Genomic DNA, 1,153,433 nt, shown 5'->3' with positions numbered 1-1,153,433 from the left:
ACATAATGTGTGCTTAACCAATATCTTGTTAATCCATCGGAAGATGAAAGTTGTAAAAGATGTCTGCTGAGGGATAAAACGCAAATCCCATTTTTGTCTTAAGAAAACAAGGGCAGGACAAAAGTATCAGGAGGAAGAAAAGAAAGCTGATCTGTTTTGTCAGTAACAGGCATCATATGAGGCTTTTTATTTTCTTTGCAATTAATTCACACAAATGCAATATGAAGTTAGTATGACCCCATTTATGAGCATTGTTATGACTCTCGTTCTTGCTCTACCTGATGAGTAAATAGATATTCAGGGAAGTTAAGTTAATTATTTGAGGTCACATTACCACTAAATTCAAACCATGATTTTCAGCCTCCAAATCTCATGCTTTTGTTTTATTTTTCCCACTAGAATATTGCCTATTTTTTTCCATGTATTTCAAATAGTGTGCATCAGACAACTAATCAAACTCTATTTTTCTCTAGTTTTACCTAGATTGGTTAAGAGCAGGAGACGGTATGGAATTGTGTTGTTGTTGTTGTTCAGTAGCTAAGTCATGTCTGACTTTGCAACCCCATGGACTGTAGCCTGCCCAGTTCCTCTGTCCATGGGATTTCCCAGGTAAGACTACTGGAGTGGGTTGCTATTTCCTTCTGCAGATCTTCCTGACTCAGGGATCGAATCTGTGTCTCCTGCAATGCAGGCGGATTCTTTACTATTGAGCCACCAAGGAAGCCAGTATGGAATTTGATATTTGACAAATAAATAATCAAATTCTAAAAGCTTATAATTATCCTAAAAAATAGAAATGAGACTGAATTTCTTAAAAAGATGAGTGTGATTGATGGATGCCTAGTGATCCCCACAATCCTTCAGGAGGTCTGTGAGGTCAAAATTATTTTTATGGAAGTTCTATAATATATTCACCTTTTTCACTGTGCCAACATTTGCAGTGATGGTAGGCAAAACTGCCGGTACCTTAGGATAAATCACGGTGGTGTCTCCACACCATCCCAGCGGTCAGTCTCCTTCCCTCCCAAGCATACACAGAAAAAGAAAGGTCGGGGTCCCTTAGGAATATCTATAAAAAAGCAGTAAAACCATGCTAATTTTGTTGACTCATGAAAACATGTTTCTGTAATATTTCTTGTGAAGAAATGGGAACTACACATACTGTACTTCCGATGGAATTTCACAGTTATTCTGCAGAAAAGCACAGGTGTTATTGTTTCACTGTGAGCCAATCTACCCACTTTTCTCACTGAATACTATTTTTACCTGAAAGAACAACTGACAGAAAATAGGCAAACCATATTGTTCAGACTTGGATATTTAAGGACTACTTATTTAAAAGCAACAAAGTACACCAGGGCCTTCAAGGAAAACAACTGACAGTATTTGTTGCCAGTGATAGAATTCAAGTTCTGAAATTAAACCTGTAATTGTTCATTCTTTAGTTTGCCACTGAAACAGATCTGTGTGTTAAAGAGCTAAAAGATAGTATTAAGGTAATAGCTTAAAGTTAGGGACTTTCCAGGTGGCACTAGTCATAAAAGAACCTGCCTGCCAATGTAGGAGATTTAAGAGACTCGGATTCCATCCCTGCGTCAGGTAGATCCTCTGGAGGAGGGCATGGCAATCCACTTCAGTATTCTTGTCTGGAGAATCCCATGGACAGAGGAGCTGGCAGGTTATAATTCACAGGGTCGCAAAGAGTCAACATGACTGAAGCGACATAGCACAGCTTAACCTCTGAGAAGGTAAAATCAGATATATGAAGTTTTTTACTAGATATTGAAGACTGGGGAAAAGTCACTTGAAAGGATTTGATACCAAGTGTCTTAAAGATATTGATGGACAGTTCTAGGGCCTGTACCATGCCCTTGAGAAGTTTTTAATCCTCAAAGAAAGTTCAAGGTCAGTTATTTTCTCTCGAGTCTGGCAATAAAAGCATCAGCAAATGAAGAATGTTGGTATTTTGGTTGGCTTCCCACATAGCTTCTATTCTTTTTTACCATCCTTTTTTTTGGCTGAGGCAGTAATTTTGGGCAAGCCAACCATGGAAGTTTGCTGATAATGAAAATTACCAAATGGCAGCTCTAGTATATTTTCTGACAAAGGCGTTTCCTAGGACTTGGCTTCATGAGTAAGAGAGAATTGCAGAGACTGCTGTTCCTGGATATCTTCCAATTTTACAAAGCACCAGCAAGCATCATAGACTTCCAACTGTGTGGGGGATATGTACAAGGTGTTTATTTCTCAGATCATTTATTAGTTCAACTTCAGTGGGAATTTGGCAGGACAGAATTGACTGGGATTGAAGAATTTCAGTTTGTCAATAAAAGTAATTACAGTTAAATTAAATGTTATGCAACTTTTAGCCCAATTTTCTCCCATATGTGGAGAAGAATGTATACGTGTACACACTTGGGGAAAAAAGAGAAATAAGCAATTTAAAACATTTCTGCCTCACCTTCCAAATACAGATCTTTACAGTCTTTGCTCTGTCTTAGAACGAGAAAATTTTCATTTTTATTTCTAACATTTGTAGTTTTTCATATGTGGAAACTTCATTTTCGGAAACCTTCCACCAATTTGCCTAATTTCTAATCCTTATACAGCATAAATTCTGTGTCTCCTTCCAAGGGGTTTACCAAGTGGCTCAGTTGTGAAGAACCTGCCCACCAGTGCAGGAGACATGGGTTCAATCCCTGGGTCAGGAAGATCCCCTGGGGAAGGGAATGGCAACCCACTCCAGTATTCTTGCCTGGGAAATCCCATAGACTGTAGCCTGGGCTACAGTCCACGGGGTCGCAAAAGTTGGACACGATTAAACGGCTAAACAACAACAACAATTCCTTCTAAGAAAGCCTTTCTTGACTTTTCACTTTAAGTCATGTTTGGCCTCTGCACTTTACCTTCGTGGCACTGAGGATATTTGTCATGGAGCAATAAATTCTGTAAGTGTGTTGCTTAATGTCTGGCTCTCTGACAGAATGTAATCCCTGAACGGCAGAGACATCTCTCTCTTATTTACCACTGAGTCCAAATACTTTACACATAATAGACACCATCAATATTTAGGGCAATCTTGAGTATGAGTCCAAACTTTCCATGAAATTAACTACTGTACATAGAGCATTCAGCCCACAAACTGGAGAACAGTGAATCCTCAAAAAATGTTAACTTACTGCCTTACATAATCCCTGGGAAATACATAGGGAAGGTATCATATAAATTCTCAATTTTCAAGTAAGGAAATGCAGTCAGAGGGCATGTTACTTGCCCAAGACACATCACTTGTAACAAGTGGAGGCCAGAAGGGAACGAAAACCTTCTCAGTCCCTATTCCACATTCTTTCTAATGAACCAGACTTTAGAGAGAGTGCGCCTGGGATGCTGAAGGAGCCTGTGCTTCGACAACATCTACTAAACTGAGAGGATCCATCCCAAGTGCTTTCTGCTCTGGTCCGGAAGTAGGTATTGATGCAACTTTCTTTCTTCAGCATTGCATCAGGGGCTGCTTATTTCCCATTCAACATCTATTCTCCATCTTCTACAATTTTTATTCACATAGCAATGCACTCCTGTAGGAAAATATATTAATCACAGCTTTCCTTGTATCAAGGGGAAGATATTTCATTAAGTCCTGATCATGAAATAAGTGTGATGAATGTGTCCCAGGGAAGCTACTTAAAGAGCACCCTGTTGTATCATACCAAGATGCAGGCATGGTGACTGGTGCCCCAGCAGCCATTCTGAATGATGCAGTCACCTTGAGGTTGGAAATGATGTGCTGAGGATGATAAAACAGCATGGTGCCTATCGACTGGTCATCCCTGACTGTGGAGCCACCATGGCAGACTAAATGACCTACATCAGGATTTGTTTTGTGTGTAAGAGAAATGCACTTTTAATACATTTAAGCTTCTGTTAATATTTTTATGCAGCTAAATATAATCTTACTGATATAATCATTTACAGAGCTGTAGGGGGAAAGTAGTAGTTCGGCTCGTTGTTATTTTTGATCCTCCAAGTGAGAATCTGAGACAATGTATGGTTCATTATGAAATGTATTTTTTCAGCTTATTGAGTTATAACTGACAAAATAAAGTTGTAAGACATTTAAGGTACACACTGTGATAATATGATATACATGTGCATTGTGAGAGGACTCCTCCCGCCCTCCATCTACTTAATTGTCATCACGTCTATCTCATATATTCGTCTTTTTTGGTGGTAACATCTACATTCTAGTATTTTAGCAAAATTTTTTTTTCTATTTTGCATAACAAGTTTATTTTTAAAAGGTATATAGACAATAAACAAAGTAAACACACCACCAGATCTTAACTTCTGCCAAGTATTATCTCCTAGATAATACTGGAACTTCGTTAAGTTCCAGTCTCTAGACAAATTCGATAATCGTCATCTTCATCAGAGTCCATTACTTTTCTTCTGTTGAATTTAACTGTTGTTTTCTTTTCTGTTTGTTGGCTTACTTTTTCGAGGGTTTCTATTAAACCTTGTTCTGATACCTTCCCACTTAGTTGTCCATACCGTGCCATCTGTATAAGGTAATTCTCTAGTTTTCTCAGGCTTTAGTTTTCTCAGGCTTTACAAGTGCTAAGTTACTTAACCGGGCCCGGGCTGACTGATTCAGAACTTGGGCTAAGATACTGTTTCTCATTTCTGCTTCCCTGTGCTTTGCTTCCTGTTGTGCTGCATCGCCAGGATCCCCGTGCTTCGCCTGCAGCTCAGCCAGCCTCTACTTCCTCAGCGCCTCGAGCTCCTGCTCTGCCATGCTGCGGCCGGCCCGGGCAAGCAGCAGCGAACAGGCCCCGACTCACTCCGAGGGAACGCCGGCAGTCCCTCTCTTTAGCAAATTTTAGTTATCAACTCTACAATGTTATCAACTATAATCACCATGTTTTACATTAGACTCGCAGGTTTTATCTGATAGCTGAAAGTTTGTGCCCTTGATCAATGCAACCACTTTTCTATTCTCTGTTTCTATGAGTTGATTTAAAAGAATTTTTTTCAGATTCCACATACAAGTGATACCTTGAAGCATTTGTCTTTCTCTGTCTAGCTTATTTCACTTTGCATAATGTCCTCAAGCTGCAGATATTGTTGCACGCGCGCGCACACACACACACACACATACACACACACATATTTGTGCACCTATATAGTGCTTCCCAGATGGCTCTAGTGGTAAAGAACCTGCCTGCCAATGCAGGAGGCATAAGAGACATGGGTTTGATCTCTGGGTCGGGAAGATCCCCTGGAGGAGGGCATGGCAACCCACTCCAGTATTCTTGTCTGGAGAATCTCATGAACAGAGGAGCCTGGTGGGCCACAGTCCATAGGGGCACAAACAGTTGGACACAAATGAAGCAACTTAGCATGCACACATACATATATATACATATATGCCAGTGTGTATACATGTATGCAACACACATATACACGTATGTATATATAACAACTTCTTTAACCATTGATTTGTTGATTGATACTTACGTTGCTTCCATATCTTAGTTATTGTGAATAGTCTTGTAATAAATATGCAAGTTCAGATTATCTCTCAAATATCTGTTTTCATTTCCTTTTTTAATGCACTTAGAAGGGAGGTTGCTAAGTTGTATGGTAGCTCTGTTTTTAATTTTTTAATACTGTTTTACAACTGCTGCAGCCACAGTGGAAAACAGTGGTTTTCCTTTCCTCTGTGGTTGTCTAGGGTACCTTGCTTATTCTAAGTGGCTCCCAGTAATTGAAGGTATGCCACGATCTGTCAGTGTCAGGGGCTTCCCTTGTGGCTCAGATGGTGAAGAATTGCCTGCAATAGGGGAGACCTGGGTTTTATCCCTGGGTTGGGAAGATCCCCTGGAGGAGTGTCCGGGGAGGACTGCAGTTAGCACCTAGATGCAGGATGACTGGAAGCAGACCCTCAGGTGACAGCTGAGAGAGTCTGTGGCTAGGGCCCTTCGCGAGGGTGGGGAACTAGGAGGTGGGTGTTTTGGCCCGTTCCCTCCGCATTGGACTAGGATGTAAAGCCACAGGGCATGGGGATGCTCCTGTGCCCATTAAGAACTGATTTGTTTTTTTATGTGCTAAAGTCTTGAGGGACTTCTGAACCCAAGCCCCATTTGCTCTCAGAGTCAGGTGATCCAGGGACCCATCCTTTGGGTGGCAGCTGCAAAAGTTAAAGTACTTGATATGTATAAAAGCTCCTTCTAGAGAGAGATTGGCAATTTGCAGTGGGCTAGTGGGAGATGCCTGAGGGGTTGTCTGCTGTCTTCCCAGCCTCTGAAGATCACTGTCAAACCTCTAGTTGTATGCTAAATTAGAAGCTTGACTCAGGCACCAGCTTTTAAAATATGCAAACAGACATCTCTCCAGGAAAGACTGGGAGACTGGCATTTTGTAACTGCTCCCTGTCTGCTAAGTCCTGGGTCATAGCCACGGTGAGTCCTTGTGAGCCAACTAAGAACTATTTCTTAGATTGAAATAGCTTTATGCATCTTATAGAGGCAAGTCCTACTGGCTTTCAGAGCTCACCATTTGAAAGCTCCTCAGGTGAGAGTCTTAAAGGTTGGAGTGCTAGATGTGAGGTTTAAACCCTCTGTTCCTTGGGGAAAAACTGGGAGTGGGAGTTCCCTACTGATTATATGGCATCTGACCTGGGGTGTGGTTTATAGACAGAGTGCATCTCAGTCCTTCTTGCCCATTTCTATGGGGGTATTTTCTCATTTGCCCCATACATAGGAAGCCATGTCTGGTTTCTGGATTACTTTCAGAGGAAATGCTCTGTGTGCGGTATAGACTGTGTGTCCATGGGAGGAGGGGAGTTAAGGAGACTCCAATATTCCCTTCTTGGACTGGAACCATGAAGTGTATTTTAAATCAATAGCTTGAAATTTTGAATTGCAAATATTTCAACATGTAGGCATCACTAAGTCTGTGTGAAGTATGCTATTTCTGAACTCATTAGAGTAAGATTTATGAGATAATTTGGGGTCACATTTGTCTGTTTCAAGCTTTTGATCAGCAGCATTTCTGGAAAAGATTATCAGAACAGTAAGAGAGAGAATTTGAGACAGTTTCTTCACTTGTAGAAGTTATGAATATAGAATTTTAAAGTGGGAAGATGCCTTAGAAATCACTTAGTCCATCTTTATTTTACACACCAAAAAAAAAGGTGGGGGGGGGAATAATCATTATAAAGAACATTCTACAGCTTTCTCACAGCTTTACTTTGCCATTCTCCAAGTCACTGATGTGGCCTCTTCATTAGTGTATAATGTTATTAACAGGTCATTAATAGCCACTGTGAACTCTGAACCAATAAATTAGGTCAAGAGACTATCTCTTCTGTCTCTTCTTTGAACTTCTTTTTCTGATGAAGCTATGTGTTCATGAACTTGAAACATGCTCTTGATTTATGAGCTGGTATGGCCTGTGTGCCTACCTGACTGCAGGCAGTGTAAAGGCTTCCTTTACTATGGGAACCTGAGGATGGTAAGATCTCAGTTTCTGTTCAGCCTTAAGGCAAAGAAGGTCACAATTTAGACTTCATTCTGTAACCCAGCTCTTACCAGTCATTACCAGAAGCATTGGGTGCTGACTGGGCACCCTGTACCTTAGCACCTTGCTTCTTACTTGGTTGCTGTTTCTAAAGTATAACTCCTAAGTCCAGGGAGCTGCAGCGAGTATGGATGAGAAGGGGCAGGGAGGGGCAGGGGGGTAGAGTAGCAATTACTAGCTAGCCAAGGTTTGAGCTATTTACAGTCCTTAATCACAGTATCATGAAACCTTTTTGGTACTCTATTATTATCCCCCAAATTGTGGTCAGCATATCTGACTACATGATATTTCATCATTTGAACAGGTCAGGCTAAACAGAAATTGACTGAAATGAATGTATATAAACTGAAATTGACTGAAACAGAAGAATATTTTTAAACACTGCATATTTTCTTCTTGCTGCTTCTAACCTCCCCTTTCATTAATAATGCAAAGATGAGTAAGGAAACTTAGCCAGATTCAGTGATTCCCTTCAGTGTTCACTTCTTTTCTTCCTCATCCCATACTTCCTTTTTACAGTCCTCCTTTCTTTCTTTTGTTCTTTGTTCTCCCGAAGAGAGAGCTTTGGATTGCTAATTGAGCTAATAGCATTGCTAAACCTCAATACACACTCTGAAGCTTCAGCACAGACTCTTTGTGACCCCGTGGACTGCAGCACACCAGGCTTTCCTGTCCTCCACCATTTCCCAGAGTTTGCTCAAACTCATGTCCATTGCATACTGTACATAAACAGGGCCAGATCTGGCCTATGAGACATTGTTTGCTGACCTTGGATATGCATGATACCCTTTGGTAGTCTTTTTGAATACAGTTTCCTTTTTCTTATAAAACAGACTTTTAGAAAGTCACACACATTATTCCTACCTTTTTACTCATATGATATCATCAATTCAATAGTCTTATAAGGCAACTCAAATTAGTTCTTGAGCAAAGCAGAATATAAATAAAATAATATATCTATTCATTTTGTGAAGAAGAGTCACTAAATGTAAAGTTCCCATCATATAAATTTTGTGCACAGATATTCATCTCGGGGATTTCCACAAACAGAATTGAGGCACACAGTGGTCATAGCATGCCTCTGTCTTGCTCCCTGCTAGTGTCAACTCAGGTGCTATTCTTTTAGTTTCTTTTTAAAATGATGCTTAATTTCGACATGTCAAAATCTTTATGGGCTTCAGTATTTATCTCCCTTCCCACCTCCTTCCTGGTAATAAAGAAATGCTAAAGTAGTGCTCAGATCTCCTTGGAGAAATGCCCTGTGGAAACAGATTATATGGTAGCCATTGACATTCACTAGGAATACTTGCCAAGGCCTTCAAAAATCCTAAATACATAAATACCACTAAATCATATATTTTCCTATAAAATTTAATAATAAATTGTTGAAAATTTTAAATGATCTTTTCAATCCTTTATACTTAATAAAAATAGGGCAAAAGTCATGTGTAAGGCTATTTACTCTTTTTATAAGACTTACTCTGAGCATAAACAGGAGAAAAAAAATCAAGTGCATGCTGACTTTCTGGATATGTCCACTTGCTATCTAAGAGAATCAATTCTACAGACCAGCCTAGCAGAAAATATCACTCAAGTTGATGGTCTAATAAAATTATGAGTTAAGTCATTTCATGAACATTTGAGGACTGTGGCAATAGAAATGGAAATTGCTGATGTTAAATTTATGAATGCTAAGGTTCTGCTTTATTTGAGCAGTCAAAAACAAAGTAATGCTTGTAATTGGTTAAGTTATAGAGTGTGTATAAAAAGTCATACAAAAATGGAATCCACTGCCTAGAGAGGATATGAGCTGCCTTCCAAAACACTGCCCATTTGATTGAACAATGAAGGGAAGATCCAGGAACCTTCTCAAATATTCTTAGGATGGAAAAAACCGTTCACATAAAATCTTCTCCATGAAATCCTAAGGATAGACTAGGATTTAGAAAATGATAGACTAGGTGGCTTATAAGAGTCCTTCCAACTTTAAGATTTTGTGATTGGTAATATTTTATGATATGCGATAAACTAGAGGAATTGTATCAAAAGAATTCAACCCATTCTGGAGTGGCTTGAAATGCTCCTAATTTGCTTACTCATTTCCTGGGATATAGGTGCTTACTCATTGATCTGGGATATAGGTGCTAAAAATGGACAAAGAATGGCTGGTCTTCAGCAAAACTGTGGAGGAGGCAAAGTCTGTGAAGCTCAGAAGTCAGCTCTTGGGAAGGTTGTCCTTTATTTCTAAGGAAAACATGGCTTAAAGTCAGCATCCGTTCCAATATCCACAAGATTTGGGAAAGATGGAAGACTGAGTGAGAGATGTTGCTCCCAGATATTTACTTTTATGCACCATAGGATATCAAAAAGAAGAGAAACATCACAAAGGACTTGGAATTCTCTTCTGGGAAAATGGTTAGTGCATTTTCCATTGAATGTAAAATAGTTGTATCAAGTTAGGAGAAAGCATGGTCTTCTTATTGTCTTTATTTGGAGATTAAGTGTAGTTTAAGGAGATATGTATGGCTGCCAAAGTGACAAGGGGTGGACTCGTGATGGCTGATTTTATTTGGCTAGGCCATGGGGCCCACAAGTTGGTCAATACTAGTCTATATGTCTCTGTGGAGGTATTTTTAGATGAGATTAACATTTAAATCAGTAGACTTTGAATAAAGCAGTTTATCCACTACCGTATGAAAGGGTATCATTAAGCCAACTGAAGGCCTTAAAACTGCCAGGTCCCTTGAAGAAGGGGAAATTCTGCCTCGAGATGGCCCTCAAATTCAAAGTGCAACATGAACATAATAGTCTTCACCCTGCTGGCTGACTGCAGACTTCAGATTCACCAGTCCCAGTCATGTGAGTCTATTACTTAAAATAAATCTCTCTACGTGTGTCAATATCATATTGGTTCTTTTCTAGAGAACACTGACTAATAATATACCACCCCACCCAGCTCTCTAAAAACTTCACCTCAGCCCCACTCTATGCCTCCAGCATGTGCAGTTTCTTTTCTGTGCCACGTTGATTGCATTCCTGCTCAGTCACTAAGTCATATCTGACTCTTTGTGACCCCATGGACTGTAGCCTGCCAGCCTGCTCTGTCCATGGGATTTTCCAAGTAAGAATACTGGAGTGGGTCACCATTTCCTTTTCCAGAGGATCTTCCTAACCCAGGGATCAAACCTGTGTCTCCTGCTTGGCAAGTAGATTCTTTACCACTGAGCCACCAAGGAAGCCCACATTGATACACCAGCCACAACCACAGGCTATTGCCCCAGTCACTTCATGGCCCAAACTGCCATCAGCTCAGATCTGTGTGTGCACAGCGTACATTTCAAAAGACTTGAGTTAATGGGCTTGAGTAAAAGTGAGCAAAATGACACACCCTGGTAAAACAAACACATAATGAAAACAAATAACAAACAGTATTATATATGCATTTTCTTTGTAAGTCTTTTAGCCATAATCATAACTGAGGGATTATGTTTTGGCTACCTCTTCCTGTATTATTTGGTTCCTCTTTTACCCCAATATACACCAATAAATTTTAAAAAGTAGACAAAGATAGGCCAGATTCACTGACTGCTGAGCAATGACATTAAAATTCAGTAATAGAAAAGCTTAAGGGTAGAAAGCCATAGACTTTGAAATTTTTAAACACTACCAAAACAAGAAATAAAAGTATAAATTATACAGCATTTTTTCTTAATATATATATTTATTGAAATATAGTTGACTTACAATGTTTCAGGTGCACAGCAAGGTGATTCAGTTACTCATATACACACACATTATTTTTCAGATTTTCCATTATAGGTCGTTACAAGATACTGACTGTACAGTAAATCTTTGTTGCTTGTTTCATATCTATTTTTTTGAATTAGAAATCTAGCATTGTATTCATACTAAGGCAAGCAAGTGGAATCAAAATGTCATAAAATATTTAGGTTATTTAGAAAACCCTATGAAAAACAGCCAAAGAAGTATTCATAGGACTAAATATAATCATAAAATGTTTTTTAAGGAAATGTAATAAAATGAATGAATTGATATTCAACTCAAGAAGCTGGAAAGTGAACAACAAAATAACCCTTTAAGAAAGTAGAAGGAAAGGATCAATGAAGATAACAGGGGAGATAAATGAACTCATTTAATTAAAACCACATCATTAAAAGCAAAAGCAGTTTCTCTATAAAGGCCAATAAATAAAAAACCTTATGACAGATCTGTCTATGAAGAAAGAAACAAAAACAAAAAAGCAGGGTTTAAAATGGAGAAAATACATGAACTACAAGTAGGAAGGAATTTTCAAGTATGGGAAAATACTAAATAAAAATGTATAAAACTATATTTTGACAATCTTCAGGAAATGTATAATTTTTCATAAAAGTATAATTAGTCAAAACTTGCTGAATATGTGAAGAAACCTAAAAAATCATTATTCATGGAGTAAATTATAAATTAACCAAAAATAGAATTTTTGGAATTAGAAAATTCCAAAAGGAATTTTTCTCATTTTAATTGCATCTGCCAGAAAACATCATAACATGAGGCAAACATAAAAGAAACTTCATAAAAGTCAGAATAAGGCAAAGCTTCTATCAATCTTATTATTCAAAATTGTTCTAGGAACCCTGGCTAGTGCAAAATTATTTGTAATTATTATAAGGACATTTTCAATAGAAGAATGTTTAGAAAATCATTTGGTACATGATCTTTATCCTAATTGATAAGGGGCAGGAAGGGATATAAATTATATTTTTATCTTGAAAAAAGAATGTAGTGATATTTAACTTCTAACATGCAAACAGGATTAGTGTTCTTTTGGACAGAAAAAATACAATGTTTTCCTATGATTATAAAGCTATGACAATCCAAAAAAAAAAAAACAACCAGACAAACAGTAATGGAAAGCAAATGTCAAAGAAATCTTTGTCTGAGGAAAGGGATTCAAGAGATCAAAGTCAGCAAACATTGTCCCAGCATTCCCCTCTGGACAAGGAAAGGGAGAGATGTATAAAGCTGTTGAGGATAAAACTGGTTCTCTTGTCTCTAGCTCCCCATTTGGTACTCTGAGAGGAGTTCCTTTCTTAGGTTGTCCCCATATCATGATAGGATTCAAACACACCAAAGCAAATTGAAGATATGTGCAGAGTGAGGAACTGACATTTACCTTTCACAGGCCACCATCAATCCCCATTTCACTGAGAGCCTAGAGCCCTGTGAACTGAGAGCAGAGGCTAGGAGAGACCATCAAGCCAGATTCAGGACCAACCAGGGGGACAGTGTACATTCTCTCGGTGTGTCACTGTGGTGTGTCAGTCAGTTAAGTCTCTCAGGTCCAACTCTTTGCAACCCGTGGACTGCAGCACAGGGCAGCACACTGCTGCAGCACACCAGGCTTCCCTGCCCACCACCAACTCCTGGAGCTTGCTGAAATGCATGTCCATTGAGTCGGTGGTGCCATCCAACCATCTCATCCTCTGTCCCCTTCTCCTCCTGCCTTCAATCTTTCCCAGCATCAGGGTCTTTTCTAATGAGTCAGCTCTTCGCATCAGGTTTGGTCCCTTAGAATTTGGGAGTTCAAAAAAAAAAAAAAAAAAGAATTTGGGAGTTCAATGATACTGATATTCAGTGCATCCTAACATATTTAGTGGTCCTAATGGTAACTTTTTGAGGGTAAGAAATAGAAAGCCAGCCCCCAATTTCTGTTTTTCCTGACTTTTGGTCCTAGAGTATCCAAATCACTTAAGCAGCCATGATTGTTTGTCATGTAGAACATCAGAGAGCTCACCTCCAAACACTCAGAGTGAAAATGTTACTTTCTATCCAACTGCCAGCAGATGAGGGGCATTCAAGATTTTAACAGAATAGGAAGAGAAACTTGTCACAGCCAATTTGTATTTACCAATTGTGTTAACTGCTTTTTCCCCACAGTTGAGAGAAATGTATCTAGCCTCTTCTGACTGTAGCTTGTTGAATAATCTATTATCCACCAAGGTAGAAAATCTATTTCATTCAAAGGTTATCTGAGGATGCCTATATTTCTATATGTATGGTAGATAGAGGAGAACAGTGTTACTTGGAGAATCCCATGGACAGAGGAGCCTGGTGAGCTACAGTCCATAGGGTCACAAAGAGTTGGACACAACTGAAGTGACTTACTACACACACACACACACACACACACAATAAAATTTGCTGTTTATCTGAAATTCAAATTCAACTCAATATCCTGTATTTTTACTTACAAAACATGACAATCCTAAATATGATATCACAGCTAGGAAACTCACACTGGTACAATGCTGAAAACTACAGATTCTATTCCGTTTTCACCATTTATAATATATATTCATTTGTATGTGAACACATAGCTTGCTTTTTTTTTTTTTTTCAAATTTCAAAAACAAGAACCAAAAGAATCTGAGGACTTTGCAAAGCGGAACCCAGCACAGCTGTAACGAGTCACTGCCTGGTTTGCCATGGAACTGGTGACTCACCCAACAGCCTGGCTGAATTAACAGGCTATGAGCAGCAGAAGAGGAAGAAATCAATGGGTTTGGTTTTGCTCTGTTATAGAGGTCTCAGTTAGCTCCCCACCTACCTGGGAAAGGTCTTCCGCTTGAATTTCCTTTGTTTTTTATTGTCCCTAGACCATGATTTCCTGTGTGAATAGCCAGTTTCATGCTTTATAACAAGAGAGCCAAATTCCTTCTTTGGGGCTATAATTTGTATTCTGCAACTAGCGATTTGATATTCAATCTTTCGGGTGATTATCTTTATTTTCTTTGTGAACAGCAGTGCTAAAAATAAAGAAAAGTGATGTGGGGAAAACAAATCAAACCCCATACTGCCTGAGCCATGCTAATCAGGTGGCTTTCAGGACTCCTGGCTGGATCCACACCGGGCATCAACAGCCAAAACTACCAAATGAAGCCAGGAAATAACTTGTTCCATTTAGAGACTCACATGCCCACTTGTAGGACCTCTATCAGGCTATTTCAGCCTCTTGAAACACTTTCAATGGAAGTAGTATTGCTTGCCTTTCAAAGAGTTAAAGAAAGGAGATTTTTATGAAAGATGTGTGTGTGTGTGTGTGTATGTGTTAGTAGCTCAATTGGTCCAACTCTTCATGACCTCATGGCCTATAGCCGTCCAGGCTCTTGTCTCCATGGAATTCTCCAGGCAAGAATACTGGAGTTGGTAGCCATTCCCTTCTCCAGGGGATCTTCCCAACCCCGGGTCACCTGCATTGCAAGCAGATTCTTTACCATCTGAGCCACCAGGTAAACCATACATAGCTGAGGAGATGAGCTAAGTCTTCTCAGGAATCCATGCTTAGACTCTTTTCTTAAGTGAAGACTCTTTCTAGTTATTCCTCAGACTGTCAAAGTCAATGATGACATTTTCACAGGTACCATTAACAAATGAGGAAAATAAGAAGTCTGTAATTTGTTTTTCATAGATTTAAACATTTCAGCTTAAAGGAATGTCCTTTATTATAAAATGTATTTTTTCTGTTTTTAGTAATAAAATGTTCTATCTAGTATAAGATGATGATAATAATAACAAGAACTTTGCTGTTCTTGTTTCATAAATAAAAGAAAATGTCGACTAGATCTTTTAGTTGTAAGAACAATAATTCTATGTAACAGGCTATCCCAAAACTCAGTAACAGGTAGAAATAAGCATTTGTTTCTTGGGCATCTGTCTAAAGGGCTTCCCTTATGGCTCAGATGTTAAAGAATCTTCCTGCAGCGTGGGAGACTGGGATTTGATCTGGGTCAGGAAGATCCCCTCAAGAAGGAAATGGCAACCCACTCCAATATTCTTGCCTAGAGAATTCCATGGAGAGGAGCCGGGCAGGCTACAGTCCATGAGGTCACACAGAGTTGTACACGACTGAGCCACTAACATTTTCACTTTCACCTTAGATTGGCTGGGGCGGCTCTGCTGTAGGTGTCCTTCATTCTCCTGGGGCTACTGTGTTGCAGCTGCCAGAGCAGAGACCAGAACCTTCCCCATGACTCGAGGGTGCGGCAACTGCGCCTTTGTGATTGTCCTAGTAAGCATGCCAAGCAGACATACCTGTGGCCGGGCGTGCTCTCTGCACCGCTTCACTGCCCACCCCTGCATCCGTCCCTGCGGAAACAAAACAAGATGTTCCTGATCAACAACACAGCCTTAACTTTACTCCCTCTTTGTGGTATGCTGATCAAACTCCCCAGGATAGCTATTTCCTGTGATCTCATGTGACTTCTGGTGATAAAAGTGCGGGCTGAAAGGAGCCATTTTGTCTTCCTGCCATGGAGAGCAGGAGGGCCCCCTGACTCTCCGCTTGCCAAATTATATATGCATCTGTCTTTTCATTACGTGTTCACACCCGCTCCCCCGCCACCCGGTTTCAGGCCTTTGTTACCCGCTGTGCTGGACGTGGCACTACTGGGCTATTGAGATGTGATCTTCCCATGACAATGGCATAGAAGCAAGAAAGCAAACCCAACCATACCTTTCACTAAAGGCAATCATGTGGTTGAGGCCAAAAACAAGGAAACACTCTGCCCTCCATGGGGCCAGTGTTGTGAAAATAGAACCACACTACAGGGGAGGGGAAAGTTGTGAATTATGGTTTAGTCTGCCAGGTGGTGGTTGTTATATCAGCCTTCATTTTTTCCTGATATTTGCTGACCTGGACATGGAACAAGGGACTGGTTCAAAATTGGGAAAGGAGTAAGAAAAGGCTATATATTCTCACACTGCTTATTTAACTTAGTGCAAGAGTATATGATGCAAAATGCTGGGCAGGATGAAACACAAGCTGAAGTCAAGATTGCCAGGAGAAATATCAATAACCTAAGATATGCAGATTACACCACTCTTATAGCAGAAAGCAAAGAGGAATTTAAAAGCCTCTTGATAAAAGTGAAAGAGGAGAGTGGAAAAGCTGGCTTCAAACTAAACATTCAAAAAACTAAGATCATGGGATTCAGTCCCATCACTTCATGGCAGATAGATGGGGAAGCAATGGAAATAGTGACAGACTTTATTTTCTTAGGCTTCAAAATCACTGCAAATCGTGATTGCAGCCATGAAATTAAAAGATGCTTGCTCCTTGGAAGAAAAGTTATGACCAAACTAGAGAGCATATTAAAAAGCAGAGATATTACTTTGCCAACAAAGGTCCATCTAGTCAAAGCTATGGTTTTTCCAGTGGTCATGTATGGATGCAAGAGTTGGTCTGTAAGGAAAGCTGAGCATGGAAGAATTGATGCTTTTAAACTGTGGTGTTGGAGAAGACTTTTGAGAGTCCCTTGGACTGCAAGGAGATCAAACCATTCAATCCTAAAGGAAATCAACCCTGAATATTCATTGGAAGGACTGAGGCTGAAGCTGAAACTCCAATACTTTGGCCACCTGATGCGAAGAACTGACTCACTGGGAAAGACCCTGAGGCTGGGAAAGACTGAAGCCAGGAGGAGAAGAGGACAACAGAGGATGAAATGGTTGGATGTATCACCTACTCAAGGGACATGCATTTGAGCAAGCTCCAGGAGTTGGTGATGGACAGGGAAGCCTGGTATGCTGCAGTCCAAGGGGGTTGCAGAGAGTCAGACACAACTGAGCGACTGGACTGACTGACTGGTTGAGAAATAGAACAGTGAGAACTCAGCTTCAAAGAGCATCTTTAATTGGGGGGAAAAATCATTAAACAGCAGTTTAGAAAAACCAGAGGTTGGAAGTACATGATTAGAACTTAGCATGATCAAAGCTATCGGTCCTCTTTAGGCCCTGATTATCCCAGCTCTCATTTTGTAAAACATACTAATCCAAGACAATTTGCAATGATTTTACTGTGCCTGCCACATTTTTAAGGCATCTTTGATTGAGTAGTTAGGTGTTTTGCTATGACTATTGGAAAGAAATGTACTAATCAGAATTCTGTGTGAGATCACAGATAATTGATTAATTCACCTTCTACAGCTTTCCCTGTGCACATGCAATGGATCCAATTTCCATCCTAGAGAGTTAATATCCTTTGTTCATTATTAATTCATCATCCAAACTGTCCCTTCATGACAGATTATACTCTAACAATAAAGCCTATGCAGAGTCAGCTTTGCCAATGAAATATTCAGTGCTTTTTTAACTTTAAAAAAACTCATGAACTTTTTAAATAATGTTATTTTTCTCTTTAAAAATTTATAATTTTTTTAATAAAAAAGAAATCCTAGAAGTCTATCACCATGGCCTCCAGTCAGAAAGTTTAATAAAAAAAAAAAAATCGAAAATGCCAAGAAATGGTTAGGTCATTTTGAAAATTATCTACTCAGTTGCACAATTTTCCTAGCAAAGTCAGGGTCTCTAGGAGAGTCAGCTGAGACAAAGGGCCTGAACATTGTTCCAGAACCCGACCCTGACTTGTGACTTTAGAGCTGCTTAAGTCTCTGCTCCTCTGGTTCTGTATTTACAAAGTAGGTTATGAGGTGGGATTTATATAGGTGGAAATTAGTCCTGAATATTCATTGGAAGGACTGATGCTGAAGCTGAAACTCCAATACTTTGGCCACCTGATGCAAAGAATTGACTCATTGGAAAAGACCCTAATGCTGGGAAAGATTGAAGGCAGGAGAAGGGGACAACAGAGGATAAGATGGTTGGATGGCATCACCGACTTGATGGACATGAGTTTGAGCAGGCTCCAGGAGTTGGTGATGAACAGGGAAGACTAGCGTGCTGCAGTCCATGGGGTTGTAAAGAGTCGGGCATGACTGAGCCACTGAACTGAACTGAACTGTGGGTGTGTTTCAGAGCTCTTTGGCAGGAAAATGTTACAAACCTAGAAATCATCTCATAGTCCAAAGGCAGGACGCTGCTAGAGCCTGAGCACAAAGTCAGGGAGAATAGTCTTCCTCTTAGCAGGGATGCAAATATCCCAGTTTTGCCTTCTCAAAAAAAAGCATGAAACACATGACCAGGCATCTATTTCCCATCTAGCACACTTCCCAGGTGGCTTATTGGTAAAGAATCTGCCTGCCAATGCAGGAGGCTCAGGTTATATCCCTGGGTTGGAAAGATCCTCTGGTGGAGGAAATGGCAACCCATTCCAGTATTCTGGTCTGGAAAATCCATGAACAGAGGAGCCTGGTAGGCTATAGTCCGTGGGGTGGAGGAAGAGACAGACACGACTGAGAGACTGAACAGCAACGCTCTTGTGCAGTCACATAGCAGGAAACACCGGCCTTTTGTTTTCCAAGCAGCTGCCTTGGCCCACGGGTCTGCACACCAGTGTGTGCACACACACTGGGCTAAGGTGTGTGTGTGCTGCACAGCCATGCTTCCTGGGTTCGTTATTTTATAGGATCTAGGGATCGTGTCCCTTAAGAACAGGTCATTTGGACACGATAACATTCTCCACTTTCACCATGGCTCAATTCTGAAAGAGTTTGCTCAGTTTGCATCAGGCAAAAGCACGTTTGCAGGCCGAGAGGGATACTAAGAGCGGAAGGGGCAGAGTGAGAGGGAATGGGGTCTCCTGCCGCTCTGGGGCTATGAGTTCTGTTCTGTTGATCACCACAGCCAGGTGAATTGAGTTCCTCTGTCAGTAGACCTGGCATTTCACATAGGGCTTCCCTGGTAGCTCAGCTGGTGAAGAATCTGCCTCCAGTGCAGGAGACCTGGGTTCCATTCCTGGGTTAGAAAGATTCCCTGGAGGAGGGCACGGCAACCCACTCCAGTATTCTTGCCTGGAGAATCCCATGGAGCCTGGCGGACTACAGTCCATGGGGTAGCAAAGAGTCGGACATGACTGAGCAACTAAGCACATTACACGTTGTGTAGCTCAGGCACTCAGCTGAGCAGCCTAGTGAAGCCTTAGCCCAGACGCCTCATCTCTGAGCAAAGCAAAAACGGCTCTTTCCCAAGAAAGACTGACAGCAGGAAACTGAACTTCTCTGGCCCCATGAAAGGACGTAGAAAAGGAGAAGAAACCGTACCAAAATCTGAAAGCTGGGAAACAGATGGATGAATGGTGATGATGTAGAAGCCTTGAGAAAGCTGAAGAGAAGAAAGCAAAGAAGCCACAGGATTTACTGCATGAGCTCTGCAGAGCTCAGGAATTGGCAGCTCTGAGTATATCTAGAGTGTGGTGATTATGAGGCTGAAGCAAGAGGGCCAAGGTCTCTGCACAAATCCAGAACCTCATGTATTATTCCCCCAACTCTGGTTAGCCAGGCTAACCTGGGCCCCTCCTAAATTCAGAAAAACCACCAGACATTTCTTCTCTGATAGTGTAAAACTAAGAGTCTCTGGACTTAGGGACACACAGGCAGTGGTGTAGGTTGGGGTCCCCTAATGAAAACTTACGGGGGCTTATGTGAAAAATTTGCATATTCTATTTGGAAAACTTCCCCTCAGCATTTCCCCTGCACTTTTCCTCCCCTTTTCTGAAAGCAAGCAGCTGACTGATATCCTCCAGGCAAGATACTTGAAATGACTTCTTGGGAGAATCTGATTTCCTAAGTGAAGAAATTTTCAGATGCTAACATGGAGCACTGCTCAGTGACACAGATCACCAGTCATCATACAAAAGTGAGGTCACTTGGACACGTCTGACTCTTTGCAACCCCATATACTATAGCCTACCATGCTCTCCATCCATGGGATTTTCCATGCAAGAGTACTGGAATGGGTTGCCATTTCCTTCTCCAGAGGATCTTCCTGACCCAGGGATCGAACCTGGGTTTCCCACATTGTAGGCAGGCACTTTACCATCTGAGCCACCAGGGAAGAGTTATCTGTGACCCACAGGCTCCTCCTGTCCATGGGATTTCCTAGGCAAGATTACTGGAGTGGGTTGCCATTTCCTTCTTCAGGGGATCTTCCTGACTCTGGGATCCAACCCATATCTCTCACATTGGCAGGCGGGTTCTTTACCACTGAGCCACTTGGGAAGCCCACAAAGTACATACAAGTAGGCAATGCTCCTCCACACACAGAGCTTCCAGTCTTTAAATGTATGAGTATACAGCAGAAACTCACCTTATGTTAGAGTAAAAACTTCTAATAGGAAAGGCAGAAGCCAAACACAGTAAAAGTGTAAAGGCAATTTGAGAAAATGACATGCAGGGGGAACACTTGCAAACAGTTGTTTTTCCACCAACTGAAGGGGGAAAGGGTGGCTTGTTTAGTAGATTATGTTGGAAAAAATCTACTCATGGTTTTGAGAATTTGAACTTGGATCACTACTTAATGCTACAAATAAAGGAGAATGCTAGAAGGATTAAAACCCTAAAATTGAAAGGGGAAGTTATAATTTTAATATAATAGGAGACTATCTCCATGACCTAGAGGCATGAAAGGACCTTTGTAAACAAAATTCAGAAACAATGCCATATGCAGAACTTTCAAAAAATAGGAATTTTTGTCCAGTGAAGAATGTTAAGGACTGGTAATAGAACGAGAGAAGGTGTCTCCAACATGTAAAACCAATGCATTTATGTTTAGAATACAAACAGTGGTGGTGGCATGCCCGTGCTCAGTCACGTCTGACTCTTGGACACCATGAACTGTGGACTGTAGCCCGCGGGGCCCCTCTGTCGATGGGATTTCCCAGGCACAGATACTGGAGAGGGTTGCCATTTTCTTCTCCAAGAGCTCTTCTCAGCCCAGGGATCAAACCCACATTTCTTGTGTCTCCTGCACTGGCAGGTGGATTCTTTACCATTGCACTACCTGGAAATAAGAAAGCAACTCCATCAAATCAGCAAGCAGCGGGCAGCAACCGTACACACTCTCTCACCTAGTCAAGAGCATCTCTGCGGCATGGATACCTTTTCCCTCCGGTATTATCAATGTTTCCCTCTCAATGGTATCATTCCCATCAGCGTACGCACATCCTTTTGTTCACTATTCAGTTTTAAAAACACCCTTTCTTAACCCCACTTCAACTCCCCAAATTGTTGCCTGGACTACTTGTTTCCAATTCATCTTATTCTCAATTTTTTATCATGTAATATTTCATTAATGAAAATACATGTAAGTTACAAAACATTAAAACGTGAACACCAATGAAACCTCTACTCCACTTGAAAACTGGAACATCTCCAGCTTCACTGCATCAGCCTACATGTTCTTCCTCTGTGCTGTCACTCTGCCCTTTCGCCCCCAAATGGAGAAGCCACGTCCTTAAATTTTGTGTGCATTATTTTATTTTACTTTATAAACTTTTATCATATATATCTGTATTCTTAAGCAAAACATACTAAAATCTGGGGGAGATCATGTTTCCCTTAGTTTTCCCTCCATATTTCGACACATTCCAAATTTAACAGGTGCAGATGGAAACTCCTGACCTCGCACCTCCCACAGTCTTCGCAGTCTCACAGTATCATCCTTCTAGTGGCTTGGACAAAATTATTTTAGTCACTTCTGACTCCTCTCTTTCTCTTGTAGCACCTATCCAATCTATCAGTAAAGTCTGTTGGTTCTACCTTCAAAATGCATACAGACTCCGACTGCTTCCCGTCGCTACTCCTTTCACCCAGGTGCAAGCCACTGTCGTCTTTCATCCTGACGACTGCAAGGTCCACGTATCTGTGTCCTTGCTTTTGCCCTTGCCCCCATCTCCACCCACAGTCTATTCACAGCATAGCAACCAGAGCGATTATTTGGAAATCCACGTCAGATCACATTACTCTTCAGCTGAACAGTCTGCAGCAGCTTCTGTGTCAGGTGGAGTGAGCATCTACAAGGCACACCACGCTCCGGGCAGCCCCCCAGACTTCACACTGGGCTGTCCATTTCCTTTCCCACAGTCTTCCTCGGGTCCACTCCCACCTACTTCCATCAACAAGTCAGAATCCTCCTGTCCCAGGGCCTTGGTCCTCTATCTGGGATGAAACTCTTTTCTGAGAATATCCCCTTTCCAAATTCCCTCCTTTACTTCTTAAATATCATCTAGTCAGTGAGACTTTCCCTAACACTCTACTTAAAATAGCGTTTGAACACCATTAGCACTTTTTATCCTGCTTTCCTGCTTTTTTTCCACTACAACTCATCACATTCTGATAGGTATGTTCTGTTTGTTTGTTTACTCTCTATTTTCACTAAAATACAAGCTCCATGAAGGCAAGAGTTTCTGTCTGTATTGTTCAGTGCTCTGTCCCCAGCAATGCCTAGAACATACTACATCTCAATAAATATTTACTGAATGACTAAATGGAAGGATAAATAAGTGAATGAATAAATGAATGCAAATGATTTTTCATTTACCTCACTTTCACCAGCTACAATGATCCTACTCCCAACTCCACATCTTACCACCCCCCACCTAAACCTAATCAAACTCCAGGCCAAAGCAAACTGGTGGTTAGCCCCTACCCAGTGACTTCTAGATGGTAATTACAGATTCTCTCTTTTCCTCCTTTCAGACCCACCAGAGGCATCCCACACAGCTTTGCCTATTTCTCCTTTAGCAATCCCAAAGTCTGTCAGAGCACTGAAAGCTTTAAAATGCATTCTTCCACAACTGAAGGCAGAATGCTATTTCTCTGGAAGTCATTACCTATTTGTCTTCCACCACTGACATAAGCCCATTGTCCATTTTAAGGATATTAAAGCCTAAAGCCTAACAGCCTGTGAGCAAAACATACAATTTTTCAGTTTTAAGAGGTGGCATATTTGGGTTTAAATTACACTTAGAAAAATAAAACGCAATAGACCAGATTCCACTTACTCTATATCCTTCCTCTTTCTTGGAAAATCTTAGATCAGATCAGAAAAACCTAAATTACATGAAATTTACAAAATTAGCTGCCTCATGAATAAATGGATTTATTATTCAAGATGTTGGGGAGTACATTTTATTACTCAGTATCCTTGGAACAAAATATTTGAAATGTGAGATGAAATATTTTCAAGCTGCTTCACTAAATTAAGGCAGACCAAAAAGAACATCTGCACATTAACATAAAACATTCATCAGGAGGTCTGTCACAAGGTAGAAGAAAACGGCCCCCAATTTTTTTTTCTAATAATTTCCATTAAATGTGTGGCTCGTGACCATTTCTACTCTACTGCATTCTGGAACTTACTTCAGGTAATGGAAGCTATATCCAAAGAGCTCATAAACTATTCACTACAAAGAAATAGAAACTTCCAGAAGTTTTCTTAATGATCAAGAAGATATGAATGACCAAATAACCTAAAAATCAATTCGGTTCCTTTCATGCATAGCTCAAGAACTGAAGTTCAATATTTGTAGAACTCACGAACTTTTAACAAATGTAGCAAATGAGGAACAATGTTTTCAATTTTCAATTAAACTGTTCAATTCAAATTTTCAGGCTTATCTCTGAGTTCCCCTCATCTTCTCCCTCTGAGTCTGTTTCTGATGTACTGTTTCATCAAGGTCAAATCCCAAATGCTAGTCACCTGCCTCTTAATATTTTTAATAAATGTTGGACCCTTAGGTTCTTAAAGGAAATGCAACATACATTTTTCTAAGTTTACTTTAGAGAAAACTTGCAGGAGTTTCATGTATCACTAGTTTTAGAACTAAGTAGTATGAAGGGGAATAGCTTAGAATAATAGAATACTCAAGCTGGAAGAAACTTGAAAATTTCTAGTTAATCTTCTCCTTTCATAAGGAAACTCAGAATAAATTATTTTCCTGGAGTCCAGAAGCCAGTTCATTGCAGCACTGGAATTGGAATGGAAGTCCCTGCGAGTCAGCCAGCCCTGGTTTTCATCACTATTTTTTGAAGTCACTGTCTGCATAGTTTACCTATATCTTCTTTATCGCTGCATCCAGTCATACACCAAATCCCAGGCTTTGACCAGAAATTTATTTTCTGGTCTCTCCTCTGCATTCACTTGTCCCTGTCTTGATCCAGCCTCTCGCTGTCTCTTGCTTGAACTGCTACATGGTCCTTCTGTCCAGCTGTTCTGCTATCTTCTCACCAGCTTGCATTGGCTTCCTGATGTTTCTGAACTCAAACCCAAGCTCTTCACCCTCGGATACAAAGTTTTTTTTGTAATTGTTTGAAGCCCTATCTCCCCACATCCTAATCCCATCAACTCTACTTTAGTCCCAGGGACTATTAGACATCACTTTCTTCTGCGCAAAATGACTTTTAATGGCAAGGGACTTCGCAGGTGGCACTAGGGGTAAAGAACCCACCTGCTAATGCAGGAGACACAGGAGATGGAATTTCAATCCTGATTCAGGAAGATTCCCCTGGAAGAGGGCATGGCAACCCACTCAAGTATTCTTACTTGGGAAATCCCATGGACAAAAGAGCCTGGTGGGCTACAGTCCATGGGGTCGCAAAAGAGTGAAACACAACGGAGCGACTAAGCACATGCACACACACATTCAGTTCAGTTCAGTTGCTCAGTTGTGTCTGACTCTTTGCGACCCCATGGATCGCAGCACGCCATGCCTCCCTGTCCATCACCAACTCCCGGAGTTCACCGGAGTTGAACGTGTATGAAGTTCTCACACCCATACATGACTACTGGAAAAACCATAGCCTTGACTAGACAGACCTTTGTTGGCAAAGTAATGTCTCTGCTTTTGAATATGCTATCTAGGTTGGTCATAACTTTCCTTCCAAGGAGTAAGCATCTTTTAATTTCATGGCTGCAATCACCATCTGCAGTGATTTTGGAGCTCCCAAAAATAAAGTCTGACACTGTTTCCACTGTTTCCCCATCTATTTCCCATGAAGTGATGGGACCAGATGCCATGATCTTCGTTTCCTGAATGTTGAGCCTTAAGCCAACTTTTTCACTCTCCTCTTTCACTTTCATCAAGAGGCTTTTTAGTTCCTCTTCACTTTCTGCCAGAAGGGTGGTGTCATCTGCATATCTGAGGTTATTGATATTTCTCCCTGCAATCTTGATTCCAGCTTGTGCTTCTTCCAGCCCAGCGTTTCTCATGATGTACTCTGCATATAATTTAAATAAGCAGGGTGACAATATACAGCCTTGACGTACTCCTTTTCCTATTTGGAACCAGTCTGTTGTTCCATGTCCAGTTCTAACTGTTGCTTCCTGACCTGCATACAGATTTCTCAAGAGGCAGGTCAGGTGGTCTGGTATTCTCATCTCTTTCAGAATTTTCCACAGTTTATTGTGATCCACACAGTACTTCCAATAAGTCCTGTCTGTTTGATTATTGGGAAACTCCTAGTCATCCTGCAAAAGCAATTCAAACATCACTTCCTCGCAGCTTTTGTAACACTTTGTGAAAGTGTGGGCCCACCCTGGTCCTTTAATCACCTCGGTCAGTCTGCAGTCCACCTCCCCACATATAACCTCATCAGCCTCTTTCACAGTTTAGGCCTTGTCCTTGATTCCAAATTTGGCCTTCCACTTCTCTCATCCTGATCTTGCCCCTCTCCAACACTCACACTTTTGATTTCCAGATTTTCACACCTGTCTTTTCTTTCTTTACATGTGTGTGTGCTCAGTCGTGTCCAACTTTTTGCGGCCCCAGGAATTGCAGACCTCCAGGGTCCTCTGTCCATGGAATTTTCCAGGCAAGAATACTGTAGTGGGTTGCCATTTCCTTCTGCAGAGGATCCTTTTGACCCAGGGGTCGAACCCTCATCTCTTGCATCTCCTGCATTATCAAGCAGGTTCTTTATCAACTGAGCCACCAGGCTCTGCAAAGATAAGTCTCTCCACAGACTAATGAATTAGATCTTATGACCCCTCCTCATTTTCCACCTCAGTCCAGGGTCTTAGGTGACCTACACCAGGATTCTGCCCCTAAAGGCAGCTCACAGCAGGCATGACCCAGTCCCCCAGGAGGACCAAACACTAGAAAGATTTAGGTAGAACTTCTCACAGTGAAATGGTATAAATAGATTACATGTTTGTCTACCTCTGTAAATTGTGTATTACTTCAGGTGAGGAACTGTCTTTTTTTCTTTAATTGCTGATGCCTAAGTAGGGCTGATATAGAATTGGCATTTAATAAATATATACTGCTGCTGCTGCTAAGTCGCTTCAGTCATGTCCAACTCTGTGCAACCCCATAGATGGCAGCCCACCAGGCTCCGCCGTCCCTGGGATTCTCCAGGCAAGAACACTGGAGTGGGTTGCCATTTCCTTCTCCAATGCATGAAAGTGGAAAGTGAAAAGTGAAAGTGAAGTCGCTCAGTCGTGTCCAGCTCTGTGCAACCCCGTGGACTGCAGCCCACCAGGCTCCTCCGTCCATGGGGTTTTCCAGGCAAGAGTACTGGAGTGGGGTGCCATTGCCTTCTAAGAATAAATATATGAATGAGCAATAAATATGTGAATGATTCTTTTTAAATTAATTTTTGTTGATGTGTCAGGATCAGCTAGATTATGCTGTAATGACAAATCCCAGACCTCAGTGGCTTAAAGTAGCAAGGATTTACTTGCATTTCCAACGTGGAGATAAGGGAGCTCTGATCATCAGAGTCAGTCTAGAATGCAGATTAGTGAAGGTTTATCTCAAAAAGTATTTCCATGACACATGGGAAGTCTTGAAGTAATAATTAAAAGCACATCATTTCTACCCAAATCCATTTGCTAGACCTAGTCACATGACTATCTGACGTCAAAGAGCCCAGGAAGGGCAATCCTAACAAGCACCCAGAAGGACAAGTGCACTAGGCATCGATGGAGGTGGCACTCACTATTCACCACTCCTCTGGCCATGTGTACAGTTCCTCTTCACCCCATACGCAGGGCACAGCCGCCCGCCATGGTCCTGTCCTTGCATTGTACAGTGGGTATATATGTGTCGGGGGAAAGGGTAAGCAATAACATATCTTTTTAGTTCACAGGTTTTGAATTCCAGAGGCAATACACCTGCCCTAATGTAGAAACAAGCGTTTATGACCCATGTGTATCAGCTTCCTGTGCTGCACTGCTGTGTTCTGTCATTTGGTTGTGTCTGACTCTGTGATCCCCCGGACTGCAGCCCGCCAGGCTCCGCCATCCCTGGGATTCTCCAGGCAAGAACACTGGAGTGGGTTGCCAGTTCCTTCTCCAATGCATGAAAGTGAAAAGTGAAAAGTGAAAGTGAAGTTGCTCAGTTGTGTCCCGACTCTTAGTAACCCCATGGACTGCAGCCTGCCAGGCTCCTCTGTCCATGGAATCCTCCAGGCAAGAATACTGGAGTGGGTTGCATTTCCTACTCCAGGGGGCCTTCCCAACCCAGGGATGAAACCTGCAAGTCTTGTGTCTCCTGCATTGGCAGGCAGATCCTCTACCACTGCGCCACCTGGGAAGCCCGTGTTAGTTTCCAGGGCTGACATAACAAATTGTCACAAACCGCGTGGCTCAAAGCAACAGTTTATTGTCTCATAGTTTTGGACAATAGACTGCTAAGTGAGTGTCAACAGAGTCCTGTTCTCTCTGAAACCTATAGGGGAGAAACTTTTTATGCCTCTTCATAGCTTCTGGTGGTTTGCCAGTGATCTAGAATGTTCCTTGGCTTGCAGCAGAGAGCACTTCTGTTGCTGCCTCTGTTTCATGTCATCACATGACACTCTCCTTTCACATCTGTTTATTCTCCTTTTCTTAAAGAGACACCAGTCATATTGGTTTCAGGTCCACCTTAATCCAGTGTGGTCTTATCTTAGTTTGATTCTATCTGTAAAGATCCTATTTCCAAGTAAGGTTATGTTCACAGGCACCAGAGGTTAGGGCTCCAACATATATTTTGGGGGGAACACAATTCAACCAATAACACCATTTACCTCTCCAAAACCCTCCTATAGACAGAGTTACCCATTTCCCAGAAGTCATGAGTTTTTACCTCACTGCTATGACTGGTTGGTAATTTTATGCTGACTTCCTTGGGAAGGGTATTTATGTATTGTGCAAGGGGAAAGACAGTGAACCAAATATTTTGATGTCTAGAATGGTGGAATATGGTAGACATTAGAGCTCCTAGTATTTAAGAGAAGATACTTCCAGTTATCTTCCAACCAAACAGTTGGATTATACTTCTCTGCTTCCATGAAACTAGCTGTGAAATTATATAACTTGCTTTAAGCCAGTGAAATGTGAGCAGACTTGATGTGTTATTTCCAGATACTAAAATTTAATGAGCCAAAGCACAATTTTTCACCTTTCTTTTTATCTTCTAGGTTGAAAGTAACTTTCCAGGTAGTGAAAATTTTGGAATGAAGGCCCTGCTATAAAGGACAGCATGAAGTAAAAACCCGTCACACAGACCTGTAGTTAGTATGTATCATATCCTATGATTGGAGAAGGAAATGGCAACCCAGTCCAGTGTTCTTGCCTGGAGAATCCCAGGGACAGGGGAGCCTGGTGGCTGCCATCTATGGGGTCACACAGAGTCGGACACGACTGAAGTGACTTAGCATAGCATAGCATAGCATATCCTATGATACAGCAATTTACATTATATATACATATGTATTTGTGTATACATATATGAAAAATTCCTGTACCTATTCATCAGAGAAATAAATACAAGTATTTTTAATAGAATTGCAGCAAAAAATGGGACTCAATCTAAATACTCATCAATTGTAGATTGAAATAAATAAATAGCTACATCCATAATCTGAATAATATATAAAAATGAAAATTAGTGAATTACAGCTATAAAAATCAATATAACTTTTCAAAATATAATTTTAAGCAGTCATAATAGAAGACATAGGTATGACTGCAATTCTATAATACAGTGAGAATTAATCAGTACTTATATAGGGGTATAAAAATGTCTAAGAACAGTGAAGAAAAACCAGGGAACAAAATTCAGCTAAAGAACTACTTCTAACAGATACTGAGTATAATGTGATTGGAGAAGGCACACAGAGCTCCTAGGGTATGAAAATTCTTTTTCTGGCATGACCATTGGGCACATGCTGTTGTTTTATTATTGGTCTTTAAGCTTTACTTTGTACTCTTTTTACAATCTGTATTTCACAACTATTGAAAAAGTAAATCTTGGACATATATATGAAGGACACAAGTTATAGAAATAATACCATTTTCCCCCTGTGATTCTTTTTTCTTTTTAAATTAATTTTTATTGGAGTATAGTTGCTTTACAATATTCTATTAATTTCTACTGTACAGCAAAATGAATCAGCTATGTGTGTGAGCTAAGTTGCTTCAGCTGGTCCAACTCTTTACGGCCCTATAAACTGCGGCTGGCCAGGCTCCTCTGTCCCTGGGATTCTCCAGGCAAGAACACTGGAGTGGTTGCCATGCCCTCCTCCAGGGGATCTTCCCATCCCAGGGATCGAACACAGGTCTCTTATGTCTCCTGCACTGTCAGCGGGTTCTTTGCCACTAGTGCCAGCTGGTAATCAACTATCCGTGTACTATGTGCCCGTATATCCCCCATTTTTTGGTTTTGCTTCCCATTTAGGTCACCGCACAGCACTGAGTACCATTTCCTGAGCTATACAGAAGGTTCTCATTAGTTGGCTTCTCAGGAGGCCCTAGTGGTAAAAACCCACCTGCCAAAGCAGGTAGCCATTTAAGAGATGTGGGTTCGATCCCTGGGTCAGGAAGATCCTCTGGGGAAGGGCATGGCAACCGACTCCAGTATTCTTGCCTAGAGAATCCCATGGACAGAGAAGTTATCTGTCCATTAGCTATCTATTTTATGCATAGTGCCAATAGTGTATATATGTCAATCCCAATTTCCGAATTTATTCCATCCCTTTTTCCCCCTTTGGTATCCATATCTTTGTTCTCTCTGTCTGTGTCTTTATTTCTATTTTGCAATATACCATTTTTCTAAATCTCTTATATATGCATTAATATATGATAACTGTTTTTCTCTTTCTGACTTACTTCATTCTGTATGACAGCCTCTAGGTGCATCCATGGCTCTGCAGATGATCCAATTTCATTCCTTTTTATGTCTGACTAATATTCTATTGTGTATATGAACCATATCTTCTTTATCCATTCCTCTGTTGATGAACATTTAGATTACTTCCATGTCCTAGCTATTGTAAATATTGTTGCAGTGAAAATTTGGGCACAAATGTCTTTTTGAATCATTGCTTTCTCTGGGTATATGCCCAGTAATGGAATTGTTGGGTCATATGGTAGTTCTGGGAGAAGGCAATGGCACCCTACTCCAGTACTCTTGCCTGGAAAATCCCATGGATGGAGGAGCCTGGTAGGCTGCAGTCCATGGGGTCACTAGGAGTCAGACACGACTGAGCGACTTCACTTTCACTTTTCACTTTCATGCATTAGAGAAGGAAATGGCAACCCACTCCAGTGTTCTTGCCTGGAGAATCCCAGGGACGGGGGAGCCTGGTGGACTGCCGTCTATGGGGTTGCACAGAGTCGTACACGACTGAAGTGACTTAGCAGTATGGTAGTTCTATTTTTAGTTTTTTAAGGAACTTTCAAACTGTTCTCCATAGTGGCTGTATCAATTTACATTCCTGCCAATAGAGCAAGAGGGTTCCCTTTTCTCCACACTTTCTTCAGCATTTATTGTTTGTAGATTTTTTGATGATGGCTGTTCTGACCTGTGTGAGATAATACCTCATAGTAGTTTTGATTTGCATAAGGGTCTAGCCTTACATTCCTTAATCCATTCTGAGTTTATTTTTGTGTATGATATCAGGGAGCATTCTAATTTCATTCTTTTACTGTAGCTGTCCAGTTTTCCCAGCACCCTTATTGAGGAGACTGTCTCTTTTCCACTATATATTCGTGACTCCTTTGTCATAGATTAGGTGACCCTAGGTGCATGCGTTTGTCTCTGGGCTTTCTATTCTGTCCCATTGATCTATACTTCTGGTTTTCTGCCAGTACCATACTGCCTTGATTCCTGTAGTTTTCCAATGTAGTCTGAACTCAGGGAGCCTGATTCCTCCAGCTACTTTTTCCTGTCTTAAGATTGCTTTCACTATTCATGGTTTTTTGTGTTTCCATAAAAATTGTAAGATGTTCTATTCTAGTTCTGTGAAAAATGCCATTGGTAATTTGATAGGAATTCCATTGAATCTGTAGATTGCTTTGGATAGTATAGTCTTTTTCGTAATATTGATTCTTTCAATCCAAAAACATGGTATGTCTCTCCATCTGTTTGTGTCATCTTTGATTTCTTTCATCGGTATCTTATAGTCTTCTGTATACAAATATTTTGTCTTCTTAGGTAGGTTTACTCCTAGGTATTTTATTATTTTTTTCACAATAGTAAATGAAATTGTTCCTTATTTCTTGTTCTGATCTTTCATTGTGAGGGTATAGGAATGCAAGAGATTTCTGTGTATTAATTTTGTAATATGCAACTTTACCATATTTGTCAATTAGCTCTAGTACTTTTCTAGTGGCATTTCTATGGTTTTCTATGTATAGTATGTCATCTGCAAACAGTGATAGTTTTAACTCTTCTTTTCCAAAGTGGATTCCTTTTATTTCTTTTTCTTCTCTGATTGCTGTGGCTAGGACTTCCAAGACTATGTTGACTAATAGTGGTGAAAGCAGACACCCTTGTCTTGTTCCTGATATTAGAGGAAATGCTTTTAGTTTTTCACCATTGAGAATAATGTCTGCTGTGCATTTGTCATCTATGGCCTTTATTATGTTCAGGTGATTTCCCTCTAAGCCCATTTTCTGGAGAGTTTTTATCATGAATTGTGTTCAATTTCATCAAAAGTTTCTCTGCATCTATCGAGATGATTATGTGGTTTTTATTATTCAATTTGTTAGTACAGCATATCACATTGATCAATTTGTGTACTTGCTGTCAGACATTCACAAAGCAGGATTTGACCTCATAGACTTGGTACCAGTTCTTAGAGCTGGTCTTAAAGACCATCCTTTAGCCAGTCTGCTGTAAGCATTGTGAGATAGAATCTTTTTAATTCTCAGGGTGGAAAGCATAAACAAGGCAGATGTCTGGGAATCAAAAAGGTGTCATGAAATTTATCATCTGTGGCCCTCTTACATATCAGTAAGAAGGATGAGTGATTAAAGGAAAAATTTACTCAGACAACCAAGGCATTTGAAAACATCATGATTTGTAATCTACATGCATATACTTCTGATTTTTCTATCTTAGAATGTCTCTAGGAGCAGAAAGAGCCCCAATGAATAGTTCTTTGCTTAAAAGGAATTAGTTTCTTTACTTCCATGTCCAAGTTTAATAACAAGCATTATAGGTTTCATTCTTTCATAAAACAACTGTTTAATTGAAATGAAAGAAAACCTGTAAAACTCAAGTTTTGTTATTTTTAATGAAAACCTTAAAAGAAAAATGGTGTTGACCCAAAGATTTTTGATAATTCAGTAATGAGACAGTCATGACTTTTTACATATAGTTTAAGGGAAAAGTTTAGTTCTTCCCAAAGTAAATTTAATGTGCAGAAATTCATCATCAAGTCAAACAAAGACAAATATATCGTATGGTATGCTTATATGTGGAAGCTAAAAAAAATGGTCTGAATGAACCTATTTATGAAACAGAAACAGAATCACAGGTGTAGAAAACAAACTTATGGTTACTGGGGGAAACAGGGCAACAAAGGATGAATTGGGAGATTGGGATTGACATATACACAGTACTACACATAAAAGAACTAATAAGGACCTACTCTATAGCATAGGGAACTTTAATCAAAACTCTGTAATGGCTTGTATGAGAAAAGAATCTAAAAATACGTATAACTGACTCACTTTCCTGTACATCTGAAAGTAACACAACATACATGCCAATACAAACTAATTAAAAAAAGAAAGCAACTCAGCATCAATAGAACGAAGCCTAGACTTGGTCACAGCTTTAGGATATGGAGTGCCAGACATTTTGGGGGCATAGAGCTCTGTTATATCTACCTAGCATCAGCACATCAATTAATTCAAACAAAAAGATTGAAAATAAAAGTCAAGTTGACTATTTCATTCCATGCAGATAATAACTAACTCAGTATTCTTCATATTAACTAGTGGCAGGTATGATGCTCTGTTCTTAGATCCTCAATGGATTTGCTGATGATCATGATGTACCAATGTACCTTCTTTTAGCCCCATTAGTATCTTTCCCAGTGATAAAGGCTTTTCTGACATTCAGCACCTGACAGATTGTTTTCTAGTTACCAATTCAGGACACAACACATCCTGCTTTAAATCCCACTGTGTATCCAAATGGCCCGTTCAGTTTATGTGCGTCTCTCTTCTACTAAAAATTTAATTAATCCAGATGCTCAGGGTCTTTTAGCTAATTTAGTGTTCTGATTAACTCAGGATTAAACAAAGAATTCCTTTTTTTCCAAGCTATGTTGTTAAAAACGTCACTAAACTGTGTTATCTTGCATTCTTGCTTAAATACTAAGACTTATAAAAACCCTGCCCTGAAAATAATCTTTCTTTTTGGCATTCCAAAAAGAGAAAGTTCCAATTCAGGCTTCAGCAGGGTGACTCCTTTTCTGAAGACCTATTTTTGAGTAAGGGTGCTGTTCAGTGCTGAAAATTTGAATGCTGTTGATCAGTCCTGAGTGTTCATTGGAAGGACTGATGCTGAAGCTGAAACGCCAATACTTTGGCCACCTGATGCAACGAGCTGACTCATTTGAAAAGACCCTGATGCTGGGAAAGATTGAGGGTGGGAAAAGAAGGGGACAATAGAAGATGAGATTGGATGGCATCACCAACTAAATGGACATGGGTTTAGGTGAACTCCGGGAGTCGGTAATGGACAGGGAGGCCTGGGGTGCTGCAGTTCATGGAGTTGCAAAGAGTCAGACATGACTGAGCAACTGAACTGAACTGAACTGTCCAAGACTTTATTCAGTTTTAAACATATAACTCTAAAGTTTATTAATTCATTCTCCCCACTCTTTTCCCAGCATTACAGCCTTGCCACCTTTTAGTTCTTATCTCTTCTGGATCTATTTATGCAACAACCTTGCCTAAAATACTGTTGATAAGGAAATGTCAAGTCAAACAAATTTGGCCTTTTGAGTTTTTTCCCCTTTGCATCCTGTCCATAAACATAGGCTTAGATATGTCAAACAATGTATAAATGGGAGAGTAGAGTTTACTGAAGTTCATATAGAGACAGATCAGCCTAATTATTTTAAGTGAATACAAAACTATGGGAAGACAATTAGTCTGAAGGTAGGAGACTTAATTTCTTGTCCCAGCTACTTATTAGGTTTAGGATTTGCACAAGTTATTTAACATCAACCTTTAAGTTTCCTGATATAAAAAGGAAGGGGTTTATGATTGCCTTGATGTTCCTTTTTGTCCCCCTCTTCCTTTTTGTGAACCCATGAACTTCTTCAGTGTTCAATCAAATGGGAAAATAGATTTCTTTTTTTTAAAATTTTTTTTTTTGTCTATTTCTGTTTTTTTTTTTTTTTAATTTTGGAAAATAGATTTCTGATTAAGATAAATTTCCAGGAATGATTTTAGTCTTTTCCAAACTAGTGTCTTATCTTAAACACATAACACATTAAAACTTTTATTCCTCTCTTACATCAACCAGTGGCATCTTGTCAACTAACCACTAGAGTCAGCAACTTCAAAAATCCTAGTGATCAGAGAGACAATTTTTCTAAAAAGTAGAAGTTAGATCATTTCATCCTTCATGTATAAAACATTCAATAAATTTGACAGAAATGTAATTGGATTTGAACAGAGCCTAATTGGCAGATTTCACTGAATGCTGATCTGAGTGGTGAGAATCTGAAATCATGTATACTCCATCTGTCTGGGAAAATCAATAGACAAATGGAAGATCCATTTTTAAGTTACTGAAAAGCAAAGATCATTAAAAATTATTTTGGAGCATAAACATGAAGTTATTATTTTTCATTCCAACCCACAGATTTAGAAAATTCATAAATCAGAAGATAAGAATAGCATTACTGTTCACTGGGTGGATAATAATGATTCAATGCCATAACCATTACATTCCTTAGAAAAATAATTTTCACCATCATTTTCATCTTCTATATTCTTGGATCAGAATGTGGTGATTTGTTATTAGTTAACTGGAATGATAAATGCTCCAAAAGAATATCTAGACTATACAGACTATAATGAGTAAATGATAGGAAGCCCAAATGTTTGTTTTCTAGTTAATATTTTGGATCCTTTTGGCTTAAATCCTCACATTTAATGACATTTTGTGGGATAGTTATATTCACAGTGTCACACAATGATTTGGTGGCCAGAATTCAACATTATACTCCTCCAAAGGGTATTAACATGTTTAAAAAGAAGATTCCTGGTAATAAAATTTAACTCCAATCCTCAGTCACACACATGAACACACACAGACACACACAATGGGTGGTGGTGGGTTAGCCTCTAAGTCATGTCCAACTCTTGTGACCCCACGGACTGTAGCCCACCAGTGTCCTCTGTCCATGGGATTTCCCAGCCAAGAATACTGGAGTGGATGGCTATTTCCTACTCCAGGAGATCTTCCTGTTCCATAGATCAAACCTGGGTCTTCTGCATTGTAGGTGGATTCTTTACCAACAGAACCACCAAGGGAGTCGCCCCACCTCCTCCCCACAATTAATCACTTTTATATCCACCTTTCACATCTGCATAAAGATATCACTTAGTTCAACAAAAATGTTACTGGATCATGATTTCAAGTCACTCCACCAAACTGGAGCAAGGACAGAAAATGCATAAAATATCTCTCAGGTTAACTTTCATTTATATTCAGCTTTCTTCTTCAGAATACTTCACATTGTTTCATTTTGTTTTGCAATTTTCTTAAGGTATTTTAAAATGAAGAAGTTCAAATCTCCTTTTTCCATTAATAGATATTTCTTCCATTATATGTCTGCTTCTTTCTTCATTTTCAAACATGATCTTTTATATAAAAGTGGGTCACAGAAAATTGTTAATGTCAAGTCATTCCAGATCCATTTATCCACCTTTCAGGGCTGAAGAAGCAATATGTGACGTTACCAGGAAACAATTTCAGGTAGACGACACTGCTATTTTTTGTGTTCTTCCCTAAGGAAATATCTTTGTTAGAAGAAAATGGGTAATTTTAAATATTGGATTTGTTTTCAATGACTTAAAACTCTTCAAACTTTAAGCTCAAAGGATTAAGTAAAAATAAAACCTCATTATATTACATGTTATCTGATGAACAATTTTACAAACTACTTTTTAAAAACTTTTCACACCCAGAGCAGTGTGAGGAAGCACAAAGAGTACTGAGCTCAGAGTCAGAATATCTAGGTTTGATACTTGATATACCATCAACAAGCTATGATGGGTACATAGTTATTGGCTGTACTCTCCTATTTGCAAGAAAGATCTTTTAGCTTCCATATGCTTCCCTGGTAGCTCAGCTGGTAAAGAATCCACCTGCAAGGCAGGAGACCCTGATTCGATTCCTGGGTCGGGAAGATGCACTAGACAAGGGATAGGCTACCCACTCCAGTATTCTTGGGCTTTTCTGGTGGCTCAGTTGGTAAAGAATCCACCTGCAATGCAGGAGACCTAAGTTCAATCCCTGGGTTGGGAAGATCCCTTGAAGAAGGGAACAGCTACCCACTTCCATATGAGTCTATGACATTTCTATAATTCTCACCACTTCATTCAATCCATACACAGGTACTAAATTCTGAGTTTGTTCCAGGGCCTGTCCCAGGGGCTGGAGAGATTGAAAGGTTGTTGTTGAATCACGCGAATACACCGGGATTCTTGGCCCCTGGAGGAGAAGAATTCAATCTGGGGCCAGAGACGAGGCTTGATCGCTCAGAGCTTTTGTGTAATAAAGTTTTACTGAAGTATAAAGGAGATAGAGAAAGCTTCTGACATAGGCATCAGAAGGGGGCAAAAAGAGTACCTGCTTGGTAGTGTTAACAATGAAGTTATATAATCCAAAGCATATCTGGAGGTTGTAAAGACCTCATCAGACCTACTCCCATAATTTACATTTTAAGATAATACTGTCCTCAGGCAAGATACATCCTTGTAAAGACCAGGTTTACTCCCATAATTAACATTTTAAGATAACAGAAGGTTGAATCCAAAGACTGTCCTTAGGCAGGATACATTATTGTTATATAATCCTAAGGAATGTGGAGAAAGAAAAAAACGTTGTCCTTTCTTCCTCCTTGAGAATTCCAGACTCCTCTCTCCTTGGGGACCCCTAGACTCCTTATCAACCTGCCTAGGAAATGACTCTCTCAAGATCATAGATGACAAGGCACAGCCTTGACCACTCAAGAGCCTGATGGAGTATAACAGGAGGTGTGTCAATATGAGTATACTCTGAGGTACGGCTACATCGGTTAGTATTTTCACCACATCCAGCTCCTATCATTCTCCTCACCTTGCTACATACATATGTACCTTCACACACACATATACCCACTCAAGCAATTTCCCCATCACAAAAATTTAGCTTTTAATCCAATTCAATGAGTCAACATCTATAGTACTCTAATTTGCATGGTTAAAATGTATCTTTTTGAATGACTGAATTCTTCAGTATGTCTTGGTTGTTAGAAATGTGAACCGGTGACTGGAAATTCTCTAGCATGCCTATAGAAAAGAAAGTAATTTCAAAATTATGTCCAAGTCTATGTTAAAAAGGAGAGATATTCCAGTTGAGACCACTTCTGGAAGAACATAACCATCTTGCACTAAATATTCCTTCTGTTAATTTCTCATATTATCCGAAATTCAAGTGTCAAGTATTTACTGCTTTGATTTAAGGTACTTCTTGCTATTGTTCAGTTGCTATGTTGTGTCCAGCTCTTTGCGACCCCATGGACTGCAGCACGTCATGCTTTCCTGTCCTTCACCATCTCCTGGAGTTTGCTCAAACTCTTGTCCATTGAGTCAGTGATGCCATCCAACCATCTCATCCTCTGTCATTTCCTTCTCCTCCTGCCTTCAAGCCTTCCCAGTATCAGGGTCTTTCCCAATGAGTCAGCTCTTCGCATCAGGTGGTCAAAGTATTGGAGCTTCAGCTTCAGCATCAGTCCTTCCTTAGCTTCTGTTAAAAGGTGATCTCCCTGATATAGACGATATGCTGTGTCTTTTCCAATCATGTTGCTTAGTGAGAGTTAGCTTATCTGTTTCTATTTTATAGTGAATTGAGAGTAAAATACAGGTTAAAATTTCTAAACAGTTCTGGTATCAGTGGGAACTGTGAGTACTGACCTTGGCAGAGGTTTTGGCGTGGGGCTGGACTTAGGACTCCACTAGGCAGAGGGCTGTGGAGAATGCACCCAAGAGAGAATCAGAGTTGGTATCTAGAAGCAAAGTTATAGCAAGACTCAAGAATAAGAATAAGAAGCATTAATTCAAAACGACTGGAAAGGAAAACAGAAACCATGAAACTAGACAAAGGGATAGTAAAAAGAAACCATAACACAAATTAAGCTTAGAAAAGAGGTTGAGTGTGGCATTTAAGAAATTTTCTAAGATACCAGAACATAAAGCCACAGGAAACTTTTATATTTCCCAACCCAGGGATTGAACCCAGGTCTCCTGAATTGCAGGTAGATTCTTTACCAGCTGAACTACCAGGGAAGCCCAAGAATACTGGAGTGAATAACCTATCCTTTCTCCAATGGATCTTCCTGGCCCAGGAATCAAACTGGGGTCTCCTGCATTGCAGGCGGATTCATTCCCAGCTGAGCTACCAGGGAATCCTGTAGAAAGCCATAAAGAGGTCCAAATCCAGAAAGGAATGTGGCATGGGAGAAACAAATTAAAATCAAAGAAGGGAAGAGAAATTGACCAAAGTTTAAGGTAGTGTCTTGAAAATGAGTTAGAAATGTTTGAATGACTTTGAACTCCCTGAAGATGGAAAGGAAGAAATATATCAGCAAAGTCTTGCTTTTCAGCTGGTTTAGTCCAAAATTATATTACTTCATGTTATGTATGGCTACAACTCCAATGTCTGCCAGAGGAGATAGTTAACCAAAATATCCCCTTTTCAGGGATTTAACTGTCAAATTCAATGAAGTGAATGCAGAGTATGTACTGACAAATCTTTTGCTCAACTGATTAAAAAACAGAGAGGAGACATGGGCACCCCTTTATGTCAGGAAAAAATGGTGGTGCCTCTGTTCCACAGGCAACTCTGGCAAAGGCTGTGTGTTTTGAAACTTGGTGCCAAGAGCCAGTGTGTTATCTGTAAACACTGATCTTGTTCTCTGGAAGGCCTAGCAGTTATCTTCAATTTGGTCACTTCTCTTTCATTAAAACATTTCAGTTTCCTTATCTCCAAAATGATCCATTATGGCTATTTTCTATTTTGGAGGAAGGAAGAGGAAGGATGACTTATCTTTATAAATGCACTTCCAAAAGGACCTGAGCCAGCTCACACATCTGACACGTAGCACAAAGGCACAATAGGACAATTAGAGCAAAAAGGAATCCATGAAAGGGCAAGAGTTGGTGTTAGTCAGTGAACAGCTGAATAAATTTCTACACTTGGGAAATTATTATGGATCTAAGATGCTTTAGAACTGTGGTGTTGGAGAAGGCTCTTGAGAGTCCCTTGGACTGCAAGGAGATTCAACCAGTCCATTCTCAAGGAGATCAGCCCTGGGATTTCTTTAGAAGGACTGATGCTAAAACTGAAACCCCAGTACTTTGGCCACCTCATGCGAAGAGTTGACTCATTGGAAAAGACTCTGATGCTGGGAGGGATTGGGGGCAAGAGGAGAAGGGGACGACAGAGGATGAGATGGCTGGATGGCATCACCAACTTGACGGACGTGAGTTTGAGTGAACTCCGGGAGATGGTGATGGACAGGGAGGCCTGGTGTGCTGATATTCATGTGGTCGCAAAGAGTCAGACACGACTGAGTGACTGAACTGAACTGAACTGAACATTTCTAGCTACTAAGGCAAGAGAGAGGAAGAGAACAAGATGGTGGAGGTGTAGGTGGACACGGAGTACATCTCTCTCCATGGATACATCAGTTATACACCTTCAGACACAGAAGTGCCTGCAGAACACCAGCTGAGAGCAGACAGGAGTACTGACCAGTGGAAAAGAACATATAGAACCACACAAAACTCAGTAGGACAAAGGAACTAGGGTGAAAAACAGGAGTGTTAGTAGGACTGGACCTGCCCTCGGCTGGCGGGGGAACTGAAGTAAGGCAAGAGGGAAATATATTGTGTTTATCTGCTTTGGTTTTATAACATCACACAGTTCATAAATTTCAGAAATGCAATTGTTCAGAGCTTCCCTGGTGGCTCAGTGATAAAGAATTGGCCTGCCAATGCAGGAGATACAGGTTCAATCCCTGGATCAGGAAGATCCAACTAAGCCCGTGTGCCACAACTACTGAAACCTGTGCACCCAGAGCCTGTGCTCCATGAGAAACCACCACAATGAGGAGCCTGAGTACACAGCTGGAGAGTAGCCATGTAGCAACAAAGACCCAACACAGCCAAAAATAAATAAAAAAATAAAATTAATTTTTTAAATGCAAGTATTCTTGAGGCAACAGAGATCTCTTCAGAAAACAGTGCTTCCCTCCATCTAAGTTACTTGATACAGAAGATCGCAGATTCTTCGAATCACTTCTGCAGAGAGAACTAAGGCAGGGATGCCCGCAGCTGTAGCTCTCTTTCACTCACTGGCTCAGCAGAGCCAGATCTCCCAGGGAAAGGGGAAGAAAAGCCAGTTCTCCATAATGAATGGCCACCAAGTCACTGAGGAAGTCACCGTCTCTAGGCTTCCAAAGAGCCAGAGGACTTGTGGCCCAGGTCACCAAAACCAAAAAGAGAAGAGAAAGATGAGCAGAGCCTCAATAGAGGAGAAACATCAAAAAACACAAGCTAGGCTTCCTAGATTTTTTTCTAACTCTGCTAACAAAGCACTGGCAACCAAGTGAGTCACTGAAATGCACCTTCTCTACCTGTTGACTTGCTGTTGTTGTTCAGTCTCTGAGTCGTGTCCGACTCTTTACAACTGCATCGACTGCAGCACGCTAGCCCTCCCTGTTCCTCAGTATCTCCCAGAACTTGCTCAAACTCGTGTCCATTGAGTCGATGATGCTATCCAACCATCTCATCCTTTGTCTCTCCTTTCTTCTTCTGCCTTCAATCTTTCCCAGCATCAGGATCTTTTCCATTTAGTGGGCTTTTCCCATCAAGTGGCTAAAATGTAGGAGCTTCAGCATTAGCCCTTCCAATGAATATTCAGGGTTGATTTCCTTTAGGATTGACTAGTTTGATCTCCTTGTTGTCCAAAGGACTCTCAAGAGTCTTCTCCAACACAACAGTTTGAAAGCATCAATTCTTTGGTGCTCAGCCTTCTTTATCGTCCAACTCTCACACATGTACATGACTACTGGAGAAAACCATAGCTTTGACTATATGGGCCTTTTTCTTAATACTAAAAGCAATAAATGCCTCTTGGGATGGCCACCCCAGATTTCCTCTTCTATGGGGCAGCCCCGTATCTATCGACCTCCAATACCTTCTTCTGTCTCCCCTAGTCTGAAGGAGACACAGCTGATTACTCATATTCCCTTTCTTGTGAATCTGAAACTTAGAATGAAGAATCATCACGCTGGAAATTGTGCTTTGGGGGACAAAGAGGTCTGTGAACTTTTACTCCTGAACACGCTGAAGCTCTCATAGGATCACCTCTTCCCTGGATCCAGCTTGTTTATCTTTTTCTTGGATTCTGTGGGCTGCACAAGTCTTCTAAATTTTCCTTTTCTTTTTCCCTCCTTTTCCTTTACTTGGCCAGAATTGATTTCTATTTCTTAACTTATAATACACATATGAGTCCCTGTATAGGATTCTTACAAATAACACTAAGAGATACAAGAGGGGAAAAAACTAGCCTTGATTATGAGTAAGAAATATAATCATATAGAATGAAATTAGAAAGGGAGAACAAGAATGGACAGTGGGTGGTATATGGAATTATTAATATGTATTTGGAGCATTCAGAGAAGGCAATGGCACCCACCATTGCACCAATGGCACCCCACTCCAGTACTCTTGCCTGGAAAATCCCATGGATGGAGGAGCCTGGTAGGCTGCAGCCCATGGGGTCTCGAAGAGTCAGACACGACTGAGTGACTTCACTTTCACTTTTCACTTTCATTCACTGGAGAAGGAAATGGCAACCCACTCCAGTGTTCTTGCCTGGAGAGTACCAGGGATGGGGGAGCCTGGTGGGCTGCCATCTATGGGGTCACACAGAGTTGGACACGACTGAAGCAACTTAACAGCAGCAGCAGCATTTGGAGCATTATCATGGCTCCAAATGAAAACAGGAGTTGTCACAGGTCTAGTTATCTAGAAGCAAATGCTGAGAAAGAGTTTGGGTGCAAGATCTTCACAAGGAATCAACACCTGCAAATGGAACAGAGAAGAAATTTGAACTGTGGTGCCCATCCAGTCAGGAGCCCTGGAACCAGATGCTGAGGCAGCCCCTGGGATGAGCAGACACCTGGAGGCCACCTTCTGGTCACCCCCCCACAGCAAGTCGTACCATAAAGGGAGGCGTGAGCAGCATGTCTCTGTGTCTACCAGAGTCCACCCTTGGTGCCATTTGGATCCACTTCTCCATATACAATCAGGGAGCATCTCCTCCCAGTTTCCAGTGGGAAACTTAGAAGAGGAAGGTTAGTTGGTGGGAAGAATACCTCTCCTCCCCTGCAGTCAGTCTCAGGCTGCAACTGATACTCATCGTCTCCCGCCTTCACCAGCTATTTGAGGTTACCATCACCATTAGCTCCATCTCTGCTGGCCTTCCATAACAGTTGTTGAAGGCAGAAGCCCATCATGCAGAGCTCTGAGTCCAGGGCTGGGAGCCACTGTCCCCACACACACAGCTGCTGCTGCTGCTGTTGCTGGGCTTCCTGCCACAGCTTCCCTGGGTGGCGACCATGCCCCACCGAGATAAAGATGCAAGGCAGAAACAGTGGCTGTGTTTGGAAGCTTCAGCCCCTCCACTTGAATTGGTTGTTCTCCAAGACTTGGCTTAGTTCTTTCTGAGTACAGGACTTGCCAGGAAAGGAGCAGATGCTTTATATTTATATTTACCGATAAAACAGAAACTGTGGGAGATAGTCCTCTTAGCAGGGAAATTTTACTCCCAGAAGCTTGACAACATGGATTGTTAACCTCTGTGACTTACATCCTACTTTCTCTCTCTAAAATAATAATTAAAAAAAAAAAAAAAGAATCTTATTATTGAAAAAAGAAAAAAGAATTCTCAGGCTGAGATTGTGGGCATTGTTGTGTCTGCCCATTTATAGTCATAATTATAGAAGAGAGTACCAAGAAGCACCCAAGTGGATCATCTGGGTTCCATACATAGTCCTCCTTCTCCCCACTATACAACAGCAGGTTTAACTTCTCTGGACTCAGGGTCAAGGCAATGACACCTCTTCTTTCCTGCCCATGACACAAGTTGCCTAGACCACTCAGGTGGTGGCCATACTTTATAATTCAATAGGAATCTCACTGTGACCCTCAACAAAGGTATGCCCAAAGGGGACCTCTCACCCTGTAGACTGCAGAGTTACAGGGATAGAAAGGACAAGTCATTCAGAGAATTTCTGGGAGTGATATAACTCTCATTCCAAACAGCTACTGAAACTGTTGTAACCAGCCCAAAAGCAGTGGGGGCCATTCACTGGGCACGTGTTAGGAACTAGGCTCTGTGCATGAGTGATTTCACTGGATTCTCACACAGTCCAGTGAAGTGATTACCCTCATAATCTCTATGCTGCACTTGAGGAGAAGGAGGCTTACAAAAGGGAAATTGCTGGCTCAGGGTCATGCAGCTAATAAAGGCAGAGCTAGAACACCTTCGCTTTAATTATTTTGTAGCATCACCTGAAATAATTAAAATCTAGCTACAAAGCCAAAGATAAATGAGCAAACTCATGTTAATGTAAGAAATAACTTTATCGTGCTTTGTATTTGCTTGCCGATTGATAAGTGAAGAACTAGTGTAGCTCTATCATTTTTCTTATCAGTTAATTATTCTTCATATGTTCATGTTTCAGAATGGCCCTGAATCTTTTCTTATTATCAATATTCAGTTAGAAACTATGCCCCAGTTTCTATCCTTCAATAAATCCTGGAGTGGTGTCTGTTAAATATATGTATGTGTAAGAGAATGATAAGACAACCCCTTATTCTAAAAATATATTGAAGCAGGAGAAAGAGGCTGCACATTAATTTTTTTTTTCTAAAGAAGCTCAAAATGACATCTCTCTCAGCTCATTAACTCTAGAAACATTCCTATGAGGATGGCTACCAAGGAGCTTTCTTGTTTCAGAATGAAGGAGCCCTAAGTAGATGGAAAAAACAGAACTCAAAACTTTAGGAAGAGCCGTTTTATTAGAAACTAAGTGTGTCTGCTATGAAGGAGCTAAAATCAGATCTTAATTCAGATCTGTAGTCAGGAGATGATGTCTCCCTTTGGGGAGCATGAACGAAAGGGCACCAGGAAGTATTTTTAGAGATGACTTGTTTTGAATCCAGAAAGAATAATTTTTAGATACATGGGTATTTATTATATTATTATTCCTACTTTCCTGTATTTTTTTTCAAACTTTTAAAACAAAAGAATTTTTTAAAGAAATCCAGAAAGAAAGAAAAAGGATGGAAAAAAAAAAAGAAAAAGAAAAAGGGATGGAGGGAAGGAGAAAGAAAAGTAAAGAAAAAAAATTCATTTTCCTACACACAGATTCTCTTGTTCAGAAGCAATTTATAAAAATAGTCATCCCCAGCTTTTCTTTCTGTTCTACCTACCAAATTTTAAAACAACTATGAAGAGCAACATCCCCACCAACCACAGAGTAATAAACTTTAAGAACAGTGAAATGACTGACAACAATTAGTGGGAAATACTGCATACTGGGGCAGTATGTGAACCTCCACTGGCACCAAAATTATCCCTATTGAATCTGCCACTCTATCGTTTACTAGTGGTGTGGGTTGGGCAGGTCACTGAACCTCTCAGCACCCTACCTTTCTTATCTGCATTAGCAGATAAGAACATTTAGCTCCTAGTGTTTTCTTAGGACTAAATGAGATGATTTAGATGCCTGTTATAAGGCAGCAGCCATTAGTAAACCTTTCTGCCCACCCATCTTTCACAACCAAACCAGTTTAAGAAGGAAGCTTTTTCTGTCGGAGCTGAGCAGGTGCAGCACTTTCCACATGAGCCCTTCTCTGCAAATGAGCCAAGATGAGTTTATTCCACCAGTGTGATGACCAGTTTTATGGTCATAACCAAGGAGTCTCTCTTCCTTAAGGGTGGGATGTATACACTGTCTCCTGACTCCCTCACAAGCCTCTAACTTGCTTGGCTCTGGGCCTGTTTGTTTTCTCTGATCTGATGGTCCCTGAAGCAACTCTGAAGACAGGGACACAAAGGGTGGGCTAAGGAGGGGTGAGCAGGCACAGGGACTGGGAGAGGAGAGGTTGGATTCAGAGAAAACAAAAAAGGCAAGCAAGCAATCTGCCAAGGTGATTAGAGGCCGCCTTCCCTAGGGTGTAACTCAACACAAAGTCGATTTTCCTTCTGACAGCAGTTTTCATATCCTGCAAGGTTTGCCATGAGCAGAATTGGAGAGAGCAAGCCCCGCTATCTGAAAGGAGGGAAGAAAGACAAATTTTATATATGCTCAAAAGTCTCAGATATACTCCTGGAGAAAAGGATAAAAGCTTTTAAACATGACTGTTTGACCCACTCGGTTTTGCATGGCTCTACTCTCCATGAAAAGGAGAAAAGCTACTCTGTCTAAAGCAGACTCCTTTCTTGGGGCTTCCTTGGTGGTCCAGTAGTTAAGACTCCATGCTGCTTCCACTGCAGGGGGTGAGGGGGGTAGGCACTGGTTTGATCCTGATGGGGAACTCAGATTCTGCATGCCTGGAGGCAAGGCTAAAAAAAAAAAAAAAAAAAAATCAGATTCCTCTCAAAGAACTCTAGGGCTCCAGTCTCTCCTACCTGCCCAGCAAGTTGAGCACAAGTGGGTCCAAGTGGCAGCCAAACCCTTGTCCAATCTGACTCCAATTCCATATTTTCAATTTGGCCTCCCATCAAGATCCTCTTCCCGAGACCAAACTGGGACATTTTATTTACCTCTAAAATACCTGTAAATAAAATTTACCTCTAAAGTCCCTTGGACTGCGAGGAGATCCAACCAGTCCATCCTATAGGAAATCGGTCCTGAATATTCATGGTAAGGACTGATGCTGAAGCTGAAACTCCAGTACTTTGGCCACCTGATTCGAAGAACTGACCTATTGGAAAAGACCCTACTGGGAAAGATTGAAGGCGGGAAGAGAAGGGGACGACAGAGGATGAGATGGTTGAATGGCATCACTGACTCTATGGACATGAGTTTGAGTGAGCTCCAGGAGTTGGTGATGGACAGGGAAGCACTGCGTGCTGCAGTCCATGGGGTCGCAAAGAGTGAGACATGACTGAGTGACTGAACTGAACTGAAAATACCTGTGATTTTCTTTCATAGACATTACACATTCCTTGTGCAATGATTTGTTTGTTTAAAAAGTATTTAACCAAACGCTGATCAGGCAAATTTATTTTCTTTTCTACCCACTTACATTTATTCAGGGCTTCCCAGTTACAGTGGTAAAGAATCCACCTGCCAATGAAGAAGATGTGGGTCAGAAAGATCCCCTGGAGTAAGGTATGGCTGCTGCTGCTAAGTCGCTTCAGTCGTGTCCGACTCTGTGTGACCCCATAGGCGGCAGCCCACCAGGCTCCCCCATCCCTGGGATTCTCCAGGCAAGACCACTGGAGTGGGTTGCCATTTCCTTCTCCAGTGAATGAAAGTGAAAAGTGAGAGTGAAGTCACTCAGTCGTGTCCGACTCTTAGCAACCCCATGGACTGCAGCCTTCCAGGCTCCTCCGTCCATGGGATTTTCCAGGCAAGAATACTGGAGTGGGTTGCCATTGCCTTCTCCGAAGGCAATGGCAACCCACTCCAGTATTCTTGCCTAGAGAATCACATAAACAGAGGAGCCTGTAGGCTACAGTCCATGGGGTCACAAAGAGTCGAACACGACTGAGAGATTAACTCTTTCACTTTTCACTGCATTTATTCTATGGAGGTCCTTTTCTTCACCCCAAATGAAAATTCAGGCAGTCACATTTTCTTATCTAATCATTGGGGCAGCAAAAGATCCTCTGAAAAATGCTAGATTAAAAGGATCAGTCTTAAACCCAGGCTGTCCTTCCCCACCTCAGGACTACTGCAAGCAGGAAGGCTGCCATGGGGGAGAGATCTGGTTGGTTGATTCTCTTTCTCCTTTTCCTATCCTTCCTCCACATCGATTACCTGTATTTGCCATGCTTCCAGTGTTCGAGATGGAGGACAGAGAAGAGATAAGGGGAACAAAAAAGTTGCTACCTAAATGGTATTTTCTGGACTTCATCCTTGTATCTTCAGAGACCACCAGTATCACCCGGAGCCTCTCCATGGAGACAAGAACAGTGCTTCTCTGGCTGGTTGCTTGCTCCTTTCTTGAGCACAGCACTTCTCAAGGCCAGTCCAGGGATCCTGGAGAATTCTTGAGACCCTTTCAGGGAGGCTGCAAGGTCAAAACCACATTCATCATGATACTAAGATGTGCTGTACCTTGTTCACTTTCTTTCTCCCATGAGTGTACAGTATGTTTTAAAGAGACTGTAGTATGTATACATAATTATGTGAGGAGGCTATTCGGATATTCTTCCCTTTTCCAACTAGTGCACATCTGCATGAGGTTGAACTTTCTTCTTACTTCAACCAAAACACTAAATGCAGAACAACAGACCGAATGCCAAAGCAGAATCCTGTGGTCTTCCATTAAACCAGACATTAAAGGGATTTGCAAAATTGTAAAACAGCACCACTCTTCTCTCTAAATTGTTTTTCTATCTTAGAAAATATCTTATATCCATATAAAAATATTATTCATTGTTGTTGTTCAGTCGCTAGGTCGTGTCCAACTCTTTTGCAACCCCATGGACTATAACCCAGCAGGCCCCTCTGTCCATGGGATTTGCCAGGCAAAAATACTGGAGTGAGTTGCCATTTCCTTCTCCAGGGGATCATCCAGAACAAGGCATCGAATCTGTGTTTCCTATATTGGCAGGCAGGTTCTTTACCACTGAGCCACCAGGGGGAGGGATTTAAGAACACCATAATTCTCAACCTTAAAATCTGTCTCTTCTGAGCCCCTATATTATATATTGATGTTGATTATGATATACTGATGTCCTATATTATATATATATATATATAATATATTGATGTTGATTATATTCCTATTATGATTTTGTGATATTATTTGCTTACAGTTGTTCATAGCCATATGGTCATACACAAACCCTGACCAACAAGAATGTGAGCTACTTCAAGGTCTGATTTATTCATCTTTTAATCCCCAGTACTTAGAAGAGTAGGAGGAAGTAAATGGCAACCCACTCCAGTATTTTTGCTGGAGAATTCTGTGGATAGAGGAGCCTGGCAGGTTATAGTCCATGGGGTCACAAAGAGTCAGACATGACTGAGTGACTAGTACCCACTCACTCACTTAGAAGAGAAGTGCTGATTACATATCAGTCGAATTTATAGAGGCTAATTCTAACCTCCTGAAAGGAGATCATCAGAAGGGAGGATCACTCTAAGACTGAAAATTCTTGCTTTTTTTTTTTTTTGGCATCCGTTCCTTTAGATCTCTTCTATATTGTTGGTAAGGAAATTGAAGCGATATTACAGGAAAGATAAATCAGAGCCTGCCTGGGATGAAAGCCCAATTCTTAAAGCGTACGTGAGGCTCTCAAATGAGGCTCTGGTGATTTAGGAACATCACGAGCCTTTCCAGGGGAGGCAGCTGTTCAAGATAAATTATTGACTCTGGCCATTCCTGTCACCCTTCAAAGCACCCCAGAAACAGTGACACCATTATCTCCAATTTTGCACACAGAAGTGGGCAGTTCATAGAATTGTTGAACGTTTGTGCAAGTACGCACCTTCAGACATTTTCTCATTTGCAAATGAATTATGTAAATTGCTCAAGTCCACCGGGGCCAACTAATGGTGGAGTCCTTTATGACATCTTTATGACCCTTTCAACTCCACTGATTATAAATGCACGTGGCTATAATACAGGAACACATTATGACAGAAGGAGAGATCAAGTCTTACTAGGGAGAGAAACTTCAAAGGAAGATTTATAGAGGGAGGAAGAGGTGGTAGAAGAAAGGGAGAGAAAGGAAGGGAGAGAATAGGGGAAAGAGGAACAGAATACAGACAAGGATGCAAAAAACTAACACTATGTTTACTGTTTTAAAAGGAACAAAACAAAGCAAACAAAGCCCCTGCCATTTCCCATGATTCTTCCACCAGAAGGCTGTGGATTTCGTTTTCTACTATTGCATAGCAAATTAACACAAACAGGAGCTTAAAACAGCTCTCACTGATTATCTCACTGTTCCATAGTTCAGAAATCCTGGTGCTATCCCCACCAACTTCTCAGCTCAGACGTCACAAGGCTGCAATCTTGTGTCTCAATGTCAGCCAGGCTGTGTTCTTATCTGGACCTCGGGGTGCTTTCCAAGTTCATTCAGATTATTGATAGAGTTCAATTCATTGTGGTTGTGGGACTCATAGCAACTTGTCTCTTCAAATCCAGCAAGAGAATGTGTCTACTACTATGACTCTCTCTGACTTCAGGAGATGCCTAGCACCATGCCTTTTAAGGATTTCCCTGGTTAGGTCAGGCCCAGCAAAGATAATCTCCTTATTTTAGTAACTCAGTCAACTGAATAGTAACCTAATCATGGGAGTAATGTCCCATCATATTCTCTAGCTCCAGCTTCACTCAAGACAAGAAGACTAGATACTGTGGCACAAAAAGAGGTGGGAGTTTGAGGGACCAGAGTAAAATCCTGCCTCTTATGGCCTATCCTCTGGTCCAGTGATTTATCTTTTACAAAATACAGTCACTTCCTGCCAACTTTCTGGAGTCTTATCCCATTAGCATCAGTTCAAAGCCCCAAATCTAGGTTTACTTTTCATTCAATGATTTTCTGAAGATGAAAGCAACAATTCTAGCCACCGGTAAGTTAAACAAAAGTAGATCTAACACTTTAAGATAAGAAAACATGTATTACCCAGGAATACGCTATCCACCCTCAAATGATTATTTCTGGTTTGCAGATCAGATATGATTTACTAATTTTGCACAGTTATTGGAGGTTTGGAATTGTCACGCGAGTGTATGTTCCTCGGTTCTTTGTCTCGTCACAACAAAGATTTGGAGCAACGGACATTAAAGGTCTCGGTGCATCATAGCTCTTGGGTCTTGGACAAACTGTGTTACAGCTCTTAGGCAAATCAATGTTGCAGCTCCATTTTATTTAGAAGATAGCAGGAGAGTGGGAGAGAGAGAGAGAGAGAAGAGAGCATGCACGCAGGAGACAGTCCTAGAGAAAGCACTTTGGCTCCTCCTTTTGTATGTTTTTTCCTCCACCTGGGCCTGCCCTATGCAAATTGGGCTTAGCCAGGAGTGCTGTTTGTTCTGTTTGTTCCGCCTGAAGTCTTCACTCTGGTCCTCAGACCTTTCTTGTCTTTTAGCCACCGCCATTTTGGACTCCTTTTCCCTATTCTACCTACCTAACAGAATTACCCAAAGTACAAAAAAAAAAAAAGAACATAAGAGGCTGTTCTCTGGGCTACATACACATTAAGTCGATAGCACTGTAATTCTACCAGGCTACTTTGGTTTGGCTTCATAATCTGTGGAACTAAAAAGATTTCACTGGCTAATCTAAGTTTGAGACATAGTAGTTTCTCCAGTTCCTCCTATCAGGAGAAGGTGGCAGGGAAGTGAGCTGGTCAAGAGACCACACCAAAGGCAGCACATTTGTTTGTTTTTTAAACTCTAACTACCTTTAACTTTTATGGTTGCTCCATTTTGCTCTTAGGATTACTTCTAAAATCTTTGGACTTGTCTGTTTTTTAATTCATTAATTTCTGCATTTTTCTATTTTACTTACATTTGTTAGTCTTAAAACAGCAAGACTCCTGACTCCAGTTTCCATGACTGTCCCTGAATGCCAAAGGACAGATTTGAACAGTTGCTAATCAGGGAAGGGAGGGGACATGAGGAAAAGAAGGAAGGAGCAGTCAGGAAACAATAGTGCAGCCTTGGGCAGGATCCTGGTTCTGCCTCAAGGGATATCTTTGAACACTTTACAAAATTAAAAAAAAAAAACCAACAAATGAAAAGTGTTAGTATTCTTCATTCCAGATTAGAGGAACCGGTGGTGGTGGTGGTTTAGTCGCTAAGTCAATGTCTGACTCTTGTGACCCCGTGGGTTGTAGCCTGCCAGCGTCCTCTGTCCATGGGGATTCTCTAGGCAAGAATATTGGAGTGGGTTGCCAGTTCTTCCTCCAGGGGATCTTCCCAACCCAGGAATTGGACCCAGGTCTCATGAATTGCAGGCAGATTCTTTACCAACTGAGCTATGAGAGGAACCAGAGGAGCTCATAAAGATTAGACCACCTGAAGCCCAATTCAAGGAGTGCAGGTCCTGCACACACTCTATCTTGTCAGCAACCCCATCCTTCAATCATTGCTCTAAAAACTCCTCAGCAAATCTTCCCATGTTGGGACACACAATTTTCAAGGGAAGGAGGCCACTGTGTCCCCCTTCACCTGGTAAAGCAATAAAGCTATTCTTTCTTCACCCAAAACTCTGTCTCCAAGACTCAATTTGGCATCCTCTGAAAAGGGCTTCCCTGGTGGCTCAGATGGTAAAGAATCCATCTGCAATGCAGGAAACCTGGGTTTAATCCCTGGTTTGGGAAGATCCCCTGGAGGAGGGCATGGCAACCCGCTTCAATATGCTTGCCTGGAGAACCCCACGGACAGAGGAGCCTGGCCGGCTACAATCCACAGGGTCGCAAGGCATCAGACACAACTGAGTGACTAAGCACAGCACAGAGCTATTTAAAATCCTAAAAGATGATGCTGATAAAGTACTGCACTCAATTTGTCAGTAAATTTGGAAAACTCAGTAATGGCCACAGGACTGGAGATGGTCAGTTTTCATTCCAATTCCAAATAAAGGCAATGCCAAAGAATGTTAAAAACTACCGCACAATTGCACTCATTTTGTATGCTAGCATTGACTAAAAAAAGATGTACAATTTGAGAGTTGTGAGTTAAGTTTTATTTGGGAAAAATGAGGACTGCAGCCCGGGAGGCAGCATCTCAGATAGCTCTGAGAGACTGCTCCAAAGAGGCAGTGGAGGAAAGTCAATATATAATGTTTTGGTGAAGGGGGAGTTCAATACCATGAAGCACTCATTTTACAAAAGGTTTTTTTGTTAGTCATGAGGATCTGATGTTACCATGAAGGGATTTAGTGCTTCTTTAGATATGAGGAGATGCAAGGACTGAGATCATAAAATCTGTTCCTGAAGCATCCAACTATCTAAAGACCTGTCCCACCAGATTCCCTAGAGCACAGTCATGTCTGACTCTCTGTGACCCCATGGACTGTAGCCTACCAGGCTTCTCCATCCATGGGATTCTCCAGGCAAGAACACTGGAGTGGGTTGCCGTTTCCTTCTCCAGGGGATCTTCCCGATCCAGGGTTGGAACCCAGGTCTCCCGCATTGGAGGCAGACGCTTTAACCTCTGAGCCACCAGGGAAGCCATAAAGGCAGATGGCAAATGTCTTTGTTGTTCAGTCATTGGCAATGCTCTGGGTAAGTGCCAATTTGTAGTTGACAATAGTAAGATTATGCTCAAAATCCTTCAAACTAGGCTTCAGCAGTACATGAACCAAGAACTTCCAGAGGTACAAGCTGAATTTAGGAAGCACGGAGAAACCAAAGATCAATTTGCCAACATTCTTGGGATCATAGAGAAAGAGAGGGAATTCCAGAAAAACAACTACTTCTGCTTCAATGAGTACACTAAAGCCTAAAGCCTTTGACTGTGTGGATCACAACAAACTGTGGAAAATTCTTAAAGAGATGGGAGTACCAGATCACTTTACCTGTCTCCTGAGAAATCTGTATGCAGGTCAAGAAGCAACAGTTAGAACCTAACATGGAACAATTGACTAGTTCAAAATTGGGAAAGGATTATAACAAAGCTATATATTGTCACCCTGCTTATTTAACTTGGGTTTTACTGGTGGCTCAGATGGTAAAAAACCTGCCTGCAATGCAGGAGATCCAGGTTTGATCCCTGGGTCAGGAAGATTCCCTAGAGAAGGGAATTAGCTGTGTCTCTTTTAGACAACATATTGCTAAATGTGTGTTTTTAAATCCATTCTAAGAGCTTTTTTCTTTCAACAGTTAAGTTCACTCCCTTCTGCTGTTCAAACAAATATGCTTAGTTTTGGTTTTATTTTATAGTTTACATTTATTTTTTCTAATGCCTTTTTGTTAGTATTTTATTTTTGTTTATAGTATTTTATATAGTCTTTGATTTTTTATTTAGATTTTGAAGTTATATTCTGCCTTGGATTCTACATGGGTTTAGCTTTACAATTTTAAGTTATATGCCTGAAGCTGTGTGACTCAGTACCTCCACTTCTGATAGAGGGAAAGAAACAAGAAATATTTAACACAAAATTCAGGACAGCAATTGTCTTTGTGAGGTAGGCAGTAGGATGGAATCAGAATGGAGAATATAGATTCAAAATATGAATATGTAATCAAGATCTAACTTCGGTGGTATTACCATTGTATTTTTATGCTTTATGGCTTACATATATATTTTTATATTATCATGTATACACCAAATATTATTTTAAAACTAAAAATTCATAAGTATCAACTTTCTCTATCTTTCTTGTTTTTTCTTCTACCAGTACCCTCACCAGTTCTCAGCATTCCGTGTTTTGTTGCTATCTTCTTGACTTCCTACTCTTTTTGTTTTAGGTAGACCATTATTCTGACAATATGTGGTTTTTAGTTAAAAATTATGAGAAGCAAAATGGCATATGTACAATGCTTTCAACAGTACCAAGAAAAATACTTACAGATCATATGAACAAGGACTAAAGGATAAGACACAAAAATGAAAATATTTTACCTTAGTGTTGTGGGATTATGTACAACAATTCCTCCCTAGAATTGTTCTTTGCCACCTCATCATTTGAATCGAAACACTAAAAGAAACAACAAACACAGCAATATAGTCTTATATATGCAGTTATAAAAATATATTACAAAAGTTTTTACATTTTGTATATTGTATTGTTTCCTGAAGTGTTTTAAAATTTCAGAACAAAATAGGAAACAATCTCTTTAGATGAGCGGCCTTAGTAGATTATAAAAAGCCTAATATGGAGAAGGAAATAGCAACAGTCTCCAGTATTCTTGCCTGGGAAATCCTGTGGACAGAGGAGCCTGGTGGGTTACAGTCCATGGGCCCTCAAAGAGTAGGACATGATTAAGGGAAGGATACAGTCCCAGAAAGTCGAGGTGCTCACCAAAGACCCCAGAGATTTTGACGTCAGACCTAGAGCTGTGGCTGAGGACTCCCAGCTCCCAGGCCTCTTGATCCTGGCCTCTCCCACCAGACACATGTGTGGAAAACTAGAATCTAAAATAGGCCTGAGAGCTTCCCTGGTGGCTCAGTGGTAAAGCATCTGCTTACAATGCAGGAAATGTGAGTTTCATTTCTGGTCAGGGATGATCCCACATGCCTCGGAGCAGCTAAGCCCAAGAGCCGAAACTACTGAGCCTGTGCTCTAGAGCTGCAACCACTGAAGCCCACGTGCTGCAACCACTGAAGCCCGCTGCCCCCAGAGCCCGTGCCCAGCAACAAGCGAAGCCACTGAAACCAGAAGCCTGGGCACCACAACTAGAGAGTAGCCCCTGCCCGCCTTGGCTAGAGAAAAGCCCACGCAGCAATGAAGGCCCTACACAGCCGAAAATAAATAAAATCATTTAAAAAATAAAAAGCCTAACATTGCTGGTAAATTTGCACCTCAAAAAGGAATTTGATGCTTATGTGAAAGTTGCTCAGTCGTGTCCGACTCTGCAACCCTATGGACTGTAGCCCACCAGGCACCTCTGTCCACCGGATTCTCCAGGCAAGAATACTGGAGTGGGTTGCCATTCCCTTCAGGAGATCTTCCCAACCCAGGAATCGAACCTGGGTCTCCTGCATTGCAAGCAGATTCTTTCATCTGAGCCACCAAGAATAACTCCCAATTTGATGCTAATTAGCTATTTAAACATGCAGAAGGTGGGTGAAATGGGGGAATAGCAGGGAAATTGGACCTGCCTCAACAGCAGCAACACACAGGAATACAAAATACCTCAGAGAGTTGGGGAACTAAAGTATTCCTCCGTCTCGTCACAGAGCAAAAGGGTGAAAATATTCAGACGTCTAAGTACCAATAGTGTGGAAAACCTATGTTTGAAAGAGCTTATCTACGAAGAAACTGTATTTTTAAAATTAGCTCACATTTTACCAGTCAAGTTCAAATTAGCATAAGTGTTCCTACCTTAGGTGGATCTGATTTCAATTTAAAGGAAAAAAACACCTGACATTTTAGTTAGCCTGCACAGTCTGACAAGGGTAAACATGTAAGTTCCTTCAGGACTATTGAGATATGAAAAACAGCCTGGACCCCAGAGTCCAGGGTTGGAACCAGAGCTTTGCAAATCAAACTTCCATCAGCAATAGCAAATGTTACATAGACCCCAAGCCCCTTGAGAGAGCTGAGTGCATATGGCTGACATTATTTTTACCTGAACCCCTTCTCCAAATACCAGTGGCCCGCTGGGGAGGTGCCAAAATAACTCCTTATAAAAAAGCTTAGGTCATTTTTGTCACTGTGTTCAGTGTCAGAAATGTAAAAGTCCTCTTCCTTCTGAGCGTCTTCATCCTCCTTGAGACTCAGGGTCACCTTCTCTTTCTTCCCAGAATAACTCTGCTCAAGAGTTAACAGGGCAGAACGGAGAAGGACATAGGGTTCTGGCTTTGGCTTTCTTTCTCACATCTTTCCCTCCCTCCCAAAGGGCAGGAATATGTCAAAGTTGTGACATTTCTAATGCACCTTTGACTCAGCACCTTTTCTTCCATGTGTTCGTTGTGGAAACACGGCCTCAGTTTTGAGATCACCCATGCTTATGTCCACACCCTTGGTCCCTGCTGTCCGTCTCCCGCAACCAAGGAGTGCCTCCCTTGATGCTGCCACAGCTCTGGAACCACGCACATTTGTAGCATTCTTGCCATATTCTCTTATTGAACACCTACTAGACACAAGGCACTGTGCTAGGAATTTTCAGATGCAAAATAAGCAAAAAAGAAATAATCTCCACATAAAGTGGATAACGAAGAGATGGTTAAAGAAACTACTTTGGGCTCATAGAAAAAGAAAGAGATCGGTGCATGGGAAAACAGTGAACTTCCATGTAGGAAGCTCTATTTTCGAATAGGAAGGACTCAGAGAAATAGAACACTGATGGATGTTTTCCAAGGAAGTATAAAAGTGAGAATTCTCAGGATGTGACTGAGAGAGAATGAGCAGCCTGACTTAGCTAAAGTATAGGGAGATCATCGGGAAAAAGCAAAAAAAATGAAAGGAGTATAGCAAAAATCTTGCAGCGGTCTGTTTTCTACATCTTCCAAGGAATACAGTTAAGCAGTTAGTCCCATGGGAATTCTAAGCTACTTTTGCCCTTTATCTAAACAGTGCCACTTTTCCAGGGTCTAATTTCTATACTCTTCAAAAGAAATGACAACTGTGGAAATGGTCGGTCAGTTTGTAAGGATGCTGTGTGACTCACTCCCACTCAATGGACTTGACTTAATTTAATTTAGCACTCTTCTTTGGTCACTCTCCAACTCTGATGGATTAAATTGACCCCTTTAGAGGAGATAATGCAATATGCAGAGCTGAACTCCAGAATGATTATATTATTAACTGCCCTCACAACAAAAATTAAAAAACAGACCAGTCATAAGGAAGAGCGATGGTGCAGGCTGACCTGTGGAAATATTCATAAAATGTTATTCAGTGTGATAGCAACGTATGTGCTAAGTCGCTTCAGTCATGGGGTCGACTCTGTGCTACCCCATAGACGGCAGCCCACCAGGCCCCTCTGTCCCTGGGATTCTCCAGGCAAGAACACTGGAGTGGGTTGCCATTTCCTTCTCTGTGAAGAACAGTAGTCCCGCACAAACAGTAAGGCTTCCCTTAATAGAGGGGGAAATTACTGCTTTAGTAATAGAACTAGGGAGGTAATATGAAAATGGAAAACAATTAAAAAAAAAAAAAGCTGCTTAAGAAATGATACTGACTGGGACATGTGAATGGGCTGCATCATGAAAAAAAATCTAAAAAGATTCTACTTGTAGTACATTAATTCTCTTTCTCTTGAAAGACATAAAAATTGGCTGAATTATTTCCATTCATTATTGGGTATTTGTAAAGTATTAATAATAATGAAATTTTAAAATTTTTATCTAGAGAAAGAGGAATACCGACAGCTTTTTAAAAATACTTTCCTATGATAAGGATGGTGGTGACCAATTCATTTATTCATACCACATGGATTTATAGAACCTACATTTGCTAGGCATTAAAACATAAATCTAAGTAAAAAAATGCCCCTTCCCTTCTGTACAGCAGGAAAATACCCAATCAAAAGATTGTACAATACAAGTGGCATGATAAAAATATATAATATATAAGATATTCTAAGAGCATGAAAAATATTTAATCTGTGGTGGTGGGAAAACAATGAGATAAGACTTGCAGATAAAGTGTGTTCTAGGCCAAGTGTTAAGGGGTAGGTAGAAGTTATTTGAGCAAAGATGAAAAAAGAGTACTTTTCAGGCATTTAGTTACAAAAGATACCCACAGTGCTCATGAAATCACCAGTAGTTGAGTAAGCCTGAGAAAACTGGGCAAAGAAGGATTGCAGCAGGAGGTCTTAAATGTCATGGCCAGAAGTTTGGACTTAGCCAATGGCCATGAGGAACCAACCAACAACTATAAAAAGAAACATCATGGTCATAAGTGTTTCAGGTCAAATTTGTAGAACACAGAGAATGTACCAGAGAAATTCAAAAACATACTTAGAAAAACACAGTAGGAGGCAAATTGTAATTCTAACAAGAGATGAACTATGTTCGTGGCAGTGACGATAGAGAGAAAAAGAATACATTTGAGAAATGTAAAAGTGGAAAATCTAGAGGACTTGGTTTGAATATGGAGATTAGCAGAAAGGAACTCGTGATTGGGGAATAATTGATGGAGGTGTGACTCATCACCTATGAGTGATCCTCAATACAACCATCACTGGATTTCTCAGCAGAAACCTTTCAGCAAAATTGATATATTTAAAACATTGAAAGAAGAAAACTGTCAAACAAGAACGTCGTATCTGCAAAACTGCCCTTCAAAAATGAGGGAGAGATTAAGACATTCTCTATTGCCGCTGCTGCTGCGTCGCTTTAGTCATGTCCGACTCTGTGCGACCCCATAGACGGCAGCCCACCAGGCTCCCCCATCCCTGGGATTCTCCAGGCAAGAACACTGGAGTGGCTTGCCATTTCCTTCTCCAATGCATGAAAGTGAACAGTGAAAGTGAAGTCGCTCAGTCATGTCCGACTCTAGCAACCCCATGGATTGCAGCTTACCAGGCTCCTCCGTCCATGGGATTCTCTAGGCAAGAGTACTAGAGTGGGGTACTTCTCCCCACTTGCCTTCCCCGAAGACATTCTCAGTCAAACAAAAACTGAGAGAGCTTGTTAGTGTTTTATTAGACCTCCCCTACAAGAAAAGTTATGAGAGTCCTTGAGGTTGAATGAATGGGGAGTTGTTGTTTATTGTGTACAGTGTTTCTGTTTCAAATGAAAAGGATAGTGGTGATGGTTGCAGAACATTTTAAATATACTTAATGTCACTGAAATTGTACAGTTGGCAGTTAAAATGGTGAATTTTATGTATTTTACTAATTTTACTACAAGAAAAAAGAACCCGTGGGGTGTTTATTACTTGTACCTAAACCTTGAGTGCTATACATATGTCAACTAATTGATTATCTTAATTCAGTCAAATAAACCACCATTCATTTCATCTTTTTAACTCTATTAATGGCCTGAATAAACCCATTATTGCTCTTCTATTTCTGTGTACACAAAGTCTGCATGTACCAGTAAGATGCCATCAATATTCAGAAAATTCTTTAAGATTACTCTAAATGACCTTATACCACTGTAAGACTTAAATCTCCAAATAGGCCACATTCTATTTTTTTTTTTTTTTAGCAGTTTTCACAGTACCATTGACAAATTACAGCCCAACTCACCCAACTGTAAGAGTTACAAATGCCAGTTCTTTATGGGACATGATTTTAAGGAGTCTCTCTTAAAACTATTGCCTCCTGTCTGCCTCATGGTCAATACTTTGTACCTTTAGAAGTATTCTGGGGTCACGGGCATTCTTAGTTATGTTAGGACCTCGTGTTCTCTCACTGTATTTAAATTGTTTTATTTAGGCATTAATATCAACTATTGCATGGCACCAAGTAGGTACCTAAGGATTCAGGCAAGTAAAATATGTTTCCTAGAGGTAAGAACATGGAAGAACCAATAAGTCCCCGGGGAGGGCCCTTATGGGAAAGGCATAAGCTAGAAGGGAAATGAGAAAGTATTAAGACAAAATTTTGCCTGAGATACCAAATAAACAACCAGGACTTAGTGCTGTGAACATGACCAACATCTTCAACTTTGGGAACAAAAAACTTTAGAGGTCTCATGCTTCAACCCAGGTTCACTGTGGTTATCTCCTCTCCTGCCTTCCCGAAAGGAATATATACATTCTCAAAAAACACTGGGAGCCTGCTGGATCCACACACTCTTCCAGGGGCTGAGGATGCCACAATGAACAAAAGAAAATCCCTGCTCTCGTGGAGCTTACACTCTAGTTGTTACTGATAGTTGCTCAGTCGAATCTTTTGGGACCCCAGGCTAACCCTCCGGGCTCCTCTGTCCATGGGATTTCCCAGGCAAGAGTACTGAGTGGGCTGCCATTTCCTTCTCCAAGAGATCTTGCCCTCCCAGGGATCGAATCTGCCTCTCCTGTATTGGCAGGAGGAGTCTTTATCACTGAGCCCTTTACAGTCTAATAGGGGAGATAATGGGAGTAAGAAAATACATGCATGTCAGAAGATGATGAGTGCAGGGAGGAAAAATATGTTGAGTTGACAGAATGATAGGAATCAGTAAGCTGAGCAAGACAGGAAAAGGAATTGAGTCACAAAGACTTGCTGAAATAGTTACCAAGAGGGTCTAGCTGAATCAGGTACCGTCCTAAATCCTCATGAATATCACATGCTGTAGGAGCTGTGATGATCTTCATTTTGCAGATAAGGAAACAAGTGCTAAACTACAACTACCCTTTAACTAAAAGCTAAATAACTTGTCACTATCTAGCCAGTGGTAGCAGTGCGGCTAGAAGCCAGGCAAGCTCCTCAAGGCCATGTGCTAACACTCCAGACCACACCACTCTGAGGTCAGAGGATTTCAAGAAGAGGGACCTGAGTGGAGGTAAAGACTGTGGTGAGGAGAAGGCTGGCCATATTCTAGGAAGAGCCGCAGAGTAAGAGAGGGAAGCTTTCCAGAGCTAAAATCAGGGCAGTGGCAGGGCCAGAATCTGTAGGGTCCTGAGGACACTGTCAGTCTCTGGAGTACTCAAAGTGAGACTGAGGCCATTGAGGGTTTTGAGCAGAAATGCATCATGGCCTATCCAAGGTTTTCAAAAGTTCCCTCTGGCTGTCGGGTGGAAAATACACATGGTGAGTGTGCGTGCGTGCTCAGGTGTGTCCAACTCTTTGCGAGTCCATGGACTGTAGCCAGCCAGGCTCCTCCATCCAAGGGATTGCTCAGGCAAGAATACTGGAGAGGGTTGTCATTTCCTTCTCCAGGAAATCTTCCCGACCCAGGAATTCAACCTGTATTGGCAGGTGGATTCTGTACCATTGTACCACTGGGGGGGCCCTAAGGTGAGTGTTTTAGTTTATTCTGCTCTAACAAATCACCCAAAACTTAGTGGCTTAAGACAACAAGAATTCTTCATCTTACAGTTCTGTCAGTAAAAATTTCAACACAGTTCTCACTGGTTTAAAATCAAGGTGCAGGCAGTGCTGCATTCCTTTATGAAGAGCTCTAGGGAGCAATCCATTTTCTTCCTTTTCTGGCTTCTAGAGGCTACCGAATTTCTTAGCTCCCTGTGCTCCTCTTCCACCTTCAGAGACAGCAATACTAGGTCGAATCCTGACATCTCATTGTTCCAACACTTCCTCTGTTCTCCCTCTTCCAATTTTAAGGACCCATGTGATTACATGAGACCCACCCAAATAATCCAGAAAAATCTCCCCATCTCAAGATCCTCAACTTGTCACACCTGCTGGATCCCTTTTGCCATAGGTAAAAGGTAACATATTCATAAACTCTAAGGATTATAAGCTATTACATATAATAATGTAGGTGACAGTGCCTGAATAATTATCTTGGGCATTTATTCTTCAATAATGCACATTCTGTACTTCCTTATATCATTCAAATCTTATAACAATTCCAAGTCAGAATAACCATCATCTCTACTTTACAGTGGGAAAAACCAAGAGCTTCAGCTTGCCCTAAATCATGTGGCTTCTATGCCACATAGCTGGTCTTTGCGTGCAGGCCAGCTTGCCTCCTTATCCCTGTGCCTTTTCAACTGCACTCTATGACTGCAATAATAGAAGCAAGGGCAAAAAGTAATAATTATTTAAATTTTTTAACTTTTTATTTTGTATTGGGGTAGAGTTGATTGACAATATTGTGATAGTGTCGGGTGGAGAGCGAAGGGACACAGCCATACACATACATGTATGCATTGTCTCCCAAACCCCCTCCCATCCGGGCTGCCACATAACATTAAGCAGAGTTCCCTGTGCTGTACAGTAGGTCCTTGTTGGTTATCCATTTTTTAAGTGTGTGTGTGTGTGTTTTTTAACCTGTTAGGATACAGGTGGTATGTATGTTGGAAGGTGGGACAGCCTGGAAGTCTTCACGAGGAGCTGACTTTTCAGCAAGATTTGAAGTCAGATGTAAGAATTCCCACATAGATATTAGCCTAATTCCCAGCACACAACACTTCCAAACATTTCTGTCAAGTTGAAAGCCATTATCTACAAACATCAGTGTTATCTGTGTTAATGCTCTAATGGTAATAAATCACAGAGTTAAAGTTTTCTGGATGACAAGCTGGACATGAAGAAAGGATGGAGAGTGAATATATAAATATATTTTTTCCTTGACCTATTTCTCACAAGCCATTTATAGATAATTTCAATAGAAAACACATTAAGGATTTTCTTTCCCAATAGACCTTTTCCATTTCCTTCTTTCTGCCTAGGCTCCCCTGTTACTCTAATTCACCACTGCTGAACATATTCAGGCTTCAGACTGAAGCAATACACAAATCAGATCAAGCAATGCCTCAATCATTCATTTTCGAAACTTTCCCAATTAGGACACTTATCTCCTCTGCACAGAAATGCACCATTAGCAGACTTGTTTCTTTTCCCATTGAGTAAGCAACACAGGTGAGTCTGTGTGCTAGGGCTCCTGCAGGGCTGGCTCCCTACGCGCTTGGTGCAGCAGTGATGTGTGTGTGTGTGTGAGTGTGTGTAAGTGTGTGTGTGTGTGTGTGTGTGTGTTGTTGTTGTTGTTTTGGGGGGACTCGGGAGCAAGGGCATTTTATCTTCTTCTGTTTTGCTTTGTTGTGTGTTACTGCTTATGCTGTGGGCAGAGAGCACACAGTCCATTTGCAGCCCAGCCTGATGCTGCTCTTCATTTACATCTTTCCACCCCAAAAGAAGGGCTTCCTAAATGGCTCAGGGGTAAAGAATCCACCTGCCAATGCAGGAGACATGGGTTCAATCCCTGGGTCACGAAGATCCCCTGGAGGAGGAAATGGCAACCCCCTCCAGTATTCTTGCCTTAAGAATCCCATGGACAGAGGAGCCTGGAGGGTTCATGGGTTCGTGGGGTCACAAAGACTGGGATACGACTGAGCATGCAGACACCCCAAAAGGAGTTTGGGTGAGAGGGGATGAGGTGCTATCTGCATATCAGGGGTAGGGCTTCTATGATTTGAGAACCCCCTGTGAATATGCTAAGCAACCTCCATTTCTACTATAGAGTCCTTATCATTCCTGAAAATTAGCTGCCAGCCTGAGGGCATTCATGAGGTTGGGCTCTTTTGTGTGTGTGTGTGTGTAATAAAGTTTTATTAAAGCACAAAAGAGATAGAGAAAGCTTCTGACATAGACATCAGAAGAGGGCAGAAGAGTGCTCCCCTGCTAGTCTTTAGCCAAGGTTGGACTATTTAAGGATTTCTTTGACAGGTGTTGGGTCAATATTGGCCTTTCCTTTCTGTTCTCTTTTGAGGGCCATTTGCAAAGTCTCCCAGTCACAGCCAGAGAGGAGAACAAAGCTTCCAGAACTAGTGCCCACAAAGTGGCCACACAGATTCCGCCACTCCTTACCCTGTGCTGCCTCCTTCTTCCGCCACAGAAGATGCCTCTGAAGCTCAAGGTGGGGAGATGTTGAAATTCACTATCTTTCCCCCACAGTAAACCCAATGCTGGGAGAGAGTTTCCAAGTTTAACTCAGACCAAACTATAAACAAAAGATGTCTGCTTTCAGGTCTAAGAAAATCGAGAACTGCAACCTAACAGAAAGCTAGGAGACAGAGGAGCTCTATTCTGTGTGTCTGAGGAGAAACCCTAAGCTCACACTCATTGGAATACAATGGATTGCTTTGGATTCTCCCTTCTCTTGTTCACTGGACTGAAAGAGTGAAAAGAAAGGTAATTGCTTCACAGAGGCCTGTGCTGAAAGGACAGAACTCTGTCACCTGAGGTCTGGCAGAGGCCAGCAGGAGCCTGCATCTATTAACATATTGTAGTCACAGGAGATTCCTTCCTAGAGGGAGAGCTCGTGGAAAGGTGTTTTAACTTTTCATTTTTTAATATATTACCGGTTTCCATGGAGACCAAGGTAAAGCTGTTGCACAGGCTTTTCTTGTTGAAGCCAGAGTGACATTGTTATGCCTGAGGAGGAACTCATGCCTCTGTCTTCCCGCCCCCTTTGCAGCCCACTGCCCTTTGTTACCCCTCCCAGGGAGCAAGTGCTATGTTAGAAGCTCAAGATTCAGACACCAGGCTAGCCTCACTGTGGATCGCAAAGAAAATACAAAACAATGCTGCTGCTCACATTAGTCTCTGGCATCAGCAGCCTTAGAGCCTGAAAAGTGTGTTGGTGGTGGTGGTTTCACCACTAAGTCGTATCTGAATCTTATGACCCCATGGACTAGCCTGCCAGGTTTCTCTGTCCCCAGGATTTCCCAGGCAAGAATACTGGGGTGGGTTGCCATTTCCTTTTCCAGGAGATCGTCTCCATCCCAGGATCGAACCCGTGCCTCCTGCATTGCAGGCAGATTCTTTACCACTGAGTCACCAGGGAAGCCCAAAAAGTATATACTTTCAATCAAAACAATATTCAAGTGAAGATTCTTCCAAGTAAACATGCTACACAACCTAATCACTAAATGTCTTTTCTCCTTTGATTTGCAATGTGAGCAAAAGTTGCTCTGTCTTAAACCATTAGTTAATTCATGCAAAACTTAAGTTCTTCAGTGGAGCTAAGTCAGTAAGGTGGGTTGTTTGGGTCCCTCCTTTAATGATAAAGGCTGATCAACTGCATGTTTCACATTTATAGTAATTGTAGAGACCTCATGTAGACACAGCTGAAGATTATCCTTTGCTAATGTCCCTCTTGGCTGGCAATGCCTCCAGAATACTAAAACCTGTTTCTAAGAAATCAATATTGAAAAATGAAAAGAACAGAATGCATTCCCCTCACACAGCTCCTGATCAAGGGGAAGGTAGACTTGAAATTTGATCATCCTCTTAAACAGTATCTGTGGCCGCTCAGCTTCCCTAGATAATGATTCTTTCTGAAGTCATGTGGGAGAAACCACTGTAAGAATACTTCCTACCAATTTGGCAATAAAGATTTGGCAATTTATTCTTTAAATGCAAGAGAGCTATGCTGTCTCCCAAGTGTGTGCTATGTGAGTTAAAGGTGGGGTGAGCGGGGCATAGGAAAATTTGTGTTTGGTGTGTTTAGAGACTAAGTGGTGTTTGACTCTTCATGACCCTATGGGCTGTAGACCTCCAGGCTCCTCTGTCCATGGAATTTCCCAGACAAGAATATTGGAGTGAGTTGCCATTTCCTTTTCCAAGGGATCTTCCCCACCTAGGTCAGACCCCCCCGCCCTTGCACTGGCAGGCAGATTCTTTTCCTCTGAGCCACCAGGGAAGCCCAAGGAAGTTTGGAGCTCGGGGGGTGGGGAATCTCAGGTAAGCTTTTTTTCTTTGCTTTGATGATAAAATCGTGTAGTGGGCCAGAGAAATGGTTTTTATGTTACTATCAGCACAGGTTTACTTTTTTAGGTGGAATAGTGACTTCTTTTGCACCTCTGTGCTTGTTCTTGGAGAAGAGGAAATCAGTAGTTGGCTGTCAAAATTCTAGCCATAATTTTGCTCATTATGCTATAAGATTTGACCTTCTTTCACCTATCTACTGACTTAGAACTGAAATTAATGGGAAGCAGAAACTCACAATAAAAAGAGAAGCTTATTTTTTACAGCATGATTTTCCTACACTCCCCCAAAGAATGAAAGTTATTATCTCAGTAAATTTCTGCAGTTTGGTTTTAGTATTAAATATTAAATAAATATTGTGAATTTGCAAATACTGATTTTGGCAGAATCTTCCACAGCCTCATTCTTAGCTTGTATTAATCAAATCAGCTGGTTTTGCTATGAATTTGTTCTTTTGGAGTATAATGTTACATAACTACATTAATTCTATTTCTGGGCTTGTAGTAGCAGCTCAAATTAATTAAGGATTTATTTTATTATCCTGCCAACAGCTGTTAGATTATTTCACCTACTCAGTGCTTGAATGTTACCCCAAATCCTATTCCAGTTTCCTAAACTTGCTATTGCTTTCTGGGCAATAAAGAGGGCTCATTCTTTTAACAAATATGTATTGAACACCTACCATGTGGCAGGTACTATTTTAGACATTGTAGGATATACAAGGATGAACAGAATATGTTAAAGTCTGCTATATTCTAGTGAAGGGAGATGAGATAAACCAGTAAACAAATGTGTTAAGTTCAAATAGTCATAAATGCTTTGGAAAAAATAATACACGGTGATACCAGCAGTGATTCTCAAGTGTGTTCACACGATGATATGTATAAAACTTGATGGCATCTGCAGAATACTGGAAGAGTGAGACGCGCATGGCAGTCCAGGGGTCGGGACTTGGCCTCCAGTGTAGGGAGTGCGGGTTAAAATCATGCTGTCTTCAGCTTGTTCCCATGGCACCTCCTTCTTTTGTGTGATGGTGCGCCAATTTGGTAGTTTCAGTCCGTTCCCTGTTGACCATGAGCTTCTGGTGGGCAGAGATGATTCATCTTCATGGTCATGGGAACATGCTGAAGGAGAAATCAGTGTGGGTAAGTCAAGAAAATCCCCTCAGAGAAGGTGGTAAGAGAGGGTGGTTTTAAGTGTGGGGCTGAGGAAAGCATAGATGTTTACCAGATGGAAATACAGAGACGGGAAAGGGGACAAGCCCTGACTGCTAACTGTCAATACCAGGCACTTGCATTCTCACCCCGTCAATCCCAGCGTTAGACCAAGCTCCAGTGCTCCCCATCAATAAGCCAACAATAAGCCAAGTCTACACTTGGCTTATTCTCTGTTCATTAAGAATCACAGATCTGGCTTTTCAGGAAATCCCTTAGTTAAGCAAAAAAGTCTTGCCTCACCCACAAGGCCACCAGCCTATTTGGTTTTAGTTCTTCCCTCTTCTAGCTTAAAATAAAACAAAGCCTTTCTGAAAGTATCATGTTCTTCACTATACAGTTTCCCTTGCTGAAAGAAAATCACCCAAACACCAAAGATTTGTAGGAAACAATAGAAACATCATTTCAGTCAGTGATACATGTGAGCCATTACTCTCACAGCAGTAATCACACTAGCTCAGGCGACAGTAAGTAACATTTAAATGTAATTAATATGATCCTCTCTTTTTGTTCAGAGTCACTAGTTCAGGTTCAGTAGCCAACTAATATCATATAGGAGACCACCCATGACCAGAGAGTCAAGTTCTAAGACAACAGTTCTCAACACTGACTCCACAATAAACCACCTAGGGAGCCCTTTATTGAAAGAACTGACATTTGCAGAGCAATGGAAACCAGGGTCTTGAGGTGAGAGAGCTGGTCCTCAGGCAAGTGGGGAACTATTGGCCCCAAAGAATGCTGGCCCTGTGGTGAAAAGACCAGCAACCCATTGCTCATGGACTGAGAATGACTAAATTCTTCCTCTCTGCTACTGCACACTGGTTTCCTGATCTGTAAAATGGGAAAAACCTGATGGTTCACGATATTTCTGTCTGACTCGTGGGAGATAGTTTGGGTATAAATCCTTTAACACTGTCAAGAATCCTTTAGAGAAAAGGGAAGGCTGTTCATCAGTACCAACTGTTTTAATTTGTGTATTGGGTTTGGGGGACATTAATTATCATGTTCCTATTCTAGTAGCTGTTTACTTCAAACATCTCGGAAGGAAATGGTCCACTAATAAAAATGATCAATACAGAGGAACGTGTTTGTGGAGGCAGTTAGGCTTCAATTTTCTTTTATATATATATATAAAATGTTATTTATGTGTTTATTTATCTATGGCCATGCTGGGTCTTTGTTGCTGTACAGGCTTTTCTCTAGTTGTGATGCGCAGGTTTCTCATTGTGGTGGCTTCTTTTGTTGCAGGGCATCGCTCTAGGGTGGGCAGGCTTCATTAGTTGTGGTGTGTGGCCTCAGTAGTTTTGGCTCCTGGGTTCTAAAGAATGGGCTCAGTAGTTGTGGTACACAGGCTTAGTTGCTCAGTGGCATGTGGGACCTTTCAGGATCGGGAATCAAACCCTCATCTCCTGCATTGGCAGGCAGATTCTTTACCACTGAACCACCAGGGAAGCCCAGACTTCAAGTTTCAACTGTTAATTTTGAAGTACAGGAAGAGAAGCTAACCAGGCATTCAGACAGGCAGACTGCAGCTTGAGAGAGATTAAGGATAAAAATATAGGTTTAGGGGTCAGTATCTGTGTAGAATTTGGATTAAGACTGTTATTGTACCCACAAGTCTGCTGCCTAGATGTCTTCTAAATCTGCCTGTGATAGTTAAGGAAAATAACTCAAGTTTCCATCTCATATACTGTGGACTCAGGAAGCTCACTCAGATTTCTGTAGGTTCCGAGAAATGAGGGTTGGTAGGGTGCAGACTACATTCTTATTTCACCTTTACTTTCCGTTGAATTTTCTATGACCCACATAATTAGCTCCTTCTGATTTCCCAAAGCACCAGGAACACAATGTTCCATACTTTTACTACACGTGGCAGTAATGGAGGAAAATAAAGTCAAGACCAGAAGCAACTTCACCTTGTAAATTGTACATTCCACCCCACCTCCATCACAGGGAATTTTCCCGTGGGTGGGTTGTTCTTCAACCTTGTCTGGTTCCCTGTTGCTAGCTTGCTCTTCCACCTCCACCTACAGACTCCAGTCAGAGCTCTGCAATTCTTTGCATATCCTGCTGTTTTTTCACTCCTCTTTTCTGGATTACCCACCAAATCTCAAACGTTTTATTCCTTCACTGTGCAAATAAATTCAGTCTTAACTTGTATTTAATGTTGCCCAAACAGTCTATGTTAAAGATGGCTTCACTTTTCCACCCGTAAAAGTTTCCTCAAGCTCCATCACGGTATATTCTTACACATGGAAAAATCTAACCATAAGACAAAGTATGCTCTTCTTGTACATGGCAAAAGCAACAACAGCTGTCTTTGAAAAGATATTTTCTCTTCCTACTACATAAGAAGAGAAGGCTGGCATTATTAATAATTACATTAGCCATATTTTTTAAATGTATTCCATGTGATGAGCTAAGAATTATGATAAGTGGTTTATATGCATACCACTATTTGATTCTTACAGCAAGCCTATTCTTGGAGAAGGCAATGGCACCCCACTCCAGTACTCTTGCCTGGAAAATCCCATGGATGGAGGAGCCTGGTAGGCTGCAGTCCATGGGGTCGCTAAGAGTCGGACACGACTAAGCGACTTCACTTTCACTTTTCAGTTTCATGCATTGGAGGAGGACATGGCAACCCACTCCAGTATTCTTGCCTGGAGAATCCCAGGGATGGGGGATCCTGGTGGGCTGCCGTCTATGGGGTCCCACAGAGTCAGACACGACTGAAGCGACTTAGCAGCAGCAGCAGCAGCAGCAAGCCTATTCTAAAGACAAGGAAACTAAAGCGCAGGGAGATTGGGCATCTCACCCAAGGTGAGATAGTTATTAATCTGAGGCTCAGAGCCTGCCATGTCATCTTCCTGTGGCTAAACCTATGCTGCTGCTGCTAAGTCACTTCAGTCGTGTCCGACTCTGTGCGATCCCATAGACGGCAGCCAACCGGACTCTGCCCTCCCTGGGATTCTCCAGGCAAGAACACTGGAGTGGGTTGCCATTTCCTTCTCCAATGCACGAATGTGAAAAGTGAAAGTGAAGTCATTCAGTCATGTCCAACCCTCAGCGAGCCCATGGACTGCAGCCTTCCAGGCTCCTCCATCCATGGGATTTTCCAGGCAAGAGTACTGGAGTGTGGTGCCACTGCCTTCTCCTAAACCTACGATAGTAAATACTTAAAGAGTGGATCTACAGAAAAAAAAAAAAATCTCTGCTTTGTACAGCTTACCAATTTCCACGGTGAAAATACTCCCACCAAGGCTGACTTCAAGCTTATATAACATCACTGGATACAGAGTTGGGACGAGGACACCACTCTATAGTAATTCCACCAATGGACCAATAATTTCAAGAGCATAGATAAGAGTAGTAAAATGTAATAATTATGGAGTGATGTTTTACATATTTATTACCTGTTTTTAATATACCATTTAATTGTAATTTAAATAATTTAAGTTTTGAAATTAATTTATATATTTTAATTGAAGAATAATTACGATATTGTAGTGGTTTTTGCCATACATCAACATGAATCAACCATAGATATACATGTGTCCCCTCCATCCAGACACTCTCTAACATAAATCACAGCAAGATCCTCTATGACCCACCTTCCAGAGTAATGGAAATAAAAACAAAAATAAACAAATGGGACCTAATTAAACTTAACAGCTTTTGCACAACAAAAGAAACTATAAGCAAGGTGAAAAGACAGCCCTCAGAATGGGAGAAAATAATAGCAAATAAAACAATTGACAAGAATTAATCTCCAAAATATACAAGCAGCTCATGCAGCTCAATAGCAGAAAAACCAACAACCCAATCAAAACACAGGCAAAAGACCTAAACAGATATTTCTCCAAAGAAGACATGCAGATGGCTAATAAACACATGAAAAAATGCTCAGCATCGCTTATCATTAGAGAAATGCAAATCAAAACTATAATGAAGTATCATCTCACACCAATAATTAAAGTTTTAATAATGGTTGACTTAACAACCAGCTTGCAAAATTCTTCAAAATTTAACAGGTAACTCCAGTGAGCCAGTATGAACTACCTCTGAGACACACACAATTGCTTCTTGAGTATACCTTAAATATAACCCAGACTTAAAGAAATTAGGGAAAGAAATAGATCAAGATGAAAAGAAAATCAGAAATGTGTTCCATGGTGAAAGTTAAAAAATTCAAGAAGCTGAGGCTTCTTATAGTTTTGGAGATTGGGGAAGGCATTTGCTGTTAAATAATATGATAACCTAGACAGCATATTAAAAAGCAGAGACATTACTTTGCCAACAAAGGTCCGTCTAGTCAAGGCTATGGTTTTTCTAGTGGTCATGTATGGATGTGAGAGTTGGACCATAAAGAAAGCTGAGCACCAAAGAATTGATGCTTCTGAAGTGTGATGTTGGAGAAGACACTTGAGAATCCCTTGGACTGCAAGGAGATCCAACCAGTCCACCCTAAAGGAAAGCAGTCCTGAATATTCACTGGAAGGACTGATGTTGAAGCTGAAACTCCAATACTTTGGCCACCTGATGCGAAGGACTGATTCACTGGAAAAGACCCTGATGCTGGGAAAGATTGAAGGCAGGAGGAGAAGGGGACAACAGGGTGAGATAGTTAGATGGCAACACCAACTCAATGCACATGAGTTTGAGTAAACTCTGGGAGCTGGTGATGGACAGGGAGGCCTGGTGTGCTGCAGCCCATGGGGTCTCAAAGAGTCAAACACGACTGAGCAACTGAACTGAACTGAATTAATATGATAATGTTTGGAGTTTGGGCACATTTGTCATGAGTCTCAGACTTTGGTTCAATAGATAAAATGATATGGGGGAACCATGTGGCAGCTTGCTTATTGATCACTGTGAAGTTTTTAGCAAAGTGTGAGCCTGATGACTTCTTAAAAAAGAAAGAAGAAAATAATGAATGTTATTACTCTGGATTTAGGAAATGTTTGGCTTGGTTTTGGGGAATAGAAAGATATCAAGTCAACTCCAGGTGTCTTTTAATTCATTATCAATTTAAAAATATTTTCATATTGACACATTCATACAATGATTTAGCAGCAGCTAAAGACAATAATTTTCTGAAACTATTCACATCAGTCCCCATCGGTGTGGGAGTAGGAACAAGGTGTCACAACCGCAGCTCCTGTCCTGTCTTGTAGAATAATTCAGGTTCAGAGACATGAGCTCTGGGTTCCAGCCTCTGCTTTTCACTTACTGGCTTTTTAACTTTAAGACAGGTTAGTTGACTTTTTCCTGCCTCAGTTTGTTGTTGTTGCTCAGTTGCTAAGTTGTGTTGACTCTTTGAACCCCATGGACTGCCGCACACCAGGTTTCCCTGTCCTTCACTGTCTTGCAGAGTTTGCTCAAACTCATGTCCATTGAGTCGGTGATGCCATCCAGCCATCTCATCCTTTGTCACCCCTTCTCCTCCTACCCTCAATCCCATTGATAATTGTACCTGCCCTATCTGGCTATTTATTTGTAAATAGTGATTACAGTGGGAATACAAGCCAAAGTTCTTGGAATCCAATTCACCTTGAGAAATACCGGTTGAGCAGAAAACCTTTTTGCAAGGCACTGGGGCTACAATAATGAGCAAACAGCCAAGGTCTTTGCCCATAAGGAACATTCAGCCTACTGGTAGAAACAAAGAGTGCTTAGAGAATTAAAATCTATAAAATGTATGCATTTCTGTTGTCCTTTTTTATTCAAGAACATTCATTGGCAAAGCTGAGAATTTTTTTTTAATCTATGAACACGCAGAACTTGCAGAGTTTTCTACACAGCCTCTTCACATCTATTCAATGCTATACCCTCAGACTGGATGAGCTGTGTTTATTTAATTAAAAGAAAGAGACAAAGTTACACTGAGCTAATGATCTTCATAATAAGAAAACTTACAATCAGTAACAGTTCCAAATGCAAGGCAACTTCTACTTCCTGACAATTTTTTTAAGATACTAAATAGATAGTTTCATTACAGATAGAAAGCATCTAGAAGGTAATTATATGGTGAAAAGAGTCAAGATAAATGCCTAATAGACTTTCCATCCCCTCTTGCAAGGCTGATGTTGGGGGTAAGGTTAGTTTTAAGTGCGATGCTTGGTGTTTAACCTTGAATGTCTGGTTTTCATTTGCATAGCAATAAGTTCTGGCTATTGTACACTCCGTCCAAAAATCTAAAAATATATTATGTCTTGACTTAATAGCCTGTGTAACCTAATTTAAAACGAGAAAGTGAACTTCAGGTTTTCTCTCTTCGGTTTACTGTGAAGTAAGCATTAGCATATTACTGCCCTTTGCTATCATTTATCACTTATGTTTTCTTCCAGTAAGAAGAACCTGCCACATCATGGTGATTGGTTTAAAGGTAGCTGTTTATACATGCTCAGGGGAACACAAGGGAACACAACAGACTGTAGATGGAGAGACTGTAGGCTTGAAAAGGAACAGAAATTTCTGTTTTAATCTAAGTTCTGCATCTCACTGATGACTCAATGTGACCTTGAACACGTAATCTAATGTATCTGATGTTTACTTAGTTGCCTCATCTGTAAAACGGGAATACTGACTACAGTAGGCAGCTCCTATGGGGTCTGTCTTCTCTGTCAAGACAGTGATATGAGTTCCATTGTCTGTACCAAATAATCTTCTCACCTCTGCCCCAACCAACTTATCCCAAAGTGACACCCAGCTCAATATAGGCAGCTCAATTCTCTCCCTTGGAAATTGATCTTTGCACAAAGACATAGAAACCTGGAAGTCTCTGCTAATAATGATGATAAAGCAAACACAGATGGGGTTTACTGTGTACATGACACTGTTCTAAGCTCTCTCTACATATGTTCACATCCTCAGAACCAATCTGTGCACATGTACTCTGCTATTATCACCTCCATTTAACGGAGGAGGAAACTAAGACTCAGAGAGGTAACCCTATGAGAGAAGATGGATAAAATTCTGCTTCTCAGGACTTTATAGTTGTATCTCAACTATCCAGGTCATCTAGCCCCTAGAATATAGATACAATGCTATCACTGCTAATAGTTATTGAAAGATTGCCCTGTGCCTGGCACTGTGTTATGGGCTTTGCTTACATTATTTCCATCTGATCTTGGGGAATTACCTGTGAGACAAATACTTTCATTGTCTTTATGGTACCTGTGGAAGGATGCAGTTCTAGCTCATTTCATATCCGTCCCCTATCTTCCTCTTCCTCACCCCTGAGAAGAAGGAAGATCTGACAGTACAAATAGCCAGAGCTTCTGAACATGTTACTGTCTGAGGAGCTGACCAACATCAGTAAGAGAAAAGTTGTCTTGTCTTGCAGATGCTACAATTTACAGAAAATGTGACAACCCTAGAGCCACTCACACCTAAGGTATCTAAAGCTAGAAATACTGCTCATGGAGACTGGAGGCAACCACCTGAGGAAGATGAGGCACTGAAATGGATGGAGTGGATGGAGGATAAGAGAAGGGGGTGGGGAGGTTTCAGGGAAAGAAGGGGCTCCCCAACACCGCCCAGGCCCAACCTGGGGACTCGATGAGGAAAACAGGGGCATTGTCTGGATGCTGGAGTACCTACCATCAGCTAAAGCCAAGATGGTCATGAATGGGCAAGACCTAGGAGATGATGTGAGCAGTGCTGAGGGTTTCCATACAAATGGGGACACTTCAGCTGAGAGAAGTGAAGTAATCTGCTCAAAATCACCGAGCAGGAGGGGCAGAGGCAGAAGTGGAACCCTGGCTGTCAGATTCTGGGGATACATGCTCTTAGCCCCTTACTTCATATTGCGTCTTCTCTGGCTATATAGAATTACTGATTCTTCTAGGTTTTATAGGGTTTGGAGCTTTTATTGGACTTCACTTGTTCATATCCATTCCCAAAGCCTCTTTCAGAAACCAGGCTCAGCCTTCAAAGCCAGGCATATACGCCATCTCTTTCCATGCTAAGCTTCTCCTAGCCTCAACAGCCTCGGTATTCTCTCTCTTCCTGATCACCCAGAGCACTTTACCTATATATACATACAAAATGGATTCTGTCTGGCATGAAAGCTGGGAAGGCATGTCCAATCTCTTCTACTAATTGAGGACCTCAAGGCCAGAAGTATTTTATATGTCATCTGCTTTCCCCTATTCCATCCAACACACTCACCACCACCACCACCAAGATATTACCTTGCAGGAGCACTCAATAATATACATTATGAATAAGGTCTGAGGATCCAATGTACAGCGTGATGACTATAGGGTCTACTTTGTTGCTGTTTAGTTGCTAAGTCATGTCTGACTCTTTGCCACCCCATGGACTATAGCCCCTTAGTCTCCTCTGTCCATGGGATTTCCCAGGCAAGATTATTGGAGTGGGTTGCTATTTCCTTCTTCAAGGGAAATTCTCGACTCAGGGATCGAACCCATGTCTCCTGCATTGGCAGGCAGAGCCTTTACCATTGAGCCACTGGGGAAGCCCACAGATACTAATAGCATATTATATACTTGAAATTTGCTGAAAAGAGTAAGCAGATGTTAAGTGTGCTCACCACAAACAAATAAAAGCTTATTGGCTGTGGTAATCATTTCACAATGTAGGCATACATCAAATCATCATGTATATCTGAAATGCAATTTTGATTTACTTTATTTGTTGAAGTCAATTATACCTCAATAAAGCTGGGGGAAAGAAAGAAATATGTATTGCAGGAGGCAGACATTCAGAGGATTCAAACAACCACAAACACAACACAGCCTCAGAGAAAATGTCAGCAGTGAGTATCTGCTCTAAGCCCATCCTTTAGGCTGAAAGGCCAGCTTGAGTCTTTGAGTCAATCAGTTTGGGAAAGCTTCTTCCAAAAATGGGGATATGGTGTCATATAAATAAGTCATCTGCTAAATCCATACAGGAAGAGATAATTTGTTATCTAATTTAAATGCAAAAAAGAAAGAAAGTAATTCAAAGGAAAACAGGATCTGTGATCCCCAAGTAGAATCAATAGAATTTACCACATTTACTCTAATGCCAATTTGGTGCAGGAAATACATTCAGAACAGGCTTCCCAGGTGGCTTAATGGTAAAGAATCCTGCCAAAGCAGGAGACGCTGCTTTGATCCCCGGGTCAGGAAGATCCCCTGGAGAAGGAAATGGCAACCCACTCCAGTATTCTTGCCTGAAGAATCCTATGGACAGAGGAGCCTGGCAGGCCACAGTCCATGGAACTGCAAAGAGTCCAACACAGCTTAGCAACTAAATGACAAAAACTAAGCAATAACAATAATTTCAGAATTTCACATGCCTCCCAGCTCAGGGCCTGCGGTCATCAGTGCCCAGCCCCCCTTCCTGGCCACCCCGAGGGGCCGCCCCATAGCTGCGGCAGGATGTTACTGCAGCTTCTCAACGTGCCACACTCTTGAGCATCAGACGTGAGCAATCTTCCTAGTTTGGAAGTAAAATATCTCACAAAAGCCGTGCAGAGGAAGACTACACCATAAACCTTAACTCAAACCACCAGAAATTCTCGTTAATGAGCTGCCAATGCAGTGTCTCAGAGAAATCTGTCCCACTAGCCTGAATGACCAGCTTGGGGGTGACCTCAGCCTCAGTTCGCACCTTTACCTGTGCTGCTGTTCAGTTCACATATCCCTTTGTGGTGGGTGATTGCAAAACTGCAAAGCAAGAGGAAAAAAGGAAGTGGTGTGAGCCTTCTCCCTGGTGGCCAGGTCTGGGTTTTTACAAGGGTAACAGTATCCAGGGGAAAGTCAAAATGGTTGGGTGAGCTTATCCTTACTGCTCTGCAAATCTCCCTAGCCCACAGACTAAATTGAAATATCTGTTGTTGTTGGGGTTGTTATTTTCTGAGAGCTTTAATGAAACATTTCTGGGCTCAAGGGTCTTCAGACGGGTTGTATTATTTCACTTTCCTCCCACTTATTTTATATCTGGTGGATTAAACTCCTGTGCTTGTACGTGCTTAGAGATTTCAGAAGGTAAGCTGCCCTCTTCGACCCATGTGACTGCTTGTTGTTGTTTATTCGCTAAGTTGTGTCTGACTCTGTGCGACCCCATGGACCGTGGCCCACCAGGCTCCTCTGTCTATGGGAATATCCAGGCAAGAATACTGGAGTGGGTTGCCATTTCCTTCTCCAGGGGATCTACCTGGACCAGGGATCAAACCCACGTCTTTTGCATTATAGGCACCTTCTTTACCTCTGAGCTACCAGGGAAACCCGCATGGTTGTTAATCTATGGCTAATCCACAGATTCCAAATTAAACAACTCTGTATTTCATATCTCTTTTGAGCTCTACAAAAAAAAAAAAAAAAAATCACCCAAAGGCCTTCACTTCTTTGAAAGAGCATTTTTCATAGCCCACTCTCAGCATTACCAAGAAACCATCTCTCAAAATTAGGTTTAGCTACAGGCAGACCTCATTTTATTATGCTTCACTTTATTGTACTTTGCAGATACTGTGTTTTATGCAAATTGAAGCTTTGTGGCAACACTGCCTCCAACGTCTATTGCCACCATTTTTAGAACTGTATTTTCTCACTTCAGATTTTTGTGTCACATTTGGTAATTCTAGCAATATTTTGGGCTTTTTCATTATAATATATTTGTTACAGTGATCTGTGATCCATGATCTTCGATGTTACTACTGTAATTGTTCTCAAGACTATGAACCTCATCCATTAAAATGATTGACTTGAGATACTGTATGTGTTCCACAATGACTGGCTGTTCCTGTGTCTCTCTCCCGCTCCTCTGGCCTTCTTATCCCTTGAGATACAATGATGTAAGAATTAAGCCACTTCACAAACATGATGGCCTCCAAGTAAAAGGAAGAGTCACACGTCTCTCACTTTAAATCAAACACTAGAAATGATTATGCTTAGTGAAGAAGGCATACAGAAAGCCAAGAGAGTCTGAAAGCTACAGCTTGTGTGCCAAACAGTTAAGTCAAGTTGTGAATGTAAAGGAAAAGTTCTTGAAGGAAATTAAAAGTGCTACTTCAGTGAACACGCAAGCGATACAAAAGCAAAACAGCCTTATTTCTGATACAGGGTAAGTTTTAGTGGTCTGCATAGAAGATTAGCCAACAACAACATTACCTTAAGAAAAGCCTAATCCAGATCAAGGCTCTAACACTTTTTAATTCTACAAAGGCTGAGAGAGGTGAAGAAGAAAAGTTTGTAGCTAAGAGTTGATTCATGATGTTTAAGGAAATAAGCTGTTTCCATAACAGCAGTTGCTGATGTAGAAGCTGCAGCAAGTTAGCCAGAAGATCTAGCTAAGACAATTATAATGAATGTGACCATGCTAAACAACAGATTTTCAATGTAAAATGAAAGAGCCTTCTATTGGAAGAAGATGCCCTCCAGGACTTTCATAGCTAGAGAGGAGAAGTCAATGCCTTGGCTTCAAAGCTTCAAAGGGCAGGCTGACTCTCCTGTTAGGGCCTAAAGCAGATAACTTTCAGTAGAAGCCAGTGCTTACTTAGTTAAAACCATAAGAATTATACAAATTCTACTCTGCCTGTGCTCTGTCGGTGGAACAATAAAGCCTGGGTGATAGCACATCTGTTTACAGTATGGTTTACTAAATATTTTAAGCTCACTTTTTGAGACCTACTGCTCAGAAAAAAAAAAAAATCTTTTCAAAGTATTTCTCCTCACTGACAGCACATCTGGCCACCCAAGAGCTCTAATAGAGATGTACAAGATTAAAGATTTTTTCATGCTTACTAGCAACAACATCCATTCTGTAGCCCATAGATCAAGGAATCATTTCAACTTTCAAGTCTTATTACTGAATAAATACATTTCATAAGGCTACAACTGCCTCAGTGATTCCTCTGCTGGATCTGGGCAAAGTTATTTGAACCTCTTCTGAAAAAGACCCTCCATTCTAGATGCTATTAAAATGTTTGTGATTCATGGGAAGAGGTGAAAATATTAACACTAACAAGAGTTTGAAAGAAACTGATTCCAAACTTCATGGATGACTTTGAGAGGTTCAAGACTTCAGCAAGGGAAGTAATTGTAGATGTGGTGGAAGTTGCAAGAGAACTAGAATTAAAAGCGGAAGCTGAGGCTGTGGTTAAATTGCTGCAATCTCATGGTAAAACTTGAATGAATTAAGAAGTTGCTTTTTATGAATAGGCAAAGAAAGTGGCTTCTTGAGATAGAATCTACTCTTGGTAAAGATGCTATGAAGACTATTGACACAAAAATCTAGAATATCACATAAACTTAGTTGATAAAGCAGCAGCAGGGTTTGAGAGAATTGACTCCAATTTTGAAAGAAGTTCTGCTTTGGTAAAATGCAATCAAAGAGCACTGTCTGCTACAGAGAAATCACTCATTTAAGGAAGAGTCAATCAATGTGGCAAACTTCACTGTTGTCTTATTCTAAGAAATTGCCACAGCCACCCCAGCTTCCAGCAACCACCTCTGTGATCAGTCAGCAGCCATCAACATTGAGACAAGACCCTGCACTCTTAATAAGATTATGACTCATAGAATGCTCAGATGATAGTTAGCAGTTTTTAGTGATAAAGCATTTTTAAATTAGGGTATATACATTTTTTAGACAATGCTATACTTAAGAGGGAGAAGGCAATGGCACCCCACTCCAGTACTCTTGCCTGGAAAATCCCATGGGTGGAGGAGCCTGGTGGGCTGCAGTCCATGGGGTTGCTAAGAGTCAGACACGACTGAGCGTCTTCACTTTCACTTTTCACTTTCATGCATTGGAGAAGGAAATGGCAAGCCACTCCAGTGTTCTTGCCTGGAGAATCCCAGGGATGGGGGAGCCTGGTGGGCTGCCGTCTCTGGGGTCGCACAGAGTCGGACACGACTGAAGCGACTTAGCAGCAGCAGCAGCATACTTAAGAGACTATAGTATAGTGTAAACATAGCTTCCACATGCACCAGGAAACAAACAAAAAAAAAAGATGGGACTTGCTTTATTGTGATATCAGCTTTATTGCAGTGGTCTGGAACCAAACCCACAATATCTCCAAGGCATGCCTGTACTGAGGGGATTTTCCTGCATTTGCAGCACTCTCGAGTAATCAGTCTAAGATACCGGTATCTGCCTTGTGTCTAGTCTTCTACTAAGGAGAAAGAAAGCAAAGCCAGGTGTAATTATGGTATATGGTTCCAATCAGCCACAAGAAGCACTAAGGTGCAGGCTCTAGGGGCTGCAGACTTTAGTCAAGAAAGGGAAATAAATGAAGTCAAGTAGTCAGGCACACGGGTGGAAGAGTGGACTCAAGCTGGAACTGGAAGGATGGATAAGCGATAAACAACAGAACAGCATGTGTGCATGCGAGCTAAGTGGCTTCAGTCATGTCTGACTCTTTGCAACCCCATGGACTGTAGCCCACCAGGTTCTTCTGTCCATGGGATTCTCCAGGTAAAACTACTGGAGTGGGTTGCCATTCCCTCCTCCCAGGGATCTTCCCGACCCAGGGATGGAATCCATGTCTCTTATGTCTCTTGAATTGGCCACAGGGCTCTTTACCGATAGCACCACCTGGGAAACAGAACAGCAAGAGAAAAGACCCTGCTAGGAGACAGGGAGACATGAAGATGGAAATGAACCCAAGGAGTTCATGAGGCTATGAGAACTACTCAGTGAAAGTCGAAGAGAATATTGCTCCATTGTAGAGGACAAATTTTAGAAAAGGAGAAAGATAGCAGAAAGGATTTTTGAAAAATTTGAAAGTGTTCTTGGTGATTTAAAGCTGATGTGTAGAGTTTTCAAAGATTCCTCACCTCTCTGCCCAAGTGAACTAGCTAGCTACTTCTTGCATTTTTAGATACATCTTTGACTTAAATACCAGATGTCTAACTAAAGCTTTACCAAGCATTTACTGAGTGTCAGCTGTGCCAGGTGCCCTGATGAGGGCTGGAGATTCATAGATGAAATTTTTCATCACATGCTTAAGGTCTCACGTGTATGCAGGAGATGGCACCACTCAGGTACAATCAGTGGCTCTCTTTTTGTGGTGGAATTATGGAGGCTTTCATTTTCTTACTTGTAATTTTCTAATTTTTTTCCAACTGTCTCCAAGGGGAAAAGATTATACTGAGATTAAAATAGCATTAATGTCTATATAAAACATGATATATAAGGTATATGATAGAGGTAAGAAACAGTGTTTGGGGAAAGAAATTAGATTTCCTTGCGCCAAGAAAAAAATAAAAGCTGAAAAATCTAAACCAAACTACTTTGGGGATGACATTACTTTCAAATATATTCACAGAGAATGACTACACAGGTGGGTTCTAAAGTCACCCAAGAGAAAATGACTAGGGTGGAAGTTCTAAATAAACAGGCCATTCCTGTTTGACACAGTGCCCTGGGATCAGCCATATGAAACATACAATTCTTCAGGCCTCTTTTTTCACTCTGAGAACAGCATCTGAAGCCAGAGACTCAGTCTTAGTTCCCTGTCTTCTCTTAGCAGCTCTGTAGTGGCCCCCTGCATTCATCTGCCCTTTTACAGCAATCTGAGAGCAGAGTTGTATGAATCACATCAGCCACAATAACCCCCTAGGCCACACCTAGAGGGTCAGAAGGTAGGAGCAACCTTCAGAGAGCATCTCATGGGCTCCCTCTTGTCTGTGGCCCACTCCCTTCACTCTTTCCTCTCACTTGCTCTTTTAGAGGCAGCAAAGAGGAGTGATCAGGGGCTCTGGGGTTAGAGTCAGACTGCTTTCTGGCTCCTCTCTCTGCTGGCTGTGTGACCTCGATGGCTTATTAACCTCTGTAAGTCTTCTAAGCCTCATTGTCACCTTCTGTAAAATGGACATACGAGTAGATGGATAGACTGACAGATAGATAAAAATATATTCACAACTTACTCCTAGTTAGTCTCCATGCCTCCACTGACACCTTTAAACTCATTTTAAATTTTATCAAAACTATATTTGCACATTTTCTTGGGCTCCAAAATTACTGTGGGCATTGAGTGCAGCCATGAAATTAAAAAACACTTGTTCCTTAGAAGGAAAGCTATGACAAACCTAGACAATGCATTCAAAAGCAGAAACATAACTTTGCTGGCAAAGATCCATATGGTCAAAGACATGGTTTTTCCAGTAGTCATATATAGATGTGAGTTTTGGACCATAAGGAAGGCTGAGTGCCATAGAATTGATGCTTTGATTTGTGGTGCTGGAGAAAACTCTTGAGAGTCCCTTGGACAGCAAGGAGATCAAACCAGTCAATCCTAAAGGAAATCAACCCTGAATATTGAAGGACTGATGCTGAAGCTGAAGCTCCAATACTTTGGCCACCTGATGCAAAGAGCTGACTCATTGGAAAAGATCCTGATGCTAGGAAAGATTGAGAGCAGGAGAAGGGGGCGAAAGAAGATAAGATGATTGGATGGCATCACCGACTCAATGGACATGAGTTTGAGCAAACTCAGAGAGATAGTGAAGGACAGAGAAGCCTGGCTTGCTGTAGTCCTTGGGGTCACAAAGAGCTGGACAGGCCTTAGAGACTGAACAACAACAACAACTATTTTGATCTGTTGTATTTACCTTCAAATCTCTAAATAGATCATGATTGGTCAGTTTTAGGCATTAACTACTGACTTTCCAAGGTGGAGAATGAAGATGTGGTTCTCATATGCTCCCCTCCTTTGTCTATACATTCTGTAGTCACGCAGTCTTTGCAATTAAATTTTCAATTGAATATGGTTTCAATTTTGGTCTAATTTATAATTAACATTTACATTATTAGACATTTACATAATTACAACTCTGTAAACTAGTGATTTTCAACCCTGCTCAGTAATACCCCTTAAAAGGAAATTTGAAATGTGGGACAGCATTTGGTTTGTCAGTGTTAGGGGGTGGGTGGGAGGGCATGGGCCAGTGGCATTTAGTGGATGAGGGTCAGGGATGCTAGAAGTCCTGCAACGGGCAGGACATTTCTTCACGACAATGCCTAAGGTGCTAAGAAGCCCTCCTGAGAAGCAGTAAACACTGCTAACTATTAAGCCATGCAGTGTACCATACTTACTTTCTTTCTTGGGCAAATTTTTATTTTCCCTTGTTGTTGTTCAGTAGCTAAGTCTAATTCTTTGCAACCCCTTTGCAATGGATTAGAGCCTGCCAAGCTCCTCTGTCCATGGAACTTCCCATAAATTGGAGTGGTCTCCCTTTTGTTTCTCCAGGGGATCTTCCTCACTCAGGGATTGAAGTCACGCCTCCTGCATTGGCAGGTAAGTTCCTTACCACTGAGCCACCAGGGAAGCCCACATTCTAGCATTATATTCCCTGATATGGAAATATTCTTTCCTGATGACCCAGGAATGACCATGTCCGTTTTCTACAGGAGGTTCAAGTTCAAGTCTACCAGGGGAAAAAGGCACAGGGAAGTGCCTCCTGTGCCTTCTCCCTTGACCAGCACTCTATCCACAGGATTTACCCCAGCACTTTGTGCTTAGTTGTCTATTCCTTTGTCTCCCGCACTAGACGATGAGCCCCTGAGGACACAGGCTGTGCCTTATTCATTGTCATGTCCCAAGTGAATGTTTCAGAATTCATTAATAATCAATTGCCAAAATGAACCCAGGCACTAATCATCATAAAACTATGTAAAATAAAATTCTGGGCTATCTAGAAATAAAAACGCAGTAAATAGAGTCAACTATTTTATTCATTCTTAGCAATAATAGGTAGCTTTTAAGCAATGTTAGCAGTCTTGCGCTAGGCACAGAATGGGAAATTGAAATAACATAGGGTGCATTTTATTAAAAATTGCTTTAGAACTATCAGAACTACTGGTGAACATGAGACTGGAGAAAGTACTGGGACCGCCATGAATTCACTGAGGTTCTGCTCTGCTGTATCAGCCTCGCCGGTGGCAGTCCCACACACATTTGAACCACAGTAACAGCCACATGGGCTTCCCTGGTGGTTCAGAGGTAAAGAATCCACCTGCTAATGCAAGAGACATGGGTTCCACCCCTGGATTGTGAAGATTCCCTGGAGAATGAAATGACAACCCACTCCAGTATTCTTACCTGGGAAATCCCGTGGACAGAGGAGCCTGGCGGACTGCAGTCCATGGGTCGCGAAAGAGTCTGGCACGACTTAGCGACCAAAAAACAACAACAGTCACACGTTTGGAAGGCCTGCAATTATTTTGTGATCTCTTCCTACCTCCCCCTTCCCCAGACAACACACAAACTGATTAGAAGAGATAATCCTCACTTTGGCTGCATCAAGTACTGGGCGATAGTTGTGCTGTTCTTCATGGTTCCGGCGCTGCTCGTGTCCCCCTTAATCGCAAATGAGTTAATGTGCACCCTTCTCCCTGCTAACTCCTAATTCAGGGCATCCTTTCTTCAGCTGTCAGAAGTAAAAATGTTTTTCATTTAAAAAATTTAAGAAGTTTCTCATTTTAGAATCTGCACATTTCACAAAGAAATTGCTGATAGTTATTCAAAAAGAATGCCCTATTTTCCCAAATACTTACTTTCTAAGGCACTTTATCAGACTTGAAGGCTCAATGCCATCCATCATTAGGTGACATGCAATCGAACTGGAAATCCATGGGAATGTTAGAAAAGTACAATTTGGGCCATATCAGCTCCTACCTTGAGCCTGGAGTTTACAAATCTTATCTGGTTCAGGCAGCTGAGAAGTTTCAAAGGAATGATTTAACTTGATATCCAGTCTCCGGGTACAGACTCTGTGTGTAAAGACAGTCTCTTCTGTGTTGCCCATAAGGCTCTGCCTTCTATTTTGACAGGAAAACAAGATCACTAGACTTGAACCGGAAGAGTGATGGTGTAGACTTCAGAGCACACCTTCCATCTTATGTGTTTCCTGAAGTCTGTCCAGGTCAAGCCTGGCACATTTCAGATTACACAGAGTAGAAGTAGAGCCTCTCCGTGTGTAAGTTTCCCTAGGAGAAGTAAATAAGGCAGCGTGCATACAGCAGCTCACACCCATGTGAGGAGCCAGACTTCTCTAGTCCTGCTGCTCGTTACTGTTCTTCATCATCCACACACATGAAGCATGGAAGTCAGCAATACTTCTTTCAGAACTCTGGCATGTGTTTCAAGTTCTATTCCCCAGAACATTTCACCTAGCATGACTAAGCAAGATTTGCCATTCTTTTCCTCTCCCTCAACTTTTACTCACTGGTGCAAACAAATTCAAAAAGAGTCCAAAGGTGGGCTGGTAGAAGGAAATAGAAGGGGGAAAAGTTCAAATGAAAGTAGCTGGTTTTGGTTCCTCTAAAAATTTACTCTCAATGAATGCAAATACTAAATGACTAGTATTTAGTAAACTAGTATTTAGTTGACTAGTATTTAGTAAATTAGTATTTAGGAGAAGCAAACGAGGCAGAATTCACACAGCAACCTCCCTGGTGGCTCAATCGGTAAAGAATCTGCCTGCAATGCAGGAGATCCGGGTTTGAACCCAGGGGTGGGAAGATCCCCTGGCCACTGCATATTCTGGCCTGGAGAATCCCATGGACAGAGGAGCATCGCAGGCTACAGTCCATGTGGTCGCAAAGAGTCACACACGACTGATCAACTAACACTTTCACTTTCACTACATGACTTTACACTCATGAACTGACTGCTCCTTACTTGTCATCTTCACTAGGAAGCCTCAACTGACATTTCAATCTGTGATCTGCACAGATCTATGCAGGATTTCTACTGCTGCTCTTTCTCAGGGAAAGATCCCAAGTCAGAGAAATTTGACCATAAGAGAGAGATGGCAGGTCAGAAAATCATCTTCAATCAAGTGAGCTTTCTAAAATTGGCCTGCTACTGCTGCTAAGTCGCTTCAGTTGTGTCCAACTCTGTGCAACCCCATAGACGGCAGCCCACCAGGCTCCGCTGTCCCTGGGATTCTCCAGGCAAAAACGCTGGAGTGGGTTGCCATTTCCTTCTCCAATGCATGAAAGTAAAAAGTGAAAGTGAAGTCGCTCAGTCGTGTCCGACTCTTAGCGACCCAATGGGTTGCATCCTACCAGGCTCCTCGGTCCATGGGATTTGCCAGGCGAGAGTACTGGAGTGGGCTGCCATTGCCTTCTCCTAAAATTGGCCTAGGCTCTCCTAATGTGGATTTCAACTTTGATTGACGTTTTCTTACTAACTTTGAGGAGAATAAGCAGGGGAACTAGGGAGAGCAGACTGCCTCCTCTGTTTATGTGAAATTAAAGCCCCAACCTCTAACTGCTGTGCAGAGGCATCCAGAATGCCACGGAATGCCCAGAAGGAGTTTCTTTGTAGAGAAAGATAAACTTACTTTGGCCAAGGGGGAAAAAGAGTTCTCTTTACAGAACTTGCAATTTGAAGGCTAATTTGGTGCTTGAGACACAGAAGACAATCACTCAATAAATACCATTGACTGGCTGATGAGAAGATAACTTGAAAAACAGTCTGAGTACTCATGAATTGACAATTTCTTAACCCTTTTTATCCTATCTTCAGCTTAGCACTTGAAGCATCATTGTCAGTGTTTCTGTTTTAAAGAATTGAGTCATTATGGATTCTTTTAGACCCTTAATATGCTTTATAATTTTATTGACCTCAAATGCTTGGGGTTAGTCCACTTAAGATGACTAATGTAAATGAAGGAGTCATGCCTTCTAAGACTTACCAATTCTTCTTCAAATTGGAGTGAAAGTCATCACAAAGTATACAGATAACTAAACTCCCCTTCCCCTACTTCCAACTGATATTCTGGCTGCACTGGTAAGTAGAAAATTCCAGAAAGCACAGAGTGGTGTTCACTTTCTCTTCCCACAAGCCTTAACCTGTCACCTCTAATTTTTAAATATATTCTGAAGGCCTTCCCTGGTGATTCAGGGGTAAAGAATCCACCTGCCAATGCAGGAGACACGGGTTCAATCCCTGAGTCAGGAAGATCCCACATGCCATGGAGTAGCTAAGCCCATACAACTACCATGCCTGCGCTCTAGAGCCCAGGAGCTGCAGCAACTGAAGCCTGCATTCCCTAGAGCTGTGCTCCACAACAAGAAAAGCCTCTGCCATGAAAAGCCTGCCTACCGCAACTAGAGAGGAGCCCCCACTTGCCTCAACTAGAGGAAAGCCCACACAGCGATGAAGATCCCAGCACAGCCAAAAATAAATAAACATATACATAAAATTATCTTTTAAATGTTTAAATATGTTGAGCAATATGACCAGAAAAAGATTATAACCTCACACCCTCTTTTGTCTGTTAAAGTGAATTATGTTTTTGTGATCTTTCTTGCATAGAAGCAGGGTGATGTGTGAAAGGCAGGATTAAAAGTAATTAAAATGAGCTGAGCTGAATTAAAAGTTATTAAAATGAGTACAGACCACGCACAGAAGATGAGATGAGAGGGAAAAGACAAGAGCCACCAGAGGGGATTGGAAAGAGAATTTTAGGAGGTAAGGAGGGATGAGTTCAGATAAGAGAAGAGGGAGTTATTTGGGTAGTTGTCATGTTCATGAGTTACGGAGAAAGAGAGGCAAGAGGGAAAGAGATTTTAGTAAGCTTGGTTGGTATTAAGAATGCTTTGAGAAATTATTCATAATATTTAAATTGCTTTTCAACTATTGTTGTTGGACGTCAGCCTAATGTTCCCTTGAACACCACACTGCACTGAACCTGGGCCACCAGGGAGCTCGGCTTTATATGAATTAAATAGGTTGTTACAGTTTTATCCAAATCTATGCTACCAGTTGGAAATGTATTTAAATGCACCATGAAGTTTTACTTGTCTCAACACTGGCTAAAAAGAGGCTCCTCCTTAAATAGTGGTTCCATAGAATCCAAGTGTTTGGCAACATTTTTGAGTAAATCTAGTCCTATAGATTTGACTTATTTTTTTTATTTAAGGAGAAAACGTCTGTGATTTCTAAAGGTTTCATTGGTTAATTTAAAATTTGTATATATACTTTATCTATTTATTTATTTATGTAATAGGCTTTATTCTAATCCTCAAGCTCTCAAGTTATTAATTCATTCTCCCTTTTTGGGTAACAGCTTTATTGAGATAAAATCCACATACCATTAATTTAGAGTGTACAACTGAATCATTTTTAGTTTATTTTCGGAGTTGGGCAACTCTCACCCCAGTTTTAGGACATTTTTGTTACTCCAGAAAGAAAACCAGACCCTTAAGTTATCACTCCAAAACTTCTCCATTGCTCTTACCCACAGGCAACCACAAATCTACTTTTTGTCTCTACAAATTTATTAATAGCTATTCTGGACATTTCATACAAGAGCAATCATAATGTGTAGTCCTTCATGACTTATATGTTACACTTAGCATGATGTTTCCATTGCTCATTCATGCTATAACATGTGCTAGTAATTTGTATGTAACTTTTTTTTGCCAAATAACTAATAGAACTGGAATTACAGAGTTATGCGGTTGCTCTTTGCTTAACTTTTTGAGGAATTTTCAAAATGCTTCTAAAGTGACCGTACCACTTCACTTTCCCACCAGCAGTGTATGAGGGTTTCAATTTCTCCACATCCTCACCAACACTTGTCTGTATCTGAGTTTTTTTCTCATCTCCATCTTTGTTCATATGAAGTGGTACCTCACAGTCTCATGGTGATTTTGATTTGTTTTTCCATGTTGAACAATGGTGCCAAACATCTTTTTTGTTTGTTATTGGCGATTTGCAATCCTCTTTGGAGATATGTTTACATAGATTATTTGCCTATTATTTATTTGGAAAATTTGTTTTCTTAGTCTTATAGTATTTATATATTCTGACATAACTCCCTTATCAGATGTATGATTTTCAGAAAAAGACTTTTCCCATTCTGTGGGCTCTCTTTCAGTTTCTTGATAGTGTTCTTCGGAACACAAAAGCTTTTAATTTTGATGAAGTTTATTTATCTATTCTTTTTTCTTTGGTTGCTTGTGTTTTTGGTCTACTATGAAACTTGCTAATTACAAAGTCAGGAAGATTTACCTCTTTTTTTTTTTTTCTAAGAGTATTATAAAATTAGCTCTTACATTTGGTCCTTTCATCCATTTTGAACTAATGTTACGTATTGATCTTAAATTATGAACCATTGATGAACTCATTTATTAATTATAATTATTTTTTAGTGGATACCTTAGAGTTTTCCATATAAAAGATCAGATTGTCTGTATGTAGAGGTAACTTTGTTTTATCCTTTTCTAACCTATTCGGAGAAGGCAATGGCACCCCACTCCAGTACTCTTGCCTGGAAAATCCCATAAACGGAGGAGCCTGGTAGGCTGCAGTCCATGGGGTCATGAAGAGTCTGACATGACTGCACGACTTCACTTTCACTTTTCACTTTCATGCATTGGAGGAGGAAATGGCAACCCACTCCAGTGCTCTTGCCTGGAGAATCCCAGGGACGGCGGAGCCTGGTGGGCTGCCGTTTATGGGGTCACACAGAGTCAGATATGACTGAAGCGACTTAGCAGCAGCAGCAGAGATAACTTTACTACTTCCTTTCCAATTTGGACGCCTTTTACTTTCTTTTCTTGCCAAATTGCCCTGGCTAGAATTTCTAGGTAATGTTGTATAGAAATGATGAGAGCAAACGTCCTTAATTTTTTTCTTTCATCTTAGGGGAAAGCATTCAGTCTTTCACAATTAAGTAAACCCCATTTCATTATGGTATTTGTATCATCATTTGTATAAGTTGCTGGATTCAGTTTACTAGTATTTTGTTGAAATTATTCATCTATAGTCATAACAGATATTGATTGGTCTGTAGTTTTTTGTGTGATGATTTTAGTATCAAGATAACAATGGCTTCATAAAATAAGACAGGAAATATTCTCTTACTTTATTTTTTGGAGAAGTTTGTAAAGACTTGGTATTAATTTTTTTGTAAATGTTTGGTAGAGGTTAATTAATTTTTTTAATTCATATATATTTATCCAGGTGCTAAGTACCTTGCTAGGCACTGGGAATACAGCAGTAAGTAAACTTCTGCCCTCAAAAGCCTAATATGTTGCCGATTTTTGTTTAGCTAGTTGAAATGGAAATATTTGGTTAATTTGTGCCCTTTCTCACCATTCAGTTCAGTTCAGTCACTCAGTCGTGTCCGACTCTTTGCGCCCCCATGAATCACAGCATGCCAGGCCTCCCTATCCATCACCAACTCCCGGAGTTCACTCAAACTCATGTCCCTCAAGTCAGTGATGCCATCCAGCCATCTCATCCTCTGTTGTCCCCTTCTCCTCCTGCCCCCAATCCCTCCCAGCATCAGGGTCTTTTCCAATGAGTAAACTCTTCACATGAGGTGGCCAAAGTATTGGAGTTTCAGCTTTAGCATCAGTCCTTCCAATGAACACCCAGGACTGATCTCCTTTAGGATGGACTGCCTGGATCTCCTTGCAGTCCAAGGGACTCTCAAGAGTTTTCTCCAACACCACAGTTCAAAAGCTTCAATTGTCACCATTAACTTAAGATTTAAGAAAAACCAATACAAGAGACCTGGGTTCAGTCCCTGGGTACCCACTCCAGTATTCTTGCCTGGAGAATCCCATGGACAGAGGAGCCTGGTGGACTATGGTTGATGGGGTCATAAAGAGTCAGAGCCAGCTGAGCGACTAACAGTTTTCACTTACAGGAACATATGCAAATTTTGTACTCTGATTCCTGTGGGCTTGATTTACAATGTAGTAAAAAATGACCTCTCTGTCTCTCACACACACTCATACTTTCTTATTTCCTCCCTTTCTCTCCCTCTTCTCTTTAAATTCTGCCCATGATCCCTACCCTACCATCCTATTGATACCTACTCTGAATCTAATGCAGAATTCTAAAAAATATGGGTACATTTTCTAAAAAAATCCCTACTACTCTGTAAACTAGCAAATATGTCTTCTTCTTTAAACATCTCAGCTTTGAGAAGTGTTGAGAATTGCAGTCTCTGTGGCACAGGGGAAGTATTCTTGGGTCTGTGGAGAGTGTCAAGGGCTTTCCCTATCACTTTAATTACTGCATTTTGACCATCAAATTACCTAAATTAAATCCTTTATGATTATACAGTGGACGTGACAAATAGAGTCAAGGGATTAGATCTGAAAAAGTGCCTGAAGAACTATGGACAGAGGTTTATGACATTGCACAGGAGGCAGTGATCAAGACCATCCCCAAGAAAAAGAAAGGCAAAATGTTTGTCTGAGGAGGCCTTACAAATAGCTAAGAAAAGAAGAGAAGTGAAAGGCAAAGGAGAAAAGGAAAGATATATCCATTTGAATGAAGAGTTCCAAAGAATAGCAAGGAGAGAAAAGAAAGCCTTCCTCAGTGATCAATGCAAAGAAATAGAGGAAAACAATAGAATGGGAAAGACTAGAGATCTCTTCAAGAAAATTAGAGATACCAAGGGAACATTTCATGCAAAAAGGGCACAATAAAGGACAGAAATGGTATGGGCTTAACAGAAGCAGAAGATATTAAGAAGAGGTGGCAAGAATACACAAAAGAACTATACAAAAAAAGATCTTCATGACCCAGATAATCATGATGGTGTGATCACTCACCTAGAGCCAGACATCCTGGAATGCAAAGTCAAGTGGGTGGGCCTTAGGAAGCATTGCTACAAACAAAGCTAGTGGAGGTGATGGGATTCCAGTTGAGCTCTTTCAAATCCTGAAAGATGATGCTGTGAAAGTGCTACACTCAATATGCCAGCAAATTTGGAAAACTCAGCAATGCCTACAGGACTGGAAAAGGTCCATTTTCTTTCCAGTCCCAAAGAAAGGCAATGCCAAAGAATGCTCAAATTACCACCCAGTTGCACTCATCTCACACACTAGCAAAGTAATGCTCAAAATTCTCCAAGCCAGGCTTCAATAGTATGTGAACTGAGAACTTCCTGATGTTCAAGCTGGTTTTAGAAAAGGCAGAGGAACCAGAGATCAAATTGCCAACATCCATTGGATCATGGAAAAAGCAAGAGAGTTCCAGAAAAACATCTATTTCTGCTTTATTGACTATGCCAAAACCTTTGACTGTGTGGATCACAAAAAACTGTGCAAAACTCTGAAAGAGATCATAATACCAGACCACCTGACCTGTCTCTTGAGGAATCTGTATGCAGGTCAGGAAGCAACAGTTAGAACTGGCCATGGAACAACAAACTGGTTCCAAATAGGGAAAGGAATACATCAAGGCTGTATATTGTCACCCAGCTTATTTAACTTACATGCAGGGTACATCATGAGAAACTCTGGGCTGGATGAAGCACAAGCTGGAATCAAGATTGACGGGAGAAATATCAATAACCTCAGATATGCAGATGACCCCACCCTTATGGAAGAAAGTGAAGAAAAACTAAAGAGCCTCTTGATGAAAGTGAAAGAGAAGAGTGAAAAAGTTGGCTTAGAACTTAACATTCAGAAAACGAAGATCATGGCATCTGGTTGCATCACTTCATGGGAAATAGATGGGGAAACAATGAAAACAGTGAGAGAGTTTATTTTGGGGGGCTCTAAAATCACTGCAGATGGTGACTGCAGCCATGAAATTAAAAGACGCTTATTCCTTGGAAGGAAAGTTATGACCAACCTAGACAGCATATTGAAAAGCAGAGACATTACTTTGCCAACAAAGGTCCATCTTGTCAAAGCTATTGTTTTTCCAGTAGTCAGGTATGGATGTGAGAGTTGGACTATAAAGAAAGATGAGTGCTGAAGAATTGATGCTTTTGAACTGTGGTGTTGGAGAAGACTCTTGAGAGTCCCTTGGACAGCAAGGAGATCCAACCAGTCCATCCTAAAGGAAATCAGTCCTGAATATTCATTGAAAGGACTGATGCTGAAGTTGAAACTCCAATACTTTGGCCACCTGATGCAAAGAACTGACTCATTTGAAAACACCCTGATGCTAGGAAAGATTGATGGTGGGAGGAGAAGCCGATGATAGAGAATGAGATGGTTGGATGGTATCACTGACTAATGGATATGAGTTTGAGTAATTCTGGGAGTTGGTGATGGACAGGGAAGCCTGGCCTGCTACAGTCCATGGGGTCACAAAGAGTTGGCCACAAATGAGTGACTGAACTGAACTGAACTGAAAACAGAATAGCTTCCCTGGTGGCTCAGTGGTAAAGAACTTGCCTGTCACTGGAGCAGATGCAGAAACAATCTGGGTCAGGAAGATCCCCTGGATAAGGACGTGGCAACCCACTCCAGTGTTCTTGCCTGGGAAATCCCCTGGGGAGAGAAGCCTGGTGGGCTACAGACCATGGGGTCACAAAGAGTTGGACATGACTAAGCAGTTGAAAACAACAGCAAGAAATAGAAGTGAGTTCAGTCCCAGGACGCCACATGATCCTCTTCGACAGACAGTTAATGCTGTAAGTCAAGTCTATCAGTTCAGTTCAGTCGCTCAGTCGTGTCGACTCTTTGCGACCCCATGAACTTCAGCACACCAGGCCTCCCTGTCCATCACCAACTCCCGCAGTTCACTCAGATTCACGTCCATCGAGTCGGTGATGCCATCCAGCCATCTCATCCTCTTTCGTCCCCTTCTCCTCCTGCCCCCAATCCCAATCCCAGCATCAGAGTCTTTGCCAATGAATCAACTCTTTGCATGAGGTGGCCAAAGCACTGGAGTTTCAGCTTTAGCATCAGTCCTTCCAAAGAAATTCCAGGGCTGATCTCCTTCAGAATGGACTGGTTGGATCTCCTTGCAGTCCAAGGGACTCTCAAGAGTCTTCTCCAACACCACAGTTCAAAAGCATCAATTCTTCGGCACTCAGCCTTCTTCACAGTCCAACTCTCACATCCATACATGACCACTGGAAAAACCATAGCCTTGACTATATGGACCTTTGCTGGCAAAGTAATGTCTCTGCTTTTCAATATGCTATCTAGGTTGGTCATAACTTTCCTTCCAAGGAATAAGCGTCTTTTAATTTCATGGCTGCAGTCACCATCTGTTGTGATTTTGGAGCCCCAAAAAATAAACTCTGACACTGTTTCCACTGTTTTCCCATCTATTTCCCATGAAGTGATGTGACCAGATGCCATGATCTTTGTTTTCTGAATGTTGAGTTTTAAGCCAACTTTTTCACTCTCCTCTTTCACCCTCATCAAGAGGCTTTTCAGTTCCTCTTCGCTATCTGCCATAAGAGTGGTGTCATCTGCATATCTGAGGTTATTGATATTTCTCCCGGCAATCTTGATTTCAGCTTGTGCTTCTTCCAGCCCAGAATTTCTCATGATGTACTCTGCATATAAGTTAAATAAGCAGGGTGACAATATACAGCCTTGACGTACTCCTTTTCCTATTTGGAACCAGTCAGTTCCATGTCCGGTTCTAACTGTTGCTTCCTGACCTGCATACAAATTTCTCAAGAGGCAGGTCAGGTGGTCTGGTATTCCCATCTCTTTCAGAATTTTCCACAGCTGATTGTGATCCACACAGTCAAAGGCCTGGCATAGTCAATAAAGCAGAAATAGATGTTTTTCTGGAACTCTCTTGCTTTTTCCATGATCCAGCGGATGTTGGCAATTTGATCTCTGGTTCTTCTGCCTTTTCTAAAACCAGTTTGAACATCAGGAAGTTCACAGTTCACATATTGCTGAAGCCTGGCTTGGAGAATTTTGAGCATTACTTTACTAGCGTGTGAGATGAGTGCAATTGTGTGGTAGTTTGAGCATTCTTTGGCATTGCCTTTCTTTGGGATTGGAATGAAAACTGACCTTTTCCAGTCCTGTGGCCACTGCTGAGGTTTCCAAATTTGCTGGCATATTGAGTGTAGCACTTTCATAGCATCATCTTCCAGGATTTGAAATAGCTCAACTGGAATTCCATCACCTCCACTAGTTTTGTTCATAGTGATGCTCTCTAAGGCCCACTTGACTTCACATTCCAGGATGTCTGGCTCTAGGTGAGTGATCACACCATCATGATTATCTGGGTCATGAAGATCTTTTGTATAGTTCTTCTGCGTATTCTTGCCACCTCTTCTTAATATCTTCTGCTTCTGTTAGGTCCGTACCATTTCTGTCCTTTATCAAGCCCAACTTTGCATGAAATGTTCCCTTGGTATCTCTAATTTTCTTGAAGAGATCTCTAGTCTTTCCCATTCTGTTGTTTTCCTCTATTTCTTTGCATTGATATCTGAAGAAGGCTTTCTTATCTCTTCTTGCTATTCTTTGGAACTCTGCATTCAGATGCTTATATCTTTCCTTTGCTCCTTTGCTTTTCACTTCTCTTCTTTTCACAGCTATTTGTAAGGCCTCCCCAGACAGCCATTTTGCTTTTTTGCATTTCTTTTCCATGGGGATGGTCTTGAGCCCTGTCTCCTGTACAGTGTCATGAACCTCATTCCATAGTTCATCAGGCACTCTTATCTGTCATATCTAGGCCCTTAAATCTATTTCTCACTTCCACTGTATAATCATAGGGATTTGATTTAGGTCATACCTGAATGGTCTAGTGGTTTTCCCTACTTTCTTCAATTTAAGTCTGAATTTGGCAATAAGGAGTTCATGATCTTAGCCACAGTCAGCTCCTGGTCTTGTTTTTGTTGACTGTATAGAGCCTCTCCATCTTTGGCTGCAAAGAATATAATCAATCTGATTTCGGTGTTGACCATCTGGTGATGTCCATGTGTAGAGTCTTCTCTTGTGTTGTTGGAAGCGGGTGTTTGCTATGACCAGTGCATTTTCTTGGCAAAACTCTATTAGTCTTTGCCCTGCTTCATTCCGTATTCCAAGGCCAAATTTGCCTGTTACTCCAGGTGCTTCTTGACTTCCTACTTTTGCATTCCAGTCCCCTATAATGAAAAGGACATCTTTTTTGGGTGTTAGTTCTAAAAGGTCTTGTTGGTCTTCATAGAACCGTTCAACTTCAGCTTCTTCAGCATTACTGGTTGGGGCATAGACTTGGATTACTGCGATATTGAATGGTTTGCCTTGGAAACAAACAGAGATCATTCTGTCATTTTTGAGATTGCATCCAAGTACTGGATTTTGAACTCTTTTGTTGACCATGATGGCCAGTCCATTTCTTCTGAGGGATTCCTGCCCGCAGTAGTAGATATAATGGTCATCTGAGTTAAATTCACCCATTCCAGTCCATTTTAGTTCTCTGATTCCTAGAATGTTGATGTTCACTCTTGCCATCTCCTGTTTGACCACTTCCAATTTGCCTTGATTCATGGACCTGACATTCCAGGTTCCTATGCAATATTGCTCTTTACAGCATTGGACCTTGCTTCTATCACCAGTCACATCCACAACGGGGTTTTGTTTTTTGGCTCCATCCCTTCTTTCATTCTGAAGTTATTTCTCCACTGATCTCCAGTAGCATATTGGGCACCTACTGACCTGGGAGTTCCTCTTTCAGTATCCTATCATTTTGCCTTTTCATACTGTTCATGGGGTTCTCAAGGCAAGAATACTGAAGTGGTTTGCCATTCCCTTCTCCAGTGGACCACATTCTGTCAGTCAAGTCTATACCAGCTGGTATTATCATCAGTATCTAACAATAGTACTAATAGCTGAATCTTTAGAAGTTGACTCTGAACAAGGAGCAAATGTTTAAAGCTTTGACTACTCAGGGCTCTAGTGTTCACAGTCATAGAACTGGCATAATTCCTTTTCTCATAATACATTTACTCCTTGCCACCCACAAACATATTTTGACCACTTAATTGTATATACTGTGCCAAATAATTATTTAAAAAATAAGCGTAGAAGAGATTCCTGTTCTCTGAGAGTCAAGACTTGGTCAGGAACTCCTAGTCCCATGGAGTGTGTAAGACAGGGTGCTTGCTCCCAGATTAAACCCCTTGTGCAACTTGAGAATCTTAGAGAAGCCCTTAAAATGACCCAAAGTTATGAGACACTTTTCAAGCCTCAATACAATGTGACCAACATAAGACTATAAGCAGAAACATTTCCAGGAAATATCTATACACTCTGGAATTCCATAATGAACTGAATAAATATCCATGAGCACCTCTATGTCCCAGGCACTGTGCCAAGTGTTGGAATACAGCATTAAACAAGACATGATCCCTTTCCTTGTGTGTGTGTGTTAGTCACTCAGTCATGTCTGACCCTTTGTAAGCCCTTGGACTCTAGCCCACCAGGTGCCTCTATCCATAGGACTTTCCAGGCAAGAGTTCTAGAGTAGATAGCCATTCCCTTCTCCAGGGAATCTTCCCAACCCAGGGATCGAACCTGGATCTCCTGCACTGCAGGCAGATTCTTTACCATCTGAACCACCAGGGAAGCCCAGTCCCTTTCTTTAGAATGGAATGAATGCAATTCAGTAGCCAAATAAGTAGCCTGTTAAAAGCGATCAACTTCTAAAAGAGCTAAAGAAAACTGTAAACAAAGACCATGACTGTTATAAAACAATCAAAACCTCATGCAAGGTACAACTTACTAATTAACAATGTTCTATAAAGACTCTAGGTCTCTGGCATTCCCCAATCCAAGTGTCAGATGACTCTCTTGATCGATCTGTTTCTTTTTTAACCTAAAGCATGATTAGAAAGACATCTTCTCCAGATCCCTGTAGCACAAGCCATTCAATATTTTATAATAAGGCAGAAAATAATGAAAATAAATCCCCCTTTGGGCCAAAACATACACTTATTTTTATTGTTGTTTTTTTCCCCTGACTTAGACCATTAGTCCTAACATTTACCATGTACTAGGGAGAAGGCAATGGCAACCCACTCCAGTATTCTTGCCTGGAGAATCCCATGGACAGAGGAGCCTAGTGGGCTGCAGTCCATGGGATCGCTGAGTGACTTCACTTTCACTTTTCACTTTCATGCATTGGAGAAGGAAATGGCAACCCACTCCAGTGTTTTTGTCTGGAGAATCCCAGGGATGGGGGAGCCTGGTAGGCTGCCATCTCTGGGGTCGCACAGAGTCAGACACGACTGAAGCAACTTAGCAGCAGCACCCTGTGGTGATATGCGGCAATGCTGAGGGTTTGGAAAGACCAAGAAAAACAGCTAAATGAAGAGGTCTCAGTCTTGGATGATGTGTAGGATGATTCAATCCTGAATAGTGGCCCTAGGAGCTTACAATCTAGGATGGGAGTGAGGATATAGCCATAATCAAATAGCATTTTAGGTTGAAAGTCAAGTTATGAGTAAGCTTTATTAGGGCTGGAAACTAACAAAGGAAGATATAAGGTATGTTGTCATTGTTCAGTTGCTAAGTCATGTCCGACTCTTTGTGACCCCGTGAACCGCAGCAAGTCAGGCGTCTCTGTCTTTCACTATCTCCCTGAGTTTGCTCAAACTCATGTCCTTTGGATCAGCCAACTATCTCATCCTTGTCACCCTCTTCTCCTCTTGATGGATTTTCCTTCTCCTAAAAGATGGATTTTCATATAGTTGTAAATATGCTCTTATTATTTGAGAATCCCATCTCATATGTGAAAAGGCTATAAGAAAAAAAAGATGTTAGGATATACAATATTAGCCACTCAGGAATATACACACATATTCTGAGGGATGTTGGAAGAATTGCACCATCTGAAATTCAAGCCAGGCACAATCTTGGCAGAAAAGAGGCTCATGAAGGACACCTGGACCAGAAAACATATCCTCTCAAGAGGAATAGATAGAATTATAGTTTATCAAACAGGAAAAGCATCCTACAAAGTTAATGATAATTTCTTTTTTTTTTAAGATTTTCTTTTTCTGTATTTTATTTATTTTCTGACCGTGCTGGATCTTCACTGATGCACACAGACTTTCTCTAGCTGTGGTCTCTTCAGCCCTCTGTACCAGTACCTATAATATGCAGTAGGGTGTCAAAAGATATCTGATGATTAAATAATAGGTTTGAAGTCTAAGAGAAATTAAATTATTTTCATATATCAGAGCTAAATCCAATTGAAATAATATTATTCCAAAGCTATAAATAAGAAATGATTATTTCCTTTTTATAATTTTAATCTAAATTATATTCATAATATGCTAATTATAATGTGCATTTCCTAAATATGTATGCTAAGAAATTGTCATGTCTATAAGTAATGAGCTCTCAGTCATCTGAAGTGTCTAAAAGGAAGCAAAACAATCACTTTGATTCTAGAAACAAGATTTGTTGAGCATCTTCGACATGCCTTGTACTTCACTAAATGTTGAATAAATGAGATAATGTTCCTCATCTCAAGAGTACCTTGTTGAAGTACATTCCTAGAGGAAGCATTTAGACTAGAAGATCCATGATAATCCAGATAGGAATTTGTTGATAAGTTTATTGTATTTACCTTGGTTTTTTCTGTGGTCATGTATGGATGTGAGAGTTGGACTGTGAAGAAAGCTGAGTGCCGAAGAATTGATGCTTTTGAACTGTGGTGTTAGAGAAGACTCTTGAGAGTCCCTTGGACTGCAAAGAGATCCAACCAGTCCATTCTGAAGGAGATCAGCCCTGGAATTTCTTTGGAGGGAATGATGCTGAAGCTGAAACTCCAGTACTTTGGCCACCTCATGCAAAGAGCTGACTCATTGGAAAAGACTCTGATGCTGGGAGGGATTGGGGGCAGGAGGAGAAGGGGACGACAGAGCATGAGATGGCTGGATGGCATCACTGACTTGATGGACATGAGTCTGAGTGAACTCTGGGAGTTGGTGATGGACAGGGAGGCCTGGCGTGCTATGATTCATGGGGCCGCAAAGAGTTGGACACGACTGAACGACTGAACTGAACTGAGTAAACTCCAACGAGACTGACCTAGAGAGAGGTCAACTGAGATGGTGCTGTGAGAACCATGAAGAAGCATCTTCTCTGCTCCTTGGTGCTGTGACAGGACCTCTTACATGAGCAGGAGTGGCAGTTGATCTCTGAATTGAATCAAAGGACTCTAGAACTTGGAGTCCTGTGTAGTAGAGACAGCCTCAGATGAAGCAGTTCTGCTGAGAAGACCTGGGAGGTCAGAGAGAGTAAGCTACTCCTGGTTGGGGCAGGGGAGGAGTAAGTAGAGGTTGCAGAAAGGAGAGTCTGTTAGTTTGCTGGTGCTGCCCAGAGCAAAGTATCCCAGACTGGGTGTCTTCAACAATTTGTTGTTCAGTCACTCAGTTGTATCTAACTCTTCGCAACCCTGTGGACTGTAGCCCACCATGGTCCTCCACCCATAAGATTTCCCAGGCAAGAATACTGAAGTGGGGTGCTGTTTCCTTCTCCAGGGGATCTTTCCGACCCAGGGATTGAACCCTCATCCCCTGCATTGGCAGGCAGATTCTTTACCACTGAGCCACCAGGGAAGCACTTCCCACATTACTCCTCTTATTTTTTTTTTTTTTTTCTTTACCCTTGAAGAAATTCTGCAGATAAATACAAGTAAAATGATTATTTGGATTAAACTTTACCATTAAGTTTACAAATGAGCTTGAATCTAATGCTTAAAGAATTTATAGTCATTCATCCAATCATTTCTTATACTCATTTATTTATCAGTTGTTATGGAGTATTTACTAAATGCCAGGCTTGGGCATGGAGCAGAGGACACGTGGTCCTGGCCCTTGGGCCTGTCCATGTATGTTTCTGTGCACAAAGTCTCATAGTTTGAGAGGAGACACTGGGAATTTTTTCCCCCCTTCTAGCTGCTATCTTAGGTTGAAACTGGTTTTAGAATCCTCAATGCAAAGAATGTATTCATTGCCAGGGTGAAGTATGGGCTTCTCCTGAAAGTTACAGCTCATTTGGAAAGCTAGCCACAAATCATGTTGACAGTACTCTTAAGAAATAAATTGTATCATTGTCGTTTGTGGATGGATACTGTTGCCATTGATGGTTGAATGGCATCACCAACTCAATGGACATGAGTTTGAGTAAACTCTGGGAGTTGGTGAGGGACAGGGAGGCCTGGTGTGCTGCAGTCCATGGGGTCACTAAAAGTCGGAAACGACTGAGCGGCTGAACTAAACTGAACTGAACTGTTGTCAAAAGGACATTAATCTTCCCTCCCTTAATCACACACCGGAACTGCATACAAGCCAGCTGGGGCAATGAAAAGTAGCTATGCCCCCTGGATGTACTAAATTGCTTAAGTGACAGCTTTGGCTCAAAAGCTTTTCCAGGAAATTTTGTGATGCTCACCAGGATCTAGGGATCCATTCCCAACTCAGATCTAAGGATAACCAAAAGCCCTGATCTGCTGGCCTGAGAGAAATAACAGGGACACAAAACTGAGCCAAGCTCCATTTCCCTGGTGACTTTTGCTTCCAGAATCCAGACTGCTCCCCTCTTTGCTCCTTTCCTAATGATTGACAGGTTAAGTACACTAAGATGCTTTTGGTTCTTAGAGACACCCAGCAGATACTGAAGGGACAATGACACCCAAATCAGCCTTATCTGGGATTTTGCTCATTAGACTAGACTTCCTATTAATGAGTTAGGTGGATGCAAGTTGCCTCCTGGTTGGAGACATTTTATTCTGGTCCAACTGATTCTCACAAAGAGGAGATTCTTTAAAGGCTAATCAAATAGGACATTCATTCTTATCTTGGCCTCATGTTTATTGTTCAGCTCTCCCCTAGTCTTGTGAAGTAAGTCCTATTTTTCTAGGACTCTATCCCAAATTGCCTCTGCTTTGCAACTTGCCTAGTCTCTTGTCTTCCCCTCCACTCCTTACAATATTGTTTTTCTTGCCTCTTTAACGCTGTTGTTGTTCAGTCACTAAGTTGTGTCCACCTGTTTTCAATCCCATGGACTGCAGAATGCCAGGCTTCCCTGTACTTCTCTGTCTCCTGGGGCTTGCTCAAACTCATGTTCACTGATTCAATTCATGTCCATTGAATCAACGATGCCATCCAACAATCTCATATTCGGTCACCCCCTTCTCCTGCTCTCAATCTTTCCCAGCATGAGTGTCCTTTCCAATGAATTGGGTCTTCACATCAAGTGGCCAAAGTATTGGAGCTTCAGCTTCAGCACAAACCCTTGCAATGAATATTCAGGGTTGATTTCCTTTAGGATTGACTGGTTTGATCTCCTTTCTGTCCAAGGGACTCTCAAGAGTCTTCTCCAGCACCACAATTTGAAAACATCAATTCTTTGGCGCTCAGCTTTCTTAATGGTCCAAATCTCACATCCATATATTACTACAGGAAAAACCATAGCTTTGACTATATGGACCCCTCTTACTCATATGACTGAATCCCTTCCCCTCTCAAATCTATGTAACCTTAAACCAGTGACTCAGATGATCAGAAGTAAACAATAGAAATGCTAAGATCTGTCTGTGCCTTATCAAGAGTTCTTTGTTTTTGGACCCTCAGTGGGCAAGAGAACAGTGGGTTATTAGAGCTTGGAGGAATATGCGTGTGATTGTCATTTACTGAAGATCATATCCCACTGTGTTGTCAATGAGAGAGAGGTTCAGTCTCTTTCCAACCCTAATTTAATTCAAATACTTTCATGCTCTAGTTCAGTTGAATGCATGCTACTTTCTCACATCTGGGGAGAGAATTGGGTCCTTCAGATAAGCGAGGACATTTGCTTTCAATTTACTCCAGCAATCTCTGACAAAAACCTATCATCAGGTACCAACCACTTTAAACTCCTACTTACTCTCTGCAGACCATGACTCTCAACAATGAATTGCAAGAATAAAGAGCTGTCCTCATAAGGTATGAAATGGAGGATTAATAATGTGCAGAACACAATTACTAGTTATAATTATTTACTTTGAATCTAAGTGTTCCTTTCATTATCTGAGTGTTCAGTTCATTCTCTCAGTTGTGTCCGACTCTTTGCAACTTCATGAGTGCAGCACACCAGGCTTCCCTTTCCATCACCAATTCCCAGAGCTTGCTCAAACTGATGTCCATCGAGTTGGTGATGCTATCCAACCATCTCATCCTCTGTCATCCCCTTCTCCTCCTGCCTTCAATCTTTCCCAGCATCAGGGTCTTTTCCAGTGAATCAGTCCTTCGCATCAGGTGGCCAAAGTATTGGAGCTTTCAGCTTCAGCATCAGTCCTTCCAATGAATAGTCAGGACTGATTTTCTTTAGGACTGAGAGTCCAAGTGACTCAAGAGTCTTCTCCAACACCACAGCTCAAAAACATCAATTCTTCAGCACTCAGCTTTCTTTACGGCCCAACTCTCACATCCATACATGACTCCTGGAAAAACCATAGCTTTGACTATATGGACCTTTATCGGCAAAGTAATGTCTCCGCTTTTTAATATGCTGTCTAGGTTTGTCATAGCCTTTCTTCCAAGGAGCATGTGTCTTTTAATTTCATGGCTGCGGTCCCCATCTGCCATGATTTTGGAGCCCAATAAAATAAACTGTAGGCTTTATTTATCTGAGTGTGGACTCAGGAAAACAATGGAATTCAAGAGATAGAGAGAATATATGTGGCTAAGATTATACCATACTATCCTAATAAGGAAATGAAACAGTGAAACTCCTTCATATTTAAAATCTAGAAGGACTACTAGCAATCTCAACTAGCTTGAGAAATTCCCTTTGGAGTCAGTGAACATGTCTATGAACTTGGGCACTCATGTACATTGTATTATGACTAGAATGGTTTACTTATACATTGAGAAAATAGACTATCCGTACATGCTGGATGCAGGGTAAAACTGGGAAAATAAATCTACTTGTATTTGCCCTTCTGAGTGAAATGGAAGCTCTCAGTAGAGTCGCTGATTAGTTTTCAGGATTTTGTTTTGATTTTGCTTCTTTGTTTTAATCACAAAGAAAAGAGAAAGGAAGTAAAGCAAAGTCCAAGACCCTTTGAGAGATCATAGGACCCAGGAACCATTTTTTCCCTTGGATAATATATTTTTATACAAGGAAGTACTCCTGGGTTTGGACTTTATTAGGAAATGTGTCCAACAACTTGTTCACTAACCAGAAAGCATAGAATAAATGGTTAAAAACCTGACCCATATATTTTCAAGGTGCATGCATGTTCAGTTGCTCTGTCGTGTCTGACTCTTTGTAACCCACGGACTGTAGCCCACCAGGCTCCTCTGTCCATGGGATTTCCCAGGCAAGAATAGTAGAGTGGTTTGCCATTTCCTCTTCTAGGGGATCTTTCTGACCCAGGGACTGAATTTGCATCTTCTGCCTTGGTAGGCAGATTCTTAACCACTGAGCCACCTAGGAAGCCCCTATTTTCAAGGTACCTTTAAAAAAAAAATCTCTCGAAAGATACTCAGTTCTCATGGTGATTCATTAAGTAGGTAATGGTCCAATTTAGCTGTTTAATATCTTTTTCCATGAACCATCTTTCAGCGGTGGTCAGAGCAGTAGCATTCAGTGACGTTAAGGGAGCCCTTCAGGGACTTCCCCTCTGACTTAGTAAGTGCAAAGTCACAAGAGAATGTCACTCCCACTCCAACAACCACAACAAGTCATAGAGTCTACACAAGAATAACATTTTTCAGCCTCTCAGAGAGTAGAGATTGTAAATGAAAATCTTGCTTCTCTAAAGAGAGAAGGGCATACAATGCTTTCACTTCGGGTTGGCAGGCCAGAAGTAGAGACAATCAACAGAGAAGAAGTGAAGAGGATAATCTGGTAGACGTTGTCAAGATTTTTAAAATTCTGATCAAGATTTTTAAAAATGTCTATAGTCATTTGACAAGTGTTCACTGAAAATAGTTAACGTTTAGCAGCTTATGTGCCACAGTTTGCATGCTTTTTACCTTTCAATTCTTGAATCAATCAGTAAGCAAAGCTGTTTTACAGATAGGAAATCAAAGCTTAGCAAAAGTGAAATCACTCTTGGGACTTCCCTGGTGGCTCAGTGGTAAAGAATCCACCTGCCAATGCAGAGGACACAGGTTCGATCCCTGGTCCAGGAAGATTCCACATGCTGTGGGATAACTATACCTATGCACCTTATCTACGGAGCCTGCGTGTGAGAGCCCAGGAGCTGCAAGAAGAGAAATGACTGCAAAGAGAAGCCAATGCACTGAAACTAGAGAGTAGCCCCTGAAGCAATGAAGACCCAGAACAGCTAAGTTAATAAACACAGTAAAAACATTTTTAAGTGAAATAATTCTCACAGTGGAATCCAGGTCTGCTGTTCTACAATGCCTGAGTCTTTGGATCATCACACTCTCCCCCTGGTGCTTATGTACAGAATGAAAACCAGAGGTGCTTTATATTGCTAAAATTTTCTGAATATCTGTAGCATATATTCTTTTAAGTTCTAAGAAATCATCATGACAATCTGAGAAGAATGAAAAAAATATGAAGGTTTTTAAAATATGTATTTGTTAACTGTCTAAAATCATCTGAACCAATTATTTGAGCTCTTAAAGGAATCATGCAGGGAAATTAAAGATACATGAAGACTAAACGTTCCTTGAAATGAACATTTGAACGCCTAAGCCCCTTATTGCATCATCACCTTCATCTTTTTTTCCTGAGGTGATATATTTCTAATTATTATTAAAGTGTGTGTGTGTGTGTTCACTCAGTCATGTCTGATTCTTTGCAGCCACATGGACTGTAGCCCACCAGGCTCCTCTGTCCATGGGATTTTCCAGGCAAGAATACTGGAGTGGTTTGCCATTTCCTATTTCAGGGACTCTTCCCAACCCAGGGATCAAACCCAAGTCTCTTTTGTCTCCTACATTGGCAGGCAGATTCTTTACCACTAGCACCACCTAGGAAGCCCATTATTAAAGTAGGTAGAAGTCAAAATGTAAGTATTCACTCCACGCATGCCTTTTTCAGGAATATTACAAATATTTATCACAAGAATAACCTATAATAGCAATGGTACCAGCAACACATCACTGATAAAATTTGAATATTTAGGATTTAACCAAATTTCTGTTTTAATAAAGATCAGAGTGGTATTTCCTGCCTTTCTCACTTAAACTATTGTAAAACTATTCAAAAAGAGAAAAAATATTTCCTAATGTAGATACATAATGCTCATTTTGTGCCTCTTTAGAATTACTGTGATTGCTTAGCAGCTACCTATTTCCATTAGTTTAATAACTATTTCCCATTGTTTGCTGGAAATCAAGGACTCATACAACTTGGACTGGGAGTTACTCATAATACAAGCATTACTCACCACTGACAAGAAAGATTATGTTGATGGTAATGAACATGATCATTGATAATTATTAAATAGAACTGATTTAATAGTCACAATGGCTTTATGAGAGGTATTATTATTATGGCTTCCCTGGTGGTTCAGGGGAGCTTCCCTGATAGCTCAGTTGGTAAAGAATCTGGCTGCAATGCAGGAAACCCTGATTCAATGCCTGGGTCAGGAAGATTCACTGGAGAAGGGGTAGGCTACCCATTCCAGTGTTCTTGGACTTCCCTGGTGATGGTAAAAAAAGAAAAAAAAATCCACCTGCCAATGCAGGAGACGAGGGTTTGATCTTTGGGTTGGGAAGATCCTCTGGAGAAGGAAATGGCATCCCACTCCAGTGTTATTGCCTGGGAAATCCCATGGACAGATGAGCCTGGCTACAGTCCACGAGGTCTTGAAAGAGTAGGACATGACTTAGTGACTAAACAACCACGACATTATTATTGTTACTATTCAAATTTTACAGGTGAAGAAACAGAGCCAAAAGAACCTAAATGATTTGCTTAAGATCTCACAGTTAGAAAGTGATAATCCATAGAGGCAAACCCAATTCAGGTTCTAAAGCCATGTCTTTCTTCTACTATGCTCTGAGCCACGAGAGCTCACCATGATGGATACAATCTCTGGAACTCCTTGTCTTAAGCTGTCAAATGAGATCTTTGGACTGGCTAAAGGTTCTGGAATCCTAGCAAAGTCCCATCATAAAAATAAGGTATATGAATAGGTAAGATGCATTAGAATTGGAATACTCCTGGGTCCTCCACCCAGTCAATCCATTGATTAACAAGTGCGTATTGCATGGTGACGGCCTTGAGCTGGGTCTTGGGGAATGCTCCTAATCCAAGTATTTAGCATCTGCTTAGAAATAACCACCTTACTTTTGTTGTTGTTCTTGTTTAGTCACTAAGTTGTGTCTGACTCTTTTGCAACTTCATGGACTGTAGCCCTGCCAGGCTCCTCTGTCCATGGGATTTCCCAGGCAAGAACACTGGAGTGGGTTGCCATTTCCTTCTCCAGAGGATCTTCCTGGCCCAGGGATCAGACCTGTGTCTCCTGCATTGACAGGTAGATTCTTTACCACTGAGCCACTTGGGAAGCCAAACCATCTTACTGCTGCTGCTGCTGTTGCTAAGTTGCTTCAGTCATGTCCGACTCTGTGCGATCCCATAGACAGCAGCCCACCAGGCTCCCCCGTCCCTGGGACTCTCCAGGCAAGAACACTGGAGTGGGTTGCCATTTCCTTCTCCAATGCATGAAAGTGAAAAGTGAAAGGGAAGTTGCTCAGTCTTGTCCGACTTTTCGCGACCAGATGGACTGCAGCCCACCAGGCTCCTCCGTCCATGGGGTTTTCCAGGCAAGAACACTGGAGTGGGTTGCCATTTCCTTCTCCAATGCATGAAAATGAAAAATGAAAGTGAAGTCGTTCAGTTGTGTCTGACTCTTAGCGACCCCATGGACTGCAGCGCACCAGGCTCTTCCGTCCAAGGGATTTTCCAGGCAAGAGTACTGGAGTAGGTAACCATCTTACTACTATCCTGCAAATTGGAAGTTACTTGGAGATACTTGCTGAAGAATCTTCATGCCATCAAACAGTAATCAAGTACTCAGATCAACAATGTCAGAAAAGAATTTAAGAAAACATGAAAATGTTCTTTCAAATAAAAAACTTAAATAGTTACCAACAGATGTCTGATGTCAGTTCATATCATCACTTACTTTAAGCTGCCCTGGCCTTGATCATTTTGAAGCAAATTTAAGATACTAAATCATTTTACTTGTAAGTCTTTCAGCATGTGATAATGAGTCAAGAAAAAAACCCGCAGACTGAATCTCATTATCACACTTAATAATAGCTTATTAATGTCATCAAATATTCAATCAATATTCAATTTTCTCTGATTGACTCCTAATTTTTAATAGTTGGTTTGAATAACATTTTTCTTTATAGTAATTATAAATCCTAATTTTCCAAATTACCTTCCCTGAAACACTGATGTTATATAGCTTTTAAAAGACATTTTGTGGGCCAATAAATTTAGCTAACACTGAATTAAACAAAGTTAAACAGATTTCTTTACTGCAGGGCCTTTCTAAGTGTTCAGTATGCTACTGTGCATTGAGGCCTTCAAAAAGAAGGATCTGAGGTGCAGTTTTCTCAAATCTATTGGAATACTGATCTCTTTTCTTGATACACATCTCAGGAAACACTACCAGAAGTAAGTTACTTAATTTTTCGTGTCAATTTTCTTTCCCCTGTGTCAAATTTAATGGACTTGGTATTGGACTCCCAGAAATCTTAATGAGGATCAACATGGTCCCTTCAAAGCCTAAATTCTGTTAACAAAATGAATTTCAGGACTATGGTTATTAACTATGGTTATAAAGAGAGGTCTCATGTGGGTGCAGCAATGGCCACCACATGTTTGGAAACAAAAATTTAATATATGCTGGACTGATAAAGGGTCAAAATACAAGGGCTAGCAAAGGTGTATAAAATGTAAACCAACACTGTTCTGGGAACTCAGAGCACGAAGTCAGACTCTGAAAAATCAAAGCTGTTTTATATCAGGAAAGTCATCTATTCCTGCTTTGCAACAGTGTTCATAGTGACAAGACTTTTCAGAAACTAATAGAACCTAGTGTATAAGGAGTTTTGTATCACAAGGAGTTATAGTCATCTGAGAGTTGGACCATAAGGTCTGAACAAGGCTGAATACCAAAGAACTAATGCCTTTGAATTGTGATGCTGGAGAAAACTCTTGAGAGTCCCTTGGACAGCGAGGAAATCAAATCAGTCAATCCTAAAGGATTTAACCCTGAATATTCATTGGAAGGACTTAGGCTGAAGCTGAAGCTCCAACACTTTGGCCACCTGATGCAAAGAGCCCACTCATTACAAAAGACCCTGATGCTGGAAAGATTGAGGGTAAGAGAAAGGGGCAACAGAGGATGAAATGGTTGGATGGCATCAGTGACTCAATGGACATGAGTTTGAGCAAACTCTGGAAGACAGTGAAGGACAGGCGTGTTGCAGTCCATGGCGTTGCAGAGTCAGACACGACTTAGTGACTGAACAATGACAACATCTGAGAAAAACAGATTCAAATTGGAGACAAAAGAAAAACCAGGACATTTAATCAGTTTACAGAAATAATAACACAGTACCTTTGAAATTTGGAGTTTCTCAGAGATTTGAGACATGCCGTCTATGAATGAAGGAAGACTACATAGATTTGTCTAATCCAAGCACTCACTTTTCTGTTTCTCTTAAGGTACACATTATGTTTCTAGCATTCACTCCATAATCCTAAAAACAATATTGTAGAGAAAAAAAATGACTCTTGTTTCCAGGTGAAGAAAGCTACACTGACAGAGGGACAATTCTTTTCCTTCTCCTGGCAACAGTATCAGGAAAAGAATGGAAAATTTAGAAGAATATTAGATTAGGATTGCTCTTAGTTGGCCCAAGTGGCCCTGATGTTTTTGTAGAATCCCCAGGAACTCACCCTCTACCTAGGCTAGTGTAAGACATGCCCCTTACGTATTGAATGGTGCATATATGCCAAGAAACTTTCCCCCAAATCTCTGTCTTTTAGAACGACAAAAATTCAGTACCCTATGGGTTATGTTTTGTTTCAGGATGTTACTTAGCTGACTTGCTTCAGCTTAGGCAGAAGCAGTAATCAACATACTGAGTAATGCTTACTGGGATGCTGGTTGATTCCTGTTTTCTTTTGCACTGAGGACTCTGGGAGCAAAGTTAAAAAAGTTTGTTTTTGCTGTTAGTCATCAGGAACATGGCTGCAATTACCACCCACTCATTTTCCAAGCTAGAGCTATAAAGAGTGAAGGATGTCATATTTCCTTCCACTTTAGCAACATTTCAGAACTGCTAGTCAGTGTGAATTCCTTTATTGCCTCCTGGTTAATGATTAGACATCTGTATTGAGGCATCATGGCCAGAAACCTTCAAGGTTCTGGGCACTGGGTTTGGTACAGGAGCCTGACAGGCACAAATTGGGCCCTAGACCTTCAGCGTTTGCAGTCTAATTGCAGAGACAAAGCTAGAATTATAAATCACAGAGCTTTTAATCCCTTTTCTTTCCAAGTTTTTTATAATGAAAAATGTCAACAGTCACAGAAACTGAAGTAGTAATATAGACTGAGCATCCGTACACATATTTATCACCTGTATTTAAAAACTAGCATCTTCCATTACTTGTGTTGTCTTTGTGTCTATATATGTGCAAGAAAGAGATTGTTGAACAACTTGAAAGAATTTGCAAATACTGCAAATTCTTAATAAATAATTTAGCTGCATCTCTTAAAAATGAGAGCATTCTCCTCCTATTTAACTACAATATGAATATTATATCTAAGAAATTTTGTAATAATTTCCTAATACTAACATCCAGTGTATATTCAAATATCCCAACTTATTCCAAAAGTGTCTTTTAGAGCTGTTTTCTTTCATTCTAAGTCCAATCTAATTAAGATTTACCAATTAGATTTGATTGTTGTTGTTTTTTTAAGTGTTTTTTAATCTAAAATATCCTCCATTAACCTTTTCTCAGGACATTGACTCATTGAAGTTTTGACAAGATCAATTAGAGAATGTCTCACTTTCTGGATTTTTCTGATTGTTTCCTCATGGTATCCATTAACTTTTTTATCTGTCAATGATTGCTATAAATTGAAAGTTAAGCCTAAGGTTTGACGGAACATGTTAGACAAAACTTCCTATTTTCATACATTGCTTGTGGGAATGTAAGATAGTGCAACCACTTAGGAAAACAGTCTGCTACTGCTACTGCTAAGTCACTTCAGTCGTGTCCGACTCTGTGTGACCCCATAGACAGCAGCCAACAAGGCTCCCCCGTCCCCGGGATTCTCCAGGCAAGAACACCGGAGTGGGTTGCCATTTCCTTCTCCAATGCATGAAAGTGAAAAGGGAAAGTGAAGTCGCTCAGTCGTGTCCGACACTGTGCGACCCCACAGGACTGCCGCCTACCAGGCTCCTCCGTCCATGGGATTTTCCAGGCAAGAGTACTGGAGCGGGGTGCCATTGCCTTCTCCGAGGAAAACAGTCTAGCAGTTCCTTAAAATATTAAATGTTTTGGGAACAAGACAAGAATGTTCCCTCTCAACATTCTCTTTTTACTGTTGTACTAGAAACCATAGGTAATGAAATAAGGAAAGGGAATAAAAAGTATACAGACTGGGAAGGAAGAAATAAAACTGTTTTTGTCTTCTAACGATGTAGTAATCTATATAGAAAATCCAAGAGAATTAGCAACAACGACAACAGCAAAAAACCCTCCTGGAACTAATAAGCAATTATAGCAAAGTTGCAGGACATAGAGTTTTAACCCACAAAAGTCTGTTATTTTCCTATATACCAGCAATGGGACAAGTGGAATTTGAAATTAAAAAAACATTACATTATTACTCCCCCAAAAAGAAATACTTAAGTATAAATCTAACAAAACATATATGATCTATATGAGGAAAACTATTAAACTCTGATGAATGAAATCAAAGACCTAAATAAATGGAGACATATTTCATGTTCACAGATAGAAAAACTCAATATTACCAGTTCTTTCTAACTTGATTTATAGATTCAATGAAATCCCAGTTAAAATCATAGCAAGTTATTTTGTGGATATTAGCAAACCAACTCTAAAGTTTATGTGCATGCTAAGCCGCTTCAGTCATGTCTGACTCTCTGTGACCCCATGAACAGTAGCCCACCAGGCTCCTCTGTCCATGGGATTCTCCAGGCAAGAATACTGGAGTGGGTTGCCATGCCCTGCTCCAGAGGATCTTCCTGACCAGGGATTGAACACACAAAGCAAAAGACCAAGAATAATGAACACACTATTGAAGAAGAAGAACAAAATTGGAGGGTTAATTCTACTCAACTTAAATACTTACTATAAAGCTATAGTAATCAAGACAGTGTGGTATTTGTGATAAACCAGACATGTATCAGTGGAATAGAATAGAGAGCCCCAAAGTAGACCCATATAAATATATAGTCAACTGACCTTTGACAAAGGAGCAAAAGCAATACAATGGAGCAAAGACAGTCATCTTAACAAATGGTGCTGAAACAACTGGAGCTACGCACTGTGCCCTTAATCACTCAGTCGTGTCCGACTCTTGTGACCCCATAGACTCTAGCCTGCCAGGCTCCTCTGTCCATGGGAGTCTCCAGGCAAGAATACTGGAGTGGGTTGCCATTTCCTTCTCCAGGGGATCTTCCCAACCCAGGAATTGAACCCAGGTCTCCTGCATTGCAGTCAGACTCTTTGCTGACTGAGCTATAAGGCTAGATATTTGCATGCAAAAAAATGAATCTAGACACAGACTTTACACTCTTCAAAAAAATTAACTCAAAATCAATTTTAAGCCTAAATGTAAAACACAAAACTATAAAACTCCTGGAAGCTAACAGGAGCAAACCAGATGAACTTTGGCATAGTGGTACCTTTTTAGATACAATACCTAAGGTATGATTTGTGAAAAAAATAACTGATAAACTGTACTTCATCAAAATTTAAAATTTCTGCTTCACAAAAAAACAATGTCAAGAGAATGAGAAGACAAATCAGAGACTGGGAGAAAATATTTGTAAAAGATACCTCTATCAGAAGACTGTTATCCAAAACCTGCAAAGAATTCTTAAAACTTAACAAGCAAAAAACTAAAAACACTCAATTAAAAAGTGGGCCAAAGACCTTTACAGTCACTGCACCAAAGAAGATATACAAATGACAAATAAGCATATGAAAAGATGTCCCACTTCATATATCAGGGAAATGCCAATTAAAACAATAAGGTCTCACTATATACCTATTAGAATGGCCACCTATTAGAATGACACCACCATATATTACTGAGGTTGTGGAGCAAATGAAACTTTCACTTATTATGGGTGAGAATGCAAAATTGTATAGCCACTTCTAATGAAAAGAATCAATCAAACATAATAGTGTTTGATTTCAGATCATAAAAGAGCCATGCTTCCTCCTCACTCATTTCCCCTTGAATCACTCACTCTGGGTGAAATGAGCTGACATGTCATGAGCAGCCCTATGGCAAGAGCCACATAATGAGGAACTGAGGCCTCCAGACAGCAGTCATGTGACTGTGTGATCTTGAAATCAGATCCTCCAGCCACAGTCAAACCTTCACATGACTGTAGGCCCCAGCCAATATCTTGTCTGCAACCTCACGAGAGACCCTGAGCCAGAATCATTCCGCTAAGCCACTCCCAGATTCCTGACCTTCAGAGACAGTGAGATAATGAGTGACTGGTATTGTAAGCCACCAAGTTTTAGAATAATGTGTTACTTAGTGTTAGGTAACTAATACAGATGCTTAAATTGAATGAACAGCAAGTGTGTTGTATATATATGAACCAGAGACATGTCAATATTCAGACATCTTTCTTTTTCTCTTTTGAATTCTCCAATTTATTCCTTATTTGATTTTGTTTTTCTTTGATTTGACTGAAATCTGTGGGTTATATTGTGTCAGAAATGTCAAAAGTGACAATAAAATTATAATGAAACATGATGTGATCTGATGAAGATCAAGTTAGGGATGTGGAAAGCTGAGCTAACTGGAGAAAAAGCCCTGAAAAATCACACTGAACACAGACAAAACACTTTTCCTTCTTTGTCTTTTCCATACTCACACAGAAGCTTCTAGTCCTCTTTCCCTTCTCTGTGTTAGGAGTAAAGTTGCTTCCTGATCCTCTTTTTGCTTACAAAAAAAAAAAAGAAAAAGCAAGCTGTAGATTTTTAACAGCAGCAACCAGCTGTAGAGTAAGCCATGTTATCTAAGAGAAACAGGAACATTTCAATCAAGGCTAAAATGATTTCTTCAAGGATAAGGAGCCAAATATATTTCAAATGGAATTTTCCAAGAGAGGAACATATTGTGAGTCTAGCTCCCAAGTGATTGTCTAGCAGACTAAGAAGCCAGGATTACTGGTTGTACTTTTATCAGTCTGGTTTGGCTAGTTTGGTTGGCATCAATGTACTGTAAATAAATCCCAGCTTCTGAGTTCATTGCGGCAGTAGTAACTCCAACTGATTCAACAACAAAAAATTAACCTCAAAATGTGTAATGGCTTAAACATAATAGAAACTTATCTCTCACATTCATGAAGTCTGAAATACATGTTCCTGAACAGCCAGAGGCTTTCTTCTGACCAGGGACCCAGCCCTTTCCATCCTGTGGCTACATCTGCCAACACATGGCTTCCAGTTCACTGCCTGTGTCTGTATCTAGCCCACAGATGGAGGAAGCACACAAAGAGTTACATGTCAGAGAATTAGTGGTCTGGGCCTGAAAGTAACACTCATGACACCAGTTCACATTTTATTGGCTAAAATTCAGTCATATGGCCTCCTGACCACAAGTAGGGCTGGTGTGCCCAGGAAGAAGGAGAGACAAGTTCTTAAACAACCAGCCACTGTCTGTCACAGTGACTAATGGTACCACTTACCTTTGCATAGCTGCAGATCACCTCCTAGCTGACTCTCCTCCTAGGTCTACGCACAACTTTACCTGGACCTCCAATGCAAGGTAGCCTGAACCTCCCTCTGTGCTTGTAGAGAACTGAGCACCTGTCTCTACTGTATTAATCATCGCCCAGTTTCCACTGTTCATGGATCCCTCCTTTCACTTCTTCATTAGCATCTGGGGAGCAGAGAACATGTCTTTTTGTTTTTGTGTTCACAGTATCTGGCAAAGAATAGGGATTCGTTTTGAGCAATAAGTGGGTAGATTGAAGAATGAGTAGAATGTTATTCATAATTAGACGGGGTAAAAGCATAAGGATGGCTATATGTGGTGATCACTCTTTAACCAAATGTGAAAAGGGAGTAGAAATACCCCCATGTCGTGTTTACAAAGGGCAGAATTTCTGGTTCGTTAACCTATCTGTGGAGTACTTAGAAGTGCCAAGAAAAAGACAGGAATTCTATTATTTATTAAAGTCTGATAATGGACAATGTGAACTCTCATTTCAACACTCATGTTTTTAAAGGATCCAGTATTTGTTGCTGGGGCCACGACAGGGAGAAAGTTAGACTCACAGGGAAAAATTACAAGGAGGTGACCTTTGACATGATTAAGAAAGGAAAAAGACCCTGGAATTAATGCCATGTGATCAGAAGTTCTACTGTGGGTTCTACCCTTGACTACTGGTATATCCTTGGGTAGATCATTTAATCTTTCTGTGCCTTAGATTCCTTGCTTGTGTGCTAATGAGACTGAACTAACTGTTCTCCTATATTTCAAATTTTTGGATTCCTTGAACTAGAGCTTTCCCTCAAGATGATTTATGAGGTAGTTAGCACCTCATGACTGCAAGTATTTGAACAAAGATGACAAATAATAACAACAACGTGTGTGTTAGTCGCTCAGTTGTGTCTGACTCTTTGTGACCCCATGGACTGTGGCCCGCCAGGCTTCTCTGTCCATGGGATTCTCCAGGCAAGAATGCTGGAGTGGGTTGCCATTCCCTTCTCCAGAGGAACTTCCCAACCCAGGGATCGAACCCTGGTCTCCTGCATCACAGGCAGTCTCTTTACCATTTGAGCTACAGGGAAGTCCAATAACAATAATAGGTGCCTTTATTGAATGCTTATTATGTTCCTGGCAGTGTGCTAAGTACCTCTTTACATATTTCCTCTTAAGAATATGAAAAGCTGGTTATCAGAATTATCCCCAATTTTACAGATAAGGAAATCAGTGCTTACAGTAGTTAAACAACTTCCTGAAAGTCATCCTGCTGCTGAGTGGTAGTGCCAGGATGTGGGCCCAGGCAAGCACTCTAGCTCTGCAGGCAGGATTTCCATGCTTGGATTAGAAGTATGACTGAATGATCTTGTGGGGATTCCTCCTTCTTAAAGATGTTATACAGTTAGAACTTGAGTAACCAGCCTGGAGATGAGAAAGGGGAAACCCCTTACCAAACTCTGCCCTCACATTTCTCATATTTTGTTTAGGATCTCAGAGCTTACAACTGTGTTTCAGATATCAGGTAGGGAGGGCCCTCAGGGGTCCAGGAAAGCTGTCTGAGCTTGGAGAAGTTGTTCTGTCTCTTCACCAAAATAAACCACTAGCGCTTTCTAAAGTCCTCTGCTCAGCAACAGTGTGTGAAGCAGCCAAGGTTTAATTTAACTGATGTAAAACAAGTAGAGAACTCGAGAGGCTCTCTCGATGGGCTACTTTTCGGTTCTTTTGCTTGTTTGTTCTTGTAATGAATGAAATTGCTGTTTGAAGGAGTTCCAGAAAGGTGATGGAACAGCATAACCCATGAAGCATCCTTGACCCAATGCTTCCCCAAGCTTCCAAATCCCCAGCACATATAAGCAACTGTACAAAGGGAGGCAGGGTCTTGTGAGGAGCATAGTTCTGGTAGACACCCGAACTGCTGTCTTGACCACGCGCTTTGGGGCATGTGACCTATCCTCTTGGTGTCTTACCTCCCCCACATGCAATATAGGAACAGTGACAGGACCTGCCTCATTGGGGTTGCTATGGGGATGACAAGAGTTAAAACATGTAAGGTGCTGGCAACAGTGGTTCCCACATAATAAATATTAAATATTTATTAATAAGCCATTTATTAATATATCATTTATTTAAGGTTCAAGGTCGTCTTGGTTAGTTTATTCTTTTTTCGCAATCAGGGATCAAGGATTCAGGAAATAAATTTATCTCCAAGTCATAAAGAAAAAGAATGACAGAAGTGGGCAGGCAAGAACTAAATCAGCACCAGAGATGTGACCCTGAAATCCAGGATTATTCCATAGTCATCCAAACTTGGTTTCATAGGAATCACCAGACTGGACAGCCCTGTACTTGGCTGAGCCTGGATTCTAGGATGGCCCTCCCAAATAACCTCTACCTTATGAAGCAGCTTACAATTCAGCAGAGAGTGTTTTCTTTTTTAAAGCTACCTCCAACTGGATATATAGCATCACTGTTTTCCTTACCTTATGGAAGTACAAGAAAGCCTTGGGACATACTAATAAATACAGAGTTGACAGGCACATAGCTATAAACAAATGTCAGATATTATCGATATAAAATAATGGAAGCAGAATTCTAGGGACAGACAGAGAATGTTCCCAAAGGGAGCTGACCCACTATAATATTTTTGTATAGGTTCAAAAGTTATTTATTTCTCAGATATGGTGTAAAATAATATTTTATTCTTTCAACTATAACCAGACATAGAGTCATCCTATTTCCAAAGCAACACAAACAAATAACCCTGTAAACAACAAATGGGAATACATTCTCTTCTCTCCTGGCCTTCCTTTGTGGATCAGAATTAGAGGATTCTTCCAAGAATAGGCTTTGCTGTCTTGGACCACATCCCAAATCCCTAAGGGAAACATGATGAGGCCAACTCTCCCAGATATTTCAAAATTGGGGGTCTTCTAATTCACAAGATTTAATAAAAGGACTCAGTAAAGACTGTGCTAACATGACGTTCAACTGCTCGGATCTTTGAAGACTCAATAGAAATGATTATTTTACATGATGCAAACCAAACATTTTGATGACTGACTTAGTTACTCAAATGTTGATCTATATGCTTTTGATGTCATAAAAAGCTTAAGACAGTTACATTTAAGCCAAGTGCTGCTTCATGTCTAAGCTATACTTTTCATACAGGCAAGAGTTTCTGAGGGTATCTGAACTTTTTGTACCCACAATTGAGGAGAAAGTGCAGCAATGACCTGACATTTGTGGAAATATCCCTGTGGCCTGGCCTTACTGGAATTTTTTCAGTTCATTTTATAAAATCCATTCTATTGATTGAACACAAAAGAAGGCAGATGATGTGTTCAAGAAAACAAATTATTTCCCAAATGGGCAAGGTAGGTCAGTGGAGGCAAACATGGAGCTTTAATCCCTTGTTCATCTCATCACCAACCAAAGAAACACACACAAGCAATAATATTGATGTCACATGTCACATACTATGTTACATAGAGATGCAAAGAACTGTAACACATGCTCCCTATGGGCGCTCTTTTCACTGGATTAGACACTGAGATGTCTAAGTCTGATAGGCATCCTCTGTAATGCACTTTAAGTACTGAATCCATAATTCGATACATTGCTTTTGATAAGATTCCACTATTCCTTGAAATATTGAGAAATTCATACTTTTGGACCCCTGATGTAACCCTACTGTTCACAACCAATACTGGTTCTCTGATAAGAAGACCAATGGCAGCTCTATAAGCCATTCCTCACTGATATTCTTACATTTTTCAGCAGCCAGAAAGATTTGAATAAAAAGCAGGTCTGTGACCCTTCACCCAGAACTAGGTGCTATCACAGGCACTGCCAGCAGGTTCCTGAGACCCAGGAAAGACTAGGAAAATCCCCAGATCTCAGTGTTGAAGGCTTCTTTCTTCCAGCGTTCCTATTGCTCCCATTCCATGTGTCCCTGGGTAAAATTTCCTGGATCTTAAGAGATTCCAGTCCAGGCTCAATCACCTCCCCAGTGCCTCCATCCTAGAGAGTAAAAACACTGTCAGCTGGTGATGACAAGTTCCTTTAGGTCCTACTGACAAGGGCTTAATTTCCAAAATATACAAACTGCCCATACAACTCAGTATCAAAAACAAACAATTCAGTCCAAAAATGGGCAGGAGACCTAAATAAACATTTCTCCAAAGAAGACATACAGGTGGCCAACAAGCACATGAAAAGATGTTCAACATTGCTAATTATTAGAGAGATGCAAATCAAAACCACAATGAGATATCCTCTCACACTGGTCAGGTGGCCATCATCAAAAAGTCTACAAATAATAAATGCCAGAGAGGATGTGGAGAAAAGGGAAATGTTCTACACTCTTGGTGGGAATGCAAATTGATCCAGCCAGTATAGAAAACAGTGTGGAGGTTTCTTAAATAACTAAAAATAGAGTTACCACATGAGCCAGCAATCTCGCTCCTCGGCATCTGGAAAGGGGATGAAAAATTTTAATTTGAAGGGACACAAGCATCTGTACGCTCATAGCAGCCAAGACATGGGAGCAACCCAAATGTCCATCAATAGATGAATAGATAAAGAAGGTGTGATTTTATATGGAGAGAAAGAAGGGAAGATTACTCAGTCACAAAAAAAGAATGAAATAATGCCATTTGCAGCAACATGCATGGACGTAGAGATTGTCATACTAAGTGCAGTAAGTCAAAGACAAATATCGTATGATATCACTTATATGTGCAATCTAAAAATATTATATAAATGAACTTATTTACAAAAGAGAAATAGACTTACAGACATAGGAAACAAATGTATAGTTACCAAAGGGAAAAAGTGGGATTAAAATTAAAATTAAAAGTTTGGGATTAACAGATATACACTGCTATACGTAAAACAGAATAACAACAAGGACCTACTGTAGAGCACAGGTAACCATATTCAATGTCTTGTAATATCATATAATGGAAAGAATCTGAAAAGAAGATATAGATAGATCTGAATCACTTTGCTTTACACTTGAAACTAGCACAATATTGTAAATCAACTATACTTACATAAAAAATGAAAAAAGCAAAATAAAGGACATTACGTAAACTTACTCTCCCCTCCCCAAAATTCCCTTTAGGTCCTAAAGTTTAGGGGGAAGCATCCATATTTTGCCTTCTTCACTGTCATTCCACACAATGGTTATTTGAAACAATCCAGTTTCAAGCACTGACAGACCTTCCTCAGTGGATACACCAAACACAATTTCCAAAGTGCAGGCTTCACAGCTGCTAAATGGAAGGACCTTTAAAGCCACGCACAGAATCAGTGGTGTAGCTTTCACTCCCAGCATTAGCTCTGTCCCGGGCTGTCAAGGACTGCCTTAACCCCCCATTTCCTGGCTGTTTAGATGTATATAAAGTCTGATCACCACTTAGGGGGTTGCCCCTAATTAGGGTTTCAGAGCTTTGTTTTTGTCTCATCTAATTACGTTTACCCAGTAGGAATAGCCTCTGTCCTGTAGGTTTACTCTCTCTGGAAATTTGTTTTAGCTCAAATAAAGGTGAGAGAAGGCGAGAGACTAATCTCTCTCCAGGCAATGAGATGCAGACGGTTAGACCTCCCTGTTGGAATCCCCTCCTGAACCAAAAGAGCGCACAGCACTGTGGGCTTCAGGCTACAGTGGTCTATTCCGGCTCCAGCATGTGGCCCAGAGAACAAAGCCTCTTCCTGGTCAAGGTTACTTCTTTGCTTAATCCTTTTCATAAAGTCTAACCTCGGTGTCAGCCCCCGGGCAGCCAGCTGCATCATCACCCCTGCAGGACTGGAATGGACTCAACATGCATCTCTCTCTCCTGGGAAACAAAGCACAGCCTCTCATTTACCATCAACCCCTGTGCTTCAGGCTCACTGGCTATTCCTTTGTGCAGGCTGGTGGGGGGTGGATTATCTTGAGCTTTTAAGAGTTTGAGTGAAATGACCTCTGACAGAGGGAAAGGGCTTTAATAAAAGAAGTTCCCTTACCCTCAGTTGGGCCTGAATGCAACTGCTCACTTCTACTTTGGATTTCAAAAGAAATTTCTATTTTGCTCTGGGTTTGGATATAGGTAGTAATTGGGGGTGGTTAGAGGAAACTGGGCCTGTTGCAACAGCTGGGCACTCAGAGTTGCGTGGCTGACACGGCTACAGTGAGACAGGACATGGTGTGAGGAAGCCACAGGGACTGTGCAAACAAGGCACCTTATCACAGCTGCAGGTGCTGACCCACAAGGTCAGAACATCAGACAGAGTACTGCTGGCCTGAGTCACAACAGTTTCAGGGAGAGTCCAAATTTCACAAGAAAAATAAATGGACATTTGCTGCCTGGGGTCTCTGAGCATCCATTTACCTTACTTCTGAGAAAAGCCTACAATTTTCATTTGGAAACGCACGCCCCCCCCACCACCATTCCCACTTTAGTCTATGTTTTTGAAAGCTAACCACCACTACACCATTGTCAATCAGAAGGACCCATTCCCCTGAAACTTGTGACTGCCTCAAGGATGTGTCAGGCGAGTGTATGCTCCTCGGTTCTGTCTCATCACAACAAAGATTTGGAATGATGGACATTAAAGCCCTCTGCACGTCACAGCTCTCCAGTCTTGGACAGACCGTGTTATAGCTCTTAGACAAATCAGTGTTACAGCTCCGTGTTACAGCTCTATCTTATTTAGCAAATAGCAAGAGAATCCATCCTCGAGGCTTGAGGGCATGCCGACCCAAAGACACGAAGAGAAGAGAGTGGGGGAGCGTGCCAGCACATGGGAGAGAAAGAGAGACAGCGCGCATTTTGACTCCTCTTTTTATGTTTTTTTTCCTCCCCCTGGGCCTGCCCTATGTAAATTGGGCTAGCCAGCAGTGCTGTTTGTTCTACCTGAGGTACCTGAGGTCCTCACTCAGGTCCTCGGACCTTCCTTTAACCTTCCTTTGTTCTATTTTCACAGGCTTTCCCCTTCCTTGTCATTTAGCCACTGCCATTTTGGACTCCTGCTTCCTATTGTAACTGCCTAACAGATGCACAGGTGACCCCATCAGAGCCAGAGACAGTCTGCAAGACTTTGATGATAATTTCAGCCTTGAAGTTTCTACTGGGTTTATATCTGATAGGGGATAAGACCCAGAGCTCTGCAGCCATTCTGTGAACACAGGATCAATTCTTCCTGAGAATGAAACCAACATAGAGTAGACAAGTGAGGAGATAGAGAAAAACAGAACATGTGCCCTGGATCAAGCCATACCTGAAAGCAATAGATTCTTGAACTTTCTACAAGTTTGTTTTTCTTTAAATTATTTTGGATTGAGTTTTTGTTCCTTTGTAAGTAAAAGTGTACTCATTAATTATACAAGAAAGTACAAGATAAGTTTCAGAGCCTTAGAAATTGGGAGTTCCCAATACCAGAGTCCAGGCCAGCCAGGGAAGGAAAGAGGCAGCACCGGAGAGGTCTACGTTCAGTATACAAGCCCTGGATCAGTGGTGTTCAAACATGAATGTGCAGAAGAATTACATGGAGAACTTAAAACAGCATAGACTCCCAAGCATTCCAACAACCAATTCTCATCCATAAGTTTGTAGTTTGACCCAGAGATCTGATTTCTAACCAGGATCCAGGCACACTGGAAACCAATGATGCAGGGAACATGCTTTGAAAAACATTACTTTACACTTTGGGCTGAGACTGTTGGTAAGAATGTAAATTGATACAACCACCATGGAGAACAGTATGGAGATTCCTTTAAAAACTAGGAATAAAACTACCATATGACCCAGAAATCCCACTCCTGGGCATAAACCCTGAGAAAACCATAATTCAAAAAGACACATGTACCCCAATATTCATTGTAGCACTATTTACAATAACCAGGACATAGAAGCAATCTAAATGTTCATCAACAGATGAATGGATAAAGAAGGTACGGTACATATATACAAAAGAATATTTCTCAGCCATTAAAAGGAATGCATTTGAGTCAATTCTAGTGAGGTGGATAGAGCTAGAGCCTGTTATACAGAGTGAAGTAAGTCAGAAAAAGAAAAATGAATATCATATATTAACACACATATATGGGCACATGCTCTGTCTTTTCTCTATCTTCTCACTAGGCTATTCTCCTCACTTGCAATCTAGAAAAAATGGTACCGATGAACCTATTTTCAGGGCAAGAACAGAGATGCAGACGTAGAGAACAGACTTGTGGGCACAGTGGAGGAAGAAGAGGGTGGGATGAATGAAGAGAGTAGCAATGAAACATATACATTACCATACATAAAATAGATAGCTAATGGAAAGCTACTGATAACACAGGGAGTTCAACCCAGTACTCTGTGACAACGTAGAGGGGTGGGATGGAGTGGTGGGTGTGAGAGAGGTTCAAAAGAGAATGGACATTTATATACTTATAGCTGATTCACAGATGGTATGGCAGAAACCAACACAATATTGTAAAGTAATTATCTTCCATTTAAAAATAAATTTTTTAAAAAAGGGTTCTGATCCTGGTGTGAGGCAGTGACTGGAGCCACATGGAGGAGAAGAATAGTAGCCGCAGCTCAGAACAGGCCTGTGGACACAAGTACAGCAGCAGCATCTCAGTGGGTGACTTGTGGCACGCAGTGAGCCACAATTTTGGAGCTGGAACATCAGCACTAGTTAGAGAAGCAGGAACAATGGTTTGATCAGAAGTGTCACATGAACACGTCCAAGTTTGCAAATGCTCCTGTGGGTTCATCTAAGCTCTCTGTCAACCAGAGATTAGGAAACCAGAGCTCAGAGCGTGGAAACTGCATGCACAAAGCGGCACAGCTAATTAGCCTGGTAGCCTAGACCCGGGTTCCACGCCAACCCCCCACTACTTCAGCTGTTCTCAAGAAAGGTCAGCCTCCCAGCTGTGAGAACGAAGGGGTGCAAAGGGTGGCGATCAGTGAGAAGATCAGATTGAGAGAACCCAGCTTAAGGAGGGACAGTTTTCATGTTGGAGGTTTCATCGACTCATTGTGCTCAAAAATATCCTGGCCCAGCTTGGGGATGAAAAGTGGGGGAAAGCAGGATGACCAGCCTTTTAGAGAAAAGCAGGTAATTATTTTATCATTCTGAGTCAGCCCCTCGCATTGGGTTGAGCCCCCTTGTTCTCCTGACTATTCCCTTGAGATAAGAAAAATGGATTCTGCCCTTGGTAGGGCTGGAGGCCTTCCCAGTCCTTAACAACACTGAGTACTTATAATAGCTTTCTTTTTTTTAATGGAAAATACAAAAAAAAATGCAGATTCAACATAAGAAAAAAATAATAATATTATCAAAAATTTCATCCCCTGAACTACTGTCAATATTTTGGTATAAATCCTTCCAGAATCCTTAAAAATGAAAATATATCATATGAACCATATCTATAAATTGCCTTTCAGATTATTTACTATAAGGATGCTGGGCTTCCCAGGTGTCACTAGTGGTGAAGAACCTGCCTGCCCATGCAGGACACATAAGAGATGTAGGTTCATATCCCTGGGTTGAGAAGATCCCCCGGAGGAGGACATAGCAACCCACTCCAGTGTTCCTACCTGGAGAATCCCATGACAGAGGAGCCTGGCAGGCTGCAAGTCCATAGGGTTGCAAAGAGTTGGACATGACTGAAGCAACTTAGTATCCACTATAAGCATATTTCCATGTTAAATATTAAGTGCAAAAGAACATCAATGCTTAAATAATATCTCATTTATCATTAAACAATCCCTTATTGTTAAATATTTAGATTATTTCCAATTTTAGACTATCCATTATCTTTGTACATTAATTAAATCCTTAAAAGAAAAAGAAATTAATCCTTAAAAGAATTCCCTAGAAATGTTATCCTGGGGTCAACTGGCTTGGACATTTTTTACACTCCTGATATATATTGGGAAATTGCTTTCAGAAAGATTGGGAAATTGCTTTCAGAAAGATTGGGAAATTGTTTTTAAGAAAGGTTATGGCAATTTACCTGTTCTCAACAGCAGAAAACTCTGGAAACTAGAGAGTATTTAATATTGAACTTTAATAGATGTGAACTTTTATTTTCTTTTTCCCTCGAAATATTGTCTCCTCCTCACTGTCTCTTCACACAGATAAGACAGTTGGTAAATGCTAACACTTCACACTTTGCAAAACAACTTTTTAATTTTTTTGTAAAACACTTTTACATATTTTTAATTCTCCTAACACCTGTGAGAAACAGGACTTAGTATCATAATCCTCTTTGCAAATGAGGCCCAGAGAAGTTGAGTGATTTCTCTAAGGTGTCATGGTCAAGAGACACTGGTAATGAGATAAAAACCAAGTTCACTTATCTTTCAAGCCCAGTGTTCTTTGTGAATGGTGGTTCTCCACTTAGGCTACCATTTGGGTTTAATATCTGCAGTGACTCCGATTTAATTCACTTGGGGGTGTCCGTGATAAGTGAACACTTCCAGGATGTTTGAGAATCTAATGAAAATGATAGATCGTCTTCCCAGCAAAAAGGACACATACATGCACATGCGCAAAAAGAGAGAGTATTAGCCCCTCAGTCATGTCCGACTCTTCAACACCATGGACTGTACGCAGAGGAACCCGAGATCAAATTTCCAACATCTGCTGGACCATCAAAAAAGCAAAAGTGTTATAGAAAAACATCTACTTTTGCTTCATTGACTATGCCAAAGCCTTTGACTGTGTAGATCTCAACAAACTGTGGAAAATTCTTCAAGAGATGGGAACACCAGACCACCTGACCTGCCTCCTGAGAAATCTGTATGCAGGTCAAGAAAAAACAATTAGAACTGGACATGGAACAACAGACTGGTTCCAAATTGGGAAAGGCTGTATATTGTTACCCTGCTTCTTTAACTTATATGCAAAGTACATCGTGCGAAATGCCAGACTACATGAAGTACAAGATGAAGTACTAGCTAGTACAGGCTAGATGAAGATCAAGATTGCTGGGAGAAATATTAATAACCTCAGACATGCAGATGACACCAGCCTTTGGCAGAAAGAGAAGAAGAACTAAAGAGCCTCTTGGTGAAAGTGAAAGAAGAGAGTGAAAAAGTTGGCTTAAAACTCAACATTCAGAAAACAAAGATCATGGCATCTGGTTCCATCACTTCATGGCAAATAGATGGGAAAACAATGGACTGTAGCCATGGTTGGATGGCATCACCAACTCGATGGACACGAGTTTGAGTAAGCTCTGGGAGTTGGTGATGAACAGGGAAGCCCGGCGTGCTGCAGTCCATGGGGTCACAAAGAGGCAGACACAAGTGAGTGACTGAACTGAAATAGCCTATTAACAATTGTGATAGTTTCAGGTGAACAGCAAAATGACTTAGCGATACATATACATGTACTCATTCTCCCCCAAACCCCCCTCCCATCCAGGCTGGCACATAACGTTGAGCGGAATTCCATCTGCTATACAATATAACCTCCTCTTTTTTGAGTGTGGCAAGAGCCTATGTAGGCTTCCCGGGTGGCTCAGTGGGAATCCGCCTGTCAATGCAGGAGACGTGGGTTTGATCCCTGGGTTGGGAAGATCCCCTGGAGAAGGAAATATTGACCCACTCCAGTGTTCTTGCCTCGACAATTCCATGGACAGAGGAGCCTGGAGGGCTAGAGTCCATGGGGTCACAAAATATTCAGACACAACTTAGTAACTAAACACCACCAAGAACCTATGGAACAATCACAGGCCTTACTATGGCAAAAGAGAGATTTTCCTAGATGGGTCTGACCTAATCACATGAGTCCTTTAAATCTAAGCCTAGATGTGAGAGACCAGAGACATTTGTGCAAACCTGAGAGCAATTCAATTCAAGAGACATTCTCCTGCTGCCTTTGAAGATGGATGGGCCCTTGTGGTAAGAATCTGAGAGCGGCCCTTAGGAGCCACTTAAGTACATTGCCAGTTATTTCTCCAGCTGAAAAGGGTTTATTTGGGGAAAGCAGAGAGTTGCAATTAGGAGTCTGTAACCACAGTGAGACACACGTAAGTGCCTGCATAACAAGGAGAGAACTCTTTTACAGAGGAAAAAGGAAGTTGGGAGAGACACAGTAAACAAAGAGTTTATGGTTTTTCATTGGTTGGGTTCTTAGCAGGAAAAAAGAGGCGTCTACTAATGTTAAAAGGAATGAAAACTTCCGTTTATCGTCTCCCAACTCTATGCAATTGAGGTTTCTGTTTATTAAAATTTTTACATTTCCCCCCTTTTGATTAAGATCTCTCTCTGAAACTGTACCTGATCAGAGTCAGGTTTTCTGCTTTCAGGGGCATTTTGTCTCTAAATGTCAGATGGATCTGGATGTAGTGCCTCTTGTCAAAAGAAAAGTGAACAGATTGGAAACCTACTGAGGTCATATTCAAGTAACAAGGAGGGATAAGAGGAACTCTCGGGTGCTTTTAACCTAAAGAAGCCACTAGAAAACTACTGCTGCTGCTGCTGCTAAGTTGCTTCAGTCGTGTCTGACTCTTAGCGACCCCATGGACATCAGCCCACCAGGCCCCTCCGTCCATGGGATTTTCCAGGCAAGAGTACTGGAGTGGGTTGCCATTGCCTTCTCCATATATATGCTACTATATATAAAATAGATAACTAATGAGAACCTACCATATAGCAAGGGAACTCTACTCAGTGGTCTATGGTGACCTAAAGGAGCAAACTCCAGGTGAAGGACAGGAAGCCTGGCATGCTGCAATCCATGGGGTCACAAAGACTCGGACACGACTGAGCAACTGAGCAACAAAATGGGAAGGAACTCTAAAAAGGAGGGGATATATGTATATTTATTACATTTAATTTGCTATTTAGCAGAAACTAGTGCAATATTGTAAAGCAACTATATTCCAATAAAAATTTTAAAAATAAAAGTTGAAAAAAATTTTTAAAAATTTCATATATTATCAAGATCATAGACATTAGAGATCATCTGAAGTGTTATGTCATCATCAAAGGTTTGGAAACAAACTTCCAATAGGTCTGGTCCAGATATCCTGGGAAAGCTATCTCATCAGATGCTGTCTCTTTAATTCAAAAATCGTTCTTTCAGGTTCTCAGATGATTTGTAGAGCCAGTCAGGTTTCTATGCTTTCTTTAGGTGTGTCATGTGAGTCTAAGAGTCTATTCCTTACAGTCTAGTGGTGCAAGGGTTGGTTAGCAGTATTTGATAGGGGCCTTTCCACCGAGGTTGAAGAGATTCCTTCTGGATGTGTCCTTCCCCACATGCAAAATCTTCAGGCTGCAAGGTGTGATGCTTGAGGTCTTCATCTCCTGAGCATGCAATGCAAAAAGATGGCTCTCCCAAAACATAGTTATTTCAATAGAAGCAATTAAGCCTTTTAAATATTGGAATATCTCTCCTTTTATTAATAATGGGTCAAAAGAATCAGGAGTCAAGTGTATTGGGCATCCTGTGACTGTCTCAATGGGTGAGAGTTCCTGAGTTCCAAAAGGGCTACCCATGTGGTTTAGAAGCCCCAATGACAATGATTTTAGGCAAAAGAGTTTGGAGACCCTCTACAAATTTTGCCAACTGAGTATTAATAATGCCAGTACTGTGTCTGACTAAATCAAAGGATTGGATAGTGAGTACAGTGAAAGTGCCATAAAACTGGCAAACACCGACTCGTGAAAAGTGCTGGGTTCAGTCCCTGGGTTGGGAAGATCCCTGGAGGAGGGCATGGCACCCCACTCCAGTATTCTCGCCTGGAGAATCCCCATAGACAGAGGAGCCTGGCGGGCTACAGTCCTTGGGGCTGCAAAGAGCCAGCCACAACAGAGCAACTAAGCACAGAACAGTTCAGTAATGCTTTCCCACCAATATTGATTCATGGAAGCTATCATTTTGTCAATAGATTGATGGTTTAATACATGTATAGTGGTAAGGAATGGGAATTTTAGGGTCTCTGTTAAGATTGGGTTGTTACTTAGTCCATACCAGATGATTGAGGGTGGTAAGCTTGTTGTTTTTATCAAACCAAAACTTATTGGATTTCCCATCTTGTTTTGCCTTTCCTGAGGCCAATTACTGGGCCTATCTAGCCAGTTTTTCTAAATTATCATTTGGAGAAATATCCCTTTGGGCTATGACAGAAGTTTGGCTGCTGTTCATCCTTTAAGGGCAGCATTCCTTGTAGAACTGTCAGCAAGGTGATTTCCCTTAATTTTTAGAGAGTCAAGATTATAATGTCCTAGAATCTTAATAATACTTAATTGGCAGGTTAAAGTATTACATTCAATAATTCCTAAACATTGGAGTCATTTTTATTTCCAATGGAAGTAAGAAAGCCACATTACTTCAACAACATTCCAAAATCATGAGCTACTCTAAAGCATATATGCTTATCTAAATATTGGCAGTTTTGTCCTTGGCTAAAGTACAAGCCTGTGTATTATTTAGCATTACTGGGCTAAAGTAACCATAGGTAAAGATGTTGCCTCAATAACATCAAAAGAAGTTGTAATAGCACACCCAGGATAATATCTGCCACTGTCATCTTTTAGATAAGGACCGTGAAAAGTCAATATTACTTAGTGGAATTTCCTGTAGATTGTTATGGGGAATTGGGAGGTGGTCCATCAGCATTCAGCAGTTGTGAGGTACTTCATCAGTGATGGAGAGGAGAAGAGTAGTTAGGCTAAGAAAGTGAAAGTTGCTCAGTCATGTCTGACTCTTTGTGACCCCATGGACTATACAGTCCATGGAATTTTCCAGGCCAGTATACTGGAGTGTGTAGCCTTTCCCTTCTCCAGAGGATCTTCCCAATTACTACATGGTAAGAGTTATGTGCAGGGCAGTTAACAAAAGGACTTCACAGGAGGTGAGGCCACTGGGTGAGAAATGTTGAGTGTGATGAGAATATAGGAAAGCTCCTACTGCATGAGGTGCAAAAATGGCTAAAGAGAATCCCACAATTTTCTCAGAGGCCTTAACCAAAAGGGCAGTGGCTGTAATGACTCTTAGGCAAGGAGGGTGACCCTGTGCCACAGGGTCCAGTTGCTGGCTGTAATACCCTACGGGTCAGGGGCAATCCCCATATTTGGGAGTGAGCACCCTAAGACCATTCCATCTATAAATATCCATCTTCCCATATATAAAAAAGAAAAAGGGGATCTGATCATTGGGATCCCAAGAACAAATGGATTCATCAGACTCTCCTTTAAGGCCATGAACCCTATGTTGTCTGGTTCTTCCTATAAAACTGGGTCAAGGTCAGAGGGATGGATAAAAAAGATGTGCCATACATACACAATGGAATATTACTCAGTCATTAAACAGAACAAAATAATGCCATTTGCAGCAACATGGATGAACCTAGAGAGTGTCATACTGAGTAAAGTAAGTCAGACAGAGAAGGAGAAATATTGTATGACATCCTTACATGTGGAATCTAAAAAGAAAGAATATAAATCAATTTATGTAAAAAACAGAAAGAGACTCACAGACTTATAAAACAAACTTATGGTTGCCAGGGGGAAGGGATGGTTAGGGAGTTTGGGATGGTCATGCACACACTGCTATATTTTAAATGGATAACCAACAAAGACCTACTGTATAGCACATGGAACTCTACTCAATATTATGTGGCAACCTGGATGAGGGGGGGTTAGGAAGAGAATGGATACATGTATATGTGTGACTGAGTCCCTTCACTATTCACCTGAAACTATCACATTGTTAACCGGCTATACTCCAATACAAAATAAAAAAAAATTTAAAACTGGGTCAAGGTGGTTAATATTGAGTAAAGAATACAGAGGTTTGGCCATAAAAGAAAAATTTGGAATCCAGTTTCAGCAGTAACCAACTGGCCTTAGTAAAGCTCATAGTCAGCACTTAGCTTTAAGTTTTGAAAAACTCAGGACTCTGTGAAGTCTGTCTAGGCCTAGGTATAGCCCTTTTTCTGTATCAGATACCCTAAATATGAAACCTGGGTTTGAGCAAACTGCAATTTTTCTTTGGCAACACTGTGTCCCTTTAATAGAAAAAGCTTTAGTAAGTGGCTTCTGTCTTCTGTGAGGAAGCTTGAGAAGAGGAGCAAGAAGCAAATGGAATCATCCTCATATTGCAACAAAGTGGAACTCCCAGGGAATCTTACATCATCCAGATCAGCCTTCAGGATTTGTGAGAAATAGGACAACATCTCAGTAAAACCCTGGGGCATTAATTGCTCAGTTGTCCTGGATGAAACTCAATGTTCTCTCCCTGGTAAAATAGGAGTAATTCAGGAGCTAGTACAAAGGATAATGAGGTATTGAGTCTTGTAACATTCTATTGTGGAGACTTCCCTGGTGGTACATCGTAAGAACAGATAAGAATCTGCTTGCCAAGGCAGGGACACGGGTTCGATCCCTGGGGCAGGAAGAATCCACATGCTGCCAAGTAACTAAGCCCCGGTGCCATACACTGAGCCCGCACTCTAAAGCCTGGGAGCCGCGACTACTGAGCCCACATGCTGCAAGTACTGAAGCCTGTGTGCCTAGAGCCCATGCTCAGCAACAAGAGAAGACACTACACTGAGAAGCCCGAGCACCACAATGAAGAGTAGCCCCCACTCACCCAACCAGAAAAAGCCCTCACGGCATCAAGACCCAGTCCAACCAAAGATTAGTTAATTAATAAGAAAAATTCTGTTATGGACTTTATGCCTTGAAGAGTTTCTTTACCTACAGGATATTGATCGACTCTGGGAAGAGGTTTGGGGATTTCTATTTGAGTCTTAATGGGAAGCATGCTTGACCTTTGCTGACATCAGTGGGAGATTTATTTAGCCCATAAGGAAAGTAGTAGCCGTTTCAATAGGGACAAATGATTGATGCCAATAACTAACAAAAGATGTTAGAGAGTCATTTAATTCACCTGATGGGTTACTTGATGACTACTGTCAAATTCTAGAATTATTTCCCACCTTTGGGAGAAAGAAAGTCTGACATGACACTTTTCTAAGAAGTCTCAGCCTAGCAAATGGGTAGAGACAAAGGAACTAAAGAGAAAAGAGTATCTCTCAAAGAGCCTAAAGAAAAGGGAAGAGGTTCAGAGGCAGAGATCTCTTTATGTTCATCAGAGATCTCCACTACTTGAACTATTTTAGTACTCCAAGGCAGAGGATGTTTTATAGTAGTGGGATTGAACACTGAGAGTGTGGCTCTGGTGACAGTTAGGACTGGAAGAAAGTCATTTCCAATCTGGAGAAATGTTTTTCCAAGCCAACTAAGAGGGAGGATTGGAAAGAGCCCATCACTGAGAATTGTGGGGGTGTTGGAAAGGCTGGTTAGAGGGCTAGAGGCACCTAAAGTGCTTCAATTTGTAACAGTCTCTTTCCCAATATCCTGGCCATTTGCAATAGTAGCAGAAACAAGGAAGGCTTTGGTTTTGTTTAGGCGCTTTCAATTTAGGAGCTTTGCTGTAGTTGAAAATTAAGAATTTGGGAGGTCTTCCTTTGAGTCACTCATCTAGAGTACAAGAGAGCTGGTTTGCCAGATTAAGTAAATCTAGAGTAGATACAGTTTCTCCTTCACCTTCCTCTTTGAAAGTGAAAGTCTCTCAGTTGTGTCCGACTCTTTGCAACCCCATAGACTATATAGTCCATGAAATTCTCCTGGCCAGAATACTGGAGTGGGCAGCCATTCCCTTCTCCAGGGCATATTCCCAACCTAGGGATTGAACCCAGGTCTCCCACATTGCAGGCAGATTCTTTACCGGGTAAGCCATGAGGAAAGCCCAAAAATACTGGAGTGGGTAGCCTATCCCTTCTCCAGGGGATCTTCCTGACCCAGAAAATGAACTGGGGTCTCCCGCATTGCAGGCAGATTCTTTACTAACTGAGCTACCAGGGAAGCCCCAAGGAAAGTGAAAGTGAAAGTCACCCAGTCATGTCCAGTTCTTTGCAACCCCATGGACAATACAGTCCTTGGAATTCTCCAGGCCAGAATACTGGAATGGGTAGCTGTTCCCTTCTCCAGGCGATCTGCAAAACCCAGGGATCAAACCCAGGTCTCCCGCATTGCAGGTGAATTCTTTACCAGCTGAGCCAATTACTAGAATGTAAAGGTCCCAGTTCAGTCCATTAATAAGCATAGAGTTAAAAGCTACCCGGACAGAATCAACTTCTGAAGGAAGACCAGAATTTTCTTTAAAAAAAAAATCAGGTTGATTGTAATAGCCTTGAGTAGGTTCATCAGATTTTTGTGTGCAAGTCTGAATTTTGTTCCCATCAACAAGCTTTAAAGAATGCCCTAGGAATTGCTTGATGAATTCTCCAAGCAATTGCCTGAGACTGACCACCTAATAAATTAGCGGACTGGTCTTCCAGTTTTAAGTCTAGAGACATTTCAAGATTCCAGTTAGTGGTTTTCATCCAACAACATCCCGGCCTTCACCAACAAGAATATGAACTAACTGATACAAGTCAGAGAAACTAGGCTGATAAGTTTGAATAACTATACTTAATGCCTCAGCAAATCTGTGAGGATCTTTGATTACTGTGGGAACATCTTTGACAATGGCTTACAGTTCAGTTATGTCTAGAGACTATAAGAAATTGTTTCACCTCTTGGGTTCTCAGAAGGCTTAATTTTACAGGGACAGGTTCTGATAAGTTTGGAGGAAATGAACTAGAGAGAGGTTCAGAGAAAAAGGAAAGTTTGGTGAAAGCTTTAGTGTGGGGGAACTGAGGGTCGGTATATGGGAGCTATAGGCCGCATAGAAAGCAAGGAGGTGGAGTCTGAGACAAAGAAGCCAAGGAAGGAGAGCCATTTCATCTTTCCTTAATCATGTATTTGCTTCAGTCAATCTTAAAATCTTATTCTGCAAGAAAAAAGTCACTTTAGGCTCTGGATAATGTTTGGAAGCCCCAAATATAAACCAAAATAAGCAGTCCATTTTTTTCTGGAAAACTTGAAGCTATTGTAGTCCAATTCAGCTTTCAGAAAATTGAGTGTGGGTGTTTCAAAATTTCCCCATAATGGCAACTGATTATCTAAAATGCCTTTGGTCGGGTCAGCTCATTTAATTAGAAATATATATGAGGAAGGACAACAGTTTTTAAACATAAAAATCTGCTGGAGCCTCTTTTTCAGGAGACAGCAGTCCTCAAGCTATTTAGATAACTGAGATCTTGTTTCCCAGAAGATTTTCTCTATAGTAAAAGAACAGTTTTCAAACAGCTCAAGCAGCTAGCAATTCAAACAGCCTAAACAGTTCAAATATCTCATACAGCTTGCAACTCAATAGCCAGCAGGCCTAATACCAGCCAGTTCTAAGGGAACAGCTTGGTCCTAGAGGAGACAGGCCACAGGATCCCAGCCAGTTCCCACAGAACAGTTGCTATGACAAATGAATGGGCTGAACTGGCACAGTTTTAGTGAAGCAGCTTCTGTTCCCAAAGGAAAGGGCTAGAGGCTTCTCAGCCAATTTCAGTGAAACACTCTAATCCCCAACATCAAACCAAGTACCAAATGGATACCTGTATACAGAACAAGACCCTAACGAGAAAGACAAAACCTTTAACTAGATCCTGAATAAAGCCTGGAAAGGGTTCAGATGCAAAGAGGACATGACCTAGGGGTACCTTCAAACTCCACGGTCAGTCAAAAAATCAGTGAGCACACAGGTTCAGCTTGTGGATATAAGCGCCTGTTTGCTCACCAGAGTTGTTGAGTCTTCTCTGGTCCCCATACAGGCCACCAAAACATTGACCTAAGTCAAATAGACTTCCAGTTATTTCTCCAGCCAAAAAAAAAAAAAGAGAGACAGGTTTATTCAGAATCAGCAGAGAATTGCAATTCAATTTTCTGCAACCATGGTGAACTAACATGCAAGTCCCCACATGGTAGGTGAAGGAGAATGCTTTTATTGGGAGGAAAAAGCACTTGGGAGGGCAAATTAAGTGAAGAGTCCATGACTTTTCATTGGCTGAGTCCTTGCCAGGAAAGAAGAGGAATCTTTCTTCTTCTTGTTCAGCTCCACTGCTGTCATAGATGTGAAAGCTCCTCCCCTGGCCCACTGACTCTATTTAATCGAAGTTTCTGTTTATTAGTTTTTTTGATAGAGCTGAGAGCAATCCTTGGTTGACAGCCAGAAATAAATTTTCTCAGTCCTATAACTACAGGAAATGAACTCTACCAACAAACATAGGAAATGAGCTTGGACAAGGACCACTGGGTCACCAGGGAAGCCCTCCTTGTCATTTCTGACACTGCTTTGCAACTAGAAGCCCTGACAGCAGGTGAAACAGCAACTGCAGGAGTTCAGAATGAGCTTTCCCAAAATGTGCCACTTTGGCATGAGAATTATTTTGAACTGAATCTAATCAAGACTCTGCAGTTTCAAGAGAAACTACTGCCCCTGCCTTAACTACCTAGAATAATTTAAATTGGAGGGTTTTTCCAGAAAAGAGTTATTAATGGAAATAAATTTTATCTAAGTGGCCCCATCTATATGGCAAGGCAAGCACCTAATTACCAAATATCTGCTTTTCTCCATATTGTCCAGTGAATGACCCTCCTGTCCTTGGAAACCCCAGGCCCCTGCCCCATTCCTTAGCTCAGAAAGGCATCTACACCTCATTTTACATTTCTGTCTCTGAACTTCTCATGTATACGGGATTCCCATTGTATGAAGCTAAATTTTATTTTCTACTGTTAACCTCTCTTATGTCAATTTAAATCTTAGACCAGCCAGAAGAACCTAGAAGGGTAGAGGCAAGCTTTTACTTCTCCAACACAACCTTAGCGTGGTCTAATCACTCAGGTGTGACACTTATTTTAATTACCGTCATGCCCTCTCCACTGAGATCCTCACTTATAAATGCTGATTTCTTAGCATGGATTTTATCTGAACAACAATTATTACTGATTCCTGTCAGAGTGAGTGAACCCTTTCGAGTCTCTGCAGTCGCACCTCTGAAGCCGAGTGGGTGCCTCTGTGAGAGGCGAGGGGCCGCGATGACTTCCCGGGAGTTGCCTTCGGATTCCCTCGCAGGACCAGAGATGTGATGTCATATTCACTGCCTCTGGGATGCATGATTAAGCTATTGGCTGCCTCCAGCACCACTTCTTCCAGCAGCTTTGTCTGTCACTGTGTCCGCTCCTCTTTGCCGAAGACCCTGAGACAAAGAGCGTGCAGGTGTTTCTGTGAAGTCGTCCTGATTCTCCAGGACAAAGTTAAGCACTGCATGTGGATGAGCGATGTAGTGTGAAAGATTGCACAGCTGATAGACATCAAACAAAATATGAAAGCTGGTCTTCACAGCCCCTACTGCCACAGGAGATGTATTTTTTAAATTATTACTTTCTATGTCCCTCCCACTGGAATGTAAACTCCCTGAAAACAAGGACTTTGTTTCTTTCTGTGTTCAAAGAGTCTGGCACAGTGTAGGTACTCAATAAATGTTTGAGATAGACAGGGAGAGAGGAGATAGGGAGGAAGGAAAGGGTGAGCATGTAGACTGTGGGATTAGATAAACCTAGGTTTAAGTCCTTTCTGTAGCAATTCTAACTGCAAAAAACATGGGTGGGTTACTTACTTTCTTCATGTCCCTCTCTTCATCACATTACCAATTAGCAGGATGGGGTTAAAGATCAACAATACCATGTATGAGCCTGCTGGCACTATTAGGAAACCAAAACATTGGAATTAATTACATATTTAGATTGTTTGTAATATTATTACTAATTTTAAGTAAATTTCTGAACATGAATAAAGATATGACTATAGGCCCCTAGTCAGAGCTTATTGGATAAGGGATATTCCCATTTTTGCCTCTGCTTGTTGTGTTAAGGTCCCCTCTTATCCAGCTATAATCTCTTCTGTTTTCCAAATCTAGTGAAAATTTTCATTTTTTTAGTCACTCTCATCATTCCTACTTTGTCTCCTCTACTCTGGATCCCAGCCTTCCTTACAATATGGGTATCTCAGCAATGAAACCCTCCCCACCCCCACATCAGGCCCTGGTCAAGGACACTTACATCTGGGAATGAACCTTAAGTCAGCCATGATAAAGAAAAGCCTGATTCTAGCCTGTGTGCTTCTGACCAGGTGACTGATCTGACAATCCTCATAGAACTGCAGCCTGTTTGGTTGAGTTGTCAAAGTATAATTTTCTTAAAATTAAAGCACAATTATCATATAAACACAGAGTGAATATGTGTCAAAGATTTATGCTCTTCACAAAAGACAGAATCAAAGAACAGTAAGCTCTTTCAAAGGAGAATTTGAAGAACAAAGATTTATACAGACCATCAGGAATGGCATGCTGAAATAAATTTGCTAATTTAGAGACCAAATTGGTTTAAGTCTTAGAGGGCAATAAAATCATTTTTTAAAAAAGAAATCACTTGCATGTCTACCAGAATAAAATTACATGTAAGACTTCCCTGGTGGTCCAGTGGTAGAGAATCCACCTGCCAATGCAGGGGACAGGGGTTTGGTCCCTGGTCCAGGAAGATTCCACACGCTGGAGGGCATCTAAGCCCATGCACCAAAACTACTGAGCCCATGCACTTAGATCCTGTGCTCTGCAACAAGAGAAGCCACTGCAGTGAGAAGCCCACACTCCACAACAAAGAGTAGCCACTCACCGCATCTAGAGAAAGCCTGCCTGGGCCAGGGAGACACATCTGAACTGGAGAGGCAGATACCCTCTTCTGGCTGTTGGGAGTTGGGAGACTGTGGGGAGTTGAGCTGGAAGATTCTGCTGACTCAAGTGATTGGACTGCCATTTTAGAAGAACTTTGAGGGCCCTAAAAAGAAATCAGTCTGCAGAAAGAAAAAAAAAAAAAACGAAAAAAGGAAGCACAGAGAGAAAAGAGATTAAAGACAGATAGTGAGATGGAGGGAGAAGCTACATGGTGAGATCTTGGGTTCCTGCTCTGCTGGTGATAAAGCAGCTTCTCCAAGAAGATGAACAGACTGGAATAGAGATAGTGCAAAGACAGAGGGAAGAAAACAAGCTATACAAGAAAGAGAACTGCCTAGTCTTGCGAGAGCCCCATTTTAATGACTCCTCTTTCTCAAATTTGCTCAGGAGAGGATATGTTTGAGCTGAGTGGACAGAGAGCCTTGGACAGCCTTTATGCTTCTTGGTGCTCACAGGGGCAGGTTGGCCTCCCTCTGCCCAGTGTGGCAGAATAAGCGAGCTCACTTAAGTGAGAATCCTTATGTGCCTAATCCTGTAGGTTCATCACCACGATGTCTTATAGACCTGATGTGGAAACCACCGTTGAGAGGATTAGAAGAAAAAGGATATTTGGGGAAAGAACAGTCAATAGGATTACATCCATTTGGTTCTGTCCCCTGTGGGCCTCAGTGTCCAGCACTTTACCAGTAGCCTTTTTATTTCAGTATAGCTAATGGATCTATTTTGAGTAAGGACAGGTATGAAGCCTTTTGAGAGTCCAAGGAGATGAGAGGTACAAAGCATAATTAAAGAATTATCGTTGTCACCATTATCTTCAATCAGCACATCATTCACAGAGACAGTTTATAAGAGCTTTCTGGGGGGAAAGTGTCACCTCTAGTGCAAATGAAGAGCCACCAGTACTGTTCCTAGGCCTCCTTCTGGATTACCGATACAAGCCATCATCTAGACCCTGGAGTCCCCTGATGAGGAGGGTGCTAAATATAAGAAACGAAGCACTATGAGATGAGACGAGGACAACGACAACCAGTCTCAAGTTCAGTATCAAAGAAAAGCTGAGTGAACTTGAATGCCTTGGGGCCAACACGCAAAATTGAACCACAAAAAGAACTCAGAGCAAAAGGAGAAGATGGTTTAATTCCCATGAGAGTTCTTTCCTATTTAGTGAGATATCACTTAATCCATGCAACTCATTTTCAAAGTATCTGCCATTTCTGATAACAATGCATATAAAACAGATGACCACCTAACCCATTCCTCACCTCTATGCTTCTTCTGAGATACAAGCTCTTTGCAGGTCAGAAATGGCATGGGAGAGGTAGTGGTCAAGTGGAGAAGACCTGTTTAGTCAGAGTCCGCCAAAGAAATGGAACCAATATATAGAGAGATATGTATAAGAGGGGATTTATTACAGAAATTGGCTCATGAGTTTATAAGGGTTGAGAGGTCTCACGGTCTTCCATATGTAAACTAGAGAATCTGAAAATCTAGTGATATAATTCAGTCTGAATCCAAAGGCCTGAGAACCAAGGGAGCCATTGGTATAAACCTTAGTCTGAGGTCAAAGACCTGAGAACTTCAAGGCCACTGGCATAAGTCCTGGAACCCTAAGGCCCAAGAACAGGAGCTCCCATGTCTGAGGGCATGAAAAGATGGATGTCCCAGCTCAAGAAGAGAGAGAGAGAGAATTTTCCTCCTTTGCCTTTTTGTTTTATTAGGGCAGTCAGTGGATTGGACAGTGCCCACCCACACTGAGGAGAAAGGATGGCTTTACTCAGCCTACTGAATCAAACGTTAATCTCCTTCAGAAACACACTCAAAGACCCATATGGAAATGTGTTAGGTAGACATCCCTTAATCCAGTCAATCCATCCCAAGACCTAAGGATTTAGGGCCAGTCAAACCTGAGCTCACATACAGATTCTACCATTTACTAGCTGTGGGAAAAAATTGCTCAATTACCTTAAGTCTCCCTATTCCTTATATTAAAAACATCTGTTTTGAGATGTTATCATAAAGATTCAGTGAAATTAAATGACAATACACATAAAGGACTTATCAAGAACCAAGTGGATAATAAACAGTTAATAAATGGTGGCTATCTCTAGAGTCAGCCTCTAAGGGGACAGCAAGTGTTCATCCCCAAGAAGAATTTTGCAGAAAGGGTTACTCTTAGTCTACCATCCTTCCAAATTGCTTAATTGTGACTTGAGGGAAGGATGATACAGGAGACAAGGAAAAAAATGAGAGGGAGCATGAAATAATGCAGGTCTTCTAATACTCTCTGTGTCTGTTTTTTTCCATCTCAATAAATTAAACTTGGACTGGCTGTCCACCTTATACTCCAATCATTCTGTACATACCACTTGCAGTATTTATGAGATACACTATGTTTATAAGGTGTTTACTAAGATATACGTGGGGGCTTCCCTGGTGGCTCAGTGGTAAAGAATCCACCTGCCAACATAGACAAGGTTTGATCCCTGGGTTGGGAAGATCCCCTGGAGAAGGAAATGGAAACCCACTCCAGTATTCTTGCCTGGGACAGAAGAGCCTGGAGGGCTACAGCCCATGAGTAGGACATGACTGAGTGACTAAACAACAGCAACAGGGATAGAGATGTGTCCTCCTATTAGATTAAGGGCTCTTGGATGACAGGATAGTGTTTTACTCATCTTCTCTCCTCAGTTTCCAGCTTAGTATCTGGATAATGTTTATTACTAGATAGTAAATATTTGTTGAATGAATGAACAAAGAAAGATAGGGAATGTATGAAGAAGGAGATGCTGGTCCCAATCAGTAGAATGCTCTGCCCACCTGAATGTAAAGTCAAACTCCCAGAGAATGCTACCTCTCCCCTTGGCTCTGCAGACTGGACACAACAAAAGGGTGGACAACTTCTTCAGGCCCTCCTTGAGCTGGCCTGGCTGCAGGCAGAGTAGGGCTGAGCTTGAAGAGAGCAGACCCAGGGGCTGCTGACTCAGCTGGCAATAAACACATCCTTCTTCCAAGACTGATCAGCTCCTGCCCTAAGTCGCCATTTGATTTTCAAACAAGTTGCTACAGCTGTTTTCAAATACTGTTCCAAAGAGGCCTAAGTACCTCTGAGGAGCAGCACAGCTTGTGACAAAGCCCCTCTCCACAGCCCAGTCCACTTTTTCAGGCACGGCAACTCTTAACTTGCATGCGAGCCCGCTAAGTCGATTCAGTCATGTCTGACTCTTTGTAACCCTGTGGGCTATAGTCCATTAGGCTCCACTGTCCATGGCATTTTCCACAAGAATACAGGAGTGGGTTTACATGCCCTCCTCCAGGGGGATCTTCCCATCCCAGGAATCAAACCAAGTCTCTTACATCTCTTGCATTGGCAGGCAGGTTCTTTTACCATAGCACCACTTGGGAAGCCCCAGCTCCTATATTATAAGCTCCAATGCTTTGGCCACCTGATGTGAAGAGCTGACTCCTTGGAAAGACCCTGGTGCTGGGAAAGTTTGAAGGCAGAAGGAGAAGATGGCAACTGAGGATGGCATGGTTGGATGGCTTCACTGATTCAATGGACATGAACTTGGGCAAGCTCCAGGAGATGGTGAGAGACAGGGAAACCTGGTATGCTGCAATCCATGGGGTCATGAAGAATCAGACATGGCTTAGTGACTGAACAACAACACCTATGACTTCATTAGGGAAAGGAGTGCTGATATTTTCATTGTCTTTTTTAACCACTGCACTAAGAAAGTGGCTCAGACGGGAAAGAATCTGCCCTGCAATGTGGGAGACCTGGGTTCAATTCCTGGGTTGGAAAGATCCCCTGGAAGAGGGCAACCCAATCCAGTATACTTGCCTGGAGAATCCCCTTGAACAGAGGAACCTGGCAGGCTACAGTCCATGGGGTTGCAAAGAGTCGGACACCACTGAGCAACTAAGCACAGCACAGCAAGAAAGGGTCATCTCACGTTCTTCGGTAAGCTGAAACCCAAAGCTGCAAGGACGCTCAAAATAACAGATGCTATTCGTTGGCCACCAATTGCACTTATTGTCCCTCCATCCTCATAACAGTTTCTTGAGACAGGCATAAATATCCCTGTGTTCAGGTGAGAAAACCAAGGCATAGAGGTTAAGGTTACTTCAAGCTCAAATGTGCTTCAGTCAGTATAAGGTCCATAGAGCTGGTAATTGCAGGCAGGCCTGAAACAAATAGGAATGAGGGTATACGAGAGAAGAGGAACAGACATTCTTGTCTACAAAATACGCAGCAGGACTTTTAAGAAATCCAGTTCGTGCCTATGGACAAAATCTTTGAATTCGCTTTACTTCTTAATGAATGACTTGGAAGTCATTCTAATAAAAGAAGAACTTAAATAAAAACCAAGGCATAATTTTTGACTAATAGGGAAAGACTGAAGGCAAAAGAATAGGGCTGCAGAGGATAAAATGGTTAGATAGTATTACCGACTCAACAGACATGAATTTGAGCAAACTCTGGGAGATAGTGAAAGACAAGGAAGCCTGGCATGCTGCAGTTCATGCAGTTGCAGAGAGTCAGACATGACTTAGCGACTGAACAACAACTGTCCAAGCAAAAAACAAATTTTGCAAATAAGAACATTACAGAGACTCAGTTCAAGTGATAGGCATTCAAATCTCACCTGCTGTCTAGTAACCTCTACATGATTTTAAGATGGTTTGCAATATTATATTTAAAATCAGTGTGGCCTAGGTATGAAATTGCTTCTACCTAAAGCTTCTCTGCAGCCTAAAGAGTAGTCGTTACCATAGCTGTGACATGGGACGCTTGAATTTAAAGCATACTGCCCATTCACAAGATACTTTACAAATCCTCCTCAGGATGTCTTAGCGATAGAAGTGCACTTAATCGTATTGAAGCCAAATATGGCCTCTGTACTCTGACACCAAATTAAATTTCAGAGACAGAGTTTTGGGTAAAGTAAAAAAGAAGAGGTTTATTGTTTGGCCAGGCAAAGGGGGCCACAGCAGGCTAATGCCCTCAAAACTGTGTCCTGACCTGGAGGGAGTGGTGAGGAGCTTGATGGTAATGGTTCAAAAAGGGCATGATCAGCTCATGGCATCCTTCTGATGGTCTGGTGATGAGGAAACTGGGAGTCAGCATCATCAACCTTCTGGTTCCAACCTTCCAGCCTGGGGTCTACATGCCTGTGGGCAGTGTACCATCATTAGCCAGTTAACTGTTGACTTCTCCCACATGTTGAGGGTTTCAGTATCTGCAAAACAGCTCAGAGATGTTGCTGTCTGTATCCCTAGACAGGGAACCAGGACCTTGCCCCAAGGTAACATTATTGTTTCTCTTAACAATTTGTTCCTCCCTTGGCCCTCATCCCCTCACTTTCCTAATTAACAACTGCTCGAACCGACCTATTGGACCTCAGGGAAGGTGGTGGAAGCTGAGTGAGGACTATTTCCTGTAACCAAAGAAATGCAGGACACAGAAAGGCTTTTGTGCCCAGGAAGCCCTCAGGGCCCTGCTGGATATCTATTCTCTTCACTCTTGATCGCCAAGCAGGACCTAGGGTGCCTGCTGCCCTAAGTATGGAACATTCAAAATGGTGTTTTTCCCTTTAACTGTCTTACCTAAACCAAAATGTACAAAAGTTAAGATTTTTTTCTAGAATGAGACTTGATTTTTTAATACAATAAGGTGACAGATATTTCTGAAATAAAACTGAGTCCTTTTTCTTTGAAAGTATTTTCTCTCAAACTCCTTTGCATGGAATGTAAGTTCTACTAAGCACTCCATAAAAAGAAAATTCTGTGATCTAATGACTTTGTAAAATTAGAAAATACTTCTCTTAGGTATTTGCAATAGCCACTTAGCTTATTACAGACTGTATAAACACTGCAATATTGGCCTGTTTTTGTGATATGTACTAACATGTTGGTAATGGGTAGTTTATAGAATGCACTTTGGGAAAACCTGTTGTTTAAGAAAATTTTGAAACATGAAAGCTATTTGCAATAAACCCATTCACAAAATCCCACTAAATACCTGAAATCACACCAAAAGCTCATAAGAATATGTTGAAGTGCCCACTTCAGAAATAAGGTGATTCTTTTCTAATAGACTACTGTTTAGTCAGCACTTCTGAGTCCTGAGAACTATCTCACAAAATAGGCATAGTTCTTTTCATTAAACAGGTGAGAAGAGACTCAGGTTAAGGAACTCATTCAAGGTCACACTACTCATTCAAGGAAAGGAACAGAATCAAAATTTTTAATGTAAGCTCAAAGCTTAAGCTCTTAAAGACTATACTGTTGTCCAACTCTCCCTGTTGGAGCAGACCCTCCCTTGTCCTAGAGAATAGCTCTTCCTTGGAGAGCCCCGCAGTGCCTTCATCCCAGGACAGCTGATGGAATACAGACGAGCTCTCATGGATGTCCAGGCAAAGCGGAGCCTAGGAGCCACCAAGTCTTCCCACAATTCCCCCTTTCCTGGTCAGTCCACAGTCAGGAACCATGGTCAGCTCCTTCCCATTGAGAAACAAACAAAAGACTTAAACTGTCCTCTGTGCCGTGATGGGGATCAAATCAACACACTCAAGCTGCAAGTGAGGCCCGGAGATTTCAGTACACAGCCTGGCTCAGGGCCTTGCTTAGAACTGCTGAATTCGTAAATGCTCATTGTATTTATCCCAAAGTCTCTGTTTCCCTGTCCTTCTGACCAGGGGAAGCTGAACTCGCCAGTCTTCATCATGCACTGCTGAGAAGACATTTCCCCCTACACGTCCTGAGTTCTTGTGCTGCTCTTATAATTAAACTAATGAAAGACAGATTAACGGGAGAAAAAAGCTAATTTAATTGGTGCATACAAAGGTCTCATAGAAATAGCCAAGCTCATAGCTTTTATACTTTTTAGTATTTTTACATTTGTGAGGAACTGACAGGCAAAGGAACTTAGGCTTGGGTGTTTGATTAGTGAAGACTCTAAACAAAGGTTGGGCTTAGTGTAGTAAATTCCTAAAGAAGTAACAAGGTTGGTTGTCAGACTTGTTGGCCCTGAATTCCCTACCTGGGGTGTTAGGAATGCTTTTCTCTCTGTCTCTCGGTGCAGGGAAGTACCTTTCAGACGGGAAACTTAGTTCCTACTTTCGGGGTGGGCGGTAGGGCAGTGCACAGAGAGAAGGGTCAGACTGCTCTTCTTGCACTGGCTATTTCTCAAGTGAGTTTAATTGAAAATAATCAATATGCCATTTTGGCATGTTTGGGGGCAGTCTGCCCTGAGCTCCAGAAGCACTCAATATTTAATGAGCCCCTACTATGTGCCAGGCATTATGGTAGTTGTGGGAACTATAACAGATGTGACAGGAAAAGTCCCTGTCCTCACAGGATTCTTTTCAAGGAGGGGGACACAATTAAAATGAGAATGTAATGAATGTCAGGTAGTAAACCCGGGTCTCCCGCATTCTAGGCAGACGCTTTAACCTCTGAGCCACCAGGGAAGCCCAGTACTAAAGACTTAAAAAATGAAGCCGGGGTTGCTGTAGGGTGCTCAGGGCAAGGTTTTACAGGCAGGCTACTTGTTTGTACTGAGCAACCTGAATGGAGTGAAGGAGAAGCAAACAGGAGAGTCTGAAGGAAGAAAGGGTGCGCTGCCTGCCTGGTAGATAGCGCGGCACTGCCCTCTGGGGGCGGGCTCGAGCAGGCACCACGTCTGGGGAAGGAGGCTGGTCTGGGGGCACAGTTTTCAAGTGGGGGGATACGATTAAAATGAGAATATAACGCATAATTGCTTCTGGATCTGGCTTTCTGCTTTGGGAGTGAGGCTAAGGTTAGAGGGAAGCTCAGTGTGAACTCAGTTTATCCTTTTTAACTTCCTGCCGTGTTGTCAGCACCTAAGTTCTTGGATTGGGTTGATCCCGGAGCCAGACACTCTCCTTTGAGGTTCAGCCACATCACTTACTAGGTTAGTAATGCTGAGCAAGTTACTTAACCTCTCTTTACCTTGCTCCCTCATCTGGTGAAGAAAAAGAAATAGTAATAGTATCTACTTAACTGGGGTTTAAGGATTAAACAAGCTAATATATGTGAACTCTTTAGAGCAGTGCCTGATACATAAAAACTTCTCAAAAAATGCTTGTATTAATATTCTTTGTGCCTGAATCTGAGTGTGTGGGGTGGTGTGTGCGTGTGTGAGAGTGAGAGAGTGAAAGTGAGAGGGGGGATAGGCGAACAACCTCTAAAGTCTCTTCTGGCACTAAAAAAATGTATTACTTATACTGTCTGACTCCTCACACTGGTAGCTGTGTCAGAGGCTATCAGTAAGGCCTATTAGTAGGTCCTATGCCCATTTTCCTAACCAATCTTGTAGGAAAGAAACTGAGACAAAGTAAGGACTTAGGACTCAATGAAAGTCACTCAGTCGTATCCGATTCTTTGTGACCCCAGGGACTATATAGTCCATGGAACTCTCCAGGCAAGAATACTGGAGTGGGTAGCCTTTCCCTTCTCCAAGGGATCTTCCCAACCCAGGGATCGAACCCAGGTCTCCCTCATTGCAGGCAGATTCTTTACCAGCTGAGCTATGAAGGAAGCCCCTTAATAATTATCTGAGTAACCACCAGGATTATCTGGATAGCAGCATCAGGACAAGTTTGAAGTCACTGGAAATACAGAAGAGTGATTTCCCACAGTTAAAACGAAGCTCTCTTTATTTGCTTCTTCTAATTAAAAACATCAGAGCTAAAGATCCTTAAACATTACAGTTAAAATGGCATGGCTCTATACTGGCTTAATGAATTCCCTCATGAAATCAACTCTAAAATATCATCCTTCATGAATCATGAAACAGAATCTTTCTTGTTCTCTTATGAGCTTTCCAGTTAATCCTCAAAATTCATGTTTACCTTCTGTTGTATAAGTTGTGTTCTGTTCTATAGGTTGGCCAGAAAAAAATAAACTTATGGCTCTCTGACTTATATGTGTGCTACCTTCAACCAGAATGGAAAATACTGTTTATTTAAAACTCATAATTATTGGTGGTTTCAATTTTCAGTCCACTCCTGACATCTTTAGATGCAATCCTCTATGCAAAACTGCCCATCAGAATTCTCCATATGAATGCTTCCTGCATGAACATTCAAAAAACCAAACTCATCATCTTTCGTTCCAAATTTAATTTCCTCTGCCCCCAGAATTCTTCATCACTAGGACTGACACCACTCTCCACCCAGTTTCCTCATGCAATCAGGTCCTTCCAATTTTGCGTCTTTAATATCTCTAAAATCTTTGAAACTATTTTCTTCTGCCACTTGCCACATTTCTAAGCTTACCTTCAACTTTAAACAATCACTATAATAGCCTTCCAAATGGTTTTCCTGCCTCCAGAATTGACATTTTTAAATCCATTCTCCACATGGATGCAAATTGTTGTTGTTGAGGAGCTAAGTTGTGTCTCATTCTTTGCAACCCCATGGACTGTATCCCGCCAGGCTGCTCAGTCCATGGGATTTCCAGGCATGAATACTGGAGTGTGTTGCCATTTCCTCCTCCAGGGGATCTTCCTGGCCCATGTTCTTTACCACTGAGCCACCAGGGAGACCCATATGGATGCTATTATCACTTTATGAAATGAAAATTTGACCAGGTTATGTTCTTGCCTAAATCCTTCTATAGCTGTTCTTAGGATTAAGTCTAAACTCTTGACCATGGACCATAAAGGCTTGTGTTCTGGTCACTGCCTATTTAAGCTTTACTTGCAACCAACACCAGTTCAACATCTATACTGTACTAACCAAGTGCTAACATGAATAGGATTTAGGTGTTTCTGTCTCTAAAAGGCATTAAGCTTTTCAACTATCTATTGCTGTACAGTTGATACCCCCAAACTCACATTATTTTTTGTCTGGTTTCCCTCATTGTTTTGACTGTGTACAGTGGAAGCATTTACTGGGCCATCAGGTCCAAGATGGTCTCATTCACATGACTGGCAGATGGCTGAGAATCTTGATTCTCTTCCAATGACCTCTCATCTTCCAGTAGGTTGGTGGTATCAGAGAAGCAGTCAAAGACAGTAAAAGCAGAAGTTCCAAGGCCTCTTATAATCCAGCCTTGAAAGTCCCACAATATTGCTTTCTCCATATTTTACTGGCAAAACAAGTTGCAGGGTCTGTCCAGGTTCCATTAAATAGTCTCCTCTATTAAGTCTCCTCTATTAGGATGGAGTGGTGAAGTCACAATATGTGCCCCTGCAATGGGACATGCAGACCAGATAAGAGGATTAAGTGACTGTACTTTGCAGTCAGTGACATGTACCTAAGTGTACATAAATTCTTTCTTCTGGAGGTATGAGGAGAAACAAAGGGAAACTTGACCTCTTCACTGGCCCTGATGAAATCCCAGGAGGCCTAGGAGTGAAGCTAGCCTGATCAGAGAGAGGGTCAGTTGCTGGAGAAGAGGGAGCTGAATGTTCCACTTATGAGAGGTACACAGTTTCCTTTATACCCACCATTCTCAAAACTCTATGAGCCAAGGCAGCTGCTAGGAGGGGTAGAAAGGCAGTAACCAGGACACCCATCCATTCTCTGAACTTGTTTATTTGATCACATGGAATACTTTTGTGTTTAAAATTCCCAAGGGTTAAGAAGTGAGAACACATGTCAAAATTAACTCCATTTTATTTGCCTGAGGTGGTGGGCTTCCCTGGTAGCTCAGACAGTAAAGAATCTGCAATATAGGAGACCTGGGCTCAATCCCTGGGTCAGGAAGATACCCTGGAGAAGGGAGTGGCTATCCACTCCAGTATTCTTGCCTGGAGAATTACATGGAGAGAGAAGCCTGGCTGGCTATAGTCCATGGAGTCCCAAGGAGTTGGACACAACTGAGTGGCTAACACTTCACTACTTTTCACTTTTCCTGGTTGGCTCAGTGGTAAAGAATCACCTGCCAACCCAGGAGACTGTCCAAGGGTCTGATATGACTTAGTGACTGAGCAAACACTTTTTGCTTGGAGTGTCCAGCCTAGATTTTTACTCATCAGATACAGAAGCACCCCTAATAACACCAGCAACATGACAAGGGGGGGCAACTTCTGAACAGCATCACATATTTTATTGATACATGCCCATTGCAGAAAGTGCAGCTGAATCTAAAAAAGAAAATAAATGTCCCTCTTAATCCCATAGTCCAGGGCTAACCACTCTAAAGAGTCTGGCATGATTTTAACTTGTAGTCCAGGTTCATTAGAGGTTCTCAGTCTTCCTGTGTCCCAGTAGGAAATATCCAGCATCTCCAGTTTTGCCAAGGCTGTGTGTGGGTTTCTTGGCCTATGGTATCTGCCCTAAGTCAACACCAGAGTCAACTTGGAGCCAGTCCCAAGGATGGAGTGTCCAAAACCCAGGGGACAAGGGGAGGGCAACTCTTCCAAGGTCATTCAAGGACAAATCAAGCAAGCAAATTCAGAGGAGGCATGAACACCAGTCACGGTTCTGTTAGTTGCTCGGTTAATTAATGGGGAGGCATGGTGGGAGAGCATCCCAAATGCCAGAGGGGGCTTGTCTGCAGAGCCTCAGAGCTTCCTACTGCTCAAAAGCTAGCAGGGAGAACAGTGGGAATTAGTCACTTCTCCTGGCTAGACTGTGGCTCCCCTCAGTTTTGAGCACAATGACAGACAGCTTCACAAATAAGCTGACATCTAACCAGAAAGTGTAATAAATGCCAGGAGATTTATAAGCCCCAGGAAAATGCAAACTGCCAGTGAGGAGAAATAAACAACTCACAGTGATCTTTTATGTGCATCCTTTGCTGACTGGAAATTGAGATTTCCATGGGGACGATATGGTCATCAGATTCATGAAGGTAAAAGGGAGATAGCCCCTGAAGACAGCGCTCCACTCGCTGGAGACAAGAGGAGGATGAGGTATGTGAACCAGGAGATGGGTGCTGGGCTTCAGAACGTGTCCACTTTGCCCCCATTAGGTAGTAATGAAGAGGTGACATGACATCCTTAGTCACTGCTAGTATGAGAAATCAATACTTTATATACGACAGTTGGAGAAACAAGCAAGGTATAACCACAGTGAGTTATAAAAAATGGCTTTTCAGACTGAGTAATAAATTAGTTCAGGCGGCCATTCTGAAGGGCAAAAAGGGACTTCACACTTCAGGGTGCAGGTCAGCACTCCTGTTCACAATGGGTTGAGCATGACCCACCAAAGTTACCACACTGGGCTCAGAGCATATATTTCAAAAGACTGACATGAACCTACAGACGTAGGGAATAAATGAGTTTGTTTGAGTTATCACTTCTTTAATTTTTTAAACATCACAGCAGTTAAAGATTCCAAAGGCTAAGAGGGTAGAAATGAGTTTGCTTTTATTTCATCTCTGTAAAGAGAAAGTAGGTTGGCAGACCAAGCCCCGAAGAAAGCAAAGTTGCTAACGTGAATGACACTTCATGAGCTGGGAGTAGGGCTGGGGAGCGGAGGGTGGTGTGCGTGTGTGTGTCAGGACAAGCTGATAAGGGAAATAAAAAAATAAGAACACTCAGTCCAAGGCCATCTGCTGAACAGATGGTAAGCTATAAGGAAGACTAGTGGAAGCCACGAATTCCTGGTGATCCAGTGGTTAGGACTCAGCGCCTTCGTTGCCCTGGCCTAGAGTTCAATCCCTGATTGGGGAACTAAGATCCTACAGGACACAGAGCATGGCCAAAATGTGGGGGAAAAGTTGTATTTTTCTAATGACCCCTTTGCTTTGTGTCACCTTTTAGGTTCTTCCTTTACAGGCTAAAAACCCACAAGTGCTAACTACATGCCGTAATTTTCAGGAATAATGCTACCTGCAAGCTGTTTTCTGAAGGAACATGGCTATATTTAGATGATACTTAAACAGCTGCCTTATTTTGTCAATTTAGCAAAACATTAGACCATATGTTTGTTTAGTGACATATTGATTTCACTATCAACTTGTTTCCAATTTTCCTACAAATTATTTAACACATAATTAAATAGAATTGTGTTGACGCCGCAAATGTCTTTGTCTCAGTTATCTAAAAGGTAATTGAAATTTTTCCTTTAATCTGTCTGTTATTCAAAATTTAACCTTACTTCTCAGTGTTTCATTTTATTTATTGAGGAAATTGAGTTCATCAGTAAGAACTTTACATTCCCATCATGTTAGGATTACAAAATAAACCTTTTAAAGAAAATTTCCTAAGTGCACTTAAAGCACTGGGCATATCAGAAAATCGCACAAAGAGAACGCAGTATCTTTATAAGATAAGTGATGAATATAAATGTGTGGTACATGTGATTGTGGAACTCACAGGGCTAGTTCTTCTTCCGGAAACATGTTGGGATTACACTTCTATACCATCCTTGAAGTTAGTCAGGATCATGTGAGTATTCTAGATAGGTTTAATAGAAAGGGATTTGTTTTAATGTATGAGTGGGGAGACCCAAAGAAGTGACAAAAAATTGGAGAACAAGTCAAAAGGATTTCCCCTCAGGGCTGAGAAGCAGAAAATATAGGCTGCCTCAGGAACATTCTAATCTACTTGCACCTGTGGAGCAAGACTGTCCATCTCCCATTCACTGTTCAAAGTCCCATAAAAACTCTCAAAGAAGACAAAACTAAGTCACAGGCTCTCACCCATACCAGCAAAACTGTCTACAGTGAAGAATTCCTAATGAAGGGACATTGCGGTGCTAGTAGGAAATGTGTGGATGCTTCACAGCCAAAAGGCAACAAATATACTCTACAGTGGCAGAACAGAAGCCCTTGGAGTGCTTTGCATCATTTGCCCTAGCATTTAGGCAAGAAATCAGGCAACTAAATCCCCAAGACTCCTGATCTCCTACTATCCCACCCTTCTATGACAGAAGAAACTCCTGAGTTGTTCCTTGAACCAGGGGTTTCCCTCAGAACCCTTATCCTACCACATGGCTTCTTGAATTGGCCACACTCATTTTTTTTCCTTCTGCTATTGCTGCTAACTCATTCCAGCTTTCAAAAATTACTCACTATCCAAGAATCTCCTCTCCAGAAAGGTCATATGAGTGCTTTTGGAGGGCTACATGACCATCTGTATTCCTCCAGCCACAATCAGGCTGACTGCAGCAAAAGAGAGGAATTTCAGTTATTAAGAAGTGGCAGGTTAGGATGCTGAGGTGATTGTCTTTGTAAAATGTGGTTTTCTGTTGGTATTTACTTCTGCTCTAGTGGCATTTAGTGAATATCATTGACTGAAATTGACTAAATGTAGCTGTGCTCATGGACTGTAGCCTACCAGGCTCCTCTATCCATGGAATTCTCCAGGCAAGAGTACTGGAGTGGGTTGTCATACCCTCCTCCAGAGGTTCTTGCCAACCCCGGGATTGAACCTGGGTCTCCTGCACTGCAGACAGATTCTTTATGATCTGAGCCACCAGGGAAGCCCTCATAAACAAAGGATCTCCAAAACTGAGAGATGTTCTATTTCTGGCATCTCTGGCATAAGAAAATACCTTAAGGCAGAGCTGCCTTAATCATTCTTGATAAAGTGAAAAAGGAGAATGGAAAAGCTGTCTTAAAACTCAACATTCAAAAAACTAAGATCATGGCATCCAGTCCCATCACTTCATGGCAAATAGATGGGGAAACAATGGAGACATTGACAGACTTTATTTTCTTGGGCTCCAAAATCACTGCAGATGGTGACTGCAGCCATGAAATTCAAAGATGCTTGCTCCTTGGAAGAAAAGCTATGACCGACCTAGACATATTAAAAAGCAGAGACATTACTTTGCCAACAAAGCTCCATCTAGTCAAAGCTATGGTTCTTCCAGTAGTCATGTATGGATGTGAGGGTTGGACCATAAAGAGAGTTAAGCACCAAAGAATTGATGCTTTTGAACTGTGGTACTGGAGAAGACTCTTGAAAGTCCCTTGGACTGCAAGGAGATCAAACCAGCCAATCCTAAAGGAAATCAGTCCTGAATATTCATTGGAAGGACTGATGCTGAAGCTGAAGCTCCAATACTTTGGCCACCTGATGCGAAACACTGATTCACTGGAAAAGCCCCTGATGCTGGGAAAGATTGAAGGCAGGAGGAGAAGTGGATGACAGAGGATGAGATGGTTGGGTAGCATCACCAACTCAATGGACATGAGTCTGAGCAAGCTCTGGGAGTTGGTGATGGATAGGGAAACCTGGTGTGCTGCAGTCCATGGGGTTGCAAAGAGTCAGACACGACTGAGTGATTGAACTGAATCACTATCAGCATAAGAAAAACACCCTGATGTGCCTTCTTATTAGTAGTAATTGATAGTAATAGACTTTCCAAAATTCAAATATAAATGAACTTCTGTGTATCTATGTCTTAAGACATATTTATTTTATTTTATTTTACTTATGAGAAAAATGGCCCCAAGGTCCAAACAGAAAAGCTAAGTGCCACTGTGACAGCCTCAGTAGCCCCAGGATTGCTTTCATAGCCATTCCTCAGGCTCTGTGTAGGCATTATGTCATTTAGTCTTTGAAATTATTTTCTGTGCAAAATCTGAAAACAATGGCATATATTCAACACCAGTGTTCTCAGCTGAGATGAGCAATTAGCAAATTCATAAATTAAGTGCTTGCTTGCTTTTCTTTAGTCAAATATAAACAGTTGTTTAAATATACTTTTCTTTAAAATTTTTCTCCCAGGAAATAAACAGATGCTTGAATATCTGCATTGCTGCTTGAATATCACATCATTTCATCATGTCAGCACCCAGATTCAGTTACAGATTTTCATGTGATAGTGAGCATTGGTTAATAAGCCAATATGAACTTGGAGTGGGAAATTTGGTGGAGTGCCACAGGGCTCTCCCCTTGCTCACACATGGTCCATGCTTTTACTGGAATGTGCACAGTAATGAAAAGGTGCAAGTTGGCAGATTACCATCATAAGAGTTGTCTTAGTGAATTCATAGTTTTACATTCTCTCAACCATATATATGTGTATATACAAAAGCCAGTTTACTCACAATTGAGATAGGATGAGTGTTTCTGAAAGTGAATTCATTATGCTAACTAAGCACATGGAAAATAATGTATAGAACCAAGGTGCCAAGTTACCAAATTATGTTGAAATGTTTGTAGTGACATGGGTTGAAATGTTTAGCATTGTCATGCCTAATATATTTTCTCCCTGCAGATGGAATTTTATGGGATGTTGAATCATAATCAGAATAATGTTTGGTGAGCAAGAAACCACAACAAAGGAAGTTAATTGGATGCATTTTTAGAAGCATGCCTCAGCCAAAATAGCTTGAGGCAGACTCCCTCACGAGGGAAATAATCTAGCCCAATGAGGTGGTAAGATTGAATACACTAGGAATGACATCCCTACTTCGAATGGTTTCTGAATTTGCACAGTCCATTAGCCTTCTCTTAGGTTTCATGGAAGACTAGAAATCAACTTATCATTTTAGGGTGACTCTCCGTATCTCTTCTCTAACTCTGTGACTCACAAAGGTTTAAGACCCTGAAGTGAGGAGGATGGTTCCTAGAGGGATAGCTGTCCATGGTTCTGAACCACTATAGCAACCCTGAGATCCTTGTGATTCCTAATCAATTTTATCTCTAAAATATTAAACCTGTGGGCTTCCCAGGTGGATCAGTGATTAAGAATCCACCTGCCAATTTAGGAGACGCGGTTTCAATCCCTGGGTCGGGAAGATCCCCTAGAGAAGGAAATGGCAACCCAGTCCAGTATACTTGCCTGGGAAATCCCATGGACAGAGGAGCTTGGACAGAGGAGTCTGGTGGGCTACAGTTCATGGGGTCACAAAAGAGTCATACATGACCTTGCGACTAAACAACAACAAAAATGTTAAACCTGTGCCATAACACCAGGCCAAGCAAAATCAAGGGGGAGAAAAGATTTTTATAAAAGGTAAAATCCAAATGTTATACACAAAAACTGTATGTGCACTGTTTTGTGCATAAAAACTTCATGAAGATAAAACTTCAGGAAATGCAAAGAGATATGAAAAGAAAAATGGTGGTGAGACTTTAGCTTACCCTCTCATCTCATGATAAAGAAAGAAGGCAACAAAGAAAATATATAAAGGCCCTAATACAAGCACATTAAATTGTATTAGCAAATTGTATAGCCTGGATAAGGCAATGGCACCCCACTCCAGTACTTTTGCCTGGAAAATCCCATGGACGGAGGAGCCTGGTAGGCTGCAGTCCATGGGGTTGCTAGAGTCAGACACGACTGAGCGACTTCACTTTCACTTTTCACTTTCATGCATTGGAGAAGGAAATGGCAACCCACTCCAGTGTTCTCGCCTGGAGAATCCCAGGGATGGGGAAGCCTGGTGGGCTGCCGTCTATGGGGTCGCACAGAGTCATTCACGACTGAAGCGACTTAGCAGCAGCAGATAACCAAAAAACGTACACTGAACTGTTGAATTGTTATGTGTCAATGATAGATTTACAAAAGAGAACATGTTAGGCCATCTGAAAAAAATCTGAGTGAAGTAAAAAGGTATAAATGTGGTACAAATGCTATTACAAATACAGATAATATTCTCTGATTATAATGCAATAAAACTAGAAATCACAACATGGGAACATAAGACTTTTCTCAATTCTTTTATCAAAAAACATCTAAATAAAATTTGTAGACTATCTAGAAAATAGTCATAAATAAAAATATTAAATATGAAAAATAGAGCAGAATGAAAATAAAAACACTAAGTATTAGCAAAAAACAGTAAAAGAGGAATAATTAGTCCTAGGAAAGCAGAAATAATTCATTAGTAAACAAGAAAGCAGAAAACAGCATATTAGAAAACAGAAACATAGAACTAATTGATAAAGTACATTTCTTGGTAAGAAGGAGGAAAGTTTTTGAATTAGGGGATGGAGGAGATGGTTGGGGCAGAGACTAGAGAAGGCAGAGGGAGCCCAATAAATAAAGACAACCATAGAAGCAGAGCAGAAACCCCAAAAGAGATGTTCAAATAACCATCTTTTCAGATGACTGATGTTCTCAATGAAATTATTTTCCTCTCTACAGGAAGTTTGAGGGTCAGTTCATTTGTCTACTGCCCTCCTCTCCCCCTCCCCCACACACATAGACATACACACACAATCCATATTCCTCTCATTCTATACTTATATCTTGAATGGTATTCTTAGTTGGCTTATTTCTTTGGGGGATAGCTTACCTTTCTCTCCTGCATACAAAGTTATCATTTATTGAAGGCTTATCATGAACCAAGTGAGACATAAGGGCTTTAAAGACTTTTTTTTGTTAAACTCACACCAAATTTTTCAGGTATTATGCTTATCTTATAGATTAAGAAATGAAGTTCACATGGTTAGTAATTCAAACCTAACTCAACCCCAAAGTTGATTTTTCCTCATGATGCTCTACTGCCTCTCCATGGATGGCAAGAGAGATCACATAGTAATAAAATTTGTACACAATTAGCAAACTGTTGAGGGGAAAGGCTAAGATCACTAACAAAATCAAGATCCAAATGATCTCAGCCATCTGAAATGACTGGCCAACGCCAACATAAAGAACTCCCTGAGAGCTAAGTTCAAAATACTGTATTTGGGAGCTAAAAAAAAGTTCTACACAAAACAGAATCAGGAAGATCTCTTCTGGTGCAGTTCATTTGAAAAATTTCCCAGTATTCTAGTGCCTATATGCTCCTTGTGGGAGAAGGAAATGGCAAGCCACTCCAGTATTCTTGCCTGGAGAATCCCAGGGACAGAGGAGCCTGGTGGGCTGCTGTCCATGGGGTCTCACAGAGTTGGACACAACTGGAACGACTTAGCAGCAGCAGCATGCTCCTTATGCCCTCTGTACCACGCCAGCATGCTTAGTCATGTCCAACTCTTTGCGACCTTTGGACTATAGCCCGTCAGGCTCCTCTGTCCATGTGGTTTTCCAGGCAAGAATACTGGAGTGGGTTGCCATTTCCTCCAGGGGATCTTTCCAACCCAGGGAACGAACCCACATCTCCTGTGTCTTCTGCATTCCAGGCAGATTCTTTACCCACTGAGCCGTCAGGGAATGTCTGACTCTTTGTGACCCCCATGGACTATACAGCCCATGGTATTCTCTAGGCCAGAATACTGAAGTGGATAGTCATTCTCTTCTCCAGGGGATCTTCCCAACCCAAGGATCAAACCCAGGTCTCCTGCATTGCAGGTGTATTCTTTACCAGCTAAGCCACCAGGGAAACCCAAGAATACTGGAGTGGGTAGCCTATCCCTTCTCCAGGGGATCTTCCTGACCCAGGCATTGAATTGGGGTCTCATGCATTGCAGGCAGATTCTTTACCAGCTGCCAGGGTCCAGCCCCGTTGGAGTCAGGGGTTTCAAAGGGGAGACGGCTTCGGCGATCAGGATACGATAGAATTAAAGATATAAAGAGTGGTTAAATAAGGATAGCTCAGTGAGAAAATTCAGTGGAGAAAAGAGGCTGAATAACTTGGTTTACGTGGAAAGCTAATAAAATTCCAAAATAAGGAATTTACGTCACCTACGTAGGCCGCAGGCGTCCTCCCGTTCTCCCGCAGGAGAGGAGACACTAAGGCCTCCCTGGTCAGATCTTAGAAGCCCAGGCAAAATTAGTAGGCTTAATAAGCCTCCATGCCCCAGTTCAGCCAGAAGGTGAGAGAAAGAACGACATGGGGAGACCAAGTTTCGGTGAACAAGGCCTGCACTTTATTTTCCAAAGTAGTTTTTATACCTTAAGTTATGCATAGAGGATAATGGGGGAAGGGGTAGAGTCATGCAGCAAGCCAGGCTTTCTTCCTGAAAACTTATCATATGCAAAAGTTTAGGTGATTTGCATCATCTTCTGGCCTGGAGGCCTGTTAACATTTTAAGACCCTTTCTTCAGAAAACTTATTTTTCTCTAAAGGTGATTAGTCAGGCGCCACCCTCCAAAAGCATTAGATAAAGTTGCATTCCTATAGGGCAAAGGTATGGTGGGCTATAACAAGAAAAAGAATTAACTCAAGGGTCCAAGGTTACAAACATTAAAGCTACTACTTACATTCCTATACACCAATTATATTAATCAATACACTGCCAGGGACACAGTATGTAAGGGATATGAAAACTTAGCAGCAAACATTGGCCCAACAAGTGAAAAACCCTTCACCAATACGATTTCTAATCAATCTTTTAACTGCTCAAAAGAATCTGTATTTAGACAGTTTAGAACATCTCATGCCTCTCACAGTTGGGAGGCTCTGAACAATCACATGTGGCTGGAAAAACCTATTCAGGCAGGCTAGAGGACTTCCAAAGGAGTTTGTAGGTTGAAACACTATCACATTCAGGAACTTTATTAACTGGAGCTGTAAGTTAACTCTTTTTTTCAGAGAGAGATAGTGGGGGACAGCCCCCCATAAAGTCAGAGGTGTAGGTGAGAGCACAAAGCAGAAAGTAGGCAGACTCTGGTTTTGGGGGTAGATGCTCGAGAATTTCCAGGGGGACTCCTGAGGCTTGATCCCCTTTGCCTATGCCGAGCCTCCTTCCTCATGACCTTTGCCATGGGCGGAGTTCCTCATGCTGGCTCCTGGCAACCAGCTGAGCTACTAGGGAAGCCCATACCATGTGTATCCCAGCAGAAAATGGTGGCACTGTCAAAGAGTTTAACTGAGAAGAGTTTAATAAAGGAACTGTTTACAGGATTAAGGCAACTAACTCGTAACAGTGGGTCACCCAAGGACTGGCACCATAATGCCCAGCAGGAGGTGAGGCCACAGGTAAGACACATTCATTGTTCTTTTAAAAAATGGTTTAATACCTTCTTACTCTTATCCTCCAAGTTCCTGCTGAGGCCAAGTCCAATCAGAATCTAGAGAGCCGGGCCAGCTGAGAGGTACATTCAGTAGAGGTCAGACTCTTAGGGGATCTTTCAGGGAGGACCAAGTGGAGAAACTATCTGTTGGGGAAGCAAACAGAGAATAAGCAGCATATTCACATTCATTCTCGTCCAACAGAGTGACACTGATGCCAAAACAACAGAAAAGGGGACTTTAGTCTCAGTCTATATATTCTAGATCTTGATCATAAGAGATCCTGGTGCTACTGAGACCTCTGCTACACAGACCAGAACTTGGAAATCACTTTCAATCTGAATGACTCAGAGAGTAGAAATGTACCAGGAGTGCATCCTAAGAAGGCCAGCTGGTATGTCAACCGTTACATCAAGTAGGATGTTCAGGCTAGGGTGAAAAAGACTCAAGGGAGACAAGTGTGAAGACTAATGCAGAATAGACTAATCTGTGGTCAAGAGAGTAGATGTTAGATACAGGCAGAAGAGTTACTAAGAAGCAGAAATTTGTTTAACATAAGCAATAAATTCCTCTTCTCTAGAACTATTCATTAATGACTTGGATTGCAACTGGCAGAGTAATCCTTTATGAAATTCAATCATAGGCTAGGCTGCCATCTGCTGTTGGGGCTGCTGTAGAAGGGATTCTGCACTTGGTAAAATTCTGACTTAAACTTGATGCCAGCACTAAACACTCTAGTCAGTCCTACTGAAATAAATGATTGTCCTTCACACTAAGGATAATGTAGATAAATCTGAATTTGTTCTGATGTCTTTCCTGCTACTGAAATGTAGGCATTAAACTATCAGTCCTTCCATAAACAATCTTTTGAGTTTTGTCACTTCTTGGAGAGGCTAAGGGATGATAACCAAATAGTGTATATCTTGAAATATCATGCTTCTAAATCATCTCAAAAGAATAAAATGCCAAAACAGAGCAGTTCTGCACTTAACATAAGTGAAAGTGAAGTCGCTCAGTCATGTTCGACTCTTTGCAACCCCATGGACTGTAGCCTACCAGGCTCCTCTGTCCATGGGATTTTCCAGGCAATAGTACTGGAGTGGATTGCCATTTCCTTTTCCAGGGGATCTTTCCAACCCAGGGCTCAAACCTGGGTCTCCCACATTGTAGACAGACGCTTACCATCTGAGCCACCAGGGAAGTCTAATGCACTTAACATTTGGCATCATCTTATATCCTCTTTCTTCGTCATAACTACATTCAAACAGATCTTTCCAACAGAATAAAGGCCTGTTGAAAGTATAGGGCCTCCAGATAGAGGAAAAAAAGCCTGATTCTAAGTCTTCAGGAAAAATCTGCAGTAATAACATAGGTAACTATTCAGTGAGAAAAGGTTCATAATCTATGAACCTTTCATAATCTATTCAGTGAGAAAAGGTTATATAACAGTTTATGTAAGTATTAATATATATCTAAATATGTATATATATAAATGTACTCTGCATGTATATGGTCTTCCCTGGTAGCTCAATGGTTAAGAATTTGTCTGCCAATGCAGGAAACTCTGGTTCAATCCCTGGGTTGGAAAGATCCCCTGAGAAAGGAAATGGCAACCCACTCCAGTATCCTTGCCTGGGAAAATCCCATGGACAGAGGAGCCTGGCGGGCTACAGGCCTTGAGGTTGCAAAGAGTCAGATACGACTTAGTGACTAAGCAGCAGTAACAATTGTGTGTCTATGAGTGTATAGGTATATGCAGTCTATATAGAGCTGAAAGTATACATGTACCCGAAGAAACAATAGCTATCTCTAAGTGGTGGAATTAAGAGTTGCCTTCTGTTTTCTTCTTTGGGGCTTACTGTATTTTTCCATAATAAACGGATACGTCTAGGGAAAAAATACTTTCTGTTGTGTTTTTTTATTTTCTTTGTTTAATAGAGGGGAGAACTATGTAATTACTTAGCTAGGTGGACTTTTAGAAGACTTGACTAACTTGTAAAATTGATATATCCCTATTTGTCCCATAGTTTGGATTCTAACCTAGAAGGGACATGAAAATTTGCTTTGAACACTGGATTGGGTGTGTTGTTTCACTGCTAACGTATTTTCATGGATCATGAACTGCAGAAGTGACTTCAGCAATAAAAAGCCTGAAAAGTAGACTGTACAAGTGATCCAAGACAGATGACACAGATCAAAGAGCAAGTATGGAAAAGCAGTGGGCTTTAAAAAACACAGTTAATTGCCTTTGGAAATTAAGCTGCAATCCGCTCTGCTCCCCAAAATCCCTTATGTAAGAATAAGTTTAAATGAGTTATTTTTATAAAACTCCAAGGTCTTCAGTGACATACTGAGGACAGACTGGAGGGAATGGTCAGTCTCCTGGAAGCAAGAAGGCATTGTCTGTAGAGAATGTAAAAAATAAAACTAAGTGAAAAAGTGTCTGCCTTTTAAAATCACTGTGCATCAGCATAAAGAATGCACCTGCAATGCAGGAGACCCTGATTCAATTCCTGGGGCAGGAAGATCCCCTGGAGAAGGGATAAATTACCCACTCTAGTATTCTTGGGCTTCCCTGATAGCTCAGTTGGTAAAGAATCTGCCTGCAATATGGAAGACCTGGGTTCAATCCCTGGGTTGGGAAGATCCCCTGGAGAAGGGAAAGGCTACCCACTCCAGTACTCTGGCCTGGAGAATTCCATGGAATGTATAGTTCATGGGGTCGCAAAGAGTCGGACACAACTGAGCAACTTTCACTTTCACTGAGATTTATGGTTTTTTTCATGTATCAGCAATGCCACCCCACCTTTTGCACATTGTGGCTCAGTGATTAAGAATCTGTCTATCAATGCAGGAGACACAAGAGACATGGATTCTATCCTTGGATCAGGAAGATCCCCTGGAGTAGGAAATGGCAAATCGCTGCAGTATTCTTGCCTTGAAAATTTCATGGACAGCCTAGTGGGCTATAGTCCGTGGGGCTGCAAATTGTCAGACACGACTGAGCATGCCTGCATACATGATGTATATTGTCTTCCAGGTGTCTTATATTTTTATGGCATAAAAATTGTCACCTTGATAATGCAATGCTAAACACTTGCTCTATAACACCCCCAATTGTGTGCGGTTAATGTGCCTGCAAATTTCACGAGAATTGAAATACCTTCAAAAGTGTGTGCTTTCAGTTTCTATTCATATAATAGTTTTAGTTCTGAAACTCTTTGCAGGTAAGGTTGAATCCCAGGTATAGAGGAAGTGCCCCAAAGAGAAATTATATTACTATAATCTTTTGTTTTAATTCAACCAGATATATTTTATTTTAGTCACAATGAAATTGAGACAGAGAGAGTATTTTTGAGTTACAGACTTGTATCAACTCCAGAATTCCAACATTACACAAATAACAGTGGGAAAGACCAAGGCATTAAAAATGCTAGAACCTGAGTTTCACTGGACCTGGTTTTAACTCATTTTAAAAATAAATTTTGGACTTCCCTGGTAGTCCAGTGGTTAAGAATCCACCTCCCAAATCAGGAGACATGGATTCCATTCCTGGTCCAGGAAGATCCCACATGTCGCAAAGCAACTAAGCCCGTGCTCCACAACTTCTGAGCCCATGCACCCTAGAGCCTGTGCTCTGCAACAAGCGAAGCTCCACAGTAAGAAGCCCACAGCTAGAGAGTGGCCCTTGCTCACTGCAACTGGAGAAAACCCGAGCACAGGAACAAAGACACAGCACAGTCAAAAATAGATAAATTTTTAAAAAATCTTTTTAAAAGTAAACTTTCATAGTATCTTTTCTTCTAGTATTTTCTGTAGACGATGAGCTGAAATGCCTCAGGATCCAATGTATCATCAGAAAGTGGGGAAAGTGCTGCCAGGAGGTGTGCTAGCAGAGATCTCTAGGGCTCTGTCATGCCTTTCTCAGCTCAGCTTATTTATGAAAACTACGAGTGGAGTGGGAACTCTAAAATTTTCATCAAACTATTATATTTAGTACAGTTTCATTTTTGTGAATTTTTATCCAAGTAGTAAATCACTTAACATTAGTGACCAAAGCCTCATCTCTGTTTTGACACTGCTAAGTTGCTTCAGTCGTGTCCGACTCTGTGTGACCCCATAGACGGCAGCCCACCAGGCTGCCCCGTCCCTGGGATTCTCCAGGCAAGAACACTGGAGTGGGTTGCCATTTCCTTCTCCCCCTCAAAAATGATGATGTGTTTATTTGGTTTTTCTATCTTTTTGTTTATTTGTTTATCTTTAGTCCTAGAGAGAAATTGTCTTATTCACTTTCTAGACTTAAAAACCCCTCTTAACTTTTCAATTACCAATAAAGATACAGTCATTTCAAATGACTTTCCCAAATGTTACAAAGCAGATCAATAGCCAAAATTGGAACACAATGCACATTTCTTTACATTTTACCCTGTTTTGCAAGCATTCAAAGGAGTACTACTTATTTGAAAAGTATGCAACTATTAAAAAAGACTTTTGGATATAGTGCCTTAAAATTGTGATTAATATACATATCTTGTCTAATTTCATAAATGTTGATAAGAAATAATATTCCAGAATACATCAAGAAATCCTCATGTGAATTTTTGCTTTTTAAACCACAGTGGCAAAAGCTGCTAGTTGCCTCCCAATATCCATTCTGTCCATTTTTCCTGCTAACAGAACACTCACCTTAGCTGCGCACACTGACACCTGGAATAAAAGACTTTCCCTAGGATCCTTTAGTGGTAGGTGAGGTCATTTGAATAAGTTCTGACTAATGACATGTAAGTAGAAGTGTTGTGAGGGACATCCAGGTAGTCTCCTTTAAGGATCGCTCTCATCCGGAGGGTCAGTGTTTATTCTTTATTGAAGTATAGTTGATTTGCAATATTGTGTTAATTACTATTATACAGCAAAGTGATTCAGTTATACTTATATATGTATTCTTTTTTAATATTCTTTTCCATTATGGTTTATCATAGGATACTGAATATAGCTCGCTGTGCTACACAGTAGGATCTTGTTTAGGGGGGTCATTGTTAATGACAATAACAGATTATGACACCTTGAACAAAGCAGGGATTCATGACACCATGATAATATAAATAATAAATGAATACACTGAAATTTTGAGGGGGAATGATATATTTACACAGTCTTTAGGTGGTCGTTGTTGTTGTGTCTAAATCTTTTATGACCCTGTGGACTGTAGCCCATCAGACTCTACCGTCCATGAGATTTTCCAAGCAAGAATATTAGAGTGGGTTGCCATTTCCTTTTCCACAGGATTTTCCTGAGTGAGGGACTGAACCCGTGCCTCTGACACTGGCAGGCGGTTTCTTTACCTCTGTGCTACCCGGGAAGTCTTTTGGTGCCCACTCACAAATTATATGCTAACTACTAAGGAGAAAGTGCAGCTTTATAGGTGGGAGGACTGGGAGGATTACCTTAACCAAGAGGTCAAGTTGAGCATCATCCCTAAGAGAATAAGCCAAAATCATGAGTCCTCTGACAGAATACAATGAGAAAATGAAGGACTGCTTCTGTGACACCCCTACCAAAGATGCATACGCTGAATCTAATGATGAGAAAACATTAGACAAATGCAAACTGAGGGACAGTCCACAAAGCAATGCTTGTAATCTTCTGGAGTCAAACTTACGAAAACCAAGGAAAAATTCAATGGACAGAAAGTTGTCCTAGACTAAAGGAGACTCCTGAAAGTCCCCTGGACAGCAAGAAGATAAAACCAGTCAACCTTAAGGGAGATTAACCCTGAATATTCACTGAAAGGACTGATGCTGAAGCTGAATTTCCAGTATTTTGGTCATTTGATGTGAACAGACAACTCACTGGGAAAGTCCCTGGTGCTGGGAAAGATTGAGAACAGAAGGATAAGAGGGCTTCAGAGGATGAGACGGCTGGATGGCATCACCGATGCAATGAACATGAACTTGGGCAAGCTCTGGGAGATGGTGAGGGATGGGGGTCCTGGCATGCTGCAGTCCATGGGGTCTCAAAGAATTGGACACGACTGGGCAACTGAACAACAACAACAGCAAAGGACACTAAAGACACATGAAATTTAAGTGCAAGGCTCTGGACTTGATCTTTTTGATATAGAAGACATGATTGGGACTACCGATGAACTTTGAATGGAATCTGAGGTTTAAATGGTAGTAGTAAGCTATAGTTAATTTCCTGATTGTGATGATTGCACTGTGGTTTCGTAGAATATTCTTGTTTGCACGTAATACATATTAAACTATCCAAGAGTTATGGAGCATCATGTTGGCAGCTCAATCCTAACAATTCAGAGAAAAAAAATCTTTTTATGATTATTGAAAATTTCTGTAAGTTTGTTTCCCAAAAAGTGAGAATTTTTCAAAACAAATGAAAGATATAATCAAGCCACAGACTTTTTAAAAAGCTATGAAAAACATGATGAGTACATAGAAAGCACACTTGGATATATCATAAGGAAATCTGACCTCACAGTTCCTTCTGAGTTCCCAGAAGCAATTTCCCCCAACCCACCACTAATAGGAATCACCAAATGTTTCTGCACCTTACAGTGCAGATCCAATGAAACATTTCACTCTGTCAATAGAAAAATATATTTCCCTACCCCTTACCAAAGCCTTCTTCCTTAGTTGCTTCAGAATTTTAATGGACAGCACACCCATTTTATTCAGGGTACCTCCTAGCCTACAGTCCTGAGATCCAGACAACTCAGTCACAGAAGTATGCCGTAGAGGTCCGAAGGCTGGGGTGGGGGGGGCAGGTAAGGTCTCCAACATTTCTTCCTTATGACTCCCAGTATACAGAGCTGCACCAAATTCAATTCCATTCTTTATCACAGGGCTTTCCCCGCCTCTCTTGAGTTAAAGAGAAGATCAGACCTTCTTGCTATATTTAAACCTGTTGTGCACCATGAACAAATTTGTGGGTTAGACAAAGACATGACCCTTAAAGACAAGTAATACCTACTCAGATACAGGTAAGACAATCGTTTATCTCAGTTTTCCCAGGACAGTTCTAATTTACACCTGTGTTATCCCAGCACCACCTTTCACTCTCAAAGTGACCCTGATTAGGACTGTAAATTAGGGACAGTGTAGAATAAAAGAAAACTTTGAGGGAAAGTTCTGTATGTAGTAGATACTTGATATTTTAAGTCTCAAAGTGACCCTGATTTGGACTGTAAATTAGGGACAGTGTAGATTAAAACAAAACTTTGAGGGAAAATTCTGTATGTAGTAGATACTTGATATTTTAAGTTCATTGGTTGCTTGGTAAGTTGTCATATCTGGGAAAGCCACCATCCTGTGGGTCTTAGAGGAAAACAGGACATAGGCAGTCAACTGTGCTCTTGACTTAAACTTGGACATTCTAGAGTCCTGGCCAGAGCTTCGAATCAGAAGCTAATGACAAGGAAGCTTTATTAGACCTAATTCTGGGGGTGAGTGGTGACTTCCAGTGACTACCATCCAGAGTAGTGGGGGCAGAAGTGCTTGGGTTCACTGGGAGCAATGGTTTCCCAGGCAGGGTGCTCTGTGTCATGACCTGCATCTGTTGTCAACTGCAAAACTTTCCTTAGTTCTTGGGTATTTATAGCCTGAGCCTAGCTCTCCAATATTTTCATCAATTCCATGAGCCATTTGATGTTCTAATTTCTTTTCTTCTGATGCTCACAAGACTTGGTTTCTAGTATTTGTACCAAGAAAATAAACAGAACCCATTCTTTTTTTAAAAAAAGGGGGTGCTTTCCCAAAGATGAAGCAAATTCTCTTGTTTTGGTTCTGAACATTGATATAAACTCCTAAATGGCAGTCACTTGAATTTTTTAAAAATCTCATTCTCAACTAAGTACCTTATTTCACAAATATAACATCCTGAGAATTGCTAGTGGTTGCAATCTACTAAGCACATATGAAATTGCATCAGGATAGAATTGATTTGCTTTGCCTTGTCATTTGATGTCATACATTTGATGTTGCTTGCTGAGTCTTTACTAAAACATCCATTAGAAAAAGGGAATGACTCTTTCACATTAAGGAAATAAATACACAGAATGACCTTCCTCCCCCATCTGTTATATATACCCAGACACATATATGTACACATATGCACGTGCACAACATTTTTAAAAGATATTTTGACTTAGGTATAGTTAGTCAATTTGGCTTCGGCAGGTTCTTATATTTCTTTGAGCTAAAACCATCGTCCTAGGCAACAGTTACACCCTCTCTATGAAACACTGAAATGTCAGAAGTGCAGAGAACTTTGAATTCAAAGCCTGACACCACTCCACCAGGAAATTCTCTCCAAAGCCAATAAAAACAGGGTGGGTGGGCATTCTTTATGGGCTAGCATTACTTCCATGTCAAAGACTTAACCTGATAATTCTTTCTAAATTAATGTTCTGAGATGCATTAGCCATTAGAGCTGGAATGCAGTGCTCAGTCTCTCTATGACCAGTGGAGTCAGGCAGTACAGTGAAGTCACATTCTTTCCTCCTTATCATACTGACAGCAGGTATGAGATGTAGATTCTTCTGGGATCCTGATTCCAGAGCACAAACAGGAGGTCTTCTTCCTTTCTTCCACTCTTCTATTGCCTCATAGTAGAAAACAAATAGGGCTTCCCTGGTGGCTCAGTGGTAAAGAATCATCCTGCCGATGGAGACATGAGTTTGATCCCTGATCCAGGAAGATTCCATATGCCGTGGAGCAACTAAGCCTGTGCACCACAACTATTGAGCCTGCGCTCTGGAGCCCAGGAACTGCAAATACTGAAGCCCACATGCCCTAGAGCCACTGCTCAGCCACAAGAGAAGCCACCGCAATGAGAAGCCTGCATACTGCAACTAGAAAGTAGCCCCTGCTCGCTGCTTCTAAAGAAAAACCTGCACAGCTACAGAGACCTAGCACAGCCATTAATAAATAAATACAATTATTTTTTTAAATAATGCCATTTTTTAAAAAGGAAGCATAACATTGAGAAGGAAGGAAGGCAAAAAAAAATGCAATTCATATACCTTCAGCATTCACTAGGTGTCATATATCTTATGGCTATATGATCATACAATAGCATTACATTTATTTAGCAACTATTCTGTGCCAAGCACCCTACAAAGTTCTTTATATGTGTTATGTCAGTCAGTTCAGTTTAGTCGCTCAGTCATGTCCGACTCTTTGCGACCCAATGAACTGCAGCACGCCAGGCTTCCCTGTCCATCACCAACTCCTGGAGCTTACTCAAACTCATGTCTATCGAGTCGGTGATACCATCCAACCATCTCACCCTCTGTCATCCCCTTTTCCTCCTGCCTTCAATCTTTCCCAGCATCAGGGGCTTTTCCAATGAGTCAGTTCTTGGCATCAGGTGGCCAAAGTATTGGAGTTTCAGCTTCAGCATCAGTCCTCCCAATGAATATTCAGGACTGATTTCTTTAGGATTGACTGATTGTATCTCCTTGTAGTCCAAGGGACTCTCAAGAGTCTTCTCCAACAATACAATTCAAAAGCATCAATTCTTCTGTCCTCAGTTTTCTTTGGAGTCCAACTCTCACATCCATACATGACTACTGGAAAAACAATGGCTTTGACTAGATGGACCTTTGTTGACAAAGTAACGTCTCTGCTTTTTAATATGCTGTCTAGGTTAGTCATAACTTTTCTTCCAAGGAGCAAGCGTCTTTTAATTTCATGGTTGCAGTCACCTTCTGCAGTGATTTTGGAGCCCAAGAAAATAAAGTATCTCACTGCTTCCATTGTTTCCCCATCTATTTGCCATGAAGTGATAGAACCAAATGCCATGATCTTCGTTTTCTGAATGCTGAGTTTTAAGTCAAGTTTTTAACTCTCCTCTTTCATTTTCATCAAGAGGTTCTTTAGTTCTTCTTTGATTTCTGCCATAAGGGTGGTGTCATCTGCATATCTGAGGTTATTGATATTTCTCCCAGCAATCTTGATTCCAGCTTGTGCTTTATCCAACTTGGCATTTCTCATGATGTACTCTGCATATAAGTTAAAGAAGCAGGGTGACAATATACAGCCTTGATGTACTCCTTTCCCGATTTGGAACCAGTCTGCTGTTTCATATCCAGTTCAACTGTTTCTTCTTGACCTGCATACAGATTTCTCAGTAGGCAGGTCAGGTGGTCTGGTATTCCCATCTCTTGAAGAATTTTCAGCAGTTTGTTGTGATCCATGCAGTCAAAGGCTTTGGCATGGTCAATGAAGCAGAAGTAGATGTTTTTCTGGAACTCTCTTGCTTTTTCTATGATCCAACAGATGTTGGAAATTTGATCTCTGGTTCCTCTGCCTTTTCTAAGTCCAGCTTGAACATCTGGAAGTTCACAAATCAAGTACTGTTGAAGGCTGGCTTGGAGAATTTTGAGCATTACTTTGCTAGTGCGTGAGATGAGTACAATTGTGCAGTAGTATGAACATTCTTTGACATTGCCTTTCTTTGGGATTGGAATGAAAATGGAACTTTTCCAGTCCTGTAGCCACTGCTGAATTTTCCAAATTTGCTGGCATATTGAGTGCAGCACTTTCACAGCATCATCTTTTAGGATTTGAAATAGCTCAACAGGAATTCCATCGCCTCCACTAGCTTTGTTTGTAGTGATGCTTCCTAAGGCCCACTTGACTTCGAATTTCAGGATGTTTGGCTCTAGGTGAGTGATCACATCATTGTAGTTATCTGGGTCATGAGATGTTTTTTGTATAGTTCTTCTGTGTATTCTTGCCACCTCTTCTTATTATCTTCTGCTTCTGTTAGGTCCATACCATTTCTGTCCTTTATTGTGCCCATCTTGGCATAAAATATTCCCTAATTTTGGTATCAGGGAACATTTGGCATCTCTAATTTTCTTGAAGAGATCTCTAGTCTTTCCCATTCTGTTTTTTTCCTCTATTTCTTTGCACTGATCACTGAGGAAGGCTTTTTTATCTCTCCTTGCTCTTCTTTGGAACTCTGCATTCAAATGGGTATATCTTTTCTCATTTGCCTTTCACTTCTCTTCTTTTCTCAGCTATTTGTAAGGCCTCTTCAGACAACCATTTTGCCTTTTTGCATTTCTTTTTCTTGGAGATGTCTTTGATTACTGCCTCCTGTACAATGTCACAAACCTCCATCCATAATTCTTCAGGCACTTCTGTCTATCAGATCTAATCCCTTGAATGTTTGTCACTTCCACTGTATAATCATATTAGGTCATACCTGATTCATCTAGTGGTTTCCCCTACTTTCTTCAATTTAAGTCTGAATTTGACAATAAGGGGTTCATGATCTGAGCCACAGTCAGCTCCTGGTCTTGTTTTTGCTGACTGTATAGAGCTTCTCCATCTTTGGCTGCAAAGAATATAATCAATCTGATTTCTATGTTGACCATCTGTTGATGTCCAGAAATTAACTGTAGAAACCGAATAGTAAGCAAATAATTTCTGTCCCAAGGAAGTTCAATTGGCTTCCCTTCCCTTATTTTGGAAGAAGCCAGTTCATTTTTCTTTTCATTTACCTAATTTAAATACATTTCAACACTTTTAATGGTTTATAATTGTGTCTGCTCTTTTGATTCTCTTTTGAACCATTTATAAAAACTTTCTGGTTCCTTCATGCATTAATAACTTAAAGAAAATCTTTGATGTGTGCACATTTTATACTTGGGAGAAGGAAATGGCAACCCACTCCAGTATTCTTGCCTGGAAAATCCCATGGATGGAGGAGCCTGGTAGGCTGCAGTCCATGGGGTCGCTAAGAGTCTGACATGACTGAGCGAATTCACTTTCACTTTTCACTTTCATGCATCGGAAAAGGAAAGGGCAACCCACTCCAGTGTTCTTGCCTGGAGAATCCCAGGGACGGGGGAGCCTGGTGGGCTGCCGTCTATGGGGTCGCACAGAGTTGGACACGACTGAAGCGACTTAGCAGCATTTTATATTTGAATGAGAAGAATTATGACATTATTCTTGCTTGAAACCAAGTATTTGCATCCTTGACTCTAGTTTCAAATTGCCCCATAATAAGATTTATACCTGATCCACCCACATCATCATTTCTTCCTAGTATCATGGAGAGTAGGCACTCTGCTGTAAAACTTCTGTCTCTGGGAAGAAGGAGAAGATGAAGCAGAGAAAGTGCTGTGCTTAGTCGTTCAGTCTTGTCTGACTCCTTGTGACCTCATGGACTGCAGCCAGGCTCCCCTGTCCATGGGGATTCCCCAGGCAAGTATACTGGAGTGGGTTGCCATACCCTCCTCCAGGGGATCTTCCCAACCCAGGTATCGAACCCAGATCTCCTGCCTTGCAGGCGGATTCTTTAACAACTGAGCCACTAGGGAAGCCCAAGAATACTGGAGTGGGTAGCCTATCCCTTCTCCAGGGGACCTTCCTGACCCAGGAATCAAACTGGGGTCTCTCACATTGCAGGCAGAGTCTTTACCAGCTGCGCTACCAAGAAAAGAGAAAATGAGCCTTGACCTTTTTCCTTGGTGAAAAAGGGAAAGGAAAAAGGAGACGGATTAAACCTAATGAGGGGATGGAGCTAAGAAATAAGTAAGGCAGGTATGAAAGCACTCAAGCAAACCTGCTCATTGGGTGGAGAGACCCAAGACTCTCTTGGAAATCCCAAGTTCAGTTTCAAAAAGATGTTAGGGAGTGCTACTGGGAGGGGGAGAATGGTGTTCCATCTGTGCATGGTGAGCAAGAGAGCCAGAATTCCCTGTACCCCTACGAGGGCATGCACAGTGCTGTGGGATTGCCAGTTGAAATACAGGAGGCCTGGTTAAGCTTGAATTTCACATAAATAACAAATAATTTTTACAAAAAATTTTAGTCCCATACTTACAATAAGTCTGGAAGTGAGAGTGAAAGTGTTAGTTGCTCAGCCATGTCTGACTCTTTGCAACCCCGTGGACTATAGCCCACCAGGCTCCTCTGTCCATGGGATTCTCCAGGCAAGAATACTGGAGTGGGTAGCCATTCCCTTCTCCAGGGGATCTTACTGACCCAGGGATGGAACCCGGACTCCCGAGTTGCAGGCAGATTCTTACCATCTGAGCCACTAGGGAAGCCCTAGAATAAGTCTAATTTGTTGTTTATGTGAAATTCAGATTTAACTGGGTGTCCTGTATTTTTGTTTGCTGATTCTGACCACCTCAACTGAGAGGATACCCTCAGTCTTTGGAAGGCCAGAGGGTAAAACAGAGAAGCCCCTCAAGGAAGAGATCAATGAGGATCCAAGGCTTCCTTATGCATGGATCCTGATCCTTGTGCTCTTCGTTGTGGACGTCCCAGAAACACACACCATACTCCCTCCTGGAGGCAGATGGAGCAGAAACCAAAACGCCAGCATGACCCAAACAGGATCACCCAAACTGAGAGAGATTTTGTTATCTTCACTTGCCAGATTTAAGGTTGTTGTTCCCATCCCTCCTACAGGGAGAGACCTTTGTAAAAGATTAATTAGTTATTAATATTTTAAAATAAGCTATGATTTTCTTTGCACTTCTAAACAGTGTGAGTGTTAAAGTTTTGACCCTGCTACTCTGTCTGGAGCAGATGTTTGGAATATAGCCATATGGACAATTTCTAGCACCAAGGGCCAAATTTAGCACCCTGAGAGAAGAGCTTGAAGTGTTGCAGGAAGGGGGACCCCTCCCAGAGCCCAAGAGTGGGCTCTTGTCTAACACTGAGAAATGTCCGAGGAGACATATGTGCTGACCAAGCAAGGAACTATCGGGAAGGGGTGCCTGGATGGAGAGCAGCAGGCTAAGGGAACCGGGGAGAACTGCTCTGCCAACCCAGGAGAACTCACAGTCGCAGCTTTTATGGTAATGGGATTAGTTTCGCAGTAGTTTTGGCCAATCGTTGTCCAAGGGACCCTAACTCAGGGTTCTTCCTTGGGGCACACACATTGCTCAGCCAAGATGGATTCCAGCAAGAAGGATTCTGGGAGGTTGGTAGGACAACCTCCTCTCTCCTTTTGAATTTTCCTAAATTCCTCCAGTAGATGGTAACTTGTTAGTTGCACATTCCTTACCAGGACCTCCTATTGTAACATGACTCATGAAGTGGTTACTATGGGGCCTGGCCAGGGTGGGCAGTTTTGGTCAGTGTTTCCTCTAACAAAAATTCAAGATACACCTCTAGACTGGGGAAAGTGCCACACACTCATTCCTACTTGTACCTGTTAGGGTACTCAGTAACATGCGACTTCCCCACTTTCTATCATAAAATGGTGAGGATTTGGCCTCTGGTTTTGTACACACAGTGCTTTTGCTGATGGCACATTTAGAGGACCCCAGGGAATTTCACAAATGACTAATTGAGCAATTAAGTTAAATGCAGCAAGTAAAATTTCCCTTACATGAAAACACCGGAGGTCTTCTCCCCAGGAAAGAATCATACTTAATACTTGACAAAGCTTTTCTGAAAGCTAATAAATTGTTGTTTTCAAAGGTGTTAGAGAACTCTGGATAATAGTGTCTACACTGCATGTTTTAGAAATTTATGAAGATTTGCATTAATATTTACTTTTAACAAATAGAGCACCCACTCCCCCCAAAAAAACCAAAACAAAAGAACATAAAGGTAATTTCCTGCCACCTGTGGATATTGAGCACTTAAAATGTAACTGGCATGACTTGGGAATTGAATTTTGAACTGTGCTTAATTTTAACTAATTTAAATTTAAATAGCCACATATAGCTGGTGGCCACATATTTCACAGAGCAGCATTACAACAATAATAAAATAGAAACAGTCAACATTTAAAGTAAGACCCTAATTATAGTAACAATCATGGTGCTTATTATATAAACATTTTTACATCAGAGTTTCCAGAATTGATTTTGCAAATAACACTTTTCTCTCAGGAAATATTGTTTAGTAAAATGCTTAATTAAACAAAATTAAATAATATTTGTCCGATCTTTTCATGTTAATACACACTGTACATGGCCAGGAATAGGACCTTGTACACAGGCTTTGCCCTTCCCTGGTGGCTCAGATAGTAAAGAATATGCCTGCAACGCAGGAGACCTGGGTTTGATCCCTGGGTCAGGAGGATCCCCTAGAAGAGGGAATGGCAGCCCACTCTAGTATTCTTGCCTGGAGAATTCCACAGACAGAGGAGCTTGGAGGACTACAGTCCATGGGGTCACAGAGAGCCAGACATGTCTGAGCAACTAACACTGACTGACTGACTGACTGAGGCAGGCTTTATCAAAGTTTCTTCCAAACTTATTTGTTCCCCAAATCAATTTTGCCCTATTAACATCTGAAACACTGTTTAGAAATCCCACTGTGGAGAAAAGGGACCCGGTAGAATTAAGATCTTGGACCTACAGAGTGCTGCTTTTGAAATGTGCCTGTCCAGACACAGTGTTACGACTTGGTACAACTATTCATTATTTTGAGTCGATGTCCTTGAGCCATCACTGTGCTTACCTCACTCCTTGTTCCTCAGCTGCCCCACTCTGTATTCTTTAATGACTGTTGCTATGAAACAGTTTCCATGACAGAAACTAAGACAGTTGTTTTTTAACCTCTTTTAAGCATAGGAGCATGGAGCATGCTTTAAAAATGAATTCTTATAGAAAAACACTATAATCTCTCTATATAACAGATAAAAGTAGTATCTCATTAGTGTAAAGTGTGTTTTAGACATATACATCTACATTGATTTGTCACAATAATTAGTATAAATAATAATAAAATCAAATTTCAAATTGGGGGCTAAATGGATATTAATGTCCATCTCACATTATTATAATGCCATTGTTCCCGGCATTTAGCTGACTGTTGTGTTTTTTCTGGTTGTAAAAGTATGAATAAGTCATGACCTATCCACATAACTAATTATATTGGTAATAGGGTTTTTTGTGTATTATTTTTTTTAGTAGCTGACTTGCTTGACAAGATACTCTTAGGCTAAAAAGACTTAACAGAAAAAAAAAATTTCAAAATTGGCCTACAAATTTGAGGTTTCCACTTCCAGCCAAGATGCACTAACAGACTAAATTTATCCTTCCTAAACAACTTGAAACTAGGCGAAAATTTAGAAATTAGACATGAGGCAGTATAGGAAAAGGATGAGTCCTACAGTTGCCCCAACCTACTACCTGCAGCCATGAAATTAAAAGACACTTCCTTCTTGAAAGGAAAGCTATGACAAACCTAGTTGTTGTTGTTGCTTATTCACTAAGTCTCCTCCAACTCTTTGTGACCCCATGGACTGTAGCCTGCACTAGCCCGTCAGAGTCCTCTGTTCATGGGATTTCCCAGGCAAGAATACTGGAGTGGGTTACTATTTCCTTCTCCAGGGGATCTTCCCAACCCAGGGATCAAAGCTGCGTTGCCTGCATTTGCAGGCAGATTCTTTACAACTGAGCCACAAACCTAGACAGTGAACATATTAGAAAGCAGATATATCACTTTGCCAACAAAGATTCAAATAGTCAAAGCTGTGTTTTTTTCCCAGTAGTCATGTATGGATGTGAAAGTTGATCCATAAAGAAAGCTGAGTGCTGAAGAACTGATGCTGTCTAATTGTAGTGCTGGAGAAGACTTTTGAGAATTCTTTGGACTGCAAGGAGATCAAATGAGTTAGTCCTAAAGGAAATCAACCCTGACTATTCATTGGATGGACTGTTGCTGAAGCTGAAGCTCCAATACTTTGGCCACTTGATGTGAAGAACTCATTGGAAAAGACCCTGATGTTGAGAAAGATTGAAGGCAAAAGGAGAAAGGGGGCGACAGAGGATGAGATGGTTAGATAGCATTACCAACTCAATGGACATGAATCTGAGCAAACTCTGGCAAATAGTGAAGGACAGGGAAGACTGGCACGCTGCAGTCCATGGGGTCATAAAGAGTCAGACACGACTTACTAACTGAACACATAGTCTCAAATTTCATTCGTGTTGTTGCAAATGGCAAAATGTCATTCTTTTTTGGCTGAGTATTATTCCATTGTGTATATATATACATATCTTACACCTTCTTTATCCATTCATTTGTTGATGTACACTGAGCTTGCTTTCATATCTCCATGATTGTAAATAATGCTGCTATGAACATCGGGATACATATATCTTTAAAATTTTTCTTCAGATACATATGCAGGAGTGAAATTGCTGGATCATAAGGTAGTTCTGAGCTTCCCGGTGATGAAGTGATAAAGAATCCACCTGTCAATGTAGGAAACCCAAGAGATGCAGCTTCAATCCCTGGGTTAGGAAGATCCCTGGAATATGAAATGGCAACCCACTCCAGTATTCTTACCTGGGAAATCCCATGAAGAGAGGAGTCTGGTGGGCTACAGTTCATGGGGTCACAAAGAGTCAGACACACAACAACTTGGTAGTCCTAATTTACCAATTTACCACCAACAGTGTAGGAAAGTTCTCTTTTCTCCATATCCTCACCAACATTTGTTATCTGTGGTCTTTTTCGATGATAACTCTTTCAGCAGGTGGAGGTGATATCTCACGGTGGTTTTGATTTGCATTTCTCTGATAATCAGTGAAGCTGAACATCTTTTCATATGCCTGTTGCCCATCTGTACACCTTTGGAAAAAGGTTTGTTCAACTGTTTGACTCATTTTTTAACCAAGTTATTTGTTTTTTTGATGTTAAGTTGTATAAGCTATTCCTATAGTTTGGACATTAACCCTTTACTGAGCATAGCATTTGCAAGTGTTCCTCACATTCAGTAGACAGTCTTTGCAATTTGTTGACGGCATAAGTCCTTGCCCTCAAGAAAGGTCCAGTCTCACCTGAGGGCCCTGTTACTTCACAATGAGATACTTCTGACTGGGAGGAGATTGCCGAGTCCCCAGCTCTCAGACTCCAGCATCAGTTCCTGACTCATTTCAAGCATCCAGTAGTAATAAATGTAAACAGTGACTGCCACAGTGAAAATAGAGAAATCTAGTGAAAGATTTATAGTAATTCTTACAAAAGTATGAGCTTTAGTTCTAAGTTTAGCAATAATGTTTATATATATATATATACTTTTAATTTTTAAAACTTACAACAAAAGTTCACCCAAAATATCCCTTTAAATTGGCAGTTCTCAAAAGGTTGCATAAGATTCACAATTAGAAATGAGTGATTTTATTTTCTTCTAAAATTCATAATCCTCAAAGATTCTGATTCACTGTATCTGTGACAGGGCACCTGAATCTATATTTTTCATATCCCCCATTCCTTTGCCCCATGAAACTGTGTGTGTGTTTAGAGGCTCAGTCATGTCCGACTCCTTGTGACCCCATGGACTGTAGCCCACCAGGCTTCTCTGTCCATGAGATTTCCGGGATAAGAATACTAGAGTAGGTTGCCATTTCCTTCTCCAGGGGATTTTTCTGATCCAGTGACTGAACCCACGTCTTCTACTTGGCAGGCGGATTCTTTACCACTGAGCCACCAGGGAAGCCCAATTTAGGATGCTGTGAATCTACAAGCCACTAGTTGAAAAACCCTGCTCAAACTGCATGCTTCTTGCAGACATTGAAAGGGTAATTTGAGGTTGTGTTGGACTAATGTATTGACACTGAGATCCTGCCCTATACCGCTGTGAATATATTTTCACATCCGAAACCAATCTTCCTCAAGGGGAGGACTGGCCAGAGGTGATTAGGTTTGAGGGAAACAGTGGAGTGGGATAGAGCCTTGGGTAGGAGAGAAGGTAAGACCATAAATCATGGTCACAAGCTAAGGCACAAACACTTTGAAGCCTGTGGGCCTTAAATTAGTTGTAATCTCCCTAGAGTTCCCCATTTACCTCATGCTCTCCTTGGAAGAAACCAAGACAGCCAGTTAACTTTTATTAATTTTATTCAGTAAATACATAGAACTTTTATATACTGGAGATGGAGGAAACCACAGGGAGACATGTTTCTCTTCTTGCCCTCACTGCCCTGGAATCAGGGCATCTGAGGGGAAGCATGACATAGGTGTGGGATGTGGCTTGTCACGTGTCCATCCCAGGACCCACGCTGCTGGCCAGTGAGCCCACCCTGCTCTCATGTAGGTAGGGAACTCCAGCACAGTGTCACCGTGACAGCCCAGTATGGATGTGAAGGCCCTGGAAGCCAGCTTGGAGCAGGTCTTCCGAAAGTAGATGCTCATATCTTGGTGGTCTGGAAGCCCGGTGCTGTAGGCAGGCTCAGTCCTGTCCATTTTGCTGAGGGCCATGATCATCTGCTTCATGCCCAGGATGGAGGCCAGCAGGACCGCTCACAGGTCTGCCAGTTCTTGGAGATGCCCGGCTTGAACTTGCCCACACCAGTGGCCACGATGAGCACTGTGTAGTCAGCCTGCCCTGCAGGGCAGGGGCATTGGGGACATAGGCGCTACTTAGGGGAGGGGACGCCAGATGGGCTGGGAAGCCATCTAGAGCTCTGGGCAGTCCCAGACCCCTTTATAAAGCTCCAGGATGCACCCTAGAAGTTTACAAATTCATGGACTCCCTGGCTGCTACGCACAGAGGTCTTATCTCCCCAGTTAAACTTTCACTTAGTCCCATAAATGAGTTTATAGTTCCTTCCTTGTGGACCCCAAGTGATCTACTTGTCTGAGTGCCAGAAATCTAGGTTGCTGTGCCAGTCTGAAAGGGTGACAGCATCTGAGCCTCAGTAGAGTTTGTCCTCCAATTCTTTCAGAATTGATGATTGGTCTTGGTCTGGGCTTGCCCCATGGTTCAGTGGGCAAAGAATCCACCTGCAATGCAGGAGACACAGGAGTCTCAGGTTTGATCCCTGGGTGGGAGAGATCTCATGGAGAAAGAATTGGCTACCCACTCCAGTATTCTTCCCTGGACAATCCCATGGATAGAGGAGCTTTGTGGGCTACAGCTCAAAGGGTCACAAAAAGTCAGACACCACTGAGCAATTAAACAAACAAGCTGGGTAAGGAAAACTTTCTAAGGCTGATAATACCATCCTTCACCAAGTCCCGAAAATAAAGCCTGTTTTTCCTTCCTTCTCCACCTCCCCCAATAAGTCAGCCACTAGCAACATGGGCTGCTTTATCTGGGAGGTGCCCATAATCATGTTTTTAAAAAAAGAAAAAATGAATAAGGGGTAATTGGACATGAATCTACATGGACCTCATCTTAGGTGTCTTATGGGTAGATCTTCAGCCAGTTCCTAAACTTCTAGGAGCTAACTTGCTCCATGCTTTCCGTCATCCCATTGTGTTTCCTGATCCCTTCCTCATGATCTAACCAACCTGGTCTCTGGACACTGTTTTGCACTTAGATCCTCCATCAATATTTTTTTTAATGAACCATGGGCTTGCCGTCTGCCTGGATCCGGACCCCTGACTGCAGCTCCTTGCTCGGCTGACTCCTGTGGATGGATCTGAGCCCTGGCCTGATGATGTGAGCAACCTACCCTTATCTATCCATATCTAGGCTCTGAATCCTCTTTACTCCCTCATGCTCCTCCTCTTCCATCATGTGCTCTTCTTTGGTCCACGAACACTCAGGGATGGCACTCTGAACTTTTTGTTAAATAGGATCTAAAGCCAGAGAATGATCAGACCCCAGACCAGACCCTTTCTGTTATGAGACTGGTTTGAACTCTCACAGATTCAACACATCCTCAGTAGGAAGAGCTGTGAAGGAAGTTGAAAACTGATTTATGTCTGTAAATGACTGGCCACCTGTGAATAGGCCAAGAAAAAGCAGAATCAAATGTCATTTGAGAAATGTCACCAGTTTCGGTGCTGCAGACATGTTTACAATGTAGATCTAAGTCATTTAGAATTATTGAAGAGCAATCCAGGATATGGAGCTGCTGGCTGTTTAATAGAGATCAATAAATAATTCCAGCATCTAGCCAAATTAAAACTGCATTGCCATCTGGAACTTGGTATTCACAGGCTGATTAGAAACCAGCTACCTGAGGTAATTATATTTCTCCCTTGCCTGTTTTAAAATCATTTCACAATATCCCAGAGCATGAAAAAATTAAAAAAAAAAAAAAACTTAAGGGAGAAAGAGATTCAAGTTTGGCTTGCCTATTTCTCTCAGACATAGGAGAGGAATTTGTTTTGTTTTTATAACTGAAATTCTTTAGTGACCCCCCAGCCCTGGGATTCTGACTTTTTAATGCTACTTAACATTAATTATTAAACTCAGTGCAATTTGAGGACAAATTAAAAAAAGTTATAAGGTGATATATTTTACCCAATAAATACATGGCCAAAGAGTTGCTTGTAAATTCAGTTGTAAGAGATCAAATGGAAGTTTTAATTCAATGAAGCACAGTACCACGCAGAGGAATCCTATGGCAAATTCTTTCGTAAAACAAAAAATCCTTTAATGATATATAAATGATAGTTATTCTTTATATTTTTTGGCGGAATTTCATATTGCTTTACAGGATTTTGTTGTTTTCTGTCAAACCTCAGCATGAATCAGCATTAGGTATACACATACCCCCTCCCTTTTGAACCTCTCTCCCATTCCCTTCCCCATCCCACCCCTCTAGATTGATACAGAGACCCTGTTTGAGTTTCCTGAGCCATACAGCAAATTGCCGTTGGCTATTTATTTTACATATGATAATATAAGTTTCCCTGTTACTCTTTCCATACATTTCACCCTCTCCTTCCCTCTTCCCATGTCCATAAGTCTATTCTCTATGTCTTTTTCATCATTGTTTCTCCATAAATAAATTCTTCAGTACCGTTTTTCTAGATTCCATATATGTGCATTAGAATATGATATTTATCTTTCTCTTTCTGACTCACTTCACTCTGTATAATAGGTTCTAGGTTCATCCATCTCATCAGAACTGACTCAAATGTGCTCCTTTTTATGGCTGAGTAATATTCCATTGTGTATATGTACCACAACTTCTTTATCCATTCATCTGTCAATGGACATCTAGGTTGCGTCCATGTTCTAGCTATTGTAAACAGTGCTGCAACGAACAATGAAATACATGTGTCTTTTTCAATTTTGGTTTCCTCAGGGTATATGCCTAGGAGTGGGATTGCTGGGTTATAGGGTGGTTTTATTCCTAGTTTTTTAAGAAATCTCCATACTGTCTTCCAAGGTGGCTGTATCAATTTACATTCCCACCAACAGTGCAAGAGCGTTCCCTTTTCTCCACACCCTCTCCAGCATTTATTGTTTGTAGACCTTTTATGATGGCCATTCTGACCAGTGTGAGGTGATATCTCATTGTAGTTTTGATTTGTATTTCTCCAATAATTAGTGATGTTGAGCATCTTTTCATGTTTCTGTTAGCCATCTGTATGTCTTCTTTGGAGAAATGTCTGTTTACATCTTTTTCCCACTTTTTGATTGGGTTGTTTGTTTTTCTGGCATTGAGTTATATGAACTGCTTGTATATTTTGGAAATCAATCCTTTGTCAGTTGCTTCATTTTCTACTATTTTCTCCCATTCTGAGGATTGTCTTTTCACTTTGCTTATAGTTTCCTTTGCTGTGCAAATCTTTTAAGTTTAATAAGGTCCCACTTGTTTACTTTGGTTTTTATTTTCTTCATTCTAGGAAGTGGGTCATAGAGGATCTTGCTTTGATTTATGTCATCGAGTGTTCTGCCTATGTTTTCTTCAAAGAGTTCTATAGTTTCTGGTCTTACGATTAGGTCTTTAATCCATTTTGAGTTTATCTTTGTGTATGGTGTTAAGAAGAGTTCTAATTCCATTCTTTTACATGTATCTGTCCAGTTTTCTCAGCACTATTTATTGAAGAGACTCTTTGCCCCATTGTATATTCTTGCCTCCTTTGTAAAAAATAAAGTACGCATAGGGGCATGGGTTTATTTTTTGGCTTCCTATCTTGTTCCATTCGTCTATATTTCTGTTTTTGTGCCAGTAGCATATTGTCTTGATGACTGTAGCTTTGTAGTATAATCTGATCTGGATTCCTTTTATTTCTTTTTCTTCTCTGATTGCTATAACTAGGACTTCCAGAACTATGTTGAATAATAGTGGTGAAAGTGGACACCGTTGTCTTGTTCCTGATCTTAGGGGGAATGTTTTCAGTTTTTCACCATTGAGAATAATCTTTGCTGTAGGCTTATCATATATGGCCTTTACGATGTTAAGGTCAGTCAGTTCAGTCGCTCAGTTGTGTCTGACTCTTTGTGACCCCATGAATTGCAGCATGCCAGGCCTCCTTGTCCATCACCAACTCCTGGAGTTCACTCAAACTCACGTCCATTGAGTCGGTGATGCCATCTAGCCAACTCATCCTCTGTTGTCCCCTTCTCCTCCTGCCCCCAATCCCTCCCAGCATCAGAGTCTTTTCCAATGAGTCAGCTCTTCACATGAGGTGGCCAAAGTACTGGAGTTGCAGCTTTAGCATCATTCCTTCCAAAGAACACCTAGGACCGATCCTTTAAAATGGACTGGTTGGATCTCCTTGCAGTCCAAGTGACTCTGAAGAGTCTTCTCCAACACCACAGTTCAAAAGCATCAATTCTTCAGCATTCAGGTTTTTTCACGGTCCAACTCTCACATCCATATATGACCACTGGAAAAACCATAGCCTTGACTAGACAGACCTTAGGTAGGTTCTTTCTATTCCCATTTTTTGAAGAGTTTCAATCATAAGTGGGTGCTGAATTTTGTCAAAGGATTTTTCTGCATCTATTGAGATGATCATATGGTTTTTATCTTTCAACTTGCTAATATGGTGTATCACATCGATTGATTTGTGTATATTGAAGAATCCTTTGCATTTCTGGAATACACCCAACTTGATCATGGTGTATGAGCCTTTTGATGTTTTGCTGAATTCTGTTTGCTAAAATTTTGTTGAGGATTTTGCATCTATGTTCATCAGTGATACTGGCCTATAGTTTTCTTTTTTTGTGTTGTCTTTCAGGGTGACGTTGGCCTTGTAGAATGAGTTTGGAAGTGTTCCTTCCTCTGCAATTTTTTTGAAAGAGTTTTTAGAAGGATAGGCATTAGCTAGTCTCTAAATGTTTGATAGAATTCTCCTGTGAAGCCATCTGGTCCTGGGCTTTTGTTTTTGGGGAGATGTTTGATCACAGCTTCAATTTCAGGGCTTGTAATTGGGTTGTTCATACTTCCTATTTCTTCCTGGTTCAGTCTTGGAAGATTGAACTTTTCTAAGAATCTGTCCATTTCTTCCAGGTTATTCATTTTATTGCCATATTGTTGTTCATAAGTCTCTTATAATTCTTTGTATTTCTGCATTGTCTGTTGTAACCTCTCTTTTATTTCTAATTTTGTTGATTTGATTCTTCTCTTTTTCTTGATGAGTTTGGCTAAAGGTTTGTTAATTTTATCTTCTCAAAGAACCAGTTTTTAGTCTTATTAATCTTTACTATTGTTTCTTTAATTTTTCATTTATTTCTGATTGGATCTTTATGATTTATTTCCTTCTATTAATTTTGGGAGTTTTTTGTTCTTCTTTTTCCAATTGTTTTAGGTGTAAAGTTAGGTTGTCTATTTGATGTTTTTCTTGTTTCTTGAGAAAGGATTGAATTGCTATATACTTCCCTCTTAGAACTGCTTTTGCTGCATCCCACAGGTTTTGAGTTGTCGTGTTTTCATTGTCATTTGTTTCCAGAAATTTTTTTATTTCCCTTTTGATTTCTTCAGTAACCTGTTGGTTATTTAGAAATGTGTTGTTTAATCTCCATGTGTTTGTGTTTCTTACAGTATTTTTCTTGTAACTGATATCCCGTCTCATAGTGCTGTGGTCAGGGAAGATGCTTGATATGATTTCAATTTTCTCAAATTTACTGAGTTTTGATTTGTGATCCAAGATGTGGTCTATCCTGGAGAATGTTCCATGTGCACTTGAGAAGAAAGTGTATTCTTCTGCATTTGGATGGAATGTCCTGAAGATATCAATGAGATCCATCTCATCTAATGTATCATTTAAGACTTGTTCTTTCTTATTAATTTTGTTTTGATGATCTGTCCATTGGTGTGAGTGGGGTGTTAATGTCTCCTGCTTTTATTGTGTTACTGTCAATTTCTTCTTTTATATCTGTCAGTGTTTGTCTTATGAATTGAGGTGCTCCTATGTTGGGTGCATAGATATTTACAATTGTTATGTCTTCCTCTTGGATTGATCCCTTGATCATTATGTAGTGTCCTTCCTTATCTCTTGTCATCTTTATTTTAAGGTCTATTTTGGTTTAAAGTTTGTGCTCAAACCATGGCTCTACCACTTCAAATTGAGTGACATTGGTGAAGTCACTCCTGTCTCTGAGTCTCATTTTCTCGTTTATAACAAGGGCTAGTAATCACCATAACTATCCTATGTGGGAGTTGTTTAATAAGCAGTAACACTTTTTACCTTTCTATGCCAGCCTAGAAGTGCAGACAAATACAGTGCAATTTTTAGGGCAATAAAATATTTATATTATTTGGCATTTTCACAAACATTAAAAACTATGACAGGGATCCATCAGGCATATTTCTGGGGGTCTCAAGTGTGCCCTCTGTGGTTTTTACTTTTCCATAGTAGAAAATGCAGAAGAGGAGGAGAGACAGTGGTCTGACACAGTTAATGGTCTGATCAGGTGGGAGTTGATCATCAGTTTAGTAACCATCTCTGAAGCCAGACTGGAAGTCTCATGGCACCTAATGTTGTTAAACTCCTGGGACCAAGGTGAGAATTAACAGACATGAGTAAAAGTGATTCTGATTGGACCTGTGTTTCTTACATGAACTTATTACTTCTTGAAAATAAAAACATTTCAAACCTTTTCAAGAATACAGAAACAAAAGAATTAGGATGGATGTGTCTTGAATTTTGTAATTTAAATAAAGTCATTAACTTATAAGGGCTTTCCCATGAATTTGAGGACCAATTATAGGCCAGCCCTTATGTTAAGCTGGTGTATAAATTATTCACAATCTCTGCCCTTGCAAAACTCACATCCCAGTCAGGAAGAGAATCAAAAAAACATATAAGTACAATACAAGGAATAAATCTGTAACATACACATGACCGTGCAAGGGTCTGTTGGGAAAATTTAGTACATTTATTAGGAAAAAAATCACAGGTTTCCTCCTTCTGTTTTGAGCATTGTAGCAGTGAATCCACACTCATGTAAATAACCTGTGAGTCAAAGTTGTCATTATCCTATGTTGCTGTTTTAGGATACTTAACATATTTACTACATTCATACATGTGACTAAAAACACACTTTTTTTTTTCTTGTCCTGTCAGGTAAAATTTTACAAAAAGTCAAAAATTTTCCCACAGGTTAAAGAAAAACTACCTTAATTTTAAACCTCATGCTATTCCTTGAGAAATGTATCCCCTTTACAGGAAAAGTGAGGAGAAGCATTGATTAAATGGGATTTAAAAGGAAGAAGGCTATGAGTAGACTTTCTCATAAATATCAAGCAAAACTTTCTAATACAGAAAGAATCCACTATTATATAAAATATGTATTTTCCGTGCTGACATAAATTTTCACAAGCGTTCTTTATAGAATGCTCATCAATATGTGAAATAAGGCTGCACACAACAGACGAAAATAGGCCATCCGTGGCAGGAGCCCAAACTTCCACTAAAACCGAGTCAATTGTAGAGAGGCAAGAGAGGGATAGTTTGATGGAGAGTAGAAGTTCTGTCAACACTTTCAAAAATGGATCAGCACAGAAACTGTCAAGGTCATGAAAAAGAAGCAAAGACCAAGGCACTGCTGAAGACCTGAGCCAGCTAAGAGGCTGTGACTAAATGCAATGTCAGTCAGGATTGCTTTCTGGAACAATCCAGAAAGAAGTCATGAATGGAAAAGCTGGTGAAATCCAAGTAAAGTCTGAAACTTCGTTATGTTAACAACAGAGAAAACTAAGTGAGGAGGGTAAGAATTCTCTGTACTATCTTTGTACCTTTTAAAATAATTCTAAAACTCTTCCAAAATAATACAAAGTTTGTTTTTTTTAATGGATCAGTAACGAGAAGGCAATGGCACCCCACTCCAGTACTCTTGCGTGGAAAATCCCATGGACGGAGGAGCCTGGTAGACTGCAGTCCATGGGGTTGCTAAGAGTCGGACATGACTGAGCGACTTCACTTTGACTTTTCACTTTCATGCATTGGAGGAGGAAATGGTAACCCACTCCAGTGTTCTTGCCTGGAGAATCCCATGGACAGAGGAGCCTGGTGGGCTGCCGTCTATGGGGTCGCACAGAGTCGGACACGACTGAAGTGACTTAGCAGCAGCAGCAGCAGCAACGATCATGAGAGGAAAATAACACTTTCTCCTTCAGCTACTCAGAAAGACAAACACTCAGTTCATTCATTCATCTCTCTGTGTGCTCACTTATTAACTGCCAATGCACTAATTACTGTTACAGGCACTAGACGCACAACAGTGAATTAAACAAAAATTGTGTTCTCTTGGAGAGTGCATTTTAGTTGAGGGAGCGGTTATAGACAATATACTGTGTTATGCTTAGTCTCTCAGTCGTATCTGACTCTTTGTGACCCCATGGACTGTAGCCCCCCAGGCTCCTCTGTCCATGGGATTCTCCAGGCAAGAATACTGGAGTGGGTTGCCTTGTCCTCCTCCAGGGCATCTTTCCAACCCAGGGATCAAATCCTGGTCTCCCACATTGCAGGTGGATTATTTACCAAGACACCAGGGAAGCCCAGACAATATATTAGTAAGTAAATAAATAAGTGCATGTCAGGGGATGATAAATACTATGAAGAATGTTAATGTCAATCCCTAAAAAGTAATAGGGCATGAGTGGCTATCTCAGAGGGTGTTCAGAGAAGGTCTATCTGACGAACTGAAATCTGAGCTGAATGCAATGAAGTAATGCACCAAAGCATGATAACTGGGGAAGAATGGTCTCAGATGAAGAAACAGTGATGCAAAGGCCTGATACCCAGGGTGTGTCTGAAGTCTTAAAAATTTGTTAAAAAATGTTATAATCCACATGATCATAACATGTGTTTTTGTTTTAGTTAAGACAAACATTATCTGAGCCTTTGAGGTATTCTTACTACTGTGTTAGTTGTTTGGAATTTTAAAAAGTGAAGAGCCATATTTCCTCTCCAAGTAAAATATTCCAACTCTTTCCATTTTTTAAACTTTCTGCCTCCATTTCTTCACCACCACGCAATACAGTTGAACCTGAAGCAATGTGGCCTGACTTACACAATGTATCTGAAATAGTTCCAGTTTAAAAAAGGAACTATTATAACTTTACTATTTTCACTTTATTGTTCTATCAAAGATTACTAATGATCACCTAGGCATTGTTGACTGTAAGTTGTCATAAAATTCTTAGTCCTACTCACTACTCAGTCCTTCTCTTGCTTGTATCTGCTTTGGAGATGTTTCTACCTGCATAATACAGAGAGCATAACATGTACTAGTAAGTGTGTTAAGGTTTTATGTACATTACAATTTACTTTATTCATTAGCCCTATGAACTGGGTGTTACTAGCTGCACCTTACAGAAATGAAAAACTGAATCTCAGAGACTACCCAACTTGCTTAAGATTCCATATGTAGTAACTGGCGGCTGCCACCGGCCCACTAAGCGCGGCTGAGAGGAGCTACCCCGCACCCAAGGTTGGGGCGGCGGCCGGGAGGAGCTACCCCATGCCCCCATGCCCGAGGCCAGGGGCGGCGGCAGAGAGGACCAACCCCACGTCCAAGGAGCCGTGGCTGCATGGGGGCAGGAGGGCCTAGAGGAGCTATCCCATGTTGAAGGCCAGGAAGGGTGGTGGTGAGGAGATACCCCTCGTCCAAGGTAAGGAGCAGCGGCTGCGATTTGCTGGAGCAGCCATGAAGAAATACCCCAAGTCCAAGGTAAGAGAAACCCAAGTAAGACGGTAGGTGTTGCAAGAGGGCATCAGAGGGCAGACACACTGAAATCATAATCACAGAAAACTAGTCAATCTAATCACACTAGGACCACAGCCTTGTCTAACTCAATGAAACTAAGCCATGCCCGTGGGGTAACCCAAGATGGGCGGGTCATGGTGGAGAGATCTGACAGAATGTGGTCCACTGGAGAAGGGAATGGCAAATCATTTCAGTATTCTTGCCTTGAGAACCCCATGAACAGTATGAAAAGGCAAAATGATAGGATACTGAAAGAGGAACTCCCCAAGTCAGTAGGTGCCCAATATGCTACTGGAGATCAGTGGAGAAATAACTCCAGAAAGAATGAAGGGATGGAGCCAAAGCAAAAACAATACCCAGCTGTGGATGTGACTGGTGATAGAAGCAAGGTCCGATGCTGTAAAGAGCAATATTGCATAGGAACCTGGAATGTCAGGTCCATGCATCAAGGCAAATTGGAAGTGGTCAAACAAGAGATGGCAAGAGTGAATGTTAACATTCTAGGAATCAGCAAACTAAAATGGACTGGAATGGGTGAATTTAACTCAGATGACCATTTTATCTACTACTGTGGGCAGGAGTCCCTCAGAAGAAATGGAGTAGCCATCATGGTCAACAAAAGAGTCCGAAATGTAGTACTTGGATGCAATCTCAAAAACGACAGAATGATCTGTTCGTTTCCAAGGCAAACCATTCAATATCACAGTAATCCAAGTCTATGCCCCAACCAGTAACGCTGAAGAAGCTGAAGTTGAACGATTCTATGAAGACTTATAAGACCTTTTAGAACTAACACACAAAAAGATGTCCTTTTCCTTATAGGGGACTGGAATGCAAAAGTAGGAAGTCAAGAAGCACCTGGAGTAACAGGCAAATTTGGCCTTGGAATACGGAATGAAGCAGGGCAAAGACTAATAGAGTTTTGCCAAGAAAATGCACTGGTCATAACAAACACCCTCTTCCAACAACACAAGAGAAGACTCTATACATGGACATCACCAGATGGTCAACACCAAAATCAGATTGATTATGTTCTTTGCAGCCAAAGATGGAGAAGCTCTATACAGTTAGCAAAAACAAGACCAGGAGCTGACTGTGGCTCAGATCATGAACTCGTTATTGCCAAATTCAGACTTAAATTGAAGAAAGTAGGGAAAACCACTAGACCATTCAGGTATGAACTAAATCAAATCCCTTATGATTATACAGTGGAAGTGAGAGATAGATTTAAGGGACTAGATCTGATAGATGGAGTGCCTAATGAACTATGGAATGAGGTTCGTGACATTGTACAGGAGACAGGGATCAAGACCATCCCCGTGGAAAAGAAATGCAAAAAAGCAAAATGGCTGTCTGGGGAGGCCTTACAAATAGCTGTGAAAAGAAGAGAAGCGAAAAGCAAAGGAGACTTGTTTTTGTATCCATTCAGCCAGTCTTTGTCTTTTGGTTGGGGCATTCAACCCATTTACGTTTAAGGTAATTACTGATAAGTATGATCCCGTTGCCATTTACTTTATTGTTTTGGGTTTGAACTTATACACCATTTTTGTGTTTCCTGTCTAGAGAATATCCTTTAGTATTTGTTGGAGAGCTGGTTTGGTGGTGCAGAATTCTCTCAGCTTTTGCTTGTCTGAAAAGCTTTTGATTTCTCCTTCATACTTGAATGAAATCCTTGCTGGGTACAATAATCTGGGCTGTAGGTTATTTTCTTTCATCATTTTAAGTATGTCTGGCCATTCCCTCCTGACTTGAAGAGCTTCTATTGAAAGATCAGCTGTTATCCTTATGGGAATTCCCTTGTGTGTTATTTGTTGTTTTTCCCTTGCTGCTTTTAATATTTGTTCTTTGTGTTTGATCTTTGTTAATTTGATTAATATGTGTCTTGGGGTGTTTCACCTTGGGTTTATCCTGTTTGGGACTCTCTTGGTTTCTTGGACTTGGGTGATTATTTCCTTCCCCATTTTAGTGAAGTTTTCAACTATTATCTCCTCAAGTATTTTCTCATGGTCTTTCTTTTTGTCTTCTTCTTCTGGAACCCCTATGATTCGAATGTTGTAGTGTTTAATATTGTCCTGGAGGTCTCTGAGATTGTCCTCATTTCTTTTAATTCGTTTTTCTTTTATCCTCTCTGATTCATTTATTTCTACCATTCTCTCTTCTAATTCACTAATCCTATCTTCTGCCTCTGTTATTCTACTATTTGTTGCCTCCAGAGTGTTTTTAATTTCATTTATTGCATTATTCATTATATATTGACTTTTTTTATTTCTTCTAGATCCTTGTTAAACCTTTCTTGCATCTTCTCAATCCTTGTCTCCAGGCTATTTATCTGTGATTCCATTTTAATTTCAAGATTTTGGATCAATTTCACTATCATTATTCAGAATTCTTTATCAGGTAGATTCCCTATCTCTTCCTCTTTTGTTTGGTTTGGTGGGCATTTATCCTGTTCCTTTATCTGCTGGGTATTCCTCTGTCTCTTCATCTTGTTTAAATTGCTGATTTTGGGGTGTCCTTTCTATATTCTGGCAGTTTGTGGAGTTCTCTTTATTGTGGCTTTTCCTCGCTGTGTGTGGGTTTGTACAGGTGGCTTGTCAAGGTTTCCTGGTTAGGGAAGCTTGTGTCGGTGTTCTGGTGGGTGGAGCTGTATTTCTTCTCTCTGGAGTGCAATGAAATGTCCAGTAATGAGTTATGAGATGTCTGTGGTTTTGGGGTGACTTTGGGCAGCTTGTATCTTGAAGCTCAGGGCTGTGCTCCTTTGTTGCTGGAGAATTTGCTTGGTATGTCTTGCCCTGGAACTTGTTGGCCCTTGTGTGGTGCTTGGTTTCAGTGTCGGTATGGAGGCGTTTGATGAGCTCCTGTCAATTAATGTTTCTTGGAGTCAGGAGTTCCCTGGAGTCAGGGTTTGGACTTAAGCCTCCTGCTTCCAGTTATCAGTCTTATTTTTACAGTAGTTTCAAAACTTCTCCTTCTATACAGCAATTGATAATACATCTACGTTAAAGATGAAAAGTTTCTGTACTGTGAGGGTCACTCAGAGAGGTTCACAGCGTTACATGGAGAAGAGAAGAGGGAGGAGGGAGTTAGAGGTGACCCAAATGAGATGAGGTGGAATCAATAGTGGAGAGAGTGGGGTAGCCAGTAGTCACTTCCTTATGTGCACTCCACAACTGGACCACTCAGAGATGTTCACGGAGTTATACAGAGAAGAGAAGGAGGAGGAAGGAGACAGAGGTGGCCAGAGGGATAAAAGGGGGGAATGACAAGGAGGGAGACAGATCCAGCCAGTAATCAGTTCCCTAAGTGTTCTCCACCATCTGGAACACACATAAACTCACAGAGTTGGGTAGAGTAGAGAGGGGTTAGGGAGGAGACACGGGCGACCTGGTGGAGAAAAAGGAGAGTCCAAAGGGAGAGAGAGCAGTCAAGCCAGTAATCTCGCTCCCTAGTGAAAAATGGGTCCTGAAGATTGGGTTCTTAAAGGTACAAAATTGGTAACAAATACATAAAAGCAAAAATTAAAAATCTAGAGTAGAGGAGAAAAGGAAAGATATAAACATCTGAATGCAGAGTTCCAAAGAATAGCAAGAAGAGATAAGAAAGCCTTCTTCAGCGATCTATGCAAAGAAATAGAGGAAAACAACAGAATGGGAAAGACTAGAGATCTCTTCAAGAAAATTAGAGATACCAAGGGAACATTTCATGCAAAGATGGGCTCCATAAAGGACAGAAATGGTATAGACCTAACAGAAGCAGAAGATATTAAGAAGAGATGGCAAGAATACACAGAACTGTACAAAAAAGATCTTCACGACCAATATAATCACGATGGTGTGATCACTCACCTAGAGCCAGACATCCTGGAATGTGAAGTCAAGTGGGCCTTAGAAAGCATCACGATGAACAAAGCTAGTGGAGGTGATGGAATTCCAGTTGAACTATTTCAAATCCTGAAAGATGATGCTGTGAAAGTGCTGCACTCAATATGCCAGCAAATTTGGAAAATTCAGCAGTGGCCACAAGACTGGAGAAGGTCAGTTTTCATTCCAATCCCAAAGAAAGGCAATGCCAAAGAATGCTCAAACTACCCCACAATTGCACTCATCTCACACGCTAGTAATGCTCAAAATTCTCCAAGCCAGGCTTCAGCAATATGTGAACTGTGAACTTCTTGATGTTCAAGCTGGTTTTAGAAAAGGCAGAGGAACCAGAGATCAAATTGCCAACATCCGTTGGATCATGGAAAAAGCAAGAGAGTTCCAAAAAAACATCTATTTCTGCTTTACTGACTATGCCAAAGCCTTTGACTGTGTGGATCACAATAAACTGTGGAAAATTCTGAAAGAGATGGGAATACCAGACCACCTGACCTGCCTCTTGAGAAACCTGTATGCAGGTCAGGAAGCAACAGTTAAAACTGGACATGGAACAACAGACTGGTTCCAAATAGGAAAAGGAGTATGTCAAGGCTGTATATTGTCACCCTGCTTAATAACTTCTATGCAGAGTACATCATGAGAAACGCTGGACTAGAAGAAGCACAAGCTGGAATCAAGATTGCCGGGAGAAATATCAATAACCTCAGATATGCAGATCACACCACCCTTATGGCAGGAAGTAAAGAAGAAGTAAAAAGCCTCTTGATGAAAGTGAAAAGTGGAGAGTGAAAAGTTGGCTTAAAGCTCAACATTCAGAAAACGAAGATCATGGCATCCGGTCCCATCACTTCATGGGAAAAACAGTGGAAACAGTGTCAGACTTTATTTTTGGGGGCTCCAAAATCACTGCAGATGGTGACTGCAGCCATGAAATTAAAAGATGCTTACTCCTTGGAAGGTAAGTTATGACCAACCTAGATAGCATATGCAAAAGCAGAGACATTACTTTGCCAACAAAGGTTCGTCTAGTCAAGGCTATGGTTTTTCCTGTAGTCACGTACGGATATGAGAGTTGGACTGTGAAGAAGGCTGAGCGCCGAAGAATTGATGCTTTTGAACTGTGGTGTTGGAGAAGACTCTTGAGAGTCCCTTGGACTGCAAGGAGATCCAACCAGTCCATTCTGAAGATCAGCCCTGGGATTTCTTTGGAAGGAATGATGCTAAAGCTGAAACTCCAGTACTTTGGCCACCTCATGCAAAGAGTTGACTCATTGGAAAAGACTCTGGTGCTGGGAGGGATTGGGGGCAGGAGAAGAGGATGACAGAGGATGAGATGGCTGGATGGCATCACTGACTCGATGGACGTGAGTCTGGGTGAACTCCGGGAGTTGGTGATGGACAGGGAGGCCTGGTGTGCTGCGATTCATGGGGTCGCAAAGAGTCGGACACGACTTGAGCGACTGAACTGAACTGGTGTTTTTTTTTTTTTTGGCTTCTCTGAATCTTAGTTGTTGCATACGGGTTCTTTAGTTATGGCATACAAACTCCTAGTTGCAGCATGTGGGATATAGTTCCCTAACCAGGGATCAAACTTGGGCCTCCTGCATTGGGGGCGTGGAGTCTTCAACACTGAAACACCAGGGAAGTCCCGAGAACAGAAACTGAAACACATGCCCACCAAGTTCTAAAAACCCTTTTTACCATTTCTTCCTACTAGCTCTGACCTGTGCTCACACCTTCCTCCCAGAAATCTTTGTGAATAGACTCCTATCTATGCCTGAACTCTTTCAAGAATTTCCATCTCTTTAGCCAGCACTCACTCACTGTTTAACATTCAAAACTCTAAAAAATATTATATCATCTTCCCACATTTACATCTCTTCAACTAGTTTTAATTCTGTCAACTTTATTATTGGGTTGGCCAAAAAGTCCTTTCAGTTTTAAGTAAAAATGAGACACTTTTCATTTTCTCTGAGAACTTTATTGAACAATGTAATGACTGTTTTTTCCCACTGTCTTGACATTTCCCAGGCAACTTCATAATTCCATCTTCCCAAAACTTTTTATCTTTTGAGCAAAGAACTGTTCCAGGTGCCTTTTACAGTCTTCCAGGAAATTGAAATTTTTTCCATTAAGAATTTTTGAAGATTGAAATAAATGGATAACCAAAGGTGCAATGTCTGGTGACCCCCCCCACCCCCCCCCCACACACAGTGCAATGTCTGGTACACCACACACACACAGATATGTATAGATAATATATAAGATCTAAAATTTTTATATATGTATTGTGTATATATATTTGTGCATATATATACAATTAAAACATTTACTCATTTCTTCATTTCAAATTTGGCAGAAATTCTTTTATTCAGAGAAAATCCAACAGCCCCTACCCTCATAGTTGGCATAGGAGGCCCTCTTATAATTGATTATAAGGTTAAGACTGTGTTACCTTTTTCTGGTAGGAAAGAGCAGTTCTTGCCGCACTCCATCCATGTTTTGTCTCTAATAAAGCTCCAGGGTAATTCCCTGTTGGTTCTAAGGGTATTTCTTTCTCTCCAGTTTGCCTTGCTTAGAAGTATTGTAATGAATAGCTTGAGGCAACTCTTTAGTCACAGGTCTGATATGGACTCACTAGAGACAGCAATTCCATATTCACAGCCCTGGGTTTTGTATCTTTATAACCAAGAGTAGAGCAAGAGTCGTCTCATAACTTGACATGGTTCCTGATAGCATTCTCCCTGAAGAAATCAATATCCCGATTTCTAGGAGACAGTTCATGATTCTTTCAAGGGATTTGTGTTCCAGGTAAGGAAGACATTCATAACATTTGGTCATTGCTTGTTACCATTGGAGAAGTTTATTAGGTTCCCCAGCTCAATGAATTCTACCCCAAAGTACAGGAGGGACCCAATGACCTCCTCAAACTTGTGGTCACTGTCCTGAGACAAAGCATTGAAGAAAAGGAACAGGGCACTAGCTTATCCAGGCTGTCCAAGCTGTCTGCTGGGTAAAGAGCCAGCGGAGGGTGGTCACAAAGAATTTGGATTTTCAAGTTAAAGTTGTTGCTGTTGTTCAGTCACTCAGTTGTGTCTGACTCTTTGTGACCACATGGACTGCAGCACACCAGGCTTCCCTGTCCATCACCATCTCCTTGAGCTTGCTCAGATTCATGTTCATTGAGTTGGTGATGCCATCCAACCATCTCGTCCTCTGTTGTCAAGTTAAAGAAATCTTGATTAAATCCCAAGTGGGCTGCTGAATACACTTCTTAACCTCAGGAAGCCTCAGTTCCTTTAACATATGAATAATAAGTTTTCTTATTACAGTTTTTTTTTTTTTTGAGGATTAAAAGAGATAATACATGTAAGTATTTAATATACCGGCTGGAAAGATAATAATCCCTCACTAAGCACAAGTTATTTGTTTCAGCCTCAAACTTCAAATATGGATGAGGTAGTTGAGCTACATAATGTCTAACATTTTGAGATCTAATTATACCATGCCTCAAAATTCAAAGAATTTTCATACTTCAGTTAAAGGTTAGACTTCATAGTAGTAGTAAGAGGAATAAAGTTGTATAGTAATAACTCTAAAAAGACCACAATCAATTAACAAACACTTGTTGAACATTTTAGTGTGTATACGGATACCAAAAAAAAATGCCAAATGTTTAACAGAAATCAGTTCCAGGTAGTGAAATGTGCTAGACATATTGAGTGGGGCCAGCGTGGAGCTTTTCCTTATGGTGAAGATGCAAGAAAAGGGAGGTATGAAGTTAACGCACCACACCTGGAAGAAGGGAGGGAGTAGGGAACAGAAAGGCCAGAAAGATGTTAACCAAGTCTGAACTGAGGGCAAGAGAGTTCCAATATTCCTTCACTGGACTGCCAATGTTCTGGTCAGCCCACATCCAAATAAAGCAAACGTGGATTTCTCTAAAGTGAGGAAGTGCCTTGAAATAATTTCTTCAAGAACCTGCATGCAACTTCAGCTAGAATTCATCAGCCTAATGGGGTCCCTCTGGGATCCAGCAGCAAAAGCACAGCACTGAAGAAGCTGCCTCACACCTGTCCAAAATCCAGTGTTAAATTGTGTGATATAATGAAAGTGACTTCCACGTAAATCAAGACATTCTGGGCCTCTGGGAGCGAGCATTTTTAGGATTTTCTATGTATGACGATGCCACCAGAAAACTACTAGAGCTCGTCAACGAATCTGGTAAAGCTGCAGAATACAAAATTACTGGACAGAAATCTCCTGCATTCCTATATACCAACAATGAAAGGTCAGAAAGAGAAATTATGGAAACAACTTCATTTACCATTGCAACAAACAGAATGAAATACTAAGGAGTAAACCTACCTAAGGAGACAAAAGACCTGTACTCAGAAAACTGTAAGATACTGATGAAAGAAATAAAAGATGACACAAACAGATGGAGAAATATACCATGTTACTGGACTGGAAGAACATTGTGAAAATGACTAAACTACCCAAAGCAAACTACAGTTTCAATGCAAACCCTATCAAATTACCAGTGGCATTTTTTCATAGAATTAGAACAAAATTTTACAATTTTATGGAAACACAAAAGACCATGAACAGCCCAAGCAATCTTCAGAAATAAAAAAAGAGCTGGGGGAAATATGCTCCTTGACTTCAGACTATACTACAGAGCTACAGTCATTAAAACAGTATGATACTGGCACAAAATCAGAAATATATATAATCAGTGGAACTGTATAGAAAGCCCAGAGATAAACCCATTCACCTATGGTCAATTAATCTGTGACAAAGGGGGTATAAATATACAATGGAGAAAAGATAGTTTCTTCTATGAAAAACTGGACAGCTACATGTAAAAGAATGAAATTAGAACACTCCTCAACACCATGAGGAAAAATAAACTCAAAATGGACTAAAGACCTAAATGTAAGATCAGATACATTTTCATAGATCCTCTATAAAACTCTCAGAGGAAAACATGGTTAGAACACTCTAACATAAACTGCAGCAATATCTTTTTTTTTGGATCCACTCCTAGAATAAAAATAAAAAACAAAATAAACAAATGGGTTTCTAATTAAACATAAAAGATTTTGCACAGCAAAGGAAACCATAACAAAAAAAACCACCCTCAAAATGGGAGAAAATATTTGCAAATGAAGCAACTGACAAAGGATTAATCTCCAAAATATGCAAACAGCTCATGCAGCTCAATATAAACAAAAAACAACCCAATCAAACAATGGGTGGAACATCTAGACAGATATTTCTCCAAAGATGACATACTGATGCCTAAAATCACATGAAAAGATACTCCACATTACTATTAGAAAATTATAAATCAAATGAGCTATCACCTCACATTGGTCAGAATGCCATCATCAAAAAGTATCCAAACATTTCACGGCTGTTCCTCTCACTGTGTGGAGTCTTAGGTGGTGGAATTACAGTCCATCATGTATCTAAGCTGACATGCCTTCCCGCAGGGTACCATGAGGATGGCTTGGCTGTTTTCTAGTGCCTTCTGGTTTTTGTGGAGTCACACAGTTCAAGAAAAAAATCTACAAACAATAAATGCTGGAGGGGATATGGAGAAAAGAGAACCCCCCTTTCACTGTTGGTGAGAACGTAAATTGGTACAGCCTCTATGAAGAACAGTACAGAGGTTCCTTAAAAAACTAAAAACAGAACTACCATATGATATGACTCAGCAATCCCACTAGTAGGCATATGCCTGGAAAAAAACATAATTCAGAAAGATACACGCATCCCAATGTTCACTGCCGCATTATTTACAACAGTCAGAACACGGAAGCAAACTAAACGTCCATCGACAGAGGAATGGATAAAGATATACATACAGACAACGAAATACTACTCAGCCATAAAAAAAGAACAAAATAATGCCATTTGCAGCAACACTGATGGACCCAGAGATGGTCATATTGAGCGAAATCAGACACAGAAAGAAAATATCATACGGTATCACTTGTATGTAGAATCCAAAAAAAGGGTACAAAAGAACTTAATTCACAAAACAGAAGCAGAGTCACAGATGTAGAGAACAAAGTTACGGTTACTAGCGGATAAGGAGGGGGACATAAATTGGGAGGTTGGGGATGACAGACACATTTCTGTATATAAAATAGGTACCTGAGAAGAACCTACTATATACCACAGGGAACTCTATTCCATACTCTGTCATGGCCTATATGGGAAAAGAATCTTAAAAAAAGAGTGGGCATATGTATGTGTATAACTGATTCACTTTGCTGTACACCTGAAAAGTAACACAACATTGAAAATCAAATATACTTCAGTAAAAGAGAGAGAGAATATGGGTCTTACTACAGCAAAGAGGGAAACTGAGGAAAAACATGGAGGTTGAAAGTCAGATCACAAAATGTTCCTTCCCCAAAACCCAAATTAACAGTATTTATCTGAATCATTTGTTGAGCAGTATGCACATTTAAGAAACTAGGGAGAGAGCAATACAAATAATCCACTGGGAGGATAAAGGAAAATGTGATTACTCCATCTGATATCATCAACTTAACTAATTTTTAGTTTCTATTATCTGTTTCCCTAATCCAGAATAGGTCTGTGAAGGCAATCATTTATTTCTGTTTACCTACAATAACCTCAGTGCCTACTACACACTTGTTGAATAAATATGACCTGGGGTATTTCTCTGAAGAAAAACAGGATGGATAACTATTTTGAAGTCACAGACCACTTGGATTGGAAGAGATTTCTTGGATATTAAAATGCTTTCCTCCTGCAGATCAGAAGACAGAGAAACACATTTTTAGCTAGTGAGGAAAGGGTCTGGATCCTAAGCTTCTCTTTTCCTTTCCAAAGTTAGGATCCTGTCAGGCAGAGACATAGATGACAAGCAAAATCAGAGACAGACAAAGGAAGCAAAACACACAGACATTTTAAAGTGCAGTTTATCCAGGAAATAAAGATTATTAATTTAGAAGGAAGAAAATTATGTGTATATAGTGGGAGAAGGGAAGGGGAAAATGTAACTACGACACAACCCTTTACTATGGCCCAGTCAAGTGAGGGAAGCTTTATGAAGAGTTCAGTGGAACTCTGAAGAATGGAAGGAATGTGAGTAAGCAGGAAGGAAGGGGAGGGAGCAGCAAGTACACAGAGTGATGAGAAGCCCCAGACTGTCTCAGGGTGGAGAGTCTGTATCAGCTGTACACAGACACATAAGGAAAGAGCCAGATTATGGAAAGCCTAAAAAAGTTGAGAAAACAGAGTAACAGGAACAGGGAGATATTTAAGACTCTTGTGTACAAATGAGTCCAAATGGATAGTTCTTAAATTTAAGATGTATTTTAAATTTCTTCTTTGTTCCCCAAATATATCAGTTATAAAGCTTCCTGATGATTCCATGCCAGCAACAAAGAAAGGCTGTGTGTGTATAAATATCTATGTGTGCATGTGTGCTAAGTTGCTTCAGTCATGTCGGACTCTTTGTGACCCTATGGACTGTAGCCCATCAGACTCCTCTGTCCATGGGACTGTCATGCCCTCCTCCAGGGGATCTTTCTGACCCAGATATCAAACTCCTGCCTCATGTCTCCTGTGTTGGCAGACACATTCTTTACCGCTAGTGTCACTCATGGGGCACCCTGGGCTACAGTCCATGGGGTCTCAAAGAGTCGACCGGGCTTCTCTGTCAATGGAATTCTCCAGGCAAGAATACTGGAGTTGCCATTCCCTTTCCCAGGGGATCTTCCTGACCCAGGAATCGAATACATATATAAATATCTATCTCTATATACGAGATTATTAAGCTAAAGAGAACTGTATTTACTATAATTTGCTAAGAAAATATTTTCTTCTTTTGCTCAAAAGAGTATGAATTTTACAGTTATCACATATTCAGTAAACTGAAGAACTTTTTTTTGCTTAACCTTGGAAAATGATACAGAGTTATTTGATAAACTGATGAAGTATTACCAATTCAGATGATAGAATAAAATGTACAATCAATTGCATAAAGTTCCAGAAACACTTTATTTAAAAATGGAGTTGTAAATGCATAACAAAATAACATAAGTAATAAAGGTAACAAAAATAAATAAGGAGAATAATGTATTCATACAAAATAAAAATAACATAGTAAAAGGCCAAATGTTTGTAATTGAACAAAACTGTGTAAACACTTAAATGATAATGTAAGTAGAATAGATGCTAGTATTTTCCTGAACAACTCCTTACCTTCGACTTCCATATTGATATCATCAGTACCCAAACATTAAACAAAGATGAAACAGTGGTGATTAATTTTTTCTACTCTTTCTTCAAATGGATCAACCCTGTTTTAACATTTCATTTATTCCTTCAAAGCAACTGTATCTTTTCATTCATGCTCTTTAAAACCATTTTTTTCAGTCTTCCTTTATTAGACAGAATGGGGAATTTAGCTTTACAAGGAGAACAGTTCATTTGCTCTTTTTTTTTTAATTTAAAGAAAAATAATGAGATCCATTATACAACAGACTTTTGTTTCTATGTCTCTAAAAACAGGTGGTTTGTTTTTTTTGCATCTTTATTAACTGGCCCAACAGTACAGGATTTTTAAAAATCCTGTAAACATTTGAATTGAACAGAGTTACTTTCTTAAAACAAATGTAGCACAGGATTATTGCTGAAATATTAAAGACTATTTCATGAAAGTTGCAAAAGTTGTAGCTTTAACCTTTATAAACTGATGGGATCACGGGTTTCAAAAATCCAGGTCTACTAATAATATTTAACTGAATTAAGAATTACCCAAAATTATAGTGTTCTGGAAACATAAAGATAATTACTTTCTTTTGAAACTTATCCAAATGTGAACTTACTGAAAAGAGAAAAAAACAAGTTAATAGAAGATACTTTTCATAAGCTTCCTGTTTAGCATAGGCACAAAGCCTTGGTCGTCATCTTGTAGGGTCCTTATAAATGTATACGACTGAGACAGGATTTACTATTGGGTCCTACAGGGAAACACACAGAAGCAATTCATTGCTTGGGAGTGAAACTATCTACTAATCTTATGACTACTAGTTCTCCAAGTTTCCTAATGCCCCAAATTTTAATCTCATGATCATTTCAAGGGAAAAATTTTTTCAACTGTCACATATAAACTTGGTAACACAGGACCTGTATACATGTTCTTAGTTTTAAAAATAGACTCCACCTATAACCTATCTGTCTAGTTTAATCCTTCTACTTATCATTTGCCCTAAAATGAGACAAAATCTTACTTTCACTAAAAAAAAAAAAAGGGAAAAAAGTGCCAAATTGATCTTTTTGAAAGTGGAGTAAAACACTGTGGGGTTAAAACAAATACAATTATCAATCTCCTATATACAAAAAACGATGGTTAGTCCTTATTGATATATAGATATGTCCACCTACCACTCCCAGCAAATCTTAGTGCAAACATAATAGTTCATTTCCATAAACCCTAAGACAATTTACGCAGCAACAAAGTTATATAAATCACATATATGTTGGAAAATTTTAGAACACAAGAAGGACTGTTCTGAAAGGTCAGTTTGACTGTGGAGAGCAATATGTCATTGTATCCAATGGTAATGAATACTAATATAAATCCTATTATTAAGAAGCAAATATAAGTGTTTAACAAATCTGTACAGACGAAGAGCAAGTCCATTTCAGGGAGCAGCTTGGCACAGGAGACATGGGGGGTCAGAAAGGTTGGGTATTTAGTTTGCTTGTAGGTCACAGCATGGCTTAAAGAAAAAAAAAAAAAAAAAACAAAGATCTATGAAGGGAAAGGATGCAATTATCTAATTCAATTTGAAAATCATAAAAACCACAAAATGTGAAAGTTTCACAATCTAATTTTTCCTCTTTGTGCATCAAATGGTCATCTCAATAGTTCAAAAGGATTACTATGGCTCCACGTTATAGATAAAAAATAAATAAATAAAATTAAGAAGACAGAGATAACAAGATTGCAGTTGACCAAGCTGTCTTATTTTCTCTAAAAGTCAACACTACGCTGTTTCCAATAATTCTAGTCATTCCACAGGTAATTATTTTAACAAGCAAGAGAAAGTCATTCCTGTACTGTAACGTCCTCCTCTTCCCCATCGGGGTTGAACCTATTGAAATGTATACTGAAATCAGCCTCAGACTCGGCATTCTCAAATTCAGCTGAGACCGCACCAGCAGCAGGATGAAGAACCCTAGCTTCTGGTTGGCAAAGTGTCGGTGTCTGACCCGGGCTGCTGTGGTCATTCACAGGACTGGACTTCTGTTTTGGTGGAGACGGCAAGATAGCACTGGGAAATCCCATGTTGTTCAGAGCCTCCAAAGTTCCATCCGGGTCAATCATAGCATTGATAGCTGAAAGAAAGGAAAGGAATAGAGGGAAAAAGACATGACTATAGATGCAGCTAAATTTGGATATGAATATTGCTTATGATTTGGATATTTCAATTACTAATGCTTATATGAGTTTTAATTTGGTTAATCCTTCCAATTCTGGATTTAAAACCCCACCTTCAGTAATTCTGGGGCTCATCTATATCATAGATTATACAAACCTGAAAGCTTTCTATGGTCCCTTGAGTAGGCTACTTATAGGCATCTGAACCTGCTGGAAGACTATGATTTGGAGATGTGGAATTCAGGAAAGGTCTCTTTGAAATATGCTTTAATCATTATAAGAGGATGATGAAAATACTGGTTAGGACTGAAAGAAACTACTCCTGGCTTTATCTATTACTCAGATAATTGGGATTAGTTGCTAAGATGGGGTTCAGAGTAAAATGAAAGTTGAGGCAAATAGCACACTCTGAAGCTACCATAGCATGTTCTCATTCATCCTGGTGAGGATGCTAGGGTATCTGCCATGCACAAATATGTATTTATGGACCACTGAGCCATAAATATCCTTCACAGCCTAGATATTCATATTCCATGGCAACCCCAGCAGGCCAAACAGACCTTGCATTCTCCATGGCAAGGACCAGATAAAGACCAGCTTTCAATCCTAAAGATCCTTGAGTGGACAAGGGAAAGTCTTCAGCAGTGATTTTCAACATGGTATAGGGTAGAGTGGGAGTTGAGGAAAAGAAGCATCACAGATAGAAGAATTATTTAAGAAGTCCTTTTAAAAGCATACTCCCTCCTGCCAGCTAACAATCATGTAAACAAGCCACTTTGCCTTGTAAGGGTATACGCTTAGGTGTGCTGAGGCTGAGAAAAGACTCAGAACCACTTAGCCAGGACCAACACACCATGCCTACGATAATTCAAACAAATACTGAGTAAAATTAGCAACTGACCTTGGAATCTGCCTGTTTTACCACTGGGAACTTCTAGGTCAAAATACACATAGGCATAAGTGCATAATTAAAGATCTGAGACACACCAAAAACAAGGTCCCTGTTAAAGTCTAGGAGGCCAACAGTCTCTTTTTCTTCTCTACTCCCTCTTCTGGTCCCTGTGTCCAATGTGCACTCATTTCTTGTGGTACATCCAAATGATTATTATGACTTATAAAACCATTATTAGTTCATATGTGTTGTACCACAAATATAATTTAAGAATTATCAAATCAAGTAAACAGTGCTAATTGTCAACAAGCATTTTCAGCTGCATATACGCAGCTGAAAATATATTTTAATATATTATTTTACATATTTTTCATATACTATAATTTATAAATATATATATAAATAATAGATACTATATAGTATAGATATACAATCTATATTGTATCTACTATATAGATACAAATAATAGATACTATATAATACTATGAATTATATTTTTAATTATTTATGCTTTCTTTTTATGAGTAATTTGAATACGCAGAACTTTATATCTTTATTCACACATCCTTACACTTAATCAAATAGTGTTCAAATAATTAACAGTATTTTAGAAATACCACTTAGGATGTACTTGTTCTAAAATTGTTAGCTCTTTATACTTAATCAGTAGTAAGTTTACCTTGTAGCTGCTTTTCAACTCTTTTTAGCTCCTGTAAGATAGAAGAAATCTCCTGTAGGGAAAGCAATGACAAGAATTAGCTTACTTTAATTAAAATATTTTTATTTGATATGCAACAAACCTTATACTAATTTTATTTGATATCCTTAATATTACTGACATGGCCCCAATCTGTAGCAACATGATATAAAATAATTATGATATTCAGTAAAAAGACTTGAATTTTAAAATCTTTAATACTGAATTCTTTTCAGTGAGATAGTAATAGAAGATGAAAAGTTAGATAATAATACTGTATATGCAAAGATATATTAATCAATCTTACAACAACTGTAAAAAGTGCTTAAGGATTTTCTATGGAAAATGTACAAACTGAAACCTCAATTTTAGGATGATTTCCTGAATAATAAAAATCTGTACAAATTCTGGAGGAGACAAGCAATCTGTTAAGTAAACAGAAATAACTCATGTCAACTTATATTTGAGTTTGCTCTTATTTCAAAATTGCTTATTTATAACATATAATTATTATAAGAACAAGAGTATATTAATAGTGAGAAACATAAAAGGTTCCCCCACACTCTCTAAAACTTTGAAGCAGTCAACACTTTAAAACCCTGTGACAGACAAGTGAAAGCATAAAGTTTCCCAAATTTGTGCTCTTATTATCTTCTTTTATAAATGAAATCAATGAACAGTTTAAAAATCAGAGTATCATTCCTTGAACATAAAGCCTTTTAAAAAATGGTTTAATATTCAAGAAAAATTACCATACCATGCTTGAGGTTTTCACAATAGGGACTTCACTTTCAGCTCTTAACTTGCTTTCTATTTCATCCCAATTCCGATCTTTGTCTTTAAATAATATTCTATAAATAAAAAATAAGCTCTTTACTTTTCATATTTTAAAAACATCACATTTTTAATGATAATACAAAAACAATATATCTTTTCAAAGCTAAACAAGAATTAAAAATACCACTAAGTGTTACATGAACTGTGAATTAAACACTGAGCCAATATTAATAAACTCATTTATGTGAGAGATCTGTACTAAAACAGTAACTGACTAGCTACAAATAGACACATAAAAACCCTTTAGTATTTACCTCATTCTTTATTGAGAACCAAATATAAAACACATGTATATGACAATATAACCCCCAAATTTTATCTAATATTTTTATATAACCACCTTTTATAACAAAAATACAACTTGTTTCATATAGAACATATGCAGTATAAATATAAGATGAATTTAAGATGAAAACAGGTTGAATTAAGTATAAGCAATTGAGTCTGTTAGGACCTCTTTAAACAGGAAAAGACTTCTTATAATTGATCAAAGTGTATATGTAATTTCAAAGGTTGAAAATTATAATAGAGTACTTATGCTGCCCTTCTTTAAAAATACTAATTCATGTTAGTATGTTTTACATAATAACCTGTTAAGAATTAAGAAACTATCCTTTGACAAAAACAATTGTCAATAAAGATTCTATGCTTGAAATTAATTTCAGGCATTTTATAAAATAAAAGTGTCACAAAATTCTGACTTGTCTTTTAAATGTGGTATCTCTCTCTTCAATCTAGAAGACGTGATCCAGCAGCTTTAGAGAGCTGTAAATACTAGGTACCTTTTTAGTTTCTATTTGAATTTCTTCATTGGGCTGGAAATCTAGTTTAACTGACTTATACAATAACCAATACTGTACAAGAAAGTAAAGTATTACTATTAGAAGTTGATCAGTATTTAAGTAGTAAACTAAATTACATTTTTATTTGTATTTCTTCAAAATTCAATATGCCAAGTTCAACTAATTTAAAAACATGAAATTCATCAACATCAAGTCAACATCAAATTCATCAATGTCAAATCCCAAGTCTGGAACATCTATAATTACAAATAATCATGCTTAAAAAGGCTACAATGGATCCAGAATCCTAGAAGAGAATATTCTTCTGATTTACTGTTAAAATTTCTACACCCCAAAGACTAAATATCCTTGCTAGCTATCTAGGAGCTGTTATCCTAATGACTGTGAAATTAAGGCCTGAGAAATTATTGTGTGCTCTCTAAAAGAGTCCTTAGAGCATTAGGATTGGTGAAAGTAAGAAAACAATGACTATTTCATGAGTCTGCGCTTAGCCATCCTGAAAACTCAGTGAATTTTGGCAGAAGATGGTTACTGAGTACAATGTTAGTGCTTTTTCAAATTGTTAAACCATACATGTTTCATCTTTGGTAAAAATGGCTTAGAAATGCTACCTGAGATTCCTAAATCACACACACACACACACACACACACACACGTCTCTAAAGTTCTAAGCCACTAAAGGGATAAATAACTTGAAGACAATTTGTAAATACTGTGCTGCAGGTTTATAAAGCCAATTGTAATTTTGGCTTCATGGAGTGAAGTGTAATACTTAAACACTAAGGAAGCAGAAAACTACATCAAGAAATCAGGCCAGATCATAATGGTTAGAATTTAAATGGTTTTGTACAAAGGTCATTACAAATCCTTCAGAAACAATCAGGGCTTTCAACTGATCTTCATATTACATAATTAATTCAAAAGTGTAGTCAGACTAAGCATGAAAATATACTGAATTCCAAAGCTAATTTCATTCAATAATTTAACTATGAAGCTAAAACTCCTTTTTGATACAGTAGTTGGTTTAGGTAAAAAAGAGTCTTAGGCACATATTCTAAGACCCCCACAATCTATTCTCTAGGACTGGCCCTCAATCCATACAAATCAGTGGTTGGAAACTGGGAGTTGACCAATGCAGGGCCAAACAGCACACCCTGAGGGGCACTTTCACATGTAACCCAATGAGAATACTGTAAAACAGTTGTATCAATATTTTTAATTGAGTCTATAGCAAGTATTAGAATAACTTACAGGATACTTTTAGACAGGTTTGGGCAGGCATTTCAGTTTATAACTTCTGGTACAGACCTAAAGACCAGTCATTTCTCAAACTATTCTAGTACTATCTGTGTAAAAGGCTCAGGCCTCTATCCCTTAGATTTTGCTTACCAAAAATTCTATCTAGCTTTGAGTATTACTTCCTCCACAAAGCCTTCCCTGACAGTCCAGGGTGAAGGTGATCCTTTCTCTGTTCTTACCTCTAACTGGGCACTAATCTATCACGTACTGTCTTGTACCACAGTTACCTGTATATATACTGTCCTTCGCCAACCAGATTATAAGACCTTAACAGTAGACAGCATGTTTTATCTTTCTTATTGTCTTCCACAGAGCCTGCCACAGTGCTTTACACACAGCAAAACTCAACACTCAAACTGAAAGCAACAAATTAACATTAAGAAAATATTTATTCTTTTATACTTTCTAAATTCTGTCGAATTTCTGAGACAACAAAATCAACCAATCAACTAACCATCAATGTGTTCAATGGTCACAGTTTTAATTAAATGTCTAAGCTACAAAATTTTTTTTTCTAGAGGAAACTAGGGATGAGTTAATTCAGTGCAGACTGAGAAAGATACTCTGTGGTAAGAAATTATCAATAGAAGAGAATGGTATAAGGCAGGAACTCTATGAAGATCTACTGAATGAATAAATGAGACTGGATGAGGGCTTAGTTACTGGGGAAAAAAGGCATGTATTTCAGCAGGTAGGATGAAATAATATGGAATTCCCATTTATAGGTAAGGAGGCCTCAAGCTTTTCCTGTTGCTAGGTCACATGACCAGTGAGGAGACTTACATGGTGTCTTTATGGATAATACTGTGTATTAAACAAACCAATCCCCCAAACCAATGAAATTGATATAATTTGATAATTAAATCCCAGGCCAAGTGCTATTATCAGCCACATTGGGTTTTTCCCTCCTTAATTTTATGTTTTCCTAAGTGGTATGTGTATATCCTGAGAGAGAGGCAAGATAATCAGGGAAATGGTAATAAAATATTAAAACTCTTTATATATATACACACATATGTATATTTTTTAAAGATACGCATTTAATGTATTAACTTCCTATGGCTTTTTTATGATAAAGTCCAAACTCCTTAAACAAGTTCTGCCCAAACTGGTCCTTCCTTCTCTCTCCAATGTCATTTCTCATTATCCTCTAGCCTGCTCACTTCACCAACTTTTTGACTAATGCTATGTAAAATTTAGGTATATAGGTCATCCTTCAAAATTCACTAGAAAGGAAAGTAACCTGCTTTTATAGAAGCAAGGATGTCTGAGTAATGACACAGTACCTGATCTTTCCAGCTGTTTTATCTATAGACTGTCTTATCTTCTTAGAGAACTGAAAGACGGACGAGAGCAACAGATTATCTCCCATGACCTGAAACATGGAAAGGGAAGAACAGACATTAAAATACTACCACTGTATCCGATAACCACCAAGAATGGTCACAACTCATTACGTTTCAGGGCATTTCATACTTATGCTGATTTTAATAAAACTCGATAAAGGATATAATTAAGAGTACTGTGTAACTACACTGAGAACGAGAAATAAAAATTAAGAAAGGAATTCTTTTTTGTTAAATAACTTGTCACATTTCCATATTATTTTCATCATATAACTTTCAAAAGACAACCCATGTTATCTAATTTTTAATTACTATCATGATCCTGTCTCTCATGCTTCCAATTCAAATTATCATCTGGGAGAATGTAAGTAACTTAGAACAATAAATTTGTTATCTATTCTTTCAACAAATAAGATGAACAAAGAGATCAAGAAGATTACAATCCTTGTTCTCCACAGTGGGACAGATAAAGTTTTTAAAATGTATTCAAAATAGTAATTTTTTTTTTTTTAATGTGGACCATTTTTTAAAATAGTCTTTATTGAATTTGTTAAGACTACTGCTTCTGTTTTATGCTTTGGTTTTCTGGCCATGAGGCATGTGGGATCCTAGCTCCCCAACCACACTCCCCCTTGCATTGGAAGGCGAAGTCTTAACCACTAGAGCACTAGAGAAGTTCCCCAGAATAAGTTTTTATGTTTGGGGTTGTTATCATTCCAGCTGAACTTTATGGGCAAAAGCAAGGGTTGGCAAACTTCTGTAAAGGGCAAGAGAGTGAAGACTGGGGCCAATGTGGTCTGTTACAACTACTCACCTCTCACTATAGCAAGAGAGGCTATATTATAGCAAAAGGAGCTGCAGCTAATAAAACTCTATTTACAAAATCAGGTGGGAGGCTGAATTTAGCCTGCATCCTAAGACTAGATATGGGTTCCAAAATCAGTTCCATGCATTGTCAGTATCGGTGGTGAAAGTAAAGTCCAATGAGATAAAGAACAAAACCCCATAGGAATTTGGAATGTTAGGTCCATGAATCAAGGTAAATTGGACATGGTTAAGCAGGAGATGGGAAGAGTGAATATCTAAATCTTAGCAATCAGTGAACTAAAATGGATGAGAATGGGCATATTTAGTTCAGATGATCATTAAATCTACTACTGTGGGCAAGAATCCCTTAGAAGAAATGGAGTAGCCCTCAAAGTCACCAAGAGTCTGAAATGCAGTATTTGGGTGCAATCTCAAGAATGACAGAATAATCTCAGTTCATTTCCAAGGCAAACCATTCAGCATCACAGTAATACAAGTCTACGCCCCAACCACTAATGCTGAAGAAGCTGAAGTTGAACAGTTCTAAGAAGACCTATAAGATCTTCTAGAACTAATGTCCTTTTCATCATAGCTGACTGGTATGCAAAAGTAGGAAGTTAAGAGATCTGGAATATAGGCGAGTTTGGCCTTGGAGTACAAAATGAAGCAGGGCAAAAGTCAACAGAGTTTTGTCAAAAGAACACATTGGTCACAGCAAACACCCTCTTCCAACAACACAAGAGATGTCTCTACACAAGGACATCATCAAATGGTCAGTACTGAAAATGGACACATTATATTCTTTGCAGCAAATGATGGAGAAGCTCTATACAGTCAGCAAAAACAAGACTTGGAACTGACTGTGGCTCAGATCATAAACTCCTTACTGCAAAATTCAGGCTTAAATTAAAGAAACTAGGGAAAACCATTAGGCCATTCAGGTATTACCTAAACCAAATCTCTTATGATTACACAGTGGAGATGACAAATAGATTCAAGGGATTAGATTTGGTAAATAGAGTACCTGAAGAACTATCTACCAGATGGAGGTTAGTAACACTGTACAGGAGGTGGTAACCAAAACCATCACAAAGAAAAAGAAATACAAGGCAAAGTGGTTGTCTGAGGAGGTTTTACAAATAGCAGAGCAAAGAGAAGGCTGCACACCAATGAATAGATGCTTTCAAACTGTGGTGCTCAAGAAGACTCTTGAGAATCTCTTGGATTGCAATGAGATCAACCCAACCAATCCTAAAGAAGATCAACCCTGAATACCCATTGGAAGGACTGATGCTGAAGCTGAAGCTCCAATACTTTGGCCACCTGATGCAAAGAGCTGACTCACTGGAAAAGACCCTAATGATAGGAAAGACTGAGGGCAGGAGAAGAAGGGGGCAACAGAGGATGAGATGGTTAGATGGCTTTATCAACTCAATAGACGTGAGGTGAGCAAACTCCAGGAGAGAGTGAAGGACAGGGAGGCCAGGCGTGCTGCAGTCCATGGGGTTGCAAAGAGTCTGACACAACTGAGCAACAACAGAAAGAAACAGATGACTAATATAATCTGCCTCTAGTCACGTGTTTTTTCCCATCTCCCTGTCTCCCTCTACTCAAGGTAAACAATATTCTGAATCCCATTCATCATTCCCTCGGTTTTCTTTTTATATAATTTGCTAGATCTATTTCTGTCCTAAGTATATAACGTTATTTGTGACAAAACACATTTTATCCGATCTTCTGAGAATAATTTTCATTTAATGTTCTATTGCTAAAATTCATCCACATTGTGGCATACTGTAGTTCATTTGTTTTGATCCCTCCACTGATTTTTCAATTTGTGCACATACCTGTTTATACATTCATTTTCCCTCAGATACAAACACTTAAAGACTGTTCCCAAGTTTTGTTACTGCCCACAGTGCTACTATGAATATCCTCTTCCATGACTTGCTGTCAATGAGAAAGGGTATACACGAGCAGCAAAACTGCTACATAATGGGCTACATTTATGTTCAATTTTAGGAAATAATATCAAACTGTTTGCCAAAGTGACTCCACCAATTTAACCTTACTAGCAACAATAAGAAAGCCTATGTATTCACATCTTCTCCTATATTTAATGTTTTAAAACTTTTTAATTTGTTGCCAACTGAATGAATATAAAATAATCTCACTGTAGCCTTGAAAACTATTTCTCTGAATACTCATGAAGCTGAACATCTCTTCATAGGCCTTGGGTATTTTCAGTGAAATGCTGCACATGTTTTTTGCAGATTTTTCTTTTGGGCTGTTTTGCTTTTTTAAACTGATTGTAGGAGCTCTGATATATTCTGTATTCTAATCTCTTGTTGCCTGTATGTTTCACATAGTCCTTTAATACACTCAAACTTATCAATCTTTTATTTATAAGTCAAGACTTTTTGTGTCTTTTAAGAAATCATTCCCTGCTGCAGTGCTGAAAGACATGTACCTGTATTATACTACAAACTTTGAAGTTTTGCTTTTGCCCTTTAGGAACTAAATTCATTTAGAGTTAATGATTTGTAATTGATGTGATGCCAGGATGAAATTCTATTCTACTTGTAAGGACAAGCACTTTTTTCCCAGCCCTATATACTGAACAAAACCATATAAAATTGTCCTTGTTTTACAAATGTAGTCTTTACAGGACCTGAAGTGAGGCTCCAAAAATAATCCAAAGCCCACCAATCCTCTACCATTCCCAAACCTTCCCTGTTTATCTTAAGAGGCTTGTAAGTATTAAACAAGGGAATTCTCAGGTGGTGTGAACGGTAAAGACTCTCCAATGTAGGAGACACAGGTTCAATCCTTGGGTTGGAAGATCCCCCAGAGAAGGAAATGCAAAGTCACTCCAGAATTCTCGACAGGAAAACCCTATGGACAGAGGAGCCCGGCAGGCTACATACAGTCCATCACACTGCAATGAGACACGACTGGGCACACACACATACATGGAACAGTTCTCCTCCTCTTTTTCTGACCAATGGAGCATGCATCCTCTGCCATATGTTGAAGTTTATAGTTTACTCACTTCATCCCTGCTCCAGGTTCTCCGCCTTGTAATTGTTAAGTGATCAGGAGGCTCTGCTGGTTGAGGTCTTGGGTCACTAGACCGACAGTTGTTTCCTTCTGGTGTTTTAGAATGAACTAATGGAGGGATCTTTCGGAAGTTGAGGCTTTCATCAAAAACACGATCAACTAACTAACAGGACAAAAGCAAATCCTCATGAGCATAGAGTAATTTGGAAAAACACAGATACTGGCATTACAGTTTTTATAGTTAGAAGTTATTCCATTCTCAGGTAGTAACAGAAGCATGAGATCTTCAATAAACCAATTACTCTTTCTTTTTATAAGCACTTCAAAGGTGTCCGTTTTATAAAACAGATGTTCATCTACATAGATTTTATTTTCAAAATCCAAAATATATATAATAACTATGTTAAATTTGATTCTTCCGTGGATAAAGTTTCCCCCAACGGAAAACATAGATGGTAACTAGAAAAAGCTGAGCCATGTAGATGGACAAGGCGTTCATTTTACTCACATTGCCTTACCAGTGTAAAATAATGTTTCTTTTTCTTTTAGTTTCCTATCTTGTTTTTTCCTTTTTTTCTCCCCAAATCCAGGTGCCAAATTTCTTCACAGATACATAAATTACAAATTATAATTAAGTTTACAAAAGAAAAAAAAATTTTTAATTCACCAAGTATTTTTACCTTAGATAAACTTTTAGCGGTAATGCTACAGAAATGACATATTCCGGTACAAGTGACATACTGCCATCTGCAGTGCAAATTACGTACGTATAGTACAAAGTAACTCAGGTTTACTGAAGAAGGAATAAACTCTAATACAGTAATAAGAAATGAAGCCAAAAAGAAAAAATGGAATTCTACTTAATGAAATGTTTGAAAAATTTTACTGAGTCTGAGTGAATGTACAATCACGTTAGGTATAATTTAGTTAGACAGCTGAGAAAATAATATCTTCATCATTCAAAATGTACCAGGAAGAATTGTGTATGTCTTGCCACCAAGAAGATCCTTTTGTTTTTCACCAATAAGGATGAATTTTATACACATTTACAATTGATCAGTGTGGTAACAAAACTACACAGACTGATGAAACATTATTTACCAAATTAGAGAACACATAAAGGGGAAAAAAAACAATGAAATTATGACCATTAAAGAATAAAATTATAAATGTGACAAAAAGCAACTGAAGAAAATTTTCGTAGAAGAGTTTACCAGAATTAAATGTGTCAAAAAGGCTAGCCATTTTTGGCTACTATTGAGAACATTATTTTATAAAATTAAGGAAATGAAATAAATCATCATTAGGGGTTGGCACATTTTTGCTGTAACGGGCCAAATGATAAATATTTTAGGCTGTGCAGTCTTACAATGTCTGTTCAACTACTCAATTCTGACATTATAGCATAAAACAGAGGATAATTAAACAAATCAGTGTGGCTTTGTCCTAATAAAACTGTAACTCATTCTTTCAAAATGTCTGTCTTTTTTTGGTATCTCTGCACCAAATCAAGAAACCAAACATGGCCAGAATACCATTATTTTTATATTATATTTTAAAGTTAACTTCTGGAGCCATCTGTGTTTGTGGTGTCCCCTGGAGGGGGAGAGCAGGAGACGCTGGTTTGGGGCAATAGTCTGTATATGCTAACTTACATTGCACAGTTCACAAGAATGTTTTAAAACTGAATACATATATTTGAGTGAGTGTGTATATGTATGTATATTTCAATTTTTGAAGAATCTTTGTGCATATATATATATATGTATGTATATATTCATCAACAGAATTATTTTAAGTAGTAAAAACTATAGACTTTGTCTTGCTACTAGAGATAATTTCTAGTGAAGAACCTATGTAAGATTTACAGAAACTTTATATAATGATTTATTATTTATACAATTATTTACCAAATTTGGATATGCTTTCTAGGTACCATTTATTTTTGTATTTTACAAAGTGTTTATTTTAAATAATTTTACAGCTTCATGCTAATAGTAGACCAAATGTTAGCCTTTACTAGTTTTGTTATAAGAAAAGAAATTTGTTAAAGCAAAGTTGGCAAATGCAGAGCTTCATGCAAATAGGGAGGATGGATGTAACCAAAAAAAAAACTAAGCAAAAAGCTAAAAGCAAAAGAAATAAAGAAAAGAAAGAACCTTATGCATCTCTCCATGAAGATCTCCTACCTCTTCTCTAGTGTCTATGGCAGAGCCGGGGGTGGTGGCAGCAGTGCTTACTGTGGTACTAGGGGCAGTGCCCGAGGAGGTCACTGAATCTATCTCTCCTGCTACATCGTTGATTTCCCGAGCAATGAGAGCGAGATCTTGGCTGATCCTGGCGATAATTTTAGAAAAGAAGTTTAATTCTTTCACACAACAGGTCTACAAACAATCACTGCAATACAATCAGTTTTATAAGTTGTATATTTAAAGATTTGTCCTCAAAACTCCAGAGTTTCTACACGTGCCATTAACTATTTTGATATTGGAAGAATTAAAATGTTAATTCCGATATGAATCAAACTAAACCACACATAATTTATAAGCTGTCACTTTCAAATAGATGTGTTAAATGCCTGAAGTAGTGATATGTATCTTTTAAAAACACACTGTTAATGGTAATTACTAGCATTAATATATTATAGTAGTTCTTAAATTTGGGCTCAGTAAACAATTCAAAGGCCTGTGAACTTGAATGAGAAAAGCAATTACAGCTTTATTTTCACTAACCTAAATGAAACTAGCATTTCTTTCAATTACAAAGATAAGCAACAAACAACAGTGGCATTAGCAGTACCGGTGATTTTTGTCCGCAGAACTAATCACGTTATAGTTCCTATGAGTATATCAAAACATTTAGTCACCACTACTTCAAAACCAGTCCATCCTAAAGGAGATCAGTGCTGGGTGTTCATTGGAAGGACTGATGCTAACGCTCAAACTCCAGTACTTTGGCCACCTCATGCGAAGAGCTGACTCACTGGAAAAGACTCTGATGTTGGGAGGGACTGGGGGCAGGAGAAGGGGACGACAGAGGATGAGATGGCTGGATGGCATCACTGACTCGATGGACGTGAGTCTGAGTGAACTCCAGGAGTTGGTGATGGACAGGGAGGCCTGGCGTGCTGCGATACATGGGGTCACAAAGAGTTGGACATGACTGAGCAACTGAACTGACTGACTTCAAAACTACTTCATTATACCCACAGCAATAACATTATACTTACTATGTTAATGAAGAATCATATACTAACTACTATATCATTTTAAAAATATTTTAAAAACTGTATTTCAATATAATTGTTTCTAATGTTTATACATTTCTGAGAGGAGCTCCCTAAGCTTCTCCAGATGGCCCCAGTGGTGTATGGTACCAAAGAAGTGAGGAGCTCTGACACAGCATAGCATTTTACGCTATCTACCATACTTTATAGTACATCACATGTCATTTGAGGGTCACAAGGTAGAAGTAGAACTTATCTAACTGATTACGAAGAAAGATGCATTTTAAGACAAAATTATTGGCTTGCTCATGACCACCAACTTAAAAGTAGCTGAGACAGGGCCAGATTCCATGTTTTGAGTTCATGTCCCTAAAGTCATTTATTTGTATTTTCAGCCACATGGACTGAAGAACTAAGTAACTGTTATCAGAGATAACTGAACATTTGCTAAGTTATGCAGCCACTACACAGGATCTCAATTTGGTTACTTCCACAGTAACCAAAAGCTTTGGAATGACAGAATATTTGTAAAGTACCTGTATAGGCTTTCCAACTCTAAAATCCAAAGCGCAAAGTAACTTTTTAACTTATGCAAAATGTGAGCTTGAAAGGCTTTCAAGGAATGGAGTAACTGCATAGAAACTTAACCACAGATTTAAAAAGAGAAGCTAACTTGAAGCTGGTGGCCCAACAGAAGCAATCTACAGTCAATTTCTTTTTATTTACCAGTAAATACTTAATGATCTGGTCACTGTGCTAGGTCCTAAGGGCTGCAATGGTGAAGAAGCAGAAACTATGACAACATTGTTAATAGGCTATTTCAGTTCAGTCACTCAGTCACGTCCGACTCTCTGGAACCCAGTGCACTGCAACACGCCAGGGTTCCCCGTCCATCATCAACTCCCACAGTTTACTCAAACTCACGTCCATCAGGTTGGTGATGCCATCCAACCATCTCATCCTCTGTCATCCCCTTCTCTTCCCACCTTCAATCTTTCCCAGCATCAGTGTCTTTTCCAATGAGTCAGTTCTTTGTATCAGGTGGCCAAAGTATTTGAGTTTCAGTTTCAGCATCAGTCCTTGCAATGAATATTCAGAACTAATTTCCTTTAGGATTGACTGCTTGGAACTCCTTTCAGTCCAAGGGACTCTCAAGAGTCTTCTCCAACACCACAGCTCAAAAGCATCAATTCTTTGGTGCTCAGCTTTCTTTATAGTTCAACTCTCACATTCATACATGACTACTGGAAAAACCACAACTTTGACTAGACAGACCTTTGTTGGCAAAGTCATGTCTCTGCTTTTTAACATGCTGTCTAGGTTGGTAATAGCTTTCCTTCCAAGGAGCAAACCTTTTAATTTCATGGCTGGGGGTCACTATCTGCAGTGATTTTGGAGCCTAAGAAAATGAAGTCTCTCAATGCTTCCATTTTTTCCCCATCTATTTGCCATGAAGTGATGGGACTGGATGACCCCGATCATCATTTTCTGAATGTTGAGTTTTAAGCCAACTTTTTTACTCTCCTCTTTCACTTTCATCAAGAGTCTCTTTAGTTCCTCTTCACTTTCTGCCATAAGGGTTGGGTCATCTACATATCTGAGGTTACTGATATTTCTCCTGGCAATCCTGATTCCAACTTGGGCTTCATCCAGCCTGGCATTTTGCATGATGTACTCTGCATATAAGTTAAAGAAGCAGGGTGACAATATACAGCCTTGATGTACTCCTTTCACGATTTGGAACCAGTCTGTTGTTCCATGCCCAGTCCTAACTGTTGTTTCTTGACCTGCATACAGATTTCTCAGCAGGCAGGTCAGTGGTTTGCATTCCCATCTCTTAAAGAATTTTCCAGTTTGTTGTGATCCATACAGTCAAAGACTTTGGCATAATCAAACAAGCAGAAGTAGAGGTTTTTCTGGAACTCTCTTGCTTTTTCTATGATTCAATGATGTTGGAAATTTGATCTCTGGTTCCTCTGCCTTTTCTAAATCCAGTTTAAACATCTGGAAGTTCATGATTCACATACTGTTGAAGCCTGGCTTGGAGAATTTTGAGCATTACTTTGCTAGTGTGTGAGATGAGTGCAACTGGGCAGTAGTTTGAACATTCTTTGGCATGGCCTTTCTTTGGGATTGGAATGAAAACGGACCTTTTCCAGTCCTGTGGCCACTGTTGAGTCTTCCAAATTTGCTGGCATATTGAGTGCAGCACTTTCACAGCATCATCTTTCAGGATTTGAAGTAGCTCAACTGGAATCCCATCGCCTCCACTAGCTTTGTTTCCTAAGGTCCACTTGACTTTGCATTAAGGTCTCCTCTGACAACCATTTTGCTTTTTTGCATTTCTTTTCCATGGGGATGGTCTTGATCACTGCCTCCTGCACAATGTCACAAACCTCTGTCCATAGTTCTTCAGCCATTCTGTCTGTCAGATCTAATCCCTTGAATTTATTTGTCAGTTCCACTGTATAATCATAAGGGATTTGATTTAGGTCATACCTGAATGGTCTAATGGTTTCCCCTACTTTCTTCAATTTAAGTCTGAACTTGGCAATAAGGAGTTCATGATCTGAGCCACAGTCAGCTCCTGGTCTTGTTTTTGCTGACTGTATAGAGCTTCTCCATCTTTGGCTGCAAATAATATAATCAATCTGATTTTGGTGTTGACCATCCGGTGATGTCCATGTGTAGAGTCTTCTCTTGTGTTGCTGGAAGAAGGTGTTTGCTATGACCAGTGCGTTCTCTTGGCAAAACTCTGGTAGCCTTTGACCTGCTTTGTTTTGTACTCCAAGGCCAAATTTGCCTGTTACTCCAGGTATCTCTTGACTTCCTACTTTTGTAATGTTTCATTACATTGCTTTACATATTATAAGGACTTACTTGGTTGCTCAGGGGTAAAGAATCCACCTTCAATGATGGAGACATGCATTAAATCCCTGGGTAGGGAAGATTAGGGCATGGCAACCCACTCCAGTATTCTTGCTTGGAAAATCCCATGGACAGAGAAGCCTGGCAGGCTACAGACCATAGTGTGTATGGACAGCCTTCAGTTGTGTCTGCAAAGAGTCAGACATGACTGAAAAAACTAAGTGTGCATATATTACAAGGAAATCCTTATCACTTAATTCTGGCCACTAAATTAAATTGGCTCTTACCAAAAATATAAAAAAACTTGTAATAAAATGTATTAAACTTACAATTTGGTTTTTTGCCATTAAGATTACCATGTATTTGTAATTTTAATCACAAATATTGAGCCTTGAAAAATATAAACCATCACTGTATTTTAAAATATTAAAAAATATACTTATGTGAAGAAGGCTGAGCACCGAAGAATTGATGCTTTTGAACTATAGTGTTGGAGAAGACTCTTGAGAGTCCCTTGGACTGCAAGGAGATCCAACCAGTCCATTCTGAAGGAGATCAGCCCTGGGATTTCTTTGGAAGGAATGATGCTAAAGCTGAAACTCCAGTACTTTGGCCATGTCATGCAAAGAGTTGACTCATTGCAAAAGACTCTGATGCTGGGAGGGACTGGGGGCAGGAGGAGAAGGGGACGACAGAGGATGAGATGGCTGGATGGCATCACTGACTCGATGGACTTGAGTCTGAGTGAACTCCGGGAGTTGGTGATGGACAGGGAGGCCTGGCGTGCTATGATTCACGGGGTCGCAAAGAGTTGGATGCGACTGATCTGATCTCTGAATAAAAATAATATATGTAAAAGATTCAGTAATAAAGCCTCTTTCCTCTTGACCTGGAAGTGTCAGATGACAACTTTGGGGTCAATCAAATCAGGGAATAAGACTCATTAGGTAGGTGTTTTATGACACATTTATTTAATAATCATTTCAATATTAAAAATAGACTACTTATATATCAGAATTATTATTCTTAGGAAAAAAGAACATTGTAAAACAATGTTTGAAATGAAAATCTGAATGAAACTTTGGTTGAGATTCTTAGGTTTCCCATATTTTAGCATTACTTGGCCAACAAAGGTCCGTCTAGCCAAGGCTATACTTTTTCCAGTGGTCATGTATGGATGTGAGAGTTGGACTATAAAGAAAGCTGACTGTCGAAGAATTGATGCTTTTGAACTGTGGTGTTGGAGAAGACTCTTCAGAGTCCCTTGGACTGCAAGGAGATCCAATCAGTCCATCCTAAAGGAGATCAGTCCTGGGTGTTCATTGGAAGGACTGATGTTGAAGCTGAAACTCCAATACTTTGGCCACCTGATGCAAAGAGCTGACTCATTGGAAAAGACCCTGATGCTAGGAAAGATTGAGGGCAGGAGGAGAAGGGGACGACAGAGGATGAGATGGTTGGATGGCATCACCGACTCAATGGACATGAGTCTGGGTAAAATCTGGGAGTTGGTGATGGACAGGGAGGCCTGGTGTGCTGTGCTTCATTGGGTTGCAAAGAGTCGGACACAACTGAGTGACTGAACTGAACTGAAGAATACAACATTGATTCTGAAACTCCAATTATATCTGGAGTCTCATAAATTTAATATTATCAAATATACAGAAAACTGAATGCTCACAATTATGTTATAAATACAATCATGTTTGAGTATATACACACACCACTGTTTTCTCTGCACTCCATTTAAATATAACTAACATTTGATAGCTTACTATATGTCAAACCCTAGGTTATGCACATGCCTTGGTTTGCCAACTCTTTCAAGCTGACACTATGGTCATGTCCATTTTACACATGAAACTAGTGCACAGTTACTTACTTGTCTAGGGTCTTACAGACCACATGGCAGAGCTGGGTCTGAATTGAGAAGGTCTGATCCCAGAGTCCATGATTTTGATCATATTAGGTTATCCCTCAGAGTTCAATAATATTCTCAGTTCACTCACCACTTCCTGGCAATGTCTATGATCACAGCTTCAACTATTTTCTTTTTGTCTGACTTCCAAAATGATGATTCTAGCTCTCATGAGCTTCCTATGCTGCAGAGCTATACTCTTTCACACGTCTGTTCCAAAAGTACCTGCCGATACCTGAGTCAGCATGCCTAAAACAGAGCTTATCTTTCTTTTTGTCTTTTGTTTCTGAAGACATCCATTTCTGAGTCACCTTTACGGGTCACTCGTGCTAAAAACTACATTCTGCTCATAGGAGTTCTTAACAATATTCATTTGAACAAGCATGGAGTTATTCTGGCAATCATCAAACACTGTCAAATATTACACGTCCATATCTCCACTTATACCGTCACTAACACTATCTTAACTTAGGCCTTCAATGCCTTGCACATTAACTTCTAGAACAGATTACTAGTTAATCTCTAGGTTCTCTGCTCTCTCACACAATTCTACAAATTGCTCTTAAGAGTAACCTTCTTTTAATATAGATCTTACCATCCTTTTCAAAAATCTTAAACATAAGTCGTATATATAAAATAATATGTACTCTTCTTGGCTGGCATTCAACGTCTCCTATTATTTAGCTGGCTTAGGATTATCTTCAATTTGGTCATCTATTAACTATACACCTTTACATCTTAGACTCGGACAAACTTCACCCATCCCTTTTTTTCCACGCTATTTCTATTCTCTTTTCAACCTCCAGTAAATTCCTGTTGTAGACACCCTTTTACAAATAATTAATTAATTAATTAGGCTGTGTCAGGCCTTAGTTACAGCAAGCAGGTTCTTCCAGTTGCAGTGTTGGGATCTAGTTCCCTGCCGAAGGATCAAACCCAGGCCCCCTGCATTGGAAGCATGGAGTCCTAGCCACTGGACTACTAGGGAAGTTCAAACTTCACCCTTTCTATAACCTCTTCACCACTCTGCCCGATATCAGCTCATATCAGAACACCTTTACTTCTTTCCTCTGACTCCGAACTCTCTGAGGACACTCATGTCTAAGTCATCTTTACACTTCACTCATGCTAAATACTACGTTCTACTCATACAAGTTGCTTAAGAATTCTTTGTCGAGTGGATGGGAATTACATGTGGATGGGGATTATACAATACATGAAAAAAACTTATGCAAACATTAATTTGATCCAAAACAAAACTGCAGAGGCGTAAAGGTGCTGGCTTAGTAATATAGCTCTAAAATCTAAGCAAAAAGAGTACGACAAAGCATAAAACATTTTGTAATCAATTAAAATCACTATTATGCTTTTCAAATTTCTTAAGTGAAAGTGGTAGCCAACTTACAGAAATAAAACATGTACTTCTCACATTCTATTTAGTTTAGTTATTTGAAAATAAATTTATGCACATTAAGAAAACGTCAGTATTCTATAGAACATTAAACATCAACATTAACTTTCTTTCCTCCTATACTTCCTATCCTCCCCTCTTACTTTTTTTAATATCTTAATAAACAAAAATAAAAATACTCTCTCTTCCTGTGAGATGTATGAGTGGAAAATATACCTTGAAAAATTAAATCCCAACAGCAAATTTTATTAACATAATGCTACTAACAAACTGGAGGAAAAAGGCATAGAATCATTAGGTATTAAATAGGCTAGCCTTAGAGTACTACTACAGATAATAAAATATATACAGACAAGGGTAATAAAATACACATACTAACAAAATAAAACCAAGTGAAAATATAACAGACAGTTCTTAGTCACTTTCCCCTTTGTATCATAATTTTTTTCTGTTTAGGGACAGGGAAGTGGGTTTGGCCCAGAAGAAGGTGTTCAGTCTCCTAGTTTAGGATAGAGAGCTTAAGAGGCAAAGCCTCCTAAGAAAAAGCAGAACACTCTAGTTCCCTCGTGTACCCCTTGTGTTCATGTGGTGAGACTTCTCCATGGGGAGGAAAAAAAAATGAGACAAGAGCAAGGCCTGTTGTTGCCAGCTGTGCCCACAAGAAAAAAAATGTAGTATCAAGACTGTCTCATTGCAGGAGTTTTGTGGGCCCATAATAATGCATGGAGTGGCTTCCCAGGCGACGCTAGTGGTAAAGAATCTGTCCGCCAATGCAGGACACGTAAGAGATGCAGGTTTGATCCCTAGGTCGGGAAGGTCCCCTGGAGGAAGGGATGGCAATGCCCTCCAGTAATTTTGCCTGGAGAATCCCATGGACAGAGGAGCCTGGTGGGCTACAGTCCATGGGGTTGCACAGAGTCAGACATGACTGAAGTGACTTAGCACAATGCACAGTAATGCATGGATCCCAAAGCACATGCATGCCCATACTCTAATCAGAACTGGCTTACAATGCTTCAACAATTATTGTCATTTACATGGCCAAAAAGTAATGTTTAAGCAACACAATGAGATTAGAAGGGCATGTTCTGCAAGAACTAAAAGCAACCACAAGTGAATAGTCATTGAACAACAACAACAAAAAAAACAATAAACTAATGATCTAAGAAAAAAAAGAAACAATTCACAGAAGTCCACAGAGTAAAGAAAAAAAGATAAACATCATAAAATCATCATAAAAAATTTTAAAGGAATTTATGAATTATTATATATAATTTCTTTAATAAATGTTGTCAAGTATAAGAAAATTAGGACCTCAAGCTAAAAGCAGAAATAATTTTAGCATGTACACAGTGAAAATGTTTAGGAAACATGTGGCATACTGCAGTAAAATTTAATAACTTACAAATTTACCAAAAAACCCTAACTACTGTAACATATATTTGAATAGAGCCTCTATTAAATGGTCAAGTGCAATGTTAGGGGTTAAAAATCACATCTGCAGCAAGAATTTTACTTTTAATTATGTAATCTTAAGTTTATTATAAACATATTTAATATTCAAAATAATATTCTCATTTAATTATTAAAGGATTGTACTAACTCAATCTAATGAACTCATAAAAGTGCAAGTAATAATCTGCCTACTCTAACTCTCCCCAGAGAACGTTAGCAACATCTCTAACAAGTACACCTCTTTGGAAGGTAAAAAAATAAAAATTCTCAATTATGTAGAACTGATACTGACCACCTTTCAAAATTATATTAATTCATCAGCGTTTCTACTGGAAATAAGAAAGGGGAGTTTACCAAAATAAATTCTTTATTATGTAAGTAGCACTTGCATTAAAAAAAAAAAAAAGGGTAATGAGTAACACTATCAACAAAACTAAAGTTCTTACTTCTCTGTGGATTTCATTTCTTGGTACAAACAAAGTAAAAGCTAATCTTATTATCAAGTTGAAACAGTAACAAATAATTTCAACTCTTAGAGATCACGGATTAAAACCAACCTGGCTATTTCTTCTCGATGGGCAGTCCAATCTCGGATGTAGTCTTCCTGCTCTTTTATCCGGTGTTTGAATGAAGAACTAGTAGGCATTGCTGACCCAGAGCTCTGCAATCGAGTCGTTTTCAGGGCTGGAGAAGTACGTAGACGGGTATGTTTAGGGGAATTACGGTTTGATCCAAATTCATCTTCTGAGGTGGAAGCATAATCAGTAGGAAAGCGCCTCCATCTTGAATTTACTAAATTAGTTTAATTATTAAAAAAAGAATTATTATGTTATCTTTTAAAAGAGAGAAAATAAAAATCATGATTTCAAAAACACCATGAGACCACACACAGCACAATTTTCAAAAACTGACATACACATAGTTTACAAAACCATTAAGTCTACTGCTCCTTAAAGATAGAAACATCATACTTTGGTGAATTAAAAACAATGAAGAATTAAGAACAATAGAGAGATCACATTTTCTGTAGCATGGTGAGTAAACAAACATTCAGATGAAAAACTGACTAATGACAAACAACTAAGCAAGCTCTATTCATAAATGTTTAACTCAGGTACTATTTAATTGCAAATATTTCTCATTTATGGATTTTTTTTTTTTTAATGACAGCAACAACAACAACAAAAATAAAATAAGGGAAAAGATTTCCTCATGCCACATGGACTTTTCAACATGGAGATGGTAAAAACCCTCTTTTCCCAACAAACAAATATGCATAATTCCTGCTGTGGAAATTATGCCTTTATGGCAGAAAAAAAAAACATTACCTCTGTCATTCAACATCCTGTTATGCTATGATTGGAAAAAATCTTTTTACACGGTAAAAACACAACAAAGCATCTTCAATACAACTCTGCTGCTTTGACATTGAAAGCATACAGGTGAAAATAGACAATGGCAATAAAACCTACAAGGAGTGAAAACCTACAAAGGTATTCTCACAACCATTAACATTTACGGCACAGGAGATACTGACAATAGTCACATTAAAGAAAGTGGTAATCACTTTCTTATTTAAGGTTAGTAAAGATTTAAAAAATGGTTTTGCAGACACATTTGAAAATCAGAAGACAAATTAATGCAGACAGATCACTACTACTGCTAATATAATAATTAAACATGCAAATAAAGTATGAAGCATAAAGAGGTTAAAAAATAGGGAAAAAATGGCTAATCTATGGAAAATTTCACAAGGGCAGGAATTATGCCTGCTTAACCACTAACAGGTTCCTAGCATTTAGCAGTGTCTGGCTAACAAATGTTTAATAAATATGTTTGAATAAATGAATTAATTCCTAGATACTGACCATTTCCTTTCCTCAAAATAGGAAAATCTAGTAAAAAAGCATGAGACGTTTTTGGTGGCTAAACCTTAGCTTCTGTTATAAGTTCCAACTGCTGTTAATATTAAGAGCTTTCTTTATCTTTCTCTTTTATAAAACAGAAGTTGACTCTAGGCTGTGTACATTGGTGAAGTCTAGAATTCCCTTATCCTACTCCACTTGAATTTTATGCCTTTCTTGTCTTTCTTTTCTTTCATAAACTTCACTTCTGCGTAAAGTTCTGTAACGCTGAGTTGGCATTCAAAAAAGATTGATAAACATTGTTCCCAGAACTGCTTTAAGAACAGAGAAATCTGTCATCAGGACTATATCATAAATCAGTGCCTACCCATTGGTCTGGATTTAAACTCTTCTTTGAGAGAATGAAAATAGGCCAAAATTTCATGGCTTTCTGTAAAAGTGTACATAAACACATATCTGGAACTCCAGGTAATTAATCAGTTTTTTTTGAAGGGATTATTAAAAATAATTTCTGATTTTAACATTAGAAGATAATTTATTAACACAAATAATACTTTTACCATGGTGGAAATTTACTAGTTTCTAGACATTTGAACTGACCCTAAGACTTGAAAACAGCTTTAGGAAAAATTAAGGAACAAGAGTAAATAAGTTTTGTTTTTTTTTTTAAAGAAACACAGCAAGGCAATTAGATATATAGCAAACAAATCTGTACCTTTTAATAAAGGTATTTCATTAAATGCTAAATGTTTTTTTTTTATTTTGTTACCCTAGAATATTATTCATAAAAGGAAATCTGTAAATAAAAAAGATCTTTTGTAAATTTCCTGATTTTTGACTTGAAAACTATGTAACCATACCTATAACTGAAAATTGGAGAGGAGACAAAATCAGTAACAAAGAGTTTTAATAAACTGCAGAAGGTATGAAAACAGGTATTACAGAACTCAGGTTGTTAATATGGAGGTAATTTAGAGAGAATGGCATCAATAACTGGTAGACTCCTTGAGTGGCAGAGCACATGAAAGCAGAATGAGAAAGTGAGAAACAAGGGCTAAATGTCAGGTGACATAAGTTACCAGGTGACTGTATATTAGCTGAGCCCCGTTAGAATTTAAATTGTGCAATCTAACTCTCCAGGTCAGAAAATCATTACCTTTTGGAGAAAAGAATAAAAGAAAAACTTCTTTTTCAAATGAAATTCATAAACTTTCCACCTGCTTTTTTATGTCTATCCAGAATCCAGCAAAAATACTGAAGTTTCTAAGAATAACTTTTAAAAGAGGAGAAGCAATATGGGAGCCAGGTGGGAGGTACAAATTATCGGGTGTAAGATGAGCTCAAGGATGGGGGAGACAGCCAGTATTTTGGAATAACTATAAAAAGTAAGCTTTAAAACTGCATAAAAAATGAAAAAAATAATATAAGGAAGGAGAGAAGGAAAATATAAAATAGATAGGTCATAGCATAAAATAAAAATATGATTAGTAAGTCTTCAAATAACTAAAGGTTATCTCTACCAATGGAAAGTATATCATACATGGTGTGCTATGAAGCAAAGCTTAAGTTAATCTCCGAATGAAAAATGAGACATGATGACTACTGGTGAAAGGGACTGTGAATGGGAGTTAAAGCCAGGACCTCTAACCTATTATTTGTCGAAGAAGTTCTCTCAATACCTTTGCTTTCTTAATCTTTGCTTCCAAACTATAGCAGCAATATATTTTATCTGAAGAAAAATCCCTATAATCTAACTAGCTTTTGTAGAGGAAACTTCAAGTAAAAATGTTTTTAACTTTCCCCAGTGCCTACTTATTTCATAGAATTTTAGAATAAAATGACTTTGGACATGAGCTAGTTTAAATTCTTCAATCTATACATAAAAATTGGGCCCAGAAAGGTCCTGTGACTTGCTTAAATCAAAGTTTAAGCCAGATCTACTGACACTCAGAATGCAAAACTCATTCCAAGTGCTTTAAAATTAGATAAATATTTTATTTTAAAAAATTTCAAGTTAGACTAATTAAAAAAAAAAGACATCCTAGAATTCTCATAGAATGATTGTTTTATGATTTTTACAGGGCTGAAAAAATTTTTACTTTCTTCTTGAATTTTACCCTGCTTAGATAAAATTATTTAGAGAATCAAATGTAACTATTAACTAGTAGTAACAAATGTAACTATCTCAAATATTTAGAGAATATAAATGTAACTTTATATTATTAGGCTCATTTGATATACTGGTACTAATAAGGCATTTCAGATAAATGCTTAAATTGAAAATCTGTGTTGAAGGTATCTAAAATGCCAATCTCTAAGAAGCTTCTTGGGTTGATGAAGTGCTGGACAGCACATATAGTAATATGAGAAAAAGTAAGATGGGCTTATTTTGTAGCTAACCTGAAAATTATTCTAGTTATGTTAGTTAGAAGTCTGCTCATTTTAGCTATAAAATTATACAACACTCCCTCTTGTGGAAGTAATAAACTACTACATTCATCAAGAAAATATACTATTCATGATGTCTAAATACTTTAAAAGGGGAAAAAGAGTTATTAGGATCATTTATCTGTGAGTGCTTTGATTTCTTTTACTCTTAATCAAAACTTTGCTGACATCAAAACACATCATTATCTACAGATGTAACAAATAAATTTCAGAAGACAAACACTACATTTTTATACCTAGATAAAAAATGGCAACCCACTCCAGTATTCTTGCCTGGAGAATCCCAGGGACAGGGAAGCCTGGTGGGCTGCCATCTATGGGGTCACAGAGAGTCGGACACGACTGAAGTGACTTAGCAAAAATACTTTTGTGGGAAATTAAGCCACAAACATGTTTAATATGTCTGAGCATGTAACAATAAGATCATGGTGTTCTGTATTGGTCTTTGACTTGGGAAGAAATAACTCAACCCATGCATGTCCAAGAGTTAACATCATCATCTATAAATTTTGAGGATTAGAATCAAAATGGGAAAGCAAAAAGTCTAAAAAAATTTTAAGGACATTAACATGATTTTTGAAAATTTTAGAATGTATACTTAAAACATAATGAAAACCAACTGCCTTACTTTGATAATTCAGGGTGAAAGTGAAAATCAGTCACACAGTTGTGTTCGACTATTTGCAATCCCATGGACTGTAGCCTGCCCAACTCCTCTGTCCATGAAATTCTCCAGTCAAGAATACTGGAGTGGGTTGCCATTTCCTTCTCCAGTGGATCTTCCTGATTGAGGGATCAATACAGGTCTCCTGTACTGCAGGCAGATTCTTTACCTACTGAGCCATTGGGGAAGCCTTACTTTGGTAATTCAGGGTACTTAGTTTTAAATATATCTTATTAAATATATTAAATAAATCTGGATATTCAATATAACTTCATATTGAAGGATCATTGAAAAAAATTTTGAAGGGTTGGTGAGGGCGGGGGGTGGACTAAACTCCTAAAAGCATATTACATCAGAATTAAAGAAGCATAGAAGAAATCTTACTCTTAATTTTGCCAAATACAAGATTTCCATTCTATTTTTATCATAGTCATTTCTTGGAAAAGCTTTTTCGTAACATAGGCTAAAATATATAATTTGAAGCTTTACAGAATTATTTTTATGTATTATAGTTTGGATAATTTCACAGGTTCCAGGGTCAGGCATTTTTAAGATTTTTAAAAGTTTATAGTGTGCTTAGCAACGCTGACAAGGATGGTTTCACATTCTTTTAACTATTTCAAAAGCTAAGAATTTTTATTTCCTTTCTCCATTTAAGATTTATAATTATATTAAGTAGAAATGTTGTAATTACTATTTACCACATGTAACTATTTTAGTATGTTACCACTGACTGAAAGATCCAGGTCATTGTCCTAGATAGGATATAAAACTGGAAAATAGGCATCTTAAAAGAATCTGAATATATAATCCTGGACCACAATGTGGCTTTAGGCTCAAAAGGTGGGCAAGAGAACATGAACTTGGTAGAACATCATAATTAAAAGATTATAGTGAATAATACCAAAATATTTATATTGTATATTGGTTGTATATATACTCCTGATAATAATGCAATAGCCTAGCTGTCCTCTGGAAGTCTGCATGTAAGTGGAGTCTGTTTCTCAGAGCTGGACTGATTGTGGGAGGAAAAGCAATAGGCTGGGAATTAAATGCCTTGGATTCACAACCTGTTCTTGATATATCTATGTGACCAGGCAGGTTATTCCAAATCTTGGCTTTAGTTCTCTAAACTGAATAACCCTTCGAACTATTAAATTCAATGATGTTAATTATTTAATATACTGCTAGTAAGTTTGAAGAAGGCCAAAGTCACATACCTCAATCTGCCCTAGGAAATTTCATTAAGTAATTCAAGGTAGTTTTTGGACACAGAAAGATGCATGTTTATCAAGTTCTGTACTCAAAGAAGAAGAAAACAAAATACAGGCTAAAATATAGAATTTGAAGACATATTTAAAGACATCATACACATATATATAAGGACATATATATATTTTATATATATATATATATAGCATCTTATAGCTGTTTCTTAGACTTGCTAGAAATAGTCATATTTGGTTTGCATCTCAATAAGTCCCTCTGTTAAACATTGAGAATAAAATCAGATTACTCATGTGTTAAGAGCTAGACAACTAATACAGAAGGAAGAGTTATCACGAGTTTCATGCTACATGGTAATGTACAACGTATGTTAAGACAGAAGAGCACTTAAACGTTTTCATGTACTTAAATAGACTTGCGGTGAGGAAACAAGCACTGTGGCAGAAGAAACCGAATCAGAGTGCACACGGCAGAATGCAGCACAAAGGCAATGTGAACCGAAGCAGCAGAGCCACGAGAACACCAGGTAACAACAGGGGGTAAGCTAAGTCAAGTGACAGTAGTTTTAAATACTTGGCAACACACCTATTAGCCACCAACCAAAGTCTGAAGTGTAGAAACAAGGAGAACAGGGGTAATAATCGAAATGTCACCTATTCTTTCGGAATCTAGACTCTATGTTATCTATCCTCAGCTACACCCATGATGATTACCATCGCCTCACCCACAGCCCAGGAGACGGGAATGTGAATGGAGTGGAGGAGAGCAGCAGTGAAGAGAAGAGAGGAGGAACAGAAAATGAAAAAAATAACACATGCAAAGTACCACTGGTTTGGGGTTTTGTAGGCTGAATTGTGACAGGAGTAAAAATTTAAAAGAAAAGACTGCATACCAACTTTCCCTTTACTCTTCACTCAAGATTTAGGGCTCACTTAGGTAACCAACAAAAATAAATCTTTAAGTCCTTTAACAGCTGGTTTCCCCTCAACTGTCCTTTTTCAGCCACACCCACATGAGGCTGATTATGAAGTAATAAGACCATGTTTACAGGATACACAGAAATATCTGTCTTGCTACTCTTTGGTCACACATGTATTCTCACTGGCTACAGCTCTGAAAATAAAGTATATACACAGACAAATATGCCAGAGGCAGTTAATTCTGGTGGGAACAAAGTAGCTCTTGTCATTATCACAATCAGTGACAGCTAATTACTACAGTTAAATGATATGATGGCACATTATGAGGTAATGCCCATAACCAGTTAAATTTCTATAGCCCAATTTTGCCCATGTGCTTAGTGACTGTCTCACGAATCCATCTTCTTCCACTGAAATAAATTAAAGGATTAGTTTCTGCCCACCCCAATCATAAATCGATTTAACTTAATAAAAATTAGACATTTCAAAATAAACAGGAAAAGAGTAAAACTCATTTTTCATTTAGTTCTGAAAGGAGTAACAAAGAGTATACTACTGTTCTTCAGATTCACAAGAACTTAGAATTATGTTAGGATATTTAAAAGTTGAACATGTTTTCAGAAACACAATATTCATTTTTATTATATAGACCAGATAATAATTCCTAATCTAATTCTGACAAACAAACCCAGATATCGCACCAACTAGACAATTAAAATTCCCAAATTGGTTCAATATACTTCAAATTTTGAATTCACTATTTTGTACCGGGACTTTAACTGGAAGTGTATATAACTTCTGACTTTTCCTCCTAGTGGCTCAGATGGTAAAGAATCTGCCTGTAATGCAGGAGACCTGGGTTTGATCCCTGGGTCAGAAAATCCCCTGGAGAAGGGAATGGCAACCCACTCCAGTATTCTTGCCTGGAGAATTCTATGGACAGAGGAGCCTGGCAGGCTACAGTCCGTGGGATCACAGAGAGTTAGACACAACTGAGCAACTGACACTTCACTTTCAAGCTAACTAAAGTCACTTTTTAAGGAACAAAACTCTCTATAGTATAATCTTTCTGCTGAAAAATTTGGGAATCAACACTAACAGTTTTTCAAAGAAGAAGTCCCAAAACATAAAAGAAATACACTAATACTATAAAAAGTCTGGATCCAATTTACCTGAAGGAGAGCCATGTGCTGAGGTCATACTTTTGACCTTGGAGTCGGATAGTCGAGAGATACTGTTAGCTCTAATTCTAGGAGAAAATTTATCTGAAGGTACTAATCTGGCTCCACTTCTAATGATGGCTTCTGCGGTCCGTGAAGAGGCACTACTTCTAGAGATCGTCGCTTCAGAGTCACTGCGAGCCGATAATGAGCCAAGCCTTGTTCTACGAGGCTGAGCCAACAAGTCAATCCTAGAAATGTTACGCCTTCCTGTGGGAGGTTTGGATGTTGAACTTGTTGTGGACACTTCAGAAGCAACAGATGCTTTGTCAGCATCAGCAAGTTCACTGTCTGAAGCTTCACCAAGTCGGGCTCTACGCAAGAGGGAAGTCCTGGTAGGTCGTGGCCTTGGCAGAGTGGTGGATTTACTGGATGAACCAGGTGCTCCAGGAGAAGTCTTGGATTTAGTTACTTTACTTCCTTCCAGTTTGGAATGTGCATGCTCATCAGTTGAGGTAAATGGAGTCCTTCCATGAGATTTACAAGAGTAAGTTTCCTGGTCAGATGACATAACATCAGAGATGGCCGAGTGAGGTACACTAGAGGTCTGGTCATCATCTGTTAAATCTACTGAAGGCTGCCTTATTCTTCCACTGGACTGCACAAATTTACGACCCTCTGCCCGAGAACCTATATCTGCGGAACGACTTTTTGTTTTTTTTTCAATTTTCTCCCTAGCACCCGAAGATGATGATTTTGCAACATCTTTGGAAGGAGAACCTGTGGAACACCTATCTTTATAGAGACTAGTGAAACTCTTTCGCTTTTGGGTTGACTTTCTTTCAGTCTCTCCAGTAACCAGACTGATGGTACTAGCTGTGTCCACATCAGATTCGGGTGAAATGGAGTTGTCTCTGTTATAACTGGGAGTATCTGGGCCTTCGTCAGTTTTAGTATCTTCACGCAGTTTAGCTTCTAGAAAAGCCATTACTGCTTCTGTGTCTTTTAGAATAAGGGTTGTGTCCATACTAGAATCAGTATCCATGGAATCACTTCTTTCTCTTATTCTGCTGGCTGTTGTTAATGCTAAGGAAGGGGGTGTTGATGAAGGCTGTTTATTTATATGGGGGATAAGTTCTATGGGTATGTTGGGGCTAGGTTTTTCTATAGTGAAGCTTCCTTGTCGCACTAATGACTTGGAAGATTCCTTCTTGTCTCCTCCCTTTGAAGTCTGACTTTTCAGAATTTCCTCAGCTTTTCTTCTCTTACCCTCGTTTTGTACTGCTCTTTCTCCTTTGCCTGCAGAAAGTCCTGGAATTTTTTCTTGAGGCTGTGACTCCTGCTTAAAAGACTCCTCCCTACATCTATCTATCTGACCTGCAATGTTTTTTGAAGAAGATAATTTAGTAGGTGTCCACTGTGCCTGTTCCTTTTGTTCTTGTTGCTGGATTTTAGCTAATGTTTGCTTTACCAAAGAAGTTTCCTTATCAGTTTCACTTTTCTCCTTTCCAGAGTAAGAGCTGCCTAAGTGAAGCAGGGTTTTGCTATCTCCACCATTTTTAAGAGTCTCACCATTTACCGCCCTGTTTATTTTACTCAAGGCTCTGTCAGTGTCTTGCTTATCTTTCTGGTATACCTGGGCAGGTGCTTCTTTCTCCTGAAGCTCCGTGTCTTGCTTTTCTCCTATCTCTGACCTCTGTGCTAAAACCTTTGCTCTGGAGCTCTCAAGAGACTTTTCTTCACTTGGAAGCTGGGGAAGGGTTCGTCTCCTTCTCTCTCCCTGACTAGCCAAGGAAGCTGCTGAGCCAGTACTTCTCAGTGAAATGCCAGATTCACTGATATCTGTATCTATAAAAGAAAACAACAAATAAGGAACTTACTAGGGCAAGAAAGTGAAAATAAAACAAATGTCATATTACCTTAGATTTTGAAGTTAAGAAATGGCTTAAGTATAAAGTAAAATTTTGAAGAAATAAGCCAACATTGTGGCAGTATAATTTAAAAAGAAAATGCAACACTGAGATGCACAAATAGGTACATTACTAACAGGAGTCAAGAGAGCAAATTTTATGAGATGAAAATTAGGGTCATCTTATCTTAAACCTATGGGGTCGCAAAGAGTCGGACACAACTGAGCGACTGATCTTATCTGATCTGATCTGATGGGAGAGAAGTTCACATTCTTGCTTTTGTGACTTGTCCCATCTGTGAAATTTCACTCACAAAAAATGGACTCTGCATAATATATATAGAATTGTAAAAATAATCTCTAATAAACAGTTTATTTGCTATACTTTGAATTACATAGTAAAGAATAATAATGTACCTAATTTTTAATAGCATCATTATCTACTGAAAGAATGACAAGTCTGGATTTTCTAAGTAAAACAGAAAAAGTAGAACTTTAACAATGTTTTCTAAAAGAAAAAATTCAAAGCTAATTAAAAGATTTTTAACAATTATAAGAACGGAAAAAGGTGACAGGACTTGTCATAATTTCACAAACTGAGTTATTTTTAAATTATGATCTTCTGGTATATTAAAGCCTCAAACTGAGAAGTTGATGGGAAAATATATAACTTCAACATTTCCATGTGAGAGACTTTGAGAATATTACTTAAGGAGGACTTTCCTGACTGCTAATAAATGAAATGTATTTCTGAGAAAAGGGATCTTTTTAGGGAAATATAAATTAACATATAAAGCATTTAAATCTTTTGGGTATAAGTGGAAAAAAGATACTAGATATAGCTTCTGTGGTCATCCCTTTATAATTTTAAAATTTTAGCATCTAAATTTCAAAGCAATACTATGGCTATAATGTAGGAAAATACTGAATAACTTACTAATGTAACTTTAATTTAGCAAATGATCATGTTATTTGGTTATGTCTTATCTCTGCAGTATTACTTGAAGCACTAAACTTATTTAGTTACAGCTATTTTATCTTTTTGTACTTTCCTAGCATTCTCACACTGTCCTGGCTCCTAACACACACTCAATGAATATATGACAAGAACATTTTAGGATATAAGTAGATTTACCAGTTTATCTAAGTAAGCTCATTTAGAATATGATGAAACAGGAACAAAATAATGAAGGCCAAGTATTATTAATTTTTATAACAAGGGTAGAATTTTGCATTCCACAGCTAATAATACTTTGATAATGATTCTTTATAAATTTCTCTAGCCTGACTTGCTTTTTTGTTCCTCAAACAGTAATCAGTTTATGTGAACCAATCTGAAAATTATGCTGTCTTTCCAAAGATTTTTGGTAATATTAAAAATTACTTCTAATTTTTATGATAAATTATACAGCTTTTCTAGTACACTGCTGTGTACCTTGCTCAAATATTTGCTGACTAATTAATGTTTACAAAATTCCTAAAAAGATTTTTGGTTGCCACAATAAACACAAAATAAATTTCTATTTCAACTTCTAGCGATAACACAGCTAAGAAAATAGATAAAAAGCTACATACAAATTCTCCTGAGGGTTTTATTTTTAATGAAGAATGTAATGAACTGAATCTAATAATAAAATCATAAGAGGCATAATTTGTTTTTTTAAAGAAACTTTATATTTCAGTTCACAGAAATATAGTAAAAAGGTAGTAATAAAAATCATATTACACATTTGCAAAAGATGTATGTAATAAATTAAGTTGTACTAAGTAAATTTTCTTCATAGAACATATGGAAAAAAGTGGTATTTAAATATTTGATGTGTTAGTAAATGCAACAGTTTGGAACTGTATTAGGCTTATTTTTAAATTTTCACATGTATATATGTTATATACATATAGTCATATGTAAGTTTTTGTGAGTACACACACACACACACACACACACATATGCTTCATCTACAAATTACCTCTATTTTCAGTTAGGGTTATTAATGATATCTGCAGTTTTAGTGAAAATAAAATCTATATATAGTAGCTTGAGAGTATGTGAATATATTTATTTAGGTTTAATTCACTTCTCACTACACAGACTTAGCTTATAATATTTTAAAAACTGATGTATGGCTCACAAAAAAAAAAAAGGAAAGAAAATACCATGCTCTAAAGGAACAGGTACAGACAACTCCATTATTCTTTCTTCTTGATCATGCCTCGTATGATTGGCAGCCAAACTAGCCCATTGTGAAACCCAACGCTTGTTTCCAGACGAAGATGTACCTTCCTAAAGGAGAGAAATAAAAGAACGAAATGATCTAGTCTGTCAAGCCTGTTCTCATGTTCAGAGAATTTCATTTATTCATTAAATTCCCTTTAACATATCATATAAAGCAATATTTAAACCTCACATTGATATATTACCATTTGTTATATTTCCTTATATATAAAGATTTTCTAGGGCATGCATCTCTTTTAACTACAAGATTATTACTGTGAATGTAGTAAAATTTTCTGTACTTATTAAGCACTAACAATGGTACTAAAATAAACTCTTAGAGCTTAAAATTTACTGCTGCTAAATAAAAGGTGTACTACAATAGCTTCATGGCTACCACAGCAAAGTTAGTTCTACTCCAGTCTATAGAACAGAGAGTCTAAGACCTATTTCTAAGTTGTTCTTCAGTCCTTTAAATGTTTCCATGAATCAGACTGGTTCCACACTCTCAGGGCATATTCAAATCTGCCAGGTCATGTCTTCAGGGATTTCAAATACAAGCCCAAAGCTTTAGGTTTCTTTCTACAATACGTATTTCCAGAAGAAGCTAAAAATCACTCAAATCTTTAAGAATTTTTGTATAACCAGTCTGAACATAGACCTCTCCCATCTAGATGTGTCTTTAAGGCAAATGATTAGTGTGAAACAGAATTTAATTCATGATATGGTTCCATATATATGGATTATATATTGATAATTCTTAGGCCCAGGTCAGTCTATGTATTTAAGATGGAAGATCTAGGTGTATAGAAAAAAATGTTTCCTCACTAGAAATTTAAGTCAATGCTCAGTACTGAATCTGTAATGATAACTAAGAATTGAAAGGTCTGATCAAATTTTATTCTGAATTATCTCAGAAAGCATTTTATTAAAAGTGTCAAATGACAGTTGAAAAACTGATAAATTCATAAGACTATATACTGTATGATTTCAAAAATAATGGATTGAAATAGTAAGTTGCATACAAGTGACATACATACAATAAAGCCTAAAGTTACCAAAGCCTGCTGAACCTTTGAATTCCCGCCAAGATTTTGTGGGAGTTGTTCACAATTCTTAGACTGAATGAGGTACCAGAGACATTCACATCATTCTAGGAATACCCACAACAGAATGGGTTTCAAAGACACACATTTATGTAGATCCATTCTGTGAAGACTGTTCTAATGGCTAGTTTAGGTGGTTCCTTCAAAGGCAGGTACATACTTGGGCTATATATAAATTTACTTGGCATGGGCTGAGGGGATAACGAGGAGAAGAAGGAGTCCAACAAGTTCACAGTCACCAGCACCCTTTTGAAATTAATCAGAATACCAAAACACTGCTTTGAATAAGTATCACTTGCTTTCAATAAGTAAATTAAGCATCTTGAAAAACATCAAAATAAAATTGTTTTGACAGTTTTCAGGAAATAGCAGACCATAAAGGGAAAAATTCTATATTAATAAGCAAATATATATCTGAATTTAGTTGACTACAAAGAATACATTTCACACAAATACTTCATTTATATTTTATTTATACCTTAGGATTTAATTTATATTTAATATATATTTACTATTTGTATATTTTAAATTAACTCATTTTTAGAAAGGTAACATGATGAATAAGAGAAAGGGTTAACACATCAAAGCTCTTTAAGGTTCAAATTCTGGCCTCACAAGGTATGAGTTTTAAGACCCTGACCAAGTTAATTTCTACAAACTTCAGTTTCATTATTTGTAAAATGGTATGCAGAAAGCTTCCAATGAATGTTAGATCTTGTCAGTTGAATAAATTATAATACTTCTCAGTCATATTTTTTTACATTTCTTCCAATATATTAGTGTACAATGAAATTCTAATAACATTTGTAGTAAAGGGATAAACATTTGTTGACTGCAGAAATCTAAGACAATTACTCTGCTGGGTACTTTCTATCCTTCATATCCTTCCCTATAAATGGGTTTTAGAAAAATACCACTTGCATAGATAAGAAAACTGAAGATGAGAAGAGAGGAAATGACTGATTTAAAGGTTCCCTGTTAGACACGGCAGTTCTAGGATCTGTACTCAGGTGTTAGAGGCTCTACTATGCTGCACTGACTCCGTGACTATCAACCAAGCCACCCTTTCTAGTTGCATCCTGGGATGCACTACAAGGGCACTTATTTAGGTTTGTAAGTTGTATGTATCAGGCACAACCTTGCATGATAGATCTTTCCATTCCAAATACATGACCTTCTAGTAAGTATATGTAGTGTGTGTATACATATATATACACACACTTTATCTCAATGTCAGAGATAGTGAGCATATAGCTCATTAACTGCTAACTGAAATTTAACATTCTCACTGACTGACAAAAAAAATATTATGGTGTTTTACAAGAGGATATATTAACTGCTTAAAATAATATACAGCTGACCCTTGGAAAAAAGTGAGGGCCGAGGGGGAATAAGAGCTCCAACTCACTGTGAAGTCAAAACTCCATGTATAATTTTTCAGGTGGCCCTCTGTATCCATGGTTCCCAATCCTTGGAGTCAACCATGGATCATGTACTACTGTAGTATGTATTTAGTGAAAAAACAAATCTGTGTGACAGTGGAACTGCGCAGTTCAAACCCGTGTGGTTCAGGGGTCAACTGTAATTAACAAATGATAAAAATTTATATTTTGTGCATGTAAAAAATGTGAGGAAGATGTGTATACCTCTGAGTTGTGAAATCCAGGTGTACTCAGTGGTTTTCTTTCTTCCATTACTACTGCAGCAGAACTGAGAGCCCAATCTTTTACCAGATCTTTATGTTTTTCATTGATAATAGGCCTATTATAATCTTGATTGTCATCTACTCCAAATACCTAGGAGGAGAAAATTATTTTATAAATGAGATTCTGAGTAGCAGATTAATATGTGAGCATTATCAGTAACTTCAGAGGCAAAAAATAGTATTTTAAGTTAATTTTATAGGTAAGTTCAATAATGACAGAAACTTGTTTAATGATAGGGTAACATCCAATAGGAGTAACAGCTGGAGATGAAAACAGGGCAGTGGTAGCTCATGTAAATGTAACTAACCTTTTTAAACATTTAGCAAATGTACCATTTAATAATAAATAAGAGATATTCAGGATATTACATTTGCTTTGTTAAAAGATGTTAGTAATGTTAAGCATTTTAAGATGCCAAGTGTTAGGACTGAGTACCACACCACTTTAGCTTGTCTCTGCTTTTGAGAAGCATGCTGGAAGCTTAAAGCTTATGGTCGATTTTATCTGTTCCTTCCCTAACAAGTGCTTAATATTTACATACATGAATTAAATTTATACATATAATTTTCTCAGGTACTAAATAACAGATTTTACTGTATGATCTTTGTATAAAATATACTATAATTCTTAAACTTTGTGTACAGTAGAACATAATTTTTAAACTTAAAGGCCTTTGTTTGAAATGCAGATTCCTGAGTCTGTTCACACAGGTTAGCATTTTCAATAAGAAGGCTGTCTGTAGTCAACACTTCTGAAATATTCTAAACACAGAGACCAACAATCAATCATGTACCTTTAAGGGCAGTTACCTGAGTCTTACTCATTTATTGGCATAACTAAGGCTTTGAATTGACTGGGAAAAGTTTATAATTATATGAACTTTAACACCATTTTACTCTTAAGTCTACTTGGTTGCCAATGGTTATTATTTATAGGTATTAGTTGTGGTTCTAATTATTAAAATGAAGAATGGTAACATGTGCTTGAATTAGCACTTTGTAGAAGAGAGCTTTAGAATAAAATCAAAGAGCCTTCATTTTCTACAAAAATGGAAAAAAATCTTTAAGTTAAACTATTTTCTAGAAAACTTTTTAATGATATGCTACTTTTTAATTGTAGCTGATAAATTCTGAAGTCTACATTTAGTAAAGCAAATACCAAATTTGCAAAATTCACTGAACTTGGAAATGTTACCACTAGATGTCATTACTTAATATTTAATTCAAATGTAACTGTACAGTTCTCAAGAATTATAATATTCTGTTGAACCACTCAATATTCAAATATTCTTTGCTTTAAGAGAAAACTGGGTATTATTCTTTGACTATTAAATCAAATATGAATTTTTTTTAGTATACAGAAGGGAAAAAACAAACCCATTTCATTTTGCCAAACAGCAGAATTAGCAAGTTTAACAAGAATAGCAGTAAAACATACTAAAAGATCTTTCCATGTGCTCTGCCTTCAACTCCACTTGTAAAGAAGAAACCAGACCTACTAAGTTATGCATGACTACCTTAAAATTTTAAAATTATCTCTAACTCAAGTCACTGAATTCCACATTTACTGAAGCTTATTTCCTTATTTGCATAATCACACAAAAAAATTACAACCCAAGTTTTTGAGAAAAAGATAAAAATAATCACATGTGATTACTTGTATGTTGTATCTCTCTGGCACATTAATATAAAATTTACCTTCAGTTAATTTCTGATTTGATGATATTTAATTCTAATCCATACTTGAAATGGACTTCCAAAACTTTGATTTCCTTAAATATCTAAGCATCAGCAGTTCCGAATCTATTAAATCTCTTCAAATTGCTTCTGACGCTATTTTGAAATAATAATGAAAGACACAGACAGAGAAAACTAATGTTTTTAGGGAGGGGGACTGAAGCTGTATAGAAAGTGTAGTCACATGACTTCCTACAGATTCCTCTTAAAACATCAGAGATATTAACAGCTAAACATATATCTGTCAGACAAGTAGCAATTGATTGATATTTTCCAAACAAGTAATACGGCCTGAAGTAGTGCTTGCTGTATGAGCAAGGAAGCCTTCAAAGTTCATACCTATATTTTTGATAGTTTTGAAAAATTAATGATACTAGTAACTAGTTCAGCTTGAAATCTAAATTGTCATTTTCATGTCTCAGTATAAAAAATCTACAACTTTCATGTGAAAACACAGAAGACAGAAAGGGCTATACTGTGTACGTTAAAGCTATAGTACTTTTCACATCTAAAAAAGTACATACAATCTGACACGCATACAATAACTTAAACACAACTTGAAGGCTCCTCAAAGCAGAGACCAAGCTTGCTAGATTTTCTCATCTTTTCATTCTAGATTTTGTCCCCAGGTGATCGTCACTGAAATCACTAACTGCAAACAGTTACTCAACCTATCTGTACTTTCTCCTCCTAGATGGTTCAGTGATATGACAAACACACTATGCTAACCTAGGCACATGAATCTTTTCTCTTCCCCACTACGCAGGGCTCAATTAAACCCCCAGACCTGATAAAGTACAAAATCAGGGTGCCTCTCATTCAGCTAGAAACTTTTTTAGATTAGAAGTCTAAAGGGAGAAAAAAACAAAGAGCAGATATCTGTCCAACTTTTGTATTTCCTAAGTAGAATCCTCCTCCTAAGTTTGTCAGTTTTTAATTTTTCCAAAGGGCATGGAGAAGGAGCAGGAGTGGTATGGGAACAGAAAACTTCTTTTTCAACTTGTACTCTCTGTGCTCTGTGGTACTGGCAGTTTAAAAATTATTTATTTACCTTAGGGGCTGGGAGTGTTTTCATGTATTCTTCCCTATAATTCCCTTGATCCAGACAGATGCATCTCTATATGAGGGAGTGACTTGTGACTCCTCTAGGAGCCTCTAGGTTTAGGGTAAGAAGACAGAATTAGGGAACATGTTCTCAATCTTTTCCTTTGAATATGTACACGTGATATGTAGCATCTCACTTTGGTATTTCACAGCTATTTTGCATTGGCTACTTTAAATAGTCTTAACAACCTGCTACTGAGGTATGGTAACATTATTTGTAGGTTGTTGGGTTCACCACCATAGGGCATTTAAAAAATAAACAAACAAACTATATATAAGCTCAGTTGCTCAGTTGTGTGCAACTCTTTGCGACCCCTTGGACTGTAGCCCACCAGGTTCCTCTTCCATGGGATTAACCTGGAAAGAATATTGGACTGGGTTGTCACCTCCTACTCATGGAGGTGATGGAATTCCAGTTGAGCTATTTCAAATCCTGAAAGATGATGCTGTGAAAGTGCTGCACTCAATATGCCAGCAAATTTGGAAAACTCAGCAGTGGCCACAGGACTGGAAAAGGTCAGTTTTCATTCCAATCCCAAAGAAAGGCAATGCCAAAGAATGCTCAAACTACCGCACAATTGCACTCATCTCACACGCTAGTAAAGTAATGCTCAAAATTCTCCAAGCCAGGCTTCAGCAATATGTGAACCGTGAACTTCCAGATGTTCAAGCTGGTTTTAGAAAAGGCAGAGGAACCAGAGATCAAATTGCCAACATCCGCTGGATCATGGCAAAAGCAAGAGAGTTCCAGAAAAACATTTGTTTATTGACTATGCCAAAGCCTTTGACTGTGTGGATCACAATAAACTGTGGAAAATTCTGAAAGAAATGGGAATACCAAACCACCTGACCTGCCTCTTGAGAAACCTATATGCAGGTCAAGAAACAACAGTTAGAACTGGACATGGAACAGACTGGTTCCAAATAGGAAAAGGAGTACGTCAAAGCTGTATATTGTCATCCTGCTTATTTAACTTATATGCAGAGTACATCATGAGAAACGCTGGACTGGAAGAAACACAAGCTGGAATCAAGATTGCCGGGAGAAATATCAATAACCTCAGATATGCAGATGACACCACCTTTAGGGCAGAAAGTGAAGAGGAACTCAAAAGCCTCTTGATGAAAGTGAAAGAGGAGAGTGAAAAGGTTGGCTTAAAGCTCAACATTCAGAAAACGAAGATCATGGCATCTGGTCCCATCACTTCATGGGAAATAGATGGGGAAACAGTGTCAGACTTTATTTTTTGGGGCTCCAAAATCACTGCAGATGGTGACTGCAGCCATGAAATTAAAAGACGCTTACTCCTTGGAAGAAAAGTTATGACCAACCTAGACAGCATATTGAAAAGCAGAGACACTACTTGCCAGCAAAGGTCCGTCTAGTCAAGGCTATGGTTTTTCCCGTGGTCATGTATGGATGTGAGAGTTGGACTGTGAAACAGTGGCTTACTTTATTTTTCTGGGCTCCTAAATCACTGCAGATGGTGATTGCAGCCATGAAATTAAAAGACGCTTACTCCTTGGAAGGAAAGTTATGACCAACCTAGACAGCATATTAAAAAGCACAGACATTACTTTGTCAACAAAGGTCCGTCTAGTCAAGGCTATGGTTTTTCCAGTGGTCATGTATGGATGTGAGAGTTGGGACTATAAAGAAAGCCGAGCACTGAAGAATTGATGCTTTTGAACTGTGGTGTTGGAGAAGACTCTTGAGAGTCCCTTGGACTGCAAGGAGATCTAACCAGTCCATCCTAAAGGAGATCAGTCCTGGGTGTTCATTGGAAGGACTGATGTTGAAGCTGAAACTCCAATACTTTGGCCACCTGATGCAAAGAACTGACTCCTTTGAAAGGACCCTGATGCTGGGAAAGATTGAGGGCAGGAGGAGAAGAGGACGACAGAGGATGAGATGGTTGGATGGCATCACTGACTCAATGGACATGGGTTTGGGTGGACTCTGGCAGTTGGTGATGGACAGGGAAGCCTGGCATGCTGTGGTTCATGGAGTCGCAAAGAGTCAAACACGACTGAGTGACTGAACTGAACTCAAAGGCACAATCTGACCTTACAACTTCTTCCTTTTCATCTGTCTGGGTAAATCTCTGTCCTTTCCCAGAACCTATCCTACATCCTTGATTCTTCCTATTCTTTTGGACTCTTACAGCCACCTTCTTTTCCTTTTTCATCACTGTTTAGCATTCTCTATTAGTTCCTCCTTTTGTATACTGAAATCACACTCAGTTCTTATCTAATGCTTCTACAGTTAAAATGTCAGTTTCTCTCCTTTTTATGGCTTAATTTATTGTCCTGCATTCTTTTCTTTCATGCCTAAATCTTGCTGCTCATCAATTACCATCTTATGCTTTCTTTGCCAAACAGATTTTTAAGCATTAAGTGCTTAAGTGGGTATTAATAGAAACTGAAAAGTATTTCTAGATTTCTATTAATCAAAGCAATCCCCCTGAAACTTACACATTTCTTCTGATGCAACCAAGTCTTTTGCAGCTTTCATATTTCTTATTACAAAGAAAAACTTACAAAACACAGGTTTTAAATTACACATTTTAACAAGTTATTTTGGAATCAAGATATAAACAAATTTCAGTACATAAAATATAGGAAAATCTGTTTGTAGAGACCTCATTGCATTTAATCAATCTATAAATTCACTGAAATAAATTAGCTAATACATAGCTAACCACATATAAATAGATAAACATAAAAATCAAGTCAATATTTTTTCTTTCTCATTTATCCATTCAAAAGATAATTACTGAGTGTCTACTACATACCAGGAACTGTTCTAGGCACAAGAAATACAAACGTGATGAATACAAATGAGATCATTCTAGAAAGGATAGAGAGAATAAACTAGCTAGAGGTAAGTTCTATAAAGAAATCACAGTAGTAGTATAAGAGGGTAATGCTGGGGCTATTTTATAGATAGAGTGGTTAAAGAAAGCCTCTGAAAGTAAATTATAAGGAGGTAGGCATGCAAAACTAAACCAAAAAACCACACAGGGAAGAGCTTATTAGACTAGGGCACAGTAAGTGAAAAGCCCCTAAAAACCAGGAAAATAAGTAAGATCTCTTACAATAGTAGAAAAAGGAAAATCGGGGCAAACCTAATAAATTTTAAGCTTTTAACTGAAAAAAATGTGAGGGTTTCCTTATGAAGCTTTGGGGATTAATACAGCAGTAAAGAGTTTCCTGTACCTAAGAAGGACATGGAGTGTTAAAAAGGGGAGAGGAGCATCAACAGAGTGACCAAAACTGAATTCTCCTGATACAAAATTTTTTTTTAAATTGTTCAGTGAAGAGACAGCAGGAAAGAAGATTAACATAAAAGAAAAAAAATCAAGCTGTCAGAATTTACCTGTTAAGAACCACTTAACCACTTTGCTTCAGCCCTTATATTAACTCAGATTATTTCTGGATTGATAGGAATTAGAAAAAAAAATATTAAGTCAAATTCCAAATGCAGCCTCTATTATCAAGGTCCTCTTCTACTACTCAAGGCTCTTATCTGATCTCTTTTCCTTTAGTTCCCAGATACCTGACTGGGTATATGAGTGGACTCTGCACATACCTCCCTCCTCTGTGTTTTAACAGGCTCTCTTTACCTAGATTTTGACTCTGCTTTATCAAGTTCCCTGACTCTGACTCGAACCTAGTCTAGAATCCTGCTGTGAATGTCAGAGAGTTTGGAATATCTTCATTCCAAATTGCTTATACCTGGATCCAAGTTCTCAGCACTGACTTCCTCTGGGATGTCTCACTGCTGTCGATGTTCCTCATTTTGTGTTTCCAGTCCTGTATAGTTCTCCTGGTTCTGGATTCTTCCCTACCACTTGTTGCCTACAGAATAAGCACTGATAGATACGAGACCCCAGGAAGGGAGAGAATATGCTAATAAGAGGCACTGGGGGAATCAAAACTCAGGAAAGAAGTATCTGGTAGAACTGGTCTATGGTATGAAATTTGTGGAGAAGAAAAATACTTTTTTCAAAAGAATCTCAAGACCTCTACAAAGACCAGTATTTTTTTTTCATTTAATATTTGGCTTTCTGTTTTCACTACGTCTTTCTCATTTAGCTTAAAGTCTATGAAGTAGCCCTGACAGTATCCTTCTCTTCCCTTAGCAGTGTTTTGGACGAAGGAGTGGGGAAAAGAAACTGGTACTATGATGGGTTCTCTAGGTTATTATAGGGAAGTCAAAGGAGGGAGGTCTAGGGGAGGCTATCATTGCAGCGGAAGATAATTACCTTTAATCCAGGCAGTTAACAGCACTTTCTTATTATAGCACATCTCCATGTAAGCTTAGATGTAAAACTTAAGAGTTCTTTATGAATAACAGACATGCATTAATATTATAAAAAGTAAATTTGGGGACAGAGCATACAATAAGTTTTATGTACTGACAAACACACAACACAGAAGTATAAACCAAAATGCTGTAATCCCGTAACTTGGAGGTTGGGGCCGAGATATCTCAGTGCCCTTGAATTACATAACAGTACAATGACACAGAAAAAGATAATGGCATAATAGCTTGATCATCTCTTTAAAGAGATCCTACTTTAACAGTATGCAACTTCTCCTGAGTTGCAAGGCAAGTATATGTTCTGCTTATCGTCTCTAGACGCAGAAATACAATGTACTTTGGGGAAAAACTGAAAAGGCATTCTAGTGCTTAGCATATTTAATGTCAGTGTATCATGTGCAACTGCTGCTTACTCACTTTTATTATTCTGTCTTTGATTCCAAGGTGCTACTGTTCTTTTTATTTTCTCTTAGTCCTATGTTTGATCCTCCTTTATTCACTCTTATTCCTTTGTCCACCTATACTGGTGTTGCTAAGAATTTCATACTTTGCCTCTTTTCACTTTTATACACTCTTTCCAGGTGATCTCATCTTTATTTTGCATTCACAGCTACCCTCTTGTAATTCCAGAAATGTTATTTTAGCCCAGATCTCTTACCTAAGATCCAGACATTTATATTTAACTGACTACTGGACATGTCAGTAGCTTTTTAATCACCTTCTCTGCTTCCAGCCTTTCCAAGTTTCAATCCATTCTTTACGCTTATGACAATGATTTGCATGTCATTGCCAGATTTAAAAGTGTTCAATGATTCACAACTACATTCAGCATTAAAACAAAAACAAAAACATTAAAGTCCTTAATACAATATGGAGAGGCCATCAATGTCTAGTCCAATCTCATCTCTCTGAAAGTAACTGCAGTCCTCTGAACAAGGCCTCTACCCTCCTGGGCTTTTGAAAAGATTGCTCCATATTTTTGAAAAACTCTCCTTGACCATGCCTGCTGCTAGGTCGTGTCCGACTCTGTGCAACCCCATAGATGGTAGCCCACCAGGCTCCCCCGTCCCTGGGATTCTCCAGGCAAGAACACTGGAGTGGGTTGCCATTTCCTTCTCCAATGCGTGAAAGTGAAAAGTGAAAGTGAAGTCGCTCAGTTGTGTCCGACTCTTAGAAACCCCATGGACTGCAGCCTACCAGGCTCCTCCGTCCATGGGATTTTCCAGACAAGAGTACTGGAGTGGGTTGCCATTTCCTTCTCCAATGCATGAAAGTGAAAAGTGAAAGTGAAGTCGCTCAGTCGTGTTCGACTCTTAGCGACCCCATGCCTATTATGGGATTAATCCTGTACGTTTCAAAACGAGCTTGGTTGGCAATTAAATTCGGTATTTACTGAGGACATTTTATATGCCAGGCACTAGGTTCCTATAGTCATGGGGTTTATATTCTTGCACATGTGTGTGTTTGTGTGTGTATTATAGGGGAGCAGAGAGGCAAATAAATAAACAGGAAACTATCAAATACTGATAGAGCTTATGATTAAAACAAAACAAGCTGATTTGATAGTACAGGGGAGGAGAGGGGTGTTTCCTTAGATTGGACAGTTAAAGACTTCTCTGAGGAAAAGATATTTAACCTGAGATCTCCTCATGGAAGCTATTGGTACCCTTACTTGAACAGTTTGCTCATCAAAGCATCCACCATACTATTTTTAATGCATATGTTTTCACTTGTATATTTCCATGCCTCCATATAACTTAGTTCTTGAGGGGAAGAACTCTGTCTTTTCCATTTCAATCTCTCTCTCTCCTAACACAAAGCTGGGCACATGGCAGATGCTGAATAAAGGTTGAGAAAAAAATTAATGAAAGAAACCAGCTCTCAAATGAGGGAGTAAAAAAGGAAAGAAACCACACTGAAGTTTTCAGGCCCAAATAACAATTAAATTCCGAGGGACAACAGCTGATAGTCCCCACTTCCATCCCACACACCCCAACTTTAAAAGGGAGAAAACGGATGACAAAGCTTTCCCGAGCAACTTGATATGATGTCTGAATCTCCTCCCATCCTCCCAAAGTCCTTCTTACGCCCTGATTCTGACTATTTTGGGTCTTTGTTTTCTTCATGCTCACAGGTTACTTCATTTTCTTCAGACATTTGTTTCCCCAGAGCCTGACTTTAGTTAGCCTGAATCTGACCTCTAGCTTTAACCACAGCCAGTAGAATCTCAGCACTTTTTCTTTGGCATTCACAACATAATGTAGTGACTCCTGTTTTCCCCTACAATTATGGCCTTAGCTTTGTTTTCTGGTTTATACAAACTAAGAATGACTGAATTATCTACTCAGTCACATTCTGACATTATTCCCTTAAATGAATCCTGCTTTAGATTCTTGGCTTTCTTTATCCATAGTGTAACCATATACTTTGTCACTGAAATTGGGACTCTTTTTGAAAATGAAAAAAAGGATGCTTATTATGGACAGCAGGTATACACCAGGTTTTGTGGTCCTCTTCATCCAGCAGTTTACTTTTCAAGAGTCTCAACTGCCAACAGGGACTTCCTTCTTGACTTTCTGTTGTTGTGGCCAGGCTATTTCCTTGCACTTTAACTTCCATTTGAGTTTCAGATTTGACCTTTTCAATGCTGAGGAACTTTTCAGGATTTATCAAAACCTAGTGTAGAGATTCATACATGGAAACTCCTCATAGACCTTTTATCATAAGATAGCATTATAATAATAAGCCTCATATATTTTATTGAATTCTTTCTGCAATCTAGTGTTCACTCAGTGTACTTATATCTGGTACAGCTAGTATAGATCTGTCTGCCTACAAGTGTTCATGTTTTTAAACTACTACAATATAATCTCTCACTGAAAGATCTTTTAATAGAGAAACATCAATAAACTATAAGTGAAATATACATAAATCAAACAAAACTATACTAGAATAAAATTAATCTGAATTTTAAAACTTATTAGCTTTTTTTCAAAACCTATCCTTTTATTTTCTACTTGACAGTATCTTAAATAGAAATATACTAACTTTAATCTGAAAGTAATGTCATTATTGATTCCCAGTGATGAAAATAATTAGAAATGACTGAGTCATTTTCTATTGCTACTGTGTTCTTAGCTTTCCTTTACTATTATTAGAAATATTACTTTATGTTTGTTAATTTTTTAAAACTTTATTTCTCTTTTTTTAAAACTTTATTTCTCTTATTAACAACAATCATAATATCTATTTCCTAAACTAATGGGTTTCCAGAAGTCTGGAGTTCTATACCCCAACACTGAACAATTCTGAGCATTTGCCCCTCAATAAATGGATGTTAGAAATTACATATATATATATATATATATACACATACCAATGTAGTAATAGACTGTATACACCATAGAACACACTCTTAAACAGAAATAAAAACTATGAAATTAAAAGTAAATATAAGTCCCAATAATTTCCTGCTTCCCAAAGGGTTACCTTGTCTATTCTCTAAAAGACCACTGTTTAAGCTCATCATCTGAACTAGTGTATCTCAAATGTTAATCTGCATATGAGCCCTACTTTTAAAGCAGATTCCTTTTCACTATGTTTAAGATGGGCTGGAGATTTTGTATTTCTAACAGGCTCTCTAGTGATGCTAATGCTGCTCACACGCTAAGTAACAAGAACTGAAACAAGAGATTAATGCTTAGCCAAATTTATGTTTCTGTCTTCCAGGGGATCAAATATACAGCAGATTCTAAAGTCAATCTTTCATTACTGGGGGCAAAACTACTTTTTAAACCATACAACAATCATTATACACCTTAATCAAATACATCAAAAATAAAATCTGTAATGTAAATTATTATCATAACTAGGTATACCCTTGGTTAAACTCAGAGTATCATAAACATGCTGATTTTGTTTTTATACATTTCTTTTCTATCACCACAGACAGCAGTGAATAGAAATTAAGAGGAGAAACTAAGGAGAAAGAATAAAATGGATTAAACATGTATTTTCATCTGCTTCCAAAATAAAATTAGTAGGCAGGAAAACTTTAACTATTTTCAATTGAAGCTCATGTTTATATTAATGGAGTCAACAGTAATCTGGTTTTCTTTGATTTTTAGTTTTTAAATGCAAAGTGAGCATGGTCAAGATGTAGCATTTAAAAAGTCAATCTTAAATTATTAAAACTTTAACAGGTCCAAACAGCTTATATGTACAGAACTTTACATATGAAACTCAAGCAAATTCAGAATACAGCAGAACAAAACCAGAAAGTATTTTGGTCTTATTGTTAGGTTTTCAGTTCCCTAATAAAATCCTAAAGTTTTAATATACTAACTACATGAAAACATTTTATATCCTCTAATAATTTCCAACAGTTAAATATAGCACGAGAAAACTAATACCAATTATTTACCTTGTCAATCATTTTTCTTGCTTCCACTTCCTCACTGTTGGGATTCTCTAACTCAATGGTATAAGTACCCTTGTCACTTTGGTCATCATCATTATCCTTTTCAGAAGCAGCGGAAGTAGCTTGATTTTTTAACATTTTATCCATCTCCTGGCTTGGTCTGTGCCCAAGACTCCCTGAACTTCTTAATAATGCAGTTTGTAGGAAGGGAATTGACACCGATGGCTCCTCTGATTTCTGTTTTAACAATTTCCCATGTGGAACACCATGCCCCCCTCTGTGGTGCGCAGAGCTAGTCTGTAAAGACAAAGAAACCACTTTGGCATCTGCTGCTGGAGATTTTGTTTTTTCAAGTTTTGTATGTGGTGCTGAATGAGTAGTTTCCTGACACAAGATTCCCGTACTCTGAGAGAAAGAATATGACCTTCTTTTTCTGGGATTGTCTTCATCAAAGAATGCAATCATAAAAGCAGTTTGACTTACAACAGCTTGGTCTTGATGCTTTTCAGTAGCCTGGGCCTTCTGTAGTTTTTTCTGTTCTGAATGGTGGCGCCTTAAGTGTTCCTCAAGAGTTGCACGCTTGCTACAGCGCCTGTGAGCCCCAGCATTTTCTGAGTCGCTTTGTGTACCATCATCATGTTTGTTTCCTGGACACAGAAAAGAAACCGCATAATAGAGAAGGGAAAAAATCCTATGTAGAAAATCAAAGCATATACAAAAGTGCTGCTTGTTCTGCCCCTCCCCCCTTTCAATCCAAAGTCATATGTTCTTTTCAGTAACAGGCTCTGCAAACTTCCCTCAATTGCAATGCTTACATTCAAATTTCATCAACCAACAATGAGTCCTTTATAAACACTTGAATAGGATTACTTTTCTTTCTCCAAATTTTAACTTTATAATGGTTCATCAATGCCTTAAAAGATAAGCAGTGCTACAACATCTGTGATAGTCTATATTTGTAACATTAAATATTAATCCTGCCTTTAAATCTTATACCTTATTTAAACAATCAAAAATTTATCTTTAGCATTAGAAAGGAAAAGACAGAAAAAAGTGTGATCCCACCGAAATGCTTATCGTTACACCAGGAAAAGAGAATGCAAATGCAATAAAAAAGTGTGATGAATCGTTAATTTCAGTGATGTTCAAAACTTTCAAAAGTACAGCATTCCTTTCCTTTTTTAATATTTAAAAATGCAAATTTGCAGTTTCCACCAATTACTGTACAATTCTTTACAAACATCTTTCTAGCTATGGTAATTTTTGCGATTTTGTATGTGTGCTCATTTCAACTCTGGTGGCTTCAACGAGTTAAATAAAGCATGCTAAAAGGTCTAGCATGGAAAAAGCATAGACTATGAAATCCTATATAAACCTACCAGACAAATGGCATGTTGCTAAATATAACGAGACAAAAATATGTTTTCTCCATTAAGCATATAGAGTCAAGATAGAATAATGCAGTTGAATTTTGAAAATATCAGCTTCCTAACAGAGGCTTTTTGTTACTCTTCATAGCTCTGTTAAGGATTAAGTGTGAAACTTTATGAAAACTACTTGATTTTTCACTGATTTAGAATTCTTATCATGTAAACAATAAGCACACTAGAGGAAATAATCAAATGACAATTATTATATTCTTATAGCATGAATTTAACGGAAAGTTGAGTTAATCTATGGGTGTTTTAGACTGAGTCACAAATGAGGGCTTAAAAGATAGTTCTTTAGAAGAAAGCTTAAATGAATCTAGTCAACCAGGTGTATTTCAATACTTCCAGAACTAAATCTGAAAATCTTCCTTCAAATTAGCAACTAGTGAAAATGCAATACGAAAAGAAAAAAAACAAAAATTAGTGTTTAGTTTAATTAATGGAATTCCTGCCTTGATAATTAATCTAGGGATAAAGGATAGGCAGATGGAATGCAGAAGCAAACAAACCACTAGTTCAAATACAAAACTCAGGAAAATTGCACATTGTACAACCTATTTCATATTGCACTGGATATACTGAAAAGGAATCCAGTTTGTAAGAGCTGTAAATAACTAAACTCCCATATTTCATGTGTAATGGGACCAGATAACCCATATTACACACATACACAATATGAAAACACCATCTTTACAGACTTTAGTTCTTGTTCAGTTCAGTCGCTCAGTCGTGCCTGACTCTGTGTGACCCCATGGATGGCAACATGCCAGGCTTCCCTGTCCATCACCAACTCCTGGAACTTACTCAAACTCATGTCCATAGAGTCCATGTTAGTTATGTATTATTTCTTGTAACAAGTTATATGTTATAACATAATTATATATGTTATAACACATATATAACATACAGTCATATGTTATGACATACTTATATGATAATTCTTGTAACAACATATAAAAATTTGGTGCTTATCTGGTGTCAGGTCTTTTCAGTATCTTTTAAGTTACAGGTTAAAAGGTTACAGATTAGCCATTTTCTTTGTAGAAAATTATTCTTTTTCATTTCCCAGTGTTATACAAGATAACACATCTGATCAGATGAAAAAACTGCAATTTTTGTTTTTATTTAACAGAAACATCATTAGGAACTGTTCAGATTTTTCTGTTCTATCATTAATCATGCATTAATATGTTGAAGTTCTTCTAGTATTTTTTAGGATAGATTGACTGTAACTAATCAGTAGCTGTGGCCAAAAGAAGCTTCAACTCTCCTAATGGGTAAAAGTGTATGGACTTTGTGTACATTATTGTCTTCACTGTCCCAAAGCACGTGCATTTCACTCTTGCAGGAGCAAAGTTGTTTTGTTTTGCCTACTTTCAAGTTTTTGACTGATCTAAGCAGTTGCTGAATATCTAATTATTGTAAAATAGTTTCTATTTGCTATACTTATATTTATCTAGAGACTAGGTATATACTTTTGATCTCTTAAATTGTGGAAAATCTTTATCTGATGATGGCAGCTCTAACTTTGGGGGAAAGTAAAATGTCATTTGTAAATACATCTGAAAAAATAAAATGGATAAATCTTGGATCAAAAATGAGGCATATTCACAAAGACATTTTCTTAGATGGTTTGTAAAATGTCCTGAAGGCAAATTTAAAAGCAGGGTTCTATGCAATGACAACATACTAGAATGTATATCTACCTATAAATCAACTCTGAGGGATAATAATAATTTGTATAATTTCTGGTAAGGATTTTAAAAATCTAACATAATATATGAATACAGTCTGAATGTGAATATCAATGCCTCTAACAGGAATCAAAATAACAGCTAAAACAGAAAATAGTCATTATAAGTAAAATTACAGTTACAATAATAGGGTGTAGTAAAGGTTTTTTTTTTTTGGCCATACCACATGGCATGGAGGATCTTAGTTCTCTAACTAGGGGTGAAACCTGTGCCTCCTGCAGTGGAAGCAGAGTCTTAACCACTGGAATGTCAGGAAAGTTCCATAAAGGTATTTTTTAGTGGTGGTTTATCTCTTAGCTCATTTGTGTACATTTATTAAGGATGGTCTAAAGAACATGTTATTTCTAAATTTTCAAAGTTTATACTACTTTTTACATTATACTAGGATATCAGTCTTATTTTATCCAATCCATAAAAAATGATCAATTTACAAATGGGTAGCTTTTATATGTAAGCTTTAACCTATATACATATCAATACACATATAGGTCTCAATTATGTATGTTATTATCTAGTAGGAGTAAAGACAACAATTACATGTCAAAAGTTTGTATGCCAGGTTAACTGCTTATGATTATAATTAAATATGGTAATAGGCCCTGACAAAGAATTAGGTAATCACACCATCTCACAATCTTGAAATGGCTTAGAAGCAAATAGGAAATAGGTATTTCTTCCATTAGGTGAAGAGAGTCCCAAACCATAAAGTACAGGTTAAACCAGGGTCAGTTTTGTCAATGATAATGAAGTCATTCATTGATTATTCAAATTACTGAGTAACTATCACATACTCAAATCCCAGGAAAGGGCTAGAGATATAAGGTAAGTAATATACAATCTCAGCTCAACAAGTATTCTTTTAAAGCTCTTTTACTTTTTGTATGGTAACAGAATGATCAGATTAACATGTAATCATTTCCCTTATAGTAAGCTTGTTAAATAAAATCAAGATATAGTAACATAAATCTGTATTTAGCAAATTCTAAATTAAAATTTAACTAGCAAAACTAATGGGGGAAAAATGATTAGTTGATACTCTGATGTATTTTAATAAAATATTTTTTGTCAAGTATTTTTAATAAAACATTTAATAATTATTTCAAAAATAAACCTTTAACTGCAATTTTCACTAGTGAATTCTTAATTCAATTAAGTCCTAGTATATCTATTTGTTTCATGATTAGAGTATCTTGAGAACAGTCTGAAACACTCCACCAACAATGTGACTATATTGCCAGAGTAGAACTCTAAGCCCATAATTCAGTAACTTAAAACGTTTAAAATCTACATGTTGACATTTTACAGGAAGCACACAGTAGAGAATAGAATTAAACATATATTTTCCTTAAATCAGGAAAATTATGAGAACTGTCTTCTAAGGAATTCCACTGGTGAAATGAATGAATATTTCCACAGGAAAAGGATATTTAATGGCATATATTTTCCAGGCAAGAGTACTGGAGTGGGTTGTCATTTCCTTCTCCAGGGGTTCTTCCTGACCCAGGGATCGAACCTGGCTCTCCTGCATTATAGGCAGACGCTTTACCGTCTGAGCCACGAGGGAAGTCTCTATGGCATACATATAAATTTACAAAACCAATTTGGTTTTGGCAAGAAAATGAAGGCAGACTGCTTTGAATGAGTAAGTTGGATATGGGCAGAATGGCTGGCTTTTGAACTTTAAGATCAAATATAAACCTTCAAAAAAGCAGAAGCAGGAGCTTTATATCTGCTTCTTATATGCTTATATGATATGCTTCTTATATGCTTCTTATCTGCTTACATGATATAAAAATAATTATATATCATATAATTATTTTTCTAATCATAGTTTGGTAACTGTGAAGACTGAAGTTAACCATAAGAAAGGAAGTTCTGAAAAGTTACCTTTCAACCTTTTCAAGTAAACTGGAACATCACTTTTAATACTTTTGGAATCCTCTTCTGTTCTTTCCCATACCATCTGAGGAGGGTTGTTCTGTGCTAGCCAGTCAGCTACTTTGTTTTCGGGTGCCATCATTCCAGTTTGAATCCCCGGCAGGTCTTGAGTTCCAGGAGAAGACTTCTTTGACTTGTGGCGCTGATCAGAAGTAAATTTTGTCACATGATCTCTAATAGTTACTTTCCCTGGGGTACTGTCATCAAATTCAATGGTAAATGAAGCATGCCCTGCACCTGTTGTATGAGAACTTGGTGTGTCTTTTGTTGGGATTTCATGAATAGTGCTCTCTGTTATTTGTGATGGTTGCTGAAATTCTTTTGTAGGGATTTCAAAATAACTTGGTTCCCTACAGAAAGGAAAAAGTACTTCTTCACTTGCAGCTGCAGATTGTTCTTCAACTTGCTTGGCATCTATGCTGCACCCTAATAAGAAAAATAAGAGAAAATTCAAAATATTTGGGAGCTTCTAGAACTTGAAGGAGTATAGTAATGGCCACTTCCATTACTCCATGGGAATCAGAAGGCAGATCGCTGCTTAGATGAAAAAGAATGACAAAAGTCATAAGAGAGAAATAATTTTTATTATAAACATGGCATTCCTGTTACCAATAGGAGATGCAAGATAAGCAGCAGTGCAAAGGATAGCAAAGCAGTTAAGAGATGGGATTTTGCATGGCTAGGTCTATATTGTTTCCAATGTGGATCCAGAAATCATCAAAAGTACAAAAGAAATGAAATCAAATGGAGATGGAGATGCATGTTCAATGTACATATCTAGAGAGAGAAAAAAATATGAGTTTCCTTATCAAGTAAGGAGGATGAAATATTGCAAAAACAAGTAAATTTCTAAAGGAGAACGAGTGTTCAAATGAAGAAGGAGACATGAGGTTAATACATAAGCAACATTCTGGACAGGATGATTTTACTTACCATTCTTCACCATCACAATTCAGAGATATTACTTTCAGAATCACAAAAATAATATTATAATGTGTGATCCTTACAAGAAGACAGATAACATTTTATAAAGAAAAGAATGAGTAAAGACATGTGGTTTGCTTGTAAAATGCAATCCAAGCAGCATTGTGAAACAAGAAAGTTAAAAATAGAAAATTCAGTTGCCAGCCAACTAATTCCAAAAGAAAATTCATGTACATTTCTATACAGCAGAATGTGCTCAACTGTCAAAAATCCTTAGAGGAAAGCTGAATTATAAATCTCAGATCACCAACAAGAGTTGGCATAAGCAAGTAATTCTGGAACACTATTCTTCTGTTGCCTCAGAGACAAATAAGAAGGTATGAAAATAAATGCATCTCTATATAAAATATGTGAAGGCATAAAAATGAAAATGATAACCGAAATGTCTTAAATCTGTTATCAGATATTATAAATGCAAAAAAAATTAAGATTAAACTGCTTTGATTTTCAGGAAGCAAAAGAACTATTATAAAGATGGTAAAGAGTGAATTCAAATAAAAACTTTCCCTAAAGCTCAAAAGAGCATTCCTTTTAAAAACACATTGATAGAAAAATCATTTACAGATAATTTATTAGGAAAGAATATATGAGGGACAAGGTTGTTTATAATACTTTTCTAATTAAGTGAAGTATTTGGTCTCTTGAAACATTTTTCCAAGTATTAAATACCGATGGAATTCTTCAGGTGCTATAATCAGTTTCTTAGCAACACTCTGAATATGAAAGTCATAAAACTGTTTGCTTTTAGGTTACACAAGAATGGGACAGCAACATCTCTACAGTCCAGTGTGCGGCACAAGGTACTGCGCGTGTGCCAAGTCGCTTCAGTCATGTCCGACTTTTTGCGATCCAAGAACTGCAGCCCACCAGGCTCCTCCCCACGGGACTCTCCAGGCAAGAATACTGGAGAGGGTTGCCATTCCCTTCTCTAGGGGATCTTCCCGACACAGGAATCACTCACGTCTCTTATGTCTCCTGCATTGGCAGGCGGGTTCTTTACCACGAGCACCACCTGGGAAGTTCCAAATTAAGAATTATCTCCAGTGTAAAATACAACCAACGAGGACGGCAAAGAATTCGCCTGCATTGCAGGCGAACCTGGTTTGATTCCTGGGTCGGGAAGATCCCCTGGAGAAGGGATAGGCTACCCACTCCAGTATTTGGGGCTTTCCTGGTGGCTCAGATGGTAAAGAGTCCACCTGCAATGTGGGAGACCTGGGTTCGATCCCTGGGTTGTGAAGATCCCCTGGAGGAGGGCACAGATCATTAAAGACTTCAAGTTCCACTTTCGAAAAAAAAAAAAAGAGAAGAGAAAAATATTACACAGACAGTAAACAGAATATATAACAAAACAATTTTTAACAGAAAAATTATCCTTGTCAAATCTACTTAGTGTTTCCTCACCACTGAAAATAAAAAAGTGTATCAGAAAAACTCTATACTATCAAAGCAGTAATTCTACACACTACTTAGAAGAAAAGGATATACAAGATTCTTAATAACCTAAGTAATGTTCCAAAAACGTCTTTATTAAAGAGCTCATTTATTTTTTCCTTAATATTAAAATGTCCCCTTGAATGTTTACGTTGGAGGCCTGTCACTTAAAATTACCATGAGAGTAAAATGCATTGACTGCTCTCTATATATTGATAAAATCACTGATGTTTTTATTTTTTCATACACTGGTTTATTTACTAATTTAATAATGTACTGTTCCTGACCAATTTCATGTAGAACTATCCTTCCTATCTACCTGACCGCATTCGCTCATTTTGTTTTCCGCATCCTTACAGGAACAGAGTAACACTGAGGACAGAATGCAGCAGTCTCCTGCCCCCACTACCTGAATGCTCAAATAAACGATGTGACTAAACTATAAAGCAGTGACTGCAACAAGCTGGCCCAGGGGGATAGCATTTACCATCTACTTGTCACTAATGATTCAAATGAGTATGTTCTCAATTTTCCTCCCTTGAGAAGAAAAACTCCACAGTTATTTCTGACATACTTTTAACATGCTTTCACTTTGTAACACATTAAAAAGCAGAGGTCACCAACTGCATGTAACTATTTTTAAGGTTATTATTTTCTAAGTTATTCCTACTTCAAAACTGACTTTCCTCTAAAGGTTAGAATCTGAGACCTCTATAGGCTAACACCCAATTTATCCAGTAATCAGTTATCTAACAATGTCAACAGCACAACAGAGTAGAAAGAAAGCATTTATGATCTGATGATTATAGTCAAACAGCCTGGTTTAGCAGAAAGCAGGAAGAAGATTTGAAATCAGGTAAGTCCCACCTCTATCAGTTCTTAATTCTCATTTTTCTCATTGTAAAATGAGAAAATAATACCCACCCATAAGATTGTTGTGACGAGTCAGTGAGGTATGTATTAACTGAGATAGCATAAGTCACCCAGAAAAAGTCTGGCACAAAGTAGGCACACAAATAAATGTTTCTCTCACTTGTTCTCCCCCAACTCTCCAACACAGCTAACTAGGGAAACAAGAAACTAAAACCAAACATCTAACTAAAAACCCAAGACAGATACGGCAATACCCATGTCCTCATCCCTCACTGAGAACCTTTTTTTTTTGACTATTTACTCAGCTTACATGTGACAAATCTGGAGGGTATGTAAAAGCAAGGATTAAGGTCAGATATACTGCACTAAGAAAACGAGATAAGTCAAAAAACAATAAAGAGCAGACATGTGGCTCAAAAACACAGCAGTTCAGAACCATTCAGTATATGGGCAAACAATCTTACATCAAGTCTCCCAAGGACATTACTGTAACATATAGTTCAATTATTGATATTCATAATGAGGCTTCTGAGTCATAAAGTAAACATTTTAATAATATTTAGCCTTCTTTGCTTAAGGAAATGACATGGCTAAATAGAAATTAAGGGAACGGTTAAACTTAAAAAACAAAATTGCAGTTGTAAAAGTGAAGTTTGGTCATTTGGAAAACTCATTAGTAGAGGAAATCATTTTGCTAAAGATGATAAAACCAGATTAAGTGTTGGCCTACTATACTTGGGATTGTAGGACCACTAGAGAAATTATTAAGGGTCTTCTAAATTAATATAGAAAAATAAAAGAGCTTTCCTTTCTTAGTACTGGTAAAAATCATTCTGAAATTTACGAATTTAACATGAATTTCTCTTCAAAAACTGTTTTATTTATACTAAAGTAAACTCAGTCATGTGCGACTCTTTGTGACCCCCAAGGACTGTAGCCCTCCAGGCTCCTCTGACCATGGAATTCTCCAGACAAGAAGTGTCTGGAGTGGGTAGCCATTCCCTTCTCCAAGGGACCCTCCCGACCCAGGGATTGAACCTGGGGCTCCTGCATTGCTGGCAGGTTCTTTACCATTTTAGCTACAAGTTCAGTTCAGTCGCTCAGTCGTGTCCAACTCTTTGTGACCCCATGAATCGCAGCACGCCAGGCCTCCCTGTCCAGGGAAGCCCTCAATACTCTTAATGAGATTAATAATAAAACATTGGTATGAATAAAATATTATTAGAATAATTTTCATTCATACTAATACTTAATTATTAATCTCAACCAAGAGTATTTAATAAATCATCATGCTAGAATCAATTATGGTTATCTAAACCAGAAGAGCAATATCCTTAAGTTCTTAAGGCATTTTATGATTGTGTCACTTTCCAGGGAATCTCATGATATACATAATCTAGAAAAAAATGTTCCCTTCCTTCTTCTGTACTGCTGCTAAGCTGCTAAGTCACTTCAGTCGTGTCCAACTCTGTGCGACCCCATGATGGAAGACCATCAGGCTCCGCAGTCCCTGGGGTTCTCCAGGCAAGAACACTGGAGTGGCTTGCCATTTCCTTCTCCAATGCATGAAAGTGAAAAGTGAAAGTGAAGTCGCTCAGTCGTGTCCGACTCTTAGCGACCCATGGACTGGAGCCCACCAGGCTCCTCCGTCCATGGGATTTTCCAGGCAAGAGCACTGGAGTGGGGTGCCATTGCCTTCTAAATTACATGAAATATTAAGCTATTTCAAGATGCTTACAAAGACTGTAATTATGAAGGCAAATTCTACTTAAGATATCCACCCAACCTAGTACGTTCAAGTACTTCAAATTACAAAGATTGGGAAACTCCTTTTATCAAAAAGGAATTACAACTCAAAAGTCTTAAAATTTAGTTCAATTAGATTAAAAAATCAGTGTAAAAGAGCCAAAAATCTACTCTTCACAGTTATATGCAACCTTTTCAAAATGCAACACTTTAAGGCCATTAATTATAACTTAAAAAATGTTTAAACCATGTTAGCAGGTCAGAGAACACATCTGAACTAAATTGAGGACAAGTTCTCCTTTAATAGGACTCAAAATATTCACACTACTTCAGGAGAACTTGACTGCTCTAATATTTGCTTCCAGGATTTTGGGGAATTTAAGGTAAATAGGTAGGAGATTCTGGATACACATGGACCCACAGAAAGGGACATAAGTTACTAGGGAGTAATTACTCTAGTATCCTTTCTGGAATGCTCACCTTTTAAAATAAGTACTAAGATTTTTGGGTGCTAGAGAAGACTCTTGAGAGTCCCCTGGACAGTAAGGAGATCAAACCATGCAATTTTAAAGAAAATCAACCTTGATATTCAATGGAAGGACTGATGTTGAAGCTGAAACTCCAATACTTTGGCCACCTGATGCAAAGAGTGAACTCACTGGAAAAGAAAGACCCTAATGCTGGGAAAGATTGAGGGCAGGAGGAGAAGGGGGTGACAGAGGATGAGATGGTTGGATGGCATCATTGACTCAGTGGACATGAGTTTGAGCAAACTCTGGGAGACAATGAAGGACAGGGGAGTCTGCAGTCCATGGGGTCACAAAGAGTTGGAAGCGACTTAGCAACTAAAGGACAACTAAGATTCTACATTCTAAAAACTGGTAATGAAGAAGCAAATCACTTTCTGTTTTTACCAGAAAAGCATGCTTAGAGCACAAATAAACTAATCATTTATATTTCACAATTTTAAACACTAAAAAAAAAAAATTTTAATTTCACAATGACCGAATAAAATAGCATTTAATTTTCAAACTTTACAACACGTGCTGGCATCATAAATTTTATCAGACTTGTAAACTGTTTCCCTCCTCCTATAGTAGTGAAAGTGAAGTCTCTCAGTCGTGTCTGACTCTTTGCGACCCCATGGGCTGTAGCCTACCAGGCTCCTCTGTCCATGGGATTTTCCAGGCAATAGTCGGAGAAGGTGATGGCACCCCACTCCAGTGCTCTTGCCTGGAAAATCCCATGGGCGGAGGAGCCTGGTAGGCTGCAGTCCATGGGGTCGCGAAGAATTGGACATGACTGAGGGACTTCACTTTCACTTTTCACTTTCATGCATTGGAGAAGGAAATGGCAACCCACTCCAGTATTCTTGCCTGGAGAATCCCAGGGATGGGGGAGCCTAGTGGGCTGCCGTCTATGGGGTCGCACAGAGTTGGACACGACTGACGTGACTTAGCAGCAGCAATCCTGGAGTGGATTGCCATTTCCTTCTCCAGGGGATCTTCCCAACCCAGGGATCGAACCTGGGTCTCCCGCATTGTAGACAGACGCTTTACCATAACAATCACATCCTGATGCTAATATATGAAAGTAAATGAGACTCTCATTAAAGCTTTTAATCAGCTGAATCTGACAGAGTGCTTTAAGCTTCTTAACAAAAGATGTAAATCACTAAATTCCTTCTAACTCAAAAAATAATCCCATGATTATGAAGCAGCTTTTGTCATCTGGCAGAAAAGATACTCAATGAGATAGGCCACACAAGCTGATAATCATTTAAGAATTTAGTTTCATTCACATAGATGAAATTACTACTGGACACTTCACAGCTTGAAATTCATTTTATTATGCTGAGGCATGAGGGATTGATTTTTATGTCAGTTTGTTTTTGGGGTGTTTGTTTTAGTCTTTATACTCTACAAAGTATATTCTTTTGGAATGATTTTGAATGTGTGTGGGTGGGTGTGTAATGACTGCTGAAAAGTTAACTGTTGGTAATAGCATGGACTCTATAAGTCAGGTCACCTGGCTTAGAATCCCAGCTACACTTTTTGCTAGCTGAGTGACCTTGTGAATAAACTCACATCACTGTGCTGCCACTTACTTATCTATAAAATGGGCATGATAATAGTAACTACTTTCAGGTACAGCTATGAGGATTAAATGATTAAATATACACAGGGCACTCAGAGTGTCTGGATAAAGTAAGCACCACTGAAGTATTATCTATTGTTAATAAATCATAGTTCTGTCTCCAGTACAAAAATTACAATTATACTTCACTGTGTTCCACAAGATATTTATTTCAGATTTCAGAAGTTGTTTTGGGTAGAAGGATCTTTAACGGCTAGATAAACTCACTATCACAATTATTTTCAGAATCTGGGAACATTAAATTATGCTGTGTTTCATTTAACTCCCTAATAATTAGTACATTCTTTTCCCTCACTCTTCTCTCTCTCCCTTCCTCCTTTTCTCCCTCCCTCTCTCTCTCCTAGGTTGCTCTAGTACACATGATAATATAACATGTGATCCCTGGAGTAAGAAATGTGCAGTTAAGATAAGGAATACACACAAAATACTAAATAAAAGTGTTACGAAACACATACACAGACATATCCTTTAGAATTTTATACTACTGGATTTATGTGTATATACTCCTGTGGGAGAAGAGAAGGCAGAAATTAGTCTAATTTTGTGGGAATGCACTGGGAGAGCACTAAATAACTGTAGTGGGATACAAGGCTAAGGAAAGTGGGATACAGTTGGAAATTTTGACATAAAATCTATGTGAAAATATAAAATCTTCACATAAAGTCTTTGTTAAGCCAAGAAAATAAAGGACAGCTTAGATTTACTGCACAAACTGAACTGCAGAAAGGTTGAAACTGGAAATAGTTCAGTTATGATTCAAAGGGGAAAAAAGCACAAGAGAAGTAGGCAATATAACAGATGAAGTGAAAGGAAGGGAAGACACAAAAATTTCAAATAAAGTAGACATTCTTGACTGTCTTCCAAAATCCGTTTCCTATTTCTTCCTCCAAAAAGAACTCCAACATTCCCAGGTATCTGCTCGTCCCTGATACAACACATGTGCCTTGAGGGAAAATTAACCCCACATTCAGCTTCAAGATGGGTAAGACTGGCTTAAGGATAATCTCATAACCCTTGCCAGGGATTGGTTCAGAAATAAGCACGTGATCTACTCCTGAACCCATGAAAGATCAATGAAATGACAGATGTGTTAAAAACTTTGGGGAAAGTTCCCAGGGGGTCTTTTAGAAGCAACCTTTGCTATTTTCGACTGGATGTGATCAAAGTAGCATGCACCCCAACTGCTACTGGCAAACAGCCTAAGAGTATTAGGGAAACTTCCTTAGTATGCAGCCACTGAACAGAAGGGCTGAGAGTCCGAGAGAAAACACTAGCAGATGATGCCACTGAGATGCTGCATTAACCAATTCTAAAGAGGTTCATTATTTAAGCCGGTACATTTCCGTCCTGTTTTGTTATCAGGTGGCATTTCTGTCATTTGCATCTGAGGGTATGCTAAATAATATTAAGCTTCTGAGCTTGAACATGAAGAAAGAGTTGTGTAGGCCACAGAAATAAGAAAACTGAGATGGGACTTTATTTGCAAAGTTGACAACTTTAGTTTGGGGCACTTTAAGAGCAAGTTGATAAGGCCAGCTTTCTTAGACCTGTATCCTGGTAAAATTAGAGTATATTTATGAATAAGAACCAGTGTTCTTATTCTCCAGCTAAGAAAAATGTCTTATTTATCTTGTAGAATTATGGTGAAAGGCAGAAAGTTGACAAGAGTGCTGATGAAATCTATCCTTGACTCAGAGTCACAGTTGGCTTTACATACTGCTCCCTGGTGCCTGTATTTAATTCCTCCAGTTCTGATCCTTATCTGCCATTATCAAGGAAACCGGCTGCTCCATCCACCAGTGTTGATGTCCATGCCAAGTCCTTATGTAACAGGCAACTGATACCTCCATTTATTTCCTGGAAATCTTGATTTTCTGGCTTTTGACTTAGTTCATTCCTAAATTTCTCCAGCAACAAAAGAATATGTTCCTTGACTATTAACCTGAGAATGTGATTCAGAATTATTTCTTCATTCTGGCTGCTTAACAGCTAATCTTGTTGCTATCATACCCCTCGAAATCAGGCACACCGAGATTTTAAAGAAGCTTTAACCTCATACATTTTGAACATAATAAAAATTTTTCATTTAAAAATACGATTATATGCTTGTCAATCTAGTGAAAACACACAAAGTTAGTCTGCATTTACTATTTTGGTCTAGTTGGAACATTTTAATAATTATTTCAAAATGCCCAACCATATTATTAAACTATATCATTTAAATAATAGGAGATACACTTTTAAGAATAGATTTTTGCTTTGATAGTAAGTTTGTCCTTAAAACCATTTAATGTCATAGTCTGAGATTTTTTTACCTGATGTTCCAGTTTCGTGATTTTTCTCTTCAGGTTTGCCATTTGACTTGAAAGGTCTTTGTTCATCTGCCTCATCATCCCCCCACCATGAAGGCTGCCCATATAATGGAGTACCACGGGGCATGGCAGAAGTATCTGTAAAGAAGTGGGGGAAAAGCATATGAAAACAGGAAAACAAACAAACAAACATGCTTTTGGAGAATGCTAGAATCGCCCAGTTGATTTAATGAAAAACAAAGTACAGGTGACCCCTGAACAATGCAGAGTTTAGGAGCCTCCACATTCTCCGCAGTTGAAAATTCAAGCATAGTATAACTTATAGTTAGCCTGCTCCCTTGGTGGCTCAAATGGTAGAGAATCTGCCTGCAATGCGGAAGACCTGGGTTCGATCCCCTGGAAAAGGAACTGGAAACCGACTCCAGTATTCCTGCCTGAAGAATCCCATGGACAGAGGAACCTGGTGGGCTAGAGTCCATGGGTTGCAAAGAGCAGAACACTTATTCAACAACTTTCACTTCCAAATCCACAGTTCCTGTGTTAGTCACTCAGTCATGTCCAACTCTTTGTGACTCCATGGACTCTAGCCCACAAAGCTCATCTGTTCATGGGGTTCTTCAGGCAAGAATACTGGAGTGGGTTGCCAGTTCCTTCTCCAAGGGATCTTCCTGACCCAGGGATCAAACCTGGGTCTCCCACATTGCAGGCAGACTCTTTACCATCTGAATCACGAGGGAAGCAGTTCTATATTCATGGATTCAACTAATGTGGACTGTGTAGTATTGTAGTATTAACTATTGAAAAAAATCTGCATTTTTTAAAAAAATAGTGCTGCTCAACACGGAGAAGGCAATGGCAACCCACTCCAGTACTCTTGCCTGGAAAATACCATGGACAGAGGACCCTGGTAGGCTATAGTCCATGGGGTTGCTAAGAGTCAGACACGACTGAGCAACTTCACTTTTACTTGTCACTTTCATGCATGGGAGAAGGAAATGGCAACCCACTCTAGTGTTCTTGCCTGGAGAATCCTGGGGATACGAGAGCCTGGTGGGCTGCCATCTATGGGGTCGCACAGAGTCGAACACGACTGAAGCGACTTAGCAGCAGCTGCTCAACAGTTCAAACCAGTGCTGTTCAAGGGTTAACTGTATAGTCTAGATAGCAGAAAATACTCTAAGTTGAATAGTATTTGTGGATCTCATTCAATATTGAACATGAGAAACAAATTTTGCACTGGCTAATATCTATGTAATATAAACTGCTAGAGTCCAACAGCTTTTAGTCAAAGTGCAACTTGTTCGCTGGCACACAGAAATGGCTCATAAGTCTAAACATAAAAGACAAAACTAAATTTTGGTATAAGTGACTTTTAAAAAAATTTTAAAGCCTAAGGACACTGCACAGTAACTAAATTTAAACCAGTTGTTAACTGGACTAATAAGCTTATATTTGAGCAATTTGATAATTTCTAACAGTTTTAAAAATTGTTTTTATATGACTGGGATTATGTATATAAACTATTCTTAAAGCTCCTACTGTAATATGATACATATCATAATAATTATGATAATGTAGCCATTATTGGACATTTCCTTTTCATTCATTTCAGTTATAATCTAGGGGGAAAAAAGCAGACAAACATGAAATAATAAAAATACTATTAAGGTAAATTATATTTACTTTCTTCAAATAAATATACTAAATACACTTACATACAACTGCCATATAATTATGTTCTACACTGCTTTCTAAGAAGCACTGGCTGCATTAAAACCCATTCTGAAATTGTCATTATCATTAATTATTTTTATAAGGACATGGAAGCATGCAACTTCTTCATAATCAAGAATAAACATGATATTTTCAAAGAGGTTAACTTACCAACAACTTTCTCCTCAGATTTTAGTGCTTCTGTAGGTTTGTGCTGCACTTCTGTTGCAGAATCTGCTACCTTTGAATCTATGCTTTTGGCACATGCAGATTTTGATAATTCTGATTCTGAAGATTTTTGGGACAACTGAAGCTGAATGGTAAATTTCTCATGCTACAAAACATTTTAAAATGGAAGTGAAATATCCATGAGTGAAATTAACCCTAGTAAATGGCAGGTTTACAAAATAAATAAGTAAAAATGTTTACCTTAAGAGCTTCTTCAGGGACCCTCATTTCTCCTCGTACTACAGTGAAAAGATTTGTATGTAAACAGGGCTAAGGAAGAATATAATTTCAAAACTCTGATAAGCTTAAAACAATCAAAGATAATAAAGAAATCGTCCTATTTTCAAGAAGCAGTTATAATAAGAGAATGACCATATTTCCCTAAGAGTCAAGTGTTAAAAAAAAGTTAAATGTTAAATTATGTTCACAAATATAAAAAATTTTTAATACTAAATAAAATCTTAAAAAGTTTAGCAAGTAATTCCAAACTTAGGTAATAATCACGGCCTTCAAGAAGCAAACAACTGGGTGATTAACCTAAGCACAAAAGACGTTTTCAGTTCTCACTAACAGTAATATGACCACAAAGAAGAAAAGCACCTGGGTCAAATGATATTGATAGCTAACCACAAAAATCTAAAAAGAAGTGTCATCAGGGATTACCCAACAGTAAATCCTGAAGAATTCAATTATTCCTATTTCACAAGCACTGATAAAAATGAAATTCATCTTGAAAGTGCAAAAGAAATGCTATAATTAGGGTCTTTACAGCAACTACAACCACTCCTTCCCCCCATGAATTGCAATCAGGGTCAAATTACATTATCAAACAACTGATTCTATACAGATTAGAACCAAGTGCTAGATATAATGAATGCTTTCATTATTATGCCAAAAAGAACAATGCCTCTGTATGTTAAAAAGATCTTTCACTAAACAACAGAGGTCACATTTCTCACCATCACTTAACCCCTTAATGAAAGGACTTTTGTAACCACATAGTAAATGTTAAGTCTTCTTTATCAGTTCAGAGCACCCATGACTTCAAGGGTAGAAAGCTATAATTATCATGACCACTTGGGAGAAAAATAGACTTCCCATGCATAACAAGCGGTAAACTTGTTTACAAGTATTTGATCCATAGTTCTACTCATTAAAATAATAAAAACTCAGAATTTTCTAGAATTGTAAAGCACTTTGGGAATATCCTATTCAATTCCATTAACCCACCTTCCCATTCTCAAGTCCCCGTGGAACTTGAGGACTAGAGAGGCAGAACCCAAGATAATAATCTAGTCAACTGAATACTAGTCCAGGGCTTTCTTATCACTTTACACTGCTTCCAGTAACTGTGAAATAATAAAAAATTTCCTTTTTTATTATGTATATATGCTGATACACATTTGCTGGTATATATGACTATATACAGTCCATAGTTAAGTACTTAATAAAAGTAAAAATTCTAGTAAGCTTTTGTTTTACTCCCAAAAAACTCATTAACAGCCGCAGAAGATTCACTGCATTCCTACATTTACAGTGGAAAACACCATCTTAAAACTACTGGAAGTCATTTCTATTTTTCAATGGGAAACAAATGATTTTAGCCTGCTGTGAGTGCTTTCTGCTGCTTCAAGTTTCTCCTGGGAGTGCTTTAATTAAGGCTATTCCTCAAAGTTAGTCTAGGGCATCCTCTTAAATTTACACTTCTTTAGGATCAAGGAAAACTTATAAAGAGGGTATAACTCAGATTCACATACTTTGCCTTACCAAAAAACTCCTGTGTGGGAGACCAAAGAATTCAAGATTCCTCTTGTTTAGGTTATGAATTTAACTGAGAATCCTAGTATGACAATGAGGTTTTTGAGACTACTCTTGACTCCAGCTTTCACCTTCAAAGCTACTATCTTGCTAGTGGTACAGACCCAGGTAACTGTTTTCAGTTTGCTTAATTTAGAAAAATGACAATCTAATGTATAATTACTTATGATGTCAAGTTACAAAATACACAATACAGTCATATTAACTACAGCTGTATGTCAATTATATCTCAAGAAATTTCATAAAAAGTGTCATGCTTACTTAAATCTTATTTATTAAAAATCATTAATATTTATAAATTATTTCCACACTTCTTTGAATAACAACTGAAAAAGAGAAAAAATACATGAAACAATGGTTTGCAAAGACAATCAATACCAGGTAACAAAAGACAGTGATTTCTGAGTGAGGAGGAACAAATCAAGGGGACTGCAATCACTGCCCTAACTCAGTATCTTTAGAGAACTTCCAAGTCACACTGGAGGGAGGGGTAAGCAAGGCCAAACCTGGCAGACTCTCAGCTGGGAAGAAAAGAGGGCTGAGAGTCTGGGCAGACCAAGATGACTACAGCTCAGAAAGCTGCACAGAAGTAGTATTCCAGAGACTGTTAAGGGGCTGGCTCAAGTATTCAGTTGGGAACTGATCAGCACATTAATTTGAGAAAACACATCTATGGCTGGGACAAGAACCACCTGAAAGTATTCGAAGTAATAGTGCCCCTTACTCAGAGAGGGCCAGGAATAGTGTCTAATCACAACAGCCAAGCTGAAAAACCTCATGTTTCCCAGGTCACTCGATAAAGCAGGGGTTCGCAAATTGTTTATCTATTGAGGGCCAGACAGTAAACTTTTTAGGTTTTGGAAGCCATATGATTTCTGTTTAAACTACTCAACTCTACTTATGACAGTGCAAAAGCAGCTAAAGAAAGATGTAAATGAGTGGATATGCCTATGTACGAATAAAACTTTATTTACAAACACAGGCTGAGAGCCAGGTTTACCAATGGTCTTGCTGACCCCTAAGCAGAGTATACAGAAAGGTCTTGCTTCTGCAATGGGGAATTAATTAGCCCCAGAATAATCTCAGAAGTTCAAAAATTTTTAGGAAAGCAAGACTCAACATGATAAAACTATTTCAAAGTAACCTGTGTCCCAGAACAAAGCTCAAAAATATTTATAGGAATCCAAAAGTATGCATACAATACTCAACAAGGTAAAAAAATCCACAATGTCTGTCTTTCAGTCAAAACAATGAATGTAAAAATCAATCAAAACTGACCCAGAACTGACACAAATGTCAACAAACATTCTAACACAGTTAACATCACTGTATTCCATATGTTTAAAAAATATGTAAAGACTTGAAAGATATAAAAGACAAAATCCAAATTTTAGAGCTGAAAACTATACTGGATAGGGAAATTGCATGTTAGACACAGCCCAAGAAAAGTTTAGTAAACCTGAAGACAATGCAACAATAACAACCTAAAGTGAAACACACAGATAACAGATACTCATTAAAAAAATAATAAATAGAGCCTCAGTAAGCTAGGAGATGACTTCTAGTAGCCTAATATACATTTAAATGAAGTCCTTGGGAAAAAAAGTGGGGAGAACAGAAAAAAGAATTAAAAAAAATAATGGCTGAATTTTTTTCTAAATCTAATTAAAAGTATAAACCCACAGATCCAACATGCTCAAAAATCCCCAAGCATAAGAGACATGAAGAAAACTGCACAAAGGCACATTAAAATCAAACTGCTCAAAACCAGGGGAAAGGGAACCAATGCAAGAGAGAACAACAAATTTAAAGTACTTAAAAGAAATGTCCAGCAACAATAACTTCTAATAACTAAGGTGAAATGCTTTTCCAGACACATGAAAGCTGAAAGAATTCATCATCAGCAGAGTTGTACTATAAAAAAATATTAAAAGAAGTTCTTTACACAATAAGAAAATGAAACTAGATGAAAATGTGGATCAATATAAAAAAGCATGAAAAGCACAAGAAATGGTAATTACAGTGATTTAAGATATGACTACAATGGCCATAAAAATCTATTTTTCTTATTATTTAAACCTCTTTAAAAGATAACTGATGCTTTACTGATATCAATGTAGAATGCAATTTGTAACATATATAGAAATAAAATGTATGACAATCACAACACAAAGATAAGGACAGAAAAAAACGAAAGTATACCACTGTAACGTTCTTATACTGTATGTGAAGGAGTATAATGTCATTTGAAGATACAGCTTAAAATTAAAGATAAAATTATAAAATCTTAACCACAATTTTTTTTAAAAGGGTTACAGTAGTAAAGTAACAAGACAAAATGAAATCATAAAAAAACTCAATAATCCAAAATAAATTGGGAGAAAAAGAGAAAAAACTGATGGGGCAAATAGAGCACAAATATCAATACGATAGATTTAATAACCACATCATTAAATAAATGCTCTAAATCCCCGGATGAAGGCAGAAATGATCAAACTGAATAAAAACTAAGACCAACTATGTGCTGCCTAGTTCAAATGTAAAGACAATAATAAGTTAAAAGTAAAAGAATGCAAGCGATATACCATGCTAACACCAATCCAAAACTAATGTCCAGACAAACCAGATTTCAGCACAAAAAAATGTTATCACAGATAAAGCAAAGCATTTTATAATTACAAAGGGGATCAATTCATCAAGAAGACACAACAATCCTAAATGTTTACGCTTCTAATAACAGTGTTTTAAATTATATGAAGCCAATACTTCTGCAAGGAGAAACAAACCCAATGAGAGTCTGAAATTTTGATACTGCTTTCTCTATAATTGACACAACAACTGGACAACAAATCAGTAAAATACAGAAAATGTGAACAACAGTACAACTAATTTGACCGAATAGAATACTCCACCCAACAACAGCAGAATGCACATTCTTCTCAAGTACACAGAGCATATTTACCAAGATAGAGTAGATATACCATGCGTGACAGGACAGGACTTGAAATACATGAAGTATGTTTCTGATCACTACGGGTAAATTGGAAATTAATAACAGAAAGTCCCTCGGAAAAATTCCAAATATTTAGAAACTAAGTAACAAAGATTAATGCAAACAAAGATCAAAAGAGAAACTAGAAAGTATCTTGCGTGTTAAAGCAGTACAGGCATACTTTATTGTACTTCCCTTTACTGTGCTCTGCAGACACTGCGTTTCATACAAATTGAAGGTCCGTGGCAACCCTGCACCCAGCAAGTCTATTGGAGCCAGTTTTTCAATGGCATTTGCTCACTTCATGTCTCTATGGTAATTCGCACATTTCAAACGTTTTCCTTATTTTTATATTTGTTATGGGGATCTGTGATCAGTTATTTTTGGCTGTGTCAGGTCTTAGCTGCAGCACGCAGGGTCTTTGCCGCAATATGTGGGATTTTTTGCCTGTGGTCCATGGGTTTGTGGCACATGGGCTCTCTATCGAGGTGCCCAGACTCAGTAGCTGTGGTGCACGGTCCCCAGCCAGGGATCAAATCTGAGTCCCCTGCATTGGAAGGTGAACTCTTAACCACTGGGCCACCAGAAGTCCCCTGATCGGTGATCTTTGATGTTACTATTGTAATTGTTCCGGGTCACCATGAACGTCACCCATATATGTCGGTGAACTTAATTGATAGATGTTGTGCACGTTCTGACTGGCCTACCAACTGGCCGTTCTTTCTCTCTCTCCCCTCTGGCCACCTATTCCCTAAGACATGACAACGTTAATGTTAGGCCAATTAATAACCCCACAACAGCCTCTAAACATTTAAGTGAAATGAGGAGTCACACATCTTGTACTTTAAGTTAAAAGCTAGAAATGACTAAACTTAGTGAGGAAGGCATGTCAAAAGCCAAGACAGAAAAATATTTTTGGTGTTAAAAAAAAGAGAGAGAGAGAAAGATGGAAGGACATTTGAGGGGGAAAAAAAAAAAAGCCAAGATGGGATCAAAGATAGGCCTCATGTGACAGCCAAATGGTGAATGGAAAGAAAAAGTTCTTGAGGGAAATTAAAAGTGCTATTTTAGTGACACATGCATGGTAAGAAAGCTAAACAGATTTAATGTAAATATGGAATAAGTTTAGTGATCTGAATAGAAGACCAAACCAGCCACAACATTCCCTTAAGCCAAAGCCTAATGCAGAGCAAGGCCCTCTCTTCAATGAAGGCTGAGAGAGGTGAGGAGGCTACAGAAGAAAAGCTTGAAGCTTACAGAGAATGATTTATGAAGCTCAGGAAAAGAAGCCATTTCCATAACATAAAAGTGCAAAGTGAAGCAGCAATTGCTGATGTAGAAGCTATAGCAAATTATCCAGAAGATCTAGCTAAGATAATTATAATGAAGGTGACTACACTTAACAACAGATTTTCAGTGTAGACAAAACAGTCTTCTTTGGAAGAAGACACCCTTTCGTAGCTAGAGAGGAGAAGTCAATGACTTCGCTTCAAAGGGCAAGCTGATTCTCTTGTTAGGGGGGATAATACAGGTAGTGACTTTTAAGTTGAAGCCAATGCTTACTTACCATTCTGAATATCTTAGGGCCCTTAGGAATTACGCTAAACCTACTCTGCCTGTACTCTCCCAACGAAATAATAAAGCCTGGGTGACTGGACATCTGTTTACAACATTGTTTACTAAATATTTTAAGCCCACTGTTTGAGACCTACTTCCTGGCACGTTACAGTCCATGGGATCGCAAAGAGTGGGGCACGACTGAAGAGACTTAGCATGCACGTATGCTCAGATTTCAAAGTATTTCTGCTCACTGACCATGCACCTTGTCACCCAAGAGCTCTGATGGAGATGGACAAAATTAATGCCTGCTAACAACAATAACATTCATTCTGCAACCCATGAATCGAGGAGACATTCTGACTTTAAAGCCTTATTATTAAAAAAAAAAAACTATTTATTTTTATTTATTTGGCTGTGCCAGGTCTTAGTTGCAGCATGTGGGATCTATTTCCCTGACCAAGGATTGAACCTGCACCCCGATATTGGGAGTATGAAGGCCTAGCCACTGGACCACCAGGGAAATACCTCAAGTCTTATTATTGAACAAATACATTTCATAAGGTTACAGCTGCCACAGTGATTCTTCAGCTGGATCTGGGAAGTTATTTGAAAACCTTCTGGAAAAGATTCACCACTCTAGTTGCCATTAGAACATTTGTAATTTATGGAAGGGTCAATTATCAATACTAACAGGAGTTTGGAAGAAGTTGATTCCAAACCTCATGAATGACTTTGAGGGGTTCAAGACTTCAGTGGGGGAAGTAACTGCTGAGATAGTGGAAATAGCAAAAGAACTAGAATTAAAAGTGGAGCCTGAAGATGTGGTTAAACTGCTGCAATCTCATGATAAAACTAGAATGAATAAGAAGTTTCTTATGTGCAAAGAAAGCAGTTTCTTGAAATGGAATCTACTCCTGGTAAAGATGCTGTGAAGACTGTTAGCATAACAACAAACGACTAGAGTATTACATAAACTTAGTTGATAAAGCAGCAGTAAGGTTTGAGAGACTGACTCCAATTATGAAAGAAGTTCTGCTTTGGGTAAGATGCAATCAAAGAGCACTGTGTGCTACAGAGAAATCACTCATGAAAAGAAGAGTCAATTGATGTGGCAAACTTCACTGTGGTGTTATTCTAAGAAATAGCCACAGCCACCCCAACTTCCAGCAACCACCTCCCTAGTCAGTCAGCAGCCATCAACACCGAGGCAAGACCCTGCATCCTTAATAAGATTATGACTCACAGAATGCTCAGATGATAGTCAGCAGTTTTTAGTAATAAAGCATTTTTTGATCAAGGTATATACAAATTTTTTAGACATAATGCTATCACATACTTAATAGACTACAATGTCATTTAAACATTAACTTTCATATGCACTGGGAAACAAAAAATTTTTGTGGCTAGCTTCTTACAATGCTACAGTGGTCTGGAACTGAAACCACAGTATCTCTAAGGTATGTTTGTACTGGGCGGGGGGCGGGGGTGGATTTTATAGCACTAAATGCCTATATTAGAAAAGAAAGGTCTCGAATGATCTCAGCTTTCACTTGGAAGAAGTTAATAATGACAGTAGAAGTCAAATAGAAAACATTAACAACTGAAAAATTCAATTAAACCAAATTCAGTTATATCAAATTTAAATGGACTGCGGGGGGGAAGATTCTTCCCATTTTCTCCACAATATCTGCTCTACCTACAGAATATGCTGTTGGTTAATGGTGACTCCATTTTTCTAATTGTTTACATCAACTGTACAATTTTGGATTCATCCTTGACTCTCTTCTCTTAGTCCATATCCAGTCTAACCAGGAATATTACTGTCTCCATCTACAAGACATGTACAGATCCTATCATTTCTCACTACCTCTGCTTCTATCACCTCCATTATTTCTCACCCGGAGCTACTGCAACTACCATAACAACCTTCTAACTGGTCTCCCTCTTACCACTCCTGCCCACTCCCACCCTTAAGTCTTTGAACAAGAGTAACCAGAGGATTCTCTTAAACATGTAAGTCATTATCACCTCACTCCTCTGACCAAACCCTCTAAATCGCTCCGTTTCACTTAAAAGCCAAAATTCTTACAGTGACCTATTAAAGGTGATACATTATACGGTCAGCATCTTCACCCTATCTTTGCTCCGATGTTGGCTTCTCAGTGAAGTCTTCATGAACAGCCTTTTTAAAGTATAATTTCTCACGAACCACCACTAGCTCTCTGTATTCCATTCACACTTTTCCTCGATAGAATTTATCACCCTCTATCATTCTTTTTGTGTGTGCTGTCAGCTACCTCCAACCCCATTAAAGTGTAAGCTCCAGGAGGACAGAGACTGTGATCTGTTTTAATTAGTACTGTATCCCCAGACTGGGGCTCTCTGGTGGCTCAGTGATAAAGAACTCACCTATAATGCAGGAGACATGGGTTCCATCCTTGGGTCAGGAAAAACCCTTGGGGAGGGAATGGCTACTCATTCCAGTATTCTTACCCAGGAAATCCTATGGACAGAAGGAGCCTGGCAGGCTACAGTCTGTGGGGTTACAAAAGAGTTGAATACAACTTCATGACTAAATAACAACAAAACATCCCCAGACTGTAGGGACTATGTCTGGCACACGGGAGACATTCAATAAATAATTGTAAAATAAACAAACTTAGGCTTGCTTATCCGCTACACATCTAGCCACCTGGAGATACAGTACCTATTTCTGAAGTGTAGCATTTCACTATACTTCCTGAGTTTACATTCATTTCTTAAACTTGGATATTTCACTACTTGCTTTTCCAAGTCACTTAATTACTCTAATTAGAAAAAAATACTTTTGGCAGATAAACTGTACTCCAGTTTCAACTCACAGTAAATGTTCTTTCCAGTCTTAATTCATAGTAAATGTTCTTTCTGTTGCTGTGGCATTTTAATTAAACAATTTTCAACTACAACGTGTAACAATAAATCCCTAGACTTGGCTACTATTACACACTCTGTCTTCTACCCAGTTCTTTGATACCCAAAGTGCATATGTAATGGCATCACAGGAATATTTCTGCTGAAACTATAATACAGAGTGAGGAGGAATAAAAGAGTCCATCAATTTTTCCAGCATTGTTTTTAGGAACAGGCATAATAAGCAGAAAGAAAATATATTATTTTTAAACATGAATTTTAATTTGGAAGGGCAAAGAGACTTTCAGCATGCTTATATTATGAATTCTTATGTCTGAAGAAATGTTTAATTTATACCAGAATAAAGATTTTTAAATAAATTTAATAAATGCACAAAATCATATAAGGATATCATATCCAAATCTCAACTTATCTTCAAGTTTCAAGGTGATATAAGTCTGTTCTGGAATTCTAACATCATTCACAAAAGTCTACAAGAGATAAAAAAGATAGATGTTAAGTTAATATTTGAAGAATTATTATATTTTAGACAAGCAAATATTCAAACCTTATACTGTAAAGTATAGATCGAATGGTGGCTAACACAGCTTGAGTATCATCATAAAATGCATTCTGTAATAAGTGATTTCATAATCAAAGATTTCATACTAAGCCCTTTATTACTATTACAAATAACACACAAAGAACCAACTTGCAGTTCCTCTAAGTCTACTATGCTGCCAAGACAAATTTAGGCACCTAAAAATGGTTCCAAGAAAAGATCCTACTTGAAGTTAGAAATTGTAAAAGGTGAAATATTTAGCTCTAGATATAATATCAGGGTCCACTAGACTCAATTTTAATTTTTCTGGACAGTTTTAATTATTGGTGAGGATTGAGCTTTCACTATTTTTATTCCTAGAAGTGTTTTAAAGAAGAAAATGAAAATTTACTTAAAAAAACTGAATAAAACTCATTCTGTTTTACAATTGCCATATGAGTCCTTTGGATGCTTTTAAGAACTTAAGATACATTACAAGACCCTTACATGAATCTATGATACATTATAGAAACATTATTTTTCCTGTATCTCAAAATATTCTGTTTCATCAACATCATCATCCCATCATTATTTCATTTTACCAATTATTTCTTACTGTGGAAATGACCAAAATAATAACAGAAGAATAGAATTATCTAGAACACACTAGTATACTGTACTAGGTATACTATACTAGTAGGTATACTATTAAATTTTCTAGCAGGTGAAAAAAGGTGAAATTAATTTTCATAAAATATTTTGATTAACATACACATCCAAAAGAGTACCATTTTAACAAATAATGAATATAAAAATTAAGAAAGCACTTTACATTCTTTCTTTTGTACCTTCTTTTTTAGACTAGACACATTTCAAGTGCTCAGTAGCCACACATGGATAGTGTGGTGAATATCAAACAGAGCTAGATGGATGATGCAATCATGAAATACTGTACAACCTTTCGGTTTCTTACTACATTATCCAAATTATTGCATCATTTTCCCAAGAAGCTGAAGACAGCATCTTTGCCCTTTTTCAAAAAGCTATTAAAGAGCAAAATTGAGAATTCAGCATTTTTTATTTAACATCCATAAAGGCAAAGAAGAAAAGGGAAACTTTTCAGTTATAAGGGTAAATACAAAAGGTAGAGCAGCATTCTAGACTAACAACAATGATAAAACATTAACAAAATAAGCAAACTATCAAACCATGGGTCTTCGGATGAAGATAATCCTAGATGAATTTTGCCTAACACAAGAATTGATGAGAGAAGAATGTTTCCAAAGTTAAAAAAAAAAAAAAACCCTAAAAAATATTTTTCATCCAGTTAGCCTAAGTCAGTAAGAGGAATTACACAGTATTTTTAAACACAAAACTGATGATTCTGCACTTTAAAATAAATTGTGACAGTTTTCTCTCATTTTTTAATGTTTGTGCTTTAATGTTTATTTGATTTAGCATGTAAGAGAACAAATGTATCTATATAAAAGTAACTGGTAGTAAAGAGATGATGTATTAAGAGAAATAAAATCATTGAACTGATCTGGCAACTGTTGTAATGTTTTACAATTATGGAAGAAAAAGAAGATGACCTTCTTCTTGATAAAATTTTAAACTGTCAAAAATCTTAAAAATAATGCATTTTGATAATGCAAGAGCAAGAAAAACTAGAAATAATAGTAAACTAGAACCAGCGAGAGATGTACTTGAAATCTGAATCAGCATCTATAAAATGGATATATATCCCATAGAATGCATGACAACTGACACATTCGTGGCTCTCAAAGAACAATACTCATTCTCTTTGTTACGTATCTTTCAAAACCAGGAAAATATGGAACAAAAATTGGAGTTTGTCAGGTGGCATTAGGGGTAAAGAATCCACCTGCCAATGCAGGAGACAAAAGACATGTGGGTTTGATCCCTGGGTCAGGAAGATCCCCTGGAGAAGGAAATGGCAATCCACTCCAGTATTCTTGCCTGGAGAATCCCATGGACAGAGGAGCCTGACGGGTTACAGTCCATGGGGCCACAAGAGTTGGACATGACTGAAGCGACTTACAATGCACACACACATCTCATTTTTTAATAAAAGTTCTAGTTGTTCTCTCATCTTTTAATTCTTACTTGTGTAAACTATTTGTAAAAAGACTCAAAGGGTCCACTGGACACAAGACGGTAAATGGTGATGATAATTTTTCCTGACATACTAGAAGGTAAAGACCTAGAATCCACTTGATTTATAAAACACAGAACAACGTTATACTTAACTGCCTGGAATGCAGACATCATATAAGTGTCCAATGCTTTCCTTTGATAAGTTGAAATTAAAAATTACTCTTTCTGTTTGAATCTCATTTTCCTTGTTCTTTATTTTACTGGATTCGAGATGGCCATCAAAGCTTGCTTGAGAAGGTTCCCTCCACAATGAATAAGTTTAGAATGTTAGAAAGTAAAATACATAAAGGCGTTGTGTTATTATGATCATATTCTCAAATTCCTTTGCATAGCTGGCACTTTGTAATATGTCACACAATACCAGTTTCTAAGTCTACCAAAAACAAACAAACAAAAATAGAAGCTGCAATCTTATTCCTGATATAAGGAGAGAGCAGAATACTGCTAAACTCAAGATCACATATTAGTATGATTTATGAATAATCCTAAATAATAACCTTCTGACATGCTTCACAGAAAGAAGGAAAAGTTAATTCAAAGAAAATTCGAAAGCTCAGGCATTTATAAACTCTAATTTCAGGCTCATTTTCAATATGCATATTTTAGAGTGTTTTAAGAATTATATTTTGAGTTTACCAACATATTCTATATTAATTACAAAAGAGAAAAGTTTTTTGAGAAAAGGAGCATGATGAAAGAGAAAAGAATAAAATAAAATATTAATTAACAGATGTCTGATATGCAGAAGATAGATATACAGTATAAGAGAAATGCCACAGTTCTAAACCAATTTTATTTAAAACCATCTCATCCTAAAATACCATATTTACTTAAAAGACCTAAGATGACCTATAAGATCTGCTCAAAGCTCAATGCTTGACTCTCTTAAATATTAAACACTTATTATTTTTAACAAATGTACTAGGAACTTTCAGAGATTAAAAAACATAATTTTAACATGCTAGCATTTATGACAAATATACCCTACAGTCTAAAAAAGGCTGAGGAAATATGAGCCAGACACAAAATTTCATCTCTCAAAATATAATTGAGAACACCTGGGAGCAAAAAGTCTTCTGATGGTTTAAAATTATAAAAGGGGAGAAAATTTAAAAGAGCAAAAGGAAAAAAAATCATTTATATAAATCAGCTATGAAGCATTTTAACAAATTAGATATAGAAAGAAAAACAGGTTTTACTTCTTATGCTCATAACATCATTTGCTCATACCTCTAGCTGGTAGGCAGGACAGGTGAGGACAACGAGGCACATAGCATGAAGTAACAATCAAGATTCGAGCTCAGAAGTAGAACTACTGGGATTCAAAATCAGGTCTCTGAACTACAAATCCCACATTCACTGCACATCAAGAACACTTGGGTGATCAAGCCAAGCCAGCTCCCCAAACTCCCCCATCCACACCACTACCCTTAGAGAAGCCAACTGAACCAGATAAACCAGATAAAATTTAAATTTAATTTAAATGCAAATGTATTACATAATTGACAGTACAGAATCATATAAGGACCAGGTACTGCAGTAATGCTCTGGGAATTCTGAAGGAAGTGGCCAGCAGCACAACACCTCAATCATGTTGCCAGCGAGTAAGGTGTCCTCTTCCTCCCCTAACTACTTTCCTACTTGTTCATTCTATGCTACACTGTTCTGATGCTGCGGGATATGCAGTGTGAAAGAGGACACAGCAGGGGCTGGAACACAGGGAGCTGAGGTAGAATGGGATGGGAGTGGTATGGCAAAAGCCAGTGGTGGCTATCAGAGGTGCAGGTGCTCCAGAGCACGGAGGAAGAAGCAGGAAGAACTGGAGGCAAACAAGGGCTCTCATAGAAAAGAGAAGCCTCAAGGAGCTCGCAGGGAAACAGCCCACTAACATAAGCTACAGAAGCAGTTCCAGCTTCCTCAAGCAGAACAGCCTCATTTCTGGTCGTAATAACGTTAAGTGTGGACCTAGGTAACTTGAAAGTGTATTTTAGGGTAGGGTGAAAGGAAGTAGAAGTGAAAGTAGTCACAGGTAGCTATTTATGAATTAAGTTGATATAGTGCTTTAAAAAAAAAAATTAACTGCATATGTATTCACTAAAAAGTAGGTAGCCTACAGGATGCCAAAGTTGTTTTAACTGCTTTTCTTATCATAACAGCAGTAACTAACACTTGTCTATGTGTGTGTGTGCGCGTGCGTGCTCAGTCGTGTCCAACTCCTTGTGACCCCACGGACTGGAGCAAGAATACTGGAGTGGGTTGATATTTTCTCCTCCAGGGGATCTTCCTAACTCAGGGATAGAATTAGCCATCTCCTGCATTGGCAGGCAGATTCTTTACCACTGAATCACCAGGGAACTCCAGTAACCAACACTTACTAAATGCTTATTACATACTATTCTAGATGTTTAAAACTATTAACTTATTCACAACAACCTGAGAGGAGTACTACCTTACTACTTCTATTTTTTAAAAATTGAGGAACAGAAAAATTAAGTGACGTGTCCAGCATCACACCACTAGTAAGAATTCAAGCTGGGCTCATACCACTACACTGCGCCTTCTCTGAAGTTACTACTTTTAACCTGATGCTCAAATTTCTAAGATTCTATGAATGTTAAGTTACGTAGGTCCATACTTAACGTCATTACGACCAGAAATGAGGCTGTTCTGCTTGAGGAAGCTGGAACTGCTTCTGTAGCTTATGTTAGTGGGCTGTTTCCCTGCGAGCTCCTTGAGGCTTCTCTTTTCTATGAGAGCCCTTGTTTGCCTCCAGTTCTTCCTGCTTCCTCCGTGCTCTGGAGCACCTGCACCTCTGACAGCCAAGTTTTCTACGAATAAAATGCATGACAGCTGGTAGTTCACAGACTTTGGCTACCAGAGTCCATTCTGGCATATTTCCTAGGCTATTCATTTGGGTAACAGTGCATTTATTATTTGTATAACGTTTTAAAGTTCTGTAACAGACAGATACTCACATATATTTAATCCTTACAACACTACTATAAAGCAAGAATTATGGTTTCACTATTCTAAAAACGAAGTCAGGTAACTAAATTTTGTGTTGAGTCTTCACATTCATAAACTTCAACTCATTCAGTTCAGTTGCTCAGTTGTGTCCAACTCTTTGTGACCCCATGAACCACAACTCATTGCATTTGCACAACTATGAATATATATGAGGAAATGGAATTTCAGAGGGTTTAAGTAATTTGTTCAGTGTTATCATGCTCATAAGTTACAGACTGAGATTCAAATCTAGGTCCTGATTTCAAGTTCAAAATGAAGATGTTACTCTCCATGAGTTACTGTATTCCAGAAAATTGAGTACAATCAAATTACAAGAACGGTCAGCTTTGATAAACTTAGAAGTTAATATTTCACCTGATTTTTTATAACCTACATCCATAATTTTTATATTTGGTCACAATGTTTTAAAAGACTAAAACACGAATGTTAATTCTCACTTATTATTTTCCAAGATATAATGTAAAGACACCTAAGATGAGTGCTGTGGTCAAGATTAAATTTTCTAGTTTTAAAAGCAGAATATAACATTTTTAAAACATTCCACATATGGAAGTGGATTAAAAATTTCTCTATAAAGTCTTTCATACAGAAAATTCATTCAATTCCATTCAAAAAGATTCACTGGGTTCAGGCACTGTGGTGTGTTTACCGAAGCAAAAGGCCCAGGAACTGTTTGTTCAGAAGAACACAAAGTCTAACACGGTGGCAGATATTCACAAGCAGATTCACAAGCAGATTATTAAACCTTGCATTAGCAAGGCTGATAAAGCATCTGAGACAGAGATTAAAACAGAAGTCTGTAGGTGTGGACAAGGAAACAGCACCTCAGAATCCAAATTGCGTACTTACATGCCCCACGTTAGAACAATTTCTATTTCATCTGCCTATTTCCTCTATCTTAATCATTCAACATGTTAACTACATCAACGAGTTAATATTCTTCAATACCTTTTTTTGCTGCCTTCAGGAGGATGTGGAATGTACAGCAAAAACCACAATAATGTAATTAGCCTCCAATTAAAAGAAAAAAAAATTACCATATTTGCCGAATTTCTACATGTTTTTTCACATAATGTTTAATGGTATATTTTGAAAAGCAGTACCAGTTAGAAGTATGCTGCTGCTGCTGCTGCTAAGTTGCTTCAGTCGTGTCCAACTCTGTGCAACCTCAGAGACGGCAGCCCACCAGGCTCCCCCGTCCCTGGGATTCTCCAGGCAGGAACACTGGAGTGGGTTGCCATTTCCTTCTCCAATGCATGAAAGTGAAAAGTGAAAGTGAAGTCGCTCAGTCGTGTCCAACTCTTAGTGACCCCATGGACTGCAGCCTACCAGGCTCCTCCGCCCATGGGATTTTCCAGGCAAGAGTACTGGAGTGGGGTCCCATTGCCTTCTCCAAAGAGAAGACTAGTACCAGATAATTTCAACAGTGAATTCTACCAAATTAACACCAATCCTTCTCAAACTCCTCCAAAATTACGGAAAAAAAAGGGAACGCTTGCCAATTCATCCTGAGGCCAGTCTATCCTGATACCAAAAAAAGACAAAGATGCCATCAAAACAGAACATATTTTTAATATAATTTATGAATATCCTTTATGAATATGTATGCAAAAATTCTTACCCTTTTGCAGCTTATAGACCAATGAGAAAGACAAACAATAACAACAAAGTAGTTGCTGCTGCTGCTAAGTCACTTCAGTCACGTCCGACTCTGTGCGACCCCATAGACGGCAGCCCACCAGGCTCCCCTGTCCCTGGGATTCTCCAGGCAAGAACACTGGAGTGGGTTGCCATTTCCTTCTCCAATGCATGAAAGTGAAAAGTGAAAGTGAAGTCCCTCAGTCGTGTCTGACTCCTAGAGACCCCATGGACTGCAGCCTACCAGGCTCCTCCGTCCATGGGATTTTCCAGGTAAGAGTACTGGAGTGGGTTGCCATTGCCTAGACACATTTAATTCTGTGAAATTCTTTTAAAGAATTTCAAAGCACAGATCGCAAGAAAATTTTATTTGTTTTTGTTAGCAAAGCCATGAGAAAACTGAGAAGAAATAAGATAAATTATTCAACATGTCAGCATTCTCTTATTCTGCAGCTACTTACATTCTGCCAATGTAGAAAAATCAATTGAAGAATTAGGGAAAAAAATTCACTGTAATAACACAAAAATTTTCAATGTAGGACTCCAAAGAAGCAACAACAGACACTAGAGTTTAGACAACTCACCACATTTGTTAAGGTAAATGAATGTGTTTCACTCCTTTGTACTCTAATCTAGAAGATTCTTCAATGATCTAACACCAAACCATATTTGCATCTTTTTTTTTTTTGCCCAAAGTTAACCCACACGCATGACAATTATGTCTCTCAAAGACTGCTTTTCTGAATTCTTACTGTCATGACTTACCACTCTTTTCTCACATATAAATTCAAGTCATCCAGTAAAGACAAGCCCTCCTCTTACTTCCTTAAAGAAGCCTTTTTTTTTCTTTAACCATTAGATAATAACAACCAACAACCATCTGAATTCCTTTAAGTATTAACCACCAAGAGGGTTTCTTGGGAACGTAAGCCACATTCATATTCTAGCATAAGGTCCTCAAAGTGCTATGTACCCAGTAAGCACTTAAAAGTAGGTGCACACTAAAGAAAAGGAAATAAAACACAAACGGGATTTTGTGTTTTTATCTGTTTTCTTACAATATTAAACAAAAAGTCAAATAAGATAAAAAGAAAACTCTTAACTTACCCCATTTAGACTGCCTAAATCTTTCACCAAATGTTCATCAGTAGAGGCATCATAATTGATTACAGCATGTTGCTTATCCACACTACGAGACTGAAAGAAAAAATTTTAAGTTAAAAAAAACAAACATGCAAGAAAATGCCAGAATAAATACCAAAACACTGATTTTTGGCTAAATACTTTAATAAGATTGTAAATATAGGAAAATACCAAAGTAAAACTAGATTAAATGAGATTTAAACTGTTACTATCCAATAGAAATTTGGCATCACTTTTTAAAGAGGAAAGCTGCCACAATTTTAAAACATTCTTTTCTACCAAAGTCACACGTTCTACTTTTGAGAATTTAAATCAGCTGACTTTGTTGAATGTATCAAATGACAATACTTTTTTAAAAATAATATGAAACTCTTATATGGAAATCATGTGAATGATAACTTCATGTGTTATGTACCTCATTGCAAGAAAAATTACCATACAGGCTTTTCATCTTTCATGTGATATGTTCCTGAATATAAAATTATCCTCGCTTAGAATATGGGCTCTAAAACTCATGGGAGAGCTCTAAGAGAGAAAGAGAAAGTAAAAAAAAAAAAAAAAAAAGGAATTAGAATGGCAAACAGATTTCTGAAAATTGCTCTTGAGTCTCTTTTAAAGTACACACACACACTCTTTCTCTTAGAGCTTAGTGAGTTATCTATAGATGAAAGTGGCTCAGAGATGAACTATAAGCCTTTGGAAATTTGCACCCAAAGGAAATAACAGTATAGCCACATGAAGAAATAATCTGAGAACCACTGAATATGAACTCAACAACCATTTACTATTGGGTTATTATGTTATCCTTGGTATACTAAAAGCAAAGGAACCATCCAAAATGGGGAGGAGGTATCATTTTCAGTTTTCAGTCCAGCATGTACATGTCACCGACGCAATGGACGTAAGTTTGAGTGGGGTCCGGGAGTTGGTGATGGAGAGGGAAGCCTGGCATGCTGCAGTCCACGGGGTTGCAAACAGTCAGACAAAACTGAGCAACTGAACTGAACTGATGTACAGAGTTTGGAAGTCATTAAGTCTAACTGCTTATATCAATTCTGATCTCCAATCCTAGTGGTTTAAAGCAGCAGTCCCCAACTTTTCTGGAACCAGGAACTGGTTTTATGAAAGATAGTTTTTCCATGACCAGAGGCAGAGTGTGGTTTCAGGACAATCCAAGGGCACTCATTTCTTGTGTTAATGTTAATCTGTATTTGCAGCCACTCCCCACTGGAGCTAGAGCTAGCATCACTGCCTGGGTTCCACCAGATCATCAGGCATTAGATTCTCAAAAGGAGAACACAATCTATTATAGATCCCTCACATGCACAGTTCACAGGAGGGTTCCAGCTCCTATAAGAATCTAATGCTGCCACTGATCTGACAGTAGGCGGAGCTCAGTTGGTAACACAAGCGATAGGAAGCACCTCTAAATACGGATAAAGGTGCACTGGCCTGCCACTCACCTCCTGCTGTGTGGCCAGGTTCCTAGAAGGCCATGGACTGGTAGTGGTCTGTGGTCTGGGAGTTGAGGACCCCTGGTTTAAAGTACAGATTCTGGAGTCAAAAAGAACTGGTCCAGCCAGTTGCCAATTACGGAACCTTGGTAAAACTACTCATCTTCATATTAATCACTCTATCAAAAGGTTCACCTAGCTTATAGTTTTTTTTCGTGATGACTAAACACATGGGAGACATTTGTAAAGGCAAAACTGCCCTGCTTGAAAACTCCTCAAGCCTCTTACTGGCTAAGTTAAAATACACCAAATCTTTAATACAGTACACAGGGCTTGCCAAGATCTGGTGGCTTCTAATGCCTAAGTCGTACTCTCTCTAAATGCTTGTGTTCACATCCTACATACAAACTACAAGGAACTATTAAAAACAGATAATGAATGCCATTCTATCTTCAATACCACACACTCAACCACATTCTAACTTTCCAGAAACCACTTATTCATCTTTTAAGATAATTCAGCTCAAGCCACCTCCTCTAGAAGTCTTTCCAGATTCCTCATTCCCACATTTTCTCACAGGCAAAAGTGACCAATCTCTTTTTTGTGTACCCCACACCAACTCCCATCATTGTCTTGTGTTATACTTACTTATTATATAAACATCTCCTTCTACTAGAGCTACACCCTAAGGACAGAGATCCCATCTGTATACACAGTGGTACCTCAGCACTCAACATGTGTGCTAAGTCGGCTTCAGTCATATCCGACTATGTGCGACCACAAGGATTGTAGCCTTCCAGGCTCCTGTCTACGGGATTCTTCAGGCAAGAATACTAGAGTAGGTTGCCATTCTCTTCTCCAGGGGATCTTTCCGACTCAGGGATTGAACCCAGGTCGCCTGATTCTTTACTGTCTGAACCACCAGGGAAGCAGCGGCATGCAGCACAGGGCTTACCTAGCATATGTTTAAAAAGGTTTGATAGAAAATTCACGCTATTTGGCCAATCTCATTTCATAAATGATGGAGGTAGAAAAGTTTTCTCATATATAAAATTAAAAAAGTACAGAAGTTACAAAGTTCAGGCCAAATTTTAAGAAGCTGACAAACAAGATGGCTTGAAACAACAGAACCAAACCAAACCAAACCAATTCTGTCTCTCAGATAATTATAAAACTAGAAAAATTTGGAAAATAAGAGTATCAAAATGAAGCAATAATACTTTTCTTAAAAAGAAATACTTCCTTTCCTGCAATAAACAAACAAGAAAAAGCCTGCCACTGAATAAAGTCAAAACATAAAAAACAATTTCAGGCCAGGCACAACAAAAAAGCATCAAAGACTCACACTGACTAATCTGTAACTAAAAACTAGCATATGAAATGGTACAAATGACTACTTGATATATGTCATACATGCTTTGGGTACGAAACAGCTATTGACCAACATTATTATTTTTCTCTAAAATCTAAGACAGCAAAAAAGACAGAAATACATGGAAAACAAGCTAAGAAAAAACTAAAAAGAGAAAAGACTGCCACTGTATGTCACCATCACTTAAAAAATTTAAAAGATATTGTAGTTGACAGATTCTTTAAACATCCAGTTGCATTTTTACAATCACAGTAATAGTGATTTATCCTTTGCTCCAAAGAATAGGTGAAAATTAGTAACCTATGAGCTTCAAAATATATTCCATCATTAATACATCATACAAAATTATTAAATAATGAATCAAATATAATTTTATTATATTTACTATTATGTATGGAAAAAATGTCTAATTAATATGATGATGATTCTCCAAAAGAGAAAAATTCATTCATTTGGGGCAATTAAAAAATTTTATGAATATAAAAATCAGAATTTTGAAAACTCTTTTCAAAAGGCAATCATTTGCAGACAGAAGAATCCAATATATTATAATAAAAACCAGTCACTAAATCTTTCTAAATCTTAATTTTATCATTTGCAAAGTGGAGGTAGTTATATTTTTCAAAAATTGCTGAGGAACAATTGAGACAACATAAATGAATAATGATAACAAGAGACAGTGCTATTCAACAGCACGGTGCTTTTAACAGTAGTGCTGTCTGTCACTCAAAGCAAAGCAAACATAACCTTTATCCTTAATTATACTTTATACCTTGCATTCATGGCTCTTTAAGATTTGTTTTACATAACATGTCTTAGGGAACATAGTATAATCATCCTTCAAGACAAACAAGCACAGCAAATTAATTTGTGAAAGTCTTCCAAGATTAAGTGGTAGAAACAGAATTCTTAATTTCAAAATCACCTACTCATTAATATCCAAGCACATTTTCTTCTCAAGGACCACATTCTTTATACTACCTTTTTCGGAGTGAGATGAAACCTACCCTCACCCACCCCCCCCCAAAAAAAACCAACCAAACATTTTTTTTGGTCATAATTAACAACAACAACAACAAAAATTAACTGTAATCAAACAGATTATATGACCTCACGGGATCATTTGTTCCCTTTCTGCAGTAGGTTTTAAGCTACATTGTCATCAAAGTATCGTTGCCAGTAAATCTAATTACAGGTAAGAAACTGCTGAAAACTATCTAGCAGAGATTCTAAAAGCTAGCAACTAACCAGTTATTTCCTGTAGGTTAAAAATGAAGGGTTTTTAAACCATAAATGCTAATTAGGCTAACAAAATCTTAAAAGATATTTTATTTAATCATTAAAAAGCAATAAAATAGTACTACTTTTATTTCTAACAATTTCAATTATCAAACCAACTGATCTAACCAATGCAGAACCATTTAATCTATGTAACACCTTAAGATGAAAACATAACTTCATCAACTCAAGAGCTCTCATTTTTCAAAACAAATATAGTTCATATTTATATACTTGCAAGTATTCACTTTTCAAAAGTATAAGCCATACATGAGCTTAGTTCACTTTTCAGAAATAATATAAAAAGAATAATGTTTCAAATAATCCATTTATTTTACTAATATACTATGAAAGATTAAACCACTTAAAAACTAAACACAATTTGTAAAAATACTTGTTCTTACTTTCATACACAAGATGTGTCTCTCTGTACTAAGAAGTTCCATTAATTTATAGAACTGATTCTGATTACCAGATAACCATTATGCTGATCAAATCATGGGCTTTTTTCAGAGAATACACTGTCTAGTGCAGTGCTATAAGAAGTATGCTCCAATCAGATAAAGAGCATAAGTATTTTTAGAGGTCGAGTCTGAAGAATAGGTAAAAACTGGGTTTTTTCTCACTTGATCATTGAGTTTCCTCATCAGCTTTATATTTTAGTTTTAAAACAAAGCATAAATTTACAAAATAGCCATGAGTAGAAGAGGTGTCCACATTAGACACATTGATGAACTTTAAATAAAAATGTTGATTTTTGACTTCTTATACTGGTAAAAATTGCTTTCAGTTCTTTAAAAAATATTGATTTTGTTTTAAATTTGTTATAAAGGCATTTTTTCAATTATAATACCTGAATCAAATCAAAGATATTTTAAAATTTTGTTGCCACTGATTTCATTTATTTACTGTGGTAAAACATATATAACATATCACTTATCATTTTAAACTTTTTAAAAGTATGATTCAGTGGCATTAATTAAATTTACAATGTTGTACAAACATCACTGTTACATGATACTGGATTCTAAAACCTTTCATCACCCAAACAGAACTCTGTTACTGTAAAGCAGTAACTCCCAAGTCTCCTTCCCCCAGCCACTGGTAATCACTAATCTACTCTGCATCTCTATGATGATGGCTCTAGATATTTGCTTGTATTAGATATTTCTAGATATTGCTTGTTCTAGATATTTCTTGTCTAGAATATATACATATAGATTTTTTTTTCTTTTTTTTTGGCTACACTGGGTCTTTGGTGCTGTACTCGGGCCATCTCTCGTTGTGGAAAGCAGGGCTACTCTCTAGCTCTGGTGCGTGGGATTCTCTTTGCGGTGGGTCCTCCTGTGGAACACAGGCTCTAGGGAACATGGGCTTCAGTGGTTCTGGAGTATGTGCTCAACAGGTGTGGGTGGGGACTCCAGGGCACAGGCTCAGTCATTGTAGCACATGGGCTCGGCTGCCCCATGGCTTGTGGAGTCACCCTGGACTAGGGATCAAATTCCTGTCCCATGCATTACAAGGTGAGCTCTTAACCACTGACCACCAGAGAAGTCCCTTGATTTGCTTTTTTAAATGACAAATGATGTTGAGCATCTTTCACATGCTTATCAGCCATATTTATATCTTCTTTGGAGAAATGTATCAAGTCTTTTGTCCATTTTTTTAAAGGGGGATATTTGTGATCTGTTATTGAGTTGTAGGAGTTCTTCACATACTTTGGATATTAAACTCTTATAAGATATATGTTTTTATAAATATTTTCTCCCATTCTATGAGTTGTCCTTTCACTCTTGATAGTATCCTAAGATGCACAAGGTTTTCATTTTGATAAAGTCAAATTTATCTACTTTCTGCTTTCTCTGTTTGTGCAACTGGTATCATGAATCACGAATCTACTGCCAAATCCAAGGTCATAAAGATTTATCCCTATGATTTATTCTAAGGGTTTTATGGCTTTAGCTTTTATATTCAGGTCATTGATCCATTTTGAGTTAATTTTTATATATGTTGTGAAGCAGGGGACCAAACTCACTTTATTTTTATGTGGAAGTACAGTTGTCCAAATTTTATCTGTTGGAAAGACCATTCTTTACTGAACAGACTTGGCTCCCTTCTCAAAAACCTAATGCAGCAGTGTCCTCGGGCTGCCACAACAAAGTACCATAAATTGGGCGGTAAAATCAGTTAAAAACAATACGTTTCTTCTCTCAAAGTTCTGGACTCCGGAAGTCCAAATTCAAGGAGTTGGTAGGACTGTGTTTCCTCTAAAACTTTTAGGGAAGAATCTTCCCTTGTCTCTTCCAGTTTCTCATAACCCATGTTTCCTGAGCTTCTGGCAGCATAACTCCAATCTCTGCTTCTATTTTTACATGGCTGTCTTCTCTCTGGGTCTGTCTTTTCCTCATCTGATGACACAAGTTATACTGGCTTAGAACCCACCCTAATAACTCCATCTTAACTTGACTATATCCTCAAAGACCCTATTTCCAAATAAGGTCACATTCATAAGTATGGGGTATTAAGACTTTCATACATCTTTTGGGGGAACACAATTCAAAACATAACAGCCATAGGTATATGGGCTTATTTCTGAACTCTCCATTCTGTTCCATTTGTCTGTATGTCTACCCTTATTCCAGTATTGCTAGCTTTATAATAAATTTAGAATTTGAGAAGTGTGAGCCATTCAACTTTATTCTTCTTTTTGAAGGTTGCTTTGCCATTTTTAAATTTTGCCAACTTTGCCAAACTATTCAGAAACAAAAAATCTTTGAAAGTGAAAGTGAAGTCGCTCAGTCGTGTCCAACTCTTTGTGACCCCATGGACTGTCCTCCGTCCATGGGATTTTTCAGTCAAGATTACTGGAGTGGGTTGCCATTCCCTTCTCCAGATTCCCGACCCAAGGATTGAACCCAGGTCTCCTGCATTATAAGCAAGACACTCTACTGTCTGAGCCACCAGGGAAGTCTAAATAATCTTTAACCAATCTTTATTATGGGTTCCATTTTCCTGATTCTTTAGAGGCCTGATAATTTTTTACTGGTTACCAGACACTGGGAATTTTACCTTTTTGGATGATGGATATTTCTATATTCCTATAAATATTCTTGAACTTTGCTCTGAGATACAGCTAAATTACTTTTTAAAAAATGTGACCCTTTTGTTTTTAATATTTTTAGGTAAGAGTAGAACTCAGACTAGCATTAATTATTTCCCCAATACAGAGGTCTCTACCAATGACCTGTGAATTATGAAGATCTCCAATCTGGCTGTTAGAAATAGGAATCATTTCTAACCCTGTTAGTGCCAATTACTGTTAACTCTATAATCTTTTTGAGTTTTGTTCCCCCTGCCCTTGGGGAGTTTCTTCACACATGTGTGCTGATCCGTACTCAATCACATATGTGTGTGCGTTTAGTTGCTCAGTCCTGTCTGATTCTTTGTGACCCTTTGGACTGCAGTCTACCAGGCTCCTCTGTCCATGGAATTTCTGAGGCAAGAATACTGGAGTGGGTTGCCATTTCTTCCTCCAGGGGATCTTTCTGATCCAAGGAATGAACCTCCGTCTCCTGTGTCTCCTGTACTGCAGGCGGATTCTTTACCCACTGAGCCATCAGGGAAGTTCCACTCAATCACATACTCAAGGGTAATTCTCTGCAGAGTTCTTTCTCTGTGTAGCTCTTTCCTCTCTGATACTGGATCGCGTCTTGGTCTCCTTGGACTCTCAGTTTCCTCCCTCCAACCTAATTGTCAGATAACCTACATTTGTTACACATAAACCAAGACACAGACACCTCACCAGTCATGTCTTTTAATCCTATCTCCCTGTAAGTGTAAAAAGAGATTTATCCTGTAAGTTCCTAAACAGCCATTCCCATATTTCTTAAGATATTGCTATGCTGGTTCAAGACAAATGCCATGCAGAAACAGCCTCTTCCACTCTCTAAAGAATGAGTTCTACCCAGTTTGAACCTAAAATATGTTTCAGTTACAAGTGGCCTATATCCAAACAGAATCATTACTGCCTTCTTCTTAGTTGCTAGTCTCACCACTCCATCACATTGAGGAGCCCAGAAAATCTTTGTACTATTCTATTTCTCACTGAATTTGTTTAATTAAGGTATCATTAAACATGTAACTCATATAGCTCTACAGGGGCTTTACTTTTACTGTCTCAAAACTGTAAGTTCTTAAAGTAAAAATGTATATAAATATATGCAAATCTGACTTTTCTGGGGATAATGAAGGTTTTCTCAGTCTCAGCACTACTGATATTTTTGAGCAAATAATTCTTTGTTGTATGTGTTCTGGGGGTAACAGAGGAGGTATGAAGAAGTATTTTACATACCGTAGGGTGTTTAGCAAACCTGCTTGACCTTTGCCTGCTGAATGTCAGTAGCAATCACTTCCAGTCCTCCACCATGCATGACAATCAAAATGTCTCTAAATATTGCAGATATCTTTTGGAAAAGTTAGAGAAGGCAGGATCATACCAATTGAGAACCACTGGGCTAACACAATAAACATCTCTATTCTAAGCACTTGTTCAGTTTTTAATCAATAAAAGCGGGGACAGCAATTGGATAAAACTTTATTTTAGACTGTCAGGACCTATTAAATTAACAAAGTTCTCAAAAACTTGGGGATCATTTTTGCTAATTACTTTGCTCAAAAATATCTTAAAAGTGTGTTTTAAAAGTAATTGCTTTAAAATGAAGCTTCCCAGTGGCACAGTGGTAAAGAATCTACCTGCCAATGCAGGAGACCTAAGAGACATGGGTTTGATTCCTGCATCGGGAAGATCCCTTGGGAAAAGAAATGGCAACCCACTCCAGTATTCTTGCCTGGAAAATTTCCATGGACAGAGAAGTCTGGTGGGCTACAGTCTATGGGGTTGCAAAGAGTTGGGACACGACTGAGCATGCACACACCTTTAAAAATAATTCCGTTTTAAATACCAACAATCTGCATGCTCAAACTATTAGAAGATATAATGAATAAATATGAATATCTCTGAAAGAAACAGATTAATTCCAGTATCAATCAACTACCCATGAATAAAATTCAGTTTTACTTCATGCTATGCTAATTTTATGAATTAGTACACTTACATGGAGATAAAATTATTACTTGTGTGTTAAAAGTGCATAATGTGAAACTTCTTAAAAATAAACTTCTCTACTCAAAGTTCTCATTTTTTAATATATAATCTCCAAGACTTAGAACTTATTTTTAAATGGTACAAAAGGGAAAAAATTAAACTAGTAGCTAGAATTTAAAGAGGGAGAGTTGGAAAGCTCAAAGTTCACAGTAAAGTAGTGTTGCTGTTCAAAGAAAAATACTTCATAACAATTTCAGGTTTTGAGTAGACATAGAAGGTGGATGCAATTACCTGCAACATGAGCTCACAGTCATCTCTTCCAACAAAAATCATTTCTCGTGGCAGCCTGTGGCGAGTGCCTCCACTGCTCACCAAAAACCAGGATGTTAAGCTCATTTTCTGTTTAGCTTCTAAGTCTTTGGGAAAGCTACGTCATCCTGAAGAGAGAGATTTAGAAAAGCATACATTCAGATATTTTCAATTTCGGTATCTATTCACCAAACCCTGTAAGTAGGCCTTGGAATAGAACTGCATTCAACATTTACACCTGACTAAATAAATAGACAGTCCACAGATCCCAGGAAAAAAACATATCTAACATATTCTCAGAAGTAAGTCTACAAACTCCAATAAGAGGTCAATTAAAAAAAAAAATTAGTCAATTAGGCAGTCAACTAATAACATTTATCATATGTCTGAAAGGCTTTCAGCATAGCTTATAAGGTCTACAATTCTTAGGTAAATGATCACGTTTGTATAATGTTAACCTCAGTAAATGCTAGCAATATTACAATATTATACAAATAAGTATCTAAATTACAAATGATTTGAGAAAGACAGACTCAATTTAAATGAATATATTTGATAACTGATTAAGAGCTAACAAGGGACAACAAAGAAACTGCTTCACTATCAGTGTAGACCATTCAATGCTCTTTCAAAAGTATGCAATTTATGTACTGTACTTTTACCACTCTAATGGCAAAAAGTGAAGAGGAACCAAAAAGCCTCTTGATGAGGGTGAAAGAGGAGAGTGAAAAAGCTGGCTTGAAGCTTAACATTAAAAAACTAAGATTATGGCATCTGGTCCAATCATTTCATAGCAAACAGAAGGGGAAAAAGTAGAAACAGTGACAGATTTTATTTTCTTGGGCTCCAAAATCACTGTGGACAGTGACTACGTCCATGAAATTCAAAGACGCTTGCTCCTTGGAAGGAAAGCTATGACAAACCTGTGCTGTGCTTAGTCACTCAGTCATATCCAACTCTTTGCAACCCCATGGACTGAAGGCCGCCAGGCTCCTCTGTCCATGGGATTCTCCAGACAAGAATACTGGAGGGGGTTGCCCTCCTCCAGAGGATCTTCCCCAAAAGGGATAAAACCTATGTCTCTTGTACTGCAGGCAGATTTTTTACCATCTGAGCCACCAGGGAAGCCCTAGATAACATATTAAAAAGCAGAGACATCACTTTGCCAACAAAGGTCCGTATAGTCAAAACTATGGTTTATTCCAGTAGTCACGTACAGATATGACTACTGTACCGTATCTGTATGGTATACACCATACAGATGGTGGACCACAGAGAGAAGGTTGAGCATCAAAGAATTGATGGTTTTGAATTGTAGTCCTGGAAAAGACTCTTTAGAGTCCCTTGGACTGCAAGGAGATCAAACCAGTCAATCCTAAAGGAAATCAATTCTGAATATTCATTGGAAGGACTGATGCTGAAGCTGAACTCCAATACTTTGGCCACCTGATGCAAAGAGCTGACTCTTTGGAAAATAACCTGATGCTGGGAAAGACTAAAGGCAACAGGAGAAGGGGATTGCAGAGGACGAGATGATTAGACAGCATCACCTATTCAATGGACATGAGTTTGAGCAAACTCTAAGAGACAGTGGAGGACAGAGGAGCCTGGTGTGTTGCAGTTCATGGTGACTGAAAAACAACTTTCTAAATACATTTTTCCTAGAGCCGCAGTTCCTAAACTTTTTGTCCTTGAGATTCTTCTACACTCAGAAAAAAAAAAAAAGACCCTAAAGAACATTTTGTTTACATGGATTAGATATATTAATATTTATCATATTAGAAATAAAAACCGAGAAACTGGTATGAATTAATTCATTTTAAAATTATTGATAAATCAATTTTACAGAATAGCTAACATTTTAATGAAGACTAATTATACTTCCCCCAAAATCAGTGAGACTAATACCATTATACATTTTTTAAAATCAAATCTTTAAGGTCTGATTTAATAGAAGATTTTCATATCTGCTCTGAATTCAATCTGTTTAACTTAAAATACTTAAAAACTTAGCTTCATACTTATTTCCAGATAACTAATGGGAAATGGTAAATTTATTTTAATAATCTTTCCAAATAAATGAAGATGGTTTTCTTTGATACTACACCAAAACTTCCCAGGTGGTAATTTCTTGAATGTTATTTACAATACGGAATCTGAAACTGCATACATTTTAACATGAGAATCTATTTTCTGCTTTGAAGGGATTTTGTAACTTCATACATTGATCACTTGAAAAACACTGGCTCCCTAAGTTACACAGATCTTCCAAGTGATGATACATTTTACTATACTATTTAAAAATATCACATTCATTTAATATCATCATTCATCTCATCAGAAAAGTCTTTTAAGTTCTGGGCAGTTGTGAAGCAGCAGAATCAAGTTCCTGAAATTCAAATTTTCTCTTGCAAGCCTAATTTTCCTGTCAAAAAACACTGTTAATTCTTTTCCTTGAAGTGGCAGGTTTATATTGTCTACCAAATACTCAAGTTTGCAAAACCATAATTTGTCTGCCAGTCATTATTTCAAGTAAAAATAGTGTTCCATGAAACAACTGGCTAGTTCAGCTCACAACTCAAACAATAACACAAATGCTTTTCTTGAGACAACCGTGGTACTTTGGTACACAGAAAAAAGTGCTTTATGTGCAGTTCCATTTAGTCACACAGAACATTAAAAAGATGGTGATTCGAAGGTCAAGATTTATTAGACTTAATACTTTTTAACACTTTATCAAGGACATTCTTTAGTGAAACCGGCTTTTTTTTCTTACTTTCCAGTGCACGGCAGTGAAGAATATGACTGCTATTAGCACAGTAGGATGCCAGTGCCTTCACTAAGGAAGCAGCAGCCTTAGCCAGCATTGTTTTTCATATCAGTTCAAAGGTCCATACAATAAAAAAAGCAAATAATGCTTTGATAATATTAAGAAAACAGTTTTGACTTCACGACCCGTGATATGGTTTCAGGGACTCCCAGAGGCCTGTTGACTGAGCTTCAAGAACTACTGTCTTAGAGGATGTGACTATGTCATTATGAGCATAAACTTAAGAGTCAGACACTCCTGTTCTACAGTTATTTCTGCATGACCTTGGCCAAGTTACTTACTCCGGGTCCCTTAGTTTCCTCTTGTGTAAAATGGAAACAAGGATAGTGTCTACATGACAGCTTTTTTCTTATGGATCAAAGACTACTACTTACAGTATATTTTTCCTGTGAAATGATCCATTCTCTTACGATTTAATAAGCAGCAAACCTTGTGGCTCAGCTGGTAAAGAATCTGCCTACAATGAGGGAGACCTGGGTTCGATCCCTGGGTTGGGAAGATTCCCTGGAGAAGGGAAAGGCTACCCACTCCGGTATTCTGACCTGGAGAATTCCATGGACTGTAGAGTCCATGGGGTCGCAAAGAGCTGGACACAACTGAATGACTTTTACTTTCACTTTATACCACAAAACAATGAAACATTCTGCAATAAGAAACACATCTATACATTAAAAGAAAATCCTTTAAAATGTGGACTTTTATGTTAAAGTAAAAACCTTGTATGTTATGAATTTGTCTACACATACATGAAACCATGCGCTTCATCAAAATAAGCAAATAATTTTCTGTAAAGTGAAAACTATTAAGTTCTATTCTCTTTTGAGTTTATTACATTAATATGGTCAATTTATGTGGATTCTTAAATCTTCCATTCACCTAACTCCTTGATGCAGATGCTGCTGTTAGTCTTCTACTCATCAGTCTGCAATGTGCAAGCTCAGCTGTCAAGTTGTGTCCAACTCTTTGTGACTCATGAACTGTAGCCCTCAGGACCCTCTGTCCACGGAATTTTCCAGGCAAGAATACCGGAGTTGGTTGCCATTTCCTTCTCCAAGGGATCTTGCTGACCCAGGGATCACACCTGCATCTCCTACATTGGCAGGCAGGCTCTTTACCACTGAGCCAGCAAAGGAAGCATTCATCTGTGTACTTTCCGTCAAAATGGTTTTCAGCATTTCATACGTCAAGTGTCGCTACTGCTACTGCTAAGTCACTTCAGTCGTGTCCGACTCTGTGCGACCCCACAGATGGCAGCCCACCAGGCTCTGCCGTCCCTGGGATTCTCCAGGCAAGAATAGTGGAGTGGGTTGCCATTTCCTTCTCCAATGCATGAAAGTGAAAAGAGAAAGTGAAGTCGCTCAGTCGTGTTCGACTCTTAGCAAGCCCATGGACTGCAGCCTACTAGGCTCCTCCATCCATGGGATTTTCCAGGCAAGGGTACTGGAGTGGGGTGCCATTGCCTTCTCCGTAAGTCGTGTCCAACTCTTGCGAACCCATAGACTGTAGCCCACCAGGCTCCTTGGTCCATGGGATTTCCCAGGCAAGAATACTGGAGTGGGTTGCCATTCCCTTCTCCAGGGGATGTTCCCAACCCAGGGATCGAACCTGGGTCTCCTGAATTGCAGGCGGATTCTCTACTGCCTGAGCCACCAGGGAAGCCCAAATAAGTACATAACTATATAAAATAAAATTTTATATAAATCTGGAAAACTCAGCAGTGGCCACAGGACTTTTCATTTCATTCCACTGAAATGAAAAGGTCAGTTTTCATTTCAATCCCAAAGAAGGGTAATGCCAAAGAATGTCCAAACTACCTCAAAATCACGTTCATTTCACATGCTAGCAAGGTAACACTCAAAATCCTTCAAGCCAGGCTTCAACAGAATGTGAAAAAAAACTTCCAGATGTACAAGAGGGACTTAGAAAAGGCAGAGGAACTAGAGACCAAATTGCCAGCATCCACTGGGTCACAGAAAAATCAAGGGAATTCCAGAAAAACATCTTCTTCTGCGTCATTGACTATGCGAAAGACTTTGGCTGTGTGGATCACAACAAACTATGGAAAATTCTTAAAGAGATGGGAATACCAGGCCATCTAACCTGCCTCCTGAGAAATATATATGCAGGTCAAGAAGCAACAGTTAGAAATGGACATGGAACAATGGACTGGTTCAAAATTGGGAACGAGTATGCTTATTGTTACCCTGCTTATTTAACTTATATGCAGAGTACATCATGCATAATGCCAGGCTGAATAGAGCACAAGCTGGAAATAAGATTGCCAGGAGAATTATCAATAACCTCAGATATGCAGATGACACCACCCTTATGGCAGAAAGCGAAGAGGAACTAAAGAGACTCTTGGTAAAGGTGAAAGGAGAGAGTGAAAAGGCTGGCTTAAAACTCGACGTTCAAAAAAAGAAGATTATGGCATCTGGTCCCATCAATTCATGGCAAACAGGTGGGGAACCAATGGAAACAGTGACAGACTTCTTTCTTGGACTCCAAAATCACTACGCACAGTGACTGTAGCCATGAAATTAAAAGATGCTTACTCCTTGGAAGAAAAGCTACGACAAACCTAGATAGTATATTAAAAAGCAGAGACATTACTTTGCTGACAAAAGTCCGTATAATCAAATCTATGGTTTTTCCAGTAGTCGTGTATGGATGTGATCAGTTCAGTTCAGTTCAGTTGCTCAGCTGTGTCCGACTCTTTGTGACCTCATGGACTGCAGCACGCCAGGCTTTCCTGTCCATCACCAACTCCCAGAGCTTACTCAAACTCATGTCCATCAAGTCGGTGATGCCATAAACCATCTCATCCTCTGTCATCCCCTTCTCCTGCCTTCAACCCTTCCCAGGAGCAGGGTCTTTTCCAACGAGTCAGTTGTTCAGATTAGCTGGCCAAAGTATTGGAGCTTCAGCTTTAGCATCAGTCCTTTCAATGAATATTCAGGATATCCTTTAGGATCGACTGGTTGGATCTCCTTGCAGTCCAAGGGACTCTCAAGAGTCTTCTCCAACACCACAGTTCAAAAGCATCAATTCTTCAGTGCTCACTTTCTTTATGATTCAACTCTCACATCCATGCATGACCACTGGAAACACCACAGCTTTGACTAGACAGACCTTTGTCAGCAAAGTAACGTCTCTGCTTTTAAATACACTGTCTAGGTTGGTCATAGTTTTTCTTCCAAGGAGCAAGCATCTTTTCATTTCATAGCTGCAGTCACCATCTGCAGTGATTTTGGAACCCAATAAAATAAAGTCTCTCCTGTTTCCATTGTTTCTCCGTCTATTTGCCATGAAGTGATGGGACCAGGTGCCATGATCTTCATTTTTTGAATGTTGAGTTTTAAGCCAGCTTTGTCACTCTCCTCTTTCACTTTCATCAAGAGGCTCTTTAGTTCCTCTTCACTTTCTACCAGAAGCGTGGTGTCATCTGCTTATCTGAGGTTATTGATATTTCTCCCAGCAATCTTGGTTCCATCCTGTGCCTCTCGTAAACCCTGGCATTTCTCATTATATACTTTGTATATAAGTTAAATAAGCAGAGTGACAATATACAGCCTTGACGTACTCCTTTACCAATTTTGAACTAGTCCATTGTTCCATGTCTGGTTTTAACTGTTGATGCTTGACCTGCATACATATTTCTCAGGAGGCAGGTATGGTGGTCTGGTATCAGCCAGACCCATCATCAGCCCCACTCATTATCAAAATACATCAACTAAACAATAATCATACATTGCATATCGTTTATGTCAATGCTCTAAAATTACTCACTTAAACATTTTAGGGAAAAATTATGATAATATATAAAATGCCTTGTAACTTATTCATAAAATGAAAAATACTACAACCTTTAATTCATACATATTTCAATTCTGAAGAGTCCATTTAATGGATCACTGATTGAACTTCCTGAAACACCTTCTCAAAGCACAGTCTTTAGGTCATACTGGAAATCTAAAGACTCAATAGTATGGAGGACCACTGACCTTCACAAAGATTACAGTCCCAGACCTTCTTACATACTCAAGTGCAACCATAAACTATAACGTTTGCTCTATGACTTTGCAATTCCTCAAATTAAAGGTGGTGATAATGATAGAATAGGATAGATACACAGGTATTTATTGAAGTCCCAGCAAAGGACTGTAGACAGAGAGGGAAACCTAGGAAACTTTGGGAGACCACTGTAAGTTAATGATCGCTCAAGAAAGCTATTGGAACATCATGGGAGGAAGCAGCCTTACTTAACTATAAAGCCATAAATAAAAGCACAAGATACGCCCCAGGCCATGAGGTGAAAGAAAAATGTCACCACCCTTCTACTGATTAGAATAAATGCTATGACAATCCTAGTTGACCTCACAGGAGGTGCTGGTGATATAAGCCTGATATCTTCTTGAAGAAGGTGGTCTTTGCCCTCTCTTTAACTTTTCTTTGATTATAAAATTTTAGTCTTCTTGATCCTCGGGGCAGAGATTCCTCATGTGCTCACTTACTTGTATCTCTCACAAGTGCTTTATGTTAATAAAACTACTTCTTGCCTATCACTTGTGTGCTGAGACAAAAGGAACCTGAGCCTCAGTAAGTCCAGATGCAAGGTGACTGATTCTGATTAAATGACCATGGGTTCAAGTTTTTATTAGGGTTTTGCCTGGGAATTTGAGTCCCAGCATGTGGGTTCAAGGCCCAGTCTGAGGTGCACTGTTTCAGTGGGGCTATAATTTCCCTCTATATAACTCTGGGCTATGCTTCATGACTTGTTTTGGCCAATGGGGTGATGTTAATAGTTGTGATGCAAATGGAGACTAAAATATGCTTGGGCAACTGGGTTTGATCTCTTGTACCTCTGCCTTCACCATAAAAAGAACATGCCCTGGCTAGCCCATTGGTTCAAGAAGAAAGACATATGGAAGAGATATAGATCTAACACAGAACTTGAAGCATGCCCTCAAGTATGTCATTCAACCACTAAGAACAGATATATGAACAACAATAAAATTACTGTTGTTTTGAGTCATTGAGAGATTTGCAGGTTGACTATAATGCACAAAAGATGAGTATAATTTACTGAAATAGAAGGTCTTTCAACAGTAGAATGAGAATCCAATACACTTATTTCTAAAAATATACATATGAAATTTTTGTTGAAATTGTCCCCTTTTCCCCACTTTCTTCATCTCAGAATGGTAACATTTATTTGTGTAATTAAACCTAAGGCTGTGATGTATTACAGAACTACAAACTGTAGGTAAAGGGAGCTTATTTTAACAAAAAATACAAAAATGAGAGAATCCAGAAACATTAGAAGATGCAAGCTCACTTTTTCGGGTGAACAAGGTCAACATCTACAGTTTACTTTTCCACCATTTGCAACAGTTCAGTTTACCCACAGGAGAATCATCCAAGCTCCTCTCATAGTGGGCAAAAACACACTGATGATGTTGCAGAAGTCAAGTTGAGAGAAATGAGTGGGAAGAATCTCACCATTCTGTGTGAAGAGTGTGTATGTTATCTGCCTGGTTAAGCAGAGCACTTTACCCTACCCTTGAGTAAGCTTGATGGTCACATGTTTGGAGTCTCTCTGATATAGTATCTTCAGATAATAAACCTCTCAACTTCTGTGGGAATGGGGGTTTGGGCAACGAGCCCTGATAGTTTTTTATGTGAACTTTCAACTAATTTCCTTGTTTTCAGTCCATCCTGCCTACTAAGATACAGGGTATGTCACATTCCCCAGCCTTTCCAAGATTCTAAGAGAATTCAATTGTTTATTTAGTTCTTCCTACCACAGTTCCCCCTCTTCCAAAACTTTCTCAACGTCTCTTCCTCTCCTTCTCTTTGTATTAGTGAGACTGGGAAGAAGTGAGAAAATTTCAGGGGTCCTATTCAAAATACTTCTTGAAAACTGTTTCTTTTAGCATACAATTTTGAAATAACACTGAACTACAGATTGACTCGAGAAATTTAGCTACTCTTAAAAGAAGTGAATTTCCAATGATAATATCTCTTCTCCATATTTGTAGTTTGGTTATTTCATTCTAATTCCATTGAGTTCAGATTTCAAGTTAGGTACTATTAATATTACAAGTACTAGCTGTGATTCAATAGAAGCTAAAAAGTAAGGGGGGAAAAGTCTCCATGATTATGTTAATCTAACTCTGGATATGCCTCCAGACAATTCCTAGACAAGTGAGGATAATAGTTCATCAAACAACATATGATATGCTAATATATTTCCATATTCTTAAATGAAATGGCTAAAAAAATATTCTTGGTAACTTTATGAATTTGGAAAGAAGCTACTATAAGGAAAACTTCAAAGTGAAAGTGAAGTCGCTTAGTCGTGTCTGACTCTTTGCGACCCCATGGACTGTAGCCTACCAGGCTCCTCCCTCCATGGGATTCTCCAGGCAAGGAAAACTTCAAACACGTATATATTTCAAAGTGCTTCCTAATAAAACCTTTGTATTAAATTCTCCTATGAAAATGAAGAAAATAGTAGACTGGATAAAATAAAATTGTCCATCTTCATGCCATCTATGAGAGAATCTGTAAGGAAAACACAATAAAAGAAATTCCATGCAAACGGTAATCAAAACAAAGTTGAGATGGCTATGTCAATGTCAGATAAAGTAGACTTTAGTTCAAAAAAGCTTATGAAAGGCAAAGAACATTATATATTGATAAAAGGTTCAATACATCAAGAGAATATAAAAACTGCAAACATACACAACAACAGAACACCGAAATATATGAAGCAAAAACAGATAAAATTAAAAGAAAAAACAGACAGTAGAACAATAATAGTTGAAGACTTCAGTACTCCACTTTCAACTATGAAAAACAACTAGACAGATCAATAAAGGATTTTACAACACTAGAAACCAATCTGATGTAACACTTCACTCAGACACATTTTTCTCAAGTGCATGAAGTACATTTTCATGACATAATGTTAGGAGTAAAACAAGTCTTAATGAATTTAAAAAGATGGAAAACGTACAAAACAACTTTTCTAATCACAGTCGAATCATTCATCAGTAACAGAAGGAAAACTGGAAAATTCTCAATATATAAAAATTAAACAACACACTTTGACAATGAGTAGTAAAGACGCAATCATAAAAGAATTTAAAAGAAAAAGCAAATGAAAGCAACACAGAATAAAAAACTAATAATATTTGTTCAAAACTAGTCCTAATAGCGGAGAAGGCAATGGCACCCCACTCCAGTACTTTTGCCTGGAAAATCCCATGGATGGAGGAGCCTGGTAGGCTGCAGTCCATGGGGTCGCTAAGAGTCGGACACGGCTGAGCGACTTCGCTTTCACTTTTCACTTTCATGCACTGGAGAAGGAAATGGCAACCCACTCCAGTGTTCTTGCCTGGAGAACCCAGGGATGGGGGAGCCTGGTGGCTGCCGTCTATGGGGTCGCACAGAGTCGGACATGACTGAAGTGACTTAGCATAGCATTAGCATAGTCCTAATAGGGAAAGTTACAATTACAATTATAGCTGTAACCACTGTAAAAGGAAAAAAAAAAAAAAAAAGCAAAAAAAAAAAAAAAAAAGATCTCAAATCAATAATCTAAGTGCACACTTTAAAGAAACCAAAACCAAAGCTAATTGAAGTAAGAAGACAATAAAGATTACTATTTAAAGCTGTGGCCTTTTCTTTTTTGCTTAAAGGAATCACTTAACGTTCTTGTAAAGCTTGTTTGGTGGTGCTGAGTTCTTTTAGCTTTTGCTCGTTTGTAAAATTTTGATCTGTCAAATCTCAATGAGAATCTTGTCTGGTAGATTTTTCTGAGTTGTAGATCTCCCCTCTTCATCCCTTTAAATACATTGTTTCACTTTCTTCTCACATGCAGAAGCTCAGTTCCTTGTATGTAACTGTTGTTGATCCCTTGCTGCTTTTAATACTCTCTTTATTTTTAAATTTTTGCTATTTTAATTACAATATATATTGATGTAGTCCACTTTGGGTGATCCTCTTTGGGACACTCTGTATGTCCTGGACCTAGATATCTGCTTCCTTTTCCAGGTTAGGGAAGTTTTCCGCTACAGTATCTTCAAATATGTTTTCTGTCCCTTTCTCTCTCCTCCTTCTAAGAAGCCTATAATGTGAATGTTTTTACACCTGACTTTGTGCCAGTGGTCTCTTAATCTAGCCTCATTTTAAATTTAAATTATTTTCTGTTAATCTTGTGTGACTGCCACTACTCTGTCTCCCAGTATGCTGACTATTCCTCTGTATAATATAACCTACTGCCGATTCCTTCTAATGGATCTTAAATTTTCAGTTATATATTCTTCAGTTGTGTTTCTTTTTTTACATTTTCTAATTTTTTACTAATCACTCCATTTACATAAATGAACAGTCATTCACTCAACAAATCAATAAGAAGACATTAACCTTAAATGATATATTAGACTGGATGAACTTAATAGCAACATATAAAACACTCCATCCAAAAGCAGCAGAATACACATTCTTTTCAAGTATATATGGAATATACTTCAGGATAGATCACATGCTAGGCCACAAAACAAGATTCAGTAAATCTGAGGAAACTGAAATCATATGAAGCAACTTTTCAACCAAAACAATACTGTATTAGGAATCAACTACAAGGGGAAAAAATATACAAATCTCAAATTGATGGAGGTTTAACAAAATGCTACTAAACCACCAATGGATCATTGAAAAAATTAAAGAAGAAACCCCAAAATACCTGTAGACAGTGAAAATGAAAACACAATGATCCAAAATGTTTGGGTTGCAGCAAAAGCATTTCAGAGATAGAAATTTATAGTGATACAAGTTTACCTCAGGAAACACAAAAGATCTCAAACAACCTAATGTTATGCCTAAAGGAACTACCAAAAAAAAAAAAAACCAGCAAAACAAAACCCAAAGTTAGAAGAAGAAAAGAAATCATAAAGATCAGAGCAGAAATAAACAGAGACTAAAAAAAAAGAAAAGAAAGAAAAGATCAATGAAACTAAAAGCTAGTTCTTTGAAAAGATAAACAAAATTGATAAACCTATATAGCCAGACTCATCAAGAAAAAAGAGGGCACAAATCATAAAATCAGAAATGAAAAAGAAGTTACAATCAATACTGCAGAAACTCAAAGAATTGTAAGAGATTACTATGAACAATATTATGCCAATAAAATGGGCAACCCAGAAGAAATGGACAAATTCCCAGAAATACACAATCGTTTCAATACTGAACTGGGAAGAAACAGAAAACATTAACAGACCAATTAGTAGATGAAACTGAATCATTAATTTAAACAAACAAACAAACTCCAAACAAACAAAAGTTCAGGCCCAGATGGCTTCACAGGTGAATTCTAACAAATATTTAGAGGAGAGTTAACTTAAACTATTCCAAAAAAGTGCAGAGGAAGGAGCTCTTCCAAACCCATTTTATGAAGCCACATCACCCCAATAGCAAAAGGAGACAAAGACAATACAAAAAAAGAAAACTGCAGGCCAGTGTCACTGATGAAGCAGGATGCAAAACTTTTAAACAAGTTAGTAGCAAACCAAACTCAACAATATATCAAAAAGATTACACACCATGATTAAATGGGATTTACCCCAGGGATGCAAGGACTTTTCAATATCTGACAATCAATTATTTATGATAAAGACCCTCCAGGAGGTGGGCACAGAAGAAAAATACCTCATCATAATGAAGGCCATATATGATAAACCTACAGCTAATATCATACTCAATGGAGAAAAGCAGAATGCATTTCCTTTAAGATCGGGAATAATACAAGGATTCCCACTCTCACCACTTTTACCTAACATAGTATTGGAAGTCTTGGCCACAGCCATCAGAGAAGAAAAAGAAATACAAGGAATACAAACCAGAAAGGAAGAAGTAAAACTGTCACTGTTTGCAGACAAAATGATACTACACACAGAAAATCCTAAAGATGTCAGCAGAAAACTGCTAAAGTTCATTACTGAATTTGGTGAAACTGCAGTATACAAAATTAGTATACAGAAATCTGCAACATTTCTATATACTAATGATGAACGATCAGAAAGATAATTTAAGAAAACAATCTTATTTCTCATTCTATCAAAAAGAATTAAGTACTTCAGAATAAATTTAAGGAGGTGAAAGACTGATAATCAGAAAACTGTAAAATATGGAAGAAAGAAATTGAAAATGGTACAAATGGAAAGACATGCTGTGTTCATGCATTGTAAGAATTAATACTGTTATACTGTTAAAATGTCCATACCGCCAAAAGCAAATAATAACTAGAACAAATCTAAAAATTGTGTGGAAACACAAAAGACACTCAATAGGCCCAAAAAATACTGATAAAGAACAAAGCTGGCAGTCCTCATTTTCAAATCATACTATAAGGCTGCAGTAATCAAAACAGTATGGCACTGGCCTAAAAAGAGATTCTGTTCCATCAATGGAACAGAATAAAGAGCCCAGAAATAAACCCATGTGTATATGGTGAATTAATCTATGACAAAGTAGGCAAGAATGTACACTGGAGAAAAATACCCTCTTCAATAAATGATGTTGATAACCTGAATGGCCACATACAAAGCACTCAAACTGGACTACTCTCTCACATCTTATACAAAAATAAACTGCAAATGGATTAAAGACTTAAACGTAAAGATTGAAGCCATAAAATCCCTAGAAAACATATGTAGTATACTGTATCTCTCCTCAAGTAAGTGAAGCAAAACAAAAAAATAAACAAGTGTGACTACATCAAACTAAAACATTGTTGCACTATGAAGAAAGCTATTAACAAACAGAAAAGGCAGCCTACTGAATGGGACAAGATATTTGCAAATTATGTACATGATAAAGGTTTAATATCCAAATTGTATATGTGATAATAGGCAAAAACACTAAGATTTCATGCAATTCAACATCAACAGGAACATGAAAGATGCTGAACACTGCTAACCACCAAAAAAAAGCAAAGTGAAAACTGCAATAAGATACCTCACACCTGTCAGCCTCACACCATCAGGGCACCTCACACCTCCCCTGTCAGCTATCATCAGGGGACTTCCCTGGTGGTCCACTGGTTAAGACTCCATGCTTCCAATGCAGTGGCCACAGGTTTGATCCCTGGTTGGGGAACTAAGATCCCAAGCCACACACGCACAAAAAGAACAGCTCTTATCAAAAAGACCACAAATAGCAAATGATGGCAAAGATGTTAAGAAAAGGGAACTCAACAAAGACACTGAGAAAAGGGAACTGTTTTACTTGGTAAAACAGTATGAAGTTCCTCAGAAAACTCAAAATAGAACTAACAGAGGATCCAGCAATCCCATTCCTGGGTATATATCAGAAGGAAACAAAAACACTAATTCAAAAAGATATATTAAATATATACCTCAATGTTCAGAGCAGCATTACTTATAATGCTTGAGATATGGAAGTAATCTAAGAGTCCATCCATCAATAGATGGAACAAATAAAAGATGTGGGATATATACTTATATAGAATGAAATACTACTTGAGCCATAGAATAAAATTTTGCCATTTTCAACAACATGGATGGACCTGGAAGATATTATGCTAAGTGAAATAAGTCAGTGAAAGACATCTGCATACTGTATGATATCACATATATGTATAATCTAAATACAAAACAAACTAGTGAATATAACAGAAAGGAGACTCACAGATATAGTGGTTACCAGTGAGAGCGAAGAAAGAGGGAAGGGCAGGAAATGGGGAGGGGATTAAGAGGCATGAACTACTACGTATAATATAAATACGTCTCAAGGATATATTGTACACATCAGGAATATTATACAAAATAAAGTATAATCTATAAAAATTTTGAATCATTATGTTGTACACCTGAAACTAACTGTAAATCGACTCCTCCAGGAAGATCCCCTGGAGGAGGGCATGGCGACCCACGCTAGCATTCTTGCCTGGAGAATGTCATGGACAGAGGAATCTGGCGGGCTACAGTCCATGGGGTCACATAGAGTCGGACACAACAGAAGCAACTTAGCACAAATCAACTATACCTCAATTTACAAAAAAAATTAACACTAATTCTTTACAAACTCTTCCAAAAATTGAAGAGGGAAGACATCCTAATCCATTCCATGAGGGCAGCATTATGATGCCAAAGGTAGACACAGTAACTACAAGAAAAGAAAACCACACTAATATATTATTTGATGTAACAATCTTCAACAAAATACTGGCAAACCGAACTCACTAGCATATCAAAAGGATTATATACCAAGGCTACATGGGATTTATTTCTGGAATTAAAAGATGGGTCAACATATAAAGATGAATCAAGGTAATAGAGCTTAATACTAAATGAAAGAAAAAATGATCAGAAATGCATTAGTTAACTAATTATGCAGATCGCTGCAAAAAAACTATTTGACAACAAGCAAAATCCTTTCATGATAAGTTCTTTGAGTTAAAAAGAAAGGAATCTGATACATCCAGGGCATTAATACATATTATCTGATAAACTGGAAGAATTTTATTTTATCTAAAGAGGAATTTATCCAGAAAAATAAACGACCCAATCAAAAAATGGGCCAAAGAACTAAACAGACATATCTCCAAAGAAGACATACAGATGGCTAATAAACACATCAAAAGATGCTCAACATCACTCATTATCAGAGAAATGCAAATCAAAACCACAATGAGGTACCATTTCCTGCCAGTCAGAATGGCTGCTATCCAAAAGTCTACAAGCAATAAATGCTGGAGAGGGTGTGGAGAAAAGGGAACCCTCTTACACTGTTGGTGGGAATGCAAACTAGTACAGCCACTATGGAGAACAGTGTGGAGATTCCTTAAAAAACTGGAAATAGAACTGCCATATGACCCAGCAATCCCACTGCTGGGCATACACACCAAGGAAACCAGAATCGAAAGAGACATATGTACCCCAATGTTCATTGCAGCACTGTTTATAATAGCCAGGACGTGGAAGCAACCTAGATGTCCATCAGCAGACAAATGGATAAGAAAGCTGTGGTACATATACACAATGGAGTATTCAGTTCAGTTCAGTCGCTCAGTTGTGTCCTACTCTTTGCGACCCCATGAATCGCAGCACGCCAGGCCTCCCTGTCCATCACCAACTCCCCGGAGTTCACTCAGACTCACGTCCATCGAGTCAGTGATGCCATCCAGCCATCTCATTCTCTGTCGTCCCCTTCTCCTCCTGCCCCCAATCCCTCCCAGCATCAGAGTCTTTTCCAATGAGTCAACTCTTCACATGAGGTGGACAAAGTACTGGAGTTTCAGCTTTAGCATCATTCCTTCCAACGAAATCCCGGGGCTGACCTCCTTCACAATGGACTGGTTGGATCTCCTTGCAGTCCAAGGGACTCTCAAGAGTCTTCTCCAACACCACAGTTCAAAAGCATCAATTCTTCGGTGCTCAGCCTTCTTCACAGTCCAACTCTCACATCTATACATGACCACAGGAAAAACCATAGCCTTGACCAGACGGTCCTTTGTTGGCAAAGTAATGTCTCTGCTTTTCAATATGCTATCTAGGTTGGACATAACTTTCCTTCCAAGGAGTAAGCGTCTTTTAATTTCATGGCTGCAGTCACCATCTGCAGTGATTTTGGAGCCCAAAAAAGTAAAGTCTGACACTGTTTCCACTGTTTGCCCATCTCAGCCATTAAAAAGAATGTATTTCAATCAGTTCTAATGAGGTGGATGAAACTAGAGCCTATTATACAGAGTGAAGTAAGCCAGAAAGAAAAACACCAATACAGTATAATAATGCATATATATGGAATTTAGAAAGATGGTAATGATAACCCTGTATGGGAGACAGCAAAAGAGACACAGATGTATAAAACAGTCTTTTGGACTCTGTGGGAGAGGGCGAGGGTGGGATGATTTGGGAGAATGGCATTGAAACATGTATATTATCATATGTGAAACGAATTGCCAGTCCAGGTTCGATGCATGAGACAGGACGCTCGGGGCTGGTGCACAGGGATGACCCAAAGGGATGGTATGGGGAGGGAGATGGGGGGGGGGGGCGGGTCAGGATGGGGAATACATGTACACCCGTGGCGGATTCATGTCAATGTATGGCAAAACCAATACAATATTGTAAAGTAATTAGCCTCCAATTAAAATAAATACATTTAAATTATAAATAAATAAATAAATAAAGAGGAATTTAAGAGATTAAAATATTAGCTCAGAAACTTACTAATATAGTTTCAGAGATTAGACCATATGGAGTATGCTCACCCATTAGTCATGAACATATAATTAACATGTGTATTGGCTCAGGTTTAGATTTAACAAGCTAAACAGATACAGATTCAGGATCCTGAGAGCTTTATACATAATTCTAAAATTAAAAAAAAATCAACAAAACTCTTAAATATATATTTATGTGTGTGTGTGTGTGTGTGTGTGTGTGTTGGGTATGAGAAGAGGTAAGGGCTTTAACCACAAAATGTAAAAAAAAAAACTAACAAGATTTACAAATATTAAAGCCTGTTATTGAGAAATGAGTGAACTCCGGGAGTTGGTGATGGACAGGGAGGCCTGGCGTGCTGAGATTCATGGGGTAGCAAAGAGTAGGACACAACTGAGCGACTGAACTGAACTGAAAGTCTGTATTCCTCCACCCCTCTTCTTTCAGGAAATGCTTCTGAGAAACCTACCAAATTCAGGCACTCTGAGAATTCAAGGTGCACAAAGGAAAAAACAAAAAGAAAAGCCTGCCCCAGGAACTCAATCCATAGGGAATGCTGGTCAGTAGATGCCAATACAGAGATAAGCCTAAGGTGATACTAGAACAAGCCATTACTCCAGGCTGGGATGGGAACACTGAGGGGAGTAGTACTGCAAGTCAGTACAGAGCTGAGAGGCCTTTCTTCATCTCTGTATTCCTGGAGCCGAGTACAATATTTTGCCTCTAGTGTGAGTGACACGATATTTAATGAATGAATGAGTAGCTCTATAGAGCTGCTACAACTCTTGAGTTGAGAATAATCTGGAAATCTGCAAGCATAAAGGGTGAGAAATTAATCATTTAACCTTTGCTGCAATTAAATCTAGCCTTTAAATCCTGGTTAACTCCCCCCATCTCCACCACCTCCCTGCCTTCAATTGTCTCTCTTATTCTTTCTCTCTTTGTCAGATAAGGTCTTTTGGCAGCAGCTGCCAAAGTTTAAAGCTCTGACATTTGGAGATCACAGGGAGGAGGTAAACACTGACCTAGCATCACAGTCCCATTTCCAAGTTCCTGGTAGCTACAGTCAGCTTTAAAAACTGACTCTCCCATTAGATCAGAGTTCATTTCTGGAACTAATGGGTTACAAATGTGGTACTACAGCTTTAAATTAAAACAAAACAAAACAAAACAAAACAAAACAGAAACTGCAAACGTTCACCACAGACACATTCTCATTACACTTTTAAGTTTCAACGTTACATACATTTTACTGCTTTTGCTTATCTATTTTTTTTTAAAAGTTGCTTGTCACAGTTCAAATTGAGGACTGACAGCAAGAAGAGTATGTGATTTTAATTACTGTAATGATAGAGCCTTGTGATAGGTAAACACAGTGTACCTGATATATAATAACATTACGAAAGAAATTTGAAACAATGCATCACATAACCCACAGCAAAGAACTAGTTTAGTTGGATTATTAGGTTTGAGCAGAAAAATAAAACTATTACACAAGTAATCATCAGTGTATTCAACTACTTGAGCTAAAAAAACATGTTAAGGAAAATCTATCCTTATGCTCTGGCAATCACTTGGCTGATTATCACCAGATGGCTTTATAGAGAATGAACTTCCTCTCATAAACCTCAATTCCTGTAGTAAGAAATAACTGCTGTAGGGAACATCAGCACTATCAATCTACACAGCTGAAAAGGCTTTCCTCAACTGATATAATCCTTATTTTAATAAAACCCTATCACCCATGTGACAACTTTTCTTTTGGTATTAGCAGGCATGAAAGGGTGACAATGGGCTTGGTCCAGTACCCAGCTCTGTTTCCTGAATGAATAAACAGTAGGAGAAAGGAAAAAGAAAACTTACAACAAAAAAACGTGATCAAGTTCACCTCTTGAAACTGTCACCTGAATGAGCAGTAAAGCTTGTAAATTAAATGAACTAAATCAAAGCATCAACTGCCCATCTAGGCCTTTATAACTTGTACTATGTTTTTAAAAATTACTTTTAAGTAAGACACTATTTTAGAACACTTTAAGGTTCACAGTAAAACTGAGTGGGGAAGGTACAGAGATTTCCCAATACTCCCAACCACCAAACATGTAGAGCTTCCCCCATTATCAGCATCCCCCACCAAGAGTGATACTTTTTTTTTTTTTTTTAACAATTCTTGAACCTACACTCACACATCAGTATCAAAGTACCTAGCTCATATTAGGGTTCACCTTTGGTATTGTACATTCTGTGGGTTTTGACATATATATGATTGTATGTATCCATCATTACGGTATATTGAGTATTTTCATTGCCCTAAAAAAAAAATCCTCTGTGCTTCTCCTATTCAACCCTCTCTCACCAAACCTGGCAACCACTGATCTTTTTACTGTGTCCACACTTTCCAACAATGTCATAGAACTAGAAGCCTTTCAGACTGGCTTCTTTCATTTAGTGGTAGGCATTTAACTTTCCTCCACATCTTTTCACAGCTTGATAGCTCATTTCTTTTTAACGCTGAATAATATTCCATTCTCTGGATGAGTGACAGTTTATTCATTCACTTGTGAAAGGACATCTTAATTGTTTTCAAGTTTTGGCAGTTATGAATAAAGCTGCTATAAATATCATGTCTTTTTATTCAATCATATCAAATACCTAAAAGATAAGTGGCTAAATTTTAAATAAATGTATAAATTCAGGACTACCACTTCACATTTCCCCCCTCCTGCGGCTGCTGCTGCTAAGTCGCTTCAGTCGTATCCGACTCTGTGCGACCCCACAGATGGCAGCCCACCAGGCTCTCCCGTCCCTGGGATTCTCCTGGCAAGAACACTGGAGTGGCTTGCCATTTCCTTCTCCAATGCATGAAAGTGAAAAGTGAAAGTGAAGTCGCTCAGTCGTGTCCGACTCTTGGCGACCTTATGGACTGCAGCCCACCAGGCTCCTCTATCCATGAGATTTTCCTGGCAAGAGTACTGGAGTGGGGTGCCATTGCCTTCTCCGATTTCCCTCCTACTAAAGCCCTAATTGAAATTATCCTCAACACTGAAAGCTCTGACTCTGCCTCTGACACCTCATATTTCTGAAAATGAGGAAAACATTAGGGCTGCATTTCAGCTTAGGACTCAGGATCAAATAAGGGGCAGACGTGATTGACCATTTGTTACAAAAGCAAACACATACTTTTCTATAATCTTTTACTTACAATAATAGACGTGCTATGCTGTGCTGTGCTTAGTTGCTCAGTCGTGTCTGACTTTTTGCGACCCCATGGACTGTAGCCTGCCAGATCACCTCTGTCCATGGAGATTCTCCAGGTAAGGATACTGGAGTGGGTTGCCATGCCCTCCTCCTCCTTCTCAACATGGGATTGAACCCAGGTCTCCTGCATTGAGGGTGGATTCTTTATCGTCTGAGTCACCAGGAAAGCACATGCCAGACAGTTCTAAGAGCTTCATACACACACACTCACATAGTTGTTTTTAACAACAAAAATGATGGAAGGTTTAGGAAGTGTACAAACATTATACAACAGTTACACTGGAAAACTCCATTTTACAGAGTACTATAAAATGAATTAATCTGTTTTTCTTCATTCATAAGGTTACTTAAGTATGACCCACTAATAAGAGGGAGAGAGTGTTAAGACAGAAAAAGTTCACAACCTCATAAAAGCAAAAAAGATAAACAAAAGCTAAGTAAATGAATAAGACAATTTCAGTGACAGTGGGAAGATAGGAACGTGAAAAACAAGAATAGCATAATGTGTTAGGGTGGCGCTGTTCAGGCTGGGTGGTCTGGGAAACATATCTGAGAAACTGATATATTCAAGAAAATATATTCAAAAATTCAGCTCTGTTGTATAATTAACTTGAGATGAGGGAGATAATGAAATACACTCCTGGGAAAAATGTATTCCTTTTAAAATCCCCAACCTCATTTGAAATAGTACAGTTAATCCAAAAAATTAAATCCACAGCTGTGCTTATTTTGGATACCTACCAAGATACTTGTTCCATGATCATGTGAACAAAATCTGTACTGGAAAAACTTTTGCTTTCATATACTCTTGTTTATTTTGGAACAACTGCTCCATATTTTACTTTATAATATGCCATATACACTATTAATTAAATCTTGGAAAAAAAAAAACAAGCAAATACATGTTGGGGGAAAAAAAAAACAATTTATAGTACAACTTTTGCCTAAAACAGCATTAAAGAGTAAAAAATTTTTTCATTAAGAAAAATGAAGATGACATTTCAAATATCAATAGTCATATATTCTACATCTGAGTTTACTATATATCTTCAAAAGACTTGATTTGATGACAGACTTTTCTATAAATTGTCTAGGCAGTAAAGGTTACTGCTAAGTTTTATCTGCCAGTTTATGAAAAATGTAAAGGCTGATTTGCTTGCTTTTGTAGAACTGTATGACTTTGTTAAAACATAATTTTGTTTTACACCAACAAATCAATTAATACTCAGATTCAAAGATTTATCAAGTATGTCCTTTGTTCCTGTAACTGTGCTAGGTGCTTATCCTTTCATACAAGCATAAGTGAAACAAAAGGAGCACGCGAGAAACATGTGTCCCTGGAAGAAAGCTGAAGTTAAATGACTAAAGCAAGGTCACAAATCTAACAGCAGTAGACAGAAGCTATCTGAACTCAAACCCGGGCTTTCAGATACTAAGTTCTGGGCTTCTTCCACAACTACTCTCTTTGTATTTTTCTCAAGCATGCCTTAAAATGATGCTAGCGATGTCAATTCCTACAGCTGAAGATTTGGCTGAGGAGTTTGAATGTGACTGAAAGAATGCATTTTTACCTACTAACATGTTTTGTGACACTGTTTTTGCACAATAAACACTGACAGGTCATGCAAAATTCAGTCTATTTTTAATCTACCTCTTACCTTTCTGCTGGCTACCAGTAGGTTCCAACCTTTTCTCCCTAAGAAGTCCACAGACAAGAAAGAATCAGTCAATTTATATTAAAATCAGAGACCGGAAATCAACTGACCCATCTAGAGGAATGGTATAAATTCAATAAACTAACATAGATCAGAAATCCAGAATTAGAAAGGACAGTAAACTATTCTAGTGCTCAGTGCATACCTATGAATCTGAAAACCTTTGTCAAATATCACTAGAAGCAGAAAAAGGTGCACCAAGTTGTCTCAGAGAACTGAAAACAGAACCTACAGGAGGGAGTGATGAAGAAAGCAGCTTGAATTAAGGCTTTCTAAGAGCCTGGAGCCCAAATGTTTTTGATTCATCTCTTTTAGTTCACTCTATGACAACAATTTCTCTTGTTTCTGTCATTCTTCTGTAATGAACTTCAGCATGTAACTGCCTAACTCTAATAGGCCCTTTAAAAACAACTTCTACTCTAATTCAAAAAAACACATGAACCCCAATGTTCATTCACGGCAGCACTATTTACAACAGCCAAGACATGGTACCAACCTAAATGCCCATCAACAGAGGAATGGATAAAGATGTGGTGTATATAGATATTACACACACACACACACACACACACACACACACACACACTGGAATACTACTGAGTCATAAAAAAGAACAAAAGAATGCTATCTGCAGTAACATGGATGGACTTAAGGATTAGCATAGTGAGTGAAGTCAGTCAGAATGACAAATACCATATGATATCTATTATATGTATAATCTAAAATATAATACAAATAAACATTTAGGAAACAGAAACAGACTCACAAACAGAAGAGAAATGTATGGTTACCAAGGGGAAAGGTGGTGGAGGAGGGATAAATTAGGAAGCTGGAGTTAGCAGATACACACTATTATGTATACGATAAACAACAAGGTCTACTATATAACACAGAGAATTCTATTCAGTATTCTGTGATAAATCATAGTGAAAAAGAATATGAAAAACAGTATTTATATATGTATAACTGAATTACTTTTCTATACACCAGAAACTAACACAACATTGTAAATCAACTATACTTCAATTGAAAAAAAAGCAAACAACTTTTTCTTCTTATCATCACTACCTTTTCTCCTCTAATTCACTATAAACAAACTGTTTGGGAGGTGGTATAATAGTATCAGTACAACAGATGAAAACTGAAATCAAAAAAATAATTTAGAAGTCTCAAAATATGTTTTAGACAAGGATACATTTTGTGAATACATCAGAGAGGCACTTACTATTTAATAAGTTGCTAATTACTAGCCTGAATTATGCACTATTTCTTTTTACCTTCATGTTAAATCATAATGCTAATAAATATACCAGTACTGTGCAAAAGAACTATGATGACAGAAGGGTTCTGTATTAACATCTACACTGTCCAATACCTGAGCCACAGGCCACATGCGAACTACTAAGCACTTGAAATACGGCAAATGCATTTGAGAAGATTTTTTGCTTAATTTTTATTAAATGCAAATATTCACCTACGCTAGTGGGTACCCTAGCTAGATCAACTTTATATAAACAGGAATCACAGATTATTTACATTAAGGATGACTTCACTTAAATACTTCATACTGTTAGAATAGAAGCACACAGAACAGGAGGATGAAAATAATTTATATTGGAAAGAGAAATTCTGGTCTGATCAAATGAGCATGATATTTTCAATGATAAAGATATATAGAATTCATTCATACAAATTAGTAAATTACATAAGCAATCAAGCCTATCTTTGACCAAAAATTTTCAATAGCTGCTTCAACTGTTACTGTGTCCATAAGTTTGTTCTTTCACATATTATATATAATTCATTAAACAACAGATGCTTACAAAATTAGGTTCTTCATTATCAGAATATCATTTCAAAGAATACATTTAATACATTTTAAAGAAGTGATTTTGATCATTATATTTGAATACTGTCAAATGGTAAACTTACTTTTTAGGAGTATATGGTATATATACGTATCAAAAAAAAAAGATAGAAAGCAGTTTTATAGCAGAACTCAGTACGTATATTAGTAAATTTGGATTTCCAAGGCCAAAGTAACTTTTGGATTTTGAGCATGATACCCTTAGCAGCTTATTTTAAAAATCTAGTTCTGACAACTAGCTCCTTATACACTAGCAAAGCTGGAATATAAGTGAATCTAAGAACATCTTACCTTTCAGAATCTATGTCCTAAAATTAACTTTCAAATAAAGGGATAAATATATTATCATATGTCCTAAGAGCTTATTCTTTTTTAAATGTAAGTTTTTACATCTTGAAAATGTGTTTACAAAAAAATTGTTTAAAACTGTTTTAAAATGATTAGAAAGTATGAAAAAAATTTTAAAAACCTTGAAAAAGAAAATAAAGTACAGACAGTATATAGTTTACCTAAGAGTGCTTTCCTTCCTTGTTTTTGGTGCTAGGCTTTAAAAAACAGTCTGTTTTTGCTAACAAACTTCCTTACCTTTCAAACATTCTTGAATATCTTCTGACAGTTTACTGAATTTCTGTCCTCTCTCTTCCTCTCAACTGCCTTACTGAATCATGGTCAAAAATATCCTTATAATTGTAAACCCAATGATCTTTAACATTCCTATTACTTTGCCAACAAAGGTTCGTCTAGTCAAGGCTATGGTTTTTCCTGTGGTCATGTATGGATGTGAGAGTTGCACTGTGAAGAAGGCTGAGTGCCGAAGAATTGGTGCTTTTGAACTGTGGTGTTGGAGAAGACTCTTGAGAGTCCCTTGGACTGCAAGGAGATCCAACCAGTCCATTCTGAAGGAGGTCAGCCCTGGGATTTCTTTGGAAGGAATGACGCTAAAGCTGAAACTCCAGTATTCTGGCCACCTCATGTGAAGAGTTGACTCATTGGAAAAGACTCTGATGCTGGGAGGGATTGGGGGCAAGAAGAGAAGGGGACGACAGAGGATGAGATGGCTGGATGGCATCACTGACTCGATGGACGTGAGTCTGAATGAACTCTGGAAGTTGGTGATGGACAGGGAGGCCTGGCGTGCTGCGATTCATGGGGTCGCAAAGAGTAGGACACAACTGAGCGACTGATCTGATCTGATCTGATCTGATTACATCACCTCGTAATATCTCTGACCATTCTTACCTTCTGGAAACATTACTTTGGTTTCTCTGACTTTTGTGGTCAGTCTCTACTTTCTCTTTAAATCTTTATTTTTTAGGAGGTTAGTTCCCAATATATATTCTCTTTGAGACTTCACTGAAGCCACCAGAACCCCGGGATCCCAAACCCCTGGCCCATGGACAGGTACTATCTGTAGCATGTTAGGAACCGAGCAGCGCAGGAAGTGAGCAGCGCAGGAATGATGAAGCTTCATCTGTATTTACAGCTGCTCCCCCTGCTCACATTACTGCCTCCTGTAAGGTCAGCAGAAGAATTAGATTCTCACAAGATTGCAAACCCCACTGTGAGGGATCTAGGTTGCCACACAAAAATTGTCTAAAATTGCGTTCCATGAAAACAGCCTTGGTGCCAAAAAGATTGGGGACAGATGCACTGGACTTCAAATACAGTTTATTAAGTGACACCTCTAAATCTCAAGCCAAAACCTCTTTTATAAGCAATAGGCCTGATCTCTAATTACTTGTAAATCATTTTCATTTCCAAGGCCCATTCACCTGTCAGAATTAATCTGAAAAAAAATTGCATCTTTCCATCCTCTGAACAAAACCTGCCTTTCCTTCTGTTCTATCTTGATAAACGGCACTATCAACCACCCAGGTACTCTCTCTCCCAATCTCCCTTTATTTAGATAAATCATTGAAGAAATGTGTACATGAAAACATGTATTTTCTAGTACTTCAAAAAGATCCCTTCAACTTGGATTCACTGGACTGACAACATGGCAGAGAAGGGAATGGGGGGAATGGGCTGTAATTTAATAAAGAGAAAGTAATTTACAAAGTACTAGTGCACAGGAATTTTTGAATAATTGATGCCTTTTGAACTGTGGTATTGGAGAAGACTCTGGAGAGTCCCTTGGACTGCAAGGAGTTCAAACCAGTCAATCATAAAGGAAATCAGTCCTGAATATTCACTGGACAGACTGATACTGAAGCTGAAACTCCAATACTCTGGCCACCTCATGTGAAGAACTGACTCACTGGAAAAGACCCTGATGATGGGAAAGATTGAAGGCAGGAGAAGGGGACAACAGAGGATGAGACGGTTGGATGGCATCACCAACTCGATGGACATGAGTTTGAGCAAGCTCCAGGAGCTGGTGATGCAAAGGGAAGCCTGGCGTGCTGCATTCCATGGGGTTGCAAAGAGTCAGACACGACTGAGTGACTGCACTGAAACTGAGCACACATGAAATACACCATGTTTTGATTTAGAATGCTGAGAGTGGAGGAAAAAACTACAGATTGCACCCAGGAAAAAGAGAGGACAGGAAGAGCAAGTCAGAGATTAGAAATCCTAGTGACAAAACTAGACACCTGAAAATTCAGAAAAAGAAATAAATGATTGTCGGATAGTATCCTTTGCTGAAACAACCATCTGATACAAACTTCATCATATCTTTGGTGAACAAGACTTATGAACTTGTAATTAACCTAAAATCCATTAGCAAAACAGTGCCAGGTTCTATTAATGAATTATGTTCTGAATGTTATTAACAATAATCAGTAGACTTGCTTCTCCTAGACACTTAAAAGCCCATTCTCTTGTCCTCAGGCCACCCTCCCCAAATAAATGTCTAAATTTTACTTTATTTAAGGTTCATTTAATTGCATTCTATTTGTTCACACCTCTTCAATTTACAAATTTTAAATTCTTTATTCATATAGTAGATCCTTAACATTCTGGAATCTGTTACAGGAACCACTTAAAATCTTAATGTGGAACCGTGCTCTTTCACCACAAGCAAAGGCTCTTATATTTAGTGAATGGCCTAACACAGAATTTTTCACACAAAAGAAGGGTAGGGGAATAGTGGAAGTGCAAGGTAGTGAGGTATTGAACTGAGAAGAAATATTTCATTTCTGGATTTGTGACTGAAGGAAATAGCAGAATCACTTGATTAGAGAAACAGTGTATTCTACGGCCATACCACCCTGAACATGCCCAATCTCATCTGATCTCAGAAACTAAGCAGGGTCGGACACTGTTAGTACTTGGATGGGAGAAACAGGATATGTTTCCTTCAATAGCTCTTCAGCTTAATCAAAAACAAAAACCAAACTATCTACCATTCCTCTTCAAGACCATACACACACAAATGAACATACAAACAATGAATATCTTGTCTTCGTGTATCACTGGTGTCAACTTTGTCAGCTAGCTATTTACAGAAAAACTGAATTCAGTAATACTCTGCTTAGACGCTCAGTTGTATCGGACTCTTTGAGACCCCATGAACTGTAGCCTGCCAGGCTGCTCTGTCCATGGGGATTCTCCAGGCTAGAATACTGGAATGGGTTGCCAGGCCCTCCTCCAGGGGATCTTCCCAACCCAGGGATTGAACCCAGGTCTCCCGTACTGCAGGTAGATTCTTTACAGTCTGAGCCACCAGGGAAGCACAAGAATACTAGAGTGGGTAGCCTATCCCTTCGCCTGGGGAACCTCTCGACCCAGGAATCAAACTGGGGTCTCCTGCATTGCAGGTAGATTCTTTACCAGCTGAGCTACCCAGGAAGCCCTAATACTGGAGTGGGTTGCCATGTCCTCCTCCAGGGGATCTTTCCAGCCCAGGGATCGAACCCAGGTCTCCCATATTGCAGGCAGATTCCTTACCATTTGAGCCACCGGGGAAGCCTGTGGATACTGGAATGCGTAGCCTATCCCTTCTCCATGGATCTTCCTGACCCAGGAATCAAACCGGGGTCTCCTGCATTACAGGTGGATTTTTACCAGCTGAGCCACCAGGGTAGCCCTCAGTAACACTACTGGAATAGAAAACAGTGTACTGTTTTCTGAAAAACTGAAAAAATAGTACTGAAAAAATAGTACTTCATTTTTAAACTACTGTTTAATGTAACAGTGGTTACTACACTGTTACTACAGTGTAATAACAGTGTAATATTACACTGTTAATACAGTGTAATACAGTGGTTACTACAAAATATTTCAAAAGTACATTCAGAAAACTTAAACCTAAAACAGTTTCAAATGATTTAAGAACCCTTTTGTGAAAAACATACCTCTACAGTTTACTTTGAAATGGATCAATGTAAGAGGGATTGGTGAATAGACAAAGGTTTATGGCCAGATATGTGATAAAACTAACATAATGTTAATGGCAGAATCAAGATGGTAGGTATGTGAGCAGTCACTATGAAACTGTTTCAATTTCCTTGTATATGTTTAATAATTTTCATTAAGAATAGTAGGAAAAAAATCCAGAAGAACAATAATAAATCACATATACACAGGCTCTGTATTTTACAACAAAAACTTATCTCATGAATTTACTCTGGTGAAAAGGAATAAAATGAATAATTTAAAAAGTAGAAACTCTGAGACCAGTATATGTAAAATTTACAGGCTTGTGTTTTCTCTGAACTAAAAAATGAACTGATCATTCAATAATTAGTAGAGATAAATATTAAAGATTTTTTAAAATAATAAATTTAAAACATTAAAATAAAAATAGCAAATGAAAAAAGTTCATTCTTTAAAAATAAAAAGTACTAAAACCCTTGGCAGATTTTATTTTTTCATTCGTTACAGATATTTTGGGCTTGATGGAACTTGCACCAGAACATTTCTTCAAATCTAACACTATCAAATGGTACCACGCTTGTGGTGCTGGAAAGAGGATCACTAAATGTAATTACAACTTTCTTGTCTTTTATATCTATCTAATGAGTTTTTCAAAATAAACCTCTGAGGTAGTTAGACTATTGCCAGCTTTATTTTATAAACAAAGAAATTGAACTTCTGAAATTAAGTGACATATCTTGTTCCTGTTGCTGTTTACTCACTAAGTTGTGACAAACTTAAGATCACACAAGTAATGCCTCTGAGGCAATTCCTGATAACAAATTCTTCTCACTACAACTGTCTCTCCTGTTCAAACCTCAGTAGCAGCAGTGGTCACATCCATCCACCTAGGAAAGATCTTGTTGTTGTTGCTGTTCAGTCGCTAAGTCGTGTCTGGCTCTTTGCAACCTCATGGACTGCAGCAAGCCAAGCCTGCACTATCTCCTGGAGTTTGCTCAAATTCATGTCTATTGAGTTGGTGATGCTATCTAACCATCTCATCCTCTGCCACTTCCTTCTCTTTTTGCCTTCAATCTTTTCCAGCATCAGGGTCTTTTGCAATGAGTCGGCTCTTTGCATCAGGAGGCCAAAGTATTGGAGTTTTAGCGTCAGCAACAGTCCTTTTAATGAATATTCAGGGTTGATTTGCTTTAAGATTGACTGGTTTGAACTCCTCGCAGTCCAAAGGACTCTCAAGAGTCTCGTCCAGTACCACAATTCAAAAGCATCAATTCTTCGGCTTAGCATTCTTTATGGTCCAACTCTCACATCTATACATGACTACTAGAAAAACCATAGCTTTGCTATATGGACCTTTGCTGGCAAAGTGATGTCTCTGCTTTTTAATATACTGTCTAGTTTTGTCAGGGGCTTGCCAGGAGGCACTAATGGTAAATATCCACGAATGCAAGAGACATAAGAGAGCCTGGTTCTGTCCCTAAATAGGGAAGATCCTCTGCAGGAGGGTATGGCAACCCACTCCAGTATTCTTGCCTGGGGATTCCCATGGACAGAGGAGCCTGGTGGGCTACAAGAGTCCATAGGGTCACAATGAGACATGACTGAAATGACTTAGCACAAGTTTGTCATTGCTTTCCTTCCAAGGAGCAAGCATCTTTTAATTTCATGGCTGCAGTTACTTTCTCAAAGAGTGATATTACCTAACCAGTCTCTAAAATAGTAGCTCTCAAGATGCAGTTCAGTTCAGTTCAGTTGCTCAGTCGTGTCCGACTCTTTGCGACCGCATGAATCGCAGCATGCCAGGCCTCCCTGTGCATCACCAACTCCCGGAGTCCACTCAGACTTACATCCATCGAGTCAGTGATGCCATCCAGCCATCTCATCCTCTGTTGTCCCCTTCTCCTCCTGCCCTCAATCCCTCCCAGCATCAGAGTCTTTTCCAATGAGTCAGCTCTTCACATGAGGTGGCCAAAGTACTGGAGTTTCAGCTTTAGCATCATTCCTTCCAAAGAAATCCCAGGGCTGACCTCCTTCACAATGGACTGGTTGGATCTCCTTGCAGTCCAAGGGACTCTCAAGAGTCTTCTCCAACACCACACTTCAAAAGCATCAATTCTTCAGCGCTCAGCTTTCTTCACAGTCCAACTCTCACATCCATACATGACCACAGGAAAAAACCATAGCCTTGACTAGACGGACCTTTGTTGGCAAAGTAACGTCTCTGCTTTTCAATATGCTATCTAGGTTGGTCATAACTTTTCTTCCAAGGAGTAAGCGTCTTTTAATTTCATGGCTGCAGTCACCGTCTGCAGTGATTCTGGGGCCCCAAAAAATAAAGTCTGACACTATTTCCACTGTTTCCCCATCTATTTCCCATGAAGTGATAGGACCAGATGCCCTGATCTTAGTTTTCTGAATGTTGAGCTTTAAGCCAACTTTTTCACTCTCCACTTTCACTTTCATTCAAGAGGCTTTTGAGTTCCTCTTCACTTTCTGCCATAAGGGTGGTGTCATCTGCACATCTGAGGTGACTGATACTTCTCCCAGCTATCTTGATTCCAGCTTGTGCTTCTTCCAGCCCAGCGTTTCTCATGATGTACTCTTCATGTAAGTTAAAATAAGCAGGGTGACAATATACAGCCTTGAGGTACTCCTTTTCCTATCCGGAACCAGTCTGCTGTTCCATGTCCAGTTCTAACTGTTGCTTCCTCACCTGCATATAGGTTTCTCAAGAGCCAGGTCAGGTGGTCTGGTATTCCCAGCTCTTTCAGAATTTTGTGATCCACACAGTCAAAGGCTTTGGCATAGTCAATAAAGCAGAAATAGATGTTTTTCTGGAACTCTCTTGCTTTTTCGATGATCCAGCAGATGTTGGCAATTTGATCTCTGGTTCCTCTGCCTTTTCTAAAACCAGCTTGAACATCTACAAGTTCAAGGTTCACGTATTGCTGAAGCCTATTGTATAAAGAGGCTATCTTTGTGTAAAAGAGGGTAAATAGTATAAAAATATATACAGTATTTACTTAAATTCAAAAAAAATTCACTGGAAGGATACACTAAAAAGTTACCTATTAGACTGGGAGAAGTGGTTAAGTCAGCAGATAAGGTAGATGGGTAAGAGGACTTTTCACATTATTTTTCAAATAGTTTGATTTTGGGGGACCATTTTAATGTGCCATGTGAATGACTACTTAAGAATAAATAAAAAATAGCAGTCCATCACTCTCTATCCCTTTACTCTGATTTACTTTTATTCACAGCATCTATGCTAGACTTTATATAATTATCCACGTCCACACCAGACAGTAAGCTTCAACCAACTCCCTTAGTACTAGAGGATATAATGATTTTCCCTTTAATTAAAAACAAACAAAACATTCAAATGGTTTTCATTATCCTTGTTGACACACACACAAAGGTGACCTTTCTCCTCCAGCATATTTTATGTAACTTTTTTTCTATTTATAAATTTGCATGGTATGTCCTTGGCTATATCCAATACATGCGCAGGATAAAGACATAAGAGGGCTTGCTTGTTAAATTTATAAATGTCAAAAAGCCAGGAAGAGAGAAGCTAATCCCTTGGATGATGGAATCATTATTCAAGAAGATCTCAAGTTTTAACTACCTTCAATTAGATGATATTTAAAAGGGCTAAAGGTAAACATTGCTTAAAAACATTATCTACATGTATATTCAGAATGGGAAAGAGCCTAACATAAAAAAGGTGCATGTTTATATTGACCACATCAGTGATTTCCAGACAAATTTTTCTAAGAAACAAAATGCTAAATAACAGAAGGCCAACTTTTTATTGTTTATTTAAGAACACGAAAACAAAACCCAAAGATTAATATCAAAAGAAACTTACTACCTACCAACACTATTTTTCATAAAAAAAGGTCATTTTAACGTTAGAAAAGTAGAAATACAGAATGTAAAAAAGAAAATAATCCCTTGAATTGGATAAATGTAACTTGAAAAGCCACAGAGCATTTTTCTGCTTAGAACTGGTAAGATATTACCGTTGTTGGAGTTAACACAATTTTAGACTGTAAACACAACTGAATGGCTTGAATTAAGGAAAGGGATAATTTCACTACACTGTGTTCAGACCACAATTGCAGAACTAAATGTGAACAAAAAAGAACAGCACTGACGAAACCGACTGATAGTTATCTAGTGATAGAGATGAGGAAGGTAAAGGAAACTGTATCATATGAAGCTGTAGAGGTTGCAGATTTGATTTAGAAAAGGGAAAACTTGGCAGAGAACCACTATATTGAGAAAGACCTTACTGTATCTAACAAAAGAACTATAACCAATAGAGTAAGTTACATAGTAAAGCAGATACTAGCTCAGTTTAAATAAGAGCTTTCTATTATAATTTTCAAAAGCTAAATTAGCCATCCTATGGCCATTTGTTCATGGAAGTGTTCCTCGTGGAGAAGGTGGGCTCAGTAAGATCTCAGAGATTAGTAATAAATGGCACATCGTTTGAGATGACTTCTAAAGTCTCCTCTGATTCTAAAATAATGTGAATTAGAAGGAAATAAATGTTATTTTTTTAAACTTACTGAAAAAGATGAGTGAAAACAATTTTGGCTTCAGTCAAAAAGACAAAGGTTCAGTTAATAGGCTTTACCACTGAGTAATGAATGACACAGAGGCAAAATTATTCACTAACTCAGGACCTCAAGTATTTTCAACTTTAAGTGTAAAATAATACCTTACTTATACAACAGCTGCATGAATTACACAGAGACACACAAAATGCCTGGCACTTTGTAGGTACTCAATACACAGTAAGTCTTACTCATTGCCTGGAGAATCCCATGAAAAGAGGAGCCTGGTGGGCTATAGTCCATGGGGTTGCAGAGTCAGGACACGACTGAACAACTAAGCACACACATACGTTACTCATGTATTCAGTAAATATTTATGTTCCAAAGGGTAGTATTTTCTATATTATTTGTTAGCCACCAATACACTTAAATAATAACTTGTTCTCTGCTGTGTTTTTTGTTTTTCAAACCTATGTAATGCATGCATGGAATTCATTTCTACATCTATGCTTCGCATAATCTCTATTGGATGAAAGAAATTTCTATAACCTTGCTTTTGTTGGTTTCCTTTCTACCTCTGAACAGGAGTGGGGTTTACTTTAGTACATATCAGCTATGTCATTCATTTTGCCCAAAAAACATACTGTTGTATAATCATTTCAACTAAACTGGACTATATATCCAATTTAATCAAACATACTACCAGAGGGCAAGGAGATCAAACCAGTCAATGCTAAAGGAAATCAACCCTGAATATTCACTAGAAGGACTGATGCTGAAATTGAAGTTCCAATACTCTGGACACCTGATGCGAAGAGCTAAATCACTGGAAAAGACCCTGATGCTGGGAAAGACTGAGGGCAGGAGGAGAAGGGGCCGACAGAGGATACGATGGTTGGATGGCATCACCAACTCAATGGACATGAGTCTGAACAAACTCCGGGAGATAGTGAAGGACAGGGAAGCCTGGCATGCTGCAGTCCATACAGTCACAAAGAGTCAGACACGACTTAGCAACCAAACAACAACTACCGACAGATGTTTTCTTACTCTTTTATCTTTTAGACAGCCTACACTGGCTAACTCATTGCTGAGCACTTCCCTCGAGAAATATGAGTAAATAAAGACCCATTTCACCAAGGGTAGTTATTAGAAATCTTAGTTATTAACAAAAGTTTATGAAATAAAAATAATCTGAGGTTTCTCCCCATTAGAGGAAACTCATTTCTTACTGAAACACATCAACACGTAATGCTTCCGTCAATAATATTTATCCACCAAATTTTTTTCAGACAGTATGCAATTCTTTTTTTATATACTTGCAGAATAATTCACAACTATACAGATATTTCGGTTGGCAGTTTAATACCATGCTGTCTGTTAAGATATTTATAAGCACAGTATACTGCTTATCCCCCCAATGTTCATGATAAAGAAAAGAAAATCACTACACATTAATTAAAATACCAAGTTATTTTTCAGGGACAGAATTTTGTTGAGTAAAAATCATACTGACAACAAGTTTAAACATATACAGTATTTACTACTAGATAAGTGATAGCTGATCACTACCAGATGCAACAATAAAACTAGTTTCGGGAGGCTTTTGGGTTTTTTTAAACAGATAGAAGGAAACAAGAAACTGATACTTGGAACAAATAAAACAAATCCTTAAGCACAAGGTTTTTAAAATCACCTAGATATTCATACTAATAGACACAATGTATGATAGTTTTATAGTGTAAAGTCGAAAAACATGCAGATGGTTATTTACTTCCATAATTAAAGTAATTTTAGCACACCATTAAATTTAAAAGTAAAATACATTTCAAGTTTGATTTAATTCCACATGGTGAATTTAATTACAGATTATTTTTAAGTAAGATGAAATTTAAGAGACATACTAATTCTCTTTTAAAAGTCTATCAAAATACAATGTAGAATTAAAGGATAAAAAGTATAAGACAATAAAACCACTTTATGGCAAAATCAACTGAATAAAAGAGCATAATTTTAATAAACAAGTTCAATGTGAATTTCCTTCTTTCAAACAGTAAGCTCTTGTTTAACTTGAATATAACACAATTCACTGAATTTAAGACCGATGAACTTCATGAGTTCCTATGGAGCAATTTCATTTTTAACAGTTTATATAGAGTTGATCATACTATAAAATAGTATTGAATAGCAGAAGATAACATTAAAATATGGTTACTAATATGAAGTAGGGGGGAAATTCCAACAGTTTCTATTTTTATGAAAAGTCCACTTTAAGGCCTCTTTTCCTGTATCAGAAAGTTAATTTATGAAACTAAAGTTCCTCTTCATTAGTATTACTTCTACATCAAAAGAAAAGACTAGGCTAATACAACTATGAGGTATTAATAAACTTGACTGTCACAGACAACTCAAAAGAGCACGCAGAAAAGCACTGCACAATTTTGACAGGGTAGGGGGACCAAGGGACACGGATGAAAGAGCACATTGCAAAAAAGACCTTGGTTTTATCTGACTCTGCCTTTCTTTAGCAGTTGGGCTTGGACAGACAAATCAGTTGACTTTCCAAGTTTTAGTATCTTCCTTCGTCTCTGTCAAGTGCATTTAGATTTTTCAGTTTTTAAACAAAAAAAAAATTCAACAAAATTAACAAAGTTAGGAAAAAGTAAAAGCAGCACTGGTTTTACTATTTAAAGAAATGGCAGAAAAATAAAAATGGTTTGTAACGTGCAATGTAGTATTTTCAGAGTAGAATTCCTAAATCATTGCACATGCCCTGCTAAGGTTATATTAGTGAAGATCTGGATACTGTATTCATAATGTAACTCCCTCCTTTCACATCATTCCTCCACCGGGTCCTCCCCTTCCTGCTTCAATCTCTTTCGCTGGTTTTAATGCCAGTAAACGACTGTATGCACTGTAAGCTTAACAATAAAATCATTTTAAACGATGCATTTTCAATCAAGTACATCATCTACTTCACTACATTTCTCCCAAGCGGGTAAATTTTCATTAAGAGAATAAAAACATGCATTTAAAAATTCAGAAACAGAAATGTACCAGGCCTATTTTTAATTTTGAATGCTTAAAAAACAAAACGGAAAGATGTAGCCTACCCTATTCCCTTAGGAACGTAAATGCGTTACCCACCCAATGAAAAAACATTCTGCTGGTTCATCTTCCTGCTACACAAACAGCTTTGTCGTCAGGCCCTTCCTAGTCCTTTCTTCATCGTGATCTAGTAATTTTACATGGATCACCTTGGCAGTGCTTGGATAGGCACTGTCCCTGCCTTCCTGGAGCTTACATTCTCAAAAAACAAAAGAAAACAAAACTCCTCTAAACACTAAAAAAAACCCCGCAAAAACAGATATTATGACTTAGGATCCAAATCCCACATCTTCCCGCCCCTGGTTAGGCAGCTGCTAATTCTTCTTTCCCTGGAAGAAATGAAGGGACCCATACCAAAGCCCACATTTGAATCTCAGGACAATGAAGTCGACAGGAAGCCACTCTCTCCTCCCCCGGGTTACTACGGAGCCACAGCCTGCGCGGGTGCTGTGGCCCGGCGGGCTGACTGACACCCCATCTTCCACGCCCTCCCACCACGTCCAAAATGTTCTTTGCCAAACCTCTCCAAACCGCCCCACACCCCAAAACCAACCACCCAAAAAGGGTCGACACCGGGAGCTGCTCAGACCGGGAAAAAACCCCTTTTCCAGCTGCAGCGCAGCCATTCCCTCCACTGCTCCGCCCGCACCCCTGCAAACAGCTCGGGCGGAGGGGGCTGCACAAAGCCAAGACAGCCAAAGACGACTCAATACGTGGACACTAGCAAGGGAAGCCGGGCCGCTGGACGCGGGGTTGGGGGTCGGGGGGGGGAACTATGGGGGGATGGGCGTCCCCGCCGAGTCCCAGGTCCGGGGGAGGGGGCGGCGCGCGGAGCCCCGGGGAAGCGCCCCTCGCCGCTGGCCCGCACCCTCGCCCGCTGCGGGCCGCGCCCGAGCCCCCGCTGCAAACCCGAAGAGCAGGGTGTGGAAAGGCGGCGGCGACGGCATTAGAGCGCATCACTTACCCCTCACTGCTGAGAGGGACCGGACGGGGGGGCGGGGCGCGCCGCGTCCCGTGAGTCTTTCGCAAGCGTCCTCCCCCACCCTGTCGTCGTAGCCGCCGCCGCCGCGGTCGAGCTCTGGGCCCCTTGGCGCTGCTGGGCAATAACGTTATTCCACACACGCTCCGCACATAGCGGTAACGGCAAGGAGCGGCCGCTCAGTGCGCAGGCGCCTGGGGAGAGGGCGAGGAGCCCGGCCCTACCCCTGCTCCGGCCCAGTCCCGGCGAACTCCTACTGCGCAGGCGCCGAGCACAGACAATGAAAAGGAGTTGTGCTGGGGGTCTCAACCGCAGGCCTCTCCAGCTGCTGACTGCGCAGGCGTACGCCGAAGACCTGCTTCAACAATGAACAGGACCCGGGCTTTAGCTGGGACCGCAACGGGCTGGGACTACAGTTCCCAGCGGGCAGTGCGCCAACTCCAAGCTGCTGTCGGGTCGCTGGGCTTGATAAGATTGCTAGTGTCAGCCGCTTTCACGATCTACACCGTTTGGGAAATTCAGAGCTTTTTCTTGAAAATTTATTTAGCAGAGTTGAGAGATGTTGAGGCTGAAGGGTGTAGGAGCTCGTTATTTGCGCTGTTGAGAATCCTCAAGGATCAACTGCATCTTAGTGAATTTAGAAGAATGAATAAAGCCTTTCAACGAGCCCTTTCTGTAAGTTAGGTGGTCCAGACAGCAGGATGGGATGAAGGCAGGACTAAGCCTGACTGGGCTACAGAAATGGGCGGAGCCTCCAAGCAGTCTCTTGGCAACCGGATCTGGTCGCCAAACCGCCAAAGCGTGAGCTTCGAGCGCGTTGCCCTCTGGGAATTGTAGTCTTTGGGCGGGTTCGTAGGAACTTCGAGACTGTAGACTTAGACACTGAGGACTACAGCTTCCGACGTCCACCACGAGGGCCCGAGGGTGGAAAAAGGCCCGAAATCTCCGGGATTCCTTGCTCCCCTGTGACAGCAGCTGCAGGAAGCAGGCAGGCGCATCGTGGGGGCTGAGGCCTCTTATTCTTGGAGGGGAGGACACTGGACACTTCCCCACGCAACTTCCATCTGTGGCCCCCGAGTGTGTGCATGGCGAAGTCCCCGGAGAACTCTACCCTGGAGGAGATTCTGGGGCAGTATCAACGTAGTCTCCGGGGTGAGTTTCTCCGAACCTCTGTGCCCTAGCCCCTTGATACCAGGACCTCGTGGCTGGGAGCTGACCTGGTGCGATTCTTGACACCTTGGTTCAGCCTTTGCCAGACTGCAGAGAAAGAAGATGGATGTTGCTCTGGAAGGATTAAATAGTTGTGTTTGTTTTTACGTTTAAGCAGCGTCGTTTCCCTTGATTCCCATAGTGACCTGAACCAACTCCCTGATTGTCTTGGGCATCTTTTTTACCTGAGGCCCGCAGAAACTCGTGGACGGCTCTATGCCTGTTCTGTCCAGTTCTCATACCTCTCTTTATAGTCCAGTAAATTCCTGATGCGCTCTTTACACATTCAAAATATGTGTAAAATTGAATGTGGTTTATTGGACCCGGGGGGGCGGGGAACCCAGTAATAATTATTTTCATTACAACAGCTTCTATTTAGTGGTCTAGGCTATTTACATACATTAAATCACTTAAAAACTTACAACCTTATGACTGTCCCTCTTCTACACATGGGGAAATAGAGGTCAAAGAGGTTAAGTTACGCCAAAGCCAACATAGCTGGTTAGTGGCAGAACCAGGTATTAAATTCAGTCAGACTTGTCTGCCTTGAAAGCCTATGTTTGTCTTTATTAATCATGTCTCAGTTACTATTACTGAAACTTTATTTAGTTAATTCAGATTTTCTTACTACAGTACCCTATGAGTATCATAAGAAAATCTGAATTAACTAAAGTTTCACCAATAGTAATCGTGACATCATTAATAAAAGTGACGTAGATAGTCTTTCGTCTTGAACATCACATATAACATCTAGAAAACCTCATTTCTCTTATTTTAAGGTAGAAGTTATGATATTATCTACATGGTTCTTGTGAGGAGCAAATGAAATAATTCAAATAAAGCAGTGATTCTTCAGACTTTTTTTAACTCTTAGCCATAAGTAAAAATATATTTTATATGGGTCGTATTCATATAGGCTTGGGCTTCCCAGATGACTTAGTGGTAAAGAACTTGCCTGCCAATGCATAAAACACAGGAGACGGGAGTTTGATACCTGGGTCGGAATGGTTCCCTGAAGAAGGAAATGGCAACCCACTTCAGTTTTCTTGCCTGGGAAATCTCATGGACAGAGGAGTTTGGCAGGCTACTATCCATACAGTCGCAAAGAGTTGGACACAACTTAGCCACTGAACATGCTCGCATGCATACAGACTAAAAGTTTCATTAAAGGATATTTATTCTACTAGAAGTAATTCACTCTACTTTCTGTTCCTTTGCATTTTCTTAACCCTTTAGGTCATGACCAACAGCTTTAAAAATATTTAAAGCATTTAAAATGTTGACTCATTAATTTAGTGCCTACTATACGTTAGCCATACCACATGCTGGGGATATCATAAGGAACTAGACAAAGTGACTGTCCTCAGGGAGACTTTGGATTAATGGGGTGAAGGACAGTAAAATAGCTATAGATTATCACAATAAAAAAAAAAAGGGTCAAGATCAGTACTTGACACATAAGCCCTCATTAAATGTTAGCTGCAATTTATAATTGGTACTTGTGGCAAAATGAAGATTTTTTTAGGAGATAAGAGACCTGAATCTAGTGAGTCTAGACTTTGAAAGGTTATTACGTATTGTTTCCATCTGTCAGCAGTGTTATAAACTGTCAACATTCTCAGTATTCAAACTGCAAGAGTAAAATCATTGGTCCGGATGAATATCTTCATCAGCCCACTGATATTTCAAGAGGTGTTAGATACAGAAATAACCACTTATAACTTTTCATTTGAAAACAATAAAATACTGTGCAGAATGATAGTACCAGTGGCATTTAATTTTTGAGGTTGGTTAAAAAAAAATTCTGTTTTCCATTATGTTCCTCCTAGTTCTTCTCCTTTAACCTTAGTATGAACCTTTATTTAAACATTAGAGACTATTTAATATTAGGCATTTTGATGCAGTTAATTTCAAACTGTTATAGTTGTCTCCGACTATTTGTGACCCCGTGGACTGTAGCCTACCAGGCTCCTCTGTCCATGGGATTTTCCAGACAATAGTACTGGAGTGGATTGCCATTTCCTTCTCCAGGGGATCGAACCCGGGGAAGTTCAATCTACAATCTACATTGTAGTAGAAGTCTACAACCTCCTGCATTGTATGTAGACAGATGCTTTACCATCTCAGCCACCAGGGAATTCATATATTTAATACCCACAATACTGCTTTCAGTAATTATAGAGTGAAGAGTTCTTATTCAAAGATAAGATATTTTAAAATGAAATAAAAATTTAGTGTTATAACAATGCTGCTGCTGCTGCTGCTAAGTCGCTTAAGTCGTGTCCGTCTCTGTGCAACCCCATAGACGGCGGCCCACCAGGCTACCCAGTCCCTGGGATTCTCCAGGCAAGAAAACTGGAGTGGGTTGCCATTTCCTTCTCCAATGCATGAAAGTGAAAAAATAAAGTGAAGTTGCTCAGTTGTGTCCGACTCCTAGCAACCCCATGGACCGCAGCCCACCAGGCCCCTCCGTCCATGGGATTTTCCAGGCAAGTTATAACAATATAAGATAGTAAAAACATAATCAAGAGCAAACAAAGCAGAGAAAAGTTTGTTATTAATTTTTAATGATAGTTTTAACAATAAATTGAGAATGCAACTAGGAAATTTTCATTGGTTTTCAGCACTTATCATTTATTTAGCAGCATTTTAATTTTTATGTTTATTTATTAAATAGTTTATATAACAGCTTATGGAAGGAAACAAAACAGAACTAATACTGAAGAGAAGCACGATCAGAAGTTCTTCACTTCACACATTATAAATGACCACTTTTAGATAGGATAATTCCCGTTTAAAGTCAAAATGTGTGTTTCTGAATAAACACAGTATGATGGCATTATTTTGTATATGAAACGTCATTATTTTAAGCATTTGTGTCTGACAACTCTAGAATTGTGTTACTATACAAATCAGATAAAATGCAAAAAGTTCTTTTGTTTTTTCCTACTCACCATTACTTCCCCAAAATGTCTTGTCTAGTTCATTCTTAAAGAAAAGGTCATATTCTTGATCTTTCCTCACAAGTTATTTCTCTGGTTAACTCAATAACTATACATGTAATCATTACTAATTCTTTCATTTGTATTTAGCCAGGAAGTAGACATGTAAAAATGCAAAATGGTTTTACAGTTTCCCCATGATAGTTTCTTGTTTTTATAGCTTTTCCTCTTTTCTTTACTTTAAATATAATATTTGGAACTATTCTGTTAATAGTATATGAATATATACTATTAACATATATGAAGTATATGAATAGTATATGAAGAATTTGAAGTTCTGATGTAAAAAGCAGAGTCAGTGTTGCTTTCTTGCTTTTGAAACTTAAGTGAATTCTTGCCTCTGCTTGAGTCTGATGATCCCATGGCAGCCATGGAAATGGAGCCATCTACAGACTCCATATTCACCACTCATTCTTTCCCTGATGCCTTTAACATGTAGTCACCCTCTGGGGATAATTCTTGCTTTGGATTGTCTGTGCCCTCACTGAGAATTGGAATGGTATAAAGACTCTTCTTCAAAGTAACAGTTCTGGCAGACAAACCAGAAAGCTTCATTGTCCTACAGATCTGTAATGTACACCTACATAGTAGATGATCTAAAAGTTTATTTTCAGTGGTGAACATATCCTAGGTATCCTGGGAGTCACAGTTTAATCTAGAATGAAAAGTGACTTGCCCAAGTATGGTTAAGTGTTCATACACTCTTTAGGCATCTAAAATTCAAGACCCACAGAATTATATTGGTAATTGTGAAGTATAGCAAATACCCCTCCTCTAAATTTAACACATCATAGTACAAGGTCATGAGGTATAAAATAAACTAGTTCTGTTATAGTATAACAGAAGATTCAGGCTGTTTAAATTCTATACAGTTGAATGTAGTAATATGATGTTGGAAAGAAGGCAAGAACTTGTTAGAAATTCAGTGTCCCAGCCTTAACAACTGAATTATGTTTCGACTGTTGCTGCAGTGTTAGCTGTGGATTCAGTTTTATGCCTGTATTCATTACTCACCTATTCTCCAACTTCCTGGCCACTTTGATTGGGCATAAAGAAATGGAACAAACTTATACTGAAACAGGAATGCATCATTTACTTTCTGTATGCATTTTATATGGTAATTCCTCCTTTTTCTTTCAACGTTTTGTTATTTTAGGCTCTAGATTGAATTTATGGAAGAGTATGATGGAGTCAGAGAAAAGAATACAAAACTAGGATCCAAGTTCCAATTCTTACTGTTGCTTTTCTAATAACCATCTGTGTTCCCTTAGACAAGTTGATAAACTGTTCTTGGATTCTTGTTTCCTCATCTGGAATATGAAAGTTTGGACTAGGAGGTAGGATTATTGCCAGTAGGAACCAAGGAGATGACAAAATGTGTGATGAAGTCAGTGGAAGACACTAGGGAACAGTGAGGCTATGGCCAAACTGGGCAGTTTATGCTTTTCCTGCAAACATTGCAGGTACTTTCTTGCTCTTTCCCTCTTTTCTTCCTTCCCTTTCTTTTATTCTTTTCCCTTCATCCTATACTATGTGGGTCAAGCAAAATATGTGAGAGCTTGGTTCCCCTTCAGCCACTATCTCAGATCTCTAGATCTGTAATGTCCCTTTTATCAACACTGGATTGGATCACATGAATGATAAAAAGTTGTGTTTCCTTATGAGATTAAGGAACTAGGTTCATGGAAAGTGAGAAGTTGAATATGGGAAGAAAATATAAAATTTGGGGGGGGGGTGATCTTAGTTGATTTAGTTTGATAAAACTGAAAATAACACTGATGTGCCAATTGTACATAAGTAAAATATAAACAAGTGTTTGTTGGTTTTTTTTTTTCATTCCAGAGAAGGATACATATGTAGAAAGCTGATGTTAATCTTACTAGTCCATAATTTGGTCACTGAATTAACCAGCAGTGATGTCATCTGGACCTTTGGCAGACTTAAGGAAACATGTATATAACTTAAGTAAAAGTTCCTCTTTTCCTCAGTTTTACTCATCAAACTTGTATTTCTTCTTTTTTGTTTTTGCTGTTCTTAAATGTGTTCTAAAATTTTAAAATATTTAGGCGCACACTCACACACATTGTCTATGGCTAATGTTTGCTTATTTAACTATCAGCCTCACAGAGACCAAGACAGGCAACAGTGTAAGAAAGGCCCCGGAAGCATTCACTATGAAAATAAAGAAATACAATGATTTGGCTATTAATAAATAAGGATTGGTAATGCAAATGAAATTTTTCAAGCATTTAATGACTTTTTTGCTAATAAAATTTAAATTACATATATTCTTTTTTGTTTTATATACTTACATGGCTGTTCTTAGTAGTTTTAACTTTTAAGACTATTTCTTTTACCAGAATACCAAAAAGTAGTAGCATTTCCATTTTCTCCTCCCTATAACTAATGAGGTAAAATAAACAAAAGACAGGATTTAGCAGCCCCCAAAGCATGTTTTATAAGTAAATAATCATCCATGAAATAATGTAGAACCAAAACAATGGTTTGGTGCTACAAGATTATAAGGGCATTTTCACTTCTTAGACATGTTTGTGCAGAAAAGAAGAGACCAGTTTGTTTCTCAAGCTGTTGAGATTTTTTTAAAAGACTTAACCTCTGATCATTTCACCAGTTTATGCTAAGATTTTCCCAGTTTTCACTTAGTGATACTCCTCTGAGAGACAAAAGGGAGGAAAGGTAACTTGAAACATGCTTGTGTGCTTGCTAAAGAGCTTTGATTATTGGAGAGCTTCATCAAGGCCCACTGGAACATTTAAAGGAATTATTACTAAAGAAGCCCTAAAAAATAGCCTTAGAGTATAACAATTGCTTCATGTATTAGTCCTGGAAACAAAATGAAACTAAAGATGAATTTCAAGTTCTTGATCACAGTAGGTGTAACAACTCCTGACACCTGGGTCAGAAGTGCCTCATCTTGGTGGTGATGGTGATGGGTTTTGTGTGCTGCCTCCCACAGTGGTAGAATAGCTCAGTGTCCTGACCGCTTTTCATCAAGTTGTAGTTCCGGTGTAGCAGTGTGGGTAGTCTCTCCTCAAAACTGAGCACTGGCTATCTTGTTTTATTACTATAAACCAGCAGTTATCAATCAGAGTGACTTTTTTTTTCCATCCAGAAGACATTTGGTAATGTCTGGAGGCACTTTTGATTGTCATACCTGGCAGGGAAGTTTTACCAGCATCTAGTGAGTAGAGGCCAGGGATGCTGCTGTACAACCACAACATATCCCCTTACAGTCAAGAATTACCAAGTCCAAATATCAGTAGTGCTGAGACTGAGAACCATGATCTAGAAGTAGAAAGGTTATTACTCATAGCATTTGCTTTGTGAGAACCGTGCTTGAGAATAATTGCAATTAAGGATACAGATTGTTTTGGCTGATAATTGTACCTAAGTTCTGCCAGTCTGGCTAGGATAACTTCTTTAATAGGAAAGTGACAGGTGCATAAGTATTCTCAGTTGGTACAAAAAAAAAGAACCAGGTGCGTCCCTCGTAATGCGTACAGTGAATCTTGATTTCCCAACATCCATCCATCATTAATGATCTTCCAGACACTGCTCTTAAAGATGTTTACATTCTTATTTGGATTATCTTTCACTTCTGGTACCATCCAGTTTTAACACATTTTTCAACTATTAGAGTCTTGGACGATAGTAATTTTTTTTGAGTTTTGTAGTTTCTACATACAACTTTTAGTCTCCTTAATCATTGTAATTGCCAATTACAAAACTGTTTTTTCTAATTTTGGATTAATGCTGTTTTCATCTTGGTCACACTAATTGTCAGTCCCCCAATAAACAGTGATAACAATCCCCCGAACTAGCTGAGGCCCAGTCAAGTGTGGATGGACACATGCGTCTCTTATCTGGCCGTGGTTTCATTTTTATGCTTGTCTTCCCAGATCTAAGCTTGTTTTGAGAATTGCAGGTCGCCTCATGCTTAGCCTGAGGAGGTATGGTTCATTGCATGTTTTCTCAGAGACAGCTGGGCACTTCACTGGGTGCGGTTCTGCCTCCTTGTCACCAGGATAATTCTCATTCACATCTCCCAGTACAGATGGAGAATGTAGACATTAATAATTCACAGTACGTATGTAAGTGATGATCCTTGGTATACAGGGACATATTTTCCTTTTTGTTCAAAAACATCTTGATGAAGAGAGGCTGAGTGTTGAGCTAGGAGTTGGAAAGTAGAGCAACTAGATTACAAAAATGAATGAAACAGACAAATTTGTTGGCAGTCAGCAGGTTAAAAACCTTTTCAGTGCTCATTGTATTGATTGATATTTGGATAGTGGACTAGCAGAGATATTATTTACTTACATTTATATTCATGCAATTCTGTAGGACATAGAGGTTGTAGGACATAGAGGTTGTATTTCTGTTTGTATTTGTAATTAAGTTTGTATTCAGCCTGTGGTTGATTCTGAGAAGAAGAAATCAGGATGTATTGTGAAATCTGTCAGTATCCTCTCAGGAGAGAAGAGGAACTGAGTATTCTTCCCCACTCGTGGTTATAGATAGATAAAGCTATGCCCATTAACAGTGGGATAGGAAACCCTAACTGGAACCTCCTATCTAATCTGGCTTCCTCACATGTAAGCAGAATGGGGTTAGGGCTTCCCTGGTGGCTCAGTGGTAAAGAATGCGCCTGCCAGTGCAGGAGATGCAGGTTCTGTTTTGGGTCAGGAAGATCACCTGGTGAAGGACATGGCAACCCATTCCTCTATTCTTCCCTGGGAAATCCCATCCTTGGCAGGCTACTGTCCATGGGGTCACAAAAGAGTCGGAAATGAGTTAGCAACTAAACAACAACAAGAAGCAGCAGTTAATGGCATCTGGGGAATAGTGTTCTTAATAAGGATTATGAGACCAGTTGCAATGGCTCCAGTTGAAAAGCAATGGGGTTTTGTCTGTCTTGAAAGATCTGAGTGTTGTTATTCCAAGGGATTAATTCTATTTGTCTGTTGCAGTGTATATAATTATGTTAGTATGTATGTATTTGAAAAGTGTTTAGCATGTTTTAAAATGTACTCTTGAAATGACTTTAAAATATCACTTACCTCCTTAGTTTTAGTTTCAGGATACAGTCCTTGCAAATTCCTTCTCTTCGTCTCTGATTCTAGCAACTGAAATCATTCATTGCAAAAATACCCAGACCTTGTGTAATCACTAAGAAAACTGGGATAGTTGTTGAGTTCAATATATTAGTATTTCACATAGTACTATTTTCATAGTACAGTTTAACACATAGTCTTTAAATGATAAAAATTCTAAAAGATTAAACAGGAATATCAGCAAAGGGATTAAATGGCCTCATAAAACTCTCCCATTATTGTAAGCTAATGAAAGAACTCTACCTGTAGGAATTTTCAAGTACACATTTTTTTTCCAGATTTCCTTTCCTTTTCCTAATATAGCTTGTTAGCTTTTAGTTAGATTAAGTATAAATAAGTAATTATCCTTTGTCTTATAGATGAAGTCATTTGATGGCTCCACAGAGCCTACTTTTAGTGTAATTCAAACCCTCTGTTTCCTTTTAATGGATGCAGTAAAGATAAGTGCTTTATTCCTAGGTATCAGTGCATAAGTCTAAAATTGTAACACTTCGATATTTCCTTTTTCTTTAACCTGTCTCTTTATTTTTTTTATGTAAATGAAGAGAGCTTTATTAAAATAATCAAGACAAAGAGATTCACTGATTCTCTTTAGAAAATACTGAGTTATTAAAAAAATATTGCTGCTTCTCATTTTATTGAAACCAGGAATGCATCTTATCTAGACTTTTTAAAACTCATGAGGAATAAAAGGAGGCCAGGCTTGGTTAGTTATCAATACCAAATTCCTGTCAGAGAAAGGTCTGTGTGGAAATAGGATTGGTGTGGAGAAAATTGTGGTGATAAATTTATTGGGTCTCGTGTAGATTATCGAACCCTGACCTAAAAGACCTATTTTTGTTAGTTTACTCAAGGGGAAAATGAGTTGCTGTAAGTGAAGGACCTATATTAGAGATTTTTTAAGATAGAGAATATTTTTTTCTATTAAGTTTTGGTTATTTTTGTCTTTCACACATTCAAATTAATGAGCTTAAAGGAAATAGAATCTATTTTTCAAGGTCCTGTAGAATATATATTTATAAATATATTTTCATCCATGATGGGTAATGAAAAGATTTTTCATTTTTTAGCTTTCTTAGGATTCTCTTCTAGGTATTAAAGAAGAGGAGTTTTTCTCCTGAATACAAAAGAAGTAGGTCTAACTTGTCAAGAAAGGGCCTAGATCAGAAGAAAGAACTTCATTGGTGTTATTGTTATGCATTGCTCTGAATTAGGGAAAGATTTTACTTAGAAAAAGGTATCCTCTGAAGATGTTAAGAATTATTTTGATAGAATCCATTTGAGATAGATAATAGCAGTACATGAACTTGCATGGGAATTCACTTTTTTCTAATGTAAATTTCTATGTTAGCTGTATATAAATATTTAATAAATACATGAATTAATGATAACTTTCAAATACAGATGTCAACATTTAAAAATGATGACCGAAACCTGGGTCTCAGCTCTAATGTAAAAGGAACATTTTTTGTTACAGTTAATGTTTCTAGATTGGAACTGGAGAATTAATTATAAGAGATTAGCAGAAGTAACAAGTTTAAACCTGAAAAAGTGTCTGGTCTTTAACTAATGAAATTACCCATCAATTGCCTGATTCTCCAGTTGTCATACATGTAAAAAAATCCATAAAACAGGATAGAGTTATTAGTAATGTCATGTCTAGTGTCATTAGTATATCATAGTATTAACATATAATACAGTATCATTACTGGGGCTTCCCCAGTGGCTCACCTGTAAGAATCTGCCTGCAATGCAGTAGATGCAAGTTTGATCTTGGGTGGGGAAGATCCCCTGGAGGAGGGCGTGGCAACCCACTCCAGTATTCTTGCCTGGAGAATCCCATGAACAGAGGAGCCTGGAGGGCTATGGTCCATAGGGTCACGAAAGAGACATGACTGTAGCGACTGAGCATACATGCACAGTATCGTTACTATATTAGTATATAGTTCTGTTATTAATGTAAGACTTGGATCCTTTGCTAAAGATGTTTTTGGGTGAGTATTTCAGTGAATAATTATTTCAGTTACCTTTTGCTGCTTATCAAGCACAACCCACTCCAGTATTCTTGCCTAGAGGATTTCCATGGACAGAGGAGCCTGGAAGGCTACAATCAATGGGATCGCAAAGAGTTGGGCATGACTGAGCGATTAAGCACACACACACACACACACACACACACCACACACACAAGTCATTCTAAAGCTTGATGGTAGAAACCAACCACCAAAAACATTTTTAGTGTCTCTCACAGATCTATGGTTTTACCAGACTCCAGCTGGGCAGTTTTCGAGTCTCTTTCATGCACTGTGGGTAGATGACCTCTGGCATTGGAGTCATCAGGAGACTCTGCCAGAATGTTAATGGGGTTGGGCTTCTTTCCTTCTCCTTGTGGTGATCTCAGGGGCTCTCCTTTCCATATGGCCTCTTCAGAGTCTCTCTAGCAGGGTAGCCAGACTTCCTACTTAGTGGCTTGGGGCTCACAAAAACCAACATTCCAAGAGGGTAGAAGCAGCAGCTACCAAACATTTTAAAGATGTGACGGGCCAGGCGTCATGTTCCTTCCAGTGCATTTTCTTGGTGAGTGCAGGTTACAGATCCACTAAGTTTCAACCTGGGAGAGCACAAGGATGTAAGGGTGGGTTCTTTGGGGGCTGTTTTTAGAGATGAACTACTAGAGTAATAGACCTTAAAATGCTTAATTTTAGACTATTTATGTTAAGTCTGTGGTAGTGAGTTTAAACTTCAATTCTAAGGGTAATCAGGCATAGTAACCGAGAATTTCTACATAAGATGTAGTCAGCCAGCAGTATATAAGTACAACTATACTAAGTACAGTATATAAGTACAACTATACTGCTCTAAGCACATCAGCTATTCAAATCTTGTTCAGATCTAGGCCAGGTGGTCAGCTGTCTCTTGATGCTAGAGGGCCATGTGGCCTACAGGGACAAGGAGGCTTCTTTGGGTAGGAACTGGATGTGGTGGAATCCCTCTTGCCAGTCTTGCCTATCCACACCGTGCCAAAAGGTGTAGGGGAGTCTTAGGCATTGAGGAGTCAGGATAGCGCCTCCTCTGTGAGATTACTGTTTGGGAGTGTGAAGAGGGGGAAAGCTCTCCCGTTCAGTCCTCCTTGGCAGTAGAGCTATATACAGTGAATGTCAGTCACAGTTGTGTCAGGGAGCTTAGAGATCACTAAGTCTAACCTCTGCCCCATGAACTTAATCTCACATTTCCTCTGGCATGTTCCTCAGCAAGCTAGAAGCAAAGCTATGCTTTTTTTTTGTCCCACAAAGTATCAGAAATGATTGCTTTTCCTTTAGAAAATGTCTTCTCAAGTCCATGTTCATTTGGTCACCCGGATTTCACTGGCTCTGATTTTCATCATGCTATTGCAGAACGTGCAAATAGAAGCATTCACCAGTTGAAATGTGCCCTGAGAGAAGGTGATGTCACCGTTGGAGAAGATATGCTAGATCCTTCTTTTAACACCAGTGTAGGAAATGAGGATGCTGGAAATGCCTGGCGAGAACTACAACACAGCCACGCCGGTAAGTGTGAATGTCAGTCCTAACCTGAATGACACAGTGAATTCTTTAAACTCCATATAGTAACGACGCCAGTCTGTCCTCTACTGCTAGGATTTTAGTCAAGAAACACAAAGCAACTAATCTAGTTCCGTTGCTTTTTCTTTTCCCCTTTGACTTCCCTATGCCTATAGGATATCAAAGCAGTGATTTCTTAAGGTAATTCCAAGCTGCCTCTCCAGCCTCATTTTTCTGTCTTCCTTTCAACTATTCATCTTACAAGCCATGTTCTATTCATGCCACCCTATGGTCACGCTTCTCTGCTTTGCATGAGCCATGTGTTCAAACTGTTTTTTTCTCACCCTTTTCTGCATGGTGATCTCCTATACATCCTTCACACTCTCTTCTCTGTGAAAACAGGCACAATTAACATGCTTCCTCTTCTTACAGCATTATAGGTAGACCTAGAGCTTCTTATAGGTAGATTTAGAGCTTATAATCCAGACCACCTGACCTGCCTCTTGAGAAACCTATATGCAGGTCAGGAAGCAACAGTTAGAACTGGACATGGAACAACAGACTGGTTCCAAATAGGAAAAGGAGTATGTCAAGGCTGTATATTGTCACCCTGCTTATTTAACTTATATGCAGAGTACATCATGAGAAATGCTGGGCTGGAAGAGGCACAAGCTGGAATCAAGAGTGCTGGGAGAAATATCAATAACCTCAGATATGCAGATGACACCACCCTTATGGCAGAAAGTGAAGAGGAACTCAAAAGCCTCTTGATGAAAATGAAAGTGGAGAGTGAAAAAGTTGGCTTAAAGCTCAACATTCAGAAAACGAAGATCATGGCATCTGATCCCATCACTTCATGGGAAATAGATGGAGAAACAGTAGAAACAGTGTCAGACTTTCTTTTTTTGGGCTCCAAAATCACTGCAGATGGTGATTGCAGCCATGAAATTAAAAGACTCTTACTCCTTGGAAGGAAAGTTATGACCAGCCTAGATAGCATATTGAAAAGCAAAGACATTACTTTGCCAACAAAGGTCCGTCTAGTCAAGGCTATGATTTTTCCTGTGGTCATGTATGGATGTGAGAGTTGGACTGTGAAGAAAGCTGAGTGCCGAAGAATTGATGCTTTTGAACTGTGGTGTTGGAGAAGACTCTTGAGAGTCCCTTGGACTGCAAAGAGATCCAACCAGTCCATTCTGAAGGAGATCAGCCCTGGGATTTCTTTGGAAGGACTGATGCTAAAACTGAAACTCTAATACTTTGGCCACCTCATGCGAAGAGTTGACTCATTGGAAAAGACTCTGATGCTGGGAGGGATTGGGGGCAGGAGGAGAAGGGGATGACAGAGGATGAGATGGATGGATGGCATCACTGACTCGATGGACACGAGTTTGAGTGAACTCTGGGAGTTGATGATGGACAGGGAGGCCTGGTGTGCTGCAATTCATGGGGTCACAAAGAGCCAGACATGACTGAGCGACTGAACTGACTGAACTGAACCGAATCTTGTTTTATATCTGTTAGTTATATATCTCTTGCTCAGTGGATTCTTACCTCTTAAATGATAGAGATTTTCTCATGTTTGTTTTTGTGTGTCAATAGCACATTTTGTGATGCATAATACACAAACATTTGTTAGACTGATGGAAGGATAGATGGGTGATGATAAACTATGGGTTTAAAATAAGGTGAATAAACTTATTGCTTTTCCTCCATAGTTAATCAACTCAAAGCTTTGTTGCGCCAACAAGCAGCTAAGGAAAGTGAGGTATCTCTAAGAAGACAAGAAACATCCCCTTCGGTAGGTATCACCATTTACGACCTGACAAAAGCATTATTTTTCTAACTATGTTTTAATTTTGTGTATCATTTTAGTAATACATGTGTTAAAAAGATACTGAGCTGGACATGCTAATAGCAGAAAGTGTTAAAAGAAATGGTCTTCCCTCTGATAATTATTTTGGCGAAAGAAGAGACTTCCATGGCAGAGTGGATTCTGATTTTTTTTATTTATTATTCACTTGAAAAATGTGAGTGAGGAAATAGTTTGGAGAATTTACTTTGCAACTGTTAGCAAATATTTTTTTAAAAGGAACAATATATGGAAAAGTTTAATCATTGCTTTTTTTTAGAATTTATTATTATTATTTATTTATTTTTGGCTACTTCAGGTCTTTTTTTTGGGGGGGGGATACTGCATTTTTTTTTTCTTTTTTTAAAATTTTATTTTATTTTTAAACGTTACATAATTGTATTAGTTTTGCCAAATATCAAAATGAATCCACCACAGGTATACATGTGTTCCCCATCCTGAACCCTCCTCCCTCCTCCCTCCCCATACCATCCCTCTGGGTCGTCCCAGTGCACTAGCCCCAAGCATCCAGTATCGTGCATCGAACCTGGACTGGCATCTCATTTCATACATGATATTTTACATGTTTCAATGCCATTCTCCCAAATCTTCCCACCCTCTCCCTCTCCCACAGAGTCCAAAAGACTGTTCTATACATCAGTGTCTCTTTTGCTGTCTCGTACACAGGGTTATTGTTACCCTCTTTCTAAATTCCATATATATGCATTAGTATACTGTATTGGTGTTTTTCCTTCTGGCTTACTTCACTCTGTATAATAGGCTCCAGTTTCATCCACCTCATTAGAACTGATTCAAATGTATTCTTTTTAATGGCTGAGTAATACTCCATTGTGTATATGTACCACTGCTTTCTTATCCATTCATCTGCTGATGGACATCTAGGTTACTTCCATGTCCTGGCTATTATAAACAGTGCTGCGATGAACATTGGGGTACACGTGTCTCTTTCCCTTCGGTTTCCTCAGTGTGTATGCCCAGCAGTAGGATTGCTGGATCATAAGGCAGTTCTATTTCCAGTTTTTTAAGGAATCTCCACACTGTTCTCCATAGTGGCTGTACTAGTTTGCATTCCCACCAACAGTGTAAGAGGGTTCCCTTTTCTCCACACCCTCTCCAGCATTTATTATTTGTAGACTTTTGGATCGCAGCCATTCTGACTGGTGTGAAATGGTACCGCATAGTGGTTTTGATTTGCATTTCTCTGATAATGAGTGATGTTGAGCATCTTTTGATGTGTTTATTAGCCATCTGTATGTCTTCTTTGGAGAAATGTCTATTTAGTTCTTTGGCCCATTTTTTGATTGGGTCATTTATTTTTCTGGAGTTGAGCTGTAGGAGTTGCTTGTATATTTTTGAGATTAGTTGTTTGTCAGTTGCTTCATTTGCTATTATTTTCTCCCATTCTGAAGGCTGTCTTTTCACCTTGCTAATAGTTTCCTTTGATGTGCAGAAGCTTTTAAGGTTAATTAGGTCCCATTTGTTTATTTTTGTTTTTATTTCCAATATTCTGGGAGGTGGGTCATAGAGGATCCTGCTGTGATGTATGTCAGAGAGTGTTTTGCCTATGTTCTCCTCTAGGAGTTTTATAGTTTCTGGTCTTATGTTTAGATCTTTAATCCATTTTGAGTTTATTTTTGTGTATGGTGTTAGAAAGTGTTCTAGTTTCATTATTTTACAAGTGGTTGGCCAGATTTCCCTTCAGGTCTTAGCTGTGGCGCATAGGGTCTGTGTTGTAGTAAGCAGGATCTTTCATTTGGTGTGCAGGCTTCTTTCCAGTTGTGGCATATAAGGGCTTAGTACTTGTGGCATGTGGGCTAGCTGCCCAGGGCCATGTGGGATCTTAGTTCCCCTTCCAGGGATCGAACCAGTATCCCTTGTGTTGAAAGGCAGATTCTTCTAGAAAGATGGTACCAATGATCCTACATACAGGGCAGCAAAGGAGACACAGACATGAAAAACAGATTTCTGGACTCAGTGAGAGAAGAAGAGGGTGGGATGATTTGAGAGAATAGCACTGAAACATGTACATTACCTTATGCCGTATGTGGATGACCAGTGCGAGTTCAGTGCATGAAGCAGGGCACCCAGGGCAGGCCGGTGTTCTGTCACAACCTGGAGGAGTTGGGTGGTGAGGTAGGTGGGAGGGGGTTTTAGGATGGGGGAACATACGTATAGCTATGGCTGATTCATGTTGATGTATGGCAAAAGCCATCACAGTATTGTCAAGTAATTATCCTTCAATTAAAATAAATAAATACATTTTAAAAATAAATAATTAAAAAAAGAAAGAAAGGCGATTGTTAACCACTGGACCACCAAGTCCCTAACCATTGCTTTTATAGAGGGGCATATCTGTATTTTTATTATTTTCAGAATTTACTTTCTAATTCTAGCTCTCCTTTGTTTATGTTAAATGTTAAGTGTGAAGTATGTAATATTTTTCTACATTTAAAAATATATAGTTACAAAATTGTGTGATATGAGAAACTGTACTCTGTTTCTTCTGCAGCTGTTTTCTACTGCTGTTGCTTTCATGGAGCATATTATTTCTGAGTGAAGCAGTGTGAAATAAAGCCTGAGATAGGTGTGAAGGAAGGGTGGAAGTGAGGGAGGGTACTGTGAGGGAAGCGTATATGTGAGGAGAAGCTGGGCGGGAGGGAAGAGTTCTGTAGAGAAAGGGTACTATGAAGCAAGGATTTGGCCAGGTTTAAATGGTCAAAATAGTCTATGCTTTAGGGTGACCTAGGGGCTATCATGTACTCTCTGTGAGAGAGTTCTCACAGGGTTTTTATAGTAATAAGGTAAGATCACATATTTAAAATTCTTTGGAAACCTATGAAGTATGACACAAATAGAAAATGTCATGGCAACAATAACCACCTTGCATTTTCAATATCTGTGACTGTTGGATACCCAGGCTACATGCTGAAAACTTGAAGACATGTCACTTGCCTTTACTCACAGCTGAAATGTCCTAAGAGGACCCCCATATTAACACTTCATTCCAGCCTGACACAGACTTTCATGGTTAATTCCCACTGTAGAGAAATGGACTACATGTTCCTATTCAATATTTATAGATATAAACTATAAAAAAGATAAAATATTTCATCATTCAGTGAATTTATTACTGTTTACTCCTAGTTTCTAGAATGCTCTTAAGCATATATGGGTGGAGTACTTTTAAGTCTAGTAGATTAAGTTGCTGTATCTGTTGAATGCTCAGACATGCTTCTTAGCATTTTTAAGATAATACTGAGCAGTGATATTGCAAAACTGATTGACTTTAGATAAGCAAGAAGACTCATCAAGATGATCCGTTCAATATATACAGTATATACCAATACATAGGTCTATTTATATTGGCTCTCTGTGAAGGAATGGAACTTAGACCCTAAATGTATACAACCTACATATGATGATTACAAGCCATAATAGTAAGTAGCTTTTGAAGACTGTACCCCTTAGAATGCAGTTTCATAGCCAGTATGATATATGAAAAATATGTGGCTGTATTAAGAGTGAAATGAGGCAGTGTTGAGGTAGAAAATATGTCTAAACATTATTACTTGTTCTTTTAAAATATGGACATTCAAACTATGATAAACATACAAGTGATTGTATGTGAACATTTTCCACATGATACTAGCCTGTTTTTAATTTTCACATTGATTTTGCCCTATGTATACACATAGTACGGAGAAGGCAATGGCTCCCCACTCCAGTACTCTTGCCTGGAAAATCCCATGGATGGAGGAGCCTGGTAGGCTGCAGTCCATGGGGTCGCTAAGAGTCGGACATGACTGAGCGACTTCACTTTCACTTTTCACTTTCATGCATTGGAGAAGGAAATGACAACCCACTCCAGTGTTCTTGCCTGGAAAATCCCAGGGACGGGGGAGCCTGGTGGGCTGCCGTCTGTGGGGTCGCACAGAGTCGGACACGACTGAAGCGACTTAGCAGCAGCAGCAGCATGCACCAAACCCCTTTCTATTAATGTCAATTATTATAATTAGTTGCTTTCTACTTACCACAGATAATTCATTTAATCAACATGTATTTTGGTTTTAAATTTATTAAATGTGGCCAGAAGCAAAGCTCTGCTTAATTATTCTACCATGAGAGCTGGTACTTCATCATTTATAGGAATTTGTGCTGTGTTGAAAAACAAAGTGATTGTGTGTCTCACCTCAAACTTTCCTCTGGATTCATCTGACTGGTAGCCCTTCATTTTCCCTTTTCCTAACTTACTCTTTTCTTTAAATAATATCATGGTAGTAGTAATAGTAGTAGTAGTGGTAGTAGTGGTAGTAGTGGTAGTCACTCAGTCGTGTCTGACTCTTTGTGACCCCATGGACTGTGGCCCACCAGGCTCTTCTGTCCATGGGATTCTCCAGGCAAGAATACTGGAGTAGATATATGACTTATAAATCATTTTACAATCATTCTAGGATAAAGTAAGATGGATATTAAAAATCAATTACAGGACTGCTGCAAAAGTAAAGAGAATTAACATTTTTTTTCTAAAGTCCTCAGCACAATGTCTCACTTGCATGTATATCTGCTTCAGCACTCTAGTTCTGGAGGCTCTAGAGCAGCATAGTCTCCAATTGCCTTAAGTATTAGGGTCAAAAATAAAAAACCAGGTTTTGCTAGTGTACTTCTTTGTAGATAAAATTTTACCTCATTGACACACATTTGGCATCAGACACTTGTCTAAAGAATCCCTTCTTCAGGCAGCTGTTCTGCAGTTTCAGCTAGCAGCCCTCTTCTATGGTGATTTCTTAAAAAGCTGTCCCTTCATCTCAAAATTACTGAATAGCACGTCACATTTCCAGATGGCTCAAATGGGTGGTTCATCCCAAGCCAAATTATACTACTCGAGCATTTTTCCATTTGCTGTGTGCTTTTTACAACCATTTTCCTTTTCCGTCTTTAAAAAATAGTTTTCGTATTCCTGAATCTTATCTATTTATAGAATTTATAAGATGAAATAATACTGTTAGCTGCACTGTGATTTAGTCTATGTTTATTTTATGTTTATATGACATAAGTGCTAAATTGAGTATGGAGACAGTATTAACTGATTCTTTGCTAAATCCAAACATGCTTCATTTGTTTTCCTTTTTGCCTTAGAGGTCATCAGAATGTGAGGAAACCAGTATGCCTACTGTGCACAATCTTGTTCCTATCATCAATGACCAGTCTCAGTACATTTATCATTTAGAGGCAGAAGTCAAGTTCTGCAAGGTAAGTATCCCATTAAAAATTTAAGCCAGACTATATGAAATTTGTTATTAATCATAATATCTTGTGTGAAAAATTGCTATTGATTAGTCTTCATGTTTATAGCAACACCTTGATGGTTGCCATCTTTCTGTGATTGAAAAGTCTGATGTGTAATGAGAGCTTCTCAAGCTTGGGATGGTACTCCTGACCATGCCATTCCTGAATACTTAATTTCCCAGTAGTTTATAATTATATAGTAGTCTGTAATATTTTGATACTATTCTCTTATGTTTTGGAATTTTTCCTTTCTGTTCTGTTTGCTTTAGTCCAGCTTATGGGAAATGCTTTGAAATAGTAATACCACTCATTCTCCCACTCTTATCAACCTGTTGAAATTGTAGTGTAGCAAATAGGGATTCTAAGCTGGTAGACTGTATCTACCCCTTGTCAGTATAAAGGTTCTTACTGTAACTTTGAATGAAGATAGCTCATGGGGGTACTGATACTTAAAATCAAGAAACCAAATGTTGTCACTTATGGCTTATAACACTAGATGTTATCTATTGCATGACTGTATGAGGTTTAGTAATGTTTTTAATGCCTTCCGAAAGTATGTTAGTGTCTTCGTTTTTTTTTAATATTAATACATCAGATTATGTGATATTTTTATAGAACTTAGTGATATCTTTTGTATCGTGTATTATATTTTCAACATATGGTTCCTCTTCCAAAGTGTAAGTCTGATATGTAGCTTAAGAGGCCTTTAAATATTTCATTGTCAGCTTTTCAAGGGAGTTTCCTGATCTTGGCATGTCATTTCTCCTTGTTCTTGAAGGATACACTCATTACTATACAGGTATTCTTGGATTACTAGAAAAGCTGAAATAGTATCCTAGGACTCATTCCATTAATAAGCTTCTATTAATCGCTAAAATGCTGTGAGTAAAACCTGAAAGATATTGTAGGGGAGATAAAACATTAGCTCTGCCCTTTTAGTGTCTTTGGTTGGGCCTTTGAATTAAACCGACATAAGATAGATTAACAGGATAAAAGGATACACATTTATTTAATGTAAGATTTATGTGACATGGGAGCCTTCATAAGGAAGTGAAGACCTGAAGAAGTGGTGAAACCTAAGTGCTTTTGTACTTGATTGAACAAAGAGAGGCAGCTGTGGAAATGTACCGAAAATATGTGGGGAGGCTAAAGAAGATGAGTTCTTTTAACAGGGACTGTTTGTACAGATTTCTCTCAGTCTACTCCCTGTCTCTGGTGATAAGACTGTTCTTTCTTCCTGGCATAGGGAGGGCATCGTTCACATGGGAGTTTTAGTCCTGCTTGCTGGAAAAAAAGGGGAAGTCAGAGCAGACTTGTGCCTGCTGTTTTTCGCAGGCCCTTAGCTCAAGATAATTCTTCCAGAGTGGCAAATGTTGAGATGGCAGATTCTTCCACTGTGTAATAAAAATCGTAATAAACTTACCATCTAGTTGAGAGCACTATTACCTATGAGAATCACACCAATATGATAGTAAAGATACAATGTGGTCCTTTATTTTGTGGTATAAACTATAGTCATAATAAGAGAAGAAGGTTACTAAAAGCTCACTGTCTTTGAGGATGTTTTTATGGGAGAGAAAAATCTTACGGTGTAGGATTGTTAGATCAGCAGAAGGGAGATGAGAGAATTTTAAAGGAAAAACAGCAACAGTGGAAGAAAATATTCAGGATGAATATGATTTATTTACGGGGGTCATGAGGCATCTAGTCTACATTCCTTCAATGGAAGATATCTCTTAGAAATTATTAAAATAATGCTGAATTGGTTAAGTAGAAGATTGCAAAATCCTTGAAAGTCAGACAGAGTATACATTTGATACATATTAACAAGGAAGCAGGATATTGAGAGTAATGTTTGAGGGTTTAGAAACCTGATTAGTTTTTTTAATTAATAGATTTTGTTTTTTAGATCAGCTTTAGGTTTACAGAAAAAGTGGATGGAAAATACGTAGAATTATCCTGTATTCCCATGTACTTTATAGCTCCCAGCAGTTTCCTCTGCTGTTTACATCATGCATCAGTGCAGTATCTGTGTTACAGTTGATGAGCTAAACTGTTACATTATTATTTAGTAAATTCCTCAGTTTACATTAGTGTTCACTGTGTTTTACATTCTATAAGTTTTCTAAAACATGTAATGGTATATATCTACCATTACAGTATTATAGAGAATAGTTTCACTGCTTTAAAAATCATCTGTGCTCTGCTTATTTATCCCTCCTTTCCTATCCTCTAAACCCCTGGCAACCACTGATCTTTTTACTGTCTCCGTAGTTTTGCCTTTTCTAGAATGTCTTGTAGTCAGAGTTATACATTTTGTAGTCTTTTCAAATTGGCTTCATTGCCTTAACAATATACATTCAAGCTTCCTTAATGTTTTTTCATGGCTCCATAGCTTATTTCTATCATTGAGTAATATTCCATTGTCTGGATATAGGAATTTTTTTTTAACTACTCACCAATTGAAGGAAATCCCACTTGCCTCTAAGTTGTGACAACTACAAATAAATCTGTCTTTTTTTAAACTCATTTTGATAAATGCCAAGAAGCAAAATTGCTGGATCACCTGTAAGAGTATGTTTATTTTCATAAGAAATTGCCGTACTGTCTTCCAGAATGGCTGTGCCATTTTACTTTCCCTCTAGCAGTGAATGAAAGCTCATGACGTGGAACAGTCCTTGCGAGAATTTGGTGTTGTCAGTGTTTTGAATTCTAGTGTATTAGAAATATGTGATGCTATCTTGTTTTAATTTCAATTCCCCGATGACATACAATGTTGAATATTTTTTAATATACTTATTTTCCGTTTATATACTCTCTTTGATGAGGTGTCTGTTCGGGTCTCTTGCCCATTTTTTAATTAGGTTGTACATTTTCTTATTGTTGAACTTCAAAATTTCTTTATATATTTTGGATACCAGTCATTTATCACATATATCTTTTGCAATTCTTTTTTCTCAATTTTGGCTTGTCTTAACAGCATCATAGAGCTGAAGCTTCTAATTTTAATCAAGTCCAGCTTATCAATTTTTTTCTTCCATGGACTGTGCCTTTGGCATTAAATCTAAAAATACTACCCAACCCAAGCTCACCAGTATTTTCTCTAATTCTTTTTCTAGCTTTTCGATAGTTTTGTGTTTTGCATTTAGATCTGTGCTCCATTTTTAGTTAATATTTGTGAAGGTGTAGGATCTGTATCTAGACATTAAAAATTTTTTTTTGCATATTGATATCCATTTGTTTAACACCATTTGTTGAAAAGACTATCAACATTGAGTTACCCTTATTCCATTTTTTAATTAATTTTATTGGAGTATAGCTCCTTTAAAATGTTGTGTTCGTTTCTACTGTACAGCGAAGTGAATCAGCTATATGTATATATATATCCCCTCTTTTTTATTTCCTTTCCATTTAGGTTACCACAAAGCATTGAATAGAGTTCGCTGAGCTCTACAGTAGATTCCCATTAGTTGTCTATTTTATACATAGTATCAGTACTGCATATTTGTCAATCCCAATATCTCAATTAATCCCCCTCCCACTTCCTTCCTTGGTATCCATATGTTTGTTCTCTATCCATTGTTAAAGACCGTTGACTGCATTTGTGTGCGTCTGTTTCTGGGCTCACTATTCTGTTTCATTGATATGTTGGTCAGTTCTGTCATAAATATCACACTGTCTTGATTACTGGAGCTTTATAATAGGTCTTGAAGTCTGCCATTGTCAATCTTCCAATTTTGGTCTTTTCCTTCAATATCATATTGATGATTTTGGGTCTTTTGCCTCTTTATATAAGCCCCAAAGTAGTTTGTAAATATCTACAAAGCAACATGCTGGAATTTTGACTGAGATTGTGTTGAATCTCTCAAGTTAGGAGGAACTGATATTTTGACAATATTGAATCTTCCTATCCATGTACATGGAATATCTCTCCATTTATTTAGATATTACTTGATGTCTTCATCAGAGTTTTGCAATTTTGTTCTTACAGATCTGATGCATATTTTATGCAATTTATACCTGAGTATTTAATTTTGTTGGTGTTAATGTAAATGGTACTGTGTTCTTAATTTCAAATACCAATTACTTATTACTAATATATAGGAAAACAATTGACTTTTATATATTAACCTTGTAATGTGCAACCTTGCTTAATGATTTATTTTAGTAGATTTTTTTGATTTTTTGAGGTTTTCTTCATAGACAATCATGTCATCTATAACAAATATAGCTATCTTTTAAAGAATTTCTTCTTTTATAGCTTTTATTTTGTTTCTTGCCTTATTATTTTAGTTAGGACTTTTAATATGATGTTGAATAGAAGCGATAAGAGGTGACCTCCTTGTCTTAAGCTTAGTGGGAAACTACCCATTTTCTCACAGTGAAGTACAGTGTTAGCTATAGGTTATTTGTAGATGTTTTTTTACTAAACTGAAGATGTTTTTTCTTTATTCCTAGTTCATTGAAATTTTTACCTTGAATGGCTCTTGGATTTTGTCACTTGCTTTTTTTACATCTATTGATATGATCATTTGATTTTTTTTCTAGCATGTTGAATTATTTTGATTTTGAAATATTGAGCCAGACTTGCATAGGTAGATTAAATTCTATTTGGTCCTGTTGTATAATTCTTTTTATACATTGTGGGATTTGATTCACTAATGTTTTGATGAGGATTTTTGCATCTATATTCATGGGATATATTGATCTGCCATTTTTCAGCCCTGTAGTCGATTCACCTGGTTTGGTTAGGATAATGCGGACTTCGTAGAATGAGCTAGGAAGTATTCTCTCAGGTATTTTATAAAATATATTTTGGAGAATTGATCTAATTTCTTCTTAAAATGTTTATCAAAATTCACCAGTGAACCAGTATTAGGACTGGTACTTCCAGTTTTGAAAGAGGATCAATTATTTATTCAATTTCTTTAATACAAGTAGGCCTATTCAGGGCTTCCCTAATGGCTCAGACAGTAAAGAAGCCGCCTGCAATGCTGGAGACCTGGGTCAGTCTCTGAGTTGGGAAGATCCTCTGGAGAAGGAAATGGCAACCCACTCTAGTACTCTTACCTGGAAAATCCCATGGACAGAGGAGCCTGGCAGGCTACAGTCCATGGGGTCGCAGAGTCGGACACGACTAAGTGACTTAATTAGGCCTATTCAGATTAACTGCCTTTCCCTTTAGGGGTTTTGGTAGATTGTGTCTTTCAAGGGGCTGGTTCATTTCCTCTAGGGTGATCAAATTATGGACTTAGAGTTGCTCATAGTGTTCCTTTATTATCCTTTTAATGTCCATAGAATCTGTGCATGTGTGCTAAGCTGCTTCAGTCGTGTCTGACTCTGCGCAACCCTATGAACTCCTCTGTCCATGATTCTCCAGGTAAGAATACTGGAGTGGGTTGCCATGCCCTTCTCCAGGGGATCTTCCTGACCTAGGGATCAAGCCCGCATCTCTTATTTCTCCTACAGTGGCAGGGGGGTTCTTTACCACTAGCGCCACCTGGAAAGCCCCATAGATTCTGTAGTGGTATCATTTCTGAGATTAGTAATCTGTGTCTACTCTCTTTTTTGTCTTGATTAGCCTGGCTAGACTCTAATCAATTTCATTGATCATTTCAAAGACCAATCTTTTGGTTTTGCTGCATTTCTCTCTTGATTTTCTGTTTTTAATTTCATTTGTTTCTACCCTAATTTTTATTATCTTTTCTTCTACTTAAAAAGATTTAATTTCTTTTGTTGTTTGTTTGTTATAGTTTCCTGAAATTATCGTTTTGAAATCTTTATTCTTTTTAATGTTTCCCCTGATTTAGTAGCATCTCACAAATTTTGATGTGGTATTTTCATTTTTGTTTAATTCAAAATAATTTAAATTTTTTTTCTTGAAACTTATCCTTGACCTGTATATATTTAGAAGAGTATTATTTAATCACCACATATTTTGGGAGTGTCCCAGCTGTTTTTCTGTTATTGATTTCTAGTTTAATTGCACTGTGGTCTGATAACATACTTTTTGTGATTTCCATTCTTTTTAATTTGTTAATATATGGTTTTAGACCATAGAATATGGTATGTTTTGGTGAATGTTATGTGTTAGCTTGAGAAGAGTGTATATTTTGTTGTTGTAGGATGAAGTAGTATATAAATGTCAATTAGACCCAAGTGATTAATGGTGGTGTTCAGTTCAACTATGTGCATACTGATATTTTGCCAGTCTGCCAGATCAGTCAATGACTGATCGAGGGATGTTGAAATCTCTAACTGAAATAGTAGATACATCTATTTCTCCTTATAGTTCAATCAGTTTTTACTTCATGTATTTTAATGCTGTTGTTAGGCACATATACGTTAGGATTATTATGTCTTCTTAGAAAATTGAACTTTTTATCAATATGTCATGCCTCTTTATTATCCCTGATATTTTTTCCTTACTATGAAGTCTGAAATTAATATAGCTACTCCAGCTTTCTTTTTTTTAATTGTTCTTATGTCTTTCTTTTTAAAAATATCTATATTTTATTGAAGTATGGTTGACTTACAGTGCTTCAGGTGCATAGCAGGCTAATTCAGTTATACAAATACACATATATTATTTTTGAAATTATTTTCCATTGTAGATTATTACAAGATATGGACTATAGTTCCCTATGCTATACAGTAAACCTTTGTTGCTTATTGCATATCTATTTGTTTAATTAGAAATCTAGCATTCTGCTCATATTAAATCAAACAAGTGGAATAATACTGTCATAATTTTTAGTTATGCATAAATTCATAAGCTTTCTAAAATGTATACATTGCACATATTTATGTATACAAAAGCTTTTCTGCTACACTTGATAAAGGCTAAGAAAGAACATCAAAAAAAAAAAGAGATGAAGAAATTGAAGAACATAAACTAAATGAAATGAGCACTGAATATGAAATGGAAAAAGTGAAACAAACTAGATAAAAGTAAAAGATCATCATATAGTCCAGTTGTTTTTAAACATGATTGCTCCTTAGAAATGTATCTGGAATTCTGGAGAAAAAAATAGACAAATGCTCAGTAGCTTTCTTTTGATTTATGTTAGCATGGTATATCTTTCTCCATTACTTTAAAGTATCTGTGTCTTTAGATTTAAAGAAGGCTTCTTGTAGACAGTGTGTACTTGGGTCTTATCTTTTATTTACTCTGGAAGTCTGTCTTTTAATTGATATAGTCAGAGCATGGATGTTTAAAATGATTATTGATACAGTTGGCTATCTATAATACCTGCCATATTTTTTACTGTTTTCTATTCATTGCCCTTGTTCTTTCTGGTTTTTTTTTTTTTGGTACCATCTCTGGTTCTGAGTTACCCTGTTATATGATTGTGATTTTGTCCTCTCTTAGCATATCATTTGAACTTCTTTTTTTAATAAAAATTTATAAGTGGTTTTCCTTGAGTTTACAGTTACCTTTACCACTAATCTAAGTGTATTTTCAATAAACGCTTCAGGGGTTGGAAAAATTCCTTTTAACAGAGTGTTCCCAGTTCCTCCCTCCTGACCCTGATGCATTTCTGTCATTCATTTCAGTTATCCACAAGCTATGATCACTATATCAGTTCAGTTCAGTTCAGTCACTCAGTCGTGTCTGACTCTTTGTGACCCCATGGACTGCAGCACACCAGGCCTCCCTGTCCATCACCAACTTCTGGAGTTTACTCAAACTCATGTCCATTGAGTTGGTGATGCCATCCAACCATCTCTTCCTCTGTTGTCCCCTTCTCCTCCTGTCCTCAATCTTTCCCAGCATCAGGGTCTTTTCAAATGAGTCAGCTCTTTGCATTAGGTGGCCAAAGTGTTGGAGTTTCAGCTTTAGCATCTGTCCTTCCAATGAATATTCAGGACTGATTTCCTTTAGGATGTACTTGTTGGATCTATATACACTATCGCTAATATGATACTAAACAAACTTATCTGTTATATCAGCTAACATTAAGAAAAATAAAAGATTATACTCATCTCTATATGCCTTCTTGGACTGCTTTTTCTTTCTTTATGTAGATCTGAGTTTATAACCTAAATAAATTTCCTACTTCTTGAAGAACTTTTAACATTTCTCGCAAGGCAGGTCTACCAGAAACAGATTTTCTAATTTTGGTTATCTGAAAAAGTCTTTGTTTTTCCCTCACTTTTGAAGGTTGGTATCACAATTCTAGCTTGTCAGGGCTCTTTTCATTCAAAACTTTAAATATTCCATTATACTTTGTCCATGCCTGCATAATTTCTAAAGAGTACCTCATGTAATTCTTATCATTGCTTCTCTATAGGTAAGGTTTTTCCCTTTGACATCTTTAAAATTTTTCTTTTTTCTCTTTGTCTTTGATTTTCTTCAGTTTGAATATGATATACCTGGGTGTAGATTTTTTCAGTTTTATCTTGCCCAGTATTCTCTGAGCTTCTTGAATCTGTGGTTTGGCACTTATAATTAATTTGGGGCAATTCTCAATCATTATTCATTTAAATATTTCTTCTCCTCCTTTATCTCTCTCTTAACCTTTATTATTGTTCCACAATTCTTGGATATTCTGTTTTGTCTGTATCATTCTTTTTGTTCTTTGCATTTTAGTTAGAGAAGTTTCTGTTAACACTTATTCAAGCTTACTAATTCTTTGGATGTGTCCAGTCTATTAATGACCCCTTCAAAGGCAATCTTCATTTCCTCTGCAGTGTTTTTGATTTCCAGCATTTTGCTTTTTTTCTTAGTTTCCATCTCTGCTTGTATTATCAATCTGTTCTTGCATGTGGACCACTTTTTCCCATTTGACCCTTTAGCATTCTAATCATAATTATTTTAAACTCTCCATCTGATAATTCCTGCTGCGATTCATGGGGTCGCAAAGAGTCGGACACGACTGAGCAACTGATCTGATCTGATCTGATAATTCCAACATCTTTGCTATATCTAAGTCTGGTTCTGTGTTTGCTTAGTTTCTTGCAACTGTGTTTTAAGTCTTTTAGGATGCCTTCTAATTTTTTGTTGAATTCTGGACATAGTGGGTTGAATAAAAGGAACTGAGGGAAATATGCATTTAGTGTAAGGTTTTTTATTTGTTGTAGAAGTTAGACTGTGTTTATTATTTGCTGTTACTATATGTGTCAGAGGCTAAAATTTCCTCCAGAGTTCTGGTTTTGTCTCCACTGTTGTCTTTGGGTTTCCCTCAAGAATTCTTAAATATATACTGAGATGTGCAGTTATTTTAGTGTATTCCCTTGTTATGATACAAGAGTACTTTTGATGTGGTGGTAGGGTAGGGGAGTAGGGGGAGCATTTTGTAATCCTATGATCATGTCTCAGTCTTCTAGTGACCCTGTGCCCTTGGCTATATCCTTCACAAGTGTTTCTCAGTCTCCCTCTCCCCTTAAGTGAGATGAGAAGGCTAAGAAGAAGCTCGAGTTGGGTTTCCACTCTCTTCCCCCAGGTCCCTTAGGTTCTGGGGAAAAAAGCAAAAACCAGTTTCTTAGGCTCTGGTAAAATAGTTTCTCTTGAGGCAGTCCTGGTTAAAAAGAACAGAATGCTTTTGGGTTACTTTTCCTCTCCTACTGGAGGAAACAGGAGTGGGGTTTCCTCTAGTCTTTGCTATTAGAATCTGCTCATGTCCTGGAGATAAAGCTCATGAAAGTGTAGGAGACACCTTCCCCTCCAGAGACTGGGTTCTGTAGTTTTTAACTCAAAGTGGTCTATACTAAGCTTCCAGCATTTCATCAATTATTTTTATATTTTTCTACCACACCACTGGCTCCTCTAGGAGTTTCTGCTCTGCTAAGCTGTGGTTCTCAGGAGTACTTATCTGTCTTTCCATTCTGAGGGATGATAGTTTTCCCTGTGACCTTAATTCTCTGATGGATCTAAGAAGAGTAGTTTATTTTTAAGCTTGTTCAGCTCCTTTTCTAGTTATGAAGATGGGAGTGATGTCTTCCAAGCTTCTTATATGTCAGACCAAAAATTGGAAGTCTGCAGTATTTGTTTAATTATGGTTTTCAATTACAGCTTTGATTTTTTTTTCTGAATAAGATAAATGGAATGTAAATTTTATATGCTGTGCAACAGCTGTTTATTATAATGGTAATGAAGGTTAGGTATTATACCCTCAATATTTCAGTATTTTTTACTGAGATGCTACTTAATAGCTATACAAATTGTTATATACCTATAATTCTTTATATTACTCCCTACATAGCCAAGGAAACACTCTTTAAGAACTATCCACCAAACTATTTTCACTCATAATTTCCTTCCATCTGGCTACCAGTTCATAGATAATCATTGTAACTTTCCTCACCTTTCTGTCTCAGTGTCCTTTATTATCTATGTAGCCGTCTGTCAGTTTTCAATGTTATTGGCATTTGAACATGAATAATAATATATCTTACCTTATGTGTTTAGGAGTGTATGTACCTCATGTTTAAAAGTCTTTTAGATAAACCCTTTAATTAAATAATTTATATAAGTCTGTTGAATAAAATTGTCAGAAACCACACAGTCCTGTGGTATGGCCATTAGCAGGCTGTCTAGTGTCTTCCCCCAGCCTTCTCTTTGTTAGCTAATGCTTGAGTTTCTTCTTTGTCAAAATATAATTATAATATTTCACAAAATGGATAGACAGCATCAGTCTTCCATGCTTCGTATCATATTGGATCATCTAGTAATCAACAAATAAAAGCACTACTTAAGATTGCTTAATGTATGCAGTCTGCAAGTGGCATTTCTTAAAAAGAAGAAAAAAAGGAAAGAAAAAATGCTTAATGTATTTGGTATTTGTTTCTGCTTTTTATAGGAGGAACTCTCTGGAATGAAAAATAGGGTACAAGTAGTTGTGCTTGAAAATGAAAGGCTCCAACAAGAGCTGAAATCTCGAGGACAAGAAGAAATGAGGGAACAAACACTTCTGGATGCATCTGTGAGCATTTATTTAAACCATTAAACTAAAATATATATAGTCTGAATGTTGCCTCCTAACCTCTCCCTCAGCCTTCTTAGCTGCTTCAATTTTTTTCTTAAAGTTTGGCAGAAGTGCTGTGCTGGTATTTACTTGGGGCTGCAGAAATTAAAATTCGCTGTGGTGGTATGAATCCTCAAATTAAATGATGTAATGGTGCCTAGCAGCCACTCCAGTTTCCTCTCTGAGCCTTACCATTTGTGTTTTTTCCATACGAAAGAGCAAGTCTGAAAGCAGGAAGTATGTCATATAGGAACTATGTTAACAGAGCTGGACTTTGTTAAATCTAGCAACTGTTCAGAATTGTAGCTTAGATTTCTGTTGTATTTCTCTAAATCGTCTTTGAACTTTGAGTTCCAATCAGTCTAACTAGCATGGTGTAGCAGTAAGAACACTGACATGTATGTCCAAGATTCAAAATGTTAATATTCCCATTGTCCCTAACAAGCTGGACGTTTGGCAAGTAATTTTATAGGTCTTTCAGGGTTGGCTTCACCTTGTAAGTCCTCTATTTATTGGCAATTTGAGAAATTCTCCAATATTAGCAGTCCTTAGTCTTTAATGTGAATGGGGTTTGGGATACTTACTGACAGTGCAGATCCTGGGCTTTATCCCTGAGAGTTGGTCTGGGTTAGTCTTTGAGCAAGTTGCCAAAGTGAATCTAATATCAGTGGAATACATTTTGAGGAACAGAGAATTGTATGATCTCTATTATTCTGTGACATAAAATTTTTATGATGATATTTAAATAGTGTTTAATTTCTCTTTATGAGTTGTCAGAGATATTTTTACCTTCAAAATAGTTTTTACTCTTTTGCTATGGGATGTAGTTGATAACAGTTGTTCTGCTCTTTGAGACAAAATTCAATTTTCCATGGGAAAGTTTTGGTACTTGCCTGTTTCGGCTTTACTTTGCAGTGTATTTTGGTGCTTTTGACTTAGTCATTATTAGTAAGTAAGTTCTGCTTAGGAAAAAACACAACTGTTTTAATGTTTCACCTGCTAAGTCATGTCAGTTGTGTCCGACTCTGTGCGACCCCATAGATGGCAGCCCACCAGGCTCCACTGTCCCTGGGATTCTCTAGGCAAGAACACTGGCGTGGGTTGCCATTTCTTTCTCCAGTGCATGAAAGTGAAAAGTGAAAGTGAAGTTGCTCAGTCGTGTCCTACTCTTTGCGACCCCATGGACTGTAGCCTACCAGACTCCTCCGTCCATGGGATTTCCTAGGCAAGAATACTGGAGTGGGGTGCCATTGCCTTCTCTGAATGTTTCACCTAGGTGTCCTCTAATTTTTGAAGTTTTTTTCTTAACCTGACCTGATGTTTCATTTGTAATCCTGGAGTTCTATGTGTTAGAATTTGCTATTGTATCTGGATGTGTTAACTCTGAATAATAAAGTGAGCTGATTAGCATTTTAGTTTATTTTTCTGCAATTACACATTACTTTGTGATCAGCTATTTTCTTCATTATATAACTTTTTCTGAGTATTTATAGTATTGTATTATTAATATTAGTGTTTAAAAATTTTGTCTTGGTTCCTATTATTTTGGGTCAATTTGAAAATGATTCATAAAAAGTACTTACAGGTAAGCTCATTTTTTAAAATAAGTATATTCTTTTGATTTTCCTCCAAATATGCAGTGAACAGTGACTCATTTATTCATAGTCTTCGATATTTATACAGTGCAAAGAAGTGGAAGATGGGGAAGTGAAATGAGAAAGGAAATAAGGCAGACAAGTGAATCAGAGGGCAAGAGAAGTGAGTAGTGCAAAAGGGGAAGGAAATGATGGTAAAAGCATATATGCTTTGCCTTATGAGCAAAGGAAACTTGCTTAAGAAAACTACAGATAGATTATAGAAAGGATAGACTTGTAGAGAGCTTTTTTAAAAAAAACATTCACATGAGCTAAAACATAATGCAGATATTGAAATGGTTGTTGCGTATGTCAGATGACCTTGATACCTATTTTAATGTTAGTCTTCTGTGTTATTTTGTTGTTACAAAGTTATTTCTCCCACTTGCTACTTGTGGAGGCGAATTGAGACATTTTGGCAGCCTATGAATAGTGTTGTATTGAGAGTTTTGATGTAAATAAAGCTATTATCTTAAATATAAACAGATCGAGAGATATTATCTTCCTTTTTTCCATGTTGATGGTAAATCTTGCCGAAGCTATTGGCAGATTTGACTATATATTTTCAGTGTTTCTTAATGCTTTCTTTGGAAAAACAATTGAAATATGTATATAGTAATAATTAATATTTATTGATGACTGCATGGTTATGATGTGCCAGGTACTGTATCAAATACTTTGCTTGCATTATATCATTTCAGTCTTATGATAGCTGCATAAGGCAGGTGTTGTTACATCTACTTTCAGATGATTAAATTAAGGTATACAGCAGTTAAGTTACCTACAAAGCTAGAACTCAAACACAGCACTGTCTGACTCCCCTGATCCATCTTCCTGGCCTTGAATTATACTACCTTTCTGACTAGATTAGGAATAGCTTGTCAATATTGAACCAAACCATCTTTGCCATGGACTGGAACTTTGATGGTAGCCTACATGACTTTTAGCTTTTAGCTTAGTTTTTGACTTAACAGTTGAAGAAGCAAGCAGATTATTTTTAAATAACTAAAACCATTCAAAGAATATTTCATTTGCATCTTCACTTTTTAATCATATTCCTTCTCAAGGGGCTTTTCTTGAGAGTTCAAAAATTATATTAAAAAACTCTTTTTGTTAGAATTTTTTTTTAAGTAGAAAATTTCTGAGCTATTTGTTTCCATGTCTCTTCATCCCTTCAATTCCAACCCCTCCCCTCAATTAAGAAATCAGAGGTCTTCAATGATCTTCAGGGATGTAAATGTAATTTGACTTTTTATATCTTGATCAAATATCATCCAAGTTTTTTGAAAGCTATCTGTGAAAGAACATGTCAATTAGGCTAGCACTTGTTTCCAAACAATATCATTTGATATCATAAATCAGTGATCCATAGTCTACATACGTCCTCCAATTTCTCCATAGGAAATTTGTACCACTTTGCTTCGTTACTCTGCAAGACTATTTTTAATACAATCAAATCTTGGAAGATTTTTCCCTACTTACAGAGTCAAGTTCAAGCTTATCAGCATGGCATACTTTACTTTCCAGATCCTTATTTAATTCTCTGGCTTCTTCTTTTTTATTTTTTTTTCCACTTTCCCTGGTGGCTCAGACAGTAAAGAATCTGCCTCTAGTGTGGAAGATCTGGGTTCCATTCCTGGGTCAGGAAGATCCCCTGAAGAAGCAAATGGCTACCCACTCCAGTATTCTTGCCTGGAGAATTCCATAGACAGAGGAGGCTGGCAGGCTACAGTCCATGGGGTCACATAGAATTGGACACGACTGAGCAACTAACACATACACTTTCATAATTGATTTACAGTGCTGTGCCAATCTCTTCTGTACAGCAAAATAGCTTAGTTATACACATATTTGTGTTCTTCTTTATATTCTTTTCCCTTATGGTTTATCACAAGATACTGAATATATCAAATAGTTCCCTGTGTTATACATTAAGACCTTCTTGTTTGTCAATTCTAAATGTAATAGTTTGCATCTACCAACAGTAAGCTCCCAGTCTATCCTTCTCTCTTCTCCCCTACCCCTTGCCAACTGCAAATCTGTTCTCTGTGTCTATGAGCCTGTTTCTGTTTTGTATGTAAATTAATTTGTGCCATATTTTAGGTACAAATATGGCACATGATAAGTGATATCATATGGTATTTGTCTTTCTCTTTCTGACCTACTTCACTTAGTATGATCTTATTTAGTTGCATCCATGTTGCTGCAAATGGCATTATTTCATTTTTCACGACTGAGTAGTATTCCATTGTGTATGTGTACCACATCTTCTTTCTTTATTCATCTGTAAATGGACGTTTAGTTTGTTTCCATGCTTTGGCTATCATAAACAGTTGTACTTTAATCTTCTGGCTTTATTGCCTTGTATGTCAACCTTTAATAATACTGAATTTCCTAAAAGCCTCTGGGAAACACCATGTTATTTCTCATCTCTGAGTTTCTCATGGTGTTCTCTCTTCTTGGCATCTAACTTATTTTTTTTCATCCTTCAAGATATCACACCAGTGTCAAAACTTCTCCAGAAACTTTCCTTGAATCTCCAGTTGCTCTTAGTATACCTCTTCTGTCTGGCCTTGTCCTAACATGCACACTTATGGCTTTACTAAATTGAAATTACCTGCTTAGGTTTTTCTCTTCTTCATTAGCCTATAAATTCCTCAAGGTTAAGATTGGTCTTGGTCATTTTTACCACCCACCACTGGCCACCAAGCTTTTAGCACAATGCCTGAACATAGTCAGTATTATACAAGTTCTGTGAACTTCCCAAAGAATGTGGAATAGAATCTCAGAATACTACTTTGAATGAATACAATTTACCGCATTCTAACATGATATGACACCACAGTATAGTTCTGTGTTTGGGGACATATCCTTGCTTTTGAATACTACTGTGTCCCTTGGCCCTTAATACGAATTCATTAATTACTTGTTGGACAAATTAAATAAGTATTTTAGTTCTTGATTCACACATAAATCACCCAGATTTTGAACTGCTTATTACACTGAATGCTGAGAGAATGCCAAAGTTTGCCAACTGCCAGTGGGTACCCCACATTCAGTCTATAGACATGTTTTGTCTATTTGAAAAACACTCAGTATTTAACAGTGTTTCAGTTGAAGAACCAGATATCTGCCTGATCTTTTTAAAAATCTAAAGATTTTTGGGGGTAATATGAGATGGCATTCACATATGGCAGCGATTGACTGGAACTGAGTAGTGACTTCTTTCTTGGGTTGCTCTGTCACGATCCCTGTGACTACTTTTTGGATCCTTGACAGGCAAGCTGCATGTCAGTTCTGTTTATCACCATGCACTGTTTTTCTCATTGAAGATAAATAATTTTCTGAAAAGGCAGAAGAGCATAGTGGTTTAGGACTCTGGAGGTAGATTGCCAGGGTTCGGATCCTAGCTCTGCCCTTTATTAGTCACTTTCTACTACCGCAGTGACTTTTTAGCAGTTACTCTCCGTAACTCAGTTTCCTCATCTATAAAATGGAGGTAAGAGTGAAACTTGTCCCATAGGATTATTGTAATGATTAGCTAAGTTAATATATGTGGAGGATGTAAAACAGTGTCTGGCACATAGTAAACATTATATGTAGTAATTATTATTATTAGTCATATCTTTATGAAATGTGGAAAATGGAAAACAAACCAAGAGAGGTTTATGTGCTTCAAGAGTATATGTCTCCAAAGAGGTAAAGAGACTATTTGTTCAATACACTGATATACAGCCCTCTTTGCTCATTTACATTATTGCCTGTACCTGTAGGAATTCAACTTTGTAACACGTGTTTGGAATATGCCCCTAACAGCTTGAAAATGCAAAATAATTGTTGATTTGTATCTAGAAGCATCTGCTGTTTTTCTTATTCCTTTCATCACAGATAATCAGTATTCCATTTGTAAAGTATGTATATTGATTTAGAAGTTAAAAGTCGATTGCAAGTACTTTCACATTTTATTTTAGGGAAACATGCAGAATTCTTGGATTACAACAGGTGAAGATTCTAGGGTGGATGAAGCTGCAAAGAGATCATTTTCATGTGGCAATGCCAGTACTATCAAAGTTGCTTCTGCTGGTGAGGCTGAAAAATGGAAACTAGAACTCGTGAGTATTTGGGTACTTTTTTCATATGTGTCTACATTTTTGGTACTTTTTTATTGTGGTAAATATATATAACACAAAACTTGCTATTTTAACCATTTAAAATTTTAAGTGTATGATTATTTACACTAAGTACATTCACAGTGTTGTTCAACCATAAACAGTACTCATTTCCAGAACATTTTCATCATCCCAAACAAAAACTCTACCAATTAAATAATAACTTCCATTCCCCTCTTCCCACAACCCTTGGTAACATTTTCTGCTCTATGTCTTTATATGAGTTTGTCTATTCTAGATACTTCACTTAAGTGTTTCTCATTTTGTCTGGCTTATTTCATTGAGCATAGAGTTTTCAAGTTTCATCCATGTTGTAATGTGTATCATAATTTCATATCTTTATAAGGGTGAATAATATTCCCCTGTACATATATGCCACACTTTGTTTTTCCTTTTATCTGTTAATAGGTTTTGGGGGAGTTTCAACCTATTGGCTGTTGTGAGTAAGGCTGATATGAACATTGATGCACAAGTATCTATTTGAGGTCCTACTTTCAAATATAATCAGAAAATTGTTGATTATATTTGATTATCAAATATAATCCAATTGTTGGATCATTTGGTAATTCTACATTTTTTTTCCTGCTTCTCAGACTGAATTATTTTAACTGTTCTATCTTCAGATTTTCAGATTCTTTCTTCTGCTGCCCAAATCTCTAAAATCTCTTTAGTGAATTTTTTATTTCAGTTTTTATTGTTTTCAGCTCCAGAATTTATTTGTTTTTTTTCTATAATTTGTTTTCCTGACTTCCTTTAGTTCTTTGTTCGTATTTTCTCTTAGCATTCTGAGTGTTCTTAGGCAGTCATTTTAAAGTTTTCATCTAGTAAGTCTGATGTCTGCAGTTTCATAGGCATGGTTCCTGTCAATTTATTCTGTTTGAGTGAGCCATGATTTCCTCTTTCTTTATATGCCTACTGATTTTTTGTTGTTGAAAATTGGGCATTAAACTGTTATATGTGATAACTCTGGAATCAGATACCCTATTTTTTTAAGGTTTGATGTCTTTTTTATTGTTGAAGGCTGTCATAGTCCTTTAATGAATTTTCCAAACTATTTCTGTAAAAACTATTCCCTGTTGTGTGTGATCACTGAGATCTCTGTTCCATTAGCTCATATTCAGCTGATGTTTGAGAGATTTCCTTGACTGCCAGCAGCTGAAACAAACAACAACAAGAACACCAAAAAGCCCCCCAAAAATAGAACAACCAACTCTCCAAGTCTTTGCACTTTGACTGTGCTGGACTTTACCTTACAGTTAGGCCTGCTCTGAGCCTAGAGATCAGCCTCAAGTGAAAGCTTCAGCTTCTCAGGACTTTTCTGAGAATGCATTTTCCCTGGGCATATTTGTGGCTTTCTAAACTCCCCATATACATAGATGCTTCTGAATGTCCCAATTTCCCGAGGAGTCTAAATCCTTTGATCTGGGTGAAAATAATGGAATGATGGAACCAAAAATGGAATGTTCCAGGAAAAGATATAATGAATCATAGTTCCACTCTCATTGTTATCCACAGGTTTTGTTGTTAAATTTTTCTAAAGGCTCTTTCTGGCCCAAATTTCCTTGCTCCTTCTCATTCTTTAATCCAAGCTTTTTTCTAGTATTTAGGAAAGAGTTCCTTTCTTTTCAAAAAAAAAAATCAGAAAGACTAAGTAAATTATATGGTTTTTTCCCAACTGAATAAGCTATGAAAGCTACTTAATACCCATAGGGTTAAGACCAATCTCCCAAGCCATCTGCTATTTTCTTCAAACTACATTTCCAGACTCGCTTCTCATTCTTCTGTCATTCGCACAAGTATTGGCTATAAGCACACACACCACTCACTTCTTGCTACTTCATATGGTTATTTCCCAGTTCCATTTTTCTTTGAAGAATTGACTTTGGCTTATGCCATAATCCCTGCCTAAAATGCTTCATTCTTATCCTCTACCTATTGAAATGTTTACCTACGAAACTTAGTTCAAATGTCCCGTCCCGTCCTACCTTCCCTAATTACATGCTTCCATTCCTCCTTTCCCACACTAGAATTAGTTTCCCTCTTATGTCTTCTCTTAGTGTTCCATTTATAACTATTATAGATTCACTTGTTTATCCTGTTTATGTCAAAGGTCAGTCTCTGCTTCCGTGAGCTTTATGTTCCAAGTCTTTCTCACTTCTTTCAAGGATTTCACTCTTGCACGTATCTCCTCTTGCTCGTGTACCTTTTATCCCTCTTAACTGGGTTTTTAGCAAAATATGTGCTATACTAGCTACTGTCTTAAAGCAAATAAACACAAAATATATTTTCTTCATCTTACATTCCCTTTGAGCCATCACCCAGCTACTCCCTTTCATACCAAAGGCTTTCGAAGCAGTTGTTTATACTCATGCCTCTGTTCCTCACCACCCATTCTCTCTTCAGCATACTTTATTTGAGCTTCCCCCCACCATATTTCCCTAAACCATTTCTTTTCAAGGTCATTAATAACCTCCACATATCAGTCTTCATCTTCCTCCCTCATCTCAGAGCAGCATTCTGTAATATGTACATTAGTTCGTCCTGCCATCCTTTGATATTTCTAATGACACAATTTGGCATAAATTCAGAAAAGTATGCAAAACAAAAATGTACAGCTTCAGGATTTATCTCCACATGAACAACCATGTAATTGTCCCTGTAAGATGTCTAACATTACCATGTCCCACAAGCCCTCTTCATGCCCACTCCCAATCACCACCTCTCATTCTCTTAAAGCTAAACACTAGCTTGACTTTTATGAAAATTGATCCCTAAGCATGATCCCCAAACATTCAAATTGATTTCTGCCTGGTTTTTAAAATATTACATAAATTGAATCACATAGTACTTATTCTTCTTTGTGTAGCTGTTTTTCAGTATTGTATTTGATAGATTCATATATATTTTTAGTTGTATGTGTTAGAAATTTATTCGTTTTCATTGATAGATCTACTATATGAATATAACAGAATTATGTATTTATGTATTGTTGACAGATATTTGTATTTTTACAGTTTGGGGATATTGTGATTATTGCTGCTATGACCATTCTTTTATATGTCTGTTGGTGTGCATTGTACACGTTTATGTTGGGTGTGTACCTTGGAGTGTCATTGTTGGTCATAGTGTATGTATATGCTCAATTTGAGTAAATAAGGGCAAACTTTTCCAAGGTGATTTTTTTATTAGTTTACTCTTCTGTCAGCAGCATGAGTGATACCATTGCTCCATATCCTTGCCAACACTTGATATTCTGTTTTTCTGGTGGTCCTGGGGTATTCTCACTGTGATTTTTATTTTCATTTCTCATGTGATTGAGTATCTTCTCATATATCTATTGGCCATTTGATGTCCTTTTTTGTGTCATGCCTGTTCAAATGTCCTACTTATTTTTTTTTGAATTATCTGACAATGTTTTTTTAAAACTCTTAATATGAGTATAAGCCCATTATTGGTTACCTCTGTTGGGACATATTTTCCTATATTTTGTGGTTTGTCTTGGAACTCTCTTGATAGGTTTCTTTTTTCTCTTTCTTTCTGGATTAGAATTTCTTAATTTTAATGTGGTCCAATTTACCAGTGTTTTCTCTTTATTTTTTAGTATCTTTTGCGTCCTATATAAAAAAGTATTTCCCTACCCCCAAGGCCATCAGATATTCTGAAGATATTCTCCTATATTATCTTTCAGAAACCTTATAATCTTACTTTTTACATTTAGAACTACAGTGTACATGGAATTTATTTTTGTATCATATGGGAAGTGTAGGGGGTTACTTTTCCTATCGGGTCATTTATACATCCCAGCATCATCTGTTGAGAAGACAGTCATTTGCCTGACACCTTTGTTATAAACCAAGTGTGCACATATGTGTGAGTCTGTTTCTGGGCTTTGTGTTGTATTTCCTTGGTGTCTGTGTTACTACTTGTTTGTGCTATTACCATCCTGTCTTGATTCTTATAACCTTGTATCTGGTAGACCAAGTCTTCCAACATTTTTCTTAGAGCTAAAGAATGTCCTATTTCTTGCCTTTTGCATTCCAAATACATTTATAATTAGTTAGCTTTCGAAAAGCCATTAAGTAGTTTTGATTGAGATTACATTAAACGTATAGGTCATTTGTGGGAGGAAGAATTGATATCTTATGATAATATATTGTCTAATAGTAAAATTACATATCACTCTATTTTGTTGCTAAGTCACTTCAGTTGTGTCCCACTCTGTGTGACCCCATAGACAGCAGCCCACCAGGCTCCCCCGTCCCTGGGATTCTCCAGGCAAGAACACTGGAGTGGGTTGCCATTTCCTTCTCCAATGCATGAAAGTGAAAAGTGAAAGGGAAGTCACTCAGTCATGTCCAATTTAGCGACCCCACGGACTGCAGCCTGCCAGACTCTTCCATCCATGGGACTTTCCAGGCAAGAGTACTGGAGTGGGTTGCCATTGCCTTCTCCAATCACTCTATTTAGGTCATCTTTAATTTTTTCAGTTTTTTTTTTTATAGTTTCTGAATAAAGGCCTTACACATCTTTCTTTAGAATTAACCTCTAGATTTTTTTACAGTATTATCATAAGCAATATACATATTTAAAGTTTTCATTTTCTTATTCTTCAGTGCTAGTATAGAGAAAACTCCATGGTATTTTTGTTTTGACTGACTCCTACTTGCTTTTGATTAGTGTTATCATTGTATTTTTTTCCTATTGTTTTACTTTTAACATACTTATGTCTTCATATTTAATATAGGTTTCTTGTGGACAGCATATAGTTGAGTTTTGCTTTTTTTTATCCAATCTGACAATATGTGTCCTTTAAACATGATTATGTGTATACTTGGCTTTAAATCTACTATCTTGTTATGTCTTTTTTTCTCCTTCAGCTATTTCTTCACCTTTTATTTTTTTTCCTTTCCTGCCTTCTTTTGAATTAGTTGAATATTTTAATGGTTCCATTTTATTTCCTTTTCTCACTCTGGAAAAATCTTTAGCACCAGCATTCATCTGGTTTTGTTCAAGTCAACAACCCAGGGTTATTTTTAATGTCTTTTTCTCCCCCACATCTATTCAGTCATAAAATTCTGTCAGTTTTACATGAGTAGGTAGAACTCCTAGAGGGGAACATAAGCAAATCATTCTCTGACATAAATCTTAGCAATATTTTCTTAGATTGGTATCCCTAGGCAAAAGAAATAAAAGCAAAAATAAATAAGTGGGACCTAAAAACTTTTACTATGCAAAGGAAACCAACAACAAAACCCATAGCATAGTAGAAAATATCAGCAACTATGTGACCAACAAGGGGTTAATATCCAAAGATAGAAATATCCCATAACTCAATACCAAAAAAACAGATAACCCAATCAAAAATGGACAGAGGACCCAGACAGACATTTTTCCAAAGAAGATATATAGATGACCAACAGGTACATAAAAAGAGATTATTAGAGAAATGCAAATCAAAGCCTTAGTGAGGTATCACTTCACACTAGTCAGAATGGCTATCATCAAAAAGTATACAAATGATAAATGCTGGAGAGATGTGGAGAGATGGGAACCCTTGTGCCCTGTTAGTGGGAGTGTAAATAGGTGCAGCCACTATGGGAAATAGTATGGAGGTTCCCTGAAAAACTCAAAATAGAGCTACCATATGATACTCACTCCTGAGTATTTATCCTCCCAAGAAATGAAACCTCCTATTTGAGAAGACTCATGCCCCCCAGTGTCCATAGCATCATTATTTACAATAGCCAAGACATGGAAGCAACTCGTGTCCATCAGCAGACAATTGGCTTAAAATATATTGTTTATATATATATGATGAAATGTTACTCTGCTATAAAAAGAATGAAATATTGTCATTTGTAGCAACATGGATGAGCCTAGAAAATATCATACTTAGTGAAGAAAGAGAAATACAAATTCTATATGATATCACTTTTACGTGAAATCTAAAACAATAATACAAATAAATCTATATACAAAACAGAAACAGACTCACAGACATAGAAAGCAAATTATGGTTGACAAAGGAGAGAGGGAGTGAAGGAGGGACAAATTAGGAGTATGGGATTAACAGGTACAAGCTACTATGCATAAAATAGATAGGCAACAAGGATTTACTATGTTACACAGGGAATTATATTCAGTATCTAATAATAACCTATAATGGAACATATTTGGAAAACTCAGCAGTGGTCACAGGAATGGAAAAAGTCAGTTTTCATTCCAAACTCAAAAGAGGGCAGTGCCAAAAAATGTTCAAACTACCGCACAATTGCACTTGTTTCACATGCTAGCAAAGTAATTCTCAAAATTCTCCAAGTACGGCTTCAACAGTACGTGAACCATGAACTTCCAGATGTTCAAGCTGGACTTAGAAAAGGCAGAGGAACCAGAGATCAAATTGCCAACACATGCTGGATCATTGAAAAAGCAAGAGAATTCCAGTAAAACATCTATTTCTGCTTTATTGATTACACCAAAGCTTTTGACTGTGTAGATCACAACAATCTGGAAAATTCTTCAAGAAATGGGAATACCAGACCACCTTACCTGCCTCCTGAGAAATCTGTATGCAGGTCAAGAAGCAACAGTTAGAACTGGACATGGAACAACAGACTGGTTCCAAATCGGGAAAGGAGTACATCAGGCTGTATATTGTCACCCTGCTTATTTAACATATGCGGAGTACATCATGCGGAATGCTGGGCTGGAATAAGCATAAGCTGGAATCAAGACTGCCGGGAGAAATAACAATAACCTCAGATATGCAGATAACACCACTTATGGCAGAAAGTGAAGAGGAACTAAAAAAAGCCTCTTGATGAAAGTGAAAGAGGAGAGTGAAAAAGCTGGCTTAAAACTCAACATTCAGAAAACGAAGATCATGGTGTTTGGTCCCACCACTTCATGACAAATAGATGGGGAAACAATGGAAACAGTGGCAGACTTTATTTTCTTGGGTTCCAAAATTACTGCAGATGGTGAATGCAGCCATGAAATTCAAAGACATTTGCTTCTTGGAAGAAAAGCTATGACCAACCTAGACAGTATATTAAAAGAGACATTACTTTGCTGACAAAGTTCCATCTTGTCAAAGCTAGGGTTTTTCCAGTAGTCATAAGTGGATGTGAGAGTTGTACTATAAAGAAATCTGAGCAGCAAAGAATTGATGCTTTTGAACTGTGGTGTTGGAGAAGACTCTTGAGAGTCCCTTGGACTGCAAGGAGATCCAACCAATCAATCCTAAGGGAAATCAGTCCTGAATATTCATTGGAAGGACTGATGCTGAAGCTGAAGCTCCAATTCTTTGGCCACCTAATGTGAAGAACTGACTCATTGGAGAAGACCCTGATCCTGGGAAAGATTGAAGACAGGAGGAGTAGGGGATAACAGAGAATGAGATGGTTGGATGGCATCACCAACTTGATGGGCATGAGTTTGAGCAAGCTCCGGAGTTGGTGATGGACAAGGAACCCTGGCGTGCTGCAGTTGATGGGGACGCAAAGAGTTGAACACAATTGAGCAACTGAACTGAACTGAAATCACTTGACTGTACACCTGAAACACTTAATATTGTAAATCAACTATACTTAATAAAAATAAATAAAATTTAACACTAAAGAAAAAAATTCTATGAATTATGCTTGTTTACAGCTTTGTACTAAATATTTTCTATCTTTGCTGCTTGATTACTCTTTTTTTTTAAATTTTTTATTTTATATCAGAGTATCGCCAATTAACAATGTTATAGTTTCAGGTGTACAGCAAAGGGACTTAGCCACGCATAAACATGTATCCATTCTCCCTTAAACTCCACTCCCATCCGGGTGGCCACATAATGTTGAGCAGAGTTCCCTGTGCTACAGTCAGTCCTTATAGGTTATCCATTTTAATATAATAGTGTGTACATGTCGATCCAAGCTCTATAACTATCTCTTTCCCCCCATTCTTCCCCCTCATGGCAAACATTAGTTCATTCTTTAAGTCTGTGAGTTGTTTCTGTTTTATAAGTAGCTACTTCATTACTTTTGTTCATCAGCTTATCTGTTATTTATTTGCAATGTCTTCATTTGTAATGATCTCTTTTACATATCCTTCAGTGTAATATAAGATTCAGTGCTGATAAAAAGATTTCAATATTCATCCAGTGCTTCAGCTATGTAGAGGCTTTTATTTAGTTGTATGTACTAAATAAAAGTCTTCATATATTCATTCTTCTCACTGTCCACCTTACCTTATCAGCTCATCTCATCTACTGTCCCATCTAGCATTCTACATTCTAGTGATACTGAACTACTTTTTGACCGGATATACAGCACACTTTCTCCAGCCACTGTGCCTTTTGCTCTGTTGGAAATTATCCAAGTCTTAGCATCTCTTCACATGAAGCTTTCTCTACTTCTCTTTAGCTAAATTACAAGTTCCTGCCTTTTCTAATTCATTTTACCTTCTGTATTTTCACAAGTGTAAATTGTATATAATTATATTTGTTCATCTGTCTTGCTGTTTCTGCTTAGAATATAAGCTCTTGGAGGTAGCAGTGTTTTTATCTTAGAATTAAAGAAAAACTGGATATCAGCTGAGGCTTGTGGATTATATATCACTTTGGTCTATCATACTGTGATTTATAACTTTTATCATTCATCCAACACATATTAATATTTTTTGGTGCATCAGCTATGCAGCAATCACAATGGGAGATTCCAGGAAGATTTGATCCTTGCCCTCATGGACTTTACGGGCTATAATTGGTTTTGCCCAGAGTCATACTTTTAAAATAAGAATGCAGTTAAAAAAAAAAAAACTTTTTTATTAGTAATCACCATTTTATGACTCAGTAGTTCTTTATAGGCTTTCACTCAATAAAAATAGAGTGTTTGGAGTGGAAGAGGGAAAGTGATTCCAGAGAGGGCACATTGATTTTCCTCCTGGGTAAAAAGAAATAACTGATTTTAATATTAATAATTAAAACACAGGACATGGACAAAATGCACATTTTTTTTCTTTTCTAAAGGAGAGACTAAAACTTACTTATGAGGAAAAGAGTGAAATCCTGGAATCTCAATTGACGTTTTTGAGGTAAAGTATTATCATCTACTTAAAGTCATTGGCAAAATCATGATGATCTTAAAAATATGTTTGAATGTTTACTGAAATTTCAGTTTTAGTCAATATAGGAATTGCTTGATGTAATTTTGTGTACACTACATGAAAATTCCTGAGATTAGTAAAGGCTAAAGGGATTTGTGAGGTCCTTTTTCGAATCCTGTTTCAAAGAAATGTGAGCTAAATTATAAATTTTATCCCTTCATCAGCTGTAAAATATTATGTTCTCATATAGAAAAAGGAATTAGTAGCTCTTCTTATAGAAATTATGCTTTTAAAATAAAATAATATAAAATAAAGCACTGTAATTTTCAAATTAGAAGCATTTTTTTTCTTCAATAGGAGGTCTTCATCTAATTTTAAAATTACAATAGTAGTATAATAGTTTGAGTTTTTATATCCTTGGCAGATTTGAGTATATACAAATTTTCATGTACTTTTTGATATGTTTTCAAAAATCCCAATAGAGCCTATATATTATAGGTTAACCATTAGTGATTTGTTCTATATTATGAGTAGGAAAAGATACAGGAATTAATTTTTTAAGTTAAGGGTTAATTGAAATAGTGGTAATGAAATCTTTTCTAATGAAATAACCTTTAAAATATTTTTATAATTTTATTTTAGTAAATTTTATTTTTGAAATAAAATTTAACAGGCCATATATTGTCTAGGGCCATAACTAAAGTACTACCAAGAACCAGAACTCATGGCTTCTTGCTATAAATGTAGTTATTCATTTATTTTAATATATTCTTACGCCTTTCATGCCTTATAAGGTTGAGGATTTCTATAGAGACTCTTGATTTTTCATGAAGAAACCTAAACTTTTATAAAATGGTCTATTTTTTGTTTTCTTGCTTTGCTATAGTTTGATTTCTATTGTGTTTTGGTTCTTCAGTATTTAGTGATATATTTCCAGCTCACTATTTTATGGAAATATGACTTATTTGGTTCTATTCACAATTCAACTATGCAGTCTTGCGTGGCATTAAAATATCACCTTGCAATGGACCAGACTTTGTTCCCTGCATTCTTCTGTTTCTTCATTTTCTTTTAGCATAATTTAAGATTATTTAAAGAAACATTTTCTTAGAGAAAGAAATAAAATCACTGGTCTTGGAAACTCCAGTTTTATGTTACCTATTTTTTAAATTTTCTGTTTGCCTTTTCATGTAACTGAATCTACTTGAGTGTTTTGAATTTGAAGCTGACGGAAATAGTAATGGAGACTCTTTGACTTTGGAATGTACTTCTGAAGTTCTTTTTACAAAGCTTTCGAAAGTCAGACTGTGTTGTTGTTCAGTCACTAAGTTGTGTCCAATTCTTTGTGACCACTGGACTGCAGTGTGCCAGGCTTCTCTGTCCTTCACCATGTCCCAGAGTTTGCTCCAACTCATGTCCATTGAGTTGGTGATGCCATCCAACCATCAGACCTTTTCTACATGATACTTAAAAGGAAACATTATGTTGTAGATATTATCTTGGGAAAAAGATATAAACAGCTCCTTTTTTTCTGCTTCAGAGTGTCATTAGATTTGCCTTTTTTTTTTTTTTTTAACCTTTAGATGGCCCGTAGATCTTTTCCACCTCTTCCAGGCTGTCTGAAAGCCCCCCAAATCCCAAGAGTCGACAAAGTGTGTAACAACCAGATGTCTTGACTGTTGGCTTCTCCTTTGTGACAGGGAACACATTAGGATGGCTATAGATCCCTGAATTTATCTATAGAGAGTAGTCTGAGCCAGAGATAAAGTGCCTGCTTTCTGCAGTCTTAAGAATTTAAGAACAATTTCTTTAAGTTAGGACTTTTTTAAAAAAAATGCAATATGAAAGGGATACGTGTGCAAGGAAGCTCAGTTACCTAAGTTGACTTTACCAAAACTTTTTAGGGAAGGGGAAGGAAAATACAATCCATATACTGGTCATTTAATCCTTAAAAGATCAACATAAAGAAAAACCTTGTCCAGGAACTATCCCATTAAAACAAACAAACAAATGAAGAACACACACACACAATTCCTCTGCCCTTTCATTATCAAGCTGTATATTTCCAGCCAATAGCTGCTACTTGTGAAATCTTATGTCTGCCGAATTCTGACTTCTTTCTGTAGCCCACTGTCAGTCCTTTGTAGAACTTTGTGGTTAGTTGATTTTTTTTACTGAAGAAAAATGGGCAGTAATAAATTACTCATGCATAAAATCCATATCCTTTATACAATCTTTTAAGGTTCTCTTTATAAATTTTAAAGAGTTAACACTTGAAATAGGATATTTCCCTCAATTTAAGGATATTGTGTTATCCCTTTATTGAGAGAAACTATTTAGGATTTATATTTGGAGTTTTATTTATTTATTTATTTATTTATTTTTGGAGTTTTATTTTTGGGAAGAGATGGGAAGCCTTGAAAAGAGAGCCAGTATCGGAGGCACACTAGTCTGTGTTAAAATCTTAAAACAACTTTAAATTTAATATTTTCAAGTCTCACTTTATTCAAAGGGTCAATTCAGATAATCACATCTATATCTCCAGGTTGTGGTAAGAATAAGGTATTGTATAAAAAGCACCTAATAAGGTAAACACCAGTAAATGATAGTAGTTATCACTGTGATGATACATTTAAAAGTAGTATACTTTTACCTGGACATTTAAAAAAATTTTTAATCAGATGATAATTGCTTTACTATGTTTTATTGGTTTCTGCCTCCCAACTATGTGAATCATTCACATTGAGTCTCCCCTTCCTTCGAGTCTCCCCGTCCCCAGTCCCACCCCTCTAGGTTGTCACAGAGCTCTAGGTTGGGCTCCCTGTGTTATATAGCAGCTTTCCACTATCTATCTATTTTCTATTTTACACACGATAGTATATATATGTTAGTGCTACTTTTTCAGTTTATCCTAACTTCTTCCCCTGCTATGTCCACTTGCTAAAGCTTTTTTCCCTTCTTTTTAGGAAAGACTTAGCTGAATATCAGAAAAACTGTGAAGATCTTAAAGAGCGACTAAAGCATAAAGAGTCTCTACTTGCTGCTAATATTTCTAACCGTGTTGGTGGTCTTTGTTTGAAATGTGCTCAGCATGAAGCTGTTCTTTCCCAAACCCATAATAATGTTCACATACAAACCATTGAAAGACTGACTAAGTAAGTATGCTTCTGTATGTGGGGTTGTTGGTGACATGGAAACCCATATCTTTACATGGGCATTATAGTTTTTTTTATCCCCATGCTAAATCACATGTGATTAATGTTAAGCTTCAAATAAAATAAATTTTCTAAGGTCCCTTCATTGTATATTAAAGAAAGAATATGTAGGTTCTGCCAACTGTGTATAATCTAGTCATTTCAGACAAATAATTTTATCTTTGTTGGTTTTAGTCTCATCTTTAAATGAGAGGATTGAAGTAGATAGCCTTTATAATTCTGTTCATTTCTATGACTCTGTAATTGAAGATCCAGCACTATTCATTACAGCACTGAGTTTGAGAGGAATTCTCTTGATTTTGCCCAATTTCAGATTTCCCTGCTGTAGTATAAAGTGAGTATTTTTTTTTTATCAAGTCTTTAATATGTGCTTGTCATGAAGAATATTATGAGTATGCTGGAAGAAAGATCCACTGTATCCCATTTGTTAATATTTGAGGATTGATCAGGGACAAATTACAAGTGAGTTTTTATGGAGTCAAAGTTTTCATCTAGGCTGAAATATTACAGTTTTCTGGGTACATCTTTCTTTTGTTTTCACTATTCCAGAGGAAGCCTTTTCCTATGAAAATTTTATTCCGTAGAAGTTGAGGATTATTATTTAATACAGTATCCAGGGATGATTTATAGTGGGTGTTTTCTCTCACATGCCCTCTGCTTTTTTCTGTGCTCAGGGTCACATTTTTCTGTCTTTTTGGGTTTATTTAAATAGCCCAAATATCACTTCCTCATAGAAATATTCTCTCACCAGCCTTACCCCATTTTGTCCTCAATTGACTTAGCCGCCTTCCTTCTCTAACTTTATAATATATTGTGTATACTTGCAGGCAGCAACTGTGTTTTATTTCTATATCCCTGGCTTCTGGAAGAGTACTTGGTCTGTAGCAGACACTCAGTAAATTGCTGTTTATATGACAAGACATTTTGGCGTTTATTGTTAACATCAGTTCAGTTCAGTCGCTCAGTCATGTCCAACTCTTTGCGATCCCATGGACTGTAGCATGCCAGGCCTCCCTGTCTATCACCAACTCCCGGAGTTTGCTCAAACTCATGTCCATTGAGTCGGTGATACCAACCATCTCATCCTCTGTCATCCCCTTCTCCTCTTACCTTCAATCTTTCCCAGCGTTAGGGTCTTTTCAAATGAGTCAGTTCTTTGCATCAGATGGCCAAAATATTGGAGTTTCAGCTTCAGCATCAGTCCTTCCAATGAATATTCTGGACTGATTTCCCTTAGGATTGACTGGTTGGATCTCCTTGCAGTCCGAGGGACTCTCAAGAGTCTTCTCCGACACCACAGTTCAAAAGCATCAATTCTTCAGAGGTCAGCTTTCTTAATAGTCCAACTCTCACATCCATACATGACTGCTGGAAAAACCATAGCCTTGACTAGACAGACCTTTGTTGGCAAAGTAATGTCTCTGCTTTTTAATACGCTGTCTAGGTTGGTCATAACTTTGTTAACATCAGAGATCCTCTAATTGGAACTGGTGTCGAGAATGAAAAGACTTGGTCATTAAAGTCAGTTTTGACCTTTGGATGAATGAATTTACTTTCCTGAGTTTGAAGTCTTCCTTTGTTTTGGTGAATAATATTCAATACCACCTCTTGGAATATTATGGATGCAGCTTAGCCTTGTGACTCGAGTGTTAGCTTTTGAGTCAAACTGCCTGGATCCATACTTTGGTTCTACTGCCAGCTTACTTTGTTTAGGGCTTTCCTGGTGGCTCAGTTGGTAAAGAATCTGCCTGCAGTGTAGGAGACCACCTGCAATGCAGGAGACCTGGGTTCAATCCTCTCATGCCTCAATTCCCCCACTTGAAAATGGAGGTAAAAGTACCTAATAGTATTATTTTTGAGGGAACGTTGAATGCATACCTATATATTGCTTCAAACATTTCCTTCCATATTATAAACGCTCTGTAAATATTAAAACCCATCTGTACCTCCTATACTTGGAAATAGTAAAAATGTCCCACAACCATGGTTTCTACATGTGACTAATTTATTGGTTGTTATATAAAAACTAAATTTCTCCACTGTTACTTTTCATGATCTGCACTGATGGCCTTGCTATTTGTTAAATATTATATTAATTATTAAATATAGTATTAACTTATTCATATTTATTACATATCAGCTTCCCAGGTGGCTTAGTGATAAAGAATCCACCTGCCAATGCAGGAGATGCAGGCTGGGTCAGAAAGATCCCTTAGAGAAGGAAATGGCAACCCACTCCAGCATTCTTGCCTGGAAAATTCCATGGACAAAGGAGCCTGGCAGGCTACAGTCCACGGGGTTGAAAAGAATCGGACGCAACTGAGCACGCACGCTAGTATTTCACATAGTGACAATCTATTAAATGTATGTTAAATATATTTTCAGATAAAACTGATGTGTAATAAACATTTCTAATATACCAAGGATTGTACCAGGAAATTTAAAACATAATGTCTTTTAATAGTTAAACATTGATGAGGTAAGTAGATTGCCGTCATTCTACAACTAAGGAAACTGAGACTCAGAGAAGTTAAAAATTTGCTTGTTTATATTTGAAAAAAGAATGGAATCATACTTCACAAAAGTAAATTCAAGATGGTTTAAAGACCTAGATATGATTTCTAGACTACAAAAGTATTAGGAGAAAATATAGAAAAACATCTTTATGGACTTGGGCTAATTAAAGTTCTGAGCATGATGAGGAAAGTAAGTCAAAAGGGAAAATAAAATGTTACATTTGACTCCACTAACACAAAAACTTACTTATGATACAATATTGCAAACTAAACTAAAAGATAGGAAAATATTTATATTTTATAGAAAAAAGTTTTTGGTACAATGTATAAATAATTTCTTTTAAAAGAAACAGAAAAGAAAAACTTCCCAGTTGCAAAGTAGGTATAGGATAGGAATTGGTAAGCAATAAAAGAGGATGATAATGCACGAGTTAAGTATTCATTCTTTTTTTTTAATTGAAGTGTAACTGACCCACAATACCATGTTAGTTCCACATGCACAATATAGTGATTTGATAATTCTATACATTACAAAATGATCACCACCATAAGTCTAGTTAAACCTGTCACCATGTAAAATTATTACGATATTATTAACTGTATTTCCCACGCTGCACATGTCATCCTTTGACTTAAGTTTCAAAATAAATAATCTTAATCTCATTTACCTATTTTACTCATCTTCCTAAAACCCTCCCCTCTGGCAACCCCCTGTTTGTATCTGATTCTGTTTCTGTTCTGTTACATTAGTTCATGTTTTGTTATTCAGATTTTCCAAACATAAATGAAATCATGTTTTATTGTCTGACTTATTTTGCTTAGCATAATACCCTCTAAGTCCATCTGTATTGTTGCAGATGGCAAGATTTCATTTCATTTCATTCAGCCATTGTATACTGAGTAATATTTCATTGTTTATGCATGTGTATTTATACACGTCTACCTCATCCTCTTTATTGTGTTCTTTGATGGACATGTCTGTTGCTTCTGTATAATGGCTATTGGAAATAAGGCTGCAGTGAACATAGGGGCATCTACATCCTTTTGGATTTCTGTTTCTGTTTTCTTCTGAAAACTACCCAGAGGTGGAATTTCTGGACCGTATGGTAGTTCTTTGGGTACTTTACATTTTTCGAGGAACTTTCATACTGTTTTACCTAACAGCCTACTAATTTACGTTTCCACCAACAGTGCTCTAGAGTTGCCTTTTCTTCCATCCTTGCCAACGTTTGTTATTTGTTGTCATTTTGCCATTTAAGCTATTCAATCTGTTATTATTCAAGAAAATGGTGGTGGTGGTATTATTTAAGAAAATGGTGATCACTAAGTTGTGTCCAACTTTTGCAACCCCATGGACTATAATCCACCAGGCTCCTCTGTCCATGGGATTTTTCAGGCAATAGTAGAATGGGTTGCCATTTCCTTCTCCAGATGATCTTCCTGACACAGGGATCAAACCTGCAGCTCCTGTATTACATGTGAATTCTTTACGGCTGAGCCACCAACAAAGCCTCATTCAAGGAAATACCAGTTTAAAAATGCCAACTATCAAACTGGTGAAAATTTTAAAAAGATTAGTGGTCTCAAGAATTGATGAGGCTATGAATAAGTCAGTATTTTCATATACTGCTAATGGAAGTATAGATTGACACTACTTTTGAGGGTAATTTAGCACTGTTCATTAATATTTAAATTGTGTATTACATGTTTCAAAATCTACACTAGAGAATGTATGTATACCATAATAGGGCATTTGTAGGGAACTCTATTTGCAGCATTATTTGTAATGCTGTTATGATATTGTCATTTGATAAGAAATACATATTTTTGTCTTCATTTCCCATTCTTTGCATAGAACTCCTAAAACTTCTGTATTTTTCTAAGTGGTAAAAGCAATAAGTATGTATTTTGTACTAACATTTGTGTTTTTCCTCTGCTTCTGCAATAGGTTGTTATTGTTAAGCCCATGAGTTTATATTAAGTAGATGACTTTTGACTAAGGATGAGAATGCTGGTTGCCACAGAAACCATCCATGTAATTCGAAGATTGGAATTTTCAATCTCTACTTCCCAACCTTTAGGAAGGGAAAGAGCTGGAGATGAAGTCCAGGCATTAATGGCCAATGATTTAATCAATCATGCCTGTGGAACTTCTAGACAAACTCTAAACAATGGAGTTTAGGGAGCTTCTGGATTGGTCAACACATTGAGTACTAGAATGTGACACCAGACAGGATGTGGAAGCTCCACACACCTTCCCACATGCCTTTGTCTAGTGATCTCTTCTATTTATCTGTTCATGATTATAAGTGAGCAATATTAAGGAAAACACTTTCCTGAGTTCTGTGAGCTGTTCTAGCAAAGAATTTTGCACTGGAAAGGATCATGGAAATCCATGGTTTTTGATCAGAAGAGATACAAGGTACCTGGGACTTACAATTGGAACCTAAAGTTGAGATTGTTATGTGGGACTGAACCTTAACCTGCAGGGTTTGTGTCAATTCCAGGCAGTCGGTATCAGAATTGAGTTAGTAGCCACTCAGAATTAGAGAATTGCTATGTGTGGGAAATCTACAGATGTGGTAGCAGAAGTATTGTGAGCATAGAAAGTATAGAAGAAACCAATAGGTTTTCCTTTTAGATGTAAACAACCTAAATAAATATCCTTAAACAAGAATAACTGGGCTTCAGTTTAGATAAAGTATGAAATTTTATGTACAAAAAAAAAGAGAATGGAGTAGATCTATATGTACTAATGTTCAACTAAGCTCCAAAATATGTTATTGAAGGAAAAAAAATGAAAAAAAGATGAGAAAGACATACCTGGCAGGAAACTATTTGTATTTTTTTAGAGGCTCACTCACAACCAGATGAATACATGTGCATAGAAAAAGATGCAAAAGAATAATCCCAATATTTAACAGTGATTACCACTGGAGAAGTAGAAGAAGGCATTGAAACTGACCGTGTGTGTTAAGCAGTCTCTAACCACTGTTGTTGTTCAGTTGCTAAGTTGTGTCTGACTCTTTGTGACCCCATGGACTGCAGCACACCAGGCTCTCCCGTCCTTCACTGTCTCCCACAGAGTGCTCACATTCATGTCCATTGAGTCAGTAATGCTTTCCAAGCATCTCTTCCTCTGCTGCCCTCTTCTCCTCCTGCACTCAGTCTTTCCCAGCATCAGGGTCTTTTCCAATGAGTCAGCATTTCACATCAGGTGGCCAAAGTATTGGAGCTTCAGCATCAGTCCTTCCAGTGAATACTCAGGATTGATTTCCTTTAGGATTGACTGATTTGATCTCTTTGCAGTCCAAGAGACTCTTAAGAGTATTTCCTAGCACCACAATTCGAAGCATCAATTCTTTTGCACTCAGCCGTCTTTATGGTTCAACTCTTACATCTGTACATGACTACTGGAAAAGCCATAGCTTTACTATATGGATTTTGTTGGCAAAGTGATATCTCTGCTTTTTAATACATTGAAATTTTAATTACAAATTTTAACCATATTGGTAATTAATTTATTATAAGAAGAATTTAATGAAAGATTAATTTTAAAATGGAAAAAGCATATTCAAAGTCATGCAGATGAAGAGGATATTCTAAGATAAACTAGTCAGGGAAAACCAGTCAGCAAATAAAAAGCAGTGTTTCTTTTTCCTATTATATTGATTTCATATTATCCTTCTAACCCTAACCGTACAATGTGGGAGGCCTGGGTTCAATCCCTGGGTCGGGAAGATCTCCTGGAGAAGGAAATGGTGACCCACTCCAGTATTATTGCCTAGAAAGTCCCATGGATGGAGGAGCCTGGTAGGCTACAGTCCATGGGGTTGCAATGAGTCGGACATGACTGAGTGACTTCACTTTCACTTCTGTGTTATAAGTAAAATGTCTTAAAAGGAAGCTACGATGTTTACATTGATTCCAAGCCTGGCAGTCATTTAGAAATTAGATTCTTGCCCAGTTACATATTCCTTTGTCTCTATCCTATATTTCAGCTCTTAGCCTCTTAGAATAAATGTCAACCTTTTCAGTTCAGTTTTCTGCTTTGTCAGCATGTCATTGACTCATATTCTACTTTAATAACAGTATACTGTGGAAAGCTTCTACTTTTACTGTCAGTGAAAATCATTGTCTGTATTATTCCCGTGGCCTAAGCTGGTGTTCAGTTTCTTTCAATTTACTAATGCAGAAAGCTAAATATTGAATCTTATGCTGACTTTGAAGAGTGGCCAAAACTTTTTAGGTTCGATTTCTAGTTTTAAGCATAATTAAGAAGACTGAGCCCTCAATGAACTGTACTGTAGTATTTCCTGCATGACTCTAATGTGAAATTTTTGAAGTTGTATCCCAAATATGATAAATTAAAAGTGTGTCTTGGTCTCTATTGAAAAATGTAGTATTGTGATACCAATTTTAAGCTACTTTGTTGATTTTTTAGCCAATCACCCATTTGATAGCCAAGCAATCTTCTGTATAGCTTGCTTTGCAACTATATTTCAGTTTTTAAAAAAGAAAATTAAAAAAACTAAGGCTAACTGCTTAAGAATAAAAGAGAATTCATTATCTCTCTTACACACATACACAGAAAACCAAAAGAAAAAGAAAGACTGTAGTGGAAACTTCCCAGAAATGAGGAACAAGGAAATGTTGTAGTCAGCCTTCTAGACTTTCTTTTAAAAACAGTGATGTTTAATAAATCTTAAAACTGCTAATAACTGTGGAATAGCTTAGGAATTGAAGGAATTAAATATGGAGTACTCCATATTTCAAGATGAAGCTCATGTGTGTATCAGACCAACTCCTCTCTTTTCCGTATATAAACATTGGCCAAGATTATTCAGAGACTTTCTCAGTCCTTTTGGCTCTGATTGTTGCTCTAGGTTCCTTAAATACTAGTTTCCTTAAATACTACATGATTGTCAGTTCATCCTAGAAGCGACACCCCTGCTTCTTACTTCATTTTCTGCCTCAGCTGCTCTATCATCTGCATCATGGCATGTTGCAGGATTAATGCTGTATTGCTTGCTTTGTTTGAAAAACTCCGTGATCACACTCATCAAAACATTCCCATGGTGTTTTTAAGCAGTTAAAGAACTTTTGCCATTGGAGACGGCCCTCTCACTCTCACATTGATGTATCATGTAAGTTTGTATGACTTGCCATCGTAAGAGGCTTGCCCAGGCCTGGCTTTGGGCTGGCACTATGGACTAGGAGCAGCACTGCAGCTGACTAGTTAGTCTGGGTGGCCAGAATTGACCGTTTCTGAAGGACAGATAATGAGTAGTAGCATGGGGCTGAAGTACAGGAGAAAAAAACTCAAGAAGGTGTCGGCCAGATGAACATAGAAATGGGACAGGAAGCAGGGCCTTATGTTGCACGCATTTTCGTTCACTTCAGTTGGGTCTAACTCTTTGCGACCCCACGGACTGTAGCCTGCTAGTCTTCTCTGTCCATGGAATTCTCCAGGCAAGAATACTGGATTTAGTTGCCATGCTCTTCTCCAGGGGATCTTCCCACCGCAGGGATCAAATCTTCTTCTCCTGCATCTCGTACATTACAGGCAGATTCTTTACTTAGTGGGCCCCATAGGAAGCCTTATATTGAGGACAGGGCTCACATACCTAGGGTTGTTTTTTCAAGTGCTTGCTATTTGGTATGTGGGCTGGCTAAGTTGAAACAAAACAAATAAAAAATGCAGTGACTGAGTGGATAGTCCTGTGTGTTAGTCTCTCAGTCATGCCCCACTCTTTTGCAACCCCATGGACTATAGCCTGCCAGGCTCCTCAGTCCATGGAATTATCCAGGCAAGAATACTGGGAGCAAGTAGGCATTCCCTTCTCCAGGGGATCTTCCAGATCCAGGGATTGAACCCAGGTCTCCCACATTGCAGGTAGATTCTTTACCATCTCAGCCACCAGGGAAGCCCTAAATTGCCAAATTTAGATAGTCCTAAATTGCCAGAATTGCTAGTGGCACCTGTAAGCCTATGTGTAATTTAAGTATCTCTCCTGAACTTTTCAGATGGTCTGAGGGCCACCTTGAAGCATATATTACATTTCTTTTACATAAAATCATAGTGTGTCAGTCCAGTGGTTGCACAAATTTTTAGTACAGTTCTTTTACAGATTCACTGTTGAATGGTGACCTTAACAAAACATCTGTGTGTGTGTGTGTGTGTGTGTGTGTGTGTGTGTGTGTGTATGTATGGGTTAGTTGCTCAGTCGTGTCTGACTCTTTGTGACCCCATGGAGTGCAGCCCTTCAGGTGCCTCTGTCCATGGGATTTCCCAGGCAAGAATACTGGAGTGGGTTGCCATTTCCTTCTCCAGGAGATCTTCCTGACCCAGGGATTGAACCTGGTTCTCCTGCATTGCAAGCAGATTATTTACTGTCTGAGCCACCACAGTATTTGAGGGTTTATCTTTGATGATTTTTTTGTCATTCAATAGTCTGAAATTGGTGAGCTCATGTTCTGAAAATTTTTTGATCCAGAGCAATTAAACTCTTTTGTTTCCAGTTCTAAGTAGTCTAGTGACTTTTTAAATTTAGATATAGGAGACTTCCCTGGTAGTCCTGTGGTTAAGATTCCAGACTTCCCCAAAGGGGACATGGGTTCGATCCCTGGTGGGGGAACTAAAAAAAAATTTAACTGTAAAATATTAGAACTGGGACAGAATTTTGCTTACCCTCTTTGATACCCTCCTGTAGCAAAGTCATTATTCATTCATTTATTCTTTCGCCATTTATTTCACTGAGTATGTACTGTGTGACAGACTACTCTTAGCAAGAGGATATACTAGAAATAGTTTAAATATATTAAGTGTAAGTCTCCTGTAAGAAGCAAATTTGTTAGAAACTTGATCCTATTGTGGCCTGTTTGTTAATATATATTCTGAGGTTTTTTGTTAATCTTTTTATTTGTAACTTCAGGTTTGATGGTGGTATAGTATTAGGAATAGGTAAGAGTATCATTGAATAGTGACTTTGGTTTCTTAGTAGGTCTAAAACTTTAGCAAAGGTAACTATATGATATTGACCTGTTATCCTTAAGAGTGAATTTTTATTTTCTACTTGGAAACACAGGTTCTAGTTGGGTTGCATATTCTCAATGAAGCTAGTCCCTTTTATGTTAGAGCATTTTCTGAAATGCAAATAAATATGAAATTGATTTTGTTTGCATTTTACTTAATGTTTTTTACTCAACCAGAATAATCTTGCTTTGATTCTTCCACTTTTTCACATAATTACTGTGTTTGATTATATTTGATCAAAATAATTCACTCCTTTTTCATTTCCTTTAGACAAAAAAATTATTTTTCTCAGTTGAAAATAAGTGAATCAGGAAATTCTAAAATGAAGATCACTGCTGCTGCTGCTGCTAAGTCGCTTCAGTCGTGTCCGACTCTGTGCGACCCCATAGACGGCAGCCCACCAGGCTTCCCTGTCCCTGGGATTCTCCAAGCAAGAGCACTGGAGTGGGTTGCCATTTCCTTCTCCAATGTATGAAAGTGAAAAGTGAAAGTGAAGTCAGCTCCCACAAATTTTATGATACTTGGAGCAATTTATTCTTCTTTTAACAAAAAGAGCTTTTATGAAACTGTTAATAATGTAACTTTGTTCAGTATTACATATTTTTTAAAATACGACTGTTTTCCAAATGCCACAAATAGTTTAAATTATTTTATTTTTAAGAAAATTTTTTAATCAAGACATTGGTCAATTTTGAAAGTAATTCAAACTCAGAGATTTAATCTTTTAAGTTAGGACTCCTTAAAATGAACTCTTTATTAATAGTTTACAGTTGACTGTTTAGCAATAGTTCAGAACTTGGCAATGAAAAAGAAGCTACAGCAGTTACTTCAAGTGAATTTGAAATCACAGTTTAAAACTTGAGCTCTTTAACAAAGTATGGAATAGCATAAGTAACAGTCCAACTTACTTTTTTTGTTTGTTTTGTGTTAATAGAAAGTTTCCCACCTCACTTTTGGGGGGGGTCTGTTGATCATTTTTATCCAGTGGATGAGCTCCAGATATCCTGAAATCTTTTATGTAGAGTTTGCTTAAATTAATCCATGAGATTGGAGCCTTGCTGCTATTTTACATGCCAAAGCATTTTGGCATTCAGTTCAGTTCTGTCCCCAAGAAATAGCTTAGCTTTATGAGAATTGCTGAGAAGGGGGCAGAGTTAGGCAATGATCAAACCTAGGGGGGTAAGATTTTGTAAAATAACAAGTATTATGTGTAATCAAGGCATTTGAGTAATCCAACAGTACTACCCATTGAAAGAAAAAATACTTTCATAAGTAGGTGAAAGTTTTTCATTCATAAGTGAAGCCGCTTAGTCATGTCCGACTCTTTGAGACTCTGTGGGCTAAACCTACCAGGCTCCTCCAACCATGGGATTTTTCAGGCAAGAATACTGGGATGGGTTGCTATTTCCTTTTCCAGGGAATCTTCCCGACCCAGGGATTGGACCCGAGTCTCCTGAATTGCAGGCAAACGCTTTACCATCTGAGCCACCAGGGAAGCCAAGAAGTGTCAAAAAGAGGGTTGTGAAAGGAAGACGAAAAGAAAAAAAAAACATGTTGGTTCTAGTAGAGCAGAGAGCCAGTAGTGTAAACAAAACATCAGTAGTCCCTTCTTACCATGGTTACTTCTACTTTGAGGTACAATTCCCACCTTCCCTGATAGTTCAGTTGGTAAAGAATCCACCTGCAATGCAGGAGACCCCAGTTCAATTCCTGGGTGGGGAAGATCCAGTACAGAAGGGATAGGCTACCCACTCCAGTATTCTGGCCTGGAGAATTCCATGGATGGTATCATCCATAGGGTCACAGTCTGACACAACTGAGTGACCTTCACACGTTCACAACTTTGTTAGTTTTTTCTCCTTTTCTGCCGCCTACACTTAGCTTTTTAACTAATTTCTTCTTTTCTGGGCTTTCCTCTGCAGCCCTCAGTGTGCCAGTCCTCTCCACAGTAGGTTATTACCCGACCTGGATGCAGTCCTGCCATGAGTGCTCCCTGCTCTTCTGGCTGTCCTGCCTGCCCCTCACCAAGTGACAACAGAGGGTCTTTCTCTGGGGTGTGCTTGAACATGTGCTGGGCTGGCCTGCCCTGGCTCTTCTTCTAATGCATATCAGTGCTTTTTCCTCCCTGACTTATGAATACTTGACCATTTGATCATTTCTTGTTTTCGATGTTCTTTTTGTGCTGACAGAGAAAGAGATGACTTAATGTCTGTGCTAGTTTCCGTGAGGAACAGCTTGACAGAGGTGCAGCAAAGAGAAGCAAGTGCTTATAAGCAGGTGAAGCAAGCTGTGAAAATGACTGAGGACGCCAGTTTTGAAAAAACCAAGGCAAGTCTAATAAGATTAAAATGAAAGCATGCCCTAATTCCTTTTTCTTTTCTTTTCTGAATACTTATTTGCTTATTCTCCATAACTAAACTTTTTTTCCAAACACACAAAGTGGAAACCAGTTTGTTAGTGCTGAATTTCTAAGTTAAACACATTTGCTCTTTGGAGAATTCTTATTCCTCTGCAAATTCTCTTGCTATGTCACTATTGAAAGAACAGTACAATGTAGTATGGTACTTTGAGAGAGTTGTATGCTTAACCTTTTCATTTGCCGATAATTTTTAATGCTAAGTGAAACTGTTAACATCCATAGTGACCCATTTTTGTATGTTCATGTATGACTGAAGACAGATCTTTTTTTCTCTGTCCCTGGGAAATTTTGAGAACATTCAAATATACCACAATAATAATATATGTGTATTGAATAGCATCTTTAGCTGTGAATTGGTATCCATTGTATGCTTAAGTCAAACACATTTAATGGTAATGATAATGTCAGTAATAGTTAACACAGTGATCAGGCAGTGTTCTAAGCACTTTGAATAGTAGGAGGTTACTGTTGATTCACTGCTGTTGGGGGCCACACCTTAAACCATTAAAGTTGCTGTGTGTTTTCTGTAGACACACTAGCCACACTTGAAGTACCTGGTAGCCACATGTAGCTGGTGATTACTGTATTAGTCAGTGCAATATAGGACATTTCCATTATCACAAAAAATGCTCTTAGATGGCATTGGTCTAAGCCATATAGTAGCATCACTATTTTATTGGGCTAATCAACTTCATATTAAACTTCTCCTCAGTCATTGCTTTATCCATTTTTCTCTGTCCAGTTCATCTTTAACTCTTCCTAGACCATTTGACCTTCATAGTGCCCCAATACCTTTTGAAAGTAATGTTCATTCTGACCAAATGCCCTAATATACTTTATTGTTTCTTCAAACACTCTTACTTCTTCATTTGTAATGAACTTTAGCTGCCCCTTGCTGGTATTATGACCCTCAAAACCCCCAGTGGAGCCCTTTGCTGTTCATCTCATCTCATTTGGTTATGATGGAGGAGGTTAGCATTCATATCACTCCATATTGCCATTTCCAGGCCTTTGTTATGGTTCAGTTCAGTTCAGTCGCTCAGTCCTGTCCAACTCTTTGCGACCCCATGAATTGCAGCACGCCAGGCCTCCCTGTCCATCATCAACTCCCGGAGTTCACTCAGACTCACATCCATCGAGTCGGTGATGCCATCCAGCCATTTCATCCTCTGTTGTCCCCTTCTCCTTCTGCCAAATCCCTCCCAGCTCAGAGTCTTTTCCAATGAGTCAACTCTTCGCATGAGGTAGACAAAGTACTGGAGTTTCAGCTTCAGCATCAGTCCTTCCAAAGAAATCCCAGGGCTGATCTCCTTCAGAGTGGACTGGTTGGATCTCCTTGCAGTCCAAGGGACTCTCAAGAGTCTTCTCCAACACCACAGTTCAAAAGCATCAATTCTTCGGTGCTCGGCTTTCTTCATAGTCCAACTCTCACATCCATACATGACAACTGGAAAAACCATAGCCTTGATTAGATGGACCTTTGTTGGCAAAGTAATGTCTCTGCTTTTGAATATGCTATCTAGGTTGGTCATAACTTTCCTTCCAAGCAATAAGCATCTTTTAATTTCATGGCTGTAGTCACCATCTGTAGTGATTTTGGAGCCCCAAAAAATAAAGTCTGACACTGTTTCCACTGTTTTCCCATCTATTTCCCATGAAGTGATGGGACCAGATGCCATGATCTTTGTTTTCTGAATGTTGAGCTTTAAGTCAACCTTTTCACTCTCCACTTTCACTTTCATCAAGAGGCTTTTGAGTTCCTCTTCACTTTCTGCCATAAGGGTGGTGTCATCTGCATATCTGAGGTTATTGATATTTCTCCCGGCAATCTTGATTCCAGCTTGTGCTTCTTCCAGCCCAGTGTTTCTCATGATGTACTCTGCATATAAGTTAAATAAGCTGGGTGACAATATACAGCCTTGATGTACTCCTTTTCCTATTTGGAACCAGTCTGTTGTTCCATATCCAGTTCTAACTGTTGCTTCCTCACCTGCATATAGGTTTCTCAAGAGGCAGGTCAGGTGGTCTGGTATTCCCATCTCTTTCAGAATTTTCCACAGTTTTTTGTGATCCACACAGTCAAAGGCTTTGGCATAGTCAATAAAGCAGAAATAGATGTTTTTCTGGAACTCTTGCTTTTTCGATGATCCAGCAGATGTTGGCAATTTGATCTCTGGTTCCTCTGCCTTTTCTAAAACCAGCTTGAACTTCAGAAAGTTCATGGTTCACATATTGCTGAAGCCTGTCTTGGATAATTTTGAGCATTATTTTACTAGCGTGTGAGATGAGTGCAATTGTGCAGTAGTTTGAGCATTCTTTGGCATTGCCTTTCTTTGGGACTGGAATGAAAACTGACCTTTTCCAGTCCTGTGGCCACTGCTGAGTTTTCCAAATTTGCTGGCATATTGAGTGCAGCACTTTCACAGCATCATCTTTCAGGATTTGAAATAGCTCAACTGGAATTCTATCACCTCCACTAGCTTTGTTCGTAGTGATGCTTTCTAAGGTCCATTTGACTTCACATTCTAGGATGTCTGGCTCTAGGTGAGTGATCACACCATCGTGATTATCTTGATCATGAAGATCTTTTTTGTACAGTTCTTCTGTGTATTCTTGCCACCCCTTCCTAACATCTTCTGCTTCTGTTAGGTCCATACCATTTCTGTCCTTTATATATATATATTTATTTATTACTTCTTTTGCCTGTGCTTGCTGTGGTGCACAGACTCTTTATTGTGGCTCATGGTCTTCTCTAGTGGTGGTGTGTGGGCTCTAGACTGGGTGGGCTTGGTAGTTGCAGCAGGCAGGCTTAATTGCAGTATGTGGGAATCTTAGTTCCCTGGCCAGGGATCAAACCAGGCCCCCTGTATTGGGAGCGTGGAGTATTATCTCCTAAACTACCAGGAAGTCCTGCTTAATTTTTCTTTGAAATTAGGTTACCACTTCTCTTTGAATCATCATTGATTCTCCTCTCTCTAATTTTAATCGACTTAAACACTCAATCTAGAAGACATTATTTGACACATTTTTTAAAAAATCATCTATTTTATACTTGGATTTATAAAATAGTTGTAAGATCTTTGACACTTTTTAACAACTTTAGCCTCTGAGCCTTTTTTTCTCTTGTCCAAATCTTTTCAGGCTGCCATAACGAAAATACCTTAGACATGGTGGCTTAAACAACAAACATTTATTTCTCACAATTCTGGAAGTTCAAGATTGTGGCACCAACAGGTTCAGTGTTTGGTCAGAGCTCACTTTCTGTCTTCTCACTATGTCTTCACATGGTGGAAGGGGCAAGAGAACTCTTTGGCATCTATTTTCTAAGGGCACTAATCCCATTCATGAGGACTCTGCTTTCATGACCTGATCACCTCCCATGGGGCCCACTATCTAAGTCCATCATATTAGGGTTAGGTTTCAACATATGAATTTTGGAAAAGCACAAACATTCAGTTCATAGCATCCTCCACTCTATCTCTTTTCATCATTCTGAAAGGTTTCAACATTCATGCTGTTAACATATGCAACATCTTAGACCAACACACTTTGTCTTCCTTAACTCTAAGACTTTTTTCTGTTCTGCTGTAACTCCCACATGAACTGAAGTGTCCATGAAATCTCAAACTCTAAAACTGATCTCTCTGACCAGAGCCTTTTCTCTTTCTCCTATCTCAGTTAAATCTATTCAGTGTCCTCTTCTACCTCCTCGCATACCTCATTTTCTCTATTATATCCAGGCTGTCCCTCTTCCCTTTCCACTTAGATGTGAATTTTACAATTTCAAGCTAAACCCATTATATTCACTCCATCAAGATAGCTGTGTTCTTTACCTACTGAATGGCACTTTTGTCCACTGTCATGTCCTAATTGGAAACCTAGATGTCATTCTCTCTTTTATACCTGGCTGCCAATCAATTACTGATTGCAAGTTTTTTTTTTTTTTTTAAGATTTATTTGTTGACTTAACAAACAATTTCTCCTTTCTTCATTTTCCCAGCTTAGCACCTCACTCTCATAGCTGACCTCCTATACTGAGATCACAACCAACTGACAAGAGGCTCTTCAAACCTTATCATCTCTCAAATGTGCCTTCTCATTTTTTTTTTCTTGCTTGTTTGGTCCTCTTACTTTCCAAGATGAATCTCTCCAAGTTCTTGATATGTCCTACTCCCAAGGTTTCAGGGACCCTAAACCATTTGTTATCATATCTTTCTTATATCTTTCATCCTTCTTTCTCCATTGTTTTTACCTTTGTAGCTTTCCATTCATTTTTGAACACATTGCAGTCAAGCTTTTAACAAACTGTAGTCTGATTTCATACTAATGAATTGGTCACTTTTTGGTCACCAGCCACTTCCTGATTACTAAACCCAGTGACTTCATCTTAGTCCTCATTTGACTCAACTCCAGGAAGCCATTAACTGTGCTAGTATAATATTATCTTTTCTCCTTGATTAGTTTGGTATTTCACTCTGTGAGTCATCTTTGCATTGCTCTTCTCTACTCTTCCACATTCCTTTTAACTTGTTTTCCACAAGCCTAGAATGCAGACATTCCTCATTTTTGTTCCTAGACTTCCACCCATGTTGCCCTAATTTCCAGGACTTTGTGTCTTCCTCTCACTGAACACTTCTACACTGTGTCTTTAGCTCTAACAGCTCCTCTGTGCCCCAGACCTACATTTCTAGCTGCTACTAGATCTCTTTATATGGATGATATGCCATTAGCATCTGAAACTCCACACTACCAAAATGTTAATTTTCTCCTCCTTTCTGTCTGTCACTCCTTTTCCTTCTACAATTTACCATATTATCTTCTTTCAGATAATGGTATTATCATCTTACCAACAGTTCTGGCCTAGATCCTTTAAGATCCTTTGGCTCCTCCCCATTCGTCACTCTCAACATCCAATCAATTACCAAACTCGCACCTTCTCCTCAGAGGCCCTTACTAAGTTATCCCTGCAACTTCCATTCCTGTACCTCGGTTCAAGTCTTCACATACTCTTATGCAACCTATGTGGCCTTTTGGAATAGCCTTCTGTTGGTCTCCCTCAAGTCTCTTTCAACCCCAGTATTCTTTCACTTTGCTGCCAAAGTCTTCCTAAATTGTAAATCTCCCTGTTCGGGCAGCTCTCCCCTTGCAGTAGAATAAAAGACAAATCCTTAGCATAACCTTCCAGATCTTTCACAGTGTGGTCCCACTCTAACTTTTCTAGCCTTATCTTTTACTACACATTTTTTTTTTTAATTTTATTTTATTTTTAAACTTTACATAATTGTATTAGTTTTGCCAAATATCAAAATGAATCCGCCACAGGCATACATGTGTTCCCCATCCTGAACCCTCCTCCCTCCTCCCTCCCCACACCATCCCTCTGGGTCGTCCCAGTGCACCAGCCCCAAGCATCCAGTATCGCGCATCGAACTTGGACTGGCAACTCGTTTCTTACATGATATTCTACATGTTTCAATGTCACTCTCCCAAATCTTCCCACCCTCTCCCTCTCCCACAGAGTCCATAAGACTGTTCTATACATCAGTGTCTCTTTTGCTGTCTCGTACACCAGGTTATTGTTACCATCTTTCTAAATTCCATATATATGCGTTAGTATACTGTAATTCTGTTTTTCCTTCTGGCTTACTTCACTCTGTATAATAGGCTCCAGTTTCATCCACCTCATTAGAACTGATTCAAATGTATTCTTTTTAATGGCTGAGTAATACTCCATTGTGTATATGTACCACAGCTTTCTTATCCATTCATCTGCTGATGGACATCTAGGTTGCTTCCATGTCCTGGCTATTATAAACAGTGCTGCGATGTTTTCATATAACTTGTGCTGTTTCTGTAATGTGATCTATATCAGCTCTTTCCATGAATTTGCTCATGTAGTTTTCTGCACTGTGTTCATCTGTGAAATACTTATTCAGTCTCTGAGAGTCAGCTCAGGTGGCAGTCTTCCCCAGAGTTTTTTCCAACCCCTTCTTGTTTGAATTAATCTCTTCCTTCACTGTATTCCTAATGAGTGGTGTATAATTTTTGTGGCTGTGTACATAGTTCTCTCCATGGAAAGACCTTAAAAACCAGGCCTGTGACATCTATCACTGTATTCTTCACAATGGCTATTTACATATTAATTGTACCATAAATGTTTATTGAATTGAAATAACATTAGATATTAACTTTAAATATTAATATGGATTTTTATAAATAATTTTTATGATGTAATATTTCAGTGGTTAAGAACTAGAAAGGCTATTGTGTATCATGAATCTGTTTTTCATTGAGTTAGTATTTATGCCAGGATTGATTTCTAAGCAGTTTACAAAATGCAGTGCAAGTATAATAGTTATTATCATCAAGATATAGTAAAACATATTAGGAATTTTGCTTTTTGAGAGTAAAAATCAAAACAGCATATATACTTTAATTTTAAAATCAACTACTTTATTACTGCATTATGTAATTGTTACTTTGTTCTTATAGTTTCTTAACATTTGTTGCCATCTAGTGTTATATTTTGCATATTGCATGCTAAATACGTGGAAGCAATTACATTTCATAAATATTATATCAAACAGAGTTCGATGGAACTCTGCTCAATGTTATGTGGTAGCCTAGATGGGAAGGGAGTTGGAGGGAGAATAGGTATGTGTATTTATATGGCTGAGTCCCTTCACTGTTCACCAGAAACGATTACAACATTGTTAATCGGCTATACCTCAGTACAAAATAAAAAGTTTAGAAAAAGGCAAATACCGTATGATGTCACTTGTATGTGGAATCTAAAACATGACGCAAATGAACTTACCTATGAAACAGAAATAGACTCGCAGACATAGAGAACAGATTTCGTGGTTGCCCGAAAAGAATGTGAATAAAGGATGTATGTGTGTCTATATATTTGTTGTTGTTCAGTCGCTAAGTTGTGTCAGACTCTTTGAAACCCCATGGACTGCAGCATAGCAGACTTCCCTGTCCTTCACTATCTCCCAGAGTTTTTGTGTGTGTGTGTATATATATATGTATATATATATATATATATATATATATATGTATATAAAGGGCTTCCCCCGGTAGGAAGTGACTCAGTGGTAAAGAATCCACCTGCAATGCAGGAGCCTCAGGAGGTGGAGGTTCAATCCCTGGGTTGGAAGATCCTCTGGAGGAGGGCATGGCACCCACTCCAGTATTCTCCCCGTTGACAGAGGAGCCTGGCAAGCTACAGTCTACGGGGTCGCAGAGTCGGACACAACTGAAGTGACTTAGCATGCACACAGGTTTCCCCTCTAGGTCACTGCATTTTAGGTCATTTTTAACAAAAACTGAAATAAGGTGCATTAGCCTTTATTTGAATTTTGAATACCTGAAACCAAGGGTGCAAAAGGAAGAGGGTTGTCTAAGTCCCCAACTCCCCAAGACCTATAGCCGTTTCCACCAAGAAAGGGGTTGTGCTCAGGGAAAAGAAGGAGCCACAACCTTGGGAACTACTAGGAGAAATGGAAGCTGCAGATCCCAAATTAACATGGTCACCTGCGAAGATCTATCAGTTAGTTGTAGTTGGCCATTCCTTGACCTAGTCACTGAGGATTCAGTTATATGCCTTTACTAAATGGTTATATAGAGTATAATCAAGGAGTACTGAATCATCTGGGATTCTGAAAACTAAGAGAGGAGTCTTAGAATTTAAAGACAAAGCTTTAATGGAAAGACGAAAGTGAAAGTGAAAGTCACTCAGTCGTGTCCGACTCTTTGCATCCCCATGGATTGTATGGTCCATGGAATTCTCCAGGCCAGAATACTGGAGTGGGTAGCCTTTCCCTTCTCCAGGGGATCTTCCCCACCCAGGGATCATACCCAGGTCTCCCGCATTGCAGGCAGATTCTTTAGCAGCTGAGCCACAAGGGAAGCCCAAGAATACTGGAGTGGGTAGGGTAGCCTATCCCTTCTCCAAGGGATCTTCCCCACCCAGGAATCAATCCAGGGTCTCCTGCATTGCAGGCAGATTCTTTACCAACTGAGCTATGAGGGAAGCCCTAATGGAAAGAATGTATATGTATTTATTTAGTAGAACCAAATCTTGTATATGAGGTCTGTTGCAAGATTAAATGACTTTTCTAGTTCCAAGTGGTAGTTAATATTTCCTTCACTGTGACCAGGAATATATATTAAAATGAAAACAATAAAACTAAAAGCCATTTTTATATGGGATCACTGGTTACAAACCAAGAGTGATCAATATCCAGTTTTTGACCTACTGTTTTTATTCAGTGTTTCATTGCTGCTTTCATACTCACCATCACCTTTCAGTGGTAGCTACTTCTCATAGAAGGCCCTCCACAAAACCAAGTCTTCAGCAACATATTTTGTTTATGTGATTTACAGCTTCTCACTTGTGCTTATATCATTTTGGCACTAGGCCTTTTACCTGTCAGGATCATTTACTGTTCCTTGTTGCTGAACTGATTAAATATTCTGAATTGACTCTTTGTTCTTCACGTTAGCCTGATCTTCAGCAGTTCCTTCCACTATTCCTATACCAACTAAGATTGCTTCCTGAGTTCTTATTCAATGAAAAACCTTCTGATTAGATATACTAGTTTATATTCCATAATCATTTTATTCTTTCATGATAGTTGTGTGCTAGTGAACATTATGAATGTTTTTATTAGGTTCTTATAAAATACTTTACACTAGAGCAATTGTGTTCCAAAGCACAAAAATCTCTAATTAGTAATATTTCAAGCTCCAGTGGTTTAAATTATAGAAAAAATATGCTTTTCCATTTCCTTGAAAATCTAATGTAAAGTTTTATCTCCCAAACATTTTCAACTAGAATTGGATTTGGGACTAACTCCCTAGGAGAATCTTTTTTTAGGCATCAAGTATTTGCTTATCAATTAATCTTAGACAATTGCATTTTATCCTCATATTTTATGCCTAGGAGTATAGAACATTTCCAGAAGAGTTTGAAAGAAGTTAGAGTTTAATGAGTTCATGATACAGGGAAGAAAATTCACATATCCTAGGTATTATTGTCTGTATTTACTATAGCTTTCACCAGAGGGAAGCATAACAATGCATAAAACTTTGCAGTGCTTACTGAGACTACTTCCATCTCCATTAACAATAACTGTGACTATCAAATTATAAGCATACAGTATATAAGTCATATAAGGCTTCAGTTTCTTTCTCTCAATTCAAGGAACAACATAGAGGTTGAGAGAGGAGGATATTGTGAGGAAACATGGGATAAGACTAAGAAACCATAGTATGACTTAGATTTTTCTGTTAATAAGTCAAGCACCTTAATTGTATTGTTTTTTTTTCTTGAGAGTTTGAATTCAATTTATTATTGAATGTTATACATAAAGATATTCTGAATATAGCCAAAAGGAAATTAGAGAGTTTTTATTTCTGAAAACACAGAATTTAGTATAAATTCTGGAAATTTAGTCTAAAGGACAATTACCAACTTTTAAATTGGCAAAATCAAATATGAGACTTCTCATTTTATAAAACTAGGTAGTAACTGCTGTTTTGAGTCTTCCCTTACCAAAATTTGATTATTACCTAATTTTTACGTTAGCTATGTGTGTAAGGAGAGTGAACCAAATCTTATCTTACTTATATGTAAGGAAACTTGATTACTATATGTTAAATAATAGATGCCTTTACGTAATGACAAACACAACTCATCTTAAAATTTTGATGTTTATCATTTAAAAGTACAAATAATTTTTAACCATGTCCAAATGAAAAATCAGTTAAATTAGATACTTATGTATTTCTTATGGTATAAACATGATTTATAATTGATAATACTAGAACATTTTCTGATCCCCTTTTATAAAATTCAAACTCCTCTGTGGCCTTTATCATGGTTTGTTGCTTGGATTTTCTTAGTTGATTAGTTAATATAGCCTTAATTGTGAAAATAAATATGTGAATAACTGTAACTTTTGAATATATGTAATATTTGAATCACCAAGTGGTATTGACAAACAAATATAAAAATATTCTTTTCTTTGACTTTACATTAAGTTATAACTATTTTAAATATTATTAAAGTTTAATTGTCTCATTTCCCCCGTATTTCTTGTAAATTCTATGGTTCCATTTCACTGTCTTATTCTGGCAGGCTTTGATCCAATGTGAACAATTGAAGAATGAGCTGGAGAGGCAGACAGACCGACTTGAGAAAGAACTTGCATCTCAGCAAGAAAAAAGAGCCTTTGAGAAAGAGATGTTGAAAAAAGAAATTACAAAAGAAAGAGAAGACATGGGCTCAAAGGTACTTAAAAGTTCAATTTGTTATCCACATTGCAGAGGAAATGTTTTTGTGATGTAATTGATGAGTCTGCAGTCTGCAATTCTTGAATGATCTTTAAATATTTAAATCTTTTAAGTATTCAAATTGCTTATTAATTAGAGTTCATAAAATTTTTCTATTCTCAACGTATTTCTCAATAAAAGTTATATTCTCTGACCTTTCCAAAGAAAATAATTAGATTTCATGATAGGAAATTGTGAAATATACTCTAATGCTGTCATTCTGTTTGAGTCCCTCTCTGTTTGTCAGAGGAGAGCAGGTGCTCTGCAGATATCCATATTTTAGTTCAACCTTGGTTAAATTAAGGAGCAATTACCCTTTCATTTCATCCCCCCACTCCCAAATTAGACATTAAGAAGATAAAACACTTGTAAGAAACCAAGTAGCCAAAAAAAGTTATGATATGCTTTGTATAAAATAGGTTCTAACAAATTACAAATTACAAAAAAATGAGATGGTTGGATAGCATCACCAACTCGATGGACATGAATTTGAGCAAGCTCTGGGAGTTCGCAATGGACAGGGAAGCCTGGCGTGCTGCAGTCCACAGGGTCGCAAAGAGTCAGACACGACTAAGTGACTGAACTGAACAAATTACATGATGAATAAGTGGAAGAGGGAAGTTAGAGGCAAAAGGAACAGATAATATGTGATGGGCAGTGTTTGAAAAACAGTAACAAACTGGAATATAGAGTTTAGTGGAATCTAGTTTTAATATTGCTATTAATTGCTATAGTAGAACAAAACTGAGCAAGATGTGGTCCTTGAAGTAACCCAAACTTCAATGTTCTGTTTGTTCAAAGCAGCCTCACAGCTTATACTGTAAGTTCTGTCTTATAATATTCCAAGACTTGAAAATTAACTCATTCAGCAAATATCTACTGATTATCTGCTGTGTGCATGGCAGTGTATAAGCCTGAGGCTATATAAAGAGAAAAATCACAAATTCTGCCCAGTGAGTTTTAAGTCATACAGGTATGTGAGGCAAGGTAAACTCCCTTGTTTTCTTATCCTTTTTTAAAAGAACTGTGCCTGTCAAAACGTAACTTAAAGGTCAGTCTAACTGTCTACCTTCTATGACTTGCATTGATGATCTCAGCTGGTGAAGAACAATGCTACAATCTTGCAGATGACACCACCATACCCTTATGGTCTTTGGTGTCCGTTGTTCTTTCGGTGCTTTCTAGCAGTCCTCCTACACATTCCCCTCTCTCCTGTTCATTTAGGGATTCAACAGATACTAACTGGAGGTCATGGGAATGTCATCATCACAGGACCAATGCATTCCCCTCATGGAGTTTATAAACTAGTGGGAGAGGTAGACATTAAGCACATACTTCCACAAATGAGTTTTTACCACTGTGATATAAGCATGAAGATACAGTATAGAGTTACCATGAAAATGCATAACAGGCAAATATGACTTAGTCTACACAGTCATGAAAGATTTTCCTAAGCATGAGATTTTACAAGTGAGACTCAAAGCAGTTGAGTAGGAGTGGTCAGGGGAAGAGTTGAGGGGAAGTTTCAGACCCAGAAAAACAATACTCCCAAGGCTCGGAAGCTACAAAGCATAATCCTTTTTGGGAATTTAGAGAGAGTTTAGGTGACTGGGGCATAGGCAGTAAGAGACAGATAATGGAAGATGAGTTTGGAGAAATATGCAGGGACCAAATCATGAATGGTCATAAAACCCATGTGAAAGATTTTAAGTGTTATCCAAAAAGTGATGGTAAACCATTGAAGAACTGATGCTTCCAAATTGTGGTGCTGATGAAGATTCTCGAGAGTCCCATGGACAGAAAGGAGATCAAACCAGTCACTACTAAAGGAAATCAACCCTGAATATTCATTGGAAGCGCTGATGCTAAAGTTGAAGCTCCAATACTCTGGCCACCTGATGCAAAGAGCTGACTCATTGGAAAAGACTCTGATCCTGGGAAAGATTGAGGGCAGGGGGAGAAGTGGGGGACAGAGGATGAGATGGTTAGATGGCATCACCGACTCAATGGACATGAGCTTGAGCAAACTTTGGGAGGTGGTGAAGGACAAGGAAACCTGGCATGCTGCAGCCATGGAGTCGCAAAGTGTCAGACATGACTTAGCAACTGCATAACAGCAACAATAAACCATTGAATGGCTTTAAATTGGGTAGTGTCATGATGCCATTTATATTTGAGAAAAATCATCTGTCCATAGATTTGAAGGGGGACCAGAATAAACCTCTTAGACCAAGTGGGAAATAATTACAGTAGTCCAGGTGGGAAATGATGGTATCTAAGACCCATTTTTCAAGGACTATTTCAAATCACTTTAATTCTTCTCAGGTTCTCTACCATACTACCTTTCCCCTCATTCTCAGCAGAGAGCCTCTACTTACCTAACAAAGAAAGTTGATGCCATTAGATGGTAACCACTTCAACTTTTTGTTTTTCCCCTCACTTCGCCTAAAGTAAAATTTCACCTGCACTGCAGCCCTGTCAGATGGGAGTGACTTCATCCTTTCCTCTTGCTCTGGATCCCATGCCCCTCAACCACCTCAGGAACCTATTTACATTTGTTCCCCACTCTCTTCTGAATCTTCAGCCTTTACTTCACTATAGCCTTTTCCTTATCATCAGGAAAATAGTCTCTTCCTTCTAATCCAGTCATTCTCAATCTTGGCTACGTAGAAGTTCCAAAACTCTGATTCACCCAGGCTGAATCCCAAATGAATTATGGGAGAACAGCTGAGGGTAGGATCCAGGTGTCAGTATTTTAAAAAATTGTCCAGGTGATTCCAGTGTGCAGCCAAGGCTGGAAAGCACCTTACTAATTCCATATCCCTCCTTACTCTTTCCTTTAATAGTCAAATTTCTTGAAAGATTTGTCCATACATATTGTCTTTTGGGGGCTTCCTCTATGGCTTAGTCATAAAGAACCCACCTGCCAGTGCAGGAGACACAGGAGATGCAGGTTTGATCCCTGGGTCAGGAAGATCTCCTGGAGTAGGAAATGGCAACCCACTCCAGTATTCTTGCCTGGAAAATCCCATGAACAGAGGATCCTGGTGGACTGCAGTTCAGGGGGATGCAAAGAGTAGGACATGACTGAGCATGCATTGCCTTTTTCTCACCACTCAACAGCCCACTGCATTTCAGCTTCTGTGCCCATAGTCAATGAAATTACCATTGCTATGTTCACTGGAAACCTCCTAATGCTATTTTTCAGGAATATTTTTTCATTCTTATTCTCTGTAAAAGTTTCTCTTTCTTTGATTTCTCTGAATCAGTATTCTTGATTTGGGAAAATGATGTGTGCCTTTTAGGTTAGTCTGAGTTTAAGGTGCCTTTGAGGTAATGAAAGAGACACATCCAGAAAGCACCTTGATAAGAGGTTCTAGAGTTTAGCAGACAGCTTTAGACTTAGGTGTCTCTAGCACTACTGTGGCTTAAAAAAATTTTTTTTAATGTATTTACTTACTATTTTGGTTGTGCTGGATCTTCATTATTGTACTGTAGCACTACTGTGGCTTTAATTTCATATACATTGTGCATGAGTGCATGCTCAGTCATGTCCAACTCTTTGCAACCCCATGGACTGTAGTCCACCAGGCTCCTCTGTCCATAAGATTTTCCAAGCATGAATACTGGAGTGGGTTGCCATTTCCTTCTCCAGGGGATCTTCCTGACCCGAGGCTTGAACCTGTCTCTCCTGTGTCGGCAGATGGATTCTTTTACCACTGAGCCACCTGGGAAGCCCCATATATTTGGTATTGATTCCTAAATCTTTAGCTCTCTAGTGAGCTCCCAAACCAGCTTCACTTCCTACCTTCCCTTTCATAGTAGAACTACTGCTCATTCATCCAGTTGCCCAACTCAGAAATCTTGCTGTCATCCTTGTCTCCTCCTTCTCCCTCACCCTGTACATCATTAAGTTACCCAGTTCTAGAGATTCAGACCCCTACCAATGTTGCCCTGTCTCTCCATCCCACTGCTCTCCATATCTTACCCTTGGATGATTCCTACAGCCCCATGTGGTCTCCTTGCTTCCAGTCTCACCTCCTTCTCATCTGTTCTCTTACTCAAAGATCCAAGGATGCTCTTTCTAAAATGAATCCATCAGTAAGTCAGTCTCTTTCTTTAAAATCCTTTCATGTCTCTCTTTAATCCCATGGATAAAATTTAAGCTGTCTCTCTTTTTTTTTAATTAATTTATGTATTTTAATTGGAGGCTAATTACTTTAAAATACTGTGGTGGTTTTTGCCATACATTGACATGAATCAGCCATGGGTGTACATGTGTTCCCCATCCTGAACCCCACTTCCCCTTCCCTCCCCATGCCATCCCTCTGGGTCATCCCAGTACACCAGTCTTGAGCACCCTGTTGCATGCATTGAACCTGGACTGGAAATCTGTTTCACATATGATAATGTACATGTTTCAATGCTATTCTCTCACAGAGAGAGAATGGCTAACCTCGCCTTCTCCCACAGAGTCCAAAAGACTGTTCTTTACGTCTGTGTCTCTTTTGTTGTCTCGCATATAGGGTCATCATTACCATCTTCCTAAATTCCATATATATGCATTAGTATACTGTATTGGTGTTTTTCTTTCTGACTTACTTCACTCTGTATAATAGGCTCTAGTTTCATCCACTCATTAGAACTGATTCAAATACATTCTATTTAATGGCTGAGTAATATTCCATTGTGTATACGTACCACAGCTTTCTTATCTATTCGTCTGCCAATGGACATCTAGATTGCTTTCAGGTCCTGGCTATTGTAAACAGTGCTTCAATGAACAGTGGGGTACACATGTCTCTTTCAATTCTGGTTTCCTCGGTGTGTATGCCCAACAGTGGGATTGCTGGGTCGTATGGCAAGAGTGAATGTTGACATTCTAGGAATCAGCGAAATAAAATAGACTAGAATGGGTGAATTTAACTCAGATAACCATTATATCTACTACTGCGGGCAGGAATCCCTCAGAAGAAATGGAGTGGCCAAAATGGTCAACAAAAGAGTCCGAAATGCAGTACTTGGATGCAATCTCAAAAACAACAGAATAATCTCTGTTCATTTCCAAGGCAAACCATTCAGTATCACAGTAATCCAAGTCTATGCCCCAACCAGTAATGCTGAAGAAGCTGAAGTTGAACGGTTCTATGAAGACCTACAAGACCTTTTAGAACGAACACCCAAAAAAGATGTCCTTTTCATTATAGGGGACTGGAATGCAAAAGTAGGAAGTCAAGAAACACCTGGAGTAACAGGCAAATTTGGCCTTGGAATACGGAATGAAGCAGGGCAAAGACTAATAGAGTTTTGCCAAGAAAATGCACTGGTCATAACAAACACCCTCTTCCAACAACACAAGAGAAGACTCTATACATGGACATCACCAGATGGTCAACACCGAAATCAGATTGATTATATTCTTTGCAGCCAAAGATGGAGAAGCTCTATACAGTCAACAAAAACAAGACCAGGAGCTGACTGTGGCTCAGACCATGAACTCCTTATTGCCAAATTCAGACTTAAATTGAAGAAAGTAGGGAAAACCACTAGACCATTCAGGTATGACCTAAACCAAATCCCTTATGATTATACAGTGGAAGTGAGAAATAGATTTAAGGGCCTAGATCTGACAGATAGAGTGCCTGATGAAATATGGAATGAGGTTTGTGACATTGTACAGGAGACAGGGATCAAGACCATTCCCATAGAAAAGAAATGCAAAAAAGCAAAATGGCTGTCTGGGAGGCCTTACAAATAGCTGTGAAAAGAAGAGAAGCAAAAAGCAAAGGAGAAGAGGAAAGATATAAACATCTGAATGCAGAGTTCCAAAGAATAGCAAGAAGAGATAAGAAAGGCTTCTTCAGCGATCAATGCAAAGAAAGAGGAAAACAACAGAATGGGAAAGACTCGGGATCTCTTCAAGAAAATCAGAGATACCAAAGGAACATTTCATGCAAAGATGAGCTCGATAAAGGACAGAAATGGTATGGACCTAACAGAAGCAGAAGATATTAAGAAGGGATGGCAAGAATACACAGAAGAACTGTACAAAAAAGATTTTCATGACCCAGATAATCACAATGGTGTGATCATTGACCTAGAGCCAGACATCCTGGAATGTAAAGTCAAGTGGGCCTTAGAAAGCATCACTATGAGCAAAGCTAGTGGAGGTGATGGAATTCCAGTTGAACTATTCCAAATCCTGAAAGATGATGCTGTGAAAGTGCTGCACTCAATATGCCAGCAAATTTGGAAAACTCAGCAGTGGCCACAGGACTGGAAAAGGTCAGTTTTCATTCCAATCCCAAAGAAAGGCAATGCCAAAGAATGCTCCAACTACCGTACAATTGCACTCATCTCACACGCTAGTAATGTAATGCTCAAAATTCTCCAAGCCAGGCTTCAGCAATATGTGAACCGTGAACTTCCTGATGTTCAAGCTGGTTTTAGAAAAGGCAGAGGAACCAGAGATCAAATTGCCAACATCCTCTGGATCATGGAAAAAGCAAGAGAGTTCCAGAAAAACATGTATTTCTGCTTTATTGACTATGCCAAAGCCTTTGACTGTGTGGATCACAATAAACTGTGGAAAATTCTGAAAGAGATGGGAATACCAGACCACCTGATCTGCCTCTGGAGAAATCTGTATGCAGGTCAGGAAGCAACAGTTAGAACTGGACATGGAACAACAGACTGGTTCCAAATAGGAAAAGGAGTTCGTCAAGGCTGTATATTGTCTCCCTGTTTATTTAACTTCTATGCAGAGTACATCATGAGAAACGCTGGACTGGAAGAAACACAAGCTGGAATCAAGATTGCCGGGAGAAATATCAATCACCTCAGATATGCAGATGACACCACCCTTATGGCAGAAAGTGAAGAGGAACTCAAAAGCCTCTTGATGAAAGTGAAAGTGGAGAGTGAAAAAGTTGGCTTAAAGCTCAACATTCAGAAAACGAAGATCATGGCATCCAGTCCCACCACTTCATGGGAAATAGATGGGGAAACAGTGGAAACAGTGTCAGACTTTATTTTTCTGGGCTCCAAAATCACTACAGATAGTGACTGCAGCCATGAAATTAAAAGACGCTTACTCCTTGGAAGGAAAGTTATGACCAACCTAGATAGCATATTGAAAAGCAGAGACATTACTTTGCCAACAAAGGTCTGTCTAGTCAAGACCATGGTTTTTCCTGTGGTCATGTATGGATGTGAGAGTTGGAGTGTGAAGAAGGCTGAGTACTGAAGAATTGATGCTTTTGAACTGTGGTGTTGGAGAAGACTCTTGAGAGTCCCCTGGACTCCAAGGAGATCCAACCAGTCCATTCTGAAGGAGATTAGCCCTGGGATTTCTTTGGAAGGTTGATGCTAAAGCTGAAACTCCAGTCCTTTGGCCACCTCATGCGAAGAGTTGACTCATTGGAAAAGACTCTGATGCTGGGAGGGATTGGGGCAGGAGGAGAAGGGGACGACAGAGGATGAGATGGCTGGATGGCATCCCTGACTCAATGGACGTGAGTCTGAGTGAACTCTGGGAGTTGGTGATGGACAGGGAGGCCTGGCGTGCTGTGATTCATGGGGTCGCAAGGAATTAGACATGACTGAGCGACTGGTCTGACCTGATCTGATGGCAGTTCTATTTACATTTTTTAAAGGACTATCCACACTGTTCTCCATAGTGGCTGTACTAGTTTGCATTCCCACCAATAGTGTAAGAGGGTTCCCTTTTCTCCACACCCTCTCCAGTATTTATTGTTTGTAGACTTTTTGATACCAGCCATTCTGACCGGCGTGAGATGGTACCTCATTGTGGTTTTGATTTGCATTTCTCTGATAATGAGTGATGTTGAGCATCTTTTCATGTGTTTGTTAGCCATGTGTGTGTCTTCTTTGGAGAAATTTCTGTTTAGTTCTTTGGCCCATATTTTGATTGGGTCATTTATTTTTCTGGAATTGAGCTGCAAGAGCTGCTCGTATATTTTTTAGATTAATTCTTTGTCAGTTGCTTCATTTGCTATTATTTTCTCCCATTCTGAAGGCTGTCTTTTCATCTTGCTTATAGTTTCCTTCATTGTGCAAAAGCTTTTAAGTTTAATTAGGTCCCATTTGTTTATTTTTGCTTTTATTTCCACTACTCTGGGAGATGGGTCATAGAGGATTCTGCTGTGATTTATGTCAGAGAGTGTTTTGCCTATGTTTTCCTCTAGGAGTTTTATAGTTTCTGGTCTTACATTTAGATCTTTAATCCATTTTGAGTTTATTTTTATGTATGGTGTTAAAAAGTATTCTAGTTTCATTCTTTACAGGTGGCTGACCAGTTTTCCCAGCACCACTTGTTAAAGAGATTGTCTTTTCTCCATTGTATATTCTTGCCTCCTTTGTCAAAGATAAGGTGTCCATAGGTGTGTGGATTTATCTCTGGGCTTTCTATTTTGTTCCATTGATCTATATTTCTGTCTTTGTGCCAGAACCATACTGCCTTGATGACTGTAGCTTTGTAGAATAGCCTGAAGTCAGTGGGTTGATTCCTCCAGTTCCATTCTTCTTTCTCGAGATTTTTTTGGCTATTCGAGGTTTTTTTTTTATATTTTCATACAAATTATGAAATTATTTGTTCTAGTTCTCTGAAAAATACCGTTAGTAGCTTGATAGGGATTGCATTGAATCTATAGATTGCTTTGGGTAATATATTCATTCTCACTATATTGATTCTTCCAATCCATGAACATGGTATATTTCTCCATCTATTTGTGTCATCATTGATTCCTTTTATCAGTGTTTTATAGTTTTCTATATATAGGTCTTTTGTTTCTTTAGGTGTATTTGTTCCTAAGTATTTTATTCTTTTTGTTGCAATGATGAATGGAATTGTTTCCTTAATTTCTCTTTCTGTTTTCTCATTGTTAGTGTGTAGGAATGCAAGGGATTTCTATGTGTTAATTTTATATCCTGCAACTTTACTATATTCATTGATTAGCTCTAGTAATTTTCTGGTGGAGTCTTTAGGGTTTTCTATGTAGAGGATCATGTCATCTGCAAACAGTGAGAGTTTTACTTCTTCTTTTCCAATCTGGATTCCTTTTATTTCTTTTTTTTCTCTGATTACTGTGGCTAAAACTTCCAAAACTATGTTGAATAGTAGTGGTGAGAGTGGGCACCCTTGTCCTGTTCCTGATTTTAGGAGAAATGCTTTCAATTTTTCACCATTGAGGATACTGTTTGCTGTGGTTTATCATATATGGCTTTCATTATGTTGAGGTATGTTCCTTCTGTGGCTGCTTTCTGGAGGGTTTTTATCATAAATGGATGTTGAATTTTGTCAAAGGCTTTCTCTGCTTCTATTGAGATAATCATATGGTTTTAATCTTTCAATTTGTTAATGTGGTGTATCACATTGATTGATTTGTGGATATTAAAGAATCCTTGTATCCATGGGATAAAGCATGGTCATGATGTATGATCTTTTTAATATGTTGTTGGATTCTGTTTGTTAGAATTTTGTTAAAGATTTTTGCATCTGTGTTCATCAGTGATATTGGCCTGTAGTTTTCTTTTTTTGTGGCATCTTTTTAAGCTCTTTCACTGTAACATAAAGATTGTACATTTTTCCCCCTCTCTTTGGTTCTTCAGTCTCATCTCCCTTCTCTTTTCTTTCTTACATTACCACCATTATGACCTACTTGCACTTTCTCAAATGTGCAAACTTGCCAGTCTGCCATACCAATTTTTCATTTCAGGATTTTGCAGGGCCTTGCCCCTCCTATCCCATCCCTGCACCCCTCACCCACCATTGCCTAGAGGACTCTTCCTCCAGCCTCTCTGACTGATGGTTTAGAGTTCTTGACACCATATCTTCTCATAGTTTCCCAATGATGAATTTTTGGGAGACCCTCCTATAGGCTTCTATAACTCAATTTATTGCAAAATCTTATTGAATTATTTCCCCTAATTTACTATGATTCCCCTGCATGTATGGTTTGTTAACATCCTAATTGCTTGGCATATTCCTCCCACATAAAATGTGCTCAATATGTATTTATTGAATGAATACAAGGGGAATACAAGTGGAAGAAAGAAGGCCCCAGGCCATTGGAAAGGCATGCGTGCATGCCTGCTCAGTTGTGTCCAACTCTTTGTGACCCTATGGACAGAGTAGCCCTCCAGGCTACTCTGTCCATAGGATTTCCCAGGCAAGAACACTGGAATGGGTTGCCATTTTCCTCTCCTGGAAAGGTATAACTAAAATGCTAAGAGTTCAGAGGATCAGAACAGATTTCTGTCTGCAAGAGATCATGGAAAACTTTGTGGAGAAGATGGCATTTTAACTGAGCATCAAAAAAAAAAAAATAGGCAGGACTTAGAAATGCAGTAGGAGGGGGAGATAAACCAATGTGAGTAAGGTGTGGAGGAAGGTAAATTTGTGAGCTGAGCTTGTGTGAGAGAGAGAATGGCATCAAGAACAAAGATCAGCCACTAATTATGCCTAGGAGACTTTTTCCTGGGTTGTTTAGTGGCAACTTTTGCCTTGCTGAGTACTTTTACTATGTAAAAATACGTTGATGAGAATTCCTGATAAGAAGAAATGAAGTCTGAAATGTGCCAGGCAATATTCCAGGTGCTTTTATGTATAATTTTCTTAAACTGATAATGAACAAAAGTGGCAACAAAAGTACAGTACATTTCTGAATTTTTTTGTCCCCATTAAGCCTTATTTGACATTTAATCTCAAGATCCTGCCCCAAATAAAGGTGTATGAATAAAGAGTTGAAAGTGATCCTAGCAGTGAAGGCAGTAGTCTCACAGGAAATGGCAGAATCTTTGAAGTAAAAGGCTTTAGTGTTGAATCCAGTTTGACCTTTTTGTGACCTTGAACAAGTCATTTAACCTCTCCAAATTTCAGAGTAGTAAATGACAGATTTGATCTACTTAAAGAATTGGTAGGATTAAATAAAATAATGTTTTGACATTTAGTAGTTTAACAAACTACCTGGCTTAGGGTGGACATTAAAAAAATTTTAGTTTGTGGCTATTATCCTTCTCTAGTGAAAGAGTTAGCTCTATTGGGTAGCTTTCTTGGACTTTTGTGTTAGTAAAATCTAACACATTTTATTATAAAGTCCAGCTTTATTTTTTTATTTATTAGCTTAAATGAATTTTAGAAAATTCTTAGTTTTCATTTTTTTCAACAGAAAGTTAATCCAATACATTCCTTTTCCAAGGGGATTAAAAAAGAATATTATCACACTGCCTAGCACCAAAAGTTTACTAAAGTAAACTCAACAGTCACAACATTTTAAGTTCTCATGGTTAGTGTTGGAACAAGTGTCCCTGCTTTCCTTGTGGTGGGCTTGCTTCTGAGACTTGTATATTCTTTCTCTCTTTTTATTATTTTTCTTCTTCCCTTTCTTCCTACTGCTTTAAAAATTTCATTTATGTGGGAAGCTCTAGAAGAGCAGATGCCTTCCACCTAGACAGATTTTGAATCATTCCTCCATGAACAGTTCTTGCTGTGAGTTTGCCTCTTGGCACCAGTAATGGTCTTTGGTTGCACTAAGACACTAAGTTTGTTAGTTCAATCAGTTCTTCAGTCTTCTATTTATTGAATGCCCCCTGTGGTTTGTGAATTTTCTCAGTTGGTTTCTTGATAATAGCCCATTGCTAGAATCCCTAATTCTTGTACCTTTTTTTATGAGGAATGCCATTTTATACTATGTTCAATACACCAGGGACTGCTTCATTGTAGAAATTTCTATCAAGCTCGCCCATCCTGGGTGTCCTTGTCTCTTGCTTGCCCCTGTCAAAGTTTAAAGGACTTACTGATGTCAACACCCTGGCCCTCCAACAGTGTTGCAGCTGTCTGTGTTACTTCTGCCTCTGCAACAGATGTGGATGGAGAAGTTCCTGCAGTGTAATGTTGACTTCCAGATGGTGGGCATGGGGAAAAAGAAGGTGTGTCAATAGGAGGGGAGGCTCCGAGAAGTGGGTGACAGAAGGGAGCAGACAGGTAGTGGGTAGGGGAAACAAGTGATGGGTGGCAGAGGGAGGGAATCATATGGAAAGTGCACGATTTGTCACATGCTATAGCAACTGACTCGGAATTTACCATTAGCCAAATAAATATCTGCACATTTACTTCAAAAAAGCCACACAATGTTAATACATTTGCCATAAGATTCACATAAATAATACATGAATTTTTTAGTAGCTGGTAATTAAAGTTTGTTGTTATTGTAAGGTTCCAGAAAAGCTATAATTACATATTCATAATATGCTTACTCATGCACTTGAATTTTTAAATTAAGGAAATTTAGTTAGTATTTTTGATTTGTTACAGTTAACTTCTTTTGACCTTTAATTTTTGTTTCAGATTGTAATCTGCATAACGATAGTCCATAGCTTGGTATTAGTAAAAGAAATTTTACATGCAATTTAGATATGTGGCGAATTTCTTGATGATAAATGTGCAATTCTCACAATCCCTAGCCAAGTTAAATAATACCTCTACTGTCTAAATTAGAAAATAGCTACCCGGGCTCATTATTTTGATATTTTCAATTTGAGTTCGTTGCCAAAGGCAATCTTGATTTTTATTACAAACTTTAGTTACTGATTTCTGTTGTAAAACTGAATTCACACCCATGTTAGTGTACAGTGGTAGATTTTAAATATTATGTCAAATTTGTTATCAGTTTTTGTTTTGGCTGATTAAAAATGAATAGCTATGTTTTGATCTAGGGACAAGGTAGCATTTCTTCATCACTTTAAAAGTGCTATACAAATGAGAAACTAATTGCCTAGAAAAATTTGACTCACCAGAGCAGAAGTTAAAATGTAATTGCAAACTGAAAATTATGAAGGTTAAATCTAAGGTCTGGAAAGCATTTCTAACCCTTAGAAGAAAAATTAAGCACCTGCTATCATAGAGTCCCTCAGAAAAGCCATTTATTCTAGTGATTCAAATTCATCAAACATTAATCATGCCTCTTAAGGAATATGCTCTTGAGGAACTTCTAGTCCAATGAGGAAACAGACAGCAAAAAATGTGATGTCTTAAGCACTATGCATGTAAATAATTTTAGTTGATAAACAATATATCAGTAAAATTTTAAATATAGTTTAACATGGAGGATAAATTCAGCACCTTTATCCTTGTGTCTGCCTTAATACAAAATTACTAAAATACTTAGTGTTTTTAAAAAATACTATTTTATATTCTTATTGAATTTTTCAGATATTAGACATGTTTTTCTAAAGTACTTAGAAATTCATAAACTCTGGTATTAGAGACTTAGTATAACATATGGAAGTTTCTCAAAATCTGTCTGCTCATCAATTCTATTTTTAATATTTAAAAAGCATGGTGGGGCTTCCCTGGCGATCCAGTGGCTAAGACTCTGGTGTTCCCCATACAGGAGGCCAGGGTTCCATCCCTGATCCGGTAAATAGATGCCACATGCTGCAACCAAAGATCCAGCATGCGGCAGCTAAGACCTGGGGCAGCCAAATAAATAAATATGTACATACATATCTTTTAAAAATAAAAAACATGGGGACTCTAATTAACAATACTGCATTGTATATTTGAAAGTTGCTAAGAGAATAAATCTTAAAAGTTTAGGGGAAAAAAGCAATTATTATGAGGTGATAGTCAAGGGAGATTGATGAATTGAGAATGCAGAGTCATGGAGATACCCCATCCACAGAGAAATGACTTAGAGAGTCCAGTGGCCATGCTGAGACTCTGTTAACTCAAGATGTTTTAAATATTTATTTTGTCAAATGACATGATCATTTAGGACTTTTATTTCCTGTTATAGATGTTGACCCTGTCTCAGAATATTGCCCAGCTGGAGGCTGAGGTGGAAAAGGTTACAAGAGAGAAGATTTCAGCTGTTCATCAACTCGAGGAAATTCAAAACCAGCTTGCTTCCCGGGAAATGGATGTCACAAAGGTACAAAGAGAGATTTTAGTTTACTAATTATGTAAATCTTTTCTTTGAAAATTTTTTCCTAGTCTGTAAATCTCAGAAAGAAGTCTGGAGTAGAAAAATTTTTTTTGTTTCGAGATAATGGTCATCAGCAAGCATTTATTTATTATCATCAGGCCCTTTGCTAGGTGCTACAAATACGAAGATGGGTTAGACATAATGTCCTCAAAGAACTTAAGGGTTAAGTTGTTTAGACAGACTTGTAAATAGGCCAGTTTTATTACTTTAATTATTAAATATTTGATAAAACTTGTATTTCTAAATTAGTCAATTAGGGGTAATTTTTTCCCCAGAGATGGTAGAAGTTTGGTCTTCTCAATAATACTAAAAGACATACATTTATTTACAACATAAAGGTGTGCTTAACATAAAAAAATTCTCCACCTCTCATTCCTTTCAGACCTGTTCTTTAAAATCAAGATTCTAATACTACAACTTCTTATTCTATTGGTCCTTAAATTTATACTTTACACTATGCTATCACAATGTCTGCGCTATGGGCATCCACAAACTTGCGAACCAGGAACTGAAATGTTTAATGGTCATAAGTGGCTAAGGTACATGTTTAAGAAACACTAGAGGTCTATGTAGACTTCAGTAATCATTGGTTTAAGACGAAGTAACTCAATAGGGATATGCATGATGTAATAAATTAAATCAATTTGTGTTTCATCAATACATACCAGATAATTTTGTTAAAACGCATACTCATTTCATATTGTATTTTATTTCTCAACATATTTTCCCAAATTTTGACACATTTTTAATGCCATTATTGCTTTATAACTCAGTAATTTGAATTATCTTTAATATATATTAGAAAAGGAAGCCTAATTTTTATTTTTTTTCCCTTGAGTTTATATAGTTCTTCATTTGCTTTCTAAAATTCCAGCTAGTTCATGCAGAAGCTTAAAATATCATATTTGCCAGTATGATTGATGTGTTTGTGTGGAAGTAGGGGGTAGAAGTAAGGGAATTGGTGCAGAGGGATAGAAATGGTTGACCTGGATAATAGGTGAGAGCTACGTGAGGATTTTTAGTTCATTATAAGGAGAAAACTTTCTGTTGAAATATGGACAGTAAAGAATGATTAGTCTGTCTTTAGAACTGTTCAAAAGGACTCAAACATCAGGGGAGTGCCTTGTGATTGCTTCCAACACTGGGATAATATAATCCTAGTTAAATTTAACTTGTTGATTTATTTTAGATGAAACTTAAGTGTCACAAATAAATTTAACAAACGCATTTTAAACTGAAATTAGTGAGGCAGGGAAACTTTAAAAATAAACTTAAGGGATACAATTATTTTAAATAGGACTTAATGCTTAGATAGTTATTGTATATGATAATTTTGTACTGATATTGAGTTATAAGCACCGTGGCTCTGTAGTTGTTATGTGTTGGTATTGTAATTTGGATTTTTAAATTGTATTCTTATATGTAAATCAAATAGATTGAAATTTGGGGGCTCCTCTCATGTTTTTCTGTAGTTCTTAGTTTTTAAATTTTACTTAGCTTTGACTAATAATTTTTTGTGCATTACTAATATTTTTGAAATTGAAAGGATCAGCTGTCACATATTGAAGATATCTGAATTTCAAATACAGTTTTTAGTAATTTTATTCATTTTTAAAAAACTTTTTGAGGGTCACAGGGGAGAAACTTAGTTTTTCTTCTATCCTGTCACTGTAGTTTTCAAACACAGGCTAGTTTAGTCTTAAGGTATTTTTTATTTGAACATAGGAAATGCATATAGATTTTACAAGATTCTAAAACTTCAATAATGATGAAACTAATTTCTAAAATTCTAATAATCACTTTGGAGACCTACCAAAATTAAAAAGTTTCAGGTGGAAATAGTCATTGGATGATACCTAATTTTTAAAATCTCATATTTTTAACTTAGAAACTGACTTAGCAGACATGTATTATTTGATCTCCCTACAAGTTCTCAGTTGTCTCAGAAGTTTGTAACTTCTTTATTTAGATTTGTCTGCTAGTTGCATTTTCCAAATGTATTTATCTGTATGGAGATGCCCTGGATTGAAAGAATATGTAAAGGATGATACATAATTTTTATATACTACTTGTGTTTATTATTTAATACTGTATTAAAATAATTTCACTTACATGTATATTTTCCTTTTATGTTAAACACCATAGTTATTTTAAAAGCAGAGTGGACTTAGTTGCAGTCTATGATTTTTAATTTTCTTAACTTAAATACATAGTATTCTGCATGGTAAGACTGACGTTATCTACAAAGCCTACAGTAAATACTAGCTGGGTTCTACTCTATACCTAAATATTAATAATATAGTCTATTAACAGAGAGAAGAATTCCTTTATTAATTTCCTTAAATAAAAGCCTAACTGATAAAGAGTTTCAAGTAAGTTTTTAATATAGAGTGTATCTTTAACCATGACAATTTGAATGAATAATAACATAGTTTAATATTTTAATTAATAATTTTACCTATTTAAAAGTGAGATGATAGTGCATTTTAGATGATAATATGCAATTGAAGCTCTTATTTTACATGAAAAATTCTTGTGTATATTACCAGAGTTCCCTGGTTATGCTTTGCTTTATCTGTAATTTGAAATTGCAAGACTCAATAATATGTGATATTGCCTCCACATCTTGGCAATATATTGAATATGCAAATAGAAAATGCCATTCTTAGAAAACTTCTGTTGTATTTATTCATATGACCTCTAGGGGGCACCAAAAGATCTGATTGCAGGCATTGCCTAGTAGATTCCAGTAGCTATTGATCTAGTTTTTGTAATCTAACAGGTGTGTGAAGAAATGCGCTATCAATTGAATAAAACCAAAATGGAGAAGGATGAGGCTGAAAAGGAGCACAGAGAGTACAGAACAAAAACTAAAAGGGATCTTGAAATTAAAGATCAGGTAAGATTTGATACAAATGTAGTACCTGCAGCAATTAAAGACATAATTAATGTTTTTTTCCTGAAATTTTTGTGATTTTATTCCTGTCATTTATTTCTATTATATTCTTTCTAATTAATGGAATGATCCAATTTATACTATTAAAAGAATTTCATATACAGTTGCCTAAAATTATCACCTTTCACATGAAGTTGTGAGAATACAACTGCATGCATATGAAATTCCAATCTGACAGGTCATAAATATACATTTGGATATATGTATCTATTACTTAAAAAAGTAAAAAAAAAAGTTCTAATGCACATTTTGAACCTAAAATATATGTAAATAAAGTTCTTGAAAAATGCCAACTTGAATCCAATTTTAAGTGAAAAAGTTTAAAATTTGTGAGATGAGATGAGTTGATATGTAAACATGTCAATCAAATTGATTGTTGGCAGAGTGGAACCAGTTTTAACTAAGACTATCATGAATACGTTTGTTCAGGAAACCTAAATACAGTAAAACTGGAAATGTTGGGGAAAAAATGTTACTTACTTCAATTTAAGTTTGAACAGATGTTTTACATTATATCTTTGTTGAGATCATGTAGATACTTCAATTTTAATTGACAACATGGATAAAGTTTTTAGCGAGGCAGTTCCAAATATACTGACTTCTGATTTTCTTAGTTTTGTGTGACAGAACATTGAAAGCTTTCATTCTTTATATTCAGTGAAAGCAGGTTGATAACTCTATTCAATTAAAATAAGACTGAATTCTCATTGTCATTATTTTAAAGAAATCACTATGGTTTAAAAGGGGGTAGCCCGAAGTAAATTTTTTGAAATATATTTTAGTTCAACATTTTTTACCAAATTTTCCAACATATTTGCTTTTCAACCCAATCGGCTCTCTATGCAAATAATGCAAAGACAATTGGGAAAAGTATTGAAAATGAAAGTGATAATTAAATTTAGTACAAAAAGTTTTTCAAGTGGTGGCTTAAATTCCTGGTACTGAAATAAAATCCAAACAGCCAAAATCAAATTCTGCTTTTGCACCATGACATTCATAGTGTTATAATGAGTTTTAAATTTTCAGAAGAATTTTCATTATTAACAAATAATGTACATTTCATTATGTTCAAATAATGACACTATTTTATTCTATCCAGTTGGGGGCGTGCCTGATAGTGGAATTAAAAATCCTTTCTATCAGAAACTGAAGGTCTAGTATTACCAACCAACATGGAACTTTCCTTTTCCGATGTATCATAGCTTTTAAAAAAAGGTATCATATTGTCATGCTCCCTAGCATTATTATATACCTATCCTGTTATTCTGTAGCATCTGCTAGCATAACATTTTAGACTAACTGAAATAAGGTAGAGTCTCCAAGCTATTTAAAAATTGCATTTTAATGTTCTAGAGAGAAAAAATACTATAGGAGCAATAAGATTATAATATCTCTTATAAATAAATAACACATGCAGAAGTATTTGTAATATTTGTCTTTTCTCACTATATCTCATTTTAATTAACTACTAATGATGTGGAGGCTAAATTCTGGAGGATTTTTAAAAGGAGCAGTTTTCATTTGTAAATATTACTTGCTAAATAGTGAACCATGAACAGCTTTTATAATGATTTCAATGTTATTTTTAGATAGAGGTATGCCTTTTTAGTATGTCAGAATTAGGAATAAAATCTCCTAATAGTTTTCCAAGGTGTTTGTAATGTGATGTGCATACTATTTTTTTCTTGGACAGAATTTGAGGAAATCTTATAGGTACTCTGTGTAACTATTCTGAATTGAACAGACAGTTGCAAAACAAGAAAGTAGTGGTGTCTCATTCCATGGATGACCTGGAGTAGCAAAGCAGCGATTGTTCTTTGGTCTTTCAGCCATGACCTGACCTTCTGTCTTTAGGAGTGAAGAGCTACTTTGCTTGGCCACCATCTGCACTCAGGAGAGAAATTTACATTTAACTTTTAAAAGCTGGGCTGTTGAACATATACCTGAAATACCTATAATATAAAGCGATTTAAGTTTTAAAGTGTTACATATCATGCAATTCAGAATAACAGGAAGGCTATCTCTATGTTTACAAATAAGATGTTCCTTGTAATATGGTCCTTTTATTTATATTTTTGTTAATCTGGCCTCTTGATACATTTTTAAAGTGGGTGGGAAACTGTCAGATTGGAATGTGGTGAGAACAAGAGCTTTTTTGATGTACACAAAATAGGGCAAATGGTCGAGCACCAAAATCATTTTCCTTGTGACCCAAGCCTTGACTCTGGCATAATTAGAAGGGAAGGTTAGGAGAGTAACAATGACAATCTCTTCCTCCCATTTTCTCCTTTTCTCTTTTTTTATTGTGTCAGGAACTGATGGGCAGATTATCCTTCCCATCAACTAACTCCTTTGTATCTCTTCAGTTAGAGCTCCTGCCAGCCTCAGAGGATGCTTCTAGCACAAAAAAAAAAAAAAAAGAAAAAGGACATTTGGTATGTAGAAGAATGAAAAATCTGTGCCCTGATTTTTTATTAGAAATTTTTTATAGGCAACAGTTAGACACATACACGCACTCCACTATGGGGATTTTAAAATATTTGTGAAGATAAAGAGACTATCACAATGAAATCCCACATCTCCATCACACAGATTCCTCATTTTGCAATTCTGTTCCCTCTACTTCACATTTTGTCTCTCCATCTTCATTGTCATCTTCATGTTCCTTGTCATCTTTATCATCCTTTTCTTCTTCATCTTCTCTTCCTCTCCTGTCTTTTTCCCTCTCTTCTGCTTTTGAAAAATGTAAAATTATGTCATTTCACCCATAATACATACTTCTGTGTACATCTATGAAGAATTTTTTCACAGTCACTATGTCATCACACCTAACAATATTAACAGTAATTCTTTAATATCCTATAATGCACAACCCATATTCAATTTTTTCTGACCATCTCTACAATGACTGTAGTCAGCCTATTCGAATCAGGAAGATAGTTACGTTTTTATATGTTAGAATGTTATGGTGTTATCTTATTTAATAGAAAATAAAGGGAAATCTTAGAAAAATTTTGCCTTTCCCTGTCTGTTGTTATCAATAAGTTTTAAGCATAATGTCTTGATAGTGCTTTATATTTGTAAGGTACTTCAAAGGAAATATGAATTAATTCTATAGCAAACTATCTGGAGGAAATGGCTACCTTGCAGCAACCCCAATCATCATATTCTGAAAGAAGCCTGTTAGTCTGACATTCAAAATATATAATTAATTTCAAAGCCTTACATTTAAGATTTAGAAAGGCGGCAGGAAGCCCTGGCAGTACGAAGGGTAGCTGACTCTGGAATGAGTGATGCATAAGTGAAGTTTTCTTTATTAGCTTCCACTTTGGGGAATCAGTCTCAGAGATGATTCTTTACAACCCCTGATCTTTGATTAGGGCCTAATACAAAATGAAAATACAAAGTTCTTTGTTCCTAAAAACAGGAAAAAAGTGATGTTAAAGGGAATAAATTATGAAACATCTTCCTTTCTCCTGCAGTCGGCTTCTCTCCTCTTTCTCTCTCCCCTCTGTCCTTTCCCTCTTCCTCCCTCCTCCTGCATGTCATTTATTTGCTGTTTAGTGCTGGACCCCCTCCTGCATGGGATACTCATGGTGGGGGCTGCAGACCCCCATAGGTGCCCATGACTGGGTATACAGATGGGTCCATAGTTTCCAGGTTTCCCATGCCACCAGCCAAAAAACCTGTATACCATGCCCCAGTGGGGAAGAGAGACAGTCAGTCTTCATCCCAGGGTGGGTCAGCCGGGCAGCCTCCACGTGCTGGGATCAGGGTGGGCAGAGGCTCCACGCTGAGTCCACTGAGTGTGCTGTAGTGCCGTCAAGCAGGAGCAGGGATCGTCACCTCCATGTCCTACCCTCAGATGTCAGGGATGTACATACTCAACCCAGCCTTTCTCAGGCTCAGATCTAGTCTCCCACCAGATGTAAAGGATAATAGCAGAACTCAGGTGCATGCCTGCATGCTCAGTTGCTTCAGTTGTGTCCAACTCTTTGCGACACTGTGGACTGTAGCCCGCCAGGCTCCTCAGTCCATGGGATTCTCCAGGCAAGAATGCTGGAGTGGATTGCCATGCCCTCCTCCAGGGGATCTTCCTGACCCAGGGATCAAAACCGGGTTTCCTGCATTACAGGTGGATTCTCAGCCACCAGCGAAGCCCAGCAGAACATGTTCCTCCCCCTAACACTGCTGTGACTTGGTCCCATCCAGGGTGGAGGGCAGCACGGTCCCAAGGCAGGGGCCAGGAAGAGGAAACTGAAAGGGAACAAGTGTCCAAGCCATGAGGCAGTGGAGAGACAAGACCACAGATGTGAGTGGGGCTTCCATTGGTGCCATCAGACTTCACTAATAAAACCCAGATTCCAACATAAAATCATTAAGAAGAATTTTAAGACGTTGACCACAGAGCATTAAACTGCAAGTTCAGAGCCCTTCTAAACACAGGTCCCTATATGAGCACACTGATCACATGCCCATGAAGCCACCTTAGCTATGGGGCTAAGCAGACAGCAATTTGGTGTGCTAATGCAGGGGTCCCCAATCCCTGGGACCGGCAGTGGTCCAAGGCCTGTTGGGAACTGGCCACACAGCAAGAGGTGAGCAGTGGGCGAGTGTGGGAAGCTTCATCTGCCGCTCCCTATTGGTTGCATTATCTCCGGAACCATCGCCCCACCACTTCCTTCCTTGGAAAAATTGTCTGCCACCAGCACAACACTGTAAAGCAGTTTTCCTCCAATTAAAAAATAAATTTAAAATTTGTCTTCCACAAAACTGTCCATGGTGCCAAAAAGTTTGGGGACCACCGTGCTAATGCACATATATACATGCTTACTTACAGAGATACAAGCGTATGTTTACACACAGGTGTCCTGTAGCTGTAGAAGAGGGCTAGCAAACTGCAGCCCACCGGCAGCTCTGACCTGCAGGCAGTTGTTACAGATCAAGTTGTCACAGAGCACGGTGACCCTCGCTTGTTAATGTACTGTCTGGGGCTGCTTTCCTGCCCCAAGGCAGAGTTGAGAAGCTGTGGCATAGCCCACCACAACTGAAATACTTGCTCTCTGAGCCTTTACTGAAAATGCTTGCCAACCCCTACCCTGAGGATAAAGATAAAACTTTTGTTTCCCCGCCCTCTAGAATGTGGAGCTTTGAGATTGAAGACTCACCAATCTTGAAGTATAACGTAACAGCTTTAGAGTATTTCGCAGTATAGGAAATGCAGGAAATGTGCCTGATGCCTGATCTCTTAGTCATCTAGTGGCATCAGCAGATGGGTATATGACTGGTCATTGTGTTATTGTCTGATTAGAGGCATTTGACTTAATGGCTTGGATGGGAGTACAAATATAAATACATACATTGTTTTACAATAATAGTACAAAATGTTTAGGTTAATTTAATTCCTGTCAAAGATAAGACTTTCTTATCAGTATGGTGTAAGTTAGAACTCTGGAGTTGTGGCTAATATTGCATAGGAAGTGTTGAAGTTCAAAATTACCTGAATGGGGTAATCAAAGAAAATATTTAAGGGTAAAGCACATATACAAAAGAAAGAAATCTGCAAAATCTTACTAGAAAATTAGGGCAAAAAAAGGATTTGAGGGTTGCTCCTATCTACAGCAGCGTGACTCCACACTTTAATGCTGACATTAAAAAATGTAGACTGTGTCAACACAAGAGTTATAAGTTCAATTGAATTAATTAGATTGTTGGGAGTAGTACATCTGTTTTGTATGGCTTTGTGTAGAGAGGAAGCCCTACGTGTCCTAAAGTACGACCTACTTAAGACCTGAGAAATAACAGCAATAGAGGAAAGTTGAAGAATTGTACCTTTCTACTTAGAGAAGACTGAAACATTGCTTCACTTGTCTTTAAGGACTTGACATAATTTCAAGGAGAAAGTTAAACACTTGATCTTTAGTAAGGAAAGAATAAGAACAAAGAGATTTAATCACAGCAACTGGAAATTACAGTAGCCCAAAATAAGAATTTTCTGACAGCAAGAAGATTGAAATAGATTGCTGTAACAGATCATGAAACTTTTAGCTTTAAACAGCTGCTAATGGATCTCTGAGGTCCATTGTCTTTTATTTGATTCTGGAAACATCCTAGGAACATTTCATTGTCTGTATTAACGTGGCTACTAGGGGTATTAATATTTGTCTTTTCTATAATTTAGGGCTTCCTTAGTGGCTCAGATGGTAAATAATCTGCCTGCAATGCAGGAGACCCAGGTTTGATCCCTGGGTGATGAAGATCCCCTGGAGAAGGAAATGGCAACCCACTCCAGTATTCTTGCCTGGAGAATTCCATGGACAGAGGAACCTGAGGGGCTACAGTTCCTGGGGTCATAAAGGGTCAGACATGACTGAGTGACTAACACTTTCACTATCATTCATAATTTGGCACTTACAGATTAAAATAAAATCCTGTTCGGCTCTGTTCTCTCTTATGTGTCTGTAATGCTATATACTCTCTTCAGGGGGCTTTTGGGGAATATACTGAGATAATGGATGGCTTCTGAGAGCTAGGCTTCAGAGACTATCCACCTAGCACCTGCAGCCTCACTTCTAGCTCTGAAAAATGACTGGGAGGGGCCGCTTGGGCACGCCGTTCGTGCATGTAATCACTTGGTCCTGGTGATGACAGAGTTGCTCTCCAGTGTTCTTCACACCCTCTTTCAGTGATGGAGGTTTAGCACATTCCTCTCCCTGCTCCTCACTTAGACTGTAGCCCAGAGGGCTTGGCCTGGCCACACCAGCTACGCTAGACACTGTGGGGTGATAACTGGAAGACCCAGGTCCTGCCCTTAGGGGGTTTATATTCTAGTTTAAGAGCCAGAGTACACATTTGAACATGCCTAAAAAATACTTGTAAAGTAGCATATCGACAAGTGCAAATTAATGTAGTGTGAACTTCATGCTGGCTACAGCCCATGAGAGGAGAATCTGGTTCCATGTGTGTGATGCAATAAAGCTTTTTTTTTTTTTTTTTAAATAGCATCTTCCCTAAGTATGCCCTAAAGCATTGTTCAATATACTTAGATAAATTTGTGTTCTTATCACAGCCCAACCAAGAATTCTGAGAAAAATTTTCACCCTGGCGTATGTCTAATAAATCAGCTTCTTTTGTTCTTGTGCTGTGGGATGCTTGAATGGGAAAAATAGGGTTATGTAAATAATTTAAAATATCTCCATTTAATAAAATATTACCAATTTGTTATTTTTCTGAAATACCATATAAAGTTAATTTCTTCATTTAAAATCATAATTACATTCATAGGATCAGAAAATTAGCAGTAAAAAAAAGTAAGTTTGATTTTTTTGAACAAAGAAACAGTTCGACATCAATCCAGGGAAGAATATCAAGTTGCAAGTCCTTGGGGCATTTAGCATGAATAACTTTAATAATGATTTGGGCAGTGGTTTTAGGTGACAATATATGTATATCTCATTCATAAAAACACTATAGAAATTCATATGGTCGAAAAAGTCATTTGATTTTCTAGGAAAGATGATAATGCTATTCACCGTAATAATACATCTTTAAAAAAATCAAATGTGTAAGCAGAAACAATGTATATGAAAGTCACAATTCAGGGCTATTTAGCACTAATGGTACAAATAAGAAACAAAACAAGCCCTTTTAGAAATAATCTGTGGTATGGGATAAACATTTAGACAAATGCTTACCTCCGGAAAGGAATATAAAACTGTAAAGAGAAGTCAAAAAACATTTTTGTGTTTAAAGAAGTCATAAGATTCATCAAACTATTGATTCTGAAGAAATGTAATTTTTGCTGTAATTCAGTTTCAGCGAATGATACATATTTTGGTCCTTAAAAATTTGGGGCTTACTTATTTTGACTTTAAAAGTTGACCCAACCTTCCAACCTTACAGATTATCTTCTCTAGCTACAAAGTCAGAAATTCTGGTGACTACCAGGTGCGGCAACTCTCTGAGTACATTTGCATGCGGGCCGGTAAACTGGATTGTATTAGACATAGGACAGCTACAGCTGCTTTATTTATAGTCCAGAAATATTAGTACCAATATCCAGTATAAATATTACTAATTACTACATATGTATACATTTAAAAACAATATTTATTGTATAAACAGAAGCACATTCACAGAAGCCAATGATTCCATCACCCAATAGAGCAAATTGTTTTCATTTTTCTGTTTTACTTTCTACTTTTTGTCCATATGCATATATATTATTTTCAAGTGGTAAATACAGCCTAGATATAATTTTGATTTTTACTTTTTTCACTTAACAGTATCTTAAGCTATTTATGTGTTGCTGCCTTCTCTTCATAGATCACTTTACTGTGGTCATTTACATGGATTGGATTGGCCAGAAAGTTCATTTGGGTTCAGAACCTGAATGAACTTTCTGGTCAACCAGTGCTTTCAAAAGAAAGTGATACGTCATATTTTGAAGAGAACAGATGCTGTTATAAATTTAGAATCCTTTTACCCTAGACTTCACTTGTTTCTTTAATTCAACAACCATATATTGCATGTACTATCCTGACCTAGAATAACCTTCTGTTCTTTTTTGTTGTTTTTTGGTGTGTAGTAGCATTACAATGGCACCCCACTCCAGTACTCTCACCTGGAAAATCCCATGGACGGAGGAGCCTGGTAGGCTGCAGTCCATGAGGTCGCACAGAGTGGGACATGACTGAGCGACTTCACTTTCACTTTTCCTTTCATGCATTGGAGAAGGAAATGGCAACCCACTCCAGTATTCTTGCCTGGAGAATCCCAGGGACGGGGGAGCCTGGTGGGCTGCAGTCTATGGGGCTGCACAGAGTCGGACACGGCTGAAGTGACTTAGCAGCAGCAGCAGCAGCAGCCTTACAATGTTATGTTAATTTCTGCTGCACAAGGAAGTGAACCACCCTATGCACATATCCCCTTCCTCCTACTCTCTCACCCCACCCCTCTAGGTCACCACCAAGAGCACCAAGCTGAGCTCCCTATACAGCAGTGAACTTCTGTTCTTAAAAAGGGGAGTATGTATCAATAAGATAGGTTTCCAAATAAGTATATTTCAAAGACCATAATGACTGTCATTAGCAAGCCGCAAAAGCGTATGCGGATTTAGGAGAAGGAGAGAGGACAGAGTTGAAGGATGGTAAAGATGTTGCCCACCATGGGTGGGAGATGAAGGCATGTAGGTTGGAAGAAGGCAGATTGAACAAAGAAATGGAGATGGGCCTGTAGGGGAAGGAGGAAGTATTCAAGGAATGTATGTATCTTTTGCAAAGAAGGCAATGGCAACCCACTGCAGTACTCTTGCCTGGAAAATCCCATGGATGGAGGAGCCTGGTAGGCTGCAGTCCATGGGGTCGCTAAGAGTCGGACACGACTGAGCGACTTCACTTTCACTTTTCACTTTCATGCATTGGAGAAGGCAGTGGCAACCCACCTCAGTGTTCTTGCCTGGAGAATCCCAGGGACGGGGGAGCCTGGTGGGCTGCAGTCTATGGGGTTGCACAGAGTCGGACACGACTGACGCGACTTAGCAGCAGCAGCAGCATGTATCTTTTGATTCCATAGCATGCTTGTATCACTGACCTCAGTATTTCAAGTGCCATGTCCCTGTTATAAAAGATTGCCCATAGAAAAAAGGTTTATATCAGTCTCAGAATCCCAGTGTAATTGCCTACTTACAACATTCTGCATGTCCTACCACCAGGCACAGAAGTCATATTTTATTTTGGGAATATTTAAGTTTTTCATTTCTTTTTCAGGGTTTTCTATATAATGAGACAATTTTAAGATTTTCAAACTTCAGATGACATACAACAAAATGACATTTTATTTAAGTGTTAGGGGACTTCCCTGGTGGTTCAATGGCTAAGACTCCATGCTCCCAATGCCGGTGGCCTGGGTTCCATCCCTGGTCAGGGAACTAGAGCCCACATGCTGATTAAACACTAGACCACCCTTATGGCAGAAAGTGAAGAGGAACTAAAAAGCCTCTTGATGAAAGTGAAAGAGGAGAGTGAAAAAATTGGCTTAAAGCTCAACATTCAGAAAACAAAGATCATGCATCTGGTCCCATCACTTCATGGGAAATAGATGGGGAAACAGTGGAAACAATGTCAGACTTAATTTTTCTGGGCTCCAAAATCACTGCAGATGGTGACTGCAGCCATGAAATTAAAAGACGCTTACTCCTTGGAAGGAAAGTTATGACCAACCTAGATAACATATTGAAAAGCAGAGACATTACTTTGCCAACAAAGGTCCATCTAGTCAAGACTATGGTTTTTCCAGTGATCATGTATGGATGTGAGAGTTTACTGTGAAGAAAGCTGAGCGCTGAAGAATTGATGCTTTTGAACTGTGGTGTTGGAGAAGACTCTTGAGAGTCCCTTGGATTACAAGGAGATCCAACCAGTCCGTTATAAAGGAGATCAGCCCCTGGGTGTTCTTTGGAAGAAATGATGCTAAAGCTGAAACTCCAGTACTTTGGCCACCTCATGCAAAGAGTTGACTCATTGGAAAAGACTCTGATGCTGGGAGGGATTGGGGGCAGGAGGAAAAGGGGACGACAGAGGATGAGATGGCTGTATGGCATCACCGACTCGATGGGCGTGAGTTTGGGTGAACTCCGGGAGTTGGTGATGGACAGGGAGGCCTGGCGTGCTGCGATTCTTGGGGTCGCAAAGAATCGGACACGACTGAGCAACTGAACTGAACTGAACTGAATGATCCGAAGAATTGATGCTTTTTAACTGTGATGTTGGAGAAGGCTCTTAATAGTCCCTTGGACAGCAAGGAGATCCAACCAGTCAATCCTAAAGGAAATCAGTCCTGAATATTCATTGGAAGGAGTGATTCTAAAGCTGAAACTCCAATACCTTGGCCACCTGTTGCAAAGAACTGACTCATTTGAAAAGACTCTGATGCTGGGAATGATTGAAGGTGGAAGGAGAGGGAGACAACTATAGAGGATGAGATGGCTGGATGGTATCATTGACTCAATGGACATGGGTTTGTGCAGGCTCTGGGAGTTGGTGATGGACAGGGAAGCCTGGTGTGCTGCAGTCCGTGGGGTCATGGAGAGTCAGACATGACTGAGCGACTGAACTGAACTGAATCTGCAATGACGACTAAAGTCCTACTCTGAATTAAGAATGAAGTTCTATTGAAAGATTGTAGGCCACAGCAAACTTCTCAAGGTACTATTTTGGATAATAGAATTTGTATGCCATAACTAAATATCCTGCATGCTGCAGTTAATACCTGGCACAGCCAAATATTGGAGAAGGAAACAGCAACCCACTCCAGTATTCTGACCTGGAGAATTCCATGGACTCTGTAGTCCATGGGGTCACAAAGAGTCAGACATGACTGAGCGACTTTCACTTCACTTCACTACAGCCAAATATAAATAAAAAGTATTTTTTAAACCAAAGTATATTCCTACTTTAAAAATAAAGTGTTAGACTTGAGTAGGATGAGTTGTCTAGAAATAAGAGAACTGACAGTTACCTTAATGATTTGTAGAACATTTCCACATGACTGATAATGGAAGGCGAAACACAGAGTGTACAGTGTATTATTTTAGCTGTGGAGTGTGAGTCCAAAGACTTGATTGACTTCTTGATTTGACTTTTCAGCTAACTTCCTGAGCACACCTCTGAGAGCCTCGTTTTCTTTCCCAGTAAAGTAAGAAGCTTGGCTAAGTGAAAGTTAAATTTTCTTTATGTCTCGAATGCCCATGTTTCCAGAAACATAAATATATTTCTTCTATTCTTAACTATGAATTAAGTATTAATAAAATCAATAAAATTACATGCAGTGTTATTCCAAACTTGCCATTCTCTCTGATTTATAAAAATGACATTTCTGTTACAATAAGAAAGAACTTTTGCTATTACCTTAGATTATATTCCTTTCATTATGATGAATGCTAGAGCAATAAAGTGTCTAGCCTTTAAACAGTTGAATTAAGTTACGAGATAGACATCAGTTAACCTGCAATAAGAATTAAAGATCTACTCTGAATTAAGAAAGAAGTTCTATAGGAAAGATTTTAGTCAATAGCAAACTTCTCAACAGTATTTTGGCGGAAAGGTCACTCTTCAGGAAGCCCGCAGAATTAAATACTCTCAGCCAGGGTTTTGTATCTATGTGAACCCCTGATCCTCAGGAATAAATTGGTAACTCCTTGAGACGTGGCATTAATAGTTGATGCTTTAAGTTTCAGTTTTTCCTTGGTGCTGTCTCATAAACAGAGCCCTGGAATGAAATGCTATGGTAATACTGGATCTAGATGACCTAGAATATGATATTTTTCATACTTTGATTTTTTAATCATCAGAATGAGAACAGATTTTTAATTCTGTTGGAGAATTCACATATCCTTGACCCTTATTGGAGTCCAGCCTGAGAGACTGCCCTAGACAGAGATCCTAAATGTAACTAACTGCAGGGTGCTCATGACTATTAATACATTGCAAGGTGTTTAGATTTTCATGTTGCTATTCTTAAGAGATGGTCAAGGTAATTTAACCTTTTTTGTTGTTGTTAAGATCTGTATTTAAGTGGATCACTTACACTGACATTCAGATTTTAGGGAAAAGACAAAAAAACAGAAGTGTCCTAATTTCTAGCCTGCTTTATACTTCCCTGGGAATTTTTGGCATTCCCTGTGGGAAATAGAAAATTCTTTTCTGTAAGACTCTCTCCACTCACAACTGAAGTTCTGATATTCATTCATACTCATCCTCTCTGTCTTGCTCTCTTCTTCCCCCTGACTCTCCACCCATGTCCCCCATCCTGTGGTAAGAAAACACACAAATAATAGCATTAACCTGGCTTCAGAAATCACGAGTCAAGTTGTGGTTGACAGGTCCCCATAAAATGCAAGGGAATGCTCCTATCTTAGAGTGGCAACCAAGGAAGACAGGGATGTAAAAACTTTTAGGGAAATCTTACGAAGATGGAGGAGAAAGACTTACTGAATTGCTTGACATGAAATGTTGTCCCATCATTGCAAGTACTGCCTTTTCTTTTGGGCCCTTCTTTCACTTGCTCAGAGTTTTCTGCATAGAAATCTGAATATACCCATTTAAAAAAAATGATTGAAATTAGTTGATTTACAATGTTGTGTTAGTTTCAGGTGCCTAGCAAAGTGATTCAGTTATATCTATATATAGATATGTATAGAGTCTTTCCATTATAGGTTATTATACAAGATATTGTGTATAGTTTCCTACGCGTCACAGAAGATTTTTGTTGGTTATCTGTTTTCTATGTAGTAGTATGTACATTTTTATTCAAAATGCCAAATTTATCCCTATCCCATTTCCTGTTGGGGCTTCCCTGATGGCTTAGCAGGTAAAGAATCTACTTGCAATGCAGGAGATGTAAGAGACGTGGGTTCGATCCCTGGGTTGGGAAGATCCCCTGGAGGAAGAAATGCAACCCACTGAAGTATTCTTACCTGAAAAATCCCATGGACAGAGGAGCTTCCGGGGCTACAGTCCAAAGGGTCGCAAAGAGTCAGATACAACTAAACCACTGAGCACGCACTCACTTTTCCCCTTTGGTAATCATAAATTTGGTTTCTATATCCGTGAATCTGTTTTGTAAATAAGTTCATTTGTATCATGTTTTTAAATTCCGTGTTTAAATGGTATAATATTTATCTTTCTCTGTCTGACTTACTTAATGTGGTAATCTCATACTGAGAGGTAACTGTCATATCCTAATTTGAATTAGAAACTTTAGGCTGTCATTTTCAACTTATCTCTACACTTAAGTTTATCACAGAAAAATAGGGCTGGGTCAGTATTTCTTCCCTAAAGAAGTGAAAGTCCACTGCTGCTGCTGCTGCTGCTAAGTCACTTCAGTCGTGTCCGACTCTGTGCGACCCCATAGACAGCAGCCATCAGGCTCCCCCGTCCCTGGGATTCTCCAGGCAAGAACACTGGAGTGGGTTGCCATTTCCTTCTCCAATGCATGAAAGTGAAAAGTCAAAGTGAAGTCGCCCAGTCGTATCCGACTCTTCGCGACCTCGTGGACTGCAGCCCACCAGGCTCCTCCGTCCATGGGATTTTCCAGAGTACTGTAAAGTCCACTACGTGCATAGTAATTGAAGCTGTTTAAGGGTTTATATATCAAGAGCCAGATATGTTTTGATTTAAAAGGGGAGTTAAGGTAAATGGATGGATCAAATATCTATTTATGTATTAAAAATCTATAAATATATATCTTTGTGTGTGTGTATATATAGATACATACATGTATATGTACGAGTGTATGTGTCTTTTATATATATATATATATTTATCACTAATATGTAATACAAGACGTATGACTTACTGATAAACAGGGTTTTCTTGAGCAGAGCCTGAAGTCTCTAAATGCTGAATTTAGGATATCTTTGACTTACCTCATCAGCCAGGAGAGAACAAAGAAACCTTGAGTTGTTCCAGTTATAAAAACAAGAAGAAAAGAGGAAAAGAAAAACAAAGTAGGAAGAGAAAATGAGGAAGATTTTACAAGGCATTCTAAAGTCATACTAAGAATAACTGGGCTTTCACCTCTACTTACTTACCTCTACTTAGTTTCACATTCAATTATAACTCAGAAGGAGCCAAAATGACCACAGATCCACCATTATATTCCATCAGTATTTTCAGGAGGGATCCATAATCATGGATTTTTTAAAACTGTAACTGCTGTAGTTCTTCTTCTCCACCCCCATTTCCCTCAACCATTGCTGATTGTTGAGAGTAAGTTCATGTAGCTTGGCATTTTTCAGACCATGCTTTCTAACCACATAGCAATAAAATTCATGAAGCTAATTTTTATCTTTTGTCTTCCTAGTTTCAGTGGCTACATATGAAGGATCAAAGGGAGGACATCAGATAATAAAGGGCAATAGTTTGATGGGCACTGAGGATTAATGACTTAGTCTGGCCCCTTCATTTCATAAATGATTAGGCTGTGAGTGAGCCAAGAGTGAATGCCTCATTTTAAAGAATCTATTTATTTAACTATTAGTTACTGGTAACCTATTAGGTGTCACTAACAAATAGGCACTGGGGTTGAATTGAGAAACAAAATGTATTTATTATTTACACAACTCTTATAGTCTGGTGAGACCATTAAATGTGATGAGATGAGGGTTGAGTGGAAGGGTAGCTTACTGTGGTGGGAGAGGGTTCAAAAATATTTTACACAATAGTCAGTCAGTTTTCAACATGGATAATAAGAAAATTCAATGGATGAAATACAGGTTTTCAACAAATGATGCTGGGAAAACTGAATATCCAGTTGTAAAAGAATACAGTTGGGCCCCTACCTTTTGTTCTATGTAAAAGTAAATTCAAAGTAGATGAAAAACCTAAATGTAAATGTAAGAGCTAAACTTATACAATTCTTGCAAGAAGACATTGACATAAATCTTTGTGAACTTGGACTAGGCAATGACTTTTTGGATAGGACACTAAAAGCATAAGCAACAGCAGAAAAAAATAGATAAATTGGATATCATCAAAATTAAAAATGTCTGTGGTTCAGAGGACATCATCAAGATAGTGGCAAGAAAACCCACAGAATGGGAGAAAATTTTTACAAATCACCTAATCTGATAAGAGACTTGTTTCTAGAATGTATAAAGCAGGCTTACAATTTAATAATAAAAACCCAATTCAAAATCAGGCAAAGCATCTTAATAGATATTTTTCCAAAGAAGATGTACAAATGACAAATAAACACATGAAAAGATGCTCATCATTAGCTGTCAGAGAAATGCAAATCAAATCAAAAGTGAGATACTACTTCACACCTGCTAGGATGGCCATAATCAAAAAGATAGATAAAAACAAGTGTCGACAAGGATGTGGAGAAATTGGAGCATCATATATTACTGGCAGAATTATAAGCTATGCAGCTGCTTTGGTAAATAGTGTGATAGTTTCTCAAAAGTTTCAACTTAAAGTTTCCATATGACCAGTAATTCTGCTACTATGTATATACCCCATAGAAATGAAACATGTCCACAGAAAAACATATGAGTGTTCATAGTAGCATTACTCATAATAGCCACAAACTAATAACCCAAATGTTTTTCAACTAATAAAAGGATAAATAAAATGTGATTATCTCTATCTATAAAGCTATCTGTTGGCAATAAAAAGGAATGAGGTGCTGATACATTCTACAACATGGTTGAACCCTGAAAATATTCCACTTAGTGGAAGAAGTTAGTCACAAAAGACAGCATATTGTATGATTCCATTTACATGAAATGTTCAGAATAGGCACATCTATAGAGAAAGATTAGTAGATGCTTGGATTGAGTGGATTGAGGGCAAATGGGGAGTACTGCTGATGGGTATGGACTTTCTTTTGGCGTGAAAAAATGTTCTAAAATTCGTCAAAGTGATGGTTGCCCACCTCTTGAATATACTAAAACACATTCAATGATATACTTTAATGGAGGAATTGTATGTGAATTATGTCAATAAAGTTGTTATAAAAAAGATTTTACCATAAAATTCATATTTCAACATAGTCTGGAGGAGAAAAAAAGAGAGTGGGAAAGGAAGGCCACTCAGCAAAATGGGTAGAATATGCAAAGACACTGTTTGTTCTATATATACCTGAGGGCAAAAGGAGGCATAGGAGATGAGGAGAGAACACTGAGCCCTAGAAAACTATCATTTGCCAGAAATGTCTGTAAACTACAAAGTCAGAGTCCATATCTTATTCATCATTGTATCTCTAGTATCCAGCACAAAGAAGGCCTACTACAAGTTTTATCTGTTAGTTGAATGATTAAATAAATTAATGCCTAAATGAGCTAAAGAATTTTAAATAATTAATGCGTGCGTGCTAAATCACTTCAGTCGTGTCTGAGTCTTTGCGACCCTATGGTCTGTAGCCCACCAGGCTCCTCTGTCCATGGGATCCTCCATGCAAGAATACTCAAGTGGGTTGCCATGCCCGCCTCCAGGGGATCTTCCTGACCCAGGTATCAAACCCACGTCTCATGCCTCCTGCATTGGCAGGCAGTTTCTTTACCACCAGCGCCACCTGGGAAGCCCAAATAATTAATAACCGTGCCTAAACTAGTTGACAGATCCTCTAACTCCTAGTCCATCTTTGTTGTGCTATATCAGGCAGAAAGTTTTTTAATACAATTTCAAAAGGTTACTTCCCATTTACAGTTATTACAAAATACTGGCTATATTTCCCATGGTGTACAACACTTCCTCGAGCCTATCTTACATTCAATAGTTTGTACTTCCCACTCCCCTATTCCTGTGTTGCTCCCCACTACTGGTAACCACTTGTTTATTCTCTAGTGGTGTATTATCTGTGAGTCTGATTCTTTTATGTTATATTCGTTAGTTTGTTATATTTTTTAGATTCCACATATAAGTGATATCATACAGTACTTGTCTTCTCTATGTTATTTTACTTAGCATAGTGCTCTCTATGTCCATCAAATTTCATTCTTTTTTTATAACTGAGTAGTATTCCATTGTATATGTACACCACATCTTCTCTATCTTTTCATGTATTCGTGGACACTTAAGTTGTTCTCATGTCTTAGTGATTGTAAATAATGCTTCTGTGGATGTTGGGCTACATGTATCTTTTCGAATTAGTGTTTCTGTTTTTGTTTTTTGGATATATACCTAGGAGTGGAATTGCTGAATCATATGGTAGTTCCAGTTTAAACTTTCTGAGAAACCTCCATACTCCAAACCTCCATACTGGCTCCGCCAACTTACACTCCCACCATCCGGTATACAAGGGTTCCCTTGCTCCACATCATTGCTAGTATTTGTTATTTGTAGACTTTTTGATTATAGCCATTCTGACAGGTGTGAGGTGATATCTCTTACTGGTTTTTATTTGCATTTCCATGATGATTAGCAATGTTGAGGATCTTTTCATGTGCTTCTTGGCCATCTGCATTTCCTTTTTGGAAAATGTCTATTAGGTTCTGCCCATTTTTTAATTCTGCTGTTTTTTTGATGTTGAGTTGTGTGAACTATTTGTATATGTTGGGTATTAATTTCATATTTGTCATATCATTTCCAAATATTTTCTCCCATTCAGTAGCTTGTCTTTTCATTTTGTCAATGATTTGCTGTGCAAAAGCTTTTAAGTTTAATTGTGTTCAGTTGCTCAGTCGCGTTCAACTCTTTGCAACCCCATGACTGCAGCACACCAGGCTTCCCTGTCCTTCACCATCTTCCAGAGCTTGCTCAAACTCATGTCCATTGAGTCGGTGATGCCATCCAACCATCTCATCCTCTGTCATCCCCTTCTCCTCCCACCTTCAATCTTTCCCAGCATCAGGGTCTTTTCCAATGAGTCAGTTCTTCACATCAGGTGACCAAATTATTGAAGTTTCAGCTTCAGCATCAGTCCTTCCAATGAATATTCAGCACTGATTTCCCTTAGGATGGACTGGTTTGATCTCCTTGCAATCCAAGAAACTCTCAAGGGTCTTCAACACCACAGTTCAAAAGCATCAATTCTTTGGTGCTCAGCTTTCTTTATAGTCCAACTCTTACATCCATACATGACTACTGGAAAAACCATAGCTTTGCCTAGACAGACCTTTGTTGGCAAAGTAATGTCTCTGCTTTCTAATAGGCTGTCTAGGTTGGTCATAAATTTTCTTCCAAGGAGCAAGTGTCTTTTAATTTCATGGCTGCAGTCACCATCTGCAGTGATTTGGAGCCCCCAAAAATAAAGTCTCTCACTGTTTCCATTGTTTCCCCATATATTTACCATGAAGCGATGGGACCAGATGCCATGATCTTAGTTTTCTGAATGTTGAGTTTTAGGCCAACTTTTTCACTCTACTCTATCCCTTTCATCAAGAGGTTCTTTAGTTCTTCTTTGCTTTCTGCCATAAGTGTGGTATCATCTGCATATCTGAGGTTATTGATATTTCTCCCTGAAGTCTTGATTCCAGCTTGTGCTTCATCCAGCCTGGCATTTCACATGATATACTCTGCATATAAGTTAAATAAGGAGGGTGACAATATACAGCCTTGACATACTCCTTTCCTGATTTGGAACTAGTCTGTTGTTCCATGTCCATCTTTACAGGTGTTATTGAAGTAATGTCCTAATTGGCTTCCTTTTTTTCCTGCTTCAATGCATTTTAGTCCCTTTATGGACAGAGAGATCTGTTAAATTCTGTGTCAAATATTGTCCCGCTTCTGATTGCAACTACCAGTGATTCCCTACCTCAGATATGGAAAGGCAAAATTTCCACAATTGATCTATAAGATGCTGCAAAGTCCATCCCTCCAGTTAACCTCTCTGCCCCTCATCTCCTATTTTTCTCCTCCGTTGCTCTGCTCTAGTCATACTGGCTTCCTTGCTGTTCCTCAAACACATCAGATACACAATCCCATTCAGGGCCTGTGTCTTTCTCTTCCCTTTGTCTGGACCGCTTTTCTGCATGATGACCTAATGGATCACTAGTTTAATCACTGCCCAGCAAATAATTGCTTTGATATCATGTCCTCTGTGAGCCCATCCCTGACCACCTTATTTTAAATTGTATATCATTCCCCCAGTACTCTCTTTCCCCTTTCTGCTTTATTGTACTCTATATCTTACTCATTTATTGTGTGTGTGATCTGTTTTTTCCTTGCCACAATATTAGTTTTATGAAGTAATTCCCCTTCAATATGTATATAACACATTAGCAAAGACAAACTGTGAATTGAATCAGTGTTCTTCCATTTAACAGATTGACATATTTTCCCATTTGCATTTAGAAACATAATTCCAAACTCTTTTTTTTTTTTTAATAGTTTACCAGACCCTGTGTAATCTGATCACCAACTGTCTTAATACCTACCCTTATCTATTCTTCCTGTCTCCATTCACTTGAGCCTCATAGTTTTCCTTTAGTTTCTCAAAGATGTCAAGGCCTTTGGACAAATGTCGACCTTTTCTGTTCTTTTTTTTTTTTTTTAAATTTTATTTTATTTTTAAACTTTACATAATTGTATTAGTTTTGCCAAACATCAAAATGAATCCACCACAGGTATACATGTGTTCCCCATCCTGAACCCTCCTCCCTCCTCCCTCCCCATACCATCCCTCTGGGTCGTCCCAGTGCACTAGCTTCTTCACTCTTCCTGTGGTTAACCAACTCTTTCTCTGTCTTTGGTTTCCACTTAAATGTCTTCACTTCTCTATTAACATATATCCTGCTGCACACCACCCCATTATTCTCTCGTAGTACCTTGTTTGTTTCCTTCATGAAACCTACAACTTGATATGATTTTTTTTTTTTACTTAAAAAAATCTGTCTCTTTCATTGGAATATAAGTTTGAGGTCAGATTCTCTTACTTGTCACATCCTCTTTTGTATTCCAGTGCTTCAGTGCCTAGCACGCAGTTAGGGTCACCATAACTGGATAGGTGGGTGGTTAGGTAGCCAGGAGTTCAGACCCTGAAAGTAGATAGCCTGAAGTCAAATTCTTACTTTAGTATCTATAATACTATCTGGTGAACTTGGTCAAATAATTAATACTTACTATGTCCAAGCCTTTTTGTCATATCTGTAAAATGAGGATAGATAAAATTACCACTTTGGGGGGTTTTGTAAAACCCTTGAGGTAATCTCATAGCCCAGGACATGACATTAATAAATGATCTATGGTTATTGTTTAGTTTCTAAGTTGTGTCCGACTCTGCAACCCCATAGACTGTAGGCCGCCAGCCTCCTCTGTCCATGGGATTTTCCTGGCAAGAATACTGGAGAGGGTTGCCATTTCCTTTTCCAGGGGATCTTCCTGACCTAGGGATCGAACCCAAGTCTCCTATGTCTCCTGCGTTGGCAGGCAGATTTTTACCATTGAGCCACCAGGGAAGCTCTTAAAGTGATCTCTAGATATTAATAATTATTATTTTTATACTGATGTTACTATTATTATTCACATTCTCTATTGTCAGTTCTGCCTCCTGTCTGTATTCTATTTTATTTATATTTTTAAAAATCATGTCTTTTTTTTTTTAACTTTTTATTTTATACTGGAGTATAGCCAATTAAGTAGGAGGACATGGCAACCCACTCCAGTATTCTTGCCTGGAGAATCCCCACGGACAAAGATGCCCGGAGGGCTGCAGCCCATAGGGTCACACAGAGCCGGAAACGACTGAAGCAACTTAGCACGTTCATAGCCAACTAATAATGCTGTGATAGTTTCAGGTGGACAGCAAATGCATACATGCATCCATTCCCCCCACGCTCCCCTCCCATCCAGGCTGCCACGTAACACTGAGCAGAGTTTTCTGTGCTATACAGTGGGCCCTTGTTGTTCTTTTTTATCTAGTTGCTTTACAGAGCTATGATGATAACTAAATATGATATTTTGGGTATGACCTCAGCAGTACATAGAATTGGAGCTATCATCTAAGCTTATATTAATCTAGCTTCAGAGCCAGTTATCATTTAGGTTATGTGTTTATCAAATGTGTCTCATTGTGAACTTTTGTGAGTTTAAATTCAGTTAAAACCCCTAATGGCATAAGTGTCCTGCCCTACAATTGGGCAGTAAGTATGGATTATTTGCATTTGTCTGTTTGAAATTTGATCATTTTAGTTTGGATGAATGGTGTCAGCTTGTCTGAACCCTTTTGGATTCTGGTTTTAACATTTCACTGTAATAAATTAGTCCTCTCAGGTTTATGTCACAGGCAGATTTGATCATCATGTCACTGGTGCCTTCATTAAAATCAGTGGTTTAAACAGTATAACATGAATGGCAGGGCACAGCCCTGCAGCCTGTAGCTGACGACCTCCTTGTAGATTGATATTTTCCATTCTGTCTTCTGTATGATGTGTTTGTTTTCCTGTTTAAGAACCAAACCATTTACCTTCTTCAAAGTAACTCTAGTCAATCAAAGATACTTACTTTCATACCTACTGTTTACTTTCATACCTACTATTTATGGTCTGCTTACTTGCCTGAGAATCCCAGGGATGGCAGAGCCTGGTGGGCTGCCGTCTCTGGGGTCGCACAGAGTCGGACACGACTGAAGTGACTTAGTAGTAGTAGTAGTAGTAGTAGTAGTAGTAGGTACTACTGAACTATTGGGTACCCTTGGGTGCCATTGACAGAAGAATATAATGATGGCAAATAGTGAAAAATTAGGCATGGGTAGCTAAGCAATCAAAGTTCCTTTATAAATATGGAGCAGATTTCTAGTTGGCAGGATTCAAACCTGTATTGGGAATCTCCCAATGGAAGAGGAATGGACCTCCCTGGAATTCTAATTTCTTCATTTAAATAATCTGGATAAATGGGTTAAATTGGAAATTTGAGGAATTAGAGTCTACAAAAACACTTTTTTTGAGATCTTATTGATTCTATTGACCTACTCTCATTTTAAAAGTCTTATTATGTCCATACACATAAATCAAATCATTATGTTGTATACCTGAAAGTAATACAATGTTATATGTCAATTATATCTCAATTAAAAAAAGTGTTCTGTCCTAATCATTACCCTTTATCTGTTTTATACCTATTTCATCTTTCTCTATGAAAAGGAATAAAAGCAAGAATTATGCATTTTCTAATTGTCATAGCATATAAATTGGTGGTGGTTTAATTGCTAAGTCTATTCTAACTCTTGAGATCCCAAAGGACTGTGGCCTGCCAGGCTCCTCTGTCCATGGGATTTCCCAGGAAAGAATACTGGAGTGGGTTGCCATTTCCTTCTCCAGGGGATCTTCCTAACCCAAGGATTGAACCCTTGTCTTCTGTGTTACAGGCTGATTCTTTACCACTGAGCCATCAGGGAAGCCCATATAAATTCAGTACTGCATATAAATGTGTTTCATAAACTATGAAAAGCTGTGTAGAATGGAGCTTTTATGATGGAATAGATGGTCAATAAATTGAATAGATGAATTTACTCCTTTGTATGCGGATGGTGTTAATTTGAAAGAAGCATACTGAAAACATTTATTCACAAAAGCATCTACTTTACATCAAAAGCTTCTTGCCAAAATTAGTTAGAAAATATAGGTGATTTTATAGTTAAATCTAAGAACAACACATCCTTAAGTTCCCCAAATAGTATTTTACAGAAACATTTATATAATTCACAGCTAAAGTGAATTTTCTAAAAACTCCCCATAAGGTGAGATCACGTACGCCATGTCTCAGTACAGAAGGATTTTTTTTTTTCAATCAGTTGTGTCTCTAAAAATAAACCTAGTTTTGTTGTTAAAATTTGCTGTTTCCTCTTCACATAAGAACATCTCATTAATTTTGGTGAAACTCCTCCAACAAGATAAGGTTAAATTGTCCAGTTTTCCAGTGGAAGAGGATCCATTTAGTGTCACGAGCAGAGTAGCAGCAAAGAGGTGAGTTGAAGATAGACATGGAATATTTTGTATCCAAGCAGAAGTGTTCAGGGAAGAGCCTGTAGGTCTGAATTTCTAGGTATGCTTTCAATAATATGCCACTTCTCTTTCTTTCTTCAGAATTTTAGAGCCAGAGTATTGATACTGAAGTTCTCTGTAATCGGATACACTAAGGAGTGGTAGAAACTGGGTAGGTAGATACGAGGGGTGACCTCACAGAGGTCCAGCGTACGTATATGTGAAGGAGAGGAGTGTATTGTAGCGTCCGTACTGCTAAGTGTCCAGACTCCTTACACTCATGTTTCCTTTTCTCAGTCATTTGAAACTGATTTAGCACAGAATTAAAATATGATTTCCTGTAACATAAAATCATTCCATTTGAAGTGAAAGGTGGGAAGATCTGGAATAGGTTTGAGCTTTTCTTGGTTTGAGAGAAGAGAAATATTCTGTACTAAACAATAATGTTGATGGTCTTATAAAACTTAGCTTTTTACCAAAGGGAGCTGAGTCTTAAATTTGTTCTGATTGCCAGAGATATACAGAATTTAACTAATCAGAGAAACACAGAGCAAAAAGAAAAGCTTCGTGTTGAATAATAGTTGTCAGAAAGGAACCAGATGATGTGTTTTCTTTATTACATTTAAAAATTAATTGTTGCAGTAGAAGCTTGTTTGTACTCGTAACTGACTTAGCTTTGTGGTTTGGCATTATTCCACATTTGAAGGGAACTAGGTATTGGTAAAGAGCATGAAGCCCGGATTCTAGTCCAGTTTAGTGAGCCTCAGTGGGTCATTTAACCTCACTGGACACCAGTGTTCTCATCTGTGAAGAGAGGGAATAGATGAAGATGACAAGTAAGACTTATATCTTTAACTGTGTCCATTTTTAAAGGCCTGTGTTTTTATGAAAGAAAATCTTGCTGTAAACAGAGGCGTTAAACTTCCCAAATGTTTTAGGTCCTTTTGGTGGGAACACATTTTTGTAGAAGAAATATAGCCGGTATAATATTTAAGGAAGAGGAATTCTATTTGATAAATTAAAAATGTACACTGAAGTCTTGAAAGTTAGGAGAAAATAACCCAAAACTTTTCTTGTATTTTCCCTTTAGGAAACAGAATATTTAACCAATATTCTTCTGACAGCTCCTGTAAAAGCTACAATGAGTATAAGAATTTTAATTTGTTCTTGTTGTAAAATAATAAACATGTGTACATTATCTAAAAGACAAAACAGTTATGCCAGCATTCCCTGTTTTTCTAGATAAGACTAAATGGGATAATTTATTCTTATATAGTTTTTAATAGCTGAAAAAAATAACTGGATAATCATGCTACTATTAGAATAGGAGCTGCTTTATTAAGTAGTTGTTTTTGGAAATTGTGGTTTTATAGTTTGCAGTACTTTTATATCTATTCTAAAATGTATGGGGCTTTGAAACCATACTTGAATATTATATTGATATTCCTATAACTATACTATCCGAAAAAAACATTATATTTGACGCATTAATGGAAAATGTAGGATATTATTGAAATTTCACATTGCACTGAACTTTATGCTACAGTTCATTTAAAGTAACAGTCTCAATTTTGAAGGAAAAAAACTCAAAAACTATTTAATTTGGGGTTATAAATGACATCTTTGATGTCATTTAAATATTTTTAATCTCCTAATGAGAAGCTGACATCACTGTAAATACATTTAGTAATAAAAAATATTTGTTATGAATAATGAATACATAATTAACTTCACATACTTAAATTTATGTATAATGTTTCCTATGGCAAAATCAAATATAACTTTAGGATTAGTAGTATTTTCAGTTCACTCTAATTTATTTATCTTTATAGATAGATAAGCATAATAAAGATATAAGAATGTCTTACTGACACCCTGAATTGCATATGCTACACTGCTGGCAGATTCTTTACCATCTGAGCCATGAGGGACGCCCTTAGGACACTAGAGTGGGTAGCCACTCCCTTCTCCAGGGGATCTGCCCGACCAAGAGATCAAACCTGGGTCTCCTGCGTAGAAGGCAGATTTTTTACCGTGTAAACCACCAGGGAAGCCCAGTAGATAGATAAATATAATAAAGATATAAAGAATCTGACTTGAAAATGCCTTTCATTCTCTTGTTTATTATAATTGTTTTAGTCTTATTTTTTATTTGTGTTTAGCTGTATTTCTACAAATAAGGAATGCTGCAGTAACAAGAACTTTATAATTAGTATTGGGCAATATAACCAGTTATTGTAATCATATATTCTAATGTATTTTAAATCAAATTATTCTATTGGAAAATGTTCATAACTTTAATATACAGAGCTGTAAGGAACAAATTATAGCCAAAATGTAGTAATATAATCTGAAAATTATGGTTGGACTTCATTTAATGTGAATCCTGGAGCCTTAATATTAATGCTTATAAAACATTTTCTGCTATAAATTTTTATAAGAACTAAGCAAGAGTATGGCAGTAATTTCTATTATTTACCATAGCTGAGATTATTATAAATTTGAGGAGAAAATGATGTAATAGTTTAGATGTATCATTGGGTTTGCCTTTTTATCAAAATGATAGGAAATTTTTATTTTAATAGTAATGAAGTACAAGAAAGACAGAGTGAGATGAAGACTAGACTGATTAGATATATATTTGTAATTGTCTGGTCATCCGGATTATATATATATGCATATGTAAAATCTGTGTTATATATGTAATATAAAATATACATACTATATAATATCTAGCACATGGTAGGCACATAGGTATTCAGAAATATTTATTGTATTGAACTGAGGAGTTAGGAAGAAATTGCTTAAGGTAGAATCAAATAACAGTTTTCCTAAACTGGAATTATTTTATTTTATTTTTACTGTGGGTGATTTTCCAAATTGGTAATCAAACAATTTTCAAATGGTGATTAAAGTCAACTATGTGAACATTTGAGTTTGGAGTAACTATTTGTAGCTATTTCTCCTTTAGTCATTTTTTTTTTTTATCTTCCAGATTTTGTACTTATTAGATCGTTCCTGTTTTGTCAGGGAGAAAAGCATACCAAATAATCCTTTGGTCTTTGAAAGCACCAATCTTTTTATATAAAGATGGCCCATCAGAAAAGAGACTTTTCTGTTTTTATTACAGTTTATTTTGAGAGAAAACTCCAGGCTTATTTTCTTTTGAATGTACTGACTGTAGCAAGCAAAATACTTCTGAAGTACCTTCAAAAGGATTGGGTTAGAGTTAGGTCTAACTTTTTTCACATAAATTATGACTATTAAAAAGAACTATGTTAATTTGTTAGGAAGTTCAAGTAAAATTTGCTTTGGTGCATTGGTGATTCTTACCTCCGATTATCTTCACTGACCACCCTCTTACCCCTCAGCCAAAGAATCATGGCCCCAATTCTCAGGGAAGAATGGAAGGAATCATGGTTCATAGTTTATTATTGGCCTTTAAAAAAATTAATGTCTTATAATCTTATAAATGGAAGTTTTTACCTTTTGACCACCCTCACCCATTTTGCCCGCCTCCCCGTTCCCCAAGTCTAGCCAACAACGTATCTTTTATGTGTCTGAGTTCACTTTTTTTAGGTGCTACATAAAAATGAGATCATCCAGTATTTGTCTTTCTCTGTCTGACTTATTTTACTTAGGATAATGGTTCTGATCCATCCATATTATCACAAAAGGCAGAATTTTCTTTCTTATGGCTGTGTAATATTTCATTGTGTGTGTGTGTATGTGTGTGTCACATTCTCTTTATCCATTCACCTGTCAATGGATTCTTAGGTTGTTTTTGTATTTTGGCTGTTGTAAATAATGCTGTGACAAACATAAGAATGCAGATATCTTTTCAAGATAGTAGTGCATTCAGTTCAGTTCAGTTCAGTTGCTCAGTTGTGTCCGACTCTGTGACTCCATGAGCTGCAGCACACCAGGCCTCCCTGTCCATCACCAACTCCCGGAGTTCACCCAAACTCATGTCCATCAAGTCGGTGATGCCATCCAGCCATCTCATCCTCTGTTGTCCCCTTCTCCTCCTGCCCCCAATCCCTCCCAGAATCAGAGTCTTTTCCAATGAGTCAACTCTTCCCATGAGGTGGACAAAGTACTGGAGTTTCAGCTTTAGCATCAGTCCTTCCAAAGAACACCCAGGACTGATCTCCTTCAGAATGGACTGGTTGGATCTCCTTGCAGTCCAAGGGACTCTCAAGAGTCTTCTCCAACACCACAGTTCAAAAGCATCAATTCTTCAGCGCTCAGCTTTCTTCACAGTCCAACTCTCACATCCATACATGATCACTGGAAAAACCATAGCCTTGACTAGACGGACCTTAGTTGGCAAAGTAATGTCTCTGCTTTTGAATATGCTATCTAGGTTGGTCATAACTTTCCTTCCAAGGAGTAAGCGTCTTTTAATTTCATGGCTGCAGTCACCATCTGCAGTGATTTTGGAGCCCAAAAAAATGAAGTCTGACACTGTTTCCACTGTTTCCCCATCTATTTCCCATGAAGTGATGGGACCAGATGCCATGATCTTTGTTTTCTGAATGTTGAGCTTTAAGCCAACTTTTTCACTCTCCACTTTCACTTTCATCAAGAGGCTTTTGAGTTCCTCTTCACTTTCTGCCATAAGGGTGGTGTCATCTGCATATCTGAGGTGATTGATATTTCTCCCGGCAATCTTGATTCCAGCTTGTGCTTCTTCCAGCCCAGCGTTTCTCATGATGTACTCTGCATATAAGTTAAATAAGCAGGGTGACAGTATACAGCCTTGACATACTCCTTTTCCTATTTGGAACCAGTCTGTTGTTCCATGTCCAGTTCTAACTGTTGCTTCCTGACCTGCATATAAGTTTCTCCAGAGGCAAATCAGGTGGTCTGGTATTCCCATCTCTTTCAGAATTTTCCACAGTTTATTGTGAGCCACACAGTCAAAGGCTTTAGCATAGTCAATAAAGCAGAAGTAGATGTTTTTCTGGAACTCTCTTGCTTTTTCGATGATCCAGCGGATGTTGGCAATTTGATCTCTCGTTCCTCTGTCTTTTCTAAAACCAGCTTGAAAGTCTGGAAGTTCATGGTTCACATATTGCTGAAGCCTGGCTTGGAGAATTTTGAGCATTACTTTACTAGGGTGTGAGATGAGTGCAATTGTGCGGTGGTTTGAGCATTCTTTGGTATTGCCTTTCTTAGTGTATTACCTTCACATAAATACTCAGATGTGAAATTGCTCAATTGTATGATAGTTATATTTTTAATTTTTTGAGGACACTCCATACTGTTTTCTGTAGTGGTTGCACCATTTCATTATTAATGTTCCCCTAAAGTCAATTTTATATATTAACTTTTTAAATGTAAAATGGTTTCTCTTTTTATCAAATTAGAATGTTAAGTACATTGCTGACATAATTTCCTTCTAGAAAATAAGAAGCCAAGCCATTATTTTTTGAGCTTTACTTTGTTTTAAAAGTTAAAGCAAAAAATGTTCTAACAAGGATGATTGTTGCTAAGTTGATAAGCCACTTCAGTCATGTCCGACTCTGTGTGACCCAATAGATGGCAGCCCACCAGGCTCCCCTGTCCCTGGGATTCTCCAGGCAAGAACACTGTAGTGGGTTGCCATTTCTTTCTCCAATGCATGAAAGTGAAACGTGAAAGTGAAGTCGCTCAGTCATGTCCGACTTTTCGCAACCCCATGGACTGCAGCCCACCAGGTTCCTCCGTCCGTGGAATTCTCCAGGCAAGAGTACTGCAGTGGGGTGCCATTGCCTTCTCCAAACAAGGATGGTTACAGTATATTAAAGGATTTCCTTCTTGTGTACACAGAATTTAGACCTGCATTGGTCTTTTTAGTTAAATTCTCTCAACAAAAAAATTATAATACTGTTTAAATGTTCCAATGTAACATTTTAATTGTTCAAAGAAGACATAAAAATGGCCAGTAAACACATAAAAATGTGCTCAACATTGCTCATTATTAGAAAAATGCAAATCAAAACTACAATGAGGTATCACCTCACACCAGTCAGAATGGCCATCATCAAAAAGTCTATAAACAGTAAATGCTGGAGAGGATGTGAGGAAAAGGAACCCTCTTGCACTATTGATGGAAATGTAAATTGATACAGCCTGTGGAGAACAGTATGAAAAAACTATTAAATCTTAAAAAACTAGGAATAAATCTATCACATAACCCACTAATCCCACTACTGGGCATATGCCTTGAGAAAACCATAATTCAAAAAGGCACATGTACCCCAGTGTTCATTACAGGACTATTTACAGTAGCCAGGACATGGAAGCAGCATAGATGTCCATCAATAGATGTATAAAGAAGTTGTGGTACATATACACAATGGAGTATTACTCAGCCATATAAAGGAATACATTTGACTCAGTTCTAATAAGGTGGATGAACCTAGAGCCTATTTTACAGAGTGAAGTAAGTCAGAAAGAGGAAAGCAAATATCATATATTAATGCATATATATGGAATATAGAAATATGGTACTGATGAATCTATCTGCAGGGCAGCAATGGAGATGTATACATAGAGAACAGACTTGTAGACACAGTGGGGGAAGGGGAGAGTGGGATTAATTGAGAGAGTAGCATTGAGACATGAAGTGAAGTGAAGTCACTCAGTCGTGTCCGACTCTTTGCCTCCCCATGAACTGTAGCCTACCAGGTTCCTCGATCCATGGGATTTTCCAGGCAAGAATACTGGAGTGGGTTGTCATTTCCTTCTCCAGGAGATCTTCCCGACCCAGGGGTTGAATGAACCTGGGTCTCCTGCATTGTAGGGCAGACGCTTTACCATCTGAGCCACCATATGTAAAATTAGATAGCCAGTGGGAATTTGCAATATGATGCAGGAAGCTCAAATCCAGTGCTCTGTGACAACCTCTAGGGGTGGGATGGTGTGGGAGGTGGGAGGGAAGTTCAAGAGGAAGGGGACATACATATGCCTATGACTGATTCCATAAGCAGAAACCAGTACAGGACTGTAAAGCAAGTACCCTCCAATTAAAAATAAATATGTTTAAATTTTTTAAAAAGACACCTGTGCCCCAGTGTTCATTGCAGCACTATTTTCGATAGCCAGGACGTGGAAGCAACCTAGATGTCCATCGACAGATAAAATAAAGAAATTGTGGTGTATATATACAATGGAATGTTACTCAGACACAAAAAGGAACAAATATGAATCAGTTAAACTAAGGTGGATGAACCTAGACCCTGTTGCACAGAGTGAAGTAAGTCAGAAAGAGAAAAACAAACGTCAACGCATATATCTGGTTCCATAATCTAGACTCCATAATCTAGGAAAATGGTACAGATGAACCTATTTACAGAGCAATAGAGACACAGTTGTAGAGAATGGGCTTGTGGGCAGAGCAGGGGAAGGAGAGGGCAGGCCGAATTGAGAAAGTACCACTGACATATGTACACTGCCACGTGTCAAATACATAGCTGTCAGAAGCTGCTGTCCTACATCAGAAAGAGCCCCTGGAGGAGGGCCTGGCAACCCACTCCAGTGTTCTTGCCTGGAGAATCCCATGGACAGAGGAGCCTGGTGGGCTACAGTCCATAGGCTCACAGAGCATTGGACATGGCTGAAGCGACTTAGTACACACACACAGAAGCTGCTATATAACATAGAGAGCCCAGCCTGGCACTCTGTGATGACCTAGAGGGGTGAGATGAGGGGGAGAAGAGGAGGGAGGCTCAAGATGGAGGGCATATATATTTCCTTATAGCTGATGCACATTGTTGTACAGCAGAAACCAACACCAACATTGTAAGCAATTATCCTCCAATTAAAAAAAAATAAACATTTTAAGACATGTGCAGTAGAATAGATAGATACCATAGGATTACTAGCTTTGTAAAGCAAGAAACTGCCAAAGATTTAACATGTTTTGAGTTTATCAACTCCATTAATATAGCTCTTAAGGTACTGCTATGAGTAAAACAGAAATATTCTCTTGAATGATAATTCAACTAGGTGAATTTGTAAATAATTAAGCATTCATTCCACGGATGTTTTTATTAGATTGGAGAAAATGTTCATTGGGATTTTTCCATAACATCTTGTGGAAAAACCCAAGCAGACTTTTTGGCCAACCCAGTACTTATAGACACATTAAACTTTGTAGTTGTCCAGTAGTCAGGCATTATTGATTCAGTCAACTTGCAACTGGGAGTAGGGGGGAGATTAGGAGACAGTGTTAGGAAGCTGTTTGCAAGTCTTTGAAGTTACAGTCCCTTGATATTTATAGGGACAAATCCCAGGGTCTTCACTAATGATAGCAAAAACAATTAATTCCTGCTATTAAATATAGTAACGTATTTAACTGACCCATTCGCTCTCTAGGATATTTGTAAATATAGAACTAAAATTAGTTGTGAGCCCATTGAAATAAATTCTACTACTAAAATAAACTATATTTCACTATAGCATAATGACATTTCAGGAGAGGGTTATGTTCTGAATTTAATTTGTAAGGTAAATATTCCATATGGTCAAACTTAATTTTGAAAACCCTTTGAATCATTCAAATTTACATAGTCTACATTTGTATGTATTGATTTATATGTGTTTAGAACCATGTATTCCTACTACAGTTTCTCAAAAACCTTTTTTTTTTTTTGGCCATGTTGCAGGTCTTGTGGGCACTTAGTTCTCCAACTAGGGATCAATCCTGGGCCCTTGGTAGTGAGACTGCAGAGATCTAACCATTGGACCACCAGGGCACTCCCTTAAAAACCTTTAATTCATATCATTTTACTTTTAATGTTGTTGGGATAGATTACTATTTACTCAGATGCAGACCAGATATGAATGAAGACAAGGAGGAAACCAGCCCCCAAAAGTAATCCTATACCACTTCTTTTATCATTATGGAAAGAGAAAAAAAAAGCTTTTATTAAAACTATTTAAAGAATTTTTGCTTAGAGTAAGAATTGATTTAGGAGTCAGAAATGATTAGAAAACTGAAAAGTTTTTCCAACTGCTACATATTGTATTGGGAAGGCTAAAAGGTCAAGTGCCACTTTGACTCTCCTGCTATGTGGAGTCTTTCTGTTGTAAAAGATATAAACTTTGGGACCTAAGGCTAAGCACATTCAAACTCCACACTCTCAAGGCTACCCCTAAAATCTCTTGAGGAAATGCTTCTTCAAAGTGAATCTCAGCCACAGCTTTGCAAATTGAGAGCCTTGTGTTAGCTAGTGTGACATTTGATCCCAGACATCTCGAGTTAATCTTTTCTCAGTGTCTGTCCATGTTTTTTACCCATGACAAGTTGTAGTCCAAGAGGTTTTAGAAAGCACATTTTGTCATTTTTCTTTTTATCTTCTGAAGTTTGTTTAGGAAGATAATATACAGTATAGTATAAAGAGTATAGGACTTGAAATCAGATTAATCCCATTTTGAATCCCATCTCTGCCACTATATCATTTTGTATAAGTCATTAAATATCTGTGTCTGTTTTCTCATTGTAAAACAAGTATAGGATATTTATGTTTACAAGATTGCCATGAACACAAAATGAGATTAAAACTAGAAAATCTAATAGTATGAAATAGTAACACAGTGCCTGACACATGAGAAATGATGGCTGGTGTCAGTGTTACTATTAGGCCTGATGATGCTAAAGCTGAAACTCCAGTACTTTGGCCACCTCATGTGAAGAGTTGACTCATTGGAAAAGACTCTGATGCTGGGAGGGACTGGGCGCAGGAGGAGAAGGGGATGACAGAGGATGAGATGGCTGGATGGCATCACTGACTCGATGGACGTGGGTCTGGGTGAACTCCGGGAGTTGGTGATGGACAGGGAGGCCTGGCGTGCTGTGATTCATGGGGTCGCAAAGAGTCGGACACGACTGAGCAACTGAACTGAACTGAACTGAAACGCATATTAAATCAATATTGTGTGCCCTCAATGATGATAAGCATGAACAGAACTTCTAGGATGGTATCAGCAACCTTTGGTTATCGAACTCAGGTTTGTTCAATTAGCTTGCCACTCAAAGCCAATAAATTGAGGGGCAAGTGTCAGTAGAAAGGAAAGCTGCTTTATTCAGAAAAGCCAGCAACCTGGGAGAAGGTGCACTTCTGTCCAGGGACCAACTCTGAAGATTCTGCTTAGCCATGAGTTTTTAAAGGGAAAAAAAATCATAGTTAATCATTAAAATAGGAGGTAAGAGTCTTCATCATTTTTCCATTTCATGCAAACCTTCTGACTTCTGATCTTCCTTAGAATGCTGTCTTGCTCGTGTGATCTGCCTGTGCAGTCGGATGCTCTCTTACCCACACGGTGCAACTGCACCTGTAGGGTCTGCCTGCAGATTTACTAAGGGGAAGCTAGGGGCAGAGAACCAATCGTTCTTTAGCTACTTAATTCTTCATTCTTACACCTTCTAATGCGGGAAAGCCTTCAATAGATTAGGCAAGGCATTGTGCACATTCATTAAAGCAGAAATCAGAAGTTAGGTTAAATGCTGTGTCGTGATCTCGTCTTTATGGTTAAGACCAGAAGAAAACAGGAATGAACAGAAAAGGGGTAAAGGAGCTGCTTACACTTCTACATCTACTACAGTAAAGACAACCATTTTTGTCCATTTCTAAAATGACTTTCCTATTACATTATAATGACTTTTTATTTACATAGGCTGGTTTTCCAAGAGTCTAGTTTGGAGAGTGAGTCTTAGTAATAAGTTTGGCTATTTTCTAGACCAGTGCTGTCAAGTAGAATTTTCTGTGATGATGAGATGTTTTATACCTGCACTGTTCACTATGGCAGACATGATCTGTATGTCGCTACTGAGCACTATGTGATTAATGCAGTTGAGGAGCTATGTTCTCTATTTTAATTAAATTAATTTTATATACTCATAGGTAGCTAGTGCAGCTTACAGTCAACCTTATTAATGGTTTAGTAAAGTCATTCTTAACACCAACAAGTTAATAAAAGTGTCAATGGATGAATACTCAATTTCAGATGAGTACATTCTTTTTATCCACACAGAATTTGATAGAAACAATCGTTTATCTTTCAAGTGATATATTGTTATGTTTTATTTTTGAATATCATGTACCACTTTATTTTTCTAAATATATTCTATGAATTCATCCATTGGGCTATGAGTGATAAATTCACATTGTCAAATTTTGACCACTTCAAAACCACAGGTTCTTCTTTCTCACTGTGCTAGAGTTCCAGTCTTCCTAGTGTTCTGTAGTATTTTTTTCTTTTCTCATTTTCTTATGTGTATAAATAAATTACCCTAGATTAATGATTATTAAATAATTTTTAATTCACATATTTATTAGCAAGAATAAATCACTACCATTGGATTAAAATAGTTCCTATATGCTACTTTTTCATTCCAAGTAAAGTTATTCTTTGGAACTAAGATGGCCCAGTTTTTAAAATGGGTTTTACATTCATTTCTTTTTTTTTTTTAATTTTATTTTTAAACTTTACAATATTATATTGGTTTTGCCAAATATCGAAATGAATCCGCCACAGGTATACATGTGTTTCCCATCCCGAACCCTCCCCCCTCCTCCCTCCCCATACCATCCCTCTGGATCGTCCCAGTGCACCAGCCCCAAGCATCCAGTATCGTGCATCGAACCTGGACTGGTGACTCTTTCCATATATGATATTACACGTATTTCAATGCCATTCTCCCAAATCATCCTACCCTCTCCCTCTCCCACAGAGTTCAAAAGACTGTTCTATACATCAGTGTCTCTTTTGCTGTCTTCTATACAGGGGTATTGTTACCATCTTTCTAAATTCCATATATATGCGTTAGTATACTGTATTGGTGTTTCTCTTTCTGGCTTACTTCACTCTGTATAATAGGCTCCAGTTTCATCCACTTCATTAGAACTGATTCAAATGTATTCTTTTTAATGGCTGAGTAATACTCCATTGAGTATATGTACCACAGCTTTCTTATCCATTCATCTGCTGATGGACATCTAGGTTGCTTCCATGTCCTGGCTATTATAAACAGTGCTGTGATGAACAGTGGGGTACACGTGTCTCTTTCAATTCTGGTTTCCTCAGTGTGTATGCCCAGCAGTGAGATTGCTTGATCATAAGGCAGTTCTATTTCCAGTTTTTTAAGGAATCTCCACCCTGTTCTCCATAGTGGCTGTACTAGTTTGCATTCCCACCAACAGTGTAAGAGGGTTCCCTTTTCTCCACACCCTCTCCAGCATTTATTGCTTGTAGACCTTTGGATCGCAGCCATTCTGACTGATGTGAAATGGTACCTCATAGTGGTTTTGATTTGCATTTCTCTGATAATGAGTGATGTTGAGCATCTTTTCATGTGTTTGTTAGCCATCTGTATGTCTTCTTTGGAGAAATGTCTATTTAGATCTTTGGCCCATTTTTTGATTGGGTCATTTATTTTTCTGGAATTGAGCTATAGGAGTTGCTTGTATATTTTTGAGATTAGTTGTTTGTCAGTTGCTTCATTTGCTATTATTTTCTCCCATTCTGAAGGCTGTCTTTTCACCTTGTTTATAGTTTCCTTTGTTGTGTAGAAGCTTTTAAGTTTAATTAGGTCCCATTTGTTTATTTTTGCTTTTATTTCCAGTATTCTGGGAAGTGGGTCATAGAGGATCCTGCTGTGATGTTTGTCAGAGAGTGTTTTGCCTATGTTCTCCTCTAGGAGTTTTATAGTTTCTGGTCTTACATTTAGATCTTTAATCCATTTTGAGTTTATTTTTGTGTATGGTGTTAGAAAGTGCTCTAGTTCCATTCTTTTACAAGTGGTTGACCAGTTTTCCCAGCACCACTCGTTAAAGAGATTGTCTTTAATCCATTGTATATTCTTGCCTCCTTTGTCAAAGATAAGGTGTCCATATGTGCATGGATTTATCTCTGGGCTTTCTATTTTGTTCCATTGATCAATATTTCTGTCTTTGTGCCAGTACCATACTGTCTTGATAACTGTGGCTTTGTAATAGAGCCTGAAGTCAGGCAGGTTGATTCCTCCAGTTCCATTCTTCTTTCTCAAGATAGCTTTGGCTATTCGAGGTTTTTTGTATTTCCATACAAATTGTGAAATTATTTGTTCTAGCTCTGTGAAGAATACCGTTGGTAGCTTGATAGGGATTGCATTGAATCTATAGAGTGCTTTGGGTAGTATACTCATTTTCACTATATTGATTCTTCCAATCCATGAACATGGTATATTTCTCCATCTATCAGTGTCCTCTTTGATTTCTTTCACCAGTGTTTTATAGTTTTCTATATATAGGTCTTTAGTTTCTTTAGGTAGATATATTCCTAAGTATTTTATTCTTTCCATTGCAATGGTGAATGGAATTGTTTCCTTAATTTCTCTTTCTGTTTTCTCATTATTAGTATATAGGAATGCAAGGGATTTCTGTGTGTTGATTTTATATCCTGCAACTTTACTATATTCATTGATTAGTTCTAGTAATTTTCTGGTGGAGTCTTTAGGGTTTTCTATGTAGAGGATCATGTCATCTGCAAACAGTGAGAGTTTTACTTTTTCTTTTCCAATTTGGATTCCTTTTATTTCTTTTTCTTCTCTGATTGCTGTGGCCAAAACTTCCAAAACTATGTTGAATAGTAATGGTGAAAGTGGGCACCCTTGTCTTGTTCCTGACTTTAGAGGAAATGCTTTCAATTTTTCACCATTGAGGATAATATTTGCTGTAGGTTTGTCATATATAGCTTTTATTATGTTGAGGTATGTTCCTTCTATTCCTGCTTTCTGGAGAGTTTTTATCATAAATGGATGTTGAATTTTGTCAAAGGCTTTCTCTGCATCTTACATTCATTTCTTAAGTCTTTTTTTACTCAGGAAATCAGGAGAAGTTGAACTTATTGAACTTATCTTAATGAAATTAATATGTTATTTAATATAAGATATTGAACTTATATTAATGAAGTTCTTTATTTCATTCTACTTAATTTATATCAAAAATATAGTTTTTAATAATCATAAATATACCCTAATTTTTAAAGTTAATTTTTATTGGAGTATAGCTGATTTACAATGTTGTATTAGTTTCTGTTCAGCAGCACAGTGAATCAGTTATACATATACATATGTCCACTCTTTTCTAGATTCTTTTCCCATATAGGACATTACAGAATATTGACTAGAGCAACCTGGGCTATATAGTAGATTCTTATTAGTTATCTATTTTATATATAGTAGTGTATTTATGTCAATCTGAAGCTCCCAATTTATCCCTCCTCCTCTTACCCTCTGGTAACCATAAGTGTTTCTACATCTGTGATTCTATTTCTTTTTTATGCTTAACTCTTATTAGAGTATAATTGACTTACAATATTGTATTAGTCTCAGATAGGTCCATTGAAGTCAGGTCCCAGGACTGCAGTAATCCTGGATCTGGACCCCCTGTAGGCACTATGGAGGCAGCTCAGACTCTGTCCTGGCCCAACTCTGACATGTCTGTGCTCACAGTTTACAGCTGTTAAAACTAGATATGTCTTACCTGGGGAGCTTGTCCATTCAGATGTTTTGTAGGCACTGAGTTTACAAAGCCAATCATGGCAATATCAAATTCATGGTTTGTGTAGCTGCAAGGAGAGATTTTAGCTTTTCTTCCTTAGTTGCATGACCTCTGGAGTTTAGCTGTGGTTTCAGCCCCACAGGGATCTGCTCTCAAGGTTGCCCCAGATCACACGAGTCTGCCCCAGCAAGAAAGGGGTACAGAAGTGGTGGTGGCTGTGGTCGCAAGAGTACCTACTATTGAGGAGATAGAGTGAGGAGGATGAGATGGCAGCCACTGGGGCTGCAGGGGTGGGGACAGGTGCTTGGGGAAGTCTGCAGCTGTGTTCACAAGAGAGCCAGCCCAGACTGGAATGAGGTACTTTGGCCAGTGGCCATGGACATGTAAAAGTCAGCCCTGGTGGGAGTCTCCCTAATGTGCAATGAGGCAGAGGCCAGTGCATGGTGACAGAGGCTGCAAATGTGGCCCTGCCCCTTGCACTTCACTCAACAATGGCGTTTTGCTTCTGTGGAGTCCAGGTTTCCTCCACAAGCATTCAGGGTTATGGATTTCCTCACTCCTGTGCCCTCAGGCTGTCTCTTTGCAGCCGACAGCAGTCCCCTTTCTGGATTTGCTTTCCAAACCCATGTTTCAGAACGTAACCCCCATCTGTACCAGTGGACACACATCTTAGGCTGGGGCACAGACCAGCTGTAAAGGTCTCACTCTGTTCTGCCCCATTGACCAGTTGTTGTGCTCTCCTCTTATAGTCCCCAGTGCTCACATTCTGTCCCAGCTGATCTCCCCACTGCTGAGGAGGCTGCCTCCCTTGTAAAAACCTCTTCTGTCCTTCAGCTCTTCCGCCAGTGGTGCCGTTCTCATCCCTCTTCCTCTCCTTTTCTTTTTCCCTTCTTCTTTCTTTCATCCTACCTGGTTATGCCTGGGTCTTTCTTGTCCTTTTAGGGGTCTGACATCTCTGCTAATGTTCAGCCAGTGCTCTTTGAGAATTGTTCCATTTGCAGATGCATTCTTGATGCACTTGTGGGGAGAGGTGAACTTCACTTCCTCCTTCTCCACCATCTTGACTCCTTCGCTAATTTTTAAATTGTATTATAAAATCAATTTTATGGGGTGAAACCAAAAGTTTTTCTTTTTTTAAGGGGAATAGAATTAGAAGGAATAGGAAATATCTGAGTGCTTCAAATATAATTAGGGGTAGTATTGTTTTATGATATAAAAGTTACATTTATACATATGTGTGGGAGAGTGTATATGTTTCTAAACTGTGGTATAAAATGTATTTCTTACTATGGATCTTGGTTAAAGCGAAAAGAAATTGAAAGTTGTTGGCTAATTTATGATATGGTTCAGTTCAGTTCAGTCGCTCAGTCGTGTCTGACTCATTGTGACCCCATGAATCGCAGCACGCCAGGCCTCCCTGTCCATCAACAACTCCCAGAGTTCACTCAGACTCATGTCCATAGAGTCAGTGATGCCATCCAGCCATCTCATCCTCTGTTGTCCCCTTCTCCTCCTGCCCCCAATCCCTCCCAGAATCAGAGTCTTTTGCAATGAGTCAACTCTTCCCATGAGGTGGCCAAAGGACTGGAGTTTCAGCTTTAGCATCATTCCTTCCAAAGAAATCCCAGGGCTGATCTCCTTCAGAATGGACTGGTTGGATCTCCTTGCAGTCCAAGGGACTCTCAAGAGTCTTCTCCAACACCACAGTTCAAAAGCATCAATTCTTCAGCGCTCAGCTTTCTTCACAGTCCAACTCTCACATCCATACATGATCACTGGAAAAACCATAGCCTTGACTAGACGGACCTTAGTTGGCAAAGTAATGTCTCTGCTTTTGAATATGCTATCTAGGTTGGTCATAACTTTCCTTCCAAGGAGTAAGCGTCTTTTAATTTCATGGCTGCAGTCACCATCTGTAGTGATTTTGGAGCCTAAAAAAATAAAGTCTCTCACTGTTTCCCCATCTATTTGTCATGAAGTGATGGGATCAGATGCCATGATCTTAGTTTTCTGAATGTTGAGCTTTAAGCCAACTTTTTCACTCTCCACTTTCACTTTCATCAATAGGCTTTTTAGTTCCTCTTCACTTTCTGCCATAAGGGTGGTGTCATCTGCATATCTGAGGTTATTGATATTTCTCCCGGCAATCTTGATTCCAGCTTGTGCTTCTTCCAGTCCAGCGCTTCTCATGATGTACTCTTCATAGAAGTTAAATAAGCAGGGTGACAATATACAGCCTTGACATACTCCTTTTCCTATTTGGAACCAGTTTGTTGTTCCATGTCCAGTTCTAACTGTTGCTTCCTGACCTGCATACAGATTTCTCAAGAGGCAGGTCAGGTGGTCTGGCATTCCCATCTCTTTCAGAATTTTCCACAGTTTATTGTGATCCACACAGTCAAAGGCTTTGGCATAGTCAATAAAGCAGAAGTAGATGTTTTCCTGGAACTCTCTTGCTTTTTCCATGATCCAGCGGATGTTGGCAATTTGATCTCTGGTTCCTCTGCCTTTTTAAAACCAGTTTGAACAGAGGAGCAAAATCAGAAGATCTGATTCAAGACTTAGATTTACTCTTTGGACAGTTATTCAATGTTTTTGACCCTTAGTTTCTTTAGAATCCTTTAGAGTGTTCCTTTTGTTTCTTTAGAGTGGTTTGTCAGTTATTTTGTGTTGAAAAGACTCATGGCTTACAATAGCAATCATTTATGCTCATGTTTATGAATCTTCAGGTCATCTGGAATCTGCCTGATCTGTGCTACATTTGACTGGGTGGTTCTGCTTCAGGTTGTGATTGTCTGAGCTATGGTTTGTGTTTGGTTCTGATCCACATGTATTTATTATGTGGTCCAGGCAAAAGGGACAGCAGCTATTCAAGGCATGCTTTTCTCATGGAGAAGCACCAGAGTGTAAAAACAAAGTCAAACTACAAAAACATGTTTATGACTTCTGCTTTCATTATCAACATGAAAATTCTGTTGGCTAATTGAAATGAGATGACAAAGCCCAAAGTCATTGGGGAGATATAGTGTATCTCATTACCAGTGGAAGGAGATAAAAGTAAATATTTGCTGAAGAATAATATAAACTTTTTACATTACCCAAAAACCATTACACCAAATCTTTGTTAAATACTTCATTCTCAAATATAAAAAGACAGCTGAGTATCATTACATATTTGAGGAGAGCCTCTTACATAATAGAGTGCCTAAAAGAAACAGTAAAAAAGGAAACTGATGCAGTATAGCAGAGGAGAACATCTAAAATGCTTTAATATTTTAATGGAGGCATACAATATTATAGTCATACAATAAAATAGCATGCTATATAAAAACAATTAAAAAAGAAGTAACTTCTGGAATGAAAGATGTGCTAAAGATTTTTTTAATTCAATAGAAGTTTTGGAACACAATGTCAAGGGACTATCTTGGAAGTTAGAATCAGAAGGCAAATAGATAAAATTAGGTGATTAATGCAACAGAGCCAAAACCCAATGTCCGTGAGTTCCAGGAAAAGGAATTATTAAAATATATGGCATCAGATTATTTTAAAATAAAAATATAAGAAAATTTATTCAAACAAAGAAAACCTCCAGATTAAAAAGGGCCTAAGGAAAACCCAGCACAATGTATGAAAAAAGGCCCATTCCAAGGTCTAGCATTGTAAAGTTGCAAAATTCCAGAGGAAAATTATTATAAAGGCTTTTAGAAACAAAAAAGCAAATCACAGACTATTAGGAATCATAATAGCATAGGGCTTTTTAATTGTAATATTACAATCTTGAAGACAGTGTTCAGTTCTGTTCAGTCACTCAGTCGTGTCTGACTCTTTGCGACCCCATGAATCGCAGCACGCCAGGCCTCCCTGTCCATCACCAACTCCCGGAGTTCACTCAGACTCAGGTCCATCGAGTCAGTGATGCCATCCAGCCATCTCATCCTCTGTTGTCCGCTTCTCCTCCTGCCCCCAATCCCTCCCAGCATCAGAGTCTTTTCCAATGAGTCAACTCTTTGCATGAGGTGGCCAAAGTACTGGAGTTTCAACTTTAGCATCATTCCTTCCAAAGAAATCCCAGGGCTGATCTTCTTCAGAATGGAAAATCCTGAATAAAGTTAATTTCAGCATAGATATTATACCTAGCCAAACTATCAAGTGGGCTTCCCTGATAACTCGGTAAAGAATCTGCCTGCAATGCATGAGACCTGGGTTTGATCCCTGGGTTGGGAAGATCCCCTGGAGAAGGGAAAGGCTACCCACTCCAGTATTCTGGCCTGGAGCAATCCATGGACTGTACAGTCCATGGGGTTGCAAAGAGTCAGACACGACTGAGTGACTTTCACTTTAAACTCTCAAGGATATGCATGGAATAACAACATATTCAGGCATACAGATACTTTTTGAAAATGCATTGTTTGTGTACCCTTTCTTGTAAAAGTTACCCGGAGAATGTATTTCAACTACAGAAGCAGATAAACTGAGAAACAGGTTGACTTAAAACACATAAAACAAGAAACTCTAATAGGAGCATGTGTAAGAAAATCAACCAAATCAGAAATCAACCAGGCTAGACATGTCACCAAGCAGGATATATCTAGGAAAATAATTTAAAGGAACTAATGATTTATTGATATGTTTCACTATTGAAAAAACATTATGAATGGGTATTTGACAGAACTGTTTGAACATTTGGGGGAAAAAATGTTACTTACCTAGAAAAATAAACTATTAAAAAAGCAAGCAATTAATTCTATAAATAATAAAAGATTTTTACAAGAAAGTTAATTTAAGCAGAATAATGCTTGTCTCAGTAATGAACAGTATTTCTATAATCATTATAATGTAAATGAACTACTGACTAATGATTTAACCAAAATTGTTATAGAGGTGGATGAGGTGGGTATATTGGGTGGCATAAGAGAGATAAATCACTGCCTTTTTTAATACAGGAAATCTACATGGATGAGTTCTCAATCACTCAGTCGTATCCAACTCTTTGCAACCCCATGGACTGTAGCCCGTCAGGCTCTTCTATTCATGAGATTTCCCAGGCAAGAATACTGGAGCGGGTTGCCATTTCCTTCTCTAGGGGGTCTTCCCCACCCATGGATCAAATCCTCGTCTCTTCCATCTCCTGCATTGGCAGGTGGATTCTTTACCACTAGTGCCACATAGGAAATCAATTTCGATGTTGGGCAAAACTAATACAATTTTGTAAAGTTTAAAAATAAAATAAAATTAAAAAAAAAAGAAATTTATGTAGCAAAATCAAAGGACAGCATGATAAAAGTGAAAGTTGCCTGGTTGTGTCTGACTCTGTGACCCCGTGGACTGTAGCCCACCAGGCTCCTCTGTCCATGGAATTCTCCAGGCCAGAACACTGCCGTGGGTAGCCGTTCCCTTCTCCGGGGGATCTTCCCAACCCAGGAACTGAATCCATGTCTCCCGCATTGCAGGTAGATTCTTTACCACGTGAGCCACCAGGGAAGCAAGTATGTTATTTTAAAGTAGGAATATGAATATCAGGGATGGATACTATGTGCCACTGAGGGTTTGGCTTAGAGATGGGGAGGGGAAGAACACAGGCACTACCTTTCTTTGTTAGGAGCAACTGAGTACTATTTGACTTGAATTAGGCACATTGCTTTGATAAGAAAATCTAATAAATAATGAAAAGAAATGATTAATAAGAAAATTGTGTGCATTATAGATTATAAATGAACAGTAGTCTTTCTCCACATCCCCTCCTTGGTAGTGTTCTCCTGAGGTAGCCACTTTTAACCATTTCTACTTTTACTTATTGAGATTTTTTGATGACATCACTGATTCAATGAACATGCACTTTGTCAAACTCCTGGAGACAGTGAGGGACAGGGAGGGCTGGTGTACTGCAGTCCATGGGTCACAAAGAGTCGGACATGACTTGACAATTGAACAACTTTTAGTTATTCTGGTGGTTACATTCATGACTTGAAGTATATCTTTTGATAAAGTGTAAAGCTATCCAGACTCATCTTTGCCCAGCTAGCCAGGAGATGGCCATGTCAAACTGCAGTGTGCATTGCAGGCTAATAGAGTACTTTGAGAGTAGTGTACAATTGGCCTATGACTGTTGTGGTCTTTCATCCCTGAGCCACTGTACACAGCCAAGGAAGCAGCCCTGACCTAGTTGGGCAAAGCAAAGGGTTATCCTGCCAGTGGGAGTATGGCATTTCTGGCAAGAGATTCCTCTTCTAACTGTTGGAGTTGGTGCCATGGCAGATTTTCCTGACTCGGGGAGTAAGTGTTGAGCCCTGGTCCAGCTGGTTCGATTATTTGTTGATTTTGATTATCTGCACCAATAAGCTGTTTCTCTGGCACAGATAATCAGAATCAGGCAGTAACTTTCCATCTTCCTAACAAAAATGCTTTTTGCATTTTGAAATTATAATAAAGTTTTATTCAGTGTCCTCCAAAAGAGTGCTTATCTGGAAATTTTATTGAATTAAATTAAGAACTCTTTAGTGCTCAGGGATAACCATAAATCCTTAGACGGATCTTTTTCCTTTACTTATATTTTTGCTCTTGAAGGGTAGAGAAAGATCAGAAGTAATGGTACCAGCTGTTTTTTATTCAGTTCTTGCTATATCCTAGGCACTCTGGTAAGTATTTGCCATCTCATTTTTGTCTTCCCAATAGTTTTAGGAGCTTTCTAGAGTTGGCACTCCCATTTTAGACTGAAGAAACTGGTGAGAGTTGAATGACTTGTCCAAGGTCCCAGAGCTAGAGAGTGCCTGAGCTGTGTCTAAGCCCTGATTTCTGTTGATTCTTGGGCCCATGTTCTTTATCTCTGTGTTTGACTGGAATTCAGCATAGCATCTGACTTTTTATTACATGAGACTAAGAAAGCAGCTACTTTATACATAAAACCTGATTACCAGTATAAGGTCACATACATTATTGTTGTTGGATGGTGCTGATAAAAATTGTTACACCTTTTCTTTTGAAGGAAGTTTAGAATTTTATACATCTCCTATTTCTGTCACTGTGTAGTGTCCTCTCAACTCAAAATTCTGGAGTCATCTTTGTTATCTTCTGATATCTATCCTTTTATTTACATGTACTCATCATGTTCTCTTTATATTTCTGTTTTAACTGTCACTACTTCTTATATTCGGAGTATTGCAACCATCTTTTTGTGGTCTACTATTACTGCCAGTCTCTACTGTCTTAATGATCATACACATTAATCTAGTATTTTGAAGCTCAGCTTCTCTCATGTTGCATACCTGTTTAAATCATTATTTCCTCATTATCTATAAGGAAAAATACAGCTTTATAAATCTAGAATTTATAATGTTTGATAATTGGTCTAATCTATCATTCTGTGAGTTTATGTGGCCTTACCTTCTTTCCCACTTTTCTTGCCCATTAAGTATATCCTTAATCTGGCCTATTGAAGCACAGATTTTCTCTAAGACTCATTTGTTGTTTTTTACATGCTTGATATTTTGGTTGTCTTTTTGTGTGTGTTTGTCTCATTTACTCAACTGAATTGCTAAGTCCTGAGTGTGGATGTGAAAACTCTGAGTCCATCATAATATTTAGCATAGTTTCTTGCACATAGCACTGTGTAAAAATATTAATGGATAAATTTTTGCAATTTCCTGGTGGTTCAGCGGTAAAGAATTCGCCTGCAACACAGGAGATGTAGGAGACGTAGGTTTGATCCTTGGGTCAAGAAGATCCCCTAGAGGAGGGCATGGCAATTCACTCCAGTGTTCTTGCCTGGAGAATCCCATGGACAGAGGATCCTGGTGGGCTATAGTCCATGGGGTTGCAAAGAGTCAGACTCAACTGAAGTGACTGAGCATGAGCAGGAGCAAAAAAAAATTAATGGGTACATTTTTGTAATTTTAAACTTAACATATAATTCCAGTTCTACTTTGCTTTTTTGTTAATTTCATAAATGTTAGACCAAACTTAGTAGGCTAGGCTTTTCTCTTATGTTTTTCTATCTTTTTAATTATAATGCATAATAAGATAGAAATGTATTGATAAAACTTTAACAATTTAAAATATTTTAAACAAATCAGTTTCACTTAGTAATCTAATCTGAAAGATATAGAAAATCTACTCTGAATGAAAGCAATATGCTCATTATTACATAATTTTTTTAAAATAGCTTGTATGTTGTTTTATTATATGGTAATGTACAGTTTTGATGGAGATAAAGTGAATATTTGTAGTGCAATAAATGTAGAAAAATAAACAATTTATCCTGCCTGATATATTCAGTGTAGTTGTAGATTGTTCAGAATACTGAGTAATAATATGAGGAAATTTGAAATGTACTTAAATACTAAGTTTAAAACTCGACTTAGACATAGTTTTGTTTTCCAAGAGTGGACTGTATTTTTGTTTATAAAAATTGCTTCTTGCTTTCTGCTGACTTGAAAATATTTCACTCTTTACTTTCCCCTATTTTGTTTTTCTTGTTTTAATGGTCTGAATATTTATCTCTGTTTTCTTTTTTTTTTAATTACGGATGTTCTATAATAGATAAATATTTGTACTTTAATGTGTAAATTATTTAAACCATATTCTGTGTAAAGTTTTTTTGCTTTGAAATATTTGAGTTTCAATAAGAAAGTGTAATTTCATACTGAAACCAAAGAATAAGCTATTATAGATTTTTATATATTTTGATGTTTATATTTGTTAATATCAGAGTGGTTTTATTGCCTTTTAAATGCAATTTTAATGCAATATTATTTTAGATCAGCAATGTCATACATTCAAAATGCTCAGCAATGTCATACATTGAAATTTCTCATTTTATTTTTTCCTAAAGTATTTTTTTCCAAATAATACTGTGTATCATAATGATGTCTTCTTTTACACCTCATGTTTTTCTAAAAGATATCTTAAATTATTTTACCATTTAATTTGATTTTCAAAACATCCAAATGAAACCATAAATGTGTCTTTTAAAATCAAGTCTCACATTTGATGTAAATCACTGCACATGTCTGATCTTATCTCACAAACAAAACTGTTATATTTAAAAAGTAGTGACTTTTTAAGTTTGTATTATTTTTTAAAGAGACTGAGCCTTAGATTCAAAACACAGATTATCCATTTTGACTATCCTCATTTAATCATTTCATTTTTAAAATTAGACTGCATCTTACGATCCAAAAAATCCTCACTAATGTGCATTTCTGGCTGGGTTAATTCCCTTTGTCATAAAGTGGAAGCTAGCCTAAATTTTCTAATAATTTTTCATCATATTGAAATTCATGGCAAAAATAAAAATGAGATAATTTTGAATTCAAGTGCATATATTTTATAGTGATACTCTTCACCCTCTTCTCTCTGCCTAAGGAAATAGAGAAATTGAGTTTAGAACTGAGTGAAAGCAAGCAGCACTTGGAACAGCAGCAGGAGAAGGCAACCCGGGCCAGAGAGGAGTGCCTGAAACTGACAGAACTGCTGGGCGAATCTGAGCACCAACTGCACCTCACCAGGTACTGCCTAATCCCATTATGCACCATAGCACCAATTTCATTCCTCGGATTTTTGCCACAGGCTTCCAAACAGTTGTTAGAGTTAAGTCTTAGTCATTCAATTCACACACAGTTTCTAGGCATATTAAGAAAAGTGGAGATGTGGTAAGCAAAACAACCAGACATGTGAATGATAAGTGTGGCAGGGAATTACTGATAGATTACAAAACCTTTCATCTACAATGCTCAAATATTTAGGTGATTCTCTATCAATATAAGCAAAATGACATATTTCTTCTACCACAGCCACTACCTCTCCTGTTAATTTTATGTCTAATAAAAATGTTGAACTGAAGTATCTGAGGAATATATTTAGGAAAATAGTGAGATACTGTCAGTGGTGAAAGAGACAAAACGAAAGATATCCTAAGATGCAAACTGAGGTGGAAGTGCTACAAAATAAGCAACCTGAGTCCTAAGGAGGTGTAAAAGTTAGAGATGGAACTGACTGACTCTGTTCATGTTTAAACCATTACTATAACCCTGCTTATGCCATCGTGGTTTCAAATTTCATCACTTCCATCATGAGATATTTTGGTGTGAGAGCATCATTGTCATAAAACTTTAGTGAACACATAGCTCAGCCCTAAATTACAATAATACATTTTAGGTAGTAAACATTGAGAAATTTGTTATATTGAAAACACATACAATATGCATAAATATACAGACACAGAGAAAAAATCAAACTGAGATTGTAGGTGTTTCACAGTACCATATAGATGGTTTCTTTTCCTTTCAAGTTTTAGTACAATTTTTCAGTTTTCAGATCAAGCCTTTGGGTTTGTTCAATTCTTAGAGTTTTTCAGTTTTTAGAGAGAACTTTATCTAAATATCTACATAAGTTTATAAAATTTGGTTTATTCATAAATTAGAAAAACACTGGTCTTCTAATCATAGTAAAATGTTGAATTTAAACTATGAAAGGGGACTGATCCCTTTTACATTAAATATGACAATGTAATTCTGAGCACGGTATGATAACAGATGGAGAAAAGCACCACTTGAACAGCCTGCATTTGGAGAAAAAAAATATTCTAGAGGTTGTTGAACCTCCCGAAGTTTTCAGTTAGTGTTAAGATGCCTCTAGTTCTGTTAAAATCAAACTTTGTTAAAAAACATTTTGTTATGATAATATTCCAAATGGTTTGCCAACTTCCCTTTTAAACAATGAACGAAAAGAGAAGAAAGGAGGAGAAAGAGAGAAAGGAAAAAAATGAAAGAGAGAAAGAAAATAAATTATTTATACACATGTGATATCTGGAAAAATCCCAATAGTTGAAACACTTTATTGAGAAAAAAATTGCTTAATACTGCAGAATAATAGCCATTCTTTTAATGCCCATTTAAAGTATTTCACTATAGAAGTGAGAACATAATGTTAACATAGTTCCTATGGTTATTTAATCTTAGAAGTTTCAGAATTTAGCTTGATCATGATATGTAATAGTTTTTCTTCTCTGTCAGACTTCTATTGAGAACCAACCATTTGTGTGCTAAGTACTACTAACCCACAGAAATAGGACAGCTTTTAATGTCTCAGTGTGGCTGAACTTCAATAAATAAATATTAATGCTGGTTTTGCCTGCTTTGCCATTCTGTCTTATTCAGAGAGTTAATTTCTGAAGTCAAAGTCCATAGAGAGTTTTCCTGTGCTGTATCAATTTGTACTGTCTGACAAGATCCATTTCTTGCAAGTAGAGCATATTAAGATGCAGCAACTGCTGAAAATGGACTGGTGGTAACTAATTCCTTTGTTCTTAAGAAAAACGGTTTTGCTTGGATCCATAGAAAGCTTTTTCTATTGAGCTTTATTTACTACAAGTCTACAGAAATTTAACTTAGTTTTATAGAAAATAAAGCTTAATTATCTATTTTCTAAATGCAGTACTCTTTTGTAAGCATTTTACACTTAGTTTATGTTCATGTTTTATAAAATCCACATTCATAAATTTAAAGATGACAATAAAAATGAAAGGAACTGTATATATCTCTGTTTTGCATAGAAAATGACTTGCTTGTTGGACTAAATATTTCTGATACACAATTTGGGTTTTATTAGCGTTTGCTTCCCTTCACCATTCTTTATTGATTTATATACTCAAGTGTGTGGCTGAGAAATTTCATATATTTTGTTTTTAGCTGAAATAAATAAATCTAACACAGGTAACACTTCATTTAGCCTTAATTTAAATATTTTGAATGTCATATCCTAAACAAAGTTTAAAATTAAATATGAAGAAGATGCTATAAAACAGTGATAAAATAAGGATTTCAAATCTTCTAGGGCAAATAAAATTTTAAAATGAGTAGAAATTTATAGGTCAATCTGTCACTTCTTTTGGAATTTCCCTTTTTTATCTAATTGGACTTAAAAATAGAAAACAGAAATTCAACATTTTTTGAAGGACTCAATTAGTAAATATACCATCCACTTATTTAATGAGTATTTATTGAGCACCTACTATCTTTTACATGCATTGGTTGGCCCTGGACATAGAGAAAGAAAAAAAACTAAGTTCCTATCCTTAGGTTGTTCACATTCTACAAAGGAGCCAGATCTATATATGTAATTACAGTAGAGTGTGACAACAGTGTAATGAGAGAAATTAGGATTGCCACAGAAGCACACAGGAAAGAGAACCATCTCATTCTATTAATTGGAGGTGAAGGAGACAGGGAAAGCTTTCTGAGTTCATGAATAGGAGTCCTCAAAGTAGAGAAGGGTGGGGCAGACACCCCAAGTAGAGGGAACAATATACGCAAAGACGTGAAGTTGGGAGAGAATGTAGACTCTACAGTTACCTTAGGTGTTTGGCAAGAGAGGGAGAGGGACCAGAGGAAGGGTGTTGTGGGCCATATTCTGGAATGTTGGCCATTCTGAGAATAAGGGATTACTCTTAATGTAATATTTTAATCAGGGCTTCTAACATGATCAATTTTTGGGGTTAGGATCCCGACTCAGACAGCTGTGTAGAGTGAACTTGGAGAGCTGATGTAGGAGACAAGAAAACCAGTTAGGACAGAGTTGGTAACTACAGCCCATAGGCCAAATCTGGTGCATTATCTGTTTCTAAAGTGATCCATGAGCTAAGAATTTTTTTTTAATATATTTTTAAATGACTGGGAAGAAAAAAGAAAAATAATATTTTATAGCACACAAAAATCCTAAATAAAAATTTATTGGACACAGCCATGATTATCCTCTGTGTATTATGCGTAGCATTTCCATGGCAGAATTGAGTATGATCGTCAAAGCCTAAAATATTTATTATGATGATTCCTGACCTAGAAGATTGGGATGGGGGGAGGGAAGGGAGGGAAGGGCTATGTGTAGAATTATGACTGATTCATGGTGTTATACTGCAGAAACCAACATAAAACTGCGAAGCAATTTTCCAGTTAAAAAATTTTAAAAAGTTCAAAAAGATGATTCCAAAGCTTCTAGCCTGTGTTAAGTGGATGATCCTTTAATTCAACTAGGGAATGTTAAAGGAGTAGCAGAGGAAAGAATATGCTTTATTTCGGAGCTCTGATGAAGATGTCCAGTGTAGATCCAGTGTGAGGAGAAAGATCATGACAGAGGTTTAGATCTGGATGCTTTTACATAAAGATATTATAGCCAAAGGAGTGGGTAGATGCACATAGAGGGGACCATGTTTTTAAGAACTGTGGAAGAATAGCCAAGGAAATGAAATGGGGCCTTCAGTGTATAAGAAAAGAATAAAGTGTGGTTCAGGTATACTTTTGGTGAAGTAACAATTAAAACCATACACATGTTAGCAAGGGTGGTGGGGAGGGGGCGGGCAGGTATCCTAGGATTGAGGAAACTGAGTTTTTGTATCTTCACCCAGGCACTCAACTGTCTTTGCAACTTTTAACAAATTACTTAATTCTTTGGATGTGCATACTCACCTGTAAAGTTAGGCTAGACAAGATGATTTCTAAGTTTTCTTCCAACTCTGATAGTCAAAGAACATGAGTTAAGACAATGTATTATTAAATTCCTGTTTCTGTGCATTAGGTGCTTAAATTGCTTGGAGTATCCTTTGCTCAAAATGTTTCCTTAGTTTGTGAAGTTCAGAGAGATTTCATAGAAATGTCCTTCATACCACCATTTACATTCATCATAATTTAGGCTTTGGTGACTTCTCTTAAGGGTTATGAAAATACTCTGCTAACATCCTTCCAATCTCTTTTGCCAGCCACTGCTGTGTATATTCATAAGCACTGTCTTGACTCAGTCATGGAATCCCATGAACAGAGGAGCCTGGAGGGCTACAGTCCACGGGGTCGCAAAAAGTCAGACGTGACTGAGCAACTGAGCACGCATGCTCACATGACAGGCTCCCAACCTTCTAACTTTATTTCACTGCTACCAGTTCCATCCTCTTGCATACTGATTTGCAGCATGTGGTTTAAGCAGATGCAGACCTCCTTTGACTTTTGGTCTCTCCTCTGCTTTTACTGCTCTGTAAATCCAGAATTACCCCTTGAGCTTCTTTAGCCCTATTATAATCTTATTTTCCAGGTTTCCCTGATATCTTAATTTTTCCACTATAGTCCACCCTGAGGACCCATGCTAGAGGGAGCACATCTCCCTCTGAATCCTCCTTCCCACTTAGAGCTGAAGGCACTTGCTGCTACTAAACAAATTCCTCAAAACAGGGAAAATGAACATCTGAAAAAATAAATTCATACTCTGAAGATTTGTATGTATCTGCTTGTCTTCTCTTCTGTGATGTACTGTTCTTCAAATGGGAGGAGAGATCTTATTACAGTTCTCAGAGCACCTAGCTTAGCTCTTTGCAAAGAGCTGGAGTTCAATCAGTCATTATTATAAGAATGGTTAATACAAGTTTATGACTGTTTATTCAACCCCAGTATTGATGTGTGTGTATATATATATATCTACGTATTCTCAGATATATCAGGTAAAAAATATGAGATGGAACAAAAATGAAAAATTTTGTTGGGAATTTTTCTTGTACATATTATACTATGTTATGATTTTATAACTTTTGTTCATTTTTAACTTAGTATGCACATATATGTTTAAGTATAGTCAAATCAAATGATAACCCTTCTAACAACTCAGTAGGTTTGGTAAAGTGCCTCTTACCTTACTTGAAAACCTTACACACACACAGAATTTTAAACTAGAGATCTCCAAAATTAAAAGATAGTCCCTCTGAGAGTGTTTGAAACCTGTGCCTGATAAACATGATCATTAAACATACATAGTCTGCTGCTGCTGCTAAGTCACTTCAGTCGTGTCAGACTCTGTGCGACCCCATAGATGGCAGCCCACCAGGCTCCCCCGTCCCTGGGATTCTCCAGGCAAGAATACTGGAATGGGTTGCCATTTCCTTCTCCAATATACATAGCTTAGTATACATGAAAACAGAAGCAAGGCTACTCCCTTCCCACTTATATCTTTGCTAATAGTAATCAAATAACTTCTTTCTTTTCCATAACAAACTTCCAGCTATGTTTAAAAATATATGTTCATGTATTTGCTCACTCTCCATGGAACATTTCCTGTTACAAGACACTATCCTAGGGATGGTGGGAGACATAAATATAAAATAGCTTCAGATGCTGCCCTTCAGAAGCTTATAGGCTAGTGGGAGCAAAAAGAAAATACACAAAGAGTTGGTAAGATAAATGATAAGATCCAGAAGGGATTTTTCAGATAAAATATTATGCAAACAGAGGGACATATAGTTCCTTATTATCCTTGGTTGCATTTGGATATAGGAAAATGGAAATGAAGGACATTTCATGGGAAATTCCAGGGGCCACTGGCATTTGGGAGGTACACATGTATATGTGATAAAGTTAAATACATACAAGTAACAGTCAGCTTCCCTGATAGCTCAGTTGGTAAAGAATCCGCCTGCAATGCAGGAGACCCCGGTTTGATTCCTGGGTTGAGAAGATCCCCTGGAGAAGGGAAAGGCTACCCACTCCAGTATTCTAGCTAGAGAATTCTATGGATTATGTAGTCCATGGGGTTGCAAAGAGTCGGATACGACTGAGTGACTTTCACTTCACTTTCACTTTCATTTTCATCCGTCTCTGAGGTTAAAAATACCTTCATTTTGGGTCTGGTACCATGCCACATGTAGTGGCTTTAAAAAAATAATAACAGAGGTATTAGCTAAAGGCAAGTGGCCATCACTTACTGAACCTCTACTGTGTTCTGGGAACTGAGCTGAGTGCTTTTCATTTCATTCTCACAATAATCCTGTAAGATGAAGACTATTATTTCCTTGTTTTACAGTGGATGCAACTAAGGCACAAAGAAGTAAATGATTCATCTAAGGTCACACAACTGGTATATCTTTGAAACCCAGAAATTTGCCGGCAAAGCCTATATAGTTTCCATCAGGCTGTAGTTCTATGTGAGTTAGTAGGGAAATGGATTAATGTGATCATTTCCAAAAGACAACCAAGAAAACCAATAACATAAATTTATAATAGAGATAAGTGTTAGCTGCTCCCTTATCAGTTCAGTTCAGTCACTCAGTCATGTCCGACTCTGCGACCCCATGGACTGCAGCACGCCAGGCCTCCCCGTCCATCACCAACTCCCAGAGCTTACTCAAACTCATGTCCATTGAGTCGGTGATGCCATTTAACCATCACATCCTCTGTCGTCCCCTTCTGCTGCCTTCAGTCTTTCCCAGCATCAGGGTCTTTTCAAATGAGTCAGTTCTTCACATCAGATGGCCAAAATATTGGAGTTTCAGCTTCATCATCAGTCCTTCCGATGAATATTCAGGGCTGATTTCATTTAGAATTGATTGGTTGTATCTCCTTGCAGTCCAAGAGACTCTCAAGAGTCTTCTCCAACACCACAGTTCAAAAGCATCAATTCTTTGGCACTCAGCTTTCTTTATAGTCCAACTCTCACATCCATACATGACTACTGGAAAAACTATAGCTTTGACTAGACGGACCTTTGTTGGCAAAGTAATGTCTCTGCTTTTTAATATGCTCCCTTATACACTGATAAAAATACCAATTGATGAATTGTCATCTTAGCTTGTGATTTTCCTAGGAAACAGTGTCCTTTGGCGCATCATTCACCTTAGTCATTTAATGTATTTTAATAAAGCTATCACTCTACTTCTTCATTTCTTTTGTACCCAAGAGAAAAGAGAGGCTTTTCTTAAAAAGTGGAAATTCCTTCACATGTTTGTTTTTGACATGTCCAAACATCTTTAAAAAGCTATAGAATTTTAAGTCCCTCTCACAAGACTACCACTTACATACATAGTGGACAGATTATTTGTCCACACAGATAAAAGTGATATTACATATTTAAACAACCATTTCTGAATGCTTGTGTCATTGTTATTAAATACTGATTGAGGCAATCACTCTTCTCCATAACTATCATGTGTGTATTGAAACACATTCTTTTGAATCCTGTATCTTTTTCTCAGATCTAATCTGGAGGGAAATTACTACAGGAAGTCTTCCCTGTTTATTTTCCAGAGAATTTAGAAATTGAATTGCACAAAATGCAAAAGGGGAGTCAAACTGCCAGTAATCCTGCAGGCTCCAGCTTATATCAGCAGAGCTGCCTTTAAAATGTATATTTCCCCTTTAACATAAATAATGTTTTCAATGATATGTACTTCGAAGAACTTCTCAGAGCAGGAATCTAAGGGCAGTTCATGATATGAGTAATTATGCTATGACATACTTTTGTGATCTAGATCGGAAGATTTAACCTTATGACCGTGAGATGTAGAAACTTGAACTTTAGTATTTGTGTCTTTTTGAGAGTGAAAAAGTGTAAGAGAGGAGTCACCAGGTTATCCAATTATGATGGGTGCTTTAACTTTGGGAGGATGATTGTCTTCCATTCCAGAGCCTTTAGCTTCCAGGTAGTAACCGTTGGTTGGGCTTTCCCAGTGGCTCAGTGGTAAGGAATCCACCTGCAATCCAAGAGACACAGGAGATGTGAGTTCGATCCTTGGATCAAGAAGATTCCCCTGGAGGAGGGCATAGCAACTCACTCCAATGTTCTTGCCTGGAAAATTCCATGGACAGAGGAGCCTGACGGGCAACAGTCCATAGGGTCTCAAAGAGTCGGACACAACTGAGCACAAGTACGTTCCTGAATGTAGTGGTTTGACTTCTCAGATTGCCAGTATGAGTGAGGACTCTTTGGTTAAGGTCAACAGAAACCCCAAAAGGGAGAATTGATTAGTTTGATGACCAGACCATGTAAAACCCAGGTGTGGCTGGGGCCTTAGGGTTTCTTGGACCAGGGACTCAAGGCAGCACTGGAGGGCAGTCATTTGCTGTCAGTCACAGGGCTTGACTTCTGTCTGAATATTGGCTCATTCTTTCAGGTTCTTCCATACCATGGAGCCACATCCCTCAATCTGAACTAAAGATAGAGGAGATGCCTTGTTTTCAAACTGTAAGAATGGGATTTCCTGGCTCCTCCACTTCCCATTTGAAACCTTCAGTTCAAATTTCAAAACTGAGTCCTGTGCACACACACCATTTTGGGTCCTGGGGCTGGCAGCCTCAGCAAAATCCCAGGAGTGAGGGAAGAGAGTTGCACTAAGCAAGTGGGGAGGTTGTCAGAGATCTCGACTAAATATAAGAACAGAGGTCCCTTCTATGTCCTCTATTGTCTTTTTAGCAATCTCAGCTTTTTCCTTTGGCTAAGGGATGATTGGGAGTGGAAAGAAGAGAAAGAAGAGTACCTCTCTGTCATGTTGGCTTGAGAATGATGTTCTCCACTTTCAACATAAGTCCAAGGAGGCATGATCAGTTCTCCACAGGGATGCTCTGTGGTTCTGTTTAGAGAACTCTTAGAATATAAAAAGAGAGATGTAAAGCATGCATGGATGAATGTCTAGCACGTGCCAAGCACTGTGCCTGGCTTCAGATAACAGTGGTTTAGTAAATGTGGTCCGTGGTGGGTTGTGTGTTACTACTCTGTGGCAAGATAAATCCAAGATGAGAGTGTTTGGAAATGTTTTTATAATTTTAAATTGCCACAGCATCCACGTGCAAGATCAGTATGCTCTGGGTTTTTTTTTTTTTTTTTTGTATCTTTATTTTTTTTCTAGTATTTCTTTTTTTCCATCTTACAAAGTTAATGCTTTGCAAAAGATTAGATATTATTTATAAAAATGATATTTTACATAAGAAGTTTGAAACACCCTGCTTTCTCAGTGAGAACGACAAGTCTGAAGAAGCTGAGTCTTGGAAAAGGGAACCAAAAAAGTCACACAGCGGGAAGGGGGAGTGAGAATAAAGGAGGCAGAGTTTGCATTGGATCCATCAAACTCTAGAACCTGTGATCTGGAATTTGTATTCACAAATAAGTGTAAAAACATATTTAAGAGCTAAATAGGAATACTTTGGGGATTGTAAAGTGTCAGTTCATGGGCCAGGAAACACTCTTTTTCAGGTGACAACTAGCTTGGGTCAAAAGACCAGGCTTTCAATATCTCTTCTTTTGAAGGGAATGATATAACATTGACTTGTATGCTTGCTATTCCATAGTGAACTGTATCTTTTTTTTCCCCAAATTATTGAGGAAATTTTAGCCTAAAGTTTCCATTTAAAAGTTAAGCTCATTTTTTTTTTCTTATACTCCTTTCATGAATAAATTAAGCAGAGAACGTGTCAAAAATAATTTTAAATGGATATATGTGCAACCAACATCTTTAAGTCTTGAAATAGACGGCCTTGGTACTGTTTTAAATTGCGTCCTCCTTTTCTTCCCTCCTCCCCACCCCCTACCATCCCCCTCCCCAGTATCAGAGGGAGCAGGCTGTCAGGGAGCCTGGAAAGACACGGCATTTCATTGTGCTCTGATGGATGCCACGTTGCCTGAGTCCACTCTGCTCCACCTGTTTGACTGGCTAAGAATCCTCGTATAGGTGTGGCCCAGGGCAAGAGAGGTTAGAGTCAGAGGCTACCAGAGAATGGTCTCTGCAGGTTCTGCTTAACGTTTGTGAAGCCCAAATGTGCGTGCAATGAACATCCACACTGGGGATGTACTCTTCTCCCTGCCACACAGGCCCACAGCCTGGAGCGTGGTGGCGGTGGCTGCCAATTCATTTTCTGAGGAAGCCCAGAGCAAACCGAGAAAGTATTACCCACACCACTCGCCTGACTCAAAACACTGAACATCAACCTCAGTGAAAATAGGAGGAAAAAAGCAAGAGCAGAATTGTTATCCTAGTAGTCCTCAGTCTAAATATGTCTCTGCAGGAAAGATCTGCTGTCCAACGCTAATTTAAGGTAAAAGAAGTATTTAAAAAATCACCAACTTAATATTAGGCATAAGCCACTTGTTATTTAATGTCTCCCTGATACCCACAGAGTGGGTGAATGTATACCCACTATACCCAAGGTAAGGGTAAATATTGGTTGGTAAATCCTGGAAGCAAAGCTCATTTTAAGGATCCTGAGGAAAGAAGAGGCTTGGAGTACAACCAGTCTCCCCAGTGCCTGTCTCGGGCCTTGTCTCATGGAGGACGAGGGCCCAGTTCAAGTAAGAAAAGAAAGTGAAGTCCCTCAGTTGTGTCTGAGTCTTTGCATCCCCATGGACTGTACAGCCTGCCAGGCTCCTCCGTCCATAGGGTTTTCCAGGGAAGAATACTGAAGTGGGTTGTCATTTCCTTCTCCAGGGGATCTTCCTGACCCAGGGATTGAACCCAGGTCTCCTGCACTGCACACAGACTTTTTACCATTTGAGCCACCAGGAAGCCCAGTTTCAGTAAACAAACTTTTATTAAACTACCACTCCATTAGACAGGCCAAGCAGAGGAGACAGTGCCCTGAACTCAGGAACTCAGCATGGGAACCAGAGAGGTCAGAAAATGTGTAGAAGCAGCATGTGGAGCAGATGTCCAGCTGAGCAAAGACTGCTTCACCTTGGCTCTGTGTGACCGCTCTCCGCCCAGCAAGCTCAGGTCACCTGTGGGAGGGCTGAGCATGCCTCTCTCTGACCAGGTGGTGGAGAGGTGGAGCACAGGGAAGGTACCAGTATCTTTTAAACTCATTCCTTTGAAACCAATGAGTGACTACCTCCAAGGAGTGTATTGTAGACCAGGGGACTTACCAAAACAAGGCACCCTGTGTTAGAGAGTAGTTATAAATATAACTGTACCCATAAAAGAATTATATAAAATAACCTAACAATTCACTTTTGGAATATATGCAAGAGAGAGAGGTAGGGGACTGGCTGTTCAAGACAGAACCTTAAAAGTGGGTTTTAGCAGTGTTCAAGATTTTCTGGTTTTTCAATAGCAGATCTGAAGTGTGATTCACCTGCCTGGACATAGTTCTGTTTCTGATTATCTTCCATCACCCTGGGAAGTCTTACCACACTTTATTTCCCAGAGATCTTAACTGTGATTTTATGAGGATATATATGAGTATGAAAATCATCTAAACTAATACAGGTTTCTGTAAATCTGAGGTGTTGCTCAGCCATTCAGGGACTCCAATGCTGTAAGTATGAATTCATGTAAAATAAATGAATTATCGATCACAGTGTGTTGCTCAATCTAGAAAATGTTAGGGCAATGATCTCATTACTCAAGTCCTTTGTTGCAAGGTGGTGGTGTTGACAAATTAGGGATACAAAGAGCGTACATTGTTAAATAATACGACTCCCTATTTTCTGAATCTTAGGTAGCCCTGTTCGTCTTTAGAGGAAAAACCATCTTGCCATTCCTGATATTAACTGTTTGTTAAACAAGATCTAATGGAAACAGTTCCTCAACCTAGGGGCTCTTCAAGCTCTGCTTTTTTGCACTGGTGGCAGTTCTCTATTCTTAGCCTGTTTCTGAAATAAGGCATTTATTTATTCACAATCATTCACAATTGACATAATCATCAATGTTTGGTTTGAGGAGAGATGATAATTATATTAAGGAATAATAAAATTCATCTACGGTGAAAATAGAGCTCATGGTGGAACGGTAGATGAACCCAGACTCAGATCCTGCACTCCGATTAACTCACACAAAGAATTATCTGAAGAATTATCTGTTAAAAGTGGAAGAAAGAATGGCAGCATGAGACAACTCATGTAACTAATAAACTTTTTAAATGCTGTTTCATATGTTTGCTTTTCATTAAATTCAGGAATGATTGCAACTATGTGGTTGTGATTCAGTCAACATTTATTCCTATCTGTTTTTCATATACAAAGGCTTAGGGATGCCAGAAAATAAACTGTTAACGGAGAATTAACTTCTTTGGCATGCTTTCATACTTATCTTCCAAATTAAAGAAAATGAAATGGGCAGAAACAGAGTGTAGATTACCTCCTTTTTGTCAAAAATGGTGGGAATTTGAAAATTAATAATAAAAAAGGGAACAGATGCAGTAACATGCCAGAGGGAGATTAATGTGGAGAGTAAAATCTGTGAGCAACAAAACTGAAGCAAACTGAATCAGTGGGAGGTTGTTGTACAATCAAAATCAGGATAAAAGAGAAATTACAAACAACCCTGCACTTGTCAAAGTAGTAGTAATGAAATCCTGACTCTGCCAGCAGTGAGAACCTGTGTTAGCACTTTGGGGTAAGGATGGTAGCCGGGTGCCAGGTAGGAGGGCAGTGTTAGGTTGCTGGGCAGCAGCCATCTTGTGTAGAACAGATGGCACCGAAAGCTGGCAGGGGAGGGGCTCCTTAGCAGAACTAATCAGACAGTAACAGATAGGGCAGCTGGGAAGACTGACCACAGAGAGAGAATCTGCGGGGTAGCCGAGTGCCATGATGTTTGCAGTGGTGTGCCCATTGGTCTGAGATAAGACCTTGCAACGTCTTTCCCATCTAAGGAAGAACTGAAACTTTTGTTCAAAAAGAAAAACTGAATTGAATTGCATCACATTGGGGGTGGGGTGAGTATTGGGCAGAGATTGAGAAAGGAAGAATTGTCCATCTCAGAATGGTTGTGTGAGTTTTCAATCCCAGTTTTCACAGAACTTTAATTTTTGCAGTTTGTATGGTTCTGCCATCCTCATGTGTATAGTGTGGCACGTGGAACAATCACTTTATATATTTTACATACCAAAGATTTTACAGTATCAAGGCTATAGTTAAAATTAGAAAAGACTTTTTGATGATTTCTATTACATGTCTTTCACTAATGCAAACCAAAAACAACCGTAAGATCCATGCCCTTGTGCTTAATAATTTCTTATAACCTGATTTAAGCCATGTTTGATTCAGAGCCACTTGCCCTTCTTTTTTCCCCTGTGTAATTGTGGATTGAACATAAAAATGTAAGCATCATTCAAAACCTTAAACCTTAAAACAAAAATCGAAGTAAGTCATTCTGAAAGAAATGAAAGAGAAAACTGACCTGGTAAATTTCATAACTTACTAAGGAGCCCATTATTTTTTAAATATAGAAGTGGGACATTCATGTTAAAACTATTACTTTAACAAAGAAATCCAGATCGCCTACATCTGTTTTTGAGCTAGTATATTTCTTTCTTTGCAGAAGGTTTGTAGCTTGGCTCAATTTATTCATTTTGAAGGGGGAGGGGGAAACATTACCAGGATTTGAAATAGGTGGTATAACATAGCCATATGCTATTTATGCAGCAGTTTCTGCAATAAATCTAATTTGGTGCTGTCAAAAAATTAGACTTATTTGATATAGCAGCACATTAGTAAATGATTGTGGCAGATTTAAAGTTGTCATTTAGTCTCCTCTTACTTAACAGAATCTTGCAAATCCGTTTCCCCCCCTTAATCAACTCTATGAAAATGTCTCAGTTCTTTGTCCTGCAGTCCTGCAAATATTTCCACATCTGAAAGAAGGTCTTGCCTTAAGGTAATTGAGGAAGGGGGTGGCAGAATGGATATCCTCCGGTGTTAAAGGACTTCATGAAATATAAAGGCAGAAAAATCAATAAACCAGAGAAAAATAATAGTATTTTAATCATTTTCAATTCTTAGAAAAACAGAACTATGTCTCCTTCAGAATGTAGATAAATTAAGGTCAGTTCTTCGTTAAGGAGTTTAAATATTTTACCTTCCATCCTATGTCCATATGCTGCTTTAGGAAAACTGACGTTAAGGAACGTGAACGACATCATCTCTTGGTCTTTACCTGGCAGTGCCCTTAGAAACGGCTTTCCTGTTCTCTAGTGCAACCCGGCAGCATTGCTTCAAAGTCTCTTTATTTTTTCTGTGAAATTTGTGTTTCAGGTGTTGGTAGCAAACTATCTGAAACTTTTTCCTAAGTGTTTTCTGTTTAGAAGATAAAATAAGCATGCTATGTATTAGGCATATTAACATTGACAGTAGTCTTTGAATTTCTTAAAGTAGCCCATTTGTAGAAGTAATCATAGTATTATTTCCCTGTTCTTTTTCTTACATGTTTATGGAGGGGAATAGTGAGTGTGTTTGTGTGTATGCACATTCATACATCTGTGTGTGACTATAAGTGATGTTAAACTGAGTGGTTTTATTTGTTTATGTTCTTATACAAATTTTCCAAAACAGCCCTGCTAGTGTGTTTTTCAAATGCAATTTGCTAAAAATGAGGAGTTTCTCCACGGTAATTTAAGCAACCTCTATTAAACTAACATTTTGCTAATACTTATTTCTATCATATAGCAAATCAGACCACAGAAGTGATTAAATTACCAGTATTCTTTCCATGTGATTCAGAAGCAGAAACGCAGGGAACCAAACTACCATAAAGCACAGATTACACTAAAGGAAAAAAGTAGCCAAAATAATGTTAACAAATTTGCTGGGTAAATTAGATACTATTTTTGAAATTTTTTCCACATGAAAAAGAATTATTTAGAAATTATGTTTTAGGAAGATGAAAGAGAAAGCACCTCTAAGAATTCATATTTTGTGTTCAAAATCCATATGTTAAATTATATTATATATATATTACAGAAGAGTGATTTGTAGGATATAGACTATTTTGGATATTAGTAATAAAATTGAAATTAGAGCTAAAAAAGAATGGCTCTGCACTTGGATTTTAAGCTATCGTTTTTGGTTTTCATTTTTACTTTTATATTTGGTATTAAAATTATTTTCTTAAAAGACATAAAAATTGCTCTGATAAAGTCTTTTTAAGTAAATTACATTTAATCAGTCAGAACCTTAAGATTCAAATTTTTAATTACGTTTTTTAGAATGTTTTTATTAATAAAACCTGCTTTCAATTATATAGCAGTGAAAAGAATTTAATTTTTATCTTTTCTAAAAATAATTTAGTGAATTTTATAGGTTTGATTAATTTTACTTCATAAAAGCACATGTAATAACATTAAATCTTGGAATAATTCTCCCAAATTATAAAAGCAACATTATGAACAAGGTGTCATTTAGCATTATATTTGTAAAAATGCTTTGGTTAAAATACATTTTCTCCTAAAAAGTGATCTCTCTTTTTCTTACAAGAAATTTGAGTCAAGTCATTGATTTGTCTTTTGCTAAAGAATATGGTTGTCTAAAATACTGGTGAATAATTCAACATAAAGTGATTCATATTCAATTTATGAAGGTAGGATAAGTCTTTGATAGCTGTAGATGACACAGAATAAATTTAATTGAGAGTATCATTTTCATCTAATCACCTAATTTCCATGAGTTTATTTCTTTCACAAAACTAGCCTATTGATACAACTTACATTCTTTAGATAGATGATATGTTTGGCAGCATGTATTTGAGTATTATTTAAGCAGAGTTGTTTATTTTTTACATGATGGAATTTAAAATATCCGTGAATTGATTTGTATATCATAGGTTAAAGTTTTCAAAGCAGTAATGGAGCTGTGTGTTAATATATAGCTTATAATTGAAATGGTACATATTTGTACATTTTAAGCATTTCAGTGTAAAATTTCTTAATTGGAATACTCTTTCCCTTGGCTAATTCATTAGTGAAAATATTTATTCCTCAAGTTAATGCTATATAGTATGAAGCAATTTTTACATAGTGTAAACTTGTTTATGATATTTTGATTTCACTTTAAAACTTTTATTTTGCTTCTTATACATATAGTTCATACTCGATATAATAAGAAGTGCAGACACACATGAAGGAGATACATATCAGCTGTCTGGTTTTACAAATGATCATTAAAACACTATGTCTTACTACTTTGACTCCAAATTATTGTCTTTCCGAACCCAAAAGTAATTTTCACAAGTACATTACACAACAGAACTTCATCTTCTGCTGGTTAGCAGTAGAGGATTTAAATCCATGCCGACAGTTCATTTGACAATGACCTTGAGGGGCTTTGCTTCTTGAAGAAGAAAGCAGAAGCTTGCGGTAAACAAAGTTCACTTCTGACAGATGGATTGAATGACAGAAAGGTTGTGAGTGCCAGAATAGCCCTGGCAGAGGAGGAAATGTTCAGTGGAATCCAACAGGAGAGGAGGTGTGAACAGGTGCAGGGTTGCTGACGGAAGGGGAACCAGATGGAAGGAGCCAGAGCCAGTTTATTTAAAGGAAAAGGCAGAAAACATTGCAAGGCTGTGCGATCAGTGGCTAAAAGTGTTCATAGAGGAAGGTAAAAATTCACAAAGCAAAACTGCACAGTGGGGTAGCTAACACTTAGCATAATGGTAGTAATTTGTGAGTTTAGTTTGGAAGTTGCAATTGAAATACATTCATCTTGGCTCTTGACACCATCAAGTATAGATATCTGAAAGTTGTTTATTTTTTTTAAGTTTCTAAGCTTTTTTTATCCATCCATTAATTTAATTTTTTCCAGCCAGAAGCTCCGTTATGATAATACTAAAATTGTGTCGTCAGCTAGGAAAAGAAAAAAAAAATTTTAAGTGAAGATTAACATTCCATTCAAATTTATCTCGTGATGCCTCAGTTTTGTTCACATATGGGAAGCGAATGCACGCACTGTTGGGTGGCATCTGTAATATCTAAGAAATTTGCAATGTTAAAATAGATGCCGTTGGTTGCTTTTGTTGTTGTAAGTCTCTGTTCATTTTGTGAAGTCCGGTTTGATTGTTTCAGTCAGAATAATGCTCTCTGAAATACATGCTCGCCTGCCACAATCTGCAGGTTAATTTCTGTTGCTGAGATTGTCCTGATTTTCATTGACTTTCAGTGACCTGCCTTCAGGCAGACACCTGCAAACTAAGTATCATTTACAATCCGAACAGTTTACAATGGAGCTAAGAGACTTTTAAACAGTTTTTCTTAGACCTATGAAAACGAAACCTTCTCTCTGCAAACTGATGACATCTTGCTGATCATCTGTCTGGTCACATCATGCCTTCCATTTATGTGGGCCCATGTCTTCCACTCTTGTCCTTGAAAAGTTCCTATGTTACGTTATTGATAAAAAGATGCCAATAGAAGAGCAGCCTTGAGAAAGCAATCACCAGGAAAAACAGTGAAAATGCACAATTATTTGGGGATCTTAAAGATCTAGTAATTTACCCACAAAACTTTCTGCATTCTTCTCACAAAGATTAAATACTCAGAGTAAATTCAGTGAGCACTGTGTTCACATTCCCTATCTCAGAGCCACCTGGATCAAATAGATTACATCTGATTAGGTCAGGGTATTTTGGGACACTGATTTTAGAGAAAATGTCTATGATCTATGACATGCTTTTGTCAGTGAAGAGAACGGAAATTTGATTAGCAGTTACAGAAGATGTATACTTACGTTTATATTGTTGGTAGAGATCAACACTTTTGGTCACTTTTGAGACTGGATGAGGCTATATACAACTATCCATTTGAAGGGAAAATAGTGATTTCTTCTAATAAAAGGGAATTGATAACCTCTGTGATTTTTTAAAACCAACTCTAAAATGTACTTCTTTCTTCCAACTCATCAAGAAGTTTTCATCCAATAGATATTCCAATTAATCTAAAATTTTACATAAAATTGATTAGAAGCTATTTGCTTTCATTGTAATATACTGATTTTGCCAACTCTTCTATCATAGTGACTAAATACCTTTTGATAGTAATGTTACTAGCATGGTGCTGCTGTGTAAAATAATACCATAAAACTCACTTGAATTATGGAATTCAAATTGAAAAATAGTGAACAAAAACCACAACAATTAGTGTCATCATTTGATATTCATACTGCAAATCAATTTGCAAGCTCTTTATAGGTAGAACTAATAACTTTCCAGAAATATGTGAACTTAGTTGTACCAGCAGAGTGTTTTACATCATAGGGGTCTTGAAATTTTTTTTTGAATGAAGGGTAAGGGTTGATTGCTGTTAAAGAGTTGTTCATTCAACATTTATTCATTTTAAAATATTTGCTTATTTATTTGGCTGTGCTGGGTCTTAGTTGCAGCACATGGGATCTTCAGCTGTGGCACGTGAGCTCTTAACGGAGGCATGTGAGCTCTAGTTCCTTGCCCAGGGATCGAACTCAGGCCCCCTGCACTGGGAGAGCGGGGTCTTAGATCCTGGACCACCAGGGAAGGCCCTCATTGAAAACTTATTGAATGCATATTCTATTACAGCTATAGAGGGAACATTTAAGCACTGTAAAATTTTTAAATGAAAAGAGCATGATTCTTCTTTACAGATATCCTACAACCTAGTGGACAAGGTTTATGTAACTACATACTCTGTGTGTGTGTGTGTGTGTGTGTGTGTGTGTGTGTAAAAGCTAGAAAATAGCATATTTAGATTTATGAACTGTCCTGAACCCAAGATCATCTTAAATGAATGAATCAATGAAACTACCCATGTAGGCCAATACTCATTATGTGAAACCTGAGATGCACAGAAGTTCAGTGACATGTCCAAGGTCAACAGTCATTTAGTGGAAGCTAGAAGTAGAATCTCCATTTCTTTGCTTCTAATCTAGTGTTTTTCCCTGCCTTCCACATACTGCTCTTTTGTATTAATTGATTATATAGCTTGTCTGAATAAACACATTAAAATCTTTCTGTAGAAATCTCAGATGACCTGTGGCCGAAAGGAAAACTAATTTCTTTTGGGGGCTCAGGCATATGATTACTGATTCTTGAAACAAAAAAGCAAGGAGTTTTAGCTTACAAACAAAAATTACAGCTTCTTGGAACACTCCTCCTAGGAGCTGTGGTAAAGATAGCTTCCTGGACACACTGCTTAGATGAGCACATTACTCACATTAACTCAATCTCCATGCAACCCTTCCAGGGTGATTCTGCCATGAGTCCCATTTTACAGATAAGAAAGCTGAGGGGGTCTGCAGGTTAATACCTTGACCAAGGTCACAGCACCACCACGTGGTGGAGGTGGGATTCACGCTTAGGCAGTTAGGCTCCAGAATAAGGTTTTATCCATTATGCTATTTGCCTCTGATGGTAGTGGGTGGTATGAAAATATTCCTTTTGGAAAGTTGAATTAAACAGGATTCCTGACACTAGGGCTTCTCAGAGCCTTTAATATGCTAACACATAGTATGACTCTCTTTAGAAAAGAATTTTGTTTTCCCTATTTCCCAAATTTATATGACTTAGGGAAACTTTTCTTTTAAATCTCCACATATCTCCCAGAAAACACAAAATAATCTAAATCACCTAGTAGCAGGACATCTGAGAATTATCACGTGGGAATTGTTTTCTTATCTCATCCGTGCCTGTGGAACTTCCCTCTCTGTCCCCACCTCCCACTCTCGTTCATGAAGAGAGCAGGGTGGTGGTAACTTTCACGTCGGGTGTAATCAGTGCTCTGAAATGGAAGTGAGAGAGGGGAGACGTCTCTGACCGTCACTTGAACAGTTAGCTGTGCCAGAGTCACATCATAGCAAGTCCTTCCATATTTGCTCTTCCAGCTTTGCCTTTATATATGTCAACAGTTCTAGAAAATAAAATAAATTTGACGATTAAATAATTTGATGCCAATCAGCTAATTGAGTTGATGTGCCTTCCAAAGCTTGACTCTTAGAATAAGATTTCATAGAGTAAAACATGATGGGTACTTTTGGGTATAAATTATTTTAAGCAATTTTCTGCTAGGAATTATTGGCATGTATTTAAAGTCTGGGACCCTAAGTCAAACTCTGCGATAGATTTCATTCTCCCTCAGTTCTTGGCATACTGATATTCCTCCTTTCTGTGTGTATCCTTGCCCGTGTTCAGAAGAAAGGCAGCAAGCTCATGGGCAGTGCGCTCTAAAAGTTGAGAAGTTTAGCACTCATAATGTGTTAACGTTTCTATAAATACACTTGAAAGTGCCTAGAATTCATAAATATTTCAAGTGAGATTTTCTATAAATAATGATCTTATAATGATATTGATGATTGGAATTATGATTCTCATGAGGGCTTACATGTGGTCCTGGCGTTCCCACTCACTCTCCTTTCCGGGTTCTCAAATGGTATTTCTTCCAACAAATAAACCCCACCAGTGTCTGTAGAGATTTGAAACCATTCAGTGGCTTATTTGTATTTCACGAAATGGAGATAATGTTTTGCAAGAAGTAAAAACTACAAGGCAACGGATAAACTCACCAGGCAGAAGGACAGTTTATTACACGGGTTGATAGCTTGACTGACTAATACTCTTGATAGACTTTGAAACTGTTAGTTTCTTACTATGAACAAGTAAAGAATGAATGATATGAGGATGATTGCTGAAGATTGAGTAAAAAAATCTGTGAGAGAGCCGATCTTAGAGAATCTGCTATTTCCCATTTAACAATTATACAAAGGCTATTAAATGATAAAGATTTTCCAATTATACACGCATTAACTTACTAGGAGCCTGTAATCCATGTATATAACTGGACATTTTTCTATCATTTGCCAGCTTGGCTGTATGGAATAATTTTTAATATGCTTCATAATTTAATTTTAAATATGAATATGTATTTTGGGAGTTGCTTCAAACCAAATCTGATTTACAAAAAAAAAATTTAGAAAGCTTATATTGCTTACATTTGTATAATACGGTGAGTACTTCAGCTTTAGCTCTTAGTTTTCTATCAGAGTTCTTCTTTGTTTCTCCTTTCAAGCAATGATGACTGGATGACACAAACCAACTTATCAAGATAAGAAAATGTTATTTTAATAATTTTTGCTTTTTATAAACATTATGAGATTTTATATCTTCATGATGTACTTAAAGTTAGTATGTGGTAACATGGTTGGTTTGATTTATGGAACATCAGAATTAAAAATGATGCTTTGCTTTAGGGAAGGAGGAAAGGAGTTTTGCTCAAATCCGCACACTTCAGTAGAAATAAGGGAGCCACAAAATGCAAACCACATATTTAAACTTTTCAAATAGTCATATTTTAAAAGAAACAGGGAAAGCTAATTTTAATAACATAGTTTACTTAACCCAATGTACAAAATAGTATCAACATGTAACCAATATAAACTAATTAGATGTATCTTACTCTTTTTTATCTTTAATTCTGCACAGAGGTCCAGACTTCCAGCAGGTCTCTCTTCAAACTAGCCACAGTTCGGGCGCTCAGCAGCCACGTGTGGCCAGTGGCTGCCGTCTGAGCCACTGTAGCCCTTGACCTTTTGTTCCTCGGTTTTCCTGGCTTTCCCACAATGCCCACTGTAGATGGCAGCCGTGAACCCTAGAGTCTGTTGCTACAATAATTGGAATCATTCTGTAAAGTGAGAAAATCATGTCAGCTTTTCAAAAAAACAATTGAAACCAGTAGCCAGGACTAACTCTTTCTGAAGAACTGTCACTTTGAGGGGAGGAAGAAGATAGGGAAAGCAGCTGAAGGACAGCTGCACGAGCAGCACGTTACAATGATTTCTTCCATATCTTACTGTCCCCTCTTTACCTTTGCATGTGAAGAGCTGTGGAAATTAAACTTGACAAATGATTCGATGCCAGCCCATTATGTGAATTTAGGCACCTTTCAAATGGTGATCTGGGCTGGACATTGCTGGTCATTTTATGTAGACTACCTCACATGTTCTGATACTATCATCTTAGTAAATGATGGAATGAGCCTTAGGCTGAAACTCCACTCTGGTGTCACACAACTAGTGCATGGTAGAGCCAGGGTTCAAATCTAGACACTATGTCCAAAGTCCAAGCTCATATCCACTGTACCACCTCCCTCTCTGTGGGTTTTATCAGTAAATTGAGGAAATTTTTTATTCTTTCCCCAGTGTTTTTTGTCTTTGAGGTAATCGTATTGATTGTTACACTGAGGAGTCATCTTTTAGGAAATAATAATGATAATAGAGCTTCCCTGGTGGCTTAGATAGTAAAGAATCTGCCTGCCAATGCAGGAGAGCTGGTTCAGTCCCTGGGTTGAGAAGATCCTGTGGAGAAGGGAATGGCAATCCACTCCAGTATTCTTGCCTGGAGAATCCCATGGACAGAGGAGCCTGGCGGGCTACAGTCCCTGGGGTCACAAGGAGTCAGATAATAATAATGGCACTAATTGATATTTTTGAACATTTAACAATGTGTCAGGTCTGTGCTAAGTATATTTTACATACAGTATCTTTCCTAGTCTTATAAGGAGAGGTGCTATTGCTAACCCCATTTCACATTCAAGAAAACTGAATGATAGCGTAATCCCTCACTTAGGGCACATGGCTAGTAAGTGAAGGTACTGAGACACCGATGCCAAGTTTGGCTGACACCAAAGTCTGCTCCCTCATCCCTAAAAAGAAAAACAGCCAACCCAGCCCTGCTGGCAGTGAAGTTTATGTACTAAGGGGTACAAAGGTCAAAAGTGAAACATTGTTTTAAGATATATTTTAGGATTTTAGTTGCTTATGTCCCTTTTCTCAGGGTACAAATTCTGCTGGTTTGGGTAGGTTCAAGACAGGCTGCCTCCTAGAAATGAATTTGAATATAAATTTAGAATAAAGATAAAAGCAGGTTTTCAGAAATAGAAAAAGCAGTTCTGTTACTATAGGAATGATGAAGATGATGGCTTAGAAATGACTTGAGGAAGAAGAAAACCCAACAAACACTTTATGTTACTGAAGCAGAGGAAACCATTAAGGATGTAGATAAGAACAGTTGTAAGCAAGTGTTATGAACCAAATAGAAATAACATTAAATCACAAAATTACTGAAAACAGAAATGTTTTGATGAGGAAAATGACCTAATTACTATGACAAGAACAATGATTTTCTTATTGAGAAGAGTGAGAATTATACTGGAGTAAGAATCTGAAAACTTGGGTCAGTTTCTTTCTTCTATAAGTGCAGTATTTTTCAGCTCCAGAGCTTTGTGCAACAATGAAGAGGTTTTAGAGCTCTCAGTCAAACTTTAAAAATGAACTGCGTTTTTGTTACCAAGCCAAGGTCAGTCAGTAGATCACAATCCTTATTTCTGTGTACAAACATACTGGGTATTTGACCAAAGGCCACCGTGTTAGAAAAATGAAAATCCTGCTGTTTTTATTACAGAACTCCCCCACTTCCTCAAGCGTAGACTTCTGGTAAATTCAGCCATTTGACACATAGCCATAAACTGAGATATAAATTTAAAAGCACTTCTAAGAAGCAAGTAACTATCACAAAGCCCTCGTAGTCTTCTGTGTAGGATCAGTGGAACTATCTTAAGCATCAGTTTTATATGTTAAAATTTTGAAACATAACAAAATAAAAAGCATGGCAGCATTCATAGCAAACCAACCAATAAAAAAAAAAATTATAAGAAGCAGATCAGTGCTTCTGTATACTTTCTGCTTCCTTAGAATAGCATCTGAGACCTTCCATGTAACAAATAGTATTGAGTGCCTGCTATTTCCAGTCACTATGTTAGGCACCTGAAGATTCAGCACCAAACAGTGGTTCCTAGGAGCTTCCGAGCAGAGGGAATGCTGCAGCAAGCAGGCATGAACCTTGATTATGGAGAGTTTGTTATATTTGGTATAGTTTGCTTAAGGAAGCAGAGATGTAATATATTTTAGACATATTTCTACTGCAATGGTCAGAATTCTGTGGGTCTAATACCTGGAAAATTCTCTCTGGTGTAACACTGCCAATATTCCAGATAAATGAAGTGTTACTCTATTAGGCTTGAGAAATGACATTATGAAATATATTTAATATTTGTGACTCTTGCTATTATATTTCTGAATAAATTTAATAGACACAGAGTAACCAACATGTTCCCCATTTAAAAATGGTTCCTGAAAATTAATTCAAAAACATTTTCACAATAGAATAGAAACTATCTTCCATCAGTTGTTCTACAATTTGACAGGGATGCATATCCATTGACAGGTTACATAAATGCAATTATAATGTAGATTGATCCTTCTGATATCTAATTTGAAGTTACTCATCAGAAGGATTAGTTATTGGGAATATGTAGATAAAATGATAATTTTCAGGGAGGAAAGGCAAGAGTGGACCCATGCAATCAGTTTACACAGAAAAGCCAGAGATGGAAATGTGAACATTTAACAATATGAAAATGCAAAGGGAAAATCGTGGTCTAAATTCTTCCGTGCAATAATGTGTTTGTTCTTATTCTTTAGTCTTTAGAACTGGGCCCCTGGTATTGTAAAACAGAGCATAGGAGGGCCTGACATTTTCCCAGGAACTTTGATCAGTGCAAGCACTTAATGCATTTGAGACCTCTGTGCTACTCACAAAATGTCAAGGCTGAAAATCCCACAGTGTGCATTTGAGGGCTGTTCAGTCTCTTTATCCACCTGTGATATCTACTATATCTAAGAAACCATTACAGGAATTGCTCTTGCTATTGCTGTAGTAATAAGTGCTCTCCCTGCTTCTAATGTTGTCCCTTCCCCATCTGTTCCCCACACTGCCGCCAGAGTGATCTTTCTAAAGCTTGAGTGTGATCACAACACTCCCCTGCTTAAAACCCTACATTGGCTCCCTATTTCCCTGAGGATGGAGTCCTTAAAAATAGCTTCATGTTCTGGCTCCTGCCTACATCTCCAGTCTCATCTTCCTTCAGTCTCCCCTCCACCAACTGCTCGCTTCTACCCCACAGCCCATATATTCCACCCTCCACTTGTGCCAGAACTGTTTGCAGTTTTCCAAAGGCACCTGATCCTCTCTCTTGTCCCTGGGCCTTTGCACCAGTTGTCCGCTTCACTTGTAACAAGATCCCTGTCTTTCTTTATATGGCTAATTGTTACTCATTTTAAGCCTCTAACATTTTAAGCTTCCTGAAATCTTTCCTCACTATGCCTAGCCACTCCCCAACTCCAGTCCTATCCACTGTAGGATAGTAGGAATTTAGCCCCCTTTTATTATTTACCTTACTATTTTAGTTGGTAAAGAATCTGCCTGAAAGGCAGGAGACCCAGGTTCGATTCCTGAGTTGGGAAGATCTCTTGGAGAAGAAAATGGCAACCCACTCCAGTATTCTTGCCTGAAGAATCCCATGGACAGAGGAGCCTGGCAGGCTACAGTCCATGGGGTCGTACACGACTTGGCAACTACACCACCGCCACCATCACTATTTTAGTTGCTGTTTCTTGTTTGTGTTCTTCACTAGACCGTGAACTCTTTGAAGGGATGGTCGTGGTCTGTGTCTTGTATACTGATGCACCCCCACACTTTTGTGCCTGGCACAAAGTAGTTATTTAAGTATTTGTTGAATGCTCCTCATGTAGGGCAATGCCATGGAATGGAAAGGACACCAAAGTTACTGCTAGCTGTGTGGTGTTGAGCAAATCTCTTAATCATCTGAGCTTGAGATACTTCATCTGTCAAACAACAATATCTGCTCCATCACCTTGCCTTAGAGAATTATTATGAAGAATAAAGAAGTCAGTGCGTCAGACTCTGCTTTGTAAAACAGAAAGCACAGACGCTGGAAGATGATGAGATGGTCAGAGTCTGTGGTTTTGTCTGTGAATGATACGGAAGGTGTAATAGAAGCAGGCAATACTGAGTCTACCATACCCTCCTTGGCCTTGAAGGTTAGTTTTCAAATTATTTTGGAGAAACTAAAAGAGAATATTTTTGGAGGCAAAAATATTTTTAGGAAAGTTTCTGTTAATTATTTCCTTCCTCTTGTGTTTCTTCCTTTGAAAGAAATTGACCTCTTTTGTTTCTGCTTCCTTTCCCAGAAGTAACTCATGCTCCGATCTGATAATTCATCTTTCAATATTGTACTTAAAATTGTGATACACTTTGCAGTGAAGAAAATATAAATAATTTTCTCTCAGAAACATGCATGATGCATATTTGAGGAAGTAGGGACTGGGGCTTCCCAGGTGGTGCAAGTGGTAAAGAAAACGCCTGCCAATGCAGGAGATAAAAGAGATACAGGTTCAGTCCCTGGGTTGGGAGGATTCCCTGAAGGAGGACTTGGCAACCCACTCCAGTGTTCTTGCCTAGAGAATCCATGGGCAGAGGAACCTGGCGGGCTACAGTCCATAGAGTCGCAAAGAATCAGACACAACTGAAATGACAGCACAGCATAGGAAACAGGGATTACTGAATCCTAGTCCTTTTGCAGCAGAGAAGGCGATGGCACCCCACTCCAGTACTCTTGCCTGGAAAATCCCATGGGTGGAGGAGCCTGGTAGGCTGCAGTCCATGGGGTCTCGAAGAGTCGGACACGACTGAGCGACTTCACTTTCATGTTTCACTTTCATGCATTGGAGAAGGAAATGGCAACCCACTCCAGTGTTCTTGCCTGGAGAATCCCAGGGACGGGGGAGCCTGGTGGGCTGCCGTCTATGGGGTCACACAGAGTCGGACACGACTGAAGTAACTTAGCAGCAGCAGCAGCAGCAGCAGCAACAGTCCTTTTGCATTTTCCTTTCCCGATTTGTTCTATACCAGGATTTCTCCATTTGCGCCAGTGTGAGAACATAGTCCTTGTTAGTGGTAAACAGGTAAAGGATTTTGGTTCTTCACAAAAATGGAAGATATCAGGCTGTCTACTAATTTTACTATTATTTTTATTGTTATTGTCAATAACAATAACAAAACCAAATTAAATGATTGGCTAAAATAGGGATTATTTTACCGCATTTTCTTCTTCTAATCAGTAGACAGGAGGATCCTTAAACCCTTAAGGATACTTAGTATTTTATACTCCTTAATAGTTGTTCATTCATTCATTCACTCATTAATCATTCATCAAATATTTGTTCTGTACAACTGTATTCCATGCACTATTCTAGGCTCTTGGTATAAATTAGTGAGCAAAACAAAGATCTCTATTCTTCAGGTACTTACATTCCAGTTAAGATGTACATGTCTTATCTATCCTAGAAGTCTGTGACCAATTTGAGGCAAGAGATGTATTTATGTGCCTTTTAATATTTTTGCACAGGTCAGTTTATTTCTTTAAGGAGGATACAACTAATTGATGGTGTCATTGTAGGAAGAAGTGATCCAGTCGCATATGGGGCAAATGGGAAAGGAGAAGGAGAACTAGCTTGGAACTGGGCTATCAAGATGGATGTACTGTGGGTATTAAAAGACACACACAAATATATGGATAATTGAAGTAAGACTCTTGTCACCCTTTATCTCATTTCTCTGCATTGCTGACAGAGTCAGATACTAAAACTTAGAGATTCATATGTGCACTCTAGATGTAGGTAGGCCTGAATTTCCTGGCTGTGTCCCTTAATAACTGGGTGACTCTGAAAAAATTGTATACCCTCTCCAGGCCTCAATTTCCTCATTTATAAAGTAAGGATAATAAGAGAACCTACCTCTTAGAGTTGTGTGAGATTAATAAAAGAATGCAAAAAGAACTTAGCTTATGCTAAATATTAATAAATAACATGTTACATGACTTCCCTGGTGGCTCAGAGGTTAAAGCGTCTGCCTGCAATGCAGGAGACCTGGGTTCGGTCCCTGGGTCGGGAAGATGCCCTGGAGAAGGAAATGGCAACCCACTCCAGTATTCCTGCCTGGAGAATCCCATGGACGGAGGAGCCTGGTGGGCTACAGTCCACGGGGTCGCAAAGAGTCGGACATGACTGAGCGACTTCACTCACTCACTCATGTTACTAAAATTATTATTAACCTTTAAAGATAGAATTTTTCCTGTCCTATTTCCATAAAGAATCTTCGGATTTAAAGAATTAGGTTACTTGTTCATGGTCACATAGGTAATAGGAGGTAATAAGGATACTCTACTATACTTGGACACTCTAGCTCTGTGAGTTTTCTGCTGTACTCCATTGCCTCTTAAGATGTGATTTTCCCAGAATACAGAGAATCAATTGAAAAATGGTGTGTATGCTTTTTTTTTTTTTTAAAAAAGAAGCATTAATAGGTAGATACCACTGTATATAAAATAAGTAAAAAACAAAGATTTACTGTATGACACAGGAAACTATATTCAATATGTTGTAGTGGCTTATAATGGAAAAGAATCTGAATCACTTAGCTGTACCCCTGAAACTAACACAATATCATAAATCAACTATTGTTCAATTTTTTAGATAAAGCAAACCTATAAGGAAATATTTAATTTTAGTTACTCATAGATTTGCTTCCCATAGTAGATTCACAGCTTTGAAAGCACTTTCTGTGTATACAAAGTTCAAGGAAATGAGTATGTTTAAGATAATGGATTCCAAGTTTCTCGCTATTGAGAAGAATGTTACACTTTGAGAAAGAGGGAAAACTAGGTTCTGTCTATGTTACTGGATTGGAATTAGAGACATCAATTTGAATGTGTTATGTTTATATTCATATAAAGGCCCATAGATAAATATTCATATCTATACATTTATATGTACTTTCATACTCATATACTGGCTCTGTCTACTAAGGTGACCTAGAAGCCAAGACTTGTCAGGGGCAATGATCACCACCTGGTGACACATCTTGGATTCTCCACTAAAAGGCACAAGAGCTCCTTGAGCGAATGCTGACTCCAAGACTGGTAAAGGACAGAACAAGATGAACCTGGAACAGCTTACGGAATAGAAAGCCAACAAGTGCACAAGAATAAGATAGTATCATATTAGTAAAATAGGCCCCGCTAGAAGTATTTACACTGAAAATTGGTAAGCACTGCAAATGCTTACCAAATAATTGATTAATTGTTTAATAATTAATAATTGATTGTTACCAAATAATTGATAAATTGTTTAATAATTGATTCCCCACTCCGAATCAATTATTAAACATTTTCCAGGACACCAATAACATCAACCAAGTGATCAAAGATGATATCACCATTATTGGGACAAAAGGACATCCTGTATCTTAGCTCCCTGCTACTTCTGTCTATAAGTCCATCAAGAATGGCTCTCATCTAATAGGCATGTTGTAAATGGTCTTATACATTTTATTATACCAATATGCTAATGTTACAAAGCTCTCTGTGTTTTACTCTAAAAGGGAAAAACACCTTTTAAGCAAAAAGGGTTATGTGTCTGATACTAGAATTTCAGTCACTCGTAGAAAGATGAGTATAAACATGGCAGACGGGATTGGGGCCCCAAATCACTGCCACCACCATGTCCTTCTCCTCAGGTTATTCTTAAGGCTTTCATGATTTCTGACCCACACTCACTGGTGAACTGTAGGATCATTGGAAGCATTTAATCCTTTAATGTGACTAGTGAAATTAAAAAAAAAATCTATCTAATAAATCATCTTTGTTCTGTAACATGGATTTTTTTTTAAGTAGCAACATTTAAAATAAACAATACGGAAAAGCTGTGGATTAGAAACATAAAGTTAGTTCCTCAATTCCATTCTATTCAATCCATTTTTTAAAAATGGGATAGCAAATGACGTTTTGAGAAGATATAATCAACCAGAATTATAATTGTAAAAAGGGAGTACCTAAACCTCTGTGTATACTTAGTCATATTTGAGACTCCAGAATACTGCTCCCTCCTTTTATTAATAACTTTCAATTCTTATCAAGTAAGCATCGACATGACCCGCACACGCGTGTGCTGCCACAGGCGATGTGGATAACTTGGAGAAAAATGTGGATGTTCCAATTCTAGTACATTTGCTCCTTTTTAAAGTCAGCTCTATTGAGGTACATTTAAATATAATAAAAATCACCAATTTTAAGTTTGCAATTAAATGTGTTTTGACAAATGTGCACAGTTACAGAACCATCATAACCATGATAGAGAACGTTTCTATCAATCCCCAAAATTCCCTTATGCCCATCCCCTACCTCCAGGTCCTTGAAACACTCATCAGTCACACTATAGATTAATTTTCTGGAATTTCATGTAAATGAAATCATAAAGTATGCCTTTTGTGCCTCTTTAAGCATACTGTCTTTGAGATTCACCCAGGTGTTATATGTAACCTTTTATTACTATTTTATTACTACCACTCCTAGTATTCCATTGTAAAGCTATATCACAGTTTATCTATTAAGCAGTTCATGGACATTTAGATTATTTCTAGGTTTTAGTTATTATGAATGAATCTTTCAGCATTATTTTAATAACAACTAAGAAATTCTGCTCTACTGCCATTGCTTTTATTCCAATTTGTAAAATATGTCTAACTATACTGCTACTGCTGCTGCTAAGTCACTTCAGTCATGTCCGACTCTGTGCAACCCCATAGAAGGCAGCCCATCAGGCTCCACCATCCCTGGGATTCTCCAGGCAAGAACACTGGAGCGGGTTGCCATTTCCTTCTCCAATGCATGAAAGTGAAAAGTGAAAGTGAAGTCGCTCAGTCGTGTCCGACTCTTAGGGACCCCATGGACTGCAGCCTACCAGGCTCCTTCATCCATGTGATTTTCCAGGCAAGAGTACTGGAGTAGGGTGCCATATAAGTTTGGTTAAATGAGATTATCAGTATTTTGAGTGAGGACTGAATGAAAACCAGTAGGGGAGGACTGGCCTAGCTATCTTTCATGAGGCTCTCACACCCAGCTGGAATTGACCTCTTTCTATGCTTTGATAGTTTTATTCCCTAGTACCTTTTTTATGGTGTATTTCACCTTTTATTCTGGCCATTTTGAATTTCCTATTAGTGTAAGGACTATGCCATATTTACCTATCTTCATTTGACCTATGCCTAGCAGAATGTCTTTCACGTAATAGAGTTATGTTAAATATTAAATGAATTGTTTTGGATTCTTCTCTGATCATGTCTTTGAATGCCCAGATAACTTCTAATAATTCTTTCAACCCACTATTGCATTACCTAAATCAAAATACATCAAATCCCACCTCTGCCTTTATAGCATTTACAGTAACCTTTGAGCAGATTTCTAACGCTTTATGGCCCCTCTTCTTTTCCCCAACTATAATGTGAAAGAGTTTGATTAAACAACTTTGAGATTCCTTCGCATTTCTAACATTTTAAAGTTGTATTTAAAAAAAAAAGAAAGAACCTGCAGGGAAAAGGGGCAACATAGAAGGAAAGGAGTATATAAAGAAGGTAAGAAAGCAGGAATATGCCATTTTTTTATGTAATTGAAAGTAAAATGTGTCGTTTCTTAAAAAGAGTAAAAGTTGGAGAAGGAGCCAAGAAACAAAAGTTGATGTGTAACAAACTGTTGGTAGAGTATCCTTTTAAATTGTTCTATGAGGAGAACTACAATAAGAATGATTCTTTTCTCTAGGAGATCAATAATCAGGTAACTCCTCATTCTGAAAATGACTGGTGAGATTGACAACTCCTTTGTGTAAGTGAACCATAAGCCCCAGTCTACAAACGGCAGTCCCAGTTATGACTGCCTTAGTATAATTTATTATTAATTACTAATTAATATAATTAATAATTTTTTTTACTGCCCATTTTGCTCTCCAGTGGGTATTGGTTTTGAACACTGCATTTTTTGGTCACCAAGTATTGGGAGTCTCAGAATCCTAAGTCTCTGTCTTGGGGATGGTTACTCAATGAAAGAATCCAAGGTGCCCTTTTTAAGCTGACTCTTTGAGCAGCAGCATCTCCAGCTGGCAACACCATTAAACATCCTCTTCTGTACTCTTCTCTCTCTCTCTCTTTTAACATGTTTGGAAAGTTTTTGCCTCAACATATAAGACCTGAGCAGATTCTGCAGCTTCACTTAAAGACTGCAGCCTTCTTTCCCCTATGGCAAGTATGTAAGAACATCCATTCATTAATTGTTCACTGCCCACTTCCTATATGCCACATACTGAACTGGGCTCACAGTGTGTATAGACAAATAGGACAAAAAGAGACAGACAAGTAAACCAACAACCGAACTGTGACAAATGTTATCTTAGTAGGATGCATATGTACACAGGGCTTCCCAGGTGGCTCAGTAGTCAAGAATTCACCTGCCACGGCAGGAGACATGGGTTCTATCCCTGGGTCAGGAAGCTCCCCTAGAGGAGGAAATGCCAATCCACTCCTATATTCCTGCCTGGGAAATCCCATGGACAGAGGAGCCTGGTAGGCTACAGTCCATGGGATCGCGAAGAGTTGGATGTGACACTGAGTGACTAACACCTTCGCTTTCTTTCATACTGATGTCACCTTGGGGAAAGAATAGTTAATTTAGGAGAAGGGGGAGAAGAGGAGGGAAATATTGAGCAGGTCCTAAAGGAGTAGCTAGCATACATTGGACAAGGATGACACAGGAGTTGGTGGAGGGCAGAGAAGGGTGAGAGGGGTGTGGAGATATCCCAGCAAAACATAGAGACATGCAGTTTTCCATGGCCAAAAAATATGTGGTATGACTGGAGAGGCAAAAAGTGGCCTAGCCCGACTCCACTTGCTGCAATATGCCAGTTTGGAACTGAGTATGAGGCAAGACCTTGGAGCCAGTCCAAGGGGTGTTGTTATTAAAAGTACCAGAAGGGACCTTATTTCACATTTAGCGTGGCCCCCCAATGATCCATTTGAGTGAGGTGTGGGTGTATTTTCATTCTGGAATTTTATACTACAACATTACCACATGCATTGACCAATTTCAATACAGACTTTCCTTATGTTGCTTTATAATTAGAAGCCAGTGATTTGAAGTTCCACAGCGGTACATAGACTAGTAGTGATAGGTTTATGGGATTGTTTATTTTTAGTTTGGCAAAGACGAGACAGTAAATCTCTCAATTAGTAAACTAAAGCAGCATGGATGAGAAATGCCCACAAGGAGATTAGGAGTTAGAAATAACTCAGCCAGTTAATGGAAGGAAACTTTCATATCACCTACCCATATTTAGAGTATGAAGAACCCACCTAATGTGTGTGTTTGCATGAGCGTGTGTATTGTGTGTGTGTGTGTGTATGTACGCTTGCACACAGTGTCAGTATCCACAGTGGTGCCAGAGATGAGGTCCTTTGCATTCTTCCGGTTCTGTTTAGGAAGTTTATCTCTTTAGGAGTCACTGTGATTGGTATAGACCTATCCACTGGTCAATATCCAGTCACAGTGGGATGAGCTCTCGTCTTTGACTACAGAAGCTTCTCATCCTGCAATTCTTTCAGTGTGACCCCAAAGAGATTTTATTATGAAGTTCTGGGAGACATTTTTCATTTTCATATTTATATTCACATTACATGGCCTAATGTGTGAAAATATTTAATGAAAGCATGCATTTCTGCCTCTAGATAGAACCTCCTACATTATATTTGAGATTCCATATTAAGTTTGGGAGGAAAAGCAGAGGTGATCCACAAAGCTTAGTTTCAAGAATTTAAGTTTTGGGGTGTATTGAGTCACACTGTATTGATCCTATAACTTCAGGATCTTTAGGAAATATTGACCATTCAGGAGAAAAAAGATTAACTGGCGACCAGCAACAATGAGAATGTTATAGAAAATAATGTTTGTGTTTTAAAGTTACAAAACACCATTAATTCAGTTGTCATGATATTTTGATTTTTAAAGTTGCTTATAAGGTAAGTCCATTTGGATTTATGGCAGGTATTAAACATTGCTCAAAAGGTCCTTTGAACTCCCCCCTGAAAATTGGGAGTCTGTGGAAAGATTGTTGTCTGCTTATGCTGAACAGTTTACTCCATATCAGCTCTCTGAGGTCTGTAGGGGAAATGATGGGAGTTAGTGCATCTGTAGATTAAATTTCTGTCTGTCTCCTCTCTGCCTTGTAGACTGGAAAAAGATAGCATTCAGCAGAGCTTTAGCAATGAAGCAAAGGCCCAAGCCCTTCAGGCCCAGCAAAGAGAGCAGGAGCTGACACAGAAGATACAGCAAATGGAAGCCCAGCATGACAAAACTGGTAGGTGGTAGGGAAAGATTAGAGCCTGGGCACTTGCTCACAAGCCAGGCCCACGCCTTACTGTGAAATGACATCAGGAACACCTGTAACCTTTGGCTGGCCGAAGGGAGCAGATGCTAACTACACCGGAGATTCCGAATTACATATTAGTTAGCGTTTAAAAGAGAAAATGGAAAGTATTGCCCACTGTCTGTTGATTTCAGAGTGCTGCTCTCACATCTGTTGCACCATCTGGATTATGAGTTTATTTACCTGTGTTCAAGAAACGTAAAGCTGAGAGAGACCACAACAAAGTAGAAAAACAAAGGGCTTGTTTTTGGCTGGGTTTTCAGGCACACATGTTATATAAAGAAAATAGCATCAGAAGCTCTGCGGGAAATGCTCTGAGCTTACAGTTAGAGTCTCCTGAATAGCACTGAACAGTTCCCACAGTACACACATTATAGCTACTCTAAAAGCCTAATGAGTTTGCTTCAGCATCCAAACTGGAGAAAAGCTTTAGCCATTAATCGGTTCTTAATTCACTGTCGCAGCTGGATGTAATTCAGTGGCTCCAAATTGATATGTTCCTTTATTTAATCTTTGCAGCTTCGAACATTTTTAGCATTTGTATGATTATCCCACCTCCCCCAACCCAGTCTAAAGTGATGTTTAATCCTTTGCATTCTTCAAGTTCTCACAACTGCTGTTAAAATTCACTAATACAAGGCATTGACCACAGCTGGCAGCTTGGCTAAAAATTGCCATCTTTCATCACATTGGCGCTATTCTGCAGGCTGAGTTGGCCAGTAACTCTTTACCTTTAATTTGAAAGTAAAATGCACTTTGAAAATAGGCAGTTTGATTTGTTCAGTCGGAGCATTCTGTAGTTCCTTTCACTTTTGAGTTGTGTGTTCACAGACAGTGTTAGTCAAAACAAGACAGTGTCAGTCATTATAATTCCACACCACATACTCCAAGCTGATTGTACTATTAAAACGAAAGTTTAATTGATCCTGTCTCTTCCAGAAAAATGTTGCTTAATTTTAGTGTCTTGATTTATTTTGCTTTGTATGGTATATGCTTTTTTGCCAGTCACTATCGAAAACTGAAGAAGAAAGGGCCTATTAAACATTTCACCTAAAGATAATTTTCATGTGATTTAATATATATTATATTTGATAACATGGTAAAAAAAAAAGGTGTTGCTTATAAGTGAAAAATTGCTAACATAAAATTCATTAAATTATTTATTTGCTAATAGACAGGCAAATGTCATATTGATCTTCATAATTCACCCATCACTTTCAGTAGAGATTTTCTTCTCACAGCGTTTGGCCAGAAGAAATGAAAATTTACCAGGCTTACTAGTTGTTTTTCCACTAAAAACAAAAGGAGGAAATTATAGGATAAATTATTGTTTGCCCCCACTACTAGAAGGATTCTGGTGATCAAGGAGTCTTCGGCAGTATCTCTGAATACTAGACAAGAGTATTAACTGAGCCACCATAAGAATACTTCCTTGTATTTTGTACAAAAATGCATACTCTCTTCAGTTTCTTTGGTCAGATCTCTACTGAAGCTCACATTGTTGATGGAAATATAAGGAAAATTATGTATTTTTCTTTTATAAACAGAGAAGTATATGCAAGGTGGGGGTAGTGAAATCTATCAGCAAATATGAAACATAAAGCATGAATTACAGTCTAGAAAGACTTCCTCAATTATTTTAGTTTTGAATTATCTGATTGTGATAAATTTGACATTCTGTTTAGAATAAAATTTTCAAAAGAAGAGTATATTGAAAATTACAAAGATAAAAAAATCTATGGCTCCACTTGAGGTATTTGACAGTTATGCGCATGTTAAAATTTACACAAAGCTGGTATGATCAGAAAAGTTTCTGGTGTGTAATTACTAGGAAAATAAATGTCTCACAAGATTCAGTGTCTTGCCAGATGAGCATCCCTTTGACCTAGGACCCTAAAAGTGATCTAGCGGCTTACAGGAAACGTGCGGTGGTCAGTCTTGCTGCTTTCACCACTGTGCAGTGCACTGCAGAGCTACAGCCATAAACACCTGATGTTTACAGGAGGGTTTATTGTTATTTCTAGAAAATGAACAGTATTCATTGCTGACCTCCCAGAATTCGTTTTTGACAAAGTTGAAGGAAGAGTGCTGCTTGTTAGCCAAGAAACTGGAACAAATCTCTCAGAAAAGCAGGTGGGTAATGTTATTTATGCAGTACTTTCAGAGCACTGTTTATGTGAATGCTGTGATTTTTTTCCCTAAAAGACAGCATTTCCACTGTTTTAGAGTCTAATGTCAAAATTAGATAGGTATTGACATATTCTGTGTAAAAAACATTTTCTCTCTATGAAAATTTTCTTTATTGTCCATATAGACACCTCAGTGTTTTTTCAAAATTAGGTATACATACTATTATTTGACCTTTTTAAGGTTCAGAATTGAAAACTATAAAATGTTAGAACACACGGGTCAAAATGGCAATTATTCTAATAAAACATACAGGTGGGTCAAGCAGTTCTAAAGTCTTATTTTAATATAGTCAACATGTTTTAGTCCATTATAGTTCTCCATGAACACATAACAGCTATCTTTAAGTCAAATGATAATAAATAAAATATGTATGTATAAAAATTAAAGTAGATGACACTTTGAAATAAACCAAAACCATCTTTTCTCCTAAAATTGTTTTATTTTAATAGAACAGCCATCGTTCATTTTATAGGTATATGCTCTTTTATAAATCCATTGATTGAGATCTTAGTGAATTTTTTCTGTACATTGTTCAATCATATTATCACAATAAATGAATTATTTCTATTCTAAATTCTAAGAAACCTGAGTTCTCATCTTAGTTCTGACAGTAACTGTATAATCTTGGAAAAATTTATTTGGCCTGTTTGAACTGCGGTTTCCTCTTGCAAATGAATGATGTTGAGCAGAATCGCTTTGACTTGAACTCAAAAGAAATCATTCACTTAACTAGCTAAAGTATCGGTTACAATATAACCTAATGGGAAAATAGTATATCTTCTCTTTTATATTGTTTTGAAACTCATTTATATTATCAAACAGCGAGCAGTAGGGCTCGGCAAACCAACTACTGGCTTAGGTATGTCATTCAGAACGAATTTCTAAGAGGATCAGAGTGTATCTAATCACTCTGAGCCCCATCTTGGGTTCCTGCATCAATAATCTGGCCTAGTTTGTGGAATCCCCATCCCTGAATCTTTTGGAAAATCAGAGCACTTATGAATCCAATTCATTCTGCTCACAGGAAGGCAGAAACTCCTATAACCACCCAGAATGTGCTCTGAGCATGCACCTTCTTAGCGAATACTAATTAGATATCTTATTTGGGAAGAGAAAAGGCTCAGAGTGCCAAAATACCCAATATTTCCAGGAAATTTGACAAGGAAACCCAAATAATTTTGCCCTGGAGGAGACCCTCATATCAACAGGAAGTATTCTAACTAGAAATATTTGATTTGCTTCACATAGATACAAACACATTAATAATTTAAGAAAAAATTGAGCCTTAAAAGATTGTGTTATCTTAATATTGCTTTGGGATTGATTACTGATTAATTATCTTGTTGTCTAATTCAGGTATATGAAAGAGAAAGAGAAGCTATATGCTTGCTTTATATTATTTAATTCTCACAACAGCTTGAGACATGAATTATCTTCTTTTATGGATGAGGAAACCAATACTCAGAGCATTTAAATAGCTAATAAGTAGGCACACTAAAATTCTAACTTAGATATTTCTGGTTCCAAAGCCTACATATGACCTTTCATAAGAATAATATCTTACATCCACCACAAAAGAAAATCCAGACCAAAGTAATTATGATGGGAAAGTTTAGGAGGGAAAAATTAACCTTTAAATTTCCGTGGAGCATACTTGCGTACGTGAGGGTTAACTGTGAGCCTGGGTTAACCTGTGCCGTGTGCGCTAAGGCCTTCTTTTTCCTGCTCTAGGTCTGTCAGTTTACCCTCGTCTATGAACTTGAACCTCAGCCTCTCTTCTCTTCAGCTCCTCTCACTTCTGAGTCTAGCTCCTGACCACTACTTTGTAAATTGAATGTATTCCTTTATGTCTGATACAGAGCTGGTGCTGTGCTGTGCTTAGTCGCTCAGTTGTGTCTGACTCTTTGCGACCCCATGGACTGTAGCCTGCCAGGCTCCTCTGTCCATGGGGATTCTCCAGGCAAGAGTACTGGATTGAGTTGCTGTGTCCTCCTCTAGGGGATAATCGCAGCCCAGGGACCAAACCCAGGTCTCCTGCATTGCACGTGGATTCTTTACCATCTGACCTGGTACCCAGTACATACTGAATGATTGAATGAATGAAACAAACAAGCATGGTGTTACCCTTTGTATCATGATATGACTCTGGTTCCAACACTATTTCTTTGTTGATGATGGGCAGTGTGCAATAAAAAAACACTTCAGAATTCAGAAAGAATAAGGTTTGAATCTTGCTTTGCCACTTAGCTTCATAACCTTGGGTCCCTGGCTTAATTTCTCCAAACCTCAGCTTCTCCATTTGTAAAACCCTTTTAAAAACTATGATACAGGATTTCGGTGGGAATTAGAAATGTAGAGAGGAAGATATAGGTATACACATAGCACTAACATCATGCATGGCGCATAAAAGTATACAGTAGGTGCTATTGCTGTCACTGATGGCATCATTTTAAGGGCCTTGACTGGCCATGAGGATATCCCTTCACTAGCAATTATTGCCTTTGCCAGGGTCTGAGTGCCATAATTTGCTGACAGACATAAAGTCTATACCACAGTGGAAAACCTTTCTGAAGGCAATGCAGGATCAGGAAATTGTAGATTTGGTTGTGTTTCAGGTCCTGCTCTGGACTTTGTCTTGTAAATCTGAAGAGTTAAAATATGCATCTACTGTAACTTTATAAGTTGATTCCAAACTAAAACCTAGCAAATAATAAAAACTAAATAAGTTGTAACTTATTATCATTACAACATTTTAGGGCCCCTAAAATTTACAAAATATATGTTTTGTGTGTCTCACAAGAAATTAGTAGATAGGATCAGTTGTGTTTGGGGGTTTCTTATTTGTTTGTTTACTCTTAATTTCTCATCTCACTCTGGCTTCCTACATGAAAGACACTCCATTTTTTTGATACTATCTTTGTTTTGAAAACATCTATAAAACTTGTAGGGCTCCGAGTATTTCTTTTAAAATAGAACTGAATTTATGAAGCACTGTAAAGCTCTCCAGTAGTGAGCCTCTATTTCAGTTCAGTTCAGATCAGTCGCTCAGTTGTGTCTGACTCTTCGTGACCCCATGAATTGCCACATGCCAGGCCTCTATTTACCTTCTGCTAAACTTTTGGGATAAATAGTCCCCACCCTGTGCTTTGAGATGAGGAAATCTTGAAGTTTTTCGACTTTTCTAAGCTGTTGTCACTGTGAAAGTGCCATCTCCAAAATCATTTAAACCATAGGGTAATTTTAATCCAGGTTTTCCTTAGAGTAAAACTTTTCCTGAAAGTAAGTGTATTTATTTCATGTTGACGAACAATTTTTTTTTTGGTCTGAGAATTTTATGTTATTCAAAATCCCATACTAAATATATGGATTCATGCCATTTATAAGCCTTTTTTTTTTTTTAAATCATAGAACTAGTCCTTTGACTAGAGCCCCTGAAGAATCACTGGGTTAGCTGACAATGCAGGGGAACCACTCCCAGACACTCCTACTCTTTACCCCGTCCACATACTAAGCTGCTTTGTGAAAGTGTTTAGAAATGGTTCCTCTGCCTGTGTGTATGTTATATGTGTTTTTTCCGAAGTAGACGTAAGTCGCATTACGGCAGTGCTTATTGCTTCTGCTGTCTGCGAGCCCTCCACAGTGACGAGCCAGGACTTCCTACACAGTATGCCTTCCACACTGCTCGAGTGGTGTCTGTAACCCCAGGTTTTGTGAATAGCACATCTCATTTTAAATCTAAAAGTGAACCGCCAATTTCATGCATTTTATGTAGTTGTTTTTGACCATCAGACAAGAGCAGTAATTCCTTTTTGCTTTTAATTGGCACCAGGCAGACATTCTGGCTGATTTTAGATGAAACTCACATAAACTTTAGCTCCCTTTGTCTTTATTCCCCAGGACTCTGAGAGCTTATTACAGTGATAAGCTTGTTTTCAAAGTTGGTACATGGAGATATTTAAATATCTTTGGTGCAACTGTGATTTTTTTTTTTCTATTAAAGTGAAGGATGTGTTCCCTCTCCCAAAGCGCTTGGATGAATCAGCACTAAAATGTTTGCAGTGCAGTTTGCAGTGAAATCTACAACATGCCTTGGGAAGAGCTCAGAAAGGTTGGGCACCGGCTAGAAGGGACCCTCTGCCAGCTGCAGACTGGGGATCCAGCATGTGCTAGGTTTTCACCTCTCAACACTTTGGCCCCACTGAAAAGAATAGAACATAGAGCATAGAGCATGGGGTCTACGTGGTTTTGCTTCTCTTTCTTTTCTATCATTGTCACTTTCTGGGTTGCTAGGCTTGTGGATTGATGTCTAACAGTACCCATTGTGTATTTGTGATTTGCGTTTTGTAATTAAGAGGAACAATGGGAGTCCATTGGGTCTCGTTATATATAATGGTTGGTTTAATTTGTTTCACTTCTATCTTGTTAATTGTAAATTGATCATTAAGATTTGAATTCTAATCTGTCACCAGGGTTGTGGGTTTTGAGGCTAAAGCAATGATCCTGGTTTTAATCACTGATGATGAGAAACAAATTTTACAATTTTGGTACATATTGCAGTTCATATATTTTAACACTGTATTTTATGGTGTTATAAATATTGTTAAATGACTTTTAGTGTAGTTTTACTGTGTGGACTATAATGTATAAATTATATTACTGTTTTGGCAACAGTAGGTATCCAACTGTGTGAGTTTAATTGAAGTAAAGAACACACACCCGGTTGAACTATTTTTTTTTTTCCCGTGCATGTTTAGATGATGTTAGTTTGGGATGCCACAAAAATTATATTATACAGGAAGAAACTGCTATGGCCTCCGTTAATTATTACCAAAAGTTGAATGAGTCTCTAAAAGAATAAAAAATTAAGGGGTCATGTTTTTCCTTAAAAAGCAATCACTGTAATACTAATTATAGTAGTAAAATATTATACTTCATGCAAATGTAATTACACAATATAACTGCTATATAAAAATGCAGAGAGAAGTTCATGCTTCCGTAAAGCCAGAAATTACCTAAATTTTCTATGAAAATGGATTAGAGTCAATTTTCTTTTTATATGATGCTAGGATAGTCATGCCACAAATGTAATCTCAAGCTAACAAAGAAGCTCATAAGTTTACTCTAAACTTTGCAAATGGCTAGTTCTTTCAATGTGTCATGGACTAAAGACAGATAAAAGATAATGAACATATACATGTACCAAATTTTTATTGAACATTAGAAGTTGGTAGGCAAATTACTACTATAAACAAACAAAAAAACATACACATAAAATATGCAAAGCAGAAAAATACTGTAGAAATAAAATACGTGGTAGTAATATGTACTTTACAATTAACATCTATATTTTTGAAATTATATACATAAGATAAACTCAATATCAGGCATTTATTTTCCTGTGACATTACCACCCAGCTAACTGTTGTTGACTTTGGACGTATTTCTTTTCAGTCCTTTTCCATGTGTAGTATATGTGTATGTTACCATACGTTTATATTATGACATCATAGTGTGTGTGTGTGTGTGTGTGTGTAGTTGCATCTTGCTTTTTTATTTAATATTATCTAATGTACACTTTTCTACACCAGTAAATGCTGTGGAAACATAGTTTTAACTGAATCATTTGTGTGCATAGTAATTCATCAAAATTTTAAAATATTTTAAAATGTAATCAATAATCTAATAATAATTTTATACCTAAATCTGAATTTTTTCATGATCTTTTTAGTTGAGATGTCTGAAAGGAGGATTGCTGGTCCAAGACTATGCACCCTTTTAAGGCTGTTAATGTGTATGACTTTGCTTAAGTACTGCACTAAATCCTGCTCAGTATATCTATGTGCATACCAGTATGTGACAAAAAGAAGTGAGAGATTTTTATAAAAAGAAGTGAGAAGCAGTGTGGCACAGTGGGTGGGGCAACCCCTTTAGAGTTGCCAAACAGTGTTGTATCTGGGCTTGGCTAATAACCATTTGGGTGACCTTAGGCAAATCATTAAATTTCATATTTACCCCACAGAGAAAAGGGAATAAACAGTTACCTTGTAGGATTAATTGAGATCATAATGGAAGGATGAATTCCACAACCTGGTATATTATAGGCATATAACAAATGTTTGACTTTTATTAAAGCCAAATTTATCTGCTTTTATTAGGCGTTTCTTTGAATAATAGGGAAATTGAATATTTTCTCAATGTTTATAGACCATTTATGTTTATTCTGTGAATATTTTTCATATCCCTTGTACTTTTTTAATTGGAATTTTGATGAAGAGGGGGGAATAGTGATTTATTATATAATGCTTCTAATATTCATTCATCTCATTTTTTACATCCCCCTTTTTTTTTAACTTTGAAAAATTTGTCCCCACTTCTTTTTGTTTCTTATGAACCTTTTCAGAATCAAAGTGACTTTATTTTTTGTCTTAAATACATGTTCATTGTAAAAATTCAGAAAATAAAGAAAAGGGAAAAAAGAAATTTCTAATCCGGACACCAAGAGATATTATTTTTTTATTTTATAAGATAGAATTACTTTATGCTGATTTTTAATATTTCCCTTTTTTACCAATATGTCATGTTTTAGGTCAATATATATGATTCCCTGGTGGCTCAGACGGTAAAACGTCTGCCCGCAATGCAGGAGACCCAGATTCGATCCCTGGGTTGGGAATATCCCCTGGAGAAGGAAATGGCAACCCACTCCAGTACTCTTAGATAGCCATATTATCAGAATAGCATCTTGATAGTTCTTTTTTCATGTAATGTAACTAATCATCTGTTGATACATTTCTGGGTTAAGTTTTATTATATTAGGTTGCAGAACAAGGTTGGATCTAGAAACAGTGTTACAAGGAGCATTCTCATGAAAACATGTTATTTGTGCATAAAAGCTTTATATTTTTATACTGTAAAATCTATGCTTCCTTCCTGATTTTTCTTTTAGTGACTGTTTTTTTTTTTCTGGGAGAGTACCTGAGAATAGATAAACATTCTTCTGCATTTTTTTCTAATCTGGTTTAAGGGTATTTTGGGTCCTTTAGGAATTTTAGTGCATAGTGCATATTGTGATAGAAAATGCTAACCTTGGAAGAATACTAAATTAACAGCTTTATATAACTGCTCCTAAACTCTTTTATATTGTATGTGATTTTGAAAAGAGAGACAAGTGATTATTTACTTATTTAGACGTTTCAAATATAAGTAAATTGTTATTAGAAAAAGTAAATGTAGATTGAGTTCCTGATCTGAGCTTGAAAATGAAATAATCCTTGCCCTCATGCGTAATCTAGCAAGAAGAATGAGGCGGAGAGCACAGTTCATGGGAATAAATTATAAGTTAATGTATGCATAAAAGCTAGAGGTTTCAAAAAATATGCTAACATATTGAGAACTGCACGCATTAATCAGAACAAGCTTCCTTTGCGATGAAACTTGAACCAAAGTAAAAACAAAATGAGGAATGAGTTGAACTAAAGTGAGAAATTGCTTTTTGCCATGTGAAGCAGTTTGGTCCTTGAAGTAAACTCCTTTAGGAAATCCCAGTCTTTTCCAGGAAAAAAAAAATTAAAAAGGCCATTGCTCCTAATGGAGGAATTCTTTCTTTGGAGGGAAGTAATTTTATATCAAGTGTCTTATGGGTTGGCCAAAAAGTTTGTTTGGGTTTTTCCAAATGAGCCTTTTGGCCAACTCTATATTTAAACTTCAAGAAACAAACTAGTTGTCAACTACTCGTATTTTAATATGCAAGAGTTTTAAGCTTTCAGTTCTAACCTGAGGCAGTGCAGTATGAGGAAACGGTGGAGTGAGAAGTAATGTTTAATTAAAGCAAGGACAAGGATATAATTTTTCTTGGATAGATGTCTTTCTTATCTTCAAATTTTGAGACTTGCAATAGCCACCCAAGACACAGAAGAGGTAGCATATTTCCTGACAGACATCAACCATCATCAAAGTAGATATCTGTAATCCCAAATGAAATTGGTGAAGAATGAAAGAAAATTGCGGGAATGGTACCTGACTTAGCAAATGGAGGAAAAGGAACCTTAAATGTCTGCAGACAAGGTTGCTTGTATGTGAGGCAAGCTGATCTGCTCTGAGGATCCCAGAAAACCTTAGAAGGCAGGAGTGGAACATAGGACTGAAACCAAAGTTGACAGTTCTGCCCCCTACCCCATGCAGCCAGGGGACCATCACTCCTCCACCCAGAAGACTATGGGCTTCCTCTCTGAAGAGATTAAACCAGCAAGCACTGGTTTAAATAGCTGTACTGAAGTTAGAATAGAGGAATTAATTGAAAGTCTACATTCTGAAGGAGACTTGGGCTTGATCTCTGAGTGGGGACAATCCCCTGGAGTAGGAAATGGCAGCCCACTCCAGTATTCTTACCTGGAGAATCCCATGGACAGAGGAGCCTGGGGGGCCCACAGTCCATGCGGTCTCAAAACGTCTGACAAGACTGAGTGACTGAGTACATACAAGCATGTGTGCACTGCCTTCTGAAAGGTGAGAACACCACCCCTCTACTTCCAATCAGCTCCTAGACCACTGACGGTTAGTGTTGTACACAACAAGCAGAAAACTGGAGAATCCTTCCTTTGAGAAACAGAATGGCCGCAGGGGAAGGAATTACAGATACTGATACTATTGGGAATCTCCCATCAGAAAAGATGGCTCACCACTCAATCACTCCACACTAAAGCCCATTCATTTAGAGAAAATATGTATATATATACATGTATGCTCAATCGTGTTCAACTCTTTGAGACCCCATAGACTATAGCCCATTTAGGCACATTTGTCCATGGAATTTTCCAGGTAAGAATACTGGAGTGGGTTGCCATTTCCTTCTCCAGGAAGTCTTCCCCACCCAGAGATCGCACTCATGTCTTTTGTGTCTCCTGCATTGGCAGGCAGATTCTTTACCACTCATGCCCCTTAGGAAGCCCCATATAAATGTACACATGTGTAATCGTAGTATACTCCTTAGATAACAAGGACCGATATTTATGTAGTTGTTGTAACATAAAACTGATTAACTACAACTGAAATAGTAATTACATTGACAATCTAGACATAGGATCAGGGAGCAGAGAACCACCATTTTTAAAAACTATATTATTTTAATCTTGTGTCATTAAATTAGTTACGTCAATTAAACAACTCTTTTTCATAGAAATTAGGCCTGGGGTTGTTCCTGTAACAGCATGGTAGCTTGCCTGTAATAGATACTCAGTAAACATTTGGTAACTTAACAGTAGTCTTTTTAAAAATGGGATTTGATTATCATTTTTCCTTGTTCCTTGAAAAATCTCTCTATTAGAGGAAGTTGTTATTCTTTAATGTGCTACCACTTGAGTTTCTGCAGTGTGTATACCCATCTACTAGGCATTTCGTAATTTTGCAATATTTTATTTTATGTAAAATAATTTTACTGACACATGTTTAAGTGTAAAATTCAAGGAAATGATGAGGTTATACAATAAAAACATGCTCTGGTAACAAAAACCTTTCACATCTGTTATTTCTGTTTACATCTCTTTAGGTCTGAAATAGCTCAGCTCAGTCAAGAAAAGAGGTATACGTATGACAAACTGGAAAAGCTACAGAGAAGAAATGATGAATTAGAGGAACAGTGTGTCCAGCATGGGAGACTACATGAGATAATGAAGCAAAGGTAATAAATACTTTATCATCAACTGCTGTGCCACATAGCGAATGTGTTTGGTTCAAAAACAGAATGGGAATCGCTCTGGGATAAATAGAGTTCATGCTTACTGTGGTACTCAAGGAGCATGCGCAAAATCTAATACTTTATATATTTATGTTTTCTCAATTTAGGTGGTTCTTATTATACACAGAGAGGAGAGCACGTTCCCTCTTCACTATTCTCTAAAGACACAGAAGTATGTTTAATATAGAATACTGTAGGAAAACTATCTACCTTTAAGGTGGAAGTTGGTAAAGTAATATGCAGAAATCTCAAAACTTCTCTTCTAGAAATTAGGTTTTGTATGTTTGTAAGGTTAGGCATGTAATAGCCTAAGAAAATTAGATGTCTTAATCAGAGGTAGTTGCTACTGTTGTTTAGTCACTAAGTTGTGTCCAACTCTTTTGCGACCCCATGGGCTTAGCCCGCCAGGCTCCTCTGTACATGGAATTTCCCAGGTAAGAACACCGGAGCAGACTGCCTTTTCATTCTCCAGGGGATCTTCCTGACCTCAGGATCAAACCCACATCTTCTGCATTGGCAGGCAGATTCTTTACTACTGAGCTACCAGGAAAGCAAATATATATTTATTTCAAATAAAATGTTTTTACTTAAAATTCCCATCTTAATTGTATTATGTAAAATAATTAAATAATTTTAAATTTTCTATGGGTTTCATAAAAGTATATACTTCTGTGAAGGGGATTTTTAGAATCAAAATAAATCTGGAGATACTAAAGCAGACACAGAGGCAATGTAGATGTCCTGAGTGTAGAGGAAGGTTGGGACATCAAGCATTGATCAGGAATTAATTTTGGACAGGAAAGAGTTACTTCCTACACTGCTATATGTGTGGTTGAAAAGAGCATGTGAACTGTTGAGGGCAGGTTTATGGATATGGTGCTGGTAAAGTAAGCTGAGGCCAGAATTTGTTTGCTGTGTATTTATTAGTCAGCTATTTTGTACCAAGTCACTGTAGTTGGCCAGGGAATAGAAAAATAAAAAGGATCTTCACCTCTGCCTCCTTCCCATAGTTGCAAGCTCCCCCTCTATTTGAGCTGGTCGAGGCTGTATGAGCCCAGAGTCCAGGGCAGCCGTGATGCCACCTGCCATCTGGGGTGGGTGACTTGTGGCTGCTCTGTGCCTCCTGAAACCCCAGAAGCAGAAAGGAGGGATGTTCTGGGGGACGGCCACCCTTGGCAGCCTGAGCAGGAGTTGGTTGCCTGGAGGGTTGTTTTCATTTATTTGTTTTGATCTCCTGTTTTCTTGGTTTTGCATAAACCAAAAGTTTTTTGATATGAAATCTGGGGAGTATAGTGATCAAACTTTCCCCATTCCAGAGGTAATTTCTTGACTTGATCTTTCCTCATTAAGAAGAGTAATCAAAATATATACTAAAGTTCCCTGGGTAGTGATGGTCAGAAAAACTGACCGAAAATTACAGGTCATTTCTGCAGTTCTTATGGACAGTGTCAAAATCTATTAAGTGAATGTTTTAGAAGTACTGCAGGGTGGGTTTTAGAAGTCAAAACAGCTTACTGAGAATGCCAATGCATATTTCACGGGCCTCCACGCCTCGCGGAGCTCCTGTGATGCTGCACAGGCACCAGTAGTTTGACTTCCCATGATCTGGGGGAAGGACATTTAGTTCATACTGCATTACCAGTGTTGCACTGACGTCATCTTGCTCTTCAAATACTGCTCTTCTTAATTTTAGCTATAAGATAATCTCAATTTAGTTTCACGATCATTGATTTCACTTGTTGTAAGTTGTTTGCTAACCTCTTATAATGCAATACTTCGTATTTGCAACAGCAGTGTATTATTTTCTCAAGAAATATGCTTCACGTCCTGTATGAGTTGTAATTCAGAAGTGAATCATCCGTCATCTCTTTTGCTAAAGCAAATGTATGTATAATCCCCACCTCCTATCTGTCCATCACCACCACCAGTTTTCTTTAGAGAAGTACTCCTTTGGTGATGAACTGCTTGGGAATCTGTGTGTTTAAATAACTGACAACATAGTTTTTAGAGTAAATTAGCATAATTGATGTGTTATTTTAGATTTATATGCCATTATTTTATAGTATCAAATTGTCATCACTGGTATGTAGTCCATATGTTGCTAGGAAAGAAGCTCATTTCAACTCTGTTTGAAATGTTTCTTTGTTATCACTAGCTTTCATTTTGCTAGACTATGGATTAGGTAGCCTGCCTCCCCTAAGGGGTCTAAAGACAAACAATCTGAGAGTGTTGTGTAGAGGGAAAAAGGAAGCTACACAAACCAGAAACAGCTTAGAAAACGTGACCCTTCCCCGCCCCCAGATTGTACAAAATTTATGTCAATTGGGGTCAGCAAGCAATTTCTTTAAAATCCAATTATTCTATGCGTTATTGGCAAATCCCTAAGAGGACTGGAAGGCATTTTCAGTTACATTTTATTGGGAAGACCTGAAATCAGATGCTTTCCTTCCAGTAACAGAGGAAGTTCTAGCTATAGGAGTTAGATTTTGATCTGAGGGTGAATAAATTATATAAAGCAGGCTGTGCAGTTGCTATAGCTAGAACAAAGCAGACAGCATCATAACTGATCACCTGGGAGGAAATTAAATGAGAAATATACCCAACAAAAGAGAAGGAGGGGAATGTCAGGCTTTTTGGTATAATTCATGCTTCTTAGAATAGGCCCTATATCCAAGGAAGGGGAAAATACTCTTTGACTTATTTCTGTGTGCATGCATGCTCGGTCATGTCTCACTCTTTGCAACCCTTTGGACTGTAACCCGCCAGGCTCCTCTGCCCATGGGATTTTTCAGGCAAAAATAGAGTGGGGCTCAGTCATTTCCAGCTTTTGGGGATCCATGGACTGTAGCCTGCAAGGCTCCTCTGTCCATGGAATTCTCCCGGCAGGAACACTGGAGTGGGTTGTCAAATATTTATTGAGTGCTTATTATATAGCACTGATGTGCTTGGATAAATCTGCTTGTCCTGAAGACATCCTGCCCTTATGGAGCTTCCATTCGTTTAACTACATTCTGGTTCTAGTCCTGTGCTTTTTAATACCTAAAACTGAAAGTAGAGAGACAGTATTGTTGACCTAAAACAATAAAACAGCCAGTTATTTTACTAACAAAATAGGTTAATTTGAGAACAGCAAGGGTATACAATTCAGGACATGTAATCTGTAGCATACCACAGGCAAGTCCAAATAACAAAGGAGAAGAATGTTATTTTCTAGAAAAGGAGTTGGTGGAGCTCTTATTAAACAAAGAGTTCATTGGAGGAAACTGGGAATTTGAAGTAGTGGCTTTTCATTGGCTGAATTGTGACAGTCTCTAAAGGGCCAGGTTGTTGCCTGGCAAAGAGTCTTTTTTTCTTTCTTTCTTTCTTTCTTTCTCTTGCTGGGTTAAAGGAGTAACCTTCTACCTGTTGGAGATACAAAGTATGTCTTTTCCTTTTGGGTTTGGGCTGACTGCAGCCATGAAATTAAAAGACGCTTACTCCTTGGAAGGAAAGTTATGACCAACCTAGATAGCATATTGAAAAGCAGAGACGTTACTTTGCCAACAAAGGTCCATCTAGTCAAGGCTATGGTTTTTCCTGTGGTCATGTATGGATGTGAGAGTTGGACTGTGAAGAAGGCTGAGCGCCAAAAAATTGATGCTTTTGAACTGTGGTGTTGGAGAAGACTCTTGAGAGTCCCTTGGACTGCAAGGAGATCCAACCAGTCCGTTCTGAAGGAGATCAGTCCTGGGATTTCTTTGGAAGGAAGGATGCTAAAGCTGAAACTCCAGTATTTTGGCCACCTCATGTGAAGAGTTGACTCATTGGAAAAGACTCTGATGCTGGGAGGGATTGGGGACAGGAGGAGAAGGGGACGACAGAGGATGAGATGGCTGGATGGCATCACTGACTCCATGGACATGAGTATGAGTGAACTCCAGGAGTTGGTGATGGACAGGGAGGCCTGGCGTGCTGTGATTCATGGGGTCGCAAAGAGTCAGACACGACTGAGCGACTGATCTGATCTGATCTGATCTGGAGTGCTAGGGCTTGAGAGTTCCCCCTACTGGCCTCCCAACTCCATTTTAAATAAGATTTCTATTTACTAATTTTCACAGTATGTACAGTGGTTAAGAGCATGCACCCTAGAAGAAGGCTTTCTTCCTAGATGTGAGGTCAAAAGCAAATTCCTTAAATCATAAATTTAATCTTTCTTATTTCCTAACTTTATCACTTTCATTATCTGAAAAACACTACCTTATTAGGCTGTGATAATGGCCTAAAACAACCCCTGAAAACTCTTTAGAACAGTGTCTGTGTCCACAACGAATTTCCCACTATTAATCATTCAGCATCCTTCATTCAGCATACTTACCAACTCCTTAACAAATACACCAGGTTCTGTTCTAGATTTTGGACATCCAACAGAAACTTGAGAGGCAAAAGTTCTAGAAAGTAGTTTATTTATATTATGGGTTAAATAGGCTATTGTGAAAGCAGTCTGTAAAACAAAATACCGTGTTTACATGATGTTATTTCTAAGGATAAATGCCTTCTGAGTTTTCAACAGCTGATTTATAGAACAACATTTCAGACCATACTTGTGATATGCCTATGATATTCCAAGTGTTTGTGAGCATATGAATGTATGTGTGTGTTTGTTTAGAAAAAAAGAATGTATCTCCATGCTTAAGATCCCTAAAAATGTCTTCCATATATCCAATGTAAGCCTCTCTGAGTCAGTTCCTTCTTTAAAGCCAAATTTATCATTTTGGTTTTATCTTTTAGGTAGATTGAGAACTTTTGATTAGCAATTTTGTTATCCTAACTCTTGTGATTTAAATTGTGATTTATGCTTTCAAATTAAATACAATTCATTTTTCATTTCTGTGATCCCATTTGTTATATTGCTTTTTAAACTTCCAGTAATTTTGAACTTTGTATGTTCAATGTGAAAACTTAAACTAGATTGCTTGGTTTGTGCTATATTTTGTATTTTCTAGCTTATTAATATACCCTGATTTTATTAACATTTATTAAGCATTGAGCATACAAAGGCTTTGGCATAGTCAATAAAGCAGAAATAGATGTTTTTCTGGAACTCTCTTGCTTTTTCCATGATCCAGTGGATGTTGGCAATTTGATCTCTGGTTCCTCTGCCTTTTCTAAAACCAGCTTGAACATCTGGAAGTTCACAGTTCATGTATTGCTGAAGCCTGGCTTGGAAAATTTTAAGCATTATTTTACTAGTGTGTGAGATGAGTGAAATTGTGTGGTAGTTTGAGCATTCTTTGGCAATGCCTTTCTTTGGGATTGGAATGAAAACTGACCTTTTCCAGTCTTGTGGCCACTGCTGAGTTTTCCAAATTTGCTGGCATATTGAGTGCAGCACTTTCACAGCATCATCTTTCAGGATTTGAAATAGCTCAACTGGAATTCCATCACCTCCACTAGCTTTGTTCGTAGTGATGCTTTCTAAGGCCCACTTGACTTCACATTCCAGGATGTCTGGCTCTAGGTGAGTGATCACACCATCATGATTATCTTGGTCATGAAGATCTTTTTTGTACAGTTCTTCTGTGTGTTCTTGCCACCTCTTCTTAATATCTTCTGCTTCTGTTAGGTCCATACCATTTCTGTCCTTTATCAAGCACATCTTTGCATGAAATGTTCCCTTGGTATCTCTAATTTTCTTGAAGAGATCTCTAGTCTTTCCCATTCTATTGTTTCTATTTCCTTGCATTGATTGCTGAGGAAGGCTTTCTTATCTCTCCTTGCTATTCTTTGGAACTCTGCGTTCAAATGGGTATATCTTTCCTTTTCTCCTTTGCTTTTCGCTTCCCTTCTCTTCACAGCTATTTGTAAGGCTTCCTCTGACAGCCATTTTGCTTTTTGGCATTTCTTTTTCTTGGGGATGGTCTTGATTCCTGTCTCTTGTACAATGTCACGAGCCTCCATCCATAGTTCATCAGGCACTCTATCATATCTAGTCCCTTAAATCTATTTCTCACTTCCACTGTATAGTCATAAGGGATTTGATTTAGGTCATACCTGAATGGTCTAGTGGTTTTCCCCACTTTCTTCAATTTAAGTCTGAATTTGGCAATAAGGAGTTCATGATCCGAGCCACAGTCAGCTCCCAGTCTTGTTTTTGCTGACTGTATAGAGCTTTTCCATCTTTGGCTGCAAAGAATATAATCAATCTGATTTTGCTGTGAACCATCTGGTGATGTCCATGTGTAGAGTCTTCTCTTGTGGAAAATTCTGAAAGAGATGGGCATACCAGACCACTTGACCTGCCTTTTGAGAAACCTGTATGCAGGTCAGGAAGCAACAGTTAGAACTAGACATGGAACAACAGACTGGTTCCAAATAGGAAAAGGAGTACATCAAGGCTGTATTGAAGGCAATGGCACCCCACTCCAGTACACTTGCCTGGAAAATCCCATGGATGGAGGAGCCTGGAAGGCTGCAATCCATGGGGTCGCTGAGGGTCAGACACGACTGAGCGACTTCACTTTCACTTTTCCCTTTCATGTATTGGAGAAGGAAATGTCAACCCACTCCAGTGTTCCTGCCTGGAGAATCCCAGGGACGGGGAGCCTGGTGGGCTGCCGTCTCTGGGGTTGCACAGAGTTGGACACGACTGAAGTGACTTAGCTGCAGCAGCCCGGTAGGGGTACATGTCTCCTCTCCTGTTCCCAGTCTTTCTTGTGAGCATCCAGTGGAAGGAAGCCTTTGGAAAAGTGCTAAAGAATGAGTGTGAACTCTTCTTGTCCTCTTGTGTCTGGGGCTCCCAGGAGTTCTAGACAATCACACTAGATGACCACCCTCTTAAAAACTGGTTAAAATGTTGCCTGCTTTCACCTTCCCTCCTTTTATAGTGGCTGTTTCTCTTCCCCATGCTCTGTCAAAGGTAAAACAACTCAAGTGTTTCTGCCTCTCCTCTGAGAGGCACACTGCTTTTTGGAATTTAATTCACCTACTTATTGTCCAACCTCAGCTCTTTGACTGGCTCAAGAACAAATATGGTTTTGTTGACTATCTGACTTTTTTCTCTCATTGTTAGGGTGGGAGTAACATTTTTGTGTGTGTCGCTTTCTGCGTATTAAGAGGGCTTCCCTGGTACCTCAGTGGTAGAGAATCCACCTGCCAATGCAGGAGACACAGGCTCAGTCCCTGGGTCAGGAAGATCTCCTGGAAGAGGAAATGGCAACCCACTCCAGTATACTTGCCCAGAAAATCCCAAGAACAGAGGAGTTTGGTGGGCTACAGTCCATGAGGTCACAAAGAGTCAGACATGACTTAGCGACTAAACAACAACATATTTAGAGAAAGTAAGACTCTCAGAAATTAGACCTGGAAGGGTCTTTCTCTTGAGTCATGTAAAAATGTTTGAAACTTATCCTGAGCACCGTGAGAAGGAGCTGTTAAAGGATTTGAAGCAGGTAGGAGAGTGGGGGTTGGCATTTCTGTGACGTTAACCTTTTAAACATCATGGTATTTATCTCCTACTTGGTGAGCTAGAAGGGCCCCTTCATAGCTTTCTGCTTATCATTTCCCATCTGTAGTTTGTTTCTGATTTTTGAGTTTATTGACTTTTTCACCAGTCATTTTTCTTACACTATCAGACTACTTACATTTCCATGACTTATTATATCTTTTCATACCTGTTTTTGGATGTTTTAATTAACTGGGTAATTTCAACTATGACTTCACCAATCCCTTCACTTCTGCTGTCCCAGAACTTGAGCAAGGATTAAATGCTAATGTATATTTTAGTTGAAACCTAGGACAGTGAGAGTGAGGAAGAGGAAGGAAGGTGAGGCATGGAAGAATGCAAAATCGTGTAAGGCGATGTTACTGTACCGGCAACTGCCTTAAAATAAGCCACAGAGTCACAGCCACACAGGCTGTTTCTGGGCAGGCTGTACAGAGAAACTGCTCCTCCAAATAGCTCACTGGAGGAAGGAAAGGAGAGGGAATTTATCTGCCCCACTTCCATCTCATGTCTCCCATGGGTCCGGAATTTTCATCATGGGAGATAATTCCCCTGTACTTCATATTGCATTTATCAGTCCTTTTAGCTGTTGCTTCAGAAGTCAAATCCTAAATTCTAGAAGTTGGCATGTCACTGGACTCTCAAGTGGCAGGAGGAACCTGAGACTGGAGTTGTATGCAGTGAGCCTCGGGTGGCAGAACCAAGAGGGTTCCATGAACTCAAATAACTCAATAGCAGTAGCAAGGGATTGAGCCCAGGAAAAGATGGCCCTGAGCGAATCTGATATATCTGTCATGGAGAATATTAATAACATTAAATAATGTCAAACTCAAGGCCAGCCCTTGAGAAAACCTTCATTATGTGCATCTCCAATCATTCCAACTGCTTCGCTTCTATTCCCTTCTAGAGCCATCAGTTACCATTCACTGCTTATGAGCATTCTTGCAACCATGTCTTCGTTAAATGTCTCTCATTTCCTTTGCTTCATTCTCCTCATGGAAACTCTACCTTGGCTTCTGCTCTCCAAGCAAGCCTGGGCATCACATTGCCACTGGATGTATAAGAGGCCCCTCAGTACATGCTAACGGACACACAAACCAGAGACAGCTGCTCCATCCTCTCCAAGATCTTGGAGCAATTAGTTTTCCTTTCTATTTCTTTATGTTCTTGTACTTTCCCCATTTGTGCTATAAGATTATTGCAAGCAGGCCTCATGTCTTCTGCGGAAACCCAGCAAATTATAAGGAAAAGAACCCTGGATAAGGAGCAAAAGCTCAGAGTTTGTGGGCCAGCCATGTCACCTGACAATGTATGATCATGGCCAAGCCAAATAAATTCTTTCAGCTTCAATTTCTTCACCCATAAAATGAGGATTGAATACTATGCAGATTAGTAATGGGGATCTAACCAGAACATAGATGTGAAAATATTTGGAAATCATAAGCACTATATAAATATAGTACAGTAATAGTATAGTCAACCGTCGTGCCTGGGGATGTGTGCTCTTTGTGCCCAGCTTTTTGCGAGCCCATGGACTGTAGCCCGCCAGGCTCCTCTGTCCATGGAATTTTCCAGGCAAGAATATTGGAGTAGGTCGCCATTTCCTCCTCTAGGGGATCTTCCTGCCCCAGGGATTGAACTCACATCTCTTGTGTCTCCTGCCTTGGCAGGCAGATTCTTTACCACTGTGCTACCTGGGAAGCCCAGTCAACTGTCTTGTAATCATAGTATTATGGAATCACAGTATTTGTTAGGTAGATGGGACTGTGATCTCTAACACAGCACTACATTTTTGTAATAAAAGAATCTGCAGCAGAGAGGCATTGAGTAATTGAAGTATTGGATCAATTCTATTAAGATAATGTTGTTGTTCAGTCACTAACTCATATCCGACTCTTTGCAACCCCATGGACTGGAGTATACCAGGGTTCCCTGTTCTTCACTATCTCCCAGAGTTTGCTCAAACTCACGTCTACTGAGTCAGTGATGCCATCCAACCATTTCATCCATCTCATTGAGATAATCCTCATCTCCTATTTTTTTAGAGGGGGAAACTGAGTCTCCAAGAGATTATGTGACTTATCCACAGACACTTCACTAATATGTTGCATCTCTAGTCTAAAAATGCAAGGTTATCTAATGCTGGAGCCCATGATTCCATCAGTGTGCTTCAGTACCTCTCCAAGTTTCCCCGAGAAGCCAGCACCTGAGCCAGCCCTGGGCTCCAGGTCTCCGGAGTCCCAGGTCACAAAAGCCCTCCAGCAGATTTTTCCATTCTAAGTCATGAGTGACAGTGTGGCATCTAAGAGTCAACGTCTCCACTAGTGGCTTTCATGTGCTTTAGAAATCTCCCCAGCTTATGGCAAGACTAAATGAGCTTTTAAGAAGATTCATAAATTACTAATAGAGCATGTGGTACATAGTGGTTAAAAACATGCTGTTTCTGGAGCTTCTTGCCTGGATTCTAAGCCCAGCCCCACCAAGGAACAGGCTGTGGATGTTAGGCAAGTCTCTTCACTTCTTGGTGATTCTGTCTCCTCAGGTGTAAAAGGAGGGAAGATGGTTCCCATTGCCTAGTGTTATTCTGAGATCGAAGTGAGCTTAGTGTCTGCTAGTCACATAGGAAACAGTGTATACCTGTGTTAAATAATAAGCTCTTGGATTTTATTTTGCAATTCAGACTTAATAGTGTATCATCATTAAATAAAACAAAATAGAAACACAAAATATTCATAGCAGGTCTTCGTTTAAAACAAAATAAGCTGTACTGATGGCTAGAACTGCAAACATAGCTCACTTTTCTCCCAGAAAACTCTCTGTCTTAGGCTGCTCTAGTGGAATTTTGTTCCGAGGCAGACCTTTTCCACGTGACCTGGGAGGGGCCGTCCCGACAGAGCCCATGACGTCTCAACTCAAAGAAGAGCTGCCGGGTTTTCAGCTCTGAGCAGCTGGGCGCTTGGAGTTGAGGCTGCGTTTGCAGCCCTGTGGGTGGTATTCCTTTCGTGCTCTTTTAGTTCTGTCATGTTGCTCAAAAGATCAGCATCCAGAATCAATAGAACCCGAACTGTGGGATCCCGTGTTGTTTTTGACATTTCTTTGATCATTTTGAACAAAATAACTTCTAAGGTGATTACATAAGGAGTATAATGCCTTCAGTCCTTTTTAAAGTGTTTTCCTTTGTTTAGTTAAACATTTCATGAGTTGGGTTGAGGAGGGCAATTTCATGCGGTTTGTTTTTTTTTTTTTTTTTTGCCATGTATAACATGAAGACTGCTGGGGATGGAAATTTAGGAAGACTAGAGAGAAAATTCGGTTTTATAGTATCTTGATGATAGTGAGATTTTCTGGGTTTTTGTTTTCTGTCAATTAATTGGTTTTAAAAATTACTAGTATATGAAATTGTGTGTGTGGATGTGTGTGTGGATGTCCGTGTGTGTCTGTTTGTGTCAATAGGGGCAGAACCATTTTCTCATTATTGCCTATGGAAAATATGCAGCAGTTTAAAGAGCATATAGTTTAAAAGTATTTTGCAGAAATACAGGAAAGCGGCATTAAAGTGTCTTTTGAATCACTCATTTCCTTTTAATGCGAATTTTAATGTATGTATGCTAGGCAAATGTCATTAAAAGAAAGGTGACATCCGTGTAGCTGACGCATTGCTGACTCTGACTGCTAAGTGAAGCTTAACCAATCCCCTGAAAATGTGGGACCAGGGGGGTGGATGGGTATTGAGGTGCCAAACATGCAGGTCATGCTGAGTTGTTCTCTAACCTGCAAATGCTGCTTACCTGCTACTTCTTCATCATCTTCTTCTTTGCCTGATACTGAGCTACAACTTTGGCTGTGTAGTAAGAAGTTCATCATATTATACCCAGGGGTGATTTTTATACCTAGCAACAGTGCTTCATAAGGCTGAGGGTGTAAGAAAAAGATCTTATAAAGCTGACAGTCTGGGGCAGATATGTATCTATACCTCCAGCACAACTGGTTATAATTTAACTGTGAAAATGTTGCAGCTATCTAGGTAGCAAACTGGGTGAGGTCTGCCTATGATTTTAAGTGTGGACTGTATGTGTTTGGCCTCATAGACACTAAATGTATAAGTGGAGAAATGTCAAGAAGTGACTACGTGGCATACTGCTGAGATGTGTCTACCTACAGCCAATTTCCTGGGGCGGCCTTCTCTCAGAAGTCCAAGGTTCACGTTCAAGTGTCATAGTGACCCAGTACTGCTAGGTTCTCTGTTGGACAAAGCCTTGATTTTTCATGGATAGCCTAATCTGTAGAAGGAAAAGCATTAAAAAAAAAAAAAAGTATATCCATAAAAGTCCTTTCTACTAATAGGGAAATGAGTCCTTTCTACTCATTTTTTTTTCAGAGAGAGAAACCAAATTATAACCTCGCTATCCAGAATCTTCTAACACTGAAAATCAACAGCTGATTTCCTCTTCATGGCGAATAGCTTACTAACTGTTCTGGACCACTTTAGGATTAATTCTTGCAACCAAGCAGTCCCTCCTGATTTATATAAATGTTTGGCTGTGTTACCTCCACAGTTAGAGCTATTAGAGTTTTTTGATGATTTGCTTGGCACATGTCCAGCAAAGTAGTCCATTAAAATTCAAATGCTTTCCCAATAATTGAGACAATCAATTTACATTAAACAAGACACAATTATAATTTCATGTACAATTTAAATTCTATAGAAAATAATCTGTGTGCAATAAAGAAGGACACTTATTTTGATGCAAAGGGATGTTTTTATAGTCGACATAAACAGATCATTCAAATTTTCAAAATAGTTCCCTCATTATCTGTGGAGTAGAGGAACTCTATTGTGTTTTATTTTGATGTAGAGACAAGCTAGCTGCATGTGTAGTGGGCACTGTGACTTTCTCCCAGTGGCATTGAAATTTAAAGGGTTGAGGTAGATAGGTGCTTGCTTGAGACGTTAGTATGACTTGAAATTGCGCTCATAAAGAGAGCGTACAAAGAGGAGGCACGTTGAGTGAGTCCACTGCCCTTGTGCCAGCGGTAGTGAAATGCGCATCATGCGTCTATCTTTACTTTTCTGCAACAGACCAGGTATCTATTGCTCTGCCAGGGATTGTATGTTAGATCCTAAGAAAAGCATTCAGTGGAATTCAGGAAGGATCCATATGATGGGCGATGAATGTTGACATGATCGTGTGCCTTTGTGCTGAAGTGTTCCTGGAAAACCTGTAAACCCTTAGCAAGTAGGCTCACAGACATCCAGACTCCACGAACATGCCCACATCCTCAGAGACTCTCATTTTTAAGCTCTCAGTAAGACTGGAAATCTAGAACACTGGAGAAATCTTATTAGGAAGAATACAGTAAAAATAATGACAAGATAGGAAACAAATCCTGTCAGAGCCTGAGAATATATTTGGCTTCTGCTCGCTGTGTCTGTCTGTTTCTATAAACGGTCCAGAATAGAAACCGGATGTTTAAAATCTCTCTCCCTTTCACATGCTCTCCTCCCCCTCCTGTCTTCCTTCCTCTTCAGCATTAGTAGACTTACTATTTTTATTATTTTCTTATTTATATTCCTATTTTCAATATTTGCCATTTGTGTGGATAACACATTAATTCTTAATAAAATATTTTATATTCTTAGAATAGCTGAATCATGAAAGAAAACTTGAAATTGATATAGACTCCAAAGGAACATATAAACTGAATATTGCAGTTTCTTTTCCCACTCACAAATGGCAAATGGTTATTTTAAAAGATGATATGTACATAGATTTAAATCTCTTATCTTTGTATATGAGTCTAGTTTGTATTATTTTTGTTGGACAAAAATTGACTCAGGCATCATTCTAATTAAAATGAAAGAAATACCAAAACAATATGTTAGGCAGAACTCTCTAACAATTTTCCTTTTATCTAGAAACACGTTTTTGACAAGACTCACTGCTGTTAAAGAAATTCAGTTTTGATCTAAACTGAGTCTTGAGCTTAATTTTTCATTTTAGTTCTGTTGCAGAACTAATGAGTTTAAAGAAGGCAGCATTTGTTTCTTTCAGTATTTTATTTTTTCCAATCAGTGACTGTGGTTTTGCATTTGTCAAATTAAAATTAACACTGGGAATTATTTAAACAAGTTTACAGTACATGCTATTCCCAGAACTATAGCTTTGTAGTCCACTTTGGAAATATCAATTAATAAGGATAGTTTCTGCTAAAGTTTTTTATTATAGAGAGCATAGATACTTGAAGTATAACATCTTAAAGGCATTTCCCCCATTCTCAAATTATAAGGATGTTAATTATTAATTTCATATTGGCAACTTAGATCTTATTTGAATAAATTTGTATTTTCTTTTTTGTAATTAAAACTTCTAAAAATTCTAAATAATATTTGTTTTCTCAAGTAAATTTATTTACTTACTCTTGACATTAACAAAGAATTTATGTATTTTTCCTGAATATTTATGTTATATTCCAAATAAAGATTAACAGATGTTTTGAAGAACTCTGCTTGTTCTTCAAAATTCAGGCTGAATTGCATAGAATGGCATTTTGAATAAGCAGAAGAGACCCTAAAGATTATCTAGTCCACCTCCTTCTCTCATAACCTACCTCTCATCCTCCATCCCTACAAGGACGGAGGACATTTTATAGATGAGGAAGGTGGCCCAGAGAGATAAGGTGATTTCTCAGACTCCAGTTCAGGTAACGACTAGAATCTATGCTTTCTGCTTCTGTGTGTCCTGCTGTACCCTCTCAATAATTGATGTGTTCCCAGAAGTAGGGCAATGGGTTAGTACTAAAAATCAAAAGGAAAATATTAAGTGCAGATAAACAGATGTTGGCAGAAAGTGGCTCATCTAGTAAGCTGGAGACCAGAAGTTGGATGATTAATTGAAGTGACACTTCAGCAAGCGTCACAGCAAGTGACACTATGCTTAGGCCAAGACATCTTCTTCGTGCATGAACTGCCCTATTTGGAGTTCCGTATCATTTTCCCTGGATAAATTATACCAAAATTGCCTCATTTGATTCACCCCATTTTGACTTCACTGAAACAACTGAAGACATAAAGATACTTGAGAAGCGACTTCCATGCAGAATTTGCTGTTTTTACGACCCTCTTGCTCTCCTACTTTGTCTTTAACATTTATTTCGCGCACACTTAATTTGACAGGCTTCTTTTAAACTCAGCTTTGTTGATTCTTTCTAAATCATTCTACTTTGTTTTCATAGAATCAGCAAACTCATTTTTCAATAATCATATTTCTGAGTTCACTAGACATCAAGTTATACCTATGTTAGCAGCATGTACAGACTTGGGAAGAAACACAACAGACTTTGGGAAATATAACACAGCTGGTGAGAGCACAAACATCCAGTCGTACAGTAGGGTAGGAGCCAATGGCCGTGAGTATTGAGAGTGCCCTGGACATCGTTCAGTACATTTAATAGAGAGGAAGGGAGAGTATTGGTTCATCAGGTGATCAGGGTAAGTGGCCTTCCATTCAGAGAGTTTCTGCTATACTTTGGAAGGAACAACTAGAGTCAGACAAGTGAAGATATACACCAGACTAGTTTTACAGGAGAAGCTACATTGCATTCTCCATGCACAGTTTTCCCCCTTGTGTTAATACCAGAGAGGAGGCAACCAACCTGGAGGCAGAAGAAAGTTAACTTTCTTTGTTCCCTTTTTGCTTTCTCTTCCCCCTGGGTCTTAGGCCAGCTTCACATTGCCCAAAAGATGGGCAAATGGAGCATTCTTATACTCAGTGACTGTTCCACAACTTCTTGGCAGTAAAAGCAGTGGCCACTGTTTAGCTTAGAGAATTACCCCTCATGTACAGATTTTCAAGTGATTTGCTACTCAGTTGGGGATCCTTGGGGATGTAGCCCTGCTTTCTTTAGGGAACTGATCTACTCTCTGTATAAAATCCTGGAAGAATTGCTCTCCTAGGAAGTTGCACAGCTGAAAATACAAGTGATTTCAAAATTGGTTTCAATAAATTTTTGTATTAAGAACCTATGTCTGGTTTTTAAAGGGTACTATGAATGCAGTAAGTCTCATTTCTAAATAATGATTGAAAAAATCAACAAGTAATTAACAACTGTCCTTTTTCTAAATTGGGTTATGAATATAATCCTTCAGCTTCTCCTTTTGTCATTTTTTTTTGTTTGTGCATCCATTCCATTTTCCTTTCTTAATTAAATCAGTGTTTATCAAGATGATGATTATATTACACATCCACTTCACAAAACACACGAGTGTGCTATGGAACTGCCTCTTCACTCCCTTGCCCATTTGTTGCAGCACAGAGGGACAGGGCAGCATTTTTCAACATTTTCTATGGACAGTCGGTCGTACAAAATGGTTTTTGAAAAAAGGAATGCTGTATGTTTTAGTCTGGGATATATTGCAAAGACTCCTTTTTCTCTGAAAAGTCAAAATACACATTCGTGTATTAAAAAGTCTTCATAAATCTGAGAAATTATTAATCATTTTTAAAGTTTAAGTTGGCTTAAAATAATATTATAAATTAAAATACTTTGTTAAAATTTAAAACTTTGCAGATGGGGCTTTGAGGGTGTGGCATAAACTGCTCTGTAGGGCTGTGTTTGGAAACATGTCAGTCTGCAGTTGAAAATGACCTGCTGTAGCACTTCGTGGAGGACCTGCGTTATTTTATCATGGCTTTTTAATCACCTTTTGTCCCTTACTTTTCCTATTCCAAACACAGTTTTTATTTTCACTTTTTCCTTCTAGACTCTAGTGTGTGGCATGAATACCACATCCATGCTTTCCAACCCCTAGGTAGGAAGAGCTGTTTGTCGTCGTTGCAGACAGCCACACTGCCGCATAGTGGGAGTCTGTTATCCACAGGTGAAAGTTGAGGTGTGATTATTCCAGGTTACGGAGGCCATATCAAGGAATGGATTTGGAAAAGAATAGTTCCTGGAAGTCTCGATTATCTCTATTACCACGTATCTTTGAATGTCTCACTCACGAGAAGGAGTTCCTTAAGAACAAGACCAACGTCCTAGTTATCGTTTCTCTAGTACATAGCCAAGGGCCAGGCCCCCAGAAGTCACTCACTAAATGAATCCACAGTCATTTTTGTCTTCTAACTCACCTTTTTCAGTGTCCCAAAACTGTAGAAGGGAAAAAAAAAAAAAGAGAGAGAGAGAGACAAAAGCAGAGTTTGATGTGTACAAACAACTTAAAAATAATTTATAACCTCTTATCTACATCCCCACACGTGGAAAAACTGCTCAAGATGTGTGCATCTAATTACTATCATTAAGTAATATAAATCTAAATTTTTACTGCATAGTGACGCACAACCAGTGAGTACTCAGTAAATATTAATCACAACTATTAAGTATGCTTTGATCTCATTAAAACAAATGGAGCTCTCACTCTATTTAGGCCATTTAACGACATTGTGTTATTAGTTGGTCCTTATTTTGCAAGGTTTATAGGTCATGCTTAATGGAGCTACTTGTTAAGGTTGTTAGCAGTTAAACAAATGACTTTGACTTTATAAATTTTATGACAGTTATTTGGAATGGGTTATACATTTTCCAAGCTTTTGTTTTCCACAAATGGCCCGATATATTACAGAATGATTATTAAGATGCAACTTTGGTGACAATTTTTTTAATCAGCTAAAAAAAAAATTAACATTTCACATAATACTAGTGATTTCTGTATCATAGATGAAGGTGCTAATGTAGAGTTGAGGCTGGGAAACACTTTTCTTCTTTTTACATGGCCAGGCAGAAGGGCCCTTAGAAGCTGATCCTTGGAAAGAAATGATCATTTCCGGCTCAAACCAAATATACTTAACTTCTCTATCTGGCTTTCATTTAAATAATCATTTTTGTGACCTATATCTTGCAGTGCTCCAGTTTTCCCACATGGCTCTTAGAACATAGTAAGTTTTGCATTTCACAATGTCACAATACTTATTCGCTCAGTTGTGTCCGACTCTTTGTGACCCCATCAAATGTAGCCCACTAGGCTTCTCTGTCCATGGATTTTCCAGGCAAGAATACTGGAGTGGGTTGCCATTCCCTTCTCCAGGGGATCTTCCCAACCCAGGGATCGAACTCTGGTCTCCCGCATTGCAGGCAGAATCTTTACCGTCTGAACTGCCTGGGAAGCCCACAGTTCTCATTTAGAATTATGCCACTGTGTTTGCCCGCAAGGTTAACTCCTGCTAGGCCTGGCTGGGTCATAGCGGCCTGAACTCCTTTTGGCTTTTTGCTAAAACAGAGAGGCTTGAATGACTGCAAATGAGGTGGCCCAGACAGCCTCCCTTCACTCATGTCTACATTCCCATCACGGGGTCCTAGATCTCCCACTCTTCAATGTGGAGACTAAATGACCACAAGGATAGGCTGAAAAATGTGTCTGGGCCTGATCTGCGGATATCTCATATAAGAACAGCTTTCAGGGAAGGATTTGGGGGTGGCTAGGGGCAGGAGAAGGCAATGGCAACCCACTCCAGTACTCTTGCCTGGAAAATCCCATGGATGGAGGAGCCTGGTGGGCTGCAGTCCACGGGGTCGCTAGGAGTCGGACACAACTGAGCGACTTCACTTGCACTTTTCACTTTCATGCATTGGAGAAGGAAATGGCAACCCACTCCAGTGTTCTTGCCTGGAGAATCCCAGGGATGGGGAGCCTGGTGGGCTGCCGTCTATGGGGTCACACAGAGTCGGATACGAGTGAAGCGACTTAGCAGCAGCAGGGGCAGGACTAGTAGAAAGTTGAGCTCTCCCTAGAAGCCAGCATTTCTCAATTCTAGGCAGTAATTCCCTCTTATGTCTACAGTAACTGTTTCTATTTCCTAGCTCTATAGAGCACTGTTTTCATGGTGTTTTATGTTCTTCTCTTTTATTAGATTGTGAAGTCTTCGGTGTGAATCATGAGTTAGTCTCTGAAGTCTTGGTGTATAAAACTATGTTGAATTAATGAATAATTATCTAGAAATTGTTTTTTTTTTTTTTTTTTTTTTAGTTTAAAAGCTGTTATCCTAATGGTTAGGGTTAATATATGCTGATTCCATATGTGTCCTCCTTTTTTCCCCACCAGTCCATTAGGATTTGAACACACCTGGCTTTATTAGGGGCCTTCCCTGGGGGTTCAGAGAGTAAAGAATCTGCCTGCAGTGCCAGAGACCCAGGTTCGATCCCTGGATTGGGAGATCCCCTGGAGAAGGAAATGGCTTTATTAGCTATTTTAAACCTAGGGCTTCCCAGGTGACTTAGTGGTAAAGAATCTGCCTGCGATGCAGGAAACCAGGGTTTGATCCCTGAGTCAGGAAGATCCCCTGGAGAAGAGAATGGCAACCTACTCCAGTATTCTTGCCTGGAGAATTCCATGGACAGAGGAGCCTGGTGGGCTCCGGGTGTGTCCACTGGGTCACACAGAGTCAGACACGACTGAGCAACAAACATACGCACATAACCTTTTAAAACTACAGAATGGTTTGGTCCATTCAAAACAAAAATAAACCAACACAAACAAACATGATTATATGATAGGAACTACAGGCCTTGGAAATATGTAAGATATATTGAGTAATCACTGACCTCTCTCTTGTTCTCTGGAGAAGGAGGTGCAAAGTCCTCACAAGCCCCATATGCTAAAGACTGTAGTAGAGATAGTCATGGAACAGTACAGGAACACTGAAGAAAGGCACAAGTCCAGTCTGGAAAATGTTGGGGAACTTTTTATAGAGATGGGATGCCAAGACTTCACTTCAGAGGGTGTACAGAGCTACAGGGGCTTCCCAGGTGGCTTAGTGGTAAAGAATCTGCTTGCAGTTCAGAAGACCCAGATTCAGTCCCTGGGTCGAGAAAATCCCCTGGAGGCGGAAATGGCAACCCACTCCAGTATTCTTGTCTGGGAAATCCCATGGACAGAGGAGCCTGGCGGGCTACAGTCCACGGGGTCTCAAAGAGTTGGACACGACTCAGCGACTAAGCAGCAAAGCAGAACAGTGTTTAGAATACAGCAGACACTCCAAAAGTATAACATTTTGAATGATTAGACATTATGAGGTAGAAAAGACATTTATTTTATTATCCCCACTTTTCAGAGTTGATTAAATATGATGTGACTTGAGAAAGTGGGAAATAATCGAAAGCATTCTGAGACTGGTTTATGCTGTCTTGTCACAAGATTGGTCTTGAAGCGGGGGTGGTCTTGGCACCTGACTGGACATCTATCTCCTTGTCTCTCCAGCTGGACTAGTAGTCACTTAAGCTGTTTCTGACTCAGAATTTCACTCTTGGCTGGCTCAAGGCCCCAGCCCAAGTCAGCAGGGCTCCCAAGGTCTCCCAAGAATGTGCAGCATTCCTGAGTTTGACCTTCTCTGGGCTTCAACTTAATCTAGTTCATTTTGTTTTTGAAGATAATTCGTTCCATGGAAACCAGACAAGGTGCTGTTTAAGTAGTAGGCTGATGTCTCAATGTAACATATTGGCCCACTGAGATCTACAAGAGTGTGAATCACAAACCCGCCTCTGTACTTTTCTGATATAGTGTGAATGTTTTGGATGTAAGAAAATCCTGTTACGAATGATCAGGTTATCTCATTTTGCCATCAGTTGTATCTTGTCATGTTAAGTTGGTAGGATAACTAGTGTTCTTGGCTAAGTAGATTCTCTCTACTATTGCAGAATATTTTTTAAAATCAGGTAATTCAGCCTCTAATCCAAATTGTATTGAGTTTATTTTCCTCAGACTATATATATGCCTGGGACTGTGTATTTAAAGTTCAGCTCTGTGTGTGGTATTCCTGTGACAATTTCAGTACCTAAAATAAGATGCTTACAAAAACCAACCTGAGACCAATACTATACAGCAGTTTAGCAGCAAATTTCTGCTCTGGGTATTTAACAATAATTGGGATCTTTCTATTGGCTTTATATAAACTCAGATTAGTAGTAAAATCTAAGTACCAGCCCATTTGGCAAACTCTTACACTTCAAGCAGTCACAAATTTGCTTCTGATTGTGCTTTTCATTCGCACCTAGCTCAGATTTGTGCCTGATGCTTTTTTAAATCCTCTAATTTACATACTGTGGTAAATTTAAAATGAGAACAGATGAATGCTGCTAAACTTTTCTATTTCACTGATGAATATGGTATTTTGCTTTAACTATCTAGCTGTTATATATTCAGTGACCTTTAAAACATGAAATAGATATTTTTTTTCATATATACCGTGCAAGATGGATCATTAGTATTGTCTTCCCTTTGAGACAATGAGTCTGAGACATAGAGGCCAAGTTGAGCATCTGGGAACTAATTGTAACTCGGCTAAAATGCATAGTTTCCTCTTCTTGGGCTCACACATAGTCATAGTCATCTGGGCAGAGAGGCCTCTTTCATGTTTGGTTTTCTTGGAGCTGTAGGAGACAACGCATCCACCCTGAATGTATTTCTTCTTGCCCTGCAGTCCCAGTACACCACAGACTATGTTATTTTATGCGTTTGGGGGTGTTAGAACATATATTTTAAATGTAAGTAAGACACAAAGTCAACTTCCCTGGTGACTTAGTAAAGAATCCACCTGCAATGCAGGATACCCAGGTTCAATCCCTGGGTCAGGAAGATCCCCTGGAGAAGGGAATGGTGACCCACTCCAGTATTCTTGCCTTGAGAATCCCATAGACAGAGGAGTCTGGCAGGCTAGAGTCCACGGGATCACAAGGAGTCGGACACGACTGAGCGACTAATACACACACACACACACAAGAAAAGAAATAGTATTTTCTGAATGACTAATAGGGATTTGGCCTCAACTAAAGTAACATTTTATTTCATTTTTAATATTGATAATAGTAATCTTATTCTCCAAAGGAGCAAAATAAGTCTTAGAGAGGTATCCTAGAAACCAGAGCCTTGCAGGAGCTAAAGGGATAAGAATAGATTTTATTGAGGCACCATTGTAATAGGGTGGGGAGAGAACTTAGTATAGAACTTGGCTCAGTTTCATATACAAGGAAGAACGGGAGCTCATAGTCAAGGAGCAGAATGGTGGTGGGGGTGGGATTGTCGGTTGACAGAAAATTACTCAGAAGAAACACCAGAGACCAGGGAGGAGTCTGGCTAAATGGATCTAACAAGATTCTTCCTGAAGGCAGGCCAAGGTGACCAGGCATCACGTTGTGGGTGGTGAAGGGTAAGGAAATTTGATCAGATATTTAGGTTGATCAGTTATCAAGGGTAGGAGATTCTCTCTAAACTGATAATATTCTTGCTAAAACTGGCAATGCAGGCCTGGCAAGGGCAGACAGTGAAGCCCAAGGTCAAAGCCTAATTGGCAAGAGGACTTAGAGGAACCTGACTAAAGTTTGGTCAAGGAGAGGCTCTTCACTTGGTGTTTAATTATTCAGTAACTGCGATTTCTAAAACCCATGCTCTTTCTGTAACCTGCACTGGCTTCCTGGTTACATAGACTTATGTTCCCCACCGGATGGTGAATTCCTTGAGAGAAAAGTTCTTTTTTTTTTTAATTGAAGCATAGTTGATTTTAAATGTTGGGTTAGTTTTAGATATATAGTAAATTTTTATAAAATATTGGCTATGGATCCCTATGCTGTATAGTAAGTCCTGGTTAGTTACCTATTTTATATATAGTAGTGTGTTTATGTTAATCCCCAAACTCCTAATTTATTCCTCCCCCTCATTTCTCCTTTGATCACCATTAAGTTTGTTTTCTGTGCCTCTGGGTCCATTTCTATTTTGTATATAAGTTCATTTGTATCACTTATTTTTTTTTTATTCCACATATAAGTGATATCACAGAAGTGGGATTGCTGGGTCATATGGTAGTTCTATTTTTAGTTTTTAAAGGAACCTTCATACTGTTCTCCACAGTGATTGTACCAATTTCTCTTTCTACCAGCTGTGTAGGAGGGTTCCTTTTTCTCCAGATTTTCTCCAGCATTTTTTATTTGTAGACTTTTTGGTGATGGTCATTCTGACCAGTATGAGGTGATACCTCATTATAGTTTTGATTTGCATTTGAGAAAGTGTTGTATGTTTTTCCGTCTTGCATAGTGAGCAACATAGCACTTCCTACTGGATGGGCCACTGATCTGGTCAAGATTTCAGTAAACCTGACAAGTGTACCATCCACCCTGCTGGGCATCTAGGTTGGTCAGAGAAAACTCGCCAAAGGGTGTGGAGATAGTGAATAGAATCCACCACATATTTGTAACACTGTTTATTTTAGTTTCAATAACCAAAATAAATATTAGTTTTAAAGTTATGTACACTACTTAGAATAAAAATTTCGTAATTTCTCAGACAAGAAAAATCTGGGACACATTTCTAAAAAAAAAAAGTACCACAATTTTTTTAAAAAAGGGAATCTATTTCAGAATGAAGAAATGAAAAGTTTTTAAAATTATAACAAAAAAATTCCTAGGGAATTTTGAGGTTCTGTTTTATCTTGACATAAAAAAGTAGGCCAATTGCTAAACACTTAATTGCTTTACTTCTATCTATCTTGAAAATGAAGTAAGCAAAAGTGTTAGTCACTCAGTCATGTCTGACTCTTTCTGACCCCATAGACTGTAGCCCACCAGGCTCCTCTGTCCATGGAATTCTCCAGGCAAGAATACTGGAGTGGGTTGCTATCCCCTTCTCCAGGGGATCTTCCCTAACAGGGATCAAACCTGGCTCTCCTGCATTGCAGGCTGATTCTTTACTGTCTGAGCCACCAGAGAAGCCCTCTATCTATCTTGGTCACACTTAATTATGAAAAGAGGCTGGAGGCTCTGAAACTTAATAAATGACCCTAATTCAAAATGTCTTCCTCCAAATTCAGCTTGATAGAAAACCAAGCTATTGTCATTATGTCTCTCTTTAGGCACACCCAATATATTACATTTAATTTTGCAAAAGTGATTACTTAAGTGGACATTCTTCACTTAACATAATTCGTTGTAGTAAGTTCTGCTTGTAATGTTTGTAAATGTGATTCAGTTTTTTAGACCCCTCCGTTTCTGCCACATATCAAGGGCAGAGTATATTTGATAATGTTACCCCAAACATTAGCAGTTTCAAATTTGTCAGAGTATTTGGTTGGGCATTGTCCTGGGTCCTGAGGAAACAAACAAACAAAAACAAGTCAGAATGGTCTCTGCATTCCCGGCATGCGTGTTCCGGGAGCAAGGACCAGTAGAGTGGGGTGATGGCCATGCTAGGCTGTTGGGGGCCTCAGAGCACCGCTCCTATTTTTGGTCTTCATCATCTTAGATTTCTATCTCCTCCAACCACTTATCCATTGAGTGAACCAGGAGCAAGCAGTTTATCTTGATTGAAAGCCCTGCTCCTCTGCTTTCCCTCCTTGGTTTGGTTCACTGAAAGGGAAAGCCTGATGTAATTGGGTCAGAAGAGTGGTCAGGTTCTGTTTTTATCCTTGATGCTTCCCTGGCCAGTATGGAAATTCTCTTATTAACTCTGTGGCCGGCCTGGGTGACCCAAGGCCACTGAGCCATTCATGTTATTCAAAGTTAAAAGATATGAGGCATTTCAGGGGATTAGTTGAATGAACCTGCGGAAGTAGTCACATGACAAATTTGGGACTATAGTGGCAAAATGAAATTCATCTTAAAAAATGGATGCCTCCATGTACAATGAAACTAGCATGGAGAATCTACTTCAAAAAAGCAATAAAGGAAATTCATATGAGCTGTCAGCTGTGTCTATAATTCTTTTATTGAAAATACATAAGGAAAACCAGTCTTTTAGCTTTTATTTTTACACTAATACGCGTAGGTCAAAGTGGATCATTCCCAGCATTTAAAAGAATGTAGGGGAAGCAGTTTACTGTTTGTTTCTGGTGAGGGGAGAAGGTTTATTTTTTTCTTTCTTTTTATTTTGGGGGGCAGTCGTCTGTCTTTATCCCTTCTTTTTTAGCGCTTTTCCTAAACCTATTGTTCTGATCTTACTTAACTCTCTCTTGCAAAATTGGACTAGAAGAGCTAGAGTTCAGTTTCAAAGTCTTTTGGTAGATGCTATATTTTAATAAATATGAAATGTACTCATCATGCCTTATTTTAAACAACACTTGTTTTTAAAGGGTCTTTGTGTATTCATCTAAGGGAAAAAAATCAACCAAATCTGCTTTATTCAAACTCCATACTCTAAGGGAGCAGATTGTCTCAGAATATGTAGTGATGAACCTCCAAAAAGGAAAATAGGTGGAAGAATCATAGGTATTTACCACACATGTTAGAAAACATTAATGCTTTGTGAGTAACAAATGGATCTTCTATTCTTTTTTGGCCGGATGCAACCTGCTTTGTAAAACTTAGTTTATTGATTATTTCATAATGTTCCTTTCTGGAAGGAATCTTATAAATATTTAAATTCAGCATGTGTTTATTCTGTTTGTCCTGAACACCAAAGACATGAAAGAAATTTTATTCTCAGTGTCACATCAATGGTGAAAGTTATCACAAAGCTAAAAATAATTTATTTACATGCCCACATTATTTTATAGTTGGCTTTGGGCCCATGACATAGTTCTTTCCTTTAAAATTGATCATTTATAGCTGATAATTTTAAATGTAATATAGGAGACCTATAGAAAATATAAAGAAGGAATCCACCCTTTTAGATGAAACTGTATTTGCTGTAGTTGGCCTGTCAGTATCCTTATTTGTGACAGCTTCCCACTGCTGAGTGGCTTCACTACATGAAGAAATGGTTTTTCAAATACAGTGTATTTATATAACTGTCTGCTGGTAGCAGTCCTTGTGCAAACCTGAAATTTGAAATGTTGATGCTTGATGTCGAAGTACAGTACGTAAGTCCAATTTTTCATTAGTTTTATAAAGCTTTTGTCCTTAACACATGGATCTGAAGTCATTATGTAAAGTTTAAAAATAAAATAAAATTTAAAAAAAAAAAACTGATTCTTAAAAGAGAGATTATCCCTGTGTTTACATAATTGCAACAGCAAAGTGTCCCTTATGGATTTCAGCTGGCACTCTCCAACCCTGTTTAAGTGGTTACCATGGGTGGTTATTGTCATTTACAATACAAGGAAACCAAGAGACAGCGATTTTTATGACTTACACTGTAGTCAGCATTGGTGCTAGATTGTTGCAAAGTGTGCTCTTCTCTTGTCCTCTGCAGTATCCAAGGTATCTCTCTGTGTCAGAAATAAAATTGGCAAGTACAGTATCCTGGTATGGATAGACAGCTCCCTGAAGGGGAACCTTCAGGATGCATCCCAGAATGAGCACTCGGGGTACATGAAACACAGTTCTATTTGATCTTGACTTTTGTGTGGGTCTGAGCAGGTTTCTGATTTTAGAACCTTACTCCTTATAAGAAGTTTGATTATTTACCAAGGACGATATTAAGATCATTGCTTATATAAGATAAATTCATCCACACCTTTCATTTCCCTGCTCCAGGGCCCTGTATCTACTCTCATTTTGTGCTTCATGGCCCTCTCCTTGATTCCCCTGTTTCCACAGTTTGATAGCCGTTGAACACGGTATTAAGCCACTTGCTATGATGTACAAATTTCCTGACACCCCTTACAATAATGATAATTATTATACAGTGTATAACTCACAATAGATAATAAATTACACAAATACATAGTATTTGTCATATTTGTCATAATCATTATCATTGCAGCAACTAATGTAGATAGTCCTTACTATGTACCAGCCATTGTTCTTACTCTAAACACTTCCCTTCATTAACATGCTTAATTTTTATAACAATCCTGTGAGGCAAATACTAGCATTGTCCCCATTTTACCAGTGAAGAAACTGAGGCATAATGAGGTTAAGTAACTGACTCAAGGTCACCCAGCTACTACATGACAGTCTAAAGTTGATCCCAGGCAGTATTGCTCCCAAGCCTATGAAGAAGGGATGCTGATGAGTCTTAGAAATACTTTAGCTCCCTTAATAACAATTTTTTAAGAAATTCCTCCTGTTATTCAAAAAAATTCAGTATTGTTTTATGTTCCCTCTCTCTGCTTTATGAGCTGCTTTCCCCATTTAACTGCTGCAATTGTCCCACAAGGAGCATCTGACCAGTTTCTGTATTGAGTCCCAACATACCTGCCTTAAGCTGTTGCATATATATCTTAAGCATGAGTATCCTCTTCTATATGTGAAAACTTATGTTCTGATACATGGAAGAAAGTGTGGTAGGGAGAGTAAAACGTTAACAGTTGCAAATACGTTTATGTTACCTTTAAGGCAAATTGATGAATAGTGAGCAGAAAGAGAAGAGAAGCAATAGTTTGAAATAAGGCGATGGCAGAAGGGCAATGCAGTAAAATATTTTCTCTCCATAATGTCATTCCTACTTGTTGACAGTTTACTCTGCCATTACACTAGGCGCTCTGCAACAGCCCTGCAAGGCTGACTGTCAGTTCACAGATCAAGAGACTGAGGCTCAGAGGAAGGATATGTGACCATAGTTGCATAGCCCATAAAAGGAGAGCTGGAATTTAAGCAGGTGTGTGTGTGTGTTAGTCACTCAGTCGTGCCCGACTCTCTGTGACCCCATGGACTGCAGCTCGTTAGGTCCCTCTGCCCATGGAATTCTCCAGGCAAGAATACTGGAGTGGGTTGCCATTTCCTTCTCCAATGTGAATTTCAGCGGTAATAGTTCAGTCGCCAAGTCGTGTCTGACTCTTGCGACCCCACAGACTGTAGCCTGCCAGGTTTGCCGGACTCCAAAGCCTATGCTTGTCGCACAGTAACCCACTGTCTTTTTGCTGCTAAACAGACCCAGAAAATCAGTGGCTGTCGGGGGGTTCTCAAGATCAGGTGGATAGAGGCCTGAGAAGTGTTGCTGGAAGCAAAAGTTGCTGAAAGGGCAGAGGAGCTTTACAGTAAGCTTACAGTGGGATGGGGGACAGGAGAGAGAGTTTCACATAAAAGGAAATAAAACATACCACCTTTTGAAAGAATGGGAGTGGAAAGGGGTGGTAAAATACTTAAGAAGTTATTAAGTGTCTAAAACAGCAAACATGCTTTTTTGAGTATGTGAATGCTTTTAATTTATTGCCATTCAGTGGTGATGTGATAATTCCAGCTTTTTCGGAAAAGTTTGTGCCACCAAATATTAGTCACACAGTGCAGCATGTGGGATCTTAGTTCCTTGACCAGGGTTTGAACCCGTACCCCTTGCATTGGAAACTTGGAGTCTTAACCAATGAACCACCAGAGAAGTGCTGTATTTTGTAGGTTTCTTTTTAAGGCTTTCTCTGATTTTCTCTGGTCTGTCACCATGACAATGATAATGTTATTAATCTGGGTGGAATATGATGTTATTTACCACTGTGACATAAATTAGATTTACTAAAAGAAAACTATTCAATAAAACAGTTTATCAGAAGTTAATGCTGCTGCTGCTGCTCCTGCTAAGTTACATCAGTCGTGTCTGGCTCTGTGCGACCCCATAGACGGCAGCCCACCAGGCTCCCCCGTCCCTGGGATTCTCCAGGCAAGAACACTGGAGTGGGTTGCCATTTCCTTCTCCAATGCATGAAAGTAAAAAGTGAAAGTGAAGTCGCTCAGTCGTTTCTGACCCATAGCGACCCCATGGACTGCAGCCTTCCAGGCTCCTCCGTCCATGGGATTTTCCAGGCAAGAGTACTGGAGTGGGGTGCCATTGCCTTCTCCGATCAGAGGTTAATAAAGTACAGTTTATCAGAGGTTAATAAAGTGTACATTATATATAATTTGGAGGGGCTCCCAATATAGAGTCTTCTACTTAAGGTAATTAACATTGACTTCCCTAGTGGCTCAGATGGTAAAGCATCAGCCTACAATGGGGGAGACCCAGGTTCAATCTCTGGGTTGGGAAGATCTCGTGGAGAAGGAAATGGTAACCCACTCCAGTATTCTTGCCTGGAAAATCCTATGGCTGGAGGAACCTGGTAGGCTATAGTCCATGGGGTCGCAAAGAGTCAGACACCACTGAGCGACTTCACTTTCACTTTCTTTCACTTAAGGTAATTAACATAGGGGTAAAATTTTTTCACAGAAGGCGTGGTTTATTATTACAAACACAAAGTTTGTGCAGCGTGCATTACATTATATAGAAGGACTTATAGGATTTTCAGTAGCACATGTGTTAGTTTTGCCTGACGCTGCTGGAGAGGATGGGATTGGTGTCCACAGGAATGGTCACTGCACAAGCTTAACTCACAAAGTAATTGATCACCCCCTAAACAGTGTAAAAACTGGAGATTTCCTGTTTTCAGAAAGTTGAAGCATCTTAGTCTTGAAGAACATCTAATTGGACATTTAAAAATAGGCAAAGATGATTTGGAAAATAAATAGCCCAAGCTCTCCCATTTCAAGGTCCAGTTGATTGCCACAAAGTTTGAATGATGCGCATTCATCACTAAGAGACGGGTGGAAAGGTTAGAGGCGGGAGCTTACCTAACTTTCTTTAGCTGTGTCCTTGTCACACAATTAAGCTCCCAACTGCCAGTCTCCATGGATGGCTTTTCCCCCTTTTTCCTGTTTGTTGCACTCCCACCGGCAAATCCTTGGGCTCGCTGCATTGCTCAGGAGGTTGGAGTCGATGGCTCTCTTGCTTCTACCTCCCAACGCACTTAAGGGGAACCATGATTCCCAGCAAGGCACTGCCTGTTGTATCTTACTGCTTAATTACTCTACCTATTTAATGCCACTTAGAACATTGTCAGCTGTTGAGAAAAGGTAATTATCACTAGTCAGATGAAAAACACTTTTTTGGCTGCTTTATGGATACACATTTTACTGGTACCTTGATACATAATGAAGCCTGATAGCAAAACTTTTGCTTGTCTCTTCTTCAAGCCACAGCTGTTTCCCTGCTAAATTCATCCCATCTGTCTTCCCTTCCGTAAAGCTGTAGGCAGTATAGCATAAGTACAGAAGCAGTTCAGTGCTATTTTGGATAAACATAGCTGAAATTTGAATCTTTGCCATTTGCGATGCACACATTTTGTTTTACTGCTGTAAAGAGAGCTGTCAAAATACAACTACATGGATAATTTACTAAAATACAGTCAAATATAAGGTTGATCAAAGAGAAAGTGTGTTGGGTCAGCCTGACTCTTCCAGTGTGTGCTCTGTAAGGCGTCCCTGACCTCGGGAGGCCATGAATTCTGGCTGGAGTGAGTGGTATCCTAAATCTTAGCAATCTGCAGAATGGCTTTCAGGAGCCACCCGTTCCTTCTAACCGTCTGTGGCATGACTTGCAGTCTTTGAGAAGCTTTACAAGTCCACTTTCTTAGCCTCCAAAAAAGTTTGCATTTGTGGGAAACATTTTTTTCTTTCTGGCACATCCAGTTGGATTCGAGCTATATTACCATTCTACTTTGTTTGGAAATTTATTGCCCTGAAGCCTTTGTTACCAGCAAGACTGTCTATTTCATTTCCATCCCCATGCTTATTTCTGGGTTATTGATATATGTAAATGCACTGTTTTAAAATCAGTAATACACAGTTCTTAGAACCAACGGAGAAGCTTTCTTGAATGAATTCCTCTTCTGAGTTCCAAGACCACTCACTCACACTTGAACCATTCCCTCCTCACACGTTTACTGCTTTCTTTTTCCCACATGTAAAGGTCTCTTCTAGGTCCAAATAGATTGTGACCTCTTCGAGAGGAGGGGCCAGTATCACATATTTTGGTCGGCACTAAGGCCAGAGCTCAGAAAATGTACTTGGACTTCTGTTTAGACAAAGGTAACTGAAACCCCTCATCTTTGGGATGAGACCATTAAGGAATTCCTTAACCTTAAGTTTAGATTCAGCCTGCCTGCTTTCCACCAGTGAAGTTTCTCCCCTAGCACTTTCCTTGAAGCACTTTGCAAAATTCCCACAAATGTGCCATCCTGTTAACAACTACACAACCTCCTTGGAATGAAATCTTGTCTGTCTTGTTTTCCACTATTTCCAAATATCCAGGAGAGAAGATATTATAGGGGATCAGTAAATAGTTGTTGAACAAATGAATGAGTGAATAATAGAACAAATGAATATTGTGGTATTTTCTTCACATTGCCTTAAAGCCCCTTCCTTTTTAGTCGGCTAGAAAACACCAGCATCTATCGTTTGCAGTCCATGAGGTCGCAAAGAGTCAGACACGTCTCAGCGACTGAACAGCAACAATAATAATAGTGTGTATGGCATTTAAACAGCTTTAGAAAAAGCACAGGACTGCTGCCAATGAAGTTGTCTTCCTAGAAAGTCCCCAAGGCTTCCTCTACACCAAGGCATTGCCCTCTTTCATCTAGTTTTCTTTTAGAAAAAAAAGTCTAGGCTCTTTGGAAGGCAGAAGTAACACGACTGCCACAAATGCCACCAGTTCTCTACTTCAGCCAAAGGTAGAGATGGCAGTTTTGCCAGTGGTTCTTTGAAAACCATCTGTATAAAAAGGATAAACAAAGCTTTACATTTACAGCATGATGTCATCTGATCCTGGGCCAACTGGTGCTTTGGAAGCACACTCAGGTCCTCTATGGTGCTGTCATTACAATTCATCCTTTTACTCAACACTCACGTGTGTCGGGTACTGGGCTGGACGCAGTCAGGACCAGTAAGATTCAATCCCTACTCGCAAGGAGCTAACGTTTCAGTGCTGGAGACAGGCAGTCGTGATGCACTGTGATAAGAGCCATCGTGGGGAACACAGAAGAAGGGAAAGATATGAGGAAACCAGAAAATGCTCCACAGTAGAGTGATACTTGACTCCTAAGGGGATGCAGGGTATATTCAGAGAAGAGAATAAGGTACCTGCTCTAATAACGTTCTTGGGTTCCTCACTATGGAAGATCATTTTAGACTCAAGGCCCAAGATGAGAAGCAGCACATCACTTCTGGCTGACTGCCCTACCACTCCCAGTATCGTGGCATGGTTCTTCACCTTCTTGGACCACCTGATGACTCAGCCAGCTAGCCAGGAATGTTCCTGTGGCTTTTCAACCCCAAGACCGTCCTGACTCAAACCAATTCCTATAATGGCTGTAATCCAATTACAGTATGAATATATAGGCAAATTTTTATTTTGGGAGGAAAAATAATCTACATTACAGAAAAGTTATCTACAGTCATGTCACTCATTAAACTCACCATTTTATGAGTTTTGCACATTTTTCAGCAATCTGTTGACACTTTTTCCCCATCTTTATGATTATTCTAGAGCTTATACTTTTGACTCCCTTTGTGTGGGAGGCACTGTTTGTCATCTGTGGTAGGGCCTATAACGAGACTACTGTGCCAAATGGGCACATGCCTACACAGGCGATGTGAATAGTGATCACTCCTGGAAAGACTTGTAATTGACGTGAATTCTCAGTGTCCCCATGACAGCCAGCAGTCTGTAGGGGGGCTGTTCTCTAGAGAGAAGTCTGGAAATAGTCCTCTCTTCAGAACCTCATGAAGAAAGTTAGGTTGCCATGTTCCGGTCTCCTTGACCCTAGATTGTTGACATGGTTGAATGAAATGATGTTCACAAGGGCAACAAAAGAGGGCATCAATAGCTAACGTGGCCCTGACTGACACTTGATCCTCAGAGTGATATTTATTTTTGAAAATTCCAACTTAAAACATGTGGTGGTATTGGTACTTTGAAATACTTTTCTGAATGTTGTACCCTTAGGCTCTTCAGTTATGCTAATTGTTTACAATTAAGAGAGCGCACATGCTTGTTCCCATCTTCTGGAGTGGGCTACTTGCTGTGTTGTGAACTTTAACCTTTGCATCTGCCTCTATTTATTTTCATAAGAGGTCGAACTTAGTGATTCTGTCTAGTATTCAAGCAAATGATTCATCATGCTTGGTGGATTCATCTAGCTAGAATTCAGTTTGAAAGGCACAAAGAATTATGAATAGTTGTCTGAGACTGTACTTAATATTTCATTGTGAAAGTAAGCTTGCTTCCACCTAGTATCTGGGACGCCAGGGAATTGCTAAAAAAAAAAAAAAAATCCAATTAATACACATTATTCAACATATTTACACACACTGAACTATTTCGAACCAGGCAGTGCTGGAATAAAGACAAAATAATACTGTGTATTTACATAACACCATAACACCTTTCACTAGGAAAATTGCAAGCCTTTGCTAACTTACTAAGCTGCACAACACCCGGTGAGGTGTGTAGGAAGTAAGGTAGAACAGTAAACAAGAAATGGATGAAGGGAGGAAGGCAAGTGCAGTTGCATAGAGCGATAAAGATTCCTATTGGCCACCCCTGGCGTTCACGGTCAGGTCACCCCCATGGGCAAGGAAACATAGATTGAAAGTACCTGTAAATATCAAGCGATAATGGATTTCAGTTTACTTCTTTAAGCTGTTGTTTTGGTTGTCTTTCCAATCTAGATTGAAGTCTGTATTTTACTTGAATGAGCTGGAATGATGAACTGAAAAGATTTAGAGTGAACATCTACAGTGGATGGTGACAGAACTCCCAGTGTGGTCACTCGATCCACTGTTTAACTTTTCCTGCTGCTGCTGCTGCTGCTAAGTCGCTTCAGTCGTGTCCGACTCTGTGCGACCCCATAGACGGCAGCCCACCAGGCTCCCCCATCCCTGGGATTCTCCAGGCAAGAACACTGGAGTAGGTTGCCATTTCCTTCTCCAATGCAGGAAAGTGAAAAGTGAAAGTGTAGTCGCTCAGTCGTGTCCGACTCCTAGAGACCCCATGGACTGCAGCCTACCAGGCTCCTCCATTGATTTTCCAGGCAATAGTACTGGAGTGGGATGCCATTAACTTTTCCTAGATGCAACTAAATAAGATTTCCTTTGTTTTCCCTTAGCCAACGTGTGACAGTCCATTCTCTGGAAATGTCTAGAGGCAGTCAGACACATGCTAGTCAGTGAGAGAGGCATTGGTAAGCCGTGGTTTCTTCTGGGAGGGTCAGGGTTGATGGTGAGAACTCTGAGCCCAAGCCCCCTCAGTGGCCGCCATGCCCAGCATCTCCTCTGCAGGCCTGGCCCAGGACAGTCAGCACAGAGAACATCTGGGACTCCTGTGGAGCACCTGCGTCAGGCCTGGAGCTTCGGGCAATGAAGTGCCCAGAGAACCACTGTGAACAAGAAGATCACAGACCATGGGAACAGTGCATTTTGCATTTAGATTTTAAAACAGCACATATTAACATCTCCGAATGAATTTTGAATTGCATAATCTATTGGATTTCCAAAAGGTTTAGTCCTGGAGCTTAGTACTCATCAGGTTATGCTTTACAGCAGATTTACTCACCTGATCCTTTGAGACAAAAAGAACTTTTTCTAAGTCTTTCTCACTTAAAATCTTTATTGTGGCTTAACCTTTCAGATTTTTGGATAATTTAGGTGTCACAGATACCCATGACAAGATAGCTTTCAGACACTATAATTTAAGTGTCTCTGAAATGTAATAAATAGAGCTTTGTCTGGGTTTTGGAAATAATGTTTTCTTCCCAAACAGCTGTTCATTTGTATCACCAATTTTCTCTGTCTCCAGAAAGGCAGTGTTTCTTTTTAGGTATATAATCTCATCATCCTTCTCATCATGTTAGCTGCATTCCATCAGTTGTTGTGGTATTGTTTTTAATATCCACGTGGACCGTGGCAGGTGACCAACTGACCCCAGGGGCTTCCGGAAAGGAAGCTCTCCCTTAGTCCAGGTCAGACCACCACTTCATGTCTTAGCAGGGCTGGCTAATTTCACTGCTTGTCAGTTCACCTGAGACTGTTTTGGAAAAGGCATTTAAACACCAAATGCAGTATGAACAAGTCTTTGCCCCTATCTTTAACTAGCAAAGCAAGGGATCCTTGGTTTTTCATTTTGGGGGGCCCAGTTATTAATAGCACCCAAAGTGGCAACTTATGAGGCTAAGATGAAGATGGTGCTGACTAAATTTGGGTTCTGGTCATGGTCGTTATCAAAATATATTAGACACTGGCCTCTCCCCTCAAGGTGGTCACAACTGATTTGGGCCTAGAAAAGACCTCTACACATAGGGTTAAAAAAAAGCAGTAAACATGGGAGAGAATATAATACATATCCTTGTGACATAGATAGGTAGGACAAGTGTTTAAATTATGTTTTACTTGGAAGAAACTCAGGGTCAAAAGAGGCTAAATGTCACCAAATTCCCATGACTGGTAGGCTAGGTAGGCATCATACAGTTTCCTACATAATGTCTTTGAGAGTCACTTTGAGCAAAGGGTAGTTAAGATTGTGTATCCTGAACCCAGATGGCTTAGCATCAAATACAGGCTCTACTACTTCTGTGCTGTGTGATCTGGGGCATGGTACTTAATGTGATGGCTTCCCTGGTGGCTCAGTGGTTAAGAATCTGCCTGCCAAGCAGGAGATGTGGGTTCGATCCCTGGGTTGGGAAGATCCCCTAGAGAAGGAAATGGAAACCCATTCCAGCATTCTTGCCTGGGAAATCCCATGGACAGAGGAGCCTGGCAGGCAGCAGTCCGTGGGTTGCAAAGAGTCGGATATGACTGAGTGACTGAACGGCAGTAGCACTTAATGTGAGGCTATTAAATTATGAGAATTGGTTAAGAGAATTGAATGAGTTATTATGCAGAAATGTTCAGAACAGTGCCTGGAGTATAGGATGTTTTCAGCAAACACGAGGTATGTGAGTTGCTAAAGTGTTCAGCACAAGGAACAAGGTATAATGGGAAATCGAGCTTATGTTGTGCTTCAGGAGATGCAAGTTCTGTTGTTCCTGTTCAGAGTGGGTGAGTGGCTCAGGAAATCACACTCAGGTATGATAGGGGAAGTCCATCCTACCGATATCTTTAGCAAAGTTAGAATAAAATGATCCTTTTGTTCTCATGCTACAATCCAGGGCTACTGCAGCCTATGGAATTATATGAAATTAATGAAGGACATATTATTTAAAATATCTGCTTCTGGAGCCCCTGGTCTCACTCTTGTGGGAAAGTTAATACGCAGATCTCCATTCTTGGTAGACCCGAGTGCTGCCTCATAATAATGCATTCCAGAACACTCTTGAGAAGCCTTTGAGATTTATAACCTGTGGGGCACCTTGTACTTAGAGGGCTCTAAATTCCAAGTAACACATCTCCATTTACAACCCATGTGCTGGGACCCTCCTGGAAACTGTTTTCGACCATCAACTAAAAATGTGATCAAAGAATTTTTTTTTTTTTTTTTAATCCTGTTCCACTTTGATCTGAGTTGAAGTCAGTCTTGAAATTAGGAGCCTGAAAGCTCTGGTAATAGAGGAGAGAACCAGTGGGGAAACTTGACTTACAGAAATCAGTTCATATCCAGTGAGATAAAGGGGACACAAGAAGGAAGAGGGCAGAGGGATCAAGATGAGCCTACCTGAGGTGACAGCCCCTTTCTCACTCCATCAGAAACGAGGAGGGACTTCACGAGAGCAGCTCCATCGCTTTATTTGAAGAGGGCTGTCTGGTAAAGCACATATGTGAACCGTAAATCCAGATTTTAGTTGCATCAGCTCCCATTTCTTCATGTCAGTATCTGGTCAGAAACCTCAGAATATTCCAGTACCCCTAGCATGTAATTTTGATTTGGAAGGCTTCTGTTGATAGTTCATTTTTACTGAAAGACTATTATCTTGATAAAAAGTTTTCTGACAATTTCAGTGATATTAAATTAGTTTCCAAATATATAATGACAGCTTTGTTGGCGTGTGTTTGTGTGTGTGATGCATTCAAATGCGTATGTCATGTCCTGCCATCTTATAAAAGAACACTGCTTTAATGTTTCACGGTGCTGTAGGGAGCACCCAGCCTTCAGGCTCTGTGTGAGTGTGCACTGCTTATGACACTTGAACCATGGACCGTATAGAATTTGTTCGCATCCAGGGAAATTTGGTAAGGACAAGGAGTTTTGTACTAGCAAATTTCCTTGTCACATGTGCAGTAGCTTTAGGTAAGTCCCACCCAAGGACAACATGATTACAGACAAAAGGGCCACTGGGTTTTAAACAGAGAAATCTGGTTTTTAGTCCTGCCTTCAGTGTTTTACAGCTATTGTTAGTATCATGGGTTTAGAAGACAGACCTGGGATTGTGTTCCAGCTCTGCCACTTACCAGGCAAGATATTGGCAGCATCTCTTAGCCTCACTTTCTTGTCTATAAAATGAGAATTATAAGCATACCAGTAATATCTTCCTCAAAGGGTTGCTGTTATGATCGAAAATGGCTAGAAAAGCACTTATCACAGTAACTGCATACAGAAAGGGCTCAACACATAATTACTAGTAGCTCACGCTATTGCTTGAGTTATTTTATTTTCAAGTTTCAGCTATCTCATTCACTGACAGAAGAAAAACTTCTTACATGCCAGGGCTGTTTTCAGAGTTGGATGAACTAATGTACGTGAAAGCAGTTTCTATATGCTCTGAAACAATAACAATAATGATTGTATTTTCATTTCTTGAGAATCTACAAAGTACCAGACACTATACAGGCTATCTCTAATTCTCACCACAATCCTGAGGTAGGTAGTATCACTTTGTATTAGACATGAAACGGGCTTAGAAGAATTCACCTTGGATCGTGTTCAGACTTCAACAGGTATTTTTTAAAAAATTTAAACCCGTCTTTCTACATAGCCATATCTCAGTGATAATAACTGAATTGTAATAACTGAATTGTCCCTGTTGATAGTAGAATTAGGCTCAGTATCTTCTCTGAGCTGTTGTGTCATCGTTAATTAGTACAGCATGTCGTTTAGTCGCGAAGTCATGTCCGATTCTTTGTGACCCCGTGGACTGCAGCATGCCGAGCTTCATAGACTGCATGTATTTTATTAAAACAAATGATTTTGATGAAATGTACTTAATATGCACTCACAAACCTACATGTGTATCCACTAAGCCCTAGGCCTTAGTGACATGTACCTATGAAGGAACATAGCAGCAGTTATATTTCTATATATATTTCTATAACATGGCAGTTATAGAAATGCACGTGCTGTCCTCAAGGTGAATAATTTAAAGAGCATATTTTTTGAATCGATAAATTCTGATATTTTTATTACAATGTTCCATTTTTTTTAGTAATGTTGCATGTCTTTGCATTTCAGTTACATGAATCTATATTCAGGTTGTAAATTACAAGTAAATGGAATTTACTGTTTGGTCCCCTTGCCTGAATACTAATTGCCTGAATAACTAACTGGCGTTTTGCTCACCAGCTAAGAGTGATCTGCTTCGACTGGCATATGTGACCCTGGGCATATCCATGAGGTAATGCTTGGGTGTATAACTGTAGTTGCACACGTGGGCCCTATTGGTCTGTAAGTGAGACAGACATGGTCTTTTGAGTTTGGCAATTCCTAGCTGAATAGCTTTGCTGAAGTTTTGGGATCTTTTGCTTCTTTTTGTGTAATTCTAAGTGTTAGTCTCCTTATCTAGCCAAACTGCAATAATACCTACCCCTGAGAGCTTCTTGGCAGGCAAAGGGCTATTCCATGCTCAGCAATCAAAAGATGTAGTTCCCCCCACTCTTCCTTGACTTAAAAAAAAAAAAGTTGTACTTTTGCAACAATGGAATCTCTGCTTTGCTTTTTCCCGCCTTATCTTTCCACAGACTTGGAAAACAACGTATGGTCAACTGACAAATGGGTCAGAGAGATTTACAAGAAAACCAAACACTTAGCTTTTCTCCTGTAACTGAGATGGCGCCGTTAGCAGTGTGGTCCCAAATGCAGAGTGCCCTCTGCCCAGTGTGGTGGGAATGTCCCAGCCACCCCATGCGGCCAAGGCTACAGTAAGGGCCCCTCACCCTCACTTTTCAGGGGTTTGCTCCTGAAGTCAGCATTCTGGCCTTGATCACTCAACATGTGTCTACAAGGTTTCACTTTTAGTTGAAAAGAAACCCATAAATTTCACCTGTGTCTTTGTGATTCCCAGCTTGATAGAATCTTTTAGAATGTTTTTCTAACGTCCCCTCCCCCCCGCCCAACTGCTCTAAGTTGTAAATGGCCAGATTTCAGTCATCAGGAGAGTAGAAAATGTATTATTTTTTTGCAGCCTGTCTTACTGGGGGCCAGATTCCAAGGAGGCAGCCCGTGTGCTCACAGGCCAGGAGAGCCAGGATTTCAACAGTGTCAACAATCTTTGCTCATCATACCAAAAAAGCAGCGTGTGTCGGTGCCGACTCATTAGCATACAGCCGCGCGTGCTTGCTAACAAAGCAGGCTCTGGGTATCTGCTAGTTTCTCAGCTTGTCTGTCTTCCTTGACCGAAAAGAAAAGGAGAAATTGCTTCAGGCAAGGGTGCTGTCCCTCTCTTTCGACAAGAAAGCTTCACAAGGACTCCAGGAGGGAGAGCTTTGAAGTGGTTTTTTCCAATAATCACTCTTTTGGAAAAAGTGGATCATCCATCCTTTGTTTTTCTAATCTTGATTTAAATCATTGACAAGCAAAGAGATCGCCATGTTGTCTAGTAAAAACGGATTCAGCCCTGAATAACTGCAGTCATCCCCATGATAGTTTTATTTAGTTAGAGTCCGTAAAAGGAAATAAGGACATAGGCAGAGGTACACACACATGCCCTCCTCTTGGTCTGTCTCTCTATCCTTCTTTTGTTGGGGGGATGGAGGGAAGAAGAAACGCACAAGCAGATGTGCTGTTAGATCTACAGGCTTCTGCCAACCATATGGCATCTTAAAGAAAGATGGTTGGAGCGTCTGGATTAGCAAAGAGTCGGGATGGGAAGCCATGTGTCGTGTTGGTACAGGCAGTTGTTTGAGCTCTCTCTAAATGGCTTCAGGAGATTGTGTAATGGAACAAATGGTCCTGCGAGCCCAGGAACAGCCTTGCCGCTGCTGGAGAGGCAATTGGCCCTCGGGCGCGTACTGCTTCCCTATCTCCAATCCTCCCCCACCCCCACCCCAGTATTGTGTATTCTTCTTTTAATGTTCTCTAAACTCTGAGAATTGACTCAGAACTTTTCAACGTCTAATTACACTCGTGAGTTCACCCCGCCTCTGTGTCCTGCCTGAACTTTCCTCTCGCTGTCTGATCTGGTGATTAACGATGCTCGATACTCGGGGGCTGCTCAGCTCAGTGTCCTCCGCCGGCGCCGCCGCCCTCCGCAGGAGTCCGGGCGCCGCACACCAGCCTCCAGTGCTGCCCGACAAAGGCCTCTCTGGGAAGGTTGCCCAGCTACTGGGGGGAATGTTTTCGACCACCAGAATTTCCAGAAACCCCCAAAGATGGAAAATGTTTCATTTCCCGGTCAGGCAGCTGTAGGTGTTGAGCACACCAGAGATGCGTCCTTCATTATTTTGGCTCTCCTGTGAGATAGGGGAAAAAAAAATTATATTAATTCCATAGCATTGAAGACTCTGGAATTTGAGGTCACACATGCCATTTACCCCGCAATTTGAGACCTTGGAATTCTATTCTCCAGTACAAAGAGTAAGAGAGTGTAAGAACTGAGACACTGAGAATGGCAGCAGGTTGGCAGTATTTCAGCCGTGGACAAGTCCTCTGACCATTCTTGTTCTGAGAGGCTGAGGCAGAAGGAGCCATGAGACCTCCCAGTGAGAGCAGAGCTTTCGAGTTGGTTCTCTTCCCCAAGCTCTTTGGACATTTCAGCTACGTTTTAGGGCAAACAGATCTTATTTTATTCTCATTCCAGGGCCATTGCACATACGGTGCAGTATCTTTAGCTGCTAGAAAAGTTAGGCTCGCCTCCTCCAAGGGGGCTCTGAACCCTGAGGCTCTAGGTGTATCAGAAATCGTAGTTAATGGAAGATGAAATGAACAGTCGATCCAGTCAAAGAACTGGTCAGTTTGTCTGACCAAATCATCAGACCGGTTTGAATGAAGTAGCTGGGTCAGTGGAGGTTGCTGGTCTGGCCAGTGCTGCACCCTAGGGATGGGAGGGCACTGAACAGCAGCGCCTTCCTTAGGCTTTGAGCCCCCGCTTCCCTTCTCAGAGGCAGTGAGCCCAACTGCACAGGTCCCAGAAAATGGGGTCAAGTGAGAAGTGTTAACATCCAGGTTAAGTGGTATACTGTCGGAAATGGGAGGTTACCTTGCTTCTACAACTTCTATCACAGGAACACTGAGCAAGGAAAACACATTCTAATTTAACACATTCAAAATTTTGCTTTGTGATGATCAGTCTTCCCCCCACTCCAAAGGAAATGAAGCCTAGGGCTTGTGTGACTGGGCTGCAGGAGAAGAAAAGGATGCAGCGATCTGACATCTGAATGTTTTCAAACTGTCATTGTGTTTACGTACTTGTGGCTGAGGCATTTGATTTTTAATGTCTCGAGGTCATCAGAGAATAATTTGAAGATTGTCACCAACTTTTTCCTAAGTAGTTATTTTCTACAGGGATAATAATGTTACCCAGAAATTTCAGATGAAGTGGTATTTCATTTTTTGTGTGAATTTTTTTCATTTATACTAAAAAATTATTCCTATCTCATATACATAGATTAAAAACATTATTTTTTTTCATAACTCATTTCATACTGAACACAGTATTAGGCTATTCTTCCTCTGTCTTCTGAATTTAGGATCAAGGGCATGGGGGTTGTCTGTGGAAAGCATAGTTTTGATTATCTACCAATTGGAAGAAGCTGCCACTTCAGTTCCTTTTACCATCCAAGTGTACCCTGGTCCCAAATTTGTCAGCATTAGAATTTCTTGAAACAATGCAATTAAACTGCAACATATTTCCTAACATTCTTAATTAAGACAGTAACTGGAAAATGTAGATTAGCAGAAGTTACTGTTTTTATCAACATATTTTCTTTCTTTCCCTGCACCATCACATCCCCCTCCCCCCACTCTTTTTTGCCTTTAAATGTCTGATGTCAGTTTCGTCCACATGTACATTATGCACATGGCACCAAAGAAACAAAGTGAAAAACTCTCTTTTAATTCTGAGCTGCACGCCCAGCGCCACATGCACTGTCTGTTACATGTCGCTTCTTATGAGGTTCATGCTGGGAGTTTCTTTTTAAAGGCAAAGTGTTTCTGAAGGAAAGAGTTCAGGTTGGGCAGATTGTGTTAGAAAAATCTCACTGTCTCTGAGTGGAATTAATATACTGATTATTCTGTGCAGGCTCAAACTGGCAGCATGTGCAAAGTTCAAGAGTGTCTGGGAATTGAAATATGGAGGAGAATTCGGGAGAGTGAGCAGAGACAAAGAATTGGAAGTAGGGTTTTAGAAGTGAAACTAATGGTAACTTTGTAAGAAGGGAGAGGGAGTTCAGGCATGAACAACTGTGTCATCAAGCAGGACTGGAGATATTTTTATGGAATCATAAAATCATTTAAAAAGTCCTGTTTTCTATGGCACATTTTAGGGTTGATCATAAAAGTCAGTTTAGTTATTGGATGAGAACAGGGGAAAATTAAAGACATATCATACCCAGCACCTTTTAAATTTCCATTTCTTTAAGATATTTGCCAGTTTCAATTAAGTCACGTGAGAAGCTTAATCAGTAACATAGATATTAAAATGGGTTGTAATATTTCTTCAGCATGTCTATTAGCAAGATTTTTTTTTCTGTTCAATTAAAATTTTTTTCTGTTTAAAATCATGAGTCCCTCATGATCAGCAAACTGATTAATTTTTGTTATTGTTTACAAATAAGGAATTGAATGTAAGAAAAGCAAACAATCACTCAGCACTTTCCCATCACAAGGAAACTTTTTCCACATTGCTTCTCAAGGGAAATAAATTGGGACGTGAGCTTGGAGTTAATGAAGCTTTCATCCATTTCCCTCCTTCAACTGCCATCTCAGCTTAATCCTCTCCTTCTGCCAAAGTCCAGAGGCCTTGCGAGCCCCCGCGGAGCCTCCGGAGCCAGATGCCGGCCAGCGGGCCTCCCCCGCCCCGCCCCGCCCCGCCCGCGGCCGGCCCGCCCGAGCATGCGGCCACCCATCCCCGGACCGGGCCGAGCCGAGGGGAGGGCGGGCCGCTGGGCTGCGTGGGGCCCACCGCGGCGGCGGCGGCGGGAGCCGGTGCTGGAGGCCGCCCTGCCCTCCGCGGGCGCCCGAGCGCAGGTGTGGGGCGCCAGAGGCGCTCTTGGAGCCCGGCCGACCCTTCAAACCGCAGAGACATCATTGCCCGGCGCTGGGTGGGACCCGGGCTGGCGGGTCCCAGAAGCGTCGTGGCCCCGGAAGGCTTTGCCTGGTGGGCTCTTGGAACGGGCGAGGCACCGGAAAAGACTCGTCCTGGGCGTGCACAGCTGCTCTTAAAGCCATCTACGGAATCTCACTAAAACTCTCTAAGATGAAGCCTTTTATTGGTGGCATCTAGGATGGGAGGGGGGCGAGGGGGACCTACCTTCTCTTTGGCGGTTGCTCTTTTCCTAAAGGAGGAAATTATCTCTGGGGTTCACGACTTAGGATACATAGTCCTCCCATCACTCTGGGGGTTAGGGGTTGGAAAGATGTCAGTATCCTGACCACTGAGGGGTGGGATACAGCCTGAGCAGAGCAGCAGGGTAAGGCTGCGGGACCACCCTACCTCCATCCCCCAGCATGTCTGTCTCTGTGTCCTGAAGCCCTTCATCCCCTCTGGTCGTTGGCTGTCAGGGCAGTGATGTCTACTGCCCTTAACCTTGCTTCTCCCACCACAACCACTAAGGAACTGCCATCTACAGATTAAATGCTGGATGGATGATTTAGCATGTCTGGGTTTTTTTCTTAAAATCTGTGCACTGTGGGCTGTAGAGATTCCTAGTGGGACTCAAGTACAACTCTGTGCCCACTGAGAGGGGCCTGCGGTGTGCTGCCTCTTATCACCCAGAGTACCCCCCGCCCCCAACAAGGCCTCTCCTTTTCTTTTTCTTCTGCCCATCTTATTCAGAGCCTCCACCCTCTCTAAGACCATCCTGTGGTGATACCCTCAACCCTCTGAGTTGAATCCTATCTCCCTTGCCATTTCAAAGACTGCATGTTTTGTTCACACAGATGACTTTTGCTTGGAGCACCTAAAAGTTGATTGATGACAAAGAGATGGTGCTAGACATTTTTATTCCAAAGCAATCTCAGTGTCTGTTCTCTCTGCCATCTTCCTCAAGGCCACATGAGCTACATGGGGCATTTTGTTTACTTGTGCTACTTTTAAAAAAAAGAGTATGGAGTGTTAGAAACCTGGACTGGTTCTCTTTCCACTTCTTAAAATTCAGAATTTTGCAACCCAAACACGAAACAATTGATGTAGTTGGTTCCTTCTCCCCCACGATGGCGCATAAATGGGCAGGATCTGACTTCTCTGCTGTTTGAGCCCACTAGCAACCACATGAACCCTCCGGCAAGCCTAATCACTCTGATCTGCCATGGACCTTCTAGCTGGAAGAGTTATGCCATCATATTATCCCAACACTCTTCACTGTGTGAAGGATCTCCTTTTACTAAATGATTTATTACTCTTAGCAGAATTCCTTTGGCCGCAGATTTTATTTCTGAGTCACTCTGTTCAGCTCAATTGGTCGCCTTCAGTTACCGTGGCAACCAGCAGATGGGGTTCTTTGACAAGGGTCAGCGGGGAGGCTGCCTCAATGTAGATGGAAGAGACGCTAAATAAAAAAGCTCTCAGCGTTGACAGTTCTGTAGTGGATGGCCAGGAGTAGTTATCGAATTACTTGCATTAAAACCTAATTAAACGTGTGCCACTAAGTGCGCCGTGGTGACTGAATCCGGTTACTTAGCCGCCGTGGGCTCACTGTCATTTCATCATACCTCTGTGACCAGTCTGACTACCTCAAGGGTGGGGCTGTCCAGCAGGAAGGGACCAGAAGGATCCTCACTGCAGTGTGGAAGCTAACATTCCAGGACCACTTGGCACCAGGAGGATCCCCTTAGAACAGAATCTTCCTGAAAATGCCACACTGTGCAACTTTTCATAAGTATGGAATGATTTCTAAATAACTAGTTTTTGAAAAGAGAGTGCTCAGGCTTGAGTTTAGGCCAGGTGTGGCAGGACAGGTGGTGTGGGCTTTTCTGCTGTTACTTTTAAGTGGCCTGCCTGGATTCTACTCTGCAAAGGTTGTGATTTTCAACAGTTTTCAATCCTCTGTCCTGTTTTTCTTTGCACAGTGGGGTGGTGCTTACCATGACCCTGCTCTTGCTTTATAAAGAACTGATTAAGGGTATCTGAGACTTAAGGCAAACGGTGTTCTGGGTTCGTCAGAGTCTGAGATTCTTGCCATGTCAGCTCCTATGCCCGCTGTTTCTCTGATGTGGATTCCTTATGAGGCTCAGTCCCCCAAGGGAATTACAAGCTTAGCCTGGTCAGATAGCACATGCACTTTAAGACTGCAGGGTAGCCACCCAGCAGATGTTCCTAACTGACCTGAGGGGAAACTGTGCCTCCTTTGCAGAGGCAACTGTGTTCTAAGCAGTTGGTTCAGCAGAGAGCCGGCAACGCTGTCAGGGGCTCCAGGGCAATGCCAGGGCCCTTTGAGTGCTCTTCTCAGGCTTGCCCAGGGTCCTATGGCACCGGAGCAGCCTCAAAGGAGGTTTCCAGGCTGGTTTTGGAGCCTTCGGCCTCTGGTTCCTGCCCCCTTCATGCCAGTGCCAGGCTGTGGACAAGGTCAGTGTGGGTCCCAGACCAAGGAGTTAGGAACAGAGATTGAGAGGGTTTAGAAACTGTTATCTCAATTAGGTAGTGCACCAGCGTTTTATTTGTCTTTCACAAAACTATCAGTCTGCAATCAAGGGGAAGTGAAAAAACAACTGCAAACCCAAAGTTCTCAGCTCTCTTCACTGAGCTAGTTAGAAAAGCACTAAGCTGGAGAACGCCTTCTTTTTCGCAGCCCTGGTGTTAAAAAATGGCCGTGTCAGCCGTTTCTCAGTATATTGTCCAGTGTATCACCTTCCTAAGGTCCTCGCCTAAAATCCTTATTTTTCGGTATGGAACAGAAGCCAGGCCTTTCAAAAAAAAAGGGTTTTGAAATGCTGCCGAGCACTAGATCTGGAGTCAAGAGATATGGGTTTCAGTCCCAGATTGACTCTAGACAGTCTGTGTGACCTTGGATAAGTCACTTGCACTCTCTGGGCCTCAGATTCACCATAATGGGCAGGACTGAATGGCCTCTAAGGTGCCTCTCATGTCTAACATGACCTGACCCTTCTGAAGAGACGAGCAGGGGTCTTTTCCTCACTGCTCTCCTAAGCCACCACCTGCTTTACTCCACAGGCACCCAAGGCTCATTGGAAATTAGAGAGAATGAAAAATTAAAGGGAATCCCGTTGTTGTTCAGTTGCTAAGTCATGCCTGACTCTTTCGAGGCTCCGTGGACAGTATTCTGCTAGGTTCCTCTGTCCATGGGGTTCTCCAACCCATGGAGTGCATTGCCATTTCCTATTCTAGGGGACTTCTCAACCTAGGGATCCAACTCGTGTCTCCTGCACTGGCAGGCAGGTTCTTTACCACAGAGCCACCAACGAAACCAGTAAGTGGGGGCGCCTTATAGGAATGTAAACTGTCTTTATCAGAAATGTAAACTCTCTGCAGAATTGCATGACCATTAGAATGAATTTCTCCACTGAAATCATTATTGAAAAGGGTAGATTTGAGCAAAGGATATTTAAACAGCAAACCAGCCATAGAAACTGCCTTAATTTTCTAAGTGAGGATAACTGGCTAGAATGCGTTCCAGCTTCCTGAGCACACGGCTTATTCTCACTGATTCTGTATGGCCACAGTAATGAAAGAGAATTTCATAAAATGTGGCAGCAATTTTTAAGCACTGGAACAAAGTGCACCACTTTAAATTAATATGGTTTATTCACCAAATTAATTACCTAGAGCAGTAATTAGGGTAATTGGGTTTTCAAAACTTTGACTTGGGCAACCTAGGTGTACTGTTCCAACTACATAGCCGGCAGTATTTGAAGACAGGAACACTATAAAATTCTGTAAAGTCATAGGATCGTAGAATTTTGGAGTTCAAAGAGAACTTAGTCATCTCCTAGCCCAGGGGCTGGCAAACTTTTTTTCTAGAGGGTCAAGTAATAAATATTTTAGGCTCTGTGGCCATATGGTCTCTGTCGCAACTCCCCAGCTCTGCTGTTACTGTGCAAAAGCAGCTGTAGACAATACACGAGTGGATGAGCGTGGCTATGCTTCCATGAAAGTTTATTTAGGGGAACTGAAAGTTGAATTTCACTGGATGTTCATGTCACAAAATATTGTTTTTCTTTTAATTTTTTTCAGTCATTTAAAAATGTATATTAAAAATATTCTTAACGTACAGGTTGTACAAAAACAGACAGTGGACCAGGCTGGATTTGGCCTGTGGTGTGAAGTTTGCTGATCTATTTCTAGCTTATTCTGTCATTGCATATGTGAAGAAATTGAGATCCAAAGTGATCACACGATTTCCCTAAGTCTGTATGACTGACAGCAAAACTTAAGAGTAGACTAGGATAGTTTTCATTTATACATGGGCTGCTTTGATGATTAAAATTGGAGCCTCACAAAAAAAAATCATTCTCCAGAAGAAGTCATTTTGTATGTGATTGATACTGTGAATTATAGCATACCCGTGGTTCTTAAACTTGAGAATTGATCAGAATCACCCAGAAGGCTTATTGAAACATATATTGCTTGGCTGCATCCCCAGTGTTTGTGATTCAGGAGATCAGGAGGTATTTGCTCAGTTTTAAAAGTGGAGAACATGAGGTTGAGAGAGGACAAGCCTCGTGCCCAAGTAAAATCAGTAATTTGTGATGGGATTTTGAACCCATGCCTCCTGTTTCCAAGTCCAGTACTCATTCATCTCTTCTAGGATTCCTTTAAGCGACAGATTTCAGTAGCATACCTAAAATTATTTGATTTACATGTTATGTTCTTACGGCAACAAAGTTATTAAATATTAAAGTGTGCTCACACTGTAGATGAAATTACAGTTATTACATTTGGCATAAACATTTTCTACTGGTAAGTGGTTTGCTTCTGACACATGTATCCAGCACCTTGCTAAGTGCTGGAGTTGGAGAGCTGAATAAGATCCCGTTCCTGTCCCTGAAGATATTCATTGTTCAGTGGGAGAGGCAGACCAGCAGTGACTGTAGTAAGCGGGGATAAGCTGCATGGGATAGAACAAGCTGTGGAGGGATTTAGAAGGAAGGAGGCAAGGAAGACTCAGAGACAGGTGACGAGGGGTGGTCCCATCCATGTGAGGGGGGCACAGAGGGAAGAGCATGTCATCTGTGGCTCGTTAATCCTGACTCTGCCCCCTCCTGGTTGTCTGGTGGTGGTGGTTTAGTCACTAAGTCATGTGACCCCCATGGACTGTAGCCTTCTTCTGTTCTCCAGGCAAGAATAAGAATTCTCCAGGCAAGAATACTGGAGTGGGTTGCCATTTCCTTCTGCAGGGGATCTTCCCAACCCAGGAATCGAACTCAGGTCTCCTGCACTGCAGGCAGATTCTCTACCAACTGAGCTATGAGGGAAGCCCTCTGGTTGTCTGAATTTGGGCAAACGACTAACTTCACTGTGCCTCGCTTTTCTCATGCACAAAATACAGACAATAATAATGTGTACTGTGTAGGATTGTTATGAGAATTAATTTAGCTAATGAGTACAGTACTCCTTGAGTACAGTAAATATTAGAGCACTCTACTGGGGCTTCCCAGGTGGCTCAGTTGTAAAGAATCCTTCTGCCAATGCAGGAGACATGAGTTCAGTTCCTGGGTTGGGAATATCTCCTGGAGAAGGAAATGGCAACCCATTCCAGTGTTCCTGCCTGAAAAATCCCACTTACAGAGAAGCCTGGCGGGCTACAGTCCATGGGGTCACAAAGAGCCAGACAAGACAATGACTAGTCACATTTTACAGTCACAGGACGTGCACCTTTGAAATTCATATGTTAGTTGAAAAATTGCTCTTCATTTCCATGAGGAACCCCCTCTCCCAGGGAAACTGTGGGTCTGAGCATTTTGAAAACACTTATCTCTGGTCTGAAAACATTTCAGGACAAAAGACATTTTACCATGACCACCACTGAAAACAAACAAAAAACCACCCACTGTAGTTTGGAGGGAGCTCCCAGGTTAAATGTTGAGTGAAACTCAAACCTCTGATCAAAAAACATGCATGCATGAAGTTCCTGGCCACCTCTGGGTAAGTAGGGAGCTGGGCTGGAGAAAACACGTAGGGAGTGGCCCCACAGCACTGGCACCACGCTCACAAGTGTTCATTTGATTATTATGCCTCATAACTCATTTAGACACTGCATATATTTTGTATGTATCACATACAACATACAAAAATTTAAATATATGTATTCACTTGCTTTCACAGTATTCATAGCAAATGAGTGTCTGAAGCATAGGACCAGAGCTGGCAGCTTGCACTGCTTCTGTTTTGCATACGATATTTTTCCCAGCCCACTCAGCTCCATAAAGTTGTTTTGTATTTCACCACTTGCTCCATCTTATCTTAAAGTCGTGCATATTCTTTTCTTTAATGTTGGTTCTGATCATGCCTGCGGGGTGTGGCAGAGAGCATCACTGTTGGATCAATAGAAGCGAGTTTAGGCCTAGCTCACGTCCCAGTCTCCTTTCATTGTATCTGCACCCTGGGCCTTCTTGTTCCCATCGAAACTATTGCCCCTGCAATATGCAGGCTAAGTCTCTTAGTCGTGTCTGACTTTTTGTGACCCTATAGACGGTAGCCTACTAGGCTCCTCTGTCCATGGGATTCTCCAGGCAAGAATACTGGAGTGGGTTGCCATGCCCTCCTCCAGGAATCTTCCCTACCCAGGGATCAAATCTTCGTCTCTTTTGTCCCCTGCATTGGCAGGCAGGTTCTTTACCACTAGCGCCACCTGGGAAGCCCAACTGTGGCCCCTCCCCCACCGCCCCTCCCCCACCTCCTGCCAGTAATTCCCGGGGAGCCTTTGCACAGGCAGGCGCACGCTGAGCACTCTACTCCAGCATGGGCACAACTGCTCTTCTCCTGCAAGAGGCCCCAGTCTGCCCAGTGGTGACAGGTCCTTAAGGAAATGGACCCTGTACCTGAGATCAGGATCGTGACCCTGGCCTGGGTGCAGAGTAGCCTGGAAGTGTCCTTCCTTGTGGTCACCCTGCCCTGTGAGGCAAGGGAGGCTCCAGGACTTCGAGAGAAGGGAGAGCTTGACCTGGCTGGAGCTCCGCTAGGCACTGGGACAGTACTGTGCAGACAGTGGGCACATCCTGGGGGTCTCTGGGAGAGGAGGGGATTCCTGCCTGTTCTGGAGATGAGGTATAGGCAATGGGAATTGTTGTTTAGCTGATCAGTTGTGTGCTACTCTGTGTGGCCCTATGGACTGTAGCCTGCCAGGTTTCTCTGTCCATGGAATTTCCCAGGCAAGCATATTGGAGTGGGTTGCCATTTCCTTCTTCGGGGGATCTTCCCTACCCGGGGGTCAAACCCATGTCTCCTGAATTGCAGGTGGATTCCTTACCACTGAGGCACCTGGAAAGGCCAAGAGAAAGGAGCATCCAACCTAGGCATCGAGCTTGGAAAGCTGAAGGTTCCGCTCTCTTTCCTCCTGTGTGAAACCTCTGCGTGGTTGGCAAGCTGTTGGCTTCTCCTTGCAGGAGGGGCTTCTGGCTGAAAGGCTCCTCCTCAGGTCCCTGAGGGCAGCCCCCCTCTCTCCTTTAATTACTCCATGCCTGGTAGAGGGAATAGCTCAAAACAAGGGGCCTAAACAGAACATGAAATTGCAAACTCTCAGAAGGACAATTATGCTGAGACCTGAGCACTGAAAACAAGTCATTTCCAGCCCTTTGAGATCAAAGTCCTCTGAGGACTTTGAGGAGTCATAGTCCAGGCAGAGGGGGGCCCCCAGCTCTTGGGTGGAAGGAGCAGAAGGGTGCCTGGGGGCTGCTGACCTCAGAGGCTGGAGAGAGGGTGAGACTACCCAGAGGGTAGGCCAGGAGGCCTGTGTCCACCTGAGGGGGGCCCTGCACCCCTTCAGGTGACCCCGCCACAACCAGCTCCCCCACCCTTCAGAGCATCTCCCATTGAGCTGCCTCTTCTCTCGGCTCTTTACCTGGGGTGGAATAAGGAGGCCACCAAGCCGGTCTCTCAGGCTCAGGCTCACCTTGCCTGCTTCCTCTGCCTCCAGGAGGAGGGCTGCTTGCTTCCCCGGGTGCCTTCCTGCCTCCAAAAGCGCAGCTCCCTTTGTGTTGAAGACGTCTTTTCTCTCCTACAGCACATCCTGCCCACTGGCTCAGGTCTCTCCGTCCCCAGCTCGCACTCTTGCTACCTTATGCTCAGCCTAGCCCCTGTCTAGGATAATCACCACTCTCCCGTGCTTGTAACCGGCTTCTGCCACAGCCTCCTTCTCAAGGGAAGGGACACTTACCAGCTGCCCTGTCCCCGCTGTGAGCCTCACCTCACTCCCGGCACCCGTCAGTGTCCTCTGGCTCCCTGCCCTCAGCCTTGACAGGCGGCTGTTCCCCAAGACCTGGGCCTGGCCGTGTTTCCTCTCTCTGCAGCAGAGGTTCTTGGCCAGTAAGTGGTAGGGGCCCAACCTGCTGTAACTGTTGACATCATGAGAACTGTATCCCGAGGGCTGGTTGGTTTGCTGAGTCAACTCACTGAATTAACCAACCACTAATGGTGGTTAAGAACACCTGTACTTGGCCAGACTTTGCCTCCACCCCCTACCGCTTATTCCCTGCATGACTTTGTGCAGGTTAAGTGAACCTGTCATTTTCAGTTTCCTCGTCTGTAAAATGGGATGATGATCCTTTAACAAACTTGAACACCAGGCTTTCCCAGCACGTTCATGGCCTCACCTCTGAGTGGGTTTGATTGGCACAGCTAAAGATCCATCCAGGCCCTTCCTCAGACCCCAAGCTGAATCGCTGCTGGGTGGGTGAGTGGGTGTCTGACGGGACCTCACCCTGGCCCTGCACCTCCTCCCATTCTCTTTTGGTAAATGGCAATGCCATTGTCTGAAGCACAGCATCAGTATTTGTTAGTTTAGGTCAGAGCGTTACTGGGTCCAGCATTCCCTCCCTCGAGCAGCCTGTGGTCAAGCCACACTGCCCACCCTTGTCTTTGCAGCACCACCTGCCATGTGGAAGGCCCTGCCCTGGCACCTGCCAGACCAACACTGTTCATCTTTGCACATCCCAACTTGCCAGCTGAGTGACCTTGGACTGGTCCTATTTCCTGTCCTATATCCAGGACTATATCCTGATATAGTCCTCTATCCTATTTCCTATCCAAGTGACCTTGGACTGCTGCTACTGCTGCTAAGTCGCTTCAGTCGTGTCCAACTCTGTGCGACCCCATGGACTGCAGCCCATCAGGTTTCTCCGTCCATGGGACTCTCCAGGCAAGAACACTGGAGTGGGTTGCCATTTCCTTCTCCAATGCATGAAAGTGGAAAGTGAAAGTGAAGTTGCTCAGTTGTGTCTGACTCTTAGCGACCCCATGGACTGCAGCCTACCAGGCTCCTCCATCCATGGGATTTTCCGGGCAACAGTACTGGAGTGGGGTGCCATTGCCTTCTCCCGACCTTGGACTAGTCCTATATAACTCAGTTTCCTCATCCTTCATGAAGTTGTCACGAGCACTAAGAAGTTAATAAATAATAAGCACTTAGCAGGCAGTAAGCACTCAGTGGACGACGGTGATGACGGTGATCTTTCTCCTCAGTAGGCACAAGCCTTCCTGGCTCTCCCCTCGCCTCTGTTGACCCTGTGCTTTTATGCCTTGGTGATCCTCTCAGTGCAGCACCTGTTTTGTCTCCAAAATTAGTAGGGGAACTCCTAAGGCAAGGAATATTTTGTAACTCTCGATGTGTCATGAGAACTGTTTACCAAGGGTTGCTTGGTTTGCTGAATTTAACTCACTGAATCAACCAACCTTTAATGGTGGTTACGAACACCTGCACTAGGCCTAGCCTTGCCTCCGTGGCCTGCCGTTTATTCACCGTGTGACTTCGTGCAAGTCAGTTGAACCTGTCCATTTCAGTTTTCTCATCTGTAAAACAGGATAATAATCCTGGCCATAGCTCTTAGGACTGTAGTGAGTTTTAATGGAGGGGTGAGCTCAGAGGCTCAGCAAACGTTAGCTATTGTTTGTGGTGGTGGCTGCAGCTGGGATTGGATGAAGCCGTGAACTTAGAAGGACAACAAAAATGAGAGCAGCAACCACCACGGAAAATAAAAGACAGTGTATGTGCCAGCAGGACACCCCAAAGCTAACGGACAGTAGTAAAGCATTCGTGAATAGTGTGGGCTGGGTTGTACAGCGTTTGGGGAAAGCGGTTACAAAAAAGAACTATTTAACTTTTTAAAAAAAATCTGTTTTCCCAATATCCAAAATAGGCCTTGAGAGGGCTACCATTGAAATACTAATATATTTCCTTAACAAAGTCCTTTTTATGTAAAATCTGGATTGTGGCTTTATTTTTTTTTTTTAACAAATGTGAGTTTGGGTTTTGTTGTTGTTTTTACTTTTTCTGAGCTTGTTTTATTGACTTTATTGCTGCAGTAAAGTGGCATGATGTTGGCTGACTCTAAAAAAAGAGGAAGCGTATTTTTTAAAGGGCCTCAGAGGAGTTCGGGTTGAGTCACAGTGAGTCCATCCTTGGCTCTTCGGCTGTGAAGCTAGTGAGGCTTCAGCTTCTGAAGGGAAGGCAGGACTTTCCTTCGGGTCTCACTCCTTTTATCAGTTGTGCTTCCACAGGAAGGAAGGGCTTCCCTGGTGGCTCAGTCAGTCAAGAGTCTGCCTGCAATGCAGGAGACCCACGTTCAATCCCTGGGCTGGGAAGATCCCCTGGAGAAGGAAATAGCAACCCACTCCTGTATTCTTGACTGGAGAATTCCACAGACAGAGGAGCCTGGTGGGCTACAGTCGTTGGGGTCACAAAGAGTCAGACATGACTGAACGACTAACACTGTCACTTTCCTGCGGGAAAACCCTGATGAAAGGCTCGCACCTGGGACTTGATTGATCTGGTCTGGGTGGGCCTGGGCTCCTGCGTGACTGCTGCAGGGATCCAAGGCCCACAGTTTGCAGAACACGGCCAGCTGAGCCTCATCTACGTTCTTCTGGGGCTCCTTTGGAGGAGGGTCTAGGCAGGAACCAATCCCATTTCTGGTGGTGAGTGGTGTGGCCAGCCCATGGCTGGCTGTTTATGCTGTGCAAACAGGCTTTGGCTCAGCCCAGAGCCCTGGATCAGGTAGCCACTCTTTTCAGGACCCCATAACTACACACCAAACCCATCTATTAGCCTGAATATTATCTCATTGATCAATTCACAGAGCAAGAACCTCATGGAGGGTGACCACTCCTGGAACCTTCTTGACTTTAAGCCTTGATGGTATCACCTATTTATTACATGTTTCTGTTTCATTTGTTCTAAGCAAACATGAAGCCAGTGGGCTGCTATCTCAGTAACTCTTAGTCTGTGGCTCTCTCTACACCCAAGACTTGATTGGAGGGGAAAGCCATCTCCACATGGTGGTTTACAGTGCTTCCCTGCAAGTGAGGAGGTTTTTTGCTTGTCTGATTGTTAGATAGTTTGCTTCTCAAGGGCAAGGCTGTTCTCAACATCTCTGTATCTTCACTGGTGCCCACTCCAGTGCTGGAGAGCAGAGTCACTACTCAGATCAGCTGCTGGATGAGCCTGGGCATAGTGCCCCCCTTTCCCAGGCTCCCCACCCACTGAAGCCAGCTGGCCTGGCTTCTCTGCTTCCTGAATGTTCTTGCTTCTCCCAGCCTCTCCATGCTGAGGATGCTATAGAGGAAAACTTCGGTTTGGTCTGATGCCAATGGGGTAGTTTTGAGATTTTGTTCTCAGGAAAAATTGCTCCACGTAAGAGCATGGTCGGTGGCAGTAGGGGCAGACTGGGCTTCCCAAAGCTGCAATGCCATGGGAACTTATTTTTCTCTCCTCCCATATTAGAGGGACCGTAATGGGGGCAAGGGAGGTGGGCATTGTACTTCATGTAGTACAGATGCAAGAAAGTGCTCATACATGGATGGACAGGACCAGACTGTAGCCCAGGCTCTGGGCGAGGGAGACCCTGAATCTTGTCCTAAAGTTAAAGTGAAAGTGTTCGTCGCTCAGTCGTGTCTGACTCTTTGTGACCCCACAGACTGTAGCCTGCCAGGCTCCTCTGTCCATGGGATTCTCCAGGCAAGAATACTGGAGTGGGTTGTCATTCCCTTCTCCAAAGGATCTTCATGACCCAGGGATCAAACCTGGGTCTCCTCCATTGCAGGCAGATTCTTTACCATCTGAGCCATCAGGGGAACCTGGTCTTCAGTTCAGTTCAGTTCGGTTCAGTCGCTCAGTCGTGTCCAACTCTTTGCGACCCCATGAATCGCAGCACGCCAGGCCTCCCTGTCCATCACCAACTCCCAGAGTTCACCCAAACCCACGTCCATCGAGTCGGTGATGCCATCCAGCCATCTCATCCTCTGTTGTCCCCTTCTCCTCCTGCCCCCAACCCCTCCCAGCATCAGAGTCTTTTCCAATGAGTCAACTCTTTGCATGAGGTGGCCAAAGTACTGGAGTTTCAACTTTAGCATCATTCCTTGGCAGCTACAAACACAGGAAGGAGGATCTAAGCCTTGTCCTTGGTCCTTGCTCTCTCCAGAAGCAGCCGTGGGCAGGGGGTGGGGCATAGGCTTGTGGGCACAGCCAGAGCTGGCTCCTACCAGGAGAGCATGTGCAGTGCCTGCTAGATGCCTGCCCCAGTATCTTCAGTTCAGACCTCTCATCCTTGCAATGTGGAATTCGGAGGAGGGGTGGTAGAAAGCCAGGTGTGACTGAAAACCCAGAGCACGGAGTGGTTCTTAGGAGGGTGCAGGGGTGTGGACTGGGTTGCAGTAAGTGTGCCTGGTGGGGCAGCTTGAACAACCACTCAGAGCTTGAGAAGGGGGCGGGTCAGGCAGTAGGTGCCACCTGGGCAGTGGGGAGGGGTGCAGGAGGCAGAGGACTCTGAGGCCAGTGTGAATCAAGTACTAGACCGCTGTTAGGTTTCCCAGGGTGCAGTTTTAGGTTCACCTGTCTCCAGATGCTGGATCACTTTTAGCAAACAAGTCTACCCATTGCTCCCCGAGTCCTAAATGTCTGTCCTCGCAGACATTCAGTTGTGCTCAAAGCCCCTCCCCCCCAAACGCAGCCGTCAGAGAGCTTGAACAGAGGGTGGGTTGAGCCCAGTGTCTCCAGAACAGTCTTCGAATTTCTTGACTCACTGTGGGATATGTAGCCTGGAGTTTTCTTGTGAAAACAGAACTGAATTTCACTGCTGGTGCTTTTGGTCCACGAGGACCATGAGGAAGGGCATATGATCTACCCAACTTCTTCACAGACCAGTTCTCGGTAGTTGTTCAAGGCTAAATTTAATCCAAGGCCTACATTTCCATGGGTGAGTGTGCTACTGGTTGTAGGAAGCTGTCTTTGGACAAATGTGGATAATAGTTTGAGTGAATTAGCAAGTCTGGAGGGGAGAGTCCATCAGCAGAATGACAAATATAGGATCTTTAAAGACATCTGGTCAGCGATGCCGGAGCTCGTGATTGACTGAGTGATTAATAATGGAAAACCCTTAGTTCAGTGTTTCCGCCTTCCCTCACCCACGTCCCCAGCCGCGGCCGGCCGTCTGCTCCAGCCTGCCAGAGACGTTTCCCGCCGAACAGTGGAGGCACTCAGGCCCCCTCACCTTTGAGCTCTGTGAGTTTAAGGTTTGAGTTTTTCTTGAGTTTTATCTGTGTGCTCCCTAAATAACAACAACTCACCGAAAAGACTCTCAGTTCCCTTTCACATTTGATAAAATTCCATTGCCCTGAAGGAGTGTGTCCAGGTGCCTCCGACCTCCAGCTTCTAGCTCACTTCAGGAGCTTCCCTCCCACACCCAGAGCAGGGGAATACAGGGAGCGAGAGGACGTCTTTGTCCCCCGGTTCTCAGAAACCGTCTCTAATTCTGCGGTGGCTTTTTCTCCAGGCTGAAGCAGCTGGACAAGCACAGCCACGCCACGGCCCAGCAGCTGGTGCAGCTCCTCAACAAGCAGAACCAGCTTCTGCTGGAGAGACAGAGCCTATCAGAAGAGGTGGGACATCTGAGATCCCAGGTACCGTGCGTGGCACCTCACCCACTGGAGAACACACTGCAGTGCACATGGTCTTTTCCTTATCCTTTTTAAAAATTTTATTTATTTTTAATGGGAGGATAATTGTTTTACAATATTGCTTTGGTTTCTGCCATAAATCGGCATGAATTAACCATAAGTATACATATGTATACTGGGGTTCCCTGGTGGCTCAGATGGTTAAAAAAAAATCTATCTGCAATGCAAGAGACCTGGGTTCAATCCCTGGGTTGGGAAGCTCCCCTGGAGAAGAGAATGGCTACCCACTCCAGTATTCTTGCCTGGAGAACTCCATGGACAGAGGAGCCTGGCAGGCTACAGTCCGTGGGGTCGCAAAAGAGCTGGACACGATTGACCGACTAACACTAACTACACGTATGTCCCTTCCCTCTTGAACCTCCTCCCACCTCCCCCCCTTTCCCACACCTCTAGTTGTTACAGAACCTTGGTTTGAGTTCCCCAAGTCAGCCAGCTAATTTCCACTGGCTGTCTCTTTTACATATGGTAGTGTATATGCTTCCATGCTACTCTCTCCATTCGTCCCTCCTGTGACAGAGCTGTGTCTTACTAGGCTGAAATTCCCAGGGGTCACATGGGTTAGCGAATAAGCTGGGAGGGAGACCCTGAAGACTGTTCTGGGCACAGTGAAGGGATGTGTGGGCCCTGGACCTGTCCTCTTTCGGGAGCTAAAGTTTGCACAGGAGAGCAGACCCACAGTGAAGCACCGAGCCACACAGGGCAGCACCGTGAGGGCACCCCCGCTGAGGGGTGCAGGAGGTGGGAGAGTGGGCCGGGCTGCAGTGGTCAGGAGCCTTTCTGGAGGAGGTTGGCTTTGAACTGCCACTGGAGGATGTGTGTAGTTTGAATTGGTGGAGGAAAGGCATGCTCCCAATTAGGGGAGTCCTTGTGAACAGAATTTAGGAGTCTTGTTTTAAAACAGCTGATTGGTAATTGAGCTAATGTCTGGAGTGCTTGCAGAGGGTGTGGGAGTGTTACATAGATAAAACACATTAACTCCCTGTATGCTTGAACACGCTTGCAAGATTGATTATTGTCTCTGTCTTAAAGATAGGGAAACCGAGACTCAAACAAGAGCATACAGCTAGCAAGTAGGGACACTGAAAACAGAGCTGAAGTCTGACTCCGTGATCCAGACTTTCCCTGTTCAGGTTAGGTCTGTGGCCAGCGGCAGGGACAGTGGAGTTGGAGGATGGAATGAAACTGTCTTCTCCCACATTGCTTCTCTTCCTGTCTAAGAGGCTGGGCTTTTTACCACATTGAGTAGTCAGTTAGGATGAGGAGGTGGTCCACGGGCTGGCCGAGGCCTCAGCCTCTAATCAGGAGTGCGCCGGGGTGCCCCACGAGTGCCTGGGGGACACCATGAAGCAAGTGCTCGGAATGATTAATGGGAAAAATGCATCTGGAAGTGAAAATGATGAGAAGTCGTCTCATTCTATTTCCAAAATGACCATGAGCCCAAATACACTTTCTGGGTATTACGTTACCCTTACCATACCCCCCTGGGCAGGGTATTGAGGAGCCTCTGTCCTCTGAATGATTTTTCCCACTCAGCCCACCAGAGCCCTCTGCAAAGTCCTCAGTGGTTCCACTGAGTGAGTGAGCACCTCTAGGAACCAGTGGCTGAGCTCAGGCCCTGGGCTGGAGACACACCTGCACTGCCTGCTCCCAAGAGGCTGTTCTACACGCCTTACAATCACACAGTCATCCAGGGACATGGTCCCAGGGCCTCTCCCCACACACACCAGACAGCATCTCTGGGAGCAGGGCCCAGGAATCTGCATCTTAACAAGCTGTTTGGATAATTCTGGAAGACACTAGGGATTGAGAGCCTCTGAAAGTGTTGGGAGGCAGAAAGAACAGAGAATGAGTCCAGAGTGCATCCATGTCACTAGGGCCTGAACAAGTTGAAGTCTCTTCTAAGCCTCAATGTCCACATCTGCATAGCGGGCAGCATACCAGCCTAACTCAAAGGGACACTGGAAAGCAAACGAGGGCAGCTGTGAGGTGCATGGCAGGCTCTCTGGCGTATTGCAGGTGAAGAAATGTCAGGGTTTTTCTTTTCCTCTCTCTTTCTCAAACTGGAGAAGGTCCCGGGAGAAGCACAGGTCGGGCAGAGATCCTGTGGGGCAGCAGCCATGCAACGATGTGCACTCCTGTTACCCAGCTCCTCCGACGTGCCCAGGTACCTCATCCTGCACTTGTGTGGCCCAACCACGACCAGAACTCAGCTTTCTGGGCAGGTCCTCAAGGTGGGGTCGGGGGAGTGCTGGGTGGCCCTGAAAGGTGGGAGGGGGCCCTGGGTGGTTCCAGCCAAAGGTTGGGGCCATCGGGCCTCCAGGCAGCTGGAGGAACTCAGGGCATGAGTGGAGCTACTGGCCTCTGAGAGCCGAGAAGGACTTCAGAATGTGGGCTGTGGAGAGTCTTGCACACAAGCTTCAAGCACGTGGCAGCCTCCCCTCCACTCTGGGCCAGAGCGTTATCTTCTGGGGTTTGCCTTTTAACTCCCCATCTGCCTACCTTACAGTCCACTTAGAACTTAACATGGGTCATCGATGCTTAGAAACCTCATCCAGGGCTTTAAAAAACCCAATAATTGCCAAATGGATTGTGAAATTTTTGTAAAATGCATTTTAAAAAAAGAAAAAAAGATTAAATTCTTCAAAATTCTTCAGAAAAATCAGCAAAGGTTTTTTTTCCCCCTTTGCCTGAAGCAACAGAAATGATTTGACATCCTATGCTATCTGATACTGGCCCCTCTGGCTCGTCTGTAAAGGGATCTTTCAGATTCAGATATTACATTTGGAGTTATTTTAATGTGGACATGGCAAAGGAAATTTGGTCAAGAAAATGCTGGCTTTCGGTAGCAAGTCCTAGTGTTCAAAGACGAGGCAGGAGCCCAGGCAGATTTCTACTCTCTAAATCAAAGGCCTACCCTTTGTACCCGAGTGTGGTATTTAGACCTATTTTTGCCCCAAAATGAACTTGAACTGTTGCGTTTAGCTTCTGATGAGGCCTCGAGGATGCTGTTTGTCCACAGCAGGTATTCAGAGGGTGCCTGCTGCCTCCTGAGGGTTCTGGAGTGACCAGACACACCAAGTCCACACCCACCTTTCTCCCAGAGAGAGTCCTCTGGTTTATCTCTGGTTTCAGGGTTGTTTAGCTAAAGGCTTCCATTTTCCCAGCCTGGATGAATTAAGCACGATAACTTAATTTTGCATGTCAGCCTCTAAAAATCTGTATCCATTGAATTCTCACAAGAGAATGGATATTTTCTGGCCTGGGCAGCTGCTCTAAAGCTGAGTCACATCCCTCCAATTTGCTCCTATGCCTCAGTCCTATGCCTAAGCAGATGACAAGTTCGGGTTGGCCTGTGGCCTCCGACAGGAAACATCTAGCCTGTTCAGAAGGCTTTATTATTCTGAATTGTTTCTGCTGAACTTCTGAAACATGCACGACAACATGCCTGGCCGGTGGTCACAGTCCTAACTGCCGCTGTGACGTTTTTTGGCCGTGAGAGTTCCTGTATCCCCTGAAACACTGCCGGCCTGTGGTGGCCAGTCCAGCGAGAGCTAGGCCAGCCCTGTGGCTTACCCAGTGGACATGGTTCAGTCTGATGATCGCCGAGTTCAAGGCTGCTTTTCTGACTTGTTCTCAGTTTAGGACTGATGGAAAACAATGGCTTTATGAATCTCCTGCTTCTCTCTTGGAGAAAAACCTTCTGGAAAAATAGCTTTTAAAACATCATGAAATGCTATGTTAGTTCTTCGGGAGAAACGAGACGTGAAAACACTAACCCAGCTTTACACTGCAAACACGATTCTCCTCTGTGCTTTTCAGGGACCAGTAGAGGACCAGCTCTGTGGTAGTGCCTGTGGCTGGAGGGGGTTGCAGGGGTGTCTAGTATGTGGAACTTGGGTCCCAGAGGAGTTTTGGTAAGGGCTGACAGCTGGGAGCCGGGTCAGAGGTCTGTGACCCAGGGCCTGGGGTTCTAACATCTGGCCAGGAAGGGTGGCTCCAGCTGGTAAGGAAATTAGAGTCTTTTCTTGGGGAGAATGGCATCTGAGAGAGGGGAGAGTTTGGAAATTATCTGTCCACTTAGAGGATGTCATTTATACCAAGATTATTTTATTTGTATGTTTCTCTGGTGGTGGATATGGTTTCAGCCAAGATAGCTCTGTCCCAACAGACTGCTTGACTCCATCCTCAGTGTTCAGTCGGGGAGAGATGTCTTTGTAGTCCCAGTTTAGAAAACAGCATCTGAAGCTGACTGATGGGTGATTAATCAGTTGGCCCTATGACTTTTGAGCATTTTTGGCAGTGAATTCACTTTCTAATTTGATTTAAACTTGTGTATGGATCCAGCAGACATATGTGATTATATTCAAAATCACGGACATTATCTCGCTACACCAAAGGATTCATAAAGAGAGCTGAAAACAAACACAAGAAACAAAGGCAACAGATGATGACAAAGGGAGGAAAGGCCCATTTGTGACCTGAAGGAAAGGGAGGGGAGAGCCTTCAGAAATGTGAGCTCCAGGGAGCGCGGCTTAGCTCCCTTGAGTGCCTGCAAACCAAGCTGTAGGGTCACCCAGCAGAGACTTGGAGGTGTCCACAGAGTCTGTGGTGGGCCTTCTTTGAGCCCGGGGGGGCTTCACCCAGTTAAGTCAGCACTTTCATGAAGCTAGCTACCTGCAGGACAGATGGTGCTTGATAGAACAGCAAATACACTGAATAAAATAAATTAAAAAGCCTCCTCCTGAACCAAGATTTTTTTGGAAAGAATTCTAAATAGATGAAAACAAACAATTTGATTTCAACCAAATTGTTGTTTTTTTGTTTTTATCCTGATTTTCACCCGAATTGTCAGTCTCAAAAATAAACACTGATACATTCCCAGAAAATATTTTTCAAATAAAAACTGACTCTGTTAAAGTTTGCCCTGATTCTTTCAAAACTGTGTACAAGACACTGTCAACCGAAGTGACTTGCATATTTTTTTAAATAAACTTGAACATATGCAGCTAAAATGTCATTAACTCCCTGCTGCCTGAGTGTTGTAAAAGAATGACGTAAGACCCCCTGGTGCCACATTTCTAACACAGGGGTCTTGTGACCCTCAGGGAAGCTTCCTCAAGCAATTCAAATAGCATAGTTTAACTTTTTCTTTTTTTCAACTGAAGGCCCTGTGTGTTAATTAATATTGAAAAGTGCATACAGCTTTATTGAAGCCAAACTTGCTCTTCTGCTAACAGTTCACTTTGTCCAAGAGTGAATAATTTCAGAATAAGACTTATGGAAGAAAAATACATTGAATTTAACATTGCTTCAGATACATTTGCTCCACTTATTGCTTCCCGAGTCAGACATTACATTTTGCAATATAAATTCACAATCAAGATTTTAAAGGGAGCTAAATATTTTAATCCAATTAGACAAGTGAACAAAACACTGAATATTACATGTAGTGTAGATAAGTGGTTCTTGCCTTTAAAAGACTGTAATTCCGTCACATTACAACCCCAAATGTCAATGTTGTCTTTATTTTTAACGCTTTCAAACATGAGGCAGCCAGAGGCTCCACTCTCTGCTGTTGGTGACACTGTCTGTCCTTTGGGAAATTCTTAAAAATCTATTTACCATGGAAACACGGTTCGTACAAAACACAGACCCCTGCCCATGTGCAGGGGAAGTTTCTCGTGACTCATGGGATTCAAGAAAGCTGGAAGATGACAAAGTCGGGATCCCGCGGACGGTGGCAGGATCCGTCGCATGTGTTGGAGTGTGCTCTGGGGAAGAGATGGTGAGCAGATGCCAGCCATTGGCTAGTGGATCCTCCCACCTGACCACTCCTGTCCCTGCGTGGGGTCCCCTGCCTTCCCCCCATGTCTCAAGTCCCAAGTCCATATCGAGGTGCTGTTTTCCAGGAAGCTAAGGAATCACTGTCTTTACTTTCTTTCTGTAAGAAAGTCTGTCCTGCCTCTACCGGTGCCATCTTCTGGCTTCTCTAGTTCTTTTCCTGTGTTGGAGCCCAGAGGCAGCAAACCCAGGCCCCAGAGTTCAGGGAAAATGGAGCTTGAACTCTGACTGCCACAGAGCTTTCATTGTCTGGGGCCCAGCCGGGCAGCCATGGGGGAAGAATAAAATGAGGGTCTGCGGCGACCTTGCTGTGAACTCCTGCCCATTTGGCAGCTGCGCCAGCCGGAGGGGAAGGCGGTTCAGCCAGAGCTTTGGTGACTTGTGCAGGGCAGAGGCAGGCCCCTCTTGACCTGGAGTCTGCAACCGTGAGCCCTGTGTTGGCGGAGAACTGCCTTCCAACAGGTCAGTGGTCACGTCTGAGTCGCGTTTCCACAGAGTTCCACAGGACTGGGGAAGACAAGTTAATGACCATCCACAGGTCATGTGCCTTATATAGTTCAGGTTGCTTGATATATCTGACTGCTGCTTAAACCCACAAACACCAAACTTGGTGGCTCTTTCACTAAGTTGGTTGGAATAGCATTAAAGAGAGCCTGGAGTTTGAGGTCAAACTTCCTGGGTTCAAATCTCAGTTCTAGACCACTTCAGTTACGTTTTTAGCTTCCACATCAGTCCATCAGTCAATTTCTGGTTTAAAAAAAAAAAAAAAAAATCAGTAATAGGACCAGTTTCCTTTTAAAAGGGAGCTCTCTGCATTACCAGAGCCCAGAAGACAGCATCCACCAGGGTGGCACTGAGGTCACTGTAGGCTTGAAACGGCCAGAGAAATCATTTAACATCTTTCTGCACAGGTTGAAAAGTCAGGCCCAGAGAGGTGGAGTGAATACAGCTGGGAAATGAATGGGCAGGAAAACGAACTTCCAGAGACTGGTGTTCAATCCCCGGGCCTTGGGCTGCATGGAAGGGGGAGATGGGGGTCTTCTCTCCCAGGCAGCGGCCTAGAGCTCGGCCCTAGATGAGCAGCTACAGAGCTGTGGCCTGGCTCCCAAAGGGGGCAGCAGGAGGCAAGTACTGGAGGCTTCCCTGGAGCTCCGTCAACTGAGGCCGAGCTCTGAAATACCCCACATGGAGGCTGGGGGAGGGATTCTGTCCTCTTGAGTTAAAAATAGATGCTTTTCTGCCCAGAGTCCTGAGGAACAGGTTCTTTTTTTTTTTTTTAAATCCTGGTCAGAGACAGAAGATGTACACATGAGCAAAGGAGGGAGCCAGAAGGGGAGATATTCCACTTGGAGGGGCTGCTAAGAGGCCACGTGGAGACGCGTGGAGAAGAGACAGATGGAAACACGGGGCAGGCCGGGCTCTGAGCCTCCCCATGAGGCCTCGCTGGTGCCTCAGCGTCCCAGGGCCACAGGCTTGGGAGGAAAACAGAGAAGGCTGGGCTGGACCCCAGGTGTGGTTGCTTGGGGAACCGTTCAGATCACCCAGAGAGACTCATTTTTTAAACTCTGAATTAAGTTAAACTTCAGTAAAAAATTAGACGCACAAGTCAGGGTTTGTGGAGCGAAGGCTCTGTTAGTGTTTAAAAAGAAAACGAGTCAGTGATATGGGCTTGCAGTTGGTGGAGCATTTATGTCATCCGTGGACAACCCTTCAGAGCAGCAGCTGCCAGGGGGCTGTCAGCCCTCCGCCCTCTAGGGGGCAGCCACCAACGACTGCAGGTGTGGCCAGAGCGCCCATGGGCCACGGCGAGGGGCCCTGGCGACAAGCCTGAAGGCACAGTGATGGGAAGAGGGTGTCCGAGGGCCCCAGCCACAGCTCACACTGGCTGCATCCCACTGGAACATACAGCCAGACCACGACCACTGTGGTGTGGACGATGAGCCCCCTTTCTGGAAATAGGCATGGCTGACATCCTAAGTGATGGCAGATGAGTAGATGTTAGTAGTGTAGTGTTAGTTGCTCAGTCGTATCCAACTCTTCGTGACCCCAAGGACTGTAGGGCTCTTCTGTCCACACGAATTCTCCAGGCAAGAATACTGGAGTGGGTTGCCATTTCCTTCTCCAGGGGATCTTCCCAACTCAGGGATCGAATCCCGTTCTCCTGCATTGCAGGCAGATTCTTTACCACCTGAGCCAAGCAGGGAGGGGCCAGATATTGGCAGTAACTAAAGCTTCCCTCTCTCTGGACATGCTCACGGTTAGGGGGAAAAACCAAGAAACATTCTTTACTAAAGATCCAACCATCTGAGGGTGACACCAAGAGCTGGTTAGCAGGAACACAATGACATTATAGGGTAATTATTCATTCAGTCACATTTGCTGAGTGCTCCTGACGCATCAGGCAGTGAACAGGAAGTTCTGTGATATGAAAGTGGGGAGGAATACAGGGCTTTGCAAAACCAAAAAGAGAAAACCTTTGATTGCTCCCAGGAATCTCAGGTTGACCCCTGCAGGAGCACTAGGAGGAATGGGCCGGGTGACGGGTCAGTTCCTGGTGGGAACTGAAGAGACTCGTGTGAGAAATACCTGTTTCCTGGAACATGGGTTTAAAAAAGTTCTGCAACATGGTTCCGTTCTACTTAAGGTCTTTACTGTCCTGTGTTGTTCACATTATAGGTGTTTTCTACCTCAAGTTTGAAATTTTTTTTTGAAATTTGTCTGTTGTGGTTTATACTTATCCTTGTAGTCAAAGATGTCCTTGAATCTCTAAAGTTACAAAGCCAGCCTCCCTCTCCAGAGCACATGGTGGGCAGGCCGTCTGCCTAGCTAGGGGACAGGCAGGCCATTCAAGCCCACTGATCATTTCCGTCAGGACCAGAAGGCCAATCGGCTCATGGAGATCACATGTTTGATGCAAACAGGGGCACTCTTTCTGCAGTGGCAGGGCTCTGGGGCTCCCTGGCCTCCCTGTGGCAATCCAGGAGCCCTGTGGGCACCACAGAAGAGGGCCCATCCACCTCCCCAGCCCCCAGAGAGCCACATACAGACCCCACTACTTCCTCACCACACCTGGGGCCTCCCGCTCTGTGTGGTTGGGGGTGCACACCTGACGCTCAGATCACCTTGTTGAAACTCAGACTTGCTCGTTAAAAAATCACGAGTGTCTCACACTGGGAAATCTACTTGACAAGTGAACATTTTCTCATTTTTTAAAAAAAGGCAACCGACTAATTTTCGTATTTTTCTTGTGCAAACTGATCTTGGTTTCACTCACTGTCCTATCTTGGAAACCCTCCACAAGTAACTGGCTCAAGCTGGGTAGACAGGAGCCCTGACCAGCGCAGGCAGTCTTTGTTGGGGAGTGTAAAGCCCACTTACTTCTCTTGGAGACGACTCTCACCCAGTCACAGAGACCAGATGGGCCCAGATCCCTGCATTACCTTCCCATTTGTCTCTTGAAGTGAAAACTGGGATTCGGTAGTTATCATTTTAGCCCTCTATCTAGTCCCCATCATCCTGGTGACTTCACGCTCCTACAAGGCAAGTCATCTTCCCACACAATGCAGAGCAGTTTCCTGGGACATGTCTTGTGCAACATTAACTATCTCCAGTGGTTTCTGACATGGTTTAAACTAAGCTGAACAGCCACGTCAGCCAGGACAGGCAGCAGTATTCAGTGCTTTACTAACCTGCGACTCCCTCAACCCAACTCTCACGAGCTAGTTTTGAAACATTTATTCCTGTTTAAAACCAAGAGACCACATCTACCAAATTCCTTCTTCCAGCATGTGGGAGGTGGTTTCCATATGAAAATGCCTTTATATGTGATAAAACACACTGCATTTAAACATTTGGAGGTGTTAGCTTGTATCATTTCACCAGGAATTTCTTAGGGACACTTAGTCTACATCCAGGTTTTCTTTTTTTGGTCTAGTTTTACTCTAATTCTGAGTAGTTTTCAGTAAACAGTTCCTGGCACAAATCCACGTCTCCTTTCTCCTGTTCACAGGGGAAGAGATGGATCTTTGGCTATTTTCTGTCTTCAGACACACAAATATCTAGAATATAGCTTGTTTTCAAATTTAAAACATTAAAATAAGAGTTTACCTTACACACCTATAGACTTTTCATATGATTGCTTACATACAACTGTATTTTTCTGCAAAATAATTTTCTCCAAAAACTTGGAAAGAGGTCACTAAACCAGCAAGAAGACAAATCACATTGAAGAACGTGATCTATTTAAACTTACTTTTTATTATCATTTTTTTTCCAGTTACCCAGCATGCCACAATCTGATTGCTGACCTGGATGAAACAGAGTGAAATAAATGATTTACAAAGAGATATTTACATTCATCTGATTTGTACGTAATATGCCACAATGCACCGCGACCTTCCCAGTGGACCCCACCTCAGACTGCGGTGGGCTGCGTCGTCATCGCCACATTCGTTGCCAAGCGGTCCCTGCAGGATGGACAGGCTGGAGCTGAAGTCTGACACTAGATGAGGAGACCTCCTGGTGTATGTTTTCAGAAAAGGCTTGAAGTTATTATGTTTTTATATCTGCTCATTTGTATGCTCTTTACACATACGAATTTCAATAAATGAATTTTTTGAAGACTCAAATTGAAATGTTTCCTTTATATCTTGTAGTGATGGAAAAAACACACCAAAAAAAGGCACATATTTTTAACTAGGCTAAAGGGTATTAAGGATCAAACCTTTTTCCTACCATTCATGTTTCTTTCCCTCTTGGTGATCTATACATATTATCCTTCAACTTTATTTCCTTTTAATCAACATCTCATAAGACTCCACTACTTATCATCGTGCTCACTTGTGCACTATCAGAAGACACCAGGAAGCACTGAGCATTGTCCTCTCCACTCCGTTAACAACAAAAACAGACAAAAAGCATCTTTGGCTTGGTGGTGTCATGTTTTTCCTTCAATATGAGTAACTGAGAGGAGCCTAAAAACATACTCAGTGAAATTACAAAATTTACTTAAGTTCTATCAAACATCTGTACACAGATCATTATTTTAGTTTAAAATAGTATTTCTACTATACACAATTAAGCCCTCGAATGCTTCAAAGTAATAAAAATGGGCACTGAAAGTGTTATGTTGTCCTTGAGGATGACAAGGCTGCAGTCGGGACAAGTCCCTAACCTCGGGCCGTTCTCCCTGGCACAGATCTATGGTCATCGTCATCACATCACCATCATGGCCTCTCAGATGGCTGTGGACTAGGCTCCGGAGGCGGTGGCATGATACACCCGCAAAGACCATCCGAGTCTCTTGAGCATGGACAGGGTTCAAGCCTGAAAGAACAGAACTTCTATTCAGAGTCAGAAGTTTTCTTGATTTCATCAACTGTGCTAGACATAAAGGTTGTCACGTAAGATATATTAATTGTCCCTAATTCTGTTTCAGGGACAGTAAATAAATTATACAATATTCTAAAAATATAGCACCTTTAAAGAATTACAGAGGTCACTTTATGGAAGCCTCCTGATCTGTCAGCCCCAGTGGTTCTGAGAGAAGAGCACGTGTTAGGACGCCCTCCACTTTGGCTGTGCGACACGCGCATACAGGCCTGACCAACTTTGGTCCCAAAGCCATTCCTCTGTCTGGCTTAGTCACAGGAGCAAAGCCAAGTTTCATCAATAGTAGGTTTATGAGGTAAAATCAGAAAAAGGCCCCATCCAAAATGACCCTAGGTAAATCAGACTGTAGTCCAACCATCCTACCCATCTATTATCCATTTCTATGTTGGTTAATCTGCCATGAAGTTTTAAAAATATACTCTTAAGAAAGGAAGTATGCAGAGCAACACATTATTAGGAAGACAGTGCTGATGAGCTACACTCCTTAAGAATTCTGGGGTCAAACCACCTGATGTGAGGACTATTAGGGACTTAACAAATCTCCACAAAGATCAACCTCCAGCTTCACAGATCCCTCCTAGACCCACCGCTGAGAAGTCGGCACCCCCTGGAAGCAGCCCTTTTGTAGCTGCACCACTGCCATCTTATTGAAGTAGTAAAATAGTCCTGTGTGTTTTTCGAGCTACAAGAAATTTACGTACTTTCCTGTTTCCTAGAATGCGGTAATACCAGGTGGACCTATTACATCTTTTCAGAAAAGAAGGATATTCAGTTTTCTGAGATTACAGAACCACATCCAACGACAATAAACAGAGAAGTAGCAGATTGACATAGTGCTTTATTTAAGCTGTCTGTACGAAGGAAAATAATGTGCGTCCCTATCATATACGTGTAAAAATACTAAGGATGCACAGTGTACAAAACAGTTTCTTGTAGTTATTTCACATCCTTGTGGGTCATAGACTGAAGGGAAGAAACAGTTTTAGTATGACCAACAGTAAGAGTAAATACAGTTTCTTGGGTTCGTAGTTGCGTCTGCTTAAAATCCTTAACCAGATGACTAGATCTTGTGCGGATCTAATGAAAGAACTAGCAAGGTCAAGAAATGTCACAAACTATAAAGCTACAGGGAGGTAATTCAATTACCAATTTAGAGGTTTTTCTTTTTATTTAAATAAATACTTTACATTTCATGCTTGCCTGTAATGCACTACCAGGAGCAAGATAAGGAAATTCTACTGTAGACAGTACAAACAGTAGCAGCAAAGTGTGTACACTGACGTGTAATAGAAAGACCCTGCAGTTAGTAAGGAAGGCCCTTACTATGGACTCTAAGAGAAGCAAGTGGCCCCTGCAAGAACAGTCAGCTTTGAGAAGCTGGAGATCAGGTATGGGAAATGGGAAACACTGGAATAATGCTATGGAGTTAGTGTGGAAAGCAAAGCTCTGAGCAGCCCTGCCAGAAATCCACGCAGAAACGGCCAATTTTCCTCCAAGATGGCTGCATTATGGCCAAGAGGCAGACTTCGTGAAAGTCGGTACAGGAATGAGTCTGCAAAGCCTGAACTCCCGCTATCCCAACAGAGTGACTCCAGGTTCAGGCCTTTCCATCTGCCAGAATCCAAAACTTCAGCTGTGGGCAGGCACCAGGGAAGTTTTAGAATCTCCTATACGCAGTTTCTGTTTGTCTCTTGTATTTCCATGTCAGCTGACTGAGATCAGGGAATGAAAGTAAGGGATTCTCAAAATCGAAGCCAAGAAAACCCTTGTGTGACACTAACGGAATCTCAGAGGGGATACGAGACTAAGCCCCAGGCACCAGCTGGGGACGGGGAGCCGGCTGTACAGAGTGGCCACCCTGGGGCACAGTCAATGCTGTCATTAATCCGTAGGAAGTGTCCTTGGCCAAGGTCATGGAAATCACCTTAAGATTTGGGGGGAAAAAAACAACCAAAAACCAAAACCATCTGTGTGCTTAGTGTATGGTATTATACTTTCCCTCTGAAGAAATGTATGCTCTGAATGCCAGCCAGTCTCAGCTTCCCTCTCTTCCTCTCGCCTGTTTCTTTTTTACATAATGGATGCAAGACAACTTACAGGACATACCTTCTAGTCTACTTCCTTGTCAAAGTGAAACATTCAACATAATTCCAAGTGGAAAAAAAAAAAAAAAAAAAGTTGAGCTATGTGTGTAAGTAAGAATGAACTATCATTGACTGTAACTTCCTACTCGGTACTAAGGATGAACTTCACTCAGATAGAGATATGAAAAATTAGGATAAAATCTATGTCTGAATATGTCTTAGCTGCCTTAGTAAAATGCCCTTTAACCCCCTGTCAGTCCCAGTGGTCCACCCACTGCCAGCAGTGGTTTCCTGTCTATAAACCCACACTTCCAGCATCAAGAGGCTAAGACATTTGCATATGAATATGATTCATCCCACTTAGAAAGTCACTTGCTCTTTCATACAATGCAATCATAACACTACGGCACGCTGTAGTCTTCCATTTGGGAGCTGTTAGATAGTTTAACTAAAATACATCTCCACGATGGCTCCATGGAGTCAGGAGGCCTCCAGCTTGCCATAACAAGGGCCCCCTGCCCCCTGGACTTCATAGGCTGCTTTGGAAAATGTCAGCTCCTAGCACCAAAGGGTTTAATCTGAAGATCATCATTAATGAAAGAGAAAGATGAGGTTTGCATACATGTCCCCTTTCAGTGAGAAATGTTGGAATTTGAGGACATGAGTATATACAGAAAAAGAAAAGTCAGAGGTGTTCTTTTTTGTTTTGTTTTTCTCCCTGATGGCTTAATTCAGTGATAAATGTACCATGATCAGAATAAACACACCAGGTCCTTATCCTTTACTGCCCACTTTGTAAATACTTGAGGTGTGTTCATTTTGCAAAATAAAGTCCATTTCTTATCATCCAGGTCTCAATTTTCTTCATTATATCATGTTGCCAGGCCATCATAACCTTTCAATTCTCAAAATAGCAAATATAACATCCATTTGTTTCCACCCCTTGGCATAGATAGTTGAAGATTTCTCATTTTTAGCACCAAGGGGTTGAATGACAGCATCTCTTCTCCCAAAGCCAAATTCTAATCTATATGTACAATTTCAGAGCCTCATCAAAACTTTTTTTACACAGGAGAAAAAGTGCATGAGCCTCACGGGCGTGCACATTCCTTGCACATGGGTCAGAAGAAGCTGCAGGAAGTCTATTTTACGTACGTCGGAGCTGCGTTCGCTAACATGACGTACAGTTCTCATCACTAAAAAATAAATACTACTGCAATACAAACAAAATCATCAAAGGACATTCGAAGTTTTAACATCTGAGAAAAAGCTATTTCACGTAGAACTGAAAGTAAAACAAATTGAAACAAATGAGGTGAACGCCTGTTCACCTCGGTGTACAGATTTTGGTGAAAAACAGGATCGTTACACCTGTCTACATTCTTCAGCCATCAGAGGTGATAATATCAGGAAGGGGAAGAGGTTTCCAAGCACAGGGGAAATAAAATGCTCTCTGGTGCAAATCATGTCGGAGACCCTTAAGTCATCTACTCTGCTGTGCACACGCTTCCTTCCTTGGCAGAACAACGTTCCTTTGCCAGTAAGAGCCTGTGAAATCTGGACGTCCACGTGGAACACCAGGCCTCCTCTGCAGTACTGAACAGGCATTTCAATTTATAAACGCATCTGTCTATCTTAACAGTTGTTCAGTCCTTCTCTCAAATGCTTCCTAATGAATTCCAGCCGGATCTTACTGGTACATACCTATTTTATGCACTCAGCTGATATGCTTTACTAAGATTCTGCATATGCACATCACCACGCTTCCACAGTTGCTTGTTCTGAATTAAAAACTAAATCTTCTTAGTCTAATTAGTTTTTGATTTATCATCTAGAAAGTTAAAAAATGTACCTAGAATCATTTAGCCTTCACTGTTAGGGAAAAACAAAAATTAAAAGATCAAAAGATGACAGTTGGTGCACAAATGAACGATGGTGGGCTCATGACTTTCAAAGATTGTAAAATTACCTCTTAAAGTTGCTATAATAGTAAGACAGTAGCAGCAACAGCATGAGACCTTAGACTGAGATACAATTTCATGCAAAAACAAAAATGTCGAGTGTGTCTGCGTATATGTGTATTCTCATGTGGGTGAAAGGCGGCGAAGGGTGAAGACCTTGGACTGGTCTCGGATGTCTGAAGGTGCTCCTGCATTTGTAAGAGTTAGGACTGCTGTGATGTCCAGGAATCATTTTCAGTAATAAACCTAAGATGACAGTGAAGTAGCAGAAGTAAAGAGACTTATTCTCGTCCACTTGCAGAGTAGGAAAACTGAGGGAAGTGCGGCCGCCTCTCATTGTCCATGCAGTCCATACCGTCCTCATCATCTGTGGGCAGGAAACAGCTATTTTAATTTTATGTTAATTTTTTGCAACATAATATCTGGTCTATATAGGTCTAACTCCTAACATAATAAAGATTAACAGAGGCTAATGCTCCCAGAAACTTGTGTCTCTCAATAGAATATACAATGGATACACTTACCTCAAAAACCATCTCATTTTCAAACATAATCTATGAAGAAATAATACTATCAAATCATTTCCTTCATGACACTAACATTTCAAGACTCAAAACTGTGAAAAACTATTGAAAAGATTCATGTCGGTGTATGGCAAAACTACCACAATAGTGTAATTAGCCTCCAATTAAAATAAATAAATGAAAAAAAATTTTTAATAGAAAAGAACAAATGATCTTCAGTTACCTTTAATTTCAAAATTATAAAGTCAAAGAATCCTACGGCACTCAAAGTTATATGCTAATTATTTTCAATATCAATCTGTCTTGAAATGCTTGTATTTCTTCTTCATGGCACTTTCAGTGTGATGGCAAAATTAAGTTTATTTGTGATTCCATTTCATCTGAGCCCTTGATTACATGGTTAAGATTTTACATTCTTTACATCTAATACCTGCTCTAACTCAGCGATCCTAATTTTCCTATGATAAAACCTTAAACTAGAATAAAGAAAGTAAGGAAAGAAAGGAAAAGATGTCAGCATCTGAGGTACTAGTTCATCAGGAAACAAATCGGGAGATTTGAAAGGCATGGAAAGAGACTGTTTTCATTTAAGCCGTTCCTCCCTTTGCTCCTCTTTTTCCTTGCATGTGAAAGATTACAAAGGCTCACCCAACCTTTTCCCATAACTATTCTGATGATTAAAATCTTGCAGTTCAGAATGCTCTTCCTTCTTTGGGTCACTCAGCCCACAGCGTTCCCTGTGACCTGCTCTGGGCTCTGAACAAAGTCCCTCCTGCCCTGGGGGCTCACTGTCTGTAGGGGAGGTGCCCCACTAAACCCCTCTGCTCCACCCGAAGTGCCTTTGGTCATATGCTGTCCTATATGAAACAAGTGAGAGTCTTTCAAATACCCAACCTTCTTTTCTTCGAGCCAAATAACTCCCTTTCCTCAAATATATATAGGAAATACGTGTTACCAATTCTTTTACTTTTCCGGCCTCTCCACAGAATGGGAGAAGGAACACAGGCCAGACCCTGCTTACCGTGGGCACTGACCCTGTCACACAAGAAGGATGTTGCTCTGCATTCCTCTGAAGAATAACAGACACTGCTGCCCTCGCCTTTCCTCACTGTTCTTTTCAGTATCCTATTTTTTTTTAACTAAAAAATTCTTTAAAAAATATATTTACTTATTTTGGGCTGTACTGGGTCTTAGTTGCTGAGCAAGCTTTTCTCCAGTTGTGGCGAGTGGGGGCTACCCTTCAGTTATGGGGCAGCGGCTTTTCTTGTTGCAGAGCACGGGCTCCAGGGGTTGTGCGCTCAGCAGTGGCGGCCCCCAGGCTCAGTAGTTGTGGCGCATGGGCTTAGTTGCTCCGAGCCATGGGGATCTTCCTGGACCAGGGATTGAACCCATCTCCTCCACTGGCAGGCAGATTCTTCACTTCTGAGCCACCAGGGAAAACTCAGCACTCTATTTTTAACAGAAGATTCTGGACCTGGGTTCAATCCCGGACCTGGGTTTGATCCCTGGGTCGGGACAATCCCCTGGAGAAGGGAACAGCTACCCACTCTAGTATTCTGACCTCGGGGTCGCAAAGAGTCGGACACAACTGAGTGACTTTCACATCATCAGAAATGGGATCAAGTTGCTAACCAAAATTTGTAGCCTTGAATATCCCAGAAAATATCATTTTCTTAGGTAGGACACAATCCATCAAGAAGCAGTTGTGGTTCCCTGCTCCTTGTAAACCCTCCTCTTGCAAATAGACCTTTTAAACTCAGCATTTCCAGATAGCACTGTGATTTAGGAAAATCTCTGCCTCCTTATAAAATAACTGGTTAGGTACCAAGCAAACCACAGGCATCTTTTAGGTCAAATACCTTCCACAGTATTTTCAGATATACTAAAGACAGAAGACACAGAGGATGGCATATCTGTTTTGAGTCACAAACTATAAAAACTCTCTAGAGCAGCAGTCCCCAACCTTTTTGGCACCAGGGCCAGTTTTGTGGAAGATAATTTTTCCATGGACCAGGCAGTGGGGAATGGTTTCAAGATGATTCAAACGCATTTACTATGCACCTTATTTCTAATCTCATGATGCCACTGATCCAACAGGAGGTCCTGGTCTGTAGCCTGGAGGTTGGGGACCCCCTGCTCTAGCAGAAAGACAGCTGAAATCTTAACATTCAGACTCTGCCAATCACATTGCAAAGAACAGTTCTCCCCACTAGCAGCTTTGTTTCGCTGGGTGTGTTTTGGCACAGTGAACAGACAGCATGTGTGGGAAGTCTGACGTTGTCTGGCCTCGGACACAGAAGGACTTGCCCAGCTCCCTGGGCTGCACCCAGGACTTGCACCAAGGTAAGAAGGCCTGGAGACCAGGGCAGTCAGGCTCGTGACAGGAGGAGGGGTTGGATTTCCTTTTCGAGGATTATTATGGCTATGAGGTAGCATAGTTAAGAGAAACTTTTCATTCTGACACTTTAGGAACAAGTTAATCCCATTTCTGAACCTAAGTATAAATCTCATCGATAACCTTGCGAGGGCCCCACATCTGGATCTTCTTTAAAGTCAGTTACATCACCTTCTCCATTTCCCTCCTATTCTTTTGAACGTGGCATTAGTGAGGGGCAAGTCTCTGTTCATGGCCCCAAGAGGAACTGTGAGTCGGGGAGGTGCTGGGACAGGAATGAGGGGTTCCCCTGAGCCCTTGGTACTGTGCATGCCAGTGGAGGGCTGAGGAAGAAGGAGCACTCCACGGAAGTGCCAGCTGACAGGGCAGCTGGCTGCCTAAGCCAGGCCTTCACACCCAGTCAACGCATATAAATGCATTCCCACTCAGAAAGCAGGTTCAGAGGGAACAGTGATGATAATGGACGTGAACTGTGCAAAAACCCAAATAGCAGGGTGATCAACCCTGTATTATACAACCGAATCCCTGGACCCAGGCAGCATTAGTTGCCTGATTTCCTGAGAACGTTAACCAAAGTAATTATATGGCAGCAAAAGCTCAAAGAAATCCCCTTTTTCTCTAAGAGGAAGGCAGAGGACTGTTAATGGATGTAAAGCAAGAAGACACATTCCAAAATCTGCTCAATTAATTAACACCAGTGAGGACAATCTGGCATATTACTGCAGCTGTTTGTAAAAAAGGAACATTTGCCTCTCTAACTGCTGATTTGTTCTAAAAAATAACTCCATTCTGTTCTACAAAAGCAAGGTGGCAAGTGGGGAGACAATCGCTAACTTAATGGTCCTACTGCGGCCTTTTGTGAACAAAACCTCTGTGCTTTTAGCAGCTTCAGAGCTGCACTGGTCTCTCACCAGCAACACTATTCAAAGCTGCAAGAAGAAAAGATTATGTTAAATGTAATCACAGTTCACAGCTTCACAGATTTTCCTTTGATCCGCCTCTTAAGGGGATTTAGGATATACCCACGGATCACCCAAGTGAAAACACTGCCCTTGTGCCCAGAAGAAGCCAGCTGCTGCAGACCCCAAGCACTGAGGCCACACCCTGAGGCAGGGATCCAGCCCCACGGCCTGCCCTGGGAGCCACGCTGGGCTGAGCCGCAGAGGACAGCCTGGCTGGTGCCCGCCCCTTGGCCACAGCCCACCCCACTGAGCTTTCTCATCTGACTTCTCTCTCTAGAAACCTGAATCAGAAACTACGACAGCAGATCCACAGGGCCGTCCTGCCCCTAGACTGGGGTACACTCCTGTCAGTCCAGATGCTGCTGGAGGCATGTTCTGGGGCCACCCAGGGCTCAGCGCCAGGGAAGGTCCCGCCCACTGCCAGCATCACAGTTCAGCAGTCCCTTCCCCATGCCCCTCCACTCACGCCCGCTCTTTTTTGCTAGGTTTTTACCTATCATCACTCTCCACACATATCAAAGGACACTATGGTTGTGGTTAACCTGATGCTTCAATAAAATAAAAAGGGTTATTTAAACCTATAGAACTCTGGGTGCCTTTCCTAAAGAGATGGCTTCTCAGGCACACAGAGTGAGTGACCTGCCACATTCCAGAGCTAGTGTAGGGTGCTGGGAGACAAACAGGGCCCAAGTCCAGGGCTTTTTCAATCCACCTTTCTCTTCCACACTGGTATTTTCCTTTTAACATTCTGGAATAAAATTTGCACTCATGGTTTTGCATTTACATGGCCTACCTATCTCTATGACTCTCAAAATAGCACATTTAGCTTGTCCTAAGACACGACTGAGCGACTGAACTGAACTGAAGAGTTAGAGTCCACGAATACCAAAAGCTCTATTTAACCTCACCACGCTCCGTGTGAAATCGCATAAGGACGTCAGCCAAACACAAATTCTGGGCTGGGATGGGCAGCAGCACTGTTTGGAGCGAGCCGGGCCTCCTCCTAGCCCAGGCCTCACTAGAGACTGTTTCTTTACTCACTTAACACATATTCATTGAATACCTATGCTGAGCCAGGTACCTAACTCAGAGCTGGGGCTAGCAGCAAATAAGACAAACCAAATCCTTCTTCTCAGAGCTACCATGTTCAAGCTGGAGAAACAGACAGTAAAACAAACTAACAAATTAACCAGAAGGATTCCAGCAAGTAAAGGTGTCAATGTACAGAATTAGGGGGTGGGGTGATGGGGTCTGAGGGGCTGCATTGTTTTTAAGGTAAGGAGGCTAAAGAAAGTGCTCTGATACAGTGACACTTAGAGATCTGAAGGACAAGTAAGAATTATTCATGTGTATGTCTGGGAAAAGAGAATTCCAGGCAGAGAATGGCAAACACAGTCCTGAGGCACACTGTGTGTTTACAGCGGGGCTGGAACCCAGGGACTGCAAAGAAGACAGACAGGATGAGGTCAGAGAGGGGGACAGGACCAGATCTGACAGCTGTGCAGCCAGGGTCAGCGGCTAGGTTCACAGTGCAGCTGGGAGGCCCCTGGAGGGTTCGAAGCAGGAGAATGACGTGGTCTGATTACAATTAAGGTTATATACAAATGAGGAGGCCCCCAAAACGCTCTCTGGTGGAAGTACTTCTAGGCTAGTCCAACAACTCAATGGTGTTGCCCAGAATTTCAGACAATTAAACTGTATCACCAACAGCCTACTCTGGGCCAGGGAAAACCACGCCATGGCTGTGCCCACTGCTCCTATTCAGATGGTCCTTAGCTGACTGCCCACAACTCCACAGGCCTTCTAACATCTTCAGCTCTCAGAGATTCTGATTCTAGCAATGAAGCCCTGCACCCACCACTGGTGACAAACGACGAGCAGGGCCTCAGTATGCTGCCAGTTCACAAGGTCACCAACGTTACCACTGGCCAAGCTGTGACTCCTGCTCCTGGCTACAGCTAATACTAACTGCGGGACTTGGGAAAGCTCCTCTTCTCTCTGGGTTTTAATTTTTTCCCTTATAAAATGAAAGTTAAGAGGATCTTAAATTCTTGGAAATCTAAAGAAAGAAAAGTATATATGCACACATATTTTTCATTTCACAGTATTTATGATCCCTCTTTTTTGTCAGCCATAGGTCTCAGATTAAAAACGCAGCCTAGACGACTCCTATCTTGCCTTTCAAAGCTGTAAGCATTGACCACATCCACCGGTGCAACAGTACTTCAATCTTCCCTCTCGTGGATGCTCAGTGTAAATCAGCACTATCAACTGGTCTGCTTTTTAAAAAGGAAAAGAGAGGAGAGGAAATGTAGAGAAGGATATAAAGGGAAAAAAAGGAGGAAAAACTAATACGACGTTACTGTGTGAGCCGCAAGATGTGTGATTTGAAGAAATCTTCTAGCTATCCAAATTTGTCCCTGAAACTCAATTTTGGCCTCAGTCCTAAACTAATGATGACAGATGCAGGCCTTTGTCAACATGTAAGAAAGCTTATAAATTGTATTTTATAAACTTTTCTTCCCATTAAGGGAAAGGTATTCATTAAAATGTGGGGTACACACTAGTACATGTGGTACGATTTTAAGTGGTACATGAACATATAGTTTTAATAAATTTGTAATTTAACTATCAAAAACTATTAGCAAACTAAATTATTTCTTCACAGATATTAATGCTTAAGACAAAGCTAAGCAAAAAAGGGTGGTTCAGTTTAAAGTGAATTTTAAAAAACTGCTAAGTAAGCACGAGACCAGAATTACCAAAATTCTGAAGGTAGTATCTGAATGAACAGTGGGTAACAAGGGAGGTCTTCATTTCAGAATCCTTTTAGTTGAGGTCAAAATAATTTATTGGAGAATGGTAGGGAAGAATTAGCTTCCCTGGTTGCTCAGTGGTAAAGAATCCACCTGCCAACGCAGCAGATGCAAGTTCGATCCCTGGGTCTGGAAGATCTCCTAGAGAAGGAAACGGCAGCCTACTCCAGTATTCTTGCCTAGGAAATCCCATGGAGAGAGGAGCCTGGTGGGCCAGTCCTTAGGGTTGCAAAGAGTGGGACACAGCTTAGCAACTCAGCACCCATGCACGCAGAAAAGAGCCAGTTAGTCTAAAATTTAGTCTACAATTCTCAAGTCTACAATTTTTCCACATATAATTTTTTTACTCAAAAAAACTTTTCTCTTAGCTACCTGTCTTTAAGTATTTCCACTTAGAACCCCATGTTCTTAAAAGGAATAGAATTATATCACTATGGAATTTGAACTAGAAAATAATCAGTTTTAAAAAATGGCTGTTTTCTTCAATTATATTGGAACATTACCAACTGCCTTCTAGATTTACTTACATTTTTCAGGTGGTGTTATTGTAATAGTCTGAGCTGTAAATTCTTCATCAAAATATCTGGTGTCTGTCTCAGATGTTACTTGAGGCTTAAAAGGAGGTACAAGCTGTAAGAAGCAAAAGGGTACTATTAACAGACTTTAATTTAGGAAAATACATTTCTAGGATAAAATTAGAGAGTGAGTATTGAATGAATCGTGTATGAGGTTAGACTTCTCGGTGACTGTACAAGGCAGGTGTGTCTTTGGCTTCATGGTCGGAGGTATTTGGCTTCAAAGTTAAGTCTAAACAGAGAACAGTAGGACTTGGTTGTTCTATGTAACATTTGAGGGGTTATGTGAAATAGAACAAATGAAAATCAAAGAAAAGAATGGGAAGAGGATATTGAAAAGTCTGTCCCAATATTTTTTCCTAGGAAAGTACATACAAAACCAATGGATCTGGACTGCTGTCACAGAACATAGGGTCTTCTGCTACAGGAAAAGCACTTGCTGGCTTTCCCTAGCTCTTCCAGGTGCCTGGCTGAACAGGTCATTATTAAAAATGCAACTTAATAACACAGTTATTACCTAGGTCACAAATAGAGCGCTGCCTCTGTACCTGGCAAAGGGGCTTGTGGCAGCCCCTGAAGTGATGTGCAGACGTTCTGTTCATAGATTTGATCAGCTCCTCAAAGGGAACCATGACCCAAAAGATTAGGAGGAACTACTCTAAGGATTGAGAGAACTGACTCATTTGTCTCCAACCTGCAGCAGGCACGCAGTGGGGGAAAAGTCCTGGGCTGCTGAAGGTTACAGAATCCTGAGCCATGTGGATCTCTGCATCGGTAGCCTCCACTGGCCAGTGGGACTGGAGCCAGGAGGGGGCTTCTGCTCCTCAGGGCTCCCATCCTCACAGGTAAGAGTCTACAGGTTTCTTTTAACATAGGGAGCCCAGCCCCAGAGCTACTCTGATGAATGGTGGTATTCATTCTGATGCTCTGATGAATACCATGAAGACAGAAAAATGAAAAACAGAATGACAGAAATTAGTATGTTTTTATAAAAATTTTATAGAAACAAATACCCAACTGGCATCACTCAATGCACTTTCCACACTTCCTGTCACCAAATTTATGTTAAATAGTAAGACAAAGATCTTTAAATTATTCTCTAGATGGACTATGCTTTAAAAAACCAAGGGGTAAGCAAAGTTATAAGCATGTTTTCAAAATAAAGGACTGCATTTCAGTTTATAGCACATGTTATAAAGCATTTGAAATTTCTTTTCTTTTGAACATTCTTTCTCAAGTCTCTATCACTAGCAAGCACTCTTCCTTGGGGGGACTGAATCAAATTCAGGTTGCACTGATCAGCTGTTGCTAAGATAACAACATATTTCCAGCTGCTCTGTTAGGATGACTGGACACAAGCAAGCAGATCACACCAGTGATGGAAATCTTCCCTCTTCTGTTCATTCAAAAGTGCAATCTCACACTGCTTTATCCTCCTTCAAGACTTTTCAACATCTGACACATACACATGTACATCACCATTACACCTCCTCCTCAATAAAATAAAAGTTCCACAAGAGCATGAGTTTGCAAATCCCTCAATGGCATCACAGACATACAAGAACACCAGTGGTGACAGTGACTGCAGAACTTGGGTTTTTCCTTCAAGAAAACAGAGGGATAACTGCCTCTCTTGCAGGCAACTAGAAGACAGGGATTTTGGTTGTAACTTTCCTTCTGATTCACCATTCTACAAATGTTCCAAAAAGAGGTATCACCCTTCTAATCAGAAATTAAGCACAAGAAATTCTTAGAGCAGAAATGGCTTCTACTGAGAATGCAGACTAGGTTTTGCTTATCTCTGCCCACCCTTCCCATCTGTTTCCTTCTGAAGGCAGAAACTTAAATCTGCCTTCAAGTTAAGGGAAAGATGTTATCTTTTTAGATGAGAGAGAGAATGGCCACCTGAAACTTAAAAAAAAAAAAAACCTGAAACGAATTTTATGCAGTTCTCACACTACAACAGGGAGCTCAAACTGGGCTCTGTTCAGATATCATGATTCCGCATTACCTGACCACCTCTCTCAGACGCCCGCCCGCCCCGCCCACCACCTTCTACCCTCACACTGCTCTCTCTTCAGAAACTTTTCAACATCCAATGCACATCTACCTATATATACACGCGGAAAAAATACAGGTTTACTGTCATAATTGTGTCTCTTCCCCAATAAAATGTAAGTTCCATGAGAGCAAGTCCTTATAAAAAAGATTTATTGAGGCATGGTTGACACAAATTGTAAATATATCTTAATATAAAACTATACAAAAAAGTATACAATTTCATGTTTTGACGTATGTATACTCCCATGCAATGAAGATGATGAACTCACCCGTCACTTGTAGATGTTTTCTCATAACCCTGTGTAATCCCCTCCTCTCTTCTATTCACCTGCAGGCAACAGCTGATTTGCTTTCTGTCATGAATGATTTGCTTATGTTTTCTCGACTTCTATGTATTTGGAATCGAATAGTATGTATTCTTCATCTGGTTGTCTTCACTTAGCATGATTATTTTGACACTCATCCACGTCACTGCATGTACTGACAGCTCATCCACTTTACTGCTGGGTAATTTTCGTTGTTGTTCAGTCTCTCAGTCCTGTCCTACTCTTTGCGACCCCATGGACTGCAGCGCGCCAGGTTTCCCTGTCCTTCACTGTATTCCGGAGTCTGCTCAGACTAATGTCCATTGAGTTGGTGATGCCATCCAACCATCTCCTTCTCTGTCACCCCCTTCTTCTCCTGCCCTCAATCTTTCCTAGAATCAGGGTCTTTTAATGAGTCAGTTCTTCACATTAAGTAGCTTAATGTAAAGTACTGGAGCTTCAGCTTTATCATCAGTGCTTCCAATGAATATTCAGGATTGATTTTCTTTAGGAGTGACTGGTTTGATCTCCTTGCAGTCCAAGCGACTCTCAAGAGTCGTCTCCAGCACCACAGTTCAAAAGCATCAATTCTCTGACCCTCAGCATTCTTTATACTCCCAACTCTCACATCCATACATGACTACTGGAAAAACCATAGCTTTGACTAGACAGATCTTTGTTCGCAAAGTAATGGCTCTGCTTTTTAATATGCTGTTTAGGTTGGTCACTGTTTTTCTTTCAAGGAGCAAGCATCTTTTAATTTCATGGCTGCAGTCACCATCTGCAGTGATTTTGGGAGCCTAAGAAAATAAAATATGTCACTGTTTCCATTTTCCCCCCATCTATTTGCCATGAAGTGATGGGACTGGATGCCATGATCTTCGTTTTATGAATGTTGAGTTTCAAGCCAGCTTTTTCACTCTCCTTTTTCACCTTCATGAAGAGACTCTTTAGCTCCTCTTTGCTTTCTGCCATTAGAGTGATATCAACTGTGTATCTGAAGTTACTGATATTTTTCCCAGCAATCTTGATTCCAGCTTGTGATTCATCCAGCCCGGCATTTCACATGATATACTCTGCATATAAGTTAAATAAGCAGGGTGACAATATACAGCCTTGATGTACTCCTTTCCCAATTTGGAACCAGTCTGTTGTTCCATGTCCGGTTCTAACTGTTGCTTCTTGATCTGCATACAGGTTTCTCAGGAGGCAGGTAAGATGGTCTTGTGTTTCCAGCTCTTGAAGACTTTTCCACAGTTTGTTGTGACCCACACAGTCAAAGGCTTTAAGGCAGTCAATGAAGCAGAAATAGATGTTTTTCTGGAATTCACTTATTTCTTCTATGATCCAACAGATGTTGGCAATTTCATCTCTGGTTCCCCTGCCTTTTCTAAATCCAGCGTATAAAGCCTCCTCAGACAATCATTTTGCCTTGTTGCATTTCTTTTTCTTGGGGATGGGTTCGGTCACCACTTCCTGTATAATGTTACAAACCTCCGTCCATAGTTCTTCAGGCACACTGTCTATCAGATCCAATCCCTTGAACTATAATGGCCTAGTAGTTTTCCCTACTTTCTTCAATTTAAATCTAAATTTTCCAATAAGGAATTCATGATCTTGAGCCACAATCAGCTCCTAGTCTTATTTTTGCTGACTTAATGGTGACATAGATTATGGAACTTTAATTGCCATTTTAATTAAATAAATGTGGTTATCTCACACACCATTCTGTAACGACATACATGGATCAAAAGTACTGGGAACACAGGCCCTGATAGTAAAAACTGTCAACTATTAAATGCTTAGATTTGTCATAGGCACTAATCTGGTGCTATAGCTTCACCTCTTTAAAATAACTCAAGAGAGTAACTAAAATTAGGCAAAGATCCTGATTTATTTAATCTCCAATTCTTCTGAGAAACTGATTTTATGGTTTGTGAGTGTGTGTGTGTGCACGTCTGTGTATTCCAATATACACAGGTATTGGAAAAATGGGAATATGGAAAGAGGATTTATTTCAGACAAAACTAACAGATCTATGACAAACAAGATTTATATTATCTGCCAAGCTTCTCCATGCCAATTATCCTTACAGATGAACAGAAACTCAAGAACTATTTTTTATTTTTGCAAAATTACTATATAATAGTAATTCATGTCCATAATGTTCACTTTGATTTCATAAAAAAATGCACCAAGGGATCCAAGATATCAGTCAGTTCAGTTCAGTCGCTCAGTCGTGTCCAACTCTTTGTGACCCCATGAATCGCAGCACGCCAGGCCTCCCTGTCCATCACCAACTCCTGGAGTTTACTCAGACTCACGTCCATCGAGTCAGTGACGTCATCCAGCCATCTCATCCTCTGTCGTCCCCTTCTCCTCCTACCCCCAATCCCTCCCAGCATCAGAGTCTTTTCCAATGAGTCAACTCTTTGCATGAGGTGGCCAAAGTACTGGAGTTTCAGCTTCAGCATCATTCCTTCCAAAGAAATCCCAGGGCTGATCTCCTTCAGAATGGACTGGTTGGATCTCCTTGCAGTCCAAGGGACTCTCAAGAGTCCGTACATATCACACTAATATACAATTGTTATATCATAAATTGACCCCAAGAAAATGACTATTTTAGCTATGACTCTTTGTGAGTCATATTATATTTTAGCTATAACGCACATTCAATATTTAATTAATACATCTGGAACTTAGAAGGGCTTTTGACTGTAGGTCTGTGGATAGGTGACACTATTCACAAGCATCCATAGGTACAAGGCATATTTGAAGATTTCAGGAACACTTGGAGAAGGGCTGCTTATAAAGGTAAAAGTGTTCTCATTAGTGAAATGCAAAGGGCCTTACTGAATGCTTCTGTGATAGTGATGATGGGCAAACTGCATGCATTATAAATTCAGGGTTCACTAAGAACCTGCTGAAACAATTTATTCTTTATCCCTCCTCCAGGAGATTTCATAGTATTGTCTGGCGGCGGCAGCAGTGTGGCAGCCACTCATTACTATTTCTGATTAGAAATGTTCAAGAACATGGGCAGAAGTTAAATGAGTATGTAAATTGGGGAGAAATTTTATATATATAGGTAATTTTCAACTTATAAACCAGCTTATACATACATTGAAGAAAACCTAAGACTTATTTCAACAGACAGAAAAGAAAATTTAAAAATCCTATACAATGTGGCTCCCAGGCAGTAATATTAGAGTCTATTCAACCTAAAATACAGGAAAGCAATGTTAATAAGGCTACCAACCATTAACCATAATATGTTCATAGAAAAATTCATTTATATTTCTATGAGGATGACCAAGAACCTAGCTCCTTTGCTCAAGTTCCTGTAATGACAACAATCCTCTCTCATTATCACACCAGATCAACTCCCTAGAAAAGTGGTAAGAGAACTCCTAGGTTGAGGGGGACAAGGTTTTGGTGAGAAATGAAGAAAGATAAGTAGCGCATTTAAAAGCTGAGCATGAAAGATGAAGTCTTTAATTTGCGGAAGAGAGGCAGAGAGGGCAGCATCGATGAGATAGGTCACAGGTGAACACATGCTTGTCTTTCCTAAGTTATATATTCAAGCTTCCCCTTGTGGATGTACACTAGCAGTTGAACAGCAGAATGGTAAAATTAAAAGAAATAAGAAGAAGCAGTACCACCTAACCTGGGAAGCTTTTAGTTAAACAGGACTTTAAATGATCTGAGTGACTCCACAGGCATACTTTGGAGATATTACTGACTCTGGAACAGACCACCGCAATAAAGCTAGAAGAGCAGTAAGGAGAGCCACGAGAACTTTTTGGTTTTTCAGGGCGTATAAAAGTTATGTTTTCACTGTACTGTAGCCTATAATGTGTGCAATAACATTATGTCTAAATAACATTGCTAAAAAAATATTAAGTATCATCTGAACCTTCAGCGAGTTCTAATCTTTTTGCTGGTAGAGGCTTTTGTGTCCATGCGGGCTTACGTCTGCTGCTGACTGATCAGTGTGGTGGCTGCTGAAGGGTGGGGTGGCTGTGGCAATTTCTTAAAACAACTACGAAGTTTGTTGCATCAACTGACTCTTCTTTTCACACCTGATTTCTCTGTAGCACGCAATGCTGTTCGACAGCATCTTACCCACAGGAGACCATCTTTCAAAATTGGAAACAATCCTCTCCAATCTTACTGCTGCTTTATCAATCACGTTTATGTAATATTCTAAACACTATGTTTTCATTTCAACAATCTTCATAGCATCTTCCTGAGATGGAGTAAACTCCATCTCAAAAAATGACTTTCTTTGTTCATCCACAAGTAACTCCTCACATGTTCAAGTTTTAAAATGAGGTTACAGCAATTCAGGACTATCTTCAGGTTCCAGTTCTAATTCTAGGTCTCTCTCTATTTTTACCACATCTGCAGTTACTTCTTCCATGGAAGTCCTGAACTTCTCCAAGTCATCCATGAAGGCTGAAATTAACTTCTTCCAAACTCCTATTAATGATGAACTTTTAACTTCTTCACGGTATGTTGTTAATAGCATCTAGAATGGTGATTCTTTTCCAGAAGGCTTTCAACTTACTTTGCCCAGGTCCAACAGAGAAATCTGTACAGCAGCTGCAGCCTTAAAAAAAATGAATCAACTAATAAAACTTGAAAATTGAAATGATTCCATAATTCAAGGGCTTCAATGGATATGTCTTCAGTTCAATCGCTCAGTCGTATCCAACTCTTCACAACCGCATGGACTGCCAACATGCCAGGCCTCCTTGTCCATCACCAACTCCTGGAGTTTATTCAAACTCATGTCCATTGAGCCGGTGATACCATCCAACCATCTCATCCTCTGTTGTCCCCTTCTCTCGTCTTCAATCTTTCCCAGCATCAGGGTCTTTTCAAATGAGTCAGTTCTTTGCATCAGGTGGCCAAAGTATTGGGAGTTTCAGCCTCAGCATCAGTCCTTCCAATGAATATTCAGGACTGATTTCCTTTAGGATAGACTGGTTATATCTCCTCACAGTCCAAGGGACTCTCAAGAATCTTTTCCAACACCACAGTTCAAAAGCATCAATTCTTTGGCACTCAGCTTTCTTTACAGTCCAACTCTCAGATCTATACATGACTACCAGAAAAACCACAGCTTTGACTAGATGGACCTTTGTTGGTAAAATTATGTCTCTGCTTTTTAATATGCTGTCTAGTTTGGTCATAACTTTTCTTCCAAGGAGCAAGCATCTTTTAATTTCATGGCTGCAGTCACCATCTGCAGTGATTTTGGAGCCCCAAAATAAAGTCTGTCACTGTTTCCATTGTTTCCCCATCTATTTGCCATGAAGTGATGGGACCAGATGCCATGATTTTAGTTTTCTAAATGTTGAGTTTTAAGCCAACTTTTTCACTCTCCTCTTTCACTTTCATCGAGAGGTTCTTTAGTTCTTCTTCACTTTCTGCCATAAGTGTTGTGTCATCTGTGTATATGAGGTTATTGATATTTCTCCCAGCAATCTTGATTCCAGCTTATGCTTCATCCAGTCCAGCATTTAAAGGCAAAAAGATAGATAGGACACTGAAAGATTAATTCCCTAGGTCAGTACGTGCCCAATATGCTACTGGAGATCAGTGGAGAAATAACTCCAGAAAGAATGACGAGATGGAGCCAAAGCAAAAACAATACCCAGTTGTGTATGTAACTGGTGATGGAAGTGAAGTCCAATGCTGTAAAGAGCAATAATGCATAGGAACCTGGAATGTTAGGTCCATGAATCAAGGCAAACTGGAAGTGGTCAAACAGGAGATGGCAAGAGTGAACATCGACATTTTAGGAATCTGTGAACTAAAACAGACTGGAATGGATGTGTCTTAGCAGGCAGGAAAAGATTAACCTTACTGTACATTCCCACTAGATGGCTAGGTGCATGGTAATGAGCAGTAGTAATATTTTGAAAGGAATCGTTTTATCTGAGCAGTAGGTCTCAACAGTGGGCTTAGAATATTCAGTAAACTGTGTTGTAAACAGATGTGCTGTCACCCAGGCTTTGTTGCTCCATTTTTAAAGCACAGGCAGAGTAGACTTAGTATAATTCTTAAGAGCCTTAGGATGTTGGAATGATAAAATGAATACTGGCTTTGATTTAAAGTCACCAGTTGCACTGTGCGTGCACGCTCAGTCGCTCAACTGTCTGCCTCTTTGTGATCCCATGGACTACAGCCCATAGAGCCTCTGTCCATGGCATTCTCCAGGCAAGCATACTGGAGTGGGTTACCAATTTCCTCTTCCAGGGGATCTTCCTGGCCCAAGGATCAAACCCACGACTCCTGTGTCTCCTGCACTGGCAGGCAGATTGTTTTTACCACCAAGCCACCTGGGAAGCCCCACCAGCTGCATTAGCCCCTAACTCAAGAGTCAGTCTGTCCCTTGAAGCCTTGAAGCCAGGCACTGACTTCTCCTCTCTAGCTATGGAAGTCCTTGATGGCATCTTCCTTCCAAAAGAAGGCTGTTTTAACTTCATTGAAAATCTGTTGTTTACTATAGCCACCTTTATTAATGATCTTAGCTGGATAATTTGCTGCAGCTTCTTACATAGCACTTACTCTTTCACTTTGAACTTTTATGTTATGTATGGGGACAGTTTCTTTCCTTAAACCTTGTGAAGCAACATCCAGTTTCAAGATTTTCTTCAGAACCTTCCTTACCTCTCTTGGCCTTCAAAGAATGCAAGTGTCAGGGCATGGCGCCAGATTAGGCTGTGGCCTATGGGAACGCTGTGGCTGCTTTGATCTTCTATCCAGACAAGCATTAGCAATACTGCTATTTTGCATTCTTATCATTTGTATGTTCACTGGAGTAGCAGTTCTAATTTCCTTCAAGAACTTTTCCTTTGCATTCACAACTTGGCTAACTGGAGAAGAAGCCTCGTTTTGGGCTTATCTTGGCTTGCAACATGCCTTCTTCACTAAGCTTAATCATTTCTAGCTTTTGATTTAAACTGGGAGGCATGCAATTCTTCCTTTCCCTTGAACACTGGTAGGCCACTGTAGGGTTATCAATCAGCCTTCTTTCAATAATGTTGTGTCTCAGGGAAGAAGGAGACCCGAGAAGAGGGAGAAAAACGGTGGAGCGCCCAGTCTGTGAAGCAGTCAGGACACACAACATCTACTGCGCACCATTAAGTGTGGCTCACGGAGCCTCCAGACAATTAAAGTAGTAATGTTAAAGATCACTGAGCACAGATCACCATAATAAATACAATAATGAAAGAGTTTGAAATGTTTTAAGAATTATCAAAATGTGACAGATACATGAGGTGAGTACATGTTTTTGGCAAAGTTGCACTGATAGACTTGATAGGCACAGGGTTGCCACAAACCTTCAATTTGCAAAAACGCGCATTATCTGTGAAAAAATAAAGTGAAGTGCAATAAAACAAGACCTGCATGTATTCCTTAAGAAGGACAAACAAGTATGTTTGGAGGATCACTTATTAATGCATTTTAATTGAACTATAAAACATCTGCATTGAAAAACCAAAAATGAACTTTTTGGCCAACAGAGTAAAGAAAGGATAATGTCCATGTACAAAGCTAGTGGAAAGATTAAAAGACAAAAGTGGTAAAGCCATCTATATCCACCATAAGCAGTTAATAGATATATACAACATTTAGACTTTAAAATATGGTATCAAAAACAGTAATCACTAGGGGGGAGAATACAAATGCAGGATTATTAAAGTACATTTGAAAGTCAGAGATCAGCAACTTAAAACAATTATATATGTGTATGTATGGTAGTAATCTCCTGATAACCACCAATAATCTGTAAGAGATACACATACAAAAAATAAATCCAGACATAACACTATAGTCATCAAACCAGGAGAACAAAACAAGAAGGGGGAAAAAAAAAGACCTACACAAACACCCCCAAAACAATTTTAAAAAATAGCAAAAAGAATATACTTATTGATAATTACCTTAAATGTAAATAGACTAAATGCTCAATTCAGAAGACAGAGAGTGGCTGAACAGATACAAAAACAAGACCCATAAAGATATGCAGCCTACAGACTCACCTCAGATGTAACGACACAGACAGAAAATGAGGGGGCTGGAAAAGGTACTGCATGAACATGAAAATCAACAGAAAGCCGGAGTACAAATAGCTAGACAAAAAGGTACTGCATGAACAAGAAAATCAACAGAAAGCCGGAGTACAAATAGCTAGACAAAAAGGTACTGCATGAACAAGAAAATCAACAGAAAGCCGGAGTACAAATAGCTAGACAAAAAGGTACTGCATGAACATGAAAATCAACAGAAAGCCGGAGTACAAATAGCTAGACAAAACAGACTTGAAAGACCAATGCCAGAGACAAAGGACATTACACAATGATCAAGGAATCAACCCAAGAAGATACATAGTAATTGTAAATATATATGTGTGCACCCAACATAGGAGGCCTTCAGTATATAGTGAACACATATATAGTGAAAGCTGCTCAGTCGTGTCCGACTCTTTGTGACCCCATGGACTATACAGTCCATGGAATTCTCCAGGCCAGAATACTGGAGTGGGCAGCCTTTCCCTTCTCTAGGGGTCTTCCAATCCAGGGATTGAACCTAAGTCTTCAGCATTGCAGGCAGATTCTTTACCAGCTGAGCCACAAGGGAAGCCCAAGAATACTGGAGTGGGTAGCCTATCTCTTCTCCAGCAGATCTTCCTGACCCAGGAATCCAACTGGGATCTCCTGCACTGCAGGCAGATTCTTTACCAACTGAGCTATCAGGGAAGCCCAATATACAAGGCAAATAGAGTAGAAATTGCCAGGAACACAGTAATAGAGGTAGACTTTAACACACCACTTACATCAACGGACAGATCATCCAGACAGAAAATCAGTAAGGCTTAAAATGATGCATTAAACCAGATGGACTTATTCATTTATATATGCATGTATGTTTATGTACATAACTCTATAAAATTATATATTATGTATATAAATCAATCCACTCCATCTGGTCTAATAAATTATTACACATAATAATTCATATGTAGTTACATAGAATAATATACATTATTATATAATAACTAAATTTATCCCTAAATATTTTCTTCTTTATGACGTTATTTAACATGGAATTTTCTTAAATTGCTTTTCATGTTGTTTTTATCTAATGTATAGAAATATATTTTGTGTGTAATTTTATTAGCTTTAAGAGGTTTTTTGGTGTATTCCTTAGTGTTTCCTACATATAAGATCATGTCATCTGTTAACAGAAGTAGTTTTACTACTTCCTTTTCCATCTGATTGCATTTTATTGCCTGTTCTTTCTAAATACTCTGACAAAAATTTCTAGTATTATGTTGAAAAGAAGAGCATCTTTTTGTTGATATGTTGATATGCTGAAAGTAGGCATTCTTGTCTTCTTCCTTATCTTTGGGGAAAAGCTTTCCGAGTTTCATCATTTGAGTGTGTGACCTGTGGGTTCACAAATGGTTTATATTATGATAAGGAAGTTTCTTTCTATTTCTAGTTTTCTAAGTATAATTTTGTTTGTTTGTTTTGGTTCTTTTACCATGAAAAGAGTGTTGAACTTTGTCAAAAGTTTTTTCTGCACCAACTGAGATCACAGTTTTTTTTCTTTATTCTATTAAAGTAGGGTATTACATTGATTGATTTTAGTATGTTGAATTTTTGCATTCCTGGAATAAAACTCACTTCATCAGGATGTATAATCCCTTTAATCTGCCACTGACTGTTTTGCTAGTCCTTTCGTGGGGATTAACTGGGGATCCTGCTGTGTAGTTTTGTTGCTGTGTGTCTGCATAACTTTGGAATCAGGGTAATGCTGTCCTAACAGAGTCAGCAAGCATACTCTTCCATTTCTTTGAAGAATCTGAGAAGGGGTGGCATCATTTCTCCTTTCAACGTCTGAATAATTCCCGAGTGACGCCATCTGACCCTGCGTGGGCTTTTCTTTATTGGAGTTTTCGGTTTACTTTGTCCCTATCGGTCCTTATTAGTGTTTAGGTCTATTCAAATTTTCTACTGCTACTTGGGGGGCTTCCCATGTAGCTCAGCTGGTAAAGAATATGCCTGCAATGCAGGAGACCCAGGGTCGATCCCTGGGTTGGGAAGATCCCCTGGAGAACGTCATGGCAACCCACTCCAGTACTCTGGCCTGGAGAATTCGATGGACAGAGCAGAAGAGCCTAGTGGTCCATGGAGTCGCAGAGTTGAACGTGACTGAGTGACTAACACACTTCTACTTGAGTCATTTTGGCAGTTTGTGTGTTTCTAGGAATTTTTCCACCGCATACAGGTTTATCCATTTTATATTAGTATATAGCTGTTCATATTATCCTCTTAACAATCCTTTTTATTTTTGTAAAATATTAATGTTTTTCCACCTGTGATTTTAATATTTTTTTCTCATTTTCTTAGCCAATCTAGTTAAAAATTTGTCAATTATGATCTTTTCAAACAATCAACTATTTTTTGTTTTATTGACTTTCTCTATATTCTATTTTCTATTTCATGTAGAGCCACTCTAATCTTTATGCAAAAAGCTGGCTAACTTAGATGAGGTGATGAAATTCACTTAAAGAAGTTGTAACAGCCTTAAAACTGGGTGCACCTGAGAACAGAGCTGCAAGTTCAAAGCACAAGTGACAGAACTAGAGAGGACGAGTCAGCACCAATTACAGTCAGGATTTACTCATCCTCCCTCGTCAACTGATAAACACAAGCAGTCAATCAGTAAGGATGTAACTTACAACTGTTAGCCCACTTGATCTAACTGACATTTATAGAACACTGTATATAACAAAGAAACATTATTTTCAATGTATATGAAACACTCAACATAAATCATATTTTTTCATAAAATAAACCTCAAAATTTAAAGTATTTAAAATAATAAAAGTATGCTCCTTAACAAGAGAATTAGACTCGAAACCTAAACATAAAAATAGTTAACAAATCTCCAAATATTGTAAATCAAACAACATACTTCAATAATCTATAGAATAAAAGAAGATATCATAAGGAAAATTAAAAAGCATCTTGAAAAATTAAATCATAATATGACCAAAAAAAACTTACGTGATGCAGCTACAGCAACGCTTAGAGGTAGTAAAATACAACACTACAAGATCATATTATAAAAGAAGAAAGGATTCAAATGTATTAAGTCTTCAATGTAACTGGCTAAAAGGAAGAGCTAATTTATAAAGCAAGGTAAAAGGAATAGAAAAATAAAGCAAATAATCCATCAACTCAAGTGTCAATGAATTCAATAATTAGATAAAGTATTAAAATTCCTTGAAACACATATGAACACTATAAAATCTTTTTGAAAAGAAACAGATAATTAGAAATGCTGAACATACACTGAATAAACTGAATTTCTTTAGTCTAGGCCCAGATGACTTCACAGGACATTCTATCAACACTGAAAGAGGAAATATAGTAGCTCCGGAGAAGGCAATGGCACCCCACTCCAGTACTCTTGCCTGGAAAATCCCACGGACGGAGGGCCTGGTAGGCTGTAGTCCACAGGGTCGCAAAGAGTCGGACACGACTAAACGACTTCACTTTCACTTTTCACTTTCATGCGTTGGAGAAGGAAATGGCAACCCACTCCAGTGTTCTTGCCTGGAGAATCCCAGGGACCGGGGAGCCTCGTGGGCTGCCGTCTATGGGGTCACACAGGGTCGGACATGACTGAAGCGACTTAGCAGACTTAGCAGCAGCATGCAAACTTTTCCATAAAATAAAAAAGGGATCACCATTTATTTTTGGTGTCTAGCATTATTATCCTGATTCTAAAACCAGATAGTACATGAAAAGAAAAGTATAGCCCAATGCTCCCTATGAATATCAATGCAAAATCCTAAAATAAAAATACTAACAAAAATCTAGCAATATATAAAAAAGACAATATACCATGATTGTTTAGAAGTTTATTCTAGGCATGTAATATAGATGTAATATCTGAAAATCTATGTGATTCACCATATTAATAAACTAAAGTAGAAACATTACACAATTATCTCTATGAATGCAGAAAAACATATCTGACAAAATCCAACATCTGTTCATAACAAAAGTGCTCAGGAAATAAACAGCAGATAATTTTAACCCGAGAGATGGCAAGCATAAAAAACCTATACCTAATATCATAATCAGAAGGGGAAATGTAAATACTATCTCCTCCAAATTAGTAATAATTAAATGTCTATTCTCACCATCTCTATACAACATTGTTCTGGCAATCTTAGTCAATGCAAGAAGGTAAGAAAAAAAGAGATAAAAGGCATACAAGTTGAAAACAGATGACGAGATCATCTATATTATATAGACCTTAAAAAAAAAGGCACTAAAACTAGTAAGTATGTTCAAACCGGGTGAACTAATGAGATACACGTAACACCTCCACTAAAGACCTATTTACCTCAATTTCCTTTACTCAGTGCATAATGTCTGACTTTCAACAAAAAAATTATAGGACATACTAAAGGGATAAAAATGTATATTTTCAAGATACAAAGCAAGCCTCAGATATGACAGAGAGAGAGACAGATGTTGGAATTATGAGACCAGGAATTTGAAGCAGCTATGACTATTATACTAAAGGCTTTAGTAGAAAAAGTGAACTAATAGAGCAAGAATAGGTGAGTAATACAAGTAGATAAATGGAATCTCTAAGAAAGCTTCAAAGGAAATGCTAGCAGTCAAAAACACCACCACAGAATGCCTTTGTCTTTGACAGATTAACCAATAGTCAGAACACAGTCAAGGAAATAATTGGTGAGCTTGAAGAAATGTTAATATGCTAAGTCACTTCAGTCGTGTCTGACTCTGTGTAACCCCATAGATGGCAGCCCACCAGGCTCCCCCGTCCCTGGGATTCTCCAGGCAAGAACACTGGAGTGGGTTGCCATTTCCTTCTCCAATGCATGAAAGTGAAAAGTGAAAGTGAAGTTGCTCAGTCGTGTCCGACTCTTATCGACCCCATGGACTGCAGCCTACCAGGCTCCTCCGTCCATGGGATTTTCCAGGCAAGAGTACTGGAGTGGGGTGCCATTGCCTTCTCCAAGAAATGTTAATAGAAACTTTCAAAACTGAAATACAAAGAGAAACAAGAATAAAAAAGAACAGAATATCTAAGCATTCTGAGACAACTATAAAAGATGGAATGTACATGTAACGGGACTAAGAGAAGAGGAGGGACAGGAAGGCGCCAAAGAAACACTTGAATCAAGAACAGTATTCCAAAATTAGTGCTAGGCACCATACTACAGATCATTTGGTCTTACATTTAGGTCGCTAATACATTTTGAGTTTATTTTTGTGTATGGAGTGAGACAATGTTCTAATTTCATTCCTTTACATGTAACTGTCCAAGGAAGACATACAAATGGCCAAAAGGCACATGAAAAGATGTTCAACATCGCTAATTATTAGAGAACTCTGACTCAAAACCACAATGAGGTATGACCTCACATTGATCAGAATGGCCATCGTCAAAAGTCTACAAATAATAAATGCTAGAGAGGATGTGGGGGTGGGGGGAAGGAACCCTCCCTCACTGTTGGCAGGGATGTAAAATTGTACAACCACTGTGCAGAACAGTATGGAGGTTTCTTGAAAAACTAAAAATAGAACTGCATATGATTCTGCAATCCCACTCCTGAGCATGTATCTGGGGAAAATCGCAATTTAAAAAGGTACATGCACTCCACTTTTCATAGCATCACTATTTACAATATCCAAAATATGGAGCAACCTGAATGTCCACTGACAGATGAATGGATGTATAAAAACGATGTAGCATACATATATACAACAGAATATTGCTCAGACATAAAATAATGCCATTTGTAGCAACATAGACGGACCTAGAGATTATCACACTAAGTGAAATAAGCTAGACAGTGAAAGATAAATATCAAATGATATTGCTAATACGAAAAACCTAAAAAAAAGATACAAATGAACTTATTTCCAAACAGAAAGAAGACTCACAGGCATAGAAAACAAACTTACAGTTACCAAAGGGGAGAAGCAGTAGGAGAGAGATAAATCATAAGGTTGGTATTAACATACATACTACTGTATATAAAATAGATAACCAAGAAGGATCTACTGTGGAGCACAGGGAACTATACACCTTATCTTGTAATAACCTATAAGGGAAGAGAATCTGAATACAAAGAAAAATATACATACATGTACAACTGAAGCACTGTGCTATACACCCAATACTAACAGGATATTGTAATCAACTATACTTTGATTAAAAAAACTAATATGATCTAAGACTGTATTAATTGTAGGTTAAAAAAAAAAGTAAGGTGAAACCATGGTAACACTTATCAAAAGAAACCTGGAATAGCCATATTAATTTCAGACAGAGCCGACTTTAGAGGATTGAAAGTTATCATACAAAAAGAAACATTACATAATGATAAACGGGTTAATTCTCCAGAAAGATATAATAATGCTTAATGTGTCTGCATCTAACGAGAGAGTTTTGAAATACAATAGCCAAAAACTGACAGGACTGGAAGGAGAAATAGATTTAATTCACTATGATAGTTGGAGACTTTTAACATCCCTTTATCAGTAACTGACAGATTTAGAAGGGGGAAAATTAGCAAGGACTGAAAAGCACCATCAGCCAACTGGATCGAGTTGATAGACTACTTCCTCCAACAATAGCAGAATACATATTCTACTTAAGCTCACAGAACATTTACCAAGAGAAACCATAATCTAGGTCATAAAACACATCTTAAACTTAAAAGAAGAGAAATCATACAAAGGTATGCTCTCAGACCACAAAAAAATTAAACTGGCAATCAGTAAGATAAACATATCTGGAAAAATTCCAAATAGAGATCAAATCGGAGAAGGCAATGGCACCCCACTGCAGTACTCTTGCCTGGAAAATCCCATGGACGGAGGAGCCTGGTAGGCTGCAGTTCATGGGGTCTCGAAGAGTTGGACACGACTGAGCGACTTCACTTTCACTTTTCACTTTCATGCATTAGAGAAGGAAATGGCAGCCCCCTCCAGTGTTCTTGCCTGAAGAACCCCAGGGACGGATGAGCCTGGTGGGCTGCTGTCTACCGGGTCGCACAGAGTCGGACGAGACTGAAGCGACTTAGCAGCAGCAACAGCAGAGATCAAATAATATAGTTCCAAATAACACATGGGTCAAGTAAGATTTCAAGAAAATTTTAAACATATTTTTAAGTAAATAAAAATATATACAGCTCATCAAAGTTTGTGGGATGCAGTAAAAATAGTCTACACAGGAAAACTTACAGCGCTGAATCACACATTCAAAAGGAAAGCTCTAAAAGCAATCATCTATGCTTCCAGTTTAGGAAGCCACAAATAGAAGAGCAAATAAAATCTGAAATAATAAGAAAAGAAATAAAAAATGAGGGTAGAAATCCATAAATTTTAAAATTGAAAACTGATAGAGAAAATCACCAAAATCACAAACTGCCTTTTTGAAAACATCAAGAAAATTGATGAACCTCCACCACATTAAAAAGAAATTGTGTTCTATCAGGCCTTCTGGCATTTACAATAGTGTTTTGTGTACACAAATCCTATTTGGTGCAAAAATTTTAATTTTTACATTGAAGATTATACTATTGCTCATCGTGCCAAAAATGACTTCTCAGACTTAACGTTTATATGTTGAACTCTACTGAGCTCAAAGTTACTACTGTCTGTTCACTTTTCATGACATTTGACTGTTACACCTCTGTTTATCCTCTTATTTCATCCATTTATTCTGTGTAATTTTGTTTTAGGTGCGATTCTTATCCAGAACATCTAGTTACATTTTGTTTTTAACCTACTTCAGGGTTTTAAAGCTTGCACCATTTGCATTTCATATCATAACTAACATGGTTTTGACAGCTGTCTGTGTTCTTTTATATCCTCAGTGCAATGCCTCACAATCAACAGAAGAGAGTAATTTTAAAGTTAAACTGTCAGAACATTTGGTAGATATTTGTGGCTCATTTTTCTCCAATCTGAAGTCTTAGACTGGACTACCATTTGAGTAGGATAAGGAGAGCGTCAATATGAAGCTACCTAGATGCATCTGTTTGGCCTCTTTCTTTTCTCTGCTGAGTGTTCATGTTGTACTCGTCTAACCTTGCTTTACTTAAGAAAACACCAACAATCACAAACAGTGGCGTAACTGCCATCAGTCACCAAGCTCTTCATGCTGAATTTTTCAATCAGAAAATAGGAAGTCATGATTCAGTCATGAAAAGTGCCAGTGTAACTTTAATACTATTTCAACACACAAAGAAAAAGATACCAGATGGGAGCATGGATCTCCATAAGGCAATGGAGAATGCTACTAGTAGTAAATATAAAGCATTGTTAGCACATTAAAATACAATTGTCTAAAGCTAAACAGAATCATGATATATTGTGATGGTTTATAATATGTGAAAGTAGAATATATGAAAGTGAAGAATGGAAGAGTAAACAGAAATATGCTATTCAAAGTGATATATAATATTAACTGAAGGCACAGTGTGGTAAGTTATATATACAGAAAACTCTAAAACAACTTCACGACAAAAAAGCAAAGGAGAATAGCTAATGAGACAACAGCTAAGATAAAATCAAAACAAAAATATTCAAAAGAAGGTAGATAAAAAAGGAATAAAATTGCAAGATGGCAGAATTTAAACCCAACTATGTTAATAATTGAATTAAATAAAAGTGGGCTGCACATTCCATTAGAAGTCATATATTAGCTAATGAATAAGGAAAAAGTCAAAGTATGGTGCAGTGATTAAGCCTGTGTGTTCCTCTTTCTCCTCCTACCATGGATACAAACCCCATGATGTGCTAAAAAGTTTGGCTGGGGCCAGCTGTCTCCATAATCCACCTTCCGCCTCCCCCAAACCTGCTACGACTCAGAGAAGCCAAAAGGTGGAGTAGAAAAAGATTACTGGATGACAAGCAGTAAGAATTACAAGAGCTAAACGAGCTCTTCAAACCTGTAGTTGCTGCTCAAACACTAAGTAAAGGTACAGATCGTGAATCTGTGGGACATGCACGGGCGGAGCGCTAGGGAGCTAAGTGCAGGTTCTCTCTCGACTGCAGCGAGAAAATGCGATGCAAGCAGTGAAGAACTTGAAAAATATACTATAGATAATTAGCATGAGAATAAAAGAAACACAATAAGGCAGAAAAGAAAAACTCCAAAATTGAGAGTGTGCAAATACTTTCTCGAACTACTAGAAACAACAAACATGGCTGGCTTTGGGTGTGCCATGGAGGGGCAGATATCTGCATGCATCATGACACACTTCCTTCTGGATTTATACTGTGTTGTTTATCCTTCTTAAAGAAAGAAGAGAATGAACAGAAAATGTCATTACAAGATGTAAAAGAGTGTTCTGCCCTAGGTCCAAATACTGCCAAAAGAAGTCCAGAATCTTTCCTTATATGGAAGGAAAAGACAAGAAAAGATGGATAAACTTGAGCAAGAAATGGAAAGAAGGACTTCAAAACAGGGTAGGCACCAGTTTTCAGTGGTTGTGAAATGTATGAATTTCATCCTGAGCTGACTGATGATAACAAGGAGGAAGCAGACGATACCTGTTACACCCAGGGAACAGGTGGAGATGAGGGAGATGATTCAGTGAGGGATGTAAATGAGACAGGTATTACTGTAGCCACTCTTCAAAGACTGTAGCAAACACACTTCAGAAAGAGATAAAAACAAATTAAGCAAAACTTCCCTGGTGACTCAGACAGTGAAGCATTCGACCTTGGCTGGGGAAGATGCCCTGGAGAAGGGAATGGTTACTCACTCCAGTATTCTTGCTTGGAGAATTCCATGGACAGAGGAGCCTGGAAGGCTAGAGTCCATAGGGTCACATAGGGTTGGACATGACTTAGGAACTAACACTTTCACATTTTCATCAGCTACCAACTTTATTTAGATTTCACCAGTTTTTCCACTTAGGGCCCTTTCCTATTCCAAGATCCAATCTAGAATTCCATACTACATTTAGTCATGCCACCTTAGTCCCTTTAGTTTGTGAAAGTTCCACAATCATTCTTTGCATTTCATGAAGCTGACACCTTTAAACCTATTTGACCAATTATTTTAAGGTATATATCTCTCCATGCAGGTTTCTTCAGGTTTTCTCATAATCATACTGAGGTTATTCATTTTGAAGAATACTACAAAAGTGATACAGCCTTCTCATGCTATCATATCATGGGTTACCAGGATTTTGCAACGTCTGCCAAGGTTTGTTTGTTTTTAATTCTAAAATTACTCTTTTAGTCTTTGTAAATATATATTTTGAGAGAGATATGTGGACATGCAAATATTCTGTTTCTTATACTTTTACCCACTAATTTTAGCATTCATTGGTGAATCGCGTACAGCAATTTTTATTCGGGGGTTTTTAATGATAATTTTCTATTTCCCTGATTCCTTCTACATTTATTAATTGGAACTCACCCACAATGAAGATGGGGCTTCCTGGTGTCTCAGGTGACAAAGAATCTGCCTGCAATGTGGGGGACCCAAGTTCAATCCCTGGGTCAGAAAGATCCCCTGGAGAAGGGAATGGCAACCCACTCCAGTATTCTTGCCTGGAGAATCCCATGGATAGAGGAGTTTGGCAGGATATAGTCCATGAGGTCTCAAAGAGTCAGACATGACTGAGCAACAATACTGCTACTACTTTAATGTAGACATGTCTCTTCTCAATATTTTATCTATTTGTTCAATCACTAATCTCGCAGTATAGACTAATGGACATGTATCTTATTCTTTACATCATATACAATATTTGTTTTGCTACTGAAATTGTTCCAGCTTTCACCACTTGGAATTACTTAAGGTTGGTTCCTGTGTTCTATTAACATGAACCTTTCCATCTACCTTCCTTGTTTTTTTTTTTTTTTTTTACTTTCTGGCACCACAAAATTCCTTGGGCTCTTTTACCTTCCCCATCCCAGCTGTGAGTTCAACTACTTCTCCAAATAACTTTGATTCTTTTTACTGGAGAATGATATTTAGTAATGAATATTTCAGTGTTAGATATGATTAATGTCATATTTAATGGTAAACAGTGTTTTCTCCCTAGAAACAATGTTTTCTCTCCTTAGAAACAAAACCAGGCTGTTAACTCTCATCATTTCTATTCCACATTGTAGAAAGGTCCTAGCCCATATAATAAAGGAAAAGAAAGAAAATACAGATTGAAAATGAAGTAAAGCTTTTTATTTATATAAAATATGGTCATTTATTTAGATAACCCTATGTCATGTACAAAAAAACTACTAAAACTAATAGCTTGTAGGATACAAGACCCACATACAAAAATCAATCCTATTTCTACTGGTAGCAAACAATATGAAAATAACATTTTAAAGTATCATTCACGTCAGAAGACATGAAATACTTATGGATAAATTTAACAAAATATGAATAAGAACTAAACACTGAAAATTATGAAACATTACTGAGAGTAATTAAAGAAGGCCTAAATAAATGAAGAGGTCCAGCATTTTCAAATGCCAATCCTCCCCAAATTCTTCTATAAATTGAACACAGTCTCACAGAAAACTCCCAGCAGACTTTTTTGTATAAAGTTGCCAAACTGAGTATAAAACATATAGAAATTTACCTAGATAAATTCATATAAAACATCCTACCAGAGAATCTGAAAGACTGAAGACACTTCAAAGATCGTAATTCCCTGTGGGTGTAAAACAACTTGTCCACTTCCACACAAGAGAGAAGCAGCAGATCTAGGATGAGTGCCTCCAGCTTCCAGTGCTGAGTTACTCAGAGTGCTAAATGATGATAATCACAGCTAAGATTAATTCATCTCTAACTTTCCCTAGGAAGAGGTTTCACTTTCCCCTAAAGGTGCTCATGCTCAGGCGCTAGTCCTGTCTGACTCTGTGACCCCCTGGACTGTAGCCTGCCAGGCTCCCCTGGTCATGGGATTTTCCAGGCAAGAATACTGGCATGGACCGCCGTTTCTTCCCCCAGAGGATCTTCCCAACCCAGAGCTCAAACCCGCGTCTCCTGCATCTTCTGCATTGGCAGGCAGATTCTTTACCACTGAGCCATTGCGGAAGCCCTTCCGCTAAACATACCAGTATCTTCACACACATCTTCATCTGCAGAGTTTACCATGATACATATCAATAAGAAAATAGCCAATAATCAAGTCATAAATCTATAAAAACAGCAATTCTCCCAAAGCACATTAGTAAAACTGAAAAATACCTGACCTTAGAGATAAAGAATAAGGTATGCATTTTAAAGATATAAGACCCCTCAAAAATGTTTGAAAACACAGGTAAATTCATGAAAATAGCTACTATATTAACATTCCTATAATTAATTCCTTATTTGTTGTAATACAATACAAACCCAAATAAACCCAATCATATTTCCACCACCTTTTAGAAAGAGTATCAAAATTTAAGCATGCTACTCTGACATTGTTCTTCAGGTGTATGAAGATGGCTGAGAACATCGGGGGTATCTGACATCCAGGATACCACCCACACCCCCGAGCTAACCTGTAGCAAGTGTCAAGTAAAAACTGTGATTTTGGCTGTTGTGCTTCTTTATGCAGGATACTTAACATTTTTGCTCAAATTAAGCTGCAACTATTTTTATCTAAACTCTAACAATTTAAATTCATTTATTCACATACATCATCTAAAGCTATGTTTTGGTAGCTCCTCGTCCTGCCCTTCTTGCTGGTTTCTCCAGTTTCATTCACCACAAGGGAGCTGCCTGGGTATCTTAACAGTACCTTCACTCTGGGCATGCTGAGCCCATGGGGCAGAGACAGAATAAGCCTTGTTTCTTCACTGTGTGCTGGCTGGGTTCTCAGTGCATTCCTTAGGTGATGCCAAACTACAGTATTAACATATCCGACTCTCTGAATAGGACTGAAGAAAATCCATATTTTACCCCTTCTTTAAAATTAGCAGTGCCATACCAATGCCCCACATTTTGTCTCCTAAGGAAATTTTTCTTTCTGTTTGGTTGTTGTTAGTGGTGGTGGAGTCCTCTTTGGATTTAGTTGTGGCTTATAACTTTGTGTGCCAAAGGAAACCTTTGATCACATATTATTTCTAGGTTCTTTTGCAGTGCAGTGACATGATAAACAGCAAGTGGTGCTTTAGGGGCTATATATGGATGCCACTCATAAAGAATTTCATCAGTATTACACAGTAGATACATAACTGTCTGCCTGAAGGTAATAAACACTGAGGATACTTAAGAATGATCACAAACTTCTCACAAGGGTTGAGAAGGATCCAACACTTACCTCAGTGCTTATACATGGTGGGAACTCAAGAACTGTACATTTACTTGAAGTCTGCGTAGAGGCACCATAGCATGGCACCTGTATTTTAAACACCTAGTTACAAGAAATGCTTAAAGTCGCCACATTCCCTATTACTGTGACATAGTACAAAAATGGCACACTTGTCTTACTTCCTCATAACTCTATGATATCCCTCTGTCTTTGCTTTAGGGATTAACAGAGAAGAGTATTTGGCACAAATTAAGACACTGCATAAATGTTGCTGATAAATACATTTAAGAGAAAAACATGAAAACCTAGAATAAACTGAAATGGAAGGACTGAGTACATAAACTGACTAGGTAAGAATTATAAGCAAATGCTGAATAACATAAAAATTTCATAGTAAAATTTTCATATGACCATTTGAAAACCAAAATATCAAAATCATTGACTGTACTAACAATATCTGAAGTAGTAAAAATAAATTTTTAAAAATTTAAAAGATAAAACAGACACAATAATTTCCTATTCCTAAACTTAAGTAAACACTGCAGTATTAGAAACAAGTACAGATTAGAGTAAAAATAAAACCATATGATTTGTAGCATCCATCTTGTAAGTCTTGAAGTTCTATTTCAAGTAAAAGAGAAGGCCCAAAGAAGACAAATAAATGTATTATTTTGTTAAATATTAAAACTAAACTGCTTTAAATTCCTTTTAAAAATAAGGAACTGTATAAATAAATATGAAGCATTCACTTTAAAATGAAAGGTACAGAGACAAAGTTTCAAAATTGTGATTGTTTTGCTAGTTTTCCTGAAGAATAACGTAACATTGGTGCCTTTATTTTTTCTGAATCAATGAAATGATGAGAAGTAGACTAACAAATTATTGTGATAATAAAGAGAAAACTGATCACATTGAATAAAATTTCAAAATGCATTTCAGATGTAAAAACTATCAATAATGTTTTGTGCTAAGAAGTTCAATATTCAATTAAATAATAGAGTAAAAATACAATATCATGAAGATAACCGACCTTTTTATCATACACATCTTGCCAGTTTACTCCAGAAAAGAAACTGTGTCTCATAATTTCTTTTGCATCATCTGGTCCTCCACCAAGGCTGTGAGAACAGAAATAAAATTAAATGATTATAGAACATTTGCATAAGCTGAATGCATAACTACAAAGCTTTTGTGAAATGTAACTTTCTGTGTGTAAATAGTTCTTGTGATAAATAGCCATAAAAATAAAAAGCTTTTGTTGTAAGATCTAGTTTTCCTAATACACTATTAATAAGAATTTGCCTTGGGACAGTATGGTATTAGAAAAAAGCACAAGTTTTGGAGACAAACCAGAACTAGGCAAGCAGCTCTAGAACTTAGCAAGTGTATGACAATGAAAAATTACTTAATCTCAGTTTTCTCATCTGTATAGTGAGAATAATAATACCAGCATGGAAGATTACTGTTAGGGTACTTGTTATTTCTAAATGTTAAGTATTTAGAAATAACAAGTACCTAGCACAATAAATAATAGCTATTGTCAATTCTCAAGCCAAAATTATTTTAGAATGACTTTAGTCAAAATGCACCCTTGTCAACATAAATTCTGTAAAGACTACATAAAGGTTAGAAAAAACAATTTAGAGAGCACTGCTGACAGAAGCCAATAAATTGCTTTCATATTTCAAATGAATTTTCAGAGAAGTGAGAAAGTTAATATATGAAATATCACTGCAATGGAATCTGCTATACAAGTTTAAATTAAAATTTTAAAAATACCCTCACCCCATCTTTGAAGGTACTCTTATTCAACTGATACCTGACACAATCTGAAATTCAGGTGTTTTCTAGATTTCTCCATTTCATATAGTACATATTAGTCACTATGAAGAAAGGATGAGAGAAACAGAAAATAACACAGGAGGAAGTAAGATGGGAGGAAAAGAGGAAAAAGAGAGAAATAAAGAAAGGACAGGGAAACAAGGAGGAAAATAAAACAAAGGAAATCTATTTTTAAATCTGAATTTGACAGAGCAAGTTTTATTTGATTTTACTCATTGTTAGAAATGATACATGCTGGTAAATGCTTAATCATCAGCTATCTTGGGAAATTATAAATATATAATACATATATGTATTATTAGATTTATCGATAGAAGATGTGCAGAAGCAAAACATTATACAGTATTTCCAACCTCAAAATACATAAGTATCCTCAAAAGTACAGAGAAGAGCAAAATTTAACAACATTATCAAAGAGTGATGAGTTTTGAATATTTTCTATCCTTGATTTTAATGTTCCTGGTTTAATTGTAAGTTTATATAATTTAATTTTTAATAATGGCTGTTTTCAACAACCAGCTCACAAAATTCTTGATATTTAACAACTGGCTATTCTAAGCTGGTACCTGTCAACTCTCAACACACCACTGGCTAGGAAGAAAAGCAAATATGTCATAGAAAATAAGCAATTCTACAATTTTAATGAATTCTGGTTATTATTAGGTATAAGGAATACATCACTAGGAAGAATCCAGGATCCTCTGACACACTGTCAGAATGGAAAAACAAAACAATTAGCGGATTTCTGAATATTTGTAGTGATGATCCTATAGTTCCCAGTATCCAGGTCTTTTATACTAAGATCCATACAGAATAAATCACACCTCTGACTGGAGCTTTCAGATTGGATCAGATCATAATAGTTATGTTCATATGTGGAACTATCAGACTGGCAACTCTATATTTGGTTAACACTCAGCACTGGACTTCTGGCCTCATTCTTTTTCATTCTATTTCAAGTTATGTATGCCTCTCCCCTGGTAGAATGCAAATTCGTTTGAGAGGCGAGTTCAGTACTGGATTATCCAAAAAATGTTTTAAGCCTGTGATTAGGAAGCCAGAAAAGCAGAAACACCAAAATACTTGCTTCTGAAAAAATTATTTAACATTTCAGAGTATGCATCAAAGTAGTATGTATGAGAAAAATCAGAAGTTTATTATATTTTCTTATATCTATGTTATTATTTAGTTCAGCACGGTTTTCAATCTAAAATATAGACAAGATGGTGAGTGAAGTAGCAGTTAAAATGGAAAACTATAATCATTTTTAGAAATAAAGGGTTTTAATTCGGCTCCAGTCATTCATTTTTATGTCACTCCTTAGTTCTCAAGCAATATTTGGCTTTGGACATAGCCAGCATTTAATCTACATTTATCAAATACATATATAACTAAAGTATCAGCCATGAATACTATACAAAGACTAAGAATATAATCTTAGACTGCCATTTTAGAAGTTGGTAGAGATTCTTTAACATAAGCTTCTTCAAAGTGTGAAACTGTCAAAAATTTCAATGTCAATGACTCCCTAATATACAATTTAAGACTTCAAAATAATATCAAAATATGATTTACATTAAGATATTTTTGTCTAAGAATACCAAATTCCCATATCAGAAAGCCAATCCAAAATTCTCAGCCATTATGGATTCTTCATAACTAGAAGCAACATGGGATTTACAGTTTCCTTGTGTTACTGAATGCAACATGAGGTTATGATGTTCCTACAAAATTTGCATAGGACGTTAAGAGAGATACTAACAGAATAATCATAAAGTAATGAAGAATAAGAAATAAAAGCAAACTGAGAGCTGACTCTTTGATAGAACTGAGAGCAATTCAGTAAAGAGTATCAGAAAAACTGAAGCAGTATTTAAATAACTGAATAGGAATAATAAAGAGGTATACTATCTTTGATTATGTTTCTTAAGACTTTCAGGGTCCTTTATTGGTTCTTTCTCTTCTCTCTACCTCCTAAATTTTTGACATTTCCCAAGTCTCTGTCCTAGGGTGTCTTCTTTTTATATTCTCCTCATTTCACTATTGTCATGGCTCCAGCCATGAGATATTTACAGACCCCAAATCCAGATATTCAGTTCTTGTGTTTCTGTTTAATAATTTTTAGTGGAGTATAGTTGCTTTGCAATGTTGTGTTACTTTCTACTGTTCAGAAGAATCAATCAGTTATATATATATATATATATACACATATCAGTTCAGTTCACTCGCTCAGTTGTGTCTGACTCTTTTGCAACCCCATGAACCGCAGTACGCCAGGCCTCCCTGTCCATCACTAACTCCCAGAGTCCACCCAAACCCATGTCCATTGTGTCGGTGATGCCATCCAACCACCTCATCCTCTGTCGTCCCCTTCTCTTCCTGCCCTCAATTTTTCCCAGCATCAGGGTCTTTTCAAATGAGTCAGCTCTCCATATGACGTGGCCAAAGTACTGGAGTTTCAGCTTCAACATCAGTCCCTCCAATGAATACCCAGGACTGATCTTCGTTAGGATGGACTGGTTGGATCTCCTTGCAGTCCAAGGGACTCTCAAGAGAATTCTCCAACACCACAGTTCAAAAGCATCGATTCTTCCATGCTCAGCTTTCTTTCTAGTCCAACTCTCACATCCATACACAACTACTGGAAAAACCATAGCCTTGACTAGACGGACCTTTGTTGGCAAAGTAATGTCTCTGCTTTTCAACATGCTATCTAGGTTGGTCATAACTTTCCTTCCAAGGAGCAAGCGTCTTTTAATTTCATGACTGCAATCACCATCTGCAGTGATTTTGGAGCCCAGAAAAATAAAGTCAGCCACTGTTTCCACTGTTTCCCCATCTATTTGTCAAGAAGTGATGGGACCGGATGCCATGATCTTAGTTTTCTCTTTTTTGATTTCTTTCTCATTTAGGTTATACAGAGCACTGAGTAGGGGTCCCTGTACTATACAGCAGGTTCTCATTAGTTATCCATTTTATACATACCATTGTATATATATCATTCCCAATCTCCCAATTCATCTCTCCTCCCTACCCTGCCTTAGTATCCATAAGTTTGTTCCCTACATCTGTGTCTTTATTTCCGTTTTGCAAATAAGTTCATCTTGGATTGGACAACTGGACAGCTACATGTTAAAAAAGGAAATGAGAACACTCTCTCACACCATACACAAAAATAAACTCAAAATGGATTAAAGACTTAAATGTAAGCATAGACACTATAAAACTCTTAGAGAAAAACATAGGCAGAACATTCTCTGACATAAATTGCAGCAAGATCTTTTCTGACCCACCTCCTAGAATAATAAAAATAAAAACAAAAATGGGATTTAATTAAACTTCAAAGCTTTTGCACAGCAAAGGAAACCAAAAACAAAACAAAAAGACACCTTCATAATGGAGAAAATATTTGCAAATGAAGCAACTGACAAGGGATTAATCTCCAAAATATACAAACAACTCATGCAGCTCAATAAAACAAACAATGAACCAACCAACCCAGTGAAAAAATTAGCAGAAGACCTAAACAGACATCTCTCCAAAGACATACGGATGGCCAACAAACAGATGAAAGGATGCTCAACATACTTATTATTAGAGAAATGCAAATCAAAAACTACAATGATGTATCACCTCACACTGATCAGAATGTCCATCATTAAAAAATCTACAAACAATAAATACTGGAGAGGATGTAGAGAAAAGGGAACCCCCCAACACTGTTGGAAGGACTGTAAATTGGGAGGTTCCCTATGAAGAGTATGGAGGTTCCTTAAAAAACTAAAAACAGAACTATCATATGACCCAGCAATCCTATTCCTGGCTATATACCTGGAGGAAATCAGCTATTGTGTTTCCAGTAAGCACTGGTACTATTTTCAGCTGCCTGCTTGACATTTAGGTTTCGTACAGAAACCTCAGACTCAGTACAGCAAAACTAATATCAACATCCACCCCATCAAGCCTCCTCCTTTGCCTGTATTCCCACTCTGTCAATAATAACTCCATTCTCCAGACTATTCATCCAAGTTGGAAACCTCAGAGGCATGCCAAAGTCCTTCCACTTCCTCATCATTTCTATTTAATCATTCACAAAGTCTACTTAGCACTATTTACCTCTGTTTTGGGATGGATTCCACCTCTTTATGTGGACAATTCCATATGTATTCTTCATTACTCTGCCCACTTGCCCCTGGCCCTTCACTGTTCTAATCTATCCATGACAAAGCTGCCTGAGTTATCTTTTCATAACACAAAGCTGATTATACCACCCATTACTATTAATAATTCAGTGGCTTCTCATCTCCTTCTGAATAAAGATAAAATATTTTCTAAGAAGCATAACGTCCTTAGAATCTAACACATGAGCATCATCTCCCAATGTCACCCAACTCACACTCTATGCTCCAGATGATGAACTTCTCAAATGCCATGTTCACCTGTAATTCGAGCTGTTTTTCACATGTAAAATTCTCTGCATAAACATCACTGCAAATTCCAACCCCTTCATAAGCCAGCTCAAAGTTTCCAATCCGCTAGATAGTTAATAATTTCAATAGCATTTGTCTGTAGTTTAGCCTGAGCATCTGTGAATATGTTTTGTACCCCACGTTATTCTATGAATCCCTAAAGCAGAGGTTGTTCATCTTATTCATCCTTGCATTCCTAATATTTTAATGTAGCAGTGGAGGGGCTTGACTTATGTACCTTAAAAAGGAAATAACAGTTTAAAATAGCACATCTTCTCTTTAGACAGTATCAAACTCTGGGTAGACAAAACTTTAAGTTGTCCTACATACCAGGCAACTAACATTCTAGAAATTCTCCTCACATTTATTCAACAATTACCATGGGCTGTTCTCAGAGGGTGGATGGTGGGGAAATGACAATAAAAAAATAAAGGAGACATGAAAACCAGAAGGAGAAGTCAGAAAAAGATGGGTTAAAAATTCACTGCCCTAAGGCAAATATTAGGCCCCAAACTCAGGCAGATAAAATAGAAATCCTAGCTCCATTTATAAGATTATCTATAGCCAAGTACCTCTTGTTACAATAGCTGTGAAACAATCACATCAAATGGAATACATTTTAAAACCTAAACCAAGAACATGGTGCACTGTAAAGAAGATACAAGATGAATATCAAATAGGTACATAAAAACTTGATCTCTATTCTTGTTCTACACAAATTTTCTGTGAGAACTAGGATAAATCACTTAAACCTCCCTGGGCCTCATTTTCTCCTAGTCAAATGGAAATGAGAATTATATCTATCCTTTCTACTCCACAGGCTACTAAAAAGCAAGGGAAATAAGAGATGTGCGAATGTCCTGGCAAAGAACACAAAATCACTTTACAAATATAAGGTAAGGTCTCAGTGACAGGATTCAGCAACATTTCGGAATGGCTCTTCACTAAGCAAAAAGATGGCACCTCTTTTATTACGTTTGCGTATTTCTGCCGAAGGGAAAATCATGTTCCTCACAAATTTAAAAGCTGCAAATGTGTGATGGAAACCTTCTCCAAGGTAAACAAAGCCCACATTTTAGAGTTCACTTATTCCTTCACTCGTTACTTCAGTCTGTCACAAATACACCCTGAGCATCACCCACTAACAGAACATTATGAAAATTATGTGAGGTGTTACAAAAAGTTAAATATATGAAATGGTCTACCCTTAAGACACTTGAGGTCTGCGAGATTTTCAGAGAAACAGGGATATGTATGTGTGTGTATATATCTAATGGAACAATGAGTTTACATGTACACACAAACACATACATTCAGAGACATTTTATAATTAATAGTCATTTCATGTGTGACTTATAAAATGTATGTATAAATAAATATATAAACATGAACAAAGAATACTATAGCTCATTAAGCAAAGAACTGTAGGGTTTTTCAGGTCATAGCTGTAGCTATAAAAATAGAAATACAAAGTGTATAAAGACATTTTTTCCACTAGTCCTTTCAGCCATGCATGAAAAAGAATTATCTTCGAACGACAAACAAAAAAAGTAGCTAGATATGTTAACATAGGTTAGTGTGGGAGGAGAGTATAGAGACAGTTCTATCCGTTTTATAATGTAAATCAGCAGAAATATAAAGCCCAGAGATTGAAAGGGGAAAAAAAGGGATCCTCCTATTCCCACAATAGCAAGCACCATGCAAATTAGGAAATTGTTTGCTCGTAACACTCTCAAAATCCTTATTTGGTAAAATCTGTATAAAATTTCCAAGTTAGGGAAGAGTTGAGAAAAAATTTTAAATGTTCTATATTATGCAGTTAAAAATAAGTCAGAGTCTCAGTGGGAAGATGTCTGCATCAAATACATTGCTTCTTGGAGTTAGTTATACGTGAATTAATTTCCATATCACAATTTCTAACCACATTCATCAGTAACTCACTGCGTGTTATTTGTGGCTTACCGTTTATTTGGATCCTTTATCAAGAGGCCTGAAAGCAATGATTTTGCATCTGAAGAGAGTGTTCGAGGAAATTTAATATCTTCCATTAGAATTAGTTCAAAAAGTTTCTCATGATCCTGGTTATAGAAAGGTAATCTCCCGCACATCATTTCATACATGACAACCCCAAGGCCCCACCAATCCACAGCTCGGCCATAGTCATTATCTTCTAACACCTAAAAGTGAAACCAGTAAAAGATTAATTTTTACATGCTAACCTTTAAAGCATTATTTATAAAACATAAGATGGGGAACACATGTATACCTGTGGCGGATTCATTTTGATATTTGGCAAAACTAATACAATTATGTAAAGTTTAAAAATAAAATAAAATTAAAAAATAAAAAAATAAAAAAAATAAAATAAAAACATTCCCTTAAAAACAAACAAAAACAAAAACAAAAATAAAAAAATAAAACATAAGATTTTTACACAAAAGTGAATCATAACTTTCAAAACCTAAGTAGGTGATTCTAAGATCTTGACATTTAAACTATGAAGAATCTTACAAAAGATATAAATCTTACAAAAGATATAAATCACATCAAATATGTGAAATGTTCAATATATAGCCAGATATAAGGGGTGAAAAAAAAAGAGGTATTGCAACCTTTTTTGCAGCCTACTGCAAAATTCTAAGTAAATGAATTAAGTGGAGAACAGAGGAGCCTAGCATGCTGCAGTCCACAAGGTCAGGTCGCAAAGTGTGGGACATAACTTAGCCACTGAACAGCAAAGCAAAGTAAATGAATATATGAGTGCCCTAAGGATCAAAAGAAAACTATCTGCATACTTACACATTTTCATTTAGGCCTACTTAATTTTTCATTCTGGTTCCACTAAGGTGGTCAGTAAGTAACAACTTGGAGCTAAACTGTGTTGATTATAGAGAACATAATGTGTCTAACACCTTCTTGCACTGAGAAGAACTAATACAAATCAGTGACAGATAGGAGTAAACAGATGCATTGTATTAAAGAAGCATCCAGGGCATGACAATCATGAAAATATATATGAAACCTTTCGGAGGACCCTACACATTGAAACTCTTGCAGGAAATATGTAGGCAACAGAGTGAATATAAAGAGTGATTGACTGAGTTGTAATAAACTTTAGCATCCAAAGTTTTAGAACCTCACAACAATTTCTATTAAACACAAACAATAAAAATCATGGACTCGATATCTGTCTGGTATATGCCCTTAAATTTATTTCCCAAAACACATTCCATGTAAAATATATTTAGTAAGAAACAATATGCAAGTATCAGTTATGCTGTGCTAGAGCAACCTGTTCAAACTGAAACATCACTTGCCGTTTGTACCAGGAAAAATATGATTACCTTTCTACAAGGTATGTTCCTCAATCAGTGGAAATTAATCATTTGGATCTTTCAATATTTTATTTCAAGACATTGTATTTGTATAGTAATGTAATTTTTAAACACCAGTGACTTTTTCAATCTATTCCATGGCCAATTACCAGAATGTGCTGTCCGTAGGCCTTTATCTAATAGATGCTGGATTTCACCTAATAACAAAAATTTTAAAGTCTAAGTAACCTCTTACTGCACTCCTACAACACCAAAAAAACAGTGGTACACACAAAAAAGAGCCAAATGCGGTTTTTAACCTCTTTTTTCATAAAACCATAAAAAGCATAAAAGCTGGATTAACTGCCTCCCGAACCCACATTTCACCAGCCGGGTTCTCATCCCCAGCTGGCAAAACTGGCAATCCTTTATTTTTGTTTAAATACCTGGTTTGCAGCCAGAAGGGAAAGTGAGTACATAAAAAAAGGTTTTATTTTTGAAGAGAAATAAGCAACTGAAAAATAAAACTGTATTGTAAAAAAAATCTGTTTGATAAAGTATATTTTATTTAGCTTCGTAAAATGAACACTGATTCTCAAGATAAGTGGTTTTGCTTCTGAACATACAAGCTTTAACTGAAATATACATCCATAATGCTACAATTAGAACTGTTTGCTGGATTACTCTGTACTGAACAAGTGTGATGTAACTAACATTAACTCAGTGACATGTAAAACTTAGGCAATGTTGAGGAGAAAATACCCTAACAACTCAGCCAGTCCTCTTTATCTGGAAGGCTTTGTCATCAATTAAAAAGAGAGATTTCTGTTCAACTCCTATTTCAAGACAGCTGGAAGATGAAATACACAGAAAATAAAACTAAAATGATTGTAATATTCTACATGTGGATATACTATAAAATATATTACCACTGTTCATACAATATCCTTTCTCCTTACATCTAAATCAAAATATAATACTTTGAAATAATGTAGAAATTCCTGACTGAAATTAATACCCACAGCCTAGTAATATATAAAATTTACATTCTTTAGCCTAAGAGTTGCAGTTCCTTCTGATTCCCTCTGATCATTTTTTCCCCTCCTAGCAAAAAGGCTAATTACTTCATGGTTAGCACCAGGGCTGATCCAAAGAGTAAGATACATGGTAATGTAGAAGTACAACAATATTAATACATTTCAAACTCCATTACAAGGCGATTTATCATATAACCTGGATATATATGCAGATCAAAATCTGCTTCTAAAGAAATAATTCACTGAAAGACTTATCTTGAAGAACCAAACTAAAGACAGTGTTGTTTTCCATGAAATCAATGTCATCAACGTTTAAACTAAAATCAAGTTAAAATATGAAGGAAGATATTTGGTATTTCCTTCTACACTTATTGTCCTCTGTAACCCTAGATGTAGCTTCATGTCATGAGAACATTTGACACAAATGCCCAGAGATGAAGAACAAGTGGGGATTTGAAACACGAAAAGAATGTAAATGTTAAAAAATGGTGAGAAGTCACATCAATAAACCCCAAGCAGAGCCCAAGCTCTAGGAAACAAGGTGTAGTTTCAATTTTTCTACTAGGAGCCAGAGATTGCTTCACTTTCTAATATAATAAAATCCAAGATTCAAGGAAGTCACCACAGGTTACCAATTACTTTTAAATGATCTGGTAATACCTGATTAATATTTGGTAACATTTGAAGTACACACTTTCACTTATCAAAAACCAGCTAAGTTTTAAAAAATCACTATGAACAGCTCTTGAATTGTTAATTTCAAAGAATGACATTGAATAATAAATTTTATATTTTAAAATGATACCATCAATTAAAGTTCCCAAAGTAAATACTTATTTCATGAATGGGTACTTTCAGAAGGCATATTCATTTCAATATTCTTTCACCAATTAAGATTTACTGAGAGGCTGAAGGAATACCTTTCTCAGCTTGCTTGCCAGGCCACACAAAGCACTCAAGGCAAGTAGTGATGAGGACGCTATGTATGCCCTGGAGTGGCTTACTGCTCAATCAATAATCCTGACAGAACAGATGGGGGAAAAAATTAAACATCTAAACAAACTGTCTGTACACCTATGTTGTGAAAGTAAACTGCGAACTTGGATGAACCAATTTACCGCTAATTCAAAAATTGTTTTTCTCTGGTAACCTGATATTTCAGGTAACTGATATTGTGTGTTTTATACATAAACACACAGTTATATGCTATATAATCTACAGAAATCCTTTAATATTCCTAACATCACAGAAATGTTGCTAAAAGATGACCTATAAATCTTCTAACTCAGATTCTAAAATGTATTGCAGCTACAGAACTATTACATACATTTCACAAGAAAAATGAATTGCATGGTTTACTGCTATTTTCTTCATAAATATATACTTTGTATCCAGTTTTCAACTGCTCTAATGATTCTAAAGGGACTGAAACTGTGCCATTTGCTCTGAATTAAGATGCTGTAAGCTTCATGGCTGCCTCCTAGCATGCACACACAAGTATTCGCATGCAGTTCATCTCCTACTTCCAGAAGCATTCTCTGGCTAGAACAGGCCAAGCTAAATGGATACAACAGTGGTGATTCAATCATACTCACAGGTATCTTCCCACAGATTCCTATACTTCCTTTTTATCCTGAAGCAACAACATTACAGGGTTCTAAGAAACTGGGTCTTTGTAACCAAAGTAAAAATGGCCATTATAAAACACTACAGACAATCACTAGTGTTCCCAGTTAGGGCTGGTTTTGTGTATGTTATATCTCAGAGAATTTAAAATTACACCCCGTGCTTAAATCAGAATCATTCCAAAGTACTGAATGCAAATATTCTGATTGTTAAAATCAAAAGACTATATAGCACTCAAAAGAACTTTAGGTGAAAAATAGCTTCAAAAAAACCTGACAGAACTCCAGGGAAGTAAAAGCTGCTACTTATAAAGGTTGAGAGACATTAACATTGAACTAAAAATATCATTTTTGTTTATATTTAAACAATATCTAATTTGGGGACCCAGTGGGAGTTTTTTTAACTACGCAGTTTTTTATTGAACTATAGTTGATTTACAATACTGTGTTAGTTTCAGATGTACAGCAAAATGGGATGGTTTTTAATATTATCCAGAAACAGTATAAATAGCCAACTCATGACAGACGTTCTTAAATAAAAATTCTAACAATAAAGCAGACAACTTCTGTCTGAACTAATCACTGTGCTCATCCACTTAACTTCCCCCTTAGTATTGGTGATGAGACCAGTTTAGAACCATCAAGATGTGAAGGCTTTCAAAAATACTTCAAGGGGACAAGTGCTACATGCATCATTAAGAATGAAATAAAATATTAGGGATGTATACAGCTTGGGAAAAGCTACTAAAATAACTTCATTTTTACAAAAAGCTTAGAAGTTTTAAGATTTAGTTTCATCATCTGTTAGAACTAGTAGAATTTTGTCCAAGGGTAAGCAAAATGTAACTATGTGTGCTACTATTTTTATCTACAGATGAAATGTATAAATATACATATATATATAAAACTTTGATTTCATTCATTTTTAAGATCTCCTCAAGATAATACTGATAAGGCCTATAAAATGATGTCTTTTTCATTTATTCTTTGTTGTATTTAAAATAAACAGAATTCCATCTAGTACACTTAAAATCAAGTTTGGTTCCACTCACTTCACCTATGCACACTATACTCCAGGCTACCAGCTATCTTCACCCTTAATTAAAACGATTCTCCCCACCCTCCTTAAAGTTCATGTATACTTTTGGCCTTTCATTTGTGCTATTATCTATAAAGAATCGCAATGACTTTAAGCAAATCTTTGTATTAAAATAGTTATCAAAATATTTTCATCTATTTCAGACACTGTCAAAATACATATTATAAAAGATATTGAAGATAGTAGGCTTCAAAAGTGAATAAAATGATACGCAGTGACTATTTTCTAAAAATGAGTTTCCAGAAACTAGAAATACATTAAAAATGCATCTTCAGCCACTGAAAAACATAGCATTTTACACATATGAAATAAAATTATATACATCTTTTTCTGAATAGCAACCACAACTAGATACTGTGTATTTTCCAACAATCAAGTCATTTTTTGCAATCTTTTTGTTAGTTCTAACTTGATTATCAAATAATTTTTATTTTTACACTATTACAGAAGTGCATTTCTCTAGGTTTCCAAAACCACCTTATTCAACCTTCCCCATCTGTCACCATCTGCTTCTTTTTAGCATGTACTTTTTGTGTGATCACATAAGCATGTGAAAAATAACTAACATTCAGATGATTATCTGCTGGTACATTTGAGGACTGGGCATAATAAAAGTGAACTGCCAAAACGTACTTAACACTTTTAATTTTGTTGGGTCTTGCATGTAAGCTACATTTGATTTTCAAACTGTTTTACAGTTGGAAAGTTGATCAGGTACTGCTAACTCAAGAGCAAAGCTGAGACTCTAAATAATTAGCACTGCATAAAAGGATGGTTTGGATTCAATGAGAGCCAAATCAAATAATAAAATTTAACAGTAAGATTTTATATATGATTTCTAATTTCTTTATATTTCTAGGCATGAGAATATAGTAGATATGATGAAAACAAAACCTCCTCAAAACACCATAGTCCATAATATATGGCAGGTCAAATTTATTTCCTTCTAATACAAGAAAGAGCAAAACCACTTTAAAACCATCTATACTAATGCAGCTTTAGAGATGCAGCACACTAAACATATAGTCAATGCCCATTAGGACTGTATCTCTGCAACATCTTTTTAAAAAGATACTTTTTCCCCCTTTAATAAAAAAGGTACACAGTTCTTCATCAAAAGAAGAGAAAAAATACTTTAAAAAATATCCTTTTTTTTAACAAATGGCATTTTTATATCATAATTTTTTTTTTCCTGGTGGTCTTTAAGAAGAAATCTCAGTCCATTTAAAAATCAGGTGTAAGTCTGAGATATAGTACAGTTAATACATCAGTTTTGAACTGATTTCTAACAGTATTTTTGAAGTATTTTTTTAAAATATCCTGCAACCATCTTTAAGTACCAAAGCATTCTGACCAAATTAAAACAGTTTAGGGCATTCCCTGGAGGCCCAGGGATTAGGCCTCCCAGCCTCTACTGTAAGGGGCACAAGTTCAATCCCTCGTCAGGGAACCACGATCCTACATCTCTTATGGCATGGCCAAAAAAACAAAACAAACAAGCAAACAAAACCCCTCCAAAACTAGCTGAAAAGGTAGGGATGGCCACTGCTAGATGAATGAGAGGCTGCAGAAAGATGTCTCCATAATGTGTAAACAGGTCTCCCATGTGAAGGTAATAGACTAACAAGGAGCCCTTCAAAAGAGAAGCAGTCCTCAGGCACATACTCCAGGTCTGATATACAGCTACTACTGACAACCAAGAAAAGTCTGGCATCAAAAATGCTATGTACCAGAAATGTCAAGGTTCAAAGACAGTGAGAGATACCATCTGCAGTGAAGGGAAGAGGCTAGTTTAAGCTCTTGCCAACCCCTCTCTAATTCTGACCATGCATATCTGGATCATATATTGCCTTGCTCTCAGTTCACATGCTTTTCCCTTGTCTGTGAGATCAAATCTAAACTCTTTCCCATTCTGATCCTGATCTACACATCCAGCCTCCTCTTAGTCTGCTCCCTCTTTACTGCCACCAGACCCTCCCACCACCTTTCCTTTCACTGTACATAACTCTAGTAAAGCAATTATTTTCTTGGACAGTAATGATTATTCTCCATATTCTATCACCTTAGTAAATACAGCAGGCTACCAGACGACTAAAAACATTTCTATGATCTTTACATTCCCAGCACCTAACAGAATGCACGACACCTAATAAATACTCAACAAATATTTCTTTAATGAATGAATGAATGTTCTTCAGTGAAATGGTCTACACCAGAGACCAGAAGAAAGAACTTAAATTCTTGTTTTTAAAAGTAAGCATATAAAACAGTTACCCTGATTTAACAAAATGCAGTTTGACACAAATGCTTAAAATGTGAGAAGTTTAGTTGTCTCAAGTTTTGTCATCCTCAAATAGTAACCACAATGATCACTCTCCCCTGTGAAAACAATGTCAAGATGTTAATTATGAACCGACATCTCTCAGTCATCGGGTATATAAACTGCTTTTAAACCCTTCTGCAATATTTTTTAAAAAGGTATACAGAAAGGGTTTACCTGTCTTTAAGAAGAAATTGATAATTCCCTGTGAACTGTAAACTTTCAATTTAGAAACAACTGGACTCTTCTTGGATTAAATTCCTGGTTTTGTTCTTCAGTTGATGACATTTGCATATAAAAACAGTATCTTTGTTTCTTAGGAGATCATCTGCTTCTGAAATGAGATGTATTTATCTTCTATAGAAATAATTTCCCCTAATTGTGATACAACTAATTTTGTTATTCTAAATATGGGATATCATCATCCATGGCAAATGTATAGCAGGGGCAATTGGAACTCCAGAGAAACAAAGATTTTGTTTTTCATGACATTCACAAAAATAATCCTATTCTAGAAAATGTGATCTTGTATTTGAACAAACAAGAAACATTATTCTAAACTTTTACCAAATTCAGCTACAAAAATAGAAAATTTTAAACTCCAGATTTTATAACAGAAAAAAATGTTACTTTTGGCAGACCTTGATAAAATAATATTTGGAAATTTACTATGAAAAATACTGCTAATATTTCAAATTACTAGCATTTATTTACAAAAATTTAAAATTATTGAAATGTAATTTTAATCTTATTGAAAAGAGCTATTTAGTAATAAACTGGCATTACTTACTATACATATAAGGAATGCTAGTACCATTCTGAATGTATTCCCATTTCCTAATTCTTTTGATTACTTTTCCTGTTGAGCATTTACGAAGAATCTATTTTTAAAAATGGCAATTACTTACATCTATAGTGGCCTTGAAATAGTGATTTTTTTTTTTGGCTACCATGTTATGCGATTAAAAAAGTAAAAACAGGCTTTATAAGATGAACCTCGTTAGAATCCTGTTTCTATCTCTACCACCTCCTATCTGTGTACAGATTACATTAAAAATTCTGATCCTCAGTTCCCTTACCTTTAAAAAAAACAGGTTTGCTATCTCAAAAGGTTATTCCAAATTTGCAATGTACATATATAGCATGCAGCAGATAATACATGTTCAATAAATAGTTATCATCATCCATCAAACATAAATGCCTCCCTCCTTTGCTCTAATGACACTAACCTTGTTGGAGTTTGAGGGAAGAACTGAACTTGTGCCTCACAGGTTTCATACTAGCTGCTCCCTGTGTTTGGAAAACTCGTCCCCTGTATTGTTACAACAGTTGCCTCTCAGCATTCAGGTCCCTGGTTAAACATCACTTTCCCTGAACATCCTATCTGTAGAAGATTATATTTTCCAAAGAGGGCTGCAACAGTATCTCCCATGTCACATGTTTTTGCCATGGAGAGGTGGGATCTATGTCACTACCCTCTTAAACACGTGCAGGCTCAGCAATGTTTCAGCACATGCAGAAATGATGTGCAATTCCTGACACGAAGTCATAAAAGGGGATTCACAGAGAAATGTTTAGAGCAGCATTATTGGCCAAAACCTGAAAGCAATCCAAATGTCCATCAGCTGCTGAATGGATAGACCAAATGTATTATATTCATACAACAGAATATTATTTTGGCCATAAAAAGGAATGAAGTACCAAAAACACACTAAAGCATGGATGAATCTTGAGAATAAACTGAGAGGCCAGACACAAGAGGCCATGTATTGTATGATTCCATTTGTATGAAACATTTAGAAAAGACACACCTATAGTGACAAAGTAGGTTAGTAGCTGTCTAGCAGGAGGGGAGGTTAGGCAGGAGCTAACATGTATGGAGCTTCTTTGTTGGAGTGATGAAAATATCTGGAATTAGGTAGTGGTGATGGTTGCACTGCACAACTTTGAACATGCTACAAGCCACTACTAGGCACTTGAGAAGGCTGAATTTTATGGTACATGATAATAAAGGTTAAGAAATATACTATGAAGAGAAATTTTTTAAAAATTAATAAAACATTTCTTCATTGTTTGCTACGTTAAAAAAAAAAAACAAAAACTGAAGCAGTTTCTTAACTGTTCCCTAGGACATTTTAGAACCCAAAGCCAAAACAGTCTGGCTACTCTGAAGCCACAAGGTTATGAGGAAGCCAGGCCATATGGGGAAGCTGAGGCTTTTGAGAGCCCTGTAAGGCACCAGTTGACAGTCAGCATCAACTGTCAGACACCTAAAGTGGGGAGTTTCCAGATTCCGGCCTCCAGCCACAGTCACCCACCGCCGTGCCCCGTGTATCACAGAGCGGCCATTCCTGCTATCCTGACTCAGAACCTTCGATCACATGACATGGTTAGGTTTTGCAGTGGTCTGTTTTGCAGTAATAATAATGAGAACACTACCTAACACAGCCACCACAACCTCCTTTTATTTAGCTTCTTTCCCTTCACAACACATATTCACTGCATGACATTATGCTATATATTTATTTTCATTCTGTCTCCCTCTACCAGAAGTGAGTTCCCTGAGAGCAGGGTCCTTTGTGTCTTGTTTCTATAACCACACACCCAGAGAAATATTCAGTATATAGTAGATGAATAACGTATATTTGTTGAACAAACAAATCAGTGAATCACTATGGAATCCTCAGCATGGGAGGGCACTGGCTGAAGCTTGTTTTTGTTTAGCATGATTTCCAAAATGCAGCCACTGTCATTTTATTAACTTTTCCAGTGAAATCCTTTCTAATAATTAAGAATGAAAACCCACAAAATTACAAACACGAATTATCATTGTTTCTTTGTTTCTAAGAAAAATCCAAAATGATTTATAAAACTGTTAACATTCTTGCTGAAGTCACTGAAATATTTAATTTTAATAAGTGAGTAAAAATAGACACAAAGAAAAAAAACACATATGGCCAATAAGTAAAAACTGACTTAATTTGATTGCAGTTACCAGTATCTTTGTGCTGATTTATATATATTTTTGCCCTAGAATACCATGTTAAACAAGTGGGAGTAAAATAGATTTGATTCATGTTGAAATCCAGGTCAAAGCAGTAGACATTGCAGTTTTTTAAAATGCTTAAATGGTTTACTTTGCAAAACATCAGTGTTATTTTTATTTTTCTGTAAATGGAAACATAGCCTTACCTCTGGTGCCAGATACTCTGGTGTACCACAGAAAGTCTTCATGGTGGCTGCATCAGTGATCCCTTCTTTGCAAAGTCCAAAATCTGTGATTTTTATGTGGCCATCTTTATCCAGCATCAAATTCTCCAACTGCATAGTAAGCAAACAGTCTTCAAAAATAGGAAAATACTGTTTTGAAAAATAACTGAATGCTGAGTAAGATATTCTGGAAAGAGGACATAATTAGTAAAAGAACTTTTGATACTTACAAACCCTATAGCTGCCTAATTCATGTGTAAAAAGAAACATTTTATCAAATACTTTACAATAATAAACTGATTTTTAAACCCATGGGAGTAAAAGCCATTGTTGTCTTAGTCCTAAGAACTAAAGCCTAAATTAACTTTCGAAAGCAAACATCAATCTTCTTTTTCCCTTTTTAAAATAAAGTTTGATCTAAACCATTTCAAACAGACAAGTATCTTCTTCTAGATATGTACAGATGGTTTTCAACAATTTCTCTTGGGAGTCTATTGCTATTATAAAATATTTATTTACAGAAATGTTTCTTGGGTGGTGGCTGTAAATCAAACCTAAATCTTATTTTGTAAGGTAAGGCAATATCTTCTCTTGCAGTTATTTGTAACAAAGAAATACCAACCCTTTTAAAGTTGGAACCTCTTTCAACCCATTAATACAAAAACAACAATCTTAAAAGAGATAACCAAATAGCCTCAAGTGAAAAATTAAGCAATGCAAGGGGGAAAAGAGCTTGTGCAAAGCTAATGCAATTAAAAATAGTAACAATAACTGATCTTATTCTTCCAATTTGAACCTAAAGTTATGATTATCACCATACAGAGATACACATGAGTTCTGAGTTGTCACTTTATAGTCATGTGTATCGATGGGGCCCCAACCCTGCTCAGTCATGTACATATACCTAAGGGAATACATAGGAAATGCGTTCACAAAAAAACACATGTGAAAAAATTATATTAGCAGGATGAATGATAATTAACTTATTTGAGGAGTAGGTAATTATTCTACTCCTTAACATGATAATGTATGAAAGTGCCTACTCAAACTCTGAAGTCAATATCAAATTCAAAACAGAACTCTATATAAGAACATAGATAACAATTTTATAAAACATGATGATGTTATACTGTTAAATATTATCCAGTATCTTATAAACCAGAAACTAAATACAGTTAAGCAAGCTATGCTCAGTATAGCATACTTAGTATACTATACTTATAGTATAGCTTAAATACGCTGCCCAACTGAACTCAATGCTCATTACATGTTTCACGCACTGCATAGACTTTAGAGAAGTGAGTCTGTTTGACTTGTCTACAGAGAGCTGAATGAACCCTAAATACACTGTTAAACCTTTTAAAAATGAATATTCTCTTATTTTATCTAAATTTAGCTAGACTGATTCTCTACTAACTGAAACCTGAAAATCAAACCCAATGTGCACAAATGGCAATACGTCCTAAATAGTAAAACTGATCAGAAATGTCAAAAAAGAATCTGTCTACTTCTCTTTCCTCTTTTCTTCTTCATGCTTCTGATTTTCTCCCTTTTCCCTTTGAAAACAACACTCTCTTCTTCCTCCTACTTCTATCTTGCCAAAATGAGAAAGAGAAGTATATAATGGACTGTCTGCTGCGTTAAATATATGCTCTGTTCTTAATTTTTAAAAATATGCTTATTGTTCTAACATAGAAATACATTACAATATAAAAACAAAACCTTAAAATGCTATGAAGATCTTTTATAATACCTAAGAATCTTATAGAGACTTCAAATAATACATAACAATATTGAATAAAATATGTAGTTTAGTGTGTATCACGCCAATTCACTTAATATGCTTTCTATGCACTGCAAAACAAAACTCTGCATGCACTAATGAGCTAACGGTCCACATTTTGACAAGACTATCTTGAAAAGCACAGATATAGAATATCAGAATATATACTGTTTTTAACAACAAGAAATACATATATTTTAAAAATCTTGATCCATACCTAATTAGCTAATCTCATCTCCAAGATACCAAGGGTTGAGGGATGAGGAATGAAATGAGATTCAGGGGTAGGATTTGAGTGAAAAACAGGAATAGGATGAAAGTGACCAAGAATTCTCAGTTTGCCTACAACTGAGGAGGTTTCCCAGGATGAAGGACTTTTAATAAAAGTTCTATAACTGGGGAAGTTCCAGGCAAACCATGACAGCTAATCATTCCTTTGTTTTATTAATCGGCTTTATTACAATGATACAGTCAGAAATAAGCTCAGCCTACAGGAGGACTGCGAGATGGGGTAAAGGTCACGAGAATGGGGACAGGGTGGCATACCGTACCGGAGGCAGTTGAGAGCAGTGTGGGTAAGACTATGGAATCAAGTCAGAGAACTTAAATGTAAACTCAGGTTCTAGCCCTCACTGTGTAAGTGACCTCGTGTGTGCTATTGACATACGCATCTCAGCCTGATCCATGACACACAGGTGCAATCCACACAGTAACAATCCAACGCGACGTTTTGAGAATTAAATGATACTGAATGGAGAACTTAATCAACACATGTACTGATCATTTACTAAACACGGAGAGTTTAATGGCTGGTTTATACTTTATCAACATGGTATGTGTTCTTCTAGACAACACTGTATGTTAAAGGAAAGAGCAAAGTTCAGAAATGGAACCCTATAAAACACTTTTATCAGCTCTAATGACCTCATTAAACAGTTTTTAATATGCATCAATTTCTTTTCAATAAACAACAACAAATATTTTACAATTTTTGAGCCAGTTATTTTATAATGGTGTCCACTTTCTTCCATCAATTACTGTTCTTCTCGCACTATCCTGAAATGTCATTTTGGCATGTCATTTCCTATCAGTATGAAAAAAAGTCAGAAACGCATCACCTTAAAAAAATTATATCCCCAAATCTAATCTTATATAGAGATAAATCGGGGGTAATTAAATATCCTGTCTGGTTAAAAACATAAATAATTTTATGAAGATGCATAACAAAGATTTCATTAAATATAAGAACCATTAGCTCTTATTGTGAACCTGCGATTCACAAAGGTGAGGATACACAGAATTACCTTGAAACCTTTCAAAAGCAGATCGATGGCTTAGAGATATCAAAAAACACCTGGAAATCACTGTCTTAGCGCACGTGACATTAACGGAAGAAGATTTAAGTCAAATTATTTTTAGGAATCTTTCCACTGTGTAAAGGAGGAATAAAAATGTTTACAAATGGTCTTTGGTTCTCTCTCCTAAATCGAATGCTTTCCTTCTTCCTTTTTTTTTTAAACCATAAAAAGGAAAATGTATACCACAACTGCCTGTTCAGGTACTCTCTATCATAAACACTAAATGCATCTGTTTTCTCTCTACTGTCAGTCTTAGCATCTAGGATTGAGGTCAGGGCATTATGATGATAGTTAATGGATACACCCACTGGCAAAAGCAATGTATGAAGTTAAACAGAAGTGTGAAAGAAAAGATTATACATTCAAAATCTAGGTATTGCTTACTATTTGTATCAGACGGTTGTTTGTTCCCTAATAGTTCATACTTTGAGGAAACAAATATATTAGACATACATCCCAGAGTTTCCATTTTAAAAAGGCAACTTTTTTATGGAGTTGAACTGGACAAGAATTATTTGACAGAGGATCTTGATTCGGTAGGTTTTGAAATCTTTTTTCCTCTGTGCTTCGTGAACAAGAAATGACAGCAAGAAAATACTATGCTCTTTCTGCTCTTGCTGGTGCCTAGAATAAAATTAAACTCTTGCTATTAGAAAGTTTACAAGTTTTTAACTTCTAAGTTTTTAAAAGCTGTCTAATATACAATTCATATATCATATATTCTAATATCTAGCTATGTAAAATACACACACACACATATATATATTTTAGGTATCATTTTAATTAAATGGCTGACATTTTGTGATTAAGCAAAGGAATTATAATAGCAATTCCTAAGGGCTCTGACAACTATTGTAGCAACACAAACAAGTCCCTTCACCCACTCTTACAATCCCACTTTAGCACAGCTACATCAGTACCAAGACTGCCTCAGGCCCAAGAACACAGTGAGAAATTCCGCCCCTGCACCCTGCATATTCAGGTTTATTGGCATCAAAGTGCCAAATGTTGTGACCCGTATGAACTTAATGATCATGGGATTAGGACAGTGCATTAAAATGCCAAAAGGAAATCTTTGAACCTTCCTAAACTGGAAAAAGAATTCACAATATACAACAGCAGAGATCACACCTAGACTGGGGTTCCAGAGTTACTACATTTAAGAATTTCCTACACTTGAGGAATATAGCCCATTAGTCCATGTGAATGTTAGAGGTGGAAGGGATTCATAGCAGCAGTGGTTGAATATTTTTATAAAAGAGGGAATCCAGCGTAGTTAGAAGTGGGAGTTAGGGGATGTGTCTTCAATATACTTAAAACATTCCTTATTTTTGGCAGCTTTATTCAAATTTTAGATTTACAAAGATCGCCTAGAGTTAATCCAATGCATCCCCCCACCTAAAGTTCATTTCATTTCTAGAAAGGCTGACTGGTGTAATAAAAAGAACATTATACCTGGAGCTAGGACTCATGGAATCCAACAATCTTGACTATGTCACCAATTTAGTCCATTACTTACTAGGTTTCCAGTCTTCAGTGACCTTAGCTGTAAATTATGGGTCAGCTCTAAATTTCTACAACTGTACCTAAAGATCTCATTCTATCATGAAACAATATAGATATAAATAATACTTGTATAAATTCTGAATGTCTGACTTTTTATGTGATCCATTTTTCTTGGTGTAAATTCCATGGATCCTGTCCAATGCTACACATTTACTTAGACCTTTACATTAAGGTTATATTAAAACAGAAATAAATTTAGAGAGGAGAGGTCACTGAATTGTCTAGTAGTTTATGGCCTATTTATATGCTAACTACATGACTGGTATTCATATTGCAGGTTAATAAATTTAGTCTAATTTCATTATCAGAAAGGACAGAGCAATAAAACTCATTAAATGAGTGTCAATGTACTGATAAGTTGATCAATGAGAAATGATCAATGGAGATACTGACCAAAAATCATCCCAATAATATCATTCCTTTTCAATGCTATCAATCAAGTGAGCATTCTTTTCTTTGTTTCTTTAGACTAATTCTCTGAGCTGTAAGCATTTTGGATATATTACTAAGTACTTCAAAATTATTCTTCTTTTCTTAAATCCAGGAATTCCTCCCCCTTATCCCCATAATAGGATTCATAAAATATAAAGTGGCGGTTGGGGGACGGGGACGATCAGGCAGAAAAGAGCTAACTACTTCTAAGTAAAAATGGAAATAACATATAAGTTTTGTCATATCATATAATTAAATTCTTTTTTAAAAATTCAGATTCAAGACATTTAAACATTATAGGATTATTTGGCCATGCAGACATCAGATACAGGGATGCTGAATTCTGCTACTCCTGGCTACAAAAGCTATAGGCTAAAGACAATCCTACTGTTGATTTATATCCATCTCTGATCTATTTTGGCACTTAGTTGATCATCTCTGATATAGATACAGTATAATAATTTTTTCTAAAAATAGAATTTCATAGCTTATTTCATAAATAACATGTTAAGAAATGAGAAAATAATATAAAAACTGTAATGATGTTGTACAGACATACACACTATATTTCACTGTCATCATGTAAAGTAATATTTCTTGAGATAGTTACTTCTTAGGGATCATTCATAATACAGAGGTACATGATAGCAACATCTTGAAATAACTTAGACAATTGGTTAAGTAATTAGATAATTTAAGAATCACAGGTGTTTGAAAACAAGTGAGTGGGAGTGAGGGGTAACTGTGACTTTTCTCATGTGCTGTAATATGTAGATATATACCTCATTCCCTGGTGGTTCAGATGGTAAAAGAATCTGCGTGCAATGTGGGAGACCCGGGTTCGATCCCTGAGTTGGGAAGATGCCCTGGAGAAGGGAATGGCCACCCACTCCAGTATTCTTGCCTGGAGAATTCCATGGACAGAGGAGCCTGGACTACAGTCCATAGGGTCACAAAGAGTTGGGCGCGACTGAGCAACTAACACACATACTTCATTTCACACAAACAGCATTTCATAAAAGACTAATATAACTTCTATTTCTACATGTAGAATTATACTTTAAATGAACTCATGCTTGATAAATAAAGCAATTCTATGTCAGACTTTAATAGGTCAAGATTATCATATCATTTACTTTTTAAGAAAGTTAAGATGGTCACATTTAGAACCTGTTCAGTGTGTCAGGGTACAAATTTCCTTAATGTGGCCAATCTAAATGAAAACAGTGTCGTGAGAATTACTACTACCTTTTATGAGCTACTCCAAGGGTCAGCAAAATATGGCCTGGGGGCGAAATCTTGTCTACTGCTTGTTTTTATAATTAAAGTTTTACTGGAACACAGCCAGACATGCTCATGTTCCTACTGCCCTTGGCTGCCTTCATCCTGCAAAAGCAGCACTGAGGAGTCACAAAAGATACTGTAAGAGCAGCAATGCCTAAAATATGTACTATCTGGCCTTCACAGAAAGTCTGCTAGTTCCTGAGCTATTCTGAGGGTCTTGTCAGAAAGAAACTTAAGAGAAATAAAGTCATTATCACTGATAAAACAAACACAGTGCTTTTTAAAATGGAAACTAAATAAATTAATAAAAGGTTATATTAAAGTATTTCAGCTCTTTAAGCCCACTAAAAATTTAAAGTCAAAATCAAGTATTTTACTTCCCCTAAAATAAAATTAGAAAAAAAAAAAAGTTTATCATAATACATCACAGGATGCTAGAATATAATAATGAAATTGATTTTAAAATGTCATTTGCAAAGTGACTACACACTGAATCAAATGTTTAACATTACTCATTACACTAACAGAAGAGTGGAACTATTACTGGTAGATCGTTTTGATCAGAGCAGTCCAACAGAACTTATTTTGCATGTCAAAAACTTGGACAGAAAAAGAACTACACATTTACCAGTGAATGAAATTTCCTGTCAGATACAGTGAACCACATTCTTAAACAGTGGTGGTGGTGTTTTTTTTTTCCCCAACTAGATCTTCTTTTCTTCAAACTGTGTAACTTCGTAATTACCTTGTGTTTGTCCCTATAGCCTTTGGAGAAACAAACTCTGATTACTTTTCTTTTTTACCTTGAGATCACGGTACACAATCTTTCCGGAATGTAGATAGTCCAAGGCAGAGACAATTTCTGCACCATAGAAACGTGTGCGGTCCTCGGAGAACACCCGCTCTCTCGACAAATGGAAAAACAGCTGCAGGGTAAACAGCAGGGACAGGACTGTAATAATTACTGATTTAGTGGGGGAAATTAACACAAACATAAAACACCTCTCATCACCATATTGTGATGATAGATAGTGTACTCTCAGTGGACACTGAGCACTCTTAGACAGCAGCTGGCTTATCTTTTCCAGGTTTCCAAGGGGAGACTGAGAGCTGTTAAAATCAGCACTTTAATCAATATACCAATCTTGTTTAAGGCATTCTGTTTGCTACCCATTTAACCTTCAGTTACCAGAGGAAAAAGTATGCATCATCAGATTACATCTCCTCCTCCATATACTGTTGCTTCAACTCTTTCAAGGATTAGGTACTGAGACTTTATTAAAATAAATGAACCTAAGTAGAGATGCAACATTTCTACTTAATTATCTGATTCACACTTGATTTCAAAGAAAGGACTGCAGGTTTGTGGAACCTTATTTATATGAACTTGTTAAATTCTACAACTCTTGCTTCATCATGCTATCTCTAGGAATGATTTCAATGTTTAAATCAATGCTTTCTACAATGAGAAATTGTGAGGCTTTACATTTTCAATTTATTTTAGTAATGCCCAAAATGTACTGAGAAGCTCCCATTATTCCCTTAATAATTCTCAATGTATATTCTTCCAATTTCAACAATAATTACCTATGACACCAATCTTTTCACATGTAATCACTTAAAACGATAAGCCCATCCTTTTCCCATCAATCACCTAAAAAGATACTTGCACTCATCAGTCAACAAGTATTAAGTGCTCATTGTGGTCAAGCATCCAGCTCACGGTTTAGACAAGCTGTTTGTTTAAGGAACTGCCTGTCTCATCTCTCAGTTCAACCATGTATATGAGAAAGGAGCCAGTTCCATGCACTATGAATTGATTACTGACCTTTTTGTTGTACCGTTTCACTGTATTAGGAAATCCGTCATGAACAAGCAAAGAGTGTTTGCAGTGCTGAGTACATTGCCAGTATCACAATAGGTACTTAATACATGTCTTTGATTAAAAGTGATGAACCAGTCAGTGTATCCTTCATTGCAAGATCAGAAATGAACTATAACTTCACAGGGATTACTTCTACAAACTGCTTTTAACCAAGATTTTTTTCTCACACACCAAACCATAATTTAGGTAACAGAAAGCAGGTTCCTTATAGATTCCTTCTTCCCTTTTCCTGGAGAAGAAAATGGCAACCCACTCCAGTCCTCTTGCCTGGAAAATCCCATGGACAGAGGATCCTGGTAGGCTACAGTCCATGGGGTCGCAAAGAATCAAACATTACTGAGCGACTTCACTTTCTTTTCCCTTTCCCCTTTCCCACTTCCAACTCCACTTAAGAGTCTATCACTAAGATCAAAATTAATGCATAACCCATTCTCCCAATAAAGAGAAGAAGTTAATATCATGTAACTATTGCCAAAAAAGACTCATTCAGTGTTATAGTAAAATTAAAATATTTGGCAGTCTCTAAACTTTAATGTTCTCTACTATACTGTCATATTTCATCAAATCTAAGATGCCGCTGACTGTAACTTCACTAACATTTTATGTTAAGCCCAAGAAAGAAAAAAAATGATGTGAATTAAAACTATAACACATCACCATATATAAAAGGCCTTCTGATTGAAGAAATTATTCAATGTGTCTTACAAATGATCAAATATACTATGCCCCAAATCATACCAATGTATAACTGGTATGTTTATAAAGGTATGCATATAAGGGATATGCTTCAAAACTGATTCATCTTATATAGACAAATACATGCTATTAACGGGGTTTCCCTGGTGGCTCAGATGATAATGAATCTGCCTGCAATGCGGAAGACCCGGATTTGATCCCTGGGTCAGGAAGATCCCCTGGAGAAGGGAATGGATACCCACTCCAGTACTCTGGCCTAGAGAATTCCAGGGAAAGAGAAGCCTAGAAAGCTACAGTCCAGGGGGTCACAAAGAGTCAGACATGACTGAGCCACTAACACTTGCACTTTTCACTTCCTGCTATTAATACACTACTATTCAAACAAAGACAGGAAGTAGAAAGAAGCATGGATCGATCATCAGTAAAACCATTCTGAAATCCTTCTAGGGCCAAGTAATTTCTGTCATCCTTTAATACAAAATATGACTAATTTTGATGAAGAAACCCCTGTGATCTCTACGGTGATTTATGGCAGTCTTCTAATGAGATTAAAATAGTGGTTAGATTTCTAAACTTTCTTCATATAATGTCAAGCCTAGTACCCACTCATCTTCTATACAAAATATATAGATCCTCCCTAAATCAACATAATATATGCAGGCTTCTAGATCTTTATTTAGATCATAAATCTTCAATTTGTCTCCTAGCCAATTTCTGTAAAAATATCAGCTAAAAAAAAGCTACTTAAGGAGAAGAATCCTATTTATTTCTCAATCTGCTGTCCTCGGATGTCCATTCTTGCTACTTTATGGACTTTACTCTTTTCCAGAAGTCATGTATGGATGTGAGAGTTGGACCATAGAGAAAGCTGAGTGCCGAAGAATTGATGCTTTTGAACTGTGGTGTTGGAGAATTCTCTTGAAAGTCCCTTGGGCTGCAAAGAGATCCAACCAGTCTATCCTAAAGGATATCTATCCTGAATATTCATTGGAAGGACTGATGCTAAAGCTGAAACTCCAATACTTTGGCCACCTGATGTGAAGAACTGACTCATTGGAAAAGACCTTGATGATAGGAAAGGTTGAAGGTGGGAGGAGAAGGGAACAACAGAGGATGAAATGGTTGGATGGCATCACCAATTCGATGGACATGAGTTTGAGTAAGCTCCAGGAGTTGGTGATAGACAGGGCAGCCTGGCATGCTGCAGTCCATGGGGTCGCAAAGAGTAGGACACTGCTGAGTGACTGAACTGAACTTGTTAACATAACCAATGACCTTCGGTTCTGGAGTTTAGAATATCAATTATTATCCCCACCACAATATAGTATAGTAAGTGCACATAGTAGGTAATTAATAAATGCATATGGAAGGAATTAACTCTAAAGAAAAAAAAACAGTAATGGTAAAGAAACAGCAAGCAGGGAGTGCACAGAGCTGAAGAACAAAGATACCCATTCATGACAATGACAGAACTTAAGCAAAAAAAAAAAAAAAAAAAAGATGAGGTCAGACTGTTTAGGACCTGGACTTCCACGATATGGTTTAGAGATTAATTCTGTAGATAAAGAGTGTCGAAGACATTTGGGTCAAAAATTAGCATAATTTTAACAGACAACTCTGGCAGCAAGGAGAGAATTAATTTAAAATCTGAGGGACTTCCCTGGTGGTTCAGTGGCTAAGGCTGTGCACTCCCAATGCAGGGAGCCCGAGTTCATTCTCTGGTCAGGGAACTAGATCCCACACATCACAACTAAAGACCCAAACACTGCAACTAAGACCCAGCACAGCCAAACAAATAAATATTTTAAAAAGAAAAAAAAAAAAAACAAAACCTGAGACTAGTCAGATAAACAATTGTTCACAAAGTGCAACAAAAGTTACTAAACACCAATTCAGTGCTGTAAAAAGCTGCAGACACAATGGAGGAAATTGTATCAATCTGAAAGAATGTAACTATTTGGTTAGAAAAACCAGACATATACAATTACATTAAAAATACATAGTTTTTTTTTATTTTATTTTATTTTATTTTTAAACTTTACATAATTGTATTAGTTTTGCCAAATAAAAATACATAGTTTTAAAATTGCACACTTTAAGAAGTGAGTAAGTGTCTTTGGTAGTATAACAAGTTACCTTTGAGCTGCTAAGAGCTTCTGAGAAACCTTAATTAGAGCAGCAGTAACAGACATTTCAATAGAGTCAATATCCCAGGGGGGATTAGCATGCACCATTTGGGCAAAGGCAGGAAGTGCTTCGAGGTTTCCAGCAGTGTGTTTGTTGCCTTGTTGCCAGGAGTGTAAAGGAAAAGAATGGGGCTGGGAACAGAGGGGCAACGGATTTCATCTTGACCTGTTGACATTTAAATAAGAACTATAGCACAGTTCAGGACTATGGGATCAAATGGTATAGAGATAAATAAGAGTCAGGATACTGTTAACATCAAGGAAGCAAAATTGTTGTTTTTCAGTCGCCGAGTCATGTCAGACTCTTTGCAACTCCATGGACTGCAGCATGCCAGGCCTCCCTGTTTCTCAGGATCCCCTAGAGTTTGCCCAAGTTCATGTCCATTGAATTGGTGATGACAGTCTGATGCTGGGAAGCAAGATACAGCCCAGAAATTCAGTAGAAACTGAAACAGAGTTAAGGTCAGAATTTTAGAGTATCACTACAGGGGTAAGGGCAGGGAAAAGAGGCAGAATAGGTATTAAGATAGAGTCCTAAAAGAAATACAAAAGAAAAAATATATGATACTTGGAGAATAAAGGATACAAAAATTTCACCAAGAAAATTAACATTCACCAGACAAAGGAATTGGGTCATCTGTTATCTTTCAGGGAAGGGATGTCACACTTAGGTGGGCCAAGAAGAGAATATGAACTAGAAATGGTACATGACTCCTTTAGAAAAAAAGAATGAGATGAGCCAAGGTGTTACTACAACAGATTTTTTCTCAATACATAAATGCTTTCAAGAAAACTTTTGCCTGAAGAAATGACAGATGCTATGAAGCTACAATTTATATGGAACAGGCACATATCTAGAGAAAAACATGATCCGAAAGGATACACGCACCCCTATGCTCACCACAGCACTGCTGACAACAGCCAAGACACAGAAGCAACCTGAACATCCACTGACAGAGGAGAGGATAAAGAAGACGTGGAACACAGCTCAGCCACTAAAGAGTGAAATAATGCCATTTGCGGCAACACAGATAGACCTACAGAGCGTCATACTAAGTGAACTCAGTCAGTCAGTGAAGAACAGAGGCTGTATGACACCCCATATATGCGGAATCGAAAAGGAAATGATACAAATGAATTTACCTACAAAACAGGAAGACTCAGACTTAGTAAATGAACTTTAGATTGCCAGGGGGAAGGGATAGTTAGGGACTTTGGGAAGGTCATGTACACACTGCTATATTTAAAATGCATAACCAACAAGGACCTATTGTATAGCACATGTCTGCTCAATGTTATGTGTAGACTGGATGGGAGGAGGGTTGGGGGAGAACGGGTACATGTGTACGCACGGCTGAGTCCCTCCACTGTTCACCTGAAACTATCACAACAGTGTTAATGGGCTCTACCCCAACATAAATAAAGGGTTACAGTTTGGGGGAAAAAAGATATACCAGTGATATCAGGCAGCCAGAACAGGTTACTTTATAAAAAGTTAAAATATGGTGAAGTTGATAATTATATATGATAAAGTGTATGGGAAAAATGACCATTTAATAAATGGTGCCCCAATATTTACTTAACTTTGGAGAAAAGTAAAATTTGATTTTCACTTCACATCATAACAAAATTAATTTCATGTAATTTATAAACTAGAGAATATGAACCAATAGTTTCCTGATCTCAGGACACAAGAGGAAACAGAATCATAAAAGGAGGAACTGGTAGAATTAACTACATGAAATAACAAAATTATAAATTGAATATTTACAACAAATATTATAGTGTATATGCATAATATATAGAGAAATCATATTAAACAACACTAAAACATAAGGGGAAAAAAGAGAAAGGGCAAAGACAACATAAGAGGAATACAAATTATTATAGTATGTGAAAATATACTACTTTATAATAATCAATGAAGTAGAGATAAAACATATGAAACAATTTAACACTTCGAGAAGTATCATTACCAGTGAAAGTGTGAAGAGATACACACTGGTAGCTAGAATGCAAACATAAACCCATTGTAGGACAACTGGCAATAGATATCAAACTAATTTTTTAAATACAGTTGTTCCTCTTAAAATTTCCTTAAAAAAAAAAAGGCAATGAAGAAATCTTCTACACAAGGATATTCTTGCACAGTATATATGACAAAAATGTGAAAACAGACTTTCAATCATGTTGAACATTTTTTAAATTAGATTTTTTTTAATCTAACACAACAAAATAAATTTTAGATGTAACTGACAGCTAAATATAAAATATGAAACTAATTTTAAAAAGCAAAAAATAAAAAGTTCATGGGACTAGACTTACCCTTTTGCCTGAAGCAACTAAACACAAATATTAGAAGGAATAAATGAAAATTGAGAAAAATACACAACAGAACTCTTTAGATAGTGGACAACAGGCAGTACAAGATGATGATCCCCGTGCAAACAAAAGAGGTGAGTCCTAAAATCGCCTGCTTTCTGTCTGGAGGCATTTTCTAGAATGTCATACAGTAAAGAACATACCAAGCATAACACAGATGTCTCCACTGCTGGAGAAACACGTATCATATTTGGAGGTGGGTGAGATGGGTGAGGTGGGTAGCATTAGCAGGACAGAATACCAGTAGGAAGAAGCTGTACAATGCACACAGTTGTCTGCATCTGATACCAAGTTACCCACGTACAAGAATAAGCAGAGGAGTAGGGATCTGTATGCCAAATGATTCCCAGACCTGAGAGACATTCCATTTCTAATCAGTCATTAGAATGTCATTATTGAACACAGAGGCATTCAATAGATACTTCAAAGGAGTCAGAGTAAAAGCTAAACCTACATTAACAAAGCTAACAAACAAGACTGTAGAATATCATATTTGTAAAAAACTACTCTCCAGAATAAGATATAATACTCTTTGAAGGAAGGCAATACAATCTAAACATTTAATGTAAAATTCAAAGTATCTAGTATCCAATCAACAGTTACTAGACAAGAAAAGATGCAGGAAAATATGATGTATCACCAACAAAAAAATTTGTCATTAGATATAGACTTTAAAAAATAACAGGAAATGATGGAATTAACATACAGAACTTTAAAGAAGCATATGAACATAAACAAGAGATAATGGAAATAGAAGATAAAGAGATATAGAGATAAAGAGATATATATAGAGAGATATAGAGATATATATAAAGAGATATAGAGATAAAGATAAAGAGAAATAGAAATAAATAGGACTTTTAAAGATGAAACATGTAATACCTGAATAAAAATTTTATTAGATGGGATAAACAACAGATTAGACACTGCAAGAGAAAAGACCAATGAACATGAAATTATAGCAGAAGAAAACTATATGAACTGTACCTAAAAAAACAAACAAAAAAAAGAATCTTAGTGACTTGTTGGATAATATCCAGCAGTCTAACATGTAAATAATACCAGATCCTGAAAGAGAGAGGGAGACATCTGCAAAAAAAGCCTGAATTTTTCTAAACTAGGAAAAAAAAGATAAATGCACAAAGTATTCCAATGAAACCCAATGAGATGAAAACTCATAATCATGCATGAATACTAAGAACAAAACCAACATAACCAGTCAGATCACAGTAAAACTGCTGAAAAACTAGTGATAAACAGAAAATCTTTAAAAAATTCTGAAGGGGAAAGAACAATACACAGCAAATAGGAGACTTGTCAGAAACTGTGAAGACAGAACAATGGAAAAACATGTTCAAATTGTTAAAAGAAAAAAAAAAAATCCCATATCCTAAAATCCCACATCCAGTGGAAATATCTATAGAGTATAAAGGTTAGAGACTTTGTTTTGACCATGACTGAGTAACAGATAACAGTTTATACTCCCTTCTTAAACAATTAGGAAAACATATAAAAAAAATAAAACAAGGATATCCATACATTAAGTATTATATTTCAAGGTACACTGACCCCAAAGAAAAAGGAAACAAGAAAAAGGAAACAATTAACGGTTGTTCAAGGAACCATATAGAATGCGACACAGGGAGGAGAAATCAAAAAGAACTTGTGGGATCCTTGAACTATGAATAGAGATTTCAGAGACTGGGGAGACCAAAGTGGCTATAATTCATGAGACAGAGAACCACAGAAAGGAGAGCTCCACGGACCTGCAATGAATTGCCTTGAGTCTTACTAATCAGCACATGTATATAAGGAAAATTCTGAGGTCAGGGAAAGAGCCATTGGAAAGAATCAGGTGAAAAAAAAAACCACAGCTCATAGAGCTAAAAATACTTTTTGTTTTCACCAGGCAAAATGGAAAAACTTCTTAAGAAATGCGGCACCCAGTGGAGTCCTTGAACACACTGCCTCTGTAGTGCAGCAGCGTTAGTGTTAGAGGAAAGGCCACACACATGTGTCAAACTGCTTTTTGATAAAGGTGTCAAGATCATTCAATGGGACTTTTCAACAAAAGATGCTGGAATAAGCAGATATCCACAGAAGACTTAAAAAAAAAAAAAGAATCTCAATTCTTAGCTTACAGCATTCATGAAAATAAAACAGATCATAAAACTAAAAGTGGTAGGTACAACTATAAAAGTTATAAAAGGAAATACAGGAGAAAATATTTGTGATCCAGGATAGACAAAGATTTCTTTTTCTTTTTGACAAAGATTTCTTAAACAATATTTTTTTAAAAAAGACAAACTGATAAACTGGATTTCAAAATTTAAAACTCCTGTTGCTCAAAAATATCACTGAAACAATGAAAAGGCAAGGTACAGTCTATGATTTCCTTAAATGTGACACCATATGTCTTCTTCATGCCATTTACTAATTACATAGCACAGTAGCTTGTAGCATGCAGTCAGTAAATAGCAATAAATAAATAAAATATTTTATCAATTGAACTGAAATAACTTTCTGACTTTTCTACAATGAATATGCATTATTGTTACTTTCATAATGGGGAAAATCATATAAAGATTTCCATTAAAATACTATTGATTCTTTTAGCAATTTAGGCTTTTGACAATTTTTTGTTGGCAGAAGCTCAGGACAAAGAGGAAGACTATACAAGTACTATATAGTTTTGCATCCTCAGCAACAAGCCTAGTATGTGGGCACATTATATGCTTAATAAATGTACTGCAGAGAATAAAGTTAAATTCAAAAATCCTTTCCAAAGAATTATTTCTAAGAAAAATAAGGCTTAAAGTTTTAAAGGCAAAGTGGTTTTTATTAGAAACATTAAAAATACCACAACTAAATAATCTTGTTTTTGTTTAAAAAAAAAAATGAACTGTTTGCTCTTCAAGCAAGGAGCACATCTTCAGAAGTTGGCTTTCTTTAGCAATGACTACATGTTTTTTTGTTGTGTTTTGTGCTTAATAATGCTGTGAAAATACAGTAATGCAGATAGACTGTTTTAATGATTTAAATAAACAAGTCAAGATTTCATCACAAACCCAGAATGCTTATCTTGAAAACAAATTACTATATTTTGAAAACTATGCAAAAAACTTTCAAAAAAACAAACATCTAAATTTAAACAATATCCTGAGAATTATCAATGCAATCTAAGACTTTAAACCAAACTATTTTTCTTGCAACTATTTTTAGTCAATCTTTTGTAATGGCAAAATGTTGGTTAATAGAGAAAATAACAAAATATGTTCAATACAAGTCAATAATTTCAATGATTACATTCATTATCATAATATTGATGAGCTCAGGACCTGAATACTCTAAAGACAACTAATTAAATAAGCAACAAGACATAGTAGTCTGTGCAATAATGCTGATTAACACATCCCGTGAATTTACCAAAAACCTAAGATGAAAAGAATGTCTGAAGCTCACATACAGGACAACTCATCAACAATACTGTCCTAGTCCATTTGGGCTGCCATAACAGGTTACCGTCGGAGAAGGCAATGGCACCCCACTCCAGTACTTTGCCTGGAAAATCCCATGGATGGAGGAGCCTGGTAGGTTACAGTCCATGGGGTCGCTAAGAGTTGGACACGACTTCACTTTCACTTTCACTTTTCACTTTCACGCATTGGAGAAGGAAATGGCAACCCACTCCAGTGTTCTTGCCTGGAGAACCCCAGGGACGGGGGAGCCTGGTGGCTGCCGACTATGGGGTCACACAGAGTCGGACACTACTGAAGTGACTTAGCAGCAGCAACAGGTTACCATAGACTGGGTGGATTATAAAAGTTAAAGTGAAAGTCGCTCACTATGTCCAACTCTTTGAGACCCCGTGGACTATACAGTCCATGGAATTCTCCAAGCCACACAAATTTATTTCTCCTAATTCTGGAGGCTGCGAAATATAAGATCAATGCAATGGCAGATTGAGTGTCTATTTCCTGGTTCATAGATAGCTGTCTTTTCACTGTGTCCTCAGACTTGGGAAGGAGCAACTGAACTCTCTGAGCTGGCCCTTTTTTTTTTTTTTTAATTTTATTTTTAAACTTTACAATATTGTATTGGTTTTGCCAAATATCGAAATCCTCCACAATATGAAAGAGAAAATGGAAGTTGCTCAGTCGTGTCCGACTCTTTGCAACCCCATGGACTTATAGTCCATGGAATTCTTCAGGCCAGAATCCTGGAGTGGGTAGTCTTTCCCCTCTCCAGGGGATCTTCCCAACCCAGGGATCAAACCCAGGGTTCCTGCATTGCAGGCGGATTCTTTACTAGCTGAGCCACAAGGAAAGCCCAAGAATACTGAAGTGGGTAGCCTATCCCTTCTCCAGCAGATCTTCCCTACCCAGGCATCAAACTGGGGTCTCCTGCATTGCAAGCAGATTCTTTACCAGCTGAGCTATCAGGGTATCCCTGAGCTGTCCGTTACAAGAGCACTAATTCCATTCATGAGGGTTCCACCTTCATGACCTAATCAGTCCAAAGACTTTGTTTCAAGTGCCATCACAATGAGGATTAGATTTTCACTTATGAGTTTGGGAGGGAAAGATTCAGTCAGTAGTAAATACTACACTCACAACTGGAATGGTATTAGCTATACAATAAAACAGTTAAACATGTACTTTTATAGGATCAAATAAAAGTACACCTACATTTAATAGGTAATACATTTGTTTTCTAGATCATGTCTATTCTTTTCACAAGCTAAACTCCATAGTTTCTATGCATTTTGCATAGAAAATTTAATGTAATGTAAATTTATATTTAGTACTTGAAGAGTTTCTTTCAGAAAAGATAGTGATATAGACAAAAATATAAAAATGTCATTTTAATAAATAGTTCAATATTACATTTCTTAAAATATAAATTAAGCCCTTAGGATGCTACAAGAGAACTAAAAGTGATCTAAGGTCAGATGGCTGGACTCTTCAATAGTTATTTGGTTAAAAATTTCCAGCTAAATTACCTCAAGCCCTAAGAAATGCAATGCTAACATTAAAAAACAAACAAACAAACAAAAATGAAATTCAAGATATTACCAGAATACAGAAGAAAAACCGCATGATCATCCCAACAGATACAGAAAAATAATCTGACAAAACTTTACATTCTATCATTAAAAAAAAAAAAAAAAACCTCAGGAAAATAGGAATAAAAAGGAACTTATTCAACTTGTTAAAGTATTCATAATACTTTAATAAAGTCTTAACAGTGAGGGTATAAACGCATTTGCTTTAAGACCTGGTATAAGGTAAAGATGATTGCTTTTACCTTCCTACTTAACGCTGTTCTGAAGGTCTTAGCTTAATAAGACAAGAAAAAGAGAGAAAACCTATGAGGTTGAAAAAAGAGGAAGTAAAACTGTCTTTGTTTCCATATGATGTGATTATCCACAAAGAGAATCTCAACATATTTATGAACAAGCAAATAAACTTTGAGAAAGGATTTAGGATTCAAGGTTATAAGTAAATATCAACTGTATTTCCAAATGCAACAAACAACTCATTTTTGAGACTTCAAACAAATCATTTATAGTGTAAGAGAACACATAAGATAAATAAGGATAAATATAACAAGAAATGTTCAGGTCCTGTTCACGAAAAACTACATAATATTGTTGAAAAATTAAAGAAGATCTAAATAATTGGAATGATATACCACATTCATGGATCAGAAGACAAGACTGTTAACATGTCAATTCTCCCTAAATTGATCAACAGATTACAATATTAATTAAAGTCCAGGGACAGGGGAGCCTGGTGGGCTGCTGTCTATGGGGTCACACAGAGTTGGACACAACTGAAGTGACTTAGCAGCAGCAGCAGCAGCAGACCTTCATGTAGAAATCAACACTCTACAATTAATATAAAATGTTAAGCAAATACAGTTGCCAAGATAATTTTTTAAAGGAAGAGTAAAATTGGAAGACTCAAAATTGCCTCAATACTCTAAAGCAAAAGTACTAAAGACAGTGAGATAAAGCATATGGATTGATGGACACAGATCAGAGGTGTCAGGGTAATTCAATGAGAGAAAAACAGTTTTTTCAACAAATACTTTTCAAAAAAATTTTGTTGTTTTAGTTGCTAAGTCTTGTCAGACTCTTTGCGACCCCATGAACTGTAGTCCACCAGGCTCCTCAGGCCATGAGATTTCCCAGGCAAGAATACTGGAGTGGGTTGCCATTTCCTTCTCCAGGGGATCTTCCCCATCCAGGGATCAAACCCATGACTCCTGCATTGGCAGGCAGGTTCTTTACCACTGGGCCACCAGGGAAGCCCACTTTTTTCGTTTACTCTATCTGTAGACTTACTCTATTTGTAGACTTATAGAAGTCTTTCAAGACCTAAAGTTCTTGCCAATATGTAACAACAACATACCAAGAAAGTCCAGAACACCTGAGTTGATGCACTAAGTCACCCATCTGCACCAGCAGAAAAGATCAGCCCCTGGAGTCTTTTCTCTTTTGCCACTTTATTGAGAATTATGAAAAAGTTAATCAGGAAAAATATGAGGCAGGCAAGATACCGCTACAAGTAAAAAGAATTTCTAGACTCACTAAACTGTTTTAAATGAATTTTAACCATGAGAGAAAAACTACAAGTCAACAGCCCCAATTTTTTTTAAAGGGCAGATAGTGAGTACTTTAAATTTTGAGTTTAGGAATACAACTGTAACAAATATCTGGGGGTCAAGTCATGAGAAATCACTTCATGCTTAAGTATTTCAAATCATGATGCTACTGAATGAAACTGTGTCTGATTTGTTTATATGTAATTTTATTGGACTTTGCAAAACTGTCCAGAATGTTTATATACTCTTAACTTTAAAAGGACAAAAAAAAAAAAAAAAATCTGTGCTTATCTGTTTATCATATGTCTGAAATCACCCATGCTAATCAGATACAAGCTTATTTATTGGAGAAACTACAAGGTTATATTTTGCCCCACAAGATCTGTTCCTGTTTAACATAGACTTAAAATCACATACTGCCTTAACACAGTCCTATTTTCAACAAATATTTTTTCAATTAAATATCCAGTTGCAAAAAAATTGAACCTTGATTCTTTAATACCATAAGCAAAAATTAACTTGAAGTGGATTACAAACTAAATATAATTCTAAAAACTATTAACATTTCTAGAAGAAACATAGGAGTAAATCTTAACAAAGCTGGGTTAGGAAAAAATGTTTTAAATTAAATCCCATATCTGTAAACTACAAAAGAAAAACACTGATAAATTGTATTTCATCTAATTTAAAAGTTTTGTGCTTCAAAACAAGAGGATGAGATGGCTGGATGGCATCACCAACTTGATGGACATGAGTCTGAGTGAACTCCAGGAGTTGGTGACGGACAGGGAGGCCTGGCGTGCTGCGACTCATGGGGTCGCAAAGAGTCGGACACGATTGAGCAACTGAACTGAACTGAACTGAACTGAGCTGAAGTAAGAAAGCACATCAGTGGTTAGAAGGATAGGAGGTGATGGTGGAAACTGATTGTAAAGGAGTATGAAAGACGTTACAATGATAGAACTGTTCCATATCATGATTGTGGTATTGGTAAACAACACATTTGTCAAAACTCACTAATACAAGTGGTAAATTTTACTGAATATAAATTACATATGAACAATATGACTTCTAAACAATGGATTTAAGCAAAAATAAACACAGGGAAAAAAATTTCCCACTAAAAAATGAAACGGCAGAACACAGACTAGGAGAAACTATTTGCAAAACATATATATGATAAAGTACTTGCAAACAATATACAGAAGTCTGACTACTCAATATTAAGAAAACAAACAACCCAATCAAAACATGACCAAAGATTTTAACAGATACTTCAATAAAGAAGACACAACATGGCAAATCAGCACAGGAAAGCATGTTCAATACCATTAATAATTCAGGAAATTCAAACTAAAACTGTAAGATGCCATTACACATCCAAAAGAAGAGGTAAATAAGAAAGACCAACCACGCCAAGTGTGGCAATGATGTTAAATAATATCCTAGAAATGCAAAATGGTACAATTTGGCAGTTTCTTATTAAGCTGAACATACCAAATGACACAGAAATTGTATTCCTAGATATTCACCCAAGGCAACTGAAACTATACTTCCACACAAAGATTTGTACTGGAATATTCACAAGAAATTTTTGTACAAAAAGTGTGATTACACTGAAATTGCCACCCTGTGCCATAACCACAAGGAAAAAAATTGTGAAAACAGATAAATGCCCAGTCAGCTCCTGAAGCTTCACCCACTTCATCTGATATTCTAGATATAAAAATAAGCAACTTAGATGTTGAGCCTAGATGAGTCTTTGGATTATTACTTCACAAGCAGAGATATACTGGTTTACTGAACTTTGGGAATTTAGCATTGAAATATGGGCTTCCCTGGTGGCTCAGATGGTAAAGAATCCACCTACAATGTGGGAGACCTAGGTTCGATTCCTGGGTTGGGAAGATCCCCTGGAGGAGGCCACGGCAACCTACTCCAGTATTCTTGCCCGGAGAGTTTCACGGATAGAGGAGCCTGGTGGGCTACAGTTCATGGGGTCACAAAGAGTCAGACACGACTGAGCAACCAAGCACAGCACAGCAGCCTTGAAATACAAAATTACATAGTAAAGACATTCCCAAATGTACTTTGCCTTGAACTTTATGTACTAATGTGAATATTATAATGCATCCTTCTTGGCTTGACACTTTGTAGAAAAGCTCTGGGTGAAAACAATACAACTCTGATAAAACCTATGTAATACACTAATAACGAAAATGGTTAGCAAAGAAGTTACTTGTCAGACTTCTGACAATAAAGATATTCATACATCTGTAAACTTAGTAAAATTTTAAAAATCACTATGAATATGAAATGATACTTTTAATTTAAAAGTCACCCAAATCACACCTCCATAAATTAGTAAGTAGATCTAGAATGCTGACTGCCGGCACTTCTGTCTCATGTGAATTTAAAATGAGATCATTGAAGACAAAACGCCAGCAAGATAATGAGAATCTAAAATAAGTATGAGAGACTCTCAAGATTGGCATGAAACTAGAAGTCATATGCAAAAAATAAAATGAATTTTATCAAAGGACTTACTATAGAGTGTACAATGAGCTAAAATATGGACAAAAATAGTAAACAACTGAAAATGTTAGCTTTATTTGTGCCCAGATATATAGAAGAATGTGAACAATTTATCAGATGACTAAAATTTCTATGTAATCATTTTCCTTTCCCCACTAATCAATCTCTTATCAATCTCTAGGAGATTGTATCCTGGAGAAGGATTCATAGAGGTTTGATATATTATAGAGGTTTGTTTTATAGATCTGAAAGAAATAAGGCCATGAGTAAGGATTTTGGTAAAGAGTCCTAAGTAAAGACATTCTAAATCAAACTGAACAGTTTTCAGTTTACTCCCCTCCTTGCCTCCCTCCCCCGCCCCACCATAGTTTTCTGCTTCTCATATAAATTTGAGACTTCAGGAGTGGGTGATGGACAGGGAGGCCTGGCGTGCTGTGATTCAAGGGGTTGCAAACAGTCAGACATGACTGAACTGAACTGAACTGAAGTTACAGCTGGTAAAGAACCCATCTGGCAGTGCAGGAGATGCAAGAGATGTGGGTTCGATCCCTGGTCAGGAAGATCCCCTGTAGAAGGAAATGGCAACCCACTCCAGTATTCTTGCCTGGAAAAGCCCATGGACAGAGAGGCCTGGTGGGCTATGGCCCATGGGGTTGCAGAGAGTCAGACACGATTGAGTGTGCGTACACACACACCCACACAAGCTACAAAAAGAGAGTGGCTTGGATATGTTAGCAGCAGTGTGATGGGTCACATTATTAGAGTGTTTTTATAATCAGTTCTCCATGTGCTGATTTACTGTCTACCAAACGCTGCACCGAACCATCACAACCTTGTTCTACTGAGCTCCAAACCAACCCTTGTATAGTCAAGGTATATATCACTCATCAAGCCATAAAAAAAAGAATTCATGGTACTCTGCTTAGGAACTAGTGAAAGTGAAAGCCACTCAGTCGTGTCCAACTCTTTGAGTTGGACATAACTATATAGTCCATGCAATTCTCTAGGCCAGAATACTTGAGTGGGTAGCCTTTCCCTTCTCTAGGGGATCTTCCCAACCCAGAGATCGAATCCAGGTCTCCTGCTTTGCAGGTAGATTCTTTACCAGCTGAGCCACAAGGGAAGCCCAAGAATACTGGAGTGGGTAGCCTATCCCTTCTCCAGCGGAACTAGTAGTAGATGTCAAATCCAATGAATTCAATTGCTATCTTTAAGTTGTGTATCTTCACTCTTACACTCAATATACTTCCCTTAACCTCTAAGGCTTTATATAAAGACAGCTGAACATCAGAGAATTGATGCTTTTGAACTGTGGTGTTCAAAACTGTAATGCTTTTGAACTGTGGAGACTGTGGTGTTGGAGAAGACTCTTGAGAGTCTCTTGGACTGCAGGGAGATCCAACCAGTCTATCCTCAAGGAAATCAGTCCTGAATATTCACGGGAAAGACTGATGCTGAAGCTGAAACTCCAATACTTCGGCCACCTGTTGCAAAGAACCGACTCACTGGAAAGACCCTGATAGTGGGAAAGATTTTAGGTGGGAGGAGAAAGGGACAACAGAGGATAAGATGGTTGGATGGCATCATCAACTCCATGGACATAAGTTTGAGTAAGCTTCAGGAGTTGGTGATGGACAGGGAAGCCTGGCGTGCTGCAGTCCCAGTCCATGGAGTTGCAAAGAGTCAGACATGACTGAGCAACTCAACTCAACTGAACTGAACTTCTAAGACTTCTCTTGTCTGGCTGCTTCTACCCAGTATCCTCCTTAGGCTTCTCTTATCGCCAACCTGTCCAATGTTGGTATATTCAGGCATCATTCTTAGCCATTGATCTTTTGAACTACACATTATTCTCATACTGGACATCTTCCCTTCCTTGGTTTCAGCATTGCTGCTGAACTCTATTTGTATCTCTAACCTAACTCTCCCACCTCCTTCAGATTCCCTTGAGGTACCTCACATACAGGATGATCAACTCAGGAATAATTCCTTTTACTGTTCCCTGATTTTACAAATAGCCCAGTACCCATACAAATTCTCCAAACAGCAAATAGGAAACTGTGTGATGTTTTCCCTTCTCTCCTTTCAGTCATTAAATCCCATTAATCCTATACCTGAACAGCATTTAGAATTTGATTCCTTCTCACTAATATTGCCTCAGTTAACTACTTACCATTTTTTGAACAGGTTACCTAAACCTTCCACCTGCAGTAGCTTCTAAGCCATTTCTCTGCATCCAATTTTATCTTTCCCAATACAAGCCTCGTACCATTACCAAAGTCTTCCTTCTAAAACATTTCATACAGAAATTCTTCCATGTTGCTTCACTGCATTCAGGATAAAATCTAAACTACCTGGGAGAGATCTGGCCTAACATGACCCTAACTACCTGGTCGCATTCTTCTGGGTTTTCTCTGCAGGATTCTGTGCGTCATTCATACCATGCTACATCTGGGGAGGTAGAGCAGAGCTTGCATGAGCTCCCACATTCTAAACATTCTATTTTCTCCATGTAGGAATGCTCTCCCTCTCATCCTTACTTACGTAACTTACAGTCACCATAAGACTTGGCTCAGCCAACTACTTGAAGAAGTGTTTCTGACCATGCCATTCTCCCCCTTCCTTTCTCTTCCTTTTGGACTGATTCAAATCCACATCCTCTGTATCCCACAACAACCAGTGTTTTCATAGCAATAATGACACTGAATATGCATATTTTCTTGTCTGCAAGTAGACACTCATCTTCTCAAGGAAAGTACCATATTTCCCTTATTTCTACATCCTCTGTGTCCAACTCATTATAATTGCTCATTAAATATTTAATAGGCAAATGGATTATACTGGAGTGGGTTCTGAACTTAACATATAAACCATCAAGTAAACCAAAACCACCCTTGGAAATTCCTTAGGAAGGCATTACACTGAAGGCCAATTTGCTGTCTCATCATAGTTAAGCTAGCACAGTTTTTCCTCTAGCACTGAAACGCTAGTTTCTTTGGAGGCCCATCCATACTTACCATCCACTTAATGACAATGTTTTATAAAAACTATGCATTTTTAAGCACTAGAATTTATATCCCATGAAACTCCGAGGATGGCAAGTAGAAACTGATGTGGAGTAGAAGAACAGCAGTTTCTCTCTCATACTGAGGTTACTCTGAATATGCTTAGCAAGAGCAATGGCAGAATCACCAGTTTCTTCCTTGCTTCCTTTCCACTCTCTTTTCTTCCCCTCCCTCCTCCCTCCTTCATTCCTATCTATGTTATCTGTTGCTAAGCCTATTTCTCTGAATTCATATAAATGATGATGTGAATCCACCGTACTGACACGCCTATAAGGATTGTTCACAACCAGTATTTCTCTCATAATCTATTCCCACCAAGATTATGTAGCACTTTAAACAATATTGGCAAATATAGGAACATACAAGCATAGCCACAAGCATGCTAAACTCTTGTGCCATCTATTAGGCTGAAAGAAGTTCAAATATTCACAAAAATGTGAAGAAAGTATAAAGAAATGTCTCAGCTGCTGTACTTACATTTCAAAATAAACATTCCAAAATATATGCTAGAAGAATGCTATGGCTAATTGAAAATCATCAGACAATAAGTATGAATTGAGTAAAACTCAGCTAGTTACTAATTAACTTCAGTGGGTCCACTAAAGAAGCCTATCTCAGAGCAAACACTGGACAGAAGAGATTTGAGGATGCTGCCATTTGGGTGAGTACCAACAATTCACCAAAATAACATAAGTCACCATAAGCATACACTGAGTACAGATTTGCTTCTCAGAAAAACTTAAGAACTGAAATAACCCCATCAAGTTCCAAGAATTAAATAAATATTTGTATGTGTTTATAAAGCACATATTAAAATGTATAAAATGCATTTAAAAGCATATTTGATAACCTAAAAGAATAAAAAAACTGGCAGATTACACATACAAAACTTTCATTTTTATAAAAATCATGTAAACATAATTATATTTCCATTTTTTATATTTATGGCAATTCTATAGTTACTATACATGGATGTAAAATTACATTACCATATAAAAGTATACCTGCTTCAATACATAAAATAATTTAGTTTTTATCTATAAATGAAGTCGCTCAGTTGTGTCCGACTCTTTGCGACCCCATGGAGTGCAGCCTACCGGGCTCCTCTGTCCATGGGATCTTCCAGGCAAAAGTACTGGAGTGGATTGCCATTTCCTTCTCCAGCAGATCTTCCCAACCCAGGGATCGAACCCGGGTCTCCCGCATTGTAGACAGACGCTTTATTGTCTGAGCCACCAGGGAAGTCCTTAGTTTTTATCTATAGCACATACCTAAAACAGAAGTTCTGAAATAGGAGAAGAAATGCCAAACAAGAGAAATAGTGTAGGCATTTCAATGAGTAAGAAAACCATCTGGCCAGCTTGGAAATCTGCTTCTGTCTAAGAAAATATTTTTTAACAATCATCAATTGATTAATTGTCTACGTACTCAAGGTTTAGAGCAGAAGTATGAGTGACACTAGCTCCCTCTACTAAGCTCCAGGCAGCTTCCCTTCATCTCACCATCTAAAACTCTCCCTTCTTTCCTATGAAGTCCCATGGTCCTTAATCTATATACTTCTCATACCAGAGATAATTATCACTTTTACACTTAGTATAAATTTTATACCTTATCTTCCCCACTAGACCATAAACTCTTTTAGAGTAAGAGTTATGCTTAATTCAGATCTGTACGCCCACTTATCTACCAGAGTACTCTGCTCATTCTCAATAAATAAATATTTTATAAATACACAAAAAGATAGGTTCTCCTGAAAATACATTTTCAGCATTTCTTCTAAAGAACCTATGTACCATATTACTTTCTATTTTTCTTCCTACTTCTCAGTAGTTCCTGTTTTACCAGTTTTCAAAAAAAATCATTTATTTGGCTGCTTCAAGTCTCAGTTGGTGCATGCGGGTTTAGTTGCCCTGTGGTATGTGGGGTCTTAGTTCCCCAAGAAGGAATTGAACCTGTGTCCCTTAATTGGAAGACAGAGTCTTAACCACTGGGCCACCAGGGATGTCCTTAGTTAACCACTTTTCTAACTTATTTTATCCCTGTTCCTGGAGGGAAACGTTTCATCCATTCACTTACTTGCTCATTCAAAACCTCCAGTAAGCGCCAAGTCCCTACTATGTGTCAGGTGGTGTGCTAGGTGCAGGGTTGCACCAGTGGGTAAGTCTTTAGGGAGCTTTGAGCCCAGTAGGAAGGACAGATAAGTAAATAATTATAAAGCAATGCGCTAATTGTATGATAGATACAAACACATGATACTGTTTAAGAGTATTTTTATAATTTAAGAGTGCTTCTCCAACTTTCTGCCTGCACTTTATCATTTCCCCGTATAATATTCCCTCCACTGGTCATCCATCCATCTGCCTACCTGTTTCTTCCTTCAACTTTAATATACACCTTTGATACAAAATACAGAAGATGCCCAAGAATAAAGTGAAAAATCGGACTTCCTCCCATCTTTTCCCCAGTGATTCAGTTTGCCTTCCTGAAGGTAAGCACTAATGTCCAGTACATAATTCAGGGACAGTCAATGTAGACACAGCCATATATGCACACATATGTGGTCTTACTTTAAAAGAGAGTAGCATACTTTATATTCTGTCTGCATCTTGCTTTTCTTATTTCATAACATATCTTAGAAATTGCATTGTCTCAGCCCATATTGGGTGACATCATTCTTTTTAATGAATATAAAGTATTTCACTGCACGAATATGTTAAGTATATCTCTTGGAAGTGAAATTGCTGGGTCCCAGAATATGTGCATTTTTAATTTTGATAGATACTAACATAGAGACTTCACCAATTTTAATTTCCTATAAAATAGGAAATATTCACCTCCATAACTTAAATTACAATCTTTATGGTAATGGCTCCCAAATCTGTATCCATATTCTGACCCATATTTATTCTCTGTGGTATTTCCATATACGTATTTCTTGGAACCTTAGGAAAAAGCTTTTTAAAACCAAATTTATAATTTTACTCTTAACACACTCTTCATAAGTTCACTGCTGCTTCTGCTGCTGCTAAGTCGCTTCAGTCATGTAAGACTCTGTGCTACCCCATAGACGGCAGCCCACCAGGCTCCCCCATCCCTGGGATTCTCCAGGCAAGAACACTGGAGTGGGTTGCCATTTCCTTCTCCAATGCATGAGAGTGAAAAGTGAAAGTGAAGCCGCTCAGTTGTGTCCGACTCTTCACGACCTCATGGAATGCAGCCTAGCAGGCTCCTCCATCCATGGGATTTTCTAAGCAAGAGTACTGGAGTGGGGTGCCATCGCCTTCTCCGTCATAAGTTCACTACATATATTAATTCTCCGTGATCCCAACCAAATGCTTTTCTACCCACATTCAATTAATGAACTGTTAAGACAGATCAATCCTATATATTCTATGACACCCGTCTTCTTTTTATTTTCTCAGACAAAATCTGACTGACAAGGGTCCAGTTCAGAATGCCTGGATTACTAAATTCTAACTACTCAACTTGTTCCTCTCTGCTTGCTTACCAGTGATTTTGCTCACATCATCCTCTCTGCCTGAAATATCCTCTCAAATCAGTCCCCCTGTTGGAACTGCATTAAGCCTAACCTAAACACTATATCCATTCATAACATATTTTCTTTTATGAATTTATTAACAACACTTAGGTCTTTCACTATATTCTAATTTATAACACAGTTATAAGATAAATTATAAACTCTTAACACAGTTTGATAAACTCACACTGCCAAGGCACTCAAAATGTGTTTACCAAATGAAAGAATGAATTTTTTGCAATGAACTAATTCCTGTAAGTCAGATAATTCAATAGCAGAAAACATGCTATAGAGGATAATTGCTTCTTCTTTCCTTACCTCTTTCCCTTTTTCCTTCCTCCCTCTCTTTCCCTCCTTCCCTTATTTCTTCCTTTTCCTCTTTCCCTCTCCCTCCCTCCCTCTTTTCCTCCCTTCTTCCTTCCCTCTCCTTCCTTCTTGTCTTTCAGGTAATAAGACTATTTTAAAGTCTGTGAGATAAAGGCCCCTATTTAAGAATTAAATTCCAGAATACTAACAATGTGAAATATTTCCAATAAACTACATTTTCCCCTTGCATTGATTTTGATGAAAAATAGGAAAAAGGATAAAGAATAAAGGAAAAAGGTGAAATATACTACTAAAATGATTGAATTTCTCTTCAAAACTAAAAAATCATCTAAATACAGTCAAGGTTACTCTTTTTTTTTTTTTAAATGGCATTTTGTTTTTCTGTTTTTTCTAATTTTATTTTATTTTTAAACTTTACATAATTGTATTAGTTTTGCCAAATATCAAAATGAATCCGCCACAGGTATACATGTGTTCCCCATCCCGAACCCTCCTCCCTCCTCCCTCCCCATACCATCCCTCTGGGCCGTCCCAGTGCACCAGCCCCAAGCATCCAGCATCGTGCATCGAACCTGGACTGGCAACTCGTTTCCTACATGATATTTTACATGTTTCATTGCCATTCTCCCAAATCGTCCCACCCTCTCCCTCTCCCACAGAGTCCATAAGACTGTTCTATACATCAGTGTCTCTTTTGCTGTCTCGTACACCGGGTTATTGTTACCATCTTTCTAAATTCCATATATATGCGTTAGTATACTGTATTTATGTTTTTCCTTCTGGCTTACTTCACTCTGTATAATAGGCTCCAGTTTCATCCACCTCATTAGAACTGATTCAAATGTATTCTTTTTAATGGCTGAGTAATACTCCATTGTGTATATGTACCACAGCTTTCTTATCCATTCATCTGCTGATGGGACATCTAGGTTGCTTCCATGTCTTGGCTATTATAAACAGTGCTGCGATGAACACTGGGGTACACGTGTCTCTTTCCCTTCTGGTTTCCTCAGTGTGTATGCCCAGCAGTGGGGTTGTTGGATCATAAGGCAGTTCTATTTCCAGTTTTTTAAGGAATCTCCACACTGTTCTCCATGGTGGCTGTACTAGTTTGCATTCCCACCAACAGTGTAAGAGGGTTCCCTTTTCTCCACACCCTCTCCAGCATTTATTATTTGTAGACTTTTGGATCGCAGCCATTCTGACTGGTGTGAAATGGAACTACTATGTAGAAGAGAAAACTCAACTGCAATGTACCTATGGCCTATTGTTAAACCAAGTTTAAAATGGGTGAAATAATTTACAAGTTTCACAAAAACTTGCAGAAGAACTATGTAAAGCATTATAAACCCTATATGTCTGGTTTTCAAAATTAAAAACCATGATTTTAAAAATCACTATCTGTAGTAAAATTTACATTTAAAAAATTTAGAAGAATTGATTATGCTTCCCTATACATAAAGTATTGCTAGTTAAAAAAATAAATGATCATTATATTTCATTAAAAATTATTCGGCTCTCATTTACTAAAATAGTAGAGAGCTATCAAATCTCTATCAAGAAGTAGAGAACTATTACATTACAACTTGTAAATAATTGAGAAAAACAATACTACCATGCACATGCAAGTGTTGGTTATACTTGACTCACCTCTCCCCCATTAACATATTCCATCACAAAACATAAACGGTCTTTTGTCTGGAAGGAATATTTCAGGGACTTGAAATGAAAAAGAAAACATGTTATATTATAATCCTACATTTTTACAACAGTATCAAAAATAGAACACTTAGAAACAGTAAGTGTGATTGATAAATTGTTTATGTTCCTTAAGAGTCTATTTATTCCTTTAAGAACACTTAAATAAAAATTTATGAGAAATATAAAACAAATTTTGTGAAGATCAGCAATGGGCATTATTTTGGGAAAAACTAAAATTATAATTATTAGTAAAACAATCCTAACTCTCAAAAGTTTCTTCCTTTTGAAAGTCTATCTGTTATTTTTAATCTTAAAACACTTCATTGGGACCAGGAACACACAAGAACTTTGCAAATCAAAGAAAATGGCATACCTAAATAAATGTGACTGAAAATGTTATTTTTCATACTTAATTGCTATAATAAAACTCCCTTAAATATAAGATGTTATGATTGTAACATCTTTCCTCTATTCACTTACTGTTAAAAAGGGATGTCTAGTGTTCTTTAATACTCTGCTTTCAGTTAAAGTGTGCGCCACTTCATCCTACAAAAGAAAAAGGCAAGTAAACTTTTAATATATGTTCCGAGCACAAATAATATAAAAATTTCACTATTTCTCTAAGACCAGAAGAGATTAAACCCAGACACAGAAAAAGATTTTAAACACATGCTCCTTTATTGCTTAGCTTCTTTTCTACCAAAAAAAAAAAATTCAAATTAGTGATTTAAATCAGATGGCTATCATGTATAAACTCAGTCATACTTTATCAAAGTATATCAATAATGATATAATAATAAGCAAAAATTACCAGGGACACAGAAAATGAAATAGTAAGCGTTTCCCCTTCAAGAGAATGTCCTGTAAGTTAACAGCTAGGCATGGAGTAGTTATTATTTCCATGTTTGTATTACATTGTATTCAGGGGGATACAAAGGATATATTTCAGTAAAGATCATAGAATTGGTAAGTCTTCTACCTAAAAGAAAAATAAGTTATTGAAAAGAGGAACACAGTACACATTAAAAGGTTTAATTCTAAATTATACATTTCAGAAACAAAAATAGTATAAAACTGTATATTTTTGTTTTGTGGCTTTTTAGCATGCTTTTCTTAAAAAAAAAAAAAAAAAAGGTCATAGCCTATTCTAGGACACTTTCAAGATCTGGATATATCTAAAGCCAAAAATACACTAAGACTGTATTTCCCCAATTTTGTACATAAATTTCATCTTGACATCAAAAGTGAACTAGGGAAGATTTTCTTCAACATGGAGAACTGGAAAAATGTTGCCTATCTCAAAAATAATACTATTTTAAAGAAGAAAGGAAAGGAAGATAAATGCTGAAACTAACACAACATCTCTGGTCTCTGCTTCTGCCAAGATCCTAAACAAAGCCCTTGCTGGATCAATTTATTAACACTGCCAGCAAATCAAGATTATAAGTAAGAAGTGGAAACTTTAGGACACTGTATTAATCTTTACAAAAGCATCTGACCTTATTTAGAAGATAAACGTGCAACAGAATGATCAAAGATGCTAAAATCCAAAAGCCATTCCAAGAGAGTGAGACCAATTCTTTTTTTTTTAAATTAGTTTTACTTGGAGGATAATTACTTTACAATACTGTCATGGTCTCTGTCACACATCAGTATGAATTGGCCATAGGTATACACGCGTCCCCTCCATCCTGAACTCCCCCCACCTCTCCCCCCACCCTGTCTCCTCCAGGTTGTCACAGAGCACCAGCTTTAGGTGCCCTGCCTCATATGTCAAACTTGCATTGACATATGGTAATGTGTATGTTTCAATGCTATTCTCTCAAACCATCCCATCCTCTCCTTCTCGCACTGAGTCCAAAAGTCTGTTCTGTACGTCTGTGTCTCTTTTGCTGCTCTGTACCTAGGATCATAAGTACCATCTTTCTAGGTTCCATATGTATGCATTAATATACGGTGTTTGTCTTTCTCTTTCTGACTTACCTCACTCTGTATAATAGGCTCTAGGTACATGTGTCTTTTTCAATTAAGTAAAGTGTAATGACATAGTATTTAAAACCAGTGGAATGAAGTATGGGTAAGAAAGCATTCAAGTCTTATTTGGTTAATAAGAACCAGGTTTAAATGCTCAAACAACATGAAAACCACAATCATCTCATACCATAAATTTTAAATTAATTAGAACACCAAACATCTTAACAAAAAATAATAAATATAAATGATATCAGAACTAATTTCTATACCCACAACGCTTACCATAATGATTAGTACACAGTAGGTAGTTGTTAAATGTTTGTTGAACTTAACAGTTTATCATAGGAATGAATTCCAAGATGTCACATATGTGGGACTTTCATTCAATCATCTATTCTTTCAATAAATATGAAACAAATATACTCTGGGTATTGTTCTATCCACTGAAGACAGGATACTGAACACCACAGACAAAAGTCCTGCCCTCCTGGAGCTACCATTCCAGTTGGCCAGATGGTAGTCAGCATTAATGAAAAAAACAAAGAAGACAAGAGAATGCTAAAGTTTATGAGAATCAAATAATGGATACAAAATACTGTGATTCATGGGGTCGCAAAGAGTCGGACACGACTGAGCGACTGAACTGAACTAAAGGATTATACAAGTGGCTATTTTATGGGCTATAAAACTGAATTCATTGATTAAAAAATGAAATCCTTGACATGCACTTACTAAATAATAACAGTGCAAGTATAAAATCTTTTAAAAATATATATGATTCTTTTGCTCATGGAGTTGACATGCTTGTGGAGAAGACACTGATGCATATCAAATTGATACAAATCCAATTTAAGAAATAATTACGAATTCTGGTAAGTGATCTTATGAGAAAGTGGGGTAAAGAAGGAAAATTAATGCTACTGGAAGATCACAGGTTGAGTAATATGATAGTGTAGGACTGAGGGTTTGGGGCACACAACTGATTTCTGGTTTTAAATTTGCTCAGGCTCCTCTCAGAAGGACAGCAAAACAGGAGTGATCAATTAGGAGACAACTGCAGTGTAAGAGTGAAAGTAGGATGGCTAGGATGACTGCAGTGGCACTGGGAGCAAGAAAAGTGTTTGAAATATTTTTAAGATATAAAATTAACAGTGAAAAACTAACAGCTATATGCTTCCAACAGAGGATAAAGCAAAAGTATTACTTTATATGCAGTCAGAGAAGGCAACATTTACCAGTTACGCTTTAGGATTTTAAGTGATCTGAGGCAGTAAACTAGGAAAAGACTAAAAACAGAGAAGCATGAAACCCATTTGGAAAAGATATCCTAGCACTTCAGTTAATATTTCTGGCAGCTATTTCATTCTATTTTGTTGAAACAAGCTCATTACATGTAATAGTTATTTTTCTAAATCACTTAGTAAGTTCCATGAAAGATTATTTTTTCCCTATATTCTGTAATCTGACTAACCACATTAAAGGAGTCAAGTAAAGATGTAGGTAGGCAAAAGCTAAAACAGTATTTCTTTGTTATAAGAATGAAACCAGAATTAATACCATGTACATATATTTTATGTAATAAAATGTATTTTCTACCATACTTTACATCTGATCAAATGAAAATTTTCTCCTTAATGCAAATTTAATGGTACAGTATTTCACATACTAATTAGTTTCTGCTATGAAGATAAGGTATGCACAAGCTAAAAAATAAACACAGATGTCAATAATTTTTAATTACAGTTAAAAGCAACATGTCAAAACAAAAAGTTATAAATAACAGTGATAAAACATAGGGGCTAAAACAATATGATGCTTTTCTAAAAATCCATTTGTTGATCATGATTACAAATAAAGAGTGCTTGGGTATATAAGTAAAATGTTTTCATGAAAAAGCTTTCGAAATTTAGTTTCATATATATTCATCCATGGCAAAAGACTAATGAATTTTAAAATCTAATTTCTTTCATAGAAAGCAGCTTAGGGAGAATGGAATTTTTCACGGATTTTTTGCAAACATGACACAGAAGAATAGTCTTCCCCATACTCATTTTTCCAATCCTCTCTAATTTATCAGTACCCCTTACCAAACATGGTCTAAAATTCTCCTTTTCATTCTCCCCACTTATTGCTTTTTGGTAGTTCAGTTTTTGGCGGGAGGTGAACAAGGAGCAAATGATGACAGAAACAGAAGAGAACATCTCGATCACTGCGGGCACCAAGGGTGTCGTCTGCTTTAATCCTTGTAGTAACTGAGCAGGTGTCTTTGATTATTCCCATTTTATATGAGGTAACTGAGGTTCACAGAAGTTAAGCTGCTCAAATTGCAGGTGAAAAGGTCAAGACTGATCTCATCTAAGTCCAACACCAATGGTCATTTCCAACAACTCAGTAGCACCTTAACCAGGTACACTTTAACTCTGTTCACATTATTTTCTCCATTTTGACCACAAGAGTTTAAAGACTGACTTCATGAAGCTGGTTGAAATCAAAATACATGACATCTAAAGCATTTAAAAAAAATAATCCAGAGCTATGAATGAGGCCTAGAGGAGAAGATGAAGGAGGTGGGGAAGCAGGGAGAAAAGGGGAGAAAAGATTTTACCTTGGTATCTTTATTCTTAATCAACCACAATGACTACAAGTGATCATTATGTACCTGCTCTGTTTTGACAAGCCGTATGTCAGAAATCTATATATTTTTCCCCATAGAAAGGGTGTCGTATTTGGTGTTGTTTGGTCATTAAGTTGTATCTGACTCTTGCAACCCCATGGACTGTAGCCCACCAGGCTCCTCTGTCCATGGGATTTCCCAAGCAAGAATAATGGAGTGGGTTACCATTTCCTTCTCCAGGAGATCTTCCCAACCCAGGGACTGAATCCATGTCTCCTATTGCAGGTGAATTCTTTACCAACTGAGCCACCATATTATTATTCAATCTGTCATGCAATCCTGATGGTTCTTCATCAAAATATGCTGAATATGACTGAATATGTCTTACCACCTCCACTGCTAATACCCTGATGCAAGCCACTATAATCAATTATCTGGATTATTGTAGTTAACTCCTAACAAGCTCCCTGCTTCCACAGTCTATTCTCAGCACTACAGCCAAGGTGATATTAAAATGAAAACTATATCATGTGACTATACATGATATAGTAAAAAAAAAAAAGTATAAAAACTTCCAATGGCTGACCAGTACAATGAGTAAAAACCAATATCCTTACAGCATCTACCATTATCATAAACAACTCTCCACTGTTTTTACTCTATGCAGGCCATGCTAGACTAGATTCCTAGCTATTTTTAAAATATGCTGCTTCCTCAGTGCTTTTTTTGGTTGTGATTTCCTCTATCAGGAATATTCTTCCTCCCAAATACCTGAATGGTTTGCTTCCTCATTTCCTTCGAATGTTCACTGAAATTTCACTTTCTCAATGAGTTCTTCTGTGATCATTTAAGACAGCAAAACCCACAAAAATCACTGCTGCTGCTAAGTCACTTCAGAGTATCCGACTCTGTGCGACCCCAGAGACGGCAGCCCACCAGGCTCCCCCGTCCCTGGGATTCTCCAGGCAAGAACACTGGAGTGGGTTGCCATTTCCTTCTCCAACACTAACACTACACAAAAACTAGTGGAACTACTAAATGAATTCAGCAAGACAGCAGGATAAAACATCAATATACACAAATCTCTTTCATTACACTAACAATGATATATCAACAAGGGGAAGTAAAATAAAAATCCTGTTTGAAATCACATCAAGAAAATAAAATACCAAGGACGTGAAAAATCTATACATTGAAAACTATAAAACACTGATAAAGGAAACTGAAGACAATTCAAAAATGAAAGGGAAAGATCCCATGCCCTTGGGCTGGAACAATTAATATCATTAAAATGGCCATACCCAAAGCAATTTACAGATTTAATGCAATTTTTATCCAAATACCTATGACTTTATTCATAGAACTGGAACAAATATTCTTAAAATTCATATGGAACCACAAAAGACCCTGAATTGCCAAAGCAATCTTGAGATGGAAGATCAGAGCTGGAAATATCATGCTCCCTGACATCAGACTATATCACAGAGCTACAGTAATCAAAACAGCATGGTACAGGCACAAAAACTGATTTATAGCCCAACAGTACAGAATAGAGAGCCCATAAATAAACCCATGCACCTATAGTCAATCCATGACAAAGGAGGCAAGTATATAAAAGGGAGAAAAGACAGCTTCTTCAACAAATGGTGATGGGAGAGTTAAACAGCTGCATATAGATCGATAAAATTAGAACACTCCCTAACACCGTATACAAAAATAAACTCAAAATGATTTAAAGACCTAAATATAAGACATGACACAACAAAACTCCTTGACCAGAACACAGGCAAAATATTCTTGGACATAAATTAATGCAGTATGTTCTTAGGTCAGTCTCTGAAAACAAAAGAAGTATAAGCAAAAATAAAACAAAAAATGGGACTTAAATAAACTTAAAATTTTTCTGCACAGCAAAGGAAACCATCAACAAAACAAAACAAAAAAACTTAAGGAATGGGAGGAAAATATTTTCAAAGATACTACTGATAAGAAATTAATATCTAAAATATACAAGAAGCTCATAGAACTCAATTAAAAAAAAAAAAAAACCTAATTAAAAAGTGGGCAGAAGCACTAAACAGACATTCCTCCAAAGAAGATACTCAACATCACTAATTATTTTTGCTGTTGTTTAGCTGCTAAGTCATATCCAACTCTTTTGCAACCCCATGGACTATAGCCCACCAGACGCCTCTGTCCACAGGATTTTCCAGGCAAGAATACTGGAGTGGGTTGCCATGCCCTCCTCCAGGGGACTTTGTGACCCAGGGATTGAACCTGGGTCTCCTGCATTGGTATGCAGATTCTTTACCACTGAAGAAGCCCTCACTAATTATTAGAGAAAAGGAAATAAAAATCACAGTGGAGTACACTGTCACTTCAGTACCATTTCACACTTGTCAAAATGACTATCATCAAAAAGGCTACAAATAATAAATGCTAGAGAAGATATGGAGAAGAAGGAACTCTCACTGTTGGTAAGAATGTAAACTGGTGTAGCCACTATGGCAAACAGTATGGAAGTTCCTTAAAAAACTAAAAACAGAACTACCATATGATCCACCAATCCCACTCCTGGGCATATATTCAGAAAAAACAAAAACTACATTTAACTATGGCTGGTTCATATTGATAACTAACATAATACAATAAAGCAATTGTTCTCCAGTTAAAAATAAATCAATTTAAAAAAAATACATGCACCTGAATGTTCACAGCAGTAGTATTCATAACAGGCAAGACATGGAAACAAGTCAAGTACCCATCAGTAGATGATCAATTTAACAAGAGGTGGCATATGTACATAAACACACACACATACATATACACAATGAAATACTACTCAGCCATAAAAAGAATGAATGATGCCATCTGCAGTAACATGAAAGGACCTAGAGATCATTATACTTAGTGATGTAAGTCAGACACAGAAACACAAATACTGTATCACTTTTATGAGGAATCTAAAAAAATTAAATGAATTCTATAAATAAAACAGAAAGACTCACAAACACAGAAAATAAACTTATTACCAGAAATGATGGACTAATTAGGCATATGGGATTAACAGATTCAAACTACTATACATAAAATAGATAAGTAACAAGGATTTATTGTGTATCTCAGAGAATTATACTTAACATGGAATATAATCTTAATATGGAATATAATCACAAAAAATAAGTGAATCACTAAGCTATACACCTGAAACTAAGATAATATTATAAACCAAGTATAATTCAATTTAATAAACACTTTAAAAGAAACTACAAAATTCTAGTTGGGAAATAAAGAATTCCTGGGGATTTAATGTACAGGATGATAAATAGTTAATAATACTGTAATGTGTATTGGAAAGATGCTAGGAAAATAAATCTTAAGAGTTCTCATGACAAGAAATAAAGTTTGTACCCATGGGTAGTGATAAATTTTAAGTAGACATATAGTAGTGATCATTTTAGTTTTATTATTCTAGTAGTTTCAAATCTACTAAGGATGCTTTTCCATTCAACAATTATATAAAATTTATCAGTACAAATAATCTATGCTAATAATCTATACTATTCACTACTTTAATAAAAAACTCAAACTGTTAGGGGAATATCAAAAAATCACTAGTATAATTAGTGACACAGGTTCCAAATACAGAGTGAAAACATTCTCCCAAACGAACATAGACTAAAATTTCCTCTGAAAAGAATAAAAGACTGTACATAATAGATAATATTATAAACTTTTGAAAATTTTAATACTATAAATAAATATCAATATACAGATATTATGCAGCTGTAGCCTAAATCAACATTTTGCTTATTTAATGGAATTTCTACAGTCTAGTCATGTGCGTGCATGAGCACACACACACGTGGACAACATAAACAAAAATTTAATAATCAACTCTTGTATTATTACCTTGGCAATAATAACTTCTTTCTTCAGAATCTTCATAGCATAATATTTTCCACTTGCCTTCTCTCGAACCAAAATAACTTTCCCAAAAGTGCCTTTACCTAGTAGTTTCAAATAGTCAAAATCATTCATTGTCTGAAAAATACAAATTAAAATATATAATATGAAACATCTGATGAAATTTATTTGTAAACGTTTATGTATATATTTGGCATTATCTACTCAAAATCAAATTTTACCAATTTCTAAGAACGCTTAAGTTAATCAGGATCAGCCTGGCATCGGCTTTCCCATCCATAACCATGGATGCTGGAAATAATTTAAACAATTTTCAGATAGTGGAGACAGTAATTTTGAGCACAGAATCTCTCAACTATTCATTATTGGTAAAATATAAGGGCAAAGGGAAAAATAAAACTTCCAAGTATTCAAGTTTCTAAGGATTTAGTAGTGCCACTCCCCTACATGATGAGTCAATCAAAAATGTCCTCCTCCACAAACATTTCCAAATATATCCAAGAGAAAAGTACTTTTGAATGGAGTGTTTGAGAATGTACTCTATCAAAATAAGGATGGACTCCAAGAAAAAGAAAGATACGTGTATAAGAAACACTGAAAAGAATTCTGCAGCTCAGTTCAAAGAAAGAGAACAGCAGCACATCTGCTGAGAAAACAAGTGGTCCAATTCAGAAGAGGAAGTCATGAAACTCTTTAAGAATGTCTCTAACCTGCCTGTTTTCAATTTCATTTCTCATTCCCATCTCTAAGTAAGGTGATTACCAGGATTTTACTGAGGCGAATTACTACTTGCTCTCTATAGCTTCCTCTATGAATGCTTATCCTGCTCTGCTTTATTTATCCATAAACTTCCAAAAATTTGATGATGTTTGTTTACTATGGCCTTTCCGCCATCCAGCTTTTCATTTTTGTGAACTTTTCCCTTTTAAAAATTTCTTTACTATCATTTTAATAGGCTTTAGATGAAAGAGGAGGTATGCTTAGTTTACAATCTTAAATTTAAATTCCATTTAGAAGGATATTAAAATAAGAAACTGGACTTCCCTGGCAGTCCAGTGGTTAAGACTCCACATGGCAGGAGGTGCCGCTTTGCTCTCCGGTCAGGGAACTAAGATCCTGCATGTCACACAGCATGACCAAAACAATAACAGAAACAATTTAAGAGGGCGGGATTTTTTCCTACCAACAATCAGAAGTTATTGAAAAGTTTTGTGCCTTTTTAGAAGTATTTCTTTCCTCTTTACCACCCATTTGAAGTAAATGTCAGAAATGCCTCAAAGCAATGACTTCAGCTTCTACCTTAAGAAACTACAAAAAGAGCAAATTAAACTCAAAAGAACTAGAAAAAAATAAATAAAATAAAGATCAGGGCAGAAATCATTTAAGGATATCCCTGGCAGTCTCTCCAGTGGTTAAGAATCTGCACTTCCGCTGCAGGGAGCACAGGTTCAATCCCTGATCAAGGAACTGGAATTCCACTTGCTACATAGCATGGCACGGTGTGGCCAAAAAAAAAGAAAGAAAGAAAAAAGAAATCAATTAAATTTTAAAAAGAAAGAAAAGGCGGTGAGGTCAAGATGGTGGAGGAGTTAGGAGGATGTGGGGTTCATCACTCCCTACAAAAGCATCAAGAATACATTCACAAAAGAACAATTCTCAGAGAAAAGGCTGAATGCTAGAAGAGGACCTTGGACACACAAAAGGACAAGAAAGATCCCTGCAAAACAAGCTAGGACGAAAGAAAGAAGAGAGAAAAGACGAGGAGAGGTTCCCACATCGCAGGAAGCCCTCTCACCAGTGGAGAGATCAGTTGGCAGAGCAGGGGAGTTATCAGAAAAGGACAACAGGTCTGTGGTAGGCAGGACGAAGTGAGACCTACACAGACAGTCCATGCCCCAGCCCTGGGGCTCCAGCTTGAGAGCTGTGTTCCCGGTGCAGACGGGGGCTGGGGGCAACATGGGGTTTGGGGAGCAAACCGGGGAGAGGTCTGCCGTTGGCTGCTGCGAGGAGAGAGCCTGAGGGGTCGGAAGTGAGGAAACCCACAAGTAGGAATGTTTGTGGAGGAAACTCAAAGGGTCATTGTTATGTGTCAGAAGTGGAGCTGCCACTGCATCCTCTCTCTCCACCGCTGCCCTCACCTCCCCAGCAACTAGGAAGAGACCCCACTGGGGCTGGCTCTCCCACACCCAGGCACTAGGAAGGGTCCCTGCTGGGTGGCTCTCTCACACCAGTAGTAAGGTGCTGGAAAGGGCCCCGGGTGGGGCTGGCTCTTTCACACCTGTGGCCAGGACAGACTCTCTCACACTCACAGCTGCCGGCTACCCTGAGAACCCGCCACTGGGCACTAGGTAGAGCCAGCTTCCCCACACACCTCGCCAATGCCTGAGCATGCACTCTCCTGCATGCAGCAAAGTGCTGGGAAGGGCCCCCAGCACTCTGACTCTTTCATGCCTATGGCTGCCAGAGTCTCCATACTTCCTTGCCACCAGAGCTCTGTGATCCCAGTTGCCTCGCAGCCTCTGTACCCCCTTCTCATCCAGGCAAACTCATGTGTTCCAGAGCCACCTCGGGAGTAGACCCCTTTGGATGGCCCACAAGAAGAGGTTGAGGCTAAAGCCATAGCTAAGCTAAGCCCTAGGGGATATGCAACTAAGGAAGAAAAGCTAGAATCTCTCCTCTCAGTTGCCCAAAAGGCGAACTGACTGTCTTGAGGCCAGCCTTATAAACTCAGCACTTATGGAACATCTGACCAGTGAGTGCTCCCACAGCCAGGCTTTTGCAGCTGTAGACTTTCTCAGCACATACATGTGGGGACTGGGCCAGGCTAGAGTTGGAGCTGCCTCCATAGTGCCCACAACGGGTCCACACCCATGATTACTGCATCCTGGGACCTATGCTGGTGGCCTGGTGAAAACAATCTTAGAGACACCAGGGCCAACAGATGGCATACCCACAGTTGAGGTGTGGTCGAGAGCAGTGCCACCGACAGTGTAATCTGAGAGCTGGCACAAGGGTGACAGGTGACACAACAGAGCACACTCACAGGTGAACAGCTACAGTGTCTTCCCTTCCAGCATGAGTGCTCCAATCCCCCCTACCTTGCACTGCAGATCATAAACACAAAAGCTAAGGAACAGATCTGGGGGCCTCTACACCAACAACTAGGAAGCAGATCCCATCTCTGACAGGGCAGTGACAATCACAGAGCAATGAGGAGGCCCTGCTCATACCCAGTGCAGGCTCTGGTCACCAAAACATCAGTCAGACTCCTATCAATGTGATAATGGCCAACAGAGAAAAGAAGTGGCAGCTGTCTACTCAAAACAACCCTCACACAAAAAAGCATTAAACCCACAGAGGCTACTCAGAGATGTTACCACGCTAAACAGCCCTCCAAGACAATCTGAGGGTATGGTGTTGGACAGAAGAACACCCAGAGCATTTAGCCTTCAAGGCCAGCAGCGTTTGAGTGCAGGAGCTCCACTGGGCTGGAGGAAACATCTTGGAGGATGTACACAAGGTCTCATGCATGCTGGCACCCAGCACAAAGTGATAGCTCCATGGAAACCTGGATTAAACCCACCTATGGGTCTTAGAGAGACTCCTGAGTAGGTGAAGGTCAACTGTTGCTCACTGTGTTGCTCACTGCTAACAGAAGTCTCAGGGAGTGTCAATCAATATGAGATCTCCTGGAGGTCCGTGTTTTGGCACCAAGACTCGGCCCCATCCAACAACCTGCAAGCTCCAGAGCTGCAAAGCCTCAAGCCACACAACCACCAGGACAGACGGCCTAATGCATACTGAGCTCACGGCCACATCAAAACACACCCCTTGACACAGCCCTGTCCATCAGAGGGACAAGGCCCAGCTCCACCTACGAGAAGGAAGGCACCAATCCCACTCGCTAGGAAACCTACACAAGCCCGTGGACCTACATTCTCACCAGGAAGAAGACGTCAGAAAGAGGAGGAACTATGGCCTTGTGGCCTATGGAATGGAGACCACAAACACAGAAAGACAAAATGAGACAATAGAGAAATGTGCTGCAAACAACCAAGATAAAAACCCACAAGAGCAACTAACTGAACAGGAGACAGAAAATCGACATGAAAAAGAATTGAGATTAATGATAGGAAAGATGATCCAAAATCTCAAAAAAGAGTTGGGGGCACAAATTGAGAAGATACATAAAATGTTTAATGAGGAGCTAGACGATTTAAAGAGCAAACAAATGGAGGTGAACAATACAATAACTAAAATGAAAAAGACACTAGAAGGAAGCAGCAGCAGAATAACTGAGGCTGAAGAACAAAAGTGAGGTGGAAGACACAGTGGTGGAAATCACTACCACAGAACAAAGGAAAACGAATGAAAAGAAATGGCAGCATCAGAGACCTCTGGGACAGTATTAAATGCACTAACATTCAGTTATAGGAGTCCCAGTAGGACAAGAAACAGAGAAAGGGCCGGAGAAAATATTTGAAGAATTCAAAGAGATTATAGCTAAAAACTTCCCTAACATGAAAAAAGAAACAGTCACTTGGCTAGGAATCACAGACAATCCTGTACAAGGTGAACCCAAGGAGGAACACACTCAGACACATTAATCAAACTGACAAAAATTAAAGACAAATAAACATTAAAAGCCATAAAGGAAACCCAACAAATAGCATACACGAGAATCCTCATAAAGTTATCAGCTGATTTCCTAGCAGAAACTCTGCAGGCCAGAAAGAAGTGTTATGATACTTCTTTACATATGATATTTCTTTAAGTGTTACGACACTTCTTTACATATGATACTTCTTTAAGTTATGATACACTTAAAGTGATGAAAGAAAAAAGAATATTCAGCAAGGCTCTCATTTACATTTGACAGAGAAATCAAAAGCTTTACAGAAAAGCAAAAGTAAGAGAATTCAGTATCACCAAATCAGAAAAAAAACAACAAATCCAAAACAACAAATAAAATGGCTATAGGAACTCACATATCCATAATTACCTTAAATGTAAATGGATTAAATACTCCAACCAAAAGTCACAGACAGGCTAAATGGATACAAAACCAAGACCCAAATATACGCTATCTACAAGAGATCCACTTCAGACCTAGAGACACATACAGACTGAAAGTGAGGGGATATTTATTATTATTATTTTAATTTGTATGGAAACACAAAAGACCCTAAATGGCCAAAAACAATCCAGAGAAAGACAATGACACTAGAGGAATCGGAAGCTGAGACATCAGACTATATTGCAATGCTATTGTCATTAAAACAGTAGGGTGCTGTCACAAAAACAGAAACACAGATCAATGGAACTGGATAAAAAGTCCAGCGATAAAGCCATGTACCTATGGTCACTTAATCTATTATAAAGGAGGCAAGACTATACAATGGAGAAAAGACAGTCTCTTCAGTAAGTGGTGCCGGGAAAACCGGACAGCTACACGTAAAACAACAAAATTAGAATATTCACTAAAACTATACACAACAATATAGTCAAAATAGATTAAAGACCTAAATGTAAGACTGCATACTATAAAACTCTAGGGAGGAAAACAGGCAGAACATTCTCTGACATAAATCGCAGCAATCAAATGGTGGTTTTTGATCCACGTCTTGTAACTAAGCCATATGTTACGTTATTGCTCAAAGCTTCATCTGAATAGTACCTTCTCTCACTTTATATCTAAAAATACTGGAAAATGATACTGTGTTCCATTATTAAATACTAAATATCATATAAACTGAAACTGAATTCTGGGGATAAAGATTAGAAAAGAATTTATAAACTGCTTTATGACATTTTCACCTGAAAAGCAATATACATTAATGAAACAGTACTACCTTCTTTAAGGACTGTAATTCTTAGGGACAAGGAGGTTAAAAGAGGGATGACAGCTTTAACACTAAATTTCACAGCTTCTGTCAGTTTGTCAATCTTTTTTAAAAGAAGAATTCACATGGAAATTTATGTGTCTAACAAAGCATTCTATATGATTAAATCAGAAACATTTATCATATCTATTTTTAGGGGTTTTTTTTTTTTTTAATTCTTAGCTTTTTTTAAAATTTCTTTGTAATTGGAGGATAATTGCTTTACAATAATGTGTTGGTCTCTGCCAGACATCAACATGAATCAGTCGTGGGTATGCATATGTCCCCTCCCTCCTGCAACTCCCTCCCCGCTCCTACCCCTACAGGTTGTCATAGAGCACCTGATTTGAGCTCCTTGCATCATACAGCACATTTCCACTGGTTATCTAATTTTGCATATGGTAATGTATACGTTTCCACACTACCCTCTCAATTCATCCCACCCTCTCCTTCCCCCACTATGTCCACAAGTCTGTTCTCTATGCCTGAGTCTCTACTACTGCCCTGCCAATAGTTCATCATACCATGTTTCTAGATTCCATGTATATGTGTTAATATACAAAATCTGTTTTTCTCTTTCTGACTTACTTCACTCTGTATAATAGACTCTAGGTTCATCCACCTCATTAGGACTGATTCAAATGTGTTCCTTTTTACGGCTGAAAAATATTCCATTGTATATATGTACCACAACTTCTGTATCTACTCATCTCTCAAAGATATCTAGGTTGTATCAGATCCAGTTTGATAAAACTTTAGAAAAATTAAGAAGTATCCATGATAGCAAATGCTCATCTTCAGTGCAGCATACCCAGTGATTATCTATTCTTTGCAAATAAAATGCAACTTATTTTCCTTTTTTGGATAGTGTTAAGGGCAAAGATACAATAAGATTTTATTTAAAATTAAGAGCATGACATACTATTTACAACAGCAAAAATATGGAAGAAATCTAAGTGTCCATCAACACATGAATGGATATATATGTGGTATGTATTAATATCTGGTCTTCCCAGGTAGCTCAATGGTAAAGAATCTGCCTCCCAACACAGGACACACCAGAGACATGGGTTTGATCTCTGGGTCAGGAGGATCCCCTGGAGTAGGAAATGGCAACCCATTCCAGTATTCCTGCTTCGAAAATTCAATGGACAGAGAAGCCTAGCAGGCTATACAATCCATGAGGTCGCAAAAGAGTCGGACACAATTTAGCAAGTAAAACAACAAATGTGTGTTTATGTATATACGTGTATATGTACATATGTGTGTACATATGTACATACATATATATGTACACGTATATATGTGTATATGTATACACACACACACACATACATACAACTAAATATTACTCAGCCATAGAAAAGAATGAAATAAAGCTATTTGCAGCAACATGAATGGACCTAGAGAAGTGAAGTGAAGTAATTCAGATAGAGAAAGACAATAAATATCATTTATATGTGGAAATTTAAAAACCAGTACAAACGAATTCTTTACAGACAGAAAACAAACTATGGTTACCAAAGGAGAAACCAACACAATATTGTAAATCAACTAACATAATTTTGTATATCAACTATACTCCAATTAAAAAAAAATTTTAATAGCTGAAACTTTCATAAAAATACTTCAATAAAAAAATTTTTAATAAGAGCATTAGATAATCCATAGAAAAGTAATCTTCCAAAACCCAAACCTAAGAATTTATTAGGAAATATTTTTACAGAATTATACTCTTTCCTGTACATAATCTCTGTAACATATCAGTGTGGCTGTTTTAGGCTAAAAGACTCATGTTTTAGCAAGTTTGACCCAAAAGATCAATTCCATATACATTTACAATGTAAGAGATACACCAAATAAGGTCCCAGGAGTGAAAAGAAGTCTTTCAAGAAGTAAACCTCTCTGCCCACATCTCTCCTCCATTCCTCTAGTGCATTTTCCCCAAGGTAAGGGGAAGCACTAATCTTATCAAGTCAATTTCTACAACACAGCTCCTCCCTCTAGGTAGGAAGTGAGAAATGACTTGATTTCAGGTCTATTCTTTTCTTTCTCTCCTTCTCTGTATGCTAGTGATTGCTATGAGTTATAGTAGTCGGACATTAAATAATAAAATTCCAAGAACTGGAATCAGACATAATGGGAATATAGGAGGTACTAATTATACTTTAGTACTGCAGTCCATAGGGTCGCAAAGAGTCACACACTACTCAGTGACTGAACTGAACTGAATTATACTTTACTGATTATACTTCCTAGGTCATGAGATGATAACCAACTATGTCCAGAGAAGTCTATACTGATCACTTAAAAACTAACCAAAAATTGTATTTCCATTTGGCTATTAATTCTTTTACTGTGGCCCTTTACATACATAACAGGGTCCAGATAGTGGCAGCTTGGCAGACCAAGGTTAGACATTTCTGAGTTTTCTAATTAAATTCCTTTGAAACATCATCTTTTAATTTAAACAAAGATCAGCACTTGAATCTGGTTGCAAGGCTATTGCCTCTTCTCTCTACCACCATTATCTTTCCCTCTGCAAGAGTTTCAATCAGAAGAGCAGATACTATGGCAATACTCTACCACTAAGGAAAATAACCATCTGTCTGACCCAAACAAGAGGGAACAGTCAGGACAATTCTCGGCATAGCTATCATTATCAGTAGCTATTCTCTTCCTCCTAGTATCCATCTGTCAAAAAGTGAACAAAGAAAATGTATTCCGTAAATTATGAGAAGGATAATCTTATCACAGAATATTTGGGTTTACAATCTAAAATTAAAAATAATCTGAATGTACACAAGTCTTCTTATAAGTAACACTCTCAAAAAGGATACACAGTTGCCTCCTGACCAGTATGGGTTTGGGCTGCATGGGCCCACTGATTTGTGGATTTTTTTCAATCGATTTTTTTTTTGATCCACTATTGATTGAATCCTCAGATGCACCACCACAGACAGATACAAAGCAACTGTGGATATGGAGGTACTGCTGCTTCAGAGGAACCACAGACTGATAAGAACCCAGACACAGAGGGTCAACTATAAATTAAAGGCAGATTCTTAACTGTACAGAGGGTGGGCTCACCAAGCCTCTGTGTTGTCCAAGTGTCAACTGTAGTTTTAGAGTCATTTATCCTAAGGAAGTGATAGTAATATTTCACCCTTTTGAACCAAGTTATTAGGATTGTTCTAGCACAGGTAGTTAGTGGTACAAATGTTCTTTTCTGTACTCTGTTATTTCAAACTATTCTATATCATTTCATTTTAAATGAAGTATTAAAATTACAAGGAAATAAGATACAGGCCAAACAAGAAAATGGACCCCATTCCAAAATTCAAAATAATACTTCTATCAGTTTTTCATTTTGGAGACTTAGTTTCAACAAGAAAATTCTAAGAGACTCTGTTTCAAAAATATGTGAATGTTTAATTATCCTTATGTGGATAAAGTAAAATACTATCTAATACTAGCTAATATCCACTGAGCATTTAGTATATAAACAATTTACATATACTCCCAACTATATTTTCAATCCTCACAACTCTATGAGGTAAATACCACTGTTATATCCCTTTTATAGATGAAGAAACTAAAGTACAGAAGAATTAAGAAACTTCCCCCACAATAATACACATGGCAGATCCAGGACTTGAACACAAGCAGTAGGACAACAAAAGTTTCCCTTTCCACCAGTATTCTATAATATTGAAACTTGACTGATTTTTCCAAAAGTGCTCTAATACAAAATGAAATTAATTAATATCCAACCACTGTGTAAAAGCAACAATACAACATACTATTTCAAGAAACAAAGTACAAAATGAGAGGCTGTCTGTATAATCTTCTTTCTAATATAGCTTGATTATGTTATAACAATATAGAGGTTGCAGAAGCTCAAGATATGTGAATCAATAAAAAGCAGACTGCACACTGAAGTTGCATAGTGTGTAAAGTCACTACATACTTGAACCAGATATTTAACTTCTCTAAATATCAGATGACTCAAGTGTGAAATGGAATAGTAACAGTGCCTATCCTTGTATGATTCCTAAAAGGATCAAATGAGATAATACATACGGAAGTACAGCTCAGAGCCTAGCATGAAATAAGCATATAATAAATGCTTACAAGTGATAACTAGTAAAGGTGAGAAACCCTAAGACAATCGACACTGGTAACTGAAAACAGAAAAATGTATTATGCTTAAAAAATCATTTACAACCAGCCTTAACAGAAAAAGTAGTATTTTCCATTCTTTTCCATTCTTGTATCATTCAAAATGTTTGTCTCTCTTCATTCAAAGTTCTATAAATTTCCACTTTCATTTCCAAAATTTTTACACCACTAACAGTATTTCTAGTTAAGAGTGTTATAAAAGTCCCAATTTCAACCTCTAGCTTTATACAACATCTTATTATTAATCTTTGTTACTAAGAAATTCTACAGCTGATATAGTTTGCTATTGAATGAAGTAGTTTATTACTCAAAAGATGAGAATAATCAGGATATGACTTTAAATTTATGAGCACAGTCAAATTTCAAATTAATTGTGTACATGTGAACATACATGAGCAAAAGAACTTTTTCTCTGAGAAGGAGGTAAAGCTAGACTGTGTTTTTCTCTTGGCAATAACTAAGGAACAAGGGCACAGGGTAGATAAGGAGACTCAAAAGAAAAGAGGGATACAGGTCAGCTAACAAGTAGAGGATAAGTCTTCAAGGAAGTTACACAGGGTTCTCAGACATTTGGTTAAGATCAAGCATAGAATGTAATTCTAATAGAAGAGAAATTTCAGATAAGGAAAGGATAATTTACTAAATCTAAATTGTAATTGCAAAGCCTACCTTCACATCTTTAGCACATAGGAAAAAGAGATTTGAACTCAGGCAGACTAACACCAAAGAGTTCTTAACCACTGTGCCAATACAAAATTACATGGATAATTATCCTAAGAATTAGCATTTTTCAACCTGAAGATTAATTTAAAATCTAATATAATAAATATATTCTAACATAAAAAAATGGCATGTTCATCTATTTTGAACACTTATACCCTTAATCTTAAAATACCCCTTTTTGCATAGGAAGATGCTTTTCAATATTCTATAGTAATGAAAGACACAATTTACAATTCCCTTAGATACATACATTGGTGTTTATTATTCTAGAGCACTGAGGGTAGGAAAAGTCTATTTCCCTCACTGGCTTAGAAGCAGCCATTAAAATAAAAAGCTATAATTTCCAAGATTGCTCACTTTTCTGCTGATATTAGTAAGGCTGGGGCACCAAGCAGGAAGTTCACAGAGCCATTCAAGCTTCTGCTTTCAGGAGAACACAGAATGCCAAATGGAAAAAGACCAAATCATTAGGGAAAACATTTTATTTCCAAGTTTCTAAAATAGTATTAAAAACAGTAAGGGAAAAATGCAAATTATAAAGTCGTATGATGGCACATCAGTTACTGCATCCTAACAAGCCCTTTCAGCATTCAGTGCTAATTGCTGAAACACTGAAATAAAGTGATGTTTCAATTATGTGGTTTTAAACAATGACAGGTTTAAGATCCACCTGATTAAAATCCATTCACACCAACGAAATGGCATATCATAAGATAACTGGCTAACGATTTCTGCAAATGGCAATTGTTGACATCTTTCTTCCACACACATAAATGTTGTGCTGAAGAGGGGAATAAATGTTCTTTTCTACCTTTCTTTTATGATGGGTTGTAGAAGCATCCATCTCTTCCTCTCCTATATTATCAATTTGTGAAGTTGGACTACAATTCATTCTCTCTTCTTCTTGCCTCTGGAGTCTGTCTGCTACAGCCTGGATAGCTTCTGTCCATTCTTCCCTATAGAAACAAGAAAAAAATTCCCATTAATAAAGAATTGTAAATGATGCAAATATTTCTCTTCTATAAAGTATAAAGTCAACACAAAGTCTATTTCAAAATAGTGCATATCCCCCACCATAACTCGAAGATGAATTTGATCCTAGAAGTATTTTACATTACAGGCCTAAAGTTTTTATCAATACTAGCATTTATTTGGAGCTAAAAAGAAGAAGAAGAAGAGGAGGAGGAGAAGATGATGATTGTAAGAAAACAGTAAAAATTATTTAAAAGTATGATTAAAGCTTAATTATCTGTACACATCTGTAAGTCCATCACTGACATAGTTTCTCTATTAAGGTCCAATAGAGGGAGGTGATATAATTATGGCTGATGTGTGTTGTTGGACAGCAGAAACCAACACAACATTGTAAAGCAATTTTCCCCCAATTAAAATAAATTTTTAAAAAAGTTCGAAAAACTTTTCAAAGGCAAAATCTATTCCCAGATCATAGGTAAGCTTCTTTTTAAAAAACTGATAGGCAGTTTGTAGCTTAAATAATAGGATATCAGAGCAGTAATATGAGGCTTTTACTTTTGACAGTTGTGCTATCAGATAAAGGATCATGCACTTCCATATACAATTTGTATAAAATCAGTCTGTAGATTTCATAAGACAAACTTTGCTAGAATTCTAAGTGGAACTACATTAAATCTATAGATCAATCTGGAGGAAACTGGTACCTTAATAAATTAAGTCTTCTAATCCATGAACATGGTATAGCTCTCCATTTATTTAGATCTTTAATTATCCAATGCAGTGTTTGTAAATTTCTGTGAAAATGTCTTGCAAACCACAAACTAAATTTATTTCTAAGTATTTTTTTATGCTACTGTGGAGGTTTAAATTTTTTTTTTTCAAATTTTTTGGTTAGTATTTGGAAATATAATTGCTTTTGGTATGATGACCATATGTTCTATAGCCTTAATAAATTCATTTACTAGTTCTAATAGCTTTTATTTTTTTGGACATTCCACACATGCAACCACATGGTCCATAAAGGAGAGTAATTTACTTCCTCCTTTTCAGTGTGTTTCCCTTTTATTTCTTTGCCCTGTAATGGTCTAGAGCAGACCATCAGTACAATATTAGATAAAAGTGGTGAGAGCAGACATTCTTATTTTGTTCCAGATCTTAAGGCAGAAAGTATCAAGTCTTTTACCTCTGAATATTATATAAGTTGTAGTTTGTTTGTAGATAAACTTAATCAAATTGATTAAGTTCCCTTCCGTTCCTAACCAGTTGAGTGTTTTTGTTATGAAAGGGTGTTGGGAGGTTTTTCAAACACTTTTTCTGCACCTGTTGAAATGACCATGTCATTTCTCTTTTCTGATATAGTGAATTTAGTTGGATGATTTTCAGATTTAATACAACTGAATTATATGATAAATTCCATTTAGTCATAACGTATGACCTTTTACATATTTTCTTGAATCCGGTTTGTCAAAATTTTGTTAAGAAATTTTGCATTCACTATAGTAACAAGTATACTGGGCTATAGTTCTTTCTTCTTTTTTTGATCAATATTTTTATTAAGTACTGCTGATTTACAATACTAATTATTACCATACAGCCAAGTTGATTCATTTTTATATACATATACACATACATATATATATTTATATATACACATTCTTTTTTAATATATTCTTTTCCATCATGGTTTATCATAGGATATTGAACCCACTTCTCTACGTTGTACAGCAAGGCCATTATATATATAAAAGCTGGCATCTGCTACCCCCAACCTCCCACTCTATCCCTTCCCCAACTTCGTCCCCCTTGGCAGCCAACAGGCTGTTCTCCAGGTTCACGATTCTGTTTTTGTTTCACCGACAGGTTCATTTGCGTCATATTTTAAGTTTCACACGTAAGTGATATCATACAATATTTGTCTCTTTCTGACTTACTTCACTTAGTATGACAATCTCCAGTTATACCCATGTTGCTGCAAATGGCATTATTTTGTTCTTTTTCATGGGTAAGTTATATTCCATTGCAAAACCGCACCACATCTTCTTTATGCATTTGTATGTCAATGGACATTTAGTTGTTTCTCTGTTTTAGCTACTTTGAATAGAGCTCTTATGAACATAGAGGTGTATGTATCTTTTTGAATTATAGTCTTGTATGTACATATGCCCAGGAGTGAGATTGCTATATCATATGCTAATTCTATTTTTAGACTTCTGAGGAATCTCCATACTGTTTTCCACAGTGGCTGCAACAACTTACCTTCCCACTAATAGTAGAGGAGGGCTCCCTTTTCTCCACACCCTCTCCAGCATTTGTTATTTGTACACTTTTAATGATAGCCGTTCTGACTTGGGGGAGGTACCTCACTGTAGTTTTGATTTGTTATTTCTCTAGTGATACTGAGCATCTTCTCAAGTGCCTATTGGTCATCTGTATTTCTTCTTTGGAGAAATGTCTCTTTATGTCTTCTGCTCATTTTTCAATTGCACAGTTGTTTCTTTGTTGTTGAGTTATATGAGTTGTTTCTATATTTTGGAAATTAAGCTCTTATTGATTACATTGTTTGCAAATATTTTCTACCTGGCCTGGACTTTGGTTTCTTAGAAAGGTTTTGTTTTTGTTACTTTGTTTTTAACTGATTCAATTTCAATTACTGGTAACTGGTCTATTCATATACTCCTTTCTAGTTGGTTTAGTCTTAGAAGATTGCACATTTCTATTAATTTCTGGGTTATTCATTTTACTGGTGTAAAATTGTTCATAGTATCTCTTATGATCCTTTCTTTTACTGTGGATTTGGTTGTAATGTCTCCCCTTTCATTTCAAATTTTATTTTGGCCTTTTCTCTTTTTTTCTTGATGAGTCTGTCTAAAGGATTTTCAATTTTGTTTACCTTTTCAAGGAAACAGCTTTTAGTTTCATTGATATTTTCTAGTTGGTTTTTTTTTTGCCTCTATTTTATTCATTTATACTCCAGTCTTTATTGTCTCTTTCTACTAACTTCAGGTTCTGTTTATTCCTTATTCTTCTATTCCTAGTTTTCTAAAAAGTAGTGTGATATTATTGGAAGAATGGCAAACTAGATATTTTAAAGCATTAAGATATGGCTTAAGTCCAGCTTTGCCGACATAAATGGCAAAATCAATCACTGTTTCAATGGGATGTTACAATCCACTAAGAATAATATTTCCAAAGACTATGTACTGACATGGGAAAAGTTCCATTCATTCAGCCAGTCAACAAACATTGTGTCAGATCTTCAACTACATGCTAAAGATAAAATAATGAGCAAGGAAGATATGATACTTGCTAGTCAAGAATGTTATAATCAAAAAGAAAAAGGCAATCAAAGATTACAGTGGAGACAAGCTTATGGATACAAGGAGATACATAAGCATGCAGCCGGGAGTCCTACCCCATCTATAAGAATAAGAGAAGGTTTTGCAGGAAATGTAACATTTTAAGCTCAGATCTGAAAGGTACAAGGTAATGGGCTCAACCATGGTTATGAGTAGAGATATAAGAAAACTGAGGATCCAACATATAGCAATGCATAGGGAAGACAGGGGTATGTGGGAAGGGAGGGCATATCAAATTTTATGTATACCAAAGACCTTTACACATCTGCACTGGGTCAGAGGGAAAGTACATTAAAGAAAATATTATCAGACCCTAAGTCTGGTTATCGAATTAGAATTCTGAGTAATTTTTCATTCTTTTCTACATTTCCTAAAGTAATCAATCATACTTTATTACTTACCATTTATTGACAAAAAAGTGTTACTAAAATAATACCTCACCACATTTGAGGAAGAGTTTTTTGTTTTAAATTTTAAACAAGTCTCTTAGGACCTAATTTGTTCACTGGAAAAATAAGGCTAATAACATTTAACTTCACCAACTTCTTGATTTGGGTCAAATATGGTAACACGTGGAGAAAAATTATTTTGTGGTTGTTGGACTTAACTCAGTATCAGAGTCACCAGATAAAAGAATATTAAGATAGAATTCAAGTATAGTAGATCAGGAGGATGACATGCAGCCCTGATGTTGGTGTGCTAGTTACTAATACCCCTCTCTTTAGCAATGATGACATTTAATACCAATCACACCTGATGTTTTTCCCTTACTGAGTGTAGCCCCAATCTCTGAATCCTTCTCAGCATAACATTCTGGGAAGCCACTTGCATAATGGCACGCTATTTGAAACGTTTTGCCATCACCAGCCCTAGAATTCCAAATATAACCATAATCAATTACATAATTTTTAAAACGTAGTTTGGTGACCTCCTTAACTTATATTTTAAGTGTTCGGTCTTCTGTTTAAAAGTATATCTTACAGCACTTCTATAGGTTTTGATTTAATATCTTTGTAAGCCTGTCATTTATTCATTATACCAGAAACAGAATAATTAAAGGAATACAGACTGTGTGGATCACAATAAACTGTGGAAAATTCTGCAAGAGATGGGAATACCAGACCACCTGACCTGCCTCTTGAGAAACCTGTATGCAGGTCAGGAAGCAACAGTTAGAACTGGACATGGAACAACAGACTGATTCCAAATAGGAAAAGGAGTACGTCAAGGCTGTATATTGTCACCCTGCTTATTTAACTTCTATGCAGAGTACATCATGAGAAACACTGGGCTGGAGGAAGCACCAGCTGGAATCAAGACTGCCAGGAGAAATATCAATAACCTCAGATATGCAGATGACACCACCCTCATGGCAGAAAGTGAAGAAGAACTAAAGAGCCTCTTGATGAAAGTGAAAGAGGAGAGTGAAAAAGTTGGCTTAAAGCTCAACATTCAGAAAACTAAGATCATGACATCTGGTCCCATCACTTCATGGCAAATAGATGGGAACAGTGGCTGACTTTATTTTTTTGGGCTCCAAAATCACTGCAGATGGTGACTGCAGCCATGAAATTAAAAGACGCTTACTCCTTGGAAGGAAAGTTATGAACAACCTAGACAGCATATTAAAAAGCAGAGACATTACTTTATCAACAAAGGTCCATCTAGTCAAGGCTATGGTTTTTCCAATACTCATGTATGGATGTGAGAGTTGGACTATAAAGAAAGCTGAGCACTGAGGAATTGATGCTTTTGAACTGTGGTGTTGGAGAAGACTCTTGAGAGTCACCTGGACTGCAAGGAGATCCAACCAGTCCATCCTAAAGGAGATCAGTCCTGGGTGTTCACTGGAAGGACTGATGTTGAAGCTGAAACTCCAATACTTTGGTCACCTGATGTGAAGAGCTGACTCATTTGAGAAGACCCTGATCCTGAGAAAGATTGAGGGCAGGAGGAGAAGGGGACGACAGAGGATGAGATGGTTGGATGGCATCACCGACTCAATGGACATGAATTTGGGTAAACTCTGGGAGTTGGTGATGGACAGGGAGGCCTGGCGTGCTGCGGTTTATGAGGTCGCAAAGAGTTGGACACGACTGAGCAACTGAACTGAACAGCATTTTACCAATATTTTTACAAGTGGTCAAGTCAGATACGCATACATCTTTAGACTGACTGCTGCTGTTTCACAAAATAGAAAAAATGAGTTTCTTACCTTTCCTCTGGAGTATCTACGTGAAATGTTCTCTCTATAACAGTGGTCCACTGGAGACATCTGATAATAAATGTGTTTGGCTTTGGTCGTTCTGTTTTCATTAACTGGCATTCTAGAAATAAAATAAAATGTCTCTTTGAATAATCTTATATTTAAACAAGTAAATAGTTGAGAACTACAGAGTTCCATTCTAAACAAACCACTGCAACTTCACAGATTTCTATGGTCTCACTCAAGGTTGTTCAAAACCTGACCTCAATATTCCTTTCTGATCCTTTGCCCATTCTGGTCACATGCCCAGCTAAACTGGACTATTAAACTCTCCCACTGCTTATTTAACTTATATGCATCATGAGAAACGCTGGGCTGGAAGAAGCACAAGCTGGAAGCAAGATTGCCGGGAGAAATATCAATAACCTCAGATATGCAGATGACACCACCCTTATGGCAGAAAGTGAAGAGGAACTAAAAAACCTCTTGATGAAAGTGAAAGAGGAGAGTGAAAAAGTTGGCTTCAAGCTCAACATTCAGAAAACTAAGATCATGGCATCTGGTCCCATCACTTCATGGGAAATAGATGCAAAAACAATGGAAACAGTGTCAGACTTTATTTTTGGGGGCTCCAAAATCACTGCAGATGGTGATTGCAGCCATGAAATTAAAAGACACTTACTCCTTGGAAGGAAAGTTATGACCAACCTAGATAGCATATTCAAAAGCAGAGACATTACTTTGCCAACAAAGGTTCGTCTAGTCAAGGCTATGGTTTTTCCAGTAGTCATGTATGGATGTGAGAGTTGGACTATAAAGAAAGCTGAGCACCGAAGAATTGATGCTTTTGAACTGTGGTGTTGGAGAAGACTCTTGAGAGTCCCTTGGACTGCAAGGAGATCCAACCAGTCCATTCTGAAGGAGATCAGTCCTGGGTGTTCTTTGGAAGGAATGAACAAAGAACATTTGTTCATTCCTTCCAGTACTTTGGCCACTTCATGTGAAGAGTTGACTCCTTGGAAAAGACTCTGATGCTGGGAGGGATTGGGGGCAGGAGGAAAAGGGGATGACAGAGGATGATATGGCTGGATGGCATCACCGACTCGATGGACATGGGTTTGGGTGAACTCTGGGAGTTGGTGAGTTCTGTCAAGGATTATCTATGAAGACTTCAAAGAAAAGGAGCATAGTGTAGTGGCTAAAAGCATGGATTTTTAAAACTACAGAGCCTGGATATGATCTTTTTTTCCTACCATTAACTCTGAAACTTTAGACAAGTTCATTAATTTGTCTGGTCTTTAAGCATTAAATGGGGAAACAATAAGAGTACCTACATCATAAAAGTGATGTGGGGATTAATAATGAAAATGTTGGTTGCTCAGTCATGTCCGATTCTTTGCAACCCCATGGATTATAACCCACCAGGCTCCTCTATCTATGGAATTCTTCAGGTAACAATACTGGAGTGGGTAGCCATTCCATTCTCCAGGGGATCTTCCCAAGACCCGGGTTTGACCCAGGGATCAAACCCAGGTCTCCTGCATTGGCAGATTGGTTCTTTACCGTCTGGGCCATCAGGGGATTAATAATGAGTACATATAACAGTGTAGTGTATGACACATACTAAGTTTTCAATAAATGTTAGCTGATATTATTACATATACACCTGAACTTCTCTGGTGACTCATACAGTAAAGAGTCTGTCTGCAATGAAGGACACCCAGGTTCGATCCCTGGAAGACACCCAGGAAGATCCCCTAATGGCTACCCACTCAAGTATTCTGCCTTAGAGAATCCCATGGACAGAGAAGTCCGGTGGGCTACCATCTGGTATTGGACAACACGAGTGAATAGGACAGGGCTGTCCACTGACATTTTTCTCTTAAAAGAAACTAATTTACCCCTAGTTGACAAACTCAACAGTGTTTTCTCAGTGTGTATCTGTTTTGTGCTAGTTTCATCATTAGCAACTATCAACTACATGGGTCTTTATAGGATACAGTCCTCAATCACACTGGACCAACTCTTCACCTTTCACACTAAAAGAGATAATTCATCAAGGGTCTCTGCTTTTTTTTTCCCTCTTTTCTAACAAGTTTTTATGGTCTCAGCCAAATTTCTTTCCATCTTGGATCTCTGTTTTATGATACACATGCCTAACTATACAATGGTTATTTCTAGCTGGTTGAATTATTGGAACCACACCTAAAACCCAACCTACTATCTTTCCCTCTAAATCTGTTCTTAGACCTGGCTTTCCTAACTTTTTCCATCATTCAAACTGAAAACACGGGTGACCTTCCTTTTTGATACTGGGAGCATATACCATTACTTTTCCATTGATGCTACTGTTCTTCAGGTTCTCACCACCCAATGCTAAACCTCCCCAGGTGCCATAAAACTGGATCTTCCTACTTAGAGATGTGGAAAGGTCACATAATTTGCTTAAATATAGAAACTGTATTCTGAGAGACATCTGAACTCAATCAAAATTAAACTCCTGATTTCTCCCACTCTTGCTCCCCTTGCCAACCTCCTAACTGTAGCTTTCTCTATCTCAGATGATGGCACCTCCAGCCTTTCAGCTGCTCAAGTCAAAAACCTTGGGATCATCTTTAAGTCCCTTCTTCTCTCACATCTCACTCTGGAAATCCTGTTGACTCCGCTTTCAAGATACATTAGTATCACTTCACACTTCCTCCACTATCTTGGAACAAGCCATCATTGTCTCTGACATGAATATTCCCAAAACCCTAGAACAGTTCTCCTCTGCCCCTCTCTGCAGAGACCTACAGTCAGAAACCTTAAAATGAACAACTGTAAAAAAAAAAAAAAAAGGCAATGTTTTCAATTCACTGACAACAGAAGACAAAGGCCTTTAGATGATCAGCAAGGGTCCTACACGATCTGGACCTCCAACCCGTCCCACCGAAGTTTCTCACCTCTTCCCCTAGTACTCTCTTTCAGGTCACTCTGCCAACTACCCTGCCACCCTGCACTTCCTCCACAATGCACTGCAGTCTCTGCCTTTAGGGTTTTTCATCTAGTCGTGCCTCTGCTGGGTAGTCTTCCCCTCACAACAACCCCCTAGCTAACTCCCTCATTTCCTTCAAGTCTTAAATCTGAAAACCTTCACAGTGAAGCCTGCCTCAACCATGATGTTCAATGCTGAAATCTGTATCCTTTTCCCAGGACTCTCCAACCCCTCTCACCTGCTCTACTTTTTATTTCTCATAGCATGTTTCCATCTTTGTTCCTATGAGATGACTAACTTATTTTTTATTTACTGTTTGTTTCTTCAACTAGAATGTAAGCTCTAATAACATATTCCTAGTACCTAGAACTCTGCCTAACATATAGCAGACACTCAGTAAATATTTTCCAAGTGAGTGAATTCTGACAGTAATAATCCAACAAGAAGGTAATTTTGATGACACAGGAAAGAGGAGAGAATTTCTGGTGCAACTTCCTTCTATAGTCAAGAAGGGAAAGGATTCACTGAACAAGTACGGGACTGGCTGTAGTCAGGAGTACACAGAATTTAGTGATGGAACTGGAGAGAAGATTGGGTAAAGGAGTCCAAATGCAGTTAGGGGTATAGATGAAAGTAGGAGCTAGTAGAGATTATCTGAAAGTAGGAGCTAGTAGAGATTATCTGCTCATTGCTTCCATTTTTTCCAATGAATCAGGATGTAAAGCCATCCTTAAGAATTAGGTTGGATGAGGATGCACTGGGGCTTTGAGAAAAGAGAAGATATGTAACAGCCTTCTAGAAGCAGACAGACAGGTAAATAAATACCCATGACTGCTAAGTGGCATTAAGGGTCCAATGGAACTTAATGGGGCTTCCCAGGTGGCGCTAGTGGTAAAGAACCCACCTGGCAATGCAGGAGATGTGGCTTCCATTTCTTGGTCAGGAAGATCTCTTGGAATTTAAAGTATCACCGGGGATCATATTTTTCCCCAGATATATTCAGCTGCATGGGTACAGATGGGGAACACAGAGGATCGGATTTAAGCAAAGCCATAATTTAACTAAGTAAGTTTGAGAACGCAGGAAAGTGAAACAGAATACAGGATGCAAGACAAGGGAATGGTTGCAATTATCAACTAAGGAACTAAAAGGAGGGAAGTGAGAACTTGGTGGTGTGGAAAATAATAAAAAGGTAGCAGAATCGACAGATCATAAAATCTATTATCTCACAGTTAAATAATTAATAACAATGTTAAATACTTTCTGAAATATGAATGTTAAAATATCAGTGTGCTAATTTATTTGTCTGAAATACAAAAGTTTTAAAACACCAAAGATATCATACAATTTATAACAATAAAGAACCACACAATTTCGCCCAACTTACTCTGCCTATAAGGTACAGACTCAATTTGATTCTCTTTGCTCCTTCCTCTTTCCTTCTTTATAAAATTTCTTTCATTCTTCCAGCCAATGATTTACTGTACTATCTTAGAGATGTTTAAGTAATGTTAACTTGATGTTCCAGTTAGACGGATTAAATAAAAGTTAGGAATTGTGTGCACAACTCTTTCTCAAGCATCTACAACAGCGTCAGCACATAAGGGTACACGGTAAACACCTGATGATTGAGTAACTGGCTAACTGGCTTTTAATGTAAAGAATGCAGAACAGACTCTTAAAAAGAGGGACAGTCCCGATGGAAAACTCAAGCGTGAACCAAGGAGTAAAGGGAGAGAGGAAGAACAGAAACGAAAAGAAAGAATGTCCAATCTAAAGGCTACCTATTTCCGTTTCTGTTATGTCTTCCATTGTAGTGATGTCAAGGTAACTAAGATAATGGACCTGAAAACTAGAATGCCAGACTCAAATCCAGGCTCATCACCCACGATCAGCAGGGTTATCCTAGGCAAAGTATATTATTTCTCTCAGTCCCAAGGTTTTCTATCTTTAAAAGCACTATGAGGAATTAAACTTAAGAGGAAGCATATTTTCAACACTACACCTAAATGAAGTTTAAATGCTACAATCTAAAGAACTTTTTAAGGCTATATATGTAAACGCTATTTAAAATACTACATATGACATTCTAAGTGGTTATCAATTACTGCAATTTATGAAAAGGATAATAGAAGTGATTAAACACCATTCCCAAGTAGACTAGTAAAAAATAATTGTTTAGGGAAGACTGAAACATTTGTATTTACGTATAAGATGGTTTTGGAAAAATATTAAAATAATAATATAATGACATAAGTAGTTATACACAAGTTGTTTTGACTAAATATGCTAAGTATTTATGAACTCAACAATATATATGAAATGCCAATTATGGGCCAATCACTATGCAAGATTCTGGGCACAGTAAGTAAAATAACGAGTAAGAAACTCTACAAGCTTACAGCACATACCAAGCTCTATTTTTAATCATTCTGTGTAATTGTAAAGTAATATTTCACTAATAGTAAAAAGGTTTTATTCAGGTCTTCTTGAGACCTCTAGTTCAACAAAAATGTTACATGTAGTTATGGACTTGAATAGAAATAAACCTATATGTTATAGGTCTCAGTATTAAATACTCTATAAATGAATCCAACTTCTAAATATTATCCATTAGACTGAAACTATAAAAGAAAGAAGTGGCTACCAAGAACCAGTCCACAATATTCAAGTGACGGGTCAACATCTGGAGAGGAGAATATTTTACCACACTTCAGGGTTTACTGCTGTGCATAAACAAATGTAATTAAACAGCTGACTCCAAACTTAAAAGACTTGAAACTTTAAATTACCATACCAAAACAAGTGAGCCGGTAAGTAGAAACACTTTGGGTTCTCTTATGTTAGCCATAATATGGAAACATGAACACATCACACAATTCTCTCTACAATGAAGAAAAGCAAGCCATGAAAGTTTTCAGAACACAGTGCATGTCTGAAAACACTTACTCTTTTAAAGAGGATTCTTAAAAGGGAGAGGGCTAATAAGTAAACTGGTTAATCAATGGAAGAATATTTTCCTTTTAGTAAAGATTCTTAACTCAAGGTAGAACAATTCAGTTTTTTTTTTTTTTTTAAGGAAGAAATTTTGGATACAGAGTATAAAAAGGTATTAACCAAATGATTATCTATGATTGCTGAGCAATTTAATATGGAGAAATAGACAAGCATTCTTAGATAAAATGTCAGGTAGCTAACTTTTATTATATCATAACCCATGACATTTTTTTTTTCCAAAAAATTTTTATATTAGAGTTGATTAACAATGATGTGTTAGTTACAGGCGTACAGCAAAGTGATTCAGTTAGACCCATAAGTATCCATTCTTTTTCAAATTCTTTTCCCATTTAGATTATTATAGAACACTGAGCCAAGTTCCCTGTCCTATACAGTAGGTCCTCATTGGTTTGTTGTTCCTCAGTCCCTTAGCTGTGTCCAACTCTTCGTGAACCCATGAACTGCAGCACACAAGGCTTCCCTGTCCTTCATTATCTCTTGGAGTTTGCTCAAACTCAGGTCCATTGAGTTGGTGATGTTATCCAACCATTTCATCTATTGTGGCCCCCATCTCCTCTCAATCAGGATCTAGTCCTTATTGGTTCAGTTCAGTTCAGTTCGGTTGCTCAGTCGTGTCTGATTCTTTGCGATCCCATGAATCGCAGCACGCCAGGCCTCCCTGTCCATCACCAACTCCCGGAGTTCACTCAAACTCATGTCAATCAAGTCGGTGATGCCATCCAGCCATCTCATCCTCTATCGTCCCCTTCTCCTCCTGCCCCCAATCCCTTCCAGCATCAGAGTCTTTTCCAATGAGTCAACTCTTCACATCAGGTGGCCAAAGTACTGGAGTTTCAGCTTCAGCATTAGTTCTTCCAATGAACACCCAGGACTAATCTCCTTCAGAATGGACTGGCTGGATCTCCTTGGAGTCCAAGGGACTCTCAAGAGTCTTCTCCAACACCACAGTTCAACAGCATCAATTCTTCAGCGCTCAGCTTTCTTCACAGTCCAACTCTCACATCCATACATGACCACTGGAAAAACCATAGCCTTGACTAGACGGACCTTTGTTGGCAAAGTAATATCTCTGCTTTTGAATATGCTACCTAGGTTCGTCCTAACTTTCCTTCCAAGGAATACACATCTTTTAATTTCATGGCTGCGATCACCATCTGCAGTGATTTTGGAGCCCAAAAAAATGGTTATCTATTTTAAATTCACTGTATAGAAATGCAATAGATTTCTGAGTATTGATTTTGTATCCTGAAACCTTATTGAATTAATTGATGACCTCTAGTAAAATATATTCCTGGTAGCATCTTTAGGATATTCTATGTATAGTATCATGTTACATGTAAACAGTGACAGTTTTACTTCTTCTTCTCCAAGTTGGATTCTCTTAATATCTTTTTCTTCTCTTACTGCTGTGGCTAAAACTTCCAAAAATATGTTAATAAAAGCAGCGAGAGTGAACATGCTTTTCTTGTTCTTGATCACAGACAAAATGCTTTTAGCTTTTCACTGCTTAGTATGATGTGAGGTATGTTCCCTCTATGCCCCCTTTCCAGAGTTTTTATCATAAGTGGATCATTTTGTCAAAAGCTTTTCTACATCTATTGAGATAATCATATGAATTTATTCTTCAGTTTACTGATGTACTGTATCAGACTAATTGATTTGTGGATACTGAAATACCTTTGCACCCATGGGATAGATGGGATAAATTACATTTGCTCACCCTTTTAATGCACTGTTGGACTCAGACTGCTAGTATTTTGTTGAAGACTTCTGTGTCTATGTTTATCAATGATACTGGCCTCCAATATTCTTTTTTTGTTGTCTCTTTGTCTGGTTTTCTTATCAACATGATGGTGGCCTCATAGAATGAGTTTGAAAGTGTTCCTTCCTCTGCAATTTTTTGGTCTGCAATTTTTTGGAAGTTTCAGAAAGATAAGTATTAACTCTTCTGACAGATTTCGTCTGTAAGGCCATCTAGTTCTGGACTTTTGTAGGGAGTTTTCTAATCACACTTTCAATTTCCCTATTTACAATTGGTTTGTTTACATTTTTTATTTTTTCCTGGTTTAGTCTTAGGATATTGTACATTCTAAGAATTTGTCCATTTCTTCTAGGTTTTCAATTCTACTGGCATATAGTTGCTTACAGTAGTCTCTTATGATCCTTTGTCTTATATTTTTGTGGTGTCTGCTATAACTTCTTCATTTCTAATTTTATTGATTTTAGCCCTCCCCCTTCTTTTCCCAAAGAGTCTGGTTAAGGCTTTATTAATTTTGCTTACCTTTTCAAAGAACCAGCTTGACCAAGTTAAACTATAAGCTGAACCTCAAATGTTCTATCTACTTTTAGAACCACTCTGAACCACAGGTGACCAAGTTTACTCAAAGCTGTAATTATTCTGTAAACTTGAAAGCCAAATAAATAGAGGAACTGCAAGATTCCATATAAAAAATATACATACCAAAAAAAAGTTTTTGGATATCACCTGTTCAGATGTTATTTCAAAGATTAGGTCTTATTTCAAGGGTTTTAACCATTTAAATGCTAACTATATTCTTTTAAAAATAATGCTACTAGCATGTGTGGAAAACAAAGGAGTAATAATATATTCTATTTAATTATTGAATCACAAAATTAAATAATGCTAACTATGAGTTATAATGACCATAAGGAGAGTTTATTTTTAAAGCCCCATATTATAATACTATTACAGATATTCTTTATAAGAAGGAAAAGAATATTTCTTTCTTTTATGTAAAGCTTTTACTGTCCAGGGAGCAGAAAATCATAGCACCTGATTAAGACTCATCAACCTTAAAGAGATTCATTCATTCCACTAAGAGGAAAATAGCTTAGGTGTGGCAGCTTCCATGGTAGACAGCAAGATCAGTAGAGGATATATATACTGAGATCACTATGTGCCAGGCACTGTACTCATTAGAGGTTTCTAAATATTAATTTCCTCTGAAGGCCAAACCTAAGAGCTGTTATTATCCTCCACATTATAAATGAGCAGATTGAGATTGAAACTAGCTAAATAACTTGCTCACAAACACACAGGTGGTTTAGCTTGTTTTAAGTACCCATATAAGGCTTTAACCCCAGGTCTGTCTGAAACCACATTCCATTCTTATCTGGAAAGAATATACTCTTAGGAAAACTGCCTGTAACAAGGTTGGTAATCATCTGCAGAAGGAAGGCCGGGCTGTTCCCTCCTCAGCGCCTTCCCCATACCTTGCTATGCTTGACTGTTCTCCCTTGTGTGACATCTTTTCTCCTAAAAAGAAAACCAGGATAATTTTCACTGGTAACAATGTCTGGAGAGGGAGGTAGGCCCCAATGTGTCTGCTCCTGGCTGAGCACACCATGGGGATGAGATGGGCAGGGATGAGAACTACTCTTAGTAGGATACTGGTCCCGGCATTTTGCGTTTCTCCTAGCAGGCATGTAGGGGAAAGGTGGATTCAGATGAGAAGCAGAAGGGAAAGAACATAGCCAGGAAGGCAGCAGAGCCTCCAGATCTTTGCACTGCTGGATGTTACATACTGCAATACCAATAAAGCTAGCTCTAATAAAATTTTTCAACTACTTATGATAAAAAAGTGATTCCCAAACTTGTACTGGTCCAACTGCATGGTTCTAGCTGTTTGGGTCTGAATCATTTACCTATCACCCAGAATCAATCAACCGTTCTCCACATAAGGAAACAGAAGAGGAAAAAAAAAAAAAAAAAGTTGTTCTTACATTTTATTTTATAACATACAAAATTCTATAAAAGACAGGAATAAGACTAGGTTACTAACATTATATTCCACTCTGTAAGAGGTTTTCACTTTATGATACGTATATCAAATCCTGACGTTTTCATTATCATAAACCTCACTGCTCAGTAACATGGAACACTGGCTGTAACATGGAATGCTACTTGTGGATTTAAATTGTACTTGAAATCACAACATGTTACGGGGAACCTCTCCTAATTCATTGTTCTTTAATGAATATGGTCACCACAGACATCACCATTTACCAATAATACATTTTAGAGCCAACATTTTCCCCATCAACATATTCCAATTTTGTTGGTCCACCACATCCTGCTTCTAATTAAACAAATAAACAAACAAACACTTCAGGAGTCTTCTAGAACAACTGTTCTCTGCACACCCTGTGCACACTTGAAATTTCAGGTAAAAACACATTGTGGTCATTGTGAGACAATGATTTGATAACAAAAATAACAAGAGGCTTTTCCTAAAAGAGTTGTAATAGTCATGCAAACATCTAATATACCATTAGGCAAGCTAGGTTTTTTTTTCGGTTCTGTTGTTTGTTAGGCATACAATAGTCATGAGAGTTCAATAAGCTATTTTCTCTACTTATCTGTATCTCTGAAAATGTTTACAATAAAAAGTCAAAAATAGAAACTCCTTCAAAAATAATATTAGATTCTTTTCACAAAGTATGTACCAAAATGTCCAAGGAAATTATGTTTTTTAATAAAATGTGCATTTTAATATCTAAAACAAAGACCATTCCAGTAAATGAAACTCACTGAACATAAATTAAACTTCAAAATATTTCATTTGAGCACTGAAGTTTAAGTGAAGTGAAAATCGCTTAGTCATGTTCAACTCTCTGCGAGCCCATGGACTGTAGCCCACCAGGTTACTCTTTTCACAGAATTCTCCAGGCCAGAATACTAGAGTGAGTAGCCATTTCCTTCTCCAGGGGATCTTCCCAACCCAGGAAGTGAACCCAGGTCTCCCACACTGCAGGCAGATTCTTTACCATCTGAGCCACCAGGGAAAGGTATCACTATTAGAAAAATCAATTTACATTGTATTAACTCTAATTTACAACTTAAATACCTCAAGCTTCCATGTATCAATGTGACCATTTCTACTCATTTTCATAGTTGCTTATCAATGCATACCAGGGTGAACAAATAATAAATATACATACATAGCAAGATGCACAAGTACTAAATGCTCCTTTCCCTCCCTTTAAAAACCATTATTTACAAAAATGGCCTTTGTTACATATTCCTTAACCATTTACCTAAGCTGTGGTTCCTACCGGTCTCCTGAAATCTCATCAGATATATTTTTGTTTTTCTCATTTTCATTTCTTTGCTGCATCTGATGCACTTGCCTCCCTACCCATGAGGCACTCCCCCAGGGTCCTGTGACACAGACTAGCCTGATTTTACCTGCAACTCTGACCATTCATTAATCTTTCATAGGGCCTCTTCCTTAAAACTGAGCTGCTCCCTTATGTTGAGACCTTTGTGCTACACTTTTTTTTTATGATAATTTTATCCTTAATAAATTTAGACATTCATTAAACAAATATTTATTGTGTCCTTACAGTATGCCTGACAAAACCCAGGCACTGAAGATAGAGCAGTGAACAAAACTATTTTGCTCTATCTTGTTCACTTGTTCAGTGAGCAAGTCCCTATTTTTCAAAAAGCTTATGTTTTACTGAGAAGATACATGATCAAACAATAAACATGAAAAACAATTAGTTCACAGCATAACAGGTGCTAATTAGTACTGTGAAGAAAAATTACATAGGGCAACAAGTTAGAAAATGAAGGAAAGTAGTACTATTTTAGAAAGACTAGTTAGAAAGGGTATCTCTTAGTGAAATGGACAACCAATGCAGATATCTGTGGGAAGAGTGATCTGGGCTGAACGAACAGTAAGAACAAAGACCCACAGCTGGAGAGAGTTCAGACACGTCAGAAACTGCAAGTGCAGTGTGACTAAATAAGTATGTTAGGAGAGGAGATCTAAGACGTTCAGTGACCTGGCGAGGACTTTGGATGTCACTCTGGGGAGTCTCTCGCATGATTCTGCCAAAATTAAGACGTGACATTCGACGACAAACCTGCACCTCTAGTGTCAGCCTCTCCCTCAAGCTCCATTTCTTTACAGCAAAACCGGCAGCTCCTTTGAGGACCTATTATTTCTTCATTCTCAACGTATCTAAATGGGTATTTTTTCCTAATCTACCAAACAAAATCAGCTCATCAACACACTGTTTCTATTCATTTTAAAACTATATAATCTTCCTAATCATCCAAGAAACACATCCTGAGTCATCTTTGATTGTCTTTCAACCCATGGCTAAGCCTACAACACTCATTGTAACAGTTCTTTTGTAATGTCTTTTGAACCGTCCCTTCTTTTCACTGCTATATCCAACCAGAGAATTTACCAAAATCTGGACCCCTAATATGGTTTCCCAGATGGTCTCCCTTTCTCTAGTCTTCTCTCCTGTCTGAGTTGTGCTACACACTATCAACCTGATTAGTCTTACTCAAATTTTTATTTAAAAAGCTTCAACTACAACCACAAACAAGTATCTGGGTATTTGCAGCAGTATAGTAGAGTCACTCAGTCATGTCCAACTCTTCGTGACCCCATGGACTGTAGCCTGCCAGGCTCCTCCATCCATGGAATTCTCCAGGCAAGAATACTGGAGTGAGTTGCCATTTCCTTCTCCAGGGGATCTTCCCGACTCAGGGATCAAACCTGGGTCTCCCGCATTGTAGGCAGATGCTTTACCGTCAGCCACCAGGGAAGTCTTGCAGCAGTATAAAAATACTTAATTTATAATCTAGTTTAACTGGTAAGCCAAAGGAACAGCATATGTTGGAAGAATCAGCTCATTCATCTCTGGCAGAATTGAAAAAAATTTCATCTTTGCCAATTTAAGTCAATAGGAAAACTGTTTTCCATTATATATTTCTCTAAAATTCATTCTTTTTCTATAATTGACTACTAAGTCTTTATTTTAGCATGTTATTAGAGCTTAACCACAAGATTAAGATATTACATGTATGATTTCTCACTTAATTCTCCTGATAAAGTATTTTTATCATTTCCATTTCACAAATACGAAAATGAAGATTGTCTGATTTTTAAGTTACTTGTTCAAAATCATCAAGTCATTAAGGTTGTAAAGCCGAGTCTCTAAATCCAGATTTTCTAGCTCTAAATTCTTGGACCTTCTTGTATGTCACGTACTGCTTTAGGAATGTAAGCCTCTTACAAGAGAGGAAGAAATGTTTTGTTTTTTATTTATAACCAGATTTATTTATATTTTATTTTCAAGTTTTCTGCAATACTAAAGTGACAGAAACAGGTGACATACAGAATACTGACATAGTTTTCCCCCAGAGAAAACTGACCAAACTGTCATTGGAAAAAATGTCTTTCTGTCAATACTAGATTGCTGATACAAAGCTGAGAGCACATTTGAAATACTTACTGGCCCAAATGTTAAAACAAACACGAATTAACATGTAACTAGAGTTGCTGGAGTGGGAACTTGTTCAGGTCTGTCAATCTAAGTCAATCTTGTTGATTCCTTAATGATAAGATAATCTATCTATTAGAGTACAGAGCCATTAGGAGGAAAACAACAGAAATATAAGTTCCTAAAGGCACAGAAATCCCAAAGAATCTAGGAGGTAACAGCAGAACTATAAATAATATAGTTTAACAAAAATATTTTTAAAAAATATCCTATTTCCATAGCACAACTGTAAAGCTCAAAGGAAACAATTCATATGAAATAATGCTATGAAGAAAGTATTATATATTTTAATTACTTTCTAAGAATATCATCTAGAGAAAGAAACTTTATCAGTGTGCTTTTGGAAGCAATAACTGTTGCTGGATGGATGATTCAATTAGCATGAACTATTCTGGCATGTTTCAAAAGCATTGCCATTTTAAAACATAAAAAATGTCTAAAAATGCAACCATAGTAATAGTGCACGGGTTGGGGTGAGAGAGAAAGACAATGACAAATTGGTCCAAAAGGACACTGAGACTTCATAGCTGGAAGACCATTGTGCTGACAATTAGTAACAGGAAGCAGAGCACAAAACAAATGAATGAAAAAAGCTGAACTTGCAATGAAAGACCTTATTATAGTGCAGAAACATTATTGTAATAAAGGGGCAATGTACTCTCCTCCATAAAACTTTCAAACAGGCACCCTTGCCTCTTTTTTCATTCTCTGCATTTCATTTTTTCATTAGCATCTGCTTGATTATGTATTATTTCCCAACCCAAAAGAATGCTTCTCTATCCTTCCTAAATTCCAAGGCTTAAAGGTCCTTCCCCTCACTGTGGCCTTGAGCCTCATTTAACTTTACTCAAAATATAACAAAGGTTTAAAATAACAAAGATATAGGGGAAAAACAGAAAGGCAGTGATTCAGTATACAGCTCCAGCAAGATAAAAAAAAAGTGTCCCTCAAGCCTAACTTGTTAAAAATGCAATGATCATATAATTCATACTAATATCCAGATGATTCTGTCTCTCAAACTCTTATGCCTTCTTTGATAGAAGAGGAAGGCTGAAATCTTCACTTATTAGTGTAAATTTTCTGCATTTAGCTTTAGTTTCCCTAAATGGGAACATCCAAAAGCTCTGAAACATATTTCCACATACTAGTTGAGAATGACAAGACTTGATCCATGACACTGACATATAATCTAGAGGTAAGGAAAGCCCACACCTTCTGACTATGCTTCCTATGCTAGAAAACGTTTTACCTCAAGACCTACAGCAGCCAGAGACATTTTAGTTAAGCAGTGATGTGTAAAAAGCATTGGCCTTGACACCTGAAAGCTGTGGGTTTTGCTTTAAGTCCCAAAGTTCATCAAATGCATGACCATGGGCCATTCTATGGACCCATTTTCCCCAGCTATAAAACGGAGACATTATGTATCCTACAAAAATATCAGTATGACTAATAATACACATACAAAATGCACAGCACACAGATGCTCAGCGAGTGGTAAATTATTATTTGCATTAATTCTCAAAAGACTGAATGTTCCAAGAAATTATTATATGTGGCTCATAGGCAAATCATTGACTTCTAGAAGACTTTGGAGATTCTTCATGCCAACTCCTTCATATCACAGATAATAAAACACCAGGGATGGTGAAGTGACTGGCTCAATATTACATAATAAATTTCTATCAAATAGTCAGCCACCTGGCTACCACCTCCATGCTTGTCCCTCTGCTAAAGCATAAATAAGTATCAAGGTTACATACACTACACCTCTCAAAAACAAGAGTCTGCTACTAACCTACTGTTAATAATACTTGACATACCACAAAGTTTCTGTGGTGCTGAATAAGCATTACTCAAAGAAGAGTTATCTCTGAACTCCACTTATGATTAAATACACTCAAGCCAGGTGTGAGAAATGCATGCTTGTTCAGTTGCTTCAGATGTCTCCGAATCTTGGCAAGCCTATGGACTGTGACCCGCCAGGCTCCTCTGTCCATGGGAATTTCCAGGCAACAATACTGGAGTGGTTAGCCATTTCCTTCTCTGGGGGATCTTTCTGACCCAGGGATTGAACCCACGTTGCAGGCGGATTCTTTACCGCTGAGCCACTGTGGAAGCCCCAGATGTTAGACAGTCCGGACCAAATCATTGTTAGTTTTCCCAAGTACTTGCTTTGAGAGTCTAGGAAAATTTCTTAATCTCTCAAGGCCCCAGCTTTACTAGTTTGTTTTTTTAAAGGTAATATTTATCTCATGTTTTTCTTGTCATGTTGCTGTAAATAAGGCACCTTATACATAGGAGATTAAACAATGTTAGTTCTCTTCCTTTTACTTCCTTAAGTCTCTATTAATTTCACATGCATTAATTATAAGTAGGGAAGTAGATTCTTTACCAGTGAGCCACCTGGGAAGCCCAATTATAAGTAAGATGGGATTAAAGGAGTAAGCAATGGGCATATAATCATTTTTTAATTTACAATTTTGGGGTATTTTTTTTTTTTTTTTTTGGCTGCAGTGTATGGCCGGTGGAATCTTAGTTCCCTGACTAGGGATTTGACTTGAGCCCTCAGCAGTGAAAGAGCAGTCCTAACCACTGGACTGCCAGGGTATTTCCTAATTTAAAATTTTAGAAAGTAATTACAAATAAGCCTCTACTTTATAGAAAAGAAACTAAGTTAAAAAATATATATTAAACATGTAAATCAGGTAGGTTTTACCTATATTTAACTTAATCAAAAACAATCTATAGATTTAATTAGGCCATAAATGAGTATACACAGAAAAGTGTATAAAAAGGATTACTGTCACTCTTCAGATATGGAACGATATCACAGAGGAAAATTCTAGGATCAGTAATAAGAGAAAATAACAGTACAAGGATCCTTAGCACAAAAGCTACCTGAGTGTTACACACTTAGCAAAACTGTAGTTGAAAAACTGAAGTATACTGACCTAATAGTAATTAATATTAAAAATTATGCAAAACCCCATCACAGCTGCTTATCATACACAGGCTGCAGGTGGTGGTCCTCCTACTCCACACCCACTATTCACTCCCCAGTCACACCACCTCGGCTCTCTTACATAAATTAAGTCAGGTTAAAAAACAGTAAACAGATGATGTGCCCCTTTCTGAGCTAAAACCTGCAGTTCAAAATATTTTTGGCTAAAGAAAAAATATTGACTTTAAGATATTATTTTAAAATAGAATTATTTATTTGCATCAGTAAAATTATTTTATATTCTACAAGGAGAGAAGATGAATAGCAATATGACAAAAGGAACTTCATGTAAAAACCAAGTCAGCAAATAGGGGACATAATGCCTAACTTTGACACTGAGAAATCATACAAAGTATCTGGTATGATTATGGCAGTCTACTAAATATTTAAGGTGCCATATTTATTCCTAGCACTTATGTTTCTTTCTCCTTTGATATCTTTCAGTCTATACAGGGACAAAGAAATAACATACCATCTGGAGGTTTCATCCATATTCTGAGGATTTCATACCCATTTAAATTAACAATAAGAGATTCAACCAAAGTTTCTCAGAAATAATTTTTTCAAATTATTGTGATCTGTTACCTGGAATATATGTCATCTTTTGAAATCTTACTATTTTTCCAAACAATCTCAATTTCCAATGAAGCTTTTCTTGATGATCTACTCCTCAATGATACCTCCTTTTCCTAAAACTCTTACTGAATATATTAATTATAAACCTACTTCAGAACTGAGCCATCAAAACACCAATTTCAAAAAATACTAATTCCAAGGGTTTGTGGCATATTTTCCTAGCAGGTTATAAATTCTTCAAATCCAAGGGCTGTATCTGTGGATTAATGAAAGGAACGCAGACTTCAAGGTTAGCATTCTGTTAGACATGGGCTGAAATTCTGGCTCTGCCATTTGCCAGTTAAGTCACATAATCTCTCAGTCTCTTTAAAATGGAGAACATAATACTTACCTCAGAATGTTGTTGTGAAGATTAAATGAGATAACATATGTGAAAGGGCCTGGCACATAGTAAGGCTCAAAAAAAGGTTGGTTTCCTTCCTTATTTCCTTCTCTTTTCCCTCAGTACCTGGTACAATGTTGAGAACACAATAAACCCTCAATAAAAACTTTCTAAATATTCATTTGAACTTAGATTTCCTAAAATATGTTTAAATATTAAGTGATAACTTCTATGTATCCGAATTGTGTTACTTTAAATCTTATGCAAACAAAGTAGGAAATCTCAAAACAGAACAAGTGTGTGAGGCTGCTACTTAAGATGATGAGAAAAGGAAGTAAAGAGAGGAGTCGGAGGAAATAGTATTTAAGAACAATTCAGGGAAAATTATTGCACACATAGTATTTTTCACACAAGTATCTCTGGATAAGCAAGAATCGACTGCTGACCTAAGAGGAAGTTGAATGAGAGAAGCAAGGAGGGAAGGAGGAAGAGAGAAAGGCAGAGAAGAAGAGGAAGAAGAGAAAGGAGGAAGGGGAAAAGAAAAGGATGAAGGAAGGGAGGAAGGAAGCTTCATTCTGCCGGGACCTCTTTTATGTCCTCACATTAATATAGGCTATTGAAGCTGACCACTCCTTGCCTATCTTCCATTAAAAACAATTCCCACTGCATCTTACAAAAAAAGTAATTATCTAATGGAAGAACCAAATTAATGTGAAATTTTCCCCCAGTACATAGTAACCAAAGGATCCTCTCAGAACAGTCAGAAAGACATTTGGGGGTATTATTACATTAAAAAAAAAAAAAAAAAACACTTCTGACTAAACCTTCTAATTAAAGAATTTGGTCTGCTTCCAGGTCCTCTGAGGTCAGTCCAGTGGTGCCGCCTTTTCCGCTGCAGTGATGTTCTTCTTCATTTTCCAGGAGGCAGCCATGTGCGTGGTTGAGGGGTCTAGCACATGTTATTTAGTTGTAAGAAGGACCAGTCTCTACAAAGTCTTGAGCATTAAATACAATTGAGATTTTTTTTCCCCCACACCAAACAAGAGGAGCCATTCTCAATTTCAATCCTGTTGTAGATATGTATGTTCAGTTGCTAAGTCATGTTCAACTCTTTCAGACCCCATGGACTGCAGCGTGCCAGGCTTCCCTGTCCTTCATTATCTCCTGGAGCTTGCTCAGATTCATGTTCATTGAGTCAGTGATGCTAGCTGTACATAGGTTCTACTTAAAACTTGCAATGTCTTTAAAGAAAACCCAATAGAGTGGTTCCCACCTTACTCCAATACAATTTAACCAGAAAGGGGGGAATGGCTGCATTTAACTCAAGCAAATCACTGCAGATGGTGACTGCAGCCATGAAATTAAAAGACGCTTACTCCTTGGAAGGAAAGTTATGACCAACCTAGACAGCATATTAAAAAGCAGAGACATCACTTTGTCAACAAAGGTCCATCTAGTCAAGGCTATGGTTTTTCCAGTGGTCATGTATGGATGTGAGAGTTGGGACTATAAAGAAAGCTGAGCACTGAAGAATTGATGCTTTTGAACTGTGGTGTTGGAGAAGACTCTTGAGAGTCCCTTGGACTGCAAGGAGATCCAACCAGTCCATCCTAAAGGAGATCAGTCCTGGGTATTCACTGGAAGGACTGATGTTGAAGCTGAAACTCCAATACTTTGGCCACCTGATGCAAAGAGCTGACTCATTTGAAAAGACCCTGATGCTGGGAGGGATTAAGGGCAGGAGGAGAAGGGGACGATAGAGGATGAGATGGTTGGATGGCATCACCGACTCAATGGACATGAGTTTGGGTAAACTCCGGGAGTTGGTGATGGACAGGGAGGCCTGGCATGCTGCGGTTCATGTAGTCGCAAAAAGTCAGACACAACTGAGCGACTGAACTGAACTGAACTGAAGCAAATATTACTGAGCATATTCTATCTTATGCTATTACTTTTATTTGTATTTTAGCATTTGTAATTTACAAAGTGTTTTCATATATATAATTTCATTTAACCCCCACCCTAATCCTGAACAGGAGATAACCTCATGTTTAAAGCTGAGAAAAATGAAGATCAGGAGAGTTTTGTGATTTGCCCAAGGTCAAAGAACTAGTAAAACAGCAGAATCAAGACTCAAACTTAGGTCTTCTGATTCCAAGTCCTGTGATCTTCTAATATATCAGATCTTAATAAACACTGGAGGAAATTTTTTAAATGAGTATACACAGTGATTATGCTCTGGAAGTTTATCATTTCCCTCGATTCTGCATAAGACCCCATGCTAAGTTATATTCTGATGAATGAAACTGAGAGGTAAAGACTACAACTAAATAGATTAGCTCTCAAAGTGAAGTTGCTCAGTCGTGTCCGACTCTTTGTGACCCCTACCAGGTTCCTCCATCCATGGGACCCTCCCCAGGCAAGAATACTGGAGTGGGTTGCCATTTCCTTCTCCAGGGGATGTTCCTGACCCAGAGATCGAACCTGGGTCTTCCGCATTGCAGGCAGACACTTTACTCTCTGAGCCACCAGAGAAGCCCCAGATTAGCTCTAGAGTAAATCAGAAAACAGGAGTGAGAAATCATGAGAGCTGCTACCAGGAAAATACATGCTCTAAGCAAAATCTGAGCAGTTCACCTGCAGTATTATAATGAAGGAAGTAGTAAAATCATGAGATTATTTAACAGGAAGCTCAAATGATACACATGTAAATTTACATTTATAAAGGACATATAACTGATGAAATATTTCAGTGATACAGACAGTTCTCATATGTAGGAGATGGATTTGACATTCTAAACTGCCATAGTCATATCAATTAAAATGGAATTATACATTTTCTTTTGTGCACATTTGTTGTACAATGTAGAAAAAAGAACGAAAAAGTAGAAATTCTATGGAAAAATTTTTTAAATCAGATTGAAGTGTGATTTCAATGAGGAGGAAATATGTGACTAAATATGGCACTATTCTTCAAAATTTTCAAAAAACTATCTCCTTTTAAAGTGATTTTTTCCTTTTATTTTTTTAAATTTTATTTTAACTTTACAATATTGTATTGGTTTTGCCTTATATCAAAATGAATCTGCCACAGGTATACATGTGTTCCCCAACCTGAACCCTCCTCCTTTCTCCCTCCCCATACCATCCCTCTGGGTCGTCCCAGTGCACCAGCCCCAAGCAGTGATTTTTTAAAAAGGTTCTCGACATTCCCAATTCTAAACTTGGTTTATGGGTTGAAGTTTGTAAATATATGAATACAGTATCATTCATAAAAATGAAGGATAGGAAGAAATTTCGATTAAATTTACAGTAATTCATTTAATTTTTAAATAACGCATACCAGGTTTCCCTATCGCTCAGCTGGTAAAGAATCCGCCTGCAATGCAGGAGACCCTGGTTCAATTCCTGGGTCAGGAAGATTTGCTGGAGAAGGGATAGGCTACACACTCCAGCATTCTTGGGCTTCCCTGGTGGCTCAGACAGTAAAGAATCCATCCACCTGCAATCCGCCTAGGTTCAATCCCTGGGTTGGGAAGATCCCCTGGAGAAGGAAACGGATACCAACTCCAGTATTCTTGTCTGGAGAATTCCATGGGCTATATATTATACAGTCCATGGGGTCCCAAAGAGCTGGACATGACTGAGTGATTTTCACTTTCTTTCAAGGCATTCCTCATAGAGAGATGGATAATCCAAGTACCAGATATAACTTTCTATTTTCCTAAAAATTTGAACACAATTAGAGAAAACAAGTCTTCCAATGATCAAGTACATAAAACAGTCTAAAAATCACCCAAAACAAAAACAGGATTAGGAATTTTACATCCAGTTGAACTTTATAAAATCTACTAATTTGTGTCCAAAAAACATATGGAACATTGAGGAGTAATAGAAGAAAAAAAGGAATATTTACATATACACGTATAAACATAAGTAAGAAAAGAATTCATCTTCCTCTTGTGAAAATGGAGAAAACTTAAGATTCTCCTGAGTAAAATGGCACTTGCTAAGGAAGATTCTTTTTGAAGATCCTCTGTATTGCTTCCAAATACTCCAGAGAATACACGAAGGCAAGAGATAATCATTAAGAGATGATCATAATAATCCAACTGAACCAGGAAGACAGCAGTAAGACTGATAAGTAGGGAAAACACGACAGTGCCTGGCTGACTGGCTGACTTACGGTGGGAAGAAGAAGATGACTATAACTATATAGGTTCTTTTTAACTCAAATACTGATTTGGATACCTAATGCTCAAAAGCCTCCAATGGTTTCCAATGGGTTTCCATTAAAAAAATCAAACTGGTATTCAAGATCTTTCATAGTCTGATTATAGTTTATCCAACCTTAGGAGTTTTTTCCTTCAACAAAAACTTTCTATCCATCTAGCATATCATTTACACTATTTACAAACAAGCTACTCTTTAATTCCAGACTTCATTTTTGCTTATGTTGTTAACCTCACTGAGAAAGTCTTCTTCCTTCAAAAAACCTAAATATCACCTGTCCTTCTAGGCTCATGTTAATCTTGCCTTATGCATAAATTCTTTTCTAGTATTCCTACCTTACTTTTACCTATTCTCTCAACTTCTACGGCATTAATTTTCTGATCTCCCATAATCCTTGTGTATTTATATATTATAGAGTTAGAGTTGCTTTCTACAGACTATTTTTTATCACATGTAAGACTAAGAATCAAGCCATAAGCTATTTCTTTATCCCCATGAACAAACACAATGAAAGCATTAGTAGGAATCAATTGATTTTTCTACACATTTATTTAAAATCTCAGAGTCTAATATTATTCAGAGGTAAAAATGGTTTTTGGTAGGTTTAAGTCCCATAACATCCTTACTTTCTTTCAAACAGAAGAAGAAAAATAGGTTAGTGAGTAAACAGGTCATTGCACTTCTAAAATTGGCCTAAGAAATGCTGACCAATTTCTTTTTCTAAAAGAGACAGAAGAAAGGTTTCAGAGAGGAAAGGGATATTGTCAGAGTGGGCCAGTATCTGCATCACAGAATAAGGCAGAATTCTAATAGGTGCTCCTGGGGACATAGGCTGGCACTTTTCCCTTCCCACCACAGTGAGAAGGAAGGACTAGGTCAAAAGTATGATCAGTCTCAAGACATGGGCAATGTTCAAGTTCTCCACTGAGCAATTGCATCCACTTTTGAGTTGAGCTAATAACTGTCAACATGTCAGGAATCATGACTACTACCCTGGGTAGACAAGCCATTGTGCTCAATGTATCTTTGAAAAGAGCTTTGCAACAAGTCTTGTATGTATCCTATATTATTTTTCAGTCAAAATGCAATGTTTTCTACGCAGAGATAAATTTCAATCTATAATTAGTAACTTGCTGCTGTTGTTCAGTTGCTAAGTCATGTCTGACTCTTTGCGACTCCATGGACTGCAGCAGGCCAGGCTTCCCTGTCCTCCACTATCTCCCAGAGTTTGTTCAGATTCAGGTCCATTGAGTCAGTGATGCTATGTAACCATCTCATCCTCTGCTACCCCTTCTTTTGCTTTCAATTGTTCCCAACATCAGGGTTTTTTCCAATGAGTCGGCTCATCGCATCAGACGGCAAAAGTATTGGAGCTTCAGCTTCAGCAACCATCCTTCCAGTGAATACTGACGGCTGATTTCTTTTAGGATTGACTAGTTTGATCTCCTTTCTGTCCAAGGACTCTCAGAGTCTTCTCCAACACCACAATTTGAAAGTATCAATTCTTTGGCACTCAGCCTTCTTTATGGCCCAGCTCTCACATCTGTACATGACTACTGGAAAGACAGCTTTGACTATATGGACCTTTGTTGGCAGAGTGATGTCTCTGCTTTTGAATATGCTGTCTAGGTTTGTCATAGCTTTCCTTCCAAGGAGAAAGTGTATTTTAATTTCATGGCTTCAGTCACTGTATGCAATGATTTGATTTTGGAGCTCCCAAAATAAAATCTGTTACTGTTTCCACTTTTTCCCCTTCTGTTTGCCATGAAGTGATGGGACCAGGTGCCATGATCTTGGTGTTTTGAATGCTCAGAGTTAATAATTTACCTAACCATATTTCTGATCAGAGATACAATTTTCTTGGAAAAAATATTATTTTACTTACATTTATATAGTATTATATTTAGAAGGCAATTTCCAATATAGTTCGTATTTGATCCATCCAAAAAAGAATAAAGGTCAAATACTGTTATCCACATTTTATAGGCATTGGAGAACTTACATTATGCATGCCAAAGAATATCTAGCAATTTAAGAGTTGGAATTCTGACCCAAAATCAGATCTGAAAGCTCTAGATAGGGAAAATGTCACAGAATGGAGGTGGGGAATGGAGGAGGGGTTGGGGGAACAACCCATGGCCAGGGAAGCCTGGTGTGCTGCAGTCCATGGCGTTGCAGAGTCGGACACAACTGAGCGACTGGACTGAACTGGGGGAGCACAGAGCGGGAGATAACACTTAGGTGACAGTAGAGAAATATGAATTTTAATCTTGATACTTAACTACCTGGAAAAGGAAATGGCAACCCACTTCAGTATTCTTGCCCAGAGAATCCCATGGACAGAACCTGGCCGGCTACAGTCCATGGAGTCACAAAGAGTCAGACACAACTGAGCAACTGACACACACTTAACTACCACTACCTAGTAAAGCAACCTTAAAAAGATCACTGAATTTTCTAGAAAGCCCAGAGATAAATCCACGCACCTATGGACACCTTATCTTTGACAAAGGAGGCAAGAATATACAATGGAGAAAAGACAATTTCTTTAATAAATGGTACTGGGGAAACTGGTCAACCACTTATAAAAGAATGAAACTAGAACACTTTCTAACACCATACACAAAAATAAACTCAAAATGGATTAAAGATCTAAACGTAAGACCAGAAACCATAAAACTCCTAGAGGAAAACATAGGCAACACTCTCTGATATAAATCACAACAGGATCTTCTATGACCCACCTCCCAGAGTAATGGAAATAAAAGCAAAAATAAACAAATGGGACCTAATTAAACTTAAAAGCTTTTGCACAATGAAGGAAACTATAAGCAAAGTGAAAAAACAGCCTTCAGAATGGGAGAAAATAATAGCAAATGAAGCAACTGACATAGAATTAATCTTAAAAATATACAAGCAGCTCCTGCAGCTCAATTCCAGAAAAATAAACGACCCAATCAAAAAATGGGCCAAAGAACTAAACAGACATTTCTCCAAAGAAGGCATACAGATGGCTAACAAACACATGAAAAGATGCTCAACAACACTCATTATCAGAGAAATGCAAATCAAAACCACAATGAGGTACCATCTCATGCCAGTCAGAATGGCTGCTATCAAAAAGTCTACAAACAATAAATGCTGGAGAGGGTGTGGAGAAAAGGGAACCCTCTTACATTGTTGGTGGGAATGCAAACTAGTACAGCCACTATGGAGAACAGTGTGGAGATTCCTTAAAAAACTGGAAATAGAACTGCCATATGCCCCAGCAATCCCACTGTTGGGGATACACACTGAGGAAACCAGAATTGAAAGAGACACATGTATCCTAATGTTCATCGCAGCGCTATTTACAATAGCCAAGATATGGAAGCAACCTAGATGTCCACTGGCAGATGAATGGATAAGAAAGCTGTGGTACATATACACAATGGACTATTACTCAGCCATTAAAAAGAATGCATTTGAATCCATTCTAATGAGGTGGATGAAACTGGAGCCTATTATACAGAGTGAAGTAAGCCAGAAAGAAAAACACCAATACAGTATACTGCGCATATATATGGAATTTAGAAAGATGGTAACAATGAGCCTATATGCAAGACAGCAAAAGAGACACAGACGTAAAGAACAGTCTTTTGGACTCTGTGGGAGAAGGCGAGGGTGGGATGATTTGAGAGTGTAGCATTGAAACATGTACATTATCATATGTGAAGCGGATCGTCAGTCCAGGTTCGATGCATGAGACAGGATGCTCAGGGCTGGTGCACTGGGATGACCCTGGGGATGGGATGAGGAGGGAGGTGGAAGGGGGATTCTGGATGGGGAACACATGTGCACCTGTTGCTGATTCATGTCAATGTTTGGCAAAAACCACTACAATATTGTAAAGTAATCAGCCTCCAATTAAAATAAATAAAATTTTTTTTAAATCACTGAATTTTCAAAGGTTTCATTTTTTCTCATCTCAAAAGGAAAAACCTGAACTAGATGTTTTCAGAAATGCATTCAAAACCTATTATTAGTGCCTAAGATATAGGCACTATGATATATGATATAAAGATCTTATAATACTAGGCTCTTTCCCCTAAAATAACTCACAGTTCACTGGATGAGACATACACATGAACAAGACAACCAAGAAACGTGATTAACAACAAAAGATAACAGCTTTGTGAAGGACAGAAAGGAAGAATTTACCAAGGAATGAGGCTGGGGATTTAAATCTGAACTGTCTTAAAGGATGAAAGAAAAATATTATTCCAGCAAATAGAAGACAGAGGGAATAGCATAAAGGCTCAGAGTAAAAATGCTACATAGTTTATACAGAAAATTACAAACAGTTCAGTACTGCCAAAGTGTAAATGGACAGCAGAAGAGAGATGAGCAAAGAGCTGAAAGCAGAGGCCAGGATGAGATCTTTGTGTGATATATTAAGGAATCTGGACTTTATCCAGCAGGATAAAATGAAGATCTAGGGCCGGGCTTTCACAGGTTAGCAGCATAGTTAGGATTTAATTTTAGAAAGATCACTTTGACATTCATGGGAAGGAAGAATATGAATGGTAGAAACTACAGGCAGAGATCTATAGTTAAAAATCGATAGCAGAGATGATGAGGGCCTATGCTAGAGATTAGAGAGAAGGTCAAGAAATAAGAAGCAAGACCAGAAAGCCTAGAAATAAACTGGGAGTCAGATGAAGATATGAGGGGGGAAAAAGCATGAAACAGATCCAGGTTTCTGCTCAAGACAGAACTGAGGTAGTGAATACGGGGGGAAAAGTTAATCAAATTATCTTCAGTTCAGCTTAAGATTTGTTGCCTCCAAAAATATCTAGGCAGAGATGTCCAGTAGTCAGTTGAATATAGTAAAGATAGCAATCTAATGCTCAGAAAAGAGGCCTGCCCTGAAGATACATAAGTGTGGGAGCAAGCTGTATACTAGGAGGAATTGAAACCTAATTGTGAATGTGACCATCCAGGAAGAGAGTACAAAGTGAGAATAGTCCTTGGCCAGAACCCAGTTAGATATCCAAATGCATGCAATAAGTCAACCAAGAAAACCAGCAAAGAAAAGCATCTTAGAAAACAATGAGAGAGATCATCCCAAGAAAGAAGTAGTAATCAAAACTATAAAATGTCCCTCAAATGTAAATCCAGGAAAAGAAGAACTAAAAAAAATGTCTCCTAGTCTGAGCAGTTAAGGGGTCACTGGAGAACTTACTGAAAGTAGCTTCATCAAGCAAATAAAAAAGTTAGACTGAAGTGGACTGAAAAGTAGAAACAACTAGTATAAAGACATCTTTGGGGAAATTTTGAACTAGAAGAAAAGGAATCTGAAACTTAATGAAGAATGGAAAGATCAATACCAAGTCCCATCTAGTTCTCTTACTTTATTATTTTCATACAAATAAAAAGCCTATTTTTGTAAAGTTTCATTAAAACTCACAAAGATTAATCTTGAAGTACCATATTTTAATTATAGGGGAAAACAGGGGACACACTGTAGCTATATATAACATCTCCCAACATACCTGAGTATGCTGCACCCTGTATTCCTGGCTCCTTTCTGTCATATGCTGAAGACAGCTAGAACCAGTGGGAGACTACTGAGTAACTCTCTCTGGCTCTTACTGTTCCTTCTCTTAATACCTCACGAAAACATTCCTTGTTACCCTCTGCCTGAAATATTCTTGTCCTCTATTTTATAATAATTTCATTCCCATTCACTCTTCAATGGCCTGCTCAAACTTCCCTCACAGAATCACAGAAAGCTAGAGACAAAGGGGACCTTACAAATTCATTCAGGTGTCCTCACCATGCTGATGAAGGGACTAAAGACCAGAGACTGTGAGAACGACCTGCCCAAGGTCGTACTCATGGTTTTTGGTAGAGCTTAAATTTGAACTATTTCTTCAACTAGGGCCCTTTTCACTACACATTACTATCTCAGGTAATTATTGCAAGGAGGCTTCCCTGATAGCTCAGTTGGTAAAGAATCTGCCTGCAATGTAGGGGACCCTGGTTAGATTCCTGGGTCGGGAAGATCTGCTGGAGAAGGGATAGGCTACCCACTCCAGTATTTTGGGGCTTCCCTTGTGGCTCAGCTACTAAAGAATCTGCCTGCAATGCAGGAGACCTGGGTTCAATCCCTGGATTGCGAAGATCCCCTGGAGAAGGGAAAGGCTACCCACTCCAGTATTCTGGCCTGGAGAATTCCATGGACTGTATAGTCCATGGGGTTGCAGTCAGACACGACTTTGACAAAAACAAATTATTGCAAACTTATGACTGCGATAAGTCAGGCGTTAAAAACAACCAGTTTAAAACAGTTTGTTGTAAGATGCATGTTATTAACATGTTTCCTGAAATTAAGGAGCTGGTCTATAACTTCGCTTATTAACTATCCACAACTACTTGACTATTCAAGTAAAGATTACAGATGCCAACTAATATTGATTTCATGGATAAGCTGACTGTCAGTCACTAAATAGGTTCTCTCCTCAAGAGTGCAGCATTTATTTCAGCCTCTGCCAGTGGAAGTGTTGGAGCAGATGTTGGCAGACTGTGACATACAGTATGTCTTTAAAACTTGTTGGGGTGTGAAATTTCATAAGGTCAAAAAATGCTGCATTTTGATCAGCAGATACAGGAGTTCTGTACTTTATAAATTATTTCAGACAAACCAGTAATAGCATTTGCTAGTAAAATAGACAAACTAAGAAACCACACTGGCTTTAGGTCAGATATGATAATGTACACTGCTAATGTTTTAAAAGCCAATTTCTATCACTTTAAACCAAACACTTGCCCAAAATGTCTTTAGAAAGAAAATGTATTCATAAGTCAATACAAAATATACGGTATTATTTCAATTGACAACAGGATTTTAAAAATAATTTTCTACTGAGAGAAAGCCATAAGTATCTAATGAGCCATTTTGGTGGAGAAAAAATTCTTTTCTTAATACACAAATATAACGGTATCTTCACTTTTTAAAAAATGAAACTCCCTATGGAAAAATCCACTTACATAAACAGGAGGTTTTTTTTTTTAGTTAAAATGATTTCACAAACTTTTTGGTTTATTGTCCTACCTTATTGTTTAAAAAAACTGAAAGTATCCCCCCCCAAAAAAAGACTGTGGCACTATATAATGATAAAATCACGTGTATAACATTCGAGGATTTTTATCATTTTGGATTTTCTGATGCTGCTATATTTTTTAACTGATTTTTGCTTCAATTTTCCCTCATATCTTTCCAAATCATGACTAATAGATAACTGCATACAATCAATGGAGAAGGCAATGGCACCCCACTCCAGTACTCTTGCCTGGAAAATCCCATGGACGGAGGAGCCTGGTAGGCTGCAGTCCATGGGGTCGCCAAGAGTCGGACACGATTGAACGACTTCATTTTCACTTTTCACTTTCATGCATTGGAGAAGGAAATGGCAACCCACTCCAGTGTTCTTGCCTGGAGAATCCCAGGGACGGGGGAGCCTGGTGGGCTGCCGTCTACAGGGGTGCAAAAAGTCTGACACGACTGAGGCGACTTAGCAGCAGCAGCAGCAGCAGCATACAATCAAAATTAAAATTAAGAATGGTGTGTCTAGTTAAAGATTTTATCACAAACTTTACCTCTTATGCAAGTTTATTTTAACTTAATATTATGCTTTAAAATGTTTTACTCCTGAATTAACACAGAAAACCCCTTTCATTGATTAATCAGCAATTTAAACAATCTGAAAGTCTGGTTATAACAATTATAATCACCATCATCATCATCATCTTTCAGTTTATTTTTGGCTATTTTCAAGAAAATATATAATTCCTAAATAAGTTTAAATTACCAACTTATTTAGAAATTTGTAAGGAAGAAATAGTGTTAGATATTTGTAAGGAAGAAAAATATATCACAAACAAAATCTTCTCAGAAAATAATGTTTAAGATAAATAAATCATTTGTTTCTTATCATACAATCAATCAAATCACTTGTTTCTTATCATACAATCAATCAAAAGGGTTAAGATTATGACAGGAAACTTCGATTAGAGGTGCACCAAGAACTACAACATCTTACAACCAAGTTTAATCCAGCAGTCAAGTTCAATCCAGCAGTCAAGTTCAAAGGTCTCTGTTTACATTTTAAAGAAAAACTTGAGGTATGTACCTGGGGAATGGTTTTTATCACAAAGTTCTAACTAGGAAAAAATTATACTATTTTGGATTATATAAGACCACACATTATAATAATCTATGGAATCTTTCAGTTCCAATGCTAAGGAACTGAAATTCTATATAAACTGAAAATTTATCTGCAGTTAAGAACAAACCTAAACTTTTTCATAGGCTTTTCACATATCTCAAAGTATCTGACACATACAGCCATACAAATAAATAAATACAAGGTGAATCAACAATTGTAATTAACTTACTTGCTACTGAAAAGTTGTTGAGGGGATAAGGTAAATCCACATCTTGGGGTTTCTCTTTATATCCTATGAATGAGCCATCTGTCTTCAAAAGGAAATATCTTGGCCTCCAGTTTTTTATATATTCTCCTACATGAGGAAAGCATGCATGTTAATGCTGGGGGAAAAATGAACAGCAGCTTTTATGTGAAAAAATAAATTATGGTACAATATATGTCCTACAACACTGGCCTCCAAAAATTTAGATAGGCAATTTTCTTTTAACTTAGCTTACAAAAGGAAATACATAAGCCTGCAATTAAGATTCAATAAAAACCCAAACATGTTTTGTTTCTAATGATTTCACACTTTGATAATTCATTTGCACCATTATTTCTTCAGAGAATCATTCAACTGAGTACACATTTTGTTCAGTTTTTCATATCAGATGGTTGTTAGAGCATATTTTCAGTCGTCTTAAAAAGCCTTGGTAAATAAATCATACGCACAGTATCAAGGAATTTCGATGAAAAACACTTATCATAAGAGGGACATGAAATAGATGTTTCTCTTCCATGTACCACAATTAATCGTGTCATTTTTTAAAAAGAAAGGGAAAAGGTCTATTTTCATTGTTAAATCTTGAGCATAACTTGTTTAAACAACATTCTATTATTAAAAGGAAAATAACTGCACAAATGCTGTAAACAAGTCAAGGAAATGAAAGAACATGGGTTAATAGAGCTTAAAAACCACACACGCATTCATACACATAAATGTAAGACCTAAGAACACGTGGTTAGTGCCAAGCACATAATAGTCAATAAATGTATATTCTATCAGATTTTGATACAAGCTATCAACTAGCTACCAAAATATAAATTTTTAGCATCAAGATCACCATTTGCTTACTTCACCCTTCTTTTTAATTTTAAGCAACAGAGGCACTCCATGATACTGTAAGAGCTGGAAGGCTCCCTGGTCTCAACTTTCACTTCTCTACCAAATATTTCTATCTGGCTTTTCAATCTCAAGTGCTTAATCACAGAACTACAAAACTTTGAAAGCGGTTCAGCTTTCCCTTCAAATCAGTTTCTCCTGACATCAGTTATCTGAGCTCAAACCTAACATTTGACTGTTCCCTCTCATCAGTAGCTAAGTCAGTACTGACTTCACTGCTGCTGCTACTGCTAAGTCACTTCAGTAGTGTCTGACTCTGTGCGACCCCATCAACGGCAGCCCACCAGGCTCCCCCGTCCCTGGGATTCTCCAGGCATGAATACTGGAGTGGGTTGCCATTTCCTTCTCCAACTGCCTTCACAAGTCTCTCTTATTTAGCCAACCTAAGATGCTCTAACACTTTACATCTGCCTTTCTGCTAATGCACTGTGACTTTTCTCCCATTCTACTCGCCCCCCTTCCATCATAATGCATCTATTACCTCCAGATAATTCTAATGTCCTTATATACTGCTTTGATGATATCACTTTTATGCTCAAAAATATTCTCCTTACTGTTTAGTATCAGTCTCTTAGTATAAAATATGAGTTCTCCCATAATCTCACCCCTGACATGTATTTCAGATGTGGAATCATTCCTCTGGGTCGGCAATTCTCCAAATTTTCACCTCAGACCTCTTTACACCCTTAAATATTTTTCATACTTAAATATAGCCAATGAATTTTTCTGTATGTAGATAACAACTATAATATTTACTGTATTGGAAACTGAAAAGGAGAAAATTTAAATTTTTATTACTTCCTTTAACAGTAAAAAAATAAACTCATTGCATGCAACATTAATATTTTTATGACAATAGTTTTACTTTCTAAAACAAAAAAATTAAGGTAAAGAGCTGAATTGCTTTACATCTTTGCAAATCTCTTTAATGTTTGGCTTTAAAGAAGACAGTCAGAGTTTCATATCTGTTCCTACATCTAAACTGTTAAAGTAATATATTTTTGATTGAAATATTTTTAAAAAATCTAGCCCAGATAGGTAGTTGGAAAAGGGATGAGTGTTCAGATAGTTATGGATGTCTTTCTTTGATACTACACCAGCATTTGACAAGCAGTCATTTCTAAAAGGTTACCTGCAGTGTGGAATTTGAAACCACTATCGATGAACTTCCTGTACTTTGCTATATAAAATCCCTGGGTCTGTATTTCACACCGAATGAATCTTTTACACGCTGCATGATTTTCTAACAGCACACACTGTTCATTCAGGAAACACTGGTCCACCAAGTTATACTGATCTTCCAAATACTGACTCAATTCACTACACAATCACATTCAGTACCACTACAAATCTTATCAGGAAAGTAAGCAGTGGGAAGCTCTGCAGCTCATGACAGCAGATATGTTCTCCAAAATCGTACTCTTTGCTTTAAAACTCAGTTTTAACCAATGGAAATAAATACTGTCAGTTCATTTTTCTTAAAGTTATACACTCCAAGGGCCCAATCTAGTGCCTGCCACTTAGTGATGCTCAAAATAACTTACTAAATGAGTAAGTGTATATATGAACATCTTCCCCCACAAGTGTATAAGCATACGAGAAAAACTTAAGGGAAAGAAAAGGGAAACCTGACACCACTCGTAACTTTAACTTACTTAAAAATACGGCCCTAATGTGAATAAACACAAGCAAGATTTATAAAACCAGAATGATAAACCCACAGTTCTCATTAAAAAAAGCAAACAGATCCCTTCTTAATTGTACTTATTGTTTTATTTTTCTATTCATATTTAAGTATTCCTATATAAAAATTAAAATCATTAGATGTTCTCTAATCAGTGATGTTATATTTATATTTCAAATGCTATTTTAAAACAATAACTTGTACTGGTACAAAATGCTGTAACTTTGATAAGCTAAATAATAACAGTTTAATAACTATACCAAAGATAAAATGAAACAAATCCATTTTGTAAATTTTAAAGAAGAAAAAAATCATGAAAACATCATTTTTTCTTACACAACATTTCTCCTTATCTTTTAAGAGTACTAAATACATTCTTTTAAAAATGTATAATTAAAAGAAATGTCAAGTTTTCAATTCTAAGAATAATTTCCTATCAACCACTAAGAATTTACATGTGTAGATGAAAGACACAAAACATCACCACAAAAATTTTATCTTCTTGTTAAACGAATCTTAAGAAATTAAAAACATTTTGTGGCTTATAGCAGGTTTTCTGATTAACAAAAATTTCTTTAAAATAAGTCTATTATGCATCCCTGACACATATTACTCAAAGAGTGATAGTCATTTACCCAGAAGAAAAACTGAAGTCGAAATTTCCCTTCTTTATTAAATAAACATTAAGTATTTCTGACAAAATTTTATTACTAATTTTGAATTCAGTTAACCAACAACTGTACTGTCATGCTAAGCTAACAGTGTATCCCAAACTTTCAATGAAGACTCCTGAATGTAGTTTTCATTTTATCATTTTCCATCCATAATATGAATGGACTTTCTGAGAAATTATCCTAGGTGCTAGGAACACAGTAGCAGACCAGAAATAATGGCCTCTAACTCATAAAGCTTATATTCCAGTATTATACCAGATTTCTGTTGCCCACTAAAATCTGGAGAAGGGTTATGAGTTATTTCCTGAAAGCGAATCCTTTATTATAGGTTCCTATAAACATTCTTAACTAAAGCTCATGTAATAGCATGATGTGTTGGTCTAATTAAATATTCATTTTTGAGTTCCAAGAGGTCTAAAGAAATGGGCCTTACAGAGGACACAAACTCATAAGGTATCAATAAAACAAAAAAGTAAGCTTATTGCTATGTACTAGACCCAGTACAAAAGAAGGATAATATTCCTAGCTTAAAAGAATTTTTAAAAGTTACAGCTTTTCCCAACAGTTTGGAAAGACACTGTGCACACTGGCAGCAAAGCAGAACTGTTCCTGCAGCCTTGGGACTCCCAAGAAAACCAGCTGCTCACGGAACACCTTCTTAACTGACTCAGCTTGGGCAGTGGGAGTTCAAATAAGGCACATCTAAGCCTGCTCTAAAAATATGGCCAAAAGTCCACGCTTTCATAGAGGGTAAGCTCCTAGAATAAAGTTACCCTCTCTGCCACCATTCTTTTTTAGACAGACTAAGATAAAAGGCTTCTCTGGTGGCTCAGTGGTAAAGCATCCACCTGCCAACGCAGGAGACGTGGGCTCCATCCTTGGGTCAGGAAGATCCCCTGGAGAAGGAAATGGCAGCCCATTTCAGTATTCCTGCCTGGGAAATCGCATGGACAGAGGAACCTGGTGGGGTACAATCCATGGGGTCACAAAAGAGTTGGACACGTCTTGGTGACTAAACAACAACAAAAGTTAATCACATCTTATCTTTTACACATAGCATTTACACCTAAGTTTGTACCTCTGCATTAAAACAAAGTTGCATCATACTTTTTTTATTCATAGCCCATAGATATCAACCAATTTAAAAGACAGCCTGGTTATAATGAGGAAAAAGTCTTGTTAAATAAAGCAGCAGCATTTATGGAGTACCAAGTCTTCTGAAGAAACTGTTCAACAGATACCCATCAGTATAGATTCAAAATGTGTATGCACTGTCATGATTAACCTTCAGCAAGCACCACAGTCACACCTGGACAAGATGTCTATCACAACTTTCTATCTGCCTTAATGGGTGTTTCCAATTCATTCATACTCGTTGGCTGGAGGCTTTGTGTATTTTGAAGTATGCTGTTACCAATACCAAAACATATTTTCTAACAAAGTTTCTGATATTTTGACTTCTGTAGTAGACTGAATGGTGAACCCAAAATATATGTATACACCCTAATCCCTGGAAAAACATCTATCTGTTTCATTAACTACGCTAAAGCCTTTGACAGTACTGATCATGACACATAGTGCAAAGCTCTTACCTGGGAATACCAGACCATCTTACCTGTCTCCTGAGAAACCTGTATGCGGGTCAAGAAGCAACAGTTAGAACCTTGTATGGAACAACTGATTGGTTCAAGACTGAGAAAGGAGTAAGACAGGGCTGACTACTGTCACCGTGTTTGCTTAACTTATACTCTGGGCACATCATGAGAAATGCCGGGCTGGATGAGTTAAAAGCCAGAATCACGATAGGCGAGAAAAACATCAAAAACCTCAGGTATCTTGATGATATGACTCTAATGGCAGAATGCGAAGAGGAACTAAAGAGTCTCTTGAAGGTGAAGGAGAGTGAAAGAGCCGGCTTAAAACTCAATATTTAATAAAAAGGCGGAAGCAGCCATAAAATCAGAAGATGACTGCTTCTTGGAAGGAAAGCGGTGACAAACCTAGACCTTGTGTTGAAAAGCAGAGACGTTATTCTGCTGACAAAGGTCCATATAGTCAAGGCTATGGTCTTCCCAGTGGTCACATACACGGTTGTGAGAGCTGGAGAGTAAAGAAGGCAGAATGCCAAAGACTGATGCCTTCAAACTGTGGTGCTGAGAAGACTTCTGAAAGTCCCTGGGACAGCAAGGAGATCAAACCAGTCAATCTTAAGGGAGATCAACCCTGAATATTCACTGGAAGGACTGATGCTGAAGCTGAAGCTCCAGCTCTACTATTTTGGTCATTTGATGAGAATGGACAACTCGCTGGAAAAGTCCCTGGTGCTGGGAAAGATCGAGGGCAGAAGGAGAAGAGGGCATCAGAGGGTGAGACGGCTGGATGGCATCACTGATGCAATGAACATGAACTTGGGCAAACTCCAGAGACAGTGAAGGACAGAGAGGCCTGGCGTGCTGCAGTCCATGGCGTCACAGAGTCAGACACAACTGTGACTGAACAAGAATCCCTGGAAACTGGAAATATTACTTTCTTTGGCAAAAGAGGTTATTAAGGTAAGGATTTGAGAAGTGGGGCTTTTCAAAAGAGAAACTCATCCTGGACAATCCGCGCATGTGTGCTCAATCACGTCCAACTTTGTGGCCAGCCAGGCTCCTCTGTCCATGGAATTTCCCAGGCAAGAATACTGGAGTGGATTGCCATTTCCTCCTCAAGGAGATCTTCCCAGCCAAGGGATCAAAACTGCATCTCCCATGTCTCCTGCATTGGCAGGCAGATTCTTTACCACTGAGCCACCTGGGAAGGCCCATCCTAGACTATCCGGGTAAGCCCTAAATCCAATTACAAGTATCTCTAACAGTGAAGCAGAAGAAGGTTTGACACATAGAGAAGGGGAAGAGGCAGTGAGAAAAAAAGAGACAGAGATTGGAATGATGCACCACAAGTAAAGGACTAACTGAAGACACAGAAGCTGGAAGAGGCAAGAAATGGATTCTCCTCTAAAGCCTTTACAGGAAGGTTTACACCTAGATTCTAACTTATAACCACTGCTTACACCTGCCGATATATTAATTCTAACTTCTGGCCTCCAGAACAATCAGAAAATAAATGTCTGTTGTTTAAACCCACCCAACTTTCTGTAATTTGTTACGCATACCTAAAAAACAAATGAAGCTTCTCAACACTACAACCAAAGGCTTGTAAAGGCTTGTTTACAGAAACAAACAAAAAACCGAAAACTGAAACAAAAAACAACAAAACCCTATTGATTAAGTTATTGGCATAAGTGTTACAGAGACTCAAAGTTAATACTTTACACATACAGAGGGGAAAATCCACACCACTCTGATAAAAACAGAATCCTACTTATGAAATGCAGGGTTGGAAGACGCTGTTTACTGGAGTTCAGTTTTACTTAGTTATGATTTTAGATTCTGGGCTTTTGCCAACATTCTTACCCTACTTAATAATTTACTTTTTGTAATCTCTTAAAAATAAATTGAAATTCTGGTTTCTGTAACAGATACAGGTGATACAGGTTTTAAAAATACCAATGGTCACTCATGCTTGTTATAACAGAAGCTTCAAAAGCTAGTCATTTGCTACTAATAACAAAGAGGCTGAAGGCATTCTCACATGAATGTCAGAAAAGAGACATTACTGTTTTGACTCATCATAAAGCTTAGTTTCCTCACCTGAAAAATGAGAATCAGTGCCTACCTAAAGGGTTTGAAAGGACATAAAAAGGACTTATAACATTCTCTGACATATGGCAAGTGTTAGATTATTATTGCTATTATTAAATGAAGCCACAATCATTTATTGTAGTATCATTTACAATTCAGCTACAACCTCACATTAAATAGTCTACTAATCAATACAGCACTTATTCAGGCGTATTTACATAACTGAGGCAACAGGCAGCAATCAGCAATAAATTTACTTCACCAACAGAAAAAAGTCTCCTTAGTTTCAGGTATATAAAGCAAATCCTATCTAAAGAAATAAAAAAAGTTATCCAGGGTCAAAACACAATACTAATTTAATACGTTCACTTCTTTTTTAAGATAGGGACAGGATATCACAGAAGTAACTACTCTTCCAAAGAAAAAAGCCAAAGTCTTAGGTCTCTCTGAATTGTTTTTATTAAATGACAAACATAGGGCACAGTATCATGAAAATACAAATATTTTAAGAATTTCAAAGAAGTGCTTTAAGCCAAAAAATGACAGCTTTCAATAAAAATAGATGTACATAAATTTAAGAAACTATTAGTCTTAAATAAAAGTCTTCATGAGTCAGTTTTTACCTAAGACCAAAAGAAGTTTAATGTTAATTTCAGTGTAAAATTTATTTAATTTTAGGGTTCACAATATTATAAATATTCTGCTGCTTGTTGACAGATGCCAACCAAATTTACGCATATGAGCTACCTAAAAGAAAACACAGCAGAATCTTTTTTCCACTAGTGGATTTTCATAAATAAATATTAGCACTATAAACAAACAAATACTGAATATATAATTCATAATAGTGTGCTATATTGTAAATACAACTAAATATAGTTACTGAAGAAATGCATGATGATAAACATAATATTTGCAGTTCTTAAAATTGCCTGTTACGTTTTTACATAGCAGATCCAAGTATCACATTCCAATTAGTTCTAAGAAAAAAAGCCCTATTTCTGTCCCTGAGGGAGTAGAAGAAATATTTCTCTCACTGAAATTATCATCATCCCATTTCATAGATGTCTTGAAAATAATCTTAGAGAATTTTTTAATATTACCTACACTGCAATGAGCTAGCATAACAATTTTTCAACGAGGGACAATCTGAAATGTTAATAAATGAAAATGCTCTTGCACTTACATATGGTGACTATTTCCTTCTCCTGCAAACCTAAATTTTTACGTTATCTTTCCCCTTTTCATTAAGCCCTTTTCAAGGATATTCTTTCTTTTTGCCCTTGAGCAAATTAAAACTGTTAGATTCTATGGTGTCTCTATGTACTCTCTTCAACACACAGCTATTAACCAGCTCTGGATGTTGTCAGACTCCGGAAATTAGGTGATATCTGCAAAATGTGCCTCTGTCTGCATCTCTCTGTGCTCAGTCACATCAGACTCTTTGTGAACCCACGGCCGGTAGCCTGTCAGGCTCCTCTGTCCATGAGATTATCCTGGCAAAAATAATGGAGTGGGTTTGCCACTTCCTCCTCCAGGGGAATCTTCCTGACCCAGGGATCAAACCCCTGTCTCCTATGGCTCCTGCTTGGTAGGAGGATTCTTTACCATTGGGCCATTTGGGAAGAAATTAATGACTCCTGCCCAGCTCAGTTGTTCTGAGTTTAAAGCTACTGGCCAATGAGCATTCCAAATCAAAGAACAAGGTTCTTTAAACATTTTTATTTAACACTGGGGGAAATGGGCTTCTAATAGATCAACTCATTCAGAAATACTTAGTGTCAAAACGCTTACTAAAAACAAAAGCACTGAGAATGCAGCAATGAATGATACAGGCTTAGTGCCTGCCCTCAGGTGGCTTTTAGTAGGCAGCTGTGGGAAGAGCTAGAGAAAAGCAGGTGATTGAGCAATTAAAATTCAAAATGAAAACTTCTTCCGTATCTATAATCATTTTTAAGGCTCCAGCAGGTCAAAGCAAGGGACGGTAACACCTGCTATGTCTTGGTAATTTCCAATTAGCAACCTAAGTGCCCGTTCAAAAAGGTGCTCAGTATTTGCTGTCTGAAGCATCACTGTGAGGAAGAGACTAGGAGCAGCATATGGTCCCTGAACATTTCGCAAAAGAACTGTGCTAATCCAGGTTTGCAGCTGTGTTAATTCAAAATGAGGCCCCTTCCTCTTTGAAGCCTCATGACAATACAAGCAGAGAAGCACACAGTTATATAGTTATTGATACAACCTCCATCCAGCATAACATATAACAACACCTTAGTCTTTCACATTTCAAGGCTTGTCTTTTTCTCTCATTATGTTCTGTATAGTATTGATCGATGAAGTATCTTTTTCTCTCATAATTTTCTATATGGTATTGATTAATGAGGTCGTATTGCAAAGCATTCATTATCTTTATGATCATCTCACCCAGGTTGCCTGGCTATCTCACGAGGTCACATGAGAGATTTGTCTGTTCTGGTACTGGTCAACGTTACCACTCTAACTGGCCAGATGGAAGATGTTTACAATTTTGGTGATTCTGCATCCTGCCTCCAAGATGCCTTAAATGTTTTCCAGATGTACCCACATTCCTGTTTTACCACATATGCTCCTTCATGATTATTTTCAAAGTATACTATAGTCAAGAAATTTTTCTTCCACTGCATAATGCATGAACTTGTCATTTTTATATTAAGTGTAGTTTTCATATCTACTTCCTAAAGAAGGCTGAGGTCCATGTTTTGCTTTGAAGCTGAAGCAATCATGAGGAAAAGTACCTAAGCACTGAATACCACAAGATGTTGGAATGCCAGCTTCTCTAAGATCTCAGAATGCCAAGTCTGCCACTACTTAGTCTACTTTATAATTTTCTTTTGTTACCCAGAAAATTGCACAATTACCATCTACCTTTAACAGTCTGGTACTTGTTTCATAGTATTCTGTAAATTAGTTAATCAAATCCTGGCTCCCTTTGTTTTTAGGAAACATTACACTGTAAGCCAAAAATGTGATGCTTATTATTCTTATAAACCCAAGAATATCTTAATAGAGTTATAGTATAAAGTTTTAATGTGAGAGAAAAGCAAGGAAAATGGGGGGGAGAGAGAGAAAACAAAGCACATATACAAACTAGCCAACAGAAAAATAGCATCTTGGCAGTTTAATGAAGAATAAACCGTGAGATTAGTTTACATAGCAGTAGATATGTTGTGGAGAATTACTCAATCTGTACTCAGCTTCCTGCTGGGTTAAATGTAAGCTAAATTATTATTTTGCTTACATTTACGCCCTTGTAGATTGCAAAAGCAAAAAAAGCCTTCTTTTTAATCTGCTTTCTGCATTATAGGAAAAAGACTCCAACTCCACACACTACATTAAACATACAGTCATTCTTGCAGTATTTTAACAAGAGTAGTGAGGGCCAAAAGAATTTTTAACTATTTCAAAGAAATGGACCAATTTAAAAAAGGCTTCATTGGAACTTTTTACAATTTCCTTACTGTATGTATTTTCCATTTCACCACATCATATTCTCTACATATTAAAACCAATGTAATATCTTGCACTGCAGTAAACAACCGTAATGAATTTCAAACATGGAAGTACTGAGCCCATTTGCAAACCTACTTACATGTACCACCGGCACATCCCACGGAGAAGGCTGGCATTTTCCACTAACTGAATGGATGAATAAACCTACCACTATGCAGAACAGGGACTACATTCATGTCAGAAGAGCTCTTTCAAATGGAAACCCCACTATAACACAACCCTGCATAGCTCAATCCATTTTTCTGTGGTAACACACCTGATGGACAGAGTAGACAATAACAGTGCCTCTCTGTGGCAGGGATGGGGAGCTGGCAGAGAAGGCCATCATGCTTGCTCATCAGGAGGAGGGCTGTGTCATCTGAAAAAACCCTCATGTGATTCAACCTTCCCACCCCTGTATTAAAATCACTGCCTTATAGAACAAAACTCAACAAAATAGAATCAGGTTTTATCTTAGATTCTTGCCAACGGAGAGACTCCTATAGGAACCTTTCAATAGCATAGCATGTAACCTAAAACCTACACACATGTGAGCTCACTCAGTTGGGTCTGACTCTTTGCAACCCCATGGACTGTAGCCTGGCAGGCTCCTCTGTCCATGGAATTTTCCAGGCAAGAAAACTGGAGTGGGTTGTCATTTCCTTCTCCAGAAAATCTTCCTGACCCAGGAATTGAACCTGCATCTCTTGCATCTCCTGCACTGGCAGGCAGATTCTTTACCACTGAATCACCTTAGAAGCCTACTTCCAATAGCAGGGGACCCAAAAATTGCACTGCATCAAATCACAAACTATTATTCTGAGGGTGAATCCATGGGCTTTTGTAAGTTCTCTCTTCTCTCCTTTGCTTTCTCTAGGTGATACACTTACTGAGACTCGCATCACAGTTCTAAGTGGTGAGTGTAAGGCAGGCAAGGACGCTTGAATATCCTGAGCCAAGCACTGTGCTCAGGTATTAGGCACAAGAGATCTGTTCCTATAGGCATGCAGAGACTGTTGTGATGGCATCCTAACTTGACACAGATAGCCATGCTGAGGCTCTGAGACACTAGTAACAAGTATAGGACAAAGTTGAGATTTGAATAAATATCTAATGCAATTGACAAAATTCTACTCTGCCCTGCTACTCAAGCTTTCAAAACAGGCCAGCATTTTACAGAGTACACACAGGAGTTCAAACGCCAACTCTGTCACTCTAGTTGTGTGCCTTTGGGCATGCTGTTTAATCTCTCTGTGTCTCAGCTTCCTCTTTAGGAAAGTGGGGACAACAGTAGTGAAGAAGAAATAAATTGGTATTTGTAATGCACACAGAACATCTGGCTCATTGTAGGGCTTCCCTCGGGGCTTCCTCAGTGGCTCAGTAGTAAAGAATCCACCTACAATCAGGAGACATATGAGTCGCTGGTTCGATCCCTGGGTTGGGAAGATCCTCCGGAGGAGGGCATAGCAACGCACTCCAGTATTCTTGACTGGAGAATCCCACAGACAGAGGAGCCTCGTGGGCTATGGTCCATGGGGTCACAAAGAATCAGACATGACTGAAGCAACAGAGCATGCATGCATGCACAGGGCATCCTTGATGGCTCAGTGGTAAAGAATCTGCCTGCCAATGCAGGAGACACAGGTTTGATCCCCGGGTTGGGAAGAGCCCCTGGAGAAGCGAATGGCCACCCACTTCAGTATTCTTGACTTGGAGAATCCCATGGACAGAGGAGCCTGACAGGCTGTGGTCCATGGGGTCACAAAGAGTCGGACACAACTGAAGCAACTTAGCAAGCAGGCATGTGTGTGTGTATCACAATATATACAATGGAATAATTCTGTATATATCACAATATATACAATGGAATAATGCTCAGTCAGTCGCTCAATCTTTCTGACCCAGGGATCAAATCTGCGTCTTTTACGTCTCCTGCATTGGCAGGTGGATTCGTTACCACTGTGCCACCAAGGAAGCCCACAGTGGAACGATTTGCTGTTGTTCAGTTGTCAAGTTGTATCTGACTCTTTGCAACCTCATGGGCTGCAAAATGCCAGGCCTCCCTGTCCCTAAATCTCCCAGAATTTACCCAAGTTCATGTCCATTGAGTCATGATGCTATCCAATCATCTCATCCTCTGCCACCCTCTTCTCCTTTTGCCTTCAATCTAATACTCAGCCATAAATAAAATATGAAATCCTGCTATTAGCAACAACATGGATAGACCTTGAAGGTATTACACTGAACTGCAATAAGTCAGAGAAAGGCAAATACCATATGATTTCATTCATATGTGGAATGTAAAAAACAAACTAAAAAAAAAAAAAAAATGAACAAACAAAATAAAACAAAAATAAACTTATAGATAAACAGAACAGATCAGTCATTACCCGAGGGGAAGTGGGCACTTGGGGAGTGGACAAAATGGTATACTGTATACAGATACTGAATTAAAATGCTATACAGCTGGAAATGATTTTAAACAGTCAAATGTAGGGTTTTTCCCCCTGTATGGGCTACCAACATCCCCTCCCTCAAAAAACAAAACAAATAGATAAAAAACAAAAAAATTTTCAAATGAAATTTGTTAATTTCATTTATATATTATCACTGTTCCACATTAGTTGAGAAAAGTAGGTGCTGTTTTTTAGTGGATATAAAGTTTCAATTTTTGTTTTTCACCTTGCTTATATCTTATTTTCATCCCCTATTATTATTGATAATCGTGAATTACATGTCATTTACTCTTTACCAACTGAAATCTTCCATTAAAAACCAATAATTCTGTTACAGAAATAGTCTTTCTTAATTTAGTATCAAGTTAATTCTAGGGGGAAAAAAATCAAGCACTTCATTGGATTTACTACTAAACATCTCAATGTTTCTTTCAAATTATCTCCTGAGAAAGTTACAACATACAAAAAAGCCAAAGGCAAAAGCATGCAACTCAGTATTTTGACATCAGGCCTTTCCCACTTTACCTTTTTATTGCATGAGTTAATTATCACTTAACCTTAAACATTCTGAATTCAGAGACATGTTAAAACATACAGTGTTAGGCTTTTATAAATGGAATAATAGTATATTTCAACTTTTGGTATATTTATATTTATATATAACAATTGCATTTCTAGTAAAGTACATTATTTTTGATTTACTATATTTTAAAGATGTGACTATGCTTCAATTTATAAAACTGAGGGGAATATAATGCTTCCATTTCAATGAATGCTACCATACATTCAAAAGTGTAGTTCACATAATTTTGAATACCTGAATATTCACTATTAAAGAAACAAAAAGTAAAACACACCCACACACTCAGGAAAATCATCTTAACTTTCTTTTCTAGGTAATTTTCTAATCCCCATTGTAAACCAATCTAATTCGGCAATACATGGCCAGTCGTCTGTTACAATTTTCTTAGAAAAGAACTGAACATGCTTAGAGGCTGTCATCAAAGTGAAGTACATAGATACAGCTAACACACTTAAAGAACAGAACAAATCCAAGAGATGCAGCCATAAATCAAACACTATTCAATGATTCAAAGAAGTCCATTTCTCCTCCCCGAACAAGTTTAAAGATGAGATAAACAGCAGTAAAGCTGTTTCTCAATGTTAAAAATGAATTTACTTACCTTGGCCCTCTGAGGGCAGTATTACCTAACACATAGGCAGAAAATTCAAAAACAATCTTTACCTACCATTCAAAAATAAATAAAATTTAATGAAACAACCTGTGTATCTGCTCACTGTACATAAGGATTTCTCTATTGTCATTATGCATACTTCTATAAGCACAATAATATTTTCAAATGTTTCCAGAAAGTTTGAGAGGAAAGATTTTCTTAAAACTAAGGCATCGTGAAGGAAAATGACTTGAAGACTCAATATCATGGAAGTTATTCAAAATATAGTAAAATGAAAAATTATATAAATGTGTGCTGTTTATTAAATCTATTTTATAATGATCTCTGTAGAATAATTTGTTTAAACAAATTTCAGGACATGAGAACATATAAATCTTTGAGTGAAGCACTTCAAATCAATTAACATTCAGCCCCAAATTATATAGGGATTCTGTTTTCTTCCTATAAGCAGTTAATAGCCAATAGGTTCAATTGTTATGAACCATTCATTTATTAATAAAATACAATTCAAATGACAAACTGGCACTAAAAGGTCAAAAAGCACCCACTTAATTTTCATACTGATTTTTAAGGTAAAAAAAAAAAAAAAACTGAATTCCAAGTCTTATTTTACTAAAACAGAAAGTGCAAACAGCTATCTTAAAAGAGTGAATTGAAAACAATGCAAATGAAGAGATGGAAAAGAAGGTCATTTTATAATTTTTTTCTATAATAAATATATATGTACTTAAGTTTAAATATCTCCTCAGAAAGATGCCAGGAAACAACAGCTGCTGTTCTATGTGCTTTCACTTAAAAGTATAAAATTATGAACTTTGATGCTGTGCTCCAGTCTAAAAGCAAATAAGTGACTCGTCTAGCCAAAAAGCACATGAACTTCACGGTTTATGCCTTTCTGCCTTTGTATCTTAATCATCTTCTGTTCTAAAAAGTGCTACCAAGTTTACCAACATCTTTAATCAGATTTTCTTAAAACTAAACACAATAAAAATTTTAAGCCAAAACATTCAGCAAGATGCCTTAAAGAATGTCAGACTAAAATATTCTTCTGTTTTCAACAGACTGGCCAATATTTTTAAAAATTACTATTCATGCAGGATTTTTCCGAGGCACAATTCAAATACATCTATATACCATTAAAGTTAGAAGTTCCTAAAGTTTTCTTAAAATTATCCTGAAGATTACCAAGTACAGTTTGACTCATATGTGAAATAAATTCATCCTAATCTGTGATACATTTCATAGAATAGGAGATATTTCCACTTCTTTAGCATTATAAGTTGCTCTTGGTAAACATCATTTTAAAAAAAAATTAGAGTATAATACTTAATAACCTGTATCTGAATACTGGAATTCACACCCAGGTGCTATTAAATATTAAAATAGCATAGTACGAAGCTAGTATCGCTCAAATTGCAGTTCATTTAAAAATTATAACCAATTTATTCTTCAAAACTAAAATAGAAGACCTTACTGACCATGTGCTTAGTCACTCAGTCGTGTCTGACTCTCTGTGACCCCATGAACAGTAGCCCACCAGGCTCCTCTGTCCATGGGATTCTCCAGGCAAGGAGTGGGTTGCCATTTCCTTCTCCATTAGTGACTATGAATGTGAATTCGCTCAGTCGTGTCCAACTCTTTGCGACCCCATGGACTGTAGCCTACCAGGCTCCTCTGTCCATGGGATTTTCCAGGCAATAGTACTGGAGTGGATTGCCATTTCCTTCTCCAAGGGATCTTCCCAACCCAGGGATCAAACCCGGGTCTCCCGCATCGTAGACAGACGCTTTTCCGTCTGAGCCACCAGGGAAGTCCATTAGTGACTATACCCAGTCCTATTAACCACTCTTAGAAACAGGATCAGGCAGCTGTCCCAACATCCCTTGCCTTTCATCCAAAATTACTTAGTAATATTTAGTGAAGAGAGAATATGTGACAGAAACAACAATTTTAAAAGAAAAACCTTAAAGAACCATCAACAACTCATTATCAACATGAGTGATAACCATCCTATACTGAATTTATTGATTCCTGAAGGTCAATCAAAGCCATTTCCTCTTTACTCCTCTTAAAAAAACACTTCCGCTTATCCCAGAACTTTCATCACTATATTCACTATATGAGCCTATTCGGTTTCTTTGTCTGCAAAATAGAGTTAGTAGAACAATCAAATAATGCTTTATAATGCCCTGAGGAGATAAAATAGTCTTTTTAGTGTTGTTTGTTCACTACAGTTATTACATTTATTAACTGTAAGGTATTCAATTATTTTAAAAGTATTTTCAATTATTTTAAAAACTATCAATTATTTTAAAAATAATTATAACCCAAATACAGCTTAAGTACTGACTATAGCAAAGAAAAGGCTTCCCAAGTGGCACTTGGTAAAGAACCCGCCTGCCAATGCAGGAGACGTAAGAGATGCAGGTCTGATCCCAGGTTGGGAAGATCCCCTGGAGGAGGAAATGGCAACCCAGCCCAGTACTCTTACCTGGAGAATCCCATGGGCAAAGGAGCCTGGCAGGCTACAGTCTATGGGCTAGCAGAGAATCAGATACGACTGAGGCAACTGAGCATGCACCCATAGCAGAGAAAAATATGGTTCCAAAATAATGGGATTAATATTGAATTAAGGGAATAAATACAATTTTCTGCAACTCTATGCTAAATTTTTGAAGTAGAAAAATAATTTTATAGGATACAACATAAAATCATCATTACTAAATGACCACTGACCTCACACCCCCAAAATAGTTACATTCAACAACTTTCTTGATATTCTCTTGAAATAACTGATCTCCCTTCAGATTTATAAAGCAATCATATAAATCACCAAATAAATGTTAGGTTATAAAAAAAACAACTTTATATATCTTAGATGGTTCTCTAGAACTTGGTGTGCTCATTTTGCAGCAAGTAGGCATTATAAAAAGCACTTCAATTACAACAGTTACAGGTCTTTAGACTTAGACATTAACAAAAATAAAATATTAGTGACAGCTATATTGCACATGCTCCAGACATTCCAAAGATACTACTATCTCATTTAGTTCTTACAAGATCCTTAAATATCAGTGGTTGTTTCCTTCTTTCAACACATGAAGAAATTCAGACATGTTAAAGAAACTTTCATAAAGTCACTAATTTAGTTAGCTGATATTTAAATCTGGTGTGAGTAACTTCAAAGACACTCTGCCTTGAATATTTCAAACACCTTCGTAAGTATATTTGCCCGCATAAAGATTTTACATACGGTTCTGAGGTAACATGATATGATGAATAAAGCACGGAACTGCAAGTCTGCTTTTATACAAGCTTGCTTTTGCTCAGCCTCTCACTAACATAAAGCACACTCTCAGTTTAACAGCTCTACCTGGAAAATGATTTGCTGCTTCCTCCCAAGCTTAGCAGGGATATCAAGACTGACTATATAAAACTATAAACATATGTACATAATTCTACATACAAAAATATGGACATATGTGCGGCTTTCCAAATAAAAGAAAAAACTAAATATACGAGACAAAGAAAAGGTCCTCTAGCCTTTTCAGCAAATACGGATTAGTCACTTGGGGAAAAACTGACATTTAAGATAGAAAGTTTTTCTAAATAGACCTGACCTCTATTTCTTTCTGAAGAGTAGAAAATAACAGATAATCTCCCTTTAGTCCTTTCAGAAAGACATTACTGTGGAAATAAAGCTCTGTCAGTCTGTTTGCCTTTCAACCACACTTATGGCTTTTTTCCTTAATAATTAGGCAACAAAACCCTAAATGTTTTAGGAAAGCATGAGTTTACCAAAAGTCAAAATAAAAACCCTCTAATTCCCCACACATTTTTTTGGTAATAGAAATAGAGAAAAAAGGAAATAGAGAAAGTCAGAGCTTCTCTTTCCATTTTCTAATAAACTCATATATGATTGGTCTTAAAGTTGTGCAAAACTGTGAGGTGTTCTACAACATCAACACCTTTCAGAAATTTTACCTAGCACCACTATTCCTTTTCAATTATTTAAAGTCAAAGTAATGGGGAAAAAAAAAAACTTAGTGCACCCTAAAGTGTTACCATAGCATTTAAAAAGATTTCAGTCAGACATATCAAATCTCTAATATCTAATGACAAGAATGAATCAGAAGGAAATAGACAATCAATGCATTACTCCATAAAGAAAATGCATAACTGTCATTTCCAGAATCAAAGACAACCAAAAGAAAGAAGGGTAACCAAGAAGACCAGGCTGTTCTACAACTTTGTTTCACAACTTGTATCCTAAGTCCAAAGTATGATGGAATTACTTAGTAAAGTGAATTTGGTAGTATCTCACCCCTAGTGGTAGGCTATAAAATCAATTCAATGAATAGTGTCAAACTGTTAATATATGTGTGCATTAAGAGCAAGGTGATTCACCTGACTTATTTCCTAATCAAAATCTCCTGTTATTAGTTAGCAGCTCACACCTAATCCTAACCAAACAGATTAGCTATCATCTGTATGGAGAAATAAGGAAGGTTTTATTGCCATTTTAAGAGAAGCTGTTTTCTAAAACTAGACATGAATAACAGAAGGAAGAGGAAGTACTAAGCCCCTAAACTAATTAACGAACTAAGGGGAAGGGGCATGCAGGAAAACAATGATAATTAGTATGTAGCCTTGGTTAACCAAATCCACACATACATTCATTCTGTATATGCACAAACATCAGCAGCATCATAAACCGTCTCAAGTTCTAGCCATTATTCAGTTCGACATCTGCACATGTTTATGCGTCTCTCCAAACAACCTCTTGAACACCCTGCTGGAGCTGTCATTTTTTTCTTCTCCCTATCTGGCAGATGGCAAGTCAACAATCGGCATCAACAGCAGCCGAATATCCCCCCCTCCATTCCACCCCCCTAAACAGACACAATAATAACTTCTTTGTGCTTCCCCACAATGCAGCTGCTTAAACCATTTCGCTACAAGGCTGCTTTGCCTTAATAAAAAAAAAAAAAAAATCCCTTCTGTCAAGTCTAAAAAGCAGCATAATGTTAAGCAAGCTAAAGCCACAGCACAGCTGCAAACGGGCAGACACATTGACAGCTCCTCCCTTAACAAAGCCCTGTGAATTGAAGGGGGTTCATCTGAGGCTCACACAGTAATTAGTATAAAAAAGTCCGACAGCCTCTATTATGCTAAAGGAAAAAAAAAAACTGGACAGAACTGGGCTGCTGTTTTGCGTCAAGAGTTCTGCTGCAGAGTAGATAAATCATGTTGGGTTTTTTCCTCTCTTTTTAAAGACAGTAATAAGGAGGATGAGAGAAGCTAATTTGAAAACTTGGACACAGTAATTGTACCATATGGTGAGCATTTATCCTTTCTGAAATGCACGCTAACAGTCACTTACATGCACACTGCTTTGTTTTACAGTTGTTATTCTCTCCACCATATTCATAAAATGGATTTGAATATCTGATACTCAAGAGAAGTTGTGTGTAATTAGCAACAGAACTGCCTGGGTTTAATTTATTGGCCTTGCACTCCAATCTAGAAAATGCAAAACAAAATTAAACAATGTGTCCACTTTGTAAAATGTTTTTTAACTGAAAAAAAAAAGAAAAAGAATGAATACAGGTTCATAGGAGTGTTGCTATTAAGGTACAGTATATTTTTGAAAATTCCAAAACAATAAGCTATGGCCGTTAGAAAGATTTGAACAGACACATTTCAATATAGCAAATTACTAATGACCTTCCATTAAGATCATGTCACTCAAGTCTGTATTTCACTGGTGCAGATATAACTCTTCTCCTTATGTATCAGTAAACCTAGACAACAGAATTTCCTTGTATGTGTCCTAAAATTTTCTTCCAGAAAATCTGTCAATTAAATAGCTTAAGTACCATGTGCCAAACACTATGAAAGACACAAGAAGGATATATCCACAAGTTTTCAAAATTAAAGTTTTCTAAATTAAAATTTGAACATAAATTTTTGTTTGTCCACTTTGAAATCTATAAAAACCTACCTACCATTTTTTTTAAAAAGTGTTTAATCACATTAGGGCATTGCTTATAAATCCAATATATGACAGCGACATTTTTCTGACAAAGAAATATGAGTAGAAAAAAAACGTAAGATTAGTTTTTCCTTAATTGGAAGTAAATTCATTTTAATAACAGCTGTGTATCTCACTAGATAAAAAATGTAAAGTGTTTATTTTCCATGAACTATATTTTAAACACTGAACTATTCAACTAGAACTCATATGAATCACTGAAATTTCCAGTAAAGTGAAATGAAATCACAGGTCTGAATTTCTACCATTTACATGTACCCACAAGTACTGTTCCGACCAGTATTCTGGGGATACGAAAAAGTAATATATTTTAAGAAACTTTCAGTTCAACGTAGAACTCAGGAGTCCCTACTAAAGCTTTAAACTGGTGTCTTACATGATAGTAAAGAATGTTGACTGATATCAGTGGTAATGATATCCCAACACTATCCTAGAAGACCGTGCTCCCACCAAGGGAGGCAGGCATAATTACATTCAGAAGGACCAGTCCATCCAAAAGTTGCACCAGTAAATTCCTACAATAAATCTCTACCTTGGAAGAAATAAACTTAGAAAATACAATCTTTATCACTAACTACTGATACTGTGGCTTCCCTTTATGCTACTAGCATTGGGCCACAAAACCCATTTACCCTAAAATTAAAATGTTTCATTTTTATACTTTGCTTTATAGTTTTCTAAACATTCCCACATATTAAAGATTGGCCTGACTTCAAAAAACTGTGCTGCAGTATTTCATCATCAATTTTCCTTAGCTAACTCTACCAACAACTTCTAATCTATCTGAAACCATTTTTGCACTATGCAATGCTAATGCAATTGCTAATCTAATTGTCCAAGGGGTAAATTAAGACTATTTTAAAAGTCTCTTTTAATAAGAAGTATTTGTTGAGTAAAAACAATAGTTTAAGAAGAATGCTTTGTGTAGTCACAATTTTGAAGACTTTAAGGAGGGAATGGATGGCAATGGGAAGAATAAAATTCAGTCTGAACTAAACTGTCAAGAAAATGTTTAAAAATTAGAATTAACAGAACCAAATGATACTACTATGTCCAATAAGCATTTTCATTTTGGTTTACCTAACATATATCTTTTTAAGAGCTCATGTATGCCACAGAAGTAAAAAGTTGATGTTTCCTTATTAAATGTGAATAACCAAAATCCACATGCTGCTGCTAAGTCACTTCCGTCGTGTCCAACTCTGTGCGGACCCCATAGACAGCAGCCCACCAGGCTCCCCTGTCCCTGGGATTCTCCAGGCAAGAACACTGGATTGGGTAAAATCCATATAACAGGTACCAAATACAATTTGTATTATATAGGATACCCTTAAATACCTGCATATATTTGGCCAAAGTCAGTGACACACCACTAAGAAAAGAATGACTGGTCTGCTGACGCCCTAACAATGATGGCAAACCCACTCCAAGACTTAAAAAGATTCAAGACTAACGTTCATACAGACTTCTTCAGCAGAAACAAAAGCAATGCATCAGATTACAACAAACTTCTCATATCTGTAATAAAAAGCAAATCAAGCACGAAGAATGCCTATGACAGAATTTCAAATCAAGAGGGCCTAGAAGTTAAAAAGCAATGATTACTTAATATTTTATTACCATTACGTAGATAAAGAATGGGGGAAAAAAAAAAAAGAGAGAGGGCATTTCTACAGTAGTAGTTAGAAGCAGACAGGCCTCGGCCAAATACCCTTGATATTTTGTCTCTACACTGAGTGCTCTTTTAAGGTTCTTTCAGTGGCAAGGAACAAAAACACACTTAAGCGAATGCAAGCAAAGGGTTATTTATTTCAAGAATACAAAAATATCATCCGAGGAAAAGAGCTGTAAAGGCAGAATTTAGGCAAATTAGATCCGGAAAATGACAAACATCACTTTCCTTTGTCTTGTTCAGGGATTGTGGGTGGTCTGGTTCTGTTTCCATTTCTGGTCTTTCTTCTTGCTTGCTCCCATTTCCCCCAGCACTCCACTGCCTCTCTCTCCAAATGTCTGCTACCTTCTCTCTACCCACTAGCTCTTCACCTTGCTTAGAGGGTCAGATCCCTCCTAAGTTACTAGCATTCTAACCCCAACACAATGTTACGGCTTCATCTCTCCATCTCTTAACTATTTCAGTCTTTCAGCTCTCCAACTCCTTGAAGGAGTTCTTGGGTCAGATGTCCACTAATCAGCTTGACTGGGACAGGAGTATCTATCACAAATAACAGAAAGCGAAGGTAGAGCAGTTTTCCTTACAAAGGACTACAGAGAGAGCAGTAAATCATTGGCCTCTCTAGTACACTTAGCCATACTAGCTGTGTGTATGTGTGTGTACCTCAGGAAACATATTCTAATTTACTGATTAGTTTCAGTAACTGGAAAAATTACTAATTATAAGCTTTCAGGAATTAGTCAATGAACACAGTAAAAAACAGTAACCTACCCCAACTGCTCTATGTTTTGAATGATTACTAGTTGGAACTATTAACACATCCAGGCAGAAGTCACTTGAGTCTGTCATCTTGCATGTTCTTATGCAAGTAGTTTTTACACAACTGTGTATTCAAGAAAAATACTAATCATGTGGCAAAAGTGTATGTGACTCTGCATGACTACAGCTTCAGTTTGTATTATAATCTTTATGTTACTAATATTGTGCACTGGGAATCTAAACTCCTCCCAAAGATTCTCATCCTATAGTTTTTAAATTGTGGGTCAAGATTTTTAATTTTCAGAGGTTAGGTAGCATCAAAAATATGAGGGCACTAACAGACTCCATCTGACAGACAGGGTTCCAAAGGTTACTTAATTTTTCAGAGACTGAAAACTTAGCTTATCATAGAAATAATTTTACCACTATAAATGACAGTTAATTCCTACACGTCATTAGCTGAAAAAGTACCATACAGTATGAATTAAAAGACGTGAGATTTTTGCAATGCTTCACTTTGCCTTCACTCCCATTATTTCATGGGATCCTCCCCTTACCTTGTGAGATAGACAGGTCGTCTATTAATATTCCAATCAGTATTTTCTGCTCCTATGAATGGCCCACAAAGAATGAGGAGATATTTTGCTCAAGAGTTTGAAAACTGTTTGACAGGAGAAGAGAATGATGTTGCGGCTTCCTATCATTGAATGGCCATGTACCAAAAATATAATAAAAGAAATCTGAGTAAAAGGTTGCTCCTTCGGTCATTTATAACATTAAAATCTGAGGATATTATGATTTTACAGATTAGGAAACCAAGATTTAGAGCTGTGAAGAGACTTGTCCATTGACCAGTTCTTCTGAATTCAAGTCCAGTGTGGTTCCAGCTAACTGACAGGTTATACAGCATACGTTCACATTATACTTATAAGAAATCTTGGAAACTCAAATCACGTTTAATAGCATTTCTATGTTACAAAGCATTATAATGAATTCAGGACACTGAATATACAACACGTCTATGATCTTCAACATGCATGGGACTACATGTAGGGCGGAAGAACAGAGCTACATTCTTTTCTTGCTGGATGCTACGCCCAGGAAGAGAGAGGATTCCTTCAATCAAAGGTTGCCACTGCTTCCTCAACACCACCCGAAGTACAGGTCAGACAGTGTCTTACCACATGGATAAAAGGTAATTTCATCTGCAGCTGAGCTGCTGTGAACAGTGGGCAAGAAAATTCTCACATCTTACAGCCACAAACACAAGACTTGGGATGTTGGTATTCATAAGCCAATGATGGCACATATTCTCCTTGTTACGTACACAGGAGATAAAAACTAGAAACATCAGGTCAGTCATGAAGTATATTTTTAATTTATATGTGTTATTAACTCTACAGTTTTAAAGCTTTTTTTAAAAAAGCTATCTAAGTCACAATATTCAACCAATCTGCTTTTTTTAATTGAGTGATAAAAATCTAGTTTTGTGGCACAAAAAGGTTAAATGGTATCAAATTAAAATACAAAAAAAGTAAATGTTAATTGAATTGATAAATGTTCCACTTTTCAAACGTTCTATGCAGTATCTTACCTGCCTAAAGCACAGAGTACATTTCACCTATATTTAGGCACTGTAAAAATATGACATACTGTATTTTATATATGCATAAAACATAGCCATAATTCAATTCTTTTCTTTTCATGTACCCAAGAGAATGACTCATTTCAGACATGACGACTCATTTCAAAAATAATCTAACTAATGAATCTAAATTGTAGCAAACATGTAGGTTTGCAACTCTGTTCATTTAATCATTACACTTTTTTGTGAATATTGTATTTTGTCAAGATATTCATGAACTAAATTTGCAATAAGCAAAGAAACACATTTGCAAACTGTGTACAGAATGAGACAAAATTCCCATTTTTAAAACCAATAAGTGTTTAAAATCCTATCCGACTCTTAGATTTGGTTTTCTTTTTTCACAATGTCTCCTACTCCTCCAGCTCCCAGGACTGCTCTCCTAATGTGCTTACACTATAACTTCCTGCTCTCTCTGTTTTTATCAGGTCCCTAACACATCATTCTAAATTTTTCTCACTATCCTTTATTCATCTCTCATCTATGAGTTAGTTCCACATTGACTCCTCCTCCAACTGGAGACAAACTCAATTTCTCACTCACAGTTCCACTTTATTTTCTGGACTCCCACTTCCAACTCCTAACAAAGTGAATTAAATTGAGTAAACGAAATTACTCACTTTAACAAGTGTGTTAGTAAGCTACTTAAAGAGATAAACCATGGGATCTTATGGGCTTAACACAACCAAAATTTTATTTGGGGCTACGTAAAATCAAACAAATATTCCTGATCCGTCTGTGGCTCTCCTCCAGGCAGTAATTCAAGGACCCAGACTTCTTCCTTCTGGAGTCTCACTCATCTCCTTGGCTTCTTGATTGCCAACAGAAGAGAGAAGAGAAAGAGGACTGAACACAGGGGATGTTTACAAGCTATGCCTGGAAGTCACAAAACTTAACACTGCTCGTATTTTAGGAACCAGTACTTAAGACTATGGCCACACCTAGACAGACAGAAAAAGAGAGTCTGGCTGTACAGGGTCGGGGTGAGAATGATATTCAAATGAATTTAGTGAACAGGCAGCCCATCTCTGCTATACTGAACATCTAGTATATATTCTCAATAAATTCTTAACTACTTTGTATTACAAAGGATACATTTAAAAAAGGAAGCAAATGTACAACTAAAAACGATTAAAGTGGTATTAAAAGAAATAAGAAGGATGAAAGCAGTCTCTGCCACTAAGGAGCTTAAAATTTTTTTCAGTTCACACACATACACACACACGAAACAGTTAAAAACATGTTTCAATACAAAAAGTATTAAATCAAATATGAGCAAGTGTCAAATACAGTCTTCAATTGCTTTACCACACATACTACATAGAGCTCTATGATTTTTATCCAAATAGGGTCTCAACCTGACTGACCCTAGTTAATCATCTGGTCTAAAAGATGTGCGGAGAAAAAAGCAGACTTGGTAATACCACAATATTGCCTTAATTCAAGAGTTTAACCAGTTAAAAGGTGCTCTCCTGAAATAGGATTATCTTTCAAAATTTTAAACGCAATAAACATTATGGATTAAAGCAATTTGCATCAAATCAAAATGTAAAACACTATTTTCTTTTAAACATCTTCCAAGCTCACAATATATCTCTCAGAAAAAAATTAGGTAAACCATTCTTTTAAAAGAGCTACTGCAACACATTCCATTGGCAAACAGAGTTATAAAAATAAGTTGTTGTTGCTTAGTCACTAAGTCATATCAGACTCTCTTGTGACCCCCATGGACTGTAGCCTGCCAGGTTTCGCTGTCTGTGGGATTTCCCAGGCAAGAATACTGGAGTGGGTTGCCATTTCCTTCTCCAGGGGATCTTCCCAACCCAGGAATCGAACCCACATCTCAAGTACTCTTACAATTTTTATGTTTTCTTACTATTTTTTATATCATGGAGAGAAAGGGGAAGTAATAACTCTGGAAAATTTGTTATTCCAGTATAATCCTATCTATTTGGTATTTTAACAAGGTATTGGTATAGCCATAGATCCCAACACGGTTAGTGCTAAAAGGAAACAGCTATTAGTGTAGTATTAGATAACACTTTTCTGTTGCTCCTGGATAACATACATCAGATTATCCTATTGATAACTTTTTTTAAAAGACTTTTAAGACTAGGAATTACGATATGTTTCAGTTTTCATATCAAATTTAAATGTCTTCATATTACATAATAAAATCTCTAAAAGAGCCATGCTTAAAACATTCTAAATAATTTCCTAACACATTTTGGAAAGGAATTTCTAATTTTACAGTCACTAAAATTTACATAGCTTAAAAGGTCACAGCAGGTGTTATGTTATTCTCACAAACAAAATGCTCACATTAAAAACAATTCATACATTTTGACACATCTGCTAAATTCATATTGCAAGTACTAGATTACTGACTTAAATTTTTATTGTTTTATTAGGCTTAACATTTGAACTTGTTACCATAAAAGAGAAATACACTATAATGTAAAACTTTACAGAAAGAGATCTGAAATATAAATTACCTAAATTTATAATACACAATCATAATTCTCTCACAAAACAAAAACTAAAAACAACAGAAAATATCAATGAAACAAAAAGCTGTTTTTTTGTAAAGATAAACAAAACTGATAATCAACCCTTTATCCAGGCTCAGTAAGAAAAAAAAGAGACCCAAATAAACAAAAGTAAAACTAAGAGAAATTCTAACAAATATTACAGAAAAATAATCATAAAAGGATACTAAAAAAAGATATGCAACAAACTGTACAAAACAGAAAAATGGATGAATTTCTAGAAACATACAATCCCCCAAGACTGAATTAGGAAGAAAAAGATAATCTGAACTAATACATTAGTAGTACTAAAATTAAATCAGTAATCAAAAAACTCCCAGCAAACAAAACTCCATGACTGGTCAGCTTCACTGGGAAATTCAAACAAATATATATTAAAAAACAGTTAATACCTATCCTTCTCAAACAATTCCAAAGAATGAAGAGGAAGGAATACTCCCATATTCATTCTATGAGGCCACCATTATCCTAATACCAAAACCAGGTAAGTGTCCTACAAAAAAAGAAAATTACAGGCCATTACCTCTGAAAAATATAGATGCAAAAATCCTCAACAGAACATTAGCAAATGTAATTCAACAATATATAAAAAGGATCATATATCATGATCAAATGGGATTTACTTCAGGGATGCAAGGATAGTTAAATATCCACAAATCTATCAACGTTAACACGACATATTAACAAAACAAAATCCCCACATGATCAACAGATGCAGAAAAATCATTTGATAAAAATTTATACCCATTCATGATTAAAAATTTAACAAAACTGGTATATAGGAAACATGTCTCAACAAGAAAAAGTTATTTGTGACAAACCCACAGCTAACATCATGCTCAACTCTGAAAAAAAAATGAAAGCTTTTCCTCCAAAATCAGAAACAAGACAAAAATGCCCACACTTGCCATTTCTATTTAACACTGCATTGGAAGTCCTAGCCACAGAAATAAGACAAGAAAAAGAAATAAAAGACATCTAAATCAGATGTGACAATTAAGCTGTCCCTACTTGCAGGATACATGATACTGTTAATAGAAAACTCTAAAGTCTTCACCAAAAAACTATTATAACAAATGAATTCAGTAAAGTTGCAGGATACAAGATGTACAGAAATCTGTTGCCTTTCTATACACTAATAATAAACTATCAAAATGAGAAAACATGAAAGCAACCCCAGTACAATCACATCAAGAAGAATGAAAAACCTAGGAATAAACTTAATCAAGGAGGTGAAAGACCTATACTCCAAAAACTATAAGACACCAATGAAGGCAGCTATAGATGACACAAAGTTATGAAAAGATAACTTCTTAAAATATTCTCTTTAGGCAAGAGAAAAAAAAAACAAAAATAAATGGGAAATAACGAAACTTAAAAAGTTTTTTCACAGTGGGAGAAAATATTTGCAAATAGTATATTTGATAAAACGTTAATATCCAAAATATATAAATAGCTAATATAATTCAATATCCCAAAACCAAATAACCCAATTAAAATATGGGCAGAAGACTGAAATAGATATTTTTCCAAATAAGACATACAGATGGCCAAATGGCACATGAAAAGATGTTCAACATCACTAATCATTAGGAAAATGCAAGTCAAAACAAAATGAGATAACCAGTTTAAATGTCTCTAGTAAAAAAGACAAGAAATAATGAGCACTGGTGGAAGATGTGGACCCCCAGTACACTGTTAGTAGGAATGTAAACAGGTACAGCCAGTATGGAAAACAGTATGGAGGATCCTCAAAAAAATTAAAAATAGAACTACCGCATGATCCCAAAGGAACCAAAGGATACCAAAGGAACACTTCATGCAAAGATGGGCTCAATAAAGGACAGAAATGGTATGGACCTAACAGAAGCAGAAGATATTAAGAAGAGATGGCAAGAATACACAGAAGAACTGTACAAAAAAGATCTTCACGACACAGATAATCATGATGGTGTGATCACTGACCTAGAGCCAGACATCCTGGAATGTGAAATCAAGTGGGCCTTAGAAAGCATCACTACGAACAAAGCTAGTGGAGGTGATGGAATTCCAGTTGAACTATTCTAAATCCTGAAAGATGCCGCTGTGAAAGTGCTGCACTCAATATGCCAGCAAATTTGGAAAACTCAGCAGTGGCCACAGGACTGGAAAAGGTCAGTTTTCATTCCAATCCCAAAGAAAGGCAATGCCAAAGAATGCTCAAACTACCGCACAATTGCACTCATCTCACACGCTAGCAAAGTATTGCTCAAAATTCTCCAAGCCAGGCTTCAGCAATATATGAACCGTGAACTTCCTGATGTTCAAGCTGGTTTTAGAAAAGGCAGAGGAACCAGAGATCAAATTGCCAACATCCGCTGGATCATACAAAAAGCAAGAGAGTTCCAGAAAAGCATCTATTTCTGCTTTCTTGACTACGCCAAAGCCTTTGACTGTGTGGATCACAATAAACTGTAGAAAATTCTTCAAATGGGAATACCAGACCACCTGACCTGCCTCTTGAGAAATTTGTATGCAGGTCAAGAAGCAACAGTTAGAACTGGACATGGAACAACGGACTGGTTCCAAATAGGAAAAGGAGTACATCAAGGCTATATATTGTCACCCTGCTTATTTAACTTATATGCAGAGTACATCATGAGAAATGCTGGACTGGAAGAAACACAAGCTGGACTCAAGATTGCCGGGAGAAATATCAATAACCTCAGATATGCAGATGACACCACCCTTATGGCAGAAACTGAAGAGGAACTAAAAAGCCTCTTGATGAAAGTGAAAGTGGAGACTGAAAAAGTTGGCTTAAAGCTCAACATTCAGAAAACTAAGATCATGGCATCTGGTCCCATCACTTCATGGGAAATAGATGGGGAAACAGTGGAAACAGTGTCAGACTTTATTTTTCTGGGCTCCAAAATCACTGCAGATGGTGACTGCAGCCATGAAATTAAAAGACGCTCACTCCTTGGAAGAAAAGTTATGACCAACCTAGACAGCATATTCAAAAGCAAAGACATTACTTTGCCAACAAAGGTTCGTCTAGTTAAGGCTATGGTGGTCATGTAGATGTGAGAGTTGGACTGTGAAGGAGGCTGAGCGCCGAAGAATTGATGCTTTTGAACTGCAGTGTTGGAGAAGACTCTTGAGAGTCCCTTGGACTGCAAGGAGATCCAACCAGTCCATTCTGAAGGAGATCAGCCCCTGGGTGTTCTTTGGAAGGACTGATGCTAAAGCTGAAACTCCAGTACTTTGGCCACCTCATGTGAAGAGTTGACTCATTGGAAAAGACTCTGATGCTGGGAGGGATTAGGGGGCAAGAGGAGAAGGGGACGACAGAGGATGAGATGGCTGGACGGCATCACTGACTCGATGGACGTGGGTCTCAGTGAACTCCGGGAGTTGGTGATGGACAGTGAGGCCTGGAGTCCTGCGATTCATGGTGTCGCAAAGAGTCCGACACGACTGAGCTACTGATCTGATCTGATCTGATGATTCCCAAAACCCCCACTCTTGGGCATTCATTAGAAGAAAACAACAACACTAATTCAACAAGATATACGTACCCCAATGTTCACAGTAGCATTACTTACATCTGCCAAGATACAAAAGCAACCTAAGTGTCCATAAACAGATAAAGAAGATGTGGTGTTATTATACATTCAGTGGAATACCACTCAGCTACACAAAGAGAATGAAATGTTGCTATTTGCAATAACACAGATGAGTCTGGAGAGTATTATCCTTAGTGAAATAAGTCAGACAGAAAAAGACAGATATTACACATTTTCACTTATATATGTCAAATCTAAAAAATAAAACAAAGGGATGAACGTAACAGAAACAAGCTCACAGATACAGAGGACAAATCAGTGGCTACTAGCTGGGAGAATGGGGGGAGGGGCAACATAGGGGAAGAGGAAGAGGAGGTACAAACTACTAGGTATAAAATAAATAAGACACAAGGATGATTACATACAACACAGTGAATATAGTCAATATTTTATAATAACTTTAAATGGAGTGGAACCTATAAAAATATCAAATCACTATGCTGTACACCTGAAACTAATATAACACTGTAAATCAACTGTACTTCAATTTTTAAAAAATTGTTTTTCTGTGCCATTGTACAAATGCTGTGTGAGACTGCTGGAGAAGACAGTACCCTTGTCCCTGAGGTCTTCCAAAGAAAAAGTCTACACTCAGGAAACAACTGAGAAAGGACAAGAATCAAGACATAAGGGGAAAAAACACCAAGAATTCAGAGAAAGGTAAGACTAGTATTTTCTACTTTCAGTTCAGTTCAGTTCAGTCGCTCAGTCGTGTCCGACTCTTCACGACCCCATGAATCACAGCACGCCAGGCCTCCCTGTCCATCAACAACTTCCGGAGTTCACTCAAACTCATTTCCATCGAGTTGGTGATGCCATCCAGCCATCTCATCCTCTGTCGTCCCCTTCTCCTCCTGCCCCCAATCCCTCCCAGCATCAGTCTTTTCCAATAAGTCAACTCTTCGCATGAGGTGGCCAAAGTATTGGAGTTTCAGCTTTAGCATCAGTCCTTCCAATGAACACCCAGGACTGATCTCCTTTAGGATGAACTGGTTGGATCTCCTTGCAGTCCAAGGGACTCTCAAGAGTCTTCTCCAACACCACAGTTCAAAAGCATCAATTCTTCGGTGCTCAGCTTTCTTCACAGTCCAACTCTCACATCCATACATGATTACTGGAAAAACCCATAGCCCTGACTAGACGGACCTTTGTTGGCAAAGTAATGTCTCTGCTTTTTAATATTTACATAGCAACGAAATAGGTTGATTATACATCTAGTTTTAAGGTTTTTAAGCCTAAATACTTTTAAGCCTAATTAGAGAACTATTAAGTGAACAAATCAGTAGGCAATATGAAAAACTGAGAATCAATAAGGAAGTTCGTTTCCAAAGACAATTTTTTCCAATACAAAAATGTGGAAAAATGTTCTACATTATTAAACTCACTATATCTTAAAAATTAGTTATATTTTTGACAAAATTATGTATTAAATAAACATCTCCAATCTGAAATATATTTTTCTTATTGATTTTCATCATAATTTAAGACAAAGAACCCTAAATTATAGTGTAAATATGAATTAGCAGGGGCACTTAGTATAAATATACCTATCAGGCAGGGTCCCCAAACCAGACATTCTAATTACAGTTTCTGGAAAACTGCACTTTTAATAAGCATCCCAAGGGATTCTAATACACAGGGACTATACCCCATACTTTTAAGGAATACTAACTTACTGCCAAATTTCTCCTGGGAGAAGCTATTTGGCCTTTCCTAGTCTGTTCTGATTACTCTGTTGCTGGGCATTATAACAGATATTAAGTTTGCTGAATCTGGAGTTCAAACTGGGGGATAACCTACTTGTTTGCTAAATCTACTTCATATATTCATGAAAAGTATACGAAAAAGGAGTAAGATTTTATATGTATTAGAGTATGCTTAAATACATTCTAGTGGTAACATCTGGAAAAAACTCCCTGGATGAAAAAGTTTAGTTTTTCTAATCTATCAAAAACAGTTGTGTTAATATCATTTGACCTACCAACTAGATATAAAAATATTTTACACATAAAATGAATTCAATTAAAGCAGATAATGACCTAAAACTATAGCAAATATTTAATACAGTCTTTTAGTAATACCTAAATTCAATCTCTATAAGTTACAAAAGTAACTTCTCAAAACACCAGAAAACAATTTTCCTGGAAAAGTTTGTATTTGCTCAACTTATCAACCAATAGTCTCTTTCTCAACCCAATAGAAGTTCCTTATCTGTGGAAAAGTCCCCAGTCCTACAGCCCTAACAGAGTTGTCAAAACAACATGAAAAAAGCATGGACCAAAGACAAAAGGTTCCAGACGGGTCAAAACGCTCAAACTGAGAATCAAGTCTGTCCTCTTTTATGGTTCTCATAGCCCTTAAAAGCCAATGTGTCCTCATGAAAAAGCAGGTAATTTGGCAATGACACGGGCAGAGAGCACAGAGGAATTCATTTTACCCAAACACCTAGCATCCTTCTACAAATACAACCACATTAAATCAAAGCAATGCAGGTAAGGTTCTGCCAACCCTACCCCATTTACGTGACTGCACAGGTGGCCTGCCCAAGGCTCCCTGCCTGAGCTGAGGAGAGAATGTCAATGCTATGCTAAAACCTGCCCCCAGCGGTGGGCCCACTCAGTCTTCCACAGATGACTTCCACACCCCCAGGTCATGATAGAAAATGAGCAATTCACACAGTATAAATTTTTTTGGTTAATGTGAATGAATTACCATTCAAAAGGAGCCCAATCTAGATAAAATACACAGGCTGAATATACACACTATTGGTCAAAATTGGGACAAGGCAGGCCAACCTGACATTTGTTAAAGGAATAAAAATAAAGGGCAGGCAACAGACAGCATTTAATCATAGGGTCGGTCTTCATAAATCAACCTACAATACCAAAGGTTTATTATTATAAGGCTTCTTGCCATTAACTGCAATTTATAGGTTGAAACATGCAAAATTGAAGCCCTATTCTTGAAACAATGCCTTTAGGGGAATTTAGAACTCAAGAAATGAAGTTTCACATCCTCAGTCTACAGAAAAGGAACCTCCTCCCTCATATTTCAAAGTATTTCTAGTAAAGAAAAAAAAGTAAAACCAAAAAAATGAAGCATCATAAATATTTTAGAAACCCTCAAAAATTTAATAGATCTGATGCTGACATTAATTTTATAATAGAATTATAATACTGATTTGATGATAGTTATCCATAGTAGAATGTGGATATTTTGTAAGAAGTGATGTAACCATAAGGACCTCAGCTACATCTCTTTAAGGTAAGTGAAAAATCACCATTTCAACAGCTTAAAGTACAATGTTGCAGTCCTATGACATTAAGTTGTTCAACAGAAAGTACCAACAGAGAGTTTAAGGTTCTTTGAATCCCTTATTGTATCACGGCTCTTACACAATTCTAATCAAACCACATGCACCCGCATTCACACATACAGACACCCCCTATACTGGCCCACCTTAAACCAAACTTTGGTCCTCAACACATAACAACCTGGCCTTTTCCCCTCTAAGACCCTGCCAAAGCTCTGACCAGGTGGTATTCTCACTGCAGCAAGAAATAAACTTGGCTCTCCTATTAACACTTCAGGAGGGAGATATCTGTGAAGTAAGCATTTGACACGATTATAAATTTTAATAATTATCAGGAAAAGTTTAGAGAGAGTTCTTGGGAACTTTCAGCTTCTTAATGCATCATACTAGCAATTGTGAATTTTGATTATAAAGTTTACTTTACCTAAAAGCTTATGAAACAAAGCTACAGAGGCAATCACAACATTCTTAAAAACTTCTGGTCATATACTTTCAGTCCTTCAAGGTTTCAAAGGATAACCAGTTGAAAGAAAACTTCAAAACACTAAAATCTTAAAGCTTTCTAACATTAATGTGTTTAAGGTACATATCCTTAAAATTACAAGGATATATTTTTCCTTAATACATTTGGTCTCACCAATACTACCTACTAAGAGGCTGAACTGAAAACAATGACCAGACAATATATGACAAGAGAACTCTGACCTCTGCAACCAGCCCAGAAAGCCAAACCACAAGCTCTAGAGCCCGGAACAGTCAGAACCTGGACAGTGACTAGCCTTGTTAGTTTTGCCCCTGCTTCTAACTTGTGACTAACCAGAGAAAGCTAAATATGCTCCCCAAACCAATCACATAAGATCCCCACCTCTAGATTCCCCATGCCAATAGTCTCCACTCAGGGCACACCTGGAGCCTCCCTGCTTTTACTGTAAAGCTTTCCCACTCCCCTGCCTGCCTTGGAATATCAGGCAAAGTGAAAGTGGCTGACTCTCTCACTGATCAAATTTTGAGTAAATAGCCTCTACTCAGTTTCAGGAGAAGTCTGTGTTGATTTCCACACAAAAGTTTGCACAGCTGATAAGCCAATCGTAGTCTTCAATATATAAAATAAATACTTCACTGCTGCTGCTGCTAAGTCGCTTCAGTCGTGTCCAACTCTGTGCGACCCCATAGACAGCAGCCCACCAGGCTCCCCCGTCCCTGGGATTCTCCAGGCAAGAACACTGGAGTGGGTTGCCATTTCCTTCTCCAATGCATGAAAGTAAAAAGTGAAAGAGACGTCGCTCAGTACTTCACTAACCAAATGTAAAATGCTCCCCCATGTACCACCTAAACAGCTACACTGTACCTGGGTTAGGGGCAGGAGACACTGTGGGACTCTCCGGAATAGGCCAACACTGTAACCTCCTAAGGAAGACAGTTAACGAGCTTCTTTTCTGCGCTCCTATATGAACAAGCTCCTCTATGCTACTTCTCTTTATTAACACTTCTATATCAGGACTGGTGGAGTCTGAGGGTACTATCAGAATTTTTATGCAGGGAGGAAAACCACACTTAGACCTCTAGAACGCTAAGTTAGTAAGTGACCATCTGTCTACAACTTTATAGGACTCAGAAATGGAAGCCTGAATGGATGTCAGTGTAAAAGGGAATGGGAAAGGAAAACAATTACCACAGCGTTAATAGGTTTCATGGAAGGTTACCTGAAATGCCTATGACCCTTTGAATTTCAAGATATAAAATTTGAGGTCTAAATATTCCCACAACAAAGCTATTCAACAAAATGATACAAAGCTAGAACATTAGGAAATAAGAGAATATATTTTGTTTCTCTGCATATAGATCTAGTCATCCTAAACTTTGTTTTGTTTTTTTAATTGGTCTAAAAATCCTCCACTGTGGATTGAGTTTAGCTGCCCAATAAGCTTAAATGTTTTGCAATCTCTGGAATTATCAAGTATGTCTAGTGTGTTAAATAATAAACTCAGACTCTCGCTGGTCTCTTTAGAAGTAGAAATTTGCTATTTAGGGTTGACTTTAAAGAGCTGCTATATAACTGACACTAGTTCATTAAAAAGAACAAGAATTTGTATACTTTTAAGTAAAACTTAAGTTCTAAAAAATGAGAACTAAATACCAATGAATAAACAAGTACCCTCAAAAACTATGTGGTAACACATCTATTGTATGAGCTTTTTCCAATCAGTATTGTTATCGTTCTACAAAGAATCCAGTGCACCAGACTGTAGCTAATTATGTATATTCAAGTGATTAGCAGGCACTTGTTGCCTCTTTCACACCACCCTCCAAACAGCAGCCTTTGAGAGGAGAATAGACTGCAAATTTATTGAGAGAACACTGTTAATCCTTTGGGGAGAATGTAAATGTAAACAGGACTACTCTACATCAAGGTGCTTTGACAACAACAATCATCTGCATAAACACAGGCTCAACAACAAACAGGTGTTCTATTTCACAACTAGCACCCATTTGATGCTTTCAAGTAAGCATGATGCACAAACTGTCAGAAGTACTTTGAAACCAGCTGCAATTACTATAATTAGCTGTTTTCCTACACTTTGTTTCCTTTTACCTGTTCAGTACCATGCAATGCCAACTCATATGCTCTAAGAAAAATGACCAATTTGAGGCTTTCACTCTTAAGGTATAGAGACAGGACACACTAGAGGCAATTTAAGCTAATTTAACTGGAACCTTCCGCAAAACGACCCAGTCAAAAAATACCAAAGGCAAAATTCAAAACTTCTGTTTTCGAGCAGATGTTAATGACACAAAGGATGGTTCTTTTTCAAAAGCTATTTAAAGTTTTGACTGGAAAGAGATCCAAATTATTGTAGCATTGATTAAATAGAAGTGGAAAGGTGGAAATATTCTAAAAGTTTGTCAGTTAAAGAACAAGTAAAATATAGTGCTAATTATTCAATTGGAGTACTATACAGCAGTTAAAAGGCATGACCTACCAATAGCCATACTACATAGGGAGGGATACAGCACAAAAACACAAACACTGAGTGAAGAACAGAAAATTTCAGAATGCAAAGCAGTAAAAGCTAACCATCATAAAAATATCCAGTAACCAAATCAATATCTGTCTATCTATCTATATATACATATAAAACCAAATCAATAACTATAAGTTAAAGTCTAAAGTCAAGATTTTCAAACATATTAACACAAAGCCTAAAATCTACACAAGTCAAATATAGCAGGACCTCTGAACAAGAAAAATATATAACTAGTCTGCTCCTCCTAAAATCCAATTCAGGGATAGATACACTTGAAGTCTATGAGGGCAGAAACTGTGTCAGCCCCGGGGTCACTCTATCTCCCGTACCTAGCTAGCACTTCCAGTAAAAGCTAAGTACCTGACCACAAACAGAATTCATAAATGAAAGAATCTATGAGTGAGTGAATGCATGTATAATGTTCACATATAAACTAAACTGTAGAATATTGTTTTTAAAAACTGTGAGCTTTGAAAAGCAAAAGTAGATCATACTATTACATTCAAGTATTTTTTAAATGCCATTTTTGTAAGATATTCAAAACTTTAACTACATACTGAAAATAACTAGTAATATGATTTTACAGCAAGAAAATATGATTCTATATCCCCTCATAACATGTTCCTTCATTACTAGACACTATTATAGCATGCCCAGAAACAAACTTTAGCATCTGAGTGGCTAAGTCTTTCTATCATCATCTTATTTGTGGTCATCACTGTCATTATTACTAGTCTTTCCAGCTATTTCTATCCTTTTTAATTAGACTGAGCTGAAGTAAACACGTGTGACACAATCATATGTAGAAAACAAAATTTCAGTCCAATAAAAGGGTCACATTTCAGAAGCACCAGAAAGGAAGGGAAGAAAATGATGGGTATGTGAGATAATGCCATGGGAAATTAAGTAGAATGGCAGAATGAATTTGAAGTTGAAAATTAATAATTCAAATTGAAATTACTTCCCTTTGCTAGTGGTAAATGCAAAATATGTCCTACGTAAATATTAAGTATAATGGTAATTTAGGGGGAAATACATTTAGCTGTGGTTATATTTAGTCTAAACCACCTGCCAAATATTTATTTTTTAAAATACAAATCTGTAAACAAAAGAAAATGTAAATACCAGACAGAAAGCTTCAGATGAGGTAAAAAGTATCCAGATATTTGGGTTCAAATCCTAGCTTTCCAAGCTACTATCAGTGTATCATAAAAAAAAAAAAAAAACTAATCTCTCTGAAGATCTATTTCTTTCACTATTGTGCTGGACAGTAACAATGCCTACCAAATAAAGTTGTTCCAAGGCTTAAATTACATACTATATACAAAGCATTCCAGGACTTGGGACTGCAAGGAGATCCAACCAGTCAATCCTAAAGGAAATCCTAAAGGAAATCAATCAATCCTAAAGGAAATCAGTCCTGAGTATTCACTGGAAGGACTGATGCTGAAGCTGAAACTCCAATACTTTGGCCACCTTATGCAAAGAACTGACTCACTGGAAAAGACCCTGATGCTGGGAAAGATCAAAGGCAGGAGGGAAAGAGGACAACAGAGGATGAGATGGTTGGATGGCATCACCGACGTGATGGACATGAGTTTGAGTAGGCTCTAGGAGTTGGTAATGGACAGAGAAGCCTGGCATGCTGCAGTCCATGGGGTCACAAAGAGTCGGACGTGACTGAGCAACTTAACTGATATATAAAGCAATCAGCATAGTGCTGGTATATACTATATTGTGACTGATCAATGTCAGAAATTACTATCATTAACCATAGATACAATAATCAGCATTCAAATTTAAAAAACAAAAAACTGAGGTCAAGGAAAAAAGGTCTCAAATGGCTAAGCTTGATGCCCAATGTTAATGAAATTTACTAGGAAAGAAAGGTACTAAAGGAGGCTGAATGAAGCACAGTCATGAAATAAAACAAAAAAACAGCATTAGGAAGGAAATGACTCTATAGATAAAGAGGTTTAAAAGTCAGGAAAACACCAGGTGTAGAGCAATTTTGTTCTTATATTTCAAAACAAAACAGAACAAGAATGAAGAAGACAATAATAGAATCTTAAAGAAATTAGGAAACTTGCAAAGTGCTAAGATAAAAAAAATGGAAGCCAACTAAAAATGAGAAAGTCAAAGCATATACCAGTTTAAAACAAAACAGAGAGGTACAAAGACTTTGCTCAAGATTCGTCTCCTTTAAAAACCTCAAAGTCCATCTGATTTCATTCAGATGGATGCTACCCATATTTTTAAACTTTCTTTCCAATTTCCCAAGGATAGTACCCATGTAACTGGCAACTTTGTGAATTCTTATATTTGTTGAATAAATGAACCGTGGCATACTTAAACAGCATATGAAAAATGTTATCCAAATACAGAGTGATTCATTCTCACCAGTCCCTCCCTTATAGACTACCCTGCCCTACAGATCTACTTTCACTTCCAGAGAAGTGCCAGGTTCCATTCTGCCATACTTTTTCTTGGTCCCCTTCCAGTAACCTGATTCCCTCACACTGTATAGCCAACTTACTCTTCCTTTCCATCTCAATTTTACCTTCACCATCTCTAGAAAACCCTTCTTGACCTATCATGTACAAGATGTATAAGCTTGCACAAGTCACTTTCACAGCACTTACCAAGGTGTGGATTCAGATAACTAAAGATGATGATAAGTAGAAAGAGAAAAATAAAAAGAAAGAAAGTAGAAGAAAGCAAAAGGAAAAGTGGGCACTCAAGGCAGGGATGAACAGAGTAAAGGACAACAGAAACAGTCGATTTCCTTAAGAGGACATTAGTAAAACAAAACTGAACTCCTGTTTTAAGACTTTTAATACTTTGCTCTTGTACCTATGAAGGCTTTACGTTAAATAAAACAACAGTTTAGAGTCAAGTATGGGAAGTAATTTGGTGTCAATTATGAAAATAATATTTTGCTATAATGAAATGAAATCAAAGGTCGAAAAGATTCCTCATCAAAAATCTGGGAATTAAAATCACACATAAAAACTGATCAATGCTGAAGCAGAACATAGTTGAAAATTATGAAAAGATCTCAAAATACTGTAGTACCTTAGTCTTTTAATACAAATTAGCTGTTTACTTAAAAACAATATCGAGTAGCATTCTGACCAGAGATTAAGATAAACTAATATACTCAAATTGCACCAACTACATCTATAGCCCAGCAAAGTTAAACAGAAGAAAGCAACAGTGAATAGACTCTTCACCAAAAAAGAAATGTTTGTTTTTGCAGGTTAGCTCCACCATTTTTTTCACATTTGCATCCTAATAGTTCTACTTGGTCTCCCCATTATGCAACAGTTCTTTACAATACAGCCAGCTTCCCTGACAACTGGGTTCCTCTGCCAGATTGGCTTTGTCTAAATCCTAAAGCTGTGCTTGGCTTTGCACTGAGCCCAGTGGCTGCCTGTGACCTGAATGCCAATGAAGAGTACAGACCTGGTTGTCTAACAAGTCAGAGACTGAAAGGTCTCTTTGGGGTCAACAAACTGTCTCGACGACTTTCATAAGCTTAAGAGACTGGAAAATGAAGCTAAAAATGCATCTTTTTTCTTAGAAGGTCAATAGGAAAAAGTATTAAATGTTTAACATTCATCAGATACTTTAGGGCTTCAACTTTAAAGATGGATCTCAGTAACCTTCACATGTAATTAAAGTGTTTATTCTTTTAAACAGAAATAAGTTTAATCTTAAAGAAAACATGCAAATAAATTTCAAAGACATCAAACTGGAGGGTGTTAAGAAACATTACACACTCAAAATTATATAACAACCTGTGCCTCACTTGCCACCTAGTATTACAATACCATTTCCTATATTTTAAGTACTTGGAGGCTCCCTTTTTCTCTTTACAACCAGTTTGCCACCTCTCTTACCCAAATGCCAAATCCTATCAGTTTTATCTCCTAGACAGTTCTCAGATTTACCCACCATACCCTGTTGCCACAACCCTGATTCAAGATCCTCCTGATGTCTCACCTGAATTTTCCTAAGTCTCCTAACTGATCTCAGGACAAAATAATTCAACAGATACATAATGTAAACCACATATCCAATTTTAATATTTCTAAAACCACATTTTAAAAAGTAAACAGGTAAAATCATTTAAAATAATATATTTTAATCAACTAAATAGTATCCAAATACTATCATTTCAATAAGTAATCAGCACAACATCGAGATATTTTAATTCTTTTTTTTCCAAAGCATGAATTAAAAAGCCAGTATGTGTTTTACACCTACAACACAATTCAATTCAGATGCTCTATTTTCAACAGTTTAAGTAAAATGTAAATCCCACCAAAACAATCACACAATCCGGTAACAAAGTTAAATACTTTTACTGCTCCCATTTTTAATTAAATAAAATTTAAAATTCAGTTCCACAGCCATAGGAGCCACATTTCAAGTGCTCAACAAGTACCTCCTGGCTACGGTGTTGGGCACCGCAGCAACAGGGCTTCAACCTTCATCTCTTCTAATCCAAACCCAATGTACGCAAAAGTGCACACTTTTAAGACCTTCTGTCTTAAAGCCCTTTGACGACTTCTCAGTGATCTTCGGATAAACCCAACTCTTACAGAGGCCCTGCAACAGTGGCTTCCTCTTCCTTTTCCAGCCTCATCCATCTCTACTCAATGCTTCTTTCCTTTGGGCTGAAGCTGTTAGTAGTTCTACTGAACACTCTTTTCCTTCGCATGCCTATCAACTGGCCACCTCCAGCTCAAACTTTAGGTTTCAATTTAGAGGTCATTTTCTCTCCTCAGATCCCTCCCAGCTACCTGACACAAACTCTTTTCGGGGCAGGAACCGTGTCACTCCTGTTCACTGTTACATCCCTAGCATCTATCAAGATGCCTGGCACTTTGTAGGCACTCAGTAAATACGAATCAGTCAACAGAGTAATCTGAGCTATCTTAAAGCATGCCCTCGTGTCAACACATGTGGCAGGAAGATAAGAGTCCTCCTGTGAGTTCATTAACATGGTTTTACTATCACTAGCCAGAAATTGACTGACTGTGAGAAACTATGCCAAAATTAACACTGACTAAGCACCAAGACTCTCAGAGCTGAAATATTCAGTATGAAGTAATGTTTTGTGCCTAACAGATTCTTGTGCGTTCACTGGAAGGGTAGTAAGCCTGAAGATCCAAGGAAAACTTGCCCTTCATTTCCTATCAGAGATGCTCCTTAACATAATTCCAGGCTTCTTTCTCTCCCTTTACTCACTAATTCTGGAGTAATTTATCTGGTGGATAAACTGGTATGCAAAATTTAAGCTCAGTCCTTTTTCTTCCTTTTGAAGCTAGTCTGCTGTCTCTGTTCCTATGTATAAGAAGAGATCAGCGCACTAACTACACAAGGCCTGCAGTCTGTTTCTCTAAATAAATAAAGTTTTACTGAACACAGCCACGCCCAGTAGTTTGGTACTGTGTCTGGCTGCTTTCCTGCACTACAATCAGAGTTGAGTAGCTACAGGTGTGACAGAAACCATGTGACTTGCAAAGGTATTTACTCTCTGATCCTTTATAAAAAAAAGAAAAAGATCCAAGTTCTATGGTGCTGTCTCATTTGTACTGCCTAAAATATGCTTGGAAACTCTGCTTAATTCTGTACTTCAGTCACCAAGCCATTTGGCCCTCACGATAAATCTCCAATTTAATCTTCATCAGTAGTATATTTTGACCTCCATCTTTACACTTCATTTTATGTCTAATAGTGTATAGAGGGCCAAATAGGAAAGAGTAATTATTTATATTGTGCCCTCTAAAAACAGTGAAACTTCACCGATGTAAATTTCCTAAGCATATTTATTATATTCAGATCTGAAAGTGGAGGAGAAAGACTCAGACAAGTACTTGTTCAAGCTATGAAGTACCTGCTTCTTGAAGGAAATGATGGTTTTACATCTGGGAAATTTATGCTAGGTCTTTCATTTTATAGAAATTTATACCCGCATTTTCTGTAAAAAGTTTGTTAGTCTTTGGACATTATTGATTCTTGTTTCCTTGAATGTTTCTGTCTCTGTCTCTCAAAACAAATCAATTTTACACAGAAAGTAGCACTAGATCACCTATTTCCAGTAACACTAGTAAAAAAACTACTCCAATAATTTACTGAGGAGCATTTATCTTTTTTTCTCATACTGATGCTATTTAAAACCTTATGGCTAGTGACAATTCTATTATACTTCCTTGCGAAACTTGACCTGTAAGAATATTAAACTTGACAATATTGCTAAGAGGTTAAACAGAGGGAATTAATATTTTCCTAACTTTGGGCTTCCCTTGTGGCTCAGCAGGTAGAGAATCTGCCTGCAATGCAGGAGACCTGGATTCAATTCCTGTGTTAGGAAGATCCCCTGGAGAAGGGAAAGGCGACCCACTCCAGTGTTCTGGTGTGGAGACTTCCATGGACTGTATAGTCCATAGGGTCACAAAGGGCTGGACACACTGAGAACTTTCACTTCCACTTTCTTGTACGTTTACAGAACATTGTGTTGTTGTTGCTGTTTACTCAGTCATGTCCGACTCTTTGTGACCCCGTGGACTGTAGCCTGCCAGCTCCTCTGTCTGTGTGATTTTCCGGGCAGGAATACTGGAGTGGGTTGTCATTTTCTTCTCCAGGGGATCTTCCCAACCCAGTGATCGAACTCACGTCTCCTGTTTGGCAGGTGGATTCTTTACCACTGGGCCACCAATATCAGTTCAATCAGTTCAGTTGCTCAGTCGTGTCCGACTCTTTGTGCTGCCATGGATGGCAGCACACCAGGCTTCCCTGTCCATCACCAACTTCTGGAGCTTGCTCAAACTCATGTCCATCGAGTTGGTGATGTCATTCAACCCTCTCATCCTCTGTCGTTCCCTTCTCCCGCCTTCAATCTTTCCCAGCATCAGGGGCTTTTCCAATGAGTAAGTTCTTCGTATCAGGTGGCCAAAGTATTGGGAGTTTCAGCCTCAGCATCAGTCCTTCCAATGAATATTCAGGACTGATTTCCTTTAGGATGCACTGGTTGGATTTCCTTGCAGTCCAAGGTACTCTCAACAATCTTCTCCAACACCAATAGTTCAAAAGCATCTATTCTTCAGCACTCAGCTTTCTTTATAGTTCAACTCTCACATCCACATATGACTAGTGGAAAAACCATAGCTTTGACTAGATGGACTTTTGATGGCAAAGTACCATCTCTGCTTTTTAATGTGCTGTCTTGATCATAGCTTTTATTCCAAGGAGCAAGCATCTTTTAATTTCATGGCTGCAGTCACCATCTGCAGTGATCTTGGAGCCCAAAAATATAAAGTCTGTCACTGTTTCCATTGTTTCCCCATCTATTTGCCATGAAGTGATGGGATCGGATGCCATCATCTTAGTTTTCTGAATGTTGAGTTTTAAGCGAACTTTTTCACTTTTCTCTTTCACTTTCATCAAGAAGCTCTTTAGTTCTTCTTCACTTTCTGCCATAAGGATGAGCCACCAACATAGTCCAATAATAATCACAAAAAAGATATTTAAATAGTCCAATATTAGTGCTACATATTTTTATCACATGCTCCTTATTCATTTCAATTTCTTAACCAATTTTGTCCAATTTAAGATCATTTTCCTGGTACTACACATCTTAGATTTCCAAAGTTTTCTACTAAAGTTGCTTAAGTAATTTAATACAAGAATATTAGCAAACACATTATGGTATATAAAATACTCCTTTACCTATTACTAAGGCTTATTTTGGGTTGTTGGAAATTCTTGTTAAAACAAAAGAGTAGGAAATAAATCAGAGCTCTTCAAGGAAATCACTTTTGTGTAAAAAAGTTTTAAATAACAGAAGAAGCTAAAAAGGACTTATTTTCCTAAATAATGTATTTTTTATCTCAATTAGGATGCTTCTTCGTATTCCCAATGTTCAGCAAAAGACTACAAATTTTTTTCATAATCCTTCAATATACTCTGACATAAACCTTTTGTGAGAGCTGTCACCTTCCTAAAGTGGGGAAAAAAAACCCAAAAACTAGACAAAATCACACAGAAAGAATGCGATTCCATGTAAATGATAAATATGACTCTGACAATCAGAAATGAACATCTGTCTTTATGCTTTCTTCTCATTTGGTGGGACAGAAAAATAAAAACAAACTCTTTGGTCTTTTTTATTTTCCCATCAGAAATCTATTCCACTGCATAAACATATTCTCTGTACTATTTAAGGAAGAGAGCATTCTGTCTAAGCATATTTATTCACTGCATCGCTTACTGAATTGAAACTGTATTAGGTTACTTAACACTGACTGCTACAACAAACAAGAGCTGGCTGGCTTATGACAGAGACTCTGGAGTAGGCAGCCTTCAAAGTCACCAGAGCGTGAGAGAAAGGATCAAGGGAGGAGGTACACCGCCTCAGCCCAGAAGTGACACAGAATATTTTCCACACAGTCCATTGACCAGAAACGAATCATATGTGTCCAATACAACCACACAGAAAGGTAGGAAATGCAGAAGCACATGGAAAAGTTGGTCTCTCCCTCAGACATATAACTCTAAAGTACTGCTCAGAGAAATTCCAGACTTTCTGTGTTAGAATATCAGGTTGTGACTGGCCACTAAAACTAAAATTAGTTAGATCAACTTTAAATTACACTCTCTACAAAGTCTTGTATTTTTCTTCTGGTGTTTAAAAAAAAAAAAAAACGGTCTATACTGCTTGTTTAAACTACTTCATTTTGACAGTTTTTTCCAAAAAATACTATCAATAATTAGTCTTAAGAACACTTAAAAGATAAGCATTTGAAATTAGTTTTATGGTTTGAAATACAGACAATGTTTTATTAAGTTAGAATAAGATTTTCAAAGCACTTCACAATTTATCAACTAGAGATAGAAGAAGGGATTATGCCAAGTGTTTTATATAATATATAATTTACAATGCCTCTTCTTAACGTAAGGAAGTGTATTTTATGATACAGTGTCAAAAAATTATTTTAGTACTCCACATGAATAGCAAACACATAAGAAAAGGGTTTGACTTCAGTAGTCATCAGGGGAAAACAAATTAAAAACACAATGCCATGTCACTATACATCCAGCAGAATGACTAAAATTAAAAAGACAATTTCAAGTGCTGGTGAAGATATAGGACAAATGAACTCATAAACTGCCGGTGCAAATGCAAAAAACAAACAAAAAAACTTCAGGAAAGTAACTAACAAAATCTACAGTGCAGAAGCCATCCTATTAGCTTCCTGGAGGGATAGGAGGTGAAAACATAGAAGGAACTGGTAATGATCTGTGTTTTTACACAGATGATAGTTACATGATATGCTCACTTTGTGAAAATTCATAGGAGGTGCTCTTTTACTTTTCTGTATGTATCTCATACCCTAATAAAAAATTTACCTTTAAATTAGTAAAGAATTTAGAATTTAGAAAATTATTACTGGTAAAGAAACAGAATCTCTTAACTTACTATATTTTACACCACTATGTATTAGTTCCAATATTCCTTACTACGTTTAATGGTAATTTTTGAAATGGCTATTCTTGTTACCATGTGGGCATCTCATTTGTGATAACTATATATATTAGTCCTTATGCATTAAAATACATGTTTGTTATTTTCTAAAAAAATTGTTTCCTGTGCAAGTAATGGGAGAGGTTTTTCAATTTCTTGTGATAATCCTATTAAAGATTTCAGTTCTAAAACAGAAGTTTGGCACATGAAAAGATGCTCAACATCACCACTCATCATCAGAGAAATGCACAAGTCAAAACCACAATGAGGTACCATTTCACACCAGTCAGAATGGCTGCGATCCAAAAGTCTACAAGCAATAAATGCTGGAGAGGGTGTGGAGAAAAGGGAATCCTCTTACACTATTGGGGGGAATGCAAACTAGTACAGCCACTACGGAGAACAGTGTGGAAATTCCTTAAAAAACTGGAAACAGAACTGCCATATGAGAGTTGGACTGTGAAGAAAGCTGAGAGCCGAAGAATTGATGCTTTTGAACTGTGGTGTTGGAGAAGCCTCTTGAGAGTCCCTTGGACTGCAAGGAGATCCAACCAGTCCGTTCTGAAGGAGATCAGCTCTGGGATTTCTTTGGAAGGACTGATGCTAAAGCTGAAACTCGGCCACCTCATGCGAAAAGCTGACTCATTGGAAAAGACTCTGATGCTGGGAGGGATTGGGGGCAGGAAGAGAAGGGGACGACAGAGGATGAGATGGCTGGACGGCATCACTGACTCGATGGACGTGAGTCTGGGTGAACTCCAGGAGTTGGTGATAGACAGGGAGGCCTGGCATGCTTCGATTCATGGGGTCGCAAAGAGTCGGACACAACTGAGCGACTGAACTGAACTGAACTGAACTGATGACCCAGCAATCCCACTGCTGGGCATACACACTGAGGAAACCAGAATTGAAAGAGACATGTGTGCCCCGATGTTCATCGCAGCACTGTTTATAATAGCCAGGACGTGGAAGCAATCTAGATGTCTATCAGCAGACAAATGGATAAGAAAGCTGTGGTACATATACACAATGGAATATTACTCAGCAATTAAAAAGAATACATTTGAATCAGTTCTAATAAGGTGGATGAAACTGGAGCCTATTATACAGAGTGATGTAAGCCAGAAAGAAAAACACCAGTACAGTATACTAACGCATATATATGGAATTTAGAAAGATAGTGACGATAACCCTGTGAAACAGCAAAAGAGACACATGTATAGAACAGTCTTTTGGACTCTGTGGGAGAGGGAGAGGGTGGGATGATTTGGGAGAATGGCATTGAAACATGTAAATTATCACATGTGAAACGAATCACCAGTCCAAGTTCAATGCATGATATAGGATGCTCGGGGCTGGTGCACTGGGATGACCCAGAGGGATGGGATGAGGAGGGAGGTGGGAGGGGGGTTCAGGATGGGGAACACATGTACACCTGTGGCAGATTCATGTCAATGTATGGCAAAACCAATACAATATTGTAAAGTAAAAATTAATAAATAAATAAATTTTTTTAAAAATTTGATTCAGAAAAAAAGTAAATAAATAAAATAGAACTTTGGGGCATATCTACACAATAAAATAAGACACCAAAAACATTGGTTTTAAAATATCACACTATGGTAACACATGTAGGAATTTTTGAGATGACCTAGGTCAATTCCTCTTATATTGTTAAAAAAAAAAAAAAAAGACCAGGCAATTTGCTCAAGGTTGAAAAATAGGTGGCAACATATACTAGTATTCAGCTCTCCAGAATGAGAGATTGTTCATTTTACTGCTGTACTATTTTCCTGCCCATCTGATCACTGGTACTAGGAATGGAGATTTTACTATTTAACACTTCTAGGGATTTCCTAAATGATGCCTTTCAAGTTGGATTTAGTGAGTTCAAGGCATATAATAATTATATAAAATGAGCATCAACAGTATTTATCATGAAAACAACTTTCAAAAATCAATGCATTAAACTTACTGTGTGATCATTTCACAATATATACAAATATTAAATCATTATGTTGTACACCTGACATTAATACAATGTTATGTCAATTATATCTCAATTTTAAAATGCATTATGTAGGGCTGCAAAAAATTAATTTAGCAAAATCTGGACTGACTCTGGAACATAACTTTAATACATGTTATCAACAAACTGCAAAAGCACAAATTCCCAATGCGGAACCAAACTGAAAAGATCTTTCACTGAACAATTTTTCACTTTGCTATACTTCTATTTTCCTAGTTCAACATTTATTTTATTAAATTCAAACACAGGTAGTACTTTATATTCAAACATATTTCTCTCTGTATCTTTTTTCCCATATTTTAACATTCATCAGTTGAATGTTAAACTACCACCACTGGCCTATGAGTTCCATGTATTTTTAGAGCTTCCCAATTACAGCTGGACAGAGAAGGCTGGCAGGCTACAGTCTGTGGGGTCGCAAAGAGTTGGACATGACTGAGAGACTAACACACACAATTATAGCTATGTTATGTATTTTCAAAATATTTTCATAATGTGAATTATATCCTATTTAATCATGGAAAAGACTCTGATGCTGGGAGGGATTGGGGGCAGGAGGAGAAGGGGACGACAGAGGATGACATGGTGGGATGGCATCACGGACTCGGTGGACATGAGTTTGGGTGGACTCCGGAAGATGGTGATGGACGGGGAGGCCTGGCGTGCTGTGATTCATGGGGTCGCAAAGAGTCAGACACGACTGAGCGACTGAACTGAACTGATCTTTATATTTCAATGAGATAAACATGATTTATCTTAAGTGATATTTTTTTTTTTGGTCTAAAAGTGACCAATACAAGCCTATAGATGATAAAGCTAGTTAAAGCAAAGCAAAAAAAAAAAATTTAGAGACAATTTCTTGTCAACCAGTTTATCAGGGAGTTAAGTCATTAACTGCCACTTGCTTGGGTTACCTGTACTTACTTTTTTAAATAGAGAACATAATAAGAGTTGAAGAAATTTCAAGGTTTGATAACCAGGCCATGGTTAGACCTGCAGATTCAATCTCCGATTCTGAACACTTTACTGAGAAGCAAAGGAATCCCATAAGTAACCTCTGGATACTTACTGCCTGTTGATATAGACATTTTTTAATTTAATAAATGAGTTAAAGCGAGTAAGGCATCACAGAAGACATAGAGAGTAAGACAGAGAGAGTGAGAGAGTCACAGTATCTTTCCCTTGATAATCTCCATTAAACTTTATGGTATGTTTAGAATGAAAAAGAATTAGGAGGAACAGAGGATGAAAAAGGCATGAGAACTTTTCAGCCCTGTATTTTACCACTGGAGAATTCTTACAGTCTAGAAGACCATGAGCACAGGGCTGGGGATGAGGCGGGGTACCAGCACAGGAAAGGCACAACTGCAAGCCGCCATGCTGAGCTTAAAACCATCATCAAAGGGGGCTTTGGGAGCTCACCGGCTGCAAAGGTTTTGTATTAGGCTGTGAGTCCACTGGGAGCATGGGAGCCCCTAAATAATGATGTCAAAAGAGTTTTTACATGCCCAAGAAGCTATTTCAAGCTAACAAAAATCTACATTTGTTTCTAATGGAGGTTAAGGCCTTTAGGGATTACAGCTAGAGAGTGTAGATGGCCATTATCTAAATAAACTTATTATTCCCAGTACAAGACAGTAATATATTCCTAAAAAGGAATATATAATATTTTCACTGTAAAGCTTCAAAGAAATGTCAGAAAAAAAGCTTCATTTTGAAAATTATTATGAAAGTGAATTTAAGAATTAAAAAGTGACTACTGGAAAATTCCCAGAAGAATTTCATTAATGGAACACTGCTGCATCATAGTTGAAAGCTTTTTTTATTACAGAGGTTATAACCATGATTAGTTCCATATAATTTTGATAAAGTGAAATTAAGATGCAACTGCTGGGAAGTTTTTACAGACCTCCTTTCCTGTTTACCATCCTACCCAGTACACCTCAGAAAGTGCAATGTTCATGTTTACCTGGCTAAAAAGCAAAATAATTTTTTTCAAGAAATTTATTTAAACATTAAAGGAAGATATCTTCAATTAATAGACCAAAATATTACCTAACAACATCTGGTCTTAAGAACCCATGAAAAAATAAGTATTTTTCCAATCAAGGAAAAGTCTTTTGTAAAATTTTCAAAGCAAACTGCATTTGCATCTTCAGCCTATTTCCAGTTATTCCAAATAATGTGTTTGTTTCCTTCTTTGCAGCTTACCAACTCTATGCCAGAGGTTCTGTTCCTGGCGTCTTGATGCAAAGGGCTCTCCTGATTACTACTTGTTTATAGATTATGATGATGCTAGCAAACAGGTGCCTTTCCAAAGGAAAGTATTAATATTACAATGGTAAGTACCACAGAAAATCACCTTAAAATGTAAACTGACTTTGTCCATAAACACAATGAAATTCAAGAGATAAATTTAAAATAGTGTACTTAAGGCACAGTATAGATTTTTGCAAACATGGCTGAAAATCATTTAAGATCATAAGGGATCACAAGCTAACTTTAGGGTCAGCAATAAAAAGAGTTATATAAAAAGCATTGGGTTATATTGTTAGGCATACCACATGCAGAAAGTATGACTCTACACTTTTTCTACTATAATGGTTTTCAAATTGTTTATATTGAGCAATCTCTCCTCAGGTTCTTCAGTCTAATGAAGAAAAATTAACATAAATGAAAACATAAGATTATAAACAGATCCTGAAACATATATAGTGTGCCTGGGTATTGTTTACATGTTTCTGAGAAAGTCAACATGGTTTGTCAGTTTGTCTGTTTTTCTGCATGCTTGTTAAATAATTATATTGCAAAGTCGCTCAAAATTGTTCAGAGGTTTTGAAAGAACCAAGTTGAAAAGCCTTGTGGGAAGGCAGAAGTCTGATAAGCTTCCTAAACATGACTCTTTTCTTTGAACAAGAAGATAAAGAAGCAGAACTACTTGGTGATCCTATTTGGGATTGGGAACAAGAATGAGATTTTTTTTAAAAGCTGAACAGATACTAACCATTCCTTAGAGTTGAGAACAGAAAGGCCACACAAGCAAAACTTCAAGTCACAGTATGGTATAGACATGCACAATCTTGAGCACTTAGTAACAAGCAGCTTCGTTAGTCCTCTTGAAAACTCATTAGTCCCTATAAAACCACAACCAATCTGGCAAACAACTAAAATAGTATTAAGAAAAGAAAATACCTGCAAAAATCCGATACAGGATTTCAGAAAAATTTAAAGCTGACTAGAGAAATACTTCCTGGTGGCTCAGACAGTAAAGAACCTGCCTGCAATGCCAGAAATCCTGGTTTGATTCCTGGGTCGGGAAAATCCCCTGGAGAAGGGATAAGCTACCCACTCCAGTGTTCTTGGGCTTCCGGTAAAGAATCAGCCTGCAGTGAGGGAGACCTGGGTTTGATCCCTGGGTTGGGGAGATTCCCTGGCAGAGGGTATAGCAACCCACTCCAGTATTCTTGCCTGGAGAATCCCCACGGACAGAGGAGCCTGCCCAGCGACAGTCCATGGGGTTGCAAAGGGTCAGACACAACTGAGCAGCACACAAAGAGAAATACTATTTAAGTGTGATTAACATAGTAAAAATGAATCAATAATGCAAAAACAGTATTAATCACATGGAATTTTCAGGGTTTGCATTTGTCCTAAAAGAGGTTTTCTCTGGATGTAGCTGTATGGATAAGATACCTGGATTAGAACTAATTAATCTGTGTAAACTCTGTGAAGATCGCCTATTTATGCACATCTGACTTTCAAAGCTCTGTATCTTGAGGAGAGTAGTTTAAATTTGCCATGTGAGACACAGTGACATCTAGTGGCAACTCTGTTGAACAGTACCCATTTGGTACTTCATTTTCTAAGAATCTGCAAAGAATAGTGCCCAGCAAAATGGGGGCGGGGGGAGGGGGGCACTCAAATACTGCTGAAGGAATAAACTACTCTGTTGTTAGTATTTTAAGCTAATATTCCAATTTTCCTACTCCCACTGAACTTCCTCCTTCCTTTTACTTACCATTTCCAGTCCTTCATTCTCCAGTTTTCTGTCTGCAAGTTCCCTTCTACCCTTATTCATGCGTCTCCTTCTCTGCAGAATCCTTGGTCAGTCTCTATTTTTCTCATCTAGTTTTTCTTTCACTGCACACATTTTATCACCCTCAGTGTGCTACTCAATCTATTTTCCATGTAACTGTTCTGAGCAATAATATATTAAATCATGAAACTAAGCCAAAAAAACCCTACACTATAATTCATGTACCCCTGGGAAATTAACTCATCTCTTTCTGACTTGACCATCTATCAAGTCAAACAGATAATGATTATTTACAAAAAAGCAGACATCTTCTTTACCCTATTCAAAACTGCCTCTTCTAAATGCCATCTCTCTCATTCTGTAATGACCTTACTTCCTAGAAAATATGCAAACTACTGAATGCAAATAATCTCAGGGCTTCCCTGGTGGCTCAGTTGGTAAAGAATCTGCCTGCAGTGCGGAAGACGTGGGTTTGATCCCTGGTTTGGGAAGATCCCTTGGAGGAGGGCATGGCAACCCAATCAAGTAGGCTTGTTGAAGAATCCCCATGGACAGAGGAGCCCGGTGGGCTACAGTCCATAGGGTCTCAACTCTCCATTTGAAAGAGTCTCTTTATTTGGAATGCTCTTATTTCAAAGGAGGCTGTATATATATCCTCTTTTCAAGGGCTATCCTCTGTTCCTCTGTTACCTATAAAAATCTTATTATGTCAATGATTATATCTCCCTTGAATCTTCAGAATCTCCCTCTGTATTCTGACTCCCTAACCTATGAACATGCTCACCCCATTCAAGCATCATCTTTCTTTGACCTGCTAAAATGTTTTCTTTACTTGTATCAGAAAATAACTAAAAAGTAATAATGTATAATGACTTTCTCCATTTCTTCAATATCCACCTTCAAATCTCTGCAATTTATCATCACTATTCTACTGAAACTGGTCTCTACAAGGTCATTAATGAAACCGTAGTTAATGACCTCTTTTCAGGCCTCATTCTTAAATCCATACATGTGGGTAACTGCTATCACTTAGCTTCTATGGCACAGCAATCTTTTTATCTTTTCCAATCTCCTTCATAACTCTCCCTGCCTACACTTCTCAGATTGTCTAAATGCAATATGGACTCCCATATACTTCAAAAGAAAGAGGCAAAGTATTATTTCTATGAAGAAAGTGGTTCAGTTACTAAATGGGAATTAATCTGCCTATGAACTCAGCCCAAATTTATATTCTGCTGATCTGCCCTGCTTCTTCAAAATACTACTTTAAACCTCTTTCATTTAAATTTACCCCAATAATTTCCAATCATAATTTCATTATCTCTAGTGATCCAAACTTTACACGGTATTGATACTAACATATATTTTGTCATCTTTGGATGTGTCCTAAGTCTTCTTGATTTCACACCACAAGTTACTTGCAGCTACCACATGCAGCCCTGTCCTACCAGTCCCCTTCCTTCCATCCCTTCCTTTCTCACCCTCTCTCCTGATTACACAGATACACACAGTATTTTACAAGAATAGCGAGCTTAGTGCCCTCATCCTCCAACTGGGGTTATTTCTAAACATACTGTACCCTTCATGCACACACTAGGTTCTTAATAAATATTATTAATTAAGGCTAGACAGCCTTAACAGTCAATTTACTACTAGGAAATAATAAAATCATATTTTTAGATAATTTTTTTAAAAAGAAAACTTCCTTTTGTCTTAGTTGATGGTTATAAATTAGGTACTCACAATATTATATTATAAACACACATAGGAAATGAGTTAATGTTTTGGGGGGAAAATTATTAATTCGGAATTCTCTGACCCAATTTACTTGTGAAAATTACATGTCACAACTCTAAATTTTTTTTTTTACAACTCTAAATTATATCAAGCCAGACATATTTTTTAATATGCTTCTCAAAGATAGCCTACTAAAGGGAAAAAAGAAATTCCATAAATTATTACTACAGAATCACAAAGAACAACACATTTTAAGTATCTATGCAACTTCTATAATGTGAAGATACTTGCCACAAGGCAAGTACAAAGACCATTCATGTTACAGAATTTTTAAAGTGTATCTAAGGCAGTGATAAGTTTGACTTTTCTACCAAATGGTTGGATTTAAGTATAAAGAAAGCTTAAATGAGTAATAGTCTAGGAAATAGATTTATACCTAAATTTTACATATATAATACACTCTTAATTTCCTTTTTTTGGAGAGGACAGTGCTGTATTCATCTTTTAAAATAATACAGTCCTTGTTTTTGTTTTGCTGTTTTCTGCCTTAGCCTAATGAAGACAAAGACAGGATATTCTGCTATGCGCTTCACTGTCAAAGGGTGAGTGGTGCTCTGATCTAAGAGGTGTATCAGGGCTTCAACTCAGAAATGCAAAATGAAAGAGAAAGCAGGAACATTCACTGCAGAATGAACTTTTGTCTACAGGAACAGGCTTGAGATACACATGGAACAACTGAAACTGGATCCAGCCCACAGGGAACGGGGCTGGGAAGAAAAGGATATGGGAGACACAGCAAAGCAGGACTGAGACGGGTAGGAACGACTAGGTGTCAAAGAGGTTGCCTGGCCTCTAGAAACTTCAGCTCAGGGGCCTTCAACTGCCAAGCCAATCTGCCATCCACAATGATATTCCACCCAACCAAAACTCCACTGAGTCCAGGAAAAAGGCAAAGAACTTATAATAGCCTGGTTCGCTAATCACAATGAGTTGCTGAGCAAGGGCTAACGCTATGTATTGGAGTCTTGTAACTGCTTGCTGGGTCACCTCTGTTTTATCTAATAACTATGAGCTTCTTTACTTTTGGCACAAAGCCAGAAGTCAGCAGATGAGTGAACATTTTCAACTAAGAAAAAAATCTACTCAATATTGGAAGGTACAAAAAAGTGATATTTACCCAAAATGAAGCACATAAGCACCTAAAAGATGTATCTAGTAAAGTGACATGGCATGGCACTTTAAACATTCTAATGTTGAATTAATTATAGTGACCATGAGCAGTGCTTTACGAATAGCTTTGATTCTCAAATGAATGTTCTTTGCAATTGATAATACTAATTCAGCCTTTTCTTATAGTTGACGCTATATTACAGAAATTATGTACTGCCCATGTTCATTACACGAATTTCACATAATAATAGGTTTGTTAAATTAATTTTTCCCTAAAATAGATAAAATAATTAATCCTTATTAAGGATTATTTTCCAAATGTAATTTTCTAAAAAACCTCATTCCAGTTATACACATAGATTTGGTGTTTTCAACTTTTAATTTTATTTTTTCAAACTCAATAGATTTTAAACTTTAAAATAATAAAAACACCTTGCAGGTTTCTAAGTGGTCTTTTACACTTTAACTTCAGGGGTAGCTTTTGGGTACCCTGACTGCTTTGTTCCAGAGAATAACACTGTTATTAAATTTAAGGGTGTCATCACAAAGGTATATTTAACTTTGTTAAATAATCCTAATCAGACCCAGGGATCAAAACTGAGTCTTTCACATTGCAGGCAGATTCTTTACCACCTGAATCACCAGGGAAGTCCCAACAGTTTTGTTCTTGTGTTTCAGCCCCTCTTGAGATACTGTGCTGTGCTGTGCTTAGTAGCTCAGCCTTGTCCGACTCTTTGCGACCCCATGGACTGTAGCCCACCAGGCTTCTCTGTCCATGGGGGTTCTCCAGACAAAAACACTGGAGTGGGTAGCCTATCCTTCTCCAGGGGATCTTCCCAACCCATGAGTAGAACTGGAGTCTCCCGCATTGCAGATTCTTTACCAGCTATATTACCAGGGAAGCCCTGTATAGCCTTAAATAAAGATCCTTGAAACGAACGATGGGGAAAAGGAAGTTAAAGTTTCTATCCCTCTTCCCAGGCACAAAATGGCAGAAAGCAAATATCTGAAATGGGTAAGTGTACCTTTGGCATATTTTCCTGCACCCTTTTTCCAATACATATTTTTCTCCTACATCCAGATATTTGCTTCCCTGGTGGCTCAGAGGTTAAAGCGTCTGCCTGCAAGGCAGGAGACCCGGGTTCAATCCCTGGGTTGGGAAGATCCCCTAGAGAAGGAAATGGCAATTCACTCCAGTATTCTTGCCTGGAGAATCCCATGGACGGAGAAGCCTGGTAGGTTACAGTCCACGGGGTCACAAAGAGTTGGACATGACTGAGTGACTTCACTCACTCACTCCATCATGTTGTACCATCTCGATCTGCTGTAATTTCCCCAAATGCTCCATATTTTAAAGTTTATGATGTTCCCTTTACCAGCACCTGATGTCAGCAAGGCAAGAAGAATGCAAACAGTCAAAGGAATAAGTGAAAAGCTATGCCTACACCTTTTAAATTTTTATTGAGTTGTCCAGAAAGTTTGGTTTTTTCCCACAAAATGGTTCTAGTAGCATTCAGTTCAGTTCAGTTCAGTCACCCAGTCGTGTCCGACTCTTTGCGACCCCATGAATCGCAGCACGCCAAGCCTCCCTATCCATCACCAACTCCCAGAGTTCACCCAAACTCATGTGCATCGAGTCGGTGATGCCATGCGGCCATCTCATCCTCTGTCATCCCCTTCTCCTCCTGCCCCCAATCCCTCCCAGCATCAGAGTCTTTTCCAACGAGTCAACTCTTCGCAAGAGGTGGCCAAAGTACTGGAGAAAAGCTTTAGCATCAGTCCTTGCAACGAACACCCAGGACTGATCTCCTTTAGAATGGACTGGGTGGATCTCCTTGTAGTCCAAGGGACTCTCAAGAGTCTTCTCCAACACCACAGTTCAAAAGCATCAATTCTTCGGTGCTCAGCTTTCTTCACAGTCCAACGCTCACATCCATACATGACCACTGGAAAAACCATAGCCTTGACTAGACAGACCTTTGTTGGCAAAGTAATGTCTCTGCTTTTGAATATGCTATCTAGGTTGGTCATAACTTTCCTTCCAAGGAGTAAGCATCTTTTAATTTCATGGCTGTAGTCACCATCTGCAATGATTTTGGAGCTCCCAAAAAATGAAGTCTGACACTCTTTCCACTGTTCCCCAACTATTTCCCATAAAGTGCTGGGACCAGATGCCATGATCTTAGTTTTCTGAATGTTGAGCTTTAAGCCAACTTTTTCACTCTCCTCTTTCACTTTCATCAAGAGGCTTTTGAGTTCCTCTTCACTTTCTCCATAAGGGTGGTATCATCTGCATATCTGAGGTTATTGATATTTCTCCCAGCAATCTTGATTCCATCTTGTGCTTCCTCCAGCCCAGCGTTTCTCATGATGTACTCTGCATATAAGTTAAATAAGCAGGGTGAAAATACACAGCCTTGACTTACTCCTTTCCCTATTTGGAACCAGTCTGTTGTTCCATGTCCAGTTCTAACTGTTGCTTCCTGCCCTGCATATAGGTTTCTCAAGAGGCAGGTCAGGTGGTCTGGTATTCCCATCTCTTTCAGAATTTTCCACAGTTTATTGAGATCCACACAGTCAAAGTTCAGGTGTCTTTAATTTCATTCAACATAATTTTGTTAGACTGTATTGTGATAGCTGTCATCTTACTGTACATCTGTTTAAAAAAAAATCAAAATTAGTGAATTTTTGTGTAGCCATTTTAATATTAAAGATAGAAGAAAAAAAGCAACATTTTGGTATATTATGCTTTATTATTTCAAGAAAGGTAAAAATGCAACTGAAAAGCAAAAAAAAAAAAAAAAAGATTTGTGCAGTGTACAGAGAAGGTGCTGTCACTGATCATAAGTGTCAAAACCGGTTTGTAAAGTTTTGTGTGGGAGATTCCTAGTTGGACAATGCTCCATAGTCAGGCTGCAGACCAGCTGAAGTTGATAGTGATCAAATTGATAACATTAATTGAAAATGATCCACATTAAACCACATAGGAGATAATCAATATACTCAAAATATCCAAATCAAGCACTGAAAATCATCTTCCTCAAGCTTTGTTGTGTTAATTGCTTGGATGTTTGGGTTCCACATAAGTTAAAAAAAAAAAAAAAAACCTTCTTGACTGTATTTCTACATGAGATTCTCTATTTACAGCAACAAAAACATTCCATTTTTAAAACAAATTGTGACAGGCAATGAAAAGTGGATACTGTATAGTAACACAAAATGGAAGAGATCATGGACAAGGGAAATGAACCACCACCAACCACACCAAAGGTCAGTCTTCAACCAAAGATGATGATGATGTGTTTCTGGTAGGATTGGAAGGGAGTCCTTTATTATGAGCTCCTTCTGGAAAACCAAACAATCAATTCCAACAAGTACTGCTCCCACTTAGACCAGCTGAAAGCAGCACACGACAAAAAGTGTCCAGAATTAGTCGACAGAAAGTGCGTAATCTTCCAACAGGATAATGCAAGATCACATGTTTCTTTGGTGACCAAGCAAAAACTCTTCCAGCTTGGCTGGGAAGTTGTGATTCATCTGCCATATTCATCCGACATTGAACCTTCATATTTGCACTTATCTTGGTCTTTACAAAATTCCCTTAATTGAAAAACTTTCAACTCCTTCGAAAACTATAAAAGGCACCTGGAACAATTCTTTGCTCAAAAAGATAAACTGTTTTGGGAGGATGCAATTATGAAGTTGCCTGAAAAATACCAGAAGGCAGTGAAACAAAATGGTCAATACATTATTCAATGGTGGTCCTGGTGAAAATGAAAAAAATGTATCTTTCTACTTAAAAACCAAAGAAACTTTTTGGCCACCACAATAAATATCTTGGCTACTAGCTTAAAGTTATAGTAATAACTTATAGGGCCTTAAATAGTATATGAAATTAAAATATATGCAATGTTTAATTTAAAAAAATAGGGAATATGAAGATAAGCTGATATAAGAATAATCCTTGGAGATCCATTTTTTATAAGAGACTTACATATTGGCTTAAGAAAAATTTTTTCTTTCAGTATATATACTTGGTAGTTCACATAATATTGTTCTCTTAAAACCCAATTTTGGTACTATGAAGGCTGGTATACAAAGGAATGGTTTCTACCAGAACAGATAACCATTTCATCATGTTACATTCCTCATCAAGATGCCCCAGCAGGTCTCTTTTTGCTACATCAAACTCTTCAACAGATTAGAAAATTACGTAGCAGAGTATAAGAACTGAACAGGAACAGTTGAGTCATATTAGAGAGGACATCAAGAACTAAGTTTTAGACCTAGAATCCCATCTTTCTTCACGAAGCCTTCTATAAAGTCAAAATGGAGAAATAACAATGAACCATTTCTTATACTAATATAAAACAAGGTGGTGTTAGTCGCTCAGTCGTGTCCGACTCTTTGCGACCCTGTGGACTATAGCCCGCCAGGTTCCTCTGTCCATGGACTTCTCCAGGCAAGAATACTGGAGTGAGTAGCCATTCCCTTCTCCAGATGTTCCCAACCCAGGGACTGAACCCAGGTCTCCTGCATTACAAGCAGATTCTTAACCATCTGAGCCACCAGGAAAGTCCAATGTCTGAAGAAGTTTAGTGCTTATTTCCTATTTCCTTGAATTATTCTCTACATGTTTCATATATTGCTCTTTTTCCTGAGTAGATTATAGAAGCTTGGAAGTAGATTATGAAGTTCTTATGTGAGATTTGCCTCATTTCTACTTATTGTTTCATCCTGGTTACTAACAGTATACTCTGACACTCCTAAAATCTTCCTATTTTGTATAATAGATTGTAAAGTCATCCTACACCTAAAGACCATGTCTAAAATTTATTTACTTATATCAAGTACCTACTATATAATGTATAAAAGCTTTCACTGGTTTTCAATATGGAGTTTTCATTTTTCTTGGCTCTTTGTATTTATCTTAATTAGCATTTATTAGAATGGATAACTGTATATATAATTGAATATATTTATGTTTATAATAAATAAATAAATATATTTACATGATTAGCTGTTTAATACCTGTGTCTCTACTTGATTTTAAGATCTGTGATCAGCAGCACTCAACCAGGAGTGGTGATTTTGCTCCCCATCCCTGGTGGACATTTGGTAACATCTAGAGAACTTCCCTGGTGGCTCAGACCATAAAGGATCTGCCTGTAGTGGAGGAGATCTGGGTTTGATCCCTGGGTCAGGAAGATCCCCTGGAAAAGGGAATGGCAACCCACTCCAATATTCTTGCCTGGGAAATTCCAGAGGCGCTATAGTCCATGGTGTCACAAAAAGTCAGACATGACTGAAATGACAGTACACCATGCACACACACACACAAATACACATATAAATGTATATATACACATACATATACATATAATGTGTACACACATAGACACAGATACTTCCTAACTATGTACTGAAAGGGCTTGAGAACAGTGGCAGCCAATACAATGAACGAAAACAACCAGTACCAACCATTTCAGGTAAAAATACACACAAATGTGATTCCCTGGAGCATACTGATTCCAGAGCTACGGTGGGGATACAGCAAGATGATCCTAGAGTATCTTGCGCAGACAGTAAGCATGTGCTCGAAGAACAATGGAGACAATGTGAGGATTAGATGGTAGTGACTGATGTATCAATATTAATTTCTTAATAGTTAAACTCTTTTATGTATGAGAATGTCCTTGATTGTAAGAAAAATTCATCAAAGTATGCAGAGATAATGAGGTATCCTATACTCAGATGGATCAGCAAAGAAATATTCTTCTGAATTATTCTAATTCTAATTCTCTGAAATATTCTTACAACTTTTGTTAGTTTAAAATTACTTCAAAATATAAATTAAAAAATAAATTAAATGTGAAGGTTTTTATATTTGTATTCCCTATTTGAATTTTGATACAGATTTATTGAACAACTAAAGCTCTTAATAGGTTCTAGTGATAAATTTTATTCATTTGTTAAAACTCAATAAATACTGAGTGCTCCATTCTATGACAGGCACTGGGAAAATAATAGGAAAAAAAATGAACAAAAATCACTGCTCATGAGCTCTATATTTTAATGGAGGAGAAAACAATACATAAAATGTTAGATACTGATTAAGTGTTAAGGAGAAAAACACAAAACAGTCAAGGAAGGAATATAAAGAGTTTGGAGAGGATAGGGGAGCTAAAGTTTTAGATAAGGTAAATCAGGATGGCTGCCATTGCGAAGGTGATTTTTAAGGAAAATTGAAAAGATATGAGGAAGCTAGATGCAGATATATGGGGGAACAGTTTTCTTGACATAGAGAACAATGAGCCTTTGAGATGGGAACACACTTAAATTAAGGTGCTCCTTGGAATGCTAAGGCCTCTGAAGCAACTGACAGATACAAAATCAACTTATAATCTTCCATCTTACTGTAAATTCATGTTTGAGGCACTGTTCTGACTGAAATGTTACATTTTTAAACATAATATGGGCTACCCTGATAGCTCAGTTGGTAAAGAATCTGCCTGCAATGCAGGAGACCCTGGTTCGATTCCTGAGTCCAGAAGATACTCTGGAGAAGACATAGACTATCCACTCTAGTATTCTTGGGCTTCCCTTGTGGCTCAGCTGGTAAAGAATCTGCCTGCAATGTGGGAGACCTGGATTCGATCCCTGGGTTGGGAAGATCCCCTGGAGAATGGAAAGGCTACCCACTCCAGTATTCTGGCCTGGAGAATGCCATGGACTGTATAGTCCATGGGGTCGCAGAGTTGGACATGACTCAGTTGACTTTCACTGCACTTCACTTCAAACACAATATATTTTTAAATGAGGCAAAGAATGTTAAGAGATGAGGGAAAAATGAAGTAAATGTAAACCAATAACCATAAGTCTCTATATAAAGATGCTAAATTTTACATTTTAAGAGAATCATTTGCTATTTTATAATCACACCTATGAGCAAGGTACCTAGACTTCTAAGATATTAAAGAACATACCTCTGTGGATTAAATATTATTTCTTTAGACAATAAACAGTGTGGTTAGAATGCATCTCCTACATTAATGAAGGCACCTAACGTTTATATCATGATACTTCTAAACAATTTACCCTAATACTCCCAAACTGCACTGTAGGTACATAATGTGGTTTTACACTTAAGGTGGCCCATCTTGTTAGTTGAGAAAACACCTGATTAATAGAGGCAATGGCTTCTAACCTAGGAATATGCATCCTCAGATATGAAGGCCCACGGTTAGACTTGATTTTTCTCTATTGTCTAACATATCACATGCTTTATGTATTTATCTTTCTTATTGTTTATTTCCCTCACTTGTATATGAGCTCCACAAACATACAGGTACTCAATAAATATCTGACTGAATAAAAAAAATGAATAGTTGGAGAACAGTGGACTGAGGCAAGACTCAGCACCCACTTTGGTAAGCACTTCCCTTTTACTTACTCTAAGTACTTCCGTTTAGTTTAGTTCATTTCAGTCACTCAGTCGTGTCTGACTCTTTGCGACCCCATGAATCACAGCACGCCAAGCCTCCCTGTCCATCACCAACTCCCAGAGTTCACCCAAACTCATGTCCATCAAGTCGGTGATGCCATCCAGCCATCTCATCCTCTGGCGTCCCCTTCTCCTCCTGCCCCCAATCCCTCCCAGCATCAGAGTTTTCCAATGAGTCAACTCTTCGTATGAGGTGGCCAAAGTACTGGAGTTTCAGCTTTAGCATCATTCCTTCCAATGAACACCCAGGGCTGATCTCCTTCAGAATGGACCGGTTGGATCTCCTTGCAGTCCAAGGGACTCTCAAGAGTCTTCTCCAACACCACAGTTCAAAAGCATCAATTCTTTGGCGCTCAGCTTTCTTCACAGTCCAACTCTCACATCCATATATGACCACTGGAAAAACCATAGCCTTGACTAGACAGACCTTTGTTTGCAAAGTAACGTCTCTGCTTTTGAATATGCTATCTAGGTTGGTCATAACTTTCCTTCCAAGGAGTAAACGTCTTTTAATTTCATGGCTGCAGTCACCATCTGCAGTGATTTTGGAGCCCAAAAAAATAAAGTCTGACACTGTTTCCACTGTTTCCCCATCTATCTGCCATGAAGTGATGGGACCAGATGCCATGATCTTAGTTTTCTGAATGTTGAGCTTTAAGCCAACTTTTTCACTCTCCTCTTTCATTTTCAACAGGCTTTTTAGTTCCTCTTCACTTTCTGCCATAAGGGTGGTGTCATCTGCGTATCTGAGGTTATTGAATCCCAAACATCAAAACTCAGAATTGACAGAAAATCTTCCCCGGCTACTGAAAATTCAGTCAAGCAAGGAACAAAAGTTTGGAAAGATTTCCTAAAACCTGGGGATCATCTGTCAGTCAGCTGCACTATCAATTTGTACCTATGAAGGAGCACTCCCAGTTAGCTACATAGGCCTAAATAACACAGATCACCCCAGTGACTGCAGTCAGAGGTCTAATGATCTTGTTCCACTTTATCCTTAACGTTTAAACACATAAAATGGCTTACTGCATGCAAGGCACACCTCACCATGCCTGATACATAGGAAGGATTTAACGAGAGAGATACCATCTAACCTAGAGACAGTTTTTTCAAGGCAAATAATATGAATGTATTTTAAGGAATAGAGTAATATATCTTCATTTAAGAAACATGGTAACTATTTTATTATTGAAGACAAAGCGCACAAAATTTTAGTTCCTTTATCTCAGAATCTTTCCTGCTGGGTAAATTGGTCCAATTCAATGTCTCATAAGAAATTATGATGCTAAGATAATTTCTAATAAGTCAAAATAATAGATGTTTGTCAGATACCTGGTAACTGTAAATGAATAAAGCATTACAGTTTCTCCCAACTTTCAAAAGAGTAAGTATAGTAGCTTCATAGTAATTCTGAGTTTCTAAAATGTTCTGGCACATATTTAGTGAATACAGTATGTGAAATGGATAGATTTTAAATACGTTTATTAAAATTAGTCTTTCATTCTAGAGGCAAAAAAATCATTTATTCTCAGGCTAGATTGATGATCATCTGTTCTTAAAATTTTTCATGTCAACAGAAAATACTAAAAACCATAAACAATGAATTTACTATGCATACTTTTAATTGCAGACTATGAAACTCCTTTGTAATGATGTGATCAAGCTAACACACTATTTCGCAGAAGCAAGGTATATCAGGAAGGAAAGACAATGTCAAAATTATCTTTTTTATCTGACTTACGTATAATCAAAGATTCACCTCTACAGATGGCTATGAAAGCATCCAAAAAAATATTTCCATGTGACAGAGCATATTATGCTCCACAAAAGGGACTATTTTCCACACTATTAATAAGGCTCTTAATGTATTTTCCTCCAAAAATTTCTTTTTGATCCTAAGTCCCCTCAACAGTTACTTAGTAATTTCAGAAAATAATAAGACAGGAATGGCTAAAACACTGACCTTGGCACATCTGGCAACAAAAATTATGCATGGCAAGGTAAAGACTGTTAACACTGTACTTAAAATGTAAATCTCATCTTCCAAAATCATTCACTCACTGTTCCAGAAATATTTCTAGAATGAACCATAGCTTTCAGGGTTGGGGCCAAGTTTTACAGTGAAATTCAATGTTGGCTTACAGATATCTGTCATTTACTTTCTTTATGACATAGAGACAGATTTATCTGAATAAAAAATATTTTAACAACTTATGAAAGCAAAACAATTATTCAACTATGAAACAAAATCAAATATAAAATTTTCCTACTGAATGAAAAACTATCATCTTTCCATTTGTCATTTAATACTGCCTATTGTTTACTAGAATTATACGGATTATAATTTTTAAAATTATCCAACTTAATGTTTATTTTATTATTGTTGATAATTAACAAAACAAACAGTTAATTTCTATATCATCATTTTACTGCTAGTTCTCAAAAGTGAAGAGTCTATTCACTAGGATTTTGTTTCTGGAGATTGTAATCACCATTAACAATCCTGCCAATTATTTAAAGTTCACAGACCCAGAATAAACCTCTAAACTCATTTTCAAACTGGTAAGCTATACACAGAAAATCCTGCTATCTTTAAGACTCAGTATTCACAGATAACTAAGTAATAATCCAAATTTTACAAAAATTTAATTAAATTAATGAGAAAGTGATTTATTGTAAGTCACTTGAAAGTTCACCTTTATTATTAACTTAAGGCTTAAGTTCAGAGCCCAACTGGAGCAAAATTCTCCAGAAGTCCCCTCATGAATATCTGTCTTTGTCACCATGGGCTAAAAAGCAAGTCAACTGACAAGGAAATCTTTGCAACAGATTCAGAATAAGGAAGAATTCAGAGAACAGATGTCCATACCAAAATTCTTTGTAGAATATTCAAATTTAAATAAAAACAACTGTGGTAATATAAAAAATGTTTAGTAAATCAAGTTGGGAGGTTTCTAGAAATGCTAGATCCTCTAACTCTATGCAAATTTTTAAGTAAGATTATTAAAAGAAGAATTAAAGGGAAACAGTTTCCTATATACATGAAATGACAAACTGCCAACTGCGTATCATACAATTTTCAACATACTTCAAAGACTTTACTTTTTCACCTTTACTGAGCTATTAAGTTGTATGATATTAAACTGATTTGGCATGCACAAATATATATATATATATATATATATATATATATATATATATATAGCAATATTCTGAATAATTTCTAGATGAGAATCCAAAGGAACATTATATTGACCTCCTTCATAATTCTAGAATCTACACATCACCATAGCTCAGTTGGTAGAGAATCCACCTGCAATGAGGACACCCCAGATTGATTCCTGGGTAAGGAAGATCCGCTAGAGAAGGGATAGGCTACCCACTCCAGTATTCTTGGGCTTCCCTTGTGGCTCAGCTGGTAAAGAACCTCTGGCAATGCAGGAGACCTGGGTTTGATCCCTGGGTTGGAAAGATCCCCTGGAGAAGGGAAAGGATACTCACTCCAGTGTTCTGGCCTGGAGAATTGACAGTCCATGGGTGTCACAAGAGTCAGACAAGACTGAGTGACTTGCAATTCACTTTCCTTTAAGGTTTAAAATCATTTTCCCTCTCAGTTTGTTTCATTTTAGATGCAAGTATCACTTTTCCTTTAGTATCAGATGACATAAAAAAGCAGAGCCCTGGAGCAATGTCTCAGAGCTAACTGAGGTGCTGTCTCCCAGGCTGCAGCCTCATTTTGCCCTGAATAAAACTTTTGCAACTCTCACATTGTACATCTTTTCTTATTGACAACTGCCAAGGAATTCCCATGGGAAGTAGATTCTAATGCATACCGTTTGTCTCCAAAGTACCACAGTGTTTTAGGAACCCAGTAATCAGTTAATTGTCTCTTTAAATTATGTGTGACTGCTATATTTAAGATGGATAACCACAAGGACTTATTGTACAGCACATGGAACTTTGCTCAATGTTATATCACCACCTGATGGGAGGGGAGTTTGGGGGAATATGTCTGAGTACCTTCTCTGTTCACCTGAAACTATCACAATATTATTAATCGACTATATCCCAGTAAAAAATAAAAAGTTTAAAAAGAGTGCACAGCCTTCACATTTATATTTCATTCCATCAACCTAACAGATCAGCAGAATACTGAGACCAAGAGAAATTAATGTGAACACCCTCCAGTGGCTGGCTCTGCAGCACAACAGAAGCATTTCCATCCTGAATTTGTTTTACTCTGCAGATTTTTGAATGATAGAAAATTTTAGATTTAGACATTACATTATAATCATACAAATTTTGGTAAAAATCCAACTTTTAAAAGAGGGAAAACAAGAATCTCTAAGTCATTACTTGTCTCTGTTTGCAAAATTCTTAACTCAAAATTTCCTCTACCAAGGTGTAAGACACTATTTTAGTAACAGAATGGTTAGTTCTTTTTTTAATCTGCTATCATAATCAAGCAGTATTCAGAAAGTAAGACTGGAAGGAAGGAAATTAGTCAAAATGCAAACACTGAATCCTTATGAGAGAAAAGCACAGCTAAAGTAAAAAAATACATATCTATATGTGCTGTGCTGTGCTTAGTCACTCAGTCACGTCCAACTCTTTGCGACCCCATGGACTATAGTCCATTAGGCTCCTCTGTCCATGGAGACTCCCCAGGCAAGAACATTGGAGTGGGTTGCCATGCCAGCCTCCAGATATGTGCTGTTTATATTAATATATCAAAAGTAACCATAAAATATTTGGGGGAAATCTTCATTCAAGGGTAATCTGAGTTAAACAATGTGTACTGAGAGTACAATCCCTTAAACTCTGGATTAGTTTACTTATGTTAAATACAGTACATACATATGCTGAGGGGGAAAAAAATGGCTGTACTTTTAAGAAAAATTTTTACTAAATTTATGTCAATTTAGAAAAAAGTATTCATGATAATATTTTAAATACAAATCATTAAATCCTGAGTACTGACTTCTGGAAAGCAAAATTACTTTAAAAATGCATTAACAAAGAATGATAATAAAAGAAAAACAACCAAAAAAGTCTATATTTAACTGGCTGCTCAATCATTAGAAAGGTGCCCCATAACTACCATATGTTACTCAAATATGTTATCACACCTACAATTTCATCATATGTCTCCCAAGAAATTAATTAGCTCTAACTTTTTCAACTTTGACAAAAACGTCTGCATCAGTCAGATTACTAGCTGTTGCAAACATTTCAGAATTCAAAGCTTTCTTCAGCTTATATTTAACCTTTTAATTACTATTAATTATTTAGCAACATGCAGAACAACATTCACTAGACAGATGTCTAATTTTAGAATTATGAATAATGTAAAGTCATTTATATACATATTTACTTTTGGTACACATTTGCTTAGTAACTTTAAAAAATAAAATTAATCTAAGGTCTAAAACTATTTACTGATACATCACTTCACATCTATGTTTAGGTTAAAGAAGAAAATACCTAAAACTTTCATTTTTTTCAAAAATTTAAAAAGTCTTAAAAAGTTGAGGGCATATAACTTATGATAAATGAATTTAGTGATTAGAAAGGATATATAAATTACAAAAAAAAGAAATCTAGTAGAACATGTTAATTTTAAAAAGATTTTATAATCCATCAGCAGTAAAAAAAAAAAAAGTGGCTAAGGGAATTTTTATAATTTTTCTTTATCAACTGTTTTCAATCTAGTAAATAAAATAGAGAAAAAAAATAGATTGAGAAAAAAAATCTATTCCTGTTTGATTTTTAGATCACTATCAGTTCAGGATATCCTCAACCATATAAACCAGTTTCCATCCCCACTATTTTCTTTAAACTACTCTGTTAAGGCTATCAATGGACTTCATAAGTATCCATTCCACAAATATTTATACAGCAATGAACACCTGACCTGCCTCTTGAGAAACCTATATGCAGGTCAGGAAGCAACAGTTAGAACTGGATATAGAACAACAGACTGGTTCCAAATAGGAAAAGGAGTACGTCAAGGCTGTATATTGTCACCCTGCTTATTTAACTTATATGCAGAGTACATCATGAGAAACCCTGGGCTGGAGGAAGCACAAGCTGGAAGCAAGACAGCCGGAGAAATATCAATAACCTCAGATATGCAGATGATACCACCCTTATGGCAGAAAGTGAAGAGGAACTCAAAAGCCTCTTGATGAAAGTGAAAGTGGAGACTAAAAAAGTTGGCTTAAAGCTCAACATTCAGAAAACTAAGATCATGGCATCTGGTCCCATCACTTCATGGCAGATAGATGGGGAAACAGTGGAAACAGTGTCAGACTTTATTTTTGGGGGCTCCAAAATCTCTGCAGATGGTGATTGCTGCCATGAAATTAAAAGACACTTACTCCTTGGAAGGAAAGTTATAACCAACCTAGATAGCATATTCAAAAGCAGAGACGTTACTTTGCCAACATAAGTCCATCTAGTCAAGGCTATGGTTTTTCCAGTGGTCATATATGGATGTGAGAGTTGGACTGTGAAGAAAGCTGAGTGCTGAAGAATTGATGCTTTTGAACTGTGGTGTTGGAGAAGACTCTTGAGAGTCCCTTGGACTGCAAGGAGATCCAACCAGTCCATTCTGAAGGAGATCAGCCCTGGGTGTTCATTGGAAGGAATGATGCTAAAGCTGAAACTCCAGTACTTTGGCCACCTCATGCGAAGAATTGAGTCATTGGAAAAGACTCTGATGCTGGGAGGGATTGGGGGCAGGAGGAGAAGGGGATGACAGAGGATGAGATGGCTGGATGGCATCACCGACTCGATGGACGTGAGTTTGGGTGAACTCCGGGAGTTGCTGATAGACAGGGAGGCCTGGCATGCTGCGATTCATGGGGTCACAAAGAGTCGGACATGACTGAGCTACTGAACTGAACTGAACACCACAGACAAAAATTCTGTTCTCACCTTCTAACAAGAATGAAAGAGAAAACAAAAATAAGTAAATTAGTTGTATAAATAAGTAAAAAAAATAGTGTATTAATAGTGCTAAGGGCAAGTATTTCCTAATTCCCTTGTTAACCAAACAAAAATCAAACCAACCACAAATAAGGAAAGCTTGAACTGGGTTCAGTAAAGCCACATACAACAGTGCTGAATTCTCCTTTCAGTTATCTCAGCTAACAAAATAATGGACAACCTAAAAATCATCTCTATCTAGTAAGGTAAGTCACTTCAGTCGTGTCCGACTCTGTGAGACCCCATAAACGGCAGCCCACCAGGCTCCCCCGTCCCTGGGATTCTCCAGGCAAGAACACTGGAGTAGGTTGCCATTTCCTTCTCCAATGCATGAAAGTAAAAAGTGAAAGTGAAGTCGCTCAGTCGTTTCTGACTCTTAGCGACCCCATGGGCCACAGCCTATCAGGCTCCTCTGTCCATGGGATTTTCCAGGCAAGAGTACTGGAGTGGGGTGCCATTGCCTTCTCCAATCTAGTAAGGAATTACATTTAAATCCCAAAGTTACTACTTCTAGGTTAAAATAAACACTCAAGTCAGTCAGAATGAGGGCAGCCATAGAAACAGCCAACAATTTCCTGCTGGTAGCAATCAGTCTTTTCTTTGTGATTACTGAAATTTTTTGCTACTGACAGGGAAAATGGCTCCTATGAATTACACAATTTTTGAAATTTTTAAATTTTTTAAAAAACCTTAGAGATATCAGAAGTCCTCTAGGAAGCTTTCCTTGACCTCCTCAAGGGGATTTAAGCATTTCTTTGTCTTTATTTCAAAATCCCATAAAAGTAAGGAACAAAGTTCTTATATTCTCTTTGTATTCCCAGAACCTATCTCAGATCTGGCAGAAGAGTTTGACTAGACATTTCACCAGTGAAAGTACTGTTTTAGAAAAATCAGTCTGGGAATGCCCTGGCAGCCTAGTGGTTAGGATCCGGTGCTCTCACTGCTGGGTTCAATCTCTAGTCAAGGAGCTAAGATCCTACAAGCAACACAGTTGTCGTTCAGTCCCAAGACTTGTCCAACTGTTTCTGACCCCATGGACTGCAGCATGCCAGGCTTCCCAATCCTTCACAGCACAGAGGGGCAAAAAAAAAAAAAATCAGTCCGCTAACAATAAAACAAAGATTCAAGTCTAAGGTTTATAATCATTGTGAAATTATTTGTATAATGGATAAGTACACTACTCTCAACCAAGGAGGAAGCACACTCATCTGTATTTAGTACGTATTTATTAAGGTCCTACCATGTGCAATGTTATGTCAAAATGTATACATAAAATGTATAAAACTGTCATGGTCCCTACGATCACATTCAAAGGGGGGAAAGTAATAAAAAAGAAAATAAACAATAATTTTAGATTTCAATTACTTCTATGACAGAAATTTACAGGGCACATTGATAGAGACTGTACCACTTTTACTGGATTCTCAAGGAGTACTTTACATAGGATGTACTAAGACAAGACCTTTGGTAGATATTGCTGGAATATAGTAGGTAAACAGATTAGAATTCATTTAACAATTTAATGAATATTTCTATGTCTCATGTACTATAATCCTAGCATGAATAAAATCCAATCTCAGCCCCAAAGAGCCTGAACTCTAATAAGGGAGAGACATACACTGCTCTGACTATGGAGAACACACAGGTTTATGGAATCACAGACAGGAGCACTCAGATGACCTACAAGTAGTTCAGCACAGAATAGGTACTAATAATGAAAATACAAATAACATACATTTTGAAGAGCCAACAGAACAACATAACAGCAGGTACACAGGAGACTGAAAGAGGAAGCAGATATATATCCACGGGAACATTTTAAATAATTAACTAGAATATTAAACATAGGTGTTTTCGTTCACTAGTACCAAATATTTGGGATTCACTAATACATACATAATGTAAGTAATAATGTCATGTTAACCCGACAGCCACGGGCTTCCCTGATGGCTCAGCGGGTATAGAATTCGCCTGCAACGCAGGAGACACAGAAGATGGGGGTTCAATCCCTAGGTCAGGAAGATCCCCTGGAGAAGGAAATGGCAACCTGCTCCAGTATTCCTGCCTGGAAAACCCCACTGACAGAGGAGCCTGGCGGGCTACAGCCCAAAGGGTCACAAAGAGTCGGACACAACTAAGCACGTAGGCACGGCACAGCATGACAGCAGAACTAAGAGTCTGCAGAGAGAATAAAAGAGGGTTAAGAAAAGAGTAGGAATGAGAAACAGTCGCATGCGGTGGAAATCAAAAGACAATGTGCCAGTAAAAGAACACTCCAATACAGGAATGAACCAAGAAGGTCAAATGCCAAGGAAGCCTAAAGATGTGCATTCCGCAAGGGCTGGTAGCTCATCATGTTAAATGATAGACACTCCTATAAGGCCAAGTAGTAAAGCCCACTGAATATGGAAAAAGGACATGATCAGCTGTGGAGAAAAGTTTTGTCATTTCTAAGGCGTGTCTGACTCTTTGAGACCCCATGGACTGCAGCCTACCTGGATCCTCTGTCCATGGGATTCTCCAGGCAAGAATACTGGAGTAGGTTGCCATTTCCTTCTCCAGGGGATCTTCCCAACCCAGGGATCGAACCCAGGTCTCCCACATTGCAGGCAGACGCTTTAACCTCTGAGCCACCAGGGAAGCCTTCTAAGGCCTAGTTAATCATAAATAATCACCACGAGGAACATAAAGACTATGAACCACATTCTCATACCATCAATTTTATGATTTTGGAACCATACCAAGTATTTATTAGAAGAAATAAACACTGTATATAAGTGAATAAAACACTGTATAAAAGAGTAAAAATTAACTATTCATTTTCAGCAACAGGTAACTTCTAAATAATTTATTTTCATATGAAAACATTCCAAGTTAAAAATGTCTCAATAATACATATTAAAAAGAAAAGAGTTCTTTTCATTAAGAGATACATGAACATGCATAAAGAATGATGTGACTTCTGAGATCTGCTCCCAAATAATTTAGAAAGTAAAGGAACAGGTGAGTGTATAATAAAATAAAATTGGCTATGAGTTGGAAATTTTTAAAGCTGATGTTGATTGCATGGGCGTGACTATTATTACTTTTGTACATGCTTAAAATTTCTTAAGAAAATATTTTACTACCTAAGAGCAAACAGAGACAAACATTTGTAATATCCCAACCCCAGAGCAAATAATTCTTACAAGGTTCTGAAATTAACCTCAAAATGTCAAAAGGAATGAAAATACAATTTTTATATGAAGGAAGGTTGGAAACTTGGCTTATAAAATATATAAAAGGGAAAGGGGAGACAAAACCCAGCTTAAACAACTTATAGAATCTAGCTCTGATTTCATGAAAATTTAAATTTTAAAATGCTGTAAGACTGAAATTTTTAAATATTTAGAATTAAATCATGAAAAATAAATGCTCCGTTTCCTCCAGAAGGTTAAGATATATTTTTTTCATAATACACATTACAGGATAATCAAATTACTTAAGGTAAAAGTTCTGTGACAATCTTACATAATGACAGGAGTAGGAGACTATACCTGTTGAAACTAAACTTGCTTTAAGTTATTAATTCTGATATATTCTTTCCTGTTTCCTAATTTCCACTGTACCAGTTTTTCCACCTAAGTAGTGTCAATTCATTTCAATGTTACTTATTCCAGGAGTCTGACCCCAACTCCACACAGCAGGACAGAATGTCATACTGTAGCCTCCCACAGAACCCTTTGTTATCTCTATCATATTAAGCAGTTCATTTTAACACCATGAAGGAAAGGATCAGGTCTTAAAAAAAAAAAAAAATTTATTGAGATACAATTCATACACCATAAAAATTACCATTTTAAAGAATACAGTTTTTGTTTTTAGTATATTCACAAGATTGTGTAACCATCAGCACTAACTTCAGAACTTTTCACCTTCCAAAAAGGAAAGCCTGAACCCATTAGCAGCCTTGAGCTCTCCATTCCCTCTTCCTCCTCGCCCTGACGACCTGCTTTCTGTCTTCTGTGGATTTCCCCATTCTGGACATTTCATATAAATGGAATCATATAATACATGGCCTTTTGTATCTGACTTTTTTCACTTAGCAGAAGGTTTTCAAGGTATATTCATGGTAATAGCATGTATATTACATTACTTTTCCAGCTAAATAATATTCCATTTTATGGATTATTCCATATTTTATTCACTCATGTAACAGTTACTGGACTTTGGGTTATTTCCACTTTTGGGGCATCTATGAATAAAGCTACTATGAACATTCATAGACAAGTTTTGTATAAACATATGACTTCAATTTTCTTGGGTATATACCTAGATATGAAACTGCTGGGTCACACAGTAACTTGGTTTAAGTTTTCAAGTAACTGCCAAACTGTTTTCCGAAACAGCTGCACCACTTTACAAACCCACAAGCAGTATATGAGGGTTAAAATGTCTTCACATTCTCACCAACACATTTTATTGTCCATCTTTTTGATGAGTGCCATCCTAACTACCGCACAATTGCACTCATCTCACACGCTAGTAAAGTCATGCTCAAAATTCTCCAAGCCAGGCTTCAGCAATATGTGAACCATGAACTTCCAGATGTTCAAGCTGGTTTTAGAAAAGGCAGAGGAACCAGAGATCAAATTGCCAACATCTGCCGGATCATGGAAAAAGCAAGAGAGTTCCAGAAAAACATCTATTTCTGCTTTATTGACTGTGCCAAAGCCTTTGACTGTGTGGATCACAATAAACTGTGGAAAATTCTGAAAAACATGGGAATACCAGACCACCTGACCTGCCTCTTGAGAAACCTGTATGCAGGTCAGGAAGCAACAGTTAGAACTGGACATGGAACAGACTGGTTCCAAACAGGAAAAGGAGTATGTCAAGGCTGTATATTGTCACCCTGCTTATTTAACTTATATGCAGAGTACATCATGAGAAACCCTGGGCAGGAGGAAGCACAAGATGGAATCAAGATTGCCGAAGAAATATCAATAACCTCAGATATGCAGATGACACCACCCTTATGGAGAAAGTGAAGAGGAACTAAAAGCCTCTTGATGAGAGTGAAAAAGTTGGCTTAAAGCTCCACATTCAAAAAAACAAAGATCATGGCATCTGGTCCCATCACTTCATGGGAAATAGATGGGGAAACAGTGGAAACAGTGTCAGACTTTATTTTTCTGGGCTCCAAAATCACTGCAGATGGTGACTGTAGCCATGAAATTAAAAGACACTTACTCCTTGGAAGGAAAGTTATGACCAACCTAGATAGCATTTCAAAAGCAGAGACATTACTTTGCTAACAAAGGTCCATTTAGTCAAGGCTATGGTTTTTCCAGTGGTCATGTATAGATGTGAGCGTTGGACTGTGAAGAAAGCTGAGCACCAAAGAATTGATGCTTTTGAACTGTGGTGTTGGAGAAGACTCTTGAGAGTCCCTTGGACTGCAAGGAGATCCAACCAGTCCATTCTAAAGGAGATCAGTCCTGGGTGTTCTTTGGAAGGAATGATGCTATAGCTGAAACTCCAATACTTTGGCCATCTCATGCAAAGAGTTGACTCATTGGAAAAGACTCTGATGCTGGGAGGGATTGGGGGCAAGAGGAGAAGGGGATGACAGAGGATGAGATGGCTGGATGGCATCACTGACTTGATGGACATGAGTCTGGGTGAACTCCGGGAGTTGGTGATGGACAGGGAGACCTGGCGTGCTGTGATTCATGGGGTTCCAAGGAGTCGGACATGACGGAGCGACTGGACTGAACTGAACTGAATGGGTGTGAAGTGGTATCTCCCACGATTTTGCATTTCTCTGCTGGCTACTGATGTTGAGCATTTTGTCATGTATTACCGGCCATTTGTGTATATTCTTTGAAAAAAAAAAAAAAAGTCAATTTAGATCTTTTGGCCACTTTTAATTTGGGCTATAGATGATTTATAAAAATTCTTGATATACTCTGGGTACTTTATCAGGTATATGATTTTCAAATATTTTCCCTCATCCTGTAGATCATCTTTTCACTTTCTTAAGACTGTCATTTGACACGTTTTTAATTTTGATGAGTTCTAATTTTTCGGTTTTTCATTGGTTGCTCATGCATTTGATACCAAATCTAAAAAACTATTGCCCAGCTCAAGATCACAAAGATGTACTCATTTCCTTCTAAGAGATGTATGGTTTAGTCACTAAGTTGTGTCTAACTCTTTTGACTTCCTGAACTGTAGCCTGCCAGGCTCCTCTGTCCATGGAATTCTCCAGGGAGAAATACTGGAATGGGCTGCCATTTCCTTCTTCAGGGGATTTTCTCAACCCAGGAATTGAACCCAGGTCTCATGCATTGCAGGCAGATTCTTTACCAACAGAGCTATGAGGGAAGCCCAAGAGATGTATAGTTGTAGCTTTCATGTTTATGTCTTTAATCAATTTTGAGTTATTTTTTGTATACAGTATGAAGTGGGGATCTAAATTGATTCTTCTGCATGTGGAAGTCCAGTTCTCCCAGCATCATTTGCTGAAGACTATCCTCCCACAGAGAATGGTCTTGCTACCTTTGTCAAAAATTTACCAGAGTTGTATAAGTTTACTTCTCAACTCTCGATTCCCTCTCATTGACCATACATCTATCCTCCATGTGTCTCTGACTGCACCTAACACAGAACCTGAAATATGGAAGCATGCAATAAAGATTTAGTCGGTGAATAAATAGCCTTTTGTCAACAATAAAATAATTAAAGTGTGAGCTGAGCAATACTTTAAGGAGCATTATCCTATCCCAGTATTTAAAAAGCAAGAAACTGAGACCTAAGAGAGGTTACCTGATGAGATCAAAGGAGAAAAAAAATTACTTAAGAGGCAGGGGCGGAATCAGAATTCAGTTTTCCTAACTTTAGGTGTAGGGCTCTTTCCATAATACCATGGAAAGTGGCTTCTCAACTAAACTGAACTGCCTAAATATATGCCAGTGTGTTAGCCTATAAAAACCAGCATACGTTAGAGACAGAGATAGGCATGTATCCTAATCCTTAATCATAAGGGAATGCTTCATAAGCATAATTCATCAAAAAGCCTTACAATCAAAATGGGGCAGGAAGTAATTAATATACCACTGAATGCAGTGTTTTCCTCTAGGCGACTGTCCTCTATTTCACTCTCAGCTCAAGAACATAGCTAGTCAGACTTTTAGTCTTTATTTTAGGCAGAAGAAAACCGTTTGTGTGACAGTAAAAATTATAAAGCAATCACGTGCCTAGTTCCAATACCCTGATCTCTTTACCATTTCCCACCATCACTGTGATGCTTCACTCACTAAGTGCTGTAGAGAATGCAGAAATAGAGTGATCATCATGAATTTAACTTTCCTTTACTATCCAGAAATTAGTCTGCCTCCTTCCAAAAACCAGAGAAATTTTAGAGCTGTAGAACAGAAAAATAAAGGGAAACAAAGAACCAATTACAGGAGAAGCCTTCTGAAAGACACATGCGGGGATGTGTGATTTGAGGTAAAGGGAAAACACCAAGTGTCCACGCCTAACACTACGTGTACATGCACAAGGAAGGAAAACGCTGTCTGTGCAAATGCTGTGTGTGCAGGATGTACAAGTACACCATGAACTGACTTGTAGTCAAGAATACATTCAGCCTTCGGTCTAAACTGCAGCCCCTTCTTAGGTCACCCAAGCACAGTTAACCTGACCTTTCATGGTATGCCCACTCCTTGTCCTACACGTCTCCATCACTATAATGACTACAGAGTATCTTAATAGTTACCTCACACGTTTGTCTCCCTTTTAAACTTTCATTGCATTGAGGGTTGAAACCATGTGTTTTTCGTGTTGTGTTCAGTATAGAATCTGGCACTTTATAATGCTTTGTTGAATGAACATTTTCAAAATGTTTTGTAATCCTGAATATACCTGTTCAAAAGCATCAATAACAAGAAATTTATTCATTCTTGCTGTGATAATTCCCAAACATTACAGTTTACACATATACATCACACATATATACGTTCTCATATATACACACCTATACAAACTTCAGGGCTAGTCAATCTGCTAGAAAACAAACAAACCTAACTGGGTATGTTTACCGCTCAACGTTGTAGTTGCTAGCCATCTCTACTAATAAGGCAATTTTATATTCCTAGCAAGAAACACACAAAAAGTTCAAGACTCACCCACTACAAGCAGCATGGTCTAGTGTGGTGACATACAGAGGAGATGGGGAGCCATCTCTGTAGAAGCATGTAAAGGAATTCTTGAGGGCAAGATATCTTATATTCACCAAAAGAACTACAGATTAAGCAAGAAGATAAAATGATCGTCAAATACTGGTGTACTGGTAAATGTAAAAGGTTTGGAGTCTGAGAGTTTTAAGATGTGCCTCCACTGGGACCTCTTTAGGAAGGTGACTTCACGTCTCCGTTCCTCTTGCAGTACCTCTACTATAAAATGTGAGTAAGAATGCCTATCTCACAAGCTCCCTGTGAGGATCAAATGAATACATAAAAGACCTAGCACAGATACTCAGACTCTAGCATGTTTGAGATCTGTAACAGTGTCCATTCCTACCTGGCAACAGGTTGTGACTCAAGAAGCAGAGTCAAAAAACTCTATTTACTAAAAAAAAAAAAAAAACTCTATTTACTAAAAATCTTTCTCCCAATAGATGTCAATGTTTCTAGTTTCATCATAAGGAAATTCTGTTTGGATTTTCAAAAGCCCTCATTTAAACATAAAATAATCTGCTATTCAATCTTTCAAAGATAACCTGTCAAAAAATAAAAGGAAAGAAAACAAAAACAAAAGAAACAAAGACAAGCTGTCAAGGCCCTGTGCGGGATAACCCCTTCAACCAAACGAGGAGGCTGAAGGAATAAGGAAATAGCAGTGAAAGGGTCCCGGAAACAAACTTTTTCTCCTTTGTAACTGTACTGTCAGCCTCATCTAACTACACACCACTACATACACTCACAGAAAATTCATAAATTCATCAGTAAACCAGTATGCCAACTCAAGGTTATATTATTAAGAGGTGAAATTTCTGTTTTTAAAACAAAAAAGATAAGCCCCAAACCACAATTTAATGATGTATTTTTAAACACTACTACCACAAAAGATGATGTACTCGCAGATAAATATTTCTATGTTCCCTCAAACTGTTGATTATATGTTGAGTCACAGAGTGAATTTTGATAAAATCATACAATATAGCATGATAGCTATGCTATATAAAGTATTAATAAACTTTGTATTGAAAAAATAAACCTTAAAACCATTCCATTCTTTACAGACCTGACCAAGACAATGTAATGTCCCAACTTAGACTTCAAATTTATTCCTCTTATTAAGGTGTAACCACTGCCACTTTTTTTTTTTTTCCAATTTCAGCCCAAATTCTCAGTCACTCACCCGCCCGCCATCTTATGAATCCTGTGCTTCCTCTCCGCCTGTGGGCTCCACCAAAGGGGACTCTATAAAGTAAATGTGGAGACAATTACTGCCAAAAGTGAAAGATTGAGAGATTCTTAATAGTTCTAGAAAGGCTAATAAGCCCTTGATTCATTAACTTAGAGAGCAGAAAGTAAATCCCACAAGCTAGAGGATAGGAATACATTATAGCCCAATTCTAAACTGTCAAAATATGTCAAAGATTCAAAATGTCTGAAACAGAACTTTTGAAAATCCAGCAAAACAAATTTAGTGTTATTTAGTTATTTAGTGGATAAAGATAAAAATGATACTTCTGCTTCCTGGGCTCACACAAAAATTCATCCTTATCAATGAAATCAGAGAAAAGAAACATAAAAGATTTGAGTAAAAACAATTAAGAACTGTATTTAAAGGTCATACACATATAAAGAATATTAAAGGTTCTCTTTTCTTCTACTCTTGGCATTTTATGCTACATCTATAAACCTGACATTTGCCTCCATCTTCTCCTTGCCTCCTGACAGAGTGAATAAAGCACCTCTCATCAGCAAGCCTGCAATCCTACCCTTCTTCCTACATTTCTCTTCGTGATTAATACTATCACATATTCTCTATCAATGAAGAGCAAAATCGCCAATTCATTTCTAGTTTTCCACCATTACATAATATGTAAAATTAGGCCAAGTCAAAATGATACTGTTAACAATAGAATAAACAAACACATCACTTTTTATGCTAGAAACACAGTGCTAAATGCTTTCCATTAATTATTTAATTTTCAAAACCACTGTATAAGATAGTACTAGGGACTACATGCAGGTCAGGAAGCAACAGTTAAAACTGGACATGGAACAACAGACTGGTTCCAAATAGGAAAAGGAGTACGCCAAGGGTGTACATTGTCACCCTGCTTATTTAACTTATATGCAGAGTACATCATGAGAAACGCTGGGCTGGAAGAAACACAAGCTGGAATCAAGATGCCAGGAGAAATATCAATAACCTCAGATATGCAGATGACACCATCCTTATGGCAGAAAGTGAAGAAGAACTAAAGAGCCTCTTGATGAAAGTGAAAGTGGAGACTGAAAAAGTTGGCTTAAAGCTCAACATTCAGAAAACAAAGATCATGGCATCTGGTCCCATCACTTCATGGGAAATAGATGGGAAAACAGTGGAAACACTGTCAGACTTTATTTTGGGGGGCTCCAAAATCACTGCAGACGGTGACTGTAGCCATGAAATTAAAAGACACTTACTCCTTGGAAGGAAAGTTATGACCAACCTAGATAGCATTTCAAAAGCAGAGACATTACTTTGCCAACAAAGGTCCTTCTAGTCAAGGCTATGGTTTTTCCAGTGGTCATGTATGGATGTGAGCGTTGGACTGTGAAGAAAGCTGAGCACCAAAGAATTGATGCTTTTGAACTGTGGTGTTAGAGAAGACTCTTGAGAGTCTTCTTGGACTGCAGTCTCTTGGACTGCAAGGAGATCCAACCAGTCCATTCTAAAGGAGATCAGCCCTGGGATTTCTTTGGAAGGAGTGATGCTAAAGCTGAAACTCCAGTACTTTGGCCACCTCATGCGAAGAGCTGACTCACTGGAAAAGACTCTGATGCTGGGAGGGATTGGGGGCAGGAGGAGAAGGGGACGACAGAGGATGAGATGGCTGGATGGCACCACTGACTTGATGGACATGAGTTTGAGTGAATTCCGGGAGCTGGTGATGGACAGGGAGGCCTGGCATGCTGCAGTCCATGTGGTCACAGAGAGTCGGACATGACTGAGTGATTGAACTGAACTGAAATGAGGGACTATTTGTACTCCCCCTACCAAATTCATGTTGAAAACCTAACCCCAGATGTGATGGGGTCTTTGGGAATAAATTGGGTTTAGACAGGGTCACAAAGCTGGAGACCTCATGATGGAATTATTTCCCTTATAAGAGACATCAGAGAGTTTGTCCTGTCTCTTTCCACCGTGTGAGACACAAGGAGAAAGTAGGTATTGCCTGCAAGCCAGGAAGAGTTCTCACCATAAACCAAAAATGCTGCCACTATGCTCTTATACTTCATAGCCTCCAGAACTGTAAGAAATAGATTTCTGTCCAGTCTGCCCAGTCTATGATATTTTTTCATGGCAGCCCAAGACAATTTCCCATTTTACTTTGCGACCCCATGGACTATACAGTCCACAGAATTATCCAGGCCAGAATACTGAAGTGGGTAGCCGTTCCCTTCTCCAGGGGATCTTCCCAACCCAGGGATTGACCCAGGTCTTCCACATTGCAGGCAGATTCTTTGCCAGCGGAGCCACAAGTGAAGTCCAAGAATACTGGAGTGCATAGCCTATCCCTTCTCTAGCAGATCTTCCCAACCTAGGCACTGAACTGGGGTCTCCTGCATTGCAGGTGGATTCTTTACCAAGTGAGCTATCAGGGAAGCCTGAGTTGAGAAAACTATGGCTTAAATAGGCTAAATACACAGGCTACAGTGGTAGAACCAGGATTTAAATTGGGCTTTTAACTAACACTGTTCCTCTGATATCTCCATAATACTGAGTTCATAATATGTATCATCAAATATGTTACGTGCAAGAAATCAAAATAAAGTTGCCCTAAAAAACTCAGACATCTAATCATATATTATAACATATGGACTGCCAAAAGTATGAATTCCTCCAGGTTTGGTACCCAAGAAATGTTTACTGAAACAAACAACAATAATACAATATGATAAGTGTTAGATGAATAAAGTCAAATAAAGTAACACAAAGGTTTCCAGAAGGAAACAATTTCAGGGGTAAGTAAGACAACTACTAGGAGACAGAGTATGAAAAAGTCATAAATAAGTGAAATGCAGTCAGAACAGGGAACGATTAATACATGTGGATTACTAGTAGACATTACATATAAACTGTCTCTCCAAAGATGAATAGAATCTCACTTTTGAAATAAAAGACCATTCTAAGTTGAATGGACTAGATGGACAGAACAATCGAATTTGAAAATACAGCTAGGACTGTTCCTTTTCAATTCCATATTCAACATTGTAGTTTACAGTATAAAATATCCTAACAGATGCCCCTGTCTCTCATTGCTTCCTTTTTCAAACCACTCTACAGAAAGTATAAAAGTAATCATCCTAAAACACATATCAGATTGGCTCTTTGTTCAGAAACATTCGATAGTCCTACTCTGCCTACAAGATACTATTTAAATTTCTCAGACTAGAATGTTAGGCCTCTCACAATCTGTCCCTGTTTTTTTGTTTTGTTTTTTTTTTTTACTTTCCTTCCCAATTCACTTTGAGTCATGATTCCTCTACATTGAAGCTATACTTGATTTTCTGCTGCTCCTGAACAGGCCCTATTAAAAGGTCTCCATCTGGACTGTGGTGCATCTTAAGACCCATGTAAAAGAACTTCTCTGCAAGTATAATCTTGCCTATTGTCTCATTTATTACCCTCTGTCATATGTCAGTTACATTCCTGCATGAAGGTCTCCACTGAAGACTACAAGCCATTTGAGAGATGGCCTCTACCCTACACTCAGAGTTATTAGGAGAAAAAAAAATCAAAGCAAGTCTTTGCATCTCTATGTGTGGGTACTATATAAGGAGCTAATCGTTAAAAGGAAATATGGTTAGGGTAATACTAGACAAACACAAAGAGTATTACACAATTACCTAACTCAGCCTGCAGAGGTGCACAACAGCTTTCCAGAGAAGAAAACAAACTGATTCTCCAACGATAAATATGAGAAGACATAGGTGAAACATACACAGTTATGAAACAGTGCTACTTGTGAGAACTACAGGCCATTCAGTGTTGCCAGGGTGTAAAATATGGAGCCAGAAGTGGCAAAGTATAAAGCTACAGAGAAAAAAGGCTTCACAGTGTGTTGAAATACATTTTATGCTCTGGGCCAGTGGTTCAGAACTAGTGAAAACTCCGAATTTGTAAAACCAGGTGTAAGTTTTACTAGAAGACAAGTTGAATTCAACAGGTAGTATTTTCACATGTCAAAAATCAAACAGATTAAAAAGATACACAGTGAAGAGTCTCTTCATACCTCTGGGACCTGCCTGGGTCATATCCTTCTTCTTGGGGAAAACTGTTAGTTTCTTATTTTTCCTTTCAGAGTTCCTTTATACCAATGCTATGCTATGCTATGCTAAGTCACTTCAGTCATGTCCGACTCTGTGCGACCCCACAGACGGCAGCCCACCAGGCTCCCCCATCCCTGAGATTCTCTAGGCAAGAACATTGGAGTGGGTTGCCATTTCCTTCTCCAATGCATGAAAGTGAAAAGTGAAAGTGCAGTCACTCAGTCATGTCCGACTCCTAGCGACCCCATGGACTGCAGCCTACCAGGCTCCTCCGTCCACGGGATTTTCCAGGCAAGAGTACTGGAGTGGGGTGCCATATACCAATAGAGCAAATAAAACTACACAATTTACTTCCCTCCTTTACACAGAAAGGCCTCTATATAAGTTCTGCACCTTACTCTTTTTCTTTTTAACTGCAATGATTTTTCCATGATTTTCCATGTAAATACATTCTTCCTATTCCTTTTCAACTGCATAATATTCCACTGTACTACTGCATCATTATTAACCTATCCACTATTTATGGACATTTGAGCTTTTGTTCCACTCTATTACAATATATTGTTTTTGCTGACATATACGAAAAAAATCAAACCTTACAAATATATGAGCAGAAAAGGGAAGAAAAATAATAACAAGGTTTTCTTTCAGATTATTGTGGATAATCTCCAAATCTTTTGCTATTACATACAACATTTGTATGAACAACCCTGTACATACATCATCACAAAATGTGAAAATATACCTGAAGGATACACTCCCTGAAATGGGAATGTAAATTTGTAATTCCGATACATATTATCACATTGTCCCTAAGGAGAAGGAACTAGTATAGATTTCCTACCAACAGAGATGACCAGTGACACTGACTGGTTTCTCAGAGGAAGGGAATGATCCTGGGGAAATCTACCCTTTAAAATTATAATCAAGGAAGAAGAATCCAGAAGAAGCATGAGATAAATAATCAAACAGGTCAAAAGAAAAAACAAGAATTATGAGGTTCTGGAGGACAAGTAAAAACAGATGATTCTTCTCTAGGGTGAAATATACACCAGGGAGAGCTAATAATTAAATAAAGAACTAAACTATAAAACTTAATTAAAGCAGTATGATAAGTCACGGAAAAACAGAACAAATCAAGATAGTATAAAAACAAACAGTAATGAAGAATAAAGATAATTAAGAATAAAAGAAAGATAACACTATTTCCCATGAAAAGGAATCAGAACTCCTTGGGAAAATGGTTGATTCCAGACCTGGGAAACTATATGATAAGCCTGGAATATTTTATTGTGTCAGAAAGTCTTCACAAATTGATGGAAACATGTCAAAATAATATAGACCTAGCTTTTCAGGGGCTTACATGGGCCAAATCCAGGATAGTTTGAGAATTCAGAATTAATAATGATAGAAAAAGACTATAATCCATTGAGTAAAACAGCACCCATAAGAGAAAAATTTTCTGTAATAAAATCAATTAAAATGAAAAAGGAACAGTAAATTAGAAAATTACCATGTATCACAAATAGCTGACCCAAACAAGAGCCATAATTGAATGCTGAAACGGGTGGGCCAAAGTTTGAGGAATACCTAGATATTTATATTGTCACAAAGTGTCACACCACAAGATTCTTTTTAATTACAGAGGGAAAAATAATAACCTTACAATGGAGAACAGTTTTGGTAGACACCATTGTAAGCAGTGATCAAAGTTAACATCACCAGGACCGGGACAAATCAGTACCATGTGCTTCCACTGCATGACTAGACATCATGAAGTCACATGACTCTTACATAATGATCCAAGAATTTTTTGGAGACGGAGGGCTATGAATATTATTACTGGCAATATTTGGATGATAATAGCATTGTGTCAATCTCAGTTTCTTGATTTTTATAACTGCACTTTAATTATGTAAGATCGTGTTCTAGTTTTAGAAAATAAAAGGGTCATCATGTCTCAAATGGTTCAGAAAATAAACATGTATTTGAACCTAAGTATCTTTAAAATATTTTAAGTATTTCTAATAAATATATCGATGTGGAATGAGTGACAAAGCACTGGGACAGAGAAGAAATGAGACGGAGGAGGAGAGAAAAAAGAAAAACAACGCAAATGTGGAAAAATGTTAACATTTGAGGAAAGAGTGTATGGATTTCTCTGTACATCCACCTCTGTCAAACGCCTGTTCATATTCTTTGTCCATTTTTCTATTTATATTTTTCTTAATGTTGTATGGACACACACTACAATAACAGTGTTAATCCTTATTTTTCCCAATATGTGATGTCTTTTGTTACAGATTTAATTTTTTAGTTAATTTATTCATTTTAATTGGAGGCTAATTACCTTTCATTATTGTGGTGCTTTTTGCCATACATCGACATGAATACTTAAGAAATTCTTAATGCTACAATAATGGCCATGTTTGGAGGATGGGGTTATGGACACTTTATTTTTTTAAAGCTTTTCAGCTTACCTGTATTTTACAAATATTCACTAAGCAACTATTATTTTTATAATGAAAAAAAGGGTTATATGTTTATATTCATTAAAATAAGTAAAATCCCAAAAGATATGTTCATAGAATCTGATTCTAAAAGTCAAAAGGATTTACTCAACAGTTTCTCTCTTAACAGTCTTTGGAGATAAGAACTAAGCCAATCATGAAGAAGAGTAAAGAGTTTGAGACTTGCCTTAGATCAAGTGGTATTGATCTATGGTACTGTAAAGTGGTATTGGCATAGGAATTTTTAAAAACAGGCTAAAAGAGAATACAGAGCCCAGAAGCAAACCCACATAGAAAAAGAACAATATGATGGATTATTCAGCAAATGAGACAATTACTATACTTTTAGAAGAATAATAAGATTAGGTCCCCTTCTAAACACACACACATACACCATAACATACTTAAGGTAGATTAAAAAAAAAAGCCTAAATGTGAAATAACTATTAGGTATTTTATTTTAAAGCGTAAAACACTCTTGAGCTTCCCTGCTAGCTCAGATGGTAAAGAATCCGCCTGCAATGAGAAAGACCTGGGTTGGGAAGATCCCCTGGAGGAGGGCATGGAAACCCACCCCAGTATTCATCCCTGGAGAATCCCCATGCAGAAACAAGCCTGGTGGGTTACAGTCCATGGGGTTGTGAAGAGTTGGACACAACTAAGCGACTAAGCACACACACAAGACACTCTGCTAGCGAGGCTCCAAGATAGCCTTTGGTGATCGTCTTACCTTGGTATTCCAATCTCAGTACAGTCTCCTCCCACAAAGGACAAGCTGAGTGATAGTGACTACAAAGGATAGATCATAAAAGACTTAAGTTTCCACTGTTATCTCCTGGCTCACTGATGCAGGGAAAGTCAGCCTCCAAATTATAACTCACAAGTGGCCCTGGTAAAGGATCACATCAAGAGGAACTGAGGCCTCCCACCAAAAGCCTACACCAACTCACTGGCCATCTGAGTAGGCTATCTTTAAAAGCAAGCCCTCCAGCTGTAATTAAGCCTTCAAATGACTGAAACCCTGACCGACACCTTGACTACAATCTCATAAGAGACCAAGATCAGAATCACCCAGACACACTGCTTCCAGAAGTGAAAAGGAATAATAAATATTTATTCTTTTAGGCAAATAGGTTTTGCTGGTAATTTGTTATAGTATGTGTATGTATATGTGTGCTCAGTGATTCAATGACGCCCAACTCTTTGCAGCCTGATGGACTGTAACCTGCCAGGCTCCTCTGCCCATGGAATTTTCCAGGTAAGAATACTGGAGTGGGGTGTCATTTCCTATTCCAGGGGATAGTCCCAACCCAGGAATCGAACCTGCATCTTTTGTGTCTCCTGCATTGGCAGGCAGATTCTTTACCAGTAGCACCACCTAGGAAACCCCAATTTGTTACAGAGCAACAGTTAATTAATAAAAAGACTATTATTATAACCTCGGTGTAGGAAAAGTTCCTAAATATGACACTAGGAGCAAATTATAAAAGTAAAAAGACTGTCAAATGTATCTGTATTGAAAATGAAAATTTTTGGTACAAAAAAATTTTACTACACAACAACTAGAAGGACAAGCCAGAAACTAAAAGGAACACAGGTGATGGAGCAAAGAGTAGAAAGGCAATTTAAAAAAATTGGAATTAACACATAAAAAACTAGGACTGCCACTGATAACCAGAGAAAATCAAATTTAAAATACTAAATACCATTTCTCAAACATCAGAATGACAAAAATTATGTTTGACAAGATGACTAGTCTTGGTGGAAACTGCTGGTGGAAATAAAATGCTAACAACCACTTTAGAAAATATAGAAAATCTAGTAAAGGTGAAGGCTGAGCATACCCTGGGCTGTGCTGCGCTTAGTCACTCAGTCGTGTGTGACTCTATCCAACCTCATGGACTATAGCCCACCAGGGACAGAGAATCCCTCTGTCCATAGGGATTCTCCAGTAAAGAATATTGGAGTGAATTGCCATGCCCTCCTCCAGAGGATCTTCCCAAACCAAGGATCAAACCCAGGTCTCCCACATTGCAGGTGGATTCTTTGCCATCTGAGTCACCAGGGAAGCCCATTAATACTGGAGTGAGTAGCCTATTCCTTCTCCAGGGGATCTACCCTAAGATCTAGCAATTTTCTACTTGCAATAAAAATTTCACATATACACAGGGCATGTACAAAAACATTTGTTACAGCGTTGCTTGTAATAGGGAAAAAACTGGCAACCACTTAAAGCTCTTCAACAGAACAGTTTTTTAAAGTGTGGTTTATTCATGCAAAACCACACAGCAGTGAAAATGAAAAAAATCACAACTCCATGTATCAATATAAATACACCTTAAAAATATAACACTAAAAAAATAAACCAGTATGTAAAGGTTATCAACTGATTTTTCAGCAGAAACTGCAGGCCAGAAAAAAGTGGCACAATATATTTAGAATGATTCAAGGAGAATACCTACAACCAAGTGCTCTACTCAGCAAGGCTCTCATTCAGATTCAATGAAGAAATCAAAACCTTTAAAGCCAAGTAAGCTGTAGGAATTTAGCACCACCAAACCAGCTTTACAGCAAATGTTAAAGGAACTTCTCTAGGTGAAAAAGAAAAGGCCACAACTAGAAATGAGAAAATTATGACATGAAATACGTCACTACTAAAGGGAAACATGAGGCTTCCCTGGTGGCTCAGACAGTAAAGCATCTGCCTACAGTGCGGGAGACCTGGGTTCAATCCCTGGGTTGGGAAGATCCTCTGGAGAAGGAAATGGCAACCCTCTCCAGTACTCTTGCCGGGAAAATCCCATGGATGGAGGAGCCTGGTAGGCTGCAGTCAATGGGGTCGCTAAGAGTCGGACACGACTGAGTGACTTCACTTCCACTTTTAAAGGGAAACATGCAGTAAAGGTAGGAAATCAAGGATACACACAAAGCTAGTAGGGAAGTTAAAAGAGAAAAGGTATTAAAATCATCTCTGTCCACAATAAGGGATACACAGAACAATTAGATGTAAATATAATGTCAAAAACAAGAACTGTTAGGGGAGGAAAGTACAAATGCAGGGTTGTTAAAATACATTTGGAAGTGAGAGATGAGTAACTTAAGATAACCATGTATATATACAGACTGCTATACAAAAACCTCATGCTAACTGCAAACCAAAAATCTATCACAGATATATATACAAAAAAGAAAAGGGAATCCAAATATAACACTACAGATAGTCATCAAATCACAAGAGAAGAGAACAAAAAAGAAAGGGGAGGCGCCTATAAAAACAAATTCAAAACAATTAACAAGTCAGTTGAACTGAGGTAGGTGAACCTAGAGCCTGTTATACAGACTGAAGCAAGTAAGAAAGAGAAGAACAAATACCATATATTAACTCATATATATGAAATCTAGAAAAACGGTTCTGATGAACCTATCTGCAGGGCAGGAACAGAGATGCAGACATAGAGAACAGACCTGTGGATGCAGCAGGGGAAGGAGAGAATGGGACGAACCCAGAGTAGCACTGAAATATAGTTACTGTATGTAAAATAGCTAGCTAGTAGGAAGTTACTATATAATACATGGAGGTCAACCTTGCGCGCTGTGACAACAAAGAGAGGTGGGAAGGGGGTAGAGTGGGAGAACGCTTCAAGAGGAAGGGTATACATGTATACTTAGGTATGATTCACGTTGTTGTATGGCAGAAACCAACACAACATAGATAACTACCTTAAATGTAAATGAACTAAATGCTCTAGCCAAAAGATTGAGATTGGCTGAATGGATACAAAAACAAGACCCATATATATGCTGCCTACAAAAGACTCACTTCAGATCTAGAAACACAGAGACTAAAAGGGAGAGGATGGAGAAAGGTATTCCAGGCAAAAAGAAATCAAAAGAAAGCTGGAGCAGCAGACTCATATGAGACAAAATAGACTTTAAAACAAACACTATTATTTTAAAGAGACAAAGACTATTAAAGATTATATTATAAACAGACAAATGGACACTCTGATGACCAAGGGATAATCCAAGAACATATAACAATTATAAATATACATGCACCCAACATAGGAGTATCTCAATATATAAGGGAAATATTAGCAGACATTAAAAGGAGAAATCAACAATAATACAATAATAGTAAAGGACTTTAACACCCCCACTTATATCAATAGACAGATCATCCAGACAGAAAAACAGTAAGGAATCACCTACCTTAGATAACACATTAAACCAAACGGACTTAATTGATATACAGAGACACCATTCCACCCAAAAGCGGCAGAATACACATTGTTTTAAATTGCACATCAACTTTCTCTAGGATGGATCCCATGCTAGGCCACAGAACAAGCTGTAGTGGCTTTAAGGAAATAGTAATCAAATCAAGCACCTTTCCTGACCACAACACTATACGATTAGAAATCAACAACAAGAAAAAAACTGCAAAACAACCCACAAACGCATGGAGGCTAAATAGTATCTTACTAAACAACCAATGAGTCATTGGAGAAATCAAAGAGGAAATCAAAACACCTAGATACAAACACAACAACCCAAAACCAATGGGACACAGAAAAAGCAGTTCTAAGAACATTCATAGTAATACAAGTTTACCTCAGGAAACAAGAGAAGTCACAAATACACAACCTAACCTGAAGCAACTAAAGAAAGGAAAACAAAACCCAAAGGAAGGAAAAAAATCATAAAGAGCAGAAATGAATGAAATGGAGACTACGAAAACAACAGAAAAAAAATCAACAAAACCAAAAGCCAGTTCTCTGAAAGGATAAACAATATCAATAAACCTTTAGCCAGAGTCATTAAGAAAAAATTTGAGTGAGCCCAAACCAAACAAGACAGAAATGAAAAAGAAGAAGCTACAAACGACAGCACGGAAACACAAAGGATCACTAAGAGACTACTGCAAGCAACTATACACCAATAAAATGGACAATCTAGAAGAAATGGACTAATTATTAGAAAGGTATACTCTCCCAAGAATGAATCAGGAAGGAACAGAAAATATGAACAGATCAATTACCAGTAATGCAATTCAATCAGTAATCTAAAAACACCTAACAAACCAAAGTCCAGAACCAGATGGCTTCACAAGTAAATTCTACCAAACGTTTAGAGAAGCATTAACACTTATCCTTCTGAAACAATTCCAAAAATTCACAGAAAAAGGAAAACTTTTATCCTCATTCCATGAAGCTATCATAACCCTGATACTAAAACCAGACTAAGATGTCACAAAAAAAGAAAATTACAGGTCAGCATCACTAATGAACACAGATGAAAAATTCTCAACAAAATACTAGCACACATAATCCAACAAGTCCGCTGCACACAAATGAGTTCAGTTCTGAGAGCACATAGGTAAGGAAGTCCAATTTGCTCCTACGTCCAACAAAGTTGGCCTAGGTACCCAACGAACACAATGTGTTATACTATACTCTACTATAATAGATTTACAATGTTTTTCAAACAAATAGTATATAAAAAACAAAACCAAAAAATATAGAAAGCATTTTTAATCTTACAGTACGATACCTCGAGAAGTACAGTAGTACAGTACGACAGCTGGCATACAGGGGCTGGCATCGAGTGAACAGGCAAGAAGAGTTACTGACTGGATTGTACAGGAGGTGGGAGATGGTAGAGGTGAAGGGTCATCAGCATTAGGAAATGGAGAGCTAGCTGCAATTCCACTCACACTTGATGTTGATGGAACACAGGTTCACAATTTTGAAAGTTCTCAACTTGAAGTTTCATATGCATAGAATTTATTGTACCTTTAAAACATCACACACCATGATCAAGTTGCATTTGTCCCAGAGATGCAAGAACTTTTCAATATCAGCAAATCAGTCAATGTAATATACCACATTAACAAAAATGAAGAAGGAAGCAACCTAAATATCCATTAACGGACGAATGGAAAAAGATGTGGTACATATATGTAATGGAATATTACTCAGCTATTAAAAAGAACGAAATAATGCCATTTGTAGCAATATGGATGAACCTGGAGATTATCATCTTAAGTAAAGTAAGTCAAACAGAGAAAAACAAGTATCATATGCTATTGCTTACATGCAGTATCTTAAAAAAATGATAAAGATTATTTTATCTATAATACAGAAACAAACTCACAGATTTAGAGAATGAACTTATGCTTACCAGGGAGGGGAAGGATAGGGAAGAGGAACTGGGGATTGCCATGTACACACTGTTCTTGCCATTTTTATTCAACACAGTTCTGGAATTCCTAGCCACAGCAATCAGATGAATATAAAAATATAATCAATCAAACTGGAAAAGAAGTAAGACTGTCACTGTTTACAGATGACATAATACTATGCATATCAATAGAAAATCCTCAAGAAGCAACCCATTACAACTTATTAATAAATTAGGTAAAGTTGCAAGATATAAAATTAATATACAGAAATCTGTTGCATTTCTATACACTAACAATGAAATATCAGAATGAGAAATGAAAGAAACAATCCCATTTACCATCACATCCAAAAGAAAAAAATAGCTAGGAATAAATCTTCCTAAGGAGCCAAAAGACCCATGCCCCCATTATAGACACTAGTGAAAGAAACTGAAGATGACACAAACATATGGAAAGATAACATGTTTCCAGATTGGAACAAGCAATAATTGTTAAAAAAATATCACATTATCCAAGGAAATCTACAGATTAAATGTAATTCCTATCAAATTACCAATGGCAATTTTCACAGAATTAGAACAAATGATCTTAAATTTTGTATGGAAACACAAAAGACCCTAAGTAGCCAAAACAATCTTGAGAAAGAACTGAGCTGGAGGAATCAGGCTCCCTGACTTCAGACTACACTATAAAGCTACACTCATCAAATCAGTACAGTACTGACACAAAAACAAACATACAGATCAAATGAAAAGGACAGGAAAAAAAAAAAGAAAAGCTCAGCAACAAATCCATGCACTAAGTGAAGAGGAACTAAAAAGCCTCTTGATGAAAGTGAAAGAGGAGAGTGAAAAAGTTGGCTTAAAGCTCAACATTCAGAAAACTAAGATCATGGCATCTGGTCCCATCACTTCATGGGAAATAGATGGGGAAACAGTGGAAACACTGTCAGACTTTATTTTGGGGGGCTCCAAAACCACTGCAGATGATGACTACAGCCATGAAATTAAAAGACGCTTACTTCTTGGAAGCAAAGTTATGACCAACCTAGATAGCATATTCAAAAGCAGAGACATTACTTTGCCAACAAAGGTCCTTCTAGTCAAGGCTATGGTTTTTCCAGTGGTCATGTATGGATGTGAGTGTTGGACTGTGAAGAAAGCTGAGCACCAAAGAATTGATGCTTTGAACTGTGGTGTTGGAGAAGACTCTTGAGAGTCCCTTGGACTGCAAGGAGATCCAACCAGTCCATTCTAAAGGAGATCAGCCCTGGGATTTCTTTGGAAGGAGTGATGCTAAAGCTGAAATTCCAGTACTTTGGCCACCTCATGCAAAGAGTTGACTCATCGGAAAAGACTCTGATGCTGGGAGGGATTGGGGGTAGGAGGAGAGGGGGACAACAGAGGATGAGATGGCTAGACGGCATCACTGACTCGATGGACGTGAGTTTAGGTGAACTCCGGGAGGCCTGGCATGCTGCAATTCATGGGGTCACAAAGAGTCGGACACGACTGAGCGACTGAACTGAACTGAAAGTGATATGAAACACACAGAAAACAATGTATACTGAAATACACAACTACTTAGAGGATTTATATAAAAGTCACATACATTGGTCCTTTTCTAAAATATATTCCAAAATACAAAGGATCATCCTATGTTTCTTATAAAAGTTCTTCATACAGCTCATAAAATCTCTACCATAAATTAATCATGAGTATATTATCCCAATACCACTGGATAAAAGCGTATTTTGCTTCCAAAATTAACACACCTGAAAACACCTTTGACTCATAACAATAAAGTATTCAAAACACAGCATCAAGCAAAAGGGCTTTATAAAAACTGAAGTAATATATAACAGCAAACTATTACTCCACATACTCAGTAAAGTATGTGCACTGGATGAAAAGCATATGCTTTATGCAAATAGAAGGGGGAAAAGTGGAAACAATGACAGATTTTATTTTCTTGGGCTCCAAATCCACTGTGGACCATGACTGTAGCCATGAAATTAAAAGATGCCTGCTCCTTGGAAGGAAAGCCATGACAAACCTACACAGCATATTAAAAAGCAGAGATCATTTTGCCAACAAAAGTCACACAGTCAAAGCTACGGTTTTTCCAGTAGTTAAGTATGGATGTGAGAGTTGGACCATAAAGAAGGCTGAGCGGAGAACTGATGCTTTTGAACTGTGGTGTTGGAGAAGACTCTTGAGAGTCCCTTGGACAGCAAGGAGATCAAACCAGTCAATCCTAAAGGAAATCAACCATAAATATTCATTCATGTAAGGACTGATGCTAAAGCTGAAGCTCCAATACTTCGGCCATTTGATGCCAAGAGCCAACTCACTAGAAAAGACCCAGATGCTGGTAAAGATTGAAGCCAAAAGGAGAAGCGGGCAACAGAGGATGAGATGGTTAGATAGCATCACGGACTCAATGGACATGAATCTGAGCAAATTCCAGGAGATGGTGAAGGACAGGGAAGCCAGGCATGCTGCAGTCCATGGGGTCACAAAGAGTCAGATATGACTTAAGAGACTGAAGAGTACAGCACAGTATGTTAATGATGAAGAAAAAGAAGTAAATAGTGAAATCTTTCCCCCTTACCTCTTAATCAAATCAGGTAAAGCTAAATAGTCACTTATTCCAGTCCCCTTCCCACAATAAGGAGAAGAGGAAGAAAAACATTATGCTGCTGGGTGAGGGAAAGAACAAAAGGAGCCCCTCCAGGCTTCACTAGGTAGCTCAGGGCCAAATGAATCACCATGTTTATCTACTAATACAGCTGCACTCCCTTCACAGTATTATGCACTTGAAAAGAAATGAACTTTTTAAAAATGAAACTAATACAAATTAGAAAGTTTTTGCTTTTTGTTTCTGCAAATTTAGTTAAGTTCTTTGTTTATAAGGATCAGAATTACAGAATAAATCTTTCATTGTGTCAAAATGTTTATTCCAAACTGACAAAGATTTACGAAACTTGGGCTCTAAAACATTTGATCTAAGGGTCAAGGACAGTCTGACTTCTTAGTTCTGCCAACAGTTTTTAAAAGTTGCTTCCTGTACTAGGGAATGTTCACTGTTCTTGCACAAACAATAACAAAAGTCATTTATACAATCACCTTGATTTTTTCCTTTCCTTTTAGATTCACTGCTTTGTAAAAGCAAAGGCTGCAGTTAATTCTAGTTAAGTATTTTGAGTTTTTATTAACAATAGCAAAGGCTATTGTTAATTCTAGTTATTTTGAGTTATTTACCACTATATTTCTACTCACTTAATATTTGTTGAGAAACATGAATTTATTCATTTTCTCAAAAAATACATCCTGAATGTCAATTATGTGCCAGACATTAGAGACGAAAGTCAGCAAAAAAATGTGGTCACTACCCTTCAAGAGCTTTCGATCCAATTGGGGAAAAAAGATATAAAATCAGAAATATATTTTATATATGTATATATAAATTCAGACTATGAAAAAAACACCATGGAAACAAGATCTAGCCTGGGGTGGGAGCTGAACTAAAATTAGCATAACAAACATTAAATACAATTTAAAACACACACATACACACACATCTCCCAAATCATGCTAGGAATAAGAATGTCCACAACTGTCAGGAGGAAAGGGTTTACAAGAGCGATGGTAAAATCCATATGACTTTGAAAAACATAAGGGCGATAGCTTCATGTAAACAGCACTAAGAGAGATCACTTATCTCTGTAGGAAGAAAAACAGTGGCTACCCCTGGTACATTTCCAATCAAAAATAGGTTTCATAGCCAGAACTGTTTTCCAAAGAAAAAGCCAAACATCAGCTAGAAGTCTGGTTACTTTCAAATAATCTCAAGTCTTCCAAACACATTATATTGAGTTTACAACAACACATTTTTCCAAGCCTTAACACCCCATAAAACACAGGTGGCAAAAAAAGATAACTTCAGCCCCAGAGATCACAAGATCATATAATGTTAGAGCAGCAACAGATTTCTGGATGTCTTATAATAAAACACTTTCACTTTTCAAATCAGACATGAGACCCAAAGCGGCGAAGTAACATTCACAGCCATCATTCATCTAGTCAGTAAGGAAGCGGACTAGACCTTGGATTTCCTGAGTCTCACTCCTAAACTCTTTCTGCAGTATTAAAATAGCAAGTATATCAAGTGACAAGGAAAACATGTGTAGCAAATAAGGCAAAATTTTAAAAATACAGGAATTCTTTTTAAAAAATGTTAACATACCTTCACTCGACACACACTTCCCTTAAGTCCCTCCTTAATGTTTCATCTTACTACATAGCACAGAAGGGGAAAAGTGAAGGAAACCACTAATATTCACTGACCCTATAGGGTCCAGGAGCTAGGTTGAGTGAGTTATCTATTCTAATTTCATTGAATCATTACAACTACCCTCTGAGCAGTATATTATTAATCTCATTTTACTGATTTAGATTCTACTTAGATTAGGAAACAATAACTTATTCGAGGTTACAAAGCATAAAAATGGCAGAGGCAGTATTTGAATTCAAGTCTTCATGATTCCAAATCCATATAGCCACTTTAGCCACAAGAAAATAATTTTTCATAGGAAAATATTACACAAAGCAGTTCAGTCTCCTGGAGCACTCACCAATGCCCATTTAATTGTTGATAAGTTTTTTAAAGTTTAGTCTGAGAACCTAATGACCATGTATTACATCATTTTAAAAGAAAGTACCAAGATTTAAATAACTACTTTATGAGCAAACTTTAGAACACATTCTTAGCTGAATATTGTTTGTATTTTCTTTTGAGCATCCTTTTCAATCCCATGTCACTGGCACCCAAAAAAGCATCAGTTATCCATTCCTATAAAATTATGATTCACAAACAACAGGGAGAAGGGTGCAATGCATAACCACTTAAGAGAACCATATGAAAACAAAAACTATATTTTGAAAATTCTGATTTTTCCCCTGGTGGTTAACCCATGAACAGCTTCAATCAAGAGTATCCCACTCAAAAAATAAGAACCAGTAGTGCAAATAAAGCAAAGGACGTAACTGAAGAAGACCGATTTCTAATCGCACAACTATCCTACCACAGGACTAAGTTTCTGCTTTCCCAATTCTGCTAAATCTACATCAGGTTCTCAACTTCTTGATATCTTCTGTCTGCTGTCATGTTTCATCCAGTTCTCTTCACTCTCATTACCCTCTCTTTATTCTCATGGGTTTTTCTTTACTTTCTCTATCATTTTAGTGGTTAGAGAGATGGGTATCTTCTCTGATAATACTATTAGAGGATTTTTTTAAGGTCTTCTTTTGATCCCTATGGTGTCTGTTTTCTCCCAATACTTCAAGTATCATTTCCCTCCTCCGCTTCTTTATTTCTGTTTGCTTATTTTGACCTTTTTTTTTTTTTAATGGAGGTTTTCCCCAAATGTCTGATGGTCTTGGATTATTAGTTCATAGTTAAGAATAAGGTTCTGAAAAAACAAAATTGAAAGATCTATGTGAGGGAACAGGGCTGGTCAACAGATGGAATTTATTGTGGGTGAGCCTACCAGTACCTGAAGACAGCTGCAGAATATGAGCTAGATAGACGAAGGGAAGCCAAGTTAAGAGTTTCAGAGTTTGGATACCGATTTCCCTTAACTTTCCTGTTTTAAATAATCAGCCATCCACTGCTCCTGGTTTTAAAACGCAGGTACTTCTTCAATATTATAAACAATATATCTTGGTCTACTGAGACCAGGTTGGTGGTGAAGGGAGTCACTTACCAACAGGATACAAAGGGAGAGAACCTAAGGATTCCACCTATAAGCGCACATATTTTCTAACCAGTCTCCCTGTTTTCTGCTCCACTTCTGATCTCGATTTTCTTAATGTCTGGAGCTTCCCAAGGCTGAGCCTTTTGGGAGCAGAGAGATACAGTACAGACGACCCTTGAATCACATGAGCTGAACTGCATAGATCCACTTATACACAGATTTTTTCACAAAATATGTACTACATGATCCATAGTTGGTTGACTGTGTGGATATAGAACACCACATATGGAAGTCAAGATTGTAAACTTACATGTGAAGCTGGGACTGCCTGGGGGTCCCCTGTGCTGTTAAAGGGGCAACTGCATCACACCTCTTACAGGCATTGTGCACCTGCAGGTACTGTAAGCTTTCCTTTCTGCTAACCACTTACTGCCTGTCCATCTGCTTTCTGATTTCAAAAAGTCAGCTATTTCTGATTCCTGCTCTAATTCTCATTCAGGGGGAGACAGAGAGTTACTGTTTTAAAGAGTATAGTCCTCCCTTGGTATCCACAGGGTTCTAGGACCCTTGTGGATACCAAAGTTTGTGGATGTTCAACCCCTTACATAAAATGACAAAGTACTTGCATACAACCTATACACACCTTCCTGTTTACTTAAAATCATCTGCAGATTACTTCAGTTCAATTCAGTCACTCAGTCGTGACAGACTCTTTGCGACCCCATGACTGCAGCATGCCAGGCCTCCCTGTCCATCACCAACTCCCGGAGTTCACTCAAACTCACGTCCATCGAGTCGGTGATGCCATCCAGCCATCTCATCCTCTGGCGTCCCCTTCTCCTCCTGCCCCCAATCCCTCCCAGCATCAGAGTCTTTTCCAATGAGTCAACTCTTCGCATGAAGTGGCCAAAGTACTGGAGTTTTCAGCTTTAGCATCATTCCTTCCAAAGAAATCCCAGGGCTGATCTCCTTCAGAATGGACTGGTTGGATCTCCATGCAGTCCAAGGGACTCTCAAGAGTCTCCTCCAACACCACAGTTCAAAAGCATCAATTCTTCAGCACTCAGCTTTCTTCAAAGTCCAACTCTCACATCCATACATGACCACTGGAAAAACCATAGCCTTGACTAAACGGACCTTTGTTGGCAAAGTAACGTCTCTGCTTTTGAATATGCCATCTAGGTTGGTCATAACTTTCCTTCCAAGGAGTAAGCGTCTTTTAATTTCATGGCTGCAGTCACCATCTGCAGTGATTTTGGAGCCCCCCAAAAATAAAGTCTGACAGTGTTTCCACTGTTTCCCCATCTATTTCCCATGAAGTGATGGGACCAGATGCCATGATCTTAGTTTTCTGAATGTTGAGCTTTAAGCCAACATTTTCAGTCTCCACTTTCACTTTCATCAAGACACTTTTTAGTTCCTCTTCACTTTCTGCCATAAGGGTGGTGTCATCTGCATACCTGAGGTTATTGATATTTCTCCCAGCAATCTTGATTCCAGCTTGTGCTTCTTCCAGCCCAGCGTTTCTCATGAGGTACTCTGTGTATAAGTAAATAAGCAGGGTGACAATATATAGCCTTGACATACTCCTTTTCCTATTTGGAACCAGTCTGTTGTTCCATGGCCAGTTCTAACTGTTGCTTCCTGACCTGCATATAGGTTTCTCAAGAGGCAGGTCAGGTGCTCTGGTATTCCCATCTCTTTCAGAATTTTCCACAGTTTATTGTGATCCACATAGTCAAAGGCTTCGGCATAGTCAATAAAGCAGAAATAGATGCTTTTCTGGAACTCTTGCTTTTTCAATGAGCCAGTGGATGTTGGCAATTTGATCTCTGGTTCCTCTACCTTTTCTAAAACCAGCTTGAACATCAGGAAGTTCACGGTTCACATATTGCTGAAGCCTGGCTTGGAGAATTTTGAGCATTACTTTACTAGCGTGTGAGATGAGTGCAATTGTGCAGTAGTTTGAGCATTCTTTGGCATTGCCTTTCTTTGGGATTGGAATGAAAACTGACCTTTTCCAGTCCTGTGGTCACTGCTGAGTTTTCCAAATGTGCTGGCATATTGAGTGCAGCACTTTCACAGCATCATCTTTCAGGATTTGAAATAGCTCAACTGGAATTCCATCACCTCCACTAGCTTTGTTCGTAGTGATGCTTTCTAAGGCCCACTTGACTTCACATTCCAGGATGTCTGGCTCTAGGTCAGTGATCACACCATCATGATTATCTGGGTCGTGAAGATCTTTTTTGCACAGTTCTTCTGTGTATTCTTGCCACTTTTTCTTAATATCTTCTGCTTCTGTTAGGTCCATACCATTTCTGTCCTTTATCAAGCCCATCTTTGCATGAAATGTTCCCTTGGTATCTCTAATTTTCTTGAAGAGATCTCTAGTCTTTCCCATTCTGTTTTTGCCTCTATTTCTTTGCAATTATCTCTGAGGAAGGCTTTCTTATCTCTTCTTGCTATTCTTTGGAACTCTGCATTCAGATGCTTATATCTTTCCTTTTCTCCTTTGCTTTTCACTTCTCTTCTTTTCACAGATATTTGTAAGGCCTCCACAAACAGCCATTTTGCTTTTTGCATTTCTTTTCCATGGGGATGGTCTTGATCCCTGTCTCCTGTAGAATATCACGAACCTCCGTCCATAGTTCATCAGGCACTCTGTCTATAGGCACTCTGTCTATCAGATCTAGTCCCTTAAATCTATTTCTCACTTCCACTGTATAATCATAAGGGATTTGATTTAGGTCATACCTGAATGGTGTAGTGGTTTTCCCTACTTTTTTCAATTTAAGTCTGAATTTGGCAATAAGGAGTTCATGATCTGAGCCACAGTCAGCTCCCGGTCTTGTTTTTCTGACTATATGGAGCTTCTCCATCTTTGGCTGCAAAGAATATAATCAATTTGATTTCAGTGTTGACCATCTGGTGATGTCCATGTGTAGAGTCCTCTCTTGTGTTGTTGGAAGAGGGTGTGTACTATGACCAGTGCATTCTCTTGGCAAAACTCTTGGCAGATTACTTACAATATTTAAAACAACATACATGCTATGCCAACAGCTGCCAGCACAAGGCCAATTCAAGCTTTACTTTTAGGAACCTTCTGAAATCTTTTTCTTTTTTTTTTCCTAAAAAATATTCAGCCTGCAATTGGGCAAATACATGGAACTCTGGATATGGAAGGGACGAACTGTACAAAGTTTCAGTTTTATAAAAGTTCTGGAGATAGTGGTTATAGTTGTACAGCAATGTGAATGCACTTAATGCCACTCAACTGTATGCTTATAATGGTCAATTTTATCTTATGTAGATTTTACCACTGTTTTAAAATATAATTTTTTAAAAGCAAGGTTTAAAAAAAAAGTTACTTCCTGAAAGATCCCTTCCAAGATCATGATCTGCAGTCATCTCTCTCCCCTATCAGGTTAACTCTAGTACACACCATACTTTCTTTGTAGCACTTACTGCTGATTAAATTATCCTATTTACTTATTTTATTATCTCTATCCTTCAATTAGAGAGTAGGCAGAAGAGTCACCTTCTGACATCACTGACACACTGTGGTCATAAGAAAATGTTAGGAAAGCAGTCAATAAGCATTTGATGGATAAATAAACTAATTTTTCTGGGTCCCAACTTAAGACCTCTTGAATGAGGATCTTGGGATTCTCAGACTAGTACTTTGGGGCATTTACTAAACAATGAAAAGGAACATATCTCTTTCTGGTTAAAAAGAGGATGAAGATAATTAGAGGAAATAAATCAAATTCACCAAACTGTATTTTGTATGACTTAAAGTTGCTTCCTTTTAGTCCCTTATCTGCCATACCTCCAAGTTTCTGTTCCCTTTACTTGCTTTTAACTGGCAGTATTCTCCAGAGCTCTGCCCTCCCCTCTCTTCCCTTAAGCATCTTCACAGAGCATCGTTGTGTCACAACAAAGCATAATGGCTGGTCCTTAGGACCAGTGTGCCTGCATCTGAATCCTGAGTCCATGACTTACTAGGTGTGTAATCTTAAAATTCTCTGTACCTCATGTCATTCATCTTTAAAAAAGAAAAGATAATACAGTACCAACCTCACAGGGTTGTCATGAGGACTGAGTTAATATATATCAAATGATTAGAATGCTATCTAGCATTTAAGTGGTTCAAAAGTGTCAGCTAGAGGAGCACCATATAATTTATCATCCAAACCAGGGCACTTCTGAGAAAGACTATAAATAACACCACTGGAGCAACAGGGCATAAACCAGAAACGGTCCTAGCCGAACCAGGACACAGCAGTCCAATTAATATCAGATGAACTATAAAATGCTAATATGCAATCGTTTCTGCCCTACAAACATCACACGGTTAACCTAATATTGTTCACTTCCAATTAAACAAACCTACTAATATACTGCTGCTGCTGCTGCTGCTGCGTCACTTCAGTCGTGTCCGACTCTGTGCGACCCCATAGACGGCAGCCCACCAGGCTCCCCCATCCCTGGGATTCTCCAGGCAAGAACACTGGAGTGGGTGGCCATTTCCTTCTCCAATGCATGAAAGGGAAAAGTGAAAGTGAAGTCGCTCAGTCGTGTCCAACTCTTAGCAACCCCGTGGACTGCAGCCTACCAGGCTTCTCTGTCCATGGGATTTTCCAGGCAAGAGTACTGGAGTGGGTTGCCATTGCCTTCTCTGACTAATATACTATTATCTCCAAAATGGGTTCAGTGAGGGAGGAAAAGGGGTAAAATAGGTAACAAGTTTCAGAAACACCAAATTAAACAAAGTTGAAGAAGTTTCTTTACTATCTAGACTACTCAAAAGTCACTGGTATACTAACACCTTAATTGATCTTATAGTTGCAATTAATTTTATTTTGCAACTACAAAGCTATTATAAAATTTAAATAAGCCACTTTTTTCCTTAATAAAGTATGTTATCTATGTTCACTGTTCTTTTCTTCAGTATCTAGCCCATGTGAGTGCATGCTGTCGCTTCAGTCATATCCAACTCTTTGTGACCCCATGAACTGTGACCCCACGAGGCTCCTCTGTCCACAGGATTTCCCAGGCAAGAATACTGGAGTGGATAGCCATTCCCTTCTCCAGGGGATCTTCCCAACCCAGGGATGGAACCTGTGTCTCTTACAAGTCTTGTATCAGCAGGCAGGTTCTTTACCACTAGTGCCACCTGGGAAGCTCCGACCTAGCTCATAATGAGTACTAAATAAGTATCTGTTGAATGAAAGAATACTGAAAATTTTCTCATGAAAAATTATTTCAGGAATCTAAAACAAAATCAGAAAAAAATAAAAATCATAGTTTGGGATTTTGGATGCACTTCTTCAGTTTTGTGGGTTTGTTTTTTTTTTTTTTTCTATTGAAGGTTCCAGCAGAATTCTTAGATTAAAATGGCACTGGATTTTTGCATTGCCTTTGCTCTCAACTAAATGTGGCTTGCTGATCATGAGGAAACAGTACTCCTAGAAGATAAAAACAACAATAGTAGTAACTAACATACATGAAAAATACTATGCATAAAGGGCTTACAAACTTTAGTTCCTTTGATCTTTACAACAATCTTCAGTTCAGTTCAGTTCAGTCTTAAGTGATATCTATTTAGCTTGATTTCGGGAATCTTAGATCTCAAGTCCACAGCTGATTTCCAACTGCCTAATCAGAATTTTCTTTTTTTAAAATGTTTATGTCCCATTTTTGCTATCATAATTTGCCCTTTACCAGGTATATTCCAATACAATCTACTACTAAGCCTAACTCTTGGTAAGATAGCTAAATTAAGTGTTCAAATTCTGTTATGAAAGGGTCCACCTGAGTTCTCTACACTACATAGCTCAAAGGAAAGCATGTCACAGGCATAACGTAACTGTTATAAACATACATTTATAACTATACATTTGCAATTTACATTATTTTCCTAGAGTTATTAAAGTTATAACGGGAGAAATGAATATTCATGTAGCAAAAATAATTCCAAATACCAAATTTTGGAGCTGTAAGGAACTTTACAGAAACTAATCAAAATTTTATTGGGCATAAATCAAATGCATTTCTATCCTTAAACTTCCAATCAGGTATTATTATTATTATTGCCGTTCTTTACATGAGGAGACAAGGTTTAGCAATTTGTCCAAGTTTACATAGCTGGTGAGTCAGAGTTTGAATTCAAACCCAAATCTGTCTAAAGTGAAAACTACAATCATTAATTTTCTTTACAGTATACTAAGATTCCTATTTTACATTTTTCTATAACCTGAATTACTCTATTAAAAGTAGAAGAAATTTAGAGCTTCATAAGATCTCCAATTCACCTATTTTTACAGCCCAGTGGTGTCAAGTAGTTTTGTGTGTTATTTACACACAGTTGATTACTGAAAGAGTTAAGACTAGAACTCGGGACTTCTGTGAGACTCACATCCAGTTCTTTTCAGCATCACAAGATGTTCATTTTCACTACTACTGAAGTCAACTCATGGACAGCTGCCCCATTTTTGTGAAGGCCTGAAAATACTGTGATATATACCATAGAAAACACTTTTACTTGTAAAAAAAGAAAAGGCTTCTACAGTTATCTCTTATGAAATCATAAACTAAAAAAGCTGTTAAGACTTATGTATATAATCAAAGGCTGATTCTTTCCTAAGAAATTTGACACAAGGCATTCACTAAACTATTTGGTTTGTTACAGAGCCAACAGGTAGATACACACATACATACAAATAGAAGGAAATGTGCCAAATTTTTGAGCCCCCATCCCTTTAACTCATAGCTATTTGACCTCCTTCAAGAGGAGATTACACAACCCAAGCTCTACATAATCAGAGTACATATATCCCTGGCTTCACAATCCAGGGATACACAAAAATGACACAATCTACTCTGGTATCTACTATACGGCTGATGGGAAAAGGCCTACCTTACTTTTGAACGGTGAGCCATGATATTGCCCTGAGGCTTCCAGTAACCACACGCTCACTACAGAGCAGAATCCTGCTTGGAAATGAGAACCCCACAGATGAAAACAGCAGAATGGAGCAGAAGAATGTTTGACATCATCACTAGGGTTCCTGGATTCAGGTATCGCTGAAATAGGTCCATTCTGGATTCCTCATTTACATAATCTAATAAATCCATCCCTTCTTCTAAATTTATCCTTCACTGCTTAAGCTTGTGTTGAGTTGCTGTTGCTTAAAATCTGCAAAGTCCTAATTATTCTCATAGAGAAAAGTCCTCCGTTTTTAAAAAATGCAGCAAAATTTTAAACAATTAAAAATTAGATTAATAGTTTTATCAATATAAAACATACTTTGAAATTTATATACCAAAGCTTTTTTTAACACAATAATATTTAGCGTTCCTAAACAAGGTTTAAACAATGATTGCATTTTTAAACAATATTAGAGCATTCTGATGTTCAGTATTTTCTTTGTACTACAATTTTTCAAATGATAGAAAATATCAGGTGTCTACTCCCTGCCCCTTAGTTTTCTGCCATGCCACTCTCCAACTTTAGATTATGTTGGATGGGTACTTTATCCATCAATGCTCCTAGAATACATAAATCACAGAGAAAGTTCAAAAACCAAAATGTTTGCTCTGTCCAAACTCACAGAGAATGTAATAGCATCACCTAAGTTCCTTTTTACAATCCTCTTGCTTAATAATCCTTCCCTTTGTGTTCTTCTTGCATGATCACTTCATTCCCTCTGGATCAGCTGGAAGGCTGCCTCTCCTCCTTTCCAAAGCTAATCCTCTCTCCTGTGTTGTCATCTCTTCCCAACCCTTTGCTCCATCAATTATGCTCTGACAACTTGTAGCATTTCCTGTCCCACTAGCATGTTCCACTCGGCCATCATATATATACAAGGCTTTCTCTAACTTTTAAAAACAATTTCTCTTGACCAAACTGTACGCATGCTGTTACTACTCTACTTTTCACTGTCAGATTTCCCAAATAGTTTAAACTCAGTATTTAAGCATTAATCACTCTCCTTTGTCCCCAAGAAAAGTGGCTTCCAATCCCCTTCCCCAAATCACTGATACTGAATTCACAAAATTATTGTCAAATCCAACAGCCTTTTTAAAAATTTTCATTTCCTTTGTACACTCTCTTGTATGTGATATTAACCATCCTCTTGTAAAATCTCATCAATTTGTTCTAATGACTTTACTGTTGTAGCTTTCTTCCTTTCTAATAAATGCTTTTGGTACATTCCTAAGGAAGACTTCTTTTCCTCTCATTCCTCAACTGTTGGTAAAGTGTTTCCTGGATTCATTCTTCAATCCACTGCTTGCCATATACTTTTCTGAAAAAGTGTACATAACATTAAAATTCAACTGTGTTGTTCTCCTGTATGTGAAAAAATTAAACTCACAAAAGGCTGAATAATCATTTCTATCAACCCCTTCCAAATCAGAACCATTTCTGAATTTCCTGAAATGGTATCACCAGGCTCTGAAACATGCCACACACAATCACGCCTCTGGGTATTTGGGCCCATCTTCTATTGCTTAGAATATGCTTCCATTCTCAGTCAAAAAACTTCCTCCCAGACTCAAAGGCCATTTACTCTGGGAAAGACTTTCCTGTCACACACCCATCTCTGGAGCAATCTGAATTCCTAGTTCTCTCTCCTATACAACCTTGGCACTACGTAGACACCTTTATTATAGCATTTTCATGATCTTATGTAGCACTGATCCCTGTGTTTTTCATCTCACGCAATAGAATTTCAAGCGCAATGGATATGTTTTATTCTTTGTTTCTTTGGTTGCTATAACATGGTAGGCACTAGATTATTATTGCGAAGTATGTTTCAAAAGTCCAGGTTCAGAACGTCAACGACATCTTAAGACATTTCATATACCTGCACGCCTTGTACACATGTCAAAGTTCAAAGTGACAGTTTCCTGAACACAAAAATCATCTACTGACTATTCCAGTGATTCAGCATATATGCTTTCTTGCTGTAAATAGTCTTCTGTTTCTACATGCATATGTGTCTTATCTTTTCAATTTATCTGGTGAGTATTTGAGGGCTACATTTTTAATGCTAAATACATTATACTATCTGGTGTGATTCCTAATACTGTAGCTGGTATTCAAAAAGTATCACACAACTGTTCAATAAGCCTCACTGTTAGGAATTCTGAAACTATCCTAAGAGATCTGTCATTAACTTATTGTTTTAAGTTAAAGCTTTTCAAAATTATTCATTATGGAATATAAACATACATGGAACTCAGACAATAAATGCATTCAAATCCACAGTCCAAATAATATATTTATTTTTAATAAGAAAAAACAGTGGATTCTTTCAGTGGTGACAAGGCATTTCTTTTTTTTTTTTTGCAGGAAACTGCAAACATGGATCAATTATATATGGCCATTACAAAGGAATTTTCCTACAATTCACAAGGTTAAAATTGATTCAGGCAGTGGCATCGATCAATGGAAGTTTAAAACCAAAGCGAAAGGTTGTTAGGAATTATGACCACACAGGTTTGTAAACGGAAAAAATATATTTATGGTGAAGAGTTCCAGAAGTCACTTTTTTGATCAAGTATATGTCATCTATATAGTATTTTCACCAAAAAAGGATCAACCTGGATCTAATAATAAACAAAAATTTAGCAAATCCAGAATGCGGAACATTCTACAGAGGCAACTGGAAGCATAAAATCCTCAAAGAAAATCAGATTCAATGTCATAGAAAGCAATACAATGTCACATTTTTATTATTCCAGAATAAAATGGGCTAGTTCAATCAGTTCAGTTCAGTCACTCAGTTGTGTCCGACTCTTTGCGATCCCATGAATCGCAGCACACCAGGCCTCCCTGTCCATCACCAACTCCCGGAGTTCATTCAGACTCACGTCCATCGAGTCAGTGATGCCAGAGATCCAACCAGTCCATTCTGAAGGAGATCAGCCCTGGGATTTCTTTGGAAGGAATGATGCTAAAGCTGAAACTCCAGTACTTTGGCCACCTCATGTGAAGAGTTGACTCATTGGAAAATGGGCTAGAGACATAAACAAATATACTGTATAGATTCTACATTTTTTAAAAATCATAAAAGTTTTTTTGGACTGCCATATTAGATGTGATTATTCAATGTATTAATTTTCCTGGTTGGATTAATGGTAACCATAAAAACCTTATTCTTGGAGATGTGGACTAAAAGAATTTAGGGATGGACCAAAATCTGCATCTTGCTTTCAAATGATTCAACAACAACAAAAAAACCCCAAAGTAACATTGTAACTATGAGTATTCATGAAAATATTAAATCAGCTTAATTGTGGCAATCATTTCACAATGTATGCCCGCATGCTAAGTCACGTCAGTTGTGTCTGACTCTTTCAGACCCACTGGACTGCAGCCCACCAGGCTCCTCTGTCCATGGGATTCTCCAGGCAAGAATACTGGAGTGGGATGCCATGGCCTCCTCCAGGGGATCTTCCCCGCCCAGGGACTGGACCTCATCTCTTATGTCTCCTGCACTGGCAAGGCAGGTTCTTCACCACGAGAGCCACACGGAAAGCCCACAATGCATACATACACCAAAACACTGTACTGTACCTGTCAAATATATACAAGTTTTAGCAAGTGTGCCTCAAAGCTGGGGGCGGGGGGGGAATACATAAAGAAAATATGGTGAAACACTGAAGATTTATGTGCTTATTAGCTCTACATTAAAACTTTTAGCTTTTGTACATAATTAAAATTTTCAAAATCTTCAAGTGAAGAGTGAAAGTAATTTCCTCTTCTTTTCAGTCATTTTAAAGTAAATTGATAAGAGCTGAGTTTAGAGCCCAACTCTATCTTACATTTATTTATCTTAAATACTTTTACACCAAATAATATTGATCTCTGAGACCTCTAAGAATATACACTATATAATCAACCTTGCTTACTAAGAAACAAGGTCAAACTGTAAAACTACACATAAAATAAGTAGAGTTCTTCCCCATTTTACACATAAAATTCAAGTTCTTAGCAATAATTAGAATTCCTTTCTCCAGTATTTAACAGAACACACATTAATGAATATTCTTGACTTTACATCTTTTTCCAATGACAAGCAGTCAGTCCATGGTTCTAATAGATCAAAACCTTTGAAATCAAAGGTCTTATTCTCCCTCTGTGTTCCTGTTTTCCCCCACTCCCATTTCCTGAAATGTTGGTGGGGTTCTCTTCTCAGCCTTCCGATTTCAACCTGTCACTGCATTAGTTATCTATCACTGCATAATCGATTACCACAAAACTTAAAGCTTTAAAATAACAATAAACCCTTCACATCTTTCAGTTTCTGTGGGTCAAGAATTCAAGGCCAAAGGCACAAAAGGCACCGGGAAACTACTGAAGCACTGGTGCTCAAACAGATAAAGTAGGAGGTGAAGGGGAGTCACTGGCCCACAGCAGTTCTGAAATCCAAGGCAATACAGTCAATTTCTGATCAGAACCCAAGGCCTGTTTCTGTCCTCCAGGCTCTTGGTCCTGCTTTCCAAATGGCAGCCGTGTAGTTTTCTCAACATGCTTCCTACATGCAGAGGTTCAGAGACTCACACCCTGCTTTTCATGTGTACTGTCTCTGTCCCAAGTCCAGTCCAAGCTGACAGTGCTGATTTACTCTCATTAGAAGAAAAAGAGGTGAAAGGGAAGAAGAGAGGAGAGAAGAAACTTTGTGGGCCTCCTGACAATCTTTTTATGGTTTACTCCATTGTGAGACCAAGGCCATACCCATAAATCTCTCCAAGAAAAGCCCTTCCTTCTGTTCCTCTCTAAATGTTCTTAGAAACCCTGTTGTTTGACTCAAGAGGTCTTTGAGGCAACACCTTGGATCTTTCTGAGGTTTTAAAGGATTTTAAAGTCACATCCTCAGCTTCATTTGTAGAACACATTTTCCTGAGAGTGTTTTGGATTTGCTGTTTTCCAGAATGCAATGGCACCCCACTCCAGTACTCTTGCCTGGAGAATCCCATGGGCGGAGGAGCCTGGTAGGCTGCAGTCCATGTGGTCGCTAAGAGTCAGACACGACTGAGCGACTTCACTTTCACTTTTCACTTTCATGCATTGGAGAAGGAAATGGCAACCCACTCCAGTGTTCTTGCCTAGAGAATCCCAGGGATGGGGGAGCCTGGTGGGCTGCCGTCTATGGGGTTGCACAGAGTCAGACACGACTGAAGTGACTTAGCAGTAGCAGAATGTTCCTCATTTTAGCAACACTGGTCAAATGAAGAGGCTAGGAATTTTCAGACTCACACATGCTTTTAGTTTAACAGTACTTTCTTTGATTGGTCTCTCTCCTTTTACATTTTATATACAAGCAGCAAGAAGAAACCAAGAGTATCCCTAATGTTCTGCTTACAAAGTCTCCTTAGCTAGATCACCTAGTTTACTGTATATATTCTTCTACTTCCTATTTTACTGCAGGTGACAGAGTTCCTAAACTTCTGCCACTAGAGAACAAGAATCTCCTTCCTCAATTTGCTGATGACAATTTTCTCATTTTTCTCTAAGCTCTCACCCACAGTCTTCTCCAAGGCCATCAAGGCCATCAAACTTCTACTAACAGTCTAATCAGGCTTTTCAGGCTTTCACTAATGCCTCAAAATCTTTCTAGTTTGTGTCCACCACTGAGTTCAATGACAGACCTCCATTTAAAGTTGTTGTTATGGCAAAATAAAACCACTCTGATACCAAAATCTGTACAATTTTTATGTAACAAATTACCCCAAATGCCAGCTTTTCCAGTACAGTAAACTTCAGTACCGTGTCAATGGGGCAGGATGGGCTTAGCTCAGTTCTGGACCAGGATCACTCCTGAGATTGCAGGCAACACGTTGACCACAGCTGTAGTTATCAAAAGGCTCTACTTGACTCTTGAAGACTTCACTGTCCAATATGGTGGCCAGTGGTCACACGTGGCTAGTGAGCACTTGAACTGTGGCCAGAATTAACTAAGACGGTCTCAAAGTGCAAAATACACAGCACATGCTGAAGACTTCAGATTGAAAAAAAATATATAAAATACACTGTTAATAACTTTTCATATTGACACACATTGAAATGTCACATTGTACATGTAGGCTAAATAAAATGTATTACTAAAATTTTTTTTAAAAGGTTTTACTTGAGTTTACTTAAGTTAAGCACAGGTTGAACTGCTTTCTGAACTAGCATATCAACAGCTTATCTTACTCGTTTGAAATCACAAAATTTAAGAAATTTATAATTTCACTACAATTTTATGGGTAATCAGTTGAAACCATATTTACAACATGTAAAAACTCAGCAGTAATTATCAAAAGCTGAAAGTTGTCTCAATCAAAAGGGGCTATCCCATCATCTTCCACCAGGCCCCTAAACCAAAGATTCAGTGTCTGACCATCAATAACATAACCCGGTGGACACCACCCCTGTGTTTTTCTAACACTTCCTCTAACCCAAATACCACACCTATGCCTTACGGTGGAAATATTTAGGTTCCATAAAATTAAAGATAAAAGACAAAGAAAAGTGAGAAGGTTAAAACAAAGGATATATTAAAAGAAAACTAGAAAAGAAATACATATAGGCAAAGTAAAAACAAAGGCAGAACTGAAACCCACACTATCAAAAGAACAGAAATCTAAATCAGTAAAACAGGAAAAGGTAAAACATAAAGAACGAAACTAAGGGATAAATAGGGAGGGCAGAAAGCAAACACGCAATGAAAATTAAGGCACCACGCTATCTATTGTAGATTAAGAGGCCACAAATTCTTTACCACTCTTTCCATCAAGAGATGGACTCTGTTTCTCTCCCTCTTGAATCCAAGCTGGCCTTCTGCCTGGTTTGACCAAAAAAATGGATTATAAGAAATGCTGTGCCAGCTCTGGTTCTAGCCTTTAGGAGAGCTGGCAGTATTCATTCTCAGAAGCCAGTCACATGCTCTGAGGTGCAAGCTGTCCTGCTGAAAAAAGGCAACAGGAAGGAAAACTGAGGCACTCCCACTCAACCTTCAGCACCAAGGAACCAAACACCGGAGCAAGACCTTCTGGGATTTTCCAGCTCTGCCTGGTTACACTCTAAATCCAGCCAGATGAGTGACCCCAATTGAGATCACCAGAAGAACCACTGAGTCAAACCACAGAATCATGACAAATAATATAAATCATTATTTTAAGCCACCAAGTGTTGGGTAATCTATTACAGCAGCAGATAAAAATCAATGTCGTTATACTGATCTAAAACAACACAGCACTGTCAAAATCCACAGCTATGAGTCTAGTCTGAAGTGTATGATTCTTGTATCTCAAGTCCTTGCTAGAAAGCATTATCTTAAACTATTTGAAAACCCAGACTGTTTCAAAAGCCTGGTTGAAAATAATAGCTTTTCTATTTCTAAAATTATCCTCTACTACTTACTTACTTACTTGCAAAAATATTCTAAATTCTATCATAGGACTAAGTCAGGCATAGAAGATTGGGTGACAAATTTTAACACTACATCTTCCAATTTTACTGTCATCTACTTTTATAATGTTTTAAGAAAAGTTCACCTTTGCAACTTCTCTGAGTTCTTCCTTCGAGGACTGACTATGCACTAGGCACTCAAATGGCAATGATAAACAAGGAAACTATGAAGCAGAACTGACAGCAGGTACAAATTTTATCACGCCCTCCCTTTTCCAGGAAGTCAGTCTTGCCTAGTCTGTGCTCCCAAAGCACTTTGTGCAAATCTCTATTTGTTAATAACAATGGTAACGGCAGCTAACATTTCGGAAGCACTTACTATGTCTCTGGCGTAGTTCAAAGCCTTTGACATGACTTAACTCACTTAATCCTCACAACTCTCATGAGGCAGGTAAGAACTACATGATTCCATGTTACAGATGAGGAAACTGACTCATCTTAAAGAGCCTCTTTCCCCCACTAAATTCTAAACTCCATGAAGGCAGGTGACCTGTATCTTCATATTCTTCCCAATCTCCAAAAAATATTTCTCTAATTTGATTAAAGATATTAGTTATCCAAATACTAGAAATAAATATGCTTATTTATTTTACAAGAAGAATTTGTCACGCCTCAAAAGCATAGAGTGGTAACAGCTTTTTAGACTAACAAAAAATTGCTTGAGGATAAATAAGTATCTCTGGGTAACTGCTAAGAAAAATTAACCAAAAAAAAAAAAAAATAAGTTTATCAATTCATTGATAAACAAAACTATAAAGATCTAAACTTTTACAAATGAGTCTAATTTGATAGGAATGTATTTTTATTCAGCACCATTTTAATGCTGAAAGCCATAAATACAACATTGAAAGCTATATAAACTTGCATTTAAAAAAATTTTTAAAGAAGTCAGTCACAAGAGGAGTAAGAAAATAAGGAGTAATATTCATTAAAATATATGGATGAAAAAATCCAAGTAAATATAAGCCCTAACATTTTGAAGGATGTAATCTGGTCTTTTCGGCTGATCCAGAAGATAGAGTTGGAATTGGGCTTCCCAGGTGGCTCAGTGGTAAAGAATTCACCTGCAATGCAGGAGACTCGGGCTCAATCCCTGGGTCAGGAAAATCCCTTGGAGAAGGAAATGGCAACTCACTCGTCATTTTTGCCTGGAAAATCCCACAGACAGAGGAACCTGGCGGGCTACGGTCCATGGGGTCTCAGAAGTGTTGGACACAACTGAGCAACTAAACAACAACAGAGCTGGAATCTTCAGCTATAAAACCTGTGACTACCAATTTCATTGCATACTCTGACTTAAAAACAAAAATGAAACCCTTTATATAATTCATTTGATACACTAAAAACTCACAATCCTCAGAAAACTGGCTGGAAACTAAAATTTGGATTCTACAAGGAAAGTCAAATCAAACTGAGGATCATTAAAAAAAAAATTGAGGATCATTTTAGAAACATACTTCCTAATTCACTATCACCTCAGAATAACAAACTATCTTTTTTAAGAAGGGAGCACAAGCCTAGAAGTTCTACAAACAGACAAAATAGCTATCTTTTAGAATAATCCCCAGAGGGATAAATTTTAGAGAATGTTATGTGCCAAACTTTAAATCTGACCTATACGAAGGCTGGAAATTGTCTCTGCTGGAAATCTAAGAACTGCAGTACCGACATTATAACTACACGCACACACATACACACACATACACACACACGTAAAACATTTTGTGGCACACACTGTTGGTTCTTTAAAGCAGTATCTTTTCCCAATCGCCTTAACCCTGGCCGCCTCCCACTAGAGACTGAAAGATATTTTGAAACCTTGAAGCAACAAGTGTAGGAATGAAAAGCCAGTAAGCTAAAGGTGCACAAGCAGAGAGAGCTGGAATCTTTGGTGATTTTATCCTTATCTGATAAACAACCAGTCCCTGCTGACCTTTATCCCGTCTTACAGGAAAAAATAAACACGTCTTTGTTTTTTACTCTTGGCTACCTATTCTGTTATTTTTAGCAGAACACTTGTCTTACTAATACATTTAAAACAGAGAGAGAATGAAAGTGAAAACTGAAAGTGAAAGTCACATGTCCGACTCTTTGCGACTCCATGGACTATACTGTCCATGGAATTCTCCAGGCCAGAATACTGCAGGCCAGAAGGGAAAGGGGAGCCTTTCCCTTCTCCAGGGCATCTTCCCAAATGGTTCTCTTAACTTCTTTTAATTAAAAAAGTTATGAAGTGAAGTGAAGTGAAGTCACTCAGTCGTGTCCGACTCTTGGCAACCCCATGGACTGTGGCCTACCAGGCTCCTCCGTCCATGGGATTTTCCAGGCAAGAATACTAGAGTGGGTTGCCATTTCCTTCTCCAGGGGATTTTCCCAACCCAGGGATTGAACCCGGGTCTCCTGCATTGCAGGCAGACGCTTTACTGTCTGAGCCATCATATGTCATACTGATGCCAGATATGACAAATTAAATGCAGACAGTCCTATATATTTTCCCTTAATATTTTTCTGATTATAAAAGTAATAAACTCACTTTAGAAATTTTATAAAATATAGAAAAATATGACAGGAAAAAAAAAAAAACACTACCCAGGGATAACCACTTTTAATACTGTGGTATGTATTTCCTTCCAATCAATTTTTACACCTATATCAATATATAAAACTATGCTTTTTATCTTCATAAACTAGGATCATGTGGGATACAGTTTACTATTATTATTAGTACCTGGAGAATGTAATAATAATTCAGTAACATATGAAAGAACTTAAGACTTAAAAAACAGTAGTGTCTCTTCTACCACTCATACAGACACCTCACACCCTCACCATTCTACTTGACAAATACAGCCACTTTTAATACTTCTGGCATTATGGCTCTCTTTCTTGATTTCAACTGACTTCCCACTATGAAGGTGAAAAACTGTTCCCCTTCACGTTCTTTCCCAACTTTTACTTTCTTTTTTCATTTTCATTTATCAATTGTTACTATCACAACATTAAAAAATAATTATGCCTCTCTTGACACATAAACTTTAGATAGAATGTTTTAGTTTGCAAATGTGGACAAAAAGGAAATTAGTGTTCTTAAATGACAAACATTTTTTGTCAACCACAAGATTAAAATGCACCTATCATTTGGCCTTACCCAGTCCTGAGTGCAGAAGAAAAAAAATGTTTATACTTGTTGCTGTAGCACTAATTCATTTAGAAAAAGTGAAAAGATAGCAGTATCATAACAGAGAATTAATACAGAAAAACAAATTTTTAAAAATTGTTACAAATAAACAGAAACTTTAAAATGATAAAAGATAAAGACTGAGGAAGAGAGCAGCACAACATTCAGCTGAGACAACAGAAAAGGAATACCGAGTAACTCCTCTTTCACATTTCTATAATGTCCAAAGGTTAAGCCTGGTTACACTCTAAATCCAGCCAGATGAGTGACCCCAATTGAGATCACCAGAAGAACCACTGAGTCAAACCACAGAATCATGGTTTGTTATCACTCAGTTCCAGTAGCATCAGTAATCTTTGAGAAATACAGAGCATCAGAAAGGTATTAAAAACAAAACAAAACCTTGTACAGGCAAAGATCCTTATTTTATAGAAGAAAACAATGGGTGAGGCTAAATATTAAACATCAGTAAAACCGATGTCAAATTTAGCCATGTCATATAACGGAGTACTAAGTAATAATAGCAGCTATTCTATAATAGTAATAATATATAATAATAATAGCAGCTATATATAACACCAATAATAGCAGCTATTGCTTATTAACTACTTAGAATATCCCATGTACTGTGATAAAAACTCATCAAACATTATGATGTTTTACATGGTCTTCCCTGGTGGCTCAGATGGTAAAGAATCTGTCTGCAATGCAGGAGACCTGGGTTCAATCCCTGGGTTGGGAAGATCCCCTGGAGGAGGATATAGCAACGCACTCCAGTACTCTTGTCTGGAGAATCCAATGGACAGAGGAGCCTGGCAGGCTACAATCCATGGGGTTGCAAAGAGTCAGACACAAGGACATGACAGAGAGACTAAGCACAGCACACAACCACATAAAGGGTTCCTCTGGTAGCTCAGCAGTAAGGAATCTACCTGCAATGCAGCAGACGCAGGTTCAGTTCCTGGGTCGGGAAGATTCCCTGGAGAAGGAAACAGCAACCCACTCCAGTATTCTTCCCCACAAAATCCTATAGACAGAGGAGCCTGGTGGACTATACAGTCCATTGGGTCACAAAAGATTTGGACGTGATTTAGTGACAAAACAACCATCACCATAGGAGAGAAATTATTGTCATCTCCATCTTACAGATGGTAAGTTTAAGGCATACTGAGCATTTTGCCCACAGCCACTAGCAAAAGGCAAGGCGAAGACCTGAAGTTCCGCTCTCTTAACCTCTGGACTAAATGACAGTATATGAGTACTTAACAATGAGACAAACAGACGAGTGAGAAGAACAGGTTCACTAAAAGCAAGTTCTGTCAGAGCAGTCATTCTCTTCTGACTACATGCTGCAACAGCATAAACGAATCTCTAAGACATGTAGTTAAGTGACTACGACACCATTTATGTAAAATGAGACGAAACAATAAGGTTCAAATGTTTATACAGAATAAAGCACAGAAGTCTCATTTTTTCATTATCCCTATTCCTGTGCCCTGCTCAATTCCTTGAATCCAAATCTTCTGACAAGAGACAAGTATTACTTATAGTTTGGCATGTATCTTTCTGGTTCATTAAATATTTGAGGAAAAATCTGACTTTATATTGGCACAACACACTTGATAGCAATATTTCTGAGAAGGAAAATAATAGTGCAACTCTATCTGTTGCTTTAGCCTTCTTACAAAAAGAACTCATATATTACTTCCATAACACAAATTTTTAAAATCATAATGATGCTCAAAGAAAACAGGCAAAAGTTTCCAAGTATGACCTGAATGGCATCCTTAAAGAAAAGCTTGATACAGTATTAATAGAATACATAGCAGTTAAAAACCTTTACATGACAAAACTAAAGTTAAAAGGCATAAACGAATCAGGAAAAGATCTGCAGCAGCAACAAAAAGATCAACAAAATAATAGTATTCAGAATATATAAAATGTTCTTACAAACAAAAAATATACACCATTTATGAACTGGACTAAACATGTAAGTTTCATATATAAAAACTGACTAAGGATAAGAACAAGCAATTTATTGGGGGGGCAGGGCGGCTAAAAGAAATAACAACAAAGTTAAACCTCAATAACAAAGAGATGTAAAATAAGACAGCAAGAAAATGACAACTAAAAAAGAGGAATGTTGGTGGAAGAGGGATAAACAGGGAACTGGGATTGACATATACACACTAGTATATAGAAAATAAATAACCAATAAAAATTTTAAAAATCAAAATAATACCCAGTGATGGCCATGGCATGAGACAACACAAACATTTACAAACTAGCAATGGGAAAATAAATATATTATCTCTTCTGGACACCACATTTTTGTTGTCTTGTTTTTAACTGGAGTATAGTTGTTTACACTGCTGTGTCAGTTTCTGCTGTACATAAAGTGAATCAGCCATATGTATACATAGCTCCCCTCTTTGGTGGATCGTCTTTCCATTTAGGTTACCACAGAGCACTGAGTAAGAGTGCCCTGCGCTACATAGCAGGGTCCCATTACTTATCTACTTTATATATAGTAGTGTGTGTGTGTGTGTGTGTGTGTATATATATACGTGTAAAGATTTATATATATTGTGTATATATATATATATATATATACACATGTCAATCTCCCAATTCATCTCACCCTCTGCTTCCTCCTTGGTATCCGTACATTTGTTCTCTACATCTGTGTCTCTATTTCTGTTTTGCAAATAAGATCATCTATAACACCACATTTTAAGACAAACAGATATCTCCATCAGAGGACACCAAAGATCACGCATGAGAGAGCTAGAAACCATGTCATACAATAAACAAACTAAAGAAAAGACAACTTTTTGCTTAGAAAGAAGATTTTAGGCAAGACAGTACAGTGATCTTGAAATATCTGAAGGCCTTATTTGTTGCCTTAAGTTCTTTTGCCAACACCATGGACAGTAGCCCGCCAAGCTCCTTTGTCCGGGATTTCCCAGGCAAGAATACCGGAGTAGGCTGCCATTTCCTTCTCCAATCTGAAGGCCTATCATAGGAAAAACAGAACTTTTTTTTTTTTTTTTTACTGCTCAGGAAGGCAAAATAAAGACTACTAGTGCTCAGAGCTATTAAATAATGAAACAGCTATGCCTTATACAATGAGATTTTAGTTTCAATAAATGATCCATCAGAAACATATGAGAAAAGATTCTCCTCATAGGCTTGAAAAGTTTCATGAAGGTGGAAGCATTTCTCAGTTCTATGAGTAAAGCAAAAATTTTCCCTAAATAAGAACAAATCTTTCAGAACTATGATCACTACTACATTTTTCACTATAGTGTCCCACTCACCTGATTAAGATAACTTATATACTCACCTATTCTGGGACTATGAGGGATCTTCCCAGCCACCTCTCCCAGGAATAACCATTCAGTCAGTTCTAATCTCTACTCCATTAGTCCCTATACTGGAGAAGGCATTGGCGACCCACTCCAGTACTCATGCCTGGAAAATCCCATGGACGGAGGAGCCTGGTAGGCTGCAGTCCACGAGGTAGCAAAGAGTCGGACATGACTGAGCGACTTCACTTTCACTTTTCACCTTCATGCATTGGAGAAGGAAATGGCAACCCACTCCAGTGTTCTTGCCTGGAGAATCCCAGGGATGGGGGAGCCTGGTGGGCTGCCGTCTATGGGGTCACACAGAGTCGGACACGACTGAAGCGACTCAGCAGCAGCAGCAGCAGCAGACTCCATACACAAAAGCACGATAGAATGATAAATGTACTACCTGATCTGGAATCCCAAAATCCTATTCTAGGAGTGTGTCTGTGTGTCGAGGGGACGTGTTTGTGTAGGGTGCGTGTGGCGGGGGGCAGAGCTCCTCTGTCCATGGAATTTTCCAGGCAAAACACTGGAGTAGGTTCCATTTCCTACTCCAGGGGACCTACCTGACCCAGGGATCGAATCCTCACCTCTTGTGTCTCCTGCACTGGCAGGCAGACTCTTTACCACTGCGCCACCTGGGAAGCCCATCCTCGGTACAGGCCACTTCCATAAGTCTGACTATCCATTCTGTATGCCCTGCCCTGCTTCAGCTATCCCAAACTGAGTTCTAAGCCCTGATACCTGTGACATACTGATATTTGAACATCTCCAATTGTTTTTTCCTCTTCCTTATTCATTTGTCAAGGAAAGATTAAGAGCTATGTTCAAGGTACTGGTAGACCCTATAGGGGGAAGAAATACAGTTGTACTGGACAAGGTTCCTGCCCTCAGTTTATAATGGAGAAGGTAAAATAATGTATCTATGTCATAACTAGTCAATAAAAAGCCTAAAGCAAGACAAGGCACAAATGTGTTAGAGACAAGAGAAATGATTCGATTCGCGCTCTGTAAGACTGTGATCTGGGAAAACATCAAGATGATATTAAAATTAAAATGAAGGATTTCACTGACAAAGACAGAAGGGAAGAAAAGGCCAAGCAGAAAAACTGGCATAAGTAAAAACATATCTTTAAGAAAATACAGTAGCCCGTGCTTGGCCATCACATCAGTGCCAGGTTCCCCAAGGCAGCTAACACAGCAAGTTCAACGGGGACAGCGTCCCTGTGCTCCCCACGGGGACATGAGGTTTCCAACAGATGGAAGCTACTCCCTTTTCCATTCTTAGAGATTTTTAAAGCCTCCTGTTCAACAGTTCTTACCTACTCCTTCACCGAGTACTAATAATAGCTTTTTAAAAAGAACTCCAGTATATTCTTAAGTGACAGGAAAGGAACAAAATATGAAGTATCATAAAATTGGCAATACAGTAATCCCACTACTGGTCCTGCTCTGCCTCAACTCCAAAACTGACCTGTTTTCTAAACTATAAGATAAACAGGTATAAGACTAGACAACTTCCAAAGACTCCTCTAGTTTAAAACTCCATAAATTTACTGGAGAAAAGGTTTACCTATGTTTCCAGGTGACTGGAGGTCAGATGGTTTAAACCATTAGTTTCCTCGGTTATACAGACAGATGAAGTTTCTACTCCTCTTAATTTGTTACGAGTAATTAACAAATAACAAAACTTAGTGACTTAGAAAGCTTAAACTTTACATCTATACATTAAAACATATGTCTAGCAGAGTTCCACTTTCATTGACTGTAGGGTGACTTGTATTAAGCTAACTTTCCCATACTTAAAGTTATAAATCCTGTATAAAATACTAAAATAAAAACTATCTGAAGGCAGTGGAAAGCACCAAAAGTAAGCAGAAACTGGCGAAAGTCACCCCTGAAAGAAGAGAACTGACTGCACCGGATGAGATTTACATTTTTATATGACTTGTTGCTTGAGGGGCTCCTCCATCTCTTGAGATTAGCGTGGATGAAACTTCGACAAAAAATCGTAGTCATGTTGCTTAAAGGAGTCAGACTGGAGCTCAGAGCTGCCAAAAACTTTTCATGACTAGAAAAGGAGAATACCCCACAAGACAGGAAGACACAGAGGAGGAGCCCCAAAACCTACATGTAAACTCTGCCCAAATTCTAGCTAACCCCTGAATAATCCATGGATTTAAAAAAAAAAAAAAAAAAAGAGCCAAAAAACAGAAAGCAAAAAAGTCGAGGAAAAAAGCAGAGATTTTAACTGCTTTTCACAACAAAGAAAATGAAGTAAAGAAACAATAAAATTGAGGTTAAGTATCAATTAAAACAAAAAGCAGTAGTCTTCAGTAGGAAATAAGAGATCAAGAGTCTGTACAACACATCAGCACAATGAACTATATACCAGACATATGAAGTAACAAGAAAATACAATCACAGGCGAAGAAAAAGAGCTGTCAACAGAAATCAACTTCAGGAAAATCCTAAAGTCAGGTTAGCAGACAATAAATCAATTTACAGGAAATGGACAAACTCCTTAAAATATACAATTTACTCAAACTACACAAGATGAAACAAAATCTGAATACTCCTATATCTATTAAATAAATTGAATGAATATATTATTTTAAAAAGCTCCAACCCACATGGCTTCACTGACTGCAGTTCAGCACACATATAAGGAAGAAATAGAACTCATCTTTTGCAAATTCCTTCAAAAATCAAGGAGGGGATTCTCAACCTATTTTATAAGTCTAGCATAACTATTATGCAAAACTTCAAATAAAAATTATAGATCAATATTTTGATAAATGTATAAAAGGATCCTTAACAAAATATTAGTGAATCAAAACTGTTAATATATTAAAGATAGTACATCATGACCAAACGGGTTTATTCCAGCAATCAAAGTATTATGCCGTATTAACATATTAAAACAGTAATTAGAAAAGTTAAATGGTCATTTCAACAGGTGCCGGAAAATCTCTTGAAAAAACTGAATACCCACTCATGTTCAAAGTTCTCAGCAAACTAGGAATAGAAGGGAACTTTCTCAACTCAATAAAGGGCAGCAGTGAAATCCTACAGCTAAAATGAAAACTTTAAGAAGTAAGGCAAAAATGTCCACTCTCACCAATTACACTCAACACTGTACTAAAGGTCCTAACCAGTGAAATAAGACCAGAAAAATTAATTAAAGGCATAAAGACTGGAAAGGCAGAAACAGAACTGTGGCTCTTTGCAGATGACTTGACCAACAAAACAAAACCTTTAAAGTCAACTAACATTAAAAAGTGAATTTAATGAGACTAGAATACAAAGTCAATGTACAAACTCAACTGTTGCTTGGGAAGGTGGGTAACAGCAATTTTGCACTCTAGAATGTGTATGAAAGCTATTTGATGGTTCTCTCCATTTGGATTCTCTCCACTTGGTTGACTTGGTTAACACTTTCAAAACAAATACATTGAAACAATAGGAAGAACAAATTTCACATCACTGTAGATACATTAAATCTCCAAGTTTAATGCAATTAGAAAATAAATATAACTTTTCCATGTTTCTGCTCCTTTTATAATGTCAATAGTCAAAGTGAGCTTCTCTAATCTATCATGTGGTTTATGCAGTCACTACCACAGCTCTTTACTCTCTATGGAAAATGCTTGCTACTGACTAGTAAACAGGAAATCATGCTGTCATTTTCTCTTCTCTTAATCACTTCATAATTTATTTCAAAAGTCACTTTGTGAATAAGATATGAACAAAATGTACATAAGTATATACAAATTAAAAGAGAAGGAAAGGCCCTTGGACTTAGAAAAGCACCCCCAAAAAGGCACACTTTGTTTTCTCTATAGTAACTTACAATTGCCTAGATCACAGCACACATTAAACCATAACCTATCTTACAATCTTTGCTACAGAGGTGTACTTTGCACAGTGGAGATTAAGTTGTTTTGTAAAAAAAACTCATAAACATATAAAGTTTTAGCTAAGAATCACCAAATACTAACATTCTAGTTCATCTAAGCAAACCATTTCATACAATGTAAGACAAATATCATTCAAAGGACCCAGTTTATGGACAATGGATGTCCCTGAATGGAAACTATAACCACAAGGCAACTTAGGGAAAAAGTTCTTTGAAAACACAAGCTGGTTACACACACAGAACATAACATGAAGTTCAATTTGTTAGATACTAATACAACACAAAGTGTAAGGAATTAACACATCATGCAGCATTTTCATCAATCAAAATGCTTTAATGATAAAACGACCTCTTAGATTTGTACCAATTTCAAAACAGTAAGATGATGAGTTGACTAGAAACACAAATTTTAACTTGCTATCAAAGGAAATGGCTCTCCACATTAATAGACTACTTAGGTTTTTAAGAACAGTACTATTAACCAAACAAAATTTTATGAACTACAATAAACCCTTATGCAACATTATTAAAATATACATATTTCTAGAATTTAAACCTTTTAAGCAGGTTAAAATTTCCCATTTTACTAATATAGTAAGTTTCTTCAGAGCAAATATTAATACTAGCTGTAATGGAAACTAAGAAAGCAAAACTTTTGACACCTAGTTTAAAGATTTTAAGTTACCCAGAGTATACCCACAAGCTGATCTTTGAATAAAGTAATTTAAGAAGTGTCTGATATATATGCAAATGCTTCTTATTCTGATGTGCAGCCAAACTGCTAGGTACTCTCACAGGACCACTAAGAAGGAAAATGCAGGCAATACTCCAGTTTGCAACTGATGCTTCTTTCATTGTAATTTCTAACACCAACAATACTGAATTAATGTGTTATCTCAATACTCATGATTTTGGATAAGTAGAGGAAAAAAGTTTTCACTACTGATATATCACTAATAGCCACAGTCAGAAAAGCATTTATCCTACATAACATCAATAATTATCTTTAAGCCTTTCTTTCCCTATTCTAAGACATTAGCTAAAGAGCAATATTAGCTTATTAGCTTATTCACATTCAGAAGTACAAATACAATGAGATTATACCTGGACAGGAGCTAATAACTGATTCATAAATACAAATTTGAGAAAAAGGACTGACAAAGTAAGAACTATATTACAACTTTTTCTATATTTATTTATTTATAGTTTGAGTCTGAAACCACTCCCCTAAATAATCTTGTAATGCTTACAATCACACTGTAAGGTAAAGAAGGCAGATATTATATTTATTTTCAAATGAGTACACCAAAGTTCAGGTGATAATAATCTACCCAGGGTAATAAGCAAGCAGCAAATCATAACAATCCTTTAGAATAAATTCTTTGAACCAAAATATAGCCAAACAACAACAGACTATATGACATCTGCCTGACTAAAAACATTAAGATAACACTGAAAATGTCTAAATGAATAAATTAAGGGTAGAAGAAAAGTACGCCTAATTTGGTTTTTTTCTAATGTTTCAACTAAACCTTTTAAGAGCACAGTTAAACACCAACATTACTAATCTCCACTGTGTAAAAAGAGAGGGCACTATCTGTAATTCTGGTCTTTCATTCAGAAGTATACACAGACAAATAAGGATGACCAGACACCTGAAGAAACAACTACCACCATCAAAAAGAACCAGAATAAACAAATTGGAAGAGTTATTTGATGAGGAGAAAAAATTTAAAACCTTAGTGTCCTAAGATTAAAAATTGCATTTTATATATATATATATATATATATATATATATAAAAATAAGAGCAAGTGACCATGAATGAGATGAAATCCCCAGAAATATAAAGTAGTAGCTGACTTGGACTATAAAGCAAGCTGAGCACTGAAGAATTGATGCTTTTGAACTGTGGTGTTGGAGAAGACTCTTGAGAGTCCCCTGGACTGCAAGGAGATCCAACCAGTCCATCCTAAAGGAAATCAATCCTGAATATTCATCAGAAGGACTGATGCTGAAGCTGAAACTCCAATAACTTTGACCACCTGATGCGAAGAACTGACTCATTTGAAAAGACCCTGATGCTGGGAAAGATTGAAGGTGGGAGAAGGGGATGACAGAGGATGAGATGTCTGGATGGCATCACCAACTCAATGGACATGTTTGAGCAAACTCCGCGAGTTGGTGATGGACAGGAAGGCCTGATGTGCTGCAGTCCATGGGGTCGCAAAGAGTTGGAGGACTGAACTTGAACTTGAGCTGAGATAAGTAATTCAATAAAGGTTATGAAACAGTCAAGGAAATCTCTCAGAACAAATAGACAAAAAAGCCAAAGAGATGTAAAACAAAAGAAAAACTTTAAAACGGACTTTGGTATATAGAAGCTCTAGGGAAAACAATGTGGAAAGAACACAGAGAACATAGAAGGGAAAAATAATGAAAGAAATACAAAAGATTTCTCAGAACTAAAGACACAGCTCACATTTTCAAAGGGTCTAACAAATGCTTTACAGAAAAAATTTAAAAGGACTATAACTCATCCTCTTCAAATTTTATAATGCCAAGGATAAAAAGGCATCAACACAAAAAGCTTCCAAAATACAAATCAGGTTACCTACAAAAATACTATTCTATAGTAGCATCAAATCTCTTATCAGTAAAACATTACTAAAAGGTAATGAACCGCAACCTTCAAAATGCTGAAGAAAAATTATTTTAAACCTGGTTTTACACCCAGCCAAGGCATGTACAGGTGCAAAAGTGAAAAGGATTTTTCAAACATGGTGTTGACAAGCACCCACACACATTCTTTCTGAAAAAGTGACTTCAGAAAATACTCCAGAAAACTGAAAATAAATCCAAAACAAAAAGAGGAAAGACATGAGAGCTAAGCAAGCAAAGAACTTATCCAAGAATGCAATTAAATAATGTGACACTAGCTAAGCATCATTCTCATAAAAATCAGTTTATCTCAGAACTTCCACATATAGTATGATTAAAAAGCTAGATAACCAAGTGATATGATGAAGAAGGCTCTTCTACCAACAGGGGGAAAATCCAGAAAAAAGTGATATGCCATACTAGAAGCCAAACTAAAGTATGGGATGATATTGAATATCAATAGAGTACAAAAACCCACCTCTTCTCTAAGAATCCCATCATACTACTTTGCAGTGAGTAATAAATACATAATCATAGTACAGATTACTGCTTTTTAGAAGCAGCAACTATTATAAGCCTTAAAATTATAAAGTCAATGTTACAGTTGACATAAAATGGGAAGGGAATGTGGAATTCAAAGGAAAAGATTGGGAGGGGTATCACTTTTTCTCAGCTTATAAAGTGGCAAGCTTAAGAGTCCAATGTCTAAAAACTTTCTAGAATTAGTAGTACAAAAGCTAGAAGTTTAACCACAAACACCAAAAAATAAATAAGCGGAGGAAGGGAGAAAATAGGTATTAAAAGTTAAAATTTTTTATTTTTCTCAATGAAGGTACACTAGATTACTTAAGATTCATCAAAAGTAAGGTTTAGCATATTATATATAAAACTGGGGTAATAATCAGCAGAATTAAAAATAAAAAAGTTCTCTCTAAAGCAAGAAACTAGTTGGAAGAGGCAGAGTTACTTTTCATTCTATACCTTGTGTACCTCAAATTCTTGTTTATATGACCATTATTTCCCAAAATAAACACACACACACACACACACACTCATTACAATCGTATTCACTAAACAATACAGGAAAAACACTGAGAATTCACTTTCATTTTTTCTTTATTCTGTACGCCATGCACAACATACCAAACCTAATTTTAGTATTTCAGACAAGACACAATTAAATAAGACTCAAGAACCACTCCTAATACCTTGATAAAATACAGTGATAGTAATACCTTAAGAACTGTCAGAACACATCCACATCCACTATCTCACTTAACTCACAACTATCTTGTGAGAGCAGATATTTGAGATTAATAAAATAAAACTCCAAAAGGTTTAACTAATTTGCCATCCCCCCCCCCAAAAAAAAAGTAGGAAAAAATATATAAATGTAACAGACAAGTTAAAAAAATTTTTTTAAATTTTCATATAGCACTGAAATATGAAAATGCTTTCCAAATTTATACTATGAGAATAACATGGGAAAAATTAAACTTTAACAATACAAATAACCACTTTGGGAAACAGTTTGTAAAAAGTTAAACATATACTTACCATATGACTCTGCAATCTCATTCTTAATACTCAAGAAAAATGAAAACACATCACACATAGACATGTACTCAAATGATCACAGCAGCTTTATTCATAACAGCCAAAGACTAGAAACAACCCACCAACCGGGAAACAGAAAAACTGTGGTATGTCTAGATGGTGATATACTACTCAACAACAAAAAGGAATAAACTAATGATATACACAGCAACACAGATGGATCTTTAAAGTATTAGACTATGTAAAAGTAACCAGACCCAAAGGACTACACATTGTATGATTCTACTTATATGAAATTCTAGAAAAGCAGAATTACAGTAACAGCAAATCAGTGGTTGCCAGGGTTCAAGGACGAGGACTGACTGCATAGGGGAATGAGGGAACTTTCTGGGATAATACAAATGTTCTGCATCATGGTTGTAACATTTGTTACACTCGTGTATAAATTTAGCAAAATTTATCACTTAAAACAGGTGAAGTTTAATTGTACATAAATTACAACTCAGTAAGGCTTATTTTTTAAAAACTCATTAATATGTAATCATATTTAACTACTGACAACATCTTTTGAGCCTTAAATAGTAACTACAAAGCTTCAAAGAATATTTAAAATTACAAAATTATTAAGAGGAAACTTTTAACTAGAAAACAGATATACAAGAAGTTAAAGCTCTGAAAATGGAGCCATCTTCATCCTACTGAATTTGGCCATGTGGATAAACAGTAGTTGCCTGGCAACTAGTCTAAACTCTAGTCTAGATTTCAAAATAAGCACATTAACCTCATTAGTAGGTGATCTCATGGAGGATAAACTAAGCTTTACATTCAAGAGGCTTTTTTTAGTATTAAAAAGCAATAATAATGCATTTGAATTATTTACCTAAAATAGGAGTGAATAAAAAATAATACAAGTGGATCATGAAAAATTAAAATACAAAATTAAACATACATGCGTGGGCACACATACACATTCCCTTTCCTCACCAGGTCTTTTACTTTAGGACTTTACTTATCTAACTATAGGATTACTGAATCCAGAGTTTGTGAGAGAATCCTGCCTCTTTACTACTTTAATCCTATTCCCTGCCACCACCCAAAAATGGCTTAATATAACTGGGTATTTTTATTTACATGTCTTTAATACAAGTTAGACATTTTTCTAGACATCTAAAGACATCTCTCTGGATTGTAGAATCTGTGGACAACAGAGAAAAACACAACACAAACTTTCTGTAACATACATGCACACAACATACCAGATAAGCCAAACCTTCATAACTTGATTATAAATGATCAAAATCAAGTATTACAAAGAATTCCGAAATAACAAGCAAACTCCTAACACAAGTTAAATATCGTTTCTATGTTAGTGGACATAGTATGCCACCGTTTACTTTGTTTCCAACATTAGAAAAAAAAGATAGTGACTTCCAGGACACAACTAAGTGTTAGCACACTTACCAACCATATTGTTTTCAGTTCCGTTGAACACTTACCCCTCTTCTGAACCCAACCTTCTTTCACAATGGTAACATCGCTCATGATGGCTCCCCGCTGAGCCCCCAACTTGGAGAAATGGTACTTTATGATACCAGCTTTGGGGTTTGGATTCTCTGCTGCTGCTGCTGCCCTTCCCACTCTCTAGTGATGACTCAGCCTGGAAGGAAGTATTGAAGAAAGAATTTCTTTTTTTTCCATTCTTGCAACTCACATAGCAATAACAAACAACTAATTCTTTGTAAATGTCTTCAACTGACCTGACCTCACATAAAAGTCTAGCTCTTCAAACTGCGGAACCTATTTATTAAGTAGTTTTACAATGAATGCACTTCTCTGGTCTTGTGACAGATTTCAAATGATAGTGAAACTTTTAACCTAAGAGGTTTCAACAAAAAAAAATGTCTTAACCACTGTCATATCTACTCAGAGTACAGAAAATTGACTTGATGATGGGTGTTTGAGGTGAAAGGGGAAGAAAATGAAAGTGAGACAGGCTAAAAGTAAATCTTCACGTACGTTTAGTTTCAAAATCTCAGTAAATTTTGAAACAGTTATGGCAAAGCAATTGTGAAAGTTTTTAATTGCTAGATTTTATGTAAAAAACAATGTGCTAAGAAACCAACATTTATGTATGCTTATTCTGCCTTGTTCCAAGAAATATCTTAGGTAGATTACAAGAAATAAAATATTATAAATATTATAAAATCAATTATTTTTTAAAGTAGGTGAATTGAAACATAGGGAAGATGAAAGTGGGAAAAGGTATGGAGTATTAAAGACATGTCGAGAACTGTAATATCAATTATTCTCTGGTAATCTTCACGACAACCCTATGAGGGCACGATTACATTTCGCAGATGGGGAAATTGAGGCTTACAGAGATTAAGCTGATTCCCAGATTTAAATACAATTCGTGAATGGTGGCACCAAGAGCTGAACGCAATCTGATTCTGAAGCCCACATTCTTTGACTTTAGCAAAGATAAAAAGCCACCAGAGTAAAAATCTACATATTTGTGAAAGATGGACCACAAATTTAACATGAAGCTTTCAGGAAGCAATGCAAATAAGGAAATAAAATCAGTTTCATTATTTACAGTATCCATAAATATTTTTTAAAAGAAAAAATGTTGTTCAGAAGAAAATTTTTCCTGGGACAAAAATCTGAAATTTAACCCGTGGATCTTTATAAGAGACCTTGTAGTGTAATAAACAAAAAGTCCTCAAAAATATCCTCACATACATACAGCAATGAGTTTTACAGGCTAGTTCTTGTCTCTCTCAATCTAAAAGGAAAAATGTCAAGATATAATTGAGTTAAAGCAGCTCCACAAAAAGGGACCAAGAAACATGATACAGGAACCAAGGTATACATTTTAGATAACCAGAAAAAACGGATGGAGTATATAGAATTATACTATTGGATTGGCCAAAAAGTTTGAGTTTTTCTGTAACATCTTAGGGAAAAACCCAAACAAACTTTCTGGTCAACCCAATATTTTCTCAAATATGACTTTGATAAATAGTGCATAGGAATAAGTTCAAGGTTAGACTTCCTAGCTAGTACTGAAATGAATTATAGTTCTTTTTCCAATGCGCATTAAGTACAGAGCCTAATCATCTAGCAATCAGGAATTAAGACTACCATTCTCTCAAGAGAGCGTGACAAAGTTTGTGTGGCTGAAAAGAAGACCACCCCTGTCATGTCAGGCTGGACCGAGACTGTCCTCAAAATCATTCCAGTCTAACTACTGCACAGAGTCAAAAGGAATACTAGAATCTTGGTGTATTTTTCCAAAACATGTCTGACAGAATAAAAGGGAAATTCCAGAAAAATAAGAAGAAAAAGAGGGTTAAAAGAAGAAAAAAAATTTTTATTTGGTCAAACAAGTTTGGGAAATTCTATAAACCATGTCATTCTCTTGAAACATCACTATTACCATATTAAAGGTATAAAATACATCATGTATAATCTTATTTATCTCAGCAAATCCTAAACTTATTTGAACACACAAGGCTTTTTTTTTTTTTCCTTAGTAACATTCATTGAAATCCAAGGGAACACACTGTGACAAACAGCCATAGGAAATGACCACATAATTCAAGACAAGACTGATTTCACCATTAAAAACAGGTAAAAAAACAAAAAAGCTTTCGGTAAAGAATCAAAACATCATTTTAATTTGATTTCCGTAACTTCCTTAAGAACGCAACATGATCAGCTGGCTACTTAATATGGAGCTAGATAACTGAAAGGGTTAACTCCTTATACAACATAATTACGATTAACCCTTGAACAACATGGGTTTGAACTGTGCAGGTCCACTTATATGTAGATTTTTTTTTTCCCCAAAAGAAATATACTACTTGCATCTTCATTTTACAGATCTTCAAGTTACCCAAGTGTGAGGAAAAGTTTGTGTTCAATTAGAGATCACAAACATGTGGAATCAAAAGAACTAAGAATCTTTATTTTATCCAAACTGTCAGCTTCCTGCCCCTGGATGAGTCATTTATCAATTCCTTTGTTTTTGAGGCAGAGATAGCAGTAGGCAGATTTTTGACACTGAGGTTGGGGTGGGGCGCTTCCCCCACCCCAGCTCTGGTCAAGGGTCAACTGTATAAGGAAGTTAAATATTAGGGACACTAATGATGTCTTTAGAAGAACTGCACTTAGACCTTCTTTGGTCATACTTATAACAAGGGGCATCACATCTATTAATCATCCTTGGTTTCTAACTATTAAACTATATACTCTGGGTAAACAAAAATTCATTATCTTAACATCCTTGGGATTGGAAAAGAAAGAGATCCTCGACCAACACTTAGTAAATAAACAAACAAACAAAACACATCAATAAACATAAATATTTTCCTATTAGAATAATCTGCATTGTCATACCCTTACATAAAACACTAGAAAAACAAAAGTATTTTCAAAATTGATTCTGTTTTCTTAGGTGTACATTTCATTGTTAGACTCTAAGCTAGAAGGCACCTTCATCTCACAGCTGAGAAAAAAGAAGTCAAGACAAATAAAGCATCTTGCCCAACATAACACAGCTACTTTATGAGAATCAAGACGACAGAAACAGGCACACACTTTCCACTAGCACAGCCTCATCAGGACAAAAAAATAGACTGAAATACTCAGATTAACCCCAAATTAATGAATTTAGTTTTATAAAGAAATTGCTTCCAAAAACGAGTTTTCTAAATAAAGATGTTTACCAGTGCCTATATATTTAAACTTTTTAAATGTATATTAAATTAATAGGACAAAATTTATCATCTTCAACAGGGCCAGTCAACCCAGGCAGTACACACATGGCTTTATCCATACTACATCTTAAAATATTACCACCAAGTTCTACCCAAAATCATAATTTTCAGCTTTAAAACTGCTCCTGGGTCTCTACTGGCTAAAATGATACATACTTCAAAAACAATTTAAAAGTCGCTTAAAGGTAATTTTACTCTAGAATTATGATCAATAAGCTAGAAATAAACACTGTCTTTAATGCAGAACCAATGGCATTGACTCTCATGCAGTTAACCATAGTCTTTGATTTACTTTTCCTGCAGTGGCAACACTCTTGCACCAAGTCGAACACGCTCTCCCACTCAAGTCTTACATGTTATTAAAAACACTAATCTGCTAAATGCTGGGCTGTACTTTAGGTTTGGAATCTGTTTGCTAAGGTAGAGTGAACTTTACCTCCTCCTACAGTAACTACTTCTCTAGAAATCTGTTCTGTCCAATGAGCTATTGCAACAAAATTTGGCTTATTTTTCTTTTAAACATATTGCATATCTAATTTTTCCCATTCTTATGAAAAATTTCATTCAAAATTCTTGGTAGATTCAATTCAGAATTTACACATTTAGTTACACTAGAAGCATTTTCATACAAAATTATCTGAGATTTTGATAATAATATTTTAAATTCATTTTACAATTTACAAAACATTTTCACATCTTTTATCTCATTCAATAGCATTATTATTTAGTAAAGCAATTTGATGCTTCCTAGCACATAAGAGATGCTTAACAAATATGGAGTAAATGAATGAATAGATGGATGACTGAAAGAAAAGAGATGCAGCTTTAGATAACGAATTAAGATGAAGCGAACTAAAATTCTAAGTTGACAAACAGAATGGTATGAAGCCACAACAAAAAAAAACCTGAACTTAAACATTATAGAAGAACCTACATAAAAAAAATTAAAGTTATAATAAATATTCTTCCCTATTCATTAATAATCATTGGAAGGATTGATGCTGAAGGTGAAACTCCAATACTTTGGCCACCTGATGCAAAGAGCTGACTCATTGGAAAAGACCTTAATGCTGAGAAAGACTCAAGAAATTGTGTGTGTGTGTGTGTGTGTGTGTATAACACATAATAAACACACATCCCTATGTTTATTCAGTCAATAAATATGTACTGATTATCTACTCTGTGACAAGAACTAAACTGAGTATACAAGGGCCAAGCTAAACAAAATATTTTAAAAATGTTTTCCAAACCTAAAATAATTTATCAAAGTGCTTTCACATCCATTTTCTCAATTAACTCTAAAAACAAATCTGTGCAGTAGTTACCACATCTACAATTTTGAACTTAAGAAGACCATAACCAACCAATAATGATAACATTATTTCTTTACAGTTACCATAACAAAGTAATGACAAGTGACAAGAAGCAATTCAAGTCTTCTATCAGTTTGGTATACTTTCTATAAAGTAACAAAATATGAACTCTCAAAAATATGTGCAACATTTGTGAACAGTTCTGAACATTTTTTCTATAACATATTTCAGAAGTCCAATAAAACATGTTTTCAAATAAATTAAAATTTAAATATAACTACTGCATCACAGATTATAACAGAAGACTAAAAGTAGGTTAACATAAAGTTAAAAAGCACCCCTAGCAATTCTTCTTTATAAAGAATAAAATTCATAGGTTAATAGGTTGTAATACAACCTTCTATAAACTACTATATTATTGAGCTTGGGCATGCTCAGTCAAGTGGACTCTCTGTGACCCCATGGACCGTAGCCCGCATGGGATTCTCCAGGCAAGAATACTGGAGTGGGTTCCCGTTTCCTCCTGCAGAGGATCTTCCTGATCCAAGGATCGAACCCACATCTCCTGTGTCTTCTGCATCACAGGTGGATTCTTCACTCACTGAGCCATCAGAAAAGCCCTAAAACTACTATACATTTGGGTATACTTAATACTATCCAGAATATACTTGCTCTGTACCCACATTTTTAATATACTTTTAGATATGCTAGCCAAATTAAACTAATGAAGAATTGATGTCCAAACACAATAGAAAGTTTCTACTTTGAAAAACAAATGATGGTCAAGGGTAACCACAATATACTTCTATGGTATATACTGATTCTAAGAAATAGGTGAAACTAATATATGCCGTAATAAATACATAAGACTACATGAAACATTCAAAAGGATTTGAGGGAAAGGAAAAATACTGGAGTGGAAAGGAAATTCAAGGTAACTTGATCTCCTTTTCAAAGTCTGTCCTTTTATGAGTTGCTATCCTGCTAAAAAGATATCATATAGGGAAATGAACAGTACAAACTATATACTTTGGATACCTTTCTTCTCTTCAGATTGTAATATACTCTGTGGATTTTCTTTAAACTCTTTCTATATAGATATCTTCACTGTTTCACACTATGGGGAAATACCTGAATAAGCATAGGCAAGATTTCTAACTTTCACACAAAATATCAGTTATTTTAAATTGCCAATTCTTAATAATCAACTTTATAAACTTTGAAATATGTATACAAAACCATAAACCATTTCTGCCCTCTTTCTTATCCCTGTTCAGGGCATTTGAGTATCATTTCAACCAACATATCCATTATTAATCAAATTAAAAACAGCAACTTGTACTGGGTAATATAGTCAATATTTTAATTTGAAACAACTAAGAAAATGCTTACTGGATTCCTTTGGTTCTCCTAAACCACTGAACAAGCTACTGACAAATTCACCCCTACATTTTTAATATAAAATGTGGCTTGTCTCTAGATGAAAGCACTTACATAATGACCAATGGACAGGATGAAGGTTGTTACTAAAAGAATCTCAGTTGCATGGTTGGCCATATTTTTTTAATATACACGTAAAATCCTTCCTAACTCTGACTTGGGAACCTTCCTGATTATAAAACAAAAAGCACCCACCCACACACACACACACACACACAAATGCCATTAATCAGCCTGACAGATTTTACTCCTGATTAAACTGAGAATTAAGCAGTAGGTATAGAATTCTGTAACAAAGTTCATCTCAGTGGTGCATTAGAAAGAGCACAGGGCAGGGTAGGAAACTTGGGTCCCTGTTCCCAACTCTGCCCCACCCAGAGTGATGCTGTATAAGGTCCTTTAATTCTCTGTGCCTCAGTTTCCTTAGCCATAAAAACAAAAGTGTAGCACTAGATGAACTGTAAATAGCTCTTATTTATAGTTCTTCAAGTTCAAAACTACTAAGTACCTATTTCACTTATAGATGCCATCTTAGGTGACAGTATCCTGATTATACACACTTCCAGTCCTCAAAACGTTAATAAAACATTCAAACATCAAGTTCACTCAGACAAAAATTTGGACTAAATGCCAATACTGGAAAAAATATCTTTCTCCCCCTCTCCTCCCCTAGACTCCCAAATATAGTCAGAGACTTTTTCAATTAATATAAAGAAAAATTCTCATTTGAAAATCTCTAAGTGATTTCTTCCAGTATTTTTTTACTTTTCCTTCTGAATATTAGCAACATATACCCATATATAAATGTGAAATATCTGTAACTGGTGATAAATAAATATAACCAGAGAATTGAAAAGAAAAAAAACTATGAAATCTACAGGTCAAGAAGCATAAATTAATTTACATACTGACTATTATTTGAAGATTTTCTGGTAAAGGAAATGTTTACATCTAACATGTTCAAAGACTATAGTGCTTAGAATAAAACATGTAAACACCTGAAACATTTAATTTGGCATTTGAAAAAAATGAAAAAAAAATGTTGTGGATCAGTCAATATAGCTTTTTTACATATGACTTGATATAAAATGATAATCAAATCATATTGTCTTGATTTCTGTGTAAATTTTATTGTACTACATTAGTGAAATTTAGCATTGTCACTGTGAACTCTAATAATAGATATAAACAGGTTAGGAAAACACTAAAAGATGTGTTTTAAAACTAAGAAGGTTCAAATGAAACAAAAATTTCACAATGCGAGAAAGGTGTTTTTTCCTATGAAAATCTCTTTCAGAAGTGTAACAGGCTATTATGATGATTAAATGCATTTATACATGTTAAGCACATAAAACAGTGCCTGGAACATGCAAGCGTTCATCAGGCACTGGCTCCTGTTAACTCTAAACTGAATCCAGCTCTTATCACACGTAAAAGACCATGATGAAATATTTAAGTTATCATAAAACGATTAAGGAAACTACAGGAAAGTACAAGCTGTATGAAACCAAGATTTAGAACACTGATGCACACTCTAAAACCCAGAGGGGAAAACAGAAATTTTAAGTAATTTAAATAAATACAAATCTACAAAAATTAATCATGTGCATTAATTATATTTTATATTAAAAATAAAAACCAAGTCAAACTACAGGATAGATTTGGTCAATATGAAATGCCCTGCATTTTACGATATTCAAAGCTAATGGTTCTAAATTAAGTATTTTTTAGTGCTTGAAACTTAATCACAGTATAAAGACTAGATCCTATCAAATCATGCTAAAAAATCCAATTAACACATCATTAACAATAACTGCCTTATCTTCACAAGGGTGAAGTCTAGTACTGAAAGCTGTAACAACAAAGTCTAACCATCTTTTCATAAACTATGCAAAGTTTAAGTAAATTCTAAACTTCCACAAAATCAATTTGTAAAACCAGTTCCTCTTTCTAAAGAAACCTAAATAGTTTAAAGTTTCCATTGAGTTTTTTGTAAGAAGGTCTCATGTTTAGAGAGCTAGAATTTAAAAAACCTTAAATCCTTACTTTGCACAAGACTCTATACTAAGTACATTTGTTCCATACGTTTAGCCAAAACATGTTTAGATTTGCAGTGATTCTGAAAACAAATTCACTAATAGTAGTGATCTTCTGGATGAAATGTAAATAGTAAAAGTTTTCGATCAAATCAGTCCCTACCACACAGCCAACACTCCAGTACTTGTTCAATGAATGAATGAAAGAAATCTTATTTAAAATACTTTACAGCCATTAAAGTTACATAAACAAAAACATCCAAAGTAATAATTTTAAACACACAACTTCAAGAGTCAAAGTAAAAATTAATTTTAAGTTGGAAAACAATTCACTAAAGTAATCATTACAGAAAGGCTAGGAGTATGGGACAAGATGAATACAAATAATAGTTTCATAAATTTTTTTGCAGAATGACTTTAGACACGATATTAGTTTTTAAACACTCTATGAAAACATACTATATACTGCAAATACACAATACAAACACAAAACTAAACTCTTTATTGGTCTCTAACTTCCAATGTTGTCTCAGTCATGTGATACATGCACTTTCTTCACTATAAAATTAAAAGCTCAAACTAACCAAAGATAGTGGGGTAAACTTTAGTGAGAAAAACAAAAAGCAGACCGTCAAATACAGTCTCACTAGTAAACTTTCAAAGTCTAGATTATGTATGTGCAAAAGAAAAAAAATCTACAGTCCCGACATATATCTTACAAATAATTGTGCATTCTGTCGTATACCTTGGAAAACTAGTAATACTAGTAAGTAGATACGCCAATAAAAGTTGTCTTCACGTTTTAGACAACTACCTCCTGGAATATCTACCTCCTGGAATATTCTTATTCATTTATACATATTTCACAATAACAAGTTCTGAAGACAGAGTTTCCTAAACCATCTTCATAGGATTCTTTCTCCTTTGGCTTTTTCAACTGTTTTCCAACAATCTATAACCTAATTTAATGACTTTTCACCAAAACCAAAGCCCAACAGTTGTTTAATGATTTATAGTGCACTGAAAGATATTATAAGACCATACTTTACCAAAGATGAAACATACATCTAAATTGATGTCAGGCAGCTGACAACGTATTAACTACAAAAAAAAGTCATTATTTCACATTCTTCAGCGTCACGATGAACTAAAAAAGTGAACGTTTTATCAACACGAGTAATTACTATAGATACATAGGTTTCACTGTTGAATTTCTATTTGGAAACGTTTATCAATTACAAACTACTGGGCTTTCGATCAATTACCACACTGGTGGAACGTGTTGGTGTCACTTTCATAACATTATTTTGATGGAAGTAACGTGAGTATCCCAGCCTTGACTTATGGGTAAGCATTTCCTCTGCTTTCAGAAGATAAACAGTAAATACCGGTATCGAAAACCTGGCCCCAAAGAAATTCAATCGAGCCTAACTGCAGAATCCCGGGAAATCCCAAACAAGGGGTGACCCCGCCTAGGAGTCTGGGTGCACACAGCAACCGGCTCCGCTTCAACTCTGGGCTCAGAACGGCCCCACCAGCATCATGGCTGATGCAGACCGATGCGCAGGAGGAGGAGGTGGACGAGGAAGAGGCTGGTTTGTTTACTTGCAGCCAGAGCCGCCGCCGCCGCCGCCAGCAGCGACAGCATCACTGGATCCGCCAAAGCCAGCATCTTCCGCACATTTCTATTCTTAGCACACAACTCCCGAGCGGATCAAAACCCACTACTATTAAAAACACAGACAAGCACGTTCCCCACTCCCACACACCCCCCACCCCACCAGTGCCGTCTCTTCCTGTGCGCTGGCGGCAGCGGCGGCGGGGGGGTGGGGTGGAGAACAAGACCCCGGGGAGCCGTCGCATCCCTGCCTTCCCCCACCCACGCGCAGACAGCCCCCTCCCCCACCCAAACGCCCTGACACCGGCGCTCCCCGCGTTACATAACCCCGCCGCCACCCCCAGGCCGAGCCGGGCCCCCTCCCCACGCCGCCGGCCGGCGGGGAGGGTGAGGGGCGGGAGCGAGAGTGGCGCAGAGCGAGCGAGACCGGAGGCGCCGGGCCAGGGCGGCCCAGACCCGGACCGCACCGCTAGGCCGGGAACACCCTCCCCGGCCCCCGCGCACCGCCGCCCCGGCTTCCCCCGCAAAGTGAGGGGTGCGGTCCGCCCGCGCCGGGCATCCCCGGCCTCCGCACCCGCATCCCTCACCCCAGCCCCCGGCGATCCAGCCCCACGCCCACGCCCCCGGCGCGGTGACAAGCCGGACGCCCCCACCTCATTCACCCACCACCACCCGCGCCCGAGGGGGACCCCGGGGGGAGTGCAGGCGCGGCGGGGAGAGGGCGAGAGTTGGGGGGGGGGGGGGCGGTGGCTGTTACCTGCAAAGGCGGCGGCGGCGGCCCCGCAGCTGCTCGGGCGGCGGCGGAGGATGCAGCCGGGGGGCGGGGGGAGGAGAGGGGGCGACTCGGGGGTCCCCCTCCCTCCTCCTCCCCTCCTGTCCTCCCCCCACCCCGCAGAGCCTCTGGCCCCCCTGGAGCCCGGTGTGGCCGGCGGGAGGGCAGGCGGCGGGCTGCAGGGGAGGGAGGGAGGGAGCCGGCCGGGCCGCGGAGCTGGAGCGGGAGGCGGCGGCGGCGGCGGCGGCGGCGGCGGCGGGAGGAGGGAGGCGGCGGGGGGGAGGGGGCGGAGACTCTACGTGGGAATCGGATCTCGGCTACAAATTCAATTCATCACCAGAAAACTCCGCTCGGGCGGGGGCCGGGTCGCGCGGGCGAGGCGAGGCGGCGGCGGGCGGAGGCTCTGAGAGGGCCTGGCGGCCCGGCGCGGGTCGGGGGTCTGCGGCCTCCTCTAGGGCCGCGCCCCGCTGCGGGGGGGGGGGGGGGGGCCGCCGCCGCCTCCCCGCCCCCTCCTCCCGCTGGGGCGGCCGCGATCAGCTCTCGCCGCCGCCGCGGGGCTTGTTGTTGACTTTGAGGAAAACTCCTGACGTCAGGGGCTGGCGCTCGGCGACTGGCGGGAGCGGCTTCCCCGCGTCCCCAGCCGGCCCGCCGCCTCTGCCCCCTCCCCGCGGGCCCCCGTCCGCGGGCTTCCCCGAGCCCCCGAGCCCGCGGCGGCCAGCGCCCCCTCTCCTCTCGCGAGAACACCCCCCAGCCGGAGCCAGGAGCGGGGCGTCGTTCCTAGGCGGGAAGTTGTGGGTTTCCCCCGCGCCCTCGTGGCGTGCGGCAGGCACCCGAGGCCCGGGAGGGGAGGCTCTTCTGCTCTCCGCTAGCAGCCGAGCCCGGGGCTTCTCCTCCCGCCCGCCGCAGCTTGGGGGAGGTCAGGCCGGGAGCTAGAGGGCCGGGACCTGAGGCCCCAGAGATGGGCGGTTCCCTGTAGGGGCGCGCCCCCGAAAACTAGCAGCTAGGCGAGTAGCGACCCCACCCCTCTGCACCTCTGGGGTCAGTACAGAGCGGGAGACCTTACCGTCCAGTCCTAGAACACCTCTCTCGAAAGAGCCATCCCAGCGCTTCCTGTAAGCAGTAACCACCACACATGGTGTACACCTTGCAGTAGCTAGGATTCAACCTTAAAATTTCACATTTTTTAGAGATAGTATATAGTTTTCATTGACTTTGAGGAGGCCATGATGTATTGCATTCACTACGAAGAAAGCATTGCTTTCTTTTGAAGTTCATGGCTTCTGAGAATGTTTACAAAGGAGATAGTTTTGTTTGGGTTTTTTTTTTTTTTTCCCTTCACAAAATGGCCTTTTTTTTTTTAACCATACATCATACTCCAGAAAGTTATGAAAGTTTACTCTTTCTGACGCCACATATTGTTGCTTCTAGAACACTTGGAAAAAATCATATTATTTCACCATGTGACGCTATCCTTGTTGATGTACCTGCTATTTCTTCCAATGCAAGATTCTTGGTAGTGCTTTTGGGCTCTTTCTGTAGAAGACTTACTGCTTCTGAAGGGCACTTACTACTGTGCTTTTTCCATTTCCTGACAGCACTGGGATGGTAATCATTCTTTTACACTATACCCCTGGTATTTACATAGGGAGTTGTATTTATACATCTGTGTCGACATCTGTTGTGAAAGGCACATCTATTGGGATCGTGGACAGGAGTATGGAACCTAACCTAATAAGGAAAGAAAGGGCTTTTAAGATCAATTTTCCCCATTTGCAAAGGAAACACTACACTTGACAGTTTCAGAATAAAACATGCTTTTTTAAGATGTACAGTCTACTCAAGAGTAAAAGTCCTCAATTGCTGCCTTTCTCCTTTTCCCATATTTCCCAGCACATCATGAACTGATTAATAAATATACACTCTATCCTTTAGGCTCCTCTGTCCATGAAATTTTCCAGGCAAGAATACTGGGTTGCCATTTTCTTCTCCAGGGGAACTTCCTGACTCAGGGATGGAACCTGAGTCTCAAAATTGCATCTCCGGCCTTGGCAGGCAGATTCTTTACCACTGAGCCACCTGGGAAGCCTCTCTATTCAGCTTATCTGTGTATAAAAAGTATATAATTTATTGCCATAATTATCAGACCTCTAACAGTCCCTACTGGTAAAGTGATTTCATTAAAAATTTCTTGCTTGAGATTAACAAAAATGAGTCAGATTTTTATTCTATAATAACCCAAGTCACTTTTTATTTTTAAGAAAATAGTCCCTATGACACCAGAGTTATAAAGAGTGTTTTGAAAGCTCTCTTAAATACTTAACTCTGAGACTTGTGATATTCTGAATTGCCAGATGTCTCTGATCAACTGCAATTTTATTTCCAATTTTAACATCAACGTATTTCTGAGAATCAAATTTGTCTTATGAGCCATGGTGGTGGTTTAATCGCTAAGTCGTGTCGGACTCTTGCGACCCCATGGACTGTAGCCTACCAGCCTCCTCTGTCCATGGGGATTCTCTAGGCAAGAATACTGGAGTGGGTTGCCAGTTCCTTCGCCAGGGGAATCTTCCCAACCCAGGGAATCGAACCCAGGTCTCCTGCATTGCAGGCAGATTCTTTACCAACTGAGCTATGAGGGAAGCTAGCCATACTGGCTCAAATTTTTTCTCAGTCTCTTCAGATTGGGTTAAATCTTAACCGGATTACAACCTAAAAGTAAATATTGTATAGACTGCCATGGATTATGTACTCTAGGCTTCAAGTATTTAAAAAGTTGTAGTTTTATTTCTTCTGTGTTTTGTTCTACTATGGTAGTTTCATCCACTTCTGTAATAAAAGCATGTCAGCTTTTATTACATAAGAATTTATTATAGCACTGTTATTTACTTTAAGTAGCATTGTTCTTTCTCTTAGATTGTGCCGTCATGAGTTTTGGAGAATCTGCTGATTGTGAGATGATGGTACTCCATATAGAGTGTATTCTAAATTTCTCCTCTTCACTGTCATCACTTTCCAATAATATGGGCAACAGGAGTATTTTTATCCATGGGAAAATCCCTCCTAAATTTTAGAGACATACCCTCATTCTTTACTAAGCCAGAAATTCTTAAGACTAATATCTCTCAGTACTAGTTATTTATATATCTTAAGAAAAATATTTACTCTTCTTGACTATCAATGAGTACATTAGATACTGAGAGCTATTTGTTAGTACTTATACCATTGCTTGTGCTTAGTCTCTCAGTCTTGTCCGACTCTTTGCGATCTCATGGATGGCAGCCCGCCAGGCTCCTCTGTCCATGGGGATTCTCCAAGCAAGAATAGTGGAGTGGATTGCCATGCCTTCCTCCAACCGTTGCTTGGGAGTAATTTACACTAGAAGGCACATTTAGAATTACAGGACATCAAGTTTAAAAAGTTAAGCTACTGTTTCTGTGTTTTAATGACAAAGATATCTTGTCTCCAGTATCTAGAATAGAACATGACACACAGAATGCACAAAATATGTTTGACGGACAAATGAGTGAATGGACAAATAAATCTGTGTCCTGTGTGTAGTTTATACTGTACTCTTCTCTTGGGATGGCTTATTGGAAAGATCATGAACACATATTGCAGCCTTGGAAATTTGAGTTCACATCCTCTCTCTGCAGAGTTTAGATCTCAGGCAAGTTTCTGAACTCTTCTAAGCCTTAATTTCCTCATTTGTGCAACGATGGTTACAACTACTTCAACAGCTTATTATGAGAATTCAGTGTGATGAAATATTAGATGTCATCTAAAACATAATGAGTGATCAGCAAGCTAAAATTCCTTTACCATAAACATAAATATATGTGTTAACACTAACTGGTAAAACAAACAAACGTGAAAATCTGTCCTGCACACAGCAGTAGAAATGTATTTCTCATTCATGTAAAGTTTCAGAATGGCGGGCAAGCATTTATAAGAATAAAGTTTCTTCCATGTTTGAATTATGACATGTTCAACATGTAATCATGACATCAAGCTGGCTGAAAGGGGCAAAACATGGAGGATCACTCAAGAGAAGTTTTGTGCATTTCACTTCCATTCACATTCCGCTGGCTAGAATACTCCAAAACCACCAAACTACAAGGCAGCCCATGAAATGGAGTCTAGCCCATAAAGAAAAAGAAATTGGTTTGATGAACAGCCAGGCAGTCTCTGCCACAGTTGGTTTCTGAAATAACCATGCTAAGTCTATAACTGTAATTAATGAATATCCTAGATGATTAATAGAGCAATTTTCAGAAGAACATAGTTTAAGTCCAGGTATAAGTAGCAGAAGAGTAAGTTACAATAGTTATCAATACTAATTGTCTTTTCTCTTTTTTCACAGATACTGTTTTTATAAGGTATGGGGCTAGATTAGTAACACACGAGAATACCCAAGGGTTAAGTATGTCACTAATCTGATGCCACGTGCAAAGGGGATACTTAAAGTTCTCTGGGAACGTCCCCCTTGTTTTATTGGCAGACTTTTTTCCCCTACTATGTTACTAGAGGGTGAATGAAAATTTTTTCATTGATATTATCATGCTCTCTCTTAGACAGCTAAGTCTGTTAGCAACTTAATACTTATATTTAGTATTTCAGAACCCCTGGGTCTGAACAGAAAGTTTTTAATTTTGTTTTTTTTAATACATGTCATGGTGTGTGTGTGAACTTAGTGCCTCAGTTGTGTCTGACTCTTTGTGACCCCATGGACTGTAACCCACCATGCTCCTCTGTCCATGGTATTTTTCAGGCGAGAATACTGGAGTGGCTTACCATTTCCCCCTTCAGGGATCTTCCTGACCCAGGGATGGAACCCAAATCTCCTGTGTCTCCTGCGTTACAGGAAGACTCTTTACCCACTGAGCCATCAAGAGAGCCCACAGAAAGTTATTGACCACAATCAAATAACTGCTTATGGGGCTGCTGCTGCTGCTAAGTCACTTAAGTCATGTCCGATTCTGTGCGACCCCATAGTTGGCAGCCCACCAGGTTCTGCCGTCCTTGGTGGGGCACTGACTTAGAATTCAGGTTCTGATTCCAAAGCAAGAGCATACATATTATTATTCGGACTGCAGCTAAATAAAGGTATGCAGTAATACTAATAATGCCATATTTTAATCCCAGAACCTCATTTTAGGATATAATTTTGACTTCCTGAGATGATGTGCCTTTTTAGCTGTTTCAGAACCTGTTCTGAGAGGACTGAACTTCATAACACAACAGCTAGCAGTGAAATAATGACAGTAAATTTCCAGCCTTCACCTAGGTAATCACCTTAACCCCTTCCTCAGTTATCTCAAGGAAATACAGTTCTGTTCCAGAAAGTTTCCCCATCTATTTTTAAACGCAACTTCTACTAATGAAAATACTTTCTGGGTCAATTGGAAGGATTCAAATCTATACCCACTACAAAGCCCTTCAACTGTTGTATTTGTACTATTTCATTAAATAATCCTAGTTTGCTTTTTTTATGGTAGGAGGTAATTCAGTATCAGAATTTTTCTGTTCACCTTTAGTTCCTAAATAAAACTATGGCCACTTTCAGTTGCAAATACTATCTTAATCAAAAATTAGATTTTAATCAAAACCCTGAATTTGATTTAGAATTCAAGCCTTTTTTAAGCTGAAAGCCTGTGTGAGGAAAACAGCTCAGCTTCTCTATTTCTCCATCTTGTTTTCCTCTTGCACCCCACAAGGCAGTCTCAGGGTGAAGAACAAAACAGTTCTTATCTAGCTTGACTGTTGTAATCCAGTTTTGCACTCTCTTGTCATGATATACATAACCCCCCTACCCACTAGGACTTGCAGGACCCAGTGCAAAACGGAAATGCTGGCACCGCTGTGGAACAAGAGTGAAGAATTTTAAAAGAGCAAAGGAGATCATTAAACCAAGCACAGTCTGTATGCACGGGACTACGCAGATCACTGGCCCATGACCTGTTTGTGTTTCAGGTTGGCTCTCCAGGGGCTCTTTGGAGAGTTGCTTCCGGACTTCTCTAACTGCAACCCCTACAATGTGGGCAATGCACCTTTTCTTTTAGCTGCCTACTCCTACTCACTTTTCACCTTCAGTTTCCTCAGCCCTATTGAAGTCTCCCTGTTGGGGTCCTCCCAGCCTCTGCAGAGGTCTCCTAGGCAGGACTCAAGATGGCTCCAGCCCACTCCTTCTCTCCTGTGGTGCTTCATCTGGTCCTTGGGAAATACTCACCTGTTGACCACTCTCTCCCTTGTGGTTCTGCCATAGAAACAGTTGGGCAACCTGATTCCCAGTTTCAACAGGATCCCCTCAGTGCAGGGAATGAACATATCCCAAGCTCTGCACTTGATCCCACGGAAGCCCATGGGTGCCCCTCTAGCATGAGCTGAAGAAGCATTCTCCATCCTTTCCCCACTGGAGATGGTGAGTTCAACCTTCCCAGTACAATCCATACACAGATCTCCTCTGTCTCAACTATTCGATATTCTTAAAGTGAACAAAAGCATCTGAGTTATAGAATAGGTTTTGAATTATTTCCTTCTTAATAGTTACCTAACTTGAAATTTCACTTATTTTTTTATTTGGGGCTCTCAGTTAAAATTTCAGTTTTAAATGCCTATTAAAAAGCATATTCTCTCTGTAGGATAAATATCTGCTGTTTCCTACTTACATGTGTGTTTGTCATTCAGTTGTGTCCGACTCTTTGCGACCCCACAGACTGTAGCCCGCCAGGCTTCTCTGTCCATGGAATTCTCCAGGCAAGAATACCAGAGTGGATTGCCATTCCCTTCTCCAGAGGAACTTCCCAACCCAGGGATTGAACCCTGATCTCCTGCCTAGCAGGCAGATTCTTTACCATTTGAGCTACAGGGGTGCATAAAAAAATTATCAGCTGTTACCAAAAAAAAAAAAAATGTATTGAGGTTAACAGGTGTTCAAGGCACAAAATTAATTAAAAGAGTATTTTCTCTACATTTGCTTGTATCTATGTTTGACAAATATGTGACAATGAATTGCCTTTTTCATACATTGTTATCTGTATTAATGATGTTAAATATTTAGATTGATTAATTTTGATTAATTTCTTTGATTAAATTCTCAGAATTTTGTCTTAAAAAATTTAAAGTTGAACACTAAGAAATTTCATCCCTGAAGAATTTATAAAATGTAAATATGCCACAAAATCCGAAATAAAAATATGGAAGTACAATTGGTATTAAGATTTGGTCACTTTGACTAAGTTACATTGAGCCATGAAAACCACTGGATACCAGCACGAATCTCAAATTAGATGTATTTTTTTTTTAACAATGTAAGTCTGCCTTGATTTTCCTTTAATGTCTACAATTACCAAAGATGACTTGCCTTTCTTTGTTCTGTATCCAAATGTAAAAGATTCAGAAAATGGTTGGGCTTTGGTGTCCAGGTTAAACCCTTTAACTTTATCTTGCTCCATTCAAAGTGTTATTACAAGCCTTGAGTGTACAAGGCAGAAAATAACAGTTTACTAAACACATGTCACATGTGCCTACAGAAGGTTCTCGTTCTATCCCTCTTCCCTTCTGAAAAGTTACTTCCTTATAGATATCTTCTGCTAAATATCTGACTTTACACGACATTAGTTACATGATATCTAGAACTCTTACTGATGAACACAAACTTCTTTAGATGGTTCACAAGGAAAAGCTTATAAAGAATGAAAGAAAATGTTTATAAAGAATGAAGCAAAGTCTCCAACTTTTGTTACTCTTCATGTACTTTCTCCTTAACGGTGGGTTATCATAACCTCTTTTTCTGAAATTTCCAGTCAGGGTTTCAAAAAACGTTTGCGTATTTGCCTAGTCCATGGGCTTCCCTGGTGGCTCAGGTGATAAAGAGTCTGCCTGCAGTGCAGGAGACCCAGGTTCGATCCCTAGGTTGGGAAGATCCCTTGGAGAAGCAAATGGCAATCCACTACAGTATTCTTGCCTGAAAAATTCCATGGACGGAGGACCCTGGCAGGCTACAGTCCATGGGGTCAATGGCAGGCTAAAGTCCACTAGGCAGTTCTAGTCTTAGTGTCTTCTCTGCTGAAATGTTTTACACCTCAAATCATACAGTTCACATTTTAATATTCATTTCAACTTAATTCCATGAACACTTATTCACTCTATGTAAAGATATAGAGAGAGATATGAATACAACCCAGTGCCTACCTTTAAGATGTTCTATTCTATTAGGATACCAAAGTAAATAAGCAACCACAATACAAATAAGTGTGGTAATAGAAACATATATAAAGGGATAAGAAAACACACCATAAAAAAATGAATGATAGGATGGGACAGAATAAGCCAGGTCCATCTAAAGAGAGGTTGCTGCTGCTCCTGCTGCTAAGTCACTTTGGTCGTGTCCGACTCTGTGCGACCCCATAGACGGCAGCCCACCAAGCTCCTCCGTCCATGGGATTCTCCAGGCAAGAGTACTGGAGTGGGGTGCCATTGTCTTCTCCTAAAAAGAGGTTAGTGACATTTTAATTGAGCTTTAAAATGAGGTTAGGGATTCCCTGGCAGCCCAGTGGTTAGCACTGGACTGCATTTCTTTGCCAAGGGCCCAAGTTTGATCCCTAGTCAGAAAATTAAGTTCCCACAAGTCACACAGCCTGACCAAAACAATAAAAAATAAGTAAAATAAAATGAGGTCCAGAAATTGACAAGGCAGAAGGAGACATTCCAGGCAGTGAAAGGAACACAAAAGCAAGAAAGGGTACCATCAGGAACTCCAGGGGGGAAAAAATGGTGCAGGGAAGATTTCAGTGACATGAAAACATTTGAGCTGGGTTAAAGAATAATCATGAGAAAACGTGAGTCTATATTTATGTAAGAGCATTGGAGAGGTAGAAGAAGGAAGGATCTCCTGATTAATTTCTGATGTAGAATCATCAGGGCAGAGTGATTAGATGGTGGGCAAAGGGATCGTGTGAAAAAGAGGAATGAAGGATGATGTCCAGAATTCTGCCCTCCTGGCCCTGGGATGATGAGTGCATGTGTGCGTGTGTGGGGTGTGTGTGTGTGTGTGTGTGTGTGTGTGTGTGTGAGCATGTACACACTATGGTTGTTAGTGCTTATTTTGGGGAGGAGGGTTGTTAAGAGGCAAGGTTATGAGAGAGAAAAGAGAAAATGGACCATTTTGGGTATTGAATTTGATGTACACTTTTCAGACTTTCAGTTAGATGTGGTAATAAATACAGTGGCTAACATGATTGTGTTAAGCACTCTGTAGGAATTAGCTAATTTAATATTAGAGGCATTTGAGAATATGAAAATATGGTGGTCAGACTAGAAGACTTGGTCTGAAGCTGTGGGTCTGCATGAGAGAATGGGGTAAACGACAGCAGGCAGCAGCGTGATCCTAAAAACTGCACCTTGGCAAACACTGATACTTGAGGGCAGGAAAAAAAAAAAAAACGGAGGAAAAAAAAAAATAGCCAAACGAGTAAGGGGAGAAACAGAAGTTGTAAAAGCCAGAGTTGAGAGAGTTTAAAAAGGGGGGAACGAGATGTATTTGCCAGTGGAAATGCTGTCCAGGAGGGGCAAATAAAAGAGAAAATTTGATAAGTCCCTATTGAATTTTACAACTGGGGCATCATTGGTTATTTTTATGGAAGTAATTTCATCGTATAATGGGAATGATAGCTTCAAAGAGTTAATAAGGAAATGGCCAATTGAGGAAGAGGGGATAGTGGAGTAATGGAAATAGAAACTAATATTTATTGAAACCTACTATGAGCTGGGCTTCTCTGGTGGCTCAGTGGTAAAGAATCTGCCTGCCAGTGTAGGAGATGAGAGTTCAATTCCTGGGTTGGGAAGATCCCCTGGAGAAGGAACTGACAATCCACTCCAGTGCTCTGTGCCTGGAAAATTCCGTGGACAGAGAGGAGCCCAGCGGGCTACAATCCCTGGGGTTGCAAAAGAATCGGACACAATTTAGCAACTAAACAACAGCAACAACTGGGAACTAAGTAAGTTTCCCTCTGGCATTTTGCTTAAGTGTAGCAGGACGCTGTTTTGAAATATTCACCTTTGTTTTCTGGACTATGACTCCCCTAGCTCTTTCTTGACCTTTACAGAGCTAGAAGATCATTGCCTCAGGAAAGAGATGGTTGAACAGATTGACAAGGAAAGGCATCCTTTTCTGGCTTTGTAGTTTCTGTGGAGAAGGAAATGGCAACCCACTCCAGTACTCTTGCCTGGAGAATCCCATGGACGGAGGAGCCTGGTAGGCTGTAATCAGTGGGGTCGATAAGAGTCGGACACGACTGAGCGACTTCACTTTCACTTTTCACTTTCATGCCAGTGTTCTTGCCTGGAGAATCCTAGGGACAGAGGAGCCTGGTTGGCTGCCATCTATGGGGTTGCACAGAGTCGGACACGACTGAAGCCACTTAGCAGCAGCAGCAGTAGCAGCAGCAGCAGCAGCAGCCCTTCAGTGGAAATGGAAACTCCAGGGCTTTAAACAGCAGGCTTGGGAGACTACGCGATGCCTAGAACAAGGCCTCACTCACTCTGTGCCACCTCTAAAATACTCCTAAGGCCAGCAGGAGGAGATGGGTGGGTTTCTGGGGAAGGGCTGGCCCAAGTGGGAAAATGAGTAAATAACCTGACAGTCTTCAGGACTCCAAAGACAGGAGTTGTGTTTCTTTCCTTGTGAGATTCTAGATGGATGGAAAGGCCAGGGGTTGTCTCATCCCTATGGTTAATGTACGCGATCAGTCCCCACAGAGCTTCCAGGTGCGCAGCTTGACTTGGGCAGCAACACAATTCCTGTGTGACCAGGGTTTCTGAGGTTTAAGCAGACATACGAGATCCCCACGCTCAACTATGGGGTAGGGTTAGCACTGCAGTTCCAGCACATCAGCAGATGACTATGAGGGGACTGAGGGATAGATCAGCAGCAAAGGGCAATTGAGATAACTGATGTCTCAGAGGATGCCAGTGTGTATAGCCAAGACCAGTAGCCCTTTCTCTTCTCATGAACTGATACCATGGAAGCCAGTCTCCCCAGTGCCTTTCCTCCAGGACTTCTTGACAACCCAGGCAGAAAGGAAGTTTCTAATTACTCACCCTAATGGAGACCCAAAATTGAAATATAGTTCGTTCTAGAAACCCTTGAATTTGGGAGATTAAATTCATGCCCACCATTTCTATTCTACCATACTCTAATCTTAACCTTCATTACAACTTCGTTAAGTAGGAATTGCCATTCCCACATTACAAGTGATGAAATAAATTCAGAGACAAATGACAAATTTCAAAACAAAATTAAGAAAATTTTCTAGGCTAGCAAGGGACAGAACCGGGGCTCACACTGAGGTCTGTTTTACACCAAAGCCAGTGATCTGCCAGACCATTTCATATTTTTCAAAAAGTTGGGCAGACAAGTGAAATAGTAGCCAGAAGGGGACCCAGGATGATGAGACTTCCTTTTTTTTAAGAATGAGAGAAATCAGACAATATAAATGGGAGAAGGAAAAAAGAGCTAATTGAGAGAAAGAGATTGAAAATGAAGGAAAGGGGGGATTATTGAAGAGTGTTTCAAAAGGATATGGGAGGTGAATAAAGATAATAGTACCTACCTTGAATGGAAGGTAGATACTTCTCCAAGATTAAGAGTGAACATGGAAAGGATTTGCATGGATAGAAAGAGTTTTGTAAACAGGTGGGGAAATTTTGCTGGCATCAGTGCTCCATGACATGGAGGAGGAAAGGCCAAGTGCAATACTTGTAGGATGCATGTAGGACGAAAACTGACTCATAACTTGCATTTTAGTGCCTTGAACAGAAGGCGGTATATGTCATGCATTTGATTGAGTTCCTTCAACACTGTAGTGGCATCATGCCCAGATCTGCAACCCCTCCTTTGAGGACTGAAGCAGACATTTCTCCAGCTGCTCAGAATGTTGGTCATTGACACTTCTTAATTAAGTCCCCGTCCCAGGAATTGTCCTCTACTGAGAGAGCAGCTTTACCCCAGATCACACTCCCTTCCCAATGACTGTTCCGTCTGGGACGTAAGGGCTAGCCCCTTGCCTCAGTTCAGAACAAGCCTATAGGCCCATCCATATCCCCAGACCCAGCACACCACTACCCCCCTGCCCCCGCCGCAACACACACACACACACACACACACACACACACACACACGCATGCGCGTGCACACACACACACACAGGATTAGCTGAAGCCTGCATTGTGATCGTGCTGCACTTCACTATGCCAAATCCTGCTTCCTTCACTCCCCCATAGGAATTCCCCCCACTTCCTACAGGCACTTAACCCATTCTCAGGTCTCTGTGTTTGGGGTGCATGTCTGCTCCCCTTGTGCCAACAGAGAACTGCTCTGCAGAGGCGGCCTGTGGTTTTCTGGTTCTGGCGTGAATTATGAGCAAGCTCACTTGTCTGCAGGCTTAAATGCACATTTCTGACTTGTACTAATGTGAAGTTGCTGTTTTCTTCTCCAGTACCTATCTTTTGTATGCATTCTTCAATTGGGATCCAAATTTAGGAGAAAAAGGAGTTATTTTACTCTCTGAAACCAGTGATGAAGAAACATTTTTTTTTTAGTGTTCAGGTGGCTTTGCAGGGTAAGAAAACAGCAAGAATGACAAGGAATGGGAAAAATAAACATCATGTGGAACATAGGATAGAAATGTCCATGAACTCCAATCCTGTTTGCAAAGTAGTTCCTACCAAAGAGAAGGAATGACTCACAAAGCATATCTACCCAGGCTCCCAGTCATTAGATTTATATCATTGTTTTTTATTCTCCAAATTTTGGGCTTAATTCAAAAGGTTCATGAAGAACCAAGAATGTTGGCACTGTGACAAAGTAGAACTGCATCAGCTTTTTGCTAAAATCAGTTTTATCTTTAACTTAATTGCATTCTATTACCAAAAGATAAGTATGCTAAATGGATACACATATCAAAACATCTATTATAGGTTTGCCAAAGTGATGGTAAGGATGACATTATTTTTATTAATGCCTATTCTAAAATTACTTTAATTTGACCCCTTTTTACCCCAAATTACCTTTTGAGATAATTTTTCAGGCTTAGTCCCAAGTTAAGGATGGCTCTGAAACTTTTTCCATAGCAAGAAATTTAATTAGGTAAGATTTTATTTGTTTTGAGAATGAATAAGATTAACAAGGGACTTCCTGGGTGGCTCAGCAGTGAAGAATCTGCCTGCAATGCAGGAGACATGGGTTTTATCCCTAGATGGGGAGGATCCCCTCGAGGAGGGCATCCCACCCACTTCAGTATTCTTGCCAGAAAAATCCAAGATTAACAAACCTTTACATTTTAGACTGTTTCAGGAGTCATATGTGATAGATTTCATATTTGATATAATTGTACTTTTGATATTAATTTTTGTTATTCTACAAATTAACCAGGAGTAACAAGGTTTCAGAAAAGTATGTATTTGGCTTTTCTTCTCTGTTTGGGTCAATGTTAGGATTTATAAGCTACCTTTAATGATGGAGTTAGTCATTGACGAAGTGAATCCACAAGCTGTTTGTTGCTTACCAGTTGTATTGCTTATCAATAATGCTATTACCAGTTTCCTCTAAAGCATGATGATTTTTTACCAAAATGGAAGCTATGCAGTTGTAATTTTTCACCTTTTATAATAGGATTGTGGAGTGCAGGAAATGGAGCAGAGAGGTCTTCAGCTTTTCCGTCTTACTGTAGTATTCCTTCACCTATGAGGTGAAGAACGTGTAAGATAACAGAACGGCTCTGCTCTCAGAGGTGATGATGGGTTTGCTCTGAGCTATTGACACTCATACCTGGGCCTCTCGTGATCAATGACACACAATTTGGAGACGGCTGACTGGGGTTAATGGTGCAATCTGTGGCTTTGGAACAGAGTTCTTCTCTATGTGAAACTAATTGGCCCATATGGGGATTAAACTGGTAACAGTGTCCTCATTTGTCAACCCATCTATTCAGCATTTGAATCTGGTTACGTCTGAGTACTTTCCCCAATTCAACCAATGTGTTTTCAAATGATGATATAAGCTCAGAAACAGGAAGAGGTAATTGCTTAAAATATACAAGCTACTTATCAACCTAAATCACCATAAGAAAGTCATTAAAAATTAAATAATTATCTTATCGCCAATTATTCTTAATTGAATATCCCAAGCTGTGGGAAACAGAACAGGAGGTAAGTCTGCTTCTCATTAAGTACCGTGTGTGTGTGTGTTCAGTCGCTCAGTCATGTCCAACTCTTTGCAACCCCACGAGCCATAGCTAGCCAGTGTCCTCTTTCCATGGGACTTTCCAGACAAGAATTCTGGAGTGGGTAGCCATTCCTTTCTCCAAGCGATCTTTCCAATCCAGGGATTGAACCTGAATCTCCTGCATTTCAGGTGGATTCTTTACCATCTGAGCCACCAAGGAAGCCACACTTTTCACATAAAAACAGGTCTCAAGTTGTCGAATTATGCTATGGTAGAGCCTGCTGCTGCTGCTGCTGCTAAGTCGCTTCAGTAACGTCCAACTCTGTACGATCCCATAGACGGCAGCCCACCAGGCTCCAGCGTCCTTGAGATTCTGCAGGCAAGAGCACTGGAGTGGGCCTGCAGCACAGTGGAAATAAAAAAGTTAAACTTGTAAAAAAAAAAAAATTAGAGTAAATGTTTATTACTAGGGGTTAGAGGATGGTGGGATAAGATAGATATTATTTAAGGGTACAAACTTGCAGAAAAGTCCTAAAAGATCTAGTGTACAGTTTAATGAATATAGACAATAATATTGTACTATCTTTATGTAATGTGGTAAATATTACTACAAGAGCGAGCATCTTACAGCATATAAATGTATCAAAGTAACACATTATATTAAATTCACACAGTGTAATAAGTCAATTTAAAAAACATAAAAGGGAAAAAAAATAAGAAATTGAAAAAAAAAAAAAAGGTTACATAGGAGTCCCAGAGAGAGTGGATAACAATAAGCCAGGGTGTCAAAGTGACCACATTTACATGCAATAGAAAAGCATTTCTAACCCTCAGTTAGTAGTTATCTTTTCCTGCCAAAAAGATTTTTAAAATAAGTGAACTTTAAACAGTTACAAAAATAGCAAGCCTTTCCCACAGAGAGTCATAAAGACCCAAACCTAAGCAAGTAACAGAGCAGTGCTGTCCAACAAGAGTGTGAGAAATAGAAGAGCATTCTCAGAACTTTGACAAAGAGAGAAGAGTTATGTGGATTGTACTTAAAAACTAACTTAGTTTAGCACTATTGACTAAGAGTTTTCACTGGCTCCTTAGTGAGGAGAAATCCAAATTTAACCTCAAAACTCTAACGTCTATATTGGATAGGCCAAAAGGTTCCTTCAATTTTTAAGTAAAAATAAGAGACATATTTTTCACCAAGAACTTTACTGAACAATGTCTTCACTGTTTTGTTCCACTACCTTCTGCCATTTTTTCAGGCAACTTCATAATTCTGTCTTCTCAAAACTTTTTATCTTTTTGAGCAAAGAACTGTTCCAGGTGCCTTTTACAGTCTTTTTGGGAATTGAAATTTTTTCCATTAAAATAATATTGTAAAGACTGAAATAAGTGGAAATCCAAAGGTGCAATGTCTGGTGAGTATAGCAGATGAATCAGAACTTTCCAGCCAAGCTGTAACAGTTTTTGCCTGGTCATCAAAGAAATATGTATCTGGTGGTATCCTGATGGAAGATTATACATTTTCTTTTGAGTAATTCCGGGTGATTTTCACCGAGTTGCTGCCTTCAGTTGGGCTCATTGGGAGCAGTACTGGTTGGAATTAATTATCTGGTTTTCCAAAAGAAAGTCATAATAGAGGACTCCCTTCCAATCCCACCATAAAAACAACACCATCACCTTCTTTGGATGAAGATTGGCCTTTGGTGTGGTTGGTAGGGGTTCTTTTAGCTTGTCCCACAATCTCTTGCAATCCACATTATTGTACAGTATCCACTTTTCATCTCCCATCACAATTTTTTTTTAAAAAAGGGAATATTTTTGTTATGTTTAAGTTGAGAGTTACATGCAGAAGTATGATCAAGAAGATTTTTCCCACTTAATTTATGTGCAACACAAACATCCAAGCAATTAACATAACCAAGCTGGTGCAAATGATTTTCAAAGCTTGATTTGGATATTTAGAGTATGTTGGCTATCTCCCACATTGATTGTTCACAATTAATATCTCGATTTGATAGCTATCAACTTCAACTGGGTCTACCAGACCGTCGACCATGGATTCAGAGACAAATCTCCAGCACAAAACTTCGCAAACCACTTTGGACACCTTTGGTCCATCACAGCAACTACGCTGCACAAAACTTTTTTTGCATTTCAGTTGTATTTTTTACCTTTCTTGAAATAATAAAGCATACCATGCCAAAAATATTGCTTTTTTCTTCCGTCTTCTATATTAAAATGACTACACAAAAATTCACCAATTTGGACAAGTTTTTTTTTTTTTTTAAAAAACACTTTTATATGACAGTTGTCACAACACAATTGTTTTGAATGAAGTTAAAGGCAACTGAATACTACTAGAGCCAGCTTATGGAAAACACCAAACAAACTTTTTTGCCAACCCAATATTTATAGGACTATTTAAATCTGCTTAAGTCAACATTTGAATCCATTACTGTTTTCAAAAATTCTTAACTAAAAAGACTGCTGAGATAAATATACACATAGGATATATGCAGCCTTGTTACAGGGCTTCCCCGGCAGTAAAGAATTCACCTGCAATGCAGGAGACACAGGAGTCATGGGTTCAATCTCTGGGTCAGGAAGATTCCCTGGAGGAGGACACGGCAACCCACTCCAGTATCCAGGGGGTCGCAAAGAGTCAGAGGCAAATGAGCAGCAGCAGCAACCTTGTTATAGCAATCAAAATTTTAATTCCAAGAGGACACAAAATCAACTCAGTGCTTCGCTCAGAAAAGAATGTATTTTTTTAATAGTCAGTGTACAGCATACTATATTTTCATGAGAAGTAGAGAAAGAGAGAGATTGAACTAATATGTGCAAAATGAAGAGTATTCATGGGACTTTCTTTTCCATCATGTATTAATTTAATTTTAAAAATTGCGAAACACTGTTTTTGCAGAAAGTACTTAAGGCATATGTATAGATTGCCCAGTGATTCTAAAGCAAACACTTATGTAACTACCATCCAGGCCCAGTAAGAGAACATGCACAGCAGCCTCGAATCCAGTGTGCGCTGCCCCAACTGGAGCCTCCTCCCTCAAGAGTAAACACTCTCCTGTCTTTCTGAGTAATCATTTCCTTGGTTTTCATTATTTCCTCCAATTTGTCAGTCCACAACTAAGATTGTTTTGTTTGAGTTTCTCCTCGTTCTCAGTATTATGTATTTAAAATCTATACATATTGTTGTGAGTAGCTGTATTTTTCATTCTTATAGATTCCACTGTGTGAATATATCATGATTTTTTAAGGAGTTTTTTTCATCTAAACTTTCCAAATTTAATGACATGAGGTTTTTAAAGACAATACCTTCTTACTTTTTTTTTTATGTCTGAAGACTCTCTAATGTCACCTTTTTCATTTCTGTTTTTTTTTTTTTTTTCCTTTCTGTGTCTCTCTCTCTCGATTGATTCTCACCAGAAGTTTGTCAATTTTACCAACATTTTAAATTCATTAGTTGCTGCTCTCTTTCTAATTTTCTATCTCCTAGTGTTTTGCAAGTTTTATTTCATGGTTCTTGTTCTAACTTCTTGAGATAGATGATGAACTAATTCATTTCCAGCCTTTCTTTTTTTCCAATTATGTGTATAAGGCTATACACTTTTCTCTAAAGACTTCTTTAGTGGTATATCATGTTTGAGATGTGATCTTTTCATAATCTTTTAGTACAAAATAATTCTTATTTGTGTTCTGATTTTTCTTAGAATTTTGTTTCTTAATTCTCCAAAATATGGGAGCATACTTTGTATGATTTCAATTCTTTAAAAGTTATTGAGACTTGTTTTGTGTCTTGACTTTTTTTATATCAAGATTTTTTTTTTTTACTTCTTCTAGGTTGATTAATACTTCTAGCTTAGAAATATATTCAGAACTTTAATATAATCTTTTGCTGAGTTCCAAGTTTGTTTTCAGTTCAGTAAATCTGCAGCACATATGTGTATGCATATTTATGAGCATAACAATTTACAGATAAATTGTTATATTTGTCTTATTAATGAATATAATTTTGCATTATTTTGCCATTTTATAAGTAACTCCTTTTCCAGTGACCCACCTTACAATGGATAGTATGGAAATGGAGAGTTTTTTCTGAAGATAAAATATTAATTAACTGTATAACATTTAATTCTTCTTTATCCTTTAGTTACATATGGAGGTTAGAACCTTGGCTGCCGTGTTACACTTGTTAATAGTATGTGATATAAAGGGTAAAAGACTAATCCTGGGAGTGCAAAGTGAGGGAAATCATTAAGAAATACCTAGACAGAAACTTGGATTGAGGAGAGGCTTAAATGCAAGGAACCATTACAAATACAGTAAATATAAAGAACTCAAGGGGAGAATGCTGACCATGTATAATTTTAAGGCTGTTCTTGTCCAACAAAGGAAAAAAATATATGTAGTTTGAGATCACTTGCTTATTAATTTCTTCAGAGCATTAAGGAAGGAGAGGCTTAGGATTATTAGTAAGTCTTCTAGAAAAGCCTGCAAATAAATGTATATGTGTGTGTATATATATATATTAGTATATATGGACAAAGGACCGAAGACTTAGCATTTTGGTTTGAGTTCCAGTTTTACCATGTACCAGCTATGTAAAATTGGGCAAATATGTAATGAGACTTCCGTTTTGCAATCTGTAAAATAGAGATAATAGTAACATGTGTGAACTGGGCAAGTCCACTTAAACACAGATTTTTTTTTTTCACTAAATACATACTGCAGTACTACATGATCTGTGGTTGATTGAATTCTGGAATGCATGACCATGGATAAGGAGGACCAACTATAAAGTTATATGTGGATTTTTGACTGTGAGGAAGGTGGATGCCCCTAAGCCCTGAGCTGTTCAAAAGTCAACTATACTTAACGTAAATGGTTGACAAGAGGGACTTATCAGTCTGTACTTGGTAAATTACAGGGCAGAATTCTGGCTTACAGATGTATTGCCTTAGTTTCATATACGTACTTTTCTAAAAGTTTTAACTAGCTGTCATATTTTAAGATTTTAATTTCTAGTTTTTTTATCAAGTTTATTCAAGTATTATTTACATAAAATACAATTCTCTGTTTTAAGTTTGCAGTTTCCAGAGACTTACACCCTGGTCGGAGAAGGCAATGGCACCCCACTCCAGTACTCTTGCCTGGAAAATCCCATGGACGGAGGAGCCTGGTGGGCTACAGTCCATGGGGTCGCTGAGAGTCGGACACGACTGAGCGACTTCACTTTCACTTTTCACTTTCCTGCATTGGAGAAGGAAATGGCAACCCACTCCAGTGTTCTTGCCTGGAGAATCCCAGGGATGGGGGAGCCTGGTGGGCTGCCGTTTATGGAGCTGCAGAGTCGGACACGACTGAAGAGATTTAGTACACCCTGGGGGCTCAGATGGTAAAGCGTCTCCTTACAGTGCGGGAGACCCGGGTTGGACCCCTGGGTCGGGAAGATCCTCTGGAGAAGGAAATGGCAACCCACTCCAGTACTCTTGCCTGGAAAATCCCATGGATGGAGGAGCATGGTAGGCTACAGCCCATGGGGTCACAAAGAGTTGGACCCCACTGAGTTGAGCAACTTGAGCAACTTGAGCAAGTTGAGCAACTTGACTTCAACCACTACCACAGTCAAAATAAAGATTATTTCCATCACTGTGCAAGTTTCCTTTGTGCCTCTTGGTGGTCAGTCTCCCCACCACATTTCTGTGGTCTCAGGTAACTCTCTACTTTCAGTAATTATTGCTTTGTTATGTTCTTTTCTCGAATTTCACATAAATGGAATGATACAATATGCACTCTTTTGTATCCAGCTTCTTACGCTCACCATATTGCTTTTGAATCACCTATGTTGAGTATATTGATTGTTTGTCCTGTAATACGGCTAGATGATTACCCATTGTACAGCTATAGCATGATTTGTTTATTCATCTGTTGATTGATATTGTAGTTGTTTCCAGCTTTTGACTGTTATGAATGTGTACATTCCTATATAAATCTTTGGATGGACATATGTTTTCATTTCTTTCTGGTAAATATCTAGGAATGGAAGAGCCGGGTTGTGTGCATCATATGTTTAATTTTATTTAAAAAAAAAATCCAAACTTTTCCAAAGCAATTGTACCATTTTTATACTTCCACTAGCAATGTATGAGAATTCCAGTTCCTCCACATGCTCACCAATAATGAATATATTATCAGTCATATTAATTTTCACCATTCTAGGGAGTGTATTGTGTTATCTCATGGAGGTTTTAGTTTAAATTTAATGATGTTGATCATCTTTTCATGTATTTGTTGGCTATGAATGTATCTGCCTTTGTGAAATATCTTCTTGTATCATTTCCCTGTTTTGATTAGAATGTCTTCTTGTTATTAAGTTCTAAAGTTCATTACATATTCTGGGTATAAATCCTCTGTTAGACATATGAAATTCTACTACTGTTTCCCGGCTGGTGACCTTCCTTTTATTTTCTTAATGTGTTCTTTATTTTTATTTTTTATTGAATTATAGTTGGTTTACAATATTATATTAGTTTTAAGTGTACAGCAAAATGATTCAGTTATATATATGTAATATGTATATTTTTCAGATTCTTTTCAACTATACATTATTATAAAATGTTGAATATTGTTCCCTGTGCTATACAGTAAATGCTTGTTGTTTATCTATTTTATGTAATCTTCTGGACCCAGGGACAGAACCTGCGTCTCCTACATTTCTTGCATTACAGGCAGATCCTCTGCCTGATGAGCCTCAGGGAAGCCCCATTTTTATATATCAGTTCAGTCCAGTCGCTCAGTCGTGTCCGACTCTTTGCGACCCCATGAATCGCAGCACGCCAGGCCTCCCTGTCCATCACCAACTCCCGGACTTCACTCAGACTCACGTCCATTGAGTCAGTGATGCCATCCAGCCATCTCATCCTCTGTCATCCCCTTCTCCTCCTGCCCCCAATCCCTCCCAGCATCAGAGTCTTTTCCAATGAGTCAACTCTTCACATGAGGTGGCCAAAGTACTGGAGTTTCAGCTTTAGCATCATTCCTTCCAAAGAAATCCCAGGGCTGATCTCCTTCAGAATGGACTGGTTGGATCTCCTTGCAGTCCAAGGGACTCTCAAGAGTCTTCTCCAACACCACAGTTCAAAAACATCAATTCTTTGGCACTCAGCCTTCTTCACAGTCCAACTCTCACATCCATACATGACCACTGGAAAAACCATAGCCTTGACTAGACGAACCTTTGTTGGCAAAGTAATGCCTCTGCTTTTGAATATGCTAGCAGTATTTTTTGAAGAGGAGAATTTCTTAATTTTGATGAAATCCAATTTATCAATATTTTTATGCATTTCTTGTAGGATATCTAACAAATCTTTGCAAAAATTTATTCCTATGTTTTCCTCTAAACATTTTATAATTTTGTCAATTGCAACTAGGTCTATGAGCTATTTGGGGAAAATTTTTGTGTATAATGTGAGGCAAGGATTGAGGCTCATTTTTTTCCTAGTATTGATATCTAGTTATTCCAGTATCTTTTGTTGAAAAGGCTATTATCTTTTCAACATCAAAATCATGTCCATATACATGTGCATTTAGTTCTGAATTCTCTATTCTATACCATTGACTTATATTCTTTAATTATGTCAACATCATACTCTATTGATCATAATAGTTTACCGCTGCTGCTGCTGCTGCTGCACCTGCTAAGTTGCTTCAGTCGTGTCCGACTCTGTGTGACCCCAGAGACGGCAGCCCACCAGGCTCCCCCGTCCCTGGGATTCTCCAGGCAAGAACACTGGAGTGGGTTGCCATTTCCTACTCCAATGCATGAAAGTGAAACGTGAAAGTGAAGTCTCTCAGTCGTGCCTGACTCTTAGCGACCCCATGGACTGCAGCCTACCAGGCTCCTCTGTCCATGGGAGCAAGATTACTCTGTCCAGGCAAGAGTACTGGAGTGGGTTGCCATTGCCTTCTCTAAAGTTTACTAGTAAGTTTCAAAAGCAGGTAGTTTGAAGGAACATTGTTCCTCTTTTTAAAAATTGGCTTGTCTATTCTAGGTTATTTTTGCATAAAAATTTTGAGTCAGCTTGTCAATTCCTGCCAAAAAAGTAATACTTTGGATTCTTGATTGGAATTTTGTTGAACCTCTAGATGAAGTTGTGGAGAATTAGCATCTTAAAAACACTGAAATTTCCATTCACAAACCCAGCATATCTCACCACTGATTTAGATACTTAAATTTTTTTCTCAACAATTTTTAAAAATTTCAGTGTACAAATCTTACATATATTTGTTAATTTTATCCTTACTTGTTTCATGGTCTTCAAAGCTATTATAAATGGTTCTTTTTCATAAATTTGATTATTTGTTGCTAGCATGTAGAGATATGACTGATATTTACATATTGACCTTGTATCTTAGGACTTTGCTAAATTAGCCTATCGATTTCTAACAACTTTTGTGTAAGCTCCATATGTATATGATTATGTCATCTACACATAAAGATTATTTTTTAATTCAAATCTATACTTTTTATTTCTTTTCATTGCTTTATTATACTGGTTAGGACTTTCATTGTAATATCAAATAAAAGTAGTAAAAGGATATGGGTTGTGGGGAAACTTCAGTATTTCTCTATTAAGGAAAATGTTAGGTACAAGTTTTTAATTGCTGCCCTTTATAAGACTGAGAAAATTCCTTTCTATTTTTAGTTTGTTAAGAATTTTTATCATGAACTTATGTGATCTTTGTTAAAAGCTTGTTTTGCATCTATTGATACACTTATTTGCCTTTTCATCTTTGTTCTATTAGTACGGTGAATTACATTAGTTGATTTTTTTTTTAATGTTAAACTCACCTTGTATTTCTTGGACAAATCCCACTTGGTCATACTGTGTCAACCTTTTTATATATAGCTGAATTTAATTTCTAAATTTTTAGAAAAGACTTTGAATCTCTGTTCATAAGGATATTGGTCTATAGTATTTTTGTAATATCTTTTTTAAATTGAAGTAGAGTTGACGTATAATATTATATATTGCAGGTACAATATAAAGATTCACAATTCTTAAAGGTTTTACTCCATTTATAGTTATTATAAAATATGGGCTATATTCCCTGTGTTGTTCAACATATCCTAGTAGCTTATTTTATTCATAGTATTTTGTACTTTTTAATCCGCTCCCCCTATACTGCCCCTCCCCCTTATCTCTGCCCACTGGTAACCACTAATTTGTTCTCTTTTATCTGTGAGCCCACTTCTTTTTTGTTATAGTCACTAGATTGTTGCAATTTTCAGATTCTACATACAAGTGATATGCAGGATCTGTCTTTCTTCGTCTGACTTATTTCACTTAGTTTAATACCCTCCAGGTCCATTCATGGTGTTGTAAATGGCAAAATTGTTTTCTTTTTATGGCTGGGTAGTATTCCACTGTGTGTGTGTCTGTGTCTGTGTCCCACATCTCCTTTATCTGTTGAGGGACACTTGGGTGGCTTTTATGTCTTGACAATTATAAATAATGCTTCTGTGAAAATTAGGATGCATGTATCTTTTCAAATTAGTTTTTGTTTGTTTTTTAGATATACACCCAGGTGTGGAATTGTTGGGTCATACGATAGTTCTGCTTAAAGGCTTTTTGAGAAATCCATACTATTTCCGCAGTGACCGCACCAATTTACATTTCCACAGATAGTGTATGAACATTCGCTTTTCTCCACATCCTTGCCACAGTTGTTGTGTTCTTTTTGATGACAACCATTCTGACAAATGTGAGGTGATATCTCATTGTGGTTTTGATTTGCATTTCCCTCATGATTAGTACTCTTGCCTGGAAAATCCCATGGACGGAGGAGCCTGGTAGGCTGCAGTCCATGGGGTCGCTGAGGGTCGGACACGACTGAGCGACTTCACTTTCACGTTTCACTTTCATGCATTGGAGAAGGAAATGGCAACCCACTCCAGTGTTCTTGCCTGGAGAATCCCAGGGATGGCGGAGCCTGGTGGGCTGCCATCTATGGGGTCGCACAGAGTCAGACACGACTGAAGCGACTTAGCAGCAGCAGCAGCATCATGATTAGAATGTTGAGCATCTTTTCATGTGCTTGTTGGTCATCTGCATTTCCTCTTGGGAAAATTGTCTATTCAATTCTGCCTGTCATTTAATTGGGAGGCTTGTTTTCTTAATATTGAGTTGGATGAGCTGTTTATATGTGTTGACTATTGGTCATATCATTTGTAAACATTTTCTCCCATTCAGCAAGTTGTCTTTTCATTTTGTAAATGATTTCCTTTCCAGTGCAAAAGCTTTGAAGTTTGACTAGGTCCCATTTGTTTCCTTTTGCCTTTGTTTCTTTTCTTTTAGAAGACAGACCCCCCCAAAAATATTCCTATGATTTATGTCAAAGAGTGTTCTGCCTATGTTTTCCTCCTAGAAGTTTTATGCTTTTCAGTCTTAGATTTAGGTCTTTAATACATCTTGAGTTTATCTTTATATGGTGTTATAGAAAGTTCTAAATGCACTTTTATACGTAACTGTCCAGTTTTCCCAGCACCGCTTATTGAAGAGAGTATCTTTTCTCCATTGTATATTCTTGTCTCCTTAGTAGTAGATTAATTGACCATAAGTGCATAGGCTTATTTCTGGCCTCTCTACTCTGTCCTGTTGATCTATGTGCCACTACCATTCTATTTTGATTATTGTAGCTTTGCAGGACGGTCTGAAGTCAGGGCACATGGCACCTTCAGCTCTTCTATCTCAAGATTCTTTTAGCTTTTCAGGGTCTTATATGGTTCTGTACAAATTTTAGAATTATTTGTTCTAGTTCTTTGAGAAGTGGCATTACTTATTTTTTGGTTGTCAGGGTTATATTATACTACTCATAAAATGAATTAGAAAATATTTTCTTTTCCTCTGTTTTCTTGAAAAAATTATTCTGTAGAGTTGGTATTATTTCTGTCTTAAATGTTTGATTAAAATTCAGCAGTGAAGCTATTTGGGCCTGGAGTTTTCTCTGTGAGAAGGTGTTTTAAAAATTCAGTGTGTTTAATGGATATGGGAATATTCATATTTTCTATTTCATCTTGTGTAAGTTTTGGCTTATATAATTTTAATGAATTTTTCTATTTCATATAAATTATTGGCATAAAGTTAATCATAATATTCTTTTATATCTGTAGGTTTAAGACATAGCTTTTCTTTTGTTCTTGATATTGATAAGCTGAGTCTTCTTTTTTCATCAATAAAGCTAGAAATTTATTAACTTTATTGATCTTTTCATTAAAGTAATTTTTTATCTTAATAGTTTTTCTCTATTGCTTACACGTTTCCTATTTTGTTGATTTCTGGTGTTATAATTTCCTTCTAATTACTATAGTTCTTAAAATGGAAGTGTAAATCATTGATTTAGACTTTTGTTTTTCTAAAACAAGTGTTTACATTTCTCTGCAAGCACTGCTTTAGAAGCATCACAAACATTTTAGTATGCTATAATTTAATTATCATCAAGATATTTTATAATTTCTGTATAGTTTTTTTTTACCATGGTTTCTTTAGATATATATTTTTTATTTCCACATATTTGGGGATTTTCTAGACATCTTGTTATTGATTTGAGATTTAAATCCATTATGAGTAGAGATCATACTTTGTATGATTATAATCCTTGTAAAAGTATTGACAATTGGTTGCTCAAAAAGGAAAGAGTCTACCTGCAATGCAGGAGACCTGTGTTCAATCTTGGGTTGGGAAGATTCCCTGCATGAGGAAATGGCAACTCACTTCAGTGTTCTTGCCTGGGAAGTCTCATGGATAGAAGAGCTTGGCAGGCTGCAGTCCATGGGATTTCAATGAGTCAGACACAACTGAGTGACTAATACTGACTTTTGATTCAGTATATTAATCTATCTTGTTGAGTGTTCCATAATAATTTGAGAAGAATGCATATTTTGCTGTTGCTGGATATAGTGCTTTATAAATGTCAATTAAATCAGTGTTATTGCTAATGTTCAAGTCTTTTATATACTTACAGATTTTCCATCTACTTGTTTTATTGATATTCTCAAACTCAGATTCTTTCCTCAGTTATGTCTAATCTACTAATAAGCCCATCAAAAGCATTGTTTATTTCTATTACAGCATTTATCTCCAGCATTTCTTTTTGGTTTTTTCTTAGAATTTCTATGTTTCTGCTTACATTGCCCATCTGTTCTTGCATCCTGTCTACTCTATCCGTTAGAGCCCTTAACATATTAACATATTAATCACAGTTGTTTTAAATTTCTGATTGAATAATTTTAAGATCCCTGTCATGTATGGTTTTGATGCTTGCTCTGTTTCTTCAAATTGTATTTTTGGCCTTTTAGTATGCTTTGTAATTTTTTCATCGGCATTTGGAACATGATGTACTGGGTGAAAGGAATTGTAAAGTGGCAGCTTGGTAATGTGCTGATGAGTTATGAGGAGAGGGGAAGTGTTCTGTAGTCCTACAAGTAGATATCGGTCTTTTAGTGAGTCTGCAACTCTGGACTGTGAACTTCCCAAGTGTTTCTCAGCTTTTCTTTCTCCCATTGGGCTGGATAGAATGTCTAAACGTGGGCTGGAGTTGGGTATTTCCCTTCCCAACTCAGGTTGGCTCCGATAATGTGTTTGTGTTAGTTGCTCAGTCGTGTCCGACTCTTTGCAACCCTATGGAGTATAGCCCACCAGGCTCCTCTGTCCATGGGATTTTCCAGGCAAGCATACCAGAGTGGGTTGTCATTTCCTTCTCCAGGGGATCTTCCTGACCCAGAGATCAAACCAGGGTCTCCTGCATTGCAGGCAGACTCTTGAGTCCTGATAAAACCCTAGCAGATTAGGCTCTGGTTAACTAGTTTCCCCTGAGGGCAAGCCGTGTTAAGAACAGAGTGTTTTGATGTATTTCAAAATGGTTCCTTTTCTTCCTGCTAGAAGCCCAAGAGGATTTTCCCTGGTATTGACTGTGGGAACTAGGTCAAGCTCCTGGAGGTTGATTTCATGATGTTTTGCAATGTGACTGGGTCCTCCTAAAGTTTTTAACCCCCAAATTTGCCCACACTGAGAATCTGGCAACTTGTCAATTACAGTCAGCTTTCCCTATCCATAAACCAGTTTCTATTCCTTCGTCTCTGCTCCAGAAAACTGTGACTCTGTCTGCCTGTCTCTCCAATTTTGGGAACAGTGGCTTGCTCTAAATCCTTACCACTCTTATAGATCTAATAAAAGTTGTTGATTTTTCAGTCTACTCAGTTTTTTTCTTGTTAAAATGGAGTGGTGACGTCAAGTTCCTTGCACACAGAACTGGAAACTAGAAGTCTATTTGTTTTATCAATTGATGAGGGGAGTGCTGAAATTTCTAAATATAATTGTGGATTTGTTCATTTCTTCTTTTAGTTCTGCCACTTTTTCTGGACATTTTGAGTATCTTTGTGTATACATTTAGGATTATAATGTCTTCTTAACAAATTGATACTTTACCATGATAAAATGTCCCTTTTATTCATGCTTTTTCATGATGTCTGATGGTGGTTTAGTCGCTAAGTCGTGTCCAACTCTTGCTATCCTGTGGACTGTAGCCTGCCAAGCTCCTCTGTCCATGGGATTCTCCAGGCAAGAATACCCACTCCAGCTGTCTTAGGATCAGTGTTTGAGTGTTATTTTTTTTTAGATAGCATATTGTTTGGTCTTGCTTTTTTACCCATTCTGATAACTGTCTGACTTTTAATTGGAGAGTTTAGACCAATGTATAGTCTATGGACCCCTGGAGGTACTTAAGGCCTTTTCAGGATGTGTCTGTAAGATCAAAATGGTTTTCATAATAATCCTAGGATGATGTTTTGTTCACTATGGGACATTTGTATTGATTATGCAAAAACCATAGTGGATAAAATTGCCTTAGCATAAATCAAGGCAGTGGCATCAAATGCAGTACAGTCATTGATATTCAGCATGTACTCGGGAAAAAAAAAAAAAGTTTCACCTAGAGAAACTCCTTTATCAAGGACTGCTGCTGCTACTGCTAAGTCGCTTCAGTTGTGTTCAACTCTGTGCGACCCCATAGACGGCAGCCCACCAGGCTCCTCTGTCCCTGGGATTCTCCAGGCAAGAACACTGGAGTGGGTTGCCATTTCCTTCTCCAATGCAGGAAAGTGAAAAGTGAAAGTGAAGTCGCTCAGTCCTATTCAACTCTTAGCGACCCCATGGACTGCAGCCCACCAGGCTCTTCTATCCACAGGATTCTCTAGGCAAGAGTACTGGAGTGGGTTGCCATTTCCTTCTCCATATCAAGGACTACAAAGTATCAATTTTATTAAGTATATATTGTTTAAAAGTACATATAAGGTACTTCAGCTACATATTGAAATATGATGCCCTGAGTAAAAGCACTTGTGGGATTGTTTGAGTTGCAAGGTGAACAAACAGCACTTTTTAAATGAAGCACTGTTTTTACTTGAAAGAACAACTCACAAAATATGGTAATTCAAACTTGAATATATGGCAGCAATTCTGCCCAAAATAAATCTAGCTATCCAATCACCTTAAGAAAGACTACTGAAATATTTTTTTTAACCTATAATAACAGTTATGCTTTCAAGTGAAAGTTAGAATTTTGGAAAACTTGTACTTGCCGTTGTGAACTTAATAGTTTACCAGTAGATGAGATCCGTAATGATATGCTGCTGCTGCTGCTGCTAAGTCGCTTCAGTCGTGTCCGACTCTGTGTAACCCCATAGACGGCAGCCCACCAGGCTCCCCCGTCCCTGGGATTCTCCAGGCAAGAACACTGGAGTGGGTTGCCATTTCCTTCCCCAATGCATGAAAGTGAAAAGTGAAAGTGAAGTCACTCAGTCGTGTCCGACTCTTAGCGACCCCATGGACTGCAGCCTACCAGGCTCCTCCGCCGTAATGATATGAACAACTGTAATTTTTGCAATGTTGTGTATTGAAATGTGCCAACATTTGCAAAGCTCAGTGAACCAATATGTTCCAAATGATTAACACATGATTGTATGTGGGTAAAGAACTATTCAAGATGCTAGATAGACAAAGGGATTTTAATGTACTTGACTGTGGTAAGTTTATTGAAATGATTTCATTTTCCATAACTTTTAAACAACTACCACTTTTCAAGTTTTGATGTAGGATCAAAGATGAATGTCTACAATTATATGCAAAAGATATTAACATAACTTTTCCATCTACATATCCATGTGAGGCCAGATTTTCTTCATATACTTCAACCAAAAGAACCTATTACAGAAGACTGAATGTAAACACAAGAGTATCCAAGTGTCTTCTGTCAAGCCAAGCATTAAAGAAGTTTCCAAAAATGAAAAACAATGTTACTCTTCTCATTGTCTTTGTTTTAGAAAATACACTTATCTATCATAAAAGCACATTATGCTATTTTAGATGAATTAATATGTCAATATATTAAACATTTCTCATTTTTAACAACTAATATGGCATTTTTTCATGGTATATGTATTTATATATAAATATATTATTTTTTGATTTTTTAAATATATATAATGTGTGTGTGTGTGTATTGCACATGGATAAAAGCTCCCTGGAGTCCTCAATAATCTTTTATTAGGGCAAAGTTTCTTAAGGCTACAAGTTTGGTGATTGCTAGTTTTGAGTTTACTTTTGTATGATTATCCATATGATTGGGTTTAAGATTACCACTGTACTGTTTCTTATTGTCACTCTAATTTTTTTTGTTCCTCTGTTCGTTCTGTCTTTTTTTAAATTATTACCTATGAATTTTTAGTATCTTCTTTCTTCTCCACTGTTGCTTTATTGTTTATGCTTCATTGTTTTCAAATGATGTTTACCCCTTGGACTGGGGCAAATGGCTGTCAGCATCAGAAGGGGCATAGATCCTCCCTCATGATACAGTCCTTCTCTCATGTATGTTACTTGATATCTCCTGTAGGTAACGGAGTTTGGATCCCCTGCTGTAGAGTCTTATACCAATGTTGGTTTAGAAATGAGAATAATAATAGTGGTATTAAATCACCAATATATTTGTCCTATTTCTCTACTAAATTGCAGCCATGATAGGTGGAATCTCTATTGCTTGAATTCTTCTTTAGGGTTTAGAAACTACTTTTACAGTTTTAATATAAGGTAGATTTAGTATATGGGCTTCCCTGGTGGTTCAGTGGTTAAAGAAGCCGCCTGAAATGCAGGAGACACAGGCGATGCAAGTTTGATCCCTGGGGCAGGAAGACCCCTTAGAGGAGGGCATGGCAACCCACTCCAGTATTCTTGCCTGGAGAATTCCACAGACTGAGGCTGAAGTCCATAGCACCTCACAGAGTCAGACAAGACTGGAGCAACTGAGCACACATGCAAGCATGCAGATTTAGTTCAGTCTCTCAGTCATGTCTGAGATCCCCTGAACGGCAGCATGCCAGGCTTTCCTGTCCTTCATCATCTCCTGGAGTTTGCTCAAACTCATGTCCATTGAGTTGATGATGCCATCCAACCATCTTATTCTCTGTTGTCCCCTTCTCCTCCTGCCCTCAATCTTTCCCAGCACTGGGGTCTTTTCCAGTGAGTCAGCTCTTCGCATAAGGTGGCCAAAGTATTGGAGCTTAATTCAACATCAATCCTTCCAATGAACATTAAGATTTCCTTTAGGACTGACTGGTTTGATCTCCTTGCAGTCTGAGGGACTCTCAAGAGTCTTCTCCAACACCACAGTTCAAAAGCATCAATTCTTTGGCGCTCAGCTTTCTTACTGGTCCAACTCTCACATCCATAAATGACTACTAGAAAAAACATAGTTTTGACTAGACAGATCTTTGTCAGCCAAGTGATATCTCTGCTTTTTAATATGCTGCTGTTTAATATGACCAATATAGGTTGGTCATAGCTTTTCTTCCTAGGAGCAATTGTCTTTTAATTTCATGCCTTCAGTCACCATCCACAGTGATTTTGGAGTCCAAGATAATAAAGTCTGTCACTGTTTCCATTGTTTCCCCATCTATTTGCCATGAAGTGATGGGACTGGATGCCATAATCTTAGTTTTAAGCCAGTTTTTTCACTCTCCTCTTTCTCCTTCATCTAGAGGCTCTTTAGTTCCTCTTTGCTTTCTGTCATTAGGGTGGTGTCACCTGCATATCTGAGGTTATTGATATTTCCTCCAGCAATCTTGATTCCAGCCTATGCTTTATCCAGCCCAGCATTTTGCATAATGTACTCTGCATAGAAGTTAAATAAGCAGGGTGACAATACACAGTGTTGATGTACTCCTTTCCCAGTTTGGAACCAGTCTGTTGTTCCATGTCCAGTTCTAACAGTTGCTTCTTGACTTGCATTCAGGTTTCTCAGGAGGCAGGTCAGGTGGTCTGATATTCCCATCTTTTTAAGAATTTTCCATAGTTTGTTGTGATCCACACAGTCAAAGGCTTTAGCATAGTCAATGAAGCAGATGTTTTTCTGGAATTCCCTTGCTTTTTCTATGATCTGATGTATGTTGGCAATTTGATCTCTGGTCCCTCTGCCTTTTCTAAATCCAACTTGTACATCTGGAAGTTCTTGGTTCACATACTGTTGAAGCCTAGCTTGAAGGATTTTGAGCATTACCTTGCTAGCATGTGAAACGAGCTCAATTGTGCGTTAGTTTGAATATTCTTTAGCATTGTCATTCTTTGAGATTGAATGAAAACTGACCTTTTCCAGTCCTGTGGCCACTGCTGAGTTTTCCAATTTTGCTGGCATATTGAGTGCAGCACTTTCACAGCATCGTCTTTTAGGATTGTTATAGTATATTATAATGTTACAATTTTTAACATTTGTTCTGTTTCACTGCTTTGGTTTTCTCCTTTGGTTTCCTGTCATTTGTATGTTGGCATTTTGGGTCTATCTTCTGTATCTATTTCTTTCAAGTCTTTATGATTCTTTTCTTAATTTGTTTTTTATTTTTCAAAGCTTTCTATTTTTCATACTCTACTTCTCTTAAAGCATTATCTATTGTGTGTTATTCTAGCTTTGTTTTGGAAAATATATATTTTTTTTCTAATTCTTTCTTGAGTTCCCTCACCTGTCTTTTTAAATATTTGTTTTCAACAATCACTTGATTCCTGAATTTTTCTAATTCTGATACATGTTTTTTCACATAATTTCTATCATTTTAATTTTTTAGTTTTTTAAGTATAAAATTATAGTTTTCAGTTTTATACTCTTCATGCCATGACTTTTTTGTCTACAAGGATCTTATTCTACTCATTCTGTTTTTTCTGATAATTATTTTGTATGACAGTCAGCTATAATCTTTTTTCTGATGCTCACTTTTAAATGAAATGACCTTTCCTGTCCATTCAGGAGAGGGGCAGAAGATTTTTGTCTTGCTTTATAGTTCTAGATTTCTTGCTTCTGTATTTTTTTTTTCCCTAAAGTGACTAAAAGTGATTTCTGCTGTTTGTCTCCTAACTTGCTTTCTCCCCCTCCTAACTTTTAACTGGTTTTTTTCTTTATTTGCCCTTCTAGTTTGCTCCATTTGAATTCTCCTTTCAGCAGCTTGTCCTCAGGTGGGGCTATGCCTCGTACAGGAGATCTGTTTTATTAATTTTGAGAGCTTATTGGACTCAGACTGCTCCATTAGACTTTATTGCAGCACAATCCTCTTGAATTTACCAATGAATTTCTCTCCTAGTTTCAGCTGTTGTTCTAGATTGGCCAATGCTTTGCAGTGATCACCACATGGTGATTGGGGGTTCTTGGTCCCAGAGCCATTAGAAGCTCATTTGCCAGTGCTCTTTTTCTCCAGCGCAAATGCTGATATTGCTCAAGCCTTGTAGCTGAAGGTGTTGAGTACTTGAGGGATCATAGGAATACCTGGTCATTTAGACTTATTGTACATACTATCCATTGGTCTTTTGTTTTCCTATCATAGTTGCCCTTTATGTTTTTAGAGGAATTTAGGGAGATTAAAACTAGGTTGCCTCTGCTGCTATCTTCTTAGTCTATTTTTTTTCCTTCACAATCGGTGCCATTTTAAGCCAGTGGAAGTGCATTCAATTAGGCTTCTGTGTTTTTGTTTTTGTTTTTTTTGAGATGATCCTATTAGTCCTTGGGAGTTTTCTTACTTTATGGTACAAAAAGATATTCCAGTCATTTCCTGTCTTGGACTTGGAATCTTTGTTTCTACAAAGGCCTTTAATTTCTTTTATCCATATTTTTTATATTAAATATATCCACCTATTGGAGTAAGAATAGTACTTGAAACCCACTTGGAAATAATTAAAAAGTAGTGGAATACAAAGTGAAAGGAAAGCAAGAAGGAAGGAAAGAAGTTGCTTCTTGAGTGTCTATCGTTTATCAGATAGAGGGTTCAGTGGTTTTGCATATGTAACCTTATTTGACCCTTAGAAAAATCCTGTAGGCATGTGAAGTAAGTATGATTATCCTAATTTTACAACTAAAAAAACCAAAGTTCAGGGAGTTTACTCAAGATCATCCCATCAGTACATAGATTGGGTACTGTGACAGCAATATGTAAATATTCTTGTCCTAAGTTAATGCTTTAAAATTTGCTAAAAAAGGAAACAAACTAAACAGAGTACCTGATAGATGCAGCTATTTTACCAGGAAGTAGACACACACAGGGGCTTCCCAGGTGGCTCAGCTGTAAAGAATCCATCTGCCAATGCAGGAGACACGGGTTTGATCCCTGGGTTGGGAAGATGCCCTGGAGAAGGAGACGGCAACCCACTCCAATATTCTTGCCTACATCTTGAAAATCCCATGGACAGAGGAGCCTGGTGGGCTGCTCTCCATGGGGTCGCAAAGAGTCAGACACAACTGAGCATGCACACATGCAGACACCCACAAATACACAAACACACACACATCTATATTCAGTTTTAAAAATTTTTATTTGGGGCCTTCCCTGGTGGTCCAGTGGTTGAGAATCTGCCTGCCAATGCAGGTTACTCGAGTTCAGTCCCTGATCAGAGAACTAAAATCCCATATACCATGGAGTAACTATCTTGCAAGCCACCACTTCTAAGCCATGTGCAACTGAAGCCTGCACCCCCCAGAGCCTGGGCTCTGCAACCAGAGAAGCCACCACAATGAGAAAGCTGGGCACCGCACTGGAGAGTAGTCCCTGCTCTCCACAACTAGAGAAAAGCCTGCGTGCAGCAACAAAGATCCAGCACAGCCAGAGATAAATAATCTTAAAAAAACAAAAATCTTTTTATTTTGAAAAATTGTAGGGTCACAGGAAATTGCAAGCAAAGAGTTTATACATATACAATATAGTAAGTTTATATGTATATGTACAGTATAATAACAATATAGATTTGTATAGCCACCATCACAATCAAGATACAGAGATATTCCATCACCACCAAGATCTTCTTTGTGCTGTTTATAGTCACACTCATCCCATCCCCCCATTCATAACCCTGTCAGTCATTAACCTGTTCTACATCTTGATAATTTTTTTTTTCATTTTGAGAATGCTATATAAATGGAATTATGCAGTATGTGACCATTTGAGATTAACTTCATCTGACTTATTTCACTTAGGATAAGGACCTCAAGGTCTATCCAAGTTATTGAAAATGAATTCCATTTTGATTTATCTGTAGTATTTTTTAGTGAAGCTTTGCCTGCTAGGTCGCTTTAGTCATGTCCAACTGGAGTGATTTGCCATGCCCGCCTCCAGGGGATCTTCCCCACCCAGGGATCGAACTTGTGACTTACATCTCCTGCATTGGCAGGCAGGTTCTTTACCACTAGCACCACCTGGGGAAAAAAATGTATCTTTATGTGTAGCTTTTTCAGTGATTGCTCTATGGGCTTCCCTGGTGGCTCAGACCATAAAGAATCTGCCAATGAAGGAGACCTGGGTTCAATCCCTGGGTTGGGAAGATCCCCTGGAGGAGGTCATGGTAACCCACTCCAGTGTTCTTACCCGGAGAATCCCCATGGACAAAGGAGCCTGGCAGGCTCCTTGGGGTTGCAAAGAGTCAAACACAACCGAGTGACTAAGCACTTCACAGGACTATGTATTACATTATACATTCACCCTCAGTATCCATAAGATATCAGTCCCAGAACCTCACAGGCATCAAAATTTGTGGATGCTCAAGTCCCTGATATAAATGGTGGGACATAGATGTATAACCTGTGAAATAGGAAGGCGGACTGTATATACATAATTTATCATGGCCTATTGGTCTTGACATTGTACTAGTTTGAATGAAGTGTAGAAATCTTACTTTCCCTTTACATCCCCTTTACCTTCCTTATTCCTTATACAGTAACTGTTTTAAATATTTCCTCTACATACACTGAGAAACAAGTCAGGCAGTGTTATAAGTTTTGCTTCTACCACCAGCCATAATTTAGAAGACCCAAAAGGAGAAGGAAAATCTATGATATTTACCACATCTTTACTCTTTCCGTGATTCCTCCTTTCTGAAGTTCTAATATTCTTTCTTTTACCATTGCTTTTGTTTAAAGAGCTTCCTTCAGCCATTTATTAGAGCAAATCTTCCTGTGACAAGTTCCTTTATTTTCCTTATTCTGAAAATGTTTTGATTTTCCCTTCACTTCTTGTATTTTTTTCTTTTCTTGGCTGTGATGGGCCTTTATTGTGGCATGCAGACTTCTCTAGTTGTGGCACACGGGTTTTGTTGCCCTGTGGCTTGTGGGATCTTAGTTCCTGAGCCAGGGATCGAACCATGTCCCCTACATTGGAAGGCAGATTCTTAACCCCTGGGCCACAAAGGAAGTCCCTTTCCTTTCTCTCCTGAAGAAAATTTTTGCTGAGCATAGAATTTTGGTTTCACAGCTTGAAAAAAATATTAGGCCACTTTTCATGCCTCCGTGGTTTCTCATGAGAAGTCTCTGTCTTTTAAAATGTTTTTTCCTATATATAACGTTGCCTCATTGCTTTCAAGAGTTTTTATTTCCTTTTAGTTTTCAAAAGCTTGACTATCAAGTGTCTTTACACTGACTTTTGGGGGATTTCTGTTTGTTTGGGGCTTGCTCAGCTTCCTGTAGGTTTATGTATTTTGCCAAAATTTGGAAGTGTTTCAGCATGATTGCTGGAAATCCTCATTTTCTTTCCTTCTTCAGAACTTGAATAATATGAAAACTAAATATTTTTTTAGAGTCTCACAGATCTTTGAGGCTCTGTTCATTTAAAAATTTTCAGTATATTCTTCTAGCAGTTCAGATTGATTATTTATATGATTCATTCATTCTACATTCAAGTTCACTGATTCTTTCCTCTGTCCTCTCTGTTTCACTGTTGACTCCATCACTGGAGTCTTTTTTCCCACTTACTGTAATTTTTTTTGGCTTGATAATCTCCATTTGTTTCTTACTTATCTATTTTTTGCCAAGATTTTCAATTCCTTTGCTGAAACTTTCTATTTTTTTTTTTTTTTTTCACTTTATGGTGGAAGGATTTCTCATTACCATTGAGTGGGATTGGGAGTCTGGTTTCCTATGAGCCCTCTTCTGATGCCCCAGGACTAGATGGAACAGCTGTGCCTCAATACTGCTCCTCACATGGCCTCTGCTGCCACTGAGGTGGCGGGAGGTTGGCCCTGTTACTGACACATTTTAGTTTGCTCAGGCGACCATAATAAGAATACCATAGATTAGTTGGCCTAAACAACAAACATTTATTTTCTCCCAGTTCTGGAACCCTCAAGTTCAAGTTTCCTGCAGGACTTGCTCCTGGTGAGAGCTCTTTTCCCAGCTTGCAGATGACTACTTTCTTGCTGTGTCCTCACATGGGAAAGAGAGAAGGGAGAGGTAGTGAGAGAGAGCATGCTCTCTGGGTCCTTTCTTATGAGACTAGTTATGTTATATCAGGGCCCCACACTTACGACCTCATCCCTATCCCCAAGTATGGTCACATTTAGGGATGAGGGCTTTGACATAGGATTTTAGGGGGATACAGTTCAGTCCAAAGAATGACGATGGTTGTGGAAGTCTTGTATCTCTTGTAGGCCTCCTGTGATCCAACCCAGAGGGGAGAGGGAGAAGCCGCACACTACTACTGAAAGGAATAGTTCTTACTGATACAGCAAAAGTGATGTGTCACAAAGGGGATGGGGATAGTTACTCTTGTGATTACCTTAGGATATGTAAGACTCTGCCTTATCAGAATGGAGCGAGGTTCTCCTGCTGTCCTGGAACAGGTGAAGGTTGTCATGCGAGAGGGACACGTGGCAAGGAACTATACATGAAGCAGCCCTGCTAACAGCCAGTGAAGGAATGGACGTTAGTCTTATAGCTCCAAGAAATGGAATTCTGCCAGGAACCACATGAGCTTGGAGAAGGACCTTGAGCTCCAGAAAGGAGGAAGCCTGGGTGACACCTTGACTGCAGCTTAGTGAGACCCCAAGGAGAAGACCCAGCTAAACTGGGTCCAGACTCCTAACCCACAGAAACTATGAGATAATGAATATATGCCATTTAAAGCTGCTAAATTTGGGGTAATTGGTTATAGTTCAGTAGATAACTCCCCCACCCTACCCACGGCATCAGTGACATAAACAAATGGTAAATCTAAACATTTGGGGGCATGCTTAATGATTCGTCTACATTGAAAGCTGATAAAAAACTTGATACATTTCTTGTCGTATGCAATAAGTGGGCTTATTGGAAAACAGTCTCTTCTGCCAAAAGTTGGAGGAAACAACAAAGGGTAATACAATTTAATATCAGAGGAGATGGTAACAGATGGACTGTAGGCTTAAAAAAAAAAAAAAAGCATGTTGGAATCTCTAAGGTGAACGAATCCTTTATGACTAAAAACGGAAGACAGGTTTTCTGTAAGTATACAGCAAAAAGAATAACCAAGCAAAGTTGAACTATCACAGAAAAGATTGAAAATAAAAAGTTAAAAGGAACAAATCTATGATTAGCATCAAAAAGTACATCTGTGCCAAGAAGTTTATCAAAGCATAAAATAAATAATTTTAATGAGGAAGACAGTAGTAACAAAACGTCTCACATTAAGAAACACGAACGTCAAGACAAAATCACTATGGAGCAAATAACAATGATGCTGGCATGGGTGCTAAAATATCACCCAAGAAAGACGTTTTCAGTCCAGAAGCACAAACATGTCAGTCATTTCTTGCCCATTTCAAAATTCCAAAAGAACTTGGGTCCAAGATACAGCATGAGTCTCACGCTAGCCAAACATCATATTATTTTCTCCTCAATTAAGTCTTCTTGGTGAGCTACAAATGTCTTTTTTGTCGCTAACCGCTCCAGGTGGGCCTTGTTAGCTCCCTGTTTACTGCCAGATTGTTAAGCCCACTGTTCAGCTAAGTGCTGTCATTTCCTCCTCTTCCCACATTTGCTACCTCCACTCTCAAATCACACTGCTCACCACTCCCACTCTCCCTGAATACCACCACCTCCTCATGGGCCTCCACATGGCCCTGTATGGTAGAAGCGAAATCCTCTTCTGCATTTGATATCACCTTTCTCCTACATACTCTTCCAGCAAAACTTACCTCTTCAAAGAAGGCAACTCTAAAGTGACTTTCATGACAAATTTAAGTAGCAGAGAATCTACTAATCAAAATAATCCATCTTTGATCTCAAGGAGATCCACGCTGCTACTGCTAAGTCACTTCAGTCGTGTCCGACTCTGTGTGACCCCAACGACGGCAGCCCACCAGGCTCCCCCGTCCCTGGGATTCTCCAGGCAAGAACACTGGAGTGGGTTGCCATTGCCTTCTCCAATGCATGAAAGTGAAAAGCGAAAGTGAAGTCGCTCAGTCGTGTCCAACTCTTAGTGACCCCATGGACTGCAGCCTACCAGGCTCCTCCGTCCATGGGATTTTCCAGGCAGGAGTACTGGAGTGGGGTGCCATTGCCTTCTCCGAAGAAGATCCATACGTCTCCCCTTTAACATGATCCCCTCCTCCCCTCCTTTCCACGTGTCCTTGAGTCTTCACCGCTAAGCAAATAAAAATCAACAGCCCAAGGGGCAGAAACTAAGATTATGCTCCAAGTAATGTCTCTCTTGTTAGAGAAGAGCAGACATAATTCTTACCTGATAGGGGAAAACCTTACTGGTAGCTCAGCCTCCAATTCTGAAAATTATATTACTTAATGGATTGATTTAATGAATTCAATAAATGATTCTTGCTCACTGATTATGTGCTGGGCAGTGCTTTGTGCTGTATGTACATTACGGGAAAACAGACTTTCTAGTGTGGGAGTTAATCACGATTAAAAGTGAAGGCAAACTACAGATTGCAGTAAGCGTTTTGAAGCAAGTTTGGTTGTTGGATAAGGTAGTTGTGAAGGAAAAAAAGTGAAAGTTTAGCAGCTCAGTCACGTCCAAGTCTTTGCGACCCCATGGACTGTAGCCTGTCAGGCTTTTCTGTCCATGGGATTCTCCAGGCAAAAATGGGTAGCCATTTCCTTCTTGAGGGGATCTTCCCGACCCAGGGATCAAACCTGGGTCTCTTGCATTGCAGGCAGATTCTTTACTGTTTGAGTCACCAGGGAAGCCCTACAATTACTTTAGTGACATTTTTTGCTTTGTTCTTTTTTTTGGCCTCTGCTCTTTGTCTCTCTGTTCTTTATGACTTTCCTTCCTGTTCCATTTTCATGCTCCTACCTGCTATCAATTTTCTCCCTTTTTTACTCAGAGGCAGGTACCTACCTGCTGCTTATACCTTAAAAAAGGAGATGCATTTGCCCTTTGGGTTTTGGAGTCCAATCTACTCTGGCCTGGAATTCTTGTTTCTCCACTTACCAACTGTGTGAACATGCAAATTTCTTCTCAGTTTCCTCAGGTGTAAGATGGTAGTGATTTCGGTTCCTATGTCCTAAAGTAGTTGAGAGGGTTAACTGAAATACCACATTCAAAATAATAAATAGAGTACTTGGCATATAGCAAGAATCAGCAACATTCACTGTTTGTGTTATTTCATCTTACCTGCAGGTAAGATAAGCTGCCTTTATAGGTATGTGTATATGGAGAAAGTGAAGTGAAGTGAAGTGATGTTGCTCAGTTGTTCCCGACTCTTTGTGACCCCATGGACTGTAGCCTGCCAGGCTTCTCTGTCCATGGAATTTTCCAGGCAAGAGTACTGGAGTGGGTTGCCATTTCCTTCTCCAGGGGATCTTCCCAACCCAGGGATCGAACCCGGGTCTCCCACATTGTAAGCAGACGCTTTACCATCTGAGCCATCAGGGAAGCCCGTATATGGAGGGGGTGCTGACTTATGGAAGTATGGCCCCCAAAGGTCCAAGCATCCCATAAGCATAACTACCTGAGTTGAAAAGATTTTAGTTTCAATCACATGTGTTTTTATACAAATATATTTTTGTTGCAATGACTTTGCACACATGTTAAATAACAGTGTCGTTAGTTGACTACATTAGAGTGAAATTTAAAGAAATATAAATACCAAGGCAACGGTAGCACCTTTATAATGAATCTATTTGTAATCACTATTTATGTCAGGTCCAATTTTCCTTTAGAATTTGACAACCAGAAGAAGGAAGGAAATCAAACTCAACGTGAATCTCTTTTGGAGTGAGACCACTTCTACAAGGTTCTGAGACTTTAAACCAGGTTGTCATTACAGGGGTTCCAGGCTACAGTCCTCAGCTGCGCTATTTAAAAGGTGACTTTATTATTCTGATTTCACTATTCATCTGCTTAGATTTGTGTTAAACCTACTTGGGCTTCTTACACAGCTCCTGAACTTTGGGGTTAAGTCCCTGAAGACCCCTTCAGAGAACACATTATAATACTCTCAGTCTCTGTTTTGCTACTAAATGAATCCCTATGGATTCTTAGCATCTTTCCCTTCAGACCTCAACTTTTCAAGAAAGATTGAGGCCACATTATTGTTATTAATCTCCATATGTTGGTTATAATAATCTTGTTGCTACCTTTTTTTTTTTTTTTTTTTACTATAAAGGACATTTATCATCAGCCCAATTGCTTCTCTTGATCTTAGCTCTTTGAAACTAATGTTTTATAATTTCTAATTTGTGCACAGTTCACTCAGCAGCCATTTTTTTATGCTTTTACAAACCGTGTCGTGATGCTGCTGATTATATCTGTCTTCATGGTCACTTCGTACTAGATGTGCCTCCGTGAACACAGAGACTGTGCCTTTTTCTTTGGTCATCATAGCACCTAGAATAGTGCCAGGACATAGTAGGTGCTTAAGGGTGTTTGCTGAATAAACAAAGAATACTTAAATATGTCAAACACTTGCTGCAGTCTGCAATAAGATTATTTATTTTACACAGAGCAAGACCTGGTACACAAATCTAATTATGTGTAAACTTTGACAAGGTCTAAGAAAATAGACATATAAGTGATTTCATCATTGTTTTAGTAGTTTGCTGCTGCTGCTAAGTCACGTCAGTCGTGTCCGACTCTGTGCGACCCCATAGACGGCAGCCCACCAGACTCCCCATCCCTGGGATTCTCCAGGCAAGAACACTGGAGTGGGTTGCCATTTCCTTCTCCAATGCATGAAAGTGAAAAGTGAAAGTGAAAGTGAAGTCACTTAGTCGTGTCCGACTTTTAGCGACCCCATGGACTGCAGCCCACCAGGCTTCTCCGTCCATGGGACTTTCCAGCCAAGAGTACTGGAGTAAGGTGCCATTGCCTTCTCCTAGGTGGTAATTAGGCTTCCCTGGTGGCTCACTGGTAAAGAATTCACCTGCCAAAGCAGGAGGCATGGGTTGGATCCATGGACCAGGAAGATACCCTGGAAAAGGAAATGGCAACCTACTCCAGTATTCTTGCTTGGAGAATCCCATGGACAGAGGAGCCTTGTGGGCGACAGTCCATAGTGTCACAAAGAGCTGCACACGACTTGGCGACTGAACAACAGCATTGGTAATTAGATTAGGAGTGCAGAACTATTTTTCTGCCTTGAAGGTTGTGTTAAATATTGAAATGGTTCTCAAGGCTGGTGAACTACCTATACTACTGAGTGGATCAGAATATACTGTACTGTTTGCAAATCTTTATGATCTGTTAAGGTCCATTTTTTCTCTGACTCAATATTAGATTGTGCGTGTAGAAACACTATAACATACTGAATAGTTGAAACACATATGGGGAATAACTATTAACAAAATTTAGCACAAAACTAATAAATCTTAATAAATATTTTAAAAATAAAATACAGCCCATCTGGAAGAAGCATAAATTTTATTTTCATTCATTAGGGTGATCCACTCACTGACTCACAGTTCTAACTTCCTTTATTAATTTGAAAAATTAGTCACTGTATGTGGTGATATGAACATTGCAACTAAAGGTCTATTATATTTTTGATTTGCATAATTCATGAACGCTATCTATAAATACTATTATTTTCCTCAAAGTTGGAAATTATATAATGACAAAAGAAAACTCAAACCAACTATTAGTGGGATATGTATAGTTGATTTTCAAAGCTTTTAAACCGAGAGCTTTATTTGAAATGAATTCAAGAAGCAGCAGCAGCTTTTTGACTAAGCAGTGCTTTCTTTAAGAACATTTTGTATCAACATCTTTTAGTAAAACTTTTACCTTTCCCCATCTCTTACTTACCCTCCCCAAAATATACTTAGTAGAGAAAAGGCTTTTCTGGAAAAGCCCTGACCTTTTCAAACTTTCTAGGGGGTTCTGTCTCCTTCTGGTAGCTCTGGGTGTGTGTGTTCCTGCTAAGTTGCTTCAGTTGCGTTCAACTCTTTGCAACCCTATGGACTATATCCCACCAGGCTCCTCTGTCCATAATCTTGTTCAAATAGCCTGTGACTACTCTGAAGCAGAAGTAGTTTCTCATACACTTATTTTACCTCTGAATAGATATTTCTCTTTAAGTAGCCTTACTTGGAGCAGGCAGAGTGGGATGTAGTTAGCTCTTCATATAAGAAGTTCCAATTGTTGAAATAGTTGTTCCTAAACTTCTTATCACAAATATTCCAGAATACACTTCTTAGAAATTTTAGTAAAGCTGCCAATGCTCTTGCCTCTCAGAAGCATGTCCTCTCCAGAATGCGACTGTGAAATGGAACAGTGGGAGAAATGACAGGGGGCAAGTTTCACTGAGCCACTGGGCACCAGGAGACAGCTTCCTGCAGAAAAAGGAACAGATGGAAATCATAGGCTCATCATTGCATTGCATCTTGAGGATTTGGTTCAACACAAAAGACACTGCCTGACACATGCTCATTTCTCTGCATCAAGCCTGACAGAATAATGCTTTTTCGACTCTTCTCTCAGTGGTAAAGAATCTGCCTGCCAATGCAGGAGACGCAGAAGACGAGGGTTCCATTCCTGGGTTGGGAAGATCCCCTTGGGGGCAGAAATGGCGACCCACTCCAGTATATCTTGCCTGGAGAATCCCATGGGCAGAGGAGCCTGACCGTCTACAATCCATGGGGTTGCAAAAGAGTCGGACACTACTTAGCATCTAAACAGTAACAACAACAACGTGTGAAGTGGTGGTACTTCAGAATCTGGAGCAAAGGACTTGTTTGCAAATCTTTTGAAAAAGTTCCGGGTTTGTAATGAGTGGCACTGGAGGGACATTAAGGATGTGGAGCTGAACTCCAGAGCTAATTCTTTAATGCTAGCTACTTTTCTCTGCGAAGAGAGAAAATATATTGCAGAGCCATGATATGAGTTACAGTAGCTGAAAAGTCAGTTTCCAAAAAGCAACCTGCTTCAAAATTTCCTGGTCTCACTTGAGGACAGAAAGGGATGCTTGAGATTGTATGAGTCATGAAGTGCGCTCGGTAATTTTGCCAGAACATCAGGGGTGCGGTGCTGGTGCTGCATACTGCTTGCATCTGGATGGAATTAGAGCTTTTAGTGTTTCCTCAAGAAGTCTTATTAATAGCAAAGGACGAAAGCAATAAGTGTGTGCCATGTATAGCCTTTGAGGAAATGAGCAATGCCAGAGAAGCTTTATCAGGACTTGCTGTTTGTTCTTTCTCTACCCCTGGGGAAACAGATGTATTGATCAGATTTTTAGAGAAAAACAGCCTGCAATGGGTTTACTGTGCTGAGATATGATAGACTAGGAGTGTTTTTTCATGATAGCCCAGGAAATATCCTGCCAGAAAGACTCAAAGAGCTGTTAACTTGATTGGCAAAGGGAAGGCCATAACACATAGGGAAGATAAAAGATGTCAGGCTGATTTCTGGTTTAAATTCTCTTAGCCTCTGACGGTAACATTGCTGACTTGGATATGTCTTCATGATTACCTACCTTTTCCTCCCTACCGCTACCACTGAATCTCCAGCTTTGTAAAGTAGACCTGAAATTAGAAATACTTTGTGTAGCTATGAAATCGAAAAATGAAATATACATGATTAAAGATGTCAAACTAAAACTAATGACATGTGGGCAGAACATAAGTCACATGTTTATGTATGTATAAGCTGTTACATTTCCTATTTCTTTTTTTTTTTCTTGACTGAATCCATTACATAGGGAGACACACTTAGGTGGGTTTAAAAAAAGAAAGAAGAATTAATGGCTCATATAACTGAAAACTTCAGGAGCCTGGCTTTGGGTGGAGCTCGATCTAGCTGCTCAAAGGTCATCAGGATTCTTTCTCCATCTTTCAGCTCTGCCTTACTCTGCACTGACTTCATCCTCAGGAAGATCTCCCCATATAATGGTTCCTAGCAGTTACAGATCTATAATTTTAACTTAATAACCCTTAAAAAAAAAAAAAAGGCAGTTTTAGCTGAAGTCCTGGAATTGAGTCTCAGACTTGAGTCTGGGGCCCATCCCTGAACCAATTTTTTTTAACTCCAATTTTGAGCCTCTTGAATCAATTTACAAACTATAAAACTATAAAATAGACTTTGGTTTATAATTATATAACTTTTACTGGAAATGTCTAACAATATTAAAGAGATTAGCATTCTTTCCCACTGTTTGGGGATATGCAAAACAAAATTCCAAAAAATGGAATTTTAAAAGTGATCTGAGTGGAAGAATCATTGGATTAAGACTAGAACTTCCTACAGTACCTGTTTTGAAAGGAACATTACTAATCAGGTATTGAAGTCATTTTTAACCAGTTTCTTACCCTTAAAGAAACGTTGGCCTTACTGATGCTCTGAAGAAGTGAAAGTGTTAGCCACTCAGTCATGTCCAACTCTCTGCAACCCCATGGGCTGTGGCCCACCAGGCTCCTCTGTCCATGGAATTCTCCATGCAAAATACTGGAGTGGGTAGCCATTCCGTTCTTCAGGAAATCTTCCCGACCCAGGAATTGAATCCAGATCTCCTGCATTGCAGGCAGATTCTTTACTGTCTGAGCCACCAGAGAAGCCCCTGACATTCTGACCATAAGTGCAAAAGGAGGCAGAACTTTTAAGAGCTTATTCCTGAGATGGGTTTCTTCATTATTATTTGGAAGATGGATGGTTAAGTACTGAGGAGCAACTTGTCTACCACCATAAGCATTGAGAGTACTGTGCTCCCCCATTCTCTGTAATGCCAAGATTTGAGAAGGGTGCTCCTGAGCAGATGGTTGGACAGACTAAAGCATTAGTTTGCTGAGCCTCAGTGCTTGCTAATTAATTCTTCAGTTTACTAGGATTTAAAATGATTGTTCAAAACAAGACGCTCCTTAAAATAAATGCTAGGTGAAAGTCTCAACATGGTATTGATTATTAAGATGGTTATTTTAAACAGCTGAGGGTTGTTATTAAATAACAGAATTGCCTTACCTGCCCTGTTGGTTTGATTAAGCTGTTTGCAGTTTGTAAAAAGATTATCTACAGTTTTGATATTCATGTCCTCCCAGACTGTGGTTTCCAATTTTCTAGTTAAAATGGTAAATGGAATTCTATAGCAGATTTCATTTTACACTTCACTTATATAGTAAAGTTGACATTTATTATTGGGAAAGAATAATTTTCAGGACTATGACTTGAATACCCTGGGTATTAGAGTTAAAAATTAAAAATTCTAGTTTTGACACAGCCATTTTCTGTGTTACCTCATGTCACTTAACTTCTGGGTATTTCTTTCTCCCTGGAAAATATGACAACTGAATACTGAGCTACTGAGGCAGAACAGGGAGTGTGAACTAAGTGTCTATTATAAAGGATATTGAGACCGTGTAGCATTTTAACTAACAAAAGATTATGGGGGAAAAATCTAAGGCTTAAGATTTTTATTGTACAGAATTCTTCAAATTAATTAAAAGAGCTTTGGGGTGGGTTCTTTTTATTTTGGAATTCTGATATTGAAAGTGGGTATGTACAAATGTAAACCATGCAACTATTTATTCAGTAAAGGAAATCTCAAGAGCATTTTTGTGATAAGACAGGAAGTATATACTGCCGCTGCTGCTGCTAAGTCGCTTCAGTCGTGTCCAACTCTGTGAGACCCCATAGACGGCAGCCCACCAGACTCCCCGTCCCTGGGATTCTCCAGGCAAGAACACTGGAGTGGGTTGCCATTTCCTTCTCCAATGCAGGAAAGTGAAAAGTGAAAGTGAAGTCACTCAGTTGTGTCTGACTCTTAGCAACCTTATGGACTGCAGCCTACCAGGCTCCTCCGTCCATGGGATTTTCCAGGCAAGAGTACTGGAGTAGGGTGCCATTGCCTTCTCTGAAGTATATACTACCCCCTCAGAATACCAAACACATTTTGAAAGATATAATAATTTGGACAGGTTGCTAGGCTTATTGCTCTTATTTGAAAAATGGAGAACTATAATCCAAAAACCTGAGATTTAAAATAATTCAGGACACAATTTTAAAAAATTTAATATCAGACACATGATGAAAATAGGTTAATGGGTGTAATGAGATTAAGACACATATTTTCCTTCTCTTCATACTCCATTTGCTTATTTTCATGAGCACATCTCTTTAGGAGGGATCTTCAGTGGACATTTGTAAAAGCAGATCCTTGTGTTCTTTTAATCTGGTGACGTGGAGAAAGAATGTGACAAGAATATCAAATGCCTAATTGGGACTAGATAGAAGAATATTATCTTTATGAAACATAAAAGTCCTTATAATTTTTGTAGGCTCAATAAAACTTGTATGTTCTAGTAAATTATGAAAATTGTTAGAAAGCTGGGTTATCAATAAACTGGCAAAGTAAGTGCTATTGTTGTGATCTAAAACACTAAATTAGCTTCTCAAATATTCAATGTTTTAAAATATCACTATATACTAAGAATAAAAATTAATACTTAAAATTTGATTGTATAGAATTTTTTATTGAAGTATAGTTGATTTACAATGTTGCCTTAGATTCTAGTGTATAGTAAAGGGAGTTATATATATATATATATACATATATATATATGTATATATATAGTTGTTCTGGAGAAGGCAATGGCACCCCACTCCAGTACTCTTGCCTGGAAAATCCTATGGACGGAGGAGCCTGGTAGGCTGCAGTCCATGGAGTCGCTAAGAGTCGGACATGACTGAGCGACTTCACTTTCTCTTTTCACTTTCATGCATTGGAGAAGGAAATGGCAACCCACTCCAGTGTTCTTGCCTGGAGAATCCCAGGGACGGGGAAGACTGGTGGGCTGCTGTCTATGGGGTCACACAGAGTCGGACACGACTGAAGCGACTTAGCATAGCATAGCATAGTTGTTCAGATTCTTTTCCACTGTAGGTTATTATAAGATACTGAATATAGTTCCCTGTGCTGCATTGTCAGACCTTGTTGTTTAACCATCTTATATATACTTGTTTGTATCCACTAATCCCAAACGCCCAATCCATCTTTCCCCCACTCCCTCCCTACTTTGGCAACTACAAGCATGTTCTCTGTGACTGTGAGTCTGTTTCTGTTTTATAAAGAAGTTCAGTTGTATAATTTTTTAGATCCCACATATAAGTGCTATCATATATTTGTCTCTGTCTGACTTAGTATGATAATCACGAGGTCCATCCATATTGCTGCAAATGGCATTATTTCATTCTTTTTTTGTGGCTGAGTAATATATCATTATGCATATATTCTATGGGCTTCCCTGGTGGCTCAGATGATAAAAAATATGCCTGCAATGTGGAAGACCTGGGTTCAGTCTCTGGGTTTGGGAAGATCCCCTGGAGGAGGGCATGGCAACTCACTCCAGTATTCTTGCCTGGAGAATCCCCATGGACAGAGCAGCCTGGCGGGCTACAGTCCACTGGGTTGCAAAGAGACAGACATGACTGAGCATCTTAGCACAGCACATAGCTTCAGTCTCTCTTTGAAAGTCTATATTCTTTTTGCTTCTGATGTTGGAGCTTAGTGTTCATGAAATGGGCAGCCAGGAAGGAGATATGAATGCAAAGGAAGAATAAGAACAACCTGGAGCTCAGAAGCATGAGATGGAGCCCCTCAGGACATACTGAAACCCATACCAGATTCCATCGCCTCTGACCTTGTTGGTATGGGTATCTGCACAAGCCAGCATGCTGCCACCCATAGCTGGACCAGGAGTGGGAGGAGCTGAAGGGTGTCCAGGGGAGCGTGGAGCAGTCACTGCCTCACACAATAGGTGATGAGCCTGCAGGTAAATGACAAGGTGTGTGAGCTACAAAATGGTTGTTGCTTCACTTTGCTAAAAGATAGAGTGAAGCATATTGAATATGTTAAGAGTGTATTTGAGCATGTATCAGTTCTAATCAGGCAGTGATTAGGAACACTGCCAACAGGAGCCAGGGAAAGATATTAGAGAGAAAATACCGAAAGCAAAGAAAGGACAATTTTTTGGTTGGCGATGGTTCAAGGCCTATTTGGCTGTTTGTGATTGGCTGTCCTTAGTGTCTTGATTTCCTAACCTTGAGGCATTTACAGGCTTAGATTTGGGTTTGCTTACATCGACCATGAGAGCATTAGAGCCACCTCAGTCTAACGGCCTCCTTGTTTAATCAGGTTCACACCTTCCCTCTTCCAGCTCTCCCACAAGGATGTCTCTTCCGGCTCACAGGACAGGACACATACAGGAAAAGGAATTCTAGGAAAGGTAGTTCAGGCCGACACATTACAAAGCCACCACCCCTACACTGAATCAGTTACCAAGTCCTTATCATTCACCACCCCCCCTTTTTTTTTAAATATTTTTTAATGTGGACCATTTTTGAAGCCTTTATTGGATTTGGTACAATATTGCTTCTGTTTTATGTTTTGTTTTTTTTTTGGCCCCAAAGCATATGTGATCTTAGCTCCCTGACCAGGAATCAAACCTGCTTCCCCTGCATTGGAAGGCAGAGTCTTAACCACTGGACCACCAGTAAAGTCCCATTCACCCTCTTAATCTCCCAGTTATATTCGCTTCTCTCACTTCCACCGCCACCATAGCTCACCTAAGCTATTCTAATGGCCCTCCAACTTACCTCGTTGCTTCTCTTCTGTAATTGATACTCAGGCTAATTGGTTATTAAAAATAGAATCTGATGTCCTGCTTAAAAGCCTTCACTGTCCTTAGGATAAAATGCTGCATTAATATCATGACTGAGACAGGCTGCAGTGAGTTGACCACTGTGGCCACTCCCACCTGGTTGCAGCCCCTGGCTGTGGGCCCTCTGACCTCCAGTGAACTTCCTTTTTCTATGAACGCACCAAGATTCCTCTTACCTTACTGGTTTATATACACTGCCTCCTTTTCCTCTAACATTTTCCTTTATCTTTCCCTCTTTTCTCCTTCCTGCAAAACTCTTTCCACTGAGCTCTGCTCCCTTGGGGTCTCATGTGAATATCACCAGGTGGAGAAGTCTTCCTCACCTGCCGCCTCCCATGGTGCCTCGTTGTACTCTCGACATAACAGCACCGCCTTGTGCTACTTAATGCTGACCTTCCTGCTGAACTCTGAGATGATAAAGTCTGCCCCTGTTTGGTTTATTGTATATTTTCAGAGTCTGCATAGGGTGCTCAATAAGTATTTGTTTAGTAAGGGACATAATTAAAGACTGTTAGGAATTATAAATGGGCTTCCCTGGTGGCTCAAACAGTAAAGAATATGCCTGCAATGCAAGAGGTCTGGGTTCGACTCCTGGGTTGGGAAAATTCCCTGGAGAAGGGAATGGCAACCCACTCCAGTATTCTTTCCTGGAGAATCCCATGGGCAGAGGAGCCTGGTGGGCTACAGACCATGGGGTCGCAAAGAGTAGGACATGACTGAGCAACTAACACTTTCAGGAATTACAAAATAAAACCCTACCTGCCCACCCCCCACCCCCCAATCCTAGCTAGACACAGAGTATATACAGATTTGTTAATGGTAACCATGCACATCATGATTGCTTTCATGAAATTTTTATAGAAGGCACTGTCTGGGAGACAGGAAAAGAGTTCCTGAGGGAAGGTATGGAAGCTGAGACTTGACAAATGAGTAAATCTACCTGCTAGGATCAAGACAGAGGGAAGAGGGCCTGTGACATCACGCATATGAGAGATCACAGCGTAGGTGAGAATTCCCCCGAGCTTGGAGGCAGAGCTGAGGTCCAGGCAGAAAAGGCAGGAGTGGATATCATGATGTGCTCAGGATTTGAAATATTTTTCCCGCATGGAAGGAGAAGCTATAAAGAGGTGTGAGGCAGGACTGTGCCCTCACATTTTATTTTGGAGAATCATTGGCAGCCATGTAGAAGATACATTGGAAAAAATGAGCAGTTTAAGGCTCTTCAAAGTTTTAAGTGATAGAAATTCACTGAGTTCGTGGGGGACTATTGAGGGATTTGTAGAGAAAGTAGGGGAGATGTAACCGTGTCAACCATTGCACAGCGAGACCTTGTGAAAATCAGAACAACACTGGGTTGTTGAGCACAGGTGCCTGTGCTCTCCTGTTGCCCATTTGGCTTTAGGCTCTTTCTGGTGCTTCCCTGTGCATCTGTGTGTCTGCAGCCTCTCTGTGAGTCTCCGGTCTCCAAGAGGGAGGATGTGAATAGCAGCCAATGGTAATCCAGTGTGGACCACTCCCACCTCTCACCCCCTTTCCCAGTTTGGGCAAGACTCTGATGCTGGGCCTCCTCCTAGACTTGGAATTGGCTGCCTTTGGGTCAGCTTCTTTCATCAGCTGTGGAGATGTGGTATAACACATAAACAGTTTGATTTAAGAAACTTCCTAGAAGGGTGCTGTAGGCATGGCAGACACTCTAAGACTACTTAGAGGAGAGAGTGATGCTAAGAAGTCCCTCTCTTGGGCCTGTGCTACAGGGCCTGGGCCAGAGATAGGAGATCAGCTTACAAACTTTTGTACCAGTGAGAGATGGTGAGCACCAGCACAAAGATAGAGGCAATGTGTATGAAGAAAGGGTGAATTAAAATATACATTGAGGAGGTAGAACTGGCAGAACTTGGTGACTTGATTGGTTGGGTTTGGGGCATGAGAAAACAAGACTCCTAGTAGAAATGGGTTGGTTCCAACTAGCACTATTTAGTGTATTGGGAAGCATAAGAGAAGAAACGGACTTGCCATGAGGGAAGAAGGGAATTGGGCTTTAGATATGTCTGCTTTTTAAGCATCTATTGAACTCCTAGATTGATTGACCCAATAAGCAGCTGACTAATGTGTCTGGGGAATGTCTGGGGTGACTATCCAGTCAGTGCATTCAGGAAAGTTCAAAGCAAGAAAACGGATGGATCACTTGAGGAGAGCACTCAGAATGAAAGAAAAGCAATCTGAGGAGCACCCTCAGCCAGGGAAGCTGATGCAGACTGAGATGAAGTAAGCAGACAGTTCCATGCCAAGAAGCACATGATGCAAGCAAAGCACTAGTATTTTAGACATTTGTCAGCTAATTTATCAATGAGTCTCCGAGGGTACGTAATAAAAATTATATTTACATCTCATTTTTCTTTCTTCTGCTTCTACCAAGATTGGGCTGAATGTCTGAAAGCTACCACTGTATCAGATATTTACATCACCTTCATCTTCTTTTTAGACTGCTAAAGATATAGCTTGTGGTGTGCAAGTGTAAACAGATGTAGAACAGGAGGTTAAATTCAAGTAGTTTTTCATTTTTTTTTCTATATTTACTAGCACTTGCAGTATAATCAAGGTGTTAGGTTTACTACCCTTGAGTTAATGCCCTTTGTGAAATGATGCTTCATTAGATATAAGCTTATCACTTCCAGGGCAAAGACTGTTTCATGTGCTCCTGTGGTTAATATCTTTGTTAAGGTGCATCAGCCTAAACACTCTAATATTATTTTAGTACTGCCTTTTGTTTTTATTTCCAGTATACTTCTTGACAACTTTTTTTTTTTGTATTTTTAGCTACATACTGACTTATCCCAGACCACTATTTTTCGAAATGCAGGTTGTAGCAAGTGAGCTGTGAAATCAGTTTAGTCAGTCATATCAGTCTTTAAAAAAATTAAAGGAAATAGAACAGAAAATATTACAATGTGTCACATGTAGAAAGGATAAGTTTGACTTAACCGAAAATTTCGTTTCAGTTGAGTGTTGAGTGTGTGCACGAAGGTGTGTCTATGTGTGTTTATGAGTACAGGATCGGGATAAAAAGTTTACTTCTTACAGTGGATTGTAGTTTAAAAAAAAAAAAAAAGCTTTTCTTTTGAGAAACATTGTCCTGACCCCTTTTGGGTTGATACGTGCTAACTTAGTCCCCATCATACTAACTTAGACCCCTGTGAACTCTTTTTTCATTTTCGTAATCCTAGAATTTAGCACAGTGCTTTGCGTGGGGTACCCATCAAGCAAATAGTAAATGCGTGTGTGAGCATTAATGTAGTATGGGTTAATTTTCCATGAACTCATTATCCTACATTTGCTGATGTTCAGGATAGGCTGATATGGGGAGAAAATAAGGACAGGAAATCAACTTGGTCCCTTCAGGAGCTTTAAAAAAGGAAACTTGATTTGGACAGAAACAATTATTCTCTGAGGCAGAGAATACCTGAAACACTAAATGAAAAATGCTATATATCATGTGATTGCAAATATTCTTGCACAGTCACAATCTTGTTCATTCAATTTATGGGAAATACATCAGCTGTTTAAAAAAATTCTTTGTTCTGTTAAAAAACAATTTATCCTGATTCTTGAGCTTCCATGTAAAATAGTCCAGTCTAGTGAATATCTATTATGGCTAAGAAAAATAAAGACAGATATCTTAACATATTTTTCTCTTTTATGATGAATAAAATGCAGAGCTTTGTATTTCTCAGGTACCTGGGTCATGAGACTTTAGCCAGTGACACCTTCCCAGTGGGAGTTGTTCTCCTTGAAATGAGCTAAGTTTAGTAGTCTTCTCAGATGGAACTTGAATGCAGAGAAACTCACAGCTAATAGAAATAGAAAACGGCAGATGAATCCCACACTCCTGGCAAAGAGCAACTGAAATCAGTGGTGCAACGTCCTGAGAAATTGAACCTTCCACCTGAGGGAAAATGTCAAGTGTCCTCCTTTACAATATCTGAACAGCTTGTGCAATTTTATAATAGAAAAATCTGCAATAGATTTTTGTCTAGTTTATTTTTCTCTTCCTCTTTTCCTGTTAGCTATTTAAGTGAATTCATTGTATAAGAAGGAGTAACCAGAATTAAATGATCAAAGTATCAAGCCATTTTTCATCAAAACTAAATGATAGCAGAGGCTCTCAAAATTTGAAATTATCCATAGCATAACAAATAGCTGCTCACACACTCTGACCAAAAAGTATCATTTGTGCTTGAGGAATAATAAATAATTTTGTTTTAGTATGTTTGTGTGATCGTAGTATTTCAAGATTGAACAGATTCCTAAAGCACTACCAAAAATTGGCCCAACAACTGGTGCTAGCTGCAGGGGAAGTTTTTCCCATTTGCAATAAAAGGAAAATCTAAGGACAGTAGAATAATGTTTTTCAATAAAAGAAATGCAGGATTTTTTTAAATTCTGTAATTATAACTATCTTACTTTTTTATGTAAAGATAATCCCTTTTTTAAAGAAAGTAAAATTATGGTAATAATTGACTTTTTCCCCCTAAATATTGGGAAAAGGGTAGCAACCCTAAACTAGGAACCTCCAGCTGGCATTCAAATCTCTTCCTCAGTTTTTCCCTGGTAATTTTTCTAAGCCTTTGCTAGATCACTGCCAGGAAGAGGGAATGTACTGTCTCCTGAAGAACATGCATCTGAAGAGAATGTTCTTAGAATGCTCTCTAATGCCTCTTAGATCTCTCTTCATTGAGGATGCGTCTGTCTAAAAGTTGCCCTAATGGTCTCATTTGACATCCGTTGCCTGGGAGGAGGCAACTAATCAGAAACTGTCTAGAACTGCTTCATTTCTTGGTGAGACACTTTCAGATATATTCAAAATGATTTTAATGGTTCTCTTCACTATACATTATAAAGAATATTGTTAAAATGAAAAGAGCTTTGTTGAACCAAATTACTTCCATTCCTTACTAGTGAAGTTTCCAGTTTTAATACACCCAGTGGAATGAAACCCTAGAAGGAGAAAATTGAAGCATATTTTGAAGTTATTATAATAATAGTATTAACTTGTACTTGGGCAAGATAGGTTGACAATATAGAGTGGCTATCCTCTGAAATGTGATCCTTAATCCTGACAACTTGTACATTTCACAGTCACTGTGTTAGATTATCATAGTTTCTAATCCCTTATGTGGTAAGGTTTTTTTTTACAGTTTACAAAGCTTGTTCATATCACAGTCTCACTTATTCCTTATGATAATCCTGTGAGATGGGAAACTAGGGAACAAAAATAGTAAGTCACTTGCCCAAGTTCAAGCACCTTGTAAATAACAGGGCCAGGTTTTAATCCTAGGTCCTCTGATTCCAAATCCATAACTTTCCCACCAAACCAGGAAAACCTGTATCTGAGTCCAAGGATTAATACTCTTCCTCAAGTTTTCAACACAGCATCTGATGCTAAATCCACAAAAAGAAGGCACATCAAAGAATACATGATCAGTGGTGAATCTCAGGTAAACAGACTTTTAGATCAATTTGTTCTATCTAAATAGACTCAAACAAACAGTAAGACCAGTCTTCTACTACTCTGTGTACACATGAGCCCTCAGTAAATATTGTTGACAGACTGCTGTGACAAAGTTAACACAAAAAATTAAATGAGAGCTAAAAAGTCATGATACTTCTGACTTGGTACATGCCCAATGGCATTTCAGTAAAAAATCCTGGAGATACACTTTTTTCTATGTACTATATAAATATATAGTACAATGTATGTGTGTATATATATTTTCTATGCACAGTATATCTATTGTACAATGTATATATATAAAACATAGAATATATATCTATATATATTTGGTACATAGAATTTGTCACAACTCAGATTATGATTTTGAGTGACCAACCCAAACTAAGCTTTTCTCTCATATTTTTTTCTTCCACAAGAGATCGGTTCAGAATAGTAATAGCAATTAGTATTCTGTAAGCAGCAACCCATTTTCAGCTGCAATGGCAGGGTTCAAACTGTCCAAGCCAGAACCATATGACAGGAGCTCAGTTCTTTTTATTTATTTATTCTAAACACACGTGGTCTCTGCATCTCAGTGGCTTGGGATCATGATTATAAGGGCAGGATGACAATATCGGCAAAGGAGAATGGTTATTTGCTTAGCTAAAGTTTTAAGCTGCTAAACAGACAACTATGAAAAGTTGAATTAGCTTAGGCTTTTACCTGCTGGTTGTAGCAAGTCAGTTATGTTGAACCAATTCTCAAGGACAAGCGAGAATTCGCACTGGCTTTATATCAAAAAGCTAAACTCCAAATAGACAAGAGAAACAAAAGCAAGAGCAGGACCAATAGATAAATGAGCCCTTGTTAGTGGACTAAAGCGGCTGCTACAAATAGGACAGCGGAAGGAGGGGTGGGAGGGGCAGAGTGAAGCAAGGTCAAAGAAGGATGATATCAATAGAGTATCTCCAAATAGCACAGAATGCAGCAAGAAGTAGCAGCAGATGTCAGTCCAGCCCAATGTCAACCCCCGTGGAGCTGTGTAGAAAGACTTGGAAAGAAACAGCATCACTGCAGTTGGTATTAGGAGTAAAGAGAGAGCAGATGATACCTTTCTCCCCATGAATTGAAAGCCACGACTTGCCACTGGCCACAGCCTCAGCTCCTTTCTGTTTGGCCCCATTCAAGCTTTCAGGTTTTTTTTTTTTCTCTTTATTTCAGATCTTTACTTCCCTCCTTTCCTTTCGATTTCCTTTCTTCTTCCAGACTCTCTTGCTGCCAATTCTGACTCTGATCCTCGCCCCACTGGCTGTTTCTTGCCTATGCCACCAGGTACTCCAGTTCCAGATGCTTACCCTGGCCTCAGCAACGTTCCAGGACTGATGATGCATAACCAAGAGAATATATTTACTGCAGCACTCAGAAAATTCCCATCGTGATTTTCGACATTGCTGGCATGGACTGACTTTCATAACTGTGGAGGAAAGCCAAAAATGTATAAAGGAAGTCTGTTTTCAGAGTTCATATCCCTTAATTTTAGTGAATGGATGTGGGTGTGTTGAAAACTTTAGTTTCTTAAGAACTGCCTAAATTTCATAATTATTTCATTTTCCTCCGCTCACAGATGGCTTTGCCCTGGGTGTAAAAATTGAAGAGCCAATATAAAATGATGCTACCTTTACTCTGGCAGTTAAATTTTAAATTTCAAACACTGGCTTTCAGAACCTTGGAGAGCACCGAGCTCAGCCCTCTATTTCCCTCTCTGGAGCCAGCTCAAGTGTAGGCTGATTTTTTCTGTACAAATGTGAAATAAGAAATAATGGTATAAGTTGACAGTGAAATGAGTAAATTTTGTAGCAGAAATGCCTTCCACCATAACCTGTTTTTACAGTTTAAGTTTCTGTTGTATACTGTTGCATAGTTATTAAGGGGGTGGGTTTGGAATCAATAAGACGGGTTCTGCCAGTTCCTGATTATGCACCCTCAGGCAATTCCCCTAAGCCTTACCTCTTGTCTTCTGTAAAATGGAACTACAAGCAGTAGCTATTTCACAGGGCGTTCTCATGACGACACAAGATAACGCATGTAAACCTGTGGCACACACCAAGCACTGACTGCTTTCTCCATACTTTTAAGTGAATTGTTTCTGACCTAGTTGACAACAGTTATAGTGACAAGTGGGGTCTCCTGGTAGCTCAGCTGGTAAAGAATCTGCCTGCCATGCAGGAGACCCCAGTTCGATTCCTGGGTTGGGAAGATCCCCTGGAGACGAGCATGACAACACACTCCAGTATTCTTGCCTGGAAAATCCCCATGGATGGAGGAGCCTGGCAGGCTACAGTCCATGGGGCTGCAAAGGGTCAGACATGACTGACCAACTAAGCACAGCACAGAGTGACCAGTACTGAGGATTTGGGGGCTCTTTCAGGCATTCTTTTCCAGGAGAATTTCTTACCTAGGAAGTACAGAAGCAACCCAGTCCCAGCTTCATCAGTTTCAGTTTTTTGTTCTGAAGTACAGCCTCCAGTTTTCCTCATTCACTGCCCAGAGCTTCAGTTGAGTGAGGATTACCTGTTTGGCCATTTCAATACTGTTATCAGCTACTGATGGTGCTTCCTTGAGCCTCTCTCAGAGACAACTGGATTATACTTTCATTTCTTCATTTCACTCATGCTTATTGAACATCTATCTGCTTAGTGTCAATGTTGTGTTAAATGCTTGACTAATGAGCAAAAGGAAATGACTCTTTTACTCTTTGGAGGAAATTTCTCACCGGAGGAATCTGGGTGCAGGTTGTAGCCTTCCTCGAATTATTGGTGCTAAAAGGGCCAGACTACTCACATTTCAATCTTTCTTGCAGTTGAGGCAAGGCACATGACCTAGACTCAGTCAATTAGATTAACCTGCCCCAGACTTTTGATTGCATCTGGTGATCCAAAAAAAGTATATATCTTCCTGGTGATAGTAGTGGTGGCTGAAGCATACAATTTCCAGAGTTCTAAGAATGGTGGTGGTGACATCAATGTATAGTGCCCAGTGCTGGCACTGTTGGGGCTGCGAGTTACTATGACTCATATCTAATGAGACAGCACAGCAGAATTGGCCAGATGCATAACTTCCCTTGCTCTTGTCCATTTTTCTGTGGTTGTTTCTGTAGCCCTCCTGGAAGTTCTATAAGGAATCTATTATTCATTTAACAAATCTTTCTTTTTGCTAAAACCAGCTATGTGTGCTCAGTTTCTTAGTCATTTCTGACTCTTTGGACCCCATGGACTGTAGCCCACCAGGCTCCTCTGCCTATGGGGTTTCTCCAGGCAAGAATACTGGAGGGGGTTGCCATGCCCTCCTCCAGGGTTCCTTCCCAACCCAGGGATCAAACCCAGGTCTCCTGCATTGCAGGCGGATTCTTTACTGTCTGAACCACCAGGGAAGCCCATGAATACTGGAGTGGGTAGCTAGTCAGTTCCTGTTTCTGTACTTACATACCTTGATGGCCTCACCAGAGACTCAAATCCAAATCCATACTTGAAAGCTGGGTGATTTTGGGCAAGTGAGGCTTCTCCATAAGCCTGAAGCTTCTTAAGTTTAACACGGAAATTATAGCAGGTGAAAGAATATACATAAAGGGCTTATCATCCAATATTTAGAACACAGTAGATACACAATATATGTTACCTCCTATTAACACATATAAAAAATTAAATGATGGCATGAGGCAAAACTTGTGAGTGAAGCTCTGGACTACACCATATGCTATTCAAACATGAAAGAAAGTGGCCTGATTTAAATTATTCTCAGCTATTGAGAATATGATTGAGCTATAAGCAGGTAGGTAAGCTTTAAATTTAAAGAAATTTTAATTTCTTTTTGTGTTCAGAGCATTAAATGAGGTTTTTAGATTATCTATGTTTAAAAAACAATCTCAAAAAGAGAATACATCAGAATAATTGAATTTTAAATTTCAGCTTAATATTTAAACAACACATATATACAGATTCTTATCTCTATTTATTTGAAGTTATAAGTTTCATTAAGTTTACTAAAGGAAAACCACCTACAAAGACTTGTTTCTGTGTATTCATTCTAGCAAGTGGTACTCAGTATCCTGAATTCTAAAAGAAAAAAAAAAAGACAGTTTTTCAAAAGGTGAAGTCACTGGTTTGAAATATCTCTTTTCCTTTTCACCTACATTGTCATGGCATTTAAAACTCACAACTGGATAAGAATACAGTTTCATTTTCTACTTTCACTTTCTACTTCTAACAATGTTTAGATTCCTAGTTTCCTTTTTTGTATTATCTCTTGATCTTTTCTATTCTTTTTATTTCGAGATTTCTTTTATTCAGCTGCTATCTCTTTTACTCCAAGGCTCATTTCCCCTCCCTTTATTCCTGTTATTTGACATTTTTAGAAGTGTGGTTTGAAAATATTCTCTTCCTTTAGACAAATTATTTTTTCTTAGACCCAAAAACTTCTTCAGGGTGGTGATCTGTCAAAATAGTATGCAGGTGCTAAAAGTATGGAGACTATTATTTATCCATGGGAAATATATGTCAACTTGTGTAGAAATATTTGAAAATTACCCTTAAAGAACAGTGGGAGTCTAAGCTGAATAGAGACGTGAATCCATGTCAGCATGATTACTGGGGAAAAGATTCATTCAAATGCAATGCTGGCAAGAAAGAAAAAAATTATGGCTTTAAAAAATACTTGGTAAGTTCTCCTTGCTTGCAATAGCCTGTTGAAATGTGGGTTAGGGGAAAAAACAAGTAACTTCATTATGCGTGTGTGTGTGTGTACATGTATACTAAGTCGGTTTATTCATGTCCAACTCTTTGGGACCCCGTGAACTATAGCCCCCCAGGCTCCTCTGTCCATGGGATTCTGCAGGTAAGAACACTGGAGTGGGTTTCCATGCCCTCCTCCAGGGGATTTTCTGGATTCAGGGATTGAATCTGAGTCTCCTACAGCTCCTGCATTGAAGGAGGATTCTTTATCACTATGCTTGACATTAAATCTCAAAAATGAGGCAAAAGAGGAGCTCTGTTAGGTTACTTGCTACTCTAAGTGCTTGCTTTTTAAATGGGACTTGCTGCTTTGGCAAATGAAAATGATACCGTAGAGGGCTCTGCTGTGAGTGCCAGTCTGTTAGGTCACTCGGCTCTCACAACCTGTAATGCAGATATTGTTATCCTTGGGTACAGCTAAGAACACTGAGGCTTGAAGACCTTGGAGAAACTGCCATCCTGTGAATCTGGGAAGGAAAAGAATAAGGACTTGAATGCAGGACAACCTCCCTCCAAAATCCATACTCTTTCTGGCCTACATTTATTCTAATAAATTGACCCTGCATTTATTTCACTTTGGCCCAAAGGGATTTTCATCTGTGCCCACAGTGTCCTTTCCCATGATTGAAACTGAATTCCAACTTTAAGTTTGTTTCATCAGGAGAACGCATTTGTCAAACCAATCTTAGGTGAGAAAGTGAAGAAGTCTCACTGGGGAAAAGTGATGAAGCACTCTCCATATGATGGGACAGTGCTGAGGGAAGAATTTGCACTATTTCAATTAATCTTCAGAATAGCCACATATTAATTCATTGATGGAATATTCATTCTTTCAATACACTGCTATTGATCTATTTTGTGGCCCATATCCAGGCTCTGGGGATTCAACAGTAAATGGAACAGATGAGATCCTTGCCCTCAAGGAGCTCATGATCTAAAGAGGAGACAGAGAAGAAACAAGCAAGATACATGGAAACAGAAGTTGTGAAGTCACTGAGTCGTGTCCGACTCTTTGTGACTCCATGGACTGTAGCCCACCAGGCTCCTCCATCCATGGAATTTTCTAGGCAAGAGTACTGGAGTGGGTTGCCATTTCCTTCTCCAGGGGATCTTCCCAATCCAGGGATTGAACCCAGTTCTCCTGCAGGAATCACAAGTTACAAGTTGTCAAATACACTGTTGAAAATATTTGAGCTTTGACCTGAAGGATGTGAAAATGAAAGCCGTGTGAGCATCTGGAGGTGCAAACGAAGGCAACAACCACTGATTCCTAAAGATTAATAGTTTGGGGCACCAAGGACTGTTTACCAAAAATCCCTCATTTAGCTGTCCCTTCTTTTCATAATCTCCTATTATTTCTCTCTTATTGTCCCAATTGAATTACTTTCTCCACTTCTACACAGAATTAATGGCAATTTTCTTTTTTTTAAATTGAGATAGAACGGACTATATAAACATTATATTAGTTTTAGGTGTACATCATAATGATTCAATATCTGCATATATTGCAAAATTATCACCACATTGTTTTGTTAACATGCATCACCATACATAGTTATAGAATTTCTATATGGAATTCTATATAGTTATAAAATCTTTTTCTTACATAAAAACTTTCAAAGTTTCTCTCATAGCAACTTTCAAGTATGCAATATAGTATTATTAAGTATAGTCACCATGATGTATATTACATCCTTATGACTTACTTTATACCTGGGAGTTCCTAACTTTTGACTGCCCTCACCCATTTGGCCTATACTGTCCACCCCTGGCAACCACAAATATGTTCTCTGTTTAATATCAGTGTGTATTAGGGTTCTCCAGAAAACAGAACCAATAGGTTGTAGTTCAGATGGTAAAGAATACACCTGCAATGCAGGAGACCTAGGTTTGATAACCTGGGTCAGGAAGATCACCAGGAGAGAAGTGAGCGGCCACCCAATCCAGTACTCTTGCCTGGAGAATCCCATGGACAGAGGAGCCTGGTGGGCTACAGATCATGGGGTTGCAAAGAGTAGGACATGACTGAGTGACTAACATTTTCATTGACTTTCACTAGAACTTCATCTCCGGACACAAATATAATTTACATAACACTAGATAGTTTTTCTTTTTTAATTTGCTCTGTAGGTATATATTGTGGGTTAAATTGAGTCTCCCCAAAAGACAGGTTGATGTTCTAACCACTAGTGCCTCATAATGTGACTTTATTCAGTAAAGGGTCCTTGTTGATGTCATTAGTTAAGATGAGGTCACATTGGAATAAAACATGCCCTTGATCTGATATCCAAGGAGAACAGGGGAGAAACACAAAAGGAAAAAATAGCCATGTGGCTATGGAGGCAGAGGTCAGAGTGCTGCATCTATAAGCCAAGGAAAACCAAAAACTGCCAATAAATACCAGAAACTAGAAGAGGCAAGGAAGGGTGCCCCTACAGATTTCAGGTGAAGCGTGGCCCACCAACACCCTAATTCCAGATTTCTAGCCTCCAGAAGAGTGAGCAATTTCTGTTTAAGTCACCAGTTTGTGAAACTTTGTTACAACAGTCCAAGGAAACAAATGTAGTATGTATTTGTGATCTTACAACACAAACACATTTTTTTTTCTTTTTACAAAATGATCTTTAAAAGGCTTATTTCACTGACATCCATAAACTTTTAAGTGTGAGGTCATACCTCCAGAAATAGCTACTTAAATCTGTTTTACATTTTTTTTGTCTTTCCTAAATAATACTTTATAGCTAAAAATAATTGGTTTAAACCTGGTAATAGGAGAGTTTTAAGGGCACATATATAAGAGGAATTCCTCTTTTCTGAGGGTTAATTTTGGAAGGGGGTGAAACTGCCTTATATTTGGCATCTGTGGCAGAGTAAGGAAAAGCAGAGTCCCCAAGTGGTAGAGATGTGCGGTCCCTCAGCCGCTCAGTATCTCCTGGGAGCCAGTTTAAGCACTACTACTCTGAAGGAATTTGATCAGGAGAGTCAATACACAGAGCTATTCGGAGACATGAAAAACATCTGCACTGTAGGATTTTAAAAAAAGGAATCCATCAAATGACCATTTCATTTTAAACCCAGATAGAAGCCTAGGGTGTAATATGATAACTAAAGCTAAGAGTGTAACATGATAGTGTAACTCAGCAAAGGCTTTTCTGCGGAGTACTAATTTAATGAGGTCTGTGTGCAGAGCTAATGGTCTTATTGGTGTGGAGTAGTACTGTGCTAATACCTACAGGAGCAGTGGACAGTAGGCTCCTTAGATGATCCTTTCTGAATTTCGCTGCTCTTGGATGGGCATTTGTCAAGCATCAGACAACAATCACTATCCACTTAAATTCCCTGATGAGAGTCTAGGATCCATGTCTGAACTTTGTGTTGCTGATTGAAGGACATCCTTATGCCTGGGTACCAGACACCCATGTGGCAAGATATATGTTCCATTATGAAAGTCATAGAGCCTGAAGAGTATACTCACCCAAATTGAAGACTATCCCACTTTGAACTCAAAGGTGGCTCTCATCTAAGCATTATGGGGGAAACAGAGAGATTTGGTTTTTCTTTCTTAAAAATAAACATTTCATTTTTCTTTATTATGCAAAATGCATAGTAGCTAAAGATATATTAATAACAGGGACTTCTCTGGTGGTCCAACAGTTAAGTTGGACCACCAACTTAATGTTAATAGTTAACATTTGCTTTCCAATGCAGGGGGTGCAGTTTCCATCCCTGGTCGAGGAGTAAGATCCCAAATGCCTCGTGGCCAAAAAATAGAAAACAGAAACAATAATGTAACAAATTCAATAAAGACTTTAAAAATGGTCCACGTAAAAAAATCTTTAAAAAAAAGATATATTAGAAACAGAAAGCAGAAAATAAAAATCACAATCATTGGGCACTAATGTTTTGCATGCCCTCCCAGATATATTTCTAAAGACATTTTTTCCCAAAAAAAGGCTTTGTGATATGCAGACTCTTAACATTTGCTTTTTTGCTTTTAGCAATACATCATAAGCAGTTTTCCTTTGTATGGATTATGCAACATATTTAAACAGTACTGTACTAATGGACATCTAAATCTGTTTCCATTCTTTCAGTATTTTGAAGAGTGCTGTATTGAGTCTTCCTCTATTAAAATTATTTGGCATATTTAAATTTATTACCTTAGGATAAAACTCTGTTACTAGAACTGCTAGATCAAAAATACATACATTTAAAGGCTTCTGCTAAGTGTTTCCACATTATCTCTTAAAGCTTACTCCAATTTTCTCTCCCACAGTACATAAGATGGCACATTCTATCTCATTAGTTATTTTTTGGAAGGAGGGGCAGGTTAAAATTCAGTATCTCTTTGCTGTTTAATTTCATTTCTCTTATCACTAGTGAAGTTGAAACTTTCTCCCCACCCATGCGGCACAATTTTCTGATTAATATGTCCCCAAACCTTAACAAATCTGCTTGGACTTTGTAAACTTGGTTCACCGCCTTTTTGTTTTCTGAATTATTCAGTGATTCCCAGGAACATAGCTAACTATCTCGGGCATTTTCCAGAATGACAGATCACTTGTCAGCAAACAAGAAAGCTCTGTAGACTACCCTCCTTTCATCCATCTCACTGAACATGGCTGGGACAGAGGGTTCATGTTTTTATAGCTTGGTTTTTAAGCCCCTTTCCTAGAGGGACAGACTTTTCCCATCCCCTTTAGTGGGGAAACTGGAGCAGCTGGAAGTGGACGCTTTCATTGAACCTGAGCCCTTACAGAAACCAGGGAGCTCCCATCACGGCTGCGCTGTGCTCGTGAAAATCTGCGAGCCGTTTTTCCTGCTTCTCCCACCTCATCTTCTCCACTTGACTGGCGTGTGAACTCCTCGCTCTCTCCAAATGAGACAGTTGATATGAAAACATAGATGTGTTTATGTCAAGGTGACTCTCAGTTGCAGGTTACAGAAAGTTCTGCGCTAGTGACAGCCGCCGCAGCGTGTAACTTAAGTGATGAAGAACATGTACACTGGAAATTTGACTTCGCGTGCAGCGCCCCCAAGGGTTACCCTGTGCCTCAGTTTCCTCATCGGTAAAACAGACCGGCCTCGAAATGGTGTTTGACGATTATGATTGTTAGATCAGTCACTTCCTGTAGGGCTCTAAGAGCCTGGAGCTTTGAAAGTGCTCAGTGAACCAAGAGGATGGAAAAGCAGAGGGGAACAGAGGGTGGGGGGTTTAAAAAGTGGGGGTAAATCCCAGATGGAACGAGGAAAAAGACCAGCGTGATCAAGTCTTCTCTTTCCGCCGAAGCCTCACTGCGGAGGACGTGGAGAGGCAGCCCTTTCCTGCAGTGCTTTCCCGGGCCTCCCCCTTCCGCGTGGGGGCGCGGGGGCGCGGGGGCGGCGGCGCGGAGCGGGCTCGGGCGCTTTGTGAGCGGCTCTGAATGGGCGCTGTGCGAGCGCGCGGGGCCGCTCGGATTAGCCGTGCTTTCCCATGAACCACAAAAGAACGCCCGCATCCGGGACGTTTGTCATCCAGGGGCAGGCTGCTCGGGACGCGAGGTAACCAGAGCCTTTTCCCGGACTGCTGCAGTCCTTCGGGACGCGGGGTCACTCTAATCCTTCCTGTTTATATTGTGAGCGCGTACGCAGCCCAGCTTAAACCCTGCAGTGTTAAATAAAGAATCACGATGCGGGCATTCTTGAACAGCTACGTCCTCGGGGTGCTTTTACATTTATTATTTTTTTCGAAAGAGACACTGTCCCCTCACAGACAATCTCGCAGCAGACGCTGCCCTTCTGCCCACCGAAACGCCGTTTCGTTCTGGGATAGAGTAATGCTCTTGTTTACGCCGTCATCTCTCTCTCTGATTTCTTCTTTCTTCAGGCAGCCCCTTTGCTTTCCTGTTATTGGATTTCAGAAGATTGTTAGTACCTAACTGTCCATACAAGTCTCATTTAACAGTGAATTCTCAGAAAATGACAACTGTATTATGGTGTTTGTGGAAAACAGGAGATAAATTTATTGGTAGAACACTATCAAAATTTACTAAGAATCTCCACCCAAATTACACGTGTTTCTCTTTCATTCAAATGTGATACGTTTCAGGACCTGGAATCTCAAGTCTGCCATTTCGGGCATTTTTGGCAAAGTTTTAGTATTGCAACCCCACTCCTAGTCAAAAGGAGATAAGATCAACCTGGGAATTGAGCCCAAAGCCAGGGCTTCTAGAATAAGGGCCATTCCTGTGAGGCTGCGGGGCAGGAATGCAAGGCCATCTGTGATGAGGAACATGTAGACTCCCAGCAGATACCTGCGTGCCCCAAGGACCCAACCCGTTTCAGCCTTTCATCTTCACAGATAGTGAACCAGTTTTCCTGATTGGTAGGTTTGATTTATTTCACAAACATATATGAGGGATTACAATATTCTGAGTCTTATGTTATGACTGGGAAGAGTAATGTGATGGAGATCCTGCTTTAGGGTGTTGGGGTGGTTCCCCAATTTGTCTACTTTGGAATGCCTTGGGAAGGGGTGACTAAAAATTCATATTCCCTTCCCTACTGATTTAGAATTTCTGAAGGTGGGGTGGGCAGGGAAGCTGTATTTAGCAAGTGCAGTAGCTGACTCTGTGCCAGTCAGCTGAGCCTTCCATCTCATTTAAAGCAGTGACTTCGGGGTGGGGGTGGGGGTGGGCAGATTATGGTTTGAAGCTGATGTAATAGCATGTGTAAGTAGAGCAGAGGTGAGATAGACCTTATTTGGTAGTGATGTGTAGCTAAACCATTTGTTTCTGTAACAACTCTGTGGAAAGCTTTAATTTCTATTTGTTCCTTTAGTCTGATATTTTTATTACCCTAGTAGAAATCAGTGGGGGAAAAACACATAGTACTTGATTCAGGGCCCCACTCCAACAGCAACAGCAGTAACACAGCAACAACAACAGGCACACAGGGCTGGAATGTATCTAGTTAGCATAATGAGAGATACCTGTTTTTATGGGCTTGTGAAGCACCTATACGAAGTATATACAAAGTATCTTTTTTTAATTTATTTTTTATTGAAATATTTTATTTATTTATTTATTTTTGCTTTTTTATTTATTTTTTATTGCTTTACAGAATTTTGTATTCTGTCAAACCTCAACCTGAATCAGCCATAGGTATACATATATCCCCTCCCTTTTGAACTTCCCTCCCATCTCCCTTTATAAACTTAGATAATAGGTAAATTCTTATTTTAAAAAATAGACTAATATGTGCATGTTTGTTGTTTAAGTAAATAAATTTATTGTGTATCTACAACACTTAAAATGTATTCATAAAGGCTTTTCCTACACTAGCAGTCATAGAAAAACCTTTCAAGATGCTTCTGGGGAAAAGTTATTGTATAGAACTAAATTATAAGCAACTGACCCTCTAAGCCTTGTAGGTAGCCAATGATATAGAGTGTTGAAATAAAAGAATGAAAGGATTTAATAGTGTTCTCAACTAAGGAGATATTCGAGGTTGATTTTCTGCTTCATAATTAAAACTTCAAGCTTTCTGACAGATACTAAAACAACACATGTCACCTCTGGTTATTTTCATTTCCTTATCCTTAATTCATTGCTTAAGGTTTAAAGAAGTCAGTCCTTCTGTCTGTATTAACATTTAATGCCACACCTGCATGCAAAGATGTCCTTAAATCTAAACTTCCAGGTGGAGCTTTTTCTAATTAAATTAAGGGCACTTGCACTCCCTCTAGGCACCGCACTCCAATATTCTTGCCTGGCAAATCCCATGGACGGAGGAGCCTGGTAGGCTACAATCCATGGGGTGGCTAAGAGTCGGACACGACTGAGCGACGTCACTTTCACTTTTCACTTTCCTGCATTGGAGAAGGAAATGGCAACTCACTCCAGTATTCTTGCCTGGAGAATCCCAGGGACAGGAGAGCCAGTTGGGCTGTTGTCTATGGGGTCGCACAGAGTTGGCCACGACTGAAGCGACTTAGCAGCAGCAGCAGCAGCACTCCCTCTTGAGTTCTTGGTTTTGAAGCCTCTCTTCTGGGAAGCCTTTTGGATCCCTTAGGTCCCACCCTCAGTCAGCATTTGCAATTCTTTTGAATTATCCACCATGTTGTTTTTGTTTGTTAAATGTCTGTCTTTTTCACTCCTTTATTCTCCTTGCAGACAGAGACCATGTGTGTACATACATACATATACATATATATATATATATATATATATATATATCGGGTTCAACAACTCCAACTCTAGCACATATATATCAAATTCAACAATGTCAGAATCTAGCACCTAGTAATTGTTCAATAATACTTGTCAAGTTAGTGAATAAATATGGATTTTCCTAGATTGAAAATACCATCCTTCCATTGACCAAGAACTTTCAGCATTATAATTTCTGAATTTCTTCACAATAATTCAATCAACTTATAATTTCCTGTGACAGATCATTGTCGTTCAAGAGGCCAGGAAATAACACTTCTGTGTGTTCTACCAAAGGGTGTTGGGAGCTTGGCAGCCATTGCTTTTCTGTAATCAGCAAGCAGGAGTATATCTGTACTTTTTGAGTCTTTTTATACCAGAGTCTGTTGCTTTTGTGTTACTCTGTATGTGGCTCTTTCAACTGAATAGTTATCTATATAGTATATATTGAGAGCTCAGCACCCTGCTGGTCAAAAAATTCGACATTAGATTTGGTCCCTGCCCGCAAGGAGCTTATTATTTACCCGAGGAAATGATACATAGATATCAAAATAAGCAGAAGAATGCACAATAAAATGAATGGTACGGACAAGAAATTTACAAGGGCTTCAGAGAAAAGGTAAAAATTAAATCGTGAAATATTAGGGATGTGGAAGTTAAAACAGTCTTTGAAGAATAGATAGGACTTGGCTAGTCAGGGAGAAAGGGGTAGTATAGAAAATCTCAGAGGAAAGAATGACAGTTTGTAGCTGGACATAAGTGAGGTGGCTGTGTGCTCAACTGGTGGGTAGGAGGCACTGCCTGAAGGCACTTTGCTTCACAAAGTCCTGAAGGAAGAAGGGGAGACCTGTTCAAACATCTGGCCCCAGAATCATGGTTACTGAGCAGAGTGAAGACATCACAAAACTTGACAAAATGAAAATAATATCACCACCAACAGAAATTCAATAATAGAGATGCGAGGAGGTTAATTATTCCATCTATCAATCTTTATTAGCAAAAACCTGTATTTTAAAAATTAAAATAGTCTAGCTTCTTAAACATTTTATTCTCTTTTTTTTAAAAATCGTAGATATTTTAGGAAATAATCTCTCTTATGGTCAAGAAATACTTGTCTAAAATTCAGAAGGTTCACTTCAAGTTATTTTTCTTGCTGATTAAAATCAAGTAAAATTAAATTTAATACTTTTAATTATTAAGAGAATAAGTAAAATGTAGCCTCATTCAATTATTTCTATCTAGCTCTCCATTTCCAAATCCATCTCACATTCATAGTGATGTGTTCAATTACAATCAACAAATGTTAACAGTGGTTAGTTCTGGGCAGTGGGTTTTGGGATGATTTATTGCTTTTTTTTCTTTGTACTTTTCTGTATTGCTCATTTGAAAAGGTAATGAGCATATATCATTTTGATGAAAACAATTAAGTCATTACTTAAAAAAACAGTGACAACACATATCTGGCCAAATGAGACAGAAACCTAAAAGAGACGAATGAAATGAATTTTTCTAATGGCAATTTGCTGGTAAAAACTCCAAGCTCACACCTTCCCACCCCACTGCTATATGTAGACAGTATGCTAGACATTTATTACCTAGCACGGGCAATATAATTGATGGGGCTCTCACAGAGTCTTAGCCTGGAAGTATTTTGAGTGATGTAACAACCACAGTTGTGTGTCTACTTTATTCTCCATTGTCCTTGTATTCAGGGAAGAGGTACCGACCCATTCCTGGTGGTCTTATTTCTGTTTGCCAGTGACTGGTTAAACATGAGCATGTGATACAACTGCATCCAATTCAAAGTGAGAAGATTTCCGAGTAGTGATCTTCTATGAAACAGGGTTTTTTGCTTTTCAAAAGAAAACAAGAAGAAATGTCCTCATTTTCCTACCTCTTTAAGTTATTGAATAAAATGTGTAAGGGTAAAATGCTCTGAATTGATACTTTTGACCTGTGGTGTTGGAGAAGACTCTTGAGAGTCCCTTGGACTGCAAGAACATCAAACCAGTCAATCCTAAAGGAAATCAGTCCTGAATATTCATTGGAAGGACTGATGCTGAAGCTGAAACTCCATTACTTTGGCCACCTGATACGAAGAACTGACTCATTGGAAAAGACCCTGATGCTGGGAAAGATTGAAGGTGGGAGGAGAAGGGGATGACAGAGGATGAGATGGTTGGCTGGCATCACTGACTCGATGGACGTGAGTTTGAGCAAGCTCTGGGTGTTGCTGATGGACAGGGAAGCCTGGTGTGCTGCAGTCCATGGGGTCACAAAGAGTCGGAACTGAGCAACTTTACTGAATTGAAAATGCTCTGAGCTACTGCAGCTATCTTAAGACCCCAGAACCATAAACCTGAGAACAAAAGCCACTGGGCTGGGAATGGGAGAGCAGAAAGATTCTTGGTTACATAGATCAGGCTGCAGATTAACCCTAGAACTCTCCCACCTATAGTCTTGTTATGTGAGATACTAAATGCTGTTTGGTTTAAGGTACATATAGTTTGGTTTCTGTACTTACAACTGAAAGCATCCTAGTAGATCCATGTAGCCCTGGGAAGCACAGTGGCATGTACATTAGTTTGGCAACAGGAACAGAGAGAGTCTCATAATTTTTTCCTACAATAAAAGCCCAGGCAGAGTTAATGCAAAGTTCTGTTTTGCAATTCCCTGGGCTCCATTTTAGGCCACACCGACATGTACAGAAGTCTGCCATTTATTGAACACTTATTCTATGCAAAGTGTTTATCTTATTAATCCATATAACGACTGTAGAACTCTTTTACAGATAAATAATCTGAAATAACAAGGGCAAGGCCCTGTTAGTAAGTGGCAGAGCCAGGATTTGAATGCATGTCAAAGCTCTCTTCAAGAGATGATACTGGTTCTCAATTATCAGATTATTAATATTTGTTATAAAGTATATATATACATTTATTACCAATAGCCAAGCACCCAATTAAAAAGGAATGCACAAGAGCAGATTCAAGGCTGTCTCCACTCTCATGAACCTGTGTTCCAATGTGTTCACTTTCTGCTGGGGGAGAGAAAGTGGTGGCTCTCTCTTCAGCCCCAGGGAATTGTGCCCATCCTACCATCCACCTTTTGTGTGCCATATCCCCTGGGATTCTAGCAGTTCCCCCCTGTGCTAGAGGAAGAAGCCAGGAGGCTGTTGTCAGCAGGATCTTTTTGTTTTTTTCAGACAACCCCAGGCTGGCTTTCTTTGCTGTTGGTACAAGTGTAGCTTGCTCTCAGTGCCGCCGGTCCTCTCTGCTCTGCTGCCAGCCTGAGTCAGTCTCTTCTGTTTAGATTTTTTTTACTCCAGAAAAGCCAGATGCCAGGTCCCGTTACCCCTACATTTCAGAGGACCCACATCAAGCTGGTGGGATAGGTTTCTTGGAATCTCCCCTTCCTCAGGCTTCATCTGAGGGGAAGGCACTCCCTTCCTCGCCCATGAGCTGCAGTAATCACCAATGACTTTCTAATACAGTCTTTGCACCTCCTCTGCCTCCCTGATAAGCCTGCAGGGAGATGATGAGCTGATGTGGCAGAACCAGGGCCACAGTCTCCAGGTTTTCCTGCAAAGGTGGGCTAGTGTCTGTCTCTAGGGTAGGTTTTCTCAGCCTCAGCACTGTTGCCATTTGGGCCCAGATGATTCTCTGCTGTGAGGCCTGTCCTGTGCATGGCAGGGTGTTGAGTAGCATCCCTGGCCTCTGCTTATGAGATGTCGGTAGCACCACTCCAGCTATAATGACCAAAAATGGCTCTAGCATTGCCAAATGTCTCTGAGGGGCTTGCAAAACCACCCTCAGCTGAGAAACACTTCTTTAGAGTCTTGTGTTGCTCTCGGCCTATGGCCCTCCAGAGAGCCCTCATCTTGCATTCGGTAGCAGATGGCTTCTAATATCAAAAAGTGATCCTAGAGCCAGGCTGAAAGTGGACCCCAGAAAAGCAACAAATAACCACATGTGTAGTAAGCTAAGTCATCAGTTGTAATCCTTTCTGTTTATTTCCCCTTTTTCTGCCTCTTTAGAAAAGCCTTATTGATATCTTGCAACCTCGCTGTGGCAATGGACACCAAGAGGAAACTGAAAGAGGTGTCATTTGGGCCTTGGGGAGGGAGTACAGCTGCCTCCCCTGACCTTCCCCAGCAAAGCCAGGGTGGGCGGTGGTGAGGCTGGTCCTCAGAGCATTCACAGAGAACAGAACTCTAGTCTTCAAGATCCTGCTGTTCTTCCTACAAGGAAAGTCTCCCTTTGACAGACCCGACTTCCTTCCTGTCTTTTTTTTTCTCCCCCCAAACTGACAGTTTTCTGATAATGTTCTATGAGGATTGGAGAAGCAACAAGAGCCGCAGAGTGTGAAGCAGAGCTGACTGCCTTTGTCCTGCCTTAGGTCAGATTTGTCCTGGAGACCTGGTGGACAGCTGGGTCCTGCCATGGAGTGGCAGAAAGCAGCTGTTGGTGGCTACACAGTCAGACAGGAACCATTCTTGCAAAGAAGACTTGTTTTCTTCCCCAACTACACACATCTAATAGTTGGTCATGGAAGATAAACAAGCAAGGGACACTCGTGACCAGGTCTGTACAGCCCAGCAGCAAAACCCCTCAGTGAATCCTGACCTCTGCCTTTGGCCTTCATCTCTGTTGCCATTGAGGGAACCTGCCTTACTGTTGTCAGCCCTGATCCTGGAGACTGAAGTCACAGCTTCAACAGTATAAACCCGAACAAAGGAACTACAAGTGGCCACACCTGTGTCTTTTTTTTTTTCATGAAATAGATGTGGATCAGTAGATGTACAAGGGAAAGGCTACTCAGACATGGGAAGTGATAGGAGAGAAGGCTCAGAGACAAACAGAAGAGGGACAGATAAACGCTGGCAGAGAAAAAAGTTATATAGCTATACCAATAGAAGAATAGAAAACAGTAGGAACATGCTTGGAAATACAAAAAAGGAACAGATTTTCTGCAGCTATTTTACATGGGCCATTCTTTTTTTTTTTTAAGATTTTTTTGATGTGGACCATTTTTTAAAAAGTCTTTATTGAATTTGTTACAATACTGCTTCTATTTTATGGTTTGGTTTTTTGACCCTGAGACATGTGGGATCTTAGCTTCCTGACCAGGGATCGAACCCACATCCCCTACACTAGAAGATGAAGGCTTAACCACTGGACCACCTGGGAAGTCCCAAAGGCGATTCTTGATGAGATCTAAGGAAATTCCACGTCATGATGGAGGTTTTGGAGAATGGGGAGGAAGCTGGATCTGGCCCATTGGAACAGACTGTGTTCTTTGCTTTCCCAGTAGCCATTTGCCCAGCTCTCCCCTCTACCTCATCCCCCATCCGTCCAACGCAGGTATTGATCATAGATTTCATTCAAGGCATGAATCATGATTGGCCTGTTTTCATTTTTACTAGTGATTGATCTATAAATAGATAAGAGACCTAGTTCTACCAGTAAGATCCAATGGGAAGTCTACAGAGGGCTTCCCTTCCTGAATAAAGACAAAGGACAAAACTTGTGCCTCTACCTTTTCTTCCTTGCTGGGATGCCAGTGAGAGAACATGATACCTGAAGTTTTGCTAGCCAACTTTGGACTTCAGCTGACAAATATCAGAATGAAAAGCCAGTACATAGAGGATAACTGGAACAGAAGAATGGAAAGAGTTTGGGTCCTTGAGGGCACCTTTGAGCTGCTGAACTTCCTTGAAACCACCCACCCATTGGGCTCTTGTGAGACCAACAGTTAAGCCATGGCTGACTGCTTTTTATCTCATCCTCTAACCCATGCTAAGGAAGACACCAACAATTCTCATGTGTTTCCTATTCCTTTAAGTGATCTATTAAGCCAAATTCTTAGGAAATGACTTACATTAAAACAAAACAAAACAACTTTTTTTTTTTAATCCTGAGAGTTAAGCAAAAGGTTATGGAAAGATGGAATTCTTTACAAAAATAACAAACTGCATACATATTTGCTTGATATTGTGAGAACCACTCAGGCTTAAAGAAACATTTTATAATGTCTGGTTTTGTTGATCTTGGACATGGTTATCTTACTCTCTGTCAACTGATGGATTCCCACTGAGAAGCAGCCGCTTACTTTTTTCCCTCTCTCTTTTTGTTCTGATGATGCTAACGAACCCTTGGATGACAGACACAGAAAAGAATGCCGGAGACAAATGGGGGAATGCATTCAATTCACATAAGGATTTAATGAGTCAATCTAGATTACAAACCCCTCACTGGCAAGGTTATATCTTTGTAGTGATTTGTTCTCACCTATCTCGATTATTGTTTACTTTCTCCAGCAACAATAGTCACAGTTTAGAGTGACTTATTGTTTGTCATAGAGATTTAGTGGCCTGAAGTTTTGAGCTGTGATTTTTGTTCCAGCTAGATATTTTCGTGTAGTTTAGATTAATAAAACATGAGGGAATTTCTGATAGAATGCATGTGCTCTTCTTTGCTCTTTGGTTGCATATTAATTATATGTATACGCCTTCCTTCTAAGAAAATAGAACCACATATCTCTAAGCTTTAACTTGCTGTCCAGGATCCTGTTGATTCTTATTTTTTTAGTAGAAAATATGTAATAAAAATAGGAATGCACTTTGGTTGTCATTGTTGCTACTAACAGAAGATTAGTAAAGCAGCTCTTTTTCTCATCCTTCATCATGGGAAAGAGCTCCGCTAGCAACGCCTGCAACTGAAGGTCATGCAGCCTGGCTTTGTGGGGACAGATGGTCATTGCTCATCATGTTAGCAAGAAGCTTGATGCTGACTTCTGGACATCAGCTGCTCACTATGTATATTAAGTGATAATTTAGCTTCAGGTGGCACTAGCCTCGTGCTGTCTGATCTCCTGCCATCTTAATGGAAAATGTTTGGACAGCCATACCTTACTTTCTTGTATTCCATTGTGAGACAAAAGCAGACTCTTCAGTGCATCTAATAATGATCATTGCTTCTGATCATTTGGATTTTGCTCTGCCAACTAGGTATTCTAGATTTAAAGTCCCGGGGGTGAATTTGTCAGGTATGGGGTGGGGTGGGGGAACAAACAACAAAAACCTTGTGCAAATAAAGCCACAGGAGCACTCGGGCTGAGGTGGGAGGAAGGAGTGGAGTAGGGCAGGAGTTGAGGGAAGACATCGAGAGCTAGTTTCTTGATGTCAGAAGAATATTATCTATTTTGGTTGCTGTGGTTTTACTGATAAATTCTCTGCTTCGGAAGTAGCTTAAACTTCTCTGTTGTTGTTCAGTCTTGTCTGACTCTTTGTGACTTCATGGACTGCAGCATGCCAGGCTTCCCTGTTCTTCACTATCTCCCGGAGTTAGCTCAAACTCATGTCCATTGAGTCGATGATGCCATCCCACCATCTCATCCTCTGTCATCCCCTTCTCCTCCTGCCCTTAATCTTTGCCAGCATCAGAGTCTTTTCTAAAGACTCTTCAATGAGGTGGTCTCTAGATTAGCTATATTATTAATTCTTATTGCATACTTAGAAGTCAGTGTTTCACAGGTAAATAAAGGAGCTGGGCACATAGCACAGGCAGCTCTTCTTGGGTGATGTTTATTATTGATTCCAGTTAGACAGTTATGGAATCATTAATTCATTCATTATTCCTTTATATTCCTTACCCCATTCCACAACGGGTTGGATGGAGCATCTATACTACATATTGTATAATAAGAGAGAAAAAATAAATAGAGAAATCGGAGCTAGAGAAAACATGGATAGGATTGGAAGACCATAATCCAAGATAGCATGGAGATACACAGGTCATAAAATCTGACACTGCTAGTAAGACTGACAAATTTGGATGCGAGTTTCCTCATTCAGATCCAAAAGGAGATAGGTAAAATTGTCTCCTTTTCAGAATTCACATGTTTGTGGTAAACAGCATGCTACTCTTAAAAAAGATACAATTTCCCCCTAACTTTCGGGTCTTAATAAAAGTTCTGAAGTAAATGAATAAAAACAAATTTCTGTTTTTGAAATCACTCAGTCTAGGGTCCGCTGCCACCCTAGCAACCTATGGCCAGGATGGAACTCTGGAAATTACAGTTCCAGCCATGTACAGAATCGTGCTAGCTCCGTTTTTCCTTTTCTGAAGGATCTCCGCTGAGCTCTCCTGACTTTTTCTCAGACACTGCCTCATAGAGCCTTTTTAAAAGCAAGGGTGACTGAGGAAACCATAATTGAAAAAGACACATGTACCCCAATGTTCATCGAAGCACTATTTACAATAGCTAAGATGTGGAAGCAACCTGGATGTCCATCGACAGGTGAATGGATAAAGATGTTGTGGTACATGTATGTAATGGAATATTACTCAGCCATAAAAGGGAACACATTTGAGTCAGTTCTAATGAGGTGGATAAACCTAGAGCCTATTATACAGAGTGAAGTAAGTCTGAAAGAGAAGAACAAATATCATATATTAAGGCATATATATGGAATTTAGAAAGATGGTTCTGATGCACCTATCTGCAGGGCAGTAATGGAGATGCAGACATAGAGAACTGACTTGTGGACTCAGTGGGGGAAGGAGAGGGAGGGACAAATTGAGAGAGTAGCACTGAAACATTAATATGTTGAATTGAGAGAGTAGCACTGAAACATATATATGAAACATACATATGATAATATGTAAAACAGATAGCCAGTGGGAATTTGCTGTATGATGCAAGGAGCTCAAACCCAATGCTCTGTGACAACCTAAAGGGGTGGGACAGGTGGGAGGAAGATTCAGGAGGGAGGGGATATGTGTATACTTATGGCTGATTCATGTTAATGTATGGCAGACACCAACACAATTGTAAACAATTATCCTCCAATTAAAAATAAATTAAAATTTTTTTAAAAAGCAGGGGTGAGCCTGAGAATCCCACCCCCCTCACAATAGCTGTGGAGGTGAGACCAAGGCAGTGAATAAAGAGGTAGTTGGTGGCTTCCTAAACTCAGGCCCCACCCTTAAAAAAAACAGATTCCTCCCCACCCCAACCAGGATATTACCCATGGAGTCCGTATGTGCTATGCTTAGTCACTCAGTCGTGTCTGACTCTTTGTGACCCCATGGTCTGTAGTCGACAACGCTCCTCTGTCCATGAGGATTCTTTAGGCAAGAATACTGGAGTGGGTTGCCAAGCTCTCCTCCAGAGGCTCTTTCCCACCCAGGGATTGAACCTAGGTCTCCCACATTGCAGGCGGATTCTTTACCGGCTGAGCCACCAGAGAAGCCCTGCAGTCTGTATGATGTTTAGTAATTCGTTTCTAAGTTACAAGGGAATACCTGGGGGTGAGGGGAACAACCTAAATTATAGTCAACATACTAAACAAAGAAGTGGATTAGAGGGCAAGGAGGGCTTCCCAGGTGGCGCTAGTGGTAAAGAACCCACCTGCCAATGCAGGAGACTTAAGAGACTTGGGTTTGATTTCTGGGTCAGGAAGATACCTTGGAGAAAGAAATGGCAACCCACTCCAGTATTCTTACCTGGAGAATCCCCATGGACAGAGGAGCTCTAGCGAGCTACAGTCCATGGGGTCGCAAAGAGTCGGACACGACTGAACCGACTTAGCACAGCACAGAGGGGAAGGAGGCCTACTTGAAAGAGGGGCATTTTTAGTGTGTAACAAATTGTGGATGTGGATGTGGAAGTTCCTCTGAGAGCTAATGAATGCACTCGGGTACCCTTCTCAGGAGATACTTTTAAGGCCTCCACTCCAGGGATGGACTAGGAGTATATGAAATTGTTTTACATTTGGTAAGCACCTTCTGCACCTCCCTGGTGGCTCAGACAGTAAAGAACTTGCCTGGCAATGCAGGAGACATAAGAGACTTGGGTCCCATCCCTAGGTGGGGAAGATCTGCTGAGGAAGGCACAGCTACCCGCTTCAGTATTCTTGCCTAGAGAATTCCATGGACAGAGGAGCCTAGTGGCTATAGCCCAGGGAGTCATCCAGTCCATGGGATGGCAAAGAGTGGGACACGACTGAGTGACCAACACTTTCACTTTCAAGTGCCTTCTGTTTTGCAAGGGCTTCCCTTGTGGCTCAGCTGGTAAAGAATCTGCCTGCAATGTGGGAGACCTGGGTTTGATCCCTGTGTTGGGAAGATCCCCTGGAGAAGGGAAAAGCTACCCACTCCAGTATTCTGGCCTGGAGAAGCCCATGGACTATACAGTCCATGGGGTGGCAAAAAGTCGGACATGACTGAGAGACTTTCACTTCACTTTCACTATTTTGCATATGTATGCAAATACATGATCTTATTTGAGTTTCACAAGATTCCTGAAAAGTCATCATTCCTGAGAAAAATACTAGGACTCAGAGATTCAGTGATTTGTCTATCTGGAGTCACAGTTTGCCTAAAACCAGGTAAATTCTCCAGGCCCTGCCCACTAGCCTGTTTTTGCAAAATAGAAAAGAAGCAATGCTAAGGGAAGGTCATTTCAGCTTTGGAGCCAGACTCAGGCTCAAATCTCCTTTCAGTCAAAAGTTTGTTTAACACCCCTTTGCTTTGGTGTCTTCATGTGCAAAATGAGAATAAGGACATTATCTATGTCAGGCAGGTGGAGTCCCGGTGAGAATAAATGATGGACCGAGCTTGAGCACTTTATATGGGGAGTGTTCCCTGACGGTTTATCATTTTTACTGCCTGGTTGTTTTTCTCTACCTTCTTGTGGATTTCTTACTTTTCCTTTCTCTCCTACAGGCCTTTTTTTTTTTTTTTTTTAATCCAAATTTTACCCTGCAGCACCCCATAGAACGTCACAGACCGACAGTCATCTCGGGGCAGAAAGTTCAATCATACCTCCCTTATTCTACTCCTGTCCCCGGATTTGGGACCAATTCTTTTCATCTTGAGCAATCAGTAAAAATGAAAAGAAGAGCTCATGGTAACCTTCCTGCCCCTCCCACCTCCCTCCCCCCGCGCCGGGGGCCTCTCAGCACGGATTTAGGTGTGGTTTTTTGGTTGTTTGTTTTGGAAAGCAGAGCCACTTTCACTTTCAAGGGGCCCGCAATGTGTTTTTCTGTCCGGGTTCGGGCCCCAGCCCCCTTCTCCATCAGGCCCGGGATCCGGCCGGCCCACTTCCTCCCTCTCCTGGGAGCCCGTCGCCACCCCGGGCGGGGAGGGTGGACCAGGGGCGCGCCGGCCTCTCCACCGCCCGCCCAGCCACTGGCGCCCGAAGGGGCTTCAGGAGCGGGGCTGGGGCCCGCAAAGGGACAGAATCACAGACGGCTCAGTGCCCGGCGGCGAGGGCACAAAAAGGGGATCACACGGCCCCGTTGGTGCAAGGCGGCGGGCGATTGATAACGCGGGGCTGTCACCCGGAGCTCTTTCCTCTCGTTTCTGCCGCGTTCGCCATGGCGCGAGCGGGGGAAGCCGTGGGGCAGCCGGGACCCCGGGCGCCCTCAGTGCGCCCGCAGCGCGGGCGGAGCAGGAGCGCGGCGCTCACTTTGAACTTGCCTTGCGCCCTCTGGTTACACAGCATCCGGGCTGAGCTGCTGGAGGTTTAAAGGAGACTATGTGAAAAAGGTGGATGAAGGCGTGCAAAAGAGAAAATTCCAAGTGCATGCTTCAGTTTTCTGAACATGCAGATTCTGATCTGAGGGGACTGGTTTCTTCTGCAGTCGTTTCAATGGCTCATCTTAGCAGGAAAGCAGGCTTATCTATAATTTTACAGATGGGAGGCCCAGGATGAGAAGTTATAAACAGGACTGGGATTAAAACCGGCTCTCTGACTTTCCATTTGTTGTTGTTCAGTCGCTCAGTCCTGTCCGACTCTTTGCAATCCCGTGGACTGCAGCATGCCAGGCCTCCCTGTCCTTCACTATCTCTGGGAGTTTGCGCAAACTCATGTCCATTGAGTCGATGATGCCACCTACTAAAACACTGAAGGTGAAAGTTGGTTGCTGGGAGCTGTGTGAGTTCAGGTCACATTTTGCCTCTGTCAGGGCAGCCTTTGGTTATTCAAAATGCTGGAATGGACTATTGTGTTTGGGTGGGTGGGACAGAGAGAAGGGATGTGTGTGTAAGGAATGAAGTTCTTAGCTTAACAATTTCAAGGCCTGTGAGTGGTGTGATTCTTCACATCACAATTAGATAAGTTGGTAACTTCCAACCTTTGCTGTGTTTCAGTGGGTCCTTTTAGTTTAAAATTCCCTTGAGCTGGACACAAAGGGTAGGGCAGGAGATTGTAGGCTGTGGGCAGTAGGGAGTAGCTCCAAGGGTATGGCTGAGCCAGGCTGAGATAGAACGATGTGTGGCTGGGCAGGTGCCCTCCCCTGCCTCATGCTGTGGGTGTTCACAACCCTCTCCCACCTGGCTCACCTCACCCAAACATTTCTGCTCCAAGCCTACAGGTAATGTGTAGAGCACTCCTACTAAAAGTAGTTGGGGTTCTAACCTCGATTGGACATCTGACAAATCAGCTGAGTAAGAATCTTTGCACTGTCTTACTGTGGTTGCACTTTACCTACCAAATGTGTCTTTACTAATGACTGCTTGCGTGCTAGGTCGCTTCAATCCTGTCCAACTCTTTATGGCCCCATGGACTGTAGCCTGCAAGGCTCCTCGGTCTATGGGATTCTCCAGGCAAGAATACTGGAGTGGGTAGCCATGGCCTCCTCCAGGGGATCTTCCTGATCCTGGGATCAAACCTGTGTCTCTTAGGTCTCCCTGCACTGGCAGGCGGTTCTTTACCACTGCTGCTGCTGCTGCTGCTAAGTTGCTTCAGTCATGTCCGACTCTGCACGACCCCATAGACGGCAGCCCACCAGGCTCACCCATCCCTGGGATTCTCCAGGCAAGAACACTGGAGTGGGTTGCCATTTCCTTCTCCAATGCATGAAAGTGAAAAATGAAAGTGAAGTCGCTCAGTCGTGTCCGACTCTTAGCCACCCCATGGACTGCAGCCTCCTCTGTCCCTTGGATTTTCCAGGCAAGAGCTAGCCCCACCTGGGAAGCACACTGATGACTGCAGTGGAAGGGTAAATCAGCTAAGCTGGTTGTGTATATTTATGTGTGTATATGTGTTCAGTTCGGTTCAATTCAGTCACTCAGTCGTGTCCGACTCTTTGCGACCCCATGAACTGCAGCACACCAGGCCTCCCTGTCCATCACCAACTCCTGGAGTTCACTCAAACTCACGTCCATCAAGTTGGTGATGCCATGCAGCCATCTCATCCTCTATAGTCCCCTTCTCCTCCTGCCCCCAATCCCTCCCAGAATCAGTCTTTTCCAGTGAGTCAACTTTTCACATGAGGTGGCCAAAGTACTGGAGTTTCAGATAGTGGCTCAGAAATGTTGACTCTTCCAACCCCATCGACTGTAGCTCTCCAGGCTTCTCTGTCCATTCAAAGAAAGCATGTATGGATTACCTAGTCTCTGTCAGACAATTCGTCTTGTAGGCTTTCTGTGGAAGACATTTTGGAGCACTTGAGCTTTGTTTTGTGCTTTGAGATTAGAAGAGGCAAAACTCTAAGATGCTTGTCACTTTCATATTTATATCCTTACTATACCCTCTTGCTTTATTTATTAAATGTCTTTTTAAGGCTGTTCCTAAGGAATGCCATGTTTGGAAATGAGTTGAAGCATCTCAGTCTTTGGTGCTGCTGGAGGAAGGAAGCATTTTGCTGTCAACTAACATCAGTATGCAAAAAAAAAAAAAAAATTAGACCACCAGGCAGAAGACTCATGGACCACTTACCTGTATCAGTTCAGTTCAGTTGCTCAGTCATGTCTGACTCTTTGCGACCCCATGGACTATAGTCCACCAGGCTCCTTTGTCCATGGAATTCTCCAGGCAAGAGTGGGTTACCATTCCCTTCTCCAAGGGATCTTCCCTGTTGAATTACTGAACCTCTGTCTCCTGCATCGTGGGCACATTCTTTACTGTCTGAACCACAAGGTAAGCCCAACAGTTGTGGAGTGTGGGCTTAGATGCCTCGAGGCAGGTGGGATCCTCCTGACCCAGGGATTGAACCAGGGTCTCCTGCACTGGCAGGTAGATTCTTTACCACTGATCCACCAGGGATGGTGCCAGGGTGATTTTTTTTTTGCTTTAAAAGAGGAATATGCTCGGAGAATTGTAAGATTTTCACTGGAAATGAGAAATTGTCCCAAACCTAGTCCGGATTGAACTTCTCGCTTGATGTGTTTCTCAAGTTCCTTCTGGGAGGAAATTAATATACCTGATAAAATACTTAAGTAATTTAAAAATAAACTTTAATGAGCTTAAAGAGAGCCTGCCTCTGGGAGATTAGTTTCCTACCAGCTCAGCTGACTGTCAGTCAAGAATCTAATGATCTTTAACCAGGGCTTCTATTCTAGTCCCTCATTTTCTCCCTATTAATGTGTCTTTGCATGGGTGCTCAGTCATTTAGTTGTGTCCAACTCTTTGCGACCCTATGGGCTATAGCCTTCCAGGCTCCTCTGTCCATGGGATTTCCCAGACAAGAATACTAGAGTGAGTAGCCATTTCCTCCTCCAGGGGATCTTCCTGACCCAAGGGTTGAACCTGGGTTTCCTGCCTTACAGGCAGAAAATCCATTTTTCTTTCCAGGTACAACTCCAACTGCTCCTCCCTTTGTTCAATTTCTCCTATACTTTGTTGCCATAAAGTATCTTCATTGACTTGGTTGTAATATTACTCCTTTTAATTATCAATGCAATAAGTATTCGTGGAACTTTTTATGCCAGGACTATGCTAAATGAGGGCTTCTCTAGTGGCTCATATGGTAAAGAATCTGCCTACAATGTGGGAGACCTGGGTTTGATCCCTGGGTCAGGAAGATCCCCTGGAAAAGGGAATGGCAACCCACTCCAGTATTCTGGAGAGTTAGTCTGGACACCCTGGAGAATTCCATGGACAGACAAGCCTATTGGGCTACACAGTCCATGGGATCACAAAGAGTTGGACACAACTGAGCAATTAATACACATATACATGCTAGATTGACATGTCTGCACTGTTGGGGTTCAATAACAGTGTAAATAGTGTCCTCTTCCTTTCCTGACTTGGGTTCCAAAGGCATTGCTCCCAGGATGTCACCACCATCACTCCCTGGAACATAGAATGCCTCGCTTGTCCCTGGAACCTTAAGCATAGTATTGTCCTGCTCTCACTCACAAATAGTCTGCTACCCAATCACGTGTGCTCCTTGAACCTTCACTGCATCTCTGTCTTGCTGGAGGTGATAGGTTAATAGGGGCAGCAAGCCCTCCCAAACAGCCCTTTACTGGGGCAAATCTCCTCTGAACTGAAACAGTCTTTGGTCCATGCAGTAACTGGAGACTCAAAATGAACGAAATGCCCACGTGAATATAGAAGGAAAAAAATGCTGTAGAGATTGACTCTAGAGCCTCTTGGCCTATATAAAGTTCCTTCTTTCTCCAGTCATTCCAGTGCTTTCTGCTGTCCTTCTCATGAATGAGGCACTGAGTCCCTTTCTCCTTCTCTTCTTGGGGTTGTCAGAGCCGGGAGGCACAAGAGAGTGACTGGGAATATAGAGTATATTTGGCTGAGTATAAAAGGGAACATACAATTTTGTGGTCAATTTATTTTCACCTCATTCATTCTCAGGGGTACATGGTGTTCGCCTCATTGATTTTCTGTGTTCATTGACTTGAAGCCTGCTGTGTACGGGAGGTTGCTTCGTGTCTTCTCAAGCCATCTTTTTTTTTATTGTCTTGGCAACTCTCCGCCTTAAGCTTGAACTGGTTTGAACTGAACTCAGTGGTTTACCTACTTGATATGACATGCCTTTTTAGTGGAGGCATTATACTGTTTAATGTTTGTACTATAATATTAAAGTTTGAAGGGATCTTACAGATCTTCTAGCCAACTCCTTCATTAAATATGAGGACCCTGAAGACCAGGGAGATTGAAGAATTTGCCTAAGTAAGGCCACACAGCCAGAAGAGCAGGAGAGCTAGACTGCCTCCTTAGAATGGAAGGAAGGAATGAAAAAAAGGAAAAATGAGAGGCAGGATGGGAGCAAAAGAAATGAAACAATTGTATTTCAGATATATCAGTTAGGATGTTTTTGGCTGCAAGAAACAGACTATTTGAGTCAAGTTAACTTAAATAACAAGGGCATTTATCATGTCACACATCAAGAAGTCCTGAGGTGGGAAGGCTCCAGGACTTCTATGATTAGAGTTCTGGCTCCATTTCTCAGTAATTCCTGACCTAACCTGTCTCCCTGTGTTGGCTTTGTTCTCAGAATGGTTTCCTAGCAGCAACAGGGGCAATGTGCTTCCATATTCCCACCCAGAGGGAAAGACAGAGAGAGAGAGAGCGGGAGAAGGAGGGATGGAGAGGGAAAGAGACAGAGCATAAATCGGAAGTCCTTGCCTTCATTCTGGTTGGGCCAACTTAGGTCACATGTACACCCCAAGACTACTAATAGTTGCTAGAAGAAGGCTGTGAGTTTCTGTCTGTGTTCCTGAGCCATTCTTGCTATGATTCATTTAGACCCTACCTATATCAGCATCTACCTCTGGAGATGGGGTTGGTGTCAATGTCTCATGTATTGCTTAAGCATCTTGCTGCTGCTACTGCTAAGTCGCTTCATTCGTGTCCGACTCTGTGCGACCCCATAGACGGCAGCCCACCAGGCTCCCCCATCCCTGGGATTCTCCAGGCAAGAACACTGGAGTGGGTTGCCATTTCCTTCTCCAATGCATGAAAGTGAAAAGTGAAAGTGAAGTCGCTCAGTCGTGTCTGACTCTTAGCCACCCCATGGACTGCAGCCTACCAGGCTCCTCCGTCCATGGGATTTTCTAGGCAAGAGTACTGGAGTGGGGTGCCACTGCCTTCTCTATAAGCATCTTGGGGGAGAACTTAATGAGGTTTCCCTTAGAAGGAAAGGAGAGAGGAGTTGTGTAGACAACTGGAAGTGTCTCTTATGCTGGAAACCTTTAGGCAGTAACTGCCACATGGGTGGCACAGGGCATGGAGCTCACAATCGGTAGACCATCGATTGTGTAAATGACCATTTACAAGAGTAAATGACCATCTCTTGATGCGATTCTTCTTACTGTTTATTAAAGCCTTGTGACATGGGGATGAACTATATCTTTGTTGGGGAGGGAGATGATTAAGTTGGAAGAGAAGAAGCCATGCCTGTTCCTGCCCATGGAAACTCTGTCCTGTGATGTGAATGGCTAGAGGAAAGAAAACAGGCTTTCCTTCATGCTTTGAGGAGGCTACCCCTGGTTTGTAGAAGGGGTGCCTGGGTCAGGGTCCTACCTTAAGATGCCTCCCTTAGTGCATGAGCCAAGTGGAAACTTCAGTCCAAGTAGGACTCCTTGCTGCCTCCAAAGGATTTGAACTAGCATAAAACAGAACTTGCTAAAAAATGATCCTCTTGAGGTGGAGTTGGTACTGGGTGTCACCTAACAGCCTTAATAGAGCTCCCTACCAGCCCTGTGCTTGCCCTGTTCCTATGTGGGGCTCTTTCCTACTTTCTGAAGTTTCTATTTATGACCATCCATGAATGTTAGTCTCAGGGTAGAATTCCCTCCCCACCACGATGCATTGTTTTGACTTTAGGCCATTCCTGGAACTTTTTACTATTCTGAGCACTACTCATCTCAATTTATTGTCCTGGCCTTTCGTGGCTGCTCCATTGGCTGTGTTTGATGGAGAGTGCTTTGTGGCTTGTGAAAAGCATTTTTGAGACACTTGCAGTTAGATAACATCCCTGGGTCTCAGGGATCCTTTTTTAAGCATCACCACCATCTACATTAATCATCCTGTTTTTGATGCCTAGACAAAGGATGTGAAACAGTTTCTGTAGGGCTTGGGGAGGGGGGTACTGTTTCTAGGAGCTGTTTCTTCCAGTCTGGAGAGGCAGCTTCAGTCTGAGTTGTGGGGGTGGTGTGGAAAAGCTTTTGGCTCCTGAATCACAATAAGGATTTGAATCGAGGGAGCCCACAAAGATTCTGCCCATAAAGCTGTTTCACTCTTGTTTTTCTTTTTTTGGAAGTGAGGCCCCAAGTATTAATGTTTTCCCCCACCGAATGCGATTATGCATGTGGAGTGCAAAAAAGAGGGGAGACTCAGACATTATTCCACCTCTCTCTCTTTTTCCTAAATAACTTACTTGAGTTCTCAGAATCTTGGGGAGAGTGTGCTGATGTGTTCTGAGTCTGGCGATACTGGTTTACGAGGCTGGGAGTTTCTGTCGTGCTCTCAGGCTTGGCAGCAGAGAATTGTGGCTCCTGAAGCCATTGTCTTTGGTCTGTCCAGCTGAATGTTCTGTTGTCTTTACTGGCGGGCTCAGTCTAGCCCCAATTCCTAAGCCAATGCTGACAGTAGAAAGATACCTGCAATTTCAGCCCTATCTACTATGCAGTACCTCTGAGAACTGAAGTAAGCTCCCTGCAGACAGAGGACACCATTGCTATGCCACATGTGCGAACTTTCACACTTGCCAATGTCCTTCACTGGCAACCAGCCCCAAGGGTAGGTCCTGACCTCTTGTATGCCCCCAGAGTTGTTGCATGCCCCAATATCCTGTGATGCTCCACCTGTCAGATGCCTGCCTTGTTCTAGCAGCCCCTATCTGCAATAGTCTCTACCAAGCAGAGTCCTTCCCTGAGCCTTAGTTTGCAGGATGGACTTCTTCATGTCATATGAGGTTCCTTCCTCCCTGGTGCTGATCCATGCCTCCCCACACTTGGTCAGCAGTCTAAAGAATATACCTAGTTTCTGATTCTGAAGGGTATGACTACTGCCTGGGTTTGTCATCTGTTGAACAAACCCTGTTGATACCTGTCTGGGTCATTTGACATTATGTCTTGACTGATGGTCAAAAGATGAGCGTTGTAAAGCCTAGATGGTGGGAGATATTCCGAGGGGTCCAGGTATCCATCATAGACTGAATGTAGATTGAATGTAAACTGAATGTGGAATGTCTTAAGTAAATACATACATTATGTTTTTAAAGTGTGTGCAGGTCCTTCTATGTCTAATTTTGTTAGACATAAATCCATTTAAAAATGCCACTGAATTCATACCATCTTTTGTCATTATGTACCTTCTAAAATCATTGGATACCAGAAATACAACACAGTAAGACACTGAAGTCAAAGAAAGCCCTCTTTTGCAGTTACAAAAGCCCTCTCTTCTGCACTCACCTGCTCTCACTGATCTGCTAATTCCTCTGGGTTGCAGTACTCTGACTGCAGGACAGAACTCCCCAAAGTGCTTCATTCTGCCTCAAATGTGAACTCTAGCTGGTGGCTTTTCCTGCCAGATACTTTGGGTAGGGGGCATCAGGGTTGAGGCCTGCTGAGCTAGCTCCATCGTTATCTTCAGGCATGTTGACTACAGAGTTGTGCTGACTCCTGAACCACTAAATATGATACAGTTGCCGCGTAGTTTCTGAGATATTCACGGTCAGCATCCATATAAATATCCCATTCTGTAGGAATAAACAGAAGGAAAAGGCCGAACAGACAACTTCCAAGTTAATATTTGCCAAAACTAACTCTGATTTACTGGGAGAAATATCAATAACCTCAGATATGCAGATGACACCACCCTTATGGCAGAAACTGAAGAGGAACTAAAAAGCCTCTTGATGAAAGTGAAAGAGGACAGTGAAAAAGTTGACTTAAAGCTCAACATTCAGAAAACAAAGATCATGGCATCCGGTCCCATCACTTCATGGGAAATAGATGGGGAAACAGTGGAAACAGTGTCAGACTTTATTTTTTTGGGCTCCAAAATCACTGCAGATGGTGACTGCAGCCATGAAATTAAAAGACGCTTACTCCTTGGAAGAAAAGTTATGACCAACCTAGACAGCATATTGAAAAGCAGAGACATTACTTTGCCAACAAAGGTCCATCTAGTCAAGGCTATGGTTTTTCCAGTGGTCATGTATGGATGTGAGAGTTGGACTGTGAAGAAGGCTGAGCGTCAAAGAATTGATGCTTTTGAACTGTGGTGTTGGAGAAGACTCTTGAGAGTCCCTTGGACTGCAAGGAGATCCAACCAGTCCATTCTGAAGGAGATCAGCCCTGGGATTTCTTTGGAAGGAATGATGCTAAAGCTGAAACTCCAGTACTTTGGCCACCTCATGTGAAGAGTTGACTCATTGGAAAAGACTCTGATGCTGGGAGAGATTGGGGGCAGGAGGAGAAGGGGATGACAGAGGATGAGATGGCTGGATGGCATCACTGACTCGATGGACGTGAGTCTGGGTGAACTCCGGGAGTTGGTGATGGACAGGGAGGCCTGGCGTGCTGCAATTCATGGGGTTGCAAAGAGGTGGACACGACTGAGCGACTGAACTGAACTGAACTGAACTGAACTCAACTCTGATTTGACCAGACTATAAATTCTTGATGGAAGAAGCTGATATTCTGAACCTGTTCCTACCCACCCCCATCCCACTACATTCCCAATATACCCAGGTGTAAATCTGAGATACTGGATTCCAAGGGAAAATCCCTGAGCTCTGGGTCTGAGTGAAGCCTGGTCTTGAATTCAATATAACTTTTTGATGGCTCTCTGAACCTCTGAAGTTATTACAGAGGAAGAGTGGCTCCAAGCTGTAACAAAGGGCAGGAAGGGCAGGGGGCTGAATCCCAGAAAGCTTGTTGAGCACCAGAGCCCACCCTGAGGCCCAGGGGAGCTATCCTTGTTTTTGAAATGGACCATCGGCAACCATCTCTACTGTGGGGGAGCCTTATATAAATAATGCCTGTGTCTCCTGAAACTCCATGCTCTCAAGTGGAGGGAAGTCCTAGCTGGAATTTAGTGAGGCCATTCAGTTCTGATATGGAGTTCATTGCTCCTGAAAGGGAAAGTGTTAGTAACAGTTAATCGTGTCCGACTTTTTGTGACCCCATGGACTGTAGCCCACCAGGCTCCTCTGTCCATGGAATTCTCCAGGCAGGAATACTGGAGTGGGTTGCCGTTTCCTTCTCCAGGGGATCTTCCTGACCTAGGGACTGAACCCTGGTCTCCCTCATTGCAGGCAGACTGAGGCACCAGGGAAGTCCTTTCATTGCTCCTGGGCTACCCTTTCTGAGTCAGTGAGCGAGCACAGGAGAGCCAGCTGATTGGGGGAGTCATGGACAGGAGAGAAGAGAGACCCAGGGTATACCATCCCATCACAGTAACACCTCAGAGGACAACGCCTGAGCTCCAAGAGAGACAATAACAGTAACAGATTTCCCTTGTTCCTGCCATTTTGGAAGAATTCTCCCAGGAGCCTGGGACAATGTTCTATAGCTCTCTTCTGGACCGTGAGAAAGGCCAGGACAAGCTAGTAATCTAACCTGCTGTAACAATGGCATCTGCCTTCAGGCAGGGTTTTGTGCTACAAATGCAGCAGAGACAAAGCTGACATGGTCTTTACCTTCATGGAGCTTATAGTTTGAAGGAAAGTACAGGAAAAAAAAAGAGAGAGAGAGAGGTAAACAAACACATAATTACATTTTCTGATAAGGAAGCAAAATGTGCAAGGAGAGAGTGACAGCGGACTTGCAGAAGATACAGTCATCTTTATCACTGAGTTATGAAGGATGAGAAGCAATTAGCCAGTCATGAGTGTGGGGTAAGAGCGCTTTGAGCTGAGGGGAAAAGTGGGTTCAGATGCTTTGTGGCAGGAAAGAGTTTGCTCCTTTGATGAATTTAAAGAAGGCTTTTTAGGAGATGAGGTTGTGAGAGCTGCTTCTCTAACATCACCCAAGGGCAGGGAGAAATGCCCAGGTGAAGCTGAACTAACTGAATAACTGAAGCTAACTAGTAATCTGGAATTTAATTCCAGTTATTATTTCAAAGGGAAGTAAACATCCTCAGGAAATCTGTCTGACCTTGAACTCTGCTCCTAGTTTCTTATGAAGACTTTCAGTAGGGTGATTTTTACTGCCAAATTGAATTCTATTCTATACCATGACATGTGCCTTTACAAGCAGGAGAGAACTGTATTCTCAGTAGTGCAAAAATGACCAGAAAGGGAAAGTCTTAGGAAAAACAAAAACAAAGAATTAAGCTAAGGCAGAGACAAAGCTCTTATCTGCACAACCCCAGATTCTGGTCAAGAAAAGCTCAGAGAGATCAGAGACGAGTCGTAATCTGTGATGAACAGATGGGGAGACAAAGGGGACTGTGGTTGGTGAAGCAACCTAGGAAGAGCCTAAGGGATTACATTTGGGGCATGGAATTTTCTAGGCCAAGTCAGGCTGCCTGAGAGTATAGTCGTCTGAGAAGGGCTGTGATTGTTCAGGGCTTTCATGTGACACCAGGGAAGGATCCTGGTATGGCGCCCGAAGTTTAAGGAACATAAGTCTCTGTATGTATGTGTGTGTACGTGTGTCCACATACAGACATTTGACAAAGATGAATGCAAAATTTCTGACAACGCTCCAAGAACCTCAGAAGAATCATGGGTAAGAGAAGCGCCCTGAATTTTAAGCCTTATTCACTTCATGGCACCTCTGCCTATGTGCACATCCCCTCATGCAAGTTAGGATTTGACTTAACAAAGGAAAGGGGCACCAGACTTGTCTCCTACATTGAGTCCCTGCTGTGGGAAAGGGAGAGGGAGGAGACAGAAGCAGGCGGGTCAGGGTCAGCTGTCAGAAAAGCTACCAGGATGAAACCACAATAGGCTTCTGCACAGGGACAGGTTGAAGTTGTTGTTTTGTCGCTTACTCGTGTCTGAACCTTTGTGAGTCCATGGACTGCAGCACACCAGGCTTCCCTGTCCTTCACCATCTCCCGGAATTTGCTCAAACTCAAGTCCGTTGAGTTGATGATGCCATCCAACTATCTCATCCTCTGTTGCTCCTCTTCTTCTCCTGCCTTCAATCTTTCCCAGCATTAGGGTCTTTTCCAATGAGTGAGCTCTTTGCATCAGGTGACCCAAGTATTGGAGCTTCAGCTTCAGCATCAGTCCTTCCAATGAATATTCAGTGTTGAATTCCTTTATTATTGACTAGTTTAATCTCCTTGCTGTCCAAGGGACTCTCAGGAGTCTTCACCAGCATCACAGTTCCAAAACATTAATTCTTTGGCACTCAGCCTTCTTTATGGTCTGACTCTCACATCTGTACATGACTGCTAGAAAAATCATGGCTGATGTTCATGAAGAGAGAACACCAACCAGACAAGCAGTGGATCTTCTGTCTCCTCTACTGTAGACAGCAGGATGCTCTCTTAACTCAGGGCCTTGGCTTAAAATTAATTTCAACCATAGAAGGGGCTTGCTATCACTGTTGGGAATTAGTATGTGACAGGTATACCTGAGACCCCACAAAGTACAATGCATGTTGAATCCCTTCATGCTTGAACTAGACTGACCTGCTTGAAAGAACAATAGTAGGAACAGCCTTAAGTCAGTTTGGACAGTGAAGAAATGCTTGTGTCCAAGCCGTCGCGTCCTGAACCTTGAATTCTCTGCCTACCTTCCAAAGTCCCCAGTGCTCTCAGGCAGTGCTAGCTCTTAGTCACCCCCATCCCAGCCCTTCATCCTACCCTGTTGACAATTGGAATTTGCTGTTAAAACTTTACTTTTCCTAAATGTGTCCCTGAAGTCTAACTCCAGTCATCCTGCTGTCCCTATGCAAACATAAGCACCCAAATCACATCTCCTGCCTTTAGTGACTTGTGAAATAACTATTTTGAAAAACTTCAATTCAATGAATTTATACTCAGATAGTAAGGGCAGGCCTCATTTTCTGTTCTTTCTAGAAATATTTTCTCATTGAGGAAAAACTCTTTGAGTATTTACTATGTGCCAGACACCGAGTTAGACCCTGGGGGGCAAGGATGGCTAAGAGAGGACCCCTGCCTGGAGGAGTCCCCTCCCCCAGTGGGAAAAGCAGACACTTAGTACAATTAGTACTGGGCAGTGCACAAAGTATTTGGAAGAAAGAGCTTGGAGAAAGCAAAGAGTGGCTTAAAAGTTGAGAATCTTACATGCTGGCTCCAGCTGGCACAGGAAATTCAATAGGATAAAGAAATCTTAGCATATCCATTAGAAGACAACCTGTAAAAAATCTACCTGACCAATCAAGGTGATGACCAATGTCTTGGGAGGCTTGGCTCCCAAGTCTTGAGTATTTTCTGCCCTGGACCAGGTGATCTCTGGTCTCTTCCTGCTCCCAGTTGGGTAGAAGCTAGGTTGGAAATATTTCACAGGATCCTAGATAAATGGCAGAAAAAGTGACCACCAATTTAAACCTGAGTCTTACCTTGCTGGAAAACTGCATGGTGAGGCTGGATTTGAGAAAGCCAAAGACAGAGTGACTTCATAATGACCAAGATTCACTTTCTGACAATCCTGTTTCCCTTTAGACCTGCAGTAATATGTGTGTTAGCTGGAGGCTAGCATGCATGTGTGTTCAGTCGTGTCCTACTCTTTGCGACCCTATGAACTGTAGCCCACCAGGTTCCTCTGTCCATGGGATTCTCCAGGCAAGAATACTGGAGTGGGTTGCTATGCCCTTCTGCAGGGGATGTTCCTGACCCAGGGATTGAACTCACATCTCCAGTGTCTCCTGCATTGCAGGTGGGTTCTTTACCGCTGAGTCACTGGGGAAGCCTGAAGGCTAGCGATACCTGCAAGTTTAGAGGGGCTATAAGGATTCGATCCCTGGGTTGGGAAGATCCCTTAGAGGAGGGCATGGCAACCCACTCCAGTATTCTTGCCTGGAAAATCCCATGGACGGAGGAGCCTTGTGGGCTACAGTCTGTGGGGTCGCAAAGAGTAGGACAGGACTGAAGTGACTACACACACACACACACAAATCCATCTGTTCAAGATCCCAGTATCCTGGGGCTAATCCTCACCCTTTCAGCTCTGTGAGAAAACGATGGTTGTAAAAGTGACTATCCAGGCAGGGTGTGGTCTCAAGATGCAAATCACTGCAAATTGCTTTGAAAGCATTTTACCATGATGATCCAGATTGAAAGGTGATAGAGCAATTTGGTTTTGCTGAAAGAGGTGATTGTGTGAAAGCTAACACCTATGGTAATTCTTTTCAAAGCAGCTTGGAGTGCTGTCTTTGCTTTTGTAGATCACAGATCTTGTCTGGGCATCCAGACCCAATGTCTGGTTACATGAGGCACTTCTCAGGCTTGACCTGAGGACAGTTCACAAGATTGCAAATATCTGTATAACCTTGGGTTTCTGACTCTAGGTGCTGTGTTTCTGCAATGGGAGTCTTAAATGTTTGAAATGACTGATAATCTCTGGAGGTGCTAAAAGCATTACTGCCAATATCTAATCTTTGGGGGCCCAAAGAATTGTTTTCACTCCCACTTTCATGTCTGCACAGTTATCTACCCAAGTGTCACCATATGGTGTTTCTGTCTCTGCAAGTCTTCATCAATCCGATTAACACGTTTGACTTGTGTTAAAAGTTCAAAATAAAATCAAATACTGCTAATAACATGTTTAGATTTTTATATATTTTAATTTTAGGGTGTATCTTAAAATTATAATAAAATCTCTATTACATATAACTTAAAATTTTTTCTTAAGAAAATTTGTAGCCTTCTGGGTTTATTAAAAACCATTTCTGTCTTCTTTTACTATAAAGAAGTAAAAAAGCTTCAGTTTCCTTCTGTCATGAATTATGTCTTCCAAAAAAATGTGTTTGAGTCCTTGTTACCTGTGAATGTGACCTTATTTAGAAAGTGGGTCTTGGCAAATGTAATCAAGTTAAGATGAGGTCATACTAGATTAGGGGCAGACTCGAGTCCAATGACTGGTATTCTTTTCTTTGTTTTTTGCTGCACTGGGTCTTTGGGCTTCTATTTTTGTGAAGCATGGGCTTAGTTGCCCCATAGCCTGTGGGATTTAGTTCCCCCACCAGGGATTGAACCCACATCCCCTGCATTGGAAGGGAGATTCCTAACCACTAGACCACCAGGGAAGTCTCATGGTGTTCTTATAAGAAGAAGGACATTTGGATCAACACACAGACTCACAAGGAGAACCACCTGAGACAATAAAGACAGGATTGGTGGTGTGCTGCCACAAATCAAGGGACGTCAAAGTTGCTGGCAACCACTGGAAGCTACAAAGGCAAGGAAAGAGCCTCCTCTAGAAACTTCTAAGGGAGCATAACTGTACAGACACCTCGAATGGGGACTGCAAGCCTCCAGAACTGTAAGAGAACACATTTCTGTTGTTTCAAGCCATCCAGCTTGTGGTATTTTGTTGTGGCAGCCCTATCACCTGATACATCTTCCTTGTCTGACACTTGTGTATTAGGTGTTGGGTCTCTAATACAGTGTTTGCCTTCGAAGGGTTTATGAACACCTATGCTTATTTTTGAGACAGGTAAGTTGAATTGTGCAAGTAATATCTTATCACATGGGATGCACAGAATTCCAGAGATCAGCAGCCAGAAGTCTCAGTTTGGGGGCTTTAGTGAAACAGCCTAAAGGGTGGGCTAGAGAGGAGTGCAATGTTGTTTATTATAAAAGATTCAGAACTCAGTCTCACAGACTTGTGCTGCTGTGTTGTTAATAACTTGGGGATTTCCACTGCAAGGAATCTGATCAGTTTGAGAAATCTGTGAAGGATGCAAGTTCAAGTAAGTGACACCAACAAATGTGTCTCCTTGATTTGACCATGGTTTCATGTGTTCTGTAAAGAAGATGGTGACATTTGATATGGTTTTATTGTTTATAATTTGCGGTTTGTAAGTTTCATCAGGTGGGAAGTTAGGGCAGGCTATCACTAGATTGCAGGTGGGTCCTTGTCTCACAGTTTGAAATAATAAACCATGTGTTTTGTTCAAGGTTTATATTATAACCATATTTTATTTTAATTTTTCTCCAAATTAGTCATTATTAAAACAGACACAATGCTGATCATAAAATAGCAGAGTAGACAATCTTACAGTAGGATCTGAGAAAATAAGCTCCCCTAAATTTGATCTTTTTGTATAATGAATTCCCAAGAGTTATCCACTTATTTAAGTCTCAATCTTGACTCTATTTTTTTAACCTGTAAAAGGTAAAGTGAAAGATAAGTGAATTAATTACTGGCTCATCTGCCCCATCCCAAACCTAATCTCTCAGAACTCTTTATTATTTAATAGCACCAACCTTTAGTTTGGGTTGTCAAGCTAGAAACCTTTAGGGCAACTGATTCTCCCCTCTGACACTGCTCCCGTCTAACTGATCACCATATCAAGCCTACCTACCACATCTACCAACCATTCCCTGGAAAAGGCATACACCATCTGATCTGCCTCAAGACTGATGGCTCCATGGTTCCTAAGTCAAGGTGATGTGGAAGAAGCGAATTCTAGAATGGCCCGAAACAGATGCTGGAGCAGTCAGCCTGAAGTGGAGTAACTGAGGAAAGAAGAGTTTGTTATTTTAAGTCACGGGCAAATCCTTTTGAGAAGCAGATGAGTGTCCATTCAAAGTAAGATGGTCGTGGAGAATGAAATGGTAACCCACGCCAGGATTCTTGCCTGGGAAATCCCATGGATGGAGGAGCCTGGCAGATTATAGTCCATGGGGTCGTGAAGAGTCAGGTAAGACTTAGCAACTAAACAAAACAACAACATTCAAAATGTGAGATATTTTTCAAAATGTAAAATGTTCATGGACTTTAAGTCAGCAATTTAGCTTCCAGAAATATCCTATGACTGTTACAACTAGTACTTGTAAGAAACGACACACATGAAAAGTTTTTCATGGCAGAATTGTCTGTGATAGCAAAAGGTTAAAGCAACCTGAACATACATTGGTTTGACATTGATAGAAAAAGGATGATTGCTGGAGTCCAGCTCCAGCAGCCAGGGGATCTGCCTGAAGGGATGAGCGGTATCAGTGGGAAATGATGCAGCCTCTGACTCGAGGTACTGGACTACATGTTTATTTCAAGCATCAGGTTCTCGTTTATACTTTTTCAAAAGCATTAGGTCAGAGGTTTTACATTTTCAGCTCCCTCTCACCCAGATTTATTATCTCCTTGTTGCCCTTCAAACAGAGTTCCTGCTTCAGTGATTCTCTCAGAATTGTGTTTACTTGTGATTACATTGTAACTCATGCTTATGTCTCAGAGCCTACCACATTCCTCAGTTCATTTATCTTTCTAAATCCTGCTTGTCCCTAGTATCCTAAGCTCACTATCTCCTAAAAAAGCTTCTAACTATTCTTAATTATTCTTAAACCCTAAACTCAGCAAACTTCCTTTGCCATAAACATTTCCCTCCCAAACAGATCTCAGATAACAATCCTTCCCATGGCCTCAAACTGTGGCCTATGTGCTCATCCTGGGACATTCTTTGTAAAAATCCATGAATAAATGTCAGTGGTTACTTTATAGATTATTTTCTAGGCACAACTGCAGAAGGCTTTGTGCTTTCTTATGTTTCTCTCAAGAACAATAAGCACCTTAACATTCTTTCCAGCCAACTCAACTGAAGAAAGGAAAGAACAAGTCAGAATCACAAAACGTAACTCCTTCATCCCAGTACCGTGCCTGCGGAATGAGGAGAGGGGGCTGGGGCCATGCCTCCATTTTGTCAGTAATGTGGCTCCTGACAGATGATGCAAGCATACAAAAGAATATTATACAGCTATGGAAAATAATTGGCAGATCCAAATGCACAGATGTGGCAGAATCTCCAAAATCTAGTGTGAAGTGAAAAGATGTAAGGCAGTGTCTATAATGTTCTACCAAAACATCAGATCAGATCAGATCAGATCAGTCGCTCAGTCGCGTCCGACTCTTTGCGACCCCATGAATCGCAGCAGGATTCCAGGCCTCCCTGTCCATCACCAACTCCCGGAGTTCACTCAGACTCACGTCCATCGAGTCAGTGATGCCATCCAGCCATCTCATCCTCTGTCGTCCCCTTCTCCTCCTGCCCCCAATCCCTCCCAGCATCAGAGTCTTTTCCAATGAGTCAACTCTTCGCATGAGGTGGCCAAAGTACTGGAGTTTCAGCTTCAGCATCATTCCTTCCAAAGAAATCCCAGGGCTGATCTCCTTCAGAATGGACTGGTTGGATCTCCTTGCAGTCCAAGGGACTCTCAAGAGTCTTCTCCAACACCACAGTTCAAAAGCATCAATTCTTCGGCGCTCAGTCTTCTTCAGAGTCCAACTCTCACATCCATACATGACCACAGGAAAAACCATAGCCAAAGCATGTATACACACAAACACACACATGTTTACAAGTGGTATAGGCACACATACAAATGTTCTAACCTGTGTATTTTATAAGATATTTGAAATAATCATCATCTTCTGAAAAAGAATTGGGTATCAAAGGGGCAGAACCATAGAAAACTTGCTTTTTACTATATACACATGGCTCAGTGGTAAAGAACCCGCATGCCAATGCAGGAGACATGGGTTCAATCCCTGGGTTGGAAAGATCCCCTGGAGAAGGAAATGGCAACCCACTCCAGTATTCTTGTCTGGGAAATCCCATGGACAGAGGAGCCTGATGGACTACAGTTCATGGGGTCACAGAAGAGTCAGATATGACTTAGTGACTAAACAACAACAACAACTATTTTTTAACCTTTTAAATTTGGATGTTGTACATGTGACTACTTGAAAATAAGTTAATTAAAGTAACTACAGAAAGCAGAAAAAAAAATAAAGCAAGTTGGCATCTCCATTGTGACACTTGTGTGCACAGTGCTCTTGTGTCTGTTCTATACCCCTGGCCCCAGGTGGAGGGGAGGGCTAGACTTGGAGGACTCAGGAGGGGAGTGGACCATCCAGCCACAAAGAGAGAAGCAACTGCAGTTCCCCCTTCCCGTGCTCAATGCACCTTGTATGGTAGAGGGGGAATACCCAATGGAGTGAAAGACGGCTCCCCTGCGAGGAGAGCCCCACAAAGCCTGGTAAGTGGAGGCATTCTCTGCCCCCAGGAGGAAACAGTGGCCCTGCCTGGGGTCTGGCCTGGACTCTGTGGTCACACAGTATAATCCTAGTCAGCATAACCAGGGAAAGCCTTGATAAAAGTCGAGGTACCCACTGTAGCACTTTTTGCTCAAGCTTGTTTGTTGTTGTTCCATCACTAAGCTGTGTCCAACTCTTTGTGACCCCATGGACTGCAGTACCCAGGCTTCCCTGTCCTTCACCATCTCCAGGAGTTTGCTCAAACTCATGTCCATTGAGTTGGTGATGCTCAAGCTTGAGTGAGTTTCTATTGTATCATCCATGACTGAAAAGCTCTGCAACAAATGGGGCACAGCAGACTTGGGATATTCCTGGCACCAAGTGAGTTCACCAAGCTAGTTCAGGGAGCAGGCAGATGGGTGATGCCAGCCTGGCTCCAACCCTACCTTAGGTGGTCTGGAACATCAGTACTGCGTGGGGTGCCTCCGCAGGTCAGTAGGTGCTGAATTCATCTCTTTTTTATCAACTGTTCAGTAGACCTTGGGCTGTAGCACATTTCGCAGAGAATATTAGGCTGAGATAAGACCATTTCAGCCTAACACCCTTATTGGAATGAGCAACTGCTCTAAAGCCTATAAGTGAACCTCAGTGGAACCTTAAGCCACTCTTTTGAAGACCTGGCATCTTTTCCCAATGGTACCATATGTTGGCAGATGGCCTATAGTGGAATCATTTTTATTCTGTAGGATAATGGTTACCTAATTCTGGCCTGTGGAAAGTCCCATCCTGCAACTAAGTTACTGATACTCCATGGGGACTAAAATAGAGACTGTGAAGAGGGTTTCTCCTTTAAGGTCAATGTATTCACTTAGTCTTTCGTATATGTTCAGGAGTTTGAAAATGCCCTTTCTAACTGAATCTAAGTGTGAGTAAACAGACAAATCCAGAATGTGGAATGTTCTATAAGACAACCTCCTGGATTTTTCAAGAGTCAACATAGTGAAAAACAAATAACTTTTTGAAAACACATGGTGGGGATTGTTCTAGATTTAAAAAATACCAGAGAGATGTAACCACTAAATGCAATATATGGGATAGGATTGAATCTTGGATAGGGGGGAAAAAGTCTTTTAATATAAAGGAGATTTTGGAAACAACTGGGGAAATCTGAATATGAATTGCTTATCAGATGACATTGAACTCAGGCTAATTTTCTTAGGTGGAACAATGGTACCAAGCCTACCTACCATATCTACCAAAAAGGCATGCACCATCCGGTCTGCTTCAAGTGTGAAGGTTCCATAGTTCTTAAGCTGAGGTGGTGGAGAAAGTGTGGTTGTTTTGGAAAATTTTTGCTTAGAGGAGCATGACAGAGTATTTAGGGATAAAGAGTCATGGCGTCTGCAACTTTCAAATGGCTCCACAGAAAGAAAAGTTAGCATGCATGCCAAGTCACTTCAGTCATGTCCAACTCTTTGCAAACCTGTGGACCATAACCCGCCAGGTTTCTCTGTCCATGGGATACTCCAGGCAAGAATACTGGAGAAGGTTGTCATGCCCTCCTCCAGGGGTCTTTCCGACCCAGGGATTGGACCTGTGTCTCTTTTGTCTCCTGCATTGGGAGATGGGTTCTTTATCACCAGCACCAACTGGGAAGCCCAGAAATCAAGCAAATGTGGCCAAATGTAAACAATGTGTGAAAATGGGTAAAGGGAATATGGATATTCACTGTGATATTATTTCAGTTTTTCAATAGGACTGAAATATTTCAAACTAAAAATCGGAAAGTAAGGTTTAATTTTTCTTAATAAAATATGTTATTGGTATCATAAGTTTGGACTGTACTCCTTTGCATGATGTAAATACTTTAATATGAAAGTATGTTAGAAACACGCAGCTCAACAATCCCCTTCCTTTACAAAATGATAGTCACAGGTGATAGCTGCTTTGTATTAATTTCCAAAATAAAGAATTGGGATATTAAACAAAGTAAAAAAAAAAATTGTCTAGAGAGTGCCCCAGTGTATGGTTTGTGCCATTCAGAGGTCTCCAGCATTCTTCATGTATGACACATGCAGAAAATGGTAATATTCACATGCCCAATGGGATGAGGCTGCCAATGTCTGAAGACAAGTGTAGAAACTCTGGCTACCCCCAGGATGAAGGGGCCACTGTCTTGGCACACCCATGAGCCATCTGGGCACACAAGTGTACCATTGCTCACAGATTGGGAAACTCTGCTTTGATGCACAAAAGTTCTATGGACTGTTTGAGACATGACTTGAAAGGTTTGCTTGATAAACTCTGGCTAGTGTATGTCCCACACACTGTGGATTCATACTTATGATACTATGAATGAGGTTGAGGTATCGCTGCATGTTTGTGATAGCACTAAATACCAGCGCTGTGACCTATCTCTCTAACACGCTTCCATCTGTATCATCACTCATTGCAACACTTGTTATGATGGATCTTGAGTTGTAACAAGGTTAACAATGAGGCAAACTCCTACAGGAGCATATGGAGCAAACTCAGGAGCTAATGTTCTGTCTCTGGCTTCGTGATTCAGTCCAGCTTACATGGATTGAGATAGGCAAGAAATGAATCTGAAAACAGAAGCCTAGAAAGGAAAAGTTAACCCAGCTTAATTCAAACCTTGCTAATGAAGTAATATTTTGTGTTTAAAGCTCAAAATTCCGAAGTTCTAAATAACTAATTTAAAATTAAATTTCTATATTAAGTGGCTGCTTTAATAAAGGGGGATGTGTAGTTACTAACTTTATAAGACTAGTCTCTTCACCATCCTGGTGCCTGATGACTCAGAAAAAGATGCGTGGTCTTCATCCTCAAGAGATTCTATTTCGATTGGTCTCGCAGCCTATTTTTCAAACCCTTTTCACCCAGGTGATTTTAATGTGCCACCAAATACTGATGCCTAGAATCAAGATGATGGTAAAAAAAACTGAGAGGGCTTCCCTGGTGGCTCAGTGGTAAAGAATCTGCCTGCGAATTCAGGAGACACGGGTTTGATCCCTGGGTTGGGAAGATCCCCTGGAGAAGGAAATGGCAACCCACTCCAGTATTCTTGTCTGGGAAATCCCATGGACAGAGGAGCCTGGTGGGCTATAGTCCACAGAGTTGCAAAGAGTTGGACATGACTTAGCCACTGAACAACAACAACAAAATACTGAGAAAGGTGAAGTGTTTTACAAATATGAGACATTAGCTTTATTATGTAACTACAATACTTTCCTTTCTGTCTTCTCCCAATTTCCCAACACAGTTAACTCAGTGTATTCGGAATAGAGTTGTTCTGGTTTTTTTCTGGAATCCCTGTGGCCTTATTCTTTCTAGTGCCTGGCAAAGACCCACATGCCCTTGGTTGGCACCAAAGAGGTAACGCGAGAGTAACACCATGAGTATATGTGAGCATGCTACTGATTAAAAGTGTGCTTTCTCTCAAAAGCCAAATAATGTTGTTTTGTGTCATTTATTGGTCTCGCTTAATCATAGATTTTGTTCCTTCCATTAACATGGGCATCTCAGACTTCTTTGCATTGACTGAATGTCTGCACTGAGCGCAAGGTAGATACAGAAAATCAAGTAGTTGGGCCATTGTTTAATTCCAGACTCATTTACAACTGTTTATTTCTTAAGACAAACTTGTTAGCCAATAAAAACATGGAAATAAGATGATTTATAGCCAAGGATAAAAGTGTGACTTGCTGAGATTTGCAAGATTGGCTAGTATCCTAGAGAAGTGAAAATCACACAGGCTCAAACATTCTAGTGAAGATAATGATGTTTACCATCTCTCAGACCCTGTTCTAAGTGCTTTTTACCCATTAACTCATTTAACCTTCACAGCACCTCTACGGGTTAGACACTATCATTTACATCTCCATTTTACAGATGAGGAACCTGAGAATAGGTTCGTTCTAGACTTGATTTCACCACTAATTAGCTGTGTGAGTTTGTTACTCCATCGATTGAGGTTCTGTTTTCTGATTGGATTAGTGAGTCTCTAAGGCTCCTTTCTGCTTGATGGTTCAGTAACTTCGTGAGTTATAAATTCCTAATTTGGTGCAGTGATTTATTCTTTCTATCCTTGCATAGTGTAGAAATGAGTGAGAAAATGATGAAAATGACGGTAGTAGTATCAGTTGAGCCATGGCACCTCAGGGTAAGTAGTTGCTATCTTTTGTAATATTTCATAAATACTGATCAAACAACTGCTAGGATACTTATGATTCAAAGAATGATACTTATACATCTGACAATGACGCAGCTACAGTTAAGACTTTCCATTCTCCTTTCAAACTCGAAAGTGTGGACAGTGAGATTGAGATGTAGGTGGTTAAAATACCCAAGAAACTTAAGAGGACTGAAGTATACTCTTTTACTCCAAATGACTAGAGGATTAATGGGCAGTGTTCTTCTCTGGGGTGACTTACTCATTCCAGAGAAACAAAGTCCTAAAGGGGAGGCTATATGCAACGAAAGCCAATTTTAAAATCATTCAGGTCTTTTTTTCTACTTTACCACTGGAACCTTGAAATGTATGATTTTCTATTCTCTATCTGCAAATCTGGGTGTTCTCATGGCTATGTATTGAAAATTTATGAAAAAGAGGACAGATAGGTGGTGGAAAATATTCTCAGCTGTGTATGTCTACCTGACACTTCTAACATTCTCTTCTCCATGAAACTATGAAGTTTATGGATTCCTCCAAGTATTCCCATGACTCACATCAACGAAGGTGGTAAAAATGTTGGACCAAAACATCGGAAACATCTTTGTCAGCAGGGAGCAGAAGTTATACTAATTAAGATGTTCTGAGAAGGTACAGGGTACACTCCCAACAAGTCATGAAACTATTTTAATCCTAATTAAGGATGTTCCCTCCTGGCATCTAGTATCATGGGAAATTAGAATTAAAAAGTATGCAGCATATCTAGAAGTAGAGTCAGCGGATTCAAGCTGAATCCCCCCAAGCTAGGAACAGGGCATATTTTGATAGAAAGCCACTATCTTATTAATTGATGTTTATTCAACCTTCTTTCCATGTTCAGAGATGATTAGGGAAAGGTAGAGAGTGAAAAGGTCAGAAACAGGTAAAATCTGGGTAGAAGAGTGAAGGGCTTGAGATACTAAGAAGTAGTCAGTGACCTTAGGAGGGAGAAATGTTATGGAATGGAGGGTGTCTCCCACTATGGGCCCACTGGCCTACTCTGACACCATTGTCCATGTATGTCCAAGAGCCTTAGCATCCAGACCTTTGGGAAGAAATGATGTCACCAGGATGTTCAGCCTATGACCTAGATAAATTCTTCTATTTTAGGATGATTTGGTGATTCACCGTGAAAGCTTAGTATTTTCTGCAAGGATTCTGAAAACCAAATAAGGCTATTGGGACATTTCCTCACTGTACCTCATCATGTGTATAGACTGAGTACACATATTTGGATGTAATCATGAGCTGACATCTCCGTTGTCAAGAACATCATCATTAATACTTTCAAGCATTAGTGCATAGATGGAACTTTCATCATTGCAAAGTGTGAGTTAAATAATCCAGGCTGAAAAAAGAGGAGGTAGCATTGTGTTATTTGGACCTCACATTTCTGGTAAAGCATCAGTTTTCAAATGACAACATCTAGGCTCATCCTTCTCACTTGAAAATGATTTGAGAGGCACGCACGTGGGTTAACATTCAGAGATGGAGTGTTTGTGCTCCTTAAAAAAGGCTTTCCTGAATGGGAAAAGAGAAACACATTACTTTTTGATTTGTGGTGGTACAGAATAATGATTTTGTGAGTTTGAAGATACTTCTGTTTTCAAATTTAAAGCTGAAAGAGCATTCTTATTCATTGAATGGTTTCTGTTGGTACTGGTAGAATTGGCCTTTGAGAGAGGAAGGAGAAACTAGCTTCTGGTCAGGGGACAAGCTCCTGAGCTTGCTTAGTTCTACCAGGAAGGAGTAAATGCAGTGGTTCTGGCCCTATGGCCCATGTGTACCCTTGGTTAGTACTCTGTAGAGCAGAACCCACAAACTGGGAGTGTATGACATACACATTGATTCGCACGTGTAACTCGGTCAATTACAACACCACTAAAGGCAGCCTGATAGAACATTATGCCATAGATTACTCTAATCGGCACAACATATTGGTTTTTGAGCATTCTCAGTTTGTTTATCAGAACAAAGTTGATTCTTTTTTAATGACTTTGCCAATTTATCGTTGTGTTCCATGGCTTTTGCAATATTTTCTTCTACATGGTTTTACCTTGTGTGGGAAAGGCCCTACCACAATTAATGTTGAAATGGTTATCACAAACTGGTTTAATAGGATCAAGACGGCATGGACCGACTTGAATGTTGTTAGATAAAAGAGTCGTGGCAGCAAAAGATGGATAGATAGATGTAAAAATTGTTGTAAGGGGGATTTTTGCCTGGATTAAATCTAAATACATATCAAAAAATTGTAAAATAGAATCTACCAGCTAAAACTAATGAGCACAAAACTGCATTGATTTGGCCCAGGGTGGACAAATAGAACATCTGGCATATTTGGCACCAATGACACAGCTGGCATTGTTGGAAACGTTTCTGCAGAAGGTACAGATGCAGAAATGGGAGAATTGGTACAAATAGTGCAGATGGAACAGTTGGAACAGATGACAGTGGGCAGAGCTGGCGATGCTGGCACAGGTGTCATAACCTCAACAGCTGGCACAAGTTGTGACAATCCTGGGATTTCTTAGTACAAGGCACATGTTCATTTTGGCTTTGGCTGCAGAGAGATAAGAGCATTTTATAATTAGTAAATGTGCCATTTAAAAAAGAACTTTTCCCCCCCATCCTTAAGGACATCCGCCTCCAACTGTTAAAGCGTGGAATGTGCAGCTTTTTTTTCAAATTAAAATTTCCCTGAGAAAGCCATAATTGATAAATACAGATTTGAAAGAAGAGCCAATTAGAAAATGTTGTTCTGATATAGGTAAAATTTATGAATGGAATTTCTTCATAGGAGCTTTGTGAGAAATAAAGGTCAAATTCTTGGAGATAAAAATGCACTTTGTATTTAAACCAAAATTTTTTATCAAATTGGAGGGTTATTTGTTTCTGAAATATAATGACTATTTCCCAATGATATGAAATTTCCTGCAGAATCACACTTGAAGACATGGTACAGAATTGGAAACCTGTCTACAGAACAGGTTGGGAAAGGAGAAAAAAAAATGCTGGAATACATAATATGGAGAAATCATGATATTGCCACTTTCAAATACCAATGGGACTTGGCTCTAATCTCATCTAAAATGCTATAATTTGGGCTCAAATTAAAAATACAATATAGTCGAATCTTTTGGGTAATGACATTTAATATCAGCTAAAAAGTTGAGAGAACAAAGCAACTTGTTTGTTGGTAGCTAGAAATCACTGTTCTCTTTTAATATTTTTATTGTAACAAAGGTCTGTTCATATTATGGGAAAGCCACAAACTGTTACCTATTTATAAAATAATAACATAACAAACGGTTAAGAAATGGGTTCTTAAGTCTATATGAACAGTTTATTGAACATAATATAAGTTCTTATAGAATGTTCTCAACAAGGACATTCTATAAATCCTTGTTGAATAAATGAAATAACAATGTTCAGAATTTTTAAAAAAATCAATGATTGCCTTCCATATTAACCACTAATTTTCTACTAGGAAGAAACAAAGAGCATGAGGTCTCAGTTCTCCCTAAAGCCTCAAACTTGACACATAGGTTTTAGTCAACTTCCTCCCCGCAAAGTGAACCATAGATGAAAAAGTTCAGTTGGATGGCATCCACTCTGTGTCCTCAAGTACATCCAGAATCCTTTAGGTTTCCCAGTTTACCTTGAACTAAAAATCAGTATCATCAGCTTCTATTGATAATCAATATAATGCAGTGAATGCTTTATATGTGCTTTGAGACTTAAAAACTACAAGGGTTATTTACTTCTCATTGGATGTCAAGTTCTTGACCATTAAAACATACTGTCATTGTTTCCAGATGGTTCTGCACATTGCACATATATTTAATAAAGAAACTGTTTAAACTTATTTAAATGTTTGATTTCCATTTCTCCTTTACTTCTACTTCGTTATAACCTCATTTTGAACCCAACTCAACTATTCTTATTATTCAGAACTTTAATTCTATCACTTACCTTTAGTTCATTTTTTTAACTGAGATGACAAAAATGTTTCTGATTAAAACTGATGAAGTACCTTAATTTGTTAACTGCGCTTTTGTGACAGCACAACGAAGAGATAGAAGAGGAGGTAAGAGGGCTTACTCTTCTTTCAAAACACAAAAATGATGGTTTTTGTGGCTGAAACTCAGATGAACATTGTTTTTAGTCAGTAAAGGCTTTATGAAAAGTGATCAACTTATTTTTGAATTCAAAAGCCTGGGTATTTCCAGGCTTTGGCATTTGAGGGGTCGGCAAAAGTTTTTCTGAAAGATGAAGATGACGATGAGTCATTCCTTTGAGCCTCTGCCTTTCCCAGGAATTAAATGAAAATGAAACATGAAAAATGCAATCTGCTGCAGCAATGTGATTCCTCTATCATTGTCCCAGCCACTATCTATTTCTAAGCACATTGAACTTTCCGATTCACTGGCGTCTCCTCTTATGTAAATATCCCTTTCCTTCTCTAACTCCAAGACATCAGCACGTGCTTTCATTCCAGCCTTCAAACAGTTGCTCTACATTATGCCTCTCCTCTGTCCCTGGGGCAGCTTCTTGTCTCTGCACATGGCAACCTGGGATATATATTTTTTCCTAGGCTTAAAAAAATATCCATTATGTTGGAGAGGTGGTGAATAAAAATAAAGCAAATCATCTAAAATAAGACCATTTAGAATGTTAAACAGAAATTCAAGAGAAAATTATATATTAATGTCAAGAATTGAGAAATTTTTATATTCAACCACCATCTTCTTCCACTTTCCCTGCATTCATTTTGCTCGTGCATCAACTACATGTCCCTAACCAGACCTCAGCCCCAGCTCCTCTTTGGGGTCATGAGCATCAGTTGCTGCACTAAGTACAGTACCAAGGTTTTTTTGTGAGAAGAGAGTGTTTTCTCTCCCTAGCCCCATCACAGAAGGTTGTGTTCTACTGATCAAGATGCAATGACACGACTGTATAATGACCCACTCTGCTCAGTCTGTTGGAAGTGGGAAAGGAGAGAAGGACAGACAGCTAAAAATTAAGTGGAATTTTTTTTTTGGGGGGGGGAACAGAAGAGTAGATCTGTATAGAGATTGTTGGGCTATTTTTTCATTGCAGTTTAGAAATGAGCTTATTTTTGGTGATTTGTGATCTAGAACTTTCAGATCAGCCAAGAAGCTACAGTCTAGTCCCCAAAACTATTGTGCTGGTATCTATCATTGTGTTACATGGATTGATAATTCACTGAAGTACAGATCACCTCCTTTAAAAAAATGTTTTAATATGAGAAACATAAACCACCATACAAAAGAAGTAAATAGTCCAGAATACTGAGATCTCAGGTACCCATTACTCAGACTTAACAATTACTAATATTTTGTCAATTTTAACCCAATGACCCTCATGTAATAACTATTTCTTCAGTATCGTCTAATTTCTACTCTCTTTAAGGTCCCCTGCTTATGTCAAGGGTATGTTTATGCAGTTAGTTCATTCCAATAAGGATCCAAACAAGGTTCTGCTTATGTCTCTCAAGTTTGTTTTATTCTCTCCTTTTCATTTCATCGATTAGTGAGATAAATGAGATCAATTGTCTTTAGAATGTTCTGAACCTGAATTTGTATCCTCTATCTTTGTATTTCCTGTAAACCAGTGTTTAGAGCTCTAAGCTTGATTGGGCTCAGGTTCGAGTTTTTGGAACATTTCATAATTTGTGTTTCCCCCACAGTCTCTCCCATCAAGAAGCTTCCATAAGCCTCTTATCCTTATCTGTCAGAGGGCAGACAGATGGAAAACCACAATCACAGGAAACTAACCAATCTGATCACATGGTCCATAGCCTTGCCTAACTCAATGAAACTATGAGCCATGCCGTGTAGGGCCACCCAAAACGGACGGGTCATGGTGGAGAGGTCTGACAGAATGTGGTCCACTGGAGAAGGGAATGGCAAACCACTTCAGTATTCTTGCCTTGAGAACCCCATGAACAGTATGAAAAGGCAAAAAGATAGGACACTGAAAGATGAACTCCCCAGGTCTGTAGGTGCCCAATATGTTACTGGAGAAGAGTGGAGAAATAACTCCAGAAAGAATGAAGGGATGGAGCCAAAGCAAGAACAACACCCAGTTGTGTATGTGACTGGTGATGGAAGTAAAGTTCAATGCTGTAAAGAACAATATTGCATAGGAACCTGGAATGCTAGGTCCATGAATCAAGGTAAATTGAAAGTGGTCAAACAACAGATGGCAAGAGTGAACATCGACATTTTAGGAATCAGTGAACTAAAATGGACTGGAATGAGTGAGTTTAATTCAGATGACCATTGTATCTACTACAGTGGGAAAGAATCCCTTAGAAGAAATGGAGTAGGCCTTATAGTCAACAAAAGAGTCTGAAATGCCGTGCACCCAATTGCACTTGAGTGCAATCTCAAAAATCACAGAATGATCTGTGTTTGTTTCCAAGGCAAACCATTTAACCACAGTAATCTAAGTCTGTGAAGGAAATGGCAACCCATGCCAGTATTCTTGCCTGGAGAATCCCATGGACAGAGGAGCCTGGCAGACTACAGTCCATGGGGTCACAAGAGTCAGACACCACTTAGCAACTAAAGAGAGAGAGCTGCCCCAACCAGTAGTGCTGAAGAAGATGAAGTTGAACAGTTCTATGAAAACCTGCAAGACTTTCCAGAGCTAACACCCAAAAAAAGATGTCCTTTTCATTATAGGGGACTGGAATGCAAAAGTAGGAAGTCAAGAGATACCTGGAGTAACAGGCAAGTTTAGCCCTGGAGTACAAAAGGAAGCAGGGCAAAGGCTAATGGAGTTTTGCCAAGAGAACACACTGGTCATAGCAAACACCCTCTTCCAACAACACAAGAGATGACTCTACACATGGATATCACCAGATGGTCAATACCGAAATCAGATTGATTATATTCTTTGCAGCCAAAGATGGAGAAGCTCTATACAGTCAACAGAAACAAGACCAGGAGTGACTGTGGCTGAGATCATGAACTCCTTATTGCCAAATTCAGACTTAAATTGAAGAAAGTAGGGAAAACCACTGCGCCATTCAAGTATGACCTAAATCAAATCCCTTACGATTGTACAGTGGAAGTGACAAACAGATTCAAGGGATTAGATCTGATAGACAGAGTGCCTGAAGAACTAAGGATGAAGTTTCATGACATTGTACAGGAGGCAGTGATCAAGACCATCCCCAAGAAAAAAGAAGTGCAAAATGGCAAAATGGTTGTCTGAGGAGGCCTTACAAATAGTGGAGAAAAGAAGAGAAGCTAAAGGCAAAGGAGAAAAGGAAAGATATACCCATTTGAATGTAGAATTCCAAAGAATAGCAAGGAGAGATAAGAAAGCCTTCCTCAGCAATCAATGCAAAGAAATAGAGGGAAACAATAGAATGGGAAAGTTTAGAGATCTCTTCAAGAAAATCAGAGATACCAAGGGAAAATTTCATGCAAAGATGGGCTCAATAAAGGACAGAAATGGTATGGACCTAACAAAAGTAGAAGATATTAAGAAGAGGTGGCAAGAATACACAGAAGAACTGTACAAAAAAGATCTTTATGACCCAGATAATCATGATGGTGTGATCACTGACCTAGAGCCAGACATCTTGGAATGTGAAGTCAAGTGGGCCTTAGAAAGCATCAGTATGAACAAAGCTAGTGGAGGTGATGGAATTCCAGTTGAGCTCTTCCAAACCCTGAAAGATGATGCTGTGAAAGTGCTGCACTCAATATGCCAGCAAATCTGGAAAACTCAACAGTGGCCACAGGACTGGAAAAGGTCACTTTTCATTCCAATCCCAAAGAAAGGCCATGCCAAAGAATGTTAAAACTACTGCACAATTGGACTCATCTCACATACTAGCAAAGTGATGCTCAAAATTCTCCAAGCCAGGCTTTAACCATACATGAACTGTAAACTTCCAGATGTTCAAGGTGGATTTAGAAAAGGCAGAGGAACCAGAGATCAAATTGCCAAAATCTTTGGGATCATCAAAAAAGCAAGAGAGTGCCAGCAAAACATCTACTTCTGCTTTATTGACCATGCCAAAGCCTTTGACTGTGTAGATCACAACAAACTGTGGAAAATTCTTCAGGAGATGGAAATACCAAACCATCTTACCTGCCTCTTGAGAAATCTGTATGCAGGTCAAGAAGCAACAGTTAGAACTGGGTATGGAACAACAGACTGGTTCCAAATCGGGAAAGGAGTACATCAAGGCTATATATTGTCACCCTGCTTATTTAACTTATATGCAGAGTACATCATGAGATACACTGGGTTGGATGAACCACAAGCTGGGATCAAGATTGCCAGGAGAAATATCAATAACCTCAGATATGCAGATAACACCACCCTTATGGCAGAAAGCAAAGAAGAACTAATAAGCCTCTTGATGAAAGTGAAAGAGGAGAGTAGAAAAGTTGGCTTAAAGCTCAACATTCAGAAAACTAAGATCATGGCATCCGGTCCCATCACTTCATGACAAATAGATGGGGAAACAATGGAAACAGTGACAGACTCTATTATTTTGGGCTTCAAAATCACTGCAGATGGTGACTGCAGCCATGAAATTAAAAGATGTTTGCTCCTTGGAAAAAAAGCTATGACCAGCCTAAATAACATACTAAAAAGCAGAGACATTACTTTGCCGACAAAGATCCACCTAGTCAAAGCTATGGTTTTTCCAGTAGTCATGTATGGATGTGAGAGTTGGACTATAAAGAAAAGCTGAGTGCTGAAGACTTGATGCTTTCGAACTGTGGTGTTGGAGAAGACTCTTGAGAGTCCCTTGGACTGCAAGGAGATCCAACCAGTCCATCCTAAAGGAAATCAGTCCTGAATATTCATTGGAAGGACTCCTGTGAATCTGAAACTCCAGTACTTTGGCCACCTGATGTGAAGAACCGACTCATTGGAAAAGACCCTGATGCAGGGAAAGATTGAAAGTGGGAAGAGAAGGGGTTGACATACAATGAGATGGTTGGATGGCATCACTGACTCAATGGACATGAGTTTGAGTAAGCTCCAGCAGTTGGTGATGGACTGGGAACCCTGGAGTGCTGCAGTCCATGGGTTCACAAAGAGTCGGACACCACTGAGTGACTGAACTGAACTGATATGGAATATATGTTATATATATATTAATATAAGGTATTTATTTTTCTCTGACTCCACTTTGTATAACAGGCTCTAGGTTCATCCACCTCACTAGAACTGACTCAAATGCATTCCTTTTTATGGCTGAGTAATATTCCATTGTGTATGTATACCACAACTTCTTTATCCATTCATTTGTCAATGGACATCTAGGTTGCTTTCAAGTCATAGCTATTGTAAATAGTGCTGCAATGAAGATAGTGTATATACTCTTGATCCTAAGGCTGTATTCATCTATTCTCAAGCTTCTTTTCATGTATCAATATATCTTTATCTTTGTACAATCTCCAGAGAGTCCTTTAATTGTTAGCGAAAATTCTTTGATATTCATTTATTGTGCATGCTCAGTTCCTTCAGTTGCATCCAACTCTTTGTGACCCCGAGGACTGTAGCCCATCAAGCTCCTCTGTTCATGAGATTCTCCAAGCAAAAATACTGGAGTGGATTGCCGTGCCCTCCTCCAGTGTATCTTCCCAACCCAGGGATTAAACCCACATCTCCTGGATTTCCAGCATTGGCAGGCAGATTCTTTACCACTGAGCCACCCGTGAAGCCCATAAAATTTGAAATTCTTTCTATTTTTTTTTTGGTCTGCTTGAAAACAAAAAGTGTTGATACCACCAGTGTAAGACTAGTGAATGTAAAATGGAAAATTTTCCAGTGGCAGTTAACAGTAACTCTAAACACTCTTAGTAACAATAAAACATTCCAATTTTTGTGAAACCTTAAGAAAAACATCTAATTTCTGTGTAAAGTTTGATGTTTCACTTCCATGATTTCATTTGATCATTACTACAACCCTGTGGGGGAGGATATTTGAACAGAGGACAAAGCTGATACAGATCAGATCAGATCAGTCGCTCAGTTGTGTCTGACTCTTTGCGACCCCATGAATCGCAGCACGCCAGGCCTCCCTGTCCATCACCAGCTCCCGGAGTTCACTGAGACTCACGTCCATCGAGTCAGTGATGCCATCCAGCCATCTCATCCTCTGTTGTCCCCTTCCCCTCCTGCCCCCAATCCCTCCCAGCATCAGGGTCTTTTCCAATGAATCAACTCTTCGCATGAGGTGGCCAAAGTACTGGAGTTTCAGCTTTAGCATCATTCCTTCCAAAGAAATCCCAGGGCTGATCTCCTTCAGGGAGAGATCAAATGTCTTAAGCAGGGCTGCACAACCAGAAAAGGACAAAGCCAGCAACCAGGATCCCTCTGCCTCCAATTTAGAGTTATTGCATTCTGTTTTAGACAGAAAATATTTAACTTCCTTCTGCCTGTGGAATTGCAGCCCTGTGCAAGGTGTTATGGAAGCTTCCAGCTTGAGCATGCTCCTTCAGGGGTCCAGTAAGATTTGGTTTCAAGAGCTTCACAATCTATTTTCTGTTCACCTGACAGAGGACGTTTGACTGCCTTCCTAATTCTCATCTCTCTTGGACATCTCCCATCTGAAAACCTTTTCCTCCTTTTTGTATTTGCTCAGAGACAGCTGGACTTTTATGTGGTTCCCCCTTCCTTTTCCTTCTTTTACAAGGACAGAAAAAAAGTTGAAGAGGAATAAGGTATAAGACTTTTGTCAAATATTCATCAGATCCTCTAATGAGATTTTTCTCTCTTCTGCCCCCAAATATGAAAAAGTTTTCCCTGGCAGCCATTCTTTTAGGTCATTTTTTTTCCTCCTTTCTGATGAATGTCCAACCTGCACTGGGAAGAATTTCTTTATTAAGCTCCTCTAGTTTTTGACATGATTTCTTCCATCGACCCATGTTTTAAAAAATTGCCTTTCTTGTTCTCTGGCTCCTGTAGTAAAAAATACATTAAATTGTATATCAATCTAATTAAATTTAAATTTAAATAGAAATACATATTATTTTTCTTATGATGTTTTTATGATAGCACTGTAACCATTCAAGTTGAGACACAGTACTCACTCATTGATTAGTGTCTCATTTTTAGGTCTTTTCACTGGAAATGGAGAAGGTATGTGGTGCTTTTGAGATAATTGCTAAAGTTATATTAGGGAAATTTCAAGAACTTAGAATTACTGAGCCCAAAGAAGACACCATGATGGACCATGGTGTTCTACATGTTTGTGATCATTGCAAAAAAGATCCAGTCAGTCATTGTATTCACTTTAAAAATCCAAGTGAAATATATTTAAATGATAAAAAAGTTCTACAGTTTGTGATCATTGCAAAAAAGATCCAGTCAGTCATTGTATTCACCTTAAAAATCCAAGTGAAATATATTTAAATGATAAAAAAAAATAGTTAAAGACATAAGGAAGTAACTTAAGAGTAATTGTTTAAATATCAGAGCATCATTGTAAGGAACTCTTGTAATCTGTTACGAACAAAAACAGAAAGCAATCATGATATTCAGCAATCATGAATCTGGTTACTAGACCACAAAATGAACTGGATGCTTGCTGAAAAAGTAGGTCTGCATTTTTGCCTCCTCAAACCTAGGAGTCTCTTTGCTTTTCAGAGTCCCCCTGAATATGCCCACTTCCACAGTAGGGCAGAGGTCTTTTTTTTTTTTTTTTTTTATCATCTGACTCTAGATTTGGGCCATTTCTTCTTTTTCCTTCTCTCAACCTCCATCTTCACAATGACAGGCTGCATTCGGTAATTGCTATCTTTTGTAATTGTTCTAGCTCCAAATTGGCTGATGAGTGGAGGGACCCAGCAGTCCATCAAAATGGTGCAGAGTGACTGAAGCAGCCATGCCCTGAGCTGGAGAAAGTTAGCTGCTCTTTCTGGGGCTGTGCCAGTAGGAGAGGTGCTGGGAAGGGCCCTGGGAATCTACTATCACTTTTTCTTTTTTTTTTCCTAAGCAGGTCCATTCATAAGCCAGAAAAAATGTAAACAGCATGCTAATTATATTTACAGTTGAAATTAAATCAAGAAGCCCTGGAAACACTCAAGGGAATAAAGTGAAATGCTCCTCAAGGTTTCAGAGGTTAAAGTATGAAAAAGGATCACATAAAATGAGAATTAAGGCAGACAGGTATAACCCCAGTGCTTTGGAGGGAAAAAAAAACAAGCTATAGAAGTAAGCAGCAAGAGGGGAAAAATCCAGAAGACAGTAATTCCAGAGAGATCAAGAGAGAGTGGACAACAAATGAGATATGTTTGCAATATGCCATGAAAGGTAATGTGATTTGGGGCTGTGTGTGTGGAGACGTCACATCACGAGGGAGAGGTGGTGTAATTTAGTGCGTTTGGCAGAAACACACCTGGAATATTGTGTTCAGGTCTGTGTATCCTGGGAGCAGACAGCTATAGAGGAACTAGAGGGAAATCAGCATAGAGCAACAACAGTGATTCCCAAGTGAAATGCTGATTTATGAGAAAAACGGGCTGATTTATGAGAAAAACGGGCTGTGTGATTTGGCTTAAAAGAGTAGCAACAGGGGAGCATTTAAATTACTGTAAGGGTATTTTCCTGGACCTTTTACCTATGAGTCAAGAATTATTACAGTGTAATTAGCATAAAAGTATACACTATAGTTCAAAATGGAGGACTGCCATTTACAAGAAGGAACATTTCTTGGGAAGAACAGCTATGAGATTATTTAAGTAACTTTTTAGGAGAGTAAAAGGAGGGCATGGCTGGAAAAATATGAGTTACATTGTGATCATACTTTTCATTCCAAAGCGGTTAGATTTACCCTGGCCATGACCCTTCAATACTGAAGACTTGAGTGGACCTGCTCATCTGTCAGAACCTAGAAAGTTCCCTGGATGTCTGTTCTTCTGCCAAGTTCCACTCAGAGGTGATCGTTTTTAAATCTGCTTTTAGTGTACTCCCTATGTAAGTGCTTATGGCAGATGGCTTATCTTTCCCATCCTTTTGGGTGCTCCTAGTATCTGCAAGACACGACTGAACGACTTCACTTTCACTTTTCACTTTCCTGCATTGAAGGAAATGGCAACCCACTCCAGTGTTCTTGCCTGGAGAATCCCAGGGACGGTGAAGCCTGGTGGGCTGCCGTCTATGGGGTTGCACAGAGTTGGACACAACTGAAGTGACTTAACAGCAGCAGCAGCAGTATCTGCAAAGCCAGTGACTGAAATCGATAATTGATCTGCCATATTCTGTATGTAAGGCTGGAGGTTGTCCCTTCATCTGAAGATTGGATTCTGAAGGCAAAGGAGAGATTAATCTGATTTTTTAAAAAAAATCTCAAAATGATTGCTGGAGGAGCAGCATTTTGTACTAGCTAATGAGGCTAATTTCTTCTTTAAATACAAGTTACTGTGCTTCCTAAATTAAAATTCACTTCTGATGTAAATACAGAAGATATAAATATGGAGAAGAGATGTATGCTGTATTTTTTATTTTGCACTTTGGAGCCCATTCTCAGAAGAACTGTTAGAAAAGAGATTTTATTCTCTAAATCTGGGGAGATCTTTGCTTCCTGGCTTCAAATACATGGTAGGACAATGAATAGCATTCGTTTTACAAAAAAGAGAAGAAGGTGTGATGACTTCCTCTTGGCTAGAGATTGTAAAGTGCATGGTTCTGGATATTATTTCCTAAACTGTTGTAAGTCTTAACATTCTCATCCAGAAAATGAATGTGGGGAGTATATTACTTTCAAAGTAATCACATAGTCCACTGACAAATGCTTTATTACCATTTAGCTATTTAATTAAATCTGCCATTTAAGAGGAAGTTCTTATTCCTAAATCAAGGGGTTTCCCTTCTGTTCACTGCAGTGAGGAGAGTGCTAGTTCTCATGTGGCCTTGCTATAAAAGGTTTTCTTATTCTTTGTATGTTGACTGTTACAGAGAGCAGAGCAGAGCTTTAGATAAATTAAAGCAAACAATGCAAGTAAAGGCCTTAAAAGTAAATGATATTAATTTTATAAATATTGTTTGGTTAGCTCTTTAAAATAAGAGTTTGAACAACATTCTATAAGAAATAGATATTGTCTTAATGGTGCAATAACTTTTAATGCTTAAACTAACAAATTATACAGAGCAATTATCTGAAGCATCATTTAATATGTAGTTTACCTGAGGGATTTACATTACACTTTCATGCTAGGTTTTCTTCCTGAACACTGAATTCTGAGTTTTTGGCTCATAACTAAGAATTTAGCTGCCCTTGCCTTGCTGCTGCTGCTGCTAAGTCGCTTCAGTTGTGTCCGACTCTGTGTGACCCCATAGACGGCAGCCCACCAGGCTCCCCCCTGTCCCTGGGATTCTCCAGGCAAGAACACTGGAGTGGGTTGCCATTTCCTCCTCCAGTGCATGAAAATGAAAAGTGAAAGTGAAGTTGCTCAGTCGTGTCTGACTCTTAGCGACCCCATGGACTGCAGCCTACCAGGCTCCTCCATCCATGGAATTTTCCAGGCAAGAGTACTGGAGTGGGTTGCTATTGCCTTCTCCAAGCCTTATCTCATTTTAAATTCAGATTCAGGAACCAGGAGAAAGCTATGTTATTTATCTGATTTAATTGATGACTTATGTCTGGGATTTTGAATGGGTCTATAACATAAACGTTGCCTTTCTGATACCAGTGATTTACTTTAAAACAATTGAAACTGTTACCTAATGGAACTTAAATTGCTGTTCACCGGCCAGTCTTTGCAACAGACCAAATGAGAGCCACTGCAGCTTTAAACACAGGCACACCCAGACTAAAGATTTATTTTCTTCCCTTTCCATGCCAGATTTGGCAAAGTTTCTCTAAAACTTGCTTCCTTCCTATGCTTTTTCTTTATTTTAGCACTGCTGAAAAATTTGGTGTAACAAATGGTTGTTAAAGTTGGAGGAAGAGTATGCCAGATCAAAGGAAAGAAAGATCTCTGTGTGGGGCCTAGTGTGTGGTAGAGCCCCTAACATGGCAGATGTATTTTCACCATCAAATGCAAACTCTTTATCACGGTCCCCAAGGCCCTGCTGGATCTGGTTCCTGTCTACACCTGCAGTCTTACGCTGACCTGCTCTCTTACTGCTTTATGGCATGCTTTCTGTGGCTTGAATAGCATGTTCTTTTCTGCCATGGGGACTTTGTACTTGCCGTTCCTTCTTCTTAGAAGACCCTTCCTCTGAGTCTAAGTGGCTAGCTCTCTCCTCTTTTAGGTCTCAACTTAAGTGTCACCACTTTAGAAAGGACTTTCTCTCATCCTCAACCTCAGATAGCCCTGGTGTGGTCACCTTTTCTACAACTTGCTGTTGCTGTTCAGCCCTAAGTCGTGTCTGACTCTGTGATCCCAGGGTCTGTAGCCCACCAGGCTCCTCTGTCCATGGGATTTCCCAGGCAAGAATACTGGAGTGGATTGCCATTTCCTTTTCCAGGGGATCTTCCTGACCCAGGGATTGACCCACATCTCCTGCATTGGCAGGTGGATTCTTAACAGAGTAACTTACTCTCTGTTGTATTACCTGGTCCTCTTTGCCCCTCTCCCTCCTCCTCCTCTGCCCCTTCTTCCTTTTTCTTCATAGTACTTCACCGACATTGCCCCGATTGTTTAGTGCCTGTTTACTGGCTGTTTACTCCCCTAGAAAGCATGTTCCATGAGAACAGAGGACTTGTATTTTCTCTGGTGCTGAGAACAACACTTGGCCCATCAGGGTGTGTCAATATTTCTTAAATATTGGGCAAGATATTACAGAAATATTTCATTACATATTTTCAAATCTTTTCACTGGTGTAAATGGAGAAAAAAAGAAACATTAAAAATGATTGTCTTAACATATGCTCAGGCATGCTTCTTAACTACAGCTATCAGGATATAATAAATGTTGCCAACATCAGCAAACTCTTCTAATATATACACAGATGCTAGGGTACCACCATCAGAAAGGCATTCTTGTAGATGTAAAGGAAACTGGAAGACTGATGAAAGGATCAGGCTGAAAGGTTCTTGAGGTCAAGCTCCTTCATTTCAGTGATTCTTTTGGATCCTCTGAAACTATTGTGGGACATAGGACACAACCACAGCCTGAAATGGGCTGAAATAAAATGGAATGTTATGATAGATGCCAGGAAAAGGCCAGTGCAAAGGAAGTGAGAGAGTCCATCCCTAGGCAGGTTGATAAGAAGTCCGGGGCCCCGGAGGAGCAGAAAGGGGTCTGGGGTTCTCAAGGAGGAGATAGGGGTCTGGAATTCTCAAGGAGGAGGAAAGGACAAACTTTTTTTTTTTTTCCTCTACATTCCTTAGTCTTAGTCACATAAAACGTTTTTTTCTTTAAGCCTAGAACTGATGATTACACAATAAACAACTCAGTTTAAACTCTGTACTAAGGATTATATGGAGAACTCCTTAGAGAAGGAAATGGCAACCCACTCTAATACTCTTGCCTGGAAAATCCCATGAATGGAGAAGCCTGGTAGGCTACAGTCCATGTGGTCGTAGAGTTGGACACGACTGAGCGACTGAGGACTCTGCGACTGAGCGAGCCAGTGAGGATTATATAACAATTTATCTTGCTTGAGGACAGTTTCTCCTTCCTGAAAACCTTCTGGCTAATCCTGTTATCTTAAAATGTAAATTATGGGAGTAGGTCTAGTAAGATCTTTACAACCTTGAGACATTCTTTTGATTTATTGTAATAACCGATTAAAAAAGTATTTAACTCCCTTGCTCAGACTAGCAACGGGGGCACTTTCTGTCCCCCTTCTGATGTCTGTGTCAGAAGCTTTCTCTGCCCCTTTTTCACTTTAATAAAACTCTGCTATGCATGAGACAAGGTGCTCAGGGCTGGAGCACTGGGATGACCCTGAGGGATGGGATGGGAGGGAGGTGGGAGGGGGGTTCAGGATGGGGAACACGTGTATACCCATGGCTGATTCATGCAGATGTATGGCAAAAACCACCACAATATTGTAAAGTAATTAGCCTCCAATTAAATAAATTAATTAAAAAAACAAACAAACAAACTCTGCTATACAAAAGCTCTTGAGTGATCAAGCCTGGTCCCTGGTCCCAAAGCTAAATCTTCGGAGATAACGAATCCGACACCGTTAATCATAAACGGTCAGAAGTGAAGTAGGTTACATTCTCAAACTAAAGATCATTACCGGCATAAGGCATCTAGCATTGCCCCTTGCCTTTCCCAACAAGCAGAAGTCTGAAATGAGGAATAAATCTATGGGTACAAAAGAAGGAACCCAGGCCTCCTTCCAAGGTGTATCAAAGAGAAAATAAGAACTGCATCTCCTAGGTTCTTATCAGGGCTCCTGGTCAGCCACGCTGTGGTCCTAGGGGAAGCAAGGGAATCTCTCCCAGGATCATTGTCACAGGCAAAGCAAAACTCTGCCTACATGGCAGCAGCAGCTAGAAGCCCTTTCTAAGGGTCAGGTATCATCTGAAGGCTGTGTGTCTATTACCTCATTAAATCTGCACCACGACCCTGTGAAATATGTGCTGTTATTATTTTCAGTTTTACATATGAGGAGACCAAGACACAGAAAAGGGAAACAGTTTGCCCCCAGTTAATCAGCTAGTAAGTGGCAGAGGCATAGTTGAACTTGGACAGGCTGGCTCCACTGCCTGTGGAGACTGAGAGCTCTGAAGCTCTTCAATCTGTGATCTTGGTTTTGGGTAGGGAGGATTTTTACAGCCCTCTTGTCTCTGGAAACAGGAAAGCCCGAGTCAGATATTAAGGAGTAACTGAAGGCTGACGGTACATTATGATGACTGAGAAACATGATGGAAAGAGTGTGCTGTGATCCTGCTGTTCTCAGCAAGCCCCTAAGGGGTGTGATGGAAGGGAGGCTTGCTTCTCCCTGCAAGTGCCCCTGCATTATGTGCAGGGGAGAGAGGAGAGCATTTATGACTGTCTGAACAGGGTCCCCTTGGCTTTCTCCTTTGCTGCATCCAAATGATGCCTGATGGCCTCGCTCGTCCCACTGGACCTGCGCTAACTCAGAGAGGCAGCACGGCAGAGCGGAAAGGACTTGGACCCCAGGAAGAGGCCACCCTGGATTTAAATCCTGGCTCTGTCACTTGTTGGCTGCACGACTGCTGGCAAGTTACTGAACCTCTCTTTGTTCAGTTTTCTCATCCACAAGATGAGGTTAATAATAGTCATTTTCAGAGCTATTGTGAGCATAATCAATGAAATAAGACCTGTGAAAATGTCTAGCACATAGAAGGCACTCAATAAACATTACCTCCCTCTTCCCCTCCCGTATTCTTACCTAGAGAATTTCATGGACATGGGAGCCTAGCAGGCTATAGTCCATGGGATCACAAAGAGTCAGATATGACTGAGCAACTGACACTTTTCTCTCTTCCAAAGCCAGAACAAATCCTTACCTGTGGACTCTTGAAATTATGTTTCAGATCATGTGTGGTGCCAGAGTGAGTATCTCAGCATGGGATATGGGACACACCAAATTCGTTTACATTTTCTGTTTATGTTCTGGGAACGGAGAGCATTGAGCACAACTTGAATTGTAAGTCACTGGTTTTCTCGTTGAAGGTCTAGACCTAGGCTGGGTGGTAGAGGCAGGTGATGAGGGGTGATGGAGAGCAATGTTTACCCTGACCGTGACAGGAGAGTTAAGGCAATTCAACTGGATTTTACTCTGCCAGAGTCCAACACTTGTTTCTCCAAGTACAGTGAGTTACAGAGATAGCACGTCTTGTACCAATAATGAAAATAACTCTGTGAACAGCACGGAAGTGAGTTGGGGCTACTTCCACCCACACAGAGATGAATTTTATGTGCAGAAGCCCAGTGGAATATAAATGAACTGCTGTATAAGAGAAAGAAGAAAGAAAAGGCTGGGACTTTAGGATGTATCTCAAGAAGAAACTTGCATAGTCTTTCCTCTGTCTCTGCAAAGTAGGATCATGGACACAGAATCCCCTTTTTGCAGGGGTATAGCTGGTTGTAATAAAATGTCATGCACAGTATGAGGGAAAGCTTGTGTTTGGAGGCACTCAGTCTCAAGAGCCCCTGGTTCTTATCACAAACTCTCTAGATGCTCTTTTCTCTGTGTGTCCTTATTCAGGGCATGATTGACTGGCAGCAGGTGTTTGTTCATTCTGATAAATGTCAGCTTCTTAACTTTCACTTTGGAGAGGGAAGGGTGACAGGCACCATCCTGCCCGTGTTGAACTGAAGGCCTTCCCACAGTGCCTGCTGGAGGGCAGACAGTGTATACACGTTAGAGCCTCATGGCTGGAGCTGGCCCAGTCTCCTCTCCCCTTGTCAGTGTAGGGTGACTCAGCATCAGCAGACATGCTCCAGATGTCCTGCCAGCATCTGACTGATGTACAATCTGGGGAGCCCCCAGTCTCCCATGATATACAAGGAGATAGGAAGCCCATGGCTTCCAAGTGGTGCCCTAGGGGTTTCTAAAGTGCACTAATGCACTAATTGAGCATCACTGTTCTGCTGTCTGCCTTGCTACTTCCATCCCTGTCCATTTCTCTTTTCTTAGTTGTTTGCTTTCTAAAGGCTCACTTAATCAAATAGCCCACTCAGTTCATCAAATGACTGTTGAAGCATACAACATGCCAAGGCGCTGTCCAAGGTACCACACCCTACAGTTAAAGGAAATGGCAGCCCACTCCAGTATTCTTACCTGGGAAATCCCACGGACAGAGGAGACTGGTGGGCTGCAGTTCTTGGGGCTGCAAAGAGTAGGACACAACTGAGGGGCTGAGCTCACGAGCTTCGCATATTTACTTAAACTTTGAGAGAACATCAAATTGAGGTGTATCCAACAAAATCCTTCTTAATAAATCATTAGTTATTGACTTACTATCTTCTCTGTCATGATATGCTTGTTAGTCTTGAGAAGAACTTAGAAATGTTTGGACATGACTCAAGCTTTCAGGAAGCTTACCATAAGTCTAGTTAGGAAGACATAATAAATAACATATACATGGTAAATAATCTAAGAAATATACAATTAAGAGGTAAATTTTTAAGGAAACAATAACTAAACATGCTTTATTTTTTAAGCCCTTTAGACTTAAACATGATCTTGGTTAAAATAAAATTGTATTTTTCCCTGAACTTTTTCTTGAGATAAATTAACACATAACATTTATCATAAAAATTTACCATTTTTAAGGGTACAATTCTGTGACATCATGGTAAAATTTGTAGCACAAACTATAATGACAGAGAAATTGAAAAAGATGAAAGATTACAAAAATCTGATGCTTTTAAAGTAAGTGTGACTTGAGCTCTTATTCGAAGGAGATAGATAGGACTGGAATAGATAGGGGGAACAATGAAAATATGTCTGTGGCACACCAACAAGATTTACCTGAATGTCTCCGTATAAATTAGAGTTTATGTAAAATGTTTATTCTTGTCTTTTGTGGCCATTTGAAAGTGAAACTACAAGTTTATAAATTCATAGTTCTGATAAGTGTGGAAGTTTAGAATTAAGAAATCTTATTTTAAACAAAATAAGAACTTGAGGGTCATTTTGCAATCCGATTACAGCTTTTGTTTGAATACCTTCAATAAAAATATTTCCCCAGAGGCTAAGTCTCAAGAAAAAGCTGTCAGTGAAAAATGGTTTCAATCTTTTAATTTTTCTAAGTAATAAATGTCCTACTTCTGTAAAGGTGACAGTTGCTGTATCATCTATGTGCAATCGGCATGGCCCTGGAAACTTCTGATTTTTTTCAAAACTAAAATTTTCTAATAAATTTGTCTTCATAACAGCAGAGATGACCCACCGACAAATATGCCATGACATTTCAAAGGATACCAGAAATCACCATATCTGGGAAAATGCAGCACAAACAAAATAGAACAGAAATAAAAACAAATTCCATGACCACATCCAGAACTTATAATCAGAGTTTATTTTAAAACACATCAGAGTAAAGCACAAACAAAGAGTCAAAACACCTAGATTCTATTTCAGGTTCTGGCACTTAATCACCTTGGCAAAGAAACGCTAGCGAGCTTCAATCCGCTTATCTAGGCTATCATCTGAGCAACACACCCACCTCTCTTTTAAATGTGCAATGAACTTACACAAACAAGAGATACCTGTTCCTCCTAGTTTGTATGATTTTGTTAAGTATCAAAATGGATCATGATATGATAATAAGATGGAAGATGTAATTAATATAGAAGCCATTCTGAGTAATGGCACAGATGGATCCAATCAGGAGTGTGTTAAGAGTCATTCTTGAGGCACATTTGGATCACAGAGGTGAAGACCAGACTCTCAATGTTAATTCTGGGCACTATTTAAAACCTTCCATCCATATGACTTTGGACTTGTTTTGTATCTGCTAGAAAGCTTGTTTATACGTGTGTTTTAACTGTGGCGCTCCCGTTATCTTTCTCCATGCAAGGCCCCTTAGGTGGCATTTGCATTTAGTGGAGCGATTTTTGTTTTCAAAGAGAGAAATTTTATAAATTGTGCTTCACTTTTATTTCAGCTTGAGCTGTTTTCTCCTGGGAAAACAGCTTTTTGCTTGGCAAAAATGGATGTGAAGCATTGGCGAAAACGAAAGGCCGTTTTTATTGCAAAGAAAACTGCCTTTTGCTTTTGCCAAAAAAAGCAAAACATATGAGACAAAACTACAAATATTTCCCTGTTTGCAAACCCTGTGAAAACGTGATTTTTCACCAGTGGTGAGAATATTTTCCCACACCACTCTTTCCATTTCTAAAAATTATGATTTCAATGGTAAAAGTCATAGTTTACACCTGCAACACCTCATGACTGTAACAGAATATCATGAATATTATTATTAAACATGTTGAATATATTTTATGTTCAAGGTAATATTGGAGGACATACAGCCCTCATCCAGCAAGATTAAGATCTCAACAAAGTATAACAGAAGAGTCACCGAGGAATGTTTCACTGATGCAGACCAAGAACACTTGAAAAGGAAGTGTGTTTGGGTTGAACTTGGATGTAATGTGGAGTATGTCACTAAATAAATAAAGACTTGGGGAACAGCGGTGAAAGAGAAGGAAAGTGTAGTAATAATATCATATGGTTGTGCCACCTTTGAAAAATCAGCTCCACTTCCTGGGGTCTCAGATTCCATTTATGAAAATGATAAGTTTTGATGAAATGACCAGAGTCCTTTTGTATCTACAAATTTGCAATAACCAGATAGGAAGTAACTCTGTAAAATATAGAAATTGTCAATATCAAGGGATCTCCACTAACTGACTTGATTCCAAAATAGACCACTGAAGTCAGAAGTCTGTGTGGTGTCTTTAATGATTTATGTGAAGGTATTCACATAACAAAGTCAACTGGGAATTTCTTTGTGCTCCTGGTTGCCCTCAATATGCTTTTCCTAGTGCCTACACTAAGCCCCTGGGCTCCCCAGGTGGTGCTAGTGGTAGTAAGCACTCACCTGCCAATGCAGGAGATGTAAGAGACATGGGTTCAATCCTCTAGTGGAGAAGATCCCCTGGAGAAGAGCATAGAAACCTATTCCAGTATTCTTGAGAATCCCTATGGACAGAGGAGCCTGGCGCGCTACATTCCAGAGTCGCAAAGAGTTGGACACGACTAAAGTGACTAAGCACACATGCGCACAAGCCCCTTATGGTGATTAAACTAATTTCTCCTCACTTTTAGCCATTCACCTTTTCAATACTATTAAAATATTCAAAATATTAACACAGATGTGACTCAGTCAAAGCAATTGATTTGCTCAGGAAAGTGGGGTGTAAATAAATTTGTGGTATGGGAATGCTATTTTGAAAGCTATTTAATTTTGAAAAGCAAATCTATGGATTCATTTATCTGCAAGGAAATGATAATGACTTAGTCAGTCAGTTGTGTCTGACTCTTTGCAACCCCATGGACTGTAGCCCATCAGGCTCCTCTGTCCATGGGTTTCTTCAGGTAAGAATACTGGAGTGGGTTGCCATGCCCTCCTCCAGGAATCTTCCCAACCCAGGGTTCACACCCAGGTCTCCTACATCACAAGCAGATTTTTTACTGTCTGAGCCACCAGGGAAGCCCTATTTATCAGCAAGGAATCATTTTATTAAATAAAGATGTTTATCTCAAAGGATTTATTTTAACAAGTGTATTTTCATGGATATTGTAGAAAACCTTCCAAAGTTCCTTGCACTTCTTGCTACTCCTCCTTCAAACCTGGGTCTTCTGTTTCTCTCTCCCTCTAAGGCTGCCTTTATTGAATGGTGGCCATGAGTCAGACACGGGGCTAGACACAGTCATTCTCCACCCGTTTCAGTTGTTTATTGATTGTGACAGTGCACAGACGCCGATAGGCATGTGAGTATGCTTTCTCACTCATCCCATATGGCAAGCCCTAGGGGCGAGTTATTATCATCCTGTGTAACCAAAGTGGCCTTCTACGGGCCTTGGGTTGCTAAGTTCTGTTACTCAGCCCCCCAGAGACTGGGCTTGATCTGAGAACCTTCCCCTCCACGTGTCCGTCTATTTTTCTTCTCAGTAGGATTTTGGTGGAACTTTTGCATGGATGGTGTCGGGGTGAGGGATCTTGATGTGCCTTTTGCTGCAGAAGGACCAGGTTTACTGGGAAGAGGCTTCTCTGGGAATCTTATCCAAAGTGAAAAGCTGGCAAGGTGCACAGCTCCTGAAGCAGCCACTTGTTCCAAAACTGTTCCCTCTATACTGGTAAATTTGTAGAGGGGGCTGTGCTTTCCCTGTTATAGTTGGTAGAAGGACTCTAGCCAACATGCCAGGGCTCTTTGAATTAGAGCACTTTCTTATTCTTATTCGAGCACCCTTATTCTTACTTTGTGTGGGCTCTGGATTGAACCTCCTGGCTTTGGGAAGAAGCTCTTTTAGCCCCTGTATCCATAGGGGGAGAATGTGGTGGGACAAATGTTATTCACAAAATCTCCCATGTGCCCAGGCATGGTGATGCCTACTTTGTAGAGGTGGGAAACAAACAAATGAAAAGTAAACAGATAAGTAAGAAAAACATCAGTTAATAAAGTGATACCCAAGGATATTTAGAGCAATTGACCTTCAACTCCATCGAACACAATGCTCTTAAAAAAAGTTTGTAATGCTCCAATAACCTTGCTAAGAAATTCATAGAAAATATATCTATTGATATAATTTTAAAGTGCACAGTATAATGTACTTTAAATATAAGTATGAACTGCATTTATAAATATATTTTATGTAGAAATATAAATGGACTTCTCAGGTAGCTCAAACAATAAAGAAACTGCCCACAATGCGGGGGACCTGGGTTCGATCCCTGGGTCAGGAAGACACCCTGGAGAAAGAAATGGCAACCCACTCCAGTATTCTTGCCTGGAAAATCTCATGGACAGAGGAGCCTGATGGGCTACAGTCCATGGGGTCACAAAGAGTTAGACATGACTGAGCAACAAACACTTTCAAAACAGAGGAAATAAATATAAAATAACTTAGTCTATAGAAGATAAAAAATAAAATAAAGTTTTAATTATGTAAAATATATTTATTAAATATAAAAAGGAAACATAAGAGGAAAATAATTTATCAAAAAAGAATATGTATTGCAAATGCAAATGCATGAACTCAACTACACTAGATACTGTTATTTCTCTGGCGGTTGCTCCACGCTTCAGTCATATTTCCACTTATGTGTATTTTTCCCTATCAGTGCTTCATGCTTATGCATATTTATGTCTTTCCTCCAAATAAGGAAAAAACTTCCTCCACCCTCTTCTCTTGGCACATTACTATTGTCTGAAGTTTTAAGTCTGAAATGGTGCAGTCCTAGTATCATTTTTTTATTTAAAAATTATCTTTAAAGTGTACAATTCAGTGTTTTTTTTGTTGTTGTTTATTCACAAGATCGTGCAACTATCAGCACTGCTGCTGCTAAGTCGCTTGAGTCGTGTCCGACTCTGTGTGATCCCATAGACGGCAGCCCACCAGGCTCCCCCGTCCCTGGGATTCTCCAGGCAAGAACACTGGAGTGGGTTGCCATTTCCTTCTCCAGTGCATGAAAGTGAAAAGTGAAAGTGAAGTCGCTCAGTCGTGTCCGACTCTCAGCGACCCCATGGACTGCAGCCTACCAGGCTCCTCCATCCATGGGATTTTCCAGGCAAGAGTACTGGAGTGGGGTGCCATTGCCTACGTATCCAAAATATTTTCATTGCCCCCAAAAGAAACCCTGTATCCCTTAGTAGCCTCTCCTCACCTCCTGCCTCAGCCCCCGGCAATCACTAATTTGCCTTCTGTTTCTGTGAATTTCCCTTTTCTGAACATTCTGTATAAATGGATATAAAATGTGGCCTTCTAAACTAACTTCTTTCACTTAGCATGTTTTCGAGGCTCATTCCTGTCATATCATATATCAATACTTCATTTCTTTTTATTTCTTAGTGTGTTGTTGCTTCTTTTTGGAGCAGTTCTTCTTTTTTTTTTCTTATTTTTTTGTGTCTTTTTTTTTTAAGCTGGAGGATAATTGCTTTACAATGTGTGCTGGTTTCTGCTGTACAACAACATGAATCAGTCATAATTATATATATATATCCCCTCCCTCTTGAGCCCTCCTCCCATCCCACCTCTCTAGGTCATCATGGAGTACCAGGCTGGGCTCCCTGTGTTACATAGCAGCTTCCCTGTTTTACACATGGTTGTTACATACGTCAATGCTACTTTCTCAATTCATCCTCTCCTTCTCCCACTGTGTCTACAAGTCTGTTCTCTGTGTCTGTGTCTCTATTCCTGCACTGCAAATAGGTTCATCAGTACCATTCTTTTAGATTCCATATATATGCATTCAGTCAGTCAGTCAGTTCAGTCGCTCAGTCGTGTCCAACTCTTTGCAACCCCATGAATCGCAGCACGCCAGGCCTCCCTGTCCATCACCAACTCCCGGAGTTCACTCAAACTCAAGTCCATAGAGTCAGTGATGCCATCCAGCCATCTCATCCTCTGTCATCCCCTTCCCCTCCTGCCCCCAATCCCTCCCAGCATCAGAGTCTTTTCCAATGAGTCAACTCTTCGCATGAGGTGGCCAAAGTATTGGAGTTTCAGCATCAGCATCAGTCCTTCCAATGAACACCCAGGACTGATTTCCTTTATGATGGACTGGTTGGATCTCCTTGCAGTCCAAGGGACTCTTGAGAGTCCAACACCACAGTTTAAAAGCATCAATTCTTCGACGCTCAGCCTTCTTCACAGTCCAACTCTCACATCGATACATGACCACTGGAAAAACCATTGCCTTAACTAGACGGACCTTTGTTGGCAAAGTAATGTCTCTGCTTTTCAATATGCTGTCTAGGTTGGTCATAACTTTCCTTCCAAGGAGTAAGCGTCTTTTAATTTCATGGCTGCAATCACCATCTGCAGTGATTTTGGAGCCCCCAAAATAAAGTCTGACACTGTTTCCACTGTTTCCCCATCTATTTCCCATGAAGTGATGGGACCAGATGCCATGATCTTCGTTTTCTGAATGTTGAGCTTTAAGCCAACTTTTTCACTCTCCTCTTTCACTTTCATCAAGAGGCTTTTTAGTTCCTCTTCACTTTCTGCCATAAGGGTGGTGTCATCTGCATATCTGAGGTTATTGATATTTCTCCCGGCAGTCTTGATTCTAGCTTGTGCTTCCTCCAGCCCAGCGTTTCTGATGAGGTCCTCTGCATATAAGTTAAATGAGCAGGGTGACAAAATACTGCCTTGATGTACTCCTTTTCGTATTTGGAACCAGTCTGTTGTTCCATGTCAAGTTCTAACTGTTGCTTCCTGACCTGCATATAGGTTTCTCAAGAGGTAGGTCAGGTGGTCTGGTATTCCCATCTCTTTCAGAATTTTCCACAGTTTGTTGTGAATATACAATATTTGTTTTTCTGTTTCTGATTTACTTCACTCTGTATAACAGAGTGTATAACTCTGTATAACATCTACCTCAGTTCAACTGACTCAATTAATTTCCCTTCTTGAAGTTTATCTCCTAGAAAGTCTTGTGCTGCTACTGCTAAGTCACTTCAACTGTGTCCGACTCTGTGTGACCCCATAGACGGCAGCCCACCAGGCTCCCCCACCCCTCGGATTCTCCAGAACACTGGAATGGGTTGCCATTTCCTTCTGCAATGCATGAAAGTGAAAAGTGAAAGTGAAGTCACTCAGTCGTGTCCGACCCTCAGAGACCCCACGGACTACAGCCCACCAGGCTCCTCCATCCATGGGATTTTCCAGGCAAGAGTCCTGGAGAGGGGTGCCATTGCCTTCTCGGAAAAAGTCTTGTAGAGAGGTACATATCTCGGGTATAAATTTTCCTCAGACCAGGATAGTTTCATTTTATGCTCAAGTTTAAATAAAAATTGACTGAATAGAAATGTTTAGGTTCAAAGTATTTTTCCAAATATTTTTCTCTTGTTTATTTCTTTCCCTTAGAGGTCATACACAGTCTTACTTTTGTCTTCCACACCTTTTAACTTTTCTCTTATTCTTTCCTTTCTTGATGCTTTCTTTGAAAGTTCTTTGACCTGAATTTTCCAGTTCATTAAATCTTTCTTCATCTGCATCCATTCTGATATTTAATCTATCCATTGAATCTTTTACTTGGAGAATTATATTTTTCTGTACACAACATTTCTAGTACACAATAGTCACTTGTTCCTCTTGCAGGTGTACAATACCCTCCTTCATTTTGAGGGTTCTCAATTTTGCTCATTTTAAATTCTTGTTCTGTCTCTCCCACTAATTTTGTTTTCTCTGGGAAGCAGTTGTTTTGTTTTTCTCTGTGAGTTTATCTTCTCTTCTATGGAGATTTTCAACTGCATTGATTACCAGGGTTTGCCTTGGAGGAGGGGAGAAAACCTTGCTCTGCTTTCCAGGATAGCTTAGGTTTGAGGGTTGGGGCTGCTCCCGGAGGTGAACAAACCCTTGTATTGCATTCCTGCTTACCCACTCCCCATTTGCCCTACTTTAGATATCATCTGTTCCCCAGGGATCTCCAAGTACTTCTGTTCCAGGAAAAGTGGATGTGAGTGGGTGACATGGGGGAGAAGCTTGGGCTCCTGCCCATCAGCCTGCCTGCCTTTATTCTGTCTCCTCTTCGGACAGGCACTGGCACTGCCCTCATGTTAGCTCTCCAGGTCTACCTTTCCTAGGTGCTGTGTTAATATTGCTGCACAAAATGATCTTTGCAGGCAAATGCAAACAAGGGAAGGGGAACAAGAGAAAGGAAGGTATCTGGTGGCTCTGGCCTTTACCTCCGGACCACACTCCTCCCTTGTTACTTGTTGAGCTCAGCTTTGTAGCCCTCCGATCTCAGCCTCTCCATGTGGTGTCTTCATCCAGGATTAGATTCAGGGGAGAGAGTCAGCATCTCATGCTACTTTGCCATTTTTCAGCCTTAAAGTATTATATCTTGTCTTTAAAATATGAAAGAAACATTAATTTGACTTCAAATCAAGGCTATTCTGACATTTGATTGGTAGGGCATTCAGAATAAAATGTGCAAGCCCTTGGATTTAAGTGTGTTTTAATAGCCTTTATATACAAAAATGAGATCATTTAAAAACTCAATGGTCTGATTAATATTTTATCTTAATAGAAGCCCAGATACTGAGCTCAACCAATAACTCCACTCTCAGAGAGGGTTCAGTTGGTTGGTGTTTGGCTCTCAATTTCTAAATATAGAAAGTGGGAAGATGCTTGTAAGGACATCTGTCTGGGCAATTGCCAGCCCTGCTTTCAAAGGCAATCCATTAATACAACTATTGGAGAGGGTGGGTTTTGGAGGGGGAGTATACATTTGAATCATTTCTTCATTCAAAAAATATTTATTGAAATGGCAACCCACTCCAGTATTCTTGCCTGGGAAATCCCATGGACAGGGGAGCCTGGGGGGCTCTTGTGTCCATGGGGTTGAAAGAGTCGGACAGACTGAGCAACTAAACAACAGCAATACTGTGTGCCAGACTTGATGCTAATATCTTCACAAGATAGTCTTTTATGTGAGTGATAACCAGAGTTTTAAAGTATAAACTGATCATATATTTCATAACATTGAACATATATTCTGAAGAGAGAGTTCTATTCTTGTTCTGTTAAAATTCTGGCCTGTGCTAAAGTTAGACTATGTTATCCAAGAAACTTTATTCCAATGATACTTTGATGGTTCAAGAAATACTATATCAGAGAGATGGCTATTTCTGTAGACTACCCCTTTAGACTCTTGGTGTGGAAAAGTTGGCATCCTGGCCTGCAGACATGGAGCCAAGAGCAGAGAATCAGCAGAGGGACTCCTAGGCAGATACTGGGGTTATTTTGGCCCATATGTAGCACAATAAATTATCTGGAAACTAGTTAAAATGTGGGTTCTAGGATCTTTCCAAGAGATATTGAACTAGTGTCTCTAGGGTTGCTGGCCCTGACATATGAAAAATTTGGGGTCTTGTCTAAGTGTGGATCCTTTCTGTGATCCTAGGGCAGACCAGATGGGAACTGCTCACATGGAAAGAAGAAAAGGGTGGCCCCAGTCAGTTCAGTCGCTCAGTCGTGTCCAACTCTTTGCGACCCCATGAATCGAAGCACACCAGTCCACCACCAACTCCTGGAGTTCACTCAGACTCACGTCCATCGAGTCGGTGATGACATCCAGCCATCTCATCCTCTGTCGTCCCCTTTTCCTCCTGCCCCCAATCCCTCCTAGCATCAGAGTCTTTTCCAATGAGTCAACTCTTCGCATGAGGTGGCCAAAGTACTGGAGTTTCCAGGGGACAGGCAACTATAGAGAGACACTGGAGTCATAGTTAAAATCAATTAATACTAGTTAGTTAAAATATGGAGAAGGCAATGGCACCCCACTCCAGTACTCTTGCCTGGAAAATCCCATGGATGGAGGAGTCTGGTGGGGTGCAGTCCATGGGGTCTCGAAGAGTCAGACATGACTGAGCGACTTCACTTTCACTCTTCACTTTCATGCAGTAGAGAAGGAAATGGCAACCCACTCCAGTGTTCTTGCCTGGAGAATCCCAGGGACGGGGGAGCCTGGTGGGCTGCTGTCTATGGGGTCACACAGAGTTGGACATGACTGAAGCGACTTAGCAGCAGCAGCAGTTAAAATATATTCATAAGAGCTGAGTTGATAAGTTCTGAGAAATAAGATTATGTTGAAGATAAACATATGTGATAATAGAATTGTTCACATTTCGTTGTGTTATGAAAGGGGAGCCAAGAGTTAGGTATAGGATGAGTAAAGCAAATTAAGATCCAGAGCACCAAAACATCTTAGAACTTAACTTTAATTAGAGCCTTGTGTCTGTTGTCATGCATGAAGACCCTGTCAAAATTCCACTGGTGGATAGAGAGATTATTTTTCAAAGTCCTTAAGGGCTTCCCTGGTGGCTCAGATGGTAAAAAAAAAAAAAAAAAAAAATCTGCCTGCAATGTAAGAGACCTGGATCCGATCCCTGGGTCAAGAAGATCCCCTAGAGGAGAAAATAGCAACCCACTTCAATATTCTTGCCTGGAGAATCCCCAGAGGAGCCTGAGGGGCTGCAGTCCACAGTGGCACAAAGAATTGGATACAACTGAGCAACTAAGCACATGTGTGTGCACGCGCGCGCACACACACACACACACGCACACACACACAGGTGTCGCTAGACATAAGAGATGTAGTTTGATTACTGGGTTGGGAAGATCCCCTGGAGAAGGAAATGGCAACCCACTCCAGTATTCTTGCCTGGAGAATCCCATGGACAGAGGAACCTGGAGGGTTAAGGTCCACAGGGTCGAAAAAAGTCGAGAACAACTGAAGCGACTAAGCATGCAGGCAAGGGGGAAGATGCTGTACTCATATGTCCATTCACTCACTGATTTATTCACTTGATCAAGCAGCTAGATGTGACATATTCATCACACAACAAATGCTGAGGCCCTCTTGCATGGCAGGCATTGTATAAATGTAAGACTGCAAAGGTAGGCAGGGGCTAAACCACCCAAGACCAGGTATAGTTTTGTTCTTATCGTAAAAGCAAATGGAAGTCACTGAGTGAGTCTAAGAAGAGAAGTAACACACTCAGATAGCATGTTGAAAAACCATTCCCCTGCAGCGCGGAGGAGAGATTGGAGGGGACAGCCATGGCTGCAGGCAGGCCAGATGGGAGACTATCAGTTTCCAGATGAGAAGCAATGGTTTGGACCGGGTGGTACAGAAGTAACAAGAAACGGACAGATAGATAGTTCCGAGATAAAATTACATTGGTAGGACATGATACTAGATTGAGTATGGAGAGTTGGGTCTTCGTTGCTGTACTTGGGCTTTCTCTAGTTGCGGTGAGTGGGAGCTGCTCTCCAGTTGTCGTGCACAGGCTTCTCACTGCAGTGGCTTCTCCTGCTGTGAAGCACGGGCTCTAGAGCTCAGGCTCAGTACTTGTGGCACTTGGGCTTAGTTGCCCCGCGGCATGTGGAATCTTCCTGGATCAGAGATTGAACCTGAGTCCCCTGAGTTGGTGGGGAGATTCTTAACCACTGGACCACCAGGGAAGTCCTGTGGGGAGCTTTCTAGGGAGAGGGAGATGCCAGAAATCACTCCCAGACTTCTAGCTTGATCAGCTAAATGGATGATGGTGCCATTATTCACTGAGAGAGAAAACAATGGAAGAAGTTAGGCCTGAATTATGATGCTTAGAGTCAAGCCATGTCCTCTGGCTACTTCTGCTCCCCTCGTGCCCCTAACAGACCCTTTGATTCCCACCATAGTCCCTTCACTGACCACTTTGGCTACCTCCAAAGAGCACTGACTCGTCATTATCAGGGTCATGCTCTGGAGGAAACTGTTTGCTAAACTAGTTGATGACCATTAAGGGAAGGCCATTAGGTAAAATAATTGGGAAGGGACATGAAATTACCAAGTCCCACCCCAGCAATGGTGGGAAGAACCTGGATGGTTTAGTTTGGGAAATTCTTTGATATGGTTACCGAGCCACTGGCATTCACCTTTCTGGCTTTTGTAGGTAAGCCCTTCCCCCACACGTTTATCTGAGTTGGTTAACAAGCATGGCCTGTTTTGAGTCTCCTTTGTTGCTAGCCCCCCCCCCTTTTTTTTCCTGACTGCTCTGGAGCTTATGAATAGGAAAATGTTGAAAAGGCAGGCAGAAAACCTTATTCAGCCAGACAATGATGTTTTATTGATCCCACCATGTACAAAACACTATTAGTTTTTTGAAGAGGTAAGAAAGAAATGGCTCCCAATAAAAGAAAAAGGAGAAGCAAAAATAACCAGGTAATCCATAAATTGTACAATCAACTCTTAAAAAATTTAAGGGAAGTGTGGTCAATTACCAGGAGGCCCTTGGGACAAGAGCTGGGAGCTCAGCAGAGGCAGGAGACCAAGTTTTAGTGGTTTATTTGAGGGTGGGGTGGATGCTGGCAAGCTGCTTGGAACTATGCAGGAGTACTGAAGCTAGAATTTTATAGACTTTGGCTGTTTCTTATCCTCTCAGTTTATTGCTGGAAAGGATCACTAAACTCCCAACCAGGAGTAAATCAAAAGTTATAAACACATCTTCCTGGAAAACATACCCTCTGTATGTAATTTTTGAGAAAATGGAATTAATTCTCCATATTTAGTGTGTGAGGTGACCACCTAAAACTATCAAAATGGAAAATAATGTTTAGAGAATGTTACAGGGTAAAAGAAGAAAGGGTAAGCATTTCCCTTCATTTTGAGACTCAGAAATAAGAAGGGAGTCCATCCACACATGGAGGGTGTAGGGCCTCAGGAGTTTCTGAATAATGTCATGAAATTGTGTAGGAACAGTGTGGAAAACTGAGAGAGTGGCTTAAATATCATTTTCTGGCTGCCTGCTGAGTACCTGAATCAGGCCCTGCAGACAGTCCTCTTAACAATCCTGTCAAATGGATTTTGTATCTCCACTTTTACAGAAAAGAATATGAAGGTTTGGTGATACTGGTCACACAGCTAATACAGGATGGAAAAATATGCATGTATGCTCAGTCGTGTCCGACTCTTTGCAACCCCATGGATTGTAGCCCACCAGGCTCCTCTGTTCATGGAATTTTCCAGGCAAGAATACTAGAGTGGGGTGCCATTTCCTTCTCCAGGGGATCGTCCTGACCCAGGGATTGAACCCATGTCTCCCGCATTGCAGGCAGATTCTTCACCACTGCACCACTCAGTCAGACCCAGAAGAGTTCTGCTGGATTGCATAGTCTATGACATGGTGTTGTCTCCTGTTGTCAGTGCCCTTCCCACTCCTTTGGTTTTTTCCCCAACACTGTAGAGAATTACTCAGGCTATGAGCTGCATAAAAGGTTCCCACAGCTGCCTTGTCCCCAAGGCACCGGGCACTTAGAGCAGCGGTTGTTTCTGAGTGTGGTCCCTGGGCCAGCAGCCTTGGCATCACCTGGAACTTGTCAGATGTAAACATTCTCAAGCTCCACCCCTGAACTAATGAACAGGAACCTCTAGGGTGGGACCTAGCCATCTGTGTTGTAACTAGCCCTCCAGGGGATTCTGAGGAAACCAGTGACTTGGAGGGATTCCTGGGGAACTTTGCCAGGGCCTCTCCAAGTACTCTAGAGTAACTCAAGGAAGTAACTAAGAGCTCTCCAGGGCTCAGCTTTCCATGGGTGGCAGCTCCTTTCCTGAGGGTCTACACGGGGGCCTCTGCCATCTATAGCATGTGCCTGGCACTGTAGGAAAAGCTCCCGGAGGCTTCCTTCTCCAGCCATCTGGCCTTGACTCTCTGGGACTTATAAACAGGCTGGCTGGTTCTCCCTTACCATTGCAGAAAAGAAAGTCGCCCAGCCAGGTGGAGGCTCTCGTCACGTTCCCCTCTGTGTTCACATCCTCTCCCTGGTGGAGAAGCTGGCAGCTCGGAGGAGAACGAGATGCTCTGGCCAGAGCTCCTGCAGGCTGAGGCTCGTGGGAGGAGGGCCTCATATTTGAAGGGGTTGTGATCCCACACCTGGGAAAAGTGTGTACTTCCGCAGAGAAGCAGGTAGGGGGCCAAAGACAATGTGCCAGAAAAAAAGACTTCCAGTTGGTGCTAACTCAGAGGATGTGGGTGTTAAATGGCGGCCTGTGGCAAAAGGAGTTGAACACAGAAAGCCACACATACCTGAGACCAGGAGTCACACGTGGAGACCGTCCAGATTAAATAATAGGTGTTAGACGTTAGAGCCTTTCCAAGTTTCTAAAATATCATTAGCTGGCTGATACTGATGTAGCCAGTCCATAGACCATTATCTGGAGACCACTGCTGCCTTTCACAATATGATGAGTGCCTGCCTGCTCCAGATAAAGGCCAGATAAGGATTTGTGTGAATTTTCATTAAAGTCACTTGAAACTTTGTTTTTAATTAGTTGGTACATTGGCTTGACTGTTTTCACAGAGATGAAAAACAGAGGGCTAAATCAGACAGAAAATTTATTTCTCTTTTACATTAAAAAGTCTGAGCTGGCTGGGCATCCAGAGTGGTGTGCTGACCAGATGGATCCACAGTTTTACCCCACTGACCCAGGACACTTCTCTCTTGTTGCCTGCCCCCATCCACGTGACCAGAACTGGCTCATCAGTGCCACAACAGTGCTCCAACCCTTGGGAAGAGGCAAAAAGCTGAGGCAGAGTGCAGAGTCAGCTTGGTCTGCTGTGGCAGCGTACTACAGACTGGGCAGCTTAAACAATAGATATTCATCTCTCTTAGTCTGGAGGTGGCAATTTTGAGATCAGAATGCCAGTGGGATCAGGTCCTGAGGAAGGCTCTCTTCCTGGCTTGTGGAGGACCATCTTCTTGCTCAATCCTCACATGGCAGAGAGAGCAAGCTCTGGTCTCTCTCTCTCTTTTTGTCCTATAAGGGCTATAATGCACTTCCCTGGTGGCTCAGATAGCAAAGAGTTCACCTGCAATGCAGGAGACCTGGATTCAATCCCTGGGTCAGGAAGATCCGCTGGAGGAGGGAATGGCTACCGACTCCAGTATTCTTGCCTGGAAAATTCCATGGACAGAGGAGCCTGGTGGGCTACAGTCCATGGGGTCCCAAAGAGTTGGACACGACTGAGCAACTAACACACACACACACACACACACACACACACACACACACACAAGGACTGTAATCTTGTCATGGGTCCCTACCTTCATGACCTTCTCTAAATGTAATTACCTCCCAAAGGTCCTACCTCTTAATTTTGTTACATGAAGGTTAGGACTTTCACAGAGAAACTTTGGGGGGAAACAAACATTGAATCCACAACACAGGGCAAACAGCTTCTTGTTAATTATGTAACCCCAAAGTTACAGGCTTTGCTTTTCACTCACATCTTATTGGTTAAAATCTGTTCACATGACCACATCTGTTGTCAGGGAAGTGGGGGAACTAAAATCTTTATCTGAGTAGCCATCGCTCAGCTAAAATTCGTAGAGTTTGGGTATTAAAAGGAGAAGGAGAAAACGGTTACTGAGAGTTAATTCATTTCTTCCCAAAGGGCTTTATCACTATAGCTCTCTTTCCCAAGCCCACACTTTTCACCCTTATGCTCTGTCTCTTGTCCTGTCTGCGTATGTGTGCTGCCCTCCTTTGTTCGTACGTGAGGCCCTAGACGTTGTGAAGATCTCTCAGAGGCTGTGACCAGGTCTGGACCTGCCGCACTGGCTGTCATATCTGAAGCTGCCTAGAGCTATGTTTCCTACGGTGAGGGTGGGTGACTGAAGGTGAAGGTAAGGACTCAATAAATGACGGGGTCCAGCGGTCCTGGACTCACCCCCTATTGCCTCACTTAATGGAGACAAATGTGCCCTCCACGGAGAAAGATTATAGTAACGACATCAGACATCGCCTCTGCAAGATGCCTGGCAGATGCTGACCAAGAACCTGTGCAGTGCTTGGGGATGAATCCGTGCTTTTCACTCGGGCACACTGGTTCTTCCCAAGGTTTCCAGCTTGTGCAGGAGGTTGGACTTCTCCCTTGGTGAAAATATACATCTTATTCCTAAACTTTCTCAAGAGAAAGACGACTCTGCCTCCCTCATGTCTGGTTTCAAAGCATATAGTTCTCACTCTAACCAAAAGTCCCAAATCTTTGCCCTAAGGCTATAGTCAGAAATCTATTCAAGTATTAATGAAAACCAGGGCTGCCAGGACTCACTGTAGGCTTCAGATCTTTGAGAGGCAGATTAATAACCATGTTTATGTCCTTGGGGGCATTGTTGTGCGCAAACTTTACTGCATATTAGAGTCATCTGGGGAATCTGTTTAAATGCATGTTTTGGCCCTATTTCCGGAGATTCTGACTTAGTAGTTTTGGGGTACAACTTGGGAAGCTACATTTCCTAAAAACCCCTTCCAGGGAATCCACAGGCTACACTTTGAGAAATGGTATTTATTTCTCCGAGCACCATTTCTGTGTGAAATTAGACAATCAGAAAGAAAAGCTCTAGTATTGTGCTATCTCCATCCCCTTAAAGAATGCCTTTAATATGTCAACACTTCATGTTCAGACATTATGAATAAACTTGGTCTAAAGAAGTGCTTTTCTGTATTCGGAATCCTGGGCTTTATTGAAGGTATCACTTGATGCTCATGCATAAGGACACATATGATGAATTTCTTCTGGGATTTAGTAAAGATGGTATTTTCTCCACAAAAGATGTGTCTATATGTTTATATTTATACATTTAGTGGGAGATAAGGAAGGAAATGCAGCTCAAATTTTGTCATCTAATGCAGGTCCCTTTTTGCTTCAGTGTCTATCAGGCCCCTCCTGTCCTCCTGTCCTCCACTGCCGCTTACTCCCAGATTCTCTGCTGCATCCGAATCCAGAGCTACGGAACCCCAGCTTGGTGGCATGTTAGAAACTGCTCTCTGTACTGAGGAAATCTGATGTTGCCATAACTGTGCTCCCTTATGAACTTTGAATTAGAGCCCAAGCCTTTGTCATAGTTGGCGTTGCCATCTCCTGCCCAAGTCCTGGCTTTCCCTCCAGGGCTTGCCAGGATCAGGCCTGTCCCTGTCGCCAGGTCCTAACACTTGCTTCCTGCCGGCTCCTTACCCTACCCCTTGGGAGCTGGATCCTGCTTTTGTTATCATTCCAATTGACTGCATTCTTGGCTCCAAAGTGAAATATAATGATTACCATTCCTGATAGCTACCAACACCAAAATTCACGATGGCCTGAAAGTCCCAACAAACCAGAAAGCAAGAGCAGCACCATTTCCCTCAAGAATGGAAAATTTATGGGAAAAATTCACAATCACTGCAATTAATTTATGAGGTAACAGGCTTCCTTTGTGTCTTCTGGACACAAGTTCTCTGGAGATTATCTATCTATCTATTTATTATCTGTCTATCTGGGTTTCCCAGGTGGTGCTAGTGGTAAGGAACCTGCCTGCCTACGCAGGAGATGTGCATTCAATTCCTAGGTTGGGAAGATCCCTGGAGTAGGAAATGGCAACCCACTCCAGTATTCTGGCCTGGAGAATCCCATAAAGAGAGGAGCTACAGTCCATGGGGTTGAAAAGAGTTGGAAATGACTGAGCACACACATACATGCATCTATCTATCTATCATTGACCCAGCTGCTATTAGGAATTGACTCATGCTGTTATGAATGCTGAGAGGTTCCACCATCTGCAGTTAGTGAGCTGATCACCCAGGAATGCTGATGGTGTAATTCAGGCCTTCAGCAGATTGGATGAGGCCCATCCATATAAGGGAGAGCAATCTGCTTTCCTCAGTCTACAAACAACATAAGTACAGTCCTGCCCTTGGGTATTTTTACAGACTGTAGAGAAAGGTGACATTGAAAAAGCAATTTAAAGTTCCTTAAGTGTGGCCAAGGTATGGAGAGAAAAGGGATTCAAAGGGATCATTAATCTTGCCTGAGAATGAGATAGGGAGAACTAAGTTAAGATTTGTGATATCTAGGAAAACAGGAAGAACACAAGACATGCAAGATATGAAGGTGAATCAGTTCCAGCCTGGTAGCAGATAAGGATGAGCCTAGAGAGGCAGGCAGGAGCCAGGGGTGGGGAGCACTGCAGACTTTGGCAATTAGAGACAATCAGAAATACTGAAGGGATTTAAGAAGAGGAGTGACATGGTCAAGTCACTCTGGAGTCAGTGTGTAATAGTCTTAAATAAAAAATGAAGAGATACTAAACATGTTCTTTTTTTCTTTTTAGTTTTTTATTTTATATTGAAGCATAGTTGATTAACAATGTTGTGTTAGCTTCAGGACTACAGCAAAGTGATTCAGATACATATATACATGCATCTATTTTTCAAATTCTTTTCCCATTTAGGTTGTTACTAACACTGAGCAGAATTCCCTGTGCTGTACAGTAGGTCCTTATTGGTTATTCATTTTAAATAGAGCAATATGTGTGTGTCAATCCCATATTCCCTCAGTTCACTTCAGTTCAGTCGCTCAGTCGTGTCCGACTCTTTGCAACCCTATGAATTGCAGCATGCCAGGCCTCCCTGTCCATCAACAACTCCTGGAGTTCACTCAAACTCACGTCCATCGAGTCAGTGATGCCATCCAGCCATCTCATCCTCTGTCATTCCCTTCTTCTCCCGCCCCCAATCCCTCCCAGCATCAGAGTCTTTTCCAATGAGTCAACTCTTTGCATGAGGTGGCCAAAGTACTGGAGTTTCAGCTTTAGCATCATTCCTTCCAAAGAACACCCAGGGCTGATCTCCTTTAGAATGGACTGGTTGGATCTCCATGCAGTCCAAGGGACTGTCAAGAGTCTTCTCCAACACCACAGTTCAAAAGCATCAATTCTTCGGTGCTCAGCTTTCTTCACAGTCCAACTCTCACATCCATACATGACCACTGGAAAAACCATAGTCTTGACTAGATGGACTTTGTTGGCAAAGTAATGTCTCTGCTTTTGAATATGCTATCTAGGTTGGTCATAACTTTCCTTCCAAGGAGTAAGTGTCTTTTAATTTCATGGCTGCAGTCACCATCTGCAATGATTTTGGAGCCCCCCAAAATAAAGTCTGACACTGTTTCCACTGTTTCCCCATCTATTTCCCATGAAGTGATGGGACCAGATGCCATGATCTTCGTTTTCTGAATGTTGACTTTTAAACCAACTTTTTCACTCTCCTCTTTCACTTTCATCAAGAGGCTTTTTAGTTCCTCTTCACTTTCTGCCAAGACGGGTGGGTCATGGTGGGGAGGTCTGACAGAATGTGGTCCACTGGAGAAGGGAATGGCAAACCACTTCAGTATTTTTGCCTTGAGAACTCCATGAACAGTATGAAAAGGCAAAATGATAGGATACTGAAAGAGGAACTCCCCAGGCCAGTAGTTGCCCAATATGTTACTGGAGATCAGTGGAGAAATAACTCCAGAAAGAATGAAGGGATGGAGCCAAAGCAAAAACAATACCCATATTCCCTAAGTATTCCTTATTCAGGTCAGTTCAGTCGCTCAGTCGTGTCCAACTCTTTGTGTCCTTATTACTCAGCCTTTAAAAAGAATTAAATAGTGCCATTTGCAGCAATGTGGATGGAACTAGAGATTGTCATACTGAGTGAAGTAAGTCAGATGGAGAAAGTGAAATATCATATGATATCATTTATATGCAAAATCTAAAAAAAATGATACAAAGAGATACTATTTTTGAAGTCCAGTTTAAGTGTTTTTTATCATATGATAACTTCTTAGTTTCTTTTACTTATGTGATTATTTGGCTGCACTGAGTCTTAGTTGCAGCATTCAAGATCTTTAGTTGTGGCATGTGGGTGGACTCAGTTGCAGCACGTGGGATCTAGTTCCCTGACCAGGGATGAAACCCTGCCTGCCCCGCTGCATTGGGAGCATGGAGTCTTGGCCACTGGACCAGCAGGGAAGTCCCTGACAACTTTTAAATTTCTATTGATCATTGTATTTTATTAGTTACAACATCAAACTGGCTACTTACATAGTTTCTAACGATGAGAAATAATCCATGGCTAAGTGATGAATATGTTATGTTCTATTATGGTCATTTCTAATTAACCTTCATAACATGCAAGTCTGTTATTAAAACTCATGGGTTTCAGGTTTGAAGGAGAATGGATACATGTATAAGGATGGTTGACTCCCTTTGCTGTTCACCTGAAACTACCACAGCATTGTTAATTGGGTATACCCCAATACAAAATAAAAGGTTTATAGTTTGGGGAAAAACCCTGATGGGTTCAAAGTGATTTTATCAACCTAATAAAATCCAGAGCAAGGGTTTTATAAAGGACTAGATCATGGAGAAGGCAATGGTCACCCACTCCAGTACTCTTGCCTGGAAAATCCCATGGGCGGAGGAGCCTGGTAGGCTGCAGTCCCTGGGGTCGCTAAGAGTTGGGCACGACTGAGCGACTTCACTTTCGCTTTTCACATTCATACATTGGAGAAGGAAATGGCAACCCGCTCCAGTGTTCTTGCCTGGAGAATCCCAGGGACGGGGGAGCCTGGTGGGCTGCCGTCTATGGGGTAGCACAGAGTCGGACATGATTGAAGCGACTTAGCAGCAGTAGCACCAGATCATGAAGATTACCTCTGACAGAGAGCGATGCAGACTCACTGAGATGTCAGTGTTGCACCTGTGACGTGTGTTTTCATCTTTCTCCCAAGCTCACTATTAATTTCCCTCTTTATCCAGCCCTGCTCCCTGAATCACTGTTAAGTCTCCACAGCTTCAAGATAAAACATGTTGGGCTTCCCTGGTGGCTCAGATGGTAAAGAATCTGCCTGTAATGCAGGGGACTCGGGTTCAATCCCTGGATCAGGAAGATCCCCCCAGAGAAGGGAATGGCAACCCACTCCATGCCTGGAGAATGTCATGGACAGAGGAGACTGGCAGGCTAAGGTCCATGGGGTCGCAAAGAGTTTGACAAGATTAAGTGACCAACACTTTCAGGACTCTTAGTTGCAAATGAGTGAAATTTCAACTCAAAATGACTGGAGCAGAGATGGGAATTCGGGCTTGTTGTTGGGTATGATAGGCTGGTCTCTTAGGAGCTCCCTCTGACCTTTCCTGTGGGTCAGTTTGCTTGTAGGGAAGTACCCTGCTTATGGTGGCAAATGACTGTCAGTAGATTTGGCCTTACCCTGTCTCACCTTCGGAGGACATCCAGCAGAATTTCCCTTCTCCAGCAGTTTCAGTTAAAGTCTTAGAATTGAGCCCCATGTGTTCCTATTGGCCTGAGTCACAAACCACTTCAGGAGTTAGGGCTGGCACCAGTCCCACAAAACCCAGATGGGCTGAGAGTGGGCAGAGGAATTGCTACAGGAAAAGAAAGACCGCTAATGTCCACATGAGCACTAAGTAGGGGCCAGATCTGAAGCCTTCCCAAGGGAAAGTCTGAGAAGATGCTCACAGTGGGTCTGCTCAGTGCTGTGCCCACACTGAGCTCTGGCTCACCTGAGCTCTCGGGAACTCCTGGCTGGGCAGCTTGGCTGAAGGTTGCCCTCCCAGCTCCAAACCTTTGGTGGTTCTTTGGTTCTATTTGATGGCCCTGTTGGGGCTCTCAGGTGCCCTCCTGTTCTCCAAACTCTGGCTCCAGCAGTCACCCTTCTTCTCCCTTGACATCTCCCGAGTTTTTCACCCACTGTCCCTGACCTGTGCACCTGGAGTTTCAAATGTGGCCACCGATCACTGTGCTACATCCGTAGAATGTGTGAACGCTGCTGGTATCCAAATGTCATCCAGTGGACTCATTAAATGCCGCCATTCATCTCCATGGAGAGAAAACAAGAGCAAGGCAGGGTCTTGGAGATCTGAGGAGAGCCTCACCCCGCGTGCCCCTTCTCCTGGGCTCAGTGTAAGCACATCCTGCCGCTGGAGGGCTGCAATGTCAAGTGTTGTCTCAGCCGCCATGACCTTCCGTTATTTTTAAGTAGCTGTAGCTGAACAAAAGACAAATGAAAACTTTCTCTGCTTGATATTGAAAAAAATCACTGGCATGTCATATGGTAATTCATTAAAGACTCCTCATTCATTAGAACAATTCATTTTTGTTTGAAGAGGCTGAATAAGCAGTTTCTTGCTGATTTCACTGTCAGTCTCTCTGGCCACATGTGGCTCCAGTTCATTTGCAGTGATTTTATTCCTAAATATTAAGAGTTTGGGGGGAATATGTGGAATTTTTTAAATCAAATTGGGCTATTTTACTTAGATACCTCTTTTACATTCTTTCTTTTACAATTCTAATATCCAGGACTGGAATTTAATTTTTACCTCCCCCCTCCCCCCCCCCCCCCCCCGCCCCACCTTTGGATGAAGAGATACACAAGTAAATTCTTTCTTTTTTCAGAAATTAAAATCTACCCAGTTGGCTTGAATCTAGTGCTGAACTGAGCACAGGAAACTGATTTCTGGCTAGTTTTAAAAGTTTTTATATATATATATAATATCTCAAACTAGGGGGAATTGTTGTTTTGATCAGTTGCTGTTGTTGATCAGTTGCTCCTGTTGCTGATCAGTTGCTCAGTCATGCCTGACCACAGGGACTGTAACCCACCAGGCTCCTCTGTCCATGGGAGCCTGTTGTTGATCAGTTGCTCAGTCATGCCTGACCACAGGGACTGTAACCCACCAGGCTCCTCTGTCCATGGGATTCTCCAGGCAAGAATACTGGAGTGGGTTACACTCTTGAACCCGAATTAAACTTTGCAAATGTGTGCTTTACAAAATCCTCCTTTATCAAGCACGTCTAATTCATTTTCTATGTAGCTATGTTTTAGCATCACAGAAATACAGTTTTTGGATTTTTCCCCAAAATTCTTTCTCAAAAATCTTTGGTCAATATCTAATTTATATTATTCATCTAAAAGATTTTAACTTTTAAGAAACTCCATTTTTGTTTTTTCAGCCTTCTGGCGGATTCTTCTGTAAACCTGGTTCCCTTAGTCACGTCTCTCAGTATCTCTTTCTCTTACCTCTCATCACTGTTTCTTTTCCCCTCTGTCATAGAACAGGGTTTGTCAGCTCAAAATGCTACCTGAGGTCATGCAGGTATTTTAAGTGGGTGAATAGGTTGGGAACAATAGCAGTTGTATGGGGACTCTGGGAAACCAGAGACACCTGACTGCAGGAAGGCTGACAACATTCAGCTCCAAGAGTCCCCATGAGAGAATTCAGCATGAGATTTGCCAGATCTCATACTTTCATGGAAAGCCAGAAATCTAGATTATAGTGTGAAATATTCCAATTTTTGAAATGGTCAATTATTAAAAATTTTTAAGATCATTTCTCCCCCAAACCTATAAATGTCCCATAAGCCGTTAGAAATGTGTTATATCCACCCTTTAACCAATTTGTTTTCATTAACATCTGCTTATACTACACTGGCTTTGCTTCTCCCCCCTCTCCCTCTGTACTCAGATTAAACTTGTGCAGTAACCTGGTGAATTATCTAGGGGCAGAGCACTTCCCGCAGCTTGTGGCCACTTCAGGACCTGGGACCAGAGCTGTTCCCAGGAGATGCACCTGGACTCTGAACTTTGCCACAAGTCTCTGGACAATCACTGGTTAGGAGAGTGGTGCTCTGCATGCTGAGGCTGGAAAGGAAAAGAGCAGCTGAACTCTAGTGTCCATCTGTCTACTTGTCCCTTCTTTTCACTTGTTCTGTCCCTTCAGCCTCTATTAGTCCAGCACTTTTGCTGCCACTACCAATACCAGGGGGCTTCCCTGATAGCTCCGCAGGCGGTAAAGGATCCGCCTGCAATGTGGGAGGCCTGAGTCCGGTCCCTGGGTTGGGAAGATCCGCTGAAGGTGGGAAAGGCTACCCACTCCAGTATTCTGGCCCAGAGAATTCCATGGACTGTATAGTCCATGGGGTCGAAAAGAGTTGGGACACAACTGAGCGACTTTCACTTTCACCAACACCAGGTAAGGCTGGATATAGGTTCATCTCTGTTTCCACCCATGGACACAGACACGCACACACACACACACACACCGCTACTGTTTCCTGACTTGTTTCTTCTTCTCATCTGTTCTTGATATTCATTTATTTGACCTCAACTATAAAAAATACACAGTGTGTATGAGGTTTCCAGTGCTTCAAATGGACTAAAGAGGTGGTATATTCTTAACTATACCAGTCCCCTAATCAGTCCACAAACTTGAATAACTGGATGTTAACTTTATCCGAATAACTGCAGGTTGGATTTATTTAGTACTTAAGGTTTTAAAAGCATCTTTGGAATTGTCATTTTTATTTTTATCTTTATAAATAAACCCTGTGGCTTCAGTAGTGAGATATTGTCCTCCACTTTTAATATACTGGAAAACTCTTGTCAGGCTCAGGGATCAGAAATATGAAGGTCTGCAAAGAAATTCTGATGTCAGATATTAAAATATTAGCTGACCTGTATTTTCACTGAATTATATCTCTTTTCCTGTGATTTTGCTCTTCTTAACAAAATTAACTCATCACCACTGGTATCTACCCACCTGGCTGAGTCCAACAGCATTGTCAACGATGCTCTACCAATTTTGGGTGTGACTCATCTGACCTCTGTTTGTATGATGTCTCTCAGCTAGTTAATAGAAGGTCAAGGATCAGTATTTTTTTCCTGAGTAGTATGATTTTTTATTTATTTATTTAATTTTATTTTTTAATTTTATTTTTAAACTTTACAATATTGTATTGGTTTTGCCAAATATCGAAATGAATCCGCCACAGGTATACATGTGTTCCCCATCCTGAACCCTCCTCCCTCCTCCCTCCCCATACCATCCCTCTGGATCATCCCAGTGCACCAGCCCCAAGCATCCAGCATCGTGCATCAAACCTGGACTGGCGACTCGTTCCATATATGATATTATACGTATTTCAATGCCATTCTCCCAAATCATCCCACCCTCTCCCTCTCCCACAGAGTCCAAAAGACTGTTCTATACATCAGTGTCTCTTTTGCTGTCTCGTACACAGGGTTATTGTTACCATCTTTCTAAATTCCATATATATGCGTTAGTATACTGTATTGGTGTTTTTCTTTCTGGCTTACTTCACTCTGTATAATAGGCTCCAGTTTCATCCACCTCATTAGAACTGATTCAAATGTATTTTTTTTAATGGCTGAGTAATACTCCTTTGTGTATATGTACCACAGCTTTCTTATCCATTCATCTGTTGATAGACATCTAGGTTGCTTCCATGTCCTGGCTATTATAAACAGTGCTGCGATGAACATTGGGGTACACATGTCTCTTTCAATTCTGGTTTCCTCAGTATGTATGCCCAGCAGTGGGATTGCTGGATCATAAGGCAGTTCTATTTCCAGTTTTTTAAGGAATCTCCACCCTGTTCTCCATAATGGCTGTACTAGTAAGAGGGTTCCCTTTTCTCCACACCCTCTCCAGCATTTATTGCTTGTAGACTTTTGGATCACAGCCACTCTGACTGGCGTGAAATGGTACCTCATAGTGGTTTTGATTTGCATTTCTCTGATAATGAGTGATGTTGAGCATCTTTTCATGTGTTTGTTAGCCATCTGTATGTCTTCTTTGGAGAAATGTCTATTTAGTTCTTTGGCCCATTTTTTGATTGGGTCGTTTATTTTTCTGGAATTGAGCTGCAGGAGTTGCTTGTATATTTTTGAGATTAATTCTTTGTCAGTTGCTTCATTTGCTATTATTTTCTCCCATTCTGAAGGCTGTCTTTTCACCTTGCTTATAGTTTCCTTTGTTGTGCAGAAGCTTTTAAGTTTAATTAAAAGGTCCCATTGTTTATTTTTGCTTATATTTCCAATATTCTGGGAGGTGGGTCATAGAGGATCCTGCTGTGATTTATGTCGGAGAGTGTTTTGCCTATGTTCTCCTCTAGGAGTTTTATAGTTCCTGGTCTTACATTTAGATCTTTAATCCATTTTGAGTTTATTTTTGTGTATGGTGTTAGAAAGTGCTCTAGTTTCATTCTTTTACAAGTGGTTGACCAGTTTTCCCAGCACCACTTGTTAAAGAGATTGTCTTTAATCCATTGTATATTCTTGCCTCCTTTGCCAAAGATAAGGTGTCCATATGTGCGTGGATTTATCTCTGGGCTTTCTATTTTGTTCCGTTGATCTATATTTCTGTCTTTGTGCCAGTACCATACTGTCTTGATGACTGTGGCTTTGTAGTAGAGCCTGAAGTCAGGTAGGTTGATTCCTCCAATTCCATTCTTCTTTCTCAAGATTGCTTTGGCTATTTGAGTTTTTTTGTATTTCCATACAAATTGTGAAATTATTTGTTCTAGCTCTGTGAAGAATACCGTTGGTAGCTTGATAGGGATTGCATTGAATTTATAAATTGCTTTGGGTAGTATACTCATTTTCACTATATTGATTCTTCCAATCCATGAACATAGTATATTTCTCCATCTATTAGTGTCCTCTTTGATTTCTTTCACCAGTGTTTTATAGTTTTCTATATATAGGTCTTTAGTTTCTTTAGGTAGATATATTCCTAAGTATTTTATTCTTTCCATTGCAATGGTGAATGGAATTGTTTCCTTAATTTCTCTTTCTTTTTTCTCATTATTAGTGTATAGGAATGCAAGGGATTTCTGTGTATTGATTTTATATCCTGCAACTTTACTATAATCATTGATTAGTTCTAGTAATTTTCTGGTGGAGTCTTTAGGGTTTTCTATGTAGAGGATCATGTCATCTGCAAAAAGTGAGAGTTTTACTTCTTCTTTTCCAATTTGGATTCCTTTTACTTCTTTTTCTGCTCTGATTGCTGTGGCTAAAACTTCCAAAACTATGTTGAATAGTAATGGTGAAAGTGGGCACCCATGTCTTGTTCCTGACTTTAGAGGAAATGCTTTCAATTTTTCACGATTGAGGATAATGTTTGCTGTGGGTTTGTCATATATAGCTTTTCTTATGTTGAGGTATGTTCCTTCTATTCCTGCTTTCTGGAGAGTTTTTATCATAAATGGATGTTGAATTTTGTCAAAGGCTTTCTCTGCATCTATTGAGATAATCATATGGTTTTTATTTTTCAATTTGTTAATGTGGTATATTACATTGATTGATTTGCGGATACTGAAGAATCCTTGCATCCCTGGGATAAAGCCCACTGGGTCATGGTGTATGATCTTTTTAATGTGTTGTTGGATTCTGATTGCTAAAATTTTATTAAGGATTTTTGCATCTATGTTCATCAGTGATATTGGCCTGTAGTTTTCTTTTTTTGTGGGATCTTTGTCAGGTTTTGGTATTAGGGCGATGGTGGCCTCATAGAATGAGTTTGGAAGTTTACCTTCCTCTGCAATTTTCTGGAAGAGTTTGAGTAGGATAGGTGTTAGCTCTTCTCTAAATTTTTGGTAGAATTCAGCTGTGAAGCCGTCAGGCCAAGAAATACAGAAAGATAAGTAAATTTGAAGTTTTCAGGCAATGTTCCTATTTGCATACTTTGTTAACGTTTTAAAAAACACTACACAGCTAACTTTTGATCTAGTAAGACCTTCTTTTGAGAAGCTATATCAATTATGATTTTTTTGGATACAACCCCCTTCCTCTGGAAACTCAACTGAATATAACTTCAGTGAAGTGAAGTTGCTCGGTCATGTCCGACTCTTTGTGACCCCATGGACTGTAGCCTATCAGGCTCCTCTGTCCATGGGATTTTCCAGGCAAGAGTGCTGGAGTGGATTGCCATTTTCTTCTCCAGGGGATCTTCCCAACCCAGGAATCGAACCCAGGTCTCCCGCATTGCAGGCAGACACTTTACCAGCTGAGCCGCCAGGGAAGCCGAATATGGCTTTAAAAACTCCCCTAATGGCCAAAGTTGGAACAATTTGAGCAACAAAATAGTGTTGGATTATAGCACAAAGTATAAGATAAGTATCATGAGTCCATACTGATAAAAATAATTGAGTAAATAAATAGATGATGAGGGAGAAGAGACAAATCTCTTGTGCATAAGAATTCCAAATAATTTATGTAATTGCTCCACCCTTGATGGGAACATTAACTCCTCACTTCTTAAGTGTGGGTTCCTCATAGTATGTCTTTCCAAAGAGGACAGTGTGGAAAGGGATAGGGGAATACATTTATAGTAGAGAAACTTGATACCCCAGACAGGAGTCAAGGTTAGTATCAACAGTGTTAAGTCTTATTGATACTGTGTACCCTTGATGTGATGAAAATAGCACTTTATGAATTCGGTCTTCCTCCCCTCAAAATTTAAAAACTCAGTATAATCATGAGAAGAACAGAAAAATCCCTATAGAGGGGCATCCTGCAAAATACTTGACCAGCATTCCTCAAAACTGTCAAGATAATCAAAACCCAGGAAAATCGGAGAAACTGTCATAGCCAAGAGGAACTTAAGGAGACATGACAACAAGATGTAATATGGTAACTCCGCTCAATATTATATGGCAGCCTGGATGGGAGCAGGGCTTGGAGGAGAATGGATACATGTATATGTATGGCTAAATCCCTTTGCTGTCCACCTGAAACTACCACAACATCATTAATAGGTTATACTCCAATACAAAATAAAAAGCTTTTTAGAAAAATGTAATGTGGTGACTTGGATGGGATCCTGGGACAGAAAACAGACATTAGGTAAAAACTAAAGAAATCTGAATAAACTACGGACTTCAGTTAGTAAGACTTCAGTTAGTAACCTTATATCAGTGTCGGTTCTTAATTGTAACATAGGTATTACACTGATACAAGCTATTAAAACCAGAGGAATCTGGGTGAGGGGATATATAGGAATTCTTTGCCATCTTCTCAACTGTTCCACAAATCTAAAACTGTTCTAAAAAATAGAGTGTATTTTTTTTTTTAAATGTCATTTCACCTACGAAAGAGGACAGGTAGGATGGTGCAGAGTTGGCTACTTCAGCAGGTCAGACACGTCAGCAACTCAGGTTTGTTCCATCTTTCTGCTCTGCTTCCCTGACATGAGCTGACCTCCATGAGGCTGTCTCACAGCTGTGAGATAGCTGTGATGCAGGCAGACACGACAATAGCTAACAGAAGGAAGGAACTGGCTTTCAGTATGCTTCTTTGTAAGTGTGGAGAGTGGAGGCTTCTGGCCAGAACTGGGTGACATATCTGCTCCTGAGCCACTCACTGAGAAAGCAGCAAGATGACCAGAGAGGCCACAGGAACCCATACTCCCCCCAGACCTCCTGGTGGGAGCATTTAACTAGCTGGGCTCTTCCCGCCCCTAAGAAGAGGTTGAGAAATAGACTACGCTCCCTCACAAGAGAAAGCAAAGCTAATGACCATATCTGTTTCCCCAGGCTGGCTACACCACTCTGGTCCCTCTTAATCCCTTTCTCATTGTATGTCCATTTCTCCAACTTACACAAGTCATTTTGAAGGGTAGTCTGTAAGGATTCTATATTAAACAGCAAGTATATTGTTTTCCTCTTTTCTTTTCAGTGGCTATTGAATGGCTTTACCACTCAGCTACAACTCTATTCATCCATTAGACAGAAGAGGGAAAACTGCTTGGCTCTGTTTCCTGCACTGGGCTAGTTTGGAGGTGCTAATATGCACTGCTTTCCTGATAAGCTCTGATAAGGCAAAAATATTCCCCACCCTGGTTTTCATCAGAAATGTAAATGGCATGTGCTTGTAACAGGTCCTCCATCAAAATCCCTAGATATCTTTCCAGTGTCTCGGTCCTGTTACTAACACATCCCGTCAAGATCAGTGTCTCCAAATGGTGTAAATGTGACTAAGATGCTATGTTTTCTAAATGGTGTCTAATAGGTTATAGAATAATTTTCTGTAAATAATTATAATTACATCTGGATCCTACAGTCTTTTTTCAAATGTGAGTTGGGGGGAAATCCTTAAAAATAAAATATGTAAACATCTCATATATTCAAGGGAGGACAAATATCGACAGAAACCACAGTTGCCATCTCTCCTAAAACCAGGAAAAGGTAGGAAATCAGAGTGAGAATAGGAGTGACTTGAAGATACAGGTCCTACAAGAACACTTGTTGGAGAGTCATGAGTTCCAGGGTGACATGAACTCACCAGGGCTTGAAGCCAGGTTATACTCCTGAGAAAGAGCATTTTATTCATAGGAGACTTTACTCAATAGGAGGAAAAAACCCAAAAAACAAAACAGAGAAAGACTTTGAAAACCATACTATTGTCTGGCAAACAGTGTAAGCTGAATTTGGTGAATGAATATGGACTTAAGGAAGCCACTGGGGTAAAACTGCTTCTTCCATTCAGCACCCCCAACTCTTATTACTCCCGTTTATCTGACAATGTAGACAATAAGAAAACAATAAAACAAACACATAACAAAGATTGTCTAATGATCATTTCTGAGTCTTCTGTGCTTCTCTCACTTACCCAAATCCCTAGAGAGGCAACGGTGTGGACATGAGTCTTATGATACCTGAAGGGATTCGTTCTGGGAGAGGTGTGTGTGTGTGTGTGTGTGTCTGTGTCTGTGTCTGTGGGGCTGTATGTATTTGAAGATGGGGATGAGGGTGACAGAGAAACTGTGGGGACACCTGTACCTATCTGATTTGAAAGGAGAATGTTTTGAACAAAACACTGATGGTGGGAGTGACCTGATCCCAACCTCAGCTAGAATCCACTTCAAGACCACAGGAGCCTGGGTCACCTCCACCAAGGATATGAGATGAAGACCCTTTTTAAGGATTACTTAGAATAGTGAGAAATGCTGAGAATCAGTAGGTGCTTGATTGCCAAGGAACAGGTGAGACTAAGAATTCTGCTTCCCTCTCACCCTTCCCAGGCATCATTCCTTGGTTCTCTAATAAACCATGCCCATCAATCCCTGTCTCAGAATGCATTACCTGACCTGAGACAGTTAAGGCCGGGATGCAGGTGTAAGTGTGAGTGCATGCTCAGTCACTTAGTACTGTCCAACTCTTTGTGACCCTATGGATGGTAGCCAGCCATTCTCTGTCCATGGAATTTTCCAGGCAAGAATACTAGAGCAGGTTGCCATTTCCTCCTCCAGGGTATTTTCCCAACCCAGGGACTGAACTGTATCTCTGGCGCCTTCTGCACTGGCAGGCGAATTCTTTACTGCTGAGTCATTGGAGAAGCCCAGGTCTAAGTGTACCTACTCCGAAATGGGATTTGTGAATTAGATCACCCAGAAGCCCCTGGTATGCCTAGTGGAGTTACCAGTGGTGAGCTAGGATGTTCTCAGGTGTCTGAGATAGTTACGGTGTGGGGGAGAGTAGTAATTAAAAGCTCGATGACATCAAACAGCTCTTTCTGAGTGCTACCAGTATACTGGAGAAACACAATGAAAGGTTATGAGTGAATAATCCCCAATTTAAGACAAAGACTGGTGGGCTGCCGTCTATGGGGTTGCACAGTCAGACATGACTGAAGTGACTTAGCGGCAGCAGTGGGCTGTTAGAGGATCTTCTTGGCAACATGTATAGAGTTCTTATCTCTCTCAGTCAGAACAGAAGCAAAAAAAAAACAAAAACAAAAACAAAAAAACTGAGGATCTTATCCAGGAATTAATTATAAGGTTAATGAAGCTTCAGAGAAGATGGGATTTTCAATCCTATCCAGTTTGCTAGGCTCAAATCATGGCCCTGATTGGGAGGAAGTGGGAACTTGAGACTTAGGATTTGGACATCTGGGTTGCTCACTCAAGCACCCTGAAAGCACCTGGATTGTCCTGAGTGCCAGGTCCTGCAGAAGTGACCCCTGCTTTGCTTTTAAAAGACAGGACTCACATTTCCATGAGGATGGTGCAGAGGTCCTCACCTTGCAGGGCAAGTTATGCCCCCCGCCCTACCTCAGGATCTACCCCCACATCAGCTTCCTAGCAGATCAACAACTGTGATCAAGTCAGAACTTAGCTTGACCAGGGAAGTGTTCGGCCTGGTGAGTGAGAAAGGGGTCTCTATGCTGAAGAGGCTGCAGGATCCAACATGTGCTCAGAGGGTGGGGCGTATGAGGATTCAAAAGCCCATTATATCGTGACTATTAAGTAAGGACAAGTGATTGCGTTGTGTACCTCCCTCCACCAAAAGGAAGTCCGTCACTTGGTAAGCCTCTTTGATTTCTGAAGGCAGTATTTCCCCCACTGAAAATGCTATTCTGACACATTTACCAACTCATGTGGAAGGCTCATAAGCTTAGAGTGGGACTCATGTCAGGAAAGAGCTCTGTGTTAGGTCTGTGATGCTGCTTGGACCATATAACCAGCAGACCCTCTGCTACTAGAGATATCTGTGGTGGAAAAAGATGCCATGTGGAGTTTATGACAAGCCCAGTAGGAGATTCACAATGTAGAACCCTAGGGTTCTGGAGCCAGGCCACGCCATCTGCAGCAGAGAATCATATACCATTTGAAAAAAGAGCTCCTGGAATGATAATGGGCCCCAGTTGAGATGGAGTGCCCAACCATGGGACATTGAGTGACCATGTGGCCAAAACTACCCATGAGAATCTGGGTTCTGTCTGACCCACCAAGTCATAAGACCCAGCAGACCTCAGAGCAATTCATCACAAGATAGAAGTAGAGCATCCAAGATGAGATATGAGCAAGGCAAGTGGGCAGGAGGAAGAATCATAGGCAGGTGGCCCAGACATTCATGTCACCCACCACTGTCGCACCAGCTCCTCTCCCGAAGCTCACATCTGGGATGATCACTGATATGTCCATGAGAGTTTCTTGGGCCCTGGGCCCTTAGTAGTGAACTGAGAAAGGAAGAGGCAGGCTAGGCTTAGTGTATGGAAGAGTCAGGTTAGCTTGTGGATGCAAGCCAGAAACAGACAGTGACTGCATAATTGCTTCTCTTGGGAATGGCCTTGAAAGGCAGAGAGAAGGGGAAATTCTCCTTCATAAAAAGAGCTTTGGATACAGTCATCTTGATTATCTACTTTTGAAGAAAAAGAAGTAGCCCCTGCAGAGACTCATAGCAATGATAAAGGCTAGGTCAGGGGCGTGGCAGAAGCAAGACAGGAAAGATCAGGGACAAGGACTCTGGGAAAGATGTGTGCATGGGATTAGGACAAACGACGAAGTTCTTTGTATCACCTTCTAATGCCCATCCAAACACACCCATCAGCGCACTGCAGAGGAGGGCCTAAATGACTAAAAGAAGATGAGTTACTGGTCAGTGCTAGCTGCCTCCATCAGTGGCTGGCACAATTGGTGCATAAACACAGTAGCTACCACCTCAGGGATGGAGGCAGTGTATGGGCTCAGCAGCATGGGCATTTCACTCATCAAGGTTGGCTCAGTCACTGCCACTGCCAAGTGTCCAACCTGTGAGCCACAGAGACAAATGCTGAGCCCCAGATGGAGCACCATCCCTCAAAGAGACAAAACAGGCACTTAATGGGAGCTTAGTACATGGTACTTTTTCCACCCAGAAGGGGAAATGATTTATCTTCATTAGAATTGACACATAATCCAAGTATGAGTTAGTTTTTCTGCCTACAGGGCCTAAGCCACTACCTGAAACTCTACAGAGTGTTTGATCCACTGACACGGGTTATTGCATAGGTTATTGCATAGGTTATTGCATTTGACCAAACAATCCACTTTACAGCAAAGGAGAGGCAGCAGGAAGCATCTGACTGTGTGTCCACACGGGCTTCCCAACAGGTGACTCAGTGGTAAAGAATCCACCTGCTAATGTAGGAGACATAAGAGATGCAGGTTTGATCCCTGGGTTGGGAAGATCCCCTCGAGGAGGAAATGGCAACCCACTCCAGTATTCTTGCCTGGGAAATCCCATGGACAGAGGAGTCTGGCAGGTAACAGTCTATGGGGTTGCAAAGAGTCAGACATGGTTAAGTCATCATCACCACAGTGCCCACCTAGAGAGGGAGAGATGTCACTGGCTGGTAAAAAGAGCAGTCACTGGCTTGAAGATAATTCCTTTTAAATACAGACACCATCCTCTAGAGCCTTAAGTCGAAGACCATTATATGGTATTGTGTCCCCTGCAGGTAGGATACACAGGTCTAGGAGCCATAAAGAGAAAGGAAATAGCTTCCAGTGGCCCAGCTGGGAAATGAATACCTTGAATCCCTTCTGTGCTGGATTCTTCAGGGTTAGAGGTTTTGGTTCGAAGGAAGGGAATGCTTCCACCAGGGGGCACAGCAAGAGTCTCACTAAACATTAAGGTACAGCTGCCACGGGTTTTTCCAGGATCTTCGTGCCTGGAGACTATCAGGCAAGGAAAAGGGTCGAAAATAACCGCGTCATCAAGGGGAGGAAATGTTGCTGTCACACAGGGCAGCGGGAGAGAATTTGCTCACCATCCAGGTGACCTATGGTGGCGTGAGTGCTCCCCTGGCAAATACCTATGGGAGACACACACAGCCTGAGAAGTGCAGGGTGAGCAGGGGGTAAAACATGGGGCTCGGGTGCAGATGGTTGTCACCAGTTAGCCGTCTGTACTGGCAGAGGTGCTGGCTGAGAGCGAGGGGAACACAGGGTGGGTAGTGGAGGCAGGCGGAGGCCAGCTACAGCTACTGTCCCTCACACTCACCTTCCTCTTGAAGTTTCTGTGGAGAAAGAGACCAGTAAGACTGCTGGAGGCCTGGATCCCAGAGGGAGTGAAGATATTAAACAATGCAGACCCAAGGGTGTTAGTGCACATGCTGATTCAGCACCAAGGTCCCTGCTCAGGACCTAGGTACTCATCTCCCCAGCCGCCAGGAGCAGTGAAAGCAATCAGTGCCTGGAAACCACCACCCTCTTCCCCTCACCCCCGCAACCCCTCAGCTCCCTCCTCCCACCCCCCACGCTCCCATCTCCCTCCTCCCACTCCCCAAACCCCAGGCCGCCAAAGGAAGTTGCCTCACTCAGGCCTGTGCCTCCCGCCAGGGGCAGCCCACACCTGATGCCTGCCTGAGGTGGGGATGGAAACTGAGGTCTCCTGCCTCAGTTCAGTCAACCAAAGGGACACCCCAGCTTCAAAGCACCCCAGGCAGTCGGCTGAGGCCTCTGTTGTGACTGCACCAAAAGTTAGCCCCTCTGCCCAGTCTCATTCCTCCCCCACTCCCTGAGGTATGGGCCCCCCACCTTCCACGCACCCCCACAAACTCCTTGCAGGCACATCTCTGCCACCTGGGAGTCTGTTTCCCAGGGAACCCTAAGCTAAGACAGCCTGAGACTGGCTACAAGTGATAACCAACAACAACATCATAAACATTGCTGGTTTAATCAGAACATTGTAAGATGTTCAGGGCTGTCCCACCTTAAGTTGGAACATTGAGGTGAATGACATTTGTAGTTTGTCACCGGACAAAATTCTTCCAACTCAGGCCCAGACATCTCTAGCCTGCCCTTTGCCCAGCCTTGCCGTCCCATCCCTACCCTCTGTGTATAAGAGTCATTTAATTTTTAATAGAATAAACAGCTTTGGTTCGGCAGTTCACTTATGCTGCACCAAAGCAACAAAAATAACACAAGCAAACAAAACCCCAGAAGCCAAACACATGAAACCCCAAAACACCCGAATACGGCAAAGTGTTACCTGTCTAGCCAGTCACATAAACATCCATAACTAACTCATCTCTTTTTGTAGATGTTATGGATTTTTATATCTAAACACTGATTGTGTAAAGGGACTAGCAAACTCTCTGAAAACTTAAAGGAAAGGCCCAAATTCCACTTTCATCAAACTTGTGTCCAATTTAATTTTCTGTGATTTTAGCAGAAATAAATGTCAGGGAGAGGAGAGAAAAGAAATATTATTCAGCTTATATGGTAGGCTCAACGTAAGCAGGTGTTTAAAATTCACTGTTAGGTAAACTAGACTCCGATGCAAAACTGTACTCTTGTTGGGTGATGCATATTTCAAACTTTTACCCTCTTTTTTTTTGCTGACAGAACCTTGTTTTTTTCCCTTCTTTTTTTTTCCCCCAGCAGGAAGGCACAATCATTTACAATACTGCCAAATATAACAAACATCTACAGATGGGTTGGTCTGCAGCTGGAGGCTTTAACTTCATAGTATTTATTTGAAATACCCAAGCCAGCAGAGCAGGGCTTAAGCACAGTGGGCACAATTCACAATGTTTTGGCTCTGGAGCAAATCGCAGTTCAACTTAGTTTTTTCAGCGAAAATGGAATTTATGCAGATGTGCTTTGCACTAAATTCATTAAACAATTACATCCTGGTGCAGTTTTCACATTTTTGTAAAGGATCCACATAAGCACTAATTAGATCTAAAACAATGTTACTGGGCAAATTACAGTGCCGATTGTCTGCCTCATCTTGCGATCCGCATCTGCTTGGCAATGATGATGATAATTTAGGTGCAAGCAATACAAATGTTGGTTTTTGTTACATTTAATAGAAATATTTATTTAAAACACACTATGGATTAATTGATAATGTAACCAGCGTTAAAGAGCCACCAAATGTTTTCTCACGGACTTTTAGTGGTAAAACTGAATATGTGAAAATACAGTAGCTGAAACTTCTCACCATCGCTAACTGGCGTTTCCTCAGTGAGGTTTGCTATTGAAAGGCAAGTTTGCATTTCATTTGGCTTCAAGTGCAAGCTGGGTAGCTGAATTACAGCAGTGCCTTTCAGAGTGCCGCATTTGAGCATTCGACGCAAAGGCAGAAACGCTTTCCTCCACAGCTCCCAGCCACGACTCCCCACCCTGCCTCTTCTTCGGTCCTTGGTTTAAAAGGACAGCTCAGTGTTAGAGAAGTATTCCATTCTTAAGTATTTCAGACATCAGGGTATGTTTCCTTTTGTCCATATTCATCTGTTTTCTATTTCGTACATCATTCAATGTAAGAAGGCTTATTAACATTTAACCATCAAATCAGTTCTGCAGAAGTGAGGACATTCAGACAGGGTTTCTATGGCAACTTTGAATGTACCAACTTAATTCAGGGCTTGCTCTAGGCTGGTCACCTCCATTATTGCTCTCATCCTAGACATTCTTTAACTCGCTTGACCAGCCATGCAGTCGAGAATCCTGAGAGTGTTACCATTCTGCTCTCACCCAGGACAACCGCCACCACAACCACCTAGCCTTGCTTTATCCCTGGGAAGGAGGCCAACGTGGTGAATCAGTTTGGCTGCTGGTTTCCCAAAAACCACTCCTGTTGTTTGACTTCTCAAATGGTTACTTTATTGTTCAGAGCTAGTCATAAAAGAGCAAGCTCAGTGCCACCGCCAACAAAGATGAAGAGGCAAAATTAAACTCCAAATTTAATCATTGCCAAAGTCCATGTTTGGAAATATCTCCTCTCCAGGCAGGAATACTAATTATTAATGCAAAGCACAGCAAATAATAATGACGCTCTCAACATTCAGCATCCAGTTTCCTTTTCTTTACTGGATTGCTTCCCTAACGTTTGTGTGGGTCTTGCTGTTTCGTTCTGCAGTTTTGCTAGGTAAGACATTGTAACTAGAAGGGTGATAATTCCTTCAACAGACCTAATTGATAGGCCTGAAAATGCTGTGCTGGTTAAATATCAAATTATATCCTCCTTGAAAGAAAACACTAGTTTTAGAGCTTGGAATAGTTCAGAGAGAAAATGTTGTTAGTCTGTGTCAAAAAGCAAAGTAAAATTTGTAACAAAATATTTTTGAAGATTCTGAAAAAGTGAATCATTAATATTTTATAACTTGAAACTCAAATTCTTGTTGTTTCACCTTGGGAAGATATTTGATTCTATAATTTACTCCTATTTAGAGTTTTAAAGGGGAAATAGGATTTAATTTTTATTAGATTAAAAATAACAGAAGAGTTATTTCTCAAATTTTCAAAAGTTGCCTTTGGATTGATAGCAAATGGAGAAAATGCTAAACAAAGGGCTGTAATTTTAGAAAGTTATGAACAACTGGAAAAGGGTTGTTATGACAACCTTTTCAATTATAAGGGTTAATTGCTCCTATAGCCAATAAAATGTACTATAGTCTATGCAACTTCTGAAGAGACAATTAAATGAAACAATGGAGCTTTTGGTAAAACCAATTTAATTCAACTCTTGTACCTTTTTACCCTGGAGGTGAGTGAGTTAGTGAAAGTCACTTCTCCAGGCTCTTTGAACCAGGGAATGAATCCAGGTCTCCTGCATTGTAGGCAGATTCTTTACCATCTGAGCCACCAAGAAGGAGGAGGAGGAGGAAATGGCAGCCCACTCCAGTATTCTTGCCTGGAGTAGTCCATGGACAGAGAAGCCTGGTGGGCTACAGTCCATGGGGTCGCAAGGAATTGGATGTGACTTAGCAACTGAGCATGCATGCACCTTTTACCAATCGGATTCCATTTGTATTTGGTTGGCATGGATGATACCACTTACTGTTTCTAACTTTATAAGTCCTTGGGTAGTGAATATCTTTGGCCCTGAGACAATTCTTGGTTCTATTGTATCATTCTTCCTTCCTGGGCTTCTTCCTTCTCCCATTCAACAAGTTCTGGGTTCTTCCTCTGGGCCAAGAAACATGTTAGGCATCATAGGTCCAGAGAAGGCTGAGCCCGAGGCCCTGCCTTCATGGCATTCACAGTGCGGTGGGGAAGAGCTGTGCATCTTTATCCAGCATGGCACACACTTGCTGTTCCTGATTATCTGAGGCTGTGTACTGGAAAACAAATAAATAAACAACCCAGAAGTTGGTATCAGGTGGCTATAGTCATTAGGAAGCAACCTAACTATCTCCATACAGCCTTGTCTCTCTATACAGCTGACCCTTTTTATTGCCAGCATTAAAATTTCCTCTTGAATCCTCTTCAAGAAGCTTTTGTCTTTAACCAGTTTCACTTTACAGTAACCAGCTTAAGTCATCAGGACTCTCAAATACTTCTGCTAGAAATTTGTTATCGTCTAGATTTTGCTTCTGTAATGAGCAAGGGGGTAATTCTCCAGTTGAGGTAGCATCATCGGTGTATCCCATACAGCAAGAGCCCTTTATTTGTATATGAGAGGAAATGCTACATTTGAACTTCTGTAGCAGAAAGGATGATGCTATGGTAAAAGGAACATGGGCTACATTTTAGGCTATAAAGGGTTAAATTAATTTTTGCTTGATCAGAAAGAAATTAACTTAGTAATAAAATCATTTCAACAGAAAGGAGAAGACATTGTGATGGAGAGGGAGCCAGGAGCCCTTGGGTAGCTAAAACAATGCTAAGTATCTGAAGACTGGAGGCCTCACAAAGTACTAGAGAAAACTGTAAGGGTGGAGCGTGCCTGAGGGACACTAGCTAACGTCTTCCTTTTGCTCCTTAGCTCCAATTCCTCCTTTAAAATGCGCACCAGAACATATGGTAAGAAGTTTGGTACTGGGCTAGGCTGTTGTTTCTCTATGTGTTAGACTCTGGCTGGTTTGACATTTTTAAGCACCTACAATGTGTTAAGAATGTGCTGTTTTGAAGTGAAAGAGACACTAGAGATATAATTCCTCCCTGTTTTCAAATTCTGCTTAATTGGGGGCAGGGACTACTATTTTGTCATTTCTTCCAGGGACTATTATTTTTTCATTTCTCCTTATGCCCTCAAAGCATAACATGGTATCACACACATCATGTTTTCTCCTTATCAGTGGAGACAGACCCCTAAACAGATCATTTCAATCAAAATAGCAGGTACAGAAGAAATGAAAGGCCATAGGAGAAGGCTCTAGCCCAACCCCTTTGAGTACTAAAAGATTAGTACATGTTGACCTGCCAAGAAAACTGGAGAGGGCTTCCAACAGAAGAAAAGGCATGCATGCATGCATGCTCACTCGCTTCAGTGGTGTCTAACTCTTTGCGACCCTATGGACTGTAGCCAGTGAGGCTCCTCCGTCCTTGGGATTCTTTAGGCAAGAATATTGGAGTGGGTTGCCATTTCCTTCTCCAGGGGATTTTCCTGACCCAGGGATAGAACTCATGCCTCTTATATCTCCTGCATTGGCTGGCAGGTTCTTTACCACTGGCACCATATGTGAAGCCCAGAAAGGCATGAGCAAGTTGTAGAAAAACAAAGTGACATGGTGTTTGGAAAAGTACACACATACTGAATGGGTTAATGAAGCTGATGCTTAGGGGGATCACTGAGAGAGAAAACTTGAGCATTAAATACAGACCAGACTTCTGCCCTGTGACCCACACTGAGGACACTGGGTTGAGCAAAGTCTGGGAGATGGTGAAGGACAGGAAAGCCTGGTGTGCTGCAGTCCTTGGGGTCATAAGAAGTTGGACACGACTGAGTGACTGAATAACAACAATGAGAAGCCGTTTCAAGGGTTTTAAGCATAAACCATGCTTGTCTACAGTATCTCACCCTATACACATTATTATTATTGTGTACTGGATGCTTACTATCTGTCAGATGCACATCTAAGTACTTTTCTCATTTTACAGAAGAGAGAACCTCAGAGAGATTAGGTAACTTACCAAAATCACACCTGTAAATGCAAAATTTGTACTTGAACCTAGGTCTTAGACACTGCAGTGAGAGTCTGCAGGATTTCACAAAGATGTATTATAACACTATGGATTTTGACTTTTCTCTTTTCCTTGAAGCTAACTCTAGATTTTCAACCTCATGTTTCTCTAGAATTTACAACTCTTTTTACTCTCTCATTCACATTTCTGTCTTTCTTGGAGAGTACAGAGGGACCATTAAACTGTGAATTCCTTTTTTCTTCTAACATCTCTCTGATGATTATGGAAATAGACATTAATTGGAGCATCTCCTATGCTGAATTTGCCCTTTTTATGACTCATTTAAAACTGGGAAAAAATAAAAGTGGAAAAAAAGTGGAAATATCTTTTTTTCCTCTCTTATTTCCCTCCAGTCCACAACTGTATATACCTAGTGGTTGCTTTACTGAGAAATCTAGAGCAGCTCTGTCCAATAGAACTTTCTGTATTGCTGGGAATGTTCTATACTTGTGGTATCTAGTATTAGACACAAATGGCTAATGAGCACTTGAAATGTGGCTAGTGTGACTGAAGAACTGAAATTCAAGTTTCATTTAATTATTTTAAATTTAAATATTCACATATGACCAGGGCCTACTATTTTGGAAAAGACAGATATAAAACATTTCCACCTATCATAGGAAGTTGTATTGAATAGTGTTGCTTTGAAGCATAATTTTACCTTTTCTAAATGGCAGTCAGCACCTTCAATCCTAATATTACTCAAAAGGAGAGCATCGTGACATATCAGGTTTATCTTAGAGTTTGCATTATTGGTTTTCAGATTTTCTTCATCTTTTCAATGGATTTTGGGTCTCATGTCTACAAAGGCAGTAAATTATTTTCTAAAGCAAATTTCATGAAGTAAATGATTCTTCTGTAAAATCAAGAAGCTTTAAAGTTCTTATCCAAAAATATCCACAAAAAGATCAACAAAAACAAAACACCTCCCCTAATCCAAAGAAAGGCAATGCCAAAGAATGTTCAAAATACTGCACAGTTGCACTCATCTCACACACTATCAAAGTAATGCTCAAAATTCTTCAAGCTAGGCATCAACAGTATGTGAACCGTGAACCTCCAGATGTTCAAGCTGGATTTAGAAAAGGCAGAAGAACCAGAAATCAAATTGCCAACATCCGTTGGATCGTAGAAAAAGCAAGAGAATTCCAGAAAAGCATCTACTTCTGCTTTATTGACTATGCCAAAGCCTTTGACTGTGTGGATCACAACAAACTGTGGAAAATTCTTAAAAAGATGGGAATATCAGACCACCTTACCTGCCTCCTGAGATATCTGTATGCAGGTCAAGAAGCAATGGTTAGAACCAGACATGGAACAACAGACTGGTTCCAAATTAGGAAAGGAGTACATCAAGGCTGTATATTGTCACTCTGCTTATTTAACTTATACGCAGAGTACATTATGCGAAGTACCAGACTGGATGAAGCACAAGCTGGAATCAAGATTGCTGGGAGAAATATCAGTAACCTCAGATATGCAGATGACACCACCCTTATGGCAGAAAGTGAAGAGGAACTAAAGAGCCTCTTGATGAAAGTGAAAGAGGAGAGTGAAAGAGTTGGCTTAAAACTCAACATTCAAAAAACTAAGATCATGACATCCAGTCCCATCAGTTCATGGACAATAGATGGAAAAATAGTGGAAACAGTGACACACTTTATTTTTTGGGGCTCCAAAATCACTGCAGATGATTACTGCAGCCATGAAATTAAAAGATGCTTGCTCCTTGGAAGAAAAACTATGACCAGCATACTAAAAAGCAGAGACATTACTTTGCCGGCAAAGGTCCATCTAGTCAAAGCTATGGTTTTTCCAGTAGTCACGTATGGATGTGAGAGTTGGACCATAATGAAAGCTTAGCACAGAAGAATTGATGCTTTTGAACTGTGGTGTTGGAGAAGACTCTTGAGAGTCCCTTGGACTGAAACGAGATCAAACCAGTCAATCCTAAAGGAAATCAGTCCTGAATATTCATTGGAAGGACTGATGCTGAAGCTGAAGCTCCAATACTTTGGTCACATGATGTGAAGAACTGACTTACTGGAAAAGATGCTGATGCTGGCAAAGATTGAAGGCAGGAGGAGAAGGGGATTACAGAGGATGAGATGGTTGGATGGCATCACCAACTCTATGGATATGAGTTTTAGCAAGCTCTGGGAGTTGGTGATGCTGGCATGCTTCAGTCCATGGGGTTGCAAAGAGTCAGACATGACTAAGTGACTGAACTGAGTAAATAGTAGTTCAGTTCAGTTCAGTTCAGTCACTCAGTCATGTCCAACTGAACCCCCATGAACAGTATGAAAATGCAAAAAGATAGGACACTGAACGATGAAATCCCCAGGTTGGTAGGTGCCCAATATGCTACTGGAGATCAGTGGAGAAATAACTCCAGAAAGAATGAAGAGACGGAGCCAAAGCAAAAACAACACCCAGTTGTGGATGTGACTGGTGATGGAAGAAAAGTCTGACGCTGTAAAAAGCAATGTTGCATAGGAACCTGGAATGTTAGGTCCATGAATCAAGGCAAATTGGAAGTGGTCAAACAGATGGCGAGAGTGAACATTGACATTTTAGGAATCAGCGAACTAAAATGGACTAGAGTGGGTGAATTTAACTCAGATGACCATTATATCTACTACTGTGGGCAGGAATCCCTTAGAAGAAATGGAGTAGGCATCATAGTCAACAAAAGAGTCCAAAATGCAGTATTTGGGTACAATCTCAAAAATGACAGAATCGTCTCTATTAGTTTCCAAGGCAAACCATTCAATATCACAATAATCCAAGTCTATGCCCTGACTAGTAATGCTGAAGAAGCTGAAGTTGAATGGTTCTAGTTGTAGGTTCTATGAAGACCTACAAGACCTTCTAGAGCTAACACCCAGAAAAGATGTCTTTTTCATTATAAGGGACTGGAATGAAAAAGTAGGAAGTCAAGAAAAACCTGGAGTAACAGGCAAATTTGGCCTTGGAGTACAGAATGAAGCAGGGCAAAGGCTAATAGAATTTTTCCAAGAGAACCCACTAGTCATAGCAAACATCTTCTTCCAACAACACAAGAGAAGACTACACATGGACAGCACCAGATGGTCAACACCGAAATCAGATTGGTTATATTCTTTGCATCCAAAGATGGAGAAGTTCTACACAGTCAGAAAAAACAAGACAAGGAGCTGACTATGGAACAGACCATGAATTCCTTATTGCCAAATTCAGACTTGAATTTAAGAAAGTAGGGAAAACCACTAGACCATTCAGGTATGATCTCAATCAAATCCCTTACAATTTTATAGTGAAAGTGACAGATTTAAGGGATTAGATCTGATAGACCGAGTCCCTGAAGAACTATGGACAGAGGTTTGTGACATTGTACAGGAGACAGGGATCAAGACCATCCCCAAGGAAAAGAAATGCAAAAAGGCAAAATGGTTGTCTGAGAAGGCCTTACAAATAGCTGTGAATAGAAGAGAAGCAAAAGGCAAAGGAGAAAAGGAAAGATATACCCATTTGGATGCAGAGTTCCAAAGAACAGCAAGGAGAGATAAGAAAGCCTTCCTCAGCAATCAATGCTTAGAAATAGAGGAAAACAATAGAATGGGAAAGTCTAGAGATCTCTTCAAGAAAATTAGAGATACCGAGGGAAAATTTCATGCAAAGATGGGCTCAATAAAGGAAAGAAATGGTATGGACCTAAGAAGCAGCAGATATTAAGAAGAGGTGGCAAGAATACACAGAAGAACTATACAGAAAGGATCTTCACATCCCAGATAATCACGATGGTGTGATCATCAACCTAGAGCCAGACGTCCTGTAATGTGAGGTCAAGTGGGCCTTAGGAAGCATCACTACGAACAAAGCTAGTGGAGGTGATGGAATTCCAGTTGAGCTATTTCAAATCTTAAAAGATGATGCTGTGAAAGTGCTACACTCAATATGCCAGCAAATCTGGAAAACTCAGCAGTGGCCACAGGACTGGAAAAGGTCAATTTTCATTCCAATCCCAAAGAAAGGCAATGCCAAAGAATGGTCAAACTACCGCACAATTGCACTCATCTCACATGCTAGTAAAGTAATGCTCAAAATTCTCCAAGCTAGGGTTCAACAGTACATGAATCGTGAACTTCCAATGTCCAAGCTGGATTTAAAAAAGGCAGAGGAACCAGAGATCAAATTGCCAACATCCGTTGGATCATTGAAAAAGCAGAGAGTTACAGAAAAGTATCTACTACTGCTTTATTGACTATGCCAAAGCCTTTGACTCTGTGGACCACAACAAGAGTAAACTGTAAGAACTAATAAATAAATTGAGCAAGGTTGTAGGATATAAGATCAATACACAAAAATCAATTGTATATCTATATACAATTGCAACAGACAAAAAAGTCCAAAAATGCAATTAAGAAAATTATTCAATTCACAATAGTGTTTAAAAGAATAAATATACTTAGGAATAGATTTGACAAAAAAATACAAAATTCATACTCTGAAAATTACAAAACATATCTGAAAGAAATTAAAGATCTAAATTAATGGGGAAAATCCCCCATATTCAAGAATCAGAAGACTTAATATTAAAATGACAATATTCTTCAAAATAATCTGTAGATTCAAAGAAATCTTTATCAAAATCTTGCTGAATTCTTTGTTAAAATTGACAAATTAATTCTGAATTTATGTGGAATTGCAAGACACTTAGAATACTTAAAACAATTACATAAAAAGTAGAAAGACTCACATTTTCTGATTTTAAAATTTATTTTACAAAGCAACAGTAATCAAGACAGTGTGGTACTGGCTCAAGGATAGACATATAGATCAATGGAAGAGAACTGAAAGTCCATAAATAATCCATACATCTCTGGTCAACTGATTTTAAACAAGGATGTCAAGGCTATTCAATGGGGAAAAAAGTCTTTTCAACAAATGGTGCTGGAACAACTGAATAGGCACATGAAAAAGAATGAAATTGGACATTTTCTTCACTTCAGGTAACAAAAATTAACTCGAACTGGATCCAAGACCTAAATGTAAGCACTAAACTATAAAACTCTTAGAAGAAATCTTCATGACTCTGGATTTGGCAAATGATTCTTAGATATAACACCAAAAGCACAAGTAACAACAATAAAAATAGAAAAGTTGGACTTTATAAAAATTTAAAACTTTATGCCTCAAAGGACCTCATCAAGAAAATGAAAAGAAAATCTACAGATGGAAAAAAATATTAAAATCACGTATTTGATTTGTATCAAGTGATCTGTATCTAGAGTATATAAATAACTCATACAGTTTAATAATAAAAAGGCTAATAACCCAATTTCAAAATGGGCAAAGGATTGAATAGACATTTCTCCAAGGAGGATATATAGTCAATATACACTTTAAAAGATGCTCTACAACATTAGCCATCAGGGAAATGCAAATCATGACCTTGAGATACCACTTCATACCCATAAAGATGGCTAGAATAAAAAGTCAGACAATAACAAGTGTTGGAAAGATGTGGAAAAATCAGAACCTTTATATACTGCTAGTGGGAATATAAAATGGTTCAGCTGCTTTGGAAAGCAGCCTGGCATTTCTTCAGGTGACTAAAATATAGAGTTACTATCAGTTCAGTTCAGTCGTTCAGTCATGTCCGACTCTGCAATCCCATGAATTGCAGGACGCCAGGCCTCCTTGTCCATCACCAAATCCTGGAGTTCACCCAAACTCATGTCCATTGAGTCGGTGATGCCATCCAGCCATCTCATCCTCTGTCATCCCCTTCTCCTCCTGCCCCCAATCCCTCCCAGCATCAGAGTCTTTTCCAGTGAGTCAACTCTTCCCATGAGGTGGCCAAAGTACTGGAGTTTCAGCTTTAGCATCAGTCCTTCCAATGAACACCCAGGACCAATCTCCTTTAGAATGCACTGGTTGGATCTCCTTGCAGTCCAAGGGACTCTCAAGAGTCTTCTCCAACACCACAGTTCAAAAGCAATTCTTCGGCACTCAGCTTTCTTCACAGTCCAACCCTCACATCCATACATGACCACTGGAAAAACCATAGCCTTGACTAGATGGACCTTTGTTGGCAAAGTAATGTCTCTGCTTTTGAAATGCTATCTAGGTTGGTCATAACTTTCCTTCCAAAGAGTAAGTGTCTTTTAATTTCATGGCTGCAATCACCATCTGCAGTGATTTTGGAGCCCCCAAAAATAAAGTCTGACACTGTTTCCACTGTTTCCCCATCTATTTCCCATGAAGTGGTGGGACCAGATGCTATGATCTTAGTTTTCTGAATGTTGAGCTTTAAGTCAACTTCTTCACTCTCCTCTTTCACCTTCATCAAGAGGCTTTTTAGTTCCTCTTCTTTTTTTGCCATAAGGGTGGTGTCATCTGCATATCTGAGGTTATTGATATTTCTCCTGGCAATCTTGATTCCAGCTTGTGCTTCTTCCAGCCCAACGTTTCTCATGAGGTACTCTGCATATAAGTTAAATAAGCAGGGTGACAATATACAGCCTTGACATACTCCTTTTCCTATTTGGAACCAGTCTGTTGTTCCATGTCCAGTTCTAACTGTTGCTTCCTGACCTGCATATAGGTTTCTCAAGAGGCAGGTCAGGTGGTGTGGTATTCCCATATCTTTCAGAATTTTCCACAGTTTACTGTGATCCACACAGTCAAAGGCTTTGGCATAGTCAATAAAGCAGAAATAGATGTTTTTCTGGAACTCTTGCTTTTTCGATGAGCCAGTGGATGTTGGCAATTTGATCTCTGACCCAGCAATTCTACTTGGTATATAGCCAAGAGAAACAAAAACATGTCCCCACAAAAATTTGTGCCTGAATGTTTATAACAGCATTATTCATAATAATCAAAAGGTGGGTGCCCATCAATGGACAAATGGATAAACAAAATGTGGTATACTTATACAATGAAATTTTAACATGGCCATAAAAAGGAATGAAGCATTAATACATGCTACAACATGAATAAACCTAAAAAACATTATGCTAAATGAAAGCAACTAGAACAAAAGACCACATACTGTATGATCCCATTTACTTGAAGGTTCAGAATAGGGAAATTAATCAAAACAGAGAGAGATTAGAGATTGCTTAGGGCTGGGAGGGCGGAGAAGGCAATGGCACCCCACTCCAGTACTCTTGCCTGGAAAACCCATGGACAGAGGAGCCTGGTAGGCTGCAGTCAATGGGGTTGCTAGGAGTCGGACACAACTGAGTGACTTCACTTTCACACATTGGAGAAGGAAATGGCAACCCACTCCAATGTTCTTGCCTGGAGAATCCCAGGGGCGGGGAAGTCTGGTGGGCTGCCATCTATGAGGTTGCACAGAGTCAGACATGACTGAAGCAACTTAGCAGCAGCAGGGCTGGGAGGGAATGGAGCATACAGAGTGATAGTTAAAAAGTATAAAATTTCTTTACAAGATTATAAAAATAGTCTAAGACTGAGTATGATGATGGTAACACAGATATGTGAATGTCCTAAAAATCAATGAGTTATACACTTTAAATGGGTGAATTTTATGGAAGGTAAATTATATCTCAATAAAGCTATTTTTTAAAAGAAGCTTTAAAGTTCTCTGAAAGGAGTCATATTAGAAAGATCCCATTAGTCAACAAATTTTTAATCCTCCTCAAATGTGTCAACTTGATTTGGAAGGTGTTTTTCTTATCAAGATCCACCAAAAGGTAGGGTCAAATAGGAGTCAGATTGTTGTTGTTATTTAGTTGTTTTTATGACCCCATGGACTCTAGCCTGCCAGGTTCCTCTGCTCATGGGATTTCCCAGGCAGGAATACTGCAGTGGGTTGCCATTTCCTACTCCAAAGGATCGTCTCCACCCAGGGGTTGAAATCCAGTCTCCTGTGCTGCAGGTGGATTCTCTACCATCTGAAGCCCAGGAGTCAGATTACTTGGATTTAAGTTTTAGCTTTACTGCTTTATAACACTGAGCAAGATATTTAACCTCTCTAAGTATCCTTTTCCTTAACTGTTGGATGGAAATGACAATATTGAGTATCCACCTGGCAGGGTTGCTGTTAGGCATGAATGGTTGTGTGGCATTCAACACAATGCCTGACCTCCAGTCGGGGCTCAGTACATGTTGGTTGTTATGTGAATGTAGTCAGCACAACTGAACTACATACTTAAAAAGTAGCTGATGGTACCATAGATTATAGTATCAAATACAACAAATAACTCAGTAAGATAGTCCCTGCAGATTCCAACAAAATAAGTAGTTAACTCAGCTTTTAGAAAATCAAACTATATGGTTTGCATTTGATTTTTTTCATGGACACAGAAAACAGTGGTTCCTCAAATCCATTATGATGGCTGCTGTAAAAAGCAAGCAAACAAAACCCCCAGAAAATGACAAGTGATGATGAGAATGTGGAGAAACTGGAACTCTTGTACACTTTTGATGAGAATACAAAATGGTGCAGCCATTGTGGAAAACACTGTAGCAGTTCCTTAAAAAATTAAAATAGAATTAACATGTGATTCAGCAGCTTCACTTCTGAATACAAAAGAATTGAAAGCAGGGATTCAAAGAGATATTTGTACACTCATGTTCATAGGAGTATTATTTGCAATAGATGAAAGGTAGAAGCAATCCAACTGTCCATTGACAGATGAACAGATACATGAAACGTGATACAAACACACAATGGGATATTATACTGCCTTAAAAAGGAAGAAAATTCTCACATATGCTACAACATGGATGAATTCTGGGGACATGATGTTAAGTAAGGCAAATACTGCCATGATTCCATTTACGGGAAGGACTTAGAATAAGAAAATTCACAGAGACAGAAAGGGGAACTGTGGTTGCCAGGGGAAGGGTGAGAGAGAGATGAGGTGTTCTTTACTGGGTACAGAGTTTTATTTTTGTAAGATGAAAAGAATTCTGAAGATTGATTGCACACCAGTGTGAATGTAGTCAGCACAACTGAACTACATACTTAAAAAGTAAAGTAACTTTTTTATTATATATATATTATCAGAATTTAAAAAAATGATTTCCTATATTATTAATTCAGCATCTGACAAGTACTGAAGAGTCATGGTGAAGTGCAGACTTTGGACTACTGCAGACCTGGGTCTGGATCTGAGGTCCACTGCATATTGACAGGGTAACCCTGGTTCTCCATACTCTGTTTCCCTAAGATGGGGACTCCATAAGGTTAAGAAGGATCTTTTCATCTGGCTGTGCAAATGAGAGACTGCCTGTGCTCTCTTTCTTTCTTTTTCTGTGAATGCTAATTCAAAAAAATATATATACGGCATATACAACCCAATGACTACACAATCAGGATTGCCAGATAAAATACAGGATACACAGTTAAAATTGAATTTAACATAAACAATAAAAATTGTTAAAGAATTTTTAGCATACTATGTCCTAATATTACATTACATTCCATGCAATATTTTGGATATACTTTAACTGAAAAAGTTATCCATTATCTGTAATTCAAATTTAACTGAATGTCCTATATTTTATTTGCTAACTCTAACAACCCTACATCTAACATTGTTTTTTATCATTCAGATAAGTAACAAAGTTTAGCTCTATGGGGTAGAAAAAACTTTTCCCCAGGATCCCAATTCATCTCTCTTGTCCTAGTTCTTGTGTTTGACTATTATCAAAGAGGCACAATGGACATGACTTAATGAATAAAATGACAACCGATAATGGGTCTAATTTATTAAATTTCTATTTTGTCTCCTAATTACAATTGATTTGAGACAAACAAAAATATGAATGGACTAAATGTTTTCCTGCTTTATTTTCTTTTCTGCCTCTTATTTCATTAAGCATCAGGAATATCCTTTACTCTGTGCTGTGCTCCCCCATTTCCCTCAAAAACAATTTTGTCTGAGAAACTGGTGGCCCTTAATCATGCTACAGAAGCCTGGCTTTGATAAAAATTAATAATGGCTAAGACAGCCATCTAACAAAACTTTAATTAGGGAATTCTCTTTCCGTCTTGTAGTGTCTATGATGTCTAATGTGATTTAAATACTGTTGGCCCTACTTGCACTCACCAGACAGTCTCCTGCTGGGGACAGTGCTGTGTCATTAAAATGGAATCCAGTGAGAGAGACAATAGTCACATTCACGGGACAGAAGCACTAAAGCTATGACAAGTACTTTTCAGGCCTTATTTCAGGATGCCGATGTAATATGTGCTCAGGAATTTATTCAGTTTGCTAGATGGGACCCTTCTGCTTTTCCATTAAAGTCTGTGTTTAACTTCTACAGACCATGGAATGTGCTAGTAATATTAGAACCAGGAACCAGGAGGCACAGAACTTAGCTCAGGTTCTGTTGCCCCGTCCTGGGATTTGGGTGTATGCTATAGGCTGAATGCTCCGTTCCCCCAAAATTCTTAGGTTAAAACCTAATCTCCAGTGTGATGGGGGGCCTTGAGATGAGGCCTTTCAGATATGTTTAGATCATGAGTGTGGAAGCATCATAAGTGGGATTAGTGAATGCCCTTTAAAACAGACTCCAAAGAGCTCCCTTGTCTCTTCCACCACATGAGGATGCAGTGAGTAGACCATTTATGAATCAGAAAATGGGCTCTTACCAGACACCAAAGCTGCCATTGCCATGACCTTAGACTTCCTAGCTTCCAAAACTATGAGAAATAAATGCTTGTTGGTTAAACCACCAGGCTATATTTTTGTTGCTGTTGTTTAGTCACCAAGTAGTGTCCAAATCTTTTGCAACCCCATGGACTGTAGCCTTCCAGACTCCTCTGTCTATGGGATTTCCAGGCAAGAGTACTGAAGTGGGTTGCCGTTTCCTTCTCCAGGGGATCTTCCCAAGACAGGGATCGAACCTGTATCTCATGCATTGCATGCGGATTCTTTACTACTGAGCCACCAGGGAAGCCTGTGATATTTTTGTTAGAGCAGCTCAAGTGGACAAAAATGGCACGTTCTGAACCTCACATAGCTTCAGTGGCCCCAGCTGTGCAGTTGGAACTAATAAGTGCTTGAGAGCAGATGAGACAGTGCCCACAGAAGAGCTCTGAGGGCAATGCCATGCCTCCGTGTGTGTGGAAAGGGCACTTTTGATAAAAACCCATTTCAGTTTTCTGGACTCTAGCCCCCTTTAAGTTTGAGGAGAGTTGGGCTTGGGCAGCCAACCTTCCTCCACTCCCTGCTCCTCCCTGCCCCACTGGCCCCTTGCCTCTCCTCCCTGTGGCATCACCAAGCCATCATTCACGCTGGAAACTTCCTGACCAAGGCCTTCTTTGATTAACTCAGCCATGTGGAGGCCCAGTGGGGAACTGTCATGGATACTTACAGTGCTGAGAAGCTGCCTAGCCAGCCCTCTTCAAGGAACACAATAGACCTGGGCGGTTAAATTAGCATTCAGCTTACTAAAATTACACATTTAAAAGGCCAGTTTCCTAAAGCCTCTAAGTTTATGTTACAAATCTAGTTATTCTGTTTATAGATTTAGTAAATCTTGTATAAAATAAAAACAGATATCTTTAATTAGTTTTTGGCTGACTCAGGTTGAAAGGACTATTCCCCATAATCTATTAGTGCCATTTACACTAACTATTAGTCGCCCTTAAAATGCAGCAATCAATTTAGCACTTAATTTTTCTTTCTAAGCAACTTCAAACACCTGACCTAGCAAGTTACTGACTCTGACAAACAAAACCGTCCAATGATTTTAGAGTTTTTTAAACTTAGTAAGTTGGGAGTTTTAATATTATGACCTTTAAGTTCTATCAGACATTTGAATAGTGTTTACAAACATAAACACAAAATTTCCAGTATAAGTCTTGAAATTACTTTTAAACTTATAGTTGGCAGGGCATGGTGACTGGCAGGATGTGGGCCTGGGAGGCCCAAGACCAAAGAAGATCCGAGTTCTGGGTTAATAGAGACCATGGCCCCAGAGCAGCAGGTGTGGGCACCTGGCAAGGTGGGCAGGGCTGGGAGGGGAAGGTGAGCCCTAGCAGACAGCTGGGGAGGCAGGCTGAAGGTTGGAGAAAAGATTTGATTGCTAGAAGAGAGAGTAGGGAGAGAAAAGCACAAAAGCCCCACTGAGCCCATTGAAACATTGGAGACCCAACAGAAGTCAAGGACAGACCCAGAGGAGGAAAAAGGAGGACAAATCTGCCAGTCTGTGGTCTTCTGCTCTTAGCTTCTAAAGCTGAAAGGCAATCTTTCAGGAGTTGTGGACTCCCCTGCATTGCCATGGTCTTACAGTGTATCTGTGATGAATCTCTAGCTTTGTGACTTAAATTTCCCTATCTCTCAGATTGTGGTATAATAATAGTTCCTATAATGTAAGAGGAGAAAAGAAATTACTATTGAATGCCCAAATGACTTCTAAGGAAAGTGGCTTTTTGGAAATAGAAGTTGATGATTCACTTTTTGCTGTATAGCAGAAACTTAGCAGCAGCAGCAGCAGCAGAAACTAACACAACATTACAACTATCAGTCAGTTCAGTTCAGTCACTCAGTTGCGTCCAATGTTTGTGACCCCATGGACTGCAGCACGCCAGGCTTCCCTGTCCATCACCAACTCCTGGAGCTTGCTAAAACTCGTGTCCATCGAGTCGGTGACGCAATCAAACCATCTCATCCTCTGTCATCCCCTTCTCCTCCTGCTTTCAATCTTTCCCAGCATCAGAGTCTTCCAGTGAGTCAGTTCTTCCCATCAGGTCACCAAAGTATTGGAGTTTCAGCTTCAGCATCAGTCCTCCCAATGAATATTCATGACTGATGTCCTTTAGGATTGACTGGTTTGATCTCCTTGCAGTCCAAGGGACTATCAAGAATCTTCTCCAACACCACAGTTCAAAAGCATCAATTCTTTGGTGCTCAGCTTTCTTTATAGTCCAACTATTACATCCATACATGACTACTGGAAAAACCATAGCTTTGACTAGTTGGACCTTTGCCAGCAAAGTCATGTCTCTGCTTTTTAGTATGCTATCTAGGCCATAGCTTTTCTTCCAAGGAGCAAGCATCTTTTAATTTCATGGCTGCAGTCATCATCTGCAGTGATTTTGGAGCCCCAAAAAATAAAGTCTGAGCACTTGAAATGTAGTGATCTTGAATTGAGATGTGCCCTTGATACTGACCCTGGTTCTTGACCTTCCTCCACCAATAGAAATTGATAAGAGGTCAGTCAAGGAATTCAGGCAAAGCTTTATTGGGGCCCCTGCTGTAGCAGGAGGGAGCAAAAACAAGTAACAGATTCCCTTGCTTGGTCCCCAAGTGAGGGTGAGTTGGTTCCTTATATGGGATGAGGGTAGGGGTGTGTCCACGACTCAGGCTGGAGGTGTGGCTAGGGTGGTTTGCCCATCTCTTGGGTGCTGTTGAGTGCAGGGGGCATGCACTTCTGCTCCGGATACTGTTTTTGTTCCCAGCTCTTCAGAAGTGGCAGTTGGTCTTTTTGGTCTTTTTGTATCTTACTGCCATTAATTTTCCTCATTTGTGCATGACCACAGTTATTTTTTAGTCTCTTATAGTTTCTTTGTGTTTTGTTGCTTGAGGAGATGTTTATCCAGGTGCAAGCACTGCAGTAAAGGGTCCAGATCCCAGGTCCCAGCCTGTCTCAAGACCGGAGAACTGAGTGATCGCATGGAAACACAAAGGGGGCTTGGGTTGTAGCAGAGCCTTTCTGTTAGTCCTCCGTGTGGTCTTTGTCTCACTGATATTCCCCTCAAACACATCCCCGGAGTGGCCCTTTTACTCCTTTGGGCAGACTCACTGCTCATGGCCTCCTAACGAGTGTATAGTGCTGCTGCTGCTGAGTGTCTTGGGTCTGGTATCTGCGCTTTCTATGTCCTGATCCTTATCCCTCCACTCCTGGTAAACCTCTACAGCAGAACTCCCTGCAACAATTCCGGGAGAAAAGACTTCCAGAGTGAGTTTAATAATTTGTCAAAGACTCTCTCTCATTGTTTTTCCCACCTTCTGGCTTTGAGAGGCAAGAGAAAAGATATTCCATGGTACTCACATCTCAACACTGGAGAGAGCCTATAGTAGTATGGGAAAGGCCCATTTCCAAACTGAAAGCATTACCAGTGAGAAGGTCTGGGTCCATAATCCCTTACCTGAGATCCTTGGAACTCAGGACTTTTCAGATTTTAGGAAGATAACAGAGTGCATAAGTAGTATAACATCCCAGCAAGGTCTGGGGAAATAACCATAAAAAGATGTGTTACTGTTTCTGTGGTGAAACATGTGAAGATTCACACTAAGGGATATACAAAGACTCCAAAGGGCCTCATCTTCGTTCAGAATGAGTTCTGATGCTAAGTGACCCTGCATCTCACTTATTAAACACAAACAGGACTTCCCTGGGGTCCAGTGGTTGAGAATCCACCTGCCGATGCGATCCCCGATCTGGGGAGGAACCCACATGCCATGGAGCAACTGAGCCCGTGTGCCACAACTACTGAGCCTGTGCTCTCGAGTCTGAGAGCCACAACCACTGAAGCCCTTGTGCCTAGAGCCTGTGCTCCACAACAAGAGAAGCCTTCACGAGAAGCCCACGCACTGCAACTAGACAGCAGCTCCCGCTAACCGCAACTAGAGAAAGCCCACGCGTAGCACGAAGACCCAGTGCAGCCGAAAATTAATCAATTAATTAAAAAAGCAAATAGACAAGGTTTGGTCGTCAGAGCTTTCTGGACTCTCTAACTGCAGGTATGTGAGTGTGGACCTCCACTCCCAATACCAGGACTCATGAGCCTGTGTGCTGGGCTTGGAGTTCACCTTCACCAGCAGGGTCCCAGTAGACCCTGTTAGCCCTGGAAAGTCTTGAGTCCAACTTTGGCATATTTAAGGGAATAATTCACCCTTGTATAATTACCCAAAGTCTGAGAGTCCTTTGAATTTGAATTCTCCAAACAGCCAGTTGCTATCCGTTTTGCTTTTTGATGGGTATTACAGATGTTAGCATAAGAGACTTTTCTGCATTCAAATTTGAATTATTATAGACAACCAAAGATTGGTCATTTTCACCATTTTTTTTACTTCACAGCTAGTTTATGAATTCATTTTTATTCAATAAACCCTGTACTTACATGTACTATATCAGGTACTATTTTAAAGTAGGGACAATTATAACCTGCATTTTACAAATAGGATGAGGTGCTGGAGGGTTAAAGAGCTTGGTCAGAGTCACACAGATAGTTAAGTGGCAAAGGAGGAATTAAAACCTACTTTAACTTCAGAGTCTATGGTCTTAACCACTAAACCACAGTCCCCTTTAAATATTGGGCTTACAGTGGGTTAAAACATATTATACACAGGAAGAAAGGCATTTAATTTTTTTAACAAGAAATACATGTGATTTGCTTCTTCCAGGGTGTTAAACCATGCCCTGAAAGTATTAATTTTCCATCTGTGGTCACTTTTCTCTCACCCAAAGTAAGATTCAATATTGTTTTATTCTGAAAGAATTATCAATTAAATATAGAGCTTGTTGCCCCAACAATTATATATCTCAATGGAAGAATTTGAAATTAAGTAATGTTTATAAGGGTAAACTGAATTTTGAGCGCTTAGGAATAATTTACATTATAAAGAACTTCCTTACTCTCTTCTGTGCATGAATAGGCTTAAAATATGGTGATGACTATTATTGTTCCCAATACTATAGTCATTACTTTGAACATACAAAATGCTTTAAAACCTCAAATTAATTATTAATGAGAATATTGCTCTTGAAATTATATTTTTCATAAGGAATATGATTGTTCTCTAGAAAGTAGCACGTCTTATGTTGTCACAATTTGGGGTGAATAAATAAAACTGGCATCTGGCCAAGTCATGAGGCCCTTCAGATCTCCCCTTTCTATTTCAGGTTGGTTTTATCTAAATGGATTCAGGATACAAGGATCAAAAACCGTCTAACCAATGTTTTGGAGGATCAAATACACTTAGATTAAAAATCTATACTCCAGGGCTTCCCTGGTGGCTCAATGGTAAAGAATCCATGGGCCACTACAGGAGACACAGATTCGATCCCTGTCTAGGGATCCCACATGCTGCCGAGAAACTAAACCTGTGTGCCACAACTTCTGAGCTGAAGCCACAACTATCGAAGCCCCACATGCCTAGAGTCCATGCTCAGCAACAAGAGAAGCCTCCACGAGAACCCTGAGCACCAAACTAGAAAGTAGCCGCTGCTCGCTGCAACTAGAGAAAAGCCCTCACAGCAATGAAGACCCAGCACAGCCAGAAATAAATAAAATTATATAAAAAAAAATAATTACTCAGCAAATCCATCTAATTCTATACATTTTAACTTAATTTATCTTTATTCCTTAGCAACAAATTTTCACTTACCAAAACCCAGTACGGGCTTCCTTAGTGGCTCAGATGATAAAGAATCTGCCTGCAATGCTGGAGACCCAGGCTTGATCCCTTTGTTGGGAAGATACCCTGGAGAAGGGAATGGCTACCCACTCCAGTATTCTTGCCTGGAGAATTCCACGCATGAGGAGCCTGGTGAACTACAGTCCATGGGGTCGCAAAGAGTCAGACACACACATAAAGCCCACTATTGCCTCTACTAAATTTAGACAAAAAGAGATATGAATACACTGAGGCTAGAATACCTGGAGGTATCTGGGTGCCCAAGACACCAGGCATGATGGAGACAACAGTTGTCACGATCTAGCATCTTGGGAAGTGTCAGTGCGACTGAGATTGATTGAGGTAGGAAAAACACACAGGGAGAAATTGTTTTTTCCTTTGGGAGATCTATCTGCCATAGGTGAGTTTATTATTAATCCATAAAGTTCCTTTCATTTCTACTAAGTCAGTGATTTCTTGTCTCATCTAAATTTAAGTTCTAGGCAAAACATTTATTAGAGGGTTATATTGCAGGGAAAAACAGCCCCAAGTCACAGTGACTTAATATCACAAAGGTCTGTTTCTCACTCAGGAAGTCCACTGTGGGCTGGATGACCCTCTCAGGCGTTTGTCCACATGCTGTACCTTGACAATCAAGGCTGCTCTGGCATTTATGTCATCCCCTCATGGGTCCTCCTTGACTGTCCGAGTAAGAGAAAAGACAGCTGGAGGACTGAGCACTGCTTCTTCTGAGTTTCAACCTGTAAGAGTGACCTAAAGGAAATCAACTCTGAATACTCATTGGAAGGACTGATGCTGAAGCTTAAGCTCCAATACTCTGGCCACTTGATGCGAAGAGCTGACTGATTGGAAAAGACTGTGATGCTGAGAAAGACTGAGGGCAGGGGGAGAAGGGGACAACAGAGGATGAGATGGTTGGATGGCATCAGCGACTCAATGGACATGAGTTTGAGCAAACTCCGGGAGATAGTGAAGAACAGGAAAGCCTGGCATGCTGCAGTCCATGGGGTCGCAAAGAGTCAGACATGACTGAGTGACTGAACAACAGCAACAGAAATGTGACATATTCACAGCCGATCAGACAGAACTAGTCACACAGTTCCACCTAAGAAAGAGTGTGGCCATCAACCCTGTTTCTGCTACACCTGCTGAAATAAGAATCATTATCCAAAAATAACTAGCAATGACAAGTACAAGGAGATATTTCTCCCTTCCCCTTATGGGGGACTCAAGGAACTGCAGTCGTTGTGTGGACTATTTGTTTACATGACGATGATGATGATGATGATTTGTCAATGACAGTAAGAATAAATAGGCTAAAAGGCAGGGTGTGTACACATCTTGTGGAAAGAGGTCAACACAGCTTTATTGAACAATAAATGCATGAATGAGGCACTCCACATAACTTCACATGGCATTTCTTACTGCTACTCTTTCCCAGCAGACCCAAGTTACATCACATTGAAAAGGCATGCTATGGAATGTCCTATAAGCCTGAAATAGCTTCTGACTTGCCATAATTCATCTTGATGAGAACTGGATGCTATGGTCTTGCTGCTCTGGTAGCAGTTATGAAACAATAGGAACTCAGTAAATTGCATTTCAGTTTGAGATGTAACGGCTGCTGTTGTGTGCCCTTTACCTAAATCTCTTTCCTAAGAAACAAATTAGTCTTCAGATAAATTTTGCAGGTTAGCCCCCTTAGCCAAGTCTTAGCCACACCAATCTGTGAGCCACTCTTTGAATACAAAAATGCTCTGACCACCACCAGCCTCTACGCTTGTGGTTGTTTTTCTCCTCCTAGTAATGGGCCTGTGTTAACCACACATTGTCTCTCATCTAGTTTCCCATGCGGTCAACGGCACTCGCCTTGTGAGGTGGTTTGGCCCAGCAACCGCTACCCAGATAAAGGCCTGTCTTGCTATTTTGGCTCTGGCCTTCTTAGAACCCACTCATGAATGAGCAAATGGCCCTTGGCTAGACTCCTAAAATTCACTTGTTTTGTGCTGCCTGGACATCTGACTGCAAAGTTGGTGATATGTATTATTAAGTAAATGTGAATTTAACAAAAACGTACTGTGGTTTATGCACAGTTAATCTTATGCTGTGGTTTGAAACAATGTCTGAATTTCTACCGACTCTTTTGAGTTTACATGTGAGCTTAGATATTCCCAAGTACAGGGTTCTTTTACTTCTCCAAGTGAAATCTTTTCTGCAGGTTTTGGTTTTCTCCTCGAAGCCTAGTGCCATGCAACAAAAACCGTACACACGCCTGGTCATATTTTCATCTGTGTGCAGGCTGCCCCCTTGGGGTTTGAACATTAGTATTTACTGATTTTTCCTGCCATATATATTTAAACGAAAGAGTTTCCTTTAGATGCAAAAAAGCCTGGAGGTTTGAGGGGGTGTAATTTTTCAATAATGAGCTTAGTATGTATAAGAAGGTAATGGGCCCTTTTCTATGGACTATTTATAAACTATTGAAGGGGAAAAAAGCACACTCCATTCTTGTTGTTAGGATAAGGCAAACTACACAAGAAGACTCTGTTCATTCAAGTTTAACTGATCTATATCAAAAGACTCAAAATAGATGGAAATCAGTGTTTCAAAAAGACAGCAAGCTAAATAAAAACTGCCCTACAACATTAATCCCAGGTAGTCCTTTTCCCTTTCTTTCTGCAATTTATTATAGTGCTGGCAATAATAAAAGGATCCTGGAAAATGGCGATGGAGATCCCCCCCTCTTTTTTTTTGTTATTTGATGCTCTCATAATCGCAATCCACTATTTATTTAGACTTTGGCTTCTTGTTTGAAAGTATCTTTGGTTAATACTCTCATAATCGCAATCCACTATTTAGACTTTGGCTTCTTGTTTGAAAGTATCTTTGGTTATAAAGCAGATTGCTTTTAACTAGATATAACCTACTTTCTTGATTTTCTAAATGAAGAAAATCATATTTCATCATACTCTTGTATCTTATTTACATACGATGAAGTGCATTAATTATTTTAATAGTATTAAATTTGAGTATCCAGACTGTTAGTTAGGGTTTTATAATTGCTAATAGTCCACCTACATGTATTCAATCTTTCTTTTTTCTAGTGCTCATATGTTCATAAGAACGTAGTCCAAATGGTTAGGAGTTAGATAGGTAAGTGGTAAGTGTTTTACACAATGGTACAATATTATGAAGATGTCCCTTAGAGGTGGAGGTAGAGAGTGCAACAAGGTTCGCATTTTGCTCATGATCACAATCACTGATGAGTAAGAAAATGGATTTAGTCCTTTTATATCAAGCTGGTGACCAAAAGCTGTGACAATTGCATTCACAACCCCTATTAATGCTGAGTTTCATTTAACTACAGAGGTGAGGCAGACCAGGGTTTTGCAGTCTTTGACAAGTAACAGACTCAAGAGGGAAGGCTTTTTTAAGGCATACACGCCCAGATCTCATGTCCAGACCTTCTTGGAGATTTGGATTCAGTAAGTCTGAGGTGGAACCCTGGTGACAGTATTTTGGGAAAAGCCCCTAGATAGTTTAATGAGTACTAAACATTGTGAATTAGTGACCTATGCCTGTAGCCAGATTTTTAAACCTGAATATGCGGGAAAGGATTTGAGGGAAAAAAGATTAGTTCAGTTCTGGCTCCACACCAAAAAGAACCAGAAGGCTGAAGAATTCCTGATGGTTTTCCTAAACCTCAGAGGTTTAGAGCCGAGAAATCTCTCCTTCCATAAGCCACAAAACCTTGGCAAATGCTTGGTGATTTCCTTGTGGTAGATAAGAGTGGAATGTTCACTCTATTCACACCAGAAACTTTCCTCACTGCATCATGTTAGAGATGCTGGAGTTCCATTTATCTGGGAGTGCTTCCTGCTGGGCTTGCAGGACCGGGTATCCTTGGAGGGCCTCTCATTTCTCACTGAAGGCGGAGACTACCCCAACTCTTGTTTCTCTATTCTCCTAGAACTCTGGGGATCTAGGCATTCATACATTGTACATTCATTCAAAATCTGTTTGCATGCCTACTATGTGCTGGGCTTGTTAGATGTGTTATTCTAAACCCGCTTCCCTGAAACATACAGAAATCGATAAAAAGTCTTTTCATTGTTAACTTAAAGTTAACTTCCTGGTTTTATAGAAGCATTTTTGTACCAATTTCCTGTCTTATTCTCTATGAACATCAATGCTTCAGATTTCTTCTGTTAACACAAAAATTCAAAATTCACCCTGATGTTTCCAGAAAACAATCCAAACCATTAAAATGTCTTTGTATTTCACCCAGGAAATAGACAGATACTCTAAAATTTACCTTCTGCCTATCAAATGCCTCACACCCCTGGAAGAGAGCTGAACTACAAAATCAAACCATGAAAGGAAATAATAATTTATAGTAATAACATCTTGACGGCAGTTCTAGAAAAGGAAGTTTCAAACTTTTAATAAAAAAATTTTAAAAGGATTTTCAAAATAAAGTGTGATGTACTAATTTGTCCTATTATGCAGGCTTTGCAAGTTAAGTCACTTCTGTTGTGTCCGACCCTGTGCGACCCCATGGACTGTAGCCCATCAGGCCCTTCTGTCCATGGGATTCTCCAGGCAAGAATACTGGAGTGGGTTGCCATGTCCTCCTCCGGGGGATCTTCCCGACCCAGGGATCGAACCCAGACAGGTTCTTTATCACTAGTGCCAACTTGGAAGCCCATTACGCAGGCCACGACTAGCAATTCTTAAGAAAAGGGATCTTGGACTTCATTCCTCTTGAATCTATTATTCTGTACCCCAACCATTTCCCTCAAATGGGTTATCATAAATAATTACCCAGAATTTGAGGAAAATGTTGGTTCAGTAAAACCATCTTGATTAATCTTCCAAGGAAAGAGGTTTTTTTTTTTGTATATCTATTCATCTGGCCACATACTTACCTGCCCACCCACTCACCTAGCCTTATCGATCTATCTATTTATCTATCTAACATCTCTCTCTCAATATGTTTTTGGAGGGTCTAATCATATTAAAAATATCCTAAATGATCTTCTTTTACACAAATATCAGTTAGCACATAACCACAAAGCCTACAAAATATACAACAGCAGTGTAAGAGGAAATGGAGAGGCTCTGCCTTAACGATCCATTGTTATCTCCGGCATCATATTCCCAGACCATCACTTAAAATGCATGTTTAACTGTTTTGCCCAGCAATACAAAGCCTATGGAAACTTTCCTTAACGTCTTCCATAGATGTTAAAGAATTACCCCCTCATCACAAGAAAAGCACTTGAACTAGGAAGGAGAAAGAGCAATAAAAGGAATCAAAAGAACAGTAGTGGCCAGGGCTTGTGAATGAAGCTTCACTGTTTGCGGAACTCATCTTCCATAATCAGAAATCTTTGACTCAGATGTTTCAACATCAAAATGACCTCTGAAGGATATTTTGCTACACAATCAACTGTGTAGTCCTTGTTTAATTTGGCCTCTAGAATGTAAGTCAGAAGTGGGGATATTGGAAGCTTTATTTTCTGTGTATTTTTTAGGTAAAGGCAGAGCTAGTGCTCTTGTTTCTTCTCTTCTTCCTGGGAACACAGATAAATTACATTTCTGGCTCTCTTGTAGTTAGTTTCGGACCATTTGAGTTCTAGCTAATGGAATGTGAGTGTGAGTGTCAAGTGCCACTCCAGGCTTATACCATTAAAAATTTCCTATGTCTGATCCTACACACTCTCTTTCTATTCTGTTGAGTCAAGGGAGATCATGTATAGACAATCGCACAGGCTTTGGTGGTTAAGATAGAAAAAGCCTTGGTGTCAGAATACCTGCATGGAACAGGGGTTCCATGTCTGTCCTCCAGCCCCACCAGTCCACAGTACACTACTATGTCAGAAATTAACTTTTTAAAAATTAAGCCAATGATCCAGCAATCCCACTGCTGGGCATACACACTGAGGAAACCAGAAGGGAAAGAGACACGTGTACCCCAATGTTCATCGCAGCACTGTTTATAATAGCCAGGACATGGAAGCAACCTAGATGTCCATCAGCAAATGAATGGATAAGAAAGCTGTGGTACATATACATAATGGAGTATTACTCAGCTATTAAAAAGAATACATTTGAATCAGTTCTAATGAGGTGGATGAAACTGGGGCCTATTATACAGAGTGAAGTAAGCCAGAAGGAAAAACACCAATACAGTATACTAACGCATATATATGGAATTTAGAAAGATGATAACAATAACCCTGTGTACAAGACAGCAAAAGTGACGCTGATGTATGGAACAGTCTTATGGACTCTGTGGGAGAGGGAGAGGGTGGGAAGATTTGGGAGAATGGCATTGAAACATGTAAAATATCATGTTATGAAATGAGATGGCAGTCCAGGTTCAATGCACGATACTGGATGCTTGGGGCTAGTGCACTGGGACGACCCAGAGGGATGGTATGGGGAAGGAGGAGGGAGGAGGGTTCAGGATGGGGAACACATGTATACCTGTGATGGATTCATTTTGATATTTGCAAAACTAATACAATTATGTAAAGTTTAAAAATAAAATAAAATTTAAAAAAAAAGAAGATTTAAAGATTAAAAATTAAGCCAATGTAGTTGGGGAATTGGTTCTTTCAATATACATCCTACCTTCCATGGTGCCTTAGGAAAAGGCATACATAAAGCATCAGTGAGAATAAGATCCAGCTGCATGTGAAGAAACTCTCAAGATAAACATGATTTCTCTCTTATAGAAACAAAGTTGAGAAGTAAGCAGTCATGGGGTGATATGCTTACTTTATCAAATCATTAAATTCAGAAGCTTCTCCAGCTCACCTCTACACCCTCCCTGTAGTGTGGCTCTCATTTTCATGGCCCGTTATATCAACCTGAGCGCCAACAATCACATCCACTTTCCAAACAATAGAAAGGGACAAAGAAGAAAGGGGTCAAAAGAGAGAATGGCTATTTTTTTATAAGGGGCTTCTTATAAACTGCCACAAAGCACTTTTACTTATATTTTATTGTCCCAAACTTTCACATAGATGGATTTAGCTGCAAACGATGCTGGAAAATGTAGTTTTCATTTTGAGCTGCCAGGTACCTAGTAAAAGTTGAGAGTTTTATTGCTAAAGAAAAAAGGAAGAACAGCTGTTGGGATAGACCTCCAAAAATCTTTACTACCTTTAATAAGTACAAGCTTCTTACTGTGAAGGAAGAATTGACTTGCACAAAATGCAATTCTAGATATACATCTGTGTACATATGCATAATTTTTCAATGTATTTTAAGAATATGAGGTCCATACTGTTTATCATTTCCACCCTAATCTCAGCACATCAGAATTCCTCTGAAGTCAGCGAGTTAACTATTCTCCAACACTTTGGACAGAAACATAACTGCATCAGACAACAATGGAAGAATGAGGATTCTTTACATTTGTGTATAAAGATGCACAGGAATGAGTCATTACATGCACATAAAAGTAACAAGCTCTGCAATTGTTTCAGTTGTTTCAATACCAGCAGTGCTATTGTTGTGATACTGATTTATGGGTAGAAACTCTCTCTTCTGAGTCTGTTTATGTCTGTACATGTGTTTGAGGAACAACAAGAACTTGCTGGCCTCCGTTTCTAGATTGCCACTACTATATTAAATCGTGGAGAAAGTCTGGCAGAACAAATACACATAAAATAGATAACTCTTTAAATTAGATATGCAGTGGACACCTTTTATCATCACATTTCCTTTCTGTGTATTCTATTTTACAGGCAAATGACACATACACCAGATTTCCCCCGGATTTCCTGTGACATTAGTGACACTCTTTCCCCATGTAACACTGTGTATTTGTGGGGGTTTTTAACATTTTTTTTTTATGTGGACCATTTTTAAGTTTTTACTGAATTTGTTACAATACTGCTTCTGTTATGTGTTTTGGTTTTTTGGTTGCATGGCATGTGGGATCTTAGCATCCTGACCAGGAATCAAACCTGCACCCCCTGCATCGAAAGGTGAAGTCTTAACTATGCAGGACCACCAGGGAAGTCCCTGTATATTTGGTTTTCAAATCGTATCCACTTCTTCCTCATTCCCCATGCACCCATGTATATCCCCAAACTGTATTTTCCCCCTACTACCTCCTGATGAAACAGAGGAAGAAATGTTTCACACCAAAGATTTGAAGTTTTGTGTACCCTTGGGCATGAGGTGCTGGGAAAGTCCAAAAAGGGACTCCTAGGAAATGAGGACTAATTAACTGCCTGCCAGGTGCTGTCCAGATGCTTTACAAAGATCTCCTTAATCCCCCCACTAGCTCTATAGTGAAGGTTCGTGGTATTATTGTTATCTCTGTTTTTATTACACGTTTTTAAAACATACTAAGGCTTGGACACATTAAAGTAACTTAGTTACAGTTACAAAGCTAGGGGCAGCCAGACATCCGGTGCAAATGGTCTGCCCCCAAACCCCACACTAGTAACCACTCTGTCATGCTGCCTCCACTATGGCCCCTCCCCATACCCTTGACCCCATAGTGCTAATTGCCAATGAAGTACACTTGTGGAGGGCTGCCTGATGTGGAGAAATCTCCCTGAGAAAGCCTGCAGTTGAATTATGAAAATAACATAATACTATAAAATGACACGAATATCAGTATCCTACCCATCAGAATACATTAATCTCAAGTCTGAAGCAGCCTCATGACTGCAGAAGAATTACACGTTCCACTCCATGGCTGCTAACATCCTTTCGTGGACCATTTTGCCTTCCTCTGACAGAAGCACTAGTTTGAGGGAAAGGTTTTAACATTTTTCTTCAGCAAATTTTGTCTTGCCGTGAATTAACCACCAACCATGTTCATTTGCGCTCCCTTATTTACTCCCCCGTCTTTTAATTGCAATCACATTCACATATTCTGGGCATTGCAAGTCGGTTCAGTTAACAAGGAAGAAGGAAACTGATAAAGATATTGTTAATGGATCTCTTTGTGCATAAAAAGAACTCACATCTTCCCTCCCACATGCTGTCCTGAATTCCCCTTTTCCTCCTTCTCAAAGTTTTACTTTTTCTCAGAATGTCTGTGTGTGCCATATGACAGTGATTTTCTGTGGTAATTGCTTTATTCTTCGATAAGAACCTTTACAATAGTGAACTCCTACAACACTTATGTGTAAATTAGGGCTGTTCCAAGGTAAAAATCGAAAGTTTGAATATAAATCTGCACAGTTTTTCCCTCCCCTTGAATGTAATTGTGTGTGAGTGTGAATTTTAGACTGGGACCAAAAAAAAAAAAAAAAAAAACCAACCAAAAACACATTTTCTCCTTAAAAGAAAAAATCATTCTTTTTCTACATCTATAGTTTCGTGTGTTTGGGTTTACAATACAGGCTCTCAGAGAAGACAGATCATTAACTCATTTCAAAACAGTCAGCTCACCAAGAAAGAGTATATTTCATTTTGTTGTATCCCAAAGTCCCCTGGAATTCTATATAAATGCAATTTTAAAATTCCAGGGCTCTCCGGCTGACTAACAATGGTCATGAGCAGGCTGATTACAGGGTAGAGGGTGGCTGAGTCCCCACGTGGCAGGCCTGGACATGAAGAAAAGCAGCACACCTTGGAAGAGGGTCTTCCAAGAAACGATCGTGGTGGCGGTAGCTGTATTTTGCTCACTTGCAATAGCAACAACAAAATGATGCCACAGACGAAAACTGTCACGTCCCACCCACGCCATCTGTCCTGTGCTGTGCACCCACAGCTCCCCTCATTCTACAAATTAATCTTTCACACATTTTTTAACAAAAAAAGTGTTAATGTTATAAAAGAAAAAAACAAGGAAAACAGAAAAGGCTGTGTAGAAAATAAATTAAATTTAAATTCGATAGCAGTTATGACTTTTTTTATTGACTATAAGAGCAAACAGTCACATCAAATTGGTGCCACTGGCATATTATTAAAACTACAGGGCACCCTTAATGATCTCTGACAATGACTGCGTGTGTGTTTTTTTAAATATAGCATGCACATTTTGTCCAATTTGGGCTCTTTTTTCCTGTTGCTTTTGTCCTCTTTCTGAGTGGATATTATTCATGAACTGAGTCTTTATTATCTGTTTGGCCATCTGTGTAGCATTGGCCATAGTCCCCTGTATTGTAATTTTGAGTGAAAATAAGGACTATTGGAGATTGCAATACTAAAAATAATAATAATAATATGCTTTAAGAATTCAAAAATAAAAGACTGAAAAGAAAAATATTTGTGATGAGGTGAAGTTTGAAGGCATATAGCATGGAGATGGGAGAAAAGCACAAATCAATCCTTTCACCCACCTAGGATAGCAGAATCTGGACCAAACTAACATCTAGTTGCCTTGATAACAGGCGGTTCAGAAAGTGATGCTTCTTCATGCTGGAATGCCTTTGAATGGAAAACTTTGTTTTGTTTTCTTACTCGTTTCTCTCCTGTTTCAGAAGTCCACACACCTCTCAGTGGAGTGGCAATCCAAAGCAGCAGAGCCCTTTTAGCTGCCAAGATTTTAGAATTTGACTACGCTAGTGTACAAAGCAGTAAGTGATTGTTTTTAGTTTAGTAAAGGGAGATTTTTCTTTTAGATTAAAATAATAAAGGATAACTTTTCAAATAAAAATTATATATTGGGAAAAATGAATTAACCACAAACTTGCATAATTGTCTTACTCCTAAAACTTTCCCTAATTTTATTTGGTTCTCTCCATTCTCCTTTCTTTGTTTTTCTCCCCTTTGGATCTTTTCTTTCTTTTTGAAATTCTCTTAATCAGGGTTAGCTTACCACTTATTTTCCTTTCTACTTGTCAGATTTTCCCTGCAGCCACTACAAGGCCATGAAAATCAACTGATTGAAAGATGCATATAGATTAGTGATGAAACATCTCCCCAACAAAAGTAAATACACAAGGTTATGTTTATGACAATGACATTTTAATTTCAAATGAAAATGTATAATATCTTATTTGTTTTTAATGTTTCTTTTTTTCCTTGTAGTTGTTTCCTATTAAACTTGAGGAATATGCAATTAAATCTATGCTTGTGCACGTGTGTGTGTGTGTGCGCACACACACAAACTGTGTGGGCTTATACCAAAGCAAGATTAAGTCTATCAATTCTCTTATTACATAGAAAATGAATTATTTACTTGCATTTAGTACTGGTTTAGAATAACTTAAAAAAAAAAATCATCTTTCCCCTCCAGATTGGTGCATGTATATATGTAGTGACAACCTAAATGGCATAAAATTTTCAAATCTGGAAAGTGAGACCTGATCACTTTTAATAATCATATTAATTCCCTTAAAAATAACAAAGAATTTTTAAAATCAAGAGGAGTAACCCAGTTTCAAAAATAGCTACTTGCTCATGGTGGGTAAAATTTAGGCCACATGTTTTTATTTATTTTCATACTTTTGCAACTTAGATGGAGAAGGTGAGCTATTCACTTAAAATGATTGAGTTAATTCTTTTATTTTCAAGACCACCTTAATTACAAATATTTCAATAACCCAGAAATATTAAACATTTCTATCTAACTGGATGGCATGTAATTATAATGAACATTATAAAACGTATGTGTACATATCAATATTTATATATACTACCTCTATGAGATCTGCAGAGAACAAAGCTATGTTATTTTACACAGCTGTTCTAAGTCATATAGCTCCATTTTCATGAAATTGGTGTGATAATCATTGATATTTTTAAAATTTATCTAAAATACATTTGATAATATGGTAAAAACTTCTCTTTAACAAACTATATTTCAGATCCTATTTAAAAAAAAAAACAAAACCAAACATCATTCCCCAAAACAGAAAAATCTGCAGTCTTTTGCAATGAGCAGTCACAATTGAGAGCCAAAGTTTTCATTCCTACAACAAAACATGAGTAAAGTGATTAAAAATCCTGAATTTAAAAATCTTATTTTAGAAATATGATCTAATAGAGGTACTTTTAATAATATTAAATGACACATGCCTCAACCTTGCTTTTATATTGCCCTCCTTTTGCTGGATCCCCTCCCCCACAAAGTATTATCTTGCACTAAACATCATCTGAAAGCTAAATATTATTTCTTATGGCTTACAATTTCTCTGAGGCTTCCCTGAGTCTAACTAGGAGTTCTGAGTCAGGATAAAGAACAGGGCCTCTCTCTCCACTCACTCTCATTCTGTGGGAGTTTCAGAGTTGTTTAGAGAAGCGGGATTGGAGACATAAAGTATTAATGTGCTTAGGTAACCTATTGCTTATTCTTGGATATTTCTCTAGCTGTTTTTAAGTGTTGATGACTGATTGTCTCAGAAGCTGTGTAAGGAGAAAGGATCTCAACCCAGTTTCTAACCAGATCCCTCCTTATGGCCATGAGAACTTGATTTTCATTTAAACAACAGTAAATATAGACATAAGGGTTTGAGATGAATTATGTAAGCCCTTTAGCCATAACTATTACGTTCTGCCACCAAATGAGCTGCTGTTCTCACTTTGTTTTATGGGCTCTGCGTAGCCTGTGTTATTGTATCTGCCAAATAAAACCCAGCAAACCATGCAAATGAAAATATAATCTTGTATCTTTCATAGTCACAGGATGCACCCATATAAACAGTTTTATAGATATCTCTGAACCAGATTTACTGTTATTAGGACCCTACTGTCTTAATAGGATGTCCAGAAGGGAAAACATCTCTTCCTTGGAGGCATCTTCATTTATATCCACCAATGGCATATGTCTTTAGTTGAAGCTACACTTGAAAAGTCAGAAATAACTTTGTTTGCTATATTTTTAGCTTGTCCGTATGGTTCAATTGAGATAATGGACTTTTTCATTAAGGAGAAAGACCTGATAGGTTGTATTTTTTCAAAGCGAGTAGATTTAAATTTGTTTAAAAACAGGGGAGGTTTTTCTTTTAGTTTCACTGAAGAGAAGTGACCCTAGGAATTGACTCGCCCTGAAATGTGTCCGTCTTAATTTGAGGCCTCGGATAAGCCATTCTGTATCAATATTCTCCTCCAAGTAACAAAAATGACAACACATCCCATGTCTGGAAGAGATGTGTTGAGGAGTAACTCACTTCTAAAATGCCTCACAGATGGAATACCCTTTACCTATGCTGGAGAACTGCTATGATTCTACCAAGAGTAAGGTCTACCACATCCTCCTGGGTTATTTCTATACTGGGTTAGTGTACCTCTAAGAAAGTAAATGGACATTTTCCCGGTAGTCCATGGAACAAGCTTTTCCTGACGTTGAAGGGAACAGTTGAACACTATTATTTCCTCCAGCCTCTGGAAAAATGCAATTATAAGCCATTTCTTTCCATCTCTCCCTTCCTCCCTTCCTTGTCCCCTCCATCCCTCCTTTCCTGCCTATAAATCTTTCTTGAACTCTTATTATGTGCCATTCAGGTGCTTTAAAGGTACAGTTATTAATGTCATAGAAGTTCTCATCCTGGAGGTGTTCTCGTCAAGGAAGATAGTAAACAAAAATAGAGTCAGTATCTTAGATCATGAGAATTTTTTTCTTTATTGAAGTCATTCAACCCTCTTTTTTTCCATTGCTAATTTCTGCACCTGGTTATGATGCAGGTCAGATGTTTTATACGGGCTGTGTCTGGGCTGATATGCCCGATACCAGGCCCCATGTATGTTATGACTGTTGAATGAATGAAATATGATTAGTTAGGTTAATGAATAGGTTGTATTTCTCAATTAAATGTCTGTACACTCCCACAATTTTTTGTAAGATCAACCTAAATCTATGTAATGAGAGTGCTATGAAGTTCTAACCCTGTATTAAGAAAACTTGGTTTATACCAAGCAGGTATCTCATCAGAAAAACAGACCAAACCAATGATCTAGATGCACATGAGGGTGCATGAGCACACACACACACACACACACACACACACACACACACAGCTGCCTTGATTGTGGCAACTCAATGTCTGGGCTTCCCTGGTGGCTCAGATGGTAAAGAATCTGGCTGCAATACAGGAGACCTGGGTTCAATCCCTGGGTCGGGAAAATCCCATGGAGAAGGAAATGGCAACCCACTCCGGTATTCCTGCCTGGGAAATCCCGTGGACAGAGGAAACTGGTGGGCTACAGTCCAAAGGGGTCGCAGAGAGTCAGACATGACTGAGTGACTAATAACTTCTTTCAATGTCTGTTGAGTTAAATACCAAGTGTATTCTATCCTCTTTATTTTGGGGCTAGATATTTCATATAGCATTATTTAAGGACAATGGGCAAAATATGATTTAACAAATAATGTTGGCATAGGATCAGCGGAGTCCAGGAGGAAATGTTGACCTCTTGGTTGTATTCACATTTCTGCTGCCCCCACGTCCACCGGCACCATCTCCACCACCCAGGCCTGTACCACACACTTCCTGTGGGGACTGTTCCTTCTTTCCACCTCTCTTCAATCATGCTTCTCCACCGCCACCGCCTTCTCACGTTCCTTTTACACCCTACCTCTCCTTTCTAAGGTTATTGTTCCTTAGATTGCTTGTCTCTGTCATTTGTCTATGTCTAAAATGCTCTCCTGTGCATGTGTCTTTGTTACAAAGACTTTTGCTGCTGTTCTTCTTTAGTCAAAGCCTCTGCATCTGTTCCATGTTGCAAGTGCTAAGGCATGGTTTGGCAAGTAGATCAGCTGTCAGGTTTTTACCCTCTTTTTTTCCTTTTGCTATGATCTTACTGAACTGCCTTAGTTTTCCAAAACAATTTCAGAGCAATGGGTTCTCAGTTAAACATGTGCCAAAACATTAAGGTATAGAGTCAGAGGAACAAGGAAATCTTTACGACACCTAGAAGGAATTTGAAATCTGTTTCTGAGTTCATATTCAAGAACCGCTTTTCCTATTGTCTCCCATAAAGTCATTACTGCAGCTTCAACTCAAAATGCTTTTTTTTTTTTCTGCTGAGTTTAATTTAGATACACATTTGCATTGTAAAATGGGTACTTTAAAAATAATCATTTTAGTCTTAAGCATAAATGCTAGTTCTTTGTAAGGGAAGTAACTTCCTGAGTTGCATGTTATCGCTAAGGGCGAAGTAAATTTCTGGAGTGAGATTTAACCTTCTGTCTGCTCTTATTACCAGGAATAGTTTGAATTCGGTATGTATCAAGACTTTTGTGTTAAGTTCATAAGAATTTCTTTACAAGGAAGGGTTTTATTAGGACAATTTTATATTATTCTGATAGGGTTTGTATGCACTTATTAGCCAGGAATGAAAAATGAGATGCTATCTTTGTCCAGTGGCTTCAGAATGACTTTTATGTATAATGAAGTCCTAAATATGAAGGGGGAAGCTCCATATTTCTCCTATGTATTTGCCAGTTCTCAGTAAATAATATTTGGATATATCATTTTCTTTCTGCCAATTTCAAGTCCAAGAATGTTCTGCTTTTGAGGGTGGAGCAGGCCTAAAAAGAAGGAAAAATTGATCCTTGTTTTGGGATGCAGACAGAAATTTCTGTCTTTTGGTCAGAAACACACCACTTGTCATATAGTAGGAATGTGGTGCCAATTCTGGTAATCTCTCTTAACTTTTTCTGAGTTCATTTGCACCCAAATTTGAGCAACTGAATATAATCAAGAACATTTAAACATCTGGAACTTTTATTCTTTAATTTTGACAAAAACAAATTACCTCACTCTCTATATATTTTACAGAATTTGAGAACAATCACTACTCAAAGATTTATGTTATTTTAAAAATGGGGCCTGAATATCATGGGTTCACATTCAATCTTTCTTTAACAGAATCTGTTCATCTGGAAAAGTCATGTTTCTTCAGATTATTTTTTAAAATTAAATCTAAAAAATCCACAGATAAAATGAATGCATCTTTTAATTAATATAACTTCCAAAACAATAGAACAATTCTAACATTTGGATTCTGGAGGAACTGTGGATTTTCTTAAGGGTGGTAGACTTGTCTATACAAATTTATTTTGTTTAGGATAGTATTTAAGTATTTTTTGACTGATTGAGCTCACATCAGTGGATGGCAGGAAGGCATTCTGTGTAGGAAGGAAGACAGCCAACCTGGGGTTGGAACACTACCTGGGATCACGTACCAGTAGAATAATGAATGCATTTTAGCACTAAGTGAACTACAAAAAGTGTCACTACATGCCTTTTTTCCTCTCATATATGCATAAGGCATAATGTATTTAATGGAGGGATGGAGGGAGAGAGAGAAAGAGGAAAAGGGGTGTGGGTTGGGTGACTCTGCTTGCTTTCTAAGTTCTTTGAAGTGGCCAGTCTTGGTCTCAACCAAGCCTGAGCTATCAGCCTCCTTCAGCCATTATGCTGTCTGGATTTATGGTGGTCATGTAAAAGCCCTGATTTACAGTAAGCAACTGAAAACTGGCTATACAGGAAAAACAGTTCTGGGAAGGCTGTATCTTTTGTTCCTCTCTGCCATTTAACAGACCTCAAACAGGTTTGAATTACTGGTGTAGGTTCACTCTGATTCCAGTATAGGGGGTCTATTCCCAACGCCCTGTGTGAATCTGCTAAGGATCTTTTCTCAAGTGTTTTTGATAACATTTCTGTTATTAGGGCTAAGAATCAGGATAAATTATCTATTTATGACTTGTCATAGTTCAGGAATTTAATAGATTCAAGTACTGTAGAATCTATAGCCCAAGAAATGATTTGGTATATAATGTGCTAGGGATTATTTTATATATGTGTATGTATATAAACTATGCTTTAGGAAATATGCTCCTTCATTTCATTATAGTGGTGAGTGTTGCAGTTTGCTTTTTTTTTTTTTACAATTGTCTCAGGTGTGCTTGTGTCTTCTCTTTATGCCATTTCAACCTGTTCATTTCTAAAAGCAAGAAGAGAATGAGAGAGACAGAGGGAGAGAGAGGTTCGAAATAAGCTAACAGAGTTTAATGTGTACTATGATATTGAAAGTGGGCTTAACAGAAGCTTCAACAACTTCTTCATTGTAGTGTATTTTTTCCTCTAGATTCAAAACCAGGTTAATTTCTACCCACATTTTGTCACACTTTATAGTTCTGATATTTAAAACATTACATGTTGGAGTACCTGTTCTTTTATTATTAATGCTTGCTTCCCTATTTTTTTAAGAAAAAATTCCAATTATACTTGAAGCTTATAAAAAGTCAATATTCAAAAATTAATTTCACAGATAACCTTTTCAACATGGCCTATTGCATAAAGTGTAATAAGAACACTGATTTTTTTTTTCCCCCCGAGATTCGACCTGTGGTTCATATTTAAAAATCAGACATTCACTTTATGGAGTTGCTCATCAAATTAAATTTTATTTGGTTATGTTAATGTTTTAGAGTGTTAAATTGTTATCAGTCAAGATGCACGTTAGTAAAACATACATCTTTTTCTCTGACAAGAAGTCTAACCATAAGTGGTTAGATTGACTGGTATTACTTTGAATTTCAGGACTCCCAGAAAAGTGTGGATTAACTGGAACTGTATAGGACTAGGATTCCTCCAGAGGAAAGCAATTTTGTATTTTTCTAATAGTTTAGAGACTATATATACTTTCTGCTTTTTTTTTCCATTGTGGGAGAGAAAAAAAAGATTATTGGCTCTCAAACTCTGTCAAGTAGCTCTGGATCTTGCTAATTTGCTAAGCTTGTTGTATAGAGGTAAACAGTCTCTACTTTTTACCTTACTTGAGGGGTTTACTTGAAAGGGTGCTTTATAGTGTGACTTACCTTCTATGGTTTCAATTGGTGCCCAATAAAAAGTTATCACTCTGTATTATGATACCTCTGAAATCAGTCTTATTTATTTACCATTTGTATGCTGATGACTTTCCAAACATGATTACAAGTATCGTTTTTACAGTGTTTAAGACCCTTCAAAAAAAGTCACCTAAAATTTTTTTTAATATAAAAAAAAGGGCAGAGAAAATGCAACAGCAATCAGAGACCAGGGACGAGACAGTTATAAAAATTTAATATCACATTTAGCTTTGACATTCACATCTTATATTGTTATTTAGTTTTTCCATTGGTTCTGATTTTTACACATGTATGCCATTTCTTTCCCAACTAAATTTAAACCCTAAGGAGAGAAAGTGTCACATGCTTTTTTGTTGTCTTCTGTATCCCATCAGAGTATCTTTCTTGAACACAATAAATACTTTAGAAATGTTTTTATTAATTGACAGTGTATGAATATTTCATGCATTTTCATGAATTTAGAAAATCTTTTAAATAACTAAGGGTCTATAAACTTGCTTCCTTAAATCTCTATTTAATCTACATGTCCTCAGCCCTCAAAATGGATCCTAGTGATGATTCTTATATCTAAACAACAATGTTCATAACTTTTCACGCATCATTGTCCAGCCCTGCACATCTCCGGGGCTATTATTCTCCCTGTAGGTGCCTTTTGTAAAGCCTTTTGTTAGAGTTGTGACTTTACACTGAGTTTCTAAACTTTTTGTGGATAATCTTAATGTTCTAATTTTCTCATGAACTTATTATTTAATATGTTGACACTATTAATTACTTTGTCTTTTTATCCAGAGATCTGTTACTTTCCTTAAACTTTTAGTAGGTGAAAAACAACTCTGAGAATGCAAATATTTCTTTCCAATTTTTCCCCCTGAGTTTGTTGGCAAAGCATGTACTTCTTTCCACCTGTTTGTTTTTTTTAAAGAGTGTATTTCCTTTATCAAGAATATTTATAAACTCCCTATCTTTTAACAAGTCAACTAAAATTTGGCCTTTTGTCAACAGACTAAAAGATCCAGAAGTCAGCAAAAGCACAAATAGAATACATTTCATGGAATAGAAAACTCTGGTTGTCATAGAATGGCCTTGACCTCAGTTATCAATCTCATGGGCACATGAAAGGTTGAGGAAAGAGTAGAGAATATCACCACTGTTTCTAATAGGATATTCCAATAGTATTTCAGCTTCAGGAATCCCGAGTGCTCCTGTTTTTTACTTCATTAGTAATTCAGTATGTCTGACTGCCTAAACAATACTTTCAGCTTGGTTTACCCATCTGACCTGGAACAAAGTGAGAGCACATTTTGCCCAGTTGAAAGGTCTCCTGCCAAGTTGGTTAGCAACAGGCTTGCCAGTCTCAGTTCAGTTAGCAAAGAATAAACACATTTCCTTGACAATTACAAGGGTACTAACTTCCTCACTCCGCAGTTTTCTACATTCGTAAACCATTTTCTGCCCTGTTATTCAACTTTTTACTTGTAAGTCTTGCCTCCTCAAGAAGATTTTCAACTTCTTGAAGTTTCTACTTTTCTTGGTGGCCGTAAAGAACAGAGTTTAATTGCAAAAGAATGGGAATCGAATTAAAATGTATTTGAAGGAAAGCAGAAACGATGCAAGTCTTACATCTTCCCTCCGTACTTTGATTTTGTGGCTTGAAGACGTACAAATTAAGAAATCAGGGTATGGCTTCTACAAGTATTACTTTCACTGTAGTTCTCTAGAATTTGGTCACTTGGGAATGGCTACTTGTAACAGTGCAATACACGTGACATGAGGGTTCTGCGAGAAATACAGGCGCTCTGCCGTGCCTGTGACAAGATGCCTTGAGAATGACGCTCAGAAACTGCCCGTCGGAGCCAGTGGCGTCCGCTGAGCCCGGCGCGCACCTGCACCTGCTGACGGGGCAGCGCCAGACGGAGCGAGAACGTCCCTTAGTCCTACCCTCTGCGCTCTGGGACACGAGGGCCTGGGCGTCGCCACCCACAGCAGCCAGAGTAGAGGAAGCCACCTAATGCCGGACTTAGGTCATGTGTGTCCCGGGCGCCCTGCCTCCGCGGATACCTCCGTAACTTCAAGCAGCCCAGCCCCACTTCGCTTAAAAGTGTATTTACGGTTGTCAAGGCGCACACCGAAAAGCTCGCTCCGCTCGCCCAGAGCGCGCGAGGCCTCCTAGCCTGGAAACAAGCCCCTCCCAGCGCAGCTGTCGCCGCCGCCCGCGGGCTCCTTTCACTTTCTCACGGCCAAGTCCCCCAGAGGGGCGCCGCTGCCGCCACCGCCGCTGCGCCCGCCCGACGACTCCGCCTGCACCGCCTTGCTACCAGCCCCGCCCGGACCCGCCCATCCCAACAGTTTCTGTTTGCGATTGGCACGCGCGAGCGGCAGCTTCAGTTCGCCTTTCCCATTGGCTGGGCCCTCTTGTCAGTCCGACGATTGCCCGCCACTGCCTCCGCCCTCCTGAAAAGCCGCCCTCCTATTGGAGGAGACTGCGTGCTGGAGGCGGGCGGGGAACCCGGTCCGGCCGCTTTCGGTCAATCGCAGCAGCCCAGCGCCGGGAGGGAGGGAGGCGCGCGGGTGGTGGGGGGGAACATCTGGCCGGCGCCGCCGCGTGCGTGCGTGGTGCGTCCCCCGCCCCTCCCCCTTGCCCCCCCCCCCCCGCCCGCCCGCCCCCCGGCCCGGGCTCCGCGCTCGCTCCTCGCTCGCTCGCTCCCTCGCTGTGTCTGGCAGGCTGCGGCCGCCGCTGGGCTGCTGCCATGGGGAGCCGTTGAGAGTGGGGCCTCTTCGCTCCGCCGCGCTCCTCCGGCTGCCAGAGGGGGTGGGCGGGAGGGAGGGAGGGGGCAGGGGGAGCGGGCGACGGAGCCGGGATTGGGGGGCGGGGGGGCCGGGAGGGAGGGAGGGGGGGCCCGCGGAGGAGGAAGCCCACCAAGTCCGGCAGCGGCGGCAGCGGCGGCCGGGAGGCGGAGGACACGGCGGCGGCGGGGACGCGGTGACTTAGGGCCGCTCCGTGTGAGTCCCGGCGCCGGCCCCCGGCCCCGACCCGGCGCCCCCTCCGCGCCCGGGGCCCTGGCGGGCGGGGCGCCGGCTGTGCGGCCCCGGCCGGCGGGGCAATGCGAGCAGGGGGGCGGGCGACCGGGCCCAGCGAGTGGAGTTAGTTTGTGCGGGTGGAGCTAGGGGTGGCGGGGGTCACCGCCGCAGCAGGGGCCGGGTGCGGGGCCGGGCCGCCGCAGCTGCGGGTCGGGCGGGGTGCGGCCGGTGCAGCTGCGGCGCGGGGCGCGCTCCGGCCGGTGCAGCTGCGGCGGCGCCTCTCGGGGGCGGGGGGCGCGGGGCGGGGGCTTGGGAGCGGTGCAGCTGCACGGCGCCGGGACGGCCGCGGCTCCGGGGACCCTTGCAGCTGCGGCGGCGCCCGCGGGGAGGCCCCTCCCGGGCTGGGGCAGTTGCCGGGGGCTCTCGCCGTGGCGGCGGGGAAGCGGTAGCAGCCACCCTCCCCCGGCTTCTTACGACTTTTCTTTTGTTGTTGCCGTGACCCGGGTCTGTTTTCTCGTCTGTTGTTTAAGGTGTTTTCCTGCTGCACCGGCTCTACGCCCTCCACCTCCTTCCCTGTGGTTTAACCTTCCTCTTTCCCCTAGTGTTTTATGCACAGCCAACTACGTAAAAATTTGCATTGCTTCCCACCCCCACCCCCGCCGCCTCCCCGCTCCGCACCCCTGCCCCCACCTCCTTGAAAAACAAAACCCGGCCTCACAAAACCCTCTACGGACCCGCGGCTGCGAGGCGCAAAGAGGTTGATTTGTGGAGTGGGAGTCGCTGGCCCATTGCGGTGCTCGGGACTCATTAAACTGTCACTCGCCCCCCCACCCCCACCCCACTGGGTAAATGGGGTGATTAATGTCTGATATATGGGAATGAGGCGAGGGCATTTGTGCAGAATAGGTGGTGTGGCTGAGGAATTTTATCTCCAAAGAGTGCCTCCTGAAATAAGCATTCATAATTATGTCATTCATCGCGAAGTTAGAGAAAGTTGGGTTTGTGACTTTGGGAAAGCAAGAAGCACGGTAGAGAGAAACTTGGCCTTTGTTACTCTTTAACTCTTGGCCATGGTTTTTCTAATGAGAACAGAGTGGTTATCACTAGGACTGTGACACTTGGCGCCTCAGGCCCCAGAGCCTTTTCTGTTCCTCACCCCCACAGGAGCCTGTGCAGACGTATTTGACATTCACAGATGTCGCAGCCCCTTTCAGGGCACCGGTCGGGCCAGCCCGGGTTGCTTTACAATTTCATCAGCCATTCGAAAAGACCCGCACATGTAGCTTAAAAAGTTCTAACTTGCTAGACCTAGGTTCCCCCACCCCTTTCCCCTTTCTCCCTGAAAGGTTTTCTTGTGATCATGAACATTACAGAGTGACCCAAAAAAAGATTGTTATGGGACACAGATCAAGGGGAAGACAAAGTTCTGCTCTTTCTGAGGTGAAAGTCGGATCAGATACCCAGATGCAGCAATCATTTCAGGTGGCTGTAGCAGGTTGTCAGTTTATTAATTTGTCTCATTGAAGTACTTTCCAGGATTTCAGAAAGTGCAGTTTCAGCTTGTTGATACTGAGAGTTGAAATTTGCATTAACTGGCAGTGTGAGAAATTTTACTGAGAAGGTAGTTTTAGATAAGTAGTTATGTAAGGGTGAAATAACGAGAACCAGGTTGAAGTCATAGTTCTGAATAGTCTTCCAACATCCTGAGACATGTATACCATTCTCTCCGCAGAGAAAAAGAAATTAAAGTGCCGTAATAATGTTGAAATGGGACTGGAGATGTCAAATGGGTTGGTTTAAAAATATCCCTAAGCTGCCTTTGAAACTAAATGTTGGAGTTGAATAAAAGTGAATCTGGATTTCCTGAATAGCACCGTGGCAAGAGTGTGCTGTCAGTATGTAAGCCAGTCCACCAACTTAAGACAGAAGTGTTGCTATTCCATAAATACAGTAGAACTCCATATGCTGAGTTTTTCAATTTCTTCTGTTAGAAAGTTTGGGGGGAAAAAAGGGAGACTTTGAAGTATTTTGTTTATACTAACAGAAGAGAAAAGTTCTCCTAAGAAAAAGCTGGTGGCAGGAGTGTAGAGGAGTAGCATATGGCATTAAAAGGAGCACAGCTGGAGGTAGCATTTCCATCTGAACATGATGTCAGAGCAGCTGACAGCCTGCCATCCCTCAGCCTTTTATTCTAACACACAGACAGGGAGTTAGTGTGTGCGGATCTGTGGTGGAGAAGGTATCTCATTCCTCTCTAACATCATCTCCACTTTGCATCTGTCTCTCTTAGTCTGCTTTTTTTCCACCGATGTAACAGACCTGGAGCCAGCGAGACTCAGAGGAAAAGACTTAATCAGGTTTATGTGTCCTAAAGGTAGGAGTAGCAAGAGATTAGATTGAGCATATTTCTGTTTTGGTGTTTTGTTTATTTAATTTAAAAAAAAATCACATTACTTTTCTAATCCAGTTTAGGGGTAAAATGTGGAATTGAGGATAAAATGAACATCTTATTGGCATTGAAAGTCTTGGGCTTGTTTAGTTTTAATTTTTATCCCTTTTTGTTTGAGCGGTAAAGAACTTTACAGAATATTTCAAGTTTTGAGATGTTAAGAAAGGCTTTGAAATACTTCTTTTTGAGATCACTTCGGATTAAAATGCTTTTTTGTTGTTGTTCACTGCTATTTAGATTCCTTTTGCTTTTGGAGTGGTGGGGGGGAGAAACAGTAAACTGTTTGGAATCCAGCATTCAAACTTATATGAGAAGATTATTCTAGTTAAGAAGCTAGATTGTTGTGTAATTAATTCCACTGTGAAACTTTATTCTCCAAAACATTCAGCAGCACTACTTACTGAAACATACAGCTGTAGTGCTTTTGAAACCGAAGGGTTTTTTTAAAAGAAAAGGAAAAAAAAAAAACTTTTGTCCCCAGGAGAATAGTTTGACTGGTTTCCTCATTTCTCTCTCAAATATATACTTAAGAGATCTTTTATTTCAGCATAACGATAATTATTTGCAGGAGTTTTTGTGTTAGCGACTAATTTAGAACTTGTAGATTTGAGCTGCCTGAATTGGCCAGACAGCTGTAATCGCACTCCTCTATTCTTAATCTCTTTATCTGGGCAGCAGCTGCCATATGGCCACAGTCAGCTGGATCAGATGTTTATAAGCTTCCTTCTTCGTCCCTCTCTGTCCTCTCAGCCTCCTAATTTGATCACGGCTACCTTGTGAGCTGCCCTCCAATCTTTATTTTTAGCCCTCTCAAGGATTAGGATTGATGTTAGCTGTGGGGCACTTAAAGTGATTGTATTGTAAATCTTGGTTTATTCTAGCAGTGGCATCTTGCAGAATGTATTGGGTTAGGCTGAAAGTTTTAGTTCATCTTGGGCAAAGTGTAGAAGCAGCAGGGAAGTAATTTTTAAATATTAAATTAATATGTATCCGTTCCCCAAATGCATTTTTTGAGCTGGGTGATGTGGAACCTTGCTTCTAGTCATAGGAAAGGGGAAGTCGGGCTTTCTTTATTTTTAAGGAGTTGAATTTTGCAGTTGAATTTTGACCCTTTGTACATCTGCGTCTCCCCTCCTCCATTTTACCCTTTTCACCAGAAAATAAGGGCAACAACGCACATTTGAAAGAATAAAGGCTATTGGGAAAACAGAATATATCAAGTTATGTTGAAACAAAGTATTTTCGGTTGACTGAGGTATGGCAGAGTAAAAAAAAAAAAAATAGTTTCTCTTTTACTAGCAAGGCTTTTTTTGGTATGTCGAACCTGTACAGCTTTTGAGTTTCATTTAAATGTAATACGCCTTTATTTAAAAGTTTGTATTAATTTTAATATAGAACTCATTTTGCTATGCAACAGATCAAAGTTTAGATGAGAATTTTCAGAGTTAAATAAAGCCCTTCTGGTTTTTAATATTCTAAGTGTACAGATTTTACAAAGAAATACAACCATTTCTTTTCTCAATTCATAAAAAAAATTTGGATTTGTTCATAGTAAGGATGATCTTTTCCATCTGTTCATGTAGTTCCTTCTGATCTCGTACATGTGTGCTATACCTGCAAATCTTAAGGCATTAACATCTGTTTTTATACACAGGGCTTTTGTTGTTTTAACACTCTGACTTTAAAAGTAAGTTGTTTGCTGATTTCTGGACTAATTATGCGGTTTGATTTTTTTTTTTCCCTTGATTCAGCCAAATGTGTGTGTTTAAATCGCGCTTTCTAAGTGCAGTCAGGTATCAAAAGTAATACAAAAGGATGGTTGAACAAGTTTTCTGAATCTTCCAGAATGTGTTTGCGACTTTTCTTTGTTCATTATTTGAGTTGTTCCCTTTGAAAATAAAGCTATTTTGTAGGTTTTGTAGGACATAATTTGATGATTAGAGTTAGTTAAATTTCTTCTGAAAGAGACCTAAATTCTTACTCTCAGTAAGAGACTGTATTGAAATGAAGACTTTTAAAACTTGACTAAAAGTTCAAGACACATCAGAGACTGTTTGGCTGGAGTAAAAAGTTTCGAAAGCGTACATTTTTCTTCTCACACTTGGTTTTGTGTGTGTGAGTGTGTGATTTGGTAGTGCTTGGGTCATAAGCCTGATTAAAATTCAGGGACATGTACCTCCGAGGCCCAAGCTGATTTTTTTTTTTTTAAGTGGGGACTAGAGCATTGAAAAGTTGTTCCTAACCAGACTCTCATGAGAAATTTCTCTCTTCCCAGGTTATGAAGACAGTATGGAGTTTCCAGACCATAGTAGACATTTGCTGCAGTGTCTGAGCGAGCAGAGACATCAGGGTTTTCTTTGTGACTGCACTGTTCTGGTGGGAGATGCCCAGTTCCGAGCGCACCGAGCTGTACTGGCTTCATGCAGCATGTATTTCCACCTCTTTTACAAGGACCAGCTGGACAAAAGAGACATTGTTCATCTGAACAGCGACATTGTTACAGCCCCAGCCTTCGCTCTCCTGCTTGAATTCATGTATGAAGGGAAACTCCAGTTCAAAGACTTGCCCATTGAAGACGTGCTAGCAGCTGCCAGTTATCTCCACATGTATGACATTGTCAAAGTCTGCAAAAAGAAGCTGAAAGAGAAAGCCACCACGGAGGCAGACAGCACCAAAAAGGAAGAAGATGCTTCAAGTTGTTCGGACAAAGTCGAGAGCCTCTCGGATGGCAGCAGCCACATGGCAGGCGATTTGCCCAGTGATGAAGATGAAGGGGAAGATGAAAAACTGAACATCTTGCCCAGCAAAAGGGACTTGGCGGCCGAGCCTGGGAACATGTGGATGCGATTGCCCTCGGACTCAGCAGGCATCCCCCAGGCTGGCGGAGAGGCAGAGCCACACGCCACAGCAGCTGGAAAAACAGTAGCCAGCCCCTGCAGCTCAACAGAGTCTTTGTCCCAGAGGTCTGTCACCTCCGTGAGGGATTCGGCAGATGTTGACTGTGTGCTGGACCTGTCTGTCAAGTCCAGCCTTTCAGGAGTTGAAAATCTGAACAGCTCTTATTTCTCTTCACAGGACGTGCTGAGAAGCAACCTGGTGCAGGTGAAGGTGGAGAAAGAGGCTTCCTGTGATGAGAGTGATGTTGGCACTAATGACTATGACATGGAACATAGCACTGTGAAAGAGAGTGTGAGCACTAATAACAGGGTACAGTATGAGCCGGCCCATCTGGCTCCTCTGAGGGAGGACTCGGTCCTGAGGGAGCTGGAGCGGGAGGACAAAGCCAGCGACGACGAGATGATGACCCCCGAGAGCGAGCGGGTCCAGGTGGAGGGCGGCATGGAGAGCAGCCTGCTGCCCTACGTCTCCAACATCCTGAGCCCGGCCGGCCAGATCTTCATGTGCCCCCTGTGCAACAAGGTCTTCCCCAGCCCGCACATCCTGCAGATCCACCTGAGCACGCACTTCCGCGAGCAGGACGGCCTGCGCAGCAAGCCGGCCGCCGACGTCAACGTGCCCACCTGCTCGCTGTGCGGGAAGACGTTCTCCTGCATGTACACCCTGAAGCGCCACGAGAGGACTCACTCGGGCGAGAAGCCCTACACGTGCACGCAGTGCGGCAAGAGCTTCCAGTACTCGCACAACCTGAGCCGCCACGCCGTGGTGCACACGCGCGAGAAGCCGCACGCCTGCAAGTGGTGCGAGCGCAGGTTCACGCAGTCCGGGGACCTGTACCGGCACATCCGCAAGTTCCACTGTGAGTTGGTGAACTCCTTGTCGGTCAAAAGCGAGGCGCTGAGCCTGCCCGCGGTCAGAGACTGGACCTTAGAAGATAGCTCTCAAGAACTCTGGAAATAATTTTATATATATATATATAAATAATATATATATACCTATATATAAATAGATCTCTATATAGTTGTGGTACGGTCTAAAAGCAGTCTCGTTTCCTGGAACTGAAAGGTTGGGATATTAACTTGTTTTTGCACTTTAGAATAGCATGAGAATCTCACTAATTTAGCATCCTGATTAAAGAAACTTTAGAGCAAGTCGGAGAATAGAGAGGTGTTTTTTTCTTCCTTTCTTTCCAGGGGGTAGGGGAAGTAAGCCAATAAGAACCTTTGAAACAAATCGTCCTATCACAAAATGCTTTCATAGGGTCTGTTTTGTCAGCACTGCGGTGTCTTTTGAGCTCTCTCCTTTTTCCCACTTTTTCTTTTTTTTAAAGTAGAAATTCCCTCCAGTTTTATTAGCCTCTTTATATGTCTCAAATTGCATGAATCTTTTCTGGCTGTTGGAAACCTGAATGCTTTTAGACCCAAATGGAAAATTTCTGAAATGCTGGATTATCTATTTTTAAACAAGCAGTTGACTTAAAACTTTCTGTGGCAACTTCTGGTTTTCTGACGGTTCCCAATGAGAGAAATTCTGAAAGTACACTGGGATCACTGGGACGCTGTCTTTGTGAAGGTTTGCTTGGGATGAAAAAGGATATTGCAGCTTCAGCAGTGTTGAACTGTGTGTTGAAAAATGTGAATTACTGTTATTGTATACTGTAATTGATTACATGGGCTGGGGGGGGGTGTCAAAGGACTTGACAGGTTGTGTTGATGCTCTTAGTTGAGTCTTGAAAAGTAAATATTAACGCTACAGAAATGCATGAGTTTCAATATATTTTTTGTCTTTGTTTGCATTGTATAACTTTAATGAGTGAGTTTAAAATTATTTAATTTCCTTAGAGAAATAGCACCATTTGGAAAAAAAAAAAAAACCCTGGTGTTATGAAGAACGTTAATGCACTGTTTTTATTTTTATTTTATATAATTTAAATTGACTTTCCCACTGTCTTTAAGTTGAAACTGTTAAGCTGAATAAAAACTTAAGCTGCAAATTGATAACTTCGCTACATAACAAGGAAAATATAAATGTTTACAAATGGCTTAAAGATCTGCATGTGCAGTGTGCATTTATAACAAAACTTCTAATTGCACAAACCCAGGCCAGCTCCAAGTTTAGACGTACACATTTACCCAGTTGAGCGTTTTAGAGTAACTACTGCACAAATTGACAATAGGTCATTCTCTTTTTTTCTTCCCCTTTTCTTTTTCTCTCCTTCCTTTCCCCTCCCTTCCTCCCTCCATCCCTTACCCCGTCCCCCCCACACCCCCAACTCATGAAAAGATTCTATGGACTGAAAAAGCCCCAGGCTGAATGGACTGGACTGCCTTGATTGACACGGGGAAGGGGGTTAGTAGACTATGTGTATCGCGGCAGCAGAGGCTGCAGCCCAACGTGTGGTTTTAATGACCAGCACACAGGGCAGAAGCATTTTGCACAGTGTTTGTTTTCCTGTCTTGCACTTACAAATAAGGTCTATGGGAGTAGCATGGAAAACGTTTGCTGTTTTTCCCTTTTTTTTTTTTTTTTAAATTGCTTTTGTTTAAAATTTGATCGCCTTAACTACTGTAAACATAGCCTATTTTTGTGCTTAAGATACTGAATGGAAAACTCCATTGTGTGTTGCTGGACTGTTTTGGAAATATTTGGTCAAATGTGTGTTAATTTGGCTGTAATGGCATTTAAAGCAAACAAACAAACAAAAAAAGCTGTGAAAATGGCCTTGGAGCATTATCTTTAGTTACTTGAAGAGTTTCTAGTTTTTTTAAAGTACAGTTTATGTTAAGATAATTTTTATTAATTTAGAGAAGACAATCAATGTCTGTGAGAAAACGGACTTTCTTTTGGATTTCTTTTTGTGGTCATTGTGAGTGATTGCTTTTTCCTTTTATTAGTTTCACATTCTTCCTTTGTTCTAAAACTTAGACTGACATCTAGCTTTGACAATCATAGTATGTTTTATTTTCCTGAGGGGGGAATAACTTATAATGCTGTTTAGTTTTGTACTATTGGTGTGTTGGTGAATTTTTAAACTGTGTGCTAACTGCAATAAATTATATGAACTGAGAATTTTTGTGTGTTTTCAAAATTGTGATTATGTACTATATAGATCCTAAATATGTATCATACATGGCATCTTTTATTTTTAGTATTCAGAGTTTATGAATTATTAGATTACTTTAAATCACTCAGAAGTGTTCAAACATTTTGCTTCTAGTCATTTAAGAAAATACTAAATGCACATTTAAAAAAATGTGACCCATTTTCTACAACCTGAATCAGGAACGTGAAGATGGCAGCATAGATTTTTCATAATACACTGTACAACTACTAATCCATATACCATAAGTCACATTTTCATGGGTAATCTTAAGTTGATTGGTCAAATCTATTTTTCTGTGTTCTGGCTTAAGTGGAAAATTGTAGGAGACCGGATGTCTTAATTTGGAAAACTGCTTGGCTAATGACTGGAATTTTAGGCAATTGAATTAGCAGGCATTTGATTGTTCAAGAATAGCTGTATACATCCTCTTTGTTGCTGGGAGAAGTCAAAAGTTCTCAGGTTTTAATTCTTAAGTTTTAACTTTAAAATGTGATTAAGTACATGCAACCATTTAAAAAACTGTTCCCTAATTTTTGTGATCGTCCCAACTTCTTATTTGCCTGATGGGTCTTGTCAGGGTGAGAAACATTTGCTGGCTGACCTAAAGAATTGACAGAACACTAACTCATACATGCTGAGGGTCCAGTTGTCTTTAAGTGTGAGCAAGGCTGGCACCAACCTGAGAGTTTTTACAAATTCTGGAATCTATAATTGTCCATACTCTTCCAGGATTTACATAATTTATAATTGTCCATAACACTATCCTTAAAGGTACCTATGAAAATACAGTTTTACATGATTATTCTCAAATACATTTATATTAAATGACCTATAGTAAGGTTAATATTCCTAATTTCAATAGAAATTATATATAAGGTCTGGAGCTTGAAAGTGTACCATATTTAAGTTCCCTGTTGCCTTTGGATGGGAATCCCAAAAGATTATAAAGCACCATCAGTAATTTACTACTTGGGATCTTACCTTTCCCTTTTTTTTTGGTTGACACAGGATTTCAGTTACATGAAACTCACTTGGTTTTAACCAACCATTGTTTGACATGAAAGGAGAATGCACATTTGAGTTCCACAAAATAATTTCTTGGGCAGTTAGTTACAGGGTGGGAGGGTGAGTAGCACTTGTGTCTTCAGTTCCTATGCTATCTGGTCAGAGTGTCTCGAAGCTTTTAGATGTTGAGAGTTACAATTTAGTTCCACAGACTAGCATCTAATTTTAAATGAGCATTATTTTAAACTTAGCTGGATGCACTTAACAAAAAGAGTGTTTTGACATGAAATTTGGAAGAAATAGCTCCTTAAAACACTTCTTGCAAAACTGGAACAAATTACACAAATCACCATGTTTGATAAGTGAAGGAATCAGTTGTTCATTCACTACATTTTTAAAAATGGAAATTAATTTGTCACATAATCACGTTGGAAACCATTCAAATTGATCTCACCTTTGACATTGGGCTGATATATAAGTATACTTTAAATATGGGGTTTCATTTACTTTTGAAAACATCTGTTTCTTTCAGATAATTATGCCCTAGATTAATGTGGGCCCAGCTTTGTGTGTAAGGTGTACCCTAGGGAATATCCAAGAGCTATCCAATATTAAGGATACTGGTTTTGGATTTCCTTTCTAGTTAATTATGCTATGAGATTAATAGGTGAATCAAGTAGAGGGTTTTTTTTTTTTTTTTTTCCAATAGACATGATCTACAAACAAGTTATTGGGAGATTAGGAAAAGGTGAACATTTTATTAAAATTATATAATAGCTCACATTAAAATGGCTGAAATACTCATTTTTTTCCAGGTAAAACAAAAATTTTGAACTGTTATCAAAGAAAACTATTGGTTTTCTTAACCTAAGAAGTAACACAACTTAAAGAATCTTGAATCTCCCAAGTTTGATCAATAGAACACAAAACATAAAAACTTGACTTTAAAAGTCCTATTGTACCGGATAAGGATTTTTGAAAAGAATCTTACCATCTCAAAATTTATTGTATGACTACATTTTATTCTTATAAAAGCTTAAAACATTCTTTCACTTCTAATATGAGGGAAACTCACATACATCTGGATAGGAAACTCAAATTTTAGTTTTCATTTGTAGATGTTGATCTAAATTCTCATTGTAATTATTTCAATGTTTGAAACTTCCTAATAAAGTACAGTGATAGAGGAAGTGTGAATTTTGAAATCCTGGACTGGAAAATCGATCCTTTTCTTTAATGTCATTTGACATGAAAACACTAGAAATAATACCATTTTTATTTTAAAAAGAAAGCAATTATTTTTTAAAAGCAAATAAGTTTTAGGAGTTTCATTCTGGCTAGTAGTCCAAATTTATTACACTGATAGGATTTTGTCCCTTATGTTAAAAATGTCCTACTCGGACCTGCCGAAACATGGCAAAATATCTTTGTAGGTGATCCTTTGGTCCAAAATGTAGAACCACTTATCTTTTGACTTTGTCAATGTAGTTAGGTAGACAGAAACATAGTATATTTCTAGCCTTCCCAACTCCTTAGATTTTTTTTAATATAAAAAGAGGGCTAAAGCAATCAGATCATACGGATGACACTGGAGGTTTTTAGAAATATTAGTTTATTTACAGAGACATTTTAGAAGTGAAACTTTTAACATTTTGCAAACTGGTTAAAAATCTTAGTGTTTGTAATTCCTTGTGAAAGAAACTGAACTCCATATATAAAACATTGTAACAAGGAACGGTGAGGTCATAGAAATGAAACTTGAAAAGTTGCTCTTTTAAGCCCAATTAAAAGTGTCTGCTTACACTAAATAATTTGTTGATTTAATTGTCTAGATAATTCAGGCTCATAGAATCCTAAATATTCAAGCACTTGAAAGAAATCTGATTTTTTTTTAGAGAAATAAACTACCTAGTTGACTTTCCTGGTTCTATTTGAACATTTACTAACTGCTAATCACGATTCCTGGGTTTATGTGAAGGGTAGTTTGCAAAATGATTCTGTCAAAACTAAAATTTTCTTGAGTTTCAGGTTCTTGTCCCTGCCCCCCACCCTTTCTAATTGTCTTCAGAAATGGGTTTGCAGTTGAGCTCACATTTTGCTATAGGAGGCAATTCTCTCTAGTTCCTTTGGCATGAGCGGAGCAAAAACCCAATTTGGCTTTAAAATGTAGCACATTAGTCAGTAACAGTTTCAGTGAGGATATTTAGAGTGGCTTTAAGAGGCCGTGTGACACAGATAGAGAGTCCATTCACGGAAGCGATTTATTTACAGTTTATTATAATCTCTGTAGTTAATCATTAAATCAAGTAGCTTTTACTCAATGTCAACATGCATGCTTAACATGACTATATAGGAATTTTTAAAAAGATATATTGGCCTAAATATTCACATTTGTAAAAGTATATTTGTAGTTAATATGAAGTGGTACATGAAAAATGTATTTGAATATTTGTAAACTTTTTAGGCTATATTAACTCTTGTTGCTTGAATACACATCATGTAAGTACAATGATACTGAATTTGAAAGAAGAGCATAACCTTATTTATGTGTGCTGTGACAAATTAGAGCTAACTTTCTGATATGACAGAGCTTAAAAGAATAAAACTTAACCATGTAGAATTTTAAAATATAGATTACTCGAAACTATAAATAAGGACATATTCAGCTCATTAAAAAAAAATCATACCTTGGTTCAGTGTACACTTCACCTTTGAGGGGATTACAAAACACCCTGACATTTAGTTATATATGTCTATTGCTCTGAAATCTGTGATCAAAGTAGGAGCATTTAAGCTTTTAATCTAAATCTCTTAAAAACAGAAAAATTATATGCATATTATATGTATGTACATATGTACCTTTTTTTGTGGATCATTTATTTGGAACTGTGTCGTGCAAACGAGTCTTTGGTAATACTGAAATGCCTATTGTATTTTTACTAGGCAGGCAACAAGGGTTCCTAGAGTATCTATTTGGATAAGTTTTAGAAAAGCACAATGATACAATAATAGACAATTAAAAACATTTAAGAAAACATTTATTGTTTGTGAACCATAGCCACAGAAGTTTATGCCATCTATTCATTTTTAGGGGAAAAAATCCATTTCTTCTCATTTATAGCTGTTTCTCTGTGTACTTAAAATCCTCATTGAATAGAAGAAATTTGAGCATAAAACCGTATTCCAAGAAAATAATTTATAAGGTTATTTCTGTAACTAACTGCCTTTGAGAAAGAGGGTCTCTTAAGTATGACAGGAGGGAGAAATGGTATAGGTTTATATTCAAAGATAGACATTATACACATGCCTTTATTGTAAAATTTAAGGTCTCTTTAGTATCCCCAAGATCTTGCAATTGAATAAATGAAAAAGAAACTAAAGGCTGGCAGATGGACTACCCTTTAGGTTTTTATTTTTGTTGAGATACAAACTAAAATTCATATTTTATAGTTTGCTCTGTTTTTCTCAGTGTCCTTTATTAATTATAAGAGGGCAAATTTTATGCATTGAGTAATTTTGGACACCATTGCCATGGACTTTTTTCAACCAAGTTGTTTTTATGTGTGAATTTCTACCATTTTGAAAAAATTGAAGTACATTTGAATGAAAACTACATTTGAGGTTGGCCCTGCTTACCACTCTGCACCAGCAACCCACAGACATATATCCAAGGGCAGAGCCTGCGGACCAAGGAGCTGAGGCATTTTCAGTTGCTCAGTATAATAAACCACATTGAACTCTATGAAATCCTTAGGTTATGAGAAAAAAATGAGAGGATATGTTGAGGCACAATGAAGTTTTGTTTTTCATACTAAGTGTGAAGTCTAGAAAACGTAATTTCTCACATTCTATTTATGTCATTTGACTTGAGGGATGCCTCAAAGCAGTACTAGAATCACTTATGTGCAAAAGGGGGAGGGAGGGTGGGTTTGTCATCTATTCAATTTGCTTTGTAAAGGTGCTTATCTTGCAGTAAAAATAATACTTTAGTCAAAATACAGGCGGTTTGTAGGCTTGACCAGCATGGAAGAATTTTAAATGATTGAAGTGTTTCTGTTTAAAAGTCAGTCAAACAACCCCTCGAAGTATGAGGCAATCAATCCTCATATTGTTATTCTTCTTTAATGATACATGTATAATTTTTTCTCTCTCCTAAAATAACATAACTCTTAAGTCGTATAAACAAAAACATTTCCCAGCTTACATCTGTATCCTAAATTTTAAAATTTGCATTTGGACTGGTTGCTTTTAAAATAATGAGTTAATTTGGTTATTCAAATTGCAAAAATCTAATGGCCAGAATAGCCCAATTATTCCCCATTATTTGAAGACCTGTGTTGTGTGTCTGATATTCTCCCCTTACAAATTGCTGTATCACATGTCCTTCCTAAAAATCACAGACAGTTAGAGCTGGACAGGGCAAAAGTGATTTCCAGTTTGTTTATCCTAAAAGTGGAAGAGCAGGTACCGGGTGAGGCCATAAGAGAAGGGAAGAGGGTCCAGACTACTTTGCAAACATTTCATACATTCCCCAAACCTTTAGTTATCTATCATTTTAGACATGAGGTTTGTTTTTTTTTTTTTTTTTTCCTCTTTAGAGGCACATGGTGGCTGAATTCCTTGTTCGGGGCACATCTTTGATCAAGTCTGAATCTGAACTCAACATTCTGGTTATGCCCAAGTGGTAAAGTTTGTAATATGTTAATAGATATTTACCATGATTGCACTTACCATTGTCTGCTATATATATTTACAAGTTGAACCTAAGATTGGAATTATGCTATTTCTCTTCCTGACTTCGATCCTATCAACTATTAAAAAAATTATCACAGTAGAACACTCTCTCCTGAGAGTGTGGAGGAAATATTTTGGCGCCTCTACCTTGGGCTCCCCAAGAACTGAGACCCTGGCAGGATTCTTCCCACTGACACACCCCCCTTCTCTACTCCCAGTCATGAAAGGGGTTGCTTAGGTTTCCAAACATGTTACTAGTTCAACCACGACGAGGCACTGCTACTTGCAGGCTAGTAAGCGCAGGGCTGGCAGAACTGTTGCTGGATGTGCAAGAGGAAGAGAAGAAACATGGATGCATGACAGAGGGCCGCAGCCAGACAGGAACCTCAAAACTTGTTTGCTGCTGAAAGGGGAAAATTGAATAACTTTCCGCTTATCTGAAAACTGGCCTTGGTTACTTGGAATGTTTTTCACCCCTGTCTCTCAGTATCATCTGCTTTAGGGAAAGAAGGCTTAAGAGAAAGTTCGTGAAGTTCTATCAGCCCCACCCTGATTTCTCCACTTGTAAGAAAGACCAGAAAAATAATACCCTTATTGTCTCCTTCCTTAGAATAGTGTGCAAATGAATTTGCAAAAGTATTAAGCTCTCAGAAAAAAAAAAAAGATGCTATATACATTTGCAGTGACTTCAGTATTATAATGATTATTATTTTTTATGCCAAGGTGAAGTTTCCTTATCATAAAGCCTTCTTATCAATGTGGGTTTTTTTAATGTGAATTTTTATGATTTAAGTTCATTGGGCACTAACAGTCTCAACTTTATTCTGGTTTTAAGCAGGCCCTGAGATAAGCAAGTTCTACATGATATGTGAAAGTCCAAGCACCATAGGAATGAAAAAGATCCTACAGTCTCAGGTAGGTAAGTATGCCCTAACCCTCGCAGAACTTACATCGTACTTTCGGTTCCTTTGGACCAATGTCCCAAGCCCTTTCAACTCCTATCTGATTAATCCAAAACCCTAAGCTGAAGATGTATTTTTCTCTTAAGGCTGGAGAGACCAAGACTGAAAGCTTCAGCTTATATTTAATCTTGCATCATAAAGTTAAAAAAAAACCCCAGCATGATTAATATATATAATGATAAGGAACAAGTGCAAGTCCCCAGGGAGGCACACATATTAAAATGATTTCCCCAGAGAGTTAAATGACTTACTGATCTCACCAGGAGAAGGTGGCACATGTCAGATCAGAGCTCAGAGCGTCTCAATCCCAGGCCTCACATCCCTGATGTGCTATTTTATGTGTTGCTAGAGCCACATCGTGGTACACTGCAAATCTGTGGCCAAACTGCCTCCTTGCGACTACTTCCGTTAGGAGGAAGATGCACCTGGTGAAAGTCCACGACTCGCTGGAATGCAGTGCTCTGTGCCTTATAAGGAAACTTTGAGTAAATATTGCCCAGATCAAGCTTACGATCCAACTTTTCCACGTAACAGGCTTCAAAACCCCCATTCAGAGAGTCCACTTCGCTCTTTGATGCAGTGCCACTCACAAAAGCATTCGTGCCACGGTCATCTGCTTCTCTTTTCCTTCTTGCTCTCCCAGATACAATGACACAGATCTCCCTTTTTATTTTATAATTTTTGTAGATTTTTTTTATAAGGCGATGACTTTAACAGTACGCGTTTGGTAAAAACAATCCTTTGGGTTGCACTATTGAAGAGTTTGGTTTTAAAAAAGTTAAAAAAACAACAACAAGAACCAAAAACAAACAAGCCCCCCCCCACCTCTCTCTGCTTGGTGCCATAGACAAGAGTCCAAAGGACATTAGCTGCTCCATTGCACACATTGGAAGGGAGAGTTTGCTGTGAGCTCAGTCCTTCTAATAGACTGGCAATTTTGTAAAAGGTTTAGAGGATTTTGTTTAACCATTTCTGCATGTGTTTTTAATGAGCTTGTGACGGTCGATAACAAAGGCCAAGTTGTGTGTTCAGAGGCATTTTCAGACCCGATCCCTCCCTGCTGACCTGAGGAATGGGCACCTGTGCTCTTCGGCTGGCTCACCTATGGGAGTCAAGGTGGTGGGGCCATCTCCGGCCTGTCTTCATGCCAGGGATGAATCATGCAGTAGGCAGAGCGGAAGGAGTCTCTTTGTTGACAGCTTTCCATCTGGACTTAGGATACGGCTGATGGTTCACGTAGCGCGTGGATTAGCTGGAAGGGGCTACGAGAGTCAGCGCCTGCATAAGGGCATGGGAGTGTATAAAACATCAGCAAAAGAACAGCCCGGCAAAACTCAGAGGAGCATGTCTGTCCCTGAGTTTCAGGTCCCTGGGTTTGTGAGTGTGGATGACTGCAGCTTGGACCAGCCGGCATTTCATAGTCAATAGGGTCCTTTGGAGCCTCATTCAGATAATCCAACTGGAGCACACCTGAATAAATACATCAAGCTCAGGTGGCTGAAAGTAACCCCCTTTGAGTTTAATAATTAAAATAAGCAGAGCTATTAAGATGAATTTCAGATTGTCATGTATAAATATAAGAGGCTCCATAAAGCACAGTGTTTTGTGATTCATATAGGAATATGATGGATATATGATACGTTTTCCACAGCTATTTAAGAAAAAAAGATTATCTTAGTCATGGGGTAAAGTTATGTGATGCATTGCACCATCCAGGCTGTGTCTGGGCCAGTAGAGATTCTTTTTTTTTTTTTTTTGTCAAAGATTACTTCTTGGCAAACAAGATATGCAAACGCCAGAATACAGTAAAACCACATTTAATTGGACCTACTTGCCAACTTCTTGAACACAGCTTGGATTATTCCACTGGAGGCTGCTTCTGTTAAAAGCTGGGGGAGGAGGAAGTGGCATATTGACAAGGCTTCAGATAATTTTTTTTTTTCACTCGAAGTACAATTATGCAACGAGCCAAGTTTGGAAGTATTTTACTATGTTTAATAATTATTATTAAAGATATTGTAAAACATATGCATTTGTTAAGTGGAATGTAATGGGAGTAAAATCATGTCATAAATTTTACTTTGGATTTATTTTCCTATTTTGTTTTTTATTTGACAGCCTTCCAAATTGATTCTAGCCAAAACCATGCACTCTAATACATATCGTACTTGATATTAAAGTGAGAATATGAGTAATTTATAGAACCCGAGTGAGAACAGTTTTCTTCTCTAAGCCAACCTATATGGAACTGCCACCTCTGTTCAGGTAGCAGCTGACACACAAACCATACACAGAGAGGGGAATAATAGGGATGGAGAAATACTATAAGTTCTTCTCCCAAAAGAAGCACCAAACCCCACATTGTCCTGGGCATGTATCTATTGTTCAGTCGGAGATCAGGGCCAAGGAGACGGATAACTATTTCTGTGTGTGTGTGTGTGTGTGTGTGTGTGTGTGTGTGTGTAGAAGAATCAGACTCATCTCTAGAAGTGTGATTGGGGATTCTCTGACAATTCCTAATTCTACTCAGGTGAATTTTGGCTTCAGGTGATGCTAAATTACACCGTCATCCCTAACTCAGAAAGCTGAGAAAGCATGGCATCCGGTTTGTTTCACGTCTTGAGCTTAAACAAATTTTTACAGTCTCTTTTACAAGAGGGGGAAAAGTGCCCCTGGAATTGCACTTCTGAAAACCGAACAAAGGTGCCATCTCCAGTGATTGGCAAGATCCTGTGCATTTGCAGTGAACTCCACCTGCTCTGTGAAAACCCCACGGTTTTCTCACTACCCCACTCGAGCTGCTTAGCCATTGGACCCTCTCTTTCGAGTGTGCAGATGCGTCAGTCTGTCTTCTGTCTGCCCCGCAGGTTCATTGTTTTCTCTGCCGCCACAGGAAGCGACCAGGAAAGGAAGGCGGCCAGCAGGAGAGACGACTGACCTTCGCAGCCATCCTGCCTCCCCTGCACTATCCACCCGCCCGCCCGGCGGGAGCCCTAGGTGTGTTCCGAAGCTGCCCGGGGGCTTGCGGGAGCAGAGGCTGCCGTGCGCCCGCGCGGGGTGGACTGCAGCAGGCAGCCCCAGCGTCTGCAGAGGGGACGTGAGGACATCTGGCCCGTGTCCCTGCGAGCAGGCTCCGCCGCAGGCCTTTGAAAATCCTCCGCACCGGCCCCCAGCGCCTTGGAACTTTCTCCCTGGAGAATTTAGAAGAGGCGGTGCCCTTGATTTCTTGGCCATCTAGGCCTCGGGCGCGTGCAGAGCGGTCCGCGAGCAGCGCGGCGCGGAAGGCGTTCGGTTCTCAGAGCCTGGAGCCCGCGGGGGTGATGCCCTGCTGCTCTCCAGCCCTCTGCTCCCTGGCTGTGCCTCTTGAAAAACAAGTGACTGTATCTCTCTGGGCTTCTTTTTCTTCATCTTTAAAATAAACTCTTGGGCCAAATGACTCTGAGGTTCTTTCCAGCTCTGAATTCCTCGGGCATTTTTAACCTGTTTAACTGAAATGCTGATTAAACTTGGACGGATAACAAGGAAATATTTTCCAATCAGAGTAGAGACGTGACTAATTTGCCACTCAGGTTTCTGAAGCTTATGGTGGTCCAAGGAACACCCACTTAGACAAGGGAGGGCGTGGGCAAGGCTGGTAAGCACTTCCACCTGCCTTTGGATTTTTAATATCAGGTTATGTTTTCCCACGCACATGCCAGACACATGCCTCTTGTCTTTGGTCAAGCCCAGTGGTTTGGGATTAATTTCTATTTTTTTTCATAGGAGAACCCTGAGAGAGCCTAGTTAGATATCAGGCAAGAGCTTCTTTAGTTCTACACAGACCTTTGGGAAAGTGAATGGGGATGGTATCACATTCGTTGTTGACATTTGTTATTTTAACTAGCAGTGAACGAGCGTTGAGGGCTCCTGGCTAGGGCAACATTGCTGTTAGTCCTGCAGAGGTTTTGTGCTTGTTCAGCTTCTCTACAGAGTCTTGGTTGGACAGCTCCCTGCCATCTAAAAAGGCGAATTCTGGCTTCCATAGGAAGGACCCCACCACAGACCATTGCTGTGGGCATGGTTCACCAAATTTGGAGTATCCAAGGGGACTGGTGATAGGTCTACAGATCAGAGGTCATTTGAGTTAGGAAGATCATCAAAAGAGAACACACAGCACTCACAAATGGACAAATTAGGAAAGATCAAATTCTTAGTGACTGTCATAAAAATCCCATCTTTTGTCATTGACAGCTAGACCATTGACCTACTCATTCCCCTGTGTGTCTATCTTGTAATTAATCCATTCCAGTATGGAGGAAAACACTACCAGATTGTTTTGTGGGGGAGGGGGAAAAAAAAACAGTCCAAGAGAATGATGGTGAACTAATTTGTACCAGAGTCTAACTCAAATATTTTCACTTTTATTTTTTTCATCCTGAAGTCACAAAGTAAAATGGTTAAGGAATTCAAGATTAGCATGTAAGTGAGACTGAAATAGGACTGCATTCTTATATTAGTTAAAACTCTTTGGTTGCAAGGAACAGAAATCCAACTTAAGCTAGTTTAAGCCAAGCAAGAATTTCATTATAAGGCTACATGGATTCAATGAAATCCAAAAGAGGAATATGGACAGGCCTTGGGAGCAGCTAGAAGTGGGAGCTCAGAGGCTGTCAGGATTTGTTCTCCTTTTCTTGCCTCTGAACTCTTTCTGCTGATTGGCATTTTCTATTCCTCAGTCCACATGGTGGAACAAGACTGCCAACTGCTTCTGCATTTACATGTCTTCATTTTCAGACACCCAGGGAAAGGCTGACTTCTTTTGTCAGTTGCAGTTCCCAGATCCTGGGGGAGAATTCTGATTGGCTTATTTAGATTGGGCGCCCACTGCTGGACCAATGGGCTGTGCCAAGGCCACGCCCATTGCACCAATCTGCAGTCTCTGGTGGTGGCCATATGCACATGGAGAGCACAGAGTATGGGAAGGACAAGGGCATGGGGGATGGGGAGATAGTTCCCTGAAATGAGGCTGCTGCTGAACTGACAAAATTATAGGGCCCATTACATTTGTCTGAAATTAGAGGGAAACTATGAAAAAATATATTTATCTGCAAGTGAAACAATATATTCTTTCTTGTGGTCTAACATCAGTTTATGTCTAGTCCATGGTCAAGTAGTTAAAGGAAATAATCTATGCTTTTTAAAGTACTATAAAATACAAGTTAATTTTCATTTAACTTAATTCATCTAATGTCCCTCCAGTTACTTATCATTTGTAATCTTGGAGCATGTTCATACATATTTTAATGAAATCCTTACCTGACTCATTCTGGTGAGGCCACAATACTTAATTGCTGGCCTTTGTTGTTGTTTAGTCACTAAGTTGTGTCTTAGTGTTGTGTCTGACTCTTTGCTACCCCACGGACTGCAGCAGGCCAGGCTCCTCTGTTCACCACTATCTCAAGGAGTTTGCTCAAACTCATGTCCATTGAATCATTGATGCTATCTAACCATCTCATCCTCTGCTGCCTCCTTCTCCTAGCTGGCCTCACCTCTCAGCTATTTATATTTAACAGTGATCCAGGTGTTCCATGGGGGGTGGGGGGTGGGATCGGGGAACAGAGCCCAGTGGAAAGAGAAGATGCTTCTCCCTTTCTCCTTGTTCAGGATGTAGGAAAGAGGTGGTGCAACAAAGAGCTCTACAGTAGGCAAGAGTCATGTGTTCTCAGTCAGGGACACAGGAATCCATGGGTGCAGAGGGGCCAGGGGAAGTGGGGGGCAATACTGATCACCGTGAATGAGGCCCTCTGGGCCTGGGTGTTGTCTTCTAGCAAAGCTGCAGGGCTTCACCTGTCATAGTGTCACAGTTAGGAGGTCCATCTGCCTGTTGGAAGGAAAGAGTGAGCCCCAGGGAGACATGACTCCTCATCCTGAGGCAGCAGAAACATTCAGATTGTTTTAAGTGGCAGACCTAGGCTGGACATATGGCTTGTCACTTTGTCCATGGGGATTCTCCAGGCAAGAATACTGGAGTGGGTTGCCATGCCCTCCTCCAGGTGATATTCCCAACCCAAGATCAAACCCAGATCTCTCGGATTACAGGTGGATTCTTTACCATCTGAGCCACCAGGGAAGCCCTGAGTATTCAATACCTCCTCCCTAAAGATGCAAAACAATCAGAGTTTGAATTATGTCCTCTGGTTACAGTTAGGTCCTCAAAATCAAGGAGGAGAGGCATAAGGTTAATTAATTCAGGGTGTCATAGACTCGTTTGTGTGTCATATGAGCGTTTTAGGGCACCTTGGATTATGTTGTTGCTCTTTTTGCTTAAATTGTTGTGACCTGCATTGGGGGAGCTTTGGGGTTGGACAAGATATTATCTTATTTCCAGCCTTCCCTGACCTTGCCCTCCTCCCTGCCTGTGAGGGCACCTGGGAAGCCAGGATAGGAGAAGGGTTTGTACTTTGAAGGCAGGCAGAGCTGTGTTGTGGCTGTGCACTCGGGCAGGCATTCACTCACCTGGACAGAAGTTTCTGCCTCCCCCGCTTAGAAGGGCCGTGTGGACTGGTGGTATGGAACCTTTCAGGCAGCAGAGGCATTGCATCTGGCAGGACCACTTCCGTCTCAGGTGACAGGAAGTGAACTCAGACCAGCTTGACAAAAGAAGGGAATTCACTAACATTTGAGGATGTCTGGGGTGGCCTCAGGGATGACTGGGCACGAGGGCTCAGATGACAATGACATTCAGCTCTCTTTCCTTCCAACCTACTCTTGCCTTTACTTCTGTTTTTATACCTGAAAATGGGCTTTCTTCACATGGGGGGCATCGGACATGAACAAAGATGGTAGCTGGCCTTGTCACAGCTAATGACTCCAAACAGAAGAGGATGGCATCCTTTGAACATCTGTATTTAACTTTCTAGAAAAGAACTCGAAACTTACCCAGACTGTGTGCTTATCCACAAGCTAATCACCATGACCCAAGGAAGGGGGTACTATGCTTGGGTAGGCTTGGGGCTAAATAAGGGCTTTTTTTTTGCCATGCCCCACAGCTTGTGGGATCTCAGTTCCCCGACCAGGGACTGGCAGTGAAAGCCCAGAATCCAAACCACACCAAGGAACTCCCAGTGACTCTTTATAGCCACTTTATGAGCCTTAGTTTAGGCATTAATTCTTCATTCCCAGAGCTGGAAGTAGAACTGAAGAAAGTCTTGAGGGGCCCAGACGTAGGAGAGGAAGACTGTACCAGGGAGCCAAGGATAGAGATTAATTTCTATTCATGGGTCCCTGCCTAGGAAGGCTAATTTGAGTTGGGTGTGGGAGGGAAGGAAAAAGTGATACGGGACAGGGAAAATATTTATGAAGTGACAACTGTGTATGGGAGGGTACACCTGCCTTCATGGAACTTACTGGTTAACAGAACAACTAAACAAAAAATTATGGTGAAGTTATCATACATGTTATGAATAGAGGAGTATATGGTGAGTAGAAACCCACAGTAAGGTCCATCCAGCCCAGCTGACATGTCACAGAATAAGTCACGCAATAAGTGGGTGGAACAGTGTTTGGAGCAGAGGGATCAGCATGTAAAAAGGCCAAAAAAGAGAACCAGGCGGCTTTCAGGAGCCTTAGTTAGTTCCTTCTCAGGACAGTGAGTAAATGACTAGGGCACCATGGGGGAAGGTACTTGACTTTCTTAGGGCCGTCTAGTCAAGGCTGTGGTTTTTCCTGTGGTCATGTATGGATGTGAGAGTTGGACTGTGAAGAAGGCTGAGTGCCAAAGAATTGATGCTTTTGAACTGTGGTGTTGGAGAAGACTCTTGAGAGTCCCTTGGACTGCAAGGAGATCCAACCAGTCCATTCTGAAGGAGATCAGCCCTGGGATTTCTTTGGAAGGAATGATCCTAAGGCTGAAACTCCAGTACTTTGGCCACCTCATGCGAAGAGTTGACTCATTGGAAAAGACTCTGATGCTGGGAGGGATTGGAGGCAGGAGCAGAAGGGGACGACAGAGGATGAGATGGCTGGATGGCATCACCGACTCCATGGACGTGAGTCTGAGTGAACTCCGGGAGTTGGTGATGGACAGGGAGGCCTGGCGTGGTGTGATTCATGGGGTCGCAAAAAGTCGGACATGACTGAGCAACTAAACTGAACTGAACTGAACTGAAGTGGCTTCAAACCACAGAAATTTATTCTCCCATAGTTTCAAAGGTTGGAAGTCCAAAGTCAAGATGTCAGCGGGGCCTCACTCCTTCCTTCAGTCTTGAAGTCCAGCCTCTGGTGGCTTCAGGCATTCCCTGTGGCTATCTCCAGTCTCTGCCTCTATTTGCACATGGCTTTCTACCCTACCTCTGTGTCTTCGTCTCTTGTGCTTCTTATAAAGACCCTGGTCCTTGAGTTTAGGGCCCACCTAGGTAATCCAGGCTGATCTCCTCATCTCAGGATCCTTAACTTGATTACATCTGTCAAGATGTTAATATTCACATGGTCGGGGTGTTAGGATGCAGGCATATCCTTTTTTTGGGGGGTGCCATCCAGTCCAGTACAGAGCGGGGAGTAGGGAGGGATACTCTGGACTGACTGGCAAGGCCAGGTCCCAGATCCCAGAGCAGACCAGTGACATTTCCATTTGTTTTCTGGAAAAGCCACTGCTTGTTCCTTGGGAGTGGGCTGTGGGTGGGCAGTGTGATTGAAGCTGGTGGCCATTCTTCAGGAGACTTGCTGTGGTTCAGGTGAGAGTGAGGGAAGCTGGGCTAAGGCAGTGGCTGAGCAAGGCATGACAATGGATCTTAGATCCACTCAAGAGAGCAGGTCAACAGGACTGATTGGCCGTAGGGTGGAGGCTGAGGGAGCCTCACGGACAATGTGCATGGTTATGCTCTGTCTTCTCCAGGAGACAGCACTGGAAGAGGGAAAGAATGTTGACTTCGGAATTGGCTAATCAGTGGGCTTTCCCAGGTGGCTCAGTGGTAAAGAATCTGCCTGCCAGTACAGGAGATACAGGAGACTTGAATTCAACCCCTGGGTTGGGAAGATTGGGAAGATCCCCTGGAGAAGGAAATGGCAACCCATTCCAGTATTCTTGCCTGAAAAATCCCATGAACAGAGGGGCCTGGTGGGCTACAGTCCATGGGGTGATAAAGAAGTGAGACACGACTGAGCAACCAGCCCACATGCACAAACCTGGGTTCAAATCCCAACACTTCCACTCCCCAGCTTCTTCACCTTTGTTATGTTTCTTATTTTCTGTGAGCTTAAGTTTTCTCCTCAATAAAAACAGAGATGATATACTGACTTCACAGGGCTCTGGTGGTGGTGGGGTGACTAGATGACAACATACACCACATGGGTGCCCCAGATGTTCGGATTCCCCCCTCTCCCCCTGCTCGATCACCCCTTCCTGCTGGGACTTCCCCCAGGCTTTAGCTGCACCCCCTTCTCCCCCATCTACTTCCTGGGCAGCTGGCCACCCACCTGCAACTCTTCTCCCCAGGGACCAGCCCACGACCACCCTCTCCACTGTCCCGGAACCTTCAATAAATATTCTCTCGCTTGCCCCTCCTAAGCAACACAAGGTATGAAATAGTGGTCTTAGCCCCCTTGAAAAGGGACCTGAAATACTTGCTTAATTTAGTCCCAGCTGTAATTCATTCATTCCCTCATTTCTTCTTGCATTTATGCATCTGCTCACTCAGCAAGCATTTCGAGTGGGCCAGGCATCCGGTTAGCACTGGGAACATAAAGCTGATGGTAACCGCGGTTCCAAGCTCCTACTGTTTGCTGATCCCACCAGCAGCCAACCTCCCCTCTGCTCATGGATGTTCCTGAGTCACTGGTTTCCTGGCTTCACTCTGGTGTGGCAACCTCCACAGGTGAAGCCAGGTGGAGCATGACTTAACTTCTCCAGTCTAAGCCGGGGATCGGGGGACCCTGGAAAAACTTCCAAAGTCCCAGGAGGTGTAGTGGTTGTCCCTTGGAAAGCACACCTCCCTGCCCTACCTTTCAGGCACATTTCCAGTTTTACTTGCACATGTGCCATCCCTTGCCACCTCCCTCCTTCCTGCTTGTTGCTCTTAGTCTGGAAAATGGAGGGACTGGATCTAAAATGTATGTACCTACAAAGGTGTTGTGGAGCAGAAGCATGACAGCCTGGGTGGTTTCCTGGGACTGGACAAGCACCAAGCGTAAAGGATCTACCCCATTTCGCCCACTGTGGGAGCTGGGTTTGCTCTTTGGGGTAGTGGGGAAAGTTCTGCTTTCCACCTTCAGGCTGTTGCCTGGAGCCTCACGGGTCCCAGTGGACATGTGTTCTTCTTGGATGTGCAAATGCCAGAAGTCTTCTAAGACTTAGGCTTTCCTGATGGCTCAGAGGTAAAGAATCTGCCTCCCAGTGCAGGAGATTCAGATTCAATCCCTGAGTCAGGAAGATCCCCTGAAGGAAATACTCCAGTGTTCTTGCCTGGGAAATCCCATGGGCTGGGGAGTCTGGTGGGCTACAGTCCATGGGGGTTGCAGAAGAGTCAACTCTAAGACTTGCAAATATTATGAGAGACCTTAAATCTGCCATCTCAAAGAGGAAGGGAGAAATGGTATGAATTCTGTGAAGGAAGGCTAAATCTTAGGGAAGAACAAAAGACTAATTTTATTAACTAATTAATTCATTTATTTTGCTCAGCGTCATGCAAAACACTGTGGGCTTTACCCACAGTAAAAAACACTGTTTTACCCACAGGAGAAGAAATTTGTCCCTATCCTGAAAAACCTAAAAGAGATTAGGGAGGAAAAAAAACCCCAAGAAAACGAATACACATGCATGTGTCTTGCTTTAGGACTGGCACAATATGAATTTAATGGGCACCTCGTGTTTAACAGATTCTGTATCACTCAATATAAATCCCTGCTAATCTCTCCCACAGTGTTTCCAGAACAGTATACACACTCATTTTACAGACAAGGAAACTGAAGTTCAGAGAGTAACTCCTCCAGGAACCAGGGTTCTACCCCAGTTCTGGTGACTTCAAAGTCCATTAATTCCTCATGTAAAAATTCAAGTTAAAAGACAGATGAAAGGGAATTTGGGGCATTATAGAAATGCTCTGTCTTTTGTAGATGAATTCAGTTCTTTAGTCTTTTTAATTTTCAGTGATTCTAGAACTTTGATGATACAGCTTTTGTTCATCTGACTTACTGCCACAATTTTAGGAACACCCCCAATGGGTTGCATGAAGCCTTGCTGACTGAGGAGTTTGTCGCTCAGTCTGGAAGTGTTATGTAGCCACAGATTCTTTATTTTATCTTAATGGAGTATAGTTGCTTTACACTGCTGTGTCAATTTCCACTGTACAGAAAAATGGATCAGCTACATGTATACATATATCCAGTCTTTTTTGGATTTCCTTCCCCTTTAGGTCATCACAGAGCATCAAGTAGAGTTCCTTGTGCTATACAGGAGGTTCTCAATAGTCATTTACTTTATACGTAGTGTATATATCAATCCCAATCTCCCAATTCATCTCCCCTACCCTCCCCCCTGGTATCCATACATTTGTTCTCTATGTTGCCACAGCTTCTTTAGGTGGCATTTGCTGATTCCAAAAGTCAATATGAGAAGACCTAAAAAAAGGAATTTAGAGCCAGAAGGGAACTTTGATTCTTTCAGTCAAATCCCTCTCTATCAAGTATGGAAATTGAGACCCAGAGAGGTTAAGTGACTGGCCTAAGGCCACACAGCTGGTTCGCAGTATGGAGATGAAACTTGGTTTTGCCTGGTGTTCCTTCCACCATCCGAGCTACTCAACACAGTAAAGGAGATGGCTTTACTTAAATCATCTGTGGCTTATAGAAGTGCTGTGAATGAGCACAGTCATCTATTCATTGATGGAGCAAACTGCAGGGAAATTATTACAACAGCTTACATGCTCTGGGATGCCCACAGTCAATCTATATGTACCCTCTGCCAGGAGCTAGGCTTCCCTGGTGCCGCGTGGGTGAAACCCAGTGAGCAACCTTGGCCCTGTTTCAGATTGGCTTTGCATTAAAGGATTAGTTTACGTTTAATTGAAGTTTGGCGCATTCTTAGCAGGAGTGGCCTTGCTCTGGCTTTCTGAAGAAAGCATGTGACTTTGGCCCAGCACTTGAGTTTCATATGGCAGGATCCAGTACCTGAGGGAACTGGCCCATTACTTTCTAGGGTCTTTCTGAGTTGAAGATAAGTCTGTGTGTTTGCCTTCTTCTTTGTTCCCTTCTCATAAGCTGTACTTCCTCAGATTTCAAGGAGGTATGGATGGGAGAGACAAGGTCTGTGGGGACTGGGTGCTTCTACTTGGACACTTTGACAGCCCCTTTGCTGTCTCTATCTCCGTTCTCAGGGTCCGTCAGAACAGCAGCTCCCTCATCCTGCCCTTCCTTGGAGTACAGGAGGATGTGGGAAAGGGCAGTGGGCTCGGTGTCTGGCCCACGGCAACCCTCCCTATGAACCCGGCTCTTACTACTGCCACGGTCCCTGCCACTCATGACTTCTGCATCCTCTGCACTAACCCAGTGCCCACTCTCCTGGGACCACAGGGGCCCACCGCTGAGTGAATGGGAGGGAGGGATACAAGTGATGAGTGTGAAGGTTAGCGAGGGAATAAAACGGCCCCCAGCCCTGCAGTGCTCAACACCTCCTCCTGCTTGTACTGTACAATCCTTCCCCACATCTCTGCTTCTGCAGATTCTGACCGCCCCTCTGGCCCCCACCTCTCCCCAGATCTGTACCACTGACCGCTGCGTGGTGTGCTATAACTGAGTCCTCTCCTCACTTGCTGCCTCCTCTGGGGCCACACCATGCCCTTGGCTGCTGAAGCCCTCCTATGAGTCAGGCCCTTGACATTGAACGTCTCTTTTGCTTCTCAAGTTGGCCGCCTGCAGTGGAGGTTTCCTTATTGTGACAGGTGAGGAAATTGGGTTCACAGGAGCTAAGTGACTTGTCCAAGGTCACCCATGTTATGAGCCTGCAGAGAAGCAGGCTCAGGTCCACTTACCCCTGCATCTGCTGTTGGGGCAGCCACTGCCCACACTAAGGTAAGACGTAGCCACTGAACTTCAACTGCTAGTGTAGCTGGGGGTGTGGGTGGTTTTAGAAGCAGAAACATCACTGCTGACAAAAATCTGTATAGTCAAAGCTATGGTTTTTCCAATAGTCATGTATGGTTTTGAGAGCTGGAACTGTAGAGAAGGCTGAGTGCCGAAGAATTGGTGCTTTCAAATTGTGGTGCTGGAGAAGACTCTGGAGAGTCCCTAGGACAGCAAGGAGATCAAACCAGTCAATCCTAAAGGAAATCAGTCCTGAATATTCATTGGAAGGACTGATGCTGAAGCTGAAGTTCCAGTACTCTGGCCACCTGATGGGAAGAGCCAACTCATTGGAAAAGACCCTGATGCTGGGAAAGATTGAAGGCAGGAGGAGAAGGGGATGACAGAGGATGAGATGGTTGTACGGCATCACCGACTCAATGGACATGAGTTTGAGCAAATTCCAAGAGATAGTGAAGGACAGGGAAGTGTGCTTTGCTTCCAGTCTATGGGGTTGAAAAGAGTCGGACATGACTTAGCGACTAAACAACAACAGCAACACATCTTTCTTTTCCAATTTTTTTCAAAAGAGCCTGCATTCCTTGTGCAATTAAAAATAACATTAGTGAGGGGAGAACAAGATGGCAGAGGAGTAGGTGGATGTGGAGTACATCTCTCTCCAAGGATACATTAAGGATGCACCTTCAGACACAGAAGTAAGTGCATGCAGAACACCAGCTGAGAGCGGACAGGAATACCTGACCAGAAGAAAAGAATACATAGAACCATGCAAAACTCTAGAGGACGAAGGAACTAGGGGGAAAAAAAGGAATATTAGTAGGACTGGACCTGCCATCTGCAGGTGGGTGAACTGAAGCAGGGGTCCAATCCCTACATCGGGGCAACTGTCTGAGTCAGAGGAGAAAGATTTAAGGCTGAGAGTGTGAGCTGAGCTGTGGCAGCCTAAATGGAATGAGAATCAGACAGTCCTTGCCACAGCCATACGTACTCCAGACAGGGACGAGGGTCCCCTGGTAGGCCCAGTGGCTGGGAGCTGGAGTTTGGGGAGTGTGGAGCAATCCCAGGGCGAGGGATGCTGTTGACTGTGGAGAGACAGATGGAGGGGAGGGAGGAGATTGTGATGGGAAATGCCTGTGAAAGAAAGCTGGGCAGCCTTAGAAGCAAGGCGATACTGCTGAGTCACGTGTAGGGGGTGGACCCATCACCATAGCCTCTCTCTCCCCACACATCAGCATCGGAAGCTGAACAATAGAGAGGCTGGCCCATGAAACTCCTGCAGGACCCCACCCAGGGTGCTCCTTTAAGTGACTGATGCGCCCATCTACAGAGTAGGACCCCAGCCAGGGGGGGCCCCTCTATGTGCCTGACGCACCAAACAACAGAGAAGGACCCCAGGCAAGGGAGACTTCTAAGAGCCTGAATGGGCAGAGCTGTGGAGAAAGACTGGCCAAAAAGGCCTTCTGATTGCCAGCTATTAAGAGGCTTGAAGAAAGACTCTGATAGGGCCATAACTTCTGCAGCAGAGGCAGTCTGTGTCCCTGCACACTTGGCGCCACCAGGGTCCCCACAAGCCAAGCAGCTGCACCACTTTCACGCTCAACTCTCACTAGGGCAGAGCTGCCACAGGCAAAAAAGTCTTGCGTCTATGTGTGCAAGGTTGCTTTGGTTGTGTCTGACTCCTTGTGACCCTGTAGACTGTGGCCTGCCAGGCTTCTCTGTCAGGAATGGGGGTTCTCCATGCAAGAATACTGGAGCGTATTGGCCTATACTGGTCACCATACCCTTCTAGAGCACTATATTTCCTGCTGCCCTAGCCGCCAGCTCCCCTGAGTACCTGATGTTGCCAGACTCCCTGCAACCCAAGCAGCTGCACCACCTCCACACCTGGCCATCACAGGGGCAAACCCAAGTCCTCCAGGGCAGACTCAGGAGTAAACCCCAGTGGACGACCCACATGCAGAGGTGGAAATAAAACCACAATTGAAACCCAGGGGCAGTGTGGCTAAGGAAGAAGACCCAAAACCTTCCCTCCAGCTGTACAAGCTGAAGATTGAATCCACACGATCAACTGGATAGACTCTATGTCTATGGAATACATAAGAGGTCAGCAAGAGCTCCCAGAAAAGAAAACACACTAGTTCTGATAGCTGTGGACATTGGAGGCAAGAACACACAGGAGTAGGACCAGGTTAGAATCTGAGCTGTCCCCACAGCAGGTCCAGACATCAGCACAGTTTTGGAGGGCATCCTAGGGAGGTGAGGTGGACTGTGACTCCCAGCGAGGGAAAGGACTCTGACAGCAAAACACAACAGTCAAAACATAAACATTTATTATTCTTATGTTTTGACTTGCTCTATAGATTCTTTTGGAGAAGACAATGGCACCCCACTCCAGTACTCTTGCCTGGAAAATCCCATGGGCGGAGGAGTCTGGTAGGCTGCAGTCCGTGGGGTTGCTAAGAGTTGGACACAACTGAGTGACTTCCCTTTCACTTTTCACTTTCATGCATTGAAGAAGGAAATGGCAACCCACTCCAGTGTTCTTGCCTGGAGAATCCCAGGGACGGGGGAGCCTGGTGGGCTGCCGTCTATGGGGTCTCACAGAGTCAGACACGACTGAAGCGACTTAGCAAAATAGACTCTTTTGGATTATTTTTTCTTTTCTTTTTTCTTCCCTCCCCACCTGTGTTGTAATTGTCAATTTTTTTGGCACTATGAAGTCCAATTAAGCTTTTGAGCTTTTTTTTTTTCCCTCAGTCACATTTTTTATTGCTGTTATAAACCTCTGCTTCTACGTTGGGCTTGTGGAGTTTTCCTTATTTTTCTTTTCTCTTTTAAAAATATTTTAAACCTATTATTATTTTTTCTACATTTATTCCTTTGTTTGCTTTTCCTACTGTTCTTTTCCCTTTGCAGTTAATCTTGAATGTATAGAAATCTTCTTTATCTACTTCTATTTAACTTTGCATATCTATTCTTTCTTTCCTTTTCTCTCAACATATTTGTTGGTTTTATTTTCTTTACTTTATTCCCCAATTGGCACCTTGCTTTAGTTTTGTTTTCCAGCTTGTTCTTTAGTTAGTTTTGTTCTGGTAGATATAATTTTTTGGTTTCCTTTGTTTGCTGGGTCGATCTATTGCACTTTATTTTTGTTGAACTGTTCTGATTTTGCTTATAGGTGTATATGTGTATATTCAGTCACACTTTTTATTGTTGTTATAAACCTCTGCCTCTACACTGGGCTTTTGCAGTTCTGTGACATTTTCATTTTTCCCCCCTTTTTCTTTTTTCCTTTTCTCTTTTTTATAACTTTAATTTTTTCAAAAACCTATTATGTCTTTTCCACATTTATTCCTTTGTTTGCTCTTCCTACTGTTCTTTTCCCCTTGCACAGTGAATAGATGTTTAAACAATTGGCACCTTGCTTTAGTTTTGTTTTCCAGTTTATGCTTTAGTTTTGCTCTTAACTGGTAAATATAATTTTTGATTTACTTTGTTTGCTGGGTCAATCTACTGTAATTTATTTTTGTTGAACTGTTTTCACTTTGCTCATGGGTGTACATGTATATGTGTATTTCTAATATTTTCATTATTATTTGCCTGATTTTGTAACTGCCATTTGTCTGGGGTTCATCCTTGGTTTCTCGTTTTGGGGTATTTGTTTTAATCTCACTTAATGCCACAACAAATCACTTGTGGAATCTTCGTTCCTGACCAGAGATCAAGCCATGAGCCTTTGGAGTGGGAGCACTGACTTCAAGACCCTAGACCACTAACCCTAGGGAGTATCAAACAGTGAGAACTCGCAGACAGGAAACCACTTGAATACAAGACCACCGGTAGCACCCTGTGCAGGATGCCTCATATAAACAACAAACAAAACAAAAATACAAACCCAATCATCAGCAGACAGGATTACCACCTCACTCAGCCTTGCTCATCTGAGGAAAAACAAACAAACAAACAAAAACTCAGCACAAATCTCACCCTATACAAAGCTCACACAAACCACTGGACCAACCTTAGGAGGGCAGAAACCAAAAGGAGGAAAGAATTCAACCTTGAAGCCTGGGAGAAGGAGACCTCAAACACAGTAAGTTAAAAAAAAATTATGAAAAGGCAGAGAAATAGTATACAAATGAAGGAACAAACTAGAAACACAGAAGTCCAAATAAATGAAGAAGGAATAAGCAAACTATCTGGAAAAGAATTCAGAATGATAGTAAAAATGATCAAAAACCTTGAAAACAAAATGGAGAAAATGCAAGAATCAATTAACAAAGACCTAGAAGAATTAAAGAATAAACATACAGAGACAAACAACACAATTACTGAAATTAAAAATACTCTAGAAGGAATCAATAGCAGAATGTCTGAAGCAGAAGAACAAATCTGCTTCAGATAAAATGGTGGAAATAACTTCTGAAGAGTGGAATAAAGTAAAAAGAATGAAAAGAACTGAGGATAGTCTCAGAGACCTCTGGAACAATATCAAATGCACCAACAGTCAAATTCTAGGAGTCCCAGAAGAAGAAGAGAAAAAGAAAGGGTATGAGAAAATTTTTGAAGAGATTACATTTGAAAATTTTCCAAACACGGAAAAGGAAATAGTCGATCAAGTCCAAGAGGTACGAAGAGTCCCATACTGGATAAACCCAAGAAGAAACATGTCAAGACACATACTAATCAAGCTAACAAAGACTCAACACAAAGAATATTAAAAGCAACAAGGGAGAAGCAACAAGTAACATACAACAGAAACCCCATATGCTTAACAGCTGATCTTTCAGCAGAAACTCTGTAGGCCAGAAGAGTATGGCAGGATATATTTAAAGTATTGAAAAGGAAAAATCTACAAGTATGATTACAGTACCCAGCAAGGATCTCATTCAAAATGGATGGAGAAATAAGCTTTTCAGACAAGCAAAAGTTAAAAGAATTCAGTACCACCAAACCAGCTTTACAACAAATGTTAAGGGGACTTATATAGTCAAGAAATACAAGAGAAGAAAAAAGATCTACAAAATCAACCTCAAACAATTAAGAAAATGGCAATAGGAACAGATATATCAATAATTACTTTAAATGTAAATGGATTAAATGCTTCAACCAAAAGATACAAAGTAGCTGAATGGATACAAAAACAAGACCCATATATTTTCTGTCTACAAGAAACCCACTTCAGACCTAATAACACATATAGGCTGAAAGTGAGAGGATGGAAAAACATATTTCATGCAAATGGGAAGCAAAAGAAGGCTGGAGTAGCAATCCTCATATCAGACAAAATAGACCTTAAAATAAAGATGATTACAAGAGATAAGGAATAACACTACATAATGATCAAGGGATCAATCCAAGAGGAAGACACAACAATTGTAAATATCTATGCACCCAACACAGGAGCACCTCAATACATAAGACAAACACTGACAGACATAAAAGGAGAAATTGACAGTAACACAATAACAGTAGGAGACTTTAACACCCCACTCACACCATGGACAGATCATCAAAACAGAAAATTAATAAGGAAACACACGTCTTAAATGATGCAGTAGATGGGATGGATCTCATTGATATCTTCAGAACATTCCATCCAAATGCAGAAGAATACACCTTCTTCTCAAGTGCACGTCCGAACATTCTCCAGGATAGACCATGTCTTGGGTCACAAATCAAACCTCAATAAATTTAAGGAAATTGAAATCGTATGAAGCATCTTCTCTGACCACAATGTTATGAGACAAGACATCAATTTCAAGAAAAAAACTGTAAGAAACAAAAATACGTGGAGATTAAATAACACATTTATAAATAACGAACAGGTTACTGAAGAAATCAAAAGGGAAATAAAAAAGTTTCTAGAAACAAATGACAGAAAACACCACAACTCAAAACCTGTGGGATGCAGCAAAAGCAGTTCTAAGGGAGAAGTTTATAGCAGTACAATCCTACCTCAAGAAACAAGAAAAACATTGAATAGACAACCTAACTTTACACCTAAAACAACTGGAAAAAGAAGAACAAACCAAAACCCAGTAGAAGGAAAGAAATCATAAAGATCTGAGCAGAAATAAATGAAAAAGAAATGAAAGAAACAATAGTAAAGACTAATAAAACTAAAAGCTGGTTCTTTGAGATGATAAACAAAATTGACAAACCTTTCACCAGACTCATCAAGAAAAAAAGAGAAGAATCAAATCAACAAAATTAGAAAAGAAAAAGGAGAGGTTACAACAGACAATGCAGAAATACAAAGGATTATAAAAGACTATTATGAACAACTGTATGGCAATCAAAGGGATAACCTGGAAGAAATGGACAGATTCTTAGAGAAGTTCACTCTTCCAAGACTGAACCAGGAAGAAATAGAAGTTATGAACAACCCAATTACAAGCACTGAAATTGAAGCTGTGATAAAAAATCTCTCAAAAAACAAAATCCCAGGACCAGATGGCTTCATAGGAGAATTCTGTCAAACATTTAGAAAAGAGTTAATGCCTATCCTTCTAAACTCTTTCAAAAAGTTGCAGAGGAAGAAACACTTACAAACTCATTCTATGGGGCCACCATAACCCTGATACCAAAACCAGACAAAGACAACACAAAAAACAAAACTACAGGCCAATATCACTGATGAACATAGATGCAAAATCCTCAACAAAACTTTAGCAAACAGAAATCAGCAACACATCAAAAAGCTCATACACTATGGTCAAGTTGGGTTTATTCCAGGAATGCAAGGATTCTTCAATATATGCAAGTCAATCAATGTGATACACTATATTAGCAAATTGAAAGATAAAAACCAAACCATATGATCATCTCAATAGATGCAGAAAAAGCCTTTGACAAAATTCAGCATCCATTGATGATTAAAACTCTTCAAAAAAAAAAGGGCATAGAAAGAACATACCTCAACATAGTAAAGGGCATATGTGATAAGCCTACAGCAAACATTATTCTCAATGGTGAAAAACAAAGCATTCTCCCTAAGATCAGGAACAAGACAAGGGTGTCCACTTTCACCACTATTATTCAACATAGTTCTGGAAGTCCTAGCTACAGAAATCAGAGAAGAAAAAGAAATAAAAGGAATCCAGATCAGAAAAGAAGTAAAGCTCTCACTGTTTGCAGATGACATGATACTGTTGATAGAAAACCCTAAAGATAGTATCAGAAAATTACTAGAGCTAATCAGTGAATTTATCAAAGTTGCAGGATACAAAATCAATACACATAAATAACTTGCATTTCTATATACTAACAATGAAAAATCAGAAAGAGAAATTAAGAAACCGATCCCATTCACCATTGTAACAAAAAGCATTAAATCCCTAGGAATAAACTTACCTAAGGAGACAATCAGAGAAGGCGATGGCACCCCACTCCAGTACTCTTGCCTGGAAAATTCCATGGACGGAGGAGCCTGGTAGGCTGCAGTCCATGGAGTCGCAAAGAGTCGGACACGACTAAGCGACTTCACTTTCCCTTTTCACTTTCATGCATTGGAGAAGGAAATGGCAACCCACTCCAGTGTTCTTGCCTGGAGAATCCCAGGGACGGGGGAGCCTGGTGGGCTGCCATTTATGGGGTCACACAGAGTCGGACGTGACTGATGCGACTTAGCAGCAGCAAGGAGACAAAAGGAAAATTATAAGACACTAATGAACTAAATCAAAGACAACATAAACAGATGGAGAGATATTCTGTGTTCCTGGGTAGGAAGAATCCATATTGTGAAAATGACTATACTGCCAAATGCAATCTACAGATTCAATGCAATCCCTGTCAATGGTATTTTTTTTACAAAACTAGAACAAAAAGTTTCACAATTCGTATTGAAACACAAAAGACACTGAATAGCCAAAGCAGTCCTGAGAAAGAAGAATGGAGCTGGAGGAATCAATCTTCCTGACTTCATATTATACTACAAAGCTGCAGTCATCAAGACAGTATGGTACTGGCACAAAAACAAAAATATAGACCAATGGAACAAGATAGAAAGCCCAGAAATAAACCCATGCACCTATGGGTACCTTAGTTTTGACAAAGGAGGCAAGAATATACAATGAGGCAAAGACAGCCTCTTCAATAATTGGTGCTGAGAAAACTGGACAGCTACATGTAAAAGAGTGAAATTAGAACACTTCCTAACACCATACACAAGATAAACTCAAAATGGATTAAAGACCTAAATGTAAGACCAGAAACTATAAAACTCTTAGAGGAAAACATAGGCAGAACACTTGATGACATAAATCAAAGCAAGATCCTCTAGGACCCACCTCCTAGAGTAGTGGAAATAAAAACAAAAGTATACAAGTGGGTCCTGATTAAACTTAAAAGCTTTTGCACAGCAAAGGAAACTACAAGCAAGGTGAAAAGACAATCCTGAGTGGGAGAAAACAATAGCAAATGAAACAACTGACAAAGGATTAATTTCCAAAATATACAATCAGTTCATACAACTCAATGCCAGAAAAACAAACAGCCCAATCAAAAAGTGGGAAAAAGACTTAAGCAGACATTTCTCCAAAGAAGACATACAGATGGCTAACAAACACATGAAAAGATGCTCAACATTGCTCATTATTGCTGCTGCTAAGTCACATCAGTCATGACCGACTCTGTGTGACCCCATAGACGGCAGCCCACCAGGCTTCCCCATCCCTGGGATTCTCCAAGCAAGAACACTGGAGTGGGTTGCCATTGCTCATTATTAGAGAAATGCAAATCAAAACTACAATGAGATATCACCTCACACTGGTCAGAATAGCCATCATTGGAAAGTCTACAAACAATAAATGCTGGAGAGGATGTGGAGAAAAGGGAACACTCTTGCACTGTTGGTGGGAATGTAAATTGATACAGCCACTATGGAAGATTGTATGGAGATTCCTTTAAAAAACTAGGAATAAAACCAGCATATGACCCAGCAATCTCACTCCTAGGCAAATACCCTGAGGAACCAAAATTGAAAAAGACACATATATCCCATTGTACATTGCAGCATTATTTACAATAGCTAGAACATGAAAGCAACCTAGATGTCCATCAACAGATGAATGGATAAAGAAGTTGTGGTACATATACACAATTGAATATTAGTCAGCCATAAAAAGGAATGCCTTTGAGTCAGTTCTGATAAGGTGGATGAACCTAGAGCCTGTTATACAGAACGAAGTGAGTCAGAAAGAAAAAGACAAATATTGTATTCTAACATATGTATATATATGGAATCTAGAAAAATGGTACTGGAGAATTTATTTACAGGGCAGCAGTGGAGAAGCAAGGGAGGCCTGGCAGCTCAGAGGTTAAAGCGTCTGCCTGCAAGGCGGGAGCCCTGGGTTCAATCCCTGAGTCTGGAAGATCCCCTGGAGAAGGAAATGGCAACCCACTCCAGTATTCTTGCCTGGAGAATCCCATGGACAGAGGAGCCTGGTAGGTTACAGTCCACGGGGTCGCAAAGAGTCAGACATGACTGGGCGACTTCACTTCACTAGTGGAGAAGCCGACTTAGAGAACAGATTATGGACATGGGGAGAGGGAGGAGAGGGTGAGATGTATGGAAAGAGTAACATGGAAACTTACATTACCATATATAAAATAGATAGCCAATGGGAATTTTTTGTATGGCTCAGGAAACTCAAACAGGGGCCCTGTATCTATCTAGAGGAGTAGGATGGGGTGGGAGATGGGAGGGAGGTTCAAAAGGAGGGGATATATGTATAGCTATGGTTGATTTATTTGAGGTTTGACAGAAAGCAACAAAATTCTGTAAAGCAATTATCCTTCAATAAAAATAAATTAAAAAATAGCATTAGTGATTGTTGGCAGTGCACAAGTACTTACTAAGCACTGTTCATGTGCCATCTCATTCATTCTTCACATGGCCCTGGGGTCGAGGGGTCCAATGATTGTCATCCTTGCTTTCTAGGGGAGGAAACCAAGATGTAGGAATGTTCAGTAACTTGTCCACAGACTCACAGTTGAAAGTCCCTGCCTGAAGGAGCTTACTTACTGCTTCCAAGGGGAAATTGAAACTTTGTCTTAGGAATAAAAGAAGCATTCCATTTAATATGAAATGCCCAGAATAGGCGAATCCATAGAAACGGAGAGCAGATTAGTGGTTACCAGGGGCTGGAGTAGGGGTGATGAATAGGGAGTGACTGCTAATGTGTACAGGTTTTCCTTCTGAGTGATGAAATGTTCTGGGACTTGACAGTGGTGACAGTTGAAAATACTGTAAAAGTACTAAAAGTCACTAATGGTAAATTTTATATTTGTAATTTTACCACAATTTTTCCAAACATAAAAAAAGACTAGAAAAGAAATATTATTACTAATCACTTCCAGGAGCAATTACATTTTGGAAGCTCTTTTAAAGAAGGAATATAAATTCATGAATTAAAAAAAAAGAATAAGAAGAAGCCCTTGGGGATGGGGAACCAAAAAGACCCAGAAAGGGAATCCAATGGCCAATAGGATTATTTATTCTACTGAAGGGGTCAGCATGTTGATAAATGTCACTATCTAAGTGCTGAATGCGAAGTGCTTTATGTAGATAGTATCATCTATTGCTTGTAAATGGAGAAGGCAATGGCACCCCACTCCAGTACTTTTGCCTGGAAAATCCCATGGATGGAGGAGCCTGGTAGGCTGCAGTCCATGGGGTCGCTAGAGTCGGACACGACTGAGCGACTTCCCTTTCACTTTTCACTTTCATGCATTGGAGAAGGAAATGGCAACCCACTCCAGTGTTCTTGCCTGGAGAATCCCAGGGACGGGGGAGCCTGGTGAGCTGCCGTCTCTGGGGTTGCACAGAGTCAGACACGACTGAAGCGACTTAGCAGCAGCAGCAGCATTGCTTGTAATAGCCCTGGACATTGTTACTTTTTTCCCTTCCATTTCACAGATGAGAAAACAGGTGTAGAAGAATGACTTACCAAGGTCCTGAAGCCAGTGAATCCAAGCTGGGCTTTGATCCAGGTGGCCCAAGCTCCAGGTCCACACTCTTCACAGCCAACATCATGGACCCGAGTGTCCTGTGCTGTGATCGTAAGTGCACGCAGTGCAGTGGAACTCAGTTAAAACATTGCCGTCTTTAGCCTTCCTGCTTTCAGCAGAAATAGCCTGTCCAGCAGGAATAAGTGCTTCAGGAATACTGAGCTTGGTGAATCTGTTGAACATGGGAACCCCAGCAAGGCTATGCTGGATGATGGCAATTCATGTTCAAATTAACCTATGCCTTGAAGTTTGCATTTGATGGGAAACAGAAGAGAAGACATGAGCTCCTTGCCAATTCCACCCAATAGGAAGCCTGCTGTGGGGCTTCCTGACTGCCGTCCGGTTGCTGGGAGGCATGGTGGTGTCTGTCCTAGCTCTGGCTGTGGCTTAGGGCTTACATGCTGATGGCCACGGCCACTGCCTAGGAAAGGTGAACAGGGAGACAGCTCCACTGAGGTGGGCTGAGCAGAGCATTGAAAGATTGAAAAGCGAAATGAAATGCCAAACCCATAATTCTCTGCCATAGACATTCTTTAGAGCCCAGGTAGGGCTGATGGCATGCTCTCTGTGTAGAGACATCAGTGCAACCCACTGTCTATTTCACAATTCAAGTTCAGTTTGGATAAATAACAAGAAAAGCAGCAATGAAACCCCATGCATACATGCATGCTAAATCACATCAGTCATGTCTGACTCTTTGTGACCCTATGGACTGTAACCCACCAGGCTCCTCTGTCCATGGGATTCTCCAGGCAGGAATACTGGAGTGGGTTGCTATGCCCTCCTCCAGGGGACCTTCCCAACCTAGGGATCAAACCCAGGTTTTTTAAGTCTTCTGCATTGGGAGGTGAATTCTTTACCATTAGCACCACCTGGGAATCCCCACAATAAAACCCCAATGCTATGCAAATGTCTGCTCTTCATATAAGAGTTTAGGGCAGAAACATGAGGTCTCAGACCCTGAAACTTCAGAGGACAAAGAGAATAGGTCTCAGGTCACCTGGTCACCCGGATTCCCTCAGCCCCAGGCTGACCAGTTGGTGGAGTCTATTAATGTGATCTTTGCATGGTTTCTCCTCTTTGCTGCCCTCTCCCTGCCTGTGCCCATGCTTGGCTACCTCCTGCCTGGACCTTATCAATGCCTTGCTAACTGGGCTTCTTCCTTTGGGAGTCATCTGTTGTTATGAAGCCTGCAACCACTAACCCATCAGAGTGAACTTCCTAAAGCACGGGTCAGGTCATCAGTCTCCCTTGTTCCAAACCCTGCACTGGCCCCAGGTGCCTCACCAAATAAACCCCAAACTCCCCAGCCTGGCACTCAGTGCGCATGGGCACCTAGTTCCCTGCACCCTTTCATTCATTACCTCCTCAACACATATTTATTTCACCATGTGCTAGGCACCGGGCTCACCACAGTGGATACAAAAGGACAAAGTCCTGGAGCCTTGTCCCGAGGGATTTGAGAGTGTGCTGGTGTCCACCAGCCAGATGCTGCGGAGCACCGTAGCCTGAGTGTTAATCCAGTCTCAGGAGGTCAGTGAAGGTTTCCTGTCCAAAGTCATTTGCTGTCACTGGAAGAAGGCATATGAGAGAGTCAGATAACGCCCAGGCTGGGGAGTGTGCGGAGCAGGAAAATGGAGGGGGCACAGGGAGTGCAAGGCCAGAGGCAAGAGAATATGAGTAGTGCAGTCGGGCTGTAGTCCATGAGAGGAACGTGGCGACAAGGGAGGGCATCCTTACTGTGAAAGGTTTGAATACCCTGGTGGAGTTCAGACTCAGTCCTGAGAGCAGCAGGAGGCTGCTGAGGGATGTAAGCAAAAGAGTAATGTGAACACATCTGCGTTCTACGAAGTATATTCTGTCTGCGGTTTGGAGAAATGATTGCGAGGAAGGGGAGGGGGGTCTAGTGGGGTGAGGAGATCCAGGAATTCAGGCAAAAATCATGGTATTGGGGGTGGACAGAAGGGGACGGAATGTGAGAGTGATCTGAGATGCCAAGGGCCAGTCTGGACAATGATCTGAGGTTTAGGGTGAGAGAGAGGTAGGCGACAAGCCCCTTCTATGGCTTTCTGGCCTTGGCAGCTTATAGACAATGGTGCCTTGCCTGGGCCAGAGTATCAGACGGGCAGCTCTCAGGTCTGGGCAGGGCTGGGTGGGGATGTGAGATGCTGAGTTCAGCTTCAGCGAGTCAATGCCTGTGACACAGAGGAGAGATATTTATCATGACTGGAGGCAAGCAGAAGAGTACCAGTGTTCAAGGCTGGACTTGGGAAAGAGAACCTGCCATAGAGGCAGAGAGGGAGGAGGCCCAGAGGCAGGAAGAAAGCCTGGGAGCTGGTCCTCAGAGTCAGAATGCTAAGGAAAATGAGTACCAAAGAGCACGTGCTTCTTGTTGTCTCAGCAAGGAGGTTGTTGATGACCTTGGCAGGAGCAGTTTCCACCGAGGAGGAGTTGCTGCTGGTGGGGGAGGAGCCAGACTGCAGTGGGCTGAGACGTCATCTGAGCTGAGACAATGGAAACAGTAGGTGAAGATGATTTCTGTCAAGAACGTTGGCCAAGGATGGGGAGAAAAAGAAAGGACTGAGTTCGGAGAGGAAAAATCTTTCAAAGAGGATTTTCTTTCCTTCCTCCATTCTCTCTCCCTCCTTAGTAGGAACCATGAGCACATTCTACTGGGAAGGGACCAGTGGAGCAGGGGCAGGTGAAGACCCTGGAGGGAGGGGAATGCTCCATAGAGAAAGTTGTCGGGGAGGGACTCTGAGCCTGGGGGTGGAGATTGGCCCTGGGGAAGAGAGGTCCCTCTTTCACTGTTGTCACGAGGAGGGCAGGAGGGGGCAGATGCAGGGCTGGGTGAAGCCATCATTTCTTCCTTTCTAGACTTGCCTTGAATTGCCCCTGCCCAGAAAGGGCCACACACTCCTCCCACGTGTGCCTGACCTTTCTCCCCTTGATGGCATGTATCAGCAGTTTCCTTTTTCTTCACATGCCCTTCATGCTGTTTTTAAATGCTGTGGTGTGTCCAGATTTTGTGGGACCTGAAGTGCACACATTTGAGACACCCTCTTTAAGAATAATGCTAAATTACATTGGCAAATCTTACAAAAACGTGAACACTTGTCTACAGCTCCTTTTAGGAGTCTGTGAAAAGATCTCATGAAAACTTGGGTCCTTGAAGGTTAAGCTTCTTCAGCTTTCTGTTAAATTCTCCTAGATTCAAATGTTAAAATCATGGGCAAACCTCAAACTTGAACAACAGCAAAAAAATAAACAAAATAAGCAAAAACAAACAAACAAAAAAGCCAAAACAAACCCAGAGAAACAGAAAACTCCTTCCATGAAGCCCTTCCATGGAAGGAAGTAAGGAGAGCCTGGTTTCCTCATCTATAAAATGGGGCTAAAAGCATCTCTTTCCTTGTTGTGAAGATTAAATAAGGTAACATGTGGGAGAGAACATGGCATAGTTCTTTACTCATATTTGGGACTCAATAAATGATTGCTGAAGAAATAAAAGAACATATGATCCTAGCTCCATCTTCTCGCTTATCTCACTTTGACTTGCACTTTAGTTATTTATTTGTATGCTTATCCTATTCTTCTCAACAGACTCCAAATATATGTCTTGTTGTTTGAGTCCTTTACAAGGTTTATCGGTGTAACTTGGGCATTCCATACATTTGTTGAATGAATGGATGAACATATAAACTGTGGTGCATGAATCACTTCCTTAAGACGGAAGTTCATCGTTAGGAGATTTGCCTAGAACTCCACCTAAATGAGTTTTCCAGTTGAAGCTGTCAATTCTTGGTGCCCATGCTGGTGATCAGTTAACAAAAGACCAGGAAGGACTGCAGCTATGTCTTGGAAGATAACTCATGTTTGACTGAGGAAGCAGAAAGCGGAGAAGGCGAGGGTCTGAGACTTCCACCGACTTTCAAAGCTTAGCTGGCAGAATTAAGAACCTTTAAGAGAAAACAGTGTGGAGCACTGCCTGGGCTAAACATAATAAATTAGAACCCCTCAAATTAAGCAATACCTGTCAAATGAAACTCAGAAAGACAAGTCTAATGAATTTGTAGTATAATATGGGCAGATTTCTTTATTCATTTTGAACGTATTGCTGCTTAGAGAACTCATTTCCCAGACCTAACTGCATGGGGAGAAAGAGCGTTACTGTTTACTTCTCAAAAGGTTGCTGTGAAGATTAAATTAAAAAATTATTTAAAAGTGTTTAGTAAACTGCAATGCCTCTCCAGTGTATTTTATTATTGGCATTATTACTGTCCCCTGGTCTGATCTCTTGGTGCCCACTCTCCTCCTCCCCTCTCTTCTGGTAGATTTATATCCTACCAACTTCATTGAAATATCACCTTTCTTCAAATGCTGGAGTGTATTCCTAGGGCTCACTGCTCCTCATGACCAGGGTAGCCTGCCCACATACATGCCTGCCTAGTCTCTGGATTCTGAGGTCTTTGAGAACAGAGATGATACCCAGGTCATTTTTATCCCTTAGTCCCGAGAACAAATGGACTGGTTCAAAATTGGATAAGGAGTACATCAAAGCTACATATTGTCACCCTGCTTATTTAACTTATTTGCAGAGTATATCATGGGAAATGCTGGGTTGGATGAAGCACAAGATGGAATCAAGATTTTCTGGAGAAATATCAATATCCTCAGATATGCAGATGATACCACTGTTATGGCAGAAAGTGAAGAGGAATTAAAAAAGCCTCTTTAAGGTGAAAGAGGTGAAAGAGGGGAGTGAAAAAGCTGGCTTAAAGCTCAACATTGAGACAATGAAGATCATGGCATTTGGTCCCATCACTCCATGGCAAATGGATAGGGAGACAATGGAAACAGTGAGAGACTTTATTTGGCGGGGGGGGGGGGGGCCTTCAAAATCACTGCAGATGGTGACTGCAGCCATGAAATTAAGACACTTGCTCCTTGAAGAAAAGCTATGACTAATCTAGACAGCATATTAAAAAACAGAGGCATTACTTTGCCAACAAAGGCCTGTATAGTCAAAACTATGGTTTTTCCAGTAGTCATGTATAGATGTGAGAGTTGGACCATAAAGGTTGAGCACTGAAGAATTGATGCTTTTGAACCATGGTGTTGGAGAAGACTCGAGAGTCCCTTGGAAAGCAAGGAGATCAAACCGTTCAATCCTAAAGTAAATCAACCCCAAATATTCATTGGAAGCCCTAATGCTGAAGCTGAAGTTGAAATACTTTGGCTACCTGATGTGAAGAGCCGACTCATTAGAAAAGACCCTGATGCTGGGAAAGATAGAAGGCAGGAGGAGAAGGAGATGACAGAGGACGAGATGGTTGGATGGCATTACTGACTCAATGGACATGAGTTTGAGCAAACTCTGGGAGATGGTAAAGGACAGGGAAGCGTGGCGTGCTGCAGTCCATGGGGGTCACAAAGAGTCGGACATGATTGAGCAACTGAACAGCAACAACCTCCCTAGAACAATCCATGGCACATAGTAGGAGCTAAGTTAATGTTCGCTGGAGAGATGATGCTTTAAGATGATAGGAAAATAGTTCTTGTGTATTTTCATCTGAGTCATTTGGGTGTATGACCTTCTCAAGGAAGGCAAATTTATTTCCCAAGACACCAGCTTGGTTCATTATTCCTAAGAAAACAAGGCTGTAAATATTTCCTGTTACTCTACAAGTCTTCAAGAAAAGAAATGTTCCATTTCCTTCTGGAAGCTGTAATATTCCTGTTCTCATATAATTTCTAAACCAGTATTGATGTCACTTGGAGGGAGGCAGTTCTTTGCAGTGGAAAATTCTCCAACAAGATGCCTAAGAATGAAGGGTTTAAATCCATGTGAGCTTTTCTAAAACCCTTGACTTTTCAGAGTTAAGTTTCCTCTTGTGCAAAGTGAAGATAATGATGCTGTCCTGCCTTCCCACTGAGGCTGTTTTCAAGATGAATAAACAATGCATCTACCAAAGCCCCACACCCTTATGCTCCCTCCTTTCAGGATAATCCTTTTAGATGGAGTCTGGGCTTCCCTGGTGGCCAGTAAAGAATCTGCCTGTAACGCAGGAGACCTGGGCTCAATCCCTGGGTCAACAAGATCCACTGGAAAAGGAAATGGCAACCCACTCCAGTATTCTTGCCTTGAGAATTCCATGGACAGAGGAGCTGGCAGGCTACAGTCCATAGGCTCACAAAGAGTTGGATATGACTAAGTGACTAACTCTTTCACTTTGTGTAGACACAAAAGACAGTTATTGATAAACATTGACAAAGGATCACAGATGGAAGGGAAATACTAGGAAAATGTGGAACCACAGATCTCCTTGGGGCAGATCGGTGGTAGTTGCTCCCAAGTAGCCATCCTAAGACTGGCAAGTGGGACCACTCAGTGGAAGAACAAGGGCACAGAGCATAGAGGAATCATTGTGGGGCCTGCCGTCGTCTACTTGTCCTTCCTGCCTCTTACAACAGAGAAGTTCATCCCAGGAAGCCGTTCCTTTCTGTCTCCTCAGGATCCTGCATTTTGCTGGTCACTTGGGTTTCCCTGGTAGCTCAGTTGGTAAAGAATCCACCTATGATGCAGGAGACCCCGGTTGGATTTCTGAGTTGGGAAGATTGCCTGGAGAAGGGATAGGCTACCCACTCCAATATTCTTGGGCTTCCCTTGTGGCTCAGCTGGTAAAGAATCCGCCTGCAATGCTGGAGACCTGGGTTCGATCCCTGGGTTGGGAAGATCCCCTGGAGAAGGGAAGGGCTACCCACTCCAGTATTGGCCTGGAGAATTCCTCGGACTACAATCCATGGGCTTTCAAAGAGTCAGACACGACTGAACATCTTTCACTTCGCTACATATTCTCACCCCCCTCAAAACCAAGTCTTTCCCACCTCTTCCATCTTAAAAAATGTCCTCTCTCAACCCCATAAACCTTTGCTTCTCTCTCTTTCTTCTCTTTCACTGTCCAGTATCTTGACAGAGTTGAATGCTCACTATTTCCATTCCCTCATCTCATATTCACTGCTGATATGCTTCTATTTCTACACAGAATCACCTCTTGTTGAGAACCACATTGTCCACGTTTCTAAATCCAATGAATGGTCTTTATTTCATTTGTGATGATCACTTCCTCCTCAAAGCACTGCTTAGAGGGACTTCCCTTGTGGTCTAGTGGTTAGGATTCTGTGCTCCCGATACAGGGGGCTTGGGTTGCATCTCTTGCCATGAAACTAGATCCCATGTGCTATAGCTAAGAGTTCACATGCCACAACTAAGGCTTGGCACAACCAAATAAATAAATAAATACATATTTTTTTTTTACTAAAAGCACCACTCTGAGTGGAAGGTAGGTATCCATGACAATGCTCTCTTCAGATTTTCTTATCTGTGGCTGTTTTTTTTTTTTTTTTCAGTCTCTATTGAGGTTGAATTATGTCACCTAAGAAGATATGTTCAAGTCCTAACTTCCACAGAATGTGAGCTCATTGGGAAATAAGTTCTTTACACAAGTAATCAAATTAATGAGGTCATTAAAGTGGCTTCTAATCCAAAGACTGATTCCTTGTATGAAGAGGGAAATTTGGACACAGACACAAACAGAGGGAAGATAGCCATGCGATCATGGAGGTAGAGAGATTTTAGTGATGCATTCACAAAACAAGGAAACCCAAGGATTGCCAGGAGTCACCAGAAGCTAGGAAAAGGCAAGGAGATACCCTCCCCTAGAGCCTTCAGAAAAAGTATGCCCCTGTTGACACCTTGATCTTGGACTTTTGGCCTATAGAACTATGAGAGAGTACATTTCTACTGTTTAAAGCCACTAAGTTTGTCGTACTTTGTTACAACAGCCTGAGAAACTAATGTTGTCTTCTTTTAGGCTCTTCCTTGGTTTGATGTAGGTTTTCCTAAACACTTAGTTCTAGGCTTCTTTTTATTTCTCTATGTAGCCTCCTCCCTGGGTGACCTTCCTTGCATCTACACTTCAGCTGTGGCGTCTCTGTCTGTAAACCCTACCTATCTTTCAGCACTCAGCTCAGACCTGACTCCCACAAGAAGCCTTCTGCAGTAGTTGCTCTCGGAGCCCCCCAACAGCCCTTGGCACGCCTTGAGATCAGGTCAGACTCTTAACTGTGAACTGCTGCTCTCTGCCTACATGCTCTTCTTGCAGGGCAGAACATAGGAGAGTGAAGCCCTCCAGGAACCACCCTCCAACACTGAGGGATGGGAGTTGGAGAAGAGACAGCTCAGCTTCCTCACCCCGCAGTGAGCTAAGGCATCTCCCAGAGGCCCCAGCAGATTAAACCTCACTGGCCAATGGGGTAACTTGTCCATTAACTGGCTTTCTAATGGCTTTTTTCTTTGTCATGTGTCTCTACTCTCCTACCATGCTTTCTGGGGTAACCTCCCAAATAGACTGTTACACTCAAATCCTTTCTCAGGGTTTGCTTCTAGGGAAATCTATCCAAGACCCTGTACATGAATGACCAGCTTGGGACAGGTTCTTATCCTTTCTAATAGCATGATGAGCATTGGCTGCACATTAGCTATCACAGTTTATATGCACATATTTCTTTTTGTGGTTATTTGAATAATGTTGTTTCTTATGCTAGAGCTGCTGCTGCTGCTGCTAAGTCACTTTTGTTGTGTCCGACTCTGTGCGACCCCATAGACGGCAGCCCACCAGGCTCCCCCGTCCCTGGGATTCTCCAGGCAAGAACACAGGAGTGTGTTGCCATTTCCTTCTCCAATGCAGGGGACAGCAAACAACAGTCCTCAGGCCAAATCAGGCATGACTACTCATTTACATATTGTTTGTAGCTTGTTTTGGGTTATAATAGTGGAGGCTCAGTAGTTTCCATCATGACCTATGGCTTGCAAAGCCAAAATATTGACCATTTAACCCTCTGCAGAAAAAGTCTGGTGAGCCCCACACTAGGCTCTAAATTTGTATCAGTTAGCTCTGGCTCTACAAGAAGCCAACCTAAAACTTAACTGTTTAAAACAGCTGCCACTGGGAATTCTCTGGCAGTCCAGTGGTTGAGACTTGGCCTTCCAGTGTGGGGGAGCTGGGATACCCCATGCCTCTCAGAAAAAAAACAACAACAAAAACTAAAAATATAAAGCAGAGGTGGTGGTATGGCAGATTCAATGTGTGTGTGTGCCTAGTTGCTCAGTCATATCTGACTCTATGCAACCTCATGGACTGCAGCCCTCCAGGTTCCTCTGTCCATGGGGATTCTCTAGGCAAGAATACTGGAATGGGTTGCCATGCCCTCCTCCAGGGGATCTTCCCAACCCAGGGATCGAACTCAGGTCTCCCACACTGCCAGCAGATTCTTTACCATCTGAGGCACCGGGGCAGACTCAATGGAGACTTTAAAAATGGTCCACGTTAAAAAAAAAAACAAAAAACTAAAAAAAAAAAAATGAAACAACTGCCATTTATTTTGCTCACAAATCTACGAGCTGGCTGGGTGGCTTTTCTGGTCTGCTTCTGATCAGCTGACTTCTGCTGGGCACTCCTATTTTCCTGTGGTTGGTTGGTGGGTCAATTGGAGGCAAAGCTCCTAGATGGCCTCACTCACACTTTAGAAGTTGGCAGCTGTTATACAAGAAGACAGGAACAATTGGCCTTATGTCTCTCAACACCCAGCAGACTAGCTTGGGCTTCTTTACATGATGGTGGTCACAGGGGTTCTAAGAGCAGCTAGATAGGACGAAGCACAAGCATTTTTACAAGATTCTGCTTGTATCATGTTGGCTAGCATCTCATTGGCCAAAACAAGTCATATGGCCCAGTTTAGCATCAAAGAGGGAAGGTACTCCAAGGGCACGGTGGGGGTGTGGATACAAGGAGGGAAAGGGTCTGTGGCTACTTTTACAATTTTCCATGAAGCTCTGTGAGACCCACACCCTATATGTATTTACTCACCATTCTATGTTGATGGGTAAAGCATCGTGCCTGGCATGCTCTAGGTGCTAAATAAATATTTATTGAGTAAATAAAAGAGTTTTAACTGCTTGAATAACAATAATCTTTTATTGGATGTTTGCTCTATAATAGGTGTGATTTAAATATTTCACATATATAATCTAATACATATCATATAAAGTAGCCTTTACTGGTACCATTGTACAGGGCTTCCTAGGTGGTACTACTGATAAAGAACCTGCCTGCCAAGGTAGGAGACATCAGAGACACCCAGGGTTCAATCCCTGGGTTGAGAAGAACCCCTGGAGGAGGACATGGCAACCCACTCCAGTATTCTTGCCTGGAGAATCCCATGGACAGAAGAGCCTGGCAGGCCACAGTCCATAGGGTTGCAAAGAGTTGGACACCACAGAAGCAACTTTGCACACATGCACAGACAAGAACACTGAGGCTCAGGATTGTAACTTGCCCTATATAACCCAGGTAGTGAGTGAGGAACTAGAGTTGGAAACAAGCTGGTTTAACTCCAAAGCCCATGCTGTCTAACCACTACTCTCAGATGCTCTTATTATAATTGTCATTGTTGTTTAGTTGCTAAGTCATGTCTGACTCTTTGAGACCCAGTGGACTGTAGCCTGCCAGACTCCAGTGTCCATGGAATTTCCCAGGCAAGAATACTGGAGTGGATTGCCATTTCCTTCTCCAGGGGATCTTCCTGACCCAGGGATCGAAACCACATCTCCTGAATTGGCAGGCAGATTCTTCACCATTGAGCCACCAGGGAAGCCCATTATTATTGTTGATTTTTTACTGAAAGTTTTAGATTTTTTATAGCTTAAAATTTCTTCCTTTATTTTACTACTTTAATGTTTAAAGCTGGGAACAGGGTACCCTGTTTCTGAAGGCCTCCCTTCCCCTCCTTCTTGGAGGTCCAGAGGGCCTGTGAACCTCATGACAGGTCTCCCATTCCAGTGCCAGATGGCACTTTTGAGTTAAAAAGTAAGTTTGTGGGGGCAATTGACAGCCCTACACCTAAAATCACTGCTCTTGACATCTCAGCAAAGTTGAGAGCTAACATTTCAACCAAGAAGGCAATAAATCCAGCCCCAAAGAAAGCTGCTGAGAGGTGCTGAAACAGGCTTGAATATCTTATCTCTTGACCTTTCAGTCCCTCCATGAGGAAATCCATGGATCAAAATCAAAATGGTCTCTAGTAAACATAGACTTATAATCACCATCATTAATTCAGAAGTCAATAGCTATTTAACTCCACAAACATTTATTTAACACTTACTGTATTCCAGGGCTTATGCTATTTACCATAGGGGAACATAAGTGTTCCTCCATCAAGACGCCCATCTAAACATAACTATCTGACAATGTTTTGAGTATAGTGGTGGAGACTTGCCCCCAAAATACAGAGCCCAGTTTGAGTAGTGGAAGTTGAAGGGAAAAACAGGGGATTATACAACCTTTAGAATCCAATTCAAGCTCAAACAAAACTGGGTTTCCATAACAGTATAATTGAGTGATCAAGTTCATGGACTGAGGTGTCAAACAGACTTGGGTTAGTATGCTATTTCTGCCACTTGTTAGGTATGCAATTTTGGAAAAGATAACTTCTCTAAGCTTTTGTTTTGTCATGTATAGAATGGGTTAAGAACAGCATCTGCCTTATAAAGTTTTGTAAGAATTAAAAAATACATATGTCAAGTACACAGCACAATTTTGAGCTGATAGCAAATGTCCTAAAAGTGATGGGTATTATGACTGGTTGGGGTAGTAGTGCTGGTAGTATATCATTAACTCTATTCATCATTCCTTAATTCATTCAACAAATACTTGCTAAGTGTCTGCCATATGTCAGACTCTATGGGAGATACAAAAATGACAAGATGCACATCACATCATGCTATCAAAAGGCTTACAGCTCAGTGTAGAGAAGACATATGTTAAAATAGCTACTCTCTTGTCCAGATCTAGGCTAGCACCCGATAAGAATAAGACCAGAATCCCCTGCATGTAAAAAATAGTTTCTCCATAACACACCATTCTCTTGAACCATTCTGAATCTTTTTGATTTCAGATTTCTCTCCCGTTTTTCATTTGTAGTCTTCCCTTTGTCTCTTTGCCTTGGTAGTTGGTACAACTCTTTTTGTACTGACCTCCGGCTTTCATTTTTGGCTAGGGTTGATGTTCTCCCTTTGGATTATGTGGGTTGAGGGCCACTTCAGGCAAATATTTTGCCTAATCTGGCCTGAGTGGGAGACTGACTCAAGCTTAGTCCTCAGAGGTTGACCAGATGGCAAATGTAAGGTAGTGCTTGAAAAGAATCTTAAGGGAAGAATGTAAAGTGCCAGAGCCCAAGTGAAAGTCAGCAGAGTGTGGACTTCTTCACATCAGCTTCATGGGCAAGAAGCAGCCAACCCCTATGATGTGATTCATTTTGTGCAACACAGAGCTCATCCTTGCAGCCTCATAACTGACCTTGTGTACTTCTGTGTGTATATGTATATAAAATGTATATGCATATATATATGTACATATATGTATGTGTCAGTCATTCAGTCGTGTCCAACTCTTTGTGACCCCATGGACTGTACCCTGCCAGGCTTCTCTGTCCATGAAATTCTCCAGACAAGAAAACTGGAGTGAGTTGCCATTTCCTTCTCCAGGGGGTACTCCTGCCTCAGGGATCAAACCTGGGTCTCCTGCATTACAAGGAGATTCTTTGTCATCTGAGCTACCAGGAAAGCCCACATATATGGGTATGTATACATACAAACATAAATATACAAATACCTTGTTAGCATTCATACAGGGCCTTCAGACACTTGACAATAACTTGACATTTTCTAAAATTCATCAATTTATTTATTAATTTTAGCAAACTAGTTACACCCTTAGGAAATTAAGAGTTAATTTTTCAATAAACCATGTCTCCAGGGATAGTTCATTAAATCAAAGAGGAAAATACCTGGTCAATCTAATTCATTATCACAATCAAATGATGTTAAAAGGTTTTTTGTGGAGTAAGTTTAAATTAGGAAATTATATTAACAGCTATAATCATTATTGATTATTGTATTATCAGCCACTTAAAATTTGTCTTCAGTTTCAAGGTTTTAAATCATATTGAGATTTATACCATTCTTCTTTAATTCACTCTACCGTGTAACAAGATACATTGCAATATTGTTGAATGAGCAGTGGACTTACCCGGATTCATGCCATAGCTCTTTCATTTAATGGCAACCTGGGGCAAGTCAGCTAATCTTCCTGAGTACTGAGGTCCTCATTCATGAATGGGAAAAATAATACTAGTTTTGTAGAGCTAACATAAGGGTTAAATGAGATTGTATTTATGAAGGCACTGTCTAACAATAATAGCTAAGGTGTACTGAGTGTTTAATCATGTGCTAGGAACATATGTGAGCTCCTAACACGTAATGGTATATTATATTTATTGACTTATTTAATCTTCATACAATCCTGTGAAGGAATTATTCCCATTTTACGATAGGAAAACAAAGGTACTAGGATGGTTAAGACTTTGATTGATGTTTTCATGATGCATAAACCCTGCATCAGGACTTTGAGTCCTGCTAACAGGGTCAGGATGGAGAAGGCAATGGCACCCCACTCCAGTACTCTTGCCTGGAAAATCCCATGGACGGAGGAGCCTGGTAGGCTGCAATCCACGGGGTGGCTAAAGAGTCAGACATGACTGAGCAACTTCATTTTCACTTTTCACTTTCATGCATTGGAGAAGGAAATGGCAACCCACTCCAGTGTTCTTGCCTGGAGAATCCCAGGGATGGGGGATCCTGGTGGGCTGCCGTCTATGGGGTCGCACAGAGTTGGACACGACTGAAGTGACTTAGTAGCAGCAGCAACGGGGTCAGGAAGACCCCCTGGAGGAGGGAAAGGTAACCCTCTCCAATATTCTTGCCTGGAGAATCCCATGGATAGAGGAGCCTTGTGGGCTATGGTCCATAGTGTCGCAAAGAGTCAGACACAACTGAAGTGACTTAACATGCAAGCAAGGAGGCTCCAGGGCCTACACATTAGCTACCATAATCCGTGCTCAACCATTAGGCAGCATTGCCTCTTAGCGCCTTCCAAACCTGGTATTCAGTGCATAGCAGTACTCAGTAACCATCACTGTAGCCAACTACTGGAGTCTTCACCAGACCGTAAGCTCTTCTGAAGACAGCTCAGCATCTTATTCACCTCTGTCTTTTGCAATGTTAGCACTGGACTTGGAATAATAGAAACTCAATAGTGTGTGTGTGTGTATTATTAAATTTGAAGGACTAGGGAAAGGGGTACAAAAGATAAGACCAAGATTTTGCTAATTCTATAAGCAACCTAAGTTTAAAGATGTTACATTCTCCACTAGGAGTCTTTCGGGGAAAGATCATCTCTAATGCATACCAGTGTGTGTTATCACAGCCAGGCTAAACTCTGTCTGTTTTTGGTGTTGTACAGTTGCTATCATGCCCGACTTTTTTGTAATCCCATGGACTGTAGCCCACCAGGCTCCTCTGTCCATGGGATTCTCCAGGCAAGAAAACTGGAGTGAGAAGCCATTCTCTTCTACAGGGGTTTTTCCCGACCCAGGGAACAAACCCAGGTCTCCTGCTTTGCAGGTGGATACTTTACTGCTGAGCCACCTGGGAAGAGCAAACTCTGCCTAGATTACTTCAGGTCTGAGAAATCAAGCCTGGACACACTTTTTTGGAGAAATACTGGTGGGTAACAGAGAAATAAAGTCGGAACAGTTGGTGCATTAATATCTGAAATGTAATTCAGATGAAGTCATATCTAGACTCTGCCAATTTTCAATTGCTTCCAGCATCTTAAACACACATGCCAAAACCTTCTATCCACCTCACTCACCACATACCTCTGTTTCCCAGTCACTGGGGCTCACAGTCCTCATCTTTCAATCCCCCTTCTCTCTGTTTACCCTCACCTCCATGGGCCCAGTCTCCAGGGCCACAGACTCAAACTCTGCCATGTCATTTCTCCAGAGCTGTGCTCCTCATTGCTCCTTGCTGTCTGCTGTTGCCAAAGTCTCCTCTCTGGTCTCGCTTCCTGTTCTTGTGTTTCTCCAAGCATCTATGCATCATTGTTGCACTTATTTTCTAGTTGCACTTCTAAGTTCCATATTCCCCTGTTGGAAAATGTTCAGTGGATCCCCATTGCCTGATGGAGTACATTCTCCTCCTTGAATTCTTGGGCCTTTATCATATGATTCAATTGAGTAACTTGGGGCTGTTTTTTTTTAATTAATTTATTTTTTATGAAGGATAATTGCTTTACAGAATTTTGTTGTTTTCTGTCAAACCTCAACATGAATCAGCCATAGGTATACATGTATCTCCTCCCTTTTGAACCTCCCTCCTATCTCCCTCCCCATCTCACCCCTCTAGGTTGATACATAGCCCAGTTTGAGTTTCCTGAGCCATACAGCCAATTCTTGTTGGCTGTCTATTTTACATATGGTAATGTAAGTTTCCATGTTACTCTTTCAGTACATATCACCTTCTTCTCCCCTCTCCCCATGTCCATAAGTCTACTTTCTATGTCTGTTCTCCATTGCTGCCCTATAAATAGATTCTTCAGTACCATTTTTCTAGATTCCGTATATATGCATTAGAATACAATATTTATCTTTCTCTTTCTGACTTCCTTCACTCTGAATAATAGGTTCTAGGTTCATCTATCTCATTAGAACTGACTCAAAGGTGTTCCTTTTTATGGCTAAGTAATATTCCACGTGTGCATTTACCACAAATTCTCTATCCATTCATCTGTCAATGGGCAGCTAAGTTGCTTCCATGATCTAGTTATTGTCAATAGTGCTGCAATGAACAATGGGATACATGTATCTTTCAATTTTGGTTTCCTCGGGGTATATGCCTAGTAGTGGGATTGCTGGGTTCTATGGTGGGTAGCTCGGGTTTTATTCCCTCCTCTCCTCTCACAGTTAACTTCATTCTCTGCACTCTGACCCAAGTGTGCTATTTATAGTTTCACATCTTCCTTCCAGGTCTTTAGGACCACTTTTCTCTTCAGCTGGAACCTCCTCTTTCTCACCTTACTTTCATTTCAAGTAACCTTGTTGCTGTTTACTAGCCAAACCCAAAGAGACATGTCATAAAGGTGGTGAAGATCTTTTAATTCCTCTTTTCAAAAGGCACATTGTCTAACACCTTATGCTCCTCAACTGTCAGGACACATCAATAATTTCTTCATGACCTACTGTGCTTTTATGCTTGTTCCATTGGTGGTTTATCAGTCAAATCTGAACCTCATCTTTCTTGTGGACAGGCCTGTCTCAGCCCTACTTGTTTACTTAGTGGTCGGTGCTGATTATTTCTGAAGCAGCCTATCAAACTATGGACATACTTCTGAAGAAGGAAAAGCCAAATTAAGAGAGAGGAGCCAGATCTAGCAGCCAGGGTCAAGAGCCCAGAACCAAGAGCACGGAGGTGGAGGGTAGGAGGGTGTGAGTGGGAGCACTAACTGGGTCCCGGGACCAGGTGCTGACTTATTTTGACTGCTTTGCTGCTAAGTCGCTTCAGTCGTGTCCGACTCTGTGCGATCCCATAGACGGCAGCCCACCAAGGCTCCTCTGTCCCTGGGATTCTCCAGGCAAAAACACTGGAGTGGGTTGCCATTTCCTTCTCCAATGCATGAAAGTGAAAAGTCAAAGTGAAGTCGCTCAGTCGTGTCTGACTCTTAGTGACCCCATGGACTGCAGCCTACCAGGCTCCTCAGCTCATGGGATTTTCCAGGCAAGAGTACTGGAGTGGGGTGCCATTGCCTTTGACTGCTTTAGGTACACATTATTCCTCAAACACAAAGAATAAAATGGTTAAGACAAATCGTTTTCCTCCCAAGGAAAATCAGGATAGATATCAGAAAGTTTTGGACTCAGCCAATGAAAATGCATGTTTTTCAGATTTGGAGATGGGTTCATCTATGATAAAACAGGCATTATTACCATTATGCTATTGATAAATAAGCAAATTATTTCATCCACTTCTGCATTCGGCAGACTCTGGGGCACTACCAACACAGAATCCAGTAGAGCTATCTTCTTTAAACAGTTGATAAATATATCACTTATTCTAGAAGTCTTTAACCAAATAGTGGGTGCCATTCCTGCCAGTCTGTTTCAGCTGTGTATGTGTGCTTAAATCTCATTTATGTATGACTCTTTGCAACCCCATGGACTGTAGCCCACCAGGCTCTTCTGTCCATGAGATTCTATAGGCAAGAATACTGGAGTGGGTAGCCACTCCCTTCTCCAAGGTAATCATCCCAACCCAGGGATTGAACCTGGTTCTCCTGCATTGCAGGCAGATTCTTTGCCATCTGGACCACTGGGAAAGCCCTTTATTTATTTCAGCTAATCTCTTATAAACAGTTCACTATATCCAAAATTGTTTTTCTGAGAATACAAACTCCTTAATTTGTTATGCATCCCTTTAGAACTCTATGACAACTTCTTAACAAGTTTCAAGTTTATGTCTTCAATATTTTGTCTGAAGATTATGAAGACTTTAGGTGTTTTAGTCCATGACCATTCACTGCTGTACTCTTTCATTTCAACAAGGAAAAAAATTGAGAGTAATTGATAACTTTCACTGTGTGGGATAGTCTTTCATGTAACCACAATATCCCAAGGAGAATTTGATTTCACAGGGGACCAGCAGTAAAACCTCAGAATTGACAATTGGCTGTTAATGTTTCTGCAAAGTCAAGACCATAACTTAATTCAGTTCGCTTTTTTGAATACCACTGTACTGGGCACTGGTGGGGGAAGGGCAAACATGACAATGGAAAATGAGAAGATGAATAAAACGGGGTCACTTACTTTAAAGGGTGTTGTTGTTCAGTCGCTCAGTGTGTCCGATTCTTTGCAACCCCATGGACTGCAGCACGCCAGGCCTCCCTGTCCTTCACTATCTCCTGGAGTTTGCTCAAACTTGTGTCCATTGAATCAGTGATGCTATCCAACCATCTCATCTTCTGTCATCCCCTTCTCCTTCTGCCCTCAATCTTTCCCAGCATCAAGGTCTTTTCCAACAAGTCAGCTCTTTGCATCAGGTGGCCAAAGTATTGGAGCTTCAGCTTCAGCATCAGTCCTCCCAATGAATATTCAGGATTGATTTCCTGTAGGATTGACTGGTTTGATCTCCTTGCAGTTCAAGGGACTCTCAAGAGTCTTCTACAGCACCACAGTTTGAAAGCATCAGTTAGAGACAATTCTCTTTATTAGCAGTACTTATATTCTACAAAGCCACAGCAAAAACTGAATTAGGTGAATATTGAACCATTTCTCCAAGGGGAATAGAGGGTCAGGTTATTGCGAGCCTTTGGTCACATTTTTGTCAATCAACCAATACAAAAATTGTTTTTGTATTGATATTGTATTGTTTTATGTGTGTTTTTGTTTAAAGACACCATTAAACATTATAAGTCGCTTCAGTCATGTCTGACTCTTTGCGACACTAGGGACTGTATCCTGACAGGCTCCTCTGTCCCTGGGATTCCCCAGGCAAGAGTACTGGAGTGAGTTGCCATTTCCTTCTCCAGGGGGCTCTTCCCAACCCAGGGATCAAACCTGGGTCTCCTGCAGCTCCTGCATTATAAGTGGATTTTTTTTTTTTTTTTTTTACCACTGAGACACTGGGAAAGCCTCAAAGACACCTTATTTAATAGATATTGTTGAGTCATTAACACTGAACTCATGGTCAACAACACTATAACTTACACCCAAATGATGCTTGTCTGACACACATTTTTCCTCCACAAGGCACATCACAGCATTCTTGCTCTTAGGACATTAGACAGCACTGTAGTACCACCTTTTGGGCCATTTTAAACAGTGGAATCACCAACAAAAATCAGAAAAACATGTCACCAAATAGGCTGTGTGAAAAAAAGAGTGCTTGCTTACAGTATGAGCTGAAACAAGAAGTCAGAGAGTCCCCTGTCCCACTTCAGCTGGAAACGTGTATGTTGGGCCACTTCATGCATGTCTGTGAATGACTGGGCCAGTGCTATGAGTATGGATTTGGGATTACAAATAAATTCATCGAGTAGGTAAATTTGCAGTTATGGAATCCATGAATAATAAGGATTGATTGTGTTTCTTAAAGGCACGTTAACAGCAAATTACAAAATTTTCAAGGCAGAATTGAGGCAAAAGCAAAATATAACCAGGGCCAGCTGTATAGCTTATAAGGCCCAATTCAGGAAGGAAATACAGGGTCCCTTGCTCAAAAAGACAGCAACAACATTAAACGAAGCATTAAGCCAAGTGAGGGGCCTTTGTGAGCATGGGGCCCTCTCCAGCTGCACAGGTCCTATGCCCACAAAGCTGGCCCTGAACTTAACACGGAGATTACTACAGGCTGGGGAGCAGGGCTTGGCCCAAGAGAAGTTTTACAGTGGTGGTAACACTTGAGATAAACCTTGGATGGCTTGTAAAAGTGGCTCAGTAAATAACCAAATACGACCAATTCACCTAATGCCTACTGTATTTACAAACAGAGCAGTCAGCCTCCGCAGGACAAAGATTGGGTGACACTGATTGACCGTGACCCTGTGCCAGGTGTGTGCCCCATGATTAACAGGCATTCCCTCATTTAATCATCACCGTGACTCCATGAGGGGCAGTGTCTTTATCATCCCCCATCTTACAGTTGAGGAAAGGGAGGCATGAAAGTGAAAGTGAAAGTGACTCAGTTATGTCCAGCTCTTTGTAACCCCATGGACTGTACAGTCCATGGAATCCTCCAGATCAGAATACTGGAGTGGGTAGCCTTTCCCTTCTCCAGGGGATCTTCCCAACCCTTCCTATTGCAGGGATTGAACCCAGGTCTCCCACATTGCAGGTGGAATCTTTACCAGCTGAGCCACAAAGGAAGCCCAAGAATGCTGGAGTGGGTAGCCTATCCCTTCTCCAGGGGCTCTTCCCCACCCAGGAATTGAACCAGGGTCTCCCGCACTGCAGGCAGATTCCTTACCAACTGAGCTATCAGGGATGCCCTCAAGGGAGGCTTAATGAATTTAAATAAATTGTTCAGCATTGCATGGAAGAGCCGAGAAAGGTTTTGAACCCAGTCTCTCTGGTCCCCAAACTCCTACACCTAATCTGAACCATAACATTTCCTCATTTACTGTGAAATATCCATCGCTCCGGGAGATGGTAGGGGACAGGGAGGCTTGGCATGCTGCAGTTCATGGGGTCTCAAAGAGTCAGACCCAACTTAGTGACTGAATAACAACAACAACAATCCATTGTCCTGTTTTTCAGACTTCCTTGGCAATCTCAGCCCTGGAGGGATGCAGTAAGCAGACACCAATTACAGAAGGGATGGTGGAGCCTGAAAGGGTACCTCTTTCCCGAACTTCCTACATCCTGTAGGCTTTCACTCCAAGGATGAAGACCTAGCTGTGTGCAGCCCCTTAGAGTTTACAAGGTGCTTTCACCTTTGTTATCTCCTGTGTTCTCATACCAGTCTCATGAATTCCTTCCTCAAACTTGACAGTCGGGGAAACAGTGAACAGAGACGACTGACCTGCCTCCGGCAGGCAGGTGAGAAGGGCGGGCAGAGGCTGGAATCCAGATCTTCCGGTCCCCAGCTCAGCCCCATCGTCCTTGCCCAGGACTGTCAGGTGGTGAGCAGTTTAAGGCTCAGCGGCTCTCCACCTTTCCCACTGCAAGCGCCTTTCTGACAGGCCGCCTGAGTTCAGGTTTTGCAGCAAATGCATTCTTTTGATTCAGTTCTTTAATAGTGAGGCAGAGTGTTAGTGGTATAATTAATACTCCGAATAGTCTGCCTGACAGGAATCTGCTGGCAATTCAGGCTTAATTTGTGGACTGCTCGACTGAGGGAGTTCTCTAGATTTTCGGAAGAACTGGGTAATTAAGCAGAGTTGCTGGAGGGCACTCCCCTTGGTCTGGGAGAAGGAATGCAGAGCAGTGTCTGCAGACTCAAACGCAGACCGGCATCCTTGCCCAGCTCTGGAAGGCTCTTCAGATGGAAAGAGGAGCGAGCCCTCCTCGCATCTTGCCGCCTGGGCTGCCGTCCCTATGTCTCAAAGCCGGTTCTCTGGGGCCTTCTGGGCCTTCTGTCCTTTCTCCTTCCAGCAGCGGCAGAAGGAGGAGGGCCCAGGTCCTTTCTATTCCATGCTGAGCTGGGTCGTGCGGGGAGGGAAGGAATAGAAAAAGAAGACTCTGGCTCCGCTTTCCAGAATTAATGGTTAGCGTCTGCTGAGGCTATTTGCACTGTAAATGAAAGCAAACAGCAAAAAGCAGGGATGAAGCAAAACAGCCCAAATGATCAAGAAACATTGTGGTGACAGGTGTAAAACTCACTTTCTGTCAGCAGCAGAGGTCCACGCTGTGTGGGCCCACTGGCCAGATGAATTGCTGAAGAGAAACCCCACGCAGTCACTTTTTGTAAGGGACACACAGGCGAAGGAGGCGTTTCCAAAGGTGCACGCGGTCTGCTGCCCTCAGAAGTAGCACGCGCCTGCCTCGTAAGTCACTGGAGACTTTGTGAAAATTATCAAAAGGGGTGGGTAGAAATTCAGCGGTTTTATTTTGTGAAGTAAGGAATCATTCTGTGTAAGCTAACCATCCTTCTGTCTCATCAAGAGATTTCGTGGAAGACTCGTTCTATGGAAGGTTTTGTCTACAGTTTTCCATCTGTTGTGATAATCGTTATTAATCAAGCTGCTGTCATACCATCTTGGGCTGTGATTTTTGTCAACTTTCTGGTGTGAGGTAGGGTCGCTCCCGGGGAAGAAAGATGTACCTGAAAGACGCAGAGGGAGCACGCTCCCGCATCATGCGAGAAATCTCTGGGCCATTACATGCCATTTTCTAAAAGAAACGTAAGACAGAGACTGCAAACCTGTCTGTTTCCTAAGACTCACCCAGCAGATTTGCCCAAGATCCTATTTAACCTGGGAAGTCAGCTTCCTATCCCACAGGTGTTTACACTTAATTTACCCCAGTCTTGGGCTTCCCTGGTGCCTCAGAGGGTGAAGAATCCGCCTGCAATGCAGGAGACCGGGTTTACTCACTGAGTCGGGAAGATCCCCTGGAGAAGGGAATGGCTACCCATTCCAGTATTCTTGCCTGGGAAATTGTAGCCTGGTGGGCTACAATACAAGCTGTTGCAGAGTCGGACACGACTGAGCGACTAAAAACACTTGCACTCTGCCCAAGTCTCTGATTCCACCAGAAAACTTCCTTTTTACTGTTAACTCCATGACACTGCTTCCCTGGCTCTACTGAGCACATACATACTCACCTCCATTCTCAGTGGGCAGAAGAGAGTCCTGGGTTCTTGAAAAGTCAGCTAATCTGGAGCTGCCCTGAGATGGTGGCCCACAAAAATTAGGCTGTGTGCTTTATAACTTTGTTTGTTTACTTTGTTTTTGTATTATTTTTTAGAATGTAGGCTAAACAATATTTTTAAAAATAATTTGAAAATTTAATACTTTGTTTGAGTTAACAGGCCACATGTGGAATTATTTTAAAAAAACTAGAACCTCAGTGTTGAGAGACAGACATAAAATAGAAAGTGGTTGTGGATTTCCATTTTATGTTAGGCTAATTACAAAAGATGTTCAAATATAAGAACATATAAAGTCATATAAATATAAGTCATATGAAGTATATATGATTTTGTGCCTAAATATGCTCTATTTGGTCATGTTGGAAATATCAAAGAAAATTAACGTATCTCTCTCTAATCCTGAACTGGTCAAATTCTCCCTCCCCTCCTGTCTCATCTAACCCATCACCCTATACTTTCCATTTTAAAGGCAGGGACTATTGAGCTTTCCAGGAAAATAAGTTTATAATAGCAATAAATGACATGGAAACATACTTGGACTAATGGATAGATCTTATATCTCCTCATAAAGAGTGGAAATTATAATCATAAAACAGCTAAGATTTATTAAGTGCTTATTGTGTTAATTATCCATTATCTTAGTTCATCCTCATGACAATCTTATAAATAAGTTACTGTCATGGTCTCCGTTATAAGACAAATTTTAAGCAACTTGCCTATGACTAGTTATATAACCATAACTAGTTACATAACCATAACTCCTACAACTAGGAAGCACAGAGCTAGCATCTGAACTCAAATGTGTATGACTCCAGAGTCCAAACTCTTAAACACTACACCCAACTAAAGGAAATGGGCTTCTACAAAAAAAAAATAAGGATTGAAGTTCATGCTAACTTGAAGTCAACAAGAATTCCTCTGTCTTTAAAGATTATTAACTGCATTAATAACTGCATTATTAAATAGTTACTTGTGCTTATGCAGACAGTTGAGGGTTTCCAGGTTGCGCTTATCCAGTTCAGATAACTGGAAGATGACATTGCCAAATAATTTAGAGTAAGATTTAAATTCCTTCTGAATGCTTAAAAAAAAAATGTTCCTTGACTTCCAAATTTACACATCTAGATATCTAGATGTCACTTCCAGTGGTGTTTCCCAAGGTACTTCAAATTTTTTTACTTTTGTGTACCTCACACTTTTATCTTAGTGCCAAAGTCATTCTTGTCTTTGCTTGGAAGATTTTCTTCTTTCTACATCTTGACTTTCCTTTTACATATTTTTCTCTGAATAAGCCAAGAAGCTCTCTGGAAGAAGGCAGGTGCAATGCTTATTGCCTATTGTCTGTTTCCTTGTTCTGCACTAGACTAACTTTATTGTTTTAGACCCTCTCTCTCTTTGCATCCCACTGCCATTATTACTTTTGTTAATTCCTTTTCCCTTTTCCTCTCTTTTTCTCTATTACATGTTAAACCAGCTCTCTTCACTGAGGAAAGCAGCTCCTCCAAGAAAGGGGAGATTTGGGGGGCTTTCCAAACTGCCAATTCAGCATGGCAGTGGAGGAGGCAACAGAGAAGCATGCATTTAAAATTGCTGATAGGCATAGAAAAACCTTGTAGGGTGGTTGGAAACTGTGGAATCCATAAATTTTCTGGGGCCGCGTTCATTACTCATCGAACTTTGGCAGGTTGAAGCCTGCTCGCCTCTCCCGGAGGATGACTGCTCCGGCTAATGGAATTCTTCTGTTTTCCTATGGCTCTGTTTTGTTATCTTTAGGCACTGAGTCAAGTGGCATGTGCCAGTGGGGGTGGCAGCTGCCCCTGCTGTCAGTGTCCTGGCATGGCTATGACCCTTCTTTCTGTATCAGCATCAAGAGGAAGCCGTCATGCCATGGCGCCCAGCAGAGCCCTCCGCCCCACCTCACAGAGCACCAGGTTGCCTCCAAATCCTCCCCTTTTATCATAAACTGTGAAATACCCAGCACAGGAGAGGAAGGTGAAAAGACCAGTAAATGGACACATTTCTGCATCCTGATGGTGATTTTTTTTAATTTTGGGATGTCTCTTTTGCTGACTATAGTTTCAAATTCTAATGTTACTGTAACTAATTGCTGGCAGATGATGGATTTTTAAAGTATAATTAAATTAAAGCAGACTTGGCTTTCGGTAAACTATTTTTAGTAAAAATGTATAGGATTAAAAAAATCAACCCAACAGTAAAAACAGGCTCAATCTGGATGTGAAAGCACGTTGTTCACTGAAAACCCTTATACATATTTCATTATCATTCAAGAAATGAACTGGCTTATTAGTCTAATAGAAATTTAACCTTGGATAAATAAGTATGAATACATGACAGGGCATCTGAAAAATCTAATTTATATATACTCGAATGAAAGATTTTAAACCATTACAAATGCTAATATGCCTTTAGACAAACCATTTGATTTGCATAAAATAGGATACAGGGAGCCACTGTGTAAAAGATGCTAAGATGTGGACTCTAAAGCATCGAGGCTCAGAAAACATCTAAGCACTCATCGGGTGAGCATCTCCAATTTTAAAGTTAATTTTAAGTCATATAAACACTGTACACCCATTTTCCGGCACATGTAGTGTGGTTGGGAATTCACATGCTTAGCAAAGGCTGAAACGGCAGAAGGCCTTTCATCAGAGGTCGACTTGAAAATGAGCAGTGTTTACCCCCAATTGGTTCATGATATAAATGATCCTAAAGTTTCTCTCTCTTTTTTTCCCCTCTTTTCCACTGAAGAGAATTATTAGTGAGAAAATGCAACCCACTGAGAAGCAAATCCTCACTGCAAACCCAATGGTTGGAATCCCTGACTTGATTTATTGCCCTGACACACTCCCTTCTCCCTGGCAGGAGCATCCTCGCCCTTGCTCAGGACCACAGAGCCATCTCCTCTGCGCTGCTCACGGGCCCCACCATCCATTATCCCCTCCACTCAACAGCTGTTTACTGCTTGCACTTCATGCAACATGAGACGCTTTGAAATCTTTCTTTTTTAAAGATGTCTATATACCTGCCGTGAGTTCCTTTTTGGGGGATCTAACTAAATGTTCTTCTTTCTTTCTCCCCAGCTACTTTACTTGACGCCATAAAAACCCAGCATCTGGACATCACAAGCTTAATATCTCCATGAAGTGGACGGGTGGGTCGGAGTTCCAGGGGCCACTGACCTAGCAGCTTGCGCCGAGGAGTCAGCTCCATGGCTGACGCCCCCGCTGGAGGCTCCGCGGAGGGTGGAAGTCAAGGAGTCTGTGCGTGGCTCCTGGGGCTCTGAGTACCTGAGAACCACCCAGACAGCGTCAGGCTCCCACTGCAAAACAGGCTGCTGCCTTCTTTTCCTTCCAAGCAATAACGTAGTGGGAACTGGAGGATTCTTAAAAGGAAAACGAACAGCAGAAAGGTTGATACCTTTGCTATTTCCAGCAGGCTGAACAGCCTACACAGAGAATCCTCAGGATGGGCAAACTTGCGGAGCCAAAATGCAAAGTTTTTTACATCAACAGTGAAGTTTCCCTTATAATTAAAAGCAAATCTCATTATCTTGTAGCCAGGCCTTTATATTTCAGCAAGAGGCGATTCTTTTTTTTTAAGTTATTCTTTTCACAGTTTTCCTGAAAGGTAAATAGCTGGCTATTGTAATTCCCATCTTATTTCCAGCAAAATTCGAACACAGAGGAATAAAATAACTTCTGTCAGCCACACAATTAGTCAGGGGTACAATCTAAATTAGAACTCGATGCCTTTTCAGTTCTCCACTTTGATTTTGTCCATTGAGCCACAAAACAATAGCACCCAATAGCCTGGGCAACATGCACTGCCACACTGCAAAGTCTACCAGCTTATAAATCTTTCAGGAAATTCTTGAAACATCATAAACCGTAAAGTCATATTTTGAGTAGTCTGTCACCAGATCTTCCTGGTCAAGATATTTTCTGAATTTCCTTGTGGGCTCTTTTTCATATTTTATAACCCCAAGTCATTATTTTTTATTGTACTTTGGGAAATAATCATTAATTTGTATTTGCCACAACACTAGAATTACAACGTATGCATGCAATATGTATGCCTTTGGGATTGTGTACCTTTTGCTTCAGATGGGACCTGTCAAAAATCACCTCCTAACCCTGCCTCGTTTACAAATAAATTTTATAGCTGTCTGAAGGTTTGAAGCAATACAGATTGTCTGAGCCAATAAGTTGATTTGGTGAGAGCAATGCTAATGAGTCTTTGATCCGTGCAGAGGCCAGTGAGCTCTAGCACAGCCTCAGCCTGCACCCCTCACCCTGCCAGCTGTCTCGCGAATGCCTGCCATTGGTCACAGGGGGGACCAGGCAAGCTGGGAGTGGGATGGAGCAGCGCAAATCCATCATCTTTCCAAAGGCATCACTCAAGTGCCGGTATTCCATAAGACGAGCCAGCAGTGGTCTCTTTCTGCACAGAGCTGGGCACGTTGCAATACAGAAATGTTCTTTAACACTATCAGTGTTGTTTTTAAGGGAGTCTTTTCTGTGTGTGCTGAAAATAAATGCAGGCTGGCATTTAGCTGCATGCCTTGGGTTTTTAACGGTATCGTGGATGGTGTTGTTGCGGGTAGGGAGAAGTACAGGCTGGGACTTAGAGACTGATGGCCCTGGCGAGTGAGGTCGGGCACACCATGAAGGCAGTGTGAAGCAGCTGGGCTCCAGCGGGGAGGCCGAAACAACCTGTGGCAGCTGGACAAACGCATGGGGTCAGGCAGTGTTTGTGGATGCTGACTTCTCCCGAAGCCTCCCAGGATGGTAGGAGACATCAAAGCCCGTCACCCAGGAATAACACCCGGTCGCTTTTCTGTATGTAAACCCCTCCCAAGATGCTGACCTAGGAGAGACAGATCTTCTGTTAGCTCCAGGCCCTTAGAGATGGTGTCACATTCCTCCTGCGCAAGCTATTTCTGGAAGTAGGTTGGACGATGGAGGAGAAAATAACTCACGGTACAGTTGTTTTGGGGAGGTAAAGTGAAAAATAGTTTTCCTTTGCTATCCACTTTCTTTATTGATGAAAATGCTTTAACCTTCAGCAAATTTGTACTAAGCACTTAAAATACTCCAGGCGTCAAGGACAAGGGTAATAACAGATTCTCACTTGGGCTGAGCTATCATGGATCTCCATGTGGGCTCCGTTATACCCTGTTCTTACCTTTAAGGTTTGGGTATATTTGATATGGTAGAATAGGCTTCCCAGGTGGCTCAGTGGTAAAGAATTTGTCTGCCAATGCAGGAGATGCATGGTTCTATCCCTGGGTTGGGAAGATCCCCTGGGGAAGGAAATAGCAACCCATTCTAGTACTCTTGTCTGGGAAATCCCATGGACAGAGGAGCCTGGCAGACTATAGTCCATGGTGTTGCAAAAGAGCCAGACTAAACAACAATAACATGAATATAGAAAAATGTAAGAAATTCTTTTATTAGCCAAAAGCTAGTTAGTGTAAAAACTAGTAAAAAAAAAAAAAAAAAAAGACAAGAAAGCATAGTCTCTCAGATCTAGAAGTGAGGATCACTATGCTTTTATACTGTTGATATTGAAATGGGTGGAAATGTCTAGAGAACACATCCTTCCCCAGTAAGAGAAGGAGGCTTAGTAAGCTGGCGGATATCATGCAAAGGTTTAAAAGAGCCATTTTGTACAAGAGAGTGTTCCAGTTTTGGAACATTTGTACAGAAAGTGCTTAAACCCAAGATGGGACAGTGTTGTTTCCAGCCCATTTCGTATGAGCTCCAATGGCAAGCTCCCATTTGAAACTGATCTGGGCTCCAAAAACTCATTTGGAAGTCTCTCATATGGAATTTGCAATGCTCTCCTTCAGAAGAACACACAGAATTTTCACCATGGAGAGGTTCCTATGTTGCTGTGTGCTAAGTTGCTCAGTAGTGTCTGATTCTTTGTGAACCCATGAACTGTAGCCAGTCGGGCTCCTCTGTCCTTGGGATTCTCCAGGCAAGAATACTGGAGTGGGTTGCCATGCCCTCCTCTAGGGGATCTTCCTGACCCTGGGATCAAACCGGTTTCTCTTATGTCTCCTGCATTGAGAGCCAGGTTATTTACCACTAGTGCCACCTGGAAAGCCCGTGAGGCTCCTAAAACCCTGGAAATGCTTTTTTTTCTCAACAGTGGCCTCAATACACACCCCCACCCCCACCAACCAGTATCTCTTGGGCAGCCTGGACACTGCTCTCCCCAAGCTGCTGCGGCCACACCAGTGGCATGGCTCTCTTAGATCTTGCAGGAGCTCCTCTCTCCTCAGGATTTACGCTGGTTCTTTCTGCCTGGAAAGTTGGCCCCCATCTCTCTGGGACTCCAACCCCTCTTCCTCAAAGGTGCCTTTCCAGACCACAGTCATCCTACCTGTCACATTCTGAATCACCCTCGTCTGCTTCACTTTCCTTGAGTCCTTTCGGCTTCTTAAATACGGCATAAGACACTTCTTCACCTTGTCCCTCCCACTGGAAGGTAGACTGCCCCGGGCAGGGACTTTTGTCAGTTTTATTCACTGCACCTACAAAAGCGTCTGGCCTGAAGTTGGTGCCCAATGGCCATTGGTTGAGAGCCTATTATGATGATAAAGATGTTTACCTCTTTAAGAGTAGTCCACCTCTAGTTTGCAGAGAGGGACTCGGGGTATAGAAGTCCAGCTGTGTGACTGTGAATAAGCGGCTCACCCCAAGGCTGCTTTCTCACCTGGGATGTTTGCTCCCTCAGCTCACCTCACAGCACCGCTGGGATGAACAAACGAAGCACTGCTTGTGAAATGATTTGATTTCTCTAAGTCACTTTTCTTTTTTAATCTTTAAAATCAGACTGTCATATTAGCTTTCCTTTAAGATGGTTTAGAGCTCTTAACGTCAGTAATGATGGAGACAAAATCCTCTTTCATGTTGCTTAGTGCTTACTGGGATGACTTCTCACACCTGACCAAGGTGAGAAAATAGACTTGGGGAAAGCTGTGAATAACACTCTGACCAAGCTTTCTCTGGGGGCCTCCTCCTTATGCTCCCTGGTGTCCTATATGGGCAGTGGGAACCACCTTGAGTATCTGCTCTGATGCTGAGGTCTACCTTCCATCCCCGCTGGACTGTAACTGAGGGACTTCTCAGATCCTAACATAGAAAGATGAAGGCATTCTCCCACCAACATCTACTGCAAAGCAATTCCACAGGCAGAAGTGTGGCTATTTATAGTGGGGACGGATGGGGTTTCTCAGGTTGTACAGTGGTAAAGAATCTGCCTGCAGTGCAGGAGACCTGGGTTTAATCCCTGGGTTGGGAAGATCTTCTGGAGGAGGAAATGGCAATCCACTCCAGTATTCTTGCCTGGAGAATTCCATGGACAGAGGAGCCTGGTGGGCTACAGTCCATGGGGTCACAAAGAGCCAGACACGACTGAGCACGCGTGCATGCACCCACGCACATTCTCCAAGGACTGGGGAAGAGAATGCATTGGTGAGTGGCAGAGCCATCATCATTTTCTACCATAGTTTCTAAGCAGTGTCATCCCCACAAGCCTGAACACAAATATCTGCCTTTGAATGCCACCACAGAAAAAGAAAGCCCCCCTCCCGGCTGCCAGCCCCCGCTGCACCATTACCTGGAGTTCCCTTCAGATGGCATCTAGTTTTGCTCTCTAACTTTTAGGTGTCTATCTCTGATTTCAAAACTGTATCATCGCCTTAAGCATACACCAAAATGTAAATTTCTAAGATTTATTTTAAATTTCCTTTACGTATGTCAAGCAGACTTTTCCTTTACAAATCCTGAAATCACCTTTGAAATTTTAGACAAGGGCAGATGTCACTAAATGTGACTGGCAAGTGTTCCACACACCATTTGTTGCGTGTGGTCGTTGTTTTCCCTTTTGCTTCTTTTTTTCCTCCTTTAAGGAAAAAAAATCACCATCAGACTGTAAACCCAATTAAAGCAAACTTTTCAAAGACTCTTTTTCTGTGGCTGAGCTATTCCAACCTCTGACTTTTTCTGCAGCACAAGATAAGACTTTCTGATTAACTGGGGGTGGGATGTTTATTCAATCTGTTCATTTTATACATTATGGATACTGCTTTTTAATTTTTATGCCATGTCAGTGACATACACTTTCTGAAATTAATAAATACAATACATACCATCAATGTGTGAAAGTAAAAAAAAAACATATTTCCATAGTTTGACATACAAAAATGTACTCACACACTTTTGAAATCTACTGTCAAATCATTTCACATCTGTACCTAAAGCAAACAGACATAATGCTAACAGCTTGTTAGAATTCAGAAATGCCACCCGCTAATCAGCCCACCTGTGGCATTCTCAGTCCATCTTGCAAGCTGCATAGCCTGCTGCCAAGAAGCTTGACAAGAAAATGTATATTAAATTATTGAATAAGATTGGAAATATTGTACAGTGTGGGATAAAGAGAATGCACAACGTGTTGCCAATGACATACTGTACCTTTTCATTCTAATGCCTGCCTGGAGGTGACCTAGCTTCATTCCCCTTTGCCATAAATTAGAAGCTACTGCTAAATCTCTGGATGTAAAATCAGCAGCAAGGGTTTCATTGTTTCTGTCGGGTTTTGTTGTGTGTGTAGTTAGCATTGGCTAAAACAAAAACCAAGGAAGCAAAGCAGAAAGCAAATTTTGAACCAAATTTGAAGGAAACAACCCCATTTTCACACAGTCCCATCCTGTGGTACAGAGTAAAACAAAGGAAATGTTCTGACATTCCTGATACTCTTTAGAAACCATATCAGCAAGGATGTTAACCAAATCTACGCATTAAGTATTATTTAAAATCCTAGGAAAATGATCTTTGGATCATTCTTAGCAAAAAGTCAAGTAAAATGCAAAAGTGAAATAAAGCTATTTAAGATCCTGGAGCAAAAATGGGGCAGCAGATCATGAAACAAACCATGGACTCTGCCCACGCCTGGAAGCTCGAGAAATTGGGGTAAGCGTGACATTGTACACCACAATTACATTCTACTAATTATTAATTTCTATAGAACAGAAACTAACATGCTCACAGAACTATCTTCTCTGGGGGTCTGTGAGGAAGAAATGTGATTTTAGCATCTGTTCTTTTAAGGCTATTTGCTCTGGGAAGGCAGTGTGTTTTGCCATAAATCTAGGTCATTAATTTGTATCTGTTCTTTGTTTATTTAAGAAACAGGACAAAAGGGCAGCTGCTGAAACATTTGGCTGTGCCGAGGGGTAGTGGGCTCAACATGCTGGAGTTCTGCACATGACCAGCTTGAGTTTGTATCCACAGCTACAGGACAGGACTTTATGGAGACACTTTGCCAAGCCATGTGGTGTTCGGCTTCCCTTTGCATCAATACCCTTTTAATTACCTGATCCTGAGGGGGGAAAAGTTAGAGAAAAGTGTCAGTGCAAAAGCCTAGTAACCTGTGGAGAATCAGATTTAAAAAAAAAAACAAAACACCATGACACAATGCCTGGCAATTATTCTACAGAATATCAATGTAAATCCTGCAACTGGCTTGCGTAAGTAATGCTACGACCTATATAATTTGATATAATTTGGTATTTATAAACTGAAGCACAATAATATCCAGGAAATTGATTGTTAGCATCATTTAATGCTCTGAAATTGGCCATTAAGTAGAGAATCATTTGAAAGGCATTATTGTTATTATGGAGCATTACAGAGGTTTTATTTATTATCATAAACCTAATGGACTCAGTAAATTAGGTGTATTTACAAAGGTCATTGGCTGCTTGTTGATACTGAATCCTAAGCGCTTCAGTTCAAATGAACCACAAAACGTAGAAGTGTTTTGAAGGATGATCTAGCTGAAGCTATTCCAAACATCATGGAAGCATAGTTCCTTGGATTTGGAAGTAATAATAATAACAACAATAACAATAAAATTGTTAACTGTTAGAACTGCTTACAAGGTTATATTTGAAAAAAAACATGAGTTCTCTGCTCATGGCTACTTATTAGAAGTAAAAAGTTCAACTCATCAAAAGTGAATTTTAAGACACAAAGAAAAAGTTTTGCTATAGAATAGCACCTTCTTTTGAATGAAACATAATGCCACCTTGGCATTTTTCTAGAAACCCCTCACTGTGAGAGGGTGTGACCACTGAATATATCTCAGGAGTTTGCTTGTCTCAACATAGGGTCTGTTGGATGAGACATAAATGACTTAGGTTCCAACAAGACACCCGTGATGGTGATGAGTTTGTCGAATGTATAGTGGAAATTTATACTTGTCTGGATAGAAATTTAAATTTTTTTATCTGCTAAATGTATCTTCCTGTGAGTAGAAACGGTTTTGCTTTTTCAAAGTCTCTCTTTTGAGAAAGTCTTAACTGAGAATCCAGTCAGCCCAGGGAATGCTCTTTCAAAGCAAGATCATGCCCTTTCCTGGTCACTCTGGAAACCTGAGGAATGTGGTAGGCACTTGTGTTTGCCGAACTCTCCTGTCAGCAGCAGGCAGTTGTCCGAGAGGGGACCCCGACAGTCTGCCTTTAGAGACAAGGATCTAAGACACTTAGGAAGGGAAAGACCTGTCTTTTATTTCATCTTACACTATCTATGCAGTCCTCATTAGGGTACCCTGGAGGCTTCTGCAGTCTCACTCTCAGGATAAATGTGAACTTGGTCCCAAGAACAAATATGCTCTTTCCCATCATTGCATTGTTTTGTGATCAGGTGGTGCAGAGAGAAACTAGCTGAAAAGACTCTTCTCTCAACATCAGTGAAAAAAAGAAAAACAAAATCAGTTAGATATTAGATCTGATAGATTTCTTTTACTCAGACTGCATTTAGGGAAGAAAACAAATGAAGGATTCATCCTGAATATGCACATGCCAGCAACTGGGGTTCACACAGGTGCTACTGACTTCAGTTCATTAACAAACTATTAAATTGTTAATAAACCAATACCTATTCAGCCCCTGTTACAGGTAAAGAAATATCTCTCAAAAGGCTTATCTGGAATTTTGGTGTACTACATAGAATACCTAGACTTATTCTTCAGGCTTAGATTAAAGCTGCATTTTTGGTAAAATAAAGGAAACTGAATTGAGATAATTCTAAAACAAAGGGGGGAAATCCTCAAATTTTTTTTTTTTTTTTTTAAGGAAACTGATCACCGGTTCACTGCTGAGCCAGGCACAAAACACTTTGCACTTGTCCCATCCGGCCATTATGTTTCAGCTCCATTCATCTCTTGATGTTTTTTCTTTTTGTCTGACCCCATTCAGACTCCTTTATTCTCCCACACTGTCCCCCACTCCTCAAGGGTTTAATGGATGAAAAATGCACACATGGAAAAATGCTGGATTCCCAACCCCCTAGGATAGCCCAAAGGTATCTGTTTAGTTCTCTATTGGGCTCTCAGTGAATATAAAGAATAAGTATTTTGTATCTGTTAGAGAGAATATATTTATATCAGATAGAGGTGATTTGAGCTTCTCTTCTGCTACCCACAGGGCTTCCATTCTCAAGTCTTGCTCACTTTTCAATTCTACTCCATCGTCCCTAGGTTGCTAAATTCCTCAACTTTTCTCTGTGTCTTTTTCTCCTGAACCCAATTCAGATGCTCTCCATCTGATCATCTTCCCCAGGGTGGTTGTGGCCTTTGGGAGGCAGTCTAGGTGTTAAATGAATGATTATTCATTGTGATCTCCAAGCATGAACACTCTCTTCTCCTTATAGAGGCTCCACTCCCTAGAGAACACTTTGGCAGCATTTTTCTCAAAGTGGAATTAAAAAAAATGCATCACACTTATATAAAAAAAGACCCACATGGCATCTCCCAGGAGGCTTTCAATGCAGGTTCCATTTCTGTCAAGACAAGATGCATGTTGTAGTGGAAAAAGCACTGAACTGGGATTCAAGAGATCCCCGTACCTACAGTCCTGGCTCTGCTCATCACTAACTGTGGGATCTTGTATCCCCGTACCTACAGTCCTGGCTCTGCTCATCACTAACTGTGGGATCTTGTACAAGTCACTTACCTCTCTGGAGGTCTTAGGTTCCAGTGTGAAACTAAAAGCTGGAACCAGGGAACAACCAAGGTCCTCCCAGCTCTGGTACTCCCTGAATCCAGGAAATAGGGTCCTGAGACATTAGAAGAAGACTTTCTCAAAATTAGGATTTGATACCTCTCGACTAGGTAACTCAAGCTTCTCCCATTTTGAAATTTTACTTTCTAATCAAAGTAACTTCACCCCCTTAGCTAAAGTTTCTCTAGGAAGAACTATAATAACTATTGAAAGTACAATTTATCTTTAGAAATGAATTTTTTTGAAAGTTTGAAACCAACATTCTTTCCTTTTTTCATGCAACAACTGTAGACTAGATGCAAGAGATTTTTAAAATGATCAGCTTCATAATTTTGTCTAATTTATTGTTGAATACTACAAAGTATAAGGCTTATTCTGAGAAATTGCTTTAAAAAAGAAAATATTTCTTTCTGATTTGAGAGCTACAGCTAGATCAACCCATAATTCTTTCTATCTACCTACCTATTCATATACACACAGATTGTACCATTTTAAAAACAAAGTTAGGAAACCTTCCTTTTCTCACCTGTGTTTGTATAGATCTGAGCAGCATCCATGATCCCTGTTTTGGGGTCAGACTCTATTACTACTCCTGAACTCAGATACTGCACATTAAAAGTATTGTGCTCTAGAGATGTACAGCAAATTCCCATTGGCTATCTATTTTATGTATGGTGATATAAGTTTCCATGTTATTCTTTCCATACATCTCACTCTCTCCTCCCCATCCCCATGTCCATAAGTCTATTGTCTATGTATGTTTCTCCATTTTTGCCCTGTAAATAAATTCTTTAGTACCATTTTTCTAGATTTCATATATATGTATTAGAACATGGTATTTATCTTTCTCTTTCTGACTCACTTTGCTCTGTATAATAGGTTCTAGGTTCATCTGCCTCATTAGAAATGACTCAAATGTGTTCCTTTTTATGGCTGAGTAATATTCCATTGTGTATATATACCACACCTTCTTTATCCATTCATCTGTTGATGGACATCTAGATTGCTTCCAAACTCAAACAGGGGCCCTGTATCAACCTAGAAGAGTGGTATGGGGAGGGAGTTTCAAAAGGGAGGGATATATGTATACCTATGGCTGATTCATGTTGAGATTTGACAGAACGCAACAAAATTATATAAAGCAATTATCCTTCAATAAAAAATAATTTTTAAAAAGTACTGTGCTCCAATTATATGAAGTACTCTAAAACATCTTTTGAAAAGTATCATTTAGGACTTCCCTGGTGGTCCAGTGGTTGGGAGGCCACCTGCCAATGCAGGGGACATGCGTTTACTACCTGGTCCAGAATGATTCCACATGCCACAGGCGACTGAGTCTACGAGCTACAACTACTGAGCCCATGCGCCACAACTGCTGAAGCCTGAGCACCCTTGAGCCTGTGCTCTGCAACAAGAGAAGCCACTGCAGTGAGAAGCCCATGAACCCCATTTAGAGAGTAGCTCCTAGGACTTGCTGTAAATAGAGAAAGCCCATGTGCAGCAATGAAGACCCAGCATAGCCAAATAAATAAATACTATAAAAGCATCATTTGATAGTAAATGCTTTGGAAGTTCATTTAGTCCAGTGTTTTCCTTATCTCCACCTCCATACACATTAGTCTTCTCTGAGATATGAGTATAAGCCAAGATTTCCCCAACTCAAAGGAAGCCTGTAACGATGTTCCCGAAGCTCTCTCATCTTCCATCCGTTGGTCAATCCACATTTCTGACTGCCATCCCTGGGTTCGATCTCTGGGTTGGGATGATTTCTTGGAGAAGGGAATGGCTGCTACCCACTCCAGTATTCTTGCCTGGAGAATTCCATGGACAGAGGAGCCTGGTGGGCTACAGTCCATGGGGTCACAAAGAGTCAGACATGACTGAGTGACTTTCACTTTTTTTTTTTCCCCAAAATCAAGACTCAGCTCACAGTCAGGCTACTTGTAGCAATCAATCTCACCTTCTTCTTGGACCCTATCTCGTTATATCCCTGCCACATCAATCCCTTCTTCACCCTTCACATTTAACTACATCTTGGAAGTCTCTTTTCTTTCCCTTCTTTGCCACTTGATTTGGTCAGGGACTCTCTCTCATCTTACCTTCCCCTAGATTAGGTTAAAGAAAATGTTAGCAACTGTCAGTAAATAAAATAAACATTTGCAAAGTGCTTGACTGGTCTCAAGAGCCCCGAAACTGCCTGCAAGTTAAGTTAAATTCAATATAGATGGACCATGTCTTAGATCTCTTAGATCATGTCTGCTCAAAACTTTCCAAAGTACTAGGATACTGTTGGTGCTTATTTGCTATTATGATGTTATTATGGAGTAATTTAGAATCACTTGGTGTGAACCAATATTAAATCTCAAGCTGGATATCATATGGGTTTTGAATTTACATAAGAAGGCTAGATTTTCAGCCCATGATAATTTCTTACATTTGCAAAAACTCAACATCTAAATCTATACATTTGACAGCCAAGCATGTTAATTATTGAAGTAATACTAACGATCAGTCATTGAGTACTTACTGTGTTCTAGACAGTGTTCTAAGCATTTTCTGTGTGTTATCTCACTGCGTTTTCTCAACAAACTTCCATGGAAAGTGCTATTAGTCCCGCCCTAATAAGCAATTTGCCCAAGATCACACAGCTGATAAAATCATAGTCAGAATAGGGACTATGTCCTGACACCTAGAACAGTACTTCCAATCATTAGGCTAAACTTGAAAGTGTGTAGTTTCGATTTCTTAACTTGTTAACCATGGAATATAGACTTTGAAGCACAGCACTCATGATGGGAGCATTTGAGTAGGACTTTGAGGGGTCGCAAAGAGTCGACACGACTGATCGACTGATCTGATCTGATCTGATCTTGAGGGGAGATCCCACTGCAGCCTCTTTGATCCTTGTCTTCCTGGCATGATAACCTCACATGTAGGATGGTAGCATGTTATTCTTAAATTGGAGGGAAATAAATGAACACTTGCTGAAATACAAAGGATTCAATGTATAAAATATTTTCCCACAGTAGAGAGCTGTGAGAAGTATGAATGTGTCTTTTTGAAAATTAATTTTTATTGGAGTATAGTTGCTTTATAATGTTGTTAGTTTCTGCTGTATAGCAAATTGAATCAGATATATGTATACATATAACCCCTCTTTCTTGGATTTCCTTTCCATTTAGGTCACCACAGAGTGTGGAGTAGAGTTTCCTGTGCTATACTCTAGGTTCTCATTAGTTATCTATTTTATATATAGTAATGTATATATCAGAGAAGGCAGTGGCACCCCACTCCAGTACTCTTGCCTGGAAAATCCCATGGATGGAGGAGCCTGGTAGGCTGAAGTCCAGGGGGTCACTAAGAGTCGTGCACAACTGAGCGACTTCCCTTTCACTTTTCACTTTCATGCATTGGAGAAGGAAATGGCAACCCACTCCAGTGTTCTTGCCTGGAGGATCCCAGGGACGGGGGAGTCTGGTGGGCTGCTGTCTATGGGGTCACACAGAGTCAGACATGACTGAAGCGACTTAGCAGCAGCGGCAGCAGCAGCAGTGTATATATGTCCATCCTAATCTCCCAATTCATCCTATCCCCCCTCACCCCCACAACTTGGTGTCCATACCTTTGTTCTCTGTGTTTGTGTCTCTGTTTCTGCTTTGCAAATAGGTTCATCTGTATCATTATTCTAGATTCCACGTATAAGTGATATTATACAGTATTTGTTTTTCTCTTTCTGGCTTACTTCACTCTGTATGATAGTCCCTAGGTTCATTCACATCTTTGCAAAATGGCACAATTTCATTCTTTTTTATGGCTGAGTAATATTCCCATGATTTTTCCAGTAGTCATGTATGGATGTGAGAGTTGGACTGTGAAGAAAGCTGAGCACCGAAGAATTGATACTTTTGAACTGTGGTGTCAGAGAAGACTCTCGAGAGTCCCTTGGACTGCAAGGAGATCCAACCAGTCCATTCTAAAGGAGATCAGTCCTGGGTGTTCTTTAGAAGGAATGATGCTAAAGCTGAAACTCCAGGACTTTGGCCACCTCACGTGAAGAGTTGACTCACTGGAAAAGACTCTGATGCTGGGAGGGATTGGGGGCAGGAGGAGAAGGGGACGACAGAGGATGAGATAGCTGGATGGCATCACTGACTCGATGGACGTGAGTCTGAGTGAACTCCAGGAGTTGGTGATGGACAGGGAGGCCTGGCGTGGTGTGACTCATAGGGTCACAAAGAGTCGGACACGAATGAGTGACCGAACTGAACTGAACTGAATATTCCATTGTGTATATATACCACATCTTCTTTATCCATTCGTCTGATAATGGACATTTAGATTGCTCCCATGTCCTGGCTATTGTAAATAGTGCTGCAATGAGCAGGGGGCAGGGGGTGCATGTACCTTTTTGAATTACGGTTTCCTCCAGTATATGCCCAGGAGTGGGATTGCTGGATCATACAGTAGTTCTATTTTTAGTTTTTTAAGGAATCTCCATACTGCTCTCTGTAGTGGCTGTATCAGTATACATTCCCATCAACAGTGGAAGGGAAAGCACACCCTCTCCAGCATTTATCCTTAGTAGATTTTTTTGATGATGGCCATTCTGACTGGTATGAGGTGATACTTCATCATAGTTTTGATTTGCATTTCTCTCCAAAATCACTGAGAACAGAGACTGCAGCCATGAAATTACTAAAAGATGCTTGCTCCTTGGAAGGAAAGCCATGACAAACCTAGACAGTGTTTTAAAAAACAAAGACATCACTAGGCCAACTAAGGTCCATATAGTCAAATCTATGGTTTTTCCAGTAGTCATGTTTGGATGTGAGAGTTGGGCCATCAGGAAGGCTGAGCATCAAAGAACTGATGCTTTTGAACTGTGGTGCTGAAGAAGACTCTTGAGAGTCCCTTGTACAACAAGGAGATCAAACCAGTCAATCCTAAAGAAAATCAACCCTGAATATTCATTGGAAGGACTGATGCTGAAGCTGAAGTTCGAATACTTTGCCACCTGATGGGAAGAGCCAACTCATTGGAAAAAATCCTGATGCTAGGAAACATTGAAGGCAGGAGAAGAAGGGGCCAGCAGAGAATAAGATGATTACATATTAATATCATCACTGACTCAATGGGCATGAAATTGAGCAAACTTTGGGAAGCAGTGGAGGACAGAGGAGGCTGGCATGCTGCAGTTACGGGGTCACAAAGAGTCAGCTATGGCTTAGCTACTGAACAACAATAATTAGTGATGGTGAGCATCTCTTCATGTGCTTCTTGTCCATCTGTATGGCTCCTTTTGAGAAATGTCTACTTAGGTCTTTTTCCCATTTTTTGACTGGGTTGTTTGGTTTTTTGATGTTGAGTTGCAAAGATTAATCTCTTATCAGTTGCATCATTTGCAAATATTTTCTCCCATTCTGAGGGCTGTCTTTTCACCTTGTTTATGATTTCCTTTGCTGTGCAAAAGCTTTTAAGTTTAATTAGGTCTCATTTGTTTATTTTTGTTTTTATTTTCATTACTCTAGGAAGTGGGTCAAAAAAGATCTTCCTGCATTTTATGTCAAAGAGTGTTCTGCCTATGTTTTTCTCTAGGAGTTTTATAGTGTCTGGCCTCACAGTTCTTTAATGCATTTTGAGTTTATTCTTGTGTATGATGTTAATGAGTGTTTTAATTTCATCCTTTTTCAGTTTTCTTAGAACAACTTATTGAAAAACCTGCCTTTTCTCCATTGTATATTCTTGCCTCCTTTTTGTCATAGATTAGGTAACCATAAGTGCATGGGTTTATCTCTGGGCTTCCTATCATGTTCCATTGATCTATAATTTCTGTTTCTGTGCCAGTACCATACTGTTTTGATTACCATAGCTTAATAGCATAGTCTGAAGTCAGGGAGCCTGATTCTTCCAGCTCTGTTTAGGAATATGTCTTAAAGGAAAGTGACAGAATCTACTTCACTGTAGGATAGACTTTCCCTTGAACAAGAGTAGAGACAATTCAAAGGCATCGTCCAACTTTCTTTTGCTTTAGGAATCTGAAATCATCACACAGTTCTAAATAGTCTCCTGACTTAATATTTTTTAGTAACAAGTGACTTGAGATCATGGTAACCAAACGTATGAAGACCTCATAAAAGTCAAAATTGGATGAGATTCTATCATTCTGAACCTTAAAATGATGGTTTAGATGGGATATGAGTCATTGCTGAAGGAAGGGCATGAATTCAATAAGAGGATTTTTTCCCGATTTAATATTTGTTAATTAAATACTATTAGATCAGCCTCTTTCCTGTTCTTCAGCTACAAGATTCAATCCTATAGTGTCATTTAAAACAGAAAAATCCTTCCTTTTCATTGCTCCGATAAGGGAGGCAAGTTTTTAAATCTTTGATTGGCCCTTAAATTTGTAGGTCACTTCTATTCTGAAAGTTTGAGAAATAAAATGATAGCTTTTTGAAACAATAAAGGCTTTAAGTTTCCCCTTCTTAAAGTAATTGATCATTAATAAAGAAAAAGTTTCTATGCATGTGATAGTTGAACCAGGAATTTGAGATCTACTCAACAAACATCTGTAGAAGGTCTGTTAATCAGCCTGTAGCAAGCGATCTACTCTAACTTGTAAGCTTCATAGGTGTGGGTATTCTTGGAGACATGAGAGAACATGTCAGAGATAAATCAGTCTGTAGTACGTAAGAATTTTAACAGAATTTCGAACTCTGATCCAAAGAACTGTTTCTCAGTGATATCTCAAGGCTCTGATGGCTTACTCGTATCAGATGTGTCATTATTTTGGCACTAACAAATGTGGGAAAGCCTGGGGAAATTTAGTGGGCTGGAAATTGCCTGAGGACTAGGTCTAGCTTTTAAAACTAATTTACTGGAAAAGATAATCACTGTCTTTTTTCTTTCAATCATAGAAAATATTATTTCCTTTGTGGCATTAAGTGTGCTAGTCTATTTTTTAAGGAAGTAACAACAGTAACAATTTCCTAACGCCCAAACACACTTCAACGCATTATTTTAAGAGAAATATACATGAGCTATGGATTTGAGCAAAATCCATATTTAATCCAGATTATGAATTCCATAGCAGTTTAAGAGTGTTTGTTTTCATTACTCAACTCTCCATTATGTCATTTGGACTCTCTTCAGAGGTTCTGATTTGCATGTACCTTTTCAATTGTTTTCTTTACTGATTTAATCTTATAATTTGAGGTTTGTTCCTGATTATCCAGCTTTTTATACAGCAGTACAATTTTTTTTTTCTCTGCTTAACACATCGCAGGGAACTGAGTGTCAGGTTTCTATCTCATATGTTCCATAATTCTGTGTTCTGGTGTGATGCCGGCATAACTGGTATAATTTGAGACAAATAGTGATCCTTCCAAGTTTCATAAAATAAATGCTTGTAATTTATAGGAATTAGAAATGCAAATATTGAATTGCTTTAGAATAGCACATGGTTACATTTTTTTTTTTTAATTTCAAAGGCATAAAGAACTAGATACACTGACCTGCTCCCCGCTGCAAGCTACAGTTAGCATTCTAGATTGTTCAAGAATAAGTAGAATGAGTCTTTTAGAAGGAAGATGGAGTAAAAGAAAACAACTGTCATCCTGTCACGTTGTCTATTTCTCATTTCGGAAGATGAGCACAGTTCTCACATGGCCATGCACGCTTGTTCATATGTCCATTCAATATTGAAAAATACAGCAACATTTAGGTGGATGTAAGCATCATTCTGTCAGTTGTTGAAGTCTCCACTGTTATGCCAATTGTGTTTTCCCAAATGTCTTAAAAATCTGTTTAAATAAAAATGTCAAACACTCACATGGTTTCTAAAGTTGTGGGGGCATTTGAGGTGATCCACATAGTTGAGGACAACATCTTAATTATCTGTCTCCCACAATGCCTAGCACAGGGCTTTGCTCAATAATTACGTAAATAACAATGGAGTAATTGAATGGATCTAGTTCAACCAATATCCCAACACAGACGCTGCTGCTTTGCATCCCTGAATACCTCCCTCGTCAACTTTCATCTATTGTTTTATACCTCTAAGTTTTCAAAAATTCCTGTGATGCTGAGCCAAAGTTTATCTGGCTATACTATCCACCCACCAGTCCTGATCTGTACTTCATGGGGAGTATTCTATTCCCTTTACTACAGGAAAATCTTCCTAATATTTTAAGGCAGTTATCATGTCTTTCTGTAGACATTGCCAGAGTATTTCCCAGTTCCTTCTACTGCTTGTTAAGTGAGGCAATTGTTAACAAAGAGGCAATTGTCATGAGTGCTCAGCAAACTTGCATTTGTATCCCACGTTGGTTTGACATTTGGTGGGCTACTTAATCTCTCTGGGCGTTCATAGATTCATGTATAAAACACAAACTATATTAATTACAAATTAATATTTGTCAGGGCTTCCCAGGTGATGCTAGTGGTAAAGAACACCCCTGCCAAAGCAGGAGACTTAAGAGATGTGGGTTCCATCCCTGGGTCAGGAAGATCCCTGGAGGAGGGCATGGCAACCCGTTCAAATAGTCTTGCCTGGAGAATCCCATGGACAGAGGAGCCTGGAGGGCTATAGTCAGACATGACTAAAGCAACTTAACACACACACCCCCAGTATTTGTCAGCTGACCTCAAAGTATTGTTTTAGAGATCAAATCCTCTGAAAATTATAAGCTGTTAAAGGAATGTAAGATAGTATTATTACAATAAGACATTGTTTCCAGTTACTTCACCAATCTGGTATCCATTTTCTTGCTATACCTATAGTTTGTCACTGTGTCTCTTAAAATGTAGTGACAAACATTAAATCCATTGTTCCACCTGTGACTGGCCTTGCGCAAAGTACAACAGAAATTAAAGGAGGAGAAAGAAGTGAACTCACATTATTTATAGCCTACCATGGGCCAAGTCCTCATTCTTAACTTATTTTAATCTTCATAATAACCCTTTCAGGTATATACTGTAGAGGTAAATACATAAGATCTTAGGGGGAGGTGGGAGGGAGGTTTAAGAGGGAGGGAATATATATGTATATTTATGGCTGATTCACACTGTATGGCAGAACCAGCACAACATTGTAAAGTAATTATCCTCCAACTAAAAATAAAATTTAAAAAAAAACTTAGAAATTTTCAATACTTTGCTCACGTCACCTAAGTCAACTTGACTCATGGGTTTTGTACTCTGCCTATAATTTCCATTACTCCCATAACTGGGACAGTGCTACTGTGGCACACTAGACATTAGCATTAGCTGAGAACATGTTCATCTGGCTGGAATGTGATGCCCCCCTGTGCTAAGCTTGCAGTAGGCCCAGGGCCTCCAAAACTGTCAGAGAAAGAAATTTAGTTGTTTGGCGCCAACAAGTTGGTGACCGTAGCAGCCACAGGAAACTAATATACTCCCTTATGATATTCTTATGTGTTCCTGAAACTCTTTTGTAATCTCCTTGGGCTACATGCTCCATCTTCCTTTTTTTCTATATACGTTCTATCCATGCTTAGATGCACCACTCTCCATGTGTTTTCTTCTAACATCTGAACTTGCCAAACTGCTCTCCATGCTTCACGCTGGCTTCTTTAAATGTCATCATTTAGAGGTCAGAAGATATAAAACGTTGTTTGGACATACATGTGATGATTTTCAAATGTCTTTCTTCTTGGCTTTTCAAAAATGGATGGAACAAGAATGTTTACCATTTATTTTTAAAATAGAACTTTTGTTCAGTAAATTAAGAACTTGTGCTAGAAGCTCTACTGACGCCAGTATACCCAATGAGCTAAGGCTACCTGTGGGGAGAGACCCCACTGGGAAGAGAAAGGGGTCACACAGACCATGGAGAACCCTCTCTGCAGTCAGCCCTGCCCTCCAACGTCCTGAGGGAAATTGCCTAAATCTGCTGCCTCTTACACAGGACAGACAGCTTAACTAGTCTCAATAACCCCATCACAACTCTGTAGTTCAGTGGGTCCCAACGAAGCAGCAACAGGAAATTCTTGTTTACTTATACTCTTTTCCTATTCGTTTTTAGTTGAAATATGGTGGCACTGGTGGTAAACAGCCAATGCAGGAGATGCAAGAGAAGCGGGTTTGATCCCTGGATTGGGAAGATGCCCTGAAGGAAGCCATGGCAATCCATTCCAGTATTCTTGCCTGGAGAATCCCATGGACAGAGGAGCCTGGCAGGTTACAGTCCATAGGGTCACAAAGAATTGGACATGACTAAGCATATCCTTTTTTAGTTGAAATATATATATATATATATATATATATATATATATATATACACACACACATATTTGCTACTTGTCTAATGTTCAAAATAATCAAATCCTAGAGAAGTTACTGTGTTTTAGAAATGCCTGGAATAGCCTTATATATAATCTATGTGTTTGCTCTGCATGAAAATCTACATCAAAATTATTTAGAAAGCGAGAAATAATTCATTGCCACCAAATTTACTCCATTTAGCTAAAGCTAGTAACCATATCTGGCTATGTGAGAGGTGATTTGGGAGGGAGAGGAGAGGAAAGCAAGTGGAAAGGGAAGCAAGTGAGGAGGAGGTGGGCCAGAAAGAGAAGGAGGCCCAGAGAAAGGAAGCAGGTTTGACCTAGATTCCCAGCTGCCCATTCTTTGAATATCAGAACTCAATTAAATGCTGTTTGGGGGGAAGGGCGAAGCACAGAACTTTCAGAAGTATGAAGTTAAAGAGCCCAAATATCTGATTTTTTTCGTTTTCAAAACAGTGTCACCCAAGGCCTGTCAAGCGTTGAAAGCCTCACTCTTGGATTTCCGGTCTTGTCTTCCAATGTGGTATGTCTTCTTTCTTTAGTGAGATGAAACTAATTTATTCTGCCACATGGCTCAGAAATGCTTAAGCTTGTTATTTGATAGTGGTATGTTTTCCAGCTGAGGTGGGAGGAGCTGTTCTGACTCTTTTTCACCATAAAAGAGATGGACTGTTTGAATTGCAAGTGTCTCTGGCAGTTGGGAGGGGCAGTTTGGGAACTGACTAACCGGAGGGGTCCCTGAACAACCCAGGGGCAGCTCAGACTCACCCTCAAGCAACCACACCACAAGAATGGTGCGAAGGCCCATTTTGTTTTTCTATGGATGGGAAAGAATTCTTCCAGAATTCTTGATGAGATAAGCCTAACCTATTCACAGATAACAGTGGAGAATGTGAGGATTTTTTTGTTTGTTTCTCTGATGTTCCCTGAAACCAACATTCCTATTATTGCATCTTGTTATCTTAGCTGGAGTTTCAATCACAGCCCAGCTCTTACATTCTGTGATGTTCATGGATCTTTATTAACCATCCGCTGAATGAAGGGGAGGGTATTTAGTCCTGTGAAGAGCACAGCATAGGAGCCTTGGTCCTAGAAGGGTACCAAGTACCCCAAACCTGCAAATGTCAAGCGCTCCTGCACGGCAACATATAACCACGATGCACTTCACAGCAGGCAGGTGTTCCGTCAAGGGGACTCTCAGCATGGGAAGTCTTTGTCAGGTTTGCCCTGCCCGAGGACCAGCGTGGGGGACAAGGAAACCGCCCTGCAAGGCTGGGACAAGGGCAAGGTGAGTGAGGAATCTGTCGCTGGTGCCAAATGTAAAGGAGTGCCAAAAACTTAGTAATCAAGATAAAGAATATTCGAATGCAGTATTTAAAAAAAATCACAATCGATATTAAAATTAAACTTGTGTAATATACAATGAATAGTGAACAAGAGACACAGGATCAATATTACGGACTTTTCCTTTTTTCTTGGATTCTGATTTGACTCTTCACAGTGCTATTACTGAGCCTGTAAGTGAGGAAGGAGAGGAGATAGGGGCAGCATTAGTCATAGGTACAAAGGTTCTGAAAAAGTGAAAGTTGATCATTCAGTACTGTCTGACTCTTTGCAACTCCATGGACTGTAGCCTACCAGGCTCCTCTGGCCATGAAATTCTCCAGGCAAGAGTACTGAAGTGGGTTATCATTTCCTTCTCCAGGGGATCTTCCCGACCCAGGGATTAAACCTGGCCACCAGGAAAGCCCTGCAAAGGTTCTGAGGAAGGAGTAAAAAATTCACACTGTACTCTTAAGCAAATAAGCTTAACTGGGACAGAGGGTCTAAACAAGTGGACAGTAAAAGATAAAGGGTGAAAGGGAAAAACATATATGACAGTCATTGAGTGTGGGATGAAGAGGCACAGTGAGAACTAAGAGGCAAGATTTGTCTTGTAGATTATCAAAAATGGTGGGGAGTGAGTGGTCCATAAAAATAACTGTAGCAATAGTTTATAGGTTGGGTGGTATAGGATAGGGGTTGCCTTAGGGGAGACAATTAGGATGGGTGTGGGGTAAATCAGAGAAGGCAATGGCACCCCACGCCAGTACTCTTGCCTGGAAAATCCCATGGACAGAGGAGCCTGGTGGGCTGCAGTCCATGGGGTCGCTAAGAGTCAGACACGACCGAGCAGCTTCACTTTCACTTTTCACTTTCATGCATTGGAGAAGGAAATGGCAACCCACTCCAGTGTTCTTGCCTGGAGAATCCCAGGGACAGGGGAGCCTGGTGGACTGCCGTCTATGGGGTTGCACAGAGTCGGACACGACTGAAGTGACTTAGCAGCAGCAGCAGCAGTGGGGTAAATGCAGGTGTCTGCTAAGGGATTGCTGTGGCAATGGAAAGGAAACATTTCCAAAAGACATTATAGATAAAAAGAACTGGCAGACTCAATTATTTGGATGTGAGAAGAAACAAAAGTAAAGACTAGCCATCTGCAAAGCTGCTGTGTGGATCTTTGTTGGAACTGCCCTTGAGGACATCTTCAGCGGCAAACGTGTGAAGGGCTGGGGGAGCCCCGAGGCACAAAGTGGAAGAAACAGTCTTGGGGGTCTTATGTGTATGTGGGAGATTTGACCCCAGTTGAAGCAAAGTGCTCAAGGGTAGGGGCTCAGAAATAATAACTGAAAGTCAAGAACTTGGTTTTCACACTGAGTGCTTCCTCAAAGCGGAAGCGCTCTTTGCATAACGCCTTTGTCCTGCTCTGTTCTGTGTATACCAAAGAATCAGCATTCTTGCTTCTCTCCCCTCCCAACCTCCCTCCCATTAAAGGCCAGTAGCACTTCACTGGACAATATATCCCAATTCTCTCCAGGATAGGGTTCCTGACCCTGCAATCCATTGAGAACGCCTCTGGAATAGAATATCTAAATTCAGAGAAAGTGTTGTCCAAGAGGTACCAAGAGATAATAGTGTGGGAGAAAGTCCAAAGGCAAAAAGGTTCCCAAAAGGAGGGTAATCAGTGGTGTCAAATGTAACAGAAAGACCAATGAAAATGGACACCTTGAAAAACAAAAGACAAACGGGTGGTGATTCTTGTCACACTGTTAGTTATTCCAAAGTAATTACCTGTTGTCCTACATGGTAAGTAATCGGACAACTGCATTTTTTCAGGCATGGTGCAATTTTTATGCTTCCTTGTTACAATCACCTTCATAGAGTTAAACAATCTGAAAATCTAGCTCTGTTAAAAAATATATATATATGTTTGTATATGTACATGTTAAATGGCCTGATTCATAGGAACAGTATGGCTTTTATAATATAAAATCTTATCTCATTGTTTTTATATATCCATTAATGCCATCTGGGTAGCTATCTATAGGATGACAATATGCAAATATCAGGAAACTTCGCTAAAATTTTCCTTTTAGTTCTTTCTAAATGTAAAAAAAATTTTTTGTGAGTGTGTGTGGAAACAAAATGTCAATACCACCATTTGAAAACGAGCTTTTCCAACTATAATGATTTTTTTTAATTGAAACCGTGTGCATTTTTAAAACTTTATTTTATTGAATTATAGTTTCTTTACAATGTTGTGTTAATTTTTGCTGTACAGCAAAGTAATTCACTTATATGCACACACATACATGTATTTTCTTTTACATGTTCATGATAATTTTTCTAATTAAATGCAGCCAAGAAGCTGATAATGGCATCTTTCTTATCGATCATGCACCTTCAAAGATGCTTGAGCTCTTGACCTGCATTTTTTTGTATATATAGTTTATCCTTGAAGTTGCACAAAGGTTTTGTCATTGTTTTATCTTTTGGAATATTCTGTCTTGGAAGTAAAATGGAGAAGGTCATTTTTATGTATTATTTTTCTTTCTCTTTAGTCAACTCCTGCATTTGAATACTTTGTTTGGCATATGGTCTTTGAAATGATTATGGTTGTCCATTTCCACTGAGTTTTGTTGGTTATACTGAATCACATCAGATAAAATTTGTGAATATCTCCTTAGTGTTCTATCAAAGTCTTCTATAAATTGTTGGTTCAGGAGTACTGTATTCCTCCTTCAGTTCTAGCCAACTTGTTCTCCCAAGACTGGAAAAGGAACTAGGGGATAATATTTCTAAACATAAAATACTACTATTTTAAAGGTTTTACATTCCTTTTTCCAAATCTCATATTGTCAACAAAGATCTTTTTTTCTCCTCATAATGTTCACAATGATCTGCCCTTTTATGAATGCCTTGAGACTATCACACAAAGCTAACGGTGAGGGAGCAGATGCCTCATTCAATTCCAAATAGAAGGAAATCTGTTGTCTCAAATAATCCCTAAATTCAGACACTTTCAGACAGCTATTATCAAGAGACCACATTCTAAGAGCAGATGTGTTATTAAGGCTGAGAAATGTTATGAGGACTTCGTGATCTGACAAATGATTTCAATCTATCCAACATTCCAACATTTCATCTTTTAATAAATTAGAGATTAAAATATCCATCTTGGGGAGACAAGTTGTATAAGGTAGTTGGGAACTGGAATTGTAATTGATAGTTCATTTCCATGCAAAACCTTCTTTAAATTATGCTTATAGATCCCTCTTTTATATAAAATCTGTTCATTTGACTAAAACAATTATGATGTATTTTAATCTCCATATTCAATCCTGTAGGATCATTCCCACAACTGAAACACAACTCCTGCCTTTCAATGAGGTAGGAAAACAAATAGCTCCAGGCTTCAGTTGTCCCACCTAAATGTGCTCAATCGTTCCTTTATACCATTAAGTTTACTGCTATGCAATTACTGTATTTAGAGCCTTTTCAGTGAGGCAATTACTGGACATTCAACTGAGGGCTAGTACTCTCCTTTTCTTGTCTGCTACTACACCTCTTTTCTCTCCCTCCCTCTCTCTCTCTCTCTTAAAGTACAGTAGAGTTCTTACACTCCTTGGATAATAGACTCTTCTTTTTGCATTCAAGTGAATGTTTTTCAACCAGCCCTATTCAGACTCACAAAGTGTATTGTCCATAACAAAATATACATTCCTCAGCATTTGCAAACTGCTTTATATCCAGGGGTTGTACTTTGATTTCCCCAAAATACCAGTGGTGCTGTGAAATTTTTACATAATCCTATCATTGTCAAATATAATAAAACTTAGATCCAGGTGAGTATCCATCACTGTGAATAACCCGAAGAGCAGCAAAGGTGCCCAAATTCTCTTCAGCTGAGATATCTCCAACTGTATCCTGATTGAAATTTATGTTCTACCTGGACTTACAGAAAGTGGATAACGAAATGGTCTTGAATGGTTTTCTTTCATTGTCTGGAATTGCTCTCCTGGCTCCACATCTGAAGGTGCTTCTTCAGTAGGAAATTTGGCAGCAGAAAGTAAATCATTTCCTAATATTGTCCTTTGTCAGGTAATAATTTTATCTCAGACCTTAAGGATCAGAATTTGGCAACCAAATTCAGTAAATAGATGTTACCCTGTAATTTTAAAATACATTAAATTGTTAAAATTTTCAATGTGGAAATGCAGTACGACCAAAAGAATGGAACCTCACAGTTGGGCAGATGGGCAACTCTTCTCTTTCTCAACAGTCTTGTAGCCTCATCTTGGTCTCCTGTGGGATTTCCTCTATCAAAACACTTCTGATTTTTCTTCCCTTAACAAATTTAAGTTTTATGGTTGTTGTTATCCAAAGCTTTCGTTTATTCATTCATTGGTTCAATGTTTTAGTTCTTACTATGGGAGACATACAATAAACATGTTTGAAAAGTCTTTGGAAAATAGACATTAAAAAAAACTTGCTACAGACCACAAAAATGATATAATTTTGAACTCGTTGCAGTGAACTTTATAAGAATACAGATTTGCACAAGGAGTTGAATGAGAACAAAAATTAGTGACAACTCTGCAATTTATCAACTCTGTATCTAAGAGCATCCTACCTCAGATTCCTAATCTCTCTAAAGTGGCAGTGACTAAATAAGTACTGATTGTATACAGGCATGTTTGGGGCACTTTTGGGAATACAAAGATAAGTCAGACATAGATTCTGACCTTATTTAGCTTCCAGTAGTTATGAGAACAGACAGGCATGTAATTACAGGACAGAGAAGAGATGCTTGTGGTGAGAGAGGCACAAGTCTACAAGCAAATTCAAGAAAACAAGTCACTGTTTGCATTTGGGGATATGGGGAAGGAAAAGGTATTTGGTTTGAGTCTTAAGGAATGAGCAAAATTCAGATGTACATAAATAGGTAGGATTTTACCCCAGGCGGAAGGAGCATGAAGAGAAAACCCAGAGGTGGGATGAAGCACAAGCATCAGGCTCAAGTTCAAAGAAAGTGCCTTGTCGTTTGCTTCCTTGTTTGTTTGTTTTTGGTGAAGAACACTCTAGATTTTATTTCTAGGCTCAGGGGCATTTGTCCAAGAAAATATTGTAAAGGTGGTTTGGGGGAGGGGTGGGAAAACAATGGCATAGAGTCCTGGATCAGGTGTGGGGCACAGGGCCAAGGGGAGGGACACCAGAGAGAAAGGAGGTGAGGCGGAGCCAAGAACGAGTGTGTGCAGAGGTTCAGGCAGAGCTCAGGGGAGCTGGGAGGCCATACCTAATGGCATCTGTGTTCTCTATGACAGGTTGGCATCTGTTGAGTCGAAGGAGCCAGGGGTGGAGGCTGAGAAGACTGATGAAGATTTAGAAGCTCTGATGAAATGGATGGGGAAAGGGGCCAACTATGGTTATATAGAAGAATTGCTGAGCAGTCCTGAGGGCCCGACTGAAATTGGAACCATGCACTTGCAGTGGAACCAGACAGGATGTGTTTTCCTCTAAAAACCCGAGTATGGGAAGATCCAGGAAAAGGAAACATGAAAGATAGAAGGAACAAAGAGGAAACTTGATGAAGCCAGGTCACAGAGCAAGCAGAAGGATCAGGGATCAGTAGTGCAGCGCAGTAAGTAACAGGATGGAGGCCAGTGTTGGTTTTGAGGGAGGTCTTGGAGAACCTATTTTCTCTGATTAATAGGCAGGGAGGATTTTCAGCAAATTTTCTTTTTCTGAGGGTTAACTGTGTCAGGTCCCATTAAAACTGACAAATAAGTAAAATTTCAGGACATATATTGTGAACATTCAAAAATAACAGCAAGGAAGCACGCAAGTGAAGGTCTGTGCTCCCTTAACGTGAATTCATTCCTAGCGTAGGCAATATATGGGAAACCATCTAACTCAAGGAAGGCAAGTAGACTTAGACTGATAGGCCAACTCCGCCTGCTTGATGGTGGCTGCTTGGGGTGTTATGTGAACAATTCTGAGGATCAGTGTGCAACAGCATTGCCATCAATTTATGATGGCCAGTAAGGTCACAGAAAGGAGAGTGGGGAATATACACCACAAACTTGCCATTTATACAGTGGATAGAACACAAAAGTTTTTTATTTTCTCATGTATTGTTACTAAAGCAGTATAAAATTGTGTTCAAGTCACTTAATTTGTTATTATTAGTTAACCTAAAATGAAAGTTAATATTTACGTGTATCTAAATGCATTGCAAGTATTTTTATTTGCAAAGCCCTCTGAACATAGGAGATGACACATAATTACAAATTATGATAATGTGAGCAATATACTTTGTCAAATACAGGTTTATGTTTTATCTGAACTACATTACTAATAGGAGACATGTTTGGTTTAAGTGAACTTTGTCCATGGATATATGATTCTAATATCTTTCCAATGCTGGAAATTTTAAAGACATCTGTACTTTAACAGGCTGACAAAAATAAGAGAAATGCAAAGGTTGTTTTATTTATTGAGAACAAGAAGAGAACTGTGCTCACAGTGACCTCTTTTAGGTTCTGCATGTGCGTCCTTGTTTGGCTAACCCACCAAGTTGGGGAACTGGAGGAATACCGAGGGAGGTGGTAATCTGCAGGAGGCAAATAGCTCACCAGGCGAAGGCAGAGACCAGACCTAGTCTTGAGACTTCTAGTCTGTGGTCTTCCCATCACCAGGAAAGAAGCAGGATGTTACCTTCTCTGCACATGGATAACATATTTGAGCTAAAAATAAATGTTAAAAATGCTATCAATTTGGCACATCATACGAGTTAGAAATCATGATCACTGCAATGCTGGAAATGTACATCTTAAATGGCTTCTACCTTTTTTGTCAGTAGAAAGAGATATTTTCCAAATGCATCTGTCGAGGTTTGCTTTAGAAACCGATGGGAAAGGAAGGCACAATGATACTAGTGGAGGCTGTCAACTGAAACTTAGTGAGCTTCCAAGTGTGTGAACCAGAGTCGAGTGACCTTTGATAACACTCATCTCACCCTGCTTGGTTCCTTTTCTCTTGTGTTATTAGAGCCTAAATATGGGTTATGTTGTTTTCTCATAACCTTTGTGGTCAAAGCTTGGTGCCAGTCCAGGAGAGCCAGGGCCACACTAGCCAGCTGAGCACTGCAGAGGTATTGATGAAGTAATAGACAAAAGTAGCAAGTGAAGCTGGTCCTCTGAAAATCCAAAGGCAATTCCAGCTTGCAATCCTGCAAAGGGGCTTCTGGGGTTCAAATAAAAATAGTTTTTCTAACTAAAAAACAAACCTAACATATTAAGTGTTTCATCGAAGGCCTCAATTATGTCTAGAGTTTTGCACTGAGTTTATTTTAAAATGTATCTGGAAAAGCTGGTGTCCAAATTTTCCTGTAGACTTACACATGATGAGAATCTGTCTCCTTATATTTAGCTGCAGGCCACCTAACAAGTTCTTAGGCGGAACACATTATTTTGCTGGTACAAGAAGAATAAATACTGTATTTGGAAAGTTACAGTGTTCTTTAAAATGTTACTGTTTCCATAGCAATAACATAATGTACTAAAGAGTAGAATAGTGTTTCTTTAGAAACCACGTGTGTATGGATGCATGTTTCCACGAAGGGTTTTGAAGCATCTCACCTGCTTGAGGTCCCCAAATGGAACAACGATGGTTAATGGAATCAGCTGTCATCTTATGAAATGGAACTGGGGCAGTATTTTACTGCCTGGTTGTATGTCAGCCTTCTGCTTTTGGTCATGTGTACACATATGTAATTTCTTAGGCTCTGTGCTCTTGGATGGTGAGAATAGACTTATATTCATTCATCACACTGAGTCAACAAATATTTATGAAGCATCCAAATGCCATGTATATTTCTAGGCACTGAGAACTCAGAGATATTATGAAGTGTATATGTGTGTGTGTGTGTATATATATATATATATATACACACACACACACATATATATATATATATATATATTTAGACAAACCATCAAAGCAGCTTACCTTACAGTTTTTGTCTGGAAACAGAAGGCTTCATGGGGCAAATGGAGAATTACCTAGGAATGGAGCTTACATTCTAATGGAGAAAACAAGGAAATTCTCTTTAAACAAAAAATGTCACATCATGTACAAATGTGCATATGAAAGTGCTCCTTGATGATATTAGTGATGTTTTAAATGCTTTGCAAGAACACAACATCAAAGAATAGAATATTAATAAGGTAAGGAATAAGGGGAAAGAAGAGACAAGGAGAGAGTGTGCTTAGTCACTCAGTCGTGTCTGACTGTTTGTGATCCTTTGGACTGTAGCCTGCTAGGCTCCTCTTTCCATGGGATTTTCCAGCAAGAATACTGGAGTGGCTTGCCATCTCCTCCTCCAGCCGATCTTCCCAGCCCACAGATTGAACCCACATCTCCTGTGTCTCCCGTATTGCAGGCGGATTCTTTACCCCCTGAACCATCAGGGAAGCCAACATCAAAGAATAGCATATTAGTAAGGTAAGGAATAAGAGGAAATAAGAGAAAAGGAGAGAGGGCTGGGAAGAATTGTAATTGATTAACTCCCAGTTGTTCATCCAGGGAACAGACCTAGGATGAGCCTCAATGTATTTAAGGTAGCACAGGTGTTTTAGGAGATGCACAGTTAAGGTGTTACAAAGACATGTAAAGACTGGGGAGTGAGGGAATGCTCTTGGAGAAGATGCAGGGAGGAGGAGTGTTCCTTAGGATGTGACTGTGATCTTTAAACCTCATAGTAACTCTGAAGACTCTTTCTGAATATCTGCCTCCTCCTTATTCTGGCTTCAAGTCCAGTGCCTCTGCCTTCGCACAGCCCTCCAAATTTGTCTCCTGTGCTGATTTTTGCCCTGATGAGCCCCGCTTTGCTCTTTACTCCTGGCTTCAACTCCCA

General features: G+C 39.2%; 4 protein-coding genes, 1 long non-coding RNA gene and 1 pseudogene across 32 annotated transcripts; 3 read left to right on the top strand and 3 right to left on the bottom strand.

Moving 5' to 3' along the window:
- Positions 1 to 4,258: 4,258 nt before the first annotated feature.
- On the bottom strand, positions 4,259 to 4,792 carry LOC113907078 (annotated as a pseudogene).
- A 194,244-nt stretch (positions 4,793 to 199,036) lies between these two features.
- CEP170 (centrosomal protein 170) lies at positions 199,037 to 329,811 on the bottom strand. Of its 12 annotated transcripts, none has more exons than XM_027564693.1 (20): positions 329,616 to 329,811; positions 292,722 to 292,867; positions 283,187 to 283,276; positions 275,108 to 275,186; positions 265,638 to 265,696; positions 265,380 to 265,542; positions 263,499 to 263,633; positions 253,939 to 254,415; positions 248,871 to 249,514; positions 237,221 to 237,370; positions 234,411 to 234,537; positions 230,360 to 232,195; positions 222,621 to 222,747; positions 213,375 to 213,522; positions 211,178 to 211,348; positions 207,259 to 207,347; positions 203,791 to 203,884; positions 203,016 to 203,067; positions 201,222 to 201,401; positions 199,038 to 200,782 (listed from the first exon to the last, which is right to left on the bottom strand). In XM_027564693.1, exons 2-20 carry the CDS (start codon positions 292,824 to 292,826, stop codon positions 200,772 to 200,774), a joined length of 4,737 nt encoding a protein of 1,578 aa, XP_027420494.1. In that variant the 5' UTR covers positions 292,827 to 292,867; positions 329,616 to 329,811; the 3' UTR covers positions 199,038 to 200,771. The 12 variants fall into 12 exon arrangements, with proteins under 12 accessions (XP_027420498.1, XP_027420494.1, XP_027420496.1 ...); XM_027564695.1 differs by having other exon boundaries at positions 201,276 to 201,401; XM_027564691.1 differs by having other exon boundaries at positions 199,038 to 201,401; positions 213,345 to 213,522; positions 222,621 to 222,855; positions 248,871 to 249,164; positions 249,351 to 249,514.
- Positions 329,812 to 330,214: 403 nt separating this feature from the next.
- SDCCAG8 (serologically defined colon cancer antigen 8) lies at positions 330,215 to 581,613 on the top strand. Of its 11 annotated transcripts, none has more exons than XM_027564706.1 (19): positions 330,215 to 330,782; positions 342,372 to 342,524; positions 344,237 to 344,319; positions 349,528 to 349,641; positions 360,480 to 360,602; positions 366,250 to 366,390; positions 375,461 to 375,525; positions 378,504 to 378,692; positions 390,494 to 390,632; positions 400,871 to 401,023; positions 414,882 to 415,016; positions 417,853 to 417,969; positions 465,340 to 465,482; positions 499,463 to 499,590; positions 501,684 to 501,792; positions 511,394 to 511,525; positions 568,021 to 568,126; positions 570,274 to 570,368; positions 578,322 to 581,613. In XM_027564706.1, the coding sequence occupies exons 1-19, from the start codon at positions 330,716 to 330,718 to the stop codon at positions 578,368 to 578,370; spliced, it is 2,241 nt and encodes a 746-aa protein (XP_027420507.1). In that variant the 5' UTR covers positions 330,215 to 330,715; the 3' UTR covers positions 578,371 to 581,613. The 11 variants fall into 11 exon arrangements, with proteins under 11 accessions (XP_027420507.1, XP_027420506.1, XP_027420505.1 ...); XM_027564705.1 differs by having other exon boundaries at positions 570,271 to 570,368; XM_027564704.1 differs by having other exon boundaries at positions 568,021 to 568,147.
- AKT3 (AKT serine/threonine kinase 3) lies at positions 578,283 to 859,611 on the bottom strand. Of its 3 annotated transcripts, none has more exons than XR_003514899.1 (14): positions 848,916 to 849,047; positions 720,520 to 720,645; positions 690,580 to 690,691; positions 684,845 to 684,989; positions 673,232 to 673,363; positions 665,212 to 665,277; positions 664,681 to 664,749; positions 640,611 to 640,733; positions 633,367 to 633,495; positions 622,742 to 622,956; positions 615,499 to 615,586; positions 590,706 to 590,808; positions 583,490 to 583,848; positions 578,283 to 579,370 (listed from the first exon to the last, which is right to left on the bottom strand). XR_003514899.1 is itself a non-coding variant. In XM_027564715.1 (14 exons), exons 2-14 carry the CDS (start codon positions 848,959 to 848,961, stop codon positions 583,763 to 583,765), a joined length of 1,440 nt encoding a protein of 479 aa, XP_027420516.1. In that variant the 5' UTR covers positions 848,962 to 849,076; positions 859,365 to 859,611; the 3' UTR covers positions 578,283 to 583,762. The 3 variants fall into 3 exon arrangements, 2 of the variants coding, with proteins under 2 accessions (XP_027420516.1, XP_027420517.1); XM_027564715.1 differs by adding an exon at positions 859,365 to 859,611 and having other exon boundaries at positions 578,283 to 583,848; positions 848,916 to 849,076; XM_027564716.1 differs by lacking the exon at positions 720,520 to 720,645 and having other exon boundaries at positions 578,283 to 583,848.
- A 193,971-nt stretch (positions 859,612 to 1,053,582) lies between these two features.
- Positions 1,053,583 to 1,067,670, top strand: ZBTB18 (zinc finger and BTB domain containing 18). Of its 4 annotated transcripts, XM_027564687.1 has the most exons (3): positions 1,059,134 to 1,059,236; positions 1,061,545 to 1,061,628; positions 1,063,979 to 1,067,670. In XM_027564687.1, exons 2-3 carry the CDS (start codon positions 1,061,616 to 1,061,618, stop codon positions 1,065,559 to 1,065,561), a joined length of 1,596 nt encoding a protein of 531 aa, XP_027420488.1. In that variant the 5' UTR covers positions 1,059,134 to 1,059,236; positions 1,061,545 to 1,061,615; the 3' UTR covers positions 1,065,562 to 1,067,670. The 4 variants fall into 4 exon arrangements, with proteins under 4 accessions (XP_027420490.1, XP_027420489.1, XP_027420488.1 ...); XM_027564689.1 differs by lacking the exons at positions 1,059,134 to 1,059,236; positions 1,061,545 to 1,061,628 and adding an exon at positions 1,053,583 to 1,053,602; XM_027564688.1 differs by lacking the exon at positions 1,061,545 to 1,061,628 and having other exon boundaries at positions 1,059,130 to 1,059,236.
- Positions 1,067,671 to 1,072,955: 5,285 nt separating this feature from the next.
- On the top strand, positions 1,072,956 to 1,077,833 carry LOC113906487. Of its 2 annotated transcripts, none has more exons than XR_003514898.1 (3): positions 1,072,956 to 1,073,393; positions 1,074,282 to 1,074,358; positions 1,077,273 to 1,077,833. It is a non-coding gene; the product is annotated as an uncharacterized LOC113906487 (long non-coding RNA). The 2 variants fall into 2 exon arrangements; XR_003514897.1 differs by having other exon boundaries at positions 1,074,282 to 1,074,362.
- The last annotated feature ends 75,600 nt before the right edge of the window (positions 1,077,834 to 1,153,433 follow it).

The sequence above is a fragment of the Bos indicus x Bos taurus genome, chromosome 16 (assembly GCF_003369695.1).
Source record: "Bos indicus x Bos taurus breed Angus x Brahman F1 hybrid chromosome 16, Bos_hybrid_MaternalHap_v2.0, whole genome shotgun sequence".
Classification (NCBI taxonomy): domain Eukaryota; kingdom Metazoa; phylum Chordata; class Mammalia; order Artiodactyla; family Bovidae; genus Bos; species Bos indicus x Bos taurus.
This window is presented reverse-complemented; position numbering and strand designations above follow the sequence as displayed.

What these genes read in the sequence shown, in the direction of transcription:
- CEP170 (XM_027564690.1), bottom strand. Translation starts at nt 292,826, where the DNA reads ATGAGCTTAACATCCTGGTTTTTGGTGAGCAGTGGAGGCACTCGCCAC. An exon ending in TTACTTGAAAAGGTTGAAAG is followed by an intron (nt 249,515 to 253,938) that starts GTAACTTTTCAG and finishes TTCTGTGTCCAG; the next exon opens with GAAACAAACATGATGATGGT. An exon ending in CAAGAAAAATGATTGACAAG is followed by an intron (nt 237,371 to 248,870) that starts GTAAATAATTGG and finishes TTCTCCTCCTAG; the next exon opens with GTATTTGGAGTAGATGACAA.
- SDCCAG8 (XM_027564703.1), top strand. Translation starts at nt 330,716, where the DNA reads ATGGCGAAGTCCCCGGAGAACTCTACCCTGGAGGAGATTCTGGGGCAG. An exon ending in GTATCAACGTAGTCTCCGGG is followed by an intron (nt 330,783 to 342,371) that starts GTGAGTTTCTCC and finishes ATGCTATTGCAG; the next exon opens with AACGTGCAAATAGAAGCATT. An exon ending in AGCCCAGCATGACAAAACTG is followed by an intron (nt 499,591 to 501,683) that starts GTAGGTGGTAGG and finishes TGTTATTTCTAG; the next exon opens with AAAATGAACAGTATTCATTG.
- AKT3 (XM_027564715.1), bottom strand. Translation starts at nt 848,961, where the DNA reads ATGAGCGATGTTACCATTGTGAAAGAAGGTTGGGTTCAGAAGAGGG. An exon ending in AATATGTTAATGGGGGAGAG is followed by an intron (nt 640,734 to 664,680) that starts GTGAGTCAAGTA and finishes TTTACCCTGCAG; the next exon opens with CTGTTTTTCCATTTGTCGAG. An exon ending in AAGATGTGTATGATAAAAAG is followed by an intron (nt 590,809 to 615,498) that starts GTCGGTTATCTT and finishes TGCTTCTTACAG; the next exon opens with CTTGTACCTCCTTTTAAGCC.